The 863,430-nt window shown below is 29.6% G+C and overlaps 24 protein-coding genes and 3 long non-coding RNA genes across 79 annotated transcripts in view; 14 read left to right on the top strand and 13 right to left on the bottom strand.

The window, feature by feature from the left end:
- Positions 1-77,682: 77,682 nt before the first annotated feature.
- On the bottom strand, positions 77,683-127,609 carry ssp3 (SCAPER domain-containing protein short spindle 3). Its single transcript, XM_088193286.1, has 19 exons — positions 127,449-127,609; positions 124,488-124,684; positions 121,021-124,420; positions 120,748-120,823; positions 120,485-120,677; positions 120,265-120,423; positions 120,019-120,192; positions 119,729-119,944; positions 119,543-119,654; positions 119,381-119,465; positions 118,973-119,309; positions 118,798-118,910; positions 118,606-118,729; positions 111,342-111,457; positions 92,112-92,259; positions 91,846-92,046; positions 86,306-86,476; positions 81,265-81,435; positions 77,683-79,267 (listed from the first exon to the last, which is right to left on the bottom strand). Exons 1-19 carry the CDS (start codon positions 127,555-127,557, stop codon positions 79,199-79,201), a joined length of 6,171 nt encoding a protein of 2,056 aa, XP_088049412.1. The 5' UTR covers positions 127,558-127,609; the 3' UTR covers positions 77,683-79,198.
- A 1,724-nt stretch (positions 127,610-129,333) lies between these two features.
- Positions 129,334-140,134, bottom strand: spz6 (Spaetzle domain-containing protein 6). Its single transcript, XM_088192710.1, has 9 exons — positions 139,771-140,134; positions 132,881-132,990; positions 132,562-132,717; positions 132,354-132,488; positions 130,440-130,574; positions 130,232-130,370; positions 129,865-130,164; positions 129,684-129,794; positions 129,334-129,612 (listed from the first exon to the last, which is right to left on the bottom strand). The coding sequence occupies exons 1-9, from the start codon at positions 139,789-139,791 to the stop codon at positions 129,505-129,507; spliced, it is 1,215 nt and encodes a 404-aa protein (XP_088048836.1). The 5' UTR covers positions 139,792-140,134; the 3' UTR covers positions 129,334-129,504.
- Positions 140,135-152,717: 12,583 nt separating this feature from the next.
- On the bottom strand, positions 152,718-197,956 carry Hr51 (photoreceptor-specific nuclear hormone receptor 51). Of its 8 annotated transcripts, none has more exons than XM_088191394.1 (11): positions 197,622-197,920; positions 192,732-192,869; positions 186,875-187,117; positions 185,485-185,599; positions 178,804-178,907; positions 174,577-174,705; positions 161,289-161,403; positions 156,624-156,778; positions 154,157-154,368; positions 153,833-154,088; positions 152,718-153,766 (listed from the first exon to the last, which is right to left on the bottom strand). In XM_088191394.1, the coding sequence occupies exons 2-11, from the start codon at positions 192,814-192,816 to the stop codon at positions 153,528-153,530; spliced, it is 1,653 nt and encodes a 550-aa protein (XP_088047520.1). In that variant the 5' UTR covers positions 192,817-192,869; positions 197,622-197,920; the 3' UTR covers positions 152,718-153,527. The 8 variants fall into 8 exon arrangements, with proteins under 8 accessions (XP_088047520.1, XP_088047517.1, XP_088047521.1 ...); XM_088191391.1 differs by having other exon boundaries at positions 156,624-156,814; XM_088191395.1 differs by lacking the exon at positions 192,732-192,869 and having other exon boundaries at positions 197,622-197,952.
- Positions 170,411-173,163, top strand: LOC148232075 (uncharacterized). Its single transcript, XR_015810577.1, has 2 exons — positions 170,411-172,436; positions 172,660-173,163. It is a non-coding gene; the product is annotated as an uncharacterized LOC148232075 (long non-coding RNA).
- Positions 197,957-222,882: 24,926 nt separating the features above from the next.
- LOC148232076 (ATP-dependent RNA helicase DHX30-like) lies at positions 222,883-241,157 on the top strand. 6 transcript variants are annotated; one of them, XR_015810645.1, is made up of 24 exons: positions 222,883-223,015; positions 223,254-223,360; positions 223,431-223,657; positions 223,727-223,770; positions 224,332-224,527; positions 224,601-224,821; positions 224,894-224,959; positions 225,034-225,078; positions 225,148-225,292; positions 236,294-236,504; positions 236,760-236,879; positions 236,946-237,100; positions 237,168-237,298; positions 237,378-237,561; positions 237,618-237,781; positions 237,918-238,030; positions 238,105-238,258; positions 238,338-238,474; positions 238,540-238,728; positions 238,788-238,952; positions 239,018-239,234; positions 239,307-239,481; positions 240,426-240,505; positions 240,577-241,157. XR_015810645.1 is itself a non-coding variant. In XM_088192133.1 (23 exons), the coding sequence occupies exons 1-23, from the start codon at positions 222,952-222,954 to the stop codon at positions 240,842-240,844; spliced, it is 3,465 nt and encodes a 1,154-aa protein (XP_088048259.1). In that variant the 5' UTR covers positions 222,883-222,951; the 3' UTR covers positions 240,845-241,157. The 6 variants fall into 6 exon arrangements, 4 of the variants coding, with proteins under 4 accessions (XP_088048259.1, XP_088048263.1, XP_088048261.1 ...); XM_088192133.1 differs by lacking the exon at positions 237,918-238,030; XR_015810644.1 differs by lacking the exons at positions 237,918-238,030; positions 238,788-238,952; positions 239,018-239,234; ... (1 more) ...; positions 240,426-240,505; positions 240,577-241,157 and having other exon boundaries at positions 238,105-238,185; positions 238,540-238,550.
- Positions 241,158-245,042: 3,885 nt separating this feature from the next.
- On the top strand, positions 245,043-248,487 carry RpS11 (ribosomal protein S11). 2 transcript variants are annotated; one of them, XM_088191411.1, is made up of 4 exons: positions 245,043-245,077; positions 245,562-245,690; positions 247,907-248,112; positions 248,298-248,487. In XM_088191411.1, exons 1-4 carry the CDS (start codon positions 245,066-245,068, stop codon positions 248,419-248,421), a joined length of 471 nt encoding a protein of 156 aa, XP_088047537.1. In that variant the 5' UTR covers positions 245,043-245,065; the 3' UTR covers positions 248,422-248,487. The 2 variants fall into 2 exon arrangements, with proteins under 2 accessions (XP_088047537.1, XP_088047538.1); XM_088191412.1 differs by lacking the exon at positions 245,562-245,690 and adding an exon at positions 245,756-245,878.
- A 36,335-nt stretch (positions 248,488-284,822) lies between these two features.
- On the top strand, positions 284,823-484,743 carry sano (CABIT domain-containing protein serrano). Of its 3 annotated transcripts, XM_088192723.1 has the most exons (7): positions 284,823-285,029; positions 336,840-336,865; positions 418,082-418,146; positions 428,483-428,534; positions 458,918-458,962; positions 475,629-477,599; positions 483,409-484,743. In XM_088192723.1, the coding sequence occupies exon 6, from the start codon at positions 475,658-475,660 to the stop codon at positions 477,590-477,592; it is 1,935 nt and encodes a 644-aa protein (XP_088048849.1). In that variant the 5' UTR covers positions 284,823-285,029; positions 336,840-336,865; positions 418,082-418,146; positions 428,483-428,534; positions 458,918-458,962; positions 475,629-475,657; the 3' UTR covers positions 477,593-477,599; positions 483,409-484,743. The 3 variants fall into 3 exon arrangements, with proteins under 3 accessions (XP_088048849.1, XP_088048851.1, XP_088048848.1); XM_088192725.1 differs by lacking the exons at positions 284,823-285,029; positions 336,840-336,865 and adding an exon at positions 371,654-371,766; XM_088192722.1 differs by lacking the exons at positions 284,823-285,029; positions 336,840-336,865 and adding an exon at positions 396,440-396,672.
- A 3,727-nt stretch (positions 484,744-488,470) lies between these two features.
- LOC148232079 (putative ATP-dependent RNA helicase DDX43) lies at positions 488,471-494,267 on the top strand. Its single transcript, XM_088193154.1, has 2 exons — positions 488,471-488,746; positions 491,807-494,267. Exons 1-2 carry the CDS (start codon positions 488,530-488,532, stop codon positions 493,531-493,533), a joined length of 1,944 nt encoding a protein of 647 aa, XP_088049280.1. The 5' UTR covers positions 488,471-488,529; the 3' UTR covers positions 493,534-494,267.
- Positions 494,268-494,872: 605 nt separating this feature from the next.
- WDY (WD repeat-containing protein WDY) lies at positions 494,873-502,710 on the top strand. The gene is made up of 10 exons (XM_088192232.1): positions 494,873-495,003; positions 498,523-498,636; positions 498,701-498,856; positions 498,922-499,113; positions 499,172-499,363; positions 499,421-499,650; positions 500,041-500,255; positions 502,073-502,296; positions 502,364-502,524; positions 502,585-502,710. Exons 2-10 carry the CDS (start codon positions 498,562-498,564, stop codon positions 502,670-502,672), a joined length of 1,533 nt encoding a protein of 510 aa, XP_088048358.1. The 5' UTR covers positions 494,873-495,003; positions 498,523-498,561; the 3' UTR covers positions 502,673-502,710.
- Positions 502,711-506,073: 3,363 nt separating this feature from the next.
- Positions 506,074-514,392, top strand: LOC148232081 (lysosomal acid glucosylceramidase-like). 3 transcript variants are annotated; one of them, XM_088192140.1, is made up of 13 exons: positions 506,074-506,158; positions 508,426-508,504; positions 508,564-508,700; positions 508,766-508,895; positions 508,963-509,095; positions 509,161-509,317; positions 509,382-509,542; positions 511,840-511,963; positions 512,031-512,144; positions 512,209-512,353; positions 512,601-512,680; positions 512,756-513,033; positions 513,111-514,392. In XM_088192140.1, the coding sequence occupies exons 2-13, from the start codon at positions 508,453-508,455 to the stop codon at positions 513,208-513,210; spliced, it is 1,611 nt and encodes a 536-aa protein (XP_088048266.1). In that variant the 5' UTR covers positions 506,074-506,158; positions 508,426-508,452; the 3' UTR covers positions 513,211-514,392. The 3 variants fall into 3 exon arrangements, with proteins under 3 accessions (XP_088048266.1, XP_088048267.1, XP_088048268.1); XM_088192141.1 differs by having other exon boundaries at positions 506,085-506,158; positions 508,966-509,095; XM_088192142.1 differs by lacking the exons at positions 506,074-506,158; positions 508,426-508,504; positions 508,564-508,700; ... (2 more) ...; positions 509,161-509,317; positions 509,382-509,542 and adding an exon at positions 509,957-510,976.
- Positions 514,393-516,800: 2,408 nt separating this feature from the next.
- Positions 516,801-538,103, top strand: LOC148232082 (uncharacterized). Its single transcript, XM_088191214.1, has 24 exons — positions 516,801-516,855; positions 517,056-517,124; positions 517,192-517,328; positions 517,399-517,510; positions 517,589-517,718; positions 517,789-517,945; positions 519,245-519,405; positions 519,488-519,611; positions 520,234-520,347; positions 520,430-520,574; positions 520,647-520,726; positions 520,790-521,071; positions 528,255-528,329; positions 531,789-531,888; positions 531,949-532,085; positions 532,159-532,403; positions 532,471-532,627; positions 532,701-532,864; positions 533,011-533,134; positions 533,198-533,311; positions 533,376-533,520; positions 535,112-535,191; positions 536,917-537,194; positions 537,261-538,103. Exons 2-24 carry the CDS (start codon positions 517,070-517,072, stop codon positions 537,361-537,363), a joined length of 3,219 nt encoding a protein of 1,072 aa, XP_088047340.1. The 5' UTR covers positions 516,801-516,855; positions 517,056-517,069; the 3' UTR covers positions 537,364-538,103.
- Positions 537,470-551,675, bottom strand: LOC148232083 (neuronal synaptobrevin-like). Of its 4 annotated transcripts, none has more exons than XM_088192147.1 (7): positions 551,538-551,675; positions 549,535-549,618; positions 541,056-541,179; positions 540,672-540,750; positions 540,512-540,591; positions 540,398-540,449; positions 537,470-538,104 (listed from the first exon to the last, which is right to left on the bottom strand). In XM_088192147.1, coding segments are annotated over exons 2-7 (345 nt in total). In that variant the 5' UTR covers positions 549,537-549,618; positions 551,538-551,675; the 3' UTR covers positions 537,470-538,096. The 4 variants fall into 4 exon arrangements, with proteins under 4 accessions (XP_088048273.1, XP_088048271.1, XP_088048270.1 ...); XM_088192145.1 differs by lacking the exon at positions 551,538-551,675 and adding an exon at positions 549,682-549,758; XM_088192144.1 differs by having other exon boundaries at positions 538,072-540,266; positions 551,538-551,670.
- A 2,807-nt stretch (positions 551,676-554,482) lies between these two features.
- Positions 554,483-580,088, bottom strand: LOC148232084 (uncharacterized). Its single transcript, XM_088191215.1, has 31 exons — positions 579,795-580,088; positions 579,604-579,710; positions 579,441-579,540; positions 579,185-579,376; positions 579,048-579,117; positions 578,797-578,969; positions 578,621-578,727; positions 578,312-578,555; positions 578,068-578,247; positions 577,838-578,002; positions 565,324-565,491; positions 565,157-565,263; positions 564,995-565,097; positions 564,735-564,923; positions 564,602-564,671; positions 564,356-564,528; positions 564,193-564,299; positions 563,864-564,116; positions 563,634-563,801; positions 563,386-563,555; positions 560,648-560,654; positions 558,363-558,551; positions 558,183-558,289; positions 558,013-558,115; positions 556,046-556,231; positions 555,904-555,973; positions 555,677-555,846; positions 555,436-555,542; positions 555,130-555,376; positions 554,880-555,059; positions 554,483-554,818 (listed from the first exon to the last, which is right to left on the bottom strand). Exons 1-31 carry the CDS (start codon positions 579,949-579,951, stop codon positions 554,652-554,654), a joined length of 4,536 nt encoding a protein of 1,511 aa, XP_088047341.1. The 5' UTR covers positions 579,952-580,088; the 3' UTR covers positions 554,483-554,651.
- On the bottom strand, positions 569,680-574,479 carry LOC148232085 (cytochrome P450 4d10-like). 4 transcript variants are annotated; one of them, XM_088192131.1, is made up of 11 exons: positions 574,261-574,479; positions 572,490-572,678; positions 572,309-572,415; positions 572,130-572,232; positions 571,231-571,416; positions 571,088-571,157; positions 570,849-571,018; positions 570,609-570,715; positions 570,303-570,549; positions 570,055-570,234; positions 569,680-569,993 (listed from the first exon to the last, which is right to left on the bottom strand). In XM_088192131.1, exons 2-11 carry the CDS (start codon positions 572,668-572,670, stop codon positions 569,827-569,829), a joined length of 1,518 nt encoding a protein of 505 aa, XP_088048257.1. In that variant the 5' UTR covers positions 572,671-572,678; positions 574,261-574,479; the 3' UTR covers positions 569,680-569,826. The 4 variants fall into 4 exon arrangements, 3 of the variants coding, with proteins under 3 accessions (XP_088048257.1, XP_088048256.1, XP_088048258.1); XM_088192130.1 differs by lacking the exon at positions 574,261-574,479 and adding an exon at positions 573,223-574,038; XR_015810641.1 differs by lacking the exons at positions 569,680-569,993; positions 570,055-570,234; positions 574,261-574,479 and adding an exon at positions 573,223-574,054 and having other exon boundaries at positions 570,508-570,549; positions 570,609-570,766.
- Positions 580,089-586,696: 6,608 nt separating the features above from the next.
- LOC148232086 (putative cytochrome P450 313a2) lies at positions 586,697-590,724 on the top strand. 3 transcript variants are annotated; one of them, XM_088191773.1, is made up of 11 exons: positions 586,697-587,054; positions 588,089-588,345; positions 588,405-588,511; positions 588,565-588,667; positions 588,735-588,920; positions 589,322-589,391; positions 589,453-589,625; positions 589,679-589,782; positions 589,855-590,107; positions 590,184-590,363; positions 590,423-590,724. In XM_088191773.1, the coding sequence occupies exons 2-11, from the start codon at positions 588,165-588,167 to the stop codon at positions 590,587-590,589; spliced, it is 1,524 nt and encodes a 507-aa protein (XP_088047899.1). In that variant the 5' UTR covers positions 586,697-587,054; positions 588,089-588,164; the 3' UTR covers positions 590,590-590,724. The 3 variants fall into 3 exon arrangements, with proteins under 3 accessions (XP_088047899.1, XP_088047900.1, XP_088047901.1); XM_088191774.1 differs by having other exon boundaries at positions 589,688-589,782; XM_088191775.1 differs by having other exon boundaries at positions 586,884-587,054; positions 588,395-588,511.
- Positions 590,725-591,706: 982 nt separating this feature from the next.
- LOC148232087 (cytochrome P450 4c21-like) lies at positions 591,707-594,315 on the bottom strand. 2 transcript variants are annotated; one of them, XM_088191776.1, is made up of 10 exons: positions 593,959-594,315; positions 593,792-593,898; positions 593,637-593,727; positions 593,372-593,560; positions 593,233-593,305; positions 592,719-592,906; positions 592,544-592,644; positions 592,225-592,468; positions 591,985-592,164; positions 591,707-591,924 (listed from the first exon to the last, which is right to left on the bottom strand). In XM_088191776.1, the coding sequence occupies exons 1-10, from the start codon at positions 594,176-594,178 to the stop codon at positions 591,764-591,766; spliced, it is 1,554 nt and encodes a 517-aa protein (XP_088047902.1). In that variant the 5' UTR covers positions 594,179-594,315; the 3' UTR covers positions 591,707-591,763. The 2 variants fall into 2 exon arrangements, with proteins under 2 accessions (XP_088047902.1, XP_088047903.1); XM_088191777.1 differs by lacking the exon at positions 593,959-594,315 and having other exon boundaries at positions 593,637-593,748.
- A 3,613-nt stretch (positions 594,316-597,928) lies between these two features.
- On the top strand, positions 597,929-609,281 carry LOC148232088 (transketolase-like protein 2). Its single transcript, XM_088193759.1, has 12 exons — positions 597,929-598,095; positions 605,484-605,601; positions 605,675-605,892; positions 605,960-606,110; positions 606,176-606,403; positions 606,510-606,700; positions 606,773-606,844; positions 606,914-607,037; positions 607,106-607,254; positions 607,329-607,446; positions 607,512-607,743; positions 608,592-609,281. Exons 1-12 carry the CDS (start codon positions 597,995-597,997, stop codon positions 608,762-608,764), a joined length of 1,875 nt encoding a protein of 624 aa, XP_088049885.1. The 5' UTR covers positions 597,929-597,994; the 3' UTR covers positions 608,765-609,281.
- A 3,346-nt stretch (positions 609,282-612,627) lies between these two features.
- Positions 612,628-769,682, top strand: LOC148232089 (potassium voltage-gated channel subfamily KQT member 1-like). 13 transcript variants are annotated; one of them, XM_088193742.1, is made up of 19 exons: positions 612,628-612,849; positions 662,550-662,921; positions 680,610-680,769; positions 709,266-709,431; positions 713,609-713,677; positions 716,421-716,584; positions 719,191-719,378; positions 721,747-721,942; positions 748,773-748,863; positions 756,045-756,171; positions 760,012-760,187; positions 760,455-760,706; positions 766,049-766,117; positions 766,241-766,384; positions 767,957-768,128; positions 768,200-768,329; positions 768,402-768,558; positions 769,265-769,387; positions 769,450-769,682. In XM_088193742.1, exons 4-19 carry the CDS (start codon positions 709,300-709,302, stop codon positions 769,591-769,593), a joined length of 2,334 nt encoding a protein of 777 aa, XP_088049868.1. In that variant the 5' UTR covers positions 612,628-612,849; positions 662,550-662,921; positions 680,610-680,769; positions 709,266-709,299; the 3' UTR covers positions 769,594-769,682. The 13 variants fall into 13 exon arrangements, with proteins under 13 accessions (XP_088049868.1, XP_088049872.1, XP_088049879.1 ...); XM_088193746.1 differs by lacking the exon at positions 713,609-713,677; XM_088193743.1 differs by lacking the exons at positions 612,628-612,849; positions 662,550-662,921; positions 680,610-680,769 and adding an exon at positions 703,198-703,543 and having other exon boundaries at positions 709,168-709,431.
- A 3,108-nt stretch (positions 769,683-772,790) lies between these two features.
- LOC148232090 (uncharacterized) lies at positions 772,791-815,652 on the bottom strand. Of its 3 annotated transcripts, XM_088193756.1 has the most exons (5): positions 814,194-815,652; positions 813,972-814,127; positions 811,066-811,186; positions 777,533-777,641; positions 772,791-775,527 (listed from the first exon to the last, which is right to left on the bottom strand). In XM_088193756.1, exons 3-5 carry the CDS (start codon positions 811,103-811,105, stop codon positions 773,508-773,510), a joined length of 2,169 nt encoding a protein of 722 aa, XP_088049882.1. In that variant the 5' UTR covers positions 811,106-811,186; positions 813,972-814,127; positions 814,194-815,652; the 3' UTR covers positions 772,791-773,507. The 3 variants fall into 3 exon arrangements, with proteins under 3 accessions (XP_088049882.1, XP_088049884.1, XP_088049883.1); XM_088193758.1 differs by lacking the exons at positions 811,066-811,186; positions 813,972-814,127; positions 814,194-815,652 and adding an exon at positions 798,422-798,560; XM_088193757.1 differs by lacking the exons at positions 811,066-811,186; positions 813,972-814,127; positions 814,194-815,652 and adding an exon at positions 780,889-781,129.
- A 138-nt stretch (positions 815,653-815,790) lies between these two features.
- Positions 815,791-820,039, bottom strand: sip1 (septin interacting protein 1). Its single transcript, XM_088193755.1, has 12 exons — positions 819,919-820,039; positions 819,707-819,847; positions 819,448-819,638; positions 819,255-819,365; positions 819,019-819,185; positions 818,507-818,690; positions 818,233-818,436; positions 817,947-818,170; positions 817,279-817,475; positions 816,985-817,203; positions 816,279-816,442; positions 815,791-816,211 (listed from the first exon to the last, which is right to left on the bottom strand). The coding sequence occupies exons 1-12, from the start codon at positions 820,025-820,027 to the stop codon at positions 815,807-815,809; spliced, it is 2,316 nt and encodes a 771-aa protein (XP_088049881.1). The 5' UTR covers positions 820,028-820,039; the 3' UTR covers positions 815,791-815,806.
- A 1,682-nt stretch (positions 820,040-821,721) lies between these two features.
- LOC148232092 (guanine deaminase-like) lies at positions 821,722-827,049 on the top strand. Its single transcript, XM_088193760.1, has 6 exons — positions 821,722-821,901; positions 821,982-822,461; positions 822,540-822,647; positions 825,175-825,282; positions 825,371-825,536; positions 826,242-827,049. Exons 1-6 carry the CDS (start codon positions 821,776-821,778, stop codon positions 826,646-826,648), a joined length of 1,395 nt encoding a protein of 464 aa, XP_088049886.1. The 5' UTR covers positions 821,722-821,775; the 3' UTR covers positions 826,649-827,049.
- On the bottom strand, positions 823,989-824,552 carry LOC148232093 (uncharacterized). Its single transcript, XR_015810878.1, has 2 exons — positions 824,424-824,552; positions 823,989-824,347 (listed from the first exon to the last, which is right to left on the bottom strand). It is a non-coding gene; the product is annotated as an uncharacterized LOC148232093 (long non-coding RNA).
- LOC148232094 (septin-interacting protein 1-like) lies at positions 825,748-831,211 on the bottom strand. 3 transcript variants are annotated; one of them, XM_088193761.1, is made up of 6 exons: positions 831,070-831,207; positions 830,909-830,998; positions 830,646-830,837; positions 829,225-829,318; positions 827,690-827,852; positions 825,748-826,668 (listed from the first exon to the last, which is right to left on the bottom strand). In XM_088193761.1, the coding sequence occupies exons 1-3, from the start codon at positions 831,176-831,178 to the stop codon at positions 830,773-830,775; spliced, it is 264 nt and encodes an 87-aa protein (XP_088049887.1). In that variant the 5' UTR covers positions 831,179-831,207; the 3' UTR covers positions 825,748-826,668; positions 827,690-827,852; positions 829,225-829,318; positions 830,646-830,772. The 3 variants fall into 3 exon arrangements, with proteins under 3 accessions (XP_088049887.1, XP_088049888.1, XP_088049889.1); XM_088193762.1 differs by lacking the exon at positions 829,225-829,318; XM_088193763.1 differs by lacking the exon at positions 829,225-829,318 and having other exon boundaries at positions 830,646-830,998; positions 831,070-831,211.
- An 814-nt stretch (positions 831,212-832,025) lies between these two features.
- LOC148232095 (guanine deaminase-like) lies at positions 832,026-839,784 on the top strand. Its single transcript, XM_088191800.1, has 6 exons — positions 832,026-832,185; positions 832,266-832,745; positions 832,824-832,931; positions 837,842-837,949; positions 838,038-838,203; positions 838,909-839,784. The coding sequence occupies exons 1-6, from the start codon at positions 832,060-832,062 to the stop codon at positions 839,313-839,315; spliced, it is 1,395 nt and encodes a 464-aa protein (XP_088047926.1). The 5' UTR covers positions 832,026-832,059; the 3' UTR covers positions 839,316-839,784.
- Positions 839,785-841,156: 1,372 nt separating this feature from the next.
- RhoGAP71E (Rho GTPase activating protein at 71E) lies at positions 841,157-854,736 on the bottom strand. Of its 8 annotated transcripts, none has more exons than XM_088191807.1 (10): positions 854,423-854,736; positions 851,175-851,347; positions 850,915-851,010; positions 850,645-850,846; positions 849,658-849,841; positions 849,506-849,583; positions 848,658-848,803; positions 848,284-848,406; positions 847,183-847,270; positions 841,157-845,024 (listed from the first exon to the last, which is right to left on the bottom strand). In XM_088191807.1, exons 1-10 carry the CDS (start codon positions 854,570-854,572, stop codon positions 844,867-844,869), a joined length of 1,398 nt encoding a protein of 465 aa, XP_088047933.1. In that variant the 5' UTR covers positions 854,573-854,736; the 3' UTR covers positions 841,157-844,866. The 8 variants fall into 8 exon arrangements, 6 of the variants coding, with proteins under 6 accessions (XP_088047933.1, XP_088047927.1, XP_088047930.1 ...); XR_015810607.1 differs by having other exon boundaries at positions 844,802-845,024; positions 846,981-847,270; positions 854,423-854,707; XM_088191802.1 differs by lacking the exon at positions 854,423-854,736 and adding an exon at positions 852,539-852,721 and having other exon boundaries at positions 844,802-845,024.
- Positions 854,737-857,329: 2,593 nt separating this feature from the next.
- LOC148232097 (uncharacterized) lies at positions 857,330-858,573 on the bottom strand. 4 transcript variants are annotated; one of them, XR_015810611.1, is made up of 6 exons: positions 858,432-858,573; positions 858,306-858,361; positions 857,839-857,892; positions 857,713-857,765; positions 857,548-857,630; positions 857,330-857,469 (listed from the first exon to the last, which is right to left on the bottom strand). It is a non-coding gene; the product is annotated as an uncharacterized LOC148232097 (long non-coding RNA). The 4 variants fall into 4 exon arrangements; XR_015810610.1 differs by having other exon boundaries at positions 857,828-857,892; XR_015810612.1 differs by lacking the exons at positions 857,330-857,469; positions 857,548-857,630 and having other exon boundaries at positions 857,673-857,765; positions 857,828-857,892; positions 858,437-858,573.
- Positions 858,574-862,181: 3,608 nt separating this feature from the next.
- LOC148232098 (uncharacterized) overlaps positions 862,182-863,430 on the top strand; it is a 99,373-nt gene continuing 98,124 nt past the window's right edge. Inside the window, exon 1 of the mRNA XM_088192181.1 lies at positions 862,182-862,400. Within this exon, the coding sequence (XP_088048307.1) occupies positions 862,331-862,400 (70 nt within the window). The 5' untranslated portion in view covers positions 862,182-862,330. The remainder of the gene's footprint in view (positions 862,401-863,430) is intronic.

Below are 863,430 nucleotides of genomic sequence, written 5' to 3' on the forward strand. Positions count from 1 at the left end.
TTGTTGTTCAAACCCAAACCTAACCTACATAAATTAACCAAATCCAACTTGACCTAATGAAAGTTCTAAAACTAAGTCGTCAAGTCTAAAATACAAACTAAGCCAACTCAACTCTCAGGAGGAAAATAAACGGAAGAAGAAGTATAGACAAACGTATATTCTTTTATATTGATCCATAGTTTGTCTGTACTTTGATATTACACCACATTTTAAAAATATAATAGCTATCCTTACCGAAATCACTATACTCTTCTGATATGAGAGTATTGGTTAAAGTGTATTCGAACTGAATTTTGGTCAATAGGAAAGCGCAAATACAATTATCACTTCTTAGAAGGCAAAAATTAACGTCAAAAGCAATAAAAGAATGGAAACGCTCGGTAAGCGTTCCCACTGCGACGGCACCGGCACGATTTTATTGCTTTTGACGTGGATTTTTGCTTTTATTGGTCAAAATTCGGCTTAGATATGCTTCATTTGATTCTTAATTATTGTAATTCGTGTCTTAAAAATTAGATTTCGTGATTAATTTCATATATAACTATAATTCCAATCAATCAAGACAGATTAGGTTTCCTAAACTTTCGGATGATTAATTAACATTAATAAAGCTATGTGCTGTATACAAAGTATAACAAATTCACTAATTTAGAGCTACGTTAGTTTATAAAAGAATCCCAAAATGAATGTTGTTTTTCTAATAAACTATTAAAATAGTAATATTAAAAATACTCGAAAAAAATATGAAAAATTTGTTTTCATAAGAACTTATTAAAATAAATCACATTACATATAAACTATATTACAATCAACTTTCTAAGAAAACAAGCTGATTTATTAAAAAAAAAATTAAAAAATACAAACTATATTTAAAAAATATAAATAATTAAGTTTTGTATTTTGAAATGGTTCTTATCGTTATCTTAATTGTTCCTGTTGATGAAAACACTTGTGTAGGAGCATTTGATGAGTATTAGCACGCTTAACGTTTTTTTCTAAGAATATAATTTACAAAATATTTTATAAAAAAAAACTACGTCTATTAGTCAAATAGTTGTCCGAATATTCAAGTATCAAATAGTAGAAAAGGGACGCATATGTTTAAATATTCGGATTGGAATCTCTATTATTGTAGTAACTCATTAATCTCAAGATTCGGTGACTAAGACAAACCAAACTTTAATTTAAATATAGACACATAATGCCGAAACATTTTTGCTTTGGAGACATAAATTAGAATTTCAGAAGCTCAAAGTGTTTAGTTAAGATATTTAAACCTTTTTACTTTTCAAGTATTGTTTTTTTTATATATAAATTTTTCCTAAGGTAAAACATGTAATGATTATATGAAATTATTAAAAACAAGCTTATTATGATGGTACACAAAATCTTAAGTATGTAAGCGCTTTCATCGTAGAATTTTCTTATTATATTTCTATATTATTTTATAATAAATATTTAGATCAACTATGTTTTTTTTATAAATAAAATATTATAATGGAATTATTTTTTATTTTTAAATTCCAATGACATAAGAAACTACAATTATACAGATAATCATAACAATACTATGGTAATAAATAATAAAAAAAAATATAATAATAGGTATATTTTTTGTCGTGATTTATACATTTTTCACTGGATAAATATATATATATATATATATATATATATATATATATATATATATATATATATATATATATATATATATATATATATATATATATATTTTTTACATAGTAAAAAAATGTTAAGGTAAACATAACTTTAGATTTCGTAAATACTACTATGTATCATAGTCACGAATCATAACACAGGCTTAGTTACTTTATATATTTAAAATGGTTTATATTCTGATTTTGAATAAGTGTTACAAATATTACAGGATTCATTTTAAAAATATATTAAAAAAAATTTATGATTTTATGTATGAAAATTGGGTTAACCATCTTGGGGCCCGCATACTATTTACGATATCCGTTCATGCGGTCCGCTTATCAAATTAATTAAATAAAATTAAAATATATAGATTATTTTTTAGCATGAGTTCTACTAGTAAAATAAAAATAAAAATATGTACCAAAAGAGAACGTTTCATTAAAAATTGATACAAATATTTTTTGCTAAAACAAATATTTGCTATGCAAATTTTTTTTTATTTATTTTAGTAAATTGCAAGAAATGTGCCGTATATAAATAATAATTTATATGGAAAAAAATTTTCGTCTTATCAACAACTAATTCGAAAAATGAATCCACAGATTGATTCATTAGCAAGATATGTCATTGAAAATTTAACTGCTAAACAAATTAAATCTGTTAACTGATAATATATTTATTTATAAATGAATTAAAAGTGTTTCAGAAATAATTTGTTTTAAAAATACCTGATAAAAAAATGGCGAAATTAATTAGAAACATTTGGAATTTCGGTGTGCTGCTTTTATTATTACTGAAGAACAGACTAATTTAACTGAAGAGCACATTTTTGTATGAAGCAGTAAAAGCAACATGATTTCGTTTAATCATACACATGTCTGATATAATCACTGATGGTACTCCAACTTTGGTTGGACGAAGGAAAGACTAACAAAACCAGTTGATGACGATGCAAAGAAGGACGCTAATTCTCATTTCATGAACTGAATTTTACAGCAAAAAAAAAGTAAAAATAAAAATAAGCAATATTTTAGTTGAAAAATCTATAGGTAATGAACTGCTATTAAAAAATAATTTCTCAATTCTTTCAAATTAATTCGATTATAAAATAATATAATATATATTTTTTTATTTCTACATATAAATGTAAGTAATATTTTTAGATTATATGTGGAATAAAAATGTAGTTAAATTTTTATAAAAAACTTCGGTTTTAGGTCAACTTTTTCGGACTTCGTTCGATTTCCAATCCATCTTCGTTATATTTCTAATCCATCTAATAAGTACCTAAAACTACATTTTTTACCCAATATCAGTAATGGAAAAAAGAGTAAATTAATATGAATAAAAAGGGAAATATTTTAAAATTTATCACAAAAAATTGAAAAACCCTGGAGCACGATATATAGGCTTAAAATTAGTTTTTAAGATACACTTTTCTTATAAAAGATGGGTCGTACGATAGTAACTAATTACAAGACGTTTCTGACATTTCTGACATCTTCATCCGTCACAACCAGCCGCCAGGCACCGACTTCAACGTTTTCATGAATACAAAAAACAGTGCAAGGCATGTATACCGCATTCTTATTTTGGACGCTGTTATTCCAAGATCCACCAAAAAATTTGCAATATCACGATTTCGGCATTCTTTGTTTATAAATAAAAATAATATTAAAATACTTGTTTACAGTCTTGCATGCGTCCGTGATGAATTGGACAATTAGACATTTAAAATGAGCTTTGGTATTCAGTAATTAGCGCTTTGAAGTATTTATCGGTTTAATTAGCCAAACACGTGTCAACGTCTTAAAATATACAGTATTGCGATTTAATGTCAGTTGTATGTTTATACATACATGTTACGATGCAGTTGAGCTTATATATTTTTTATTTGATATGTGTTATTACTATCGATTGCGACGTAATTTGGTTCGACGCATCTAGTACAATGGAATTTATTTTTTATTTATAAATTCTTGTCCCGACAATGAAAAGACCCTCAGGATCATGCAAAGATAAGAAATAGCGACAAAAAAGAATAACGAAAAGAAAGAAAAAGTGGAACTGTAGAATTAGTGCGACTATCTAAGTCGATAATCTTCGCGTAAGAACTTCGACGCCTCGCTTGTGACTCGGCAAGAATATTGTGTTCGATGTCGGGATGAAACAAAGCAAATCTTCTCGACGAGTGCGATTACGCCGACAAAACAGTTGTAAAAAACCTTTTAAATTCGGGCATCTCCTTTGAAGATGGGCGAGAGATAAGTCGCAAACGTTGCATTCGGCCCTTGACACCGTTCCGAGTGCTCAATGACGGCGCGAACTTTGCGTTATTGTGCCGTGATGGATATATGACATGTGCCAATAACTAGGTCGTCATCCCTGTGTCACACTATGATTAAATTCTTTTTAATAAAATTAGTATATAAACAAAGCATGAAGAATAAGTGCAAAGTGAAAATAAACGTGGACTGAAAATTGATTAATGAAGAAGGTAATTCATCTTAGATAATATCTTATCTACAACCTTTGAATACGAAGACCAACAAGTTTGAAAATCTACATCACTTGAAGTGTATTAATATTTCTATATATTACGACATATTAAAAATAGGAAGTCAATATATACAAAATAAGGCCACTTGAAATCTTTAACTTTGATTTATCACGAGATTTCCCGAGATTCGAGGCTATTTGTGTGTATTTCCAAGATATTAAGATCACTTATTTCAATTTAATTACAAAATACATGCTATATTTATTTTTTATTTATATTTATAAATTAACGTTTTTATAAAAATATATTTATTTAGAATTCTTGTAGTTTCTGTTATACTTTTTAGTATTATAAGAAGCGTAATGATTTTATGTTGTTTTTTTAATGGTCTATTCAATTCATAGTTTACTTTTAGACCAATTCTTTAATCAATGGTTCAAACTCATGCGAGCACTATATTTTACCAAATTTAAAATGAAAACTTAGCAGAAATATTATAAAAATATGATTATACATTGTGTATCGAGATATATAAATAACATTTATATCATTGTATGACTATTTATAGTATATAATTAATATTTTATTGAGCATTTAGTACTTTTTTTATTTAATAAAGTTAAAAACATATTTTTTAACAAAATCAGATTTTGTATGATATTATCAATTTTTTTTTGGCACGTCTCAAAATAATTAGAGGTGCCGAAATTGACGCTAGGTATTTAGTATTTCTGTCACCATGTTTATCGCCGTCTAGCTGGATAATATTTTCATAAGGGTGCGTATTGTGTTCTGTACCGATCCTTCGAAGATATGCAAGAATGACGTAGTTCATACCGGCTGTCCAGCTCTAATCTTTAGAACGACAACCAACAGGCGCCAGTCTGCCACCCTTGAGACTGTTTTGACAGATTTATATAGATCGGCCACCTTACCTTTTCTTTAATTTTTTTCGAAAGTAGATTCTCAAACATATACAACTAGTATTGAAATGTTTAGGAAATATCATTCGAATACTATTTAAAAGAGCAACATATGGCATTCGCAATGAATTCATATCAAAGTAAATAGTACTTTATCCGTTATGTATTCAAACGAATAACATATGGCAAATCAGCTGAAAATCCAATATTATCAATTAGCAAATATGATGGATTTAATTAACGCATACTTGGGCGTATGAATATATTCAACAAATGTTTTGGAAGCGTAAAACTGTTCCGATTTTTATTCAGTTAACCTTCGGGGTTTTGTTGGCAAGTCTACTAGGAATGAGATAAAAACCGATTGCTAACAGTCAAAACTTCCTGTGTTACTCTTCACTAAGCCGGGTCCAGTCGGTTTTTTTTTTAAGTCGCCACTCAGATTTTTACAACCGTCTGGCGACAATTTGCACGTCCACGTTTCATTCATTATTTTTTGCTTCTTGTAAAAATACCAATTCATAAATAATCATGTTTATCTTTAAAAGATGCTAAACAGTGACTGGCGTAATAATTTATAAAAAAATATGAAATATTGAATTTTTTGTATATGGTGTGTTGTGTATTGTATCGTTTTTCATTGAATACATAAACCAGCGCTACTGAAACGCAATCTTGTCACATTGTATAGATTTACAGAGGATTTGTGATGAATGGACGCAAAATAGCGTAGCTTTGGCAGAGTGACACCCGATGGTTAAAATTAACTCACGGTTAAATGAACATTGTATGTGAGTTGTTTTTGATGCTGTGTGCTAAAGGTGTTGATTTGTTGACTGTATGTGTAAGTAACTAAATATATATTAAAACCATTTTAAGGATTAGAATAATAATATATGCATATTTACAATAAGTTATTATATCACCCTAATGTTGTAGACATATTTGTTGGTAATGTTAAAAGTGAATTAAGTCATTAATTTTCAATGTAAAACTTATTTGATATTACAAAACTGATTTTATTATTTTAAGAAATTAAAAAACTTTGCAAAATGTGTTATTTATTATTATTAAAAATATGTTTAACTAATTTTGATTCTAAAATTGACTTTTTTAATACAATTTTCGATTTACCTGATTATTATATGATAGGTAATGTATACTTTTTATTGTATGAATAAAGCTTTCTTTGTAAAACATACTTTAGTATTGAAATTATTTTTAAGCCCAATAATTATAAGTTACCCTAAAGACCAAATAATATTATTTTGTCATCGTCTTCGACGAAGACGATAGGCATCGAATTAAAACAATATTATCTAAACGTTTTTGATAATAGCATAAGATATCAATCATTAAATATTATATAATATAAATCAAAATGACTGATGGCAAATTACATTTGAAACACTTGAGATAAAACCGTAGTATTTTACTGTTATCGTTATATTTTTGGTTGATATATACATACTCCATTTTATCACTAAATTTATTAAAAATAATATTTTATGCAATTCTGTAAATAAATTAATTTTTAGTATTAAACAAAAAGCGGAATATCATATTTTGGTATCATATGTCCCAAAAAAATATAAATTTGTCAACAGAATTTCATGATTGTAATGTAGAAGACGAAACAAAATGAAATATGAGGTTTTGCATTATAACCGAACAAAAATATTGACACGGGCGATAAAATTACAATACTAAGAATAGGATGTTCAAGGAGATCAAAAATGTATCTACTTAAAATGCCTTAATTTTTGAGACTAAAAAATCGTGTATGTGAGATAATGTGAGTATTAATTAGGGAATTTGATACAAATCTGGGGTCTAGCCGACCCCTGTTCACACAGATAAGATTTATTGAATCCTCAGCAATTAGATGTTTAGTTGACTTTAAAAAAAATCGTTGGATATTAAATAAATAAAACAGAATTGCTAGCTAAAAATTTCTCATTAGATTTTATACATATGCTTGAAAATTATTTATTGAAAAAACTGATAGCTTATTTACATAATATGATTATTCATGTATACATCATTTGACTTTCGACAAAAGTAGGAAATTTTGTAAATTAAACACGTTTGTAAAGCATGTGATTACGAGCACTTAACACGAAATTATTCACTTGATACGTATGAGCGCAAAGTCCTAAATTTCGAGCGCGAAGTGCGAGATTCTGGTAGTAATATTAATTAATAAAATAATAGTCAAGTGTCGTAAATATTTATTTATCCTAGTGTTAAATATATGGACATCAAATACCCGGCCAAATTCATTACCGAGTACTCGGATATTTTCACTTAAATTAACCGGGTATCCGGTTCGGATTCGGGTAATTTATGTCTACTGAATACATTAAATACTGACTTATATTATAAACAAACATATTTTATTTTCGTATTTTGCTTAAATACTTTTTAATTATAAAAAAAAAAAAAAAATATTCATATACAGAGACGTAATTTTAGAATTTTCCAGGGGAAGGGGGGGGGAGCAAAAGTTAGCCAGTAAGTAGTCATTTTTAATATTACCATTTCATCAAGAATCATAGTATTTCATTAAATGATATGCATTTTTTGGGTAAATTAGGACGGATAAAGAGTGAGCAAGACTCTAAGGATCATAAATCACTGACCGTAAATAATAACAATATTCTTAAATGTCGTTTTTTTGTACGACCGTCCCCCGAGTATGCTGTGTGTATTCTTGCAAATACAATATAAAAATTATATTTTGAGACTTTCGGACTATTAAATAGGGATTTCCTTTCCCTTTTGATACAACACTCTCATTATCCACTTAATCTCTAAATGGGTTTTGCGAAATAAATATTAAAATAGCCAGAGAATTTTGCATCTTGAAAATTGTGTGAGATATATATTTCATATGAAGAAATCAAATATTATATTGAAATTAAAATATTCATATCTGTTAAAAATAACAGGGTATTCGTTTTTTTAAATTGCCGGTACCTGAGTATTTGGGTCGGAATCTTTTAGCATTCCGTACCACTCGGTCCACCAGGACACTGATAATATCAATATTCGCCTGAGTCGCAGATAGTGCATATTAATAGTTACAATTACCGAGAGTTTTATTAGAATACATAAAATCCTCATTGAAACCTTCTGCGATAGACTTTGAACCTGGAAGTAGTATTTAATAGAAGATTACAGACTTCAAAACTTCTCCACGGCGACACGTTAGATGACAACAACAAATTCGTAGTATAGATGAGCTTAATCTAACCTGGCAATTTATAACACTAGTGATACATAATATAAACTTTACGATTTTGCAAGGTATGCTTTTTAAAAAGGAAAATTGTGTCTTTTGCAATTAAGAGAAAGTTATGCTTATTATATTTACTTTGCTGTTTTTATTTTTAGCTTTGTTTAAGAATACTTAGAGAGCTATTTACTGTTTGGTTTGAAAATATGTTTCATAAAATTTCTAAAAGTATGGTAGCTATAATAAATGATAATAAATATTTCACAAAAAAACAGCTTCTTCTCATAAGTTATTTATTAATTTAGAAAGTTGACATATTAAGCAACAAGACATTATAATAAAAAAACATGATGTTCTCAATAACATAAAAATGTTTAAGAATTTAAGCAACTAAGGGAGGTTTTTCAATACAATTTTCACACATAAAATCGCGGTCGTATTGATAAAAACTATAATGCCAAGGCACATAAATGAGCATCGTCCAAAGGGCGAACCCCGGTTTGCATTGTGATGCAACAAATCCTCTATTATTGCATTCTGCGAGAGTATCACAGCGTACAAAATGGTACATTAAACATCATTTATTGTGGCAAGCTCTCCGAGCGCATAATCTCCGTTCACTGCGAAATGAACAAGCGGATCTGTTTTGCTGCATATATTATACATGCGACGCAAATATACGAATCGGTGATAAATTTTCAAGTCTTTGAAATAATTTACGACCTAAGTCGTGGGTCGTGTCATGTCATCACTGTCCCGTGGGAGTGAACTAAAAAAAATATATATTTAGAACGGCTTCGATATTTGTATCGGTCCGGAAACTACCCCTTGAGATGTTTCCTTGTTTGCTTGTTTACAACTTCCATATGTCGCGATAGTTTGCCATTGCGAATTTAATAAAATATTTATATTTATCGTAGCTATAATTTATGCAAATCTTCAAAAGGTCGATGCGTATTAGCGTATAATTAAGGATGAATCCTATCTTGAAGTGACTTCAAAGATTTAATGTCAAAACAATGTCAGCGATAATGTTTGAACAAAATCGTGACCAGTCTCGAGACAATGAGCTTTTTGACATTTTGTTTTGTACGAAATACACTCGGTTTTTATTAACTGCCAAGATAACGCGAGAATAGGTCAAAATGTCAACTAACAAATCTTTACTAGCTGATTGATTAGTTAAGTTAAAGTGAAACTTCTAAGGTAATATAAAATATATATTTTTAAAGTTTTGTTAAAACGACTTGTAAGTATATTAAGCATATTAATAACATTAGTCATATATTTCTTAATAAAAATTAGAAGGTCTATATTGAAAAGCGTCGCTAAGCCATAAATTCTTCTGTGTATCGCCTAAGATCCTTAATCACAGTTTGATCCGTGTGTCGAAATACTCGAAATGGACTCCTCGCGTTTGAATAGCTCTTAATACGATCATAAGTGTTGTCGTGCCTTGAATATTAACTTCACATCCACCAAAAAAGTGGTTCAACGACGAAACTTTGACCGGCTCGTGACTTACCAGGCGCCAAGATCGGTCTGCGGTTTTGTGCGCTGACTCAACGTTTAACGACGAATGACGATAGATAACGCTCGGATTGTCACTATAAAACAAAGATGACACTCACGGACATAGGGGTACCCTATTAAATAACCATACGATTTTTTTAATCTCCCAGGAACGATAACGAAATATATAAATGAAAAAAAAATAACATAAAATAAGTACATATCTCTAAAAGATAATATTTTTATTTTCAATTAATAAATATTTTTAGGTACAAAGTGCAAAAAATATTTCTACAGAATATGTTGTAATAACTCACTATATAATAGATTTCAATTCATTTTCAGAGGCTGGGTACAAATTTTCGATTCCGATCTTTCGCGTATTCTTTCTTTCGGCACCTATCGGTCGAAGCGCTCTTGATAGCAACATTTTTTCGATTGTTCTGGATACTTTTTGACATTGTTCATAAAGTTAATTAATCATTAAACGCCTCTCAAAATAAGGCAAAAACAGTGACAATGGATTTAACCACTTTTATCCTCGTCATGAATGTCACATCTTCTAACTTTAAATTCACGACAAAAAGATCACTTTTATCGATCCATCTTAAATAATCACTCTATATATAAATATTTAATTAATATATTAATAATCTATACTCGATATCTAGAAGCAGTATCAGGCAATTATATGTTCAAATTTAAAGTAATTTAGATAGAAGCAACCTCGTGGTTGGCAAGGCCATTGCTCTCAGTTTATTTTACAAAAATACAAAATAAAATTTAATATTTAGAATATAAAATACAAGTGCATTTAAAAATATTTTTCCAGGTATTTGTTTACAATCTAATCTATTATTGCTTGCGGTTATCACATTTGAGTAAAAAAAACCTTTTTGTGTATAGCTGTGTTTTTGTTTTGATTTCGCAAGCACCTGTTAGAAAGCTAGACGTAAATTCGATGCATGCATCGTGCTCCATGTTTTCAAAGTTAAATTTCAACGCTAATGCAAAAAGATTGTAGAAAAATAACAATGCACGAGTCTCACATAATTCGTTTGCTTAATGAACAATCGTTTTGCGCCACCTCGATGACTTCCTGAACAGTGAAATCCTTTTCGAAGCCGTTAAAACACATTAGACATGTTTGCCGAGACTGCATATGGAAGCCGAGCGCACTTAATTTACATCGTAAATAAGCTGTGTCGCAAATGCTATTTATTATCTTGTTAGCATTTATGAACAGGTAATTAACAGATATCTTGCACGGTAATATTTATTCTTAAGAATAACATGTTATATTTTCATGCGTAAGCATAAAACTATGCATAGACCGTTTTATAAACTCGATTTCTATACCCGGAATCCGCTTATCAGTCGATGAAGCAACGCGGACAGGTATTTTAAAAATCGGCTACCTGCACCTGTTTGCAAAGATAATCTTTCGAACGATTTTTTTCTGTAACTCTTTGAGTGACGTCATTGCTCGAAGTCATGTGAAAAAACGTCCGGAAGGGGGCGTTTTTTTTATTGGCCGTGTCACGTGTCTGTGGGGTGAGTGTTGCCACAAAATACCGGAAGATAGCAACCATCATTACTTACCATTAACTATTTGAGATGCAATATAAACGAGCGTTCATTAATTTGTGCCATTGTTGGGCGAATGATTTATGGAGTTTGCTTTTTCGTATAATTTTTCATGTAAAATGTGATTACATATAGATTTTTTAATGGTACAAAATATATGTATATTAAAAACGCAAAACATGTTATTTTATTCCTCATCAGATGCTTTAGTATAAGTAGTTTATTTTTATTTAGATCTAGTGCAGCGTTTCCAAATTAAATTTAGTCAAAAACTTTTTTATATTTGGTACAGCATAAAAGAAACCCTTATGTTTTTTAAAATAACACATACACATATGATTTTGCTCAGTTATTAATTATAGAGGATCAGTATTTAGATTAAGCGAACGGTATATATTAAAGATGTCAGCATAGCTAATGAATAATCAGTTTAAATATAAAAAAGATCAGTATTTAATTTAGAGGTTGGAAAGGATGTAAAAAATCCTCCCCATAGTCATTTTCACACTCTTTATCTACTTGTTTTATTTGTAACCGGTTTCAAGTAAAAATAATTGTTTTTAATAAAATTAAAATAATAAATAATAATTCTAATATTTAAAACCGGGTTGCAAGTTAAAAAAACCAGCGTTGAAATGTCGCAAATTTAGCTAAAAAACTGGGTTTTTATAAACCGACTTACATGAATTCATCATACATATGCCAACTGAAAAAATTTATGCCAGATTTTAAAGACTTTTTTACTTCGTGGAATTGTTGCTAGGGATTGCAAAATCAAATCACTTATAATTTATCACGGCAAAAACTCAAGCACCTTTATTAATATTAAAAAAATTCTAATAATCAATGAACATGGATAACTAATATATTTTTTAAAAACTAGTTTAGTATAATTTTAATCAAGAATTGCTAAGCTTTTATAATTAATTGATAATGCACTATGTCATCTACTATAATGAAAAAATATATAGCTATAATGAAAGCAATAAGACTATGTTTTGTCCGTCGAATACTATCAGCATTATTCAACATCATTCAAGAAACGCTGATGTAGTGTAAATTAAAATATTGCATATAAATTCTTATCCAAAATTGGTATAACGAAAATCGATACGACTGCCGCAGTAGCAGATTCTCTCATTCACCCTCTTGCAGATTTTCCCATAAACAATATCGATGGCGGTAGACACGTGTACGGCAGCCCAGCCACGTGTCTCGACAGTATTCCCAATTGTGGCGACCATTGACAATAAACATAATTCACGGGAAACGTCTTGAGTGCCCCAAATGTCCGGATCCAGGAGATGGATTACACACATTACTATTTATGAGTAGCATTGGCGAATATATGGCAAATGTGTGTCGTTTGCGTTAATGAAGAAAATCAATACTGCTACATGATAAAAATCACTTTTAATGCAATCTCTATAAAACAAGACAACGATAGACCGTGCAAATATTTTACTACTTAATGACTCTCTCTCTAGGATTATAAATATTGAACTTTTATGGATATTGTAACATTGTAAGATTCCAAAAAGAACACCGCGTGAAGGGGTATGCGTAGGTATATACAATATGCGCGCTCTGAATGACATTATTAAGTGAATTAGCGACGCACGTGTCAGCGTGCGGTCCGCCCATGACACGTGCCGCATCAAATGGCAATAATTGCGGAAGGCATTTTGCGGCCACGCTTATTGCACTTCAAAATACACAAACACATTTGTCATACGGTACAATAATCGATGTTTTTCAAAAACATAAGAATAGTAATGGAAAATGTGCGCATGCGCTCTGAACCATTGTTGTGTAATTTAATCGACCCTAATGTTCGATGGTAAAATAGTAAAATATTTATAATAGAATGTGCTATAGTAATGATTAATATAGGTCTTCCAGTACTTAGAATGTGCATGAAACCACTCGTGAACCTCTGTACCTGCTGCACCTCTTTGTAAGACCTGAACATTCTAGTCCTATCAAGGCACTCTGGTTTCTCTTAAATTAAAAAAATATGTGTAATAAGTATGCGATTATAATAATATAGTATATTATTGTTGATATTTTAAAATTATTAATAAACAGAGTACTGGAAGATTGTTTAATATACGCGAATAATTGAAGGAGTAGAACCGATCGATCTCCTTCGATTGACTACAGAGCGTAAAGTTACGAAGGAATTTTGGGCTCCTGTATTTATATGTTTCACAACCATTACATTGCTTGAAATTGCTGCTTAAGAAGAGGTGGGTCCGTACCAGATGTTTGAAAATATCCATTCTTTCTTGGAAGCTTTTAATAGAGGTCGTATTTGTATAGAAAAAAAATTCTTACGATTTTTTCAATACTTGTATTTTTCCGGACAGTATTATTTTGGACGGATTTTTGCGGACATGATCTTTCCGGACAGGATTTTTGCGGACATTGACTGTTTCGGTCATAAATTATTCTGGACAAAAAATGTTTTAAAATAAAAATATTGATTCAGTAAATTTAATTAAAGTAGATTGATACATTGAACTCAGTAGTTGAAATGACAAAAAAAAATACCTTAATATAATATTACAAATATTTTTTTGTTGAATAATCTATGTCCGAAATAATAATTGTCCGCAAGAATTCTGTCCGGAAAAATAATTGACCAGAAAGATCGCGTCCGCAAAATTCATGTCTAAAATAATACTGTCCGGAAAAATCCGAGTACCGAAAAAATCCTAAGAATATTTTTGCTATTCAAATACGAAATCTATTTTTTTAAAATTTATTTATTTATTAACGTAATTCCGCATGAGTTTAAAAATTACTGATTCTGCGGTTACACTTTAATACAATTTTAAATTATAAATAAAAAATGAAAACGTATACATTAAAAGCTTCCAATAAAGAATGCATATTTTCGAGCATCTGGCACGGACCTACCTTTTTTATGCAATGGTATGAACAAATGTAGTGGTTGTGGAACATTTAAAAATATTCATACAAATTTCATTTTTAGCAAAAAAGGATATATGAAAATTATCTTGAATGAATGAAAGATTTATTGATTCGGCATTTTCATTGAAAAATTCTTGGGAAGAAACACTAGTCCTATCACTCCTGAGTATTCTAAATATACACCTATAATATTCAAGTCAATGAAAGCGAGATCTAACGAATATCGAATATGTTATAATATGTGTAACATCTGCATTTTGAAGGCAATGTTTTTTTTTCAATTGCAGGTCGATGATGATTATTGATAAACGATAAACGATACACGTAAAACAGCTGCCGCTCAAAAAATCATCTAAATAAAGAGCCACGATATTTTTTTTACCGACAAGATTGAATGTGAAATTTTTGGATTTATCCAACACGTTACTTAGCTTTTTGAGATGTGAGGGTTTTCGTATCGCGCCTTTTCTTACTCGCATCTCGTTTGCCGACGTTTTGACCACCAATGTTAGGGTAATTTTGACCTTATCTCAGCCGCCGCAAACCCTTGAGAAGCGTTGTCCTCGAGTTGATCTTGTGTTTTATTATTTTTCGGTTTGTTTGTTACTAAGGGAACAAGTGAATTATTTTCAAATCGGTTAATTAGCAAATCCATGTGACTATATTACAAATAAATCATCTATATCGGAGCCAAATTTTTGGTTTAAATTTTGATGTTTAAAAATGATTTCATTTCCTCAATTAGAGGTTAAAGTCGTTTTACTAGAATTTTTGCCAAAAACGGTAGAGATTTGTGTTGTTTATTTACAATAAAACTTGGTTATTTAATTACATTTTAACAAAATTCATACAAATATAAATTCAATTAAACAAAAAAATTCAAAAATTAATGCAATTGTTGTTTCCCTAGTAACAAACAAACTGAAAAAAGAATAAAACACAAGGCCTCAAGGGTGTGCGGCGGCTGAGATAAGAGCAAAATTACGCCCAAGATGATGATCCCAACATCAGTGGTAGAAACGTCGGCAAAGAAAAATTACGAATAGGAAAAGGTGCGATATGAAAGTCCTCACATCTCAAAAAGCTAAGTAACGGGTTGAATAAACTCGGTAAAAATTTAACTCGGTAATGTTAATTGTGACTTATTTGTCGTTCGGGTCGCATGTCTTTTTTTCGGTAGTGTTTGGATTTACATCTGAAGATTGCGTTACGAACATAACAACAAAAAAAACATCATAAGTTTCAATCGAAGATTTCGTTCCGAATAAGGTGTTTCGGCAACCACAGCAACCAAAAACATTTGTGCCGTCTATGATTAAGTTTTACTGGTTCGACAATTTAAAAAATGGTTCAGAAGATTTAAATCTGAAAATATTTATTTGGAAGACAAACCTAGAAACCATAAATCATAGATGATGTCCGCATAGCTGCAGAAATTAAAGCCAATATAGAGATGTCAATTCAAGAGTTAAAAAATAAGACAGAATATTCATTGTGTAGCATGCAAAAAATATTGGGAAGGCGTAGAAACAAGGCGCCTGCCTCATACTGTGAGAATCACACAAGAAAAAATTAATGCTTTCAAATGGAAAACTGTTGTTCAATCTCCATATTCTCCCGATAGAGGACAATCTGATCACCATTCATATAAGTCTCTATAATATAATTTAGATGGTAAAAAAAATAATAGTGTTAGTAAAGTTAAACTATTCTTTTCTGAATATTTTAACTCACAGCTAGACAGTTTTTGAAAATGTAATCGACTAGAGAAGATTGCATCTGTCGTTGGATATTATTTTGTAGAATAATATAAATTTGTACATTTATACACAACCCTATATTGATTCAATCAAATATGTTTTCCTTTTTTCTCAGTAAAATTTTCATTGATGTCTAATAATAATCTTATCAGAAGCTTTACCAGTAGTTGTGGAAATTCATAGTATTGATTTCCTATTTCTAATTATTCCATTTATGTACATTTGTCGACATAATATTGACACACAAAAAACTAATAACAACCATTAATTTCACGGACGAGCATCGCGTCTACGAGACTTGATTCGCCGAGTAAACATTAGCCGAGTTCACCCTTCGAGTATTGACTTTTGCGGTCACGTGACCAATCGGTCTGCTGTCAGTCATTTTTACTCCCCTTTTTAACTTTTTATTACTCGTGGCATGTGAACGTTGCTCGTTTTTATTAGAATCAATTTTTCCAACACCTTTACCATGTTATTAGGCAATTAAATAATATTCGCTTAGTTCAAAGTTAGCGAGGAGTAGTTGGGAAAATATTATATATAGTAATTAAAAATTTAATGGATTTGATTATTTCTTGTGATTTATTTAAAAAAAATTAAATTATATTATTGTCTATATATTGAATATTGTATTATAGGTATGTATGATAATATTACGCAGTAAAAATATTCATGGGGTAAATATTATCGAGGGTGATGATGAGGGGAGCTGCAAAAAAAGGCCGGATAAAATCAACAAATAGATTCCGGGATTCTCGCTAGCGTGCGACGAGTTTCTTGTTATTTTGTGGTCTTATCACGATTCTCATAAAATTTCTATAATACATAAGTTAACCAATATATTTCTTAAATTATTATAATAAGATATTTGGTAATGATAACAATATAAATATTTGAGTTCAGTACGTATCTGTCTTTATCTTGTAAACAAATAAAACACAAACCCTTTCCGCATCCGGTTACAATTGAAAACGATCGTTGTTTAGAAAATCATTAGTTTTACGCATAAATTTAACATTAGTTCGAAAATTCACTGTTATGCATTGTGTGGCACATACACTTTTTCTATTTTCGTGAAAAAAATATGCAGAAAAGTTGTAATTTTTTATTTTAAACGCAGTACAAATGCAAATATATATATATATCAAACAATCAAGATTCAGAAACACTATTTTTTGCTTGTTTTTGGATCTTGGGGACCGGCGGAGACGCAATTTAAACCGTCATAAAATATACATACAGCGTACTCTCGACTGATGAGGATTATCTGTGCGAATAAATGTTATTTTCTAGTCTGTGTGATATGTGTGGTGTGTCATGCTTTTCGTTCACAGAAAGCAGTATTGTTAATAGATAATTCTAATTCTCTGCTCAGAATGAAAACATTTTGAGAATGAGCGACGGTCTTATGTTTGCAAATTTTTACCGCCTAATGGTAAATGCTTAATTAACATATGGACTAAGTTGTTATATTATCAATGAAACGGCTTTACTGTGCTGGTCTTTTTAAGAGCCATGCTGTGAAAGATAATGTCTTAATCAATTTCTGGTAAAAAAATATGACATTGGATGCTATATACGGAATAACAAAATCTTGGGCAAAAATAAAGCTAGTACCTAGCATTAATTTTTCAGCATGATAGCTCTACAACTTACGTTGTAACCTGATTTCTAAAAATATTGCAGTCAGGATTTCTTTCTTCTTTAAAATACCTCATAGATTAGATTCAATGTCGTCAGTTGTTAACCTTACATAAACACTGAATATATGGAGACGACGATCAAACCGGCTTGAAGGAAATGTTTAGAGCAGGGGTGGCCAACCTAAATGATCTTGCGGGCCACTTTGGAAATGCATCTTAGCTCCACGGACCACATATGAAATTATATAGCCCCATATTAGATTTAGATACAGAATAGACATTTTTTTGGAGTGAAAAATTGTCTATAGTGTATTGGCCATAATAAAATAAATATATTTTGTAAAAGTGTGATGAATCTCGCGAGCCAGAAAAATAGCCGCATGCGGCCCGCGGGCCACGGGTTGGCCCGCGGTATTTTTATTAGTGGTATAATTTGCTACGTATGTTATTTATATTGTCTGTTCTTAGGTTAATATAAATAAAACGATGAGTCAAGAAAAAATAAAAATTACCACTCTATTGAAATAAAATTCTAGCAGCATGATATATGTAGTTTAAAAAAAATATCAATATTTATTGTAAAAAATACATCAAGCCTGCACCAAAGTATTAAGCGAAACTCATTAAATAAAATTTTAGTATGGTGATGCATGTCTGCCACTCTAGCAAGCGTATGAATGGACTAGTAAATTTTGTAGCATACTCTTCTAGACCAAATCAGATACTCTAAGTAGTGATATCAGTCCGTTTTAGCAGTTAAAGGCATCGTGAATGAAATAGGTTTACTTCTTGAGTGAATCATAGATCAACACAGTTCATCGTAATTGATGTAAAGTGGCAATCACACTAGACAGCTTTGAAGCAGAAGGCAATGGCTTCCTATGAATAATTATTAAATTGTCTGTTCAATGGTTGTAGTAATCATGATTGTGAATATCCAGTATGTTCATTAGATCTCGCTCTTAGTGATTTCTAGATATATCTTTGGATTGCTCAGATAGGCGATGGAAGGAAAGGCGCTTAAGTCCGACGCAGGCGATGCACAAGTAGAGTACGCTCGGGATAAGGATTCCGGTTTGTTATTGTGTGCGTAAGCTGTGTGGCTCAAAACAATTTCGCTCAAAATATTTATTTTTTTTATTTTAAAAGAAAATATATGTTTATTTAATATACATATATCTGAGCTAAGTTGGAAATTTCAACGGACAATTGAAAATATATTATATAATCGAAGAAACCAGAGATTGATGTCATTAATTAAATATTTGCAAAATTCAAAATCTTTCACTAGTCAAAAAAATAATGAAGTCTTTAGTTATTCTTCAAAAGCAAAAAGATATAAAATGGGGAAAGAAATTATTCGCAGATTGTTTAATGGCTCGACGGCTCCATTAAATCATTAGAATCCATTGAATAAATTAAAAAATTATCATTGGCGCAACGATAAGAATAACTTTTTTAAGCCTTACAGAGAATAGTGTAAAAAAACCAACAACGTACGGATTAATGGAAAAATAATTAAAATATTTTAATCCACGGGTAAGAGATATGCCCAAGAAATTTTGTTCTCTTAAAATTTCATTTATAAATAAAAAACAGTGGCACGAGTTTAGTGACCTACCAATGGGACAGTGGGCATATCTGGCTTAAACCAATATCAATACAAAATTATTTAAAATAAATCACTGGAGAAGATCGAACTTCTGTGCCACACTGCACTTTAATGACGGATACTAGCGTTGACGAATCAGCGACTATCCTTAAAAGAGAAAGCGAGACAACGAAGTACACGCTACATCGCTTCTCACTCTCATATACATGTACACGCACACAATAACAAACCGGAATCCTTATCCCGAGCGTACTATAGCTGCGCACATAGTCAAAATATTTTTTTTAGATGTAACCATGCACTTCAATTACCCAACATAGAAATTACTTTTAATATCTATGTCATATTGTATTTCTCCCCCATGATATTACATTTTAAAAATCTTAAGTATATAATTATTTTTAAAATAACTTTTTTTGGTAAATAACCTATTATAGTTTATTCACAGAAACAAATTACGAAACAAACTACTTTTCATCACAAATGTTATTATTATGTATTATTGTTGTATAGTATATATAGGACATTATGTGGCGCTTTTGGAGAAGAACGACGCTAGTTCCGGACATACGACGAACGTTGGTTGAGCGCACGTTCTGACACGTGCCACAGTTATCAAAACAATATTCTTCGATTAACACCGCAGGAGGCAATTTCAATGGCGCCGTGCACCGACACGGTCGCAGGGTGTGTCCGTGTGAAAAGATTGAAAAGTCTTGGAATTGCTTTTGAAAGTTTAAAAAATAATTAATAGTTTTTCAAATTAAATATATTTAAATAAAAAAATATTATACTATACAGTCAATAATCTTTAAATTAAATTAAAATTTTAATAATCAAAATTATTTTTAGAATGCATTGCGCGTGTCGTGTCACGTAACGACAGGTGAAAATATGACCGACGCCGGCGAAATGTCATGTGAACTTTTGAATAACAATAGAACTGTCCATTGATGTCCCTATTTTTGATTAAAATCGACCAAATATTATCTCCATTACACACACAAATCACGCTATAAAAATAGCAATGTATACATATCATATCTACTATTTACTGTATACATATGGCACAAACAAACATTTATGAAATGTTTTTTGTGAGTTAAATTTTAAATAAATATATTAAACATTTCACCTTTATGAATTGCTTGCAGTTTACCCCTAAGTTGTCTCAGTAAATTATGATTGATATGCAGCATTTGTGAAAATCGATCGGAGGGGGTGCAACTTAAAAAATGTTGACCAGCTGTTTTGTATGTCGATTTTTCTATTAGGTGATTGAACGGTTATTAATCAAAATTAATTTATGTGTTATGTATGTGTTTATGTTTTACATGAATACATGAAAATTATTGATATTTCAATTTTTTGTGCTAATTTATTTCATGATAAGTTTTTCTTACGGTTTTGGTTTTTGTGCTTAGATGTATTTGATTTTATGGTAGTAACTATCGCGTGGTATTATTTTTATAATATCAATTAGTTCTGATTTTATTATGCGGTTTAATTTTTTTGTATTTCGATCTGATAACAAAATATTTTTACTATACGCAAACTTTTACTCTAAAGCTTCTTAAGTAACAAATAACTATTAAATAATTTTTGTTAATCTTTCTAATGACTTTCCTCATATTAAAATATATAATATGGCAGTAATTTTAATATTTAAAAAAATATTTAAAATACAAAAAAGAGTGATGATGCTCATATTTATTTAATTACACAGCAAAAATAGCATAGGAAATAAACTACACATTAAAGAAAATATCCAAATAAAATATTATAAAGGGTAGAAATTACAAATGAAAAGAATTACACAAGGAAAAAATACACGCCCAATAAAATTCACAAGCAGTAATTAAACATTCTCTAGTAAAATGTTAATGTGCATATAAGATGTCTAAAAAATAATAAAAAATCTTTATTTTATTTTCTTAAATATATTTCATTACTGATGGATTTTTTTAAATTAAAAAATATAAATAATAAAAACTTACTCACCGATAGAACATATTAATAAAAAAATGTACATTTTTGGTTTCGCATTATTTTATATTATAGGATTACACATTTTTCTTTATAATATGAAATTACTCTAATTTATTGTGTGTGTATTTTTTCTATTTGTGTTTACTTTCTTGTGTGATTTCATCATGTATTCATATTATTTAATATTTAGTACGTGTTTTGACTTGCGAGGTATATGTAAAATATTTAAATATAATTTTTACTTATGAATATTGCCGAAATAGAGCGCTGTACTAATTAATTTACTACTGCATATTGAATATCTCCGAGATTCAGAGGTTTTCTGTTTTTATTTTTTAAAGCTAATTGAAACATAACAAATGGTATTTATTTTAAAATTGAAGATGCAGTAATGTTGATTTACTAGTTTTATAGTTAAATTGTAGTGTGTATAAATAATGTATATAGTAACTATGAGGGTAGAAAAGAGTAAAAACGAAAAATTGCCGACAGGCAGATTTTGATGGATGCATAATGGCAACCATATACCAATAGGTAGGTGGGCGCTTTTATGCATCACAAATTTGCATAACTTGTTTCTCGTTCCAATGTTTTCATTTGGTATAATATGCAAAATGTTTTTAAAATACAAGCTCTTTTAATTCTTTTGTAATATGTAAACATTATATTAAAATTAAACTTAATATAAAAAGCTACTTATTAATTTTTTATATTAAATTAAATTTTAATATAATTATTAATTAATAATTAAACATTATATTAAAATTAAATTTAATATAAAAAGTTACTATGGGGAACCAAAGAGAAATTATACTTATATTCATAATATACTTGAAACATTTTTAGACTTTTTAATCACATAAATAAAATATAAATATATGTAAAAATAGTACACAAATTTGAAATTTTTAATTAGTAATTTTTGGGTACGTACAGTTTTTTTCTTATAGATAAAAAATATGCAGAGATAAAAGATAAAAACTAGTGGTACTTATTGATAATTTTCATAAATTTTGAGAATTGTTAAAAATTAAATTTAAATGAATATTTTTAAATGTTTTACAACAGCAGCATTTTTTTATACTACAGCATAAAAAATGTTTGGTCCGTGTTAGATGTTTAAAAATATGCATGCTTTCTTGAAAATTTTTAATGGATGTTAGAAATATTTCATTTTTGTCTTACGTTCCTACTTAGCAAACTAGTGTTTTTCACAAAATTTAAAATAAAAAAATATATAATATATGTGACAATAATACATTATATTATTTTATATATGTAAAATATCTTTACAGTTTTTATTTTTGCAAAAATTTTTGGGCTTAAATATAAAAACTTGAAAAATTCTAAAACGATTATCGTTTATTAAAATATAATGTTAGTAGGTATATTATCACACTTTTTCTTAAAATGCACATGTCATTTAAAGTGGAATTGGCTACCCTTGTTCTTTTTTGTTAAAATATTTTCAGTAGAAAAAACCCCCATAAATGTTTGCAATCTGCCAAATCCCACGCGAAGCAGTTTATTTTTATCTGATTATTATTGTAGTTCTTAGATAAGCAAAGCAGTTGTTGAGAAAATCGTTATTTTTTTATTAATAATATAATTTATATGCTTAAATAGTGGCTCAAAATTTTTTGCAAAAATAAAACTGTAAAGATATTTTACGTATCTAAAGTAATACAATGTATTATTGTCACGTCTGTATATTTTTTTATTTTAATTTTTTTTTAGGATTATTGAGAAATGGAAAACATTAGAATGCTTAGTAGGAACGTAAAATGAAAATTAAAAATAAGTGATTGTTTACTCAGTTGTTACCACTGTTTCCGTCAAGGTCTTAGTGACGTGCCACAAATTACCATCCTTCATTTTCAAAATATTTTATTAAGCAATTGATGGCAATGTGCAGATAAAAAATAAAAAAAACAGAATAGTTAGTAAAATATTAGGCTATTGAAATATTTGCGCATGTTTGCTGCTGAAAAAAAGAGCAGGCGCAAGTCTTCGTCTTTGAGATGACGTTTAAATAAAAAATCTCTTAGGTTCAGCAAATACATTATAAGGTATGCTCCTAATTCATTTTAGTATACTGAACTTCTAGAATATTTCTCGAGGCACATCAGTCGCATAAATGCTAAGATGGACTGTGGCATTAAAATAAATGTATAATAAAAAAGCAGTTTAAAATTTACTTGTGGTAGTAAATCGTATCTTTGTACACACATTTATCTAAATACAGTGATAAATATTATTTTTGTCAAATATATAGATAAATAGTTACCTGTTTGAGCATAAAAACTATTTTGCTATGTACATATAAAAACGGGGTTGTTTTAACCATGATGTGCAAGCTCACCTAATTTAATATTTACAAAAGGCCATTAATATCAATAATGCAAGCAGGCGACACCCCGTTCACACGAGTAGGGGATGCACATCAGCATTTTTCATTCGCCAAAAAAGAGATTGATAGCTGTTTTTTTGCCGTCCAACTTTAATGCAACGTATTAATTGTGAATAATAACAAAAAATACCAGTGCATAAATTAAAAACAGAAACATAATGGGTGTGTGTTTGTATTATGTAGAATCGATATTTATTACTGTATTAACAAACTCGTGCCTCAATATCTAGTTTTGTCTGGCAAACAAAAGATAACAGAAGCTTTTTGTTGCTAATCATATCAACAATGCAAATGGCTTAGGGGCAACAAAACATTGATAGACAGGTAAAATGATGTTGCCATGAATAAACATCACTCAATATGGTCCCGTGTCAGTCGTCGTCAACATTTTTATTTGTTCGTATGTATTTTCACGTAATATACAATTTATATTGCGCTAGTATGATTCATGGTATAATACAAACAATTAACGTTCGGTTAAGTTATTGGGAAAAATAATATGGACATTCGTAAATGTTTTTATTCATTTTACATTACTCAAAAAACAATTATTTACACAATTTAGGATTTCGTATATCAAATTAAAAAAAATAATATTTGGAAAAAAATATTTTTTATAATTTCTAAAATAAAATCAAAATAAAATAATAGAAGAACAGCCGTCATTTTTAAGATTCATGTAACTTTTATAATTATAAACACGTTTTCCTTATAAATGTTCTTGCACTCTTGTATTTATAGTATATATGTAAATTGATATATTTGTACTGTACACTTATATATAATGTTGTTGATATAAATACAAATATAATACATAAATATATTTTATTACCCATACAAAACGGCTGATCTTTTTACGGCATTTTTTTTATATACGATTCGAATTTTACGGTTTGTTATACTAAATTATGATTTTCATCTTATTTAAGTTTTTTTTCCTTTTAAAAAAATACAGTTTATAAGTACAGGATAATTTAAAAACACGAATTATCTGAACTATCAATCTTTATTTGGTTTTAAAATATGTATAATATATTTGCGATACAAATTATTATTATCTTATTTATTAAGAAAATCTGTGATTTTCGTATTTTAATTGAAAATCTCGCAATAGTTTTAATATCAGTACGATTTTTTCAATAGCTTTTATATCGTTTGTTGACGTAGTTCAGTAAAGTTTTAACAGAAGGCAATGACGTCTTGTGGCTAATGTAATTGTTAGTATTTTCCTCACTTGTATTTTCACTATCACTCCCTTTTCTTATGTTTGAGTGACAATAGAAACAAGCATTGAAAACCCGGATCATTTGAATCGCAATCAAACCACTCCTTGATATTTTCCACAATCAATTTCATATATATGATTTGCCTCAGTCTCTTCAGAATCTTTCTTCAACATTAGCTTCACTTTTAATAAGATTATGCTATTCCAACGTCGTCATTTTTTCCATTAATCGACCAAGTTACCATATTCTTATATTAAATGTACAATAATTAAAATAAAATAATATAAGCAAATCATACCACCGAGAGCGAACCCGGGCCCTGGAAAACAATGATTCCGGGCCTCACTGCACATCACAAAAATGACATTTTATAATATTTTTAACATCATAATATAATTTCTTCAATAAATAATATTAGGTACGTGTTTGCCCTTTCCATGCTACAAATAATTATAAAAATTAGTCACCGTTGCGACATATTTTCTAAAATCATATTTTATGCAAAATATTATAATTTGGCATTAAAAATTATTAAAAATGTCTACTCATAATATTTTTATTTTATTTTATTTTTACTCACTTTATAATGTCTTTATTGCTCAGTGTTGTCATATAGTGAATATCCAGTCTAGGTCAAAAGCAATTAAATCGTGCCATCGCGATGAAAACGCACGATTATCAAGCGTTTATATTGAGACTTTTTATAACAATATTATAAGTGAGAATCTAATAAAAAACATCTCGTTCGTTACCGAGCGTTCCCACTGCGACGGCACCGACACGATTTTATTACTTTTGACGTGAATTTTTGCCTTCTGAGAAGTGATAATTGTTTTTGCGCTCTCCTATTGACCAAAATTCGGTTTGAAAATATTTTGATCAGCCCTTTTATATTAAAAATCCATAGTAATATCGGTAAGGATAGCTATCATATTTTTAAAACATAGTATAATTTCGAAATGCAGACAAATTGTGGAGCAATATGTAAGATGCAATATCTGTTTGTATTTATTCTTGAGAGATGAGTTAGCTTAGTTTGTATTTTAGACTTGACCTAATAAAAGTTTTAAATCTATAATTAGTTTTAGAACTCTTATTAGGTTAGGTTTGGGTTTGAACAGAAAATGGACGTTTCGCAACTGTCAAATTGAGTTTCATAGACATTTTAGAGTAGCATATTAGCGCCTAACAGTTAAATTATATTTTTACTAGTAGAAATATGTATCTTCTAGTGAAAATGTTTTAGAAATATATAGTGAAAATGTGTTCCTATTTGATTTTACTGAAATGACATATTTTAAAAAATATTTTCGGTACAGATTCGAAACTGTTTTTTCTTGATTTTCTTTTAGGAATAATCACATTAAACTGAATGTATTATTTATTTAATTTCTTGCATTAAATCTTGTTGTCCAGTTACCGATAATACAATATATAAAAACATTAAATTTATATAATTCAGCTGGTGCTGTTGTTGATTTTTCGTTATTTCTTTGCTTCTTCCTTAGGTATTTGATCTGAATTTTTAGTTCGAATACCTAAATTTATTGCTACTAATTTATAATAATTGAATATTTCTTTTCATGTCTAATATTTATTGAAGCATCAATAATTTGTAAACAAATTTTAACACAAACGGAACCGCGTCAAAAAACTATAATCTATCCCTTTAAATAATAATATTTATTGTGAAAGTACTACCTAAAAAGTGTGTGATTTTGAAGGCAATGTTCTGCTCCATTTATTTATTGTATAATATATATAAAAAAGAGCTAAATGAACTAATACCTGAAATAAATCAGTATATATGTACATTTCAAACAACTGTAGTTTAGTTTAGATTCATTATTTGAGCTCGGATTTTACTTTTTTTTTGTAAATATATTCTTGCTATGATTTTTCCAGAGTTAGGTCCGGGGAATTCGTCATCTCTCCCCTCCTCTCGGCAGGCTTGCTCACAATCATTAATCATATAAATCTATTTTTTGTAAATAATACTATTTATCAGTTTGAACAAACAGATTTACAATTTTCTACCCACTCCTTTCTCATTCTTTCAGATAATTGTAATTGACAAAAAATAATAAGCAATATATTTTATTAGAATAAATTGACGATTGGTTCTCTAGCTTCTGGTATAAAAATTTAAAGATCATCCAGAAGCTGTCGATCAAAAACAATATTTGTCAGAGACGATGTTGTTCTAGATTTATTGTTCCAAAAGAAAAAAGATTTTTCGCCCCTATTTTAGATTTTTTTTTTAGAATTAAGGAAAGTGTTTTAATTAAAATATTTAATATTTCGAAACGATAGTTGCCGGTATATTCGAATGGTTTGGTTTTGTTAATCAATAAGCATGCGAGCGGTACTTGGACTATTTTTTTGTCAAAATAATAAAAATAATCTCAATACCGGTAATAACTACTTCTCTCTAGATAAAACCGGTATTGAAAATTCTGGTATTATTGCAATCCCTAATCACAAAAGATTCATTTAAAAAAATTGATTTTATTTCAAGTATGGATAGTCCTCACTCGAATAATCGAGAGTACATTGTATAAGTAAATAATTATCTTTGTTAGTTTACATGGTTATATGAAAATAATACAGTGTATGTAATATTAAAAAATAGTCTACAAATATGAATATATATGATATTATAAAAAAAATCAGATAAAATCCTAATAAATATTGAATATAAATAATAAATTAGAGCTAATCTTATCATCTTACTTTATAAACGATATCATTTTTTATATATATAAATATTGGATTGTGTACCGATAAACATAGTAATAAAAACGCATTTATTACGATGAGCTCATTAAATTCCATAAACAAATTTTATGCGTAAAGTAATCTAGCTATTAGAATAGTAAACTGTATGATTTACCGTGGCCGCGAGCTATTTGCTTGAACCGTATAAAGTTTATCTAAGAAAAAATTAACATATCTAAGACCACACTGGGTCGGTACTAAAAATACAACTAATTAACATGGGTCGCCGGTTTTATCTCTCACTTTGTTTTATATCCTTTTGTGGAGGTCCGCGGAGTGTCCACCATTTTTTATGTGACCTCCGATAAGGCTGCGGTGATTTTCGTCTCATAGCAATAAAACAATCTACGGCGTAGCGTCGCTCGTCATTTTCTCTAAAAAATATATGTTTTAGATAGGATAAAAAATGAAAATAATTAAGGTCATCGTTGGCGAGGTGCTAATATTTTTTTGGTCGATTAAAAACTCCTGCATGAGCGAGTGGACCTTGAGCGTTGAAAATGTGTAATTTACGAACACGCTTCGATAACGATTTGTTTTTGAAAAAAATATTGTGTGTGTCGTTCTTTTCGTGCATGTTTTTTCTCAAATTTATTAAGGCTCGACTGGAATGAGAAGGAAAAAAAAACAATGAGAAAAACAGAGGCGTGATTGACTGGAAATGCTTTTGCTGGTATATTGGATCGACCAATAGCACCGTGGCATGCGATTGGAATGACCAATCAGAATAGTGACCTTCTCAGTGTTTTATTGTATATTTTATAGAAATATATAAAATATAAATTGCTAAATTTAATATGTAATTTTTTTGTATGTAAATTAATCAGATGGATAAAAAATAAACATTTTTACAAAGCGTACATTAGATCTGAAAAGTAAATTGCATTACATATTTAATATCAATACCAAAATATGTATAGTCAGGGGGGGAAGCTGCTCTGGGCCTCACAATATTACGATACTCATCTTGGTAATTCAATATGTTGATAAAAATAGATCATTATTAGTTATACCATCTCACGAAAATACAATTTATGAAAAAAATCACATACAAGAGTTTTAGCTGATGAGAAAATAAAATAATTGCTTCTAAACGACCCTGAATATATATTATTAGTTATTTTTTATAATGCTTCGCTTATGAAATATTAATAAATAAATACAATGCACCATTTTGGATTTACCCAAAATGTCGATAATCTTATTCACAGTCATGTTTAATAAACATTGGCTTATGTGCGAAAACCGCGCATTTGTGTTTTCCAATTTCGTGTTCGTATTAATATAATACAATGCGTTAGGGGTTGTTTGTTTGAATTTATTACTTTAGTGTATATTTATTCGGATTATCGTCCAATCAATCAATCTCTAAGAGGATTAACGCCATGCAAGTGCAGCTTGTGGGGGTGCATCTGTGTTGTAAATTGGTTACAATTTGTTGATAGAGTGCATTGATATTCCTCTGCTCAGTTATCTATAATCCGCAAACTCCGTTCATAATTTGATTATTACAACTAAAAGCTTTTGTGTAGACGCAAATTTGAAGAAAACATTTAATTGATCCTGGATAAAGCTCTATTAAGAGCGTGTGCTTTATTTAATGCGTTTAAAATTAAAACAATAGTTTTATAACTTACTTTAGAATCCATAGTAGCACCAGTAAAATATTCATAAAGAACTATTTTTTTATATCGTTGAAATAACGAGTAATAATCAGTATACATATATAAATGTATCAGTAATACATACACATATATACTAAAAAAACTAAGACTCATGGGTGTGAAATATATGTAGTAGCGCAGCGCATAATTTTCTGATTTTTTTATTTTTAAGCTTTAATTTATAATAAAAAAATGTACATTTAATTTTTTAATGCCGTTCTCGTTCCTATAATTGGCAAAAAGAAAATTACAAAGTTGAATTAACCGTGTAATATGTAAAATTTATGTTTATTTTAAGCAATTTGTAAAATGTCAATGGTTAATTTGAGCAATTTAATTAAATTATGTGAGTTTTTGGTTAGCACTGTTTCTTTGTGATATTTGTGTATATAAAAAGATTGCGATCCTTTAATTGTTATTATAATAATATATAATACATTTTTACTTTTTTTCAACTCTGACTGAGATTTGGATATCATTTGATTCAATTTTTACGCAATATGACTTTCTATCTTTGATCGTTAAATGTAAATTTCATAGATAGTTAAAATATTTTGCACTTTTAGAATAAGATATTCCAGACATAATAAGCTGTGTAAATTTATGACGCAAGAGCTCATCGTTGGAAAATTTTACTGTTTCTGATTTTCTGCTTTATAGCAAAGTTGAACGTTTCTCCCGCAGGATAAACTAAAATAATGTCTAAAAAGGATAGTTTGTTGGCCGTTCACCTTTTCTCTTGGCCTTAAACTTGGTCCTAACAAGTGACTCAATTAAATATTTTAAAAATAAATACTACATAAAAATCATTTAATTTCAATTTTTTTAATCTATATTTTTGCCATTTACATTTGTGTTAAAATGGCACTCGAGAAGCAACTTATTTTAAAATCCTTTGCTTGTCTTTAAATATTTGTTTGCTATTAAATAATTAATATATTATTGCCTATTATGAAACTTCTAAAGCACTATACCATATTCATTTTTAATACATAATTTTAGTAGAAGCATTAATGTAAATTCTAATTTAAAACAGTACTTGAAATACTAAATTTGCATGCTTTTAGATATGATTTTCGTTGACATTTTTTATTTATCTATCTTAGTTTGAATAATCTTTAATATAACTGTGATTTGACAATGTACATATAATTTACTTAATTTAATTAAGAAATAAAATTAAGAAAAACATTAGGTTACTAGGAAAATAATTGGGGTTTAGATTTTTTTAATTTTAACTTGTCTTTTTATCGTAATTATATTATTAATTTTTCAGTCGGTATTTTAGTAATATTATCAATGTTGCTTCAAGTTAAGCTTTTGAATTAAAAATATAAAATATGAGAATGAGTTGAAAATGGGTGGTAAAACAACATAAACTGATGTAGAACCTACAGTATAAAAATTTTTGATGGAGACGAGAGCCTTCAAAGTAAAAAATATCGTAGGCGCTTTTCTTCATCTTTAAGGCTTGAAAACGAACTAAAAGTGTTTGTTAAAGCATATTAATTCAAAAGATTGCACAAAAGTTAAATCTTAGTGATCCAAAATCTGGACAATTGAGTGCCGCATAAATTGAATTAAAAAAAATCGACAATCAACAAAAGCGACCCATTTTTTGATCATATTGTAATTTGTGTGGAAAAGTGGTTCAATAACGATAACTAATAATATGTTTTTCGCAGCAATTGAACACAAATTAAGCTGCATAAAATATATCAAAACTAAAAAGACAATTTAGTGGTATTGTAAAAAAACACGAAACTAGGACTTTCGGTCAAGGTGCTATTCTATTGCACGACAATGACCAATGAGTTTTGCTGTGAAATATTGCATTATTTACTATACTCACAAGACATTAATTATTTTCAACAGAATAATAATTATTTGGATAACTTGTCAATAACGCTTTTGGATATTTTACAAACTACATAACTATAAACCACTGAAAAAATAATAATTAGCAATTATTTTACGATTATAATAGTGCTTAATTTGATTGATACAGTTAGCTAATATATAAAAAAATGTACATATTTTAATTTAAAGGTCATAATTGTAAAAAATAATATTTTTACAACAAGTAATTAGAGATACTAGAGCATTTTTTCTTACAAATCTAAATCATGTTAGAAAATATAGTATTAATATAAATTAAGTGCAAAAATACACCCTAAAATGTATATTGGTACGTCATGCACCGAACATTTGCATTACACTTTTTTCTATTATGAACGATTACGCTTCATATTATAAATAATGTTTCGTTTATGCACACAGTTTATTCTAAAATATTGTTCATTGCGTACATGCTTTACGAGTAACGCCTCGATCAATTCCCTCGCCCTTGCGAGCAGTCCATTTGCATTATGGCAATCCCTTTCTGGGCATATGGCCTCAGATTTAACCAGCCCTGATGCATTCTGCTTTCGGGGGGTTGTTTTTTCGCCCCCGCATACCGAGACGAATCTCTAATACCTACAATACATTAGTGGGATTACATCAAACATGGCGTTGAATATTTTTACACATAGGCGACATTAAATTGCAATTTATAACTGAAATTGCAGTGCGGCATGCACAATCGCCATTATGGAATCATAAAAAATCGTACGTGAGCTTTTACGTCGTTCTAATTACACATGCCACGTTATTTTTAAGCACAGTATTTAATTATGACTATTTACACATAGCTAATATAATAATAATTATATACTGAATACTGAATAATATTTAATCACTCATATTTATTATTATAAATGCTGTCAAATATTAAAAAATATGCAATTTTTAACAATTATGACTTAGTACATTTTTAGAAAGAGTTTCCCTATTTCTTTGACGCAATTCACTTGCGTTACATTTACACAGAAAAGCACCAAGTATAATATACCCTCACAAGATTTTCACGTTCCCTTATCGAGTCTTTATTATAGAAGTTTCACATACATACATATACACATTAGAAAAGTGAATGAGGGTGAACAGAAACAATAGGCGGCTACCAACAAAAGACATTCTGCCCCGTCATTGGCTGCTGCGTTATTAGGTTACTTCTGTTTTGAGTGCATCAATCCTCCTCCCCTGTTATTTGTGTCGGCTTTTATTTATAACTTGAGCCGAACATTACCGCTGAGTGCACTCTGTGCCACTGCATAATCTCATTCTTTTGTAGGAAGAAAGATCTTCCTCCTCGCTTTTTCTTTCCTCTCCTCTTCGAACCGCTAATGTCGTTGTTGAATGTCATAACTATATAACGTTTATGATTTGATTCTTGGAAGAGGAGTGGTAAATTCTCGGATCGGTTTTATGGTGATGGACGCGTACTGAAAGATTAAAAATTGAATGCTCGAAGAGAGTTGAAAAACTATATTATTAAAAAATAAATAATATGTGTGATTAATTCGGAAGATTAAAATGTTAGATTATCGTCATTTTTAGCACGACAGTGCGATTGATTTACTTTATTAGTATGTAATGTCACGACAAAGTAAAAATACATATTTTATTTTTATGATAAAGGTTTTTGTTATAAAAATTTCAGCTATTAAATGTAAAAAAAAGTTTTTTTAATCAATTGAAGATTTAATATTGTTTGAGATTGAGTTTTTAATTCCTTTGTACTGGTGCTGGTTTCTCATTACTTACTTAATATTTGTTCATTACGTTTACCCCGTTGTAACGTATTGGGTTGTATTAATTATTTTGCAACACGATTTCTTTTTTTGTATTTATTTATTGTGGTTTTCATATTTTAGTTTTTATTATTATAATTTAATAAAAAAACGTCTAATATTTTTATATCAAAATTAAGTATAATATATGCTTCTAAGAAACAACCTTTTTGTTATCAAGTAATCTGATATAAAAAACACTACTTATTTAGTTTCCCATTAAATCGCAAATGTATATTAAAATTACAAAAAACTAAAAAAATCATTAATGATGCAGCAACCATATCTCCTTAAAATTTTGGCATTTGTACTCATGAAACAAAATTGGAATTTTCAACCATGATTTAGGAATCATTGTTTCATTTTTTTTATTTGCCGTAGAAATTCATAGCATTAATCCTTTTTTAAATAAAATAAGTTCTGCTTTGAAAAATCTAGAAAAAATAAATCGTTAGTTTTACAGAGTTTTAAATTATTATAAAAGTTAAAAGCATTATTAATACTAATTATATTGACATTGTCATTTTTTTATTTTAAACTATTTAAATTTTTGTAATAAAAACCTTACTTTTTATTAGGAAGTTATTAATTTTTTTAATAGACAACATCGTAGAATGGCATTCATTTTCAAAATTCAACGTTTTTAAAAATACATTTGTAAATTTCAAATTAACTATTGAAAAGTACTAGAACAAAAATTATTAAGTGTAATAATTTAAAAACTAAAGCATTTAAATTTGATTCTAGAAATCGGGTTTAAAAATAGCTTTTTTTTAAATTTACTTTTTAATAATATATGCTGCAGAAATTACATGAAATATTGTATTGAAATTTTTGTGATTTTTACGAAAAATATCGTAACTCACTTACTGTTTATTACATAAATGAAACTAATGTATAGGACAATTATCTATTCAATTATTACTATTTTAAACACACTGTGCGAGTTTGAACACATGAAATAAATTTTATTATTATATTACTTTTAATTAATTCTTTCTTTAAAGCAATTTATAAACAGTAAAGCACAACTGAAAGCTTTTAAAATAAAACTTAAAGATAAGTATGTTATTATATTATTATAATTCCGTTCGCTTTCATTTGAGTCTCTCGAACAAGATCATCTTGATGCATCTTCATTAGCTGAATACGTTTGACAGGCATTGTTCAGCTGACGTGTGTTCAGCAGTCGATAGAAAAAGGACCGTGACGTGTTGTGAATACAGAAACCCCAGTTGTACCAGAGTCACCTTAACAGCTCTACCTTCTTATCTCCGATCCTGATCTGCCGAACATGTGAGAACCGTGACTGGTCTCCTTTTTTATCTAATTCCCTCAGATCGATCTGTCGATATAAACGACGACGGAGAAATGTAGGTGCGTCGGCGGTATTATTTATCGTCTGTTCGAAATAGATTCCAGGTACTTGAGTGAAAAATGACTAAATTGCGTCATTGATTACGACCAATTTACCAATTGACTTAATGACGTCGCTAAGGTGAACGAAATGGCGTTCGTACCCCACATATATATGATGTAAAATTATGGATAAGTAATTCAGGTCATCTCTAAGTTAAGGTTCTAAAACTGTGAGGGTTATATTTAACGCAATAAAATATATGTGAAATGTTAATTTGAAGCGCAAATGAAGTAAAAAAACTTTATTTGTCTATTATACAAGTATTCTTTTTTTGATATAGGTAATCCATTAAGAGGTTTACATTTCAACTTCAATAATAAAAAAGTACTTTATAGACGAATATTATTGACATAAATATTTGCAAAACATTCGAAATTTCAAAGTAAAACAAATAGTTCGTTAAAATGTCAATCGTTCTAGTGCTAGCACTATTCAATATGTCAACACGCATATAGATATCGCTCTTCAGTGACTGTTTTTGATTGCTTTATTATGTTACACTTACAAAAATCACACTGAGCTCATTTAGTAAGAGGTGACATAATGGGTATTTCTTTATTTTATTTAAAACTAAAAAATATTTAATTCGCCGTTAATTCATAACTGAAAAATATGGGGGGTCAGCAGTGCTTTTAATTTTTTTTGATCCTGTCCATAGAATACGATATTTTTAAACCTTGGATCTAGATAATCTTAAATAAAAATAATCGATTTTTTTGTTGGTGTCGTAAAAACCAGGTGGAACATAAAACCCACCAGCTGAGTGAAGAAGTTGAGATGATTTTATACGATGTACATATATTACACGTAAATGCGGAAATGAACGTCCATAGTTTGATAAATATCAAAACCGGAAGGGTACGGTTTTATTTATTTTTACTTTTATAAAATTCAGTTTATTAAGTTTTTTTGCATGTAGTTATATATATTGCTTTTGCTGGCATATAAGATTCCTTTTTAGTGATTTTAGATAAAAATAATACTCTAAAATAATACACCGAGAATATCTCTTTATTTATTTTTAAACACAGCTAGCATTGTTGTGAGCTTGTGAATGACTTTTGCTTCCAAACACTTATTTTTTAGTAATTGTGAAGTCTAAATAATTCCAGACTTCGTTAACAAATGATTTTTTTCTAAAAATATTGATTGAATTCATGCCGATTTAAATTTCTGACATTATTTAGATTATTATACGTCATTGAAGATGCATTTTAGCAGCAGGTTCTCTTTTCGCACATAAGAAGTGAACCGCTCAGGATACTTTCAATTTAGTAGAATAAGAAATTGTCTGGTATATTTTTAACGCTGTTTGCAAACGAGGCCTATGAAACTGTTACGTAGAAACGATAATTTTTACTAGATTAAAATATTCCTCTTATCTAGATCTACAAGCAATATCATTTTTACATATATGTGGATAATAATAATAGGTAAAATATATTATAGCATTTATAAGGTTGGCTTTCGAGGGCAATATTTCGTCGTTTAAGCATTTATTTAGCGGTTGGAAAAAGGTTAGTGCCGATCCCGACCGCGCGCTTATTGATCATTAATCATCAAACTTACAACTTGGTCTTAACAACTATTTAATTTATTAAATTCTAAACAATATCAAATATTAGACACATAATCATACATATATTTAAATGTATTAATGATGCTACGAAATAAATCAAATAAGCCATCAAATATCTTTCATTGATTTCTTTTTCTGAAGCAATTTACTTGACTACGTATAAGATACATAACCATGAATGTTTTTATGTATTAATATGTTTGATATTATCATGGTTTTTTTATGGTGATCTATTTATTTAAAAAAATATATTTTGACCTTCTCTGTTGACTGTTTGTTGTGGTACTACTTACAGAAATGAGTATATTTGTCTAATATAAACATGGTCTAGTTGATCTTAATGACAATACTAATACAATGGTTCTTTAAAATGACATTAAAAAAGAACGGGAGAATGAGAGTATTTACGGAATATTGTGACACATGTCTAGTGTTTTTCATTTATTGATGTTATCCATTTCTCTAGAAATGAGAAATTTCAACGTATAAAAAATACAAGTATGAAAATATTTTACTAATTTTATTTACAACAATTTGTGTTAATATTTATGCATATAAATCATATTATAGTTGAAATTAAAAATATAAATCAACGTTCAGAATAGTAAAAAAATATTAAAACATATATAAATATTATATTAATGATTTATTTTAAAATCTTATATTCTGACTAAAACACATAATATTTTTTTTTTATTTTGCAAATCTTGACAACTTCCTTTGTATGATTTATTAAGTATTTACATAAAAACATTGACTCTTGTTTCATTTAACCGGCGAAAGAATTCTTGCCAAAAACTTGATAATATAATTATTTTTAATTCATTGATCCTTGTATTCTTATTTTTTTGTTCAAGAGAGTCAAAATTAGATAATAAATAAATAAGTGTAATTCATAGTTGGTCATAACACTTATATAGTCAATGTTTTCAAAAAGGTAATCGGAAATCCCTGTCCCTTTTCTAACAACCTGCTCTGAATGTAGCTGTGAATTTAGCGGATTAAAACAAATACTTTTTATCAGAATTATAGTGGTTGTAAACTATTGTGTTAAAAAATATTCGTTTAAATTTAACTGATTTTATTAATCGTCTCTTTGAACTAAATTTATTAATGTTTGTTATTCACTACATTTTATTATGAACTTTTAGAGAGGCACTCGCGCCCCAAAGTTTGATAGCAAGTGAACACCTAATGCACGTATTGCGAGTCGGCCACTGACCGCCCTTGATTACTGTTATTATTCTGAAAGCTTTTTCCTATTCAAAGTCATTCCACACAAATCGATGCTAGTTTTTAATCATTCGTTTTTGTTAATGCGATTTAATATTTACTCTTGTTTCGGACAAAGAAATTACACGCCATTATCATCGGCGGCATCTAATGGTGGCAATGATTTATCAAAATGGAAATGGGAAATTTAATGTGATAGATTTTTTTTTCTAAGCACAAAAAATGCGGTAGAAATATTTTTTTTGTTAACATACATATATCTGATGATGTGCACGTTACTTGTAAATTTTCAATAATTCACCCCTCGCGTTGTTAGGAGTCGTATACCACACACATAATGACAGCAAAGTTAATCTGAACATAATTGTAATTAGAGGTAACGGCACATGTTTGACGTGTGCACGTATGACTCGTTATTTATTATGTTTGTGAATCTCAAACACGTCACAATCTATTTTTTTTTATATCGTTCAAAAACATTTTTTATATTTGTAAAAATTAGATCAAGTTTTGTAAGTTAATAATTTGTAAGTTAAATATATATAAATATATAGCTTTGGGTCATTTTCATAATAGGATTCAGTTGACTGATCTTCAGGTGTTCGCATAATTTATTTTTGCAATTAAGTTCATCTAACGTTGTATACTGTTATACGGTTTAGTATATTTATTCTTTAGTATATGATAATGTAATTACGGTGTCGGTCGTGTGCATTGTATGGCCAAAAAGCGCCGCTTTACGACACCATAGTTGCATCCCTCGTTAGTATCACCACCTGGTGTCGGTGGTTAATTGGTGACGTCATACGCCACACCCCACACCGTGTACATCCACGCAACCCATCGTACATTAATAATAAACCCGATGAGTATCGTATTTTTTATGAAATTGGTGCGAACGTGTATGACGAGACATGTTCGAAAAAATAATACTTAAAATCACGATTGCCGATAACAACATTCACTAATTGTATACATACATATATGTGTATATAAATGCCTACATACACTATTAAACACATAATTTTCAAATTAATTGCTATTTTTATATTATATATACTTTATATTAGATATAAAAAAATGCTGTTTTGTATACTAAAAATAAAAGTTTTCATAAAATGATTTCTTTACACTCTATAATTTATTCAACGAGATAAAAGTTATTATAGAAGGTTCTTTGAAATTGTATTTTCTAATGTGAAACTGTATGTTCTGATCTCTAAAAAATGTAGTAATCGGTTAGAGAAATGTCGGGATAATTCGGAGGATATCGAAACATAATTTTGTGATATGAGATATTGTATTAACTTTCAAAAATAAAATTTTATTCTGATTCCTGGCTCTCTTTAAAGAAACGAATTATTTATATGGAGTAGATTTTATCCTTAATTGTTGAACCTCTGTCAAGAAACTCGTAGTGGACAGTTTACCAAGCAAACCATAATCTTATTGGGATGAATAGTCATTGAAGTGTGTCGTACTGGACCATTTATAAAACACCAATGATTGGTTCGATGTTATAACAGTAGATAATCAATTTTTCACATTAAAATGTGAAAAATATCTTTATATTTGTGTATTTTTAATACACATATTTAATGATGTCACATATTTAATGATATCTTCGTTTTTTTATTAATAGAACATTTGATTTTAAAATAAGTTCTGAAGCTCAAGTTGGATCATCCTTTATATGATTTAGGAACAATTCTAATAAAAAAACATATTGTTAGTTATTTAAAACGCTTATCTTTTTATTTTTTTAAAGGACATATCCTTCCATCTAAATTGTATATGTGCTGTATTTAAGTTTGATTAATATTATTAAATTTATTCCAAATATATATATGTTTCATTTTTATTTAATTCTATGAAAATTATATAAAAAAGCAATAAATTTTTGTTCAAAAAAAAATTGCCCTGCTGATAATGTACCCACTTTTTTAATTTGGCATTTAATCGAAACAATCGATGGACTGCAAATTGGCTAATTCCACTATAATGCGAAAATTACTTAATTATTTCATATGTCATAAAAAGCAACATTGCTAAAGTCTAAAAATAATTACATTTTTTGTTTTATAAAAAATATGCATTGACGAAATTTTTTTTTGTAAAAAGAACAGGAGATTTAGATCTAGATGATCTTAATTTTACATTTTAATGAATTAAAATATATAACAGTCTTTTGACCTTTTTATTAAGTTAACAGTTATGGATTTATATACTCACACTTCAGACAATCAATATTGACTTAGTATTAATATTTCAAGTAGCTTATAAAATAAGCAAACATTTTTAACGTAAAATGGAGTAGGCGATTAATAACACAGTACTATCACCATATATCAGTTTATAACCAAAAGATAGAATCCCATATGAAACCATATGAATAGTTATTTTTATGTCTATCGTATTAAGAAGATCGGAATTAGTGTTTATTAATATATATATATATATATATATATATATATATATATATATATATATATATATATATATATATATATATATATATATATATATATATATATATATATATATATATATATATATATATATATATATATATATATATATATATATTTATATTTCCGATCGATCATCACAGATTAGGTTTTCTTACATTTTATTAATCTCACAGGTGAACACCGTGATTAATAATTAAGATAAAATCGAGATAGGTCATGCATATTGTAGCTGTAATAATAATCTTAAATAAATAAAGTATATGCCACTGATTACCACTTTGATTTCAATCTGGTAGTAGTTGTTGATTGTATTTACTTCCTTGTGAAATATTTGGCTAACGTCTTTTATGTTGCAACAGAAGCCTGATCATAAATAAATAAATGAAATATCATATTTGTGTTAACACAGTCAGTTTGAGAGCTATCTATTTCATCATTATTCATAATTGAGAAAGAGATGGCAAGTTTGAGTTTACGCCCTATTAGTTCTAAAGCACACGATATGGATATATGTTTGATATACTTATCATTACTACAATTAATTGATAAACTAAAAACTTCTCTGAATTTCTTCAAAATATAAATAGGATTGTCACGAATTTTCAGCAACTGAAAAGTTGCACTTACTAGGTTTTCATAGTTTTTTCAAATCTCATGGATGAATATTGTGATGATTAATATAGAACTAAATTTAGATCATTAAGAATACAAAAAATGTATAATAGTACAATATGTGTTATTTAAACTCAAAGAATCTTAAGACTTTTTTTTGATTTATTGCTTTTAGTTCACTTCTCTTGTATAATTTCAAAAACGTATATAGTACTCTCTACCTTCGAAGTACATAAATATATTATTAAATTATATTACACGTGGTAGCTGTGTGATATATTGGGGTCATATGAGTTTCGCCATGTGGTCTACCCACGCGCCTATTAGCCATACACCAGCTATCAGCCCGTGCTATCTTCGCACTATATTACACCACTATCAGATCGGGATGAAATTAGTAGCGTCACAGGAGCCCTTCCATTTTACCTTTCAAAGTGTGGCACAATTTTTTCCCCGTAAAAACGGGAGCTATATTTTTATGACGCGCGGCTTTATGGCACGTCATAGACGTGAGACGTCATCGCCGCGGCGCCGTTAGAAAAGTGTAAAAAGTAGAGTGATGATAAAAATATGGCCGCGCGCTCTCTGTAGTATGACACGGGGTTCGTTAAGTAGGGGGATGATAAAAGGATATCTGTGTAACGCTACTAAGTGAATTTGCCGACACCCCAGTCTCCCCCACGAGCTGAGCGCCCTCGTGTGCCGCACAGGAATTTGCCAATGCATGTGCGGTATGGCAAGGTCGAAGAGGTCTAGAAGAAGGGTATGAGAACTTTGAGAATGTGACACATTTTCAATCGGCATGATAATTTATGAGCAGTAAAACTCGCTTAAGTATGTACGGAAGAGACAATTTTGTTTCAGATCAAAGTTAGGTTTCTAAATCGTGTGTAAGAAAATAAAAGTTCGACATAAGAACATATTTCTTAATCTACGTGATGAAGTAAATGCTTAGAGGAGATGAGTTGATTATCCAAGATGGAATAAGTAGATTGAAATACTGTTGAACAATGTTTGCAAAAAAATTAAGAATGAGTGCATCTATCATTTAATACTAAACTTTTAACCTTCTGTCTTTCATCAAAACAGGATGAAATCTCTTGATGCGGAAATAGTAGCCGTAATATATACTGATTTTAAAAAGGCTTCGACAGACTTTTTCATATGTAAATTGTACCCTAAATTTATGTTAGAAGCTAATAGTTATTTGAAGATCGAAAACGGCTCATTAACTACTGCGGCCTTTTATTGAAATAATATTTCATCCCTTCGGAAATTCCTCAAACCTGGGCCTTCTGCTATTCTTGTTATTTAATAATGACAAATTTGGCAGTTGAAAATTCTAGTTTTTTGTATATATGTTTAATATTATAATAAAAATACAATTTAAAATTAATTTTGTAAAGTTTTATAAAAGCAAAATAAAATCGACAGTATTTTAAAAGTAAGATCATATAGGAAAAATCATTAAAAATCGATTTATCTTGTTTATTTAATAATTAATTTAAATTACATAAAGACCATCATGATAGGTTACCCCTATGTGTCACTCTGGTAAAAATCAATACATATTATTATATATTGTAATATACACAAATGTATAAAACAAGTAAGATTGTAAATAATTTATAGTAAAAAATCACAAAAGTAATTCTGAGTTCTTAGTGGAATTGTTTTTAGACAGAACATTCTTATCGATATCGTAGGAATATTATGATTAAATTGAAAATTATATTATGTGTCATTTTCTGACACTAGATGGTCGACGAGAGCCCATATCCAGAGAATCTAAATAACTCTGTAAAGAGAAAAAGTCCGCAACAGATCGAAAGCGTTTAAACCATTCTTTAATCAAACTATTCCAGAGAAATTCAAGTTTTGGGTTTCGAAACGTTTTCGAGAATCACGATCGCATCCTCTTTTCTTGAACCAAGACGTCCGCATTGCTGACTTGGCTATAGATGTCGCCATCCGGTTCCCTAATACTCTGGCAGTCCATATGATCTGTTTAATGTCAGCTACAAAGTTGGTCCGGTTCGTAGCATTTAATTTTAATATTTTCTGTTTTTTTTTACTATGAATTATTTTTTCTAACTTGTATTATATTTTTTGTATATATTATAATATATAATAATAAGTATTGACCATAGTCACGCATTGGGGTAATCTGTTAGGTTACGATGGTTTTAATGTAATTTAAATTAATGAATAAATAAACAAGATGATTATATGATTTTTTCCTATACATATGATCATGCTTTTAAAATACTATCGATTTTTTTTTGCTTTGATAAATATTCTGAAAACTAATTTAAAATTGTATTTTTATTATTGATTTTGATATATTATAAATTACCAGTTAATTTTTGGTTTTTAAGTAAAATTCTACATTTTTATAGTTACATAAAATGTTTAGATTTTGTGTATCGTAGTGATACATAATTTTTTTATTTTTATTTTGTAGTGATCTAGTGTACGCTTATAATACTTGCAATATAGTTAAGGTCAGTGTGAGCTTATTTATACATATTTAAAGTTGAATTTTTGTGACAGTATAGAAATCTTGAGCACACTGTATATGTTTGTTAGAAAAATCCAATGTGTCAATTTTTTGCAAAATGGCGACAAGTATAAACATTTAAACACTCGTCACTCAGTAGGTTTAAATTTTAACTAAAAGATTGCTATCCACGAAACGTTTAAAAGCCTAAACTACATGCAAATAAAATATAAAAAAAAATAGTTTTTTGCCTCAAAACAAGCGATGTTTCAGTTCGATCGGACCCCCATACGAGCAATTTTGAGACTTTCAGAAGAGTTAACGCTCTTAACTGCTTGGTTTTAAAGATTAAAAATATTTTTTTAGTATCGTATAGAACTACCAAGCACCCCCCCTATACGTTCTGTATAAATATATATATATATATTTTTTTTACAAAATGGCGGCCAATGTAAAAATTAAAAGTGTCATAACTTTGCAAAATGAAACCCTACTGAAAAATGTCGTATGCAAAAAGTGTTTAAAAGCTTGCTTTGCATTTAAAAAAAAATTTTAATTATTTTTTTTAATAAAAAACGAGTCTTACGGTAAATTGACCTTTTGCTTTTAATGATTATTTTAGGTACAGTAGATTTATTCAATAAAAATAAGAGGTAGACAGTTTCACGATTTTAAATTGTAAATAACATTTGATTAAAATATTATAGATGCAGGAAAAGATAATATAAGAAAATATTTTATTTATTTTTTAATTATTTATTAAAAATCAAAGAGTCATGACTTGACAGGTTTTTCCAATGCGCCTTGATGGTAATTTTACTGTATTATACAAACAATAACTATAGCAATAAATATTAAAAATAAATTTTGATGCACTTATTTTTATCTCATCATAGCTATTGCCGCAAACATTATTGTATTGATAATCTGGATAGCTTGTGTAAAAGAAGCGTTCTCAAGCGCTGATATTCTGCAAGAATAAGGGAAGCGATCGCGATCGCGATCGCTGATATTCTGCAAGAATAAGGGAAGCGATCGCGATCGCGATCTTATCAAATATCAGTAAATCATCTTAACTGTTTTTTAAAAAAAAAATTTGTGATTAAAAAAATAATGTAGCATATTAAATTTTATTTAATTTTTTTAAATAAAACAGATTATCTAAAAATATTATAATTTAAAAAATAAAATAAACATCTAAAGCTACATTACACCTTGTTATGTATATACCGAATACAATGTTTTTAATGGAAGAACACATCATTTCGGTAGCATTACGGGTACTTATTAGACAGGTGATATATGATCGTTGTTGCCTTTCGCTAAATATAACTTCATACAAAATCTCCTAGGGCGACGTAACCCTTTGAAGTATTTAGTTAGGGTCGATGCATTTGCCAATAATAAAGGGTTAGATCCTCTTTTAGGGTCGTATCCATTAAAATAATTATAGCCTTAGGCCGACACTGATTTTTAAAATTACCTTAAAACTTTCGCAGCTCTACGCTAATTACCAGATTTATTTTTTTATTATCAAACACGAGCAAAAAAACATCCTTTGACCTTCTCTTTCTCTCTTAAGAGTGTTTTTTCAAAGATTATTATTGATTTGAAGCACTTCGCGTAATTGACGGTGTGCTTTGATAAAAAAAAGTTTAATTGAAGAGGTCCGCCTTGAATGGCGATCCCGTTACTTTGCTACTACCGTTGTTTGATCGCGGAACTTTGCGTCTATAATTGAATCAATTTTAGTTAAATTTGTGTAACAGATGTAATATTTTATAAGCGAAAGGGCACATACCCTACATATGTATTTTATTCATCCCGTCACGCCTCATATACTCTGGTGATGTGATGGATTCTATTTTTTTTCTACGAACCTTATGTGCATTCAAATGAGATCAATGTATAATAATATTCAAGTCTTATAATAACATTTATATTAAGTGCGAATTGTTCAAGGGTTAACGAGAGGCGATCGAAACGGATTGATTAAGGCTCAAAGTACTTATCGGAATAAAAACATGTGGTTCATATTCTTGGTCCAGTGAACAAACTGTTAAGTGAAAGACGAATTAAGCGACCCACCCCAGTCCCGGTTCGAATCCCAGCGGTGGCAATCGAAAACGTCATTATGGGAATGAAGAGGGTTACTCAGTGGGTACTTGAATGTTCGCTCAACACACTTACTTGTTAATGCAGAAAGGCTCAACCTTCGAGCGACGTGACTCGAATGTAAGAAAAAGTGTGAATTCATATCCTTAGAATCGGATATTAAGATACACTATATAATCAAATTCTATATATTCAACTCGTATAATATAATTTTATGAATATATTATAATAATATTATTTTAGTAATAATTCATCATTAAAAGATATTATTATTTTTATAAATTCTTGAATTATTAAAAAATACTTTAATTAAAATGTCTTGCACCTCTGGAAAAGAAGATGAAATCATTCAATTTGGTTTGTATTTACTTTGTCGAAATTGAACTTATTTAATCGCTTAAAGGATAGATTATTTCAACGACTGTGATTTGGACTGTAATGTTAATTATACAAATAATTTTGCTAAAAATTAGGGTTCGTATAAATCAGACAAAATACAAATAATGCAATATTATTTATGTTATGGGAAAAAATAACATAAATCGATCGGTGTCGTATGTTCACATTTACGCGACAAATGTTGCTAAAATAAAAATAAATAATTCGAATAAAACACAATAAAATTCCACGCCATTGGCGCCGAACCGATAGTGCGCACTGTTGCAAATGAGGATGACATAAAAATAAAATACGGGGTGGCCGAAAAACTATGCATCATTAAATAAAAATAAAAATATAATCTGAATCTTAAATATATTTTAAATAATTTAATTGATTATAGTAAAACTTAACTGTAATTTTGGTTTATAAATCATTAAGTTAATTAATTAGTTTCACACATTGTTATAAAATGTAACTTAATCAAGATGTATGATGTAACGAAAAGGTTTACATCAAAATCTAGTGATATTTCTTATCAAACTTATGTGATATGTAATGGGTGTAAAGCAGACACTATTAAAATATATCTTGTAATTTATTAAAGTCAGTGGCGGTTCGTAAAAAATGTTAGGAGATTGATATAATTTAAAAAATAAATTTGGTAAAAGTTTGGCAGAGATTTCCTACGCATTTGGCACCGACCTTTTAGTTGATTTGTCCCTGTTTTTATGCAAGCAATCGTTTACATATGCCAATAGGAAAAATATTCGTATTTTTACAAATAAATCTATTTTTTTCTGCCTCTTCTAGCAAGTTTTTTGTAACTAGTTTTGTTGCAACAATTTTAGGTGGTTCCGACATTACAAATAGTATAAAATGGAATAACATAAAAATATTATATTAGTATGATTATTATAAAAAGCGTTACAATATATATGTTATTTAATAAAATATAAATTTGTATTGAAGTATAATTCTTAAGTAAAAAATATAATTTAACTTGAGCTTTGTAATTTAATTTTAGGTATGTATTTACCTGTATTTTTAATATTATAATAAACATTTATATAAAATGAAAAACTGTTTTATTATACATTGAAAAAATGTCATTAATAATATGGAGATAAATTAATGAAAATATAAATAAAGTATTATGAAACAATTTAAGGAAAATTACGAGAAATCTCATTATACGAATTTATCATTATTTTAATAATATTTAATATACATATTAAAAAAATATTTTTTTAGGATATCAATCAAATTTATTTATTAATCTTTTCGAACCATGCGTTGCATTAATTAGAGCTAATATAATTAATGCAACGCAGGTAAGTAAAAATGATTTTAAATTTATTTCAAGTGAAATATTTTTAAGATTCGGATACTAGTTCTAAGGTATTCTAGTTTCTCGATTTTTTCATTCCTCGAGAAATGATAATTATTTTTTTTTGTTTCTGGTTTCTCGATTTTTTCGATAAATTTCGATAAATAACAAGAGTATATATTATTGAGGGACAAAAAACTGGATGATTGTTTCAATTGGATGATGACGCAAATAATCGAATGACCAGAACAGATCGATCCAATTAGATTGATTACAGAGCGTCGATTTACTAAGAAATTTCGTGCTCCCGTATTTATAATTGAATCGCAGAGAAATTTGTCAATAACAGCTGTTTCATATTTTGATAAAAATAAAAATAAAAGACCTCTTTGGAACCTACATACATTTTGGTAATCGTTTTCTTCTCATCTGATTATTAATGTAGTTATTAAATTATCAAAGCAAAGATAATAATTATAAGAGTAGTTAATAAAATGTGTATAATCTTTGCCATATAAATATTTCCGACTTATATTAAAGCTTTCAAAAAAGCATAGTTTTAAACATCTGGCACGGACCCACCCTTTTTAAGCAGAAAAAATGTTTCATGAAAATTCTTGAGAATTTAGCAAATTTTTTCAAGTTTCTCGAGATTCTGCGATATAATAATAAAATAATTCAGATCACAAATATATATTTAGCCGTCCAAGCTTATGTTACAGCATAATAAAAATTTCATTCCAAACTATATGCCATATTTGAGTATTCTCAATCATTGCAATTTTTAATGCCAGTTATCTATATCAGCAGTAATAATAATTTAATTTTATTCGAACAAAGCTTTCACGTCCGATTTTTTTTAAATACATTAGCTTGATCTTAAGAAAAAAAAATCTTTGTTTGATCAATATTTACAGGAAATATTGCGACAGATTTCCTAGATGTATGTATGTAGATAATATTTGATTAAAATGTGTTTTTTGAACCCTACCGTACATCAGGCCCATATTTCTGGTAAACTGTCGTAATGATGGTGAAAGCAATAAAAAAACGGCCCGGTACGCAAAGGGTCACGTCGTCTATTAAATAATGGCTCACGGATCATTGCCTGCCACCCCTGGTTCACGCATCCCCGCATACAACCTGAGGGACAATCTCGGATTGTGCCTATTATGTTTACCTTGCGATTGCGAACTTTGTTAGTGTTACGCGCCAGCGTTTCCATTGTTAGCTGAAAGTCAATCAGTGTGATTATAATAGTGGATTTACTAGAAATCCTTGAAAAAACATACATTATATATTATCTATTTTTTTAATATATTAAAAATATTGTGGTTATTAATTAAAATGAAAACTATTTCTTAAGTTAAATTGTGTTCATCAGAAAATATTAGCACCTCTATGTATTTTTCTGGAGCCACGTTTTAAGAATTGAACATCGAAACTTTTATATATTTGGATCACTCGAAGATGCTATGTGGAGAAAAAGGTTCAGTTCAGGCAAAGAGATGGAGCAAGCGGTGCACAAATGACTGGCATTATGATAAGATATTTTTTGTATTCATATACACGTTTTATATTTAAGCGCTAGTAAACTTGTATTGATCGTTATAGATACTACACGAAAAACATGCTTTTGCACCTTTTTCGCTTAATAAAATAAAATTTTAATTTGATATACCCTCCAATAAAAATGATTATAATTAACGGTCTAGTTAAACTGTTAATTGAATGTCTGAAATCACTCATTGGGTCAAAATTGGAGATTGGTGTCTTTGCTTTCATATCCCTAGTCTAATCGTTGGCTTTTATGCTTTGCGATGACGCAATCGCGCTTACCTGATTACCAGAGGGTGTGAAATTGGGCATCGAAGCGCAAATTCACGATTGGTGTGTTGCATCAACAGTGATGAGGTCAAACAATAGTCGACTGCAACGGTGCCATCTGTCGTTAGGGGTCAATTCGTGATCACGATACTGGTGATGATGATGAGAATGATTACTCCTAGACACGCGACTTGCCATCCATATTCGTTATTACCGCATCCCTCTTTATTATTTTTTCGCATTTTTAACTAAAATTATGTATGGGACGAAACCCTCAGGGAAATTATGGGTATGGGTAATCGATAATATGGCCAATTCATTATATCAATATCGATACGTATATTTGTTTTTTTTATTGGAAGCATAGTTAAAATATTCGCCGGATCTGATACCATCTTGTGCTTTTACATACAAATCGTTTTATTTTAATTTTATGAATGTGACATTATATTTGATTGAAATTTTTTAGTACATATCGATCAGTTTTTCATTATTGGCAGTGTCATGATTTGTGCATGCACTTGTGAAAATCACTGCAGTTGACCGTATGAACAATAAAAGGGGAGTCGATCGTTTTGACAATGACGCAAATAGAAATACTCTGACAGTGTGAGACATTTCTTCTTTACGCTATTGTTTAAGCAATGAGGGGTGTGTGATTGTGATTTGTATTGATTTTGATTGCGTGCAATTGACAACTCAAATCGAAAGATGGCAAAAATGACACCAATGACAAATACACACATCGACGATTCACTTCTCTTGTGTACATCTGTCCATAACGTTTATTCTCTGGGTTTTAATTAATGATAATTTACAGTTGTTTATTTATAATATCATAAACTAATTTATGTACGAATATTGCTTTTGATATTTTTGATGAAATTAGACAAACCTATTATTATATACTCATACTAATGTCAGATATATTTTATGTACCTATTTGCGTGTATATGTACTCAATTCCATGGTAGAATAATGAACGTTGACGCGGTGATTAAAAAGCGTGTTCTCCTTGTCATTCGCTCTCCCTTCGGCAAGGAGAACTATTGTCGTCGTATTTGTCAAGCGGAGCAAGTGTGTTTCATTGTTCGAATCCCGACGGGGGCAAAAAAATTCATACACAAATTGTGACAAGTGAAAAAGCGGCACGTCTAAAAAGCATTAGTACCGGATTTTTCATTAATATAAAAACATAACTTATTCAAAGCTTTCATTAAAATTTACATAGGTATTAAGAATATATATATATCATTTAGAAATATGCACTAGTATGTTAATTGTATGTTTAACTACTTGCATAGGCCGCCATTTTGTAAAAAAAATATATTTTTTGATCCAGAACGTATAAGGGATGCTCGGTAGTTCTCTACGATACTAAAAATTGAATTTTTAATCTTTAAAACAAAGCAGTTAAGAGCGTTAACTCTTCTGTAAGTCTCAAAATGGCTCGTATGGGGGTCCGATCGAACTGATACATCGCTTGTTTTGAAGCAAAAAACTATTTTTTTAAATATTTTATTAAGATCAAGTTTAGGCTTTGAAACGTTTCATACACAGCGAGTCAGTAAATACATCTGTCAAAAATACAACTTTTCAAGTCCAAATTTATTTATAGACGATAAGTTAAACAGAAGTTATTAAAAATACATACATACATAATGTTGATAATGTCTATTATTTTCATAGCGTCTGTCTCTATTTTACAATTGAATATTTGAATAATTTATTATATAATATTTTACTATTTCTGTATTTACAGCGAGCTTTAGATTAAAATGTAGTATACAAAGCTACTACATTTCACAAAAAGCTTAAGAAAACAGTTAAAGTGCAATATTATATGGCTCTGAAAATTCTGTGTTCACTTTGATGCAAAAATAGTGAAGCAATTTTACACGTAAAATATTTATAGCTCCCAAACTTATCTTCTTATTTACATATAATCTCACACTTTTCATGGTGTACATTTATTTGTGAAAAATGTATACAAAATGACTTTTAAAATCAAATAAAAATCAATAAATGTTTTTTTATAATATTTGGCAGTTAAAATCGGTGAACTTTTTGAGAGCACCAGTCGGAAGCAATAAGCCGGTGGCGTTATTAAAATGTATTGTCGTGTGTCGCTCCATTATCGAAGCTCGTATTTATTAGAAGCTCGCGCTCACCCAAATTATAGATTACGCTAAGGGAAATAAATATTTTGACGTGTTCACTGCGCTGGCAAATTGACGTCGCCGAAACGGGAGCGTCCCCAAGCGTCGTGCCAAGATTACTGTCACACAGACAACGATGGCATGCCACGATGACTGGTCACGGATGGATGGCGCGTTGTCAGAATTTAATCGCGACCAATGTATTATGTGCGCGAATGCTTTGTATAGAAAATGCATATTTATTGCTATTATATTTTCTATTATATATTATTTTGTTAAAACTCACAACTACATTCTATAGTATTTTTTTAAAGTCTTCCGCTGTAGCATTACAAAAAAAAACGCTTCACATGGGAATCAGCAGATTGCAAAAATGTATGGGGGCGTTCTACAGAGCTACGCCATCATGTAGGCAAACAAACGTAAATCTCGTATTATCAATAATTAATAAAGGTATCTCATAAGAAAAATGAAAAATGTAAATTAGCAACAACTGTTGCTAATTTACATTCAATATATAATCATAGTAGATCGATCCTTTCTTCATTTTCGCTTTCACTATCACAAATCATCAACTTATTAAAGTTCTCTTTAAAGATCATTCAGTTATTTGTACATCAATAATATAGAGATATCTACAACTGTATTATTATGAACACATACGTACTATAATATATTTGTGTCAATTTATTGATAATATATAGTAAAAAGTATAAATATTTACATACAATAAAAATATTAGTATATACTGTATTAGTATTATAAGTATAAATATATAAATATAATAAAATATAAAATAATATACTGTGCCTATAATTATGATCACATATGTACTATATACGTATTAATATAGCAAAATTTCTCGAGAATTCTTGAGAAAATTGAAAAGTGAAACTGAGAATGCTCATTTCTCGAGAAATGAAAGAAAACGAGTAACCAGAATACCTTTTATTTAGAAGGAGACTGTCGATATTGAAGATTTAATAATTACATTCCTCGTATATTATTGAAAATGGCAGCAGATTTCTCTTTATTCGTTTATCATATACAATTTCAGAAGCTTTTGCATATCTTCATTCATAATTCATAAATATAAAATATGTTTCATTTTGGATAAAATATCGAGAAATGCCATTAAAAAACATTTTGATTATTCAGTATTATTTTTGTATGAGAAAGAAAAGTCGGTATGCGTAACAAAAATGTAGAGTTGCTTTTAGTAATGAAAATCTGAGTAATTGCAACTTATCATTCTAAACCAATATGACACGAATAAAAATAAGTAGATATCATATTATGTTGTTCAGCTTTGACTTTTGACTTATATGACATTTTTTTATTTGACGCACAGATTTGCTCGAAATAAATATGGCTTAAAATAATTCAATAATATTTTTTATATAATTTTATTTATATGTTTTCGACCATCTTGGTGCATTGGGGTAACCTGTTAGGCCACGATGGTATTAATTTAATCTAAAAAAATAAAAATAAAATAAATGATATTAAAGTATTTATTACCGTATTATATTATTTTTTGATCTATTGAGATTATCTGCTACCCCTGCTCAAGTTTTTAGTAAGATTGAAAAGTAAAAGGACAAACTTCGTTAAAATAATTCTATTGATTTTAGTAATGCCATGTTTATTTTATTATTTTTCATGGAAAATATGATCTTGTACTCCAATGAACTTAAACAAAACATCTGTAATGTAAGTTCGATAAAATAATTGCTTTATATTAAAAAAAAGTTCAGGCGTTGATTGAAAAAGGAATACCTGCGCAGATCAAAGTTAGTTTTCCAAAATATTCTCAGTACTGGTGGCCATCAATCATCGTCTGGTGCGGCCGCAACCCTTCCTGGGCCTCCCCTGACCAGGACAGGATGACGTGCGGGAGGGGCCCTAGTTTAATTCCACTAATGGACCGTACACCGATGCCGTATGTAAATATATGTTTAGGGAGCACCACTGACACAAACTACGTTTTGAATAATAAAAAAATATCTATGTATTTATAGGAAAACGTAAGAAAAACACAGGCGTCATCGAATCGGGTTTATCGAGTTTGCATAAACAAATCGCTTTCATTCATAATATTTAGTATAAAAATGATAATCGAAAGTAAACTATGCCTGGAAAATGTATTTTATATCGGATATATTTGTAAAGCATAATTATTTTTCGGCTTAACTGCTCTTTATCAGAAGTATCACTGAGAGAAATATAGTAATTATTATCTCAATCAACGTATGCATATGTTATATGCCATACAAATAAGCCAATAAACGAAATTTATTTATTCAAATGAGCCATTCGCAAACGCCGGGGAGGCATATCGTTACGAATATATTTGTCTATCGGGCGGTCATGATTTATTCATGAACAAACTATGCTGAAATTTTAGCAAATCTGACGATTTTGTATACTACGTTCATTGATATAAGTGTTATTTTATTTTATTTTAATAAATAACCATTAATCACTATGTATATTGTTTGCTAATTATTTTTTAACTATTAATACAAGTTTGACGATTATAATCATACTATAAATGTTTTATTTTAAGAGACATCACAATCAGAAAAATATAGGATATTAAATGATAAGAGTATGATAGATCACACGTTGCGTGTTGAATTTATTTATGAGCTCTAATTAATTTTCGATCTTGTATAGTGTAACCGAAAAGTATTATTATTTTGAACATTTATAAATTTATTTTGGAATCGACTTTTTGCTATTTTACATATATATGTAAGTGTGTCCAACCTTTTGGATTTTCTGGACCGCATTGCCCGACAAAAAATGTCAATTTTTGACTAGAGTATAATTTATATTACCAATGGCTCGATTACAATTTTACTTCTTAAGCAAACAACATTACCATATTATTCTTCATGTAAGCACTGGGCTTGTTTTTCCAATATCTGGTTTAATAATAGAAGTAGCGATGCAAAAAGTAATGTTCGTCTAAAATGTTTGTTCCAAATTTAATTTCTGTATGCTTCATACGGGAAAGAATAAACATACTCTAAAAGAGACGTCATAAAAAGGGCATATTCTTAGTGTAATTATAAACTTATGTACCTCTAATATAGATATATATATATATATATATATATATATATAAATATATATATATATATATATATATATATATATATATATATATATATATATATATATATATATATATATATATATATATATATATATATATATATATATATATATATATATATATATATATATATATATATATATATATATATATATATATATATATATATATATATATATATATATATATATATATATATATATATATATATATATATATATATATATATATATATATATATATATATATATATATATATAATAAAATTTGCATATTATGTGTCTATGTCTACTGATAATATAGTAGCAAATATACTGAAATGCAGTTGCTGTTTTCTGAAATTTTTAAATCTCTACTCTCAAAGTCTTGAGATAAATTGCCATCGGAACTATATTGGAGACTGTGAAAAGTCGATAATTTTAGATCCGAAAAAATTTTGGAAATTCGTTAACTCAAAACGCGATGGCCAATCCTTACTGTCATCGATGAGTTGGAACAACATAAATTTTGAAGGTTCTGAAGAGATTGCAGATGGATTTTCTAGGTATTTTCAAACCGTATACCATAATGATGTGTCACATTTAGAGTTTAATTCTAATTACGATGAGACTCATCGTTCATGGTCATCTTTGTTATCAATCAAAACCTTTAGTTTGGTTGATATGGAATGTGGATTTAGCAGACTAAAGTCCATTTTTACCTCGGGACCAGATTTTATTCCAGACTACATTCTGAAAGGATGCAAGTCTGGTATTTTACAGCCTCTAAAATTTATATTTAATTTAATTTTGAGATCCTCTTGTTTTCCAGGATTGTGGAAATGTTCAAAAGTCACTCCGATTCATAAAAAGGGTCCCAAATCTCAGATTGACAATTACAGGCCAATAGCTTTGATCTCATCACCTGCAAAATTATTTGAAATTGTTTTGCATAAATACATTTTTAATCATTGCAGGTGTATGCTTCTCGACCAACAACATGGTTTCCGTAAATCTCGATCCACTGTCACTAATTGTCTAACTATGTTTCAAAATCATTGGACTCTGGTGTACAAGTGGACGTCGTATACACAGATTTTGAAAAAGCATTTGATAAAGTTAACCATGCTTTACTTGTAAAAAAGTTATGTTATTTCGGGTTTTCTGAAGATCTCATAAATCTATTCTCAAATTACTTGACCAATAGATATCAATTCGTCAAGTATAATAACTCCTTTTCAGAACGATATAAGACCCCTACTGGAGTACCTCAAGGATCCAATTTGGGTCCATTGTTGTTTTTATTGTTCATTAATGACATAGAAACAGCTATAGAGCATTCTGATTTTTTATTATATGCAGATGACTTGAAAATTTACAAGAAAATGCATTCGATTTCTGATTCCTTCGACCTACAGGAGGATCTCAACTCTATATGGAAACGGGCTTGCTATAACCAATTGCCTTTCAGTGTAAAGAAATGTCACACAATTTCATTTTCAAGGTCATTAACGCCGGCAAAATATTCATACCATCTAGGCGAATATTTTCTGGATAGGTTTTCTTCAACTAAGGATTTAGGAGTGACTTTCGAAGAACGTTGGAAATTTAGCCAGCACATAGCAGAGATTCATAGCAAATCCTTAAAAATGCTCGGTTTTATCTTGAGAAATGCGCGTTACTTCAGGAATACTTTAGTATTGGGCACTCTTTATGATACTCTAGTCCGCAGCATACTAGAAACTAGCTCCATCATTTGGATCCCAGGCGTAATGAATCAATGTAATGAATTGAAGCTCGAAAAAGTACAACGTAAATTTCTTTGATATTTATACTTAAAGGAATACGGGTATTATCCGTTCTTGTTTCCCAGTGCTTTTATTTTGGGAGCCCTAGGATACGTTTCTTTGTCGACTCGCAGAAGTATTTATGTAATTAAACACTCCTGGAAATTGCTCAAGGGCAACGTAGACAATCCTTCAGTGCTCGAGCAGCTTCAAATGTGGGCTCCTGAAGGTGGTTATAGTTCTCGGTCGCGTCCACTATTCTTGCCTGTTAAGTGTAGAACTGGAGCACTTGCCAACTCTTCTCTGGCCAAGGTTATTTATCTGCTCAATTCTGTCCATAGTAATATTGATATTTTCTCTTGCACATATGGAGTTTTGGTTCAGTTCGTATGGGACAATGCACACCTGTTGAGGTGATTTGTGTCTGTTGTTTTGTCTTGTTTATATTTGTATGTATTATGATTTATTAGTACTTTTGACTATCGTGACGCATTAGGTTTGCCTATCAGGTCACGATGGTTATAATTTTAATAAATAAATAAATAAAAATAAATAAAAGAGCAATCAAAGCAGCATATTTTTTGGATTTGTTCAGACAGTGTTTTAAATTAAATTAAGTTACTGTTCTTATTCTTAGATAAGCACAATATCGGTTTGATGTAAAATGCCAACACTGTTTAAAACATTCATATTATTTTGGAGATATGTTCAGTTTATTTGAATGAGCTGTTATATGCACTAGAAAGGTTAAATCAGCCATTAATAAATTTTAGGGCAGCATTTCCCTTTGAATTCATGACAGTAAAGGACACAGTATCTCTGTAGCTAGTTTCCAGAAGATTACAAACTTTAAATTATTGGTGATTCTGCGCTAATATTAAAATGTGTCAATTCCTCCAAAGAAGTTGTACCATATCTGTAACATAAGTTCTTTCATCCAAAGCTATGAAATGTGACTTACATTTAGGGACTGATTTTTTCTGCTATGCTTTCAAAATGTACTTAATAAATTCATCAGATTTTTTTGTCTTAAAATTAAATTTGCTACCACATAACATATAGTTCTTTTAATTTTTTTTCTGTCGTACACTCACATTTTTATTAAGATATAATAATGAAACCATGCTAAAAAATAATGAATATTTGTGACACTCCTGGTATATGCATATTCACGAGATTCACTAAACAAGAAATAATTTATTGTAATAAATTTTGGTAATGTTACCAAAATTTAATTAATTTAACCTATGGGTTAAATAGGTATTTATATTAAAAATTAGCGGTACTGAAAATATTGAATTAAGCTCAGAAACTAAATAAATGTGGTTATATAATTTGGCGAATGTAGTGTAGACATACTTAATTTGCGAGTTGAGCTGAGGCATGAAAATTGTATAGTAAGCACAAAATTCTTCTTATCATGACATAATAACCATCAGATTATAAAGTTGATTTTAAGCATACTATACAAAATTACACATGCTTCTTTTTTAGTTAGTCCTCCATGGGAAATCCACTCGAGACCTAAAAAGCCGCTAGCGCCACTTGAAAGCCCGTAGGGTGTTATTTTTTTGGTATTTTAAAAAATATATATATCACACACTTGAGAGGGGTGTAGTTTTTAATTGCTCGGAGCACTCTGAGTGACATTCGTAAGGTAATAAACAGGAAATAAGTTTTTTTGGTGAAAGCATCTTTTAAGTGCCCTTTCCCTTTTAACTCGGACCATATAATAAATGTCGCGTTCGATTCGGCGCGGTATTTTAAAAGCTTTTAAAAGCACACTCGTTTTAGAGAGCGAAAGTATGCACAATACCAAACGGTCGTTAGCTTTCCGATTCAATTAGATCGACTGTCACTAATATTGTTTGCTAATATCCAAAGCTGAAGGAATTACCGAGCCGAGGCGGAAAATATGTTTGCGGGTCTGAGAGGTGGCGTATAGGGTACGGGACCTAAGGGTGGTTTTTCGCAACGCCCCCGCGAGCCCACTTCAAACAAAAGGAAATGAAATTTTCAAGTGTTTTCATTTGCTTACAAATTGTTTTATATATTGGACGGAGTTTCAAATTTGTTTTGCCAGCGCCGCATTCGAGTTGAAAGCAAACATATTTGCGCGAGGATTGAATTAATTCGGCTCGTTCGGCGGCGCATACATTTGCGTGAGGGTATATTATATTATACTATCTAAATCTTGTGCTCAATTTTATTGTCTGTTTTAAAGCTTGAAATTTTAAGTCATGAATTAGAAGTCAAAAGAGATGAATTTTACTATGATAATATTATACTTTGAAGTAGCTTTGAAAATTTAACTTTTTTAGAGTTTTTCTCACATAGTGAAAGTGTTTTCTGTTTTTAATTGGTTTTGCACTGATTATAATAATTTTTCCTTGAATAACTAAATTTAAATGTCTTTTAAATTCGTAGTATTTTTGCATGATTTTTAACGATTATTTGAGTATTTAAGATATACTATATAAAAAAATCTTTCAAAAAATTAGTTGAATTTGTTCTATATTTTTCTATATTATTTAATTTTTATTGCACTCACATTAAGGATAGTATTGCAATTTATAATTATGGTACTTAAAATAGTAATTTTAAATTAAGAAAAAATAGTTTAATTTTCAATACATTCAACCATCAGCAATATTTAAGAAATATGTTTTTTATGCTATATTTATTTAGAGACAAATTTTAAATTAAGTTATTTAATTATAAATAAATAAATTAGCAATAATGACTGGCAATGAGGAACTAGTTTTTTATTTTAACCAATACTCAATATCTATAAAAATCACCTTTAAAAGTAACTGAAAAATCGAACCAAATACATAGTTTACTCTCAATAAATGTAATTAACACGCGCGGTTGAATAGAGCAAAACGTACAAAGCATTTTCTAATTAAACCTGATGACTCCAATTACGAATAGTGTATTTTTAAAATTAAAGGGCGCTATTGAATAATTGAAGTTCGAGCAACATGTGTCATGAATAGCTTTTTGTGCGCGCGAATGTCGTTTTGTCCCCAGTTCGCCTCTACGAGCTTTTTGTCGCGTGCGTGTGATTAGATTGTGTTTTCTAAACATTTATTTTCCTCATACAATATACGTTCATATAGAACGCATTCGAATACAAATGGGTTAAAATTATATCACGAGTGTCCTATTTTTATCTGTCCGCGTATAATGCAAACTGCGTGTATGTTTCAGGAGCTCCCGGTCTTGAATGAGCGTGCGTATAGAAAGCTCCTTTGAGCACGTGTGAAAGCTTTTAGCGCGAAAGCTCTGCTCCATTAGGCTGTCAGCTGGCACGGAGACGAACACTCGTCACCCGTAAGACATCTTCAATCATTATTTATATGAATTCATACGAGCTATAATATACGCGTACACACATTGAATTACGTCACGTGCTTAGCGAATTGTGATATATGATGTTTTTTTATCGTACCTGTGGAGTAAATATTAATATAATTGTACATAAACATATTTTACACTAAATAAATAGTTTATACTGTTTTACCACTAATCATATACTGTGATTAGGAGCTTGATTTTGGGATAATTTTACAAAGTACTTTTATAAATTATTATCTTATTATTAAACTATGAACGTTTTTGATTGATTCTAGTCTTTCATTAAAAGAGTTATTATTTATGTAATTAATATATTTTAATTATTTCGATAAAAAGTTAATATCAACAATGAACTTTTTTCTAAAATTTAAAATAAATACAAACTGTATTTTATATATCCAAATTTCTCGAAAGTTTGGATAAATTTCAAGAACTAGTTATGTACATATATACAATTATTATTTTATTTATTATTTATTTTTTTAATTTATTTAGCTTAATAGCTAATCTTTACATCTAACAAATTTAGTAAACATATATAAAAATATATAAAAAATACATAACAGAAAGAAAAAATAAAAATATACAATAATAAAGTCTTAATATTATAATTTATTTCTATATGTACGAAGGTGTTTTTTTATTCCATTTATGAAACCCGTTATATTTTTGCTGTTTCGGATTTCTCTTGGAAGACTATTATATAAATCAAAACCTCCGTACATAATTCCCCTAGCTGTACTCGTTTTCTTATACTTGATTATCTTTAAATTTTCTTTATTTCTAGTATTATATTTATGTACATCTTTATTTCTTATTAAATACTTATTAAAATATTTTGGTAACATATTATTTTCTAACTTATATATAAATACTAAAATATTCATACTCAATATTTCTTGAACATTCAACCATTCCAATCTATCAATCATACTTTTACAATTAGTTAATCTATTTTTATTTAAGATTACTCTCATTGCCCTATTTTGTAATTTTTGCAACATTTGTTTATCTAATTTATTTAACATATTTAATAGTGTTGCACAATAATTAAAATGGGGCAATATTATACTATTGTAAATTATTTTTTTGTATTTATACTTAATATATTTCTTAATTTAGATAATAAACCTATTTTTCTACTAATTTTTTTTAATATGTAATTACAATGTTCTTTAAAATTTAATTTTGTATCAACAATTACTCCTAAATATTTTATATTATCCACTATTTCTATACTAGAGTTATTTATTACTATTTTGGTACTATTATCTAACACATTTTTATAATTAATAAATATACATTCAGTTTTATTCTCATTTAATTTAAGTACATTATTCTTCAACCATATTTCTAATATACTTAATTCATTATTTAAATTATTTACAATTTCTTTAATGTTATCACCTATGCAATACATTAATGTGTCATCCGCAAATAGATGAATTTTACATTTTTTCACGTTATTAACTATATCATTAATATACAAAACAAATAACAATGGTCCCAATTTAGACCCTTGTGGTACTCCATAAGACACTAATTTCTCTTCAGAATATACATTATTTATTTTAACTTTTTGTTTTCTTTTATATAAGTAATTATTAAACCATCTTAAAACTATATCACTTATACCTATACTCTCCAATTTCTTTAACATTATTTTTCTGTCTATTGTTTCGAAGGCTCTCTTGAAATCCAAGAAAACTGCTCCAATGATTTTGTTTGTATCCTTAGCCAACAGCCAATCATTTATCACTACTTGTAATGCAGTTTCAGTGGAATGCTTTTCTCTGATATGTATTTATTAAAAATAGATATGTATTTATTAAAAATCATAGGTTCCACAATTGAATTTTTCTGAACCCCACGATTACTAGTATTTCCATTAACTGCCATTACATATTGTCTGTTATTTAATTAACATTTCATTAAGTTTAGTGCTTAAGCAGTATTATCTGATTTACTGTGTCAAAGACTTTTCTTTTTGTCTAGAAAATATCTGTCTGATTCACATAGAATGGACATCATAAAACGGACTGTTAAAATATGTCGATTCTTTTGCGAATTTGAGCTTCCAATTATGTGAAAGAAAATCTTTGTTAAAACAAATTAAGATAAATATCAAGATCTTAAAAAGGCATTGTCTATGCTTAATTTACATTTGCTGTTATAATCTAATTAGAGTTTAATATTTTATTATATTTGATTGCTTTGTAAGCAGCTTATTGGTCAGTTAAGGATATTAGCATCGTTAATTGATCCCATAAATTTGCCATTTTCTTTGCTGTCATTAATAAATTACATTACTCTATTTAGAAGTTTTTCTCTTTCACATAAAGCTTAGACTAGATTAATGGGGCACCATATTATATATAAAAAGATCAAGGCTTTTTATAATTGATTTGAAAAAAATATCAATATTTAACATCTTTTGCTTGACAGATACATCCCATTCAAGTATAATATTATATCAAGTGACAGAAAAACGAAATATTTTCATGACATATACTATATTTCCGTAGCTAACTTCATTGTTTTAAGTAAATGATAAATACTTGATTGAATTAAGGTCTAGTAAAGCAGATTCAGAATTTTGTGAGCTTCTCAGACATCATGAAAAGGCAAGCATTTATAATAATTTGTTTGTATAATCAACTTTTGACGAATTATTAAAATGGATCTATTAAGATGCACTCCAATATTGAGGTTATGTGACCCTTGCACATGAATATACTTTATACCTTTGCTGCTACTATGCAACCTCAAATCACAACACGTGATTTCCCATGTTTTATTGTATATTTGACGCAATCTATGAGATATTAAGCATGAACACACCTTCGAAGGTGCAAGAAACTTAAAAAAATAGTCATAGAAAATAACGACATAACAAATAACGACGAATTATCAAAAAAAAAATGATATTCTAAATATAAATCAAGATTTAACTACAGATAAAAAAATGATATACAATGAATTTAATAAACATTTCATCATAATTGGAATATTTCCATCTGACAAAATTAAAATTAACATTAATGATATTAACACTATCACAAGTTAACAGATCAATTTATTTTCACTAAATTAAATTAGAAAAAAGCAAATTAAAAAATAGCCCAGTGCCTGGTACTAATGACATAACAGTAAAGCTATCAAATCAATTAACAATCTTATTGTTTCTATTTTAGTAAAATTATTCAATAAATGTTTGAAAAAGGAAATATTCCTCGATTGCCTAAAAATTGTAAAAATTACTGCGTTATACAAAGCTGATGATAAGTGGATCACTAACAATTATCGCCCTATATCTGTTTTACCAGTTCCATCAAAAAAAATCTAACCAATAAATTACAATACATACGGATTTAAAAACAAATCCAATACAAAATTAATTAATGAAATATAACAAAATTTAAAAGTTAAAAATAAAACTTTTGCCACAGTAGACCATTATATGTTAGAGAAATTAAAACGTTTTGGAATAGTAGGGCCAACACTAAATTTACATATTAAAAAGCTATTTAAATAATAGACAGCAAGAAGTTGTAATAAATGGTACACAAAGCGAATGTGAGGTGGCCAAGTGTGGAATTCCACAGTGTTTTATTTTAGGAACTTCTTGTTTAATCTATACATAAATGATTTAATTTAACCCTATGTAAACTTGCAAGATGGATTCAATTGTATGCTGATGATACAATGCTAATATATAATTCTAAAACATATAAAGACATGCAAATAAACATGCAGAGTGATTTGATCCATATTAGTGAATGCATGAGATTAAACAAATTAACAATTAATGATAGAAAAATTAATTATATGATATTTAATGATAATTTTGATATTACAATTACTGCAAATAACTCTCTCATTACAAATATTGATAATATAAAAGTGTACTTTTGGATAAAAGTTTAAATTTTTATAACCATATCGATTGTATTACCAATGGCAAAAATACTGTGAAATACTATGAAAAAAGATTAAAAATTTATTATGCATATATTAATAGCCATCTAATATATTATATGTCTTTCGTTTGTGAATTTAAAAGTAAATTAAAATTAAAATAGTTCTATGAAAGAATTGTTAAATTTATTTTTCGATGCTCACACAAAAGACATGTAAATGAAAATAAATTTTTTGCCTGTAACTATTCTTCCAAAATATGAATTAATAATGGTAACCAAAAATTCTAAACAGAAAATCGATACTAAATTCAAATTTAGAAAAGAGCGACGTAATTATGAAGCATTTAAAACATTTAACGATTTATTAAAATCAACTTGGAATAATTGCAAAGAATTTTTTTTCATGAATTTATGCAACTTTAATCAAATAAAATCAAGTTAATAAATAACACATATATCATATTACTATAATAATGTTATTTTCCTTTTTATTTAACATACTTATTTTTTTTTATTTTTTTTTTAAATTTAATAATAAATATTTTAAGTAAATTGCAGAATGAGTTGTTTCTTACTCACGCGGAATTAGGTAAATAAATATTTAAATAAAAAAATACCATTATTTTATATACATTTATTATGTAAACAAAAATAAATATTCCCTAATACATTGCATATTTTTTTTGGTGCATTTCATTATCTATTTCTGGTTATTTTACTTAATTAGACATTTTTTTGCATAATTTAAAAAAATATTTACGTACGTAACATACAAAATATTTTAAATTTCCGAGAACCGGTTAACCGGTTTTAACCAATACAATATATGTTTGACTTTGTAGACTACCGTTTTTTTTCTATTGTTTCACGTTGAAAAAACGTGCGTATAATACAATATATTTGGTGTCAGAGATGAAAGTGCGTGTCGTACGACCTCTGGGGAAGCTTTCAGCGGTTATTGGTATAGCGCGAAGCTTACAAAGCTGCCGACCGCCAAAATGCCGGAATGCTTTTAGCAGGCGCCCACGTACCGCTCTATAAACAAACAATAAACACACACACAAACCGAGAAGCAGGGGTAAGACACACGTGGAACGCGAGCGGTCTACCCCCTTCGCGCATTCCTACACACGACTTACGTGTTTCGACTTAATGCTACTCCGCTAACGGTCACCGAAGCTCATTATGCCGTAGCAACAGCTCTCTCCGGCGGATGCGAACCGTAATTTTAAGCTCAAAGTTCAGAATGTTCCCCATCGCTGGCGTTTATTTGACCTGGCGGAGATCGTTTATGATCGCTGATTGATTCCTGCCATCAAAACATTTGTCTTCAGCGTCATATCGACTGGGACGAGATAAACAATTTCAACGTGGTGGCCGATCAATAAACAACGCTTCACCATATAAACGTCGATCGATATTTTTCCGCCTACTGATCTTTACATGTTCTAATCTTGTGTGTTTGTACGTCAAATAATTGAATAAACAAAACATTTTGATATTATACAGTGCGGTCCAATAAAAGGTTTCATTTTGATAAGCATACAGATCTAATTTAATACTGAAACTTTTATCATTTTATTTAAATTCGATAATTTTTTCGATAATATTGTATAATTATGTAAGTATAATATGTAAATCTATATATTACTACGTATGAAGAAATTGAAATCATAAGGTTTTACTGAAACCTGGCAGATAAATTATATTTTCACTGATAAAAATACATATTTACTAGTGAAAATGCATTCCAATATAAATTCACGAAAATTATATATTTAAAAAAATATTTCCGGGATAGATTCGAGACTATTTTTTTTATATTTTCCTTGAGGAATAACCCGATAATTTCTAGTTTATATTTAGAAGTTAGATAATTATATGTTTCTTAGCATATTCAGGAACGTATTTTTCTAGGGGAAGGGGGGGGGGAAAATTTGGCCAGTAAGTGTTTTTTTAATATGTCAATTTTATTTAAATTCATAGTATTTTATTAAATGACATCTAATTCAAGGGCACGATAGAGAGGGGGCAACCCTCCTCAAATGACGTCACTGGCTTGTAGTAAAAAATGTTGTAAAAATCCAGATGTTAAGAAAATTGTAGAAAAAGTTAATTCCAATAAGATTCAATACTGTAAAGAAATCGTAAAAACATATTTTAAGAATTCCAAAATTGAGGCATTGCTACAGTTTTCTGAAGCTAAACTAAAAGAAAATATCGTAAGATACGATTACCGGTAGTTAATAGAGCTCTTTATCTTATTTTTAGACGGTAATGTTGATGCACCAAGCTTATTGTATGGCAAGAAAAATTTACTCTGAAAATATCGCTACTCAGTTCTCAGCTCAAATTAACCAAGAAGATGTGTGCTTTTTTATTTTGTCATCCTATGTTAAGCCATTGAAGCGATGTATTTTAGCAGTAAAAGCTCCTTACCAAGATCTGTGCTTTCTATAGTCGATGATAGTATATGAAAATGTTGGCGAAATACTCTCAAAAGCAGGTTTATATAAGTTTAGCCAGCATTTATTGTAACTGACGAAGTAGCTGCCTTGTCATTATTTCACGAGGAAGTTGATCAAGAATCAAAAGCAAAAATGGTTACGAATTTGTACAAAGAAAAAAAATCAAGTTCTGGGCATCGATAAATATTATACCATCAAATGAAGTACTTAGCGACTCACTGTGTGGTGAGTTTATTAATAAATTAAAAATTAATAATATTTATATATCCCTACTATTTATAAAATTACTATCAATTTTATAGATAAAAACGTCGATGATTTTATATGTATCGAAATTAGAAAATAATGTTACCAGAGTATTTTAATAAGTATTTAATAATAAATAATATAATGTACATAAATTTAATACTAGAAATAGAAAAAAAATTAAGGATAGTTTGGTATAAAAAACGAGTACGGCTAGGGGAATTATGTACGGAGGTGTTAATTTATATAATATTATTCCTAAGACAATTCGCAAAAAATAAAACTATAACTGTTTTCCTAGATGGAACAAAAAAACACCTTCGTGCATTAAGATTTTTTTTATTTTCTGTTGATATTATATCTAATATATTATATAAATATTATATCTAATATATGTTTACTTAAAATTTGTTTAATGTAAAAATTAGCTATAAAGCTAAATAAATTATTAAAATAAAATAAAAAAATCAAGAGTAAGAATTTATTTTCTCGGCTCAAACCTAATGATTATGTCCATCTTCATTGAAAACTATCGCTACATTATTGGAAGCTAAAAATACTATATCGTTGATTAAAGCAGTCAACAAAAACAATATTTATTTCATTGTAAAGTAAGAACATACAGAGATGTACCCTGATTATAAAAAAATACCCTTTGAAACGAAAATATAAGCAGTAATTACTACTTTGCTTAAATTGAAATATTTATAAATTCATGATTTGAGCATATTCTGGTTTTGTTTTCCTGAAATTGCATGAAATTTTCAATTTCACCATATCAACTCAGTACTAATTTTCATTTTTTTAAACACGGAACGCTTTATAAACGACATAAAAATCAAACCAAAAATCGTCACGACATATGAAATAGCTATCTGATTTATTACAAACTCATGAATTATCAATTGGACATCTGCAAAATCATGTTACATGTTCCTAAGTTTCATACGCTAGTATTGTAAATTAATAAATGTCACCAGAGGGGGTCCAGGAGGCCCAAAGAATTTTTTCTTTGTCGTCAATTCGGCACAGGTTAACGTTATCCTAAGGAGCTGATATTTTACTAATGAGTGTTTAGGGTTAAATAAAGTAAATTTAGAGAACATGCGTATCGGATTTCGTAAAAACATTTTATTAGGGATACATAAGGGACACTACTGTACAATTATAACTTTGAGGTCAATCTAACGATCATTCGAATAAATTAAAAAAGAGAGCAACCAGTCTCGAAAGTCGGGCCCCATGACAATTAAAGAGATCTCGTGACCAAATAATTGCGTTAATAATTGAAAATATTACACGGACCATAAACATCACATCATAAAAATTCTATTTGTTTGGAAAGAACCCTGCTAGACAATACACTTTAACTTGCGCACATTACTATTGTTCTTAAACTCTTTGGTTACCGATCTCCTGAGTGCTCATCTGGACCGCACATAAACTAATTTGTAATTATAATTGATATTTTTATATTGTATTATATATCATGCATTAAATATATAGTAATGTTTCTCATTGTCAGAAATGTTAAAAAATAGAATAAACAATTTTGTATTAACAAGTCTGTTCGGTGAAAACCATGAGAAGGAAGCCAGCACCTCACCAGGAAATTATAGGAAATATATTAATTAGTAGGTGATAGACGATTAGTAATATATCTATTATTAATTAAGAGAAAGAAAACATAGCGACGACATAAAAAAAATTGTAACATGACCCATTAAATTGTAAAGCGCTTATAGAAAGGGAAAGGGTCCTAATAATTCAAAATGATAATACATAGACTAACAGTATTCTATTTTAATAAAGTAAATAAAAGCAAATTTCAGGGAAGTTTGTGTTCAGTAGCATTTAAAAATACATTTTAATTCTTAAGCCTGCCGAAATTAAATTTCTTTAGATCCATTCTAATTAAAATATTCTTAGTGACTAAACTTAAACAGGTGACTTAAACTTAAATATTGCAAGCATTGAGAAACGTTGAAAATGTAATATTTTAGAATTTTAGATAAAAAAATAATAAATGTACTTTAGTTAAAATAATTAGTGTCATACAAAACAAATTAAATATGTCAATTATAAAGAGAAGTTATCAGAATATTTTATGCCGTTTCTATAAAGTTTATAAATAAACCTAGATGCAGGAGTTACTGAGAGTTTTAATTAAATAGCTGAAACCCTCATCAACACCTTTCGTAATAAACTTTACACCTGGAAGCTGAGAGGAGTCACCGAGTTTCATCGAATACATGTTTATATACCAATTGAATAATGTTTAAATATTGCAAATTATATGATTATATCAAAAATAAATATGCAGTGTAATAATTTTCATACAATTCACTCAAGCGCGTTGATGTATCGAAGTGAATACATTAATATTTCTCAGCAATAAAAAAGTGACGATCGAAATACACACGCGGTTCATCGCTCAAATCCGACATTCTATTTTGGAGTTCAACTCCGACAAGAATATTCGCATTATTGTTTTTTTTTTCATTCGGACCACCATTGCCGTCGCGAACGAGACAACGTTTGACGGGTGTTAAATTTATTATATGTTTCAGCTGACCATTGTCATATGCGGATTCCGTCGTCACGTTTTATTACACCAATAACCAGTAAAATGTGGTTTGTATATTTTTACCACTTTCCAAACGCAAGATTTATATATGTATTATATATATATATACAGATATGCCAAGCACACATTTCATTTACATACATTTTTTTAAAGTAAATTTGCTTCATTAGTGGTTAACGAATAATAGTAATATATTTAACAAATGCCTACTAATAATTTCCTATAAGTACCATCATCAAATTGGTGTTTTATTGTGCGAGTTTTACCGTGAAAAATTCAGAGTGAGCTATAGAGACGCCGGCGTCGTTCTTCGCATCTCGAATGGAAATTTCTTGTTGATATTTTTTATAAAAAGTTGTAGTATATTAAAATGACCCGTCGACGTAAAATATCCCAGACGAGCTTTTAAACGCGCGTAAAATAATGCAAATGGTATTTATGATATAGATATCCCGACGAAGGGGAAAAATGCTGTGAGTTTTATTATTTTTATTTTACGAGTGCAGTACGTTGAGAGATTGTATACGAAGAAAAACTTTTAGTCGTATGTTATATAAAAATGTATGTTGCATTTAAATTAATTTTAATTTTGGTTCACGTAGAGTAAGATGTGTTTATTTATTCGGTATGAAATCTCGAATAAAGGAAATTTTAAAACTGTATTTTAATGGAAAAAATTTGTCATGCTAAATATTAAAAAATGCTTATTCTATACATTTTTTATATTTTAAAGCAACTAATTTAAAATTGTAATTATGAATGTATTTTTAAATGATATGTTTTTAGCACTTTAAGCGGTATCGCCGTACATGTACGGTGGTCGATATTTCAGTGTTTTGAGGTACCCCTGATTTATTTACATATGTATATAACTGAAGAAATAAGAAATAGAAAAACGTTATATTTTTATATGTTTTTAAATTTGATTTAATGTAAATGATTTCTATAGAAAATAATAGAAATAAATCAAAGAGTACGAAATGAATGAACATAACAAAATATATTTTATAAAAAATATTGAGAGTCTGAATTGATATAAAAAATAATCAACAATAATAAAACAAAGTAGTAAAATAAACCGAACCAATAAAATGTTGAGAATCACTGATTTTTTAATCTAAGATATACCCTAAATTCAATATAAAATAATAATAAATAATAAACAACAGAAATAATTATGGAAAAAATACGTCAAATAAACTCACTCCCATGTGTATACTATCAAATTAACAAATGTGTATAAATTAACCAACTATTCAAAGAGCTAAGTCATATTTTTTAGAGGTAATATACTCCATTGTTTAATTTGACTTAACTAATTATCCTAATGTGTCACAATAGCAAAAAATATATAGCGAATTATACATATAAAAAAATAATATTAAATTTTAATAATACGAACCGCACCAGCTCCTCGTAACTGACATTGAATATATCGATGTGTTTTAAGTAGATAGAAGGCGATAGCAATAGGCGTTAAATGAGGATGCGATCGTGACTCTCGAAGATGTTTCGGAATCCAAACTGGAATTTCTTGAGAACTGTATCGCTCTAAAAAGAAAGGCGCTGGGTTACAAGAACGGATAATAACAATATGAGAGATTATTTGATTACATTAAAAAATTATATAGATTTTGGAAGACTTTTCGCATACGTCGTTTGCACATAGAAAGAATCTCCACACATGTACTCTCAAAAGTAATCCCGAAAACTTTAGTGGAAGTTTCTATAGACAAAACGCTTCCAATGAAATCGTTGAAATGTATAATATATTAGAAAAATTACGTAACATAATATGGCATTTTTCGACACTAAAAGGAAGACAATTAACGGAAGCTCATCTCCATAGTGTTTTTTAATCGGTAGTCCGCAAATATTTGGTGTTCATTTTAAAATATTATGATGAAAATTCCTATAAAATATTTAAAACCTGCACACCTGAAAAATATTTATTGTGTTATTGTCTAGTAAAATTTTAAGAACTACAAAATAAAATAAAGAAAGTTATACTGCAACATTTTAACAGTTTTTAACAACAATGGTCGTCAGGAGAAAAGTAGTGAAGACACCGAAAATAGTCCAAAAATGAGTACAGAAAGTTTAGAAGAAACAATGAAAATGGAACGTGTCTTAGGGATGTGCATCAAAAACAAAGAGAAGAAACATTGTTACGCAATATAATAAAAAACATACTTAAAGTTTGTTTCGCCATAGGCTCAGGAAGTAAACTATCTATCTCCACGGCCTCTGTGTGTGGCATGTCACTTAACTGTTCGTCATTTAAATCAAAAGCATAGTGATTTCGCAGATCAGCCACTATTTTTTTTTTTACGATTACACGAACAGTTGAAAATTCAGAAAAATCAAATGAAGAATAGTTTCTTAATAATTAATATAATTCAAAACTTATCCAAATAATGGACAGCAATTCTTGAGATTAAGATTGTAATATATAATTACTATTCTCAATTACTGCGTTAGTGCCTGCGAAATCTTATTCTTAGCAACATATTAAATGCAACCAAACAATTTTAAATCTTCGCTTTATAAATTAAATCAGGAATTAGTGATTGCCGTATTTATGTCATTAATGAATAACGAAAAGAGCAGGGGAACTGCCGAAGGGGTGAAATATTCTTGGCAAGTCACGATGAAGCTCACCGATACCACAAATTTTATATTGTTATTTGGCGTGTCCTTGATGAAGGCTGTGGTAGTAAATGTTTCGAGAAGGGTCAAAAGTATTTAAATAAACATTTTGATAATTTTGGTTTATCAAGAAAGGTTTTAAAATGAGTTTAAGGTATTTTTATTAAGCTCTTGATAAAATTAACACGCCATTAAATAATTGTTATTGCTGCCAGTTAGCTGCGACTTTGGTAAAAATCGATATTATCAGTATCCTGACGGACCGCATGGTACTAAAAGCTATATGATAACTAAGGAGATTCCCCTATTTGCAATATTGTGTTATTTAAAAACATGACGAGAGAAGAATACATTTTAGTCTCAATTCTAAAATAACTACGTATGTAATTAATATAATATAACAAGATATAAAAAAATTCAAACAGTTGCGATTAAAGGAAATTTAGAAAAACTAATACTCGGCGCCCGGCTCTGGAAAAAATAAAAGCAAGAATATATGTACAAAAAAGATCATATTCATATATGATCTAGACTCCATTTGTTTGAGATATACTGATATATTTCAGGTATAAGTTCATTTAGTCTTTTTTATACATACAAGAAATAAAAGGAGCGGAACATTGCCTTCAAAAGCACCCACTTTCAATGTAATACTTTCACAATAAACATTATAATTGAAAACTATTTCTTTACAAATATTCATTTATTTTTGATAAAATTAAAATAAAAAAACAAGCGAAATAACAACCAGTGGCACTATAAAAATCAACATGCATCATAAATTAATATCTGAAAACGCTGTTTTATTTTATTTATCTGGGTTTAATATAACTTTTATTAAAATCGTATACATTTAAGCATTAAAAAGATTTTTTAAAACAAAATGTAAAATGTTATTAATTTAAATATGATGCTAGTCATACTACATATAAGAAAAAACGATTAAATAAATAAAAAACTAGAAATAATAATTCATTTAAATTACATACATACTATCCGAAATTCTGTTAAATATCAAATTTCTATAGCAATATTAAGAATACAGGGAATATATAATTTTGTATTGAAATACATATTTAAAACAAGCAGTATACATAATATATGTCATTATTTCTGATCTTACATTTCATACAACAAAGTATACGAATAATTTTTATTTATTATACAATTTCATGTTTAATTCGTTTACCAGAGGGTTGAGTTTAAACATTAATTTACTTATTAATAAGAGATTGATTCTTTCAGATAATTCCGTTCCAATCACCATATTAAATAATAATGAATAAATACATTTATTTTTACAACCACTAGCAGTTCCTAAGAATTTATATAATTATACAAATATAAAAATTAACATTTTGATCTTGAACGTTTCGTGATCCGATGAAGGATTAATTTTCGAGAGCCGACAGAAACGTCACAGATGCACCAACGGATTATAATCTCTCTCGAGTCACATATTAACTTTTAGTAAATTTTCCACCTGACGCATAATTGGATCAGCGACACGCAATAAAACCACGTGTGGATATTGTTACGCCCGATAATAAGCACACCTGCTTGCGTTGATCGAAGTAAGCTTGTAATCTTTCATCAAAAATATTAATGTTTCGTTAACTCAACGTTTTGAGCTAATATATTAATGATATTATTGTGCATTCGCTTAAAAAATAAAAGCTTCTATGAAACGTAAAAATATATATAAAACCGGGAGCAATAATAATAAAACAAAAATAATACACGAGCATTATATTTTTTTGTAGCTTGAAAAATGATAGCGAGTTACAGGTTTAATAAAGCACAGCTTTTATAGATTACGGAGCTTTTATCTCGGGGGGCTGTTGTTATTAAAAGTTATCCGAAGCGAGTGGCGGATAAGCTTTTTAAACCAACCAGTCACGATCGCAGTCACCGAAATGACATTCCGGGAGGTCTGAAAGGTTAACATATCAGATAATTTGAGCATAATTGACCGAATGGTGATGGGTGTACCATCAGACGGTTTCAACGGCGCCTACCAAATATCCATAAAATATATTTGACATAACATAATAATTAATAAATAAAAAAAACATTATTAGAAGTGTGTTTTTTGAGGTTCTCGTGGGGGAAATTCGCACAAAAGAGCTCTGGAAAAAGATGGCCAAGTCCGGGCATCCGATGGGGGATGTTTTACTCTCGTGCTAGAGGAAATCCAAAGCAATGGCTATTCCTTTTTTTGTGGGGAAAAATCTTAGGGGTCGTATTTTACTCGGGATAGTTCAGAGACGGCTCGAAATGTTGGCAATATATATTTTTCTGCGTTCGTTAAGTGGTTGCAATATTTTATAAAAAGTATAACAGTGACATTTACGAAAATATGTTAAAGAAAAAAATATCGCATCTAGTAGTTTTTTTTTAATATTTATTGTCAATTAATTACCGTGCTACAAAAAAATATTCCAATCGTAAAAAAATATAAATTACTGAATAACACAGCACTAAGTTGTTGAAGACACAGACAATCTCTCTTCGTATAAAAATATTTAGCGAACGATAGATAAAACTGTAAGAAAATCATTGCAAATCTCAATAAAAGTCTCTAAGTAATTAATGTTTTCTCATAGTTAAAAAAATGTTTTCGCTGTCAAATTAACTAGAATTAAAATGTATAATAAACCTTTTGCTTGTTAAAATACCGCAACATACCTTATTCTCGCATTAGATTCCAAACTTATATAAATAAAATTTCTAATTAAAATAATTAAATATACTCAATTTTAACTACACTTTCTTTGACTTTAAAGTAAATATATTAATATTTTAGTTTTTAACCTAAGTATGTACTATAAACTCCGTAAGCTATATTTCATATTTATTAATACAAATTTGGATCTAATTTTGTATTAATAAAACTGTTTATATTTTGAACAAATTTATAGAAATTAAAATCATTACTATATTTTTTATATTTATCAAACTTGCCATCTCTTTCTCAATTATAAATAATGATGAAATGGATAGCTCTCGAACTGACTGTGTTAACGCAAATAGAGTAATACAGGCGATGTACCGCCCTAGCAAATTTTTTTCGAGTTGTGGTCTATAGTTAGTTTTATAACTTTAATTTTAAAGTACATCTGTAAACTTGTATTGTCCAGTTATTGGTTACAAAATTAGAAAAACTATTTTACTCGAAAACATGCACTATTTTAATAATAAGTTGACTCAAATTACTCGTATTGAATATTTAAGAAAAATATTTTGATATACTTAAAAAAACTCAAGCAAATGGATCTTTCAAATGACAGATTAGAGCAGCATATAATTTTACTAGCACGTATCAGTGAAATTATATTTTCACTAGTAGATGTATATCTACCGGTGAAAATGTATTCTGATATGATTTCGCTGAAATGCTAGTGAAAATTTATTTTTAAGCAACAAAGAGTTATTATTGAAAAGTAATCCAATCACTCTAAAATAGTGTACTTTGTTGATGTAATCCAAGACTAAATAAATATACTATAGCTGTTAATATGGTAAAACTTGCACTATCGATATTAACGACGGTGCATATATTCTCCCTGAATAATTTAAAATGCCTTTCTTCTTATATAAACATTGGTTGCAAATTTTCAAGCATCCTGTACCGCCGGGAAAAGTGTCGACGATAAAATAAGCGCGGTAATTTTATTGAATTATCGCTCGGGTTTCCTGGTCGTTATTTACCTCGCTGTGTTCACGAGTCCGCTATTTCGCATAATGTGGGTGGAAAGTGCGGAGGAGGTCTCCGATGGAGAGACGACGCACCCCACAGTCGGATTAACAGCAGCACTTAGTGCTAAGAGCTTCCAACCCCGCCTTAGACACCCTCCGGCCCTTCACATATCCGACATCGAGTACCCTAATCATCTTGGTGCGGTGCAAAAAAATCGCATTGTTCACTCGGTAGTTGTAGGCGGAGGACGTTGGGAGAGTTGTCTAGAAATTTTATGCACTAAAAAATATAAAAATCAGTTTTAGCACTTTCATAATAAATAGTATGAAGTGAATAAATTTTGTATAAACGTATTTATGTGCGCTGAAAAAAATGTAGGGTCGTTCTTAAGTGTGAGAGACGTTCGATGATTTTAAACTCTAATGGGATGGAAAATTGCGTTAAATTTTTTTTCTTGAATGGGATCAAATGAAGATTGATTCATGCATTAAAAATGCTTACATAATGTAGTTAAAATACGTAAAATATAAGTTATTCCTACAGTGAGTACCAAAATAATTTATTTAAAAAAAATATAGTACAAATTTTATTCTAGTCATTAAAATTATTTATTTGCCACCTCTCGCTTTTATATATTTACGCTAGATTTTATATATAATAGTTATACTTCATGTTTATTGTAATAATAGTGGTACAAATATAGTGTTTCTCATTTATCGATGTTTTCCATTTCTTGAGAAATCGCTCAAAAATAATATTGCAAATATGGATTTTTTTAAGTAAATTTATTTACAAAAATTTAGGTACATATTTATGGATGTAAATTATATAATTACCTTAGAATATTTATTCGCATAAATTCGAATTCTCTCTCTTCACAAACAGAGATAGAGTCGCTGTGGAGTAATTCTCTTACAGTTTAGGCGGAGGCGCTTCAAGCATAAAAACTTCCGACAATGACTTTGAAGTGGCATTTGAGTAAGGGTGGAGATTTTCTATGCACATCGCTAAAGTTTGCGAGAAGCCATCAAAGATGCTCGGCTTCGTTATGCGGAGCGCTTACCACTTCAATAAGTTATTGCAGATTCCCATTCTGTACGATATGCTAGTTCGAGTTTCCTCGAATTTCTTCCTCATTTTCAGAATTGCAACGGTTGTAAAACATGTATAAATATTTGTATAAATTTAATTTTCAACAAAAATAAGTTTTTATGAAATTTATCGAAAAAATAGTTTGATTTAACAATGGCAATGGTTGTATTTTCGTTTTGCCAAAGTAAGAAACTAGTAAATTTTTAAGCATACAGTAGACTCCCCAATAACACGGTAAATTTGGGAGCGTGTAGTTGGGGACTAGAAAATACTCATACATTTTTTTCAATATGTATGTGTGGTCATTTGGCTCATACATAAAGTAAGAGGTACCCAAATAGCACGTCCCTAATTTTCCGTGTTATTGGGGGGAGGGGGGGCTCTATCTTACACGTATGAAAATATTGTTCTCAATGTGTCATCATATTTAATGTGTAATTGTACATACATATAAACCACAAGGCAATAAATGCAATTGGAAAAACGAGAATTTTTGAAGTTAAATAATAGAACAATAATTAATTTTAAGGGTAAAATTGAAAAAAAAAAGTTTTGGCAGAAGTTTTTTTTCCAAGTATAAAATCAGTTGTAATGAAATTTGCCTTTTCGTATCAACAGTAAAAACGGATCATTTCTTTCATACAAAAGCGTTATTTTATCAATAGTTTGTTTTAAAATTCAGGCAAATACATTTCGTTTCATTCTCAACGTACGCAGCATTTCATGAAGATATAAAAAATTAGAAATAAATTTTATCAGGCTTAAAATGTTACTATATTGAATTTAATACGCAATTAAATGAAGTTAGAAGTATTTGTATGCATGTTTATTAAATTGTAATTGCATTAAGGGTGTGTATTTAATTTAAATAAATTTACGTCTTTAATAATTTTCTTACAAAATCCCTACATTATTATTTCTACCGAATTAATTTTGGATAATAAAAAAATACACGCGTAAAACTACAAAGCTAAAAATCAAAACATATATATTATTTTTTTGAAAAGGTGCTGATGTGATTAAAATTTACCTTTTATCTCCATATGAACTTGCGAGTATGTATATGAGAGGAAATTAAATTTTTGGTCACCCTTGAAAATTGCGTTAAATCGTCGCATCCCCAATTTTACATATTCTCCGAAGGAAAAATTGAGCTTTTGACTTGGCGCCCACTCCGTCGTCGATGAATCGGCACAAAATCGCGAACCCCTCAATTCGGATTTTATATTCAAAAGGACCATTAGTTGCTTAGAGAAAAATCACATTTTCTTCCTTTCATTCGGGTTCTTTTTTTATCCACCGGGAAAAATCGAACGGAAATGGTTTCGCGGTTCATCGGACTCCCATTCTGATGTTTAAATGCTATTTCCGGAGCGCGGAACTATTTTAAATTTGAATACAATGCGTGCGTATAATATTGGAGTTGAATGATGATAAGTACATATTACAGCACTAGGATCAAACTGTTCCATATCCATTTTTGTGTGGGGATTTAAATAATATTTTGTCTTACTACTTATTTAGTAGTATTTTATTGTGTTTATCTTGTTGTAACGCACTAGGCTAACGCCTGTCATGTCATGTAACGCCGGATGATTTACAATAAATAAAAAAAAATATTCTCGGAACGTTCTATTAAAAAATATGTCGCTAGTATTACATTCGCGATTTTGTATGAAGACAAACTTTGATAATTATAGTATAGATGATGCTCCTTGTGCTTTTTTTATTGTTACACTGAAATATAATCACGAATTTCATAGAACAGGATGACCATCTGGCGCAGAACAAATGTACAGTTGTAATGCGAGATCCACAAACAAATCGCGCGATGATTTCATCCAACTTGACATGCCAACGTCAAAATGACACGACGATATGACAAGCGAACGGATTGGGGTTGGGTGTTTATTTACTCAAACGTCTTCTGGACCACCCTGTGCGCGACTCGAAATATTTAAATAAAAACAAATATTCAACATCTCTCGAACGTATCAAAATACACACGAATTAATTTATAAATAAAACATTTTTCATACATATTTATATCATATCACTTTATTTCGTAAGAAAGATATACAATATATAGAGACGAAAGCTCTGTTTAAAATAATAATACTTATTCAGAGCTTTCAAATAGTGTTTTTAAGCGAGTCGATTTAATAATACAAAGAAAATTAATAAAAAATAAAAATAAAATAAATATATTTCAATAGAAAAATATCATACATTCTTTATCACATGACTAGTTTTTTTTCTCTACTCGATTTTTGCGATAAACACATTAAGTACGCACAACTTCAAAGCTACCACCATTAAAATAAAAGTGTGATGATTTCAGATCATGTGTAATATTTGGCACATTGTGTTAATTATACACGTTTAAATAGATGTAAATAAAAATGAGGTTAGGTGTGATCTAAGACTAAGCTAAATAATCTCGCATGTGATGCTTATTATTTTTATAAATAAATAAATAATATAAAAAACACATTTGATATTTGAAAGCGTTTCAAGGTTTCGGCTTTCACAAATGCATTAGTTCGCTAAATATAATTTAAAACATAAAACGATTGTTCTTTATAAAAAAATATTCGATGACTTTACCAATGGACGAATTGAGTGACTACATAAATTTTAAACATAATCCACTGAGTGGCACTTTAGAAAAATATACTATTACACAGTACATTGAAATATACGATTATAAATATTAAAATACATTAGTTGGTTAGTACGACAAACATATAGAAACTTATCGAATTGTCATTCGTGTTTATTTTAATGGACTATATAAACAAACACAATGTGGAAATTCAATCAATCTAATAACTAAGCGTGTTATTGTTAGTTGTGCGATATATGTATTATATAATGCGTATTCATAGGCATTTCATAGTAGGATCGATTGTAATCGGCATTATGTACGCATTTAGTTGACAAATTGAATTTGGTATACATTAGTATGATACGACATTATGAATGTGTACATTGACAAATAAATTGAATAAATTAAGTCACTCTGATTATTAAATTTATTGATTGATAAATATTTACTTTTTAATATACATAAATAAAAAACGTCCAAGAATTTCATCGAAAACCAATTGAACAAAATATCAGTAGAAAAAATAGACTCGTAAAATAGATTGGAGATTAGAATTTAGAAAATATTTTTATATAAAATAATAAATTAAAAACAGTATATAATAAAATAAAATCAAACAATAACAAAAAATATGAATATAAAGTCGATATTACAATATATTTTTAATCAAAAATGTACTTTAAAAATTGCACGATTCTAATGAAAATACTTTTTCGTACAAATTTGAACATTTATAGTATCAAAGGATACATATTCTTTTAAAAAAGTGAGTTTTTTCTAATTTATGCTTATTATATAAAGGAGTATTTGAGTGATTTTTCAGTATTCTCACAATCCCACAAATACGCATACATAAACGTAATATGCGTTTAAATCAATTACTTACACATTAATAAAGTAGTATAACGAACGATCACAATACGAATCACAAGTCGATTTAAACGGCGATTAGAGACACCAATCGAGACTTTCTGCCGTCTTCAGAGTTCTTGAAATCCTCCAGTAGCTAAAATGTAAAAAGAAAAGATTTATAAAAGTATTCTAAAATATAGGTTCGTTAGGGCTCGTGATATAAAACGAAGGCAATCATTGTAAATAATTAATGCATAAACACGGAGACGCCAGTAGCGCAAAACGACAATTGTCTCGTAAACACCGATCTACTCCGAACGCCACCTGATTCTATACCGGTAGTCAGTGGTCGCCAACCAACGTCAATATTTTAAATTAAAAGTTATAGGTAGATTGAAAATATTTGGTTCTGCGTCAAATATGACTTCCAATCATTCATAAGTTACCTATAATTATGCTTTGGAAAATTAGAGAAAGGATCATTTTACTTATTTTTTATACACCAGTTCGAGCCGAAAACATTTTATTTTCTACATTATAAGTTGGCAATTTATAAGAATAATAAAAGACAAAAAAATATGTATGTAGTATAAAAAAGGCATTAAGGCAGAGAAAAGAGTTTAAGATATTAAAACTATTTTAACCCTTTGACTGCAGTTCATATTTTCGCACCCCATTTCACACTTTCCTAATATGTGGTAGGCATTTATTCATGCCATATTTTTTTTAAAAACAATAAATTTAATGAACTTTGAGTTATAAAAAATAACCATATAATAAGGTTCAAAGGTTCATGACATCTTTATGTATTCAATGAGTACTGGCGATTTTATTAATCCGCGGCGAAAGGGTTAAATTTATAATAAAATATGAACAATTTTACAATTGTTTTTAAATATCTCAATGAATCCTAAATAGTTGATCAAATACCTTGTGGCAATTGTGACAAATTTATAAAACAAAAAAATGCAATTAAAAATTTAAATGCCTAGTTACCGGTTCTAAATTTAAATAAAAGAAATTGAAATATACAAACAAAAGTTAAAATTCAAAAAGAAGACGATTAATTCAAATTTGATCTAAGCTTATTATTTTGTTCGTAATAAAATTATTGGTCTCCATATTTTTTTATTACACCTCGAATAATTACTTTGTCTTTAAGATAAAGAGTACATGAAAGTACATATCATTAATTGTATGTATTCGTAGAGGGATGCTGTGAGACGGTGACCCCTTTTAGTGACACCTCTTCCGGGGACGGCGGCTTTATGGTAAAAGCCACCTGCCGTCAAAGGCGAGTGGCAAGTGCGCGCACCACGTATATACGAGACCCCTAAAAGCTACGTACATAGGTAGGTGCTCACTACCGGTGGCACACATAGGCTCTACCTTTATTGGATTACACTGCCGGGACTAACTGACGTACGGTATCCATTCTAGTGAACGTACCATACCCAACAGGATTCGGTCCTCCTCTTCTCTTCCGCCGTCCGCGAAACAAATTCAATAAAACGGCTCCTTTGTCGCTCTGAACGTCGACGAGGAACCACTCCATGAAGTGGTTATGCCGACGAATCGAATTAATTTGAGATATGCAAAAGTGTATCGATGAGAGAAATTCATCAGTGCTAACCCTTTGATCTCATGATATAAGACATAAAATATTTAGCCTTGGTCTTATCAACAGTTCTGTATAGTTCCGACAATTGATAAATAATTTCATTATTATTAAGTAAAGGTCAAATCAGACTAACGTCGGTAAACTAATTATTTGTTATTGTAGGAAAATATGCGAAAACGGCTCAGTGAATATGTTTAATACCATACGCAAAGAAAGTGGATAACTGAATATTGCAAAAATTGCTGAATAAGCATATAATATTGCAAAAATCTACATAAACTTCGGCTTTCAAAAAAAAAGAGAAGAATAAAATGGACCGGCAACACCGAGATTGAACACTTGAAGGTTGGGTGAGTCGTCAAACCAAATGGTTCGATGAATTCCACTTTGGGATATGATTAAAAATTAAAATATTGCCGGTTGCATCATATATGATGAGAAAGAAAAATTATGATAATTGCATTTATACGTTGAACACTACCAGCATCTTTATACTATACTTAAATAGATAATAACTCAAATAACCTTACCTGCTGAGACACTTCCTGGTGAAGCAGATGCTTGGCGGGTTCGCTGCGGGTGCAGCAGGCCAGCAGAGCCGGTAATAAAACTCTCGCATGTTCAGCCCTACTGAAGTACCTCAAGGGTAGAGCCGCTAGCTGCTGAACCACGCAAGGAGCCGATCCGGCCGTTAAAAGGCTCTGAAAACACAATAAACCTCAGTGTGACGTTTCATAAACAAAATCAGGTCAAGCGGAAAACGTGTCGTACAAATCTCTCGATCGAAAAAGATCTAATCTCGATCAATCACTCACTCATTCACTGAGCAGCGAATGCCACCGAATTCACACGGAGATTGAGATCTTATTCGCTTTGACGTTCGGTAAGTGTGACGAGCGCGCCGATTGTTATTAATTAAATCTTTCGGTCGGGTTTCAAAAAAATAGTTATGATATTTTTTCAAGGCGTTAGTTAGTATCGTTGGCAATTAAAACTAGTTTGGAAAGCGGCGTGCGACATTACTATTTTGATTGATGTGTGTGAGCGCGTTGAACTTTAATATGATTAAATGTAAACAGGTACGGCGATGATAAAGTCAATGTGTCAGTCATGTTTGATTGGCGGCGAAAAGACAATATAATTTAAAAACTTATTAAAGTAAAAAAATATAATCATCCGAATAACCACTGTATAGTATAAATAAATATGAGTTCCAATTACGAAAATAAATTACTACTGAACTTCATAACATTTATGAAGATCGCGATTCAAGATAAAATTAATCTAAAGAAACCACATTTTATTACTTTATGAAATGTTACATACAAAATATTTATGCTTGGTGCAAGATAAATTATACTATCTTGAGATTAATAATAAAATTTGCATCAATGAAGGAAACTATTGTTAAATGTCTTAAAATATTACAATTAATTAAATTATAAGCATACGCGTTGTTTGAACTAATTACTGTATAAACTCTAATGCTAACTAAAAGACCGGATCTCGTCAGTTATCTTAATTGGTTTAATTAATAAGACGTTGTTATTTTGAGCAATTAGTACTGTATTTATACTAAATCATAAATTTATGAATCACGTAATTTTTACGTAACAAAAAACGTGTCATATTTAAATGAGTTTCATAAATTTATTTTTAATTTAATATTCTTAAGATTTCTTTAATAAAAAATAATATTTTATTAAATCTTATATCTTCTACAAAAGCGTAGATGTATGACTATTTTTTATATTTAGCATTTTCATACAAAATAGTTATTTAACCGTGACTCTGAGAACGTATTTTTTTTATAGAAAAAGATACATAGCTTAGTGGATGAAAATCATAGAATTTAATTTTGGAAAAGAGCTTTATCGAAAGTATGGATTCGAGGAGCCGCAATTTCAATATAAGAAATCGTCTCTCAGCTTCTATGATTAGAGGCTTGGTGGAAAGTTTTCAGCAGTAAGGTTTAGTAAGAGATACGCTAAAATCCGGAGGGTCTGAGCCATAGATAATACAGTAACGTGCAAAAACGCATCAGTTCTCGAAATCATAAGAAATGAATATATATTCGTAATCTTTAGATAGATTTCTCGTTACTTAATCACTCATTTAGTGATATGTCTTTATTATTATTTTTGTGTGGTTATGTAGCAAATTGACCGGCAACTATCATAGCGAAACTATTTATAAAAAAAATATAGTGGCAAATCGTTCACAATTTAGTTTGAGTAAAAAATCGATATTAATGGGGTTATAAATACATATATAAAACAAATTTTAAAGGCCGTCAGTTATAACCAATCATCACTTCTAATATTTATTTTAAATGTCGAAATAGGTTTGCGAAACATTTGATAAAAAGATAAACTTGGCTTAAGAAATAGGGCGTATGCCGTCGTATACCTGCCAAAAAGTCATCATTCGAGAAAATCCGCCTAGCACGCATGAAATGAACAGATTGAAGAAGAGTGGCGCTCTCTAATGAAAGTAAAATTAATTTATACGGATCAGACGGATGCACTACGTTTGTCGTCAAAGTGGGGAAAGATACAGCGAAGAATGTTTAGAACAGTGAAGAACTTTGTGGTAATTTCAACCACCTGAATAATTAATTTAGAAGTTATTCTAATGACCATTACGAACCAATAAAAAGAAAAATTAACTAAAGGTTAATCACCCATAAGTACCAGAACTACTATTTGTGTGGAAAGGATACGTGATAGGCAATGCCCAAAAGACTTGTTTTTCTACCCCTTTGTTACCAATAGCCGAATTGGCCATCTGACCTTTTCACTTTTTGTAGGTGTGTTTAAGAAGCGATGCAATTGGCCCGCCAACATCTTTATCTGCGATTCACCAGAACTGTCACGAACCAGCCATATAAAATATGCGCACTTGGTCACAGGGGGGTGGGGGGGGCAGACGGATAAAGTCGAGACACACCAGAGTCACAGCAAGAGACACATCAGCGGATCGTCCAGTATTATCACAAGGACGCATCACGACAGGTCACAGCCGGCAATAATTTAACTCGACACTCCAACTAAGACTCTCGTACTTTCAAAACCTGCCATTTCAACTCCACCATCTGATAGCGGCATCTACATTTCCATATACAGTCGACTCCCTAATAGCACGGTAAATTGGGAACGTGGTATTTTGGGGACTAGAGAATACTCATACAATTTTTTACAATACGTACGTACAAATCAGGCGCTTGTGGTGTGATATCCTCCCTTTGGATCGTTCAAACATAAAGTAACGGACACACAAATAGCACCACCTCAATTTACCGTGTTATTGGCAAGTCTACTGTATATGTGGCAATTCATATATGCTTATAAAATAAACTGTTACCAGCTTCTCCAGTGTCTATTTTGGCTGCAAAGTCAAACTTCTTCAGTGTCAAAACCAGAAAATTTATTAAAAAATTTCAATATAGGGAACAAAAAATCCAAAGGTTATATAACAGAGAGAATTGCATCTGGTATTGGATCAAAGTTATTTCTCTGATTCTACTACCATACATGGTACACTGCAGAAATCATCACAATCCAACGGACGCAATATTATTGCCCGTGTAACGGGCATATATTAACAACGTGACGGATCAGGGACACGCCATGTCGTCTTTTGATCGTCAAGATTGCATGCGGGCTATAGACATAAAGTTATATTTATAAGACAGGTGTCTTCGCGCCAACAATGCGACCACCGCAACCTAACGCCCTCAGCATAATTAAAATTACCATTGAACGTTCGGTTGCAAAAAGTTGACAATTCCATACAAGACCAACGTGTAGTATGTGCGACGAAAGCAGTACGTACCACAAAACGGACATGTCTTATCGGACACGGCTTAATGGCGGTCAGCAGGTGCTCAAGACGATGGCGGTCTATTTCGCGTGGGAAACCAAGACTGGTGGATTGGTTTTGTGGTCCGATCGGATTATATAATGCGTAAGCTGAGGTACACGTGTGTTTCACGTGTACGATTAGGGAATACGATTAGGCGATCGATAATAAATTAGATGTCCAAGGTGCAGGATATATATGTGTAGTTGTTAATAGTTAATTAATAACGACCGTGAATCAGCCGCATGCGGGTCGTTGTGTGAACTTGATAATAATAAAATAAATATTAAAAAAACATAATTAACAATATACTCATTCAATATATCTTCGTTTAACGCAACAACAATTTGCGGTTATTATTTGTTTAAGTAAAAAAGTTAAATCAACCGCAAAGCCTCAAAAAAAAAATATTACCTTTAATAAAAGTATTAAGAGTCATCCCAAAATATATATTTTTATAAGAAGTGTCTGCTCAAAGTATGGCTATTTAAAATCAATCATCTTGTCTATGAAATGTTAGGAAAATTCAAGAACTACAAATTCTTAGTACTACACAGTTAGTGGTCTACCACTATTAAGTGTCCTAAAGAATGGATTTGTCTTCTAAGTTGTTTATGGACAATTTAATTAATATCTAAAGTATAAAAATGGTTCAAGGTAAAGATTTTTTGACAATATTTTATTATACATTTTAATCACAAGTTATATATGTAAAACAGTTATTATGATTTTTTCCAGAGTCGGGCTCCGGGAATTTGTTCTCTCTCCCCCCTCTCTCGGCAGGCCTGTGAAGTACCCTTGAGCACGCTTCTCTGGTCTGGTAGGCAAATATGTAAGTATGCTGGGATATGATTCCCTCGAGTCACGTCGACGAGTATACTTGGAAAGCACTTTTTCAAGCTGCTGGTAAGGAATAGATTCTCGAAGAACTTCGTTTTTGTGTGCCACCTAATTACCAGCGCTTGCATTCCCGAGCATTGTCTGAAGTATCGCATGCAAGAACTGAGTATTTAATGGACAATTCACCAATAAGCACAACTATTCGATTGATTTGTTTTTATCCAGGTACTTTCAGCTGGTGAATGTGGTTATTATTATTATATATAATTTAATCTGTTTTTCGTACTTAAAAAATAAGTAAATTAATAAAATGTGAAAATTTGCCTATAGAACTTTGAATTAAACAACGACTGCGACTTTATCAATGTATACCTGTCACAATCGATCAACAACAATACCGTGCGATGGTACCAGTATTCGTTTGGCACAAAGGGTGACCGTTGGTCAACCACGAGACCAGACAGACAGGCAGACGACCCATTGTTGTACAAGTTGCACGTGTTGTACGCACCTGTGCCGTGGGAACCGATACCTCACAAACAATTAGGCAAAGGTCGTAAATTAAACAAGGATGGACTTATCCTGCCTTGTGCGCATCGCGGATGAGAAACTAATCGTGCGAGATATGATACGTCCAATTAAAACGGTCTTAAAAGATACCACTCTATGGGAAGTGAAGCGCGAACGAATTCACACAAGAAATTTTGAAAATATTAATTTATAAGAAAAAAACTCTTTCAGCAACGCACAGGTGCGTGTAAAAAGTGCACGGAATAAATAACGCTCCTAATGCACGTCCGCGATCAATTAAAAAGTTACACAAACATTTCATACATGCATATAAAATAATAAAAAAAAGTAATTTCCTACCTGGTTTTCTTCGTTGTTCAGAGCAAAGTATCCGATGGCAGGAAGCAGGGCGTGGAGCAGGGAGTCGTGGGCTTGTTCCATGTTTCCACTAGAGCTCGTTTTACAGGCGTACCTCAATAGTCGGGAAACCATGTGCCGGAACTGAAGGGCCGTTCCTCCGGAGAGACCCTCCTGTAAAAGAGAATAATGATCAAATCTTACTATTTACGATCTCCCCTTTAAAAGCGGTACCTTTTCAGATTAGCCGGTGTGTCGTTGACCGGATGGAAAATGCGATTTTCCGCAGAGCTTTCGGGGAGTTTTGGACAAAGTTGAAACGAGCGGATATTTGATTAGGTCAAACTGGACATGCGAAGAGACAAAATCGAATTTGGTCCATTGAAACCGTGAGCGGCGTACAAAAGACTTTTACTTTTCGAAGGGAAGGACTTTGTAATAAAAAACTTTGATTCGCTCACGTCGACGGGGCAGCGTTATAGGAGTTAGATTTATTTTTAGGTTGTTTTACAAAATATTGTACATTTACACGTGCTACTTAATAATTATGATTAATTATCGTTGCGAGTTAGTTCATAATTTTTTTCTTAAAATATAAGGGTATACTCATTAGGAAACCTTTTTGAAATGTAACTAATTTTAGATCGCTAATCCTTCCCTGATAAAAAAACTTTTCATAAAAACAACCGCTATTTTACTTTTCTACTACGATGTGGGTAGCATGCATCAAATCACTCAGCAGGTTGTCCGACGACGACGAATGTCGGTACACATCAGGCGCGTACGGTGAGATACTTTCCCTTTCGCTATACCAAATAATAAGAGTGAAAAAAATGACCATAATGCAAAAAGCAAATTCAACACATAATGCGCGATTTCACATATTCCACCACTCAATCCGACCGTAGCGTATAGTGATTAGATACGTGTGTTTAATTAACCTTTATTATTCAATCGAGATAATAGATCGTATCAAAAAAATCCATATTTAATATTTTCAACGCCTCGTATATATTATTAAACATTTTTGAGAGTTAATCTAAATATATTATACTAAGTTTCCCTAATTACCTAATAACCTGCAACTAAATCCATAAACAATCAACAATATATTATTCCATTGCATGCAGTAGTTATTATAAATAAGCTGACTACTTTGTTTGATAAATGTAATATGTATAAGATATGAGGCTGCATCTAAAGAAATTATTTTTCAAGCTATGTGGGCGCACCTTTATGAAATTGCATATTTATCAGCGGCGAGTGCGTATCATCTAGCGAACCTTGCGGATCGATCCGGTATAGGTATGATGTATGAAGTGATGTGATTGTATTGACAGGGCCTCGTTGGGCATGCGTCCGACGGGGCGGGGCAGGGCCGCATGCGCGCAGCAATTCCCCCGGGCGATCATAACTACGGCCCTTTATCCAATAAACGGAGACCGCGGGAATAACGCGACTGGCGCGTTCGACTATCCGACGCCTGGCAACGGGGAGTGAGATTTCCGGGGGGAAATCTACAATTTTCCTGCATGGAACTGGATAATAAGAAATCTACCTAGAATGAGGAGCAAATTTTGTCTAATGCTTTACCAACATGTTATAAATCAGGTAAACGCTCGAACTGTTTAAAGTTTAGCGAAGAGGTAATGCAGTTAGTTAATTCCAATATTTATTTATTAGAAATCTAAGACTTTCCCAATGGGTCATAATGGCCTTTATAAATAAAATTTATATAAACATGCCATACAATTACAAATGCTACATATAACTTAACCTTTTAATTGTCGAAATCAGATATTTGAAGAAAGAATCGTATATACTTTTAAGGGACTGTAGGGTTTTTGCTTCAGGGGCATGTAACATTTTTTCCGAACATATATTTAAATTTATGTAATACATCGATATTTAGATCGGAAATAAAAAGGTTAAGCTAGATTATATATTTTGCTGTTTCTTGAATGAGTTGAGTGGCTGATTATCGAAAGAATATTTCACTCCTTCGGGAGTTTCTCAATACGGCAGTTACAAATTTCAGTTATCTTTTGTACGCCGATGATTTAAAATTGATTAAATCAGAATTAAACAGAAAAATATTGGCATTGTTTTTGACTAACAATTTTTTTAATACCCGCTGGTAACGAAGGTATTCAATTAAGATATTCAATAAAGGTATGCAATTTTTGAGCCTTTCGTCACTAAGGCGATTTTTCGTTTTTAATAATTTTTATTTTGGAAAACCGTTGCTCGCAGAAATAAGTACTTCCAAATAAACTTACCATTTGCCTAGTATGGTTAGTTACCAATGTAAGTTTCCTGATGGGAAATAATGTTTGTAAATAGCAAAAAGATCGACGTTCTGAAATTTATATTTTAATTCGGTTTTACATTATAAATCAATTATCTCCATTTAAAATTTTCGTGTTTTTTCAACATCTAGCTTGAAAGGTTTTATTTTCTCGTAACACTTTGAAACGAGAATTAAACGTATGTCTAAAGCTTTTGTATTTCTTCAGCATATTTTTGACGGATTTTCTATTGTTAACGTCGAAAAATATGCCATATTATTGGATTCCAGTTGACGATTCTACAATTTAAGTTAAGTTTCAAAAGCTCTTATAATACCAAACATTTGATTGATCAGTTTATTTGGTCCTTAATGGTCTACATTTAAATTATTCAAATATTGTGTATTATTAACACAAAAAGCAAAATCACACATCCATTTTTTGTCATTAAATCCCGAAAAGGACTATTCCTTAATCTCTAAGAACCATTTGATTTCATTTTTTAAATCGTACACTTAACCATTGAACTTCGGTATTTAAAATAACATCACCATATTCGCTTTGCATATCTATTTAAAATTCATTAAATTTACAATGATTTAGCCTTCGAGATCTAGAAGAATTGACTATTATGATGAACGGTATGATAACAGTTGACATTTTTAATATTTTGGCACACAAATTTTACTGATGTAAAATTCAATAAGAAACGATGATTTCTCGTTTTGTTAAAAGCCCTGACACTACAATATTCATACCAGACATGGCTCTTGCGCCGTCTGTTGATATTCCCACGATCTTTTCTATTGTGATATTAAATCGACACAAAACACTTTTGAATTCTTTATAAATTTCTACTTAGGTGGGTTTTCTTTTCAATGGAACCAATGATCCTAGTTATTTTATTAAATTAAAACTGGAATCCATTTCTCTAAAAAAAAAAAACAGTAAATTGTGATGTGTTGCTTATGTCACAACTTTCATCCAAAGCTAAAGATATCCACTCCAGTTTTGAGATTCGCTCCTTATATATAAAAAAACTTTGATGATCAGTCAGTTATTCATGTTTTCTATGACACGTATTATCGCAGTATTTTTGATTCTGAATCGATGGTTTAGAACTCTCGAGTAATCAAATACTTTTTTATTAAAAAAAAAACAGAAAAGGTACTTGAAATACCTTTATATGAGTATATTTGGTTATTATTGAAAGCGTTGAGATACGATTCGCAGAAAATGAATGTGCCTAAGTATTTCTTTAAATAACAGAATGGTATTTTTGACTATCAAGCTATTCCCGAAGAATACTAGTTTTGGGTTTCATTACGCCTTCGAGTCACGATTACGACCTCTTTTCCTGATCGTTAGAGCCAGTGCGTCCACACTACCCGACACGCCTATAGCAATCGTCATCCAGTTATTATAAATGCTGATATTGCAGATTGATTAATTTAATATCAGCTATCATTTAATTTTGTATTTTTTAAATTTATTTTCTTATGTATTAGTTTTGATCATCGTGACGCAATGGGACTGTTCTATAAATATACACGACTAGAGTACGCTCGGGATAAGGATTCCGGTTTGTTATTGTGTGCGTGAACTGTGTGGCTCAAAACAATTTCGCTCAGAATATTTATTTTTTTTATTTTAAAAGAAAATATATGTTTATTTAACATACATACATCTGAGCTAAGTTATAAATTTCAACGGACAATTAAAAATATATTATATAATCGAAGAAACCGACATTGATGTCATTAATTAAATATTTGCAAAATTCAAAATCTTTCACTAGTCAAAAAAATAATGAAGTCTTTAGCTATTCTTCAAAAGCAAAAAGATATAAAATGGAGAAAGAAATTATTGGCAGATTGTTTAATGGCTCGACGACTCTATTAAATCATTAGAATCTATTGAATAAATTAAAAAATGATCATTGGCGCAACGATAAGAGTAATAACTTTTTTAAGCTTTACAGAGAATAGTGTAAAAAAACCAACAACGTACGGATTAATGGAAAAATAATTAAAATATTTTAATCCACGGGTAAGAGAACGAATAACTTACAGTGTATATTTGAAGCCTTGATATCAATTAACCCAGCTATGCCCAAGGAATTTTGTTCTCTTAAAATTTCATTTATAAATAAAAAACAGTGGCACGAGTTTAGTGACCTACCCATGGGACAGTGGGCATATATGGGTTAAACCAATATCAACACAAAATTATTTGAAATAAATCACTAGAGAATATCGAACTTCTGTGCCACACTGCACTTTAATGACGAATACCAGCGTTGACGAATCAGCGACTGTCCTTAAAAGAGAAAGCGAGACAACGAAGTACACGCTACATCGCTTCTCCCTCTCATATACATGTACACGCACACAATAACAAACCGGCATCCTTATCCCGAGCGTACTCTACAAATATAAATTTATGAAAAAATCCAAAGTTAACATTATTACTAAAAATAAAGCTATCTGGAAAATTAGTTCATAATTTGATAAACCTATAATTTAAAGTTTCATTACTGATTGTAAGCTAAGCTTTTTATTTAAAAAAAATATATTTTAGATTAATCTAAATATAGTAGTTTATCATAACCAATTTGCGGTAAAAAATAAGATAAAGAGCCAACGTATAGATATATAGTTAAAACCGCAAACGGCGCACCCCGACGCGTGCCGTAGCCGCCTCGTTATTTAACTTCTTAATTAACAATCAAAACATAACAGCAATGTCAGTTTTAGATTATTGAAAGAGAGAGAGAGAGAGAGAGACACCCTTTTCCGCCCGCCCTTCAACGACTCAATGTTTATCGAAGTTCCTCTGTTTGCACGAAGGGCTGTATCATGTCTATTTATATTTGATTAATATTATTCGCATACGCCGAGCAATGACCACGTTTCAAAGCATTATATTATTTATTAAATTTCGGATTAAATAAATATTATTCAAAAAATAAAATAAATTGTAAAACTAAACTAATTAAAAATAATATATCCCGTTCAACAGGTCGAGCAAAGTTGAACCTTCTGGAAGCAAGCGATGCGTTCGCCGTATAATAATTATTTGAACGTTTGGTTAGGATATCCCCCGCTGGGATAGCTCTGACCAAACATCATTACCTTATTAATTTGTTTGATTTCGGTCTCCGACCTCGGTAAACAACTGCGCGAAAGGGGATGTAAAATATATGTACATATGAAGTACATGATTCAAATGAAATACATCATTCGCTATACTTACTTGAAACGCTGCAAGATTTGCTTCCGCAGTGGCTGTCATTAGCGCTAGAGCAGACAGAGCAAGGCGCAATGCTGGAGTTTCCAAAGGTTCTCTCTCTATGTTTCCGCCAGAACCTTCCGCTAAAGCGCAGCATACAGTTCTCACACTTCCGCATAGTTCTGTGATGCGAAGGCAGCCACAAAGACGTCCACACCATTCTCCCTAATAATTAAATAGCCAATAACAATCATAGATATTATGTATTGTAAGAGAGGAATCAATATTACCTGAGAATCTTTGGCACACCTAGCAGTCAACGCAGCCAGCAAATCCAGAGAAGTTTCCAACAGATCGCATATTCCAGAACTGGCGGGTTCTTCGGCTGAGGTGCAGCACTGGAACACCAGATCTACTAGGCCGCTGCTAACCAAATATCTGAAACAAGGTAAAGAGTAACATTATAAATTTGTCTACAATAATTTTAATTCAATACTTTATAATGCAAACAAAGATTTACAAAAAATAAATCAGAATACAATGAATCGTGTTTTGTCAAAGCAAAGGTTAAATACAATATAAGTGGAATATAATATATGTACTTTAATTAAGCGTGTTAAATGTAATAAAACAATTTAAATGATTATAAAATGTGATCTAAAGCAAATTTCACTGTTTAATAATTCAGATAACTATATATAAAACCACTAAGCTTATAAATTATTATTTTAACTGTGAACAATATGCAACGTTCTGCTACAATAATAAATTGATTATGCGTCATATTCAACAGTGTAATACGTAATTAAAGAATAAAAATATAAATTCTTAAGATTTTCCCACCCTAAATACGCACGAAGGGCGCAAGATCTGAGAGTTGCACAAGACAAACACAAAACGTAGCACCAGAAGCAGCGTTAATCTCGATTTAATAGGAAAATCTTGGTATAAACTTCGCGCGAGACGAGCGAAGATTACATCCGATTAAAACGGAGACAAAACCCACGCCACCCCATCCTCCGAAAAAATACACAGCAAACAAAGAAGCAGAAAAAATTAAATATTACGCCAAAAGTAAATAAGCACATAGAGGGCAAGCAGAAACTCAATCCCGCCGGGGGTTGCCGCGGTCTTCAAAAGGTTTTTCGTGTTTTCCCATGGGCGCCCTCTCGCGAAGCGAAATTGCAAAGTACTACTTATGTACAATGTGTACAAGCGAACTGAATGAAAACGTAATGAACAACGAGAGTTTCGATCAAAAAATCAATTGTTGCCCCTTTTTTACTCTCTAGCCTCCAATCAAAACCTCTTTAGGTAGTTAGTTATAGGATAGCTAGCTGTGGACGAGATACTGAAGGATGGATGGATCTCGGGGTTGAAATTAACAGCGTTAACGAAATTTCATTACGTCAGCAAACACGGGCGAAGGGTTAGGGCAATACGTTATAATTGTGTTTGTCTTCGAGATTGATGGCTGATTGGAAGACAATACACTTGAGATTGTTTTACTTGCGTCTGAGATCGTCTTCAAGTTTGCGCACACAAATTATTACGACATTAAAATTCATTTAAAATATAATATATTATAAGCAGACGAACCCAAAGGTTTAATATGTTTAATATTATAATAAAGATATATAAAAATACAATAGTGTGATGATAACGATTATAATACTTTATAATCGTAATCATCACATTCATAAACAAATTTCGAATCATAGATTATTGAAGACATATTAAAGATTCAGCGGAAGATTTAGAAGATTTATTTCAGTGATGATTATCAAACCTATATTTTTAGTTATAACGGGAATCCATCTTAAATATATTAGAGATAATATAACAACATAAAATGTACAAGTGTTACATTGTTTAATTAAAAAATCTAGTTATTGGCAATTATTATTAAATTAATAAAGGGTTTGTATGTAAAGAAGTATTATTTTGTTTCGCCCAATTTAGTCGCTGTCGCTGTCACACCAATCAGGGATCTTCCACGAACATCATCCCTGCGCCAGCTTCTCCACCACTACCGGAGAAAAACATCTCGCCCATTATAGTCTGTCGCAATATAATCTAATAAAATTCTCACTAGTTTCCACCTGCGAAGTCACACCCCAAAGTGTTAGAATCCCGAAAGTGTAATAAAATATTCCATCTCTGTGTAGATGATGCGAAAAAATTGTAAATACGCTGTATTACGTCAAAAGAGTCATCGCTTTTTCATAAGTAGCTACATCATTAACCATTAAATTTAATGTATGAAAGGAACACGGAATGAACGTCACTATGAGAAATTGCTTTTGACTATTGGTTAAAATTTGATTAAGATATACTTAATTCGATTCTCACTTGTTGTAAGTCATGATATTGTTAAAAAGTCATAATATGAACGCTAGATAAACGTCACTTGTGCAGGAATTTGTGGGTCAAGTGAAGGACTTTTCCTTTCTTTGAATTTGGCCAGGAAAATGCATGTTATTGAATATTGTGGAATCGATTCTTGTCCTAATTAAAATTTAAGCACTTCTCATATGTTCACTTGTATCAATTTACGAACAAAACTCACTCTGTGATATCAAGGGATCAGATGATCTGCGCCAATTATACAAGCTTTGATCCATCTGTCCAGCGGTGAAGAGCCTCGATCGCTCACAATTCACAATCGGCCTCCCGCTGCCAAAACAACGATTTTGCCCACCGTGGGGACCGTAACTCTATATCCCGCCGCGGATTGTTTACCCACTCGGGGTTACTTTGCAAACAGAGTGCGGGAGGTCATGGGGTACACGGTGGCTGCCATTGTGCGTCCATTTCGTATATAATTGACATGTTTTAGCAAAGTCCCCGGCGAAATGTGGCCAAGACGAGGGGGGGTCCAGATGGCGGTGCGCACGCAAGGACGCCTGTGGCTTATTATATCGAATCAAATGGATAATTTATCAGAAAGTAGAATTTGGGTTATTTAATTTCAATTATTTTGAAGAAAAATTTACGCGAAACGAATGGGAGAGGACTGATTAGCCAGGAAGATCGTTTTAGACAAATTAGATGGGCGGAGAAGAGTGGTTAGAGACAAATTTAAGTGCATAGATAGACTCGGAGAAAACATGTTTTGTGACTGGTTTTAAAAAATATTCACAATCGATATCGTCAATGTTTTTATACGCCAATGTAAAATGTAAAGAGATATATACTAGTTAATAATAATTTAACAATGAGAGCATAATAATTTGGAATCATAATAAACAGTTTAAATTATATATGATACATCTTAAAGTAAAAACTACTTAAACTTTCTAAAATATTTATGATTTTATACAGAAAAAAATTACAATTAAAACAAGAACAATGCGGTTGTACAATTATCAATTGTCAACGCACTTTATAGGTTAGATAATACATGTAAAAAAAATGGTAAAACCCAGTAATCTAAAAACAATCCAATGTAATCACAATTGAAACGATGCATTTTATTTAAAAAAAAAATTATAGGTAAGTTTCGTAATAGTTTTAGACAGAAGTTTTTTTATGATTATTGCGTTGATATTTTTATTTTTTATTTTTTTTTGATGTAGAAATTTAGTTTCTTATATTATATTTTTTTTTCTTATAATAATTCAATATATGATTCAGATCTCGACACAAATCGTTCAATTAGCTAGATGTAAGATTTTTCATCTGCTATGTGGGGGATGAAGGGTGTAAAAAAATAACATTAATCCGAAGGTGTGATTAAATCTTGATTATGGGCGCCCCCGCGTCGCAGCACTAAGTGCCGTGCGAGCACAGACACGTGTCGTAATGCGTCGCGACGCCTATTGCACGGGGCGAGAGAATCGACCCGTGTCTGCGAATACAGATTTCAGATTGCAGAAGAAATTAATCACGCGGACTGTTTGCGCGACGAATCTGTGCGTTTATCGGTTGGAATCTTTGTGATATTTTTATTCCGAGGGGTTGACGACTTAATTAATAAAGTGACAATACAGATTTGACCGTATTTTTCAAAACTCTATTGATCTAAAATTAGCGCTGAATTTTCACATCTAAGAAAATAAATATGGTCGTGTCCATTTTGAACATGTTTCAAACACTAATAACTTTAAATAAAGATAAAAAATGTCCACCACGCACACTTAAACGAACTAATCACAAACCGCGACCGGTTCTGCGAAAGCACAAACCCGTCGAAAAATGTTTGGCGCCGCTGATCTCAATCGGCACGCGCCGATTCGGCATAATCTGAAGTACAAATTCATAAGAGCATTCCGAGCTATGGGAGGACATTTGAATTGCAAAATCGGTCATAAAACACGGGTGACGATTCGTCAAAGGAGGGGTATCGGTATGCTAATTGTGTTTTTATTTACGATAAACGCAAATTTTGCGTTATCTCGCCAATATATAGGCACGAGCTAACCAGATATCATGTATGCGTATATCCAATACATATGATAATGTAGCATACATAATTAATGTTATTATTATTATTATTATTACTCGTCGGTTCCTCGTGAGGATCGTGTCACATAATCATGAATGCTACTCTAGCTTTATGAAGTATTAAAGTAGATTTTTTTCTGTATAAAATCTTTTTTTTTTACTATATTGTAATGATGTATATACAGTAGCGTCAAATCATATACATATAAAAAATAAAAAACTTAAATAAAGAAACTAAAATAAAGTAACTTCGTACTCTAATTTGTCGTGGTTTTTATTTGCTAATTGAGTTGTGCAATTGTTTTTTCCCCTCTTAATTATAACCAACATTTTTCCTTATATTCTAAAAATATTTTAATACACAAATTCTTTACCTCATTTTTAATACTATAAACAAATTTATCAAAAAAGGTACTGCTGACTAATTTGGTCCAATGGCATGGTATAGAATCATCCATGAAGTTGCAGTCAAAATTTGAGACCCCACATGTTTTTTCTATCAAAGGGATGAAAAATAAATCCAAGAAAATTGTATAATCCACCGTCGATGAAGTGGGTAACTTCCAATTTGGAATATAAGTAGCAACCCCCAGTTTATTTAGCTATTTGGATTTCGCCCAGTAACCTTGAGAGAATTTTAGCTGTATATTTCGGCCATCCTGAGAACAGACAGGCGTAGTGCATCTCATTTTACCATAAATAAATTTATTTTGCTCTTATCAGAGAGCGTCACTCTTCCTTAATCCAAGATAGTCCAGCTATTATGTTGAGTGGCCAATTTTATACGTAGACGCATTTCTTCAATCAATAACCTTTTTTAGCACGTGTTCTGTATACATCTTTTTCTCTAAACCACATATTAGGTTTGTTATGTTAACCCTTAAATGTATTTATTGCATATATTTTGACATTAAAAAATGTAACTGATGATTGATTACAACCGACAAACTACCAAATTTTTTTATGAATTACTTAACTTACGAATACGTCATAATTTCAATTTTTTACACAAACTATATTGTGGACGATTTAGCATTATATTTTTACAATGAAATATAGCGGTTAATTGTATAGATAACCACTCAAAAACCACATAAAAAATCCAGTAGTTTTATAACCCGTTTCACCGATAAAGTGGATACCTTCCATTCTGGAATATAAGAAGCACCCTCATTTGGTTAAGTTGCATCGAGACAATTTTTGCTGTATCTTTCGCCACCTTAACGATAAACTAGTATTATATTTTTTATTAACATTTGCATCACGAAAACTGACCCAAAAAAATATACTTAAATATATAAAGTAGAGCGCAAAACCGTAATTTTCCAAACATATAAATCGTGGTAGTTCTGTACGATCCTATAATATTATTATACGATTTTTAAGAAGTATACGATGAAGGGTTTCTCTGTGTTTACTGGTGTCTCCAAGAAAAGCGTTAAAGGCGGTGCTGCAAATATTTTAACAAGTGCACCCGACACGAAATTTTCGCACGAGGCTCGAGAGGCGAGAGGGTGTTAAATTGCAATTGTTTGCATAAGGTCGAAGGGCGGCTGAGATCTGCGACCCGACTAACGACAGGCAGCAGATGCAATTGAAATGTTTACACAGTGCTAAACGTCGAAAGAATCGATAAGTACGAACAGAAAACATAATAGAACGAATCATCCACAACATGAGGTCAAATAAACTGTTTTAAATTTAATTGAAAAAAACATGTGTCAATGCAGACTTTTTAGGTACTGCCATTAAAACATATTGCCTTAATTATTGAGATAAATATTAGCACAAAAATCTTTAACATAGTCAGATGAACTTAATGTAGCTTTAAGACAAATTGGAGGCGAGTTAAAATTTTAGAACATTTTTGCTACATAGCACGAAAATTTTAGTTTTTTTATTATGTACTGCTCATTTCTGCAAAAAAATGTTACCCACTCAGCATAAATTAGGTATTTTGCTATTAACTATTATTTTCATTAAATAAAAAAATAATATAACATTTCTTAATCATAAAACGTTATCGGCGAAGTCAGTTTTACTAATCAGCAAACTACATTCATAGACAGCAATTTGCGAGTGCAAAAGGTTAAAACTGTCCGCTATCGCCACATAACAAAGGGGTCCGCTTTCCTGCTCGGACAACGCGAGCCATCGTCTCGCTCGAAGAGAATTATGACCTCTTGTGGTCTCCGACGACAGCATCAGTCGCTATTAATCACCGCAGAAATTCTCGGGTCTCGCAGATAGCACGCGGGGCTAATTGTGACCCTTTTCCGAAAAAAAACGCACCACACAGAACTGCCTCATTACCGAGATAATGACGGCTCCGCGGCGGGCAACAATACAGATAACACTGCGGTTATAAAAAGGAACGTTTGTTTACAAATCAACCGCGACCGGATTGCTTTTTTTCTAAACATTTTTTTATTATTATTCGACCAAATTATGTAGATAAGTGTTTATACCGTCTGTCTGTGTAATAATAATAATATTAAGAAGAGGTGACGCGAGCTAAAGACAATGCTGGCAATGTTCAGGACCGGCTTCAGTCGTTTTCCGTATTAACGCATATAAACATTTCATTGTCGGCGCTGAGATATGATTCTGTGAATACTCAGTTGGCAGAGAAGATAACGGTTCGACGGGTTCACGGTTAATTGATACGTTCTGTGTTCTGTTTGCGAAATCTACTAATGAAGTTGTCGATAGGCGGCGACGGTATGCGAGTGCATTTCTAAGAATATCTAAGTGCATTTACAATTGCTTTAATGGAATTCGATATTGATAATGTATAATTTAGTATAAAAACAATTTTAAAAATATACCTTAAATATTGACTATTAAAGATGGTCATAAGTTATTATTAAAGTAATTATTTTAAAAGCTTTACACAGTCGGTGTTGTAATTAAAACAAATTAAAATTTATTTTATTTTAAAAATAAAATTTAACTATGTATACAATACAAACCATGAGTAATGTCACAACATATATTTTCATTATACATATAGAAGTTGCTATGAAAATTTAACAAATAGAATTGCTCCAAATTGATCAATATGATAAATATAAAAATTCTCACTACACACGCGTCAATTTTATTATTATTTTATATTGATTATAATTCCAATTACCGTATGGTGAATTCCACATTCCTAAGATTGCATCAGCTTGGGGTTCAATACCGTAAATTAAATGGTATTAGAAATAATTACATGTCTAGTTATAAGAAAAAGAGAAATAAATCACTTTTGAAGTTTTTAAACATATTTAGAAGAAATTCTGGGTTAAAGAAATTAAGGGAATGATTCTACTACAGCAGAAAATTCAGAGCAGCCGCAAAAATTTGAATAAACACGATTAATGGTAATCTCCATCGCGGAGAGATATGTTAAGAGGAAGAAAGAAGAACAATCTTAATGATATAAAAAAAAAATAGTAAAATTAAAACGTAGGAAGTGTGGAATAAGAACATATATACATATATGTTACAGTGAAGTTATAAATTCACTGGTGTTTTAGTGAAAACATATCCGAATACATTTTTACCGACAGATATGTATTTATACTAGCAAAAAAATGTAACTAATATGCGCTAGTGAAATTATATGCTGCTTTAAAATGTCTATGTAACTCAATATAGCGTATATTTTCTGTTCAAACCAAAACCTAAATTAACCAAATTGACTAAGCCCAATTAATATTCGGTTAGTTCGTTTAGGTTACGTTTGGTTTAATTTATTATAAATATTGTATATACCAGATCATCTGTTTGTAAATAAATACAGTTTAATTGATAATGAGCAGTGAATTTATAAAATAATTGTTTGATACATTTTAACTAGCTGAGTTAGTGAAATTATATTAATACTAGTAATTTGCAATGGTAATTCACTGTAGCATATAAATTAAAAAAACTGATTACGATTATATTATATATTATATAATACTTCTTGAATATTTATTTTACGGCAAAATATTCATATTTATCTTAATTAGGACCCAAAGAAAATTTGAAATATTTATAAATATTGATTCTATTTATCTTAGCACTTATCAAATTGATAAAAAACATAGTGTTTATTTTTGCCCGATGACCCAATACATGTCCAAAATTCAAAATCGAGGGGATAAAAAAATCAAAGGGAATTTTCTAATCCACCGCCTTCACTGTTCCGTCGATAAAGTGTATACCTTCCATTCCGGAATATAAGAAGCATCCCTATATCACGTTGATCTATGGATTTCGAACAGTTACATGGAGACTTTTTTCGCGGTATTTTTTGCTACTTTTACAACGTATGTAGTACACTTCATTTGGCTCAAATAAATTTATTCTATTTTCATTGGAGAACGCCACTATTCCTCAACCAAAAACAGTCTATTTAGTGTGTCGAATGGCGCATTAAATGCGTGTGAAACGCATTTATTCGATCAATAACGGTTTTTTGGCAGGTATACGACTTGTCCACATATATTTCTTTATCAAATGCATACTAGTAATATTCACGGAAGTTAAACGGCTATCACGTAAGCACATTCGTAGAATCAGATAAATATTTTCACCCTTAACCCGATTTGTTGCACCTATTTCGAAATGTTTTTAAAAATACTTTGAATTGATTATTTGTTATAACCGATAAACTATAAACTTTGCTCTGTCGATAACCCAATCAACGAATACACAATAATAATGATTATTCACTTAAACTATTGTAAATTGTGGACGATTTGGCAATATATTTTTATAAATATTTTACTATAAAAGCTGTTGGCTAAGTAACTACAAAAAAACAGTAAAGACATACTTTTCAATAATAAATAAAAAGTTCCGAAAAATACAATAAGGTTAGGGACATATCTTATAAATTCTAATGATTTCAAAAAATTATGCGTTTTTTAACTATAACAAATATATTACATGTACAAATATATTACAAAAATTTGGTAGCGATATTTATACCTAAAATTAAAATCTATATTTTGGTTAAAACTCAGCTTTGAATGAATTTAATACATTTAATAAATTAAAATAAATAATAAAAAAACAATTAAACTAGATTTTTTATATATTATGTTGTCCAATAAATATAAAAAACGATAAATTTGTATAAAATTAAAAAAAAAGACAATCCGGCTTTATATAATACTCATAAAAGAGAAAAACTGATGATACTACAGATTTATGTATTGCCGTAATTGTTGTATTTTTGATTATTCCAAATTTCACATTTATATTAAGTAAACTTGAAATAGTTTTCCTTAAATAAAATAAATGTTTAAAATCTTCGCAACCGTTAACTCTCGACATTTTTTCAAACAAAAAATGCTAGTGGTTAATTAGCATTGAAATTTTACGCGCTGCAATGCTAATTAACTACCAGTATTTATTTTCAGTAAAATATCAGTTTATGAGTAAAATATCTTAAAAATTCACGTTACGTAGAAAATTGTACTTAAACATTTTATTAAAGGAAAAAAGCTGTTTTTACTTGTTTTAAACATTGTTTACATATAATAGGACTGTCATTACTAATTTCAACAGTGAAACACCCATTCGACACCCCTGGTATATATAATACTGATATATACAATCATAATAAATTACTTTTTATGTTGCTGGTAAGCAATTTCTAGAAGAACTCTGGTTTGTTTTAAGTATTATTATAATGATATTATATAGCGTACACCATGCGACTATTTAACTGAGTACTCATTGTGGTTTAGTAATATCTAATGTTAATTTTATTTCCTATATTTATACAGTACTATTGTATGTTTTAATATCTCAAACGTATGTATTATGTATATTAACCAGCCCTGCACACACATAAATGAAACAAATACGTGGATTTTGATATACAAAAATCAATTTTTTTTAACTAAATATTGACATTACATAATCTGTTGCGGTCCTGTCGTCAAACCATCACATCCTTATATCGCCCACGAAAGGACACAAGATAGGAAAGTAATAACGACGCACGACAATACGATTGTGAGAGGTCGACCAGAATTTACGTACGTATATAAAATAGTGGCTCGCGATAAGGTCCGGGGCGTAGAGCATTCCTACGATTCTCGAAATTCCGTAGTTACCTTACGTACTTACGTACATAGTACGTAAATCGGATCAAAAGGCGAAAAGTCGCAGCGGCAGTGAATCACCACAGACAGCCGCCGGATAATAAAATCGTCGGAATGAAGAATCGCCGGTTCGGAGACGTGGTGTTACTTGTGACACGGTCGTAAAATTTAACATTTGAAGTTGCCGCTGCCGCTGCTGTTTTTTGTTGAAAATGCTGTGAATTTGGAATTGATCATCATAGATTGGGAGATTACCACGAATTGTTGGGCTGCGACGCGAAAATAAGACGTTTCCGTGTATATTATTATCTGCCGCAATAACACAACAGACATATTACAGCGAAGTAAGAATGGGAAAACTACGTGTAGGTATTGCAACAACACTAGATTAAACTGAAGACTGGAAATTGATGGCATTTATTTTAACATGTAGCTTTTATATGTACTAATTGTGTTATTTTTAATTTTTTTTTCAGAATGGTATAATACTTATTGTACTTAGAAAATAAAACGGTTCTTGTTTATTTTTTAATCTATAATATAAATATCGTTCAATCAACGAATATAAACAAATTAATAGCAATCTATCTATACCTTTAACTGTACATAGTAAATTATTTATTCATTAATGAAGTACCTTGAACCTTTAATATTTATTCAATCAATCCTAGTATCATATACGCATCCTATCATATAAATAAACAAAGTCTTATTCATTCTTCGGCTTAGCGTCGCCATAATCGACATCTGGCGGTATTATCGTATCAATGTACACACACACCGTATATAGTCATTGTGTTTTTTAATGATAGAATAATACGAATCGTATGCCGCCGCAAGAGCGATGTGCTTTTAATGCCCCGGGCGTGTTTTAGGGGGGCGGTCACACTCGAAAAGTGTTTTATGCGATGGGGCGCGCATCATTTCACACACAACATGGGACACTTGTCATTAAATTGACCTACATATTTAAATCGCAAGTTATATATTTAAACATATCCATAAAAAAATACGTTATATTCAAACTTTAAAAAGACACCCGCATTACGTATGTATATAATTTATGGGGAGGGGTTTGTTTGTATAGAGATTCGCTCTAGCAGCTGACAAGTGGATCACATGTCACGACGAGCCCCCGATAATCATATCATCTCGGTACGAACAATTAAATGACGATGTACCACGCCACGGGGGGCGAAACCATAACACACCCTCCTCTCGAGTGACATCCCATGATATTTTATACACACGCAGAAAAAAATATTTATATAAATATATGACACGGCACATAAAATATCATGTGCGGATGGCTCCATCAGAGTGCTGGTGATTATTTAAAGAGCTGCACTTTGAAGTCATTTCTTATTTATGCCAATACAAAATATTAGTTTGATCCAAAAAATATTATTTCCCTTTTTAACTAAGATTATTTATGCATATGACTAAAATATTTTTTATTTTATCTATATTGAGCAGTCTGCATAAAATGAATTCATGAAAATTTGTTTACTAAATATATATAATATTTTTATTATATTTTCTTTAAATATTTATTGAAATATTATACATTAATAAATTGAGTAGAAGCCATAATAAGCCCTATAAAATAAACAATAAAACAGTCAATAATTAAAAACTATTATATTTGATTTACGTTATTTATTATTTAATGAAAAAAAGACTGAGAACAATTTTATAATAACACCTTCCGTTCCGAAATATATTGAGCTTGTAAGAATTTAAAAAAAAATTAAGGGTATCTTTATACTTTCATACAATATTTTTTCAATGGTTATTAAACTATAGTCTGCATATTATTGTCACGTAAAAATGTTTTACTTAAAAATAATTGAGGATGTCTTTACATAATGTAAATTATTATATAAATTATTTATTTCTCATACATATTTCCGTGAATCATGTAAATACGTATCTGTGAGGAATGGAAATTTGTTAGTCTTTTTGTCTAACTATTTATACAATAATTCAGCAGATAATTTTAAAACAACTTGCGATCATCCGTTTTAATTTATGTAATGACATAAATAAATGGTAAAACGCATACAACTTTTAAAACCTTTCATAATTTCAAAAAATGTCAAACCCAGGATTTATTTTTAAACTGACAAAAAAACATTGACGTGTAAATTTTACTCTTATTCTACTAATTATTAATAAAATAATCGTATTCACAATTTTAAATTATTTTATAAAATGTGTATCATTTTCATTAGATTTTAATAAAGATCTTATTTTCACTGCGCGGCTTAATATGTTACTACATTTTAATTATCTTTACAAAAAAATTATCACTGAAAATTCTAAATAAGTAAAGAAGAATGTTGTGGATATTATTTAAAAAAATAATAAATAAATAATACATATTTGTAAGATAGATCTCTGCAGCCCTGATTATAAATTCAACTTATTATTGCATGATTAGTAAATAGCCAAATTTCAGTAAAGCTCAAACATTTATCAAAAAGTGCAACTCAACCAGAATAGCGTAAATCCTACAATAAAACGAAAAAAATATCAAAATAATTAGAAACGGTTAATTTGTTACCATTCTCGCCGTATACACAATAAATAAGCGGCGGGCGTTCCGACGCAAATAATAATACAACATTAATAGCACAATAATATATGCATAATTAAATAATTTTATTACAGCCAGGCTCTGGCGCTCATTGTGCAGTAGTAGGAAACGTTTCAATCAGAGCGACTTTGCATTCGAGGGGGAGTCGGAATATGTGGAGCATCTGCGCGAATAGCCCCCGGGCTGGGATGGGACAGCTCATGATTATTGAATTAAATAAAAATCAAAAGAGGGTCGACGAAACAACCCCACCGAGCTACCCCCCAGAATGTGACCGGAGAAAATCCTCGGGTACAATGAACCGAATATAAAGCACGCGCTGGAATAACACAATACGTGTATTATATATGGGCACGACGCCGGTAGCATTTGAACTGGTTGATTATGAATTGTAATTGATTTAATTCAATTTAAGCACATATAATGATTCTGTCTATATTATGTTATTTGAAGTTAAGCGCTTTGCAGGCTTCAAATCGTCTATACGGAGTAGACGTCCGGTCCTCATGAGACGCTGTATTTTGATAATTTGAAAATGTTTCTCAGTAAATTTCGTTCTCAAGCCTACAGCCGCTAAAAGCGGCTGGTGCTCAGAGCACACGTCTTGCACCTGTATACTGGAACCAGTTTTACTAACGTTTTATTATATTGTTCAATATCAAACTGAGGTTAATCATTCTATGACTAAATATAAATCTTCTGGAATGACTTCATGCGAGATTCTTCAACACTAAAGAAAGAAGCAGTGTGTTTTAACGCTTTTATTAGAGAAAAATATACTATAGGAGAAAGTCATAAAAACTACTAATTTATGTCGTTAATCCATCCCTTATGCATAAAGAAGGGTAAGTATATTATTTGTTCGTACTTTCATTCAAAGAAAATTATGATTAATGTCAGTAAATTTAATAGCCTCGTAGTAAGAATTGCTGATCTATAAATTTACATATTTTTACAGAACATTTTGCTACGAATTTATAAGTTAATATAATTTTTTCAATGATATTATGTATATATGTATTTAGATAATTATTACAACAATGTATAGATTAAACAACAGGTTTTAAAAACATGTAAGCTCTGAATCAGGTAAAGAAGTTTTCAAAACGAATGACTCAAAAACAAGTAATATTTGCTCGAATCAATGTACATTTTTCGATTCAAGAAATGATGCCAGTTGCAGCACGTTTATTTTACTCAGTTTACGATGTAATGTAAAAAGAATAAGTTATTGAATTGAATTCTTGAATTTTGTGAGTCTTATCACAGCACAACTTAAAGCTGCTGAGGAATTTGCTTTCCACTAAAGCTATGCAATGGAGCGCGGATGGTTGTGAAGGCACTGACCACAAAGCAATGAAGAATGAGTTTATTTCCACAAGCCATAGAATACATTGCTTTTTCCATGACAAATACAGTTGATTAAAACTTGCTTTTGATGGTAAATTTGATGTTGTAATATCACCAGCATAGCATATTAAATATGACTAGCAATTGAAAATAACTTAAAAGAAAACTATAATCAAGCGTTGAAGGATCTAAAACAACTTAAGGCAACTATCAAAAAGTATTGAAATAAATCCTAGCACTCCTCTCGTTGGCTAACCATCCCCTACAAACGAACACTAATCGGCCTTGCGATACATTATTGAACATTTTCCAGCGCGGGAGAAACAATGCGAGTTACGGAAAGATAGCAGTAATTCCGCTTTATCGGGGGATTAAGATATATGACGGTTCATTGCGGGGCAGTTAAATCGCACGTGACGAAGTCTCCCGAGACGGTGAACGAAGCACGAGTATACATACATTTTACATACATACATGCACGAGTTTATTTTTCTGATTATGTTGGGAAAAAAAATAAAGGGCCTCTCGTTGCGAAGGGGGTGGACGACACCATCGGGGGACAGTCACTGATATTTGGCGACATATGGATTACTTGTAGTGTATCCATACGATTGCCGAACAATGATAGCTTTTAATGCCGCAGGATCATGTCACGAGTGCATGTGTGTGCCCAGATAACGATCTGGATTACAAACAAATGATCTGTGACGATGGAACATACGCGATAGTGAATCGTCGACATTTATAGGTAATAAATAGGTGCAAGCAAAGAAGACCGTCGATTCAATGAGATTTATCATTGATGGATTAAAAATTTAACAAAAAATAAATCAATAAAAAACATAATCAATTTTAGCTGCAATAATTTTAAGTGATTGTTGTAGTAAGTTATGATTTTCGAGGTAAGCAGGTGCAATTCATGTTTAAAGTTTCAGGTTAGCACTATATCGGGAAGTTCAAGAAAAACTAGAGAGAAAATGCAAAGGGTTCACGAAAAGTCGGTAAAGCGTAGTCCGTAAGGTCTAGACTGGTAACTCAGATGCTTCGGGCTCGAGCCACGGCGGTAGACTCAAATTTTTATTTATGAGAATTGAAAATTATTAAAAACCGGCATCTATTGATTATAATGCACATAATAATTCATAATTAATTATATAGATGTCACTGATACCCAGAATTTCTGTCTGTTGGTTAATATTTAGTTGTAGTTCAGGTATTCATTATGTCTGATAGATCTACTTCATTCATACAGATTTACCCTATTGTCAGGTTATAACAGAAGATTAAAAAATATGTATGTGGTAAGCAGTTTACAAGTAAGAGTTACTATGGATGATATTATAAACATATTATATATTATTATTATTAAAGAATAATATATTTACTACGCCAAAAATAAATTGTCTTAGACAAAGTGAGAAATTAGTTAGCACTAATAGTTGCTTTAAATAAAAAGTGGTGATATAATTTCATTTTATATGTTTAGCTTACTAATCAGGAATGTACTAACGAACGAGATTACCTATATTTACGCATGCTATAATGATAATATCCATAAATATATAAATGGGTATTTTATATCTCTTTCTATATACATACTATATATACACATAATACATACATGGGAACGAAATTTCAATTTAACTACTGTAGTTATTATTCTATTGACATTATTTTTTTTTAAAAAGACCCTGTAAAAATCTCGGCTAACTCCAAATCTTTAGCCTGATCCACTATCTTGTTTCAATATGGCGGCTATTTAAAACATCAAAAAAATCAAAACTTCGTTAAAAACCGAGAAATATAGTAAAGAGTTCCAAAACGTTTTATAAATACTTTATGAACGAATTATGAAACATTTTCGAAAAATATAATTTGTAAATTTCTCAGCTGAGTTTGTTAGCCAGCCTAATTCGCTACCTTATTCTAAAATGGCGACTTATAAAGTAATTTAAAAATTATCAGTTCCGTTAAAATTATCCTAGATAAGAAAGTAAAGAGGTCAAATATGTTAAATAATAAATATTAAAATAAAATCTTAATTATTTAAAAAAAACTGTATGAAAATTTCAAAAATCGTTACTCCGCTTGAACACCACTTTATAAAAAAGTAATAAGCAAAAATATTCTATAATATATATGAAAACATTAAAAAAATTAGTATAGAAAACTATTTTTCTAAATACTATAAAAAAACTATTTTTGTACTCTTTTATATAAAGAATTCTATGTAATTCTTGCGGTCTTTGCCAGACAGAAAGTATGAATCAGTAGCGAGCATAAATCAAAACATATAATTGCGCTAGAGCCAACGCGTTCGCAAGATTCATAAACTGTGTTATAATATCACGTATTACTTTATATATTGAAACTAAAATAAAGTTTCATGTGCTTATTCATAAAATAAATCTAGAAAAAACAGTCCCGAATCTATCCCGAAAATATTTTGAAATAAAGTTATATTTTCACTAGTAAATTCCAAATACATTTTCACCACTAGCGAAAATATAATTAAACTGCTATTCTGCTAATATTCGGCTCTAAAATGTCTATGAAACTCAATTTGACAGTTGCGAAACGTCCATTTGCTGTTCAAACCCAAACCTAACCTAATGAAAATTTTAAAACTAATTATAGTTTTAGAACTTTCATTAGGTCAAGTCCAAAATACAAACTAAGGCAACTCATCTCTCAGGGGAAAATAAGAATAAGTACAGACAGATATTGCATTTCACATATTGCTCCATAGTTTGTTTGCATTTCGAGATTACACTATGTTTTAAAAATATGATAGCTATCCTTACCGATAAAACTATGAAATTCTAATATAAGAGGGCTGTTCAAAGTATTTTCAAACCAAATTTTGGTTAATAGGTGAGCGCAAAAACAATCATCACTTCTCAGAAGGCAAAATTTCATGTCAAAAGCAATAAAATTGTGTCGGCGCTGTCGCAGTGGGACGGCGACTAATTATCAGGTAAATATTATGAGTAGATATTTTTAATAATTTTTAATGCCTAATTAAAATATTTCGCATATGTATGATTTCATAAAATATGTAGCAACGGTGGCTAATTTTTATATTTATTTGTAGCACAGAAAGGGTTAACTCGTATCTGTTATTATTTTATCAAGAAATTATATTACCATGTCAAAAAATACATAAAATGCCATTTTTGTCATGAGGCCCGGAATCATTATTTTTTCAGTGTACTATACAATACAATACATCAATTAGCATGAATTCCAAAAATTAAAATTTTCAAGCTCCCTATAATAAAATCCAAGCAAATATAAAATATATAATTTGCTTAAACATAACATGCCGGAGATTATATTGATTAGCTACAATCCAATAATTAATATGTGATTAAAGAGCATTCAGATTTTTCTTCATATGTATGTATGTTAATAAAAATGACCTAATACAGAAATACAAAACTCTAAAACAACACAATACACTGATAATTATCAGTGCACAAACGAGTCGTTACACGAAAGGACACAACAGATAGCGCAACTTTTGGCGACAGATGCACGTGAGTGGATCAAACGACAAAGCACTTCAAAACTTTATTGGATTGAGTCGTCTCCCTGTAATGTGGGTAGATAATTAAATACAAACAAAGTAATCTATCTGCACACACATAATAATAACAATAATATACACACGTCCGCGTATAAAATACTATGTTTTTTCCTTATTTTTGCAACCACTCCAGGAAGGTGCACCCCGGGGGCGGGATGTTAACAAAAATGAACAACGCCATATGCAGCGTTCGATGGAGCGCAAACTCCATACGGAAAAGTGTTCGAACAATCGAATAACTCGATCGCGGTCATTGTGGGGGACGAAAAACAAAAGGAAACCAACTATAGGAAATGGATTCGCGGCTCGACCTCGAGAGCCTGGTAACACTTCGGAGGAGAAAAAAAACTCAATTGAACAACGGGGGCATCGAAAGCGTGATGTATAATAAAATACGTTCAATTACGATACAGTGTGCGCCGGTTATTGTGTCAATCACTTTATGTACTGAAGCATACCTAGAGTGGTTTCACTTTCAAGAGTCAACGGGTAAAAACATAATTCAAAGCATTATAATTATGTCTTCTAGTAAAAATATAATTTCACTGACGGTGCTAGTGAAATCATACCCTGCTCTAAACTGTCATCTGGGTGTTTTTTTTATATAAAAAACGTGTTTATGTCGATTAAAATATTAAAAATGTATTTAATCCGAGTTATTAAAGTCAATAGTATTTTCGCTAAAAATGTTTTCTCTATTTTTCCGAACCAATACGATGAAAATATAATTTTATTATTAAATATTATAAAACTAAATATAGATCACCACCACCCTGATGCTACAAAGAACATAAAAATGGGTGATATTATAAACAAAGTAATTCATTAGGTAAAGTTGTAAAGATTTTTCATTTTTCTACTAGCGATAATACAATTTAACTAATGAGCGTTAGTGAAATTATATGCTGCTCTAAACTATCGTTGAAACTCAATTTGACATTGCAAAGCGTTCATTTGCTGTGTAAACCCAAATCTAACTTAAGCGAATTAATCATTATACCGTAATTTGTTTAGGTAAGGTTTGAGTTTGAACAGCAAATGGACGTTTAGCAACTGTAAAATTAAGTTTCAACGACAGAATTAAAGAACGTAAAATATAATAAAATAAAATAAAAGTAGACGTATATACTGATTTTAAATAAGCTTTTGACAAAGTTTGCCATGTGTTGCTCAGATGATCTAATTCGATGATTTCTGAGTTATTAGTTAGATCGCAGACAGTTCATAACATATGGCAGCCGATTGTCGAAAGAATAAACATAAATACGGAAGATTTTTTATATGCCGATAATTTAAAATCTGTTTGGAGAGACTCTTCCCCTAGATTATCTATTGAGATGGACTTCGGTCAATCGATTACTCTTTAGTATCGTAAAATTACATGTTATGTTAAATACACAATCCGTTTAATACATACATCCGAAGTAAAAGTAAAAAATGAACCTACCCCACAAGATCTTGAAGTCGAGGTCCTATAGCAGCCGAAGAACTTTTCAAAACGCACGCGATCAATCTCTGCAGAGAAGTAGCCAATGGACACGCAACACCGCTCGAAACGACGGTCTAAGTGTCAAAATAAAATATTTTTAATATTACATAAAGAAGAATACATCGACGATAATTCTGCGAGATTTAATATCGTTTTCCCTTAAGACCTCACCATATTCGCAACCACCCCGAAAGCTTTCAGGCTTAATGCACCACCCCCTAAACGTCCACCTTTGCACCGCCGGTAAGGGTTGGGTTTTCAGGGGGTGGCTTCGCTTACATACACACATGCACAATCTTCATAGCGCGAACGAAAAAATCTGACAATTTTATCGGTGTTATTAGATTCTGATACATACAACGAGGTGAAAATCTGATAAAATACCCATATAATATAACGAAATAAAAAAAGTGTTTGCTTTCCATTATCCGGACACTTGAATACTGTTTGTCGAGCTTTCGAACTCATTCTGTCGCCGAGTGATTTTTAGCTATCTGTGTAATGGAAATTGGCGAAAATTACACAAAACTTAATCATCACGCGACACACTGCCAATAAAATAGGACATATTAAATTAACGCGCGACAGACGCAATATGCACAACATATAGTTATCGTGCACTGAGTGAGTTTATTTATTCGATAAAAATATATGTACATGCATACATTCATAGTCAGCCCGGCGCTTATGAAACTTCATACGAATCGGGAAACATCATCCGTAGTACTAGACATACGTACATATTTATAGACAGAGGTTATATACAGCGTGTTTGTTTTTAGTATAGGCGTTCGGGGGCGCGTAATTTGATCTCCTGCAGAATATCGCAGGATGTTTGCATTATGTGGATCGTCTCCGCGAGCAGTTTCCGCAGCGTAAGCAAATATAGGAAAGCTTCGAGGGTAGGCGTGTATGTATGTACGTACTACACGTGTGTATCATTGATCAAATTAGGGGTCTTGCCACCAAATATACCACACAGCCTTTTGACGGTCTATAAAGTCAACTGGATAGTAAAAGAATTCATATTTCTGTGACAAATGGCTTCGAAAACTGATATTTCCATGTAACCTATTAATACTAGGGATTCTGTGTCGAGACAACCCGGGAATTTATTCCCGAGAATTCAAAGATTTTTTGCTGTCTCGAGTCCCGGGAATTTAAAAATTAATAACCCGGGACTCGAGGTTATTAATTTTTAAATCCCGCTCCGAATACAGCTATGCGTTTAGCGAATTTAAAACTCCTAATTGTTTTTAAAATTGCAGCGATTTTGAACCAGAAAAACATTTCAGGAAAAATCTTCAAATTTACCGTGAAATAAACATGTATCATTTTCTATTTTTTTTTTAATAATTCTACAAGAAACAGCATTTTCATCATTACTGGTTTCGAAATAATTCGAAAAGAAACAAGTAACAATTCACTGATACGAAACAGCATTTTCATTATTACTGGCATCATCATTAAAGATCAACACAGGTCGTGCCTATTAAACGGAGATTGCAGCAAGCACTACGAATAAGAATTGAAACATTATATCGGATATTGATATAAAATCACGACTTTTTGTATATTTGATACTTTAAATGTTAGATGTAACACATTATTGGAGATTTTTAATACCATAGATCATGGTTTCCCAAACTATGTTCCGCGGAACACTGGTGTTCCGCGGATCCAAAATAGGTGTTCCGCGGAGCCTAAATAGATATTTCACAAAAATTTAGAGTAGATTAAAAAAATTGTTAGTCTTGCTAATACATAAAAATTGTTCATAAATCTGATAAAAAAGCTTGAAAATATGTGTTAAATATTCAACAATGATGTGTATAAAATCTGGAGGAAAAAGTTTCATAAGTCGGTGTTGTTTTTTTTAACTTTAAAATTTGATCGTATTTAAACAATATTTTTTTTGTTAATTAATCACACGATATTAGTGCTTGTTATACGAATTTTATTTATGTGACTAGATATGCTACTAGCAGTCACTGTATTTTGCATAGGCATGCACTGTTGACTAAAAAAATTTCCACAAATTTAAAAAATGTTATAAAGTAGCCGTGAAAATGATAAACTATGTAAAATCTAGACCACTTCAATCCAGATTATTTAAAATTTTGTGCGATGAAATGGGTAGTGAGCATGAAGCACATTTATTACATACTGAAGTGAGATGGTTATCCAGAGAAAAAGTACTATTAAGACTATATGAACTTCGAAATGAATTATTAGTCTTCTTGAAAGCACAAAATAATTTGCAACATCATTTTATATATTTTTTAACAAATCCTTCCTGGTTGATACATCTGCATATCTGGCGGATATTTTTACAAAGTGAAATGATGTTAACTTATAATTACAAGAAAAAAGTATTACAATTTTTAATATGAGAGATAAAATTGAATCTTTTGATAAAAAATTACAATTTCAGATTTTATCGGTTGAATCTAATACTTTTGATTGTTTTCCTGTCTTGGATATGAATGTTTAAATGAGTTGAATTTTCAAGTAGATAAAAAAGTTTCACAAGTATTTTTAGAACACCTATATTACTTGAAAATAACTCTTTCGGAATATTTTCCGAAAACTAGTAAGGACGATTCCTGGGTTCGGAATCCATTTTCCGTGACAGTAAAACCAGTGGGCTTAAGGGATTATGAAAATTTAGTTAATGACTCTGATTTGAAACAAAAATATCAGCCATTAAATGATTTCTGGGCGAGTCTGACTGAATAGTTCCCCAAGGTGTCAAAACAAGCTCTGGTTTGTTTACTTCCGTTTTCCACGACGTATTTATGCGAAGTGGGATTTTTTAAGTATATTGCAACAAGAACAAAATACAGAAATAGACTCCACGCCACGGCAGATATGAAAATACAACTAACCAAAATTGTGCCTGATATAAAAAGAAAATTGTTATTTAAGAACCCAAAATCATGTCATTAATAGTTTTATTTATTTGCATTTTTATGTTTATTAAATAAATTTAATAACATTTCTTTAATAACATGTTTTATTTTAATATGAATTACCCAGCCTAAAAAATAATTTAAGTGTTCCGCCAAAATTTTCGGATTTGCCAAGTGTTCCGTCGCTGAAAAAGTTTGGGAAACCCTGCCATAGATGATCAGGAAAAGCTAGGAGTTCTGCTATGATCAATCGGAATTAAAATTATAATAATCACTTATTTAGATCTCCTATATTCGATAGGAACATTTTAAGACATTGGGATGTATGTGGTGTTAGAACAGAGGTCTTTCAATAAAATTAATCGATCGTGAGACGCATTTCTTTATTTTGTTGAGCTATCAGTGACAATAATGACATTGAACTTAAAATTCACGTCACGCTACTGGCATAAACACAAACAAATTGGCTATGAATTTCATCATCGCTGAGGACAGTAGCATTAGGGTCTGGCACGGACATTTCAAACACACTAGTGTATACCCTCGCATGTCACCCGTAACCTAGCGGAAACGGCAGTATATGAACTGTTGCAAAGCACTATTTACTTGTTTCAATCTTAGATGTAATTATATGAGAGTATTCACACGAGTAGGCATTCGTACTTTTTCTACTATTCTGAACACGCCCATCCAATTATATTTTTCACCGAGGTACCAACAAACGTATGAAAATTTACTGTCAATAAACTTAAGAGTTAGTGATGGCGTTTGCGTACTCGGTGATAATATTTTTAACGCACAGTTCCAAAACTTTATTTCAAATTTTCCGCTATTAACTTACACCGAAATCCTGTAGTGGTTGGTAGCAGAGAACGTTTTGCATTTGCGCCGAGCATAAAAATAAATTCGAATCTACATCGACAGATCTCGATAAAATTTTATTACCCGAACTACATTATGCAAGCGAACGCGGGCGGAGAGGAGCTCTTTTTTATGGCTCCGATCAGAAAATTACGAATACGACGCGGAAAATTGAATTTGATGATTGACTTTAATGCGCGCACGCAAGCATTGAGATATATTACACGTTTACGGAAGGCGAATAAAGAAAGACGAAAATTAATCGAAGCGAGCATCACGTTGCGCGGCACGTGAAAAAAATAGGGGTATGGGGTCGAACGGAAAAGGTAAACACAAGAAAATATGGTGTGATCAAATATATAAATAGAACGTGACTTTGTGAGGCAAAATCCGCAATTTAAATTGTTTTGTCATTTTTTTGACCACAGAAAAAACGCCAATAAAGACATACGCGGGTTACTTTCTATATATACTCTATGTATATTAAAAGTTTCAGATTTATACTAGATTATGAATGAATTTTCTAGTATACGAATGGAACAGTGCCCTAAATCGCTGAAAATCAGATATAAAATCACAATATTTATTTTCAAAAATGTGTAATGAATATTCTTCAAAATTATTATGTCAGAGCGAACCGGCGATTTTAAATATTTATAAATGTTATTTTATACTATTTATATTTTATTTTATACATATATGATAATATCTATTATATTCAACACATAGTTACAACATCACTTACTGATAATTCTAATTTGTGATTATATCAATGCCAAACTTAAATAGAAGGAAATTTCTCTGTCAGGAATTTTCATTCCACTTTTACATCCTAACATCACAGCAACGCCGTCATATGCTACCGGAACTAAATATTTTTTAAATAATCTGTCATCGCATAAAAATCAAGACACTGAAGTAAGGACTCAAATATTCCTTTTGCCATTACGTTTTCAAGTTCGATCAAGTCCAAAAATAAATTAATAGATTAATTCATTCCTATACTTTCGATACAGCATCGAAAACACACAATAAGGGTGTTATTTTTTCCTTATAGTGTTTGATTCAGCAATTATCAATGAAATTAAATTTTGTGATTAAACAATTTCTTTAAATATATTAAAGCATTCTTTCAAATAAATTTCACTTATAAAAGTATAAAAAGATTGATTTTTCTTTGCTACTTTATATGCACTTCCAATTTTTTTGCTGTTATTACATTTTCGCGAGATAATGATTTTAAAAAATCATCAATCTTCCTTTTTTCAGCTTCAGAAATATTTTTTAATGCTGCTTTGTGAGCAGCAAATTCTCTGAGATCGAATTTTTTTTTCAAAGTGAGCTCGTTTGTAGCTTTATCTGTCACAGAATATTTGATTTCATTTTCGTCCATTCTTTGGAAATTTACATTCCGTTTGAGTTCCAAGAGTTCAAACATTTCTTTAAGGTGCGCAGCCAAGTTTCATTTTTTGTATGTTTAACCATTCATTTTTTGAGCATAAATCGTTTTTTTTATCTAATGACCAGCACTCCGACTAATCATTTTGAGTTCAGCCTTGCTCCTCAAGATCAGCTTGAGATGATTCAGAATCATCAACTTGCACCAATATTTCCATATTTTTTGTCGTCGTTTCTATTATTGTTTTGGATCTTTTTAGCGGGACCGGCGGTTGAGGAGTAACTGGAATTTTCTTTCATTTTTAAACTTAGAGTTAAACTTTTACACTAAAAAATAAAAATAATGACGTCACATTTTTGTAAAAATAAAGAAATAAATGTTCCGCACATTATCAATCACTACACATATGCCTTTCCGCCGCTTTACATGATAAAAAAACCCCTGTGTATATGTATATATTAGATATTTGAAGAAAGTAATGACATCTATTGGTCAATCATATAAAAATTTTGAATTAGTTATATATTTACTCAATGTCCAATATTATACATTTTTTAACTAAAAAATCTTAATAAAATAAAGTAATTGTTAAAAAGTAGGTATACAGACTATACAGGCAACAGCTGGGAATTTACGTACAACGAGGCAATGTCATAAACTGTTCTCCGATGTCATAAACAGAAAAAGGCTAAACCTTTCTTTAGTACAAAATAATCTTTTTCTAAGAAATATTTGTTAATACAAATCAGATATTGAAACAATAGATTTTTATTTTTTGGGAATGGATTATGAATGGTCTTCATCCTGCCAATTTCCTGGATCCACCACTGGTCACTAGGCCGAACATTCAAAAACTATAAATGACACTACTAAATTTTCTCCATAATATATTTAATGTGTGTTCATTTATATGTATTAAAAACAATACAATTTGTGTATGTATAAATATGAAATATTGTGTATGTATAAATATTAAATAATAAATAGTTATTTAATGGTTTCAAACTTGGGTAAATATATTTGACAAAAACTTTAATATTATTTTTTGTTCATAGATGCCTAGACATATGTAAAAGTATTAAAACCATTTTATTTTATACTTATAGAACACGAAGCAGTTTTGCGAGAATTTCGGAAAATTAAAAGAAAAAATATGATTACATATGAATAAAAGATAATATAAAAAAATCGTTGAAAAGTTTTGATTTGGTACTATTGGTATATCTATTAACCCTTTTACCGCGGATGACTTCTATGGAAGTCATCAAAAAAATCGCCAGTATTCATTGGGCACCTAAAGGTGCCATAAACCTTTAAACCTAATAATATGATTATTTTGTATAATTTAAGGCTGTAAATCACTTTGATTTATTGAACCATATTTTTAAAAACATGGCATGAATAGTTGACCCCACATATTAACAAAAATATAAGCCGCTTTGAAAGGGTTAATTATTAATTAATAATTTATTTATCTATGTTTTCCAATCTGTGGATCGTGTAAAATATTAAAAGAGCTAATTATATTACATCTAAAACGTGTTTATTTAAAAAAAATATTTCTGAAGAAATAAAATAATATTAAGCTTCAGTCATCGGTGCGTAAGAACAGACTAATGTGGGTCAAATTAACTTTATTATAAAATTTAATGTGTCATTTTACGATCTCCACACATGAGTACAAAAAACGCTTTGATCTATATTCAAGGAGAAAAAAGTTGCAATATTTTTTTCATATACATGGATCGAACATTTTTTATCTATAAATTACAGCACAATAAGCTTTAGTTTTTGCGGGTAGATACTACAGAACCTGTCGTTAAGCATCATATGTTAAAAAAGGTAGATTCTACCCATTCCATGAACTACCATCAGCAAACATAACGCGTAGGGACTACCTGACCCATTGGTTAAATGTTACGAATAAACTATATTTTTATGATAGCATTTTTAAAAATAATATATCTATTTGATATTTGTTAAACATTAAGCAATAATAAAAAAATCTCTGCTATACACTACAAAAGTTAAGATATTTATTAATACTCACATGTAATCTATGCAGTAGTAAATCAACAGGTTGGATAATTTTATTCGAGAGCAATACATAATCAGAATTTTGTTGAGATCCTTGACAAGCCATCCGGTACAAGTTACTGACCATTATAAGTGTTCTAAAATAATTAATATTGTAAATACATTCATATAATAGTATAACTACATAAATAAATATTATGCTTACTTGGTACTGATTTCATTAAAATTTTCTTTTTCACTAGTTCCAGTTGATAATATATCACTTAGGATTGAAAATCCGTTCATCTTCTGCCAAGCCAGTTTTTCAGCAGGACTGATCTGTCGACGTAAGATTTTAATATATATATGATTCAATATGTATGTAGTTTATATTTGCATACCTGCTTCTCCATTATCCGAGTCAATTCGCCCAAAAATCGATCCAACTGATTAACGTTTCCGTTACCGATAGATATTAACGCTTCATTCTTTGAGCTACTTGTTCTGCTCAGATCGCTAAGAGAGGAATGTGTCGAGCTATTCTTGCGAGACTCGAGCGGCTTGTTCTTAGATGAAACATCGACTTGGCTTTTGGATAAGGAATTTGAGTTTTGACTGTTTGAATTTTGATTTCTGTGTACAATGTTCGATATTTGGTTGATGGAACGAGATATTTTACTCTTGGATGAAACACTATCAGAGTTGGGGAATTCATATGTGTCTTCATATTCTTGTCCTCTACAAAAAAATAGTATTTATAATAAATAACGTATATTAGAATAAATAATTAATAACCGATAAACACATACTTTGTAAGTAATCTTTGTTTGATTTTTTTCAACTTCTTTTTCTGATACTTCAATTTTTCTTTATTATTAGTAGTGTTCTCGTTACCTGAAAATATAATTTTAATTCAATTTCTCTTTAATATGATCTTGTGTGAGATGAAAATGATTCATTAACTAATTTACCTTCATTGATTTTATTTTTAGCGATTTCATTTTCAGTACAATTCAGTAATATATGTAAACTATTTTTGGATTTCCTGTTTGTTTCGGACCTAAACTTTTGATCTTTGTTTGACTGAAATTGTTAAATACAAGCAATTAATAATTTTCAAAGTACAAATATTTAAAAAAGTAGCAAATGTAACTCACTTTTGGTTTATGATTAATTTCATTTTCTGTGATAGTCGAAGACATTTCCGGTCTTTGCGTTGATAATTCGGAAGCTCGCTGTTTGATGTTTGATATTGTCTGTTGGTGTCTTTGTGCTGTTTCTCTTTGTTTTAACAATATTCTTCTTCTTAATTCTTGAGCTGTAGCAGCTTGGGCTGCTTGGAGTGCCATTAAACGTTCAGAACGTCCTCTTGCCTAAAAAAAAACATTTAAAACAATTACTTATCTAAATATACACACTACAAAGATATAATATAAAGCACACAAACCTTTTCTTCTGCCAATTGAGCTCTTTCCTTTTCTTTCTGCAACTGCTGTCTACCTATTCTCTCTTCTCTTTGTTTCCTACTTTGTCTCATTTTATCCAATCGCATTATTCTCTCGGTTTCTAAAGCTTTTTTCCTCTCCTCGACGGCTGCTTCTTTAGCCGCCTTTTCTTCCTGCTAAAATAAAAATTGAATTTTAATCTCTTCATCAAAAATATCTAAAACTATAAAAAACAAATTCAACAATACCAATTTACGCATCCGCTCGGCGCGAACTTCTTTTAATCTACAAGTCTGCTCATGACATTGAGCGATAAAATCGTCTTTTCTAAATTGATTTTCCAGCTGTTTGATAAAAGCAATCTCTTTTAGTTTTTCTTCTTCGTCATGAGCTTTCTTTACAATGTCCTAAAATTATATAAAAAATATATAGAAATAATACTTTTCTTATAAACTGATTAAAACACACTTTTAGCCTTTGATCTCTATTTTCCTTGGCTTTTTGCATTCTTTGTTCCATACGTAGGCGCTTCTCTTCGATTAAATGAAGTTTAGCCACTTTAACATCTTCAACTCTTGTTAACAACTGTTGTAATTTATTGCTCTTCTCTTTTTGTAATGCAAGTCTATGCTGCTCAGCCCTAGTTTGTTTAGCTTCATATCTAAAAAGTATAAATATAATTTAAATAATCTTGATGAAGTTAGGTTGAATTTAGACAAAAAAAAACTAACCGTTTTAATGTCTCCTGTAAGCTACCTCGTCTTCTCATACTGTGCGATAGTTTTGCATGTAATTGTTGTGCACGACCTATAAATCAAACAATATGAATTATCATAATGTATAGAAGTATTATAATATATATATATATATATATATATATATATATATATATATATATATATATATATATATATATATATATATATATATATATATATATATATATATATATATATATATATATATATATATATATATATATATATATATATAAAAATATATACCTGGATATCTAGCAACCAAAGATTCTAAAGTTGCAAGAACGTCCATCCTTTCAACCCAACTCATGTTAGCCAATATAGGTTCGTAACGATCCTCCAGTGACATTTTATCAGATATTTCACTATTATAAACAGGCAAAAGCTTTAACTTTGAATGCATACTGTTGTTATAATTAATTGAATCTTCACTGCAGTCTTCGTCTTCTTCGCAAATAATTTCACCATCAGTCTCCGTATCATCCGTTTCAGTATCAATGTCTATATCGGAACTTTGCTGCAGCTCTTGAATTTGCTTATTGAGCAGCTCTTCTTCTTCGGATAGTTTTCTTTGATCTTCTTCTGACTGCCAGTCCAAAGCCAAGTCCATCTTTCTCTCGTTCTCTTCTATCTGATTGGTCATCATTTCGATCTCATTTGCATCAGTGTCAATATTGTCTATAACATCGTCTTTCGATTCGTAATCATTATCGCCATCATAATTATTCACATTGTCCGTCGAGTCTTTCTTTGAATAATCCTTATCGATCGATATTTCACTTGCCGTGAGTATGTGACTGTTGCTCATTATATGTTCGAGAGACGTAGAAGTATAACTGTCGCTATTTAAACTGTCCAACGATAAGTGGACAGTATTTTTTGGCTTTACAATTAAGTTTTCAATTAAAACTTTCGGCGTAACAGTCGCAGCTTCCAATGACTCTTTATAAATGCTCAGATCTTCTGAAGAAAAATGCATTTTGGTACATTTATTTTGAAACTTCTTCAATTTGTTGACATACTTGCTCTTGTCTTTACTCTGTATTATTTTTTTAACACACAAATCAATATCAACGTCTTGATAAACACTTATGGGCAAGACTGGCACTGAATTCTTCATTTTCTTCTCTTTCAATCCGGTGATGTCAGATTTCTGCCTCAAAATTTTAGAATTCTGTTCTTGATTGGCAATGTTATTGACATCGACTTTCTTATCCTTCTTTGGTTTTTCAGACTTCTTCGCTGAAATGGTTTTACTTTCGTTCTTTGGCGAATCTTTATCGGATGGAATTGTTGTGTCAATGGTGATTTCTAATTTAGTGAAGTCTTTAATTTTAGATAAACCTTCTTTGGGAGATTCTAACATATTCAAAGTAGGCAAACTGGCAGTAGCTGACGGTTGATTGTACCGATTTGCCCAGTGTGATTTTTTAGCTTGGCTATTTTTATTTAATCTTCTACACTTAACAGTTAACCAACCATCATTACCACCTCTCTCCTCATCATTGCCATTGTTATCAATTATATTTAAAACTTCGACTGAACCAGCAAAAGTAGAATCATAGATTGAAGAATCATCGGGACACAAAGTTTTAATACTCTCGTTTGATTCAACGTGAGATAACTCTATTCTTGAATTAACAATCGTTTCCGATGAGCTATACATCGCATCAGAGCTTTGAAATATTGCAGATTGATTCGGATAATGTATTCCGGTAATTAATTTATTTTCAGGTTTTGGTATAGCTTTGCCAGAAGACAGTTTAGTTATCTTATCACCATTGATTGCAGGTTTAGAATGATCATCCTTTTTAATAGACAGTGTATTAGGCCGAAGATTATTCACAGGTAACTTATTAGTTTTTGGAATATCAACCTTACTAAAAGTAGAATTTTTATTCACTGGACCATCGAACATTCGACCTCTTCCTACTGTCAAATTGAATGGATAGCTGCCTGTGTTTCGATTCACGGAACTGACTTTATTGTTGCCTTTATTTGAAGACATCTCGGCTCTCTTGCAAGGCCCTTGCTTGATATCTGCGATAGTTTTGCTTCTAGAAATTCGATTAGTATCATTTCTTGATTGAACTTTACATTGAGCGTTTTTAACAAGATACATAGATTTGATAACATTTGATTTGGTTTCCTGGGAAACTTTGTTAGTAGTCATGCATATTTTTGGTTTAGATGCAGCCTGAGAATAAGCAGGCTTTACAGAAGAAGCTGCTACTTTTTGGTTAACATCAGAAATATTCTCCCTTTCTGGCGCTTTGGACTGAATTACAGTTTTTTCTTCCATAATATTATCATTTGTGATTTCTTTATTATCTAATCCTTCACAATTGCTTATAGACTTATCTTCTATGTTATTTTTCATTAACTTATGGGTATCGTCCAATAAAACTGTGATGCCTTCAATATGATTGTTAACATTTCCCTCAATTATATTTTCATGAGATGATGTAATTTTATTTTGATTATTTTCCAAAACACTATTTTTATTGTTTATGGTTTTTAGGTATTCATTTTCCATCTGATCTAATACAGCTGTTGTGTATTGAGCGTGGGAACTTAAATTTGTTCTCATTTGTGACGTGTTCTTCTTAATCACAGAATTTGTAGTATTAATACATTTCGGAGCATCTACTTGACTGACAGAATTTTCCAATTTCTTCAACAAATTCTTGCCTGAATTTTTCCTTATTACTACTGTTCTCTGCGGAGCTGGTAAAGATGGATACTCTGTTGCTCTTCCAAGTTCAACACTTTGTAATTTTTTCACCACATCAAGACACTTCTCTTTATTATTCACTTCAGAATTTGACTTTTCGTCTGTATTTATTGCTTCATTGGATAATTGGTCCACATCATCAGTTTTCTCAACACTCAATGGCACCAGATCACTATCAGAATTAATTTTCGAAATTATTTCTTCATCTACCACTACACTATTACTATCACCATTATTTAACAGTTCTGTTGAATCATTCTTAACGATTGTATTATAATTTTCTATATTTATTGGTTGATTGCAATTGATTTCATCTGTAGATGTAAGCAGATTGTTTTCATCGACAGAAATTTCTAAAATATCAGTCAAACTTTCAGTTTGTGTAAATGACGAGTCTTTAGCTTCAGTTCTATTAGAAGAATCGACAGTTTCTTCCGTGTGACTTACAACAGATTGGTAATCTATGGTATCGTACTTATTACTAAAAAACGCATTATGCTCGTTCTTATTCTTTGGACTCAAACATCCTACGGGCGTTCTGGGGCTGATTTTGCCAGTGCTTACACTAGGACTCAATTTGTGAAAAGATACACTCGGACTTATCTTTCCCAAAGATGGACAAGGACTGTTCTTTCCCGATATGCAAGGACTGTTTTTGCCGGAGACGCATGGAGAACTCTTGCTTGATAATGTTCTTTTATATTCGGGCGCCTTGGCAGGACTAGTTTTGCGAATTTCCCATGCCAAACTCAGAGGCCTCTTCGGAGCTGGAGTGTTATCGTACTCCCACTTTATTTTGAACCACTCACAGAGTGATTTAAAATCTCTTGTATAATTTTCTAAGACTAAGATTACCTCTTGACATTCGGACAAGTTTTCGTGTGCTTCAACAGTAGTGTATATTTCACCAACCTAAAAATAGACATTAGTAGAAATAATAATACAATAATTAAACTATTGTTGAACTAAAAATACATACCGCTCGTTGAAGATTTCCAAAAAGAAAGCCCCAATACCGAGCTTGAAGTTCAGATCTTTTGTCCCGTCCGGTAGATGCAGATCTTACACGTGTTAATGCTTGAGATATTTTGTTACCCTCTAGTACGGAAGAATGGCTATCTGCCATGCTGACGGATGTAAATGGAGGTCGAGGCGGTTTTCGCGAAACTTTAATGTCTATAAAAAGAGTAACAATAATTAGTATCGGAGTTTTATCATAAAATGCACACGCTTGTTAACACTTATATTGTTACAACATACTCTCTTAACCTCTCAGAACCGACAGTGTTCCAAGGCATGACCGATTGAATTCTTCGCCCACAACGTTCAGAGCTAACCAATACACACCCGTATTTAATAGTTGACGCAAACTTATACATGCCCGGCTTACTCAACCTTAACCTACCCACAAACCCACACGCTTTCCATAAACGGACGTTAAAAACTATTAATGCTTTGTGCGAGTAAAGTATAAAAAAACGTGAGCATATCACACGCCCACGTAACATTTACAACTTGTTTACTAATCTTATAACAAAGATTATTGTTAAGTCATCCAAACAAATACTTTTTTCTTTATTTTTTTTAATATCTTAATATTGCATAAATTTAATATATACATACATCTTCATTAAAATATAAAATAGTTTGTATTACCACTCTATAATACGAAGACCCCAAAGTAAGAGCATTAACTGACATTTTTGTCGAAAATGAGATAAAGACTAAATGTATGCATCTACTATTAATTACTTAATTACACTTTGGTTCAGATCATATTTACTTTGATAAGAACAATATACATTATAAATATATTGCACAAAAATAAATTATTCCACTATATTAAATTAGTCAACATTAAAAAAAATAGTTCAATGCACAGAAGAAAAAATATTATTACTTGTATTAATTACTTTCCACTATAGAAGAATACCTTCTATGGTGCCACTCTAGTGTGCGGTCCACCATTACAAATGCGGTTTACCGTTATAATTATACTTTAGTGTGCAGTTATGCAGTCTACTTTTACATCTGTTGACAGTTGCAAAACGTTCATTTGATGTTCAAATCAAAACCTAACCTAAACAAATTAACCAACCTCCAAAAAATGTACCAAACGCAAAATATTAAATTTATTATGCAAAGTATCAAATTTATAGTGAAAACTTTCTTAATTATAGTTTTATGTACAAAGTGTATACTATTTAAACTAAAGTGCAATTATATACTCCTCGTAAAGACCATGTTAAATGCACTCTTCTACGGAAGCCAAATGCATTGTTTATGGTAAAAATATGTTGAACTAATATAAGGTTATGTTTTTATCATAAATTTGTTTTGCATTGTAGTTGAATTTGAATTAAAAATGATTACAAGTAAAGAAAATATGTTTCTGTTCTATGAATACGTGGAAGAAAATTTAGTTACATTAAGCCTTATTTTACTCGAAAAATATGATAAGAATATTGGAGGTAATATTATGCATACCCTTCGTAAAATAAAAGTTGAAGGTTAATATTTTTCAGGTCAGAATTTTAATACGGTTGTAGTCAGAATTTACATTACATGAGTCAACATTTATATTAAAAGGTTAGAATACATCGGTCAGAATATAAGCGGCCAGGATTTACATTAAATGGTAAGAATTATTTTGATAGATGAGCAGAACCATCTTTTCAGTCAGTATTTATTACAGTTCATTGGTCAGTATTTATAAAGAATAGCCAGTATTTCTATTATATGAACTGTATTTTAACCTCAAGGTCAGCTTTATGTGGACAGATGGTCAGCATAATAATAAATGGGCATTATCAAGGCGTTTTAGGGCCAACTTGTTTGTTGGATTAGCATCAATTTCAAATGTCAACACAAGCCAAGCGTATTCTTCGCCGCCGCTCTGTCGTCATTCCCGCTTCGTTTGTCTCTCTGAATATCTACGCATCCTACATACGATTGAATATATCATGGGGTGTTCAATATTCTGAACGGTCGCTTGCACCTAGCCTGTCTAACAATTATGGAGTGAGTGAGATATTTTATAAGATATGTCTAAAATAAATAATTTATAGCCCATTTGTATTCATAAATATTATACATTTTTTTTTTTAATTCACATGATTGTCTTATATTTTTATTCTATTTGATATTAAAAAACAATGAAAAAAGCAGCTAATAGAGTAAGCAAAAGAATGCAGATGCAAGGACGAATTGTGCAATTTATGGGATCTTGAACAACTAAGAATGATTTCATATATAAAAATATCATACAAATAAATAAATAAATAATTCAATTCAATTTTTTATGTCATTTTGGTTCAAGTCTTCTATTACCTATTGAATCATATGTAATTTGATTAGATTTATTTATAAAAATATATTTGGCTTTAATATTTAAAATGTCCATGTGATAGCAAAACTACCTAATAAAAAATCTAATTGGTTTTTAATTATTATTTACATATTATTGTAATTTAAAATATTTTAATAGTATGAAACAAATAAATATGCCTGCGTCATTCATTATTTATAATAGAAAAAATACTACAATAAATAAAAATAAAGTATGAAATGCACATCATTATGCGTAGTTGTGGCCAAAAATATAGTTTAAATTATTTTGACAGTTGAACAAAGGATCATGGCGCATGTAACATGATGTGTCATACAATTTAATTTTATTTAAAAAATATATTTGGCAATAACAAAAATTATTGTGTCGATGTGACTTTCTCGTCGCAATTTAAGTTATTTTGATAGGCAAATTAAAAAAAATAGGTATTGACCAGATTCAAATGCACCGCTACAGCTAAAATTATCATGATTTTTCCGAAAAATGTGAAAGATATTATAAATAATTGAAATCCAGGATTACATAGAGGTCTGGTCTCTTTAATTTGGCACAACAGAGCGTCAATGGTGTAGAAACAAAGGTTTTTAGTACCGGACTGTTGCTCCGTGAGTGCGACATGGAAGGCGACCAGATTACGAGCTTCACGGCCCTCCTCTCGCACGAGCTGCCGCACATCCTCCGCCCCGCCGCGCCCCAACATGCTCCGACTTCTCAAGCCCAACCCGCAACATTTGACGCAACTGTCAAACCATACAGCGATAGCCAACCGGTGGAGTTCGAAAACGCACGTTAAATTGTAAACGGATCTAGAAGCTTACATATATAATTAAAATAACTAAATAATAGCTATTAAAATATAATAAATTCAAAAAAACATTGATCTGAAACAAATGATATGTTATAAGTGTATTCAGTATTACCCCAAAACAATATATTTATAGAAAAATATTCAAAATATTTTATGTTAAATATTGTATAAATTTACAATACAATTATTATAAAATAATACTTATGTTTAACTAATGTGTATGTGTATATATAAAATACTATTTTTACGATGTTCTGTATTACCCCGCAATTATATTTTTGCATTTTTTTTTGTGTCACGCATAGTTGTGTAATTATTATAAATACATGATATTCATGTCTGTAAAATCTAGGCAATTCTTAAGATCGGGGGAATTCAGGAGCTATGATGTTACAGCTGGACCAGGGTTGTGGTGAAGAGAAAAGCGGCTGCTTTCTCGGTCTTTTAAGTTTCGGTTGTCGTCTCTTCACTTGGAGTGAGCTTGGACGAACTTTCATGTGTCTTAAGTCGAGGTAACTGATGGAATTTCTTGAGGAAGGTTTCAATCGAAAGTATATTCCGAATAGAAGTGAATGATATGCACTATATACGCTTGGTTCCGATGTAGGTTTCATTGCTCTGGCTTCTCTCGACCAGCGTATCAATAGCGATGATTTGAGGGTGGATTTAAATTTGTTTATTAAATATATATGAATATATAAAAAATATGTTAATGCGTCGGTAAATCTTTTAGAAAATATTTTGCGGCGCAGGCAAATAAACCTTAGCGAATGTGAAATGACGGGCTGGCAATAAGACATAGTTTCACTGCTGTTGAAAATTTATTGTGGTTTATTAGTTACATTTTATTAAGTTAGAATGTCACAGGGCTGCGCGACCAGCGTCAAACGGCAGTAGACGTCCTTCCGTCGTCACTACGTTCCGTAGCTTCAGCACGGTTGCCAACTGAATCGACGCTCACAAATGTATCACATTTTCTTAAGAAAAATAGCAGTTTTGCGAGTAAGATATTCAAAAATTTTATGTTTCTTGACTTAATATTTTTTAATTTTAGCTAAGCTTTAAACCAATTATTTGATGTAACATATTAGAGTTATTATTATCGTCACCATCTATATATAGCATATATTTACTATTAATAATGTAATATATACAGCGATTAAATAATGTATGAACTTTTATTAACTTAATAGCGATTTTATTCAATTTAAAAAATATAAAAACGAGAATTTACAATAAAATCTTTAGTTATTAATCTAATTAAAACAATGAATAAAATTAAGTTTTTATATAATCTTAAAATATTTAATTTCATAATAACATACACATGTTGTATTACAGCATGATATACAAGTTATAGTGATCCATTAGTTACAATATTTGTCACCTTTACAGTCTTTTTTACTATCATCCAACAACCACATTTTAATACCCGAAATAACTTACTACAATAAATATTTTAATAAATAAATAAAATTAAAATTATAAACGAAACACATAGATGATTAAATTAAAACAAACAAAGGACTAGAAGCAAAGGCTGCTAAATAATATTATAATTTCATTACTGTATTTCTTTTTTAAGGAAAGAAATAAATGAACCAACAAGTATTGAGTGATCTGATGAATACTTACTTAATATTTACAACTTAAAATAATGATACGTCATACATGTTAATACTTATATATTTTTTGATCGCTTGTTATATATTTACATATCTAGTATAATAATTTTTGGAAGAGACTAAAATTCGAATGCGTATTAAGATTGATAAAAAGGTAATAAACTATATTTTAAATGCAATGTATGAAACTATTGAAGGTGTGTTTTAATTTAATTTAAAGATCAGGTGTGTTTGACTTCCTTCTGACGTATCTGGCGAAGTAATCTGGTCTCCAGCATTTGCATGATCCCGGTACCAAGAACCAGTCATAGTAAAGACGAACCTAAATATAATTTAATATTAGTATTATATTTATTTCATTTTAATTATTTTTTACATAGAACATTTAATCACTTGGAAGCATCCTAGTTCATCATGTCCATCACAGTGTGGTGGTTTGTCAGTCGTAATTGGAGTATCATCAGCTTGAAGACCAGCTCTTTTTTGAAGATATTGCTGATAAGCCTGTTTAATAAAAATATATTAAAATCCCGAGCACACACTATAAATAAATTATTTAAAAAAAAAAAATTACCTGGAAATCATGCACTGGGGGTGGCGTGGTAGCAGAAGAAGATAATGGTGCTCTCGTCTTACCGTTTCCAGTAGCACTGTTTGGCGATGCCAAAACTGCCTTTGGATAATGTAGTTCTGCCACTAGCATTGATACCCAACGAGGAGAACTCAAACAACCACCTTCCAAATAATGGCAGCGAGACTGCGTACATCTGGTTACTTCAATAGTCTGAGTGAAATATCCTTCATATGGAATTTGAACTACGTATCTCCAGACACCTTGGTAGTTTTTGGCGAATACTGGAGTAGCATATTCAACCTAAAATAAAATATTTTGTTATATTTATTTCCATAGTTTAATTATTAATTTATTAAAAAAAATGTACTTTTGCAGGACAAGGTGTTGGAGGTCCGTCAAATCTTGGCGGAGGAGCACCAGATGATGATTGTGGAGGTTCATCTCTTCTTTCGGCTTGGAGCGAATTTGAATTTTCGCCGTTTATTGCTCGATACAGCATACAAAATCTGATGGTTTTTGAGTCTTTTGATTATAGATTTTCTTGTGAGATTTATTGATAATTTTTGTTAACTTACACTCCGCCACCATCGCAGAATTTCCTTCCTTCGCGTTTACTGTCTGTAATTTCACGATGTTCAGGACCGTCAGAAATTTCACGATGCTCAGGAGCTTCTCTCTTTTCGCGCTCTCCTCCGTGGTATGGATTTAAGCTGTAATTTCAAGTATGTCAGCTATTTATGATTTACGAGTAAAAACGAACACTGATATCAAATTTATTATTAGCCTTCTTTCGATATTCATTATTTTTAAATAACTTTTCATTGTCAAAATATTTGCTTATATTAAATTATAAGATACTGCTATATTGTATTTACATTGTTCAATCTACAGAAGTTCAAATTATGATCGTTACGCAAAAGCATTTTTATAGAAAAGGTAACAGAAAATAATCTGTTTCCACCCCAAAATCGTTACATTGGTCCAAACATCAAGAGTATAAAGAGCAAACTGTATATAGAAATTTACGGGAAGATTATGTTTAGTAAAAAAATTTAAGAGAATAGAAACGTTGGATCATTGTGGCGCCCGTTAGACTGAGAATATTGCTGCTATGAATGTGTGACCGAAGACACGAAATTATCGATTTGTAGGCGTTCGCTGCTTTTGGGCTTTTCTTATGGCTCCCTTTAGTGCATTTTGCATATAGACACGTATAAAATGTAATTAAGGCCCAGAGACCATGGACAACGAATAATTAACGCATATTGGGTGTTAGAGCAGCAGAAAGTTAATACTGATTTTCAAAAAAATCTTTTTTTGTGTTTGTTAAGCAAGATTGCCGCATATTTGGCGAGAAAAATCTTCATGTGATTCACGAGAGACGTGACTCAAAAAGTGACTGTTTGGTGCGCATTGTGGGCAGACAGCGTCATTGAGCCTTATTTTTTTTTTAAACGATGAAGGTCAGACTGTAACAATCAATGGCTATATGAGCGCTATAGGCGTAGGATAACCGATTAATTTTGGCACGAAATCGCAGGAACTGTTATGGAAGACACATGATTCCAACAAGACAGCGTAACTTACCAAAAATCGGGTGCAACGTTGAATGTTTTGCGTGAAAAGTTCCCAGGTCGCATTATTTCACACATTGGTGACGTCAACTGGTCGCCAAGAATATGAGATCTAGCGCCGTTGGATTTTTTGTGGAGTTACGCTAAGAGTCATGTCTACGCCGACAAACCCGAAATATTTGAGCACCTAAAACCAACATCCGTCAGTTATAGCTGAGATACCGCCCGAAATGTACCAAAAAGTCATCGAAAATTACATGGAAAGGATCGGCTGCTGCAAAAGGTACAGAGGCAGCCATTTAATTGATATTATTTTTCATATTTAATTAAATACATCAAATGTTCGATTAATAAAAGAAAATCCGAAGATATACATAAATTTGTGTTTTTTATAAATTGGATCACCTTTATTGTGTATTTAAAATGACTGTATCAATTTCTTATCCCGCCTCGTAAAAAAATAGTCAATGACCTTATGAACAGACAATGTGTCAAAATGATGTCGTGAATTTGAAATAGGAAAAATATCGTTTATTGTAAAAAACATGAGTAATATGCCCATCCGTTTTCATTAATAAACTCGTTAAAACAAATGAAAAAATAACGCTTTCATAAGCATTAAAGTTCGATGAACTTTGTGAATATCAAAAAGTGTTCTGAATTATTCTTTATGAAACAGTGAAAGCTATATGCGTTTTGGATATTGAATAAGAGAACACATGCAAGACGTATTTATCGTAAACCTACAGAAGTTTGTTCCTATTGTGTTAAATATTTTTATACTTAGTTTCTTTATTTTCAAAATTTTCACTATAATATTCTTAAATTTTACTCAAACTTAGTAATAAAACCAATGGCGAACTCTTTCATATTCTGTCTGATACAAAAAATCAATATACATGTGATAAAACTTACTCGTTGTTTGGGAATGGATCAATAGCATCTTCTGGAGCAGTTTGTAATTGAGCGACTCTTGGTAAAGTATCATCTGCGCGAAGGACTGGCAAAGTTCTTGATAGGAATTTCAACGTTTGATTGCGAATAAGTTCACTAAATTGAAAAGAAAAATATGATGTATTTATTAATCAGCAATAATAAAATGTTTGCCATGTTATATACTCACAATGGATATGGTTCACCTCCATTCCTTTGTCCCATCGGATTCCTCGGAATTATACCTCTGTTTAAATCGCCGCATAAGTTATGAGGCGACGAACCTAAGTTTTCTAAAAGACCAGGACAGTCTGATTGTACGTGTCTATATGGCGGAGGTCTTACTCTATAATAAAAATAAATTTGTTTATCGACTTTTAAAGGCATTGATGGATTAACAACAAGGTTTCCCAGAAGTAGATTCACAACATCAATAATATCGCATTCCAATTTTATTGATTTCCATAGTCCGTGCTAAATAGTGATAAATTAAAGTTAGTGATGCTTACTTTGGTGGTACTGCTCTCGGCGATTCGACGAATGCATAATATCCTTCTGGCGGAGTTTCCGACGTTTCAGCGTCTTGCGAATGTCCGCAGATGAAGACGGTGGCCAAGATCTGCAAGGAGAAACAGATGTCATCTCGGACAAAGTCGGCTGCTGCATCCGGTGCAATTTCTACGGTTACGTGGTCGCCCTCGATACCAAAAACGGTACGCCATCGCCAGCGATGCAAGACCGCGGTCCGTTTAGCAAATATACCGTGATCGACGAGACTGTTTGGTAATCTGAGGTAATTAGGAGCGATTTCTGGTGTAAAAAGTGAACAACGACAATGGCATCAGCATCTGTGACACTGTGCCGTTTGAGTGCGGTGGAACGGATGACTAGCGAAGAAAGTCAACAATGGAGGTCATACGCGTGTGTCATTGTTGTGTGCTCATGTCTCGCTATATTTATTCTATAGTATGGCACAAACTGTCTTTGTTTGTTTTAAAGCACGCCAAAGCGAGTTTAACCCACAATTTACCATTGTAATCTGCAGAGAGCTTTACTGTTGTTTAGATAAATATAGCAAGTCATTGAATTGAACGGCTGGTTATTTTGAGATTGATTAATACAGAAGCTGATTTGAACAATCGGTGAGGTGTAGAAAACCTGATTAACAGATAATCGAATCCGAACTTGAAATACCAGTCCAGATGGGAATAAAAAGCTTTAATGGATATGATCATGTTGATCAATGTTTGCAAAATGCAAGCGCAATGGATAAATGGTAAGTGTACTGGAATGTCACTAGAACGATCTTCTTGAATCAGGTTTTCATGTCTTCTTCGAAAAAATGTTGATATACTATCTTAAGTAAAATTTAAAAATATGCTATACTAGGAAATATAAAAAATCAAAAATATATATGTAATAAATTTTATAACATACGTGTTGGGAGTAACATCATCACACAAATTTAAAATTAAAACATCAGTGATAATAATGACTAATTTTCTAAATAAACAAAATGTTTTAGCACACAAGATGCAGGCTAGTCAAATCAATTAAATTCTAAATTTACATAATCTTCAAAGTATGGGAAATAAAGTGTAACATAGAAATACACGTATCTATGTTTCTTAAAACTATTAATACTTATATTACAGTAAAAATAGTTATATTACAGTACAAATCCAGTTTAAAATAAGATATCTGTGTACATTCAGTATCAAAAGAGCCTTCAACAACGTGATATGCACAAATATTAAACCCTTATGTTTTAGCTCCACAGGCTTTTATTTTTCTGTTTTTTTATTAAAAATGACACAATTTAAAGATTACAAAAGTGTGCAGAACTATCTAAAAATACATATTATAATACAAAGAAATTTATTGATTAGTGGATATTAAAATTTTGTCCCACAAAAATATATGTGAAATAGCCAACCCAATCATTATAAACTAATACTTATAATTTTTGAATACTTGACTTAAAGCTTTCTCAAAGAAAATATTAAAATGTCCCAATTTGCCCCCCCCCCCTCCAGTTAATCTACATACCCTTCACATATTATATACATATAAAAAATGTGCAGAAGTTTATTGTATTTCAGCACGTGCTCAACTCGAAAAACATTTGATGTAACTTAGATTTTTATCGATTCAAATTTTGCCAAAAATATTTTTATTTATAGGGGCGGCATTTTATGACCAGTTGTGTTATAAAAGCAACATCTGTTCCCACATATTCAACTTAGCTCTTAGCTATTCGTGGATATATTTCTTAGCGCATTCAGTTTACACAATCTTTCCATCGCGAAAATGCCGCCCCCAAGTAAGTGCCGCCCTCCGCCCTCCTAGCTACGCCACGGATTTTGAATCAATTAAAATGTCATCCATTATAAATATATTGTAAAAATATTTTCAAATTAAGCATTTTTTTGCTAATTCTTGAAAGAAACAAATTTGGATCGAATGGCGATGATGCTCGGCTTCGTTATACGGAACGCGTGTGACTTCAATAATTTATTGCCGATCGCTTTCTGTGCGATGCGCTAGTACATAGCGTCCTTGAATATGCTTTTATTGTATGGAATCCGAGTGAAGCGAACTATTTCTTGTTGTGGGAAAGAATTCAATGAAAATTTCTGAGATGTCTCTATAAGAAAGAGTATGAGTGGTATATGTATTTGTATCCTAGTGTCTTTGCTAGAAGCATTGCAATACAATCCATTGCAATCTCAGCGTTGCGGTGTTGATCAACACGTCAATGCTCGGTGACTTTCAGCAGAGAGCTTTAGCGTGCCATAGAGAGTCGCGATCGCGTACCTTATTCTTACCGCTGCGGCTAGAAGGCCAGCGCTTGAAAACGCTCTTCTTACATGAGCCATCAAGTTTCTGAACGAGCTTGCCAAACACAAGGATGTTTTCGGCGATAGCTATGAAAAGCTAAAAAAATATGTGGGATGTTTTTTTTAAATAAAAATGTTCATTATTGTTTGTAAAATGGCCATCATGACGCGTTGGGGAAAATTGTAAGGAATGATGGTAAAATTTGTAATAAAAAATAAAATAAATTAGCTTAGCTTAGATTGTGTTGAAACTTAACATACATTTGACTCAATTCAAAGAAGTTCAAAGTCGTGTTACTTATTTAAGTTTACTAAATTCAATTTACACATAATCTTCGTGACTTCAAAAAAATGAGTATAAATAAAGAAACGTGTTATTATTGATCAGGAATTTATAATAATTTTAATAAAACACGCAATCTAATTATTACACTAATATATTAAAATCTAATGCGTAGATCAAAAATAAAATAAACAATAATCTCATTAGCGTTACACATGTACATGAAAGCAATACATTACATACATTTTTCCATTTCATTATCGCAAAATGAACTTATGCAAGAACACGCAAAAAAACGATAATACAATTTTTGATCTGAAATTGAAATAAATGTATTTATTACAATTTCAGCACTACTGTATTGAGATGATATAACAATGCCGTTAAATAAGTAATACAATGTAGTTTACACGTAAATAAATTGAGGCAATCTTCGACAACGACATTTTTGTGGGAATTTATTTTATGTAGTTTCTTACGTGAACTTTCAATAATTAAAAGCTTCAATTATTATTATAATTAAATTGTAAAACCTCTTTCGTAATGACACTATGGCACAAATGATGCATTACAGTTAAAGTCACACATTTAGATCTAAATGACTTGTTATAAATTTAACTAACAGTGTGTTCCATTTTACACGTTCAAGTTCTGCGACACATTTCAATTGTGACTCATGTGAAGATTATAATATATTTATATAATGAGCTGTATAATGCATATGTCACGAAATATAACTGTTTTATGAATATATTATTTTTTTTATTTATAAAAATTGTCAATATTTGATAGCTTCTTTTAGGCATAGAATGATTTTAGCTTTCAAGAAGCATGAGATCGAAATGTCAAAATCATAGAAAATATGTGGTTATTAAACATAACCGTACATCCTCCAAAAGCCTATTTGGAGTCACGCATTTTTCTACTGATCGGCGTGAATTACTGCAAATTCTTTTACGTACGTTAAATGACTTTTTACCGCTACCTTAACCCAATAAACGATAAAATATGTTTTATTTGCGTTTTTTTATAAGAAGTAAAAAAACTGACGCTTTTTTATAGACATAATTTACAAGCAAGACCAAAAATATTTAATATAAATATGATTTGCGGTTTCGCGTTTTTTCATTACAAACACCTATAGCATAAACAAATTTTTATATGTAATCCCGTATGAGAATCAATTATTTTTTGTCATAAATAAAAAAATAATTTAAATATAATTTAAATTTACAGTTATACCTTTGTTAGTCATCTCAGGCAAACAATCATCTTTGTGTGCTGACGCACCTCAAAGATTTTCCATTGATTAGAGCCTCTCGAGCAATTTTATTGCTCTCGAGAGCATTTCTCACATATTATCATTTTGAGACGATAACGGTTAAAAATTACTATATTCTCTGAACGACTCTGATATATTTATACAAAAATACGAGTTCGACGAACCGCGATTAAAGTTCTTAAAGATGTCGCACTATTTATGGTTATAAAGACCGTTTTTGTGTTCAAACGACGTTGACATTCAAGTTTTCTCATTCGCTTCCTACATGCAAATACTTTGATCTGAAAACTTGTCTCGATGCTATAAGTCTTCATAAGGCTGTGCCTAAGAATGTGTTTTGTAGGATTGCACACTTGTATCATATATAAAAAGAAAACGCGAATTTACCAGGCACGATTATTCAAATTTGGATTCGTTCGTGTCTCTTGGTAATGTGGCGTGATGATACGCGTATGTTATTATTTTAATCGCATTCTGCCAGTGATACGTGCTTGGAATAAATTTAAAAAGGCTGCGTATTATATTTTCTACGTGAAAAAATGGTTCGTATGCTTCTAATAGTGAAATTTCATCTCATAAAATAATTGATATATGTACATATTATATTTATGTATATATAATAAAATAACTATTTTATTATATGTACTCATACTGACATTCACAATTATTATGAAAAGATTTTAATTAAACAAGAAACAGATCAATCAAAGAAAGTATTTTAATTTCTAATTAATAAGGATATACTTTCATGAGCGAGTTTTTTTATTATATATGTATATATACAGTGGTACCTCGGTTTTCGTTGACTTCGGTTATCGTGGATTTTTTCTGCGAATAAATTGTATCGGTTTTCGTCGGTTGCCTCGGATTTCGTCGGCGTACGTGACCCATACGTGAACCACAATTACACGCCTTGTAATGTACATACATACTACAAATAATTGCCTCGGTTTTCGTCGGTTTCGGATTTCAACAATTGTTTTCGGACGGATTTGGATTATTATTTATTTGAACATAAAAAACATTTTTATAACATATTGTCATTTTGGTGTTGTGTTACAAATGCAATACAAATCAAAACATATAAAAAAAACTAAAAATGATTGAGATATAAAAAACGAAGTCGTAGCATATAAAATAATTTTTTAAGAAAATATATTTTTTTCGTTGCACAGTTTAATGCGCTATTTAAAAACTTTAAAAATAAATAAATTTTGATATATTTCAATTAATAAACAAATATAAATTAACATTTCAAGAGAGTAATAAAATTTAATTATTTACTAACATTTAAAAACAATCAGTCATACACAGGTACTGCTTTATCATTTATGATTTAATATTACAAGTGACTAGTATGTACATTGAGAACAAGTTCCATATTGTGATATAAATTTTAAATACATATTTTTATTAATTTTTGACAAATTAAACTAAGGGTGCAATATATTTTTAATTAAATATGCACTGTCTTAATAGAAATCTAACCTAGAAAAATCCGAATAATAATACTAAATATGTATTATAAGAAACATCGTATATATTTTATACATTCATTAAAAATATGTAAATTTACAAACGAGGTCAAATTTAGTTTTAAACTACCTTTAATCATTTTCTAATATAATTTCTATTTTGATATTCGATTTTTATTACCTCTATTAAAACTTCAAAACATATGTATTTTTATTTAAAATAAATTTTATAAAACTATTAAATATATTATGCTTTAGAATATAAGTATTGTTTTAGTAGTACACTTAAAAGAATACTCACTATTAATAAAAGCATTGTCTGCCCACAATTCAATCTCTAATGAATAGCAGATTTTTTGTCCCATAAACTTCCGATTAGGAAACGATTATTATTTTTGGTAGTGGCACAAAATGTAGATACAATACCTACACGACAAACGGTATCCATTTCATTAGTAGCCTGTACCTACATAAACTTATAATAATGAGGTTCCGCTATATTGTTGGATTGAATATGTACTGGCAACGTTCCTTATTACGCCCACTCGAGAGTAGGTCAGAATTTACCTCTTCACCACAGATCAGAATGTCCCGATAGGTTAAGTATACCAGAATCGACGAGTAACTGTGAGCTTAATCAGATGACAGTAAAAGTTGTCGCGTCTGTGTGTGCTCGCGCAATTACATAAGAAATGCATAAAATGTTATAAAATACTGAATGGCCTAGTTAGAACAAATCTAAAATCTATAAGCATCGTGCAGTTATATAATTTACGGTGTCTCTATTATGTAAGATTGAATAGAATAATTTCGCGGTTGCAACTGGTATGGGATACGGTTATTCTTTCGATCGTTGGATTTGACCTTAACCTATTTATTTTTAAAGCAATTTTGTGGAGACACGGACCTGTTTTATTAGCGGTTTTTATGACAAAACCGGATTTTCGGGGCGTTTTATTTATTATCTTTAATCCGGCCAATAAACTCCGTAACGGTCAACGTTGGAAATATTGATAATGTGGAATGTTATGTAATGCATTAGCATAGACATTATTTAAATTCACGTAAGTATAAAACGAAGAGTATCATCATGTAAAAAAATATATGTTTTTTTTATGTTCTGTAATCAATGCTTCCATACAACATAATTGCGTATATTATTAACCCAATTTTGCTATGCGTAGAAAGAGTTTTTCTTTGTTTTTTTCTTATTTGTACACACGTAATGACTTTACGATAGTAGGTATAATGATTTTTGTCCGTTAGACTATTTACATGCCTTGTATTGCACAACGAACGGTACGTAAGTTACATTTTATAATGAGAATTAGTTATGTATTAATATTATACTTTGAGTTTTAAAGTATTTCATAATAACAATAAATTTTGTATCACATTATATTATAATAAAAAAGTTATAAGTTAATGAAAAAAATTGAGTGATTTCAACGCGCGAGATCCGCCAAACCTTAAATTTTTATAGTTTAATAATCAAATTATTAAAAGAAAATTGACTCACCAATACTATTTTATAATCCATCTTCGATTGAATTTGTAATAAAATATCACAGATAAATGTTATTTTATAATTGTTATTCTGTGATTGAAATTAGATGCACATATTTTTTGTATTTCACTTTTCGTGTCACTTTTTTTTTAATAAAAGTTCATATATCTTCTTCTTCTTAATGATTTATCCGATTGTCATTATATAGTTTTCACTGTTATGTTGAAAACTCGATTGATCAACTTCTTCCTTGGATGGTCCGTCCGTTAGGAAGTGTACTTGAGAACTGACGGTCAGTGTCGAGGTGTTTCTACTTTACAAACTCGGCTCACTATGACTGCCGCACACCTTGCAGCACACCTGTAAATCTTTCTGTTACACATAATCAAAAACAGGGGAGTCCAATCGCAAGGTCGTCGTTCATATGATACTGAATTTTATATATGTAATTTATAAACTTAAATATTGTAACTAAAAAGAGGTTTGGGATTGATTAGTAATTTATTAAAATAATTTATTCCTATCATTTAAGATGTAAATATTTAAAAGACAACCCTAATTTTCCTTATACATTAAAAATAATCATCAATACCAAAAAATACCAATTTATATAGATTTTAATACCTTAATATTGTGTTAAAACCAAAATTTTACCGAATACGCAACAATATGTAATATATGCATTATATTTTAGGTATTTATTCATCAAGTGAGAGATCATTTTAGAGATATCATTATCATAAACTATCAATTAGTTCAGATCAGAATCAGATCCATAAATAGTCTAAAGAGCAGCAGATAATGTTGATGCAGAATAGTCACTAGAATATCTAATTACTTCTGCTGTCATAAAATCTTTTAAGCTTATTTGAAAAAAAGATAACGTTTTATAATGGAAACTTACATATGTATCACATATCATCAGAAAAATAGTATGTTCCACACAACTCATAGCAGTGAAGTCAGTAATTGCTCGAGTTAATGTAAATTATAATGTCGACACAAAAATTTATATTTTAAAACGCGTGGAGACTAGAAAAAAACCTTCTTATAATACAAAGCATCACATTATGTTATTATTATAAATATGTGTCTCTATTCAACTTATTAATAAAATGTAGGCAGCTGTCAGATTTCTGTCTAAAATAAATATATAAAATATTTCTTAGTGCAGAATTTTTTAAATTTATGTTTTTATTTAGTCTCAGTCTAAAAAAATAAGCCCCTGTTAAAAGAGCAATTTATATAAAATAACTAATAATTACTTTTTTAGATAAAATAAAATATTAATTTATTATTCAAGAATTAATTTATTACTATATTAGTAATTAGGCAATCTGGTTTCTCGATGTTTTTCATTTTTCAAGAAATTAGAATTCCCATTTTTCTCAAGAAATTTTCCCATATAAAAAAATATATGCGATTATAATATTACAATATATTATATGTAGATATCTTTATATTATTGATAAAATAAAAATTGGGTGAAAATAATCGTTGAAGAGAATAAGTTTCAATAGGATGATAATCTGAAGAACCGGAACTGATCTACTTTAATTTCTCGTAAAGCCTCGAATCAAGAAAGATTTTTATGCTCCCGAATTCATACCTGAATCTTAGAGAAAACTGTCAATAACAGGTGTTTCTATTTTACGTTTTTCATATTTAAACAAGTCTTTTTTAATTATTGAAAAAACGAGATTTGAGTTCGCCGACAGGTACATTTATGGGGCAACTTTGTGGAAATCCCCCATTAATTTTTGCAATCTGCCGATTTGCGCGCGAAGCGGTTTCTTGTTATAGTATTATTAATATAGTTATTATATAAACAAAGCAAAGATAAGACTAATTACAATAGATGAGAAAATCGTTTAAGATTTTTTTGCCATTCAAAACTTCCCACGTGTATCAAAAGCTTCCATTAAATAATACATATTTTAACACCTGGCACGTACACACCCATTCTTATGTAGCGGAATATATAATGCAGTGATTGTAAATCATAAAAAATATTTATACAATTTTTTTTACAAAAAAAAATTAGGAAAACAGCGAATTTCTCGATAAATGCGAATTTTTGCTTAGCATTCTTTTTTAGAAACTTTCGAAAAAAATTTTTAAGAAGAAACACTAATTAGGATACTCGTAGAAAAGTTGACAGAAAATATTTTAGATATATTTATCAATGTATGTACATATTTAGGGGTACGAACTATTTTTTTTGTCTTAAGCATACGCGATTAAATCACGTTTTTCAGAAGATTTTATAAGCTGAAGTTTCTGTTGCAATTAAATTAAAATTGTGCCGAGCACCTATTATTGCACAATAGCCACTCAAACTTTCAGAGATAATCAAAAGATATGAATTATTGCAGTATAAAGACTCAACCTTCACTAAAAAAATTGTTAATAAATATTGCTTGTACTTATATATATACAAATTGAGCGGAATAGTATGCTTTTAATAACAATATCATATATAAAGAGAAAAAAACACCATTAAATAGAATCTGACAAATATTTTTTTTTTTAATAAATATCAGATTAAATTTGCTTCACTTTATTTGACTTTAAATTTATAAAATATGTATATCACTATTTATCTTATGTCCTAAAAGTTAACTGCGTTAAGATTGACTATTTACTATGTCATTATGCAGGAATTTCAAACTATATAATTGTTAAAGTACACATCCAAAAGTACATGAGAGCACGAGAATGAAAACCGTTATGCAAATTTGAAGTAGATTCTCATTCTTATTAAAAAGTATAAGCATCATTTTTCAACGCGCTCGCTTGTTTAGGCGTGTAACAGTTAAAGCCAAAAAGGAATTGAATGGTGATAACATAATAAATGATGACTGAGAAACTAACAATAAATCAGGATAGACATTGAATTCCAACATATACAGTTAAAACACCTTTGGGCCAATATCATTTAATAAACAACCTTACCTTGACCTTCCGTTGAAAAAAAACACACGCATGGTTCCCAAAGTACGGTTACGTAAAATTAACAGTTTTGCTCTGATTCGTCCGGCAAAAAGAAAATTCACGTTTAATTAAATTCACAATGCTTTTAAGAGTTGTTAAGTAATATTGTAAATTCGCAAGTGCCGAGTCGAATTAATGAACGGGCTCAATATGAATATACTGTTAGCATACAGTTAGCGGAACTGACTTTTAAAGCCAATTTAGAATATTAATAATTATGCATGTATTTAAATTGTTACGGCGTGGTTAAGCTGATCAGATTCATTGTTGTATACGATTAGTTAAAAGGCGATAGATTTCTAAACATTGTATATGTTTACATTTTTCCAACCTACTTTGGGTGCTCAAATTCGTACGCGCTTATGACCTCGTTCATATACATACATTATTGTTTTTTTGTTACAGTATTAGATCCTGCACATAAAAACTGACCGATGTTTTTTGTTACAGTATTAGATCCTGCACATAAAAACTGACCGATGTTGCCGTATGTTTCACTTTCTTTTCCATGCATATACATGTAAAGGAAAGTATATTAATAAATTAACCACATTTTATTGACAGATAAATACATATTTTATTATAAAATATATAGGTTTATATATTTATTGTAGAATATAATTTATAGACACCACTCCCAATTAAAAATTAACATTTTTACTGTGAGAATTAGTATGTACTAAAATATTTTAATTATCTAAAACACATTTATAATATATATTATACATACATACATATATAGGCATCTTTCGGTTAGCACTGAACCATTATTGAACTAAGAAACTATGTATATGTTAATAACTTATTATGAAACTATGTTTTTCTCTTTCCAACAATAAATTAGGCACTGCAGTTACTGTTATCGTGTGTACTTATAATACAATCGAAACTATTTTAATATACATTTATCGAAAATGACTTTATTTCTCACAGTTTTACACTCGCATAATAAAAATAGTTATTGTCTAAACTATTTTATAGAGATTCTGGATAGAAAACATTAAAAAAAAAAACAGTGTATAAAAAAAACATAATCGTAATAATTATTTATTATCGCTGGCGGCTTATGTCACTCCTAACACTCAACATAATATTTTTAATAAATCTTATAGTCTATTATATATACTATGTATAAATATATAATAGAAGTATATCATATTTTTAAATTGGTCTGAAAATATTAATACGATTTTTTTTAGTAGAAGGCGGAAATTATGGAAAACTTGATTTAAAAATATTATTCTGGTGACATTCCAATACATTTACCATTTAACCAATGCGCTTACAAATGTTGTTTATTGCGATAATAATTATTAAACATTTTATTCCCTATATAACTATTCAGGTTTACGTGTTTCAATACAAAGGTTCTTAATCTGTGAGAACGATTCCCCAGAGGAGTTATGCAGAGACTTTTGGAGATTTGTGAGTTACGAATTAATATGGTATAAATTGTCATATTCCGTATTTATATAAGACAACGAAATGTCTAAGCAAAGGATAATGTTTCATTAATAAATAATTAATATACTTATAATGTTTCACAAAATTGAGAATTCTGAAGACTGGATTTTCTAAAAAAAGCTAGAAATTCTAAAGAAAGTTAGATTCCACTTTGCAAGTACGCTTTCTATGTTGGGTATTTTAACTACAAATAATTAATTCTACATCCTTTAACGTGTCATATATAATAGAAAAGAAGCAAAAACATTTTGTCTTTGAAATGGTCAATGTTTTTCTTGGAAAGGGCCTTAATAAACATATTGCTGAAATAACATCATTGGAATATGTTGTCTGATGTTATTCGTATAACTCATGTAACTAAAAAAGCTAACGTTTTTTGGTATTGATTTGATGAAATAATCTCAATTTTTTGTCATTATTAGATATGCCAATGATATGCACATCAAAAAATACATTATTAAATTACTACTACAACATCTATTGATGTTCCTTGGGTAATATATAATATCTCTATATTTATTAAAAAATTACAGATAGAAAATAAGGTTGCATTTTCAACCTAAAAAGAATAAACTTACAACCTTGGGATGTGATTCAACATATATATCACTTATAATAATAGTAATTTCAGTTTAAGTTCACAAAACATTAACTATACTCCTTTATCTCACGAAAAAAATATAAAATTGGGAACATTCATAAAGCATTTTTTTGTTAAAAATTAAATTTGTACGAATATTTTTTAATGTTTTACGATCGCTACATGTTTTTAATACCACTTCATAAGCAAGGGTGCGTCTGTGCCAGATGTTTTTTAAAAGCAAATATTTTTTTTTTAAATATACATTCTTTTGAGGTCGGTAAGTATTTGAATGGCAAAAAAATATTTACGATTTTATCAAATACTTTAATCTTTGCTTTGGTAATTTAAAAACTACATTAATGATCAGTTATGCAGAAACGCTTCGCGTGGGAATTGCCAGATTTAAATATGTATGGGGGCTTTCGTCGGCGAATATAAATCTCGTTTTTTAAATAATTTAAAGAGATTTTTCAACTTTATCTTGCTCGAAATATAAAAAGCGTAATATAGCAACAGCTCTTACTCAAATTTTTTTCTACGATTAGGGCATAAAAACGAAAGCCCAAAAATCATTCATAACTCTACGTTCTGTAATCAATCAAAGTAGATCGATCTGTTCTATTCCTTTGATTATTTGCGTCCACAATAAAAAATCATTATCCCATTGAAATTTTCTCTTCAACGATCATCCAGATCTTTGTTTATTAATAATATAAATATATATATACAATAATATACTGTAATATTATAATCACATACTATATATTACATATATTTTTTATTTATCAAAATTTCTCGAGAATTCTTGAGAAAATCCAGAAGTAAAAATGAAAATTCTCATTTATCAAGAAATGAAAAACACAGAGGAACCAAAATGCTTAAATGTAATCTATCAGAGCCAAGCATCTATTTTATTTATATCTGAATATATTTTGCGGTCAAAAGTATGACAAGGCAGGTTTTGCCTCAATCGCTAGTATTATAAAAATTCGTTAACGATACTTTGATTTTCCAAATAATTTAGTCCAAAATTACCATTTTTATAAACGCGATTTATAATTTAAAATTTTGGAAAGTATTATATTATTGATATTCATATTATATTTATTTATTCTTAATAACTGGATAAACTCATATGTGGTCACGAATTCACGTACTTAACTGAAAGGTGAAAAGTTTTGGAAACGCATGTTCCTCGTATATAAACCGTTATGTCCGCAAAGGAGAAGGCGTTTCCATCGGAGGTTCGCGGGCAGTAAGGGGCCCGTGACGCAATACGACCTTGTTCCGGCCGTGAACGGCGGCGCCTATGTGATGTAGGTCAACCCAGGGATAGTCAAGTCAAAGCATATTTTTAATTAATATATAATATAATTTAATCATACTGCTTCGATTCACTTGAGACCTAAAACATATGTTATCTAATATAATTTAATGAAATATAATTACAGGACAAAATTCTAATTTTGTGGATAATTTTGAAAATAATATATGTGTGAAGAAAAGATTATCTGGTAGGGTTTGTCGGTATTTTTGCATAAATATGTAAAATTCGAAAACTGGTTATTTAACTCAAAAATTAGCATCTTGGCTTAAAATCGCCTTGGATACAAGCGTAATATAGTAAAACTAAATTTCACGAATGTAAGCCATAATAAAATAATGAACAGTATTTGACAGGCGAATATTCGACCAGAATAGCCTCAAAGGCAGTTTATTGTACTATTTTAAATTATTAACATAGCACGAAGTAAGAATCTCAGTTGTAAGAATAGTCACGAGATCTCTAGATGTTATGTGAATATATTTTTTGTGGCCCATCTTTCGAGACTTTTAATCTCTCCTTTCGACTGTTTGAAATGGTCGTGTGAATGACTTTTAAAATATAAGTAATTGTTGAAGAAAAAAATATTGACACTTAGTAAGTGTGATGTAGTCATGAAAGCAAAGCTTTGTCTTGATAATTTCTGGAGCCTAATTTGCAAGAATAAATATCCAGATATTTGAAGGGTTGCGGCACATTTAACTTGCTTTTTTGGTTCTACTTATCTGTGCGAATCAGCTTTCTTTTCGATGAATGCAATAAAAACAAAGCATCGTACACGGTGGATAAATGATAATTTGCCTGCATACTTACGTATAGCGGTAACGTCATATGTAATATCAATATAGCGAAGCTCACGGAACCAATGAATAAATTTCGGTATACTGAAAATTCCTTATATTGAATGTAAGGAAGATGATATTATTTTTATTTTTAAAAACCATATTACTACAGCATCAAAATAACATCTTATAAGGTTGACAGATCGTTTTTTGTCCATTTTTAAGGATACTGTATAAAACACAATAAAATTTGTGAAAATATGTTTTATAAAAAAAGTTCGAGGGGCAGCGAAACACCTGTAATGTCGCTTTTGAACACAACTGGCACACGCCAACTCATGAGAGAACTGAATTCGGAGAAATATTGTGGCAAGTTGTAACGTCATTCTTAAATTCGGATCAAACTATTTCGTTATACTGAGATCAGTCTTCGTTACAATGAAAACATTTTGTATGAAAGTTTTTCAGGGACAAATTGAAGATTCGTTATACTGAGAATTTCGTTATTTCGGTATTTGTTACAAAGAGATTTTACTGTATTAATTTTTTAAATAGGTTTGTAACTTAACTAAATATTAATAAAACAAAAAAATACCAAAATGTTTTCAACATAAAAAATAATATTAAATCGTAACATTTTGTATCATTTAAAAGTAGGTTTAGAGTTTAAATAAATACTAATCATAAATAGCATCGGTTACACATCCCCTCAAAAATATTACTGATATTTAAACATATTTTGTTACACCTTACTAACGCTACAACACAATCGATCAACTATAGTTGGTGCAATGTGAGCGATTATAAGTCATTGATTGTGTTTTAGCATATTTTAGGTGTTTGAGGGCGCGTTTTAACGCTGCATATAACACAATTTTCTCAGAAATTTAAATTTTAATAAATTTTAAATGTCGTTTATTAGATAACATCCAAGAAACTACACATGTGTATATTGCGAGACGTCAGTCGGAACGGAACGATCTAATGGTTTTAATTTATTTTTTTGTAACCAAGCTTCTTCAGCCAAATCACCGACTGCATCACAATCATTGTCACGCGATCGTCGTAAAAGATAGTATCCCCAAATATCAATAGATAAAAAAATTAGTTTTATTAGCATTTATACGGTTTGATCGACATTAACCTCAATCTTCATACGTACTAAGTATATATTACATGTTCACGTTTAAAACGTACCTAGGTACATTTTATCTGACGTAAATCTCACGTATATGTGTATTAAATCGGAAGCAATGATAATGTTTATGTAATATAAAAGGAAAAACTCACTTTTCGTCCTCAGAGCGCGTCGGTCGCCGGGAATTCAAAATTTGAAGATTTCATTACGAAGATTGTTTATCTAATTTAATCAATGTATTCTGCATTAAATCGGAAGCAATGATAATTTTTATGTATTATAAAAGGAAAAACTCACTTTTCGGCCTCGGAGTCCGTCTCCGGGAATATAAAATTTGAAGATTTCATTACGAAGATTGTCAATGCATTCTTCTAATCCTCAACACAATTTTATGGTTATAACACACCTGGTTAATTTGCAATCCGATTATTTGTATTCAGTCAAATCGAACAAGGCACATGACGAATTAATGAAAATTATTGTCGCATAGCAAAATTTTATTTATAAATAATAATTATTTAAAACTGTTGTCATGTTGATGTCAGCCATCTTGTTTTATATTTGAATGCTTGTTTTTCATTGGCCGAAACAATCGAATGCATTACCGGCAGCTCGGCTTTATTATTATAATTAAATATATTTCCTTTGTTTACGTGTATTATAAACCGTTCATACAAAGCGATACGATTTACAGAATAGAGAATTGAACGGAGATTTAAATTTTAAGTTATGCCCGTCTGAAAGCGGTTTAGAACCATTATATATAAAGATTTTAGAAGAACCTGAAATAATATCAAATATTGATAATATTTCAATTAATCTCTAAGCAATTTTGTATCTTAAATAAAAGCGCAATATTAATAATTGTTTAGTCGACGATTCATTTTTGCTAATCTCATGTCTTCTTTAAAAAATACTAAATTAAATAAATATTCATAGTTTTTTTAAAAAAGCAGTTTTTGTATAATCCCTAATATCTAAGAAGAAAGAGTTTTTAAAAAATAATCTTTCATTAACCGTTCCATTAAGAACAGTTCTAGACATTGTTTAAAAAGTTAATCGGTCGGTAAATACTTTCTTGTCAGGTTCATCGATTGATCTATTCGCTTAAGTTGCAAAGTACGCTACATATAATACGTTAAAACGGATTAATATATCCGTCGCCTTGAGAAAAAATAATGCATGCATTCGGGATTGGCTTCGAAACGGCCGTTTCTTATCTGCACTAGTCGCCAATGGCATTTTTTTTAAAAACAGTCGCCATTCTTTTGTAATATGCAACCCCTCCGAAAAGGGGCGTATAAAAAAATCTCCTATGGAGGGCGTCATAGATACAAATACGCTGGCAATTGACAATAACTTCTTCTCAGACACGTTGTCTGAAAATTCTTCTGGGACTTTTTCAAATATTTATTAACCTCCTAACCTAAACTTTCCATTCATTTCTACATCGTGAGATAAATAATCTAGCGGAAACAATACTATTACCAAGCAAGTGAAAATAAACTTGTATTAAACAAGTGTTTTTAATTAATCTAAAAATACTATTAGCTACAGCTTAATTTAATATATAAAATACATCGAAATACATGTTAAATAATGTTGTAAATATTTTCTTAAGAATTTTATCAAAAGACATTAAAAAATTTGAACTTTATAGGCATAGAAAGTAGAGATAATTTTTTACAGTTATTACAGTTATTGATTATGTCATAAATCTTCAAATTATGTTTATAATAAAACTTGTATTGTTAAATAATAAAAAATGTCGACAAATTTTCTTCTCTTTCAATTGAGTTTGAGTAATGTCTCATTATGTATTCATCTTCTGTTCCGCATTATTACGCCACAAAATGAGTTAACCGCTGATTCTTACACATTGGTGTACCCATTAACTTCAAACTTCTAAATCTCTAAATAGAGAAAAAACCTTCGCGGCTAATGATTCTTAATTCAACAAATTGATTTTAACCACTTTCATAATTTATTAAAGAAAAAAATAGCTGTACCTTTGTAGTGGAAGTTGAGGTACAAACAACTTGTACTATCTATATACTTTTTTAATATCATTTCAATTAGTGTCAACTTTTGAATTAGATAAAAACTAAACCGGTTGCGTTCGATGAGTAAAAATAAAAGTGGTATAAATAGGGTAATAATAAAAAACTTGTGTGTCTCGAGTGTCGATCGAATAAGTTCACTAATAAACCGCATCCAACCGTTTTGGGTCCATCGACCATTACGAAATGCTACAATTGGATTATTATTCTTTCTAGAAGGTATTTGAAAAATGTTCACCGAGTTTCTGTCTATAGCTGTGGGCGCACTGGTTCAACTGAGAACCTGCGTGAGAAGGTCAAAAACCCATCTGGGTAACTCGGAAACGAAATTCCGACGTTTTTGTACGTGATGTAATTTCTATCGGAGCAAATCGTTTCAATTAGTGCATCGAAATAATTAAAAAGCAATTCTTCTTTCGGGGTCATTCACGATTCGATTCAATTTTTTTATCTACAAACGTGAAGCGATTGTGGGATAAGTGTTATTAAACAATTATTTCTAAATCTGATCGCCGATTATTTTAATAAATATATTTATACATTACTAGTATCGTGCTACTTGAAAAATCAATGAATAGTACACAAAAGTAGAATACATCTGTGTGCTTTATAAATTTATTTAAAGTACAAAATAAAAATTAAAAGTATTAATCTATTACTAAATATGATTTAATCAGATAGTGTATTTTTATATTATATATATAAATCTACAAATAATATAAAAAAACATTACTATATCATTTTTACACAAGTACAAAAAAACTTTAAAATCATTTCATCCTGAGCGAATCATATACATAATAATAGTAATAGGTTATGAGTGAATCTATTATATATGTAGTGTGTTTCAGATAATAATTTGTTAAGTAAAACACTTTTTCTTTGCGATAAAAACAAGATTTTAGAACGTAAGATAATGTATAATACATATACTGAAATATGTAAAACCGAAAACTGAGACTAAACTCAGTAAACAATTATGATGATATTTTCAGGAATTTGGGTGAAATCTTTTATCACTTTTCTATAATATGTTTTACTATACATCTATTATAAAACACGAAAATCATATAGTTTAAAATACTTTAATTCTCAAAGTTAACCTGTTTCGCGTAAATATCGTGAATGGAACACTTCAGCAATACGATTTTTTATAGGACGTTCTGCTGCGAATTTCTAGGTCAACGAAACTTTTTTTATAAAAATATTATGTAGGTAGCTACTTAGATAATTATTTAAATTATAACAATATAATATATATTTATTATAACAGGCTTTCCAAAAATACTATATTTTTTTCTTCTGTGCGATTTATTTTCTTTGATGATTTTCATTCGAAACGTAATTTAAATAATTACTAGTTACTTGCAATAGTCATTGTAAAAGTTGATGATGTAATTTCTCCACTCAAGAGATGATTTTGCTCAATTAATAGGATACTAAATGAAGAAAAAAGTAGTAGATTACTACAACAAAATCACAGTTAAATGTAAAATGTATGATATTTGCTATTTTGCTTTAAGGAGCTAATATTTTAAATAAATAACATGGACAGACACTATGTTATGTGAGAGACGAATGCTTATCTCATGGTACAAAAGCTAGTTTGAGTAAAACATAGATTTATTTTTTATAATGTATGTATGTACTATTTTTATGCTTGTAGCATAATACAATACTACAAGTCCAATATATCTGTTGATTGCCACGTGTATCACTGAAAATTAGGTAAACGTGAAAAAATATACAAGCTCAGTCGTGTAATGATATTTTTAACTAAAAATAATATTATAGCAATGTATTGATTGCTGAATTAAGAAATTATTTAATGATTGGGAATAAGGAAATATCTTTAATATTTTATCTACATTTCTAAAAATATACTATTTATACTTTCATCGGAAGCTTTTACTGTAAATTAACCTGTTTAACGAACGTTGAATACAACGAAATAAATAGTAAAAAATATTGTAGGTACTACAAATATATATAACGACTTACTTTTCCTTGTAAAACGACAATACTACGCTCCACTGCCCTTCTTAAGTTATTCTACGCTGTATTTCTGTCACATTTTCTACTCTTTTCGGCACTAGTCAGTTAAGTTCCGGTCCTTATTTATGTCACCGTGGCAATTTTTCTAGTCAAAATCTATATTGGTACGGGTGACTGAACTTTTTGTATAATTTGAAGTAGTATAGAAATATTTTCCTTATAGCATCAATTAATTAATTCACCCAATTCTACTTTCTTTCTCAGAAATGATTCTAATGAATATCTTTGAAGTCGTACCACTTCCTTATAAATTATTTTATATGACCGCATATCGAATCGCAAAATTCTGCCTTTATCGATTAATCTTTAGGTGGGTAGTTGAATCGGTCGGGTGACTCAAATCACAATAACAGTTCAGTACCGGCGCAAGAACATTCTAGGTCACTGGGACACAATATACCTCTTCCGTAATTCAACGATCCACTGAGTTCTTTTATATTAATGACTCAATCGCTGTTGCCCAAAGAATGTCCCCGCGAGTACGGTAAACAGTAAAAATCGTACTTATCAAATATATACATAACCGAAATCAGCGAAGGGGTCAGTAAAATGCGCGAAATATTTGACGATTATTATTATTTTCTTCTTCAAGTGAATTACACACAATTATATATAATATATTATATTTACAGTCTGTTAAAAAATCATTATTAAATCATATAAAACGCTTTTTTTGTCCCTTAATATAATTAAACAATAGTATACATAGATTTTTTTTTTATATATGTATATATATATATATATATTTATTTAATTTAACATAATATCACATATAAACGCATTTTTGACAATACATAACGTACTATTCCATAAAATTTACGTAAGCAATTGTGCATATTTATATAAATATTTACAAGTGTATAAGATTCTATTTAGAGTATTGAAACTATATTTAAAAATTAATCGATGTATTTATTAAAATTCGTATTTTTATGTTCTAAAAAACACCATCTATTACTTATATTGAAAATTAACTGTTTATCCTAGACTCGACTCATTCACAAAATTATTATATTATACAATTTTCGGAATACAGTGAGAGGCATCTATTGATAATTCCAAATAATTAATCACATTAGAGTTTGGTTATATAACAAATTTATTATCTTATATATAAATGCGACTAGAAAGCTCACTTATTTTTAAAGATATTTGTTTACAGATTTTTAGATTTATATAATGTGTTTAATACTCTTAAAAATTTAATTTGTATATATTATGAATTAAATATTATATACACAGATACACTTAAATTACCTATATTTTTAAAATAGGTTTACGTTCTTTATCATGGAATAATGCTTAAATTAGGACACTTAAAACATCAGATTCGTTATATTATTAAAAAAAAGTAATTTTAGTCTCTTCTTCAATTTTTATACATGTCGCACAGTACTTTTTCCATTGGAGTAGCGCCTATGGTACGCGAGAAGAACAATCTTTCCAAACGAGGAGCTGGAACAGCTCTCAATAACGGCAAGAGCAGTAGAAGTCTGCCAAAGCGAGCTGGTCTTCCAGGAGCTAAAGCTCTTGCGTGTTGGAGAAGCATCACTTGAGCCTGATCTTGCAAATGTTCAATTTGGAGCGGCTCTTTCAAACCGCGTGTTTCTAAAAATAAATCAATTCTTAGAAATATTCGTTGAATGAATTCATAGCTACATAAAAATCAAATACCTGATCTAAACAACACGATCGCTTTCATGCACGCAAATTCAGCTGGATCTACTAGAACTGCTTTATATCTTGCTAAAGTGTCTTGCAAGATGCGTAAATCTCGAGCTTGGCTCGGTTGACCAGGCGCTGCAGGTCCTGATTGATTATTTTCTTGTCCACATGTAAAAAGAGGAGCGCCTCCAGCTTCTAACGGCATACACCATTGTATGGCATTTAACAGAAATAATTCAGCCCAAGCTTCTTCTAATAAGATGACCTAATTTTGATTAAAAACATTAGTCAATGTTACAAGATAAGCACAATTAATATAAAGACAAATCATACCTGATCCCTAAAAGCTAAGCTTGCAAAAGACGGTAGATTTTTAGCCCATTTCACAGCCATAAATAGCAGTCTAGCCGAAGTCTCGTGAGCTGCTTCTTGAGCTAGAGTAGTGCCTTGAATAGGTCCCAGCAAAGGTCCTGCTCCTAAATTTCCACTATGCTCCCTCCACGGACTGTCTTCTGGATTTGTAACATCCACGTCTATGCTGTCGTCTGGAATAATCAAATATCCATTTGTGGGATTAGGTAAAAATGTATACAGCAGCGCTGCTTGATATGGTGGCTACGAGGTTTAAATGCGGCGCATCCCTTGGGAGCAATTAGGATCTTTAAGTCCCAAATACCTTAATCCGGGTAACCCAGGTGGTCGGATTAATCGTAACACTTTATGTTCTACGGAGGGAGGTCCAAAATTATCTGACTTTTAATATAAACTAATGATTTTTTGAGTGCTTTGAAAAAATCTACATACAATATCGGCAAAATGAATTTACGAATTGATATACTGTGCACCAAATGTGCAAAATTTAAATCAATTAAAAAAATATAGTCTAAATGAATGCTATATCTTTTTTAATTAAAATCAGAGAAACCTTGATAGGTCTACTATTGTATAAATTTACAAATTCTAAGTACAAAAGGTGAGAAGAAGAGAGTGGAAGGAAGAGAAAATGTATTAAAAAAAATTATTACGACTATTTTTTTATTATTTTACCATAAATTGTGATTTTAGTTAAAGAAAACAGCACAATATTTTAGGATATTTACAACTTAGTTTAATTAAAATCTTACAATATTATATTCACAAATTCCTATTTCTCATACAAGAAGGGTCAGGGACGTCATTTCAGATTTTTCCAGGAGAGGGCAAAAGTTAGCCAGTCAGTGGTCGTTTTTTTAATATTTTAATTTAATTATGATTCATAGTATTTCATTAAATGCCAAGAATTTTTCTAGCTAAATTCAAGGGGGTCCATGTTTAGAATCCACGTCAAAAGCAATAGAATCGTGCCGTCCAAGTCGACTTTTTATAACAATAATACGGCCCTCAATAAGTGAGAATTGAATGATACATTATAACGTTTCAGAAGTCAAAAATCCACGCCAAAAGCAATATAATCGTGTCGGCGCCATCGCTGTGAGAAGCGTTCTCACAGGCACCGACACGATTTCATTGCTTTTGACGTGAATTTTTGACTTCTGAGAAGTGATAATTGTTTTTGCGCCCTCATATTGTCCTAAATTCGGTTTAAATATACTTTAACTAATACTCTCATATCAAAAGTCCGTATTAATATCGGTAAAAATAGCTATCATATATTTAAAAATAGTGTAATATCGAAGTGCAGACAAGCTTTGGAGCAATATGCGAAAGGCGACGACTGTCTGTACTTCTTATTCCGCTTATACTATTTTCCTCTGAGAGATTGTATTGTAGACTTGACTTTATAAATCTATAATTACTTCTAGAACTTGTATTAGGTTAAGTTGGATTTGGTAAATTCGTGAAGGATAGGTTTGGGTTTGAACAACAAACGGACGTTTTGCAACTGTCAAATTGAGTTTCATAGACATTTTAGAGCAGTATATAATTTCACTGTTAAATTATATTTTCGGTAGTAGAAATATATATCTACTGGTGAAAATGTATTTGGACTTCACTAGTTAATATATAACTTCACTGTAATATTTATACATCGCATTTAAATAAATAATGATAAGTATTTAAATATATTCAATATTGCTGTATATGGAAGAGTTAAGAGCATATAATTTTACGAGCACCTGTCAGATAAATTATATTTTCACTGGTAAAAATATTTATTATTATTTTAAATTTAATTTTTTTTTTAATTTTATTATCTTGAACAATGCTTTTGGGATAGATTTGAGACTATTTTTTTAGATTTTCTTTGAAAGATAACCCGATAATTCTTAGTTTTGAATCAGGGATATCATTTTAGATTTTTCGAAGGAGGAGGAGAGGGGAGGCAAAAATTCGCCAGCCAGTGTCCATTTTTTTAGTATTTCGATTTCATTAAAATTCGTAGTATTTCAGACTAAATTCAAAGAGGGTGGGGGGGGGGGAACCTGAACTTCATATATATTTTTTTAATAAAGAAAATAATCCGTGGAAATTATAATATAATTATTTCATAACTTTATTGAATGTTCACTTTTGTGATAAAAAAACCAGTCCCATAAAAATAAGTTGCGGCAAATGCTGAGTTTTAAGTTCAATTTTATACAGCTCTAGAACTTTGGTTCAAAAGAATCAAAAGAGTCGCATTTTCTTTATAATACTTGTATACGGTACAAATTCCAGAAAAATTTTCTTAATTGATTGACTTATGTCCATACTTTTAGAACATGTTGGACACTAATACATCAATTCGCAGACTACTATTTGAGTAACAGTGTTTTAACTGTATTTAATTAAGTTAATAAAAATATATATAAATAATTACCATCGTCTCCTGTGTCAACTTTGCTGGGCGATCTGCTGCGACTTGAAAGTGGCGACGTCGAAGGCGGCGGCGGTGGCATCGGAGCTGGAAGTGGAGTCCTCGCCGCTGATGCTGGAGACGTGGAGTCCAAACAGCCAGATACCAACGAACCATATCTATTAGGTGACAGAAGGGCCAGCGATACTGGAGGCCTGGAAGCATGTGATGCACATTTGTTAGGGCCGTTCGTCACGCCCACTCGAACTCATTGAATGCATTTGATTTAATGTGGGTTTTAGAGGGATGAAAAAATAATTTAAGCCATATGCCGTGCAAAAGTTTGATACGATACATAAGACATAGTGTGACTGAACCGTTGTTAAGTCACATAGGAGTCGGTGCCCACGCTTTGTAGCCACATTATAAAGTAAACAACATTGCTCTTTCACCCGGTAGGCCTTTGTGACCGGTTGAATGGTTTAGCTCTTAGGCACCTCGGTAATAGACTGAGTCAGGTGGAAGGTTGGTTTTGCCATAGCGTTTCGGCTTTGATGACAAGCGCTCATGTATAATTATGGATCACAATTGAGCATTCTCTTATGTTTGTTGGCCTTTTTAAGGCATTCGCTCACATGAAAAACGGTCGCCTAGTAGATTTGACGAGAAAAGAGCGACGAATTTATAAAATCATAAAAAAATATATTTTTAGCATCACCAAAAGTGTGACATAGATTTTTGTGTCGATTAATTGAAAACAGCTACATTATAAATTATAAAGCAGGGGTATCCAACCTGGGGCTGGCGGGCCGCATGCGCTCCACAACACTTGCTCATGCAGCCTACATATTAAATTACTAATAAAATTATATTTTAGCATGGCACGTCGTCAATAACAAAATAAATTCTATATAAATCAAGGATTGAATCATCATTAATATAATGTTTCTGAATCTTCTGTAAACTTCTATGAAGTGTACTTTACTTCAGTAAAGTGATTATCACGAACTGAAAATACGAAGAGGAAAGCCAGCACTTGAATTTGAAAATGGCTGATTTAACATTTCTAGTGTGCATATCACAGCTCATTTCAATCAATTGAACATACATCTCCAAGATGAAAATCAGTTAATGAATTGAATGTTTCAAAAAGCTACGGAATTTAAAATTAAAAAAAATTGTGCTTATCTGAGAATAAAAACAGAGGATTAATTCACTTTAAGTATTGTCTGAACAAAATCACGTAAACTTAATTGCTATTTTGTCACGTAACTTTGTAAATAGATTTTAAATTTCAGAAACCAGCAACTGCATTTAGTATATTTGTTATTCTATTCTTAGTTAACATCGACATTAAGCCAGCAAACTAATAGATATAATGTATATAATCTAAATCAGATATTTAATTTTAAGAATTATTTATATAAGTATTTTTATTAGACTTTCATGAATTTATAACTGCATAATGAAAAATACCCTGCACTCTTTATGACGTATATCTGGGTGAGCTTATTAATTTTTTTTTTGTATGAAGCATACAAAAAGCAAAACCAAAACAAAAAAATAGACGAGCATCTTTAAATCGCTACGTTCATTATTAAACCAAATATTGATGCACAGTTATTGTTTTTTTGTGTAAAAATTAACATTGTAATGGACGGATTAGAAATACAGATTAAACTGTAGAAAAAATAAATATAAAATTCTCTGGTTTTTGACATTTTTTGTCGGGCAATGCGGTCCAGAGCTTCCACAATGTTGGATACCCCTGTAATACAGGGAAGAAACCAAATAAGACACTGAAGATTTTTAGATTTTATAACTAACTATATGTATGTATATTTTACATACACCGTTTTTAGAGCGAAATTCCAACATACATATTTTTTGAGAAACTATTTTATAATTGAATTTTCATATTGTATGTATTATACTATTCTTTAGTCATTAAAAGATTATATTTACAATCCTTTTGCACTTTTTTCTAAACAATTATATAACAAAGTATTTATTTTAAATTAAACTTTTATTAATATATATTATTTATTAGGCAAAAAACGCTAATATATTTATTATTATTATATTTATGCAAAAGACGGCTCCCTTGAGACTGAGCATTTATATTTTATAAAACTATTTATTTATATTTAAGCAGTAAAAATAATTCAGAATAAAAAAATTAACAATACCCTGATTGCAATGTAATAAGAATATTATACACAAAGAAGTATTGTGTATAAATCGAAGGGACTAAATCACATACAATTTACAGTTAAGTTATTAGTTTTCTGCAATACATTAATCCGGAACATATTTTCTATCATAACAAAGTTCGATGGCCAAGCCTAATAAATATGCTTCGACGATTGTTCGATCTAATAGATTATATAATCATATTTTTGGCATTGAAAAATATTCTCAATCTTCCAGAAATAAAGTAAATATTTGCAACAATGCGCTACAAGAAACAGCTATATACTCATGATTTTGTTATAAGTTTAATTTTAATTAAAACTGCGTCTGTTTTAGCAACATTTATTGAATAAAACAGTTGATTAATTTTTAACAATAAAAATATGATAATACAAGTAACTTTGAAGAGTATGCTAAAATAAGCAAAGCTTTGAATAATGAATTTTCATAGATTTGCTGTCTTGGAAAAAATTAAAAAGTAGATTATCGATAGTTTGAAATCCATTTTCAGCTCAGTATTAATAATATACATTGTGAATAACAGCATTGTATTCACAATTTTAAAGCATTAGTTAATAAATATGCAGTTATTACAACTCTTCATAAAGAAATATGCAGTTTTTACTCATTTGATTCTGGTCAATTTGGAAATTTATAAGATTTTTCCTAATAAATGGTTGTTTTCCACAAAAATTCAATAATTTAATTTATGTGTAGAATATGTGGTTTTCAAATATGTTAAGAGCTTTTTCTAGAGACAAGATTTATTCTAAGCGAAACAATGTGTACTTTTTAGCGATTAATAAATATTAAAATTACAATAAAAAGTGCATAAACTAGTAAAAAAATAGAATTACACTTGAAGGCTATAACTATAAACTCAAAATTAATCATTTAAAAATTATTTAAGTTTTTCACAATACATACACGTGTTTTATTTTAATTTAATATTGTTTATAGTTAACCATACAAAAGCAATAAAACAAGTCTGGGTGTTTTGTCAAAAGGTCTAAACGTAAATGTATTAGAAATTATCTTGTAATTCTATAGTAAGTTATCTCACCCATGTGGCAGAAATTTTTTTTTTACAATATAATATATATTCATATGTATGTACCGGAGAGTCTGTGGAAAAATTATCCATGAATTTTTAACGGAAATTCCCGGCTTTTATGTCGTCTCATGTTCCGGGAAATATATTGTAAAATATTCAATTTTATTATTGATTATGTTATAAATAATTAATGGCACATACCGTAATTTATAGCTGAATTTCGAGTTATATATTTATATGAAATATTACTTAGAAATAAACATTAAATATATTACGTATAAAAATTGGATCAAAAGTATATGCAATATTTTTTTATAAAATCATCTTATTTTTGTATTATGGTAATTATTTTTTGCTAACATATTTTAGATTTTGTTTGAAATACTAAATATTGCATAAGCATTATTCTGTGTTGAGACAACACGGGAATTGTACTGTCTCGTGTCACGAGGTATAAAAAAAGTAAACCGAGACTTTCAGATTTACTACTGAAAAATATTACAAAAGCTCGACTGTGTTGGCAAGGAAAATTATTTTTGAAGTTGCTTCCAAAAATATATTTTAATAATAGAAAAAAATTATTAGAACATATTTTTTTATTTAGAAAGTTTAGAATCAGACACCGAAATAATTATAAATATGACTTTAACAACCAAAGAAAAATTAAATAATTAACTTATAAACTAACATAATATTTCTCGGGTAAATAATAATAAATTAAATCAACGAAATAAATTTAAAATTTTGCGACCATACGGAGAATGGACTCGAAATGAACATTTTAATCCTTTTGTAAAAATTTACTCACAATTAAAACAACATCAACGAAAAGTGAGCGAGTATTCTCAAAGGCAGGAATATTTACTACAAAAATAAGAAATATACTATCTGATTCATTTCTTTCACAAAAATAAAATATGTATTCTTATTTGTATAATATAATTTTAAAATTACTGCTTTGAATATTTAATAGTAAATTCGTTTTTCATTACAGTGACTTTGATTAACAACTTTTAAATTAAAAATATACACACAGTTAAATAAGTTATAAATACGTGTGATTTAAACGAGATTGTTAATTTAAATCACGTTTATTTCAGCTTTGGTGTCTATTTCTATTACCTACGTACGAAAGCACGCATTAAAATTAGACGGCAAACACGTGATACGTGAAATCCGCGAGGCTTTCGCTAATCGAGCAAGGCGTAAAACAGCAGAACATGTTTGATCATCCAACCTTTAGTGGCTTTGATGGCTGAAACTAAGTTCAGCAGACTGAAACGAAGCCAAATCGGTCGTGTTCGCTGGGTTTTACTATGATTTCATATTGACTAACACTATCTACGTATTATATGTATATGTGTGTATTTCACCAACCATTTTCCAATCAATTAGATTATCAATGGATAATATAAGATAATGTTTAATGTGAGATAATTTACCCAAAAACTCCCACGGCGACAGCAGCCTCTCGTAGAGCTCTTTCTTGACCCATATCTCGTAGAGCTTCAGGTCTGATCGTAGCTGTGTTTCTTGGTTGGCGCTCGTTTTGTACAGCTGAAAAAATATTTAAAAATAATAGAATATTTTATTAATTAAAGCATATTTTATTTTTAAATTAAGTTTAATGCTCATTTAGCACACTACAATAATTTATGGATTGAACACGAAATAATGGATTTTCGCCCATAATGCGTCTTCTAAATATTTCCATCAGAGGGTTGCAAGTCAAAACAATTATAACAGTTAATAATAGCAAACATGTAGTCGTCACGTGTCCATTCTGGTACATCAATCTATGGTTCGCATTATTTTTCCCCTGTGCGCCGCGTCAAACACACTCTTCCCAGCGGCCCACCCGACCGTTCCGCTTAATGGAATCATAGAGCGTGAAATATTAACTCAGCTCAGGTAAATATGTCAGGAGCATCGTAATATTATGACAGGAGTTGTCAGATGCACGTCGATGGATGCTGGCAGATGATTGGACACAATGCGTTGTTGCATCACCGGACAAAAGACAATCGACGGGCGGACGCCGAGATAAAATTATAGCGCTGAATTAATGTATAATTTTAGATTAAAGTATTTTAGTTTCCTATGTAATTCGGTTATGATATAAACGTGTTACGTCATATACTAATCAATTTAGATGTTAGAGAATATATAACGCTTTCATGATATTGAGATAAATTTTAAGGAGCTCGGCTGAAATGTATGCTCTGTATAATTACATATTGTAAAAAATGTACATCTACAATGAAAACCAGGTTCAATCTTTAAGCTTAGAATATGTACTTCAATGAGTGTGAGATTTAAAAGATTATATAATCATCTTTTTGGATATGAAACATTTTTTTGATTTATCAGAACATATTTTAATAATTTATTTTTATTTATTTACACAACAAGGACTAACAAGAAAAACAGTAATATACTCATGTTTTGGTGATAAATTTAAACGCGTTATAATTAAAGCTGCGTCTGTTTTGGCAACATTTATTAAATAAAGCAGTTAATCAATTATGGTGCTAATATTGAAAAATATGCTAAAATAGCTATAGTTTCGAATGACAAATTTTCTTGAAGATTTTTTGTCAAAATTTAAAAAGTTTTTCAATATTTTGAGGTTTATTTTTAATCGATATTAATATTAATATTAGTAAACTACAACTGAAGAAAATAGACCTGCTGCGTAATCCTGATTAATAAGCATTACACTGCTGTAAAAAATATTTTGTACAACTCCCTTGATTCTAGTAAAATCGTAAATATTCAATAATTTTTAAATGGATTGTTTTTTGGTCACTTATTGATTTTCTATATGCAATATTTCATTTTTGTTACTTATTGCTTTTCTATAAAAAATCATTCATATAATTATAATGCTAAACATGATACGTAGTTGCGTATCATGTTTAGCAGTAAAAAAATACGAAATTTAATATAAAAAGTGCTTATACTATCAAAAATCTTATTGCAGTTGTAGGCTCCAATTCTAATATCAGATATCAATAAAAATAATATTTACTTTCGCAGGTCTGATACCACATGGTATTTTTCAAGAATATGTCGAAAGCAAAGCTATGAGTGATACATTTTCCCCTAAATTTGTTGATTTGAACATAATTGGAAAAGTTCGAGATCCATTATCAGTTGTAATTTATACTATAGCGAGTAAATTCTAGCTAAGAACAATAGACATGCAGGATAATCCTGTTAATTAAAAAGCATAATATTCTCGTATACAAATAAACAGTTTCTTCAACTATCTTACATCTGTTATAACCTAGATTTATTTTATTATTTTTGGAGCATCTTATATATGTAAAATTATATCCGTTTAAAAGAAGTTATAAAAACTTTAATTTTAAAGGTCTCCCCTCATATTTATAAAATAATGAAATATAGGAAATAATTGTATTCCTCTCAATAAGATATATTTTTTTTATAGATTTTATTCTTATATTTGTAAATTGAATTTAGATTTTACTTTTATGTTTTATAAATTTGACTAAAATTTTTTGGGAATTGTTTTATTATTCCAATAAATTATATTTGATTTTACAGATAATATGTTCAAGAAATCAATAAATCATAGAAGCAGGGATTTTTTTAAACAAAAAAGGTGCCGGAACTCTATTCTTACTAATCGTTCTACTAAAATAAAATTATATGCAAATATAATTTATATAGAATTCAAAGCAGCTTTTTCTATGCCACGAAGCGCATAAAAAAATTTAGAGATTTATTTTAAAATTTATTGATATGAGAGTATTGATCAAAGTGTATTTAAACCGAATTTTGGTCAATAGGAGCGCGCAAAAACAATTATCATTTCTCAGAAGTCAAAAATTCACGTCAAAAGCAATAAAATCGCAGTTGAAACGCTCAGTAACGAGCGTTTCCACTGCGACGGCGACGCAAAATAGCAACTATTTGAATAAATTAATTAATTGTTTCAACATATTTTATAATTAATTACCGTTATTATTAAAAAAATATAAAAAATGATCTTGATCAGATATTTTATGACATCACATCTTCATATTAGTACAAGTTAGTAAATAACTATACATTAAAAAATCATTCACCCTTTAAAATGGAAGCCTCTGCAGCCTTGTACATACATCATTCCGTACGTGTTTTTATTAAAACAAATGTATCAAGGATAGATAAAATATAGATGTGATACGCGTATAGAGATGTATGTGCGCGGGTAGATGAACCAATATTTTACGGTGGCAATACTCAGAAATGGATGGGAATAAATTGGAGACAAAAGAAAATGGCTTTTGTGGGAAACATTACGATGTTCAACGTCTCTTTTATCTCATTCCCCTTATTTCAGGTTGGATCGTAAACCCACGCCCGGTCTATGCGACAATTCTCCCTTTATTTGCCTTATATATGTGTATATGTATCTATACATATATATGAATACACGTGATAAATATTTTATAGCACTAAAAAGATATGCAATCAATCAGATTGTAATATTATATGTGTGTAACTTTAAACCCACCATTTTTAGTATTATGGATATTTTATTTCGTTCTATTTTAATTTCCATATTTCCTTCAAGCATTATTTCTTATTTAAAATTTTTTTTTGTGTATTAAAATCTTTGCCTTTTTAAAAACATTTACTTTTTTATGATCGACTATAATGTTATTAAATATAAATAATGATTTTTAAATTTATTTGGTTAATATAAATTATATTTTCAACTATTTTGACTTCTCAATATAATACAATAATAAAAATATGTTTTGTAACCATAAAAACATATCAGCAAAATAAACTACAAGCCTATAATAATGTAATATATATGAACATACATTGTAACCGTTAACATGTTCTGCATACTAAACAACCAATCCAATCACTGCCACTGAGTACAAATTTGATAATCCGCATACGATGTGAATATGCACTCTGATTTTATTTCCCAAGGCTACTTTAAATTCTAAAGTACAATTTTTTTATATATAAAGGTTGTTAATAAGTTACATTTATAGATTGCTTTGAATTTAGATTATGAATCGCAGAATTAGCTAATCATATTTTTCATAACGGATATATAATATTTAATTGCGCTCCCAATTTTATGCATCGATTTATCAAAAGTAGCTAAATCTTTAAATATATTATAAAAAGTATCACCTGAAAAACACTTGAGAGTTCGCTGCTTTTATTATTGTTTCAGTACGTGTATCCCACCTAAAGGGATGAGATTGTGAGCCTTTTGGATCTTGCCTATGTAAATGTATTTAAATTAGGGGACGGAAAAGCACGGTCTAAGCACCGAGCGGTGATGCTTCACGCCTTATTCCGCACCCATGAGAATACTCTACAATCTAGCGTAATACGGACAAAGACAGTTAAGATCCCATCTCGGAAAACTATCAAAAAATGTATTTGTAAACAAAATAAATATATACAGATATGTACGATGAACATATTATACATTGATGCTTTGGGTCAAAAGTAGTGGACATCAGGTGGATGGTTAGCTGGTATGAAGTGTTCCAGAAAATAAAAGCAGGGTTTGTCGTGTGCAAAGCGATTTTGAATTCGGTGTGCCGGGGGTGTGTTTTGTTTTGAATAATAGATTGTAGGTGGTGGGGCGTAATCCTGGGGGATAACCCGGGAGCAGGCAAGTGGGCCGTAAGCCCGTGAAGTGCAGGTCGGAGCGGGACGGATTAAATATAGGATTTAAAAGACATTAATCAGTGTCTCGCTGATCCCGCCGCTGCCTCCGCCATGTAGTTTCAGCTTTAACCCGACGCTACTTTTGTGCCGTGCTGTATAATAACGTCTACAGTATTACGACAAAGGCGTTACAAATACAAATTTATTAATATATATATATTAAACTAGTTTTAAAACATATTTTTTTCTCTTTCACTGACAAGGAATTGTGACTCCCAACATTTTTTATAAATCCTGGAATCAAGATTCATTTTGAATAATCTCAGTATTCGAGTTTTATATATATTACAGATAATATATGTACATAGCAGTGAAGTTACATTTTTACTGCCACTTAAATGAAATTATATCCAAATACATATATATTTCTACAAGCGAAAACATAATTTAATTGATCGGCGCTAGTGAAATTATGCTGTAATTAAACCCATTTTCTGTTCAAACCCAAACCTAACCTAAACATATAAACCAAATCCAAAATGGCACAATGAAAGTTTTTAAACTATGTATAGTTCATTTTGAAACTTTTATTAGGTCAACTTGGAATTGGTTAATCCGTTTAGGTTATGTTTGAGATTGCCGTTTTGCAACTGTCGAATTGAGTTACGACTGTTTAGAGCAGTAGCATATATTTTCATCAGTTTAATTATATTTTAAAAACGTAGTTGTAGGACAAAATATCACATGTTTCGAACATCCGTATAGGGTATGAATACAGTTTCACTGATATTGACAAGTGAAATTATAATTCAATTGTTTGATACTTTTTAACTAGCTTAATTTATGATAATAAATTTATACTAGTGAAAATATAACTTTACTTAAAAATACATTACCATTTAAATATATACATATACATAAATAAATAAATCACAGACTACATTATTTATAATGTTTATTTGCGTCATGAATTCATTAAATAACTCATATGCAATCATTATGTTGTATACTTTTATCTTTACAGTAATTAATAAATCAATATCTAAAGAATTTTTTTAATTAAATAATAAACATCGGCTTTCTATTTTTAAACCAAAAAACAAAATATTTTAGGATCATCTAAATAAAAGTCATCATAAGTTATTTTATTTTTACTCTTCATAATTGAATTATTATTATTAATAATATTAGAAATACATTTGGTAAATAATTTAACTTTTTAGATGCCGTGGTATTGTGGTGAACGACAAGTTGCAATTTTTTATTTAAAATACAATAGACCCTACATGCTATTTGGGTGCCTGTTGCTTTATATATGAGCAAGCTAAAGATTGGATATTTCACCACACGCGCCTGATTCGTACTGCAACAAAAATATTTTCTAGTCCCCCATCTACACGCGCCCAAATAACACGTTCCCAATTTAGTAGAAGGGTAAAAAATTAAACATGTGATCTATTATTTAGATTATGTTTGTGATAAATAAATCCTAGTATTACTCAAATATTTTCATAAGTGTCAGTGTGTGCTATTTATTTTATAACACTGCTTATAAAATATTTAGGTTTAAAGAAGAGCGCTTATACAAACTCATATGATATGAAAATATACAATGCGTTAACCTGCTTATGGCACATAAACGGTTAATTATTAGTAGAAATATGTAAAATGTATATACCTAACATCGTAATTATCAGTAAAAAAATTTCAAATTTTTTAAAAGATAATGTATAATTTTTATTATTTAGGTTTATTTAAATTTATCTTGTTAAATTTATATCATAACAATAATTATATAAATTTGTTAACAGAATATTACTATTTATAGTGGTTGTAAAGCATTTAAGAATATTTGAACTAATTTAATTTTTAATAAAAAATGACTGAAATTTTTTAAGAAATCTGCAAATTTCTCGAGAAATGAGATTTTTTGATCTGGCATTTTCACGAAAAGAGCCACTAGTTATACGGCATATATAAAATTATCTACCTAGTACACTTTGAATAACTTTCATTATATATTCATGCCAATACCTCACAATTTTACACTGAAGAGGCAACAATAATTCCTTGTCGTTGAATGTCCACCTATAAAGACGCATTATATATGGTGTTATATTATAAACATACTAGAATTGATTATAAAGGCAACAAAGTTATTATTTAAAAAATATATTATAAAATATCTAGTTCGCACCAAAACTGTTGGAGAATTTAGGTGCGAGCGAGCGTTGTTCAGAACTTGAACAGCCTATGAATAACTCTTAAGGAATCTATTTAATTGTATGTAGGATGCGAAAGTATTCAGAGCGACGAACGAAGCGGAAATAACGACAGAGCGGCGGCAGAGAGCACGCTTGGCTTGTTGTGTTGACATTTGACAATGTTGCGAGTCCAACCATACAAGTTGTCTCTAAAACACATTGATAATCATATAATACTGTCAACATGCGAATGACAAATAGACCAGTTGTACAATTTTCAGCGTTACAGCATTAACAACACTATACGATGGCACTATTTCCAAATGAAAAAAATGTTTTTTACCATCTGTCAAAATACTTCTTACTATTTAATATAAATTATGGGCAATCCAATTTTTAATTTAATCATTTAATATAAATTCCGAGCTTTTGCTCTCTGATAATTATTCTGGCCGCTTAAATTCTGGCCGCTTAATTCTGAAAACAACCGTATTTAAATTTTGATCATAAAGCTTTTTTAACTGAAATAACAGGTATAGAAAATTGACTAAATAAGCAATGAAATCAATCATTCTCTTTACTTAAAAATTAAAAATAATATTTCAAAACGTATAAAACATGTTTTAAAACCGGTAAGCCGACGCTTAACAGTTTCGTTAGTTTTCCAAAGTTAGCAGACTTTGCAAACAGGCTGTGTTTCGGGAAAATAAGAGAGCAGGTGTGGCGGATTGATCCGCGCCTCTACAACTCCATATAAATGCGCAGATTCACTTTGGTCGTTTAATTCCCATTTAGTGGCGCTCGCTGCCAGGAAATGAAGGAGCGGAGGAGCCGCCATCTTTTTTCCTGCACCATCGCAAATCCAGCTCATGTCAAACGGTGGCTCGCTATCATTCAGAGTTATTTAAAAGCATTTTTTTTATTAGGCGCACCTATATATATATACTTTTACGGATGATAACCGAATTGCTAATTAACAGTAACGTTCTTAGTAACGTATCACATTTTTTTTATGATGAACGAAATTATTAGTTACAGGAAAGTAACAATTATCAGCTATGAGTAGATTTTAGCAATGAGATGATTAAGTATAGGAATCTGACACAGCCATGTTTTATTAATTGGAAACTATTTATAATGTTATAATAATAACCATGTGGTTTGAGCCGGTTTTTATTGATGTTTTTGCTGTACGACTACGACATTTAAATAAACATTTGTTGTATAAATTCTTGGACAGTTTGTACTACCATCATACGTTGCATATTTACCAATGTAACGTAACAAACTAGACCCCCCATTTTATTTTTAGATTCTTCGCAGCAGAATCGTATTTTTTGTAATAAAAATATGTATCGTTTTATACCGTTGAAAATATCTAAAGATTAAATCATACCTGATTTGATAAACACTCAAGTTAAAGATTCATAGGTTGATCTAAATTTTTTTCATACACAACCTTTCAGTATGCTGATTAAAAAGTCTCTATTATTTTCTAAAAAGTATTATTTAATTATTAATATCTAATTTTTTAATAATAATTATTTAATAAAAACTGTGTTTGCTTTGATATATTTTACTATTATTATTAAATAATATAATTTGTGTTAGAAAGCTTTTTATGTTTAATGTTCAAATTTTAATATTTTGTAAGAGAAATTTCATTCGATGGTAGAATACATATTAGGTATAGTATATCACAGATTGAAAAGCGCGCCTTGCGCAAAGTTTCAATGTATTGGCTAAGACTCGAGGGGTGATAGAATTTATGTTTCTTTCTCTAACCGGTTGGGAAAGTTTTTGATGTGTTTTCATATTACACGGGAAACCGTAACGACAAATGGCTCTTTATATGCAGGATGGCAATAATAAAAGTTTTGATTCAATCCGCCCGAAGAGCGAAGCGAAAAAATGAAAAACTACAATAAAAAAACACAAAATGGAACCGTAAAACTTCCGAAAAGATGACAATCGCATAAAAGAAAAAGAAGAAAACATTAAAAATAATTGCGTTCATCGAAGGGTGCCGTTATTTATGACGCAAATGGCGTTTGTGGTGTCGACCGCCCCCTTTTAATTCTTTCGTGCTTTCTTTCGGGAAATCTCTTTCTCAAGCCACCCCCTCGAAGGCCGGACGTTATAGGTTGATATTATTATTTTATCGTCAAAGTATTCCGCAAGGGGTGGCGTGAACCGAAGGAGGGGAAAACGGTAGGAGAGAGGGAGCAGACAGGCGAAAGGAGCACTACAAAAGGCGGAATGGTGACAAAAGAAAACGGCAAAGAGGGCAGATGTGCTCTAAAAATCTCAACTTTTGGGATTTAATAATATAAATACGTTTAAAAAATACACAATCGTAAAAAATATAATATATAAAAAAATATGAAATCAATTGAAAAAATTCTAACTTTATCAAAAAGTTAAAATTGTGGAAAGATCATTTAATAAAATATAATATGACTCAAATACAAAAAAGAAATAATTAAAACAAGCACTTATAGTATTTCTGTATTTTAGATGTAATAGTTTACGGACACCTAATTCTGTTTTTAAGCAAAAAAATACTAGGATTGAATTTTACACAATTCTAAAAAAAAATGTATATATTTTTAAGCTTTGATTCGATTTTTATTCGATTTAAAAAAAATGAGCTACATAGTGGTTAATTTGAAATTTATTGAACACAATATAGTGCATAGATTTAGTTTTATCAAGGAGAAAATATAAAAGATAAAAGATAGCTTGCAAAAAATACAAATAGATGGAAATTCCATGAAGCAGATTTACAAGCAGAAAAAATAAATGCAATAACATACATTAAAGACACAAAGGTTAAAAATAAAAATTTCTCACAAGTACAAGGACATTTATTTATTTAATTAAAGCTGAAATTGCATATGCAGAAAAGCCTGTTTATAAATTATTTCCTCTAAGAACAATTAAAATATTTAAAGATAACGACTACCCTTCAGATCAAATTTGAAATACATAAGAAACTGGTCTTTTAATATAGCTAAAGATCGTATTATTTTTTTATTTTTCTGTAACGCGATTTAGAGTACTTGCTGAATAATTTGTTACATTTTTATGAATAGGGGTGACTATTGTGCATTTCTGTAGATCATGAAATAATAACGTCTTAAGAATCACGCCATAAATAGGTTTTTAAGAAGCAGTGAGTCTGACTTCGCAACCTTTCAAAATTAAATCGGGAACCAGAAGAACGTTCAGTATATAAATCCTCAAAGCTATATTTAATATTTGAGCGTTAATACTGAAAAAAGTACAAGAATAAATAATCTACCGAAGGCGAAAAAGATCCCTTGGAAAAAAACAGAATCAACGAACGATTTTTTTTCTGAAATAATAATATTGTCAATGAAATATAAAAATTGTTTAGTATCAATTTTTTAACCCAAAGAATTAGGTTTAATTCCCATAGCACATTTTAATTTCACTATTTAAAATGACACATAAATTTATTGATGAAAATATAAATAAAAACAGACTCTGTTCAAACAAAGTTGTTAAATGTGCATAAACAAACATATTGTTGTTAAAATACAAAAAGGTGGATGCTTATGAAACTGTGTTTGTGAGCTAAAAAGGAGACGAAAAAAAACAATTTTCGTCGGAAAATTTGCAAAGCCTTAAAAAGGCGTTACGGACGCGTTGGAGTGAAACATAAACAAAGCCGTCACAAAGACAAAGGGAGAGTTAAAAAGTTGAGGTGACAAAGCACTACTTCAACCGCGGAATATCTTCACGCTTTTTTGCCTACAAAAACGGTTCAAAATGTTCGCATACACAAAAGAAAAGCGCGCATTGATAGTAACGTTTATTTTTCAAGGTTTTTTTTGTTCGATATATAAAAAAAACCTTATATGTATGTATATTTTGTCGTCAAAAAAGCGTAAATAATAAAGGAAAAATTTACATGAAAGTCTCTTTTGTGTATTACTGTTAAGTCTCAGGTCCGTTTGGTATTCGAGTCACTTGCGCCAAAAGGACTGACCCGCCTTGTAACAGTGGGAGTAAATTGGATTAACTGCAGAGAACGACGGCTGAGAGAAAATACTGTTAAAAGTGATTTCGGCGTTTTGAAGGGAAGACCTTACTTTGTTTCGTCGGTGGTGGCGGGTGTGAGTTTTGTTGTTGATCAATACAATTAAGGTCTGGCAGTTGTTACTCCTTTGAAATTACACATCGAAGCATCTTGCTTAATTTGTGTTCATTCAATTTTTAAACTTCCTACAAAACATTGATTTCTTTTGTAAATTGATCAAAATATTATATGCAATGAACATATTCATTGTGTGAGAATAATGTCATTGTTATAAAAAGTATCATCTCCCCTTTCTCTGTGCCCTTGTTCGTTCGGCACCTTCGTTTCGGCCGCATGCGGTTTTTGCATATTAAACCAATTATTTGGCATTTTGAAGCCGACGCTAACGATGAGGCGTCGAAATTTGTGTCGAAAGGACGCTCGCAGGACATGCCGCCGCTTTTGAAAGGCGTGGAGGGAAAAAAGCATGAGAACGCGTGCCGGCAACCCTTAATTGGCACCATTATCTTGTCGCCCGAGGTAAACCCAAAGCCCTAGCTAAATTTTTGCATAAATCAAGCCGTGTGTTTCAATTTTATCGTTTGAGTTAAACCCTTGACGCTAAGGAGTCAAAACGAACTATTGAACCGAACTAACTAAAATTTAAATTAAATAAAAGTGTTTGAGTATCAGACTGTTGCAAATAAAATATCGTATTTTTATCCTGCTTAATCGTTTTTAATTTCTATAATGCTTGTTTTTTATATAATATGCACGATTTTAAGGTTTATTAGCATGTTATTTTTTATATTTTGTAATACAATGAATCATCGACTTCGCACTTATTTATATAAAAATAAAGTATTTTTTTAATACAAAATATAGTATGTAGATTTTCTAACATGATAGCAGTGAAGATCAGAGCTTGGATAACAGAGAATAATTTTATAATTTAATTAAGATAGACTAATACTTCTAAGGATTGAAAAATATGACTTCTAATTTACCACAGCAAAATTCATGAATGACTTTAAAAAATATTCGCAAATAATTTCTATGCTTTAAATGAAAATCTAATCGATTGGCATTTATAAGAACATTTTAGAAGCCTGGCTTATTTATCATTTTATGCTAGAGTTAATAATTAAAATATTACATATATAATAATCACTATTTAATATGTTATTGTAAGTTAATAATGCACATCATGTGACTAGAATAAAAAGTTAAAAATTATGCTTCTTCCTCCGAATACAACCTCAAACTTTCAACCAATTGATCAATATGTTCAATAAAAAATTCACTAACTATATTTAGACAGACAGAACACAATTTCAAGAGTATGATATATATAAAGGTATAAAAATATTGGTAATGCCTGAGAAAGATGATAATGTTGAGGATTTAATTTTCAACAGAAATGAGGAACGTAGTTCTGATAGATCATGAAAACAAGAAAAAATAATATTTTCAGAAAAACAACAGTAAGAAAATGAGCAACTGAATCAGTTTTTGAACAATGAATAATTAAATCTGATCATGAACGAAGTGTCAAAATCAATGAACAATGCTTTATATGCTATACATTAATTTACTTAGAATGGAAAAGAGATACAAGGAAAACATTACATACATGTATTATAGATTGTACTTAAATAAATGTATGTATTTTCACATATCTCTTAAAGCTCACTATTGTATTTTATATCAAAAATGATCGAACTTAAGTTTTGTTCGACTTGTGCAGTTTTTAACTTCATGAAATCCTTCGAAAGCATCTAACTTGATAATTTACTGTATAGCATATTATATCAATAAGCTAATTTTTATTACTTCAAATATTTTTTTACGTAGAATGTGCGTTTAAATAATATATTTTACATACATATGATTAATGATTCGCGAAATTACAGATGTTTTTTTTATAAATACATCATATGATATAAATAGCAATTCAATTTATGACAAATATTTTATATGATCAAACATATAAGAAAATATATAAATGGTAGACCATACTTTTTTTACAAAATAAAAGACAATAAAAAACTTCATGGCTAACTTTCATTCATTGAACTAAAGTAATAGATAAATGTAATATATATTTTTTATATTAATCTTATTTACTTCTATTAAGATTTTCAAAATTACGTCTATCTACATATTTCATTTGATATGTTACTTTCAGGAACAATAGTTTTGCTTAATTTTCTTGATGGCAATTTAATTATGTGAAATTTAAATAAAATGTGTATCAGTATTGTGGGAATTAGTAGCATTATTAATTGTAATGCAAAAGTAAACATCATATGGTTTTACGATGGTTTTCATCTTATAAGAATGTTTCTATCTGAAGTTAAACGTACATACATACAAGTTTTTTTGTATTTATTTAAATGAATATTGGTGTTGAATTTTTATTTTAGTTCATAAGAGATTTATTATGTTTTAATCTAATATTTTTAATACTTCTAAAGCTTTTTTTGTATTCTTTAAGAATTGAATTGTTTGAATATAAACTCTTTTGCATTACTAATAAATTAAAACAGTATCTAATATGATGATATCTAAATAATATAATTATCAATACACACCAATCAAAGTGTAAAATAATATTTAATATAATTTACGTGGATTTTACACATATATAGTATATAGAAATATGAAAAGCTTAGATTTACTACTGTGCTTGTAAAAAGCGAAATTTCATATGAAATAACTTTCTTTATAGAAGCTCTTGTAAGTTTTTACTCACACAAGCTTTTGAAGCAACCTAACATTTATTAATTATACATAAAAAATTAAATATATAGATGATGTCAGTACTTGAGTATTCGGGCGAATATGCGAGAAGTCCTGGAAACCTCTTCTGGCAATCACGCTTGCTATACGAATACGTTTGCGGGTAGAACACTAAAGCTTCTATCGGGTCGAGCTTATCTTGGTCTCGTATAACTGCAACAATAATCGGGAATATATTTCGCGACATATTGCAATATGATCGATCGTCAAAAATAGGCTCGATCCGATGGGCATATACAAATTTTTACAATAATTGCGTTTCTATATGGTGATTGCACGGAGGGTTAAGTGCGCATAATCCCAAAGGGGTGGAACGCGTTTAGGGTAAATTTCGACCCATTTGCAGAATGGTCGGGTATAAATGCACCCCACAAGGGTTAATATGCATATATTTTTATTATTTAATGTGAGCACCGGCGCGCGGCATAATGAGGGGCGGAAAACCGACATACGCAACAAGCATAACTTTTTTTTTATTTCGTTGGTGTTAGTCAAGAAGTTATGTTGCGAAAGGGTCCAAGAGGGTTGCTGACATAAGTAATATACATCCATTACACCATATAAAATATACACAATAATAGTACCATACTGACATTTAATACAATTAATTTTGCTAATCGGCAAATAATAAAATATACAAAATGCATAATAATATATTAGTCTAACTAATTGACGAGATAAAGATTTTTTTAATGTGAGTCATGGTTTGAAAACTATTGTTATACCTTGTATATTAAACAATAATTAATTGTAAAGCAGCGAAACAATCATTTCGCAATGGTATATTTCATTTTATTCGAATAGAATCGTCAAAAGCTGAAAATGAGTCTTAACTAGTTGTTAACCCTTTGCTTTGTATTTTAATACAGAGCCGGTGAGAATGGTTTTGAATTTTAGAAACAATCTAAATCCCGCACCGCAGGACCAGTCACGCCCTTTTGGATGTCCTTAGGGCTGCTCCCATAGTCCTGGGGGTAATTGGTCGCGTCGGCACGTGGCAAGCAAATACTCCCCGCGGGACATTGGCGGATATGCTCGTCTAATTGAAGTGTTTTGATTCATTTAGCCGCTCAAACAACTCATTCGGTGATAATATTTCAAAAATATCATACCACTATGTGTGAATGTGTTAGTAATTTATACATATTGTAAGGTAGATGTCAGGAATTTGCTAAACATAACAAATATTTTCATTATGAACTACAGATTGTAATGGATTCAATATAAAGTACCTATATTAGGGTCAACGCCAACAAATATTTTATAATAATATTCCTTAAATCTCAAAGTAAAATAGAAAAAAGCTTATAAAGGTAAATAATATATAAGCTATGCCGTATTTTAATACAGTTTTTTGAGGTGTTCTATAAATAATCGAAGATATTGTATTAAGATAATGATTTCACGTTATGAAACCTACAGTAATGGATAGCATTTAAATTAAAATATAGCAAATTAACCAAGATTTAAAAAGCAATAAAAATTATAACCCATCACGAACGTGTGACTTCTCTTACTCCATTCAATAATTTACTCTTTGCGTGTGGTTTAACTGGCCTCTAAGCTTAGTTGGTCTGTGATATTCTCAATTAATAAGAACCTCAATAAAAAATATGAACATATTAAAAAAAACTGAATGAATAATAGTGCCATTCTGTATAAAGAAGAAGTGAATATATTTAAAGCAATTTAATACGAAAAATATTATTTTTCTACTTTAAAAATCATACTTACAGACCAAAATTAGGCTTAAATAAGTAAAATGTAATATTTTTAATAAATAATATAAAAATAATAGTTATGTATAATAAATCAATAAGCAATATACTATTAATGTAATATTTGTTTTCTTAAAGTTAAAAGTTGATTCCAGAATAAATCTCTTAGAGCTTAAAAAATATATTATCCTATATTTATCAAAGTTTGTCTGTCCCACTTTACATTTCGAAAAGAACACTAGCAATATGTTTTATACAGAACACCTTTTAATAAATAATATTATGTACGTAATAATCTATATATTGATTTAAATTACAGAAATATTAAATAGTATAGATAATAAATAATATAAAATTTGATTCAAAACAAATTTATTTTAATACAAAAAATCTATTAGTAATTTAGTAAATAGTTAAAATTTTCCAAATCAATGTGTTTTATTTCAGTACAAACCAACCCTCAAAGTCTTATTAGGATTTTAAATTAACCAAAAATGTACAATAAAACGCAGTTGGTTGCAAAAGAATTAAATACATATGTCATTAAGGCAACAATTCTGACTAGCACATTTAAAGGCAATATTTTTATATTTTTTATAAGTAATTTTATTGAATTCTAGCGACTTGTATTTTGCTTCAAGCGGTTTAAATTGCAAATACACATTGCTTTCGTCGTTACAATAAATAAGTTATAAAGAAATTCGATAAATATGGCAAAGATTGGCATGAGAGATAAATTATTTTCTTTTAGTTAATTTTATATGGCATATATTTCTTGTATTATGTCTTGTATTATGTCAATGTATTAAAAATTATAGCTTTTGGCAAATTATTTTATATGAATGAAATTAATGTAAAAATTAATACTGGCACTAGCTGACTCAAAAAACTTTGTTTCTCCGAAATGATATTTGGTTTAATTTTCTTATAAGTAATTTTTCAAAGATAAATTCGAAGAAAAAAGAATGAATTTACTGTTCACAAAAATAAAAATATTGAACTATGAAGGAAAAATGTATGGAATTTACTGATAACATAGCTGCAAGATTTATTTATCATAAAAAAGCCTCAGCTTTATCATAAAAAAGTGCTTGCAAGTTTAAGGCATGTTATAAGAATAAAAGTAGAGCACTTTATGAAACTATGATCAGTTGTGTTAAGAGGAAAATACAGAAAAGACAGTATCTAGTTATTTTAATAATTTTAGTTATATTGAAAGCAAACTGTAAACTGCAAACCACAATTTTTTTGCAGCAAAAAAAATTAAAGCTTTAAAATAAATATTTTTTTATTGCTTTCAAAGATATCCTTATAAAATCTTATATTATATTTTGATATTTAAGATTTTTTAAATTTCAGTAAAATATTTTTTAATACTTGTAAGTTTTACTATTATATAATATGATACACATAATTTAACATTTTTAAGTTTTGGGCATATAGTAAGAATAAAATAAACTTTTTAACATAAATGAATTGCATCTTTAAATTGCTACCGAGTGAAACTAAATATTTGATCTTTAGAAGAAAAAACAATTTAGTGAAAATAACGAATTAAAAAAATGTAAGTATTTACACTATGTTTGTATTTAGATACATTAGACAATTTTACACTTTTTAGTTGAATCGTTTATTTATAAAGTAATTTGAACATATAGTTTTAAGAACTTTTTTATCAAATAAAACATTCTCGGCTAAAGAGTTTTAACATGTTTTTTGAAAGAACAAAGGTTGAGCCCAGTTTATTTGTTCAATGTTACAGTTCTTGTAATATTATAGGTAAAATGAAGAATAATTATTTGTGATTATATATATGAAGATCGCAATATAATAACCTGTTAACACGTTATAGGCCACTGACGCGCTTTTGTGTCACTTGTAATTTTAGCGATAATTAGTAGAAGATAATTTGTATATGTAAAACCAAAATTTTGTCGTATTTAAGATATAAATTAAATAAATCCATATCATTTTTTGTTGAATAGACTTGCCTTGGGCTCTTTTTATGGCATTTTTTTAATTTGGCAAAATGTTAAAATGTGTAACATATACCAGCTATTACAATACAATTTATCTTACAAATTTAATGCATTGAAAAATGTAGAAATCTTAACAGGAAGCTAAGAACACGAACGGAAACATCGAATGGTAGATGTATCGACCGGAATAGCGACACTGTTCAAATTCTCAATTTCTCCACTCCGCGGGCGCATTTTGAGCCCGGGGCTCTGGTCCAATTAGCACCCGGGAACTGGATCACCGTTCTGTCGATTCCTTTGGAGACGGAACGGATCCTCGATGGCCCGAGGCACCGACGTGCATAGAGCCTCGCGTTAATCCAAAGTCGCGCGTTTTGTTCAAAGCGATGAGAAATTGTCTTATCCGCCCCCTGAGTCGGAGTTTGTGATACAGACGCGATAATTAATTTGTGTCAAAGAACCGTTCCGCTTACCTTTAACCGAGATTTTGTATATCGCTACAGGAGGGATTATAATCGCGGCGCGGTACGAAATTATTGAGAGAGATATCTTACCATCTTTGTTCATTCCCATGGTTAGGCATTTCTTGAGACGACACGCTTGGCATTGATTTCTGTGCGCCTTGTCAACCACGCACCTGCCCGTTCCCGCTTGGCATCTGTACAAACAAAAACACACTGAGAATGAAAACTTACTGTTTGCAAAATCAAAATGTAACATACGCATCTCCCCCTGGTCTAATTATACCGATACGAATTTGATTATACAGAGACATAAGATCCCTCGTCGGGTATGGGTTATGCTAGCAATCGAATGTAAATAAATTTGACATTTGTATCCACCGGGAGTTAGGAACGGGGAGCAGGTTGGTCGGATTAAAAAGTCATCAATCAAACAATCCTCGGTATGTTTACGTTTAATGGTTCTAAAATAAGTTAATAAATTATATATATGTTAAAAGCTACTATAATTTCACTTTTTTTGAGGTGAAGATAAATTAAAACTTGATTATATATAAATTTTTTTATTGCTATATAATCAAGTTTTATACTTGAATATTTTAAAAACATTTTTAAGTTTGACTAGTATATATTATGTACATATATAATTTATTTATAGCTATATTGTTGGTGTAAGATTAGTTATTGTAATGTTCTGTTGTACGTAGTATTCTGAGAATTTAATTTATATTTTTGCTATGGTCGTTTTTATCACTATTTCGGCAATTTGTGACATATATAATTTCTTAACTATTTAATTTAAATTATGATCCTATTATTTTCACGTATAGTTATGCGCTGATTTTAAATTTGTTAAAAGTTTTCTTATAGTACATGTGGTTTTTACATGTGGATGAAATCAGTGTGTAATTTTGCATAAGAATAGATTTTATATTTATATCTAAAAAAAATTGTTATTGGTTATTATTGCTGTTTATTTTTATTTTGGCTATTTATTGTATTGCTAAAAAAATTGTATTTTTTCAGAATTTGCTTTAATTTTACCATTAAATACTTTTATTTTATGTCAATATATTTAATTCTCTTTTGTAAGTTAAAGATGGTTTTATACCAGTTAATTTAATATCATTATAACACAATGGTTTGGCAGCTTAAAATTTATTATTTTTATAGTTTTTTCTCTAAATTATTAATAGTTATAATTTTTGTGTCTGCTAATTGTACGAATTTATATATTTTGTTCATATATTTTGTTCAATATATAAAAGTCAGAATATAATTGTACATATAAAAGAGGCAAATATTTTTTTGTGAAAAAAATCACTATGATTTATATACTTAAGAAACTTTTCTTACTTTAAAAAACAAATGTCACAAAATTTTGCTTAAATTTAATTTTATAAATACAATATAAAAAAGTCCAATTAATCAGTAAAAAAAAACTAAACTTTTTGCCGATATCTAAAAACTATTCTCCTTAAAAAAATTGTAGATATATAATTAAAAAGCCAGTGTGAAAAAATATAAAAATATATTTTTTCAATTAAAATTTTATTTTTTTATGAGTTTTATTTTATATATTATATATATACATAAATTAGGTTATAAAATATTTTTAAAAAATAATTATGAAACAAAAAACAGCGAATATATGTTTGTATGTAAATATAACAAATATCAACGAACTATCACAGCAATTGATTTCTTATATCACTATGATTTTTATACTTGAGACAAATTTCATCCTTTAAAATTTTTTAAATATAACATAAGACATAAAATTAAGATTCAATTAAATTAAAAAAAAAATTTAATATAACAAAGTCCAGTTAATCAATTATAAAAATAAAAAAAAATCGCGAATATCTAAAAATTAATTTCATATTTTGAGTTAACCAATGAATCAAGAAACCCTATTTTGGTGACACAATTTTTATTTTCTATTGTAATTAAACTTAAATATAAAAAAAAAACTAAAAATTAACTGATATTTGTATAATAATAACAAAATTATAGTTTACGTTATTTACGTAATTTTACTTTTATTTACTATAAAAATGTGACAAAAAATCTCTTTTATTTATTTGTAAATTCAAGACATCATATTTATTTTGCATTATTATTGAAATCGTATAGAAGCTCTCAGTTTTTATTATGATATTTTAATATTTAAAATAAAATAAAAAAAACACTAATTTTTAAAAATATTTTATAATAATAACTCCATTCCTAGCAATGGGTTTTTTGTGTATTTTATAAAGAGCAAAATCAAAATATTATGTCCACTTGCACAGATTAAATATACACATGCACCAGGATAGCAACACAAAAGCGTGACGATACAATAGCAATATACTCTGTCGCCGAATAGTGGGCTTATAGTTTTGCGCCCAAAATCCCCACTTACCATAACAATGCCAGAGTTATATCCTCGACAGAGGGACATCACTGCAAACACTTGTGCCCTCTCTCTATATAGCATAGTCCCCGGTACAAATGACACCATGTGCCGCTTTGACACAACGCTTTGTGCGCCGTTAATTAATCGCTTTAATTGTCATCAAAACGTACGGAAAATGCATATAAAAAAAAACGCCAAGAGTAATATGTATAAAAACACCCCATATTACGCTAAAAGACCGTATGTATGCGTATATGTATGCTGTGTAATATTTTGCCCCGACGGCGACTTAAGCCGGTCCCGCAGGACAGGGACTTTGCCGTATCCCTAACCGACCTTTAAATGTTAACATAAGTAAGATAACCCCACATAAATTGAAGTTAAAAGTATTTTAGGCGCAGATCAATAAAATATGGTTTGATATAAAATAATAAAAAATATAATATTTATATAAAACTTACGTACTTTTAACACTATGAAAAGTAATAATATTTTGTAAATAACCTATTATATATTACTTAAATATATGTACACGAGATATACTCGTTACAAACATCGTTAGACATAGACAATATAGACCTTAAGACATTTAATAAGACTAAGAACGACTAAAACTGAAATAATATTGGCTTCTGTTTTTACTAGCATTGTATCCCTCATAATATCTAAAACACAATGACTTATGAAACACTCATATATCATGAACTTTCAACATCATCGATAATATAAATGCTCTGATTAGTAGACGCCAAAAGTAGTGCTCTTTGTTAGAAAAACTGGATATTTCACAAAATATTGCTGATGGTTTATCCCATTTTCGAGGATTTTTTTTCGCCTTTTGTTTAGTTGCTTGGTGTTTAATAAATATGGCTCTTAGAAGATGAAGGCATTTTGAAAATATATTTTAATAATTAATTTACTAACCTAAGGTAACAAATTGTGCACTAAAACTAGTCACGGTATTGTCAGCTTCTACTAAATAATTATTTATAGCCACATATTTGATTAATTCCGGTAAGTTTCATTGGACCAACAGCATGATTTTTGTTTTATTTTATAGCAGAGAGCAAGCATATTTATTATGCTGATATTTAAACTGAATAGTGTATAATGTAACTATAACGTCATATGCTGAAGGACTTGTCTATCATCAAAAAAATCTTATTAAGGGATGTTACATGTTTTAATAAAAAGCTCGCCACTCGACTTAATTCGATTCGTTCTCATTTAATCGCCTATTATGTTGCAGTTTGAAAACTCGAGAGGGCCTGAAGGGATCGCACTCATTTAATTTTTGCACCGAAGGGACCCTTGATTGAATAACCGTTAATCCCACAGGGTCCTTGATAGCAAATGCGCTAAATTATATCGACCCCACATTCAAAATCGTTGCTACTGTGTAAGTACCTACATACTAACATTGCTAAACAAATATGTATATTTTTTTATTTATATCAAGTTTCATAGACAGAAAAGACCAGAGCTCAAACATTGAAAAATACCCGTGTGTCACAATGATGATTCTTTTTTGACAATGAGACCACTTGAACAAACACGATCACCACATTTGACACCGAAGCAAGCAAATGATAATAATACCAAGGAAACACTTGAAAGAGCTGTGCGTGGTACACAAACGCGTCATATTTATTAGATGATATCAGAAGTATTGACTTATAAATATCTTGCGACTGTAACAATTTATTACTCCTGTAATGACTTGCTAAAATGTATTTTAATAAAAAAAAAGTGATTTACTATATAATTTATGCATTGTTTTTTAAATTAGATTTAGTAAAAAACTGAGTTTATAAAAGTAGTATACCTTATTAAAAGCTATATCTTTTTCGGATTTAGAACATCCAAATGTGCAGACTATTCCACAAAATACAACAAGCATTGTTCAACTATTTCATAGATCAAGGCATAATTGCTAATTTTTCAAGAATAACATTAAGAGCACCTATTAATTCATTGTAGAAAAACTAATAAATGAGGCATTAACACTAACTTAACTATGGAAAATATTTTCTATTTTGTTTGATCCGCTGTGGAGCATAAGTACAGCATTTGCAGATGATTTAGAAAATTACTTACAATAAAAATAAAAGCTATTTATTGTAAATTATTTATATTTTGATTTTTTATGCACCTGAAGCATCATCTTGTTAACGACGAAAGGTTTAAAATAATTATAAAAGTTAATAAAAAAATAAATAAAACATCTACGAAACTTAACTTAATTTAAGTGTTACAAAGTTTTCTAATCAATACACTTAAGTTTATCTAAAAATAAAAGTTGAGACTATCATACCGTAAGAATTATTAATGCTGTAATGTATACAGTTATTAAACAACTATACATTCTAGTAGATAGAGGCGAAAACAATAATAAGTTTAATGCATTGTGCTTGATATCATTTATAGTATACATAAACATTTACCCGTTTACATTTTTGTACATAAAAAAGTACATTTTTATGTACAAGAAGATTTCTACATTAAATTGATCCTTTTAAATTTAAAAGACAATAGTTTGATGATTTTACGAGTAATGCAGAAATGGAATAACTTGCCTGTATAATTATATAATATTCCAAAATTAGACATGTTTACTACTAAGACGTCATATATTTGTTTTATGTTTATAAAATTATTCAGGTGTTGAACGAGTTGTTTTTTTGCAATTAACCAAAAAGTTAAAAAATTTAAGAACTGTCCAAACAAATATTTTTTATTTTATTTAGTCAAACATCGAACGTGATAACGTAACTAAATGACTTGTAGTTTGTTTGTTAATATTTTATATATAATTTATTATAATTTTTTTAGGATTTCTTTCGCTATTATTTGTCGATATATATCATACTCGTGTTTATTATTTTAGTATCTGGATGTCATATAGTAGTGACAGGTCCATGTCACGCCTTTTGTTCTGCTCGACGATGAATAGGTTCTATGTTACAGAGTTTACAGACAAAACAGATGTTTGCCGGTTTACGCGAACGATGTGTGTCGCAAGCATTTGTAACAATGAAGGTTCAAAGCCCGGGTGCAATAAACGAGAGCTTTTGCACCTGCGTAATGCGGCGTAATGATTTCTGAGGTGAATATATTCCATACGAGGTTCAATGGATTCTACTTATATGAAAATAATTTCCGTGTTGTGTGACAGGTGGAATTTAAATAATAAGGTTCCAAACAGACTAATATCACGAAAAAATGCTTATGCTTTAATTATAAATTCAATTTGTCGTTAATTGCATAACAAAACATTTTCTTATATTTTATGAAAATCGAATCGAATCGAATCATCTAAGAAAATCGCTATTTTATATCAATTTTATTTACTTATGCTTTATAGTGAGATCATATCAACGCACATACGACAGCGATTTACAGATTATTCACGCACCTGAATCATTGCCGATGATTAATTGTTAATTTTTAATATGTCACAGGAAAAACAACTATTACACGCAATTTAGAAATTTTCGTCATTGATGTTTGTACAAGTGTATAAGTGTATAAGTTCTACACGCCGTTCCTAGAACCCGCACAAAAGTCATACAATGGAGTTGAGAAATTCAGCTATGTACTTAAATTTCCGGTGTCTTGAAAAGATAATAATGAAAGGATTTATTTATAAATATAAATAAAGAAAACAACGTAGATGAGACTTGGGTCAATCACTTTCAATTTCCCGCTTGTAACTGTTAAAGGATCATCTGCTTCTGCGAAGGGATGCGTGAATGGCAACAAAGCGCGACCTGCCCTATTAAGGGCTAAATCAATTTGCTCCACCTTCGCCCCGGTTCTGATTTAGAGGGGTGATAAATTTCATTATCTCGTATAAAAGGCGAATTATTCGCGAACGATCGTGTTATTATTTAAACATTTTTTTACTACAAAAAAGCCTCCAAGTTTGAATACCTATTTTAATATATCGTCAATTGAATATATTATTATTTAGTTAATATTATCCAAGAAGATGCTTTCTCAGCATGTATTTATAATAATATAATATTTTAAAATAGAAAATAAATATTTTTTATATTATATTTACAATAATAAAAGAGTTAGGCTCCTAGCTCATTGATGTTGTAGAACTTTAGGGCCTGACCGCCATACATCCAATAGGATTAAGTCCACAAAGGCCAGATTACGGGTTCAACGGTATGTAGTTCAGTCTTGCGTGCAAACCAATATATCAGACCTTCCTAACTCCATCATCAGATTAAATGAACCTACTACCATCCTTGAGCTTTTGTTCTCATTATAGATCATAATTGACGTGCACGCCAAATTTCACTAGCTCCTAATACTCATTTGGAAACTATTTAATATTATGATAAAACTTTGAAAGAACTCACCTGTAAATTAATTTTCTTCTGACGGACCTTTTAAAGAAACCGCTGCATCCGTTGCACGCTAGAATCCCATAATGCTTTCCGGAACTAGTATCTCCGCACACCACACACACCAATCCTGTCAATCAATTATGATATTATAATGAGTATATAAATCAACGTTTGGTAAAACAAATTAATTAAAAATATTAATTCATTGTGTTCATTAAAAGTACAAATATAATTTTATTGATTACACTTTATTATTAAATATTATGTGTCGTAAAGAAAAATAAATTTTAAAATAATAAAAGCGATAGAAGAGTAGTAAACATTATTGTATAGGATTAGATTACCATATAGACACACGATTTTTTTCAGGTTTATTTCATGTCTGAAAGATCAAAGGTACTAATTATTTTAAAAAACGATCGATTTTATCTTTTAATTAAATATTGAAATGATTAATAGCCTATAAATTATATAGTACGAAGTCTAATAAGCTAACGTAGATCATCGGCGTATTAGTAGTATATATTATATGTAGATATACATACATATAAATATATTATTTTGAGCATTTGCGGATAATTTGTGATCATGGCTGGAGCATCGCAGCCGAAATATTATAATGATAATGATAAAACAGATTTATATACAAACAAATTATTAAATACACAAAAGACATTAATATTATATATATAAAAATATATGAGATATCCATCAATATAAAATTTTGCAGTGCTATTCTTAAAAAACATTACAAAATGTAATCATTTTTATACTATACATTTATTAAGAAATGTAATGAAAAAAATATTTTCAACCACGACGACTAAATATTTATTGCTATTGTTTGTGATTCATTGATAATTTTCTTACACACATATAATAATTTTTAAATATTCTTCAAACAACAGTTTCAACTGCCGAGAAATTATTAATGAATTATTAAATCATACATAATTGTACTTTAATAGATTATATTTGAAGACCATTGAACCATCATTACATTATATGTTATTGTGGATCATTTGTATTGAATCATATTGAAAAACATTTGGCATTAGCACGATCAAATACCAATCGCAAAGTGTTGAAATAGATTTATTTTAGAATTTGATTATAAATTAGTAACAATACATCTTGCGGTGAAGAATTTGATTTAATAAGTCTACATGGTAATTTAAATAGACAAAGCATCAATCAACTTCTTACCCTTTACCCATTGATATTATTTCCAATGGCATACTATGAGATGTAATAATAGATTCTTATATACTCTTGAGACATTTAATAATTCGTTCTCCGTATAACTATGGTAAAATTAAATAACGACTCTAAAGTGAAAACATTAGCGTTTCTAAAAATAGATCTCCTATATATATTATATATTTATATTGTAGCTACTTACCTAAAGTGTTTGTTTTTTTTCCTGAAGATTCGTGATGAACTCTCCAATGGGCGGGAGGAGATCGTACAGCCCTGACGAGTTGTCCTCCCATGGCGGCCATCCCGCCTACGCCTCCCATGGTCCCAATGGCGCCCACAGACCCCATGGACCCCATAGCTCCGAGGCCCCCCAGACCGCACGCCCCCAGAGAGGGTGGCGAGCCGCCGGTCGAATAACAATCTTCAGGCGGTGAACTGTGACCATCTATATAAAAAAAAAACAACAACAAAAAATCAATCAATGTCACCGAATCAATATTATTAAAAAAATACCAATTTATCAACTTTATAATAAAATATTTTTAAGCCACCATGATCTGATTTACCTATAAGTCGGTTCTAATTTTTTTAATGGAGTGTGGAGTCAATAATATCGGGAATAATTACATCACGTGCCATTTATTACATTTCCGACGAGCACGAACTTTCGGGACACATCCAGAACACGCAGTCCGCAATCAGATCGTAGAATTAGGGCGCAAAGTGCGAACCGGTAATCTGGTGATTCGATTTATTTAATTGTCACCCCGTGCGACCCCGCAATCGGATGCGACACCCTGTCGAAACCCCCTCTGTGGCGTGTTTCATACATACAAAAACATAAAGTGACGTATATTTTAAATTTATACTTCAAATAATTCAATAGAGAAAAAATACACCGTTTCTTTGATTAGCAGAGGTGACTGAGTGTCAAAACGTCATTATAAAATTATGACTCTTTGTTTACTGTGTTACGAACAAATTTTTATTTGTATTTAGCGAAATAAAACTTGAAAACGAATTTAGAATATTATATATGCACAACGGCGACACGCAAACATTACGTATCTTTTATCAATATTGTATCAATTTTTATTTAACGTGTTTAAACAAAGAAAATCAACGAGCATCTGTATTTTAATGATGTATATATTATTTACTTATATACTGTTCTATTATTAGTTTTAAATCTAATATTTTGATTGAATTAGCAAAGGAAAAAATATCTGTGATGAAATATTGCTTAGTTTTAATAAATTAAAGAACCTAAAAGTATAAAAAGTAAATTAACTTTGATCATTGCTATTATGTTAAAAAAACTTCTCTATGATAGATATCTTATCCAATATAGTTTTAAATTGATAAAATTTTCAAAAATATATTTATTTACTTCACTGTTTTATGTTCCAACGAATTAATAATTAAATACATAATTATATAATTTAAAAATGATACATATTTATACACAGTTTATGTCTGTAAAAATATGTCAAGGATTTAGAAAAAACATGCAGATTGTTAATGAGTTGAATTCCCTAATTTTTCTCGGCAATATGTATATATATTATGCACAGTGAAAAATTCTGTTAACCTTCTGTTGGAACATGACAGGCGTTAGAATTATAACCCAATGCGTTACAATAGCGTAAACATAATCAACAACCACTAAGTAGTGTTTGTTGATTAAAACATCTGACTGTAAATCTCTGACATCAAGATGTCACTATTTACTTGTTTTAAATTATTCATTATAACATCCATCCGGGAGTTTCCAAGATAACCTTTTAACCGTCACGGAAAATAAAAAGTTACGGAAAATTCGTGACCATGACCAGAGCATCATAGTCGAAATATAGAGAAGTAAGTTTTAATCGCTATATATATATATATATATATATATATATATATATATATATATATATATATATATATATATATATATATATATATATATATATATATATATATATATATATATATATATATATATATATATATATATATATATAAATGGATTTTTAGATTTTCGCGAGTATAATTATTTTTTAAATCTCGGGATTCATCGCGATTTATGCTTACTTGTATTCTATATTTCAACCGTGATTTTCCGGCCATGATCACGAATTGTTTGCGTCTGCCGCTCTTTAAATCAAAAGGTTTTATAAAAGAAAACTTGAAAGAAACAAAGAAGAAAACAAAGAAAATTGAAAAAAATTACATAGGACATGCACGTCTTTCATACATCCAAGGTGTAACAGAAAAGATCGGAAGAACCCTAACGAAGCACAAAATCAAAACTATTTTTCAGTCCAAAAACAAAATTAGTTCAATGCTTCCTAACGGGAAAGATCATCTAAAAAATTAATCCCAAGGGGTATACAAAATCTCATGTGCAGATTGCGGAAAAATCTACATTGGACAATCTAACAGACGCATCGCACACAGAGAAAACGAACATAAAAATGATGTAAAAAAATTCAAGAGCAATTCTACTTTAGCCGAACACAGTTTTACAGAAGACCATAAGATTGATTTTACCAGCACAAAAACTATAGCTAATATAAAAAACCCTTTTGTTCGTACGAAACAAGAAGCACTCGAAATAGAAATCCACAAAAAAATCGCTATGAACAAAAGAGATGATAGTAGCATATTATCAAAATCTTGGCTTCCGGTTTTAGAGTCATTGCGAAAAATAAAATCTCAAAAAAATGTCACCGGCCTAATTGCCACACATTAGACAAAAACATTAACACAGACACAAATGACTCAGCCAAGACAAATGGACAATTAATTAAGATAATTAATAATGCCCCACCGGAAAGAGTATATATGACAAGGTCAAGAACAAGAGCGGCAGTCGCACACAATTCGTGATCATGGCCGGAAAATCACGGCCGAAATATAGAATACAAGTAAGCATAAATCGCGATGAATCCCGAGATTTAAAATATATATATATATTTTTTTTGTCGCAAGCAATTCGTGATCATGGCCGGAAAATCACGGCCGAAATATAGAATACGACAAGTAAGCATAAATCGCGATGAATCCCGAGATTTAAAAAATAATTATACTCGCGAAAATCTAAAAATCCACATATATATATATATATATATATATATATATATATATATATATATATATATATATATATATATATATATATATATATATATATATATATATATATATATATATATATATATATATATATATTTCGCGAGTATAATTATTTTTGATTTTATTATTCGCTAATAATTCGTGATCATGGCCGGAAAATCACGGCCGAAATATAGAATACAAGTAAGCAAAAATCGCGATGAATCCTGAGATTTCAAAAAAAAAATCAATGTATATACATACATATATTGATTTTTCTATTTGTATTTTTTACTTAAAATCAATGCAGAACATCGATATGGGTATTGACATTAACATATAATACTGTAAGAATATAAATATCTATCTAACAATATGTATTTGTTTTATTTAATAATATTATTTCTTAAACTTCGAAGAGTAACATAGTAAAACGTCGATCTAAGAATACATTCCTAAAAGCACCTTACCATAAAATAAAAATCAATTTTGGATTGCGGTTACACTAGACCTGGCGGAATGTTAAAATTAAATTTTACACAAATTTAGTTGGACTATAATATTTTCAATCGCTTTATAAACTTTAAAGTCGATTATCTCCAAACAATTATTTATTGAGTTAGCACTCAATATCAGCAACGATTGACATTCGATCACCATTGTCAACGTCAATAGACAAAAAATACTCCCCGCTAATGTGAATCAACGTTTGTGAATCATTGTTCGCGTCTTTTGGCGTACTTAGTAATTGAATAGTAGCATTTGAATCGACAGTGGGGGGCCCTCCTCGCTCGTCTCTAAAGTGACTCCGCCAACAGAATACTAATCGGACCGGGGAGAGCTTTGCTCGGCTTAGCTTGCGAAAGCTCTCCCGTGCAAAACCCGCATGACATCTTACCGGTAATGTGCCGATACAGCTCTAAATCTGAATATAACCGACCATAAGCCTCGTTATGAACACGCGAATCGTTAACTCAAAGCTCTTGCACAGACACGTCGTCCTTGATAAAGGACTTATATTGACAATTATACTTAAAAAAAATAATAGTAAGTCACCTATTCAGTGCATAGTTTATAAATGAACCATGCATATATGTATGTATTAAGTCAGTCTATAAATTCATGTGTATTTACAGCAAACTTTAAAGACATATTCATAGAAAAATATCCTGACAAACTTTCGTTTATTTCCCTGATAATATTCAAAGGGACAAAGAGATTTGTTGATATTTTGCAATATTACTTTTAGTAGCAATAGATTACAATTATTTTCTCAAAACCATTTATAATTAAAAATAGCTATTTATAATAGGTGTGTATGTATCAGAATAGTGGGAGCAAAGTAGTACTATTAAATATTGTTATCCAAATGAAAATATCAAAATTTACACTAATGTCCATCGATATATTTTATCTTGTTCTGTAGGTACATTTAAACAAATGGTAAGCTTATCATAAATTACATTGTACTAAAATAATATAACTGGATTTATTTATTATATCTGTGTCAAAATACTATTTTATCACAATTTTATTTACGATACAATCGACTATATTAAAAACTAAGCATGCCAATAATAATTCTAATTACAGCATATAATTCAACATATATATGTATCATATATATGTAAAAAAAAATATTCAATTAAAAAACTATTGTCACACCTATTAAAAAAAATACTGGTGCTAGCTATTTATATCACATTTTTTACTTTTTATAATATAATTAATATTTATCAGATCTTAAATCTCAACTTTAAATGAATTAAAAAATAGCAAGTATAATAAATATATAGTTGATTAGTAGAAAATATATTAATCCAATTAAAATATTTTTTGCTTACTATAATTTGTTAAGGTGAAGTGTTGAAAATAGATAAAAATTTTCAGAAAAAAATACATAATTTTAATTTATGGAGTTTAAAAAATAAACTATGATTTAATTAAAAATGATGTGTAATTCTACATATTTTTGAATAAAACTTTGTGTTAACTATGACAACGTATAATAAATTACAAAATAACTATAGGTATTATCAAAACTAATTACATTAATATACTTTCTAAGTCACTATGGTAACAAAAAATATTTTACAAAAAGGTCCAAAATACAAAACCTAATAAAATACATTAATTATATATTTTTTAGTTTTAACAAAAAATATTTATAATAAAATGCCTGTGCAAGAAATATACTAATCAATGCCAAGTGTATGGAATTATGATAAGTCAAAGTAAAATATTATTTTAAAATGGATTTTATATTGATTGCCTTTTTTATACTACTTTATTAGTTGTATGAGTTACACGCTTAATTCTATAATTTTTTTACAATAAGGGGAAAAAATGATATTATACTACTGATAAAATACATATAGAACAATTTATAAATACACATCTTAAAAACTGTAGAGATGCTAGAATTTTTTTATTGTATAAATGATAAGTTTTAAAAAAAAATTAGAACCAGAACTACCAATCGACAGATTGCATAGGATCTTAGTTAAACACGTGTTATTGCAATTCGTAAGTTTTAAGAGTTAGGAAAGGTATGAGCCTCACATTATAAGTCAATTGTAGGAAAAATAATAAATATATGGTTTTTTAAGCTCATTATTTGAGGTTGCTTTTTAGGCGATAGCAAAAAATATTTTACAAGTAATATAAATAAATAAGAAACTGGGGATTGCTTCTCTAAAATATACCCTTACATGTTTTGTTTAGAAGAAAATAGAGAATGTTATTTATAGTAATCCTAATAGAGTGAAATTGGAGTGATATAACATATATTTAAATAATAAACCTTTTGTGCCTTTAAAATTTTGCGAAAATACATACGAATTCATCAACTGACTTAATATTTAACATTTTTGATAAATTGTGGAATTTCATACATTACTTGTATGGAACGTTTAAAATCAATTTACACATATACATACATGCTATATATACTATACCTTTAGTGAGAGAAGGTATTGTCATAAGTGAGGAACTGCCCGCAGGGCTGAGGTGATGCCAAGAGTAGCGCAGTTGAGCTGACATTGCAGCTCATAAATAACAAATCGATAAAAAAATCGCTCAAGTATTTCTAAAGACTGAAATAACACATAAAAATTCAGTTGAGTCGCGCTTCCATAAAAAGTCATGGATCTGCAAAGAGCGTTGACACATCAAACACACATTTAGAGTACACATGAGTTAATATTGACGCATGTCGAATTCAAAATTTAATATTATTGAAAGTTTCTCTTGGTAACACTGTAGCGAGGAGTGTTATTAAGAAAAATCCCGTGACCCCTTGTGCGGATCTCTAATACTTTTTCTTTTGACTCTCCGCTGGAAAAGCTCCTTAATCCGCCTCTGATTAATTTCCTGTCCCCAAAGGCCGCCCAGGGCTGTCTCGGGAATATAAATAAAAAAGTCAACGACGTTTTCGCTCGGCATTAGTCAGAACTCTGCATAATAATTAATCGAGAGTTTTCTCCTCTAAACGTGCCCGTTTCTCATTAAAATACGTTCGACGTATAAATAAATACATTTACAATGACAAAAAAAGTACGATCGGAGGCAAATATTTTTTTCTGCTACTCAATTAATATATTTTGGTACTACTTATATAAATAATTTAATTTTCATATTGAAAATATTTTATATTTAATACATAGTGTTATATTTTATTAATAAATTTGTTTAAATATATTTTATTTAAATTTACTTCAAAGCTCTCTAAATATACATACTGACATTTATATTTATAGAATAGTTTGCAGTACATAAATAAAAAAAATACTAGTTGTTACGTATTGAGCTAACGTCTGTCATGTTCTAGCAAATAATTTATAATATATTTTAATATGTAATTAATTATATTAATATTTTTAATAAATAGTTAGATATTAAAAATACAAATCATTTTTATATATTAAAATACATGCTTTTTCATGATTTGGATACGAAATAATAAATTTTATCCTCAGATTCAATAATAAAATTGATTAGTCTTTATTATGTTTATAAAAGCCGATAAAAAATTAAATGAACAATCCTTTTTTATTGGAATGATTAGTAATAGTTTTATCGGTCAGTAATTATTTAACGAACATTCAACACAATAATTTGCATTGCTATAGTTCTTAATTAATTAAAATGTGAGTTTTGAATTTCATCCCTGTGAGAAAATAGTTATTATAAATTTATGTGCTAAAAATCTAAATTTATTAAATTATCTAACACGTGCGTTTTCTGCTTAAGCAATTTAATTCCAAAATTATTAACACACAGGTGAATTTCATAAAAATATGAAAACAAAAAAATAACTGGCGTGAAAACGTTCCTGCGTGTCATTGCTGTTTTTTGTTCATTGTTTGTGCACAAAGCAATTTTCCTGCCGGCAAAGGAAAGATTTGCTATTGTTTGCCAGCGTCGCGACGCTTTCCTATGCAAGGCGCGTCGGAAGCCGGTTTAGCCGTTACTTCCGCTTCCGACGCGAGCTTTTCCGGGGGTGCATTTCAAATTTTCTCAACGTACGTGGTGGCTCTCGCTACGGGTCAATTTCGACGTGAAAAATGACTGAGAGCTTATCTGAGTATATGTATATGGTAGGATGAGATACGCCTTGAATGCGCCCAAGTGCATCATCAATTCTCTTTGGATATATTTTTGAAACAATTTAAATATCAACTCAAGCTATTTTTTTACATAGAGGAATATTTTTGTTGTATAAAATGTTTACAACTGCAATAATTAACATGAAGTACCACTGAAGTGTATAATTTGCTATTGTAAAATATAGAAAAAAAATTTAAATTTATGAATATACATTTTTCAACGTTTTTTTTTATTGAAAATATTTTATTTTATTTAATTATGATGTACTCTGTGTAGCAAAAAAAATAAAATAAACATTAATAGCTAGCGTAAAATGCGTCCACTAACTGTGAGTACATGTATAAGAACAAATCAGTTTTATCCGACAGATGGTTAAAAAGTCGAATACAAAACTCTTATTAAATATGTGGCATATAGCATGTAATACATTCCCTATCATCGAGAGTTCTCCCAAGGACACTAACATATTTTGTAGAAATTTTGAAGAAAACAAAAATGTATTATATTTATATTCGATTATGTAGATATATCTGAGAAACCTTTTCTAGACATTTTCTATTAAAAGTGAGTCAGTAGAATCATTTGGCAACCAGATCAAATTAACCTAATAAGGCAACATAAAACTTAAAAATAATATATTTTTCGATGATAATATAATTGTTGAAGGCATACAATAAGGCCTGTCGAGAGGGGGAGGGAGTGGACACATATACCCGGGGCCCATTCTCCTTGAGGGGCCCGACTCTGGAAAAAACCATAGCAAGGATGTATGTAGAAAAAAAGTAAAAACCGACCTCAAATAATGAATCTCACTAAACTACAGTAGTTTGAGATGTATATACTGATGTATTTCAAGTATAAGTTCCTTCAGTATATACAATAAATAAAAGGGTTGGAACATTGCCTTCAAAAGCACACAATTTCTAGGTAGTACTTTCACAATAAACATTACTACTCAAAGGGACAGATTGTAGTTTATGACGCGGCTCCGTTTATGTTAAATTTGTTTGCAAACTATTGATGACTTTATTGCTTTTTGATCGTTTAAGAAATATTAGACATGAGAAGAAATATTCAACAAATGTTTATTAGTAACAGTAAATTTAGGTATTCTATATGAAAATTCAGATCGAATACTTATGAAAATATTGAAAAATCAACAGCAGCAGCAGCTGAATTGTATAAATTAAACGTTTTTATATATTGTACTATCAATAATTTGACAACTGAATCAATGCAGCAAAATAAATAAATAAATAATACATTCAGTTTCATTAGGTTATTCCTAGAAAAAACACTCTCGAATCTATATATATATATATCAAAAATATTTTTTAAAATATGTCATTTCAGTAAAATCATATCGGAATACTTTTTCATCAGTAGAAATTTATTTTTACCAATGAAAATATATATTACCTAGCAGGTGCTAGTAAGATTAAATGGTGGAAACTTTTTTATATGTAGATTTATCATTATTTATTTACATTCGATGTATAAATGTTACAGCGAATATATATTTTTTGGTGAAGTTATATTTTCACTAGTGAAGTTAAAATACATTTTCACCAGTAGATATATATTTCTATAAGCAAAAATATAATTTGACTGATAGGCGTTAACATGCTGCTCTAAAATGTCTATGAAACTTAATTTGACAGTTGCGAAACGTCCATTTGCTGTTCAAACCCAAACCGAACCTTATAAAATTTCTAAAACTAATTATAGTTTTAGAACTTTTATTAGGTCAAGTCCAAAATACAAACTAAGCCAACTCATCTCTCAGGCAAAATAAGAGGAAGAATAAGTACAGACAGACATCGTATCTCACATATTGCTCCATAGTCTGCTTTTTGATATTACACTATGTTTTAAAAATATTATAGCTATCTTCTAATATAAGAGGGCTGATCAAAGTATATTCAAACAGAATTTTGGTCAATAGGAAGGCGCAAAAACAATTATCACTTTTCAGAAGGCAAAAATTCACGTCAAAAGCAATAAAATCGTATCGGCGCCGTCGCAGTGGGAACGGTCGGTAACGAGCGTTCCCATTGCGACGTCGTGTGTTTTTTTCGATTCTCACTCATAATATTGTTATAAAAATAATCGAGCGTTTTCATCGCGACGGCACGATTTTACTGCTTTTGACTTGGACTGGAAATTCACTACATGGCAACTTTGAGCTGCAAAGAAGAAATGACTAATTATCAGATATTTTTAATGTCTAATGAAAATATTTAGCATAAAATATGATTTAAGAAAATATGTCACAACGGTAGCTAATTTTTATATTTATATATGGCATAGAAAGGAATAACTTGTACCTATTATTATTTATTCAAGAAATCATATTACGATGTTAAAAAATATATAAAATGCCATTTTTGTCAAGCTAATTTTTATATTTATATATAGCATTTAAAGAGTTAATTCGAACCAACTATTTATTCAAGAAATTATTTTACGATGGAAAAAAATATATACAAAATGACATTTTTTCAAGCTATTTTTTTTATTTATATATAGCATTTAAAAGGTTAACTCGTACCTATTATTATTTATTCAAGAATTTATATTACGATGTTAAAAAATATTCAAAATGTCATTTTTGTAATAAGGTCCAGAATCATTGTATTTTCGAAAAATAATTTTAATTTGATATAATAAAAAATTAAAGCATGTCAATCTAGTGTTTTCTGTGAAAAATCTATTTATTGAATTATATTACATTAACATAGTGCAAATGCAATTAAGAATTATTTAATTTGATAAACTTTAGCTTATGTTAAATATGATGGGCTTACTTTTTAATGTAGCTCTTCGAGCTTTAAAATATTATTATTGACTAAATAGCGTTTAAATATACACAAACACTTAACAGGATATTATATAAATGAGTTTACTGATTGCATACGGATAGTAAATTTTTTTTTAATACAATGATTTTAGAGTGTACCATGTTCAGTATATATTTTTTGCCGTAATATTTAAATTAAATTAAATAATAATAATTTTACTACTAATTATATACAATAAAAAATATTTAGGTAAGGGACAAAGCACTTTATATTATGAGCTTAAAAACAGCTATTTCAAATGCATTTGTGTATATTTAGAACTACAAACAAGATTCACTATGTAAAATTATATTCACCTATCCAAGACTGGCAATATTTTTTTTAATTCACATGAGCGTATGTTTTTAAATTATTATAAAAATATGAATCAATAAATACCTTGACAACGATCTTGATTATCTTGCTGAATGAGCGGCATCGGCTGCTGAACAACTTCCATTTTCTTCTTCAAATTTCCACACTCAATTACAGTTCGAATTCAATAGTCACAAAAATCATTGTTTTTATTAAACAAAATATTTTTATTTTTTTCCTCAAAAAAAAAAAACTTTTGTCCTTTTATATTTGCCCTTATCTGACTTTTGATTCACCCTTATAAAAATGCATTAGTTTCGCAAACTGATCTGAACAATGGATGGCAGTAGACGTGTGGCCGTCGCGAGCCAGCGTTACCTTTTGGTGAGATTCGGCCAGAAGGATTACGACTCACATCTGGTCGCGTGCTACGGGCTGATATCTGACGGGCAGACCCGCCCCGTGCCGGGGTGGGAGAAAGCCACGCCTACGATCAAACGATCAGTTGATAAAGTAAAGTGAACTTTATTCCAAAGAGGCGCAGCGGCGGTATTTGCGCAAAGGCGTTTCCGATTTCTGGTGATGGGTTTTGCGCTGAGCGAAAATCGCGACATGGGCAGGATTAAAGGGGATCTCTCTGTACGTAAGGGGTTGGTAATGATTTTTTGTGCGATGGTGTTCGCAGGCGTTTGTAAGTGTGAAATTTGAGTGTACGAACGATTTAATTGAATGTTTTATAGACGTTCGATAAACGATATAACTATACCGTATGAGAATTCAAAAGTTAACCTACATATACAACCTAATAATTCAGCATTTCAAACGGTTCCAGAAAAAAAACAGTTTTAGTGAATATAAATAATATAGTCAAAAGTAAAAACAGTGAATATTAACAATCTCACATCTCCAAAATATCACGTAATCATAAAAAGACTCATAATGTCACTGAAAGCTACACTGGAAAATGTGTTATTCCACCATTCTTTAGAAGTAATAAAAAATGAACTGTACCTCGATGGTCTGGTGGCATTGCATCTAGAATTAAACAGCGTATTTCAAATCTATTGATAATGATTGATATATTGGATTTTTGTTTTAGAAGCCCATTTCAATATCGAATCTTGCATTTTTTTATTTCTATCCTATCTGGAAAATGAAAATCAGTGATTACTATAAAATTTTAATTCCGATCGATGTTCACATATTAGGTTTTCCTAGGTTTTCTTGATCTTACGGATAAAGATCGTGATGAATAATAAAATAAAATTGGTAAGTCGTGCAAATTGACATTAATTGATTGAAGCTGTAATAATTTTGTAAGTAATAATATAAATTACACTAGTTTAAAGACTTGATTTTCAATACTACAAAACTGCATTCACTCATTATAAAATTGTTAAATTGTAGTGTTTTAGTAATAATCAAGTTCTCTTTAATTTTGAAAGAGTAGTCATGTTTCAACGGGATATGAACTTTCGCTTTTTATGAGATTCCGGAATAAAATCTAAAATAATAAATATAAATATATATTTATGTAATAGTAATCTCATTGCATTATAAATAATATTATTAAAAAAACGTAATTACTGGTTAATATATTAATATGACAGAGATGTGAGATTTTTATTGGAATCAATCAGCAGTAATAAGCATTGAGGGATATCAAATCGAATATATTCATAAACAGATAGTCCAACATGAATGTGAAAAAACAATATTCGTTATGCTATAAACACAGATAAAACAAAATTAATGGCTATAAGCAAGCTCCTCGTGAGCTCGGAAAGCTTAACATTAAACTGAGATAAAATTGAGAGAGTGAAGCATTTTATATTCCTGGATAGTTAAAGTACGAAATGGAACTCGATGAGTAGATTAAAGTTCACATCAAAATTTAAAGCTAGCCTCACAAACAAGCTCTTCTTCAGAAAATAATTAAATTCGTAAAGTGCTATTATACGGATGAAAGCCCTGGACTTTAAAATTATTACAATAAATAAACTGGAAGCATTGTCTATATAGGCAAGCGTGTGCTAAAGGTTTCATGTATTAAGACGCGATCGAGAACTCCTTTCAACCATCAAACAGAGAAGGATTATCATATTTCAGACCTCAGACATATGATCCGATTTCTGAAGTATGAGTTGCTATATACCTTTAGGGTAAAAAATAGATCAGAATAAATAAGATGACTTCATGCCAATGAACGGGGACGATAGCCGAATATGTATTTCATGTAGCCAAAGACTGGGAGAGGCACTTGAAACTAATCAACAATGTGGTTGCCAACGTCTGGAAGCAAACATGACAACAAAAGAAGAAAAATAATTATTAGTTTATTTAAATAAATGGTCAGTTTTTTTTTAAATAATTAGTTAGTATATTTTTACAAGCAGTTAGTATAGGGGGACCAAAATATAATCAAAATTCTATAATTTTTTAAAGTCAGTTTATTACAAAACGCGGTCCAGTAATCACGTAAGTTTTTGTCATTATTTTAAAGCAAAAATATAATTATGTACTATTTATTTACTTTAAAACTCTATAAATAAATGAGCATTAATTAAAGTTAATGCCCGAATAAATAAATTAGTTACTAAAATAAAACAATTTCTACAAGATTAAAATTAATGTTTAAGAGCATAAAAAAAATCAAGAAATAGTAAATTTTCGTGATGATTAAGAATATTTTACTCATAAATAAGCTAAAATAAAATACCAATAATAGCAAAATTCTGAGATATTTTAATTATTAATTGAAATTTTATTTATTAAGAACATCAAAATGTAATTAGTTCACGACAGGACTATTTTTAATAATTTATTAATTAATTAAAATTAAATTCATTGGTTTGTTCTTAATTTATTATTTATCAGGCTCCAATTTTAAATCAGACATCCAGCTGGTTCTAGAGATTTTCAAGGTAGTAGTTCTTGCCATTAATTGTCCTACGATTTTCTTCACATGATTTCTAATATTTGTCTCATATTCTACGCATAAGCTATGTATGTAACAATTATTTTAAAGCGTGTAATTTAGTATTGCGTTGATTATATGTATTATATTAACATATTAAATTAATACAGTTGATATTTTATTAAATTTTTAATTCATCTTAATGCACGAATATTTAATTGTCAGTTTTTTATTTTATTTTTAATAGTTAATTTAACAACCTGCAATGTATGTTTTGGTAACTTGTTGTCAGATAAAGTGCTAATTTATATTTGCATATTAAGATCCTGCACCAAATATTTCCGCCAGTGCTTGATACAAAAAATCCTATACATTACTAAGATCTTACACAATTTCAAAATAAGCAATTACTATAAAAATAAACCTCTAGAGTTTAGTAGAGAATAAAAAGAAGCAACTAACAGCAACTTTGTCTTTATTTTATTTTATAAATTTCAAATAAAAAGCTGCGTAACCAATGAGCATAGACATGTTTGTTATATAATATATATTTTTATTATAAGAGGCAATTCTAAGCTAAATAATAAAATAGTTATATATAGTTTTAAAGTTTTAATTATTGTTTAATAAGAGAGTGAATAAAGATACATAATTAAATGTAATGAGATTTTTTAGTATGCTAAACAATTTTAATAAATATTGATTTTTGTAGAAGAAAATATATTTTTATTATTATGTTAACTTTATTTATAAATAATATGAGAAGAATATTTAATACAGTTTAATGCTAAAAATAAAAAATAAATTATTAAAATATCGATTTTTGTGAAAGATAATTTCATTTAATTATTCGCTTACCTTTTTTTGTATATAACATGATAAGGTTTGAAATATTTTAATAAATGGAAATTGCTAGAAATTACCTAAATTTTATTATCAAATCTAATCCTTATGTACATTTAAATTAAATAACTTCATAATTTCACAAATTTTAACCAAACGAAAGGATATCGTGAATTTTCCAGGCGATCTTTCTCGGATTCTATTGGTTAACTTTTGACTCCTCCCGTTGCGATCTTTGCTGCCATTGGTCGCCGCCTCTTGACGTTTTCCTCTCAAAAGAAAATCTCTTAACAAACTAAACGTTGATAGGAGGAAAACAGTCTGAACCACCCTTTCGCACAATCGCATTGCATTTTCACACATTTTTCCGCGAATTTTCCATGTCGAATTTACGATCGTTTGATTGATTCCGTTTTAATTGTACATATTTTAATTAATGATCAGGCCGTTCCGCAATTTGTAAGCGGAGTGAAAACCACCGCATGGATGCGTTTTAATTTGATGCACGCACTCCACCCCCGGGGGTGGTGGTGGGTGACTGGGGTCGAACTAAAAATACGTTCATATACAATTTATGAAACCCCCGGGGCCATGCGCAGCATTTCGAACAACCAACCGTGCGCGTTAAAATTTTCGATGACATTAAAATGCAATTTTTACACGTCTATCTCTCTCCTTTTTATATTTTTTATGGTATTGATGATGAAAAACTCTTAACGAAGGCTTTTTAAGTAAATCGGTAAAATAAATATTTTGATGAATATTTTTAAATGGTATTTTGCTCATTATTTCAATTAAGTAAAATATGCAAGTTATTATCTTATTAACGCATATTCTCTACAAGTGATGTACGTAATATTTGGAATATTTTTTGCCCAATTTTTTGCCTGGAAAATCCTACGCCACATATTGAAATAATATTTTTGATAAATCTGTCGATTTTCATTTATAATGTCATGTATAAACATAGATTTGTCTAAAGCTGTTTTGTGTATAATACATTCATACTTATTTTATATGATGTTGTGACTATATTCATCTCATCTGTAATAAATAAAATATATGTTTGTTACAATAATAAGATTTTTTTATATTTTATTTATAAGTACGATTTAATATGACATATAAGATTTTGTGCCAAATTAAAATGAACTAATTTAATGTATGGATTTTTAAGTGGTTAGTGTGAGTTAGAAACCTTTAAATTTTAGTTGGCAAACTCCAAAACTGTCAGTATTACAGGAAGGATTGAAAAAACTATGTGGTTTTATAAAGACAATATGAAGATATATGTATAGTCCATCCAAGATGTTAGCGCTCATCATCGTTGTGTTGGAAATAAGGGTGCGTGTACGCATGCATGCATACATACACAGTTTTCCGCGAATTTGTTTACACCGATAGGAGAACGTTACCAATACTAAATCAGGGCTGTTTTAAGGGTAAGGTGACCATACGTTGAAAATTGAATTAAAATTTTTAATGTGTTATATTTTTATTATAAATTATTGTCATGTTGTGATATTTTGTAATCAATAAAACAATTCCTGTAATATTCTATTGGTATTTTTAAAAATATTATATTGAACAGATATTCTACCTGTATAAAATAAGTAAGAAAGTGATATCTTAGACTTTCTTCAACAAATTAAATTAAAAAGTAAAAATTAATTGCACTTGTAATTTCACATGGTTACCCTATTATATCTTCTCACCAATACTATGACGGTGAGCGTTCATATCTTGGACGGACTGTATGTATATTTATCATATTATTTTTTATAATCGCAGAGAAAATTTTATTTATTAGTTTTACTTTCATTGGAAACGAAGTTATCAAATTTTATTGAAAAGCTTTCTTAAGATTATTAGCTTTTTTATTGTATAAAAAAGAGGCAGTCATTTTCTCCAAAAATTATGGTGATTCAATATAGTATATCAAAATATCATAGTCAAAGTGAGAAACTTCCTTTGTATTATATATAATTAAAAATGTTACAATTATATTTATGTGACTAATGTTTTTCATTTATCGATATTTTCCATTTCTTAAAAAATATGATTTTCAAAAATGAAAAAATATATGTAATATACAATTTGTATTTATATTATTACAGTATATATTTTTGTATATAGAAAATCTTTATACGTATTTTAATTAATATTAATACATATAAATTATATTATAGCTAATAAATAAATATAAAGGAACGCGAATAATGATAAAACATTTACTAAAATATACGATTGTTTAATTATTACATTATTAATATATTTTAATGTATTATTATGTTATTAAAATAGTAATTTGTTTCATTCAGCGTGTGAACGAATCCTTGCATTTTTGTTTTTTGTTGACCCTCAAATGTTTAAGGATGTCGAAATTAAATATTTGCTTATCGTAATTATTAAAGTCGGTCTTATAACATTTATTTTCAGAGAATTAATTGGAAATCCCTGTCCCTCTTTTTACTACCTGATCTGAACACAGCTGTGAATGTAGCGGATTGAAAATACCACTTTATAAAAAATACAGTGTTTGTAAATTATTTGGAAATATGCATACAAATTTAATTTTCAACAAAAAAAGAACATTTTATGGGAATTCTCGAGAAATTTAAATGATGAATTATCGTCTTTTATTTTTCTCGAAAAATATTATCTATTACTGTTTATCACGAATTTGATTCATTCCATATTGTTGAGTTGCTTCTAATGAATTTATCGTGAAAGAGTTAATAATACTTCTCAATAATATTAAAATATAGTAATTTATGTTGAAAAGAAGAAAGGAATTTGAGTATATAATAATGATGATGATTATAAATTCGGCTTTAATGCTCCTAAATGTCTGAATGAATGAAAAAACCATTCACAAATAATTAAAGGTATTTAAAATATCTCTAGTTAAAAAGTACTATTCACAATTGTACAATGTTTGAGCAGTGAATATTCGCCTTTATTGACTGTAGAAGAGGTATTGAAATTTTTGTTTAGAAATTTAGGAAATATTGATAATGAAATAATTTTGGAACTTTTTACTTTATAAACTCCTTGCAAAATGCAAAGAAATAAATCTTAAGAAGTAGGCAAAATATTTCTGATTTTATCATTGACAAGTTCTATGTAAAACAAATTATATCTAATGTGAATAAGGATTTGTCTTTTAAAAAGCAACTAAGTATATCTTTAACAAGATAAAATACTGATAATATAAATCAGGCACTATTTAACAAGTATTCGAAATGATTAGTAAATTAACAAAAAAAAATACAGCATCTTAAGGATGCATTGTCTACGATTAAATTTACACCCACTTAAAATGAGTGAAATTTATTAATAATGAAAAATTTCATATTCAAGAATGTAATCGAATACTCAAATGATTGCGTTATGTTTTCTCAAACAGTATTTTATAGTATATAAATAGTACACCAATGTTGTATTGATATGTAAGATTGTAATATAAATATAGATTACCATTTTGATAATATATAACACGAGTAATGATTTTATTGAGATTTTCCGAGAATTATCGAATACTACAATGTAAAATTTATTTTCTCGAGAAATCAGAAACATTAACTCTATCCGCATAGACGTTTTACATATCAAAACATTAAAAAGTAATCTCAAATATGCATTAAACATTATATATAACGCTTGTGTTTAATGCCTGATTGTAATGTTTGGAATCGTTTTTCCGCGTCCTCCGTCGCGCTGGGGAGAAAATCCCGTCTCCCGGACTGCCGTAGCGACGGATTTAATTTACGACGAGGCCGCATGACCTGAGACCCCTCCGTCTCGTTCTAACCTCCAGGAAAATGTATACGGTTGTCACTTTCGGCTGTGAGGCATCCCGTCCCTGTCCCGCCGCCAGACTGGGACGGGACGACTGGGAAGAGGTGACGCCATGGCTGCACGACTCGGGCGTCCCGCTGTCGCTACCTATACACACAATCAAATGTAATATCTACTTATCCGAGTGTTCGCGCAGGGACCCTTACGCCATTTTCATCATGATTAAATGTAATGAAAGCTGAAACTAAATAATAAGTAATAAATAACATTCGATACACAATCGATGCTATATGTAGAAAGTAAATAATTGGTGCGGTGTTTCTAAATTATAATTATCTAGGATATTAAAAACAAAATACATAGAAAAATATTTGGTAAATTAGATTTATGATATATGAGTTACAAGTTAGTATGTATAATATATAATGAAAATAGTTCGAGTAAAATTGAGATATCGTATGTACCACAAGATACGCAAGGTACACAAATCTAAGATGTGTGCATATTTTATTTATTTAAATTTAATTTATAACATCGTGACCTAACAGGTTACTCTTATGCGTCACGATAATAAAAACAGCAATACACTGTATTAATACAATACACACAAAAAATATTAAAAAAACAATAGACAACATAATATATTTTGCAGCTCTTAGAGAATAATTTTCAATTTTAATTCAAAAGATTCTACTGGTTAAAACAAGTTTATTTTAATTAAGACTAGTCTTTAACTAGCTAAGGTATATTTTAATTATTTATTTTTAATCGTGCATCGCTTAATAGATTGCTTGATAATATATATTTCCTTGTAAAAATCTGTTAGGTTAGAAAGAATTCCTCAACCTACTTAGGAAAATAGTCCATAGTATTTTAGGAGATATATTGTTTAATTTGAATAGAAAGGTTTGAGACGAAAAAGAATATAACTAGGTTGTGAGACGAGAGAGTAGCATGAACTTCAATTTTTGGAAATAACAATATCTAATTATCTGATGATTCACAAGTAGAATAATGCGTATTTGGAGCTTTTAAGTTCACATTTTATTTTATTATAAATTCGCACGAGGCTCTACTATTTTTGTCGCTCTACAGTTCTCATTGCGGTGTTTCGAGTTATAGACTTTAGCCGCGAACGTCGACCTATTGTAATTAAAAAATTAAAGTAAAAACATACATATTTATATAGCTGTATATTTAGGTTTGGGGGGGAATATCATATATACGGAATGAATTATAATCGAAGCCATAGAATTAATTTTGTTATTTCTAAGTAAAAATAAAAATTTTAAGTGGTTTCATTGCGATTAATATTTGACTTTACTCCGGCTCCAATAAGACGATCCTATGTGATTTATAAATGGCTAAGTCTGTTTTTATCAACGCTTTTAAATGATCTTCAGATATTAAAGCTGAGTCTATGTCATCATCAATTAAAAAAATATTGAGTTCATGCTGCATCTCTCGAATACCGTTTGCATTCCAAGCTATTTTTTTAAAACGTAAAGTTATACATTGTGTATACAAGTGCTTAATTAGAATATTTTTAATTTTTATTGCAATTTTTATTGTTGCAATCTACAATCGGAGCGGTTGTGGTTGGCTCAACCGATAAGTGTTGGGTTTTTTGGTTTTTCATATTTACTGCTTTGCAATCTGTCTGGATACAGCAATTTTTATTTTTGACTGACAAATTTATTTTTTGGGATATTATGAAAAAAATACCTCGATTAAACACGTTAGATGTGTTAAAGTAACTGAACGACTTTTGGTTGGATCAAAACTCCATATGTTTGCGGGTCGAATCAAAACGTGCCCAGATCCGGCCCGCGGGCCGGGGGCTGCCCACGTGTGGCTTAGACACATATTTAAGCCTAAAGGTAACGTTGAACATATAGGTAAGATTCACAATAGTTCTTAACATAAGTTTTTTTAAATATCTCTGGCGCTTTTCTAAATAATTTTGTTTTGCAATGTCTTTGACGGAACATAAGTCAGTGGACTATGATCTTTTGTTAACATTTTTATTAATTTTCTCTTGCCTAAAAACCGTCTTCTTTTAAAGAAACAATGGATGAAGTACTGTTTATGATATTTTTAAGAGTACATTGTAGTTACTCTTTGCAAAAAATAAATAATAACTGTTTGTGCTCTTTAAGTATTTTATATATTAATGATGGTATCATCAACTGATTAATTCTTAATAAACAGTTTCGTATATATAATATAACTTATGAACACTTGTCGATAATATTCATCAATAAAATCAAGTAAATTAAAGTATTAATGGAAACAAATCATTGCAACAATCACAATACATACATTTTATTTTTTTAATTATACAATTTTTCAATGACATCATCTCAATTGTGTAAACATTTCAATATGCACAACGCAATGTTCATTAACCTTTCAATGACAATGCAGTAAAACATATTTGAATGTCACAATTAGTATACAATTGCATTGTAAAATTATATCAAATTATTACACCAACCCCAAGCAATGGCGTTTAATCCTTTCATAGCATTAACGCTCACAGACTCCCTAGGGGAATTTTGAGAAAATTGTCACTAGTGACTTGAAAAGCAATGTTATATTTTTGCGACGCAAAAAATAACATTGCTTACGATGCTCTACGTAGACATTATTGAGAACAAAGACGTTCGGAATATAACGTAGGAGGGCAGCGACAGGTGAGGGTAAGTGTGTGTGGGAAGGCGAGGTGAGTGCGAGCACGTAGCAGGCAATAGAGGGCTTCGCCGCCGTAGCAAATGTGACAAGCTCTGCTAGGTATCGAACCTCGACAGCGGAGGAGCAATCACTCTGCATACAAATCACTCTCTGGAAGCTCGGCGTACCTATACGCGTAGGTATGGAAGCACATAGAGCGACCTCGATAAGCGAGGAACAGTCAATATGTAGGGTTAAGATATAATATTTAGGGAAAACTTTAGTAAAAATAGATATTAAAACCACACTTTCTTATGTTTTGTTAAATCACATCGATCGGCTGAAGTGCAAATTGCCTAGCACTGAAAAAAGTCTAATATTTTAATAGCTCTATTATTTTCATCGCTAAAAATAAAGTACTTATGATTTTTACTGTGAGAAGAACAGGAGATTAAAAACAACTTTACTATTACTTAAATTCAATGAATTGTTTCTGACCATCTTCTCAAGTTGATAACTATAAATAATAGTTTTTTAAGTACTAAAAATAATACGCTTAAAGATAATAAAACTGAGGACTTACGTGAAAATTGTGATCCTTTAGAAATAATACTTCTTCTGGCTTAAAAAACATATGTTATGAACAAGCCTGCCGAGAGGGAGAGAGGGAATAAATTCCCGGGGCCTGTTCTCCTTGAGAGGTTCAACTCTGAAAAAATCATAGCAAGAATATATGTACAAAAAAAATAAAAACAGACATCAAATAATGAATCTGAACTAAACTACAGTTGTTTGAGATGTACATATAAACTGATATATTTCATGGAAAAGTTCATTTAGCCTTTTTTATACATATTATAAAAGAAATAAGATAAGCGGAACATTGCCTTCAAAAGCACCCATTTTCTATATTATTATTAAAAATGACAGATTGTAGTTTTTTGACGAGACTCTGTTTGTGTTGAACTTTGTTTGCAAATTGTTGTTGACTTATTTGCTTTTTGAACGTTTAAAAAATATTAGACATGAGAGGAAATATTTAACGAATGTAAATTAGTAGCAGTAAATTTAGGTATTCGATCTGAAAATTTAGATGAAATACCTAGGAAAGAAACAAAGAAATAACGTAAAATCAACAACAGCACCAGCTGAATTATATACATTTATTGTGTTTATAAATTTTATTATCGATAATTTGACAGCTGGACTTAAAGCAGCAAAATAAATAAATAAAAAATTTAGTTTATTGTACTTATTCCTACAAGAAAATCTAGAAATAACAGTCTCGAATCTACCCCTAAAATATTTTTAAGATATGTCATTTCAGTAAAATCATATCAAAATACATTTTCACAACTAAATATATCTTTTTGCCAGTGACAATAAAAATTATCTGGCAGGTGTCTATGAAACTCATTTTAACAGTTGCGAAACGTCAATTTGCTGTTCAAACCCAAACCTAACCTAATGAAAGTTTTAAAACTAATTATAGTTTTAGAACTTTCATTAAGTCAATTCTAAAATACAAATTAAGCCAACTCAACTCACAGGGGAAAATAAGCGGAAGAATAAGTACAGACAGACATTGCGTCTCACTTATTGCTCCACAGTTTGTCTGCATTTCGATATTACACTGTGTTTTAAAAATATGATAGCTATCCTTACCGATATTAATATAGACTTCTAATATAAGCGGTCTGATCAAAGTATTTTCAAACCAAAATTTGGTCAATAGCAGAGCGTAAAAACAATTATCACTTCTCAGAAGTCAAAAATTCACGCCAAAAGCAATAAAATCGTGTTGATGCCGTCACAGTGGGAATGCTCGGTAATGAGGATTTTTGACTTCTGAGAAGGGATAATTGTTTTTTGCGTTCTCCTATTGGTGAAAATTCGGTTTAGATGTGCTATATTTGATTTTCACTCGTAATATTGTTATAATAAGTCCTAATGGCTGGAAATTCACTATATGGCAGCAGAAAATACGACTATTTATCAGGTAAATATTATAAGTAAATATTTTTAATAATTTTTAATCCATAATTAAAATATTTATTCGTAGCATAGAAAGCGTTAATTCGTACATATTATTATTTATTCAAAAAATAAAATTACGGTGTTAAAAAATATATAAAACGGCATTTTTATTATGAGGCCAGGAATCGTTGTTTTCCCAGGACCCGGGTTCACTCTCGGCGACACATAGCACACATTATTCACTTCCGACTGAAACCTCCAACAGTTACTCCCGACTTAAAACACGCATCAAACGAGACTATGCCGAAGCATCGATCAAAACATCGAAAGCAGCCGCTTCCCTCTTCAACGTAAACCTAAGTACAGCTACGAGACGCTGAAAAGGCTACGAGAACATCACATGTTTATAGTAATTATATAACTTGTACGCGATTTCAACATTATTGACATTTATTTCTTCTGTAAAAATATACGCTTAACCGCTGGGTTAAGACAATATAATATAATTTACATTTTGGGGATAAATATAAGCGTTACAGTAAGTTACATTACGCGTCAATAGTAAAATAACGTACGCAGAGACAATTAACAAAATTTAATTTGTAGTACAACGTTTAGCCTATAAATTATTATATTTACCACAAAGATAAATCGTTTTAAATAATTTGTAAGCTATGTTTTTTACATAAATTATTGTATTTTAACACGAGTAGTATATGCGCTATTTCTCTGTTATTTTAATTATTTCAAAGTATACTGTGTATTAATTCGAAGAAAGAGTTTTTTTAATGATAAATTTTATCTTAGTGGTAAAAAATTGATTAAACGTAAATTAATTGATTCAATAGTTCCTTAAGACTTTTTTTTGGTTGACAAAATATGACTGCACCCAGGGAAATGTAAAATAAGTGGCGCTATGAAAGCAGAATTCCGTAAACAAGAAGGGGTGCGGGTTCAACTCCAAGCGACACTTCCTAGAAATGGAAATAAGCACACACACAAACATACACATAGCGATGCATGCAAATTTTCACACACACAGCAATAAAGGAGATGGAAAACTCTTGTACGCTTTTTAAATAATGTTTAAAACACGCAACATAACCCTAGACAAGTGTTTCTTGTCATATTTTCATTCTTTAAAAAATATCTATTATATAAACACATATTGATGAAGTATTATTTTCCAGAATAGATGTATTTAAATAGATATGTTAATAGATTTAGATTAAAATTAAAGATTAAAGGCGTAGATTTAATGTGAACAATTACAATTGCGTATTTATTCGCAGCGGGATATGAAGGGGAGGTCGAAATGAGGTGGTTTATGGGAGAGGTTGCCAGCCAAATACATAAATAAAGTTACTTGCAGCTTCCTATTGCTCCGGATAAATTTATATCTCGGTCTTTTTATCAACAGGGTGTTTATGATGTAATTAATAATTAACTGTATATGTTTACTCATATGTTTAGAGAGCATTTATACGCTTGCAGTTAATAGTTAAACTTTGTAAGTTTGATTTATTATGGCGCCTATTAATTAACACAACATATAAACTTGTTAATGAGTTATCTCGAAACTAACTATTAATTAAAATTATATTGCTACAAAATAATTTATACGTTCTATGGGGAGGATACGTATGAAAATTAAGGAGATAAATAAATACTACTAGTTTAATACTAGTTTATTCTTATAATATTATATATTCATACGATTTTCCTTAACAGGAAAGTCAAAAGTAAAATTTGGATTAAAAAATGAAAATGTCTATATTTAGTTTGAAACATTAATTATTAAGAAATGTTATGAGCAATAGTAGAAATTATTTTGCAGAATAAATATATTTTTCGCTTTGAACTTCGCACTTGGGAATCGTATATGATGATTCAGAGTTATCTGCACCTGGTAATTAAAGAGTTAAAAACTCGAAAACATAAATAAATAGTGTTTTACTGATTTTTTATACTAAATCTAAAACCGGTTTTAACCGAATTCTGGAAAACTTTTATTTATAAAATCAGTTTTAATATAAACCCTATTGAATATTGCATTCTATTATATAGTATGCTTTAAACTTAATCGTCAATAGTATTTAAAAAAAATTTTCAATCAAAGTGACTTCTAATATTGTTTTATATGTTTTAGTTTCCGATCACCCTGTAGTTGTCGGTAAGATGGTAGCTTTTGTACCTTGGTTGATGGTAATGGAGGCAAACGGGACGGCGGGCTCTAATACAATTTAATGGAATTGAGTTTCAATCGGAACTCGAATGTGCCGTTCCTAGCTCTCTTTCCAAATTCGCCACGGAGCTGAGCTCACCCAAGAGAGACGGAAGATCATTTTGAAATATATATAATACATAGGTACGTTAGTAGGATATATACGATTAAATCTATAGATAATATGGTTACTACATAGCTTTCTATGAATCAAACTTGTTCAATCAAACCGGCTTGAATATTAGGATAAAGATACATAGTCTAAAATTATAAATTAATAATTAGATTCATATTATTATTTAAGATAATTTTATAAATTAAATAAAATATTTCGGAAATTCTAAAAATGTAATTATTGTGTTTTTCATAATTAATTGATATACCTAAATTTGTATATCGAGCACTTATTAAAATAACTTATTTTTATATTATTTACCTGCAAAAACGTGTCTATAATCCATATCCTAATCAGGATATATCGTATCAAATATACATTTAACTGAGTTTTACAAAATAAATCTCTCGCAAATCAATCGGCAAACTTTTAGTAACCCCAATAACGTGAGGCGTGACGATAGGTAAGCACCTAATAAATTTATTCAAATTTTAACTCGTCTACCCCCGTCGGCATTTTTGTATCGAGGGGGTATTTTTTGCCCTCGGGGTAATTGAAATGGCCCCCTCGCGAATTCTATATAAAGAATGGCAACGGTAAGAACAAACTTCTGCTCGTGATTGATTGTTTCAAATCAATTCTCGGTTAACGGAAAATCCTTCAGTTTTTACCTCTTGGTTTTTTGAGCGCTGCCAAATTACAATAAATCATATGCATACATAAATACATACATACAAACAATTAAATATAAATAAATTGTATACATTTTCGCACATTCGAAATGTAACAGTAAATAAACTTTTTCACCGGCTGTCAGGAAAACAAAGATACAATTTTACCCCTAACAGTCGATGTCCCATTTTATGTCCGAAAGCCTATCACGCTTTATTTGAGGGTTGCTATTAAATGTTATTTTTTTTATTATTGCATTTATTTATTTTATAGAAATATTAAGATTTAAAGTATTGGATAAATCCGAGCAAACACTATAACATTCATTACCAATACCTTAATTTAAAATGAAAATTACGGCAGCGGAAAACATCGAAACTTAAAGTTAGCTATGTTCCACTAACAAATAATATAATTATTATATATATTTTCATATCAATGACGCTTTTACAAAGCTACGGAATAAACGTATAAATCACGTGTACAAAATATTTGAGGTTATAGAATCACAGAAATTTCCAAGAGGCATTGTTATCTGCTGCATATTTTAAGTAAGGAAAAGCTTATTTGATGTTCAGGGGATTTTTAAATACATTAAAAGACTAACGCGCAAGAACTGTTACATATCTAATAACAATTGTTCCCCACCAACTATTTACACATGATAGAGACACAATATTGAATTTTGTAAATAAGCGATATATATTTTGGTGATTATAAACTATTATTTAAGCTAAGAATAAATATATATCACTTAGCAGAGCCTAGTAGATCATACGATTTTCATCCGTGGGATTAAAAAAATATAGGGAAACCTAATCTGTGTAAATCAATCGGTATAATTATATAAAGATGACTAATTTCGATCTTTCAGACATGATAGAAATTTAATAACACTATTATTCATATGCGATTCGAACCCAGATCTTTCAGGTAATAGTCACCGACTATAGCACGAGATGTGGAAGTAGTAAACTTTATACATCACTAAATAATAAATTCAATTATTTAGTTTAAACGATACAAATACAACTTCAGCATAACTTAAAAAAAGCTTTTGACACAGTAGACCATAACATATTATTAGAAAAATTAAAGCATATTGGAATAGTGGGACCAACGCTAAAATTATTAAGAAAATATTTAAATAATAGACAGCAAGTAGTTGTATTAAATGGTACATAAAGCGAACGTGAGGTGGTGAAGTGTGGAATTCCACAATTTTAGCACCTTTATTATTTAATCTGTACATAAATGATTTTACCCTATATAAACTTGCAGGAAGGATTCAACTGTATGCTGATGATATAGTGCTAATATATAACTCTATAGCATACAAAGATATGCAAAGAAACATGCAGAGGGATTTGATCCATATTAGTGAATAGATGAGATTATGTAAATTAACAATTAATAAAGAAAACTAACTATATGATATTTAATGATAATTTTGATATCACAATTACTGTAAATCAGTGGCGTACGGTGGGTGTTAATATTGGGTGTGCTATAAAAAATAAAAAAAAAACGTACATTTTTTCATTTTTATTAGCCGAGGTTTTGACATGCCTAAACTGGCTTACAGATTTTTCCCATATATAAATAAATAAATAAACATCAAACCTAATCTAAAATATTATTATATAAAAATATCAAATTTCCAATAAACATAAACTTATAATTATTTATATATAAAATCTTATCTTCTTTCTTTAATCATAAATTTTTCTATCACGCTGTCATAAAAAGTGCTCTTCTTTTTAATATCCATAAGGATCCCTTTTTCTATTGAAATCAAGCTAAGGCCACATAGCCTTTCTTGGCCTTGGGTACTTCGATAACATTTATTAATTTGTTTCAGAGCAGAAAATGAACGTTCTGCTGAAGCAGTACTGCTTGGAAGAGTTAATATTAGTTTGCCTAATTTATCTATTTCCTGAAAACCTGACTCAAGATTATTTGTGTCCATAAATTGTACAAGCGCATGAACAGATTTCTCTGCAAATTTAGGTAAATGATAAAGAACAGCAAGCTCATTTTTTAAACTTATATAATCAAATAATGCTCCATAGAATTCTTGCAGTTTGGTAAGTAATTCATTTGGAAATTTTTCTTTATATTGCTCATATTTTTCTTTCTCCAGAAGGTGAAAATATTCCAATTTGGACATTCAAGAAAAACGGTTTTCAATTTGCTTACATATATTATCAACTATTGTATTAAATAGTTGGCTAAACGCGTGCTTTTCTTCAACAAGCAAATCATTACTCAGTCTTGGATAATTTTCTTCCGTTACATAAGAATCCCATAATGTTTCATAATTATTTTCCTGTTCATGTCTGAGTTGTTGCAAAATTTCGGTAACTTTCTTACAGCAATATAATATGTCAAAAGATTTGGATTGTAAAATGTAGGCGTAACAGAAGGAAGTCTTCTACCTACAAAATCTTGTAAAGCATTTATTCGTTTGGAAGATTTCGAAAAGAATGCAGACAATCCATTTAAAGTTTGAAAGAATGATTTGCACACTTTTATATTGGAAAGACCTTGTTGTAATGTTAAATTCAACATATGAGCATAGCAGCGTGTAAAAATGGCCAATGGATAAACTTCGAGTACTTTGGCTTGCAAACCATGAATATGCCCTCTCATTACACTCTCCCCATCATAAGTCTGTCCAACTAATTTTTCTTGAATTTGAAATTCTTCAATTATATTTACAACGTGGCAAAATAAGCCATCGGCTGTTTTATCAGAGCTAACGTCTGTAAAGCCAATAAACCGCTCGTAAACTTTACCTTCATAAACAAAACGCAAAACTGTCGAGAGCTGTGAGTTCGTCATTATATCTGAAGTTTCGTCAAGAATAATAGCGACAAAATTTGCTGAATTTACTTCTTCCTTAATATGATCTTTAATAACATCACCAATCGCTTCAATTATGTCATTCTGTATGGATGGGGAAGTACCACGAAACACCGTTGCAGTATTTAAATGAGTATCCAAAACAGAATCGTATTCTCGAAGTGCATTTAAAAATTCAAGGTTATTTCCTTTGTTTAGTGAATTACAGGACTCATCGTTTTCCTAGATATACTACTGCGTCAATCATTCGTTTTAATATTTCTCTATTTTTATTAACTTGTTCATTATGTTGACTTATATTAGCTTTACGTTGAACGTCAATCATGACTTCAATTCGTTTTGAGAGAAAAAAATTATTGAACGTGTGACTGCGCTTTTTTGTGTTTTTTCAGTGCCGTTATCAGATGACTAAGGTCAGCAAATCCACTTTTATTCCACACGCTGCTTTCTTTGGAAAACAATAAACATGGCCAACAGAACAATCTAGATCGAAGTTCGCAGCCTGTTAACCACTCAGTTCGTTCAAATGATGAAAACGAAAAATGTCTTGTATATTCACATTTATTGTCTTTATGCTTCATAAATAAATTGGGAAGAGGTGGACGTGGTTTGGCAATTTTGATTATCTTCAATTTAATTTCATAACTTCTTTTTGAAAATGGATTATTCAAAATATCTTCAACAGTATTCTTCATCATTATTGGGGTAAATAAAAAAATATAATCTAGAATACAAAATTAGATATTGATCATATGTAAATAAGATATTAAACTATTTTACGCCAAAATATAAAAAATGAGTGACCTGTTATTGTGATTGTTATTGCGACGGACGCAAGAGTTTTTGAAGTACGTGCACCAAATTCGAGACCAATTTTACTACTGAGCGCTGCCAGCCGACAGATCGACTTCAGCCGTTAAATCTCGGAACAATTTACTATAGTCGGCGGCCGCGCGCAAGGTCGGCGCGTTATATGTGTTGTTCCAAAACGATCGCTCGCGCGAAAACGTTCAGAGCGAATGACAAATACCAATGCATACTATATACACTGCATATTAAAATTTTATAATTTTGCATACTACTGTATGCAAAATGATGTCGCTTTACGCCCTAAATTTTCGAAATTTCTAAATTTATATTTTAGATGGTTTTGCGGGTGTGCGCCGCACACCTAGCACACCCTGAATATACGCCCCTGCTGTAAATACTTCTCTAATTACAAAAAGTGTTAATATAAAATATTTATTTCTACAAATTATTTTTTTTAACCATACTGATCATATAATAAAAAAAATTATGAATGTCAAAAAATTTATACAGGTTTCAAAATATATTGTGGTATAAAATTAGATTAAATATTTATTACACACATACTTATAGTCATCTACATATACGTATGTATATCTTGTGCTTGGGGATTTACAGGTAAATTTAAATTAAAATCACTTCAGGTTATTTAAAATAGTATATACCATAAAAAAATTGTTGAATTTACCTCTCGATGCTCACACGAAAGAAGTACGTATGAAAACAAATATTTTGCCTGTAACTATTTCACTAAAATATTAATTAAAAATGGTAGCAAAACAAATGCAAGAGAGAAAAACGATTATAAATACTAAATTTAAATTCAGAAAACAGCTAAATAATTATGAATTTATTTATTTATAATACACATCCCTCAAAATTGGCACAAATTCTTTAAAATATATTGCATTCAAAACCCTTAATGATTTACTAAAATCAACTAGGAATAATTGCAAAAGAGAATAGTTTTATAATTTTATAAAAAATAGAATGAAATATATATGCAACATGTAAATATTTTTATCATTTTAATCTGGCAATAATATTATTATGTGGAATAATGTTGAAAATATATTCGACATCTCCGCATAATATTCACCATAAAACTATATATTTGTGTCATAAATTATAAAAATACAACATAGGAAATATGCAATAGGTTTTAATATCTAAAAACTACGTTAATATCAGTAAACTGAAAAGTAAAATTATAGATACTACAATATTTTCGATTGTATCCAGTGTTGCTTGTTGTGTCAGCCCTCGTTTTCCCTAAAAAGTTACTGTGGCTTCTCAGTTGGTGGTCCACAGATTGTTCTGACATTTGTCTTCGTACTCCTGTTCATCTCGTGGCCGTTTGTCCGCATAAACTATTATATAACTATAAATAACTTCCCAGCAATAGTAAAATCAGTTATATTTATCAAATATACAAATAAACTTACACTCAACGCAAAGTTATAATTGTATCAATTAGCATCTTTCATATCAATATTAGGTAATGTGTTATACAATAATTTTAATTAAATACACATATTCGAATGAGATAATATATGTGTATGTACTTTATACCAGTGAAATACATTCGTCAATAGAAAGCATTATTAACTAAACATAATGATTGCTTTATACATCTACATATGTACATACATGAAAACACGAATTCTCAAGCTTTTCAACATTAAACATATAAATAAAATATAGTTTGTATTTAAAAAATATATTATCATATTATTTTGCAATAGAACATATAATTTAAACGCTTTGCAATCCCGAGTAGAAGAACTCTTAGATATCATTAAAGAAATGTCAATGAAATATTAAAGTAAATAGACACGCGCAATTAAATGCAACCCTACGACAACAAATAACCAGGGATACATTATCCAATATTGCAAATAGGCAGAAAATTTAGGTTTTACACTGTTTTTGACGATACTTCTAGAAGATCTGTTAGCAGTTATTCGTGCACCACTCAGTGGCGTAGCTATGGTGGGGCGGAGGGGGCGGGCCGCCCCGGGCGGCACTTGCCTGGGGGCGGCATATTCGCGATGGGGTCAACCTGAATGCACTAAAACATATATAAATCCACAAATAACAATAGCTTAATAAAAACCAATTTATTATTTTAAGAAATGCTGATTTTATGATTCTGCAAAAAATATATGGGGGGGGGCAATTGTAAGGATCGCCCTGAGCGGCACATACCCTAGCTACGCCACTGGCACCACCTGCTGCAACTCTTTATATAACCTGAACCATTGCCTCTTGGAGCCGGCCAAATTTGTAATAGTCGGGGAATGGCGAATGATCAAGACTCTTAAAGTGAAGATCTTGAATCGTCTCAACCATTGAATAAGCTTTGACATGTTGCAAAAAAACATCTGTACTCTGTTGTTATACATTGCTTTTGATTATATGTCAAAGATCGGCGTATTATGTATTGATATTTCACATGTAGTGTTCTATAATTAGAAAAAAATATAATACATCTTTCTTTCAAATCTGTAGAAAAGCAAGATAGAAGAAGAAGAAAAGCTAAATAGTCTAAAATAAATTGAATTAATTCTGGCAGGAAGAGCTATGTTCAATATTAACACATTCGGTAACATATGCAAACTCATGAGCTGCAAATACAACACAATTTTAAACAAGCCTTATTTTTCTGTTTAGTATAAATTTTTTAGGTATTTAATTTTATTTTAAGAAAAAAACAATCTGTAATTAGTCACGCAATAGAGAAAAGATTAAATATTTTTATATGGAACCTTACTAATGGATGATTTGCGTATTTTGTTATCTCTTGCATTTTAGGCATCGTTTGGAAAACTTTTCAGTGTGGGAGGCTGGTAAGGTAGTAGATACGTAGGTACTATTTGCTGGTCGGTCCAGAGTCCAGACAGAGCGTAATTAATCGCGCGGTTATCAAAGAAGCCGCAGCCGTAGTATATATGGCTGTTGTTCATTCACGTATGGCTTGATAATGGCCAACGCAGATTTGTGCGAATCGCCAAAGCGTCAAAGTGGTCACAGTCCGCCCCGGTGGTCACAGTGATGCGAAATGGTTCAGCGCCCCTGCAACTACGAACCTCGACGCCCATTCGTCATCATCGACGCCAAGATCCGTTAATATTATTTGCACTCACGCGTTGTTTGTCCGTGTGGATACTTTTAAAAAATAAACTTAGGTATTCATATTTAATTTTAAACTCGTTTCTTTGCATTCACTTGAAAGCATACTGAAAGTTCTTCACAAAGCGGGTACGAACACTACACTTCTTTAGTTATGAGTCTAAGTCTATTGCGAACAAAATATTAAAAAAATCAATTGCGATTCAACCACTCGAATATCTTAATTAGATAAAATCTTTCTTAATAAGCAATTTTGATTTGTCTAAAGCGCACATGATAAAAGAGCGCCGGATAAAATGTGCAAAAAATTATTTCCAGTCAACTAAAACACCTCAAAGAATTTAAATTTATTTGCTCTTTTGTCCGACGTTTTTTTGTAATGCTCCCTTTTAACGTAGCGCGATTTTGTCGTGCGCGTTATTGTTACGGCGCCTTTAGAAAATCATTAAAAAAGAGAAAATTTAAATTTTTACTTCTTTTACAGTTTATATTTTTTTTCTACGGTGCTTAGTATATTATTTTATTTTAAGCCATCGTTCATATTACAAATATAGACAACAATAGAACTTGATTTTATAATTTAGTATATCTTTGCTTATTTTCTAATAGAGAATAATCACAATCATTTTAATTAATTAGAAATTGTACGAACACAATATTCCACGTCACATGCAGACTCCGGTAATAGTTCAGAATGGATTTGAAATACAGCATGGTCAAAAACGGATAATACATTGATTTATTTATAATGAAATACTTATTTTATATATTGTATTTTATAATACTGGAATTAAATATGGTTTTAGCATTGCTTTTTGCGTACTCAAATTTAGAAAATATGTATTATGCTTGAAATATTTGATATATTTATTAATTATTTATGGTTCATAAAAATAATTTTACTTGTTCCAACAGCAATACATCAATATATAAAAAAACTTAAAAACACCTGCTACTGTTAATTCAAGTTACTTAGAATTAAATTTAAATGATAACCACAAACGCACAGCATTACTGCTGTTAATTCGTTTCGGAAAATTATTAACGTGTATTTCGCTTAAATAATAGTCGGTTTACCTCATACCACAAACGCTATTAATGACACACACTTGTTGATAAACTTTGTTTGTGATAATAATTATCAACTCAGTGCATACGCGTGTCTTATTTTAAACAATTAGATAAAAATAATAACACATATATATATATATATACATATATCTATAAGCTTAAATGTGAAGTGTAAAAACATCTGAATAATGCCACTTTGTTGCAAACATAATTTATACATCTCCAAAATATCAAATGCTGGCATCGGGGACAACGGTCATTGACAACTAGAAACTGCCCATTCGTTAAAAAATATAATGTTTATTGTTGCGCCTATTTCCTTCCGTTCGGTATTCCATCCTTCTATCGGCTTAAGCATGCTTGACCAGTGTCTGATGCAAGTCTTTCCTCATAAGTATGTGGCGGTCTTTTAAGCAATGAAATTGTTTTCATTTACAATTTTTGGTTTTATTATCGTTTATACAAGAAAACGCATACTTGTGCGAACCGTGTCTTTAAATATTATATTTTAAATGTCACATAAATGTTTAAGGGTGGGTGTGCCGCAGCAATAATAAGCACCGGGCCTGATTTTTCTTTCAGCGGCCTTGCACATAAATAAAATCATGTGTCTGCGTTATTTCTATCTTTGTTTTGGGGGAGCTCAGACTACTTTGTATCCTTTTCAAAAACACTGCCTGCGATCGCGCAAGCCATGGTGTATGTCCTAACATTAACAATCAGGTACCAGACTAACACTGGTACTTCAGCTTAAGTTCCAATACCAAGCGAATACTAGAAGTCTATTGGCATTAGAGCCCTACGAGTCCATCCTATCGAGTGGGCAACTGGATTTTTATGTACAAAGAGCAGCTCACCCCCCCCCCCCCGTAGTTCTATTTATTTTTAAGAGTTTACTTAGAATATTCTCCGAGTGTCTATGATCGAACTCTCATTAACATGTGTTATCATCATCGTTATAGCTCCACCCCTCCAGGCACGCCCATGTGTCTCGAAGGACTTAGGCAACTTCGAGAAGAATGTCAAAACTACCTCTGCTGTCTATTCCTGAGAGTCCCTACTACTCGAAAGGAGTCCATATTACTCTCCCTCACTAGTATGACGGACCTTCAATGTGTGGTGGCCCTTTGTTTCGGGGGAGCACGCATATAATATTTTCATACGTAAACCCCCATCCGGCCCTGTATATACATATTTTGTGCCTTTTGACAATTGTGCAATAATATTCAGTGCTTTTATTTTTTGTGGAAACAAAATTTTACATAGGTATGATTTCTATTTCAAAGAATGCAACAATTTTTGGCATGCATCTCTTTGCTCAGTGAATATACATTGTTGAGTTTTGTCATTAAAATATTATTATTAAAAGAGGAGGAGAGGATTCTCCACTACCACAACCATACACTACAGTACTGTTTTGAACTCTGAATAAATATTAATTCATATTAAGTATTTCATATAAAAAATGTTAAAACAATTTAAAAAAATAAATCGTTTAAAAATTGTATAAATGTGTTTTATTTTCTTAGTTAATCCTTTCACTGAAGATGGGTTTTATAGAAGTCATCAAGAAAATCGCAAATACTTATTGGTGCCATAAAACTTCGAGCCTAATAATATGGTTATTTAATATAATTCATGACTGTAAATCACTTGAATTTATTAAACCATAATATTTTGAAAAATATGCTATGAATAGGTGCTCCCCACGTATTAACAAAATTCAAAATGGCGCACAAAATTATTAGCCGCGGTGAAAGGACTAACGCGTCAATTAATTTATAGTTTTAAAAATTGAACAGTACAAAAACGATATTTAAATTTACGGTGATTTTTAATTTATTTAATATAGTACAAAAATAGACCTAAAAATTATTTTACTACAAAACTGTTTTAGCTAGCATTTAAAAGGTAAATTTAAATTTAATTATGTATATTCTCAACGGCTTTTTCCTGTTTTTTCTGCCCACTAGCAAAAATCGCTTAAATGGAGTTATATTCCCCCCTTTCTTTTCTCACTATTTGCAAAAAATATTAACAATTAGTTATTCCTCTTTTGTATCCCTATAAATAGTATCAAAAATAATTAGCAAAAACCAACAGCGTAATTTTAAAATCAAAATTCGTTAAATTGTTATATTTAATAAAATAATAAATCATTTAAAAGTATAAATTTTATTTTCTATTTTATAATTTACAATTTTCTCGGAGATATATTAATGGCCATTAGTTTATTTGTTAGGACCGTGTTGTCTTGGCAATGCTCTCGATTGCTTTGGTTATGTTTTGACAATTGTGGTAAATTCGAATTACTATCATGTGGTCGCAACAATGGAATTTAGCTAATCGCTTTAGCAAAATAAGCCGATTTACTAATAATGGTAAAAATAATTATTTTATTAATCAGTCTTGATTTTATACAGCATATATTCATTATATAACCTATAAATATCGCATTTAAAAGTTAATATACAATTTATTGCTACTTGCCTTTAATAATTTTATATATAAGTATTACAATGTTATAATATATGTATATTTTGTGTATTTAATGTAATTTATAATAAAATAGTTCAACAAAATTATGATGAAATCTTATTATAAAATTCAAATTTTCAGAAAATCTATTTCTTAACAATTACATAGTTAGTTTGAAAAAGAAACCTAATACTACCTATTCAAAATGGAATAAGTTTAAACAACTTACGGAAGAATACAGATTTTTGGTAAATATAATACATCTTTTATATACATACGATATTTATTATTATCTTAATTGAACTAATTGTTTTTTAGGAATCAATTAATACAAATTTGACTCCTCTGACGAGCCGTCTTATTTCAAATATAATAAATACGACTCCACTATTTAACAAATTGAATCTCAAACAATATCGGTGTTCTTCATTCTTATTACATGACTTAATGCGACATACGCATTCCGATGCAAGTAAAACACGTGCAGCAAAATTAGCTCATTTTAATAAACAAAGCTTAGACGCACAACTAGCCTCGCTGATTGAGTATAACAATTTTTAAGTGTAATATGATTAATTAAATAAAATAATGTAATATATGTATATATTTTTTAGAAATTCGGATGAATTATCAAAGCGTCAATCATCATTGTCATTAAGTAATTTGTGTATTAATTAGACTGATAATTTATATAGATATATATCACCATTTTTTTTACTACTATCTCCAGGGCCGGCAAAGTTTTACGGAGCCTCGAGAAAAAATTATATATGTAAAAATTATATAAATAAAAAAAGGTTTTTTATATGAAAAACACAACTTTACGGCAGTATGTGAAACCTCGGGAAAAATCCCGACATCTGAGCCGGCCCTGACTCTAATTAGTCTTGAATACTTTTATAAAATATACTAGGTGACTGTTTTTATAAAATATACTAGGTAACACTTTCCTAGCTTTTCCTAAGCTCATGATGGATAAACCGTTGATTCTTAATAACTATACAACATAAAATCAGTTTTTGTTATATAATATTATTTATTATCAGATAGCTAAAGCTAATCTAAACCTATACTAAAATTGTATTCGACTAAAAGTTTAATTTTGCTAAAATTGTGATATACACTACTATATAAAATATCTCATTGTCTAATAGCTCATTTTATATCAATTTTATTAATATATATATATTGTAAATTGAATGTGATTTTACCTTTGTAGTATATGACGATATTGCAAAAATGTTTCCAACTCCGAAACACACTATAGATACGTATATGTCGATGGTTAAAAAAGATATTTATGACATATCTTATAAACACACAGCACAGTTAAAAAAGTCGTCTAAGAAAACAATACTTCCACCCTGGAAAGCTACAGCAAAATTGTTATGGCCAGAAAAACATATTTTCGAAGGGTACTCAAAGAGCGTTCTTAAAATATTTGTTAACTGTATTTTTTATTAACCTACATTTTGCTTTATTTTACAGAACCGGTACCACTAAGAGCTCAGCCACATCAAAAGCGCTTCATAAATTACTACATTATCTATTTGTTAACGAAAGAATAGACTGCAGAGGAAAACCCATCCATCTTCAGGAAGATATTGATGTTTTAGGGAAAAACTTAAATGCACCATTAGAGATCAATATCGATATGGCCAATATACAGACATTAGAATCAATAAATGCTACATTTCATAATAAAATTCGTCAGTATTACATTTTTTAGATTAGTGTGAGTAATGATAGCTAAAAGTTTTCAATTATTTTTTTCCAAATAGATCCGCTTATGAAACAAGTATCAGTAAAATCATCAGCGATGAAGACATCGCAATTTTTTAAAGAAGGTTATAATCATTTTTAAAACTACACACATATTCCAATTAATTAATTTTTGTCTATGCTATAATGTTATCTTTAGATGAAGCATCTGATGATGAAGGTTTCCATGAAAACAAAATGACTGGTAATCTTTAGTAAAATCACTATTAATTTATTATTAATAATATATAGCAATACTTTTTCAACATTCTAGAATCAAATCAGGAATATATTGACCCAATATTTGGAGTATCACCTAAAGACAAAGACCCTGAAGAAATGCAACGTCGTTCACATTATCTCTTGAAAAAACTTCAGCAGCGAAAAGAAGATCTTAAGTTACCTATTTACGACTTTAAGTAAGTTATATATTGTTATAATACTAATTATTTTTCTCGCGATGTGTTCGATTAAGACATATACCTCTTCATGATGTTTGAGAAGCTCCTGAAAGTGCGTCTTTTAATTATTTTTATGATCTGTATCTTACACATTCATATAATATTTCACAACTATTCTAGAGTAATGACTAAATGTAACAATTTAGCATTTTCATCAGCTCTTTCAACTAAGGTACTTGTTACACAACAACTTTTTGAACCTAATAGATTGTGTTTTTATGCAATCTTAATTATCAGCTTGAAGTCTACCTTTAGTTATCTTTTTAACGATACTGCTGAAGTATTTGAATTGGTAAAACAGCTCTACTAATTGTATACTCTAATAATCAATCTACCATTATCTAGTATAGTCTACAGATCCTCCATGGATTTCGCAAGGGTTACTGTGTCGTCTGCATGTCTTAAATTGTTGATTGTATGACCTTCAAGGCCTTGTCAAACAGAGAGCGAAAGCGTGGCGAGGCGTTTTTATTTTGTAATACACAGAGTCCTTAGAGTCTCGTCACACAGAAAAGCAAACGCGAGGCGTTCTGATGCATTTTCGCGATGAACCTAACGCCATGACAAACGCAAGGCACGAAAGCGAAGCGAAGCGTGAACAAGATAGTATTATATGACTTTGTATGGACGACGACAGATAGACAGCGAACGCGAGACGCAAAGCCGTCTTCAAAATCGGTCTTCGTGAGATTCAATTATTGAGCCTATGATAATCTCCATAGTCTTCTCGAGTTTTATTTATGTTGTGTACCCAAATTCTTGGCTTTTTTATTTTTTAATAATAAAACAGTCAAAAGTAAAATATCGTCATCTGAATCTGTTTCACTCAACATTTTGAAAATTAATTTAGCGAATACTTTGGTGTCAGTTTTTCTTTTTCCACACGTCTACCTATGTGGCGACTCCGTATCCCTCGTCCTGCAGTTCGCTTTCGCAACGCCTTCGCTTTGCTATGTCCACGCGTCTAGCATTCGGTTCGCCTTCGGCACGCCTTCCCTTCACTCTCTGGCAAGGCCTTACATCTTCATGCTTTTCGTTCACCCATGCAATGCCTTCTGAAATATAACTTATAAATACACATTAAAAAATATAAGTGACAACAAACACCTAATGTATATTGCATTTGTTTAGTCATCCTCTATTATGATTATGTCATTCTAGTTGTATTCGATGTTTGTAACAATCAGCATAGGGCTAATTACTCTACCCTGTAAAAAAAACACCAGTTACAAAACATTTACAGATGCTTTACAATAAACACCAACCTGGTAACTGTGAACTATGAACAGGAACATGAAACGTACTAACAATATGAAAGCCCAGAATGCTAAATATACTGACAGACATACTTATGAAATACAAAACAGACATAAATGTACTGATGGCATAGCTAGAATTTGTGCTGTTCAGTGGGGTCCCTGAATTTGCCATCTTTCAAACGTTTAAACAAGCATACTAAGGAAGAAATGTGCCATTTAATAGATATTGAAGTCCTCAAAAATCTCCTAAGTATTCTGGAACCTATAAAATTGCCAGTTAAGTTCCAAGTCGCGAAGATACAACCATTTATTTGCAATAAACATTTTAAAACATTTTTTTTCGTATATTTATACTATAATAATTTTTGACCCGAACCCGCTAAGTTTCCAAAATATTGGACCCGGACCCGGCGGGTTTCAAAACCCCGAGTTTTCAGAAGCCCTAGCCACACGTCTAAAAACCGTATGTGTGCACCAGGCCTTAATAGTAACAATGTACTAGAGCAGTGGCATCCAACCAAAATTGCTAAAAGCAAAAATAAAACACTGGGCCCCTCATATTTATTTAAACAAAATATAACATTTATAAACCGTAAAAAATAACCTTTACAATACAATAATTTAACATTTATAATACAACAAAACAATCAATCAATCAATTACGACTCTTAGATTTAATTCTTTTTAATTTTGAGAAAAAAGATTCAGTTATATAAGTTATTCTAATTGCAGCTGTAATGCTCATAGACCATTTTTTTAAGTTAGAGAATTTATCATTACAGACATATTTCTTATAAAACTGAATGTTGTCATTGTCCTCAAATATACGTATATTTCAATTAAGAGGATGAATGGAGGTCTAATAACTTCATCTGTAAAATTTTTGGAGTTGATTTCCACAATAATATTATATGGACATAAAAAATATTGAACATATTCTCATAATTCTTTAAATATAAAAATCTCTCCTGAAATACTCATAATAAATTAGTAATTTCTTGCGCGTATTTAGAAAAATGTTTCTCATCACTATTGGATTATTGTAATAATAGAAAATGAACTGTTGTTGGTTTTAACAACTGACATCACATGGTTTATATTATACGAGGAGGGACCCAAAAGTAACGTGACTTAATCTGTGGATGAGAAAGTGGGTGGTGTTGTAGGGGGAATCAATATAAGTCATTATGCGACGTTTTATCGCTGTGAGAGCACTCATTCATACATAGCATTTTTTTTTACCAAAACAACAAAGCTCGAGACCAACGCATGTAAAAAAATATTTTTTGTTGAGAAAAGCGGCTGCAGAAACTCCTGTAATGCTTCACAGCATCTTACAAGGATAATGGTTTGAGTAAAGCTCGAGTCTACGACTGGTTTTTGCAGTTTAAAAGGGACGAAATGACGATTGGAATATTGGAATGACTGAAGATCCGATTATCCACTCGCCCTACTCATCTGACTTGGCCCCATGTGACTTCGTTTTGTTCCCTAGACTCAAAAGGGACATGAAAGGAAAATGTTTTGGGACTGTGGAAGAGGTAAAACAAAAATCGCTGAAGGTGCTAAAAGACATCCCATTATGTGAGTTCCAGAACTGTTTTGAAAACTAAATTAAATGTTTGTACGAGTGCATATTGGTCAATGCAGAGTACTTTAAAGGTGATCAAAATTTGGTGTAAAAATATTAAGAAATTCTCGTTATTTTTGGATTGTGTCTCGTTACTTTGGCACATAAATTTTCTAAGTGCAAATACCAATGGCAAATAAAAAGCTCTGTGGTGATCTAAGTTAAATTTGTTAATTTAGTCCATATCATGCATGGATTTTATTATATTCTATAATATTTTTTCTGGTAGTTGTACTTACAAAGTCATAACATCGAGAAATTTTTAGTCACATTTATTTCACTATCCACGCCTCGAATCAAAATGGCAAGTTGAACTGTATCCTTAATATTTATTGCTTCATCCAAAGCCAGTAAGAAATATACAAACTTCATAAAAACCATGTTCAGCGTAAATAAATTTATTTTAAATCTTATCAATTCTTCGTGCTATAGTTTGATGTGATAGGCTGATTCGACTGAAAATCTTGACTTTCTGGGGCAATTTATTCTATTGCAGCGATAATGCATTCTTTAATATGTTTACCATACAAAAATGGTTTAATTTTTCCCCCAATAATATGTATATTTGCATACCGGCATTGATGATGGCATTCGATTGAACTTGTTTATGAAATACATTTTGTTCCGCAGTCAGACTTGACTTAAGTATTTGAAATTTCACTTTCCGTTCGTTGCTAATATATTTTTTAAATCATCATGTTTTTGTTCAAAATAAAAATATTCTCAAATTTTATGATTTTAATATTGGAGAAGAGTTACGACAAATTAAACATGTAGCTTTATCTTTCATCTGAAATACAAAACTGCTCTTTCAGACCGTCTCCACATGAATTAGGCCGCACTGTTTTATGGTCTAAAGAAAATTGTAAAAAGTAATAATCTAGTAAGTAAAGTAAAGGAGATCGGTTACTTGGATCCTGCTATAAAACAGTTTATACCTGCAGATTTGTAAGTGCACATTCTGAAGACGAATATATCAACTTTTACGAATTTTAATTCTTCTTTGAATACTTATCCTATTTTCAAAGTTCGCCCAACCCAACCCAACGGCAATTTTTTCTTCCAAATTTTATTCACTTCTAATAAAATGCATTCTATTGAACCATTTGTGCTTGGTAAGCACTGTGAATTCAATCACTTTCTTGAAATTTCTAAATGGTATATTGTTCTTTTCAAAGTGATTAAATATTTCTGTTTATCTTTTATCAGTTGATACCTTTTGTTCATTCCACAAGTTTATTTTTATAGTATCAGTATATTTTTTACATACAATATTCCCAGTGGTGTATTGGGGCTGAAACATCGTCCTGGTACCTTTTTCTATGGTCGGAACTTGTTAGAAGATCTGATAAAATTTATTTTAACTGTCATCGACAGCACATTTTTAAACAGCACACTACAACGCAACAAATAAAATATCTAGGATATTCGTCTCTGGGTTTACATAAACAGAAATCTCATTGAGTACCCCAAAAGGGACTAGCGTTCCAGTACTAATTTTTTTTTAGAACTACACTGAATATCTCATCAAAGAGTTCTCTTTCTTCATTGTCAGCATCAAGTCAATCTACACAAAATTTTGAAACAAAATCAAAACTTTTTTTCACAGTTTACCAATTAAAATCACTTTTAAGACTAATCTACTTAAAATAATTAATGTGTTTATAGTGAGATTAGCAAATATTTAAATATTGAATACATTTTTGATAAAAGCTATTAACACTGGATTTAAATAATACTGTTTTGGGCTCAACCATTCTCTTCCAAAATTCATAATTGATGATCTACAGCGAGTGGTAGATACTGATAAGGTGATCAGACTATTAAAATATCAAAGGAAGACGTCAAAAATAAAAAGATCATTATTGCGGTGGGAGCTAAAAAAAGTCATTTCGGAAATTTTTGTTCAAAAGTTACCTCCTAAATTTTTGTTTAAAGACAGTTGGCAAGAGCTAAAAAAATTGTTCGAAAAACCATTTGGGAAGTGTTTTTATGAAGGGCAAAAAGAGGTCAAATTTTTTGAGGACAATACTCAAAGAGGACGTCTGGTCATCTTAGTACTGATCCATCCTTTATTTTAATTTTCTATTTATGCAACTACTTCAATACTATTTATATTATCACTTTTAATATTTGTTACTATAATCATAGAATAAGTTAATAAGTTTTCAATGTGGGATTTATGTTAACATAAGGTGACCAGATTTTGAAAATATCAAAGGACACTAAAAGTAAAAAGGCCATCTCGGATTTTTTTTGTTTGAGGAAGACAAAGGAGAAGAAATTTCTACAGTTGCTAGAACTATTTGTTTATTTAGTTAAGTAAGACGTCATTAAAAAATTTGCCCTCCTTTTGTCCCTGAAAAATAATTTTCAAAATGACACTTTTTAGCTCACTTTGTCCTCCTCAAACAAAAATTCCGAAATGGTCTTTGAACAAAAATTTCCGTGATTTTTTAGATCCTTTTTAGGTCCCATAGCGAATTGTCCTTCTTTGTCATCCTCTAACAACAATTTCCAATATGACCTTTTTATTTTTAGTGTCCTTTTATATTTTTAAAATCTTGTCACCTTATCTAAGTTAACAATACCGAGAATGGATCAAATTCATATCATAACCTAAAATTTGGGACTGCGCATGTCAAAGTTTTCACTCGGTGATTTTGGCCATAACAAGCGTTTTTATGTATCGGAAAAAATAATATAAATGTTAATGTTTGTGTTTTGCTATTATTTATTTTTTAATTCGCATTCTGATAGCAATCGCATTGTTTAATAAATAAATAAATATCTTTAATAGTATGTTATAATATTAATGACGATAAGCAATTATTTACGCTTTTAGTACCCTTTTTCTTATTTTTTTAGAACAAATTAAATGTTACTATTTCAAATGCTTATAAAAGTCTAAAGTTCGTTCGCAATCGCAGTAGGGGAAGAAGGACACTAGATGCGGATGTGTTCTCACTTCCGACTGAAGGCCTCCCGGGCCAGGGTCAATCCCAGGGCTACGCGGGCCCCGGCCTTCCTGGGCTCACGGCCATCCCGATTCCGACCTCGAACCGAGGCCAAACCTTGAACGGCTTGTACCCGCTTGAACTTCCGACCGACCTTGTACCCTCGGAACGTTCATGGGCATTTCATTCAACCACCGACAACTCCACCCCCCCTCCTTCTTAGCAAACATTATCGATTTGTAAAAAGCCTATGTATGGCCCACGTTTGTCACGTTACAAATATATATTTTAAACAATATCTCTTATATATAGTATGACGTCTTTTTAGCACCACTTTTTACAAGTTGATACATAAAGGTTTATTAAGTTGTACTAATATTATAAATGATTTAAAAAAAGTTGATAGCATAATCAAGATCGAGCTTGTTTAATCAAACTAAATCTAGTGATTTGTGATTAGGACTATGGAAACACTTAAATTAAATAAAATTGCTTCAAGATGCTATACATTGACAAGTATACAATTTTGAGAAAAATTCTCACTTCGCGACCAATTTTAAAAGTATTTTTTAAACACATGTCAATTTATTAGTAATGCAGTCAAATGTGCCTTTACACGTTCTTTAGAAAAAATATAATTTTTTAATTTAATTAATTCTCAACATTTTTTAAAAATTAAATACTTTCGCACTACACGGCCGATTAAGCTTCATCACTTTATCAGTAGAATATCCCATAATTTTACAGTACTTAATGATTACATTTTTTCGATTCAGTGATTGTATCTCTACGATATGAGTCATTTAAAGTAAACTATTTAAAATCTTTACTTTGCGGCAAAATAGCTCATCTTTTCTTATTAAAGTGTTTATAACTACATTTGCGGTCTATAAATTTAGTGCGTAGTAATGCGTAATAATGATATTTAATACGAAGATTATTCTGATAGTAAGATACGTAAATCATTGAGCCATCGACTTAACAATTTTATTGATCTCAACGTCTGAAGTCGCGCGCTTACTATATTTTTAGTACCTAACGCGCGCTTAAATTTAAATTATTTTTCTTTATTTTTGAATGAATTCGTCACTAACAACAGATGACCTAACTCTTTTATTCACTGTGAGCGTAACTTATTCATGATTTAAATTCGTCGGTATACAAAATCATAGCCATAAAAAAAACAAGTTCGCACAAAAGAAACGGGTCATTGGATGAATTCCGCACTTGAACAAATAATCATGCTACGACAAAAATACTCCTAAAATTTATATTAATCCAATTCGTTATTAAAATGTAATATATAAAAAGACACTTTTGGCTCTTTGATAAGTTCGCGCCGAGCACTGAGAATATGCTTCCATGTTGCCCTGTAAAATTTGAGTTATAACCTCTTCGTTGCCTTATTTTGCTTCTTCATTTCGGTCAAATTTGTAGGGCGACATTGTAGTGACTAGTACAAGTCAGTTGGCAGAAGAAGAAATGACCATATTTATGTTTGAGTATCAAGGGGACACTGCTCCAGTTCGTCGTACTATGTGAAACCAATTTGTGAATAAAATCATATTTGAATTGTGTTAATTGAGATTAATATATACATATTTATGTGTATAGTTTGTAGCTTGAATGTAGAAAACTAGTAAATTTAATTTAGACTTCCGATAGAGGAAGCTCATTTGGACGCTCTACGACTAGATCATTTGTCTTATTTGTATCGGATATTCGAAAACTCGTTAAATCGTGAAGCGCAAAATTTTCACTCAAATTGTTGTTTTAATTAATAGAAAATAACAGAGCCAATTTATATTAATGCAAAATTTTCTATTTCTCACAAACTGACATTATCACTTATATAAATATGAGCTATTTTCCCGCGCAGTACAGAATTTCCTAAAAACAAACTGACGAATGAATTTTTTTGAGCCCGAAGGTTACTCTTTATAGATTAGAAATGCAACCCATCTCACGTCAATTGATAAATAATTTCATGTTATTGACTCTTTATTACTTGATATTGTTTTGGAGTTGGAACATCCCGCTGTTGGATCAACCGGTTTCCCTCGCTTTACCATGATTTTAGACCTTGGCGTATAATAATAGTCACGGCCCGGGTCTGGGCCATAGCTCGTAACCGAGGCCGGGATACGCGAATTTCGCGAATATGAACGCGCAAGAAGGTCGTTGGCGAGTCCCGAAGGTCCCGAGAGGTCATTCGCGGGTCAGGACGAGCGTCCAAGGCCGACGACCGAGCCAACCTAGGCCACAGCCGAGCGCAAAATCGATGCCGGGTACGTAGGTCAGGTATCATAAACCGTTTCTAAGATAGTTAAAGTTTGCTACACAGTTTAATAAATAAATTATTTTTTATTTATAAATAATAATTCTAAGCGCTGTTTTTGAACAGCGGAACAGATTTCAAATTTAAAAATCAACTATTTCTTCATATGAAGTCTTATTCATAATAGGTTCTGACTTTGCTTCTTTTACTCGACATCTAATATGCTTGTTTTTGCATATCACAGTAGTCCTAATCTACATTCTACGCTGACTAAAAATCTTTAAACTCGCGGTAATGAATTCTAAAACTATTCTTATTGGAACAGTCAACAATCCCTCGCACATTCTGTGATTCCTTGAAATCAAGCACGAGAGATTTGGTGTTCCTACTGATCAATAACATAATTACTAAAATGATGTATGTATAGGCTTACCTAATTATGAACCTCTAAACCGAGACAGCTAAAAAAGTCATCCCGGAATTATATTGCTGCGGGAGCTAAAACAAAAGTCATTCCGAAAATTTTGAAAAGAATAAATTGCTACGGAATATCAGAAAAAAGATCTTTGTGGAAATTTTTGTTCAAGAAGGACAAACCACATCAAAGGAGAAGGTCTGGTCACCTTACATTATGACAACGTGCTGATATCTTGGCTTTTTTGCCCATAGCAAAATTGTTGGCCATGTCTAAATAAATCAAAATACGAGTTTTTTAACAATTATTAGTGACCATAGTAATGCCTTCGGTGTATATGCTATATTATGTGGTTATTATTATTTATATTTTATGTACACCACAAATTTCAAACACAAGGACTCTGTCCGATTTTATTATTTGCTCTAAATATATATATTTTGGAACAATTTAAGAAAATCAGTAAAAAATATTCGCTGTGATGATCTTATTTTTACTTATTATAATTTTTAATAAGTATTTTAAATACAATATATATATTTATCATAAAAAACGTTTTCTATCTCTGATCCAATTTTCTTTGGTAGTGATGTCACTGAAAAATCGTCACATATCTACGCGATTTACGTCACAGTTGCGCCTCCACTTTCGCTCTCTTTAGCTGACGGTTGTGACGTCGGACTGACGTCACGCATCACTTCAATATATTTCGTCGTGTGACGTCATAAGCTGAACACTCGCTTTCGATTCGAAATTGAGCCTTGAACGGCCGTTTTGTAGGTCACGCTACGAGGTTTCACTCTCGCTTTCGTTTAGAGAAAGCAGCGCACATGTTTTGGCCTTAACGCTGCGCTCTCGTACCATGAACCAGGAATCCCCCTTTAAATCCAATAAAATAAATATTTATTATTTATCATTTAGAAATTATATTTTTAAAGGAAAAATGTTTATTAAGCTTAAAGCAAAAAAAATATATATTTAGGACATTAACAAAAATGCTTAAAAATATATATAACGAGGATATATATTATGTGTTTCACTAAGGTGTACAGATTTTGAAAATATCAAAGCAGGACACTAAAAATTAAAAAGCTATTTCGGAAATATTTGTTTGAAAAAGATAATTGTCGCGGGAGATAACAAACGGTCATCACCGAAATTTTTTTCGAGAAGGACGACATCTTTGAGGAGGACAATGCTCCTCAAAGGAAGACGTCTGATTAACTTAGTTTTACGTAATTATTAAGATTAAAGGGGGCTAATATAATATTTTAAAAAATAACTAATGATGAATATACCTTATTTCTTTTAATTTGGAAATCACAAAGTCAAATTAAAAATATTTTTAAAGTTTAGATTAGATTTGAGGCCTTGAATAATACAATCTGATAAAAACTAATTATATGATCGTTCAAAACCCACCATTTTCTTAAATTGTTTATAGATTCCTGATAGTGTGTCAGTTATACCGTTAGAATTCACAATTGCTCATGAAATTATTATTCGTTCGTTTATTATCAAGGATATTATACAAATAAATAATGCAATAATTCAATTTTATATGTTAACACAAAATTATATAAAAAAAAGTTGACTATGTATAAATTAGTTTACAAATTAAGAATAATAGCTTTGTGCAGTTGATAATGAATGAAAGTTAGTCCAAATTCGGTGTTCAATTAAAACATTGTTTATATATATTTTATTTTCATGGTTCAAATGTATTATTCACAAAAGTAGATGATTGAAAATATATGAGGACAATTTAAATGAGCAATATATAAAATAATTGTTCCATAAAACGAATTGTTTGTGCATTACTGTTGCACGGAATAGATGTGTGCGAGTATTGGTCAGAACAGTAAACGCCTTATTAATAACTCTACGATGAATCCATTTCTGAGAAAAAATTCGAAGTTTTACCTTACATAAATGCACAATTCGCTTTTTGGTACAAAATATGTATTTAAATGCACATATCTCTTAAAATAATTCCCTGTTAAATAGCACCTAAAATATATGTTGCTATGTATTATAGTGATTTATTTTTTAGTATATCATAAAAATGAATTAAGGCTGTAATACCTATAAATATTTTTATACAATTTAAAATTATTCTTTTAATTTTTAGGAGAGCTGTTTATATTCACTTTTTTTACTACTCTTGCAAATGTTTCATCCCCAATCCTTCATTCTTGTACCATTATTTTTTCTGGAAAACTAGAATGGCAAAAATGTTTCAAAATTAAAGAGATATTGGATTGTCTACAATTGCTTATTGTTTTCTGTGGTCTTATCTTTTATCATTAATCCAAGATTAAAGATTTCTGCCGTCTTCTGAGTTAAATTGGAAAGCCTAAAAGACTTGTAGACTTATTTCAATTTCTCATTATAAATTAATGTTTTTTATATCATTTCAGACAAAAAATAATCGATTCAATTGGATCAAACCGTGCCATTGTGATAAGAGGTGCTCCTGGTTGTGGTAAATCTACTTTTGTTCCCACATATTTATTGGACAGTTGGACAGAAAAGGGTCAAGGAGCGCATTGCAGCATACTTGTATCGGAACCACGTCGTGTGGCTGCTTTAAGTCTTACAGAACGAGTTGCAGAACTACGCGGTGAATCCGTAAGTATTAGAAAATTTGGTTAAACATTCATTATTTTCTTTAAAAAAAAATTGAGTGAGTCTTGGCCATCACAATTAGTCAACCAAAGTTTTAGATTTTACTTTCATACTTTTGTACAATTTTGATGTGTTATAAATCGCAAATATGGTAAAACTCATAATGGCTAGGAACTGCTCTATTCATTCCATACTATTGGGATATTTTAGGTATAATCATTTAATACTCAATAAATTAGATATTTGATATTCATTCAGGTTGGAGATGTTTGCGGACATCAAGTGCGTCTTTCGACTCGTTTACCGCGGGCGCCAGGTGGTAGTATCGTATTCTGTACTGCCGGTTCTCTATTGCGACGACTAGCTGTTTCACCTGATGTAAGTCAAATAATTTATTTATAATTAAAAGTTTTTAACGTTATGTTAATCATTTTACCATTTCAGTTACCCGGTTGTACGTATTTATTACTAGATGAAGCTCACGAAAGATCTGCTGATATAGACTCTGTTATGGCGTTAGCAAAGAAAGCTATGAAATTAAATCGTGAACTAAAAGTTGTAGTCATGAGTGCAACCATTGATACTGAATTATTTAGCCAGTAAGTTAGTGTGATGAATATATATTTAATCGATAAAAAAGTATATAACTAACACTTAAAATTTTAGATACTTCAACAACTGTCCCATATTAGATATTCCAGGATTTATGTACGATGTTAAGAGTCATTTCTTAGAAAATTTTCCCAAAGAGATATCTTTGCGAGTACCTAAAGCTTGGAAGGCTAGTGAAAATCAAGGTATTTAATACAAATTTTAATGATACATAAATATATGTATCTATATACATATGTAGTAATATTTTAATCTTTTTCCTAGGAAGTAGATCATTTATTGACGCTGAAGAAATTTTCAACGTTATCAAATGGGTAGATGAAAGTAAACCAGAAGGGGCCATTTTAGTTTTTCTTCCCGGTTGGAATGAGATTAAAAACGTAAAATATCATTTAGAAAAATATTATGAAGATGATGGAGGTCATCAAATATTACCAATACACTCTAGGTAAATATATTTTTTTTAATAAGTACTAAAGAAAAGTATATTATTATTTATTTTAGATTATCTAATGATGAGCAGCGTAAAATATTTAGTAAGCCCCCAAATCATGTCAGAAAAATTATACTTGCTACAAATATTGCTGAAACCAGTATCACTATCAATGACGTTTCATATGTTATCGACACGGGAGTTCATAAAGAACTTAAGTTGATAAATACTAAAGGTATGTATGTTTATATTTACTAAAATAAAGTATAGCACATTTCATATGCTCCTGCATTACTTTAAACTGGAAAGTATGGAAAATAAAATAATTACTATAAATAATTAGTTTTTGATACTAATTAAACTATTTTTAGAATTGTGTGGACATCAATAACTTTGGTAACAGTAACTACTAAAAACTGACTAAAGTACTGGCTCTGATGCAATCTGTGTTGATGTCTACCGATTTAAAAATTATTCTAAATATGTACATATATATATATATATAGAAATACTCACTTACATATACGCTTAGACAAATATAGATATCATATTTTATAGGAATATCATCATTGGACTCGGACTGGATTTCAAAATCCAACGTAAAACAGAGAAAAGGTAGAGCGGGTAGAGTTAAACCAGGCGAGTGTTTCCATATGTACACTAAAGATAAAATGTTAACGTTTCCTGAAAATCCCATACCTGAAATTATGAGGTATTAAATATATGTATATGTAGATATTTAATAAAAGTGAAATTAATAACACATTGATAATAAAAAATGCATATTTTAGAGTACCATTAGAGAAAATAGTATTGGATTGCAAATCATACAGCGAAAGTGAGTTAGCTGTAAATTTCCTTAAAACTTTTCCACAACCGCCATCTGTCGATGCAATAAAAACTGCTGTAATGGATTTGATTGACTTAGGTATGTTTCTTTTGAAATAAATATACATTTAAAAAATATATATGTTAAATTAAATATTAATTTAGGTGCATTGGATGAACATGAAAATCTAACAGCATTGGGCAAAAGAATCTTATCTTTTACGACACACCCGAAACTATCTAAGGCTCTTATTCATGGAGCAATATTGAATGTTACGTCACCAATATTGGATTTAACGACAATTTTATCCAACAATACTGATATTTTCACGTGTTCTGTTGAAAATAGAAACGGTATTTATTTATTAATATTAAAAAAAATATTTGGATATAATAATGTATCACTTTTTAAGCCCTTCGTAATTTCAAACGGCAATATCATAGAACGTCAGATCATCAGGCTGCATATTGGATATTACAAAGCTATAACGAGCTTAAAAATTCAAAGGGATACAAATTTGTCAATCAGTACTGCAAGAGCAAGTTTATGAGAAGCGAAAAAATCGAATCTGTGCTTTGTAATTATATTTTTAAACTATTTCTATTTTTGTGTATATTACGTAATCATGATGTACAATTTTAGCCATTAGAGAAATTTATGTCAATCATCTACAACAATGCAAAATATTACCAAAGGACATATATGAAAGAGGACAAGAATTCGATGAAAAGGATTCGTTTTCCGAAGTAGACGAATTGGTCAAAGGTGTCTTATATTCGGGACTGAACACATTGTTGTATATAAAGAACATTCTTAAAGTAGACGGTCAACTCACAAAAAGTAAAATATTGTCAACTGAGTATGTCCCTACAAATTATTACCAATCCAGATTGAAGTATATTTGCTGATTATTAATATGTAATATTTATAGTATGGGACAAAAGACATTTATTCGACCCGAAAGTGTGAATCATGGCATTGAAAAACAACTTAATTCTGGTGCACTTCTTTATTGTGGTGCTATACATTCGGAGGAGAGACGTGGTATGCTAGTGAAGGATACGTCGCTTATATCACCGTTGACAATATTTATTTTTAGTTCTAACGTAAGTATGATACAATCAATAATTTATGCTCGTAGTACAAATATTGTTTAGTATACTAGAATATTTTTTTTCGTCTAAATTAATTTTATAAAAATTGCCATTTAAAACAATGGGTTAGTTGATTTAAATTTAAATCCTTGCAATAAATTATTACTAGAATAAGCCATTTTGTAACATATTTATAACTTTCTGCAATTATATAACTTTTTAAGGACAATTTAAATGATTAAGCATTTTTTAAAATATATATCCATGAAAATAAATTACCTATGCATACGCCTTAGTGTGGTTTACACATCAATTGTTAAGACCAAACATTCCAAACATCTGTGTACAGTTTTACTGATATTGTACAGTTTTACTGATATATTTCTAAATGAGGGCGCCATTTGATTATGTTTAGCATAGTATCAATATTCCTGATTCCTCGAAAAAAATTTCTGAGATGGTTTTTAAACAAATTTTCAGTGATGACCTTTTTTTTAGCTTTTTTAGCACCCAGGGCTGAGCATGAGTTGTTAATCTTCCATTAGATTGATTTGTTTAGGTTAAGTTTGCGTTTAAACAAAATATTGCTCAATGTAATATTTTTTATTGAATAAAAATATTTATTTAATGCTCATTTTGTTAAACTTTAATGCACAAATCATTAATTTTAGTCACACCACAAATAAAATGTGGCTCAATTTATTATTTTTATTGAACATAGATATACTTATTTAATGCTGATTTTTATTGTTGCAATGCATAAATAATTCGTTTTATGGTTCAAAGTTTATTTAAATGCTCATATTTCTTAAAGTAATTGCTTGTTACATCGAATCAAAATATATTTTATTTTCATTGTTGTCATTTCCACTAGAATAAATCATTTGATTAAGGAGTCTAAGATTATATGAAATCATACAACTTCATTCAATTATTATAATATTTTATTTTTTCAGATAAAACGAGTATATAAAAATGATGACAAAGTGATATATGAAATACCAAATAAAAGAATCAAAATTCAATGTTCACCCGAGTAAGCTTTAACATCTATTATACTATACGATTATGTGTTATGTAATATATAATTTATAAATATATTTTTAGCTCTGCTGAAATATTAATGAACTTCCGCAAAAACTTATGGTCTTTGGTTGATTTTTATATTAAACATGAAGGATTACAAATTAACGCACAACATCTTGAATATTCATTACATTCTGACAATTCACAAAATCAAGACATAGATATGATAATTAATAACTTTAAAAATGAAATGTTAGTAGAATTGTCTGAAATATTAATAAAATCTGAAATCAAATTGAAAAGTGACAAAAAAATGGTGACAGCTCTTAATCAGGATACTGAAATTTAAGAATATTTAATTAATAATTGATTGGCGATTAATGAGCATGATAATACAAATAATCGGATAATATAATCAGTATTTTATAGACATAAATTACCACATATAAAATAGAAACAAAATACCAAATTTGATATAGCAACCATGCTATTATATAAATATGCTAGTGATGCTTTTTTATTTATGCTAAAGTTTATTTAGTGTATATGTTTATATACACTAAATTGCTGTTACATGTTATTCATGTATATTTTATATTTTGATTTTAGTTTATTTTTGTATTAAAATCATGGAATAGTTAAATAAAAATTATAATACATAATACTTCTTGTTTTATTATATAATTTATGAATCAATATTATACATTATATAACGAAATATCTATTAAAAACTTGTTTACAAATTGGTGTAACATACCTACGTCATCACCTAAAACAATAATTAAGAAGGTTGTGTATGAATTATTGTAATCTACTAAAAAAATATATATTTATGCTGTTAATGCTATTTTTTTCTTATTTATGTTTAAAATCGCTGCTCAAAGTGCAGTTGTAGTCCATTAATTTCTCTTAATATTCTAGAATTTGTATTTCTTCCTAAGTACGAAAAAGTAATATACAAAGGCTTGTGATTTTTCTCTGAAATAAATAAAATACTAACTTTATTACTCAGCTTCGCCCGGGATAGATTCAAATTCATTCTTTATTCATAAGTAAAATAAAAATAATAATTAAAAGGAAAAAGATACAAGACATGATTTACTTATATGCCGCGGACTCAGTTATGTGTCATTTGTAATTCTAACGTTACTGACCATTTAAAACACACTAGTATATTTATTTTTAAGTCGGTGTAATAAAAACATCGTTTCAGGTGCTCTCACCTTGGACTTGAGCGAGAACTTCTTATTATTTCTTCTTCTGCATTCTTTTTCATTATATTTGATAATCGAATTTTAATTATTATCAATTAATTTCTCAAATCGGCGAACTTTTGTTTCCAGATTGAACTTATTGAAATTCAACTAATTCTTTTTCTATACCTTCAAGATTACTTAGATTACTTAGATCACTAAAAAATCTCCGAATTGAGAGTATCTAGCGAAACGTCTGGATATAAAATAAAATTTGATGTCTTTAAATCCCTTGTATTATTTTAATCTTGAAGAAAACTCGTTCTTTATTGATAGAATAATATGGTTTTTCGTCTTCAATTTAATTTTGTATTTAGAATATATTTGAATTTCTTGGATACTACGTCACAATTGAATACATCTAATCTTGCTTCTAATGCTTTAATCAAATCAATCGTGAAGATTATTGTTTTGTTAAAACCTTGTAGCATAATATTTAATTTATTTAAATGTAAGCACAAATCAGTAAAAACAAACAGTTTTTTAAAAGCTACTCGACATCCATTATCTAACTATAGTTTTCGATGACCTTTCACTTTTTTAAAAAAAAGCCTAACTTCATATATACAACGAATCTTTGATTAACTTTTCCACATTGCTGCCAGCACACGTATACATAAGTAATCCTTTGTATACCGTGTATACAGAGTTTACCTCTTTTAATAACTTTGATATCATTCCCAATACAGTGACGAGCAAAAATCGCTAAACGAACTGATTTATTTATGTCAGTACTCTTATCAGGGTAAAAAGAAATTAATTATGTTGAATTTATATATATTTTTTGCTAAAGAGTTATATTTTTGGCCATATCAAAGATTCTATCCTTTACTGTGTTTCTAGCCGAATGCATATCGTTTATATTCTTTTTTTCTGGTTTGTTGGAATATTTTAACCATGCTTCTTTCATATGTTCCCCATCACTAAACGATTTTCCATGTTTAGCAATTATGTTTGAGGCAGAGTAACTAGCAGCAGTTATATTTTTCTTTTTTCACTAAGGCCCTCCGCACACGGAGCAACTGTTTTGCAACTCGAGTTGCAAAACAGTTGCGCATGCAACTATTTGGTGCCCACGCCCATGTACGGGAGTGTGGGTCCGCACACAAGTCGACTAAAACTAAACTGATTTCAAATCAGTCAGCAACCACAAAACAGTTGCGTTACATGGTTGCACGTGTCTTCACAAAAAGATCAAGAAATGAGTGAAGCGGTCAAGTTGTAGATTGTTGTTTACGCTTCAAAATAACGTTTGTGGCAGTGCCTCAATTTCACCAATATATAATATAGAAACTATTATAAGATACATATATAGTTTAAAATGTAATGTTTACTTCTTTATTGGAGTTTTGTAATTTTGTATTTGGATCAAAATAATGAAAATCTTACCTCACAGTTATTAATATTCTTTCTTCTGCAGTCACACATTCCCTCGTATTTGTGTTCATTTTCTTTATGGAAAGAGTAAGCATCCTCAACAATTCCAGGAAAGAATCTTTGGATATTCTATAGAATGTTATAAACTTTTTGTCTGTTTGATTCAGTTGTTCTGCTGCTGTAAACAGATTTGACTTGATATTTCTCTGTGTATAGGGATGATACCAATATTCCCTTCTTAATGCTCTTCGTACTTTGCGGTATTGATAATAGCCAATTATGTCTTCTTCATCTGAACTACTACTTGACATTTTGCGAAAAACAGCTTTGTGACTACAAACTTGTAGAGAACTTTGCTCCGAATGATCCAGAATCGGTTGCGCTCATGTGCGGTATGAGGTTTTAATTTGATTGCAAACTAGTTGTGTCTGTGACTAGTATGCAACGAATTTTCAACTCGAGTTGCATAACAGTTGCTGCCCTAAATCTTCCGTTGCAACTTGACAGGCGTAAGCCCAATGCATTACAACGAGTTAAATCTGTACCAACTGGGTAAGTCAGTTAGGCATAATGAATACCTACACGTAAGTACTAACTACCAGACTAAAAGTCTCGGAATCGGTGACATCTATATTATTAATTATAAATTATTACGTGTAATATAATTTAAAATCAATATATATCACTGCAGTTTAGGCCGGTTTTTAATATTAGTGCAATTTTATAAATAAAAATTCAAGTGCCGCTGCCGGGGTTCGAACTTGCAACCTCAGAGTTACCAGTCTGAGACTTCGCGGACTGCGCTATTCCATCCTTAATTATTCCGTTTTCCAAACTTTCCTCTCACTACCCGCCTATTTTTATACTTTTCCTTCGTAGAACGACTGTCGATAATTTTCATTAAGGATGATAATTAAATATTTTTAAAATCCCGAGCAATAAATTCTACGTGAACGAAAAAAATAAAGATCGTGGGAGCCTAAATTTGTTTTGGCCAAGACTTGGCGGCACTTGGGTAGCGTGACGGATCCTCTCAACTGGCAATCTTCGGGCGCTCAAACGCGTGCCGTCCCGCGCCCGTCTTGTTTATTTTACTCACCACGTAAACAACCATTAAAACTCAATAAAACATTACTGCAGCGGCTCAATCTGTGTCTAATTGCCATCCATCACCAGCCCCCGTCGCTAAAATATTTAATGAAAAGTCTGGATATTTTATTCATAAGTTATATATTAGAAAAAAAATCTGTAAATCGTTCACGTGCCAGTTAAATTGTTTTACGTGCCGTTTCTTGCACGCGTACCCTAGGTTCGCTATACCTACACTATTTGTTCAATCATGGCTCCGAAATCAACACAATTCAGATAATTATTAACGTGTGAGACCCGCTACGGTGAAAGTATTTAATGTAAATCAACATATTTATTAGAATGAATATATAGAAAATAAATACATTTATTTGTAATAGATTTTATTTTATTTTTATTATAGAATATTTAAAATGTTTTAAAAAATCAAGAGAGGGGAGGGAGGTACTAAAATGCGAGCTGATTAAAAAAATTGTAGTTGCGCACCACTGTGTATATGTATATTTAAGCAATATTAAATAGTAACAAATTTAATTCTAAAAGATACCAAGCTACAAATATGAAAATTTTAAAAATATAAAACACTAAAAATTAAATCTGCTTACAAATTTCAACATAAAAATATTATCTAAGAAAATTAAAAACAATAATTTTATAAAATATTCCTTACGTTAGTAAAAATGTTTTATTTTCTAAAATAAACAGATTATTTATTTGATAGTTATTTGTGCAATAGTTTTATTAAAATTTATTTAAAATTATGGTCAAAAATATTTGTGTTATTATCTGCTAGACTTGTTCGGTTATGTTGGCAGCTCTTCTCTCCTTCCTTCTCTCAGCCCGGCGGCAACATGGCGGACCAGGTAACCTTCTGTCTTATAAAACTCAACTTTTCGAGGGTCCGTGCTTATATTTGCCTCAAAATACGGAATGGTCGATATTTTTTCTAACCGCGCACTGAAGGAAGGCGCCGTAACGTTTTCGGAGCGTCTTCTAGATCGACTTTCATCGCCACGTGGTGATAGACTGACGCTCCACTTTATTTGACGTTAGCGAAGGCGGAAGAGAGCCAATCGCGAAGAAAAGACCGATTAAAATCAATATTAAAGCGATGATTTCGGGTTTTGAAGCTCAGTGCGCTCGATCCGGCCGCAGTGCTGACAAGCGTCAACATAACCTAAAAATGTATTAATTATAATTTATTTTTCATTGCACTGTTATTAACTTTCAGTTGAGATTCGGTTTGTTTCATTTTATTTTGATGTATTATAATTTGCAACCTTTGGGTTGATTTTTCGTGTAATCGAAATTGTCACCTCACCGGAGTCGTTTAATATAAAATTCCAGAACGAGCGTTCGTTCCAAAAGCAACCGACGGTGTTCTTAAACCGTAAGAAGGGCGTAAATGTGAAGAAGGGGCGTAAGTGTATGCGCTACCACAGAGATGTGGGGTTGGGATTTAAGACCCCGCGGGAGGTATGTGGTAGTGCCACGCTTTGTGTGTGCATGGTGTGTAACGTAGTGATTGTTTTTGCCAACAGCAACAGCTAGGAAAGACATTCCCTAAGCAGCCGACTGTCAACGCCAACAAGAAAGGGGGGTTGAAGAAAAAGTTTTTGAGATATCACCGCGATATCGGACTAGGTTTCCGTACCCCGCGCGAGGTAAGAATTGCAGTTACAGGCGTATATCATCGGAGGTGCTGTCGGGGGATCGTTTCGACGACTAACAGTCTTCATCTATCATACTAACTATCGGTAGTGTCATAAATACATGTGTCTTTATCAACTTCTTGGTATAATTTTTTAATTGTTAATCTCTTAAATTGTTAGTAATCGACATCTGGATTGATGGTATTTGATAGCGATCTAGAATAAATAATCTCACTATGCCTTAGTTGCAGTGTCTATTAGTTGAATTAAAATACTTTTCAATTAAATTTTTTTTGTAATCCGTTACTATTTTCCTTTCATCTATACATTATGGGGGTGTAACCATAGGCTTCTAAATAATTGCTCTCGACGTGCAGTGGATAATTTTATGTACAGAAATATATTTATATAATGTCAGATGCATCTTTATCCGTTGTGTTACTGAGCTGTCATTTGCAATATTATTATTTATATGATGCAAATCACGGTCGATCTTTAACTCTTTTGAGGTACCTCATATTGTTATATATTTACATATATAACTAAAGAAATAAATAAAAAACATGTATCCTATGAAATTCCAGATTGCCAATGCATCTATGGAATCTCGTTAAGCGATGTTAACCAGTATATTCAAGCTTTCCTCGACCTGATTGATCCCCAATAAAAATGTTGATAAGGGATATATTCCCTAGGATTTGTGAGAAATAAACTAGACAATGGATGTTGATACTTGCACCCTGCTCTTTCCTTGAATGTTTATAAAACTATGGTTTAATTATGGCACTACCTTTTTCATTGAGAAAGTAAATATCATCATAACTCATTATAAGTACATTATTAACCACTATTAATAATACATCATTGTTGATGCTAATTTTATTGATCCGTAAAAGTATTTTTCAATATGGACATGTTTCATAGTTTCCATTTGCAATTTGTCATGTAAAGACTTCATGGATACAACACGTTAACCTTTATATATATATATAGCAAGGAAAGTAATCAACTTTAAAACTATTTTCTACAATTGTAGATAGAGGCATATGAACAATTTCTTAAATTTGAGAGTATATTACATTTCAAATAGCTCATTATATTAATTATTTATGTAAAATAATTTAATGCTTACATATTCATGAAATAATATTTAATTACATAAAATAGATTTTGAATTAAAAACATTCGTGTTGAGAATATGTTAACTATCTTGCCGTAAATTACAAATTTGATAGGAAATTTGTAATATATCATACATTTTATTTCATCCTGTGTTGTCCTTATTTCTAAATCATTGCAAATTGCGAAGTTCCCAACATACCTATAGGGATATATTCAGATATATATAACAATTAAAATTTACTTGTCCAACATATTCTTGCCATACTAACAAAGCCTTGACATATCTTAATATACATTACATTTAGAGTAAAAGTATTTCATAATCAATCTACTTAAATAATAACATTCCTTTTTATATTATCATTATCTCGCACCTAACTAAAACAATCTTGCTATTCATCTTGGTAAAGGGTAAGATTTACAAGTATTTTATTACTAATTAGTGTTTGGAGTGCTCTAGCAATTAGACGATTCCACTAATTATAACAGTTTTAGTGGTGTTATCATATTGTAAAAGTACTGTAATTGAGTTTCAATTAATATTTTATTTTTCATCTTTTATCTAACTTTGTGGTTTTCGTACTAGTAGTGTAATACAATATTTCCTTTTTAACTGTTTTTATTTATAAAATTTTACAATTTAAAAATTAAGGAAATATTGTATGCTTTTAATATTAACCCTCGGTTCATATTCAACATTAGTAAGTATACTATATTGTAATATTTGCATGTGTTTCTGATTTTCTATTATTATTATTATTATTAAACTATATCATGATGATTCAGACGACGGTCTTCTGATACAAATTTGAAGACGAATACGTCCCTACTGATTAATTACTCTAAAATTAATATCAATAAATAAAGTATATTGTATTTAATAATTGAATTCTTGTTAATTGATATTTTTTTTGATAGGCAATCGAGGGAACTTACATTGATAAAAAATGTCCCTTCACTGGTAATGTGACGATCCGCGGGCGTATCCTCACTGGAGTCGTACAAAAATTGAAGATGCAAAGGACTATTGTAATCCGAAGAGATTACTTGCATTACATCAGAAAATACAACCGTTTCGAGAAGAGACATAGGAATATGTCCGTTCATCTTTCTCCGTGCTTCAGGTATTTAATAAAAATGATTTATGTATAAATAATATAAAATGTTTATGATGATACAACGACGGTCTTCTGACACCAAATTGACGATAATCGTTTTTCTAAACCAAAATTTCTGATGTTTTCATTTTATACGACTATGTGGATCATTTTTAAAGTTTTTTTATTGACATGACTATTTTTATTTGTAGGGACGTCGAGATTGGAGATGTTGTGACAATCGGCGAATGCAGACCCCTCTCCAAAACTGTGAGGTTCAACGTGTTGAAGATTAACAAAAGCAAGGGCTCCAAAAAGAGTTTCAAGAAATTCTAAGCAACCAACTAGCTGATAAGACAAAAATGGCATTTTTGAAATAAATTCAAATTGTGCTCAAATTAATGTTTTTGTTTGATTTATAACCCCTCAAGCAAAGAAGAGTATTTATTTAAAACAATTAAGGACTTAAGAAGGAAAAGCTTTTAATTATTATAGGTACATTTTTTGTTTGGATTATGTCATTGTTTCATTGTAAGAGCTATTTTTTCCATAAAATAGTTAATTTTTCTATTTGATTTCTTTGTCAGATACATTTTTACCGCAGATACACAGATGCTGGCTTTGTAATTGTATAAATTAAAATATGAACAATAACTTTGAGATAGAAGGCTAATTTATTAAACGAAGATATTGAACATCACTATTAAACTGATATTTTACTTGAAAATATTTAACAGTAGATTTACGGCTCGCGTCAAATTGCCCAGTATCTGATTTGGTTTGTATCACAGTATTATTTCTGTTTTATTTTACGACTTGATATTTGTTCAATGCAAATATATTAACACTATTTTTTTATTTTTGAAAATCTGGTCACTATACCTGTTTTTAATGACACCCACCAAATTGACAGGATTAAATCCATCAACTGGTTTTAATATAAATTGAAATATTATGTAATCTAGAATTGGATTGAAATCTCCAATTCTAAAGAAATTGTAGACCATTATTTTGGAGCAAATACAATTTATTAAATGAACACTTCCGGAAAGAGGTTTATAAATAAGTACATATACTAGGTAGGTTTTAATCAGGGATGAAAGTGGAAGAAAATTTTTTATAAAATCAAGTTTACTTACTGTGAATAAAATTAATTTTGATTAACAATTTAAGAATGGTCTTTCATATAAAAATGGTTTTGCCAGCAATTGTCAATAATATAGCATTTGGGTATGCATGTATATAATCTGTTTGAATCTCAGATTGTCATAATGCACTTTTTCGGCAAGTCGTAAAGATTGATAACTCACTTATTACACTTTTACCACAAGTCTTTTTTCGTGGTTGGATGTTCTTGACATACAACAGGAGATAAATGTAATTCCATATAATTCAACTTGTAGGGAGAGCAAAAAAATCTATATCTCAACTGGCGTATATGAGCGTACGTCAAGCTCTTGTGTTCGAAATAAACTTCTGTTGAGAACTATAATGAAGTATTTTTACCAGATACTCCTGACCTAAGACATACCGAGCAAAGATCGTGGAAGCAACCACTTCCCTATACGTTAACTCTGGTCTAGCTATGAAGTTCGAAATTAAGAGTTCAACCCGATCTCAGGAGACGCCGCTGAGGCTGTAAGCTAATTTTATAATAGTTAATAATATGTACAAATAACTTATTTTATAAAAAATACATATGACCGCTAGTTCAACACAAATCGATCCAGTCGTGCCTTGGTACAATTCAGGTAGAAATTCGTTCTATTTCCAACGTTCGCAGCATTTCACAAGTATGTAAAAAATAAGTTGCATTAAATAGACATGGTACGGCTTTATTTATAAAACCCAATGTTTTTAAACTAACATTATTTTGTTTCTAAATAATTTACTGGAATAGCGCTTCAGACAGTACTGGCTTGCTTTAACCATTATCTTTAATAATTTTAGCTTAAAAATAAATGCTATGTTCAAGATTTTTAAGTAGAACTAAAACATACAACAATTTTTATATTGTGTTTTAGGAACAGGGGAACTAGATAGTAGTGTCCCATTATTATTTTATTAACTAAATAATAAAGATTTATGACTATATTTATATTTATTGAAAAATTTACTTTACTTTACTGGAGTCAATAGACCCCACAGGCACGGAAGGGTTAAAGCGGGTTGAGATCTTTGGAACGGGCCTACAGAAGAAAGAATATTGTAACTTCTATATTCAGGCATGTAGCTACGATGTTGACTGCTCGAGTATTTTTTAACTTTTGCAAATATTAAATAATATAAATTCTCCATTATTATTAAAAATGTTTAGGAGTCTTATAAAAAATTATAAATCTGCAACGGACTTATTGAAGGCATTATTAAAGCAATAGGCAATTTCGCGAAAAAGAAAGATAGGACTAAGGAGAGAACACCAGGTAGATAAATATCAGAAATCATGTATTTCTCATTTATTTACCTTTATAAGAAACGTACATGAAAAATTTGCGATATACTTATAAAATCTCGATTCCTTGGACTTATTAAAGTGAGTCTGGATTCTCGGGATTGCGAAAGTGACGAGAATCAGAATCGCTAGACAGTGCAACGTTGAGAACATTTTGAATATGAGTAATTGGTTGAAATTGGAAAAAGCCCCGGGCCGATAAGTCTCCGGTCGCGAGTAGGGCACGAACTATCGCCATTACAATATGCGAATGTGCCCACGGTGGACTGTTTATGATGATAGTCCTGCCAAAGGTACCGTTACCTTCCCATGCCCTCGCTCACCATGTGACCCTGCGGTCCGTTTTCGCCGGCACCGATCCCCGTCAAGTGACCATGCTTCCGCGTCGTCCGGCTAATTTATGACGATTCCGCACAAATTCCACACTCTTCGTTGACTTAAAATTGATACTTAATCGGCGCACGTGACGGTAAATTGAAAATTTTACCTACATGCATAAATATTGACCCGCTTATGCGTCGAATCGTTGAGCAGAAGCACACAAATCTTGTTGATTTGGAAAATATGATTTTGCATTTAAACCAAGGGGACAACCTTTTCAGCATTGCAAACTTAATTTTTTTAACATTTTACCCAAAAACGCGATATTTTATGAAATATACCTTAAGAAAACTAATTTTGTTTAATATTTTAACTGCTTCTTTGGTAGCAATAATAACTATAGGTGAACGTTACACCAAGTTCATTGTCTCTCATTGTAGTAGAATTTCGAATTATTTAATTGCTAGGAGGGGAGTACTTAGTGAGACCACTACAGTTGGCACACATAGAGCAGTGACTGGTAGCACAGTTTTCCCGACTTATTCATTGACTGCGATAAGACTAGGACGCTACGTTGATAGGTGTTGACTGATAATTGACTCGATAAATATATGTACCTCATTTGTCATTACCATACTTTCGCCTAATTACTATTAAAAGTTTTGAGATTTGTTTGACTATTTGAATTATCTATATTGAATTTTCTAAAAATTGTAATTTCACTGAAAAACAGTGACGAGGTTTGTTTGTATTTTTAAATACATTCCGCAAAACTGGCATTATGATTGATATTTCACATGCAATATTTGTTTATGTTACGCGGAAGAATTTTTGGGAACGTTTTGTAAAATTTTAAGAAGAGGGCCGCTAGTTTCGCAAGCGGTGCCTGCGGAGCTAGCAGCCGTCGAGAGGCGCATCCGCATTCTTACGATCCTCTTCAAGGTACGGGGTGGAGATACGGCTAACACGGCATAAAACCGAACTAGACACGCTCCATTCCACTACGCCTCGACGCTTGGATTACTACTTAGCTCCTCAAACTTTTTAGACCATGGACTTACACCACACCTTATGTTTGAGTCTCACCTCCAGGACTCGCACGCAATATATACGACGTCTACTTGTATTTGTGCATCAATAAATTTCGTCACTGATTTGATGAAAGGCAGGAGGATAGCAACAGTGGAACTGGCTGGATGAAAACCATGATGTTGGTACAACAAAACTTGCAGAAAGGTATTGAAGACGTAGCTATGGATAATTATTTCGAATAAAGATAGAGCTGACAATACTGCGACTAGTCTATGGTTTTTGATGAACAATTTGTCGACCTTTTATGAGTAAGGATGACTTTAATGCATTTACGAAGAGAATCAGATTAAAAATGTAATTAAAAAAAATCAGATAAAAAACGCTTTAGAGGAGCAGCGAGAATGATTCGCAACTTTTTAAAATGAGATCGTGAACCAAATTAAGCCCAGAAGAACGCGTCCCGTTTTCAACTCTTCAAGCCATATGACTAAATGCTTAATTTATTTTAAGTTCAATACTAAAGATCAAGATCAAGAATAATAAAGCGATGAACGGGAAAATTCCTCGAGAACAGAATGAAAATAGTAAGTAAATCCTTTAACAATATATTGTAAACCATCTCGAGTTTTTCCATCGAAGTTCATAAATTTCGGTGTCAATTGAGCAGCACGTTTAGTGCTTCTTTCGTTTTTTTATATCACTATACGGGTTCTTTAGTTCAACACTATCTGTTTGTATTTTATTTTTGAACATATGATCGAATGAACTGATTTGACGCGATTATGAATTGTATAGGATATTATTTTACCAAAAAGAAATTTGCCCATGGGACTAGAGTGTCGAGTAATCAATTACATTATAAATGTAATGCACTATACAAATAATACAAACCAAGTACAATTAAAATATAGTCAATATTATTGACTCCATCTTAATATTATTCCTTATATATACGTCGTTTTTTTGCTCACATACTTGACACTATCTCTTACATTATTTAGTTTATAAATATTTTTCATTATTCGCACGTTTATTGCAGATCCTATACTTATTTAGTTTATTTTATTTATACGAATTTACCCATGTTCACTCTTACTAATGCTATTTCCTCCATTTTCCGATTGGTTATAAATTATTAACGCAATATGGGCCTTTAAAATAATTTATTGTTTAGTGAACTTTATTGTCGGAAAAGCTGGAAGTTGTGACTAGTTAATGTTGACAATTTATCGCACACGTTTCTTAGAATTACACTTTCTTCCTTTTCTGGATGTCGTCATCTCTAGGTATTATTAATTACGTCAGTGTCTTGCGGTGTAACAATGTAAGCTATAATATAAATTTTACACGACAGTGGTTGTATGCACGGCATGGGGTAATTAGCTAAAAGCACTGTTTTTTATTATACATATTGCAGATCTGACATTAGAAAAGTATTTAAAATAGGTAAATTTGCAGTATATAATATATGTAGATTTATAAAAAGGTACATGTAATGACTATATTTCAAACTATATCATTTGATATTTAATTAATTTAAACGTAAATAAATTAGGTATAGCAAAGTAGTTAGTTAAAACTATAAACTCAGTAGTAGTTATATTATATTCTGAAGTCAATTTCTTTACATTCGATACTAAAAGTCTTTGCTATAAATCGACATCGTATATATCTTTATCTATAATTATTTTATAGATCAACAATCTATATATTATAGCTTAAAGAAAGCTTTAAATTTCGCACGAATGCTTACGGTAATAATTATTGCTATTTAAGAGAACTGTGACGACATATATGTATATGTATTATAATATATAGAGCTCAAAGCAAAAACATAACTAATTTATATTTTTGTCATATATGAGCTTCCTAGTATAATAAGTTTAGCTCTTTTAAATTACCACACTTGTAATGGTCAAAAATGTCTAAATTGTATATAACTAGCAAATAAAAAACATGTTAATGTACTTTCAATGGGATAAAATATGAGCATTTACGACTTCTTGCCAAAAATGTGTTTTGCCATTTGGCATTTTTTACTATAAAAAATGATTAAAAAAAGAGAAAAATGTAGTATAATTAGATAAGTCATGAATTTATTTACTTTTTTATTTTATATGTATTTCTTATTTTAAAATATATGATAATAACACTTAGGGTTATGTCATGCATAATTAGTTGCTTTTTTGTAATGTGGTCTTTTCAATTAAAAAAATTGTTCAAATGCCTTTGAAAATTAGACATTTTGTAATAATTCAGATATAGTTTTAAAATCAAATACAGTTTTTATTACCAAGAATACTAAAAATGTGTAATAAAATAACATGTATATCTGTGCTTTTAAATATTTTAATCAGCCTTACTACTCTTATCATAAATCATATCAATACAAAACAATTTGAAAATAGCCGTTAGCTAACATGTTTTTACCGAAGGATCTGTATATGGAAAAACATATTGTCTGATTCTATAATAATCATAATTGATGTTTTTTTATTAGGTTGTCCAATAAGTTTGTGAATTTTTTTTATTGATATGTGTACCTTGCGATCGCGCGGTTATTTTTATAGTTTTGACCTGGGTATTGGGGTGTATATTTGTATATAATTTAAAGTTAATTTGTTGTAAGTTATTATTACTGTCCAACCATTTTGAGTCACGTGCAGTTATACATACTTGAAGTTCTCGTTGCAATGTCAGCGTTTGAAGAAACTAATTGTCTCAGAAGATTGTGTTAAACTCTGGATTCTGTACGACGTAGCTTGACCAGGGTTTACGTGGAGAGAGAAGCGGTTGTTTTTATCAAATAAGCAATTAGCTACATATATCGATACAACAATATCGTTATCTTTCGTCTTTGTCGAAGAGCTCCACTCTAGATCCATTAGGTGAGAGTTCGAATGAACTCTCTTGCGTACCAAGTCGGGGATCTGGATGAAGTGCTTAAGGAAGCTAATTCGTAGCCTTGTCTGCGTTACGTAAATTCCAGTCGTCTCTTTCGGATTGAATTGTTGGATTTTGGATTTCGTAACTGGATTAGCTTTGTTGTGAAGTGGGAAGCGGCTGCTTTTTCGGCCTTTTTAAGGTTGTTTTAATTAATATTCGGTGTAGCTTCGCTTTGTGCCTTGTGTCCAGTTGAACTCTTGCATGTCCTTGTTGGAAGCGAAGTAGTTGAATAATTTAGTTTCAGATGGAAGTGTTGTAAGTACACTATATTCGTTTAAAGATAGGTGTGGAGTTTCGCTCTTTACTACTCTCAACCATCTGACCAATATGATACGTTGGGGTTGGAGACAAACTTGTTACTTTTGCTATAAGAACGCTCTTTGAGCTTCAACTCCACCCAAATATCCAATTGGCACGCGTACTGGTAAAATGCCAGCGTAACGAATAAACTTGTTCTGCAAGTCACAAATAAAAGGTGTTTTTTTCGAGGTATAGAACTTTAAAATTAAATAAAACATAAAAATCGAGGTAATGAACCTCCTAATATAGCTCCACAAAGACTATTATTGTGAGATCAGCGAAATGCCATATCTCATATCGACGATTTGCTTATTTTGAATGAAATGCTTCTGCTAGCCGTAGACATTGAAAGTAGAGTTCAGCTGTTGTAATGTGGTTCCTCTTAATAAGTTCACAGTATATTACTCTTTTCATACCCTAAAAAACACGGAGCCCTTGCAAATTAAAAAAAATGTATTTCTTCATTTTTATATTTTATGTTACAAAAAATTTCAGTCCCTGTAACGATTAAAGAAAAAAAAATACCCAAGTGCAACGAGCAGCTGGTTTCTGTTATTTTAGATGAGCCTATGAAGATACGTTAAGCACATACAAGCTCTTTTCTAAAATTCACTGGACGCCTAAACCTAACGCTTTGGCTGAAATCATATTCTTTAAAGAGATTAAACCATTTCTGATTTATTCTTTGAACGGAACTTATTGTATATTATAATATATGAAATACAACTACATCTGAACAGTTTATTGTCGGTTTATCAACTGAAGCACTCCAGTTGCATTTTTATTTATTCGTGGCTCAGTGATAATTTTTATTGCATGTTTTTGCAAGGTTAGCACCAATGCATCGGTTGTAATCTTAGCAAAACTAGGCGAATAGTATTCCTATGAACATCACAAAGGATGGTCACCTAATAGGATTGACTTGTTGCAGGAATGCGCCGCGAGCTGTTTAACGATTGGTCACATCATTACCCTCCCCCGAGCGTCTGATGATGCATAACGTCTCCGAGCTGGCATTATTTCCTCAATTTCATGCTACTTGTCCGAGAGAGGAGCTCGTGGATAATGATGAAATTGTGCTTCAAAACATGAATGGCGTATGTCGTGACAAAATTAGCGGACTATCACCCCTGACGATCTCCGTTGCATAATTTCGCATCGATCCGTGCGAGGTTCCCATTCGTCTTGTAGCATCGGAGATCTATGCACGATTCTTCTTCCCATGGCGGTATCGCGCACAATATAGATAGATGTATCGATCGCCTCAAATGCATGAGATAATTTCGTGTCCGGGCATTTTATTGACGGACGGGCGGGATGGAGTGACACGCGTGCATGGTCGCAAATAAGCACGCGGACAAAAAACAGGAAAAATAACGAGCAATTAGTGGGCGGGCGAATGGTTATAGTAGTAGTAGCGATCATGCGATTGTTTGTGCAAATTTTATATGGGAAATAAAATCAAACGTTTATGAGAAACTGTCGTTTGATATACATAAGTTTAGTCATTCTTTTCCCAAAGGTTATGAACATTCTTATACAAGTTGAGAATATATGTATGTTTTATGTGACATATCCATCTATCACCAAAACAAGAATAAAGTGAAACTAAATTTATCTTCCCTCTCGATTTATTAAGTATCAAATATGTTATATCGCATCTATCAATATTTTAACACAGGCGATTATTTGTTTAAAATATATTCATATAATAGCGCCAATAGACGTTTTGGATGCTCCGTTTTTGACAATGACATAGGATAAGCCATTAGAGAAGCATTACTATCTTAAGTCAATTCCTGTCACATTGTGACTTATTTATTATCATGGTGATGCAAAGCAAATTATGAATTGAAATCGTTTGATGCAAAACGGCAATTCGTAAAGAATCTACAGAATTCTGGGAATACACATATTTTGCTCTTTAAATGTGCCAGTCAAGATGCTTTAGTCACACATTAAAGTTTAGTATGCGCTGTGATAATCCACTTTGATTTAGGGTATATATATATACAAACTCAACTGTCAATTATTTTGTGAACTGAGTAAAAAACGTGCTTCAACGGTCGATAAAATAATTTCAGCTACTTTTACATTGATTGGTGCAAGTACTGTTAATTTTTGCAACCCTTCGTTTTATGATGATGAAATTATGTGTTTACATATATAAGACACGGTACTATCTTTTTAAAATGCGTTGAATTATATATTGGTAACAAAATTCCCTTAAAAATAAATATCTTCTGCCCTTTCCACTTACACTTACACTTACCTCCAGTATTTTATCATAGGATTTTTAAGATTTGGTAACCCTAAGGGGTGTTTCTTCGCAGCCAGTAAGACGCAGGTGGTCTAGTAATAATTTATTATTTTATATTACATATATTGCGAGTTACTATGATGGGCGAGTATCGTTTTTTCCGAGCAGTGGTGGAGAAGCTGGCGCAGGGATGATATCCGTGCAAGATCCTCAGGGGTCTTGAGGTCAGCTCCTCTTGCTGCGATGATCGTGTTCGGGACTCTTAGGTCGTATCTTCGTGTCTGTCAGACGGGGCGAATCTGCGAGTCTCTGCCGGTGTCTTCGAGTGTCTGCTTGGTCTTCATTGAAGGCCAGATTTATGTATTCAGGGCTGCAAAGTTTGCTGACCAATCAGAAAATCGTTGCACTCGCTTCATAGAACAACGAAATATGTATACGCCTTTAGAAAGTGACATTTGCTTGATGGACATCTCTGAGATCGAATTGTGCAATGGGAATGTAGTGGCCCTTCGGTGATATATTGTTTCCTGTAACCGTTCCGTAAGAAAGAAATATTCATTCAATGCACCGGACAATCCTTGCATGTTATTTATGGGAAACCCTTTTTTTTTCTAGTCGTAACGAGAGCTTTGTGTGGTCCCACTATTGTTTAGTTTATCGTTATTGATCATTGATCATTTTTGGTCACAGATTTTAACGCGAGTTTTGAGAATAGGATCGCATCAGACGCTGCTTAAAGAAATATTAAATATTTAGGCAACATAAAACTAGCTTTATGTTATATATTATATTATAGCTATATATTATAATTAATATATAGTTAATACAGTAAAATATTATACATAAACTTGGTTGAATAATAAACTTGTATAAGAATAAGAGTTAACATGTTTATTATAGTGTCAAAAAGAATTTTGACATTAAGACTTGATATATTGTTGGTAATTATCTGCTATAAATATTAATACATAGCATAAATCACAATAATGTTACATATTTATTTTTATTAAAATTTTATCATATGGCAACAAAGTAAATATATTATGTAGTTAATATTAAAAAGCTCTGATTGCGACCATTGTCATAGCGACAAAATTTAAATATTTTTTCATTATTTATATATAACAATATTTTGTTTTATTTTTACGAAGATATTTCATAATACATAATGTATTAGATAATAATGTATATTTATATTCTCTGTTAAAATACCAAAACTTTTATTGCTCTCTACACAAAACAGGTAATTAATATTTATTACTAAGAACATTTTCATGGCTTCCAAATAGGACTAGTAAAATTTACGGATTTTTCTCAGGAAGTAAGGACTTTCTTTTATATTTTTTATTTTATGGATTTCGTAACCTTAATTTTATACCACGTAGCATTTAATATACATACATATATTATAAAATAATACACTTAATAATTATTATAGTGAAATTAATATGTAATACAAGATCATTTAAAATATATATTTATCGAATGAGTTAATTATTATGGTAGCAAATAATAATATTGATAAAAAGGTAAAATTTCCATTACATATTTATTACACATCCGTTTGCTCGTTAGTCCAAGTAACTATTATATAATATCATACCTTATACAATAAATTAATGTAAAAAGTGTTATTAAAAAGTTCAGGAACAGCTGTGTGAACATAACAACAGTCTAGGCATGGCACGTTGATTTCCTACAGTGCCATATCTGGCATATCTCGCCGTATGTCCATTTAAGGACTAGCCAAGGTGCTATATGAAATGTAGGGATGTGAACTGGCCGTTGGTAGTTGTCTACTTGATCTTGACACTGTCGCAAGTTCATTGCTTTTATTGTTATTCTATTTTCGGAATCAGTTATATTATTGATATTAAACACACAGAAATATTTATTATTTTTTCTTAAATCTGGAATAATAAACAAAGATTAAATATAGATTTTATAAGACACAAAGAAAATATTGTAAAAAAAAATATTTTGTATTTAAACGTTTATACAATAAGAGTAATAGATATAAATATTAATATACGAGTAAAGATACATAGAAAATTCTGAAAAATCTAACTTAACTCGGGTACCGTGTCACATCCATAATTGTGTGATATTTGCAGCCCTAGTAAAAAAATAATTTCTTGTTATACAAATTTATTAAAAGAGCAAAAATTTTATTTTCCTAAATTAGTGACTTTTTGTAGCTTAATTGCATTTGCTAAATCTTTAATTAAAGGTTGGTATTTTGTACACTTCTAAGCCCAAGCAAGCGCCATTAACTTCTTCTATCAGTCGGTTTCTTTTATTGGTTTTAATATTATTTAACGCCGAAAATAATATCTCACAATAGTACTTAGGGGTTAAAATTGTGAGTAAAACCATCGCTACATTCTTTAGGGTGTTAAAAGCATCCGTTAATTGGTTCCAAGCACTACAAATCTCTTGTTCGTAGTGGCACTTGTCTTCATTCTACGGACGATTACTTTCCAGATTCTCAAGTTTGGACCTCAAGTCGACAGCTTAGATGCTGTCTAAAAATTCTGTAAGTTCCATCTCCAAATCATAAATTTGCATCCATCGAAAACTATTTATTTTCAAAGGACTATACTAAATTATTTTAATTATCTGTTTCATGCTTCTAAATTTTTCGCCAAACTCGTCAAGTAACGAGCTTACAATATACTGGTACTTTATTTCATTTCATTTTATACATTTGTGCTGGCTTTCTCGAAATACTTTTTTACTCGAGGAAAATATTTATAAGCTTTTTACTCTATTTACATCTCGCTTAAAAATATAAGTTATATTATACTTTCAAAGCCATATTCAAAACATAACGTCAATATTTTTTGCTAAACATTGTAATTTTTAAGTTCAGTTCGTTCATATGAACAGAGATCAGTAAAAATATGTTGACCAATGAGCTGAGAGAATTTTTTTAGATTTTTAACCCTAAGAAATACTTGTTCAAAAACTCATTTTTAAGGGACAATGAGTTTTGTATACGTCCAAGATTAATAAAGTCAGAATTGTTCTTTTGATTTTAATGATAAAATGAATTAAAAAACAACTTTTGCAGTCTATAAAACTAATGTAATCTAATTCAATATGATTTTATATTATATAATTATGAGAGAATATTTTTTCATTACAGAAATATATTAACTTCCAGGCCAGCGAAGTAAGAAAAATTCTTAGATCTCTACAAAAGAGAGTATGCATCGTATCTGTATTGTATCCTAGTGCATTTTTGCATATATCATTTTGTCATCTAATATATTTAATGTCTTGTGTTAAGGGATTTACAACTAAATTTAAATTAAAACCACTTCAGTTTAATCAAAATAGTGCAATAAAAAAAATGTTAAATTTGCCATTAAATGCTCACACGAAAACTAATTTTTTCCCCATAAATATTCTACCAAAATTTGAACTAACAATGGAAATCAAAAAAATGCTTAAGAGAACATGGATTATAAATACAAGTTTGATTTACATAACTTTCAAGCATTTTCTATGAAGTTTGGCACAAATTCTTCAACATATATTGCTTTTAAAACCTATATTTATTTGCAAAAAATAATTAAGTATAACTCAATTGCCAGTTAAATTAAAAATTACAATAATATTTTAAATTAAAATGGAACATCTCTATATTAATTCAGCATTGTTAGATTTCAGATTTTGTTATCTAAACACGTTAACAGAAGAGAATTTCTCTCGGCCGATAAAGTAGGAAATCGTTACCACGCAAAGGAAGAAACAACTTGATAATTGACAACGGAATGAAGATAAACACGGATGACTAAATGGAGTTGTGATGTATGACAGGTTAGATTCCTCTTTGTTTTTTTATTAATGCCCTCTCTATTTTTCATTTTATTTTCCTATATAAATACGTATTTATTATACCAACGTTTCATAGGCTTTTAAAACCGCATAATATTTTTTCGAGGCTCACTTTAATACATATATCAAAATATGGTTTTGATGTGTTGGACGTTTTTTAAGAACCAGTACCGAGCCACTAATCGTAGTTTGGAAAATACTGGTATATACAATTAATGAGAAAACAATGACTTTTGCTACGGAACGACTTGCAATTCAGCCGGGGGCGCGGTCGAGATTAATTATGTTATGTAAATGTGACGGGTTTGGGTCCCCGTTTTGTTTTTTTTTCTCAAAAAAGGTCTCGACATGCATGCGGCCCTGTCGTATTTTTATTTCGCTGCTCAAAAACTTAAGCGTTGCCGAAGGCGAGTCATAATCGCGACATGGGCAACGGTAGACTACAGGAAGATTTTAAAGTATCTTCTTTAACACGAAATTGAACTTGGAAAATAGCCATAATGTACTTTCAGGAAATTGTTAGAGAAGTTGTATATTAATCTCTACATATATAAAAGGTCAAGTTCTTTTATGTTCTACTAAAAAAATACGAATTTAATGTGAGGTATGCGCTTGAAAATAACTCACGATTTTTTTATGTTCTAATCTGTATTAGAATTCGCTCTGGACATGTCCCATGTCATATTTATAACGTGTTAATTTTCTGGAAATCGCTAACAGAATGAGAGAGTACGCGATCTGCATCGCGTCGCTTGGCACTCCATATGCCATTTATTGGGACTGTCTACTGTTCGCCCCTGCTGCCATCACAAAAATGAATATAAATTTAATAATATAATTTTATTTCTCTATTTTACTGGTACTGATTCTTGTTGAATAAAAGCTTAAAATTCTTTGAATTTTGTAACCCGAAAATTTTTTCTACATGGTTTGCGTACCACTGGTCTATGCTATGTTAGATGCTCCTTGTGGACATCAAAGTGACGTAGTATGGACTACATTGATCTGATTTTGTACTTAAATTTCAACCTTATTTATAGTCAATAATATTGCACAATCTCATCTCTCTTCTCACGATTTTTTGTCAACCAAGGTGTGAGATTCAGATTTTTATAGTGTTCTTAACGATTTGGCTTCTCTGGGGCAACATATGTTACACTTTAAATTTTATATAAAATAATCCGTGATTTAATGGTAATGGAATTTCATTTCCATTTTTGGGTGAGAATTTTTTTTTATCAGGGTCCTGGAGTGTATCTGAGAAAACATGCATCAGAAGATATAAGATCGGGATATTGCTATAGGTAAAGTATCAGAAAGATAGTCAAGATCAATTCTTTACAATCTTTCTGATATTTTGTCTGGAGCAATGTCTCTTTCTTATATCCTCTCATAAATATTTTCTTATATGCACACTAAGACACTGAAATATCAGTAAGATGTATAACTTTTTGCTAGATATTTGATTTTAAGGTACTATTATTAAAAATAGTATTTTTACCGGTTAAAAAGTGTTGAAAATGTCTGTGTTTATTGAAAGCAGTTTGATTAACTCTTTATTATTATTTTTTGTAAATATTAAAATATTTTTTTATGTATTAACTTTTCACCATCCTGTGATAAACTACATCGTAAAATCATGTCGAAATAAAATTACGGGATATATTGTTATGGAGTCGTATTGTCAACATCGACATGTTGCGGTTCATTAAATATTCATACTGATTTTAACTGTAAATTTTATAAAAATATATGCATACATGCACAGTTATTATAATATACATTAAATATATAAAAGTGATGTTAAAAATAATTCGACGAGTTAAAAAAGACATTTACTCAACTTTTCTTTTTGCTGTATTTTTATATTATATTTACATAAATGCTCATTAAATATCACATGTGCAAAACAATAATTATCATAACACGTATGTACATACACAATGATTGTATGGCAAAACGCTTAATTACGTTGACATGAAATTATAATGTCGTTTATGAATGTTATATAATCATTTCCTTGTATTGTTCCAAGGCGTGACCTTTGCGACTCTCTTGTTGAGAGCGCCTGGAATCCGAAGGTGACATTACACCAATACAATTATTTGTATTTATGAAATTTTAATTCACTGCAGATCAGATTTTATTGATTGCAATTTACCATGGATTTGCGTCTGTGCCTTCGTGGACTATCCGGTTTGCGGATTACGCATGATTATTTATTGTATTAATTTACTGAAAATGTGTGATTTATAAAGTTATGCGTCTGAGGTGTAATGAAATGTGCATATTCATAAAAGGCGTAAAACCAGTATCAGTATCAGAAATAATTGTCTATCGAGATTTTCTTATGTTTATATTTTCAGTCAAAGTATCATACAGCAAAATTTCTTGAGAATATGTAGAAGCTATAGTAAAGTCTTGTTGATAAAATCCAGGAAGATAGACGGCATAAAGCACGGTATTCTATACTCGACAAACTTGATTCGAGTGACGTTAATCGGTTTATTTATTTTTAGAGTAGCATTTGCATAGAGTGCATAAGTTCGAGACAGACAGACAGACAAAGTAAAAGTTGACCTTAACACAAAAGGCAATACAAAAAGGACAAACAATGTGGGTGTATGCTTTTGCATAGAGAAGGAGCTTTAATACTGAATCGATCAGTATCCCAGACGTAATTTATGAATATTAATATCGCATAACTTTTATTGTGACTGTTTTAATACCATCTAGAAGTTCCATTGCCATATATTAATATATAAAAATAGGTGTTAATAATTTTAATTGATGATGATGAATCATTTGATTGGTTTGTTAGGATTTTTTATCAATTATTACGAATCATCTTATAATGAGTAATATTGATGATTTCAAAAGTCGTTATCATGATAACTCGTGGCAGACTGAGGCGTGACTTACTTAGGGTCATATGAAATGACGAGTCAGGGCTAGTTTTAATCGCTCTTTATCCCCGACCTTTTTAAATGTCTGGTAAACCATTCGATGTATCATAAATTTCAATATAACGCAGTAAGCCTTAAACTAATAACAATATACGGAAATGTATAGATGCTGATACCTCCTATCACAATTATTGGTAGGCTTTAGTGATGTAACTAGGAAGCGAGAGCCACGAGTTGACCTCGGCAAGGTCGCAGTGTTCAACGTATTTTTGTGGTCACGAATGTGTGTATCATCAAATGTTTCATATTTACACGTAGTGCATGAAAAAATATATATTATTAATAAAAATATCAATTTGACCAGTTCAAGGTTCTCTATGACTCATAGAATCGGGAGTTATTGTTAAATTTACTCATTGAACATTACAATTAGTTTATTTTATAATAAAACGTGTAACATTTATTTAAAATTTATAGATGCTTTAAAATAAAAATCTAATAAATATATAGAGGCTCTGTAATTATGCAAAAATATTTAAGAATGTTCTTTAACTTAAAATATATCAATGTCCTGTATTAAAAAGCTTTTAATGTCTTGTAATTCAAATGCCGGGAACTATGAGCTTTCCAAGGATTCTAATTAAGAATGCTAGTTTAAATTTACAACTGGGAGTCAGTAAAACATATGTTATTCTGCATATTTTACTATTTACGACTATGGTAAAATGGCGTTGTTACATGTTTATTTTTCAAGAATGGAAATTATGTATACACTTATGTTAAAATGAAGTTATATTTTTACTGAAGTTTCAGCGAAATTATTTTTGAACACATTTTCAGCAATTTATATGTATTCTAGCGAAAATATAATTTAACTCTAGAACTTTCGTTGAATCTTAATTTGACAGTTGCAAAACGTCCATTTTCTGTTCAAACCAAAATCTAACCTTAGTTATGTTTGGGTTAACTAAATTATATTTGCAATGTTTTTTTGTAAATTATTTACTTCTTTGCAATTTTTTATAATCCAATCTTCTGTGGCTTTTTGATTTTTATTTTGAGATTATGAATATTATTGTTATGTTTTTAATTTTCTATGATCGTTCATTACTTCTAATATGCTTATCTTCCGGCATCCATTGTTGCTTTTTCACTGGCTTCTTAGTCTCGAGAAACTTATTATCCCCTTGAATCATTGTAGTTCCTATATTTTTCCATTTCAAATTTATTTCTTCATCTTTCCTATTTGTTGGTCGTTGCAATTTTGATTTATTTCATTTGTGAATTATAATATTTTTTTTCTAATTTTGGTTTAGATGATGATTTTTGTATACTTTTTATCGTCAATATATTTTATTTAATTACATATTAAATAAATTATTATACCATATATGGTATGAAAACAATCAAAACTAATTAATTTAAATATGTATACGTGAGATCAGAAAAATACTGGTACATAATCTCTTTTAAACTATATTATAAAATTTTACTTGCTTTGAATGTATGTATTTTATTGTATTCTTAATTTTGTAATCCAATTTTATATATAAAAAATGTTTTTTTTAACCGCTATATTAACTTATTTTATATTCTATATCAGGTATAACTTGTCGATTATTTCTTGAATACATTCTTACGATAAAGTAATTCTATCAAATTTTTTGAAAGAATACTCTCTAAGACCTTTCTTTGCATTCACAAATAACCAACATTGAATGATGTGTATTTAGGCTAAAAAAAATATCATCATTTATCTTCCTATTAACGTGCTTTTATATACATTTGACGCTATTAGTGTAGCGGGTACACAAAAATAATAATTTAAATTTCGTTTAATCCGTTTAACGTTGAGCAATCAGAGCGAGTTCCGTAATCATCTGCACGCCGAGATGGATCTGGAACCATGCGGAGTAATATTCTCTAATGACATCATTAGAGTTCGCCATCGGTAATATCAATAACAATTTTTTATATCTACCTCATCCTACTTACCATCAGTCGTGATTTCTTTGTTTCCCATCACTGATAAATGGCCGAGATCAATAAATAATCGTGCTTTTGCAACGACGTCACCGTTACATCTCGAAACGACATTGTGGCTCGGTGAACTTTGTTTTGTAGCTTTTTTATTGTTATTATTAGATTATGATTTATTATGTATAATATTAAGCCACGATGTAGTTGAGAATTAACTTTTGGCAGATAGCTTGATATATTAATTAAACCAATGCTTTTGGTGTTTAATAAAACATGTAATTGTTGAATTAAAAATTTCTCCAATTCATTTTATTATTTCCTGCATAGAATAAAAGCTTACCTTTAGATAGATTTTTAAATTAAAAAAGTAAAAATTTCAACAACTAAAATCGCTTCAAAAAATACCACATAGTGCCACGTTTGTAAAGGACCTTTTTTGAAACTCGCGTAATTACTGTGGCCAAAAGTGATTATTTAACAATAGTGCGATTACACAAAGGCTCTCGTTATGACTCTTGTTACGACCGGAACGGGAAGGTTTGCAATTCATCTTAACTAAAATTACATAATACTGGTTCAATGCAAAAAATATCAATTAATAGGAGCATTGTAATAAGTATTTTTTATCAAATTAAAAATTTATAGTATTAGTTAGCAATTAATGACCAACATTTAAAGGAACTGCTTTCAAATACAATCCTTAATTTTTAATTAAAAAATCAATTCTTGTTCTATATGTATAAACTATATTTGTATTTTAAACCGATATAAGAATAAAATAACTAAGTTATTGGCGGACATAAAATAGCGTGACGTTTTGGAATAATAAATTATTTGATTTCTTTAAATGATTATTTATTAAAATATTTAATAACTTTATTAACTTAAAATTTGTTTTATTTTATCTATAGCGCAAAATAGGTGATAACAATTTTAGTGGCTCACGAAGGAAAAGTATAAAATAAGCGGGTAGTGAGAGGAAAGTTTGGAAAACGGAATAATTAAGGATGAAATAGAGTAGTCCATTACGTCTCAGACTAGTAACTCTGAAGTTGCGGGCTCGATCCCCGGCAGTGGTAATCGTATTTATTATTTTTTAAAATGCGCTATTATAAAAAAACTGGCACCAGCTGCAGTGAATTACAAATAATAATTTATAATTATTAATATAGATGTAACCGATTTCCAAATCTTCAGTCTGGTGGTTAATACTTACTTGCAGGTATTCATTATATATGATTGACTTACTTAGTTGGTACAGAGTTACCCCGTTGTAACGTATTGGGTTTACGCCTGTCCGGTTACCGCGGAAGAATTAATAAATTATAAAAAAAAACAGAAAATGATGCTTCATACAATTCTCAATTCATAACCACCAACCTTCATTTTTGGACATCTTACCTCTTTTTCTTGAATTATATTTAATGCAATCAGTTCCAATTTTTTCTTAGCTACATTCCCCATTCTATAAATTTGCAAATACAGTGGAACCTCGGATTGCGAGTAATTTGGTATACGAGTGTTTCGGAATACGAGCATTTTTTTTAGTTGATAAACGAGCAATACGCAATACGATACTTTTTCTAAAAAAATATTTTTTTTTAAAAAATAAAAATGCAATTCACAATAAATACAAATTTAATTTATCGAGATGTTATATATAGCGTATATCTGCAATAAACACTCATGACTTAACAATTCAATAAAATCATTCTCTCAATATACCACAAGACGTTACTAATTAAATTACTTTGCTATGTTGTTATCGAATCATAAATTCATGTTCATTGACGTGTGATTATAATAAAATATAATAAAATCATATTTCTTATTTGTAATAATAAGTTTTTCATTATTGAACATGCAAACGTGTTATCTTTCGCGGTTCGCCGATAATCGAAAAAATATTCAAAGCATGTAAATCAATATTTACGATCTCCGGTATCAAAATTTCGATCGGTTCATTACCCTTGCACAAAAAAGAGAAGAAGTCACGACACGGTGCGCTCTATCTTTTCGATCTTGTCTTCGTCTCTCGTATTTGGACAGAGGTCCCATGGAGTTCACGTGCGGAATAGATGTGTTAAAAAAGAGAACAATAAGTTTTTATTTACGGCTGTTGCACCTCGTGGTGATAATGACCCGCGCCACTCGGCGTAACTTTGAACCTTTGATTGTGATGCAAAAGCACCGTGGCACACAACACACCTGGACATAATTATATGTTAATTGTCGCTGAAAGATCGTTGCCCTTGAACACGTAATCGGATATTGCGCAAGTTGCATATATGTTATGTTTATGGCCATATAATGATGTAGCAATTGTACTACAATATTTTGTATTTTCTTAAAATCGCAAAAATATTAAACTATTTCTTGTGATTTTGTAAAAATAATAGTCTGATTTTTTAAAAATAGAATTATGTGATAAAAACCAACCCAAACACAAAAAAAAGCATCTATAATATACAAAAAGTATTCAATAAAACAGTGAGTTAAATTGAAATCTAAATAGTGTAATAAATATTTAAAACATCGCTGTATTAATATATCAATTTGTGGGGTTTCAATTACCGAATTTAGAAATCACTTAAATGATGATTCTGGATTTTACCAATGAAAGAAAGATTGTGATAACGATATGTATTATATATCATTAAGAGCTCATGAAAACTGCCGCTTTGGCACTAAGCAATAAGAGAGATCTGCCATACAATAAAAAGGTTTGGCGTCAATAATAAATATAAATTTTGTAGGACACCCGATACTGCACAATAGCCACAAAATTGAAAAAGCCATTAATAATCACCCATTACCGCAGCGAAATAACTCAACCATTGTATCCGTTGTACACATCTGCCATTCGTTCTTTTTTCCACCATTTATATATAAAATGTGGAAGTTATATTCGCTGTTAAAAATAAGGGTGGTACTATTTCTTTGTTCATTTTCGATGTAGGACCAATTACGTTGATTTAATAGTGAAATAAGAAGGTTATTTTTTACTGTCTTTTGCTTAACCGTCCTAGTTGAAAAAAAATAAAGGTTCGACAATGCTATAAAGATGCACTTGTTATTTTGAGTACCGCATTTCACCGATTTGTATTGCATTTGTATATACACTAAATGACGTTTGTATATGTCTATTATGATATACATGTATCTAATTCGTCCGAATTTACAATCATTACGCATGTCAGCGTAACAAGTATACATATTTGGCGCAAGTATTAAATTCGTTAAACTGATTATATTTGTCACGCTTTTAACACTGTCGCGACAATAATATCATTTTGTTGCACGTATTTTACGACCATATTTTAACTTAAAAATACTTTAAATTTGAAATATGCTTATGGGTAACATATTAAAATTCAAAATATATTTTTTTTAAATAAAAAAAAGCATATAAATTTTTTTATCGGTAAAGATAAAATTGATGCAAAGATAATACATCTATATTATCTTTGTATCAATTTCATAATTAAAAGATAAATATTAATATAAAAGTGCCAAACAAAATAAATAAGCACTAACAAATAAAATAAAAGTTCGGGTACTTTTGAACATGTCGTTGTCAAACTTGAGCTGATTTATTTAGTAAGACATTGAAGTATATTTTTTATCGTCATTTAAAACAACATATAATAGGCCAGGTATATTTTTACATCTGTCTGGTGCTCATCTTCTTGATTATTTTTTTATTTTTTAAGAATAGAGAGACCTTGAATAACTCACTCCGTCAGTGCCATTGTAAAATTCTCGCAATTGCAGCGAGTTTCTTATTTCTTTATGGTCACAATTAATTTTAATAAACGAATTAATTTATAAAGCCATACTTTCGCACCATAAATATGTTCACTTTAATTAAAATTATTAAAAACATCGCATTGATTGGACATATATTACTGATGGTATGCGTTCAGTCGAAGGATTGATTGCATCTGACTATCGTAGAGGTCGCAGATTTCGTTAGGCCGATAGATGATGATTAATAGTTGGAAGAGGATGAAAAATATGACCGTCCCTGCGTTTAATCTAAACGGGACGCTTCGTTTTGTTTTGGGTTATTTTCTTCACAGATAAAAATCTCCAGGTTCATTTTGCGCCGAGCTCTCAGGATAAATTAACCCTTTTGCCTGGCAATCAATCACGTCTCTCGCCGGATAAGGCCATAATCAGATTTGTGCATAATAATTTGCTTTTTTTTAATTAAGCGATTGTCTCATCATTTTGTGATTATCTAAAGTTATGCTAGATAAATAATATCTTCAGTTATAATTGTATTAGTAAATTGTGAAAATGAGTTAGACTAATAAGATTTGAATAAGTACTACTACAAATTAGAAACGCGTTTATTTAATTAGTACTTAACAAATATTTCTTTAGCTGATTATATAAAAAAAAAATATGCAATATATGACATATTCTTAGATTTACACCCATCGTACTTCTACTGCTCACGCACAATTATATAAATATATACTTTCATAGTAATTTTTGGCCACGTGTGCAATAATTGATTAATATTTTGGGTTTTAAAAATTTGCAACTTTTTTTGTGTACTCTCAAAGATGTGGGGTTTTAAAAAGCAATACTATTTAGTTGCTACAATAAAAAATATATTTAGTTAAAATAATAAAATATAAATCAAGTTTGATTTAGAACATTTTTATTATTTTTTATCTTTAGTTAGTAATAGAAAAAAATATCATTGCATTATTTTCCAATGAAAAGGGTTTTTTTAAAAAAATCATTCATTTCGTGCAGTTTTTTAAAATATATTTTTTATTTCAATATTATTATTGAGACTTGCTTGTTGCTAATATTAAACACCAATGAATTGAAATAAAAATGTACAAATAATAGAAAGAATTTCTTGTATGGAATACCTGCTTTTGTTTTCACTTCGCCAGCCATCCCTATCATAAAAAACGGCGCGTTTTTTTCTTTATTACATAAAATAATTGTTTGGGACTGCTAGGTAGCATTATATTTGCTTGAGATAGAGCAAATGTATTCCTTTCATGTTGACGAAAAAAAAAATAAGAAATATAACGTGTTAAATTGTATTTAAAAATGGATTTCGTAAAATAAAAATATTTTTGGTACTACCGGTATTTCATTTTTTAATACCGGTAATATCAAACAGTACTTTTTGCCCCAATAATGGTATCGGTACTACTGGAATTAGGGCATATCCTTACGTGTATAAGAATTTCATTGCGAAATAGTCAGATTTCTTATTCTCTTAATTTTATCGGTAACTGGAAACGATTATGTAAGACCCCCAAATATGCCAGCGGGTTATTTCAGACATATAGCGAAGGGTCCGTCGTTCTTGGAATCGCAAAATTATGGGAGCGCTTGTTATGAATGCATGAGGAAAATATTTGAATACAAGAAGGAAGTGATTGAAAAAAAATATTTTAGACAAACGATGAAAGTTGGAGAGCCGCTGTTGAGTTTTATTATTATTGTATTATCTAGCTGGCTTTGATCTCGATGCATTTCTGTAATTGTAACCGCAAGGGCGAGACAGACACAGGAGATAAAGGACGAAGCATATCATTATGGGTTCTTTTAGGGATCTACGTGACACAATCTTTGATATTCGTTTAATTTCACGCCTCGCGGATATTTTACCTTCGTTATTTTTTGCTTTACATGAAATTATTGTTTATTATGTTATAGACACATTATTATTCTTGGAATGTTAGTTGAAGAGCGTATACTATGGAAAGGATTACAATGTAGTAGTTTACGATTCAATTTTACAGTGATATTTAGAAAGATGTTATTTTATATAGCACAGGAATTATTATAATATATTTATAATATATACACAGACAAAGATTATTTTGTGTGAATTATTACGTAATTTAGTTGGAAGTAGATTAATTCTAGTAATTATGTTTGTGAATATTTAAATTACAGATAATTATGTTTAAAATGTGTTTCTTGATCAGTTGTTGTTCTTCTTGCAGCTAATGTTCACCATTATAATACGCAGTCTCAATAAGATCATTAGCGGCTTATTATGGTTTCGTGTACGAGTTGCATCACACAAAATATTGATGGATCATTAATTCACACATTGTGCAACTGTGACATAAACTTCTCAACAATCGAAAGTGTTACATTATCACCGTGAAGGCCATCTTAAATACAATAAAACATATTTATAATAAATATCAATTATGAACCGCTTTTTGCTCGTGGACAGACGAAATAAGACGAGGATAAAAAGTGTGGCGTGAATACGTTAGAGATGACTTCATTGACCTTCTTCGGGAGATCGTGCAGCTTCCCTCCTCCGTAGATCCATCTGGTCATATATCTCATCAGATCCCTAGTCACAACATCTATCATCGTTAATGCAGCGGCCAAAACGATTTTAGAGGTCGTTTGGTAGACTTTAGAAAAATGTTAAGACTGTAGGTGTTTAAATTAGATAAAACTTCAATTTACAATATATGTATTGTAATTTGAGGGTCTCTTGAGATTGGTTTCTAAAATATGTAAAGATATATAGCAATGTTGATGTAAGTAATGTAGCATTTCCACCCTTCGTGCTCAATGCATTTTTTTATTTATTGTAAGTTTCTAAAACAGCGTCGGGTCTCGCTTGTTCTTCGTTTTCCACTAAATATTTAACTGTTTTTTCATTCGTTTTCCACTAAATATTTAATTGTTCTTTCTCTCCTTCCCCTACAAATAATAAAAACATGAATCTCTGTATTATTCTCCAACGTTTTGCCATATTTAAAATTTACAGTTTTGCAGTTTTTTTTCAAAATGAATACGATTATGACAGAATATATCTTATTTCAATTTTAAAGTAATTAGATTTTGTAAATCTGCCCCCCAAGTATTTTTATTAGCTAGTAACATACTAAAATGGTTCTCCAGGCGCTCATCGCATTCGTGTTTGCAGCGCAGTTTTTCAACTCATTTTTTTACGATCGCATTTTCTAGTCCCGTAATGACAACTCGATAAGAATCCATCGGCAAAGAATTCACATTCGCATCAACACATGTCATCTTCGTCGTCGATCACAATCAGAAGTACGTTGCACTCGAACACATGTTCCATACCTACCTCTGTGGGGGTTTAATTATATGCCCAAAATATGGCTTTGTACACACGAGTTTTCTTTCTTCATCTTCCTCGAAGGTTTGAGCTTCGTTTTGAGACCCCCTTAGCCATATAAGATGCGAGACCGGGAAGCATCGTCGGACAAGTGCATTCTTCATTTGCATACCAAATAAAAAAGTTTCGGACGTTGCACTCGCATCGGTTGAATTTCACCAGTGAAGATTTATTGACAATGCTTCAGTGCGACTAATTGTGATTAAGAGATCGTCACTTAAAGAATTTGTATTGAAACACATAAAATAGTATTTATGTTTAAAACGTAGAGTTTCTTTAATGATACAATATAGGGATAATCAGTATGAATGCGTATTAAAAATGAAGTTACATTTTCATTAGTATAGATATAATTTCAGAAATTCAACCTGTTAATATGTATCAAAAATTGACTACAATTACACTGCTCTGTATAAGTAAAATTGTATTTGCTTACAGACGGATCGTTTTAGAAATATATATCTACTGGTAAAATTTCATTGAGATATTATTTAACTGAAACGCTAGTGAAAAAATAACTTCACTGGTAATACACACTCACTGTAACACATATAAATATACTACATTAGTTTCTCTTAAAAAAGCAAGGTATATAAATACTGTTTGCATGCATAATTTTCCATTAATATTTTTTCGATAGTTAAATGTTTAATTCGAATTACTCTGAACAATACTTTTGTATTGCTACGTTAGGTATTATTTGAGGCGACTAGGTATTATATAAATCGAGTTTCTGACGAGCAATTTTCCATTCCCTTTTAAGTATAGAGCATAAAAATATTTTTTATAGATATATTGTCTTTAACTGCTAAGGGATAATTGGAAATCCATTTCATAGTGTCTCAACGTAACTTTAGTAAATTAAACTTAACATTATTTATACGGTAATTAAGAATAATATAGTCTGACATAATGAATCTGTTTTATTAATAATAATTCAATATCCCTATAGTTTATATGTTATATTATATTGCAATATAGAATATTGAAAGTACTTGAGAAAAAGGTTTTTTAACTCATTATTTTGTTTTTGTATATTATCTTAATATACATATAATTTAAATAAACATTGAAGTACTCGTATAAGTGATCGTTAATTAAACTCAATTATAAAGATAATCGTTAAAAATATCTAGTTGTGTTATTTCATTATCAGGCTGAGAGTTAATTAAATTAAAAAAGGCATATTAAAACGCATTAAAAATGTTTTTATTCCTAACATATTATTTTCTAGAAAGCTGTCTTTTTAATATATAATTACTTATTGTAACAGGAATTGATCTAAAAAAATTATACTAGTGGTCTATTTTATGTCGAAATATATGTGGAGCATCTGCAACACCTGTATATGCTGGAAAAAATATATTAATTTAACAATTGCATCGTGTTAGAGCATCTATATTTTTAAGAATAAAATTTATTATCTTTAATTGTTGCATTTCACGTAATTAACTCGTAATTTTAGACAATTTATTGAAATTCTTAGTATTAATTTTGGTTTCTTTGACATTTCATAAAAATATTTTTACGCATATTTGTGATATTAATATTACTTTTACAGAAACATAAAACATATTTCTCTAAAATATATGCAAATAATAGATAGTGACAAAGCAATATTTAGTGTGATTAACTAACTTCTATAAAAAAATATTATTTTATATGCACATAATTAAATGATAAGTGATATCATAATCTGAAGTGATATGCGTTAATTGGCGCGTCGGCGTATCAAATATGTCAATCGAATCCTGGCCAAGTCTTGTTCTAAAGTGGAAATTGAAAGTGATTTGAAGTGGAACCGAAGGAACTTATTACCACCACCGCCGACCGACCTTCACCCAAGAAGTGGAGTATTTGCCATGGATGTTATTGTATTGACGATGAAATTATTTATCTTCCCTCGAGGGTCGGCAAGGCGAGGAGGGTCCGGACCAAATTGCCTGGCCCACGACACCGAAACCAGTTCCTCGACCAACGCCTGATGACTGGTTACCGATTTGAGAATATACCCACACACTTTTCGAGGATCTCGCCTCTCGTCTCGTCTTTTTTCCTTCGAAGGAATGAACAGGATAAAGACTTTAATGCGTCGGCCGGACCTTCATTACCACACAACGGACCGAGTTCACGGCTCCGAATTTGAGGATGATCACGATAACCGACATGCTTAGTTTATTTTTTGTATTATATTTACAACGGCAGTGAAGCTTATTATTACCTAAGGTCGTGTTGAAAATCTGAGATCCTCAAATTATATTGAAAAAATAATATTTATATGCGAAGAATATTCTAAAAATATTTTTAAAGCATTTTATTTTGGCGTTGATAAACAGCATTTAATATCATTATTAGATTTTTTAGATTATGCTAGAAGTAGAAAATAAATTTATTGTAAATTATCTCATATGACGAAGCAGGCGCTATCCAAATGCATTACAATAGGGTAACATTTAACACACGAGCAAGTATTGTTTCTTTAAGAAATAAACGTTGCCAGAGTGCCGCATAGTTTGTAGCCAAATAAATCAGCCTTCACTTTATGATTCATAACATATATTTTATAGCAATAGACTTGACTTTTTCAGTTTTTCACAATAAATTAAAAATCTTAATAAAATAAAATGTTTGGGAGAAAAATCGATTTTCTTTATAGAACTTTGACACCAATGTATTCTAAAGTGGAATTTAGTTAAATATTGAAGTGTTTCTTCGTATTCATATCTTTCTATATATTTTATATGGAATTAAAATTTTATTACATTACGAAGGGGAGATTAGAGATTTATTGTTGGATGGATATATTAAATGGCAAAGATTACTGATCTAACAATATGTGAATAGTTTCAAATCAAAATATTACAGTACAATTTCGAATGATTTATTTTAGATCTAAAGATTTAAGACCGCTTTTATAGAGAGAATAATAATGATATAAATACCAAGAATTAGTACTTAATTTTATCTCATAAATATTTCCGACAATTTCGATTCAATGAACAAATAAATATTACAACAGAGAATAAATTTAGCAATTAGACGCGCACATTATTACGTACTTGAGATATTCAGAATGTAAAGATACAAAGCTTTCGATTTTGAGATTGATATTGGTATATATGTTTCTTAAATGTTTTTCTTTATGGATGGAATCGGTCAAGATAGAATGGCATTAATTATAATATAAATCCAACGTGCCAATAAAGTTTTACATCCTTCGACCACAACGCGTCGAGGTCAAACGGAGTAACGTTACACTTTATGTATTTTCTCCGAGAGGTGCACGGACAGATCCTGCGGGTTTATTTTACGGTACGGTTAAAAAACGCGATTACCGATCATAAATGGGAATAAATTAGCTCGAAATGATAGGGGTCCGTCCGCCGAGGCTCCGACCGAAAAGCGAAAGTCGATTAGCTGTGCGGTCGGTTTTTATAAATTATGTACAGCTCTTCCTTAAGTTGGTGTGCTTTTTTGCTGCACCCTAGGGCGTCGGAATGGTGAAGATTCTGGGAGGCATTGACGATGAAAAAGTATAATGTGCAGATTATAAAATATATTTAAAATTAAGTATATCTTAATATGTCATTTTTTGTACATCAATATCCCATAATATTGTTGGTATTTTCGCCAAATTATATACAAATTTATATACAGATCCGAAAACCGTGTGCAAAAACTATAATATGTTTTAATTAACTAGTGTTTTTATTTTTTTAATAATGTGATATAAGCTTTCAACAAGTTTATGTTCTAGATTGTTGCTACAGCATTAGGTACTAAAAGTTAAACATCAATACTGGCTAACACCACTTTTGGGTATAAATTACTTAATAATGCCATTCTAAAACACGTATTAATATCTCGCAAAACTAAAATAGCAAGCAATCGTATGAAAGCGTTTAAAAGATTGTTTAGAGCGCTAATTTGATCGTTACTGAAAACAATAATGAACAAATAATTTGTTGGTAGACCTTTAAAAAAAAGTTGCACATGGATGTATAGATAAAATTAGTACATAAGAATTAAATTTTTTAAAGAAGCTATTAAATTTAGAAAGCACACTTTTACTTTCTTTCATTTGCTTAAGGTAAACCACACTTATAAGATTGTATTGTTAAGTTGGCAATTATAAAGTTAATTTACATTTAAGGCCATCTGTTTAATAAATCACAGTTTAACAATAGATAATGCATAGTTGTCAGTTTTTGTAAAGTACATTCTGAAAGTTGTCACAGAGCAATAATTACGTATTAAGTTTGCTATAAAAATAGGAAATCCTAAGAATATAGCAGTAACCAATAAAATATGTTTTACCGTTTTAAAGATGAATGTATAGAATAGTGTTTTTTACCGAAAATTTCTCAAAATAAAACCTAAATTCAATTTTATTTAAACGTTAAAAAATAAATTTGTACGAATATTATTATATAATTTATAACCGCTGCATAAGAAAAGGTGGGTCCGTGCCAGAATTTAAAAAATATGCATGCTTTATTGAGAACTTTTATTAGAGGTCGGAAGTAATTAAATGGCAAAAAAAATGTTTACAATTTTCTCAACGTCTCCGTTTGCCCTTTAGTAATCTTAGAAGTATATTAATAATCAGATAAAAAGAAACAAATCTGCGTAGGAATCGACAGATTGCAAAAATATATGATGGCTTTCCACATTGTTACGCCATAAAATTCGTTGTCGGCAATTTTAAATTTCGTTTTTTAAATAATTCAAAGAGGTTTTTTTTCATCTTTATATAGTCATTTTTTTTTGGTACAGATACAGAAGCCTGAAGTTCTTTTCCTATTCGACGCTCTGTAATAAATTGAAGTAGTTAGATCCATTCAGGAATTTGAACTATTCGCATCTATTATAAAAAAATTATCATTTTATTATAGTGTGTTCTCTTCAACGATCTTCAGTTCTATGTTCATTAATAATATAAAGATATAAAAATAATATATATTTTTTTATTGATCAAAAAAGTGCAAGTGAGAATTTTTTTTAACATGACATTTCTAGGCGTCATTTGCTCTCTATAATTATCAATTTACTTGAAATATTTATATAATTATGGCCAAATATCACTAAATGGTCTATTGAATTAGTTGAACAACAAATTCAATAAATATTCGTTGAGGTTTGGGAAAATAGAGGTGTTCTTCAATACATTGATTATGGCATCGCTTAGTTCGTTATACACATTAAGAAAAATGTACAGCCAACTATAAATATTTACTTACTGTTTAAAAAAGCTTTTAAAACATTTCAATAAGCGTATGAAACTGATTATGATATAAACCACATCACATATTTTGTTATTTATTAAAAATAATGTTACTTTAACTGTGGTTCTTTTCATTGAGGCAATCCGAGAATTAAATTACTTCACGCTTATTATTCCATATGCAGATATTTGATGCTATTTTTAAGCATATGTCTATTGCTTAAGATACGATTAAAGTACCGCTCAGAAGACCATGACTATGCTAGAGGTAGAAGAGGAAATCAAATCATGGTTCTGGTGAAGATTTAAGAGACACATAATAATGTAATAAAAGTGTCATACTTTATTGAGCCACATTTTATGTGACGATTTTCATTTTTTGAACTAGTCTCAAAGACTAAGAGAGCGCTTTTCTTTTCTGAGCTCATTTTAGATCACATTTTCACTTTCATTTTCTTTTCTCTGATACTATAATAAATATATGACAATCGCTTATTAAATTTATTAGAATGTAATAAATTAAGGCATATAAATAAGTGCCAACAAGCACAAGTTATGAATTTAATATTATTTGTGGACTTTAAAATGTATGAATAGTGTTAGGTCTAATAATATAAGTTGATCAAATGCTAATTTATATCTCACTTAGATTTTATCAGTACATGTATTTTTTGCTGAATTAATTTATTGTATAATTGTATTAATTGCTAATAGTAGGTTCTAAGGAATTTTAAATTTAAATTAAACGCAAAATTTAGAGAAACATTAGCTGAATTTTTAATAATATATAATAATTAGAGATATGTTTTACGATAAAAATTATGTTGTTTTTAGATATTATTTAATAATTATTTATTTATAGACGGAAGACATTTTATCGTTGAAATCTATTTTCATGATTTTAGCTAATATAATTTTTATAAAAAACTGTAGCCTAGTAAATAAATACACGTTTGATATAGTTCAAAAAAAATTTGATCCCGATTTTTATTAAGTACATATTGTTTATATCGTCGGTTCAATCGCGAGATCGACGTTTTTATTTACAAACTACATTGTAAGGAGTAAGAGGTCGTCAACCTTAAGACAACCGGTACAACCACAATTATAATAACATTTTCGATACAGCAAGTAATCTACTTTTAACAACCCATTACGTAATAAACTACTCAAACTTTTCGGAAACGATTTAACTCCAATATTTTCGTCAAGTTAATTTCTTGGTTCCATTGGAAGATCGTCGTTTTGTCAGGCTAATTTTAAAGAGCAAAAAGGTAAAAAAGTGAACGAGTAAACGCCTCGTTTTTCGTATAAATCTCCCTATTGCAATTCGTGATTGTCGAGAAGACGCATTAATCTTAACGAGACGTTTACTGAGATTACGAGAATACTGTTCATTCTATTCTGAGCCATATATACGTATAATTCTATACATACAAATGATTATATGCAACTGCATTCATGTATGCAACTATCGATTTAATTCGTTTGGTGAATATGTGTATATTGCAAAGACGTGACATTTGAATATAGAAAACTACTTTAGTTGTCAACGATTGAATTATATTGCAAATATTTACACAGTTGAATATCTTCATATTGTTATGCAATTATTTTATAGCATAGTTATGTAAACAAATCGTTAATTCACACTTATTTAACAAACAAATATATTGAGTAATATCGAGGAATTTCTCTCTTGTGATTCTAGTCAGTTAAGCTAAGTTTTTTGTAACATGGAAAATATGTTGACTTAAAAATACAAATTTATTATTTAGAGTTAAATAACTATTCTACCAAAACGAAAATAAACGAGATAAATCTAATTTCATACACTATTTCAATAGCGAAATCTGGACATTCTAAATTCTCTCACTGTTTCAGTCCCATAAGAGCACAATCTTATTTGACTTGATCTCTCCTTACACTTCTAGCATTTAATATATATAATATAAATGTTTTTGGTTTATAACAATTTCATGTTAGCAATTCAATAAAAAAATTAGAATATAAAACAAAACGTTTCTGTTTATAATTTAAGGGAAAAAACACAGTTAAAATAACATTACTTTGAATAAATAACTAAATATGTTGCTATTTATATAAAGTGAAAATAATTTATTTTTATATGATAATTGTAATGTAAAATATTTTTTAAAATGTTAATAAATATTTATAATTAGCAGTAACATTTTTCTTAATATGCTTAACAAACTAAAATTTTGCTTTAATGAAAACAGTTTTTACTGAAGTAAGAGAAATGTATCATTGTGTCATTTCAGGTAAAAATAGCAGATATAAGAAACAATGTCGTAATCAGTGCATTAAAAAACAACTTTAACTAATATTTGTTAAATCATCTCCATTTGTAGTTCAACTCATTTAGTCGAAAATTCTTGAGGTCTTGAACATCTATATTATCATTTCTCAAGAAATGATAATTCTTATTCTCACGTCTCGATTTTCTCGAGAATTCTCGAGAAGTTTTGATAAATAAAAAAATATGTTTATTGTAAATATATTTATATTATTAATGAACAGAGAGCTGTAAGGTTGTTTAAGAAAACTTCAATAGGATGATATATTGTAACAATAAACGCGAATAATTGAAGGACCTAAACAAATTGATTTACTTCGATTGAATTCAAAGCGTCTGGTTACGAAATAATTTCGTATTTAGATGTTTATAATAGTTGTTGCTACTTAACAACATAAAACATAAAAAACATAAAGATAAAAAGTTCGCAGACAGGCAAATAAAATTCTGTAAATCTGTAGGAAACCTCAAACATTTTTGCAATCTGCCGATTCTCACACAGAGCGATTTTCTCTTATCTGAATATTAATATTATCCTTAGATTACTAAAGCAACGATAAGGCCAATTCAAGTAGTTAAGATAATCGTTAAAAATATATTGCTTTTCAAGTACTTAAAAGCATGCATATTTTTAAACACCTGGAACAGACATAACGTTTCTTATACAGCGCCTGTAAGACGTTTAAAAAATTCGTAAAAAACAAATTTGTAACTAAAACAGTATCTATGAAGATTGGCATGTGATATAAGTCGGCATTATTTTCGAAAAGAAAAACTGGTTGTATCATATAATAAATATAATACAGACTGAAATATTTTTAAAATATGTATGGCAAAAATTTTTATTACTTTTGTATATTTTATTATAATATAAAATGTATGCTATAATGTAAATAAATTAATAAATTACCTGTTTCATGATTATATTATAATATTATTTAGCTTAAAAAAGGATAAGGGCTATAATTTTTTTAAATAATATAGTTTCTGTTACGTGTAAACTTCCTCATTAAAAACCGTAACCAATAGTTCAATGTTTCCATTTGTGCGGGTCACTTTTTTTTTGTCGACCATGGTACGATCAGAAGTATATTTTGATTTACGGTGAAGTGACGTAATTGACGATGATTTATTATGTCGGCTACACATCCGACAATTCGCTTCACACGAAGACGCTAATTAAATGAACTTGAAAAGTGAAAATTGTTGGGCAATTCCTTCGAGTATTCTCCTTTGATACTATCTCTATACTGACTTGAGTACTGATCAGATTCTTGATTTTTTCTTCTCGGATTTAAGTTTGCTGTCTTAATTACGACGTTTGAATTGTCCTGATAATTTGATGCATTAAACTAGTTTGATGTGTAACATTATTATTTTTGACTCAAACATTATTAAATATATAAATATTTAGATCCATAGGAAAAATAAAAATATTTTTTTTTATAATTGGACACAATAACATTTCTTACTTTCAGGAGTTTTAGTAATGTGCAAAGCGAGTCAATTTTGCTGCAATAGCGTGATCGGATTGTTTTTTTGTCAGATGTTACCAACTAGTATTTTATGAATTCTATTGTTATTTAGCAAGCTAAGCTATCACAACAACAATTTTTCATTTACATAAAAATTCAGTTACTCATTAGAATAAATTAAGTATATTTAACCAAAAGTTGTTCCTAAAGCAATAATACACAAGATCAATTATTTTACTTGCTACCAACTCATGCTTGCACATAGATAACTGCGCTTACTATATATTTTGTTTCAATATACTTGTTTACGTATATCTGACAATAAAATGTTGATCATAATCGTCTCAAAGAAAACTTAAAAAAAAATATATTCCATTTATGTATAGATTGTTTAAAGAATGCTATAAAAAGCAAGTAGTACAATTAAATGTATTTAGAAAAAAATGATTCAAAATACTTGAAAGACATATAAAAGAAAATTAAACGTTAAGAAATCCTTAATAAAAAAATACTAATAGCACAAATATTTTATATATTTAATTACGAAATTCACCTGAAATTGAATCGGGGATAATAACATTTATAAAAAGCTAACAATTTTAATTGTGATAAGCTATAAATAAACGTACACTGATCAACATTGCTGGTAATAATAACAACACGTTATTGGTGCTAAACTTCATGACCATAAAAAAAATATTTCCACGATGAATGTTATCTACTTGATTCAAAGTATTTTTTTCAACAATTCTGTTTTCAAGAATGGCGTTGAGAGTCGAACATCTTTTTCTTATCTGGTTTTATGCCAACATGATGGACTTTTATTTAGATTTAGATCCTTTAGAATATAACAAGTTTTCTTATACGAGAGTGCCATATTTATACAAGTAAAAAGTTAAAAGATAAAATATCTAGTGGTTCACTCTTTCTAAAAACCATTAAAGTTAATTGTTTTATTATACGGCAAAGGATATTAAAATTTATCAATCACAGCAATCTTTTATTAAAGGGGGAAGTGATATTCCATTGTGACATAATACATTTTTGTAATTAATTATCTGAAAATTCGAAAAAACATAGTACATGTGATACAATATGTAATTGCACATAAGTTCAAAAAACTAAGAACATATAACTGCGAATGAAATTAAACTAGCGATTTGGCACCAAATTTAATGATTATAGCTATAAAACAATTTACTTATATTTTTTGAAATATAAATGATGACTTGTTAACAGGAGCATGGTCTTAAAATAAAAATACAAAAATACTTAATTATTTATTTTTGTAAGAAAGACCACAAATTTTATTTTCAGTTACTTTAAAAAATTGTTAGTAAAAACATGTATTTATAGTTTATTGTGATACATGCTAAAATTACTTAAAGTTACTTAAATTATCACTCAATCTTTTTTCTTTTGCTAAAGTCTTTCTTTAAAATTTTAACTACTAACGTTTTATTTTATAAACTTATTTTTTATAGTATTGTAACTAATAACAAAATTGTTAACATGAAAATGGTTATAAACCCTTGACATGTATTTTATATCATTTATATTAAATGAACTATTGAAATAAATGGTTATAAAAAAAAACTTCCAATGAATCATCGACGACTACAGGCAGACTCTCGTACTCACTCTCATAACTCACCAATTCGACTCCGCTGTTTTTTTTTTTACCTTTATCAAATCTTTCAGTATTAAGTAGTCTGCAAAAGTGACCATTCACCAATCCCGAAACATACAACTATTTTAATAATTATCTGTATTTTTGTATAAAAATATTTCATGATACATTATGTGTGGTAATTATTTTTTTTATTTAAAAAAATTAAAAAAAACTTACTGAATTTGTAAGTTGTTGAGAATATTTAATAAAAAATATTTCTTATTATTATCCTGTTCCTTAAAATAACAAATTTAGGGTAAATCATAAATCATTGATATTTACTTTGATATTGTCGGCTTTTTTCAGTTAGTTATTCCGATAATCCATATATGTAATAAATACGCAAATATTGTATATTATCACGCGCGTGATATTAGCAAGGTCTTAATTTGTCTAATTTGCGATAGACGTGATAAAAAATACCCACAAATTATCAAATCAAGGTCCAATTAGATAATGGTACGTAATGAAGAATTCGCCGTAATCTAATCTAATTTAATTGCGCCAACTACAAAAAAAAGCAATTTAAATACACGCACGTCCGACACCTCCGACTCCATTTACGGATTCTGGTCGGGAAAAAATTGCCAAACAGAAGTCATGATCAAAATGACGTTTTCTTTTTTTCTTTACATTCTCACTTGACTGTAGTGTTATAATAACGTCGGAGACGAGGCCAAACGATAAAGCGATCGAATCCGGCAGTAGGCGATTTGTATTCGCAGTATTCGCGACGGCCCTTGGCAGCAACAGGGCTGGCATAGGTGTGCTTTAAGGCTCTTCCAGACGGGTTTTACTCCAGCACGATGGTTTCTATGTAAATTTATTCCAGCAGCCAGTAGTCCGCGATCCGTCGCGCGGTGTGAACGCTTCGGAGCGTGAGTCACGATCGTTTTCACGACAGTTACAGTACAGTTAAAAATTTTGACGTTTTTTCGCCGCGCGACTAATTGTAAAGGTACGCTGACGAGAAGACTTCTTCTATAAAGGCCGAGGGTTCCGGGTCTCCAGGCTGTCCTTCTGACCCGAGAAAGAACCGGATCACTCGGAAAGGATAAGAAAGGTTCATAATAAATATAAAAAAATAAAGCTTACAATGTTACATAAGTTATGTTGCGCCGGTCGGTGGTGCTGTGCGTGCACTTTTATGCTTCATTGTTTTGATGTTTATTTTTTATGGAAGAGGTGCTGCACTGGAGCTTAGTGACGTCACACACGCATGCACATTTCAACGTTTTGCACTCGTGGGTTAGCTTGCATTTACTCTCTGCTCAGCAAGAAATGACTGACCTTGAATATTGCACTATAGTGAGAGCGAGCCAACAATAGTAGCTCCGCCTCCAATTTATGTTTAAATGCCTTACATACTGCTGCTGAACAGTCAATAGTTTTTAATTTACATTAGTCCTTAGTTTACTTGTGGAGATACAGAAATATTAGCATATATTTTCTGTCCAGAGTATCATAATTGTACTTTGCATTTTGAAGTCACAACTGCTTTATTTATTGTATATCTTCCGTTGCATCTTGACAAGTGTAAGCCCAATGAGTTACAACGGGGTAAGCACTATATAGTGAGACACCATACTCAAATCACTCTGTAAATCGGTGATATTAATAATAAACTATTATTACAGTTTAAAATCAATAGATATAAATGCACGACCTAGCTCGATTTTATTTTAATTATTTATCACGATATTCATCCGTGAGATTAGTAAAATCTAAGAAAACCTAATCTGTGATAGTCAATCGGAATTAAAATTATATAATAACCACTAACTCACATTTGCCAGACATGATATATAAAAACGGTAGGATCTATGTCACTAGGATCGAACCCAAAACTTTCTGGTGTTAGCCACTGATAGCACGCTAGTCTTTAAAATACTTATTGAAGTTTAAAATTATTACAAAAAAATGTGTTTTATAAAATATTTATTTTTATTAAATAATCTATTATCATCATACATGAATAATATAGACTCATATTTACATTTTTGGGCTATTTTTATACGTCACAAAGTCATTGTCAATCAATGGGATATAATCATATTCAAATATATCATCTCAAAATATAATTTTATTATACTGTCTTATAAGGCGAAAATTAATATTAAAATATTTTTAATAAATACGCCACACGTCACATGTAAGTTATTAATCTTTTGCACGTTAAAGGTGTCTCTTTAATATGGAAGGTCGAAATAGCGTTGTTCGTAATGTTGAGACTGCTAACCTAGAGGCCGCGGGATCGAGCCACGGCAGCAGACTTAAATTTTTATTTATAAAAATGCGTTATTTAATATAAAATACGATCCTAAAAAAGTTCCTCTTAACCAATGGTTTGTGCATTATTATCATAGAGGATATGAATGACTGACGGATCGGCAAAATTAATAGGAAAACGTTTTTATATGGCCGCAAAAGTGATTCTGAGATCTATAGTTATGGTTTTTTATATATAAATGATGAATGAGATCATGACAATGACATTATATGACATTTTTTGACACTAAAAGATAGACGGTTGTTGAAAGCCCATCTCCATAAATAATTTTAATCACTCCTAGACAGATCGAAGGCATACGAAAGTATGCCTTAGATTTGTCATTAATGAATAACAAGAAGAGCAGAAGGCCCAAGTTGGACCCTTGGATACCACTGAAGGGTAGAGAGTTGACTAAGGAAAAGTTTCATAGGGAATCTTAATCATTATGTAGAGAAAAAGAGTCTAAAATAAATCGAATGCATCCAAACAATCGTTTGCATACGTAACAAAATTGGAATTCGTAACTGTCATTAATAAATAACGAGAAGAGCAGAGGGCTCTGATTTGATCCTTAAGGAACTCTCGAATGGGTGAAATATTTATTCGAAAATAAGTGGCCATATGTTAAGAACTGACTACGATCGCTTATATATCTTCAGAGTAATCAAGGTCTGAAAATAGTTTTTAATAATATGGTCGAACACTTTTTTATAATCTGTTTCAAAGACATCTACTCGTAGTCCTGCATCAAGTGATTGGTCTAACGAAACTCGTTGAAAGTAATTAAGAAGTGGAACATAATATAATACAAAAAAGGTTTAATGAGCACTAAAAAATGGCTGTACTTACATATTTTAGTATTTTTTTAAACTGCGCTTTAAGTACTTCAGCAATTATCACAACTAATTTCAAGGGTTTTGATTACAAATAAAATGTGTGGTCGATATTTTCTCGTAGTCGTAATTTCCACATTTTCCTAATAATCTAAAATTATATTATACTATACAGTAAGTGTTATTTGTAATATCTGAGATAGTATATAGTGTTCTAGGTTTATAATTATTGATTTGAAAGTCAATTAAGATATGTATCATAATTATAAAAGAAAAATATATAATAAATATGGATAAAAGGCAATTATAAGTTTGGTAGTTATAATATTTAATAATGAGTAGCGAACTTATATACATAGACCTTAATGACAAATTCGTATAACGAATTTTCTACTAATCGAAATCGTAAAACGGAAAGTTATTGCGATACGCGCGGTTAAGAGATTTTATCATATTGTCTTATTGTTATTAGTTTTCGCTGTAAAGTATTTTATATTATGTCACAAAATAAATTACTACTACAGAACAAAAAAAACAGCCAGTCTGCAAGCGTAACAGAACAGGTTTTCATTTTGTAATATTCAAATTGAGGGTTCAAGTACATACATACATGCGTTTTTTTCCGCAGAGCTCCAGCTGTTGCCTTTTGGATATTGGCAATTAAAAAAACTATTGAAGTATTGCTATATTTAGACTAGGAACTATTTAATTTATTTAAAGTATATCTTAATAATTTATAAATTCACTATATTTTTGTTGTTAATATACATTAAAAATATTTTTAATTAATTTCTACAAACATAAAAAAATTATCGGTCCTAACTGTTAACTAGCGAATATGACTACGATAATGTATGTATACAGATAATATTTAACCAGATTTTTTTCTCTTGTTACGTGCGGATTCAATGCAGTGACCTCGGAATTACGAGTCAATGGCCTATCCTTTTGGATATATACATTTATACATTTACATCAGGGATTTTCAAGTGCGGCCCTGGCAACTTTCGATTCGATACCTTTTTATAAATAGGAATACATTTGTACACGTATGAATAAATCATGAATTTCCGGGAGAAAATTCCTGTTCCAAAGTCGCTGAAGACCCCCGATTTTACATATATTTATATAATGAATAGAAGTTATGACAACTCTTTTTTATATATTTTCGAAAAGAAAAATGTTTGATGCTTATACAATAATTTACATCGCGCTTTAAAAAGTATCTTGCAAAGTAAAATATAATTTCAAAAATAGTTCATTGAACCTTATATTTTAAGATAATTAATCCTGGTTTGTATCTGAATTTATTTATCATTCCAGATTGGTAATATAAATCAGTAAGTAACGATTACTTTAAATATATTAAAACGTTTATTCATTTCCTTATACATTAAATTATATTGACATATAGGGTAAACAATTAAGTGTAGAGGTTTACCGTTGCATTAAACACATGATTTGTGGTTTGAAAGTGGCTTAAATATAAATCAAATTAAATACTTGTATATTATATAAAACACATTTTAGCAATTATTTGTATTTTTGATGTCGATACTACTTTAAATAATTTATTTTAAAATAAATGATTTTTTGTACTACATATCATTGAAATTGTATTTTACTTCAATTGCAAACGCGTCAAAGACAAGTTAAAAACAACCAAATCAAATTTCTTTACAGAGGTTGTTGATTCGATGACACAACTTGTTGTTATTTAGATTGTTTTATATTTTCGTTTGACCAATATAAAAAAACTTCAGGGAAATGAGTTTCATTTTCACACATGTTATTAATATTATGAAGAGTATTATTTATAATATTTTTTTAAAAATTATTTTAAACAATTAGTTAGATTAAAGTATTCTTAATAACTAATTTTTAAACTTTTTATATTTTTGGCAAAAGCATATAAAAGAAAGAAGTTGCCAAACATATATTAAAGAGAGAAGTGTAAAGACTATATTTTGAAGAGTTTTATAATAGTATGCTTTTTATTATTTATGACATTAAGCTTTATTTCATAATAATGTATAATTTGTATACATCCTGTACACATACAAGTATGTAGTATGTATAAACATACACCCTCGTAGATAATGATAGATAGGAAAATTGCATTTAACCGCAAATTTTATCCGGATCATCTCGACACATTCGTGGTCATCAGCCGAAGAGATTTTACACCATAACCAGTATCATTTCGCTACCGTTATAAAGACCATTCGCATGCGTTATGTATCTTATAATGCGCGCGGATAAACGTTAAATCTTAACGTAAATCCGCATAATATCTCAGTATATCGGTCGTGAATGATTCTTCATCTTGGCTTTTATTCAATCAATCGGATTGTGGCGGCAAGAAACGAAGTGTTGTTTAATTCTGCGTCCGCTCGACCGCGAAACGTTTTGTCCAATGGACCATAAACGATGCAATGGCTCTATCCATTTACACTTCATTATTTATTATTTGTATCGAATGTTGTTTTTTTATTGTTCTTACACATTTTGAGATTTGTAAAGAGCCGCTTAGATGGTAGTTTGGATGGCTTGACCTGAAAATTATGAACGGATTGAGCTACCGGATTGTTTAATAGTTGCGGCTATATTGTATCATCGGTCAACGTTTAGCTAAATAATTTTGTCAACCATTAATTTTAGATCTTGAAAGTGCATTAAATATTTTTTGTGTCCGCATAACATTTTTAGAGAGATCACTGCTAAAAAAATGTATGGAAAGCTTTTGATTCAGGCACTTAAAAGATATTTAAACTGTACAAATAATAAATAATTAAGACTTCTATCAGTAATTGTGTATTAGGCACTTTACGGAAAAAATTGGTTTGATTCGAAAATTCATAGCGTCAATTCTTTGCACGAAGATATTAATTCTCATTTGGAGCATCTCAGAAAAATCATTAGTATTGATTTTTTTATCAATTTCGTGGATCTTTTTCAATAAAAAGTTAATATTTTTTTAACAATCTGCAGCTTAGTGCGTCAATATGAGAGCCTATATAATATTTATTAAAATATAAATATTAGCTTTTAACTGTTTGATTTACATAAAAAATAAAAAATTGGTACAGAAATCTTTAGTATGTACAGAATAAAATGGGAAAAATATTTGTAATTTTATTAAGATATAATTGATTTTTCTTTTGTAAATGCCTCGATGTATTAGAAAATATAATGGAAGGTAATATGATTATTTTCTGAAAGCAATTATTTATTTGGAGAAATTATCTTTTATTAATTTAGGATTATGTATATAAATTTCATTACAGTAATAAAAAAGTATAAATTTAAGTTTTTTTCTATAATAATAATGATATGTTCTGATTTATTCTGATCAATACAGTTTTTATTATTAGTAGCAGCATTAAGCTCTCTTGGAACATTTTATCAAAAAATTATCAACAGCTTTGATATTTTTGTATTAAATTCTTGGATCATTTTCATTAAAAAATGCAGTTTACAGTTTAGTGCTCCAATATAATAACTTATATAATATTTATTTTATTTGCAATATTAGCTTTATACTATTTGATTTACATAAAAAACAAAATCTTTAGTATGTACAGAATAAAATGTAAAAAATATCAGTAATTTGCTTTGATGTAAAAAATTATACATTGGAAAGTATTATGATATATTTATAAAAACAAATATTGATTTGAAGTAATAAAATTCATTACATTTAAAAAAAATATAAAAAAGTTTTTTCTATAATAATAATGAGAATAATTTTATACAGTTCTCAAAAAAAACCTTGTAGCTTTATTAGTTTTAGTGAAGAAATTTTTAGGGTTTGAGATCCCTAGGGGTGTGACTGCTTATCCAATGAGATTCAAGTAGGAATCTAGACAGAGTTTTATTACATTATTTACATATGTTAACAGACAATACATGGCGTGATGTTTCCTCCACGCGGGGCTGGAAAAGCTGGCGAAGGGATGATGTCCGTGGGAGGTGCTCAGAGTATGTGGCGTGGCAGCGAGTGTATAAAAATTATATTGTTTATATTTCTGAAAAGTACGTAAAAACAGATTTTTTTTACGCACTTTCCATGTAAACTCAGTGGGAATGGCTTTATTTTTCTATCTGACAATTTCCTCTAAAATCTCAAAAATCAAGACTGATGTTTGAAAATCTTTTACTTTGCGTATACCAAAAGGATAGTCATATGGGATTAAATTTGGTGACCGCCCCATTCTATTGAAACCACATATGTTCTGTATCTACATTGCCGAGCAGAATCCTCCTCAATATCCCCAGTTCCATGGCAATCTTATGAGTAGAACTTCGTCCGCATTTTAAAATGTCCTAGGTTTGCCAGGTGATTTTATTTTCAGCTTGGATTTAGTTACCGTAAGGTAAAAAGTCCATAAAAAAATATTTTTTGAAAGTCTGGGAATCGGTGACATCTATATTAATAATTATAAATGATTAAGTATAATATAATTTATAAGCAATATATGTCACTTCAGCGCATTTTTTACAAATAAAAATCGAGTACCGCTGCTGGGGCTTGAACCCGCAACCTCAGAGTTACTAGTCTGAAACGTTACGGATTACGTGATTCCGTCCTTAATTATTCCGTTTTCCAAACTTTCCTTTCGTAATTCTCATAATACACTTGAACAACAAGCCCTGAATATAAGCTATATAATTTAATCAATATTATTTTCCTTCTCCCATTACATCCAACATAAATTTGCGAGATCTTTATGCTCCACGCATTGTCACTAAGTTTAAAACATATAAGTATATAGAAAATAGTGGATGTATATATTACTGATTTATATTTTATAATAAACATTTAAAATGATTTATTGTGAGTCAAATAAATCTTAAAAAATATAATATACATATAAATATTAATTGAATAAAAAAATGTAACTGAATACATATTTAAATCAAGTAAAGGGTTAAATCAAGTATACTTCAATTTAGATTCAATGTTTCTGATTGACGAAAAATGATAAATATATCGCTGAGTCAATAAACCAAACGCTAACATTTGTATTATTAAACATATATGTATGAGCAATTTATGTGATAAAATTAACATGTTATAGCGATAAGATAATATTAGATAATGCGATTGATGCTTTATAAATAAATATAATTTTCTACGATGTGGTCAAGATTAACTGTTTTTTTATTTTTAGATATTGGCACGCAACGTCAATACATCATGTGTTTGTTTAAAATGGTCGTGTCAATTATTTTTTTTAACATTGCTTTGATAGGTTGTTTAATATGGATTAATGCGTTAATAAACAATGTCAAGAAGTGTTAAGAAAAGATCTGCGGAAAAAGAGAATAGACAAGATATTTCTTGTGGTCTATGTTAATAATGTATTTATTTTAGGAACTACTTTTTACATTTTTTATTTATCATGTAGCACTTCTTGACTGCTGTTACTTTTGGTAATCTTAAACATGAAATAAGTTTGCATAATTTTATATTTACTCATAGTGTTTAAAAGCCGTAACGTCATATAGCAACGACTGTATAGTTCCAAGTCCTTATTTCATTATATTATAACTAACTTAACAGCGATACAATGAGACAAAAAAACTTTGAATCAGTTCTTACGAAACGTTGCACCACAAAAAAGTGTTAGCATTGTCTGTTTAGGGTCAAACGCAAGCTTTTCTAACATGTGTATTTATAATAGTGTTGCTAATTTTATTCTAGCGTCCTTCACGCTCGCTTAGTTTTCTCGTAACCCTAAAACGGCCTTTCTTGCGTTATTTAATTTTAATAAATAATAATTATTTGCCTTCACATGCGCCATTACGACTGACACAAATGACGGCGATAAATCTTTTACCGTCGAGCTGTGGCTTCGAGAAGACGCTCCGAGATTGAAGGTTGGATTTATGCCAAAGAATCCTTAAAGAGTATTTTTACTACTTGGAATATAAGTGCTGAAAATAATAGTCTTGATGAGTTTGATTAATCAGACCTTTTAGGGTTCGTTAAACGTGAGCCATTTTTACATTACGGACGAATTAAATATGTATACGATTATTGCGCACCGTTCGATCGCATTCAGATTACAAATGGCGTTCGATAAGTAAGATAGGATTATGGTGTCAAACCGGTATTACCCTCCGTATCAATTTATGACAGATGCTGGCGAGATAACGCACCGACTATCTTCACCCATTCCTTCCGTTTTACATATTAATCGGTCGCGGATATATTGCGGTGTTTACTTATGCATGAGATAGTGAGAAAAATTGCAACATCTAGGCGAGAAAATTGTTTAGAAGCTCTGATGGCTGTGCATATGCGTGAAGAAAATCGTATGTCAAGGACTATTTGAGACAATGCGCGAAGTTGTTGCGAAGGAAATGGATCAAAAAAATTATCGTGGTCGCAATAGTTTCGTGATGAAATAGCAGGAACAATGGAAAAGTCGTTATGAATCGAAGTGTTGCCAATATTTCGCTATCGAAACGCTTTTTGGTGTGCTTTTTATCTTTATTGCAAAACAATACGCATGAATTTTCTAAATAAAATATTAATAGCTACGTTTATAACTTCTCTGCTTCTATAATATTAATTGATGTTAAATATATTAACTATAAAATTATTTAACTCACTTTCGTATATGTATTTTAAACACACCATGCAAGCAAAATTATGCTGTGACTAACGCTCGGTATACTTTGACACGTTACACGGAATCTAGCGGAAATAACATTGTTGCAAACTGAGTTAAAAAGTAGAAAATTTTACAAGCTGTATATCTCATGTACATAGACATACTTACATAGGTGTTAATTTTTCATCGATTTTAATACCTCTTAATATTATGTTCGTAAGAGTTTAATTACATATGGGAGGTACCAAAAGATTTGATTGCGATATATGTGTATATATGGGAGGTATCGGAGGATTTAATTGCATCCGCGGTTAAACAAATAAGTATTGTATATGATGCAATCCTGGAATAATGCACGCTCGCCAGCGTAATAAATTATATAAGATGCCGGTATGAAAGAATTGTATAGGGGAACGGTTTACATCAAAGGCTACAACGCCGGGTATTTTAAAAGCCCTAATTAATTTGTATTAGTCCGAGTGGAAATTGCGAGAGCACTGCTGGCGAGCCAGCTTCTCCAGGACTTCCAACAATGCGAGATTAAAATGTAATGGATGATTTGATGATGCCGCTCATGATCACGTTCGAACAACTATAAGTCCCGAGACTCAGGGTCTGCTATGCAGAACATCAATGTAGGATAAATACGATACAATTGTGCGTGAATAAATTGTATTTTTATAATATTAAATTTAATGGATTATCAGCCACGCATTAGATTTTTAAATAGCCTGATTATACATTTGTATATTTAATATTTCGATTACCTTAAACACTGAGTTGCGGTTATTTATACAATTAATAGTTTATTTGCTGATAGCAATACATGACCTGAATGGGCGTGAAAAAGGAAAAAATTGAATATAGAAGATTAAGTGCTTGAGATCATTAGACATAAGTAAAGGAATATATTAATATGTATTAAGCCTTTATATAAATTAAAGATAATCAGGTGAAATTAAAAATAATGTCATGCATTAAATCTAAAAAATGGATAACACTATTGTCTTTAATATATGTAATATAAGCTATGATATATAATTCGCCTGAACTGCCACAACTGGAAATATTCAAGGATTAAATCTAAGATTTAAAGTTAATACTTTTCATTATTGCTTATAAGAAAGTCATGTTAAATTCCAAGCTACTGATGACATGAAATTATTCCACCAAGGATCTCAATGAACTGTAAATTGCCGTTGAATATCTTTGTGCGTGGTCACTTGCCAATCGTTAGCTATTTAGCATAAAAGTAGATTTAAAGACATTCTCAAGGTCAATATAATTTCACATAGAATATAAAATTTATCGCACATATTAACGATTTTGTGTGTTTTAATTCAAACGAAGTAGAGATCCTATAATTATTTATTAAATACATATTGGTATTTTCTCAATTATCATTAATTAAAATTATTCGAATATGTATTTATTATCTGCTTATTATTATGATAACTATTTTTGCCATAAAAATTCTTACTTTGACACATTTTTATGATTAATATAAGTAATAGTTATTTTTATTTTTTAAGAAATGTCTGCAAGACACGCGTCGCTGAGTATTCCTTAATTTTTTGAGTAGTGAGTTTTGTTAATTTGTTAGTTCACACCTAAGAGTGGGTTAATATTACGTATTTTCCATATTATTTCTTTTGTTTTTTATTTATTATTATTTTTATTTGCATTTATAGTTAACTAATACTTAAAATTAAATTAAATTTCAATAATTTATTTTACATATTTTTTTGTAGATTTTTTATATTAATTCAGACGATATGAATATTTTTTATAAAATTAATAAAAAATATTTTTTGTTATATTTATTTATTTAGTACTCTTTAATTTATTTATATTATTTAAATTAAATTTAAAAAAATATAAATTAATAAATATATTTTTTAATTATTATTTCTTCAGTTATATATGTAAATATGTAACCTGTGTAATCTGTGGTACATCAAAACAGTGAAAGATCGACCGACGTACATGTACGGCGATATCGCTTAAAGGGTAAAAAAACGTTTTATACAGTTCAGAAATAAATGTATTAAACGCTTTTAATATCGGTATTCTTAATACAAACATTCAAACCATTTTATAAAAACTCTAATATTGCTATTTTGGCGTTGTTTGCTAGTTTACGTTCGCACAAATATAATATTTCTCGCATTTGTAATCTATCTAGAATAACTTTATGAATATTTCAAGAAAAAAAAATCTATTTTTAATTTTCGCTTTGATATTAGAATAATTGAACAGCAGAAAAAATACAGAATATTCTTTTTGGAAAACAACTAAAAGGTTAAAATGATCTATAACCCATATGCTTCCAATCAAAATGATAAATGGGGATTGCACGTCAACATCGAGGCAGCAAACTCCTCAACGTGGTAACTTGAAAAGACGGCAGAAGAGGACTAAACCCTTTGAACTGGTATACTTATCAATACTGGAACTCATTTAGTATTAGTTATTGTGTAGTGTAGAACAGAAAATTTTTGTATGGCAATGAGTGAACATAGTGTTTAAAGTACATATTATTAAATATTGAGTAAAATTAATTAGTGGTCATAAATACCAGTTTTATTTTTTTTTGAAAGATAATGTAATACATGACTTAAATAAAAAAAAAAGATTTTTCCTGTAAAAATATAATTTATTTTGTAAGAGTTTCAACCACTTGTACATATTTTTTATAATTTAGAGAAGATTCTTACGACCATTAAAAAAAAAAAACACTGCAATTATGTAAGGTCTAATAATGGAAGAAAGATCTCGGGACTAAACAGTCACGTTAATAATTGTTAATATTTTACAGACTACAAATTTATACATTGACCACTCGTAAGCACCCATAAGTACCGGGAAGAGCTGCTCTTTACGAGGAAAGAATGCGTGTAAGATTACGCTTTCTACTCTGTGCAAAATACAATTTTTTCAACCATGATCTGACCGTTTCATTTTTAAATCGTAAACACATTTCGTGGGTGTGTCTTAAAATATATTTAATTGCCCCGCAAACATCCTCATCTGTAATTCGCCAGAGCTGTTTTTAACCAGATATATAAAATATGTGACACTTAGTCACAACCAGACTCGACGAGAGGCATAGTGAGAGACGTATCTGGAGATACGCCTCAATCACAGCCGATTTTCCAGCATCGTTACAAGAACACTTCATACATAGCAGATCACAGCCGACAAAAATTCATATCAACACTCCAGCGCAGACTCTCCGACTTTCAAGACCTGCCATTTTCCTTCACCATCTGATAGTGGCATCTACATTTCTATATATATGTGCCAATTTGTATATGCTTATAAAATAAACTTAAATCAGATTTTCCGGCGCCTATATTGGCTACAAAGTCACATCCCTTCGGGCTAAAAACCCAAAAAATATTTTAAAAACAATTATGTTAAATACAAACTGCATCTCTACCATAAACATTTATCATTATGATTTAGCATATCTCAAGAAAAGAAACAGTTTTTCCCATCTTATATATAATTGTTTTAAACGCACGCTTAAAAATGTATTTTATTCAATTTTCTACTCTGTAAATCATATCAATTTGTATGAACGGTGTTTATAATAATACACGTAAACAAAGGAAATATATTTAATTATAATTAAAATAATAAAAATTGAATTTGCTCGTTTGATTTTCGAATGAATTCTGTTGTTTCGACCAATGAAAAATAAGCATTCAAATATAAAACAAAATAACGGACAGTAACGTGACAACAGTTTTAAATAATTTTGCTACGCGACAGTCATTTTTAATTTTTTGTGCGTTATGCGTTGTTCGATTTGACTAAAGATAAATATTCGGATTGTAAATTAACTTAGTGTGTTATAACTATGAAAATGAAATATATTCATAATGTGTGTGAGGATTAGAAGAATACGTTGATTAAACAATCATAAAACAATCTTCGTGTTGAAATCTTCAAATTTTGCGCTCCGAGACCGAAAAGTGAGTTTTTCCTTTTACAATACATAAACATTATCATTGTTTCCAATTTAGTGCATATATTCGTTACATTTGTCTGAATATAATTACTCGATTTACTAATAAACCAGGTACATTTTAAACGTAAACCTGTAATATATACTTAGTACGTATGAAAATTCAGGTTATTGTTGATCAAACCATATAAATGCTAATAAAACATATTTTGTTATCTATTGATATTTGGGGATACTATCTTTCACGACGATTGCGTGACAATTATTGTGGCGCAGTTGGATGTTTGGATGCCTGAAGGAGTTAGGTTCAATTTATTGCTCGCTCATGGCTTTTAAAAAATAATTATAAACCATAAAAACTATGTACGATAATTAAAATCTAAACACAATACTTACATAGTTATTTGGCAAGGATGCAAATATTTGAACTTTTAAATTAATTTTATATTCGTCCGAAAACGTCAGTCATGGACTCTCGACTTTTTGATTTTTAAGTTTTTGTGCCATATAGTAATAATATTTAGGGTAGTGAGTGAGTTGTTGTATACATCAAGGTATATAAACAAAATAAATTAAAACCACTATTGCAGTAAAAAAAAGTCACCTAGGTCGTTCAGTTTCGAGCGATGGCCAATGTGTAGTTTCTTGGAAAGTTATCTAATAGATGACCTGAAATAATTGCTAGCCAAAATATCTAAGAGTGGGCTATTTTTAATTCCGATGTAGCAAAATATGTATCTACGTCATTTTTTCTATTAATTTTTCTTCTGTGCAATCGTTTCTCTTTCAAAACAGCCAAATTCAGGATATTCAGTTACATCACACTTATGTAGTATGTTCTTTATAAAAAGATAATACTTGTTGACAGTGACTTCAACTTGAGATGATTCAATTTTTGTTTATATAGGGTATCCCAAAATTAACGAACGAAATCAAATTCAACGAGCTCTCTTTGCTGTGCATGGTCATTAGGCTTCAGTTGTTGTGTTAATTAAATTTTGTAAGCATGGAGACACAGATCTTTTGTGAGTATATGCTGTAAAGAGCTTCTTGAAATTTGCAATTCTCGTCCACAACGCCGAATAGATGTTCCGGGATTTTCACCAACACTCTCACGCACTGCTTCGATATTGACATTTGAACGGCTTGTTTCTGAACGACCAGTGTGCTTAGCATCTCCAACTGATCCAGTCTCTCTGAATTTTTCAATTAATCTCTTCGCAGTTGACGAACTTAAAATCCGATCATATTTTGTGTAAATTTTTCGAAACTTTCATTATTTTTGAGATTTTGTTCAATAATGAAAACACGTTGTTGTATCGTGTAACGCTCCATTTTTACTAACTCAAAACTCTCAGCTGTCAAATTATTTTCTTTTCGGGATTTCCAACATTTACTGCACAAGTGACGCCAAATTCAAATCTTGCGTTAATTTTAAAACACCCTTTAAATATCAATTCTTAGTTGTCGCCATATAGGTCTTCAAAATGTTCAATCATTGTTTTTGAAAAATAATTAAAAACAATAAGACTTTATCAAGAGTTAAACATTGAACACATTATTATAATACTATCCATAAATGAAATTTAAACGACAACTGAAAAACAATATTAACGGAAGTTACCGTAGAGAATTAAACACGTAGATTGGCATCAGTTCTTAAACTGATAGGTAGTACTTCATATTTTAATTGTTTGCCATATGTTATTAGATCTTTCATTGTTTCAGAAAATTAACTGTAAACGATACTATATAGTGTGTAAATGTTACTTTTTGTTTACACTAATATGAGATTTTTCATTTTTACTACCATTTTAATATGTTTAATTAACGTTGATAAGTATATCTTTAATTGCCAAATCCCTGCTGTTTGTCTTTTAATATTTAGTCCTGGAAAGTCAATAGTAATTTTGATGGAATAACCGTGATATATTATTCATATAACCAAACACTTACTGGCACAATCAAAATTTAAGGTTTTGTTTATATTATCTAAAACTCCAAGTGCTATATCATTTTAAACATCTTTAATTAACACTTTGTAATAAAAATGCTGTGATTATAACATATTTCACTGTTTATTTAATTGCACTAATCCGTGCGCGGCGCGCGTTTGACAACTGACGGAGGAGTTGTCATACGTAAGCAAATTTGACAGTTAAGGGAAATTCCGATTTTGGCGTGCTTGAGAGCAAACTACGTAATTAATTTTATTAATTTAAATTTTAAATTGCAAATTATTAACATATGTAGAAAAATCATTAAGTTCTAAAAAATATTTTTATCTACTTTTAAATAACACAAAATGTTACATTTGAATATTATTTTTTATGTTGCAAACATTTTGATATTTTTTTGTTTTATTAATATTAAGTCAAGCTGCAAACCGTTTTTAAAACAAGATTTAGTTTTAATATTATCTAGCAAAGTTTTAAACATAATCTTAAGTGATATACAAAATTTAGTTTTATCATTAAATATCAAAGTTGCAAATCTAACTTTACATAATATAAAATGTTTTCTTTTGGAAATATTTAGCTAAGTTGTAAACTTATTTTCAAACGAAATGAAAATGATAAGTAGGTTTTTATATATTTATTTATTTTGACTATCATTGAAAATTCTAAATATTTGCCTATTTAGTGTGAAAATTAACACAGTAACGTCGTAATAGTAAAAAATGCACTAGGATCCAACTCCATATCTCTCGGACGCGCGCACGTGCGATCTCTTCTCATTTTTATTGTGAATCGTATAGCTACACAATGGTTTTTATGTCTAATTTTAACCATTAAATTCAAAAAGATGTTAAAAAAAAAATCAAAACGAAGCAAAAATAATATTTAAAACCCCAAAAGTTGAGGGTCCGGTATTCGTACACTCGCTAGCTTTGGTACCTCACGACAGTGAGGTACCAACAGCTATTACTCTTTGATTATATTTTATGTGGAATAGTGAAGTTTATGTATATTTATTTTATAAGTCTATCATGATTTAAAAATAATGTATAAAATAGCTTTCTGATAATTACAGCTATCCGACTAGTGTTAATATTTTTTACCCATTTTCAATTTGTATCTATTATATATTATATATACAGGACTCATTAGTGACATATATTTTACTATAACACGCAATATCAAACGCTCTCGAAGCAAATTAATTTTTTAAAGATTGACATCTGAACGGTTGACGGAGACGTTGCGTGTGGGTGTTATCAGGATACCGTTCCGTTGTTTCTTTAACGGGCTGATTGGCCATTATACCAATTTAGTCGTCTGCCCGCATGTAAACTCGTTAACTTTTACCGTTAATCCGTTAAACGTAAGGGCGAAACGACAATAGAGCCTATTTTGACAGTAATGTTCTCACTTATCCGCAATTCCTCAGTCGCTGGTGTTGCCACAAAAGGCGTTCAATATAATGTGCATACATAAGTTGATGACGTAAAGCGATAATGTTCAATTAAAGTAATGTTCATATAATTAAGGACAGATGTTTTATATGGGCTTTTGTTAACATTGCACTGGTCGTACAAATTTTTATGCATTTTGTAGGTAGGTAGTGTTTTTGCAGACATTAATTATTACATATTTAGGCTAATCTTGTACCGATCCAAATTCTTAAAAAATCTATCGACTCATAGTATAATTAAAAGCGCAGGAAAATAAAAGCCATTTTTGTAATTTTGACAAATTGAATTCGATTCAAAATCCTCTTTTATACCTTAATTTTTAAAGTCAATCAGCAGTGTATTAAAAATATGATTTTTGTCTTATAATTAAAGCGTATGAACTCACTTTTAAGTATGATTGTAATTTATAACATAACCGAACTAACAATATTTTTGTTTACACTTTTTTGTAAACAGTCACATCGACTTTATATATCGTGTCCAATGAAGCTCATTTTACGACTTTTATATGCATCAAACATTTTAATGTCACCATCCTTAAATGGATTTCGATCCATCCGTAGTTACGACAGTCGTTAAAAAAGTGATTGACCACGCACCTATAAAATTTGCGATAAACGCACAACGCTGCAGACTAGATTATTTTATACTTTCTTAGAGTTATTTAGCTTAGGTATATTGAAGAGAGTATTTATTTATTATTGTTAAAGACGAGGACGCAAAATCAAAGAGAGGAAAAATCAGACCAAGCATTTGATGACAATGATGACAATCATCAAAGGCTGGATCTGATTATTCTGATTTTAACCATTTGGTTGATAAACTCTGATTTATCGAAATGTGCTACTTTAACAATCTAACGTCATCATTGAATAAATAATAAGATTTTTAATAAGTTGTGTGGTATTTGCTTTAGGAATATATAAGATGTGTCTGCTTTGATGTCTCTCCAAATTCTGATCAAATTGTTTGATCAAACATTTAAGATAGCCATGGAAAATCGCAGATTACTTCTTAAATGCACATTCAAAATGTACTCACGCCTTGGTCCAAATGACTAATTTAGTGATCGGTTACCAGGAACTTTGAAGAGCAATGGCAATACCGCAAGGTCGAACGTATTGTCTCTAGCGTGCGTTTTTCATACAAAGGATTATTTTTATTGGTGGCGATAATGTGATAATGCTACATTTTTCCATTGTTGGCGCCAGTCTTTATGGTACTAAGATCTTGTGCTATGTGATGTGAGAGGGCTATAACTTTTCCAAATAGTTAATTAATAATTATGTAGTGTTCAAGATTCATCTTTTCGTTGTTAAAGTGGCCGTTATGGTGACCTTTATACTGTGACTAATAGCGCAGGTGGTAGAAAACCATTATTTTACATAGTACTGAACTTTTAATATTTAATTAACTATTAATAAAATTTAGATACATCATTTCAAATCGAATAAACACGTTTATGATTATTTTCTAAAATAGCATATGATAATATAAAGTACACAAAAACAGTTTTTTATTTTACTGTAAAATCAGCATATTGTTCCATGTCAGGTTTTGAAAATCAGTTCTTATAATTACCTTTATTTATTGGTTCTTAGGGCCCATTTGGACTATCATTTAAATTAAAATCCAGTAAGAACTACATATTTAAGAGAAATTGAGTTTAATTCAATTTAAAATAAAATAATTTGTACTTAATTATAATATTTCTAACAATGTTTTGAATATTTAATATATTATTAATAATTATCTGATTTTAACAATATTGTTTATGTTTTATTTAAAAATATGTATTGCTGTTGATATTAGGTGCGGTAATTTAATTCCCGCATAGTCCTATTGAAAATACCCATAATCTATGCAACATAAAAAATTGTTTGATATTTATTCAAAGTAATTTCCATGTATTTAAGGCCATGGCCCTGATAGAGATTAAAGCGCCACTTGTGTTTTTTTTTTGCTATCTAGAAATTTATTCTTATAATGTTTCGTGTTGTGGTGTAGTCTCTGCTACCTGTCATCATATTCGCTATTGAGGACTTTTTTCTTGTGTTTTTGTTTCTATTCCGTATAGCTGTTTATTTTATGATTTATCTCACTTTAGTGCATTACTCATTTTCTTCATTTCAATCCCGCAAACTTATCTACTTCCACTTATACTTGTATCAATTGATTTATTTTTCAACAATTTACAAACAATACAAATATTTGTTTCATCCCGTTTATTCTACTGTTCTAACGTTCCGTTTTTAAACAAAACAGTGACAAAATTCAAGTAGACGTCTTTTACATGAGTTTTGAGAATGTTCTGTTTAAAAAAATGGACCTCTGTTGCTCGGATGATTTAACTCGGTTCTGTCGTTCTCTTGAGCGATCGTAGACAGTTTGTAACATATGGCGGCCGATTATCAAAAGAGTATTTTATTCCTTCGGGGGTTCTTTAAGGGTCAAACCTGGGCCCTTTGATATTTACGGTCTTTATTAATTACAGAAATACGGCAGTTACAAATTCATGTTTCTTCTGTATGCAGATGATTTCAAATTGTTTAAATGCATTTGATCTGTTGCGGACTCATTATCTCTATACCATTAAAGGCATTGGAATTATTTTTTAGAGCAAGTGGAGGTTTTCTTTAGACGTATACGATATCTGCAATAAATAATTAAACAAATGTAATTATTAGTATTATAAATTTATGATTTGTCCATTTACGTATGTTCAATAAAATCATAGTAGATTGAAAGCAAATCTTAAGCGAGCCTTTAGTATTGAGATTGGATATGTTGGCGGGCATCACGTTCGTCATATCGGGGAGTGTGCTGATCAAGTCAGATGGATCAAGTTGACTTATAAGGAAAGTTGTTCCCTGACGTCGGGTCCAAACTGCACGAAAGATCGCGTGGGAGTTCAGTAGTCTGCACACGCGGTCTTGAACCCAGGAAAAAGGAGTGTTGGTGCTTGTTCCTGAAGCCATTTCGGGCAGGGTCTCGCTCTCCTTTCGTTCCGCGTTACATAACACGATGTTTGTATACACTTAAAGTAGTTATTTAAAAAAATAATTCTTACATTGTATACAAACGTGATTTTTTATAAAACGCCATTCGTACAATAACCGATAAAAACTTATCGATCAATATCTAGATCTAAATATATGTACTTAAGATAACGAGTGATGTGATTGAGAGATTATTACAGTCGTTTGTTCTAATCGACTCAATTTGGCAACATTGGTGGTGAATATTTCGCTTTGGAATGGTTAGCAGAAACTCCTTGTAGGTAATTATTAATATAAAAATAAAATTCACACGGTTTGTCAATCTATTGTTTTCAAGCCTCAATTATTTACGTTCAGTAGATCATTTTTTTCGTTGCGAATATTGTCATTAGAAAGTTAGGAGCTTGTGTGCAATGTTTGCTGATTATTTTACTTGTATTGCTTATTTTTAACTACAAGGTAGTCTTTTATATTAATAGACCCAATAAAATGTTGTTGATATTTGCCACTTGGTATTTATATAATGTAAATAAACAATGGCCATTTTTAAAAGATGAATAACAATGAGTAAATATCATTAACTTTTGATTAGATTAGAGTCATATTTGTAATGAAAATGTTAATGGAATGTATGAAATAGCATGTTTTTGTATAATCAATTATGTACAATTTTTACTTATTAAAAATATTGGATTAGATTTTGCATTTTCTGTAAAAATACTAAACTCCAGGGTTGTATAATTAATTAAAAAATATATACTTATTTTAATATGTAATTAAAAAGTCAAGTTCAAGGTATGTCCTTTTCATATTTATTGTTAATTATGATAATATGTATAAAATATATTATAAGTCAAGTTCTAGATTATATTTATACTATTTATAAGTAGAAATGTATTAAAAATTTTAGGGTATAAACTATAAAATCAAATTAAACGGCTATAAAGGCTTGGCCATAATAATGGGGCACCCCAATAAATGTATAATATTCTAAAACATAATGAAAATATTAATAAAAAAACTGATCAAGGTTGTTTAAAGTGTTTATTTCAAGCTTATTTTCAATATTTACTAGTCCTACCATTAGCTTTAATTACAGCTGCAACCTTTTTGGCATACTGTCGACTAATTACTTGCAAGTTGACGGTGACAATTGTTTTCTCCATTCCATCTGCAATTTTTCTCGCAGCTCAATTTTGGATTTGCAATTGTGATGGGAAACCTTTTCTTTTAATTTTCTGGTCTGGTGACTGTGCAGGCCATTCTAAAAGCGTCAAACCCTTTGATGCAAACCAACCCCTGCTTTTTAGCGAAGTATGGCACTTAGTGTTTTCTTACTGGAATCAGATGGTAGCTTGGTCTGTGCTTGGAAATATTTTACAGTAGGAATCTATTAAAGTGCGTTCGAACATTGAAATTTAAATGTCATTGTTCATACTACTCTCACAAGAGTACAGGTTTTCTACCCCTGCTGCTGCCATGCTGCCATGCAGTTAAATATAACGCTTTCACCATTATATTTAACTTTTGGTACTACGCAATAAGCTAAATATTTTTTTCCTACTCTTTTACGCACGTGTACTACACAAGGGGTCACAAAAAATATTGTCTTAGAAGTTTTTGAATAAATTAAGTTTTTAATATTTTTTTATATCAACCAATTTTATTTTAAAATTGCCTTGAAGCTGGATTCATCGGATCTAATGACTTTCGCCCAATCTTCAGATATTCATCCCGGTGTTTTCGTGCCCACTTTAACCCTCGAGTTTTATTTATTTCTGAAAGCCACGGTTTGTGTGAGACTTTAAAATCTATGAGACTGCAGCAGTCAGCTTTGAAGCTATTTTACGACGATTTTTAAGAAAATCGAGAAATAAAATTCGATCTTCCCGAGCAGTTGTCTTTCGTTTTCTTCTAGTTCTTGGCTATGGCTTGGTTATAAGAACCACATTCGTTGAACCGTTTTAAAACATTTTGAACAGCGTGTTATGAACAATTAACGTGTTTATTAATTTCAGATAATCAGTCAATAATTTGCAATATGCAATAAAATTATATCAACTTTTTTTAAATGTTGATATAAAATACAAAAAAGGGAGAAATCACACAACTAAAAATAACGGTTACATAAGCGAGACTGAACAATTAGACCTGCAATCCCTTTTTAGAACTCAAGTGAGCAATTAAAAACGACAAATTCCTTTATATAATTCTCTTTATATACGGTTAAAACTACATGCTAAAATATTTTAGTCAGATATGCACTTGTAAAGAGCTACACATCATTTTAAGGGGTGCATCATTATGATAAATATCTAACTTAATTATTTTATCTGGGTATTTACAAATATGAGAAATTATGCACTGTTTTCAACAGTGTCATTAATTTTCCTAGCAAATAAAGTTCGTCAAAATTTTATAGTACATTATTTCGTGTGTTAGTAAAACATTAACATCTAAATTATAAACCATACATATTTTTATTATGATTTTTTAAAAAATGAATGTATATGTATTTAAAGAATATCTTTTGATATTAATCGAAATCAAAACTTATCATTTTGAAAATTTCTCTGATTTATTATGAAACACAGGGCGCAAAAATATTTATCGATACTCTCCTACAATGTCAGAGAGCTGAAGTTAAATGTAACAATAATGCCATAATCACCCGGTGTTTTCAATCAATAACTGTGATTACTGCGATGGTTATCTTTTGGGCGAGACGGTTCGGTACATCTCTCGCAAGCCAATTCCCATCGTTCCATCCTAGATTTATGCTCACACATAAACAAACTATGTACCAACTTGTCTATACAACAGCACCGTACTGTTTACATTGATTTATTATTAATTGGCGATGATTTCATACACTCCATATACGATTGCTTTGATCGCGTCATAATAAAAACACGTAACCGTTTAACCGCGAAGTGACTGTTTTATTTTTATTTACACACTGGACATAGAGATTAAACGCAAAAACGAGTCTAGAACAATCGGAATGTCATTGTATTGTGTTCGTAATAGTACGCGTGGGTAAATGAGCTATACAATGTCGAAATTTTAGCATTCTTTTATACAACGAGTCATTGATTAAGCGGAGACAATTAAGCTTTGATTAATCGATTACGTGACTGTTGCGAGAGTTAGAGTGAACCTTTTTTTTGAGTCGCTTTTAAGATGACACCGTTACCGTTTGACACTGTCGAGATGATAACAAAAAAAGAAGGCAGCATTGGAAGCTGCGAGTAACAGTATCTTTGAATTAAATTAGCGTTTACCGTTTGAGGGTATTTTTAATTGATTGATCACGATGTCATTATAAAGGTTACTATGTTGTTGTATACGTAATGAGAGTTGAGTTAAGGTGACGAAACCGGTAATAAGCATTATGCTATTTGTGTCGCCAAATAGATTCGTTCTACTTTGAAATTGCTAAAATTGGACTACTAGATATACATGCGTATGTATGTATATAAAAACAGAAATATTGCTATTATTTTATACAAATTAGTAAACATCAATTAATGCATTACAGACGTATCTGATTGTTTCATAAATATATCTATCAATATGATAAGTTTATTTATTATACTGTTAGTCATAATATTCCAAGCACAAACACAAATGAAATAGAAAATAAAAGTTTTTGTATATGCTAGATGTGATTATTTAGTTATTGAATTGGACAAAATAAATCTTGTAATGCTTTCACTTTCTCAGATTACTACTCTTTCTTTTCCCTAAAATGTTATAATGAAATTAGTCAAAAATCAAGTGCAAAAATAGTGTTGAAATACTTTTTAAAGCAGTTTCACACATGTATGTATATTGTACATTACGATCTTATTTTATATTTCAAAGACTAGAATAAAATATTAAAGAATACGCTAGAGTGCCATTATGTTTTGAATTATAGAGGAAGTTTTATTATAAATTAATAAGTGCCAAAAAGCACTCACTGCTCACATTGACTAAACCAAAAAGATGACTTGGCAACTTGTATACAGTGAACTCATAATTCCAAGGTGTTGCCATTTAAAACACTCACATGTACATACATATGTACGATTGACAAAAAATGAACATATCCGAAACGTATCCGGGTGTATTGTGATGATGCAAATTAAAACCAAATACCTACTGAGCATCGCATGACAAAAAATAACATCATTTATATACACATGGAAATAATTCACTATAACGTTAAATTCATTATAACAATAAAAGCACATTAGGGTATATGATTATGTTTAGATGGAACGTTTTTGTGTCTTTTAACCGAAAGAGTAAGGTCACCTTTTTATAGAATCTGATATTTTATGGGTCAATTGTGAAAATATCACTTTAGTACTTATATAAATGTATAATTATCCTTCTATATAAAATGAAGCATACAATAAATATGCAATGAAAATTTTTATTTATTATGTGACTTTCATTGTTTAACCAATTTTATTAACACCTTGTCCCGTAAATCTTCAGATCGTAAATAAGTAACATTCTTAGCCTTCATATACATAAATATAAATCATGCAGTATTTTTATTAACTTTCGGTTACATTGTTGCTATGCTTCTTTAAACTTTTAGGTATCCTATAATTTATTCTTAAACGATTACTACTGTAGATTATTCATTTTTAAGCTCGCTTTATAGGCAATAATATAAAATTATATATGATTTTTTATTAGTATTTACATGTTTATTCTTATGTATGTGCATATTTCAGATTCTAATGTCACAACAACGCATCAGATGACTCCTACGCATCATATGCATTGTACATATTTAGATTGTAAAAAAATATTGTAGAACTTGCTTTTTGTTGAATATTATGTAGTAAGAAAACCTTGAATTTTTTTGTAATTTGTAAATATAGCAATTTTTGGATAAATAGATATTAATGTTTTTTTTATGTCAATACAACATAAAATTATTTTATTTTAGTAGTACGTAGAAAAGCACGATAATTTTCTATTAAAGAAAAGGTTGGTTAAATATTATAAACATTGATTTAATTTTCTATGTAATGTATGCTTTGTCAAAGTTTTATTAATTTTTCACGTGTATAATTAACACTCTTAATACACGCATTTGTGGAATGAAGAATACGACCCATTTCTTGCAGATTAATTTTAATTTGAAAATGATTGATTTAATTTTGCTTGTATATATGCATTAAAAATAATAAGTTTTTAATTTTTCGCGAAATAATGATGTTAAAAAAATATTTGCAAGTCATTTCTTCGCATTCAGCAACTATTTTTAATGCTGCTTTATATGCAGCAGTTTATCTGCAAATATTTTTTTTAATGTGAGCTCGTCTGGTGCTTCCTATTACTGCCAAAATAGGAATATCATTGTTACTCCATTCTTTGAAAAGTTTCAATTATATTTTCGTTCCAACTACAAGAGTTTTAACTTTTCAACAAGGCATAAGACAAGTTTCATTTTGCAATCAAAGAGCCATTCATTTCTCAAGCAATATTTTCATTATCAGTTAGACCAGTTACTTTCATTTTTTTAAAAGATCAGATTCAACATGCGTCGTACTGGCGTTTTTATTAACTTACTTTTAAAATATAAAAATCCGTTAAAAATGATGCTTGTGTGTTGTATGAAAAAAACACATGCACATTATGTTATAAAAAAAATTGTACAGATCAAATCTTTCTTATCTTTGTGTTAAATATGTTTTATAGGCGGTTCCTCTAAAAAGTTCACAATTAAAAAATAAAAAAGTCTCTTGCAAGTGCCTTGAAAAAATTTCAAAGAAAAAAATATTTGCTTTGCTATTTAAATTATTATTATTTTATATTTTTACCGTGCTGCTTATAAAATTAAAAATGCTATTATGAATTAATACTTGCTATTTTAAATATCATGCTATCTAAAAAAAGATATTTATTTTATTTAAAATTTAAGATGCCCAAAACATTTTCACACAACTTTCTTTTTTGTACAATCAACTTTTTGTCTATTTCTCCGTCACCCTTCATGACTTAATTCCCCATAGCTAGAATTGCCCACCGAGATTTGTCCATCGCCTACTTTGAGAACATATGGTCTAGAGTCTAGAAGTCTAGGAACGAGTTGCTTAATTCTAACGTCATATTTTTAAGTCTCATGCCTGTTTTTTTCGGCACTAAATGCGTGCAGATTTTCTAATAACCTAATACTTATTTAACCATATTATTGAAATGTGCTATGTGATATTTAATGTGCTATGTTCTTCAGTGCAGACGGTCTTCTACCCTTTATTCATCATGAACGTCACTGCTATTTTAAACACAGTTGTTAAAAACGTACGTTCCTAAAAAAGGATAAATGTTATCGATGAATTTTAACAGCAGTTTCTTCTTTTATACAGAATAATTGGATATATTAATCGAACCTTGCACTCTATTAAACTGATGAATTCTGCCTCATTACGTAGATCCTAGTTGGAATGGAATTATTTCTAATTAAGAATAAACAATTACAAATATCTTTCATAAATGGAAAATGCACATTATTATTGTATTATATGTGTAATTTGATATTTATAAACAGTTTTTGCTCGAACATTATTATAAAACCTTGCAAACAACCAATCACTTAATCAGCGCGGTTGACAGTCCTAAAATTATGTTCTTGATTTGCCAGCGCCTTATCGGATACGTGGCGGCATGATGATGTAAAGGTGTACATGTCCGAAATGCGATAGTCTGGAGGCATTCATTGTTGGTCGGCGTGTGCAGAGAGTTAACATTTAAATCTCGGAGCGAGCGTGGGTTCGCTTTGACACGGTGTTGTATTGAACTTGTCCCAGTCACTAGGGAGCACAACTCTTGGAAGCCATTCGAGAGACAACAATCGGCACCGAATTCCTGTCACGCTTCTAAGAATCGCGCACCACATGCTTTTCCAACAGCCTGCAACGTACAAATGTGGCTGTATCATCTTTGGTGCATTTGGAAATAATTATTTCTAATTATATAACAATGGTTATATGTTTTACAAGAGATAAAAATTAATAGCAAAAAAGTCGTAAAAAAATGCCTTGGAAGGGAAATGTCAAATGGGAATAGATAAAATAATAATTAATTAAACCAAAGAAAATGTTAGTCTAAATGCAAAAAGCATATTGTTAAAATAAATGTAAAAAAATATGACAGCAAAAAATAAGAGACATATACATTAAAAAACAGTTAAAATATTTAACCAATATTTAATTTTAAGTATCGCTATATAAATAAATATGAGGATATTGCACTTAGCAGATGGAATTTCATTATTACAATTATCTTGATCATTTGCAATTTTAATGCATAAAATATAATTAGATGTTTACTTTAAAATTTAATGCGAAGTATTTAAAGTTATAAATATAAACATTCAAAGTTCATTGGTTTAATATACACATAAAATAACTATAACAATTCAATGATCGTTGCATTTGATAATGATTTTATATTAATAAATTATGGTTATTATTTTACAGTTTTTTAAATATATGTATAATAAAGCTAAATTTATCTGTTGTTATATCGTGATTCAAGTTATGAAAATCTAGCTTTTTTTTATCGAGCCAATTAGTTAACTATACCACAAAACATAAAGGCTTCCATTAATTTTAACCACACCCGCATTTAATTACCGGTGCTTTATGAAATTAATATAATTTAAATATTAACAAGTAAAAAAAAGTAATGTTTCAATTTCAATTTTATTTTGCCAACCTTTGTAAATTGAGTTTTTAGAAAATTATGATTGCTTATTTATGTATTATATTTTTAATTCTTGGGAAAAATATGTATCATTGATCTTAAAGTTTATAAAACTATTTTTGATGATTATTTATTGAATTTTAGCGATGTACATACTATATAAATAAAATATAATAACCATACATCAAGTTTATTGTATGAGTATGCTTTGCTTCCATTTTTGTAGCAAGGATATCATCATCTATATTTTCTGGTCTCCTACATCCAGTACTATTCTTGATATCGTTTTAGGGGCGCGTTGAACGCGCGGCCAATGAGACTCTTGTGTGAATCTAGATGGATTGTTTTATTAAGTGATATTTACACGTGACAATGGACGATTACGGTGGGACGCTTCTCGCGATGAAGGTGAAGGTGGCGCAGGTGGTGATGTCGGTAGATGCTTCTCAGGGTTCTTGTGGCTGCGTGCGGCGAGTGTCAGGTGTGATCTTCAAGTCTGACGGTGAGGGCGCGTAGCTGGTTCCTCCGGGTGGCTGCTGTTTGTCGTCTCTGCCTGTCTCTTGTCTGGTGCCTCAGCCGTCTCGTATCTCAGACCGTCTGCCCTCTCCTCCTCCCCTTTTTTGTGTGTGAACCTATTTGTGTGGTCGCCACATCGTAATTGACCACATATTTTTAGTAGCCGTAGTTGCGATTTTATGTAGAGAATACTATAAATTGTACCTCAATGCTCGCAAAAAAAAAACACTGCGATACAAATACGGATTTGTAGAGATTTCTAATGAATTTACTTTGACTCGCTATAAATTTTGATTATTAATTGCAAAATCATCTGTTGAGGAAATAATATCATGTTTGTTCTACAGCTTCTTGACTGATTCAAAGTCAAATATCACACTATAATAGATAGTGTATATGATCATTGTGTTCTAGCTCACCTCTGGCGTTTTGAAGGATGCTGGTTTGGTCGTTCTTTGGCCGACAATAGAGCGAATCAGACGTGTCGTTCCACGTGTAGCCGCCCTTATCAGAGGTCGCATCTCGCTTCGGTAAAGAGTAGAGCTGCTGCAGCCGAAGCGGATGAACAAAGCTAGCGCCGCGCGATAACGCTTGATTAATGGACGGCGAACAAAAGGGGACAAGACGCGCGGACACGTGTTCGCGACGATGGGATGTCCACGTACCATTGCCCAGACACGTGGGACGTGTTTAACGCTTCAATTTACCGCGGCCGTGTGCTGTGACAGGCCTCTGCCAACGATAAATCCGAAGACGGCCAACAATATAACTTCATAAACGCGCGTGGCCATAAAAAATGAGTAATGAAATACGTAGGCCTATGAGAAAAGTGCTTATCACCGTTATTCGCATTGTAAATGGGCGAAGAGCTGTCTGCTTTGTGTGTCCTTAAATTGAAAAGATATTTATATATTGTCAAATGAGAGAGCTGCAAACCGAATTGGTGTCAAAAATATCCCTTTCATTTTTTTCACAATAATTATTCACGAATTTTAATAAAAACTATGCTCTCTTAATTGCGAGATATTTTTTAACTTACACACGTCGATAAATTTGGCTTTTTTAATTAGGGACAAAGTCCTATATACAGTGAATTCGTACACACTAATATCTGTGTGTTGGTTTATCGTATCTTATATATCAGTTCAATACATTATATATGTTACAGTCTTACATTTTATTTTATTTTTATAATAAAGAAATTATATTTTAATTAAAATATAATGCGTTTTTTGGATATTTTGAAATGACTCAAGTTATTTTACAACTCAATGAGTATATTTTACCAGCAAATGAAGCTTTACATTTAGTATATGTTCGATTTATAAAAGAAAAATAATCCACAGGAATTATTGCTTGCTAAAAAATTGATAACTTATTCTAAAAATGAATCAATTTTTAATATTTTGAAAGATATTTTTGAAGTCAAAAAATCATGTCCGTTGCTACCGGTGGGGCTTCAGCAATGATAGGGTGCAATCGAGAGCTTATTTAATTTTTGAAAAAGTCGGTGTCAAATGTATTCGCTTTGCATGTGTGATTCATCGACAGTATTTAGTAGCAAAAATTCTTATGCCTGCACTACACTCTCTGGAAGTTGGCCAAGGTTGGCTAAGGATAGAGAATATAGTGAGTTACTACAGTCGAGTTCGGTTCTGCCCGCTCTAAAACCTCTCGGAAGTTGTTTGAGGTTACCGAGAACGGAAGGTAAAGTGGGGGTAATTCAGTCGACTTGGACAGCTTCGAGCGCTTCCGAACATTGTCGGCAAATGGACCGAAGTCGGAGCTGCTTTTTCGAGCGCGAGCGGTGAGATACTTCTCCTTTCGCTTTTTCGCGTGTAAAGTGACGACAGTGAGAGAGATAATGATATGGTTTTTCGCAAACTGCGATAGAACGAGTAACTCGGTTCAATTTTAGTATGCGCGTAGGCGTCCTATGGTTAACACGCATGACAAGCGCTACATTGTGATCACGTGGTCAAGTTATAATACCACATGCTCAGACTCTTACTGACATCTTTGAATATTTTAGGGCACCAAAAGGGATTAATTATATTTTTGATAGTATATTCTTCTAACAGATATCGTTATTATATATTTTTTTCACATAAAATTGAATAATTAAAAAATAATTAGTGGTACTTGATTTTGTAAAAAAAAATCGTTTCGAATATCCTTATGTATTTTCCTAGATCGGTTTATATAAATGTCACACCATAACGAATTCTTATTTAAAATCGATGGCGACAAATTCTAGGATAGTCACAGATGTGGTGATTGTATTCTGAAGTATCATTTTTATGCCATATGGCATTTTTCAAAAGCCGACAAAGATTTTGCGTAAATTGTATATTTACGACCGAAAAGTAGTCACTGATATTGTATTTGTGAGTGCCCACACAAACTTTTATAATTATCAGTAGCGTAATTTTAATAATATGACAATTTAAAATTTGCGATTATTTAGCACATTTTTTGATCGCGCGCAAATATGCCAGCTGTACATGACAGCAGCCGCCGTGCGGACGTCATTTACGCCCGCCGTCTGGACGGCATATGAAATTTGTGGCAGTGTGGCCGCTACTTAAAAGTCGGTGACCTCGGCCGACTTCAGTTGAACTTCGGTTCGGACTTCCAGAGAGTGTAGTGTTCTGTATCACTCATTAGAATATATAATTAGAGCAATTGACTACATATTTACTATAATATATTGATTGTTTGTACACATTTGCTTTGAAAACGACGAGGACTACACTTGTTTGCTACTCCACACTGTTAAAAGGTTCTGGCATTAAACGATATCTTCGATTCATATAGTTTTTTGAAACCAAAAATGATTTTGTACGAGAAATTTATTGGTTTAAGTATAACCGCTTGAATGCCGTAACTATGCCGGTGTCCGTTTCAAGTTTTATATTTTTATTTGTAAAATTATGAAATAATATTTTTCTATACTTTTTGTGTATTTACTTGTATAAACTGGATTAAATTTTCTTCCTATATTAAATAGTGGTTAACACAAATAATTAAACTTTTCAGAAATATTTTTTTTCTGTTATATCCATACTTCCAAAAAAAGTGTTTGGTATTGTTAGATTACACCGCCTAATTTCGCTTGGCACTAAAAGGGTTAAATGTGACATATACAATTTGTCTGATTTATTTAACAAATTTGACGAAACAAATTTACAGCTGCAAGAAGATGAGCTCAAAGGCTGTTATTACTGAATTCGTATCGACACTAGTGTTGTATAAATTAAATTTAGGGCGCAAAGAATTTTACGAATTTCCGAATATTTTCTTAGTAGAAAAACGTAATTATGCCGTTTTTTTATTTATTGTCAGCTTTTGGAAGTATTCCATATCGATTTTATTCCACAATAAAGATTCCTGATTGGGGTTTGGTACTGTTCTTATGTACTAATGAATCAAAATTGCAAATTACAAGAGCAATTAATTGAAATATCGATAAATGAAGACTAAAAATGTTGATTCAAGTATTCTAGTTAGGAAAAAGGTATCAACATTTAATTCAGAAGTATGGGCTGTGGCTCTAAAATTTTCATTTCCGTCGTCTTATATAGTTGAACATGGATTTAGCGTGGTTATGTATTTAAAGGAATCTAATATCAGAAAGATGTTGCTAACAAAAATAGGGCTCAACGTTAACGAACGGTTCTATATAGCTGGTATTTATAAAAATAAAAAATGGTATTAAAAAAACATTTTGCTACTAATAATATTGGCAATAAAATAATATTTATGCTATAAAAAAATAGAAATGCTATTTATAAAAAAGTTTTTTGATATTTGTAATTTGCTACTTATATCAATAATAAAATCTACTTTTAAAATAATGAATGCCATTTATGAAATAAAAAATTCTATTTATAAATAATAAACGCTTTTTATAAAATAATAAATGTTACTTATAAAATATGGTACTTATAGAACAATAGAAACTAGACTATCTAACCACTTTTTTTTTATCAAAATTTTAACTTTTTCGAGCTCGTTAAAGAAACCAGAGTATTTATATTTAAATTATGTTGCAAATTAAAGCTTATTTCTGGCTTATAGACGGATTTTGATATAAACATAAAAAAATAGCTAAGATTTAATTTAATTTAGTACCTATTTTTATGAACGCGGTGGATTGTAATGTAACCCCATAATTGTTTCTTCTTACGACTTTACTAGATTCTGCTATTCTTAGGCCGTTACCTTTTTCTTTATTTTACTTGTGATATTTGTTTTTAAGAAAAAAATACTTCCTTATTTTCTTTTAGAAAGAACATAATCTTACCCTTTTTTGATAAGTTGCATTTTTCTTTCATTATGTGTTTTTAAGCCTTTTTTTATATAGAAAGCAAGGTGTTCACAATGAAGTAGTATTAAATATTTTTATTGTAGCATATTGATTTTTTTTAAATTGCGAATACTTTTTTAGTAAAAAGCAATACATATATTTCAAAAATAAATAAATTAAATGATAAAATAAACTTCAACAATAATATTGCAATTAAAAGTGAAGATGTTTTAATAATAATAATATCTATAATAAACTAGGTGAAAATCAATAGATATCTCATTCTTTTCTTACTATAATTAATAATCAAGTAGTATTGACAGATTTACTTGTGCATAGAAAATAAAAAGTGACAGTTAAGAAATCTTCGCAGTTTTTTTTATAGTCGAAATACTCATTTTTAAATTTTAAATTAATGTTATGATCGACTCATGTACATATACCATCTTATCTGTTTGTTTATTAGATTTTCTAATATATTTTCTAATATAAATCTCCCAGTATAATTTCCATAACTTTCTTGAATTCTTACAAACTTGTATACTTTATCATTTGAAGTATGTCTTTATCGTACATTTTATTACTTTAAAACATTAAGGTACATGATGCTTAAAGTTGTTTTTTAAATAATGCAATTCTGGACTTGCGATTTCATATTTGATTACGTACTGCAAAATAGTGAATTTAATGGCGTGTCTAATTCGCAAAAAATGGTCGTGTATAACGTTTATCAAAGGTTAAATCTTAATATCAAAATTCGCACCAGCTTTGAAAGTTAAAATTGCACACTAAGACGCGGTCTCTTTGGTCATAATGTAAAGTTCACGTTTTGCGATTTTAAAGATATCGAGAATGTGCTTTGAAAAAAATACGACTTGAAATAAAAATACATATTTATATAATAATGTTGCTGTTTAAAATTACACGGGTAATTAAACATATTTTTATAATACCATGTGCATTGATGTGTTTATTCATTCATAATGTGGGACTATTGTACTATATTTTTCATTGATCAATTACTTATAAATATTTTTTTCGCTCTTATTGGCATTTAAAATTTAATTTAAATAAAGGATTTTTTTATGTATACATAAGTCAATAACTTTACGCGCTTTTTATCAATAACGTGTTTTTTTATGTCCCATTAATATCTGTATAATATAATGGCGTATAATAAAGGCAAATTAGCGTTCAGAAACAAACCTTGTCAATCACGTAAAATGAACGGTACGCTATTGAGTAACAGTTTCGACGTTGTTAGTCGTAACTTGATATTGTTAACGGGTCGTTATACGCGAATATTCAGCTTTAAAATTCTTGTTTATTTAAATAAAAAATATCTCAAACCACAGACGTAAAAACTATAAAATATAAATAGAGTCAAATGATTCACATGCATACTATTTTTGAGCGCTTATGCAAATGTCGTTTACGTACGGTTATAGCGAAACTTTGGATATTTGCATTGTTGCGGTCCGAGCCACTGTCGTCACGATAGCATGACTTTAAAATTTATGAATGCAAAAAGCTGTTATCTTATTTGGAAGTATTTTGTGCCGAGGCGCTAATTCAAGCTAATTTAATGCAGGCACATTCATTCAACGTTATACAGTTAATACATGCAGACACATTTTTGCTGGTTTATTTATTATTTTATCCAATGCTTAACTTTAACAAAATGCAGTAAAAGTTTAATAAAATCGTTAAGCAGCCGCAACCAAGGCCACAAACTGCGTTCGTTCAACTCTTTGACGACTATGCCTGTGCGGTGATTTATCACCTATAAATGCATGGTAATGGAACGAGTTTTAGCACTGAATCTAACAAAAAAAATGTTGTACATTATTCATATACGTAATATTTATTTACAAACAAAAAGTCGTATCGGATAACGTTGCGCAACGTGTTATGCAACTTGATAAAAGTTAACAGTGACGATTCAATCCATCGTGAGGCTCGCTTTCGATGTGTTAATTGCTTCTGGCTTTCTTCTATATTTGGATTTAATAAAAAAAGTAAATAATGACATTGTTTAATTGAAATGAAATGATATTCCGGTTTATTTGTGTGGCTTTTTACAATCATATTGATGTGAGGCCGCAATCTTTGTTTTATTTCTTTGCGGTAACATCAGATGTTCTTAATTTGTGAGGTCTTTCAACTATACAATTTTATATGCGTGTGTATATTATTCAGCGAAATAATTTATTAGAATATATGGAATCGATAAGCCTTAGTATTTATTTTATATTTAATTTTTTTATCAAATTATAACATATGCTTTAAAATAAAAATTTACTAAGATAGCTTTTGGAACTAGAAAAACTTATTAGGAGTACCATATATAATATAATAAAAAATAACAAAAAACTTCATACAATAAACGAAACAAACCTTGGAATGATCAATGTTGTTGTCGGGCGATAAGAGAGGAATCAAGTTACTAAATTATATTTGTTTAAAGTCGTTATGAATTCTAGAATTATCAGCTGATATCCAACAATCAAATAATGATATAACTCAAGGGAGTGACTCTTTCCTTTGAATTTTAATCAATGAGAGATAGGTCAGTTATATATAATATATAATAAAATAATAGCTACTTTTCACTGAACTATTTATGTTACTGTCGACGTGTTTATTTGAATGTTTTTGGGACTAGACAATAATGAGCTTGCAAAAATATTGATATTAAAAATGTTTGCCTTTATATGTGTTGTAAAATTCATATGGTAATGGTATTTTAATCATCAATTTTTAAAAAGTTGTATTATTACACAAAAAGGCACTGGTAAAATATTAAATTTCACTTTGAAATTAAAAGTTGATTTACCCTTTTTTTAAAAGGAAATGAGAGAGGAATTTATATTGTATGTTCAAAGCCTTTTTTGAGATATTTTAGCCTAGAATTCGTATCTTTCTTCAGGGAGGTGTGACATAAAAATATTATTAATCACTGGTTTCTGTATATGCACATACACACGCATATAAGGCGTGTTTTAATTTTTTTCAGTTATTATGATATTTGTCGTAAAGTCTAAATTCGGAAGTTAGGAAGTACTTTGTTCGGTACCTGTATTTTATAATTTTAAGTTTATGCTATAATTACTGGTTTATATTTTAATTGAAATTATGCTTATTACATTGAATTTATGATTATTTCATTTTAAAAACTGGCGATGTCTATATTACAAAAAATGCATTTATTGCTTCAATTGATGATAAGATGTAGAAAATTATTAAAAAAAACGTATGTTTATGTTTAAAAATAATGTCCAGTACTTTTATTTTTATAGTATCATTGCATTCTTAAACCATAGCGTCACATTGAAATATTGCGCCATTTGCCTCTATAAATATTAAATTGAATATAAATAAACAAACATTAAAATTATTTAGTATCTCTAAAATTTTTATTACAAACTGCCACTGCATATAACTATATACCTATATATAAATGTATGCACCATGACCAACAGTTTAATAATTTAAATTACACACTAATCACACAACACTATATATATTTATTAAATATATAGCAATATTCTGAACGATTACTGGCCTCGTTCTACTGAAATATCTGCTATAGCAAATACAAACTTTGTCCGTAACGCGATTACGACCGTGACTTTTTAGTTTTCCCTCAGTCAGAGCCAGTTGAAGTATTTGCGTCGGTTTTCATATGGATGGCGTGCTTTGCGGTTTTCCGTGAAAATTTATTACGTTAGGAAAAACGCATTTGCGACACGTTTTACTGCCGCCGTACTTAACCGTTACGTCGCCGTAACGATTAAATTTAACGTCGAGTAATGCGTTTCTCCCTTAATGAACTTTTGTTAATTTGATAGTGTGCAAATTATTCTCAACTATTACCATATACTCGTGCGACGTACTCAATTAATTATCTTATTGATGAGATTTGCGACTCATAATCATAGCTTAGCTGGGTTTATTTATGTTTTTTTTCCAACTTTTCTGAAATTCGTATGTTAATGGTAGCTACCTATATTTTTTTTCTATAGTGTTGTATACCTTGCTATAGAGACGTTGGATTTTCATACAAGTAATTTTAATTATAAATATTTAGACCTTATAGTCTAAAGCCATGAGCCATATAAGATAAAATAATCTCTAAAAACTTTTACTGTTTTTTTACATGCATACAACTAAACGTGTGCTAAAGTATTTTCTTAAACAATAATTCATCTATAATATAATTTAAGAATTGGCTTTTATAAATTATGTAGTTAAAATCAGGATCTTTACCATGGCTTATGCAATTCAATTTGGTAATTTTGTTTCTTAATCATCAAGAATGGGAGACATCCTGAGATATTTTAAATTGGCTTATTAAAATTTGATTTTGTTTTTATGTTTCATTTTTAATTATTTTTCTACAACTTGTTCTAAAGGTTTTGTATTACTTTTATTGTACTTTTGTTTGATTTTTGAAGAAACAATCAATATTGTTGTATACTGACTAGATGTAATACTCAAAAATTTTCATTAAATGAAAGAATACATAAAATATTCGGATAGCAATGATTAAAAGTACATTTAGAAGTGTACAAAAGAGGTATTTCCACCCCTTTCAAAATTATTAGAAACAATTTAAAGCATGAACCTGCATGAGAAAAGCCAGATATATAATTGAATCTTAATGAAAAGTAATTCAAAGCATTTGCATACTATTTAATTATTTAGAATCTTCTCGTTCCTTGGCTTGAATGGCGGTAACTTTGGGAGCGCTGTCTCTGGAGTTGAGGTCACTGGGTGTGCCGGGGCCCTCTAAAGCGACTGCCATTTGGGATAAAGAAAATCTTGTTCTTATTAGTTTTTACAGTCCCAAAAAATTTGACAATGGCGTGAATATAATTTTATGCATTAAAAATACACGGATTTTATTAATTTTTATATGAATTATTAGTTTTATTTCTGAAGTACTTATGCACCTTAAAAAAGGATTTACTTTAATCTATTTGACAAATCATTTATTCGATTTTAACATTTCACATTTGCTATTTTTTTTGAAACCCTTGTTTTTAATAGATTTTACACTATTTTTTTTATAATATATACAATTGTTTTTAAAAAGTTTAACCTTGATTTTGAATCAGTATTTTTTTTATGGTGATCTTTATTTCTCATTTTTACTACGGATTTTTTTATACATCGACATAAAAAAAAACATATTATTATTTATAATAATAGTTAAATCTTCCGTAACAATGTGTCAAGCGTTAGCCGAATACATTTCAACGGGCTAAAACACAGAAATTAACTTAGTAAGTTGTGAGACACCAGTCTTAGATCGAAGTCTGTTAATCAGTGACATATATTTTATTTATTATAAACTATTATAATAGCTTATAGTCAAAATACTATATCACGAGTCAATTTATTTTTTATTATTAGTCCTTGAAATTAGGAAAATTTAGGAAAACATTTGCATTTTTTCTTTTACCTTAAAAATTAACAGTACACGTAATTTGTCGGAAGCGGCAGAATTGCAAAACTATTAAAACAACTTTGCTTCTATTTTACTACATATGTATTTACATTTCATCTATTTTCTGAATATTTCATAAATATTAAAACTAGCTCTATAATTTGGACAAATTAGGATTCGTACAAACTCGAACCAAGATGAGCCACTCATCATCAATAGACGAGATTGATATAGCAGCCGCTTCCCTCTTCACGCTAACCCTAATCTAGCTCAACTTCCAAAATGTCGTATACAGACAGATAAAAGACTGCGTATATGTTAATAATAATATACAACTTTACATGTAGATAACTAAACTTTTTGCACAATTAGCAGTCTTAAATAAAATAATTTTTATTGTATAAAAAACATATATGATAAATTGGTTCAAATTGTTACTTAAATATTAATAATAAACTAAATTACCATTTCTGTTATAATTACAAGTTTTCATAATGTATATATCTGTTATTACTTATTAGGATTTATATTATATTATAAATTAAATATACATTTTTAACAAATGGTTTGCAGTGAAAAAACAAGTATCATTTCATATTTAGAAGGTTACTTGTATAAAAAAATCATGGCAGTGATCCGCGGGATAGTCAATTTTGAGTTTAGTTGTTTAGTTGTGAGGTTCAAAAGCTTGACGATCGCTGTACTTGAGAGTCGCGATCGCGTCTCTTATTCTTGCTTGTCGTGGCTAGAACGCAATAATGTTTTCTGCGATAGCCACGAGGGGCCGGAAAAAATATGTGGGATGGTGCTTATCTATTTTAAGTGTGCATTTAATAATATAAATATTATTTGTATAATGAACCTGTCAAGTCATGATGGTCAGATCTGTGATACTAAATAAATATATATTTTTCACCAAATAGCATGTTTTTGCACGAGCCTATTTTCTTATTCACATATTTCTCGAGCGATTGTAATAGCAAATAGCTGTTTCATATTTTTAAAGAACAAAACCTGACCCCATTAGATAGCATATTTTGAACAAAACACTTTCCATTGTAAATCAATTTTGACGCAATAAATAAAAAACTTTTAAACTTTGAACGTTTAACCTTTTTCATCAACAACACGTGAACTCACCACACCATACATACATACAATAAATAAAATATCGCTCGTAACTTCGCATATATACAACGCAAACGTTATCTATACATTATCTAATTAATACGGTGAAAGTGAAATTTTATTACGGCCGGCACAAATTTATGACTGATAAAAAATTAACAAATTGTTTATTTTGCCGGGCGTGTGTGCAATAAATTATTGGTTACGATCGGGGTTGCGTCGAGCTTTGCGAAACTTTCTGACCCCTACGCCGACCTCGTAGTATAAGCGTAGTATACCCACAATCGACGTGCTCGTAACGAAATCTAAAATAAAATAACGAACCATATTGGATTGTATCAAATTCGCATTAAGAGAAAATAAATAATGAACCATCTTTAAAAGTACACATCGACAATAGCAAACCGTAAATTTTTCGCTTCAAATGCGCTTTTGGTCATTTCAATTATATTATATACTTATAAATTCAGTAATTTTATGTGAAATACAGTGAAACTGAACTATTTTTATTGATAGTATCAAGCATCTTGAACTCCACTTTTAAACAATAATGGCAGTTTACCATTCTGATATATATATATATATATATATATATATATGCAATGAAAATCACATAAAAAAATTGAAAAAAATCATAAAACTGACAACCACGATTTCACTGTCAACTATAAAAAATAACTAAGCATTCGTGATTTCTATTTATTTAAAAAAAAAAAATTGTCCTTTATATAATATAAGGGAGACAATTAAGGAGTTAGACAATTTACATTCCAGTCATCAACATTAATTTAATGAATAACTGTATTTCTTAATTAATTACAGACAACTTCTAAACTTGGAAAGTAAATGTTTCATTAGCTATAAATATTTACAGTAATGTATTTTACTGTTCTTTTGTGCACTATTTATATTCACATACATATATTTAATAACATATATATAAACGTAGATAAATATAATCAAGGAAGATAAAACTATTAAATTTTTATTTTAATGTTAGGAAATATTGAAAAAAATATAGATATACTTACAGTAAATATTAAAAAAAACGTCTTTATTTTTTTAAATTATTTATTATTAATAAATAAATAAAAAAAAATATTAATAAGTTTATATTTTAGATTAAAATAAACATTGAATCAAAACTGCATATTATAAATTCTTTAAAAGAAATTAATTCTTTTTCTCATTATTATTTTAGATTTACTTTGGCTAATATTGTTCTTCAAATGCAATTTAAGTTAGATGAAAACTAACCCAGACTGGTAATGTGCTAATTCATGCAAGTGCAGCATCTGACTTAATTATTTTCTGCGGTCTTCTGAGCGATCTGCTAGAACTAATCGATAGATAGATTAATAATTATTATAGTAATAAATATCGGTTATTAACTTTTATTAAATCTTTTGTTATAACTTGAAAGGCGTAAGCCCAATGCGTTACAGCGGGGTAAATCTGTATCATTTCTGTGCTGAATATTATACTTATTTGTCTGTAATAATCCATGTAAGGCTTGTCACAATTTTTATGAATCGTAGTGACCTAAGAGCATCTCCACAACTATAGAAAAATACATAGCCCTTAAAATTATTTCTAATTATAAAATCCTAACATAAAGACATAAGTTTTTCCTTAGTCTTTAGTCCTTAAAATACTCTCTAAAAACCTTAAGGATAAGTAAACATTTTTCTGTTAATATATTATTTTAGTCTTGCCTATAAAATAGCTTTTAAAAACTATTTTATAAAGTCTCTGTAAACCTTCATAATGATTTAAAAAAAAAACAGTTTTTTTATTAATGGTTAATTTTTTCACAATATTTTATATTTGCTTATTGTGATATATTAAATTATAATAAAAATTGTAATCTAAAAGCTTCCTCAAAATAAGTATTATTGTATGAAGAAAATGTGTTAAAACACAAACACGAAAATTGTATCATAAAAAAATGCCGTTTGCAGATAAGAAAAAGGGACTATGAATACCAATTATACACTGCAGATATAAAAAACATTTTTGAGCCTGTTGAAAAGATCGCATTTTACAATGTAATTTAGTGATACTAAAGCATACTGGAATTGGAGTAAAGCATGATTAGGCAAAGGAACATATTACCTTTCTAACAGTATAGATTTCAAGAATAAAATACCACATTTAACTTTAGATATGAGCTTTAACAGCTGATTGGTATTTTAAATTCAACTTTGCAGTCACCAAAAAGCAGTCAGGAATTTAACTTAAAACTTAAAAATATCACAATGCTTAGACCAGTCTACGAAGAGCTACGAAACAGAGTCAAATACAAACATAATGAAGTGTAAATCTTGGATAAACGCAATGAAGCGTATACAGCACATAATATAACGCCTACTACATAAAGAGCTTTTGAAGCTTTCAAAGCTCCGAGAGGCTGTCGGCATTTACGTGACCGTAAGCTTTTCTTATTCTGTTACATAAAAGGCGCTGTTACGTATTCATTGTCGGCTGTGTTCCAGCTTAGTGAACTTGACTCTTCGATGGCCCAAATGGTAAAGCATGTGTGACCACACGCACGGCATGGCCAGAACTATAACCAGGGCCAGAGAAGAGATCACAAGAGCCTTTTCCCACATACCGACTGGAGAGAGTAGCCAATTAGCATGCGATACGTTCGTTGCTCGTTGTGCGTGAAGTTTCGTCAAAAGCAACCAACGCCCATGTCATATCGCGAAGATTTATGCGACTCACATGCCGCCCTACATGTGTTGTAATAAAAATTTACCAAGTATGTCCGTATACTTGTAGTTTTTTTTCCAAGGGTAATTCAAATGACAGTAATTTATAAATAATTTTATAATTTATTAAACTCAAGTGGCACATTTTTCTGCATACATAGTTTCAATTGCGTTTCATCATTAGGTTTATTATACAATTTTAGGTTATAGATAACAAGTTATGATCTAATTGCCAAATATTCGTTATTTTAAAATATTCAAATATCAAATAATAAACGATAAAATATTTTATTATATTTTAAATAATAAATTTTGATTCACACATACATAATTTGTGAAAATAGTAGAGCATCAATCATTAAATGGTAACGATATTTCATTTTTAACTATTTCCACTGCCGAAAACACTCATTTGGTTATTGTTAAAGCTCTAAAAATATAATCATAATAAATTACTTAAAATCAAACATTTTTGTATTGATTTAACAGGGATAGAACATTTTAAATCAGCCATTGGGAAAGTCTATATATGCATAATATAAATTCGTAACTTTTAGAATTTCGGCACATACAAAGTGTTTTTTTTTTGAGCTGTTATGGCCATTGTTGTTATAAACTTTATAAATATAAGATACATTTTTGTAAAAAAAACGGCACAGTATGTTACAAATATTGCAGTTAAAATACATGTGTTTTTGTAGTGCGTGTAATATTTATTTATTTTAAAATAAAATATTTTACTACAAATATAAGCAAATATTTGGTCAGTTATTCATTTAGCGAATAGTTCAAAAACAAGGGAGTATATTCAATATTTGAATAGTTAAATATTTAGGTTTAAGTTGCTATTATGATGAAGCAACACTGCAACAATCATAATGTATTTATTATTTTTAATCTCCAGCCACTTTTATAGCTATTTAAGTATAGAAAGAATATTTTATGTACCACTAGTGTTTTTTCTCTCTTTGATGGGTTAACAGTTACGGTAATCTTAAATACGGAATGTGGATACTAAAAGCCCTTGGTTATAGCAATTGATTATGTGTAGAAAACACCGTATCGGATCTTCCTAATCCATTCGTGCATTTACTTTAGAATAACGACTCATGGTTTAGCATTTATATTGCAATTTTATTGTTTTGATTTAACTTGCTTATATATACACATATATTTTAATTAATTAAGACTCTCACGTGCTTCATATTATATATTAAAACCTGTCAGGTCACGATGGTCATAATTTTAATAAATAAATAATTATCATAAATATTTTTTGGATAGTTTTATGTTCATTAAAAACTTTCACAAAATGGAATAGAAAAAAATGTATGAAGTAAATCTTTTACCACTTATTTACAACTTTTGCCAAAAATCGCTATTATAAAATTTAGTATATGGTCGGATACTTTTTCGCTAAAATTATTCATTATTTCTCACTTGTGCCTTAACAACATTCTCAAACGTCATTTAAATTTAATAAGCATTATCGTTTATAATACACATAACTGACTTATTAAATATTTTTTTAAAGTTTATGTAAAAAAAAAATAATTTTCTATTCAAAAATTATTATTTTTGAGATATCGTCTTTTGTTGTAATATTCGACTTTTTAATTTTTTACCCTTATGCGTGACGCGTAACTACTAGTGTTTTAATTTGAATATTCGAATACTGAATATATTCGCTTGTTTTTTTAAATATGTATATTTGTCCAAGTATTTGTTTATTAAGTGGATTTTTTGAGCTTATATATATAAATATTGCACTAATAGTTCAGCAACGCAGGTAGTCAACTTTTCTCTACAAAGTACCGTTGGAGTATCTATAGATGCATTTTATTTTTTTTGCATATTTATCTTCTTATCTTTAAGTTATTTATGATAGCCGACAAACAAATAATCGCATACAAAAAAAAAATATGTTTGCCGAATCTTTTTTTTTTATTTATTGCAATTATTGCCTTTTTCTATGACTCTTTTAAATTAATACAAATAATATTTTAAGCCGATTTAAAGTAATTTATTATGGTGATACTTTTTTGAGTACGCAAAGTTGTAATTACTGCAATACATTACTGAAAAAAAAGCTTACTTTAAAAGTAACTAAATTAATATTTTTGCTAAGTTATATTTAATGCGTATTATTTTAAATAAATAGTGATTAATATAATAATATGTATGTATGACCATATGTAATATTAGATATTCGAATATTGAAAAAATATAGGAGAACTCTAGTATCTACTTTTATGATACAATTTATTGTAATAATAAAATATTTTTTTATAGGCATAAATTACATATATAATATGTAGTTATTTTAAATTTATTAATTTTAATTTTAATATGGTTTTATATATCTACATATTTTACTGTAACTTAATAGTGTTTCATATCAACACGTATAACAAATAATAACATGACTTAAAAAATATAATTTTAGTATATAGGAAATTATTTCTTTAGCTCAGTTAAGTTTGATTTGCGAGAATAATAAAAAACACCATAATAACTATTGTATTATTTTAACTAACTATTTTGTTTTAAATGTATTTAAACCAACATTTATAACAACACATAATTTTAAATTTATCAAAAAAAAAAATGTTATTTAGAGCGAATAATTTTATTTTGATTGCATCGCTTCAAATTTAATTGCATAAACTCCAAATTGTATCATCTGGGTTCAATTTTGAATAAAAAACATAACCGCGTTGAAATGTCTTACAGTTTTGTTTAGCAATTCTCGTTACGCGTTTTAAAACAAATTTTACAATGGCAAACACGCTCTCTGACATAATTAATACAAATCGATACGTTTTGAGCTTGTGCAACGAGTTTTTCGTTAATTGATATTAAGTAAAGTGAATTTCATAATATATACTCCCTCATTTTGGAGACGAATTTAATTATTGCTTCAGAGATTCTTAACTATTTAAAGGCATAACATTAAAAATATATAAAGTAATTATTACGATTTATGATGTAACATGATTTATTATATATTATTAAAAAGGTTTCTTATCTCCGTTTTGAACGTTCACGTGTTTACGGTTCGCGGGGCTTGGAAACGATAATTATGTAAACTTCACTATAATAATTAACGTTTCTAGTTAGTGCAACATTTCACTCAGACTAGGTTACCGGATCGATCGTGTTAAATAAACATTAAACAGCATTTTTATCATAATATGCATCAACGAATATTTGAGTTATGGTTTTATATAAAATGAGCTTCATTGGATTTATGAAACATTAAATTATTAATAAGACTTCCTACTTTGATTATATTTTTATTTATTTAATAGTGTGCACTAAACCAATTTGTATGTATTATAAAATACTTGAATTTAATAGTGCATTAAGCATAATAAGCATAAATTATATTATAAAAAAAATCAAATTACGCCGTGAGATTATAATGTGGTAATATGTAAAAAACGTAAAATTATGACGTATAACATCTCATGAGCCGGCGAGATTAATTGAGATAGGCATATGTTAAAAAAAGTTAAACTCTTTTCCGGTTGTTTAAGAGTTTCGCTCCCGCTGGGAGGAAATGCTGCTTTAATTAAACTAACTGTGGGAAAATTGCTAACTATATAACGATAGCATATTCAAATTAAACGCAGCATATTACTGAACAATTTAGCGTATATTTGTAGCTAATATTTTAAATGTTCATATACACAATGGTTAAAAAGTCACACCATTTATAATAAATTAAATATATTTATGTACTGATGTGTCGATCATATTATCTTTTACTAATGATAATTTATCGATTTTAAAACCTTACTGAATAGTTAAATATACTTGCAATTATGCAATTAAAGTAAAATATTTTTCGCTAATTTAAAATTGAAAATGGGATCAGAATTACATTACATTAATATTTACAATTTATATTATATATTTATTGTTAAATAAATTTAATAATTTATTATTTAGAAAAATATATAAATTCAATTACTGATCATTATCTCTATCGCTGATGCATACTAAAGACAATTGTATTGATTTGCGGCTTCGAGGAATAAACATTTATATTGTGAAAGACCATTGTTTAAGAAGGAATTTCACACAAAAGCCGTTCACGGCTAGTAAGCTTTTTAATTAGATAAATATTAGACGTAAAATTAACAGTGTGCTTTCATACAACAAAAGCGCCTATACAATGTTTCAGAAAGCTATTTCTTTAACACCCATATGCTATTCATTTAACACCGTCATTTAGTGTTCAGAAAGAGTAAACACACACATAATATATATATATACATATTACCCAACAGATAAATATATTCAGATATATACATATAAAAATATTGTTCATGTTGAATTCGTGTCAATGGATCCCTCGCGATATTTGCATTTAACTTTACAAATTTAAGTCTCGTGCCGTTCAGTCATTAATTTCGCATCACGAAAGGTTATTAGTATTTTGTGTATAGTATATATTTGCTGGTTTAATTTTGTGCAGCGTGTACCGCACGCCGTGAAAGTTGAGTTTTTAGTTTTAAATCTTAACTGCATCGTTTGAAGGTTTTCCAATTCAAAGTTCAGAGGACGAAATGTCGAGGTCGCGTTTGTTATTTTAAGTTTCGTTGTGTCGTTATGCAAACTTTGATATTCATAAAATAAAATAATAAGAATATCATTTTTTTGTCTTTTTATCCTGACATTCAGCAAAACTTCTATCATTAATTATCACGTGGATGAATCGCCTATCAGCGATTCATCAGGACAACAATAAATAAATCAATTTTCTCTGTAATAAATTAATTGACTAATTTGTTGGGATATTTCTCCACTATATTTTCACTTACTCCTTGCCAATTTTTATTTTCAAGTCTTTGTGAATAAGAAAGTGTTGGACTTACTATGGAGCAGCGATATTACTATTACAATTTTATTTTGGAACCTCTGAATTATTTATATGTTGGGGCTATTTGCTGTCACCATACACAGAATTGAATAACGTACATACAAATTGGCTTTAGGATAGATTTGTATACGAGCAGCTGTCAGTTGAGAAGTTCTGTCCATAAGCAAATATGGGTTTTTCATATACATACATAAGCCCTCCGCCGAGGTGCATCCCCAAATACTTTTGCACCATCCGACTGTTATTTAATCGGATGGAAAAACATGTTTTTTTTTTCTTATGGTTATTGTAACATAAATAGACGTTTAGATCGTTTGCCTTTATTTTCCAAATACGCAGGTATTCTTGTATTTTTTAAGGGTTTCTTGGAGATAAGTAGATGCTATCTCCGGGCTCTCATAAGAAGCCATAATAGCTGTGTCGTATATTAAGTACAGTATTGGCTACAATACACTGCTCTGAGGTACTCCAGATTTTATTGTACATACTGAAGATTTTTCGTCTTGATATTTTACTGTAATGGCTGAGATATGACTTTATAATTTCATATATATGGTAAAGTAGTGTCCTTTTTAATTTTATATTTTAATCTCATGTGCAACAAAGCTTGACTTATATATAAAAAAACAGCTAAGCAATATTTCCTCTCTTATTTTTTTTTCAGTTTTGAGATTATCTCTCGTTTTTGTAGTATTGGATTTATTCTACGAAGCAAATCATTTTCAAACATTTTTGATAAAATAAGCATAATACTAAATGGCCTGTAAGGGTTCATGGTTTCTAAATAAGGATAATTTGTGCTATCGTTTACTGTGAAATACATTGGAGTCTTATTATTGCGTTTGTAATTATTTTTATACTCTTTTCCGATACTTGTTTAATTACCGTTCCTGTAAATTAATCATGCCCAAAAGCTTTTAAGAGGCTTAGGTCATTTTTAATTAAATTTACCTTCTTTAATTTTTATTTTCTTCAAAAGGAAAGCGGGCCTTCCAAAAATGACTTTCTTTTTTATCCTAAATTTTATAGAAAGGATACTGGAAATGGTTCAAAAATTTTTGTTAGGTGATAAGATAATGCGATAGTTTTTTCTTTATTATTTCTTGCTTTTTTTGTTGCTTTCTAGAGAGAAAAACATGCGGATTCAGCTGCAGTTAATTTCTTGGATTGATTCTTTATGTCACATAAAATACTATATAAATTATATATTATATTTATACAAAAAGTACGTTTTTATTTATATATTTAATATTAAATTAGGATGTAATAAGAGCTTAATTATCAGTTACATCTATGCTTTTATCTGCCATAGAAATTCTCAGCAGACGTCTGAAGTGAAAAAATTCTTTGTATAAAAAATGACAATTATATTGTAGTATTTATCATTTGAAGATCAGAGCAGCATTGTAACGTACATAGCAGGCGTTTGATTATCAAAACAGCATGATTCAAAATATTTTATCCGCAGTGGATATATGATACTTGAAATGACTTTAAGTAAATTAATTTTAAGAACAAGTAGAAATTTGCTTTTATGTCAAATTACAAAGCAAAACTTTAAATACTATTGTATGACTATAGAATATCATAAAATGTAAAAAATAAATATAATTATAATACCTCCAGAAATATTATTCAATGTTGAATACTGAATGGAATAAACTTGTTACAAAATTGTTACAAGTATCACATATCGCAGTTTACGGCTCTAAAACATAAAAGCTTAATTTAAATTTCCATTAGAGGGACAACGAGAAATCAAAGACATGTACTATAGAATTTTTACGATAGTGCATTGTCCTCAGCGATATGTCATCGAGTGCAATAAAACATTAGTTTGGGCTTCACCCCATTGTCTCTTCATAGGAAATCTCTTGCAATTGCACGTGTCCATGGAGAGGTTGTGGCGTGGGCGTAACCCCGGGGTTATGACTTATGCGCTGATTATGTTATTCAATTTTGCAGCGGAAATTAGAAAAGTTCAGCCGCATCAGGAGACAGCTCGACTTGCGTGCCCATTAATTGCATCTGCGTTTCCTGCCTGTGCCAGAACAATGCACTTTTAATGCGCACTTTGTGCATATTAGATCAATATTTACAATTCATATTTAATATAGATACGAGCCTTTGAAGATGTCATTTATATATTATATGTCGAACAGCATATACTTTTCATAAATTATTTCTCTTGCATCAGTGTGACTCGTTATGTTTTATGCATACACATATACGCATTTTAAATTACATATGAATTTAAAAGTAATATAATGATAAATACAGTCAATTATAATGATCTTTCAGAAGTGCAAAAATATTATTTTAAATAATAATTCACAGTAAAAATGTATTGAATGCTGTAATAATGTTTTTAGTTTTCGGGCTTTGAGGCCGAAGGAGTGTGACTTTGAAGCTAAAATAAAATACGTTATTTTATTTTTGAAGTTTATATAATTAACTACATATATATGTATGTAAATTTATATGCGATATATATTTTATAGTAAATTATTGTCTGTTCAATAAAATCTGGAGTACCTCAGGGCTAGTACTGTACTTAATATATACTACAAACTCGGACCATCAAGATCCTTAGAGCTCATCAGACACATGTTAAAAATACACTATTAAATAGTTTTAATTAAAATTACTTAAGCATGAAATTTATAATCACAGATTTTAATAATATCACATTCATCATTGAAATGCTATCGCATTTCTCCACTCATGTGCCTTTTTACGTGCTTGTAATTTTTACTGCGATTAAAACATTTTTTCTTACAAACGTTTCACTGTCACTAGTCCGCGGGTCACGTGGATGACCCTAACCCTGCGACTTTTCCCACGTGCGGTCTGCGTTTGCGCAACCAACCACCGCTTCGCATTGCCCAATCCCGAAAGTCATGAGCCAAAACTATTTTTTACGGAGCCCAGCCCAGAGGCTGTTGACAATTCTGGGAAACCGACGAAAAAAAACGCAAACCGTGAATTGTTTTTCACGGTCTCGTGGCCATTGTTGTTGTAATGAACAATATGTGTGTTAATTACGTGGTGCGCGCGCGCTAACGGACGTTACACATATAAATATCTACTAGCGTTCGTTACACCTACTGTTTCATATTATTCAGATCCATTGTAACGATAGCTGTTGAAAATCGTAATGTAATGTAATTATGGCTGTGCATATTTAAAAAAAAACGAAACAAAAAATCTTATCACTAGTGCGTTTAGTGCGATCGAAATACTTTATTTCGTGTATTATTAGGAAATGTGCGTACATGTATAAATAATGTACTAGTATTATATATTTTTGATATAAATAATTAAAAAATATATGTATAAAAATATTAGTAGTACAGAGTTGAAATATTTTAATTTAAAGGATAAAGATTGGAGCGCACGAATACAAGTTTCGAAGTATTACAAATAAAAAAGCATGTTATACTTTTAATGAACTATATTATTTTCAACATGTTAAATAAGTTTTTTTACCTGATTAGAAAAATGATGAATTTTTGTAAGCAAAAAGATTTATATCCACGTTTTTTAAATACTCTTTTGCACAAAAACTGTTGTACGGATGTCTGGAGAATATGATAGGTTGAGAAAATCCATTGTTTTTTCTATCGTGTTCTTCAACACACGAAGGCGAGCGCTGCTTGGTGTAAAATAACCCTTCTTTGATTTAAAAGGGCAGGTCCTTTTATGGTTAGAGCCGCTTTGAAACGAATTAGCTGTGTGTGTCTTTTGTAATTGTCTACTCATAATCCGATAATTTATAATGAATAACAACCAAATGCATAAAATTATCTTTTTGGGGTGTAATTCTGTTTTTATGGCTGAAATTGGGGGCTGATTCGCATATAGCTACTCACTTTTACATCACGTGTTAACGTAAAAGATCTACTTCTCATTTTCAACAAAACGACTCAAAAGTAAACCATTAATGATTGGCATTTTGAGATACGCGTGGTTTTTATCAGACAATTTATATAGTACCAATATTCCGCACGATGACACCATTCCTATTTTTTATGTGCTAGCTTCTATATCATTTATCAGCAGCTCTAATATCTTCATTAAAAACCCATAAGAATTACAATGCTATGTAAACATTACGAACGAATTTTTTGAACCATATTTGGTACTTTCTTAATTTAATAGCATCCCTGCCCGTTGTGTTTCAGATGTTTTTAATTGCTATTCATGAAGTATCATATAGCTAAAATATTTTATTTAGGGTAGAAAATATACCGTTACTTAAAAGCATCATCGATACTAATGTTAACAAGCACTGAAAGAATACTAAAACTATCGTTAACTTACAAGAAGTTATACATTATAACAGATGTAAGAAAAAAACAACCTGTGTCGACTTTTCGGCGATAAGACAAGATGCGTCGCAATAGTGCGACATTCCTCACGGCAAACAAAGCATCAATTAAGCATTCCCATGCAATATTAACAAATTGAATCTCGTTCTGAAGCATTTATATTTTATTATTACATTGCTATAGTAGATCAAGGACAGAAGTTCATGGTTTATATCCATCTTAAACAAGAAGAGTCTGAATGAAGATTAATTTGATTAAATACTGTTATGAGTTATTTATACATTAAATTAAAACTATTTATTTACATTGCTAAAAATATTTATGTATTTTTTCTAATCAATATAATCGGTACAATTAAATATTTTTGAATCTGTGTCAGCTCCGCAAATATTTAATAAAATTTTAGTTGGTATTAATGTCAATAATAGGCAATAACGTATACCAGAATCATATTTATCGTATCTCTTTTACTTAGATTCCTGGTTTAATATTAAACGTATAATCGCTGGTCGTCTTAAATATTTCGTTAAGCTTTAGGTTGCTTTGTGGTGATTGCTGAAGATTAAATCTGAATCTGAATGACAGGCAAAGCCCGAATTGCTGCATAAAGTTTAAACCTGAATCTTTTCTCTGAAATGTAATAATATCTTTTATTAATAAAATCTCTGCCGACAGATGAGAAAACAGCTTCTCCGACTATTTTTTGCGACCAAATAGAGCTAACCGCGTTTAATCAGAATGTACAACTTAATTTATAAAAAATGTTAACTATCAGTTAAATGTACTACGTAAATTATAATCTCACACTGAGGCTTTAAACTGATCAATTTTACTGTTTCTGCAGACTATTTTTTATTCTGTAGCCGTGTTCTGAAAAATATTTTGTTGTTTGTCGAATATGACGTTTACTTTTAGCAAACTCTTTTTACCATTGCCGCTTTTCTTTAGCGATGAAATGCCTATATTTTTCAGATTTGTTCTTTAAAGAAAATAATATTTTTTCCAAAAATGCGTTTCTTTCAAGGTAGTGTGTGATTTAAAATATAATATTTGTTATTAGTTGTTTTAAATTTTATTGAGCTTTGAATCGCGATTTTAATTCCCTTAATTTGTTTTATAATATGTTTTATATTTCGTATTTTTCATACATTTCCACATTTTTTTATTTATTTTTTATTGTTATAATTTTCTGCAGCTTTAAAATTAAAAGATGAAGTAATTATATTATTAAATTTAATTATGCGCATTTAATATTATTATTGTCGTTCTTGGCAAAAATATTTTTTTTTATTTATTAATAATAATACAAAATTGTTATTTGTACATTATTTATATATTCTACATAAAATTATTATTTCTATATAGGATTTTACTTATAAACATGTAGCTTATCAAAAAAAAAAACACAAATATTTCTGAATAAATTTAAGCAGATTTGTCATATGAAAAATTACTTATTTATTAAATTACTAGTAGAAATTTTGCTGTTTTAAAGCGTTTATATAATATGTACGTTTATGTAACATCGATATTTTTTAGGCAGAAAATTAAAAAAAAACTCTAATCCATTCATTGTGTCATGACAAATAATATTTTTATATGTTTATTTATTATATATTTAACACACACAAATATTTTAATGCGAGGTCAAACGGAAACGAATTAATTTTTATGACTCCACTAATCTTCAATATTTTTTTGTTGCAGTTCAGAGAACAAGAGCAATTGAATTGGTACGTACTTACACATGTATTATTTGTTCGCCGCACTCATAAAGCTTCATCCAAATGCACTGTCATGCATGTAATGATTTTTTTTTGATTCTCCGAACCCAGCAAAGGTTAGGAACGGTCGATTCGAGTGCTCAGTTAATAATTTTTGACATTTCCATAACGCTAAACTATCAAGTCAACGTCATGACATTAAAAAGGCTCAAATGCCAACGGATTGTACTACTAATAAGCGTCCTCTTGTGCGGAACGCTTTCTTCCGTTTGTAGGTACAACACAATCGACTCGTTCTCCATAATGAATCAAATTCAAAGAAAAATCTTTGATAGCTCTCGAAATGATGCACCATGGCAATGGCAAAGAAAATTCTCTTTGAAAAACATTATTTTCAATAGTTCTCTAGTTATCAACTATATTATACATACGTATATTATATACAACTTTGTAATGTTGTCTTAGTTATTTCATTGAAATATCGTTACATAATAGTTAAATGATAAAGTCAGCATTGATTCGATCTTGTGTTGTATTAAAGAATTATCTATTTAAGAACCTGAATAATAATACTATTAGTTTTATTTGCTGTAAGTTAAAATAAATTGTTATTTAACCATGTTTCTTTGAAAAGAATTGCATTGAAATATTTTTTAGTAATTATACTAAAAAATATTTTTATTTAAATATTTGCTCATTATTAAATCAGCATGATCATGAATAGAAAGTCTTCTTCTTCTTCGATATGCATAATAACCAATCCGTCCCACATAACAAAGACATGTATAAAACACACTTCTTGTAACGCTGCACCGTGACAATGGAACGAGGAAATTTTCTCGGAACAGATGCGATCGTAGGCTTTCTTCGTTCCACCGAAGGTCGTCCGATTATGGCAGCGTCTCTTGTGATGCATATAGTACAGCAACCATTGAGCACAAAGCGCATCGCGGAATGTGTGAATCACGGTTTAGAGATTTTTACTCGGACGAGTGCAACGATCTACGGATGATGCATTCGAGGAAAATGCTAACGATGCTGCATACGTTGTAATCTCACTCTCGCTTTTCCTACCATGTCTAAAGAAAAGATTTTCCTTAAGTCGTAAAATGCACTTGCTCATCATGACACCATATAAAAAATAAATTTAGGTGATATATAACTGTTTTGCAATACGACCTAAGGATCAGATAGATTCAAAAGGACTGAGAATTTGACATATCTGAATTTTCATTTCATTCAGCTATTTAGCAATATTTTTTTCGAATAAGAGTTTAATAACAATTATTGGAAAAACTAAATAATGTATAAAACAAGCTTTAATCAACTTTTGCACTCATATTTGAATGTCTCTAGATAGACGATATAGTTCGTACCGTAGTTCATAAGGTCTAGACTAGTAACACATAAGCCACGGGTTCGAGCTACAGTATCAGAATAGAATTATTATTTATAAAAGTGCGCTATTGCTAAAAACCAGCACCAGCTGCAAAGTGATATATGTTGATTATAAATACAGACTTATAATTATTTATACAAACATATATAGCATCGATTCCTAAAAGTCTCATGATTAATACTTTTTGTAGGTATTCATTACATTTAATTAACTTACCTATTTAGTACACATGTACCCCATTGTTACCCGATAATCAATTGTCTGTATATTTTTTTTTTATTATTTATTATTATTATTATACCTAAAGCTAAGAGTACATAACTTATATTTTTCTATTCAGTCGAATGATTTGATAATTTTAAATATTTAAAATACCTTTCTCCATCTAAAATAAACTTTCTTCAAAAGCGCTCCAGGTCCTTCATAAAACTAGGTTAATTTCTGTACTCTTTTCGAAAAACCGTCTTTAGGTTATTATTAACAGAAGATTCTTTATTAAACTATTCACAGGTTTATTTGCATTCAAGCAATGCCATATATGGACCGATAATATTTTTTACATATGTAAATATCTGTATATGCACACATATCTAGAATAAACATATCGTTCAACTCTAAATTATCTTCCTTATCGTACATCATTAATCCATCAGACTAATTAACGCTTTTTATGTATACACAGATATATTTGTCATACAAGCAAAGTCAATCCACCTATCCCATGATAATAATTGACGGCTATTTCGCTTCGTCGCAAATATTTATTTGATAATTTATGTGTCAATGTTCGACAATCACTGTCTGCTTTGGCCACTGCTCGGCGACACCTGGCCAATGATTCATCGGTGGCAGCGATCGTTAATCTGTGGTTCGCGTTCCATTAGTCAGTCGGTCGGCGAATTAAACGGCGCCCGCAGATTTGCGATTTCAATCAAAGCCATAGAACAATGCGTAGTAAATATGTTGCAATATGAAAGAGACATCTAAAAGAAATGTAAATTACTTACGTAGGGGAGATCGGGGCAAAGTGGACTTCTTAGAGTTTTAAAGATTTAATATAAAAAAAAAATATTAAATAAAATGTTTTTTTTTAATCTTGCCTGCATCTACAATATTGACCAGACATCAATTTAAACTCATTATTGTCAGTTTTTAAGGTCTAGATATAATAGTATGTTTGTCATATTTTACTAAATAGTTAATTTTTCTAACTAGTACATTTTTAACTTTTCTGTATATATCATGTTTTAATTAGTATTAACCCTCTTTCTTTTACAATCTGTGTTAAAATGCTTTTAATGCAGGCTTATTTTTTTACTTTGCTTTGAAATCATTTATGCATCTGCCATGGTTGCATAAACGAAAAAAGGTGTTTGTATATAATCTAGCTAGCGGTTTTGTATATAATCTAGCTTTAGGTACTCGTTTCAGTAGGTAGAATTGTGTGATATGTCCTTATGTAATAATTCTAATGTATACATGAAAGTATATTTGTTTTTTAACCTTATCTTTTTAGGCGATTATTAAAAGTAATTGGGTCACACGTATCGTTGTCGTTGTTAAAACAGGGCAGATTAAAAAATGCGTTGAGAAAAAGATATGTATGACAAACGCGTATAAAGAATACAGCATCGGTCCAAGAACGCTACTCTGAGACACACCCATTGATATTTGATACAGTTTTGTGTTACTTCTCCGATATTAATTTGCAAGTGTCTATCTTTCAATTATTAAGAAGATGTGTGAAAGCATCTTTTATTTTGTAAATTAGCCAAGAGTGCCACACTTTATCATAAATCTGGGTTATATCTAAGAATACGGCCGAGCAATTTTTTATTATTTTCTAAGTCTTCATTGATATATATTTTTAACCCTTATACCTGCTTCATTGTATAATTTTTATTTCTTAAGCCATAAATTTAAAAAAACTTAAAATTAACTTTAAAAAATACTGTATTTTTTTAATGAAGTATAGGAATATCAAACTTAAAATTCATAAATTAAAATATCAGTAAATAATCATGTTTTAGTGAATGTGTTGTGTAGGTAATAAGACACAGGTCGCCAGTCTGTGTTGCCAGTGTACCGCACAGGTCCAGGTTAGCCAACCAATTTAGCCCCCCCCCCCACATAATTATAATTATGTTTTAATTTTGCTTACTATATCTTTAATTATAAAATAATGCTAAATATGCTAGTTATTTTCATCATCATTTTATATCTTTGTAATTGGTAAAATAACGTGTTTTATGGGATTTTAAATATAACTTAATTGAAATTTAATTGATGAAACATAATTGCTAACAAATATGCAATTCATAAAAATACGATAATTCATTCGTATGGGTACTTAATTATATTCTTTTTTTACGATCACAGTTTTAATATCAAGTTTCTTATTCGTTATAGGCATACAATATAAATTAATGTTAAATAGAGATAAAAAACAATAACATGCTGCTATATTGAAAACTGGTAATAAAATAAAATACCTTGCATAAATATTATTCACAATTACTGTTTATTAGCAAAGTTTTAAATTTTAGGTTTTTTATTTAATACTAGTAAACATTTAAAAAATATTGTTCTTTAGTGAAATTTTAAGTAAATGATCACAATATTTTCTATTTATATTAATTCATTTGAGGAAATTTTATATATTTTTTACGGTAGTCTGATTTGAAATTAATTTATATTTATTGTTTTTAATTTATTTAATTTGTATATATGTTGCATTAAAATTTTAAACTATAGTTGCATTCATTACCTAGCTTGTGAACTTGTAAAGTTTTTATTTAAAAATATTTTAAAATAATAAACTACTTATTTGGGTCTGGCTTATATTTTTAACCGATTTTTTAGCTCTAAAGTTAAGATTAAACAATTTTAAATTATTTTAGATTTTTTAATTAGTTTCAGAATTTCCAGTAAAATACTTTATAGTCATATAAATAAATTAATATATGGTTGCAACACTTGAAAGACGATACGAAATAGCCTTACCTGTATTTATTATTATCTTAAGATATAACCTTAATATTTTCCTGTTTATTTTTTTATACAATCATCTAATTCTGGAGTACCACAAGGATTCCAATCTGGGTGCTCTGCTTTTTTTGTTTTTTATTAATGACATAAATGCGGCAATTAATAACTCGGAATATTTATTATATGCCGATGATCTGAAAGTGTTTTATAGTATTCAGATTCGCACACATTCAGATTTACTCTCTTTACAGAAAGACCCAGAGTCGCTAAAAATGTGGTCGGTCAACAATCGACTATACTCTATTTGCGTTAACACAGTCAGTTCAAGAGCTATTCATTTCATCATTATTTATAATTGAGAAAGTGATAGCAAGTTAAGGTAATTGCCCCTACTATTAGCTCTAAAGCATACGATACGTATATAGATACGTTACATCTATTTACCATTACTCCTTTTTAAAATTTAAAACAAATTTATATAAATTAAAATGCTTACTATATTTTTTATATAATATTTATCAATAAATCGGAGTATTGATAAGTCATTACTCCGTTGGATGTGGCCTAGAAGTTGCGATCGCGTCCATTATCTTTGCTTGAGAACGCTTTAATTGCACGATTCATCCAGCTTCTCAACGAATTATGTGGAATTCGCTCATCTATTTTAGGTGTGCACCATAGCTGTTTTTATTTTTATCTTTTTTAAATGTTTATTTGTATAATTAATATTTTTATAATGGGAATTATGACGCATTACGGAAACTTATCAAGTCATAATGGTCAGATTTGTAATACAAAATAAAATAATTTTGTGGTTTTGCCCGCTTCCTGAAAATTACCATTTTTTATCTTTAGTCATTAATTCCGAATTTTCCAGTTTCTTATAATAGTTTTTCCTACTTCCTCAAAATTAACGTTTATAAATTCTCTATTTCTTTTTTTCAATCTGTGTTTTGCCTCTGCCATCTTTAAAAAATTATAATATTGCCCCAACATATTTATTATTACATGACATAAGCAAATTAAGAGAGCTTTATTTAAAAAAGTATATTTTTTGCTTTATTATACAAACACCTTATTTATCTTATTTATATAAAAAATTATTATATAAAAAAAATTAAATTGCGCGTAAAACTTATTACTTATCTATGTGTACTTTTTTATTATTTTCAACCGTTACTTTACTATTTACATCATATATTTAATCAAGTTCTATTTCACGCAACACCGGTTAATGTTTTGATATTTCTTACGAGTATTATTATTATATAACGAGCACAAAATCATAATTCGTCATATATCAGTTGATCAAGCATAACTAGTCTCGAAAATTTTACGCAACGTCCAACAAGATGGATTTCGTATCGCATGTCTAGTAATCTTCAAAATCAGGGTCCGGTGACTTAGAAATGTATTCGAATCACACACAATTAATAACGTGAACAAATCGTGACCCGATTGATTGGCTCGCGGCATGAAGAGGTGCCCTGTGCATTTTGTCATTGATTAATTAAATTATTCCAACCGAAACCGTGACGGGAGAGATGGAATTAAAAAATACAGGATGAAAAACTAATGAGACTCCCCGTTGCTTTCACGCGAACTGATCGTTAGTCGGAAGAAAAGTACACAAAACAAACATTAGCAAACGCAGATAGATTGATATATTTATATACTACATACATATATAAATAGCGTGAATTTTTATTGAAAGGGCAGATAACATGATTTTAAATATTTTTCTTATGTAATTTTGGTGTTCCTAAAATAGTATAAATAGTAAAATAAATTCAGAGCCACATAGAGCGCTTAGATTAGATGTATTTATACTTGACTTTGAATCGGAATCAGAATTAAATATTTTTTTATATATTATATATATGAGAATAAAATGCCGAAGACCTCAAATCATTTTTTTTCAATCAATACTCAAATATAAGTATCGTCCCAAGATAATCGCATAAAACTACTTCTTTGGGTTTGGCTTTTATGCAATACGTTATTAAAGATAGGCAAGTGTTTAACCGATTTTTTAACTTGAGTCAAAATTAGGCAATTTTAAATTATTTTACATTTTTTAGAAAATTATTTTTTCCAGAATTGCCTGTCAACTCCACTAAACACTTTTTAAGAAAACTTTAGGAGTATTTATATTTTATTTCTTTCAAACAGTTTTGAATAGAAACCATAAAATAATTACAAAATCGTTGACTTTATATATTAGCCGTTGATTTTAAAAGTGGGGCAAGTCTATTTTGTGTGACATTTATATAAACCGATCTAGGAAAATACATAAGGATATTCGAAACAATTTTTTTAAACAAAATCAAGTACCACTAATTATTTAATTTTATATAAAAAAATATAATAGCGATATCTGTTAAAAGAATATACTATCAAAAATATAATTAATCCTTTTTGGTGCCCTAAAATATTCAAAGATGTCAGTAAGAGTCTGTTGAAGTCCCCGATAAGCATGTGGTATTATAACTTGATCACGTGACTACGATGCAGCGCTCGACATGCGTGTTGACCATAGGACGCCTACGCGCATACTGAAATTGAACCGAGTTACTCGTTCTATCTCAGTTTGCGAAAAACCATATCATTATCTCTCTAACTCTCGTCACTTTACACGCGAGAAAGCGAAAGGAGAAGTATCTCACCGCTCGCGCTCGAAAGAGCAGCTCCGACTTCGGTCCATTTGCCGGCAATGTTCGGAAGCGCTCGAAGCTGGCTAATTGACTGAATTACCACCACTTTACCTCCCGTTCTCGGTTACTTCGGACAACTTCCGAGTGATTTTAGAGCGGGCAGAACCGAACTCGACCGAAGTAACCCACTATATTCTCCATCCTTGGCCAACCTTGGGCAACTTCCAGAGAGTGTAGTGTAAGCATTAAATGGAAACGCTAGGCCTATTACTTAAGAGAAAAATAAAGATATGATGGATTTATTGACTTATATACCACCCATACATTATGAGTAGTTCAAAAATTTGCTCCATCTAAATTGAAAATAATAATAGTAATATTTCTTTAGGTATTTTGTTGTATTGTAATTATTTTTTCCTTTTTGTTGTTTAATCTTTTCTATAAAATAATATTAAGCTTTTTGCTTATTACACCTATTCGAAAAAAGTATGAAGTGTTGAAATAAAATAGAAAAGTAAAGAAATAAATTACTTTATGTTTTCTTAATTTTTATTATTGCTTACCAATATTTTTAAATCAGTTCAAACGCAAATCAATAATTATCCAATAATTACTTAATAAGGATTTGGCCCGCTTTCAAAATCAACGGCTCATATATAATTGATAGAGATGCTCAAAGAAATGCTCCCCTGATAGCTAAGAAGTTTAGTTAAAATTCTGAGACCCAGTACCGAGAAAGTATTATGTTTCGATGCCGGATATTTTATAAAAATAAATGAAACTTAAGATGAATCCATTCTTTATTAAGTGTTAATTTCACCACACAAAAAAGTATGCTACAAGATCGAATCTTTCGATGTTATCGTGTCACCGTTAACGTTATCCTCCGCCCACCTTAAAAAAGTACCGACTCTTCCGCAAAAGGCGCACATACATATATAAATTTCCACAGTCATTCAACGGTTTTGTCTAATCGGTCGCGCAAGGGTTAAGTAACGATACTGTTAACGGAGATTTTATGGCGTCTTATTACAACTTGTTTTGTTTTGTGTCGAACGCGATCGAAACACAACACAATCCGAGTGTCTTTTGTGTGGTGCGACACAAAGACATGTGTTCGGATCGGATCGTGACACGATCGCCAACGGACAAAAGCCCCAGGGTCAAACCCTGGGGATTACGTCATCAAAATAACGAAACGACCTTGAGGCTGTCAGACCGCAACACACGAAAAAAATCACCAACGAGGAAGACCCCAAGATGAGACGCGAAAGCCTATCATTAAGAACGATTATGCGGTTTACACACACACGCATACAATACAGGACATTTGTCGCTTATATGCAAAAATGTGTGTGCGAGTTGAGGAAATTACTCCAGTGAGTCATCATACTTTTATAGTGCATTGTTTGCCCTTTCGCTTTTCCGTGATTTGTCAATGTTTCAGCAAGGTCATTGCCATTGTTGAGGAAAAGAATTTCGCGAGCGTCGTTAATTTTGTATTGACGGAAAAGTCGAATGGAAAACTTGCACAATGGAAACAGTCGTAGCTAATGAAACGACCAAGTTAAAAGGGAAAAAAATAACTCATTGTTAGATCCTTGCGTGTTATCGTCGTCGTGTTTTCATGTTTTTTTTTGTGTTTATCCATCGAATATCACGTTTCATTCTAAATATAAATGTTGCGTACGTACAATATTTTTATAACATATTGTGTACACGATTATTATAATTTTGCCTAAATGAGGATAGTGAGATAATACAGATAAATTATAGTTCATAGAAATTTAAATATAGACATAGACATACCAGAAACATCTTAACGTAAACATTTACATTGATTTTTTTCATAAATCCCTAACAAGTTTACTTAAAGTTATAAAAAAGTTGTCTAATATTGATTTTAGAGAAGCTGGAGAACATATTTCAATGATTTCAGATCTTCAGATAAATGTACATAAATTAGCACTCAAACTATTGGTGTAATTTAATTTAATTTTTATTTTTTCTTCCAATTAAATTGTAATAGGTTTTTTAGGATAATCCTTCCTTAATTGTAACCATTAACGTTTTATTTCATATTCTTTTCATATTGTAGATATTAACTAAATTGTAAGCATAAAACGGGTTATAAACCAGTTAATATGTATTGTATATAATGGTATGTTTGTAAAATTAATTATCGCATTGAAATAAACGTTATAAAAAAATAGGAAAACACTCCTGCAGTTTTCATATTACATTTTGTTTCCTTCTCCTGCGCATCGCTACTGTGATCCTGGTTTTCTATTATTTAAGCAATATATATTTATTACAAACATGCTTTATCTGTTCTTGTCCTCCTGTTTTGATTAATTCCACAGAGTGCTTTACTTATATTCAGTGCTTTCTGATCTTGATGATGGTTTGTAATGTGCAGTTTGTTGAGTGATTTTTACACTTTTTCAATAAATATATTTTTTCAATTAAATCTTTTATATGTACTAGCTATCACTTTAGGTTATGATTTTGCTCGATACATGATCCTTTCTAAAAATATAATTTTAAATTAATAGTGAAAAATATAAACCACTATTTAACCCTAGAATTATTTTGCAATTGTGTTTAAAATACCCATTGTATTATCGACGCTGCTTCTTTCTATTATTATTTTATATAAACACCGGGTTAACTCGGCAGTAAATTATGCCTCAAATCAAAAAGGTACGAATTAGCGAGAGATCAGTGTGTCGCAACAGAATCCGCCAGAAACCGTGGAATTTCCGCCAAACCGAAAGGCCGATAAAACAGGAGTCTACCGTGACCGCAATCGGCAATTTGCCAACCATATAATAAAACTGCCATACCTCCACATTCGTTGATCGTTTAGCATTTGTTAAAACTCGGCCAATTGATTTGATTTGCGATAGGTCGCAAAAGTTGCAGCCGTGCGCCGACCGACACACTGAAAAAAATTAGCGCAGAACTGCAGTTTAGAATTTCGCAATTCGAACAACACAATGGACCAAGACAAATTGTAGGTCCTTTGCCCCAGATGACGCAAAGACACGATTTAATGGTCAACAACATATATGAGTTGCCAATTCGCGAATAGTTTAATATCAAAACGCAATAAATCAACCGTTCAATTTAGCGGAAATCGACTTGTTATTTTTCAATGAAATAATTGATAAAGTGTGATTTAATTTAAGCAAATGCTTAATACAATCAATATGGTTATATGTGTCTAATAGACTTTAGCCCTGAACTCGCACCCAGCGGAGCTTACGCCTATCGACAAAGCGACACATTCAAAGTGCATTTTTTGAGACACGCACGTATATATATCATACACAGAATTATTTTATTGCGCAATTGTAACCCGTATTGAAAATTAGGTTTTTGTAATGAAAAGCAAAAATAAACACATATGCTAAATCATTCATGCTAATTTGTATGAAATTTACAACTTAAAAAGCGGTAGATAATTTTAATATGTATCATTAAAAATTGGTATAAAGAAATCCTTTATCAATGATATTTTATTCCAAACACAAAAGGTGCATCGTTAGTGCATTGAAATTATTTTCATTCATTTTTTTCATTATCATAGCATATTAACAACTTTTTTATTAAAATAAATTCTTCTTTAATGACAATTATTAGTACATTATAAATTTTCCATTTGATAATGTATTTGAGCAATTTGTTTCTTCTGTTGTTGTAAGCTAAAGCAGTATAGCTGTTTGTGTAAAGCTTTTTGCTCTTTGTAACTATATACTACATATATAACTTTATAAAATGTTAGTGATTTTTTGTAGTTTTGAAGCTTAAATTAATAAGCGTACTGCATAAACAGAATCAATTTTTACTTATATACTAAATTTTCAATAAGCTTTCAGAATTATATGTTTGCAATTTTAATAAAAAGTTTTGCTTCATGTAACAACAAATTTTTGATCATATTTGTCAAAATTTCCTCATTGTAGTTTCTCTTCGTTGTAATACATAAGGGCGTTGAGAGTAATAACGGCGAATATAATAAATGTGTGTTCAAGTTGATCGATTGTAGTGTAATTTTTATTTTTAAGAATATTAACGCCCAACTAAAACAATAAACCACCTAAAAGCGATTAAAGTTTTCGTTATTTTTTGCATGTTGTTAAATACATATAAAATATTCTCTATTATTTGAAGTTTTAATATCTAATATGTACGACCTAGCTCGATTTTAATTATTCATCACGATATTCATTCGTGAGCTAAGAAAAATCTAGGTAAACATAATCTGTGATGATCGATCAAAATTATAATTATATAATAATCAATAATTCCGATCTCACGATAAAATTGTAAAACACTATTCAAACCTAGGTCTTTCAAGTCAATAGTCGGCCACCTATACTACTCGTCTATTGTGCTGATTTTTCATATCAGTTCAAGATTCAATTTTATTTAATAGGCCTTCTGTGTTACACTTTTAAATTTTATGTTACTCTTTGATGTTCAAGGAAAATTATTATAAAATGAAAAATTGACATCTTGTTAACTTCACCTTGAATATTTGATATATAATTAAAACAATTGATTATAAGCCCCTGATTTTAATATTAGATGTATTTTATAACGCAATTAATATACATTTTGAAAGATGGCAAGGTTAAACCGTTTTGCATGATATGTTTTTGAAACTTTAATTATTATTTAGAGCCGCGTCAAAAATCAGTTCTTATATACATTTTTTGCTAAATCATAATTACATACTTATATGTATATATATATATATATGTACATTGATTCTAATTTTTTATAACCAAACACGACCTAATTTTTTAAACAGCTAACTTTAGCAACAACTTAGCTTTTTAATAATGTTAAAAATACGTATATTTAATGTTTAGTGTAATTATAAATTTATTTAATATTATTCTTCTACCTTTTTCTTTACAGTTTTAAAAAACAATATTTTTATAGTGGCAAAGTTTTTTCATACAGAAAATTTACCCGTAACTTATTTTCTGAAATCACTTAAAAATATATTACATTTTTATAGGTTTTGTCTTTGTGAAAACAGGTCTGTACTAGAAATGATTCTGTTCTGCAATTTTCACGTACAAAGATCGATCTGGGAGGCCTTTTTTATAGGACACTGTGCATTATGTTATTTTAATGGCCGTGGCTGATCGTTCTCCTTTGTAACACGATTCTTCTAAAAGGACTTGTGTTGTAAAACGACCTTGTTCGGAAACTCTTTTACACGTTGATTTCTTTTCACATGTGATATAATTTCATAAGTTCGAAGTTGTTAATAAATCAATGCCTTCACTGCTGCTGCTGCTGCCTCTTGGGCAATTCTGTATAATCCAAATCTAATTATAAGCAATGATATCGATTCGATTGCCACGCGTTTACTTATCTAAATGGAGCGTTTAAAACACGCAAGTATTGTAGATAATCTATAAAATATATAGTGATAAATACATGAAAATCTTGCTCAATGTTCAAACAGTCATTTTGTGTAATTAATTATGCGCTAACGTTTATAATTAACGGCGTTGCATTGTGTGCATATGTAAACATAATTAGCAGTCGTGACGTTGAGAATATTTGAACTAGAAAGAAGGAGGAGATTTTATAATAAATTGTATTTTAATGATTAGTGTCTTTTATTGCCGATCGGTTAATCTAACAATTGTCGATGATATCTAACCTACTTTCCGGTTGTTGCCAAATAGCTGTGGATGCTGAAAGGTCGGCAAATGATCCTAAGCCGTTCTTTTTCGCCGACCTTTTGTCATTCAAAGTCTGTTGTGTTTCAAGGATTCCGATTGCGACATTAGCGCAGATCTATCTACTTATCTACAACTAGTGTATTTTAATTTAGCCCAGATGCGATCCGTTGCTGTTGCTACAGTAGCTGTTTATTTATTTTTTTAATCGCTCTCGCTAAGGATTGCATAAACAATGAAATATGTAATCACGAGCCATTCTGTCGATTCACAATGATATGCTCAACAAACAATGCACGGGCCTCACCTGGGAATGTTACGTGCAAATTGCGACCAGACATTACCAACCATTATGATATGTTTGACAGGTTGGCTGGCGCAGGCGTCTGTCGCCTTACAGACGCAAATCACTCTCTAGAAAGATAATTTCTGTATGTATTTAATATCTGTTTCAAAATCGAACTATTATGTTTGAAGTGACTAATACAACGATTTCAATGTTATTGCTTTATCCTAATAATATTAGGCCCTTAAAAGACTTCTCAATTATTTATTTGTCATTAGACTATCTATTTCTTTCTAAGACAAATACAAAAATAGTGTCTTTTTAAACTGAACAGTCATATCCAACAAAAGTACTAAATTACTCATGATGATCATAGAAATATTTGTCTAATATATGATGCAGTGATACTTCATTAAACGGAAATCACCGATCTTTTTTGCATCGTCATGTAGGGCACGTCAATATTGTAAAGGGAAATCTTACTAATGTTGCTTTTACTGCTTCATACAAATCAGCGTACTTAGTCGTGGCATTCAGAGTAACGAAGGAGGCCAGTTCTTGATTCATATTTAATTCATTGTCAATATCTCAAATTAATATGACAAATTAAGCCATAATCATAGCAACAGTGCTTTTATTCAAAGCTATTGAATACATATTGAAAATAGTACACTAATATTTCAAAATATTCAATGGATTTAGTGATGTTCGTGGTATGTTTACACGGTAATGGACGGCCATCACCAGAGAGGGATTTCCTCGGACACGACCTTTACTACACCGTCGCTGCCTCGCTTACAAGGCCTCTAAGGATCTTCCACTGACATCATCCCTCCGCCAGCTACTCTACCACAGCTCGAAGAATAATAATCTCGCCCATCATAGTTTGTCGCAATACGAAAATTTAACTAATACATAATTACCAATTTTAAAAAATGCAATACTTTTACCTCCAGCATTAAATAAAAAAAGAACCATTTTTCAAACATTTCTTTAGTGATCTATGCTTTTCGATTAGATTTTCATATAACAAATAGCAACGTCCTTAAGGTTTCTGGGGTTTCTCTCTATTAAATTGAAATTTGTTTTATTTTTAAATTTCTAACAATATTTACGAAAGTAATAGCTTATCTTTAGATACAATAAAACATTTTTTTAGTTCGGATTCATATAATTAATTTGTCATCTAAGCTCTGGTGTCGTGCTAGGGACTCTACATATTATGTTTTACTGTATTACAAATGGGTATTTTAGTATGTTAGGTTATAATCAAAATCTAGATAAAAATATCATTACTTGTGCTTATTTCATATAAGGCTAATAAGCTTTGGCACATGTGACACTTCATTTTCGAACGTAAAATACTCTTACGTTTTTTTATATTCAACTTATTCATTCTCTCTCTCTCTCTCTTTCTCTTTCTAACAACTTTTGCCCGCTAGCCGCGGAATTATAGTCGAAAGTGGCCTCGCATTGAAAACTTATGTCTTTCAAAAGTTGTTCCTGATAACGAACTTGTTACGTGCGGTTCAATTAGCTGTTATTAAACATTAAGCCCGCGAGACGGATATCGTAATATACACACGCACAAATTTTTATATCAGACTTGTGTGTCATAAAGACCACATTAGAGAGAGTGCTTCTGACGAGTGGTACTCTAAGTATCCTTATCTGAGCTAACGATGTCGGTCAGATCGCTCGTGACGTGTCTGCCTGGAAGCCCTTTCTTTACGCCGATTTATCAAAAGCAATAAGGCGATAAGGCGACAACAGACTGTGAGGAATTGTGACTTGCCGTTCAGATATTTAGGTCAAGAGTCGGAAACTAGATGATCGGGGTGTGTTTCGCAAGAGCAACGCAACCGCGTGGGCAACGCTGTCAACGAAAGGACTTTATAATCGAGAGACAGAGCGTACTCATTGTTTGCAATCGCAGTTATAGATCTGTCTACAGCTGACTAAAAAGAAATATTGGTTAAATATTCGTGTCAAGATTAGCAACATTAAAAAATGTTATTGTTATGGAGCGTTTATGGTTTATTTTGTAAATAAAACTTGCTGCTTGCACATTTAATGTGCGAAAATTGCGTGAGAAAGTAAATAAAAAACGTGTACAGTAATCCTTACTAAACCGCAGATTCGACGACGTGGCTTTATTATTACGCGGTTATTTCGTGTAGTTGATATTTTGCTACGCATAAGTATGTAATTTTATGATTTTTATTAAATATAAGTTGTGCTTTATTATTTTATTTTTTTATTTTAATAATTAGCAATAATTTACTGTGAGTATAAAAGATAAAATATATGATGTTATTTTTTTTTTGTTATGCCTTTTCTAAATTTGACTGATAAGGAAAAGCTTTTTGGAAAGTAGCACTAGAACGAAATATTTGTAAATAATGAGCTATTTATTCCCAAAAAGAATATCTGGAGCATATATTTAACAATTTAAAAATATCGACAAATAGCAATATCACTAAACATTTATAAGACAGCATCATTATAAAAGTCTTGATATGAAACTATTTTTTTCTGTAGCATCAACTGTTACATACAGGATATATCTACATAAATAAAAATCCTACTTTTTGATACTATTATTCAATCTCGAATGTTGCTGCGTCTATTATTTACAATGTTTTTAAAAACCTAAGATTTCTGAATTCACAGACACTGATTGCAGTATCAGGATGAAATTATACCAATATTATTAATGATTTATTTGTCATTCCCATGACAAATAAATCATTATGAGTTGTCATTTTTGAGTTATCAAATTAAAAGCTACACTAATTTAGTCACTAATTTAGTTAACAAAATACCAGTGGCATAATTTTGAAAACAATATTTCGACTGACTTTGGTCAAAAAAAATTGTGAACTAAATAATGAAACATTCGGGTTTCAAGATAAAAATACCCGGGAATTATTTTCCGGGATGAGTTGGGACAGAAACCTTATGAGCTACATATCAATGTGTATCTGAAATATGTCCATTTCTTTCAGCAACTCATTTATATATTTTTTTTAATGCTTCTGGTCCTCCCAATATATAATTTATGAATGTATATCAAACATATCTTTAATTGTATTTTATCTGATAAATTTTCAGTAACTATAATTTAACATTAAATTAGTTAAATATGTGGCGCATTTATATGAGTGATATATAATTATATTTTTATCAAAAGAGCTGTAAGCGTTAATAAATAAATAAAAGGCGCACTTCAAAATAGTCTAAATGTATTATTTATCAAGTGTATACTGTTGAGATATTTAGAATATCTCAAAATTCTTAATTGATTGATAATATACTAGTAAGTAACACAACTGTTCAAATAGATAACGAATTATTTATAAATTATTTAAAAATAGCCCAAACATTTAGATTTATGTGTTCTTAAAAAATATATTTGCAATAACTAGTAAATAATTTTATAATTGTGCACTGTTTAAAATGCACTTGTGTTCTTAATAAAAGTTATATTAAACCAATTAAATGACGGTGGTTAGGATATTATATAGACTATACTTTAATATTGATATTGCCACTTAATTAAATAATAATTGTGCTTTTGTAAAAATAATATTATATAGAATATAGAAGAGTACTATAAAATATTTTTATAATAAATTTTATGCATATAGTACGCTATATCAATCAATGCTCAATCGTTAAAAGTAAGTTAATGTGACATATATGATACTGATTCTAGATTTCTGATAGCATATCGATATCCATTGTAAATCAATTAACTTTAAAAGTGTCAATTGTATTTGATTTTCTTTGATTCATTACAATAAAGTGAAGAAAGATCTTCTTTCAGGTTTATATTTTATACACGAAATTTTTAGTTTAGTTTATCAAAGTACACTTTTCTAGCAAGTTTTTAAATAATGGTTAAGTTTAAAAAACAGTGCAGATTTAAAAGATATAGCTATTCTTGAGCTATTTTGTTTACTATTGTAAAGATGTTAGATCTTTATGCAAATTAAGTACCCATTTTTGTGTAAAATGCGAAAGTATTTCCTGTCTTGAGATATTTTATTACAAATTACACGTTAGTTGTCAATGAACTGTTTTTCTTGAATATAATATTGTTGCATATTTACTTCTTAAAATTAATTTTAAATCGTTCTTGCAACTGATACGAAGATAGCGTCACATAATCCACCTCCGCGTTGACGAAATACGCCTTACTACTTCAGAAATCGGCTCGGGCTGAAAGTGAAACTTTCATTGTTACACCTCATACGTATGCAAAACTTTTGAGCATTCCAACGTTGAGATATTGCATTCAGTGGGTGTGGAATGCGTCAGCAGTTCTGCACAACAAATGAGACATGATGCGGATTAATGATCCGACCGCCTGACTGATTAATGGATTTTATATAAATATAATATTTTATAACACATAAATAGACGTTTATCTTCCTATATTTATATATTGATTCCACGATTTTTTAATATACGTTCCACTTGTTGTTTTGAAATGTGTGTCAGAATCGTGCCAAGCGCGCGACATTGATTTTAATTGTTCCGAACGCGCAGCACAAGTGAAACTGATGGTTGTCGAGATAAATCGCTGGATATCTCGAAAGCGAAATTAAGATGAGATCTGATGAGGTACTACTGAAAATTGGTTCAAACGTGCTCTTAATTATGGTAAAAAGGTTAACTTAACCACCATCAGGTTGCTTGGAAAACAATGACCGACTTTAAGCTCAAGTTTGCCGTATCTTATGAGCTTAATGGTTAGGTTTAGATTATGAACTGTAGATCTCGGGTTCAAATCTATTATAAAAAATTATAATGTGACTGAGATATAAATATTTATACTTTGAATTTTCTATATTTGTAAACAGTGTAAGATTAACTTATATTTTCAAATAAAAATTGTAAATAATTGATGGTAGCTACTACTTAACAGAATCATTCTCTTTTATCGACCTTATATTTGATTTGGTAACCTATTGCTTACACTACAATCTGGAAGTTGTCCGAACCGAAGTTAAACTGAAGTCGGCTTAGGTCGCCGACTTACGAGTAGCGGCCACACTGCCACAAATTCCATATGCCGTTCGGACGGCGGCCGTGAATGAGATCCGCACGGCGGTTGCTGTCATGTACAGCTGGCATATTTACGCGCGATCGAAAAATGTGCCAAATAATCGCAATTTTTAAATTGTCATATTATTAAAATTATGCTACTGATAATTATAAAAGTTTGTATGGGCACCCACCAATACAATATCAGTGAAAACTTTTCGGTCGTGAATATTCAATTTACGCAAAATCTTTATCGGCTTTTGCAAAATGCCATAAGGCATAAAAATTATATTTCAGAATACGAACACCACATCTGTGACTATCCTAGAATTTGTCGCCATCGATTCTAAATAAGAATTCGTTATGGTGTGACAAACCGATCTAGGAAAATACATAAGGATATTCGAAACGATTTTTTTAATAAAATCAAGTACCACTAAACATTTTTTAATTATTTAATTTTATATGAAAAAAAATATAATAACGATATATGTTAGAAGAATATACTATCAAAAATATAATTAATCTCTTTTGATGCCCTAAAATGTTCAAAGATGTCAGTTAAAGTCTTTTTAAGTCCCCGATAAGCATGTGGTATTATAACCTGACCACGTGACCACGATGCAGCGCTCGACGTGCGTGTTAACCATAGTACGCCTACGCGCATACTGAAATTGAACCGAGTTACCCGTTCTATCTCAGATTGCGAAAAACCATATCATTATCTCTCTCACTCTCGTTACTTAATATGCGAGAGGGCAAAAGGAGAAGTATCTCACCGCTCGCGCTCGAAAGAGCAGCTCCGACTTAGGTTTCTTTGACTACGGTCCATTTGCCGAAAATGTTCTGAAGCGCTCGAAGCTGGCCAAGTCGACTGAATTACCCCTACTTTACCTCCCGTTCTCAGTTACCTCGGACAACTTCCGAGAGATCTTAGAGCGGGCAGAACCGAACTCGACCGAAGTAACCCACTATATTCTCCGTCCTTGGCCAACCTTGGGCAACGTCCAGAGAGTGTAGTGCAAGCATTAATTGGAAATACAAGGCCTATTACTAAAGAGAAATATAAGGATATGATAGATTTATTGACTTATATACCACCCATACATTATGGGTAGTTCAAAAATTTGCACCATCTAAATTGAAAATAATAATAGTAGTCTTTGGCCAACTTCCAGAGAGTTTTATTTTATTACAAATTATTAGGTTTCAGGTTTAATAGTTTAATATTAATTACACTGTGAAATTGCAGACTGTGTTGAAATTGAATTTAAGTATGTTTATAATTCAATAGTAATAAATTTTGCTCTCAATAATCGTAATATTATTTTATAATACTATTTATCGATTTTGTATGATTATATTTACTGTTAGAGTTATGTACAGCGATGTAATTAAAAATTTGTGGATTGTCATGAACCGGATTTGAAGCTGAAATAATTAAGAAACATTTCTTAACATGTTCTGGTTTTTCTTGACCGGTTCAGAACAGTGTCTAGTGCAAGAAATTGCCATTATGCACAAACGGAAGTAAAGTGGTCCAAGAGCGTGTATTGTGTTGTGCTAACTCATTGTCAATGTTATAAAAATAATGTGGTACAACTGACATTTTGAGTGAATCATATATTATGTATTTTGGTATTTTTGATATTTTTTTTTCTATTATGCGATTAAATTCTAAATAAAGCCTGAGTTTTTTTTATTGTTAGCGTATTTTTCTGAAATGTAAAAACAGAAGTTTTCTTTCGCTTGGTGAAAGTTATAAAATATTACCAACTAATCTAATATCGAAGTAACAAGGTTGTATTATTAGACAAAGGATCTATTTATACGGGTTGTTTGCACGCGTTGCTACGTAAATATTTCAGAACGCTTAAAGCATGGGTTCGATTTTTATTGTTGTGTGGGTTGTGTATATATTTTTATTTTTAGAAGTTAACACTGTGCTTTGGAATAAATTTAGAATGAAACTTTTCATTGTTGCTTTAAATTGAAAAATTATTTTTAATAGCAAATTGAATAGAATGTTCCAAATTAATTTCTAAATTTTGTTATAGCAGTTCACTATTGAGCAGTAAAAGAATGGCAAATTGTATCATTATTTTCCCCTGGTTAATGTCACATCCGTGTCAACGAAAGTTTTTCGCTACGCCAATTTTCCGCATTGCAAAAACGACAAGATGAACTCTGATAATTGTTTGCAAAGTTACAAATTCGATCACACAACACGAATCATGTCAATTGTCACGTTTGTATTTTTTTTATCGCGTTTCTGAATTATATCATGTAAATAAAATTACATTAAAAATTAATAAAGTGCCAATAAAAGGAAGGAAGTATATAAAAGCGTGATATTCACAATGTTATATTATCAGCGGTAATTATATGTATTTGAACAAAAAACACGTATATGTAAACTCTCACGCCATTGTCGACAAGCACGTTTAAAATTACCAAAAGTAGACTGAAATTATTTTTAGAAAAAAAAAACGACACGCATATATCTTGTTTTAGTTCGATAACTGTTCATTTAAGCGTCACGTGTTGGTACATGTTAAATACAATATAATTATTTTTGTAATATGGAGAAAGAAGCGGTTTTGTTTCGGATACGTATGAGTAAGCTAATTATTTTACTGAATGGTTGTTATTATTTGTGTGACAATGTGACCTATTTTATAAAAAAAAAAACAGTTTTATACATAAATGTATGCACAAAAAACTGGTTAGATAGTTATAAAGAAAAATATAAATAATTATTTTTAATGGCAATGAAATTGATATTTTAAACAAAGTATAACATATAATTATTTATTTTCTATTTGCACTAAAAAAGTAAAAGCTTCTCATCTATGTATAATAATTATCTAATACAGATTATTTTATTTAACAATCTATTTTTAAATGATACTAGTAATAATATTTATATAGTTTAAATCGCATTTTTACATAACAAATGTGGTTTATATTGCATTTTATGTCTAAGAGTACGCTCATATAGATTTGCGCTGTAATTAATCGTTCTGCCAATTCTGCATTAAAATACTGCATTATATTAACGTAATATAATAAATTATATGTTAATTAGCTATAGTTTTTTATGTTTAATAATAGATTACTGGCATAAAATAAAAGAAATGTAAATTTTTTTGTATATAAAAAATTGCTGTCAAAACGTTTTCCTTCCATTATGGTTTGACATCGTGCTAATTACAGACTCTAAGAGAGTTGCATTTATGTGCAGAATTATTTAGGAATGAGCTGCTAAAAACTAGAAGAATTTTAAGTACTTAGTAATGTATACTACGTGGTTGCTATTTTAAGAATATTATCTATAGCACGAGCCGGAAATAGCGCAGTCTATAAATTAAAGTAAATAATAAATTAGGATTTTTCAACAATATTTCTGGTTATTAATTTTTAATTTATTATAGAAAATCTAGCAGATTCCTGTATTTAATTTATTTTAATTACACATCGAGACCAGTGTAGCATTTTTAAAGTCATGAAATCAATAGTACGAAACGAGTTACAACATATAATTAAGATTAATGTTCAATCCAAATAGTAACGAAAAAAAATCGAAAGCTCCGAGTGAAAAAATATAATAATTAATTTATAAAATCGTGCTTTTTTGTCTGTTATTAGCAACGATAATATAATCGCATGACAGGTTTAATTAGACAAATGGATAGGTGGCATGTCATAACGGTATTATAAACCGGCGAAAACAACCGAATAATTCGCGAAAATAAAACCGTAAACATGTCGTATTATTATATTTTTACCTGAGTCCTAATAAAAGGGCGTAGGTCGACTATTATTACTTTTCTTGTTATTATAAGCACCAACGTGACCGTTGTTAACAACAGAAAAATTGTAACTACGTCGTTGACTACCCGTTGTTAATAGAAGCTGTCTATTAACGTAGCGCATTGTCATTGCATATATCAGATAATGGGGCGAAAGCTCGTGACAGGTAATTGAAGAGCTTTTTCACTTATCTATATTGTAAGTGAGCCTTTATCATAATCTCGTTCCGGTCCGGCCACTTTTTGCGTCTGAACACGTCCTGTCACGACAGAAAAGGGATAGGCGCAGTCATTATGGAATATATTAATTATATGGGCTTATTATTAAAATTTCACTCCAAGGTCAGATTCGACGTGAAATGAGTGAAAACACTATGGTGTTGTTTTATGGTCTATTTGGTAAATTCGAAGCAAGGTGTGTCAATGTGAAATATTGATGATAAACAAAATTGCTTTATGATTCAAAAACCTTGCCTTTTATTAAAAAATAATTATAAAAATAAACTGTATGAAACATTTATTAAAGTAATATTAATATTAAATATTTAAATATATTTGAGTTTATTGTATAAATTAAGGCGAAAGGAAAAGTTTCTTGTCAAATTTTAATAAACCGTAACTCTGTCTTTAAATATTTAACAATGGTGAAATGAAATTAAATGTTTAGAAATTTGAATATTCACTTGCATGATAATAATATATTAGCTAATCCCGAAATGAATGTAGTTTTCATAATAAAGTAAAAAATATTTTTAATGTTTAAGGCTTAGTAACCCTAAGGGATGTGACTTCGCAGCCAGTAAGACGCATGTATCGTTTTCTCCGAGCAGTGGTGGAAAAGCTGGCGCAGGGATGATGTCCGTGAAAGATCCTCAGGGGTCTTGTAAGTGACGGTGACAGTGTTTGGAGTGAATTGTGATGTTAGGTAAATCTAGAAAAATTTAATCTGTGATGATCGAGAAATACTATATGTATTATATATAATATAACAATCTCACGGACATGATATAAATTAAAAAAATATTTATTTAAATTAAATTAAGACTATCGTAATCTAACAGATTACCCCAATGCGTCACGATGGTCAAAAACAATTGTAATTCGAATTCAGGTAATTCAAATTAACTTATACCACTGGTCTATCGTGCGTGTCAAAATAAAATAATTGTGATGATAGAGTATTTTTCTAATAGTCTTTGTAATGTACACTATTTAAATGGCGCGTGTCATTATTTGATCAACAGAAGACTTTAAATATATACGCAGCACCAAATCGGCGATAGATGTAATTAAATAGAAAGGTATCGCGAGAAAATATTACGGCATACGCCACTGACCATGAAAATGATAATTGCTTCAAATTACGGCCATCATCAAATCGCACTGACCTTCTGCATTGTCACGACACGCCGCCAATTAATGTTTATAATATTAAAAACATACTATACACACAAAAAAAAAATGCCAAAAAAAGCAGCAAATATTAATAATCGCGCTATATGCACGATTAGAGCTAACGATCTTGCGCCATTATCCAACTTAAGCAATGTTTGTCATCGTGCATTCAAAATCTGTTTATACATACACAAAGCTTGACGTTTACTGCGATAATAAATAATATTTACAGTTTTATTCTTGTCGGTTAATTTCCTGTTGAATCGCAGTAAAAATTACGTGTTTCCGTGGCGCACGGCGAAAGCCTAATTAGCTTTAACCTAATTCAGAGAGAAGCTGACCTAGTTCTAAATTATTTTGTTAGGTGAACTTATCTTTTTGTTTGGTAAACATGTAACGGCACATAGTAATTAACAAGGAAATAATATATCGATAAATGATTAAACATTTAACTATCACGTTTATCTATATCACATTAGCACTTCAAACTATATATTATTTATCTATAACTGTGCTGATACCATTTACAGGAAAAAATAATTAAACTTTTCTTTGATATATTTCGTCAAGATAATAATATTAAGCATTTTTAACTGCTTAAATTATAAATAAATAACAAGTGTGCATATTATATGATATGTAAATATTGCATTGAGTGTTTTTTATGTGTCATAAATCACTGGCATTAAAAATAGCATATAAAATTGTTCATCCTACTGTTTCACGACAACAATGCATTGCATGAATCGTATTTCCGTTAACAGTTATATTAAATAAAAATTTAGTACAATAAAGAGGCTAATAAATATTCAAAGGACATTTTGTAGAATCTCAATGATTTTAAAATATCTTCTGAGCGAAAAAATAATGTGAAATAGCTGTTTTGTCTTTAAAAGAAAATTCTAAAATTGTTCGCTATGAACTTAATGAACTAAACTGGTAAAAAAGCATATTTTTAAGAAAAATTTAACAAGGTTAATATTTAGCCTTTTGCGATTCGTGGCCAAGTGTTGTGAATTTTGCAACCAGTTAAACGCATCAAAAGCTAATAACAGTTTATTGCATAAAATATATAATTTTACGAAATTTTGTACAAAAAATATAAAAAATATCGTTGATAGTCAATTGGTGATGAATGATTGCGTTGGTAGAGTTATTAGCTGAGTGTCACAAGTGTTCTTTTATAATGGTCCTGAAAAAATACTTGGACGAATAGAAGATGAGGCATAAAAGCTAATCATATTAGGACCACCACAAAAATCACCCTTTTGTGAAAGCTTATGTTTTCATAGCGATTAGAGTTGTGCGAAAGATCATTAATTACAAAGGATAGTTTAAGCAATTATTTTTCAATGCAATGACATTATTATTTTTTCTGAGCTAAAAATAAACAGTTTTTTTAGTTGACTAATGTCCCATTCTTGGTGTTCCTCTAATTCCTAATGTTCTGTTAAACCAAATCATTGTCATTGTTCAAATCCTTTGTATTTAATGTTTAGAAATATTTTGTGTATCACATTATCATTTGAAGAATTTATTAGAACAGAAAGTTGAAGAAGCTCCGCTAAAATATAGATGCAATTTTTACACATATTCACTCATTAATTACATATTTAGCTTAGTTTCTATTTTATGAAAATAAAAGTTTATTTTGATCCATATTGTGTTTTTTAATATATTATTTAATTTGTTTTTCTTTACAAACAATAAAATGAACTATTTGATTAAAAAAACAAAGAGTTTAGCTGAATCTGGAAATTGTATTTGTGTCAATTTCTTTGCTTTCTGAACTTTCCATGAGATTAAAAACTCTGGTTTTGTTTCGAACAGTAGCAATGAAACTATCTTTGGATTCATATTCTATATTACAATCAGCACTACTCGCAAAATCTTTAAGCGAATTGTTATCATCTTTAAATGTTTCAGTCATTGAACTCATTTTGTTATCTTGAAAAATTAAATAAAAACGTACATTTTAATTATTGGACTCAAATTGAAGTAAAATGTAATATATATCAGAAACTAAATATATTTTTAACGTAAAATACATGCAGCACGCGAGAACTGTCAAGATATACTGACGTAACATGTAACCGCTCAACGCTTTTGGCAATTTTACCGTGCACCAATGAGTGCTATTACGCTAATATTGTTGTATAATATAAGACGGGTCCGTGCCAGATGCTTGAAAATATACATGCGTTCTTTGAAGTATTTGAATTGCAAAAAATTGCTAACGATTTTTTTAAGTACTCTAATTAGCCTTATCTTTGGTTTCGTAATTTAAGAGCTACAATAATAATCAGATAAGAAACTGCTCTACGTGGTAATCGGCAGTTTGAAAAAATATATGGGGGCGTTTCATATAATTAATTCTTTCGTAAGTCTACGATGGACAATAATTAAAAAGCATATAGTCCTCTGAAAAAATTGTACATTTATAATTAGTTCAACTATAAGCAAAATATTTTTTTGTCTTAAAAAGTGTAGTGTAAGAAGACCTTGTGTATTACTGTATAAATATTTCAAAATATTTTAATCAAAGAGGAAGAGAATAAACAACTTACATTGCTTACTTGATGTCCTGTTGTCGATTAAACTAACATCCACACAAAACGAAAGAAATTTTTCCATGGCCGAAGATTTAACCCAACAAAAAAAAAAACGAATATGGTCGATTCATATGTGTTTTTTAAATAAATATTTAAATAATAATGTACATAATAATTTGTTTTAATAAATAATAAATATTTCATTATTCTTATGTTCTTTTATATTTTAATTAGTATGAATAACATTATTTACATTCAAAATATACATATATATAAAAAGTAAAGATATTTATATATATAAAGACATCTACATTAATATACTATATTATTATAGTCACATATTTTCTGAAAAAATACAGAGAAACCAGAATGCTTCATCTTCAGTAACAATACTTATTCTAAACCACAAGTTATTAAAAATAAAGCCGTTCAAATAATTAACAATATTATTTTTAAATAAACATTTTTAACATCACAAACAAAAATACAATAATTCACCAATTTTAAGTATCCAAGACTACCAAAATAACATTAGAGAAAAATACGAAAAAGCATATTGCTGTAGAAGCTGAAGCCCATATATCAATGGTTATATATCTTTAATTACATTTTTTTAATTTATTTTTACTCCCCAATTATGCATTAAAATATTACATTAGTTAGTATAAACATAGTTAGAAACCAGTATATTGTATTTAATTTTAACATGTGTTAGTATTTTTATAATAAGCATAATTTGTTATTAAGCTTTTAGAGATCGGAATATTACGTTTATGATTAATTTATAAATATATAAACGATTTAATGGTAGTGATTTATATAATTTTTTAGCTAAAGGTTCTAGGGCCAGCTTCATTAATTGCTAGATATCAAAAATTGTATTTATGATTGTCAACAAGTATAAATCTATTGAATTGCAAACCTGTCAATTAAATTGATGTAGTAACTTTTTCGTCGTTTGCTCTTAGCTTTGTCGCAAATCCAATTATTTTCTCAATGTTTTTGTCTTTTTAGACCTCAGACAACTCTCGCCAGGTTAAAATCAGAGCGTGACTGTTGTTGGGGTCGTTTGCGTGACCCAACCGGAGCTTTTCGAAGGGACGACCTCTAATTCGCCATGATCGATTCCCGCACACGTATCGCGCGAATAATGTCACGGAAAAATCCTTCTGACAACAAGATTTCGCCTATTTTGTTTTTTGTTCTTCATCATATAATATGCGAATATAAATTTAGGTTCGTTTTGTGTCGAAATTGTCGATGCGCACGAACCTCTCTGCGGGGGCCTCCATCCATTCCTTTTGGGGTTTGGCGTGAAATGTCAAACGGACAGGGGTGCGGAATACGCGGAATCACAAGGTGCGGCTCCACTGAGTTATTGTGAAATATTTCGGATTTATATTTCGTGTTTGTATAGAATTTTTTGGCAATTTTGCTAACACAATGGTGCTCGTTAACCTGCTTTTGTCATTTTTAGAATAGTATATTTTTTGGAATTAAATTTCAACAGGCATTACCTTTTCGCATGCAATAGAAAACATTACGGCCGAAGATGTAGACTGGCTTGCGATCTCCTCTTCAGGTGAAATAATCCCACTTTGACTAATCTATTTTTGTTGAAAACGTCACATAAAATTTATTCATATATTTTTATCGAAAATATGTTATTACAAATATTATTTTTATTTCTAGCCATGAATACAAAATAAATGCTCAACCTATATAGAAAATATGAGATAAATTTAGAATCACGTTCACATATTTGAAAATATTACACACACGCACGCTCATCATACAACAAATGGCGTAAGTTTTGTTAGATTTTTCCCACCAAAAATATGTATGTATATTATAAAATTGCTAAACTTTTCGCATCAAAGAGAGACGTTAAATCATATGATAAAAGCTTTCATTGAAACGATTCCGATGTTTGTACTCTAGCGGAACCGCGTTTGTAATTTTGACCTTCTTCATGACACCGACATTGCCTCATGACCTTCCACTGTCCGTTTCCTCTTCGTTTTCCTTTGATGTTCTTTCTGCAAAATTCTGCGAGTTCACTAGACCGGATAATGACCGGCCACGCGATACGCGCCTACCGATAAAATGCAAATGCGATATACATGTATATTTCGCATAAATGTCAATGCCTTATACGTATGTCGAAACGTCGCACGGGTGGGTCGTAAAATTGACCGAATAAATTAATTACTGACGTTTTAAGGATCGCTCAGAATCAGCCATTAATCCGATTAACCGCAATGTTATTCGACAGGAGTTGTTTTGGTGACTCATAGGCCAACCAGGCTCGCTCGGTTTTGGTTCAGCGATCGCCAAGAATTACTTACTCACTTTGTAGTGTCGAAGAAAAGAAATTCCTGACGAGAAATAAACCGTTCATTCACACTTGGTTAGCCACTCAAGATTGCCTTTGGACAATTTTATACTGGCCTTAATTATCGCTGCTATTCCTTGTCTTTACCTTATACGTTTCAGCATATTAAACATTTGCATACATATATGAATATATTGCGAAAAGTAAACTGGAAAATTCATATAATAACTATTAAAATATAGTTCTCATAAATGAAAAAATGAGGTATGTATAATACATGAAGGAAGTCGTGGTTATGCAACGTATGCAAATATAAATGCAGTTCAACTTTCGCACATGCAGAGACAGGAAAAAAAGTTTAAAAAAGCGGCAAGGAAGACCTCGGTTCAGTGTACTTTAAATCGTTGATTTGGACCTTATAAAAAGAGCCGCCGAGGAAATTCGTACCAGAATGTGAGTTGATAAATTTATCTTGATTTGGAAATAGAGAACTGAGTGGCCAAAGTGTTTTTTTTATTATGTTTTTCAGCTACTCTGATTAAAATTCTTATTCATTTTCAATCTTTTTTGTGTTTATGGAATAATATAATTTGTAGTTTTTATCATTTAATTCTTATAAATAACATAATAAAGCATTAGATTGCTATCTTTGTAGTGATTTTAGCAAAATACTGAGCATATGATCTATTAACTATTAAATTATAATAAAAGCTGCAATGCATATCAGATAATTTGTCTGATCGCGGGCGGATTAAACTTAAGAATTTTTGTGAAAATCTGTAAATTTAAAATAAAAGGTTTAATTCTATTACGTAATGAAATCATTATAGTGTGTTATTGTTTTTTTAATAAAACTAATATATATATATATATATATATATATATATATATATATATATATATATATATATATATATATATATATATATATATATATATATATATATATATATATATATATATATATATATATATATATATATATATATATATATATATATCGGAGCATGCAATGTTTTAACTATAACTTTAAATTGTCTAGAAAAATGGTGGTATTTCACTCATAACTCGTCATTTAAGTATCGATTTTCAATTGCCCTTGTAGCGTGATATTTTCGTAAATTTGACATTTTTTTATTATTGTGAATGTGTATTTATTTTCTCCGCGTATATTTTTTGGATATTAATAACGAGATATACATATTTCCACTTCAATTGTGATATTTTAGTATTTATACTAAAAATAACTTACAAGCTTTATTTCAGTTTTTTATTGTGTCAATAAAAATCACGAGAAATTTGTATTTTTGTATAGCTAGTTCTATATTTTTATTACACATATTTTTTTTAAATAACTTTAAATATTCAACCCACAAAAAAAAAGAAAAAAAATCATCGTAAGTTGCACAATTTTATTAAAGCATTAAATATAACTTTTATGCCTGTAGCTTAAGTACAATGCCTGCACTACACTCTCTGGAAGTTGGCCAAGGATGGCCAAGGACGGAAAATATTGTGAATTACTTCGGGGTTACTTCGGTCGAGCTCGGTCTAAAATCTCTCGGAAGTTGTCCGAGGTTACCGAAAACGGAAGATAATGTGGGGATAATTCAGTCGACTTGGCTTCGAGCTTCAAGCGCTTCCGAACATTGTCGGCAAACGGACCGAAGTCAAAGAAACCGAAGTCGGAGCTGCTCTTTCGAGCGAGAGCGGTGAGATACTTCCCCTTTCGCTCTATCGCGTTTTAAGTGACGAGAGTGAGAGAGAAAATGATATGGTTTTTCGCAAACTGAGACTCTTACGGACATCTTTGAATATTTTAGGGCACCAAAAGGGATTAATTATATTTTTGATAGTATATTCTTCTAACAGATATCGTAATTATATTTTTTTTCATAAAATTAATTAATTAAAAAATAATTAGTGGTACTTGATTTTATTAAAAAAAATCATTTCGAATATCCTCATATATTTTCCTAGATCGATTTATATAAATGTCACACCATAACGAATTCTTATTTAGAATCGATGGCGACAAATTCTAGGATAGTCACAGATGTGGTGTTCGTATTTTGAAGTATAATTTTTATGCCTAATGGCATTTTGCAAAAGCCGATAAAGATTTTGCGTAAATTGAATATTTACGACCGAAAAGTTTTCACTGATATTATATTGGTGAGTGCCCACACAAAGTTTTATAATTATCAGTAGCGTAATTTTAATAATATGACAATTTAAAAATTGCGATTATTTAGCACATTTCGATCGCGCGCAAATATGCCAGCTGTACATGACAGCAGCCGCCGTGCGTACGTCATTCACGCCCGCAAACAATTAGTCCGTTTAGTGGCATTTTATTGTGGTAAAATTCCAGTCGCCTATGCGGCAAACAAACATTTACTTGAGACATAGCTTAGTAATTCTCAGAAGTTAAGAATATTTATCTAGGTTTTTACAATATATTACGCGAAATAATCAATTTTTTTTTTAAATCCATAGATCCTGATTGTCGTTGTTTGAATTTGACACGCTAATTTAGTTTGAAATTTATACTCCTGATGAACATGCAGCAAATTAAAAAAACAAGAGCAATTGTCCACGTGAGCAATATTCCCTGAGTGCAATTATCCTTGTGAGTAATTGTTTTTATTATTTTTTATCTGTTTTTAGTGAACCGTCAGCTGTCCCAAAAGCATGCATTTGAATCGTAATTACAACATTATTTTTTGTAAATTTCTTCTGTTGTCTTAAATCTATTACTCTACTGATATGCAATTTTAGCCACATACACATTTTATAGCTTAATAAAATCGCGGTTGAGGCATACCAAGACCGATTTTTTAATAAATTATGTGAAAGAAATGGAGTAGTTACGCTCAATCATATTTATCACCGATCAATTACAAAACCAGCGTACTTATAAAATATGTAATCTACCATTATAGGCATTAACATCGTCTAGATTTAATAAATGTTAGCCATTCGTAACCGATTAATGGGCATCTTTAGTCTATGATCTGCGTCCGCAGCAGCGTCTGGTTAAAGCGTTCGAAAAGCTTATACATATAAATTTCCATAACCGCTTTGGCGCACGTACGTATTTACATTGTAAATGCGGAGTTTCGTGTTACGAAATGTATTATTAAAAGCCTACTCCCTAACTGAATCCGATGCAATTACCCAGGTTTATCAACGCGGTAAATATTAGTTACTGCGGACGTATTTACTCGGCGAGCTTTCGGCTGCAATCGACCATTAGGTATTACCGCGCGTGTGTAATAATCCCGGTTTGTAATTTTTGTGTTGAATTTATTAGCTGTGTCAAAAACGGCCGACGATTTGTTATTATTTTGTATTTGGATAATGTATCGGAAACGTCCGAAGAACGTAATGCGTGATTGAATGCAGCCTCGCGGCTTTGGAACGCTGTGTTAGAAGTTCTATTAGAAAAAATAACGATGATGATTTATTTTAAAGAACTTGTGTAAGCATGGTAAATAATTAAATTAAAGCATAGTCTATATTTTTAAATTAAAATATTGTAAATGTTGATAGATAGTGGGTTACAGATTATTAATCAATATTTGTTGCAATATCAAATAATATTCTCTCGACTATTCAATGCGGAAAATAAATTTTTTTAGTCACAATTTATTTACGAAATATTTTTATATACATTTTAATGAAATAGTTTTTTTTCATATTAGAAAATACTATAAAAATATTTTGCCTTACCACACTAACCCTTGCTTGCTACAAAAAAATAAAATCTCAATATACAAACCATTATTCTGACCCATTTTAGCAAATTTTTCTGTGTTAAGTTATACTACTTATACTATCTCTACTATTGCATATTATTCAAAATTAAGCTATAAAAATAATATATTATACACCTTTTATCTTAAGAACTACATGATTTTTTAATTGTTATTTAACCACATTAACACATTTTAATGGTTCTAGATTTTTTCATTCCTCTAAATTGTAAAAGGTGTAAAAGTTTAAATTAATAACATAGTATGTTTATCAAATTATGGCATAGAAATTAGCATTTTACAAAAAATATATTTTTTAATCCTTCGGTGTCAAGGGGATTAAACTTTTTTGACATGTTATATATATATTTATTGCACCATTTTGTATAAAATTAATTTTTTGTGTAAAAATTATCACAAAAAAATAATTTTGGAAATTTTACATTTACATATGGTTACTGAACATTATATGGAAAAATCAAGAACTAATGAGCATCTTTAAGACACTACTTTTTAAATCAGATAAATTTCAGATTTGCTATAAAGAAAATATTTATATTATTTTTTAGTTCTACGTTTCTTTAAATACAAAACTTTTAACTAATTTGTAGATTTTAAATAATTGTGTGTTTTCTATTTTGGTTGTATTTAAATTCAGATAAATTAATATTGAATTAAAATAATGTTTTTTTTTTAATTAGGAATATTTGTGCGATATTAAAAAATAATTTATTGAAAGAAGAAATAAATGTGCACTTAACCTAGAATATAATTATATTTAAAAAAAAAAAGTTTTTTTAATAGGCTATATACAATTAAATTTTAAACTTGACTCTATGATCAATTTCTCAATTTGCATAGATAAAGCATTAATGATAATCTAAGAGAAATATTAAGAATATAAAACATATTACATACATAATAATATGAATTTGAATCGAATTTTTTGACTTCAATGTGATGATTTTGCTCTCTTTCCGAAACACAAAACACGCTTTTTATATAAAATAATTAGCAATGTGTCCTACTTTTTATTACGAAGCCACTTATTCGTGTCTTAAATTTACGAGACTGTTATGCAATATTTTGCATCGAGTTGAATATCAGCTGCCGTTTCTTCTTTTGCCTAGAATAAACAGATCATTGGCACAGCCATTTTTAATATATACTGCAGATCGTTACTGTTCGTTTGCATAAGCAAAAATGGCAATATTGGTATTTAAGTAAAAAAAATCTATTAGGCTTGTATCTTTTCTTCAATCTATCCTTTATTTTAATTACAACGATCTCACTTTACATTTTTTCAAAGATAAAATAGTCAATGCATTTTAGATTATACCTCCTTCCTCACGTTAGGCACTACTCAAAGTATATTATATTCATCCTTATTATTTAAATAGTCTCAGACAGTAAATCTCTTTAAATCTTATCAGCATTCATCTCTTATGCAAAACTGTCATTCATAAATAAAATGTACAGTCCTCATCTCGCGTCACGATCTTAAAAGAAGCTTATTTTTTTGCACCAAAGGCGTTGAAAGAATTCGGCGCGGTCCAGATCAAAAAACATCTCTGGACCACTTTTCATCTTGCAGTTAATTCGGCTTAACCGCCCGGACGGGCCCTTTAGCTTTTTTAGTTTATTTTGTCGTTGTCTCATTCGAAGCGGTTTCTATTGGAAGCTAATTTTAATTAGTTTTATGCTGTATGTTTTCGCAACGATTTATTTTGATATTTTTCCCCTTTGTTATAGCTATACAACGATTGTTTCGACGACAAAGGCGTTTGCTCGACGAAAGCCTCATTGTTATTGTCGAGTTCAAAAATTAAACTTTCACTCCATGATGGGCTGTGATGAAAGAGTGTTTTAATGTTCTTCTGTAATGACTCATCTGGCGGCTGTGTGCAAATAATTATTATAAACGCTTTGTTAATTTGTCCGTTTATAGTATTTATATTTTATTATTATAATAATATAATCGTTGATTATAGCTTAATAAACCTATATTAACTAAACGATTTTATGAAAGAATACATATACATTGTAACGATCAGAGTTGCGTGAAATTAGAATGATTAGAAAATACAGAATATCAATTAACTTGGGAGTTTATTATTTAAGCAAGTATTACTCCGAAATATAAACTACATTATCATTAAAAAGAAACTCTCCAAAAAATTAATAAATTGCAATGTATTAGAACACAATTTTATCAACAAAAAATAATGATTTAAGGACGTAGAGATATTCTTTTTAGTGTTGTAATACATATAGAATTTTTTAAGTAATTAGTCACATCTCCTACTCGAAGTTTTTTGAACCTTACAAATATAAATTATTAAGAAAAGTAGTATAAAAGTCATTCGCTTTTTGATCCGTTCTTTAGAGAGCTTTTGTAATTATGAATACTTTATTCGATGCATTCCACTTATGCTATATGATAATTTATGACTCTAGAAGTAATAAATTATAATGTTGCACGTAGGCATAAACAATTTAATTTTAATGTGACATATGACACATTATACAATAAATTTACATAATTTTATATACTTTATTTTAGACTTATGTAATATTTAATGTGTAACTATGTATTGGAATGCAAATAAAATGTGTTATATTTAAAAATATTTTTATTTGCTTACAGATAAAGGCCGTTAAATTGTATTGGTAAGTTTTTTTACTAATACTAATTAATAATAAATAAGGGTTAGATTAAAAACAATAATATTGCTTGCCAAAGCATTTGTCATTAAAAATATGTTATAAATCATACCTTTTTCGAATTAATCTTTCTAGTAATGGCGATAACAGAGCGGCCGAAATCTCCGATAATTATTTCACAAAAACGAATGGAAAACGGCGTTTCGGATCACGATTCCCGAGCATCGTCACGAAATTTCGAGTCATTAACGATCGACTCGGCTCGTGTGTAGGCCTGACAAACAAGAAAGTTAATATGACCTGTTGGGTAAATATATTGTGTCTATTATAAACTTGTAACCCATTGGCCCACATTTTATTCAAAGGCGTCGGAAGCCGCGATCGTGAGCTATTAATTAAATCCACTAAAATATTATTTTTCGGAATATCATCTTAATAGTATTTGAAACTGTGTATATAGTAAATATAAAAATTATCTTAAAAAATGATTCAATAATTCCGTAACAATATAAGAAAATGCATGTGTCATTTACGCACGGTTGATCATTCGTTCGATATTCGTGAATTGCATGTAATGTTGCGTTATTCGTGTCAGTCGTGGGTTCGTTTAATATTAATGTCGATTTTTTCCTTGTCGATGGTTAAATGAAGTGTGTGAAATGAGTGTTACTAAGTTTGCGGTTGTGTCTTAGAGACTGATCTTCTATTCGATATAACAGTTAAATTTAAAGCTAGTTAAAAGAAAATAATTTTTAAATACATTTCATCAATCTAAAAATATAACTTAATGTTGTGGACACTTTTTTCATGACACACAGAAACCCACATATTTGTACATATATATTATTAATAATATATAAAAAAATAGGTATTTAACAAATTTTCATAATATATATGAATCCAACATTTCTTTGTACTTTCATCTAAGGGAGATTGATTCCTTCTTGTGTAGTGTACCTACATTGTCTTATTAGTCTTTGCGAGAAATTGGTATAATGAAATGTTTATTTGCCTAGCAATCAAGTCATAAAAATATCTCCATTCTTCAGCATTACAACCGATGATTGGTCAGCTTTCTCTCAGCCCTTACAATGTTTGGCAATAAATTATATTTCCAACATTTATTTTTTATTATTATTGCTTCTAAATATAATTGTAAATATCTTGTATTAAAAGATGGTAAGTTAATTTTTTTTTCTGTCCCACACCATAAGTGACAACTGGTCTAAAAAATGATTTTTTGTATATTATAAGCATATATTGTTCTCTAGGTTCTTGTTAAGAAGTCTTGACCTCTTGCAGCTATGATATCATATATTTCTGGTGACGATTCTTGTATTTTCTTTATTTCTGTCTGATTTTATGATTTTAGAATTTGTATCTAAATAGGCAAGGTGCTGGAACATGAATTCGTTGATATTCAGGAAAGACAAAGACAGTTTCTTTAGCTTTTTATTTTAAATTTTATTTTATCTAAAAACCACATTTTAAATGCACAAGATGCAATATATTCTATAACATGATTTATATTTTTATGAATTTTAGATTAAATTTTTGTCATAAAACACATTGATTTTCTAAAATGCTGATATATGTAAAGAAATTAATGAGACTTAATTTTTTCCAGTTTTTACTATAAATTTTTAATTTTTAAAGAATATTTTTGCATTGATTATTTTTCCAGTGAAAAAATTTCGGTGACTTTACTAACAATCTTGAATTTTAATTAAGAGAGTGTAAATATTCATTAGTCTAATATTATACAGTTGTTTAAAATAAGCTAACATGTGGCTACTTAATCTTACATATTTGTTTACGGAATAAATTTTTCGGGGGCACAGTCCTCGGCGACAAATTATCTAGTGGTTCTTGTCAGCGGGATGCGTTGTGGTGTCTTTGTCCTCAGGAGTACGAAGCGGTTCAGACTTCTGACTGACTCTCTAAAGAGGGCCTCGCTCTGTAAAGGAAACTTTTCTTGGTGGAGGGCGCCGTTGGGGATCATCTCCCGAGGATGACACCAATTGGGACGGCTGTTAAAGATTATAAATTGATTAATACCGGTCTACTTTGATTCTAGCCTTACTAATAGGCCTACAAAAATTTCAATAAAAGCAGATAAATGAAAGTCTCTCAGATCTGGTCGACGACCCAAGATCAACTGCTCACCACTTCAAATGTTGCACCCTAGCATCTATCGAAACCAATACCCCAAAACGTGTGATTATACAACGATTTATTTCATTAAATAATTTGCCCACACACTCTTTCAAAAAGGAGAATCGTTAGAAAGCCATTCCAAAATTAGAAACGTTATTTTTTACGGTTACTACGCGTTAAATTCGGGATTTTCTGACAGATCAACGAAATTAATGTGAGCTATTTTAAATTAAGTCTACTAATATACTAATGATAAAAAAGCCAGAAACCGTTTTTAAAATATATAGAAAATATTTAGCAATTCCATAGTTGCAGAATTTATGCAACTAAGGACAAAAGCAGTTTTATATGATTTTTATTAATCTTATATGATATTCATCCAGTATTCTTTTTGTTATAAAAATGCTCCGGAACTCAGATCTTGTTTATTTATGACATTTAAGGCAAATGTTCATAGTTAATTCCAAAGTTTCGTCCGATATATCTTTTTGACTCCTTTCCTTGCTGTTGGTATCTACGAATTTCGTCTTCTAAGTTATCACAAATCAACGTGCGTTGAAGGATCGTAAATTTTTCGAGGTCGTTCGACAAGTTTGATGAACAAAATTGTTGAAATTGCCTTAGTTTTCAATAAAGTTATATTGGGGTGGCAATTGGATTCATTTACTTTAAGAAGTGGTAATGGTATTCAGAGTCCGTATTAAGTGCTATGGTTTTTCTGGATATGTTTTTTCGACAATCCATGGATCATTTCTCTTTCATTTAGTTGCAGTCTGATTGACAAGTTTTTAATTTCCACTTATTCGAATGTCAGTTAGTATTAAGATTTTAAAGCCAATATTTTTGATCAAGTACGCGAGAGCAAAACTAACTCATCTTCTTTGCTATTAAGCAATATTTTTTCATGTGTTTTTAAAAAATATTTTTCTATAGACTTAAGAATGGAATAATATTTTTTCGAAATCGAAAATCGCGTACAGTACCAAGAGCTAATTTATAATAGGATCTAAAGTTTTTTGAATCTTATACTAGTGATTTTATTTTCTCATTTCCTCTGTACAGTTCCATGTTGCGGTCCTGTAATAACAAATTTATTTCTAATAATTATTGGAGATCACACAGCAATCACGAGCTTAATAAAAAATCTGTAGACAAAGCATAACATTTTTAAAAAGTACTTTTATTACTTGGAAAATCCGATGAAAAGGATTCAGGTGCGTTTTAGGACGAAATGCATTATATTTATTGAATAAAAATAAAGATTTAAATTTTGCCTTAAATCATTCAGATTGCTCAGGTGGGTCAAAGGAGTGTGTATTTTTTGATCTCCCTCATTTTATTAATTGTATATAAATGAAATCGGTGTGATTGAAAAATCATTTTCACTAATACTTTACCTGTAGCCATTGGAGCTTACGCCAAATAGACACAAATGACATTGTTTAATTCAGAGAAAGCGATCGCTACCACTTCGATCGTCAGATCTGTTCCAGCCAAGCAGTCACCTTGAATTGTCCATGTGCATTTAATACACTGCACGGCTGTATTTTAACTGTTAATATACATTAAAAGCACAGATATTTATTCCACGATAAACTAAATTACTGATAATCGTAAACAATATCTCAGACTTTCTAATAATTAAATAGCAGACTGTTTATATTTATATTTTTTTAAATAAAAAAACAGCATTATATACATATATATATACGAGTAGATTATGTTTTCATATTGATCTAAAAATAATCAAGCGAAAGTACATTCCGAAATAATTTTTAGCTCTAGATTAATAGATAGATCACAGGCAAATTTAAAAGATAACTGATTACTCTACGATATAAATCGATTATGAATAAAGAGAAGTTTGATATATTTCTATTTATTTATTTAGTTTTACTAAGTAACTGCCATTTGAATAGCACTGCAGTATACAACTTCTCGAATTCACATTGTTGGGTATAGTGTAGTAATTAAATTACTCGTACCTATTATTAGTTGATGGTAATGGAATCTTGCACAAAGAAACGAAAAACAATAAACTTCGAATAATTGCATTAGAAATTCGATACTTAACGTATTATTCAAAAGGGCGTATGTCGCCTCGGGTATGGTTAGTTTTACATAAGTATTTTTTCTTATAGCATTTATTATGGCTTTGTTAGAATATAACAGTTATGTTGTTTTTTATGTTTAATTCATAAAAATACCAATGCCATTTTATTATTATATTATTTTATACGCATAACTTTTAAAAGATACTAAATTCCGCTGATCGTTCAAATCAATTTACAAATGCAAATCGATTCAGGAGACATAATCGAAGACCGAAATCGCATTGCACCTCGAAGACAGCGTGTCAAATTCATTTTGCCAAGTTTCGATCCGTCTCGTCGATTTCGAGTCGATTTTTATGAATTGCATGACCGGCAAAAATAAAAATAAAATACATGAAAGGAAATCGCGAATTCTTTGATATAAAGAAGTTCCGGCGAAGCGGAAGAAGAAGCTTTTAGTAACAATCGATCGTCCATGCTCGATTGTGCAAGTGACTTAAGATGTATCCTTCATAACGGAGCTTCGATTAACTTATACTGTTACCAAAAAAAAAATATTATGATATACGATTTCGTTCGTAAATCGAGCAGAAAACGAAGCGTGAAATTCGATAAATATGTATAAACCTTTACCTCAAATTTTATAAAAGGATGGAACACGATTTCGTGTGCATTGACAGTATTTCGTGTGCTTTGAACAAGTTTTAATTTTATTTTATATAAAATAAATACGATATAAATTAAAAATATCTTTCAGGATATATTGTTCTATGGTCATTCATAAATATTTTAATTATTTTTCACGCTAAAATTTATGGATTATTATAAAATATTTCTGAAAATATTGAATTTTAAATATATCTTAATTGTAACAGAGAATTGCAGTTTACCGTTTTGTATTATTTAAGGATTTAAGCTTGAAAAGTTTATATCTGAGCTCGTATATATATATATATACAAGGATTTGCAAAAATGTTTAAAGCTTCTTAAGGCATGACACATTAATATAGATTATTTGTTAATTACGCCAATTTATTTGACATAGTGTTTTTAAAATATACATTTATTTCTCTTGTGTATTTTAAAGAATCCGAATATTTTTATTTATTAAACTTATATTTGCGACCATTTCGTCGTAGTCATTGTTGTGTTAATTTGGATAGACTTATATATTTTTATAATTTATTAGTTAAACCTATAAAAAAAACTGCTTAATGTATATTATTTAATGTACATCTTGTAACTTAATGTATTTTATTTATTATATTACACGTCTTGTAACTTAAGGTTGTATTAAATAACCTAATTTCATATATGCCAAACTTAAAAAGATAATTAAATACTAAATGCTAATGACGCTCAATAGAAGCTGCAAAATTATTAATAATTTAATTAGTTTATGATTAATGTATTTCATCTGAACTGCATTCATGCGTACATCATTTATTGTATACAACAATCTTTTGATGTCTATTGCTAATTATCATACAATATTATTGTGAAAGTCTATTTTAGCACATAGGAGTAATAAGTATTGAATATTATATTGATATGATTTTGCAGTTACATAATAATGAATATAGTAAATCCCACGAAACGTCATCTATTCATATACCGTAGGTAAAATTTATATTTTTTTTAATAATTAATAGTTATATTTGACATTCATAGGCATATTAGCGTTACGTTATCTCGGAACATCCCGTGTTTAATTGGCTATATAACAGATCGAAATTCGATTTGGCCAGATTCCCTTACAAACAGGAAATTTCAACTTGTATTCATATAATACTACCAATACGCATATGTGTGTTTATATTTATTATATAAAGATTAAGATAACATTGATATTTTAATTAAATTCTTACGTGTCGTTGTTATGTCTCGTTTAAATAAATTAAGATTCCTGCGAGGCGATATATCTAATTAACTTCGTTAGTGACTATTAATATATTGAAGGGATATTAATTTAATTATTATATTTTACGATACCGGCTATCAAAAGTAGTCAAGAAATATAATCTTATAATATCTATGTCGTGATTTCTTATTTATAAAAATAAATATATATATAATTGATTGACATGTCTTTTAGCGTTACTATACAAAAAATAAGCTCAATGTGATTGTTGACGCAATACGAGTTATTAAAAAAAAATACGCAGCTTCTAGAGGTTATGCGAGTTTGATTAATAGTAGTTGTGTAACTCTGATACATTTAAATAAGAATCAGACGCACTTTATATCGTTTATGTTAGAAAATCTTGCCACTACCGGGTTCCACAGACTCACCTAATTACTGAGACCTCAGAAGCATAAAAAGGCTTTTAAAAACATTTTGATTGGACGTCGGTTGAAAAAAACGGTCGATTATGATTTGAGTAATTTTCCATATGAATTACGCGGCCCTCAGTTTCATGCTTAATGACTCTTTTTGGAATTTCACTTTTCCGACGAAGCTGTAATTAAAACGTGAGATGATCATGTTGCAGGGTTCAAGGTCCGCGAGGGTCAAACGGCGTCGCTGAGTATGCGGAATCAATAATCATTAAATATGATAAATGATTAACAATGATTCAAGCGTTAAATTGCGTAATGTAGGTTTTCTTATCGATTCACGAAGTCAATCTCACCTGTCTTGATAGAATTAAAAATAGTACATGATCTATGTTACAGATTAAGATTTGTTTTATACAGTATGATAATATATACAACTGAGATATTATAGAGTTAGTTACTATGAAATATCATTAAAATATTTTTTCTTTCTAATTTTTATTATTTACTAACAAAATAACTTTATCATGATACTGTATTGTGATAAATTATCAAATAATAAGGCATTTCTCATTCGGAGAGTGTTTTATTTACTAAATAATGTGATTTAGTTCCAAGCATTTCTTTAATTACATTTACATCTAATTCATCAGTACTGGTCCACTTAAATCTGCCGACAGTGATTGTAGATATATTTGCTACATGATTATTCACCCTTTTTTGTACTCTATGAATCAGGAAACTGTGAAGTTTTGAGTGAAAAATTAAAAATATATAAATACATAATTTGAGCATGTTTATTAATTGCTAATCGGTATAAAAATAATAGATTTATTTTGTTATAAGTATTATTTTATCTCATAAATGATGAGAAAAAAAAATTTTTTTCATTACAATCCAAAAATAAAATAATGAATGATATTTCATAAAATAATTAATTTTGTAAAAAATACGAACTAATAAGTTCGGTGAATAGTCTTAATGAAATTTATTTCGTATAAGGAAACATTATACAGACATATTTGATACTATCTTCCTTAAATTAAAATAGATGGTTAATTTCTGCTTCTCAGAAAATTATAAGAAATCTCTTTGAGTTTTAGTTAATTAAACATCAATAAGTTTTAATATCTAGTACCTTACATATATTATATTATATATGAGGATGTGAACATAATTTTATTTTTGACAGAATTATTGTTATTGATACTTATGAGATATAATATTACAAAATCCGTTAAAACATATTTTCTATTGATGGTATAATTAAAATGGTTGTAAATCTCAATATGTATATACATTATAATAAATTAAATCTTATATATAACTGCATAACATATATTTAAAAAAACGTGTTTCAGCTTAAAATGTAATAAATTGGTAATGTGATACAATTCTAGTACTTAAAATCTGATTTATGATATTAAATAGATGAGATCACATAACTAGTTATGCTAATAGATAAATATCGGAAAATTTAGTCATTTACTGAAATTTATTGTTTGGTATGTGATTTATGTGTTTAGCCGTTGAAGTAACTTTGTTACAAATAATTTTCATATATTACAAAGACACTAAAGTTGATCTTAGCCCGATTTAATTAATCTTAATTAATTTTGTATTATATCCAAAGGCAATAAATTAATTTTACATAATATGCATTAGTGCTTTACACTCTAAAGCGATTAGAGGCGTCGAAAATATTTTTATAGACCATTAAACTCTTCGTTTGGACATTTTTCCACTAATGAATCCGTTTGGGTGGTATTTATCTGCATGTGGAACGTTACAACCTTATCTACCATAATGGCTTTATAATAATTTTACAAATATGGACGATATGCAGATGATACGTTACAAATTCTCGACTTTTACGACTTGCTGCTAATTAAGCCGTGCCTATATACATAACGGGTTCAGTGAGGAATTTCTTGAAAAATAAAAATATAGTAGTATTCCAGAATACGATGGCAGTAAATTTACCGTAGCTCATGTATTGGCGATACGTCTCGCAGTGGTCGAAATAGATTTTATCTTTTAGATACAGTTAAAAGAGATGAAACCGAGGCGAAAAAAAAACAGTAGTGACAATAAATATAATATATAGGTATAATGAAATAAAAGTTTTCCGCTAATTGAGTGGAACGACCGGAGAATCATCATCGATGATTCCACAAACCATTAAGAATAACAGTAATTCTTTTCAACTGATAAAATGCATTAATACAGAAGATAAAGCTTCGTTATTAGCTCGCCCATAATGGAGAAATAAATTGGCTCAACTGTTTGGGTGGTCTTCTTTGCCAAATTGTACACATAAATTATATTTTTTTAAGTAATATTTCTTACAATTTAATACTTGAACTGTAAATCATGTAAAACATAAATATTAAGTAATGTTGTTAGTACTATAAAATGTTTTTATGCAAAAATGCAACAAAACATTAAAGGTGATCGCGTCGACAACATAATTAATTCTAATTTCTAAGTACAATAAAATTTTGCACTAATTTCTTAATAAGATAAAATGCTATTAAACTGCAATTTTTTCCAAAATACAATATACGATTAATTAGCTTAGAAGTAAAATTATGCGCTTAAAATTTTCCTCAGTTTTTTTATGGGCAATTATTCTAATTAAAAAAAAATTAAAAACACTTATTTTTATAGTAATTTCTTAAAAGATCCTCTTTTAAAATCAGGGGCTTAAATTTATTTTATAATAAATTCAATACCACTACAAATATTATAATAATATTTTCATGAAATTTTTGAGTACACATTTTAGTGTTACATTGATTCAAGAATTTTATACTATGTGTAGAAAGAAAGAGAGCTTTAACTTAAAAAATAAATTTGAATATCAAATATATATTCTGCTAATTAATAAGTTTGTTTGATAATCAACTTTGTGATGACTTTGAAATTATAATTAATAGATTACCCATAATTAAAAAACTTCGTTAGTTATATGACTTAGTAGCCTGGTTCTATTTATGTTCTTTTAAAATTAATGCGTACATAAATGTTCATACGTATGTACCTAATTTGAAGCAAAATTAGCTATGAAATTTATCACGCAACACCTACGCACAATATGAGCGAAATCATAAGTATTACTGCATAATAATAATGACGCGTAATCATAATTTAATACACATTATATTGTTATTAAGTGAAGTTGCAGGATAACAATTTGCATTATCAAGCGACGCCTCTTGAGAGCACTTTAATACTATAGGAAATCGGAAAGTCTTAAAGTATCTATGACGACAAACAATATAATGGAGCTAATTCAAAATCCATAATAACTTATCGAGAACAACTTCTTTATTTATTCATTTATGCAAATCGTTTATTGGAAACGGCTCACCGATAACGAGAAGAACGATCGTCTCTCTGGCACAATCTCGAATGCATGTACGAATATGTATAATGTTCTATATACACATACATATGTATGAAATTGATGTGTGGCATCGCGTTTATATGATAATGCGGAACGATTCAGAACACCGAAACGATCAAATAGAAATTAGGCAATGTCCGGTGTCGGAATTTAATTAATAATGATAGGTTTGGTATATGATTCTCAATAATGAATATTTTAACGTAAACGATAATACTAATCCATGTTTTTGATTAAAACAAGTTATAGTTCAGATTTAAAGAAAATTAAACGGATAATACATAGAATGGCTTATGTATATATTAATCGTTATTGTAATATTCATGTTTGTGTTTTATTGTATATATAATCAAGTATCATTTACTAAAATCTCAGAATCAAAAATATTTTTAGAGTTGGGCTAAAATAAATTGTAGATGATTTGTAGTCATAGGCTAAATTGGGGTAAAATAATTTGTATATAATTTGAAGTCATTACCTTCCGAAAGGTCGTTGGTTCAAATGTATTTAAATCCAGCTATTTAATTATATCGCATGATCAATATTATATTTGTTGTTCAGATCAATCGCATCAAATTGCTAGGCACCCTAGTGTAATATTTAATTATTATGTTGTATATGTAATATAATACAGTAAATGTATATTACCAACAAATCTATATTTTCACGAGTATAAATATAATTTCACTGCTCAGTATCAGTAAAATTGTATATATTCACAAACAGATGATCCCATGTATCACATCGTCGGACGAAGTAAATACTTTAACATGTAAAATAAATTATACCAAACCTAATCCTAACCTTATGAAAGCTCTAAAACTATAGATTATGATAGATTTGTTTAATTCGCTTAGGTTTGAACAGCAGATACAGATTTTGAAATTGTCAAACTGAGTTTCATAGACATTTTAGAGCAGAATATATTTTTACTAGCGCCTAACATTGAACCTATATTTTCGCTTATAAAAATATATATTTACCGTTGATTCGGATATGATATGACTGAAACGTCAGTGAAAATATAGCTTTATTTGTCAGTAAAAATGTATTAATTTACATATATATCCAAAATCACTGTCGGCAAGTGCTAGTGAACCGATAACATTGTTTTCGTCTACGTCGTTTCACGGGCTATAAGCTCTAGTGTTTTTCAAAAGTGGTAGTAACTCTCTTAATTCTAAATTTCACGTCAATAAAGTCTTAACTGACTTTTAAAAAGCGTTCGATAAAGTTTGGTGCGAACTCCTTCGTCAGAAGTTAAGCAATATCTGTTTCTTAAATGGCAATGTAGCTTTTTCTTGAGATACTTAAATGGCCACCAGTATTAGGGATTCTTGATTAACTCAATTTATATGTAAAATTGTACATTGATTTTAGCAGTTAATATGAACAGTTGTTTAGAACATTATTTTTTTTTAAATCCCTTTCCTTTATTAAAATACTCAATAATCATTTATAGGTGCATTTTGACGAATAATGTAATGCGTAGAATATTTTAAACTTAGATAAGGATAGATAAGATATTACTGTAGGATATTTTACATTGAAGCAGCTTCTTCACTGGTAGTCAATCCAGCTCGAAGGATCAAATGTCCTCTCCTCTCTTCTTAAGAAAATGTCAGGGATTTTTTCCTGTTGCGCGTGATCTTAACCCTCGCAAGAAGGTCGTCTAATTAGGATCGAAGAACCAGCGAAACACTTTGATTTCTGCTTTATTGGAATTTAATATATTTGTATTTTACAATATCGATTTATTTAGATGGTACTATTTATTTTATCATTTAATAAAATTGTTGCTTACACAGAACTGTAGTTGCTGAAAGAAAAGCAATTGAAACTTATTTTCATATTTAAATTAAAATCATAATTTATAGCAAAACTTATACATGCAAAAAACTGAAGTGATTTTATTTAACGATATTCACTTAAAAAGAGCAAAATACTCAGTGTCGTTACGATGATTCAGTAACGACACTCTTCATTAACGATGCTGATGATTTGAAAGTGTTTCAAAATTTGCACAAATGTGAATTCTTTCTCTTTAAAAAAGTCTCTATGGGTATGTCAATCGAAGTGAAGTGTTTTAAGTAGAAACTTTGAATTGATGTTTGGGCAGAAATAAAGATTGTGTATGCACATGGCTTCAGTTTACGATAAGGTGTCTAGGATGCTCGGTTTCATAACGCGGAGCGCGTGCTACTTTAACAATTTTTGCCGATTGGCATTCTGCATACTTCGTTAGTTCGTAGTGTTCTCAAACATGGGTTCATTGTCTAGAATCCCAGCGACTCAAAGTACTTGTTGTTGGAAAGGATTCAAAGAAAATGTTTGAAATATCTCAGATGGACATTTTTTCAAGGAGCGTTGAAAGCATCTATTATATTATTTTCTTATTAATTTATTTAGCTAATATAGCTAATTTTTATACTAAACAAGTTTTATCTTAACATACATATGAAATATACCATAAGTAAATAATAAAAAAATATTATAATTTATTTCTTAATGTACGATGGTTTCTTTATTCTATTTAGGATTTCGCTACATTTTTATTTTTGCAGATTGCTCTAGAAATATTTTTATCTCTGTGGTACACCGTCAGATATTATTTTATTTTATCTTTTTGCTTTCTTGTTTTTTTAAATAATTATTAAACCATCTTAAACTATTTCACTTGTACTGATATTCTCTCACTTCTTCAACATTATTCTTCGGTCTATTTTTTTAAGTTCTCTAAAACTGCTTCATTGATTTTGTTTGTATCCTTTTGTAATGCAGGCTCTGTGGAATGTTTTTATCTAAAATGCGATTGTTTTTCATATAGAATGTTTTGAGAAGTATTGAAATCCTTAAATTATTTCATTATATCTTTTATGTACAAGGCAACATGTTAACTGCTCTCATTTCCTCAACCTTTTTACTATTTTTAATTTTAGGTATAGTAATCCTTCAGAGAGTGTTTTATTTATTAAATAATGTAAAGTGTTCTTAGTATTTCCCAAATTTCATTGATTATATTTACATCTAATTCATCGGCACTGGTTCCTTTTTTTAATTTACAAATTATCTTGTGAATTTATTTTAAAGTTATCGATTTAAATTCACTAAATTTTACATATATTGTTTCGTTATTGTATTGTACTAAATTATTAACTGAAGTATTGAATTTACAATCTCTTCTATACTCTCAATGTAGTATTTATTCATTTTTTGCTATTATATGTGGATTTTCATATGTATTTCCATTAATTTCCATATTTACTATGTCATTTTTTTGAGTATGATTAATTATATTTTAATTGTTTTTCACATTTTTTATTTCACCTAACGACTTTTTATTCAATTTTATTAAGCTATTCTTAATGCTTTCACTGCCAAATGTTTTCCATTTTTTTTAAGTTGCTAATGGGTGGTGTCGATTAATCCTCAATGATCGGCGATTTTCAGCTGTGAGCTTTAGAGTGCCAAAGAGAGTCGCAATCACATCCCTTATTCTAACCGTCGTGGCCAGGCGTTAGCCCTTGAGAACACTCTTCTTGCTCGAGCCATATAGCTTTTAAACCTGCTTGTCAAACACAAGGTTGTTTTTAAGGATATCTATGAGGAGCTGAAATAATATATTTTGGTGTAAATCACAATTTTTTTTCAATATTTAGTGATATAATTGAATGTTTCGTATAATTAATTTATATTCAGGTGATACAATTGTGAGACTATGAATGATGATTATTGTGTGCTCAAAGAACTGTTTAATAGTAATAATACGTTAGCATCACCGTAACATCTTGAAATGCAGGAAACAATATTAACGAATCTCATGTCGCTCGTCGATCCCGCAATAAAACCGCTGAACTTTCTTAATCTGGCAAACAATTGCATAATTTATGCGACTGCGTTACGGTACAGCCTATAATTGAGTTACGCAACAGTACACACACAACCACACACACCCGACACTATTTTTCGCGAGTTCGCAAGTCGTAAATTCAGCCGTTCAGTCGCCGCCGACGTGAATATCAATAGGCGATCAAAGGAAGTCGTCGTACGCGACCAAATTAATATTGGCGGTTTATTGTTTGGGTTGACAAAAGGTTGACCCGATGGTATCTGCATCCTCGAGTGGAGAGTCTTTCACCATTAATATTCAACGTACGACACCGCCTTTCTCGGATTACTGGGAACCAATCCATCAACGGCACCGGTCGTTGCATTCAAGACCCTACGAGGAGTCCTTTGAAAAACACGCGAAATAAATGCATTTAAATGCACTAGGTGAAAACGCAATAAAAAGCCACAGTGTTGGTTGGCATTAAGGCGTCGGACGAGTTTTACGTAATTGGCCGCAGTTTCGAGCCGAAGATAGAAAACGTGGAAATGAAATGTTTTATGGTGTGCGCGAGAGTGGTAGTGTTTAGTTTGCATATGCATCCATGTATGTATGTTTAATGCAAAGTTTTTTTATGTGAAGAAACAATTTTCTTCACAGAAAGTGCATGAAGAATGTGTAAATCATCGGGAGATTTAATTTGAATTATTTAGCTCTTTTCTAAATTTAAATTTAGTATTTATAATCGATTTTCCTCTAGCATTTTTTTTGGTAGCATTGTTATAAATATACAGATAATGTTATCACTTAAATATCCTTTTATATATATTATTTTATTATTGTTTATGTTATCGTAGGATATTTCTCAATTTTTATGTAACTGTATAAATAGGCCCGACCCACTGGTAAAAAGGAGAATCAGAGTGGGATTTGTGAACGGAGGCCGAACGCTAGACGTTGTTTCGACTGTAAATAATTAATTCAAATATTTATTAGAGACAACAAATGAAAATAAAAGATTTTACATTAAGTGAATTAGAACATTATTTTTGCTCCTTTATGACAAAAATAAAATTGGTGGCAGCGGATGGGATCCCGACACTCCAACTGAAGAAGGAACAACAGAAGTGCATCTCCTGAAACTACGGAGTTAGACTTTCCAGTCTTTCAACCGGGACCCGAACAAAAATTCACTTAAATCGTCAAGTCAAGAAATCTCAAAGAAGATCAAACGACTGAAAATCAACATCGCCTGTGGGTCCACCACCAAGTTGATAGAAGACGTAAAACCTTCGATTTCCATACAAAGACGAGTAAAGCAGCCATACGGACATCTGCGTGAAGGAAACTCCCGAGACAAGCAGCCTTCGATTTCAAACGAAATACGTAGAGAGAATCAACAACTTCCCAGAAGAAACCTCGTTCGAGCAAGAGCCGCGACAGCAGCAGACTCAGAAAACGAAGACCTTCATACCAGCACAGCCCCTCAGAAGACTACATTCCGCACGAGCAAAAGCCGCGACAGCAGCAGACTCGGCAGACGGAAGATTCCCTGATTGAGCGAACGCAACGACGAAGGAAGTTCTACCCCTGAATCCAGCAAGATCTCATCACACCAGACAAGATGTTCAAGAACGTCGTAGTACTGTGAGTCTATCTTTGCTATATTTTCGGGTTGTCCAAATTATTTACATACCGATACATTCTGATCTCATATTAAACTACACATAACACACATACATAACCACATAATCAAAAATGTCTATTCCAACATCTCCAATAGTTACTAACAACTCCAAAAATGGATCGATCAATCTCTCTCTCGATACACTTATGAAATTCGTACCTACATACGATGGAAGTCAAAAAGATCTCTATCCTTTTATTAACGACTGTGACACAGCGATAAACCTCTGTTCCTTAGAACTAAAACCAATTTTACTAAAATACATAATTCATAATGTCACAGGCAAAGCTAAATACTCCATAGCGAATTTTCAATATGATTCTTACGAAGAATTTAAAGAGTTTTTAATCTCCTCGTTCGGAGAAAATAAACATTCATCACAACTAGAATACGAACTTAGAAATTGTAAACAAAAACCAGGAGAACCAGTCATAAATTTCATCCAAAAAGTAGAAATCTGTACTAACAATTTAATAGGATCGATAAGGCTATCAGTTACAGATAAAAAGGAAATATTCGGACGTATTAAACAAATAGAAGATAGTGCCTTAAATACTTTCATATTCGGATTAAATCCGGAACTCTCAACTCCTGTTAGACTTACGAAACCTAAAACTCTTTCAGAAGCTTCTAATACAGCATTAGAAGAAGAAAAGTTTCTAACCGCATTCAGAGAAATGCATATCAGTTCACCCTTAATATGTAACATTTGCAAACGACGCGGACATAATGCTTCTACATGTCGAAATAATAATAACCGATTTCCAAGATACCAAAATAACTACAATAACATAAATATTAAAGAGGAACGAAAAATAAACCAATTTAGCGCGAGTAAAAATCCATCAAAATTCTGTCGTTATTGTAAAAGGAATAACCACACGATTGACGAATGTAGAATTAGAATATATAACAATGAAAAATACGGTAAAAATCAATCTAATCAAAGTCGCGATCATTTAAACTCCAGGAATTCCGAGACAGCTGCCGTGTCCCGGAATATAAAAAACATTGAAGGCAGAATATTAACATTGAAAAATACAACCGCTTTTGTAACTTTAGATTGTTATCAAGCAGATAGACCTCTTAAATTTCTTATCGATACTGGAGCGGATATATCAATCGTAAAATTAAACTCATTAGAAAGTGAAGATATAGTCGACGAATCAATAAAAGTAACCCTTCGTGGTATAGATAATTCTGATAACCCAACAAAAACATTAGGAGTTATCAAACTGACTTTCCCTTTCGATGAATATATAATTCGTCATAAAGCTCATATTATCGCACCTAATCAAACAAACATTCCCTTGGACGGAATATTAGGAAACGATTTCTTAAAATCAAACAAGGCAATAATAGATTACGAAAATAATTACCTACTCGTTAGAGATAAGAGACTAAATATTCTACACCATTATTCTGATAAACAAGTTACGTTAAACCCTAGAACTGAAACAATAGTTTTATTAAATGTCTTAAATCCGGAAATAAAAACAGGAATCTTGCCTGAAACAGAATTACTCCCTGATGTCTATTTGTCGCGAGCCATTACTTCTGTAAATGAAAAATCCCAAGCTTATGCTACAATACTTAATTGTAGTGATAAAGAAGTAAAGCTGACAAATACTAACATAATTCTAGAACCATTCGACGAAACTAAAAGTTTCCTTTATTTTCAAAAAAGTGACAAAATAGATATAACACGTAACGATAGAGTAGTGCAACAACTTCGAGTCGCACATCTTAATAAAGAGGAATCCCATTCTATTATATCACTATGTTCTGAATTTAATCGTGTATTTCATTTAAAAGATGATCCATTATCCAAAACAAACACGATTTCCCACGAGATACCGATAACATCGCAAATCCCCATCTACACTAAGTCATACCGATACCCCGAGGTACATAAAAAAGAAGTTGACAAACAAATTACAGAGATGTTAGACCAAAATATTATAAAACCCTCATCTTCTCCATGGTCAGCTCCACTATGGGTAGTCCCCAAGAAAATGGATGCTTCTGGAACTAAAAAATGGCGGATCGTGATAGACTACCGCAAATTAAATAACGTAACTGTAGGTGACGCATTCCCCTTACCCAACATAAGTGAAATACTAGATCAGCTAGGACATTCAAAATACTTCACAACCCTAGATCTCGCTTCAGGATTTCACCAAATTCCAATGAATGACAAAGATTCAGATAAAACGGCATTTTCAACCCCAACGGGTCATTATCAATTTTCACGTATGCCTTTTGGATTAAAAAACGCACCAGCGACTTTTCAACGATTAATGAACAGTGTACTAACTGGATTGCAAGGCATTAAATGTTTTGTGTATCTGGATGATATCGTGATTTTCGCAAATTCTATAACTGACCATACGAACAAACTTCGCGAAATCTTTAAACGACTAGATAAACATAATTTAAAACTACAAGCAGATAAATGCGAGTTTATGCGCCATGAGGTAGCATATTTAGGACACGTCATTACTCAAAACGGCGTCAAGCCTGATCCTTCTAAAATATCTTGTATAAAGAATTATCCTAAACCGCAAAACGTTAAAGATATCAAATCATTCCTAGGATTAGTAGGATACTATCGAAAATTTATTCTCAACTTTTCTAAAGTCTCACAAAAACTAACTATCTTATTAAAAAAGGACGTATTATTTAAATGGACAAACGAACAAGAAGACGCTTTTGAGACACTTAAAAACGCATTAATTAACGAACCTATATTGCAATATCCCGACTTTACAATTCCTTTCACCCTGACAACTGACGCTTCAAATTCTGCTATAGGGGCAATCCTATCTCAAGGAACCCTAACCAAAGATCTTCCGATAGCTTATGCTTCTCGCACACTCAACAAAGCAGAAATAAATTATTCCACGACTGAAAAGGAATTACTCGCAATAGTATGGGCATGTCAACATTTTCGTCCATATCTATACGGACGAACTTTCCAAATAATTACCGATCATCGCCCATTAGTCTGGTTAATGAACTGCAAAGATCCAAGTTCACGACTTGTAAGATGGCGTCTCAAACTTGAAGAATTTGATTATACTATTTCATATAAAAAAGGAAAACAAAATTGCAATGCTGATGCATTATCACGAATAAATATAGATCCGATAGCTAACAAATTAGTATTTCTTAATAAAACAAAAGATAACCAGATACCCAACAGAGATAAAGAAATCAGTATTCCCAATGACGAAATATTTGAATCGTACGATAACTTTCTCAAGTTTCAAAATTCATCGACCGATTCACATCTTAACTTAAAAGAAATAAGCCAAAGTCTCTTCGACCAGAAAGACAATCTGGGTCACTGTATATCAGCTGACTTAGAAATGTCAAAAGGAATAGCAGCCGAAATTAAAGAACAAATAGAAAACTACGACGAACTTTTTAATGTTTCCAGAACAGTAGGAGATATTTTAATCTCAGACAAAGGAAATTTTAAAGTATTTCATTTAATTACCAAACGAAACTTTTGGGAAAAACCCTCTTATAAGGATATCTTTAGAACATTACAAAATTTACGAAATTTATTAAGAGAAAACGATATTAATTCAATTTCAATACCTCACCTAGGTTCAGGATTAGACCAATTAAAATGGCAAAAAATAAAACTAATGATTAATTACATATTTAGAAATTCAAAAGTCACAATAACTATTTGTTCAAATAAAATAATTGTACCCAAACATGATCAAATCCATGAAATCTTAAAAGAATATCATGACTCTATTATAGGAGGACATGCAGGTTATAATAGGATGCTAAATAAAATAAAGTTTAAATTTAAATGGCAAAATATGCACAAAGACATCGCAAATTATGTGAAACAATGCGAATCTTGTCAGTCAAACAAAGTATACCGTCAAAAGATTAAGCAACCCATTGAAATAACCACAACTAGCGAATGTGCATTTGAAAAAATCGCATTAGACATAGTAGGACCATTACCCCTAACCGAGGATGGCAATAAATATATCCTAACACTACAAGACGATTTGACAAAGTATACACAAGCATATCCAATACCAAATCATGAAGCCGAAACAATCGCAAGGACATTTACTAGCAATTTCATATGCCAATACGGCGTTCCAAATTCAATTCTTACCGATCAAGGTAAAGAATTTACTTCCAATATTCTAAAAGAAGTCTCAAAATTATTTAAAATACGGCAAATCCAAACTTCAGCATATCACCCAGAATCCAATGGAGCTTTAGAGAGAAGTCATAGTACCCTTAAGGACTATCTCAAGCATTATATTTCTCCAGAACAAACAGATTGGGATCTTTGGATTCCCTTCGCTATATTCAGTTATAATACTACTCCACACACTGCAACGAAGTTCACACCATTCGAATTAATCTTTGGTAATTCACCAAACTTGCCGTCAACCTTAACCAAAATTGAATTTAAATATACTTATGATTCCTTCGCCGATAATTTAAAATTAAAATTATGTAAATCGCGAGAAATGGCTAGAGAAAATTTAATTAAAGCAAAGGCAAAAACGAAAGAAAATTTTAACATTGACAAAAGGTTACGAACATTTAAAGTAGGCGATCAAGTATATCTAACCAATAACGCAACAAGATTAAATAGATCAAAAAAGTTATCACCCAATTTTAATGGACCATACGAAGTTGTAAAAGTAAACAACCCATTAAATATTACAATTAAAATAAAAAACAAAATAATTAAAGTCCATACGGATAGAGTAAAAATAGCTCATTAACGATTCAAATTCATTCAGAACCTACGAAGTTAAGGATGATATTCTCTTTTTATTACTATATATATATTTCATGTATAAATTTTAAGTAGTCCGAGTTATCAAACTTCGAGATGAACCATTCCAAGTAGTCCGAGTTATCAAACTTTGAGATGAACCATTCCAAGTAGTCCGAGTTATCAAACTTCGAGATGAACCATTCTAAGTAGTCCGAGTTATCAAACTTCGAGATGAACCATTCCAAGTAGTCCGAGTATTCAAACCTCGAGACGAACCATTCAAAAGTAGTCCGTTCAATATACGTTATCAAGATATTTAAACAACTGTAGGCTAATGACAGCTGCAGTGTATATATATATATGTTTTCACAATAAAATAACTTATCACACACACACAACTCATACATTCACCTACAATTCTAAATTTTGTACATTACAACAGACAAATGGATAACTCGAATTGTGGCATAGATTGACCAGTGATAATAATTGTTAACATGTATTATATTTTTCGTAAACAAAACGCCACTCGTATGTTTACTCTTAACGGGGGAGGTGTTATAAATATACAGATAATGTTATCACTTAAATATCCTTTTATATATATTATTTTATTATTGTTTATGTTATCGTAGGATATTTCTCAATTTTTATGTAACTGTATAAATAGGCCCGACCCACTGGTAAAAAGGAGAATCAGAGTGGGATTTGTGAACGGAGGCCGAACGCTAGACGTTGTTTCGACTGTAAATAATTAATTCAAATATTTATTAGAGACAACAAATGAAAATAAAAGATTTTACATTAAGTGAATTAGAACATTATTTTTGCTCCTTTATGACAGCATTATTAGTTCATATTCTTAAAAATTTTAGTTTTCATATACATATACATGTCTTTTGCATGAGCATCGAGAGGCAAATTTTACAAAATTTTTATAGCACTGTTTTGAATCACCTGAAATGATTTAAATTTACTTGTAAATCCCCAAGTGCAAGACATACGTATATGTATGTTAAATGACTATGAATATGTGCATAGTAAATGCTTAATCTAGTTTTGTACGATAATATATTTTAAAACCTGTATAAAATGTTTGACATTGGTATTTTTTTTATTATATAATCAATATGGTAATAAAAATTTAAATTTTTATCTTAAATTTATTTGCTTAATCTAATTCATCAGATCACTCTGCATGTTTATTTGCATGTCTTTGTATGTTTTAGAGCTATATATTAGCAGTGTATCATCAGCATAGGGTTAAATCATTTATGTATAGATTAAATAATAAAGGACCCAAAATATAACTATTAAATTAATTTTTTTAAACATATCAAAAACACCGTTATGGTATTCATTAAAAAATACTTGCTATAGTTATAAAATATAACATACAATATTAAAAGGACAAATATGGATATGGTACAGGACGGATTTGTATAAAATATACAGTGATTTTCGTGAGCAATCTTACCATTTTTTGATCAGCAAATATCTTAAAATAATAATATTGTAATTATGAAAGAATTATAATACATCTTTTGTAAATAACTATGCATTAATTGTTTTCCAGAATCGCTAAATTTCAGGATATAAACTGTAACATGTACGTGCAGGAAAATTCGAGATTTTCCCCTGCGCGCAATGAATCACAAACTTGTTGCGAACGTGTTGCGAAATAAGAAAAAATGTGATATTGACTCATATGCGTATCTAAATTATGCAAATGATAAAGGCAAACGATCTGCTAGAAATCGATTCGATACAATTCCACAATCTTACTCGGAAGCGTGACGTGCATAGGATTTTCTTTGATTGAAAATTCACAATAAGTTATGAATTAATTAATTAAATTTTTGTGTCCTATTTTGATGACGCAATACATACATTACCATATCAATGTCTTTCTTCTTAAATAGTTAAATTGTATGTCGCATACTTTTAAATGGGATTTACCCCTATTATATGCGTATATATGAGTTAAAAATATTGTCTGGGATTTCCCCAGTTTAATGTTACTATTATAATAAACATTTACGGGGATGTCCAAAGACGTCAAGGGATGCCCAGATTAAAATATGGTATTTGTTCTTATAATTCGTAATTATTTCATATGTGGGCTGACAATAAATTGTCCTTTATATTTATTGTATTTTATTAATAAAAAAGTAAAAATATATATTCAATTAAAATTGATTCCTTGGTTTATTGTTTTATTGATGCTAATTTGTCGGGAATATTGTTTTGACTGTTTTACCTATAATTAGCGTTTCGTTTCAATAATTTGAAACTTTTTTTGTTAAAAAATAAATTTGTAGATGTATTTAATTTTTTATACCATTGCATAAAAAGGGTGGGTCCGTGCCAGATATTTAAAAATATGCATGTTTACTTAGAAGCTTTGAATAGCGGTCGGTAATAGTTGATCGAAAAAAATATTTTTTTGGTTTTACTTTGCTTTGATAATCTAAGAACTACAATAATAATTCTATTGTAAGAAGCCACTATGTGTGGGAATCGACAGATTGCAAAATGTGTAGGGGCTTTCCACAAAGTTACAATATAAAATTTGCCTGTCAGTTCGTAATTCAGAGGCCACGGTTTAAATCATTGCAGCAGATTCAAATTCATTTATAAAAATGGGCTTTTAATGAAACCGGCTTCAGCTGTAAAGTGAAATTTATTGATTATAAATTTTATTACACACATTAATTCGTAACTAATTATATAAATATATATAGAGTTAGTACTTGTAAGTAATGATTATGTCTGATTGATTTACTTAGTTGATACATATTAATCCCGTTTAGAGTCTCCAATTCGAGTAATCGAGTACTCGATACTCGAGTATTTTTGTCTATTTTTCAAGTACTTGATAATCGAGTATTTTGAAAATGACTCGATTAATACTCGAAATTAAAAAATTTTGAAATATTTCAGAAAAAAAATAACTTTAACTCGGTCCGGTAAAGGTTAACGTCTTGCTTTTATTTGGCGTTTATGCCCGAAGTCCCGAGTTAGAGCGGTTACTATCAGGTATAATTTTTTCATAGTTCCATAGTTGCATAGTTCCGGTCGTCGGCTATGTTAGTGGGTACGACGGAGAAATTTCTTTTGTGTTTTCTGTTCGACTTATCTAATTTATGGCAATGAACAATATGAAATATCAACAAAAATTTTTTTTAGGTTTTATGACTATGCAGTTGTAGCGTAAAGTGTTGTAAATTGTTTAAACTGTGTCCCTCAGCTTAAAATATAAATCAAAACAATTGTGTGTTTTAAAGGCATTTAAAGTAAAGTCAGTTCTTTGCGAACCGTTTAGCTCTAGAGTGAAAGGGATTCACCCAAATAAATCTTCGAAGGATATAGATTTAAATTATTCGCATTAATCAGAAGGAGTAGAATATTGTATATTGTTAAGAAAAAAATCTATTCAAGAAGAATTACAAAATGCTATTTTGTCAATAGTCGAAGGAAATAAGAGAAAAGCAGAGAAGGGAATGAAAGAAGAGAACATAAAAAGAGAGTTCAAAAAATTTTATATCTATAAAAAGCAAACAGCTATAAATTAGAAGTCTTATCCAACGCGTAAATGACAATAAGACCAACATCAACAGCAACGGAAAGGGTTTTTTCCATAACGGGAATAATAAAACCAAAGGTTAGCAGTAATATTAAATTCGAGACACTTTTTGCATTATTGTTTTTAAAAAGTATGTTCGTGAAGTTAAAATAATTGTAAAAATTAACATACTAAGTATTTTATTTATTTATTTATATGTGCACAAATTTGAATAATAGCTATTTTGGTACATTTGGTAAATACTCGAAAGTACTCGAGTACTCGAGTATTTTAAAATTTTAATATTCGATACTCGAGTAGTTGATGGTTCGAGTAATTTGAGACTCTAATATCGTTGTATCGTATTTCAGTTTACAACGGAAGATTAAATTAAAAAAAAATATTTTCTTGTTAGTTCCGAGAAACACGAGTTGTTTTTTTATCTCTGTTTTTTTTTAACGTAACAAGCCATAAATTACTTGTGGGTATTAATAATGTCTGATTGATTTACCCAGTTAGTACAGATTTACTTTGTTATAACTCATTGGGCTCACGCCTGTCAGGTTACAACGGACGGTTTAAATTAAAGAGAGTTTAGTGACTTTTTAAAAGAAATAAAGGATAAAGGATCAAAATATAATTAAAACTCTAATTGCAATGCAGAAGCAAATACAGACTCAAATTACCTTAATTTTATCATATTTTTTACCAAATATGTAAATGACTATTAAGCATGATTAAAGCCCGCGATCGACTAAAAATATTATCATGGAACGCAAATGGATTGCGAGAGAAAAAAATGGAAATTCAAACGACGAACAAATAAACATTGCTTTTATTACTAAAACTTTTTTAAAAGTAATAATTCATATAAATTTTTATATTCTGAGATTTGTTTTCTACCTGTAGATTTTTAAAATTAAAATTTTAAATTATTAGTCTGATTCTAGAGGCTGGTGTTCCTTGCTATTTATGATATTTACGTTGTTCATTAGGTTTCTTAATGAAAGCTCTTTTTGGGGTACGTTTTTTGTGTATCCCAATACCTCCATATGCGAGCTTCGTCCGCACACCGAGAGGCAAGAAAGAACACGTACGCGTAGAATACATAGGAGAAATGGTGGTTGCTGTGGAGTGCGTTCTTCTTGTGCAAGTGTTGCGCCCCTCCCGCCGGCGGGCGTCGGGTATTGTACCCCACCTGCCGTACCTGTAGCGCCGACCGGACGAAGCCATTGCGAAGGTCGACCTCGCGCCGCGCGGACGTGTGCTTCTATCGCTCGCGTCCCTCTCGCGTACGCGCTCCGACCGCTACGGACGCTCGCGCGCGACAGTGTTGCCGTTGTGACGACAAACGAAATTCTGCATTCTGCGCGTGGATCATATTATTATTGTTATAATTGAATTATAAGTGTCTTTAAAAAAGTGATGTGAGTTGAACTCAGTTCGAGAGGAACGCCACCCACGGTAATTATTTTATGTTGTGTGTACGATAAAAAAGATTGCGAGATAAATTGATCAGTGTGTGTTATCAATACGAAAAAAATATCAGATATGTTTGTATTAAATGTGAAAATATTTGGATAATGTCGGAGATCGCCTTCGAACGAGTCGTGAGGTGTTCATTATTTAAATTTATTTTCTTAAGTGATTGCGAGCGTCATATATGAAAGTTTATTAAGTCAATTTGATGAGCGTGTGTACTTGAGTTAAAGAAATGTTTATTTATGCCTTAACGGGATAGTTAAATTTGTAGATAAACTAAAATGTTATTTATTTGTTAATGGGTAAATAAAGGGTGAGAATTGAACTTACTAGTTGTATTTTTGTGGCATTCATAGTTCACAAAATATGTAAGGCAGTTTAACAAGTGGTAAATATTATTAATTTTTTTTATGGATTTTTTATTAAGACTGCTGTTTTAAAATCAATTATTTAATCCATAAAAAAATAATGAATAAATAACATATCTATTATATTATATATAAAATTAAACAATATTTAGAATCAGATTGTAAATTCATAAATCATAAATAGATTAGTTATTTTTTAATACAATACATTTTATTCCTATATCCATGACTTGAGTGTGAATTTTAACACTTTTAAGTAAAAAAAACTAATAATACAACTTTGATTCCACCATTCCGATACAAATTCTATAAAATCTTACATCACAAAAATTAAAAAAAATTAAATTTTATTGCTATTGAAGGAAATGCCAAAAAATGTATTAATTAAGTAATATTTATTTGTGAAAATCATCTTTCATCCTCTCAAGTTCTAGGCTACCAATGTTTATTATTTTATATTTAAATCTTAATTTCAAAATATTATTTTAATACCGCTGCTATATATTCAACTATTAAAAATATTTTAGATTACAAAGCATCTTGATTTGAAAGAATTTTTAATTTAAAATCATGCATAAAAATTTACTCTTCTTGTATCCATATTAAAATTTACGAATGTATTATATACATATATATTTATAAACTAAATATTAAATATGATTTAATCGAATGTTAATGATCATTTTTTGTTCAAATAACATATTACTGACGAAAGCGTGTCCGAAAGTCATGCGCTGTAGTGAAAACTCCCCCTCGTGCGTTCGCAACAACGTGAAGACAGCGTACCGTGAAATTAAATCTAAAAAATCGCAATAGTTATAATTTGCGTTTAACAACTAGGAGTTAAAATGGTTTACAGTGACTGGATTCAATTCCCCTCGTTTCAAACGAACCAGTATACCTACATACATATTTTTTACAATACAGCCAGATCGTAAACTGAAAAGAGGATGATGGGGCATACGTGCTCGGTTCAAGGCGCTTATTATTTAAGCAAAAAAAAAATGCAAGCGATAATTTCGCACTAGCGATGATGAACACCAGATTAGAAAACAAACACACGAGAATTTTTGCATTAATATATTCAAGTATTGAAATTCCGTCGATTGTCATAATACGGATGAAAGTGAACATTTCGGATTTGGGGCCATATGCAAATTAAGAAAGATTTTCACTAATAATAATGCACATATTATTAAAATATACTTTTTCTTCAAAGCGGCGTATTTCATTTTGACTTCTTATCGAGGTCAGACATTGTAATGCATATGATTAACTATACAATATAGGAAGCGATTTTAATATATTCTTTCGATATCTGTAAACCTTATAATCTAGCCTCTAGTCTCCAGTTCTAGTACTCGCCAAGTCCATTCCAGCAACGTGACCTGTCCATTTTAGTTTTACTGCATAGACAATTCTAGTCTGTTGTATTTCACATGTTTTTGTTTAAGCTCTATTTTAAATTCATAACATTTTTGGGCAAACTCATCAAAATTGTATGACTAGGCGTTTAAGTTGTTCGTTTATGTTCAGCAAATAATATTTATTTGCACCGTCATATTTATTTTATACTTTAATAACTAGGGACAGGTTCTCGATACTCTTGATTAATTTTGCATCGTTTTTATGATGTCATTCTTTTGAAGATGGTTGGCATTTTTATAATGAAGCTGGTGAAAATTATTGACTATTAAATTACGCTTTAGAATTTTAATTACAAATATTTGACTTATAAAACAAATATATATATATATATATAATATATGTACATATTAATTCGTTTTCATTAAATGGTTTTTACCATGTATCATAAAATAAAAATATTAAAGATAAACTAATTAGAAAATATTATATGTTTATCATCTTTAAAATCGTGTAAAAATATATATTAATTAAATAACTGATTATGATTCATTGTATAATTATATCAGTACGACAATTATTAGCTTTGAGCATTAGATTAATATTAAAAGTTTTTTTTATGGAAGTGAAACATTCTTCTGTACTTACTTTAATGTAAATGTCGTTAAGGTTTGTCTATAACGTGTACATATATTATTGTTATCGATTTTGTTAAATGACTAAATTTAAAAACGAGTTATCAAATGTTTCAGATAAAAAAATCGTAGATTTGTATAGTAGTTTACATAATTTTTAAGCAATTTTGATTATTATTTTATAAATTTAATATGCTATGACTCCATTTATATGCGAGTGACATCGACGCGCAGTAAGAAAGAAAACCCATTAAAACTTTTTTTTCAAAGAAAATATTATTTATACGGTATGCTCAATTAACACACTCCCGACGCAATAAATGAACATTCTGAAACATTTATTTATATATCGCACGGTAAAACGGCTACACCATAAAACATGTCAAATTAAAAGGAAAGATTGACAGCGTTGCTAATCGACCTTGTCAGACGGTTCGTGAGTAACAGAATAAAAAATCTTCATAAACCCGACATAGAGATCACTGACTTCTTATAATACTGCCGCTCTTGTGTACATCTTCTAAAGTGTTTTACTGATAAAAAGAACGCACCGTTTAATAGCCTCTTATTTAACATTTAATTTGTTGTACTGTTACTTTAAATTTGATATGTAACACTGAAACTGGTCTCGCGTTCTATAAACATTTAACGTATCAGTGGTACGTTCTACATTCGTAAACAAATGAGATGAAACACATCTGATATAACTGTTCAGACACGGTGTGTACCGGCCATGTTAATGTGCATCGTGTACGTTGTAGGTACAGAACAAACATTTCGAAAACGTTGACTTTTGTTATAAGATAGGCAGCTGTTTGGTCTATGTATTAGTAAAAAATGCGTTTAAATCACGAATTCGTGGATTGATCTTTATCCGATTAGGCCGTGAATGACAGGCGTTTCATAGAAACGGACAAAGTCCTGTCAAGTGTCCAAGTGGGTCAGTCGCTCACGATTTTCGACTCTGAATTAAGGTTGATGTTGACTAAGGTTGTTTAAGCTGCAACAACGAACCGCTTTCGTATACAAATCGAGCGCTTTAACATAATCGCTGGATTTTGAATATGCAAAAATTTGCAGTTGCACAACCGTGAGTCACCGATGGTGGTTGCATGGAATTAAACTTGAATTTGTTTAATGGCTTCGTTGACCCCAAGCATCATAATTTTGTAATTTACATACTGCACTTTTATGTTATATGTATTATCAGAATGTTTTAAAAATAACTTTGCAAGCAATTCGTTATCTAAATAAATCGTATAAGCGCTATAAAAAAAATTGTATCACTTGTATCACAAAACAATCCTTTATTTAATGTTAACTTAAGTATGTGTGTAAGAGAATGAAACTATCATTATGATCTATGAATAAATAGTAAAATAAATGTAATTATCTAGTTTGTCTGAGTTTAATATAACTTTACTTGCATTTGAAGTAATATATAACTCTAAAATATTAAAAAAAATCATATAAAATTTGTCTATTCCTCAAAGAATAATGATATTGATTCTAGTAATCTTAATTTTTACCATTGTGATTTTTGTGGTTATATCCTTGGTACGAAATATGATGAAACAGCTCGTATGACATAGATTTGAATCCCGTTGAGGAATTTAAACGGCATTGGTAATTAAAACTGTAACGATTATTCTAATTGTAGCATTCTAATGAGGTTAAATTTATTCTTAGCAGTTATTTCTTCTTTTTTACTTAATTAATGTTTAATGCACGCTTATATCTTTACCAGTCTTTACAAAATATATCTGAATTCATTCTAATGAGGTTAAATTTATTCTTAGCAGTTATTTCTTCTTTTTTACTTAATTAATGTTTAATGCACGCTTATATCTTTACCAGTCTTTACAAAATATATCTGAATTCATTTTAAAATTTGTTCGATTTAAAATAGATTTTTTTTTAATACAAATAAGATTTTTTTATGAGCTGAAATAGTTCATTAATAGAGAATTTTCAATACCTGATATGTACGATCTAGCTTGATTTTAGTTAATAATCACAATATTAATCCGTGAGTTAAAAAAAAGTAGGTATACCTATTCTATGATGATGGATCGAAATCAATAATATCAATCATCCATGTTTTAAAAAATACATTTTTTAAAACATTCATATGGGATTCGAACCTAGGTCTTTCAGGTCAATATCCAGCGACTTGAGCCATTTGTCTATTGTGCTTGTAAATAAATAAAAAAAAATACAAAGTTAAAATTTTTATTTTTTAGTTAACTTATAAACTTATTTTTCATTAAATTGACTTAAGTTTATTTTTATTTGATTGAAACACTTCTACATTTAAAAAAAAGTAATGTTGTATACTACATTTAAAACTATGTATATTGAATCTAACAAATATAAACTTGAAAAATTTAGTGAGCCTGGGAATAAGTATATCAAGTTATATATGTCTCACGTCTTTTGGTAGGCGTTTTATAGAACAGCATTTTTGCTGCTTTTTGATATTGCTAATAATATATATGAGCATTAGTAATGAAATTTAGCTAATGTGATTGGTTCGATCAACACGATTGACCAGTGGTATAAGTCGGTGACTAATACCTGAAAGTTAAATTTTTCTTAATTTTCCTAATCTCTTGAATGCATATCGTAATGGATAATTATAATATTGTGCATCTATTGATTTTAAGATGTAATAATAGCTTATATATAATAAAATAGATTTAACTGATTTGCATACTTGGATTTCAGTCTGGTGTCTCACTACTTATTTTTAGTTGTTGATTATCTAAAATCTTGGTAAAACGTATTGGGATAACACTTGACATGTGTGAACAAAAATTTGCACTAACACTATAAAATTCGATAGAAAACTGACTTTTCACCATCCTATTAAATATTTTTAAGCCAATTGATCAATACGTGATCCCAATACCAATACCCAAAATCAATACTTGATAACATGTACTTAATTTTGACTTCTGGGATTTATTATAGCGTTTTTTCATCAATACAAATTTATACAAAGGGATCGCTTGTATTGATGACAGAAGGCTCTAATATTTCTTGGAAGAGCTCTCAAAAATAGAGCAAATTCATTGCATCAAAAATGTTATTAATAATATAATTTGAGTACTCTTTTTTCTATATTGTATATTCTTTATTAATTTGTAATTTGATACGAAACTATGATATACTATATATAAACGTTTATACTGCTAAATTAATTTTACAACTGTATCATAACTACGCCATATGTTCATATGACTATATAGTTATATTTAACAATAAACATAAATCACTTTATTGTGCAACTTATTTAAAAATTTGACATTTAAAAATCATTAAATTTTACGCTTTGAGTGCGCTGTCAAGTACGTGTAATTTCAACTTGCGATTTTTGCAGACATCACATCTCTCCAATTCGTTTCGGAGTATTCGAAAATATCAAAGAGCTAATCTTCGTTCTTGCGATGTTTGCCAGACAAAAACCTTAGCCCGTCAATTTGGTCTTATTTCCATTGCGAGTGTAAAACATGACTCCTGCACACGTTCATGAGACGTGTGGCCGAGGTGTTAAGCAATCCAAAAGTAAGGCAAAAAAGCATCTCTTGAAAAACTAGACTTAACAGTTATGCTTCGAGTGCACCGAGACCAGCCAGCTTACCAACCAGCGGCGCGGCGGTGTAAAACTGGTAGCCGATACGTGGCGTCAGTCTCTCTCTCTTCTCTCTTGTGTATGTCAGCTAATCGACTGTTTACTTTTGCCACAACCCTAGACCGAGCGAGTCCTGTGTTGGTCCACCAACAGCTGCCATTTATTAACACACACAGCAAACACAAAGGAGTTTTACTTTGTGCTCTCGTTGTTTGCGTATGGAACCGGAGGCGTGATCTGCGGTCCCGGCTTTATATGTTTACACGGAAAGTACGTATATAATATGAAACTCGTCAAACAGTACTCTCCGTATCCTGTATTTGTAGTACAAAAAATAAACAAAATGTTATGGAATATCGGGTTGCATATATTGCATTACAGAACTATTAAACTTACGATCGATTGTTTCCAAGCTTGTCAAAGGGGAGGAGGGGATAAATTCCCGGCCCGTTTTCCTTGAAGGACTGTTAAAAATCATTGCAAGAATATATTTATAAAAAAAGTAAAAATCGACCTCAAATAATGAATCTGAACTAAATTACAGCTGTTTGAGATGTATGTACTGATGTATTTCAGGTGTAAGTTCCTTCAGCTTTTCTTTGCATACAATAAATAAAAGGAGCGGAACATTGCCTTCAAAAACACTTTCACAATAAACATTATTCAAAGGAACAGATTGTAGTTTTTTGACGCAGCTCAGTTTGTGTTGAAATTTTTTTGCAGATTATTATTGACTTTATTGCTTTTTAAATGTTTAAAAATATTAGATATAAGAGGAAATATTCGGTATTCGATCTAAATTTTTAGATCGAACTCTTGTATTTCGGATGTCGTAGCTGCACTAGGGTAGACGCGAAGAGAGAAGCGGCTGCTTTCTCGGTTTTCTATGCCGATAGTTTCATTTGCTGTAAGTTCAGATGAACTTTTTTGTTATAAGTATGAAGATCTTGTCGGAATATAAGTGCTACCGAAAGCGAATTTTGAATGGAATTAAATGACCCACTCTCGACGGGTGATAAATTATGATTTTTTGGGGGTGTAATTGGATTTGTTAATTTATATTTGAGAACATTTACAATACTTAGCCGTAATAGTTTGAGTGGGTGGAGATTTTCCAGTACTAAAACAATTGCATTTGTTAAGACTGAACTGCCGTTAGGGATACTTTCAGATCTTTGATCGTCACGTACAAATGATCTTGTCGGCAGATCATAAAAACTAATAGTTTATTGCGCTTTTAACGCATATTGCGATAAGTTTTCTCTTATGGTCAATGCGTATATTTCAATAAAGGTGTTATACCTGGCTGATTTTTGCCGGTGATCCGACAAAATAATAAATATAACATTTCTTTTGCAATTTACTTAAAAGTAAGTAAATAAGACTATGTGGCACATGAGTATATGTATTGTATTGATGTTAAATAACAGTTAAATCCGATCTTTAAAAATAAATATGTAGAATACTTATTTTGTAGTTGCTTTATATGACATTAAGCATTCAAGGTCACATTGAAATTCGAGTCGGATCTTCAACGCGCCGCTTAATCCCAAATCAGACACAACTTTCTTTCATTTTACGGCTCACGGGCAATCGGTCAGGGGTACGCTAAATTAAGTCGTTTTTTTATTCATCATTATACCCGTCGCCACAGAACGAGATTTGTGCGTCATTGACAGTCAAATTTTTAACCGCGACACACAAACCCGAGACGAAAATGTGAGATTTCTCTTTCTACGCAGACCGGCGTGTCCGTGCGAAAATAACACTACACCCCATTGAGCATCGAGTTCTCTGTCTTCTACAATCCGTGTCACGTCCCTCTTTCTTTCGCGGGGAAATCGACCTTAAGTCAAAGTTTAACAGTGTAGTTATTTTTCATTTCATAGACAAAAAATGACCGCACGAGGTGTAAAGAGTCGCGGCCAATAACCCTCATTGTCCAAACAATGGTCTGTTATTTTTTTTTCGGGGAATATTTTTAACGCAAACACATTACAAAATGTGTGCACGATGCGTGACCATATGCGATCTCGTTTCAAAATTATGACATTCCACACTGATTTTGGACATTTCGTACGTTTGGCAATATCTCAGAGGCTATCTCGACCGTTAAGAAATTGTGTGTTTCATAGCGAAAGGCCGTTTGACACTATATTAATTAGCAGAAGTAGGTAGATGGCGTATAAGAACGGTTATGTAACTGTAATGCGGATAACGCACAGGGTTTAATCAGATCAAAATAACGAGGTTGTGTCAAAATACACGCACATAAATCTTAAGCTCGATATAAGAACAAACAATGTGTTTTTTATATGCATAAACTATTTATGATCTTATTTTTTAATGCAATATAAAACTCGATTCAAGAGCATAAAATTATTTTATTAATTTTGAATTAGTCATTTTCTAAGATATATCTTAGTTGACCAGTAGTATTAGTTAGTGACTAATACCAGAAAAAATCTAATAAACCAAATTGTTTTTTAATTTTTACCTAGTCTAGAAGATCAGAATTAGTGAATATTATATAATTAAAAATCTAATTAATTGTCGCAGATCAGATTTTCCTAGATTTTCTTAATCTGAGTAATGAATAATTTAAAATAAAATTGAGCTTGGTCTTAAATAGTGACATTTATTAATTCTAAGCTGTTGTAATAGCTCATGCCTCTGAATTACTTTGATATCAGTTTGATGTGACTTACTTAATAGTTTATATTGTTTACACTGAAATGTTTCTATGGAAGATTTATATTAAATAAATAAATAAAATCTGATTCTTGCAATGGACAGTATCGAAACATATATTTTTTAACAATTTAACTCCATTGTATTATAATTTAAATACAATTTGAAGTAAAAACATTTTAATTTATAAATCGCTAAATTATATTAATATAACACCGAATAAAATAGATTGTTTTGGTCATTATTAACATATTTTTATAGTGCGATTTTAATATTAACTATTTAACACACAAATTAGTTTATATATGAATGAAATATGTTATTGTTAAAACAATCAATTTCTTAGGGCTATATAAAATAGAGAATGTGTTAATTATAAACGTAAACCAATTAAAATGTTTGATAGCAATAAATATATTTGACATGTTATTTGCTTTGTGTATAAAGCTACAGAAATATTCGATGTTATTGATGAAAAAAAATGTTGATATTCCTGCAAAATAATTTGATTGAATAATGCTTGGACTATCTTGATTTATGAAAGGAAAAACATGTGTACGAAATTTGCTAGAACGGATATGGGGAAAACGATAGGAATTTTCTGTACACAAAATATTTATTTTTAATTATAGAATGCATACTACCTATTTTTAATTGAAAAATATTACCGTTATTAAAAATAACAATCTTTATATTAAAAAAAGCTTCTACTCTTCTTTAACTGTAAGTAACTAGATTAATATGTTAACAAGTCTCTTCTTAAAATACTACGAAATTTGTGATTTTGTTCTGTAAAATTCAGCATTTTTTATAATTATAGTCTTTGTATGAAATATTTAATTACTATCATTTTATTTATAAGCCTCTGCTTGTTAATAAAATTAAAAATGTCAAACATTGATATCAAGGAAATTTTTATTAGTATTCAAAATTTTAAATTATAGTAATTTGTATTAAAATAAAATTATATGAGGAACTGACATTTATAAATTATATACATATAAATAAAAAAAAACACATAACGGTCAAAGGAAATTGCTTCGCGAAATCTAACGGACTCAAACTAATTACTGACTATGTCACTTGCGATGCTCGTATGGCCGGCGCCGATGGACCATTACAGGAAATACCAATCCGGGATTCCAAACTAAACATAATAATTAGTAAAGGCAATATTACAAAGCCTTATATGATATTGACGTATTTATTATCATATTTAAATATATTTTTTGCATCTTATGGCACTTATATTTTTAGTCAGCATTTTGTAGGTTTTCTTAATTACATCCCATATAAAATTAATTAAACGCACAACATAAACCGAATAATTATATCGATGATGAAATCTAATACGCGGATTAATTGAAACACGTTTAATCGCACCATATAAGTTTAATGCGGAAATGGCGTTCAGAGGTCAATCGATTGTTGCAGACAGATTTCAATGTTGATTTTATAATAACACACAATAAATATACAAATAATAATAATAATTGAAAAAATATTTCATATTCTTCTTAGTACTATGTTACTTGTCAGTTTATAATATTAACAGTAGCATAGTAATTTGGCAATGAAATGTAGTAAAATGTTTAATGGGATTATTGTAGATCTTTCGAAAATAACTCCTTGAGTATCCTATACATAAAACATGCGGACAGAAAGTCGATCAAAATATTTTTTTTTTAATATAAGTTCAGTTTTTGCATTATTGACGACTACTGGCAAATTCTCGATTTAGCTTAAACAGATCAGACGTCTGCGTTAAAAAAGGTGTCTGGTTTTAGAGAGCACATGTGCTTACAATCTACTCTTTACTAAAGCATATGTAAACCATAATTTAATAAAAAGAGAATATTTTTTATGTGTTTGTGTTTTTATATAAAAAATTGTAATCAAATCTTAAAATTATTATTATGGGAATCAAATTGAGTATGCCAAAATATTAATGTAATATTAATTATAAAACTATATATTATAAAACTATATATTTTCAGGTGTTATAATCAATTATGCATATTATAAAAAGGTTGTGATTTTATAACAATGACATTTTAAGCAGTTCGAAAAGATTTAGAGATGATTTTATTTTATATATTTTAAAAATATAAAAAATAAATCGATTAATATATATAATATTACTTTTATGTGATCTCTATTGATTTTTTAAATTTATTCAGTAGCTCCCTTATTCAGAATTTTCTTATTGTATTTTTGCGCTCAATTATTCTCTTCATTATCTTCAATTTTAATGTATAAATTTAAAATACTTTTAAAAATATAAGCGAATTATATTTACTCGATTGCATACTTGTCATTTCCGCGTGAAGTAACAGAATTTATAAAGCCTTAGTTGCAATAACGTTATGCCTATTATGAGTGTTTGAAATATAAATTTCTAATCTCGCTAAGTGTAAGGTTTGTCTAGTGAATCGTTTCTTCCGTGCCAAAGAAGACTTGATATAATGATACGAGCTGATAAAAATGTGTCATGAATTAAAAGCGGAATAAGTGACACACACAATAAAAAAAGTGAAGGCTTATGAACTCATTTAATCAACTTTATAGGCGTTGAACGATCGATGAACTTTATGAACAATGTCAAGTATCCAGATCTTTTCTTATGAAGCGACACAAGACTTCTATTACATTGATATCAATATACTCATTTTAGGCTCACGAAATATAATAAATAAAAGGGTGTTTCTAAGTTATCCATATGTTATCAATCCCAGAATTCATTGGTTTAAAAATATACATTTCAAATAACGTATATTAGAAAATGGTTCATTGCTTCAAATCGATATCTCATATTGATCGTATTTTTCCCATTATTTTCCAGTGTAACACAGATAGCGCTAATCGGTGCCATTTATTATCTGAGTCGAATGTTGTTTTTCGACCCGAATGTTGCACATAACTTTATCCGCGGATAACGGACGTCCCTAGGAAAACCGCGACCGGCTTGGCCCGCTTTCGCTGTTGAAAAGTGAAATGGTAAAATTTTTAGTTGGTTTGGAGAGCACTGTGTTTCAGCCGATGGTGACCCAGTACTCAGCGGTCGCGGTCAGCGTCTCATGCTAAAAACCAGTATGGGAATGGGTCCACCCACGCGGCGACATATTTGTATCGCGGCTGTATTCTTCTACCGTCATAGTGGCAGAAAAGTTTGGTGCTTGGATCGATTTGGTGATGAGGTCAAGCTATAAATAATCGCAATTTTCTGCAAAGATCTGCAAATTAAAGATCCCGGAAGATTTTTTTCAGACGTTGTTTACGCATAGAATAAACCTCTATTTGCTCTCAAAAGTAATTTCAATATTTTTAATGGAAATTTTTCATTGAAGTTCATAGGAATATGAATGACGTAGGCAAAATTACATATTATGGCATTTTTCGACAGTCATAGATAGACGGTTGATAGAAACCCATTTTCATAGAAAATCTAAATCACTCTGTAGATGGAAAGTGTCCCTAACAGGTCAAATTAATTTAAACAGTTTTTAATCATCGGCATATAAAATAAAATTTGAGTTTGTAGCTACCTTATTTATGTCATTAATGAATAACAAAAATAACATGATCCAAGGTTTGTCCCTTGAAGTACTTCCGAATCATACGAACTGACTAAGAACTCAAATAACTCAAATCAAATTAGATCTGACATTTAATTTACTAATAACCCATGAAACTTTTTGTAGAAGGTCAATGTCAATTATATAATCCAATATCAGTATATAATAATACAATGTCAGTATATAATCCACGTTAGCAAAATATATTGTCACTATTTTGTAAATACAAGAAAATAGACAGTGAAACGGGTCATACGAAAACCATGCTATTTGTCCAGAAAAATAAATCTTTGAATGAGCTAACGACACTATGATTGGTCTATGATGCACAATTTGTCACGAAAGATCAGGAAATAATGATTTCTTGAAAGTCTGAGCAATAATATACTTTAAAAGAACAACGAAAGAAATAGTTTTCAACGTATTTAAAATATAAATGATCAGTTTTCTTTATAGTCAATACTGAAGACTTAAGATATAAATATAGATAATTATATGGAATATTTTAGCAGAAGATGACAATACTGCGACTAGTTTATAATGCACAATTTGGCATCATTTTTATAAAAAAAGTGACTTTTATTATTTTTAAAGGATCAATAAATGGTAATGTTTTGATAATTAGATCAAAAAAGTGTTAAATCATACAATATAATAGGTATTTATACTATTAAAAGAAGATTGAGTATCAATTAAGATACATATATACAAGGACGTGATAGATAAAAGACTGATGAATAAATAATGGATTTTTATATGGTTTTTTGATGGTCATTAAAAATGTAATAATAATCATAATTAAAGAAAAAGGCATTTTACAAGATTGAGCAGTGATTTTAGGTTTCTTAATATATTGTTTTATTATTAATGTTTACTAAGATTAAAAAATAATATTATTTTAGTAGTGAAATGATTTTTAATGAGCAGTATATATTAGTTCTAAATTAAAATAATTTATATTTAAACAATACATCTATAAATATTTACGTTACAATTATAATTTCTGTTTGTTCATGTAGTAAGAGTGATATTTTAAATAGTGTATTGAATTGCTAAAACTAAAACTTGAATGACTTGAAAATACAAATATATAGTTACACCTTTTTATTAGCTAGTATTTTTTTTTATTTATGTAAGTAAGATAATAAACGTGGAGAGTATACTTTATAAAAAAAATATTTCTATGTATTTATTAAACATATTATTTTAACCATTATTTTTTATAAAACAATATTTCAGTCTATAAAATAAAAAATCAATGTATATTTAAACTTTAAGATATAAAAAAATTATTGAAGCGTAAATAGGTAATCTAAAATATTATAGTTAGTTTAATATCATATACGTATCCATTGCTAATTTTAATTTAAACAATAACATTAATTGTATTATGGTTATTGAACTTGAACGCAATGAAAGTATATCCACATAATAATTTTATAGCGGTAGAAGGTGGTCATTAAAAATTATTATATACACACATTTTCAATTGAATAGGTGATTAGGTCATTTTTAACGCACCACCAGCTATAAAACTATCTTCATAATAATTTATCAATAATTTTGCAAAACTCGTTCACACCGATGGCAACTTGTCGTTAATCGCACAACACGTTTCTCAGTTAATATGTCGATAACCGATAAAATGAAAAATTACTATAGTTGGCTTATCTTGATACTATGTGCTAGTTAATCTAAATCAATATTTGAACGTAGCTTTTTGATTATGTAAAACAATAATATAACTGAAGAATCTAGTAAGCGTTTATGAAACCACGTCCTATGTGTCTTAAACGTTTTTCTTCTCACCAATATACCATGTATATGCTTGATTATCCTCAATCAAGTTTTCTCGATTTTCATGTTAGCTCAAGGCTAATGCACGGATAATTTCGCTAAATAGATCGTGGCTCGCAAATTATATCATCGCTTTAATCCTGCGCAATTTTAACCTTAAACATGAAAATTATCACACGTATATATGTATAGGATATATCATAGATATATATTTATATAGTACAGCGTGACCCAGCGACAGCGTTATACAAGTCGTGATTTAATTTCTTTTGCCGTCTCAATAAAATCATTGTCAGAGTTTCGATTTATCATTACGTATTGACCGGTCTCGGTCCAATCTATTTTTTTTCGCACACACATTCGCAACGAGTTTTTGCAGGGCTGGTTTTTTTTTTAATATACAAAAATATAATGGAGTCTCGGGCTCATTGTCCGATCACGCCATCCTTTTGCTTTGCACGATGCGCGACAATTTTCGAACACGTCACGTATCACGTTGTTCGTTTAATATTTGCTCGTTTGACGGCAATTTATTGTATATCGGGAACAGAACGTGCTTTAATCGTTATTGTTGTGCACACCGGTAATGGTTTCAATGAGCTACACGTCGTATTCAATATCGAAACGGTTTGACGTATAAATCGCGAATAGGCGGTTTTCGTACCGGCTGTGTATGCATTTGCACCAGTGCTTCTCAAAGAGAATGTAGACATCCGCATGTGGGTAGATGTCACCTTCGAAAGCAATTCCATTAAAGAATTTCAAGGTTTTGATTTTGTACTATATAATAGATATAATGATATACATATAAAAGTTGAAGTATAAATTTTATCGAACAAGACAAAAATATTAGGAATTTTCCAAAGCAATAAATATAATCGTAATAAAGTTGCTCATGCAAAAGATTTATTATACAGTATACTTTTGATTGTTACTCAAGAGAGGAAGATCACAAATCATTAAAAAAACACAAATAATTTATCAACTATTATTTTTTATTTTATTTTAAAATATTTATAATATATTTATAATACATTCTGTGATTCTCATTTGCATTTGAGAAACTCTAAAAAGAGTTTATATATCGTAATATTCAAATCCCTTTTAGTCGATGTCAAGTTTTAACAGAAGTCAATGCCGACTTGTGACTAATGTAATTGTTAGTATCTTATTCACTTGTATTCTAACAAGCACTTCCTTTTGCTTGTGTTTGAGTGACAATAGAAACGATATCCGTATCATTTAAGCATTAAAAACCCAAAGCATTTGAATCGTGAACAACACGTTTCATGATTGACATTTTTAAATCATTTTATATTTTTCATTAATCTGCATAGTTAAAATATATCACTTGCCTCAGTCTCGTCAGAATCCAATACATATATTTCCATATTTGTAATAATCTTTAGAGGTGTAATTTTGGCCATGATTGTGCTATTCAATATATATCATCCAATGTCCTCGTGTTTTTCCATCATCTATCTTAGCAAGAGTTTTGAGAAGACCAGCACGGTAAAGCTGTTAAGCACATCGCTCTACGGGTTGAAATAAATTTGTAATATTAGGCAGTAAAATTTTAGCAACTATAACACCGTCCTTTGTTTTGAATATGCATTATTTATTAATAATACTGTTTCAGTGGCAACCCTTTATTTTCTAAAAAAATATTTCACTTCAGAAACCCTTTTGGTTTTCACCCAATATTCGTAAATCTCTCTATTTGGTTATAATAATCAACAGGAAAATTTTTATTACAGTTTCCTTATCTTACCATACCGTTTGTTACATATATTATATTACAACATACGCTTATTACGTTAAAAAAAATATTAAAAAAAAAATATTTCAAGCTTGAATAATCGGTATTGTATATCTATGTATATTTTGATAATTTAAGTATATGTATAGTTAATCCTTGACATGTTTTTAGTTAATTTAGTAGCATAACATAATATTATTATGCATCATTTAATTGAAAACCTAATATTTTTTCATAATTACATGGTTATTTTTCAAGTAGTTACAATAAAAATCAAAAGATGTGATCTTTGTATCGATATATTTTAAATTAAATTTTATTGTGTTATTTAATTCAATGTTATTATTATTATTTTATTTTATTAATTTATTTAGCTTAATAGCTAATCTTTACATCTAACAAATTTAGTAAACATATATAAAAATATATAAAAAATACATAACAGAAAGAAAAAATAAAAATATACAATAATAAAGTCTTAATATTATAATTTATTTCTATATGTACGAAGGTGTTTTTTTATTCCATTTATGAAACCCGTTATATTTTTGCTGTTTCGGATTTCTCTTGGAAGACTATTATATAAATCAAAACCTCCGTACATAATTCCCCTAGCCGTACTCGTTTTCTTATACTTAATTTTCTTTAAATTTTCTCTATTTCTAGTATTATATTTATGTACATCTTTATTTCTTAATAAATACTTATTAAAATATTTTGGTAACATATTATTTTCTAACTTATATATAAATACTAAAACATTCATACTCAATATTTCTTGAACATTCAACCATTCTAATCTATCAATCATACTTTTACAATTAGTTAATCTATTTTTATTTAAGATTACTCTCATTGCCCTATTTTGTAATTTTTGCAACATTTGTTTATCTAATTTATTTAACATATTTAATAGTGTTGCACAATAATTAAAATGGGGCAATATTATACTATTGTAAATTTTTTTTTTTGTATTTATACTTAATATATTTCTTAATCTAGATAATAAACCTATTTTTCTACTATTTTTTTTTAATATGTAATTACAATGTTCTTTAAAATTTAATTTTGTATCAACAATTACTCCTAAATATTTTATATTATCCACTATTTCTATACTAGAGTTATTTATTACTATTTTGGTACTATTATCTAACACATTTTTATAATTAATAAACATACATTTAGTTTTATTCTCATTTAATTTAAGTACATTATTCTTTAACCATATTTCTAATATACTTAATTCATTATTTAAATTATTTACAATTTCTTTAATGTTATCACCTATGCAATACATTAATGTGTCATCCGCAAATAGATGAATTTTACATTTTTTCACGTTATTAACTATTTCATTAATATACAAAACAAATAACAATGGTCCCAATTTAGACCCTTGTGGTACTCCATTAGACACTAATTTCTCTTCAGAATATACATTATTTATTTTAACTTTTTGTTTTCTTTTATATAAGTAATTATTAAACCATCTTAAAACTATATCACTTATACCTATACTCTCCAATTTTAAGCAATGCATTTTATCATTATCTATTAAAATAGTAACATAATGACAAAACTGTGTTTCATATACATAGCAAAGCATTTCATATAATTTAATTCCATTACCATTTAATAAAGCATGCCTAATTTTTTATTTTTTTTTAATTTATAGCAATATCGTTTTTAGTAAATATTAAAATGAATTTTAATTATTGAAAAAATCATTTTTTATTAAGAAATAAATGATATTTTATTTTTATACCAAAATAATTCGAATCTATAATTATAGTATATAGAATATTTCTTAATAGACTAAAGAGTCAATGTTTAGTCCATGTCCAATTATTATTGTGAAATTTATAAAATAAACTTTTTACCTTCAACTGTTTCATTGTTATTTTTTATTAAACAATTCAGTTGATCTTTCCTATTACTTCCAGTAATTGATATATTATTTGTACAATATACATTTTTAAGGTATTTAATATAAAACGTATTAGTTGAGTCATTGACATAAAAAGTGCGTCATTTAATAAGAATGTCAGTATTTTCTGGATCTCTTTGTAAGTATTAAAAATAATGTACACTGCCTTTCACAATATTTATGTATATGTACTTCATTATTTTAAGTGTTATGCGAAATTTACTATATTAGTTCATAAACACATTTCAATAAGTATTATGAACTTATATAATTATATAATTTAATAAGTTTTTTCTTTATGTTACATTTGTATTAAATTGTTTTCACTAACATATGAATTAAGTAAACCGTTTTTTCAAACATATTATACTATATATTCAATGGATTTTTTTATTTAGAGACATCTTTTGTTAAGAAATGTAATTATTTTTATTAAATATTATTAATTCTTTTCTTGGTATAGTAATTCGACTTTTATTAGTAAAATTTATTGTACATACAAACATAAATCGATTTGGGAGTAAAAAATATTTGCATATAAAACATTATTTCTGATAAGATATAAACTAGATTATATCTGTTATATTTTAGATTCTTAAAATATTTTAGTGACATAAATTTTGTGTTAAGACAACTATAATAGTTTTTTATGTGACACTTTTATTTTTCATCTATTCTAATAATACTATTTTTTAAATATAAAATCTTTTTGTACCCAATACTATTTTATTTATTATTACTGTGTTGTATTTTCAATAAATAGCAACCCTATTCGAATTATTTTATTTGTCAAAAATGTCTCCAATATAAAAAACCTTAGTTTCAGTTTTATTGTCTGTATTTGATTATATTATATATATAAATATACCTAAGATAACTATATCGATAATAAAAATAAATTTTTCTTGGAATATGACTGCATTTGAAGTAAAACTCAAACGTGTTACTTCAAATACAGTAATTTTCTGTCTTAAATTCTTAAATAAATATTTTCATAAGCTCTATATGTCCGCATATATAATATAGAAGTATTAACTAAAGATGTCTAATATGTATTCTAGCCGTCATAAAAAAATATTATTTATTAAAAAAAATTGACCACTATTTAAATTTAAGAGATTAAACTTTAATCGATGATTATTTGTATGTGTCCATACATTCTAAAATGAGTAGATAGAGTTGAGAACCACTGTCTCACACCTATATCGCTGTAGTATTTAAAGAAAATATGGCACAATGGTCGGTTGTTGAACAGCGTCGTTTACAAGCGGCGCTCGGTGTTATCGTGTAAACGCGTTTATTATATAATATTGTGTGTGTTTTAAAAAGCAAATTGGAAAGCAAACATCCAGATCTATGGTGGCTAGGGTCCTCATGTGGGCATCTAGATGGTTTTTCAATTAAATACCCTGTTGAATAATTCATGAATGGCCGTCGAGATGGCCGAGCCGGAGCGTATGTAACACGGGTCAACGGAACGCGCCAAGAATCACAAGTGAATCCATTCGTGGATCCGTCCATTCTTGAGATTATCTGCGCTGAGATTTATTCGTGGATACACGAACCTTATCTAACATCGGTAAACGCAGGCATTTACAAATATGCCCACTGGATGGATTTTAAATAACAATGCATCGATACAAACATGGGATCCTTTTACAAAGTTGCTCGACTATCATTTGTCAAGATGGGTTGACTTTAAATTTTAATTTAAAAAAAAAGTATGAGTTTATTTAATTTAATTTTAAGAAAAACTTACAATGGATTTGATTTGCGGTAAAATTATTTAGAGCATACATAGACAGGCAGTTTCATGTAGTATTTAATTATTATTAGTCAACCTACTTTTAGAGATCATTCAACATCCGGAATCGCTCATTTTTTATATTTGCACCTAAAGTTTACAGCTATTCTGATGACACACAGTACATCCGTGTTTTAATATGGCGAAATATCATTACTCTCGTTACGGCCAATTGAACGGTTAGACATATTTTTCAATACTTTTTTTACCGGAAAGATTGAAAAAAATATGTAAAAACACGCGTGGGACTTGGGAGATAATCAACGTTCGCCTTAATAATTAACAAAAAATATTTTCATGCGCATTTTCCAATAAAGATAAGCCATTAGAGAATTGGCTCGGCTGATTGAGTTGTGCAGATTAAATTGATACGCCTTCGCACACAATTAAATCGTCCGCAAGAACCTTTGAACGGTGCATTTAAAAACCGACCATGTTTATATAGTGATTAACCTTGGATTCGAAATATTATTTGAGTGCGATATAATAATTATGATATCATAATATGAAAATAAAAATGTTTTGATCGGGTTTGACGCTTCACTGAGCGTTGATATCACTTTGCTTATGTTTATTTTTAACGCTTGTGCTTCATTAGAAACCATCTCGTTTGTTCAAATGTGTTGTTGTAGATACGTAGGACATACATTATTTAGTATACGTACTATTGAATATCAACGTACGCGTCAGGATAGCTATATGAAATATATGCGACAGGCGTTAAAATTACGAGATACGAGAACAAAATTTCAAACATACCGTGACTCATCGATGTATACATGTATATATGTATATTGCGAACTATCCTAATCGAATAAAATATGTATTCAAAATATTTCCGAAATGAGTCATAGCAAGAGGTCACTTTGCCATTTTTTGATCAAAATAGTTAGTTATAAAAAAGTAATCTAAATAGCTCGTGGGTTGTCGCATTAATATAATAAATAATTTATTTTTTGCATTTTTTTATTTTAAATTTGCAGTTTCTTGCGCAGCCATTTTTATGATAGACTAATATATTTTAATTTTAATTTTATATTTTATAAATTATATTTTTGTTATTTTCTAAGCACATATTTTTGCAATTTGTTTATAAACAAACATCGTAATGGTCGATCGCGATCTAACATAATCACGTGCGTGATCTACTATGTATTTGCATAAGAAATTAATAATCGATGTGCGGTTAGTATGGGTTTAACAAGCGTGGTTCGAATCCCGGCGTATTGCCGGTAGCCAAACGACTGATAACCGGCTACCGGAGCGGTTGTTATGTATGAAATTAGAGCTTTGGCGTTTCCGTTTTTGTGCGGTGTGTGTGTTTAAAACGTGCTCGTTCAAAAGTGAAAGCGTGAGACTGCATCCAGATGAATATTTGTAGAATGGATGTTCTAATATATATATATATAAAGAAGCACTTCGTCAATTTTTGACAATGTTCTAAACGGGACGTGGGAATAGAAATGTTAATAGACGGAACGGAAACATTGCGAACGACAGTTTTTTTTATGTGGTTGCCGAAATTACTAATCGCAATCGGTGAAAGTCTTGTGTAATGCGTTCGGTAGTAGTATATCAAAAGTTTGACCTTAATGCAAGTTTAATACGGTGGAAGTAATCGATGATTTATTATGAAGCACGAACGTTGCGTATGCGATGTTATAATGAACCATTATGATTTAAATACGCATGAATAAATAACTTGTAATATGAATCTGTGTTCTTCTTAGAAGGTAGCATTGGAATTTAGTCACAATTGGAATTTTGCAATGATGCGTTTCCAATAAGGATAAAATGAGTCATTGATTAAATATTTTATTTTTTTTGTTACAGGATTTTAACTACTAAGGATTTCATCGTTGAGATATTTCATTCTTGGAATCGACAAGGATATTTCGGTATGATTTTTTATTAATTAAATATAAAATAAGTAGCGCGTTTTTAATAGTTTTACTTACTTTGAAGTAAATAATAGTAAAGTTTAAAAATATTTTAAATATGCAAAGGTATTTATATAACTATAATAATAAAAAAAAAACAATATTATGGAGCATCTATACATTCGTTTCTAATTTTGCAATAAATTCCTTAAAGATTATAAAATTATAAATAGTTTATGTTCTTTCTGGTTAAACTATGCTAGGTAAATTAAAAAAAAACGTAATTCATTATACGAAAAAAAAGTAAAACTAACACGCAAATCATGATCTTTCCCAAACTTTCAATTTTATAGAACCATAAAATGTAACATAAGTTATTAGCATCAAACTTTAAATAGCTCTAAAGTCGATTATCATGAAACATAGATGTGTTGTGTTTTACCACAAATATATGTACGATAATCTGATTTACATTGATTAAATTACAGATTAATTAAAATAATCTCTTAAGCCTGCACATCTTAAATTTTCAAAATTCGTCAGTAAAAAATTTTACGTTATAGAATTGTCTGATTCATCAACTGAACCGCCCTTTTATTCAACAATTAAATTACCCAACAAAATTAATAAACCTGCAGGTCTTAAAAACTTATTGATTGTATTATTAGAATAAATATTTTTTATATAAAATAATATAAAAATTGCTACAAAAAATCCTATATATTGTTTTACAAAATTATTATTATTTTTTTCGATTAAACTTGATTTTCGCCAAAATGATTCATTAAAGGAATGTATACATAAGCTCGTTTGCTGAAATATGATATTTTTTATTTTTATTTTAAGTTAACCTTATTCAACATACAGTAAACAGTATAGTTTTTGTTCTTGTTTTTGTAGATTTATCATTTTTAAAAGCAATGCAAATCTAAAACAATAAAGTACTAAATTTATAGAAAAAATATCAAACTTTTGAAGTGTATCAATCTTAATCTTCTTAGACATAAATTTTTATTTTACGTAGAAAAATATTTTTAGGTAATTTTCTTCTTCTTTCGTCATGAAAAAATTTTTTTTTTCCTAGAAACTGTTTTCTTGCTACTTTTTTTATTATGTACATTATTTTTGTATTAATATGGATTGTTATTTTTAATAGTACGGTGTACAATGTGATGTACAAAATATCCCGGTGAAAATAAATAGAAAATGGCTTCAAAAACAATCAATAAAACATATTGTACATTTTAATGTGCAATGGTTCTGAAGATGCTAATTAGCTAACTAAAGATAACTTGACATAAAATAATCATATTGTGCTAAAAATGCAATGACCTTTGATGACTGTAATTTTGAAAAAAATAGCATTTTTAGACGCAAGGAAAATATGAAAAATTTGCAACGATTAATAATTTAATCTCTTGCGATGAATACTATTTTGTATCACACTGTATTTTGTATACATAAATTGAAACCTACACCACACCATCGTGTTTAATAATCATAATTTTTGCATAGAATTAATTGAATAACTCATCGCGAAAATGCGACGTCGTAAACCAAACGACTTCGAGGAAGTCTCCTATGAAGCCTTTGGATGCACGCGACGCTAGTCGTGCTTTTTAGTATGCAGATGCACTTCGAAATGTGGCGATAATAATTTTATAAAAATCATATATTAAAGGAACACACCCCGAGGCCTCGGCTGCTTAGCATACAATGGGCCGTTTGGAATTTTTCAGCATTTGCCAGGACAAAGAAATGACTGAGTGACTGACTGGGGAATTAACAAAACGTATTCTTATATTGATTATAGGTACGGGCACTCCGAACAAGCCGTTTGTTGCATACAGAAAGCCATTATATTAGCGAATGCATTTTTGTACGATGGAAATGATCTGAAATTACACTAAATTATCCATAAATAATAAATAGAGCTTGGTGTACGTATATTTTCATTGTAACATTGAGGAATAAAAAAATTAATATTTATTTAGAGGGTCAGTAATTTTATTTAAATTTTGTGCCGTTTCATTCTGATGATTACAAACTGATATTTATTGAAGTAGACTATAGTTGTATGCGATTAACAATCTTCCCTTAATGTTTATAACAGGTTTAATTCTGCAGGGAATATAGGAAATAGGAGTTGGTAATAAAGGCGCTGAACGCTCCTTGTCCGTTGGGTGTTTGATGATATTCAAGTTTTCTTTTAAGGCAATGATTGATTCGTTGCAAAGGGTAACGTTGGGCAGCAAATTGCTCGTCTAAAGGATGATGATTGCAAAGCAATCGTAATTGATACGTTATTTATTCGTTGCATCGCGCCCAGCAGTGTCTGGGTGATTGATCGAATAACTTTGAATACAATCTTATATGGTTTTTTAGTTATTGAAATAACGATATATGTATAATATTGTATAAAATAGATATATCGTTATGTTTTTTTTATATAAATACATAAAAAATAGGTACAGACAAAAACATGCTAGAGTAGATATTTTATTTTTGCAATCTATGAAAAGTGTATATCAAAAGAAGCTGTAGAAGTTAAAAGACATTTTGATTTAAAAATAAAATTTGCCAAACTAAAATATTGCTTCTGTTTAATAATAAAATAATACTGTATTTTGTGCTATTTTTTTAATTCGATATAGCCGTGAATGTGGCTGATTTTTATATTGGAGGAAAAGTTTTTGCTGTCAATAACTGATGTGCCCGGGAATGAAGGTACCGAAAATAATTAGTTTATTAGTTAGAGCACATTAACAGTTGTTTTAGTAGTATTTAATCAATGGTTTACAAGAGGGAAAAATCACTATACTAATTTTCTCAATGAATTGGTCCAAAACATATATACCAAATTACAGATATATTTCAGCAATTTGTTTCCTCTATTTCCGACAATTTTAAGAACAGAAAATTTGATCCGTGTTTTATCGATTGTGCAAGAGCATTTTTTATTTTTTGCAATTAAATATGACACATATTGTTTAATTTTAAGCTTTTTGATAAGTAGACTCATGTTTTTGTTATTCAGAATTATTATTGGTATTTTAATGCAAAAAATCAATTCCAGTTTGATTCCTTGCTAAACTTATCTATTAGTTTCTGTTGTGTCAACATACATTTGTATACATTCAGAACCGAATAATATTTTAAATAGTATATTCTAAAAATAGGACCTTATTTAAATCAACCGCGTCTTATACAAAACCTTATGTGTCTATTCTCAATTATACGGCAATAAATCTAATGTTGAAGTCAAATAAATAATCGATTTGTTCGGGATAAATTCCATCGTAGGAATGCTCTATTGTTTTTTTTTCAAAGGCAATCACTGAAAGACCGCATGATTTTTATCAAATAAAAAGTCTTAGAACCGATCGCTTCTATGTAGTATATAAAAAGAGGAAGTCTAGAGCCGCTACTAAACAATAGGATGACACACGATGCATAATAAATGTTAGATTTCATTTATAGGATCGTGAACCTTTCACTAAATCATGCTTGACGCATAAGTTATTATATTATCATATACTTGCCATATAGCATTTCATTAAAAAAAATTGAAAAGCTCTAAACACTTTTTTTATACCCCTACTTTTTAATATTTACAACTAGTAAAATACAATTTTTGTTGCATGAGTATAGGTTCCTCTTTGTAGTTTTAAAGTAAAATGCTATTTTAATAGGTAAAATATTTAAAAAAAATGTTAGTCGATTTTATCTTAATAAGTGTCATGCTTTAGATAAGATCGATTCGCACATTTATAATTTTATATTTAGGTCTCGGATGCTTGTATCATATGTATGAAATTGCTAATTCACACGCGTAAGTCGAGCACTAATATCGAAATAATAACTTAATTGCGAATAATCTAAAGCATTAGCACAAAGTCGTACGTCTTCATTATTTCATTTGCATACACAACTCGTATGAATAAATGTTGTAAATCGTATTTTATATGTAACATACATATACGTATAGGCAACCACAACACTTGGGCTAATGGTGTTTTGTGATGGCCGTGCTCAGCCTTGTCCGGCAGAAGCACCTTAATAAATATCCTAATATACACAGCTGTGTGTGTATATATGTTATTGAAGCATCGGATGTCATGAGGTCTGTGCAAAACCACTTTACGACCAATCCGATCAGCCGCTGCTGCTGCTGCTGCCATGCGAGCTTGGATGAGATCTTTGCCTGGACACAGTGGCAATAGCCGTGAGCAAGGAGCTCTTGTAATACCGATTCAGCTTGCATAAGAGACAGCTTTCATATGACACGTACTGAATACATTTATATTTATGTCGTCTCGTATTATACATTTTCTTCGAGGAAAGGTCAGTGAGTGGTCCTTACAATGTAGCAAATTTATATTAGAAAACAGTGAATGGGAAACTATAATTATTGAACATGTGTGAAAAACTTCTTAGTAATAAATTTTAATATTTATGTTATAATCATTAAATCTATATTTATTTCAAAATTATTTATGTATTGCATTAATGACAAAAATCTCTTCGATAATTAAAAAATATATGCCAGAAAATAAGTTTTTTAACAATTAATTTTAGTATGTAAAGTATTTATTGTGATTTCTTGCCCACATAATATATATAAAATTATTGCATAAATAATTTGTAACTGTGTCATCAAGAAAGCATGTTCTTTTATTATGGTTTTGAAATCAACCATTTTTATTATTATGGGTTCTTCAACGTATACGTAAAAATATAGATCTAATAAGTAAATATAAGATTCATCTTTTAAAATCAGAATAATTTATATATTTTTACGTTACTTTAACTCCAGATTAATATTAACTACTATTCTAAAATCAACATTTTATCATATGATTACTTTAACGGTTTTATTTTTATGATTTTACTTCTTATCTTCATGACTAGCACAATGGTGTGAGTCTAAGATTATGTTTTAATCTCACACGAACCTCAATGTTTTCTAATTTTTATTGTGTTTATATTATCGGAATTAGTTGATTATTAAATATTATAATTTTAATAAAATATTTTTATTTAAATTAATAATATCTAAATTATTTAATTTTAACCATTATCAAATTAATATATTGAATTAAATATTAATTCATTAATAAATACTTATTTATTACACTTATCTTTCGATTTACGCTGTTAATATGCTGTTAAATGCATTAACTTACTCTCACATTTTGCAATTCACCTACACCTGGAACCTCTCCTACTGCCCATGCAGTGTTTTGAGTTGCTTTTTGAAGTACTGGAGATTTGTCTCGTTTAGTTTATAAAGAAACGTTAAAAAGCACACGTAAATACTATTCGATTGTTTTAGTACAATTTTTTTTATGTCCCGATTTACGCAATATTTTCTAGAACGTATCTACCGCGTTAATCAAGGGATGAGTGTATACTACACCAGTTCCATAGACTAGTTGTATATATATACTTATGACACTGACATTGGAGTAAATGACATTTCTGATATCAAATATACAGGTCGTAATTCATTTTAAATATTATACGTTAATGAAAAATGTAAAGTTATATATTATCATCTGAGCAACGAATTTATTTTATTGAAAAAAAATTGAATGGCATACATTTTTTATGCTGCCACTTTGACTTGCTCATTAGAGCCATTTTAATACATTTTTCGGCCTTTAAGCTAATCGATGTAATCGTACACAATCATTTTATTATAACATTATTATGTTCAAAATGACTTTACTTCGTATATAATGCAACTTAATAAATTCTGCACAGCGGTAGCGAATGAACCATTTTTCCCCTAAATGATACCGTTTACAGCAAACGCGCTCTGGATGTCTGATTCAGAGATGATTATATAATTCGCGAGCACCCTGTACCGCCGTATCTTCGCATGCGGCTCGCGTGTGGTGATTGTAAGAATTAACATAATTGCAAGACAGGGAAAAGCCATCCTCGGCGTATTCATCATTTACTTAACTCTCTCACCTACCGGGACATTATGTATTCTACCCCGGGCACCGGACAACTACCGGCTTGACAACTCATCTTTTTCCCTTTTCAAGAATATATACGTACGACCCGAGTCCTTTTCCAAGTCATGAGCTACCGCATTAAGCCGTGTAATACAATTCTACGACACTACCCATACCGCTTTTGTCTTGGGACTTTCGCTTCTAGGGTTGCCAACTTTTTATATGATAAATTAGATTAAACAGTAAATTTGTTCACAATTTTATTGATTAAGCAAGTATATATAATAATAAAATAATATACTGTGTAATCTCTGTAATTATCAATTATTTTATTGTCAATGTTCGGGAAGTTTTACAATATCCGGTAAAAAAACCGTTGCCTTATTGACACGAACCAGTTTTCTATTCAGTTCTATATTTATTCATGAGTATTTAATATAATACCATGAATATCATTTTAAAGTGAGCAATAAATATTGAGATCTTAAAGAGAATACATTGAATGCTAATAAAGTTTTCAAACTATCTCCTTAACGAGCATTTTTTTGAGATTAGCATTGTCTTGTTACTATTTCGCCAACAGTAAACATCAGCTGTTTTTGTGTAATTCTTTTAAAAAAGTCTTTAGTATACTACTCCTTCCATACCCTATCAAATACAAAGCATTTTATTGCGATGATCTCCTGTGACAGATTTGCTTGTTGATCTATATTTATACATTTATTGCAGCGCTGGTTTGTACTAAAATTTCCATGAATTAAAATCTGTATTTTTTTCATTGAATTGAAGATTTGTCGAACATTGAAGAACTGTCTGCGGTAAATTGATTTCCGTGTAGTTTGACTCTTGTCCTCTTGAAAAAGCTCTTCGCTAAAATCCATGTTAATAATTATTCTTTAATTTTTAATGGTAATTTGTTAGTGAAATATCTTTTATCGGGATTATTATGTTCAATATTGAAATCTTCTTCTCAAATCCCATGACGAATCCATTCATTAAGGGACTGACAACCCTATTTACGTGACGGACTCGATTATGAAGGAATACCATTATAAGTGCTGATGAATGATGAGCCACTTTTGTTATTCGTTCTAAGCTTCGCGTCGTTGATATATCGCTTTCTTACAAAACACAAATAAGAGGCATTAATCTGAGCATTTTTTACAGCTTTTCAATTTATTGCATATCCTTACTATTAAACATAAACAAGTTCCTTCACCGCTCGACATAATCGCGTGCACTACCACAATTAATTTATCACGGGGGAATAATGCATATCAGTTTATTGCCATGATGAGACTTGAACCCGTGACTTCGAAACACGAAACATCACAATATATAGTAATATAATATGTATACATAATTATTTTCCTATAATTTATACACACCTTTGTTTAAGTGATATTCATGTTGCTATAATATTCAATAACCAATATTTCATTAAAAGTTGTATAGTAAAAATTGTAATGAAACACACTTGATCCTTTTTTTATTTTTCGTCGCTTGTCACCAGGTGATAGGCGATTATATAATAGTGAAATGGTTTATTAAGTAAAGGAAAATAATGGTTAATAAAATTATATCAGACATTAAACCATTATTTATATTTATAGATAAAAATAGCGTATGTTGGATTTGATCCACTATTTTTTTATTTGATAAGCGTTGCCTTTTATTACATATATATTGTGCTATTGTAAAAAATATGGCTGAATAGTATAAGAGCTTTTTATATTAACTCTTGAAATGTCTCTGTCCTAAGGTTTTTCTATAAATCAAATTTTGGCATATGTACTTATTATTTTAATCTGAATTTGTTAATTTAAAAATATAGTTAAAAACGTCATAAAAATGTATGACTTGCTAAGTATCAATAGAGATTGCGTCAGACCTAACGCATTTACTCGTTTCTCAAACAGTATCTACGTAATAAATATAACTTCTAGTTATTTATATAAAATTATATGTAAAAAAAATTGCAAGTATCCTTTATTTTTTTACATATATGTATGTACTTGGATAATATCGTTAATTAGCATACATATATATGTCTGTTATGTCAGGTTTATTTCATGCTTATTAGCATGTGGAATTGGATACATTTGGAAACATATAAAATGCATTATAATAGTGTTTTAGAAATTAATAAAACTAAAAAGGTATTTGCTTTTGTGTACAGTAATAATATTTTTACATACTTGGTATCTAAAAAAGTTACTCGTATTGAACATCCTTCACTCTTTATTGGTTTTATATTGTTGTCTTTGATTTTAAGCTCTTCTTTTATTATTATTTTTTTACATTATTCGAGTATATGGTTCCATTATTTATTAAAAGGTCAACGATAAAAATTGCGTAAATTTGATTCTCAAGTCATTCGCAATCGCAAGTAAGGTCATCATAAAATCACTTTTTACGATAATAACAGAAACGACCTTTAAAATAGATTACGTTCAAGAATATTTAAATTTATTTTTATTACTAACATCTAAATTGAAGATATTCTAGTTTATATCATACTTATGCACACAGATAAATTATATTAAAATCCAAATGCAATTTTAATGGACGACAATTATGTTCGAAGCCAACGCACACGTCCACACTGCTACAACGTCTCAATGGTAGGCATAAATGATTGCAATTTATAATCGAAGCCGGCGAAAGTCGCTTCTAATGACTTGCACTTGCATTAATCGATCGTGTTATTAGATCTGGGTAGATATTTACGTGGGCTTGAATTAAAGCACGAGAATTGAATAATTATATTTTACATACATCTATTTCTAATTTGGGTTCAGTTTTTAGCCAATGAGCTTAAATTGTAATTCCATTTCAAGTTTCACGTGATCGTGAGAACGGATAGGCCCGCTTTAAGAGCGACAAATTGATGCGAATCAGATAGCGACGACATTAATCTGAGTTATAGATTCCTCGCTATGTACCGCACATACTAAGAGATGGCTAACACGAGTCTCAAGTAGTCCTGGCCAGCCGAGGCGACAAATGATAAGCAATTTGTCAGACTCATTAGCAAAGCTGCTGGATTACCCGGAGGCCGTATGTGCGGATGAGCATAGGTTTCGTTCTGGTAGAGCTGATGATGGATCGACAACGCCATCGGACGACTGTGGCTAAATTCAATTTATGAATAGTCTTACTTCTTGCAATACTTTACAAATCGATAGTTAGGAAGGATGCAGTGAAATATTTCAAAGATAGTTATAATGTAATGAAGTGTAAATTCAATTAACATTATTTTTTTATGTGTACGAAAATATTAAGTCAAATATAGTAGTAAATCGCTTGCATTCCGATGTTAGTAGATATTGAAAAGTTTTGACAACATCATAACCAATATATTGGAATCCAACGGTCCAATGGTGATGCAGGAAGGTAAAGGTATTTTAAAATCAAGCTGCGTCTGAGATTGCACTACAGGGCTCACTCGCATTATTAGGATCGTTATAACGATATAAGTACGCCATATATTATTAACTTAAATCCTGATTAGCATATGCAATACTCATCATGCTGTTTCTCTATCTCAATCAACTCACTGGTTAAAATAATATAAATTCCATACTTCTGTTTTAACTACTAGCCTATGTACGTCAAGCAGGGTTCTTGATTTGCTGATGTTTAAATGAAATTGTTTAACATACATTTTCCTATAACTTTGAGCTTTTAATATACATTATCCTTATTTTTCAATTTAAATTTATTATGATTATAAAACTTTACCTTTGCAATATTGATTATTTTTCCGTTTGAAAGTGTGCGTGCAAATTATATGCCTTTTTTCTCCAAAGCTGCTTTTGTATGTATATTATATTATTGTTTCTTGGAGTACGTTTTTGTGTATTTCTTTTTTAAATCGGCCGTGCTCTCCCACGACGGAGATTGAACTCCTCTTCATGCACCTACGCAGCTCTAATCTCTATTCGAATCGACATTATTAAAAATAATTGCTGTATTAAAATGAGACCGAATCAATGCAACCATTCTATAAAATGCGCACTTAATACAGTGTTTTTTTTATTGTATATTTTATAATATTTTGGCGGTGAATGCCGTTAAATTTTAACCGAGAGGCGTTAAAAAGCTTAATTATACGCGGCAAACCTTTTATCAAGCTGGCATAAAAGTGTTTAATGTGTGTGTTATGAAATAAATTTTAATGTATAATTTTTATTACTCGACGGTAATTAAAAAAAGATTTTTTTGATTAAGCTGAACATATTGTTAAATATATATCATTATCTGTACTTTAAATTATTACATAACTTAAATAAACTTATTACGCTTATTATAATCATATTTAATATAATTAAACGCATTATTGTATATTATTATTTTATTTTAACAGTTACTTTTTGTATTTACAGGACGAGAAACAGATCTTAAATTTTAATGTGAATGACAACAAAACAAAATACTGTAAGTATTACAAATTCTCTTTATATTATTAAGTATCAATTGGTTCATTTAATATTAATAATATAGATTTAAACGTTCACATATGACGTCATAAAAAAATATAGAAATAAAAATATTGCATATGATATTCTTAAGATATATTTATAAATTATATATATATTTTAGATTACGAGTTACTATCAAATATTTTTGTATTTTAATAAAAAACCCATTGATTAAATTATGAAATCAGATAATATGCTGTTAAATGTTGAAATTTTAAATTAAGTGACAATATACATATATATTATTTTTATCTCTATATTTATGAATAAAAATATTAAATAAGTTTAGAATTTGGGATTAACTTCATGCATTATACACTGATTTAATATGTTTAATAATACATGAACGCCCAACTATTTAGATAAAAATAATTTAATCAAATATATGTATGTACTATTATAATGATATGAATATTTATAAAATGTAACAATTTGCTTAAAATTCAATCAAAGTAATTCCTATTAGTATATATAGCAATGAACTACTTAAAATTAAAGGTTATATTTAAATAAATAAATCATTGCAACTTAATATAAACTTGTCTCAGTATTTACCATACAACTTAAAATTTTATTCGAAATATTTTTATATTGCTTATACATGCGAAGTAATGGCGCGTTTCTTATTTAATCAATCAGTAAATTGTATCTCTAAATCTTCATGGTTGAATATACAATAAATTGAGAAAGTCGCGTTAGAAACATACTTATTTAATTCTTTTTTTTAATATTTCGTATGCAACATGGTAGAAATTAGCACAATGAGTTACAACGGATTTAACATGAATGTGTTTAGTCCGTTGTAACTGATTGTTCTAATGTCTAGTACTACTAAGTAAGTAGTGAGACACCAGACTGAAATCAGTGCCATTTTAAATTACATAGTACACGCCCTAGTTCAATTTTATTTTAATTATTGATCACGATATTCATCCATGAGATTGAAAAAATATAGGAAAATTTAACCTGTGATGATCTGTAAAAATTTAAATTATATTAAAATCACTAATTTTGATCTCCCAGACACGTTAGAAAATATTTAAAAAACACTTAAGATTCGAACCAAATATATTTATATTTTTGTTATTTCCACTTATAGAATAATTAAAATTACTTTAATTTAGAATTTTTTAAAAAAGCCTAATAAGTAACGATCGATTAAAGTTATCTTTAAAATAATTTAGAAAATAAGCAAATAGGGGCAATCTTTTGTATTAGTTCAAAACGAGTGGTATAGCAGCATTACTCTTAGCTAGATAACTTTGATGATCGATAAAAATTATTAGTAAATAACATACTATAAGTGAAGCTGTTTCGATAGCAGTATAACAACAAGCGATACGAATCAGTCTAGTAACTTTATTGTTATACAATTCACGCAGAACCAAGTGCATCTCAGCGGCACGGGTCATTGCGCCGGCGCGGTGCAAAATCCTCACTTTTCCCCATATCCATCGGCCGAAATTGAATATTGAGGTTAATTGTGGCGTGTATATAGTAAGCCGCAAAGCGGCCCTGACATTAGCCCCAGCCGCGGAGTAATGGCCGCAATGTTAAAGTAACTCATTCTCCTCCCATGTAATTTGTTCTAAACGCGTCCGCGACTCATACATTATTCATTCCGCTCTCACGGCTGGCCTTTTTGAAAAACTCACATTCTCGAGAGCAGAAGAGCCTCTTCGATCTTGCACGGGCCCGACTTTAATTGAGAGCCACGAGCCGACGACGCTCAATTAGCGAAAGCCCTTGTGACGGTGTGCCGAGATGTGCCTAGATGTGCCGAGATGTCAGAGGCCCTTGAAGAGCCGAAAAGATCGAAAGCATAGCATCAGCATATTTTTAGAGACGTTTCTCATAAAATATTTATTCAGCAGATTGTGTGTAAATGATTTGAGTGCTTTAAATTAGGTTATGGACGAAAATTTAGAAAATAAGCAAATAGGGGCAATCTTTTGTATGAGTTCAAAACGGGTGGTAAAGCAGCATCTGGTAAATTAAAAATGCTTATGGTGTACGTATTGTTGACAAACGGTAAAATTTTGTTTTTAAAAAAATTGTGCTAGAGATGCTAGCCTTGAAGGTGAAGATGGTCGTGGGCGACCTTCTAGATCCTGCACTAAAGTTTGTCATTATTTATCAAACAATTTTAAGTCACTTAAAACAGCTAGAAAATTAAAAATATAATATGTGCCGCATTAAATAAATAAAATCAAAAAAATCACTAACACAAATTTTTGTTCTGCACTTATTTTTCGCATCAAAAAATTCATTTCCCAAACGTGCAACGATAATTAATCTTTTGCATAGTATTTTGCCTATACAAAATTTAAACTAAAATAAAATTATTGTGTTTGGTAATCTGCGCTCGGTATAAACCACTTTAATATTTGTTACTTCTATTTATTTGTCACTTGTTATTGATAAAAATTCGATTGATAAAAATTCGTCAGTCAAAAAGTTTCAACAGATTTCACAATGAATATTGTCTCTTTAAGAATCGTAGGTTCACTGAAACAGAAGCTATTTAAACTATTTTAAAATTGAGCAGAAAATATGACTAGTTAAACACGTCCTTAGGGACACTATTTCGGAGCACATAATCCGGAGCGCAGACCCTCGGCGACGCGCTATCTAGAAGTTGACGTCGATGGGGTGCCTCTGGTGTCAATTTCATGCGATTAAGGTAGCACAGATTCATTGCTAATGCAGTAATCAATATTCAAAATAAATTTGGAAGCAACAACGATTGAAATTTTTTTTAAAAAATCACCTTAATCATCTCTTTTGAAAAACGTCTTGTTTTTCGAACGGTCGCCACCCCTCGTACACATATTTTACATAAAGTCTTTAACATCAATTTGTTAATAAAATTGCTTTCAGCTTAACTTTAGGATAAGCAGGCGAGCGTTATTCTGGGCTCTTGATCTATAAAAGCCTGAACGGTTATATAATATGTATATACATTCAGTGTGTATGTTACAGTAATTGAAGTTATATTTTTATTGACGTTTCAGTGAAACTATATTCGAATACATTTTCACCAGTAGATATTATTGTTACTAGTGAAAATATAATGCAACTGATTGGCGCTAGTAAAATTTTATGCTGCTCTAAAATATATATTATATGTTCGTATTTTTTTAGTCAGAATTTATACTGCATGGGTCAGAAGTTATACTTCAAAGGTCAGAATCTAGTCGGCCAGAATAAATATTAGATGGTCAGATATTCAGAATCTTTTTTTTTAGTTGTCAATAGTGTTATTGTATATTATTGTTATTGCTGTAACGCTGAATGTTATTACAAGCATGCCAGCTGTTCATTATCATTATTATTATCAAGGTATTTTAGCCCCAAATTGTTTGGTTGATCTCGCAACGTTGTCAGATGTCAACACAACATGCCAAGCGTGTTCTTAAATGCCGCTCTGTCGTTATTCCCGTTTCGTTCGTTTCTATGAATATATTTGCGTCCTGCATATAATTAAATAGATTCGTTGAAGATTATTCATGTTGTTTTAAATTTTCTGACAAACGCTCGCTCTCACACGCCTGTCCAACCGTTTTGGTGCATGCGAAATATTTTATAAGATATTTTTAAAACAAATAATTTATATTTATAATGTTATATTTTCTTAATTCAAATGAGCGTCCTTTATTTTATGTTATTTTTATTCTAACCATTTGATATTGATTCTGACCCTGAATAATATAATTATGAGCATTAATTATTTTAATTATTTTTATTCTGACCTTATGTTATTTTTATTTAAACCATTTGATATTTATTCTGACCAGGTTATTTTATAAAATAAAATACTGACCAAGATTAGATTAAAATATTTTTGGATAGATCGGAATTAGTATTTTTTATATAATTATAATACCCATCGATCATCGCAGATTACATTTAACTATATTTTCTCACGGATAAATGTCGTGATGATTAATTAAAATCAAGCTAGGTAGTACATATAAGTATTGAAAATTCTCTAATAATGAATTACTTCTGATCATAGAAAATATCATATCTTTAAAATATCCTGTAATTATAAAAAACGTTTTAATAAAATATTACAATTTCTAAAAATAACTTTTTTGCAGATTTACAAAAAAAATAAAATAGGAGGATGAATAGGTAAAAAATGTCTTTGAAAAGAACCAGATACATATTTTATAATATTTTAATGCTTCTTAATTTCAATGAATAAATAAATTCACACAGTTATTATCCTTCACGTGAAGTTGTTTAGTATTAAATGATACAATTAACACTTTTCACCTACAAAAAATAATAATTATAATCTCATTCTCAATTATTTTATAATTGATATATTTAATAAATAGATAATGCTAATAAAAGCTTTTTTAAAAACCTATGATAATAATAATCCATCCTGTTTCCAAGATGTGCACTTTGTGAAAGTACTTGTAATTCAATACGGTTGCATCGGCTTGTAACATGTCGGTTCGCTGAAGGGAAACGCATCCAGAATGCACCCGCCAGCGATTGTCAATCTTTTATCGGCTGGCACGTCGATTTGTCGCTTCGTAGCGAGTACAATGTGATTGTCACTTCCTGCGGAACGGCGATGAATTTTCCATGCGGTCTCATTGTACCGCAGACCCATGTGAAAATCGCTCTTCTCGTGCTTCTTATTTATTTATACGCCTAGGAGAATCTGCTTAGTTCGATTCCCACGGATCGGAATCTACTATTAACAAAGTGTCATGTTCTAAAAATTAAAAAAATAAACAGACAACCTATTCGTTGTCTTATTTGAAATGCGCATTCTTATTGTATGCCTCTGTATCACACCATATGTTATTTTTTTATCCCTTTGAGCTTATAATTTGCGATGTTATTGTAATGTATTATATACATTTGTGTTTAAGCTTAAAGAGACTGCTTATCAAAGTGTGGATTATAACATGCTTCGACCGCAACACATGACGTAAAATGTTCAGACAGTACTCCGATGCGGGTCGTTCTTATTATATTCAATGGATATTATGTTTCACTACGTACATGTACATATATGAATAAATAGCGTGTAAGATCTTAAAGGGCAATTGAATCGACTGTTAATCTCTTCGCTAGCCATATGTCCAAAGAATTTGCGAAAAATTGGCGCGGCGGAAAAAAAATAAAATCCCACTGCTGAGAGGTCTTCGTGCGAGATATGGATTTTTTGTTTCGAGTCTTATTTTTTTGTCGTTCGCTAACCAGGTGTTGTCGTGGTGAGGATACTAGTCTTAAATCGCTTTTTAATTGGACTTCGCAGGTCACTATACAAGGCGCAGTACCTTATCGTCTATGGTCGTCGCCGATGCGCTGTACGTTTATCTAAATTACGCGAAAAACGCCGGTGCAATGAACTATAGTTAATATAAAAACGGTTAACGTTACGTGTATACAGTCGTGCACCATTAACAAGATGAGTACGCACATATATAACTTTAAACATCTTAAATTTATATATATATTCAATATTATAAAAACAAAGTTACATATCTGATTTTTAATCTAAGCATAATATTTGCAAGTTTGCAGTCAACTGAGAAATTCTGAAATTTTAAAATCTGCATTTAAAAACATGTAATAAAATAGCAAATATAGTATATGGCTTTTTTCTGACAGTATTTCAAAGCGAATTGTGTTATTGTTCCAATATTCTCAGATAGTTTAAATTTTGGTTTAATTTAAAATGCCGATTCTGTTTGAAATATTCAATTCATTAACTGATTTTCATCTTAGAGATGTGTGTAGTTTAATTAAATGAGCCGTGCTATGCCATAGAAATGTTAAATCAGCCATTTTAAAGTCAAGTGCAGGTTTTCCTTTTACTTTTACATTTTACTGCATAAAAATGTCTCCGTAGATAATTTTAAGAAGATTCAGAAACTTGAAATTAATGTTGATTTAACTTTTCTTATTGAATTTATTTTGTAATGACAACGTTTATAATATTGACAATTTTTAACGTCGCTTTATTGATGTATGATAGAATGCAGTGCTACTTTATAAAATGAAAATTACTGATCTTTTTTGCATCGTCGTATATTAGTTTCGCTAATCTTTTCAACCATCAAACATTTGATGGATAAGTAAAATCTTGCTAATGTTGCTTTTTCTGCTTCATACATATATGAAAAAGTTGCCCTTTAGTGAAACTGGAAAAGTCCGTTCTTCGGTAATATTAAATTCATTGTCAATTCCTCAAAAGAAGTTGGACTATATCTGTAGCACCATATTTTTCATCCAAAGCTATGGAATGTGAGTTATTATTTGTAAGTTTTTAGCACATATTATTCTTGCTAAATGTTTTTTTTTTCATTTAGATTTAAAATTCGCAACCACATAACTTGCGTCACTAATAAATGATCAGTTATTTTTCAAAATAGTTGTTGAGACGTAAGATTTTTTTTTATATACTACACCTTCTTTGCAGCTTCCTAAATATGAAACGAAAATCTTTAAATGAACCAATGTCTGCGGAAAAAATCATCAAAACTGATTTTAATTGATCTGAAAATTTTAATGATATTAGATAAATGGATTTAAAATTGTATTATTAATTTTTTTTTTTACAAATAAATTTCTCTTGAACAGAATCATTTTATTAATCAGAATGTACATTGTATAAACTAAAAATCTATATACATAATTTAAACCATTAATTGTAAATAATAAGTAATCTATTGATTAGAATGATGTTAAATTGATATTATAAAAAAATTCGTGAAGAAGGACTTTGTAATTGGCAACTTTTCAAGTTCATTTAAATTTCACAGTAATATATTAAATATATATTTAATACTTTTAACATCTGCTATTTTTATTTTAATAAACAGTTTTACAAAAAAAATTGTTTAGTTATAATTGAACTTTTTTTACTGTATTACAACATTTGTAAATATTTTGAGTGACAATGTATTTTTTTTTGAGACCCTTTTTGTATTAGTTAATATTTAAAGTATACATATGTATGTATTACAATAATGATCTAGACATATATACAAAATAATTGAATTTTTTTGGGACACTTATAAGCGATAAATCAATTAACCGCCCCAAAGCCCTGATTAATATATTCAAGCTTTTATGAAAACACTTGGATAAGGGTCGCCTAAAAAGACAATACAATACATAAATAAAAAATCCAGAGTTTTTAAAATAAATTTGTTTAAATTCCAAGTGATAGTGTACAAAAACTATTTGAAACTATTAGTAAATTAAAGAAAGTTCGTATTACATTTAAATTGTGGACATAAATGATTTTAATTTTAGTTGTGTTATATAGTATAATATATACTTATAAAGTTATTTTCTACTATTTAAGGTTTATACAGAGTAAATAATATATATAAAAAAACGTTATAATTTTTCTTAAAGTATAGTTGTATTAGGTGGCCTCTTTCTATTGCACATTAGTATATGTATCAAAGTGAGATTAATAAGTAATTTCTACCCATAATTTAGCCGATTTCCATTAAAGGCTATTGATATATAGCGGTAGAGTATAATCAATAATAAATAAGTATATGTAAGAATTTTTATTTAATGTCTATTTTGAAATTAAAAAATGATTATAAATTGGAAAAATCATTTATTTCATGCCATGAAAATTACAGAGCAGAATTTTACGAGTGTATTTATATTATGTATATAATATAAACGCGATGCTTTGCCGTATACATAATAACGGTTATAAAATACCATCGCGTACGATAAACAATAAAAATATATATAATACCTTTGTGTATCGATTTTTTATATTTTATTTATTTTCAATCCAAAGAAATCCTTACGTGCGGGTTCGTTCTTTACATGATATCATAACATATAGATTGCGCGTTGCTCCATGCACGCATAAATTATGGATATAAATATATTTTATTATACACATATGAGACAACCATTGACCTATGTATGAACCCGCTTTTATTGTGCTTCACTTATATTCAATTATTGCAAAACATTCCATCGAAAATAATTCGCTGCAACACTTGACCTGGCAATGGACAATGGGTGAGGTCATTTTTTATGGTATCAAATTACTGTAAAAAATGTATATGACAGTTTGTTCCCAATTTATCACAATAACATGCACCTACTCCAAGGTTCTTGTTTTGTAATATTTTTCTTGATTATTTTCATCGGATGTCTAAAGGTTTAATCAACGCTATCGATATGATTGATGGTGTAATTATCGCAAACGCATTCTTGAACAGTTTTAAACTATTAAAATATATAACAATTAATTCGATCCTTAATAACCTCGTCGTCGCCGCGCGCGTTTAATTACTTTACAAATTGTAATTAATTACAGGTATCGGTAGCACCTTACATACAAATTACCTATAATAAATTTAGCTCGCTATAGGAATACTAATTTATATTTTATATTTTTTCATATATGTAAAACATAAGTGTGTTTAAATATAGGCATTATTTATTTGCACTACTAAATATTAAGATTATTATTAGAATTTTAATGTGTTTACATGTCACTTCAATAAAAAAAATAGTTGTTTTTATGTTCTAATAAAAAACACGATAATTAATAAAAAATAACTACAAGACCTATTCAGTCAAATATCAAAATAGAAAAATAATATCCACCTATGGTATATAGAGCTTGATGATAAACTTTTTAAATGAACTCATTATTATTACTATAATAGTTATAGGTTCTAAAATAAAAAATCAACCGTATTAAATAATTTGTGGCTGCATAAAAATCATTTAGAATAGTTATTACTGTTATTGTGTGACCGTACGGGCTTTATCAAGTCATAAACATTTATTTCACAGTTTATCTGACCACAAATGATTCAATGCTTTCATATCTTATATTTATCATTGATTGATATAGATATATTTGTCGGTTAAATTGTATTGTTGTATTATTGCTAATTTAAAGCTTATCATTAATTATTTATTTACTGTAAATATTTCGTTAGCCCAATGTGTTACAACGAAGTTAACACAATCAACAACCACTGATTAAGTAATGAAACATTAGACTGAAAACAAATTTATAAATTCGTGACATTTATTTCAATAATTATATATTATTATTACACCTTACAATCAATATGCAATAAACTATGCACTACCTAGCTCAATTTTTAATATTATTATAATTAAATAGCAATCATAATTTCTATCTCTATATTTAAAAGCAATAAAAATTCATATTGAATTTTTACCTAGGTATTCAATATAAATAATATTAATTGACACAATAGTTCACAGATGGTTGCAAATTATATTTCTGGTTATTACTTTGAGATTTTAATTTTATATTTCTGTTGAGCTTTGACGATAGGGTATGTTTTGCTTAAACTTTAATTACTTTTAATTGTAAAAATCAATAAGATTCTCTACTGTTTCTTAGTTATTGTTAATATTATTAAAATCACTTTTAATTACACGATAGAATGGTATGTAAAGTGAATAAGCATTTTATACGTTTTATGTAGTTATTTTTTTTTCTTCAACTGACAACCAATAAAGCGTTATAAAGCTCTTCTCGTTTATTACATAACATCCATGTTATAATTGTATAATGCATGAATATAAAGAAAGAGAGGTTGAATCATTTGTGCGAGGTCAAGAACGCAATCGTAGAATTAATAATGACGTCTTAGAGGGAGAGAGAGAGAGAAAGAGGATTCTGTATCGAATCGGATGTTGCATGGATGCATTCGAAATGGGTAAGTCACGTCAGTGTGTTGTATGGGCAAAACCAGACTGCCTTGACGTGGTGGGCTAGCGAGCATGACTTAAGATGCCCAGCATCCCCGGTAGGTACAGACTGGCTCGGCGCAACGATGGCGTGATCTCGCATACATTAAAAAAGCGTCTCGGGAATAACGCAACGTGCCCCGAGACACACCGACCGAACAAATGCCCCGAGGGGCTTAAACGTTGGTAAAGTGACTTAAAGTGTCGTCAATTTTCCAAGACACGCAAACCAATTTAGAAATACGATGACACACGCGAGCTTAGGACTAAAAGTGTCCGATATAAAGTAGGCATTGCCACCGAGTTGCATGTTTACGATATCAACTTATTTATTTATCATTAGATATTAATAAATCAGTTGAGATTATATAAATAATAATAAATAGGACTACAATATGCTTTATATATTTAGATATATCAGAAAAATAAAAAGCATTCTATTTTTTATTTTGACTTAGAGTACCCCTGTTTTTTGTTTATAAATAATAATTAATGTGGTAAACCTTAAGTTTATTGATTCTCATTGCAAAGAAATCTCGCGCCTGTTCTGTTTTTCATCACCCAAGACGCCCACAGTTTCATATATGACAGTGTTGAACATTTGACATTGTTCATAAGCATCTTTCGGTAAACGCCTATCAAAACCTTATACTTATTTTTTACCTTATCAGGGCTTAATTAAATAATAACCAAGTGTATACATATTGTATATACAATTGTGTAGAATTATATATAACTTAATAAAGTTTTTAAGTGAAATAAATATGTATTAGTATCTTGAAAATATGTTAGTAGACGATTTAGTAACAAATATTGAGCGAATTATACTTAACATTAAATATATTTTAATAATAAACATAAAAGCATTTTAGTGTATCATAAAATTAAATAAATTATTATAAAATATTATAAATGAACTATAAAGTTGATTTATATGTTGTGTAATAATTATTTAGTAAGCAAATGGAGCTTAAAAAGCATGCAATAAAAGCTCGCAGCAAGCGATGTTGAACGTTTCTCGGAAGACATCAACGAGCGGTACAGACACGAAAACGCAACTCGAATACAATTTAAGTAATGTTTATTTTACGTTGCAATACTGCCTCGAGATTAACAAAAAAACTTTAAACAGAAATTAATTAAGCCATTTTTTAATCTACAACCAGCATAACTCGACAAGAGGAATGCATGCGGGTACAATCAATCCTACCGTTGCCGACGAACCATTTCTATACCGTTTTCACCATATCGGTATAATAATTAAATGTATCTTTATTTAATTGATTTCATTTAATTTTCCATAGTCCGCTAGACCTTTCCACCGTTATGGACAACGTCGCAAGTCTCGGGGTCAACATTGCTCGGCGTCTCTCTCCCAGTTTCTGATTTATATCTCTCGATCTGCAGTGTATAGTTAATTGCTTTAAATACTAATTACTTAGCAGTTACGTGTTACATTGTTAATTTGCCAGGCCGTTAAATAACATTGAATAAAGAGGAGAATAAAAAATTGAACCCAACACGTACGCATACTTTTGCTGACCGAGATTAGATCAGCGAACAGCCTTCGTTTCTTTAACACACGTGGGCAAAGTAAATATAAAAAATGCCAACACACCGAGTCGCACCTTGAATCGAATACTCCAGGCTAATATAATTTATTACAATAAATTATGGATAATATATAAATTGAACAATCTAAGGCAGACAGACGGAAGCGATTTTGTTTGGTAAATAGGTCTCGGAAGATCGAGCTCAAGTGATCCACTCTTAAGCGTCTGAACTTTCACTATTATCAAATGATTGCTCTTATAAATCACCTGTAGCAGTAACCGAAGCGGAGATAACATTTAGACCGCATATAGACATTTATTGCTATATGTGTGTGTGCAGTTTATAATTCATGAAATTGAAAGTAAATATTATGTTGTTCATGCACACATCACGACGTTAAATAACGATTTTAACGGCGATCGTAATCGAATTTACTGCAACACGATCGAAACATATCGATTTTGTAGATTTAACTTGAAAATAATGCGTATTGGTAATTTGTTTTACATAAAAATAATGTACGTTTGTGAAATTGACTTGAACGGACTACAAATTGTACCCGCATGATTAAAAAGATCGTTAGTTAAGTTGTGCTTAGCTTAACCGTAAATTTTACACTATGTTTGAATGCAAATAAAAACGATATACAATTTAATAATTTTTTGCTTTATACATAGTTATATTGCATAATATTATTTGGTATTTTTTCGTGAATTAAATTATGACTTTAAATGCTTAAATATTTAAGTATTCTTGTGAAAGAAATCAAATATAATAATTATAGTCAAATATAAAATTATATTGATAAAATAAAATTACATATACGCAAAAATATTTTAAGAGATTGGCTTATCGTATTTTTTTAAATTGAAAGATAAAATAATATTTAATACAATTCAGCGAATAGATTTGTATATGCATTCTATATAATCTTACCCCAAAATATTTTTGCATATGTACTCTTCAGGACCCTGCTTAAAACCCTATTAAAGTATTACCCTACCTTTAAAGTGTGTGTTTTATATAAAACACATTCATATTATATAAATTCACATCTATATCGAAGAGAAAGAAAACATTTTAAAATTATTTTATTACGAAAAAATTTCAGTACTATTTTTTGCATTTTTTTCATAACAAAATAATTTTAAAATGTATATTTTTTTTGATTGATATAAATGTGAATTTTAATCATTTGTATATTCTATTTTTTCCCAGTTAGATTCTTGTTAGAACCCTGAGAAAAATAAAGTCACAGTCTTATTCTAAATTATGTTTTTTTTACTCTCTTAAATACGTGTATATTAAATTAAACGCTAACCTAATTATTTTTATTAAAAAATAAATTGAAAAATATTGGATTCTGATTAAAATTTTTTGTTTAATTTTTTTCATTTCCTCTTTAGGTTCACGAAGAAATTAAAAACTAATATTTTAATTATTTTCCTAAAGAACCCGATTAGAAAATTATCTCCTTAAAATTGAATATTTTAATTATTTTTTCAAAGAAAATGATTAAAAATTTATCTCCTTTCCCTCCATATAATTGTAAATTTTAATAATTTCTATCTGCTTTATTTTTTCTCAATTGCTTTTTAGCATCCTGAGAAAATAAAGTGGACCCTACCTACGCCTTTTTCTTACTGTCCCTTTTAAAAATAATTTTTAACTTATACTCACTCTCTCTTTAAATAGGTATTTATTATTTTGAATACTATTTTTTATTTACTTTTATAACCTGTTAAAAATCACTTTTCCTTCTGATATAAATAGGAATTGTAATAATTTCTACCTACTCTTATTTTACACAGCTACTCCTTGAGACCATGAGAAAATAACGCTAACTCTTCTTATGCTTTTATCATATATTTTATTTATAAAAAAATTTGCGTTAAAACGCCTAATTTAAATAAGGGTATATTATATTGAATACTATACATTATTTATTTAAAAAACAGATTCAAAATTAAATATATTCATTCTGATATAGTTTGTAATTAAAATAATTTTTAGCTGCCCTTTAACACTCTTAGAAAATATGCCTTTATCTTACACTCCTTGTAAAATACATTTTACATTCATGCTTCCTCTTTTTTGTTAAATGCTATTTGTTTAAGAATATAATTTTTAATCGTAATAATTTCAGTTCCCTTATAACCATGAGAAAATATGCCTTTAACTTACACTCCTTATAAAATATATTTTACATTTATTCTTCCCTTCCTTTGTTAAATGCTATTTTCATAAGAACTCGATAAAAAATTGCTTTCTTTTCTATGTGTTCCTATTTTTCAGTTTCTCTTTAGGTTCATGAAAAAAAATAAAGTCAACTATATATACGCTTTTATTTTTTCTTTCCTCCCTCTTTTAATACGTCTGTATTATATTAAATACTATTTATTTGTATATTTTTAATACATAATTAAAAAATTATCCCATTTTCTTTCGATATGAATTTAAATTATAATAATTAGTATCTGCTTTAATTTTTTTTAGTTGCGTTATTCTAAGATAAATTTTGCATTCATACTCCTGTTCTTCAATACGTGTGTTTTATATAATATATTTTTCGTTTTTAACTTAAAAACTAGATTAAAAAAATGTGAACGTTTCTTCTGATAAACATAAATGTGAATTGTAATCATTTCTTTCCATTACAATTTTTTCAATTACTCTTCGAGATCGTAAAGAAAGTAATGTCGACCCACTCTATGCTTTCGAGACCAATTTTGTATTTATATTTATAATTAAAGATACTTAAAAGTTGACGATTACTAATAAGTAATTTTAGATTTGTGTATTTTTTCTGGATAACCGTCTTTTAATCTATATGTGTACATACATATGTAAATATTGCAAGAATGGCTCTCTTAAACTAATTACAGTAATATATTTGCATTGAATACAATAATACAATATTTACAATAAAACCGATTTGAATATCGTAGATATGTATGTTAAAAAAAAAAGATTGTACAATTTATTATTACTGTAAAAGCAAAACTAAAACAGTGAAAGTGTCAGATTCGCTACATAATTTCTAAACCGCTTGTTTCGCGCCTATTATCTCCAACTAGCTATTTTTGTTGATTTCCTTCGTTCTTATTATACTTTCAGTGTCTCTGCGTCGTTACCTTTTCAACTCGGCAAACAATCTTATTATATTTATACGCGAGCCGCACTCACAATAAGAGCTCCGTTAATAAAGCGAAAGCGGGCATTAGACTATTCATATTATAACATATATGTATATCAACATAAGAGTGACTTAACGGTCGTTAGATGGCCTTCACCTTTGTCGTCTTCCGTAGTCTTCGTAAGCCAGTGCTGGCCTGTTAATAATGGCAATTAATGTACCGTAACGAGCTACGAACGAGAAAAGATTAGAACGGAATAATGGCGAAAAGAACAACGACGAGCCAAACTGTTAAAAATTACGTCTCTAAAAACCTTTGTGCCCGTTTTTCCTTATTTGGCTTATGACCGTTAAACCCCGCTTCCCGGTTTAAAGGTCAACGTCTATGGACAGTGCACGTTGTGCCGCAACGGCGTCTGCTAAGAATTATTAATACGATTATATCGAGTAATTGTATTTACTTTTTGCATATGTAAACAATCATCTTATTTGTAGAGATATTTCACAGTAAGTGAAAGAAAACATATTTTATATATACAATATCCGAGTTTTTTATTTTTACTTAAAAGATCTTTGCCTTTATTTGTATAGTATGCACATCCATACGATGTGTGTGATAATTCTATAGGATTTTTAAAATACCTTTCATCTATAATTAATTATTTTATCTGTAATTATATTAGACATCGAAATGTCAATGCACAACAAAAGCTTGGAATTACAAAACCATTTAAATTTTTTTCACTAACGATTGCATAAAGAGTTTAAAAGAACTTCAATAATTATAGAAAATGTTTTAAACTTATTCATTCAGTCCTCTTACAAAAATCTCTCACACAATCAAACATTGTCAAAGTATCATTGTGGTACTATTAGATTGTGTTTGTAAAATCGACTTAATATAATACTAATTGTAATTGCATGGCTTAAAGGATCGTTACCTAAGAGACATATTTTTATCTTAATTTTTGTGCTAAGCATCTCCCAGAGGAGGTATGGGATGATTATAAAATATTTGTGTCAATAACGAAATGTCGATAAACCACAAGAGTTCAATAACGATTACTGGAACCTTAATGCTTAATTGTTTTTTTAATATTAAAGTTCTCAGTCTTTTAAACTGCAATTATGCAAAGAAATTACCCATAGAATTTTAAAAACTTGAAGATAATCATACGTTTTTAAATTAATCATATTCAAGTTTTAAACTTCTTACTGTTTTGGGCTTTGAATCGCAGTTTTTTCAAAATATAATGCTGAGTAGTGTTAATAAATTTAAAACTTATATAACTATATTATTTTTTTCAGTCCTGGGGTAAATATACAAACTCACACTAAAATTGAAGCTTGAATTATAAGAGGTGTTAGTAAAAAGTTCAAGAACTACTAGGAAATGTCTTTTATGGACTTTATCTTTCTTATCGAATATTTTTTACGACCCACACATTCCCACCTCATATGTTATACGTTGTAACTTGTGCGTGACTATTCTGCTTTTATTTACAAATTTCAATATGTTAGACTGTGCTCGCAAATATATTTTAGAGTTCGTGGTTGAACTGCGTTCTCTATGCCTTGCCCTAGATATGGCAAACTAATCATTTAGATACATTTTCTAGCTTTCTCGTTTGCCAGGTAAGGTCACATTATTTTTTCTACTTATATGATGATGGTTTTCAAACCAGTCAATGAAAATATTTAGGTCTGAATAAAAAAAAAATTGAGTATGACACTTTATTGTATTTTATTATATTATTATATTACTAATATATAAAATATCTACATCTTTTTATATTACAGCACTCTTTACTGATTGTCGATAGTATTATGAAATATATAATGTTACTTCATTTTTCTAATTTCATATGAAAAAGTAGATTAGATTATCAAGTGTGTCATCAGTTTATTTTGGGGTTCTTTTAATATAACAATATTTTCAGATAACAAAAAAATTTCAGATCAGATAAAGAAAAAATATGGGCACGACATATGGTGGTCGTTTATTTGTATCCACCTCTATATATGCACCTGAAACTTTCACTGTAAAATTATCGCACAATGATTGTAGTTTCGAAATAATATTTATGATATTCACTGTATGCGATAAATAATAATTTAATAAAAAAATAATATTTTAATATAAATCGTAACGTATGTATAACATAAACTACGTGATTATGCTTCATTAACGTAGAGCTTCACTTATATCCAATTTAGTCCAACACAACATCAATTTCTCGCTATGAAATCGTCGTTTTTTAAATTGCGTCACCGCAAAGTAATACTATAATAATAACACTATTGAATTATCGCTCAGAGCTGAATTTTCCGCAAATTTCACGTTATAAGTTTTCCTGAACAACGTCAATTACTGTGATTATTACGTGTGTATGTGTGTAACAGCCGCGTTTCTAACCAGTTTAAACCATAGGAACCGTACGACAAACTTGATGATACGTTTAAATACTTTACATACTCGTTAATGGCATTTCACTTTAGAAAATTAACGTCCTAACCATCGGATGGTTAAATATCATAGTAATTTAACGATGTTTTTTATTTATACTGTACAATAATTTTCAATAAAGATTAACGTTAATTATGTATGAGCAGTTAATATGTTTTGTATGTATATTTTTTCTACTATCTCCGCCATCGTCATTTCCATTGCCAATGGCACAATGTCGAGACGTGAATTATGCATCCTTTAACCATGGCGTGATACCTTGGTTAAATAAAATAAAATAAAAATGCAGCACGGTCGTACCTAAGGTGCATTCGTAACCCCAGGCTAGTTTCAACTTTACTAAACTATATATTATGTAATTTTTATAATTGCTCGATAATTTATTTGGATTATATTAAATCTAACGGTTTATCATAATGCAAATTTTCAACACGGATTTCACGATATCTATCACAACGTATCAGATTACCTGTGAGAATTCACAGATTAGATCAAAACAAGCTGTTTTTTGAGGCGAGAATTTTTTAAAGAAATTTATTGCATACATTTTTATTTTTATTGATCAAGATAAAGCTAAAATAAACTTGATCAGACATATTATTACTAATGTTTATTATGTTTTGATTGCAATTTATTACTAATATTTAGCATAGCTAGAAAATTAAATCAGTCAAGTAGGTCGTTAACTTTTACAGATTAATTTAAATAATTGCAATTAACATTGATTTAATATTAATTTTCATGACATGTAATATTAATAATTATTATGTTTTTCTATTCATAAAAATGTTATTTTACATATTATTTTATATTTATTAAATACATATTAAGTAACATTTGACATAATTTATTACAAATAAAAATAGTTATTTAATCCAAAAGTTAGGTATATATTGTATTTTCAGTAATATTTGTAGATTTTTCCATTCTTTCAATTTATTAAAAAAAATATAAACTAATTAACTTGTTAATTTAAGGATTTAATTCATATTTTTGCGTATTTGTATAACTTAATTATTATTTATGATTTTTCTCAAGTTACTATTACTTGTGGAAGACATACATATAGTTAATTACATCATAAGTATGTTTATTTTGGCTTTTATACAAAAATAATGAATTGTCTAATATTGTATATTTTATTAATATGTTTTTATCTAAAAATAATAATCCCCTCTGCGTTCGTCAGAAAAACTTGAGATTTTTAAGTGCAGATGGAACTAAAAAATAAATATTGAGCAAGAAGCAGCAACTAGTGATCATTTTTCGTGGTACATTTAATAACGAAACCTTGAAATTTATTTACTGACGGAAAATAATCAAACATTGCATTGTTGTAGCAGCAGAAGAAATTTGTCCAGAAAGGCTTATTTATTTAAAAACATCAGTTTGTCAGTAAACACTTCGGATCAAAGAGAGAATATATTAGAAAAAATATATTATTGAAAAAAATAAACACTTGTCGCACTGGATGAGTACTGCTCAGATCATACTGTTTATTCGAGGAGTATTATATTATATAATATTTATGAAGAGCTCTTGACGTGCATAGCATACACGAAACAACCACAGGAGAAGCTTTCTTAAAAATGTTGAAAAAAATATTTGGAAAAACAATCTACAATGGAAGAAATTGAAGTGTGGAGAAAACAATGGCAAATGCGGAAAATGCTTAGATATGACAGTAATTATAAATCATATCGTATTAACTGTTAACTTTATCTCATACGTTCTCAATATTTTCAAGAAAATAGCTTACCATACTATATTTTAGTACGCTGATTAGAAATTTAAATTTTATTGATTGAATTAGTTTTATCAGTTGCATCAATTTGCTTGTGGTTTTTTTCGCAACCAGAACAAAAAAAGCAATTTGAGAGCAATTATCAGGCAAGAACAATTATTAAATCTTTTTTATAATTTATATTGAATATAATATAGTTAAAAATATTATTTACTATAATGATTAATTTAACACAATAAATATTATCGAACACTAAACGGTACTGCATGGCAACTTATGAATCAAATGCTTCATCATTGAGCTACTAATTAACGCGTGAAGAATTTTCGAGCCGACTCGCTTTTCATTACATCATCGAAACAAAAAAAAAAGCTTTTGTAAAAGCATCGTCCGTTATTAGTATGTGCAGAGGCGAGTCAAGTCCTTTTTCCTGTTTCCTCCTCGCCTTTTACGTCACATTATCCTTGACAGGCAATTTAGTTTCCGGCGCAGGCCGACAGCCGATACCGCCGTAATGAATGTCTTCTTGCTGTTAAAGATCGTTGCCCTTAAGCTTTGGCCGGCATTTACTGTTTTATTGTGTCACCTGTCTAATTATACCACTTTTTTATCTTCATTCTTCTTCTTGTTCAATCTCGCGTGCGCTGTTAGAATAACAGACCCAGACAGCTATTCGGTCCATATTTATATTCATATGCGTATAATTTCGCACCCACATGTACGATATTATTTACTATTATTTTTTTATGAATTCTATCAACATAACTGTAACCCGCAGTTGGACTAGTCTTTGCCAAAATATAATGTTTATGTTGAACTTGATATTGGTACCATTTTGAATACGTACGTGCTAAATTAAAATAGAATATTGGCTAAAATCGACAGTTAGATTTGTCTGAAGAGATTAACCTAGTTTTAAATTGATATACAATACATTTGAATAACTTTTCATGTAAACAAAAATATGTGTGGCATGTTGTAGAATGATACTAAACTTATGTTTTTAAAGAAAGTTCTAAAAAGTAGGTCGAAGTTAAAATATTTATACTAGTTAAGGGATCAATACTTTGCATTTTATACAAAAATGACATTACTTAGTTCAGTAGCAGCTTCATTATTTAATGCATTTAGAATATTTGTGAAATACATATTACTAAAAATATATAGTATATTAGTGTGGGCGTTTTATAAATATATATATTGTACTAAACACTTTTAACGATATTAAACATATTCAGTATAATTAAAATATTAGATTATAATTAATTTTAAGTCATTTAATTTTTTTTATTTGTATCATGGTCTAAATTCATGTTTATATAAATTTTACAGTGAGTCACCAATGTTTATAGAATCTAAAGACGAAGCAAAGAGAAAGGAAAAATCGTCACAAAAAATTTTTAGATGCTCATTAGACAGTATTGAAATGTTATAAATTAGTATTTTTAATTATATATTGCGTATCAATATATTTATTATATAGTTTTGTCTATGAATTCTAAAGTTTCTCAAGTTTCTTTAATTACATTTACATATAATTAATTAGTACTGGTTCCTTTTTTTAATTTATATATTATGTTATGAATTTCTTCTAAAGATACTGATTTAAATTCACTAAATTTTATATTCAATGCTTCATTATTATATTGTACTAAATCATTAAACTGATATTTTAAATTCACAATCTCTTCTATACTCTCAATGTAGTATATTTTCATTTTTTTGCTGTTATATGAGGATCTTTACATATACATATTTCCATCAATCTCCATATTTATTATGTCGTTTCTCTGAGTTTTTCTCATCTTATTTGGATCATTTTTTTAGGTAGATCATCAGAGTTTTATTTAAAATAACATGCGGTATTTTTTTGCATGGTAATTAAATTAAAAACGAACACGAATAATGGTAAAACATTTAATAAATCATATGCGTACATAATTGTTACATTGTTAATTTATTTTAAATTCTTATATGAGATTTTAGTATAATTTTGACTAAAATATAAAATGCATGTTTAATTAAAAGTAAACTATACATCACATAAATTTTCTCTCGTGTTTGTCAAAATATGACGATATCTTACCATATAATTTGTATAGCAATTACATGATAAACATTGCCTCATGTTTAATTTAGCCGGCGATCCTTGCCAAAGACTTATTAATATAATTATTTTTAAATCATTGCATTATTGTTTCTTTGTTGACTAGCAATTGAGAAGTCTGAACGAAATGTTTACATATCGTATTTACACTTATCGTAATTGCTAATTATAAATTCTTGTCCCTTTTCTCACTACCTGCTCTGAATGTAGCTGTAAATTTGGCATATATTTTTTTATATAAATTTAAATAAATTTCAGCGGTTTAAATATATTACAAAATAATTGTATAAATTTTAAATTTAACTAAAAAACATTTATAATAATTATTATTTTGCATTTTCTTGAGAAATTCCCGAGAAATAATTATTGAAAAGATGCACTAATTAATACATTTGTTTAATCTATGTATTATATATTTTTTTATTATAGTTAAACACATTTAATAAATTATTAACAAACACTTTTAATCATATATATACTTTGCATAATTTATCGCATTGCTATTTTATGCCCATTGTGTCATTGTGTCATAAAAATATTTACCATCGTATTTTTGAGGATTGAAAACAAATGAATACCCTCTATATAGTAAATAATAAAATTAAGAACAGCAGCAAATGTATATTAATTTTAAAAATATAAAAAAAAACAGTTGAATAGAATATTTTACTCTTTGGCTTACACCATGTGTCTGTATATACAATATATTGCACCTGCCTAGTTACAACACTGAGAGGTACATATTTTTATTCAATTTTCCGTACACAAATCATTTTTACGAATAGCATCAATATATTTTTTGCGCTATGATTAAATCTAATAAAAGCTTTTTTACCACAAAGTCTCAATTATCTGATTATTATAAAAAAAAATATGTTTTAATTGCAAATGTATAGTATCGCTTTTATATTGTAAAAATTGTTTTTAATACAATGAGTAAAAAACGAGCTTTAAATTTATTGTACGATTGCGATCGCAGTATAATAAAATTAGCGTAGCTTCGTATTGAATATGGTTCAGTTGAATTTTATGTTTTGAAATGATCTGTTTATCTATTTCGTATTTCTTAAAACACCAGAAGATCAACATAGTAAAATAAATTAAATATGAATAATATTTTTACAGTTGTTCTCAGGCTTGTTAACTCATTGTCTCATTTGTATAACACGATCGGTCTCTCTCATTAAAATAATTTTCGATTCAATACCCACGACAACAAAGGTAGAACAGAGGTGCGAAAATCCATCATTACACAATTAAAGACAATCATGTATCGAAAGGCAACAATCAAAATTGCATCGCAAGTTAATTGCGTTGCAGTTGCAAGGGTACTTCGAGGGGTCGAGCCTCCGCTTCAATCCAATCCAATTATAATATTTTCAGTAATAATCTGGGAAGTATCGGCGTATCGTCGTGCATGATTACTGTTACGTGGCAAACACTGTGTCAAACAACTGAACAATATAAGGTCAGGGTCAAAAAAGCAACGCGTACCGTTATACTGTACGAGCGCTCGCGGCCACATACATCTCTCGATACGTGTTTCTGCGACGAGCTCATCAATCACGGCAGGTTCCTCCGCAAATTGCCACTTTGATTCCTGGTGGCGCTAAGATTGCTGCCATTGCTGTTCGTGATAAGCCTGATGAGGATTTGTGCGATTCGATTGCCGAGAGAGGCAAAAAAATGTGATAAAGCGGTTAAAGCCCCCGTATCGAGGCTGCGTCTGAGAAATTGTGCCGGTCGATGGATGGATAAATGGATTAGTGGTTAGGTGGTTAAATCTTATTTTATTAAAAAATATATATTAATAGATTAGTAAGTCAGTCAATAAACAATAATATTTTCATGATAGATATATTGTTAATTAATTTTAATTAAAATGTTAAAGCATAAACATTACACGAAAGCACAGTGCAGTCTTTTAGAAAGCTTCAAAATGATTCTAACATAACATGATGTATTGTATCATAATTAATTATGTATAATATCATTGTGTTTGTGGTGTTAATTTATTTAAGTTTTTCTTACACGATTCACAGACGTTGACTAAGCTGCCACAATTACGCTAATTACAAGCGAATCACCCAGTGTGCCATTTCGACTCGTTGCCAAACCGAACCTTGACTTTTTCACCAGATTCACGTTTATTTTATAACACACAATAACAATAGCAGATAATAGTGATGACTATGGAAAAATAACCTCGCTCATACGCATTTCACACGAGCCATATAACAGGCGATTCAGTCAATTGGACGATACAATGAGGAAATTTTCTTTAGAATTGTCTAACAATTTTCCAGTAGCGATGAAAACAATTTTCATAACGCATCTTGTGTCGTCGCGTTAACGACGAGTCTTTCACTTCCGCTATCGTCCGTTCCCATGACCATGGAGTACTATGAATTTTGTTTAACAGTTAAGAAAGATTGCGCCCCGCGGTCATATAGAATGGACGTCTGCGAAACGTAGTATGTTATACCTATGCCTGTGTTATTGTGCTGTAGAATATACTGGCTAAGCCCATATACGACACAATAAAAGTTAATCTTTTCATCAGTTGTTAATTTTAATCTCTGGCGAGAGACTCGTCTTCGTTTATTGCGATGTGCGATTAGATCGTATCTGCGACGTGCGTCAATCTAACGATGAAGTGTTGCATATTATTATATAATATAATACATATTGTATGTTAGGGTTGAGATAAATTTAAAAAAATAGGGTTGCAATAAATTAATTATTTATTAACAAATTAAATATTAATCAGTATTTCCTATAATAAAGCTTAAAGTCAATAAAATCAATATTTTGAATAATGAAATAATTCTAGTTTATTTTAATCAATTAAAATCACAGTATATATTTTAATCAATTAACACAAAAAAATCTTTAAGTCTTGAACTGAACTGAATCTAACTAAATTGCTAAAGCACAATCTTTCACTTGATGTTAATGTGCTTATCATGCTGCTTAGATATTTGATCCATCAAAACTGAGCTTAAATAATATAACTCGTACAGTTTGAATATGTTCGAGTACGCTCGGGATAAGGATGCCGGTTTGTTATTGTGTGCGTGTACATGTATATGAGAGAGAGAGAAGCGATCTAGCGTGTACTTCGTTGTCTCGCTTTCTCTTTTAAGGACAGTCGCTGATTCGTCAACGCTGGTATTCGTCATTAAAGTGTAGTGTGGCATAGAAGTTCGATCTTTTCTAGTGATTTATTTTAAATAGTTTTGTGTTGATATTAGTTTAATCCAGATATGCCCACTGTCCCATGGGTAGGTCACTAAACTCGTGCCACTGTTTTTTATTTATAAATTAAATTTTAAGAGAACAAAATTTCTTGGGCATATCTGGGTTAATTGATATCAAGGCTTCAAATATACACAGTAAGTTATTCGTTCTCTTACCCGTGGATTAAAATATTTTAATTATTTTTCCATTAATCCGTACGTTGTTGGTTTTTTTACACTATTCTCTGTAAGGCTTAAAAAAGTTATTATTCTTATCGTTGCGCCAATGATAATTTTTTAATTTATTCAATGGATTCTAATGATTTAATAGAGTCGTCAAGCCATTAAACAATCTGGGAATAATTTCTTTCCCCATTTTATATCTTTTTGCTTTTGAAGAATAGCTAAAGACTTCATTATTTTTTTGACTAGTGAAAGATTTTGAATTTTGCAAATATTTAATTATTGACATCAATGTCTGGTTTCTTCGATTATATAATATATTTTTTTTTGTCCGTTGAAATTTCCAACTTAGCTCAGATGTATGTATGTTAAATAAACATATATTTTCTTTTAAAATAAAAAATATTCTGAGCGAAATTGTTTTGAGCCACACAGTTCACGCACACAATAACAAACCGGAATCCTTATCCCGAGCGTACTCTAGTTATACGTAAAGTTTTTTATGTGTGCATCCGTAAGAAGCAGGTTCAAATCTAAATTCTGGGTGTCGAGCTGGACCAGAGAATCCGAATAGAGTAATGGCGGCTTCTGTGATCTTCGATGATCTGAAGTTCATATGAACCTAGTGAGCTCTTGAAGGGAATGTTTAAGTAAAAATGTCAGAGAAAGTTTCTTAAGTAGTGTCAAAGAAAGTGATTGTTGATTGCGAGCGTTCCTGTATTTATACCGATTGCTTTTTACACGGGTGATTTTATTTTTCGACCCTTTCGGTGAGACAGCCAGTTATGAAAGGGCGGCCAGTTTGAATGGATGTGTTTTCCTTTCTCAATATTTTTATTTATAACAGGTCTCATATTATTAAGAAGCCTATTTTTTTGTCTTAGGCGTTTAAAACCCGTCTTTATACATGTCTTAATTAATAATAAAATTTTCATACTTTTATGTATAATTTTCTTAAATGTACTCTATTGTCAGTTTTAATTATAATTTGTGAATTTAAATCGATTGTAAACTAACACGTTGACTAGATACAAGCATACGTCATGAAAATGACAATTTTCAAGAAAAGTGGAAGGCTTGGAAGTAGGGTTTTTAATTAATTGTATGAATTATTATTTATTACATTTTTAACTATATGAATATTCGAATAAAATATTCGTTTATACACTCTCGAATAAAATTTGAAACAATTTGTATACTAAAGAAACATTAGTCATTTTGCTAAAAACTTGGAAAGCATAAAGAATTGAAACCATGAATATAATTTCATAGAATTAGCTTTTAGCAAAAGTGCATTTCGGTAAAAACTACGATGGGAATGGTTCATTCTTTATCAAAAAAAAGAATAACTAAACGATTTCTTATTTATAGGTTCAACTGATGTACAATTAACTTTAAGTGTTTAGGAGCACGTGCATCATATTTTCCCAAATTTCGTTACAAAAATGAATAAAATAAATAAATAGGAATTATTACAAGCTAGCTGAAATGTAGTCGATTGACGATCGACCACTTTCCGTAAAGAAAGTGAATTCGAATGCAATGTATCGGAAACTAATCATTCATTTTGATATGGTAAGTTTCCTTTGATAAGTTGTTCTGTATCAAAATGGCTATATCGAGCGTTTACACACAGAACAACATACACAAGTAAATAATTGATATTGCACTGGCCGTATGAGCATCGTTGAGCTTGTAAGTTGCGCATGTTACAGCCTTCATTTTCAATAATTAATACGAAGCTTAGCGGCCGGGCAGCATTTATTATGGTTAAATGTTATCTATCGACAAGAGACGATCACATTAAGCGGCGCCCACCGTTCGGAAGCGAGCTCATACCATATCCACATACATATACTAGATAGATCGGTTTTGATGTTGCGGTTTGGCTACATCCTAACCAGCCGGCGAGTTACACGCGGTGTGTCCGGATAATTAAACCCGGCCGTTTGACAAGTGAGCATTTATGCGGCCCAGGTTCAACAGCCTGCGGCCGATATGTTACGCGGGGCCAGGGTTGCTCAATCTTTTCGCGTTGCACAGTTGCCCAAAATGGCAACACTCTTATGCAACGCGGCGCACGCGTGACGGTCAAGGCGTGGGGCTGCTATGCAAATGTGTCGGTGGAAAAATTCAATGACAATCGTGACACGATTGCATTACCATATCATACTTAAGCGCAAAAAATCAGTGAAAAAATACAACACATGGTGATGATAGTAGCGTTGTACAATATATGTTTTACGACAAAAATAAGATATTGTTGATTTAATTTTTAGTTTTTGAATATTCCTAATAATGCTTTAATATTTATTACCATGATTCTGAGTAAAATATTAGAATATTTCTACAAAATTATATGTTTTGCAATTGTAATGTTGCAGGCAATCCATTATGGTAATCATTAACTTTTTATTTCATAGTTTTTATTCTTGGTGCTCTCACAAAGAGTAAGTTGCAAACTTAATTTACTCAATCTATTTTATCTATTTCCCCGATATGACGACACACACAATCGTTTATCAATGGTCAAGAGAAGGTAGTTTGGCATTGGTAAATAGGAGCAAGTTGACTATTTCTTTCTACCAGTAACTAGGATCAGATCGCCAATCTCAAACAGACCTACCAACAACCATAGGGGCTCATCTTTAAAAAAACATGCTATGCTATATTATCGATAGCATATTAATGTAAAATTAGTAAAAATATATTTATTTTAGCATAATTTTTATTTGCAGCTCTTCAATCTTTGCTGTCCAGTGTATATGGAGCACTTTACAATATATTTGTTTATTTACTTCTTTTAATTATATCATCTTTAAAGAAAACAAGGTCCATCAAAGATATACCCATATTTTTTTGTAAATATGGTTATAAAACAATCTCATTTATCTTTGACAGCACATTACATGTTTTTTTTACATACCACGTATTGTTCACCTAATATATTATTCTGTACTACTAATTTATTTATTAATTATATTATTAATTTATTTTTCACTCACTTTATCTAACTAAAAATTTAAAGGATTTATTTTAAAGACAATTTTGATTCGAGATGTGTTTGGGAACAAATATGAATTTAGCCTTCGTTCTTTGTAATTGAAATTCTATTCATCATTTATATACATAATTTATATTGTTTAATAAGAATATTATACTCAAATTTTTAATGGCACTAAAAAGACTATTATTATTAGTATTAGTTATTACATATAACTCTCTCCCATCTTTCTTTAAAATAACAGTCTTGTTACTTTGATGCAAATAATGCAACAATAGCTTGTTTTACCTGTCCTCCTGATAAATTGTTTTAATCTTAAAAATATAACGCCCCGAGCAAATGATTATCAAAAGGAACAATATCTAAAAAGTATCGTAAATTTAGTATTCTGTAATTTAGTAAAAGCTGTTTTATTTAGGTAACAATAAAAATTACGTGATTTTATCACAATACCGTTTTTGTTAGACCAGCTTTAGATTTATTAAGATAAAATCCTGATAACCTGTCTACTTGCTCTTGAACTGACTGTGTTAACGCAAATATATCATAGGTTAATTATACATGTATTTTAACTTTAATGTATTTAATTTACGTATCAGATGTATATGTAAACTATACTTGTTTGAATATTATTTCAGCAAAAATATTTTTTAAATCATAAATTTTACATAAATAAAATAAAGTTTTACATTCAAATTTTTTACTCTGATTTATTTTTTTTAAGTTATGTGTTAAGTAAAATATTACAATATTTTTTAAATCCTCTTGTATCAAAAATCTTGATAGATTTGGAATTTACTTATATATATATATGATTCATACAGGATTATTGATGGATTCTGTACAATACACATGAACAAATTAAATACAATAAAAAAGTAGTAAAAATATAAATTATTGTATCCAATTGTTTATAATATCTGATTGCTGATAAAAAGAAAAAATATATTAATTAAAATTCTTGACAGATTCTCTTTAAATAAAACTTATTAGATTTTTAGATGTTTTTCTTTATCTTTTATTCATTCTTTATATTAAATAATAAGCTGACGTCTCTATATAATCTAATTAATAAAGAAAATTGTGCCTTTTAATATTTTTTCATATTTATGATTTTAACAATAAAGAAATATCAAAAATTTATTAACATTTATTTGCTTATAAATAATACAATAAAATATTAAATAGCATTATTACATAGTTTAAAAAAATAAGATAAGATATGAAATAAAAAAAAATATTTTTATTTAAAATGGCTGATTTTATTAGTGATATGGAAAACGCTACAATTTTATTATTTAAAATATGCTATAAAATATTTACAGAAATGTTTTTTTGCCAGTGATTTATTAAGGAATAAATCCTTTGTATAAATAAAAAAAATATGAAGTTGTCAAAGATTTTTATAATAATAATACGATTATTGCATTTAGTATTTCTAATAAATTAATCTAGATGTATAAAATTGTAATGAAGCAAAAATTTTAATACCAAAACGTATAATTTTGCTGCAGCAATTAGTGATGTACAAAGTCTCGTATTATCATCGAAAAATATCGCTTCAAGTCTTTTGATATTTTATAGTCAATTTTCTATACATGGTAGAAGTTTCCCAACAATATGATTCCACTGGAATAGTCTCGCTTGGTTACTGTTACCATAGCTTCAATTTTGTAACATGTTTTAAAGCTTCTTTTCAGTCTAACCATTGCATCATAGAAAATCCATTTCTTTTTAATAACTAATCAAGAACAGACTTTGTAATGTGCTGTTTTTGTCTTTTGGTCAGTTCGTGCGGTACCCATGTGTCTATTTTTTCATATGCCATCTAAATGTCGTGAAACTTGCAGTTTGCTGTGAACTGCAGTACATTTATTTGTGAATAAGTCCCAACAATGTTTCTCGATATTTTTCACTAAGCTCATGTGCATCGCTAGTACGAAATTTCTCGAACTAACGCTTTATAGTTCTTTGACTAATAGTATCATCACAAAATTCAAAATAATATTTATCGTGTCCTACGCCTCATTGTTTCAGTTTTATTTCTTAGTATTTTATCGACACCCTAATGTATGATCGTAAGAAAAAATAACACAGTATGAATGCAGATGAAAAATAATTAAGATTCGTTGCGTCCGTTTTCAACTGAGTAAAAATTAGTCACTTGATACAAAATAACCGGATAATTTTAGGTATTAAAATATATTATAGAAATAAAATAATTGATTGTATAACTTTTTTAAATCGAGCTAGTTTTGTGTCAAAAAAATTATTGTATAGTGTATCGATTACTAAAGTTATCTATTTACTTTTTTACAATATAAAATAAGATATTTACTCGCTCATAGATTTATTATTTATTTATTAATTAAAGCATATTCAACCCATGGGTTGATTAGCATCCATATTGCGCTAACCCATCATCATGATCGATTGTGATAAGCGAGCTTTGCGACTTGCAGTAAAAGAAAGAAAGGTCATAGTATCACCTATCTGGTCGTCGAACCGTCTCTTGATCTCCGTTTCGTTTCCAGCGAGCAAGCCTTATGGCTACGTAGCGCACCATCATATCACTATAGCCATTGCGCATTATTTTACGATCACAGGCACAAGTTTATTGATTTACGACATTAAAGACTTTTCACCCCGATGATGTCCGTTTTTATATGCCCATGTTCGCACAATCGACGGTTATTTTTAACTGTCACACCTCCGAGGCATACCTTCGGGTCGGTGATTTATATGCAAAACTTTTACGATCAACACCTTTGGGGGCGTTAGGAAATTTGTCAAACTCGTTTTTTACATTCGTAACTATATAACATTTGCATAAATTTAATCGGCGCTTAATTTTGTTTACATACGGATATAAAACAAGCAAGGCAAAGTTGCATAAGGTACGTTCTCGTAAAAAAAGACGCAGAAATACAAAAGCGAACTGTATATGGAAAACGTGTTTGGTTGTGTTGTCTCACTCCGACTTATCAACAGGCTTTGAATGCGTGCGAAAGAGATATACGATTTGAGCAACCAGTATTACGCGTAATAAGATTCGATCAGATATTGAACCGTTAGGTATTAAATATACTTGAAAAGAATAATGCAAGATGAACGATTAATACTTATTTTGATTTTATTTTTTTTATTTTCAGATATATCAATCGAGGACAACCAGGGCGTCCAGCCACTGTGTTAAGGTATTATATAATGTTTTAATTTAACATATATTAAAGTAAAACATAATAACGTTTAAAGGTAAAAGTAACAACCTGTTACAAAGACGATGTTACCTTTCTATCGAGTGAATGTCAGTTCACTGTTTTCTTAATCTTTTGACATTTAAACTACGTGCATTGTATAATCTATTATTTGTGTTTTTAGTCATATGAATTATGTTTATACAGTTCATTTTAAATTATATATATGTATGTTATAATATTTATTTTACTAAAAGTATTACTTGAATCTTAATATATATTTACTTTTAATTATTGATAATCGATTCAGAAAATTTAAGCTTACGTGATATTATCTTAGCCTGTCTTAACTGTCATGAAAACAACTAAACTCTATAAATTGATGGCAGATCACGTTACCAAACACTGGTCTCTGATTGACAGTTTTTATTCATCAAACTGTAAAATAATTTTTGTATTTGAAGTAACGCAAAAATTGTTTGGTTTTCAAAAAAAATGCTTTAAATTTCGGTATATACGCGGAACAAATAAAGTATAAAATATGGAAAATGTCTCATGTTAATTCTAGACATTGAATTAGTGTATCTATATATTATTTTGGATATTAACTTGAATTTATACATATCCTGTATTTATTTATTGGTAATTTCAATAGAGTAAACACAAACACCTACAATTAGTGAAACACCAGACATAAATCAGTTGTTATTTTATTAAAAATAAACTATTAATACATCTTAAAATCAATAGATGTCACTATGCACAATCTAGCTTGATTTTATTTTAATTATTCATCACGATATTCATCCGTGAGATAAGGAAAATTTAGGTCAATCTATTCTGGATTTAAAATTAAAATTTTATAAAAATCACTAATTCCAATAGCTAGGCATTCTGGTTTCTATATGTTTTGCTTTTCTCGAGAAATAAAAATTTTCATTGTCACTTCTCGATTTTATTGAGATTTCTTAAAAACTTTGATGAATAAAAAAATATACGTAATATACAGTATATTATTAGATTTATTTATATTACTGCCGAACAGAGAACTGCATGATCGTAGAAAAGAACAATCTTAAATAGGATGATAATTTGTTATTTTTTTCTATTTATTTTATAGTTACTAGTTTGAGACGTTACAGTTTTTGCTATTCTTATAATGTATGTGACTAATCAAAGGACCGGAAATATATTGTTTTGGCTTCCTATATCGTAAAAAATCTATTAATAACAGCTGTTGCTACTTCATATTTTTTATATTTCAAACAAGATAGAAATAAAAAAACATTTTTAAATAATAAAAAGTGAGATTTAAATTCGCTGACCAAAGCAAAAATAAAGCCGATCAAAGTAGTTAATAATATCGTAAACATCTGGCGTGGACCTACCTTTTTTTATGCAGCTTTTCTTATTTCCATTAAAAATATTTGTACAAATTTAATTCTTTGTAAAAATCAGCAAATTTTTGCCATTTTTCTTAAAAAATTTTGGAAATAATTTTCAAGAAGAAACATTTTAAAATATTAAAAATTTGTTACATAATATCGATTTCTATACTAATTAATATATATTATCAGTATATTTATCTTAATTTTAGTTTCTTAGCATACAGACAAGCTTAAAAGGAGGTTTAATAAGCATTATTAAATTAGGTCATTAACTTAAAATGGTATATTTATAATTCGAATTATTTTGGAAAAGAGTCATTTTAATAGTACATTGTGTAACTATTTATTTTCTGACCCTCAAAGCAAAACCATTATTATTAAATAAAGTAATATTTTGATGAAATTTGCACATTTATTATCCAAAAACATAAGATTTTATTTGAAAATTAAATCAAAATGTATTGACACCCGCTTTTATAGGCCGTCATTATTTTTTTACTTCCACATCTCGAACTCGATTTTGATACTGTATTTATGCTCAATTTCGATCCGACCACCATCGTCATCATCATCATTACTTTACGATAATGACTTGCAACAACGATCTCAGAAGAAAAAAAAACAACCCGCGGAAAAATCTCCGCAAAAAATGTTCTTTAACCGAATCACGCGCGTGTTCGGTGGGCGATAATGCATCCAAGCTGCATTTCCTTGTTGTACATATATTTTTAGCACTTATCCAAACCACAAACTGAATAGTAGTTAACCACAAACCAATAAACAATAAATTTGTTACATAATGACAATTTTTATTGTAGAAAAAGTCAAACATTAGCGATTTTCAAGACACACAATGTGTTATGTTATATTTTCGCCAAGATGAGAATTTCGCAATTTGGTTTTGTAGTAGATGGATAGTATAAAAAATAGCAAGATCGAGCACGACCGTATTACTCTTCAATGGTCGTGGCCCGTTTCCACAATAGCCCGTTTATGAACCGAGTGAAAGTTGATTTTAGATATAAAAAAAATTATAATTGTGCGACGTTTATTGCCTGTATATTTACTCTGATTTATAGCTGATAATGAATTAACGACTATTCTCATTTATTTTTACTGCTTTTAATGGGATTTTGGGAATAAGTACACTTCCGGCTGTAAATGATGTAAGTTAATATGTCAGTGTCTTTAAAATCAACCGCGTTTCACTTGAATCCAAAGAATCTAAGAAATAAACTTGCGTTAGTAATTATTATATGATCATTATTCCGATTGATCATCAAAGGTAGGGTTCTTCTATTATTTTTAAATCCCAAATGAATATTGTGACGAATATTTAAAATAAAATCGAGCTAGGTCGTGCATTGTGATATCTATTATTTATTATTAATAAAATTTATGTCACTAATATACAGACTGATTTTAACTTGTACCTCACTACAATCTTACAGGTGTTAATTAGATTTTATCTGTTTTAATGCATTGGGCTAACTAAATTTTGTCATGTAACAACAAAAAATGTACAATAAATAAATTTGGATATAAAAGAACAAATTATTTAATGAACTCGGTGCATAAACTCAAATAAAAAAATACCTGAAATATTTGGGTTTAAATCTCATATGTTTTAAAATTTTTATTGCTTCTGTGGGGTCAGAATTAGTGGTTATTAAATAAAAAAAATTCGATCAATAATTACAGTTTTTAATCTCACGCATATATATATTGATTTTTTTTATAAAAAACAGTTCAATAATGAGCTAATTTAGCTCATAGATAATAGCATGCTGCAACTCGCATCTATTTAATCGTGATATTTATTCATCGCCGTTTACAGGGATTGTCAGGGGTGCTCTTATTAAAGTCGTTTATTGTAGGTATTTTAATACCTTATTTTATTATTATTTTTATTCATTCAAATAAAATTCAGTTAGTCTTATAAAATACGTATTTATAAAACTATAGTTAGTTTTATAATTATTAGATCAAGTTGAGTTTGGTTAATTGGTTTAGATCAGGTTTGAGTTTAAACAGTAAAAGGACGTTTCGAAACTATTTCAATGAATGTGAATTTTTTAGTGAAGTTATATTTTCACTAGTAAAAATATAATTTCACTAGCGATGAATATGTATCAAACAATTAATTTATAGTTTCACTGGTTAATATTTAATTAACGGTTCATTTTTACGCCGCCTGTTACATGAAAACATAGTTTTTCTAGTATTTTTATACAAAATAATTTGTATAAATACTACAGTAGTCGTCATTTAACATCAGAGGCAACTAAAGGTAGATTCTACCGGTCTTGTATATTACCGTCATCGAACGTAATGGGTAGAAACTAGCTTATACGTCGGTTAAGTGTTTACTAGTGAAACTATGTGTACATATGTTCCGTATATTTTGTTCTTAACAGGAGTTGCAACCCATATATTTTTTGTTCAAACCCAAACCTAACCCTAATGATAATTAATCAAACAAAACTTGCCATAGCAAAAATTTAAAAACTACAGTTAGCAATAGAACTTTTATAAGGTCAAGTTGGGTTTGCTTAATTCGATTAGGTTAGGTTTTTGTTTGAACATTGCTTTAATAAGTCGTACTATTTTTTTTCAAAATAGTTGTAGGAGAAAAGTGTACTGTTTGTGCACTTGTTTGGATAAATAGAAATAGCATTTTTAATGAAATTTAGCACAATTCTGATAAATAATTGACATCATTAACTCGGATTGAATATTTTTTTATTATTTTAATTAACAGAAACACGTTTAATTATAAAAAATGTTTCCCGAATGTCAAACGACAGTTTAGAGCAGCATATAATTTCACTAGCACCTCTCAGTAAAACTATATTTTCACTAGTAGAAATATACATACTATATCTATCGTTATTTCACTTAAATGCTATTGATATATATTCAAATAATATATGTTACTCTTCTTCTTCTCTTTCAGTATTTCCTATATTTTCACTAGTAAAAATATAAATTTATCTATCAATACGATTTCACTGAAATGCAAGTGAAAGTTTATTTTCACTGATCATTCGCCGTAACATATACAAATGATATATGTTACTCTTCTTTTTTTACAGTATTTTCAAATATATATTTTCTCTTGAGAAATTATATTATAGACTAAATATTTTTTTAATAATAATATTTCAGGAAATTAAATTTAATTACTATGCATGCGTTTTGAGATCAAAACATTATTTATTATAATATACGCAAATGCTGTTTCTAAAACAGTAAAATCAAACATTAAAACTATTTTTTTTAAATGATATGTTTTAAAACGACTTTAAAGCTCGCTGCAATGCAGTTTATTAATTTTATTGATCGTATTATTTATCATTATTGAGTTAATTGATAAAAAATATTCATGTGCTTATTCATACTTTCATGATTTTTTGATTTTTATTATTTAAAATAACCCTAGTGTTTTTCTGCAAGGGCGTTTCTTTATTATTTTATTATGTATATATCATAAACTTTATTTCAAATACCAATTTTTTTTAAGAAAAAGCTTTCTTTTTTATAAAACATTATATTTATTTTAGAATAATTTTTGAAATACGTGGAAAATACGTGATGTACAAAAATTAAATGTCAACGTGAACACTGTGTGGATCATGAAATATTTGCACATAGGTCAGACGCAATTCTCACGTTTACCTTTATTGGCAAATGCTTCGACGTCTTCGAGCGCATACTGCCGAGGTATTTCAATTTCTGATCGTATAAGGCAAATTGGCATCTTGCCAACACATAAATAAAACACTCAAGGAATCTTTAAATGATCAATTAAAATTATAATTGTTAATTTTTTTCTTCTACTGCGTCTCAACAACCAAAACGCAGCTGTCGTGGCACACTTCGTCCAAGTGGAGTAGAGCTGTCATTAAACTAAATATTATTAACGGCCTCTAACCGAGATTTTCTTTTAAAAATCATTATTAAATTTATTGACACAGTATTTCAGTTATATTTAAAAAATAGTAACTGTTTATGGTAGTTGAAACTGCCTGTATCGTATTACCATAAACGCAGTTAATCGATTTTGATCGTCAAACAATTTGTAATAAATATTGTAGATAAATGGCGTTTAGTCAACTTCTAATATCCATTACGGTGGCTCGAGAACAATTGAAGCGAATGCCTTCGGAAAGCAAGTAGCAGGAAATATCGTTCATATAATTCACGACACGACTATAAATATTGTATCAAACACAATTGAATTTAACCGCGTCTGCTGCCATAGCATATAAACTGAATTATTTATATAATAAATACAATATACATTCATATACCGTATAAACTTATATTGGAAAATTATATATACGTATATATACAAAAAAATGACACTATAAACCGTAAGAGTTAAATTCATTAAGTCGAAAACGTTGTTAAGAGATAACCAATATTTAATGTGTAATAAAACGGAGACTTGATTCAGTAAACTCTACGTTTAATTACACTACGAACAATTTCAATAAAAAACATACGATATATATTTTATATATTATCTCATCTTGCTCTGATAATGTAATATTCGTAGTACATTTAAATTAAAGTTTATATCTCATTCTTGTCGTAATAAAATAAAACCGCTTTAAAATTTATTAGGTTTAGAAAATTCCTGAAGTACAAAATTATACATTTAGATGTTTATGCTACATTAAAGATTTACGATACTGTAGCAAGTGAGCTTTTGGCATTTTCTGGAGAACTTATAAAATAATGCTTTTTAACAAGCTAAAGCTTGAACGTGTTGAAATCATGTAATATTACAGAAACTTATACTTTAAATAGGCAGTGCATTGATAATACATGGTTTTGCCACAACAATAGCGGTTTTGAAACAATTTTCCTTTTTCAATAATATTATATAGTAGACATTAAATCATTATGATTTTTTTAAATAAAAATTATGTACTCTTAGAAATTAAAATAGCTGATGTGATATTGCTTATAATTTTTATAGATAATTAACAATTTTTAGCGCATTACTGTTAATTTAATTTATTGTGCTACATATCAGACAAGTTTATAACAAGTTATATTAATAATGTGTGGCACAATAATGTAATGTTCATACTCAATTAGCTACATTAGCTAAATTAATTAATAAATTAAATACTGTGATTTTTCTATGTATTATTTTTATGTCTCTAAATATCAGTTGTGCTTTGACCGTTGCTACGTGATTACGTATTTGGTTCCATTTCCCTATTTAAAAATAAATTGAGTGCCAAACTTTGCGATGGCAGAATTTTTTGCCAAGTGAAAAAATATACAAAATTGCATGTTATATGATTTTTTAAAAACCAGCAACTACAACCACTTAAAACATTTTTAAAATGATAGATGATTTATTAGATTTTCTTAAATTTCAAAGATGGCTTAAACAAAATTGGACGGAAAATTACGAATAGTCCTGGATGTGGGAGACCAGCAAAGATAGACGATGATGTCTTGGCTGCAGAATTGATAGAAAATCCTACTCACTCAAACTGTCTATTAGCTGGCCAATAAACTAAACAGTGCATAGATATATTAATAAAACTGGGAAGGTTTAGAAACAAGGGATGGGTTCCATGCAAATTAAACGATGCAAATGAGTCGTTGCGTATCCCCATTTCCCAAAAGCTTTTGGATCTTAAAGCTGAGTTTCCTATTATTGATCATTTGATAGCCGAAGATGATAAACAGATATTGTACGACAACAATCGTCGTAGAAAAGAAAGCAAAATCTATCTTAAAACCCAGACTCACTCTAAAATTTTTTGTGTACATGGTGTAATTGCAAAGTGATTGTGTATTAATAAGTTTTAAACCTAGCCAAACAATAACAAGTTTTCATTCTGCATTTGTCGACAGAAGTCAAATAGTTCTACAACACGACAATGCACGTTCCCACGTGGTGAAATTAACTCTTGATAAAATCATATACATAGCTAAATCTTTTATCTCATCCACCTTTTTATCCAGACCTTGCTCCTTTCATTTATATACAGATAAAAACACCCATAATATAGACGAGATGAAAAGAGGGCTATCGAAATATTTTGAATCAAAGCTTTTATGCTAATGAAATTAAAAAATCACTAAAACTCACTTTTATATTTTAATTTTAGTTAGTTTAATACACATAAAGTATATATTTTATAAAAAAAATATTGAGAAGTATTTTAAATCATTCTTTTTCAATCTGAAACTTATATTTTTTTAAAATCATACACGATTTATATCTACAAACATATCAATATTGATATATAATACTAAAAAATAATTTTCTTATAACTGGTTACTATATTAATTAAAATAAATGTTTAGTTTTAATCGCTTATATACTGTTCTTATAATTTATAATTATTGCAATAACCTTTACAGCTAGTATTTTTTTTTTATTATAATATATTTTGTATTTTTGTAGTTTATGATAATGTTACGACTATTCCTTCGCACGCGCCCACTTACTAAGTTTTATCATCCATGGCATTATTTAATTTAATATCAATTGACACTCATTTAAAAATAAAGTTCAAGTAAATGAATAACGAATAGTTCTCAACTAGCAATAAAGTAATTATTTTTTTTAATAAAAATCTTACTTCTCTTATCAGATGCAGTTAAAAAATATTTATAATATGTTTTGAGCACAGCATCATTAAATTTGTTATAATATATTATATTGTATTATGATTTTATAGACATATAAATTGTGAATATATACACTCGCTTATTCTATAACGTAGACGGTCTCGAAAAGATCATATCGTTTATGGTACAACTTCAGAACGTGAATCGTAAATATAGATTTATGTGCGTATATTTGTTACAATTGACGTCAATGCCGAGTTTAATTTTATTGTATCGAAAAAGAAAATACTACTTTCTGTATGTCTCCTGGATATACAATAATGGTACGTGGATGGATGATAATAATATAAATACGTGCAAATCGAACGGTTAATCTCGCTCGAGGAGTTCCCATGCATGTATGCGTATGTAAAAATGTAAGCAATTTCCTTCTTCGAACCGGGGTTTAATTTAACCGGAGGTTTGACCGTTAATCCCGGCGATGTTTTAACACGTAACGATCGAAGTACGAAAAAAATAATCGTAAAATAATAATAATGTAATATCAAAAGCCATTTTACATGCGATGCGTTGAAAATATAAATTCGGCGATTACGCGACGGACAGGAATTATTATTACGAAAAATTTACACCGAGTGTGTATGGTGCACGTATCTTGCCCAATTATGTGTTTTGCCTAATTGTTATCTTTTTACAAAATAGGTATTAAAGTAAAGTTGTTACATTACCGGTGTTCCGTTAACTGAAATCGAAAGTGGCGTGAAGACCGTTATGAAATTTAAATGCATTTCTTTCGATAAGATAAAATCGTTTAACTAATGAAATTGAGTAGGATGCATTAGTTTTAATTTTGCAATAAACACTTTATTTAATTTAATAATCTATAAATATTAAATAAAAATTACTGTTTTAATAGAATAACAACACTATTTGTATGTTTTAATTAAAATATTGATTTACACACAGAAAAGCTCCTAAATGAGCTTTTATTCTATGTTATATTTTTTCAAGAAATATGTAGTTCATAATAAACTCTTTTATAAACACATTATAAATAAAAAAGGCCAACCTAATTACCTCATCATCTCAAGTGGTATTTTTATTTATTTAAATACTGTTTACAAGATATTCTCAATAAAAAAAATTAAATTATATTATATAACAAATGAATATTATAACGGTTTAAGATATATTTTATTTTAAATATTTTATAAGCTATGGGGAAAAATATTTTGACTTTTGGAGCATATATTACATTGATAGCACATTTAAGAATATCCCGAGAATATATTTTTAGAAATAATTTATTGCTCCAGATTTAATTCCTGGACATAAAATTAAGAAAATATATTTTTATATTATAATATTTATATTACCAAACACAGGTGTCGCCAATATTTTTCAATAATTTCGCTTCTCAAATACGTAAATGTTACATAAATAATTTCACAAATAGATCCTCATTGAATACTGTAAAAAATATGTAAATTCGTGTGCCTAATTTAATATCATTTATAATTTCATTTTGAAATTTTCAAGAGAGATAATTTGCTCATACACATTTTCTAATCCTAAGTTGATGATCCGTTTTTTGTGTGTAAAAAAGGCGCTTTTAAAATTCATTGCCAAAATAGTGCCGTAAATTAAAAGCGTAAAGTCATCCATTGTCATTGATGAAATACAAGAAAAAATCGTTTTGATAGAATATAACTATCAATGAATTTTCTGAATTACAGAATAATAGATTAGCTATGAGACTAGTATGAAGATATAATCTAGAAATTTTTTCAGGATCAGTGAATGCTTGAAGAGTATTTTAGTTATGCTCTAATAGTTCATGATAATCTAAAATATATTCTAGATTTTATCCTATTTCATTTGTATTTTTACTTTACGATTATCTATTTTATATGCATATATGCTCTGCTTCACTTTTTTATAAAAAAAAAATGTTAAAAATATCAGTAGCAGTATATGTAACAATTATGTTGATCTCAATATAATTATCCATCTAGCATAAATATTATCGATCTAGTATGAACATTTTAAAACCAGCTAGCACCACAGTAATGTTTAATAAGCAATTATCCAACATACACATGGCGTATTTATTTACTGTTAAGCTAATCGCTTCGCAAGAATACTGTTCAAAGTCAATCAGGAACGCATTAGCCCATTTTCTACACATTCGCCCCTAGGTCTAGGTATCGCACGTCGGAGAATAATTTTCGTGAAGTCTAGTTAGTACAATAATTATATCCAGCGGTATCATTACTCTCACATCTACGAAATTGTCTATTGAACGCCATCGAAACTGGTCCATTCAAACGACCGCCCCGTTATTTTTAATAGCTTTTCTTCAAGATCGTGTATGTGTCCATGTACACATGTATTATACAACGTGTGTGGATGTGATTTTTCTAACTGAACGCGTTATACTACTTTTTTATTCAATGTTATTATTGCGAATACATATTAATTTCTGTAACGGTACGGGTGGATTTATTGTGCACGGGAGGCCGGAAACAATCAAAGACGTGCTCGATCAACGAGAAATCGCGTTTATGTAATATGATTATTATATGTACATATTCGCAATGATTTTATGTAATGTGTAGGTATGTGTATGTATGTATTGGCGAACACGAAGCAGTGCTTAAGTTCTTAAAATGGCAATCGTAAAATCGGCGGTTCAAATATAAGAGTAGGATGAACTCGGGTCAAGTTATAAAATATTGCAAGGTTAGTCTGGTAACCTTTATAAGGTATATGTAATCATATACGTAAGAAATATAAACAACCCAAAACTATTTTAAATATATTCCATATACGGAGGATGTTGAAATTATTTTTAGTGTGTTAAATACATATTGCACTTCCAAAAATCCTTATTTGGAACTCACAAACCTATAAGTATATTTGTACTTGATAATTGAACTTTGAGAAATATTTATATTGTATATTAGTTATGTCCAAAATCATATTGAGAGAGAGTTTATATTTTAAAATATTTAAATAATATTTATTTATTGCTCATCTCACTGATAAATTGCCTTATACAATTAACTTGTATTAAAACGCTAGCTTTATAGCTATAATATATATAAATCTTGTTTTAATAATTATATTTTTTTACATCCTGTAATTAGAAAATTACAGTATTTTTAGTCTCTTATTTTCACGTATTGCAGTTGCACGTAATCGAACGTAAGCGCGTCGCTGTTCAGTTTCTTATGCAGTTTCAATAGTACGTCGCTCAACTTTCAACTTAAAAGTTGAATAATAGAATTAGCGCAGTTAACTTAGAAATGGCAGCCAGAATGATATGTGCAAATACCACGTCGCCTCCGTTCAAATTTTAGCCTGTGTAGAATTGCTATTTTCTGTAATTTTTCTATTGTTTTTGTAGAAAATCATCAAACAAATATTTTAAATATTAAAAAATATTTTATTTATTGTTTTAATAAAAATAATACTGAAAAAATATTTATTTATTTACAGTAAATCTTTCGTTGCAAACTTACAGGCGTTAGCCAAATATGTTTCAATGGAATAAACACAATCGATAAGTGTGACTGAAATCAAAGTTTGTAAATCAGTGACATTTATATTTTTAAAATATATTAATACAACTTACAATTAAGCACGACCTAGATAGATATTTTAATTATGTATAACGATATTCATCAATGAGATTATCAAAATCTAGGAAAACCTAATTTTTGATAATCGATCGAACCCATGAAATACCAACGATATAATAGCCAAACAGAGCAGGTTCCTCGTGACATCATCAGCATCAGGAAAAGTGTAGCGTAGCAATTAACTTCAGACATAAAGGAAAAATATTTGGCTTAAATTTTTATTATAAATATTATATAAAAGTCACACTATTATCAATTAAATAGCTTGTAAAGTAGTTTAAAAAAAATATTTATGTATAATATACTAATATATGTTAATATTAAATTAAAAATTTTGTATTTAAAATTAATCTATATTTATATTAGGGAAGAGCGAAACGTACAACTGATTTACGTAATTGGAATCCCTCACGCTGATGACGTCACACGCGAGCTGTCTGGCCTTGTTTAATAGTAGGTGTTGGTATTCGTTACTGACTAATTCCACTTAATTGTGCTATATTTTTTTTAAATATATGAATTTACCCATGAAAATATAATTTATAAATTTGCAAAAATCCAAAAAATAATTTATAATTTAAACCCATTTGATTTTAAATATTAATTCAGAAATAAAACCATAAACACACAAATCCATGTTAAGCTTTAGTTGCTAGTGAAAAATATATATTTAAGTAATGGTTTTGAACTTTGTTAAATTTATTCTAATGCCCTATTTCTCATAGATGTCTATATATGTCATATATTAAATATTATTTTAATAATGAATTTATATAAAATAAATACATACTTAGATTTAACTGAATGTCTTTTAAATTGGTAACATATTAAACAGTCAGTAAATTTTGATCAAGTGGCAAATAAAGATTAGCTCATAATAGCAATCATCCCAAAATTAATTTAATCTCTTATTATATTCATACTATTTTTGTATAAACATATTTTATGTATGTATATTCGAATTTTACGGAGTCATAACATAATACTAACTAACCATTTATTAAGACTACTTACCGTTTAATAACATTACTAACTCAATAAATACAGGCTTTTTAAATTGCCTCACGATTTATTAATAAAGTATATTTTTCATGAATAATAAATATAAATAACATTATGTTTATTTTCTACTACTTTCTATACTGTCCGTTAATATTTCAATGAAAACGATAATATATGTAATATATAAGCTTAAAATTAAACCGGTAAAAAAATTATTGTTATTTTTTGCCAATCTTTTCAACTGCACACTAATTGAAATTCCACAAGTTTTTGTCGGCTTATCGTGACTTAATCCCTCAACGCCGTATTTACTTAGAAATGTATCTTTTCAGGTATAATATTCCAATAGTTTTGTGTCTTAAAAGCATTTTTGAAGATAATGATATTTAGAAATTAACCGTCTGATAATAGAAACAACTGTAAAACAGGTTTCGGTTGCGATACCGTTAAGCTTTTCATAAATTAAAAAAACATCTTATAAACTAGGTACCTTATTTTTACAAAGGATAGGCGGAAAGGCGTGTCTGCCACACTTTACACCATTATATAATCGCCGATTGCGTAAATCGTTTACGATTGCATCGTCCACTTCTGATTTAATTTTTTTCATCGTCGATTCTCTATTCGGTTCCGCTTTTTTACGGACAGATATGAGTCCGCGGGTGAGCGATGGTCATCGATTGCCTTTTTGGACCCCCGTCGCAGAGCATAATCGAAATGTTGCTATATTTTTTGTTCGTTCTCTCCTTCCTATCCACACTTAGCTATCCGTCGCTCCCGTCACCGGTGTGACAAGCAAGAAGATCGATTTTTCTCAGATAAAACCCGTCCTAGAAATCGATTATCGCTCGGGTTTCGTCACCGTCTGTTTCTAACCAGCGGTGGTAAGCGGTGCGAAAATTTTTCAATCTCTACACAAATTTCGTAAAAAGGTGCGTCGTGATTGATAGATGGTCTCTTACATCACGTAAATGGAAACGTGCGTTAATTTAACGGTCGTCGCGGTCGCGAAAATGTGCTAACAATAACCGATTATCTACTGTTTTACCACGATATCGTGGATCGAGATCATATTTGTGAACAAAAACAGACGTGTCACATTTACTAACTCTTTAATGAAACACATACAATTGCTAAATTTGGAAAGGTAAATACTGAATCCAGAACATATTTCTTAAGCATTTTATTTTCTGATTGACTAAAAATATCTTTATTTATTCTCAAACTATTTCTTAGTTCTACGTTATATAAGTCTCGTGCCTGATCTCTTCTTCTGTGGTTATGAAACTTAAGTACATATATACTATTCAGTGCCCTAATAATGAGTATATATTTATAAATATGACAATAAAAACTTATAAATAGAAAGCGCTTATTTCTCAAAGTTTCTTCAATTTCATTATTTATTCAAGAGGCAAATATAAACGTGCATTAATTCGACAGTCGTCACGGGATCATCACGCTCTTTTCGTTCCCGAAACGTGTCAAAATCGCGAACAATAACCGATTATTCAAATTTAGACTCTACCGACATGACCTGCCGTTACAAATGTTAATTGAGCGATTTAACGGCGAAGAAGATGTAAAAAAATAGGGTTATCAACTTTGTGTTTATAATATGCTTATAAAAAATGTCACACAATTGCGATCGATAGCAATCGCTTAACGTGCAAAAAATGAGGTCATGTTAATAATCTCTGGGTAAACTTTTTAAAAAGTTGTCCTTGAATAGATAACGATAAAATAATCTTATATTTTAGATATGCAAATTTTAAAACTTGGCACATATATTAGTATAGAGCATCTTAAACCGTCCACAATACACTAGGTATGTGTTTAATATCTGTAAATTCAGAAAATTCTATACAAATATAACCTTATTTATATGCAAACTTTAAATAGTTTCATTATAAAGAATATCGATAACCCTAAATCTTTCGATTACAATGGCTATCGCCGATCAGATACTCTTTATGCAAATGTTCGCATTGACATAGAGAAAGGTCACGAATTCTAAATCAGGATACTTTTTTTCAAATGCTAAGCAATAAACCGTTAATTCCTTTCATAAATACAGCTAAATGCGATGCATTGTAAGTTAAAAGTCGCAATGATAAAAAATATAAAAATCGATTAGTTAGCATTATGCATATTTGCGATCTTGCATTTTTTATAAAATATTTTTTTTCATGCTGCTGAAATAATATGCTAGTGACTTTTTATGCTTTTGCTGTAAATACATATATATATATATATATATATATATATATATATATATATATATATATATATATATATATATATATATATATATATATATATATATATATATATATATATATATATATATATATATATATATATATATATATATATATATATATATATATATATATATATATATATATATATATATATATATATATATATATATATATATATATATATATATATATATATATATATATATATATATATATATATATATATATATATATATATATATATATATATATATATATATATATATATATATATATATATATATATATTTAGTATTATATCTATATTTGATTATACGTATTGAATAATCAAATATAGATAATTCAAATATAGATATCAGCTCATTCGTTAGTTTCTCAAACTGTATTTATATAATATAATATGATATTTAATATCATAACTATTCAAAAACATTTCAAAAATCGCGCAAAGAATTAAAAATTCTTTATTGTATTTTAAAAAAAATCTTATTCCAACGTATAATGAGCTTGAACAAACAATATTGCATTTAACATGTTTTTGATACATGATAAAAAAGTATAGTGAAAAAATAATTTTAATTTTATAGGGCTAAAGTACTATAATCAAAGATCATTAAAATATCATGACTATTATTTGAATAGTATTATAAAAGCTTAGTTTAAGCACATAGATAAAATAAATATCATTAAACTTTTCTTCACGATACTAATTATATATTACAAGTTTAGGAATTATGTATTGAATATTATTCAATAAATAAATATAGTATTACGAATTATAAAAAATAGAATTATAATTATAGAAAAAAAATACATTTTTATTGTTGAAAACATATAATATAATTTCTACGAGCTGAAGTAGCTCATTATTAGAGAATTTTCAATACCTTATATGTACTATATTTTAATTAATCATCAAGTTATTCATCCGTGAGATTAGGAAAATCTAGGTAACGATCAGAATCATAGTAATGTAATAACCACTAATTACGATCTTTCCGACATGATATTAATTGAAAAACTCTAAGGTTCATATGGAATTATAATACGACATATTTTTTGATTTCTTTCAAACATGTGCTTTTATTTTTATAGTATAAACTTTTTTTAAATAATTTTATATCTAAAAAACTGTTAACTTTAAAGGCAAAAACATTAAATTTTTTTAGAATAAAAACGCACACCTAGAAATAATTTTGTTGAAAATATTATAAATATTGTTAGTTATAAATTTATCTAGCTGTGTGAATACTTTCTGTTATAATTTAATTTAATAAAAATAATGAACCAAAAATCTTATTTTTCTTCTAGGGTATGTGCCGCCTGGGACGATCCTTAAAATTGCCCCCCCCCCATACATTTTTTTCAGGGTCATAAAATCAGCATTTCTTAAATTAATTAATTGGTTATTGTTAAGCTGTATAGAGTTGGCTCAAACTACATATAATTTATATATTTATCTTCTACAATGTTCTCTTCTTCTTTGTGACATTTTATTGTATGAACGGCGTGAGAATAAATATGGAAAAGAATAAAAGAAATGTCAACGATCACGATTTTAACCCAGCGGTTCCCTACAAGGGCAAGTGCGATGATAACTAAACATCCTACGTGAGGTGTCACAAAAAGGTGTCACTATGATTGGAAACGTTTCGTACGTGTTTTGAATTTTGTTTAGTGAAAGATAGATTTGTTTATTCTTGATCATGTTTATGTTGCAATTTTTACTTTTATTAATTATTGTTTTTTTTTATTATTTCAGATGTGACAAAGCAGTGGCGTAGAAATAGAATGGCAGCGACTGATGGACAAATTGTGGTGGCCGCCTCTCGTTGGGCAGACGAAGGGAGTTATTTGCGGGAGTTCATCCCCAAACATCGACTGCCGGCTGTTGTCAAATTTACCAAAGGACAGTATGCCGGCCTCGGAGTGCCTACTCTTCCGAGTCCCGGGTTGCAGTCGGCGGCTCTTCTCGTTTCGGCCGGAAGGAGAAAGCAAATTGTAGCTCAAGCCGTTAAGTTAAAGGAAGGGAGGAGGTTGGTGTGCGTGGGACCAAGGCTCGCCATTCCAGAGACTTACGCCGGATATTTTGAACTCTTGAGCGAAGAAGGAAGAGCAGTGAGATGCATGGAAAGCGTGGCGGAGCTGGCTCGCAGGAGGTTGGGCGAATGCTTAGTGCGAGAGCCGATGAGAGTTCTGCAAGGACGTTTGGAAATAGACGGAAGTGTAACGGCGGGCGGGACCAAGAACATAGTGGCCGGCGAGATATTGACGCCGGAAGGAGAGGTCCAAGTCAGCGGCACAAAAGGAAAGTTTCTGAGATGCACAGATTCGAAAGGCGAGACCGTATTGCTCGGCATGGAGCAGCGCGGTAGGTTTTCCGCGTTGGCCAAAGAAGACAACATCAGCGGTGTTCACACGGCGAAAAATCTGCTCAACAAGAGATTGCCTGTGACCGTTCGATTGGTTCATGGAACGTCTCCCCGTGGACTCAAGAGTGCCAGTCATTTCGTGCCAGAATTAAGGTTAATAGCGTCGTTCGAAGAGGAGCATATTTTTGCGCTCCCTCTGCAAAAAGAGACCAACGCCTTGATAGCGCTTCCGCTCGCGGCGCCGCTCAAACTGCAGAGATGCAGGAACGACGATCAGATCAAAAATTTTATGGAGTTTTCTCGGCTTGTCGATAAGTGCAATAGACTACTTAGCGAGGTTACTGATAAGATGCACGTGTTGGACGGTAAGCTCGGCGATCCCAAGCGGACGACTCACACCCCCGCGAAAACAGGTTACTTCTTGAGGAGGAGCGCTTCGTCAGACTCTGCCAATCAAAGCCATAAATACGGACACGCGGTCAGCTCTCACAGGAGTCACATACACGCCCATATACATAGTCACAAAGATGACGCGAAGCAGTCGCAGCCGTCGGACGAATACGACGACATAGACCAGATATACGATTACGTCAGAGGGTTCACTCCGTTGCCTAAGAATATTAAGTCGCCCTTCGCCAGCGAAGTCATACTGGCAAGACATGAATCAGCTCCTACGTCTCCAGCGACGACGCCCATTCACATGCCTCTGATAACGGACAGTAGACCAGAACCACCTCCTATTGAAACGATACCGGGGAAAAAGCCTCCGAGCGCACCGTTGAACCTAGGCAAGGCGGAGAAAAGAACTAGGAGAGCGGCCGTCGCGACAGTCAAAGAAGCGACGCCCATCATCATTTACAAAGAGAAATGTTCCATAGCGCCGGCCACTAACAACCTTCCAAAGTTATATATTAAAAATAATAATAATTCGCAACGAACGAGAATGGTGTTCAGGCAGAAAAGCAGCTCGCCGATCAAGGAACTCCCCCCTAGTCCATTACCTAGTCCAGGTCACAATCCCCTTCTGAAGGGAGGGTCCCCGCTTTTTAATATAAGATATAAGAGTTTGTCCAACTTGCACCAGGCCATGGAGCTGGACGGAACGTTGGATTCGAGTCATTCCGGCGGAAGGACCTCGGGCGATTCCGGAGCTGGCGCCAAAGTGCCAGAAAAGCGATCGCGGAGACTTAGCAGACCCAAATCGCTCACGAACCTAGTTTGGGAGCTGCGAGGGTGCACGGAGCCGACTCACGAAAAATCAAAATCTAAGATGAAAGGGGAAGCAGTTTACAAGAAGGCCGCTAACAAGCTATCCATCGGGGGTCAAAAACGCGTTAGCACGCTGTACTTGTAGTGAATCGGTGAGTATTAACTCAGAGACAAGACGAAATTCGTGACCGAGACATAAATCATTGTAACGTATGTGCACCGATCAGACAGCTCCCGCTATACCAATAACTAACATCCCATGGTTTTATGTATCACGAATCTCGCTTACTTTTGTTATCCATTAACCACCGGCGAGGTATCCATTCGGTTTGATTAACAAACAAACCTCATCATCAATAATCTCGAGTCAAAGCAGTCTGCTCCATGAGATCTTAATTTCACCTTCGACGATTCCAAGTTTATATCCTCTCAGTCACGACGCAATAATGATATCAGATTGATTCAGAGTAAGCTGTGTTAAAAGTGGTTCATACTTTTTACAATGCTGCAACAACACTCGTGCATTTCTGTCACTTGCGATGCTGCAACGCTCTTCTCTCTAGGACAATGTGCACTAATTCCTTTCATCACGTTCTGATGATGACGCAACGGCAGAACTGGGTTATTAAATGAAAATAATAAAGAGGTATGCAAACGCGGTGCCGCGTTCTCAATTTCTTCTGCACGTCTGTCTTATCGCAGCCGGAGAGGTGGACACCAGTCGTGTGATCTATCACGTTTCTTCCTCGTCGTATTATGCTGCATTATCAAGACCAATCTTGCGTGGACGATAAAAACTTAATTAGAATCTCTATTGCCGGTTCTGAATTCACGGGCGTGACTCGAAGAACCGTTTAGGTTTAACGAGAGCTATTTTGTGAAAATGGTGTTATTCAATCACATGTGAGATGCTATCACGACATCTCACAATAAATAGATTTTCCTCGTTTGTATTGTTAGTAAACCACAGCGATTAAAACATTAAGCACAATCTAAAATAAGTATACATGAATATATTTAATATTTTTCCAAATAAATCACTGGACAAAAGCGATTTTTTAAAGCATTGAAAAAATTAAACTAGCGCTACATATGATTTGTGTATTTTTTAACTGTATTTTAATTTAATTATTTTTACTAACTTATGTAGTCTGTTTTATCATTTATAGGCTGTAATGCTTTCATAATTTTTGCTATAAAGATATTTAACATTAATTCATAACTTTGATAAAAAAATTGAGGTGTCTGTTTGAATGTTTATGTGGGTTTTTGAGGATATGAAAAAAGTTATAAAATGATATCGTCGTGAACCTAATTATAAAAATAGATTTTGTAAAACAAGTCCGATCCGCCATTTTTTTCAATATGGCGGCAGTTAGAAGTAATAAAAAATTAGTAACTTCGTTGAAAAAAACTATAGAGAAAATAATAATAAGGTTACAAACATTTTCAGAAATTAAAATCAAATAAAATGTTTTTTTTTATATTTTTGCTAATTTATATAAGATATTCTATAAGATATCGTCATAGACCCCTTTCAAAAAATATATCTTATAAATGTTAGTCAGTCTAATCTGTTTGTATTAAATAATAACGGCTATTTAAAACATTAAATATTCGTAGCTCCGTATTTTTTGAGTGAAAATAGCAAAGAAAATTAAAATTGAAATATAAAAGAAATGTTTTTTTTTTCCTGTATTTTTTGTCATTTCTGTGGGATAAAATGGAATCTAAAGACACGATCTGTCATAGTTTTAATTAATCGTCATGAAACTAATTCTATAAATATATTTTGTAATTATCTCCGTTAAGTTTGCTAGCTAGTTTGATCTGGCATATTTTTTTCAAAATAGCAGCTATTACGAATCGTAACTTTGTTAAAAAAATGTTTAAGAAAAAAGTAAAAAGTTAAAAAGAAATAGATATTTAAATAAAAAAATAGCTTTCTAATTTTTTTGTCATTTCTGAGGGATATAAAAAAATTTGAAGAAACGATAACAATCGTAGTTTTAATCATTGAAATGGAAATAGCTCTTGACTTTTGTTAGCCAATCTGATCCGCCGCTTTTTCTTAAGTGGTGGCTATTTAAACCATTAAAAAAATTGTAATGCTGGTAAAACTATTTTTAGAAAAAAATAGTAAAAATTGAAAAAAACATTTTAAAATAGAAATACAATATTTTATTTCTTTGAGATATATTAAAATTTGAGGACGCGATATACCGTAGTTTTCATCATGTCGTCATGAAATTTATTCCAAAAAATTATATTGTGAATATTTCTGTTAAGTTTTTTAGTCAGTCAGATCCACCATATCTTTAAAAATTGTTTTTTTTTGTCATTTCTGTGGGATATGACGAAATCTGAGGACACTTTAATTGTTGTAGTTTTAATTACATTTAGGCGAAATTTATTCTAAGAAATTGTATATCCGTTAAAATAAATTTTATTAAAAAATGTTTTAAAATATAAACTAATTTAAAATTTTTGTGTTATATAAAGAAATTTGAGGACAAGATAACTGCTATATATTGACACAAAACTTGTTCTAAGAATAAATTATGTATATAATATATCGGCTGAATTCTTTAGTCACCATAATCTGCTATGCTGACTAAAGAAATGGCTATTCTATAAAATAAAAAATCGTAACTTTGGAAAAAATAATTCAATAAAGAAGTAGAAAAATAGTAAAAATAAAAATATATTTTTAAAAAAAATATATTTTTTTGTAAAAGAATAAATTGCTATTTCAATATTGTATTTTTGTAGAATTGTAACTATAAGATGATTCCAGTGAAATACTAATTTAAACTACTTTTAATAAAAATATATTATCGACTTATATAAAAAAAAAATTAAAGCAAATTATTAATATAATGTCATTTCTTTGTAAAGAAATATTTTTCAGATACTATAATAAAATAAATATTACATATACTAATAAAATATAGAAACACAAAAATATAATCTAGTGTTTACTTTTGTCTTAAAGAAATTAAATACACTAAACTACTACATAAAAATCTAAATAAAGAGTAATATTTTTTTTTTGTATTTTAAAGTTTTAAATTCAAATTTAATTTTATATTTAAATATAACTATCTTATCGTTATGGTATCTTGCTAAACAATGTCTCATAGAAACAAATATTTTTTATAATAAAACTAACCTATAAAAGAAATCATAATAGGTCGACCCAAAGTTTGTTTATTGTCAAAGTATTATATGCTTAACCCTTTGGACGCGCTAATCAAAATTATATATAAAATTGTTTTTTTTTTAAATGCAAATTTTACCTTGATACTGTGTTTAAATGTTCTGTTTTTTTAATTTTTATTAATTTAAAATGATATTTTATGTTTATTCACAAAAAAAAGTTTTTTCTTAAAAACATTTTTTTTACTGATTTTTGCGTAAAGAAATAAAAAATCAATTAGTCGATTTCCGCGTCCAAAGGGTTAAAGATCAATAAATGTCAATCAATCTTGATTTTTACCAACAATTAAAATATAAATTAATATCTTTACCACCTAAATATGGTAATATTTTTATTTAAAAGTTCTACTTTCACTTTAAATATGAATAACTTTTGTTCTAAAAATCAATTCATGTTTTTTAAAAATGTTTTGACAACTTAAATATTTACAAATACAATGTTTGTCTATGAATGTATAAATTCTATATCCCTGCTTAAAAGTCACTTTATAAAATTGCATTTTTGTCACATGGAAATCCATTTCCCATCGTTAAAAAGCCGTTTATGCGCACAATCCTTTCCAACCCTTACGTGACGGGAAAAGCCAATCCTTTGTACTCTTTAGGTGCGGTCTTTAGAAAATCCACTTTTTGTTTTTTCAGGTCACAGCTATTTACTCTATTATCGTCAAGTCTAACAAACACGAACTCGACATAAATACATACACGCATAGTCGTAATATAATGTATTAGCAATTTCATTTATGTGTATCACATCAATCGTTTCATATGGAAGCGGTCTCCGTTACAGCGAGTTATTCAACCAAATGGCCAAACGAAACCAAACCAAATCAAACAGTATATACCGGTTTCAAAACGAACCTTGCGGCAAGGCAAAGTCGGGCTTCTACTTTCGAACCTCGCCTTAAAGTCCACTTTTTTTAAATGTACGACCTGGCCCAAGCTTTTATTGTACTTTCACGTGTGTATTGAACAATATCGAAAATTTCGCCAGAGGTCACCATTGTGTTTGTGGGCTGTATAAAGATTGAAGATTGTGAGTTGATTTATGGAAAGCGAGCTTTATGAGAATCGTTCAACAAATGAGGTACATCTGATGAATATGTTGAAGCTTTCACTTATTGCAAAATCTAAATATTACAAAATATTTTCATTGATAATAATTTGAGACCGTGTTAACTTAAAATGTTGTAACATATTGATGTTGTTTCTAATCCAAGCTATGCACTTAACTTTCTTTCGGTAATATTATTAAATAAATAAATTTGCAACCTTTATCGTAAATGATTAATTCTATATATATATATATATATTACCGATAAAGGTGAATATATCAACATCAACATTCATAGCAATAGAAACATATCTATCTACACTACCAAAGATAAAACTTATATTTTACTTTTAAACAAAAAAAAAAAAAGTTTACTTGACAAAAACAGTTTCACACTTTTATAAAAAATACACATAAAAAGCAATAATCATTTGGAGTCTACTACTGTATTTTATTTATTTTACAGAAAAAAAAATGTTAAAATATATCTAAAAATACTTCATTACATTAAAAAATTACAATACACAGATGTAATAGTAATGGGCATATTGATTTGATTTTTAATACATTTGAAATATTAAATAATGTATTTTTTATAGTATTATGTATTAAACGATGAAAGATATAACATGCAATAAATTATAATTAAACCGATTAGCATTTTATTCTCGAGGTTTTAAACTAGAACCGACAAAACAAGGTCAAATTTCTTTTCGCCACACCCATTGCTTGTATTGATTTCAGCTATAAAATATGTCCTACCTATAGTTGATTTTAGTTTGTAGATGTACCCTGATTGCAATTTTCAACCAAAGTATTGGCAAACTATCGGATGAGCTAGGATTGGATTTGCGTGCATATCGTGACATTTGAGCGATTGAGCAAACTTGCATTGTTCAGATACAATAAATATTAACCAAAGACGCAATCTTTGCCTGACATTTAAGTTTTATTTTTACACCATTACCATCGATAGATTTTATAATTATTGTCATTGTAAAAAATACAAAGAAGAGTAATAAAGCAATCATCGTGATTGATTTATTGTGGTGAATTGATATTTAGTAAATTATACTGTTTTATTTGTGGTTCAATATTTTAAATTCGTGTGAGATAACTCTTCATGTGCATTTAAAAGTTTAGCATAAAAGATAATTGGCAATATTTCTGTAAGAAAATCCCAATCCTTTTTTTGCCCCTTTATGATCGGTGCCTATTGTTGAAGAAATTCTATGCAGGTAAATTATTTACAATCCATAAATTATTTACAGTCCCGCAAAAGCTAACTGTAAATTTAATATTTAACTGTCATTCCATTAACGTGGTTTTAATGCAAGCAAATGAGTCACTCTTTCTTAATATATAAAGTTTCATAATTAGTTATAGTTGCATCATAATGCAAACGATTAGGAACGAAAGGTCAATCTGTAGGACCCCGCAATCTGTCATCTTTAATTGTTATATAGTTCAAGGATACAGAAATTTTATAATAATTTATCATCAATACTAGTAATAAAAAAAATGTTAAATATATCATAACTGCGATTATGTAATCGGCTCACTTCACGACTTTAGATTTGATTTGTTTATTAACATTAGTGCATCACGTCTATTAACAACGATTGTCTCATTGATATGGTATGTGAAGAATATAATTTATATTAATGATTTTGTTTTATCTATTTCAGATGGTGAACACAAGTCAAAGAGAAGAAGCCATCTTCCATGTTTTTGGTTTAAGTTTAATATACTATACGAATCGTTATTTTAAGATTGAAAAAAGTCAACGAAATAAAAAATATAACCATACTATATTATTATATTCGTAATTATTAAAAATACAACAACAAAAATGTTATTAAAAAGCATCTGTCTATTTTATGTATTATTTTTTTTGCGAAACTAGACTGATAGTTTAGTTATTTTTTAAATAAATTTGGCTAAATCTTATTTTTATACAAACTGGACTATAATGTATGCATATGTATGTACACCACATTTAAAACAAATAAATATTTTTTTATTATAAGTAACATTTTATAAATTTGTCATTTATAAAATTAACCAAAAAACTTAGTTAATATCTTTTGTGACAGTAATTTTGTTATTATTTTTATTTTTATTTTGTTATATATATTTTCACGATTAAAGCTTTTTATACATTTGATTTTATTTGATTATTTGATTATGTATGTATATATAGTTTATATATTATATAAAGTTTGGACAAAAATATTGTTTTTTGTCCAAACTGCATTTTCTGTGTGAGTGTTTTTTGTGTATGTACTTTTAAATGAATATTGTTTTTAAATATTATTGATCTCGTCATTAAACTGTCACTGGCTGTATTCAATTGCCATATTAATGTGCTGAAACTTAACGTTTCATAATTATTAAGTATGATAAATTCAATGTGTTTTATTTTTAATAATATATGAGGTAGTTTTCGATTTAGAAAAAAAGTGTTTTAGTTTTATAATACATTACATATCGAACTTTCGACATGTTCAAAAGTAATACGAACATGTCATATTATTATTATTATTATATTATTATTATTATCATTATTGTCATTCTGCGATACGATCTATGTATAAAAAATATTTTGATATGTTATATAGGAGAAGATCATCGGGCATTTTTTCATAGAAAACATGACTTATGATGATGATTTATGCGTTTATTAGTGAATACGGTTCTTTGAGTTCTCGGAGGCCTGAAAATCCATTTTAGCATTGGCGTTTAAAAATCATCAAAATATTTTTAATAATATGAATGTATATTATATGAAATAATCGCCATTTTAACTCTTCTTCTTTATATAAATTTAATATGCAATTATGTAAATACACATGACAATGCCTAGGCAATCAAAATGCGATTTTTAGGCCTTCGACAATTTATATTATGTTGTTTATTTTTCATCAACCAATTCTTGGACGTATGTATTCACGAATACATAGAAATTACGAATATTGTATTTTTTATCATTACTGCTGATATAATAAAAAAGTATTACTAAACATGTTTTTTTATTTATAACACATATTCTGAAATTCAGTTTGGTTTCAATGACCTCTGAATTATACACACATTATCATACTAGGATCGCTCTACGCTCCGTGATTTCAATCCGAAAATTGTAATGATTTTTATTCTAAAAAATAGAGTATAACGATATTTTAAAACAAACATACCTATGTATGTATAAAGAAGCATATTACAAAACATTTTAAAATTATATTTATATAAAGTTCATACTATTATTTAAATCTACTACCATATCAAATTATTGTGCACGTGTAATTTATTGTCTATGAATGAATATTATTATGTCATTGTAGGAACTATAGTCGAAGCATGACGAGTGATGGTAACGAACTCTATATCAAGTTCACTCACACGCTCATGTCCTATTTGGTTTTATAATTCGAATACTGTAAAAATATGTTGTGAAATACTATATGAAAATATAATAAAGATTAAATCGTTTTAAAATTTTATTTTAAAAGGTAAATCTTGAGGGCATTATCTTAAAATAAAAGTAGATTGTAAAATTTCTCGCTATAATGACAAATTTTAGTTTTAAAAAGATTGTTTATGAGTAATATATAATTAGAATTCTATCTTATCGACCAATTTATTGAAACGTTTTTTAAATAATATTTTTAATATTTACCATATTAATTTATTGTAACATCTAGAATCAATATAAGATTTGAGTTATAATCAAGATAAAATAATGGTGTTAAAAATTGTCATTAGCTTCATATATTTTTTTCTCAATATTTTATTCATCAAAGGACTAAATATTAATAAAAATACTAAAAATAATTTTGGCGAATGTGTTTCAACTTTTAAGGCATTGTATATTATAGTTTACCAAGTTCTACTATTATTAAAATAAAATTATTTTATAACTTAAAATGTAATAATAACAAAATTAGTTAATCGTTAAAATATCTAATTATTGTGAAGGTTTTTATTATAAGTATAATTAAAAATGTAAATTAATTTTAAAGCAATATTTAGGATGACTTGTAGTTTAAAAAATTGTGTCACAAATTAAACAAGCTAAGTATTTTAATATTATACTATTTGTAGCTAATTAAATATTGATCTAAGGGTCGCAATTACGGTAAGCCAAAATTACCGAAACGCGCATATTACATTTTAGCTTTAGGTGTTTAATCAGATTTCTATTATATAATATATTATACATACTTGTTCATTTTGGAAAAATAGTGACAAAACCTAACAAAATATATATAAAAATCTCCATCAAACTCTTGTTTTCGGGAAAATATGGAAAACGTATCAAACCATCTGAGGGTGAAATTGAGTTCTATAGTATGTTTTACTTGTTTTAAAACGTTTAAATGGATTTAATAATTTTGATGGATTTATAGAAAATAATTGTAGTGCTAAATAATAACAATTTAAAATAAATACTATTAAGATTTATTCAGAATTATTAAAAAATGTTTTTTGCCAAAATACTAATGTAGAAAAAATATATATCATCTCTGGATAATGGACCAAAATATAAATAAATTAAAAATTTTCAATGATTTTTTTTAAAGCTGTATATAAAATCTTTTAAATTTATTAGTGTGGATCGATAAAGCCAAAAATATTATTAAAATAAAAGTGAAGAGAGTATATTAAATTTATTTAACTATCATATTTTATATGTAATATTTTCTCCCAAATGTTATTTTTATATTTTAAATCGACGTCCGACATTCTGTATTAAATATGAAAGATATTTATATCTGCAGATATGTTATAATAATAACTAAAATAAAATATTACTATTTAGCATAAAAAATGTTATTTAATGGCCTATTCTAGAGCAAGAACACCACTTAATTTTAATCATATGTATACAACGTGCTCAATCGCGTGTCATATTTCAAGTGCACCACATATTCCATCATCATATAGAAAATGTATGTATTAAAGCTTCTAGGATGTTAGAGTTTGTCTTGTTATACGCGCATCAATAAAAAAAATGAAACTGACTCCAAATGTCCAAAAAATGTTTTTCACATACTTGTTCATCAACACATAAATATTATCCATTTATATTTTCCACGTAGTTCTTGTAAGGAATGCTGGAATATGATTCCCCTGATTCGCGTCGATACGTGAATTAAGCTGCTAGCATACAAAACCCGAAGATTCAGCAAGAACTTCGTTTTTTATATATCTTAATGGCAACTAATTATTTTATAAATTAATAACTCCATAATGCTCAGTTAAAAAAAATAAAAAAGCGATAATAAAAGTGAATGTAAACGAATTAATCTAATGGAAGTTCAAAAACTATAAGTAGTTTTAGAACTTTCATTAAGTTAAGTTTGAGTTTGAACAGCAAATGGACGTTTCGCAACTGTTACAGTGAAGTTACATTCCCAATAGTATGAATAAAATTTAACTAACTAGACCGGTTAAAATGTATCAAACAATTGATTTATAATTACACTGGTCATCAGGGACGTCATTGCAGATTTATCCAAATCAGTTAAATTATATTTTGCTAGTAGAAATATATATGTATCTACTAGTGAAAATATATTTTTGAACTTCACTAGTGAAAATATAAATATACATACTAAAAAATGCACATTTATTTTAAAATTTGAATATAGCACATATATATAATGATAAGTGTGTAAAAGTATAAATAACTACGTATGGAAAAGTTGAAATCATATAAGTTTACTAGCATCTGCAAAATAAAGTATATCTTCATTGGGAAAAATATATATCTACCGGTGAAAATGTATTCCGATGTGATTTCACTTAAATGACATTTTAAAAATATTTTCGGAAAATATTCTAGACTATTTTTTTAGATTTTCTTTGAGGGATAACTCAAGAATTTCTGGTTTTGAATCAGGGACGTCATTTCAGCTTTTTCTAGGAAGGGGGAAAAAAGTTGACGAGTCAATTGTCGTTTTTTTCAATATTTTGATTTTATTAAGATTCATAGTATTTCATTAAATGACTTACATTTTTGTGGGCAAATTCAATGGCAGGGGGTGCCCCCCATCTGCCCCTCTCTCAAAAGATGTCTCTGCTGTATCGATAATCAATATCAAGAAAACTGTATTTATTCACTGCGCGGATGATCTGGTAGCCGGTACACGTACATTCGGAACATTTTGTCCTTAGCAGTCGATATCGCCCTATTCTTAAAACAAAATTTGCTAGTGGCGTACAAAATGTAACAATAATATGATCGCATGTCAACTGATCATTTATTATGTCTACTGCTCATGAAGTATATTTACGGACTATTTATTTTCGTTTACTGATCAAAAGTTGAATTATTCTCTGGTCAGTTAAATACAGGACTATTCTTGCATATTGTTTGAAGTACCACATGTATTGGACAACTTTCAATAAATTGATTTCATCCAGGTACTTATTATTATATATTATACAATCTAAAATTCTTCTATAAATATTTTTTTTGTTTTTTATGCAAAATGTATTGTTCTAAAGCTGTTATGCTCTACATATACATTTACATAAATAAACGAGCAAACAGTTTGATTTACAAACTATACAAATTTAAAAACCCCTTCAACTAATGATACATATAGTTTAAATTTTTTGATACATATGGTTTCTATTGTTGCAATTAAACAACTTGCTATTTTATATTTTAATACGGGGAGGAATAAAGAAAGCGTAAATGACGTTGATGGGAAAATAGATAAGGTTGATTATGGCCGAATATAAAAGCTCTTAGACCACCACGCGGCTGTCATTTCGAATCGAAAACCGCCGGCAGTAACATGTCAGACGGTTGGAACAGCGACGAAGAAGTTCTTGTACGGAAATTGGCCCAAGAGAGCTTAAACGCTCCCGTTGTTGGCGGAACATGGCGAGGACGAGCGATGGGCAGAGCCCGAGGGAACAACGGCTTATCGGGACGCAGGCCCTGCGTCCCACCGCAGAGTCGCAGGGGTCAACCGCCACCAATGGTCTTGAGGGGCCCCGTCGGCTGCGCGGGTAATTTTCTATTTATATCAAATTTTGTAAATTTAATTCATCAACTGCTACAAAAATATGTTGTATTTTTTAAAATCAGACAGTATGTTGTTATTGATCTACTAATAATATAAAAATATAAGTCAAGTTTTAACTTGACTTATATTTTTAATCAATATATTGATTTTAATCAATATATCTTTCCCAGCACTCAATCAATATTGAGTTGTAAAATATACAAATTGTGATAAAAATGTTTTTAATTTATTTTTTTATTACTAAACATAGATATTAATTCCTTTAAAGTAATGTTCAGCTCACTCAATGATTTTGCCTTTATATCAAAATACTTCACAGGAGTATCTGGTATTGTGATGGTGTCGGTTGTTTTGCCAAACATTCGCGAATTGCATCACTTGCCGGCACATAAAAAACATAGCAAATCCTAGTTGGTTTTCCTCCATCGATATACCATATTTTTGTCCTCGTAAAAATATTTTTTTCTTAACAAAGTGTATAAAAATTACGATAAAAATATGTTTGCTTTTATAAAGTGTTGTGGATTTTAGAGCATGTGTCTTTACATCTAAATATTCTACAGTAAATTAATTTGGAATAAAAGTAAAAAATAATAATTTAAATAAAAATGTAAATTATAGGCACCAATGTATTGTCAAATAGTATCAGTATAATCAATATTGGTCTTGATCTCTTAACCGATATATCTAACAAAAAAATTAGAAACTGGAGCTAAAATCGGCCTTCAATACAAAATCAAATACTAATACTACCAGGAAAAAATCAAGTTTTTTAAAATTCGTACATTTTTTGTTGTTAAAAAGAAGTCTCCATGTTATAAAACTATGAATACGATGATACCCTTATTGCTTGAAAGCAGAAGCGGAGAATAAAATGATGCTTATAGAGTATTAACCGAGGCTCTTAATTTTTGGGTCAGAATTTTAATACTGTTTTGGTCAGAATTTATATTAAAAGGTCAGAATATAATATTTACGCACCCATCAAATTGCCGGGCTTCTGATTTTATTTGTATCAGACAGTATTTTTTCTGAGGTTTTTACGACTACATTTTTGAACAATGCAAATATATTAACATTATTTTTATTTTCGTAAACTTCTTATTTTTTAATGTCTGGTTACTATATTTTTAGTGACACCCGTCAAATTGACAGGTTTTTACATGTAAATCGAGTGTTAAAGAAAATAATAAAAAAGAGTTGGTTGATTTTTCACGACTTCGACTCAGCCTAAAATGTCACAACTCTGATATTTACTATAAATGCAATATAAAATAATAAATAATTAACAGAAATTATTGTAAAATACGTAAAATTAACTCATTCCCAGATGCATACAAACAAATTAACAAATGTATATAAATTAACTCACTACTCAAAGGGTTAATTCGACCTGCTTGTTTATTATATTTCCCAAAAAAAAACATTAAGACAACAATAGTTACTACATTTTCATTCAATATCTTCAAAGAAAATGTTCCGACTCTTGAATCCCTGGATTTTTTCGCAAAATTCGCAAACATGTATTAACATTCAACAATATATTACAGCATAAACTTAGCAATAAAGCATTCAGTTTGACTTTGAATTAATGGATATCTATCAGATAAGCCAACTTAACGACGTTTAAAGAAACTAAACATGACAATTAGTTATAGTTGTAATTTAATTATAATGAATATAAAAAAAACAATTTAAAATCACATAAAAATTTTCAAGTCACAAAATCTCTTGCTGGGTAATTATGTTTTGTAGAAATAATAATAATTGCCAGGGTATTCCAATGCTTTAGTTTTGATAATCAATAAACATAGTGAAAAATGCGACCGGTATTCAGTTTATTTTTTGTTTTTTACTAATTACCAATTAATTAAAATAATTATGTCAACACCAGTAATACTGATATTGAAAATCCCGGTATTATTGCAATCCCTACTCAAATGCCGAGCCTGGTGTTTGCAGTACAAGTATAAAAATCAAATAGTTTGATTTGAGTGTAATACAGCAGCAATGTGAATTTTCAGTAGAACAATAGAACAGTGAATCTATAGAAATGTCAATGTACAAAATCATATACAAAATACAGTGGAACCTCAATTTACGTCCGCTTTGGAATAAGTCCAACTTGGTATACATCCTGTTTGGACGAGCTTTTTGCTTGGTATAAAACATTTTGCTTGGTATAAGACCTTTGTTTGGAATACAACCCGCGTGCGTGCTACAACTTGTATGAGTCAAAAAGACGCATTGCTCATGCGCAATTTGTATTGAGTTACAACACCGCGCGAAAAATACGTTTGGTATACGTCTTATTTGGTATAAGTCCAAGGATCTGGAACGGATTAAGGACGTATACCGAGATATCACTGTATAGTAGTAATATTGTAATCTTATTCAAGGGCATGTAATCTACACGCCTAAGGCAATAGAATGTTTCCCTCTTCAGCGCCTCTATAGACTGTTCTATAAGTAGAACAATGAATACCTTTAACTCTTTAAACGCCAGCGACTATTTAATGAGTCAATTATTATTTCTCTTCACACGTCGGTATTTCTTTAAGAAAATACATGTAAAATACTTGGCTTACTGGTAAATGAAGCTGGTACAATAATCTTTACTAATTTAAAAAATTGTAAATAATGAATTTATTTGTTTTTAAATATTAATTTGTTTTAAAAAAATAACAAGGGACTCACCTGTGAGTTGCTTGCGTTTTAAGTGGTTAAGCAGCATAAAAAGGGATGTTTTTATATCTAATTCATATTTCTCTTTCATTCTTTAATATTTAAGAACACAAAAAGGATAGTGATGCCGGAGACCACCAGTAGCTAGATCTCGACGGTCTACCCGTCCAGGTTGTCTCTTGTGACGATCTAGGAAGGAGGCCTTGCCTAGCGCCTGTTTGCCCAGTATGCAGGCGCGAAAGCCAGGCTAGATATCTGGTTGCTCATGGGCCGAAACTCCTGAGCCTCATACGACCGTGGGCCCAAGGATCTTTCACTCCACAAAATCTATTTTCATATTTTAAAATTTTGGTTACAGGAAGGATCATCGGACGTGGCGGATCCAAGGTCCGCCAGATATCACAGGACAGCGGAGCGGAAATCTTCATATTGGAAACGCAAGAAGAAGTCACAGCCACCATATTCGGAACTGACGAGGAACGAGAACGGGCTAGAGTCATTGTCCAACCAATGCTGGCAGAACCTGAAATGCAATTCCTTAGAGCGTCATCGCCGCCTAGAAGAGAATATGTACCATCCGCGACTAATGCACCGATCGATTGGAAAGCCGCTGCGGAAGAAGCCAAACAATTTAGAGCTCAGCGCTTAACTGAACTCGGACCGATAATCAAAGACATCTACAAAGAACACCCTGATGTGGCTGCGCTCACCGCAGCGCAAGTTGACGAATGGCATAAGACACATTTCGATGTAATGGCTAACAATCTACCGACTGGGGATACAGATGAGCCGCCGCCGCCTGTGCCGAATCCAGTGATGACCTTCGAACAGGCATTCGGCGATTATCCCGAAATTATGGAAGAGATACGCAAACAAAACTTTATTGAACCGTCTCCGATCCAAGCTCAAGCATGGCCGGCCATCATGCAAGGGAGAGACGTCATCGGGATCGCTCAAACCGGCACCGGAAAAACGCTCGCATTCCTCCTTCCGGCGTTCCTACATATAGAAGCGCAAACGACTCCAAGATCGGAACGCAGAGGACCCAATATATTAATATTAGCGCCGACGCGCGAATTGGCACTTCAAATACAAAAAGAAGTTGCTAAATATCAATACAAAGACATTAAAGCTGTCTGCGTATACGGTGGCGTATCCAAAAAAGATCAGATTAATAAAATCCAAGCCGGAGTCGAGATTTTGATTGCTACTCCCGGAAGATTAAATGATTTGATCGATTCCGATTTTGTTAATATGGAAGCGATCACTATGTTGGTGCTGGACGAAGCCGACAGGATGCTTGATATGGGTTTCGAGCCTCAAATCAGACGATCGCTTACCGACGTTCGAGAAGATAGGCAATCAATCATGACTTCCGCTACTTGGCCTTCTTCCGTGCGACGTTTAGCAGAGACTTACACTAAAAATGCAGTACAAATTGTGGTCGGATCGTTAGATTTGGCCGCCGTTCATACTGTAACGCAAGAAATAGTTCTTTTGGACGAAGAAGAAAAATTCGATACTTTGTTGAAGTTTTTAAAAGTGATGGGGCAAGATGAAAAAGCGATTGTGTTTTGTGGAAAGCGTTTCACGGCGACCTGGGTTTCGACGGATTTAGCGCTCGCTGGGGTAGATTATCGCAGTATTTACGGCGGATTGGAGCAGTCGGATCGCGAAAGCGCCGTGGAAGCCATGCAGACTGGAGAGACGAATGTTCTGATTGCGACGGACGTCGCCAGCAGAGGATTGGATATAGAAGACGTGACTTATGTGATTAATTTTGATTTCCCACACGCTATGGAGGAGTATGTGCATCGTATCGGTAGGACAGGTCGGGCTGGCAAGAAGGGTACATCAATATCGTACGTCACTAGGCAAGATTGGGGTAAAGCCGCGGAACTGATCGGCATCTTGGAAGAGGCTCAGCAAGAAGTGCCGCAAGAACTCAGAGAGATGGCCACAAGGTTCACGGCGATGAAAGAGCGCAGAGAAAAGGAAGGAGGCGGGCGCGGTGGAGGAAGAGGCAGAGGAGGCGGTCGAGGACGCCGTTCCAACGGATTTTCGCCATTCGGCAACTTTTCTTAAATGTTCCTATATATTTTAATCCATTTAATATTTTTATAATGCAATTTAATCTCAAAAAGAAACTCAGTTAAGCGTATAAAATCTTTTGTAATGATAAATGATTCTGCTACAATATTTATACATTAATTTTAGCATATATCGATTCAGCCTATAAAATTCATCAAATTATAAGATTGCAAGTACCTATTTATATTTTTTTATACTCTCAATAAAAAAGAAAAGTGTGGGCGCAGTATAAAAACGTTGTACCAATCTTTCCGAAATATTGTGATATTTATGTATGTATATATGGAAAAAGTTTTATTCCCATTTGAATTTCTTTTTTCGCTTTCACTTTAGAGTGAGAAATGATGAAGTAAACTAAGTATGTAGGATTAAAACTTGTATTAATTTAGTTACTAAATGGTTACCTTAATCCAAGGGTTTTGCAAAATGTATTACGGTAACCATGACATTGTTGCTTGGAAACGTTTAACATGTTCAGATTGATCCACATGTGATATAAAAATGAATAACTTCTCGCATAATACATCGTTAAACAATTCATCACTTTGGTAAACATTGTATTATTATGTTATATTATTTGAATCTAAATAAAGTTTATTTAGATGCAAATACAGTTAGTAGAATTGACATTCAAAACGCTCATTTAAAAATGAGATTTGCTGATAAAAGCATATTTTTTTTTTTTATGTTTATTTATTTCTTATATTTATAATAAATGTCAATAAAAATACATATTGCAATTTTATTTAACCATTTATTTTATTAACATCAGCGATTCAAATGACAGATCGTTCAATAAGCTATTATTAAAGCTCGACATATCGGCTCTGTTACAACTTAGAAAATACTTTTTTGATAATTCAAAACCGATATATAACAACAAAGAACTGCTGCAGATTGACGAAGGGCGTTTTATGAGTGCTATTAATTCCATATATGGTAAATATTTATTATCTCAAACTTGTAATGTTTATTATTTACTGAACATTTTTAATGTACAGGTAATTCAGATTACAATCTTTATGCCATCAAACTGTTTCAAGCGCTTGATGAAGAAAAATCTGGGTTTATACAATGGAAACGTTTGCTCGATCAACTGCTTGAACTCGCCAAATATAAAACAGAACAGCATTTGGATTTAGAGGTTCCTATAAACAAGTCTAACATAAAAATCGAAGACCTGAACCATTGCAAAGTTTAAATTTATTAAATAAAATTTATTTTCAATAACCTTATGATATATTAAGTCTTAATATTGATGATTTTCAGAAAGAATCTATCGCAATAATTATTCCAATCGAAACACCAACTTCGTTTTGCTATGTAGCGATATCGAGACATGGTAAAGTCGGATTGTACGATGGTAAATTTTCATTTCTGCTAGAATACGACTTATTCTTCATACGGACTGGAATCAATAGAAGAGTTAAAAATATATGGATAACAGCTGCTACATATCTAGCGGTATATCTTTCATTATTAATATGAAGTATTTAGATTTCATTAGCTTAAAGTCTAATCGTAGCTAGTATAAGAACTTAATTTCTAGAAATAGAGTTTTTTGTTGATGAATTTTCTTTTTCTCCTGGCCACTATGCATTCCTTCCCAGGTTTCATTATACTATTTAATTTTTCTTCTGTGCTACCTTTTTCTCTTTTGCCCTTCTTTTTGTTGAATGATAAATATATTTTGTTTGAGTTTAACTTTTACCAAGTAATGGTCTGAATCGGCATTAGCTCCTCTGTGTTTTGAATTTGCTCTTCTTTTAGATATCAGCACATGATCTATTTGATTGCATAGTGTGTTACCCGGTACTTTTCACTTACCTTTATGTATTTATTTATTTTAGATTAAATTAAGACCATCGTGGCCTAACAGGTTACCCCAATGCGCCACGATGGTCGAAAACAAATTTTATATATACAAAACAAAGAAAAACCGTTTATATACATAAATAGAACAATACTTAAAAATAATAAACGTTACAAAAAATTATAAGATATCAAAATTAAATGATACAAACTGGATCAGCTCCTCGTAGCTAACATTAAACAGGTCAATATGTAATGCCAGCGTATTAAGGAGCCGGAAGGCGCCACAGCTATTATAGGCGAGTCAGCAAGTGCGGACGTCCTAACCCTAACGACCATCAAAAGAGGACGCGATCGTGATTCTTGAAAATATTCCGGAACCCAAAACTGGAATTCCTCGAGAATAGTTGGATTGTCGACAGCACCTTTTAGTAATTTGAAAAAATGCTTAGCGACATACAAATTTCTGCGAGAACTCAGCGAATCGTATCCCAACACTCCTAAAAGAAAGGCGCTGGGATATATGTAGGGATAATAACCAAATGTCCTTTTGTAAAGGTATCTTAAATACCTTTTTTGAATTTTTTCCACTAAAATGGAATATTTGGCTATTCGGTGATTCCAAATTATAGATCCCGATTCAAGAATGCTACGAACTAAGGTGTCATAGAGGATGCGAATAACTGACGGATTGTCAAAGTGAAAGGCATTCCTCATAACAAAGTCGAGCATCTTGGAAGATTTATCACAGACGTTGTGTATGTGTAAAGAGAACCTCCATTTGCTCTCGAAAGTGATTCTGAGATCTTTAGTGGAAGTTTCTCTAGTCAAAATGTTACTACTGAGATGGTAGATATAAGCTGATGGCGAATGGGATCGAGAAAATGACACAGTATGGTACTTTCCGACACTAAAGGCAGATGGTTAACGGAAGCCCATCTACATAGAGAGTCTAAATCACTTTGTAGAGAGAAGGAGTCCGCAACAGATCGAATGCATTTATATAATTTTAAATCATCTGCGTACAGAAGAAAACTTGAATTTGTAATTGCTGTATTTATGTCATTAATAAATAACCCAAAAAGCAGAGGGCCCAGATTGGATCCTTGAGAAACACCCGAAGGGGTAAAATATTCTTTCGACAATCGGCCACCATAGGTTACAAACTGTCTACGATTGCTTAAATAACTCGAGAATAACCGAGTTAAATTATCCGAGCAACCGAGGTTCGACAATTTTTTTAATAATAACCCATGACAAACTTTGTCAAAGCCTTTCTCAAAATCTGTATACACGACGTCTACTTGAATTCCCGCATCGAGAGAATTTGTCACCGTTTTGGTGAACGACAGAAGGTTAGTAACAGTGGAACGGGCAGGACGAAACCCGTTGTAATGTTCTTATGTGGGAAGCATGTGCTAGTAATTACTAGATTATTAGCTACCGCAAAATAGGATAGTCATTCACCATTTTCATTTGTATTTTCGTGTAAACTGTACCGTTCTGCCACTTCTCTAAATATATCTTCTCTGCATACTTTGGCATTGAAGTCTCCTAGAATTACTAATGCGTCATATTTAGAGACTTCTTCACACTGCTTTTGAAGTTCTTCATAAAATCTATCTTTATTTTACTCTTGTGCCTCTTCTGTCGGAGCATATGCATTGACGAAAGTTATATTAAATATGGTACCTTTCAGTTTTAATTTTGATAGTCTATCGTTGATTGGTTCGGATCCTAGAACAGATTTGGTAGTTTTACCAATGACCCTGAATCCTGTACTTCGTTATGCCACCTTGGTTGATCCACTGTAGCAAATGTGTAATTCCGTTTGTTTATCTATCCTGCTTCTTTCCACCTGATTTCTTGCAGGGCAGATCTACCTTGAGTTTTAATATTTCTTCCACTATTGTTTGCATCTTTCCTGGTTGTAACATTGTTTGCACATTTCAGGTTCCAAAATTTATGTTCAGTCATTTATTCATTATGAATCGGGCCAGGTTTATTACAATATTTCTTTGTGACTTTTTAATAACCAGGTGGATTTCTCCATGTTGGGTCGTTAGCCTCACGATGGAAACCCTCCTTCTTTATCCTGGCTCAGGACCAGCAAGAGTGCAGACCATGTCACACTCTAGGCGGAGTTTTGTTTTGTTGTTGAATATATACAAGATATTCTTTATGATCTGAAATACCTAATTATCAGAGAACTTTCAATACCTAATATGTAAGACTAATTACTCATCACGATATTCATCCGTGAGATCAAAAAATTCTAGGTAAACCTAATCTATTATACTTATACATAATAATCACTAATTCCGATCTCCATGATACGATAGAAATTTAAATACACTAAGGTCTAAATGAGATTCAGATCCATGTCTTTCAAGTTATTAGGCAAAGACTTATACCACTCGTCTATCGTGCTGGTTAAAGAACAGTCTATACACATATCGCTACTTCAAATGTGAACAGTAACAATTCTTCCTAGAAACCTTCGGCTATTGCGTACTAATTCATGACTCATTTCCAGAAATGAAATTATTTCGTTCACTGTTACTTTCTTTATATGAAATGGACTGATGTCACTACTTAGTATGCCTGACCTGAATGAGAAGTCTTGCTGCGGAACTCTTGAACTTTCATTATGAGTTTCAATGAGTTTCACGTTTCAAAAATAATGGTGCATATCTTAAGTGGAGCGGCCAGTTTAAGCTACTGCTATACCTTTGTGTTGTATACCTGATTCGTACTATAACCTGTCGGGCACTCTTAAAACTATACGACGACACTGCTATTAATTTACAGGCTGATAGAGCTGCTTTTTTATTTTTGTTATTTTTCTACTAGCCATTCTCATATAAATAAATTATGTATGTATTAAAAAAAATGTATAAAAGTCATAAAAAATTATATATATAACTAATGTTTTGATTTCAAATCATATTTAGCTAGACATATCTATGTACTTATGTATCATTCTGTACATGCTTAGCCAACTGTGTTTCTCAAATTCTTAAAGTTATTATAACTATATTACAAAATGCTATCTGATTATCTTTAATACTTTAATTAATCTATAAAATTTCTTTCATTGCTTTATTTTTTCTTTTACACTATTTGAAATATAGATTGTGGTAAATTTGTCCTTTAATTTTTTACTTTCAGGATAATAAAAATCTCATTATAACCGCTTCAGATAAAAGTATGATGGTCTACGATGCATCTACATTGTGCCACGTTCCAATTTTTCTCATCACAGGAATCATTAATGTACCAATGGTAATTATTAGTGTGATATTTAATCAAAGTGATTTGCTAAACAACTTTTTTAAATTAATTTTAGTCAATGTCTTACAAAGCATCTGCTAAAACAAACACACACTCGTGTTTGGTCATTGGAGACGATCTGGGCGGTTTAACGACGATAACGTTTAAGCAACCCAAGACTAGTTTGTTTCATAAAAAAGTGCAAGATAAACTGAACTCCTATTTTTGGATTGTAAGCATAATCAATTATTTAATATAAAATATAAATATAGTAATTCTTATATGTACTACTTATAGGAACTACAGGGAGGTTTGAATGAACAATTTTGTAAAATACAATGCAGCAGACGAGTTCATGCGAGATCAGTTAAAAAAGTTGATCACGTGAAACACAACTCAATCGTATCCTGCTCAAGCGACCCTGATGCATCGGTAGTGATAAGACACGATGAAGGAATAAGAGATCCTTATACATTCAAAATTCCAAGAGTAAATTAGAATTACTATTATCTAAAATGTACTTTTACTCAATGTATATATTTTTCAGGGTGTAACGTGTTTTTACTATTCGGAAACTCTTAAAGTATTGACTACTGGTGGAGGAGACGGTGTCGTTAGATTATGGGAGCCTGTCGTTACGTTTAAACCGATCGCTGTGTTTCCAATACAACATTTTAAGATAGTAGACGTTGTTATATTAGCTCATATGTGTTTGGTTATGAGCTTCAATAAGAATGGGGTAAAATATATAATCTATATATGCTATTTGACACATTTAAAAACATTTTTCTATCAGGTTTTGAAAGTATGGGACATATTTGATCATTCGTGTATCCAATCGATTAATTTACGATATCCGTCCTTCGGCATCTTGGGAAAACCAATTCAATATGGACTTCAATCTTTTTATTATGGAGCTGGGCGAGAGAGTAATGAATCACAGTCTAAAATCAACGTTAAAACGAACAGCTTAACCTCTAGTACAAATATAACCAAGTCTTCCACTAAATTGGTTGAAGAAAATTTGTAAGTTAGTGTAGTATGTACATATATGTGATGTCTAAAATCAAAACAGATTTATGATTATTTTTATTTCAATATTTTAATTTTATATATATGTGTATGAATGAAATTAACTTGAATGGTTCTTATTTTGACAACCAAAATTAAAAACAATCATGATAACAGCTAGTAATGTCATAGAAACAAACAGTTGGTGGTATGACTTTGATTAATTGTTTTTATTTATCAGTGTATGATATAACTTTTTTATGACACCTGCATTTGAAGTAGCATACAAATTTAATATTTTAAATAGTACAGAAACCATAAAAACTGGACATGAATGCTAGTGATTTTAGGCGTCGCATATGTAAGTTAGTTGAAACTTATTGTGATTTTTAATTTATTGTCTAGGGAATTTTGGAGATGGTGTAGACCTGAAATTATCGTTACTTGTTGTAATCATATCGCCATTATACCCATGGAGGATTGGATTGTTTCTAAAAGAGAATCTACTCTACACATCTTAGAGAATTATATGAAGCGTGAGAAATGTATTCTTCCACCTCCGAAAAAAATGCATAATCCTAGAAGACCATCTCTCTGGGATGATAACGAAGCGGAAGCAGGTTTGGAATTCAGATTAACAAATGAATCATTACTTTTCAAAAGGTTGTTAATATTATGTAACTGATTAAGTTTTAGGTAAGTTAAAAAGAAAGTAGGAAATGAAATTCATAATGCTAGACACTGTGAAAGTTATAGAAAGGTATAATAATTAGGGGCATGTCTAACTTTAGATATTATTTGCTGCATACACAGTGGCGTAGCTAGAGTATGTGTCGCCCGGGGCAATCCTTAAAATTGCCGCCCCCCCCATACATTTTTTTGCAGGGTCTAAAATCAGCATTTCTTAAAATAATAAATTGGTATTCGTAGATTTACATAAATTTTAGATTATTCAGGGTTAAGAACCACACTAGACGATTCCATCGCGAATATGCCGCCCCCAAGCATGTGTCACCCGGGGTGGCCCGCCCCATTCGCCCCCCCCCCCCCCCCATAGCTACGCCACTGTGCATACAACATTTTCACATGTATATATTATTGGTTTTATGTACATGCTTTGACTTACAATGGATTTATACAATGTTTTCACATGATTATAAAATTTTTATGTTTAAATCTTCCTCTTCGTTCCGTAATTGATGATCAATCACTACTTGTCTGGATTAATTTATGATTTTTCTTTACTTTCTCAACACTAGTTCTGAACGTTTTTTGTGGTTGCTCTGTAACATGATTCATTTGAACTGTCCATCTTAAGAAAGATATTCGATCTTCCTAATGCCACAAATTACTACATGTTGTTTTATCTCTGTGATTAATGTCCAAAGAACTAAAGAATTCTCTTTATCAGCTCTTTTATTGTAAAGACATTGATTCTTTTTTTTCTTCTAGACACGTCAATCATCCTTCTTAAGCATAACATCTTAAATGTTGGAATAGCTTAGTTGGTAAGGTCTAGACTAGTAACCCAGAGGAGTTCGGGCCCCTGCAGCAGACTTTTATGTTTAATTTTTTTTTATAAAATTATTAAAATTCGGATCCAGTTGCAAAGTGACATATATTAATTGTAAATTATAATGAACATAATAATTAATTATATAGATGTCACCAATTCACCACTCACCAGTTGGTACTAATTATCCTTTTGTAACGCATTGGGCTTACACCTATCAGGTTACAACAGAATATTAAAAAAGGCATCATTCTTGTTTTTTTCTAGGAGCTTAATATTTTTAAAAAGCCTCCGATGCTCGTTTTCTTGCCGTTCTTCAGAAGAAGACTATTTTTATCTGGACCTCAAATTCCATCAGAATTTTGTTGCCTATTTTCGTTCAAATTGAAGTCCTCTTCTTCTATATATAGATCCAATTCTTTGGTCATATAGATTAGTTCGCTAATAACATTGTGAACTTCTTCAATTTGCGTACTATACCTAATCAACTAGGCAGTGAGCTTATTCCATACATTACTCATCATAAATATTGAATTTTTACTCCAGGCAATACCAATTTTTTAAACGTTATACTTTTTACAGAATTGCGTTATTGATTCGCTGTTCTGACCATCAAAAGCACTTAATGATTGTTTAAATGTGGTCAATAAGTAATTATTTTTAAATGTATGTATTACACCTTGATCCATTGGTTGCATAATGGATGTAGTATTCGGAAGAAGAAACAGGAAGAAACATAGTAGCATTTCCAACAAATTTAAGTATTATATTAGATTATTTAAGGCAAGTTGTAAAGTTTATTTACTTTTTGATATATGTGATACATGGTTAAGAAAATGTATTATACTACTTTTATAGAAAAGCTTCAATATTTTAAAAATCATTTACTAAAAAATCACTTAAAAAAATACATTTTTTATACAGAATATGCGTCTTCTACTATCAGTGGTAGTACCATAACAAATTTAAGCGTGGAGCGAAAACAGGCAAGAAATATATCAGATAGTAAGTGCATAGAACCAACGTTAGATGAACTATTAAAAAATATGGGTCTATGCGATATTATGAACAAAGATTTCTTGGCTAATACGGGCCTAAAGCACCATATGAACATGAGATTTGCGATGCAGCATTCCAAACAACAGGAGGTAGTCAAACACTTTAAATTAACATTACCAATTCACTGTCAATTGAGACAAATTTGTGATATTGTAGATGCGCGTGCCAGTGTCTCAAGGAGCACCATTCACTGCTTTAGATTTGTATGATTGTACAGAAGTCAAATTCTCCGCACCGTTACCACTGAGCGATAGAATGAAATTGAGATCAGGCTTAGAACACTTTTCGAATCCACAACAAATGCTTAAGCACAACAGGTAAAAATGATAACATGAATGTTGAATAAATATTTTTACTTTAACAATAATATTTTTTAGTTGTTTCTCAATGGATACTCCAAAAACTGATTCTACGATGGCTGTAGAGCAATCTTCATGCAAAGTTGATACAAATAAAAGTGATTAAAATAAATTTGTGTGTTTGTTTTATTAGCAAAATAGCTTATATTTTATATATTTATTTTTTAATAAATAAGAATATTTTAACAAATATTAAAACATGTATTATTCTTATATTTGTTAAGCTGCATCACCTGTTAGACTGTAGATTGAATATTTATTTATTGTAAATCTTCTGTTGCAACACTTAATGCATTACAATCAATAACTACTTAATAAGTAGTGAGATACTAGATTGAAATCAAATTCAATGACATCTATTTTATTAATTATAAATATTAATATCACAACTCACAATCAATAGATGTCACTATGCTCGATTTTATTTTATTTATTCATTCGTGAGACTATCAAAAATTATATTATAATCTGTAATTTTGATTTCTCAGAATCGAGAGAAATCTAAAAACACTATGATCCATATACATATTAGATTCAAACTCAAGTTTTTTGTGTATTTGTCATCGACTTGTACAACTGGTCTATGGTGCTGGTTATATATTATAGTATGTATTCCATTTAACTGCAACATATATTTACATTACATTACACTAGGGAATGAATATAAAATAAATGAGGATTATAACATAAATACTATGATATAAAATAATATCTACAATATATTCCCAATGAGAAATTAATCATGTTACGGACACATCAGACAGAATATACACAAATAAACATTTCATTTTTTTCAAATCACTACTTTATATGCATATTTTTATATGTACACTAAGTTTACATCATCGAATCTCGCAGAACTCTTTTGCTCCGTAAGAAGAAGATTAGGACCTTAAAATAAGTCACGCTACTTTTAATCACTATATAAGGTTCTTAATATCATTAGTGCTTAGATTATTCTCAATATATACATAAACTATATTTGTATATGATGTTTTCGTGTAGCACTTAAATCCGATTATCTATTAGTAACTATGCTGACATTGACAAATATTTTTTTGTGGCCACATGTAAATTAAAATATCTTGTATAAATAGGTTAAGGAACTTAACATTAAACATTTAAATATTGCATAATCTGAGTACTAATAAGCATAAATAAATAGTATTACTATTCTATAAAAGTATTTGATTATGTGGGTTAGTGGTTCTCAAAGTTTTCATTCATTTAAATACTTTTAGTTCATTAAAAACAAGATCGTTCGATTGCAACAGTTGCAGCGTTTGTAGATTGTCATATTGTATATTTAATCAAGACAGTGGTCTTACACCATTTAATTACAAAAAATATTATTTATTGCTCATTAATATTAATAAATAAAGTTTACTAAGGTATACAACATTTTCTAGTAAAATGTACCTATAGTATAAATTCTTATCTCCGGTTCGTCGGTTAAAAAAAAGCGATTACGAATAACGATAAATCAATGTCTACTTAGCAAATAAATTACTTAGCGAAACCTTTATCGCGATTCATGCGATTAGAACTATATTTATGGATCGAAATGTACAGTGACTATTTAATTTTGAACAAAAAAAGGTTGTAATTGTAATGAAAAAAATGTTTCGTAACTAACTGCGAAATCGAAAGTTTAGTCACGTGCACTTGTGTCGGAACGTTAGTAACTTTTATGGTAATTCGAATGCGATACTACTCTTTTGTAGATGATTACAAATTTGAACTATCAAAAATAAGAACGGTTTCAAATCTGGGTGCCGTAAAAATCGTCTTTGTGATTGTATATGTTTAGATTTGTGATAAGGAATATTTTGTTTGCAATATTTCCTCTTGATACTTAAAAGAAATATAAGGAAAATATTTGAAGGATATTTTCAAGGATTTATATCAATAACAATACCGATTGACTCAGTTGTAGCAAGAAGTGAATAATGGAAAGTTCGTTGATCTCACTCTTGAGAGATTATGGTGTAATTACCCTTGACGATAAACAGGTTTCGGAAATTATAGGAAATGTGTAAAAATCTTCTTTTTATCTTAAGGTTATATTTCTATTGAATTCATACAAATACCTCAAATAATTAAAAATATAAATATTTACAAAAATCAGGTCAGCTACTATTTAAGTTATTTATTATTACAGCTAAGTATATTCTCAGCATTTGATTAATGTTTAAGCATCGATAGTTTACGATAATGTTTTTATCACTACATGTGTTCAAAACAATTATATAAGTCAAATGGTGTGAGAGATATGATTTCTTTTAATTATCTATGTTTTGCCATATCAATATATTTTATGTGTTATAGATTAATATGTATATACATTTATCATAGTTTATTTATTTAATTGTTTTATATCATTTATTTATATAAGCGTAGTTCGAATATCTACTATAATAAATATGATTCGTTTGCCATTGACGAAGAAAATATTGCACAGGTTGTCCTCGTACCCAAGGTCAATTTTGGAATGCTTCCAACAAAATAACATAACATATAACTGCACTCTATGATTAAAGTTATTAAAAATAAACCAAACTCTAATATGTAATAGTTTGAATCCCGGTATTGACTCAACTCAATATATAAACATTTTTATACATTGAGATCAATATATAAAAAAATTTCCACAGCCTTTTCAACCATAAATTAATTCTAGCATTGATATTGTTAAATACTGTTTAATTTTGGGTCAACGTTGAAAATGCCAACAGATAGCCTCTATTTAATTGTATTTAGATTTTCATGGCACATAACCACGACCAAAAATCATCAATGTCAATGAGTCAGTTCCCAAGATCAATGATATTGATCATTAAAAATGTTTTAGAAGGTGTTTATAAATAATGGTATTTATTTTATTAATATTTGTAACTTATATTGTAAACTTAATTTAACTGTTATAATATGTATAATAGTGACAATCAAAATTATTTTTGGATTATTCGTTTATATGTTATTATTTTTATTTTATTTTAAAAAATATGCGAAGAAATATAAATATAAAATTAATAATGCAGTTAAATAAAAAATATTTTTAATGTGAAATAAGTTCAAATTATCTCTCTAAATATTTTGTTTAATTTTATTTTATTTTGCAAAGATGAGTAAAAATATAGGAGACCGTGAGATGGTGCTGGAACGTGTTTTGGGGCAAAAAACTAGAAGTTAGCAATTTTAAAAACTCGGCAGTATCTTACATATATAATATAATATTAAACATTTATACGGAAACTCAATTAATTATATTTATTTAAAAATATCCATATAATATTTGTATTCGTTTAAATCATAAATTATATTTGATATAAATAAAATTTCATATTCTAAACACTAATGTGTCATTATATGTAAATAAAAATCATATTATATAAAGTAGCATTATATTATTACAGCTCCTCGCATTTCGCATCACAATTTTTGATGATCTATTATTTCACATTAAAATTATTAGTTGGCAATCCCTGCTTTGAAATGATATAGTACACACATTCATATAACAAGCCAACCAATGCAAACTGTCCATAGTTAGTGACCGAGTGGCGGACTCAAGTACTTGCTCATCGAATCGGTAAAACTATTTCTTGTTAAAAATATCGATTTATAAATACAAGTGCATAGAAGCAAAATCATCTAATTTCATAACTAAAATAATTGTGTTATTCTTTTGATAAAATGTGTGCCGGTTGCTATGTAGTGACATAATAATCTAATTACATAAACATTGTGAATCATTATTTATTAGTGTAAGCAGAGTGTGTATAATTTATTTTACTCTATGGTTATTTTTCTGTTCATATGAGGGGTTTGTACAAATTTTGAGATTACAACCTAATTTGATTTTGTAATTTGAATTGTGTAACAAAGATCTCTCGTTAAAATATGAAGAAAGTATTTGCTCTTCAATTACGAATGCGATTGGTTAATAAATAGTCGAACGTATTTACTGTATAAAAAAAATGATTTGTAGTTTTGTCAATTAAAAACAAACTAAATGTAAAAATCTACATCCGTAACAGTTATTCACTATTCAATACCGTAAAATATAAAAAAAATATGGTAAAATATCCTGAAATACATATTGGTATTGGTGATTAATAAATAAACTCAACTATGTATATATTTATATAAAAAGGATACTCAGTAAATAAAATAGAAATTAAAAAAAAAATTATTATGAAATTTTATTTGAGGTTTATTTATTTTTTAATTTTGCATATTTTATGTAACAAATCGATATCAAATATAAAATTATAATTCGCAGGGTTTAATCCGTTTGTAAGAAATACTTATTTAATATTACTAGTAAAGAGAAAATGCTGCTTCGCTTAGATATGTTGACATACACATACAATATAATATTGTTACCATTGCTTTTTTTGCGATTGTCCGATATTCTTATTGAATATTTTTTTCATTAAGTTTCACTTTGAGAAAATTATTTGTATTTTACAAAAGAGTGCATACAGAAAGTGCTCTACGGTTTAATTTTTTTGATCCCGTTCTGTTTCTGCCTTTTTGTTTAATGCCACATTATGTAATTTTCTCAATCCCAATAATCACTATATTGGTGGAAGCCTTTTACCTCAAGAAACTTCCACTTAAGATCTCAAAATCACTTTTGAGACCAAGTGGAGGTTCTCTCTACACGTAAATGACGTTTGCGGTAAGTTTTCTAAGATGTTCGGCTTTGTTATGAAGAACGTATTTCACTCTGACGATCCGTCAGTCATTGGCGTCTTCTATGACACTTAAGTAAGTGACATTCTTGAATCGGAATCTATAATTTGAATTCCCCAAATAACAAAAAACTACCCCTTAATCGAAAAAAAAACTTTTTCAAAAGAATATTTAGTTACATAAATAACAGTTCTGGAGACTTATTAAAAATATACATAGACTTAACTTTCAGCGCGTTTTTTATATTTAGCATTTTGATATAAAGCAAAATTATTTAGTTACAAAATTTTGCAACCATTTCTCAGTCCACATACAGTTTGTAATAAATACTTGATCTCGTATCCTTATCTGCGTTTAAGCACCCCAGTTGTCTCATATGATCGTGCTGAATTTTAGATTTCAGACAAAGTAGCTGAACCAAGTTTGGCGTGAAGAGGGAAGCGGTTGCTTTCTCGGTCAGTGTTTGGCGTAACTCTACTTAGTGAGAGTCTGGTTAAATTCTCATTGTCTCAACTTGTGAAAAATTTTGAAGAGTGTCCCTCTCGATAGTGAATTTTATGTGCTTATATAACTTCGGTCGAGATGGTCTTTCCTACAAGAATTGGACTTTTATCACCAATGTACTTTCCGCATTACACTTGTCAATGCAATGCATTTGTAAGGGTCCTAATTGACCGTTGACTTTCAGAATCTCTGATCCATACGTATAAAATGTCCTTGTCGGCGATTCGTTAAGACTAACAGCATTTTTGTTTGCTGCGCTTTTAATGCTTATAAGCGACACATTTTTTATAGTGGTAAATGCTTATCTAAATATGGTTGAGTGGTTTTGTCACATATTTGTTTTAATAATAAAGAACAGTCATATGTACATAAACAGCATTTCTATAAAAATAGTCAAATTGAAAATTCGTATCAGCAGCACATTCTCCTTTGTCCCATTAAAACAATGCGGGACAAATTAGCGCCGATAAAATAGCGCAGCGACAAAACAGCGCGAAAACGAAAACATAAAACATTAAAAACAGGAATAATGTATTCGAAAAATTTGATGGCAATATTTTATATATTTATTTAAAGACTAGATTTTTTACAAAATTATTAAAAAAAATAGTTTGTCATTAATTTTCTTATCCATATAGTGATTATTTTTTTCAGATTAACTTCGATGAAAATCTTACAAAAATGATTCGATCATTATTGTGTTTATCGATTATTCTTTGTTTTCAATATGCGGGTATGTCATAAATATAGCAATAAAAATATTTTTTGCAACTAATTACACTATTTTTTTAGCTGCCAATAAACCTTGTATTCCAAGACAATATAATCATAGTTCAATAGTATGCGTTTGCAATTCGACATACTGTGACGAAATATCTAAACTAAAAGCTTTGCCAAAAGGGCATTATGAGTACTACTTTTCGTCTCAGGTATTTTAATAATATATTCTTAAAATATTTATCATAATCTATATTGCTTTTTTATGCTTAAAAAGGAAGGTGATCGATTCACACGGGTCAAAGGAGAGTTTTCGCCAAATACACCAAAAAAATATTCTAATAATAACAATGGAAACGGAGTTTTCGACTGGCTGTTGAGATTAACTTCGACTCCAAAAGCACCAGGTAAGTTACTATTATGATATATTGATAGTAAAAAATAAAAATATTGATAGTAAAAATGTAATAAAAGTAGTTCAGTCTACGCTGAAAGTATACCGAGATAAATCGTATCAAATCATTAATGGATTCGGCGGAGCTTTTACTGATGCTGCTGGAATAAATATCTTGAGTTTGACTGCGCCTACCTCAGAAAATTTATTAAAGTATTAGTTCAATACATTTCTTCGCGTTTATATTGAAGAAAACTTATACTTTTGCTATTTTTCAGGACTTATTTCAGTGAAAATGGTATCGAATATAATACGGGAAGAGTTCCAATCGGAGGTTGCGATTTTTCGACTCATCCTTATGCTTATAATATGTACCCTGAAAACGACGTTCATTTATCTAACTTTTCGTTAGCCGATGAAGATTATCAATATAAGGTATTATGATAATTTAAAAAAAATTAGATTTAAATTTATTATAGTTTATTTCTTTTGTTTTAAGATCCCTTTGATACAACAAGCTCAAGCCTTAGCAACTGATGATATTTACTTGATTGGCTCGGCTTGGTCTCCTCCTATCTGGATGAAGACAAACAATAATTATGGAGGTCTTAGTAGATTGCTTACGCAATACTATCAAACATGGGCGGATTATCACATAAGGTATGAATTTTCGCCTCCAAAAATTGAAGTTAAATTTTGTTTGAAAACTATGTCAATTGTCATACACTTTTTGGATTTTGCGGCCGAAAAAGTGTGACTTATATTCATATGTTAGTATTTTTATATAATACAAGTATTAAATTTTCACTAAGTAAATGCAGGTGTTAAGTGAACTAGTGTTAGAATGAGTCGCAACGAGATTTATTTATATTTAATATTATATTTGCATATGCCATATATCAGCTCAAACAAGCAATCATTTATTTACAAACATACGTATCAATGCATACGTATTATTATTAAAATTGCGTATGGAATTTTAAATTATACCAATTATTATACAAATTTTTTTATGGATCACACTTAAAGATCCTGCATAAATTGTTCCAGCTCCTCATAGCTATCGCCGAAAACATTATAGTGTTTGGCAGGCTCGTTGGGAAGCTAAAGGACTCGTGTAATGGGAGCGTCTTCAAGCGCTGACACCTTGGTCGCGACGATGAAGAATAAGGGACACGATCGCGACTCTAGGGCAATCTATATCACACAGCTTAAAATTATCGAGCATCGTCGGATTGTCAAAGCTATCCTTCAGCAACTTTAAAAGTGCTCCATTGGATAAACTCTTTTCTTTGAAGTGTCTACAGTGTAGACAGTTCAAGGAAAAGAGTTTATCCATTGTTGGTGTAGACTCTACACCAACAATGAGTACTTATATCACTATTAAATTGTTAGTGACACGCGCTCCACATAACGAAGCCGAGCATCCAATGCGTCAACCTTATCGCAAACTTTGATGAGACTAAACTTGTCACACTTACTTGCCAAAAACATTAATTGCTATATGTATTTGTGATCTGTTATACAAGTTCCCATGGCAATTAGATATTAAGGCGGATTAGAAATTCAAAATGTGGCCATTGACATTATTACAAAATTTCCAGCTTTTTTTATAATTGCCGATAAGCAAAATGTATTTTTAAAATAAAAGTAAAAGTAACAGACAGTAACAAGTCTGTGTACGCCCCCAAAGTAACGCATTGGTCAGACGATACAGAATAGGAAAGAGCGAAGCACTTTTTTTACAAAATAGTATATAAGCACTAACATAATGTATTTCTGCTTAAAACATTTTCATCAAAACTGTAAGGGTATTCTTAAAAATCCTCACTTGCCATATATGTGATTGATAAAAAGTAGAAAGAAGAAAGGACCCAAACTGGATCTATGCGGTACTCCATAATGAGCGAAATGCTCGTTAGAATGAAAATTACCATAGCTCACATACTGGTGACGGCCATTTGTAACTCTAGAGAAGCGAAAAATAAGTTCATGGCAAACTTAGTCGAATACTTTTTTTATGTCGGCATATACTACATCGAGCTGGATTTTAGACTCAAGAGACTTTGTCGCCACCTTCGAAAGGCGTTTGAGGTTAGTGAGCGTTAAGCAATGCGGATGAAAACCGTGTTGTTGGTCCACTAGCGCCTGCCAAAAGTGATTGTGAATATATCTTAAAGAATTATTGCAACCAGTCAAAAGTTTTCGATACGTGATTTATCACTATTTTTAAGGATCAATGTGACTTTTATACATCTCTTCAATTCAAGAAGCAATGAAGTTTTAAGTGACAAATTTGAGATTAAAAATCAGTATGAATAAATATAATATTTTATTTATACACCGGTACATGTGTATCTATATACTTATAACACTATTTACTATTTCATATTACCTATGACAAATAATTGCGAAATCTTATAGATATTCAAGCAATATTATTTTTAGTAATATTTGCATTGCATAATATACAACGTATTTGTTTGGTATATCCGATTTTAGCGCGTCTTGTATAATTACAAGTGTAAATAATAATATATTTGATATACTGTAAGTTTAAAATTAAACTGCATATAATTCATTAAAATAATTAAAATTATAGTTGGGATACTTATGAGTAATGCATTTGCTTATTAATGTCCTTCTTTGAGTCAATCAATATAGCAAAACCATTGTATTTTAAGTACCACTTAAAAGCACTTACAGCAATTTAGTTATTCTATTTCAACTGATAATCTAATAATAATTTTAGAAAATGCGTCATTTATGAATTTATTAAGAAAATCTCATTTTTGCACCTTTATTAAATTAAATTTAGTTTGCTTTTTGTGCAACACAATGATTTTGAGACATCTTCATAAAAAATTATATTATTGAAAAGTAATTTGTATTTTTTTATATATATACATAAAATATGATATAAACTATAATTAAAAACGATTATATAATATTTACAGATTTTTAGATGCGTACCACATGAACGATATATCATTTTGGGCCGTCACAACTGGAAACGAACCATCCAATGGCATTATACCAGTCATGGGCTTCAATTCCCTGGGGTGGATGCCAAGAGAACAGGTTAATAATTACTTGATTATACATCGTTAATTATTGTAATAATTAATTCAAAAATAAATGTACTCAGGCAGTATGGGTGGCTAATAATTTGGGACCATCTTTGAGAGCGTCCAAATTTGGCGACGTTAATATTTTAGCCCTTGACGACCAAAGATTTAGTATTCCTTGGTGGATTGAATGGGTAAGATTCTTAAATGTGTATAAAACTAAATTAATAATCGAATTGTTAATGTATCTTTCAACAGATGTCCGAAAATCAAAACACGATGCAGTACATAAACGGAATAGCAACTCATTGGTATTGGGATAGATTGATTCCAGCTAATGTGATTAATACAACTCACATTACCTTTCCTAATAAATTTTTGATATCTACTGAAGCTTGCGTTGGTAAGTTTGTTTAATTAATTAATTATTCAGAATATATCTAAATTATGGCATATTTATTAAAATAGTTAAACTAAAAATAATTTTATCATGATGAATTTTCGACGTCGATCAATAGATGTCCATTATAAAGTTAATATCTTCTGCTTTTAAATCTTTATGAATTATTTATTATATTAATAATCAGTAAATACTACTAAATTTATATGCTGTTAAATTTATATTCAGTGTTATTTTTATATTTTTCCAGGTGACAAACCATGGGAAACAGAAAAAGTTGAGCTCGGTTCTTGGTCTAGAGCTGAATTGTATATAGATAATATTATCGAAGTATTTTACTTTTAATTATTGATTGCTTACTTATTTATTATTTTTAAAAGGCTAAAATATTATTTATTTGTACAGGACTTAAACAATTGGTACACAGGCTGGACTGATTGGAATCTAGCACTCGATAGACGAGGAGGGCCTAATTGGTTTAATAACTTCGTAGACTCTCCAATCATAGTAATACCAGAAAACGACGAATTTTTAAAACAACCGTTGTTTTATTCGATGGGGCACTTTAGTAAATTTATTCCACGTGGTTCAAAGAGAATATTCGTCGATACAACTAAAGGAGATATTAAGAACGTTGCATTTTTGAGACCTGACAATGGGGTTGTTGTGATATTTTATAATCCGTAAGCTTAATATGAATAATTAGTATAAATAGTTAAATAGAATAGCAATTTTAATATTTTTTACTTTGTATTTTAAGGAACGACTTCGATAGGAAGGTTACTATATATGAAAGTGGAAGAGGATACATATCAATTGATGTACCTCGAAGATCAGTGCACTCTGTAGTGTACTGGTGATTATTATTACTAACCAAAAATAATATTTTACTGACTGTGATATGACATATTTATGCGAGAAATTGGCTGCAAAATTAAAGTATGTTAATTATTAAAAATATAATTAAAAACAATTCATAAGACTTATCTGTATAATCTATATGTGTTAGAGGCGTATATAATAATAATGTTGATGGTAAATGATTTTATTTGAGGGAATATTTCATTTTATTTTAAAATGAAAAATCAAATTAAAGGTTACAGTTAAGGTTACCGTTAGGAGCAAAAAAAATTTTTCAAGATCTTTCGTTCTTTCGTTCAAACGACTCTGGGAGTCTTTTTTTGTGTCAGACTATGTAACCACGGGCTATTTGTCAGCATATAGTATATAAATATTGAAGACCTCAATAAATTAGTTACATACTATTTATTAATCATAACAGGATAAATATTCAATAAATAATATTTTTAAATGAATATTTTTACATATCTTATAATAAAATAACACTTTTTTATATCTACAAATTTAAAAGCGAGTGTAAATCTGTTTATTCAATAAACATTTATTAACTTCAAAATTTTTAATTATAGCTTACTTACAATAAAAAAACACATAGATCATAGATTATTTAATGAAAATTTCATTTATTAAAATAAATATCAATTAGTGAAATAATAATAGTTCAAATATTAACTAACAAGCACATGTAACTGTTTTCTGCTATCTATGATGATGAATAAATCTATTGTGTATCTTTGATCTTTTCCTTTATCGTCTGATGAAATATTTTTTGTAATTTTAATGAAAAACAAAATTTTGAGCAAACATGTTATTGTACAATTTAGAATACATATTTATAAGTAACTGTTAAAAATAAATATATCAGAGATACGTTTACAAAGCCTAAAATACAAGGTCCTTAATATATTTATAACATAAAACATATCTATGTACAGATTGATCCTACACCAAAATGTATTAGGCTTCATGAAAGTTATTTTATTAATATTTGTGATTAAATATTGAAATTTAATTTAACAGAAATAACAATAATATCAAAAGCCCCATGTGTCATCGTTTTTGGGAATATTTATTTATGCCGTGTCTTGTTTATTTAAATAAGACGCATGTTGATATGTGTTAAATGACGCACAATATTGCGTAGTATTTTTAATGCAATAAATATTTTTTAAAATACCAAATCTATAGAATTTTTGAGCTCGAAGCAAAGTGGGTGTATATTGTGAAGTATTATATTTTTTAATAAATTATCTGTAGCCAGCATTGCTATATTTTTTTTTCAGATTCCCAATTTAAATACAAATAAAAAAAACAGTGGAAGTTAGTTAATAATACCACTTTCTGCATACTTATATAAAAATAATAATTCTCAATATAATATTAAGATCTTTCATATCATACAGTGTAACACCTTAGAATATTTTTTCACTGCTATGGATTGTGAGGAACACATATTTCAACTGGCGATACGGGATATTATTTTTGTTCAGAAAAATATTAAATTGATAGAGATTTATCCATGTACTAACAGAATCTCTAAAGCTTTGGCTTATTAAAATATTTCTGTAGTGATCTAAAAGTTATGCGTTTTATTTTTATGCAAAGCAAATCTATTTGTATTTAAAACTATTATTATCGTGCAATATTTTTTGAATCTCTACATAAGGGATATGAAAATGTTGACGAAATCATCTTAAAAGCAGCAAAAGAAGTTTAGCCAGTATTAAACTGACGAATTTTTTATCTTGTCACTATTTCACAAGAAGATTGATTAAGAAACAAAAACAAAAATAGTTACAAATTTGAACAAAGAAAATATTTCGAGTTTTGGGTATCGTTACATTCCGTCAATTGAAGAACTTGGTGAATATTTGTATGGTGAGTTTATTAATAAATTAAAAGTGGTTAATATTTACATATCCATTCAAAATTACAATCGATTTTTTTAGATAAAGAGGTAAGAATTTATTCTCTCGTCTCAAACTTAATGATGGTTTTCTCCACATATGTCCAACTTCATGAGAATACAGCGCATCATTTTTGGAAAACAATAATAACTGTATTGTTGATGAAAGCAGTTAAAGATATAGCTGAAAGAGCTATAAAGTTGATACAAGACTTCCATGCTCTGATTATAGTAAAAGAGGAACAAAAACAATATTTGCTTCATTGTGTAAAGGAACACAGAGAGATGTTGCCCAATAGTAAGACGCTTTAAAATGAAAACATTTTCAATAATTATGTTTTTTAAATGTAAAATGCTTATTAATTCGTGAGTTAAATACATTCTGGTTCTGTTTTCCTGAAATTGAACGGAATTCAATTTTTTACCTAATCAACCATTTTTTTAAACATGGAACTTGTTTTTGCTCTTACCAACCGCCTTAAAAACGACCCTAAAAATAGTCACGACATATGGAATAAGTATCTGATTTATTACCAACACTTTATTAATCGGAAATTTGCAAATGCATGTTCCATGTTCTTCAGTTTCATTCTCAGCTAGTCGATAAATTAATGTCAACCGGGGGTCCAGCGGGGCGGATGCCCACAGAGAGGTGAGAAGCGCTGATTTTTTTTCTTTGTCGTCAATTCGGCATAGGTTAACGTTATTCTAGAAAATTGATATTTCACTAATGAGTGTTAAGAATCAAATATAATACATTTAGAGGGTATGCGTATAGGACTTCGTAAAAATATTTGCTCTATATAAGGGACACCCAAATGTATTTTAATAATACTATCGATAATTTTTATTTAAAAAATAAAAATTATCCAGGAAAAAAATTACAAGCTTATAAGTATAAAAAATATAAAGGTCCAATTGAATTTTCCTTTTCCAGTCATCATAAGTGCGTTTATCATTTTTATCTTTTATATTTGTGTGTTATTTTTGTGTGTTCTGTCATTTTATCTGTTAATATTTTGATTGTGGAGCTATCATTAAATTTGAAAACATTTAAAACTCAGAAAATTCTTTGAAAAAAGGTGCCAGCGTTTTATGACAAAAAAAACACTACATATATATATATATATATATATATATATATATATATATATATATATATATATATATATATATATATATATATATATATATATATATATATATATATATATATATATATATATATATATATATATATATATATATATATATATATATATATATATATATATTTTAACACTTCTTATGTAATTACGTTTTCAACTCATTGGACTTTCCATATTTGAAATCAAAAAAAAATCTATTTGGATTCTGAAGACACGACTAAATAACTACATACAAGCTCAAATATCTTTAGATAGTTAGTGTGATAGAGTTTAAAATATAATTTAATTAGTCTAATATAAATTGAAAAGATAAAATTAGTATTTACTATTAGATTTATTATATTATAAAATAAAAAAAATATGTGACTAACTAGCAATTTATGTAAAGATTAAATATAATCAAAAAAACTGCGTGAATATCACCAAAATGTGTCCTCTAATTTTTTGCATACTGAGCAAGCTAAATAATCTTACAATCGTCCATTTTTTATAGTAGTATGTCTTTATAAGATCTTCAAATATTGACAAATTCTTCAGTGTAAGGTAAACGGTGAAGATTAATGCAGTGCAGAGATTTTACCATATTTTTGGTATATAGCTATTATTGACATGAATTATAATCATATATAAATCAATAAAGCTTTAAAGTGGGCTTAAAATGCAATCATTAATTTAATTTATATTTTATATTAAAAAAAAATATTTTAAATAAATTTGTTTTACTAATATAATATTGAATATAAGCTATTGACTTCAAGTAACAACGTAGGTACAATTATTGTGATTTTAGGTTCTTCAGAAAAAATGAATCTGTTTGTGTTGTTATCAATCGGATTTTTTTCTCTAAATCATTTTTCCGGTAAATATACTTTTTTTCTTTTATATTTTAACGATGAATACTTTTTACTCGATTAATTTTAATTAAGGTGCTGATAAACCATGCTTAGCCAGACAATATAATCACACTTCTAATGTTTGTGTTTGTAATGAAATTTATTGCGATGAGATATCAAAGATACAGACCCTTTCCAAAGGACGATACGTTGCTTATTACACTAGTCAGGTAAATATTTTAAAAATTAATTAAAAGCTTTTACAATTTATATTTAAATATAATATCATATTTATTTTAGAAAGGATTAAGATTTTCGAAAATCTCGGGGCAAATGACTAACAACATACCAAGACCAAACTTGGTTGAGAGCCTTAGAGATTTTTATAGACATTTTACGTCACGTAGAGGACGTAATAAAATTATTAGTTATTATTATTTTTAAATAAATAATTATGTATACGGCTTTTAATTTAAAATTTTATTTTCAGCTGATGCAGAAATAGTAATCAATAGAAATAAGACATTTCAAACTATAATGGGATTTGGTGGGTCTTTCTCCGATTCAGCTGCTATAAATTACTTAGCATTAAGTGAAGGTGTAAGGAAAAGGTTTATTAGGTAATTCAAGAATCACTTTGTTCATTTTGTTATTAAAATTATGTATATAATTTACTAATAAATTTTAAAGATCATACTTTGGCGAAAGTGGAATAGAATACAACATGGGCAGAGTTCCTATCGGAGGTTCTGACTTTTCGACTACTGCATATGCCTATAATATGGAACCAGTGGATGATGTACAATTATCAAATTTTTCTCTGTCGATGGAAGATTATAAATATAAGGTTTAATATTTTTTTAATAATAAGCATGGTTATATTTAACTATACCCTATCAATCAATCTTTGCTGTCCAGTGTATATGGAGCACTCTTAATTATATTTTCTATCTACTTCCTTTAATTATATCATCTTTAAAGAAAACAAGGTCCAAAATGCTTAAATTCTTCTGTACTATTAACTAATATGTTCTACCTTTTATTTTATTAAAAATTTACCTAATATATTCATCTGTACTATTAACTAATATGTTCTTCCCTTTATTTTATTAAAAATCATATATAGTTTTATAGGATTTATTTTAAGGACCTTTTTTGTTCCGAGGTGTGTTTGGTAAAAAATATGAATTTTGACTTCGATCTTTTTATTTCAAATCCTATTCATCATTTATATACATAATTTATACTGTTTAATAGCAATATTATACTAATATTTTTAAGCATATTTTAAATCCAAAATTAGGATGATAAAAAATAAAAAGACCAAGTAAAAGTATTATCTTTTTATAATAGGTTGATGATGATGTATTAGTTATTTATTAAAATAAATTCTAGCCTATTTATGTTTACCAATTGATGTCTAATATATTAATAAACTATTTTATTTAGGTAGCAATAAAAATTACCTGTAATACGGTATTGTGATAAATAACAAAAATGGTATTGTGATAAATCATAATACCATTTTTGTTTCACCAGCGATAGATTTATTGAAGACAAAATCCCGAAAACCTGTCAATACGCTATTTGCGTTAACACAGTCAGTTAGAGAGCTATCCATTTTATCATTATTCAAAATTAAGAGATGGCAGGTTTGGATTTACGCCCCTACTATTAGTTCTAAAGCACACGTTGCGGATATACGGTTTATTTTTTGAACACATATATAGAAAAAAAATAAATCAATGTATTCAAAAAATAAACCAAATCAATAATAAGTATATTAACGTATATCTCTATCGTGTGTTTTAGAAGTAATAGTAGGGGCGTAAACCCAAACTTGCCATATCTTTCTAAATTATGAATAATGATAAAGTGGATAGCTCTCGAACTGACTGTGTTTATGCAAATAGATTATGAAGCGTTTTTTTTATTTTACACAATGAAAATGAATCATTTTTTAACCTATAGTATAAATTTAAAACCAAAATTTGACATTTATCTAAAAGCATTAAAATATCTTAAATATTTAAAATACCAGACTCGGTCGCGTATATAAAAAAAATCACGCTCCAAATAAGCCGGACATCTGTTCGAAGCCTGCAATGCGGTTAATTCAATTTTTGTAACATTTACAATTTTATAGATTCCGATGATAAAAGATGCTCAAAAAGCGGTAACTGACGAGCTTCATCTTATGGCATCAGCCTGGTCTCCTCCAGTTTGGATGAAGAGCAACAAAAAATTCGGTGGTATAAGCAGATTACTAAAAAAATACTATAAAACTTGGTCAAATTATCATCTAAGGTTAGTAAATTTATATTTATTTAATATTTGAAATACTATGCTAAAAAATGTAATCAATATTAAAAAAACTAATTTAATTAAGATTTTTGGAAGAATATGACAAGATGAATATTACATTTTGGTCAATAACAACTGGAAATGAACCATCGAATGGAATTGCAAATTTCATTGAAATTAATTCATTAGGCTGGTCTACAGACGAACAGGTACATATATTTTTAACATGTTTTATTATATATGATTTTAAAACCATGCTATAAATTTGAAACTTCGGGTTTGGTGAAAGAGCTTTTAACAGTTTATTGTAAAAAAAAAATTACCAAAACGTGTACAATATATATATATAGGTTTAAATCGAATCGGCTCGTTTTAAGAGAGTGTCGATCTTAAGAGTTTTCGTTGAACGATTGGTAATGAGTGAATTGTGTCCATTAAGTGATTGCCGGTGATTCGTGATGGGATCTAGTGTGACATATTTTATATTTGTCTAAGCTCAACCTCCAATAACGCTCCTTTTGTAAAAGTTAGTTTTAATCTAACCGTCTGATAATTACAAAAGATGTTGCTTTACTAGACGAGTCTGGTTCAATGGTTCAAAGAGTTGTTGTGGTAATTGATGGTTGTAGAAAGTATGTATGATTATTGTGCAATTTCGGGTGTTCTACCTATCTCTAATGTTTATTGTTGTTAGCCTAGCCACTGTCGTTCACATATTTATAATGATTATTGTTAATTTATTACAACTATATGAATCAGACTTTATTTGTCATTGATTTCAGTATACTACAACAAAATTATTATTACTATACTATTTATATTTTATCACAGGCTAAATGGATAGCTAATTATTTTGGACCAACAATAAGAAGATCAAAATTTTCAGATATATTAATCGTGGCGTTAGACGATCACAGACACTGCCTTCCACATTGTTTAACGATGGTACGTTTTGATTTAATTTATTGCAACCCTATTGTTATAATAATAATACTATTATGTATAATTTTTAATTATTTATTATTAGCTTGCACAAAATAAAAAGGCATTTGACTATATAGATGGAATTGCGGTTCATTGGTATTTTGACCAAGTATTTCCAGTCAACCTTGTGGAAATTACACATAATTTGTATCCGAATAAATTTATAATTAACACAGAGTCATGCATAGGTATTATTAAAATTAAATTAATAAACAATTTAAAGGTATAAATTGTAGCACACGAATAACATATTTTTCTAGGCGTGATTCCTTGGATAACCGAAAAAGTAAAGCTCGGGTCTTGGTCAGGAGCTGAAACATATGCAATGTCTATGATTAAAGTAAGTTGTAAGTAAAATATTAATTTTCTATTTAAATTAAACATTGCTTTTTATCCAATTTAGAATTTCAATCGATGGTACACTGGTTGGATTGATTGGAATTTAGATTTAGATCGCGTGGGAGGTCCTAATTGGTATGGCAATCACGTTGATGCGATGGTGATTGTATTGGCTGAAAAGAACGAATTTCTCAAGCAACCATCTTTCTATGCTATGGGACATTTTAGCAAATTCGTTCCAAGAGGATCCATTAGAGTTAGTTCGCAAACTTATAAAGGAAACTTGGATCATGTAGCATTTTTAAGGCCCGATGGAGGTGTTGCTGTTATTGTTTGCAATCCGTTAGTATAAATCTTTATTTAAGTATCATATTTTAATATGCATTAATATGACTTTTTATAATTAATAGTTTCGAGTCGAGAAAAACTCTTCAAATTAGAGAAAAACAAAGGGGAGCAATGCAAATCGACGTTCCGGAACGATCTATTCTCACTGTAGTGTATTGGTAATTTTAGTTAAGCTTAGAAATTCAATAGATTATAAAAAATATAATATTAATTTAATGTAACTGTAAATAAACGTTTAATTTATAAATTATTATTTTATTAGTTATAATATGATTAAGTTTTATTCCACCTAAATATTGTGTAATTTATAGCTAATAATTTATTTTAATTTAAAATAAATATTAAGAAAAAGTGTGAACAATAATAAAATAGTTTTGATGATTATCGATAGATCTATGTAATGTATATATATATATATATATTTTAGTTATTTCGAAAAATAAAAATCTTAAATGTCGGCATTATTTTTTGCATCTGGTTGTCAAACTAAATTTCCAATAATTTCTCAATCTCTTCGCCGCCTAGTTATTATGGCTTTAAATCCTGTCGATGCTTCACTACCTCTTTTATTCTTTAACAATATCATCAAAACGGTCGAATACGCCAGCTTCAAGTCACATAACCAGCTTCATAGTCGATTATATCTTCATTTTCATCTCAATATCGACAGCTTTCCTTCGATTATTGAAGCTTCTTCCAGCTAAAGGTTGAAGTTTGTGCTTTGTTTTATTTTATAGTGGGGTCGGTTTATGATGAGAAGAGGAAATTGAATCTCTGCGCTGGAGAGTTGATTGTAAGTCCAAGTAGTCGATAAATTAGTATGTATTTAAGTGAGAAATACATGTATATACATATTTATTACAAGTATACATACTTACATATATACAGAGCCGGATTTAGATAAAGAATAGCTCAAGGCTATCCTCTCGTGAGCCCCCTCCAAGTTCCCCATTCTCATGAGTAGCGGAAATTAAATGTGAGTGTTAATTTAAACAATAAAAAAAACATAAAAAATATATAATAACATGAATAATAGTAGTAGTAGTTATAATATTACATATAATTGTTCTAATAATATAACTTATAACACCCTATATTATAACTTATAATTAACACTGAAAAGCTTGTACAATAACCGAACTTTGCACGAATATATTATAACTAGGGATTCTGTGTCGAGACAACCCGGGAATTTATTCCCGAGAATTCAAAGATTTTTTGCTGTCTCGAGTCCCGGGAATTTAAAAATTAATAACCCGGGACTCGCGACTTTCCGAATTGCAATTTTACAAAAATATGTAAAGAGAAAATTTAAGGTCGAGCTTAATTTATGTCTCGATATGAAGACAAGGTGGAATTCCTTATTACCCATGATATCGAGATTTTGAAAGTTACGAAATTGCATTAGAAAATCATTAATTGATCTTGGCATCGGCCAAATTTGGAATGAATCGAACATTCACGTATTAAAATATTTGTGAAGTACTCACTTCTATAAAACTGGCAGTTGAAGCTCTAAGTCGTCGAGATGCCACTTTATTAACTTCCGAAATTATTGTTAATTTTCTTTTAAAAAAAATATTTGAAATCAACACAACTATGTCGCACGAACCACCAAAATATTTCAACGACTAGAAATAAAAAATTCAAGTTTAAAAAGGAGTTTCAGATATTAGATTTAACTATCAAGCGAACTCTGAATCTAGAGCTTTTATTCAAATCATTGCTTAAAATTAAGCCAACATCTACAGAAAGCGAGAGAGTTTTTTCTACATCTGGAATATTCGCCACAAAAACCAGGAACAGGTTATGTGATTTATTATTAAACGCCTTGGTGTTTTTAGAAACATATTTTTCCTTACAAAAATAAAGGTTTTAACTTCATATTGATATAAATATTTCGATTAAAAAAATTGTAATAAATTAAATTTAAATAAATATCGAATAAAGTGTTTTTAAATTGTTTCAATAAATTTTCACCTATCGTACCTATAACACAAATAATAAAAGTTAATAATAATAAATTAATTAAAATGAATAATAATAAGTTAATTAAAGTTTTTAATAATAAGTTAATTTTTTAACATAATTTTTTTTCATGATTATACGAAAAATAATCAAAGTCTCGAGTCTCGGAAATTCCCGGGACTTTAAAAATTTGGGTCTCGAGTCCCGGGAATCGGAAAAACCCGCGACTTCAGAATCCCTAATTATATCTTATTATTAACACTGAAAAACTAATGCAATAAAAAATCAGATCTTACAAATTTTATTGTCTGGGTGACTACCTGGCAATGAGTGTCACGCTTTAAGATGTAACATTAAGTTGTAATAAAAATACAGGCTATTATATAAAAAAGCTTTAATCATTAAATATAAGTAGATTAAACCAAAAAAAGTATTTTTATAAATATTTTCATAGAGAAATCATCAAAAGCTTAGCAAAATTTGTTTGTCGAAGTTTGTCACTTTCAATGCAAAAAATACTCAGTACATCTTTTTAATTTATTTTTAATTTAAGTTTTGAAAATTACCTTTCTCTTGAACATTGTTAGTGGTCATTACGCTAAGGAACAGTCAAAAGATTGCTTCCGCAAGGGGGAAGGCCATCTTTTTCCTTGTATATAATTTGATAAAGGTCTGTATGTGCTTTCTGTGGGTCTATGGCTTTGTATGAAAGTGCAAAAGTTCATCAGTCCGTGTCATTTTATTACTATTTCCTTAATATTTTTATCCTTCTGCAGTTCTGTGACGTATAATATCCTTTCTAATTATATGTAAGAATTCCTGAAGTGACCTGTACAAACTTGCACAGGTACTCAATAACAGATTTGGTTTTTGAATGACATTATCGACCTTGTGAAAATGGTCTAGCACACGGTTCAAAAATGAAGCATAAACATTTTATTTCATTTATTCTTTTGTTTTTTTCAAAAGATTGTTAGTTTTAAGCCCAATACCCGCATATTAACATCAGTCAAAGCAATGTAACATTCCAAAATAACTTTTGTGGCTTACTAGTATCTGCCAAATATTTAGGTACTTTCGACAGGGGTTACAAATGTGATTTTATAACCGCCCATCTCTTTGTGGAGCATTAAAGAAGATCATTGACAACGCCAAAAACGTAATTAATCTTGAAAATTTGATTTATTTAACGATTTTTTGCTACATACTCTTGCCCTACCAGCTATGGGAGATGCATTGTTGTAATACTCTCCTTGGCATTCTCTGCAGTCAATGTCAGGCTCAATAGTGAGATAATTAAACACTTAATCATCCATGCTTTCCCTGATACATTGTTATACAAATTGTAATAGTAATTGTATAAATTACACACATATAAAAACTAGAAATTTGTATATTGCACACAAAAAAGTATCAAACGTAAAAATTCACAAAAAATATTATGGATGATAATAATGTAACTTTTTTTATTATTTAATTAAATTTATAAAACACTTACGATAGCGCTGAATAACATTACAAATAGAGAACCAGTGCGAATAAAAACAAAAATCAATTTACGTGTAGTGACCACTCAACAATCCCATAACTAAATCGGTTCGGTTTACCTGGCTATATCTATTACTAATACTTCATACAAATATACAATTACTAAATGTATAATCAACAAATATGTGTATAACAAAACAAATATACAGTTATGTATAACCAACACTCGAATAAATTAACTAACCTATGTCAAATAGTATGAAGCAAAGATTTACATAAAATTATTTTTAATTAAAATTTTTGTTTATCGCAGTGAGTATGATTTTTTGCGTCTTTAGAATGATAAAAAGTGCATTTTTTGTATAAGTTTAATAATCATAAGTTAAAATTTATAAAAAAATTAAAAATAAAAATTTTATAAATAAGAAATCATGCAAAAAATATGTAACAATCATCATTTTTCTTACTACGATGTCAAAGTCCTATGCAATAGTCTCGTGTTACAAGAAATACATAGCACAATTCTGTCTAAATATTCTTATGAATAAAAAGACGTATCTCACGCTTGTTTCTTCGATAGTCGTCATCTTAGTCCATCTGTACTCTAATAGCACAGCGTTTGCAGAATGCACTAATGAATTCATATATTTTGCGCACATCACCATAATTGGGTACCAAAAGTAAAAGTGAACTTTGTTGTGCCGTCTATTATTGAGTGTATCTTTCTGACCAAGTTCAGTTCAAAAAATTACAATGTGGTGTTTAGGATTTTAATTAAACTTTGCTATTTCATCATATTTTTTTCATTCAGGGACCTTTTTCTGATTGCTTATAATTCGGAGACAATCAAATGATAATATATTTGTTTAAAAGGATGTTCTCGTTTGGTACTTTAAACATGTAATTCGAGGATATTTGAGAGCCTTTTACTCCTGCACAACATAGCCACCTAGCGAAAATGGGGCTGAGAAAATAAACTATTCTTCGCCATATGGCCACGAAAGGTTTAAAATGCCAGATACTATTGTGAATATTGTGATGAGATATCAACTGTATTAAAACTTTTATAATAATTTTAAGAAATGCGTTTTCATAAGAACATCAGAAATAGAAATGATAAAGAAGATAAAATTGTATTCGGCTAGGACATTTCCGAAACATTAAAATTTTTCGCTTTTGACCTTTTAGCGCGCAAATTAATTATTTTGGAATTAAGGGTTGAAAAATTACTTTTTAAAACTCTTATTATATATAAAAAGAAATTTTGATAAAAAAAATTGAAAAAAATTTTTTTTTTGGAAATTTATCGGTTGATATATCGACCATTGACCACTTAGGGTCATATTTTAAGAATATTTTTATTATATAATAAATGATCAAACAGTGGCACAAAAATATTATTTATTGTTTTAAATATATTACATATAAACATATAAAGAAATTAAAATTAAAAAATAATTCTTTGAGATTGTTTTAATGTTTTAATTTGATTTTATCGTTTTTTGGCCGATAGCGACAATTTTATTTCATATGGTCGATATATCAACCAAAGAGCTTCCTCGACGACATATTTTGATGCTAAGGATGATTTTATTATGGATAGGTATTGAATTATAGACCGTAATGTCGTCGATCGATATATCGACCGATTTCGGCTTTTGCGCGCTAAAGGGTTAAAAGATCAAATTTAATTTAAAAAAAAAACCATGTTATTTATTGATAATATTATACTTATATTTTTCAGGTGATGTTAAAATAAAAATATTTCCAAACATACAATATGAGTTTGAAGGATCATTTACGGATGCTGTGGATTTTAACTATTGCAAAATGAACAAAAAATACAGGAAAACTTTATGTGATATTACAAAGAGCTTTATAAATAATACAGTTTTAATGTATTTACTATGTTACCAATTGTGTATGTATACTTTTATCTACTATTATTGGATCGGAATATAATATGGCCAGAGTGTATATTGCTGGTACAGATTTTTTTACTCATCCTTATGCTTATAATTCATTCAGAAGACGATATAAAGTTATCAAATATCTCTTTATCTTTAAGATTAGTCATCAAATTTCACTTTTCTAGAAGATTATATGTATAAGGTATTTTATGCATCATGGGAAATATATAAAATAACAAATACACGATTCCAAAGATTCAAGAAGCAAAAAAATTTACGACCGATGAACTATTGATTGTAACAGCAACTTAGTCTCCACCTTTATGGATAAAATTTAATAAAGAATGGCAAAGGTAGCAAGAGTAAATTATTAGAAAAATATTATCAAACTTGGGCGGATTAGCATTTAAGGTATTATAATTTCTATTTTTAATTTTGTACATATATTTATTTCTATCCTTACAATTCAAAAATATCTTTTACAACGAAATTGTACGAAAAAATGGGATATCTTTTTGGTCTATAAATACTGGAAATTAAGTCATTGAAAAATGGTAAGGAAAAAGACGATCATGTATTTTTAACATAGTTGACATAATCAATTTAAAAAAATAAAATAAATATATCTATTATGTTATTAGGTAGAATAGTTCACTTAAATTTTTGGACCTACTATAAAAAAATCAAATTTTTCTAAAATAAAGATTATGATTATTAAATATTTTATTTACCATTGCGTATAATATATGTATACATATTTAAGAACCTTTAGCTTTGATATTTTCGTCTTCTGCTACCAGGTAGTAAGCAACTTAAATTAAATATATGAATTTAGTGATTTTGCACTCTTTTATATGAAGAAAAGAGTTCAAACCTCTGTTTCTGAGAACCGTAAAATTTCAAGGATATATTTTAATAAGCTTGTTTTTATAATCATATATAAATAGCCAATAATGGCGCTGCTTTTAAATATATGAATGGTATAGCAGTTCATTGCTGTTGAAAATGATTAAATTATGTTAACTAGACAGAATTTATTATTTATTTTCGGACAAGTTTTTAATAGCAACTGAAGCTTATTTATAAATATTTGTAATACATTATTACCACATTATATTTTAAGAGCACAGATTTGGGTGCAATCAAAGGTACAACTAAGTTCTTGGATAAGAGCTGAAATGTATGCACAGAATTTTAATTGGTACGAAAATTTGAACTGAAGCTCCAATTATAATCATTACAGAAAGTGATGTATTTTTACAGCAGCCATTTATTTATATAATTGCGCACTTCAGTAAATTTATTCAACGCGATTTAAAACGATTTTGCAAAATAATCTATGGAAACTTTAAAAATATTGCTGTTTTGAGGCCAGAAGAATTGTCATCGTTTTTTTATTGTTTGTATTTCTACACTTTATTATCAAAAAAAATATCAAATGCTTGTGAAATGCATATTTGATTTTTCCGTGAAAATTACGCCATAACTGTTACTATAGAAGAATCTGGCAATGAATTATTAAATATTAGAATACCAAAATGATCGATTCATACTATTTTTTATTGATGAAAAAATAGTGACTAATATTTTGTATCATAGAAAATATAGATATTGTTTTTTTGTATCAAAAATGTAGTTGGGTAAACCATGTTTGATGAGGTAGACAATTATAGCACGTCATGTCATGTTCATAAAACTATTATATGCAAATTCTGAATATATTTAAATTTATTTAAATAATACATAGTTTTTATAGTAATATTTTAAAAATAACATTAAAAAATCGTATTTAATTTTTCACTTTTATATACACAGAATTACACACATTCAGTCAGTTTAGTGCCGCCATGTACTAAAGTATGTTTAAAGTGTTGTTTAATTCAGTTTAATGTTGAAATATTCCAATCTAATAGATGTTATCATACAAAAACATTTAATAATAATAACATTAAATTTTTGTGGTCGTGCAAATTATATATTTTTATATTTTTTTAGTAATAGATATTTTATTTTATTTTCATAAGAGATTAATAATAAAAAACATATATTTTTATTTAATATAAAAAAATAGATTACCATTTTGTTTTTCGGTATTTACTTCTACAGAACTTAGGTAAATTATACAAAAAATCAATTTTAATAACCTTTTCCGGCCACTATACAAAGTATGAGTAGAATATATGTTTTAATTAAAAACAGTGCTCAGAAAAAATAAAATAATGTAAGAGGCATTTTTAATAATTGATTTTATAAAATATTTTTTTATACTTTATGCATTTGGTAGAATTTTTGATACTTCCAAAATTAAAGATGCGTCAGTTGCTCGTAAAAACAATTTTTCAATTTAAAATCAATCAAAGAGTATCGTAGTTTGTCATAATTTTTATTAAAGAAAATAATTATAAAAGGGTTTTAATTTTTTTCCCCAGATAGTACTGATTACTCAGTTTGAATAAGTAACAGCTTTAATCTTTTTTGAAGTAGTTGTGAATATGTTTTATTTCAAGTACATTTATTAAATCTTTCATCACTGAAACATTGTAAGATGGCAATAATATCTGTGTACTTAGTTAATGACTTAAAGCCGGTCGATCGCGAGCCAAAATTTGGTCGATCCCGTTTGGTGAAAATAAAGGAGACCGCCGCGCCGTCTCTGTATTGTTTTAGTACGGTTCTCAGGATCTTTTGCTAATTTTGTGAACATCTCGAAAATGCACTTCTTTGAATATTAAACGGTAGCTTTATCGTAATAGCAAAGCACAAATATCACAATAGCAAAGCAAATTTAAGTAACGCTGTTACTGATGGGAATATACAAATTTTGCCGTATTTCCAACAATTTTGATCTTTATTGTTTGATAAGCTGTTCAGGATCATGTTGAAATTGCTAATCCATAACCAGTGTTCAAATGCTTTAAATAACGATAGATTTCAGAAAAGAGCATCATTTCGTTTCACGGTTTTGCTCCTTACACACCTCAGAATCTCTGCTGTGACTGTTGCGAATCTGTTGTGAGTGAACAAAGCTTAATTTTTCGTTTCATCAAAAATCAAATCAATCCACCCTTGTTTAGAAATTATTTTGACATCATTAAAAATGAGTGCTGCGAATAAATAAAAATTGTATCGTTTTAATAATGATTGGGAAGAGGATTTTTTTTCACAATGAATAACTACAAGTGCTTGTGCCTGAAATGCAATGTGATCATTTCTCTCCCAAAAAGAGGAAATCTAAATCAACATTATAGTTCTGTGCATGAATATGACAATAGTGATTATCCTTGAAGTTCAATAAAATACGGATGGAACAGATATAAAAGTTTACACTATGCATCATTCTTTAAAAAAGTTTGCGACAAATCCACATCTTTGGCGAAACACAAGAAGCCTTTTACTGACGGTGAAATTTTTAAGGAATGGTTCATAGCAGCTGCTGATTCATTATTTGAGAATTTCAAGAATAAAAATTAAATTATGAATGCAATCGAGATTTTAGCAAACGATATGCGATTATAACTAAAAAATGCACGTTTGGCTTTACCCGATTGCAGTACGAAGGAAGAACATTTCAAGATAATTACAATTAAAAGAACATGCAAAGGGGAAGATAAATATAACAGTTTTAAACACTTCGTTACATCAGAAGAAGTGCCGCTACGAAAACTCGTTTCTATTAACCATCCATGATTGGCAGTGAAAATTGCTTTATTGCACTTAGCAAAGAAGATGAAATTTTCCGAAGTTTCATTCATATCCAAGCATTATGCGCAAAATTCATAAACTTGGATCAAGTGATGAAAACCGCCATAAAAATAATTAATTCCATCAGAAGCATACCGTTGCAGAGAAGAAAATTTTGGTTACTTCCAGAGAAAATGGAGAAACATCACAATGATTTGCTGATGCATAATGAAATAAGATGACTAAGTAAAGGATTTGATCTCGCTCGCTTACAGGAGTTACTACCCGAAATAAAACAATTTCTACTTGAGAGAAAATATGACAGGTCAAGGAATGGCTATTAAAACTGGCGTTTTTAACAGATATAACATCTAAGTTAAATGAAATTAATTCAGAATTACAAGGAAGATCCAAAACCATCATAGATATGATTTTATCAGTGAATTCTTTCAAAATGAAATTGAAGCAATGGATTTCAAAGCTGAAGAAAAATGATTTCTCTCATTTCAGCCATTTGAAAGATGAGATTGGTGAAAATGTGAATATATGTATATGATTACGAGGAATATGTTGTTGTATTGGAGAGAATATCGGAAGAATTTGGGATGTTAAATCAATTTTAAAACTGATAAATAGTCGTATTTGATAGATGTCTATTTGCAAGTATATATTTGTGTGAATCTTCATTTGCCCACATGAATTATATAACATCTAAATATCGGTCAAGTTTGACAGATAATCATCTCGATGATTGCATGCGATTTGCATCCAGTGGTTATCAGCCAAATCCTTAGGAGATTGGCAAAAATAAGCAATGTCAAATATCTCATAAATTTAGATTTTTGTATTATTGTAAAACAATAAGAAGTTGTATGATTTTTTTTATTTTTTTTGCTCTCTAATAATAATATTGGGTCATATTTAATATACATTTCGTCTTTAAAGTGTAAATTTACACTTTAAAGAATGATATAAAATACCAATTAAATTGTCCATAAGAATCTTATTAGAAGTCGATCATAAGCAAATTTAAAATAGAAAAGTAGCTCCCTATGACATAATCTATTCAATAGATTTCAATACGATTTTTTTATCAAAACGTCATTTATATGCTTGAAAGTAAGCATTGACAAATTTACGAATTATTTTTCTCTAAAAATGCATTACTTCATCATTTTGGTGTTAGAAAATGTTTTTATATTTTTCTCGAGTAGTGCTGATTAAATAGTTTAAAGTAGGAACAACTTAAAAAAAATTTGATGTATTCGTGAACATGTTTTATTAAATTTATTAACGCGTTTTTATATGTAATATTGTTTAATGTTGTACTCCTTTATCCCTAAAACATTTTCTAAATAAATTAAGACAACACACTAAAATATTTTAAATAAATTAAACTATATTTAAACCTAACCAAAACGAATCAGCCCAATGAAAATGATATAACTATTGGTAGTATTAGATTTTTTATTAGGTCAAGTTGGGTTTGGTTGATTTGTTTAGTTTTGGAACTGGCAAATTTAATTTTAACGACAGTTTAGAGGGGCATATAATTTTACGTAGAAATATATATCTACCCAATTACACTAAACTACAACACATAACATAAATGAAAGAATAATAAAAATTACAATAATTAAATAAATAAAATTTGCTTAATTTAAATAGAAGTGTACTAATATAATATTAATAAACATGACAAAAATTATTAGTGTTCAATATATAATTTTACTATTGTATGGAATTACTTGGATTTTTTCCACGACAGGTAACAAATATTTTTATACTAAAGTTTTACCATATATTTACGTTAATATAATTGTTTTAGGTGCTAATAAACCATGCATACCATTGAAGTTTAACCACAGTTCTGTTGTTTGTGTGTGTAATAGCACTTACTGTGATGATATCGAACCAGTAAAACGTATAAAATCTGATCGATTTGTTTCATATCTTACCACTGCTGTAAGATAATATAATACATAATAAATCAATATAATTAAAACAAATATAGTAATGCAAATTAATCATTTTTAAGGCTGGATTACGATTTAAGAAAACGTACGGAAATATTAGAAGAACACCTGCCACTTCGCCATTTCTGAGAGGAGATCTATATCACATATACAGATTATTAACAACGACTAGAATAGCGGATTCTATACTCACTATCAACAGAAGAAAGAGATATCAAAAAATTATAGGTTTCGGAGGCTCATTCACAGATTCCGTGGGAATAGTTTATAACAGCTTGAGCAAAGGCACTAAGGCAAATTTGATGAAGTATATAATTGTTTTAATATATAAGCATAATTTATATAAAACTGATCATTTATTTATTTTATTTCAGTTCATATTTTGGAAAGAATGGAATAGATTATAATATGGTTAGGTTACCCATTGCTGGATCTGATTTTTCGACGCATCCATATGGTTATAACGAATACCCAGTCGGGGATAAGAAGTTATCTAATTACACGCTGTCTCCAGAAGATTATGATTATAAAGTGAGTTTTATATAATGTAGTAAATTTACAAATTCTATACCTGATTAAAATTATTAAAATAATGTATTTTTAGATACCGTTGATACAAAAAGCAAAAAAGTTAATGGTTAAAGATGATCTTTATCTTATAGCATCTTCTTGGTCTCCTCCTGTGTGGATGAAAAGTAATAAAAACTTTTTTGGACCAAGTCGTTTGTTAAAAGAATACTATCAAACATATGCTAATTACCATTTAAAGTAATTTTTTTCAAATTATTAATGTATTGTTGTTCACTAATAGAAGCCATCTCCAGAAAATATGTGTACATAATACTTCAAATTTCTATGGAGATGGTTTGAATTATATGTGTCTTATATATAAACCTAATATTTTAATTTTAAAGGTTCTTAGAATTATATAAAAAGCAAAATATATCATTCTGGGCAATTACAACTGGAAATGAGCCATCGATTGGTGTTTTGAACATCGCATTCATTAGTACTTTAGGATGGTTACCAAGAGATCATGTAAAAAATACATTTTTTTCATGTCAAGCTTAATATAATTTAATTGTAACTGTATCGTTTTAGGTGTATTGGATTGAAAAACACTTTGGACCGACGATAAGAAATTCTAGTTTTAAAAATTTAAAGATAATAGGACTCGACGATCAAAGATTCACTCTTCCGTGGAGTGTAGAGATAGTTAGTATTTTTATTTTTACATAAAACGTAAAATAAGTTTTTAATTCTCAGATTAATTTTATAGATGGCAGAAAATAAGAAAGGGTTTTCTTATCTTGATGGAATAGCAACGCATTGGTATGTGGACTTTCTTTTCCCGGTGCACATAATAGACATATGTCACGATTTATTCCCAGACAAATTTATCATATCTACTGAAGCCAGTATTGGTAAGTTTACAACTTTTCCCTATCATATACATTTTAGACCAAGTTACTAGAAATAAATTAAAAATTCAATATTATAATAAAAGAAAAAACTTTAAATGTGTTTATTTAATTTCAAATCTAGGAGCACATATTATCGTTTTATGTTAAAATCAGGTTGCTAGAAAAATAATTGCGGCTTAAACCTAAAATATTTTTATGATATTTAAATACAACACAATAGAAAATATTACTATGACTGATACTGTCCCTCTGACACTATTACAGGATAGAATAATTTTAAGAATGTCTACGAGTTTTTAATAAAATACAGTTTCAAAAGTAGTGTATGTAGAAACATACGAAGAAAAATCAACGATAGAAAAGATAAATGGGTTTGTAGCTAAATTATAAGCTATGCAGAACGAACACAGTTTTGTTTTAGAAAATATGACAAAAATATTATAGAGCTTTTATTCAAATTTATAAATCTTTTTAAAGGAATCGAAGCATAAAGGCTCGGCCACACAAAGAGCGGTGTGTGGCGGCGGGAAGCGATATCTGACCGCGGCGGTTAGGCGGTCTGGTTGTATGATGCGATGTTGCATCAGTTCTGTCTGACATAACTGATGCAACAACACATCATACAACCAGACCGCCTGACCGCCGCGACAGACCGCTCTCTGTGTGACCGAGCCTTAAGATATTTTTTTTTTACTATTATGCACTAGATTTTCTCTTAAAATATTTTAGTGAAATTAATAAAAATTCAGTGCAGCAACACGGTGCTAAACATTAATAATAAAGTTGGTATACCTAATTTTTACTTTTCATTCAATTTTATTAAAATGCGTATATTTGTCGCAATATGTTTTCAGTACATACCCGTGTGAACATTTTTTTCTTTTAAAAACTAATAAGACTTCACACAAGTCGAGACTAACAAATGAACATTTAAAATTAACACCAAAAAAATGAACATTTAAAATCAACATTATCTGAACAAATTTACCTGATATTGATGAAATAATATCTGGAGTAATATGCCAAGTTTCGAACAAAATAAATAAATTTTCTTTACACATTTCTCTGGTTTAAAATTTTGATGTAAAATAAAATGTACATCTGAACGTATTTTTTTAAATATTTTTTTTTAATTATTTAAAAAAAAATTTTTTTCTCGCTACAATTTTTGCGGGTTTTTTGCCTGTGGCCGCAGACTTTACTTAAATTAATTTAACGGCTCATCTTCGTGTTTGAGTCAAAATATCACCTACTTACACCAGGGGTCGGCAAACCGTAGCAAAGTTTTCCGACTCCTGCCTTACTCTAACAATTTAATTTAAAAATATAATAATAAATGTACAAAAACAGGCTCTTATAATTACAAGCCATTAAGTAAAGTTACTGATTAAAATTAAATTAAATAACTATAGACATAAATACTATGTGTCAATTAAAATTAATATAATAACTTGTTACTTTTTTTCGATACTTTCTTATAAAATAATCGTATAATATTTCTTCAAGTGTATTTTATTTACATTAAATTATGCAATAATTGTAAATATTTAATTATATTTAATACTTTATTAAAATAATTTCACTTTTTCAGGTATGTATCCATGGGTAACAGAAAAAGTTAAATTAGGATCTTGGAGTAGAGCAGTTGATTACATGAAAAATATGTTGGAGGTAATTATACAGTTATGCAGAAAATAACCAGAATAATTTATTGTATAGCAATATTTTATAAGAAAAAACTCTAATGTGTATTATTATTTTTCGATAACCAAAAATTTAAAAAGAAATATTCAAAAAGATACTAAAAAAATGGTATCAGGACACTAACCCCCTGGACATTTACCCCCCGGACATTAACCCCCCGTCAAAACCCCCCCGGACATTAACCCCCCGTACAAAAAAGCCCCCGAGCAATTAACCCCCCGACAATTAACCCCCGACAATTAACCCCCCGTGCCAATAACCCCCCTGACAATTAACCCCCGCTACGTATAAAGATAAGTATTTTATACAAGCTGTTACTATTTATAATAAATGGTCATTATTTTAATAAAATATTGTTAATTATGAATGGGCAGTATAAAATATTTTCAACTGAATAAAAATTTGATCTTGCGGCTTTTTTTTCAAAATGACCTATGGCTATTCAAACTGCGTTATCTGTCAGATATTTTTGCGAAATTAAGCGATATCAACTTACTCTTGAAAGAACCAATTGCGATATATTTTCTTCAAATGATAAAATTGAAAGTTTTATTAAAAAGATCAACACTTGGAGAAGTAGGGTGGAAAAGGATTCGTTCGAAATGTTTTTCAGTATCAACAATTTTATAATCGAGAAAAATCATTGTAAAACTATTATCGCAAAAATTATTATAGGTCACTTAAAAGCGCTAGAAACACAGTTTAGTAAATATTTTATATCAAATATTGATTTAATAAAGTTATCTTGTATTCAAAAACCATTTTTGATGGCTTGAGTTAGATTGATCAAATGCCATATAAAGCCCAAGAGGAATTTGCTGAGCTTTCGAGTTACTCAAACTTAAAACTAGATTTTCCAAACAAGCCCTTGACTGAATTCTGGATCGGAAATAAAACTGAATTGCCCACAATTTCTGATATGGCATTAAGTGTTATTCTGCCATTCAACACCTTTATGTGAAATTACTTTTTCAGCTTTAACCCATATTAAATCCTAATATCGTTCATCGCTAAAAAATTTTAAAGAGATTTTACGTCCAGTAATGTCAAATATTGCACCATAATTTAATTTGTTATGCAGTAAAAAACAAGCACATCCGTCTCATTAAAAAACGATTTTTCCCTTTAATTTTTGTATACTTATAATATATTCCAGCGACAATATATATTGCTCAATATTTTTTTTTTATTTATGTTATTGCAAAAAATGCAGTTTTGATGATAAATAAGGCATATAATTTTTGTAACTATAATTAATACAATTTTACAACTTTTTGTGCAATTTTTAATTTTATATTTTTGTATTCATATTCATTCTAAGCAAATTCTAAAACTATATTTTTTCATATGTATGTAATATGTATGTTGTTACATAATCAATAAATTAACACAAATTATTTATATATCTTATTTTTGTACGGGGGGTTAATGTCCAGGGGGGTTTTGACGGGGGGTTATTGTCCGGGGGGTAAATGTCCAGGGGGTTAGTGTCCTAGAACCTAAAAATATGTTAAATATTAATATTTTAATGGTGTTTTTAAGATGTGCAACGACAGTTAATAAGATCGCTACCCAGATAATTAAAATTTTTTTATATTCAATCAACAGACTTACTGTTTCTAATTTAATACCAAGTAAAAATATCCAAATAATATTGCAAGCTTTTACATAATATTTTATTTTATTTTACAGGACTTTAACAGTTGGTATTCTGCATGGATTGACTGGAATATAGTTTTATACCGGTCTGGAGGTCCAAATTTCATTGGAAACGTTGTAGACTCCTGTATGATAGTCATGCCAGGGAAAGATGAGTTTTATAAACAGCCAATGTTTTATGCGATAGGTCACTTCAGTAAATTTGTTACTAGAAATTCGGTAAGAATTGACATTCAAAAAATCACTGGCGATGTTGATTGCGTGGCGTTCTTGCGTCCAGATGGAGGAGTCGTGGTTATACTATCTAATTCGTAAGATTTATTTATAATGATATAAATGTATTAAATATTTGTGTTAATAAATTATTTTACTTATAGATTAAATATAGGCAGAATTGTAACCATTGAAGAAGACGGAGTGGGCAACATGGATATATATGTCCCTAAGAAATCCTTCATAACAGTTTTATATTGGAAATAATTTAGCCTTTTATAAAAAAAATATATATAAGTGTTATTTTAAAAACAATTTCAAAAAGTCAAAATAAAATTTTGATTAATTACCTGAAAATAAACAATTACGATTATAATTTTTAATATTTTATTTCAATAACTTTACATGTCATCATAATTTAACTACAATAATATTTGCGTATGTATATATATTTTTTAAATAATATTATAAGTAAACAATAACACAATATGTAAAATAAATAAGAATGGTATTTTGTGACCAAAATTTAACTTAAAATATTTTTTTTAAATTCAATATATTCAATACAATAACATGTTTTTCATGAACCTTTTAAGTACTCATGAACATTTAACTGGCATATTTAAAGTTTCATTTATATTATCTAGCTTTAAACATTTAATTTCTGCACACTCATTTACATAATATGTATATAATATTTCATTAAATTTATACAATTAATAAATAAATGAATAAATCCGCTACCATTCGATTATGTGTATATAATAATAAATAAAAATAATAATGCTCATTATAAGCGAGTGAAATTTTATACATAATGTAGATGTGATTTTTTTTCAAAATAAGGAAGCGATTCCTAGCCTCGATAAATAAAATAATTGGTCCTTTAGGTAGATGGTAGCGGATCAACAACTTAGTGAATACAATTACAACATAGACTATTTGTTACATATGTATATTTTTTTTAACATTCCGTTTCTTGCGGTAAGGCGTGCTCCGTTCATGTTCCTGTAAAATCAAAATATTTTAATCGCATGTCTTAAACAATCTGAAATGTTAGATGACGATAAGAAAAATAATGATTTGTGTCATATTGAATATATAAAAAGTAAGCGTTAATGTATGTAGATTAATCGTCAAATTTTAATTTGCGGTTGATGTTTTTACTATATAGATTTAAATGCAAAGCTTTTAAAAAACATGAATTAGTAAATATAAAAAAGATTTAGTTTATTTTTTTCAAATCTAATTCAAAAATTATTGATTTATACACTTTTAAAAATAGTACATGTATTTATCAATTTAAATGTATAAATGATTTATCTTAACTAAAATATTCATACCAGACCCAGATGATTTTTTTCCATATATTAATTCAGTATATAATTTCCTTCAATATATTAAGAAATGTATTTTTTACACATTAGTGTTTATAATATGACATGTATATGTTTACAGCATATTATGGTGTACTTAGTTTTATTTATTTATTTTTATTTTATCTTTTTCATATTTTATGATTGATTATGAAGTGTGTTCAATAATAATAAAAAATCGCAATGAAAATCGGTTACAAATAAAAACTTTATTCAAAAGTATGTTACAAATAACAAAATAAAATAAACAAATAAATAACTGGCTATCTGTCTAAATGTAAATAAACTTGTATTTTTACATAGCTTCTAACCGAGTTTCAATGATTTTATAAAAATATAAAATGCTTTCTATTATGATAAATTGTGTACATAATAAGAAAAATATTATCTCAAAAATCACTAATTTTATTATGTATTTATGTAATATATCTAATAATAAAAATGCAAATTTAATTGTGTAAGTGAATGTAAAAATATGTAAATTAAAAAATGGGGTCTGGAATATGAATATTAAATTTCAGTCAATATACAGATTAAACACAATAATATTTTATATATAAAAATATATATTTTTTATTGCATGTTTATTAAAAAAATATAATATGTGCTCAACCTGTAAATACATTTATATAAAAATTAATTAAAAAATTGTCCATTATTATGCCATATATATCAAAAATACATTTGCTTAAATTCTTCTCATAATAAGAAGTATATTTAATGAGACAAGTTTTTTTTTAAAGTTATATGTAATTCTTAGATACTATTGTATTATATAATAATAAGTACTCGATTAAGCCATGCATTTAAAATAAGTATATCGACAGTTTGATTTCATGCAACAAGTATTTGGAGATGGTATTTAGATAGAAGAGTATAAAAATAGTATAGAGTTGTTACATATACATACCACAGAAATATCACAGTAATATTAGTTAGTTTTTTTAAATAATACATGTACGAGTTCATACATTTTACAGTAATAAATCATTGAAATTTTTGAATGTATATTTAGTGCAAATTTTCTAACTCGGTGATAAATTTAGTCTTGAAAAATTAAATATTAATGTAAATCGGGATATTGTATACATAATCAAAGAATTCATGCATTTTTAAATTAAGTTAATTGAAATTTTTATCGTGCCAAATATTCAGTTGACTTAAAATTATGCAGACAATATCCGTTTTTTGATAGTCTTTCATTTATTATAAATAAACCAATTGCTTAGCACTTATTTTTACAACACAACATATATTTAAACAACACATTTACTTCAACAAATTTTAAGCTGCTATTGTTAGGTTTAGAACAAAATTTCAGAAGCATTCTCGTATTGTAAACACATAGTGCACACAGATAACATTTAATTTCGGGTTTCTACTAATTATCACCAATTAATTACAAGATGTCATTGTTTCGACTTTTGCTAATCAACGTTCGTAATAACATATTGCCACATTTCAATTGTCACAAATAATAATGTTGAGAGCATCACACGCAATATGTGTGTTATATGTGAGAAAGGGATCGAAAAGTAAATACTTCAGGTAGACAGATAGTCAGGCAAGACAGAGGTTCACAAAATGTATAACAATATATAATATAAAAAAAATCGCCACAACATAGATATTCACACCGATCAACAGAGATAGTAAAGCAGGGTGAATATAATCCCTTGTCTGCAAAACTCTAACTCACCGATTTTGCCGTATTTAATATATATATATATATTTACTTTTTTAATGTATATATTATAAAAGTTAGATTTACAAACGCAGTTTACACGAAGTTAGCTGTAATATTAAAATGTGATAATTAGTACATATCAGTGGTGTAGATGTTGTCCATATGTGGTGAAATCTATTTGTTTAAAATGCCAAAAGAATAACATCGAATAAGGACATCTTACCCAAAGTTTACTTACCGATTATCAATGCTAGGATGATTATTCCAATAACGCCCGCGATTATCATCATCTAAAAACGAACATAGTATTTAAAATAACTTTTTAATCAAATTTTCAGCAATAAATAATTACCTTAAGATTCTGCAGCCAAAATTTGCTTTTTAGTTTACCAGCTTGCTGCTCAAATTGTGATGCTCCTTGTTGTAAAGCATCTGAAATATATTTGGATTTATTTTACAATAATATTTTTTACATAAATAACTATTCAACATATTGAGAATAAAAAGCTCACCTGCTCTGTCGTCAAGCTCTGATAGTTTCTGATCTCTCTCTAAGACTTTTTCTACGTTGGTTTTCATAATATCCACAACCTGAAATATTAAAATTTTTAGTACAGTATTTATTATGTATATCTTCCATTACAATTAGACAAATATGTGTTACAGCAGATTAAACATAAACAATAAGCGCCTAATCGAATCAAAGTGTGTAAATCAGTGATATTTTAATAATTATAAGTTACTGGTACAGCCTACAATTAATACATGTCACTATATCTCGATTTTATTTTTGCTAGATTTTTTTTGTATATAATCAGAAATAAAATTATATAAGAAATTGAAAAACATATATACGTGTATATTTATAGCTAAGCCTAAATATATATTATACTTACTTCATCAACTTGAGCCTGTGTTTGTTGTAGGCGTCGTTGGGCAGCCACCTGTTGAGGGGTGCGAGGGCCTCCAACAGGTCCTTCTCCTGCAGCATCTCCAGGATTTAATCCCCCTTCGTTAGCCCTACAAAAATATATATATTTATAAAAGGAAAATTTTATTTTAAAATAATAAATATTTACACAACCCTTAAATATTAATTAAATCATTCAACTGAAATGAATATTGATCTTTAATATCGAAAATATATGACGCTGCCCAAATTCTTCTAATTGAAAATCAAAGATGTAAGAAAAATACATTTTTTTTATTATGAACAATATTTTTTATTGTAAATAAATATATAATAATAATAATTAATAAAAATAATAATATTTTATAAAACTACTATTGTAATCTATATCATTAACTTTGTCTGTAAGGAAAATTATTAAATCCACTCTAAAAAAAGCTATTTATATCCCTGATATATAAATTTATGACCTATAAGTATTAACGAAATGTGTAGAATAAAAATATGTTTATTTTTAAAAACGACTAGTAAAAAATAAAAGTTTTAGCTTTAAAACCAAATTGAATGAAGGCATTAAAAAGAATTTATAAATCAAGCGAATAATACTGTTTGCTCTGAATCCAACAGCATATTAATGGGTTCATCTATTTATTTTTTCAATGCATCATAATATCCTTTTATAAAATCATCATACATGCACTTATAAATTGTTAAAGTGACACGCGCTCCTCATAACGAATCTGAGCATCTTCGCAAACTTTGGAGACGTGCATACAAATTGTACATTCCTGCTCATAACTGACAATATGACTTATACAAAATGTTTTATTCAATATTTCATTTACCATACATCAACCCAAACGTACACATATATAGTCATACGTACACACACGCAAAATCACTTTAGCATACATATTATTATTAAAAATACACACGAAATAGTAAATTAATAAATATTTTGTGACGTATACCTAAAATAAATGTGTACTATTCCACATATATTGTTCCAGATTCTCATAGCTATCGCCGAAAAAATCCTTGTGATTGATAAGCTTGTTGAGAAGCTGAATGTATTGTGTAAAGGTAACGATTTCAAGCTCTAACGTCTTGGCCGCGACGGTAAGAAAAAGGGACGTGATCTAAACATTGATATGTCTAAAATTAAGTCAGTTACGACAGATGAGGTACCCAATATGGTGGGAAAAAATTGGATTTGGTAAATTGTTTATGGAAGGTAATTTTCCGCGCTTTTACAGAAAATTGAAAATTGACCTACAGTGAACCGTTGAACTGCTGATGTTCAATAATGTAAAATGGCTGAGCCGAGGAGAAGTACTGGAGCGATTTGTATTAATTAAAGTGTTTCTTGAGGATAAGAATCTGCTCAATGATCATAATTGGGTTTGTAACTTTGATTTTTTTTACATATCTCTCTATTCCTATGAATGAACTGAACTAAAAATTACAATATTTTAACAAAATTATTGCCATTATGTTGGAAGACTTTGAGAGTAAATTTAATTTAAAATGTAATGTAGAAACTAAAACTTATAAGCATTTTCCTTCAGTGAAAAAGTATTTCAAGTCAGCACATTTATACAAATTTAAATGGAGCCCATGCATATAAAGTACCAAGATATTGTAAACTTGTTACTTGACCAATTTGGCGAAAGATTTAATCAATTTAAAAGCCAGGAACCGACAATTTAAATTATTAAGTATCCGTATGTATTTGAAAATAAGTGGTTAATGGATGCAAATTGATGATTTTGCGATGCAACTTGCAGAATTTCAAGACACCATCTGAGCGCAAGATTTTTCCGACTTGCGGTCCAAACTTAATAATCTAAAATTAATCGTTTAGAGCAGTGGATCTTAACCTTTTCAAAGTCACGGTGCACTTTTGATCATAAAAAAAGTGGCGGTGCACCAGAATTAAAAGGTCGAAAAAAATATGTGGACATAATTTTTATTACATATTTAAAAAAAATAATAGTTGCATACAAAATTACATACAAATTTTTTACATATTTTTTTAAATTAAATTATATAAAAAGTATTGAAAATAAATTTAGTTAGTTAAGTTTGCCCTAGAACCAATTTTTAATTACTTACGTGTTTTATTAAAAATATTTGTATTAATATTTAAAGGTGCTCTTTGGGTGGCAAATCTAAATGGTGCATTTTCCCCCCTTTGTTTACCCAAAATGACGTTCCTGCTTAACATAATGGAATTTATACGATTGATCAAAAATTAATTAATGTGATACCTGAGCTTGTTGGCTTTTTCAGATATCAGAAATATTAGGTCGAATATTTTATGTAGTTACCCTGAATTCTTCGTTTAAATTTTTTTCTGTCTTTCTCGTTTTTTAGTTTTCATATTAGTTGTTGTTGAGAAACCAAGCTCACACAAATATGATGTTGAAAACTGTAACAAAATTTTCAATGCCTTCATGTAAAGAACTGAATATTCCTCTTGGACAGTAATCCAAAAATTCTTCATAGTTATTTCGAAAAATTTAATTTTTAGAGTACGATCAGTCGACAATGAGACTAATTTGATGATTTCGTATCCGGTCATAATTTTCTATATTTAAGAATGAAAAATAATGTGAAATCTTTTCTTCCAATAAAGTTGAATGTTCTATTATTGCGGAAATAACTACCTTGGAAATGTTTTCGTTAAGTGAAGGAAACATATCTACTTTTTTTCTATTATTCGATTTTTCGAAAGAGTTATTTTTTCCGAAATCCTGTCAATTTGTCAATGGATGTCATGAGTTTTTCGTTTTTTCCTTAAATGCTTGTGTTAACGTTATTTAAGTAATTAAAAATATCTGCTAAATATGCCACTTTAGCATACCAATCATTATTCTGAAGACATTTTACAAAGTCATCCATACCTTCATTTCGAAAAAAAGATTACCAATTCATTCTTAAGTTCTATGAATCGGCATAAAACTTTACCCTTAGATAACCACCTGACTTCAGTGTGAAAAAGCAAACAATCGTACATAGCTTTCATAAAAATGCAAAGTTTTTTAAACATGCGTGTTGATTTTATGAAATTCACTATATTTACAACTTGATCTAGTACAGGTTTTAGTGCTGCTGGTAATGTTTTCGAAACTAAAGATTCTCTATGTAAATAACAGTGCGTAGATATAATATAAGATTTTCTTGTCTTTGCAAGGGTTACAATTCCTTTAAATGAGCCTACCATTGAAGGAGCACCATCCATACAAATTCCTACACATAACTCCCATGATATTTTAAATTGTTCTAAATATGAATAAATAAGATCAAAAACATTTTGTCCTGTCGTATGCTCGGTAAGTTCTTTGCAGTATAGATATTGATTCACTATTTTGTTTTCATTTATGAAACGAACGAATCCTAGTATTTGTGCCTTACCGCTAATGTCAGTAGATTCGTCGACTTGTAAAACAAAATATCGCTTGAAAAGTTTATCGTTAACTGTTTTGTCAATATCATCCGACATATTTAATTTTTTTTTTATTGTATCGTTTGAAAGAGGAATTTTCATAATTTCCTTTTTGATTCATCACCAAACATAATTTTTCCTATTTCACAATATGCAGGTAAAATTAGAGACTCTGCTATAGTACGTGGTTTTAATTGTACAGCAATCAATTCAGCAATCTTGTATCACGCCAGTTGTGCCTTATCGGAAGTTTTAACAGTTTTTTCAATATATTTCGCTTGTTTATTGTGCATGCTTAACAATCTTTTGAAGTAATCTTTACTTTTTGATGCAAGATCGGCGTGCTTCGTAGTGAAGTGGCGATTTAACTTGTCAGTTTGCATCGCGCTATTGGACAGTTTTTCTCCACATACAACACATAGTAGAATGTGATATCCTTCCTCATTGATGCTAGTAAAACTGAAACGTAAATATTCTTCAGAAAACTGTCCATTATTTTTTTTTATTTTACTGGATATATTTTCTTTTGCATGAGACGTATGATGTCTAGTAACATCGTCACTACTTCTTCCACTTGTACTCCCAGTGTCATTAATATTTTGGTCATTAATATTTTGGTCTGATTCACAATTTCGTTTGGTAATAAGTTTATCCATTGTGGGGTATCACGACTATAATAAAATACAAATTGATTAAAACATTAAGATTTTACTATTTTGCGGATTTTTTGTTTTTACCAATTTTCTCGCGGTGCACTGGTGCACCGCGGTGCACCGGTTAAGAACCACTGGTTTAGAGAATGAAGATGTGTGCCACTACGAACAAGAAATTTAAAGTACTTGGAACCAATTATCGGACAAAAATCTAGCTATGGTTTTACTCACAATTTTTCCCGTCAAGTACTTTTGTGAGACCTTATTCTTGTCGTTAAATAATAAAATCAACAGAAGAAACCGATTGACAGATGCTTTCTTGAATAAAAACAACTTTTAATTGAAGATTTAGTGAATGCAATTCAGCAAAAAAATTTTGACACTCCGAACACAAAAGGTTCGCCATTTTTGTTTAAAACAAAATTCCAGTAGGCAAGGTTATCTGAAAAATGTATGAACGACCACCAGGCAAATGCAGGTCTTTTTGTGAAGACAGTGAATCTACTGTCATCAGCATATAATATATATTCTGAGTTCAAATATCGATTGTATGTCGTTGATAGCAGAGGACGCAAATTGTATTTCTGCAGTACTCTAGAATGAGCGAAATACTGTGATAGTAATACAATAGCTCACATACAAGAGAAAAACTGACCAAAGTTCATGATAAAAATATTCACCACCTCTCCCAAGCTCTTGTAACTTATATAAAACCGTATCAAAAAATCGAGTTCCTAACTGAAACGTCGTGAGAGAAATTTGAGATAAAACATAAAAAAACATTCACCATTTGCCATTTATATTATATATGAATCAAGATAAAATATACAGACTGGTTTATATTTTTTTACTGAATTGTATTTCGTATTATTTTTAGCGTAGGAGTTTAAATTAATGAAAAAACATTACATTTTTTCTGTGACATTAATGGTTGTTAAAAATGTAATGTTCCTTTCATTTTTGATCGCTTTGTGTGACAAAAAGCAACGTGAGAGCTATTTATATTAATTAAAAAGATTCAAGGAAATTTATAAATTAATTATCCTTTGTTCCTAAATTATATTTAAAATAAAAATTGAAAACCTAGTAAACCACTCGTCCTGTGAATTTTCAGTAGTGTTGCGTACAGTTAGAAGAGTGGTCAACAGGTGGCTGTGTGAATCAGGCACACAACGCAGTTATTTTATATTATTTTTCCTTGACAGTTCGTTTTATTTTCTATATGTCAGAGGTTAAAAAAAATATTTTCAGATATTGGTACGCAAGATAAAAAAATAGTTACAATATTATATTTTTCACAGATACAATAATTTCTTGTATAGCTCAAGAGATTATGTAATATTTTATATTATATAATAAGACAACAAACATACAAATTATTGACATAACAAAATTAACATGTATCTTTGAATACCCGCAAATTTAGATTAGAACCATTAAATTATGAAAGCAACTAGACAATAAATAATTCCCACGTTAATCCCAAGGGACCAAACGCACCGTCGACACGCAATCAAAAATTCAAAGCATCATTTTCATAAGCCACACACATACATATGTATGTACGTACATTATGCTGAATACATTAATTTCGCATAATGTAGTAAAATCCATGCACCCACGCCGAGCTCTGTAGTGGCTGCTGGTTTGCGAAGAATATACGGGATTCCAAGAATTTCTTGAACCTTATTTAGGACTCGGGGCAGAAGTCGAAATGTCAAATGTCAAATTGAAATGAGGGACGACCTACAAGTTCAAAACTAATTTGTGCGACTTAGCCTGAGATTATACAGCTTTATGTTTCAGAGTTAATCGAACGACATGTTTGAACGGCATCATCTAAAAATATTATTAATTTATATATTACAAATTTGAACATCATGGCTTGTGAGATAACATTTACATTTCGTACACATACATACATATTATATATGTACACTCCTACATACGTATTATTTAAAATTCACACAAATTGTTTAATAAATCAATTAATATTTAGAAAAGTAATGTAACGCATAGCTAAGAATCTACAATCCCACATAAATTATTTCAACTCCTAATAGATTTCGCTGAAACATCTTAGTGTTTGGCGAGTTCGTATAATATACATCAACACAAATATAGACGCATATAAAAACATTTAATAATACACCTATAAATAGTTATCGCCGAAAACATCCTTGTGTTTGGCAAGCTCGTAAAGTAGCTGAATGGCTCGTTTAGGGAAAAGTTCTCAAGCGCTGATGGTTATGAATAAGGGACGCAATCGCGACTCTCTATGGTCTATGGCATTATATAGACAGCAATTTAAAATCACCGAGCATCAACAGATTGTCGACAACACTTCTTAGCAACGTCAAAAAATGCTTTAATAAACAGACACTATGGCAAACATGAGATGAATTGCATAATAACGCTCCTATAAAATATCATTACAATACAAATACGATTATGACCCATTTTATATTTTTCTATGAACCTTTTCCAATAACAAAGAGTACTTCGCTTCACTAGGATCTTAGACAAAGTAGCTACACATATTCGAGAACACTACAAACTAGCGTATTGTACAGAACGCAAATCGTCAATGAATTGTTAGAGTGATTTTATACATGACATCGCAAATTTTGCCGATGTCATGTATAAAATATGCAACTATGAATAATTGTGAACCTGAACTGTAGGCAGAAGTCAAATATTTTTATAAAAGTAAAATTAAACAATGTGAATAATCAATTGCAGAAATAATTACTATATAAATAAATGAAGTTTACTTCATTGTAGGATACGAATTTAGTAAAGTAAGAATATGACCTGAATTTAATTTTACCGTTTGCGAGTTTTAAATTAATAATAAATATATAGCAATCGATATTTCATATAAGGGTTTTCTCTGAATAATATAAAGGATGATTGACTAAGTCTCGCTAAGGCGCTACGGTTTACGATTGGGGTCTCAAGTCACGATTCTTGTAACGCGAAACTTACCGGTGCAAATAATTTATTAGAAAATGTAAATATTAAATACAATATTTTAATTTATAATGTGGATAGATATTAATGCGGCAACTTCTACTGGTTGCATTGAAGTGGATAATTATATTTTTCTATTAGAACGCTTCTTCACTCAATGCTGCGCAATCTCTATAGATACACAAAGCTAGCTGTATATTATAACTTATATACTATAATTTCATGCTCGGAATGAAACGATCTTATCTTTTTACCCATCCACAATATTGCCGTTTGACTGATTTTTAAGCGAAATATAATGGCAATAATTCTTTCGATATTACAAAATGCTAAAGTCAACCTAATTATACATGCTTCTGCGCTGTGAAAAATATGTATTAACAAAAACACTTGAATAAATATGGATTCTTACAGTCGAAGAGATAGTTTCACTCGTTAATAATTTGTTGATATTTAAAATAACTGACATTGATCGATCTTATTATTTGATTAAAAAAATCAATGTAAGCGAATTCGAAAGAAGATTGTTTATTTTTTTATGTTGACTTATTATAAAAAAACTACAAATAAGGCTTCGCACGTTATATTTTATATCTACCAAGAAGCCACTTCAGCCTAATAATTGCATGAAAATATTTTTTATGTATTTATATATCAACTGCAATATACAAATCAATGTTATAAGAACGTCCACTAACGGCCAATTCAAATAAATATATATTTTTTAATTCCGGTTTTAATAGAAATGTCATTTTTAAATAACAAAAATATAATTAGTTATTTATTACAGTTTGACCATCATTACTAAAATACAGTTTCTGCTATTTTAATTAGAAATAAATATTATGGACAAATATAGAAAACTTCCAGCTATTTCACACTACATTAATGCATATCTGTTGATTTTTTAACGAGTAAGATAATAAATACCTAAGTAATTAAAAGTAATTAGATCGAATCGGAGATCCGCTATTGCATCGTGCATTGTATTGAAATTTTGCAATGTTTTTTTTTTATATAAAAAAACAATACGATAATTAATTAATGTAAAAAATGTACACGTTCCAATTCTGAGTCGCCAATCGTTCATCTCTCGACCCGCTGCCAGAAAATCAATACCGATAGCAAATGCCATAGAATCAATGAAGTATAACGCAATAAGTGGACAAAATCGATAGCACAACAAAAACCTTAAATTTGCTGTTTAAAACCTGTTTTAGAATCACTCGCGGAAAGTGGGGGTCGATTGCATCATGGAACATTTCATTCATAACCTTTGTTTATATTATATTAACAATTAATAAATAAGAATACAAACATAAATATTGCTTTAAGTACTATGTGATATTATAGATAAGATTAGATAGAATATGTTATGCCGTTTAACTTACATGTTGAAATGCGATGATCAATCCAAACAGGCTTGCGAAATCGGACGCACAGGCTTCCGTCAGATCTGATTGTTGGTCGGTAATCTGATGGTGGAAATGTATCGATTTATAAAAAAATAGTTACAAAATAGGCCAAGTCTAACTGACACACGTCCACGCCTTTTGACAGCCACGTTGCGAATGTGGAACGAAAAAATCAACAAAGCGTAACGCTATACACAATTTTATTCATGGGCTGACGGCTGGCTGTGTGAACAATTCATACTTTATTAAACACTCTGTGTACATAAGTATAATCAATTTCATCGAAAGGTGAAAGCGACTATCACATAAATTTTAAATATTATATAAACATGATACATTTAAGAATTATTTTATAGTTAATTATATTTAGCGATTATCAATGTATGTTAAGTTTCCAATTCGATGCTAAATATATATTATAGCAAATCCAATATAAAAGATTATTGTATTCTATTATAGTTTAAGATAAGTGTGTTATTAGACAACGTAACAACAAAGATGCTGCTCGAAAAATATAATATAAAAATAATTACAAAATTAAAAATCAACAGTTAATCTAATGATCTAAAAATGTATTTTTTAGATCATTAGATTAACTTAAAATTAAAATCAATATAATAAATTGTATATTGTGCTCTTTGATTATTTATTTATAAACTAATAAAAATATATTTTTTATTGAGGTAGCTATAATGATAAAAAATATATATTTTTTATGTACACATATTATATGTATGTACAAATTCGCTGCGAGTGTCAATATCATATGTTAAGGTTCATCCTTTGTAAATACCAGTGCGTGGGTAGTTAGTAAATTAAGTTGTAAAGCAGCGTTTTCCAAAAGTATTTTTCAATTATTTTACTTGAATTTTTATTTGAAATATGTATCTTGACATTGTTAATGGATCCTAATAGCATATATCAAATGGCGGCGGGTAAATAAATATAAAATTAATGCTGCTATAGATTAAACACAATAATTCTTAATTTTACCATTCCCTCTCATCATTGATAGTCAATATTATTTACTTTAAAATAAATATTTAAGTTCTTAATTAGCAATTAAATATTCATATATTATTATGGGAATATACTATATATATAGTAGAAGTGACGCTTTCACAGCTTCTGTCATCGCATCATCATGTTTATATTATAATTATACCAAACATATAATAAATGTTCAAATTTTATGTAGATAAATAATTTTAATATACAATTTTGTTATTTTATTTAACATTTATTATATGTTTTTGACGCAAAGATTTACATATTTCTTTAAAATAATTAATCATTCACTATTTTTTTTTCAACAAAAATATCAACAATCTAAATTAATCAGGTATATTAATATTTGTAATATTAGCTGAGACCGTCCAAAAAAAGCAACACACAAAAAAATTAATGCATTTAAAAAAATATAATACATACATTGTGATATTTCTTTAAGTCTACGCGAGTTGCTTAATTTCACTTCTCACCTTCTAATGAATCGCTAAGTAAACCACTTATTGTTTATAACTATACAATAAACAAATGAAACAAATAATTTTAGAAGAGAATTAGTCATTTGTTTTTCAAAATGAAATACTATAATAATTTAAACGATTAAAATAATACACACAGTAGATACAATAAATTATTTTTAAGCAAATAACGAATGCTTTCACATTAGACGGTCATTTTGCGAATATCAGCTGTGTAACGTGCGCGAGCATCTTTTTTGTGGTGTGCCAACACTGACGGCAATGAGACGTCGATCGATAGCGATTGTTATGACTTTGTTTTATTATTATATCTCAGTCACTATGATGATTATAAATAGCACACAATATCGATTATTTTTACACATTCATAATTCAACGAGTGCACCGCGGACGTACAACTAATATTCACTTTAAATTACTTGTTTTATTGCGATTATTATAAAGGTTGTTCACTTATGTTATTTTAAGAAGCAAAAAATGATGGTATATTACGTGTTTTGATTCGTTTTTTCTGGGATATTGCACGTTATGTTGGCCTCCGGTCTACGCGCACGCCATTAACTGGATTACTGCCGATGACATCCTATGCAGAGTCAACTCGGAATGTAGTGAAATTCGAAGAGGAAATGGGGTGACGGACGGTGGTTCGAAAGTCTGTTACGCACGGAAATAAAACTTATAATTAAATATTTTTTAATAATATTAGTTAAATATTAAATGGTTCATTGTAAAGCAATGTGCGAAATTACATATACTAAATTTTGTGTTTAAAATTTGAAATATTACAAAGTCGAGATGTAATGCGTGTAAAATAAATAATGTTGATTTTCAACGTCGGATTTATTAAATTTTATTTTATTGACATAATTTTTAAATCTCTTAGTAACAGTCTAAATATATGTATAATTTATTGGGAATAATGTGGGGCATATATTTTAGGGACGTTTCGAAGTGTGACTTATTAATTAATGAGACTCTTCATTTCTCAGTGGAGATGTAATTTTTATAATCGAAAACAACGCTAAATACTTATTTAAGAATCACAACAGAATATATGCACACTTAATACATGGTTTACGGAGCACATTATCCGGGGCACAGACCCTCACCGACGTGCCATCTAAGTGCTGTTGGTCTACGGGTCAGGCTAATAAAGTTGTCGCAGATTCCTGTCTGACCCTTTAAGGAGAGTTTCACTACGTGTAGGTAGCTTTGTAAGATGCTGTCTCTCTGTAGGATGATGACGTACAAAGCATAGCAGAATAACGTAGCGGGCCAAAGGGCTCGGTATCCTCTGGGGTCCGAGGGCTAAGGCAGCATAAACACCCTCCGTAGATCTGGGGGATAATGCTGTTACTAGGATGAAACGCAATACATGCAGTGGAATGCAATGCCAGCCAGCCAGCGCGAGCGCGTCTCCCTGCGCGCTCGGGAGAAACACTATTATTTATCCAATAACATACTTAGTACTACATGGGGTGGGGGACCCGCTCACCCGGCCGTCACAAGCTGGGTGACCACCCATAAGAATTGGACTCGTAGGGCCTTATTACCGGTAACGGCAGTGGTGTACGCAATGGATTCTATGTAGTTATACTTCTTTGTAGGATGGCATAAATATGGGCATAGACTATGATATGGACCAAAGGCAAAAAATTTGGCGAGTGGCCGGTCACTGTGTTATTTATCTACTAACAGATATTCAATGAAGAGGAGAACAAATAAGTTAAAAACCCTTAATGTCAGATCAAGAAAAAAAAGAGAGCTGTCTTTTCTGTTCTGGTCGACGACCCAAGATCAACTATCCGGCGTGGCTTAAAACATCGATATTCCCGGCATCTAGTGAAAGGAATACCAACGTTTCTCGAATACACCAGAAAATATGATTTTTATTGTCGGGTTCATAAAATAAGCCACTCTTTTATTTACAATTTAATGTATTAACTCATGCTGTTAAAATGAGACCACCGGGAGAAAACTTTTAACAAAATAAGTCACCAAGTACCCGACATTAATCAGAAAGGCTTAAAATATTTGTCAACTTAAAAAAAAGACAATTTATTCATTTGGATTGCCATTAAAATGGGCGTTCATAATCTGTTCTAGCTGTCAACGGATTTTTTTTTAAAAAAACATGCCACCAGATAAGTATAAGAAAGCAAGTACGGCCAGGGGAAAATTATACGGTGGTGTGAATTTGTATAAAAATGTTCCTAGGGTAATCTGCAAAAATTAAAATGTAGCGGGTTTCCTTAATGGAAGAAAGATACACATTTCAATATTATAAAATAAATTAAAATATTCAAGTCCTTTTTTATGTTTATGTTATATTTAGTATGTTGGTTTTGTTTATATTTTGTTTAGTATTGTATATATCAGACGCGTGCGGTGAGACATTTTTCCTTTCGCTCGCTCGCGTGTTAAGTGATGAGACAGAGATTTTCTCACCCACTCTTATCACTTAATATGCGAGCGAGCAAAATAGAAAAGATTTCACCGCACGCGACTGACTGTATATACAAATATCTATATTAGCTACATAAATTCATAAATTAAAAATAAATAATAAATCATTAAGGGCAGTAAAATGTTTACTCGTTAGTACTCGCTCAGACTGTATTGTTGTTAAAAAGACTAACTGACGCGTTTTAAGAATCCTATTAACATTATCATCATCATAAAATAGAATTTAACTGTGTTTATTGAATAGGTACAATTTCTAAACACTCTGTAGCTTAAAGCGTGGGTAGACTAATGGAAAGCGGTAAAAGACACATACATCTTCGATACAAACTACCTTATATCGTTTTAAATATATTATGAAATATTACTAATTTTTTTAATTATTTAACAAAATTAATGCAATTAATTTATATTTGATTAAATAATTATATTATTTTAATTTATTTTTTTAATAATTTTAATATTATCAAAAATAAATTATTATAAAAATCATGTCTAATAGTATCATGAAGTCTAAACGATTTTATAAAAAATATAATATTATAAGTAAACATAATATTATATAAAAAATTATGTCTAATGATTCCATGAAATCTATACAAACAAATCTCTATTTCACTACATTCAATGAACCAGCTATTATTATTCTAATCGACAACTACTTTGAATCCTATTTAATTTAATAAGCTACTTATTTTATTATTTATTCAATATATTCACACATTCGTATTTTATTTCATTTTTTAACTTTTTAATACAAATTTATTCATAAATCATGTATTTTATTTTTTTAAATAAAATCTACGCAATAAATATTATATAGCAATATTTATTTATTAAAAAAATTATATTTCTCTGTGGCAGGTATATAGGGCTCTTTATGTACTTTTCTTAAATGAGCAAGAGGGACGGAAAACTCCAGCGCATGCGCTCCGTGTGTCTGCAAGTGGGGTAAGGGAATAAAAATCAATTCATGGTTTTGCTATGTATGGGAACATGTGTTCACACATACATACATACATATATACAATACTTCTACACCTTTATACACATATACATTGACAATAATTTATCACCTAATTAAGTCACATTGTAAATAATTATTACGTTATAATGAATCTGAATTACGTAAATTTAATAATTTTAAATCCAATTCCTTTCCGAAATAGATGCCATATATCCCCACACGGATCGTATATCTATATCAAATTTTAAAGGTAATTCTTCCATCTTCCAATCTGAGTTTAACTCATATTTTTTCAATACATGAATCACGCATGTTTTCATCAGTAACATACCGAAAGCTCGACCTAAAAAAATAGTGATATTGTAATGATAAATAGATTTTTTATATAATGCTTAAGCACAAACCTGAGCATTTCCTTGGACCTCCACTGAAAGGAACAAAGGCAAATGCGTGTCTGTTTGCGGAATTCTCTTGAGAAAATCTTTCCGGAATAAATTTGTCTGGTTGATCCCATACATTCGGATTTCGATGATTTAGAAAGCTAGATGTCACGATGGACGTTCCAACAGGAATATTGATATTGGCTTTAAATTAAACAATGCAGTTTTCGAATATTATTAAATCAAATATTTCAAGTTAAAATCATTAACTTACTGTCTTTCCACGTAAAAGCTTCTGAGACATATCTTAAACTATATGGACCCGGACTAAACAGTCTTAAATTTTCTTTAATACACATTTCTGTATATGGAAACAAGGACAAGTCTTTAAAATTTAAAGGTCGATTTGGATCGTTTTCGAAGAAGGCTTTTATTTCTGCGAATACTTTGTCTTGACATTCTTTATGTATGGCTATATTTAAAAAGAAAAATTGTAGAACAACTCCAGTGGTATCAGAAGCCTGAAAAGATTTACATTATGAAATAAAAAATAATGAATTAAAATAATATTACCACTTACGGCATTCCATAAGTTCATTATTTCTCCAACTACTTCATCCTCGCTCATTTTGCCTTCTACATAAGCTTTTATTAATATTTTCATCGTAGCTTGTTCAGAAATATCCACTATATTAAAATATTATATTAAATACATTAAGCCAAGTTCTGAACCAGAATTTGGAGGTAAAAGTGACATCTATTGATATTTAATTAAAAATATATAGTAGTACACCATTTAAATAATAAAAAAATTACAATACCTAAATTGAAACCTTTTCTATCCTTGATAAGAATATCAAATATTTTTTGAGCGAAATTCCTCAATTTATCTGTGGCCTTTTTTTGTTCAATTCCTAACTGACTCCAGTTATATAGCGGTGTAATCTTATACCAGAATTTGATTATTCTCTTAACAACACTATCAGTCATTCTACAAAAAACGCATACATTTAATATATGAGTTAACCTCGAACCCCAAAATACTGACATTTCAACTGCAGCGAAGAGTTCGTCATCATGCCCGTTTCTAAATTTTAGTTCAATTCCATACATTGATTCTAAAATTATATATTGAAGTATATTGTACATGCTTAATACAATTATCAGTGTATGTGCATCATTAAATTTACCAGTAACGCAATCAGATGTAAATCTCAAAATTATTTTGCCAAAATCAATGACTCCTTTATTACATATATTTTGTATTGCTTGTTCTAAATGAATACAGTTCCTCTCTATGTGATCGAAGTACTCCTTGTTGACATTTACACTAAAAGATGGGGTAATTATTTTTTTATGTATTCTCCACTTTGAATCTAAAAATATAGTAAGAGTAATATTAATAAAATTTATGAATAGAACCATACACATATCTGATTACTTTTGAGGAAAATCCAAAAAATAATATTGTAACTAGTGTTTATTTTTTGAGAAATTTATTACATCATTAATTTACTTCAAATTATTATATAAGATAAGATATTACTATAATTCGAACTAAAATATTTAATGAATTGTGGGGGTCGGTTTATTTTGTATTCAAAACTATGCGGTACTCTGGTAACACTGACATGACAGCAGCGTAGGCGACATTAATTGGCGGACCAAGACAGATTATGACGACCTGCGGATCTCGTTCACTTGACACTTATATCATTTGATTCACTAACTATGTAACTATCGTAACAATTTTCAATAAAATATTACTGCAGTATATATCAATATCAAATATTTTCAATAAAATATTACCACTTTGTGCCTAATTGCTACCCATCACTATCCGTCCACCAAAGCATTTTAATTAAATATCGTTTTCCATCACATGCTATTTACCCTAGTATTTTGCAAAAAATATGTATAGTATATATAGCATTTCCATGAAAATATTGTTTCATTTAGCTGGCGAACAAATCCTTGATAAAGACTTAACAATATAAATACTCCTGTTTTTCCGTTAACAGTTTAATATTCAAGGAAACGAAATGTTTGCTTATCATAATTTCTAGTAAGTCATTAAACTGATATTTTCAATTCCGTCTCTTTTCTCACTACCTGCTCTGAATGCAGCTATGAATTAACCGAATATAGACAGCAACTTTTGGGTTAAAAACCATATAAAATATTTAAAAATACATAAATTTAATTCTTAACCAAAGAAGTGTTCAAAAATTCTTAAAAAACCTAAAAATTTCTCGAAAAATGAGAAATCATAATTTTATATTTTTTCGAGAAATTCTCTAAAGTTAACACTATTTGTAATGGATTTTAACATACATATGTATATTAATTAAAAAAACATGTTTTAATCATGATGATTCAAAAAGCAGAATGTGATACAGGAGATAAAGCGAGAGGAATTTTGATGTCTAAGATGCATCTCGTACTGAATGACCTGTCACCAAAGACGTAGATGATGTAATGGACATTATTGATAGTGACGACGTGTGAGGTTGATCGGTCACAAAACATAACTGTCACTACTGTTTCGAAACGTTTACAAAGACTTAAAATGGTCAAAAAGCTCGATAAATGGGTGCTGCATCAATTAAACGATACAAATAAAGTCAACCAAATTTCGAATAATATAATTTTGAAGTATGAATAATATAATTTACATACTTAAATATTGACAAAATATTATTGCAAAAATGAAAACCGGAAATGTATTTTACCTACTCAAAAATATCTACAATAATATACTGTATTAATATAATACTAATTACATATAAAACATTTCTCGAAAACATTCAACATTTCTCGAAAATTATCGAGAAAATCGAGAAGTAAAAATGAGAATTCTCATTTTACAAGTAATTAAAACATCGAGAAACCAGAATGCTTATGCTCAAGAGTGCTGCTCATTAGGTGATTATACATGTCACACAGGGCCCTTAAGCTTATTGATTAATGCGTATATCTTAAATACTTTAATGCATATATTTTTTACATCTAGAATTAAAGTTTATATGTAAAAAAATATTATTTTTGTTATTAATATACCTCATTTAAAAAAAATAGTTTAATAAATATTATTTTTTCTCAGATAAAATCCGATTTTAGATATCGTATACATATAAAGTAGATAATATGTATTTACATTTACTACCATCTGTCATAGTAAGTAAACCAGATCCAAAAGCATGAGTCCAATAACCGATAGTTTTTGGTGGCTTATCAGTAACATATTTAGAGTAGGCGTTCTGAAAAATAATATAATTTTATATAGATAAATTAACAATACATAACTATATGAAATATATTACAAACCTCAATATCATCAGGAGATATACATACTATATGAAAATCTGAGCCTAACCATACCCGATATAGACCATTATATTTTCTGAAACCATTTAATAGTGGATATATTGGAGCTGAAAATAAAATATTTTTATAATATTATTTAATTGAAGAAGATAAATATATTTTATACAAATATTTTCATACACCCAGTACGATAGGTCTCCCAAATAAATTTCACATTGCCTACAATGGGTAATGCAAAGTCGCCTGGCAGTTTAGATGAAAGAATATACAAATCTTTTCTACTCCATAACCACTTCGATAATAACACAGTGACACAAAAGAACGCCAATATTTGCAGTGGCGTTAAAGTTAGATCTATCATGTTGAATCCTAAATCAAATAAACGAATATTTAAATTTTTTTTGCGCGACTACTATAATAAAATACTGTAAATAGTATTTTCAAGGTTCAAAAGCAGCAGCATAGTTTCAATATAACCTATTTTAATAAAAATAAATTAAAAATTTATCCCAAATTTTATTTAGAATGTTTAAAAATATTACAAATGTATCAGAAAAATACGTTGCCACTAGGATAATAAAAAGCATAACCATATTATAAGTGCAAAGGTGTATTTTTATGTTATGTTGCGATATTAGTCGCTGTATCTAGCATAAATCAGTTTTTAAGAAATGTAAAAAATTGTCAACAAGGATAACTCATACAAAAAATAATAATATGAACAACAATTTAAACTTGAATTATTGTTATAATATGTATGTTTATTTTCAAAACTGGTTTATAAAAATAATGTAACCAAGGTTGTAGTACTGCAGATCTTTCGCCCACCACCTGAAGATGCTGCCTTAGCATCAACCTAAGCCAACGGCAGGGCACCCGAATCGGAGGGTTCATCCCAGCACCGATTATCTGCGATATTTTCCGAGAACCACGCAGCTGGATGGCGGCCATAAGTTACCAATCAAAACGGTGCGTTTTATTTAAATTATAGCTTCGTTTTTACATTCTATTGTTTTTATAATGTTTTATTTTTTAGCAACTAAATTTATTTCAAATAAACATATTATACCAGACAGGTGAATTGCGCCTCAATCATGATTTATATTAAGAGTGAATTTTTTTAAATGTATTTATTTTTTTATATATTTATTAAAATTTAAACCATTGTTACCTGACTCGTTAACCAAATGCAAAATGACGGTCAAAAGTATAAGACGTTTAACATTTTTTTAAATAATATATATCATTCAAAACACGAAAGAAAGGCAGACACAAACTGAACCAACTACTGTATTGAGCAGTGGAATAATTTCCATAGAATAATTGCCAAGCCCTTCAGTACTAGTCTTTGCAGGTAAAAACAGGACGCGACCGAGAACTATGACCACCCTCCAAGTCCCGAAAGGTTGTCAACTATGCTTCTGAGCTCCCAAAATAAAAGCATTGGGAACCAATTATGGATAGTACCCGTAAGTCTTCAAATATAAATATCGATGGAATACACGTACATTGTACTTTTTCAAGCCCTAATTCATTAGCCAAGCACACACGTACGGATTTTCCCGACGGACACCCGGACAGATCTGTCCGGGCTTCGCCACACACACAAAATGTCTGAGCTCGAACATCTGTCTGTTTTGAGCTCAGACAAATTGACGTGTTTTTATGTGATTCTGCATTTCAACTAAACAAACATATTATGAAGCCCTATCCTTACAGTACTAGAAGAATAACTAATGGCGATCATTACGCATTTCGAACCGCAATTCATACAGTGTAGCCGGCTTCTAGTATGCTAAAGTATTATTAAAATAGTGCGCATTTTGCAAGACAAAACCGAACATCTTTATCGATACGCTATAAGTTTCTGCAATGTGCAGGCTTAATTTCCAGTACTTCTCAAAGTTCACGCTTAAATTCTTATTAAAGGAAGGACTGTCTAGAATATTTCCACAGAGATCGTACAATAGAAGTTTCTGCTGGCATTGAGGATCATAACACTGACAAAAAGTCAATCTAAAGCCCACTTTTATAATAAAAAATAAGATCTTCCTGCTGGTCAAGGGAATTAGAAATCAACTGCACTCTATTGAACATTTTCAATTCGTCTGCATATAATAATTTAGTGATTTATTGCTGTTTCTATATAGCATTGTGGCTATTATTTACAGCATGTTAAATCTTAAGTAAGGAGTCTACGATATACACCAGAAAGTTGTTTACCTCTATAAAACTACTAAAAAACCTTCTCACGTTATTTTTAAGGCCGCTTTTTAAATATGGTGATCAAGTCTTGTACGGCGCTTAAAATAATAATTCTACAATATACATATTTTAAAATTATTTTATAACAATCAATAAAATAAAACAATTATAGCCTAATTTATTGTGATTTTTTAGTTTCACGTAGAAATATCATACATGTTTTCCTCTAAATGATTATAATACTAACAACAACACAATACTTATAACCTAAAAGAGATAAAATAACTCACAAATTTATGTATGTAAATAATAACATAAATGCGTAAATGGTTTCTAATGTGTGAAATTATTTATGAATTATGGCAAAATTCAAATTTTTCATTGAATGCAAATCTTACTTAAGTCGTTACCATTATTTTTGGGAAATAATAGTGTCGAATGTATTATTAGCACTATTAAATTGTAACAAATAAATAATATGAATTAAAATTATAATATTGACTTACTTCAATTTTCTTTAAAAATATTTGTACTTGTTTTAAATATATATTTTTTTCACAGTAATTATAATTCTATTAAGATAATAATATAATAAGATCACGAATAAATTTTTATAAAAGCTTTGATAATCTCCATATTTTTAATAAATTCCTGTAAAAAAATGTTAATCACTACACATATGTTCTTATCACTGAACAGTCACCGAATAAAGTAAATATATGTCTATTAGCTAACCAGAATTAGGTCGGTCAAGGTATGTTACGGATACAACAATATATATATATATATATATATATATATATATATATATATATATATATATATATATATATATAATATATTAGTGCATTCCGGGTTAAGAACCACACTAGACGATCCCATTGCGAATATGCCGCCCCCAAGCAAGTGCCGCCCGGGGCAGCCCAACCCCCTATAGCTACGCTACTGTCTGCATTGTTATCCAGTTTGCTCGCAATCATATTAAATTTCAATAAATAAAATGTAAGCAATCAACTTTATATAATTTTAACAACTATATATAATAATGTAGAAGTATCATACATGGATTTCTCTAATTATTTATAATACTAACAACAACACAAAATTTATTCACATAATCAGATAAAATAAATATATTATTATAATTTAGTTATTGTAATTAATTTCTAGTGTGTGAAATTATTTATGAATTATAGCAAAATTTAAATTTTTCATTGTATGCAAATCTTTCTAAATTCGTCACGATTATTTTTGTAGTAAAACATTTGTCAACACAATGCTGACGAATGTATTTTTAGCACTTCTAAGTAAATATACTAAATTTTTATTTGTAGTTTATAAATACTAAAATAGTATAAATTAAAATTATAAAATGACCTACTCTAATGTTCTTAAAAAAATATTTGTACTTACTTTTGAATATTTATTTTTCAACAATATTTTTATTTTTCCACAGTAAATATAAATCTATTAAGATAATTTATTATAACATCATGAATCAATTTTAGTAGACGTTTTGTTCATATTGATTGTTTCAAAAAATTCGTGTGAAAAGTGCTATACACTACACTTGTGTTCTTATCACTGAACAGTCACCAAATGATTTAAATATTTGTATTTTAAGCTAACCAGAGGGTAGGTCAAGGTTAGTTAAGGATACAACAAAATGTCAAATAATTAAAAGTACCAGTCGTTAATCTTATCTTCTTTAGATATAATATTTTATCTAAATTATCGAAAAAGTTGTATGATACATTATCCTTATTTATATATTAAAAAAAAATAGAATTATACGACTTTATATCTAGTTTTATAATAATAAATATATTCCAAAAATATTATTAAACATAAATAAAATAACACAAATTAAGTCTTGATTTGCCGTTGAAAATACATATATTATGGATCCATTTCTACAAATAAATCATTATTATAGAATCGAACTGTAACATTGATACAAATACAACTAGATGGAAGTTAGATTTTTAGTATTTAAATAAATAAATTGATATTTTAATTTAAGTTATGGGTGAAATGTGAAATAAATTGTAGTGTTTTGCAGAAAACCTAAAAAGGTATAAATTAATAATAATTTTAATACTGTGTAACCGTACTTTAAATAGATACACATGTATGTCTGTAATATTTTAAGGGTAATATAAACAACTTATAAATATCAATTTAAAGTTTTTAATTAAAAAGCTAATATTTTCATCTTTTTTTAAACATAATGCACGTAAAAATAACATAACAATGAATAATAAGATTTAGGAAATCAAAGGTTATCAATATTGTAGACGACTAAAACATATGTATTAGAAATATTATCTTGAATAGACAATTGTGCTTGTTGTCATCCGCTCCATATTTTGGCCTACCGGCGACTGTTTTGCGTGAAACGCTCATTTTCTTGCACTCTGCGCTTATAATTTCACACAAAAAATTGTCATCTGCACGTATAGTTTGCTCTTCATTTTAAACTTAATATTTAATGTTTGACGTTTCTAATTTTAGAGTAAAACATATAAACATTTTAAAATAATAATACTTTTAATTTTAATAATAAAATAAAATATTTTTTAAAAGCAAACATACGTAGTATGGTTCTTTTAGATAGAGATACACAATACAAACAGCTCATAAATAAATTCTTACTTATTAAAACTATTTTTAATATCTATATGTACAGGCATATCTGTTAGAAAGTTTAATCTTATAATTTGGTATATTAAAATAAAGGATTTTTAATTTGTAAGTAATAATATATTTTATTTTATTTAACTATTGGATACCTGACCATTGAAAAAAAAATAATGTAGAGCAGCTCAAACTGTTTTTTTTTATTATTTAATAATAATATGTCTTAAACTTTATAGATTATTCCTATAAACTTATAAAATATTATGATATTGATGATATCATGTAGTAAAACTCACTTTTGCACTGGTAATTTAATTCCTCATTTTTTACCTTTATAAATAAAAAGTTAAAATTACACATTTTCTGCCCAATTTCGCTTTTTAATATTTATTTTGTAACCCCATGTGCTTCTTACTCCTATATCAAATTTTAGTGGTATATCGGTATAATTCCAGTCTGATTGTAGTTCATATTTCATTAACACGTGGGCCATCCCTGCTTTAATAATTAATTTCGCCAAAGTAGAACCTAAAAATATTTTATATATAGATTTCACAAGAAATATGAATATATATAATTATATTTGTATTATAAATTATAATATACCCGGACATTTTCTGGGTCCTCCACTAAACGTGATTAATGATAAAGGATCATAATCTTTAGAAAAACGTTCTGGAATAAATTTTTCAGGTGTTTCCCAATTACTTGGAAGACGCTGAGAACAATAACTCGATATTACAAAAGTTGTATCAGGTGGAATGAAAAAATCATCTGAAATTTGTTATTTTTTTAAAATAAATAAAATTATTTAAAGATATATATTTAATATTTACATTTTTCTGTTTTGAATCTAACACTCTTCGTCACGTATCGTAAAGAAATAGGTGCTGGAGATACTAATCTTGCTGTCTCTTTGTAGCACATATCCAAGTATTTAAAATTATCTAAGTCTTTTATTTTGATGTTTGCATCAGGATCATTTTTATAAAATTCTTTAATTTCGTTGAAAGATTTATCTTGGCATACTTTATGGGTAGCCATAGTCATGAAAAAGTGTGTTAGTAGTAAAGCTGATGTGTCAGAACCCTGAAAGCAAAATATAGAAGATTATTATGAGTATCAATTATGATTTTTAAATCAAATTTATATCAGAAACACTAACAGCATTCCATAAATTGGTAATTTCATCAATAGCATCATCTTCAGAAAATTCACCTTTTGCACGACACTCAAGTATAATATCTATAGCTGACTTTCCTAAATTTTCAACTAGAAATAAAAATTAAATATAGATAATTAATATATAAATCATTTAAAAAACTTACAATCGACTGGTAATTTGCCCTGTGATTTTATATTTGTATCGTAAATCTCTTGAGATAATTTTCTAAGTAAATTTGTGGCATACTTTTGCTTTTTACTTAATTCACTACACTCATATATTTCATTACATCGATACCAAAATTTTATAACTCTTTCGAAAACACTTTGAGACATTCTGTAAAAATAATAATAATTTAACAAGTGTTATATGTTTATGTATTTTATATATTTTAATAATGAAATATTACATCTCTACTGCTTCAAAAATATTATCGCGACTACCACTCTTAAAATTTAATTCAGTATCAAACAGTGCTTCTAAAACATAAAATATAAAATAATATACATATAATATTCATAAACATACATGTAAGTACAAACCTGAAATTATATCGGAAGTATATCTATGAGCATAAACAGAAATATCAAACAATCCTTTATTGCACAATTTTTCAAGTATATTCTGTAGATGAATACAGTTTTTCTGTATATTAGGATAACATTTCTTAATGATTGATAAATTAAATATTGGTGATAGTAGTTTTTTGTGTGTTTTCCATTTAATTTCATCTGCGAATAATTATATATTTTTTATATATAATATTTTTTACATAAATAACACAAAAATTATATAATAAAACCATTATTAACTGCAGTTAACGTTAGCAAACCAGCTCCCATGACGTTTTTCCAACTTCCAAGTGCTTGTGGAGGTTTTGCAGTAATTGATTTATTAAAAGCAACCTTAAATATACAGCTTGTTATTTAGATTATGTTATATATTATTAATTTGAAACGTTTACCGTTAATTCTTGTGGTTCTAAAGCAATAATATAGTAATCTAATCCAAGCCAAACGCCATAAGTTCCTTTATATGTTTTGTAACCTTCCAAAATCACAGTCATTACATCTAGAAGTATTATGTTTGTAATTATGATTATAATTACTTAATAATATTAAAATTTATTACCTTTTCTGTAGATATTTAACAAATAAAAAATACTTCCAATTAAGGGTAGCGAAAATGGGCCAGGAAGTTTCATCGAGAGCACATATAATTTTCTTCGACTCCAAATCCATCTCAAATATAATAAAGATAATATAACAATAAAAACTGAACCAGTGAATTGCAAGTAAAACATTTAGTTTATGCTTAACAACACACAAAGTATATTTAATATTTCGTAAGAGATCTAATAGCACGTGTACTTTCTATGAACGTGAATTTAAAATGTTACATAATGCCCAAAATATAATGTTTACTAGGCAGAGTGTATGCATATACAGGATGATTCTAAAATTGTGTTGAAATGCTTATAAAAATTGAAAACAAAGTTTATTCAATCATACTAGGGCTTTAAAATTTCAATAAATACAGAATGAACGGTTTACAAAATTAGAGCCTTTCATTTTTTTATAGTAATTTTTACTATGGTGCAAATTTATACTTATAGAGATAATAGCATATATCATTTTGGTCCACCTTTTGTATAAAACGCAGTGTACCATAAAACGTGTTTTACACTGCGACCTTTTGCTTAGAGCCGTCTAATAATTTTTGTATAAATAGTAAAAACTCAAGGAAAAAACACAAATTAAAAATACAATATCGTGTTGAAAATATTTGTTTAAGTATATTAGATTCGTCCTTAAAACCATTATCAATACTGATTAACGCTTATGTAACATATTTAAAGGAAAAATATTTTATAGAGCCAACCTAGAGCTTTATACATAGTCTCCATACTGAAATCTTTCATCAAAATATAGAAAATTCCAGTATGTAAGTCTTTTCTTTAATGCTATCTAAATATTGATGTAAACATCTCCCCCACATCTACTTTGCCACGGATTTAGGTATAAAATTTCAAGTTTATATAACTTAACGGCAGCCCGCGGTAACCTGACGGCTACCTTTCAAATTTAATATCAGACAATCAGCTTTTGGGATTTAGAACAAAACTTGGTTTGATGACGATAAATAATGCCGAACTGTAATTATCAATTAAAGAAATTTTGCGTGAAAAATTAAAAAATCACTTTGGTGAGCTAAATTTCATATTAGATTGTCGTGCCAGTATTTAATGTTTTATTGGATACACAAATTTTTTCTTTGTAAATATTCATGAAGGTATTTTACATCGCAAATGAAACCAAATAAAAAATTATGAAAAACTGCGTATTTAGCTTATAAGTAATTTTTTAATATGCAATTAAATTCAGGAAATGCCAGTTTTGACTGAATTTGCTTATATTAATTGATTTATTCGTACAGAAGGTTGACAACAAATGTAAATAAAAATATATGTTTTTAATCTTAAAGTCACGGGAAAGAGAAAAATAAAAAAACTTGCTTAGTAACCACATTTAAATTTAATTTTTAATATTATTTATAAGCTGATTTTTAGAAGAATACTAAGAAAAGCAAAAAATAAGTATGGCACGGAGCGTTTTCTTGCTGAAATCGTAATATGTGCTTGGGAATAATTTCCAGTAGGAATCCATTAAAGCGGATTGAAACATCAAAATATAAATGTCAGTATTCATACTACCTTCGTAAGTGTACAGGTTTCTTACCCCTTTGCCACCATGCAACCCCAGACCATAACGCTTCCGCCATTATATTTTACTTTATGTACTACATAATCAGCTAGATATTCTTCTCCGGCTCTTCGACGCAGGTGTACTACACCAGGATTTTGCAAGAATTAAAAAAAATGTTAAATAAAAGTATGATTATTCTTCAAAATTATTGGTTAGGAAATTTTTGAATAAATTTAGTTTTCGATATTTTTTATAGTAAGCAATTTTAGTTTAAAATTACCTTAAAGTTGGATTCAGACTATGCATTTAAAAAGAGTTACACAGGTGCCCTATTATTATGACCAAGGCTGTATGTTTACGATAAATATTAATAATAAACAGAAAACAAATGTATGTATAATATATATAATATAAAGGAATTCAATAATAATAAAAAATATGAAAAAAAAAAGCAATTTCATAAATATTTAAATACAGACATTACATATAAAAAGTATTACAGTAAATATTAAGTTTTAACAATAAATAAATATAAAAATAAATTAAACACAGTCATGATATATTAAAAATGTTTAATAATCACAACAAATATAAATATAAAACGTAATTCAATTACCATTATTTTCTTCCTATTACTAATATAATTTAGCAAATAATAAGCAAAAAAAACCGGTGGCTATAAATTATAAAGGTGTCTTATGAGCCTTATGGATTTCAAATGGATAATACTTTTGATAAATCAATATTTTTGGCTAATTTAGCCTCGACCGACAAAAAGCCTAAAGATAAAAGATGGTTTCGATACATAGTTTTCCTCAAAACATTTTTAATACTTTGTAAGCAACTATATGATCGTTTAGCTTGGGCCACAGCTACTAGTATTGTGCTCCAAAATAATAACAGATAACAATATTGAGAAACATTGGTTAAAGATTGAGTTTAATTTTATGTAGCAACTGTATAGGTAAAATATTTTGTTTCAATATTTGCATCATATATTAAATTTAAATTTAATATTTCCTCTAATAACAAACAACTCACCAATAATTATCGTAGTTTTTTTTTGCAATTTTTTGAATCTCGTCGTCATTCTAGTCAAGCGAAATCACCATAGGAAACTGAATGTGTTATTTATTTATTTTGCTACATCTAATCTTGTTGTCAAATTACCGATAATACAATATATAAAAACATTAAATACATTAAATGGAGATAATTCAGCTGGTGTTGTTGTTGATTATTGTTATTTCTTGGCTTCTTCATTTTTCATCGATATAAAAATTCAGATCGAATACCTAAATTTACTGCTACTAATTTACATTCGTTGAATATTGCCTCTCAATTCTAATATTTTTTAATGGTTCAAAAAGCAATCAAATACCAACGGAACCACGGCAAAAAAATACACTCTGTTTTTTAAATAATAAACTTTATTGTAAAAGTACTTCCTATAAAGTGGGTGCTTTTGAATTAAATGTTCCGCTCCTTTTATTTCTTATATGTAGAAAAAGGGCAAAAGGACCTTATACCTGAAATACATGGCAAACAACTAGTTTTGTTCGGATTCGTTTGAGGTGGTTTTAGTTTTTTTAATTATATTCTTGTCGGGCTCCTCAAGGAGAACAGGCCCCAAGAATTTGTCCTCTCTCCCCCCATCTCGGCAGGCCTGTGTACGGCATAGGTAATTTTTATTCTTATTATTCATCACAATATATAATCATCCGTAAGATTAAAATAATCTAGAAAAACCAAATCTGTATGAGTGCTGTTGATACATCCAATCAAGAGCTAGCAAAATATCCAGCAAAGGATTTCCAACCACTGATTATGTAAAAAAAACTCGTTATTAGAGTTTATAGATAAGATTCGTGAAATAAAATTGGACGATCAAGGTCTTCTAAAAAGTTTTGATGTAAACACATTGTTTACAAGTATTCCCATTACGGAAACCATTAACTATGTACAATACATTGTTAAGAAACATAACCCGCTGAAACACATCGTGGAGCTGACGAAATATTGTCGTATTCTATTTACAAAGGGGATTTCTATAAACAATTTGAAGGAATACCTATAGGTTCACGGTTTTCGCCAGTAATAGCTAATCTGTTCCTGGAAACTTTGAAACAGAAGCTTTAGAAAAAACGTATAATGAAACCTGAAGTATGGCTAAGATTTATTTGACCAACGAAATATATCCACGCCTTTAGAAAGAGAAATTTTCTTGATGGACATCTTTCGCAGGTCGAATTGTGCAACGGGATAAGTGACTTTGCGGTGATTTTTGTCGTCTGGTCATATATTGTTTCCACGCATATTACGCACTAAAAAATATTCCTTCTTTGCATTGGAGGATGTTTACAACGTATTATTTATGTGTACCCTTTTATTCCTGGACGTAAGAAGGGCTTTTAAGTGGTCCGTTCAGTTACACTCTTGTGTCAAGTTCATCCATATTATTGTCGTGGTTACGGTGATTAAGTGCGCAAGTTTCAAGAAGAACCCCTACAATATTATTTAATTTAATAAACTACTAATATTTTCTTATTTATTGAATATATTCACACATTTATTTTAATAGAAATTTATTTATAAATCGTGTACTTTATTTTTTAAATAAAATCTTCGCCATAAATATTTTAAAGCCTTATTTACTTACATAAAAAAAATTGTATAGCAGGTATATTTATGTTCTTTATGTACTTTTATTAAATGGCCAAGAAAGACTGAAAACTTGCGTCGCAAAAAAGGTACGGTATAAAAATCATGAGAACAAAACAAGTATGAGAACATCGAACATTTATTCACATATATACATCACTACATTTTTATGCACACATATCATATATTGATAATTATTTATTACTAAATTAAGTCATACTGTGAACATTTATTACGTTATATTAAATCTGTAATAAATTTAATAATATTAAATCCAATTCCTTTCCGAAATAGATGCTTTATATCCCCAAACAGATCGTATATCTATATCAAATTTTATAGGTAGTTCTTCCAGCTTCCAATCTGAGTATAACTCATATTTTTTCAATACATGAATCACGCATGATTTCATCAACATCATACCATAAGCTCGACCTGAAAATTCGATGATATTGCAATGATAAACAGATTTTTTATATAATGCTTTAACACAAACCTGAGCATTTTCTTGGACCTCCGCTGAAAGGGGCAAAGGCAAATGCGTGTCTGTTTGCGGAATTCTCTTGAGAAAATCTTTCCGGAATAAATTTTTCCGGTTGATCCCACACCTTCGGATTTCGATGGTTTAGAAAGCTAGATATTACGATGGACGTTCCAGCAGGAATATTGATATTAGCTTAAAATTAAACAATGCAATTATTAAATATGATTAAATCAAATTTATCGGTAAAATCATTAACTTACTGTTTTTCCATGTAAAAGCTTCTGAGACATATCTTAAACTATATGGACCCGAACTAAATAGTCTTAAAGTTTCTTTAATACACATTTCTGTATATGGAAACGCAGATAAGTCTTCAAAATTTAAAGGTTGATTTGGATCGTTTCCGAAGAAGGCTTTTATTTCTGCAAAAATTTTGTCTTGACATTTTTTATGCATAGCTATATTTAGAAATAAAAATTGTAGAGCAACTCCAGTGGTGTCAGTAGCCTGAAAAGATTTAAGTTAATAAATAAAAAATGTTTAATTAAAATAATAATAATACTTACTGCATTCCATAAGTTCATTATTTCTCCAACTACTTCATCCTCGTTCATTTTGCCTTCTACATAAGCTTTTATTAGTATTTTCATTGTAGCTTGTTCAGGATTGTCCACTATATAACATTATATTAAATTAATAATCAAGTTCTGAACCAGAGTTTAGACTTAAAAGTGACATCAATTATTATTTATTTTAAAGTACATAGTAGTACACCACTTAAAAAATAAAAATATATTTTATAATACCTAAATTGCCATATTTTCTATCCTTGATTAGTATATCAAATATTTTTTGAGCGAAATTCCTCAATTTATCTGTGGCCTTTTTTTGTTCAATTCCTAATTGACTCCAATTATACAGCGGTGTAAGCTTATACCAAAATTGTATTATTCTCTTAACAACACTATTAGTCATTCTATAAAAAAATTATTAAAATTATGCGATAACCCCGAACTCAACCAAAATAATTTATAAAAACACATACATTTCAATTGCATCAAAGAGTTCGTCATCATGTCCGTTTCTAAATTTTAGTTCAACTCCATACATTGATTCTAAAATTATATATATGTAAGTAAATTATATATGCTAATATAAGCATCAGTTTAGGTATATCATTCAATTTACCAGTAACGCAATCTGCTGTAAATCTTAACATTATATTGCCAAAGTCAATGACTCCTTTATTACATAAATTTTGTAATACTTGTTGTAAATGAGTACAGTTCCTCTCTATGTGCTCGAAATACTCTTTGTTTACATTTACACTAAAAGATGGGGTAATTATTTTTTTATGCATTTTCCACTTTGAATCTAAAAACATAATAAGAATAATGATAACATTTTATACTAGAACAAAACGCATATTTGATTACTTTTGAGTAAAATCTAAAAATAAAATTGTAATAAGTATTTATCATTTCTTCATGTTTTTTATTTCTCTTTGAACAAAAAAACATGTAATATACAATATGCATTTTCTGATTTTGGTTACAACAATCTGGGTCAACCTTTACACACGAGTACCTAAGTATTATGTAAGATGTATATTATTATAATTCTGACTAAAACAATAATGTTTCTAATACCTATATGACTTTTTCCCTTGTATTTTGCAAAAAATATCAACATCCCATTTAGAAGAAAACATTGATTCTTATTTTATCTAGTCAGCTAACATATAATCATTCTTGAGCCACTGATGTTTATATTTTTTTGAGCGGATATTGTTTGAAATTGAAAATATTGAAAAAGCAAAATGCATATGCTCAAGACTATTGCGTATTAGGTGATTATATACGGACACAGTGCTCTCGAGCTTCTTAATTATCCTGTAAGGCTTTATTGCATATATTTATTTTCTATATCTTGAGTCAAAGTATTCGTTAAAAATTATAAAAAAATAAATTATAAATTTATCTTATTTAAAAACAAATAGTGTAATAATGGTTAATTTTCTCTTAAAATTAAGAAAAAAATCTGGTTTTTGATATCAAATACGAATAAAGTATATATTTTTTATTTACCTTTACTACCATCTGACATGGTAATTAAACCAGATCCCAAAGCTTGAACCCAATAACCGATGCTTTTTGGTGGTTTATCAGTAACATATTTAGAATAGGCATTCTGAAAAGAGAATTAGTTTTATACGCGTATATATACATATGTATGTACACACATACATATATATTGCCTTACAAACCTCAACATCTTCAGGAGATATACATACTATATGAAAATCTGAGCCTAACCATACCCGATATAGACCATTGTATTTTCTGAAACCATTTTGAAGTGGATATATTGGAGCTAAAAATAGATTTTATTCATAATATTATTAAGTTAAAGAAGATAAATATATATTTATAGAAATATTTTCATACACCCAGCACGATAGGTGTCAAATATAAATTTCACATTGCCTACAATGGGTAATGCAAAGTCGCCTGGCAGTTTTGATGAAAGAATATACAAATCTTTTCTACTCCATAACCACTTTGCCACTAACACGATGACACAAAAGAACGCCAATAATTGTAGTGGCGTTAAAGTTAGATCTATCATGTTGAAACCTGAATCAAATAAACAAATATTTAAATTTTGTTTGTGCAACTATTATAATAAAATACTGTAAATAGTATTTTCAAGGTTCAAAAGCAGCAGAATAGTTTCAATATAACCCATTTTAATAAAAATAAATTAAAAATTTATACCAAATTTTAATTAGAATGTTTAAAAATATTACATATATATCAGAAAAATACGTTGCCACTAGGATAATAAAAAGCATAACCATATTATAAGTGCAAAGGTGTATTTTTATGTTGTGTTGCGATATTAGTTGCTGTATCTGGCATTAATCAGTTTTTAAGAAATGTAAAAAATTGTCAACAAGGAAAACTCATACAAAAAATAATAATATGAACAGAAATTTAAACTTAAATTATTGTTGTAATATGTATGTTTATTTTCAAAACTGGTTTATAAAAATAATATAACCAAGGTTGTAGTACTGCAGATCTTTAACCCTACTATTATAAAAAAGTACTGTAAATCATAGTTTCAAGATTCAAAAGCAAAAATATTATTTTAAATATTTATTATCTATTTCATTACCTTTACTACATTGTATATACATATGTAAGAACTCTGCCTCAATTTTCAACAACACTTTTGCAAAATTACAATGATCTCAAATTGCGCCCTTAAAATGAAGGCAATGGGAAACAAGTATTCCTTCAAGTATCGCCTTTCACTCCTTTGATTCGTTGCGCAATAAATCTATACAATAAAATCAGCTTCTAGTATGCTGTGGACTAGGGCATCCATAAAGAGTGCGCAATACTTGAAGTAGTGCGCATTTCTCAAGATAAAAAAGACCATCTTCACAAATATTCTGTGAGTCTCTGCAATGTGCAGGCAGAATTTCCAGTGTTTCTTAAACATTGATTGAGGACCAGGTATGACACTTACTAAAAGTCAGTCGGTTATAAAAAGCCCACTTTTATAAAAATTAAGTTCCTCCTGCTAGTCAATGGAATCAGAAATCAACTGCACTCTTTTTAAAATGTTCGATTCGTCTGCATATAGTAGTTTAATGATTTGTTGCCGTCTTTGCTATTATTGAAAATTAACTGAAGTTGGATCATTACTCCAAAGGCATGGTTTTAGCATGTTAAATCTTTAGTAAAGAGTTAAAGATAAATGAAAATACCAGAAAATTGTTTATCTTTATAAAACTCCAAAAATACCATATCACGTTGTATTTAAGATCAACTCTTGTACGATAATTAAACTGATAATTTTACAATATATGTTTATGCTTTACAATTAACTTGTTTTACAGTTACAATTACATTCATTTTTGTAATGTGTGAAATTATTTATGAATTATCGCAAAATTTAAATTTTTCATTGTATGCAAATTATTTTTATGGAAATAATGGTGACGAATGTATTATTAGCACTTTTAAGTTGTAACAAATAAATAGTATGCTTTGAATTTTTATTACTAACCTAATTTAATACGTATTTTAAAAAAATATTTTTCAACAATATTAATACATCGATATTTTTATTTTTGGGAAATAATGGTGACGAATGTTATATTGTAACAAATTAATAGTATGAAATAAAATTATAATTTTGACCTACTTCAGTTTTCCTTTAAAATATTTGTACTTGTTTTAAATATTTATTAAATATTAAATAATCGATATTTTTATTTTCCACGATTAATTTAACTATATTAGGATAACAATAATAATTTTAGGATAAGTTTTGTTTATCTCGATATTTTTTTAAGAAATTCGTGTGAAAAAATGTTATACACTACACATGTGTTCTTATCACTGAACACTCACCAAATGAAATAAATATATTATATTAGTTAATATATCTATTAGTTAAATAGAGTTGCGGTGGTCAAGGCTTGTTACGGATACAATATATATATATATATATATATATATATATATATATATATATATATATATATATATATATATATATATATATATATATATATATATATATATATATATATATATATATATATATATATATATATATATATATATATATATATATATATATATATATATATATTTAAAAAATCTTGATTCATCGCGATTTTTGCTTACTTGTATTCTATATTTCGGCAGTGATTTTCTGGCCATGATCACGAAATATTATTATATATTTTTTTATTATTATATAAAATTATTTTTTACACGTGCTTATGTAGAAAGATCATTTTCTGCAATGAAAAGAATTAAAATTTTACTAGAAATAATCAAAGTGAGAATAAATATTCACTTTTTAAAGAAAACTTTTAGACTAGTTAATGAAAGACAATATAAGAACGTCGAATCAAATTAATTTGCAAAAAATATGTACATAATATGTTCATCAAAGAAATAAAAGAATTTAAAAAATATACTTTCCCCCCCCCCCTTGATTCCCTGTTTCAAAACGCACTGCACACTACTGATGTACGTATATGTTATTATTCTGTTGATTGTAGTTTTCAGGTTTTTTTATATTAAAGTTTGTATTATTTAAAACGTATCTATATTATTATATCTTTTAAAAAAATAAAAGGTAAGGAGGCGTAGTAGCATAAAGGTTGGAAACTGCTGATCTAGGGCGTAATCTTGACCTTTTCTCAGCCGCTGCAGACTTTGAGCTGCGTCGGATTCGATTCGGTCTTATGATTTGATATTTTTTCATTTATTGAACAGCAATTTTATTTAAATGAATATAGATATATTTGGCTAGTGCCGAATATGCATCTCATTTTACCGCTTTTATATGTTTAGAGGCTTTTTGTGCGATTTCTTTATTTGTTTGGTTTATGTAGGATTTATCACAATCTGCACAAAATATTTAGTATGTGCCTTGAGATTTGGAATTAAATTTGTGCTTGTCCAATGTAGTTATTTGTGCAAATCAAGTGCCCATTGAATAGTTCCGAATTAAAATGCGATCTTGAGTTATTATTAAACTGTCGTAATAAATGCATTTTGCCAAATTGTACCAATTTTTTAAACACCTCTAAATATCAAAAAAGTTAAAAACATCATTTCCCAAGCTCATGTCACAATTCTTCGTCGCGATATACGTCAGAAACAGAGTATATTGTACTCAAAACAGTAGAAATATAGAGCTTTGCTTAAAAACACATCATGTGACAGTAATTAGAATACAATAGATTCTTCGGCAACCCGTCACATCAATAAATTGCAATAAAACATGGATGAACATGTACGTCATAATTTTAATTACCTCAATACAAAGCAATTAAAGACAAGTGTGTGCGCAATCAGTGACGAATAATTGAGAAAACAGTGAGTTAAAATTAAAAAATGATAACAACCTAATACGTATACGTAATATTCTTTTGATATTACTTAATTTTGCTTATCCCAGGATAATTAAAACTATGTATGTACAACAATTGTGTTTTATGTTTTCATTCGGTTTTAAATATGATGCATAAAAATATAACAATGCATTATAAGACTAAGAAAATCAAAGGTTATCAATATTGTGGTGACATGACAAAAACATGTGTAGATTAAATATTATCTTGAATAGACGACTGTGTGAAACGCTCATATTATGGCGTTGTACACTTATAATTTCGCCCAAAAATTTGTTATCATATTTGCTTGTTTGCCATTTCTCATTTAACTCTCTTAAGATTCCTAATTATTGACTTTAAAAAATTATTGTACCTCTGATAAAATATATAATAATGAACTTAATTTGGACATGAGCGGTCAAGAATTTTATGAATTCATAAAAAATAAAACAGAAAATGGCCATTTTGTAAAGACTGCAATGTCATACAAAAAATATTCATGGAAAAGTCTTAATAAATAAATTGTTTATTATATGTTAATTTATATAGATTTCATATTTTACTAATATAAAATAAATAAAATATTAAGGTAAATACATAACATATATGTAATGATTTTTTAATTATTAATACATATATATATATAGAAATTAAACATGTTTTTTGTCATCGTCACCGTATGAGACCTAGGTCTGAGATGGCAACCCTAGTCATGAAAAAGTCATATGAATATGATATTAAGATACATCTTTTATTCATAAAATAAAAACAGGCATTTGATAATTTAAACTAAAATATGATACTTAGAATATGCGTAATTGACTAAATAAGAGTCTTAAAACTTTGATAATAAGGATAAATTTCTTTCCGTGTGTATTAGGCATTATCATTTTCGCCTCTTATTGTTTTACAATAACATATTTTGTGAAAAATGTCAAAGCATAGTGATTCGGAAACTACCTGTAAGTTTAAATTGTAATATTATACATGCTTTTATATATTACAATTATCCCATCTATGTATTTTATATTATTCCTAAATCTGAAATAGAGTGAAAATAAAATTACGGTCTACTGATTATTTATTAATATAATAAGATACAGAATGGTAGATGCAATAACAGGTTCAGCAAACTTGTTTTGCAACACGCATAAGGTTTTTTATTTTAGGCTAAGGGCAGCATGTTTTCAATAATAATAAAATACATCACTTAAAGTATAAATGTTTTTATATCATAAAAATCCTGATTTTATTTCCTATTTTACGACAAATATCGTCGAGATATTTGTCGTAAAATAGGATATTGTTTAAATAATACTAAAAATAATAAAATATCAGTTATATGATCTGACGACAAAATTTTAATACAATTTTTTTTATTTTAGATTATGTTTTAAATATTTAGTGAATTATATTGTTAATAATTTTTCGAGTAACAAATTTTGATCTAAATTCAATATGTTAATATAAATAAAACATTTACAATATTTGTATTAAAATTATGTTTAATTGCAAATTATTGTATGTCATATAATTATACATACGTATATTTATATACTACATACATATACAAGTCGCTAATTTCAATCGCTTGTTACAATATACCTTTATACATATTAGTAATAAATGTAGATTGATCTGCTAAGAAAAGTTTTTATATTTTATATGTGTCCTAATATGAATAAGTTATATTTATTTTTATTTTAAAATAACATGTCATGGTCAAGCGATCAATGTGACTATTCCTTTTGAAAAGTAAGTTTCAAGTAGTTGAACTAATTAATCCCTTAAAAATATAATATACTGATTATTATTCTAAGAGCTTTACGTATAATATATTTTGTAATGAAAAGATTGTTTCCAATTATTCCCAAATCCGTTCAGTCACTTTAACTTTGTATCCCCATTTACTACGGTAATTGACATCCAGAGACAATGGTATTTCATTGATTTTCCAATCACTGTGAAATTCGAATTTTCTCAGCAAATGTACGAAGCATGCTGTCATTATCATATGTGAAAACGGACGACCTTAAATAGATAAAAATAATTATATTTATAATATAGCAAAGCAAACATTAAGGACGAAAACTTACCCACACATCTTCTTGGGCCAATGCCAAATGGAATGTATGAGTACGGATGTCGCTTTTCTGTCTCCTCTGGAGTAAAACGTTCTGGAATATATTTTTCAGGCATGTTCCATTGATCAGGATTCCTGTGGGCTAAATAACTGGAAACTATGAACGTTGTGCCTTTAGGTATGATCAGTTTTTCTGAAAAATAAAATCGGTAGTTTATTTTACTCGAGACAATTACTTATAATAAGTAAATAATTACTGCTTTTGAATTCAAAGTCTTCATTAGCATATCTTGTCGTAATTGGTCCCGTTGAAAAAAACCTCAGGCTTTCTTTTAAACACATCTCTAAATAAGGAAAATTATTAAGATGCTCAAACTCTACGATTGCGTTCCTATCGTTTTTGTAAAACTCCTTGATTTCTTGAAAAGCTTTTGATTGGCAGTCTCTGTTCATGGCGAGTGATAGTACTGCAAATTTTATTCCAGATGCAGCAGTCCCAGCCTATTTTTTGGAATTTAAATTAAATAATAAATTATTATTGAATTTAAATATTTATTAAGTATTACCGCAGGAAATATATTCATGAACTCTTCAATAACTTGATCGGCACTCAGAGTTTTTTTAAAATAGGCTTTCATTAATAATTCGCTTGCTGCTGATTCTGATAAGGTTTCTGCAAAAATAATTTTAATTATTTTTTTAATACACTTCCAGATTACTATAAAAATAATGTATTTCTTACCATTAACTATATTATTATTATGTTGTTCAATCTTTTTATCGAATAACTCTTGAGCGAATTCTCTCAAAATTACTGTACCTTCAAGCTGACGTTTTCCTATTTCTGAACGGTAGAAAATTGAACTAAATCTAAACCAAAATTTAATCGTACGGTGTATTATGACTCCCATTATACTAAAATTATAGTAAAATATTATAAATTCAAACAATTTAAAAATAAAAATAGTTTTAGAATTTAATAAAGATTCATACTCAGCTAAAGCTACGAATACCTTGTCTCGTTTTCCATCCCTAAAACTTACATCCACACCAAAGAAACTATCTAAAAATAAATATAATTTAATTTAAAACATGATTATTGCTTATTTAGATTTTGATATACACTATACCTAAAGTGGCATCAGCACAAAATCTCTTGATAATCCATTGCATTTCTACTAAGCCATGATCGCACACATTTTTCACGTCTTCTTCGAGTAATAAACATTTTCTACGCACAGTTTCATAATATATTTTATTTGTGTTAATACCCATTGATGGGTAAATTATCTTTTTGTGTTCTTTCCATGAATCATTTAATACTAAAAGTAAATAAGTATATGTCATTTGCCTTATGATACTCACATATATATTATAATACGTTACATTCTTTTCCTGATTTCGTTACTAAACCACTACCCATAGCAGATTTCCACCACGATTGCACGTCTAAAGATTTACAGTATACTTTACTTGAAGATAAACTCTAAAAATATTATTTTTAAAGATGAGCAATATGTACTATTAACCTAAACTTAAAATATATTACCTCAATATCTTCTGGATCAATAACTATTATATATAGATCGGTCCCAAACCATGATCTAAATAAGCCCGAATATTTATTTCTACATTTCCATAATATCTTTAAAGGTTCTGTTAATTAATAATAATATTTTTAATAAACATTACCTCAATTAAAAATATAAGTTTATTTAAAAATAAAATTAATGTACTTACCCTCGCTGAATATCAGTTCCATCAATAAAAATATGCTACCAATAAATGGAAATGATATAGGTCCAGGCAATTTCATTGAAGTTATATAGAAGTATCTCCTTTTCCAAAGCCATAATCCGAACAATATACCAATGAAGCAGTAAATTAAAATATGCATAGTTTTAAATGTGTAATTTCCTTATTTTTAAATAAAACTTATGGGTGAACGCAATTATTATAAAAGTTACACTTTTACTCGCTTTTGGCTGATACAACCTTGCACTGTTCGATCAGTGTTCCATATGAACATTTCTGCTTTTAATGCAGTTGCAGGAAAAATAAAATAAAATCATCTTGTTCCAGTTGCTTTAAACCAGCGGTCCCAACTAAAGACCAAGCTAAAAGTAATTTTTTTAAATAATTATTATTTTAATACTACAAATTTTGGTTCTAAATTGACTTAATAAATGGTTTTTTAAAATTGTGAAATAAAAAATGGACCTAATTACACAGAAAATAATTTAATCAAATTGATTCACTGAAAATGTATTAAAAATTATAAATACATGTTTTATGTAGATGTGATGAGTTTTAACAATTGAGCTATAATAATAAAAGCAGAGCTTTCTATAAACATTGAATAAATCTCGCAGCAACTTCAAGCTAAGAATATATTCATGCAAGAGTATCAACGGCGGCATTCTGAATGAAAAAAAAATATCCTTAGCTGCAAGATTTAGAGTATCAGAGAGATGTGATCGCCAACGTTTCGAACCTTACGGACCGCTAAACCCAAAGCTTTTTGTCTATTACTACTATGTTATTTTTATACAAATAACATTCTAAATAATAAATGTTACTTATTTGTGTACTCAAGCTATTTGCAAAACAAATGGATATTTAATTATTTATATAATGATAAATGGATTTATAAGAGGTTTTATTCTTACAGTCAGTGCGACCATTAGAACAAGTATCGCGATCGCGTCCCTTATTCTGGAACGTCGCGGCCAGGACGTCAGCGCATGAAAATGCTTCTCTTGCACGACCACTAGAGTCTCCAATTCGAGTAATCGAGTACTCGATATTCGAGTATACTTGTCTATTTTTCAAGTACTTGATAATCGAGTATTTTGAAAATTACTCGATTAATACTCGAAATTAAAAAATTTTGAAATATTTCAGTAACAAAAATAATTTTAAGTCGGTCCGGTAAAGGTTAACGTCTTGCTTTTATTTGGCGTTTATGCCCGAAGTCCCGAGTTAGAGCGGTTACTATCAGGTATAATTTTTTCATAGTTCCATAGTTGCATAGTTCCGGTCGTCGGCTATGTTAGTGGGTACGACGGAGAAATTTCTTTTGTGTTTTCTGTTCGACTTATCTAATTTATGGCAATGAACAATATGAAATATCAACACAATTTTTTTTTAGGTTTTATGACTATGCAGTTGTAGCGTAAAGTGTTGTAAATTGTTTAAACTGTGTCCCTCAGCTTAAAATATAAATCAAAACAATTGTGTGTTTTAAAGGCATTTAAAGTAAAGTCAGTTCTTTGCGAACCGTTTAGCTCTAGAGTGAAAGGGATTCACCCAAATACATCTTCGAAGGATATAGATTTAAATTCTTCGCATTAATCAGTAGGAGTAGAATATTGTATATTATTAAGAAAAAAAATCTATTCAAGAAGAATTACAAAATGCTATTTTGTCAATAGTTGAAGGAAATAAGAGAAAAGCAGAGAAGGGAATGAAAGAAGAGAACATAAAAAGAGAGTTCAAAAAATGTTATATCTATAAAAAGCGAACAGATATAAATTAGAAGCCTTATCCAACGCGTTAATGACAATAAGACCAACATCAACAGCAAGGGAAAGGGTTTTTTCCATAACGGGAATAATAAAACCAAAGGTTAGCAATAATATTAAATTCGAGACACTTTTTGCATTATTGTTTTTAAAAAGTATGTTCGTGAAGTTAAAATAATTGTAAAAATTAACATACTAAGTATTTTATTAATTTATTTATATGTGCACGAATTTGAATAATAGCTATTTTGGTACATTTGGTAAATACTCGAAAGTACTCGAGTACTCGAGTATTTTAAAATTTTTATATTCGATACTCGAGTAGTTGATGGTTCGAGTAATTGGAGACTCTAACGACCACAAACACAAGGATATAAGAGCCAAGAAAAATGGACCAAAGGAGTATGCTTTTGCATGAAAACGCGCCCCTGCACAAGAGTAATGATATGTTGACCGCTCTTCACCATTGTGGCTTTGCATATAATCCAGGCCTGAACTCCTCAGGTTATTATTTGTTTCCAAAAAATAAAAAATAGCTTAGAGGGATTTAAGAACGACGAAGGGTGTAAATAAACCTAAAAGATCTGGAGAGTGTATTAGGGTTATGAGTGAATATATCAAAAAATAAAAATAAAATTACGTTTTTTTTATCTAACCTCTTTCCCCTTCATTTCAGAAATTTATTATTCTCCTCCTGTAGTTGTAAAATTTAATCTTTCATACTTGTATATAGGCGATAAAGCTTAAATAAATAACTTGAATTTTCTAACAAAAAAAACTAGTTTTACTAGCAATTTTATTGCTTAATTACTGATTAATAGGTAATTGCCATACAATTTATATTTTATTGTATTTCTTTTTAAAAATATAATTAATTGCTTCTGTTTTTCTTATGACGTACAATACAATAATATACATATACAAGTTATTTTATTTTTAAGTTATCTGCCTTAGTAAACAAGGAAAATTAACGTCTTACGATTTATCCATTGTGTGACGATAGTAATGTATAATTTCTATAATATTCTCTACTCTGTAAATCGTATCGCTTTGTACGAACGATGTATAATAATACATGTAAGCAAAGGAAAAATATTTAATTATTATAATAAATAATAATACAAATAAAATTTGAATTAGCTTCATTGCTTTCCGAGGCCCCGGTAATGCGTTCTGTTGTTTCGACCAATAAAAAATAAACATTCAAATATAAAACAAGATGGCCGACAGTACCGTGACAAAAGTTTTAAATAATTATTATTTGATAATAAAATTTTGCTACGCGACAATAATTTTCATTAATTCGTCATTTGACTGAATATAAACGATCGGATTGCAAATTAACTATGTGTGTTATAACCGTGAAAATTAAATATATACCTATTGTGTTGAGGATTAGAAGAGTACATTAATTAAACTAGATAAACAATCATAAAACAATCTTCGTAATGAAATCTTCAAATTTTGAATTCCCGGCGACGAGCTCCGAGGCCGAAAAGTGAGTTTTTCCTTTTATAATACATAACCTTATCATTGCTTCCGATTTAATGCAGAATACCTTGAATAAATTAGATAAACAATCATAAAACAATCTTCGTTTTGAAATCTTCAAATCATATATCCTTTCGAACAGAATTGCTAAATGCCAAGTATATAGAAAATTACACTCAATGAATAAAACCCTCAAGAATTATTGATGTAGGTTTTGGCGAACCTTCCTTAACATAAACAATTCTATTGTCTTTCCCTTACGGCTTCTACAGTTGCACGGCGCGTTAAAACTCTTCCATTTTATACTGAAAGTCAATTAACCGATAGATTGAAAGCAAGTAAATTATTTGCCCTTCAAATTATGCATAGGATTGACGAACTAGTCATTAATGATAAAATATTGCATCTGACGAGTGAAGAGGATATTGATTGATTTTGTACAGAATAAAGTCAATTGTGTAGCGACTCCTATGCATCAGACACGAATTTGAGGTCCCGCCTTGATCTTTGATCCTGATGTTTTTTGGTGTTCCTAGTTTTTTTTGCTGTTTGATTATTGATGATTGTTAAATTAAAATTGCGGTTGAACTGGATTTGAGGTAATGGGTGAGAAGATCACCTTCGATCAAAGAACATCTTCGCTGAACGGAATTCTTCGACCTCGGACTTACGCCTCGCTTCCTGTACGAGCAATCACCTCCAGAACACGCGCTCAAGAACAAGCACTGACGCCTTTCAGAAGGAGAAAGTCTTAAAGGTCACTGTGTACAGTTCACTGTACTAACGTCCTCCACAAATCATTAACTAACGCAACCGAAAACATCGAAGCTACTACCCACTACCAGAACGCTTCAATTGTTTGTTTAATATTTTTATGTAGATTTTAATAAATATATGACTTAAAAAAAAACTATTTCCAACTTATCCGTGATTTTATAATGAATTAAATTTTTTTTTATATTAAAATATATATTAAAATATGTATATTTTCTGTAAAAATATTTTTTTATATATGTAAATTTATATTTTTTTTTTTTATTTTTTTATTTTCGATTAAATTAAGACCATCGTGGCCTAACAGGTTACCCCAATGCGCCACGATGGTCGAAAGCAAATTATAAATTTATAAAACATAAAAAAACGTATATATATAAATAAATATAACAATACTATAACATAACAAAAAAAATGATAAAATATTTAAATTAAAAGATATAAACCGGATCAGATCCTCGTAGCTAACATTAAATAAATCAATTTTCAATGCCAGCGTATTAAAGAGCCGTATGGCCACAGCTATAGGCGAGTCAGCAAGTGCGGATGTCCTAGCCCTAACTGCCATCAAAAGAGGTCTCGATCGTGATTCTCGAAAATGTTCCGGAACCCAAAACTGGAATTCCTCGAGAATAGCTGGATTGTCGACAGCACCTTTTAGTAGTTTGAAAAAATGCTTAGCGACATACAGTTTTCTGCGAGAATTCAGCGAATCATATCCCAACGCTCCAAAAAGAAAGGCGCTGGGATATAAGAACGGATAATAACCAAATGTCCTTTTGTAAAGGTATCTTAAATACCTTTTTTGAATTTTTTCTACTAAAAGGGAATATTTGGCTATTCGGGGATTCCAAATTATAGATCCCGATTCAAGAATGCTACGAACTAAGGTGTCATAGAGGATGCGAATAACTGACGGATCGTCAAAGTGAAAGGCATTCCTCATAACGAAGCCGAGCATCTTGGAAGATTTATCACAGACGTCGTGTATGTGTAGAGAGAACCTCCATTTGCTCTCGAAAGTGATTCCGAGATCTTTAATGGAAGTTTCTTTAGTCAAAATGTTACCACCGAGATGGTAGAAATAAGCTGATAGCGAACGGGATCGAGAAAATGACACAGTATGGCACTTTCCGACACTAAAGGGCAGACGGTTAACGGAAGCCCATCTCCACAGAGAGTCTAAATCACTTTGTAGAGAGAAGGAGTCCGCAACAGATCGAATGCATTTATATAATTTTAAATCATCTGCGTACAGAAGAAAACTTGAATTTGTAATTGCTGTATTTATGTCATTAATAAATAACACAAAAAGCAGAGGTCCCAGATTGGATCCTTGAGGAACCCCCGAAAGGGTAAAATATTCTTTTGATAATCGGCCACCATAGGTTACAAACTGTCTACGATTGCTTAAATAACTCGAAAATAACCGAGTTAAATTATCTGAGCAACCGAGGTTCGACAATTTTTTTAATAATAACGTATGACAAACTTTGTCAAAGGCTTTCTCAAAATCTGTATACACGACGTCTACATATATCTATTATATAATATGTAATTTGTATCACTATTTAAAAAAAAAGCATTTTATTAATTTTTGAAATGTTTTTAATTACATTTTTTAAATAATGTATTATACGTGTAACATTGTTATCGACCTTCACTAAACTCGCCAAAGTATGCCAATACGCTGCAGTTTCCCGATAATAACCGTTATTTTAGCGCAGGTAGAAACAAAAACAACACACAATCCTATTTTTGTGCGACGTATACTACTTTCTTCTTGTGACTCGGCTCTATCACGCGCGAATGTACGTGTGTAAAAATTGGAAGTTGTGGTGTACACTGCTCTAGATGATCCACTGATGTCTTTCATGTCGATGCCGTCTTCTGGCTCTTCTGGTGCTATCTGACCAAGTGTCATCATTTATAATGCTCGTTCTAGACAACAAAGATATTTAGTTCAGGTAACCACTCTTGCAATCGGTATTCAAAAAGTAAAAAAACAATGGTATTATACGCAAGGTAAAATGTATTGTTTAGCGCGCGTACTTTCCAAACAAAGAGTAGCTTTAATGAGATTTTTGAAACATGGTTTAAATTATTTTTAAATACTCTTACAATTATGCAAATAATGAAATAAAAAGACCTGTCTGTATCTTCTTGTATTATAAATCAACGGCTATTGAAATGATCAAATAAAAGAATGCACATAAAATGAGGCCCAAACTTGAACCACTATCTTAGAGCTGCGTCTTTATGACATTCTACCTCGAGCCAGAAATGAAAAAGTATCAAAAAAGATCGCAATAAAAACGGTATACGGCATAGTAAACGGCTTTTGTATCTACCCTTAAATACCAAAGATATTTATTTTATTAACTTCTCCATATTATCCTTAAAAGTTTTGTAAGCAGAGAATTATACTATTTTTTTTAAGATCCTAGTGTGGATATCGTTTGAGAGTTTCTTAGAAATGTGTGGTTTACCGATGGGAATTTCGCTGAGTTAGACTTTTTTAGAAGCCCCTTCGCTTCGCCAGATGATATCAACAATTTTTCGCAAGTATAGTTTTAGTCATTGCCGAGTAAGAATGGCAACCAAAAAGAGGGTCAGATGGCATCATTACATGCCAGAACTGCAGCAAGCTACTGCCTCGTCCTTGTTTTCTGCTTATTTTCATCTCGCTTTTTTGTAACAATACTGATATGGTTTTTTAGCCCATACGACTTCTAAGCCTCGTCCATTGATTACTCCGCTCCTCACTGGGGAGGTAGGTAGGCTAATGGGTTGTTTCCAACCCTTTGGAGCGGCCCAGCTAATCACCGAATGGATCAAAACTGGGGGGCAAACCAACGACACCCTTTGACAGGCCCGACGCTGCTTAAATTCGGTGATCTGACGGGAGCCGGTGTATCCAGCATGGCTTAGGCCGTTGACTCACTCCCTCCTCCTTTATCCGGGCTTGGGACCGGCAAGAGTGCAGAGGCGTCCACACTACAAGCGGAGTTAAAGTTTCGTCATTAGTCGATCGGCCCCTACTACAGAGACTTCATTGGCAAATTGCACAACGCCGAGTCTTTACTTGTTAGCCGGTTGTGCCTACTACATACACGTTAAACTCTGCAAAAGGGTCACTAGTGAGGACAGGCGACACTGATCGCATCCTGATGCTGCATCGCCGAGGGTCTGCGTCATCAGACCGTGTTTTGTGAGCCGTGTTCCATTAACTATATCATTACCCATGATTTTGTTATGTATGTATGAATATATATAATACATATATGTATCTTTATAAATTCAATTTCTAAATCAATAGATGTATTTTTTTTAATCTAAAAAGACTTGAATTGAACTCATATATTTTGAAACATAAATTATTGTTCTATCTATACTACGAAACCTCTTAAAAATTTGATTCAACAATAGAATTCCGAAACGCAATTGCGTACGATTTATAACCCAGTCGACATACACACTGTTGCTATAATTACTAATTTTTTTAGGGAAATAAATTATCACTCTAATATTATTGTCGTATATGTCCATCTTAAAAACATTGGTACAAGACAAACACATGAGATGTATTTAATATATCATAATTTCTTAGTTAATAAAAAATGTAGCTGTAAAATTAAATTTTGCATAAACATTAAGTTTTCTTCTAAATTTATGGCATGTACTCCAGATAAAGATACATTTGTCTTTTTTATTACAATATCTAGTTTTTACAATCATAATTTACTTCTCTCCTCCTTCAAATATTTTTTTCTGTTTACGTGAATACCAAAAGGGTGTTATATCTATATTAATAATTCCTATACGAAATAGGCAACACAAACCTTTTCGATTTAATATGCACTAACCAATTCATGGATATTAACTGGTAAAACCAGTTTTTAGAAAAATGAAAGTATGCAAAAACATATAGCGCGTTCAAAAGTCGCTCGTCAGATTATTTGGCATTATATTGTTATAAAAATCGTTGGTTTTAAAAATATAAGTAGCAACGAAATATAAATAATGGACGAGTACTTGAATACTGACGAAACTTAGACATAAATAATTTTTTTGCAAATATGTTTTATTAAATTTTAATTTACCTAAAATTTGACCTGGTTTTTCACAATTTTCGAGATGATTTTTTTTAGTTGTCCCAGTTTAAAGCTATACTAATTACTCAGGAGAGTGTTTAAACGCACTGAATAACAAAATTAAATTATTATTTTTTGCTTTTCTTTCAAGTCATTCGTATATCTGATGTGGAGAAAGCTATAATTTTCGTTTTAATATAATATATAAAAATACACAAATAAGCGTAATGTGGAAAATTCTAGCAAGTATTACGTGGCTGAATTTTTTAATAACTATAGCAAGTTTACTCTTTATAAAATGGATTTGGGGGCGAAGAAAATTATATATTCTCTCAATGTCACTGCCTGGACCGGTTTCGTTACCTTTCATTGGAAGCATATTTTTTATTATTAATGTCTTAAGAAAAGGTATGTAACTTGAATATTTTTTTAATATATATTTCAATATTAATTAAAGTATATTTTAGATACAATGACAGTGCTTTTGGAAAATTACGATAAATATAAGGGTACTTACGGATTTTGGCTTGGAATAGACTATCATATAGTTGCTTTGGAGCCGGATGATTTAAAGGTAAATAATTTATCTTTATATTTTTTTAACTATTGATTCAACTTATATTTTAGATAGTTTTTTCAAAATCGATGATTGCCAAACCTCCTCAGACAATTGGAAATTGGGCACTTTCAATGGGATCCGGTTTGTTAACTATGTCTGCAGTTGACGAAGGTTCTAATTATATAATGCTACGTACATATATTGATTCCTTGTATATAATACGTAAGTTAAATTTCAGAGCTGGCTAAGTATAAAGCACATAGAAAACTACTGACCCCTGCATTTAACACTAAAATGAATAAAAAACACTACTTAAGTGTTCAATTTAATTGTGTTCATCTGCAGAATGTGTTAGAAAGTTTTTGCTCTGCAGAAGTGGATATCGCCATATTTATACAAAGATATACTGCCGACGTAATTTCAGGTATTTGAATGTATGTTTTATTTTTATATGTATATGATAATGATAAAGGCTGAAAAAATACATAATTAAGTTCAGAGGTAATTTATTTATAATTAACGTACTTGAAACTTTGATCTTAATTTTTCTCATATGTTATTTATGTTATTTTTAATCACTTTTAATTTAATGAAAACAGCAAATTAGTTTTTGAGATAAAATTAGATTTATCAGCAACATATGTTTTTATATTTCCTTATTTCATATCTATGGGTCGGATTATCGAATCCTTAAAGGCTCAACATATTTATTTATTTAGTTGTTGTTCCAGCAACATGACTCATATTATATAATTTAAAAAATAATAAGGTCTTTTATTATCATCATATTAATATGTAATAAACCTAATACGTTTCAATTTACAGAAGCAATGTTTGAGACTGAATTAAAATTTCGAGATGGTAATCGCGATGATTTCTTTAAGGCAGTTGAAATGTAATTATTATATTATATAAAAATATGTATATTGCAAATTACTAATAAAATATTTTTACAGTATGTGTAAGAGTATTTATGAAAGAATCATTAAATGTTGGTATCGTTCTCACCTGATCTATGACAATAGCGCATTAGGAAAGAATCAAAAACGAGCCACAGAGACACTAAGAAAAGCAGCTCAAGAAATTTATGATATTAAAAAGAAGCAATATGATCCAATTTTACCCAATTGTGAGTTTGCTTAATATAAATATATATCATTATATTAAATGTATTTATTTTAGTTGCTATAGATAAAATGATTATGCAAATACTACTTGAAAGTGAATCCGAAGGTAAAATATCTGAGTATGAGTGTGTCAATGAAATTATGAATATATGGAATGGGGTTAGTGTTATTATGTTATTATGTTATTATGATTGATCATAGAAATAATTTCTTTTACAAATTTTGTTTAAGGGATCGGATACTTCAGCATCTTTATTAATACAATTTTTTATGATAATGGCTACTCATAAACAACATCAAGATAGAGCTTTTAATGAAATTAAAGAATTTTATAAAAATGATCCGAATGCGACTATTAAAATTGAGGATTTAGACAATTTTACTTATTTAGAAATGTGTCTGAAGGAGACGTTGAGATTATTATCACCAGCTCCAATTTCTTCTCGTTATGTCACGGAGGATATTAGATTCAAAAATAAAAAATGTAAATAAATAAAATGATCATGTGTAGTGAAACTTATTTACTTATATTTTATATATGTACTTTTTTATGTTTTTAGATGATGTCATTGTTCCTCCTGGTACATGTTTCGTGGTCACTAGCTTTTGTACCGGACGACTTTCAAGCAATTGGGAACAACCGAACCAATTCATTCCAGAACGTTATTCTAAAGATAAAGCTAAAAATTACGAACCCTTTTCTTCTATTCCGTTTAGTGGAGGACCTAGAAAATGTCCAGGTAATGTCTCTGTAATACCATAATTAATAGTTCATTATACTATACATGTTATTTTTTAGGTGCTTCTATTGCGAAAATAATGGTTAAAGCAGGAATGGCTCATGCACTATTAAAATGTGAATTTATATCGGATTGGAACTTTTCGGATATACCGCTATCGTATGATATAGCCATTAGAAGCAAATGGGGCTACAAAATGAAGATTAATAAGCGAAAATGGTTATGAAATGCTTATTGTATAAAAATATTACATGTTTTATTTTCGGAGAACGTAATTAAAATATGTACTTCATATACAATATATATAAATAATAAAAAATAAGTTACTCTATTAATGTGGTCTGGACTACCTAGGATCGCTGCGTTAAAATTATTTATACAATACCTTTTAAAAGGATCATAAATATATGAATGTGCTTACTAAGAATCTAAGCTTTCTAAGCCGCGGAACAACATAATCTTCGCGTGCAAAAATATATTAATAGAATCAATAGTGCCGACGCAAAGGAATGTGCACCTAAAACCGCTAGATCGTACCCCGAAAATTAATAATTTAGTGTCGGATTCGCCATAAATCATGAATATTAAAATTATCAATCGCAATTGCCTACACGTGCATTCTGAATTGCCATCCAAATGGCCGTTCGTAATCTGTTCTAGTGGCCATCGGAAATCTGTTCCAAAACTCGCCACTTTTTTGTAACTGGCCGTCCCACCAAAAAGGGTGGAAAACAAAATTTCCTATGGAAGAGGTCATGGACATAAATACAGGAATGCGGGCAACTAATGATCACTTCCTCAGTCACTTATTCAAACACTGCGACATAAAAATTACACTTTTAATAAGATTCACATTTGAACTTCCACTTCTCCTTTCTGTATCGACAACGGTTGACGTTTTGATATGTATTTAATACGTCTATCTTGTGCAAGTTATTATAATATTTGTTTTGCGGTTCGTTGCAAATTCAATATTATTTTTAGTATATTACTTCTTGCCGACATTCTATCCATGCCACTGAAGTGTAAATTACAGGCGTGTATGGTGAGATAGTTTCCCTTTCGCTCGCTCGCGTGTAAAGTGACGAGAGTGAGTGAGAGATAAGGGCGTGCTTTACATGCGTTCCGCACGCCCTTATTTCTCACTCACTCTCGTCACTTAACATGCGAGCGAGCGAAAGAGAAAGTATTTCACCGAACGCACTTGGTATTTTAATCTATTTTTAATATTTAAAAAAACAAATATTAAATTCAAGTAATTATAAAAAATATTTATATTAAAAACATATTTTTAATCATTCAAGAATCAATAAATATAGTAATAGTGAAAATAAAAATATATATAAATATCCTGATATTTTATTAGGTTTTGTGTATATATAAAAAAAATCCTGAAAATCCTATATTTTACGTGTATTTATTTCCATCTTGCATTCCTTGCTTTTTATTGTTATATCAAACGATAAATCTAGTTTGCTTATGTTGCAATTGGATTTAAATTCGTATTTTCTGATTAAGTATATAATTATCGATTTAACGACATATGTTCCCAGTCTATGTCCTAGAAAATAAATATATATTATTACTGTTAAATATATACACCCATAATATACAATTATACCTAAACAAGATCTTGGTCCAGCTGAAAATGGCTTATGCGCAAATAAATGGTTATTCATATTTGAGCCTAACGTAAACCTTTCTGGATCAAAGATTTTTGGATTTTTCCAAATAGTTTCATTGTTGGAATTGAAATACGTTGGAATAACAATCACAGTGTCCTTTGGAATAAACAGATTCCCTAAAAAACGCAATTTAGTAATAAATAAATACTTAATATATATTTTTTTATATAGTATACTTGTAGAAATATTGACGTTTTCTCCAGCTTGTTTAAACGTAAAGAAAACGTTTGGGAATAGTCGCAAAACTTCTTTGAAACACATATCTAAATAAGTTAATTTATCCAAATCGGTAAATTGAACCATAACATCTTTATCTTTGTAATAATCATTAATTTCCTTATGAAGTTTATCTTGAATGCACTTATGTGAGCTTAACATCAACAAGAAAAATGAAATAGCCGTACTTGTTGAATCCACGCCCTGTATTGTATTATAGAATTAGCACTAAATAAATAATTTTACTTAATAATTAAATTATAATATTAAATTGCAAACCGCGACGAATAGGTTCATCAACTCTTCAATAATTTCAGATTTTGAGAAGCCTCTATCGTGTTCAGCTTCAACCAATACATTTATTGGATTCAATGTATAATCTAATAAAATAATTTAATAAATAAATGGGTATTTTTCCAATGTACAACATTATTAAATATATTTTAAAAATCACCAAAATCTTTTCCTTGTGCCTTTTTATTTTTGAAAAATATTTTCTTATTTATATCGTACTGTTCGGAAATGTAGTTTTCAATCACAGAACGACACTTCTTCATATTTTTAAAGTCTTCGGATCTCTTGTAGATAATATTTGAATATAACCATGGTTGTGTAAGCCTTTCAAAAGTAGCACTGTATATTCTAAAAAAGAAAAAATATTCATAACTGAAGAATTATTTATAATTTATGACGTATATACAACACTAAAAATACATTCATATTTAGAAGAAAAATTATAGCAAATATAAAAAAATATTGAGGAAAGATTATAAGGAAATGTTTATATATAAGTAACACATAAATATTTACATACTTGATTTTAAGAATTGTTATTTGGTCAAATAAAACTGATTATTTGAAGACGTAAGCATATTTTACAATATGATACTAAAGTGTCTTCGTAATATTTTTATAACATACTTAAATTAAATAAAAATTATTGTTATTAGAATGAATATCATACATACCCTGATATTGAAGTAAATATATTGTCAAACTTCTTATCCAAAAAGTTAGATTTATTATCTCCAAACAATGTCTCTATAAGTAAAATTTGTATTAAAATAATTTATTTATATTTTAACATACATTATATAAAATTTTTACCTATTATAATATTTCCAGAAATTCCATCAATATACCTCTTAAAATCAACCATCCCATTGTTGCAGATAGGTTTTAAACTTAAAACAAAATTTTCAGTATGTTTTTTAATAATTTGACTATAAGAACTCATGGCCTCGTCCGATAGAGTATGGAATAATAAGCCTCTGTGTTTTTTCCATATATCTCCACCTAAGTTAATGTATTTTAATACTTTTAATTAAGTCCAGTTTACAATAATATATTATAAAAATAACCATAATGTCACCATGTCCGGTCAATAATCCATTTCCCATGCCGTTTGATAAATAAAAATGTGATATTGGTTTTTGTTCAATGTAATTATCATCGATGACGCACTACAATAAATTTTATAAATACTTAAATAATATGTAAGTTATCAATATTAATCAATTTACTAACCTGTATATCATCAGGATCTTGAATAACAACCATGAATTTTGAGCCATACCACAGGCGAAAGGGTGATGTGTATTTCATACATTCTTTTGCGAATTCTTTAATCAATTCTGTAAATAATTTTAATAGATAGAATATCATACATAACCAAGCTGTATAAATATATTTACCATCTTTAGATAGCCACAGTCTTTTCATAAATATTGTGCATCCAATAAAAGGAAACGCTATAGGACCTGGTAGTCGTAAAGAAGCTACGTACATGTGTCGTTTCTGCCATAGCCATTTAAAAACAATTGCAATGAATAAAGTATAAAATATGTTACTAAAAATTAATTCTACAGTTAACCAAGGATATTTTCGTTGAATATGTTCAATCAAAACAGCCATTGCTGTTGTGATTAAGAATATATATTTATAAACTAATGCTTTAGCTCGATATGGCCTAAGGCCTTTAGTTCTATTCTGAAATCAGTGCTTCAATATGATAATAAGCAGACGACTCGAACATCAATCGTTCTAAAACTGTTTTTAATTGCTTTTGTCGTAAATTCATCACATTTTTTATAATAAAATGAACTTTTATCTAATCATTGTAAACCAATAACCTTTCATGGTTACCGTTTTTAATTAATGAATTGATATTGAGTGCTTTACATCTGTTATAATACAAGCGAATATACTATGTATAATACATACATTAGGATTATATTTTTTAATCTAATTTAATTGCAGTGGTACAACAGACTTATATTCTATACTTGGGTTGGAAAAGAAGTCAATCGTGGTCGACCGGTCGACCGCGAATTAATTTTAGATAGCTCGTAGGAGTAAGCACGTCGAATAAAGCATTTTTCTCACCTTATTGATTTTTTACCACATCACTTAGAGTGGAAAATTGAAATGGAATTGCTGCTTTTCTGCAAACGTCGATGCTGTAAGCCTGATCTAGGCTCGCACTGGGACGATTTGGCGCGAGCTCCACTGGTAGCAAGCATAGAGCTCTCGTGTATTTTTGAATCTTTGAAAAACAAATATTGATAAACGATTGTGAAGTCTTGTGATTTTTTGCTTATATAATATCAAATAAATAAAAGATCTTAATTCTAGAGTCTGAGTTTATGGTTAATTTAGACGACATTTGAATTATTGAAAAACACGCATTGTATTCTTAAAAACACGCATTCCTTTGTTATTCGTACAATACCAGACCGCAATTAATCCCTCCTTGAGCGCTGATTGAGCTGGAAAATAAATTTTAGCGTCATATCACTGATCCATTGTCTTTAAAATTTCTTAAATGCTGTTTTTATTAATAAAAAGAATTATGATTCTATGAATTGTCTTTGTTGTATTTTTATTTTTTATTTTGTATGTATATAAGATCAGTATTAAATATCTGAAAATAAAACGTAAAATGCGAAAAACCACGCAAACGCAAAAGATTGAACGCCTTATTAAAAAATAATAATTACGGTGTGTATTAAAATTATAATATACTTAGAATATATAAAATGTGCTAGAAAAATGAGCGGTTTTAAAATCACCATTGCTTGGGGATTGATTTTTTCTTCCTTTGCAAGAATTTGAAGCCTACAGCAACAGAACATGGCCCATATAAAATGGCGCCACCTGCTTCACGTCTAACGAATCTTTGGCTATCGTAAATGAAATATTTGCAAAAAACTCATTTCTCGTTGAGGTGATATTCCATGATCTCCCAGGAATACTGACTTGATTTCTCCTGACTTTTTTCTTTGGGGATACTTCAGGTTTACAACAACGAATCAGCTACGACAGTCCAATCGAAATTATATAATAAATGATTTGTATTCCACGCGCCAGTGACCAGTTTTCACAAATTTGAAGTGAAAGCCGACAATGCGATGGTGCGTTTTTTTTGTTTACTTTAATATGAATTTAAAAAAATCGATAAGATTCATAGTTTTTTTTTAAATAATTTATTATCTTAATGGCCCACCATATACAAAATGGAAAAGTATACAGTGTTTTTATAAGATTTTAATTAAATTTTAAATATATTTTACCAAGTTAAAAAAATATAGAAACAGTTCAATGTTAGCACAAAGTTAAACAACTCATTTCGAAACCAAATTCCTCCATTATATTCAAATTTTCCTAGGACACGTACTATACACATAATGTATTCTATAACATATAAATACACTGTTGTATAAATCCGATGTCGTTTTATAATTGTAAACTAACCTTCTATATCATATTTTATTATTACTATATATTATTGTTTAAATATATAAAAATATGCTCAGTCAATATTATTGTTATTTTATACATTTTTCAAATGTTTTTTTCTGTGTATCTATAATGTACTAAATATTAGTTATCATGTATTATATTAAATATAGGTAGAATTAAAAACAATAATTATTAAACTATTTGATTTATATAGATAAAAATTATCAAATATTTTTATTAACAATATCTGTAGATGGCATACAAATAATTGTATAAAAATAATTTATAAGTTTAATACTTTAAAATTTCATCGGACGGCTTATTTATAATATAAAATAATATTACTTAGCAAAGTTTTAAACCATTATCTTGATAAGTATATGATAAAGATATTATTTTAAATTTAATATATATTATATATACCAACTGTAATCACTATATTATTAATTATTTGCCCAACTTTTTATTTGCTATTTGATATTGTAGGGGATCAATTTATATATGTATTTACTTAGGTTTTTATGGCCAAAACTTGGAAGCATTCTGGTAACACTGAGTCTGGCCTGCCTCGTTCACCAAACATCATTTATTATCAAACATGTAACTTCATCTTAATAATAATACTACTGCAGCGGCTCAGTCTGTCTTATTACCACCCATCTCTTCCCGTCGCTAAAATATTATTATTAAGTTCTCAATATAGTGTGGGTAGGTATTATTATTAAGTATATAGGCATATACATAATATATTCTTTTTTTCATTTGTTATGGCCAAAACTTGCTGGTACTCTTGTAACACTGACGTGACGGCGGTGGAGTGCAGCACATTATTTGTCAGAATTTGACGTATGACGGTGCCTCAACCACCGCCATTCGTCAAAATAAAACTATTATATGCTTAAATAAATAATACTGCAGCGGCCCAATCTATGTCTAATTTTTACCCGTCACCATCCGTCCGCCAAAATGACAACAATAATAGAAATTATGTTTTTAAGTTTCAAAAAGTGTTTCTTAGGTGAATACTAGAATACTACCAGTTGACTTTAGAAATAAAAGAATGACATATTGACGCTTGCTATGTTTTAAAGCAGAAGATGATTCACTGGAATACGGGTTTTAAAAATCTAAAGAGTGAGCAAAAAATGTCGCCACATTTCATCGTGAAAAACGTAGAAACTAGACAAATTCGATGAGAAATGTCGGAGAACGATAGAAAATGTGAAATTTCGAATAATATTATCCGAGAAATAAGAAAGCGAATTAAAAATAGTCGTCCACGTCCACTTAAGATGTAATGTTATATAATAATATTAAGATTACGAAATTAAATTTTAATTTATAAAAATAAGTTAGATGGATCTCAAACACAGGTCTTTTTTAGAGTTGTCCAATGGTCAGAGTTATAAATGTCCCCTCCCTCCTTTCAGTGGCTATGGGTGTCAAACGACGACGATATCACTAAGGAGTTTATAGTGATTAATTTGTACTTGTTGGACAAGTACAAATTAATCAGAATGAAGAAGATGATGAGTTTGTTTAGTTGGGATCTTTAATTATTGTGAAAAAATAATTATCAGAAAGGAGGGGGGGGGGGAGGAGACGGCAATCAAACAAGCAATTCTGAATGTTATAAATATAAAAATATCTCGAAGATAGACCTACTGTAAGAAATAAATAATAGCGCTTATAACGTTGTTCGTAACTATTGCTCAATTATATTTTTTTATTCATTTGTGTAAAATAAATTAGTAAAAATGTATTAATACTTATTTTATTATTATAATAGGTTTATAAAAGCACTTAAATGTTACAAACATATATTTAACTGGTTTTAATATGTTACAAAAGAGATTGTAATCACATGGCTTCTCGTTACAATTGAGCATCCCGCGGCTGGAACTGGAGTCGCTTAACCTTTTCAACCTTGAGCGTGGCGGCCGGCGTTGGTTCGAAGTTTCCTCAGTTGTCTAACAGCCATAATTCGAGATGCCTGCCAACCAGAGCTCCACCAGCGCGCAAGCCTTGGCCGATTTTGCTACAAAACTCAGAATCCACGGCATAACTTCCACTGATGCTGCTAAATCGGGGTGAGTTTTTTCAGTTTTTAAAAGTTCACAAACGCATGGTTATTTTATAACCTGAAGACATTAATTCATTCACAGGTTTCATTTATTTAAATTGTATTAGTATTGTTAAATGCTGCACATTATGCTGAACTATTTTTATTTCTTAAAGCAATGTTTTTATTGACGTAATTGGCCCTAATAATTTTATTGGCCATTAAAATAAGTAAATAAATCAAAGAAAAATAAATGGTCAAAATTTAAATCAACTTTGGGTCAGAATAAAAATCAAATCTGTCAGAATTTTATTACGGTCTGGTTATAATTATATTATTCAGGATTAGAATAAATAGCATGCGGTCAGAATAAAAATTTAGGACGATCATGTGAATTACCACTAGGTTTACGGGTGTCATTAAAAATAGTTTCATGTATACTGACCAGATTTTCAAATATAAGAAGTTTCCGAAAATAAAAATAGAAGTTAATATGCTTGCATTGTTCAAACGTAAAAAGTCGTAAAAAAATAGAAAAAACACTGATAAAAAATAAAATCAGAATACAAATCAGAAACCTGTTAATTTGACGGGTTCTGTAAATCTAGTGTTAAAAAAATATAACATTTATAAATATAAATGGGCAATAAATTATTTATTTTAGAAATATCTTATAAAATATCTCGCTCGCACATGCACTGTTGGACAGGTAAAATGTGAGCGAGCGTTGGTCAGAATATTTAACTTGCGGATCTATTATATGTATGTAGGGCGCGAAGAATTTCAGAGTGACGAAAGAAAGGGAATAACGACAGAGCGGCAGGGAAAAGCACGCCTGGCTTGTTGTTTTGATATCTGACAATGTTGCGACCCAACCAAACAAATTGGCCTTAAAACACCTTGATAATGGTAATGAGCTGCCGACATGCGAATGATAGATCGACCAGTTGTACCAATTTTCAGCATTACAGCAATAACAACACTATTGCCAACTGAAAAAAATATTCTGACCATCTAAAATAATTCTTACCATTTAATAATACCATAAACTGACCAGTCCAATTTAAATTCTAACCATTTAATATAAATGCTGACTATCTAATATTTATTCTGGCCGCTTATATTCTGACCAATGTAATATTAATTCTGTCCACAACCATATTATAATTCTGACCCCAAAAATACGAGTCCTTAAATAATATCAAATACACTGTACAGTAATATTGCCGGTTAATATAATATTTTTTTAATAAATTTTTATTGCATTTGAAGTGAATTCTTGGCAACATTTTTTTGTAATTGTTAATTGAATGACTAATACCTGGTATAATATGTTAAAATGCTATGAAGCGTATGAGTTTTGAGCGTTAGGTCAGAGCGTTCCAAGCCTTCCAAAATTATTGAAAATTGGTAATACATATACATAATACTAAGTAGGCGCATTCAAGGCAGCTTTCTTAATGGCCATTTTTTATTTCTACACAGCGTGTCAGTTATACTATTAAAATTCACAATTTACCTTACAAGTTGACTATAAATCTCATATACGCTCGTATGTTCGTACCAGGGGTATCAAACAAATAAATAATTGAATAATTAAATTAAATTTATTATCATTCATTACATGAAATACATTATATTTTTATCAGTGTCAGTGCAAAAAATAAAATTACAATATCGCTGACAACAGGACATAATTAAGAACAAATAAAAAACTAATAATTTTTAAAATATATAAAATTAAACAATATACAAAGGCAAATATTATAATAAATAAAACATATATTGCTATAACCATAGTGAAAGATAATAATCTCGATTTTCTAATTAATAATCGCTACATTGATCATTATATTGGTTATACAATTTATTGCTAACTTGTTTACACTATAATCAGATCTATCATTTTTTACGGCTACTTGTGACGCATAACGTTAATAATTACACTTTTAAACACATACGATATTCGATTTATAAGTAAAATTATGGGCTGATTTGATGTATGTAATTATTTTACTTTTAGTAAATGTAGTTAATTTGTTATTACAATCATTCAATCAAATTTAATGAGCAAAATAATACATAAAATAAGATACTTGTTAGTTAGCATGACGACACGCTCAAAAACCACCAGTTGCTACTCTCACTGCATTTCCCGTGCTGTTCAAATCCAAACATTATCTAAACAAATTGTCCATTGTACCGTTATAATATTCGTTTAGATTGGGTTTGGGTTTGAACAGCAAATGGACGTTTCGCAACTGCCAAATTTGCGCGTAGCGACATGCTAACTAACAAGTACCAAACAAAATAATAAAATATCAAAAAAAAACACGCTGTGACACCAAAAGCTCTCAAGTCCTATGTTGCCCACTGGGATGAAATGGTTGCCTATCCCTGTTATATAATGTTACATACAAACAACTTTAAATTAAAAAAAAAAAATCAGTACAGAACAAAAACAGTTACATAAGACCATTAATTAAAATGAGTTTTTCGATCTGTACATTTGATCGGTCATACTTTTCGACTTCTGCACATTGTCTTATTGATTTTTCCGAGTTTGCCATAGAATGTGAACAATATCAAAAGGTCGCAGAAGCAGTCGCACGCAAATTCGCTGTATTCATTCACATGAAACCGATCACGAGTCAAAGATCAAACTACAGGAAATCAGTAATATTATTTTCTAATATTTGACATTGATTTACGTAATAAGTTATTTGTTATCTTGTGAGATACCTACTTCATAATCATTGCAATATAATGAGAATCAATTAACTAATTAAATTCTCTCTATTGCGTTTGATGACGTGAAAGCTTATTACAATTTATTGCTACATAAACCTATGATAAGATTGTTGATAAGAGAATAACAGCATAAAAAATATAATGTATTTATTAAACGGAAATCATTATCAGTGGTTTGAGCATGTGTACATGTGAGAAAATCTACATCTATACATTTAGTTACGTGTCATTACCAAATTAAATATTCAAAAGACCTAATTAAATTTAAAAAAAAAAACAATATATAGTCTCAACTGTAAATTTTAATTCAGGTTCTCTATGTGAGCGAAAATGTTTTTATGCTTCTCTCTTGAGCTTTTTGTATGATCTCTTTCAAACTAGTATATTTTTTGCACTAACCAAGATGCTAAGATTCTTAATATTTTATTTTGCATTTGCATATAGAATTACATTGAAAAGACAAAAAACGTTCATCTAAAAATAAAAATGTTGGATAATGTGTAGTAACATATAGTATAGGCTGAAAAACTGGATACTTATTAGGCCAATAATGAGACCAAAATGTGGAAGTGTATCGAAAATTTACATTTTTTAATTAATCGCTTCGTGTTAAATTTTATTAAAAAAATATTATGGTTAAATTTAGTTTTTCAACACTTTTGTATTATGTATTTACCAGCACGATAGACCAGTGGTATAAGTTGCTGACTAACACTTAAAGACCTAGGTTCGAATCCCATATGAACCCTAGTGTTTTTCAATTTATATTATGTCTAGAAAATTGGAATTAGTAATTATAATATAATTATAAATCCGATCGATAAGGTATTCCTATATTTTTCTAATCTCACGGATGAATAATTTAAAATACAATCGACCTATGTCGTGCATTGTAATATCTATATATTATAAGCTGTATAAGCTAATATTTTATAATTAATTAAATAAAAGGCACTGATTTACAGACTTTGATTTGAAGCTGGTAGTTGTTAATGGCAACAAATTAAAATGTATTATTTTTAAACATAAATTATTAATTTAAAAAATATCTTATAAAATATCTCGTTCTCACCCATAGAGCAAAGAAATATATAGAGGCGGCGACGCATATTAAAAAATCGTAGCGCATTTAGATCGCCGACGGACAAAAATGACCTTGTGATTTTTAACAAACAAATAGGGCTATAATAATCACCTTTGTAATTTCATAATTTATATTTTCCTTTATTAATTTACTTTTATCACCAATTATATTTATATCGTTATTCATTTTCGCACCACCGTTGAGGTAGAATAAATGGCTTTCATGAAGTACGTAAAATATTTTCGAGCCGTATTTTTACAGTTCAGGTTTTAAAGGATATCTAAAAAATATTGTATAATATTTATAACCTTAATATGTGACAAAAATATTTACTAAGAAAATATTTTTTTCATAGTGTATATTTAATTTGATATTAAATATAAATCTGAGGTATGGAATGCGCAGCAGCGAGAATAATTAATTCTTAAAATAATGCAAATAATTGCAGAATCAGATAAATTTTAATTTCTCTACTGTTTTGTATTGTTTTTACACGAAGATACAGAACAGGAAATCGTATTATATGAAGTTCGTCGAATGCGCCGAGAAATAAATTATTAGATTTTTCCCTGTACGATTTTTTAATATGAGTCGCCACCTCTATATATTTCTTTGCTCTATGCTCTGTTGGAAGGTTAAATACGAGCGAGCGTTGGTCATAAATTGAACATTCCATGAATAACGAATTTGCAACGAATTTATTTAATTGTATGTAGGACGCGAAGCTAATCAGAAAGCGAACGAAGCTGGAATAACGACAGAGCGGCGACGGAGAACACGAAAAATATGAGCCGTTATTATTTGTGTTTACTCCGTTGTAACACATTGGGCTAACGCTGTCATTTTACGACGGAAGATTTACAATAAATAAATAAAAAAGATTAAAAAAATTAGTGATTTTATTGACTTTTTTTGTTCATCGCGTTTTAATAAATTACATTTTGCAATGACATTATTCAACGCCATTCATTTTATTACATTGTTGCTCGCTTTCTGTGGCTGTTATCGAATTACGCAACGACAGAAAAGTTAACGAACTGATTGGGGTGATTCAATCACTATCGCGTTATGCATATTTTTATGTATCGCGCAATATAGTTATATTTTTTTTACTTACGTTTTCTTCGTCATTTTCCGTCAAAGGCTGACGTTTTTTTCGTATCGGACACAAGGCGAGGGTTTCCCTTCACTTTCGTGGACTGTCCTAGATTTAGCCACAATTATGACATATGTGTGTTTTAAGTAGAGAAAAACAACCGTCACGTGTGCACCAGAGCCATTAACTATTGCCTCGGGTATCTTTACCTACAATTCTTATATGCATGTATTATGTGTTACCTAAAGCGTTTTTCACAACATGTTTCTTGGACTAAATATTTGTGATCTTAATTTAAAATAATCGTTAAATGACCTTATAGTAATATTGTATAAAAATGTATAGGCTGAATTTGAAAAAAGAGTGCAACTCTGCGAATTTTGTTAAAAAAATAATGAATTCAGGCAGGTGATAATTTAACAAGTTCAACGCTAACTTCTTCAATACTGCAATGACTAATTAAACTCCTGTGCCTACTGTGTATCGTGGTCGTGGACGACGAAGAATATTAAAAAAATTCGCTTGGCAAAATATTTGTTTAAAATAACAATACATTTTCGCTATTTTTAATATAAAAAGAATGTATAGGGTTATTAATGCTAGATTAAGAAAAAGCATTTGACACTACTCGGCACCTATAAATGATTTAAATTTAAAGGCTGGATTATCTTATACACATAAGGACGAAATAGCGTGGTCCGTAACATCTCAGACTAGTAATTCTGAGGGTACGGGTTTGAGCCCTGGCAGCGGCACTCGAATTTTCATTTATAAAAAATGCGCTATTATTAAAAAACCGGCGCTAGCTGCAGCAACATCTATTGGTTTTAATTTATATTACACATAATAATTTATAATTATTAATATTTATGTCATCGATTTCTAGACTTTCAGTCTGGTGGTTAATACTTATAAGGTAGTTTGCTCGGGCCGTTTCTCTTCATTCTATCTATATACTGATGACATTCCATTTAAAGTGCTGACTTATTGATGTGTACGCTGACAAAACAGTCATAATAACTAGTTCTTATTATCTTTAACCAATTACAATTAACATACAAAACCTGAATAATTATTTTATTAACTGGAAAATTAAAATAAAGCAATAATTTTTACAACTCACAGACAACCTTGCTTCCACCTCCTAAAAGTGAACAATGAAACTGCATTAAATTGCTGTCATTATGGCCCTAAAACCAATACTTAACAGAGAAAGCGCATTAACAAATTAACAAGAAAAATAAAGTTTTATACAGCTATTTCGAACGGTAGTAACAAACACCAATAACTCTCCTTTTCAATTATTTGCATAAAATATATTTTCTCGAAACTCACGTATTAAGAATCACGACATAACAAATTATACAAAACAAAATAAGTCTAAACAAAAAAAATGGCAGTACAATTTAAAAATATGCTTATTTTTGTCCTCCGGCCTTTAAAAAAAGGAAAATAGCCAACAGGCCGTCGAACAATTAAATGATTCAAAATTCCATTCCAATTCAATGCTTTGATAAATTAAAGATTTTACGCTGATATTTGTTTTTTATATGTTTTGGGTAAGGTTCAATAAATAAACATTTTTATTGAAATATATTCCGGTTAGTAATATATTATACTAAATAAAATTCCAATATTTTTGTTGATAAGTATTACAAATATGCTATCAAAGATAATTTTTTTATCATGTGTTCCGTGCCTTCTTCGATTGTAAAACCAATTGCTGTTGGAGTCGCTCGTATAGATAAATCTAATGGTGTAGTTCAAATTTTCGAAAATGGCACTCTTGTTAAATCATTCCTGAACAACGTCACTTGAATACCATTTTATTATTTTTTGCTTTTATATAATGGAAGCAAAAATAAAGAGTACAATTTTAATTAGTCTGGAAAACAGTGAGTATATCTACTGGTTTATTTATAATCTCAACATCATGGGTTTTTTATAACTGCATTATTTTGTTTTATGTCTGAGTCATTTCATTGCTTTATTTTACCAAATGTTTATTATTTCCATAAGGAATATAACATATGTCTGGTTAAATTCAACTTATTCAACTGTACAATATTAACATATCTCAAATTGCAACATCTCTGTTGCTATATGAATTGTATTATTGAGTGTTCCGCACATGTTTGAAAGGTAAACATGATGTTTTTACGTTCTTATCGATATGTGCGTAAATTGCATATTTTACTTCCTCATAATTTTAATAGGCTGAACGATTTAATCTGATATTTCATTACCTAAAAATAAATTTAAAATACCAAATTTAAAATACATTAAAAAATGTGTTATCATGAGTAATATTATTATATTTTAAGCTATTTTTAAATTAAGATAAAAAAGTTGCAATAATTAATAATTAATGTTTCTGTTTTTATTTTATGATAACCTTTGTTGATATGCAACCTTATAATTTGTTCATTGTGTTTTTTTTATACAATAAATAACATTTAAACTAAAGAAATATTTTATTTTGCAGACACCCAACATCATGTGCTTCAATCGCCGATATAATGTCTGTTCTCTTCTACCGCAATATGCGCTACAATGTCAGCACTCCAAGAGACGCTTCCAGTGATCGTTTTGTTCTGTCCAAGGTGAATGCACGCCTTATCAGATTGAATGCTTTTTTTATTGATTTTTATAACATTAGAGATAATATTTTTTTAGGGACATGCTGCTCCAATTTTGTACGCTGCATATGCCGAAGCCGGAAACTTCGACGTGTCTTTATTGCAGAATCTCCGTAAAATCGACTCTGATTTGGAAGGTCATCCGACACCCCGTTTACCATTCATCGATGTCGGAACTGGCTCGCTCGGTCAGGGTCTTGCCATCGCTTGTGGAATGGCATACGTTGGAAAATATTTCGATAAAGCACCTTATAGGTATAATGATTTGTACTTAATACTAAATTATATATAAAAGAATTGTATAATACATATTATTTTGTAGGGTGTATTGCTTAATCGGTGATGGAGAATCAGCTGAAGGAAGCATCTGGGAATCTCTCCACTTTGCGTCTCATTATAATCTTGATAATCTTTGTGTTATCTTCGACGTAAATAGATTGGGACAATCTGAACCAACTTCCCTTCAACATCAGGCATGTTAATACTCAATTATATTAATAGTGGTAGAAATCGTTTTTAAAATAAATGATAATTTCAGATGATGGTTTACCATAAACGTATGGAAGCATTCGGATTGCATACGTTGACTGTCGACGGACACGACGTCGGAGAATTGTGCAAGGCGTTCGATGAAGCCGAAGCCACATCTGGTAAACCCACTGCTGTCGTTTGCAAGACCTTCAAAGGCAAAGGCTTCCCAAATATCGAAGATTTGGAAAACTGGCACGGAAAACCCTTGGGCGCAGAGAGCTCGCGTGTTTTGAAGGTATTGCTTTAAATAAAATGTAAATTTATAGTTACCTTGCTAATTAGATATTAAGCTAAATAAACTAATAAAATAAATAAATAAATAATTTCATTATCTTTTACAGCATCTTGAAGAACAACTTGTGAACCCTAATGTCAAGTTTGAAAATAAAAATCTTCCAAAAGCCACCGTTTCCCCAGTTTCGCTCGCAAACGTGAAGCTGTCTTCTCCGCCTCAATACAAGGAAGGAGAAAAGGTAGCCACTCGTCTATCGTACGGAATCGCTCTTAAGAAAATCGGCGATTCTAACCCAAGGTATTATAAAATAGATCATTAATAAATTTTTTATTGAATATCATTTATAATATGATTTGATTAAAATTTTAGAGTGATCGCTTTGGATGGTGATACCAAAAATTCGACCTTTAGCGATAAATTGAAAGCTGCTTATCCAGATAGGTAATATATAGAATAATGTCTATTTATATAATTCAATGTTATTAATAATAATGATAATAAATATTACAGATATATTGAATGCTTCATCGCTGAACAAAATCTTGTCGGCGTCGCCATCGGCGCTGCTTGCCGCGACAGGACTATTGCTTTTGTGTCAACCTTCGCCGCCTTCTTTACTCGAGCTTTCGATCAAGTATATATATTTATTAATTAAATCTGATATTGATGCAATAATTTATTAATATAAATATATTTTATTAGATTCGTATGGGCGCAATCAGTCAATCGAACATCAACCTTGTCGGATCCCACTGTGGTGTTTCCATCGGTGAAGACGGTCCATCTCAGATGGGTCTTGAAGATTTGGCGCAATTCAGAACCGTCCCGGGCTCCACTGTCTTTTATCCCAGGTTATTATCACTACTTAAATATAAAATAATATATCTTACAAAGTAATTGTATCTTTTTAATAATTCATTTATAGTGATGGAGTGTCTTGTGAACGTGCTGTAGAACTGGCCGCCAATACTAAGGGTATTTGCTACATTCGTACGTCTCGCCCGAATACGTCGATGTTGTATCCGAATAATGAACAATTCAAGGTATGTTTATTAATTTAATGAATTATATTTTGAAGTAAAATTGCTGAATTTGTTGAATTCTTAAGGTCGGAGTTGCTAAAATCGTACGTCAATCTCCAAGTGACCACGTTCTTCTAATCGGCGCTGGAATCACTCTTCACGAAGCTGTCTCTGCTCATGATACTCTCAAGCCATTGGGGATCAATGCCCGCGTGTTGGATCCGTTCACAATTAAACCTTTGGACATTGAGGCCATCTTGAAAAATGCTCATGCTTGCGGTGGAAGGATTGTCGTTGTTGAAGATCATTATTATGCTGGTTAGTATAACTATTACAGACCAGCATTGGTTGTCATGGGCAAGCTTGTGATAAGGATTACTTTTGATCCATCACTTGCCTTTTCATTAGCAGCTCTAGAATCTTGTAAATCAATATAAATAACATCATTCAATTCTATACATAGAATTTTCAAAGACACTTGTCTTAAATATTTTTATAGTTCTAAGAAAAGTATTCAATATATATTGTAGGTTTTCAGTACTAAATTAAAATTTGAGAAGGTCTTAGATACTAGTGTATTTCAATTTCTAACATATAGATATAAATTAGTGATTATTATGTAATTTTAATATCATTCGATCATCACAGATTAGGTTCCCTAGATTTTCATAATCCTAGGATGAATAGTGTGATGAATAATTCAAATAAAATCATGCTAGGTCGTACATAGTGACATATGTATATTAATTATGAACTGTGATATTAGTTCATAATTAATGAAACTGACAGTATGTTATTATTTATAGATCTAGTATTAACATATTATGGTTCGCTATCTATATTTCTATGCTTTGACAAAAGGTAAAATTATAAATGTATACATGCCCACCTTAGATTTTTTTTAAAATCTGTTACATTGACACAATATTTTTATAAGCTTGAGTTACATTATTTTAAACCTCAGAAAATGCGTGGCCGGATTGACCATAAAAATTTCGCCATCATGCGGAAATGCGTGATGTGTTAATCTAAAATAAACTTGATCAATTTCTCTGCATTTTACATATGCTTTATTACACGAATTACCACTAGTGAAAGATGTCAAATGTTTTAACCGACATAACTTATTGTAGAATATTTATATATTTTTTTTCTCATATTAATAGGTGGTTTGGGTGAAGCAGTGATGGCCGCTGTCGCCTTGGATCGCAACATAATCGTCAAGCATCTTGCCGTTGGAGCCGTTCCTCGTTCTGGACCTCCGACTGTCTTGTTGGACATGTTCGGAATTTCCGCCAAACATATTGTTAAAGCCGCTGAAGAAATTGTTAAGATGTAAACGGTTTTCGGTTGTCATTTTTTTTGTTTATTAACAATTTTCTTCCATTCCTTTTTGCAATATAACGTTGAGATCCATTTATAGTTTTATTAAATATTTTTGCCATTCCATTTTATTTTTTTTATATACGTATGTATTTTTAATTAAGATTATATTTGTGATATTAATTTGGAAATTATTAAGTATCTATATGAACGTTGTAAAATTAATTATGTATGTATTATCTTATAATTGTTCATGATTATTACTCGACGTTGATTAGTGGCATAAATGCATGGTAAAGCGTAGACGCTTGTGTGAATAATTGTGTAATGAATTCAGTTCAAAACCATATCAAAATTTTTGTAAATGGATCTGACCAAGCTGAAGGATTATTTTTGTATGTATAAATAAACCGTAATCTTACCGACATTCCTCATTTTTCACATTTTTATAAGCTGGTGCTGTTATATTGTATAGTTTTTTAATGTCAAATTTGTAATGGATTTTTTTTGAATAAAATAACTTGTTGACATTATTTTACTCTTTTTATTAATACGTTAAGTACAAAACTGTTTAGATAATTCTCTTCATATATTTGTTATGATTGCCTATAATTTGATAACATGAATATTTTACAATCAATTACAATATAAAGGCAACCCTATTATTAGCTTATCCCCATTAGTGACGTCAATTGGTATAAAACAAGGATACGAGTGTGTATTGGATATGAGACGGAAGTGAAAACCTGGCTGTATTTTGTTTTCTATAAGTTATACAATTTCGTCCCTTGTTATATTATTTGTATACCTAAAATAAGTGTTTTATTTTGTTCGTTATTTATGTGTCATAAGATATTTCTTAGCAGTGTAACAAAGTTGATTTATGGCTGTTGATGATGATAATTTAATTGTAGAGTTTGGGTTCCCACATATTAATAAATTATGTATTCGATAGGTTTCTTGGGCAATCCCATGACATTTTAAAAAGCGATGAACCTTTGTACAATAGTGGAATGAATTATAAAAAGCTCGCACATTGTAGAAAATTTTTTTGCAATTGTTGACAACCAAGTAATTTGATTTCTTATACGAAGTAGATGTTAGATCGACCTCTGTGATAATTGGTGAGAAGTTTAACACAGCCGTGAAAACACTTGGAGTTCAAATGGCACAATTATTATGTAGCAAATCGAAAACTAAAAAAACATCAATATAGAACTCAGTATCTTCCATAAACAGGTGAAAAAACTCAAAATGTTTCCGTACCATTAGACCTACTTGTGTTTATAGAATCTGGAAAAAGATTATAAAAATTTAATGAAGCAGGAAGATTTTTCTTAAATATGTATTAGTCACAAATACCATTTTATTTACTATAATAATCATGCTACATAATGAAATGTATTCTAAGTAATTAACTGCATATATTTTTTTAATATAAATAATATTCTCCGTAGTTATATTCTACAGGTAAAATGATATAATTGCTACTATTATTCAGTATGATATTTAATTGATTGTATTAAGAATTACTGTGAAATCCTTGCGGTCGCGCATTTATTTTTAAAGAACGCAGAGTCATTGATATTATAAATTATTGTCATATTTTTCAACGGTTTTGAAATCACATACTGTTTGTACAATATTATAGATACATCTTACTCTTATCTGCGATATATTGTCTTTAATTATGTTCTCCGTAGATCTATTTGATTTTTTGAATTTCGGATTTGTAGCTGCTTCTTCCATTGATACTCGGAGTAGTTTCACTTGGTGTGAATTCGAATGAACTCTCGTGTGTCAAAAGTCGGAAGAGAAGTAGTATAAAAGTCAAGTTTTGACTTAGAGAAGTTCCAGATGGAAGTGTATTCTGAAAGAAAGTGTTAGCGCTTATATTATCTTTTAGAGATGGGGTGGTGCTTAGGTCTTTCTTACTATTGAACCTTTTTATGTTCATATCTGCTATTTTTATAATAATAATTATTTTGCATAATTATTCGTAAGCAGCTGGGAATTTTGCTGATCAACGCTGTGAGTGGGCATTCGTAATACAAGAATTTTTCTTTGTATTTGTATAGTAGATTATCCCTTGTTTAGCTCCATTTGAAATATGCTTTTCAAAGTGGCCCTAACCCGCCTAAATAGACGATCGTCACGTACGCTTATAAGCCGCTGGCGTGACTAATATATTATTTTTCAAGTTGCAAATACTAACAACATATGGTTCTTATTTTTATAAAAATTATGACAAATTTTTATCTCACATTCAACGGGTGGACTTGTTACCACTATAAAGTTTTTTAAAGTTAGTATAAAAAGATTGTGTTAAATATTATTTTTATCACTTTGTTCTGAATATCTTGTAGCTTAAAAAATGTATTACTTGTGTCACACTAAAAAAACTGGTCTAATTGGCTTTTTATATTACTTATTTTTTCAATACATTGCGGTCTTAGAGCCACAATTGCGACAAGCCTTTTAGACATGAATTCCGCAAAATCCTTTATAAATTTAACTTTCTAGTTAAGGAGTGTATTAACTAGGGTGTCAATTATTCGTTGTCTTCAACTATTCGAATATTGAATAAAAAATATAATATTATCCCGAGCTTTGATTCTTTAAATGTAAAAATACTTTACTATATTTGCGTTAACACAGTCAGTTGGAGAGCTATCCATTTCATCATTATTCATAATTGAGAAAGTTATGGCAAGATTGGGTTTATGCTACTATTAGCTCTAAAGCACACAATACGGATAAACATTCGATAAACTTATCTTAACTTTGATTGATTGATAAATTAAAAAAATATAGTAATGATGTATAACGATAAGTATATCGAACATATATCCGTATCGTGTGCTTTAGAGCTAATAATAGGGGCGTAAATCCAAACTTCCCATCTAACTCTCGAACTGATTCAGTTAACGCAAATAGAGTATAGGTTGCTAGGTAGTGGTTTTTATTTTCATAAGCACATACATTTTTAACATAAAAAGTAACTTCAATAAAATACGCACCATAAGAATAAGCACACTTTTGAAATTCGTACAATTCTGGGTTGATGTAGGTTTTTAAATTTTAAATTTTCATCTATAGTTTAATATATACTTATAAATTATAGATTTCAAAAATAAATATTCTTACGTATAATTTTCTTAAGCACAATATGATAAATATATGTTTGCAGAGTAATATGAAAGTTAAAAAAATTATGGCTGTCGATTTGAGAATTGTATTGCTGTTGAATTGTCTTGTAGTGTGATTTCTTGGCTATCTATAAAGGCAATCGGCACAATACTCAGTGACGGTATAAGTTACCGTATACAATACCTGCTTTTGTTTTCCCTATCATAATAAAGGAGCGTGCAGCGCGATCATTTCTCTGTTACATAACATAATTGCTAAAACTTTCCTGAGATAAAGCAAATGTATTATTTTTATGTTGTCGCGCATATCTTAAAAAATATCGATTTAAAAAAATATATTTGGTACTACCGGTACTTTTTTTTGTAATACATGTAGTTTGCCGAAGTGCAATTTTTGCCCCAATACCGATATTACCGGTATCGGTACTACTAAAAAATCCAAGATAGTCTTTGAACAAAAAAATGAATAGACCGTTTTATTAGTGTCCTTTGATATATTCAAAATTTGGCCACATTACCTTAAAGATAGAGATAGCGCTCCATTAACTGTGATTTCTGAATTGAGTATAGTATATATTCGTTTTCTCGGATTTGGAGAAGATTACTTAAAGGGCGAAATAGACTGGCTGGTCGCATTACTTAATTGTACAACTATATTGCCTATTCGAATGACGCGAAGTGATGCGCAAGCACATGGCGCATAGTTTTCACTTCGGCCGCCAGAAGCGCTGTAGTAGTCGCGCGCCGTTCGGTGGATCAGTTTTGTCGGTCGTCGCGCGTGCTTCGTCTCGTCGTCGCGCGCTCCACTTGGAAGCAAGCGCCAAATTCGAACTGGCGTTCGCTTCGAACAACTGCACGCTGCACACCAGCTGAACGGAAAACGCAACAACGGAAAGTGTGCGATAACGAAACGAACAATAACATCATCAACAGCTGATCGAGCGGACCTTGGGTAATTACATTATCAGGCTATCGGCAATTAATTTTATTCCAATGTTAAAGTAATTCTACCGATCTCGGCTATTTTAAAAATGTCGGTAAAATTTAAATGTTATTTTAAATCGAAACAAAAGAGTGGATAATTTATATCAACGTTACGATACAAGCATACTAAACTAGTCATAGAAAACAACAAATAATTAATATTCAAATAATAAATATGTGACACTGTAAATCGCATGACCTTGATTTGAACTAAACTGTTGAAGCGTTAAGGCGCGTGTGAATAAGTTTAATAATTTATTTATTTATTTGCAAACAAATTCGCAGAGCGTAACAAGCTTATCCAATTCACATAAAAATAACATCCTATAAATATTTTATATACATATGATATATACAAATATCTTGCACTATATTAAATTAAGAAATAATATCTCCCCGTATGAATGAAAGGTATTTTACTAAGTAGATACTTAATTTAATAAAGATTTGCTCTCTTTAATTACAGAACCGCCTGATAAACAAAAGACCTGAGTTCCAATCCCATACAAACCATAGTAATTTTCAATTTTTAAAGAATCAGAGATCGGAATTAATGATTAGTATAAAATTAAAAATCCGAACGATTTCTTAGATTTTCTTAATCTCACGAATGAATATCGTAATAATTAATTATAATCGAGCAAAGTTGTACCTATTTGGAATAAAAATCTCTTAGTCAAACAAAAAAATCTATGGAAACTCAAAAGGAAAATATTTACATTGCTTTAAATACAAATATCTTAGGAATTTTCTTTGAATCTGTTCATATATTAAGGAATATTTCATTGTACTAGGATTCATAGTGAATACCTTGTTAAAGTGCCTCGCAGCACAAACCACGTGAGAGTTAAATTTTAATGCATTAGGTTGCTACGAAAATAATTGCGGTTTGCGACCATTAAACTCAAATACATTTTGCTTAACTAATAGTTAATATATAATCGAAATAAGCACGGTTTTGAGTTGCTGAAACCTTGAAATAAACTTTCGATAGCAGCTGATTGTTTAATAGCTTCTGTGTATGATGAATAAGGTAATATTTCATAGTCAAGCTCGTTAAACTCGTGTGATCTGTAATCGCGCATTGTCGTGCAAGAGAATTGGACCTTTTTTAAGTGACCTAGCGCAGTCACCAATGTTATTTCGGTTTCGAAAAATCTTTTGTCTAGCCTTTGTGTAGCTTAGTCTGCTTGTTGTTTTTCGTAAAAGATTTACATTTCGTTACCCTTTACAATACTATAGTTTATGTTGCGTAAAATAAGTTCATAACAAACTAACGGTGATTTTTTCGTGCGGCACCCATTTGTCAAGCATTTTTGCTTTTAAGTGGTCCAGATCATTTGGATTTCTAACGCATAAATTCTGTGCAAGCTCTATTATTATTACACAATTATGCAATAATACATATAATGATAATGAATTTCCTGAGAATTCGTGATAATGATAAAGCATTGAAAATTCACTTAAAAAGTAGGAATGTTCATTTACTTCTAAGGGGAATTTATTATTTCAAACACCGGTCTATCTATCAGATGTAGAAAAATTCCCAGTTAATCTAAAAAGGTTTGTGAAATTTGCAGTCTTTTCTTATTTTTGGCACTGAAATTATGTTTTTTTATATGACTAAAATGTATTAAAGTAAAACTGTTTTTCATAAAAAAATATATTTTTGGTATGAAGATAAATACATATAATTAGGTGTGTTAATTGCTATTCAGGTTACTTCTTAGCAGGACCTGGTTGACTGTTGATTTGGCGTAGTGCAAGTCACTGTGAACTTTTATTTATTCCAAGTCATAATCGAAATAGTAGCTTTAGATGAAGTATGCGATTCAGTACGGCTTAATACTTTTCGGAATGGGGAAGATTCGGGCGGAACTAGACTTTTTATTATTGCTTAATACGTATATTATTATACTATATCATAACGACAGCGTAACGGTGATTCTAAGTCACTAAAATTTGACAACATCATTCTGGGGATGCTTTGTAATTGCTTTGCGGAGATATATACATTATTCAGTGTTTGAGTAAGTGCTTTTGAAACTGCATGTATACCGTTTAATATATGTCATCTCCGATAAAAAATCGTCCGTTTTACGCCGACGACAAAACAACTTTTTTCTTACAATGGACAAAAATATATAAATTATATTTATTACCATTCACGACTAATTTCACCGCAACAATTAAAGGTGGTCGTGATAGTATCAAAGCAAAAAAATTAAGGAATACACATGTATTTTACTAACTCTCATATAGAAAAATTAAAGCATTTTATTAAATAAGGGGGCATTTATTTAGCTTATATTAAAATACTACAGCACAAAATTAAAATAATAAATCATTTTCAATTCATCAAAAGTTTTTTATATTAATATTAAACATATGATGATTTAAATTCCCTTTTAAATTAAATATTTATAAGTACTCTTATGTATTCAGCAAAGTTAAAACACATATGTATTTGTCTAAAAACGATCGTGTGCAAACTTCGTATGCGTATGTAAAAACGATCGTATAAAAACAAACGATGTTAAAAGTGGTTTTTATTTTTATTCTATTCTTATACATAAATACACATATCTAAAATAAATGTTTATTTTACTCTCCTTTAAAATGTCTCGTTTTTAGAATGAAATTTTCAATGTTGTTTATTAAAAGGAAATGTTTTATTTTATGAATATGCAGCTTAAAATTGAGTTTCTAAATTACCAAAAAATTATATTTTTTTTCTTCAACTGAAACAGCAGTTTTTTTGTAAAGAAGTGGAAAATATTCTCTTTACGCGGTCACTTCGGTATAAATTTATCAATTTTCAATATTGTTTAACTAAGCACAATTAATGATATATCTTTCTATTTAGTTATGTAAATGTGCTGTATTTAAAAAAAGCTTAGCTCAGGTTAGTTTTGAAACAAAACGTATATTTTCCTCAGAAAAATCGTTTAACTGAAGGTGACCTTTAATCAAGTTTCATATTAAATATGACAATTATTTTCAATAAGGCGATTTAAGGATTAGTGTATCGAGACGTAAAATTATACTTTGACCACTTATATACCCATTAACCCTAAAATTGATTTTAATAAAATTTTATCAATTGTATCCATAACTTTTAGTGTATTTTTTTGTTTACTTTATGTCGGGTTGTTGTACGAATTATTACCCAGCATATCGTTTTTCTACGTTTTTATCGCGTATTTATAATATTTTTTGAGAGTTTGTGGTCAAATAGATTTATGAATAAATCTAATGAATGCACAATGGTATGTATATAATCACACTCGTGCTCTGTATTGTATAACATGATGATTCACGTGGCAATAATAACAATTTTGTTATGATTAATCAACGGCTCTCAAATTATTCATGTTAATTAATAACAATTTAATTAAAAATATAATTTATGTAACGTGAAACATCTAAATAGCATCAACTAATCCTTTATTATATACAAAGCGATATTTATAGTAACTAAAGTATGCAATTTATCGATGATTCAATACGATATTCTCCTATTGTTTACTCATACTTAAAATTCATGGAGAAATAATATTTAATTATGATACGTATTTTATAATAAAATTAAATTATATTATGGAGCATTTTGATATAGCAAATTGTTATTTGATTATAATTAGTCATTAAAGCATTAATGACCACGGAAAAATTGATATGAATGAATATAGCTATCAAACTATTTTTTACCATATCATATGTAAGTGGAGCTCACTTTGGAGTCCTTTGTCCATAAGTATTGGACATTTGAAAAAATCGTATATGAAAAAAACATATGTTTATATTAAATATTGTGCCACAAATTATACTGATGGATTTTCAAGTAGTGTTTTCTGTCTATTTTTTTTGTATTTATAAGGATCTTACGTTGACCGAAACAGACAATTTAAACAAAACATCTTATTAATTTACATTTTTTAATTACGTATGTATGTAGCACATACAAATTAAGTACATATCGTCAATGAAGATATGGTTTACGGAGCATATTATCTGGGGGCACAGACCCTCGGTCACGTGCGCGCAGATAAAGTAGAGGCAGCTTTGTAGAGCTGCATTCTCGTTAGAGGAGGTCGTTGGAAGACCTCTACAGCTGTCCGTTGCAAAGGGCTTCAATGGATGCCATGCCAAGAAAAATAAATACGCTGTTCTCTCTTCTCTGGTCGACGACTAAAGATCCACTGTCCGGTGTTGCTTAAAACTATTGATATCCTTTGCGCTTGTGTGAAAATCCAACGTTTCAAAGTGGTCCCAAAAAATGTTAAAAGGAAGTTCAAAATTTAGTTCTTTAGTTCTTTAGTTCTTTAGTAGCCACATAAGCTACTATTATAATAAGTTTTTTGCTTGCATTGTCGATTTCATAATATTTCAGTTAAGTATGACAACTTATATCTTACTTTACTGTGATTTTTGCTGTAAAGTTTCAATTATCTATATATTCGTAATATATCATTACATATAAAAAGTATGATTTTTTAACCATAATAAATTATGCACTAATTATTTTTTGTAACGTGTGTAGTTTTTCTTTACGATTACTATAGCAAGATAGTTTAGTTTACTATATTATATGCTGACATAATTGTTATAATATATGTATTATATATAATTATGTGAATTGTTTTTAAGAAGTAATTCTCTACATATGTATATTATTATATATAATTCCTAAATATTTCTTTATTATTTTTAATAAATATATTCAGAAAAATATAAAATTGGAAAATTTACAATATATTTTATAAATTCTATGGATATTGAATATAATCTACATATACCAAATGGTCACATACATGGATTGACAAGTGAGGAGAAATACACTGTTTTACATAAAATTCCATACATTTGCATACTATTTTACATACTCCCAACAGCATGTTTCGTTTACTAAACGTGTATTATTTATATATTTTTATCGTGTGAATAATATATTAAATAATACATGTATTTATTGTATAGAGAAATTCTTTAGTTGCCATAAAAATTATTTATTATAAAACGTTTAAGTTATTGAAGTCACGAGAAAGATATATCTCGAATTAAAAATAGATTATTTTTTACAACAAATATCTTTCAAAGAAAAATTGTATGCATATTTGGAAAACTGTTATATTATATATGTATATCGTATTATTTTTTAGTTAATTAATGCATGATTTAACATACAAAAAAAGGATGCTAACGTAGAACTATAGATTTGTTCGAAGAGTGTTTACCTAAATTTAGAAACTTTAAATTTAGTACACTAATTTGACGGTTCATTATAGAAGAAATTCTTATAATAATATTATGTTAAAAACTAGGCATAACGATCCAAAAATATTATCTCTGTATGTCTGCGGATCATATATTTAAAGTTATTAGTAAAAATTCACTAATTATTTGTAGAGAAACTTAGACTTTTGTAGGAAAATAAACTTTTAGCAGTATAACTAATATAATAATAGCTATATCAAACAATTAAATTCAATAATAATATTTATTTTGCTTATTAAATATTATTTTTTAAGCTTGTCCTATATTACAAAATTAAATATATCTATTAATTATCATAACATAATGTTACTGTTTACACGAATTGATAATGTTTTATTTGGTAAATTATGACCACCCACAAAAGCCATAATTTTCAAAGCGTAGTAAAATTAATTGATCGTAGAATACATGTATATCCACAGCGACACTAGATCGTCCAGTTAGATTTGTAGTCATTCTGTGACAGAAAAATAGTAAACTAAAATAACAACACACACGAAACACGTGTCAGTCTCATTATTTTTCTCTCTCCCTTTGCTCGTTAATGCTTTGTGACAAATGTGGGTGTTTAAAATAAAAAAATACACATAAAAGAAGCTGTCTTATGTATAAATATTATGGATATTATTAATATGACATTGTGATTTAATGGAGTAACGCCTCAGTCATTTGCAAAAAGGTATTTAACCAAATATTGATTTGAAAGGTTTCACGAACTGACCTAAATCGGTCACGAAAGCCGAAACTTATTTGTACGAAAAAAGGATGAAAGGTCACAGTGTAGATGTAAAATAAAACACAACTGATTATATACAATTACACTATGTTGTAGATTTTATTACACGATTCATTTTTATTCGTCAACATTTAGACATATTTTTTTGTCAGTCACTATCCAATGTATTAACTGTTTGGTCATTAGTCAATGTACTGGGCTTTATAATCGACCGCACATTTGTTGCACTAAGCGATTCTAATGCTCATTGAAAATTCACTAATTAATTATATACTAGTATAATCGAATATGTACAAATTTAACTAGAGACCGTCGGGATTTACAGGTTTAACTAATTTTAGCCATTTACAACCAAATAATGAAGTTACGGGTTTTGTTCCGAAACTTAATTTGTTTGAAAGTTTAATTGGTCCTAAAACAGAAAGTCAAAATAAAAAATCTGACTTATTTGTAATATGTTAGATTTTCTAATCAGCTAATGCCGAACCTTGTCTTCAAAAATTCACTTTACAATCTGTAAAATGACATCAACATAGATAACACTGCACGCTTAGTGATTTCACTGTTATGGGTAGTGTGATAATTATTTACCAACAAGTATTTTCCATCAGCCACTAATTTTCTTGAATCAGTCTTATTGATACATTTTCTGTAATATATGAGAATTATGTTGATGTAAGAAAGGGAGTAGGAGTGGGATGGTAATATTTTTTTGTGTTAACGGTACAGAGACCCTTATAATGATTGTAAAAAATTAAAAAACATTCGTTTACTTCGTTGTAATTGTAGCAGCCAGGTGTATGAGTGCATGCACGGTTAGCAGTTCAAATAAAAAGACCCGCATCTAAAACAATATACAATGATACTAAATCTGCTAGTTATTAGAGTAATATATTGTTTTATTCTTTATTAGAAATGCCATTTAATTTAAATTGAAATATAAAAATAAATCGCTACAGTAATTAAAATATAGTTCAGTTATAATGGAAAGACAAGGAATGAGTGAATTTATAGGAATCTATTTTCTAGCGAAGTCATGTATGTATTATGAACTTTATGGTTATTTGCCTTTTCGGGGTTAATTACGTTTTCTTACGAAAACTTTTTTATTATCTTTAGCAAGTCTGACTTTTGTCACAGTAGCATGCGATCGATTTCAGTAATACATATAAACAGTTATATGTATATTGGGTATTTTTATATTATAAATTGTAACTACTCTAAATCAGCAAAAAATCGTACATACATAAAAAAAATACAGCTAGATATCCATTATTAACAATGTAATACAATCCTGTATGGAAGTTTGCTCGCACCATACCTTTTTATTCTATATATTAATGACATTCCTATTTTATTAAATATACTGACTTATCGATATACTGTTACGACACAGCTGTCATAACTAGCTATTACGGTCTTAAGCTAATGGCCTTTAAATTATAAAAAACTTATATATATTATTAAATTGAAAGTTAAAATGAACTAAAAGAAAACAGCACGTAAACAACCCTTGCCACTACCTTTTAAAAATGAACAAGAAACTTCATTAAATTGAGTATACATCTGGTATATGGAAGGTTAAATTCACTACACATATTGGGGAACTCAGTTACAAAAAGCTTGCTGCCATTGCGGCTCTAAAACCGATATTCAACAGAAAATAACACAATTAATTATTATTTATTATTAAAACATACTAATTTATGCGTTACTTTATGTATTGTGAACACGCAAATAATCCAACAATAAATATTAACTTTGAGAAATAATTGCATAAGTTTATGCTCCTCAATTTCTTAGATGTATCCGCTAGGCGTTTCATTACAAAAGCCGCTGTTTTATTATCGTAAAAAAAACAAAAAGGTTGTCAAAATATATTTTTTTCTTTTGAGAGTTTTTTAAAGATCTATCCTTTTTCTTTTGCTATTCTCATTATTTAATAACGACATAGATACGACAAATGATTTAAAATAATTTTATCGATGATTGAAATTGTTTAGATGCATTCGTGTAATGTTTTATATAGAGATGGGTTTCTGTCAAAAGTCTGTCTTTTAGTGTCGGAAAAAGCCACACTATTTTAACTTTGTTATAAGGAACGCCTATTACTTTGACGATCCTTTGGTTATTTGTGTTCTCAATGACACTTAAATTAAGATTTATAATTTTGAATCCCCGAGTAACCAAATTCCCTTACTCCTTGATTGAAAAAGTTCAGATAAGGTTCTTGAGATAACTTTATAGGATGATATTTGGTTATTATATGTTCTTGTATCTCAGCATCTTTCTTTTAAAAACGCTAAGCATTTTTTCAAACTACTAATGGGAACTGTTGACAACTTATTCATTATTGAAGAATTTCAATTTTGGGCTTAATTGGGAATTTCTGTCTTCGAGAATCACAATCGCGTCCTCTTTTGTTGACCGTTAGAACCAGGACGTCTGCGCTAGCTAACTCGGCTTGGTTGTAGCCATCCAGCTCTTTAATACGCTGGAATTGCACATTGATCTATGTAATTTCAGCTACAAGAAGTTGGTTCGGTTTGTATATTTTAATTTTATATGATTTTATTTTTGTTCTTTTTATATATGGAGAGTTCTAATTCGAATTTCCTATGTTAACTGCGCTGTAAATCAGACAGCTGTCAATAATCACGCGCGTTGAAAGTGTCAAATGCCAATCTGCAACAACACACTTACGAAATGGATCGCTTAACCACAACCCAACGCGTTAAAATTGCTTACTTGTTCTAAAGAAATAACCTTTGTATCGAAATTTACGGTAAAATTAAGCACAATTTCATCGTTCTACTGAGCAACAATTCGCAATGTAGTGAAAAATTTGTAAGAGACTGGAAGCTTTGGAGATATATTAATGCCTGTGCTTCAGGGTAACAATAAATATAATTATTTTAATATAAATAACTATAGTAACATAGAACATATATTTAAAAAACTGAGCTTAATAAGTGTAGTATACTCTGGTCTACTAGCATGTTAACAAACCAGCAGTGAAATATATTTTTGTAAGCGTCACAAATGTTTTTTATAGATTTATTTGTATTTTGTTTTTATTCTGTCATATTTTTTGCAATGAAATACCAGTCTTTAGGTCTGCAACTCACGTTCATGTTTATTTTACACGGGTTATAAAAAAATAGAATATGCAATGAGTCAGCTGTATACATTATTATTCAATATTCCATAACATGAGTAGATTTAAAAATAAACTCACTCAACCACGAGATCGACGTTTAGATTGTATTCTTGCGAAACTTCAGTTCAAAACTTCTTTGTTAATGTGTTTATTGGGTACATTTATAATTGTTGATGGTTATTAAATCTTTTCTGGTGAATGCAGTCAATAGTTTTCTGGTTTGCGGTCGTTTATTATCATGTGAAAAATATCCTTTCCGCTTAAAGTAATCTAAAGGTTAGAAAAAACTTTATAAATTAAACTCATTGTGTGGAAATACACTTCAAGTTTATTATTGTATCTCGTTTCATAACTTAAAATTACATTGTATAGAAATTTAAATATATTTCATTATCATATTTTTTAAGCTTTTATTATATTGTGGTCCATTATAACATCTTGCCATTTTCGAACTGAAACGCTTTCAAAGAAATCTTTTGAATTGAGACGTATTACCTAATATTTTGTGTTTGACTGTGATATAAAGATGATAGTATATAAGCTTCTTTATAATTTACCTTAACAATTTGGACTGAATGTTTTTGTTAATATTTAAAAAAACAAACAGTTCCATTAAAAAAAAAACACAAAAAGGGGTTGTATATTTATTTAAGTATCATTGAACCCCCATATATTTATAGACCTTATTTCTTTCACTGACAATTATTTAGCTCATTATTAGATTTACTAAATAAAATTAGTTAAAACTTCACTCAATTTAGTTTTTGTTGGAAAGTAACCAAAATTTTACTTAGATAAAATAAATATGCTGCAGATTTTTTACATATTTCTAAAAATAAGTACCTCGAATTTGCATCAACCTAATATTACGAGTATATTTCTCTAGTATCTTCGTATTTATTTTATTAACCTTGTTCTACAAAAAATTACTTCGTTAGTAGAACGTATTGCTATTATTATAGTTATTCTGATCTCGTAAGAATAATCCTTCAATCAGATATATATTGTGCTCAAGATATACGATTATGCAATAATATTTGTATACATTAGTCAATCAAACGTGATAAATACACAACTTGTGTAAATCACTCGGTGACAAGTAATTTTTCTTTTTTTAATTCTACTATATTTATATAATATTACCGAATTACTTTAAAAATAACATGATTATGTATTAAGAGATAAAAGAAACCTTGCGTGTGTCAAATATCATATCATTTATATGTTTGTAATATGTTTATATTGTATTATATCGATGTGAGAAAGACATCGTTAAAAATTATTACTTATTTTTTGGGTCATTGTTTGATTATATTAATAAATATATCTATAAATAGCTGATAACTATAATTAGTTCAGAATTATTATTTTGTGTAATAAATTTTATGTTTAATTATATTTTGACCAAATATTGGTATATTAATAAAGTTTGCTAAAATGCGTTGCATAATGAATAAAAAAATCAAATATAAAATATATATTACACAAAAATCACATACTATAATCCTTATGGATTGAATATGTACTATGTAATAAAAAATAGATTTGATATTCGCAATCGGAACTTTACTGACCACTTGTCAAATAGTTACTGATCATATGATCTAAAAAAAATGTTCATTTAACTTTTTGCCAGTTGCTATATGATATTTACATTAACTTATAATTTTATATTACGCTTGTAGCTATAACATCGTTAGCATCGTGCTCACGAGGTTTTTCTGCAGAGGTGATATTGAGGTCGCCGTAGCCTGGAGAATGCCACATTTGATTATAATAAACTGAATATTTTTATTTTTATTAAAAAATCTCTTGATAATGACCTCACATCATACGTGATATAGAGATAAAAGATAAATACCTTCAACAACAAATTATTTTTGAAAAACAGAAAACCCGATGATTTCATCTCATCATTTATTTTCTATAAAACCTATAGTTTTTCAAGAATTTGGCATAAATACAACTTTTGCTTAATTTTAGCTTAGTCAGTTTAAAATTCACACCATAGAAACAAAATATACAATTATGATTTTTAATCTAAATAATTCATTCGATTCAAATTTATGTTTCTTTTGTTGTAATCCATATTTTTTTACAGTAACGTGTGCGGCGTAATAATTTTTATGATTTCGCTGTTTTACCACAAACATTATATACATTTAAATATATAATTAAGCGCAGTTTTAAATCTATCATTAGCTTTAAACTTATTTATTTATTATTTTATTTTATTAATTTATTTAACTTAATAGCTAATCTTTACATCTAACAAATTTAGTAAACATATATAAAAATATATAAAAAATACATAACAGAAAGAAAAAATAAAAATATACAATAATAAAGTCTTAATATTATAATTTATTTCTATATGTACGAAAGTGTTTTTTTATTCCATTTATGAAACCCGTTATATTTTTGCTGTTTCGGATTTCTCTTGGAAGACTATTATATAAATCAAAACCTCCGTACATAATTCCCCTAGCCGTACTCGTTTTCTTATACTTAATTATCTTTAAATTTTCTTTATTTCTAGTATTATATTTATGTTCATCTTTATTTCTTATTAAATACTTATTAAAATATAAATATAAACTTGGACGTATATTTTTTTTATTATTGATAATTATATTAATTAACGATATTGTAGTAATTTTTTTGCAATTCACTACATGCGGCCCTCGACTTTCGCACATAATTGGTTCCTGAATATGTGTGTGAATGTTGAATGTACGAAAGTAGAGGAAAGTAAAAAAAAATGAAATTGAGTGTATTTTAAAATATTTATTCATCAAGTAAATATAATATGTTTAAGAGGCGTTTTTCGGGTGCTTCCTTTGAAAAGTTATCAAGAGTTAACTGTTTTCCACTAATCTTTTTCTTTTCTTCATATAGTATTTTATAACATGCTATGTCTTGATTGATCGCCCTACGCACTTGAGATATGCGTTCTCCATTGGAATCACAATCTTCCACAATATTTTTAAATTTGTCAAGGTGCGTGAAGGCTTCATTCATATTTTTCATTGTTAAAGAGTTTTCCAAAATAAGCCTGTCTCATCTACATTAAATATTTGGCTAGATGATACAGGCTTAACAATAAATATAAGCTAATAACTATTTTACGTAGCTTCAAGGTCTTCTTCGGAAAGTGTTAAAAACAATGTTTTTACTAACAAATAAAAAACAAGACCTTAAAGAAATACATTAGCTTGTAATTTTTAAAATAAATCGATTTATTTTATATTTGTGGTCTTTGTATGTATCATTATTATTTTTGCAAGCATAAAATTTTTAACGCTTAATGTGAGTTAGTAGACTTTACTACGATTTAGATCGAATAGAAAACTATCGATCCGTCCATTGTAGGCAGGGTTAGATGACACTCGTTGGAAGAGTTCACCGGCCCCATCAAACCCGTCTAGCTGGTATCATTCACGGCCAAATCGCTCCACAAAAGGGTAGATGATAATGGCTAAAACGCTAAAAGGTCACAGAACAGAAGGTGCAGCCCTACATTGTTACACAATGTTGACTTTTAACTGCTTCTTTCGAGATGTAAAAGCAAAATTTAGCCAATCGTTTGGGATACAAACTCGTACAGTGAAGCAACGGGAAGTAGATCAATAAAATGGGACGTGCTGTAACTACCGTAACATTGTATGTATACTTTATGCTCAACAGAGTGCAACCGGGTATTAGATATTTTGTGATACTTTTTGCTTCTTCTGAAATACTTTCACCATTGACCCTTTCAACGCCCCGTCAAAATTGAATGCTCAATCAGATAAGCGCGACGAGGTACAGCCGAAAATTCCCCAAGTAATGAATTATTCACAATTTCCCAGAAAGCGTTTTTCATATTTTCGGGTGACATGCAAGGAAATGCTTATCGTCATGTACAAAAATATCTAATTTATTAACGCCGTTAAAACGAGACCTAGCCGTTCTGTTATAGCGGCGCAAACAGTTGAGGATACTTTAAACATTGCTGCCTCATAGCCGAAAAATAAAATTATGAATAGTTTTTTTTTCATAACGGGCAGTGGTAAATAACTTCTAAGCAATTATTTAAATAACTATAAAAGCATAAATGGCTATGCATATTTGTTTGAATATGTATGTATATGAGGTTGTTCCATAATTATTTTAATGCGTTTTTAAGGTGCAGGTTAAATACATAAAAAATAAAACTATTATTCTCCTTAAGTTAATCATTTTTTTATACCCGTTCCAAAAAATAATGTATTTTTGGAAACAATCAATTCTTTTTTTCCAGCGTTTTTGCGTCAAAGTGGTATGACTTTATCAGATCTGTCTGATATACATATTTTTTGCACAAGTAATTATGTATTTTAATACAAAGATATTAGTATTAGCTAGTTATTGAGTCTAAAGTAGAGTCCTTAAGAGTTAATATTAGTTTTTTTCCGAACAGCTTAGACAAATGAAGGACAAGTTTATTTAAACCAATTAGGCCGTATGGCCAAACTCTGCATCTCTAATGTACTCCTCTCTAATAAACCATGAGTATTTCTCAAGCGTTATAAGGTCATGTTTTGCAAGTGATAAAAAATAGTTTATTTGTGAAGTAAAATACATTGTTTAGTAATACATAGTTACAAACGGCTATATTAGTTTTGGCCATAGAGATTCATGTTTATAAGTTTTGAAAGTCTGTTGTTAGTAATTGCTTACATCTTCAAATTCTTGGTTGTTCTAATATTGTGAGTTCTCTCAAAGTTTGACTTAACGCGCCTTTGATTAAATGACGTTTGCTAACGGGGAAGTATGTATTCGTAAAATATTTTTGCTCTGTTTTTCAAGATTTAATCATTTCCTGATATTTAAAAATGTACAAAAGTCAACCCTATTCATTAAAAGTTCAAAAGCATTCTTGAATAATTGGCTGAGAGAACGCTGCATGGATATGATTCGTCAGCGAGCTTCGTAAGCGATACGATCAAGGAGCGAGGCAGAGACTCGCAGAGGAATTGACATCATCCCTCCGCACGCTTCTCCACCAACGCTCGGAGACAAACAATACACGCCCACCATAGTTGTCGCGATATATGTAATACTATACAATAAAATAATTTCTGACTGTGAAGTCACACTTCTTAGGGCTAGAAACTTTAAAAAAGCCCATCGAATCAATACTAAATACTGACTTTCATATCTAAATTATTAGACAGACGAGGGTGCTTTTTAACACGACAATGCAATATCAAATGTAACGATAAAGTCCTAATAAAAAATAAGAAAATATAACAATAGGCGTGCTATCATGTTCCATACACTATGACATACTTATTCAAGGCATTATACAATTTTATAATATGAAGTTCATTCATGTATCCAATATTTTATATAGATACAATACATATGCTTGATGAAAGAAATGCATATTTTATAACGATTGATATATAATAGAAATGTTATTTATTAAATTATTAAAACTCTTCGTAAAAAATAACGTCAAACTTTTGTATTAACCCTATAGTTAGTCATTTTATTATATGGGATTTTCAACAGATGCTACACAAAAGTTTCGATCGCAGTTAGAATTTTAATTTTATGGTCACCATCACAAGACAATAAAAACGAATGGGATAATTATGATTATTAAAATATTCGGAAATAAAAAAATATTTGTATATTTAAAAAAATATAGTATTTTATTATTAGAGTTCATGATATGCCATTGAAATCATACGCCAATATAACATATTTTTTTAATAATTTATGTTTATACCAATCTTCAAAATGCTTCTGCCATAGAATAGTTGATACAATATAAACCATTAATCTATGAAAAATATTATAAAAACGCAATTTAATTATTGTTTTTCCGCAAATTTGATATAGTTTTTTTATTTTATTGAAATAGCATTCTTTAATAATAAAAACTATTCTATTGAAAAATATTAATGGCATTATCGTTATATTATAGAAAAGTAAAGATATGTTATATTATTAACATTGATCATTTAGTATGATATAGTACCTAAACAATTTTAATGAGCATTATGATATAGTAATTAGAAAAAAAATGTTCGCATACTGTAGAATAAAAATACAGTTGCTACTGGTACACGTCCTAAAAATAGTTTTGTTTGCTAAAATGTTATTTTAACGTTAGCCATAGCTTACCCGTACCGATTAGCGGAATCAATCAAAATAGAAATGTTTATTTGACTATAGTCAACATACGACTCATACACATAAGCTCGAAGATAATAACTGTGCCAGTGTGGGTATTTGTATGCATATAAAAGATATTTTCACCTGTAAAATGGCACTTGCTTTAGATGCTTTATGGCGTGTCGTCATCGTTTTCCCCTTTGACGAGGATATAGCCTTCCGAGACGGGACGAAATGTGTCAAATGAGGGCAATATACTCCTTTATCGTCTATTATTTTTTATTGTGTTGTTAAAGCTTTTTGTGGATACTGTAAGTTTATGCAGAAGCAGCGTATAATTCTGTTAAAATTGTCTTAATGATTTTTTTTATCAACATGTAGCTATATTGGTATCAATATAAAACTACTATATACTTAAGGGTGGTGACTCAAATGTCTAGGCGTATACAATACATTTTGTTGAGAAACTATTACACATAGTTGTTTCCCACTACCAAATTCTATATTATCGTCTTAATAAAAATAATAAATTATGTAATATAAACGTTTGTGCAGTGTTAGATAATCTCACTAACGATGCTATTTAATCTTATTTTAAGATTTACTGCAAAATGTTGCAGTTGAATAACCGAGCAATCTTAAAGTACTTGAAAATTTAAATAGATTACAGTTTCCATGAATACAAGATCAGTCTTCTCTCTCATCCATTTATTATTTTCATGAGTTTAATTAAAATATGCATTTATTATATTAATTAAATTGGAAAAGTCAATAAAAACTACTGAGTTTTAAGAGATATTTTACATCTATTTACTGATGAAGGAAAACGCTTATATGTTCCATATATAACCATTTTCTATGGCATGTGATTCATAAAACAATCAAATTTAAAATTTATAGGTTAACAAAAACGGAAGACTAAAATATGCATAACTAGCTCACCTATGTGCTCAATGCTTTTATTATTAAAGCAGTTTCATTGAAATATTTTAATGGGTCTAAATTTCTCAGAAGTTTTAAAACATTATTAACATTTATTCGTACTGTAGTTCACTTGAATGAAGTAAATTTAATAGTAGCTACTTTGTCTGTTTTATTTAGATTTAGTGAAATTGATACTGTAACAAAAACAATACAAATTGTGTGAGGAGGACTCGGTCAAATGTAGTAGACAATACAATTATGTATGGTGGCGACCCCTAAGAATATGAAATAATTTTCTTTGACGATAAATGTTTTTTTATCAGAGGCGTTACAATGTGGGCGTCAATATATCCTTCAGCCAAGTTTGCTTAAATAAACATTCTCCACTAAATACCATTTGTAAAAGCTGCTATTCATTTATCATATAAAATAACTTTTCACGAGCACACCCAGACGTCTTTGACGTGTTTGATCCTATATGGACCCTAGTGTTAATTTAATTTTATATCGGTCTAAAAGATCGGAATTAATGATAATCATATAATTATAATTCTGTCGATCTTCACAGACTTATAATACATATCGTAATGAATAAATAAAATATGATCAAATTTGATCATGCATAATGATAATTATTAAATATATTATTTTTAGAGTTACATAAGTCACCGTCGTCAGTATGTTAGCTATTAAATCGTCGCTACGATTAGTATTTCGCTCATTTTGAAGTACCGCAAGAATCCAGTCTAGGTCCTTCGCTCTTTTTTAATGACGCACATGCAGTAATTAATAGCTTGGAAAATTTATTATGCGCACAAATTCGGATTCACTCTCTTTACATAAAGACCTAGAGCCGTTGTGAAGGTGTTTGATTAACAATAGACTACATTTTAGCAATGCGTAGTTACATTTTACAGTTTTCCTTCCCCGGCAAAATTCTTTTAAAGTTTAGGTGAATGTGTTTTTAGCAGAAATACTTCTTTTCGATGACTTGTGAGTGATGTTAAAGCAGGGATAGAGATTTTCTATACACATCGTCAAAGTTTGCGTCGAGAATGCTCGGCTTCGTTGTGCGGAGCGCTTGTCACTATGGTTTTTGCTATGAGTTTTCCAGAATTGGGCCTCTCAAGGAGAATTAGTCCCCTCCCCCAGGTTGTTGGTTGTGTTCATCCAGTTGTAACTTATTAGTTGAACGCCTGTCATGTTTCAATATGCAATAAATGAATTATATGATCTTATTAGCTGATAAAGTCACACTTTTTTGATTTGTAAAACTTTAATAAGTATAGTATATTTCTATATATTTAAATAGAGATAATAAATTATATTATAAAGGATAACAATCTTTGTTAAAAATTTGTACTCATTTCTCATTTCCATACCTCATTTATTAGCAAATTTTATGAATATTCTCACAGGGGATTTTCTATCATCATAACTGGATTCAATTTCGTTCCTCCGATTTGCATCTCTTTACTTATTGATATTTCTGGCACCACTAATTCCCTTGGAGGGACTTTGTCGCGATTTTATTACCTATATACTCCATAGGGGTTCTGAAACATGAATATATTTAATGACATTTCTTTGGAGTGTCATATGTGTATGTATGCAAATCATAATATAATAAAAATATATTTATATTTGCTACGAGCTACCATAGAAATATCTAGATAATGTATATAGACACATTTGTAACACTAGGTTCATGTATGCATATTTGTAGCATGTCCATGCTAAATAATTCCTTTCTTAACTTCATGGATTTTCAAGTAGATCAACATCGAATGGTGTGGTAAATTGCAAATATATAATAAAGAACTCCTATGCGGCACTGATTACGTTATTACTGTGTATCTAAAAATATTTGTTAGGTGCTTCTATTATACAGGTGACCTTTTACACTCGCCTTGTGGCATTTCAACTACGGCTGCATCAAAACCTTTCGTATTTAGGCGCATGGTGACTTTTTTCGTAAATTTCATAAATGTCAAATTTCGACAAATCTTTAAGGATTTAATCAAGGGCGGTGTGTAATTAAATTAAGAAATGCCGTCAATATGTGGTACATATGTATGTACACTTATGATACTTAAGTACATCTATACAGTAGATAAACATTACTAATATCCCTGAAATTTACCATTGGAAGTGCAACTAATAACAAATAAGATTTGTTTGCCTAATGAATACGTAATATTTTGTCTTTTCACCTTTTTATTATTTCTTATCTCGTATCTAAGATGTAAAATCGTGGTTTGATTTTTCTTGTTTTCAATTAAATGAAGATGTTATTTATATGGTGACCAATATGTGACATAGGCAAAATATAACGTAATTTCAATGACGTGACGAGCCGGCGAGTTTAGAGATGACTCATTAATATGATGAGTTTCTCAAAGGTGACACAATTTTAGCAGCCCCACAGAAAGCCTTGCCTAAGATAATTGTATAGGTATTAAATATGAATAAATATATATTTTGCACCTTTTAGTTTTGAAAGGTTGAGACTAAGAAAAAGTCTATACAATAATAGCTTTTCGATGCTCGACTATACTTATCGTAAAATATGTAGAATCTTATCATAATAGCTTAATAAAAAACAACTCATTATTCAACCATTAATTCAATTTAATAGTAGATTAGAAAAGTTCGGACCTCTCATGACAATATTAATTAAATAAACCACGATACAATGTAACTTTTTTATAAAATTTAATATGGTGGCGTAGTCATTTTTCGCTGATTATCTTTTCCTTTGTGATATCTGATATTTTATTTAGATCGGACACGCACGCAGTAATTACATTAATGGATATCTAAATGTTCTATAAATTTATGATTATTTGCGATAGATTCGGAAGAGTGACATAAAACTTTATTGTGAAACTGAAAATGCAAAACATTACCGAACGAGTAAAAACGTCTTCAATTCGTAAGACTCGTGCACCAGGTGTTTATAAAGCTTCGGTTGCAGACTACAATATAAATTACTTGGCTCAGTTTCGTATTTCAAAATATCTTGCGTTGTTTCCATATATGTAGCAAATGCATAAAAAAATATGACCCATTTCTTTATATTAACTTTTCTATAAAAATATGCGTTTCATGCTCATTTATTTTAGACTAATGCGAGTTTAACTTGCCACGTTTTCTTACACGTGACTTAACAAAGCCGTATATACTGTAAGTATATATTATAGTTTTTGTATTTTTCCCTTAATGTTTCAATCAATAAAAACATTTAAATTGATATCATAGATAGTCTTGATATGTAACATTATCATATTTGTATATTTTCTATGAGTGTTTTTAATTTTAATTATGAATGCAATATCACATTAGTTGTGAAAGAAAAAGATAACATATTTTTAACAGGTAATAAAGATTAAGGGTTTCTGACCTTATGCTCGAAAGACAATAGAGAGACGTTAATGGTGTCTATAAAAATGTTAAATTTCATTAAAATTGCTTTATATAATAAGTGTGCCATAAATTGCGCTTTAGACTCATTTTTCAAGTTTAAATTAAGTTTCAAGATACTAATGTAAATATTAAATTGCTTACCGTATAATAATATTAATAGCTTTAATTCAGCTCTCATGAAAGTATTAAAGTGGGTTTGGCTTTTAAGTCAATCAGTCATCTTGACATTAGAAGTACAATGCTTCCTGACCACAAATCTGATTTGGAAGTAATTAATCAAGCTCTACATTAGATTTTACCAAGCATACATCGTTTGTGTTGTATATCTATAATTTAAAATAAATATATTTTTAAAGAGACGATAAGTTTATGTTTCATAAAACTTGACAGGTTGGCGTTGATGTTATGTTGGTATATATTTATTTTATATTTAATATTTAGAAACAGTTTTAGCTTGATTGATGGATTGATTTTACCGTTTAGACGTGATAATAGTATAATGGTAAAACAAACTGAAGTATAGTATGTATATTTTTTTCATATAAACTGGGTAATACTATACAATATACAAATATTATATTTCAATATATAAAATTGTTTTATATCAAGTGGCATTTCTACTCAGTACAAATCGGTTAATAACAATATTATTTATTTTATTTTTTGGGCTATAATGCATTATGGTGTCGACAAAAGATTTATGTATCCTTTTTTGTACAAGTTCAAACTGTAATATAATTCGGCGAAAATCGTGAAAAATAGCAATTTGGCAATGGTACTGTTAGGGATCTGACAAATTTCTTACTGGCGATATTTGAGTCCCGTGAAAGACTTCTGCTGTTGATGAAAAATATCGAGAAACGCTATTGAAGCTTATCCATATAAAACTGGACACTCGCAGTGAATTTAGAGGTTCTCCTGCAACAGTTTCACATTTGGATGCCATATTAAAGGTGAAACAAATAGACCACTGGTACCGCTTGATTGACCAAATTGTTCAAAAAACTGATTTTTGTTAATATTAAAAAAAAAACAACAACAGGGCACTATTCATAAAGATAATCATTACCATGGATTCTCTATGATAACCAAAATATATCAGAATAATGTTTAGATTCCAAAAAAGCCCTAAACCCGAGTTTGCACCATTATTATAATATTCTAATGAAACTATTTCGTTTCTTAAATCAGGCAAGATTAAAGCAGAATCATGTTGTAGATAAATTAAAACCATGAATATAAAACAAACCATAAATCACCTGATGCTGGCAAATAGACGAAATGATATTAATTCATGGTTATTCGAAACCTCATATTTTTTTTAAAATTGAACGAATTAAAATTAGAAATTTTATCTTATTCTGATTTTTCGATGATTTTCATTTCTCGAGAAATGAGATATCTCGTCTTCACTTCTTAAATTTCTTGAGAAATTTTGATTCATGAAAAAATGTATGTAATACAGTAAAGTATTTTAGATACATTATTACAAATTATTCTTAAAATAACCCTTTAGAAACACATGACATCTAAAGTAAATGTTCTTTTTTCCTCTTTATTTTTTTTCGTTAAAAATATTTCGGCCGTGGAAAAATTCCTCTCGTTTTGTATTGATGTTGGTTTAATCAACTAGGCACTGTAAATTATTTGTTATCCACCCCATCGATTAAAATATTTTGATTAATCATTATACCGTAAGATGTTGGTTTTATTACCATACAGTAGGGCTAAAAGATTTTTTTTTCTAATTGTTGCGCCATTGATGAATTTTTAATTTCTTCAATAGAATCTAAAGATGTAATGGAATCCTGAGGGTCCTTAGAATTCGTCGAACCATTTTCGATTATATAATTTCTCTTTAATTGCCCGTTGAAATTTCCAGTTTAGCTCAGAATTAATATTTTCCAATTGTTTTACCAAAAAAAATTAAAGCTTTTTCGACTGTCAATAATAATCGATAAACAATTGTCAATAACAGTTGTTGCTTCTTTACAAAAAACAATATAAAAAAAAACCTTTTTAGATTATCAAAAAAAAAAAATTGTCTTAAATCGTTTTACATTCTGCCAATTCCCATGCGTAATTTCTTCTTATCAAAGCGGGTTTTTGGATCACCAAAACAAAAATAAAACCGCCGGCCGGTTAGAGTAATAGAAAATCGCAAAAAATGTTAGTCATTTAAATAGAAGATATGCATATTTTCAAACATCTGGCACGAACGTCTTCGGAAAGGTTTACCATCTGAGTTTCTTATTTTATTACTTAAGCAAAAATAAGACGAGTTCGAGTGTTAAATATTTGTAAATTATTATTTGTCATACCCAGAGCCCTATTAAAACCTTTCAAGAAGTATGTATAGTAGGCATAAATCTGCTTTATCTTATGCAGCATTATAAAAAGAGCAGTGGTTGTAAACCTTTTAAAAATATTTTTACAAATTGAATTTTAAATAATAAAAAAATATTAATAAAATTTTTTGAAAAATTCTTGAGAAATAATTCTCGAGAAGAAACACTATCCTTCATATTCTTCTGACATTGCTCCTACTGATTTATTATTATTTAAACATTTTGCCTTAAATAACATTTGATGACTTTAATTAGGATTTTTATTAACAATGGATTTATTTATTAATTAAATAAAGAACAATACCATAATCAGATTATTAAAAGTTTAATTTAAATCTAACTAAAAACTTTGATTTATTTATAGGAAAACACTTAACACATACATATGTATGTCTAAATAATATTTAAGAATTAAAATAATTAATATGGTGAATTGACAAATTTGACGTTGTTTTTAATGAGTATGTATGAATAGTTTTTCTTTTACCTGAACATTGGATTCACAAAGGAATTCAAAAACAGTCTATATGACCATTTGATCTTTTGAAGGCATACGTATCGAGAAATCGGGGGTTATTCTACGTTCAAAGGGTTGGTGGTTTTGAATTGGTCTGCACAGTTACCAAATCAAAGTTTAATATAGTAGTTGAGGTATATATTTGGAGGAGCAGGTTAAACGTACATAGAATGTTACTTTAGCTTTTATAAATTTGTTTTTTAAGCATTTATAAATGTAATAAATTCTTGTGTACATATCTAAGTCATACAATAAAAACGATCTAAAGTCATTCATAAGAGTCATTATTAAAGCAATATCCCAGACCATAATAACAACGCCAACGTAGGGTTTGCATATTTAAAATAAACCACTCTCAAATTTGTTAATTACGCTTTATAACATTAAAATATTAATTGAAGCGATTAACGTTTGTGAATTTCACTGCAAAGCATATTGCATGTAACATATCATAAATTGCTTATTTTATTTAAATACTTTTAGTTGATGTGTCAGATCGTAGTCGATTTTATATATTTCATTATTTCTCCCATGAAGTTTAATATTTAATTGTTAAATATTTTTGAGGTCAAATCGTATGGTTGTCAGAATTGCTTTCGGTGTAATATGTGCAGCTTGCAAAATTTACTTGGAGGTTCACGATTTTCATGAATAATAGAAGAATTATCTCTTGCATAGCACTTTGTGAATTACGTAGATAATTTTGTTAGAATGCCAGACGGATGCTGGTCGACTACTATGTATTTGTATGTCTTCTCACTATATTAACTTAAATAAGTTTCTTGGAAATTACTGATGTTTTTTCAATTAATTAAACGGTTTTAAATTTTTATGATCATTTTAAAAATGCGTTTGCAAGATGAGAATTTTATCACAATTTGCATAATATTTTATTAAAAAAAAAAACAGTACCCAACAAGTGGTTCTGGATGTGTTTCGGGTATTATTAAGGGCTCTGAACTCGTAATAAAAAAATGTCGAGCATTCAGCGTCGGATGAAACAACAATGTCGGCTTATCGCATCCGTGTAAATTCTATTAGAGCTTTTGATGTGGAAAATGCGTCGTTTCCCACACGTGTCCCGGAACTTGACAAAAATTGACACCACATGACACTCCAGTACTAGCCCTTAAAATACACGGCACGCGAACGTAAACACTGTCCCATGTGGCCGCATTATAAAAACATAGCGTACAAAAACTAGCTAAAAATAATTGTGTGTTTTAAATTAAAACGGTGCACCGTAGGTCGACTCATATTCGTGCGTTCTATTATTAAAATTTGGACAACCACCGTCTGTATTAAAAATAAATATAATTACATACATTTTTTTATTCAGTGTCAAAATTTCGTGACGCTATTTTTAATAGTAAATTATACATGCTTTTTGAAGTATAAATATATATTGAATGTTTAACCGATGCATCAACTGTCAAAGTTAAGCGACAAATAATTTACATGTAGTTATTGGGTTATACCAGTGGTCGGCAAACTTATTGGCCGAAGAGCCAAATATGTACATTACAACGATTCAAAAAGTTTTGAGAGCCAAATATGTTTTTTAATTTAGTAAACCTTTATTATAATTTTAGACCTTCATTAAATTACGGGTACACTGAATAAAACTTGATTTCACACTTAATAAAGATTTATTCGTTGATGCATGAATATGTAGAACCAAAAAGGGAAAGAACAGCAAACGCAAAATTTTTCAGCTGATCGTAAGAGTCAAGAATAATATTCCAAACGTTGAAAATGATCATGTGTTTAATCTCCAGGTCTTTTAAAGCAGACCATTTGTGTTGTGTACTAAGATCACATTCGTTCTTCTCCAATATTTCCAAATTAATACAAAAACGGTGAAATTTAGAGCTTCATATTTCCTCGTTTTTTCAATCCTGCATTTGTATTTCAAAGTTACTAATGTCAATGCCAAAAGAAGAAAATTTAAACTTAGTTATTGTAGCATTAAGAGGAATTTTGACGAATGCTTAGGTCACTTTGCTGTTTTTAAACTCCTGAAACCTGCTGAGAAATGCTTCTCTCATATTTAAAATTGTTGTTTTGAAATGGTGTTTGTCAATAGAGGAATTATTTTCTTGGCGATGCTTCAGCAGGCTCGGAAAGAGAAACAATGTTTCCCTTTCAAAATCTTGAGTAAAAAGGGATAATTTGTTTTCGAATGAAATTACTTCTTCTAACATCGAAAAAAATGTGTTTCCTTTCCCTTGTAGTTTACGGTTAAGCTGATTTAGATGAGACGTAACGTCTACCATGAAATGAAAGTTTTGGATCCACTGATTGTCTGTACGTTCTGGATAGTGAACACCCTTCTCAAGGAGAAATGCTTCAATTTCTGGCAATAGGGACGCGAAACGTTTTAAAACGTTCCCTCTTGATAACCATCGAACCTTGTTATGAAGCAGAAAATCAGGACATAAGGACACTTGACCAGAATTAGCGCCCGGGCTAATTGCATAAATATCCGTGGATATTTGTGCCAGAGCCGCACTCAAGGAGCCAAAGAGCCGCATGCGGCTCCGGAGCCGCACTTTGCCGACCCCTGGGTTATACCATTAAAGAAAATTTAATCAAAATGAATGTAACAATTTATGCTTTCCGTAGTACTGCGTCACGTAGACTCCAAGTCATCTTGAAGATCAGGTTTAGGTTTTTGAATTCAAATGACTTCCTTTTTACCGTCAACCCCTGTCAAACTATCATATCTGAAATCCATAGTACTCTGGAGATGACTAGATTTTATAGACGCAAGAATTGTTGCATGATAATAATAATTTATGAATATAAAACTGCCCTTTATAAAAATACGAGTTATTATTATGTTACCTTTTATTTATTTTTCAAACTGTCATGTTTGTATATTTTATGTAATTAAAAAATAAAAGATAACCATCATTTTTTACAACACACCTAATGTGTAACTTTAAAATATTAATGAAAGTTCTTATATTAATTGTATTATTACTTTATTTTTGCCCAATCTGTTGACGGTAAATAAAGTTTAAGAATGGCTTTTATTACTTGAAATATTAGAGTTGGAAAATGTTCAAAGTTTGCATATATTTACGGGGTGGCGTGGCATAAATAAACCGTCGTTATTTAACTCGAATTGTAATTAAGGAAAATTAATTAATTAATATTTCATATATTATATGTTTGTGTACCTACTTAAATATTATTATTATGTACATATTACATACATAATAGGTGCATGTCATGTGCTTATTTAATTATAATATACAAAACTAGATATATCAAACTTGTACAATAGTAAAGAATGTTGTTACCTCTACCTGTGTTCCTCAAGGGCTAATTCTTGGCCTTCTTATTTTTTTTTAAATATAATTTCCTAATTTCGCTAAATGCGAATTCGTTTACTTTATGTTAAATGAGAAACATAAGCTATGATAATATGCACAGGCATAATATTGAAATATAGTATCGTGAAAAAATACAAATTCATCGAGGTCTACGTGAATATGTTGAAAATTAAATGTGTTTTTAGGCAATCCAACTTTTATAAATATTTATTGTATACATGTTTAAGTGTTTTAATAATAATGCTCTTGAAGTGTGCCACACTGTACTTACATGTAAATACATAAATTACACATTTACGGCGGCAAGTCACGCGTAAAGATATCGATACCGAACTAATTTGCGGACTTTCGATTTTATCAACGTTTATCGAATGTTTCCAGTATCGCAAGGCATTCTAATTAATTACCAAACGCCACCATCGATATTAAACCGACTAATTGGGTATTTACCACCGCCATTCGTGGTGGCTTAGCCACCGTTGATGGATATACAGACGAAAACGAATAGTCTTTTCTTCTATCGCCATAAATCATTCTGCGATGGCGGCGACAGAATAAGTGCTCCCATACATATATACATACATATATGCAGTTTGGGAATTAACGATAGACAATGAAAATATATGTGAAACTGAAAAAACGACTTCTTCAACCGTCTCTAAATTGACCCTAACTAAAAATCAATAAAGTACACAGCGCGGAAAATACTCCATCGAAAAAATGTATTAACGCGATATATTACTTGTATTTATTTAGAATTGTATACTTTAAAGTAGCGTTTCACAAATGAGGTTCTGTTAAGTAAAATATGCGGTTTCACATAAAACATATTTGATACGAAATATTTGGTGTATTGGTTCATTTTGTGCCATTTAAAGATATATTTAATATTGTGCATCTTGATCTATATGACACTTGTCGAATAATGGGAGAGGGAGACAAGATCATTATAAAGCAATTATTTAATTAAGTAAAGAGTTTAGCAATAGATAATACATATTTTTATATGCGACATTAAACGTTTAAATACAAATTATTTTATACAAAATATGAGAGAGGTCCTAGACTATAATTAATATTGAAGCACTGGCTCAGTTGCATCTTAATGTAATCGAAATAATAAAAAAACGTCCACTGACTGTCCACTAATTTTGACGTCCTTGTTTCAAAACCAGAAATTCTCGGTTTATCTCTTAAAGAAAATAAAAAAACAGTCTCTAATATATACAATGCACAAACTACCCCAATTTTAATTTAATTCATTACAATATATATTAGGATTACGAACATTTGGAAAACCTAATCTGTGATGATTGATCAAAAGTATAATTATATAATAAAAACACTAGGGTGCATTTAAGATTCAAACCCAGGTCATTAACTTTTGGTCTCTGACTTAAACCACTAGTCAATCGTAATTTATAGCTATACAAATAATAACACAAATTTTATGAATCTTTGTTATTGCATCGACGTTCAACAATCAGTTAGTTGAAGTGTCGAATGAAGTTGGTTTCCGAGTATAACGTACAATTGTTGTTATTGAATTCAAAGAGCATCATTATAAAGCATCATATGTAGGATATTTTTTGTTGTTGTTTGAAACCACAGATTTAAAAACTTGTGGAGAATATGTGTAATTTGGGTCAATAGTCACTTTACCATTTATAATTCAAAAACTTTCCTGGGTTATATATTATTTTATTTTTCTTTCAGAAAATTAAATCTTAATAAAAAAATGTAATGTCTGCACTACACTCTCTGGAAGTTGGCCAAGGTTGGCCAAGGACGGAAAATATAGTGGGTTACTTCGGTCGAATTCGGTTCTACCCGCTCTAAAATATCTCAAAAGTTGTCCGAGGTTACCGAGAACGGGAGGTAAAGTGAGGGTAATTCAGTCGACTTGGCCAGCTTCGAGCGCTTCCGAACATTGTCGGCATTATTTCCGAGTCAAAGGGACCGAAGTCGGAGCTGATCTTTCGAGCGCGAGCGGTGAGATACTTCCCCTTTCGCTCTCTCGCGTGATAAATGACGAGAGTGAGAGAAATAATGATAAAGTGTTTCGCAAAGTGAGATAGAACGAGTAACTCGGTTCAATTTCAGTATGCGCGTAGGCGTCCTATGGTTAACACGCATGTCGAGCGCTGCATCGTGATCACGTGGTGAAGTTATATATAAGAATATTTTAGGGCACCAAAAGGGATTCATTTTATTTTTGATAGTATATTCTTCTAACAGATATCATTATTATATTTTTTTTCATATGAAATTAAATAATTAAAAAATAATTAGTGGTACTTGATTTTGTTAAAAAAAATCGTTTCGAATATCCTTATGTATTTTCCTTGATCGGTTTATATAAATGTCACACCATAACGAATTCTTATTTAGAATCGATGGCGACAAGTTCTAGGATAGTCACAGATGTGGTGTTCGTATTCTGAAGTATCATTTTTATGCCTTATAGTATTTTGCAAAAGCCGACAAAGATTTTGCGTAAATTTAATATTTACGACTGAAAAGTTTTCACTGATATTGTATTGGTGAGTGCCCACGCAAACTTTTATAATTATCAGTAGCGTAATTTTAATATTATGATAATTTAAAAATTTGGCACATTTTTCGATTGTTCGCAAATATGACGGCTGTACGTTACAGAAGCCGCCGTCCGGACGTCATTCACCCCGCCGTCCGGACGGCATATGAAATTTGCGATAGTGTGATCGCTTACTCGAATTCTTAGATCTCGGCTGACTTCAGTTGTAACTTCGGTTCGGACAACTTCCAGACAGTGTAGTGCAGGTATAAGATGGAACAACAGATACAATTTATTTATTTTAATTATTAGGGCAATATTTTTACCTACTATACAAATAAGTCCTTGTTTAAAACTAGCTAATATATATTGCCCTCGGCATTTCTAATAAAAAAATGTTTAGTATAGGGTTTATGAAGAACAAGGGACACTACTTGTTTATGCCTCCTTCAGAGAATAAAACACATGATTCGGCCATAGAGCTTTTCAAAAACGAGATAGTAAAGCAATTTTTAAAAGAAAGAATAGTTTAAGAATAACAGATTTTTATTGCCCTGATCTTGCGGCTCCAGCTTTATTTCCATTGAGATATTTAAAAGAGCAAGCGTTTGCCAAAAAGCCTTCTTGAGCCGAAGAACAAAATACGTAGAGAAACCCGAGCTAAATAGCCTGGTATTTTGCATGCAGATATGAATAGCATCATTGAAAGAGCTCGCATTTGTGAAGATGAAAATAGGAGTCATTAAAAAATAATATTTTTCATGTATAGGTAAAAATCTGTACTGCGTAGAATATCATAATAAAAATATTTAATTTTAAGCAGTTAAAGTTATTTTTGCCTTATCTTACATTGAGCTGAGAATCTCGTCTAGGTTGCAAATGGTTATTGTAGAATTCCGAGCGCATATTAATAATGGGCTATAAATAAAAATATCAATACACGACTAATGATAGATAGGTTCGTAGAATAAAGGGGTGGAGAAAGGGGAAGCAAATTAAAAAATATAAATTTTACTTTAACCCTAATACACGCCTGTTGGGGCAGAATGTATCTTCAATCCCATCATTATTCTAAAATGTATTTATTTGATTGTAAGGTGGGTGGTTAATTATTTTTTAACCCCCACCTCGTTACTACAGCAACTGATTTATTACTTATGTGATTAAATGTGTTGTCGTGTAAATTAAAACAGAACCCTGTTTCATTATTTTTCGCTACTGTTTTTCTTGATTTAGTATTAATTTAATATTTGTATTATTATCTAGCTATTTACATTCGATTAACAGGGTCTGGCAAATTCATGATCTAACCAACAGGCAATACAACTAACTGTGTACCTTTCTTATGGTCTATACACAACAATTGTCATATTAAAATAAGTTAATTACCTATAAGCGGTTTATATCACTTAAGCTTTACTCTAAAACTTACAAGAAACTCTATGCTGATTTTTAATTCAATGTTTTATATTATATATTTGCGTTAACACAGTCACTTCGAAAGCTATCTATTTCATAATTATTCATAATTGAGAAAGATATGGCAAGTTTGGGTTGAAGTTGTTCTTCTTACCAATTTTCTTCGTTTACTACTAGTAGTACATACAAAGCTACAACTCCATGTTTCATTAGCCAGAGGCATTAATAAAAAAAAGATTAAATCGATTTTAGAATATAGGTTAAATCGACATATTTTTGTTTCCAATGTTTGAATATTGGTTGAGTGAATTTTCTCGTATAAAAATCAAGTGTAGCGCCGGAATTGCAGCGTAGCTGTTCTACACAATATCGACTGCCTGAAATTCAATTAGTTGAAAAATAGTTAGAGCTAGTGTTATGTTTGTTGGGGTGCCTAGATTAAAATTCGAAACCGGACTCGTGTATAATTGATTTGTTCAACTCACGCACGGCTCACGCCCAGTCGCTCACGATCGTTAGTATTCAACGGTAAAGTCTTTGGTATTCATTTTATGCATTTTATATTTGGAGTAGCATTTCGGGTCACGCACTTTTCCCATCGGCGTACGTTTTTTTCTTTCGCTACGCTTCCAGACCGATTTATCCCTTTAATATACAACACAAACACTAACGATAATTACGGAAGCGAAGACCGTCGTAAAATTTTTACGTGTCATTATCCTCCATGATGGTCTCGCAAATACGTTTTCCGTTCATGCTTAGATTGAGGTTATAAAAATGAGCATGTATGAATAAATAAATCAACAAAAAAATATTGCTATAAGGTGGGGTAATTGAGTGCTATGAGAATTAAAGATCGACTTGTGTTTTAGTTTCGACCGAAACCATTGCAAATACAAAATAATTTTAATATATGTGTGTTCATATGTAAAGTTATAAACAGACATGTTTAAAATAAAATACTTTTTGCCAAGTAACTTTTTGATTACAATCTTAAAGTTAGCTTCAGAGATAAAAATATAATAATATACTGAACGATACAAATATAAGTTTTCCCGAACAGGGTTGATTGTCTGTCTGCATATATTTCGATCTAACTGAGCTAATAAATAAACGTACACTAAATATTTAACGACAGATTGTTGACTGGAATATCAATAAAGATATAATTATCTACAAATAATTTAGGTTGTCTTTGTCCACTTACGAACGACGACAAGAATGCCGCAAGTACGCGGATGTCCGTTCCTAGTTTTGTATTTTTTTTTGTAAAATGATGAAATAATTTTTTTTATACTTTTTGGGTACTTACTTTTATAAAATAGGTTTAATTTTGCTCCTATAATAAATATAAGTTAACGAAAAAAACCTAAATTTTCAGAAATATTTTTTAAAATATATTTATAAAAAATCAATACTTGTATATGACAAAAAATGCTTGGCATTCTTAACATTCACCGCCTAATTTCGTTTGGCACTAAAAGAGCTAGGAATAAAATATGCTATTTGCGTAAAAGCTTTGCTATTTTTTTGATATAATTCCCCAAAAGCGTTTTCATTATCATTGTCAACAGACTTTTGTAGTTAAACCAACAACAGATTTTCGTCCGATTCGTTACACGTTTTCTTACGCCTAAGTAACGCACGCACCTTTATTTGGATAAAGGCCAAGGCTTTGCGTTTCGCTTGCTAAACATTTTAGCAGTGGGTAGCGATTTACCAAACTCGTCCTTGGCCAGCTGGCCCCATCGAAGTCTTCGCCCCATTTAAGGATCCTTCCGTAGTGATATATATTCACAATGTATTCCAGGCGAGCATCCGCCAGAAATCTGCGTCCTTCTGATGACGACGACATCAGACGCTTCCCGCTGATAATAGCACTTAGAAAATTTGCTCCAAAATTATCACCAGTGACGTATTTAACTTATATTTTTGCTTTGCATATATATTTATAATATAATTTTTTCAATCAATCAAGTGTTTTGGGTTCAAATGAAAATGGCTTAAATCACGTATTAAAAAACTTATAGCTACGGCGTAGCTTTTAGCAAAAATAGTAAATATTTCATTTTTTCTACTTGACTTCTATGCCATCATTCGTTGATTTCGAATGTTTTCTTTCCTAAATTGAAATATTCTCAAAGCAAAACCCAATTATTTGCCGATTCTATATCACATATTTCACGTTGTATGGATTTATAGCGTTATTTGGTGCAGATACCATCGCTATTAGCATTATATTGCATTAGAAAAAGGTATTTGCTTTCTTACTGCGTTTTAATGACTTAAAACTTTTCTGTACTATTTTAAAATCATTATTATTTTGAGCGAAAATATGAAAGTATTTATCACATATTTCCAGCTAAGGAGTATGTGCTACACAGCCTATGGCGGTGAAGTCGGTTATGCATTACTTTATTATGTTACAAGTAGGATTAATAATTATTCGTAGTTTTTAACTGTTCGAGTCTATATAAATAAAAGGCAGTGTTCGTATGTATGTGCCATATAAACTCAAAAACTACTAGACCGATTTCGCTGAAAATTTCACATATTGTTCTTATTAGTGCCAGGAGTGTTCAGAGAGTAGCTTGAATAAAATACCATAGGTAGTGCTGTTGTGTTTACAGTATTTTCGGGCATATGATATGACGTCAAAATTATCACATCGCCGCTGTTCTATTTTTTCGCTATTTTCTTTGTTATTTAATTAGATCAAACTTGTAAATTAAGTTTTAGATGTCGCTGCTGTTCTAATTATTATTGAAATGTTGATCTAATTCCTGGCATAATGACATACACTTTCTTCGTCACGTAGGTCAAACCCGTGTAAAATATATATAATATATAATAACGGTATAATAAATTGAAGCTGAGCTCTGATTTCGAAAGTATATTAATGAAATAATAAAATAAAAATGATATTCAATTGTTAAATAATAATTGTGATAATTGATTTTATGCTGTTTTATTGTTGTTGTTACATAACTACGCAACCAAAATCACAAAATATATTCAAAAAAATGAGAGAAGAATGAAGAAATGAAACACAAACAGTACGAAATAGATGACATAATTCACAGTCACATGCTACTGAATCATCACAACACGAAGCATGAAATAAAGCAACCCAAGGATTACGTCAAAATTTGTCATATGCTGATCGAAATGAACAACGTGAAATTAATCGATTACGTATGAAAATGAATCGATTCCATCAATTGGTAATTATATTTCAATATAATTCTAAAATTTAATATAGCTTGCATCCAGTTGTTTTTGTTGTTGAAAGTATGAATAGAGTTTGCACCCGTTGCAAAGCATCAAAATTCAAAAATGAAGCACCTGGAATATGTTGTGTGAAAGGTAAAGTTAAATTGCCAGTATTGAATACACCACCTGAGCCATTGTTCTCATTGCTTACAAGTACTACAGCACAAGCAAAACATTTTTTGTATAACATACGAAATCATAACACATGCTTTCAAATCACTTCGTTTGGTGCAACGAATGTAATAACAATTATATGCCAACATTCAAGATTCAAGGTCAAATATACCATAAAGCAGGCTCTTTATTACCATTTCCGGATGCTGAACACAAACTCTTGCAAATTTATTTCATTGAAAATTAACAAAGCCACAAAAAGGGGAATCGTTGAATCGTTGCAAAATGTATTTAATAAACACAACGAATTGATTAAATTGTTCAAAAAGCCATTGAACAATGGGCATCCAATAATCATAAGCAGCAATGAAACAGAAAAAACTAAATTATTCCACACAATTAAATTCATGTAATTAGAATTTAGTATATGAATTGATATCGAACTTTAATTGAATTTATTTAATTCATATACGTACAGTCCGTCCAAGATGTGAACGCTCATCGATATAGTATTGGTGAGAAATATTTTAGTATTACCATGTGAAATTACACTTTAATTAATTTTTCCTTTTTTTAATCTAATTTGTTGAGGAAAATGTAAAATATCACTTTTTGCTTATTATGTTTATTTATATACATATTTAAATAAAAACATCTTGGAATCACTCTCCAGGTTGAATATCTGTTTAATATAATATTTTTTTTAAATACTGATAGAATATTACAGGAATTGTTTTATTGATTACAAAATACCACAACATGACAACTATTTATAATAAAAATATAACACATAACAATTTTTAATTGAATTTCCAACGTATGGTCTCCCTAGCATTAAAACAGCCCTGATTTAGCATTGGTAACGTTCTCCTATCGGTGTAAACAAATTCGCAGAAAAATGTATATGTATGCATGCATGCGTACACGCACCCTTATTTCCAACACAAGATGAGCGTTAACATCTTGGATGGACTTTACATATATATGTACTCAAATTTAGCAATAGCGAAGCATTGTCGTACTCGTAATATTTTTCTCGGTTTTTACTGATATTTATTTATTTAACCTATTAGTGCAAAAATCACATAATTTTCCGTAAAATATTATTTATTTAAAAAATAATTATTGGTTTCTAATAAATATTTTAATTTATCAATAATTATTTTGATAATCGTAGATGTTTTGAATTTTATGAAATATGCATAACAATGTTTAATTAAATATTTTATATTTTATATTTTTTGCTCAGGGACATCATTTCAGCGTTTTCCAGGGTGGAGCAAAACTTGGGCAATTTTAAAATTTATGTATAAAATTACAACCCCTTTTCATTCTGTGTTGTTACATTTATAAAAAATGCGCTGCAGACGAAAATTTTTTTCAGTAAAATCAAGTCTGCTTTAATTAAACGTTAGATTTTGGACTAATAATTCTTTGATTTATATTTTTCAAAAAACAATTCTTCTATTTTCAGTAACTGTAGCTTACATAACATAATAAGACGCAGTGAATTTTATTTTAACTCTAATAAGATTTTTTTAAGAAATGTCTCATTATATCGTGTTTTAGTAAACGATACACATGTTTATGGCAAAATTTCTAATGCATGTTTTTATTTCACAATAGTGTGCAAAATAAAGCATTTATTTTTTAATTATATAAAGTTTGTGAAAAATAAAAATACATAATTTAATTCGAATAAATACATAATTTTATTCGAATTAATACATAATTTTATTCTTAAATACATAATTTTATTCGAATTAATGTTCAATAACATACTATTTGTTGTATATCATTTTTGGAACAGCTTTGTGCGAAATTGCATATAAATTAAATCACTAGAATCAAGATCAGCTGTGATTGTATTAATTCAGCGAAATTGATAGAACATTTCAAATACATAATTATTTTATCGAATTTATTGTATATACAATATCTAATGATGCTTGAAACGAATTTGATGTACATGAAGATTGGATCCGTGCCTCTGTTTGTTTTTTTAAGAATTTGCTTGTGAATTAAATAACGAGAAATATGATCGGATAATTAAACTGATAAAAATATAATCTTTGCACCTTAAAACAACAAATACAAAAACGTAACACGAACTTTGCATCGCATACCTGTTTTTATAATAAGCGTTAAACGCTAATAAAGGGTGGCCTTTTTCAAAATTTTGTTTCGTTCAACAAACGAATTCTGCGAATTTCGGTCCTATTAGATACTACGATGAACACAGACGTTTTTCGTAAAAGCATATTTTTGTTGAGAAGGAGCGTCTTGTTGTTTCGCACCTCGAAACAAAATAAAGGCGCATAAAGAACCATAGTTTTTAGAGCGGCACTAGTCACTCGGGTATAATGAGAGAAAACACAACTACCTGTGTTGCTCAGGTAACTAATTGTTTTTATTTTAATTTTTTTTCAAATTTTATTCGAGATAGTACAAAAGATATTTAACGAATATTCGATTAATTATTCGAATATTTAATAGTTAAAAATTGGACAAATATTTCGAACAATCGAATATTCTATTAGTTTTAAGGTCAATGTTTGTATTGAAACCGATAGGATAATAATTTTATTTTGCTCGATATAAACTGTTGACAGTAAGCAACTGTAATATTATCTTCTATTAACTTTTCGTACTTCATTTTTTGGCTAAAGCTGTTTGAAATTAATTGTTAATTTTGTGTGTAAATTATACATATGCACCGAAAACTTCATTAAAATATAGCGTTTTTATAGGCTGTATTGCATATAGCTTTTACCTTGTCTTATTTTTTCCATTTAGAAAAAATCACAAGAATCTTTGTGTTCCAAGCTTCTCGTCAACTCTGAATAATATATACACGGATATGTGTATGTTATTGATTGTTTTTCAGAAAAAAGATATATATTTCAAATGTCAGATTAAATTTTCCTCGTACCTAATTTTTAAATTTTCATCACCATCGTATAATAACACCCTACACACGTTACATGCGTTGGCACCATATCATTATTTTGTTAATAATATATTAGACGACACTAGCCGGAATTATGGATCAGCCTCTTTGTATATTTATTATTAATAACATGTGAAGCTTTATTAACAAGTAAACTACCAATTATTTGATAGTTTAGAAGCTTATTTTAATTTTAAAATACTATTTTATTTTTTAAATATATTCTTTTCCTGACAACCATTTGATGTGCAATTTATGATCAATGGATAGTCAGTGGTAAAATAATACCACCAGAGAACTTTTATTCTCGTTCTACAGTTTGATAGAAACGCTTTACATTGTTTTAGAGGTAAACGACAGAGTCGACATGACAAAGTTATAATACATTGACAAATTTTACAATGGCGTTGAAGATACGCTTCGCGTCGCGCGTTTATTGTTCGTCTATACTACTAGTTCATAGAAGCAAAGGATTTTCCATTACCTCTCTATTAACACGAGTATTTAGTGTGTAATGCAGTGTTTATTTATGTTTTAAATCGCACGTATATAATGGCCCAGTGTATGTGAAAGTGTGAAAACTACATATTTTTGGAAAACTACATATCATAAGCAAACCAGAACAGGATTTCTGAAAGCTTATTTGTTTACCTAATTTTTTTCTTATCCAGTACAGATTTTGTATTTTAATGCAGCAACTACCTTTTATACCTTTCGCAACTGAATTTATTCATTGATTCAGAATTTATAAATGCGCTTTTTCTCTCAAGGCTCAAAACGTATTTGTATCTTTTGTATCACAAATTTATCAGCTATAAAACAGTGTAACGCTTAGTGGCAAAGTTGTAACATAAAACTACATACAAGTTAATAGGATGTCTTACTGAATAACATCTAAGATAATTTTGGACCTACTTGTATTTATGTTGATGAAAAAAACGTTTTAATCAACAAGTTATGAGGGAAGGTACAGCTCTCACCCTGCCGAGGTTGAGTCCATTAAATATGTAGGTTTTTTAGCGTCAGCATGTGAAACAACAATAAGGGCCTTGAATAAAAAATACACACAAATACCTTCGAGGGTAGAAGCGCAAAATGAGCTCTGTGGAAAATAATGACCTTTCCTGTCTGGGACCTCGCCGGATGATAAATCGACTCGATGACTCGTAAAACGAGCCCCAGTTCTGTGACCTCTTTTACGCAGCCGATTCGGCGAAATTAACAACAAAAAATATGCCCCGTATGACTAACGAGGTTTATAGGTGCTATTTTATAAGCGAGAGACTTTTCTGCTTTCGGTTGGCGTTTTTCTTATTGATCGCATTAGAGGTTCTGAATAAAAATAAATTAATTTAATATGTGCCGGCTGACTACTTATATTTATCCTTCGTACTATTTCTATTCTCGGAGAATTAAGAGAATAAAATTTGTTTATCTACCAATATATATTCTTATTATATTAATGATCATCAATTTCAATTTTAAAGTTATTTTAGCTGGGAAAAGAAATATGTTACTAAAAACTCACTATTTTATTATTATGTATTAGTGTAGCTCAAAATTCTTACTCTAAAGTCAATAGCCAGCGTTTGTCAGGAATCCATAATAGCTGAGTTGGGGAGACAAGAGCAGCTGACTGAGGTCGGTCGATGAGAGTTCTCTCGCCAGCTGGGCAGTACGTCTGGATCCAATAGTTGATGTAGCTTACAGCTTAAAATTGATAAAGAGAACTTCGCTGCTCGAGAGTCCCAGAAAAAATATTTTGTATAGAAAGTCTATTCCATCTATTCGCTAAAAAGATTCCGTGACTTATTAAGAATGAACGTTATTTTTCATTTTGCGTAAGATTGTCGGTTATTGACTAGTTTATTTAATTAAATCCAGGAAGACGCTATTTTTTCATCGCTCTGTTTCCGCAAACTCTGCCATTTTCTGGTCATGGTTTATTAGTCGATAATATATCTCTTCGTTTAAGAATATTATAATATGACGTTTATTTCTGACGAATTAAAATTTTATAATAAAATATGCACAAATTTACATCTATTAAAGATTTAGTCACTGACTTATACCACATATATATATATATATATATATGGGTATTTAACAGGGGCGTATATTCAGGGTGTGCTAGGTGTGCGGCGCACACCCGCAAAACCATCTAAAATATAAATTTAGAAATTTAGAAAATTTAGGGCGTAAAGCGACATCATTTTGCATACAGTAGTATGCAAAATTAAAAAATTTTAATATGCAGTGTATAGTATGCTTTGGTATTTGTCATTCGCTCTGAACGTTTTCGCGCGAGCGATCGTTTTGGAACAACACATATAACGCGCCGACCTTGCGCGCGGCCGCCGACTAAAGTAAATTGTTCCGAGATTTAACGGCTGAAGTCGATCTGTCGGCTGGCAGCGCTCAGTAGTAAAATTGGTCTCGAATTTGGTTCGCGTACTTCAAAAACTCTTGCGTCCGTCGCTGCTTTTTTATTACATTATATCACAATAACAGGTCACTCATTTTTTATATTTTGCCGTAAAATAGTTTATTATCTTATTTACATATGATCAATATTTAATTTTCTATTCTAGATTATATTTTTTTATTTACCCCAATAATGATGAAGAATACTGTTTAAGATATTCTGAATAATCCATTTTCAAAAAGAAGTTATGAAATTAAATTGAAGATAATCAAAATTGCCAAACCACGTCCACCTCTTCCCAATTTATTTATGAAGCATAAAGACAATAAATGTGAATATACAAGACATTTTTCATTTTCATCATATGAACGAACTTAGTGGTTAACAGGCTGCGAACTTCAATCTAGATTGTTCTGTTGGCCATGTATATTGTTTTCCAAAGAAAGAAGCGTGTGGAGTAGAAGTGGATTTGCTGACCTTAGTCATCTGATAACGGCACTGAAAAAACACAAAAGAGCGCAGTCACACGTTCAATCATTTTTTCTCTCTCAAAATGTTTGGAAAACAACGAATTGAAGTCATGATTGACGCTCAACGTAAAGCTAATATAAGTCAACATAATGAACAAGTTCATAAAAATAGAGAAATATTAAAACGAATGATTGACGCAGTAGTATATCTAGGAAAACAAGAACAACCTTTTCGAGGCCACGATGAATCCTGTAATTCACTAAACAAAGGAAATTACCTTGAATTTTTAAATGCACTTCGAGAATACGATTCTGTTTTGGATACTCATTTAAATACTGCAACGGTGTTTCGTGGTACTTTCCCATCCATACAGAATGACATAATTGAAGCAATTGGTGATGTTATTAAAGATCATATTAAGGAAGAAGTAAATTCAGCAAATTTTGTCGCTATTATTCTTGACGAAACTTCAGATATAATGACGAACTCACAGCTCTCAACAGTTTTGCGTTTTGTTTATGAAGGTAAAGTTTACGAGCGGTTTATTGGCTTTACAGACGTTAGCTCTGATAAAACAGCCAATGGCTTATTTTGCCACGTTGTAAATATAATTGAAGAATTTCAAATTCAAGAAAAATTAGTTGGACAGACTTATGATGGGGCGAGTGTAATGAGTGGGCATATTAATGGTTTGCAAGCCAAAGTACTCGAAGTTTATCCACTGGCCATTTTTACACACTGCTATGCTCATATGTTGAAATTAACATTACAACAAGGTCTTTCCAATATAAAAGTGTGCAAATCATTCTTTCAAACTTTAAATGGATTGTCTGCATTCTTTTCGAAATCTTCCAAACGAATAAATGCTTTACAAGAGCTTGTAGCTAGAAGACTTCCTTCTGTTACACCTACAAGATGGAATTATACATCACGGTTAAGTAGCACATTGCAAAAATACAGAAATGAATTTACGTACTTTTTTCGAGACGTCGTGAAAAATTGTGAACTATGGGACCCCGACACTGTAATAAAAGCACGAGGTTTTCTTAGCTTTTTGGAAGATTTTGAAACAAGAAAACTTCTCCACATATTTTCAAACCTTTTTTGAAAAACTGATGTGTTATACAACATTTTACAATCCAAATCTTTTGACATATTATATTGCTGTAAGAAAGTTATCGAAATTTTGCAACAACTCAGACATGAACAGGAAAATAATTATGAAACATTATGGGATTCTTATGTAACGGAAGAAAATTATCCAAGACTGAGTAATGATTTGCTTGTTGAAGAAAAGCACGCGTTTAGCCAACTATTTAATACAATAGTTGATAATATATGTAAGCAAATTGAAACCCGTTTTTCTTCAATGTCCAAATTGGAATATTTTCACCTTCTGGAGAAAGAAAAATATGAGCAATATAAAGAAAAATTTCCAAATGAATTACTTACCAAACTGCAACAATTCTATGGAGCATTATTTGATTATATAAGTTTAAAAAATGAGCTTGCTGTTCTTTATCGTTTACCTAAATTTGCAGAGAAATCTGTTCATGAGCTTGTACAATTTATGAACACAAATAATCTTGAGTCAGGTTTTCAGGAAATAGATAAATTAGGCAAACTAATATTAACTCTTCCAAGCAGTACTGCTTCAGCAGAACGTTCATTTTCTACTCTGAAACGAATTAATAATTGTTATCGAAGTAGCCAAGGCCAAGAAAGGCTATGTGGCCTTAGCTTGATTTCAATAGAAAAAGGGATCCTTATGGATATTAAAAAGAAGAGCACTTTTTATGACAGCGTGATAGAAAAATTTATGATTAAAGAAAGAAGATTAGATTTTATATATAAATAATTATAAGTTTATGTTTATTGGAAATTTGATATTTTTATATAATAATATTTTAGATTAGGTTTGATGTTTATTTATTTATTTATATATGGTAAAAAGCTGTAAGGCAGTTTAGGCATGTCAAAACCTCGGCTAATAAAAATGAAAAAATGTACTTTTTTTTTATTTTTTATAGCATACCCAATATTAACACCCACCGTACGCCACTGGTATTTAACTGAAATGTTTTTCAAATATAATTTTTAATACATGTATAAATTATTTTAACTAATATTAGAATTACTAAGATACTCGACAAGCTGAGCGACACTGCTGATATTAAATAAATTATAATTCAATTTTAGTACGGAACATTTTAACTTGTGTTGTAGCATAACTCCATTGAATAATTAATTTTAATTGCAATGATGAAATAGCACTACGATGAAGTTTTCGATAAAGCACATTTTTTAAAGTTAGCTTTAATTTTTAAATATAATTTTTTCTTGAATTTTTTTATTTCTCTGTATAGTTTTAAACTAACTTGCTTGAATTATTAACATATGGTACATACATATGTAGATACTAGATATACATTAAATAAAATATTTTTATTATTTAAAAAAAATACTAGTTAATAAATATATAAATTATAAACAGATTGCTCCAATTCGTTTTCTCTGTTGGCAGCACTGTAAAACAAATAGCTGTCAATAATCACGCTTGTTCAATGTGGCATAAATTTCATTTACGAAATGGATCGCTTAATCGGGCGCAACGCTGCTTTTGCGTGAAAAGGTCGCATTAGTTCATGTTTTGATTACGTTACGCTAAGAGTCGTGTTTACGTCGGCAAAGCCGAAACGTTTGAACACCTAAAAACCAACATTCGCTAAGTTATAGCCGAGATACCGCCCGAAATGTATGAATGGATCGGCTGCTGAAAAAGGTGCAGAGGAGGCCATTTAATTGATATTATTTTTCATAATGAATGAAATACATAAAATGTTTGATTTATAAAAAAATATCCTTACATTTGTGTTTTTTTTTTAAATTTAGAAACTGAAGTTAGATCACCTTTATAATGATAAAATTGTCCAATATATAGTTTTTATTATTTTAAAATGTTATATTGTTAATATAAAAGTTAAGCTTATGTCATTCATACGATGTAATAATCCGTCATTTTATAATCTCGTCGTTAACATTTTATAACATCGTATGCATACAAATAAGCTTAATATTATTTCGTTTTTTTTAAACATATTTAATATATAAATATCATATATTAAGAATATGTATTTATTCATACTAATATAAAATATTATTTACCTTAATAAGTAAACAATTCAGATATTAAAATACAGCTATAATCAAGACTTTAACTATAAAAAATTTTATATCAAAGAAAGCAAATAAAGTAAAATTTTATTGTATTAGATTCGTGGGCGCTTTATATTTCTGATTGCGATTTGGTTCGCAAATCATTAAAAGTCAGTCAGCATTTATATCGTTTGCAAAGCTTTTGAAACGTGAATTCATTATCAATGTTGACATATGAATGTATTATTAATCGACTGTCGCGGTGTGTTTCATATATTTTGCAACGAAAACGATAAATGGCATTGATAACAGTATTCTATTTTAATATGACACACATAGTGAAACGGCAATACAATTCATATACATAATATATTTATACAAAAGTCTATCCTTAGCTTTTTTAAAGTAGATATGCTAATTATTTTATCATTATTTACCAATAAGGTATAACTATTGTATTATGCAGCAATAAAAATGCTATAAATCTTTTGATTTCCAGTACCTATAGACATATGTACATACATACATGCACGCTCATTCTAAATTGAGATTTATGTGAATAGACCACTCGATTTTCAAAGAACTGGCACGCGAAAGTTCGATTCCAGATACACAGGATGTTTTATATTTGCTACTATATTAACTTCGAGTGATTCAGAGACTATTGTTAAAAAAATATCACATTTTTAGCGATATATACGTAAAAAAATTTCTTGCATTATAAAATGAATATAATAAATAGCTTTCGGTCGTTTTACAGGTTTTAAAATATGAGTTTTTACTAATATAGAGTCCATAGAAAAAAGTAGCATCTGCGAGGTCATGACTTTTAAAAATATTTTTTTCCAGACCCCTACTATATAATGAGAGCAAATGTCGCGTCTGCAGTTAAATCACCAAGAAGCTAATTTATCAAAACTGATAAATAAATTAGACATAAGGCCAAAAATTTACTTCGTAATCCGAGACAATGTTGCTACTATAAATATGTATATATATATATGTTTATTTATATACATATATAAACATTATTTGATATATATACATTGTTTACTTACCTACTATGGGTTGTGTGGCACATATTAATACTTGGTGATAATTTTGTTAATGAAAATGTTGAGTATATTATACAGAAATGAAGATTATTAAAAATCAGTTAGAAAGCAAATATAATGTGTTATACCAAACTATACATTCTGGTTTTTCGATGTTTTTTATTTATTAAGAAATGAATATTCTCATTTTTAGCTTTAGATTTTCTCGATAATACTCGAGATATTTTTTTAAATAAAATAGTATGTGATTATAATTACACAGTATATTATTTTAGATATATTTATTTATGTATAATATCTTTACTCTTTTATTTTCACAATAATATTTTGCTCATATTTCAGCATGTAAATAATATTATTCATATTAATTAAGAAAATCAGAAGACTATTATAACATTTATCATTTTTAAAAACATATCACACATTATTCTTATAATAACTTTTTAAAGTCGAATTAACCAACCATATTATTTTTTGTTAGGAAACTTTCGGTGAAAATAAATGTGTGAAAACCCCTCATACATTTTTGCTATCTGCCAATTCCCACAAAAATTTTTTTTTGTCCAAATATTAATGTAGTTCTTATATTACTAAAGCAAAGATAAATCTAATTTGAGTAGTTGAGAAAATCGTACAATTTTTTGCAACACAAATACTTCCGATATCTATTAAAAGCTTTCATAAAAGTTTAAGGTTTGGGTACCTTCGTAGCTAGTGAGACTCAGTATGGAATTTAATTTTATTTCATTATATTTACATATGTTGCGGCAGACAATAAATGGTGAGATGTTTTCTCTGAGTGGTGATGGAGAAGCTGGCGGAAGGATGATGTCCGTGGGAGGTCTTCATCTAGTAGGTGGCGTGGCAGCGAGTGTTACAAAACTAATTGTAACAAAAATAGGCTTTTTGAAAATTTTCTAGAAATCGGCTATTTTCTTGAGAAATAATAATTTTGATTTGGTATTTTTAAAACAAAACCATTCTCAAATTCTGATGAAATAATACGCATTTTATCTACAAAGTCAAAAAAAGTGGTATAAAACCGAAAAATATTTAAGGAAAATAAAAAATATCTTCATTAAGAAACTATGATGCATGCCCATTGTATTTTCTTGTCAGTGAGTTATTTTCTAATTAATAATTGGAAATTATACTTTAGAAAACTACAAACAATAAAGCGCTTGAACCGGTAGAAGAAAAAAAAATGAAACTGAGATTCAAAACCAATATTTAGAAACAAGTGAATAAAAATATGCAATTTTTTTTCTTAAAAAAAGAATAATCTATGGCATCAGTAGCAACATAATACTCAAGCTAACTGTCGATTCTCAGACCGTTTTCAAAGAGGAATCAAGTTCACCAGAGTAGCATGATAACAGGTTACCTTATAATAAACATTAGTATTTCCTGTGAGATTTTCTTTTTAATTTAATGAGCCTAGATTGTAACGTGTTGCTAAAACACAAATGTATCATATATGCTTATTGGTATTCTAGTTCATACCCTCTACTGAGGATGGACTGGAATGCTTACTTACCTCTGCCAAAATTGTCTTATGTTGCAATAAATGAAGTTTTTATTTACGAAAAAATGTTTCGTAACATAATTCAATATGACGGTTTATATAACCTCCACTGCATACAGTCAGTTAAAATGATACATTTTATATTATTTCCAAACTTAAGCCATAAGAAATTTACTGTATTTTTGAAGACGTTGAAAGCAAATATTTAGTTTGTTCTATTATACGTCTATGTACCAAAAATATTCTGGAATTTTAAATTTGTAGACATCAAAGAACAATATATCGAGTTGCTATCTGATCAAACGAATTCATATATCATGATCGATATAATATTACAATAAAAAGATCAAATTAAAACGACTAGGTAAAATATTTACACAACTTTTTACTAAATTAATTTAAAAATTGTAGCTGAAAAATATTATGGTACTTGAATTTTATAAATATTTTCTTGAACAATTTAAAGTAACGTATCTCTTATTTAATTATTTCTATTTGTCTTATAATATATTATATAATCTAACCAACTTAGCGAAACAAGTTAATTTTTTTAAAAACTATGCATTTAATTTTAGTACACATAATAAATAGCATCAATGAAAACTAAGTTAAATTTATTTAAGAAGCAATGCTATTAATAGGGAGAAAGCATTAATGTGACTGTTTAAATTTTATCACTACAGAGCTTTTCCGCCTAAAAGCGAATACTATTAAGTTAGGATGAAAGGCGTCTGTTCCGCTCGTCGGCGTCGGAGCTTTTCTGAAAAAAATGCAAAGCAAAAGTTTTGTTGTAAATTTTTGCCATACACAAAGTCATATTGAAATTTTCGTTTTTGCTTGCCTGCATATATAAAGACATTTCTGTAGCGCTTTTTACTACTACAACAGTAGCTACACAATGGTGAAAATGGAGGAAAATATAATATAATGCACTGTGTTATTAAATTATAATATCGTGTACCTATCCATCATAATAAATTATTGTATTAAAGATACCGAAATTTATTAATCACTCTCTTGGGATGAAAAAATTGTGTATAAAAATACGTTTTTATCTAGTACATAAAATCATACGATTCACTGATTTAGTTCTATCAAAAAATACGAGTGTTTTTTTTATAAGTACCTACATATGTACATGAAGTTGTTGAACATACGAGTACGATTGATTTATTGAATTACACTGCAATATGCAGATATGCAAAAAGATTATTTTAATAATTTCATGTGACGTTTTTTAAATTAGTTAATAAATAACATATCAAACGCTAATTTAGTGAGTATCGCATTAAATATGCTTCAAATTTCATTCCAATTAGTTAATTAATGCTAGCAGAGCTTTCAATTCAGAGCTTATACTGGCACAAACCATTTTTATTTAAAGTAATCATGAAAATTATTATTTTATTTAAATTAAAATTAAAATGCTGCCTTTATGGTAATTTAAAGTTCACACTTAACTTACTATTAACCAAGAAAGTCTTAATCGACTATCATATAGCCATAGAAGATGATAATATATGTATATAATAAGCTGGATAATCTTCATCTGCAAATAGCTGGCTAAGACAAATCTAGTGTATTTATAAAGCTTAAATTACACTTGCAGTGCGACTCTTTTCATAAATTTGCATATAATTTATTTTTTTAGACATTTTAATAAAATATATATTTTACAAGAATAATTATTAATACTTTAATTAATTGCTATTTTACTTGATAAAATTATTGCCTTATTAGCTAACATAAATTTTGTAATAATATAAATATATTTTAATTAAATAAAATTTTAGATAAAGTGAAATCATTTGCCTGTGTACAAAACAAAATAAACCACGGGCGTCTAAAATTGTGCTGAAATCAGCTTTAAGGTTTTAAAAACAGCATGGTCTGATACAATTTTTTTATCAATAAATTTTGCATATTTATGCTAATTTGGCTACAAAGTTTCACTACCAAAGCGACTAATACAACCTGTACGCTTAAAATTATATTTTATTTTATTTATTAAGTCAAATTGTGACGTATAACACCATTATATAATTTAATAAAATAGTATAAAATGTCATAAAATAGGAGAAAAGTTTTCTAGAATCGCCTTTTCTATATTTACTTTGAGTTTATAATCAAATACAGACTCGACAATGTATCCTCTTATGTAAGTAAAAATGACACCTTTTCGAGTCTGTATTTGATTGTCAACTCAAGATAAATATTACAATTACTATTAATTATCTTCAAAGAAAATAAAGTCTTATCTTTAAAATAGTCTTACGCATTATTTTTATTTTTTACATTAACATATTATTTTAATTAATTTTTCGCAAAGATTGCAATCACATCGAATTAATGCAGCATTTTTATTGGCAACTCAAACGTGTAACAGCAAGTATTGTCGAATATCCATTTTAGAAAATTATTACTCATAAAATTGCAATTTAACGTCCGTGTTTCGCGGAACAAGTCAATGCGGAAAATTTCGTTTACGCGTTTCGTGGAAAGTATGTTAATATACCAAAAAAATGTAGAGCCTTTCATAGGAATTTAACGCATGTTGTTATGGTATTTTATATATATTTAATATTTTTTTATTTGAATTATAAAAGCTGAATATCTGAAATAAACATGACATGAGCTGTATTAATATTTTTGATTCAGGCAATTTATCTTACAATCTTTTAGGGTAGAATTTAATCCGCGTGACGTGGCATACTTTACCAGACCTCAATCGCAGTAACGTTAATTTTAAAATCGCCATATCAATTACGAATCCCACGAAACTTAATGATCTGTTTCTTAAATGCAAAGAAACTGCAGTTAAAATGCATTACAGTACTCCCCAAAAAAATTAATTTGTGTGCGTTGGGTTTTGAAAATGAGTTCAGACACGATTTTCTATGCTATTGGAGTCAATAAGACGTTTTCCATTATTATTATGTTAAAAATTAATAAATGGATGTTTTAATTACAAAATTAAATTATAGTTTAATATATTATTTCAAGCTAATCAGTAATTTTATACTAATTTTATAATTTTCAGCAATTTTGATAATGTTTCGGTAAAATATTTTATTTCATACAATGTCATATATTTTACAAATGTTGCTTTAATGTCTTTGTGTAACGTTAACGAGCGACATAATATAGTTTTAATTTAATTCGATGCATAAAGTTGGAATTTTATTAGGGCAGAATATAAAATTTTACCTTTCAGTTACCATTATATGAGCTAAAGTTGTTTTAATATGTTTTTGTTACATTGTACATTAGGTTTATTCAACCAATAAGTATTTTATCAGACGTTACAAGTAGAGCTTTTACACCCTAAAAATCATAAATATTTCTTACTGCCATTGCCACCCGAAACCGATATTTAACTGTAAAATGGGCATTGATAGGTTTTCTTTATATACACAAATAATTAGATTGGAGTAACACCGGTATTTTTTTTCTGCAATCAGTAATTAAAAATAAAGCGATTCATTAATATATTTAACACTTTTTATACTAACTTCATAGTACATTTCTAATATCTACAAAAAATATTACGCGAGACCATAATAACTTACTAATCTCCAGCTTAAACTTAAATTTAGGTATAAACATAAAATGCCTAAATCCTAGTTAAAAAACTATTAGTTATAAATAGTCTTGATTCTAATTATTTAATTTTTTATTTTATTTTTGATTTCTTTTTGTGAACTAGAAAATGGTTATAAACCAGAAACTTATATTTAGTTTTAATGTATGTATTTATAATATTTTAATAGGAGTTTAATACAAAAATGTCAAAATTGTTGAATATGTATTATATAATATTATGTAAATTTATTTTATATTAGTTTGATCTTTTCAAGACCCGACTCTTTATAAAGCTATAGCTAACTAACATCAAAGCTGGCATGTAGCTATGTGAGCTGTTTTCAAATATTTGTTTTTCGGTTTAACCGCACCCGAAAAGACATCGGTGAAATGCTGAAAAGCAAACATAAACTATATACTTTACTATAACGTTTTAAGCGAAATCAGAAAGCATTCTTTTTATGGGTACGCTGGCATAAAAATATGCAATTTAATAACTTAAATAAAAATATAAAGAAATATATGAGTTTATTAATTAAGTATTTGTGTAGAATGCTAAACGACAGCTTTGATCTTATGGTGTTATGGTTGTCAACATATTAGTAAATTTAGATTATAAGTTTGTTTGAAAGATGTTAATGATCTAGAACGACAATAGTAGCCTGAGTTAAATTTTATGGAATTATTATATATGTATTTAATACATATATTCGCAATTTCTATTTGTGTACAGTAATTGAAGCTACATATATTTGTATTAAATACATATCACGTACGTCAATGATAGATAATAATTCTTATCATTATTCTTACGTGATAATAGATTATTCATAAACGAGGTAATGAATGCTGGCAAATATTATGTTTTAGCTATTTATATTAATATAATATCGGTTTAAAAATATTAACATTATATTTATAAGTTTTTATAAAACTTTATTTTAAATGCAATACATTTTTTCGCCTATGTTGTATATCTCTTTCTTTCGCAGATTTAAAAACACACTTAGTGTAAAATATTTTATATTTGATTTAAGCGTGAACAATTAGTTAATGATTAACATCAAATAATGTAATGTTTATTTATGGTATAGTATCTTGATTAAAAACAATAACGCAAAATCTCCCAGCGTATCCACAATTAGAGAGACAGCAGCATATGGTCGTTTCCAAATTTTTGATATCACTGTTGATAACGAAACCGAATCGGAATATAATGCAAAAACAATCTATTATTAGATCACTGACGTGAATCGCAAATAATATTTTTTTATTTATATTTTCAGATTGCGGTTCATGAATTTCTAAGTGACTTGCTCTCCGTATGTCTACCTGCGTCTTCGGGACTTAGTATAGAACAAACATTAAAAGCCTCACTTGAGAAGTGAAGGCTAGGAGTGCCGCGAGTTTTAGTACGGTTGTGCAGTGCATCGTAATAGGGCTGGCAGGTGGCAAAAGAGTCGGTTTAGATGCAGAGATGCTGGAGCGCGGCATGGCGGGGGCCCCGCGGCGTCCCACGGAGCGCCTGGGGGTCGAGGAAGCGCAGACTCTGCTGTTGGCGCCTCGCTCCGCCGCTGATCCTTCCCCTGGTAGCGATAACAACTCCACAAATCAGCTGCTCGACCAGACTCCAGACACCCTTACTGCCGCGAGCGGAGGTATGTAATTATAACCTAAATATTAATGTACTTCTAAGACGTACTGTTATATATATATACAAATATATAATACAAAGCTCATAGAAGTGACATATATTTGTACTTGTAGTGTCAAAAATGTTTTTGTATTTGCATTCTTGGTTAGCGCCCTGTTGAAATTTGAGCATGAAATGATTCTTAGATTAGTTATGACAGCACTTGGTTATTTTTATGAAATGTACGACTTAAATCATCGTGCAACTATTGAATTATTTGTTTTGTATAGAATGAATGCATTTGTATAGTATGTATACTCCTCCTTTGCCAACTACTGAAGTGGCAAAATTAACTGCTCAAGTTTAAAGTGCAGAACATCCATTGAAGATGACCCCAGAAGTGTCACTTCAGTTACTCAAAAAAGTATGATGTCATGACTACATGACTCGCAAGTAAAATTGCGTGAAATATCAGTGTCCTTGAGTATAATTTCTGGCTGTATATTTGCTGATTTTTTCAAGTTTCAAATAACTGTTTAATCATGATGATAAAGATATTTTTTGTATCTATTTATTTGTCATTACAAATAAGTTTCTAGATAGTCGTGATTTGGGATGATAGGGATATATTTATAAAAGAGAAAAACAATTAACGGTAATTTTAACTTGATCGCAAAGAAATCCTGTTCCTTCATAACAATTCTCCGACTCATTCGTTATTATTTTGTCCTTCTGTTGATTGTCCATGTTCCATACTTTCTATTTCTGACCACTTCAATATGTTCTTATAACTAAAGAATCTGTGCGTGGAAGAGATTTAGCTAAATAAGGAGTGTATAGTTCGGCTATAGGTGTCTATTTTCAAAATCTCTTTAAGATGGGGATGTTTGTATGAAATGTATTAAGACCAAGCATATTGAGTAGAAAAATAAATAATATTCTATATTCCTAATTATATTAATGTTATGAACTCTTTTATACCCTATGTACAGGGTGGGGCGTAAAAATCTCTCACATTTTTAAATAATGTCAATATTTCTAAAAATCATATTAAATAAATGGTGGCCACCGTTGGCAATACATTGCTAAATACGTTCTCATAAATATTTTACTACTCATACTTTTCTTCACATTCTCAAGATAATTGAGTGCAGTGTTTGAAAACCTTTTACTTTTGGTATCTCTGATACAGAAGCAATCTAAAATCTGCTGTAAAATTTCCGCACTTAGAGCTTTGTAGTTGGCATGATCTTAGAGCCTACGTCATAATATAAGGACAGTTTTAAATTGCCATGCAGAATCCTCTAAAACTCTGACTTAATGTTTCTATAAACCTAGTATGCTTGTAAGCAAAACGCCTTGGCAATTTTTGAATGAATGCTCTTACTGATTTTTAATTTTTTAACGTTCTAAAAGTCCTATATATGGAAAATTGTTGTTTTTCAATGTGGATCCAGTTGTCTGAATATTAGAAATTCATAGCAAAAGCGTGTACGGAACGCTCTGCGTTGTTATCACACATTGATTATTTTTAAAATACGCTTGAACAACAAAGACCGATGTTCACTGATTCAATTCTATATGACAGGAATACACAAAACTAGTCTAGGTTGAAAATGTATCTATATATTTATGTTACACATACATATATGTATGTAATTATGTATAATATACGTTTATTCGTGTTTTAAGTCACACTGAACTAAGCTATGATAACAGTAGAGTGATACAATGCGATATGTATTAAAACATCAGTTAGGATAAGAGACTTTGAATATTTAAACACACCAAACTATTCGCCCACTATTCATTATTATAATATTTATTAAACTATGCCTATAATATTCATTCAAGAATGATGATAGTAATTTTTATCTATATAGTAATATAAACTATGAGGATGAATATAAAATATATAAAAAATCATCTGAATATATTTATCTATTTAAATTAAAAATATAAAAATAATAACAATGTATTAGTGAAATATTTACTTTCACAATAGTATATCAATTTATTTTTAGATAAAAAACTAGATTAAAATATATGCTTACAATGATTTTAGTTTTACGTTTAACCGTGTTTATAAAATTAAATTATATAAATTCAAGTACTGTTTTTGTCAGGAAACTATTAATTTTACAATAAATACTCGATGTTCTTGCACTAATGAAAATTGATAATATATTATATTAATAGATCAGGAATATATTTAAAAAATAATAAATGGTGACACGTGGTTGAAATTTTCTTGAATTGAATGTATTGAACAAAATCATTTTTTGTTCTCAATACAATGGAATAAATACACACAAAAATATGTTCTAAAACTACAATTAAATTTTCTTAGAATATTAATAATTGTAGAAAAGCCTATATTCGAATGCAAAAACCTTAATAAATAAATTCAAAATAATTTTATATACCAATTATTTTTAGAGTTTTTTTTATAACATAAAAATATGTAAATTTTATTTTGTAATTTTTATTAAAACTGTATTTTACTATTCATCATAACTTAAAGTGTATATTCAAATATTTAATCGTTTCCAATTTAAAATTCTAGTAGTTGAAAACAAGGAATATTTTGAAACTCGTTGTGATAAATAATTTAATTAAAGGTATTCATACCTGTATATATTTAAGTAAAATTGACAAAATTTTATGAATAAATGTAACGAATCCACTGGATTTATATTTACTAAGTAGTTTTTATGTATTTATTTAAATTGTGTTTACCCCGTTGTAACGCATTGGGTTAACGCCTGTTATGTTGCAACGGAAGCTTTAAAATAAATAAATATTATATCCCTACATATAATTTTATTTTTTAAAATAGCTTGTATTTTTCATTCTTTGTGTTTAAATGGTTTTAACGATTGATAAGAAGAAAAATTAAGAATTTGAGAAAAGGGTAGTTTTTTTATTTAACATGACATGATTGTATGTTATGCACAGATTGTAAAGATACATGCTTTCAAAATTGTCGCAAGGATACTTGAATTTGGGTGTTGTTTATTATTTTGTATATCCACCAGATCTCATAATTGTAAACGGTATTGTAGTTTATCGAAAATTATTTTAGTTCATATTTTTAATGTAAATAATGCTCTTATTAAAAGGTAAGGCGCATATTTAGTTTTCACATATATACCATTAATAAACGGTTGAAATTAGCCAACGGCAAGATAGCAAATCCTAACTAAACTAGTGGTTAAGTTCCATTAATTATTAAAATTAGCAGTATCGCGATAATCCTCTCACTTAATAGTAATAGCCTTACCATATAAAGGCGCCTTTTAACAAGCAAGACAATTCCCTGATAATGATTTTTCTTAATCTATGTTCCATAAACCACTTACCAACATGGTTTTCTTTAAATAAATAATTATTTATAAACACATAGATAATTTAAAATGTATGTAAAAATAATATGCTCCTGAACCTAGGAATCTAAATAATTATCTTAAAAAATAACTGTTTTCGAAATACAGATTTAATATAATATTAACGACAATTTATAATCGACACATATTTTCATTATTTTATTATATTGTAATTTATTTATAATAAATACATTCCAAGTATCAAATTCTCTCATGTGTTAAAATGATAAATGTATCTAACAAAGCCATCAGGATGTAGTTGAAAACGTAACAAGAAAAGGTCTTCCGTCAATTAACCCTTTCCATTCATCCAGAAAAAAATACGTCTTATCTCCGAGTGCTATTTCTGAGACGAAAGTATATGCTGTCGTATAATTTCCCTTGTTGGCACAAAGGTATCTTGCAACATTATTAAAATAGCATTGTATGACACTGACAAATGCTATACGGGTCATATTTTGATCCGAGTTAAATGCGACAAAAGTAATATTCTTTAATTTAAAATGTAAATATAAGAAAGCATTAAAGCTTACACCACCACACAATGATGCAATGTGATGCGACATTTGTTACATGATACTATAATAGATCAATTGGGAGCGTTGTTAGGGTCTAAATTTAATGTACTGTATAGATTTACAACATATTCTCTAATGGATAATATGATACAATAAAATGTTTACATTTTAAATAATAAAAACACTAACCAAAAATAAATGTTGAAATCACTACAGTATTTTATAAAATAAATACCCATTATATTAAAGCAGAAAATATGATAATTATAATATTGCAATTTGCGTTATAGGACGTGAGCTAATTCTCAATTTCGTAAACCTAAACAGAGCGTGATGTTTTCGTTGTGTCAGACACAAACAGAAACGTCAAAATATAGTACTTGATATCGATAAATATATGGCGTTTTTATATTGCTTGTATAATAATTGATTTATGTAAGAAGAACGCGAAAAGTCGCAAATTCTACTGAACGTGAATTATTCACGAAGCGCCTCGCAGTTTCGGATTCAATTGCAAACAAATAAATTACTCACTACTTTAATCTGGTAAAATATAGATATATTATATTATATTAAATATTATTATGTAACAATATAGAAATATAATGTGTTTAGATAATCAGCAATATAGTACTAATTCGTTAACGAGCATTTCAAGCAAAAATAGTTTTCATTATATTTTTTTTGGAACGTTATTTTAATAAATATACACAAGGATTGGTTTTAAAAACGAGCAATACTAACACCAGTTTGGTTTACGAGAAGAGCGCTCAGTCATAGAGCAAGTTAATTGCATCACAAGTGTTATTGATAAAACGATTGAAATAAAAACATATTCAGCAATATTCCTTACTGTCACTTCAGATTTTGATAATGTGGTACATAGGTTTTTATTTAAATGAGAAAGCCTTCACTTAAGCCATATAGTTTATTGATACAATGATTCAGATTTATGTCTTATATGAAGTCACACGTTTTATATAATGTATAGGGTTCATAAATTTTTACACTCAATGAAGGGATTAAATCGACAGTTCTAAAAACGGTCGAAAAGCTTTTAGCCAAAAATATACAATATATTTTAGTGTTTTCTAATATTAAACGCATAAATTATAATATTTGTGAAAGATTTTGATGAACGTAATAATTATTTACTTTATTGATAGTAAAGTGGCATTATCAGTACTACGATTTTTTAGACTTTTATGTAACAGTAACAGTTAAATATGAATTTACCAGTGAATGGATTAAAACACATTGATTTTCTTACCTTCTATACAAATATGATTCGTTAATGTATTTTTGTGAAATGTCTCGTTTAAAATCTGATAATTTTAAAATAGAATTTCCTTTTTAGGAGACCTATTACTATGATCTATGTTATAGATATATATCTTCATCGCTTATTACATAACCATTACAAGCAGATAATTACGTAACATATCCAATCTATTCGTAACTGGAATATGGGTTATATTATATTACGTGAACTTGCCACAATTTGCAATCTATACGAGATTTTACATATACTAACATACGACTATACAATAATCTGTATAGAAAGTTTTTACTTGTAATATTAATGTAGAGATTTTTCAGGTTTAACAGCAGATTAGTATGCTAATTTTAAGTATAAATAAAAAATCAATAGACATAAAAAGTTATTTATCTGGATACTGATTCAAGAAGCTTAGAACTCAATGGCTACTAAATTGTCAAGCTTGTTCTATAAACTTCTTCATGATTCTGATTTATTAAGACAGCATAATATCATTGATTTACTATAAATAATTTAAACTACTTTAAAATTTATTAAAAAAAATAGATTTAAGGCTTCACCTGTGTAACATGAAATATTAGATTAATATAAAATATTTTTATTTATGCAAATATTATTGATGGACTGGCAACTTTACATTTGTCATCAATCACGCACGGATATATCTTATTGAAAGTTTGTGATCGTGACTATGCATCGTTTGTTGTTAACAAGAAACTTTTTCCGTTGTTTGTACGTAAGGCTTATAATTTATAACCGCGTTGAGTGAAGAACAAACTGCTACATTACCTGGGAATTCGCGAAATGTGCTCTCGTATAACGGTGACGATTATTAGTTGGTGCACGAATAGCGAGTTTTAAGCTTTGTATAAAAAACCCACGAAGTTTTAACCGCTAATTGGTTGCTGTGCGAATCTCGCATTTAATCCATAAGCCGAGAAACATTACCACGATGTATCACATTACAGTTTTTTTAGGTCAAATGTGCTTTTGTAACTCTAGTTACGGTGTCGTTGTAAAAAATACTTACCGAAAGTTTTCTATATTTTGTATACATGTTTTAAAAATACTACTTTTTATCTATTTATTTAATTAAAATAGATGTATTGCAGAAATAGTGCAATAAAATAAATGTTTTTTTTTGGATATACATAATTAAAATTAATTTCAACCGAGATTATCGAAGTCACGGATCATCTTACTATAAAATTAGGGGTTTAAAAACCTCAGAAAAAACCTTACAGGAACGCTTAAATCTGTAGAGCACAATACAATTCGGAATTTTTACAGTTACTTTGAAACAAAAATCATGAGAAAGTGGACAAAATTGCGCAATAATATTTATGAGATTGGGGTTATACGATTCGGTCGGTCGATAAAGGAATAATGTTCTTGTCGATCGACCTCAAGAGTCAGCTGATTCAGTTGAGTTGGACTATTGATTTAGGCCTTCTCAACTTTGGGGTGATCGTACATAATGCCTTATTAGCCATAAATAACGATATTGAGACTTTATACACAATGACTATTTTTTGTTTCAAAACTAGGTCTATGATTTATAAAGTCGATAGCGCGCTTATCCATAAAAGTGCTCACCACTCTCTCCATTTTCATCATTTTCAGAGTACTAATATTAGCTGATATTTTCCATCAAGGCGCATTGTTTCTGAATAGATCTATTGCTAGCTTTATTGGTTCTGGGAATTATCCAGCGATGGATTTTATCCAAAATTTAATAATTACCTTTAACTAAAATTATAAAAAAAAGTTTAACATTTCCTTGATAAAAAAAATATTTAAATAAAAATGTAGTATTTGTTCATCTACAAAAGTATATTTTAAAATATTTATTTATAGGGTGTTTCATCGCGATTTAGACTTACTATTAAATTTTTCTGCAGTGATGCACCTGCCATGATAGGAAATTAATTTTAAATTTGTGATTATATCAGGTACATCACTTGCAAATAATTAAATAGTTATGTCTTAATTAAACCCAAATTTCAAATAATAAATAATGTTTTTTTCGATGTTTATTACGCAAATTTAAAATTTGATTTTGGTAAACTTTGTATGTATTTATTATTTTTACTGCAACATTTTTTTATTGTTCTTTTTAAGTAATAACGTAATTTTAGTTATCTTTGATGTAACTTTTTTTACAAAATATTCTATGAAAAAAGTATACACCAATTTGTTTTATATTTATTTATTTGTTATAAAGCTTAGCTATTATTCTAAAAATATACTTATAATGATCTAGTAATGAGTGCTACAATAATGTGTACACATATTTTTTTTAAAGTCTTAATCTTATTTAAATTTCATTATGTAAAGTCACGTAATAGCACAACGCCTCTTAAGAAGCGAAAACCTTATTATGTATTATTATATATATGAATGTATGTATAAACTTCTCGTTATTATTTAAATGCGCGTGTATATGTGTGAGCGTATATTAAATACACTTAAAGTAATATATGTGGAAATTTTGAAGTTTTTATTACCAGAGATCGATTAAAGTTGAGTTACGAAGACGAGAAATTAGTTTTGAAAGCTTGAACGTTTAATTAAGCAGATGTTACGTTTGATTGACGGCCAGGTGAGATTAACACTTCAAAAACTCACAAAGATAGGGACGTTTTTTAATAATAAAAAATAAAGAAAAAATGTAATTACTTGCTAAGCTATTTTATATTTTAAATATTGATTGATAAATTCAATTTTGATAAATATAGTAGTTATATTTAAAAAAAATTCTGGATAGATATATGCACAAATTCAATTGAACAATTTTAAATGAAAAATTTTTCAATTTTAGGGGTTGCATGATTGGTAGAATAGAGAACTGACAGTGATTTTATATGTAATTGTAACTTGCACCAATATATTTATTTTCTAAGGGATATTTAAATAGAAATAGAAATGATGTATAAAAGCAAAGCGTACAATGTAAAAATTCAAAGTATAATATAATATAACCAATAGTTGTTATATATTATATATATAGCAATAAAATTTATAATTTAAGTCAATAATATTTTAATACTAATAGTATTTTAAAAAAATTTTATCTGTAGTCTAAAACTGTTTCTTAATTTATATTAAGTAGATTATTCTGTATTTTTTGTCCGTATTGAACAATTATTATTATACTTAATGTTAATGAAATAAAAATGTGTTATAAAAATAGAAGAGTTTTTCGTTCACATAGCAATCGAGCAAAGACGTAATGGAGGTTTTCGTTTCATACATTTTTATTTTCATTTTTTGTGGTATATTTGTATGTGTCCGAGCATTGAAAAGACTGTATAATGAAAAGAAAACTTTCTACATTTTCTACGGTGAATTCCGCTCTTCTCGTTTCGATCCGTTTTCATGCGAGTTTTGCACACCACAGTTGTATTGTTTGTATTACATACATGTTTTTTTTGTATATTATAAAAGCTACCAAAATCCACCTTAAGTGTGATTGATTGAATTTTTTTGAGTAAATTGACATGACGGCCGTGAAACCTTCACCCTTTTGGGCTTATTTTGAATAATAAGTCACTTTTGGTTTTTGTGTATTGGATTTGTCCGTGGTTTTAAGAAGACTTTGCTTTCAGTTATTAAATAAATTTTATACATAATGCGGTCAATGATTTTGACATTTGATATTTATTCTGAATCGATTTTTCTTTGTCATGGTATTGTAAAGCGCGTATTTTTTTAACAGCAAGGTAATAAAAATTATTGCCATCTTTTAATGTTGTTAAAAATTACGAATGGTTCAAATCGAGGATACAGTTTGTTAAATTGAGTGACTAGAGACATCTGTGAATTTATTTATTTTATTTACATTACTCGTATTGTTCTTTAGGTATTCTTGTGAAAATAAATATTAATAAAATAATACTTTATAATAATGAATTTTTATATTGTATTATATTAGAAATTTATGTTTTTTACGCAGCATATCTCATATTAATAAAAAATCATATTTAATTTATAACATTTTACCTTAATTATTAAACTATAAGAATCATTAATATTTATAAATAAATTAGTAAAAGAATCGTTAATAAAATCTTAGCTGATAAGCATTTTTATTTTCACAACTGTACAATAATTTTAAGTATAAACAATATTGCAATTACAATTAACTTTGAGATCTAGAATAACATGTCGTGTTATCATTATAAATAAAATGATGTTATTAAATTATTATTAATATGGTTTAATTTATTGTAAATTGCTTTTATCGGTTTCTATTCTAGTGTCAAACCTTGACCTATTGTTGGTTTCGTAGACATAATAAAAACGTGGTGAATTTAATATTATCAATAATTTATCTGTACTCCTCAAACCATTTTCAATGCATGATTGTTTTAAATTATACATGTATTAAAAAAAACATGTTAAATTGGTTATTGTAATATCGACATATTAAGGTTGTATATTTATTTTAATATTTTAGAATTCTCCTTTCAAAGATAAATGTGTTCTTTTTTCACTTTTACATAAGGCAACCATAATTGGGGATACGATTCACTGAGTTCTCGCAGAAAGTTGTATGTCGCTAAGCATTTCTTTAAAATACTGAAGGGTAATGTCGACAGTCAAACTATTCTCGAGGAATTCCAGTCTTCGAAAATCATGATCGCATCCTCTTCTGATCTTCAATTAAGACAGGGCGTCCACACTAGCTGACTCGCCTATGATTGTCGCCATGTGGCTCCTCAATACACTATCATGGCACATTTGTATATTTAATGTCAGCTACAAGGAGTTGGTCCGTTTCGTATCATTTAATTTAAATATTTTTTTTACATTTTTATTATGTATTCTATTATATAATATTTTTAGGGATATGTATTAAATATGTCATAATACCTGTAATTTACCTGTTAGGGTAACAATAAATTAATTAATATTTAATAAATATGCAATAAAGCTTCTTAGTAGTTGGGATTTGTTTTGTAATGCGCGCAAAAAATAAGAAGCCTGAGGTCACTGTGTGAGCAACATGTGCATTAACCTCCTCAGACCCAGTCTACATTACAATGTACAATAATATTATTGCTTGTTTTTGAAGCCATTTTAGATTTATTTTCACCGCAACCTTTTAGACATCACAGTGTAACCATAATATATAAAAAAAAACACTATAATATTTCAAAATACAAAAAATAATGCGCATGCAGCTTTAAAAAAATTGTCGACAAAAAAAATATTTTTCGTGCCCTTAATAAAATAATTTAACAAAAATACTATTCATCCGGTATCAGATATGAGGTGGTTAATTTTCGAAATGGTTTGTTTGTTTATGAATTTTGTTAAAATTTAATTAAGCTTGGTTTAAAGCCGGTATTAAGTATCCAAATTGCTTTTGTGTCGTCTCTTTTATTTAGTGCTATTGCTTCTCTATATTTATTTACAATTGTGTTTTTACTTTTTCCTAAAGTTTTGTTTGTATCAAAATTGATATGGTGATTTTCATGTGTGATGCCAATGTGTGGTGTGCCAAGATTTTTTTATCAAAGCATTTTATCGCATTTTTATGTATGTTATATTTTTCTTTGTGAAATCTTACGGTTTGTCTCAACAATGTAAATTTGGTAAACTCCTATCGTCTCTTTCATTCAGTAGAATGGTTCCTATTTTATTATAAGATTTAAAAAAACGTTTTAGCACCCTCTTTGGAAAATATTCACCAAATCTTTTCGTATGGTAAATGTGAAATACCATTAAACTTTTTATTTTTATCTATTTTTTATTATTATGAATATTAGTGAAGCCATTTAATTTTAAGGTTTTGTTGACATTTTTAAATTCCTTTACTTTATGTTCACTATCAGAAAGTTTGTCTGCTCTATGCAATAGGGAGGCTGCTATGGAGTTTAGTTGTGAAGGATGATAGTGAAAATTAGCATTTAAATAGCGATTTGTATGTGTTTTTTTCTATTCACCTTTTATTGCTCAGTCGTATTTATAATTATAACCCAGGCTTTTTCCAAAGTGGGCAGCCCTAGACTACTCTAAAAAATAGATTGACTACTACCAAACAACATCTTTTTAATAATCTATTCGTACCTGAAATATAGACACTTCCAAATTAAGATTTAAACTGTACCAAATATAATCGGGTGTGCCTTAGGGCAGCGTTCTTGGACTGATGTTGTATCTGTTATACACGATAAATCTTCTACAGGCGAACTCAACGCTATGGCGTCTAATACTGACCCAAAGATAGCATTAAAGATAAATATAATGAGAGTATATTTATCTGCAGCTTATAAACGTGTTACTTTGTCTAAAAAAGAATAAATATTGCTGACACTAATTTAATAAATATTTTTTTATTATATTAGCAATTGAATTGTTGCAATATAGAGATTAATAATTTATTAAATTGAAAGTAAACATTAGTTACTAATGCTATGATTCAGTTCATTGATTAAAACATAGTTTGAGTGCATTCAATTATATGTGTATAATATATAATATGTATTATATATTCATTAATATGGCGTATATAAATAAAGAAAGACAGTTTCGATGAATATATTTATAAAAGTATAAATTAATTACCATTCTTGGTCCAATTCCAATTTAAATTCTCGCCGCAATATTTTAATTTAGATTATCAAGTTAAGTAATGAAAAACTTTTTAACGTCCATATAAAACCAAGTATTATATTATTAGATCGTTGTATATGAAATATCGGTTATATTGTATATTATTAAACCATATTATAAGTACTTTGCATTCCTGCCAAATAATATTTTTTATTAATCACTCATTAGCTCGTTAAATTGAGTTCTTTGTGTTTGTGTAAGTGTATTTTTATTACTTCTTTACGGTTTTTGCGCTTTACTGCTACTGAATAAAAACACTCGTTTTATTAACCCTCTGATCTTCCGCTTTAATATCTAAACTACTCGTAAATACAATACGAAGAAAGCTTTGCTTTTACTATCTGACCATTGTGAGATTAATTTATTCTGTTGTATGTGCTGAACGAGCGTCATGAAACGTTTATTCGTTCAGAACCATAAATTAAATATTCACTATCGGTTCTGTCGCCTAAACTCATGCATTGTATGTACGCAATTATATTCTTAAGCTTAACAAAATATAAATTAAACATTTATACGAAAATTTTAAAGTTTATTAAAATAAAATAAAAATGTGTAGCAACACATTGAGTTTTATAGCGTAATATTTATTATTTATTCACTGTGTATCAGAAATTCAATCTCATTGACATTCAAAAATACAAAATAATTTATGTGATAAGATGATAGACATTTTAAATCAAATAAAACCTTTTATTCATGCAAGCATGAGATTTATTTTATTTTATCTACTGTGGCATATTTTTATGTTTTATGAAGAGTTATTTTTAATATCCAAAATTATTAAGGCTCTACGTACCCACAAATAGGACATATAGGATCAAAACCAAAACAGTGAGATTAAAATTAGCGCTTTTAATATAATTATTAATTCGTTTGACTACGATTTTCATAATCTCACGAATAAATATCGTTATAAATGATCAAAATAACCGAGCTTGGTCGTGCACATTGACATTTATTATCATTTTTAATTATTAAAATATATGTCACTAATTTATAGATTGATTTTACTAATGCTAATGACTGTGACTGTCATGTTATAACGAAAGATTTACAATAAAAATCTAGTTTTGCTTTAAAAATATTATTCACACAAACGTTCTATCCTGAAGCATACTATATACTATCGCGTTTTATATATTTAATTAGTATATTTATATTATCATAAATATTATTACTTGGAGAAACATAATAACGTTTAAAATGAGTTGATACTTTTTGCAATTTTTATAATCGGCTCAATGTTTTCTTGAACAAAAATAGTATCATGAATCGCCAGTTTAAGAGTATGTGCCACACAACTCGTAGTAGCGATTAATACGTGTCCAGTGAAAACAATGATTACGGGCCTCATGGTAAAAATGGTATTATAGTGTTGTCGGCTCAAACGCATTTGCGTTATGACTAGAGTCTCCAATTACTCGAACCATCAACTACTCGAGTATCGAATATTAAAATTTTAAAATACTCGAGTACTCGAGTACTTTCGAGTATTTACCAAATGTACCAAAATAGCTATTATTCAAATTCGTGCACATATAAATAAATAAATAAAATACTTAGTATGTTAATTTTTACAATTATTTTAACTTCACGAGCATACTTTTTAAAAACAATAATGCAAAAAGTGTCTCGAATTTAATATTACTGCTAACCTTTGGTTTTAATATTCCCGTTATGGAAAAAACCCTTTCCATTGCTGTTTATGTTGGTCTTATTGTCATTAACGCGTTGGATAAGGCTTCTAATTTATATCTGTTCGCTTTTTATAGATATAAAATTTTTTGAACTCTCTTTTTATGTTCTCTTCTTTCATTCCCTTCTCTGCTTTTCTCTTATTTCCTTCGACTATTGACAAAATAGCATTTTGTAATTCTTCTTGAATAGATTTTTTTTCTTAACAATATACAATATTCTACTCCTTCTGATTAATGCAAAGAATTTAAATCTATATCCTTCGAAGATGTATTTGGGTGAATCCCTTTCACTCTAGAGCTAAACGGTTTGCAAAGAACTGGCTTTACTTTAAATGCCTTTAAAACACACAATTGTTTTGATTTATATTTTAAGCTGAGGGATCAGTATAAACAATTGACAACACTTTACGCTACAACTGCATAGTCATAAAACCTAAAATTTTTTTTGTTGATATTTCATATTGTTCATTGCCATAAATTAGATAAGTCGGGACTGTCGAACATAAAACACAAAAGAAATTTCTCCGTCGTACCCACTAACATAGCCGACGACCGGAACTATGCAACTATGGAACTATGAAAAAATTATACCTGATAGTAACCGCTCTAGCTCGGGACTTCGGACATACACGCCAAATAAAAGCAAGACGTTAACCTTTACCGGACCGAGTTAAAGTTATTTTTGTTTCTGAAATATTTAAAAAAAAATTAATTTCGAGTATTAATCGAGTAATTTTCAAAATACTCGATTATCAAGTACTTGAAAAATAGACAAAAATACTCGAGTATCGAGTACTCGATTACTCGAATTGGAGACTCTAGTTATGACGTCACATTGCCGCAGTCGTTTTTTTCTTTGTATAAAATATCCTTTTTTAGTATTTTTTAGATATCGCTGCTATTCTAATTATTATTTATATGTATCTCAAATTCCTGGTATAATGACATCATAAACTTTCGTCGTCACATAGGTCAAACCTGTGTAAAATATATATATAATTACGGCGTAATAAATTTAATAAAACACAGAACCATTTAACCATCTGAGCTCTAATTTCGAAAATATATTTTAAAAATAATACATTTTTTATATTCAATTGTTGAATATTCATTATGTTAATCGATTTAAGGCTATTCTTTTGTTGTTGTTGTTGCATAGCAATGCCACCAAAATAAGAAAATATTGGTCGTCGAATAAATATCAATTGCATTGGATCGAATATTGCAAGATTTACGCGGAGCGAACAGCCATTCGGTGATGCGCTAATATTATTAGCAGGTAATTTTTGTCAGACATTACCTGTTATTCCACGTTTAACACCAATTAGGTGCGTGTTTAAAAGCATCAAATTTGTTAAAACGCATTAATAAATTTACATAGACGACCGTCATGCGTGTTCAACTGCAAAACGATGCTTCTGCAGAACAATTATTGGATATTGGAAATGGCAAAATACAATTGATAAATCAAAAAGTTGCTTTAAATAGTCACACACTCAAAAGAAGAATTGATTCAATGCGTATTTCAATGCAGCATTACAAAAGTCATCAATGGTTAAGTTAACGTGCAATATTAGCTGCAAAAAAGGTGGATGTAAATATTATTATTATCATTATTCAACATATGTTACCAGGCGAAACATAATGAGGTACTAATTTGCTCAATTTTAATCCTAAATTTTCACTGTTTATGATACCCAGATAATTACTTTTTTCAGTAACAAATCATTTATAACGCTAAAGCCGCATACAACTAAATAACTATGACGATGGGAATGGTAACAGTAATTTTCTGGCTAAGCTTGTCATATTTGGATATTTTGTTTCTATCTCGATACAAAGCTACGCCATTGTATTCATAGCTACATCGTAGTTCTACATCTGCAGCACATTGTGCTATATTTTATATTGGTATGTGATTTTTATCTAAATATATTTTGGTTTATTGTATATATATGGATGTATATAATTGTCAATATATCTTACATAATCCTAAAATACAGCCGCACTGTCTCTTAACGTTAATTTATCTATCTTTATAAAGAATTTTCTTGCTTTGTGTTTCTACATATTATCTCATCTATTATCTAACTAGCAGTGCTTTTGCTTAGTGACATTTCTTTCAGATCTTTATCATCTAGTTCCAATTTTTTTTTGAGAATACTTGATATGGCTAGCTTATTTAATTCCTTCCCTACAATATGATTTTTTCCAAATTTAACTACGAGCACAGATATTTTATTACTAGCTTCTAGAGTACGACTTTTGCTAGTATTACATCTAGAGAACCCCTTTTCAAATTTCTTCTTTATGTTCTTAAATTGCTGCTTTAAAACGATTATTTTTCATAGATTTTTTGGTCATAGTGATCACTCAACGGAGAGAATGATATACGAACATCACGAGTAACTGATATGAAACCGAAATTCAAATAATCATCTGAATACTGACCAACTTTTTTCTTGCTTTTACTACTCATTTTGTGCAATGAGGTGAGTTAGAAACTATAATTAAAATAAATTTATAAACTTTACAGAATACAGAATTGAATTCGAAAATTTTAGCACGCGCCATGCTGACATTTGCGCCTTGAATTTGAACCTTGCCCCACCGGTGGGGCGTATGCCCCATGTTGAGAAACTGCACTATTTAATGTCAGCTACGAGGAGCTGGTCCGATTTTTATCATTTAATTTTAATTTGTTTTTATTGTTTTCTTTCTTCTATAGTACAGTAGGATGCCATATTAATCGAGGCGCCTATGAAAAAAAATCGCTTTTACTATATTCATAAAAAAATATATCTATGATTTTAGACACAGTAAATATTATTTATTATTAAGAACATTTTAACACCATATTTATTATTTTTTTGCATTTAATTATATTTAAACATTATCACATAAAAAGTGAAAATTTTGTAATACCGTTTTTTTGTCGTAACTACACCTTGTATACGTCGTGACATACTTTCAATTCACATTTTTGCATTTTGTCTTAGCTCAGGAGAGTGATACCACACCCGTATGAGAGCTTAGATGACCTGCTGCTTGTTTATAATCACCCCCTTGCCCCGCCCTTCGTGGGCTCTCACAGGCTTTCAATAGAATACATGTTAAGAGAATTCCTTGGCCATGACAAAACCTGCACGTTTTTTACAGCCAGGAATGCAGTGACACTCCTGGTTTTATGGCAGGGTGTGGATTTGTGCATGAACATAAACTCCTGCCCACCAGGAAGCTATTCTCCGACTTGAGGCAGGAACTGATTTTCCAGTACTTGTCCTGCTTCATAGTCCCTTACACGATGTAGAGGCGCCTTATCCCCTTGGAGAAGATGACTGAACACACCATGATACTGACAGGGTGTGTGGCGTCGTCTGACGTACGTTGATTTATCAGAAAAGCACACCTGAAAAAATACCATATTCACAAAAATGGAATTTTTAAAAGCTTAAAAACCAATAAAATGATTCTAGTCTTCAATAGTCATGTGCTTGTGTGCTTTGGCCCATTCCAGCCGCTTTTTTCTCATAGCTACCATGAAGCAAGATTTTTTAGCTGGACTATGACCCTCTGGACAATTCTTTTGGAGACTGATGCCTTTTTCGTTGTATATCAAAAGAACTCTATTTGAAAATTTGGAGACAGAAATCTCTGATTTTGCGGTCAGTACGAGGTTTGGTGATTCGCTTTCTGCTACATTTTCCAATACAATCCACTTCTAAGAGCAGGTTTTCGTCGATTTTTTCTTAATCCTGTTAACCACAGGCTTCGAAACGCATACAGTGGCTGATATTTTCCTTTGGGAATGTTTAGTGTTCAATAATAATGTCTTTATTATTAAACACTAAACATCCTGGCCATACCTAAAAACACAATTTTAGGGTTAAAATGGCAAAACTATTAATTAAGTTATGAACAATAAACTTAATAAAGTTGATAGATATTTAATAATTACTTACGTTTTGATATAACTAAACTGTTATATATCGTTAAAATAATTATTATACATTTATTTATGATACGTGTAATTTTGTATTTAACACTTTGCTAGTGCTGCCACTTCTTAAAAGTGTCAGTAGTGATACCAGCAGCAAAAATAACGAATAAATGACCATCAAAACCAGGTTATTTAAAAATAGAGGCATTGTAAACATGAAATTTTTTAATATATATGTTTATATTCACTTGTTTTTTTATTATTTTTAGCTGCCCTACTCCTTGAGCAGCCTCGCGAGTGGGGAGCAGCTGGAAGATACCTGGTGCGTAAGCAACGAAGACACGCCGGCAGGGCCACTTTCCAAGGACAAGTGTACAATTTTCTGGAGAGACCAGTCGGCTGGCGCTGTTTCATCTATCACTTCTCCGTGTAAGTAAAGCGCTTTGCAAATCTATTTCACATTTACCGTCTTATTGTACATCTCCCTCCCACCCAATACGAAAATTCGATATCGACATCGGCCGGACTATTAGACGCTGTGAGATAAATTCTAGCCGTCTCGTTTATATGGCGTTGAATGCAAATGCACTTTGTCGTGTGTCGGCAACGACGTCACCATATACACAGAATGCATCTGCCATAGCACCACAAAGTGTAGTGTGCATCTACTTACTACGTATATGTGAATAAAGTTACACTGCTAAAATGTCGTGTTTAAAGACGAATTTTTGAAGCGGTGACTTTGTGGAACGTCGACGAAGCGCGCTACAGATAATAATTTAATAATCTGCACGTGCATTGTATATGCCTTTCTATAAAACACTCATTATGTGTATATACTGAGATTGTAAAATGAAATTGTCGATTTAATCAAAACGCTGATGTAGTTGCATAGCCGGCCAGGTTTTCCGAGCTCTTTCTAAAATTTTCGGTTGTGTTTTTCACTAGTAATATTTGATAGCTAACATCTAAATTTACAATGAGTTGAAATGGAGCGTGTAGTAAATAAAGGGTAGCAGTTAGATGGTTCTGCTACAGAACCATCAACTACTCGAGTATCGAATATTAAAATTTTAAAATACTCGAGTACTCGAGTACTTTCGAGTATTTACCAAATGTACCAAAATAGCTAATATTCAAATTCGTGCACATATAAATAAATAAATAAAATACTTAGTATGTTAATTTTTACAATTATTTTAACTTCACGAACATACTTTTTAAAAACAATAATGCAAAAAGTGTCTCGAATTTAATATTACTGCTAACCTTTGGTTTTATTATTCCCGTTATGGAAAAAACCCTTTCCGTTGCTGTTGATGTTGGTCTTACTGTCATTAACGCGTTGGATTAGGTTTCTAATTTATATCTGTTCGCTTTTTATAGATATAAAATTTTTTGAACTCTCTTTTTATGTTCTCTTCTTTCATTCCCTTCTCTGCTTTTCTCTTATTTCCTTCGACTATTGACAAAATAGCATTTTGTAATTCTTCTTGAATAGATTTTTTTTCTTAACAATATACAATATTCTACTCCTTCTGATTAATGCGAAGAAGTTAAATCTATATCCTTCGAAGATGTATTTGGGTGAATCCCTTTCACTCTAGAGCTAAACGGTTTGCAAAGAACTGACTTTACTTTAAATGCCTTTAAAACACACAATTGTTTTGATTTATATTTTAAGCTAAGGGATCAGTACAAACAATTGACAACACTTTACGCTACAACTGCATAGTCATAAAACCTAAAATTTTTTTTGTTGATATTTCATATTGTTCATTGCCATAAATTAGATAAGTCGGGACTGTCGAACAGAAAACACAAAAGAAATTTATCCGTCGTACCCACTAACATAGCCGACGACCGGAACTATGCAACTATGGAACTATGAAAAAATTATACCTGATAGTAAATGCTCTAGCTCGGGACTTCGGACATACACGCCAAATAAAAGCAAGACGTTAACCTTTACCGGACCGAGTTAAAGTTATTTTTGTTTCTGAAATATTTAAAAAAAATTTAATTTCGAGTATTAATCGAGTAATTTTCAAAATACTCGATTATCAAGTACTTGAAAAATAGACAAAAATACTCGAGTATCGAGTACTCGATTACTCGAATTGGAGACTCTAGTAGCAGTGTTCGTAAAATAGCGGTGCAATTACTGCTTGGGCGGGATCTGAAATCCTAGAATCAGAGTGTAATTATTATGTCGTACTATATCATATTCATTAAACGAATAAACTATTAACAAGTTACATAGTATAATTCAAAAACAAAATTATTAAAACTAACGCTCTGTGGCATAATGTAGTATAATATACAATAATTTTCGGTGTGACATTCCATTTATCTCACTAAAAAGTTGGGAGTGAAATATGAAATATTTCTCTAGCGATATGTATATTTATGGAAAGTTTTGCTTTAATTTAATTTAAACAACTGTTATATATACGGGCTCAAGCAAATGTCACTCGCTCGGGTAGCAACAAACGCTGCATCTCCTTGATTATGTTATATATTTGCGGGTACTCGATGAAAATCTGTATTTAGGGGGTCGTCAGACGACTGACCGTATGGTTTGAAGTAATTAGTAGGAATGCTGACGAACAAAGGATATTCCCCTATTTATATGATTATGCTAATTAGATGTAAGAAAAGGGGTGTCCGTGGTTTTAGTCTATAAACAGACTTGCTGGATCAAAACTCGTATGCATACGAAAACAAAGAGTTATATAACAATATAAAACAATTACATAATTTTTTTATTGGAAATAATGTTATTAATAGGGAAGTGTCCTATGATCTGGGGGTATTATCGTATTACTTTCTCTAACACGTGTCTCTTAGACTCAAAAATATCATTCTTTATTAGAGTCACAGTTGACTTGTTGCGATTACAATTATTTTATGACGTTTCAATAAAGTTTATCAATAAACTTTAACTTTAAGCCTATAGCTGATAGTCTCTTAGTTTTATTTAAGACAACAAACTAACCTTCAACATAAAATTAGTGACACTGCATTTTATAGCAATACATATATGTATTATATACATATATAGATCATTATGACGCATTGTGAAAACGTGTTAAGCCATGATGATGAGATTTAAAAATAAACCTTCAATACATTTATAATTAGCATATGCATCATTTTATACGAAGAACAACACAACATATTATATTATGATTACTCATCATAATTAAAGTGAGTCGTTGTACACACATGACACAGGAAATATTCACGAGCGTGTATGAATTTCCAATTGCTTTGTGTCTGAGATTCCATACAGAATGCAGACAGGAAAACTAACTAATGCTAGAGATATACGTTTAAATACTCCCGGTGGTTATATTTTTACAACCAACCCCGCGGCGCAGATAACCGTTCTAGGGGTGGCATCAACTATATTCCTAGACTGTTAGCGTGGTCGTAAACTCTAAAAACCAATTCACCACTGACTATATCAGACTGAATTTCGCTTTTATTGCGAGGTTTTTTTTTGCATTAAAACGCATAAATTTATATGCTGATATTATATGATAGTAAAGGTTAACTTAATCGATGATTGAAAATTGGTTAATTTAGACTTTGATTATATTTTAAAAATGTAATAGGATTTTAGGTTATCCAGTTTTTATATATATTTTTTATTTAATTCTGAAGATTTTAAAATGTTGAAATTCCTGACTCTTATATTTATGAATATGAGCTTTAATAAACTGCTTACCGTTCAGCATTGATAAATATCATGCTGTAATATTTTACTAAAAGCTAGACTCTGTGAGATTTTCTTACATTCTTGGCAATTTGATTATTGATATATCGAATGTGCAGTTTCAAGTAATAAATATTATAATAAGACATCAAATATGCGCACTCACATTTTAAATTATATAATGTATGTCACGCCAGTGCTTAGCATATTAGAATAGAGATCAATAATATAGAATATCCTACCGTGAAATATTCATTACTATTAAAAGTAATACAAGGGAAATTAAATATATATATTTACTTAAAGGAATATATATTTTTTACTTTTACTTGTATTAAGTTTTATGACACTGAGACACACACTGTGCGTTGCGATCTAGCTCACTGTTAAATTCACCTTTCAAAAAATCAATTAAATTTCTGTTTGAGGATCTTTGATTGTCGGTAGAGACGCAATTAATTTTATTGTGCTTCTTCCTAAAATAAAATCTAGTAAAAACAGTCTCGAATCTATCCCGAAAATATTTTCTTAAATATGTCATTTCAGTAAAATCATATCAGAATACATTTTCACCAGTAGATGTATATTTTTACCTGTAAAAGTATAAATTATCTGGCAACTGCTAGTAAATATATATGCTTTTAAGTTTTCTATGTGCAGTAATATATATATTTACATACTATTAATTATTTTTTTACATCTGATGTATAAATTTTACAACGAATATATGCATTTTTTGGTAAAGTTATATTTTCACTAGTATATATGTATATATATGTCTACAAGTGAAAATATAATTTAACTAATAGGCGCAAATATGCTGCTCTAAAATGTCTATAAAACTCAATTTGACAGTTAAGAAACGTCCATTTGCTGTCAAACCCAAACCTAACCTAATGAAAGTTTTAAAACTAATTACAGTTTCAGAACTTTCATCAGGTCAAATACAAGATACAAACTAAGCCAACCCATCTCTCAGAGGAAAATAAGCGAAAGAATAAGTACATCGCATCTCACATATTGCTCCACAGTTGGTCTGTATTTCGATATTACAGTATGTAAAAATATTATAACTATCCTTACTGATATTACTATGGATTTCTAATATAAGAGAGCTGATCAAAGTATATTTAAACCGAATTTTGCTCAATAGGAGAACGCAAAAACAAGTATCACTTCTCAGAAGGCAAAAATTCACGTTAAAAGCAATAAAATCGTGCTGGCGCCGTCGCAGTGGGAACGCTCGGTAACGAGCGTTCCCACTGCGAAGGCGACGGCACGATTTTATTGCTTTTGACGTGAATTTTTGCCTTCTGAGAAGTGATAATTGTTTTTTGCGCTCTCCTATTGGTCAAAATACGGTTTAGATGTGCTTTTTTTGATTCTCACTCGTAATATTGTTAAAAAGTCTGTATTTAAACTTTTTCACCGCGACGGCACGATTTTATTGCTTTTGCCCTCGACTGGAAGTTCACTATATGGCAACACTGAAGTAGATCAAAATTTAGTTTCCAAAAACATCGTTTTCGTAACTAGATAGTTTAGAAAACGGTGGCCACAACTAAATAAAACTTTTCTATTTGAACATCTAAATTGTTATTTTAAAAAACTCATTTTAGAATCATACGGTATTTTTATTATATTATTCAGCTACAGTAAAAATATAAATGCTATGAAAAACGAGGAGATGGAATATTTTACAGTAATTAAAGTTTATGGTATATTAAAATTGTGTAATTAAAATATATGATAGAAGGTAAAAACCTCGACGATTCAGTAAAAATAAGTTATGACAAAACGATCAATTAAAAACAGAATTATTATAATAATAAAACTGTAATGTAACAGGGATTCTTAAAATCTAAAATATAAAGTTGCAAATGAAGTACTTTCAAACGCTTTCATTGTTAATAAGGTAACAGGTGGAGTTTTTAATGTTTTCCTCGTGAAGATAATTGTGAGAAATCAAACTGAGAACATATATTGTTTCTTTGATATTTTTAATCGAATTTAAATAAAATATATAAACACTTTACTGACCTTTTCACGTCGATGATTTTTTTTTTAATTACTGTCATATAACAGTAACATAATAAAATGGCCAGTGCTCACAATTGCCCAGACGTTATGAAGAATCCAAAGTTATCCAATATTGAGTTTATATTTTACTATGACAATTCCAGATTACGTTTCTAATTAGACTTGTAACTCGGCTAAAATATTTCACCACCTTGTATCTAACACTTTTAGACTTTTTTTTATTTATAGCTTTGTCTTTTTTTTTAAGTTTCTTAATGATAAATCAAATTGAAGTCTTGCGTAAACCGCTTGGATTAGTTTTTAACAAGTCTCAGGGATTGTTCAAGAAAATAATAAATGATAGTAAATGATCAAAATAACTTATAAATAATTTAAATATATTTTTTTTTGCTTTCCTAAATTAATGATTTTAAAATCGCTTAAATGATTGTGTATATTTTTTATCATTTTTATTTAATGTATGTTTTTTTAAGATGATTAGTATTCTGATCATTTTAATTTGATTCTTAGTTAAATACAAACAATTATAACTGTACCTTTTATAGATGCAGTAAAATTTCTTATATATTTCCTAATTGAATTAAGATATGCATCATTTTTATTTATTGTTTTTGATATTCAAAGTGACGTTTGATGAATAAAGAAAATACGCCAAGAGCTAAGCATACCAAATTTTGCTGTAAATCCTGCAATTCATTTTAATTAAAATCAAACATAATGTCGCTAACGGCAAAATAAAATATACCCAAAAGTTTTTCGTTCCGAAAGAATGTAACTTTGTTAAACATGCCGATTTAATTAAATCTGATTCGATGCCCTCTGACATTTTTTTATTTAACATTAAATATATTTTAACCATAAATTTTGATAGCAAGTACATATATTGTAGAAACATAAATTTTAAAATCAAATTTAATCGGTACACGAAAAAAAACATTTTTATGTACTTATTATATGTGCGGTGTGAGTGCAGTTAAATTCGATCAATAACGACTTAGCGAAAATGTTTTTTGAATAATAAATATTTTTCGCATTCTATTTATATAACACTAGTTTACCTAGTCTTTTCATATATTATTTAAAGATAATACAAACCTTGACGCAAATAATGTATATTGAATAGAAGAGAATACCAGAATAAAAACTCTAGTTTTTTGTAAGTGATACCAGTATTTTGGCTACATGTTTTATAAATATAAATATTTTTTTTATTTTTCCGAAAAATAAATATGCTAGTTTAGCCATCCAATCTATCATATTATCATATTTTAATAGTAAATTATAGATAGAGTTAATGAATAATATATTAAATCGTATCTTTGATTTCACTTAATGTAAGAAAAATACATAAGGTCAAATAAAATATATTGCTAGAAAAAAATATAATAATTTTCATTACTATCAAATATTGTTTATTTATTCTTTAATATTGATATTGTTTCCTTCAAAGTAGATTCTATCAGATAATATTTACTTATGCCAGCTTTTCTTTCAATGTGCAATACAATTGTGGAATACTCTATTTGGAATAGTCTTGATCAGCGATTTTACTCGTGTCTTTTCTACTGTCGCAAAACCCTATCCTTTCAATGTATTTTTAAATTGAATGCGGTAAATACGGTGGTTACATAATTACAGTTTTATAGTTATTAATCCAAAATTCACAAATTAGTAGTGCAGTTTATTTGTATTGCCTCAAGCAAACAGCGTGAAATTATTAACCATACGAATTTGTAGTAGACTGTCAGTAAAAAGAACACGATAAGGATCCTACAAATATAATTAGCTATCACTCCATTAATTTATTATCGTCATTTAGTAAAATATTTAAAAAATAATCATTATGCGTTTAAAAGAATCTTTTAGAAATAAAATGATTAACAAATACTTCGACTTCCGCGAAAATCACTCGACAACATGAAATTAATTTGACATAATTTTATTGTAAAAAAATACGAGTATTTTTTATTATGAAAAAGAGCTTTCGACATGGTTTGGCGGTTTGATTCACAAACTACAAATATAAGATCGCCGACTATAATATAGTTTAATATGCTTATTCCTAAGAAGTAGAAGCTCTGTTGTTTTACTAAATAATGAACACTCGATACCGCGTAATATTCCAGCTGGTGTTTCACAGGGAAGTTTATTCGGGCCGTTTCTCTTCTTATTCTATACGTAGAATATACCAAAATAAAAATACGCGTTTATCTGTACGCTGTACGCTGATAATACAGCTATTTTACAGTGCTCACGGTCTTAAACCAATCGAGAATAAATTACAGATATATTTTATTACTTTAATAAATATTTCAAGAGGTGATAAATTAATATTTCATTCTATGTAATAACATAGAATGAAAATTTAGCGTTAAATACCTAAGCCTACATCTGGAGTTCAAACTTAAATTTGATACATCTTGTAACTTTGCTCTAAATGGCTTGCTGCAATTCCGGACCCCAAACCGATATTTAATAGAAAGAGCGCTCATTACAAAAAATAAATTCTTGCTCAGTCTGAAGTATCACTAGTTATACTACTTTTTTTAATTGCAATTTATATAAAAAAAGCTATGATAATAATATTTATAGCATATTTTTATATTTATCTTTAAAAAAATATAATAACCAACAATCGAAGATTTATTATAAAAATATTTTGCGTAACCTCACTTACCCATTTAATCTCGTGTATCGGAAACTACAATAAAACCAAAAAATGTCAAAGCACATATTGCTTTAGACCTAGAGACTGAAAGCACATATCAAAGGTTATTTAGCTAAATGTACTTAAATTAGAATTTAGTCCATTATTTCCATCATTACCTGTCATCGTTTTATTTTAAATTCTTATTTCTAATTATATGGTAGTTTATAATAAAATTGTTACCATAGATGGTTATATACTAGTAGCATGTATTTTGTATTGTATGTAATAGTATGTGTGTAAAATTAAATAAAAAATCCATATAATCGAAAAAAAAAACAGAAACGAGAACAATGATATTTGATTAAACTTTGCGTGCCTTTTTTGTGCTGCTATTGCAACGATTGACCATGTCATAATTTTACACCCAAGCGTTACCTCTTAATGAGGGTTGGAGCATATGATTCTTTTTGCCTACTACTTTTTGAAATGTTAGTATAAAAATGATCAGAACATAAATATTTTATATATTATTAAAAGATTAATGAAATTCACTACCCTCTTACTCATACTTTTACTTTATATCCCACAAAAATACTTAAGGCATCTATTAAGCTATAAGAAATTAATCATTAAGTTAGGCTCATTTATCGGCTGCATTCAAGTGTAGTATATACACAAGACTATAACTGAACATGCACTATTGTTCCGCAGAGGCACTATTGCAAATATTAGCACAAGTCTCCCACAAGGAACAAAAGAAAACATGTCGCCGTTACGTTAAAGTTTAATTAAAGTGTTTGTTTTAGAGCCCACTACGGTGTTTACTTTAAAACAGTACTTTATCATGCAGATTCAAATATATTTCAACTTATAAAGTTAATAGTTGTCAAACACTACAGGTGACTCCTAAAAATAAAGATATTGATAAATTTGATATTATAGTGCAAGAAAAACAATTGACAATTCTTTATCGATAAAGAATTATATGCTTTATTATTTCCAGTTATTATATATAAATTGTGCCAATCTAACAACTGTTGCTATAAACCTTGTAATTTCGTTTAATTTAACAGGGAGGTAGAATTAACGCTGTATAGTATGTCATTTATTATTTATTTGTTTTTTGTGTTAATAACAAATACAACCCTGGCGTTAAAAATATAAAGGTCAAAGATGTCCAGAAGCGTTAGGAATTTAAAATTTATTTAAATAAAAATACACTAATTGCTCTAAATATAGATTTAGATTTTTGCGAATTAGATATTTTTCATTGGCAGTTGCGCATCAAAATTTATTTTGAATTGCATTACGTCGGGCGGCGGAATTTATTTGTTTGCGCATTAAATATTTTTGCTATTCATCGTATATATAATGCTCGTGTAATGAATCTTATATTTCTGCTTTATTTATTGCTTAACTTAAAAATTTTAATTAAATTTAATTAATTATTACCTATTGTCATTAGCTTGATTTTTTTAAATTATTTATCACAATATTTATCTGTGAGACTTAAAAAAACTAATATGCGTTGGTTGATATGAATTTAAATTATATTATATAATTACTAATCCTGATCTTTCAGATACGATAGAAATTGAAAACTACTTTAGTCCATATATTAGTCAACGACTAAACCACTAGTCCATCGTGCTGGTATAAGTTAGTGAATACGCAGATTATGTTTTTATTATAATTTCGTATAATTCATATGCGAGAATATGCAATAAAAAACCAGTGTGACAGACATATTTCGCAAAACTCCGCGTTTTGTGGAGTTTTGCGGGTTAAAAAACGTCGTAAAATTGTATTAAAAACTTTTTCCTGTTTATGTTCGCGGTTTTTCGCATTTCTTCATATTTTTATGAAAGTTTATTCTCTCTTTCTTAATATGACGAATAAATAACAATAAACATATTTTATGCGTAAGAATCGCTTCGTCAGAAAAAATGCATAATTTGTGCTTCTTATATATATATATTTTTTTCTAGTCAATGTTTATGCTAAATTATCAATATGTTATATACGATTAATATCCGAGTTTTAAGATTATCTATTTAATTTATTCATATACTTTGTATATTTAATATTCAATTTTAAGAATCGGTATTTGTATACATATGTTTATCTTTCAGTGTGAAGTTACGCCATTCCGATAATTCGAGGTCAAGAACCCTCATAAACTTTAACTAAAGCATCGGTTGTAAACTACTTCAACGCTTTAATTCGGTGATTGATTCAAGAACCCTATTTATATTTAGAATTTTAGATAGCTTAGCTAAGTAAGTGTTATATAATACAAATAAACTATAAACTCCTGTACTATGTCACTTCAAGTGGTAAAATAACTGTTTTGTAAATGGCGCATTTAAAACTAAAGAAAATCTACTAAAAATAAATAAATTTATACACATATTTTTACAGAATATAATACACTGGTAATCATCAATTTATAAATATATCTGCTATGATCGTGCATAAAATATATTATACGTTGCATGCATAAAATATATTATCGCTTAACTATTAAAAAATACCAGAACGACCAAAACAGACCGCTTATTTTGTTTCGCTATATGCCAAAACTCAAATCAAAATTATTTGAATAATAAGCTTGAACCGAAAAGCATCTCACAATCTCGTTAATTTCAATAATAGTTATTTATTTTGAAGCAGATATTAACTAGAGTGTAAAGTTGCTTTAGTACCTGCTCTTAAATCGTGAATCCATAACAGTATTAAGGTTTTCGATGTTACTATAAATCTAACGAATGTCATCTAATTGTTCGTTCTATTGCAAATTTGTCTTATTTAACTTAATACACCACATATTGTTCCACTTGTTGCCATCGTGGTGCCACTGCTTATAAACATCGCAGGTAATATATTTCTTACTTGACTCTAAAGTGTCTATAAAAACAACAAACATACGTTTTATGTACAAGTTTTCTCATTTAACGCCTTTTGTTCCACGCCTTATCGAAGGCTTGAGCCTTTGTTTTTTTCTTCAAATATTTTATTTAAAACACTTGTGATGCCATGAACTTTGACTATGATTTAGTGCTTTTTTTGGAAACCAAATAAGTAATAATATATTTTCTGATTATTCCTAAGAATTGATTTGAGACACTCAAGCAGAAGCGATAATAAATACGTCAGTTTTTTTCTAGTTATACTATAAAAAACACTTATTCTTCATTGCTTAAACACATATCTGGAGGATGTCATACATTTTGGCGTACATTTCTCAAGACCCTCTAAGGAGGGCTTTTGTGGATTGCAGTCTGAGAGCCATGGCATCAGCTCAAGATATCTTATCTTTCTCGAAAAGCAGTTTAAAAATAAAATAATAATTTATTATAAAAATAAATTATGAGACTGATAAAGTATATATTTTTTAATAAACCAATTATATTTAATTATTGAGGATTTCCGGCGTAGCGCCTTCGAACCGTGAACACGTAATACCTATGGCACGTTATTAACGTCGCGCTCGACTACGGTAATTATTGAATGTTGCCTATCCTGTTGCTCGACCGATAAACTTAACTACTATATTATTTTTTCACTCTAATTTAAGCATTTTCTATTCGAAGGTCAAAAAGTTAATCCAACTACGTGATTGCTTCGCAAACTTTTCACTCTACATACTCGCATCGATTGGCTCGTTACCCTTAGCGGTCGTAAATTAACAGTAATGATTTGGCATTTGATAACACTCGTTTAATGTGTAACATTTAATATACATTCGTAAAATTTTATGTAAGCGCATAACTTCCAACTTGATTTTTATTGGCGCTTATAAAGTTATATTTGAAAAAGTCGAGCTATTTGCCTTTTACAATCAAAAATTGAATGCGAATAAAAACATAATTAAAAAAATTCAGCTAGCAAAAAATGTTTTTTTTTTATACTAAAAAAATCATTAAATAATACTTAAATCAAAATATTTGTTTTTATTGCTGTAATAATTTTTATTTGCAAGTTATTTATGGAATGTAAAATAACTCTTAAATGTAATGAAAACCAAATAAAATTTATAATCTTTGTGGATACTAGTTAAATAATAAATATTTAACTAGTATCCACATAAATTATAAATATAAATATTAGTTGAAGTCGATAGTTGTAACAGTGCTATATCATACATCACCAATCGGATATTGTCATATATCACAACGCTTTTCTAAAGTCATTTGAATTTATTAAGACATGAAGAGCAGTTTTTATATATTGAAGGTGAAATAATTACCAATTTTCTTACTGTATAAATTAATTTTTTTACCAGTGTACGCCACAGCATCCAATTTTTACGCACATACATTCGCTATATAATATACATGCGCGTGAGAATAATCGTTGTGTTGCTTGTTCTTGTTGAAGCGGCAATGCTCATTTCAAGGTTTTTAATTTTTAAAATAAAAAAATAATATATATGTAATATCATAGTAACTGGTTATCAACTCCTTTAGCGTGCGTGTGTTTTGGATAAAAAGTGAAAGCTGTGACGTACACTGTTTTATATTGTAAAAGCTTAGTTATTAATAATCTTACAAAAAATTTTAATACATTCGATTACTCTATTACGTTTTATTTGCACTAGGTGTTTTATTTATATTTTGGTAACCGGTTCATAATTTTGAACATTTCTTGTGGTGCGTTATCAATGGTTTAGTACGAGTTTATTTTTAAATTAAAATTATAAAATTAAAACTATTAAATTTACGGGCGGTAAAAATTGTTTTACGTGGCTCTGTGCCGTAAAACCTTATGCCAAAGATTGTCATAAAGATCGAGTTAAACTCTTTGCGATTGAAGGTGATTACTTGGTTGGACCCAAACTGACAATTAAAGTGAAAGCGGCTGCTTTACTTGGAGCTCTTGCGTATTTATAAGCCAGAAGTATGTACTTGAATTATAATTTACAATGGAAACCATAGTGTAAATCATTTTTATAGTAGTATTCCGATTTATATATGATCGGAGAAAAGGAAGGATATGAATTAGCTTTCTTCTTCCCAGATGGATGATTTGCGGTGGAACTGTTCTAGTTGTTGAGAGATGCAATGTGTTCTAAGGTGCGTCAATCCGGCAACAATGAAATTTGGTAGGTTTCGCTACCTGCTTTGAATAACGGTTTTTTGTAGATTTTTTGTTTTGAATATATTTTTTGGTTATTCATGTTATTCACAATATATTACATTTTCGAAAAGAAAATATATTGCTGGTTGATAGTAGTAAAATCCCGCTTTTTCTGCACCTGCATCGGAACAAATATTTGCATATCTTGTAGAAGTTTTTTTTATATATATGTACATTTATTATGTACTCTACATTGGCATTGTTAGTAACGTTCATCCAATGAGTTTATCAGTGTTAACGGATGACCTTCTTCTCATTTTTTTATAATGAATTTTTTATGCTTTTTCTATTCTTTTTTTTATAAGTTGTGATGAATGACGACAGCAGTTTTTTTTTTGCCTACAATAAACGAATCACTAAATAAACCTTGCGCTAGCCTGGATAAAGAATCAACAGCCATTCATAACATAATAAAATCTCAACCGAGGAAAAAATTCGCTTTACTTTAATTAACCTTTTGTATTCATGGACATCCCTCGTATATTACTAGTCTGAAATATGTATCTGAGTCTACAAACGAAACAGTAGAATTTTAATAACTGAATAAAATAGATGGAATATATTATTATTTTAATTGTATAATATATTATTATAGCGTCTTATATTATTTTAATTACAATACAAATTTATTGAGATGAAAATAAATTAAATTGAGTGGAAATTATTTAGTTTGATGGTCAGAAAATCTCTGAATTTCTCTGCTCGTGTGAGTCTATATACTGATCTCTCGATGCTATATCAATCGCATTATCTTTAAAAACACAACCTTAAAATGTTTATAAAACGTTTATCAGCTAGATCTATCATATAGCAAACGCTTAAACAAGTCCGAATAACAATAGAAATTGATGTAAGGTCTAAATGTATTTTCTTGACTTCTTGCAAGGGTTAGTTTTATTATATAATATATATATATTAATAATTACTTTTGCAAGTTTGTGGTTTTTGTGCAATACTGGGTGTTCTGCAAGATTTTTATATATATTATTACACTACCCTTTGGTTACATTGGCAGAACTTTCTTTCGTTATTTACAACCACTATCATTCACTACGTATGACAACGCTATTGTCGACTTCAAGATTTATATTTCATTGTTGCATTAATTACATAGTATATAAAAATGTATCACAGATATCTCGAATTAGATGCTGATTGTCTTCTTTGATTAACGCTTTTTATTTTGGAAAGTTCTCAAATATTTATTTTTACTAAAATTGCTATACTATGATGGATAATATTTAAGGCTTTACTTGATATTTTTCATTAGAATTTAAAAATTGTTGAAAGGGTTCAAAAGGATACATGGCTAATTTCAACATTGGGCTATTATAGTGTGTTATATTGCCTAAATTATACTTACCGTGATTTTTATAATCCAATTTTAATTCTCTTAGTTTAATATGACAACATTGACAGGCCATTCTTATCCGAGTGTTGACATACCACAGCATGACAGGTAAACGTCGAGAAATCGCTCTATATACAAAAAGCTCGTCCGATATAACAAAGCTCCCCGGTGGCCCGCTCACCTCGGAAGAGCTTTCGCGCTAAGCAAAAGCTTATGTTTACTTCCATCGCATGTACTGCAAAGCGGCATATTGCCGAGATTGAATTATTAACTCCCACGTGGACCGTTTGTCGATCGAGACGAGTGTACACTTTACTTTTCGAACGCAATTCCCGTAACGCGACACGAAGCTTGCTCAATACACGAGAGTGCGTATTAAATAATATCAAGGTGAAAAAAATGCACGATATCGCACAGTGACATAAAACAAGATAAAGAAAAAGAAAAATCACGCAAAAGGTTTTGACGTGAGTGCCTGAAAGGTCAGACGATGAATAAATGATGCCATTTAACTAGTCCATTAATTTTTCAGTATTTATTACTTCATGTGAACGTTGCAATAGTAGCACCACCTTATTTCACCGTGTACCATTATTTGTGTGTCAATAAGAAAAAAAAGATTTATAAGAAATATCCAATATCATGGCACTGTACTAGATACAGGTAATCATTATCAGTAATGGATTGATTAAATATTTGTAAAATTAATATACTTTGTTTTACTTTAATTTAATTGATACGCTACATATTTATAATCTTGTTGACCTTGTCAATTCATTGATATATTCTTCTATCATTTTACTGTTTAAATAGTTGGGTTTTGATGCCTAGTGGTGTGATTTTATCAATCATTACCACGCCGAATGATCCGTTTGCTAATTATTTTTCATTTATATAATACCAATATATAAGGTGTGATCAAAAAATGGTTAATAATTTTATTACGCACAAAGTAATAATATTACATAAAATTTGAATTAATCTCCTTCAAAGTATTCTCCTTGGCTAGTGAAGTACTTATCCTAACGTTGATTCCATGATTATAAGCATTTCTGGAAGGGCTTTTAGTTGCTTCACCGTGACCATAATATTTTTGATTTTAAAAAATGTATTAATATCATATTTTAGATCCCATACTCGCTGTAGTACTTTTTCTAAGCTAAGCCATCGAATTTGACTATGATAAGAAAAATCTGTATACTCAGATTCAATATATTGAATTGTCTGTGTATCAAGATGTGACATGTTCAACTTTTAACACATTTTTACACAATATTTGTTGATGTATAATACAATGAATTGTAATAGAATAATTTTTGCAGATTTTATCTTGAATTTCCTTTAATTGTTCAATTAGACTTGGTGCTCCTTAAGGTGTTACACTTACAATTTTGTTCCATTGTAAATTATATTCTGTTATGCAATTTTCAATCTTTTCAAATATATCAACTCCCGTAGTTCGGTCTTTGAGAGATTCCATTGAAAGAAGCTTTTCAATTATTTCACATTTAGAGTTACATCCACGTATACAAATTAATAAATGTGCAGTATCTTTCTGGTTGTTACTTTCGTCGAGAGCTATCGATAATAATTAAATTCGTATCGATTCCTTCAATTCGTCGAGATTAATTTCTGAAATTTGTGTTTAATATCGGGGCATATATTTCCACAAACTTCAGTAATATATTCATTAATATAGTCTCCATCAGAAAACGGTTTATTGCTTTTTGACATTATATGGGTAATAACAAAACTTGCAACTACACTAACTTCGTCTTTATTAATTTGCCGCACTTGTTGTCTACATAAATTTTGAATCAATCAATCGAATGTTTTCTTTCTTGCTACCGTAGTTAAATTTGTACCATTTTCGGTATGCTTAGTAGATAAATGCCTTTGAATATTGTACTCTTTCAACACTGATACACTCTCTCGTCAAATGCGACAAATAGCATTTTTATTTATGTGAGAAAAAAAATGTTTTGTGTTCCACTCTTCATCGAACATACGATGCTCTGTTCTCCGGTTCAGTGGCAAATGTCAACCCTATTGTATGTTATTCTTCTCCTTTCTTAGCTACTCGTACTCATTGGTATTGGGTTAAGGCGCTTAATAAAGTACTTTTAAATAGCTTAGAAATAATTATAAGTAGCGATATTGGCTAGTGTGAATTATGTTTTCATCAGCTAAAAAAAATATTCTTCAGATGCTTTGCATAAAATTTTCTCTTGCACACGACTGTTATCGATTGACTGAAAACTAATAAATATATACTTTGAAATGTTACAATAACTAGATGTACTGTAACATAAGTAACTTATTTTATTGTAAGTTTTTTACAAACATGCATAAACTTACGGACTGGCTTGATATTTACACCTTCAATTATACATCTCGACCCTGACCTTAATTACAGGTGATGATCTAACAGTTAATGGCTACCAACATCGCCTCAACACCATAACGATTTTCCCTTTGTAAATAAAACGTCGTTTCGGACTTTGTCATATTTGTTTAACTTTCCAAGGGACGCTGCTTCGACCCATATTACCTTAAGAATTTCTATCTAGATACCTCGTGTTTATCATTCAAATGTTGCTTCACATACACCTAATTAGGAATAATACATGGAAGGCAAATTCACATATTTGCATACATGTATATTTTATTTATGTATATACATATAATTTGTAAATCAAATTTAATTTTATATGTGTTGCTCACATAGCAACTGGTCGCAGAGAGATTGATCATGTATTTTATTGCTAATTAGCTTATGAGTAATTTTAAGTAATGATAAATATATTTTTTTTTATATTTTTCTCTCGTAAATTTTCACTAAATTTAGACATAACAATTTTATTAAAAAAATAATTATTTGTATTTATAAGCACATAGAGTCTAACAAAAATAAAGCTCTATTTTATTTATGCAACCTTAGCAATCGATACCAGATACAAGCAAACTGTCCCAATTAACCAGTAAATAGGAACATGTCACCTGTGCCTTCAGTATTTCAGCAATAAATAATTGTTTTTATTTGTTAAGAAAGTTAACCGATAAACGCAAATAAGTTAATGTTTTCCACTAAGGTGTAACCATATAAATATATTAAATTACGAACGTTTCAAATTTCATGTTAAATTGATTTACTTTCTTGCATCTAAGTATTTTTTTAAGCAACTTAAAAGCATCTGTATTTATAGAAAGAATAATAAATGAGGCAGGCAGGCAGTACAATAGATAATATGATATACTACAATAGTTTATATGTAACACAAAAGTCTGCGACATTTGTTATACAGAATAAACTATTTCTTTATAATATGCTATCCATTTTTTTATAATTATGTTAAAAAAACTTATAATAAAAAAATACATTTTATGTTAAGGTAAAAGAATAATGGATACCTTCATTTGTATTTAAAATAAAGAATGCAAATGTTTGCATAAGTATTAAAAAAGATCAGGCTTTTAACCTCATATTTAACTTATTTAAATCTACAGTAGCGGTTATTATTATTATATTCTAATAATAGATCTACGTTAAAATTTAACCTCAACATGAACAATAGGAGCTTCATGAAATATTTATTGGCGGTTTTGGCATAACACTGATGACGTTAAAAAGCTAATTTAGAAATTTCAATTACTGAAATGAGAAACATAATTAGTAAATTTATAAATATAAGCGCTTAATAATATATTTTGCAATTAAGTATATTAACAAATTTATAAAGTAATATTGATATAATAAATTTATGTAGTTTAAACTTAAATAAAAAAATATGCATTATATTAAATTATTTTGTTATGTTTTATTACACTAAAAAAGGCACGAGAGGCAAACAAATTTCACTAATTTGCTTACCTTTATCCAGAGCAGTTTTAATAGCTAGTTCCAAAGTTTTATTCCCGAATGTTTTTTAATCTGATTTTTTTTTTATCAATTTTAGTCCATTGTATACGACTTGTATTTAATACGGATCTACAACTTACATATTTAGGTAATATACAGTCTTTAATACGTTTGTATGTATAAACAGCATAATAGAGTAGCGGTAATAATCAGTGACAAACACCAAAAATCCTGGGGTTCGAATTCTATCCCATTGTATTTTAATTTCTTTAGTATCTGGAAGATCAGAATTAGTGATTATTATATATTATAATCAATTACTATCAATCATCACAGATAAACTTTTCCTAGATTTTCTTAACCTCACGGATGAATATTGTGATGGTAATTAATCGCACTAGATCGTACATAATGACATTCATTATTTGTTAGCTCTAATGCTATATTTTAATTATTAAAATATATTGATTTACAGACTTTGATTTCAGTCTGTTGCATTACTATTTACTTAGTAAGTGTTGATTTTGCTTACCCCGTTGTAACGCATTTGGCTTACGTCTATCATGTTGCATCGGAAGCTTTACAGCATATTCATACATTTAAATATAATACACCAATAAAGTAATTGTATGTTTATTAATCATAAGTTCCTAAAATCAATACCATTTTTTGAATGATAGTTTAATATCCAATAAGCATTTTGCTTTTATCTCGTACCTAAGTACGAGCGAGCTACCTCGCTCCAATGAATAGGAGTTAACTAGTAATATAATAATTATAATTAACATCTAACTTTTTTATTCACTACGTTTTCTATTTGTATAAAATTTTAATGAAAATGGGATTAAAATTCGACGCTATGATATTTTACCAACAACTTTCTTCATAGTAAAACTCATGTACTGGGTGTAGTTTTTAAGCCTGTAATAATATTGTGATGAACTATTTTATGAAGATCTAGAATACTGCTCACATAAACTCTAGCGGTTCAAGTCGCTCAGTGACTGCTTGGTACCTCTGGGAAGCACAGGCTCTCTTGGAGGCGAAGTGTTAATTAAGCATCTGGGCTGCAGTTTATATTTGAAGGGTGTGATACAGGTCCTCTGGGAGCATAATTACTTCTGAGGAAGCCTGTCGGTCAAAGGTGGAGTTCCGGCAACTGTCCCAATGTAACTGATTATCTAAATAATGGCGTTTCCATCAATATTATTTTCTTTTTTATTTGACATATGAGTAAAGCTCAATTGACGCTGAATTTGTATAAATAAAAATTCCCAACAAATATTTTTCTTTTGAACAGATGCTTCTTATAATTTAGCATAAATATTGTAACTAATTTGACAACTGGATTTAATGCAGAAAAATAAATAAATAATACATTCAGTTTCATATGGTTATTCCTCAAAGAAAATCATGTGGTTATTCCTAAAAAAATAGTCTTAAAATATGTCATTTTAGTAAAATCATATTGGAATACATTTTCACTAGTAGATATATATTTTTACCAGTGAAAATATAAATTATCTAGCAGGTGCTATTAACTTTTCACCTTTTTCAACTTTTTTATATGAAGCAATTTATATATTTACATACTTTTATTATTTATTTACATCTGATGTGTATTTTTTGGTAAAGTAATATTTTCACCACTTAAGTCCAAATGTTTACTAATATATTTATTTCTACTAGCGAAAATATAATTTAACTGATAGGCGCTAAAATGCTGCTTCAAAATGTCTATGAAACTCAATTTGACAGTGGCGAAACGTTCATTTGCTATTAAAACTCAAACATAACCTAATAAAAGTTTTAAAACTAATTATAGTTTTTGAACTTTTATTAAGCTAAGTCCAAAATACAACCTAAGCCAACTTATCTGTCAAGGGAAAATAAGCAGAAGAATAAGTACAGACATACATCGCATCTCACATATTGTTCCATAATTTGTCTGCATTTCTATATTTCACTATGATACCTATCCTTACCGATATTACTATGGATTTCTAATATAATAAAAATAGTACATTACAAAATAATTCAAATCGAATTTCGGTCAATATGAGAGCGCAAAAAACAATTATCACTTCTCGGAAGGCAAAAATTCACGTCAAAAGCAATAAAATCGTGTCGGCGCCATCGCAATGTGACGGCGATGGCACGATTTTATTGCTTTTGACGTGAATTTTTCACTTCTGAGAAGGGATAATTGTTTTTGTGCTTTCTTATTGGTCAAAATTCGGTTTATATGTGCTTTATTCGATTCTCATTCGTAATATTGTTATAAAAAATCATAATATAAACGCTTGATAATCGAGCGTTTTCGCCGCGATGACACAATTTTATTGCTTTTGACTTAGACTAGAAATTCATTATATGGCAACACTGAGCAGCAAAAAAAGCACGACTAATTATTAGGTAAATACTAATATTATGAGTAGATATTTTTAATAATTTTTAATGCCCAATTAAAATATTTCGCATTAAATATGATATCAGAAAATATATTGCAACTTATTTGTAGCATATAAAAGGCTAGCCCGTACGTATTCAAGAAATTATATTATAATGTAAAAAAATGTATAAAATGCCATTTTTGTCATGAGGCCCGGAATCATTGTTTTCCCAGGGCTCGGGTTTACTCTCGGCGACTCTGGGTATTTTAAATTTACTACATATACAATAGCATAGTTTTTTTCATTAGGATACACGCATGTCTATACAATAATCATATTTGAGCTAAAATCGATTAAAAACCTAGTGGACTTCCATTATTGTTATATGACATTTTCGGCAAAAAACACCAGTGATTTAAAGCGTTGTTAAAAAAGCGATGTAAGACAATATGTTCAGATTCCATGGACAAAAGTGTTGAAGACTACATAGAAATTTTATTTTGTATATTTTGCGTTCATTAATAGCGAGACTATTTTTTTTACTCACCTTAAAATACAGATTACGCCAAAAGACACCTTACTTTTTATACGCTTGGTAACTATTTTGTGAATATATAAATTTGTTACGATACAATTTGTTAATCCAAATAAATTGTACTTTGTACATCGGCGCTTCATTGTTCTCACCTAGAGATCATATACAAACATTAGTCATTTTCTTCAAATAAACCAATGATATTGATCTTAGCAAATATGTAATTTTTTAGACAAAGCTTGCATCTGTGCCGATAAAAATGAATCATTTACAATATATTATTTTTATTGTATAGTAAAATATTATTGTTGTGTAAAATATCACTTGAAAGATATTTTTTTATCTAATATACATATAATATATGATACATAAATTTTAATGGTTTTGAACAGACAATGTTATTAGTTATTGGTAATAGTAATAGACAATAAGATACAATGCACCTTTATTCATAAAAAACTACATTAAAATGTATGTTTGAAAAAATATTGTATATGCTCATATATTCAAAACCAATTGAGGAAGTATGAGATTTTATAAGACACTGTTTTTACAAAACATTATTATTGATATGTTTCGATCCTTACTGAGCAATTAATGAGATATAGAAGCATTAATAAAAATATATCATTTCACTTATATTAGATTTTAATGCTATGTTTTTCTATTTTTTATTATTAATCTTACAATCTGTATTTTTATAAAATGCGTAAAATACAATACAATAAAAATATTATCTTATAACCCTCATTAAAATTAATAACATTATTAAATCTCTTTGTGATGACATTAATACTAATTCTTTCAAATAAATAAATAAGTATCTACTATTCAATTAATATTTTAATATGTACTCTTATATCCTTAGGCCATACAATTTTTTTAAGAACACGAAATACGTTCATATTTAATTGAGCTTTCAGGAATACATTTTCCTCTTTTATACCACTATCTTATTAAGCATACCATAACCAATAATTTATCATAAAAGTATTTATTTATTAACCAAAATTCGTTCCGATAGTACAAATTAAATTACGCCCATTTAAGCAGCGACAAGACATGAAGCTTATTTTTCCGGGAGGGGTAGAAAAACCATCAACCCTGCGCGAGGCAATCGTGAAAGTTGACGACCCCTGAAAACGTTTCGCGTCCCCGTCTAATCCAACAGTTGGTTTCGGGCCGCTGGCGAGAGCGCTCGCGGACGTTAGCTACATTTTTAACCGCAACTCGCAATTCAACCAACAAATCTAATTAATATTAAATTAAAAATACGCATAAAGCAGCGGTTCTCAAATAAAAGTAACGTTGAACTAAATAAAAAAACACGGGGTCGGAAATGGTGACGCGCGCAAACGAATCTATATAACTTGGATTTGAGAACATCTGCTGTACGTAATTAAGTGATAAATTAATATTGTGATCGTGTTAAAAAAATCGTGAAAATAATAATAGACCAAGTGTTTTTTTTTATTTAATATATGTACAGTAAAACATGTTCCAATGACACCATATGTATATATTATTTAATATAATATTAATTTATTAAGTTTCACTATCGCATTTTTTAGAGTGATACCATACTGTTATTTACTGGTTTGCCTAACAGTTCTCTGTAGGTCTTAATGTGATATCATATATTATGTTATATAATACTATCGATGAATAATTTTGACATTTATATGACATATACGCAATCGGACTATTAAATGCGCCATGTTTTTATTATAAATTAGAATATTATTTGTGATTCGCTCCATTATTTACACAAGTGTGTTAGATTTCCAAGCACTTTATAAAATAGTAAATACTAAGAAGTAGTAATGTGGATTGTTTCATTTATGCTTCTTCAGTTTATATTTATAAGTAGTGAAAAATCAAATTTACAACGAACAAATAGTTTCTCGAATGCTTTTTTCTTTATTATCCTTTCTTATACAAAACTTCTTGAGTATATATTTAGAACAAACCTAAATTATATTTTAAGGGATATTACTTAAAGCAGTTAATTTCGATTTAAGTTGAATGTTGTATCAACCTGTATATTATAATTATATATATATATATATATATTGATACCAGTTTCATACAATGTTTTCTATTCACAAGTGTACCTAAACCTCTTCTTGATAACAATGAGCAGTAAATTATGTAGCTTGTACATAATTGAATTGAGCAATTTTAGAAGATATTTCGCTTTCGTAATTTGATATTATTTTGCATAATAAAAATAGTACACAAAGTGACTCATTCAATGAATCAAGTATCTATTATTAGCGTAATTTAACCTGGCATCTAAAAATAGTTAAATTAAAATTTATATGTATATGACACTCTGATTATGACAAATTGCAATTAAATAGTTGATTGCTATAAAATCATTTACATTACACATTTATTTTGTAGATAGTTTTCATAACAAACAATACATAGAAAATATGTTAATCTTTGATTTTATTTAATTTTTATAAAAAAATCGTCTATAGCTGTTTATTATGTAACTATTATACTATAAATATTTTTTTGTATAAGTATATAAAAAAATATTAATAATGATTAAAAACATATACTGAAAATTAAAAACATTTACAAAACACGTATTCGTTTCTGTACATACAATAAAAGTACTTTATCAATGTTAGAAAATTTAAATCAAACACCTTGTATAGAATTATTATTTTATTAAAGGGTCATATATCAACTTGGTATAATTACACCTAAAATATGATATTCTGTTGTGGTCGTCTCAATACCTCTTTCCTCCTACACCCCCGATTGTTATTAAGTTATTTGGAAATCTAGTATGTGAAATCGGATATATCAGACTTAGCGTATAAATGCTAAAGCTCGAGTTAAACAAGCGAGAAGCAATGCGAGACAATATCTAATTTGTTTATCACTAATATTAATTGCTTTATATTAAAATAATTATATAAAGGCGCGTACCATATATTAGATTCTTAAAAATAATTAGCGAATATCATAAGTTTAAATGTAAATTTAATAAAAACTCAATTTGAAGATTATCGCCGTACATGTACGGTGGTCAATATTTCACTGTTTCAAGGTACCCCAGATAGCTATATATTTACATACATATTTAACTGAGGAAATTTAATTAAATAATATTTTTTTATAAATTATCATAACAAAAAATATTTTAAATTAATTTTATAAAACATATTGAAAGCCTCTGAATTGATATAAAAACATAATACACAAAACCAGAATAATATTTAATTAATATGTAAGAGAAATTTACAAAATTTAGTAATTGAAAAGTGTTAAAATTAATTAGTTAAATTAAAATATTTATACAAAAAAGTAGTGAAATAAATAAATCAGAACAATAAAACTTATTACTTTGAAATAAATTTGTATAAATTAGGTCACTACTCTAAGGGTTAGGAAAATTATAAAACTGTGTTCTATTCATCGAAATGAAGTTATTGTAAGATTTTTTAGTTGCATTTACTATATCGTAATTTTTTCTCATACATTATTTTTACGTACATCACTCAAAATGGTGTAGGTGTTTTTTATATATATTTTGCAGTTTTTAATGACATTGAACTTATCTCATTATATTGAATCTCTTTTATATGATAGCTTATAGATTATAATAAATAATATGTGTAGAGTGGGAGCCAAGTGGCAATGTTTTAAAAATATGTTTAAAATGAAAGTTTGATTATTATTTACTTACTTTTACGTTCTATATTCACTGTAGAATTCCTTCAGTTTGGTTTTAAAGAATAAATCAAGTTATTTGGACAGCATAGTCTGTATTAATTTGCTTTAGAGACTACAGAAAACATGAGTCAGGAAAATATTACTTTCTGTAGTTTATTTATAATAGTTAGGTTTATTACTAGCAGCTTATAAGCAATAACTAAACGGTTAGGAGAATAGTCTATAACCTTTATATTCAACGGCTAATATTATTGATCGGAATCTATTCTATTTATTATTAAATTTGATGTAATTGGTTTAACTCAATTTATGAAGAATTTTTTTGGTTCCACTGGAACTTTTAGTCGCATCTTTTTAAGACTTGCACAGTTTATTTTCTATATTAAAACTCGTGATATTTCAACACATTGAGGAGTAAACGATTATAATAAATTGGCGTTCACACCACTTAAGTTATACTCAAGTGGTACTAAGAACAGAACGCGATTTATTATGGCATATATTCTCCCACCTATCTTCCAAAATTATGCAATATTGCGTCATTAATTCTCCGTTGTTTATGGGATTGATTTTATTCATTATAGGTATTAACTGGTACCTTTACATATTTTTCATCTTAGGTTTAGTTCTGCGGATCAGATTTTTACGTCTCTGAATTTGTTGTTGACCCGAATTTAAAAAAAATCCGGAAAGCAAATGAAGATCTTCTATGTCTGTGATTAAGATTTGAATTAAAAATCTGAATGAGATACTTACTGATTCTAGAACAGTTGTCAACTTGGGTTCGAAACAAAGTAACTAAAATGGTACGTGGTCTTTTCTGATTGTAAAATTACTCTCACCGTTGAGTGATATTAGCTAGTATTTGCCTCTGTACTTTCATTAGAAAAACATTACGCTTGAAAAATATATTATAATTAGTAAAATGACGTAATTACTCTTTTATTTTGCATTAACACACTTTGATTTAAGTGTTTTATGCCATTCTCTTATTTAAGCAATATTGCATTATCTGATTACGTTAGAAATGTGCAAATACTTTTCGCACATTACCGACGTAATTTTAGACTCGAATACATATAAATTTTGTTTGATCAAATATGTCTTGGATAGAACTTATAATCGTGCAAAATTATAAAATTTATATTTGTGGTAAATAGGACAGGGTCTAGTTCACACAGACGACAATTACTAGACGGCGATGTCCTTGTCCGTTTCGGTTTTCATATTGAATGGCAATCGCATGCCAACACGAGGGACCAGACAACTACCAAAGTTTATACTGGCCTTTGCATATTTTATACATCGAAATCGATTCGTCCACCCGCGATACCATCGAACTAATGCCCGTATGACGTGAGGGCTTTTGTGGCATAGCGCCTCTAAATTATTATCCAAGTATACGTGCACCGACGAAGAAATGCATCCACACGTTGGAAATCGAATTTCGTATACTAAAAATATATACCTAAAACACCCCCAAAATTGTATATGTACCTACGTTAAGAAATAGTATTTAGTCCTTGTTTAATTTTCAAAAATTAAACAAGGTAACAGTAACATTATAAATATCAATCGTTTTAATGCCTAAACTACACTCTCTAGAAGTTGGCCAAGGTTGGCCAAGGACGGAGAATATAGTGGGTTACTTCGGTCAAGTTCGGTCTAAAATCTCTCGGAAGTTGTCCGAGGTTACCGAGAACTGGAGATAAAGTGAGGGGTAATTCAGTCGACTTGACCAGCTTCGAGCGCTTCCAAACATTGTCGGCAAACGGACCGAAGTCGGAGCTGCTCTTTCGAGCGCGAGTGGTGAGATACTTCCCCTTTTGCTCTCTCGCGTGTTAAGTGACGAGAGTGAGAGAGATACTGATATGGTTTTTCGCAAACTGAGATAGAACGAGTAGCTCGGTTCAATTTTAGTATGTGCGTAGGCGTCCTATGGTTAACACGCACGTCGAGTGCTGCATCGTGGTCACGTGGTCAATTTATAATACCACATGCTTATCGAGCACTTCAACAGACTAACTGACATCTTTGAATATTTTAGGGCACCAAAAGGGATTAATTATATTTTTATAGTATATTCTTTTAATACATATCGTTATTATATTTTTTTCATATAAAATTAAATAATTAGTGGTACTAGATTTTGTTAAAAAAAATCCTTTCGAATATTCTTATGTATTTTTATAGATCGGTTTATATAAATGTCACACAATAATGAATTCTTGTTTAGAATCGATGGCGACAAATTCTAGAATAGTCACAGATGTAGTGTTCGTATTCTGAAGTATAATTTTTATGCCTTGTGGCATTTTACAAAAGCCGACAAAGATGTTGCGTAAATTGAATATTTACGACCGAAAAGTTTTTACTGATATTGTTATCGTGAGTGCCCACACAAACTTTTATAATTATCAGTAACGTAATTTTAATAATATGACAATTTAAAAATTGTGATTATTTGGCACATTTTTCGATCGCGCGAAAATATGTCAGCTGTACATGACAGCAGCCGCCGTGCGTACGTCATTCACGCCCGCCGTCAGGACGGCATATGAAATTTGTAGCAGTGTGGCCGCTACTTGGAAGTCGGCGACCTTGGCCGACTTCAGTTGAACTTTGGTTCGGACAACTTCTAGAGATTGTAGTGCAAGCATAACGTTGTGCTTGTAGTGTTTGTTTAAAATTCGAAATGAGAAAATTCTGCTGAAATTCATTGCCTACTTTATGAACTAGCAAAATTATGTTATTGCTTATAAATAAGAATAAGAAAAATCGTTTTGATAAGTGTTGAGTATTGCCTTGAGTAGGTAACTTGTCTTTTAAAATATCGTTCGTAATGTAAACAATTTTATAGGTAATGCACTTTCTGATAATGATGTCGATATTTTACCATTGTTGTAATATATATGCATTTCAAATGGTTTGAATATAAGTTTAATGCTCTTAGATTTACTAATAACAGTGTTGTTTTTAAACCTGTGGTAGAAACCTGAATGTTTATATAAGAGCAGTTTATTATTGTACGTATTAAGAGTGAACATAACTGCTCTATTTGTATACCAGTTATCTGTGAAACTATATTTAAATAACCCAATTTATTTTGCGAATTGAAATAAAACATTCTAGCATAAAACTTGAAGCAAATAGCAAGACGGTTTTTTAAAAAATGTCGTAGCATTTACAGTTCAAGTGATTGTTTATTATTTGTTTTTCACCACTCTGTACATCATACCCTAATATGATACATGTATATTATTTTCACGTTAAATTACTTTTGTCTTGTGATTGTTTATTAATCTATTTACTAGTAATAATTATATACGTATGTATATAATACAGTTTATGAAGGTTTGGCATCAAATAAACATATGTATTTATCTATGATAAAAATGTAAGGCCGAAGTGTTTATAATAATAATGTCTTTGTGTATTTTTTACAGGGCGTTTATCTAATCTTATTTCACAAGTTCTTTATAATATAAACTGATGAATATTTTTTTTTTTAATAATGTTGCGCTAGCTCGCAGTTTTGTGTTAGGGTGAGTAATGGGGCCTGAGGTCAGAGGGGACTCATGTTGGAGATAGTTCCGATCCTGATCGCCAAAGAGATGAACCGAGATGAACAAGAGACCCTCTTCAGGCAATCCAGGAATCTCACTATCGTGCCCAAACAGCAGAGACACAGCTATGGAAACATTTACCAGGTAAACATACATATTTAATTAGCAAAAATTAGTATATGATTGAAAAATCCAAGGTATGCAATTTTACGGATGTCACATATGTACATATATACCTTGTACTTGAAACTAATTACTAAAAATCGATTTTTTTTCTTACCTCGCTTTTGTCAAGGTTAAACTCGCTTAATGCTTCGTTGTGACCGGTCAAATTATATTTTCAACAATGACCGATACTGTGGTATGATAATAGGGAAAAAGCTATACTCTAATAATGAACTCCCCATGATTTTTGAAAGGCAACAACACACAACACACGGATTGTTTTCAAGGTTTTGGTAAATTGGAACTTGTAGCACACGTCTGATAATTGGGCGTTGAAACTTTTATTAGGCGATCGAGCCGTTCTTTTTAAAAAAACATATCTTTTATTAACGGACAATGAATAAACGCAAGGCACGTGGTGCAATCGAATATGGGTTCAAGGCCTGTATCATGGAAATTGATATCGATTAAATGCGTTATTTTTTATATTTATGTCATTTCTATTTTTGTAGTTTATCCTATCCACCAAATGGGCCAGGGTATTTTGTTATGTTTGTAAAGGTATTTTGTTTTATTTTAATCGAATACGGGTTCAAGGCCGTCGTGGAAGTTTGCATCGATTGAATACGTTATTTTTTATATTTGTGTCATGTTTATTTTTGTGGTTCATCCTATCAAACGTGCATTTAATTAATTAAATATCAGGTTTATGACGCTTCTATTCGTCCTCTGTAAATATTTGACTACTTTGATGAAAAAACTAAATTAAACGATTTTCCTGGCTTTAGTATAATAATCACTTCAGCTATCTTCCATTGTTAGGGCATATTATTTATTTTAAACTCTAAAAGCTTTAGAATAAAATCTATATCTTACAAATTTAAAATTAGCTCTAAAAACTAAGCCCAATTTGATATTAAAGTTAAACTCAGGTTAGACTAGTGTGTCTTCTCGAAAATTATTTCTCGAGAAATTTTATAAACAATTTTTTATTGTTAAAATTTTTTTTTGTATGAATATTTTTGAAAGATTCACGGCCACTGTCGTTCTTATAACGCTGCATAAGTAATGGAGAATTCATGCCTAATATGCATAATAGGGTCTGAGAATGACAAAAAAATATTAACAAAACACTCGAACTCATCTAATTTTTGCTTAAGTAATAAAAGAAAACACATGAAGGTGTTCGTGCTAGATCTTTTTAAATATGCATACTTTCTCGAAAGATCAGAAGTATTTTAATGATCAACAATTTTTGCGATTTTCTATTACTTTGCCCGGCCGGCGGTTTTATCTTTGCTTTGATGATCTAAAAACCCGCTTCTGATTTAGGGTTATTTTTTATATGATCCAAAAATGTATTTTTATATTTTTTTGTAAAGTAGCAACAATTGTCTCACGATTATTATTGCCAGTTGAAGTGGCCTAAATTTTGATTCTAAGCTAAGCTCTAAATTTCAACGGGCAATTAAAGATAAATTATATAATCGAAAAACCAGACATTGATGTCACTAATTAAATATTTGCAAAATCCAGAATCTTTCACCAGTAAAAAAAAATGACTTCCTTAGTTTTTCTTCAAAGGCAGAAATATGTAAAATGGGCAAAGAAATTATTCGCAAATTATTTAATGGCTAGACAAATTTAAAAAAAAATTTAAAATTTATCTTTGGCGCAACAATTAAAAAATTAATTTATTTGAGCCTTACAAAGAGTTAAGTAAAGAAAGAATTCAAAACCAGAGCTTCCCAGCTATTTTAATACCTCAAAATGTACTACTTAGCAATTCATATTTCAGTCCTAAGATTCTTAAATAATAATGTGAAAAAATTATCAACTCTCCAGTTTCGCCTTTTAACCGATTTCTTTTAGGTAAATAAATATTATTTCCAGCATTAAATAATCGTTGATTTTTAACTAAAAATGCTAGGATGGAAAATTAATTTTTGTTAGAATTCCACCAGCAAATAGGATTTTCATAATCTTTTATAATTTTTAGAGTAATATTTTTACATTTTAAGAAATGTTTACTATTGTATCTAAGTCAGAAAGTAATTTTTTTAAATAACTATTACTCTTGAAAATTTTTACTTACTTATAAATCTATTAGTATAAATCTATCGCACTTTAGTTGCATCTCTGTTTAACATGATCATATTTATTTTAAGAGTTATTTACTATTCGCTGGCTAGGACAAAACTAAACTAGTGTTATATGTTTATTTTCTGTCATATGAAAATACTTATGTATCAACTATAGGATACAAGACAAATGCAGATGTTTATTTATTTCTAGCAATTGGCATTCACTTTATAAACTTAAGCAGCTTTTATAAATTTCTTTAAATACAGTTTTAATGCTTGTTTTCATTATGCATCTATATTTAAATTCAAAGTACGTAAGAATATTTATGTATTTTTTATTGGAATAAACGTTATTTTTAGTATAAAAACATATGTTATTTTAAAACAAATATAGATATTATATATTCTATTTATATTTTAAGCCGTATGAAAAAGCCTGAAATAGTTTGCTGCAATACAAAGGCCGCTACATATTCAAACATTGTTTTATCCGTTGCAGCAAATTCCAAATATAGTGTTTATATTTGAAGCAGACACAATTCTATAGAACAAAATATACATTTATACATTGCATTTTAATATACAAATTGCTTAATTAAAAGCTTCTTTATATTATATTAAAAAAAGTACTTTATAGGAAAAACATTATAAAATATTTTTTCTTATTTCAAATTAAATTAGGAACACCGTGACCCAACAAGCTTACTCAAATGAGTTCAGATAGTCAAAAATAAAACATTGTATATAACAAAAATATATTATAAAAACTGCTAACATTAAATAAATCAATGTGTAATTGATTTATTTAATGTTAGATAATGACACTAAAACTAGTCTACAATTATTGTTGCACAATTTTACGAACAATTTTGATTTTTTTGTATTAATATAGATTAGGAAATGCTTACGTCTTGATATTCAGATTTAAAATACGCTTTAGAGATGTTGTAATCTTTTAAACTAAGATCAGAAACTAAATCAGACACAAAACGTCCTTTTTTTAAGTTCTCAATGCCATATATAATATTTAAAATCTGCACGCTCATTTTCTGCAAACTTCTCGAATAATTTTAACTTGGGAGAAAAATATCCGAATCATTTACAGTATTTTTTGTATCTTGGGACTTTCATTTATAACTCTTATAGTCAAATTAGATTATCATCATCACTTTGCTAAAACCTGTTTGAATTATAATCTCATCCTCGGTTTAAATAGTTTTATTTCCAGGACGGTTGACATATTAAATATATTCCTTTAATATTAATATTAATAATTTCCATTTACATTTACAAAAAATATTAACATATGCATAAGTCACGTGCAAAAACACTTAGATGATCTTGGAAGTGTTTGACATTTAAGGCACGCACCGTTGAGCTCAAATCTTAGCAACATATGCTACAGATTTATCTTGTAAAACCCTTCAACCCTTTAAAGGTTGTTTTACTATCTCACTCACGCAACAGGCGGTTCAAAACATGAATATTATACATGTAATATATAAAATTACGTTTAACCAACTTTCAACTCAACTTTGTTGTGTTTAAAACATACTAATGATAGTCGTAAAGCAACGTACAAGAGAGTAACAATAGAAGCAATGGTTTTAGTAGTTTGGGCAAACTGCTTTTTCCGTTAGGACTTCAGATCAATTGCGCAGTGACGATGACGCTTACAAAACTATTATTTATAAAACGGTTACCTAGAAATTAAGCTCATGTAAATTTCGCTAGTTAATTGCTGAAAATCATGTAACGTTAAAATCCATAAATATTGAATATATTAAGAAATAAATATTAAGTTGTTCTAAAGGTATTTCATGTTCATCTAATATAAAATGCTTTAAATATATTTGAAACCCGTAACCTATATTTAAGCTTTCGAATAGCGGTCAATAATATTATAAAGCACTCAGTGTTCGTCTTCATTTGTAGGTGAAAATTTCAATTGTCTAATTTCTCTCTTGAGGACTGACCCTTGGTATTACAAACGACCGCAAAGCACGCAAATAAGTACCCGGCCGTTTAATATAATTATTCCGTAATGTATATTTAAAATTTAATGTGTTTAGGGTACAGGAGTGTCCAGACCAGGCGATTTGGTCCTCAGCGTCCTTCAGAGCCCCTTGCATCCAACACCTGTAAATACCACATTTGAATTTACGTCTATTTATATGAATACTGCGTCCTAACACGTTAATATGTCGTTTAGTATATCCTCTAGGAATTCATACGTATGTATTTATGTACAGAGTAGGCACAAAAATATCGTATCTTCTAAGCTAATAATCAGATATTTCAGTATTGATTAAAAGATGCGATCTTTTAAACACAGTGCTTTTGTGGCCATTCTGTATATGAATAGATTAAATAAATTATACACATATTTTTTTTAATTGCCTAATACATAGAATGTAAAGGAACGATTTAAAATTATGTTAAATATTATTTTTCAAAACTTTTGCAAAACGCAACTCAAAAGTAAGTTATAAAAAAAACATATTTGGCGTTTAAATGAACAAACTTAAATTAAGTATAACAGTAGGGTTTTGAACTACCAATTAGATTATTAGTGGCGTAGATATTATTATTATCTTATTTTTATTTTTGCAAATTACCAAAATACAATTTTACACAGATTTTTCTGAACATTGAATTTTTTCAAATTTTATAACATAACAAAATTTTACTGTATTGTTAATTGCTGTTATAAAAATAGATCACCAGGACAGATTTTTATGAATTGTTTTATGTTATACAATATTAAAAAATAAAAATGGAATTACGCTATCAAACCACTAATATGTAGACATAGTTTTAATATAAGTGTTTCATTACTAATTTATGTATTAGGCAATTTTATAAATTGTGTGTAGCATAAACACACATTAGGATATCTTATAATCTTACACAAAATTTATTATTGCCTGCTTTTTTATAAAAAATATAAATTTTTAACTCATTTTGCTTTCCAAATTTATTTTATTTCACATTATTTTATAAATTCTTATCTTAATTATCCTTACACTATTTAACAGTAAATTTAGATTTTTTTTAAATAATTCTTTTAATTTATATTTCAATGCAATGAATGAAAAATTATTAGTATTAATTTTTATTTATATAAATCTCTAACTAAATTATCATATTATCACTATCATTGAAAATCTCAAAAATGTTTTGAATGCTTTCACTTCATAAACTATAGATGATTGTGAGTATTTTTATTAACTGTATTTATTACAAGATGTTGCGTTTCTATATTTAAAATTTTAATTTAACACTTTTCAGTAACAGTTTATTTAAACAGTCTTTGTTATACTTTTTTTTAAACAGCTGTCGGTTTATACTATATCAATAATATGTTCATAGAAAGTTTAGTTTATTTGAGTCACAATGAACGTATATAAACTAATGCATACATTTGAGATAAATATATCTAAAATGTATTTTTTTTATGTGCCGATAAAAAAATATTTGAACTTTAATAACCCGTGTGTAAATCATATTAAAGATAAAATAGTAGTGATTTTATTATATTTATTTATTGACATTAATTTAAGCTTTCACCTTAAATTTCAATAAATAAAAGGATGTTGAATTTTGATAGAATATATAGTACAGAGTTAATAGAATATCTTTTCATTCTCAAACGGAGGGTTGGCAATATCCGGTTAAGAGCTGTATTCGTCTGGAACAAAAGCTTCTCGGCCGGTTGTCTGAAATTGAGGTATCCCTCCAGAAAAGTAGGAAACCGGTTCACTCAATGGCCATCGGCTAAATAAAATCTAGATTCATATATACTTGTATTCATAATGCGAAGTGGAAATATTAATTCAGAGTACAACGGAGTATCTTAGAAATATTGCACTGAATACGTGTTGCATTATTAAGTACAAACATAATATAAAAAGACTTATGTGTGACCTAAAATGGTTTTCAATCTTAAATGATCATACCATGCATGTATTTACTTAATTTTAAAATATGACGCATGCTTAGAAAATTTAATAATTAATCAATAACAATCTTCGTTTTCAGGTCAGATTCGAATTAACCTAAATAATTTATATTTTATTATATTTACTTCAAGTGCTTGCTATTTTAATAATACATATTATGTTGTCTATAAATTGGTTTACCATTTAAAAATTTAATAACTCGTAGTTTACCTTTTATATTATAATATAATAATTTAAGTAAAACAAATCGTAAAATAACAAATATGTTTTAGCTGCCAATGAATTATTTATGCTACACAAATATTTTTGTATCAAGCTTTTTCCATAAATGTACAAACATTTTTTAGTACCAGATACTTTAATAATCATAGATAGTAAATAATTAAACTAAAGCATATTTCAAGTTATTTTGATGAAAAAAGTCATTTGATATATCATTGTAAAAATCATCTAAAATCCTTAGCACATTTACAAAATTATGATAAATAACGATAAAATTTATTAGTATTATGAAATATTAAACATTGGTACATTCCAATGAATGTTTCAATAAAACAATTTTTCTCCGAATGGTCCAATTATATAATATCTAATAGCAATATTATGTATCTACATCTATGAGCTTATACCTCTTTCATCAGAATTTATCCTCCTATTAATTTTTAAATGTTCAATCAATTTATATACTCTCATATACTAACGATAGAATCAAACATAGTACATATGCATGATTTGTTTCAAATAAAGTTTAACCATGTTGATTTTTTCGTTCTCTTTACTTTGTTTTGCTTTTCGAGTGGCAGCTGCCGAGTGAATTATTCTGTAGACTGACTGACTAATTCGTCAGATATTTAACTTTATTGAATATAGACATAAGTTTTATTGGTTTAATTTATATTAACTGTGTATTTTTTTTACGTAGAAAAGTTCAGTTACCACGACGGACGAAGTTCAAAATACACCCGAGGAAGCATTTGACAAATCGACGGATGAAAGTGCCTTTTTGGAAGGATATACGGTGTTGCAAGGAAGCGAAGATGAGCTTTGTGACGATGCTCCGCCACAAGTTGAAGAGGAATCCAAAAGGTTAAATATTAGGTTATATTTATATCATTCATACAATCAAAAATAAATATAAGTAAGGTATGGTGTTATTATGATTAATATAAAAATAAATTTTATACAGGTGTTAAACAATTAATTAAATATTTACTATTTTACTTTGTACTAGAAAATAGCTGCTTATTTTAGAGCTTCATAAATTAGTTGTACTTGAATCTTCACATTATTTGTCACATTTTCAGTGATTCATAAATAGATATATTTTTTCACCTTTTTATGTTATATTAATTTATTTATATATGAATTAATTTTTAAAATTAAATAAAATAATAAAGTAAAACTCAAATAAAACTTAGTGCACCATTGAACTTATATAAAAAATAAATTTGCTTTCACGATTACATAACCTTTGAATAATCACAGTAAATAATTTATATTTAATTTGCAATAACTCTATATTATTTTATAAACAATACTTGAAGCAAAAATATAAGATACACTCGTGCATTTAAAATAACACTCAAGTTTCATTTGCGTCAATATTTTTATTATTCATCGATTTCATCGTTAAAAGTACAGAACATTATTTCCCATTTCTCATTTTATTACTTTTATTTCATTTTTATTTTTTTATTACTAATTTACCCGTCATGACTTGACAGGTTTTCCTAATGCATCATAAAGGTCAAACTTTTTGATAAATACTTAATAAATCATTATTTGTATGATTGATTTATTTCAACTATGATACATAGTATATACAAATGATTTTTTTGCTCTACTTTATAAGTTAGAAATCCCGTAAAAGCTTAATACAAAATTATAAATATTTCAATTGCAGATATGTTTAAAGCTTTTTTTTTGTTATTGGTTCTATATTTTTTTACATCTACATACGTATTACTGTAACTAAGCTCGATTTTAATTTTTCACAAATATTCAATTACATGATAGAATAGTATTACTAATTATTACTATTATTATGCATATAATCGGGGACCCGACAAAGCCGCGCTGGACAATCCCGCGCCGACTAAGCCGCCCCGACATAGCCGCGCAATACTACCTCGACATTGCCGCGACGATAAAGCCGCGCCGACATTGCCGCGCAAATCAAAATTATAAAATTGAATAAAATGAAAGAAAATGATTTTTTTAATTCTAATTATTTTGTTTTGTGGACAGCTCTATCACTAGTGATTCGCTTTTTGAACAGTTAGTCATAGATTGGATGATGCTGGACAGTTACAAAATATACCGAAATGAAAATAAATCGATACAATATCATTAAAAAAAGGTTAGGTTGTTTGGTTCTACAGTGAAAGTCGGCGCGAGCGGTAGCGAGACGCCTCCATTTCCCTATATATATTTGTAATTAATAATAAATAAAAACCATGTTATAAAATGAATTTTGTTTTGACTTTGCGCGGCTATGACGGCGCGGGATTGTCCTGCGCGGCTTTGTCGGGGTGCCCATATAATCATATTGTGAAAATACCTATATAAATATATTTATATGAATTTTCTTTACTACAATAAAAAAATTCAATTGAAGAAAGTATTATACATCTTTCTGACTATGTTGATACAGATTTATGTTACCTATTTTATAAATTCATAATAATAATCCAGAGCAAAAAAATCAGATTACGATGAATTTAATATGCACCATATGTTCAAGTATTAATCAGTTTTAAATTTATTAGCAAAGCAAAGTTGAATAATATCTTTTTTTTTAAATTTTATAATATTAAAAAAACAACAATTGAATAGAATCATTGTGTTATTAATTACACAAACATGTTGTAATGATGTATTTTAGTACCTTAACATGATACATTTTGATTGATAATGAAGCTAACATATGCTAAATTTAAAAGTTAACAAAAAATAAATACATTTTTAAGTCTTTTGATATTTGTATAACTACTAAAATACTAGAAATGGCAAATTAAACAATATACTTAAAGAATATATTTAAAATATAATTATTTACTATCGATCAAATATGCAATCACGGTTTGCAACCTGACTTGTTAATTTTATAGCATATATATTCAGTATTACCTTAAGTGGTCGAGAGATGTCGCATTTTTCAAAGTATTTTATAATGATGATAAAATCATACATATTTATAAATTAAATGCATCATGAGTATCTTTTAAAATATAAAAAAAACATGATTTAAAAATGCTTTTTTTTCTTCATCGAAAATTAAGTATTTAAACCCGTAACCTAGACCAAAAAATAAACACAAATCGGTCAAAAAGACCGGTATATTTGTATGGAGACAGAAACAGAAAGCGAACGTACGAGTGAGAAGAATAAATTTATTAAGATGCTCAGTCACCTACCGGTTGCGAGCATGACCGGTTCTTTGCGCGTGAAACGTTTGCAACAGTACGTTTTCTGAGATCGCAAACTGTCAATATATGAAAATCTCATCTTTCTATTATAATCATACAACACAAAACTTAACCTTTCGATGGAAATTCGATGCAGGCGGAAATTAACTTTCCTCTGACTGACTTTTATTATATTTCAACACATGCATTATATACCATTAATAGATTACATAGAGTTCTTAGAATGTTTATATAAATTGAATTAAATACAAATACTTGTTGCAGTCGGTTTCCGTTCCTGAGGAGGCTGAGGGGGGCTCCGCGTTATGGAGATTCTCACCATAAAAGAACTCCGACTCCTCTGAGGTCTCAGAGGAACACCAAGAAAAATCACCTGAACCATCAGCAGCACCATCCACCCAAAACCAAGACTACCACTGACCTTGACGAGGACGGTGCGGTCGACGATCCTGGTATGTGAGACCTTAAGGTTTCACTCGTGATAATCATACGCGGTGTGACGAAAAAGCTTGTAGACTGCGCCTTTTCCCCTTCAGTAATTTATACCGTTAAAGGTATACACACTTATTTTAAAGACCACAGCGAACATTCTACTATTATCTGACTCAAGGTTTCTCGACTTTTTAATTATCGGGATATCCCTAATTTAAAACACAGCCACGTTTTGCTGCCTTTTAAAAAGGTTCGGTATTGGGCGAGGCTTACTACAATTATAAGGTTATTGAAATTCCAATCGCAGAAGTGAGATGATTACACCAAATTAAATAAAATGGAAATTTTAATAAATTTCACAGACATGGTAGATACTTAAATTAAAAAGTTAAGCCCTATATAATATAGGTTATCAATTAACTATCTAATTATTATTTTTTCTCTTGAACAAAAATTTGATCTTTGAAAATGCTAAAGAAGAGTATTTTAACCTACGCTATAAAATCAAACAATAGTTTGTTTATCTTGGTTCAATATTTTTTTATATATATATGATATATAAATATATATATTTTTAATATAATATTGCGAAACGCGAAGGATGACGATTAACTAATATTTTGATAAGTACTGACATTTCGTCATACAATAATATAAACATTTTATTTGTATCTCTCGCATTCGTAAAATTCTTAGAATTTTCAATGATAACTAACCAACTTCTGTATGGTATTCAGAATTTACCCTTGCTTATGATAAACTAATAAAAAAATAGTTTTTAAGACTCGCAAACAATTAAATCAGTGCTATTTTTTTAATTTACAAATAAGCATATGTAACAATGAAAGATCTCAAAGTGATTATGTTAGTTTTAATTGATAAATTAGTGTTATAATCCAAAAAAATGGCAAAATAGGCGAAAGGCATAAATATAAATGTTTATAGTGTGTTTTAATTAATTATAAAAGACATAATAATACAATATATTCGAATTTAAAATTTAAAATAAATTATGTTAATGTTCAATAGGCGCGTACAATGAGATACATTCCCTTTCGCTCGCTCGCGTGTTATGTCACGAGAGTGAGGGAGAAGAAGTGAGCTTGCGGAATGCATGTAACGCATGCCCTTATCTCTCACTCACTCTCGTCACTTAACACGCGAGGGAGCGAAAGGAAATGTATCTCAACAGACGCGTAAGCAAAAATATTTTTCCATGCTTTATTTCTGTAGATAAGTTATTCAAGATATGCTAGAATTAAACGTTCTCACTAATGTTTCATTAGAATTATATTTTTTTTTTACTTTTTTTTTAATCCATATGATTAGCTCATTATTAGAGAATTTTCAACACCAGATAAGCGCGATTTAGTCATCACGATATTCATCCGTGAGATTAGGAAAATCTAGTTAAACCTAATCTGTGAAGATCGATCCGAATTATAATTATATAATAAACACTAATTTTGATCTCCCAGGCAAGATAGAAATTTAAAAACACTTATGTCCGTATGAGATTTGAACTCAGGTCTTTCAAGTCAATAGTCATAGACTTATTCCACTCGTCTATCGTTTTGGTCATATAATACATATAAGTTCGAATCCCAATTGAGTCCTAGTGCTTTTTAATTTCATTAAGTCTATAAGATCGGAGTTAGTGATTATTAAATAATTATAATTATAATGAGTATCGTGATATATAATTGAAATAAAATTAAACTATGTCATGAATAATGACATAAATTGATTGTTTGCTATAATAATAGTTCGTCAATTGATAAATGTCACTAATTTACGGACTTCGATTTTAATTTGATGTCTCACTACTTAGTTACTGGTTTTTAATTGTTTTTACTTAACATAAAATTCTAGATATTAATTTAAAAATATTTTATAAGATTCTTACGTCATATTAAAGTGTTAAATAGAGTTTCTCGTGAATATTATTAGGCATATCCTTAATAACTTGTTTTTAGCTCACTTTTAAATTTGTTGAATGTTCACTTTTTTGTATTCATATAAAAAAATAGTAAAATGCTGCATATCTAAAATTATTATATGCATGATTATATTTGCAACAAAGGATCAGTCTACGGGCTTTTGTGTCTCACAACGCATAATATATCAAACGGAGATCATTTTCTTTTATAACTCGTTCTTTTGGCGCCAAGCTTACGAAATAATTACACAAAAAAACATAAGCAGTGGTATAACCAGTTGTGATTTTTTTAAAATGTATTGTGTGCTCGCTTTAAAAAACTGTATAACCCCTTCGGCCTTACATTTGAGTGAAACGACAGCGTGGTGTCGTGTCATCGATTAGAATATGTATAAACGTTTGTTTATTTATAATTTTAACAAAAATGGTGCGTGTTTGTGACAACCCAGAAGACTTAACGAACGGAGCTGACGAAGCTCCTAGAGGAGTGCCGGATCCTTACTACCCGATCTACTTACCGATCGATCAGGAGTTCAAGGCCAAATATATCTTCCACCACAAGAGAGGAAAAACATTCCAGGAAAAGCTCTACGTTTTCTTGGAGCATCCCGTCGGATGGATTTGCTTCATTTATCACTTCAGCGTGTAAGTAATCGTTTGATCAATTCAGTAAAAAAATAACAATCCGAAACTAGCAATTTGTTTTTTTATAATTTATTATGTATATTATATGTATATGGCTGGCGTTACGACAATGCCATCATTATAAAAATGAAAGGTTGCATATTTTTTTCCTCCGTATAAAAAATGCATGAACATCCTAACCGGTTTTTTGGTTTAGTGTGTTTTTAGTTCTTGATTATCGTGGGTAGTCGATTATCTGAACGATTTCAGTGTAATAGTAATTGCATACGTTTGCAATATATAATTCAGGTTACAGTAACTATGTATTACAATTGTATTTTTTAAGCTCACTACTACAAAAAAACTTGCTTAAATAGTTGTCATTCAGTTGTATATATAAAATTATTTCTAATGTTTCAGTAACTTTTTTAAACACTATTTATAAATTCGATCAAGTTACACAAAAAGAATATTATGATTCTCTTTTTGTAACTCGGCTGAAGTGTATTTCTAAAAATGTCGTCAATTGGCAAAAAATATATTGTTTATAAATATATATTAATTAAATGAGCTTAATCCTCTGCTTTAACTATTAATAATAATTGTTTCTCTTATAGAAAAATGTGTCGTGGTTATTTATTACGTGTTTGCGGTATGACATTCTCAGATGCTGAGTCAAATAAGTGTTATTCTTTGTCGTAGCAGCATCCCTTCATTCTCAAATGTATTAGTTGAAATGCCATTACAAATATTTATGTACAATACAAAATGCGTCATTGCTATTTAAAACAACTAAATGTTGCATTGCTGTATTTTTCTAGTTTTTTCGGTGAATCAAATTTAATCAAAATATGCTCCAGTTACATAAATGATTGTTTGATAATCCCTTGTTAATAAAAAATCCTATGAAGTCAATCTAAAATTTTATAATATCACTCTTATTATTGAGTTTTGTATTTATAAAAAGTCCTAATAATTAAAAAGGTGATAAATTTGTAGGGAAAAAATCATAGGAATATGGAAGATGACACAAAATTTCCAATTTTATAGTAATAATTGTAGTAATTAGTGCAATTTCATATGTAGAACAATATTGTTCTAAATAAATTTTCTTTGCGTGTTTTTAATTTTTCTACAATATTATTTTGTTGTTAAAAAACGATTGATTAATAATTATTTCATAATTAAGCCATAATTTATTTCTGGTGCACTCAGTCACGAAACATAATCTGGAGCTTCTTTTCTCTCCAACTATTGTCCAAATCTCTTATGGTTATATCGTTATTAATACATTACTCATCGTAGGCAATAATTCTCTTTAATAATGGATCCCTGTCGTTTCTAATAACTAACAAGCCTTTCGGCCAGTTCATGCGGTACCCATTAGTCTATTTTTGTTTTAACTTTTCTATGTCATTCAGATACTACAAACGCAATCACTAGTATAGGTCTAAAATTTAAGATTTAAATTTATAATGGCCGCAAAAAATGTCACCTCAAATTTTTTTTTTCGTAAAATGAGATGTGAACTAGCTCCCACTAGCATCCGTTAACGAAAAAATGTTGTGGTTGCACGGGGTGCTGAATATCCTCGAGATTATTTGGGCGGCAAAAAAGTTTACTGAGGGCCACATGCGGCCCGTGAGCCGTGAGTTTGACAAGCCTGCCGTAAACGGTTGCAAAATTCTACTGCGAATGTCAACATAGTTATTTGTGGATTAGCTTTTACAGTGTTTGTCAATTTTTTTTATTAACAGCAGACGGAGGTCTTATACAGGGCTCATCTGCAAGGTCAACATTGTCGATATATTTACAGTACATTCAGTACACTCGCCAAATTTCTCATTTGTGCTAGTACAAAAAATATATTTGTAAATATTTTGTCAACACAGAAGCCTAAAAAAAACAAATTTGACTGCAAATAAAAACAGAAAATAAATAACAAAACACATCTCGTAAAATATCTGAAAAATATAGGTATTTACAGCTGTAATCATTTTCCAATTACTGTCCGTTTTGATATGTAGAAACCTAAGAATTTATTATGATATATAATTTTCTCTACATTTAAATAGACTAACAATAAGTTTATATAAGCTGTTAATTTGCACAAATATTTATTTTAGATTTATGCTATTATTGAGGTTTTATTGAACCGCGTAGTTTTTTCAGGAAACCAATTGTTAAAGAACCGCTGGTCGACTTATATTATGGCTGTTTTATGTGACTCTTTCAATAAAATTCTAGGTTTATAAAAAGCTAAAGAGCCTCTTATCTACTAGAATACAAATTATTGGCATTTATTCACAAAATCTTTATCATATGAATGCTAAAAGTTATTCTGCTTATTCGTGTTCTTATTTGCGAATTGTGTTAAAGTTTTCGACAATAATTAAAGAATTCTTTTAGATGAGATGTTTTGCTAGGTTTTTGCAATTTTTACTTGCGATTATGCATCATCTTGAGAGATGGTTTCTATTTTGTGGTTAAGGTTTTTTTGTCATAGAAAGCGTTCAATTAACATTTTTTATTGTGCAGTATATTCTGAAAAAAACGTTGTTTAAACTGCGTTTGTTCAACGTAGAGCTATTGAATTATTGCAATTATATTTGGGACATCACTAATTTTTTATAATGCTCTTCTTTCATTTAAAAATATTTTAAAATGCATTATATTTATATTTTTTTGATTTTTTTAAAAAATATTTGACATGTTGTTGTCATATATTAAAATAAATCTAGTCCATGTTTTGTTATTAGGTGGTAAGAAATAATAACTTTTTTTCAATGTTCATGAATAATTCTGTATTATTTATATTGTAGTTATAGATTTTTAAATAACTGTAACATTTGTTGCTCAGCAACGCGCATTTTACCATCCGCAATCATTTTATACAATCTTCAGAAATGAATAATTAAATTGCTATAATATATATTACGATTATGTATATCTTAATAAACAAGTTTATCGGGTTAATGATCTCAGATTTTCCAATGACCTAACGAAATTTTTTTCGTAACTTCATGGAGAACCGTCGATAGTGTATTGTTTATGATTCGCAATACTGAAAAAAATAATTAACCTGTTTTGGAGTACTGCAAAGATCAAATCTTAGTTCACTTCTGTTTATAAATAAAATAAAAACATGAAATATGAATTTATATTATTAATTGTGAGTTGAGTTGCCACTACTAAATGTTAAAATCCATTAGAACGAATACTAATTCTAATCTTCTAACTACATTTATCGTGCAGTCATCAAATTTTATAGCTGTATTAATATGGTTTACGAAAAATGCATTATTAATATATTAGTATTATTGGCATTTTTAAAAATAAGTTCCACAATGTACCTACTCACACTTTAGTGTTCAACAATTAAAATCAGTAATATGAAATTCCAGCATTATTACATATTATTACAAAAATAAAATTGTACTTTTTGTATATTATAATTTTTATATACGTGCACTCCGATGTGACTCACTGATAAAAATGTTTATATAATTAATTGATCTCGCACATTGGCTCCGACCGGTCCTTGCAAAATAAAACATACTATCAAATTCGCATTTGCAACAGTAATATTGTTTATTAATAAAGTAATGAAATTAACAAACTTCTGTTTTTTAATGTTTTTGTGAAGAATCCTTCATTTGTGTATAACCAAATAATTATAAATCGATTATATTAATATAGTATATAACGTAGTTAATTTAGAAAATGAATAAAAAATACCATCTTCCTTGGCTTCTATATTAAATATTCGATTCACTGAGTACCTATGATACAAATTCTATTCTGAATCACATTCACAAGGAAAACGTCTGCATTACAAGCTTCGATCGAATTTTCCCCATCTTCTCGTGAGAAAGCAAAACCTGTCATTTTTACGAAACGTCTGCCGCTCACTTCTCTCAAATACTCGTATCAGATTTTTTCCGGCGCGCTCTCCGCATCGACCTCACAATAAAAAGCGACACACTTTTTAACATTTAAAAATGACAACGAGAGAGAAATATAGGTTCGTTTTATAATAACAAAGACCGAATTAAATTTATGCGATGGTCATGAGAGAATCATGGCTTATCGGGTTTGATGTACGCCAACGAACCCCCATAAACTTTACGACGTCGTTTGGTCACCGTATCGTGTGTAAATTGCGCAAAATATCCATTGAAATCCTCTCTTTTGCGTAGGTTAATGCGAGTGTTTTTATTTATCCTTTAATTGTTGTTTGCGCCCGCTTTCAGTATTCATATGTGTATTTTTTTCATTTTAATTCGTTATTTTAAAAAACTCATCATGCCAAAATCCGACAATTTCAAATCTCACGCATAATATTTTTAAAAGCTGTACAAACCGATTAAGGTCCTAATAGAACTTTTCAAGTATTCACTTAGGTATTTAATTTTTTATTTATTTTATAAACTACTACCCTGTTTATTTAGTAAAAGTGGTGGAAGAGCTCATTACTTTATTCTCTGTGGTTTATTATATTACTGTCGTCAGTGTTTATAAATAATAGCGTGCTTACATTATAAGTATGTATATATAATAAACCGTTGATTTTAAATTTAAAATCATTATTTGCATCTAGATTGATGAAAGCAAAAATATTACCAAAAAAATCTATATTTCCATGAGAATCTCATTATTTGTATAGCTTTGTATAAAACTAGTTTCACAATGGCAAAATTTACTAGTTTTATTAATAATTTACATTTTAAAGCAAACAAAATCGGTTAGTATATCAGTAGGTCGATGTTGTAATTTAATTACAATCGAATTTAAATTGCAAATTAGTACGAACGCGGTTTCCGTTATTCGGACTCGCACCTCCTACAAGATGATATACCACATAACATATTTAATAAATAAATTAAAACATACACAGTTAAATTTAATATAAGTATGCTTTTATAGCTAACATATATAGCTATAATTTGCTGCAGTATTATATAATTATATATAATATACAATATTTTAAAATAAAACATTTAATACCCTTAGTTTTTGACATTTATAACAATAAAATTTAATATATTTGACAAGCATTATTAATGTTTTTATGAACGATTATTCAAAGCCATGGGTTCAATTCCCTGTAGCGAAATCGAATTTTTATACAATGAAAAACCACTTTAAAATAATATGTAATAGTTACGTCATCGAGCCCCAAACATCAGTTTCATCTTGTATTGCCACAAAAAATATATTTTAAGTACTGATGTAATATATGCACATATGTATAAATTGATATTTAAATATGCACATATGTATTACATATATACTCAAAGTTATAATTAAGAAAAATCGTTCTTTTTTAATAATAACTATCAATTTTAGATAAACTTCTGTTTTTTTTGTTTCTTAATAAACTTATAAGCCACCGAATAACTGTTAACGTTTTTTATGCGTTATCTATAAAATGAAATAGTCACACCCTTTAAAATATATTTGTTTTCCGTTATATTATATAAAAACTCATTATATTTTCTTTACAGTGAGTTAGTATGTTTATATGTATATAAAACATTCTTAGAAGTAACTGTAAATATTGATTTAATCCAAAGATGTAAAACTAATAAAAACATTGTTAAAGTACATATTTTTAAATTTAATTTGTATTCTGCATTTAATGGCTCTGTCTTATTTCTTAGAGCTGCGAATCGCTCCAATGCCAACATTTCACTATGACGTATTTACTGATTATATGCTACATAGATAGGAATTTCCTGGAATCTTACTCAGTAGCTTTTCTCGACACGTCGCTTTCATGCGGATGGATTTACAGCATTAATTTGCTTAGCTTTTGTTAAGCTTTACTTAATATATAAATATTTTATGTAGGACATCTGTATTTATTAATTAAATACTATTTATTTGGAATAATATAACAATCTTAACATTACACACGTTATTTAACTTGCGCCTAAAAAAATGGCACTTTTTACTATATAATTTTACATAAACAGTTCGTTCATAAATGTATTATTAATCATGACTAAAACGCGCTTTAAATTATTCCAATGTAGCATGCAAATTTTATTCGCAAGAATCACCTTGCAAATGTTGTTTATACTATGTGAACCTAGTAAAAGCAACGTTGACCGTTTAACTTTAAAATCTCACAAGCTTTGATGATATATGTTTTTGACCAAAAAATCCTCTTTTTTGACCCATAAGTGTCAGATTTAAAAAATCATTAATATTTGTTACCATTTCTTCTACATTATCTCTTAATGAAACTGTTAAAATGAAAAGTCAAAATATACTGCAAAATAAATGTAAAAAAAAAACACTGACGACTAATTTTTGTTAGAAAAATAAAACATATTTTTTGCAGTCATTAACAAAATAAATTTAATAATAATAATATAATATAATATTAATTCAGCATGAATATCAAGTTTCTGAATCCTCTGGAAAATAGCTACAAAGACATTGTGTATTTTACTGCAGTATAGTAATTAAGTCATAAACTGAAAAGGAAAACCTGCACTTGAATTTGAAAATGCCTGATATTTTTTTTTTTTGCATATCATGGCTCATTTAAATTAACTGAATATACATCTCCAATATGAATATCAGTTAATAAATTGAATATTTAAATTATGACAATCTAAAAATAGGAACATTGTCTGAACAAAGCCACGGACACAGCAAAAAATATGCGGCTTTAATTTCTATTTTATAAATTGACTTTAAAAGTATTTTTTTAAATTTCAGAAAACAGAAACTGTATTTTAGTAAATTTGACATCAACACATTGCCTGCAAACTTGCAGATTTTATGTATACATTTAAAATCAGATATATAATTTCAAGAAATATTCATTAATGTGTCTTTATTAGACTTACATAAATTTTTAACTGCTTAATTAAAAATACCCTACCCTGTTATTGACGTATTTTTTAAAAATACATTTATTTTTTCCGTATGAAACATACAAAAATTTTAGACGAGTATCTTAACTGATGCCAAAAAAACTCAATGTTCACATTAAAAATAATATTTTATTATTGTGTGTAAACAGTTGTAATCAATGCATTGGTACTATGGGTTTCACGTATTCTATATGCGGCCCATGAAAATTTTTTGTCGGGTATTGCGGCCCAAATATTTCAAAAGATTGGACACCTCTACTTTAATTCATACATATATGTTTGTATAAGTTTAATAATTACTGCACTAATTATCGGCTACTTATTTGAAATTAAAAGTTATAATGAAATACAAAAAATAGTTTTAAAAACTGTAGGAATTTTCCTAATATCGTTTTCAATATAAATTTAGATAGATATTTAAAATATATCAATTTTATTTGTGATAGTAATTTAAGAAAATTTAAAAATCTTATGGAAATCAATTAAAACATTTTAATATACAATTTTACTCTACATTTAAAGTTTTATTTTTTAAGTACATTTTCATTGCTTATATTTTATTTTAGGTTCATTATCCTATTTTTTATAAATACAAGTGGTCTTAGGTTATCTTCTGTGTACGTTGATCTAATGTTGCATTTTAATGCTATTTAAATATATTAAAAATTTAATTTATCATATAATAAAACACAATGTGTATTGTTTCACTAAACGTATTTCATAATAAAATGTATACTTCAATATCTAAAGCAGTAAATAGAAATACAAACCTATAATAAGAGTTTGTATTTGAGTCGATTTTCTGCATCAGCAGTACTAAAAATACACAGTTCTGCAATATGGCATAAATATTTTTATTTCACCAGTGCAATATTGATTGTATTGCATTTTGTCAAATAAAATTCTTAGGGTATAGAAAGCTTTTATTTTGCGGTCATAAACTATTTGCATATTTACTACTTGATAACGAACTGTACAACAGTACTTTGTTAACGAAGTGCAGTTTTTAGTTTAACACCAAATTTTATTCAAACGAAAACGATTGCCGCTATTCGTTTTAATTAAATAGTTTGCTTTAGAAAGCTTTCGGTTTTCCGAGTCGATCGCGTTTATTTGTTTCCGTTCAAAGTAACCTGAAAGCTCGGAAAATATTACAGGATTCCATTGTTAGGATATTTTTTCCCCTTTGAGCAAAGCGAAACAGACCGCTCATTCCGCGATGTCGCTTTTGTACTTTACGGACATTTTGCGTCTACACATAATAAACATTATGCGTGTATAATGTATTATAAAAGGAATTGAAAAGCTTTTCATTGTGTGGACGCCAAATACTAAGCGTTTTATCGGAATATTTGTCATATCGCGTAAGCGATTTTTAGTATTAATTCATAGAAATAGATGCATATAGGTAAAGCTCTATTTATAGAGCTTTTAATAGGTTGAGTACTACAAGTCAACGAGTATTTTATATTGCATGTCCTGGCACGTCACGCTCTAGTGTATAATTATCTTATCGATCCAATGATTTCTTTATGAGATTGTTCATTCCCTACTGTTGAGTAACACTAACTTGTACTAATCACGGTCATGGACTAAAATTTGACAATTAGTACTAACCTTAGCAATTACAGCATACTATATATTATGTATATTTTTATGGTCCGTTCGACAATTCGACATACCCGCATTGGTTCTGAAAAAGCTTATTAATCATAGCTTTCAGTCTGAGGGTTGTAATTACCCTCTTTGCGCCGTTGGATCGTCGTTTTTTTACCCCACAGGGTCGATAAAGCGCACGAAAACACTACATAATTTTACTGATGCCGTGTTGCATTAGAATTTTCGCGGCGCAATGCGGATAAGACGTCGTTCAAATGCACAAGTATACCAATAATAAAAACCTTTTATGTTACTTGTATTTTATGCAATTCATTATATACTTTGAAAGTATTTTGTAAACAAAAATAAAATATATCTAAGAATTAAGAGTAGCAGGTAAATAAAAATAATCAAATGCTTCTATAAGACCACCCAGTTAAATTAAGTTCTGCCTTTGCCGACATACATATTAGTCGAACATACAATTATTCTTTATTTACTTGCATAAGTCATAATTATTTATTATACATCTTCCGTATCAAATATACGCCACATTAGGGTACAACAAATACTTAATAATACAAGAAACACCAGCCTGAAATCAAAGTCTATAAATCAGTGACATATATTTTAATAATTATAAACGATAATTACAGCTAAAGCCACAATAATCCCCTGCCTCTAAAAAAGGCTGTGTAACGAATACATAATTTATTAAATGCTATATAAAATACACTAATATAGTTTGGAGACCTTTTTATATATTTATTTTTTATTTTTTATGGCTTAAACGTGCCTCGTCCGTCGAAAATTCTATATTATTATTACTACATTATTCAAAGTAAATTTCAAACACATGGCACGGATTCACTCTTTCTCATGCAGCTGTATAAAAAAAATTTACAAAGTTTAAAAAAATTCGTACACTCAAAGAGAATTCTCTATTTGTCATTTTTCTCCAGAAATTCTTGAGAATAAACACTAGTCGCTTCACATATGCACGACCTAGATCGATTGTATTAAAATTATTTATCACAATATTCCTCCGTGAACTTATGAAAATCTATGAAAACTTAATTTGTAATGATCGAAATTATAAATTATATAAATTCCAGACACGATACAAATTAAAAACACTATGGTCGATATTTGTTAAGCATGAACATTTATTATCATTAAAATGCCTAATTTTCTTTTTTATATAATTATAAAATTTAATGAAATAATTGATTGTCTCTAATAGCCATCATCCAGTAAATTTAATCTTTTCTTTTGACCAACAAAAAAGCTCTCACAGACAATGGAGAGTAATGAGCTATAAACTCGCCGACCATAAAATGCACACTCACTAAGGCATTCATTCACAGTTTTGTTTCAATCTAAGATACTCGAACAGATTGGAACTATTCGCCGTATTCACAACCGAATTATTTGAGCATGATTTAAGAAGGCCACAAAGCAAGACTAATTCCAACTAAACCCGCATTACCTTTGTTAGCTTTGGTCCTTATCACCAAACCGCGTTATTGAATCTTGACACGTTATTAACATAATATTATTTTTATTTCATACATAATTTGGATCGATATTTTTGTTTCGTATCACCCAAACCTAAGCAATTGACGAAATTGTTTCGATAGCAATATGCATTAGTACAAATAATTTAGCAAAGGTCGGAGCAACCACTGCGCAATTATTTATTAAAACAGTGTATCCTTTGTTTGATACAATGGTCCTTGTTGTACATGTTTCAATATCCTAAATTGATAATATTATATATCTGACTTAATACGACTCGATCCGAAATGTTGATAGTATTTTTTATCGCTTAGGTTGATGGAAAATTTGAATGGCAATCAAACTGTTGGGTTTGCGGTTGAAAACATCGAATATGTTGTATGTGCGTGTTGGATTTCCACTGGTGACCTATATTTAATTTAGTAATATTTTGGAGGTATAATAATATTTGAATAAAATATGTTTATAAATATGACATCAAAATCAATATGTTTATATTTTGTTATAGTACTTTATTTAGATACAATAAGCATATATAAGACCAGAATTTTGTAAATTAAAGTTGTTCGTTACTTCAAATGTAAAGTTACTATATTAAACTCTAAGAAACATTAGAGAATAATATAAAAACAAGAACATAGTAAAGGTTCATTTCGTTTACTGTATTTGCATATAATGAAAGTAGAATTCTTAAGAAGCAATTTATTTTTGGTTACAGCTAAATTATTTCTCTTTAGCTTTGCGGGAAGTATGTTATTGGATTCTATCTATATTGCATTTTTATGCCATAATATATACATTTATCATAGCAAATAGTACTTTTTGCAAATATTGTTATATACTTGTATAAAGTGCTCCAACGCGACTGTAATTAAAGTGTAACTTTACCCATACCCTTATATTTTAAAATCAATTACAACTTTCGAATCTTAAGTAAATTATGTATATGTTTATATTTAAATGTATGAGCAATTTATCAATTTATCATTATATTGAAGGCACATGTGTATTTTAAATATAAATAAACCAATCGTTTTTGATTGACAGACAGTCAATGTGAAACTTGGCAGTACATTTTCATTCGCCTATATTTCACTTTCATATTTTTCCTGTATATTTGTAGTACAAAAATTATTGAAGCAACGACTTTTACGTTATTCATCGAAAATTAACGTAAAACCACCTGTACGTAATAGATACATGAGCATAGATACAGTATAAATGTTGGTATTAACGATGCCAGAATATGTGGTGATATTGCATATATATTTAACCGACATATCGCGAAATTTGAGTTTGGATGCTTTTGATATCACATATTTACACAAAACTAATATTTAATCAGAGACTATATTCAAACAAAATATTTGAACAGGTGTATATTTAATTGCGGATTAGTATACCTAATCATAATAAATTATATCAATGATTTAATTTATTATATCTATTACTCTTAGCTGTCAAGATTTGTTTACTGATGAAATAAGAAGTTTATTTTAAATTTTATTCCAATATGTTACAGTGAATGTGTAGTTATATTTTTACTGGTGTCATATATGAATTCATTTTTATCGGTAGATATATTATACATTAAATGCTGCTCTAAACTGTCTGAAACACAATTTGGCAGATTCGAAATAAACCTAGTGTTTATATTAACAGTAATTACTATAAAAATGTAATAAAACTCTCTTCTTCGAGCCCACGATTGTAAATAAATTAAATGAGAATTTTATTATGTCAATGATTAAAATAAAATTTGGCTATAATAACCTTAATTTTGTTCTATGTATATGCAGAAATATAAAGAAAAATAACTTTTCGCTTTGCACAGATTATTTGGTTTCATCCCTCCGATTTCCATAAATAATTGCAAAATTCCCGGGAGATAACTGTACCGTTGATTTATTCAAACGAATGATCCGTTAACAGATTTACAGTATCAACATTATGGCAAACACATTTCGAGAGTATCTCTAAGTAATTGCATTGTGTATGCAGGTCAATAGCTCCCAAACATTGCATATATTTAGTGAAATCATTTGATTATAATGTGTAATAATTATTTTCTATATAGTTATAATAATAAAATGTACACCCTTTTTTGTATAGTTAGTTAATAAATAATTATACGATGCAACATAATCAGACAATTAATTATATTGTCTATTTTTATAGTGAAAAATATGTTTTATTTTTATGTACATTATACGGAATACTTGATTAAGTACACACTTATATTTTGAGTCGGCAAATCGTAAACGATTTGAAGCCTTCCGCCTAATCGAAATCATAATTATTTGCCTAACGATTTATTTACATTATGTACAATTATTAAGCGCATATATTTATAGATACTCTAATATTATGCGCATATTAAAGTTCTATTGACCGTAACCGTTTATCTCATAAATTATTTTTTGTTGGTTTTTGTCGTTGTTTGTATCATAGCTTGATTTTATATTAAGCGGAAAACTCTCGTATTTTTATTTTTAAGCAATTAAAACTGGAGTATTGGCTTTTTTAAGCTTAGCGATGCGATTCGATTCGTTCCACTTTTGGTCGTTTTATGTTTTATTCATAGTGGCCATGCTGAGTAAAATTGAATTTAGAATATTTTCGTGCACGTGTACCAATATTCATATGAAAATATCCATCTTTGTTCTATTAACATACCTTAATTTGTATTATACTTAATTGTCAATCAATAGCTTAACTTTATTTTTTTAGATTTGATTTGAGTTAAGGGATAAATAATAGAAATTATGATGTAAAATCGTCCTTATACAAATAAAGCGGTCAGACAATCTGCCCCATCAAAGTACATAAAAAAAATTTTCAACCAGTTCCAAGACCTTTATGGATACTTATCTATACACTTAAGACGTTGAATCGCCGATAGTGAGATTCCGAGTAATTAAGTCGAGTATACATGCATTTACAAATAGGGATGTATATTAATAAGAACCGTTCACGTACACTTAAGGTGTATTTTTTTTTAATAAATCATACTTTAAAACAAATAGTAATTAGATATCACATTTTTGGAGCTGGGTCATTACTTGAGTCATAGATTTCAATCTCTTATGCATCATATTCACACAGATACAGATTCAATGTCGCTACAAAATAACTAAAATAACATCGATAAATATAATATGTCACATTTTCTAAATCTACTTTTTCTATGATTTATTCGAGAGCAATTTAAACAGAATAGCTTTCATTTAGATAATAGATCATTGGATTGCAATAAAAGCTGCCAATGATTAATTATCTAAAATTCAAGTACTCTCTGGTTTTAGAAAATCTTAATCTAAAATCCGCATCAAAAATTCTCAGCACAGCTTCTTTACCAGACCAAAATGAGCTATAAATATGTTTTATAATATTTTCAATGTGGTCGAATAATCCCATTATATCAATATAGTGTTTATTTTATAAAATTATTTCTTAAGATTTCTAGAAAAAATGCGTGTTGATTTCTCATTTTTCAAAAAAATTTGAGGTTTTTCTACATTTCTAATAAAATGTTATATACATATATTTTAATGGCTTGATGCTGTAATTTTAGAATTAATAGTTTTAATTCCATTTAATCAGCTGTTAATAAAATAAAACAAATATTTTATATATACACTTCAAAAAAAAAAAGTTTTATGACGGACTCTAGGAATGTCGATTAGCAAACATATAGTTTTGAACTTGCCGTTAAACATAAAAATTTAAATTTCAAAGATTATTATCCTTGGCGAGGATTACTTCACCGGCTAAACCAAACAATGTTTTCATGTAAATTCTATATAAATCATATGCTCACATTTTTTTTACAAAATACGAGAGAAAATATCATGTAATGGAAAATGATGCATTAAATATCTTTTATAATATATCTTATATAATAATTAAATACATTTTTTATTTTAAATAAATAAATAATGCAATAATTATTTATTGAGAATCGTAAATTTGTATTAAATGTCTTATTATCTTTCGGGTTCGTTTATATTTAAATTATTAACTAACATAAATACTGATCTAAACTATTGTAAATTAAATCAGTAAAATATTTTCCATATACAGAAATAATATAAATTTCAACGACAATTCTTGAATAAAAAAAATATTTTTTGAGTAATAGAAAACATCGAAATTGATATGAGAAACATTATTTATTATTTTTATTTTAGGTACTTGTGTATTTTAATCTACAATTTTTTATCTCTTTTCACGTATAATGTGATTAATAATTATTTATTCTAATTTATAATCAATATACATTCCTTAATACCTAATTTTAATAAGTTATTCTATTTTGCATTCATATATCATACTTAATCATATTCTTTATTACTCTCTTATTGTTCAATAAAACATATTTATATTAATAAATTAATAATTTGTTAAAAAAAATACAATATATAACCGCTTTTATTTTTAAGTTAAAATTCTTGATAAATATTGTACATTATATGTAATTATAGTAAGATTTGCTTAAAATTTATTATTATTTATACATAGGTATATTAGTTTGCTTTTTAACATATAAATTATGTTTTGCTGCTCTTGAAATTACTATAAAATATAGCGGGCTTACATATTTTTTTTAAATATCAGATTTATTTTGCTAAGCTAAATAAATAATAATTAAATTAATTTTATTTTAATTTTTAAAACATAATATTAATTTTAACTAGGAGAAAAATAATCTAAATAAAAATATACTAGTTGCAAATAAGAAGTTTACGCCATTGGCCGTACAGGGTCTGAAGCAACAAATTGAATTAAACTTTAATTTAACCTCTGCAAACACTCTTATACCCCAAACCCAGCATCCGGCGAGGCGTTCACCGCTAATTTACTTTTAAAATCCTCGGCATTTTTTGCGTCACTTCTAAAAACACATTTCCTAATTAAAGCGCACCCTAAGGCAAAATCTCTAGATTTACGAATGTATATTATAACTTGCAGAGCATCAGTATATACTAACTAGGACATGATTCGTTTATCCAGTTCATTAAAAAAAAAATAACTGATAAATCAATGAAAACTTTTACTTTGGCATTAACATATTTATTTTTGCTGGTAAAAATCATATTTTTTTCTTGAATAGAATATACAGTTTGTCCTTAAAACTATATTTTTTTCTATGCACTAATAATAACCATTTTATTAACTTACTTTTCTCCGAGCAATAAATTTGTAACACAAATAAATAAATTGGAGTATATTAATTAAAAGCAATTAAAAATATTTTTTATTTTTTTCACTGTCAAAAATAAATAAATTCCAGAGACAAAAAGATATGTATATTAATGTGATACTTTTTACAAATCTGCACGATTTATATAGTGACCTTGTACATGTAAATGTATATCGTTTTAAATACTTTCAAAGTTTAGATTTACAAATAGATTGAATCAAACTGCGTGATCCTTTAACTTTTCAGTCACGCAACACGTACACAGTTTTACCTTAATGAATCTGACACGTTTTGCAGGAATTTTCCTCAATCATTGCAAAACTACAACCTTAGGCGATTAAATCGCTAAGCCATATAACTTGATAAACTAGTGGTATTAGGAAATTTTAGAGTGTTACGGGAAATAATTTTATATGTAGTCAGACAAACTTTCAATCAAAAGCGTCTCTGTTGCCATTTTTGTCCTTTGATTTGCACTTAAATTTCGTCGGCGCCTTTTGTGAGACGATTCCTAATTCAGCCGAAACCAAACTTTTGGAGTTTGGCGTTTTCAGCTTCGGCTTTGTGTGGCGGCTGAAACTTTCTTGTGTTCCGGGGGAAACTTTCCAGTCAACCAAACTTAGCTTGCTCAAATATTACGTAACAAAATCATCGATGTTTGCTTAATATTATGCTGCTTTAAATAGCTCATATCATATATGAGCAATAGTATTCACATTGTACAATTAAATATTTATTTTTTATTTAAAATAGTAATTTTTAGTTTATTATTAAGTTACTTTCATACCTGATAGTTTGCACATGGTATGGAATTCTCTAATTGTATGAACTCGTTAGAACGGATCGATAATTGATTTACTACGCATTTTCTGTGTAGGTTTTCATTTTAATTGTATTTATTTTCATGAACTTCTTGTAAAACTATTATTAATACATAGGTATATAAATACTTAATATATTTTTCCTTCTCAGAAATAGCCTGCTTCTTAAAAATATTAACATAATCAAAAAAAAATATAAATTAAAAAGTAGCTTAAAATTTTAGCAAATAAAAGTTAGTAAACCGTTTTAAAATACATATTTAATATTTTTCGTTAATTTATTTAAAACTACACCATAAAATTTCACCTGAATATTGAACGCACCACCTTTTTAAATATTCCTATGTAAACTTTAAAAATCTGTTTGTGTTTTCTCAGTAATTATATCAAATTTGAACAGCTGAAAAGTTTTCTGTAAATAACCGCAAATTAATTATTAACGCAAACATTTATTAAACCGGCGAAAATATTCGTTTTTTTATTCGATCGATAGAGAACAACGCAGCGCACAAGTTGTTTGGTTACTACTCAACTTTTTTTTCTAACAACCTAAATATTTCCCCTCGAATATCACATGCGAGTGAAATAATGGCTTTAAAAAGGTACACAGAAAAAACACGTCGGTAATTATTGCCGGTAGCCCCAGGCAACCACCCTGTGCTAAGTAAAACTGAATAATTCGCCATAATACAACATCGGGTCAAAATATATGTTACATGATATCCGGCTAAGATAAATATTTTATATTTTTACAATCAATTAAAATATATAATTCATGTACTTAAATACTTAGATGCACTAATTATCAAAAATAATATTTCAAATATAAAAAAAACTATGCGGAAGAACTTTAAATTAAATGCCAAGTTCTGTATAAACCCAAATGTCAGGAAAATCAAGTTTTAAAATAGTATCTTCCTTGATATTTACGATTAATTAATATGTCTGGATTATTAATATTCATAGAGTAACCATATATTACTGCGCTAACAAACTATTTATTATATTGAATTGTATAAATAACATATATTGAGCGAAATTTAAGTATCACATGAAGTGACACTAAGATCTAAGTTGGGTTTATTATTGTTTGTAATATGTAGTAGAAAAGTGAGATTTTTTTTTATTTGCGTATATTATAATTTAGTTGTAAATTTTAAATTGTTAGATTAAATATTATTGCATAGTAAGGGAAATTATGAGGTAGATTTATAAGTAATAATATTTTAATGCAAAATAAAATAAAAGTCAATACATATACGTACTTATAGTATACATTAGTGATTTAATTTGAAAAATATAAAAAGAGATATACAGTAACTAAATACAAAAAAAAATATAACACTAATATAATACCACAATTAAAATATTGTTAAAAGTTATGATTTTCAACAGAAAAAATAGAAATATGCCAAAACAAATTAAAGTAAAATATTAATATTATAATTCATTTATTAAAATTACTGTTTATTTCAGTATTTTATATTAAAATACATGAAAAATAAAAGTACGCAAATATGTTAGAAATCTGTAAAAGATAAACACTAGAAAAATGATTTTTCCTGGATTTTTTTTTTTCAATATACATCGATTAAATGAGTATAAAAATTAGCTTATATTTAAATTAAATATGCAATAATTATAAAGAATATAAATAAAAACGACTGTTGTAACTAAACAGCTCCGTTTGTTCCTCGGTTACTAATCGATTTTAGCTATTCGTAAAGAGAAAAGACGTGTTTCTGGACTTTGTATTTTTATTTTCAGAATGTCTCTCGTACATAGTGTGTGTATGTATTTAAATCTAGTTTAAAACATTTGCACTTTGTAGATGAAACAAATAACTTGATTAGTATTTCATTACTAATTTCTAAAATTTAGTTAAAATGTATTTAACATAATAGCTAATGGTTCAAGGATAAAAATTCGTACTATTGCATTGAAGCAAGAGTTAAGACATATTTTTCGTTAAAATTATATTTAATTAAGGAATATTATGTTAGTGTCCAACCATTTTTTTATGTGATTTATAAAAATTGTAATGTCAAGCTTGCGCAATATATATATATTTAAATTTAAAAAAAAATAATTACACTACATTATTTTTTTCGAAAAGCAATTTTAAAAATATAAAAAGTTAAGCGAACAGTCGCCATAATTTAATATGATTTTAACTATATATTAACCTTATAAAAAAATATGTTTTAAAAACTATGGCATATAAAATATATTCGTTCAAAATTTATTTTTCATTTCTATAAATTAATACCCCAACTATTGCTCTTTTACAAAAACAGTTTTTTCCAATAAAATAAACAGAAAAGACAATTTATAATTGTAAAACAGGCTATATGAAATTGAGGTTTTTAAAATTATCTTTAACCTCAAAAGGTTTGAAAGTTGTGGGTGTGCTAAATAAATTACAGTAAAAACATTATATTTCATTTCAATTTTATCTTTAACCGATGTCAGTAAAAAAGTATTAAATAAAATATAAAAAGTATAAAAAATTCCAATTTTCAAACAAAAAAAAATATTAAATTACATATTTGATTTACAATTGATGTTTTATATAAGGTATTATTCTACCACGTCAGAAAAATATGCTATTGTTTACATTGTAAAACGTTGAACACTGTGTAAAGCTAAAATTGAAGACATTATTACAAAGTTGGAAAAGAGCTGTCGCACTAGACGAGTTGCAGACATTTTTACGTTGTACATGTACCGCATTTTCCTTGGCGATGAGAAAACTTTTACAAAGTATTTTTCACGTCGCTGATATGAAAGGACAAAAGCGTCAACCCCTTAAATTGAATAGGAAAAGTAGCAAAATGTCTTCTCCGCTTTGCATATTTGCCAATATCGCCAGTTTCCCACCGATGAAATTGAATACGTTTATGTGTACGTTTATATTTATTAAAATTTTCATAACGACTCTAGAATTTAAATTGCGATTGCATTCATTATATTTATGTACTAAATAACTATAACAAATATATATATATATAGTAAGTATTTCTTATAAAACATTTTTAATGTAGTTTTTATGTCTTCAAATAGTAATTCAATTTATGGTATTCAACATTTTTAATGCATCATTACATTAATTGTTCAAGGCGTAAACCATAATCTATATTGATAATTCTATGACATTTTTTGTTGGAACATATCGAATGAGAATTGGTTTTAAGTGTTATTAAAAAATATAATAGTTATTGATCAAAATATAACTCATTTTCATATATTATATTAATTACTACGTAATTACTCGGTACATGTTAAGGTAAAAATTATGTCACAGAAACGGCTCACACATATTATTTTTTTACGTTAATACTTTTAATTAATTTTATTTTTAGCTTAAATACATAGCCTATAGAAACTATATATTTTATATAAATAATAAAGTTTTAATTGTAATATTATTAATATTAAAACATGCTAGTTGAGCAATTTTATTTATATTATACATTTTTCAAAAAGTATTTTATAAAAAAATATTTGTAGTATAATAATAATATTTTATATATATATATATATATATATATATATATATATATATATATATATATATTAGAAAATGTTGTTGTAAAGAAAACTTACATCAAATTTTAACTGCAAAAGTTAGCTTTTTTATACACAACTTATTGATATAACAAAAAAGTGGTGTTTATCGTTATTGGTCCACTATTTGTTTTTTGAGTATTTATTAAAGATATGCATATTTTAAAATTTACTCATAATATCGTTAGTAAAACCCCTTTATTTATTTTTAACTTTTTGGAAATGAAATACATTTATTGTATATTGTTTCGTTACCCAATCATACATTTAATATAGAAAAATAAAAAACACTAAAACGATTTTCTTACTCGGCTTTTAAATGGTTGACTTTGAGTTTGAAAGCCTTTCACTCATTTAAGACACTTCTTCTTACTTTGAAAACAACAGTTTTCTATTGACATCGTCAAAGTCATAATTCTAGCAATAGTATATTGTTTAAACAGGAAATTGACAGAACTGTTAGCTTGCTGCAAGCACAAATTTTGTATTAAAATATTAATCTCTTTTTAATCAATTATATTTTCCAATAAATAATTTAATAAATTCATAAGAAAAAAAAATAATATTATTTTTTATTATAATGCAATTTATCTATTTGGAAAATCGTCAATTCTTATAGGAGTATTATATATATTTCTTTCTTTCTCCTTTCTCTCTGCAACTAAGCAATTGTTGAAAAATATATAAAATTTAAGAAGTCCAGTCTGGAGTATTCCTTTAAATAATTAACATAAAACAATAATATGTTTAATAAGGGTTAATCATAGTCTTATCTCTATTTTATTATGGATTAGTTATCATAATATTTCTTATAAAAATACGTCTCATTTAAAATTTTATTTATAAAATTAAATATGTTTATTAACAATTAATTATTAATACCACAATAATAACAGTTATATAAATATCGCACATAATTAAAATACAGTTGAATATAAATATTTACTACAAATGCTATGAGATACCTAACGTCGTTCTAGGAAGTTATAATGATATATAAAGAGAATTACACGTCGCACAATACAAAATATATTTTTAGAACACGTGTATAAAAATAATAAAAAATAAAAATATTTTATACGAAAAAATAATGAATAATTATTTTGTATATAAATAATTACTATACCTCTCAAATTACTGTATCACAAAAAGCGGCTCTAAAATAATTGCCCATCATTGCTTTCAATTATAATAATGTAATTATATATGCACATGGGTCTACGCTCTATAGGTACATAATAATAGTTGTTTCAATTATAAAATAAATATAATTTATTGACTTGATAAGCATAAAAAATTAACGATTTGTCCTTACACTAGAATAGTATGTGGTCATAAATTCCAATACCACATTAATGTATAACAAGTAGGTTATAAAACTTGCGATGGAAAAATTCTTTTAAAATAGGATAAATAAGTCACTAAATTGACTTTTTATAAATTTGGAAACATTTACAGTAAAATCTGTTATTGCTTTATAATATTATATAACTGATAGTTTAATTTTTATTTTATTCTACGGATAAGCTATTTTAAAATATTATTTGGCACTGGGTATATTTAAAATATAAAGTAAATTAATCTATGTAAAACGAATTTGTATGTATATGTAGTATTTTAATATAAATCTTACGCTGTAACATGACAGGAGTTAACCTAATGCGTTACAACTGAGTAAACACAATCAATATCTACAATAAGTAGTGATACACCAAACCGAAATATGTTTGTAAATTAGTGCATATATTTTATTAATTGTAACTATTATAACAGCTTACAATCAAGTTACTATTTATTTTATTTTAATTATGTTTTACAATATATAATTGTGGGGTTTGGGAAATTTATTAAAACCTACTCTATGATGACCGATCGTAATTATAATTATATAAAAAATACTAATTCTGATCTTCTAGACATGAAATTAAGAAACGTTTCTTAGATATTAGCGACTGGTATATTATCACCTAAGATGGTGATAATTTTACCTAGGAACAAATAGTGTCCCGTCCTTTGCGTGCCGGGCAAAAGCGCTCCGACATAAGCGCTGTAAAATGCGCGCCAAACACTTATGCGCCGACATAATCGCGCGGTGTCATTTGCGTGAATTAAAAAATATATGTATGAAAAAAAAAACATAATTTTTTCATATATATATTGCATTACTCCCGGATCACATAAATCATATTATAACTAATTCTTAATGTTTCATTCATAGACATTTTCGAAGTCTTGATATTTTTTATTATTTCACATGCTTTACTTTTCCGTTACAAACAAAAAAATACTTTCCGCGTTTTAACTCTAACTTATCGAACGAATATTACTGAACTAACTTTTTACCCGCCGTTTAGTACTTAAAATTAGAATTAAATAATTATTATGTGCGAAATGTGTATTTACATGTTAATAAATACGACCGCACCTACTTGTTATAAATTAGAGCAGATTAGACAATTTTGCTGATTAGCTGAATTTACCGTCTATACCATTTGTAAATACAGTTTTATTTTTTTTAAATTAACTACTACCTATAAATAGTTTAAAATTTTGTAACGTTTGGTGGATGTTCAGTATCGGATGAAATATAATGTTCGATCAATCTCTACACGTCTTAATAGATATGTATGTAAAATAATAATAATAAACTAGTATCGTTTAAATGTTAACCAAATACACATACAAGAAAAGTAGTCTCTTTACCATCCTGTTTTTTTAGTATGTGTTCCGTGTGTTTAGCCTACACACAAGTTACGTATAAAAGTAGTGCCGGTATCGTATCTACCATTATCATGAGTTTTTGGACTTTTTTCACGTCTGGAAAACGGATTTTGCTCACCGCGGATATCGCGCAAGTCATATTAAAGTAAACGAGGCCTATTCTTCGGTGTACAATGGGGCCGTTCTATGCGAACTAAGCTGCTTCTGAGGGCTTTCAAAGGGCCAAGGAGGATTTTTTTCATAAATGCGCATTGATTTTTTTTTTTATTTTTTGGTATGCTTGCATCAAATATTCTAAAAAACAGAAACAGGACAGATGTCGTACATTATATTAATAAAGGCATACTCAGCTAGTTGTGTAATATTTAATGACTGGTGTATTAACGTTTAATTTCGTACTACTATATATGCGTTTTAATGGTTGCTTTGTGACAATGTAGCGAAATTAATTCCTGATAAAATCAAGAAATTTCAGTGAAATTCATCCAAATTATTCTCTAGCCCTTGCTTCTTCCAATTACTATTTTGAATCAAATCCTTAAACATTAAAAAAATATAATAAATAACCACGAATGTTATATCTTAAGTAGGAAATTATATTTTGAATCGATTAATTTTAAAAAATATTAAAAAGTGGAGTTTTTTTGTTTTTAATAAAAAAATGTCATCCATAGCTAAAAAGAAAAATACATTAAGAAAATACAATCAATACTTTTAAGATATTTTACTAACCTTGAGTTCAACTATTGTGCTGAACTAGGAGATGCAAAGAGAGAAGCGGCGGCTTATTCTTGCTCGAAGTTTGTACAAACTTAGTGGGTCCAAGTTGAAGAGCTCTTGAAGTTATTAAGCCTTTAAGCCCGAGTGTCAGTAAATATGTCTGGGGAAGTGATCGTTAATTTTCCACGGTCGTTTTGATGGCAATCCTTTATGCGTGTGTTATTCTTTCTCAATACATTTGCGACGCATACTCTTGCCGTTTCAATCTGCAATTTTATTTTTTATTTTTCGCGGTGGTGTCCCATTTTATCACAAAAGCTCCTTTTTTGTCTTAAACATATAAAAACCTATCGTATAATATCTATTCTATAACATGTCGTAATTGTCTTTATTAGTGATTTATATTATTTAAAAGCATATTTGGAAAATCACGTCTACAAATTATGCTTTTTAACTGTTTTTAGATCTGCCGATTTGACTCCTCCATTGATTCCAATTAATGAATGAAAGTGTGGTTTAATTAATGAACCTTGTAATATACATCTGAATATATTATTATTTTATAATTTAGCTTGTTAAATGCATTTAATTATTTAATGATAAATACATTATGCATAAAGTTTGTATGATTGTATAAACTCAATGTAGTGAATTAATTTATTTATTATTTAAATTGTATACTTTCGCTCGAAATCGATCATATTTACGATTCAAGTCATGGATCCTAAATTTACAAAAGCTTACTCGCGTTGCTTCGTAATCGATTTTAATGAGAGAGAGCTAAAAAGTATTATAAAAAAGATCACGTTTAAAAATACATTATTGCGTATTAAGCAATTGCATTTAATTTGGGACATTTGTAATATACATACACATCTGTATACAGAAATATATAAAAAAAAAACAATGCTTGATTGGTATTTTTTTATTACAAATTTTAATAATTTCATATAAAACATCCTGGACTCGATGTCAAATAGTTCAAACGTATACCTATGTTAACATCAAATAAAAATATATATTTTAAACTAAACTTAGTCTAAAATTTGTCACTTTTTGAAGATTTACAATGTTACACAGATTTACAATGTTGTACGCGCTCCTTTTTATATGGTTATTTTAGATAATCGTAAGTGACAAAAAAATATTTTATTAAAATTAATTGACTTGTAGTACTCTGGCTCCTAATATAAAAATTTAGGAAGTATCTAGAAGCGGTCGATGAAAGACGATATTTTGTATAATTTAATTTTAAATTAATTACTAGTGCTAATCAATTTAGAACTAAGCATTTAAATTTCATATAAAATGAAGTTTTAAATTTCATATGATATAGGTACAATTTAAATTTCTCTCCTGTACAATATTTCTGGTCAATCTTTGATCAGAAAATGCTCTTATAATGAATATGTGTGTAGTAGCTTTGCTATTAAGTACCATAGTTTAAACAAATATTGAGCATTTTAATTTGATATTTACTGTATTGCAATATATATTATTTTAAAAAGAATATGAATATTTCGTTGATACTCGGCGAATTTTAATCTGTCACATTAAACATTTAGGGTAATTATGTAGTATACAATCCGCTTTGAGTTAAATTTTTAATGAATTAAATTAATTAAATACGCTTTTGAGAGCGTGACGCAAAATCTCTTTAAAGCAATATGTCTGCAACAAAAAATAGTAGGATTATGTACAAAAGTACATTTTATACCTTTTAACATAGGTCATATAATAATCTTTATCTCGTTTTACACCTATTTTCGATTATTATTATCATTAAAAATGACAAGTATATGTATATTGTACGTCAATTAGAATTAATGTAAAAACATAGTTAAGAGAAACTAACGGAAACTGTATTATAAAAAGATCTAAAGATCGGCTTTAAACAAAGAAAGACTGTCAAGCCACTTGCATCTAGAAAAATTGACTATTTGTGAGCATATTGTTGAGAATAAAATACACATCTAACCATGCAATAATAACTAGCTAAAAGCATACATATGTAAGTCATAACGTTTTAAAAAAACATTGTTTAAAGGTCGACTTCTATAGAAAAACATTTGCAATTTCCTACTTATTTCAATTCACTTTCTTTAACTATGATTGGAATACCAAAATGAAGCAACACTGGAATGTAATATAACAATATACCCACATGTAATATAACAATTTTTGTTCACACATTAACGTGAAGAAGAAAGTAAGGATTTTTTTTATTTAATTTTTAAGATGTCAATTAAAATATAATATATATAAATTTTATTAATTTTCACACATAAATAAAATCTATCTTATCATTACGGTTATTGTCTTTAATATTAGATGAGATTAAAGATCCCTAGAAAACAAATTATTTATAAAAATTTAGCACTACAAATATTGATTTAAATTTAAAAAAACGTAGGTATTGTGTAGTAATATTCGTACATCATATTTTATGTTTTTTTCTATATTATGTATCTTATCAAAGTAGACGTTGAATGAACCTCGACGTAATCATGCACCCAGTCTCAAAATCTAAATCCTACTATGTATATGCTTATAATATACGCCTTACCGTCGAGTGAAAATATCGATTCTTGTAGTGGAGTACCAGTTTCAAACACACGTGTATACGTTTGCTATATTTATGTGTGTATGTAAATTGTAAAAATTTATACGTTTCTACAATGCGGATTTGTTGGAATTTTCTTCGTGTAAATTGCTGGCCATCACGCAATCATCGGCCAAAGGGAAATATTTTCATTGCTTCTCTTTCTTATCCTCTTTCTTCTTTCTACGTTCGTGCCTTTTTATCGGACTGTTTGTAAATACATACAAGTATATAGTAAAATAATACATTTTATAATGTGATTATTTTTTTTAGATTGCTCACTTTCAAATTCACGCATTTTCAAGTCATCCGATACTTGTTGTAACAATAGATAATACACACACAGTTTTTCGCGTATAGTTTTTTTGTCGTGATATTTCGGCTGGATCATACCAGCCATCGTCGTCCGAATAAATTTATCAAATAAATAAATATAATGACCATTAGAATTAGTTTATTAACAAAAATAAAATTATTTCATAATGAACAAGAATTAGATTTATGTTAATTATTTCAATTTAGTTATGGTATTACAATAAATATATTGTTTACCTACACACAGTTTGAGAAAGTGTGTTTTTATTGATATTTTATTGATTCTCGTATATGTAGGTACATACATATATAGGATAATAATAATCAATGCGTTTTACTATTCATTATAAATTTATATTGATACATTATTTATGTTTTACTGCATTAATATTTTATAATGTATTTATGTAAATGATCATCTTAACAGTGAAAATAATTGAGTGTTACTTTTTTCGTTGTTTTATAAACTGACGTTTGACACGTGAAACGTGAAATGAAAATATACACCTTACGCGATACATGCTATTAAATAATTTAGCTTGTAATATGGGTATATGCAAATTCTTTATTACTTCCTGAAATAATATTATTTTTGGCATATATAAATATTCGCACATACATCTAAATCTGCTGAGATATTATGATTTGATTTGCAACAATATTTAGACAGCTTTATAAACAACCATTTGTTTTAACTGTACGTCGGAACTTCAACGGCACAAGTACATGAAAAACTGAAGGCTGAATTGCTTTTATAAAAATATACAAAGCTTCTCAAAATGAATTATTATTCAAAAAACGGTCCGCTGATGTCGACATCTTATTTTTAGTTACAATTGTACTATTTTTTTATTATATTTTACATGTGGTATTAATTTATGTTTTTTCTTTGCAGATTTATGGTTGTCCTAGTTTGTCTTATATTCAGCGTATTATCTACAATCGACCAATATAGTAATTTTGCAAATGAAACACTTTTTTGGATGGTAAGTTAAATATTATATTATTTTAATTCTATTTTAGTTTTAAGCTTAATAATATAATATGTATTTTATACAAAAAGTATTTTTTCACTATTATTTTAAATTCTTAAAAACATCATTGTATAAAAAATAAAGCAAAATCAATAAGATTACAATGTCGGTTAATATAATACATGCAAAAATAACACACAATTGTAATTTGCGTGTTTAATTAACTACATATTATGGATTGCTATTGCTTCGATTAATTGTAGAATTTAATAAATCGTTATGTCAAAAACAAAATGGCTTTCAAATAAATTAAGTGTGATTATTAAAGTACTTTTAATAATTTACTTGCTTTATAACGATATAAATAAACTGTCATATTAAATACGTAATCCACTTTTACACAAACCCTCGTTCAAAGCACTTATCCTACACTATATTATTATTAAAATGCATCTATTTATTAGAACAATAAGCAATTCTTATATTTTATATATTTCCTTCTCTCTCCTAACTCTCAGCAACTTGTGAATGGAAAAATAAAAATAAAAGGTTGAAAGCTTCACACTAACGGCTTTAAATAATTAACATAAAATTAAGTTAAATTCTACTTTTATATCTAATTAAAATATGTTATTTTATGTTAGTTATTAGTATCTTTGTTAGTGGTCATGGTCATGCTTATGTTTATGTTAATTAAATCTATTCGTTAGTTTTAACATGATATTTACACACTGAAGTACCTTGTATTTCATAAGATTATTTTGCAGTATATTGGGGTGAGTTTTTAATGTGTTCTAATATTATTAGCTTATCTTTTTAATTGTTTATTTTACACTGACACACTTGCAGTTATTAAATATATAATTGTTAGGCATAAACCAAGAAGTGCCGGTCATTAACCTAAGGAATTTATTTCGGAATCTATCAAGAATGTTGATATTTGACATGGATGTCGCACCCCAAATCTGGGTATCATAAAACCACGCTGATTTTATGATATTGTATTTTTTTCATATTATGATCCAACTGTCAACACAGCTAATAAATAATAGATTTTTATTTTTATATATTATATTATGTTATGAAACACATTTATGTAATGAAACACCGAAGAAGTTCATGTGGCTTCACTCTCTGGAGTCTTCTTGTTCAGTTTTCAACGTTGAGGAGACGCACAGCCTCTTCGTTGACATGCCCTTACATCCTCGCTTGATGGACTGTTCTAGTACATTGTTTTGGAATATTTGAATCACCTCTCTAATATTTTTACTGGCACAGCCTCACAACTAAATGCCATAAGTTCACATGTTTGGTTGTACACAAGTAGCTTGTTTACAGTTAAACATGAAAATGTCTAGCTCTTCACGCTTTTTCTTGACATGCTCTTTCCAGCTGAGATACTTATCTAAAAATCATTCCAAAGTACTTATTTCTATTGAAATATGTAATGATGTTGTTGAGATAAATCGGTAAGTACGTGATATTTTTGTTGATAGAGTTTCTACGTGTACTGATTTTAATTCATTTAGTTTGTGTTTCCATTTAGCGGTCCATTTTTGAATTTCAGAAATTAAGATGCTTCTTTGTTGTTTTTTCCAGTTGCCAAAATTTCCGTGTCATCGGTTGGTTAAAACTTCTGTGGTATCATTGGCAAAGATAATGTAGAGGAATGGGCCCAGTACACTTCCCTGAGGTACACCAGCGTTGATCTTCTTAATTTCTGAATAGCTGTTTTCTTGTTTAATTCGAAAGTAGCGATCTTCAATGTATAATTTCAATATACATGGAAAAGCTTTAAAAAATTTATGGTTTAGTCCGTCTTGCCAAACCTTGTCAAATGCTTGGAAGACGTCAAAAAAGACAGCCGAGTAGACTTTCTTTTCTTCTAGTGCTTGTCCTATGTCTCAGGTGATTCGGTGGACTTGATCGATTGTTGAATGGTTTTGTCTGAATCCAAATTAATGTTTGGGTATTAACTTTCTTTCTTCTATTATGGGTGTTACTCTTTTAAAAATAAGTTTTTACTAAAAATTTAGAGAGCATTGGTAGCAGTGATATTGGCTTGTGTGATGCGAGTACATTCAGCGGTTCCACGGTTGTGGTACATATTTGAGTCGAAATACTGCATTAAGGGTTTTAATGATCTACAGATATTTTTGGTAGCTCCTTTAAGCAGTGGTGTAGCTAGGGTATGTGCCGCCCAGGGCGATCCTTAAAATTACCGCCCCCCACATACATTTTTTGCAGGGTCATAAAATCAGCATTTATTAAAATATTAAATTGGTTATTATTAAGTTCCTGTTATTCGTGGATTTATATATGTTTTAGTGCATTCAGAGTTAAGAACCACACTAGACGATCCCATCGCGAATATGCCGCCCCCAAGCAAGTGCCGCCCGGGGCGGCCCCCCCACCCCCCCATTAATAGCTACGCCACTGCCTTCAAGACCTGCAAGTGATTAAATAATAACCTAGGGCTTAATTCGTTTTTTTTCAAAGATGAGCATAAATTTGGTTCTTAGAGTTAGATGTTTATTTTTGTTCCAAATGTGATTCCAAGATATTTATCTGAGTTCCCCTGTGCTTTCCAATTACCGTTAAGTAATACCGAAGGACAAGTATCTTAGTTCAGTATAAATGTAACATTAGCTATGATTCGCAGTTTAGAGAGCAAATCTTAGACTTTTCATAGATGATCTTACAGTCCCTTCGTTACTATTTTTGGGTTAGTATCATTAAGAATTTTTTTAAGAAGTGCATCATATTTGTTAATAAACTATATGATATTGTTATTAATAAAAATATATTTTATTTTATTAATCAAATATTCTAAATCACTTAAAAAAGATGACGGTGAACTTTTTTTATCAATAACATAGCGGTAAGCTTTATATGATAAATCATTATTTATCGCGATATTACAACACGTAAATATCTCCGTTAAAACGTATCGATCGTTTAATAATCACTTATAAATACATTTTTCCCTATTCCCGTTTAATCGATATAAATTTATTCATGTCACACGCAAAGGTTTACACGTGATGATGTTAACATATTATTTCACCGTGGCTATTTACATAACTACATATGTGCGAAAGGGGGTCAGTCATATTTTTGCTATTGTATCATATATTTATATATCGAACGAATACTATAAATATAGAGTTTTTTGTATGTATATATAATACTGCTGGATAATAAAAAAATATTTGGCGTACTTTAGCGTAGCATACTTGACGTAAAAAAATCGCAAAATCATTGTTGTATAAATAAATTTGAGTACTACATCAATAATTCATGCGATTGTATTAACATACCGTGTATTTAATTTATTCAAGTACTGTGGAATTTATTCGTTTAATGACTGATTATGTTATGATCCGTACAATGATTCAAGACAGTAGAATGAACGTGTTTTGAATACTAATCAAGGACAAAAATAAAATAATATAATGTTATTGCGAAAGTTGCTAAAATATTTAATTTTATATCCAAAAATATAATGAGACATATGTATGTATATCATACTCTCTTATATATATATTGTTATACATGATTCTTTATCGCTTTATTTCAATACATAATACATAAAAACAGCTTATAACGAAAAACATGAACCCTTACAATTAATTATTCAGCATGATACTAAAACAGAACTGTAACTTTATTTTCATTTATAGTTTGTGAATTTAACTAGTAGTTTTTTTTATATATATAACTAATTTATTTTACTTACACAGTTGTATACTAATTGGTCTTAAATCTTTCAAATTACATACATCTGTACTAGGTCAGACGTTTATTAAGCAGTATAGTGGCATTTTTATAGTTTTCACCAAAGAGTGGATTTTTTACAATTATTCCACAATCATCTGGCTCTTATTCCGTTAAATTAATATTTTCAATAAATATATTTTTTTCTAAATCTAGGTTCAATCACGAAAATATTTTTTTTCTAGCGTTATCAATTATAATAAAAACCGATTTAATTTTAGGTAATTATAATTTTTAATAATTGTACATTAAAATATATTTTTCTAGTACAACTCGTTCAGTTTTATTTTTTATTTACATAACATAAATTGTTATCTGATTTACTTGCATCTCAAAAGAGTCGTGGATCGTAGTTTAAAATAAATACAATCTAAAGCATATATCATAATCAATCATATAGTACAAATACCATTAAAAAAATTTCTACTATTTATCAAAGAAAAAGAGATTTATTTTTCATACAAATCCAATTGAACAGTTTATTCAGTAAAAGCATCAAGTTAATATGCAATAAATATGTTATTACTTGTTTTTATGTACTATATGTATTTTTTTATTTATTTGCTATATAGACTATATGATTTACATTATTATATAGGTACAATACATACATATGTAAGGATAATAACATTTTTTTGTACTGATAATAGATTTATATTCATTAAAATACTGTGTTATTTTATGTAAAATATTATTCTCAAGCGTAATACTTTATTATGCAGATTTATTAAAAAAAAGCATAAATATTTATAATTATATTGATACGCATATATTAAAATTAAAGTTACAGAGTCTTTGGAATTGAAACAAAGAAAATTAGAAACCCTTAAAAATATATTTCCCAAACAGGCTTAATAACGAAAATGGGTGAGACAATAGTGAAAAATCTGAATGTGAAAATGACCAGAATAGTGATAATGTAATTTAACATTTTTTAAATACACTTCTTCAAATGGAAATACAATAAAATACGTAATCAAAAAAAAATGTGGATACCAAGAAGACACTGGGATAAGAATTAATAAGCGGCAAAGTGATTTATATTAAATAATAATATTCAACCCAATGGAAAGTTACTAAAATCAAAAAAATTGCCTATATTGCCTCAACAGACCGATAAGCATATTACCAGTTATCTTAAAAGTATAAAAAAGTATACGTTTAAAAATAATCAAACCGTTAATAGAGCAACTTAATCTCTATCAATTTGGCTTTAGAAATAAACACTCTACAATAAACCAAGTGCAGTTTACAAAATATATCAATGAAGAAAAAAAGTATTAGTGTAATAGTCCAAGATTAGCTCTCTAAATGGTGAATCGAACTAATGAAACTAAAACAAAAATACTTCTCCTCCGGTATTCTTTAAAAAAAATCGATACCACAAGGAAACTTCGCCAAATAACCTGGAATGTATCTCAATAGAAGACTGATCACGAAAACTCATATTTGGAACAAAAGGAAACATCTGGGACTTGGGATGACTGATGCTTCTTGGTTTGTTCCTAACAATTATATATTAAATAAACAATTGTGTCAGTGTAAAAGTGTACAATTTAACAATGTTTAAACAGATTAAAAACTCATCCCAACATATCTGCTAGAAGACAATGTTGTAACTTAAGCATGTTTATATGGTAAAATTAAGTAATATATTTAATTAACATAAGCAATAATATGAGCACTAACAAAAATACCACCTAATTTGAGGACGAGAATTTAACTTAATTATTCATACCACAATTTTATGTTAATTATTGAAAGGAAACTTTCAATGGGAGACCTACGTGTTATTTTAATTTTTCTTTCTCCAAGTGCCTTGTTGCTGAGAGAAAATAAAAATAATGAAATATATATAATGTAACGATTTTTTATTGCCTAAATAGACACAATATAAATGAAAAAAAATATTTTTAATTTAACTATATTTATTAAAATATTGTCTTATTCTATGAAATACAACAATATTATTTTCAAGTGTTATACTTTAGAATGCAGATTTCAGTAAAAAGCATAAATATTTCTAATTATATTGATATGCAAAAATTTAATTGGTACTTAATAATTTTTTTAAATAACACGTGAAATTAAAAATGTTTTTTAAAAGGTTTTAAACGAATATATTATTATTAATTGAATTTTATATTAGTATTTATTTTATTGTCAAAATACCGTTTGTTTAAAAAAAATACAACCATATTATTATTACACATCTGCTTTTTAAAATGTCGTATATAAAATGTATCGATTATACTGCTTTTTATTAAAATATTTTGAGTAATATCCAGTGGCTAATATAATAAAAATATTTATATTTCAGTTAATGAAAACTTGTTTTACATATCAAACTTTTTAATGATTCTAACGGTGTAATAGCAGCTCTCAAATACCGCCAAATTATAAATATGTGTAATAAAATTCATATTTTTTTTTATATAAAGATAATTTTATGACTAAATTCAATTTTCTATGGAAAATAAATACATAAAACGGTGAGATACTAATTCATAAATATTCCTTAACAATATTTATTGAATATTACAGTATTTTTATTATGCTTTAAAATATGTTAAGCTGTTTTCAAATGTATATATCAGCAGTTCATATTTTCAAAGGTAATAAATTAAGACTCCTTCGTGTAGTACCGAATTAGTTACGTTGATTTTTTAATAAATAAGATACATTTACAATAATTTGAGGCACTGAATAACTTTTTTTCTATTCCATAGGCAATCTCCTGAATGCTCTAAGAATAAAACATATTATACAAGTTCTAAAAATAAATTCAGGAGAGTTATGAATTTTTTCAACCCCTTCGTGACTATGTAAATAACAAATCTTAAGATATAAACATATTATATGTGAAAATATAAAATATGGATGTAGCTTTCAAGGCATCGGGCGATTGTTTTCTTAGAAGACCGTTTTTCGTATATTGTGATACATGTATAAAAAAACTGTGTCTGGCTAGCGGCGCTTCACTGACGTCTCGAATCTTATTGAATAATATAACCGTGTAACCTATATAAATTATTCACAACATCAAATTGGTGTTCATCCTACACGTTGCTTGTCCTTTTTTATATTTTTTCTTCACCTCCAAAAAATATATAGAAACACTTCGGAGCGAAGCGAGATTACCGCGTCAATTTAAACAAAACTCCTATCCGTAAACTGAATTATTATTCAACATGAACCCTTATATTTTAGTTATTCAATCTCAAACTCATTTCAGGTCTTGTGTAAAATTTCAGCTTTAACACTTCAACCCTATAGTTAATTTTTATGCGTCACTAAAGTCGTTAAACATGATACTTGAATATTTTACATTGTGCGTGTTCTTAATTACGAATTAAGATTTTATGTGCTGATTTATTAATATTATTTTTTATGTATATGTAGAATGTTTGTTTCAGGAAATATGCTTAGTCGTTTTCTTTGGCGTAGAATACTTGGTGAGATTATGGTCGGCAGGATGTCGTTCAAAATACATGGGATTCTGCGGAAGACTGAGGTTCATACGAAAACCCATATGCATAATAGGTATGTAAATATTTAATTAGCATAAGATCTTTTTAATCTATATCTTAACATCATATCAGTTTATCCAGAAATAAATGTCGTTTATTTTAAATTTAAGTAGCAGTTTTTAAAATTAAAAATTCTGGTGCCGCTGCCGGGGCTCGAACCCGCAACCTCAGAGTTACAGATTACGCTATTCCGTTTTGTATGGCTGTTATTTAAAAAATAATAAACATTTAAAACTATACTTCATTACTTTTAATGCAAGCTATACTGTACAAATGTAAAAAAATTATAACGTTATTAATAGTGAAATAATAGCTACTTCAAAAGAAAGTTAGATTAAAAAAATATCATGTCTTTTAATATAGTACAAACATGCTCGATTTTTATTTTTGATAAAATAATTCATATTTAGAACTTTAATTAATTTAACTATATTAACTTTATTGCCTTATAAATTATATAGCAGGACTCAAAAAAATGATCTTATCCAATCTCCATTTATGATGCATAAACGTCAAATTATAAGCTATTAAACTGTTTTTATAATGTTTATTATATGAAATGAGAAACAAAATAAATATACAAATATACTGTCATGACATAAATATTACCATATATAGTTATTATTCTAAGCAAAATCACGTACATTTTGACACATAATGCGATATATTGAGACGCACGAATAGAAAATGAATATCATAAAGGTTATTTTTATTACATCGCGTGTATATTTTTATTTATGGTACCCATTTTTATTGTATAGTCGTGTATTGCTCCTGTTGCATGTAAGGCAACACATTTTTTTGTTCCCACTGGCTGTCGTATTTTGCGAACCTCCGCTTTATGGTAGTAATAAGATGGGACGGTCCGAGATGATGTAAAGGATCAGGCTTAGTTCATTCACTCGGGAGCCCCATGGGAAGACCTTCATGTGTGGAAAGCTCGCTGAAACTTCTCCCTTGATAAATGTTTAAAAAATAAATAAATTAATATTATTGAAGGATAAATATAGATTGGAATTAAATGCAGAAATATGCTTATTTGTTAATGGATTGGTAAGCAGCGCTTCAGTGACAATAAAAAATAAATATATTTTTTATTCGGTTGACAACGCTGCCATTTTTGCTAGTGTCTGAGTGACGTGGCAAAATGACAGTAACGTTGTTTTTGCAAGGTGATTTTAAATCTCAAACAATTGTTTTAATACTGTACAAAAAATAAACTACTGCTGAAATTCATTGCCACCGTGTTTCTATTTATAAAAATTACAAAACTGTATCATTAATTCAAAGCATAAATGTTATTAAGTTGAAGGTTATTTTTTGTCAATTTTTTTATAGGCGTTTGACGTTATTTAATCGCGTGTCCAGAACTGCCTTTAAAAAAAACGGTTACCGCAAGATAAGCTTTGCGTGTACTGGGTGCTAAAAAAGAGAGCAGGTGCGAGACTTCTATGACGTTAAAATCGTTCCTAATCTATGTTGGAATATTTATTTATGAAGAGGCGTTCCAAATCTATTTTATGTTAATATAAAATTAAATATTGTGTATTTTTACCATTAGAATATTTCCCATATTTAGTGTATTTGATTAAAATGGAGGGCATCGACAATTTAGAGAACCGTTAAAAGAAATGTATAGAGCTAGAATGCGATTATGCTTAGAAATAAAATTAGTTTTGACGAAAAAAGTTACGTTTTCTTGCTTACTGTGTTTGTTTTTGTATTTTTTTTACTCATGTAGAAATGTAAAGCATTTTTAATATTATATAGACGTGACATAAAAAAGTAAACTACCCTATCTTGTTTGAGTTTACTTGATGCATTGATGATAATGGTTGTATATCGATTGTTTTATACAGAATTTTAGTCAAAAAACTTATTTTTGTGTGTGTTATAATGTGTTTTAAAGCAAATTTTCTATTTAAGAAATCCGCGATAATATTTCTACTAGAGTTCATATACAGAACCATTTTCTTATCTCAATAATGTGCGTTGATGTTAAATCTTCCCTAGCGGCCTTCTGTGAGGTTCTTTATAGTGCATTCGACCAGCTCCATATTCGAAAGCGCCCTCAAGTGCTTAACGTGTCATATCCTAGATGGTTTTCTCATGAGATCATCTCATTGCTAAAAAGAAAGCACGCCTTTCATAAGTTATGGAAGAGATCGGGACATCCATCTGCTCTCGAGGAATTTCGTTATTATTAAAAAAATTGTCGAACCTCGGTTGCTCAGATAATTTAACTCGGTTGTTTTCGAGTTATTTAAGCAACCGTAGACAGTTTGTAACCTATGGTGGCCGATTGTCAAAAGAATATTTTACCCCTTCGGGGGTTCCTCAAGGATCCAATCTGGGACCTCTGTTTTTTGTGTTATTTATTAATGACATAAATACAGCAATTAAAAATTCAAGTTTTCTTCTGTACGCAGATGATTTAAAATTATATAAATGCATTCGATCTGTTGCGGACTCCTTCTCTCTACAAAGTGATTTAGACTCTCTGTGGAGATGGGCTTCCATTAACCGTCTGCCCTTTAGTGTCGGAAAGTGCCATGCTGTGTCATTTTCTCGATCCCGTTCGCCATCAGCTTATTTCTACCATCTCGGTGGTAACATTTTGACTAGAGAAACTTCCACTAAAGATCTCGGAATCACTTTCGAGAGCAAATGGAGGTTCTCTCTACACATACACGACGTTCGTGATAAATCTTCCAAGACGCTCAGCTTTGTTATGAGGAATGCCTTTCACTTTGACGATCCGTCAGTTATTCGCATCCTCTATGACACCTTAGTTCGTAGCATTCTTGAATCGGGATCTATAATTTGGAATCCCCGAATAGCCAAATATTCCCATTTAGTGGAAAAAATTCAAAAAAGCTATTTAAGATACCTTTACAAAAGGACATTTGGTTATTATCCGTACTTATATCTCAGCGCCTTTCTTTTAGGAGCGTTGGGATATGATTCGCTGAGTTCTCGCAGAAAGCTGTATGTCGCAAAGCATTTTTTCAAATCACTAAAAGGTGCTGTCGACAATCCAGCTATTCTCGAGGAATTCCAGTTTTGGGTTCCGGAACATTTTCGAGAATCACGATCGAGACCTCTTTTGATGGCAGTTAGGGCTAGGACATCCGCACTTGCCGACTCGCCTATAGCTGTGGCCATACGGCTCCTGATAACGCTGGCATTGAAAATTGATTTATTTAATGTTAGCTACGAGGATCTGATCCGGTTTATATCTTTAAATTTTAATATTTTATAATTTTTTTTGTTATGTTTAAGTATTGTTATATTTATTTATATATATACGTTTTTTATGTTTTATAAATTTATAATTTGCTTTCGACCATCGTGGCGCATTGGGGTAACCTGTTAGGCCACGATGGTCTTAATTTAATCGAAAAAATAAAAATAAAAAAAATTATAATATGGCGAATATAAATCATCATAAATTAAAAAATCTACGACTAGTTTCGCTAGTTGATACAATAGTGTTTCTTTATGAAATTTTAATGAAATATAAAATAGTATTTCAGCTTCATTTCATTCGAATCAGAAAACACACAGCAAACGTTATTAGTAAAAAAAATAATTTGCAAACCTACAGTATGGTAATTATAAAAACAATCATAAAACAGGTATTGCAAACATTTCAATTAAAATTTCGTTATTGAAATGAGAATAAATTGAATCAATGCATTCAGATTTAATGGCATTTTATTAAGTAGTCTAATTCGTTTCCATTTAAAAAAATCTGGTTTAAACAGTTTCAATGTATTATATTATATATGCATATGATCTGTAATCCTTTAGTATTGTTTTCAAAATAAACATAAATATTTATTATTTTCAGATTTGATAGTAGTCGTCGCTTCAATGGTGGTCCTTTCGGTAGGATCGAACGGCCAAGTGTTTGCCACCAGTGCAATAAGAGGTATAAGATTCCTTCAGATACTTCGGATGCTGCATGTGGACCGACAAGGAGGCACTTGGAGACTATTGGGTTCCGTTGTGTTCATTCACAGACAGGTATTAATATAATTTTAATTAATACAAAAATAAAGCTTATGTTATTTACTTATTTCATCTGAAGATAAAAATATCTTAAATTAACATTTAACAACTTTTGAGACACATACTATCTTTAGAATTTAGATCAGTTAATTCGAGACCATTCATCGATTTTTACAGTCGAGTAACTATTGTTATGATTTGTAGCGTACTTTCATGTTTTTATGTATATACAATAACAATGCTAACTATAAATTGAATGTAATACATATTTTATTTTTATAGGAATTAATAACGACCTTATACATCGGTTTCCTTGGTCTAATCTTTTCTTCTTACTTCGTCTACTTGGCGGAGAAAGACGTAATTGGACCAAATGGAAAGAACGACTTCAGTTCTTACGCTGATGCACTCTGGTGGGGTGTTATAACCGTTACAACTATTGGATATGGAGATACTGTTCCGCAGACATGGATGGGAAAAATTGTAGCTTCATGCTTTTCAGTTTTCGCCATATCATTCTTCGCATTGCCAGCTGTAAGTAAAATGTTTTTTCATTATTAATTAATACACATATTGTGACAAATCCATATTCCATAAGGTGCTTATGGACTACGCTAATCTGGCCTTCAATTACACATTCATTTTACTAGTTCATGGTTAGTCTATTGATAACATAAATCAATTTTAAATGAAATCTACCTTTCATTTATATCATAGAGCTAGATAAATGATTGTAGATCGACTTAAAAAAATAATGAAATATATTCTGGAGCATTGTTATGTCGAGACAAAATTAGACGATGCAATTCTCCGACGATTTGACACGAAAATAGCGTGCAGTTTTCACAAGATCTGTTTGCAATTTCCTGTATCTTTAAATAGCATTTTAAGACTGCATTAAAATTTATTGAATAAAAAATTAACTGGACAAATATCCGTCTATAAAAAAAGCTTATGAAACATTAAATTGGAATATTATAACTATATAATTATATGTTTTATTTATATAATTTTATTAAAGCTCTTTCTAATAGCTAATTTAACTATTTACTATTTGTTATATTAATATTTTAAATATAAAATACAATATTTCCTACAGATTTGAGCTGTATCGTTAGTATATTTCCTAATGTCTTGTTTTTTATTTATATATATTCTTATTATATTTTTATTTTACACTTCGCTATAAAGCTCTAGTTCAATTTTAGTTGAATCAAAGTGAATAGTCTTTGAGAGACATTATCAAAAGCTATACAATTTCTGTTGCTATTTGTAACAGTTTGTATATTTATGTGAAGTGGAAGTTTCTGCATTTGTTGTTAATAAATGAAAATATTTCAAGATTTTGTAAACCTAAGCGGTGTGACTTCGCAGCCAGTGTGACGCAGGTGGAAAATAGTGAGATTTTTATTAGATTATATTACATATTGCAACAGACCACGTTTTCTCCGACCAGTGGTGGAGAAGCTGGCGGAGAGATGATGTCGGTAGGAGGTCCTCAGAGGTCTTGTATGTGGTGTGGCAGCGACGATGGTTATTTTTCTCACGGTAAATTAACGCGAGTTTTAATAATATTACCCACAATATCAACCCCGTTTGTAGCGAATTTTTATAGATAGCACCACAATTTGATAATACTTAACACAATAAAAACAAATACATATGAGTTTATTGTAATTATTATAAAATTAATACGCGCGTAAAGAATTTTGAAAAATATTGGGCGCAGTAAAATATAGTTTGGTAACCATTACTGTATTTTCTTAGGATAAAGTTTTTTTTTGTATGTAAAATTATTATAAGCTATTTCAGATATGTTGTTAGCTTTTATAGCATATATTAAAGATACAAACCTAATTATTTCTTTATAGTCGATAGTTTTTTTAATTATATAGTTTGTGATAATACCGATAAGCAAAAATATTAATAAAAAAATAATGACGTACTTGAAATTAAAGCATAACTTTTAAATATAATTTAGATCAGAGGTCCCTAAACTTTTTTGTCTCGTAGACCACTTGCCATGTTTTTCGGTTTTGGGTAGACCCCCTGCTTGCTTGATATTGATTTTTTGCAAATTCATCAACTTCAAATGTGTTTTTGCCAGCTGGTATCGTGCTACTCACTTTGAAAGATTTCTACTATCTGTGTATGTGGATTATTCCATTCATTGAAAGCCAAAAATAAAGTCACCAACATTTACATCTCATGGATCCCCAATTTTATTTTTCACTGACATGTACCCCTTGCAGGTCGTCGTCGACCCCTAGGGGTCGATATAGACCACTTTGAGAATCACGGTGGTATATTATTATGTGCAGGTTTTTACAAGTTCAAAATGTATTACGACTACAAAGCGAATGCCTACATCCTACAACTTACACAATTTTATAAACATATATAATATTTTTTTACTTCATAGGTACTTTTATAAATAATGTATATGTCTTTATTTTATAAGATTATAATGTAAGTAGATAGGTACTATCAGTGGTTGTTGAGATCCACTTCAGTGGACCCCCATTTTTATTTCATGGACCCCTAAATTTTTTTTCGCTGACATAGACCCCTTGCAGGTTATCATAGACCCCTGGGGGTCGATATAGACCACTTTGAGAATCACTGATTTAGATAGTAAATATGTATGACAAATTTTACAAAAAAAAAAAACTCAAAATGATATTATATTATTATATTAAAAAAAATAGTTTGTAATAAATTATAGACATTTTTGTGGCGATTTTAATTTTGAATTTTTATGATTTAGATAATTTTAATATATAATATGTGTCATGATCAATCATATCGAAATATGTTTTTACGGTTTTGTCAAAATGTTTCAAAATCATAATCGATGATATCTAAAAAGGTGTAAACTATTGTAAAATACGAATGATAACTTATTAAAACAAAAATTTGGCGTGGCAATAATATTAGCAGAACTTTTCGAAACTGTATGAAAATTCGATAAGTTTCAAAATATCTTCATTCACCTAAAGTAAATAACGATTTAAAAATTGATTCTGACAGTAAGGGTGTTACGTGTGCTGTGCACACGAAGGTTGGTGTTTATCTTTGATGTCTAACGGCGATTAGACGTGAACGTCAGAATTTTAAACCGATCAGTTAATAATTGAGTCATAAAAGCTCAAATTTCGGTTTCGACTGCGTGTCATCCTGGAGCACGCAACTTGTCGTATTTTTATAACAGTGCCCTTTATTTTGCAGCCAATGTTTTACTCGTATACGAGGTGTGATATAAAAGTTTCATTAAAAAAAATTAACAGACATCGCCTTTAAATTTGTCGCTTTGAGAATGTACACATCCAGGGTCGGACATATTGATCCTAACGTTTCTACTACTCATATCCTCGTAACTGTTTTAATACTTGTGTTTCTAAAATTATTGACTGACAGTTTTATTTGATTAGAGCTTAATATATGGACTATATGGATGTATGCTATTGGAAGTATAAATTGTCTTTGAGATTTTTTTATTGTGTCATTCTGTTTTTTGTTTTTAATGTGCCAAACTCCTCTGTAATGATAGCACAAGAACATTTGCGCAAGATTTAATGAGATGATAAATAAAAAAAGCAACGCAGTTTGATAACTATCAAAAGCTTACCAGTAACACGTACCTGCATTAAAGAAAAAATCTGCTAATGACTGCTTATGCACAATTTTATCAAGACAAAATTGGATCTCATATTTACTAGCGGTGCATCTAAGCTTTGGTGAAAGCGAAGAACCCAGAATTAAAAATATTTAATTGTTTTACTTACTATAACTTACGTTATGACATTAAAAATTAAAAGATAAATATAAAATAATAACATATTTTAGACAAATTCATAAAAAATGTAAACTCACCCTTAAGACTTGACTTATCTTAACCCGCGAGAGACGTAGCTTGTAATATATTTCCCAAGAGAAGTATGACAGCGAAAAGCTTAAAAACTACTGCATTGAATGGATAAAACTTGTGAAATCAAATTAACATGATTTTTACTTGTATGTCTATATTCATATTATCGCGCGATGTACCAAATCTGGAACATATTCAATGCTTTTCAATATATCTCTAGAAAGCCCCAACGGAATATCCTTCTGCTCGTGAGATAAGATAGACGATAACAGATATGCAAACACGTTTATCATTGTTTGCATGCAGGTAGAGAAGGAATAAGTCCGCACTACAAGGTAATACAATTATTCTCGAAACTTTATTGTCACAATACATATAAAGTTGAAAAACCATATGGACATTCCAAGCTTATTTTTCAGCTATAAATAGTTAATAAAATGTAATTTATGGCGAATGTTTCAGTTTATTCAAAAACTATTCTCATTAATGAATTACGTTTCAATTGCGACAAGGATTACATAAAGCCTAATACTTTCTAACACCAGAGGCCAGAAGTATTTTCTAATCAATTAAAAGGTCATGGGTTCAAATTACATATGAACCTTGACGCTTTTTCATTTTCTCTTGTGCGCTTCTGCTAATCCGACAGTGTTTAATTTACTATAGTCTTACTTTTATGCTAATAATTAGTTAATGTAAATACGTTGCTTCTAAAATAAAATCAGAATAGTATTAAAACATTGCTATTTATTGTTTATTAAATATTTATATTTATAGTAAACCGTCTTTAGGAATATATTATATGATTTACTGTACCAAATATATAATGTACACAACAGTTTACTATACAATATATATAAATTACTAAAAATGTAGATGTCTATTGAGTTTGAGAGTCTACGTTGTGGTCGTCACTGATTCGATTGGTGATGGGTGCTTGGCGAATGATTCGTGATATTTCTTTAATGAAGCTCACATGACTATCATATATAAAAATATGGTTTAATGAGCTATTGTGATTATTAATAGGTTTCGAAAGTCTGCGTGGCTGTTGTACAATTCTGCTGATCTCTATTTTTTATTAAACATTACATTGTCGTTTTAATGATTTTTAATACCAACAATTTATAATTAGTTTCTAAAATTATTAATATTTTAATAAAAGTTTATATATGTATAAATATTATTGCAGCAAACCAATTGACATGACTAGTTTTTTATTGATTCTCTCCATTCCTCCGTTTAAACATAAAAGGCGCGAGCCCAATGCGTTATAACGTCATAACTTTACAACAAACTTTAATTTTTAATACACATATTAAACATATATGAGTTAAATATTAGCACATAATACATATTTTTGTGACAGTACCAGACAAAGTATAGGGTTTGATGACTTACATTTGACTTTCAATTACTTTCAATTACCATGCAGCTGAGGGCTGGCTTTTACTAGTAACTAGTAACGTTTTTCTGATTTAATGTGAATTCGCAGACGCAATTCAGTTTTTTTAATTCATAAAAACATTTATTGGTTTGAAATTATATTATTTAGATGTAACCTACATCACAAAAATAAAAATAGTCAATGCTGCAACTGAGGACGAGTAATCTGGCGTAGACCCTCAGCGACGCAGCATCCGAATGGAATCTAATGCTGCAACTGTTGGGAGACGCAGCATATTGATAACATATTTTTAGATGCATCTCTAGAGGTTGCACACTCTAGAAATTTCCATCTGTGTATGCCTGAGCCAAGGGCAAAGCCCTAGCGTCGAGCCGTCTTAGGTGTAAAGCAGCGTACGCCACGACTTTCAATTTTTTACACATACATATGCGCGTACTGGGGCCGAGTCACAAGAATATAGTCGTATACGTCGCACGAAAATATGATAGTGCGCTGTTTTTGTTTCTACCGCGCTGCAATTTATTTAATTAAACATTATTTTCACTCCTGAATGTTAATAAATATAATATATGTATTATTTTATTCTCTTATATTTTCCAGGGTATTCTGGGTTCAGGATTTGCATTAAAAGTTCAACAAAAGCAAAGACAGAAACACTTCAACCGACAGGTGAGCTTTAATATTATTAAAATAAAAATCACATATATATGTGTACTCTGTTTATACAACTTTTGCATATTATAAAATTATAATGAATTAGCATTATTTTAAATTAACACATCACATGTTTAGATTCCAGCAGCGGCGATGTTGATTCAATGTCTATGGCGATGCTACGCGGCTGATAAAAGTTTCAGAAGTACAGCAACGTGGAATATCTACGTTAAAGACCAACAACATCAACAACCGTCGGTAGCAACTACACCACTGTCCAAGGTAAGAATGAATAGCTACCGAAAAGTTAGATTTTTATTATTATTATTATTATTAGTAATAATCTAAATAATAATAAAGCTCTGCTACAGATTTTTTTATTTGGTTATTTTTTAATAATGTATTATTTAGTATGACTTTTATTTTGTTTATTCTACTTACACAGAATACATATTTTATATGAATCAAAGATACATTATTAATAAACTGATTACTATTAAAAACACTGTATAAGGAATATTTATTAAAGATTTATCGCCTGTTTTGAATGCCTTGCAATAATCGAGATAATAAGGATATCATTCAGGTGAAGAAGAAAACATAAAAAATACACACACACGTATACATAGTGACAGCAATCAAACGTATTTATATGATAGACAAATAGATTTGCATGATGTGAAATTAATTACATATATTATATAGAAACTCATCCTTGTTTTACTTAATTAATTAAAAAAATACAATATTATTCATCGTTCTACATATATAATACCAAAGGGTCTATTAGTCACTTGATGCAAAAAACTAACATTTGCTTTAAAATTCTAAAATTCAATAACATCAAGTCAGCGATAATTCATGCATGAGATACCTTATTCAATATAATAAGTATTTTATATTATTATAATAAAGGTATCTTATGTATATTTATACAATATACGAAACACAAAATTTCATCAATCAGCAAAGGAAATGATAAATAATGATTAAAAAAATAATTATGACATATATGTACTATAAATATTAATAAGTGACTTATAGATCATAATATATTTAGATATAGTCGTTTAAATATGGCGATTCCTCATAGGATCTACAGAGCTGCAGCACCCCTAAAATACAATTATAAATAATAAATATTAAAAACTTTAGCCGTCACCTATATACATACGTATATATATAATGGTAAGTAAAATTTGATAGATATGATGAATAATATTGCTAATTTGATATAATAATAAGTATGTGTATACAATGCGACCCCTTATATTTAGTGTTTTTGGTGGTATTTGGTAAAAGTCACTAATATCATACACTCATTATGTAATCACTCAATATGTTATATGATAAATGCATGAATTGATTGTTTTATATTTATGATTTTATAATTATTTGCTCTTAATATAAAATGTTAATTATTTTTCTGTAAATTGATTTAATATACATATATTTTGAAAGATATAAATAATACAGGAAAATATTAATGATTAATGTATCATACTACATATTGATGTTAATGTGACTTCCTTGCCGTTTTATATCTTAACAATTATAAATAATCAATTCATCAATCATATATTCACCAGTATTATATATATATATATATATATATATATATTTATAGATATTTGATACAAAAAAAAACTAGCGTGGAAACCACTGTATAGATATTGTCGTAGAACTATTCAGCATTTTGATGTTAGCTCTGCTATGATTAATTGTTGTTACATTCAAATTTTAACAATTCGAATGCAACTCGCTGTATTATCCTCTCCTTATAGAATAGCTATCCTGTTCGTTAATAGATGTTGTGTTAAGTGTTGAGTGTGATAACACCGCTGTTTGGGTCAGTCCCTCATATTGCAGGTCGCGAAGAAAGCATCGGTGCTGAAGAGGAGGAAGTCCAGGAACAAGATGGAGCCTCCGACTTCACTCCAAAACATGGGCGATAAACAACCGTCGGCAGATGGTAGAAGAGAATCTGAAGGAGATGTAGTGTTTTACGTTGAAGAACCGAAAGCCGGTCAGTTTAATAGATTCATATGGACATTATATAATGTATAATATATTTATCATGATACTTTTTATTTATAGGAACTCCAAATCGTAACAGACGTGATGGCTTCGGTGGCGGAAGAACATTAGTCAGTCAAGCTTCGTCTGTAACGGAAGCCGCTAGTGATGAAATTGACGATATGGATCAGGAACCAGTGAGAGTCACAAAGTAATGATAAAATATTATATCAAGTATGTTGTAATGAGAAGTACGTTAATTTATATTGAATGCTTGTTTCAGATTGACGGAAGCACATAGAAACGCTATCAGAGCTATTAGGAAAATAAAATACTTTGTAGCACGTCGAAAGTTTCAACAAGCAAGAAAACCGTACGATGTTAGAGACGTTATAGAGCAATACAGTCAAGGGCATTTAAACATGATGGTGCGAATTAAGGTTAGTTTCTATATCTATTGTTATTAATAACTTATATATTGGTGGCGGTATGACCAAACCCTTTTGGTTGCTAGTCCGCACACTAAATTGAATGCTGTGAGGTGTATTTATTGTCATATACGTTTACCGATATATAATTGCATAGCTATACTTTAAGACCTTGATACAAATGCATTTTACATTGAATACTATTTATTAAAAATTGGTTCTTGAGGATAGTATAGTCAATCACACAAATTTTTCATGGGCTTATGCAAAAATATATCAAGAATAAAACATAGTATATAAAGAAAACGTCAAGTCTTGAATCAGAAAACAATACCGAATATAAAAAACGACCTCCTACTAAACGTTGAACACACGAAATACTGAATTTGTGATAAATCTTAATTTTCACTCGTATTTCAATATCCGAAGTTATACTATTTTTGACCAATGCCTTCAATATACAACACAGTATTTTAAATGATAGATCTGGTTAGTACATTAAAAATAAAATTTAAGTGTTACATAAAATATTATCTAATGTGTTCATTTTAGTTTTTCATATCATAATAGAGTTTACTTAGAATCTATAAATCACTTTAAAGGCTTGAAAATATTGCTGTATTTTATATATGAGGATATCATATATAAAATACAGATATATAGATTTAATAAATTTAGCTAAGCATTTATAAATTAATAGAATTGTATTCATTGACAGGAGTTACAACGACGTCTAGATCAAACTCTTGGTAAGCCTGGGAGTTACTTAACAGGCATCGATCGAGTTGGAAATGCTAAGCCGATGACCGTAGGAGCTAGATTGTATAGAGTCGAACAACAGGTATGACTATTACATTGAAGATATTTGTGAATATTTCTTTAACAAACATTATTGTATTACAGCTCGGTTTGATGGATAAGAAGATAGATCAACTCGTGTATGTTATAAATGCCATGTCGAATAGAATGTCTACACCGTGCATTGTAGAAGCCAATCCAGCCACTCCGTCGATAACCGAAGCTGAAGCAGAAACTTCGGCACCATAGCGCCAGCCCAAGTCTCCGATGAACAACGGAGACTGACAAAATGTTACACAGGCTAACATATAGCCACTAATAAAATTTCAAAAGAAAAACTTAAAATTATCAATCATGTCGCAAGAAACTTTCATATAAATCATTGTGAAAAGTGAATTTTTCATCGGCTCTGATTTGACAACATTGAAGCAATAATGAAAACTGCCAGTTATAAAATGAACATATAATACATTTAATACTTGACAACATTTTCATATGAATAATCGATCGTAAGACAAAATTAATTGGTCGTATTTTCAACATTTAATATAATAATTAGATAAGTCAAATTATTATATTATACTTTACATGTCTTCCTTGAATTTTATGTTGAAAACTTATTAATTCAATTGAATATTATATTATGTATAAATATAGAGTTAATAATAATCGAAATGTCCATTAGAACCAACCTTGACGATAAATAATGTTTTGATTAATAACACAAGTAATACTTAACATACTTTATGTATTGTCGCACCACAAGATTTTTATTATATAAAGAATAATAAAGAGTTCAAATTAATCAATAGTCTCAAATTGTACTTCTTTTTTTGCATTAGTTAAAAATACTGCTTTTGAATAAATCTGATAATAGATAAGAAATATTCCATTTAATTTAAATCATGGTAGACATTGTTTTAAAATAATATCTTGTAAATCACTAATATGATATAAGCAATTATTAAGGTTGTAATAGTGTATATACTTTACTATAATATACATATATTAAGGTTATATAAAATTTTGTAAAAATTGAAACTGATGCACGCAACAGAATTGTTCAAAATTGTGCTTTTGTAAAAATATATCTGAATAGGCGTTTATTATATTATAGTACTATTATTAAATAATATATATATTATTAAAAGATATATCTTCATATCTATAAACTATTATAAATATTATATTATAAAATATATATTCATGACATGGAATCCATATAAAAATCTTGTATTTTTATATTGTAACAGTAAATTATTTTCTTCAATTGAAGCTCTATTTTTGTTTATATAAATGTTATAAGTACACTTATGCAAAATTGCATATGATTTTTTAATATACTGTGACGTTTAGAATCAATATCAGCAACGTCACATTTACTTTTGAGTAATTTACATGTCTGAGAATGAAACTTTAATACACCAATAATTTTTACAAACGCCGGCCTCAATAAATTAATATAACTTTTATTGAAATACTTATTATATGTATTTAATTTTTTTTCTTATTCATGCATAATTAGTATTATGTACGTTTTTAAGTAAAAAATCTAAATCTAAATTGAGTTTTAACGTAACATTGTTACAAAATAGAAAAATCGAACTTATTAATTATACTTATTTGGGTCCATGTCTAATGATTTTTAGTATGTTTCATTCTGTTTGTACATATTTTAGGCTTTGACTTTAATCTCGCCTTAGTCTTGAGACCAACTACAAATAGAACTAATACTCATTAAAAAAAAGTGATCTTTGCCTTTCGAATGATCTTTATATTCTATAATTTTTAACATAGTATTCTTCTAAATAATTTTTTAGTCTTATATAGTAATTAAGATGCTTTTAATACTTATTAATATTGTGTAATTTTTAATGTTATCTTATCTTACTTTTGACGCTATAAGTAGAAAAAATAAATATTTTAGATATTCATATGCGAATTAAAGTTATATTTAAGTAATGTCATTAATGACAGTTGAAACATTAAGTAGTATTATTATTTGTAACATTTTACACAAATAAAATGACTATAAATTTTATTGAATTGGTAATGTATCTATTGATTATGTATTAGTAATAATATTGATCCTTTTTGATAATAATTAAAACAAAATTTTGATTCGAATTTTCAAAATAATGTTTCTGTAGAATTGTAAAATATAAATATTTTTATATTATTAATTATTTAATATATGCGTATATTTATCACCACACTATGTGTGATTAATACAAAGAATCGAATAAGTGCGACTATTTCTTCTAATGATCTAATGCAATAATTGCTTTTTTTACATGACTACTTAACTATATTTAAGTATAATATAAGTAGATCCTTTCGTGCCTCACTTCATAATTTATTTTACTGTGATAAATATGTATGTATATATTAATTAAAATATATACTCTACGCATATATATAAATATATATATACAATAAAAATAAACTTTTGAAAATATTTATAAAGTTCATATTTTAAGTTGCTTTATTTAAAATTTCACTTAATTAAAAAAAATATCAGTATATAATTTTTTTTAGGTGGTATATATATATTTTTGCTCAAATGTGTTTAATTAAGTTTATTTTAAATATTGTGCTATATAAAGCATGTATGTATTTTATTTCATAAAACATACGGATGTATAAAAGTTTAACGTAGAAAATCACTTATAGAGATAAATTATATAAATCACTATTTTTGGTCCTTAAAACTTAAAACTACAAACGTCTCCAATAACATTTTGGCTTAACTGCAACAGGGGGCCAAAACTAGGGACCACTGATCAAGCGTCTTTGATAAAAAAAATAGTTTTTTGATAAAATGTTATTGGCATTCATGCGTAAAATATTTATAAATGCACTCCTATGCATCATGACATAATAAATCTTTTAGGCTTTAATAAATAAAGTACATCCATTTAATTATATAAAAATTTTGCTTAAAAAGTGATGTGTGATATACACCTATGAGAGTGACGGTTATTTGAAATAAACTAACCCATAGGCTATTCGTAAATTACTAATCTATTTTATGGAATATATCATGAGAGGAACTTGTATTGATACAGTTCGATCATTTGTGATAGCGTTTTGCAAACGTTGGATGTTCGGAAAAGTGGAATATGAACACTAGAAAACAATCTTCATATCTATAAAATACATAAATCAATCATTTAAAAAAAACATATCAATTTATATATTGATCGATTAAAATTGTATTGATCATTTCGAATATATAATATGTCATGTAACATTTCATTTCTGAACTGAACTGTTAAATGTTAAAATGTTGTTTTTTAATATTGCAAATAACACCATTCCCTGACAAGATTCATTCCACTATTGCAACGTGAAATTATTTTTAAATTTCCTAATAAATAAATTGAACTCTAATGTTATTTTATTTGCATCCCTTGATATGATAATGTAGAGAAACACAATCGATATGTATGAATATATTTTTTATTTTTATAAATTAAAAATTGCACCATTTAAATATTATAAACAATTAAAGCTGTTAAAAATATGGACGTTTAACTCTGTTAGTCCAGATGCTTATACAAATAACAATATTCTAAAAATTCGTTCTAAAATCAAGTCTTTGGTGTTGATTCGCGATGTAGTTATTATTTATATTATTTACGATTTTTATTACAACAATATATTCTTAAATAAATATATTAAGAAAGTGGTCCCTGATAACAAGTCAAGTCAAGTCAGAGTATATAACATTATTATAAATATTTATACATTTTCAATGTGATAACCTGATAATAAAATATCCTCACTATTATTTATACAATGCTATGATAATAAATATGAAATTTATCTGTTAAAAATATTATTTCACTATTGTAATTGGCTTGCTACATCCGAGACTAATTTCGTGTACATATAACTAAAAAATAATAAACTGTCAGTTCGTTTTTTATCAAAATTACAACAAAGTATATTTTTATTAAATAGATTCACAAAAAAAAATTTAGTTAAATTATTTATATTAACTCATAAAAACAATTCAAATATAAATACATTTTACAATATCAACAATCGTACGCATAATGCAAAACTTTTTGTTAAAATATAAAGTATAAATTTAGTTAAAGTCATTTGTTGAGAGTCTTTAAAATGCACTTTATAGCTCTAACCATCTCTTATGTGGACTAAGGTGGTGGCAGAGCTAATGGTGTAGCTTCACTTTCATTGTTTATAGCACCTGGTAGATAATCTTTCCAACTGCGGAATAAATATCTGGTAAACTTCCTTAGCTGCCGAAATTTGCAATAAGTCGCTCCTTCGGCCGATTCCAACTGTTGGGTCTGGATCAGAAATCCCTTTTCTTTGAACGTCTGCTCCAACTTTTCCCTCTGCAGTGACTTGCGAGATTTACGCTTTCGGCGAGTTGTATCGCCTGGTGCCGGAGGAGCTGGGGCTGGAGCTGGAGTGGCAGTCAAAGGACCGCCGCAACCGGCCTGCTGCAAACTTTCTCTTGGAAAGAATTCGTAGCCCCTGCTAGCCTTATCTCCAGTGCCACTATAATATCTAAAGTTTCCGCCGGAATCGACCGAAAGCATCTTCTTCTCTTGCAGACTTGGACGAGCCCCTCCGGTGAATTTAAACTTACAAATACTAACTTCAGTAGCTGGACTCGAACTAGTATCGGCAGCTACAGGAGGGATGAATATAGCAGATCGCTTTCTCTTCGCTGGAGCTTGGGTGCCATTAGTTGCATTTCCTGATCGTTTACTCCTCGTAGTAGTAATCGACGGAGTCGAACTATCTGAACTAGCCGCTGGGCTCGGAAGAGGATCCGCTTCAGGCGCTGGAGTCACCGCTCCAGGCGTGGCAGAAATCGGACTTTTCTCAGGCGGTAAGGTATACGAATTTCCAGACGATAGCCCTTGATAATACATAAGTTGCGACTGAAGAGCAAGGGGATGTACAAACACTCCCGCATTGGGCCAATACACATATCCACCCGGCAGCGGACTCTCTGTTCCTACTTCAGTTTTTTCTAAATTACTTAAATCACTGGAAGACGTCGTTTCTTGTAAAGCTTTTCTAAAATCAGGTTCGTTAATTTTAAGCGTAGGACTCGAAGTTTCAGGTACACTTATAATGGCGGGCGTCATTTCGCTATTCACGGACGAGTCGCAGTCGATTTCCGCATCTTCTTCGTTCTCGTCCATGGGTTCCGTTTTTACATTGGCAGAGTTAGCTTTGGCGTACACGTTGCCGTGCTTCCTCAGCAATCTAATTTTTAAATTATTTAAATCTCTTACACACAAATTGAGCGGTTCTAAATCTGAAGTAGAAGATGGGACGGAAGACACCATAGAAGACTCCAGCGGCAAATCTTCCTCTACGACCTGAGCGCATTTGCTCTTCTTGGCTTTGGTGTCTCTCGTTGTCTTCTTGTGCTCTTGCGACAGCCGCTTTTCTAATAAACTAGATATTTTGTTTTGGAGATCAGTGCGTTGCTTGATCGGTGCGATCAACTCGTTTCTATCTATCTTTTCCTGTTTAATAGGAAGACTCTTCTCGAACGTTGAATTAGTATTGAGTCGTTCGTCTACCATGTGACTAGGAGTACCGGGGAAAATTGTTCCGTAATTCTTATATATGAGATGGCAAATGTCTGCCTTCTTAGGCTTTCGACCTCTACGCGGCTTGGAATTATTCAGCGTCATTTCTCCCATGTAAGGTAAGTCGCGATAATTTACTACTTTGGGAGAAGTATTAATCGGCACAGCAGCAGCTCCCGTGCGCCTTCTACGAGTCGTAGAAGGAACGGGAGCCGGGGGAGAACTCACGGCAGTCATTCCGTTATTCTTTTGGATCTCGTTCTGGATCGTAGTGATTCTCTGCAGCCAGTCGTGTATTGATTCATTAGGAAGACTGTTCAATTCGTATAATGGTGGCGTTTTGGTGTCAGTTTGCGCTGATGACGTTGTTGTAGTGCGGCTTGGGACTTGCGGTGATGGCGAGGGTTTAGGCGAGGGGTTGGCCATGGAAGACTTGTTTTTGTTGAGACTAGCCTCGTAATGGTCCAAGTACTCCGGCGGCAAAGCTTGGTGGTGGAATTTCAGTTTCCACTGTTGTTTACGTCGACCTCGCGACGTTTTGTTGGGTTCTGTGCCTCCAGCGGGACATACTATTCCTTTACCTTCGTGTAAAGTTGATCTGAAAGAATAATATAAATAATTAAATTTTATTTATTTATTTTATAAAAATACAATGTAAAAAAAATGACAGTTCTGTTTTGTGTTTTAATAAAATGTTAATAAATTGCTAAAATATACCAAATCATTGGGCGTGTTTATGTTAAAAATTTAATTTGTACGAATATTTTGAAATGTTTTACAATCACTACATTTTTATACCGCTGCATAAGAAAGGGTAGGTCCGTGCCAGATGCTTTAAAATATGCATGATCGGAAAGTATTTAAATTGGTAATCTAAGAACGATATTAATAATCAGCTAAGATGAGAAACCGCTCCGGGTGGAAATCGGCAGATAGCAAAAATGTATGGGAGTATATTTTTACCGAAAATTTTCTAACAAAAAAACAACAAGGATGGCTAATTCCACTTTAAATAGTATGCTTTAAAAATAAAAGCGAAAAATATTATACAATTATTCGAGTTCTTTTATTGTAAAAAAACGGTAAAGATATATTCAATATATAAAGATATATATAACATTATTCTATATTACTATAATCACATATTATATATATCATATTTGTGTTTTTTTATCAAAATCGAGAATTCTCGAGAAAATCGAAAAGTAAAAATAAGAATCCTCATTTCTCAAAAACTGAAAAACGTCAAGAAAACCTAGCTGTGATAAAATAAGAAATAATAATTTAAGCCTAAATGAGACTTGATATTTGATTATATTTTGTTATGGTATGTTACATCACGAGGGGCGTTAGCCCAATGCGTTATAACGGGATAAACACAATCAGTACCAACAAACAAGAAGTGAGTTTATACTGAAAATTATCTGCAAATTAGTGACATTTATTTATTGTAAATCTTCCGCTTAATCAGAAGTTAACCCAATACGTTACAATCAGCAACTACTAAGTAAGTAGGGAGTAAAGTCTGTACATCAGTGACATCTATTTTAATATAAACAATCAATATATGTCACCATCGAGTACTTAATTATGTATTACCATATACAACCGTGAGATTAGATAAATCAAGGAAACCCTAATCAGCAATGATCAATCAGAAATATAATTTAATAATAATTATTAAATGGTCAGAATAAAAATTAAATTTCAGTCAGAATTTTATTACCAGCATGGTCATAATTATATTATTCAGGGTCAGAATAAAAATATCATATGGTTCGAATTAAAATATTAGACGATAATATTAACAAAAAAATATTATAACATTTATAAATATAAATTAGCAATGAAATATTTATTTTGGAAATATCTTATAAAATATTTCGCTCACACCTTAATGTTGTATATGTTAGGTGCGAGTGAACGTCGATCAGAACCGTGAACACCCCATGAATAAGTCTCAATGAACCTACTTAATGCCAACTGCGCGTCTTACAGCGAGATGAATCATGTCTGAGATGATAGAATGCCTAATAATAATTCTGGCCGCTTATATTCTGACGTTTTAATATAAATTCTGACCACAACCGTATTGCAATAATTCCGATCCTCTAGATACGACACTAGAGTGATTCAAATCCATATCTTTCATGATCATATCATGATCTGAAGTTACATAGGTGCGAAAATCACATAAAATACTACCTTAAACTCAATCTAATCGACTCCTTTAAAATAAATCAAATACAATCCATGCGTCTGTCTAATTCCAATAAAACAAGTTTTTTTGTTACGTCACATATTTCAAGCAATAATGTTTTTAACACCACTGATACTCGACTTTTAAGAAATCCTAGAGAACGCTACTATGTGTATATTAAAACAATGCTTTATTTTGTTGATTCTTTTTGACTGATGATAATTTTCACTCTGATTCAATCAAATATCTTTTGATGTACTCTAATGTATATTATGCATATTCTTCGATTCTTAATCATAATGTTTTTGTAAGCTTTAAAATATATTTTTTTAGTGAAATGTTGAAGACCAATAACATTAGATTCTTTATTTTTTAAAAAAAAGGTAAATTTATTAATACTCACTGTAGAAAATCTTCTGGAGTCCAAGAGGGTGGTTCTCTTTTGACGATGTCTAAGGTGGGGCTCGCGCCCTTGCCCTCTGGCTCTTTGCAGGGCTCCTGCATACCTCCACCTGCAACAAAATAAAATATGATGTTAAGTTTTAAAATATAAAAAGATTGGACTTCACTGTAAGTGTTGCCTTAACGCAATAGCACTACCAAATAAGTCATTGAGCAAAAAATGCAGTTCACGTGGGTGGCGGAATAATGGTATGTAAAACGCCGGAACGCCCTTCGATGATATCATAATGCGGATTTGAACAAAAACCCACATTTGTACAATTGCGAATCGTGAGATATCTCGACCAGCGTCGCATAAAACAAACGCGTCTTATAATAATACAGCAATCAATGTTTTGGCAAATGGCAACGCCAAGAAATCAGACGTTGGAAAGTCTTAACAAGATTTTTTTATGCGATTCTCCAAGAAAAGCGAACCTCTTCAATGTCGAGCGGAATGTAGAAATAATCCAAGGTTAAAAAATAATCTTGCCATTCTCTGTCAAACGTCTGCGTGGCGCTTTTCCTGAAATGTGTCACGAAAGTGCGCTGAATTCTGAAACGGTTCGGCCTAGGCGAGGTCTAGTATTTTTGTATTTTCTGGACCGCAACGGTTCGCCACTGTTTTTGGACACATTTACCTCGCGTCAGTGAATCATTTCGCTTTTTCCGGGAGGCGTATCAAATCTTGCCAGATAAAATATGGGACAAGTGTCGTCATAATAAATATTGTCAACATAACATATTGGACGATCGATACACAGGTAATTATGTATCTCTTGTAAACACTAAAAGACCCAAGAATTCAACTTCCGCATTCCACTACTTTAAAATAACTTGATACATATTACACCATGGGTGTATATATTTATTTTATTACACTACAAAAATAACTATGTTATACAACAAAAAAACATTGTGACATTCCTAAAGAATATTATTTTTTATTTTATTTACTTATTGTAAATCTTCCGTTACAATATAACAGGCGCTAGTCCAATGCGTTACAACGAAATAAACACAGTCGATAATTAGTAAAGTAAGTAGTGAGAGAACAGACTGGAAGTCTGTAAATCAGTGACATCTAATCAATAGATGTCATTTTCCATGACCTAACTCGATTTTATTTTAGTTATGCATCATAATTTTAATTACATACAAAATTACCCATATGGCATTTAAACCCATGTCTTTAAGGTATTAGTCAACGACTTTTACTATTAACGATGGATCAAAGCACATTGTTTATATCCATAAAAAAGTTGAACAATCACTTAAAAATAAGCAATGTTTACATTATAAAAACTAAAATTAGGATTTAAAACATGCACGCATGTTTGAGATAATATTTAATTTTAACTTGCAAGTCAACGTATGTTTGCTAAAATAACTTAAAACAATCAATCAAAAATAGCAATAGATTTTATATATTCCTATATATAATAAACCATATTAAAACACAAGCATACATTGCGAATAATAACTAAATAAAATAATAAAAGTTAAATAGTTAATATTAAAAACATGCAATGTTTACGTTAATAAAACTAAAATTATGATTGAAAAATATTTAATTTGAACCATTTTTAACTGTAGAGTAGATATATGTTTGCTAAAATATTAAAACGCAATAAGGAGTAGTAATATCCAAAATGTCAAGAAATTCTAGATATTCCTTTCTATATACAATTTGCACTCAACTGAACGACTAATGCGTCAGATTGTTACATATCCATACTAAAACGTTTCTATGTTATTTGCGACCATCTTATGTAATCAAAACACACGTTTGATAATAACATTATATTTTTTTGGTATAAATATATGTTTTTTGATTATTTCCTACACTATGATCATCCAGAAAATCACATAAAGATGTATCAAACAATAAAAGTTAATGGTGTAAATAAAGCTAATAAACATATGATTAAAAATATCATTGTTGAACTAAATAAATCGACTATAAAAAATTCAACACTGTAAATAAATTGCTATACAACAATTTAGAAGAGCCATATAACCCTTTAAGTGCTAAATTAATTTTTATACAGTTAAAATTTACTTAATTTTTTTTTATATATTTATGTTCATTCTGTGCTGCATCTATTGACTAATTACGTGATTTTTATTAAAATTAATTTACCACATAATTTTTTTATTGGGCATGAGATAAATCCGAATTTCACACTAGCCGTACACTGTGATTCGGATTTATCAGCACCTAGCACATAAAGTGTTAAAACGATGAAAATATTTGTAATAATCTTAATGGATTCAAAAATGCTTTTCAAGTAATTTAGCAAATCAAAAAAATATTTTTTTTAAAAAAGATTGATTGTAGATATAAAAATCAAGACCTTATTAGGAAAAAATATTGACATATTTTACATGTAAAGTTATCTTATTTTTATGGCAAATATATTATTTTACAGTAAAATTAAAATAATAAATGTTCTTTTACATCATATGAATTTTATTTGAAAAAAAATTTACGGTATTTTTTAATAGCAAAACTATTGAAAAATATAATTTTTGATAAAATAATAAAAATAATATATCAGTGTATTTTTTTGTCAAAAGCAGCTTTTAATTCATTACTTATGAAAAGCTATATTAACCTAATATGATGTAATCGATCTGAATTATGATTAGAATACTAATTTTAAACTATCAAGTAAGAGTTTTAAAAAATCGGAGTTAATGTTTATTTATCAAAAAGTATACACAGTTCTATTTATATGAATTTTTGAGATTGGAATCCCATTTATAAAAATCTGAATAATTTGTTAAAGTTATATGAGTTCTGGTTGATTTATCAAAAACACGTGTGATGAAGAGAGACGCTTTTAAATACTATACGCCACGTTGAATTATTTTTAACTTATTTTCAGTAGATATATTATGAAAATACTCATATGGGGTTAAAATAAACAGATTAGGTTATTACTGCCAAATATGAATGAAAGTCAGTTTTTGCTGCATTTCACGCTTAGCTTCTTTCATTTTTATAGTTTTGCACCGAATGTAAGTGTCTCAACTGATTAACTCCATATATGTAAGTAATCGATTTTTGCGATTAACTTATACAATAGATGTTAGCAGCCGGTCACGTAGTTTCACCCGAATGAGACTATGTACATGAATCAACATTATTTCACTGATTAATTGAGTTAATATGGAGCATCCGTTAAGCGCATTCGAAGACGTCTCGAGCTTCTTGCGTTTCTTATGCTCTTTGAAGCCCAAAAATGGCTCTGAAGACGACACAACATCACACAACACACACAAGGGGTTAAAGCGGCTTTTCCGGCGCCGTACCTGCTTCCGGCAACATGGATGGTGGATGGTTCGGGCGTCGGTCGGGCCGCGACGCTCCGACTGACCGCGCTCGCCTTTCCAACTTCTTAATTTGGCACACGCCGGGAAACTTGAGATTCAGCCATATTCGGCAGCGCGCACACACTAAACTATATTTAAGCTTGGGGCGCGGGAGATGGCCGCCGCTGCAGCTGACACGCCGCGACGTCTAAATTTGAACACAATACCGACGCCACTGCCACCGGGGTCTCTCTCTCTCTCTCTTTCTTTATCTCTCTCCCGGGGACACCGGATATAACGGAGCGGTCGATCTGGATGCGAATGGCCATCTTTGAGATTTAGGGAAAGAATGGTGAGAGTAATTTAGGGGGTGGATCCGCAGAGTAAGAGTGACGAACTCAGTTGCGTTAGTGCAATGATCTCACGATTCGAAAATCGCATCATTGGCACGATGGAATGATGTCAGATTGGTTGGATAACATAAACACAGGCCTTGCCGAAAGTTCTAATATATTTTCATTTAACATACTTTATTAAAAACATTTTTTTATACATTTACATATATATGCAAACACGTGTAAGTGTTTTGATGCTCCATTTGTAATATTCCGACATAATTTTAGCGTCCTCATTAGGTAGTATGTGTAAAAAATTAAATCTCATCTACAGACGAGATCAATGGATGCTTAAAAGTCGTTTATAAAAGGGCTGACGAACAAGTCGATCGCTGATTATGCCAAGTCGATCGAAATACAATGTATCGACATATTCACGATTGGTTTTGAGGCCAAGGGAGAGTGACTTTTCAGCTAAATAGACGCCGTAAAAGCTGGTAATAGCTGTAAACATATACAAATTTCCACATGTATAGAGAAATGTAGATGATTTTTGCGTCCAGGCAGTGGAGTTGAAACGATAGATCTTGACACCCAGAAAGTCTCTGTTGGCGTGTCAAGTTGTATTATTGTGGACTTTACTTTCATTGGAGCGGCTGGGAAGTGTCTATGTGTTCTCGTGATTCTCTGATATCCCTTGTGTCGATGCAATACCATAGCTCGTCTCTGCTACTGTGACTCCGTGCGTCAGATATTTTATACATCTGGTTCGAACAGCACTTGGGAATTACAGATGAGGATGTTTGCGGGGCAATAACCATAGCTTCTTGGACACACGTGAAATGTGATCAAACGGTCCAGATGGGTAGAGTATAGGGTAGGATATAGGGTTTACAATTATTCGTGGTTTTCAACTATTCGAATATATTCGTAATTTTTTTCTTAGTTTTTACCGATAAAAATTTATAAAAATTACTGCAAAAATATAAATTAATTGCTTGTTAGATATTATTTAATTAAAAAATAATTATTTTAATTATTAATTAATAAGTTTCATAATCGTTAAAATTACTGTAGGTTTTGATGCGTTATTTACATATATTAAGAGAAGATTCTTTTAATAAAATGATTTTTGGTGATTTAATTACGAAAAAAACTCAAAATATTGATATTTTTACAGAATTTAAGAAATATGTAACCATTATACAGTGGCTATTATTAAAACTTGTTGCAATCAAAGACCTGTTATTGGACTCTAGAACAACTTTTATGCTAGAACAACGAAGATATTTTTAGATATTTTAGGCTTTTTTACTGCATTTTTCAATAATAAAGAGGAGAAAAACACAAATGCTGGAACTAGATCAAAATTTGCTGTGTTACTTGGCGTTCTTATCCGATTTAACAAAAAAACTAAACTTGCCTAATTTAGAACTGCAAGGAAAAAATAACTTAATCGATGTTTAGTAGTTTTCTGCATTCATAAAACAATGATAAGTTATGATCCAAGACTATTTTACGTTGATAATTAAAAATATTTTACATACCACCTATTAGCATATTTATTATATGTTGATACGTTAATCTCGTACGTTAACCCATACGTACCGGAAAAAAACTACGCTTTGTGTGGAAAGGATGCACGATAGATAATGCATTTTACACTGAGCAAAACACTACTGTCTTCATTGTTAGCAATAGAGTGGCCATCTGGGCCGATTCTTTTTTAAGGCGTAAACACGTTTCTTGGGCATGTCCGAGAAAAGATGCAATTGGCCCGCCATCATCATTATCTGCGATTCGCCAAAACTGTCTCGAACCAGCAATATAAAATATGAGACACTTGGTCACAATGTCATATGCGGGGCAGATGGAGGAAATCTACATTTTTATATACATGTAATAATTTATTAATGCTTATAAAATAAACTGTTATTACCAGCTTCTCTAACTTTCATTTTGGACAAAGTCAAACTCCTAGCTTAAGTGGCCATTTAATTAATGTCATTCAGAACATAATGATGTGTGCATAAAAATAAATAATAATTATAGTACTTTCTAAAGTTTTCAATACACGAAAATGAAAACTTTTAAGCTAACTTTAATAGCTTCTCTGCACATCAGAAGTTTTATCCCGGAAACTTAATAAAAAAAAATAAGTGACTTTCTATATAAGTATGTTTATTTATTACTGGGCCACATCGAAAGATTGAGAGCTCTGTTAACTCTGTTGGCTAACTCTAGTAAGACACAGAAAAAAAATCTAATTAAGATTATCGTCGAAAGATAAGATAAATAGAAAATTTTTCAGTTTGCCGTTTGATGAGTAGACATGAATGTTATGGACTGAACATACTTTTTTACCAACAGGTAAAACTTTGGTAACGAAATTATATCAAGAATAAATAACAAAACACTCAATCTTTGGGTGTAATATTCACTATCATTTAATTTATTGTATTTTAAATGATTCCTTCTCTACGTAAATATAAATAAATATCTTAGATAGATTGTATTTCTTATTTCAGACCTATTTATTAGTCCTAAGATCTCAAGATCATAAAATTGCAGTGCTGAAAGTAAAGGATTACAATTTTTCCTTTTGATGTTATGCCTTATTTGTGATTTATTTATTGACATGTCTTAATAAGCGTAATTAAGAATTTAAGTCGCTGAAAACTAAAGGTAAATAACTAGGAGCTATTTTAGTTTTTAGAAATCTAACTATTATGAAATGCTTATTTTCAAATATACACTCATATATTATACATAAATATATTTGTATAAATATGAATTTACACAGTGTTTATAATATACATATATTATGTAACATAAAAAATATTAAATGCCCAGACTCCTTGTAACTACCACTGAAAATATCTTTGTGTCAACCTCAGTGGCTCAAGTTAAATAAGTGTTCTCTAGCGCTGATATCCTGGACGCAAATGTTATGAATAAAGGATTAATAAGCTCGCGATTCTTTATGGCAGTGATGTACAAACTATATATCCGTACTCCCGCGGGGGTTAAGAAAACTTTTGTGGCATAATTCAAAGAAATTTAGTTGATTAAATATATAAGGCTTTTACTTAAATATAATCAACTGCCAGTAAAATAACGATATAATATTAAAATATCAATTTTTTATTGATTTTTGTGACGGAAGCAGGCTTGAATAAAAGGCAGTCCCAAGAGTGCCAAGCGACGCGACGCAGCTCGCGTACTTTATCAATATCGGAACGACTGCCAGACAATCAACGCGTGAGACGTATCTACTCTTAAGGCTTGCGATTTTCAATACAATAAATCATGATTTATTCGCAATCGCATAGCTCACTTTAAATTAGTATAATTAAAATATTTTACATTAAAAATATTTATATCCAAATGCATAAATAAAACTTTTGCTTCATAAAATTATGTGTTTTATTCAGACTACTAGCAATCCAGAAGTATAAGCACAAGTCCCACAAATAATTTCACTTCATTTACGCAGACGATTAAAAATGCGTTTATCCATGGAACGCAACAATATTTAAGCAAAATGGGTGGTCGAAATAGTAAAGTAATTTCTTCTAACAACAAGAATCGCCTAGATTCCAGACAATAAGAATCGCTTGTAAATTATTCAAGTGACAAGCGCTCCTCAAAACAAATATGAGCATGATATAAACTTTGGTGAAAATATACTTAAGCTAAATCACTGATTTGAAACCACTCGAAAGTCATCGACTATACAATAGCAGCTCTAGTTAAAACATCTTAATCAGAACTATAATTTAAGGGATTTTGTAGGAGAAAGTGGTTTGAAAAATGTAACAAAGTAGCATGTAGCGATGGTAAAAAAATCCAATTGTCGTTTGATCAATTTGTGAATACAAGGAATCGGTATTTGGTCGAATACTCAAGTAATATATATTCTGAGTTCTCAATAGTTTATGACATATGTGAATATATAATAATAATCAGAATCATTGCCTTAATTAAGTGTCAATTCCTTTATAGATCCAAACATTCTAACTGGCATCTTTAACTCTTAAATCAAATTTCATAATATTTGGTTCAAGTATTAATCGTTTTTGCAGCCTTTTATTGTAGCTACTTAGATACTTAGATGTTTCGAAAAAATATAGTTGCCCCAATCACCTTGGCATCATATATTTAATCAACTTTTACGTTAATTGGCGCAAGAATTGCTCGTTTATAACGCAATTATTAATAGGTATTCGATAAGTATTTTAATTATACTCCAAAAATAAATATCTAAATAAAAAACAATGTACAACGACGACGGAGGATGATACAAACAGAATATTTGTCATTATGTACGTAAATAAAACAATCTTAATTTATGTATTGATTGAAAAAATCTTTCTGCGGAGATTTTTGAGGCAAAAAAAAAGTTTAGGGAGGATATATTGGTATATACACATTCTGAAGCTTTTCAATGCTTAGATTTTGCTATTTAGTGATATGAAATAATGTGACTCGTGACAATACATATATCTAAAATAAGTGAGGAGTACCTATTTTTTAATGTTTTTTTTTGTAATTTAAATAAAATTAATATATTGTTACATTATAAGTTTAATTATTCTCTCAACGGTTAGCATTGTTAACGATTAGTTGAAATCTATATTATATAAACCGTGTGAAAGATTGATTATTTTATATGGGTATTAATATAATGTTAATGTTAACAAATTAATATAAGAACTATACATTTGTTATTGGAGATATTTAAATATGTGGAAAACTTTTGGCAGATTACCTGAGTCAACAATTTAATATATAAAAAATAGTTTTAGAAATTTCAGAATATAAAAAGCATGGCTTTTCTCCAAAGCTAGCGACTAAAACATTCATCATAGCCGTATTGTAAAATATTAATATATCCACATACTTGAGCGCCACAATGCGACAAAATAAACCCACATAAATAATTTACAAAATAAATTAAGCTAAAATATATATTAAAAGTAAAAAAACAGATACAAACACACGTCACATAAATTATCGCAACGGGCATGTGTAACATTAGCAATGTGTCGTCCGTCATATGTTCGCTCCGTATTTTTTTTGTGTACATGTAAAAAATACAATTGTATTTTTTTAACATACTGGGAAGTTAAAGGATATGTTATGTGTGCAATGTTAATCTTGTTTACGTTTGTATGGCTATTAAAATCCGAAACCAAATCTTTTAGTGGCGGAGCGCTTGCGCACACTTGAAGTATTTTCGTACCGAACGAATCCGTTTCGAGGTGAGTTTTTGCCATATATGGTCATATAAAAGCTCAGATTGAATTTCCTCGAATGTAATATTAAACATGCATTAAAAATATAAGAGATAAGAATATATATTTTTTAAATTTAATATTACACACCTCTATAAGGTGTGTAATAATAATATTTTTATTTACTATATATATAATATTTTTTAAGGTAGAATAAGTTAAAATTGTATGTAACTTTTAATTATAGTTTCACACAAAATACTATGTTTATTGATTGAAAACGTCTAAATATTATTTGAAGCATCAAAAATATTTTTACAGGGTTTTCTCAACTAATTTATAAAATTAAACATGTTGTTAAAAAATCAACCTGTTCTTATATAAAAATAAAGCAGTTCCTTAATATTTAAGATTACATTTGATACTTAAACTGAATTATTTTATATTAAAAAATATATATATATTAATTTATATTATATTTAGTAATCCTATATTGAATCAATGGTTGAGCTTTTGAATTTAAGTATCTTTACATTACTTTTTCATCCATAAATTATGTATTATATATTACTATATACATATATAGAATCTAAAACGTAATAGATGTTCTAAAGATGGAGTGTTAAATAACGACACGAAATCCTTGTAGTTTCGAATTTATTTTTATAACAGTCTACGCGTTATTTTCATAACAAGGCACAGCTTCTTGCACACCCATCCAGGAGACAATAAAGACTATTTAAAAATACATACTCTTTCCTACTTAGCCCACAAATAAATACAAGCGCCACCAATAACAACATCCGACGTTCTTAGAAACGTCTACAGATTATAACGTATTTTAATTTATAATAAAAAAAGGCATTGTAATTTCTAATGATATGAAAGCAATAAATAGCTGAGAGCTCAGACTAAATAGAATCTGTGACAAAGGGCCAAACTTCTCAAATGGAAATGGGCTAGACACGTCGGACCCAACGATTGACCCATTTGTTAAGAATAAAGCAGTTTTAGTTTAACAGCGTCGGTTTAAATTTAATCATAGTTGCCAGCCCTAAAAAATAGTACGTGACTTATTTTCTTATATATATATATAGTTGCCGGTGTACTTTTTTTCACTGCGACGCTAACATAAACAATTATTGTGTTATTTTTAATTTCATGAACACGCCGAGTATGATTCACGCCACGTTTGCATTGAAATGTAGAATATTAAATGTATAAAGAAGACAGCACGGCTCCATGATCTATTTATCTTATTCATACTGGCGTATGAATTATATAACTGGAGATAATAAGAGAAGTAATTGAGGAATTTGATGAGAGAGTTATGGCTCTAAAAAGAGTTCATTACAAAATAAATAAGATGAAAGTATATTTGAATACGTAATGTCTTTCTATATAATTAATTAGCACTGAAAAATATTTTCTAACATTATTTATTAATACATATGCTACATTATATTTTTTAATAATCCTTATTAAAAATCGCCATATTTAATTTTTATATACTATGAAATGTTATCGGTTTATATTATATATTATAAAAATTAGAACTAGTGCGTATAATAATCATTAAGTTTTTTATGTAAGAAAAAGGAAGTCAATACAATGCTTTTTTATGTCATATAAAATTATCAAACTAGCAATCAATATTAATTAATCAAATTAAATTAAAACCTATTCAGTTATTTCTCATATTATCGGCAACTTATTTAATGCTGTTAAATGTTAAAAAATCGACAGAAAGTATATGTGTGATATAAAAATTGCGCTTGTGTGACTTTTGCAAAGTTCTAACCAACAGTTTATTGTACACAATATATAATTTACCGAAATTTGTACCGAAAATGTCAATCGAATTAGCGCGTTTAAAGAGTCCATCAAATGGTCACTGGTCCAAGAGTGATGATGGATTTTAAGCGAAATTAGTGTTCGATTCGTGGTGAATGATACCGTGGTCGTCGAGTGATTCGATTAGTGATAAGTGATTGATGAGTGATCTGCGTCCGTCGAGTGATTCACAATTATTGGTGATCAAATATGGTGTCACATATTTTGTAATGATTTTTTAAATAAAGCAAATTAAGAACTAATCACAATAGTTTCTAGCTTAACTCCAAAATCATCCCTTAAAAAATATGGTTTCAAGGGCTCACGTCGGGTGACCGTTCTATAAAAACAAAGGATAGTTAAAATAATGTTTATCAATGCAAGATTATTCGTGTTTTTGTATAGATGCGTTTTAAAGCTTCAAGAAACGCAAAAAAATAATGGTAATTTCAAAAGTGTGGCTATTGTGCAATTTTGGGTGTTCACTACTGTGTATTATTTATAAGCTATATTTTAGACAATATATATAATAAATTTCTTAGTGAGTAATTTTTGTTGACATTTAAAAAATATTCTTTTTTCACATCAGAAGTTGATTTTCAGTTTTAATTAACTTCAATCAACTAAACACTTTTTCAAAAGGTAAAGATATATAATTCAGTAATTGACTTTAGAAAACTTTCTTAACTTTTAATGAGAATGTTAACGAGTTTATTGATTCCAACGTCATATTAATCTCACATCTGCCATTTTTAGCCACCCAACGCGCGCATAATTTCTTTCGTTACTAAAATTAAATTTTAAATGTAATGTTATATCAAAATTATGACATCATATCCACATTTTGCTGGTTTAAAACGTCATTATTAAAAACAGAAAAAATCTGGCAATGAATTTGCGCAGCTTCTTCTCTTGTACAAAATAAGCGATCTTTAAAATTGCCTGTTTTGAATTCCACGAATCTTTTAAGAAACATTACATGGTTTACTTTTCAAATATCTTCCGTATATTTTTATTATCAATTATGTTATCTTTCCACCGACTTTTTATCAGATACGACTTGTTAATTTTAAATTTGTACGTTATAATTATGTATCAATCAATTGTGAATCAAGTATTTTTTTGCAAGTGTGTATATTTTTTTTTAATCTAATAACTTATATTTCAATATTTGGTTTTGTAAATATGCAACATTCCTGTTCTAATTACAGCATTTTTGCATTACCGTTGCGAATTTTCGCACATATCCCCACCTCAGACTTTTCAGCAATTCTCAGAGTCTGCATCTATTCTCGGTGCAAAACGAGATGTTTTCATTACTAAATCCGCTTGGGTGATAACCCGATTTTCGTGTGGGCATTTCGAGTCGTTTGAGAGCCGCTATTGTTGTGCGCACCACTATTTCTAAAACTGTTTTCCAGTAGCCAGGACGCAAACAGGACGATCGCTCAAGCGCTTTATTTTCGGCGCAAAAGTTTACATTATATGGCAATTTACGACGTTTCGCCATACTCGCTGCGGTTTTGTTGTTGCTCTTTTTCTATTCTCTATCCCCTGCCAGCGCCAGAAATACAATAGCAATCTCCTTGGATGGCGATAGAAAACGGTGAACCTGGAAGTGATCGCATTTCTCTCTTTTTCTTAGAACTTTGAATTTTTTCGGCCAATTTCAATGTTAGCACTTCCCACGCGGGAGAATTTCAAATGTTAATCGAATGTAAATGGATCAAATTCTAAACACGATTTTGTCAATGGGCAGGTAATCAATCAGATATTGAAGTTTACATATATGCCGCAGTTGATTTGTTTAGCAATAAGTGTAGGTATATATTATAATAAAACATTACACCTTTCGATATATCCAAAAATACTAAATAGTTTTATCAGGTATGAGTTTAAAAATTTGTATTATTTTTGCTACGCCATTGCTATTCATATACATATATAGATATATATACTTATATTATGTGAAAACCACCCACTTTAACATCTGTTAGCGGTTGTCAGATAAATATTTCACTTTATTTTTATTTAATGCAGAAAACTCATGAAACATAAAATTTTGGAGTAACTGCTTAACAAAAATATTTTTGTATTAAAACATGTGGTAAAGCAAAAATTTTTTTATTTACTAAACAATGCGTACGGAGCAATGGTTATTTCATTTTTTTATGCATATTACAAGAGCCTTTAATATGAAAAATGTCTTTAGTTGATAACGACACATAAAGGAGTAGTGAATGCAGGGTCGCCAATAGCGAACCTGAACCCTGGAAAAACAATGATTCCGGGCCTCATGACAAAAATGGCATTTTAATAGCGTAATATAATTTTTTTTAATAAATAAAAATAAGTATGAGTTAACCCTTTCTACAAATAAATATAAAAATTAGCCACCGTTGCAACATATTTTATGCGAAATATTTTAATTAAGCATTAAAAATATCTACTCCTAATATTTACTTAATAATTAGTCATATTCTTCTTACTGCTTAGTGCTACCATATAGTGGATTTTCTAGGTTTTAGCAATAAAATCGTGCGGTGAAAACGCTCGATTATCAAGGACTTCTTATAGCAATATTACGTGTGAAAATCAAATAAAGCGCATCTAAACCAAATTTTGCCCAATAGAAGAGCGCAAAAAACAATTATCCCTTCTCAGAAGGCAAAAATCCACGTCAAAAGCAATAAAATCGTGCCGTCGCCATCGCAGTGGGAACGCTCGTTACCGAGCGTTCCCCATGCGACGGCGCCGACACGATTTTATTGCTTTTGACGTGAATTTTTGCCTTCCGAGAAGTGATAATTGTTTTTGGCGCTCTCCTATTGATCAAAATTCGGTTTGAAAATACTTTGATCAGCCCTCTTATATTTAAAGTCTATATTAATATCGATGAAAAAAGCTATCATATTTTAAAAACATAGTGTAATATCGAAATGCAGAGAAACTGTGGAACAATATGTGAGATGCGATGTCTGTCTGTACTTATTCTTGAGAGTAAATATACGAGGTGTGATCAAAAAGTACGGTGAATGACTTTTTATAGCAGCAACTGCTGCCGCTACACTCATTTCAAGTAATAGGTCCAATAGCCTGATCCGTTGAGATAGTCAGTGGCAATTTTGAACAAGTTGTGACTCGTTAGCCGGCTTCCAGAGCCAGAAGAGTGAAGTCGTGTCTACCGTGTCTGTCGCGCATCATGGATTTCGAACAACGCGTTAACATTAAGTTTTGTTTTATGTTGCAAAAAGTGCCAAAGAAGCTCATGAAATGTTATAATCAGCGTATGACGATAATGTGGTGACTCTGAAACGATTTTATAGCGGAAATGAGTCGGTTGAAGACATTTGACCTTAAAAACAGACGAAACGTGCAAAAAAGTTAAAAAAAATGGTTTGTTCAAACAGGCGATTAACTATTTGAGAACTTACTGAAGAACTGGATATTTCGTACGGGTCCGTGCAAAGCATTTTAATCGATAATTTGCAAATGGGACGAGTGAAATTTGTTCCAAGCTTTTAACTGACGAACAGAAGGAAAATAATTTGTCAGTTTTCACGAAATTAAAGGATCGTCTTATATTGTTAGTTATTTTTCCAAGCATTTTCCAACCAAATAAAAGAGTATTTTAAATTCTAATATGATATCATAATTTTTCTTAAAAATGCAAAATTGTGATTTTTTCCCATATATTTTTAAAGTTTTTTGAGAATTATTATAAAATGTTTTTTTTTTAAATGATTCACAACCACTGAAATTTAATAATGATTGTAGTTTAAATTCAGATAATTCACAGCTGCATTCAGAGCAGGTAGCGAAAAAAGGGACAGAGATTATTACTTAAAAAACATTGTTTGAAAACGATTCTATGAATTATTACATAATTTACATGCAAAAATATTAACGTTAATTATTTTAAGTAAGATCGTTGAAAAAAATCATTTACAAAAATATGTACTATATTGCTATAATACGTATTGTATATCACATATATTTATTTATGTGCAAATTTTTGAGAATCCTAGCGTAATTTGGAGCATAATTTCTCGAGAAATGAAAAGCATCTAGTAATGAGTTAAAGCCAATAAATTATAACAATTATATTTTAAACAAAATTATTGTAAATTTAATCTCTTAGCATACTACTAATTATCATTGTTAATAATAAATGCAATTCATTGTTTTTAAAATTTTTGTCAAAGCAAAAATGTTTATCTATAAAATGTATATCTATACTATTTTGTACAATAAATAATATTAGTAAGTTTATATGCCTATGTGTTATGTGTTACTCATCTTTAACTCTAACACGATTAAAAAACATACTAATTATGTTGCAAGTTTTGCATCTTGAAAAAAACACATATTGTAAAATCTATCACAAATATATTTCCTTACGCATATAATAACGATTAATATGGTTAATTTGTTTTGGCATCACTCCAAATCAATTATAGTATCGACCAGTACACATATAATCCTTTCATAAAAGGCCGAGATTAATGGCTACAAAATACTATTGTTTATGAAGCGATAAATATATTTGTATAGCTTCCAGTCGTCCAAAAGGAAGGTGCGACTCGTGTTAAACTATTAACAAAGTCTGCTTAAATTGTATAAAATCCCTAATCTAAAGGGTATTTAAATTACTCGATCGAGAAGTATTTTTAACATATTTTATACTATGTGTGTGACTCTAATAAATTATGTTTAATTGCAAGTTAAATTTCATTGCAGACTGAACCCATAACAGTACGCCACTGGATACCAGGTAAAAGATAATATGGCAAGTCCAGTTATTCATTCGTTATATTATAATATATGAAAGCATATATATCGCTTACACAAATAAATGCAAATTGCAATACAGCTTTCGACTTGCACTAATAATTTACCAATGTAATGAGACACATACCTAAGATATTATCATTTATAAATAGTCAAGTATTATAGTTTTATTAAAAAATAAAAGTTTATTGTATGAGTTATGATTGAAGGTACTCTAAAAGTTAATCGTAAAATGTTGCCTATGATATAAACGATATTGCGAAGGGTTCAAAGGTCACGAATATCGTAAAAGCAATGAAGGTGCAGATCTGACAGGAATTGCGCTATACATGAAATGACGTACGACGGGTATTGAGGTGCAGGTGTTTTAGAATGTAAATAAGAAAATGACGAAACGCGTCTAGAGAGGAGGAATGCGCGTTTTGTTGATAGTTGCTCGACGAGCTGGTGGTACGAAGAGGAGTCACCAATCTTCGCCCACGCCCTACCATTGCCACCTGAGAGTTCTCAACGAAAAAACACTTATCCGGCCGAGACATACGTTACATTTGCAAACTCAGCAGGGCTGCCACATTTGAGAAAATATTTTTTTTTATAATTAATATTTTAGGTTTAGAGTTTCTGTAATAATTTTCTATCGACTTGGGCGTTGAGATCAATGCCATATATCAAACATACACTGGGGCTTTTAATATCACATTATATATTTAATACTGGTTTTAGATATTTAATTATAATTTCAATGTTTTTTTTATTTTACTTTGATAATACAACTTATGACATCGAAGCGTTCATAATATTAGGAGTGAACTAAAGAATGTATTATATATATTTTTATTTTTAAAAATAATATTCCTAAAACCTTAAAAAGTAATTAAGAAAAAAAATTGACTTCAGAATACTACTGACAGTGTATAAAATTAAAATAAAATATAGCACTGCGCTTAAACTATGCTATAAGAACATGGGTAAAAAAATTCTACTCCGACCATTCGATAATTCTACTGAAATTAATAAACTTTAAATGATAGTAATTTGTCCTGTATACGTTTTATAAATCAACCCTTGATAGATGTTGCTATTTAAACAAAATGCAATACGCCAGGACCCCCAAAAATTAAAAACCATAACCAAACATTTGAAAGCGCAAACTATTTAGAAACTCTTCAAATGATCTGTGTACATAGTAAAAAAATTAATAACCTTTTATCACCACTAAAAATTCCATTAACTAAAAGTTAATGGAATTTTTATTTATCTACAATTTAAGCATGACAGATGTTAACCCAATGCGTTAAACACGATTATCAATTACAAATTAAATAGAGAGACACCAGACTAAACTCAAAGCCTGTAAATCAGTGACATTTATTTAATAATTATGAAATTAAAATAAATATGTCTTACTGTACACGAACTAACTGGATTTTTTTCATTCATGATATTAGGAAAATCTAAGAAAACCTCATCTGTGATGTTGGATCGGAACTAAAACTAAAATAATAAACACTAATTCCAAACTCCTTGACAGAATCCATGTAAGATTTGAATATTTTAATATATGTTATATGCTCCGTATAATATTTTTTCATTGATTACATTACAAAGGCGTTCTTCGAGATTACATTTTTACCCTTACAGCCTAATTGGACGAAATAATTTTTCTCTATTCATCAAAGCCGCCCGCGATAGGCATATAAAAGAGTTTGCAAGAACATCAACTCTTCGATGTGATTCCCCTTTAGGGTAACTTCACATCGCGACTACTCTACTAAAGGCTTCAATAACTTGGAAAATGATTATCTCAAAGCATCCATTGGTTCTAATATTTTAAACGCCTCATATTGAAAACACAGAAAAGTTTATCAAAATACAATAAATATAGAAAACGAAAAAAAAATATTAACACCCGTAAAAGCCTTCAAAATATTTTTGATTCAACACTCACAGTGTCTTGTTACTTTTTTATAATAATAAATGTTTAAAGTTGCAGGAAACATTAACGCCACTTAAAAAATGCAAATGAGATTGATATGTGCAATACTTTTTTTATATATAATGTATAAATCTTTATAAAAAAATCTTTAAATTAAACCACTCGACGTGACTTTTCCAAAAATATTTTAAGCCCCCGATTTTTTTGTAATTGCAGAATTTAATCATAAAAGTGCAAAAATGTGTATTTTCATAGAAAGAGTTTTACTTAAAACAAAAAATCATAACAAATTTTAAAACAAAGATTATGTGTTATCCTTAAATGCCGAATTGTTATGCCGAAATTAAATTTTAACTAAGAACTAAATTGTTATATTTTTGTATAACTCAGAGGGCTAAAATCAAATGTCACATATGTTTGCAATAAAAAAATATGTTTTTATTGCAAGCAAAAAATCTTAGAGGCGGTCTAGATATAAAAAAATTCTCTGTGACAAAAAAAATATGTATTTATGAATACCACACTTTCATTTGAAAACTTTTTTCAAACGCGCAGATACACACGTCTGTGGGGAAATCAGTGCACATGTGTTTTACATTTTTAAGCGTCCGTGAATAGTAATAGGATAATTAGTTATTCAATATTTTATATTATGATTACTTCCTTATATTTGCAGTATTGTGCAGGATTTTTTCGACCTGTATTTAACAACTCAACATTCACTATTTATAAAAAAATATTACATTTTTTTAAATAATAGCACAAATCATATATAAATAAAACAATGAGCTGTAAAATCCTAATCTTAAAAATTATTTCCGTAGCTGTTTACTTTATAATAATTCTTACAGGTTAGTTCGATAACAGACAACTATCGTACAACACATAAAAATGATTAAATTATAAATTTACTTGTTTTAAAATCCCTAGCTTTAATTAGATATATATAATATATAGCATTTTGCAACATTACATGTGAAGAGGGAAAATTAAATAATGCAGGACATAAGTAATACAACAAAATTTAAGAAAATATCTAACATTAAGAGCTGCGCAATAAAATAAGCCTCATTATTATGACAGTTTATAAATATTATAAAATAATTGTTTATAATCATTTGACAATTAGTAACACTATTGTTATTGAACTAAATTGTCTTAATTCGCGTCAGTTGAAAAATCTAAACAAATAACTTTTGACATTTATACATATCTTATCAAATTTAGTTTTAGTCAATATCCTTAGTGAATGAGTAAAAGATTATAAAGAATTTTGGTCAACTGTTGCTGTTTAACACTTACTATTTTATATAGAAGTACATACATATTCTATAAAAAAAGTACTCAATTTAACTGTGCATATGATTTGTAAATATCACATGTAAAAGTAATTAATTGAATTTAAATAATACATATAGTATTTTAACACCAATCACACACAAAACTCTAAAAAAACATAGATAATTATACTTGATAATAATCATAGATAAATACTATTATATAACTTATTGGAAATTTTTATATCGGTATTGGAAATCTTTAAATAAATAATTGTAATAACATTAAAAACAGCACTTAAAATTAACATTAAAAAATTAAATATGCTTTTGTACATACATTTTACAATCGTATGTACAAAAACAATGAGGTGTTACTTTTTAAGCACAATACATTTAAAGCCGTGCGCTAACGGTCAATTCAGCTGAGATTTTTTAGCGTCACGCGTTCAATATATTTTTTTATTACAAATCTGACTATCATGATGACTATTATACAAACGATAATGCACAGTTATGATACACACCTAAAATATATGAGCATCATCCATCATAAATTAATTCAGCTCCTCATAGCTATCGCCGAAAACATCCTTGTGTTTGGTAAGCTTATTGAGTATATGGATGGATTTAGTGTTAAATACTTAGTGGTTGCGAAATACACATTCGCGAAAATAACTAATCCTGCGACAAGGTTTAGAAAGGGGGCGTACCACGCAATATTTATTTAACTCATTATTTTAATAAATAATTTAATATTTATTTTTACTGTAAATCTTTTGTTATAACATGACAGGCGTTAGCCTGATGAGTTACAATGGGGTAAACACCAAACTAAAACGAAAGTCAAATAATTATTTACACATTCGCGAAAATAATTAAGCCTGTAGGTCCCGCGACAAGGTTTAGAAAAAAGGCGAAAGACGCGATTTTTATAATTATTATTTTATCTTTCGTTGAAACATGCAAGGCGCTAGCCCGATGAGTTACAGTGGGGCAAACACCAGACTAAAATAAAAGTCAAGTAATAATTATTAACTATGATTACAGCTCACAATTTATAAATTATTTTTGGTATAATTATTCATTACGATATTCATCCGTGAGTTATAAAATTTAAGAAAACCGTGTCTGTGATCGTTTATCAAAATTATATTTACTAATTTTGCCCGAAAAAAAAACACTAGAGTTAATATGAAATTCAAGCAATTTTTCAATTTCATCATTCTGATAAATTTTTAATAATTTAGTTTATCAGCGAATGTTTGGCGCAAAGGCTCGTGCTTTATACAAGTAATTGCTACTTATGGTACTATATTCACTAGTAACTTACTACGCGAAAAACGGTCATATGTGTCGCGTATCGTCATCGTCGGATGACGGGACAAAGTAATATTATTTTAATAATAAAAAAATATCACAAGAAAATGACAATAATTATTTATCGTATTAATGTAATAAAATGGCGTGATTTATTTTGCAAGACAAAAGAAATTTTTGAATTTTTTTAAATGGAATAATTCACTTCAAAATTAAACTAAAACTATAATAATATTTTTTAACACTATCTGTGTAAAAAATATTAATTCATGGCTAGAACAATTGCTAATTTTTATTATACCTAATATTTTTATGGTAAATTCATAGTTATAGATAAAAAAATTAGGGTTATTCATATTTTTTTAAATTAAATAAAAATGAAATAATATATGATAAATTTTATAAATATGGCAACAATATTTTTCCCTTAAGGTTTTAAGCATAATATTAAATATTTATTATGAGTACAAAAATAACTAGCAAATAAAAAATGTTTAAAAAGTACATGCGTCTATTAATTTAAAACTGTCTAATGCTAATGCGTATTATTGTGTATGATTTTAGTAAATCACAATATTTCAGCGGTAATATTTAATCGATTTTCTATATGCGGGATTTTCCGTTATTGAAAATTAAGAAAATTTCAAACAGTATACATATGTATATAGTTTAAAGAATCAGTACTAAAACGGTTGACATTTACACGAAAAAATTTGCTTATATTTTTATAGCAAGAAAACTCATTGTGTAAAATCATGTTTTTAAGTGGATCAATTTATATAATACATATCGATAGGTACTCACCGGAAAAGTAGCATCCATATCCGCATGCTTCACAAGTTCACAACAATTAGTAGCGTATCAAATGCACCACAACATACTCGTACATGGACGCGAAATGCTCTCCTTCGTTTCGCCGCTGAAACGGAAGTGACGCGCGCGAAATTCGAATTGCATCTCCCGACAACGGTGTCTTTCGACTCAAGCTCAGCGCCAAACTAATTTATGGTTATGCATTAAAACGCGGTCCCGACTTTACCTTATTATGGTACCAAATCCCACACATATTCGCCAACCGGAGGCGACTGGACAGAGCGTTCCGGCGAGCGCTGTCACTTTTCAACTGAACGAGCGCCGCCGCTAGAACGATTAAAACCAATAAACAAAGTACGATTTACCGATAACAACGCACGTGTTGACCAGCTTACTAAGAATAATATCAATATTAATCAGCTAATCATAACTTGTATCTTAACCGTTAAAACATCAAATAAAAATTGGAATAAAGATAAACATAATTTAGTGATCTAATCTTGAAAATGTATTGACTCTCTAAAAAGATTATATTTTATTTAATAGAGTACGCTCGGGATAAGGATTCCGGTTTGTTATTGTGTGCGTGAACTGTGTGGCTCAAAACAATTTCGCTCAGAATATTTAATTTTTTTATTTTAAAAGAAAATATATCTTTATTTAACATACATACATCTGAGCTAAGCTGGAAATTTCAACGGACAATTAAAAATACATTATATAATCGAAGAATCCAGACAAAAAAATAATGAAGTCCTTAGCTATTCTTCAAAAGCAAAAAGGTATAAAATGGGGAAAGAAATTATTCGCAGATTGTTTAATGGCTCGACGACTCTATTAAATCATTAGAATCCATTGAATAAATTAAAAAATTATCATTGGCGCAACGATAAGAATAATAACTTTTTTAAGCCTTACAGAGAATAGTGTAAAAAAACCAACAACGTACGGATTAATGGAAAAATAATTAAAATATTTTAATCCACGGGTAAGAGAACGAATAACTTACAGTGTATATTTGAAGCCTTGATATCAATTAACCCAGATATGCCCAAGAAATTTTGTTCTCTTAAAATTTCATTTATAAATAAAAAACAGTGGCACGAGTTTAGTGACCTACCCATGGGACAGTGGGCATATCTGGATTTTAAACCAATATCAACACAAAATTATTTAAAATAAATCACTAGAGAAGATCGAACTTCTGTGCCACACTGCACTTTAATGACGAATACCAGCGTTGACGAATCAGCGACTGTCCTTAAAAGAGAAAGCGAGACAATGAAGTACACGCTACATCGCTTCTCCCTCTTATATACATGTACATGCACACAATAACAAACCGGCATCCTTATCCCGAGCGTACTCTACTATTATTTAATAATTAAAAATAAATATCAAAGAAAGTGACTCTCAAAAATCACAAACAAGGATCTAATAGTACTTTTACAAGAGATAACTGCAGGTAAAAGTATAGAATATTCTTTGTAAAGGGTCTTTAATAATATAACAAGGTAGGGTGGCCAGACGTCTCGTATTTACAGAACACATCCCATTTTTTTAATATTTTATCACACTGTCCCGTTAAAGTTCGTTGGGACAGTTCAAGTATTTATAAGTAAATAACATAATTGAGCACAAAGTGCTGCCGGAATAATGCGGTGTGATGTCCAAGATGTAATGCTTGAAGTATTCTCTATTTTTCAGAATATATACTAAAAACAACCCTAAGGATCTTTGAATGCTACGATAAAATATTGTCGCATTCAAAGACAATAATTAGGATATTAAAAATGTTTAATGGACTCAAATCATTATTTATATTTGAAGAAAAGTCACCCAAGTATTTAATCAAAAAAATTTTAAGCAAGTGTTATGTATGGTTTATGCACAGTTTAATAAGTGCTTTACACCCACAAATTTCAATTTATGAAATATATAAAGAAAATAATAAGTTTAATCTAAATTAAACATGAAGAAAATTTTATTGCAATAAATATTAAAAAAATAATTTATGATAATAGTACTTTTGAAAAGCAAAAGATTGATATGAAACTTGATTGTCATATTTGAGGAACGAGAGAACCTTTAAGCAAATATAAATATTTTAGTTGAATGTTATTGGGAAAACCACTACACTATGAAGAAGTACAATCTGAATTAGCAATAGAAATAATGAAAATTCTGTTTTAAAACAGTATATTACTAAACAAGTAAAAGATGGCCAAACAAAATGGATGAAAACACTATGCAATGATAAAAATGGAGCAATTGTTTCATCATTTTCAAAGTTTAAATTTTATAGTTACTGATTCACATTTCCTGCGCATAATGCAAACACAAAAAGAGTTTTTTCTATGATTAAAGCACAATGGAGAGATGAGAGCAATAGATTCGATATTAACACAATGAAAAAAATAATATTTATATTATGTAACTATAGCAATATCAGTTGTGAATTTGTTTTTAAATTTAATAAGAAAAAACAAAAGATTATAAATAATGGAAATGATTTATAAAAATATATTTGATTTACAAAATGTGCCGTTTGTGTTACAATAAAATGTGAAAATATCTTCCCGTTGAAATGTCAAGTATTCGTATTTTTTAAATCAAATGTCTTGTATTCGTATTTGCTTACAATTAATCGAAGCCTAATTTTATCTACATCGCTTTCTGCTACAAAGTAACAGGCTTAATACTTCCTGTCTTAATTGGGTTATGCTGATTCATGAGAAGTGAGACAGATCTTCACTGCCGTAATGTAATGTATATCTATATTTTTATAGACCTTTGTTTACATTATGTTTTGGTACATTTTATGATTAGTGGGTTAAAAATTAATAAATAAGTAGATTTATTCAGTTTAATAAATAAAGCTTCTTTTTATTCCAATTTCATATTAAAATGATAAATAACGTTTGATTTAAAAAAATCAATACTACAGTTATCTATTTGACAGATCTTAGATGGTACACATTACTAGCGATTTTATTTTACATAGTTACACTAAAAATACTATACAATGTTTGCTTGAAAGGATATTTACGTTGTGTATCTATACTAAAATATTTGTTTGATTTTATTTAAAAATGAGGATAAGCTTTAAAGGATAAGATAAGAATAGAGGGTCAGATTTATTTTCCATTACAGTACAATTTGTATTGAAGAATTTAATTTCTTATACATCGATATGTATATAATCGAATAATGATATTAATTGGTATTATTATTTTGCTTATGTCATGTAAAAGAATATCATTGACTCATACTTAACCTGGATGATGACTAAATATCGTATGATAGTGATTCGTCATAGTTGTTGGGTTTTTTCTCTCGAAGTTTATATTTACATATATGAGCATATCGATCATAAAATGTGAATAGTAAACATTACTATCACCAGATCAACACATTGAAAATAGTCAAATACAAACATAGCACCCGAAATGACAAAAAACAGGTCATGATAACTTCATTAATAAGAAATTTAGTTACCGAGAAATAATTATCAGTTTGATTTATTATGCTACTTATATTTAGATATTATTAAGAATATTAAAAAAAAGTTTTACGTGTACTTAGACCGAAATTACTCATATTCTCACAATGATAAAAATAACCAAAAATTATATTGATTGTTAAATAATTTTTATTGCTAATATGTTTTTATTATTAAATATCAAGATAGTGTGACAACTTGGATTTACTGATAAGATATTCTAAAAATCGCCGAAACATTTTATAAATAAATTTAGCTGTAAAAACAATTCCACTTAACAAATTATTTTTATCTACGTGATTTAAATGTTTTACTTGTGACATTGTAAAATAAAATTTACCATGAGAGAAACATACAATCCTGTCACATTGCAACGAAAGTTTTACGTTTTTATCAAAGTATCAGTATAACGAGAAACCGTAACGTCACAATGAAAAATAAGGTGGCTAACAGCGTAATAGACTTCTTAAACATCCTGTGCTCTTCCCACGTACAATATGCGGAATGCCTCAAACGCCAATTATTATTGCCGCGGTCGCCGGCTCCTCCACTTCCAATATTTCGTGCAATATTTTAATGCCGCTCCAACAAATTGTGTTTCACGGACAGATTGGATGTAAGTCGGAGTAATTGATTGCGCCGCACACATTAATTAACCCATTCTCGTCCGACACGGACCGATATGTAAATGCGCAATTCGAATATAAGTCTCTTTTTGGACGCGGGCACATAATGCGAACGCCCACCGTGTTAGCGTTGAAATTCAGTGCGACGGACAATCGGAGATTTTAACAATCTAACAGATTGCTCATGATGTGAGCGGGAGGGGAGAGGGGAGCTTGAAGTCGTTTAGTAATGTGATGTTTACTACATCAATTTGGGAATTTTATGTACTACAAAAAATATTACTGCAAATTAAATAAATCCATTCTAATTCTAATTAGCGTTTCCATGAATAAATGAATTGTCTGGATGAGTCTTAGGATATAATTGTGAGTTGATAGTTGTGTTACAGAGTGTGAAGGAGTGTCGTAATATGATCTATCCCGAAAAGTCTTCTATGCCTTTGCTCTTCATTAGCTTTGACCATTTGTGTACTGGTTTATTTCGACCAATTACGTTGTGGGAGATCTCCACCACCATAATACACACTTCGTGTACTGAGGAACTACAAAAAATTTTGCTGTGCTACAGGTTGGTATGATCATAGTTCATAGATGACGACTTTTTATATGACTATGTGCTCATAAATAATCTCTTATTATTCACGTAACTATGAAACTCCTTACATTGATAAAAATCGCTTAAGACGGGGATGTATTGTTGACAAAAGCATTATTTTATATATCTACCGATGGCAGATGAGTACATATTAGGAAATTTCTATGATCCATTACAGAAAAATATTTGAAAAATAAAGCAATTTATTTAACTTTTGGATTTTGTTTTCAGACGCTTATTTTTGCTCTCTGAAACTGACATCATAAATAGATTTGCGACAGCCTAAGTAGGAGGTCGGGCCTAGCCTTAATTCACATAGTGTACTTAAAGCAAAAGCTCTACTTTGTTAAGATCGTTTATTTAAATATTTCATTGTGACATGATCGACGTGAGTCTAATAACTTACAACAGTGTTACATTCGATACCTACAAGTTTTATGTTTCTAAATTCATATTTTTATTAAATATATATATATAAGGAATTAACATTTTTTAATACAATATGATTTTAAAAGTCTGTGCGTTGTCTATTATATAATCCGAAGTACACCGCTTATCACAAAGTTTGTCCAAACTTTACATGATTTTTTTATTGAGGCATTGATTAGATACACTTTTAGTTCATAAAAAATGTATTAGTTTATGCTAGAATAGCTGGAAACTTAAATTATTGACAAATTTGTAACTAACAGTGACGTGGTAAAAATAAACATTACATATTGTCAGTATTTACTGAGAAAAGATTATTATTACATATACATTAAAACGTTATTACAAATATATAAAAATAATTATTATTATTTTTAATTGTATATATATAATTAATCTTAAATGGATATGTCCGATTATGACTCCGACTCGGCTTTTAGTATACTAAGTATCAATTAAGCCTCGAATAATATAAGGGCATCTATATATAAAGGGTGTTTTTTTAGAGGTTTGTTTTTCGAATTGGCAACACTTTATCCAGCGACAGCCAATTTTACATCTGACAGCTGATTTGTGCTTAGTTTGATTTGCCATTTCATCATTAATAGAGTTATTTATTTCGAAAATTGTGGTTCAGTTCGCGAAACCTACCGTGCGCACGTCCATTTTACGATCGACATAAACGTCCATCCGAGCAAGTAATTTGAATAACCATGGATCGTTTTCACACCACGCATACTATGCATCCGCAGAGACGTCGTACAGTGCGCACCGAAGAAGTCGTTTCTGCTGTGAAGCGTAGTATTGAGAAGGACCTGAATAAGTCGATTCACTATCATGCACAGCAATTGGAGCTGTATTCATTTACTATATGAAAGATTTTTTACCGGCCAGAACGTTACAGTCAATGGAGAGTATTATAAATCCATGTTTACTGACGTTTTCGTTCTCCAATTGAATGGCATTAATGTGGAAGAGCTTTGATTTCAACAAAATGGCAAAACATGCCACACATCGCGCCCCACAATCGATTTATTGAATGAAACATTCAATGAGCGCAAATTTGGCGTAATGGACCTGTGAATTGGCTTTCAATATCGTGTTATTTAACACTTTTGGATTCTTTTTGTGGAGATATGTGAATTCGCTAGTCTACGTCGATAAACCAGAGACAATGAACGACTTGGAAGCCAACGATGGCGATGTTCGGCGCCAGTTGCTCGAAAAAGTGATCGAAAATCATATATAAACACTAATGACATAAAATTATCTTTTCAATAAAGCCATGACCATGGCCATTTGTATATGTTTTATTTTATTTTAAAGTTCTATACCACTAAAAAACACACCCTTTACTATCATACTTCAATGTAAGTCGAATTTATTTTCTGTCTGAATCTGATTTACTTTTATCGCAATTAATCTAAGAATAGATTGTCAAAATTTTACGTGGCTTTTAAAATAACACAAATCGTTTCTTTTTAAATTCTTATTTATTAATATTTTATTTTACAGAACGTCTGGTACGTATTTTTGGTGTCATATCTTGCCTTTTTTATTGTACGTATTTTAATGTTACTTACAAAAGAAAATGACACATAAGTGTTATTAATTTTTTAATTGTACAACTATTTGCACACCAAAATATACTGAAGGAGTTTTGCTTATATTCATATTTCCAATCATAATTATTTATTTCTTATTACAAATAAAATATTAAATTTATAAAAAAAAAGTTCCCTCAAAATGTATTCAAGTCATATAAAAGTTTTAGAAAATCAAGACATAGATAACAAACAGAAATATCTACTTTCATTAATTTTGATTCAATCAAAATAAAAATAAATCAACTAAACGTACAAAAACTTTACTGTAAAATGATTTTTTTGGGTTGCAATAATGCTCCTCCAGAAAGCTATAACAGCAAAAGTCTTACCAAATAAAACACGAGTGAAGTCGTTATGCTTTTAGTCACACGTCTAGTATTGTTGTACATATCCTTTTTATTATAAAATAGTCGCCCACGACTTGCCACCTGGAAGCTACGCTTCCACTAATGAATTTACTAGAGGTGGAGCCAAACAATAATGCTAGTGATACTAAATTGGCATACTCTCCCGTTCGATCAAGCTTTGTCTAATTACCAGTAAATGACATCATCGCCTTATAAAGATTTTTGGACTGACAAGAAACTTGCAGACTCACAAGACTCACAATTTGTATATGCGTGGTTTTATCAGTGAATTCTTACTAGTAATTCAAGTAAAATATAACAGACAAACTACACTGTCAATCAGGCCTTTTTTAGTTAACAATTTCATGTAAATATATTTATTACTTAGAAATAATAATAAAAAAGAAGTAATTAATACGATCTCATTAGGTATTTATACTTATTTTTCATTGCAACTAAAGATAAATGAGTAGATAAGTAATACGCGTTAATATTGAGCAACATCTTGATTTCGCGTGGGTAGTTGAAGATTTTATTACACTACCACTTCGTTTGGATTGCTACGCCATATTTGTCCTTCTATTTACAAACACACACATAAGAACAGTTCAGTATTATAACATATTAACATAATTGCCGATAAAAACATCGTGAGAAATTTTGATAGTGAATTTTTAGTAACACCTTGGTCTATCGCCAAAAGTGATAATATTTTTAATTCGCAATTCAAATATTTTTCAATAATAATTTATTTATATTTACTACAGTTATTAAATAGTAATAATAGCTATACAAAAAATAAATATACATACAAATAATATTAAGTTAATGGAATATAAAACTTGACACTATAAACTAGTCACCCACCATGACAGTTATCAAAGGATGCAAATATATCATTGTACTGTTATATACTAAAAAAAAATATATAATATTTTCAACAGCTACTTTAAACTATAACGTCTGTTACGCATTATCTTATTCGTAATAATTAAAAAATATTAAGAAAATTAATTAGTAGGAGTTGGTATCTCAATATCTCTCAGCGATGATAAGAATATTTTTCAAATACTAATAAGTATCAATATAAACCAAAACTTGTATTTAAAATAACAAATCACTTACATTGAATATACGATTATAAATAAAGAAATTGCTTTAAGATGCATATGTATATAATACGTACAAACATAAATACGAATTACTTGTACTGACCTTTGCGTTTAACTTCCAGTTATATTAAATAATAATATTGAACAAAACCTGATTGTTACAACATCATAAACGTCTAGTAAATTACTAGGGTTTAAATTAAATTTTCTTATAAGGTTTATTATTACACTCACTATAGACACTACTGATGTAATTTAATTAATATCTAATGTTATTAAATATTTTATTGAAATCGAAAGAACTTATTGTATTATTAAATGAACATCAAATCAAATAGTATAATCAGCTCAGTATGTTTTAATAGACAGTGTTCGTTAATGCAATTTAATTACTATGCCCAAAAAATAGGCGACACGTCACATTCTTTGGTAGACCTCAACGGGAAGACGACGATCGGCGGCGCCTCGTCCGCCGATCTCTCATATCATATTTTTTTAACAACGTTTAACTAACTGTAAACACATTCAATTAACTAATACTGCAGCGTCACAATCTGCGAATATTTGCCACATGTCCCTACTTGTCTTCTAAACAATACAAGTTTAAGAACGAATACTAAAATTTCACTTCTTAAAAAAGTTATATTGATCTAGATGTTATATATAATACTTATACAAATTAAATTTTAAATTATGATGATGGATAAATAATTGAGGTAATATGTGTTTTACTCTCAAATGCAAAAGAACAAGAGTGTAAGAAGTCATGGTTAAATATTAGTCCTACACAATCTAAAGCTTTTCAATACTTAGATGATGCTGTAAAGTGTTTAAGATACATAACATTTTCAACTTATATGTTGCGAATTTATACTTTATTAATAGACAGCTACATTTAAGTAAAAATCAATCATTTTCTGTAGGTTTGTATTTACGTGTGATGTTTTTTCCTTTTAATTAGACGGACTTATCCTTATCCGTACCATCTAATCCAGATAATCGAGGTTAAACTGAAATTATATACTATTAAGATATATGATGCAACTCAACTCAACTATTTTTTTAAATAAGAATCAACCGACAACCTACATAATATTTTTTTAAATGCTACTTTAACACCAAGGCGTCCTGTAAATGTTGTATATTGTGTTTCATTCGCGAGTTTTTGGTAAGACAGGCATTTATAATCAAAATTTAGTTATGAGATTTTAGACTGAAAATATTTACTACTTATAAAGATGAGCTAATAGTAAAATAAAAAAATAATCCTATAATTTGTGCCGGATAAATAATTTTTCGTCATTACTCTTATTTGTATACATACATACATATATGTTCCTACGTTTATTAATGATATAATTCATATTATATTGTGTTGTATTGAAGTTTATCATTTCTCATAAGTTTTTTTTATGTTTCGGATTAAAGTAGACCAATGAAATTTTAGATTTCGAGGCAATAAATTTTCTCATAATATTTAGGTCTTTCCAGAGAGGGAGGAGAGGGGACAAATTCCCGGGGCCCGTTCTTTTTGAAGGGATCAACTATGAAAAAAATCAAAGCAAGAATATATTTATAAAAAAAGTAAAAACCGACCTCAAATAATGAATCTGTACTAACCTACAGTTGTTTGAGATGTATTTAAGGTAAGTTCCTTTAGGCCTTTTTTATATATATTATACAAGAAATAAAAGAAGCGGAACATTGCCTTCAAAAGCACCTACTTTCTAGGTAGTACTTTCACAATAAACTATCATATATTATTCAAAGGGACAGATTGTAGTTTTGTGACGCGGCTCTGTTTGTGTTAAAATTTGTGAGTAATTAATTGTTGACTTTATTACTTTTTGAACGTTTAAAAAATATTAGACATAAGAGTAAATATTTAACGAATGTAAATTAGTAACAGTAAATTTAAGTATTCGATCTGAAAATTCAAAACGATTACCTAAGGAAAAAGCAAGGAAATAACAAAAAATCAACAACAGCGCAAACTGAATCATATAAATTTAATGTTTTTATACATTGTATTGAAAGTAATTTGACAACTAGATTTAATGCAGCGAAATAAATAAATAATACATTTAGTTTCATGTGCTTATTTCTAAAAGAAAATTTAGAAAATATTTATTAAAATATGTCATTTCAATTAAATCATATCGGACTACATTTTCACTAGTAGATATATAATTTTACAAGTGAAAATATAAATTATCTGGCAGGTGCTAATAAAATTATATAATTTCAACTTTTCTATTTGTAGTAATATATATATATATGCATACTTATCATTATTTATTTACATCCGATGTATAAGTTTTACAGCGAATGTGTATTTTTTGGTAAAGTTATATTTTCACTAGTTAAGTCCAAATACATTTTTATATTATAAATATGTATTTTTACTGGAGAAAATATAATTTAACTGCGCTAATATTCTGCTCCAAAATGTCTATGAAACTCAATCTGACAGTTGCGAAACGTCCATTTGCTGTTAAAATCTAAACCTAACCTAATGAAAGTTCTAAAACTAATTATAGTTGTAAAACCTTCATTAGGTGAAGTCCAAAATACAAGCTAAGCCAACTCATCTCTCAGGGCAAAATAAGCGGAAGAATAAGTACAGACAGACATCGCATCTCACATATTGCTCCACAGTTTGTCCGCACACGACTTCACTCTTCCGGCTCTGGAAGCCGGCTAACGAGTCACAACTTGTTCAAACTTGACACTGACTATCTCAACGGATCAGACTATCGGACTTTTTACTTGAAATGGATGTAGCGGCAGCAGTTGCTGCCATAAAAAGTCATTCGCCGTACTTTTTGATCACGCCTCGTATATTTACTCTCAAGAATAAATACAGACAGACATAGTACCTCACATATTGCTTTACAGTTTGTCCGCATTTCGATATTACACTATGTTTTTAAAATATGATAGCTATCCTTACTGATATCAATATAACTTCTAATGTAAATGGGCTGATCAAAGTCTTTTTAAGCAAAATTTTGATCAATAAGAGAGCACAAAAATAATTATCACTTCTCAGAAGTCAAAAATTCACGTCAAAAGCAATAAAATCGTGTCGGCGCCGTCGCAGTTGGAACGCTCGGTAACGAGCGTTCCCACTGCGACGGTGAAGACACGATTTTATTGCTTTTGACGTGAATTTTTTACTTCTGAGAAGGGATAATTGTTTTTTGTGCTCTTCAATTAATAAAAATTTGGTTTAGATGTGCTTTATTCGATTCTCACTCATAATATTGTTATAAAAAGTCCTAATATAAACACTTGATAATCGAGCATTTTCACCGCACGATATTACTGCTTTTGATTTAGACTGGAAATTCACCTAATGGCAACACTGAGCAGCATTTTTAACAATCAGGTAAATGTTATGAGTAGATATGTTTAATGCCTAATTAAAATATTTCGCATAAAATATGCTTTCAGAAAATACATCGCAATGGTGGCTACTTTTATATTTATTTGTAGCATAGAAGAGCAAACTATTATTTATTCAAGAAATTAAATTACGATGTTAAAAAATAAATAAAATGCCATTTTTGTCATAAGGCTCGGACTCATTGTTTTCTAAGCGGCCCTGATGATATTCACTATGGAAAGTCATCGATGACTACAAAATCCTTCAAATATCAAATGCTTCTCTGCAAATGGATTAATTGCACTCATGTGACAGCAATAGCCATTGGTAGACCACATCTAATATCCCACTCTCTTTATAAGCAAAATACCAATGGCAATCGTTGCTTTTAAAATGCATTATGCATCGATAAACGAATTGATCAATGCTCGTTGGGAGCCATTGCGCGTTCGCGACTGTGCCGCACTTTATATGCATAAATATGGAAGGCGGTGGGCGTTTAGAGAGGGCCAACAGTCAGTTGTTTAGACGTATGGAGAATAATATTACAAATTAGGAATTTGCCACAATAACTTGCGACTCAGGTGCTCGCTGACATCTCGGAGCGCGACGAGGCGTTAACGCGACCCACCTCGTGGAAGACACAAAGATCGTGATGCTAGGGAGTTTGCGATTGAGAAGGTCCAGGAACAGCTTCGGATTTAATTATAACACCTAATAAGATTATTGACACGAGCCATTAACACTTCTGATCTTATCAACATAGTTTGAATCAATGTTTGACGTGGATTAAGATTAGATCTCCAGACGAATGGAAATCTGGTAAAAGGCAGTTGTAGATAAGCGAAGAACTCTTTATTGTTAGAGAGGATTTATAAAAAAAATATTCAATATCTCTACAAGAGGAAGCACGGAACGTATCTATATTATATTATAACAACTTTTAGCTAAGAGCCTTGAGATACAATAAATTGTGTTCTCGGCGTAGCACGTTTTGAAGTAATTGAAGGGCGATATCAAAAGACTTACCTGCATACTGTAGAGTGCCCCCAGAGAGTCGCGATTGCATCCCTTATTCTTGACTGTCGTAACCAAACCGTCAGCTTGCCAGACACAATGTTTTCGGTGATAGCTGCGATGAGCTGAAACACTTAATGTGGGATGGTTCACTGTTTTTAGATGCCATTATACATATTTAATAAATATTTTTTTGCGCATTTGTAATAAGAATATGTGTATATGTTACAATGAAGCTATATTTTCACTAGTAAAACCTAATTTGCATAGCTCAGCTAATTAAAATTTATCAAACAATTGATTCATAATTTCTCTGCTCAGTATCAGTAAAACATAAAAATATCTGTTCACATTTGTATGCGTATTTTCACACACGTAATTGTGACGTCACATCGTTCGACAAAATTCTACAATATTTAAAAAAATTAAAACATATCCAAACCTAACTTAAAGTAATATAATTAGCGCTCAAAAAGTATAGTTAGTCTTAGAACTTTCATTAGTTCAAGATAGTTTTGGTTAATTTGTTAAGGTTAGGTCTGGGTTTGAACAGAAAATAAACGCTTAGCAACTGTCAAATTAAGTTTCATAGACAATTTAAAGAAGCATATCATTGCACTAGCGCTAGTAGAAATATATACTATCTACCAGTGAAAATGTATTCGGATATAATTTCACTGAAACGCCAGTGAAAATATAACTTCCTCAGTAGCACACATTACTGTAACATATATAATAGCTAGATTTTTAACTATCACAATAATTATATTTTTAATAAATAAACATATTGGCCGACTTTCCGACTCGCCTATAACTGTCGCAATTCGGCTCCTTAATACGCTGGCAATGCACATTGATCTGTTTAATGTCATCTACGAGGAGCTGGTCCGGTTCGTATCATTTAATTTTGATATTTTATGATTTTTTGCTTGCTTCTTTATACATTTTATTTTAATTATATATGTTTTTGTGTATTGAAATAATACAATTAGTGTTTTCGACCATTGTAACGCATTGGGGTAAAATATATAAATAAATATATTAACAATGTGGAGTATCGTAGAAATCAGTGGATAACCCATAAATTGTGATCAATTTCTTGGTTGCAGTAAGTCTACAATCTCATATAAAGACCTCTAACATCCAAATATGGAAGACTCATAGTAAAATTAACCCAAAATGGGAGATTCATTAATATAAATCGATTATTAAGTATATTCTGACACGTGCAGCTTATAGTATTTTAAATTATGGTTAAATGAAGAACACTATTAATAAAAATTAAATGCTGTCTAAAAATGTATTAATCTATTGGTCTTAGTTTTTTAGAATAGTACTAAAATGGGCAAAAAAGTTGGAAAACTTCAGAACGCCATTCCGGTATTAAATTACATATAATTATTATTATAGAGACAATTTCACTCAATGTAAAATATTTTTTTATGTTTTCATGAAATGCTGCAAAAGTCAAGAATAGAACGAACCATTTATGCTTGAATTTTATCAGCTAAAATAGTGACTAATATATAATTTTAATTCGGCAAGGAATTAAATGGTCAGAGTTATGGTTAGAATAGAAATAGCATACGGTCAGAATTTAAGTAATGAACGGTCATAATTAAATTATTTAGAATCAGAATAAATTTTAAAGGTTATAATAAGTATAGCATACTTTCAGAATTAAAATATAGGACAATTATGTAAATTTAAAAAAAATTAATAGACATATCTCGCTTGTACTAAAACTGATGGACATGTTAGGTGCGAGCGAAGATATTTAGAGCTACAAACGAAGCAAGAATAACGACAGAGCGGCAGCGGAGAGCACGCTTGACGTTTTCGCCCATGAAGATGTTTGCTTAGAAGTTTATTTGTATCACGCATGTTTACATACATACATAGTTGATATATCTACAACTACACTGGGTTAGTTTATGGGGGGCCACACGGGAGATTTGCTCAAGGCTTATTAGAGGAGCGTACATAGATTGTATATATGATAGTAACAAGATTGGCATTTGCTCAGAGCGTCTTCAATAATTCACAAGAATTTCATTTTAAATCTAACTTTGAATAATGTTTCTTCTCATAACTTTCACAATTAATTATCCGAGCAGCGACACACCTGTGCAAAATCTGATCCGCGCCTGCACTTTGCAAGGACCTCCACATCGCGAGGACCTGTACAAAGGGCGCGTAGGCGCGCGGCCTTCCAGTCGCTGGCCACTTGTCTGGAAACCACTCACTCCCACTTGCCTCGCATTTTTCTACCCCCGACCGAATACCTACAGAGGAATATCTACAATCTAGCGCGGTGGTAACGGTGAGACGTCTCGTGACCAGTTAGCCCGTGGGGTTTTCGTACGACTTCCGCGTGTTATTACATGGCCGTACAATGGTCACCAGTCACGTCGCGAAAATAACTTGTCATCCCATAATATGCACATTTTATTGGAAGGATAAAATCGACAAGTAGTACGAGCTGTGTTGCAAAATACGTAAACGTCTAGATAACGAGCTTAATTAATAACACAAGAAAACAGGTTTGGTTTTAGTTAAAATTTAATACTAAATAAGCATAACCATTTTCGCAAAAACAGCTTATGTAAATTACATAATCGTGTAAATTAAAAAGCTTTTAAAAGCACCATTCGCTTCATTATTTTTATGATTTCTGAATATAGTGTATATAGCCATTACTATATTAAGTAATCTACTCCCACCTCAAAATATTATACATATAGAAATAAAGACGATAATTCCAAAGTGATATTATGTATATAAACAAGGAAAATTTAGTTAAAATGCAATAATGGTTATTACAAAAACCAATGCCAAATATATTAATAAATTAAGTAGATAAGTTATGCTTATACATTATAAATATTATTTTTATAAAAAAAATATTGATATTGTACCTTCTTAATCCCCTCTATGATCTTAAAACATGGTCATTTAAATGCCCTTTTTATCTAAACCGGAAAATAGCAGTTTGTCCACAATTCTGGTACTTTTGATTGCCTTGTGCAAATGACGTAGAACTGCAAGGCAATTTTTCTTATTTTCCTCATGACCTAGTGGTAAGAATGCATAGTGACAATACTATTATAATCAAAGAAAACTTATAATAAGAACCTTACCATTCGATCGAACTTGACGTGCTTTACTTGGACTTGCCTCTTCAAGACGCTTTCATTGATATGCATGGACCATTCTTCTGTTAACATTTGTTCAGCAATTTCAAGACTAGACATTTTTGAGGAATCCTTAAACTAGCATGTTTGTAAAATAAAATATTAAGAAAAAATATTTAAAGTTTATATCTTAATCCGCCATCTTGGTGCCGTTTTTAGTATATTTTTGAAACTCTTGGTGCTATGTATAAACATCAAAAATGTGTAGAAAGATATCTTTTGTCGATTGTGTCAAATATGGAAAAAGCAGAGTGACTAGTGCCGCTTCTTGTCTACAACAAAAATGCTTTCACGCCTTCGAAAAACATTTGTAAATAGAATTTTTATCGGCGGTATATAATATGATCAAAATTCGCTCGTTGAACGAAAAAAAATGTTGGAAAGGCCCACTTTTTATTATTGTTTAGCGCTTATCTCAAAAACAGGTGTGCGTCGCAAATTTTTGTGAATGTATTTGTTGTTTCAAGGCGCAAAATATTTATTACAATCAGTTCAATAATTCGAAAGCGGTTAATTTATTTCTAGTTATTTAATTTACAAGAAAATCCGCACAAAAATGCTGATACAGCTTCAATCTTTATGTATATCAAAATCATTCCAACATAGGAATGTCAAATATTGAATTAGTCTTTGATCATATGGAATGAATTTGATACACTACGTCATTATTATATGATTCATACAAGTTTGGAAACTGAAGTTGGATCACCTTTATGATCAAGCTGATTGCAACTGTAATTAAATATTCAAAATATATTTTATCATGTAAGAATCGTTTTTTATTTATATTATATTTACTCCCATAAACCATATTTCAATAAATCATTAAATATCTTCAAATCATCTTTGGCAGAACATTATAAAGTTCGAGTGATTAAGATATTGAAACAAGCAAGGTACCAAGTGATAAGCTGACTTACATTAAATAATTTATCAATAGCTAAATATTCACAGAAATGCCTAATCACAAACTAAAAATTCATTTATGCTAAAAACTTTCCCAAAAAAATGCTAATGTAATCATTACAAACATTATTTTAATTTCTCTTAAATAAAAACAATTCATTCAGTACCACTAAATGTAAAGGGTGTAACATTCATATATACAATCAATATCTGTCACGTTTATATTAAATTACATACGTGCGTATTTTTGGATATGAACCCATTTCATACGTTTAATATAGCATCTCCTGATACGTCTAAATAAAAATAAAACGTAGGCAGGCAAGAAAGCGGAACAGGTACATTTTTTTATGTCATATTTGGTCTCACACACTAATCCATATAGATATGTGACCATACGCGACGTTCAATGGTTGGCAAACGAGTTTGAAGTTTGATTACAAATCGAGAATGTGTGGGAGGGCGAGTGGGCACCCCTGATCTAGTATACGCGCAGGACACGGGCGAGATTCTCTTGCCCATACGCGTTTAGCTACAAATCACAAAAAATAGCACTACCATAAATCGTTCCATTGTGAATTTAAACACAGATAAAGGATGTGGAGAATGATGAATACGATGATAATAAAACGTGTAATTTTTATTAATGAGATTTAATTAGAAGCCAACTGCAGTAAGCTGTCCAAAGATATCGGTTGAAATGTTCTTCCGAGATCATTCGAATGCATCACCACGTTTCGCATCACGTAACACTGAACGTTAGTACCGAGGCGGTATAAAGGTCTTCCGTCTCTGGATCGACCCACCAACGGTACCAAACTGACGCCACGCTCCATACACCGACTCTCCAATAGTTCTGTAAAGCTCTTCTGTTGATTGATGCTAGCAATCACTTCGGCTATTCCTTGCGAGTTTCCAGATATTCTCGGAGCAGGCGGTGCCATCGGAATAGGGATTACAGTGACAGGGGAGTCCATTGATCTATTCATCATATCTAAAGCTTTCCGGAATGCATCGGCGAGCTCCGGCTCTCTTAACAGTTCCTCAGAAAACATTGCCTGAAAAATTATTCAATTATTATCTCATATTTTAAAGTATAAACCATAAAATAAGTATGATATATACCTTCCATGAACTGTAATGAGATATGAGATGTGCATGAGGTGGTCTGCGATTCAACCACGACGCTAAAGAAGCTAACCAACGAGGCAATAAGGCTCTTCCGGCAGCTCCAGCTAAAGCTCGAGCACCTATTATTTCTTGCCATGAAGCACACCAGCCCCAGTTTTCTAAAAACATCATACAATTAAGGTGGATGATATAAATAGTTTCAGATAAGGTATTTGTATTACAAAAAAATATATTTGCCAAATTTAAAATGAATTGCATCTTTACCGCAACCTAAGATCCTCACAAAACAATTTCAATAATAGAATTTCTACAAAATTACAGTAACGAAAAAAACATAAAAGTAAAAATAAAAATTATAGCAGTTTTATTTTGTATTTTCTATTTATAATCCATAGTTAATTCCAGGGCCCAAAACTCAACTTTAAATCAATTCAATAGAAACTATCTATCATAATTAATGCTAGAAAATATTTTTTAACTATGTTATTAAAGCACTAGTTTTGAAAAATAAAATTAACGATATTTAAAAAGCGAAACATTTGAGTTGAAATAAAATTATAGATTTGAAATGACTTGCAATATTACATACACATAGTTATCTTATTTTTGTGGCAAAAATGCAATGTTATACAATGTTATCATGCCCCAAAATCCAGAGGGTAAATGTTTACCAAAATAAATTAATTATAGAAATACTAACCATTAGGGTTTCCCTCAGGCTCTACTGTTACAGTACGCATACAAGCTTCTAAACGTGGTAATATATGAGCTCTCGCCAGAGCCGGTAAAGCCAAAGACCAAGCTTGCGACCATGGCCTTAACAAAGCCAAAGCTGAACCATCTGCAGGATGCCAAGCTGAAAGCGCCGATACTAGTCTTGATCGTAATTCTGGATACACAGATTCTTCTAACATATCACCTAAATATTTTTATATTTTATATTAGTATAAATTCTATTTGAATCATTATATTTTAAAATGGTGGTACTAATCACCTGCATATTGATGCCATGGTAAAATCCAGTAATGTAAAGGCAGCGTGTCGACAGTTGGATCCCAACGCATCGCAGCAGTAGAAAGTCGTGGAACGATCGCAGATCTGAGTATTGTGCGTATTTCTTGTTGAGGAGCTATTGGTATCCAAGCGTCGATGACACTTTTCATCGATGAAGGCTCACGAACATCCCATTCCCTAAAAGAAACATTCAATGATTTTTTAAACACTTATAATTATACAATAAGTATTCAAAAAATATATAGAACTAGTAAAATCAGATTTTTTTAATCGGTGGGAATGGAAAAAAATGGAAGATCGAATCTTGTCACTCATGAACTTGTTTTATATAAATCGTTTTGATATGTGCCTAACAATAGATTAACATTATGCACAATGAAGCAGTTGATGAAAGATTGTGTTTTCAGAAACTGTGCATGTTAGGTGACAAAAGAGAAATAAGGAGTAAGATTTTTATGACATTAGAATCAAGAAACACAAACTCACCAAATGCAAGGCTATATTGAAAGATAAATAAAAAAAGTTCTCCTAGTCAATCCTAATAAAAAAATCTTTAGAAATATTATCTTTACTTTTCGAATATCCCAATTTATAGTTTGTTTGATAGGGACATTTTAGGCTATCTTTATATGCAAATAAATAACTTACAATGAAGCTAATTGTACTTGTTCGAGCCAAGGCCTCCAAAACACTTCGTGAATAGCCGTCGGTGATAGTAACGGTGTCCATTTTTCCAAGAGAGTTACAGGAGCATGCGGATTCCGCAATGGTAACCATGTCGCTAGTGCTGCACCAACCAGACTCCGCAAGCAACTTCCACAAGCGTTTACATTACCAAAACCTAATGAATCATACTCAGTCGGGAAATTTGTCTAAAAATAATTTTAAAAATTAAAATTTATAATCAAAAAATATTATCATGTAATATAAATACCTGAAGCTTTCTAAATACTTCATAAGCTTCGTCCAACGATAGATCTAATCTGTCCAACTTTTTAATTTCGATTATAATTTTTTCCAATGCGTTGATTTCGCGTTCATCATGCTTGATTGATTCTTTCAAATCTTTCATGTCTCGCTCTAAAGCGATTTTCCTATCTTCGGCGGCGTGACCTTCTCGAGAGCAATCGATTATTTCCTTAAATATTTTTTTTAAATTACAATAAAGCATATCTTTTAATATACAATTCATTGTTTATATTAAATACCTGTTCGCACATATCGACCAACAAATTAAGATTGTGCATTAACTCTGGTAAAGCCAAATTCACGCATTCTTTACGTGAAACATCTTCGTATCTCGGAGCAGCCGCTCTAAGAGCATGGTAACCGCTTAAAACTCGCTTTTCAGGACCTCGTAAATCAATAACTGTGACTTTAGCCAATGCAGACCTAAAATAAACATTTTTTATATGCTTCAATTAATTAACACTCAAAAGCCTGCGATTTTTGGCATACAAGTTTAGATAATTGAGACAGTCGTTAACATTTAAATACCACAGTTAAATTTTTGTTGAATTCTAACTGCTACTGTATGAGATGTGCAAAGTTTATATTTGAATAAAAGTATATACAAGCATTTATGTATATCTCTAAAAATCTTGTATGTGGTGTTCTTGCCATTTAATGCTTCAACTGCATAGTTTTATCATTGTATTAAATCGCTCACTTGTTCTAATATACATAAAGGTAATCTCTGTAATTATTCATAGATTATTACGTTTTCTCAGTATGAGCTCCTTGAGATGGTTTGCCTTCTTGGATTACATCTTCAGCATTTTTATAAAAATAACGTTTCTTGTGACTTCTTTTCCATTGATTAGATTTTTCCTTTTCTTCTATAGCTTTTGTTTCTTCTTCGGGTTCTTGCCCTTTTTTCATCTTTACCTAATTTATAATTTAAAGTGTTTTTTTTATATAATACAAGATTATAATTCAACTTATTATTATATTTACTTCAGGTCCATATGCTCCAATAGCGCCTCGTCCTTTTCTCACAGCTGCCGTTATCGGAGTCGACATTCCTTGAAGAGATTTTCCTAAGCCTTTTCCAGGTTGATAGCCCATCTATAATATATATATATATACATAATATTTACCCAACTCAAAAACTAAACAAAAAAATATATTAATATTGTATCATATATACCTGTAATAGTAACTTAGCTCCAATTCCTTTGGTATACTTTTCCCAATTCCCTACGCCGCCTGATAAGGACTGCGGCTTATAAGCGCCGAAACCGCGCCTTCTTAAACCAGCTATTTGATCTTCGTTTTCATTTTTTTTGTCTTCTTCTTCCGAAGAACTTCCAACTTCAACAGTCGGCTCTTTGGATTCATCTAAAACATTACCAAGCATTGTATTATTTTTACATTGATACAATCAAGAGAAGAAAATAATATCAAACCATCGATTTCTTCCTTTTTCCCAGGCTGTTGAATGCCTCCAGCTACAAAACCGATCGATCCCATGGAAAAGTCCTTCGATTTTTTGTTTCTATTCCTGCGTGAATTTTCTTCCGGTTCTTCGTCACTATCGGCCCATATCCCTGATAGAAATAACCTCAATAAAATATACTATATACATAAAATATTATAATGTGCACACTGAAACAATTACCAAGCATTTGCTGCTCCTTGGTAAGCTTCCTACGTGGTCTATTGATATTGAATTCATTGTCTAAATCGTAATCTGTAATATTAAAACTCTCAACCTCATCGTCCGACATTTTGACTCTACTGTCAAAATATTGCGAGATGTGCGTTACACTCAATTCTCGTTACATCGAAGCATATGTAATGCTCGGCTAATAATAATTTTAAATGTAAATGAGAAAAGTACTTACTTCCTCTGATTCGAACGTTTCAATCGCGTCTTCGTTATACGAGAGAAATTTTACACCTTTAAATTTGCAATCTAATTCACCGGAATCATTATATTTCTCGGCCATCGCTATAAATATTATTTAAACTAAATTTAATTCATATTAAAATTATTTAACGAAGTATAAATACTAAATATAATTGAGAAGCACAGGAATATTCTGCGCTTCAACGTAAGCCTCCTGATGACAGACAAACAAATACTGACGCACCATTGAAACGCCGTCTGATGCGTGCGTCAGAGCGAGTCAGTGCATGAGGCATCTTGCCCTAGATCTATCGCTCTGTCACAGGTACTTGTGCATCTCGCTCGCACACATACAAGCGAATCCGTGCGAGAGAAAAGGTGATATACTTACCGTCGGATATACTCACCCATCTCCCTTTCTCTCTTTGTTTGTTCAATTGTTTTACAACAATAACAATTCTGTATGAACTATGTATCAAAATTTACGAAAAGATTATAAGAAATTTCATAATCCTAATGGGTGAACAATTCGCAACGTAGTGAAAACTTTGAAATAACCGGAAGCTTTAGTGATAAGTTAAGGTATGTGCACATTGTGGCGTCTGTTGAGCCGAAAATATTTATGTTGTAAGTAAAATCAGCGTTTGAAGCTATTGGGCTTTTCTTGTGGCTTCCTTTGGCGCATTTTTCACCTGGAAATGCACCTGCATTCGTATAAAATTCAGGTATCACAATAACTGAAACCCAGAGATCATGGACAGTAAAGACTTTACGCAGATTGGGTGTTAGAGCAGCAGAAAATTGATGCTGTTTTTTTTTAAAAAATGCTTTTTCTCTAATAAGGCGCATTTTCACTTCTCTTGGTATGTTAATAAACAAAATTGCCGCATATTGGACGAGGAAAATCCTTGTGATTCACAATAAAGCAGTATATGCCCAAAAAGTGATTGTTGCGCGTTTTGGTCAGGTGGCACCATTAGGTCTCAATTTTTTTAAAACGATAAAGGTCGGACTGTAACAGTTAATGTTAAGTACTATAAGTGCATGATAACTGATTATTTTTGGCATATTGAAGATATTGATGTGAAAGATATGTGGTTCCATCAAGACAGGGAAACTTGACACATGTACGAAAAAATCATAAAAAATTACATTGAAAGATCGGCGCTGTAAAATGTTTAGATGTGGCTATTTAATTAATATTATTTTTGATAATTATATAAATTCGATTAATAAAAAATTTGTGTTATTTTTAAATTTCGGAGACCGAAGTTGGATCACAGCTCGAGTAAATAGCAACGAATGTTAATAATTAAAGAAAACAACAACATTTGGTAGCTAAGTACCGCATTATAGGCTTTTGTTAACAGGACGTCACTTCATTTATATGAACATAAATCGTGTGCAAGATTATTGTAGCTAGTTATTGAATTTTATTCAAACTAGTTATCTCAAGGCCCGCATTTAACGGTAATATAATTCGATAAAGAATCTGATTATAAGCAATAATTATTGTCTTGTTTTGTTCGGTATTACCCGGTTAATTTATTATATATAAGCGTGAGTCAAGTTGACGTCTGTCAGTTGCCCGCTGTGTTGGCAGTAGTGTGGTCGAATTTAGGCGCGATGTCGAGAGTTTCGGGGTCGACCGCTGGAGGAGCTACCATTTGGCTGGGGGGCATAGCTCATTGTACGGATATCAAATCCGGTCTCAAAGTCTTCGCAGGACACTTGGCTGTAGACGACGGCAAGGTAAATCTTTTCCTCGAAAGTAGATTTGAAACTTATGTATTTTCACGTGTATATTTTTTTATGCGCCATAAATAATATAGATCATCTCGATCGGATTTACGAGAAACATAGAAGAGATCACACAAAAGTTGAACTTGACTAAGTACATCGTTTCCGAGCTTACGCCGACTCAGTTCATCATGCCAGGTTTAGTAGACTGCCACCTCCATGCGCCTCAGTTTCCTAATCTAGGCTTATGGTTAGACAAATCGTTTTTGGAATGGCTGAAATGCTACACGTTTCCGTTGGAAAAGTTATACGACGATATAACGTTCGCGACCAACATTTACGACACGGTCGTCAATAGGACGTTAAAGTGCGGCACAACAACGGCTTGTTACTTTGGATCGTTGCATTTGGAAAGTAGCGTCGTATTAGCCGCGGTGGCAGAAGATCGCGGTCAGAGAGCTCTAGTCGGAAAGGTCAGCATGAATTTGCCCAACGACGCCGATTATTACAATACCACGGAGAAAGAAACAGAAGAGTCGGAAGCTTTCATTAAATTAGTGAAAGATATGGGGGTATTATAAAGCAATCAAATTGATCAATCACTTATATTGTAGAAGATACGGTTCATTTATTTATTTAATATGTTTTAGAGCGATTTGGTGGAACCGATAATTACACCGCGTTTTGCGCTGAGCTGCGACAGTGAAATGATGAAGCGGTTAGGAAAATTGGCGATAAAATACGATTGCAAAATACAAGTAATATTATTTACAGTAAAACCCTTTTAACCCTTGAAATAGCGATTTTGCGCAATGATCTTTATTTATTACAATTTAATAATATTTATGCTAATATTTAGATACAAACATGGGACCAGGTAAAGAGACGATATTTTGTCAAAGATGATATTTTCCATTGTTCTGCATTTTTGAAAAAAATTTCGACAATATTTTTACGTGGGTCTATGTGAAGCCGTTGCATTAGAGCCTTGAGAAATGAAAGCATGCGAATTATGTTTACATGGCGTCCATTAATGAGGAGCGATAGCGCTGCACCCGGAGAGCGGTGACCGACGCGCTCTTACTGCCGATTTGTGCGGGAGTCGCGACGAAGGCGCATGCGCATTTCAATATTCACCCCTCAGATTGCAATATGAATCTTGATATTATTGCAATACTTAATTGGCAGGTACTGCCTTTTTTCAAAATAAATATTGAAATATATATATTATATATACCAGTTATCAATTCGGCAAATATCTTGTGTTGATATGTAATTAATGTCGTATTTCAACCAGCACGATAGACCAGTGGTATAAGTCGGTGACTAATATTTAGTTTCTAATTCCATATGGACTTTAGTGTTTTTCAATATCTATCGTATCTGGGAGATCGGTATTAATGATTATTATTTAATTATAATTCCGATTTATCACCACAGATTAGGTTTTCCTAGATTTTTCTAATATCACAGATGAATATTGTGATGAATAATTACAACAAAAATTGATCTAAGTAGTGATATATATATTGTTTATAAGCCATAATAATAGTTTATAATTAATAAAAATGTCACTGATTTACAGATTTAAATTCATGTATGGTGACTCATTTCTTACTTAGTAGTTGTTGATTGTGTTTATTTCGTTGTAAAGCATTGTGCTAACGTCTGTCAGGCTGCAACAGAAGATTTACTATAAAATTTACATTGATCATTATAAACTTCTACGAATAAAAACATGATAAATTGGAACAAAATAATGTATCCAGTGCCATTTTCACCTCTGTAGTTTTATTTTTTCCAAGAAGTCTGGAGATTATAAAACATTCCAGTTAAGCTCAGTTAATTTATCCACATTATACATGTAAATCATTCCAATTTGTTGATTTCAGCATTCAGTTTAACATTGTCAGTGATTTAACGACACTCCAATCTCTTTTTATTGACTTATAAAATTACAGATGGGAATTTGAGACACCATCTTTGACTGTTTCGAAGATCAATAACATCAATACCATACACTTCACAAATGTTTTCCGTAGTTTGTGTTGCGTTATAACTATTTTAAAAAACATATGAAAAGAAATCACACAATATGCACGGAAAAAAGTTAAATCGTTATTCATGGGAAGCCAAATCTTTGACTTTAAATGGTAGTAAGATATTTGATTACATAAATAAAACTATAAATTTCAAACAAAATTTTCACACTGCCGAGTGATCGAAAGTCCAACATTGAAGTTTGTTTCAAAGTATCCGGCATTAAAATCAAGGCCCTTTTCTTTGAGCATTTTATGGCACATTTGCCATAAATCACATTTTTACGAGAAGCGCTAGCTTGCATCTCTTCAAGCGTTTGTCAAATATTTATTGTTTTTGCATATTTTTCAGTAATATATATGCAATATATTGTTACATATGTGATATGTATAAGTATGTATTTGTAAATATTATATTTCTGCAAATATAAATTATTCGTTTATCGGATAAAAAATATTTTTAATAATATTCTACGCACGCGACACATCACTTACCAATTATTATTCTCTATTTCCATTCAGATCATTACAGATAATTTGCTACATGTGCGATAGTTCTTCGACAGTTATCTTCCCTAGACTCTCATCACTTAAGCAGGATTGAATTTGCAGGTGGTCAGATCTTAAAATTCAACCACTAAATGTTAAACATGTCATTTTTCTGATCTCATTCCCCATCAGAATATTCCTACAATTTCGGTGAGAACGTTCTGCTAGATAAACTCTCACTGAAGTTCTCGTAATTACTTTTGAGAGCAAGTGAATGTAAACGGCGTCTGTGAAAAATCTTCAAAGATGTTCAGCTTTGTTACGAAAAACGTGTTTCACTTTGACAATCCGTCAGTTATTCTGGTTTAGTTCGCAACATTCAGGATTTATAATTTAGAATCTCTGAGTAACCAAATACTCTCTCTTAATCGAAAAGTTTTTGAGATACCTTTATATGGGAATATTTGGTTATTATCAATTATTATTAATTCTAGGTAAAAGTTTGAGAACCAATGGGCAGTCATAAATAAACTTTGGTACTGCAAATCGCTGCAGCGTACATCGAAAGATGAGAAAAGCTCATATAACAGCCACAGATGTTTTGTAATTTTTGATTTATGACTTTCTTTTTAATAATATTTTTTCGCATCAGAATGAAAACAAAGTAAAATTTTCGGTTTAATAGGGTTTTACTGTATTGTAAATTTCTTTAATTATATACATGCATATCTGTACTAATATTTATGTATTATTATAGACACATATATCTGAGAATTTAGGCGAAATGGAAGCTGTCAAGGAAATGTATCCGGAATGTGAGACATATTCTGAAGTTTATGATAAAGTTGGCTTACTGTCGCCTAAGGTTCTTATCTTGTTTATGTTTTTTATTACTCAATGTATGTTGTAGGTCATGTTGATACTGTTATCTACATGTTACTTAATATTTTCAGACCATACTAGCTCACGGAGTACATTTGAAAGATTCGGAGTTGGTCTTGTTGAAAAATAGAGAAGTTTCTATAGCACATTGTCCCAGTTCAAACACTCGGTCGAGCTCTGGATTGTGCCGGGTCAGAAAGTTGATCGAAAGCGGAATCATCGTCGGTTTGGGAACAGGTAAGATATTTCTGCGAGCCATTTTAATTTAATACTCTTTGTTTCATCAGCGCTGCTATTGAGAATGGTCCGGTTTGGTCGTAAAACAGTCGTAAAATAATCTCTTGTCTACCACTATGGGTCGTAAATTTTATATCCGCTCGGTCGGCACAAATTTCCAATACACATTTCAATGTTGTGTAAGTTGGGTTATGTGAGTAAAAAATATTAATTTTAATAAATTAAAATCAAAACATTTAATAACAAAAATAATGTTTATACTTTTTTCATCATAAAATCAGGATTAATATTTTTTATAGTTCAATATATAGAAACACAAATTAAAATGATTTGCTTCACGGATGTAAGTTCTTCTTTAGACTGGGAACATAAGAGTGTGAGATCAACGGCCATTGAAATAAACCGGTCGAGGCCAACACAATGCACCTCAGTTTTACGACTGCAAAATTCTTACATCTTCGACTGTCGGTTGTCTTGCAATATACCATCCTATATTTTTATTTTAAAAATAATATTGCACATCCTGACAATGTTGCGACGATAACATGTGTCGAATAAGGGTAGGAGGATATTGAGTGCTTGTGTTAGTGAGTATTCAATAGTATGTAGCAAATAAATTTCGCCTAAATGTGCATGTGCTAGGCTAAAATAATTGATGTTGATTAATATGTTACAATATATTATAAGTTTACCTCTTGTTTGCAGATGTGTCTGGAGGTGATAGTCCTTCAATTCTAGATCAAATGCGCAGATGTATGGACGTCTCCATTCACTTGTGTTCATTGGATGCGAACTATGCCAAAAAATACCCGGCCATCAATTGGGAAGAGGCATTTTATTTGGCCACTCTCGGCGGCGCAAAAGCTCTTCGTTTGGACCATAAAACTGGTAACTTCGAAGTGGGAAAAGAATTCGATGCACTACTCATAGACGTGTCGTTTGGTTCTAACATCGACCAATATGATTTACCCGACGAGGGTTCCCTGTCACCGTCGACGGACGACGAAGTCGTCAAGTATGCAGTACAACGCTTCTTTTATTTGGGTGATGACAGGAACATAGTCAAAGTCTTTGTCAAAGGCAGAGAGATATTATACAAAAGTTCCTTTTGAGATAAGCGGAAGAACTGCCGCTAAAAAAATATGATTATATGTTATCTGTCTCATTGAGATAATTATTGATAATTTTCACATTCCTATTTTAAAAAATTGTAATTCAGTCATGTTACGTTATCATAGGCATTTTTTACGATTATTTGTTATTTATAGTATAAAATTTAGTACTTTGTTGTTGTTGACAACTTATAGAATTTATTCACCTACTTATTGAAACACCATAAATCGCTTTATCGTTTAAAAATTTGATAACTGTAATTCCATATTTTTAAATTATTCTTTATGTTTTATCTATTGATAGTTTTTGATATTATTTATTTATCGAGTTTCAAATCTATCTATTAATGCCTCTATTTTATTTTGTAATCAATTTTGTGAATCAAAATGTCGAAAAGTAATGTTATTTTATTCAATAATGATCTTTATTTATTTTGTTCAAAAATATTTTATATAATTATTCCATGACAACATAATTTATTATTTATTAAAATTTAATAATATTTATGCCAATATTTCGATACAACCATGGGACCAGGTAAAGTGACTTTTGGAATATGAATGTAAACTTGCAACAAAGTACTTTCTAATTATAGACTAACTCTTAATCTGGAAATACGAAAAAAATGTTTTTTTTTATGAATTATCAACTCTGTAATTGTTTATAAACTTATATTAAATAAAGCAATACTACTAATCATTTCATTAAGATATGTACAACACAGGAAAAATATCTAGTATTATAGTTTTCTCAATGCAATTTATTAAAATTATATTTAAACAAAAAAACACATTTTTGTATTTCCTAATACGATTAAATTGATCATTACTTCCATGACCTATTATTTACTAATAATAATTTTAAGGTCAGACATTTTTTAAACTTTGACAATGAAATATTATCAACACTGGTAATTCTACATTTATTATTGTTATTTTTATATATAAAATAAATTTTAAATCAATTAAAAAAATACATATACAAGATCCGTCCTAAAATTAAATATACTGATTGTTTATTTAAATGTAAATTAGACTCACGTTATTTTCTTCAAAGTAAGTCATATAGTAGTTCCAACTAGATCTTCGTCTTTAGGGTGATTGTAAAAATGTGAAAATATTTTTCTTTACCAAAACTTTTGCTGGATTTATTTTTTAAGTTGTTCCAATGCATCTTTGTGGAAGGCCTAATTTACTGTTTGTCCTGGAAGTAAAAATTATTAATGCACAATTTTCATGGATATTTTCTTTGGACGAGGAAAATTTATCTTTGATTGTTTTCGAAAAACAAGCTACGAGTCTACTCAGTAACTCTTAACAAATTTTCAATGCACAATTTTAAGGTTCATCTTCAAATTTTTCTCACTATCTGAAAGTTTTGTGTCATTTAAAAAACATATTTCTTGATAGTGGCATATCTATAAGCTTCGGATAAATTTGCAAATTTCTTTAGCTTCACACAAAATTGAATAGCATACTGTTATCCAATATGACTGTACACAACTTGACCGATTGAGTTAAAATATGAATGAAGTATTACTTTTAGGACGGACCTCATATATAAATATATATCGTTATGTGCCACAATATTTTTATGTAATTTAAAATTACATTTAAGACAATCGTAAAGTAGTACAATTATTATATTTGATAATAATAATGGTAGATAAAATTTATTATTCTTAAATATATAAGAAAAAAATGTTATATATTTATATCTACATACATTCATATATCATATGTATTATATCATTAGTCTATTATACACAATAAAGTACAACTTTTATTTTCTTTGAATGCTTTTTATTTGACATATAAAATTTCTATATTTAAATTGAATACAAAATAATTTGTCAAAATTGGCTTAAACGTTCAGTATACATATAATATATTTTTTTAATATAATCGTAAAATTTACATACTCTACAATTATACAATTCAAATCAATTGTGAAACATTTGTCTACCCTGCAAAAAGTTTACTCAGTTTCGACGTTTATTCATATTTTTTTCATTTCCTTAATCTTTCATAAGTTATCTTTGGACATGCGAAACGCAGAAACTTCCGAATGGACAATCTTTATATATATCTTTTTGTTACATTCAGATAGTATTGATAAAATTAAATAATATTACGTATTTATAACATGCTTCAATCAGTCTTCACGCACATGGAAAAATAAAGCCTCAAAACTGGGATAAACGAAAATATACCTTCAATTCCGTCATAAATATAAGGGAATGTCGTTTAAAAGCATAAACGATAGAACCATTATTAAATTTGGCAAACATCCCATACTTATTTGAACAATTATTACATAAAAATGTGTAGGTATATGCGTATTTACCATTAATATATAATATTTAGTAAATTATGTATATCAACAAAGCATAATTTATGAACATGGATTATTAATATATTTAACCCCACACCTTCCGTTTTATCCTAGGTTACGAAAAATTCAATATTTTTTTTTATATAATAAGAATCGATGTTAATTATTACTCAATATCTACAATTATTTAGAGGTGGGGTATGAATTGTACTGTCAATTTTTTATAAAATAAAAACATTACCGATCGAACATCAGACACCAGTCGACTTCTTAATTTGGAGGTTACTGCTATTTTAAATTAAGAAGCAGGAGCAGAATCGACATCCAATTCACAACTAGAAGAAAATAATTATGGAGATTGGCATTAATAAATAAAATTTTGGCTTTTAATAAATATGTATATAAAATGTAATCCAAATTATGATATTTCATATCAAAAGTAAAAATTAGAGGACGACAATCGCTCAATTTATAAATGTTTTATTTAAGGTACGTGAATCCTAGATTCAAATATATTAAATTCCCGTCATAAATCATAATAAAAAATACTTATGCCTTTTCAATATTAAATAAAAAATTAAAGTTTCAATTTTTATATTTATGATAAGATTGCATAGTTTACTAATTACTACCTCACATATATTTGTCAAATAGATTGCCGAACATATATCTCTGGGTTTTGTTTAAATCTAATGCCATTTTTACTCACATAATTTAAAATATTATAAATTTAGAATAAAGATAATTTGCACTTTTATAGAGATGACTAAAAATATGAAGATCACTTCTCAACAAATTTGGTAAAGAAGGCAATGGAAAACTGCTACACCTAAATCGTTTCCAAGAAAATTCATATACTTAAACATTCGAGTTCATGAAAAAAGATTCAATAATAAGAAACAGTATCATCTATAGACAAAAATTTTGACTTATCCTTATATAAATATATGATATAAATGATGATATAGCTAGCTTATAACAATTGAATATGCGAATGAGATATAAACAGTAAACATTCAAAGCTAGACAGATCTGAAACGATCATTTCAATCAAAACGATCATCTAAAATAATAGTCTTAATGCTAACCAGAAAATTGCTAATAAGTTGACACGCACAAGAACAAAAGTAGAATGAAAATAAGCAGTCTTAATAACAACGGCAGTATGTTTTTTTTAAATATCAACATTTTTCAATCAAAATAAATATATGGCCCCAATCCAGCCGTTCGTACATTAGAACGATATTATTCTAATTGGTACGTTTTGTGAAAATTATACAAGCAATATTAATCTTGTTTAATTTATACGTAAAAAACTATATTAAACTTTAAACAATACAACGCTGAACATCTTGGATGCTTAATAGCCGGTGACGGCGGCGTTAGGAATGCTATGATAATTCGAGAACGAAATTATTTGACGACTTAGGCCACAATAAATTTATATATATTTATATATACGTATATAAATTCTTCACTAAACACATATCCAGGTTGATAGCCCATCTATAATATATATATATATATATATATATATATATATATATATATATATATATATATATATATATATATATATATATATATATATATATATATACATAATATTTACCCAACTCAAAAACTAAACAAAAAAATATATTAATATTGTATCATATATACCTGTAATAGTAACTTAGCTCCAATTCCTTTGGTATACTTTTCCCAATTCCCTACGCCGCCTGATAAGGACTGCGGCTTATAAGCGCCGAAACCGCGCCTTCTTAAACCAGCTATTTGATCTTCGTTTTCATTTTTTTTTGTCTTCTTCTTCCGAAGAACTTCCAACTTCAACAGTCGGCTCTTTGGATTCATCTAAAACAGTACCATCAAACCATCGATTTCTTATTTTTTCCCAGGCTGTTGAATGCCACCAGCTACAAAACCGATCGATCCCATGGAAAAGTCCTTCGATTTTTTGTTTCTATTCCTGCGTGAATTTTCTTCCGGTTCTTCGTCACTATCGGCCCATATCCCTGATAGAAATAACCTCAATAAAATATACTATATACATAAAATATTATAATGTGCACACTGAAACAATTACCAAGCATTTGCTGCTCCTTGGTGAGCTTCCTGCGTGGTCTATTGATATTGAATTCATTGTCTAAATCGTAATCTGTAATATTTAAACTCTCAACCTCATCTTCCGACATTTTGACTCTACTGTCAAAATATTGCGAGATGTGCGTGCCACTCAATTCTCGTTACATCGAAGCATATGTAATGCTCGGCTAATAATAATTTTAAATGTAAATGAGAAAAGTACTTACTTCCTCTGATTCGAACGTTTCAATCGCGTCTTTGTTATACGAGAGAAATTTTACACCTTTAAATTTGCAATCCAATTCACCGGAATCATTATATTTCTCGGCCATCGCTATAAATATTATTTAAACTAAATTTAATTAATATTAAAATTATTTAACGAAGTATAAATACTAAATATATTTGAGAAGCGCAGGATTATACTGCGCTTCAACGTAAGCCTCCTGATGACAGACAAACAAATACTGACGCACCATTGAAACGTCGTCTGATGCGTGCGTGCATGGAAAATTACATCGAAAGATCGGCGCTGTAAAAGGTTTAGATGTGGCTATTTAATTAATATTATTTTTGGTAAATATATAAATTCGATTAATAAAAAAATTGTGTTATTTTTAAATTTCGGAGACTGAAGTTGGATCACAGCTCGAGTAAATAGCAACGAATGTTAATAATTAAAGAAAACAACAACATTTGGTTGCTAAGTACCGCATTATAGGCTTTTGTTAACAGGACGTCACTTCATTTATATGAACATAAATCGTGTGTAAGATTATTGTAGCTAGTTATTGAATTTTATTCAAACTAGTTATCTCAAGGCGCGCATTTAACGGTATTATAATTCAATAAAGAATCTGATTATAAGCAATAATTATTGTCTTGTTTTGTTCGGTATTACCCGGTTAATTTATTATATATAAGCGTGCGTCAAGTTCACGTCTGTCAGTTGCCCGCTGTGTTGGCGGTAGTGTGGTCGAGTTTAGGCGCGATGTCGAGAGTTTCGGGGTCGACCGCTGGAGGAGCTACCATTTGGCTGGGGGGCATAGCTCATTGTACGGATATCAAATCCGGTCTCAAAGTCTTCGCAGGACACTTGGCTGTAGACGACGGCAAGGTAAATCTTTTCCTCGAAAGTAGATTTGAAACTTATGTATTTTCACGTGTATATTTTTTTATGCGCCATAAATAATACAGATCATCTCGATCGGATTTACGAGAAACATAGAAGAGATCACACAAAAGTTGAACTTGACTAAGTACATCGTTTCCGAGCTTACGCCGACTCAGTTCATCATGCCAGGTTTAGTAGACTGCCACCTCCATGCGCCTCAGTTTCCGAATCTAGGTTTAGGGTTAGACAAACCGTTATTGGAATGGCTGAAATGCTACACGTTTCCGTTGGAAAAGTTATACCACGATATAACGTTCGCGACCAACATTTACGACACGGTCGTCAATAGGACGTTAAAGTGCGGCACAACAACGGCATGTTACTTTGGATCGTTGCATTTGGAAAGTAGCGTCGTATTAGCCGCGGTGGCAGAAGATCGCGGTCAGAGAGCTCTAGTCGGAAAGGTTAGCATGAATTTGCCCAACGACGCCGATTATTACAATACCACGGAGAAAGAAACAGAAGAGTCGGAAGCTTTCATTAAATTAGTGAAAGATATGGGGGTATTATAAAGCAATCAAATTGATCAATCACTTATATTGTAGAAGATACGGTTCATTTATTTATTTAATATGTTTTAGAGCGATTTGGTGGAACCGATAATTACACCGCGTTTTGCGCTGAGCTGCGACAGTGAAATGATGAAGCGGTTAGGAAAATTGGCGATAAAATACGATTGCAAAATACAAGTAATATTATTTACAGTAAAACCCTTTTAACCCTTGAAATAGCGATTTTGCGCAATGATCTTTATTTATTACAATTTAATAATATTTATGCTAATATTTAGATACAAACATGGGACCAGGTAAAGAGACGATATTTTGTCAAAGATGATATTTTCCATTGTTCTGCATTTTTGAAAAAAATTTCGACAATATTTTTACGTGGGTCTATGTGAAGCCGTTGCATTAGAGCCTTGAGAAATGAAAGCATGCGAATTATGTTTACATGGCGTCCATTAATGAGGAGCGATAGCGCTGCACCCGGAGAGCGGTGACCGACGCGCTCTTACTGCCGATTTGTGCGGGAGTCGCGACGAAGGCGCATGCGCATTTCAATATTCACCCCTCAGATTGCAATAATATGAATCTTGATATTATTGCAATACCTAATTGGCAGGTACTGCCTTTTTTCAAAATAAATATTGAAATATATATATTATATATACCAGTTATCAATTCGGCAAATATCTTGTGTTGATATGTAATTAATGTCGTATTTCAACCAGCACGATAGACCAGTGGTATAAGTCGGTGACTAATATTTAGTTTCTAATTCCATATGGACTTTAGTGTTTTTCAATATCTATCGTATCTGGGAGATCGGAATTAATGATTATTATTTAATTATAATTCCGATTTATCACCACAGATTAGGTTTTCCTAGATTTTTCTAATATCACAGATGAATATTGTGATGAATAATTACAACAAAAATTGATCTAAGTAGTGATATATATATTGTTTATAAGCCATAATAATAGTTTATAATTAATAAAAATGTCACTGATTTACAGATTTAAATTCATGTATGGGGATTCATTTCTTACTTAGTAGTTGTTGATTGTGTTTATTTCGTTGTAAAGCATTGTGCTAACGTCTGTCAGGCTGCAACAGAAGATTTACTATAAAATTTACATTGATCATTATAAACTTCTACGAATAAAAACATGATAAATTGGAACAAAATAATGTATCCAGTGCCATTTTCACCTCCCTGTAGTTTTATTTTTTCCAAGAAGTCTGGAGATTATAAAACATTCCAGTTAAGCTCAGTTAATTTATCCACATTATACATGTAAATCATTCCAATTTGTTGATTTCAGCCTTCAGCTTAACATTGTCAGTGATTTAACGACACTCCAATCTCTTTTTATTGACTTATAAAATTACAGATGAGAATTTGAGACACCATCTTTGACTGTTTTGAACATCAATACCATACACTTCACAAATATTTTCCGTAGTTTGTGTTGCGTTATAACTATTTTAAAAAACATATGAAAATAAATCACCCAATATGCACGGAAATAAGTTAACTCGTTATTCATGGGAAGCCAAATCTTTGACTTTAAATGGTAGTAAGATATTTGATTACATAAATAAAATAATAAATTTCAAACAAAATTTTCACACAGCCAAGTGATTGAAGGTCCAACATTGAAGTTTGTTTCAAAGTATCCGGCATTAAAATCAAGGCCCTTTTCTTTGAGCATTTTATGGCCCATTTGCCATAAATCACATTTTTACGAGAAGCGCTAGCTTGCATCTCTTCAAACGTTTTGTCAAATATTTATTGTTTTTGCATATTTTTCAGTAATATATATGCAATATTGTTACATATGTGATATGTATAAGTATGCATTTGTAAATATTATACTTCTGTCAATATAAATTGTTCGTTTATCGGATAAAAAATATTTTTAATAATATTCTACGCACGCGACGCATCACTTACCAAGGGTCGAATAATTATTATTCTCTATTTCCATTCAGATCATTACATATAATTTGCTACATGTGCGATAGTCCTTCAGCAGTTATCTTCCCTATAGTCCAGTCAAATAAGGGTTTAACCTCGGAATGAAAGATAACAAGCTGAAATTTTGCACAGACCTTTGTTTTGGCGTTCTAAAGATAGGGTGAAAAGTCTCATAAGATATCGTGTCTGCTAATCAAGATATTGAAGGTCAAAGGTCATAAAAATCGTTTTTTTGCAAATATCTCGCCTCCTTTGCGTTGCATGTCATTAGATGTTTTACAAAACTTATAGAAAATAAAATTTTCTACAAGTTTGTCGTAAATTATTTCTTCGTATGGGTAATGGTTTTCGAGATATAGCGCGGGGAGTGGGAAGCGCGCATCCGTTTATAGGATAACGCTATGTGAACTACGGAGCCAGAGCTACCTGCACATTTTTCCACAGTTTCATAGGAAACGTCGCAAATTGTTATCTGCTGAATGAACCCATCTAAAGCATTATAACTTTCAATCTCCATATCTTCAAAAATCATCATCGATAATGCAAAAATTAATAGCGTATGGCCTCTGATACTTCTTGCAAAAGCGTGACCATCCAACATTTTGTCGACAGAATTCGAAGCATAAATTGTACTGAGAGCTTCCTTGATTCAGCTTCCATTCATTATATACCCTATGCATCCAATAAAAGACATAAGCATATGAAAGCCTCCTAGTTTCACAACTACTCTGGACAAGTCTGAGTTAGCATCTGAAGCTGCTACGATTTCACGTGCTTTTATGTACAACGGCTGATCAAAAGTTATTAAGCATGTTCTTTGTTCATGTTTCTTGGCAGTGTTTGTAGTACACTGTAATGTGTTGTAAATTGTGTCCATATTACTCGCAGGATGATGAATAAAAGTAAGAAACAGAATCCGAGAAGTTACAAAGTTCTCATTGTTTTTGTAAGTTGTTCAATAAATCCATTCCACCCTGGCAACGGTGAGATATTTTTCCACTTTCCGTACATCCACAACAAATCAACTACATTAAATATTTGTTCGGTTAGTTCTTCTACATCATTAAAATTTCGAACTTGAATCTCTTGCTCAATCCGGGTACGACATGATTTTCATACACTAGAAGGGGTATATGTGATAGTGCTGCTAACTCCTTTGCACTTGGTTTTGTTGTAAATTTCTTTATGCGGTCATCAGATATAACTTCAGATTTTGAAGTTATTATTTTTATCATTCCCATTATATGAACAGTATTATAGCCATCAAGAGTATAAATATTTTTCTGCATTATCCGCTGCATACTGTACTAAGGCACTTGACTCTGATGGTTGATTACGAGGCTGTGGGTGATAAACAGCTGAAATTTAACATTTTACAGTATCACTATATGAAGCGAAAAAACCTAAACTTGACAAAACATCCAAAAGTCTTTATGGATGTTTGGCCTATCTGTATTTCTTCTATGAAGAAATACAGATAGGCCTATTAATAACTGCGAAGAAAAGGACCGTTTTCGTAAGGAAGTCATTATAGCATGACTTATAGCTGTGTATTTCGTTTTAAAATGCCCCGTCTTTCCTTTTCTGTTCTTTATAATAACTTCTTGCAGAAAATGTAATAAAGTTTTCGGAATTTCTTCATTAATATTTTACTCGGGGGCGGATAGGACTTGGTCTCAACAACAGAAGATCGAATATCTTCTCTAATAATCGCCGCAGCAGCTTCCACTACGCGCAAGTGTTCTTCTTCCGAAGTGCCTTTTTTATTTTCATACCAAGCTATGGATAAAATTTAAGCTTGAGCATCTCGAAAAGAAAAAATAGGGAATGATCCAATCTTCGTTGTAATTATAATGTCAGTTAAATATTTTTCTCTTAATTTGGAAATGATCTTCTTATCATCTGGTACATACTCCGTAAGGACATCTCTCAACTCTTTCAATTTTTTCGCACAAATTTCTAGTCGAACAATATTTCATTCATAATTCCTAATAATACAATAAAAAAAGTAATAAAATTATGGTTCAAACGACTTGCCGAGACCACTTTTTTCACGATTGCTTACTTTTTCAAAGCTTATACCAAGTTAAGCAGGTAGAAATACTCGCTGGATTCTATAAACGGATGTACGCCTCCCACTCTTCGCGCTATATCTCAAAAACGGTTAAGGATACAAAACAAATATTATAGCCAAACTTGTAGAAAATTTTATGCTTTACAAGTTTTGTAAAGCATCTAATGACGTGCGACGCATAAAATGCGAGATATTTGCAAAAAAACAAATTTTGTGACCTTCGACCTTTGATATCTTGATTAGCAGACACGATATTTTATGAGACTTTTCACACTGTCCTTAAAACATCAATACAAAAGTCTGTGCAAAATTTCAGCTTGTTATCTTTCATTCCGAGGTTTAGCCTTTATTTCGCCTTATTTGACTGGACTACTAGACTCTTATCACTTAAGCAGGATTGAATTTGCAGGTGGTCAGATCTTAAAATTCAACCACTAAATGTTAAACATGTCATTTTTCTGATCTCATTCCCCATCAGAATATTCCTACAATTTCGGTGAGAACGTTCTGCTAGATAAACTCTCACTGAAGTTCTCGTAATTACTTTTGAGAGCAAGTGAATGTAAACGGCGTCTGTGAAAAATCTTCAAAGATGTTCAGCTTTGTTACGAAAAACGTGTTTCACTTTGACAATCCGTCAGTTATTCTGGTTTAGTTCGCAACATTCAGGATTTATAATTTAGAATCTCTGAGTAACCAAATACTCTCTTAATCGAAAAGTTTTTGAGATACCTTTATATGGGAATATTTGGTTATTATCAATTATTATTAATTCTAGGTAAAAGTTTGAGAACCAATGGGCAGTCATAAATAAACTTTGGTACTGCAAATCGCTGCAGCGTACATCGAAAGATGAGAAAAGCTCATATAACAGCCACAGATGTTTTGTAATTTTTGATTTATGACTTTATTTTTAATAATATTTTTTCGCATTAGAATAAAAAAAAAGTAAAATTTTCGGTTTAATAGGGTTTTACTGTATTGTAATTTTTTTAAATTATATACATGCATATGTGTACTAATATTGATGTATTATTATAGACACATATATCTGAGAATTTAGGCGAAGTAGAAGCTGTCAAGAAAATGTATCCGGAATGCGAGACATATTCTGAAGTTTATGATAAAGTTGGCTTACTGTCGCCTAAGGTTCTTATCTTGTTTATGTTTTTTATTACTCAATGTATGTTGTAGGTCATGTTGATACTGTTATCTACATGTTACTTAATATTTTCAGACCGTACTAGCTCACGGAGTACATTTGAAAGATTCGGAGTTGGTCTTGTTGAAAAATAGAGAAGTTTCTATAGCACATTGTCCCAGTTCAAACACTCGGTTAAGCTCTGGATTGTGCCGGGTCAGAAAGTTGATCGAAAGCGGAATCATCGTCGGTTTGGGAACAGGTAAGATATTTCTGCGAGCTATTTTAATTTAATACTCTTTGTTTCATTAGCGCTGCTATTGAGAATGGTCCGGTTTGGTCGTAAAACAGTCGTAAAATAATCTCTTGTCTACCACTATGGGTCGTAAATTTTATATCCGCTCGGTCGGCACAAATTTCCAATACACGTTTCAATGTTGTGTAAGTTGGATTATGTGAGTAAAAAATATGAATTTTAATAAATTAAAATCAAAACATTTAATAACAAAAATAATGTTTATACTTTTTTCATCATAAAATCAGGATTAAAATTTTTTATAGTTCAATATATATAAACACAAATTAAAATGATTTGCTTCACGGATGTAAGTTCTTCTTTAGACTGGGAACATAAGAGTGTGAGATCAACGGCCATTGAAATAAACCGGTCGAGGCCAACACAATGCACCTCAGTTTTACGACTGCAAAATTCTTACTTCTTCGACTGTCGGTTGTCTTGCAATATACCATCCTATATTTTTATTTTAAAAATAATATTGCACATCCTGACAATGTTGCGACGATAACATGTGTCGAATAATGGTAGGGGGATATTGAGTGTTTGTGTTAGTGAGAGTTCAATAGTATGCAGCAAATAAATTTCGCCTAAATGTGCATGTGCTAGGCTAAAATAATTGATGTTGATTAATATGTTACAATATATCATAAGTTTACCTCTTGTTTGCAGATGTGTCTGGAGGTGATAGTCCTTCAATTCTAGAACAAATGCGCAGATGTATGGACGTCTCGTTTCACTTGTGCTCATTGGATGCAAACTATGCCAAAAAATACCCGGCCATCAATTGGGAAGAGGCATTTTATTTGGCCACTCTCGGCGGCGCAAAAGCTCTTCGTTTGGACCAAAAAACTGGTAACTTCGAAGTGGGAAAAGAATTCGATGCACTACTCATAGACGTGTCGTTGGGTTCTAACATCGACCAATATGATTTACCCGATGAGGGTTGCCTGTCACCGTCGACGGACGACGAAGTCGTCAAGTATGCAGTCCAACGCTTCGTTTATTTGGGTGATGACAGGAACATAGTCAAAGTCTTTGTCAAAGGCAGAGAGATATTATACAAAAGTTCCTTTTGAGATAAGCGGAAGAACTGCCGCTAAAAAAATATGATTATATGTTATCTGTCTCATTGAGATAATTATTGATAATTTTCACATTCCTATTTTAAAAAATTGTAATTCAGTCATGTTTCGTTATCATAGGCATTTTTTACGATTATTTGTTATTTATAGTATAAAATTTAGTACTTTGTTGTTGTTGACAACTTATAGAATTTATTCACCTACTTATTGAAACACCATAAATCGCTTTATCGTTTAAAAATTTGATAACTGTAATTCCATATTTTTAAATTATTCTTTATGTTTTATCTATTGATAGTTTTTGATATTATTTATTTATCGAGTTTCAAATCTATCTATTAATGCCTCTATTTTATTTTTTTAAATTATTAAAAGATTGTTATATTGAATGGGCTCGGAATCAAAATGTCGAAAAGTAATGTTATTTTATTCAATAATGATCTTTATTTATTTTGTTCAAAAATATTTTATATAATTATTCCATGACAACATAATTTATTATTTATTACAATTTAATAATATTTATGCTATTTAGATACAAACATGGGACCAGGTAAAGTGACTTTTGGAATGTCAACGTAAACTTGCAACGAAGTACTTTTTAATAATAGACTAACTTTTAATCTGGAAATACGAAAAAAAAATTTTTTTATTAATTATTATTAACTCTATAATTCTCTATAAACTTTCATTAAATAATGCAATAATACTAATAATTTCATTAAGATATGTACAATACAGGAAAAAATATCTAGTCTTATAGTTTTCTCAGTGCAATTTATTCCAATTATATTTAAACAAAAAAACTTTTTTGTATTTCCTAATATGATTAAATTGATCATTACTTCCATGACCTATTATTTACTAATAATAATTTTAAGGTCAGACATTTTTTAAACTTTGACAATGAAATATTATCAACAATGGTAATTCTGCATTTATTATTGTTATTTTTATGTAAAAAATAAATTTTAAATCGATTAAAAAAATACATATACAAGATCCGTCCTAAAATTAAAAATACTGATTGTTTATTTAAATGCAAATCAGACTCACGTTATTTTCTTCAAAGTAAGTCATATAGTAGTTCCAACTAGATCTTCGTCTTTAGAGTGGTTGTAAAAATGTGAGAATATTTTTCTTTACCAAAATTTTTGCTGGATTCATTTTTGAAGTTGTTCCGAGGCATCTTTGTGGAAGGCCTAATTTACTGTCTGTCCTGGAAGTAAAAATTATTTGTGCACAATTTTCTTCGGACGAATAAAATTTATCTTTGATTGTCTTCGAAAAACAAGTTTCAAGTCTTCTCAGTAACTCTTAACAAATTTTCAACGCACAATTTTAAGGTTTGTCTTCAACTTTTTCTCACTATCTAAAAGTTTTGTGTCATTTAAAAACCATATTTCTTGATAGTGGCATATCTATAAGCTTCGGATAAATTTGCAAATTTCTTTAGCTTCACACAAAATTGAATAGCATACTGTTATCCAATATGACCGATTGAGTTAAAATATTAATAAAGTATTACATTGCATAGTCATACACTTACTTTTGGGACGGACCTCATATATAAATATATATCGTTATGTGCCACAATATTTTTATGTAATTTAAAATTACATTTAAGACAATCGTAAAGTAGTACAATTATTATATTTGATAATAATAATGGTAGATAAAATTTATTATAATATAATTATATATATATAAGAACATGTTCATTATTATTCTTAAATATACAAGAAAAAAATGTTATATATTTATATCTACATACATATATCGTATGTATTATATCATTAGTATATTATATTATACAAAATAAAGTACAACTTTAATTTTCTTTGAATGCTTTTTATTTGACATATAAAATTTCTATATTTAAATTGAATACAAAATAATTTGTCAAAATTGGCTTAAACGTTCAGTATACATATAATATATTTTTTTTAATATAATCGTAAAATTTACATACTCTACAATTATACAATTCAAATCAATTGTGAAACATTTGTCTACCCTGCAAAAAGTTTACTCAGTTTCGACGTTTATTCATATTTTTTTCATTTCCTTAATCTTTCATAAGTTATCTTTGGACATGCGAAACGCAGAAACTTCCGAATGGACAAACTTTATATATATCTTTTTGTTACATTCAGATAGTATTGATAAAATTAAATAATATTACGTATTTATAAAACAAAATATCGTTTTGGATTTACATGCTTCAATCAGTCTTCACGCACATGGAAAAATAAAGCCTCATAACTGGGATGAACGAAAATATACCTTCAATTCCGTCATAAATATAAGGGAATGTCGTTTAAAAGCATAAACGATAGAACCATTATTAAATTTGGCAAACATCCCATACTTATTTGAACAATTATTACATAAAAATGTGTAGGTATATGTGTATTTACCATTAATATATAATATTTAGTAAATTATGTATATCAACAAAGCATAATTTATGAACATGGATTATTAATATATTTAGCCCCACACCTTCCGTTTTATCCTAGGTTACGAAAAATTCAATAATTTTTTTTATATAATAAGAATCGTTCGATGTTAATTATTACTCAATATCTACAATTATTTAGAGGTGGGGTATGAATTGTACTGTCAATTTTTTATACAATAAAAACATCACCGATCGAACATCAGACACCAGTCGACTTCTTAATTTGGAGGTTACTGCTATTTTAAATTAGGAAGCAGGAGCAGAAACGACATCCAATTCACAACTAGAAGAAAATAATTATGGAGATCGGCATTAATAAATAAAATTTTGGCTTTTAATAAATATGTATATAAAATGTAATCCAAATTATGATATTTGATATCAAAAGTAAAAATTAGAGGACTGACAATTACTCAATTTATAAATGTTTTATTTAAGGTACGTGAATCCTAGATTCAAATATATTAAATTCCCATCATAAATCATAATAAAAAATACTTATGCCTTTTCAATATTAAAAATAAAAACTGAAAAAATTAAAAACGTTTCAATTTTTAAATTTATGATAAGATTGCATAGTTTACTAATTACTACTTCACATATATTTGTCAAATAGATTGCCGAATATATACCTCTGGGTTTTATTTAAAACTAATGCCATTTTTACTCACATAATTTAAAATATTATAAATTTAGAATAAAGATAATTTGCACTTTTATAGAGATGACTAAAAATATGAAGATCCCTTCTCAACAAATTTGGTAAAGAAGGCAATGGGAAACTGCTACATCTAAATCGTTTCTAAGAAAATTCATATACTTAAACATTCGAGTTCATGAAAAAAGATTCAATAATAAGAAACAGTATCATCTATAGACAAAAATTTTGACTTATCCTTATATAAATATATGATATAAATGATGATATAGCTAGCTTATAACAATTAAATACGCGAATGAGATATAAACAGTAAACATTCAAAGCTAGACAGATCTGAAACGATCATTTCAATCAAAACGATCATCTAAAATAATAGTCTTAATGCTAACCTGAAAATTGCTAATAAGTTGACACGCACAAGAACAAAAGTAGAATGAAAATAAACAGTCTTAATAACAACGGCAGAATGTTTTTTTTAAATATCAACATTTTTCAATCAAAATAAATATATGGCCCCAATCCAGCCGTTCGTACATTAGAACGATATTATTCTAATTGGTACGTTTTGTGAAAATTATACAAGCAATATTAATCTTGTTTAATTTATACGTAAAAAACTATAATAAACTTTAAACAATACAACGCTGAACATCTTGGATGCTTAATAGCCGATGACGGCGGCGTTAGGAATGCTATGATAATTCGAGAACGAAATTATTTGACGACTTAGGCCACAATAAATTTATATATACGTATATAAATTCTTCACTAAACACATACATTTATTAGTAAATTTAACCACTGTTAACTAAAATGTTCGAATTACTTGGTGTTAAAATTTAATTATTAAAAAAAATACTAAGTTTAAATTTAGACAGTCGATTAGTATTTGGTTAAAACTTTAAAAATAAATGTGCTATCGATTAATAACATATAAACTTTAGCGGTGGAATGGTATTTATTATTAGGCAGTCTTAGCTGTAAATAAAACTTAAAAAAATGTGCGCTTGATACCTAATTTTAAAAACATTCAAGGTTTACAACAAACATCTTAAGATTAAAAAAATTAAAACACATCAATACATTGTTACGTAACTAATGAACACCGAATTTTCTTTATGCTCGAATCTAAATTAATACAATTGTTTTGTAATATTAATTTTAAATAAAATCAGTTCTTCTCGTTCAAATTTGATCGACAAACGAGACAGTTTAATAAGAAATATTGCAATTGGAAAATAAACCGGAATGATCTTTTTTATTATTAAAATAATGGGCAGTAAAAGTTAATTTATAAAAATGTTTCTACAAATAATCTAATTTGGCAAAAAAATCATAATAAAGGACACTTCACAGTAAATATTTTGTGCCCGTCTGAATGTATATAATACGTAACAATCAGAAAGTAATGCTTATGAAACATTGAATTAAAATGGAAGTTTTGTTAAGGACAGGGCGTCACTTTTCTTATGATTGCCATCCTTGTCGAGATATATGGTCGAGTGGTATTGAAAAAGGATATGTAACCACACGATTGTTTCAATAAATATCCTACATATATATGATATGTATCGGAATTATATGATAAAAATTGCATTGTTTGAGGATAAATTATAAAAAAAATGATTTGAAATATTGAGCATTAAAACACACATTACTTTCGATCATCACATTTTAAGCGATCGTCAACAAGAATATACATTATAGATTATATTATATACTTTACACAAACACATCAACAAACATCCATTAGACATAAATAACTTCGTTGCAAACAATTATACGTATTATTTTTATATATAAATGTATAATATATTCAAAATAAATTCGGAAAGAGTCAAAGATGACATTGATTATTTACAATTATTATTTATTAACAATTTACAATATTACTTGTAACACGTGTGTTTAAGAGTATAATAAAATACATATATAACAAATTTTACAACTTTAATTAAATATATATTTTTAATCAATATAATCTTTGAAGAAATCTAGTCATTTGTCGTTAACGTCTGTAGGCACATTTGAGAACTTTATAAACCCATTATGTACAATATAATACGCAGTTTTTTTACTTTGTCAATTTCATACTTGCACTTTTACCCTGCCTTTGAAGCTCAATGACTAAGATTAACATTTATTAAAAAACGTCAAGATCGATAGGTATATAAAACAATAAAAAAATAATACTCATATAATAGATACCGTCACAACTTAAATACTGTTCTTCGATGACTATTTTAAAACTTTTATACGCAACACTAATTTACATATGCCTTTAAAGCTCAAATAAAATTAAAATACATAAACTGGGAATGTTGACAAAATGCTGTCTCGTCTCTTTACATTTCATTTTTGTAATCTGCACACTTTAGGATTCAGAATGTATGGTAGAAAAGGTGCGATTGTGGATGATGTCATTGGGAGGTGAGCGCAGCACAGCGAGACAGCAGAGGGATCGAGACTTCGGCATCTGAGTGACAGAGAGTGCGCAGGCGGCTTGTGCCGTTGACTGCTCCGCCTCGTCCGGCGCAAGCTCGCCTAGATCGACGTCTGGAGTTTCTTCGCTCACCACCTACGAATGAAATAAACTTTCAAATGAGTGCGACAAACATTTAAAAATACCGTTAATATAATAATTTAAATCATTCCATTTATTCAATCAACTCGATTATGGGCATGCACCGTAAGTGATTGTTATACTCCGAGCCGGGTATTAACTTGACAATAGTTCATTTGGTCTATATAATGGTTTGTGTGTGATATTGTGTAGCATCAAATCACGATAAACAACATTCATTCACATTGTTGTTTATACAGATTATTTTATGATGGTATCTAACAATATTTAAATTGTTTTAAAGTATTTAAAAATTATAACAAATAAATGATCTGGAATCAATAATAAATGTGTAATATACAAAATTATTTAAAGCAATTAATTTGAAATAGTTAATCTAGCTATAAGCAGAATGCAGTATTAATCATGCATAAACCTCCCATTGGAAAAAAATATTCTTCCTTAAATAACCATTGTCCAAACATTTTATATGAATATCTACGAATGTCTCGAATTAAGTGAATAGTAAAATGTGATGATATATATGTATACATACATAAATATATTAATAGCTAAGCTATTCAGTTATTTTTATATTTAGGGATACGGCAGCTTCTACTACTAAGCCTTGAGGGAGTTAAAATATCGATAAAACTCGTTAAACCTCATATATATCCTACCCCGTTACATTATAGATAATCTTTTTAGCGAATGGTAGTTTTGAGACCTCTTTGTCGGTCGAAAAAAATACATTAAAATATTGCAGATATTGTGACATGATACTTTTCATAATTGGTAATATCTATATCTACCTGTTGATGGTTGAATAGCTACCAATGTCCATGGTAGTTTTAATTTTTATGTGTTTTCTAAATATTTATTAAATATAATAAAAGATTTTTTTACTCTTCTGTAAAATTTATGTTTTATGACAATGGTTGATTATAAGGTAAGAAAGTTGGCTTCATGACTAAACGTTAGTTTGCAGATGTTTTTTTCGGTGCTAACAATGCATGGATTTTTGTAGCTGATTGTAAGAATTACAAGTTCTTTATTCACTCTGTTGTAATCCTAGCACCCAGATATGCATGAACTCTTAGCGCAAAAAGCACGCGCGACCCCAGGCTTAAAAATTACATATATTTTATCAAAAGAATGAGGCCTATATGATCTTTTTTAGACATACTTTTTGATATTATTAAATACATAACTTATTTAAAATAGATTTTTCCATTAAAAATAACTTATAATAAATATATATATATATATATTATTATATTTGAAGCATTTTCATTGAGTCAAACTTAAGACAGATTATTTAAATTTGAAAGTTATCAACAGCAAATTAATAATTTCATGTATTTTTTTTTCATTCTTCACATTTTTAAATAATAAAAAAATAGTTTCACTCAACTTATATATGCCAGATATCTATTGTAATTGAATTTTCCACTTCACAAAAAGGACATTTAAATATTAAAACTAGTTTTAATAATTTATAGACAAAATCAACATGTCGATCGACTGTAATATTATTTTCATATATAATAATCTTAACCACATGCTATTGTAGATCTTGATTAAAATATATATATATATAAAACAAATATAATATAAATATTATTAACTACGTTGACAAATCATAAATAAACGTAATGTATAAAAATCCCACCATAACGTATTATTATATAACACGACAAAATAAAATAAACCAATTACAATAATAATAATAATAAATATAAATCATTAGAAATAAATAGCAACAAATCAGTAAAACTTGAAAGAATCATTAACTGACATTACTTCACAAAAAAAAGCTCAAACGTGAACGGATAAATGATGCGATACAAAACGTGATAAGATACAAAATCACCCTTACCGCTACTACACACTACTATACCAAAACAAGTTTGTTAGGGAGAGATACTGTTTGATATAATGCATCCAATTGAGAAAAAAATCATAATGTACCAGTGTCGGGGATTATTCACGGGCGATCTTGTGTGTGAGTGCGTTCCACATTTTCAAAACAAAAACTCGAGACAGGCAACAAGCAAAAGGAGGGGTGTGCTTTCAGTGTGTGTCGGTGACGTGGATGATGACGACCGGCAGCACTGTGGCGTGTTAAATGGCGACTGTATGTGGGTGAGGAGAATGGGAGGCACGGGCGTACCGGATGGAGGGCGTAGCTCTAGAGAAACAGCCGGCTGCAGGAACCATTCAGAACGAGTCCGCATGCGCGCCCGTTGCCTCTCGTGTACCTGTCCAAAATACACCACAAAATGATTCAAGGTGTTTCATCGTTACATACACAATGGCAATTTTGCTATTTATTTCCATTACATTCTTATTAGTGATTTATTTCAATCATAACAAAACACCGTTTCACAGTTAACTTCCATCACCGTTTATTATATATATATATCTATATATGATTAGCACAGAAATTAAGGACGAGTTAATCAGTCAATTTGAGAAAGCTCAAAAGATTATACAAAACATATATAAGCACATAGTTTTTAACGATACAATGCTAAATACAAAATTAAATCTCTTACAAGGTACCAGGAATGTGTAATATGTTTATATATCAATGATTATATTGATGATATAATTATTAGTATGAGTTTCATTATTGATTAATAGAGACAAATACATAATTTTTCCATACTGGAGCAGAAGGATCGATATTACAATACAAACACAAAGGGGCTAACGATCTAATCTTAGATATATAAGTTGATTCAATAAGAAGTTCACATGTAAAAAAGCACATATTTTAAATGAGTTTAATTGACCTAAATTTCTGCAAAACTTTAGAAATGTGCAATTTTAAAAATAAATCTTTCCGAATGTATTGAAAAATTTATGTAAAATAATACTCATTTAAAATAGAATTTTTAAAATGTGTAATTCTTAATGAATCAACCACAATGAATAGTTTTATAATCATTTAACCTTTGCATGGATTTCTTTGATAAACTACTTTCGAATACATTGGGGGTGGATGAAAACACTAAGAATGAATACGTATAAAAATAAAATGATAATAACTACCGATTTTATTTACTTCATTATTGATGATTTCATTACATTAATCCTTCCTGCGAGAAATAAAATTTTTATGAGTAACAGTATTCACATATCCAGAATTAACCGTTAAAATTATTACATTAAAAACACTCCACTTATTTTCAATAAAAATTAACAAGTTGTATTATCACGTAAAAAATAGTTTAGTTAATTAGCCAACCAAAAGTCGCTAAACCACTACCTGAGGAAGATAGGAAAGACTGCGCGTGCTTTCGGCGTAATGATTCGCCGCTCGCAACTCTTCCAGCGTCATATGCGGACTCGAACCCGCCCTCGAAGACTGACTCGACGAACTAACGGAAACCTGCACGACAAAAGTGTACAGAAGATGTACGATCGAAAGCGATAGATTATAACGAAAAATGTTAAAGTCAGAGAGTAAAGCGAAAAGAACAATTTAAAACCAAAAAAAGCACAAAAGATTCATCTACTTTATCTAAAATTTATAATCTACGAAACATTATTAGTATTTTATTTCATTACATACTATCAAGCACTGAAACGCAATCGTTTTAAAATCTTCTACTCCATTCATAAACGTGCATTACTTTATACCTTAAAAACGCTATCCTCCAGTGACACGGAAAGTCGCGTGCAAGAATCCAATAACGTATGCTCAGGTATACAACCTAGACCGCTCAAAGTTGGAATTGTAGTATCAGTCAAAGCTGGCATTGATTGGCATTCGTCACTAGTTAAAACTGAAATGGAAAGATTAATAAATACATACACTTCCACACGATTCTCTAAATCTTGAGACATAAAAAATAACGCAAATTTAGACAAAAAATTATGTAAGCTTTGATTAAAAACTGAAAAATAAATTAATAGATACAGATTGAATCTACATTGTCTGATTTCAAACACAAGATTTTTAAATCACCTGATAAAGTCATATGTGAGAGGTATTGTGATGAGCAAGCACATATGAATCAACACATTTGACATCAAGGATCAATCATCAGATATGTCACATTAACCTTGCTGGTTACTAAATATTTATCATTTTTATTATTTGTTGATAGATCAAAGTAAAACTTTAAAATGTTTTTTAATTAAAATAAGCAGTGTTTTTATTTTATTATAAATTACTACCTAATCATAAAGATATATACTGATCTCAAGCAAGTGTGATTCAATATATGTCCAATTCTATATATACATTCAATTTACATATTTGAATGATTTCAATACAAGAGATAATTACAACCACAAATGTTTTGTTTTATATTATTATTTTTTATCAAATTGTAGCTAATAACTAATTGTAAACATGAAAATGGTTATAAACCAGTAACATGTATATAAAATATAATTAGTATGGCTGTAAAATTATTTAATTATTGAAATCTACGTATTTTAAAAAAAAGACTGTCAAGTCACAAGTAAATAGAGCTACAAACCTTCAATATTAAACTTGTTCCCCCATCTGTTGCATTCACACTGTAACCAAGTTTTCTCAGCTTCCAAGTATAATTGTCCTACAACAACACGATTATTACTAGCGAATACAAACTGTAAATCAATAAATTTATCAAAAGTATGAAATAATTACTGGCATACAACTGTTGATCGGTGGTGTTTCTGGGAGGCGGTGGGTACCTGAACGAACATATCCATTCGTCGGCAACTCGCAACACTCTACCGGTGACTCTGGCGTAATATTCGTAATTGTCTCGGCCGAAAACGTCACCGCACGAAAACCTTTCAATCAGCTGCCTCATAATGCGAGTTGCCACCTGTGAAATTACATTTGTGTCAGATACAGTCTCTTATAAACAATCCGATCATATTGAATATTAATAATCTTTAATCTGTCGCAAAATTTAGATAACTGAACCAGTTAAAAATAATCGAAAGTAGTCTACTATATAATAATGGGAATTACTTACTGACACTTCCGCCTGGCATCGATTAAAAAAGAAATAAAAAATACTAAGCTATGATATACAGCGAAAAATACGTAATATGTTTTTTTTGCTTAATAATATATATATTTATTTAACTATATCATATAAGCATGTACCGATCATACAGAACAACTTGGAATATCATATGCAATTAACTTCAATGAAGGTTTATTTTATAATTAAACAGTAAAATGGTTTATTATTTTTTTCATATTTGCACATATGTACATAATTAAAAAAACATTACTCGATACACTCATCGAAATCTAATAATGTTCAAAATACAATGAATCGATACAATATCTCTCGAGTTTAAACGTTGTTTATTTAGTTAGTAATCAATAAGATTTATCATTCCAAATTGTCAGATTTTCAGTATATATGAATATTAAAGGGGGAAAGTGATAAATCTAGATAAAAATGTAGGATCAACTCCTACAAAAAACTAATAAATTAGTAAGATAATTGCACATTTTACAACGCCGTAAACAATAGCAAAACATAAGTTAACCCCTTTCCCCCATTAGTCTTCATATTATATACATGATATTTACATATTTTTTTTGTTAATAACACTATTTGATTCATCAATTATGTATATACAATTGAAAAACTGAAGGAAGAAAGATTACCTTGAATCTCTTGACGTCCTCCATTGTGGCGGTTCTGCCGTCGGATACACACGAATGAAAGAACGACGGGGCGACAGACACGCCTAAAGCCTCGGCCGTCATGCCGGTGCCGGCGCGCTCTGCGCTAGATGCCATCACGCGAAAGGTACCAAAGAGTAGCACTAACAATCTTTGAGTGTGACTAGGTAGAGACAATACTAATCTGAAACGATCGATACAAATATTATGTGGGTCGTTTTGAGTATAACATCATATGCATCATATTTATACCTTCGAATCTCAGCAATTTGTTCCTGTTCAGGTAACTCAACGGCGTTGAACAATATCACCTCGCCTTCTCTACCAAACACTCCTCCCGGAAGTTTCCTAAAGTAAATTAATAAACCAATTAAATCAAATTGTACAAATATATCACCAGATGTATATGTACACGTATGCAAAATTAGGAGGTATATTTAAATTTATGATAATAGTAATAAAATAAATATCATTGTGGCAAATTTTTTTTAGTGTAATCATAAATAATATACCTTAAAAACTTTTTCAATACACTTGCAATCGTATAAACTGAATAATTGTCAACATTGACTAGACGTCCGGTCTGTAAGAAATGTATCAGCTTTTTCATGGCACCTTGATGTCCTGGGGCCCGGAAGACATCCTTGCGAAGTGGCGCTTCTTTGTTCAACTTCAATATCAACACCTGAAACAAAACACGAATTTTAGATCGAAAAAACTCTTCAAAATGTCTATATTCCGTACTGCATTCCGTGACTTTATAGCAATCGTGACTAATTGCACAAATTGTTCTGGGAAAATGCATCATTAAATGAAGCGTGCTCCTCATTGACTCAATGAAATATAATGTAAAGTTAAATGGTATAATTTATCGTACTTTGGGTGTTAAATTTAAACCATTATATCTCAAAAAAAAAATCAATAACAACAGATACCGAAATAATAATCGATTGATTCATAACGACTTGTAAAATTCTTTGCAATGTAAGTCATTGAAATTTAATATTGACCAAAACATTATTTTATCATAACTGATAAGATAATCGATGATTTAAATAATGGTATAATCAAAAATATATTATAAAGTTTATTCTGTCCAATATATTAATTATTTATCATTCTTAAAGTATACGAGTCAGATATGGATGCCACACCCTACATGGTGCATATGGAAATAAAAATATCGTTTTACAGCAGATTCGAGAAAGATTCATCTCTTTGATAATGCATATACAATATGTAAATATGTGTATGTTTAGAAAGATGGTAAATAGAAAATTCATGTACTTGAAATGCTTGAATGAACATATCTATCTCGCTTGGTGAGCATGTGCCAATTTCTGCTAATTGTGATTTTCTTTTTTGTTATAATCAAGTGATTAGATTTTGCATATAACGATATCACAAATTATGTATAAATAAGAGTATTAATACAACAGAAAAACAAATGTTCCAAAAAAGTAAATATTGATTATATGATAAGAAAAATAAATTGAGGATTACATATTTTTTATTGAAATGTTTTTTTTAACCTGATATTTTGGATAAAACGCTTAATAATATTACAGTATTTTATCAGAATTAACAAATTTCATTGTAATTTTGTGATGGATTATTATTTATTGTGACTGTTTTTTTTTAATAATAAATGGTCAGTTTTAAAATAACCAACTATACAAGATGTAATCATATGTAATAGTGCATTGGTAGAAGTCAGGATTTGTAACCCAAGAGACTTCATATAATTCCTGCGGCAGAATTAAACTTTTGAATATTTGAAGTTTATACCATAATATAATAAAATATCAATCGGAGCATAAGAAACCTCACAATTGGAAATAATGTATTTTCCAAGTATTTTATAATAAAAACATACACATCTTGACAGGGATACACAAGTTGTTTTATCCTTTGTAATTTTCAAAATATGCGGACGTGGATCATCATATTGCAAAAACATTTAATTTCGATTCACGAGATCAGGCTATTAAAATTTCTTCATTCAATCGGTTTCTCCATAGACAATAATACCCTTTTTTGTGTAAGGGCTACTTTAAGATCACTTCTTTTACATGACCTTTCCAGAATCATTGTATTTATAAGTCCCTAGTTCAAATTCAATACCAACTTTGCATCTGCAATAATAAAATAAATTAAAAATATATTTTTTTATTCCAAATGTTGCTGGCATGTGTTTATACGGTCACTCTTATTTTCTTTGCTCAGTTGACGGAGAACCTGTTTTAACGATTTTTTTCATATTCCAGCAAATTTGATCAAGAATATCTAATTGATTTACTTGATTTTCAGTAGTTCCAACTTGTTGGTCTTAAACCACTTCCATTTTAGTTAAAAAATAATATTGAAATAATCTGACATTTTCAAAAATCCAAAACATTACTTATTATATTATAAGCATTTTTAGTTACAGAATATAAAAAAATATATTTCAGTACACATAATATGAGCGAGTAATAAGTATTCATATTGCGGTAAAGAACAGTTTTCTACATATGCTATAAAATTATAGATAAATTAAAAATATATTTTATTTATTTGAGATAAATGTGGAAAAAATTAAAGTTTGATTTATAAATTTTTATATGTTTCTTTAAGAAAAAGTAAATTGGCGTTAAAGTAACATAAAAAAATCTGAAGAAGAAATTTGCTTCAGTATACATATATTGTGATGATTTTAAAAAAGGTTGAAATTTTTGACGTAATTTATTTATTATTTATTCACCTTACTAATTATAATAACATCGTTTTAAGAATTGAATCTTTCGGTTAGTTTTTACTACTATCCATAATTTGGGCACTAAAGAGAGTACCCACTCTGTATGTAATCGATTATTATCAAGAAAGCACACACGATTGAGATTATTGTTGCGGAAATTCTATAAAAATTCTATTTAACAATTTTCTGTTGAAGATTGCGACGTATTCTATTCAGTCAATTTTTGCAATGCAATGTATTTAGTAATAGATGCATATTAATACCTTCGAAAATTAAGAATAACGATGCTCCAAATTTGCCAACAGGGTTAAATTCTAGCAAAATGATCAAAATATTATACACAGCTTAGTTGTCGGCAGTTGATAATTCAAGATCATTTGAAGACCGTCAACCATTGAGCAATGAATAACTATATGTTCAGTACTTGTGACTAGACATGAAACGACCATAAAAAGGTCTTTCTATGTAAATAACCAAAGATGTATTCTGCCACTTGACAATGCAATAACGCCTTATGCAGCAATGTTTTACAATTTAGATTATCACTATTTTAAATCACTTAAACATAATAATATTGTATCTAATATAATAAAAGGTTCTGTGGCTTTGAATAGGTTAAGGACCACTGACCTAAAGCAATATATCATGTAACATAACTACAACTAAGCATAAATTTACGCATTAAAAGAAATAGTTTGTACTAGATAAGCCAATGAATTACTATATCAATAACATTTGTAAAGAAGTAATATTAAAAATAACGAATAACCCAAATTCCAAATAACGAATCTCGGACAAAACAATATTTATATTTTTGGCCAAAATAATCACAATACGAACCAATTTTCAGCAAGTTATTCTACTAGGAATTTATTTGAAAACAAATACAATGTTATATTTATTTACAATTTTGGCCAAAACAATCACAATGCGAACCAGTTTTGATGAATTTATTCTATTAGGAATCGAGAGACAGGCATGAATGTTGACATACTGTTTGACGTTTAATCGGAGGGTACTGACCAGAAGGGGCCCCGGAATGCCATCCTTGCAGACGAGGTGCAGCGGCTGACCGAACTTGACCTTGTCGAGGGTGCGCGGCCTTTGGGGGGCCGGGCCGCAAGTGGCCAGCCGAGCAGCGCGAACCTGCACTCGTCGCGCCCACCCGCTCATGTCGCGGCCGGTACGGTCACCGCTAGACTGACTGACCGCGAGGACAGCAGCCCCCGACGAGCGACGCCGGGGACCACCATCGATCGAAGCTACAAACGCTCGCAAATCCACACCGCCCGAAGCCGCGTACGCGAATGCCGCACCTCCAGAGCGAAACGCACAATTTGCGAACACGCTAGCAACGTACCGAAAGATATATGTTTAATTATTTTTTATTGTTCCTTTTGAAAGCGTGAATATATTGACTAATGTAATATTATATAAAGTAAGAACTTTATTTTTTAGAATATAAACTTCACTAATGAAATTCTAACCAATGTGGATCAACTTTTTTATATATAAAATATTTATTGTTTAATTTGTGTAGTATAAATACCACTCTCGGTTACAAAGCCAGCTAAAACACTATCCTACAATGAAGTATTACGAAGTTTAGTAGTTACGATTTCGATAATCATAATTTTTAACTAAAAAATCATGGGAACATAATAAGTCAGACTATATTTTTGTTAGTATAAATTAAGAAGCTATATTATTATCTATATTTATTTATACAGCACTTCTACTATTTTTTACAAGCTGCCACTGGTTGCTACCAATACTTTGCATTATATATTGTAATGAAATTATAATTCATGCAACGGTAGAAATGTAGTCTAGCAGGCCTACAGTAGAAACGTAGTATAGGAATAGATCAAAGAAAAACAAGCTGTGTTACAAGCAGGGCCGGCACTGTTATTGGGCGCCCCAAGCATAAACTAAATTCCCCCCCCCCCCCCATAATAATACTTCAATAATTCATTACTTGGGCTTAAAAATATAATTCAAATTAAAGTAATCTAATTTTATATTTGACACGATATTATTTTTTGCGATTGTGGGTATGAATTTGTAGTTTTTTTCGTCGCGATTTTTTACGCGTGAAATAAGCCAAAGAGTACACAGTAGGGTGTACCAAAAACACTAATCTTGGTAAAACTGACAATGAGAAATGTCAAATGCCTAGTAAGAGTACAAAATGATCTATCAAAATCTTTGCGAACACTCAACAGTATATGACAGAGTAATGCTCTAGCTTGCAATCTGCTCAACATTGACCTAGAATGAGACCCCACCGTCCCCCCTCCTTCTAACAATTTATAATTGCGAAATTCAACTACAAAGAGAGAAGGGGGACCTTCGCGTTGCTACTTTACAAAAGTATTCAAAAGATATTTCAACAAACTGAGATTAGTGCTTAAAATAAAAATAAATAATGGTATGATTTTTACGCATAATAAATATGGAATTCAAATGTGCTTCTATAACATGCCTTGGAACTGAAAATGTTCCTATAGAAACAAAATGCAGACATCTGTCGATTTGTCTAATATCATAAACACACTTCCAAAGCATTAAACACTTTTTAACAAAACTGTGAATTCATTTCAATTTTAGTAGACATTGAAGTAACAAAATAAGATCTGTTTCTTTGTACAGGTTCTTTTCACTTAACGACTGAGTTTCGTTCTTAAGACTAGGTCTTTAAGCGAGGAGCTTAATAAATTTTTGTTCATTCTGAATAGGAAGGAATAAAAATACAGTCAGCAAAAAATATATGCATAACATTTTAGTAATTGATTCCTTTAGTCATCATTAGAGTTATCAGCCGGGTTATCAGGAGCAGTAGAGAGCTTGGGAAAGAGAAATGACGAGAAAATGGAAGTACATTTAGGGACTGGATTGGGGAAAGGGCATTCCCCGGCATTACGGGCTGGAACTAAGCCGATTACCGAATTAACTAAGTTATTAAGTGAATTTGACGTTCGGTTTATGAAGGGATAGCTACAGAAAATTTGACCAGTTCAGTGCATCTCCATGCCGGTCGTAGGTCCGAGCAGTTGTAAAGTGAAGAGTATCTGTATATCTCAACTCAGTTTCAGGTTTGTCAATAATTCTGTTTGTTAATTATGGTAAGATTGGGTTCTAAAATTGTTTGAGACATTTGCGGTTACAACACCACCTAGAACTAACCGCGAGGCCTTTTGAAGGCGGGGCAGAATTCACAAGAACACATAGAATACACCTCGACGGTTCTGTTCATACGAAATTTATATCTAGCATTTATATAAACTTCTGGTGCATCTCTGTCATTGAGGTACCTCTTTCTGATATATTTGCGAGTGATTTTTATAATTTATATACTTTTCCATTATGTACCTTCTTAGCACTATGAGATTGCATATGGTATGAATGTCAGATTTTAGTTTTAAGCACATTGCTGAGTTTGCATATGTCATGAAAGTTTGTTTTTAAATTTGAATGCTTTTCCACACATTTAAAGTCACAAACGTTACTATGAGATTTCATATGTATTAAAAGATTGAATTTAAATTTGAATGCCTTTCCACATTTTTTACATTCAGTCACATACATCGCTATAAATTTGCATATGATGTAAGAGATAAGCTTGACATTTAAATGCTTTTCCACGTGTTTCACATTTAAAATTATAAACAGTTTATATGTGTACTGAAAGTGTTGATTTATATTTGAATATTTTTCCACATTTTTCACATTCAGTCATAAACACCGCTATGAGTTTTCATATGTTTTGAAAGTTTGTATTTAAATTTAAATGCTTTTCCTTATTATTCACACTCAATGTCACAACCATAACTTGAGTTTTTATGAGCTGAAAATGAACTTTTAAATGCAAATTATATTTCACATTAAAAGTTAAGAGCATCGCTATTAGTTTTTTTGTTTTTAAATCTTAATGCTTTTCTACACTTGTCATATTTAATGTTACAAACATCACCATAAGATTGCATTTGCATTATATGTGAGTTGAAAGTACTTTTCCACACTTGTCACAATTATTTTTATAAATATCTTGCATACGTTGAATCCTGGTACTGGAAATTTAAATTTGATTTGTTAGATAAGTTAAGTAAATATAAATAGATACAAATCGAAATAAATTTCACTATTACTTTGGTTGTGTTGTGAATTTGGTGAGATAAAACATCCTCAGCAATAGTATTCGCCTTAAAAATATCATTCACATTGTGCATTTCTGAACTCGTATAGTAAGCAATAATTAAAACGTAACATAATGTTTTTAATTAAATCAAGTCTATTTCAATAATGTCATATACGTTGTCAATGTATGTATCTTCGCTGCTATTGTATTCAATTTATCATTTAAGAACTTGAAAAGAAAAAAATATTTAATATCACATACAATTAAGGTTACATATTACAATAATATACCTCGACTTTACATTGGATCGTGTCAACGAAAACGAACGTTCCTTCTTCGTTTTCTATGCCAGCTTCTGCAAAGATAAAACTTACAGGCAAAAAACAGGTAAAAAATTTAGTCACGTGTGAAATGAATGTCATTAACCCTTATACCGCAAATGGCTTCTATTGAAGTTATCAAGAAAACCGCCAATACTCATTGGGCACCTAAGTGTGCTATAAAACTTTGAGCCTAATGATATGGTTACATAGTATAATTTAAGGCTGTAAATCACTTGAATTTATTGGAACATATTTTTTTAAATATGCCATGAATAGATGCCCCTCCCCCGCATATTAACAAATTTCGAAGTGGTGCGCAAAAATATCAGTAGTGGTGAACTGATATTTTGAACATAAATTAAGTGATTTCAAATGTCAAGCAAACATTTAAATCGTTACTCGAAAACCGAAAAAATATATTAAAATGGATTATATCTATGCTTACCATATGTCCCGGTTTACAACATTGGTCCCACCCGTTGCGGGGAACGCTGGTGGGAGCTAAAAAAACATTTTTGAAGAATTTAAAAGACAACAAAAATTTCCGACATGACATTCTTTTAGCTCTTACCATACATTTTTGTTTGACAGAAACGAAAATATTGGAGGTAACCTTTTTTAGCTAATTATACCGGTTGCAAGCCTAATTATATCGGTTTTGTTAAACACCATTGTAACTCTAGCTGAAGTTGACAGCTGACACTAGAATGGCTTAAAACTAATATTTGGTCCAAATAGAACGAATTGTCAAGCATGACAGAAATATATGTGATTTAAAAATTAGAAATTTTAATTGTTCGTTTGAAACAATAAATTTATACAAAATATTAAACAATTTATATTTTTTAATTAACGATTTAAAAGTGTGCCTTACAAAAAATAATATATTTCTTAAAAAATATTATACTGAATAAATATTAATTAAAACATAATTTTAGCCTAATTGTAACAGAGATTAAATTACAAAATATTTAGTTACAGAAAAAAAAGTTATTTACATTACCTTTCATGAGAAAGAGTCTCATGTAAATTGTATTAAAATATCTTAATTCACAAATTTGTAAAACGTTAGCCTAACCTTATCTAAAGTTTGGCTAACAGACAAAAATTGGACAAAAATTGGCCAGTCAGTGGTCGTTTTTTTAATATTTCCATTTCATTAAGATTCATTGTATTTTATTAAATGACATGCATTTTTCTGGCAAAAATTCAAGGGATTAGCTGTTTAGAATATAATAGAATAATGATAATTGTTTTTTGTGCCCTCCTATTGACAAAATTCGGTTTGAACACACTTTTTCCGCAGTAATATCGGTAAGAATAGCTATCATATTTTAAAAATGTAGTGTAGACAGCAAACATCCCGCGAGAGAGAAATTGGCTTTGTTTGTATTTTGGAAATGACCTAATAAAAATGCTAGAATTATAATTAGTTTTACAACTTTCATTAGGTTAGGTTTGGATTTGAACAGTAAATGGATATTTCGCAACTGATAAATTGAATTGCATAGATATTTTAGAGCAGCATTTAATTTCACTAACGCTTATCAGTAGAAATATGTATCTATTGGTGAAAATATATTTATACTTCACTAGTGAAATATAACTTTAATGAAAAATGCACATTAACTATAACCTTCATACATCGCATATAAATAAATTATGATAAGTATTTAAATGTATATATTACTACAAATGGAAAAGTTGAAATTATTTAATTTTAATTGCACCTATCAGATAAATTATATTTTATTGGTAAAAATATACATCTACCGGTAAAAATGTATTCTGGTATGCTTTTACTGAAATGACATTCCTTAAAAAAATTGAGAATAGATTCGAGACTCGTTTTTATTAGGCTTGCTCTTTTAGACTCAAGATTGATAAAAAATGTAATACATTAAAAACTTGCCTCAGTCCAAGCCCTGCACTTGTATATACTCATAGCCGAATATCTTTTAACTAAACGGACCATTCTCTCTCTAGGTAAGTCAAGGCAATAAATAAGTTCATTCCTAGGCTTTAGCTTCACTATACCTCAGAAAGCAAAGAAAAATAGCACGATTTGTAAAGTTGAATTGTAAAACATCTTGATTTATTTAGGCATCAAAATGGATAGAATTTAAATCAATTTTGGGTAAGAATAAAAATTAAATCTCAGTCAGAATTTTATTAACAGCATGGTCATAATTATATTATTCAGGTTCGGATTAAATATCAAATGGTTAGAATTAAAATAGCATACGGTCAGAATAGAGGTCACTTTTTGTAACAAATGTATATTTTATTTATTCTATTAAACACAACACAGCGATATTTTGGCTGAAGTACTTAATCAATCAAAATGCACAATTTTTAGTTCGCCTAATAATCTATATTTCTAATGTAGCTTTCATTATTATTTAGCGACGACTTATCTAAATTGATTTTACATATTTGTGAGATTATTTCTTAATTAGAAGTTTTATAATCATCAAAAAATGTTTAATTAAATTAAACCTTAACAGAATAATTATATTATTTTAAAAGTTAAATAGTTATTGGTTAGTTATTGGTTCAATTTCAAGTTTTGTTAACGGAGTTTCGATTTTTTTAACAGTTTTACAAAGCATCGACTTTCAAAATATAGCTTAATTAAGCATATGATTTTTTAGAAACAAATATCAATGTAAGTGTAAAATAACTTAACACACTACGGGAGTAACTGTTTCAAAACATATTGTTGACGAAAATATATATTATTAACAAAATACGCAAAATTTCGCTTCTTTCAGCAAAATGACCGTCATCCTAAGGCTATGAAACTATCATACATGTCTTTAGTAATTTAATTTAACTTTAAACGGTTAATTTATGCTTTTTATGTAATTTTATGAAATAAAGTGTCCATTGAATTTTTCAAAAATAGATAAAATAGAAAACCCATTTACTGACTGTGCTTAGTATTAGGGATTGCTGAAGAAGATAATATCGTTAGGCATTAAACGAATAGCAGTCCAATATATTTGTCAAAACAATTGAATTTTACCAACGACACAGAGGCTGAATAATTATTGAATTGTAGTGGTTCCTAAATAATGATCCGCTAGAAAGCTATAATAAAACATGTTCATTACCAAACAAAACAGGAGTGAAATCATAACTTTTGGACGACCGAGAGTTTGCTTATAATATACAAATAAGCTAATATTATCGTCGATATCAGCACAAAAACTAAGCCTTAATTTATTTTTTATTTTAGAGACACGCGACTTTTTTGTTCGACGAAGATAAATTGCTGCGGGAGCTAAAGGAAGGGCATTTTTGTTCATTTAGAGATGCTGCGGGAACTAAAAAATGCCACCACGGACATTTTTGTTCCTTGAGGACAAAGAAGAACAACTTTTTTGAGGAAGACGCCTTATTTTATACAATATTTATTAGCTTTTACTCGGAATAGTATTATTCTACGTTTCTATTTGCCATTATCAGATGGTGGCTCACAAATGGCCACCTGTAAGTTATTTGTGAAATACAGGGACGGAATTCAATATTAAGGCCAATGGTCTAAATCTGGCCTTCTCTCCCATTCGTCCAAGCTTCGTTCAAGGGAAAGTATAAAATACCGTAGCAATTTATAAACAGGATTCTTGATTTGTAGCCCCTGCAATGCCATATATTCTCTTATGATTGAGAAAATCCAGAAAAATCTGAGATATCTCTATAAGGAGTTCGGTAACTATCTTTTCACTAATTTCAACGCCTTTTTACTAGGGGCTTTGTGTTGTGTTATCTTGAAATACATATATTACAAAACATGTTTTTTTTAATTATTGAAAAAAGCTGAACATTGACTTTTCATGCCAGATTCGGCGGAACACCCGCACTTGACGACTCACATATGAAAGTAGTTATCCAGCTTCTTAATACGCTGGCAATGTACGTTGATCTGTTAAGTGTCAGTTATGAGAAGCTAGTCCGATTTATTTCGTATAATTTAAATATTTATTTTAAATAGTAATATATTTGTTTCATTTAATTATGTTCGTTTGTTTTAGAACATTGTAACGCATTGAGTGTAATCTGTAAAGTCGTATTTAAGTAAACAAATAAATATCGCGCGACCGCCCGCTGCGGCTCTCTCCTGTCGTCTGACGCTAAAGCACGTGGAGCGCAACCAAGACTTCCGCGCGTGATCCAACACAACACTGGCGCGGGGGGACTGGCTCTTTCTCATGCTCGCTGCCCTACTCTGCGTACATTCAGTCGTTCGCTGCACGTTCGCGAACGCGCGCCGGCGTTTGCGAGCGTTATTTTTCCCGCCGCTGACGGAAACTTTCAAACTTGTTGTATTATGCAGTCGGTGTTGCCAGCGTCGGCGCGCGTTTAAAGTGCGTTTTGAGAACAGTGCTACCAACCAAACGCGTGTGCCCATTTGAACTGATTTTTATCGAAAACACGTGAAGTAAATATAAACAACCTTCGATTAAAATGCACGTGTGTCAGGCTAGACAGGCGCTCAGGCGGTTGCTTACTTTTGCGTTCATGCTGCCGTATGTCGGTAAGTCGAAAATTTATAAGAATTATTCATTAGGTTGCGAATTTTAATTTTTATTAAAAATCATATAAATATAACACCTATTTTAATTACTAAATAAATATTGTTTTCCTAATTTAATATTTTTAAAAAATACGCATAGAGTGATTTATTAAAACCGTTTAAAATAAACATAATTTATAAAGAAATATTTATTCAAAATACTTTTTTAATTATATTTTTATGATTGATTATGATGATATATATTCAGTTTTGTTTTGTAAGGTCCTTATAAAAATTGATAATTTAATTTTTTATATTTCAAAAATATATAATTACACTGGTAGTAATATAAAGAAGGAAAAGTAAGGTGGCAAATTGTTAATTAAGTAAGAAAATCTTCGTGTTTATTATTTACCATGCGCTTCTCATAATTTAAATTTGATTAATACCAAGCAAATAACTTTTCTAATATTTTACCCAAGCAAGTAATTTATCTTTTTAAATAAAAAATATTTATCTATTTAGTGGGATAAAAAAGAGGGTAATGATTATAAAAACATGCATTCATTTTAACACAAATACCTTTATCTGAAATGTCTAGTATAATAGCATAACAGTAAAATTTACGAAGTTCATCATAATGGTGTATTAGATATACATATGTATATGCAACATTAAAAAATATTGTAAAGACACTTGTATCTGTTGCTTTTATGGAAAATAGTTTAATTATTTTTTTTAAGATTAAGTCATGAATCTCAGTATATTATTAAACTCAAAAAAGTTGCAGGATGTAGACAAAAATTATAAATATTAATAAAAGTCATGTGTTTGTTTTAGATAAGAGCAATAAGAATTATGCAATAGTTAAAAATACTGTAATATATTTTTTAGTTAAGTATAACGTTGTGTGTATTTATTGTTTTTTTATTATGTGTAATTAAATTATATGTTTTTTTCGATTTATGAAAATATTTTAGAACCGAACTAAATATTTTTTTGCAAAACCTTCAGCGGGCATAGACATAGTATATATTTTTAAGGTGAATTT

This window comes from Plectrocnemia conspersa, unplaced genomic scaffold (genome assembly GCF_051122295.1).
Source record: "Plectrocnemia conspersa isolate PC_06_02 unplaced genomic scaffold, ASM5112229v1 ptg000009l, whole genome shotgun sequence".
NCBI lineage: Eukaryota > Metazoa > Arthropoda > Insecta > Trichoptera > Polycentropodidae > Plectrocnemia > Plectrocnemia conspersa.

Coding starts and splice junctions, on each gene's coding strand:
- LOC148232082 (XM_088191214.1), top strand. CDS start 517,070: ATGAATCTGTTTGTGTTGTTATCAATCGGATTTTTTTCTCTAAATCAT. Junction 517,719..517,788: donor GTAAGGAAAAGGTTTATTAG/GTAATTCAAGAA, acceptor TAAATTTTAAAG/ATCATACTTTGGCGAAAGTG. Junction 532,865..533,010: donor TATGCTAATTACCATTTAAA/GTAATTTTTTTC, acceptor TTAATTTTAAAG/GTTCTTAGAATTATATAAAA.
- spz6 (XM_088192710.1), bottom strand. CDS start 139,791: ATGGATTATAAAATAGTATTG. Junction 129,795..129,864: donor CCCCAGTGCATGATTTCCAG/GTAATTTTTTTT, acceptor TTTATTAAACAG/GCTTATCAGCAATATCTTCA. Junction 129,613..129,683: donor ATGAACTAGGATGCTTCCAA/GTGATTAAATGT, acceptor AATTATATTTAG/GTTCGTCTTTACTATGACTG.
- RpS11 (XM_088191411.1), top strand. Junction 245,691..247,906: donor GATTTAAGACCCCGCGGGAG/GTATGTGGTAGT, acceptor TTTTTTTGATAG/GCAATCGAGGGAACTTACAT. Junction 248,113..248,297: donor CATCTTTCTCCGTGCTTCAG/GTATTTAATAAA, acceptor TTTTATTTGTAG/GGACGTCGAGATTGGAGATG.
- LOC148232087 (XM_088191776.1), bottom strand. CDS start 594,178: ATGGCTGTTTTGATTGAACATATTCAACGAAAATATCCTTGGTTAACT. Junction 593,728..593,791: donor AAGATCCTGATGATATACAG/GTTAGTAAATTG, acceptor AATTTATTGTAG/TGCGTCATCGATGATAATTA. Junction 592,645..592,718: donor GGCACAAGGAAAAGATTTTG/GTGATTTTTAAA, acceptor TTATTTTATTAG/ATTATACATTGAATCCAATA.
- LOC148232083 (XM_088192144.1), bottom strand. Junction 540,751..541,055: donor CACAGGCTCAAGTTGATGAA/GTAAGTATAATA, acceptor TTAATATTTCAG/GTTGTGGATATTATGAAAAC. Junction 540,450..540,511: donor TTTGGCTGCAGAATCTTAAG/GTAATTATTTAT, acceptor GTTCGTTTTTAG/ATGATGATAATCGCGGGCGT.
- sip1 (XM_088193755.1), bottom strand. CDS start 820,027: ATGTCGGACGATGAGGTTGAGAGTTTTAATATTACAGATTACGATTTA. Junction 818,437..818,506: donor TGGTCGATATGTGCGAACAG/GTATTTAATATA, acceptor AAAATATTTAAG/GAAATAATCGATTGCTCTCG. Junction 817,476..817,946: donor CAAGTACAATTAGCTTCATT/GTAAGTTATTTA, acceptor TGTTTCTTTTAG/GGAATGGGATGTTCGTGAGC.
- LOC148232076 (XM_088192133.1), top strand. CDS start 222,952: ATGTGGTCGCAACAATGGAATTTAGCTAATCGCTTTAGCAAAATAAGC. Junction 225,293..236,293: donor TTACCTATTTACGACTTTAA/GTAAGTTATATA, acceptor ATATCATTTCAG/ACAAAAAATAATCGATTCAA. Junction 238,475..238,539: donor AATGGATTTGATTGACTTAG/GTATGTTTCTTT, acceptor ATATTAATTTAG/GTGCATTGGATGAACATGAA.
- LOC148232094 (XM_088193762.1), bottom strand. CDS start 831,178: ATGTCGGAAGATGAGGTTGAGAGTTTAAATATTACAGATTACGATTTA. Junction 830,999..831,069: donor CAAGGAGCAGCAAATGCTTG/GTAATTGTTTCA, acceptor TATTTCTATCAG/GGATATGGGCCGATAGTGAC. Junction 830,838..830,908: donor CTTTTCCATGGGATCGATCG/GTTTTGTAGCTG, acceptor GTACTGTTTTAG/ATGAATCCAAAGAGCCGACT.
- LOC148232079 (XM_088193154.1), top strand. CDS start 488,530: ATGTCAGACGGTTGGAACAGCGACGAAGAAGTTCTTGTACGGAAATTG. Junction 488,747..491,806: donor GGGCCCCGTCGGCTGCGCGG/GTAATTTTCTAT, acceptor TTTTGGTTACAG/GAAGGATCATCGGACGTGGC.
- LOC148232081 (XM_088192140.1), top strand. CDS start 508,453: ATGATTCGATCATTATTGTGTTTATCGATTATTCTTTGTTTTCAATAT. Junction 509,543..511,839: donor TGGGCGGATTATCACATAAG/GTATGAATTTTC, acceptor TAATATTTACAG/ATTTTTAGATGCGTACCACA. Junction 511,964..512,030: donor GGTGGATGCCAAGAGAACAG/GTTAATAATTAC, acceptor AAATGTACTCAG/GCAGTATGGGTGGCTAATAA.
- LOC148232084 (XM_088191215.1), bottom strand. CDS start 579,951: ATGCATATTTTAATTTACTGCTTCATTGGTATATTGTTCGGATTATGG. Junction 579,377..579,440: donor AACGAAATCAGGAAAAGAAT/GTAACGTATTAT, acceptor ATTTACTTTTAG/TATTAAATGATTCATGGAAA. Junction 558,290..558,362: donor GGAGACCTATCGTACTGGGT/GTATGAAAATAT, acceptor TTTTATTTTCAG/CTCCAATATATCCACTATTA.
- LOC148232092 (XM_088193760.1), top strand. CDS start 821,776: ATGTCGAGAGTTTCGGGGTCGACCGCTGGAGGAGCTACCATTTGGCTG. Junction 821,902..821,981: donor TGGCTGTAGACGACGGCAAG/GTAAATCTTTTC, acceptor TAAATAATATAG/ATCATCTCGATCGGATTTAC. Junction 822,648..825,174: donor AATACGATTGCAAAATACAA/GTAATATTATTT, acceptor GTATTATTATAG/ACACATATATCTGAGAATTT.
- sano (XM_088192723.1), top strand. CDS start 475,658: ATGGCAGCGACTGATGGACAAATTGTGGTGGCCGCCTCTCGTTGGGCA.
- LOC148232088 (XM_088193759.1), top strand. CDS start 597,995: ATGCCTGCCAACCAGAGCTCCACCAGCGCGCAAGCCTTGGCCGATTTT. Junction 606,111..606,175: donor CAACTTCCCTTCAACATCAG/GCATGTTAATAC, acceptor TGATAATTTCAG/ATGATGGTTTACCATAAACG. Junction 607,744..608,591: donor TGAAGATCATTATTATGCTG/GTTAGTATAACT, acceptor TCATATTAATAG/GTGGTTTGGGTGAAGCAGTG.
- LOC148232086 (XM_088191773.1), top strand. CDS start 588,165: ATGTGGAAAATTCTAGCAAGTATTACGTGGCTGAATTTTTTAATAACT. Junction 588,921..589,321: donor TACTGCCGACGTAATTTCAG/GTATTTGAATGT, acceptor TTCAATTTACAG/AAGCAATGTTTGAGACTGAA. Junction 589,783..589,854: donor TTATGAATATATGGAATGGG/GTTAGTGTTATT, acceptor ATTTTGTTTAAG/GGATCGGATACTTCAGCATC.
- LOC148232085 (XM_088192130.1), bottom strand. CDS start 573,244: ATGTATATACAATGTAGTAAAG. Junction 572,233..572,308: donor TATCTCCTGAAGATGTTGAG/GTTTGTAAGGCA, acceptor TTCTCTTTTCAG/AATGCCTATTCTAAATATGT. Junction 570,716..570,848: donor TAGAAAATATGGCAATTTAG/GTATTATAAAAT, acceptor AATGTTATATAG/TGGACAATCCTGAACAAGCT.
- LOC148232095 (XM_088191800.1), top strand. CDS start 832,060: ATGTCGAGAGTTTCGGGGTCGACCGCTGGAGGAGCTACCATTTGGCTG. Junction 837,950..838,037: donor TTGGCTTACTGTCGCCTAAG/GTTCTTATCTTG, acceptor TAATATTTTCAG/ACCGTACTAGCTCACGGAGT. Junction 838,204..838,908: donor CATCGTCGGTTTGGGAACAG/GTAAGATATTTC, acceptor TCTTGTTTGCAG/ATGTGTCTGGAGGTGATAGT.
- LOC148232089 (XM_088193742.1), top strand. CDS start 709,300: ATGTTGGAGATAGTTCCGATCCTGATCGCCAAAGAGATGAACCGAGAT. Junction 721,943..748,772: donor TTCATTTATCACTTCAGCGT/GTAAGTAATCGT, acceptor TTTTCTTTGCAG/ATTTATGGTTGTCCTAGTTT. Junction 768,559..769,264: donor ACATGATGGTGCGAATTAAG/GTTAGTTTCTAT, acceptor ATTCATTGACAG/GAGTTACAACGACGTCTAGA.
- WDY (XM_088192232.1), top strand. CDS start 498,562: ATGATGGTCTACGATGCATCTACATTGTGCCACGTTCCAATTTTTCTC. Junction 500,256..502,072: donor TGATAACGAAGCGGAAGCAG/GTTTGGAATTCA, acceptor TTTTTTATACAG/AATATGCGTCTTCTACTATC. Junction 502,525..502,584: donor CAAATGCTTAAGCACAACAG/GTAAAAATGATA, acceptor AATATTTTTTAG/TTGTTTCTCAATGGATACTC.
- RhoGAP71E (XM_088191807.1), bottom strand. CDS start 854,572: ATGAGCGGGTGGGCGCGACGAGTGCAGGTTCGCGCTGCTCGGCTGGCC. Junction 848,804..849,505: donor GAACAAGTTTAATATTGAAG/GTTTGTAGCTCT, acceptor TTTCCATTTCAG/TTTTAACTAGTGACGAATGC. Junction 847,271..848,283: donor GTCTTTCCTATCTTCCTCAG/GTAGTGGTTTAG, acceptor TATTTTGGACAG/GTACACGAGAGGCAACGGGC.
- Hr51 (XM_088191391.1), bottom strand. CDS start 192,816: ATGTCAGCTCAACTGCGCTACTCTTGGCATCACCTCAGCCCTGCGGGC. Junction 187,118..192,731: donor AATACCTTCTCTCACTAAAG/GTATAGTATATA, acceptor TTTTTTATATAG/ATGGTCACAGTTCACCGCCT. Junction 178,908..185,484: donor AGAAGAAAATTAATTTACAG/GTGAGTTCTTTC, acceptor TTGTTTGTACAG/ATGCCAAGCGGGAACGGGCA.
- LOC148232090 (XM_088193756.1), bottom strand. CDS start 811,105: ATGCAATCGCGACTCTCTGGGGGCACTCTACAGTATGCAG. Junction 777,642..811,065: donor GGGCACTCTACAGTATGCAG/GTAAGTCTTTTG, acceptor ATTTTGTTGCAG/GTGGAGGTATGCAGGAGCCC. Junction 775,528..777,532: donor ACTCCAGAAGATTTTCTACA/GTGAGTATTAAT, acceptor TTATTCTTTCAG/ATCAACTTTACACGAAGGTA.
- ssp3 (XM_088193286.1), bottom strand. CDS start 127,557: ATGTTGGGGCGCGGCGGGGCGGAGGATGTGCGGCAGCTCGTGCGAGAG. Junction 119,945..120,018: donor CTCAATTGGCAGAAGAAAAG/GTTTGTGTGCTT, acceptor GTTTTTTTTTAG/GCAAGAGGACGTTCTGAACG. Junction 92,047..92,111: donor GGTGTGCCAAAGATTCTCAG/GTAATATTGATT, acceptor TTTAATTATTAG/GGAGAATGGTGTGGACGTCT.